The sequence below is a fragment of the Lasioglossum baleicum genome, chromosome 10, assembly GCF_051020765.1.
Source record: "Lasioglossum baleicum chromosome 10, iyLasBale1, whole genome shotgun sequence".
Classification (NCBI taxonomy): domain Eukaryota; kingdom Metazoa; phylum Arthropoda; class Insecta; order Hymenoptera; family Halictidae; genus Lasioglossum; species Lasioglossum baleicum.
Genome location: NC_134938.1, coordinates 5302892 through 6456324, shown reverse-complemented (window position 1 = coordinate 6456324; position 1153433 = coordinate 5302892). Strand labels below are relative to the sequence as shown.

Sequence of the window (1153433 nt, the reverse complement as noted above, 5' to 3'; positions counted from 1 at the left end):
TTCTCGTGGCCCGGGAACTGTGTCAAGAGAAATCGTTACGTCGAGCTGGGCAAATGTTATGTCAAGCAAACGATTTTTCTCGGTGTGTATCAAGATTGAGAAGTTGTCACGGTGAACATCGCCGGTTCGTTTAATTAAAGTCTAAAACAATTCATACTTTTTTACAAAACTAATAATGAAATTTGAAATTTTAGACAATTTCAGTCCCTTCCAAAGATGGGCAGATTTTGATCGCATCACGTGTAGCGGATGACGATTAAAATGTAATAACGATTAATTTGATGTTAATCTCTATGTCTGTTAATTATTACCAATCCAGCATTCCATTCGAAATAATTATAGTGAGCTGCAATTTACAATAATAGCTGGCAGATTATAGTCAGGAGTTACAGTTTAATTACTACAATACATTTAGCCCACAATGAAATCACATTTTGGCCAGTGTCTGTCACAAACCAACTCTTCATCTCTTAAAAATTAATATCTCAAATTAAAGGATGCACGACACTCGTAGAGGGAGTACTCTGTGTGATACGTGAAATGGTTAACACTTTAATCATTACGTTAGCCATATATGAGCACAATTAATTTGGTAAACTAACGCAGTAATCAGACGTGTAAACAATATTGGACAAATATTCACGAATGTGATATACGCCACTACAGATTAACAAATGTCTGGCAACTCGAAAATTATTTAAGAATACCATGAACACTTTAGCCCTTAACACGCCGAATTATTTTTCAAATTTGTTGCCAACTAACTTATTTTATACAATTTTGTTAGTAAACAAAATTGGAGAATTATAAATAAAAAAAAAATCAATATAAATAAAGGAAGAACCAAATACATATTAAGAACCAGTTTTATTTACAGTTTTCTTTCTCTGAGGTCGAGTCACACTCGACAAAGGGGCGCAAAGGGTTAACAATATCAGTTTTTGCTGAAAACGGTCCTCATACTCAATGATCGAATTAAAAGTTGTAGTGGCTTATGAAAATTCCACTGTTCTCAGCAGAACAATTTCAAGGCAAGTGCCAAATATTTTCAATACTCTCCAAATGAAACACTATTGTAAACACTGAATGCATCGAACAAGATATTTAATTTTCAAAGTAGTACACTTCGGAATAAATAGATTAACACAGATTTGTTCAAATACGGGATCGCAGATGCTGGCCCAAGACTTTTGAACAGCGTTGTAGTTGAAAGCAGTTCAAAGCGAAAGTAGCACGGTAACTCTGGTACCATTCGTCAGCGGGGGTGCTGATTAGCAGGATGTAAAGCAGCCGTCGAATTAGGAAGCGGAAGCTCTGGGCGCGAGGAAATTAACTGACGGTCAGAAGAGGAATCTCAGGAACCCGGAAGTCGAGGTTCTAGCCCGTCGAACGGTTCTGGTTTAACGAGGGGAGCCTTTTGGATGGGGAATGGTGTTGGGGGTGACGCTGGCACGGGATCAGCGAAGGTGTGACGATAGATGGAAGAGGAGGAAGAAGAGAAGAAGAAGGCGAGGGAAGAACAGGATGAAAAAGTGTGAGAAGCTGACACGAAAGGAAGACTAGTCACGAGGAGGTTTCGCGCACAGCCAGCCCACAATAATTCCCTCCCGGAAGATGAATCACCCTGTCGACCGTCTCTCAAGGCACGCTGATGCCGAGATAGGGGAGGCCATGCTGAAAGAAGGTGACTAGCTTCAGCAGCAGCTGCTGGCACCGGCTTCGGTACTCGCCGCACTTTGTGGACCTACCTACAGCGTTGGACCGATGGGAGACCGGCCTGGCAATCCTCAAAGCCGGATGAGAATGAATGAACACGCGGCGTGAAATTCAATTTCAGTTGGAAAAACAAAACGACACAGCTGCATGTCCTGCAGCCGGGCCAAAGGTCACTCCGCAGGAATGGTCCGCCGAATAACCTGACTCTGACCTGGGTCTCTCGCCTGAGAAGTAATCGGATGAAATTTCCTGGTTCCCTTTTAAAATACTCTCCTCAGCTTTGCTAGCTAGAGAGCTAGAGGAGGATTTCACCGAGAGGCGCTCCGATGATGGATGATTCCTTTTTGAGGAATCGAGTGGTCCAGGACCCTGATGATCCGTATCCTTCAACCCTCGTGCTAGAAGACGCTTTAGACTGGGGAACATGTGTGCGGCGAACCAGCTCCGTTTCACGATAGAAATTCGCATGATCAATTAACTGAATCCTTCGAGGATCGCGAGAGATTGCTGGTCTCTTTCTGTAGGATCGATGTTATTCGTAGCTGTCGTCAAATCCCTGCTATTGATCTTGTGTAATCAATTCGGAAATATTCGTCAGTAGAATGTAGTGGAAGGCTAAACCGATAGGCAGTGGTGGCTCATTATTTTTGAAAGGATCAGTACAGTGGTGCCTTAACGACCTTAATCCGTTCCTGATGTTTGGACTTATACCGAATAGGACGTATGCCAAACCAACCTTTCCAAGAAGAAGTCATGTAAAAATGATTACAGTCCTTTTTACTGATGACTAACTCCTATTGATATTATATCTACATTAATGGGGTTGTAAAATAATTTAAACACTGTTTAAACACATAAATAAAAAAAATGTATTCGTGATTTATCTGGAGATGAAACGTTAATCAGTCGTACTTGAAAGGAATTTGAAAGCAGATAGATGGGTTGGAGATTAGAATAAAAGTTGTTTACGTGAAAATGTGGAGGGAGAAACGAGATCGTAATTGTTTCTTTAATGTCACGTAAGGGGCTGATGGGAAATTTCCCGATTATTCATTATTTCTTACATAATGAGACCAGGTCTGCGGAGAAAGGTCAGGCCCATCCTCGAGTAGAAATGTTGCCGCCATGTTGAAGGGGGAAGATCGTTACCAGGAGAAATGGAACCGTGAAAAATGGAGTGAGTCCGAATATTGTCGGGATAACTGTTCCGCCTACAATAGCACCGCATCCTCTTCCTTGGTCCTTGTTAAACAAAATACAAGATTCTTTTTATTCCCTTTCAGAGTCGTCAATAAAATATTTCCCTTTGAATATTTATCTTTCATCAATTGCGATCGAGGCAAAATCAACAGTAATAGCAACAGAGGACGTTGCAGGCAAACAGAAATAAATACGTCGACATCAGCACACAAATATGCAAAAAAAGCATACTTTGCAGCGAATGCTTGAATATTGTTCCGAATCGCTTTCAGCGCATCGATCGAATTCATTTAACAAAACAAAAAATGGAAAGCTAAAATTTAATACAAATTCATCCTTTTTTATACCATCTTCACCGTTTTGCAAACTTGGTTCACAATTTTGAAAATCAGCCTTTTGTAAATCAAGTTTTCCCGAAAAATTCAAAATTTTATACTTTCTCTAGATAATGCAATTTCTGCAGTCTCCTAAGAAATTCTCGAAAAACACTTAAGGTAATAATTATTTTGTAGAAAACTGAATTTTTGATCATTGTGAGGGCGAATTTGTGTTGTAAAAAGATGAGTTTCTAAAATCAGAAATTACACATGCAACGAGCTACAGTTAAGTGTCTGCTTTTCGTACGAAAGTTTCCTACGTTCCATTGCTGCCTGTGGTGGATTAGTAATGCTACAGGCATCGGTTCCACTTCGAGCCACAAAGTAAAAGAAAAATCCGTTTCCACAATGTCCAATTTCGACGGGAGAAGAGGCCACGTATGGATGACGCAGCATGTAGCGCGTTAAAAGGACGCGGTAAAGGTGAGCAGCTGTTCCGGGAGTGGAAAAATATTTGACGTAAAGTGGCGTGCAACGGGGCGACGCCGAGAATGTAACCTGGGGAATGTAATCGCGGCGAGCTTTATCGAAAGTTCCAACGGCAGCAGCAGGAGCGGTTCGAAAATCCGAGTAACTTCCGCGGAAAGGCTAATGCCGTTCGAAAGGGGAACAATGGGGCCGAGGAAAATAGATTCGCGCGGCAACCAGCCTAAGAATGGCGGCGGCATCGGTGAATCGTGTTCCCGGTTTGCTTCCGGTCCGTTCTCGCATCCGTGGCCAAAGTGGAAATAAAATGAAACGCCGGGTCTGCCGTTCAATTCGGGTCGCAGGACGGGATAGAAATCTGCGACGAATGGACAAGGCGTAACGTGACGAGATAGAAAAAAAGGGTAGACAGACGTAGGGGAACGATGGGAACCGGAGAACGAAAGCGAGCTCGTTGACGATTCAGATACGTAAGCCGGGCGCTCGGTAACGAGCGGAGTAAAAACGTGGCCCTTTAACAAGCTCCCCTTTTTTCTCTGTCGTCGCTCGGAACCGTCGATCTCGTTCCGAAGCATCCGCGTATTGCGTACTAAACGCACGCCGATACGTCCAATCACATTCGCGTGACAGTTATCTTTTTTTTCAGCGACCGGCTGGTGGAAAATCCCCCCATCACGAAGTAGAATGTACCTCCTTGGTCAGACCACCGGTAATACGGTGATTTCGAGCGTGATTTAATTCTTAATCCACCTGGTCCGGCTGTTGACTACCGCGACAGTACTCACGATTTACGTATTTTACGTAAACAAACCGGCATTAATGTTGCCACACGTTAATTAACACACTTTTGCAATGCCTGTTTATTTTCGTTACGGTGATAATGATGCGACAAGTTTATGTTCCAGTGAAATGTGGAATCCCCGTCACACAGTAGAATTTGGTCAGGGACAACGCGTGCCTAGGATGATCAAAAGTCACTTCAAACGAAATGAATTATTTCTTCCGTTCTGCTCGACGAACAATTTCGAAAAAATTCACGAACATTCGATATAGTAGCACACACGATTCCGAATATTTTCGGAATTTTCGACCGGAAACTCGATTTTTAAAAAATTCCAGAAACTTGAAATTGCCGATTTTGTATTGGATTGTATTGAAATGTGGGTGACCACGTTTATACTATCATGGCAGTTGCGTCTTATCATGAATACGAAGCTATATTTTTTCAAATATTTTCGATTAGGTGAAAACCTCCCTTTCTCCGAAGTTTTAGAGATTGGAGACCGGCGCGGCGGGGGCCTAAGGATCGGTGAAGACACAGGTAAACGGCCGGAGTTGAATTCGATCAATGTCGCGGCGTGGCAGGAACATCCGGCAGCGGCGAGACGGATCGCCGTAAAAATAAAATGGTAGCGCGGCGTCGAGTTTGGAAGGGCGAAAGGCGTCCCGTGGAGATCCAAAGTTTCGGATGCGACGGGATTATAACCGGAGGAGCATTAGCCGGATGCAGAGTGTCCGGGGTCGGAGGCATTGCCGCAGTCCTCGGCGAGTCGCCGCGTTGAAAATATTGCTGGAGATTTCATTATAGATAAACGAGGACCGTGTCTCCGGAATTGCCGCGTTCTTTCGCCCTTTTCTTTCGCTCTACGTTCCACCTCCGCCTCCAACTCGCCACGTTCTCCGGTGGCCCCCGGGCTCGGATCCCCGTATGGGGGATTTCCTGCGTTCTGTATTAATTACCGAGCCGAAAGAAACGCTGGAATGCCGTGCCGGTCGCGGAAGAAACGGCCCCGGGGCCGCGCATCTCCGGACCCCGTGGAATTCCGTCCGATAAACCGGACTTTGTTGTCCGGTCCCGTGTAATTTACGTCTCGCGAGATCGTAGAATTTTATCGCGGAACGGGAGGATAGTCGACGTCCTGGTAAAAGCAACGTGGCCCACTAAATCCTCCCGTGGAAATCGAGAGCGAGGAGGACACACACCCGGTCGCGTTATCGTGAAAAACGATTTGATTAAATTAACGCCAATCGACAAAACCCGATGCACCATCGATGACCGGCTCCCGGCCCGACCCGGGACTCCCGTTCAGCAAGAAAAATGTTTCAATTCATATTCCGGTTGATCGTGTTCCGAGAGCGGGGGGGACGAACGTGAAAAATGCGTCGAGGATTGTGTCGATTCGGTACAATCGGCGTGAAACGTTTTTACCTCCCCTCCTTTCTACGCCAGTGGTCGATTATTCGAAAAATTTATTCAACAACGAAAGATATCAAAAGAGAAGAAGTGGGCTTCCGATCTTCTTATTTCGAAACAAACGTCGTCGTATCGGCCGAGAGCGCTGTGACAGGTATTTTAATTTCAATCTCGTGCTCCGGAAATTTACTTTTCCGAACACGAGAGTCGCGTGCCGGGGATTTAATAATTTCTAACGAAAGCTCGATCGAACGCGATAACGACCGGTCGATTATCCGGCGGATTACAACCGTCGTCGGCTGATCGAATTCTCGTCCCGTGGACATTCGATCATTAAATTAGCCGGAGAAGCGATCTTGTTAACCTGCCCGGAATACTTAGGGGCGTTTCGTCGTCGGGATCGATCGCGCGTCGGACACCGTCGGATATATACAGAGTCCTCCTGTAAATTAGCGGTCGTCAAAATTTTATTCAACGCCTGACCTTAGAACACCGCTTCGCAGATACGAGACTGGTATAACCCGGCTCACACTGGAACGGTGCCTCTTACTCTTGCCTAGATAAGACATCGCTTTACGAGCCTGCCCGGCCCCGGCCCGGCAATCAAATGCACAGGCACAAAGTGAAGAAGGCGGGACCGTTCCACAAGCTCGCGGAAATTTCATTTGCGAATGCTATCCATTCCCCGGTTAAGCATGCATCGCGCGAGCGAAACTACGACGATCATTCGCGCACCAGCGCGAGGAAAAATTGCTCGCTGCGATGCTGAATTTGATACTCGTTCTGAAACGTTGCTATCTCTAACTTCAATACTGGAAGAGATGACAAAACAATTTCCTCTGGCTGTGACCTTGAACGATCTTGAGTGGTCTTGACTAATTATAATCACTTCTTCCGGCCTAGAATAATTCCATTCTATATCATTTTCTTCATTTTATGGATATGAAATTGATATAATACCTTAAACAATAATTAAATGTTTAGAAAAACACTTTAAAAAAGTGAAGGTGACCTTATAAAGTCACTACAAGAAAATATTTTTATGGCATCGTGTGATACATTATTAAAAAATGCAGAAGATCGATATTTTCGCCGGAAGAAAAATATTTGAAACCATGAATGGTTTAATAAAAGTCCAACAGCGCTTTTATGATTGCTTTACGCAAATTGCAAATATACAATACATCAGCAATAAAAAACCATTAGAGTACACTGTGCCAAAAACAGTGAAATGTAACATTGAATTTTTATGCAATTTTTGATGTCACCTTCGGCAAACAGGTATTGTATATACAAAAACTATTTGTCCACGTTACATTGGCCATCGAAAATATGTTTTCCTGACCCGGAAATTGCATAAATATTACGCGGTCTGTAAATACATAATACTGGGTCTATGAATATAGAGTATTTCCAACAAATAGTGTATATTCGGCAGCCATAAAATTAATCATTCGTTCTTTATTTGCTCTTCGGTATTAAATTCATAGAATTTATTGTTTTATTATGAGCTCTTTGTGTGATAAAATGCAATCTCTGTATTAAATCTCTGTATTAGTGTGAATATTATGAGTATTAAGTAGGCGATCCCGTGTTTACGAGGGGTGGTCATGTTTGTAAACATAGTTCTTGTTACAGGTTAAGCATAATCAATGTCGACTATCAGGTGTATAGGCGTAGTACATGCTAATTTTATACTCTATGAACACTGCACCAATGAAATACTACTGGAACTAAAAAATGTACGTTGAACATATTTAGTTTTGAAAAATATTTTTACACATTATTTGGTCCAATTTCTACGAAATTATTCGTCCGAATAATTTTTCCGATAACGTTTTTCATCTCGATAATTGTACTCGACATTTCCTCCAACCGTTAAAATTACCAGAAATATCTCAGGGTTCTTATTTCCACCGACGATAAAAAGGTAATTTATAAATTAGAGCTCGTTAATTGCAGTATCGAAAAGCAGAGGACCGTGAAGATGTTTTTAATAGGAACCGCTACGTATCACCGGTCGGCGAATGTGAATACCGTATCACTTATCGGTGGCCGGAAAATTTTATCAATAATTTGGCACTTGAGTGGGACGCGTAGGCTCCGGGAGCCACTTCACACCTGTCAGCCACTGTTAATTGAACCGGTGAAAGGGTTGATCGACGTACACACACGTCGCTACCTTCTAGAGCCTAGGTTAACACTAGGTGAAAACCCGTCAAAATGGGGGGGTTCTAATATTGTTAATTGACAAGCACAAATCTTTTTAAGGCTACGGTGTTTTTTCCAACAAGACAAATGCGTCAAGAATTTGATGAAGAACGTTCTTCATCCGTAATACGTCGATAGATGTCCCAACCAATCGTCTTATATATCGAAGGAAACCCCTGTATTAACCCTTATGTCAATAATCAAAATTTTCTGCTTCCAAATCCATCATTTCTCCGCATGAGATAACGTAAAAATAACGGATTTCTTTTTCCCCAACCTAATATAAATTAATCTGAGATCATCCATGAAAAAGAATCTACAATAATCTTGTCGACAAATATATTAATGAAGTTATTGACATAAGGGTTAAGATTTACATGTTTTCATGTACATATTATTAAAACAAAAATAGCTAATAATTTTTATCGACAATTTCTTGTTAATTTTATAAGGAAACGAAAACAAATCTACAATAATCTTTCTGTTTGTCTACAAATATATTAAAGAAGTTATTGACACAAGATTGCACGGATGCACTCACGGGGAATTATTTAAATTTACTTCTTCGTGTACGTATCATTAAAGTAAAAATAGCTAACAATTTCTATCGACAATTTCTTGTTATTTTTATAAAGAAACGTGCCTGATATAATCGTTTTTAGGGAACCGTAAACTGTTCGATGTTCCTCGGGTTTTTGGAGATGAACGTCGAGGTGCGAATTCGCGAATCGACGGCAGATTTGAGGACGCGCCGGAAGACACGGTCGGCCACCTTAATCGACGCCGCCTAATTAGACCCGGGAAATCCCAGTTCATTGGTATTTTGGTGTCGACGCGAACGAACAAAAAGAGCTGCTCGAAGTGCGCCGCTTCCATGATTTACGAGTAGACCGGGCCGAGCCCCGGTCCGAAACGTTACGCCTCGCAGATGCATTTAATCACTCGAACATCCGATAATCGATATCGCCCGCGGATATGTCGGTGGAAACACAGGCCTCGCTTGGAATGCGATTACGAGATCGGGCTTTGTCGATCAACTCGAACACAGCAGCAGTCGCTTTCTTCCTTGTCGTCTTGCGGGACACTGCTGAGAGGAAACAATACGTAATTGTTTCAGGCACGCGATGTCGTCGCTTTCAGTGACCTTGAAATGTGTGGTGTGCCGTCATCTCTATTGTTTTTAAAGAAAAGCAAAGAAATCTGCTTCAAAATTTGCTCGAGTGAAACAATGATCGTTGTAGATATTTAAAAGGTCTTCTATTGTTTTCACTGTTTTAAAAGACACCTTCTCATTTTTGTCATACAGTAAATCCTGTATAGTCGCGAAAAGGTTGTACACGATGAATGCAAAAAAATATCCCCTCCACTGTAGTAATCGGTGTGAACCACTACTAATGCGACGCGGAGAGTTGCAGTCGTCGGCACAGTTCAAAGGACTCCTCACAATGTAATAAAATCTTTTTATGAAACTCACCAATATATTTGAGGCATTTTTCTGATTAAAATAAGACCAAACACGATATAATTTCAACTGTATTTAGTGGTTTAATTGACGAAAGAGACGCGGAGAGTCGCAGTCGCTTCGGCCGCGCGCGGTCTCTCTTTATTAGTGTCCGTCTACGAACTTTGCAAGCGACCCTCCCCGAGGCTTTTGCGACTATAGAGGATAGGATGTAAATGCATAAAATCTGCTGTCTATTTATTATATAATTTTTGAATAGTCTATTGGCCCATTGCAAACGATTCTTTGACATACAGTTTTCATTCGTTGTAAGACGAGACAATGATTTCTTCGAAATAAGAAAATCTCTATCCCATCTTCTTCTTTTTTGCCAGAACGTGAGGGTATGTAAATTCTACTCATTTCAACCCTTCCCAATTCTATGGGAGCCATAAACTCTCGGCCCACTCGAGGACAATGCCGAATAGGTATCCTCATTCATTATATCGGCAAAAAACTGTAACATAAATAGCAATTCCAGTCGTGGGAAAACAAATTACCTTCAGCAACATAATCTACTAATTCCATTGAGATTAATATGCAAAAATGGTTTCTTCAAATTCTGTGAATAGACGTTGATCAAGCAGAAAATGGCTTTTCATCGTGCGAGTGTAAACGAAAGCGCACGGGGGATTAACTTCTACAGTGAATACCCCAACCGCAAACAGTTTCTTTTACTATTTAACAACATGAAAGACGCGGCGGCTAGCACGAACGCAGCGATGAATAGGGACATTAATCTAATTCCGCGGGCTAAAGGATTCGCGTCGAAGAAATTACGAGTATCCCTTGATGAGTCCGTGCGTTTCGTTGGTCGATTGTTTTTCGATTAGCATCGCCGGTACGAGAGTCCGCCGCTCATCTGTCCCAGTAAGTGGTAGGGCTAGGGCCCAATTAAACAGACTTCGGCCTCCGCAGACCCGTTCGCTTTGAAATCTAATTAATCTAACAACGCGTTCGGTCGTTACTGCGGACGGTTAGGTAGCCGTACTGGCAAGTAGCCGGCATTGTCTCGGCAACAATGGATACCTCTTGGAGCAGAGGCGGAGACGACCTGTTCTGTGGCCAGCCGAGCGGTACAAATTTATTAATTGGCCCGGCCCGAAGGCACGGAATTAGGCTGCCGCCACTGACGCTCGTACACCCTGCCTCCAGACGTGATAACAAGAGACGAATGTACTTGCGCTGCTTAGAAGTTGATCGACTCTTCAAGGCCGGTAATTATGCAGCTCCGTTGCGGTATCGACGCCGATACTGCGAGCCTCCTAGGCCTCTTTCACGAAACTGGTCCGCCGCACAGGGTTCCAACCCTCGTTACCCCACGAACTTGTACTATCCACAAACTTCCTCTGCTACCCCTGGGGTTATTCGGTCGACCTGGCTGGCCGAAATGATTTTTTTCGCTCGACGGATTTTAAAATATCATGTTCCGGACTGATATAATTATTCGAAATACCTTGGTGGTCTTCTACCTCATTAATAGACGGCGGATCTTTATGCATTTATGGCTTCTAAACTTTTTCAAATAATGTTACAATATAATATTCTACAAAATTTAATACGATCTTTATTTATTTCAGATCTATAAAGGCTACTACCACTGAAAACAAGACTTTATTTGTTCCCATTTTCTTGAAATTTGCCTGAGATAATTAAACATTGCATAAACATCCGCAGTCTAGTCATTAATTATCAAAATATGGATCGTAATAATTATTTTTAAAAAATCATAATTTTGTTATGTCTTTATTTTCTATTTTAGGTATGCACTTTTACCATGCAAAATTATTCAAGATTGTAGACTGACGTTTGAATGGTCAAATGGCCGAAAGGGTGAGAGAAAGTCATTTTATTTGTCGCTATTCGAGGGTTGAAGAAAATTTAGAAAATAGTTCCAGGATCTTGTGCATTAGATTGCTGATTTTTATGGAAAAGAAAAATTGTTTGCATTAATTGCAACACATAGGAAGCGAAGAGAAATTAAAATGACGTTCAATTTTTTAAACAAATTGGGGTATCTAAAATTGGATTGTGCCGGAGGGCTCCTCATTAAAAAGTATCCAATTATACCGTTTGAACCACCCCTCTAGCAGTTTCCGAGATGTTCGACCAAATATGGTTACAGCCCCCAACTTTGAGGGCTGTTTTCACTCGTTCCTGCCTTCCGGGTCCTCGTGGATGGACATCGGGAAAGTTAAGTGGGACGAGCTTTCGATTTGTAGGTCGAGTGGACATCTCGATAGGGAGGATCGTTCCGCTTTTTCTCTTCCTGCTAGGGACGCTTTTAATATGTAGCTGGGGGATGGTCTGATATTATTGTGATCCTTTCAGGGGACTTGACTCTTATGCGTGGCAATTCACGTCCCAATCTGAAATATCAGCCGCAATTCCGTGGACGGTTCGCTTGTAACGCGTGCTATTCAGCTATCACTCATTTTACACTGGTCCTCCTAAATGGGCAAACACTTCCGCATCATTTCGTGTAATGACGGAGCCGGCGATTCGCAAGGGACGTCTGTCGCAGGGGATTGTGGGTGATTTTGACGAAACGTGGTACGCTTGTGGGGACCCGACAAATATTTGACAAGTATTTTTTTATCGCTATTAATTTTTGTTTTGACGAATTTTCAGTGGAACATGGTTTAAATATATATTACTGTATTGTTCATAGATTTGAAAAATATTTCAAAACCCCTTCTTTATGTAAACATAAAATTTTGGTGTTTCACTAATAATATTTAAGCATTGTTGCTCCCAGTTCTGTTTCGATTGTGTTCCTCAGCATTTCATTACGTTTGCTTATTAATCCTCTCATTCGGCTCAACATAAATGGCTAACAATGTGAACTTTCTGCTAACAGATTAAAATCTGAATGGAACGCCTCCAACTCTGGACCAAAATGGATCCAACTCCCATCATCCGAGAGTAAAAGCCATTGTGCAGATAAAATTAATCCCAAGCGAGATCCTCTACGGTAAATAAATAAAAAACTAACGTTATTATTCACCCGTTTCGAAGCTATTTTATCAACTATTTATTACCAGTTCGATATGACAATTTATTAGTTAGTGGTAGATATACTCCGTCGTGCTGTATAAAAGTCATCGTTTCGCAATTTGCAGCAACATTTCGGTGAAACAAAAAACGTGTTCGTTATTTTAGCATATCCTGGAATAATGATGAACCATTAATAAAGAAAACGCAGAACATGATATCATTCTATTGTCTAAAAATAAATTACATTGTTTGTACCTATACTTACACGAACTTTAAAAAATCGATGAAAATAAATTTGGCTGAAATTTAGTTGAGAATACAGTGGATGTCAAAAGTATTTGTACGAATTTTTTATAATCAATTAGAAGCGTTGGTTTACGAAATGATATGCAAAAAAGATTTTCCAAAAATTATAATTTGCACGGTTACATGCAAAAATAAAAAAGGCATTTTTAAAACATTTTTATTTGGGCCCTTAAAGAAAATTTAAAATATATTTTTTCTAGATCTATAGTAATTACACACATGCTGAAAATTTCATCGAAATCAATTAACATATAGTACAGCTACAACGAGCTACAAGCTCGTTAAAAATGGTAAAAATCGTAGTTTTGCACGACTTTTTGATGAGTTTCTGCTTAAAATCCACAGAATCATACATCACCGATTTCGATGAAATTTTCAGTATGTGTATAACTAACATAGATCTACAAATAAGATCGCGAAATAAAAAAGTTTTAAAAAAAGGCCTTCTTTATTTTTGCATGTAGCCGTGTAAATTATAATTTCTGGAAAATCTTTTTTGCATATAATTTCGTAAACCAAAGCTTCTAATCGATTATACATAAGCAGGTCGTTTGGTACAATTATAAAAATGTTATTCTGTTTTAAAGGGCGTACGAATACTTTTTACACCAACTGTATATGGATGTAATGCCACATGAATGTATAGATTAAACAATTCCATGATTTTCAGGAAAAGGATTGTTTCACATCAAAGAAATGTCCTCTCGTTAATGTTAAAATCCGGACATTTCAGATGCAATTACCAGATGGATAAACACTGCGCCATTTTGTCGAAGCAGTAGCTTAGAGCCAGCAAATGGCGCGAGCCGAGGAATACGCCCATAACCTCCAGATGCTGTGATGCGATTCGTCACACCATGAAGAGTGCTCGGAGCCATCAGCTCCTGTAAAGTCAGGGTGTTAAGGATGGAAGACTCGACCGTGTTGGTCGCAAGGTATTTTTCTCCTGGGCATTCCTCGCGTAAATGGATTATGAGAACCCATCAGCTTGTCCAGACTCAGCGCGGGCCGCTGTGTCACGTTCCGGGACACCGTGACGCGCCATCAACCCTTAAAGATCGCGCGGACAGTAAACCGAGAAACTGTTCGCCAAGATATGGCAAACTTTTCGAATCCACTATAAATCCGGTCTGTTTTTAGGGGCAATGCGAGAAACACGCATCATGAATTATTCCCGTGTTCCTGCTTCCGCGAATTATTCATAAGAGAACAAATGTTGCTCCGTGTATCCTGCACGGTGTGTAGTCGCGGATTCGACAACGACTTCCCGCCAGGAAAGAACCTATAAATCTGCTTCGGTGTCGTTTTAATTCGAGCATGTCAGTCCCGCGTTCCCGATTTTCCGAAATACGGACTTCGAATTTACTTACATCGAGAAGCTTCGACTTTCAAATATCGAGTCCGACGGTTTAGCAATGATTTTCGACTCTTCAACTTTTATTAATAGACTGCGGATCTTTCTGCAAAATAAAGTTCTCTTTTAATATGTTTAATAGGCTCATATGAATACAACAGTATTTTTGAATGCGTCTAATTGTTTTAAATTACAGTTTTAATTTAATTAACAAACTGAAATTTAATTCTTCAGTAGTTCAAACAATATCCTATTATAATTTTTTAAAAGATACCATTTGTGCCACACGTAGGGGAACAATTTTACTTTTGAGTCATTTGTGATCCACGAGGGTTGAACAAAATTTAGGCAACAGATTTTTATGCAAAATAAACATTGTTCGCATTAGTTGCAACAGACAGGAATTTAATTAAGTAAGAAACGTGCGTTTATAGTGTTTGAAAGTACACGGAGGCATTTCGGTGAAAAATGCATAAAGATCCGCAGTCCATTCATCATTTTGGGAATGGAGTCGCGCGTACGTCAAGCTGCAGTGCACGACGGTTCCACGATGTCGCGTGGCGACTCGTTGCCACTAATCTACCCCCGTCAACCGTAGAACGAGCAATTGTCTTGCAGCTACGGCTTTCCAAATTGCTGCGTCCAGAAACTGCGTTACGCCCACGCACGTAACTAATGCTCGGTAATCGTTCAGTTCAGTTCTCGTCGTTTCCTGTTTCGCTGCGGCCAGATCCTCCTCCGTTCGTTTTTGTTTCTCGAGGATTATTCTTTTCTCTGCTTCCTCCATTGATGCGGAACTACAAAACGTTGAACGGTGTACAGGGATCTCCAGTTCTTCCATAAATGCGACGATTAATCCAAGTAATGCAAATACACGATACGAAAATGCAGATCTTCGTTTTTAGCATGTTAATTCTATCGAGCATGTGTCCCCACTCTACCTTCTCCGATACTGACAGAGAGGGGGTAACTTCTTCCCCTCATCTGGCTTGAAATTATCAAGAGCGAGAGACAGCGGATTTTTATGCAAAATGAAAATTATCCACCTGAATGGCACCAAACTGGAGTGAAGAAGAAAATTATTTCCTTTCTTAATATATTCGATAGATTGAGAATAATTTAACAATATATTTATTTTTGTCATAACTGTATGAGATTCGCAGTCTACTTACAGTGGGTGTAAAAAGGATTGGTACGCCCTTTAAAAAGATTTTCCAAAAATTATAATTTACTAGGTCACATGCAAAAATAAAAAAGGCATTTTTTAAAACTCTTTTATTGGGGCCCTTGAAGAATATTTAAAATATATGTTTTGTAGATCTATAGTAATTACACATATGCTGAAAATTCCGAAATCGAATTCAATTCACATACACACGAATTACAAGCGGTGAAAAATGGTAAAAATCGTAGTTTTTCGATGCTTGTCGTTTTCTTCTGCGTCCGCCGATTTCGATGAAATTTTCAGAGTACGTGTGTAACTAATATAGATCTACAAAACATATATTTTAAATTTTCATTAAGGGCCCAAATAAAAAAGTTTTAAAAAATGCCTTTTTTATTTTTGCATGGAACCGTGTAAATTATAATTTTTGGATAATCTTTTTTGCATATCATTTCGTAAACCAATGCTTCTAATTGATTAGAAAAAAATCAGGTAGATTGGTACAATTATAAAAATGTTATTCTGTTTTAAAGGGCGTACGAATACTTCTTACACCCACTGTATAATGAATGTAGAAAATATATATTTCGTCACTTCTTCCTTTCAAGTTGAAATAAAATTGGAATTTTGTTACCAATTTTTGAGAAGTACATTCTCAGGTGCGATCAATACAAACTTTGCTCTCTCCTCTAGGACAGAGTTGGGCAAAAATTTAATCAACGATTGACGACTAAATTTCTACTTCAATCGTTAATGGCAATTAACAATTAATCTCCTCGTTTAGTCGTTAAAATTGTGGTTAACGATTAAATACTTATTAATCGTTATTTGCGATTAACGATTATTAATCGTCAATCGGATAATTGATTAATGATTAATTGCTGAAATTTCGAAATGAAATACGTAATCAGAACTGTATAAATACTGAAAAAAATGTAAACTGAGTTTAGGTGTATTGTCATTTGGTCCATAATACAAATTCTGTTTACGTGCTTTTATGTTTTTTTTCGACGATTCCTTTTTTTAATCAACGATTGACGATCGAATCAATCGCCGATTTTTCGACGATTTCTTTTTTTAATCGTATTCCTTAATCAATCAATCATGATTAAAATTTTAATCGATTAATGTGCAACTCTGCTCTAGGACATGAATAGAGAAATTATAATAATTGGGAGCAGGAAGAAAATAAAAGTGTACCCGAAAAAGTAAGTTCGTGGACCCGCGTGATTGAATTAAAATGGTTCGATAATTGCCTATTATGTGGTAGAAGGTTAAATAAATAATTTAATGGGTACAGCGTGAGCTTCGACTCGCTGTTCAACCGTTCCCCGACAAAACTGTTCGCGCAAGCCCCATGTCTGCGTGTGCAAACATACGGGTCGAAGGAACCGGCAGCGAATCGAATGTAAAACGACGTTTAGCATTGCAAATTGGCCCGACGCTATCCCCGAGTATATTTTCCCGACGAGGATTCTCACGTACACGACTTAGCAGCGCGTTCGCGTGCCTTTTCCGCAGTCAAGTAGACAGATTATCAATTTCTACTATCGATTCCACCGTCCCTTTGTCGCGTCATCATCCGTGAACAAGGTTCGAAATTCATCTGGGAAATAAGCGCGGCCTTTTCGAAATTCCCGTCAGCGAACCGCCTGTCCGGGAAATGTCGAAGCAATTAATCTAGTCCTTAATTATAGCGAAATGAAATATTCCGGGGCGAGCCGCACGGATTCGATACTTCCGAAATTTCGATCTCTGTATCGTCGAATTTTCCAACGGGAATTTCGGGTACGCGTATTTCGGTTCATTAGCAGGTCGAACCAGCCACCATAAAAACACTGCGATACCGAAGTGATTTATTTAATGAAACGGGAGGTGAAAAGTTAATTTTTATCACAGTAATTACTAGACCCCGGTCTCTATTACGAGTTTGTGAAGCCGAGTACGGCGGAATGTTCATTCTTTAATTGCGATGGCATTGCAATTTTTAAATGGAGCGCGTTAACGTTTTTCGATTGCAATGTCCACGAATTATATTTGCATTGAACACGGCGGACTGGCTTTTTATTAAATTTCAACGAACGATTGTGTTGTTCGACAGAGTATAATGACCTATTATGAAGCTCACTCAAGTTCACCCAAGGGCAACTGCAAAACGAACAATAAAAACAAACTTCATGAGCTCTAGAAAAGTGATTAATAATTATTGACTAAGTAAATACTTGAGTGTGACTAATGAGTAATGACAACATAAGTATTTGAGCGTAATGACAAGACTGCGGATTTTATGCATTTATGGCAAAAATGAGTGGGTGTCGTTTAAAACAGTGAGAAAAGTTGGAATGATCTAATCATTCCAATCTAATGATTTCAGCTTGTTAAGATTATTAAAATAAGAGGTAAACGTCTATCTGACTCCAGTCTCTTGCAAATAATGCAGACAATTTTTATTTTGCATAAAAATCCGCAGTTTAGTAATGACTAATGAATCATGACTAAATTTTTATTAAGGATGAATATTGAATACTGACTATAATGGCATAACTAATGACTAAATACGCAATCAGAATTTCACTATGAGTAATGATTAAAAATAGTTATAAGTTAAAACTAGCCATAATAATAACAAAAAAATATCCTATTAGTTTATAAACATATAAAATACAGATTACGACACGTTCGGTCACTGCCAATTCCGATATAGTTTAAGTATCCATATTAATGTATGTTAATCACACAGTAGTGACTGATGAGTAAAGATTGATGACTGATCATTTAAACTAACTAATAATTAATCATAACTAACAAGCAAAAACTAACGATTACTTAGAGCTGTGACTAACTAGTGCCACTTAGTTATGACTAACTAATCAAAAAGTGTTAACAAATGACTGTTTTCTGACTAATAATCAATCAGATTAGTCATTTCTAATTATTAGTTGATTTGTGCCCTACTCTGCGTGAAAGGCAACAATCAGGAGTGAAAGAGACACTTACTTTCTTTCTTAGCACTACTAAACCTATCGGAAGCCTATTAATAGAATTTTCAATAAATGTGCTGTACCAAAAGAAAGCATAGAAATTTTCTTCTACATTGCAATCTTAAATGAAACTATTAGATGACGTTATTGAGGGTGACTTGTTAGGTCAGAATGAAAACTGCTGTTGCTATCGAAGGTTCCATTAAAAAGTGTTTATCCAAGCACCATAGATTTTTCAAAATTATGCAATAATCACCGGTCGATAATGTGTTAATATGTTTAACGAGTTGAAAATAATGTTTTAAAGTTCTTCTACCGTTTTGACTGTTTTAAATGACATCTACTCATTTTTTTTCATAAATGCATAAAATCCGCTGTCTAGTGATATACTTCGTCGCACGCCCGACATTACAATGCAAGGGGTTAGATCCGAACAAATGATTGCGTCATTCAAGATGGTAAATGTAATATAGATTCGTACAATACGAACTGTTATGTCGGCTAACAAATCTGGGCTCTGTTCGAAGCTCCCCGTTCAATTTCGTATTCCGCCGCGGACTCAAACTTTCATTGTGCTCGATCTTTCGTGACGCGCGAACAATGAATCACAGTGAATTATGAGAAATTCCGAGCAATTTCTACAGGTGTCGATAGCCCCCGTAGTTTCTGTGGTGGTGCGAGGAGTAGAAGGTGGCGAAGATATACGCACCCGATGCTTACGCCTGCAATATCACGCCGCGCGTATATAGCGACTGAAATTTTATGCGAGAACGAGGGGTTGCGTTGCATGATAAATAACTCGCGTCGAAGATTTCCACCTGGGTGAGATTGCACGCGGGATTTTACTCACAACGGGAAGCTTATTACGTTCCCTTTCCTTATTGCGAGTCCATTTTCCTGGGTGAGTGCGTGAAAATTGTGAAACCGCCCGGGAATGTAGGTACATACGACGCTAAGGGAAAAATGTTACTCCCTCTCTGCCAGTACCGGATCAGTCACGTGACATTGTGACGCGTCACGTGACCGGGCGGAAGCGTGTGGGAACAGCGTCGTGGAAAGGGAAGGTAAAGTGGGGAGACAATTCTTAGCGACTCTGGTCACGTGACCGGTTTGAGGAGAAGGGGCAGGGGAGCTATCGAATTGTAAATGAATTTTTCTATCCTCCCTATTTCGCTATTCTTTTTTTTTCACGATGTGTATTGGGCCCTGGAAAAATATCCGCGATATTTGCCACCGCCTCGTATACATTCCCTAGACAAATATGACGAAGGGTCTGGTGTTTGCACATTTCGCAAGATAAAGGAGCCTGTAAACGTCGCCGATTCACTCGCACCCTATTGTATCACCTACGATATACATTTTACGAGACGATGTAAGCGATATTTCAATAGACACATCGCGCTCGACCATCGATCGGCTCGCTCCCCGGCAAGAGGACTAGTTCGGCGAAGTAACTAGTGCTATAAATTGCTCCACTTAATCTCGTGATGGTTAATAAACTGCTGTATTCCAAGTTCCGGTATCGTAATATACAGATAAGATTTATTTTACAAAAATAAGACTAGTTTATTGTTCAATTGCTAGGAGGAATGACATCTTCATGCGAAATTAAAATTGGCTGCGTCAACTATAACGAACAGGACTTGAATGAAATTGTATTGAAGATTATAAATGAAGATTATAAATGAAGATTATAAGTGAAGATTATAAATGAAGATTATAAATGAAGATTGTAAATGAAGATTGTAAATGAAGATTGTAAATGAAGATTGTAAATGAAGATTGTAAATGAAGATTAATGAAGTCAATTTATGAATTACGATGACCTCCTCTGAACTTGTTGACGATTGTTGAGCGTGAATCCCGGAAATCAATTTCATTGACCAATTGGCCATGCAGAATGGCGACGCGGGTAACCATGGGTGAGACAGGACAAGAAGGAACCAAGTTTTCTTTATCGGTCGGCAGGGAAATCACATTACTCGGCTGGAAGTTCGAGAATCAATTCGATTCGCGAGCAAACGGCTCGGGGCTGGCGAAATCGACCCGTTTTTCTAGCCGCCCCGTTACCTCCTCGCGAGCACACACCAGCTTCCCGATGACTTATAGACTTTGTTTTACTTAATAATAAAGTTCCCTCGGATAAAGGTAAAGTTGCAAGATAAATGGTGCGCCAGCCGCCCACTGAGAAATGATAACCGAAGACTCTTCCGCGACACGCACTCGGCGATCGATTCTCCATCGCGATCATCCCTTCTCGCTAGCTGGCGAACTTGTGGGAGAATCGGCAAATTAACTCTTGGACTTTAGAAGAAAGTCATTGCCAAGTCAGTGCCATCAGAAGATGGCAGTGATTTCAGTCTCCACTCTTACGCTTAGGTTCTATTACTTTTTTTCTACAAAAATTGTAGGGGTTTGCGAGTACCCGAAATTTCGGGTTCGGGTCGGGAACCCGAAAGTTTATAAAGTCCGGGTACCCGTGATTTTGGGTACGCAAAATGGTAATCGGGTCGGGTCGGGATCCCGAAAGTTTGCAACATTCGTGTACCCAAAGTTAAAGTTGGTGCAAGTCTGCGATCAAATCAGCGTTTAGTAAACGGTGTTTACTACAAATCGAAATATTATTGCCACCGATGATTGGACATCTTAACCCTTAGCATTCCAGCCTAGTGATTCATATATTGGGTTGGCAAGAAAGTAATTTCGGTATTTTGAGGTGAAACAAAAATTTCTTTAAGCAATAAACTTTAATCGATAAAATATTTTCCATTTCGTTCGATGATCTTTTGCCATCTTTCTGGTAGCTTAATAAACTTATTGGCTATTTTCATAAAGCTGCGACAGCTACATATTGAATAACAAAACTGGGTCTCATTTCACCTTAAAATACCGAAATTACTTTCTTGCCAACCCAATAGTACACCAACAACTCCAGCACTATATTAGTAAGCAAAACAGTCGTGTAGTCGTAGCAGCAACAGTGGATTTAAAGTTCATATTTGAAATATCGCATTATCGGCGAAAACGGAGTGCAAAGGATTAATATGCACAGAGTTATTTATCGCTGCTTTAATCACAGACTTGCCCCAACTTTAACTTCGAGTACCCGAATATTGAAAACTTTCGGGACCCCTACTCGAGACGACTCGATTATCATTTCGGGTACCCGTTCTTTATAAACTTTAGAACCCGAACAAATTTCCAGAACCGAACCCGAAATTTCGGGTACTCGCACACCCCTACTATTTACATATCAGCCCCTAGGAAAAATGTATAACCAATGAAATTTTCCAAATTACTAAAATCTAACAGTATTTTATTAACTTTTAGGGTGGAAACAGTTGACACATAGGAATCGTCAAGCGATTCGGCCAATGGCGAGAGACGTGTAGCGCAGAGTGGGGATGTCACGTGGTCCCCACAAGTTTCCCACTGCCACCTCCCGATTGACAATCAGTAGGGAGACAATGCAGGTGAATGAAAACACAGTGGTCTGAAAAGAAGAATCTTGAACTTAAGTTACATACATACAAATAACAGCATGATCAGAGCTCGAGAAATGCACTGTAGACTAGGCGCAGCTACTTATTACATAGTTGAGTATAGTCTTGAAGGGTTGTTGCTTGTAACGCGACTATTTGAAGCGGAAGATTGTAATCGTGCTTCGGGGCAACTTTCTTAATATAAGTTAAAGTACGCAAGTTAAGAAAATATTTCAAACGCTTCTGCCTGTTCCGCTAGTATAAAAAGATGATCCTTAAAAATTTCCTTGACCTCGGAGCCTCGGAGAAACTGCGGCGGGTTACGTCTATAACGTCCTCGAAGTTACTCCCGCGGCTCCATTTACAGTCTATATACAGAATGCAGGATTGCGTTTCATATAAACCGCTCTCTGTGTACAACCAGCTTACAAAGGTAAAAATCATTCGAGATTACTTTATACAAATGCATCGATGAATATTATGGAGACTTGTGGTACTGCGCTGGCGGCTCCTTAATTGATTACGCCCGCGATTTTATCGATGTCCTCGACGAATACGAGGATCGATTTTCAAGCATAATATTTACACGGTTCGAAGGCACATATTTGGCGTCCACCATGATTTCCCGGTAAATTGAATTTATTTTATAACGACAAAATCTGACCACACACCGCTGGGCTTCCCCCCTGACCTATCCACGAAAATGAATTAAACATAAATAGAGCTGATATTTTATTGCACACAGACCTTCCATTTCATCATCGAACGTTACGCGGCGATTTCAACTCATCTTTATCTCTTGTCCAGTGTCTTTGTGTCTTTTCTACTTTCTGCTAGTGGGCTTCTTCTTGATTGTCCCAGTGTTTCAAGTCCACATTGGCTATGCACTTATCAAATCTATTGTTTTGTGGACTGACATTTGAATGTTAAAATTACCGAAAGGGTAATTTGCGTTGAAGATAATTTAGGAATCAGTTCCAGGAACATATTGATTAGTAGACAGCGGATCTTTATGCAAAATAGAGATTTTCTATCTGGTTTGCAACCAACTGGAGTGACGTAGAAATTTATTTTCTCTCTTAATATGTTTAATGTGTTGAAAATAATGTAACGGTACTTTTAAATTCGACTAATATTTGTAATGTTTGAAATTACATCTGATCATTTTTGTTATAACTGCATAAATTCCGCTGTCTATTCATTAGATCGCGGATTTTTACGGAAACTAAAAACTGTTTGCATTCATCGCATCACATAGGAAGCGAACAGTAATCCAAATGACGCAAATATTCAATTTTTTAAACAAATTCAGGTATATAAAATTGTGCGGGTGGATTCCTCATATAAAACTACCCGTTGAATGTTCGAGATGTCCAACTTCGAGGGCTGTTTTCACTCGTGTTCCTGTCTTCTGGGTCCTCGTGGGTGGACATCGGTAAATTTAAGTGGGACGAGCCTTCGATTTGAATGTGCCCTGTCCTGTCTTTTCTATTTTCTGTTGGTAGGCTTCTTCTTGATAGTCCCAGTGTTCGAGCTCCCGTTGCTGGAGTCCACATTGGACGGCTTCTCATCCTTCTTCAGCGTCGGGATGCTCGACTTGCCATCAGCAGGTGTGCAAGCATTCGAAACTTTAGGCACTGCCTCCACCCTCTGCACAATCTCCACCTTCTCAGCGTAGACGTCGTCCGATCGCCTGGAGAACGAGGGAATCCTCGTGACCTTGGGTTTCTCCTTCAACGGAGGCTTCTCCGGCTGCCTCTCGCTGATCGTCGGACAGTGCGCATCTGGCGAAGGTATAGCGGACACTTTGGGTATGTTCCTGTGGTCCCTGGTCCTCTGGAGGCTGGACGTGGGTTTGATGATGATCTTCGGTTGCTTCAAGCTAGAAGAAGAGGCTTTGGGCTCTCTGGGCGCGATGATTATCCTCGGTTCTTTCCTCGGCTCTAAACCAGAGGACAATGGGTCGGCTTGCAGTCTTTCAGTCGAGCCAGCTTGGTATTTGCTGGCTGTGTTAGCACTGATGATCGGCGCCGAGTCCGACAGTACTGTTGTCGCGGGCTCCTTATCGATTCTGTCGGTCGAAGGAACACTGCCAAGGTTCACCACCGTTTGACTCAAGTTCTGATTCGCTTGACCCAGGAGGTTGCCCACTCTGGGGGTTATCACGATCCTCGGCTCCATCGCCGGGATCCTCGTCTCCCAATTAGACCCAAATTGGACTTGATTAGCGACTTCCTTGCCCGTGATCCTTGGCTCCGAGGAAGCGGTGGTGATCGAGTGCTCGTTGCCCGGTAAAGACTTGTACCAGTTCGGGTTCCCTATGCTGGGTTCTAGAAGGGTCTTCGGAATTCCGATATTCTTGTCCATGCTCTGAGAAATTGGCGGACCTATCCCGTGAACGGGACACATGGGGTTCGAATAGATTGTGTCCACGCTGCCGCCGGCCTGGGTCCTCGAGGACCTATCCATCCGCTCGTCGAGGGAGTCGATGATGCTGGGATCAGAATTGTTTTTCGTCGAGCCGTCCTGCCTCCTTAGCAAAGGACCCACGTGTAGGTTCGTCGTAACCGGCTCGGTCTCGAACTGGTTTTCGTTCTCCTCCGCGAAGTCCAGGCTCCTGGATGCTCCGAACATCCTGGGGGGTGGTAGAGGAGGCTGATGGGAGGAGGAAGACGGGTGCAGACCGCCTCTGTAATCGCGCAACGAATTGGCATGCTGTTTGGGTACGAATAGGCTACTGGGAGCGGGAAGGGATCGTCGTTTCTCGATGTCCGGTAGTACTTTCGGGTAATTCCTACGCTTGATCGTTCTCAGAGCCTCCTCCGGGCTGATGCTCTCCCTCTCCGCTATTGGCTCCCTGCAAGTTACGTTTATGTCGCACTGTGGAGTGTTCACGGCGAACGTGGTCAATTTGGGAGCCGATTTAACGTAGGTGTCCTCCGCCTCGTCCGCCGCCGAAACTTCAGGATTCACGCCCAGCTCCAAACGAGGCAGCCTGCTCTTCAGCTTCGGATTGATCTTCGCGTAGAGGCTGCTCGCGCTGCCCGAGTCCGACTCGTAAATCCTGGTCGTCGAGAAGTTCGGTTTTACGTTCTTCAACACGTTCTCCATCGGCAGCGGGTCGCTCCTCGAGTGATGATGCTCGATCACGACCACCTGAGGAGTCGTCCGGAAATCGAATGACTCCATCGCCGGCTCCACGCTCTTCGCTAGTTCGATTGGCACCTGATTCAAGATCGATTCAGTCCTGGCCGCGGGTGTGGCGTCTACGGCCACGGAAACCTTCGGCAGCTTTGACTTCTTGCCAGGACGCACGATCAGCGCCGGACTCTCGTCGTAAATCGGCTCTTCCTTCCTCTCCTTCAGCATCTCCTCCTCCACTCGCTTCTCCTCGTCCTCCTGCTGTTTGGTCAGCTTGTCCTGGTGCTCCCGCTGCAAAGTTTCCCGCGTCTTCCGGAGGAACCTCGGCGAACACCTTCGGAAACGCGAAGTTCAACGACAGAGTTCTTGAGTAATCAACGGGCACGAGCAATCTCTTAATACAATGTCTTCGTATAATCGAACCGCGGGACGGATCAGCGAAAAAGTTTGATCGATCGACTCCTCTATTCGACAGAGGCGGAACGTGTCTTTAAGCGAAACCGCTAATTGAATTAGGAGACTGCTCGACAGCCAAGTTCAGCTCACCGAACTCCCGGAGACTTCACCGCGAATCTGTGCAATTACTAAAGTCGGGAGTTCAAACCGATCAAGGTGCCGCGCTCGTTGGAAACGGAATCTTTACAGACCTGTGCACGATCTCCTGTTGTATCCACTCCCGGACCTTGATGTGGGTGTCGATCGTGGAGCCAGAGTTCTGCCTGGACAGTTTCGACCGTCTACCGAAGTTTGAGTTGTTGTCGTACGCTTTGTCGTTCTTTATCACGTCGTTCAGGTCTGGTTTGCTGTCGCTCTTGTACCCTAGCTCGCCGTAATGGTTCTCGTATTTCTCGGATTTCGCCCGCTTCGAGTCCTCCTTCTGGCTGGCGCGCCGTTTCAAGCCCGTCTCCTTGCTCTTCAGGTCCTGTTTCTTGCAGTACAGGTACAGGAACGCGGTGAAGTTTATCAGCAGGAACACCACCCCGAGACCGGTCAGCATAGTGATCACCGATGAGCTCTTTGGCGTGCTAGGTTCAGACACCGTCCCCTCGCCAGGCCGATCCGTGGAATCTGGCGTCATCGCTTTGTCGGTCGTTGCCTCTGTCGCTGCAGACGGTATTGGATGCGGCTCCTTTGACGGGTACCTTGAAGAACCAGTCAGTCTTGTACAGTTGATACTGTGGAACGATGCACGCCGTTGCACCTAGCTGGACGAAACTGTATCGTCACTCTTTTCAAGAGGCTCGCGATCGTTGGATCTCAAGTAAGTGGCTGTTTAATTAATTCTATCAGGTCGTTGCATATGAAATGCCCGGTTTTGAACAGTAACGTTTATCAACCGAAACTATTTCTTATTGAGCAAAGAATCACACGTTTCTTGATTGTATTATGGTGGAAATTGAATTTTTTAAGTCACATGCTTCATTTACAAGATTGTCATCTCTATTTTGTACTCCCTCGGTTCCATAATAATAGTAGGGTAACGGCACCAGTAAATGAACACTTTTGTATATTTCAACAAATTTTAAGCCGCACGGCATACTAGCGATAATGACTCTTGGGCCAATGGAATATATGACCCTTTTTCGTAGCTGTATTCCTATTGGTTTATATTGATCACGTGACCATTAATTTCTAAGATGGCCTATTTTCACCAACTGCGTTGAGTGTGTGCAACAGAGGTAAAACTAGTAATATACTTTTCTTTTACACATGAGATAAAAGTTACTAACAATATAGATGTACGAGGGTTTAAATATGGAATATAAATCACAAAAATAGCTATAAAATGAATATTTCGTTAAAAATTCGTTGTGTCTATTCACTGGCCCACGATATTACTCATAGCCCAGTAAATGAACAGAGTGTTCATATATGGAAATACTTTCCTGACAAAATAATCGATGAAGAAGACGAAGAGTATGAAGTGACAACAATGGTAGAATGTGAAAAAGGAAAGGTATGGAAATGGCCAGAGATTCCAGATAGTTTGGTACAAGAAACAGGATGTTTTAACAAAGATAACGGTGCCAAAGAAAATTAATTCTGCGGATTTTTTGTGATTAAAGAGTTAAATAAATAGGAGAATATTGTTTAGTAATTTTGTTCATTCATTGGACCATCATTGTTCAATTACTAGAATGTAGTGTTCATTGACTGGTATTTTTTATATTTTTCATTTAACGTTTAATAAAGAAAAATAATAATAATTTCATTTTATTTTTGTTTATTTATTTTTGACAAATGAAGTATAGGGAGCCATTTGGCATATATGAGATTCCTTTAATTCACATATTTTTTTAAAAATAAAATATCTTCCTGAACAATTTCTTAAATGTTCATTCACTGGTGCAGTTATTATCAAAAACTAGATTGCATAATATTACTCCCAATTTTTATTCTGAGTGCTCAGATAGTTTCTGGATTTTTCAATAATTTCGTTACTGCATTTTAAACTTGTTGATCCCTTGGCTGCGAAGCTTTGCTTTCCCTATACGCGTGAGCTTAAAATTATTGGAACCATCGTTCTTCATTGCTTCTAGCATAACTTATTTTTTTCATTTTACTTTTACAATGGGTTGATATTCAACTGAAATCAAACAATTGATTTCGATCAGCGGATGAAATGAGAAAAACAGTTACAATTCGTAATATCCTAAAAACTGAGAGATGTGTCAAAACAAATGACAGATTGCATGAAACATTGATTCTGATTGAAGGCTTCGCAATTTTGCGCTGCAACATAACTTACAGCTGCATTCGCCAATAACTCCCGTTTAATTATTCACTTGCTACTATTATTATGGGACAGAGGGAGTAGTTCTTTTCACTGTGGATCTTTATGCAAAATAAAAATTGCTTGCACCAATTGCCAAATAAACAGTTTACTCCTACTTTAATCATTTGATCAAGCTGAGAAAAAGAGATTGGCACTCTTAAATCATTGTAACCTTTCTACTGTTTTAAATTGCACCCACCCATTTTTGCCATGAATGCATAAAATCAAATATCACATAATGCTATCGTCAATATGTTGTTTTTCCACACATACAAAAGGAGCACGCCATAATCGCGCTGATTGACGTTGAAATCAAATCTATTTAAATTGAAGATAGGATCGTAAGCTTTGTATCTCAAAGAGACGCACAATGAACCTGTCAACTGTAATAGTATTTTTTGATCGAAACGCATTGCAAAATTTGCATTCTAAACTCGGACATTTCTTATGCAACAACCTAATATCAGATGATTGCACGAGTTCGTGCCCGATTTGAAAATAAAATTCAATGGTTAAATTTTAAAGAATACAGCTTTAGTAATCAATTGTAGAAAAGTTTGCAACATCTATCAAAATCGGGCACGAACTTATGCAATCATCTAATACAATTATGATTTATTTTCATTAAAATATTAATATTGTTGCAGTTTGGATCGAGGTGTAGAGCATAACGAGGAAGGCGGAAATTATAATTTTTCATGTCGGGGATCGGGGTGAAAAAGAGTCGATTATTCTCTTATATCGATTTTGCAGCAGTTTCAGGCACAGAGCAAAGGGGTGATCGTATTTTTTTAATCTGTTCGGAACGTGCATGAGCAATTGAATTTTTGAAGGGGAAACACGGTGCCCACGAGGTGTACGCGTAATTGAAACTCTAAATTGCTAATCTGTTAGTTCATTGCCCAGACGTTTGAATAAATTCCATTCAACTGGTGCGTGCAGACAGTTAAGCATTCGAGGGAGGATGGGGACTGGATGCAACGGGGTGCAAGTGACGTTTCATTAAATATTCTGCCCACGGTGTGAAACAATACCGGCGTGCCTGCATAAAGGTACGCGGAAATGAGTCTATTTAATTTTCCAATTAACGCATCCTCCGGGCTTTTTAGAAAGCTAGAATTGCACGCGATGCGCCGACGGAATGTTTTTCACGAGATATTACTAACACCCGACTTAATCAAGCATCTATTGCAGTAATAATTCATGGAATAACACTTCGAAATAATTTCTGCACATTTTGAATAGTTCTTCATCGCTGTTAAATCAGCTCGCTTTTATTTCCCATCAATGTTTTAAAAACTGTGCTGGCATTTTACGTGTCTTCTTGAAAAAATGGATATATTCTCAGCCTAGATAGTAACACGCCGATTTTGATGAAATTTTGGTATGATATAGAACTCAAAAAATTATTTCACACGTACTTTTTCATAGTTGCCGAAAAATCCATTTTAATAATTATCTACGAAATTATTAGGCCTAGACGAAAATTTACAAATCCAGTTTGTGCATCTTCGAATGACGAATCCATCAGTGTAAATTGATTTTTAAAAAAATAATTTGTTTAAAAAATATACCACCCTTGTTAGCAACTGTATCGCTAAAACTGGCTTGCTGTGTTGGCAATATTGACTTGTGGATAGTAGTTAGTATAAAAGCTGATGTCTCCAGGAATTCGTCTTCAATGTACGTCTTTGTTCGCCGGAATGACAAGCTCGGATCGACTCGAAAACGAAATACAAACCCTGTCAGTGTTGCGAACGCCCGTTGAAGGGTCTCGACAGATTCCCAGACTAAGTCTAAATTTGTGCTCCCAGCGAAAGGGGACAGAAATCGACGGCTTTCGGATTCGTTACCGACCTGGTGACGTAGGTCTCGTGGTTCCTGTTGGTGCTCGCGTTCGCGTACCTTCCAATCCCGTCCGCATAGTCAAGAATCCGCGGTCGTGGCCTCCTCGTCGTCAATTGCAGCGGGATATCTTTGTTCGGATGATGCAGCAGGTACGGCAGGTCCTCGTTCCAAAACTGCATCTCCGCTGCACGATAATGCGAGCCAGTCCACGGTGGAATGGCTACAGCGACAATTGAAAATATCATTAGCAACGGAACAGATTAATCTCATAAAAATATAAACACTTTTCTATTACTTTACTCTATTCGCGAATATGCGTTCACTAAACGCGAGAATACGTCAACAATAAAAATATCAGTGCTTTCGTTTGACTTTCATTGCTCGATACAGTCGAAGGATTGCCATCGATTTGTATGCATCCATAGTTCTCTAAAATGGGCCAGAAACGATGAAATACTTTGTTTTTATTCGCAAGAAATATTACTGCGGAGAATAAAATTCTTCCGCAACAAAATTCATACTTTTGGTGAACACAAGTCCACGATAAACCGTCAGCACTATCTGAAATCTACGTTTTGGAAAAATTCTCGGGACGTTTCGTAAGGACGATGCAAATTTTCTCTGCTTCCAGGATGAACGCGTCGCATGAACTTACTCAAATTCAAGTAGGTCTGGTTACGAGGATCGTATTCTGGCCACTCAACCTCGTATTGCCCCCATTCCTTCAATCCGTCCGTCAGGTACGGGTACCGCTTCGCGATATTCGGGTTCCTGAAGAACAAACGAGTGCTGTGATTTGAGTGGCATTGAGAGCTGGCCGCTGTGATGGGAGTCGGTATTGTTGACTCCAGTCTGTACATTAGTGCACACTTAAGTGTCCGCGTTCGGTCCCGACTAGACTAAATGGGCAGGTGGCTTCGGGAATGGGAATTGGTGTGCCTACTCCACTTCCTTTTACCGTATCAATTATATGACTCTAGCAAACTATGCTCGAGTCAATTCTAGGGGTAAAAACTGCGGATCTTTATGCATCTATGGTATTCGAAAATTTTCAAAAAATATCAGAGTACAACATCCAATCGAATTTATACGATTTTGATGAATTGTGTATCTACGAATTTTTCTACAAACTTTTCAAAAATTGTGTTGCACCAAAAGGAAGCTCAAAAATCTTCTTTTACACAATAATCCCAAACAAAATGCTTAGATTAAGAGTGAGTTTTGTTAGTTCGCGATTGAGGTAGTTGTTGCTGTTAAAATCCTTAGTCACGAGTAGACTGCGGATCTTTATGCAAAATAAAAAATGTTCTCATTAATTGCAGGACACAGCAGCCAAATGAAAATGGTATTCTTCTTTAAATCATCCAGTTAAGCTGACAATAATCCATTGACGTCCTTAAATATTTTTGACATGTCCACTGCTTTAAATTGTACGTGGTCATTTATGTCATAAATGCATAAAATCCGCAGTCTAGCCATTTGCCACGGACCTCCAAAAATTATGGCCTACAAAAATTAAGAATTGCATAAACATCGGCAGCGTAATCATCAGGCACACAGGTTAAGTGTCCATTCGCCGGACAGGTCGCCCGATAGAAATGTAAATATCGATGGATGAGTGGTTCAGTTTTATCGCTCGCTGGATTCCACAAGCAGAGGCGAATCTGTTTGACATATCAGTCGACTAGACGGTCGATGGAGCCGTCTAAAGAAAGTCGTGGATCATGCTACCAGCGATTTGCGTCTACGGAATATCGAAGGGAGGCTTTCAAATCACGGATACAACTGGTTCGCGTCCCGTCTGTCTGGCAGGCTCGATGAACCCGCGATTTCCCGTTGCATCGGATGCATATGCATCGCGACAGGGCATCGGATCCCGAAGAACTGGGTCGATCCAATTAAGCGAAACAAAGCTGTTTAATGCACGCGGACTGAAGACAGACACAGGTTGTGCACCGCACGCTCCGTGACGCGGTCTGATCGATATCGGCGCGTGTCACTGTGTCCTCCTCGTAAGAATACGTCTCGTGGAGGGGTTGCAGCGCGATGCACTCGATGCATAAGCAGAGGGCGTGGCGCATCGCTCTGCATCCGGCAACAACGGCGTACCATTAACAACGACGACTCTTTTAAACGGTCTCTACCCTCTCCTCTATTGTTTCCACGTTTCTGGCCACGTCTCGGCGAACACCACTGTCTCGCGGTTTCGAGATCGAGGAAACGGGAATCAAGATCATCCGCGGGAGTGGATGCGGGATCGCGACTATAGGAGTTGTGTATACTGTCTGCGAAATTTCCATAGTTCCTATTTTTAGGAAAACCTTACAAGATATGTTTTTTAATTTCTTTCTGATCGAAACATTTGCGGAAATCATTGCATACGAGATGGAGAAACGAAGATTCTTCATTCTTTTTACGTTTAATGAAGTAGATTTATTGTTTCTAGAAATTTTCAACGGTGGTTTTCTTTATTACTTGCATATTAAACTTCTAATTAATATTATAACAAAAACGGCAAAAAATATTTTTAGTTTAGTAAATAGTTTTAGTTTAAGAATTTTATAGTTTTGTTTTGATCCTGTAGGATCAATGGTTCAGGAGTTATGCTTGTTTAAAGTTGAGCAATCTGCAGTGTTTTTGACAGTTAAAGGCGCCGCCATATTGGTTTGTAGTGACGACCACGAGCCGCTTACTGAGCAGAATCGCTGGTCCTTGCCGCCCCCGCCTGACCTAATCACAACCAACTCGGTAAGCGGCGCGCGACCGTCACTATCAATATGGCGGCGCCCTTACCTGTCCAAAACACTGCAGATTGCTCAACTTTAAGCAAGCATGGCTCCTCAACCATTGATCCTACAGGATCGAAACTTCTATTTGCAGCCACCCTTGTACAAATCTACTGTGTTACATACCAAATACATCATAATTTATAAAGTAAAGAGCAGCCCAACCGACTGCTATACTTGATTTTTATTGAGGAAAATTTGATAATTTCTTTTTGAATTTAAATTTCATTCCAATTTGGCTTCTTAAGCTGTTCATAATCATCCCACAATTTCTCAATCTCTTTTTCGCATTCAAATATTATCGTATAATAGCTACAACACATCTAATCAAAATAAAACAATAAAATCAAGCTGGAATCCCGTATTCTTTAATTACCATTTTGTTGAAGATAAGTAAGTGTCCGGTGATTTATGGACGGGAGTGTATGTCCTTTAATTTTTTTTTCTGATTTAAACATTTGCAGAATTTATTACATACAAGATGGAAATGGTGGGGAGTACAGTTACCCCCTCTCCATCGTTACTGGATCAATCACGTGAGATTGTGACAAAGACGAACCGCGTCACGTGACAGAGTAGAGAGGGTAGGGATGCTCGGCACTAGGGAATGGGGGAAGAGAGTCGCGGAAGGGGAAGGGCAGAGTGGGGGGACGAATGATGTGGCGACACTGGTAGGGACAAGGACGATAGCGGGCGCGTACGATGAGAATCAGGTGCGCGAGAGTTCTCAGATCTGGAATCGGTAGATTTTACGAGCGGTGAGAACTGCGCTGGAACGCATTTCGGCGAAGAATCGTGACGTTCCACGGCGGCAAATCGCCTCGCCATTTGAGATACTTGTTTCGGAGGGAAAGAGAGAAAGAATCGAAGTAACTCGAACTTCGAAGACGCGAGTATCGCGTAACCCGTAGCCCGGCGAAGTTACCCTTCATCAAAATTTCGATATTGGGCCGGTTTTCCGATATTTGAGCGGCGGCGAAACGATATTGCTCTCTGTTCTGAGAGAGAGAGAGGGAGAGAGGGGGAGAGAGAGAGTTACAGCTGAAAACGTCCTCGCGAGAGTTCCCCGGGAACACACCGTAGAATCTCGATTACGCTCCCCGTTCCAGGATTCGATTTCCTTGGAACGACGGACCGTGGCGAGCAAATGGGGCCTCGGCTAATAAAAAAATTTATTTATTCGTTTCATTCGCGACACCGGCTCCCCGGTTTTATGCCCCGCGATATCGAGATACGAAAAGGACAGGAAAGATTGCGGCCGGATCCTGGAAATGGATACAGGCGAGCGCAGTACTACTGGATTCTAATCATCGTTTCTGTACTCGGAGTCAATGCAGCCGATTGGTCCACAGGTCTCACCGACCGATCCTGCGGAAGAAGATATCGTTGGGAGGTTAGAATATATACAGAGATTGATTACACAGACAGAGCCGGACCAATCAGAGGAATCGACGGCGGGATAAAGGATCGAGGAAAGAAGGATCACGTCGAGTCCCCAACATACCTTTCTTCGAGGCTTCGTTATTTATGAGGACGTGGGACACCTTTCGGCACTCTAATTCAGGTTTAATCAATATCTCAGTTCCTTGGTTATCCGGCTATCATTTTACCGAGCACTGTAGTGCACAACTATGCGCCCGTACGCTAGAAAGGACCTTTGCTCATCACGTCAACTGCTGTCGCTTACATATTCGAGAAAGGAAAATTTTATTAGGATTTTTACAATGCAGAAGAGTTAAAGCAATCACCAAAATAATATATTTAACGTCTCAGCTGCATTCTATTCATTAAATTATTTTAATTTCGTGCGATTTTTAGGGGTCGTATTCGGCAGTCAGTGTTAACAATTAAAATAAATTTTAAATTTGAGTAAGATTAATACTAGTCATTTCTAGTAGATATCGATTATTTAAATTAATTAAAATTATTAATTATTTATTGTGTTAATAGTGTAACTCTTTGTGGATTTCGATACAGATAAATATCACATTTTTTTAAGTACATTTTGAAGGAACACTTGGTGATTAAAAAATTCTTTTCAGGAACCACCCTCAAATTTCTTTCTCCCTTTCATCACTAAAACATTCTGGAAATATTTTATAGTTAATGTACTCGCTATTTGCTTTCGAATTCATCGGAAAATCTTGCGCAGTTTTCAAGAGGTGAATGTATAAACTTAGCTAGTTTCACCCTCGTATCTCCCTTAACGGAGGAGGTAAAGATCTGCAACTTCTGAAAATGATATTTTAGGCACAAGGTACACTATTCTGTAAACATGCATACTGAAAATGGCGCTGGAGCCGAACTCCATGCTTATCCGGCGAAACCCGAGAAGATGTAACCTTGAAAAGGCAATCCTTTTTATCACAATATTTGCTCCTTTAAAACTCATGTTGTTAAAAGCAACATTCGCGTTCCAGTCGTTGGAGATTATTCACTCCATACGGGTGAATGCCACCGATAACATCATTATACGTTATTTCAACTGTATTTACTGTAACGTTGCATTCGAACAAGTTGAAGTAACATTATTTGGGAACACCCTGTATATACATAGAATATGAATTTCAGAGTAATTTACTCGTACCAAACTTGAACGTTCAAAGACAATTAATGTAGTAGAAATAGTTTCCAATTATTACAGAATGCCATATTTTCTTATAAATTGTTTTATTATTGCGCATCTTCAAAGGTTGCAGTTTGGGATCGACAGGGACCAGCGACATAAAGAAAAACCGGAAAATATCGGCTGGTTACTACAAACGAAGTTGTCCACTGCAAAGTGCAATGTTTAATTAAACCGTCCGCCGATGCCCACAATGCCTCCACTTCGGCGTTCCTAATTAAAACGCTGAAAAACCGCGTCCGGAATGAAATTCCATCAAGAGTTTTCCGTCCGATTTCCCCGGCACATTATATTTTAATCGACGTGATTTCCCGGCGCCGTCAAAGAAATAATTCTGCCGTTCGGTCGCCTCTGATCCGAGCTGCGAGATATAAATTCGTGTGTTCCGGATAGAAGGAAGCCTGAAGTTTCGATCGAACAATTAAAACAAAAGAGACGATTAAAAGAAAATGCAAAAGAGGAAGAGCGAGAGAAAAGAAAAGGAAGGCATTCTCGACTAAAATGGAGCGTGCCGAGCAATTACCGGGCCAGGTCGGGAGTTTATTTTCGAAAATGATCTCCTAACGTGCGGTCCATTCCCAGTGGAAATACGAGGGAAATTTCGTGCTTTCGAAGATAAAACAGGGGAAATCGATTGGCCTGGGAGAGGAGGGTCGCGGCGACTGGCCGCCCTCTTTCCAATCTATCGAGATGAAATGCGCGAGTGATTCGTGTATATAGGTAATCCGCTTGTATCGGGAAAATTAAAATGGCCGATGTACCGGCCCGTTAATTCGCCAATGCCCTGTGACAGCATAACAAGCGTCAAATTGCCGGCAGCCGGGCTCGATAGCGAAACAGGATCGCGAGCCTCGTAACGCTATCAAAAGCTCTCCGGTTCGAAAGTTACTCGCACCGACGACCGTTCGCTGAGAATCAAACGCTGTCCACCTTTCAGTCCGGAATTTTTTCTAACTTCCTCGACAAATTTCAAACAAATTATTTATTTTACGAAATCGATTTTCCCCGCTTCGAGCAATTCAACGTCCTGCCGTTCATTGTTTAGCGACTCCTCCATCAACGCGTTTTCCCCTCCTCGGAAATATCAGGAACCAATACGGACACTTGCTTTTTCTCTACAAAACGTACTTTAAGTTTGTAGGAAATATATTTCGAATCATTTTGTCATTTGTATTTATTATTATGTATATTGTGGTATCATAGCACAATACAATTTATTTTTTATACAAATTATGTATATACTGAAAACGGAATAATAGAATTTCTATTCACAAATACGTTTAGTGGAACGCCCTCGGTGCTTAAAAGAATTTCGAGTTTCACTTTGTTTCGTTTCTATGGTGCAGAGAGAATTCAGAGAATTTACGATACAAATACTAATAGAAAGATTGCCGCGATTATATTAATATTGGTAAGTTTCCATAAGAATGAAAAGTATGAATGCGCGTTGGTCGAGGGCTGGCGACATTTGCCTGAATTGAGGAAAATCATCCCCACCCTAGCGCCTACCTTCCCCCTCTAGTGGGCACCGTCGCCATGGAGAAACAACGAATATAAGAACGAAGCCGAACGGATGAAATATTGGTGGGGGAAGGAAGCGTTTGTGGGGCCCCACCACCGTTCTACAGCGTGCGTGGGAGGGGAAGGTAGTAAGGACGGTGGAGAGAGAGCACCGGTTAATAATGAATTTTCAGACTGGTGAAAATTTCCCGGCGGAGCACGGACCACCGCGAAATTGTTTCTCCGCCGGCACCGGTTGTCACGTGTACGACCTATTGTTCCGGAATTTCTATAAAACTCGGCGGGGATTTATTGTAAAACTGTAAACGCGCTCGGGCTGGGACAACCCGGCGAATGGAAGGGGTGAGTCGAGGGGTGGAAACGAAATGTTTTCCGGCGTCGAACGATGTGCCCCGTCGTCCCGGCCGTTTTCAAATTTATTATTTAATAAGTGAAACAAGCTCGATTCCCCGGGACCCGATCGGATCCGCCGATTTCCAAGCGGCCGTCGTGTAAACAATGGCCGGGGGACGTGAGTAATGCCAAACGCGTCGCTCACGATTTCTGTGGTTTCGAACCTACTGGAAAAACGTCCATTTTCAATTTTTCGAGACGTTTGAATTTGCAGCATGTTTTTAAGAAAAATTTCTAGGACGAAAATGTAGAGGCTTTTTTATATAGTTGTTTCTTTATAACGGCCGAATTAACATCGAGGTCACTAGCGAGATTTTTAAATGAATTTTCGGATCCTCTGCATTTCACGGTTCCGCCATGAACCATGCCTCAATCAAATATTTTTCGCCGTATATTCACAGTTCACATTACCACGTCTAATAGCAATAATCTACATACACACCGAATATCGTTGCTATAATTAAAACGTAAGCTAAATGAGATGGTCCGAGCTTTGTGTTCAATTAGTTTTGTTATTTATGGGGCGTTCGTATGGTTCTATAAATTGTTAAACACGATTACGCGGGTGTCGATCGATAACCGATTAACGTTCCCGCGCCCGTTCGTTTCCGTTCGTCGAATAATTCAGAGAACACTCGCCGAATAAAAGTGATCGCGCGCGAAATTACCGAAGGGAGTCTCAAAGAATTCGAGTCCTGGAACGGATCACCTCAGGAACCACCCTTTTCAAGGTCCTCCGACATTTCTGGGACACCCCGTATAACACTCGTGTATTCTAAAATAAACGTATTGATAAATAATTCCGTTTCTATCACCTTTTGGTTTCTTTTGCCACGACGTTGAAAATGCAGTGCACGAAAAAAAGATCGTGTGCTTGTGGATTACCATTGTTTCTTGCTGTTCTCAACATTTTTTATGCGGTGTAAATTTCATTTCAAATCAAGTCGTAAAAATTCATATAACTCGATTACTTTTCTAATTAAAACACAGAAATTCTACGAGCATGCGATCTTAAGTTACCTGAAAAATCGCAACAGATCATAAAACAAAAATTCTAAATGGTAAAAAATTCGTTTTTATTTTCCCTTGAGAGAACGTAATGAGTAGACTGCAGATGTTTACGTAAAACAGAAATTGTCTGCATCAATTTTCAAAAACACAGGCCAAGGACAAAGTTCATTCCTTCCTTAATTATTTTAGTGAGTTGAAAATAATACACTGATGTTTCTAAATTCTCTTCAACTGCATTCTTTTCACCAAGTTTTTATCAGCTCGCTTTCTTGTCTGTCTGTTTGTTTGTCTGCTTGTCTGTCTGTTCGGTACATATTTTACAATTGATTTTAAACTAACTTCCCGATGAGCTAGAGACTTGAAAATTTAAACATAGCTCAGAACTGGATGACAATACAATATTTATGTACAAAAAATTTTTTAGAAAACCTATGCGTTTAGGAGATATAAACTATTAAATTTAACCGTTACACCTTCCCGCGCGACGCTCGGTAGTACACGATCGTACAGTTTGTCGTTTTGAATCTTACAAGTATTTTCATAGCTATTAAAAATTCACAATCACAAATTTTCAGGACTATCTGTACGGTGTTAGAATGAAAAAATTATTTTATACATTTTCGTCCGTTTTAAAAACGTGGTATTTTTTATAAATTTATTTTAATTTTTAAATTGGATTTACCCATTTTTGTAATAAGTGCAGTCTAGTAATGACTTTCAGAACAATTTTCAATTGTTGTAGGCAAATTCTACGAAAGTGGAATTAGATAAAATCTTAATTTCAGTGGTAGCAGCCTTCAAATCCGGAATAACTAACAATCGCTCCAAATTCTATCGAATTTCACGTTCCAGTATTTTTCGTCATAAATGCGTAAGGATCCGCAGTCAACCAACATAGTCGTTTTCAGTTGTGCGTGAATCTGGTGTTAAATGCGCGTGCAGGCGTTCTGTGTGCGCGAAGTTGCCGTTGTTCGTCGAATTATTTAATTAGGGCTGGCAATGTACTTTTACTCGGGGAACTCTTGTTACGTAGCTGATCACCTTAAAGCTAACGAGCTAATGTCGCGAGCAACGTTGACGGTGGGTAACTCACCCGACGTAGGCGAAGCTGCACCACCAGTTCATCATGGCCTCGGAGAACAGAGTTTCGCCGATGTTGTATCGGCGTCGCAGGTCGTATTTATTCCCGTCGAGGGGCACACCGAGCACGTAGGGCAGCTCTTCGCCGTGCACGGCGCGCTGCCGTTGTTGCTGCAAAGATAACGAGGCCACTCGATATATACAGTCCCATCGAGAAACAAAGTTTCCGCGCGCGGCTCGCTGGCTCGCCGAAATTTCGCGGTCCAGAAGAAGGGCCGAGAACACTTCCAACGTCCTCGACCGTTATTAACTTCCGGCTACTAACCGGGCCCCTCCGGAGACCGACCAGTCAACTTATCGAGAGCACCGGCTAGGCTCCGAACTATCGGACAATCGATACGTTCGACGGATAGCAACGTATCCACCGTGTCATTCAACGGAGTAATTGCTTCTACAAATTGAAATATTATATTTCTGCCGAGAGCTGACCCTGTTCGCAAGATCCGCTTCGTTCTATTCGAGAAAACGAACCGGAAACGTTCAACGCTCACGGTCGCGAATATTTCATTACCGATTTAATGAACCGCGAATGCGTCATACTTAACGATACAGAGATCGATACTCGAGTTCTCGAGGAGTCTTCTATCGAGATTTATGGGGAAACTTCCGAACCGAAATGTCGTTAATATCGCCAGTGACGCCAGATCAGGGAACAAAGCTACCCCCTCTCTGCCTGGACCAGATTAGATTCTAAATTGAATATGATGAAATTGATGATGAGATATAAGTAGTTTGTTTCTGGCATGTCCGTAAATTATATTGCAAAAAGTACGAGGGAAAGATTTGGTAATGAAACTTTTCTTACGTTCCGTTATATGTATTATTAAATCTTTTCGCAAAGTTCGCCACTTCCTTTTCCGAATGAATCGGGAGAACACTGGGGATATGGAACTTTGTATCTTAATTTATTTATAGCGTTTTCCCCGGTCTGAACTCATGAACTAGCATTGTTAAATTCCAGCAAACACTGTAGCAAAACAACGCGGCCAGCGTGTATTGTGAAAACTGGAATTTATTGTTATACGAAAACAACTTTGGCAAAACAACAACTGTTGCCGTGGAGGCGCGCGGCATAGTCGGGCATTTTTAAACTGCCCATTTATTTCCCAACAATCCAATATTTTCCATCTACGCGCGCGTTGCGAATATTATACATGATTGAATACTTTTCGCACGTTTAGTGCATTTCGTACGGATTGTTTTCAAAGTTGGATTGAATAAATAATTGGGACTGTAACTTGCTGCAAATGTAATTAAAACAAAATGAATAAAATAATGAAAATATAGTGGAGGTGTAGAAATTGTCGACTTGATAATCTGTCTGACTGTGGCTGGACGTTTCTACTTGTTGTTGTAAAAACAGTAAAATGTCGAGACAGATTTTCAAGTAAAATAAACATTTTCTAAGTCGATTGTAAGAAGCAGAAATTACAGAAAAACATACTCTCTGTTTTACAAATATTAACCCTGGGACAACGGACGATTTTTATAGCTATATAATTGACAATAGACCGTTCACAGCTCTGATTAATCATTTTTAAATATTTACTTTTGACGATATCTCGTGTAGACACATTAGTCTTCCCGATATCAATGAAACAGCTATTCAATTAATTTAATTGAATAGCTAATTTAATGTTCTCGGTCACACCACTTATATTTGGCCAGAAAAAGTGAAAAAAACTATTGTAGCGTTACTGATAGGCTCAAGGTTATAATATTAAATATATATCGTTGGATTCGTCTTAAATAAAATGAAATCTATGCGAAAGTGCTCTGTACATCTACATAAAAAACTTTTGTTGTACAAGAATTTACACAATTTTCCTTAAAACACTCGAAAATCGCTAATGATCGGACGCTGTTTTAGAGACTGTTTAAGAACGCAGAGCGCGCCTTAAAATCTCTTGACTTTCGATGAAGTTTATGGGTAGAAAAACCACATTGAAGCCTTATTCTTCAGACCATTAACTACGACGGACAACAGAAATTTCATGACATACACAAAAATTTATAAATCGACTTTTTTCCACTTTTTCAGGCCAAATGTGCGTCGGAGGGTTAATAAGTTAATAAATAGCAATCTAATTATAAATTTCTATAACGACTCTTACAGATGAAGCATCGGGCTGAAACTTGACAGAGAGATTCCTTTTTTTGGCAGGCTATCGAATGGTTAAAGTCCGATTAGAATCGGTCGTGGATGAAAGAGGAAATTTGAGTACTTGAGCACCTATGTTGGGAACTTTCAAAAAACTGTAGAACTATGAGCGCGAATTTTAAATGAACCTGGTGAGATGAATCAGAGGGTGAACCCCGATACCCTTGACACTCTTTATAGTCAAAGTCCTCCTGTATGAGGCAAGAAAGACGCCTTCATCTGTCTCCGATGTAAATTTAACCGTGCACTACCATGATTGCCGGAAAACAAGTTCCTCGATTCAAAGATGCAAACCGCAGGAATGAGCGGCGACGTAGGATGTCGCGTAGCGGGTCGTCCTCTGTGTCGTCCGTAAACTCCGCAGCCAATGGCACCGACAGCCCTTTAACCCCGGGTTGAAAACCAGAAACGTTGTTACATTCGGTTTAACGACACCGCCGGTCACTGTACCCCGAGCGTAACAAGCCGGCACGCAGCAACGATAAAAATAGTTGGCCGGGCTCCAAATGGGTTCTGTAGCCGGGATTTTTCAGCCCCCGGCCGGTCGGCGCGGCCGCGAATACAATGAATAGCCAGTAGGTCACGCTCCCTGTTCCCTCGGCTAAAGGAATCCTGTGTGCCACGGCGGCGTGGCGTTTCATGGCGTCGCGCGGATAAAATGAATAAAATGCAAAGTACACCGTCTAATCGTACGTGCTCCAGTTTCGTCCCCAAGGCAGACGCAAAGAGAAGAGCCGCACCGGCCGCGATTTATGCGCGCCCGTAATATTTCTCCGTGCTTCCGGGATCCTTGACCCGGATGAATTTGTCAGCCGGTGGAAGAGACTGCCGTCTCCACGAGACTGCGAAGCTTCCGAGACTCGGCCCAGTCTCGGACCAACCTCGCCGTAAAGAAACCTGCTCCACTTTCCCACATTCGAAACGCACCCGCAAGCTCCAGGATGCAGGCCGATTCACAACGAAATGCATTTCTGGTAAAAAGGGAAACTCGAAATTCACGGCTGATTAGACCCTGATATCAACCACACGGAACCCTTTTGATAATCTCTTGTAGAATATTTTCCATAGTTGACCTTGAACGACCTTGATCGACCTTGAATCCTAAAACACCCCATTAGATGGCACAGAGAAAAGTATATCATTCCAATTTGAAAAGCGAAGTTGACCGCCAACTGTGCTCTAAAAATATCTAAGCCGAAAATGAGATGTTCTTGGAAAGCTCAGAGCTTCAAAATGAGTCCAAATTCATTTCTATTGCTTCTTACAAAATTACCACAAATACTGAGGATTTGTTTCAGAATATTGGGAATTTTTGTTGGACTTGATGGTTCCACCGAAACCCTCCGATTTTTGCTAATCTGTAGTAGAATATTTTCCATAGTTGACCTCGAACGACCTTGAGTCTTTCATAGAAAAGTATGTCATTTTAATTCAGAAAACGGAGTTTTTCCGAGGTTCAAACTGATTGCGAGTCCAAATTGATTTCTATAGCTTTTTACAAAATTACCAAAAATATTGGGTATTGGTTCAGAATTGGGAATTTAATGTTGGACTTACTGGACCCACCGGTGACTGTAAAAGATATTCTTTAAAATTACTGTTGTCCGAACAGTTTCCAACTACATTGCAAGTTGCGGTGGAGAGAAGCAAAGATAACATAATTCAGATCTCCGAGGAGTAAATATGTTCGCGAAAGTTTTTAATGGAAACGCGGCAGTCTTCTTTCGAATCTAATAACTGAAAACTAAAGCCAACTGACAGAAACTGAGGAGATGTAAAAAGCTTCTGAAAACTTGGGTCAAAATGGTGCTATCTTCCACGTGCTATCGCTCCGTGAGTAAAGTGGTCTTCCGGTTATTTCATAATGAATTCATGAACACACTGGAACGTTTTACATGTGTTTCCATGGGTCAGAGAAATATTTACAGAGATCCCTGTTTGTTGTTTATTTTAACTATTCAGTATTTATCGTTTCACGACAAGCAGGCGTTGTATTTATGGTATTTGCACTAATCTGTTATTGCAGAGTTATAAAGAGGATCTAGATCTTCATCAAACGGATCGTAAAGAGCTTTCATTTCTTCTGTGAAACTGCGGCTTTGATGTTGTCGGTCTGCGGACGCTCGGAGCAATCACAGCGTTCTAGTCTCCACGATCAAATAGAGCCTAACGTTTACGCATTTGTTTGTTTCATACTTCTTACGATCGTTTGCAATTTCAAAATACTTGACTGATGATCAAATGTAGGCTTTGACATTTGTCATCGGAAGACTTCAACATAAAATTTTAAGATTCAGCAATTTTTAAAAAATCCATTTCACAGTCAGAAATTCGGAAAAAATTCACAGTCGTGTATCCCATCGGGTAGGATGTCCCTGATTTTGCTGATAAGTCTCTGTTAAGCAGAACAGAAGATACAATTCATTCATCCATGCACATCTGAAAACTTTGAGATGGAATCAATGTTAAGATCCTGCAATTTTTTAAAAATCCATTTCACAGTCAGAAATTCGGAAAAAATTCACAGTCGTGTATCCCATCGGGTAGGATGTCCCTGATTTTTCTCATAAGTCTCTGTTAAGCAGAACAGAAGATACAATTCATTAATCCATGCACCGATGAAAACTTCCAGATAGAATCAATGTTAAGATCCTGCAATTTTTTAAAAATCCATTTCGCAGTCAAAAATTCGGAAAAAATTCACAGTGGTGTATCCCATCGGGTAGAATGTGTATGATTTTTTCCGTAAATTTTGGTTGAGCATAGCAAAACAAATAGTTGATTAAACTGTGCTCATGCTGTTATGAGCAAGGGGGTAGGAAAGAGACATCACGGACACGGTAGCTTTGTTCTGGACGATTCGTAGGGCGGCCGCAGTTTCTTGGCTAAGAGCTCCGGTAATCATTCTTTCAAGATAACGTTGACTGTCTCCGGCGCTCGATAAATTTCCCGGACGGAGGTAACGTACGGCGGGACGTGTGAACAGAAAACGTACTTACGCCCGAGTAGTCCTGCATCGCCTTCGGATGCGAGAAAACGTACATGTAGCTTCTCGGGTTCGCCCTTGAATGTAAATTCGCGGTCATTATTAATGGGGCGACGGTGCCGCTGTCGGAGATCGCGTCCAACACCAGGTCCCGATTCTTCGTCGCGCGCTCGTTCGTGAACCCAGCCGAGAAATCGCCGTATTGTTCCAGAATCTTTGATAGAATGAACTCCGGTTCCAGTTCGTGCGTCGCCTGCCGACCAAGAAAATATCACGTCAATTCCACTAGCGGAATGCATACGGAATAGGGGGAAGATTCACTCCAGCACTGGTGTCGTCTCACGCTCAAAATTTATTCAACGGATTTAATTTTTTTTTCGTCCTCTCTAGACCGGTCCACCGAGGTCTGTCCATTTCCACAGAGTCCGTATCATTCTCATCTTCTAATTTCACCGGATCCGATTTATTTCGTACCTTCACGTGATCCCTCAGCTCCTGGTCCCTTTCTTCGTCCAGCATGCCGTGCGACAATTCAACCGGTGGCAGAGTATGAAATTTCTCCGATTCGGTGACGCCGTACATCAAGTCGAACCTGGGAAAACGAAAACTCAATATCGCTCAGTTCTTTGCGCCAGCCTGCCGCTTCGATCAGGCTCAATATCAAGCAAGCAGGCGTGTCTTATGGGGAACAGAGTACACTCTCGGTTCATCGATTAAATTAGAATTCACACGGTGAGCAAGAAATATTGAATCAATCACGCCATTTTGTAAAATGCAAAATTTGCAAAAAAATTCATTTTGAGGTCAGCTCCGGCATGTTTCAACGTCATCGGAACTTTTCTAAATATGCCCATAATTATGTGAGCGGTCTAAGTGAAAATTTAAAGAAAACGATTCGATGTAAATTAATTAACTGTCATTTCTTCGATACTGTCAGAAATGGACATATTTAGAAAAGGGTGAAAGACCGGTTTGGAAGACCTTGAAACATGTTGAAGTCGAATTCAAAACAAAAGCAACAAACTTGAAAGATATTGTTGAAAAGTTGATCGGTACGATTTCTTCAAGGTCATCAAAATTTTCTTAAAAAGATTAATCAAGCAATCTGCTACACACTCGGTACACGTTCAGCTTCCAGTATCTGGTATTTAATTTTTACAAAATGGTGTGTATATCGAAAAAAGTTGGACACACATAGCACGTGCGAGTTTATATAAGACCGTGTACCTGCCGAGGAGCTGAGCGTCTTTCATTAAAGTCAGCGGCTTGTCGGGAATGACAGCGTTATCGATTAGGGGCGCGAACGCGGGCACGTATTTCGGCTTGTGAATCTTCACATCGAGCAGCGTTTTCACGTCCTGGCTGCGCAAACAAAGGGCCAGGTCGTTGTCGGTGGTCGTAGGGCAATTTAAAGCGTGCGCCACCTGAAAAATGGATTCGTATCATTCCTCTCGCGGCGGAATGAACCTTCCCTGGTTCCGTCGGTTGCTCCGCGACCGAGACGCGATATTTCTTCCCGCGTGGTGTTCGAATCGAGACCGTCTCTTTCGTCGTTTCTCTTTTATTCGCGTCAAAAAGCGTGTCGGAACTCGATTGTAGTTCATCTCAGACATTCTAGGAAATGCGAATTCTTCGAGCTCTCGTTCTTCTTCGTGAGAAAAGATTTCATTACCTGCTTCGTGATCTGCAACGGCGCTTTCCCGATGGCGTCCGCGCTCAACGCCGAACCAGACATCAGTATAGCTCGCTTAAACAGACCTGCGCACACGAACGACAATTAATAACCACCGGAATCCCCCCCCCCCCCCAGGATATCTGACAACCTTGCTGTCTTCCTCGCGCGAAATATTAAGTCCGGTTATTTTTCATTGCACAATATAATTATTGACCGGACACGCCGGCCATTCTGCTCCTCGACGGACGGAAGATAGTCCCTTCGGCCTCCGTGGCAGGTGAAAAATGATCGTGCTCTTCTCTCGCGACCTTCCCCGCGAACTGAACGAGTTCTTACGGAATATACCAGACCCCTATGAAACTCCATACGGTCGCAGTTCTCCCACTTCCGAACGCGATCAACGGATAGAAAGTCGGCTGTCGTATGATTGAGTCGCCCTACTTGAATCACGAAAATTACCCAATTCAGAACAATTTTCATACAGATAAAAAAGTCCATAATATTCTTGGTAAAAATTGGGGCCAATTTGTTCGCAAACAATTTTATGTTTCCTCTGCAACACACTTTTCTGTTTTCCCGTTGTGCGTGCAGTACGTCCATTAATGTCTAACTGTTATATTCTTGGTCTAGAAATACTACAGTAGTAAAATCAAGGATACAGCACACGGATGATATCTCATTCGATAGTGACATTTGATAGTGAAAATCTTATGGCCGACGGAGTGTGTGAAGCAATTTTATAACAGTTGAACACATCATCCTTAAAATACAACGTTAAAGAATGCAATCTTAATGGAAAGATGCTGTAATTTAAAGTCTTGTCTGATACAGCATTGAGTCGAACTACTGATCAAGTTAATTATTCTAAATCATGGACACATTCTTCGACCGTTTGTCTGACCACTGTTGGCCAATTCTACTAGTTCACACCACTTATTACAGAATCATTTTAAGTAGAATCGTCAAACGATCATTTTTAAAATTTTTGAAAAAATTGTAGCTACCACTCAAATATGGAAAACGTAAACAATGAGTTTGTGGTTAAACTGAGGCATCCCCTAAAACGTCCAAAAACTAAAACGCACGATTATTGCTTCAGATTGTTGTCGTTTGCTCGTCCAATAAATTCCTGCGGCCAGCCTCGGATTTTTCAAAGCAGACCCTTATCAACGCCGCGAAAATGGAGGTTACGTGTTCCCCTAAAAGCGTTCCCTTAATATCCAGGCACCGCAGAAGTCGCGAGCACGCGACAACGCTATAACCGTTACCTTTCTTATTAGCCACCGGACTGATAAGCAACAGATTAGCAAAAATGGCGCCGGTGCCATGTCCGAGGAGGGTGACGCTGTTCGGATCGCCGCAGAACTCGGCAATGTTCTCTCTGATCCACAGCAACGCGGCTATTTGATCGAGCAGTCCGAAATTGCTGGCGGTGTTATCGCTGATTCCCGGTCTCAAAAAACCTGCAATAATAACATTTTTCCGTGAGCCAATGACAACTGAGATTCTTACAATCTATGAGGATATTGGTTGGGTGAGATATAAAATAGTAAAAGATTTTAAAAATTCAAGAATATCGCAACGTTCTTAATGTGAAAAGTCGTTAAGGGATGAAATCAATTTCTATACTTAGACAACGGAATTTATGCATTTATGGGGGAAATGAATAGGTGTAATTCCAAATAGTAAAAACATTAGAAGAATTTAAGAAAGAAAATAAATTTCAACTTCACTCGAGTTTGTTGCAATTCAGGTAGAAAATTTTTCTTTTGCATAAAGATCCGCTGCCTGTTTATGCTATTCCTGCTTCCCACAATCGATGCAAAATATTTTTGTTTTGTATAAAGACCCGCAGTTCAGTAATAACGAGCGGAAGCAATGCTATTTCTACACGAAAAATAAAGTTACTATCCGAACGACCTAATAACATCGGCAAACATCCGCACAAAGGATTCAGCGAAACACAGATCCTCTGCTTTGCGAACAATATCCCATCCGGCGGAATGAATCAGCCCGAGTAACTACCCCCATTAAAATATCGAGACTCGTACGCGTAGGTAAAATAACAGCCTACCCCCGTGCACCAAGAAATCAGCCCGAAACGTAAACTACCCTCGTGCAACGGGATCGTTCTTTTTACTCGTGCGAGCACGGCGCCGGCGGCCATATTTTTCCTTCCTTGTTTTGCAAAGGGCTGAAGTTATCCGCGGACTTCTCACGAACTAACTGTGCGGCGGGCCGTGGAGGGGTTGGTGGGAGGAAGGATGGTTGGCGGCGGCGGGCGAAGTTAACTAAGCGCCTTCCCAGGCACTTTAACCTAATTTATGATTATGGTTCCGCGGCCTCTTCTTCCCGCTTTTTTTTCTCTCCCCGCCCCTTGCTACCCGCAACTCTTAAAGCACCCCACTTGTCGGATGTAGCCCCGGCGCAGCTCGCGCCGCGACGTCCGTCCATTTGCATTGCGCGCGCGGAGGTCGCGTTATCATTTTAGGGGAAAGGTTAGGCGGAAGATCGTCGTTACAGGGGTCGCAGACGGGGGAGAGAAAAGAAAATAGGCCACGGGAAAATGGCGGGGATCGATGAGAAGTTTCGGGGACAGAAGAAAGCCTTTGTCTCGGACCGCGAGCTTCTTCCCTCGCCGAGCAACCGTTCTCTTTCGCGATATACACCGCCCGAAAAAGTTCTCTTCGCCTTCGCAGGTACAGTCGGGACCAAGAAGATGGGACACCTTCGGGTTTCCATATGATATCGGGAGAAAACGTTAGCAAACAAACTGTACACATCGCTGAATACAATATTCTTTCCGTAACTGTGAAAACGTATGACAGTTGTAGAAGAATAGCTTTTGAAAAAGAAAGACGCGGGTGAGGTGGGGATAAAATGTGAACAGTTCCCTTCGTCTTCGCAGTACCAAAGAGAATGGGACACCTTTGTGTTTCCATACGATATTGGGAGAAAACGTTAGCAAACAAACTGTACACATCGCTGAATACAATATTCTCTCCGTAACTGTGAAAACGTGTGACAGTTGTAGAAGAATAGCTTTTGGAAGCATAGCTTTTGAAAAAGAAAGACGCGAGTGAGGTGGGGATAAAATCTGAACAGTTCCCTTCGTCTTCGCAGGACCAAAGAGATGGGACACCTTTGTGTTTCCATACGATATTGGGAGAGAACGTTAGCAAACCAACTGTACACATCGCTGAATACAATATTCTCTCCGTAACTGTGACAACGTGTGACAGTTGTAGAAGTGGTGCTGCATTGTTCATTGTGTGCCGAACGCAGGCAAGGATAGCTTTCGAAAAAGAAAGAGGCGAGTGGGATGGGGATGAAATGTGAACATTTACGGTAGAGATCTTTTTCACAGTTACGGAGTGGATACCGTAGTCCGCAGTTTCTCTCCGCGCGAGATTGAAATCGCCGGAATAAACATCCGCGGTAACGCTAACCGAATTTCAATAACTACGTCGCCGTCGAAGCGTAGAACCTTCTACATTTTCCCGAAAGTTGCTCGCCCGCAATTCCGGAAATGATACTAAAATTACAGGAATTTCCATACCCCGGCGCGAATTGATGTTACTCGCGGATCGTGCCTCGAAACGCGCCGACCGATAAAAAATTCCGTAAAACTTTCGGGAATTCTCGGTTGCAACAGGGAAAGGCACGAAGGCCGAGTTACTTATACGAGTGAACTGTAAAAGATATTGGAAGGGCGGTGCTCTCCGCTTGTAGTAAGATGACGGATCGATAGACAGTCGTGGCAGGGAAATAAAAAGGAGCTCGTCGAAGATCAAAAACCGATGGCGCAGCGGAGCGCGAACGCTAATGAAGCAGAATTCCTGATTTCATGCCAGAATGCCGTCGACAGGGCTTCAGCAAGATTTCATAAATTCGCGTCGGGACGGGAGCGAGGCTTGTTCCACATTTCCTGACGAAATTTCGAAACGATTACATTTTATGCTCTGCATTAATCCGTTATAATCCATCCCCCGTTTCCTAGAACATTCTCGGACCGGTTTTCTTGCAAGTTTCCAAGTCGACTTGCATAACTTGGTAGTTTTTGTTCAACTATTCTGCTGGAATGTATTGTATGAATTGTATAAAATTTATAATCAGCTTCCTCCTTGACATTTACCCTGAGTTCAACCCTTCAAACAGTACTGAGCTAATAGGATCATTCTACCCTTGATTTTTTTATCATTGTACCACGGGTCTTTATGAATTTATGGCTTCTAAGAATTTTTGAAAAATGCTAGAATTTAAAATTTCACAGAATTTTACTTTACAGAAGGTTACTACCACTGAAAAAATTCTATTGATCATTATGGATGATAATTCACTTACCGAGGATGCCTAAGCGAAAGTTGATAGTGACGACGATGACGTTACCATAAGCTGACAGTAATGTACCGTCGTAGGGGTTGCCACTGTTCCACTCGAAACTCTCCCCGTGTATGAACACTATCACTGGATATCTCCTCTGTACTTTCTGGCCTGAAATCAGAAATTTTCACAGAAAGTTAGTCACATGAAAAAGTGCGCAAGTGGTCGAGACATGTACAGGGTGTCCCAGAAAGAGTGTCGGAGAAACAAAAATGTGAGCACTCTTTTATTTATTATTGCTCGCCTCCTAGAATGTATTATAGGTTGTGTAAAGTTCTTTTGTATTTTAAATAAGCAGGTAATTTTGCTTCTGAATCAAAAACACGATCTTAGCGAGTAATTGTATATAAGTTGTTACAAATAAGTTATAACAAATAAAGTATTATATTATTGAATAATATTAATCACATATTTTTATAAATTGATTCAAATGTTTTCTTTTAAATACGACAGAATTTTTCCTCCAACCTAATACTGCTGAAGGGTTGCTGAAGGGTTCAACAAAATTAGGGGAAGCTATTCGACAGTGTTCGCGTATTCCATCAAAGACGAAAGAAAAATTAGACATGTTTTTTGTTCGATAAAAACATCTAATGCGTTAACAATCGTAATAATCAGGCTGAGTTACGGTCTGTACGAGATCGTCCCCCCTGTCAGCGGTTTTTCGCTTAGGGTTTTTGATTTACGTCAGCCGAAGAATTATCGGCGGAGTTTGCCTATGGAAGTCGACGCGCGCGTGAAGTCAGGTCAGTTCGGAGAATTTATCACCCTCAGCCCCCGGGTCGCCGGCACCCTTGTTCCTCAACTATTCACTGTGAGTTTTCGGTATTAGGGTATCTATAAATTCTTCTCTCCCATCCTGTAGACGACGTAGTTTCCTTTTACTGAACGATCCACAAATTAGACTAGAGCGAACCGACCGGGCTACCACCCTCCAAAGCCCTCGAGATTTATTGGTAAGTCTGTTTTACGCGATTGTAGCTCCCATCGGGCAGCCAACTCTTCCTACTGACGTTCGAATACACCGTCGATCCCAGTTTCGGGTTCAACCTTGTCTGCATGTCTCGCCTTCCGTAATATTCTGAAACCGTGACGACGCACAAAGAAGCAAATCAATCTTATAAATTCTGTTAGATTTGATGCATTCAAACAAAAATGAGTAGGTGTAATTTAAAACAGTAAAACCATTGAAAGAATTTTAAAACGCACTGTCTTCAACCCATTCAACATATTGAGAAAGAAAATGAATTTCTATGTAACTGCACTTTGTTGCAATTCAGGTGGATAATTTTTATTTTCCATAAAGATCCGCTGTCTAGTTATTATTTAACCTTATATTGTAAAATATTTTTAGGGTAATTTCGAAAAAAAATTCCGTCTGAAAAAGATGTTACAGCTAAAGATCGTACAATAAACATTTTCTTGATATTGGTGTAGAGCTGAGATTAAAAATATAGTGAAAAAGTAATAAACATTAAGCAAACGTTATTGTAAATGTCTACTACGCGATAACTGTTACGGACGAAGAAATTCCAATCGTTGCAGCTGTAAAGGAAATAATACGTTTCCAATAAATTCCGGAAATTCGAATTTTGCATTGAGCTATGGCCGTTCTTTGTAGCACGTCGACAAAAATCGTTGGCGATCGGGGGAGGCGCGAATTCCGGACAAGAATTGAGCGGCTCAAATGACCCGGCGCTCATTGACAGAGGGCTAACTTTGTCACGCCTTGGATTTCATAAGCTCCGGGGCCGGCGGGTCTCGTTCTCGCTCATTTTTCCAGAACGCAATAACTCGGCGTTGTTCGCGCCTTACCTGTGAAACATTAGAACGTTATGACGCGCTAGATGATTGTTCGTCGTGCGAAAAAAAAAACAGGCAGCACCCTTTGAGATTTGATCTTTGTCCGCGGCGCGTCCCGAAGCGCGACCGTCCCCACAAAAAGCACAATATCACTGTCGGGCATGGTAACAACACCAGCGGCGATTGTTTAAAGTAATTAAAAAGCGCGCGCGCGACAACGGCGTGGGCGCATTGAAATCATTTCCCTTGACGCGCGCCCCGTGTATTTAATTAGAGAAATTGTATATTATTAAATCTAAAGAATTTTACGCGTTGTAACGAGCGGCCGGTAACGAGGGTTGGAACTCGTAAACAACGGCTCAGCTACGCCTCCGCCCCGGCGAATGATTCAATTTGACCCCTCGGAGGGCGCGATATTTCACTGACAGTCCATAAACGTGTTAACAGGTCGTCAGCGACAGTGATCATCTCCCCACCCAACGCACTACGAACGTTTATTTCTTCCCTGTTTACTTTTCATATTTTTTCCGACAGTCTTTCTCACCCCCTGCACATAGGGGTTGAACCCGTCTGACCCAGCCGCCAGGGAAGATGTACGGCTGAGCATTACCATAACAAATTCGGGTCTCGCCGCAAAAATATTAAGCGAAGGATTACTGATATCTGCTGCCGGGGGTTGCGAGTAATAAAGCACCCTCTTTTTTTCTCTCACCCCTCCGCACCAAACCCAACCTCGCCTCCTAGATGGACGGGATAAAGCCGGATGGTAGCTTTCGAGATTGGACACGCGCGCATACCGCGCACCGCCATTATATTTCACTCTCACGGGGAAAAAAAAGAGAAACGTACCTGTGTAAAAGTGGCAGGGGTGGAGGGACAGACCGAGAAAGGGAGGGGGGGGGGAACTCCACCGAGACGTCCCTTCCGCCGGAAATTACTTAAGCAACAGACTCCGGTCCATTTTAAAGAAACATTCAGACCCGGCGAGGACTGACTTCTTCGTAAAAGTTTCGCGGTGGTTTCGAGCGGCTCGCCGCCGCCCGGACGCTGAGTGAAAATTTACTCTTTTGTTCCTGTTTCTGCGGGCAAGTCCACACTATCAACCGACCACGGCGAAGAATAGTTTGTTGTTCCGCTGGACGGAGATAGCTCCGCGAACTTTGATTAATTTTCGCGATGAGAAAAGACTTTTTTTTCTTTTATTTTGAGAACAAGGCGGAGAGGGTCGAACGGTTAACCATTGGACGATCGCGTTACTGTACACGAATGTCAAGTTTCTTTAATTTCTTCAGTCTTCAATTATAGCAGATGATTGCATAAGATCGTGCCCGATTTGAAAATAAAATTCAATGGTTAAATTTTCGAGAATTAATTATAGTATACTTTATTAATCAATTATATTAAACATAATATATTTAGTCAAACATTCTTTTTTACAATTATTCTTCTTTTTTAACTCCGCCGTGCAGTACAGTTTGCGACATTTATGAAAATCGCGGGCACAAACTTATGCAATCATCTAATTATCATATTTTAATTTTAGCAAATTAAGAAAATTTTTGTGTGTAATTAGAACGATGTCAAGTTCAATAGTTTTCCTGAGAAAATTCCTAAAAATTGATGAGCTTTCATGAGCTTCTACTAAGTATTAACAGGATACCTCATGAATATTTTCGGAGTGTTATTCACCGAAAATTTAATCACTTTCCGGGCGTCGCACAGTGCGGCCGCCTATGGACAAAAGTCGAGAATGCAATTATTCTCCGCACCTTGTTTGGCTTTACTAATGCCTTCAGAGGTACCTCTTGTGTATGGAACAAGTGCTGGGAATCTAATATTATCACAACAAAAGGCAGAAATCATATTTGGACAAGTGGTAGAGATCCCACGCGAGACCTGGCCCAATCAGTTACTGACTTTCTTTTAATCAAGAACGCTATTTCCTGTTCTTTCTTGAAATTTTGAATATGTAAGGTATCGAAGAAGGTGAGGAATATCCACTTTTCCCGTTTCATTAACCGTTGAATTAGTTTTGTAGAAATAATAAAACACTATGTTAGAATCACGTTTTATAGACGTTAATATCTTCGGATAAGCTTTTCTCAATTTCGACCCAAAACATTCTGGGATCTGATATATTTCGATTTCACAAATATGTAAAAATTTCCTGCTCCGAACGGCTCTGTGTTCTTTCTTCTGTTTAGAAAACAACAGGAACCTCAACAATGCAGATTTGCTCGACTTTTGGATTAAATCAGAGAAGCCCAATAAAATTTCTGCAATATAATCCGCCATCCAATTTAATAAAATTCAATTTAATTTTCGTTCATGTTTCCTCATTTTTGTAGATGATGCATTGAAGAGCAATTGTCCTTAAATGACCCCTGTTTCCATCACTTGGAATATACAGGATGGATGAATATACAGGAAACGAGAGAAAGATACTTTGAGATTTTATAGGAAATTTCACGCTGATCACTGAATGGATTTTAACCGGTTCTTCACGCAAAACACTCAAAAAACCGTCGAAAAGAACGGTTTTTTGCGGAAAAAACTGTTAAACTCTATTCAGGGACTCTTAATATGTGGTATATTCGTGATCAGCGTGAAATTTCCTATAAGAATCCGTCAAGAACAAACTTTTGTCCACTCGGTACGTAGTAACGGCGCACTGTCCGTCGTTTAGGGGTGGATTTTCGCGGGTCAAAGGTGGCACAGCGGGAAATAGGTCGATGCGATCATACGGTGGGCACTCTTGCAATAATAAATGCGCGGCGTGGTAGCTTCCATAAGATCGTATCGACCTATTTTCTGTTGCGTTCGCACGCAAACGTGTTCGAAAGGAGCTCGCACGATCCCACACACCTATTCAAGGGATGCTCCATCTCCATGGTTAATGACGGGGATTCATCATCGCCCCGAACCGTCAGAAGGATGCTCGCGCGGCGTGGCGGCGCTCGTTGGAAAATCCGCGGACTCCCAACGTTTTAATTAACTTTTGTTTTTGGGTCACAGAATTTGATTCCCTCGTATTTCGGGGGAGGGCGCAGGTCGACAGAGGCGGAGGAACTGTGTCGGCGAGCCAGCGGAAACTGCGTTCACCCTGTTCGCATTAATTTGCAGATTAACGTCCGCGTAGGAGTCCAATGTTCCGGGATTCGCAGATTGGAAACCGAATCTGTCACTTTTGACAGGGCACAGCGAACCCTCTTATAACGCGATATTCTGCGAACGACTGTCCTCGTTTAACGCGGATATTTTCATCCCTTGACTGCGGTTCTTTATGCAAATTTTCATTTTGACAAAGTTTAGGGTTCTACTGTTTTTAATAAGAATTAGGGAAAATAATATTAGTTCTTATTAATACGTACATTTTCTGGTACTTCATTTCGCCTGTGGCACTAATAAGTAAAAATATATACAAAAAACTTTTTAAAAACCAAGCTTATATTGAATTGCAGTGAAAAAGAGAAAATCATTTTCTTTCTGGTTCTCCGTAAAATACTGAATTCAGTTAAATGATTAATAATATTTTTCCCTAAAATTTTAAGCAATTAGTTGAAAATTTCTTCTATTATAAAATTAATGTCGGAATAGATGGAAAAATTGAAATAAAATCATGACATTAGATAATCTTCGTGGGCTACGACATATGGTAGCTTATGATGGAAGGTTAAAAATAATCAACTTCTACATTCATAATGTAGAAAAAAAGAATCGTACGAAAATAAACCTGGACTCATTTTGAAGCATGAAGTCGGAGTTGAGCAAAAATTGTATTTAAATAAAAATTTTACCCAACTCTGCACGAAGCATCCACTTTCTCTCTAAAATTACAAGTAGAACAAAATTAATTAAATACGGAAATAAAACTGTGAAAACTGTCGGGCCAGTTCTGTAACAAAAACCCTTCGGTCGGCCCTTTAAGAATAAAGTATACCTGGCAGAAAAAGTCAATGTAACTACCTCGGGATTTTATTTTCTAGTTTGGCGCGTCGGAAACTCGATCGAGCGACACTGTAACCTAAAACGCCGTTTCACTGTAATATTATAGAACAGCAAAGACCACGGGAAACGAGGTTCAGAAGTAAAATATGTTGGCGTACACGGTCAGGCGTGCTCGGTGTGTCGCCTGGCCGGCAAAGTGCGCCGCGCGATATCTTTTTACAGGTACAAGGCCGCTGGCCACGCTACAGCTTTTTGTTAGGGTATAGATCCGTGTCAATTGATTTATGGCGTTGCGATCCTCGCAGCGATGCCGACAGAACGTCGCACGGCAAGAGGAAAATATCCCCGGGCGCCGTACGTCAATTTCACGCGGACTGTATCGACCCGTTTTTTAATTTTCATGGAAATTTCGCGGACGTCATTCTTCGCCTTTATCTCAGCGATGTTCTGCGAACGGCTCTGGCCCGAGATTTTTACCGATCCATGTGCCGCGGACACCGCATTTATACGGTTTTGTTCCTCTGTCAGTCGCTATTTTTAATTATAACGATATTTATAAATTATAAGGAGAATTAAACGTTTCTTCGATCTAGAACATTTCCCTTTCCTATGATCTTTTAAATTTTATGGACACGAAATGTCTTATAATACTTCATACAATACCGAAATGTTTACTAATCGATTAGGATATCTTTGTAATGACTTGGGGAGCAACGGAGGAGATACAACAATTAATAGTCTTTGCTTTTCACGATCATATTTTCAAAATTCTACAAATTAAGATTTTAGTTTGTAGTTTGTACATTTTTTTCTGGCTTTAAATCAATTAAAGCTATTTGAACAGACAGCTCGATTTTACATAATTCGTTCTGAACAATTTTCCCGTTACTTAACTTCCTCAACTTCATTAATAATTAAACAACGAAGTCTTATCAACAACGGAAATTAAAACAAATTCAATTCACGGATCCCACTAATCCATTGCATGGTCAAATAATTCTTCCATCTGCAAAGAGTCCGTTCAATAATAACCAACAGCCATTTTCTTCAAAGCTTCCTGCATCGATACTGAAAATATTCCCGACGAAACAATACAAAACAGTGCTAAAATATTTTCGGCTCGTAAAACCGTAGAGCAATTTGTTTGGACTTCAGGAAACGCCGCGCCGGCTCGTGTCGCATAACGCTGCTTCGAGTTTCATGAATACAAATTCCGCGGGTTCGAATATATTTTGCATTTTCCGTGGGTAGACCGATAGCGTATCGCGCGCGTAATAAACGAAGAAAAATTTCATTGCGCAACTACCTCGTAATATTCAAGCGTGCGCCTCCGAAGTACGCTAAATCAAACTCTCGGACGCGCCCCTAAATTTTGCAGGGTGCGCGGCCCGGCCCCTTTTCGCGGGAATTCGTAGCAATAACCTCGAGGCAACAGAGCCGGCCGGATATTCTCGCGCGAAAACAATAACTCGACATCGACGATACGTCGGAAAGTTATACGGCCGTTCGACCTCGTAAAATTAAAACTACCATTCTTCTTATCGCGCAGTTCAATTCCTAACAGCGCCGGTGTAACTTGCGCTGGAATAATTCACGACGCGAGCCGAACGCGAGTCACACCGTTTTCTGCGTGAAACAAATCAACGTTCGATTTACGAGGGTGCTGCCCGCGACTCCCAGGGCCCGTGGAGGCCGCGAGAGTGTGGTTTTCACCGTGGCGTAATCATTTTTATCGGCCCCATCATGACATTACTGACCGGCGTCGGATAAATATTTATGGACGGCGTATATACGGCACTGGGGCCTCGATGGCGTCGTAACTCAACCCTGTACGGCCGATTTTCTTTTATGGGCGCCACCAGCGAGCGACGTCTCCACCAGGAGTTTACAGAAAGAGAGCACCCAGCGATCATGCGAGTGCCGGCATGATCGGCGGCGACAGTAGCCAGCATTCGGGGTCAATGACGCCGAACAGCGTCAACGGCCCTGTTCCGCCACGCAACCCCTTCGTGCAACCCTACAAACCGCCCCAAAAGTACGCCACCTGCCGCCATCTTGCGGCCGACTCGCCAAACTATGGCTGTTACGGGTTGCTACAGACTGCGACAGATGCCAGCATGCGTAGTGTTCACGAGGACTACCACCGGAATCGTATGCATATGCCGGAAACTATATTGCACAGAGTCAATCACTATGCCGGATGAAGCGGTCAGCCAGTGACAGAGTCGGTTTTAAGGGCTGATTCCGAGGAGAGAGCTTGCGCAAGGGAATCGAGCTTAATGTAAATATAATAATCAGTAGACTGCGGATCCTTATGCATAATAAAAATCCTCTGCGTCGATTGCAAAAAATAGAATCGATATCGGATGTTATTTTTTTATTATATTGGCATTCTTAATTTTTAAAATTTTCTTACAATTTTAAAATATTAAAACACGAAATTCAATAGAATTTGGTACGATTTTGATTAATTTTGTATCTGCAACGACCATTGCCACTGACGATAAGATTGTATTTGATTCCACTTCCCTAAAATTTATCTAGGGAAATTAAAAATTGAAGCAGCAGGGGTGTGAAAGGAAATTCAACATTGAAATTTAAGAATCATCAGAAAAATTTAATACAGTATTTTCATTTGAACAGGTTGAAAATAATGTAACACTTTTGAGGTTTAAAATGTGAAAAATAAAAAGCCAGGAACCCTCAACAAATTTTCAATGTGATAAATATTAATTAAAACCGAAATTTTTTGTTCTATACATAACGTTGTACTGCTTCTGTATTATTTGTTTCACATATATTTTAATGGAAATATTAATTAAATACATTGTTTTCACTTTTCCCCCAGAACAAACGGCATTTGTATCAATATAATTGATAAATGAATTCGTATTCAATTTATCTTGCCGATTTATTTAACAATAAATGCCAGTTCCAATTTATTTTAAAATCTCGTCAATACTACGAACAATGTTGATGTTTCAGCCGTACAGTAAATATTCCCGACACTGTAATTATACATCAAAGTTACGTACGAATACGGTACAAATTGTTGTTAATTGACAAGTAGAACCGAATTGGTCTGAAGTTTCCACTATCATTCACAGAATTATGATCCCAAGACAGTCTTGCATACTGATGCTGCAACTTTATGCCCACGCGGAGGAACCCGAGCAATGTTTGCCTGATTAGGATGCTTCAGGGTCATGCAAGAAATGAATAATTACTTATCTGCGCGGTTTTCACGGAGATAGGGACATTAATGGCGTACATTCTCGGAATTAAAGTGCAGTGGTACTGGAAGATTATTTGAATTCAGTGCGAAGCTTCGTACAGTGGTCAATTTGTTCGGAAACGTGGACAAAATTGGGAAGAATGCACTCGGTTCGTTGAATTGATGTTGCTAGTGTTTGTACATTATTTCTTGTTAGGTCCCACAAGTATTAATGCATTGTCCACCTTTAAAACCATCCGCTAAAATCGAGTAACTTTTGTAAAATTGGTTCAAACATCAATGGGAATGTAGCATCATTTATGGAATTGATGTTGCTAGTGTTTGTGCATCATTCCTTGTTAGGTCAGCCAAGCATTAATGCATTGTCCACCTTTAAAATCCATCCGCTAAAATCGAGTAACTTTTGTAAAATTGGTTCAACCATAAAAGGGAACGTAGCATCATCCCCTCCACGTTTATACCATTTTGAGACAGCCTGTAGACGTGGAATAAAATATTTTACAAAATTTTGCAATTAGTTTTTAAGAGGACACTTGACTTGAAGCCTGAGTTCCTTACAAACTTTTGTTCTTCGCGATGAGTCCTATATACTGCAATAAAAAAATGTTTGATATTGTAAAAAGGGCCAATTATGCGGTTCATTTTATTCAGCAAATTTCCGCCTATCTGGAAGTTCAGAATCGCGCTGTAGTGGTCGCGAAATATAATTTTGAAGGAATAAGCATTGAAAGAGCCTTGAATATTGAGCTTCCCATTTTTCGCCATTTTTATTATTCATGGCTCGTAGCAACCTGAATCGATGGAAACTTTGTTGCATAGAAAGTCGCGCAGATAGTTCGATGGCCGGCCACCGCGACCCGTTAAGAAAGTGGAAAAAGACTGTGGTAATAAGAGGGAACGGTGGCAGTAAAAGCTGGATGGGTGTTTTCGACGCGCCTCAGCATCCGAACAGAAGTTCATTTGGCTCGCGGCGAGAGTCGTAACGCGAGTTGGCACTCCGCGAGGGAACATTCCCTCGAGTTGCGGCCGTCGTCGCGTTTATGAAACCACTTTTTCACCGGAGGAGCAGCGAACGGGTCGAAGGTTAAACGATGCTTACGCGAGGCGCTCTCGCAGACGCGATTAATGCAGCCCTGTTCTCCGCTATCGAAAATCTACAAAGTCGAGTCGCGTCGTTCCGATGTATCCGGGCTCGATGGGATGCTCGAAAGTTTCCCAGCTGTTTTCACCGTGGCGGGGATGGAGGAGAACGACGAAGGAGAGTCCACAGTATTTTCAGTGAACGGGGGGAGAAAGTTTCGCGCGAAACTGCCCCGGCAAGGCGGGCACGGTTTAAACAAGTTGTGCAGATGTTTGCATTCGTTTCGAATACCCCATTGAATTACGCAAATGCGCTCATTAACCAATTAAATCGACGGAGCGCAGGTGCGCGCGGAGCGAGACGCACCCTGCACAATAATTGTAACATCCGTATTACCGTGGCCCTTAATTGAAAAACTTTCCTACGCTATTTAAATCGACTTGGTTGTTCTTAAACCGGGTTCTTCGTAGCCCGGTCACGTTCGCCGTGCAGCAGAACGACACGGGACTACGCCGGAGATTAAAATTGTTCGAAGTCCCCGGGTATTATTGACCCGGACTACTTCGCGGAGTAAATAAACGAGCGGAGATCAGTGTTTATCTACAGATTTCAAACTCTCCGGGGTGCTGTTGTTCCGGCCGATCGCGGCACAACTTCTCGCGACCTTCGTCGGAAAGGATTCAGGGAAAACAGTTGTAAAAATTACCATTTCATACGCAGTAGACGATGAGATAGGTATCGTATTATTTGTAATTGCTATTTCATTGTCAAAAGACGACCAAATTGATAATTCGCTGTTGTGCCGATTTTCGGACATCTGCGTCTGTGAACTATCACATGTTGTAGATGAATTATCATTATTAATATAATTAGTGGCTATATCAGTCAAGGCATCCCCTGCTCTAGGGATAGATTCAACTTTAGGAAAAGCTAATGTTTTGAATCGTGGATCCAATAATGCAGTTAATATATACAAATGATTGTTCTCGACATCACCTAGATAATGTTCGATATAATATATCACACTTTTTGTCGCAAAGTACATTCCAAACTACAGTCATCGGTAGAAGAATGTAAAATTACGAGACCCCGTTTTCACTCTCATCTCCACCTCCACACCGTGTTTACAAAAAAAAAAGTAAACAAACGCCGCGCCGGAACAGCCTTACGTTGCCACGGAGCGTGCAAGAATACGGAAATTCGTAACGATATTCATAAAAATTTCGAAAGTTTCGAAACTGTTCGATCAAGATTCGAGTATACTTGCAAGTATTATTTACGTCTACCACAGTACTTGTAAAGGTTCTAGTATACTTGGGAGTACTATTTTTTTTTTTCGAAGTACTTATAGGGAGTTCGAATACCATCAATCAAGTTTTGAACCTGTTTGCGAGGTACTTGAACCCATCGCTAGACACAAATCTTAATCAGGCGACTCCATCTAACCTTGCCCTTTTCCAAGAAGTAACCGAAGATCCTAAGGTAGGAAACTCGTTTAATGGACGCCGCTGCCGTCGAAGTCCGGGCGTACCGATATGAATTTATCGGCGCCGCGTTCCGGCCAGACAACAACCAGTTTCTGTGAGGTTCCCTCTCTCGGTTCGGCACCGTTCCGCCCGAGCAAAGTGCGAAGTCGTGTCGTCCGCTTTTTACGAGGCGGCCGTGCCGCGAAATTCGCGAAGAAACGAGACTGCCGAACGGCTGTCGCGAAACGCCGTTACACAGGGGAAACGTGGCTGGTGGATCAGGGGGGCTTGGTTTCTCCTACCCCCCGTGGCAATCAACCCCGGTGTTGGAAACTCTCGCGGTTCGTTGCCTGTTACTCGCGGAGCTGTGCGGAGCAGTGCGGTGTGGAGCGGAGCTCGCGCTCATAACAGCGAAACGTTAATCGAGCAGCTGGCTTCGCGACCGAGCTGCCGGCATATTAAAACGGTCCTACTCCGACGCAGTTCAACTCCCTTATTGTTCTGCTAATGTACTACCGGCGTGATGCTAATTTATTAACACCTCGGCGTCGTCGCTTCGCGAGCTCGCTTCTTTGGGCCCGAGCTACTGCACCACTCTGGTTTTTCTCAGATTACAATACTACTGTAAGACACTGCACAGGGACACTGGAAGAAGTTACAAGCAACGTATAGCACATGTGATTTTTGCCCTATGTCACCGCAGTCATGCCAAGACCTTCGTCTACGTTTAATATTGTAATTTTTTGGTGAAAAATAAAGAATATTTGATGGAACAGTTAATGCGTTCTTTTTTCCCCACCCTCACAAAGCTTAAAAGCTGAATTTTGCTACTGACTTGGCGAAAATTTTTCGACCGTCTGGCTTATCGCTGATTTGTACTACTGAAATTCGTGCCACATCCTGCGATATCATGTTCTCCTAATACAAAGTTCAGTTTTCGAGGTTTTCGAAAAATTTTCGGCAAATTTTCGACCGTCTGGCTTGACGTGGAGTTGCACTACTCAATTTTCGAAAATTTTCGAGCGTCTGGCTTGCCGTTGAGTTGTACTACTGAATTTCGTGCCACCTCCTCCGATATCATATTCTCCTAATACAAAATTCGATTTTCAAGGTTTTCGACAACTTTTCGACAAATTTTCGACCGTCTGGCTTGACGTGGAGTTGCACTACTCAATTTTCGAAAATTTTCTAGCGTCTGTCTTGTCGTTGAGTTGTACTACTGAAATTCGTGCCACCTCCTCCGATATCATGTTCTCCTAATACAAAATTCAATTTACGAGGTTTTCGAAAATATTCTGAAAATTTAGGATTTCTAATTCGAAGGAGGTGGCACGAAATTCAGTAGTGCAACTCAGCGACAAGTCAGACGTCCGAAATTTGCCGAAAATGTTTCGGAAACCTAGAAAATTGAATTTTGTATTGAATATCGAAGGTGGTGACACGAAATTCAGTAGTACAACTCAACGAAAAGCCAGTCAACTGAAAATTTTTGTTTTCCGAAGTCTCGCTATTTGAGTATTCATTGACCAGTTAGACAGAAGTACATTTTCGTGGAAATCAGTAGTATAACTCTGCGATAAGTCGGACGTTCTGGAGAAATTGGTGGTTCAATAAATGTATACAAACAGGTATTCTTTTTTATTACATTGTCTTTATTCATTCGTTGTAGATGCATACATAAAATGTTTCTATTGTACATGTACATAATTAATATTCTAAATATTTATAACAAGAATGTTGACTGCCTCATGGATACTGATAATGCTGTAATATTCTCGCTGCTCAGGTACACACCTTTTGTGTTGTATCCTTACGTAGTTCCCTGATCGTTTCATTTGAATAGAGAGGATTGGATGCAATGTCTGTAATAATCGTAATTCTGTGTACATTATTATCGTTTCGTACTTGATCGACTCGCTTTTATCGTAAACGAATAAACACGCCAGTTTAATTAGAACGTTCTTTCCAGCAGTTCTTTGATACGCCGTCAAAGGGATATGCGAGAAATGTGAAAGGAATTCGCGATAATTAAGTATGCAGCAAAGAGAAAGGAACTAATTAAGAGAATGGTAATATACGAAGCGAACGGGAAATTTATTAAGTGTGCAAATGAAGTAAAGGCATTCCCATGTTAAAAGCGAGTGTGGTTTGTTTGACCGTATCAAAAGAGCAAAAAAAATGCAGGATATTCATTTACGTAGTACAAGCAATTAATCCACTCGGTGAATTAAAAGAAATCACGCCATACTGTGCTGCAAATAAATTTTATAAAAATTCAGCGAATTCTAATTTTGATGATTGCATCGAAACCCAGTAAAGTAAAAATAGTTCACTTTGAATAGGAACGCTGTAAAAAGTTAAGATTAGAAAAACGACCCGACGACACGCGTTTGTCAGCACGGAATGGCGTTGTCTTACAACCACGCTACTCGGAACGATAAAAACAATAGGAAACTTGAATGGAGAGTGGAATAGTAAGTCCAAGTTTACAAACGCTGCAGTTTCTACGTTGCAACGTGAATGTAAATCTGAAGTTACGAGCACTATGCTTTAACTTTTCGCGTCGTAATCCGGCGACTCTCGCATAAAATGAGCGAACTCTTTTCCCACAGTTCTTTGGATCTTTCAATAATTCCATTATAACTGTACGATTTTTAATATTGTCACTTTATCAGTTTCCATACTTTCCACCTTCCATTTGACGCTTTTAACAAACGTAAATCACAAAATATTAGTACACGTTTTAATTAACAATGCTCGACGCTTGTCATTCAGGACTGTACATTTTTCGCTTGCGTTATCAATTTGTCCCGTCCGCGGGCTACAAAATTTACATTTGCAGACGTACATATTTGTCGACGCGAATTATTCAACATGTTATTGCATGCCGAAAACTATTGATAAAATGGAAAATATTTTTTTTCATCAGTTTTCACTAAATTTTAGAAGATGCAAGATTTTCAGGTTCACTCATTTTGTCAGAAATTATTCTATAAATTTCTTTCTAAAGAAAGTAACGCGCTTCTAACATTTTATATTAAAATAACTAATAACTTCCCAACTATCTTAAAAACCACGTTTCCATAAAAACGTTCGTTCTCCGAAATTCTGCAACGCCATAAGAAAAAACTTCTTCACCTTGCCGACGCACAGTGCGGTACTTTGGTAGGAATTTGGGACAAAAATAAAAAGATACGTTTGGCGTAGTAATAACTTATATTTCTTTGTTCGAAATTGTTTTAAATGCACTAATCGAGGTTTTGGAATATTATTTTAGAATTAAAAAAAAAATTTTATTTATTTATTTATTCTATTTTGTTGAATACTAATTTTTACATACGCGTTCCTGATATACCGACTGATGATTATATTGGATAATTAAATTAGACACACGGTGCCGGATGTCGCATTCGCCGAGGGTTAACGTTAAATAACTTCGAGTGTAGCAGTTTGTAGCAAGGAAGAGCTTGTGGGAAATTGAAGTACAATGTCTACTAATTACGAAAAAACAAAAAGTACAGGATGTTTTGAACCCAGCTTGAAATATCTCTATCTAAAGGTGAGAAAACCTATTTCTACTGTATTATTTACTACTATAATGCATATAATAGACTTACAAATTTGAAATTTCAGTCACATTAACTGTACTTTAAGCTATCATATCCCATAGGACATATTCCATCAAATTCTTTTTCCTGATATGTACCATGAAAGTAAGTTACGTTTTGATCAAGGAACTGTTTGATACAGCATTTTCTTAAGGAACAAACGCTTGTAACTAAACCCCTACTGAATTATTTGTATTTTCTATTGATAAACATGATAATTTAGATGTAAAGACATAGATTCAACATACAATCCAGTGGACATTAGACAATGAATTTTTAGATTTTTGTCCACAGGGTACCGTACTGTGCGACGTCCCGCAAGTCGGATTTCCAAAGGATCTACATCCGCGGCACTCGATCCTCCGAATTCACCCGGAGGGTGGGCCGTTCAATATCTCTACATTTCTTTGAAACATCCCGAAATAACGATTCCACAGGCAGATAATCTGACGTAGCTTGGTTGACGAGGGTCGAACATGGATAAGGAAGAATTCCGGGGCTTAGCAATCTCGTTACGACACGATTTGCCTAATCCCCCGGGCTCCGTTGTTTCAGGGCGCGTGTCTGCGCTAAGAGGGTGGGCGGGGAAATCTGAATTGGAAGAATGTCGTCGGGGAGGATTGAAAAAGCTTGAAAGCCTGGACCGGAGGAAGAAGACGAAATCTTTGCCGAGGGCGATCGGCCGATCCATCTGGCAACAAGGTTAGCCGCCGCGTGCCGCGTTGTCTGTGTTCTTTGATCGAAGAACGTGAAGGGTGGTTAGGGTATCTTGGAAGGGGTTGTTGGGTCGGGTTTGTGCGGAGTTGACGGATCCTCGAGGTAGACGGGAGTTTATCACGGGTGCTGATAAACGGATCTGTTTATGGAGAACGCGAGAGGTCCGATCGTAGCGACGGCCTATCTGCCCGAGACGCTCCGCGTAATACATCGGGATACGTGTAGCTCGGATTGAATAGCGTCGTCCAGGATAATGGAAGGCTTTGCCGGACCATGTATCCGCGAGTCCGCTCGTATCGAGCATTCGGATCTCTCACGGTTTCTGTTTCCTGTCCGGCGAGCCGGAAGATAAAGAAGGAATAAAAAGAGAAGAGAAGACGGATGGAGAAGAAAGAAGTTTCCATCGAAGATAGATCGGCTCGAATCTGCATGGAAAATCAAACGTGTTTGTTTAACGATAGGGATCGATGACTTAGCGACCAGAGAGGATCCAGCAACTAGGTCGAACCATTTATTCGCTGCCTCCTAGGCTGTGCTGTTTACTCGGACGTCTTTCCATTCGCTGCCTTTTGTTGTGCTACTTGATGACCCGAGTCCATTCCTCTGTTTGGCCACTTGTGGCAGAGAAATAGGAATCCCGGGATCAACCGAACCCAGCTTGCCGGAAGATTAGGCGACCGGAAATCGCTGGATCGGTAAACAACGCGCGCAAGGAGACTCGGACCACTGGCTCAACGCAAACAGTTTTCGCGGCGGCTGAGGTGAAGCGACTGAAATGGAGCGAGTCGCCCGTTCTTCGTCAAGCTAGGCACATGTATGATGAAGTGCTATCGTCCACCTTTAATTTGACCCCTCAATCATGCCAGTCAGAGAGGATGAAAAGGAAATGCAGTCCTTTAATTCGAGTCCTCATTTTGGTCCATCTGGTGGAGGGTGTAGAAGGTAGTGCAGTGAGAGAGGGGGGAGCAAATGAAAATGCACCTTGTCGTCTTAGGCCCGTTCTTCTTTAACCTAGGTACATCTATGATGAAGTACTATCCTCCAACTTGAATTTGAGTCCTCAAGTTTGTCCATCTGCTGGAGGGTGTAGAAGGTAGTGCAGTGAGAGAGGAGCAAATGGAAATGCACCTTGTCGTCTTATTAGACCCGTTCCTCTTTAACCTAGGTACATCTATGATGAAGTACTATCCTCCACCTTTAATTTGAATCCTCATTTTGGTCCATCTGCTAGTACATGTAGGAGGTAGTGCTGTCAAGAAGGAAGAAAAGAAATGGAGCTTGTCGTCCTTTGCCCGTTCTTCTTTAACCTAGGTACACGTATGATGAAGTACTATCCTCCACCTTCAATTTGAGTCCTCAATTTTGTCCAGCTGCTGGTGAGAGTAGGAAGTAGTGCATTGAAAGAGGAGGAGAAGGAAATGCAGCGTGTCTTTCGAGGTTTGTTTTTCTAGAATCCAACCACATCTATGATGAAGTACTATCCTCCACCTTTAGTTTGAGTCCTGAATTTTTCCAGATGAGTGTAGAAGGTAGCCAACACACACCGTCTTTGCGAAGGCTCTTGGTCAGTTGGTTCTACCCGCTAGCAGGAATATATTGATCTAATCGAGGGTATCGGGCCGAGCAGCCACGGCTTGGACCTCACCTGAAGGAGCCTGGGGATCGGTAGTTACTCGTTCGCGCACACGGATCGTATAAAAGATGCATGCCATCCGCTAGACTCGCGTCCCGAGCCGAATAACGACGTATCCACCGGCGTGGCGCCTGGAAAGTGAATGGTCGAGGAGGTCTCAAAGGGAGCATAATTCTTTGAGATGAAAATGCGGAGACGAATGTAGTATGACGCTCCGTGCACGGGAATATGGTGGATCTTCGCCGGAATTCTTTTTACCTGGTCAACACGCTGCTCGAACGTGGTTCGATGACTGACAAGGGATCACGATGTGACATTCCCGGACCATAATCGCACACATTTTATAACAACAAATGTTAAGCAAACATTAACCAGCTAAATATAGTCTTAGATGAAAAGAGTATGAGAGAGGAAATGTGATTTATTTAAGCATCAAATAATAATTCAAAGTGAAATTTTCATGTTACTGTTCGCTCGGCGCACACGAGGCTCCCGGGAATAATTTAATTACAAAACATATAATTGCTATAAAAATTTCGTTATGTCAACGTAGTAAAATACAGATAATGAAAAAGCACCAGCAGTTTTATCATGGAAACACTTTAATAAAAATTCCCATTTGACCCAATTCCTCGTCAAAAAGCTTATGCCCGAAGCGACGTAAATTATTTCGAATTAAAATAACCAAAAAATGGAAAACATTTTGCGACACATTTGTACTATTTTACAAGTTGAAGGTATGTTTACGAGCCGACAGAAGTTGCTCTTAACAACGACTGTAGCGGAAGAATTATATTAATTTCAAACATTGTGTGTGGTAGAGAGACCAAGCAATTACCGGTACTAAATTAAATTGCCCCGGCATAAGTAAAATGCCCGAGCAAAAACAATGAAAATCTCGTCGCGATGAGCGGTTCTTCTTCTATTTCTCCCAACGAAGAACATCGGTATAAACAATCATGGTTGTAATTTCCGTGGGATTTCCGAGCGTCGAGTTTTACTATCCTAGGATTAAAAACTGCGAGAGTTGTAAATACGCCGGTATCCCTGGCAGTAGGAATTTCATTGCACGGGATAAGATATTAGCAATTATGTTCTGCGCGGTAGCATCAACGCTCCCGTGTTGATATAATACCTCAGGTGCCTGAATTCATGCATTTCCAGCGACTACAGTTTGTTTACGGTCCGACGAGACTGAACGATGAACGAGGAGAAACAAAAAACAAGGCGACGAGCAAAGGAAGAGTCAGGCAGACGCGATCGATCCCGTGTTTGCGTTTGACGTTAAATAATATTGCTCTAGCCAGCCGGTATCCTCACTCTGTCCCATGGATCCTTGTTAATCGTTTATGGAAACGAATACCCTTCACGTGATACGGGATCGCCGGCGACGTCGATATTTTGTTTAGCCCGGCGATAGGGAGAATAGCATACTATTTATTATTTTCTAGCTGCTACAGTTTCTCCTTAATCGCGTTGTCGCCATCAACCGGATATTCACATACTGCTCGAACAAATCCAACAATCGATTAAATTCGCCGGTAAAATTGTTGAACATCCACGTTGTTAAAGCTCACTGTTGAAAACTTCGACAAAGTGCTTTTTATCTTTTCTTACCACAGACGCACTTCTTGAAAAAATCTGAGAAAATTACGTCACTCTTAAACTTCGATGTGAAGTTTGCATTTTTCTGATATTTTTGAGGTGTTTGACTTTTTGGATTAATTGCAGTATGTTTGTTTGGGTGTTTGCCATTTGGTCGGTTTTTTTTCAGAATTTTCTAGGACAAGAACAATCCTCTTGTAAAATGCGACAAGAGATACCGTCGCAAAAAAAGTTGGAAAATTAATTTGATTTTCTTGATGCGACACGCGAAATCGTATTTTCTTCGCGCGAAGTTCGCATATTTTTGCGAGCCCCAGTGGCTCGCAGCTGTTTTCACGAGAAAGCGATTTCTAATCCAATCCAGCTAAATCTTCCGCTGACAAAAAACCGTCTCAAGCTACTTGTTGATTCGAGGGACCCTCTGCATTCCGGGAGAAGCTCGGCGAACACAAGCACCGTAGAATAATTACACCAGATTCAACAACTTAAATAATTGCTTTGCGCACCACTCTCGAGTTTGCACAACTTCTTCCGTCTGCACTTTGGAAAAATAGAGTTACTCGGACCCCGGGAACAACCAACGTTCGGACGCTACTTTCGCCGGGACGTGTAATTGAAAATAAATCGGAGACTCGTTGATTCTCGTTAATGGTAAGCACATTTAAATGCTTTTAATTTGTTTATTCTACGCTCTGCCGGTGCCGCGAAAGACCGACGCTGTTGTACTCCGCTTCTGTAACTATTTCAAAGTTAGTTTCTCGCAGCACAAGATTGTTTCTCACATTTTTAATTCGACTGAGAGCTGGGCAAATGTAACATTTTCTGATTTCTCTCTTTTATGCGTCCGATTTCGATGGAATTTTCAGCATGCGTGTAACTAGACTGCGGATCTTTATGCATTTATAGTAAAATTGAGTAGATGAAATTCGAAATGGCTGAATAATCTTCAAAATTGAAGATGTTAATATATGATCTCTGCTGCAATTTAACCATTGAATTTTATTTTCAAATCGAGCACGAACTTATGCCATCATCTGATAGAATAGCAAAGAGACTCAACATATATACAAAACATGTAGTCATTTTGGCATCCATTCAGGAAAATTTCAATGACCTTCGTTTGACCTCGACGCCTCCAGCTAGGGAGAAACGATTAACGCCATCTTGTATCCTTTCGAAAGCCATTCATTCATCATTTCCTCGCAATATTTTTTCCTAACTTCAAAACCAGTCTTATGGCTTATGGGACTGACTTATGGGTCGTTATACTTATAGCGGTCATATGAAGGTCATTGAGACAAATATTAGGTAGGAAAGAAAGTTCTTGCGGTTTTTATTATAAAAGCAAAATAATAGTAAATCCTCTATAGTCGGTCATACACGATGAATACAAAGAAAATATCCCCTCTACTGTAGTAATCTGATGTCGGCTCGGGTATATCGGTGTGAAGCACTACTAAGGGTGCGTTTACACCAAGTTGCCCGCGGGCTTGAACACGCGGGCTTTTGTCACATAAATTTCGAGCGGGTTGACGGGCCCGCTGTGCGTGGCACAAAAAAAGGTCTCTATGGGCTCCGTTAATAAAAGCGATCGGTAGTTTACCTAAACGAACCGTGAAGCCGTGGAGCCCATAGAGACCTTTTTTTGTGCCACGCACAGCGGGGGGCACAGCGGGCCCGTCAACCCGCACGAAATTTATGTGACAAAAGCCCGCGAGCTCAAGCCCGCGGACAACTTGGTGTAAACGCAACCTAATGCGACGCGGAGAGTCGCAGGCGTCGGCACAGTTCAAAGGCTCGCGCGTCCTCACAACGTAATACCAATATAAAATTTTTTTTATCATTACTTATTTTTTTTATGAAACCTTCGCCAATATATTTGTGACATTTTTCTGATTAAAATAATACCAAACACGATATAATTTCAACTGTATTGAGTGGTTTAATTTACGATGAAAGTTTCGGGCGCAAGGAAGGACAGCGTATGGGAAACAAAGAGACGCGGAGAGTCGGCCCCGCGCGCGGTCTCTCTTTACACGCGCTGTTTTTTTTTCTACGTTCGGCTCGGTGTTTGAAGCCCAAAGAAATATTGTCCGCCAACGAACATTGCAAACGAACCTACCCGAGGCTTTTGCGACTATAGAGGATTTACTGTAGCTTGTTGCAATCACGTAAATCACCCTGTATAATTTTTGCAGCCAACGTACGTATGTAGTAACGGGTCCCGATGAGGTAGCAGGATCGTCGAACCAATCGCGTGGTCTAATGATCACCGGCGTTATTAAGCGCAATAACGTTACCCGAGGCTGCCCGTTTAAATGCATGAAGCGGAGCTCAGAGCCGCGGTCGGAGTTATCCGATATTGCGACGCGACGGCAGAAAGCGGGGGCTAGGTTTTGCCCCGTGTCTGGATATATTTACGCGGGCCACGATAACCGGACTGTCCTTTTTAAAGCGTAGCTTAAAAGCTTTTCTGCCGCGTCGGGGGAAAAAGCCCGTCGTAAACGCCGCGGTGACCACGACTTTCGGGGAATACTAATGTCCCCGGGAAAATTCTTGCCAGTCTCGTGCCATCCTGAATCCGTTTCCGCTTGGTGCGCACCCGCGCCGCACCGCACTGGACAGGACGTATAGCGCTTCGACGCTGAAATTTCTTTCTTCTCCTGACCAAGTCCGAGTCTCGCCTCCGGATTACAGGACAATGTTACGGAATCCTAGCCTCCAGCCATCCGCTCCAATGAACGCTCACAATATTGTCCACTGCGAGAGGATTAGCCTTCCCCAAAGCTAACGTTCGGTTTTCTTGGTAACCCTTCCCTGCGATACATCCGCCAGATATTCTTCCTAGACCATAATCTGAATATTCGCATTCTCCCCCAAAAGTTCATTATTAAACGCGCAAGATACGTTTTTGTGGAAAATATCCCGGAACGCTTACTGGCGATAATGTGGTCTATGTTGACTCTTACGGAAGAGTAGACTTGGAAGCGTCTAGGTCGGTCCTGATTCATAAATCATACTTAATTGGCTCCACTAGTAATATTGTAAGTATTTTTCTTGTTAAGGACATATGTTTAGCTACAATTAATACTTTTATTAACTTTTATATTGTCGAATACATTATCTAATAATTCAATCCCGATTTTTGTTCATTTAGACTCAAAGAAACTGGCAAGACGAAGATTACTAACATGACTGAGAGAGTTCGTATGACTGATATAACTTGCATTAATTAAATTAATATTGCTTATCAAGCAATTAAAAATAATCAAAATTAATGTCATCTTGAATTTTGGAATTTCGTCTTCAGAATGACGTTCCCGACCATTCAAGCGTCCAAAACAATATTTCAGAATTGTTAAGGGAAAAGAATTTTTCCAAAATCTCGAACACCAAAAATCGACTATCACCCAACAGTGGAAAGTGTTCCACGAGGGTGTAATCTAGTCACAAAGCAGGATAATTGACAGCGATGTAGCTCGGCGGCGGGGACCCGCAATTTATCGAAAGGGTTGCCAGTGACGGAGCCCCGCGTTTCACGCAACCCACACTCCCCTTTGCGCGCGAGGCTCGATCGTCCCGGGGTGGTTTTTCGACACCGGACACGCCGAGGGCGGGAAGTAGGACGCAATGTCCGACCGTGGCAAATAGTCCGGCAAATTACAGCGGCGATGACTGGTGAGCAACGGGCAACAAAGTGTGACTACGCTGGTAGCTTGTAGTTTACAGGATCGGCCAGCTCCATAATCTGGTACAGAGGAACCGGTGGATTCGCACGGGCCGGTACGGTGCGCGGAACACGGGGGATCCCAAGAGGGTTGATGGTTGGGGGCGACAGGGTGGCTCGCTTCGAACGACAACGTGCTAGAACGAGAGACGAGCGTAGCTGTACGAGAGGGACGAAGACAGAGGAAGATTTAGTGAGAGACACGCTAACAAAAACAGAGGGATTCGACGCATGCTGAAACAATATTACAAACGAAGGGTAAATATATATGTTACGCGGTCTGGCGATCGAGAACGCGTTACAAAAACGTGGTTACGTTGCCGGACGAAATAATACACGATTTATTTGCATATTTCGGATGATTAAAAAAATTCCTCCTTTTTAAACATTCACCATCGTATTTCGTCTCATCGTAATTGTGTCACAAGCGATCAATGTTCCACACTTCACAATTATGGTAGAGGTGCACGAATTCTTAACCTCGCTTGTTGCACGAGTAATCAAGATCGTAACTGTACCGTGTTGGGTGTTGTTTTAATCGGAAAAAATAGACGAATGCAATGAGATAAAAATTTCACAAAAACATAAATAAAAATTAGAAGAATTGCAATTCTTGTATAAGTTTCACCGAAAGGCTCGCAGTGGCTCAGTGGTCGCAGGTTCAATCCCCGATGCCGGCACCTCTGGAAATATTCCATGTGCCTTTTAAAAACTGTGATGACCCAAGGTGGTTCGGAACCCACCTTTATAAACTGTAGGCCACGCTGAAAAGGCGATAGTAGTGAGAGTGGAAAGATTAGGGAGTTGGTAAATGGATTTGAAACCCTGCGGGGACCAAATAATTTTATAAAAAAAATAAGTTTCACCGATACTCGACCCTTGGTTGGTTGTCGAGCTTCTTCCCCGTTGTCTGGGATTGTGGTGGGGATAAAATATTGACAGTTACGGCAGAGATCTTTTAGACAGTTACAGAGAGAATACTAGAACACGATACCAGATCGTTTTGCTCGGATAAACGACACTGTAAATAAAAATTGTATGGATGACGCAGCGGCGTCGTAACGACTATTGAGGTAGACAAGAAACGATGAGGTGTGGGGGGAAGGGGGTGAAAGGGAACGTGAAAACGGGACGAGGGAACGGTGGCGAGAAACCGTAGGGGCGAGCGGGCAATTTCGAACGGGCAAGCATGTACTCGTGTCACGGTTGTTTGTATTCGTAGCGGCGGCATTGCCTCGAGCGTCGTTTTCCGAAATTACGAGCCGATACCGTTACAATCGGTTGAGCGATGCACCGCCGCGGCACGTCAATCGCTATATATTTTCAGCTAATCGATCGCCGCCACTTCCGACCAAAATAGATCACCGCGCCTAGACGCCATCGGACGTGTCGGCCGGCGTGGAAATAACGGCAATGAATTTACCGCGGTTTTTGATAGCCTGGATTCAACGAGCTCCCGCACCCCACACTGCTCACCCCCTTGCCTACCCCAAGCCCGTCGCCGCTGTCGATCAAATATTGCTCACGCTCTCGAGAATTCGATCGAGCTCCACGATCGTCTTCGATCCCTTCGCGGATGATTCACGGTTCCCTCGGGATATACAGTGAGAAGCAACACTGAAAAAATGAAGCCATTTTTCCAGGAGCGCATGATCACGCATTTATGATTTTTTACGCGAATTACGACAAACTCGAGTGAAATAGAAATTTGTTTCCTTTCTTAATAATTAAGTGTTAATTTAATTCTTAACACTAAACCTACCGACCATCAAAAGTGACTGTGTGAAATAGTATTATAAAAATAACAAGATTAAATTTATTTATATTTTGTGACTTTTACTATAATACAATATACTGGAGTAAAAAAATATTTTCAATAAATTCCCGTATAAACACCTTTACAATTTCAATAATTGTCAAATATTAGAAAATGGGTCATTTGACCCCTCGTGGTAGGTTCAGTGTTAATTTACATTTTCTAATGTTCTACTGTTCTAAATTACACCCACTCATTCTTGCCACAAATGCAAAAAATCATCTGTCTATTTATGATTAATATTTTTATTCTATCACGTTAAATTTACTAGTTACAGTATGTTATTCCGGACACTATTTTTCCAAAGTACGAACCAGGAACTTCTGAATTTAAATCTCGCCATGCGTTGGAAAAAATGTTTGCAGTAGAAAAGACTGTACGAGCGTACTCCAGATAGCAACAAAAGTGCAGTAAACGTACAAACAATTATTTAAAAAGAGCCCACACTTATCGCCACGGAAGATACACATGTAAATGTCTTTCCAAACAATTTTTCTACGTTGGAAATGATACGAGGGATTCTTTAAACTCTTTTCATCCCCCGTACAGTTTGAAATTGCACATCTACACCTTTGCCATAAATGCATAAAAACCGCATTCTAATAAGCATGTTTTGTAGCTGGAGGTTTTATGAGGATTCCAGAAGTCTCTCCCTTAGACATAATTTTCGCGGTTATAATTGCTTTTAATTATTAAGCAAAGTACAGAAACGCGGCGCGTATCATGAATCGCTCGTCTTAATTTGTCCACTGCTTGGAGCGGTAAATTATGAGAATAGCATGTGCATAAAGATACATTATTCCCGGTCTAATTTCCATTTATAATACCACACGAAGATTGTAGGGAGACTCTCGCTTCGCGGGAGTATGCAATTTAAATCTAATTCCTTTAGCGTGAAACGGATTCCGTATACCTCCGGTACATCATTCAAATATTTATCAATTTAATCGTAATAGGATAAGCACATAGAGAACGTCATTTCACTTCGAACTATTTCGAAAACCTACTTGTTCGAAGTAATTATTTCACGAATGAAATGAATGGTAGCATCGTACCTGGTCGCAAATAAATTGATTAATTTCAAGCTGAATAAACAAACCTACATCTCTTATAATAATTACAAATTTCATATTGAATACATTTTTCATTAAGGACGAATGAAATTGTAATACAATGCTCGTCACATACGAGGGAAATGTTGATACACAAATTTATATGTTTCGGCTTTTATAACTTGATTGAATAAGGCAAGAACTGCCGTCATTTTGTTAATGCCTTTTAAAAGTATGGCGAACTCCAGCATCATTTTCTGCGCAATTAACAAACGTTATCAAGTACGTTTAAACATCAGGAACGTACAGAGAAAACGAGAAAATGAATTCCACTTGAACCACAATCATTTTATTGTCAACCGTGGAGTGATGCGAAACGAAATGTACTTTCCTGTTTAAAAATGAAAAATTCACTTGCGCGGCGTTTCCCAAGGTCATTCCGGTATCAAACAAACGCGAGCATCATTCATGCTCCATGATATCCTACTCCCGGTGAAAACGTTCTTCGGTATCTTCTGTAATATCCAAGATATTTCCCTGGGGAGATTAAAATACAACAGGCCGTACACGAGAAGAAAACAGAGTCGCGGAGACTGTACACGAGGCGGGAACTTAGCCGGAATATAAAGGAAACGTTGGAGCAAAAGGATGTTACAGAGAGGTAAGAATCGAATGTAGAACGGCGACGGGGAACAAAACAGAGGGGTAGAAAGAATAAAGAGAACGGGACAAATAAAACCCTTTCGACAGAGATCGATGTATCCAGCTTGCGTGCGCTAATTTCATGGTGCGTTCGTCGCACAAAACGCATCGAATGTGAACGACGACCCGGATACACCGAGGATAAAAAGTGTTAGCTAGCAAAAGGGACCTTTGTATTTTGCGTTGAGCCCTTTTCAATCTTTTCTTCTGGCATGTATAATACAATGGCCGCTTTAATCCCTTGCCTTTCAATGGGTCCCATGGAAATCACCGACACAGATTTCTCCGACACGGTTTTCACCGACATTTAATTAATTTTTTATTAATAAATTAATTAATTAATGTGGATTGAATGAAAATCAGTGGAAAAACGAAATATGAAACCGAGTGTTCTTGAATTAATTAATTAATAAATAAAAAATTAATGAAATGTTGTCGATGAAAACCGTGTCGGAGAAATCTGTGTCGATGATTTCCATGGAACCCCCTCCCAATATCGTGTCTGACTCGTGATGAAGATTCTGAACAGATTCTAAATAACATTCTATGTATTTTGATTTTGTTAATGTACAGCTATTAGAGAAGATACAGGCATACAATAGAAATAAGTTCTCTCCTTTCTTAGGAAATTACGATCTACAAAAAAGGTCTAATCATCGAAACCGTAAAATAAATCTTAGGGCAACGGGTTAATCCCGAAGGACTCTGCCACGTTTTTCTAAACCCCCAGCTGCTGCAAACCCAAGGAGCTTCTTCCAAGTTTAATTTTACGATTGTTATGATTGAATGCACATGGTGCTTTCTATGGTGCTCCCCTGGATGTCCTAAGCACTGTCTGCTCGTAGTGGGGATAATATAATGTCACCTACCTCGTGCAGAGACTCGTGAGAGGGGAATACTGGTACCCCCTCTCTTTAAATTTATTCAATTAAATTGATTTTAAATTTTGAATTCAATTAAAATGTCCATTTCATAACTTTTCACACTTTTAGTTTGCATTCACACAGTTTACGAGTACACTTTCCAGTCATTTTCTTAAGGTGTCACCAGATCAGGGGAATACAGTTTCTCCCTCTCTGTCGTTACCGTCGGGGAGTGGGGGAATGGCGTCGTACGAGGGGAATATGATGTGGACGATCAATAATATTATCAATACGCCTATCAATAATATTGACGAGGCGCATTGAAAGAGCATATTGACCGTTTAGCAGGGGTTATTGAAGAGTATTGACGGGAGTTTCAATTGATCGTCTAGGGGCCCCTTTACAGTATTGTCGCGGAGTGTAAGAACTATTCCTCGCACAAGTATCACCAAAAATCGGCTGTGTAACTCGAGGAGCAGCAAGACTCGATACGTGCGTCATCTCAGCCGCGTCTCGAACGAACAAGTGCGGCCACGTTCGCAAAGTAAATAGCGTCGAGGCTCATTAATGCGTCGATCCATCGAAACGTCATTATGCGCGTCGCGAACTGTTTCGGGTTTACTCTTGTCGGGATTAGCGGGGCGACGATTGCCGGATCGGCTGGTCGCGCGGCCTCTGGCCTGCCCGCCGCTGTAACCCTACCCCCTCCGTCGTTGATTATCCGGCAGGGTTTGATTAATTGCTTCGTTAATTCATTCACGGGGCCTCGATTCGATGCGCAATAATCGGCGCAGGGTCAAGCGACGCGTGAAAGGCCGGACACGGTTTTCGACCAAGCACCGAGACGACGTCCGAACCGGTCGACGTTGCAATGGCGTCACGGACCACGCTTGTCGGCGGACTGTAACTTGTCCTTTCCTTCAAGCCCCTGTCAAACCTCATTTGTCACCGACCACCATTTTCAGGGTAAATTGATAGGTTCTGGTTCGTAGCCGGTCACGAACTACTGTCATTTTATCCTGAAGTGTACTGGTTAGAATTTGTACGATCTTAAAACGTTCGATGTTCCATAAGAAAGTAATTAAGATGGATTTTAGAAACTATTTTAAATGCCTGAGTAACTTTCATGTGTTGCTGTTACACATTTCGCAAGTGTTCGGATACTTTTGAGCGGTAATGTAGCTCGTTGAATCACCCTTTATAATTTTTGCGGTCGGCGTGCGTTTGTAGCAGTGGGTCCCGATGAGGTAGCAGGATCATCTAACCAAGCGTCATGGGACCCTCAACTCTCACTTGTGTCTTAAATCGTCGTCTGTTTTTTCTAGAGCGATTCTCACTCGTGTCAAACCTCATTTGTCACCGACCACCATTTTCAGGGTAAATTGATAGCTCCAGGTTCGTAGCCGTTCGCGAACTTGAAGACAGCACACGTCTCCCGTCATTTTATCCTGAAATGTATCGGTACGAATTTGCACGAGACTTGTTTCACCAGACGAAACTGTGGAAACAGAAAAACAACCGAACGCCATTACTTTCCCGAACTGAATGCTCCCGGTAAATTAACGCGTCCGGCATCATCGTTCGCTCGCGCAACAGTCCCCATAGTTGCGATGTTTTATTAAACGCAACGTGTCCACCTGATGAAATATGTTAAAACTGTAACGCACGGTTATGTACACGCGCGAAATCATTTGGCCCGCGTGCCGTGAAATACGCGATCCCGGTCGAAATAAATTCGCGACGCAAATGGACCTTGTTAGAAATAAAATCGCGCGTGCTCGGAATTTAATTAAAATGTCCGTTTCATAACTTTCCACGGCGTTAGTTTGCGTTTAGCTTACGGCTACGAAATCGACTTGAATTCAACTTTTTCTTTGATCTCTACCGTATTTATTTCGAAAGAATTATACGGGCACAGTTAACAATAATTTACCGTTCGCGGAATGTACATCGTCCGGAAAATCGCAGCAGCAATTCAGCGCATTTCGCGTGACATATCGTGCCGCCTTTCGTTCATTGATCTCTTGCCGCGCGGTATATCACTGGTCCCAGTTACTCGCCGATCATAATTGTCGGAATCCCCGAGTAAAAAAGCCTAATGCGACCCGGGCGCGGTAATGCCCAATAATTTTGCAGCTTCGAAGCATCGGCGCGCTCATCCGGGCAGGAAAATCCGCGCGCAACGTATCGACTGGTAATATCGTATTATCGCGAGGATCAGTGGCCGGGGTTGGGCCGATTACAAGCGAGCAGAATATTTTGTGCCAGCGTATGACGACGACGGTTCTCGTTCCCTATTGAATTCCGTCGGGAGCTCAGAACTTATGGCCGTTGGCACGAGAGCCGGAAGATTTTCAAGCCGAAACCCTCGCGGGAAAGACGGACGAGGACGGCCAGCGCAGTTTATGAAACGAAATAACGAAATTCCGAAGCAGCCGGGTCTCGTTACCGTCGATCGTCCCGCCGGCAATATCCTGATACAGCGGGAACACGCGACGCGACGTCCAGGTGTTCCGTCGATCGGAATACAATCGTTCCCGCATATAAACTTCCGGTTGTTCCTCGGCGGACGTCCCCCGGGGTAGCTTCTTTCGTTTACTGCTCTTCAATAAAGCTCGGATGGGGCGAGCACGAGCCCGAGCCCGCGTACATCCTGATTGAAAATGAAATGTAAACGCGCATGATCGTGTCCGTAAAAACTTCGGTTGCGCCATTCGAGAGTAGCGCGTTCGCGAAACGAGCCAGCCGCCGACGGAAGCCCGCAAAAACTTTACAACGTACCGAAATAAAGAACCCTCGAATGCCCCGGAAAAAAAAGAGAACGTAAGAGGGGGCGGTTGGGGGCAAGGAAGAAGGAAGAAAGGAAACTGAGATGGCCGTTCGCTTCCACCTCGAAGCCGACCCACTCTCTCTCACTCTCCCATCCTCTCGTTTTTCTTCCACGTTCCTACCGTCGCAAATTCTTCGAGACTCGGTCGCAAAATGAAAAATTGGGTCGCCAACGCCGCTTAGAACCCCCACATCCCCCCGGTCGCGCTGACGTCAACGTTTCTTGCACCGGTATGGCATCGGTAGCCTGATACTGACACTTCCGCGCGAGCGCGCCCCGCCCGGATGCACCTGTGCGCGCGTCGAGAGAATTAAACGCATCGCCGGAGACGATAATCATCCCGAAATTATTCGGCGCCGAGGATTGCCGCACTCTCGACGCGACGAACAAACCTCTCCGCACGCCCCTGCGTCACCGCTATACTCTGCCGTTTCGCCGCATTCCTCCCTTTTTTCCGGCGGCCTATCGATCTCTCGCTCATTTCAAGGTGCGCCCCTTTTTTCGGAACGGGGACGGGCGAGATCGCTATTTATTTACATCGACGATCTTAAGGATGTTCTGGAGGTACAATGGGAGACAAAAGTACAAGAAATTCGAAATCCATCAATACATGGCAATGAAAGCCATTCTTGAGTATATTTTGGATGAAACTTTTGCGAATACTGTACCCTCTGTAGCTATATTCAGTGGTCTACGCTTGTCGCGTTTCCATGCTAGTGAGAGACAACACGATAAATTTGACGTTTTGTAACAGTTCATAATTTTTTTGCTCTGTAACTGTTTAGTGAATCCTAATACATTTTGAATGTAATTAATTACATCATTTTTACTACATATAAAAAAACTGGAGTTTCTAGTTGCGTTTTTTCAAGGTTTTAATAGGGTTTCAAGTGGAATTTTATGAATTCTCCATAAGAAGACGTGTTAAAATGTGCAAAGTTTAAGTTGCTGTAATACTTAAACGGTGCAGTGAATCGAACCCAATCTTTGGTAATTGCATTAGTTTAGTAAGAATTACATCTTGTCAAATTTTCAAAAATTTTGTTTCGCTTTTATATACCTCCAGAACATCCTTAAAGGGTGACACATTGCTGAAGGAATGTGTCCTTCGATATCCAAACACTATGACTGGATCCGTTCTACTTGACCGACAGTTTACATCGATGTTTTCGGTTGATTTCCACTCGGCGGCAGAGTTGGGCAAATATTTTTGTTTAAATAAAATTTTTGCCCAACTCTTCTGTTTGGCGGGACCAACAATTTCGCACTTGTATTCGTACAATCCTGCAGGTTCCGACGAGATCACTCCGAAAATGCAAGTTCTAAAGCGCGGAGTTTACGCGTGTAAAGTTGAGCGACTTCAAGCGATTTTGACAGGGCACTACGTAGAGGGTATTTCTGTAGCGTCATTCTGCAGCTCTAGATAGGTGATCTGTTACAAACGTGGACCCCAAAATTGACCTTAATCCTTGCGCAGTCAACCGAATACCCTGGTACCAGTTCACTGTATTTCTTTCAACAATTTGTTAATGTTCCTCTAAAAAATATTACTCCCTCTGTCCCATAATAATAGTAGCGGTTGATGAATTTAATTTGTTCTATAACAATAGTAGCAAAAGAAAATAAATGTAGAATGCAACATTTATTAACAAAAAAACTAGATTACATTAAACAATATATTAAAAATATTACTCCTAATTTTTATTTTGAATGCTCGGATAGTTTCTGGATTTTTCAATAATTTCGTTACCGCATTTTAAACTTGCAGGAGCCATCGTTCTTCATTGCTTCCAGCATAACCTGTTTTTTTTTCATCTTACTTTTACAATGGGTTGATATTCAACTGAAACAAAACAATTGATTTCGATCAGCGGATGAAATTATAAGAATAGTGATAATTCGTTATATCCTAAAAATTGAAAGATGTGTGAAAACAAATGACAGATGTCATGGAACATTGATTTTGATTGAAAGCTTCGCAATTTTGCGCTACAACATAACTTACAGCTGCATTCGCCAATAATTCCCGTTTAAATATTCACTTGCTACTATCATTATGGGACAGAGGGAGTACAAAATTTCTCTGAATGTCCATTCTTTACTCGCCAATATATTAATTTATAGTCTTATAATGAGAATTTGTGTAAACATTTTAAATACAGAAAGGTTTCAAATAATCCATACATTTTGGTTGACTACATAAGAGTTAGCATTGAAAATTGTTCTCTATTGCATCCTATAGTGCTCGTATTTATCGCGACGACATTTCTCAAAGGAACTATAGGTCTGAAAAACGTTCTCTAGAAAAACGACTTAAAGATTCGTCAACTATTTTATTCCACATGTCTACAGGGTGTTTTAAAATGGCATAAACCGGTACATGTTTCCATCAACATTGTAGTTTCACCGACATCTGTTTTCATAACATGTCAGGAAGCAAATGCGCCCCGTTAAATTATATTACAGTCATTTTCAATCTATTTCACGAGATTCCCACTGGCCTGGATACCAAAATATTGATGAGGAGCATATTTCTTGAAACATTTCAATGATCTCGAGCAGCGACGGATGCCGCTCGTTTCCAGCAATGACTGGTCGGACCCGCGCGACGTCGAAGAAAAGAATATTTTTCTTTCTCGGTGTCTCCGGTTCGTTTTTTCGAAATGAATTCCGCGCTAATACGTATCGGATATGAATAAGGCGTCACGATGACTTGCATAGCACATCGGGGAGTTCGGACTTCTATTGTAGGAAAACCCGGGGAGAGGCTGCGCGTATATTTCGCCGGGACCGATGAAGTGGAAAACGATTGACGTCACGAGAAGTTGACGCTATCGTCAGAGCGCAAGCGAGCCGTTATTCGGCCCGTTACACTGACGAGAAGAGAAAAATGTTTTCTCCGTTGGGGAGGGAGAGATCGAACGCTTCGAAAATTGTCATCGATCCGCGGACCGGAAGCCGACGATCTTCGCCGTCCAACTCGCCTGCGGGTCTGTTGTTCACGGTCGGAATAAAAAATAGTGCATTTGTCACGTTTACGTGGAATTTCGAACCACCTCATGGTCTGTCGGACGACCTTATTGGACCCATAACCTCTCGGCCCATTTGAGAGCAATGAGATTCTTGAACAATGAGATTCGTGTGTGGTTCACCCTGCATTTAATATAATATAAATATTTAATGATTATACAAAATCCTCTTCATTGAAAGAATGTTGTCCATCACGAATTCTTTTCAAGAGTGACATACAGCGACTCCCACTAATATTCGGACACTCTTAGGAAGACGATAACTTTTTTATATTGGATCATATGATTGGAACGTTTTTTGAGGGGTTGAAACAATTGGTTTACTACACAAAGTGAAAAAAATGTTGGAGGAAATTTTCATGTTCTCAGAATTGCAGGGAAAATACTGAAACTTGTATATTGCAACATTTTTATATCTGTATTAATTAAACACATTCTGAAAATGTCATCAAAACCGGTCGACGTTGCAATGAGCTACAAACGTTTAAATATGATAAAAATTGCAGTTTCTCACGTTTCTCGACCTCTAACTGCAATAAAAAGGATTCTTACATCTTTCCACGTCTGTCGTTCTTCCCCGCATCGATCGATTTCGATGAAACTTTTACAATGCATATAATTGACACAGATCTACAAACCATAAATTTTTTTAAATTTTCAATATACGTCCAAATAAAAAAGTGGCAAAATGCAACTTTCAGTATTTCGCTCTATAATTCCGACCAATTGCAATTTTGTGAAAAAATTTCTTCTCACATCGTGCAGTAAACTAATTACTCTAACTTCTCAAAAAAGTTCAAATCGTAAATTCCAATATTAAAAATGTTATCGATCTTTTAATCACTGAATGTCACTGAATGTCATATTTTCGAAATTTTCGGAAAACCCGATCCCTTCAGGAATCTTGAAACTTTCGGAACTCGATTTCTTCGGGAATCTCGAGACTTTCGGGTTCTCGCACACCCCTGGTGGGCACCCACATCCGTAATACCTTAATACAACTCGAGTCCATCGTCTTACATCGACTGAAAGCTGTACAAAGAAAAATGTTGCTGAAAATAGTGCAAGTGTTAATGTGTTTACTAACAAATAATGATGTACGACTGAAATAATTCCTGAAAAAATGTGTTCCTCGGTTCAATTCCACTGCTCGCTGTAATGGCGATGTGATTGGTCGCATTTTTCAGGGATGTTCGATGCATAGCGATACGCGGGAATCACGGTCGTAAAGTAACAGATTGCGTTTGGTAATTCCGATGACAAATCCCGCATATTCGCGTGATTGATTGAATGTAATGAATTTTTGAACCGCGGACCTTCCGGTTTCGAATTATCTTCGTGATTGTCGATCGCATGAATTTTTGAGGAGCTACGATCGCGGGTCCGTAATGCGGGATGACGATGGCTGGAATTGATTCCCGTAGTAATATGTCGGCGTTAGTGACGCGGGGAATTGTGCTCTCGCGGAAAGAATATCGGACGGAATTGGTTTTACAAGCGCGAAAGTGGGACGTACGCTCGGGCGTTTCCTGTAATTTCTGCGCGGCAACGTTTCAATAGATGCCGTCCGATTTATTCCCATGATACATCGCTCCCTGCTCGAGTCGGTTCGGAAAATATTCACGGTGAAATAAGAAACGGCGCACGCTCGGAGAAGAAGCACTGGTTCCTTCGTGCAGGGCAAACGAGGGCTGAGTCGTCTAGCGAGTTATGAAGCGAAATATCCAGCGAAACGGCCGCGACCATAAACTTTTAATACCGCGTCCGTGATGGACACGGTTTGTCCTTCGCCGATCATTTTTACAACACCGCTCCGCTAATGTCATTACATCCCTACGGTTACACGGAAGATGTAATTGTAATTGGAGAAAATCATTAGAGAACAATTTTTGTGTACCTAACAACGAGTGAAGATTGCAGGTTCATTTAAGTTGGGATCGCCCAAGGGACATCTCTCAAGCAGAGCCACAAACATTTCAGAGTACTACGGTTTCCCAGTAGGGCGTTTGAGGATCCCTTACGGCAGCTAGGGTTTCGTGGAGAGGTCTTGGGATCTCTTTAGGCGTCGCAGTGAGCATGCAAAGGGCCAAGGAGCCTTGAAGGGAGTTTCAGATCCTCGGAGAGGCATTCAGAATACCACGAAGGACTTATCATGACTTCCTAGTCCAGGCCTAACTCATCCTTGGACGACCTTTCGGTAAACCTTGGATAATTTGGACAGGTCCGCAGAACTGCAAACGACTTTGCGGTCTCTACACAGGCCTGGAGAGACTGACAGACTGAAAATACAGTCATGAAAATTCTTCAGAAACAACTAAAGATTCTAAACAAGGATGCAGGGATCTTTGAAGAGATACTTTTCAAGATACCTGATCCCTCGTGCAACCTGGAGAACCGTAATCTATTTGGGAGGATTTTGTGCACCCTCAAGGGACCTTCGAGGGAGTTCGTGTTACCCAAAGCTGCGGAGGACCTTTACCATCTTCACCCTGCTAACCGGTAAAGACTAACTTGTCATTTGCAATCACTTTGTTCTCGTGACTGATGAAAACAAATGTACGTGCACTGCTTGTTTTCGAACGTAGAGTGGAAAGGAACAGCCAATAACCGACGCAGCTAATCAAAAAGGAGCGAAGGACTTTAGAGCAGCGGCGTCGCCACTTGGCTCGCCATTGAGTCCCTCATGAACGCTGGCACAGGGGAACGATGCACGTTGACTTGAGCGTCTGGATTGGTTCTAAAGCGGGCAAAAGTGGGTCTCGGGGGTGAACGAAGAACACGACGCAGAAATTCAAACGCTCGCAGCTACGACTAATTGCCGTATTTGCGGTAGGCTCCGCAACGCGTAATGCGGCCCCGTAACTTCCCTTAACGTAGCTCTCTGTGGCAGAGCGGGTATTTCCGCGAACACCGACTCGCCGTTCAAGCTAGCACAAGTCTCTCTCTCTCTCTCTCACTCTCTATGTTCGTGAAATGAACGTCGCGCGTGTGCACGCCACTCAGCGGATTGCGAGCAACTAAAGTCCGGGGGGGTTCCTGAAGTGGTGTCGCTCTTGAATGGCGTCGATGATGCTGACGATCGTCGCATGAAAATTCGATGTACCCCCTTGGCCGACCAAACCCGAACAATGCTCTGCTTAACGAGTCCTTAATTATTGTGTCGACCTGAACGCTTATCGCGCTAGCTTTATTAACTTCTATCAGCTGGTTCAGCCTTAATTGATGGCTCAACCCTGTCCTCGTTAGGAGTATTCAGTGCGATCGAGTCCGCCATATTAGGAAGATCGTTCTGCTAATGAATCGACCGTGGCTGCCGAACAAGCTCCCGTCAAGTTATTATTTCTCGAAGAAAGCGCGAAAAGATCGTCGCAAACCTTAGGGCTCTATGCATAGGGTGTAAAGAAATGACATCGTAACGCGATTCTACACCCTCTGTTTCGTGGAAATTGATGTCGGAGAGCGAAATTAATTTCGAGGCCAAAAGATCAACAATGTTTCCCTATTGCATCGTCTTCCATTCATTACGAATTTATGGCAATTAAATTTGTGATCTTTTGTTTCGTAATTCTTTTATTGTATCATTATAACCTCAATCAGTGACCATTCCTTTTGAACTGCATATCATTGGAAAGCTCTGAATTTTGCGATTAATTTGATATAAAATATTCGTGCTTGAAAAATACGTATAAATGACTTTGTTTGAGAAAATGTGGAGGTCGCGAACTTAGTTGCCAACCTAATATTTCATCTCCAGTGAGCAATGAAAATGTAATATAAATAAAATTTGAAAAAAATTGTTGATCAAGAATTTCACGAATTTCCACCAAACCGAGGGTGTAGAATCTCGCTACGATAGTCGTGACATTTTTGTACACCCAGCTATGTAATCCATTTTCCGCAGTCCAGTGATCATGCAAGTAGAATAATCCGACTTGCAGTCGGACATGTGAGATCCCGTGTGGCTGTTGCCGCTCTGGAATATTCCATTAACGATCAATCAATATTGCTGCCACATTTACGCGAGAATATGTTAACGTATTTCATTGTTTATGGTGTGCAAGTAAGGAGCAATCATTAATATTCTATTCGTGACGTAAAGACTGCATTGAAAGGACCGGTGTTAAACGTGTATTATGCTGTTGCGAGTGAATCGTGTACGGTATTCAAAACTGCGGTAAACAGCGTAGCTCGCCGTAATTTTCGCAATTGAACCAGCCCCGACACACGTCGCCGTAATTTCCAGCATCGCGTAATTTCCGTAAACGGTTATGAAACAGCCGCGTTCGATTAGGAATGGTAGACCATGGATAACCAGCAACAGAATGGTTAATTTAATGCGTGTTAGAGGAATCTGGTTAGCAATCGCCACCGACCAACGCGAAATCCTTTAAATAACAATCCGTTTAATTCATTTATCCTACGGCGATGCACGCAACAACGATAACAAATAAACCGGTAAAAACAGCGAGACCACGGTTCGACCCGTCCGTTGAGTTTCCAATTACTCCCGCCGCGAAATGAATAATTGGTCCCGGGGTTAATGTTAACGCGTACCTTCGAAACTTCGCGTATTACGTATTCCGCTCAAGCCCGTCGCGCGGGTCATCCCGCGCTTCTCAGAATTTCGTTGCGGGAATTTTTAATGGCCGCCGTGATTAATCCCGGGACCATTTGCAAATTAACCCGAGCGGAGTCGCGCTGTGACGCGCGTCCGCTTTCGTCGCTGTCTACCGACTATTTAGATGCGAACAACGGCCGAACTTTCTCTTACATATGTAGATTCCAGAATTTCAGAGAGGGTGTTTCATTTTCGAAAAATCGATTTCTTTGGAGATTCATGTCAGAGTTAATGTATTTGGGGAAGGTGAAAACTAGTGTTTACTTAAATAAATACCAGGTATAGATACATATCTCAAAAATATTTTCTAAATAATAATTTTCAATTTTCTATATAATTTTTAATAAGCGAGAATATAAGTGACAGTTATATGTAAATATTTTGCAACAGAATTTACAAGATTCAATAATAAAATTGAACATATACGATGATTATGTCTTCCAGCAAGATAACGACACCAAACATAAATGCAATTAGCGCCGAAATATTTCAGTGAAAATGATATTCAATTGTTACCATGAGCCCCTCAAAGTCTCGATTTCAATTTAATTGATCACCTGTGGGATCACTTAGATCGAAAGTGTAAGTGAGAAATTTCGGAATAATAAATCAGTTTTTAAACAAGCACAACTGAGTGCTTGGAATAGTATTGACGAGAATGTTATAAATAAATTGTTTGAAAGTATGCCTAGAAGAGTTGAAGAGGTCATATATAAGAAAGAAAGGGTATCTCCGATTTTTCGATGATTTCTTTTTTTAATTAACGATTGACGATTAACTTCATCAATCGTCCATTTTTCAATGATTACCTTTTTTAATCGTACACATTCATCGATCAATCTTGGTTAAAATTTTCATTGATTAATGCCAAAGTCTGTCGCAGACTAAATTTTTTGGAAAATGAAAATGTAGGGCGAAGGAAGTATGCGTTGAAAATTATCGTTTACGTTCCCCTCCATACCGGAAGTTGTTGAACAGAAATTGCCTGAGACGCTGTTATATCGCCCGACATATATCCATATCGGTCCCCTTCGACGAAGTTGTTTACCTGTGCGCAGATATGTATCCACACACGAGTTTGTGTGGGTATTTCTGTCGGTGTGACGACACGACGATTCGTAGGAGAAGGGTGGGGGTATTAAAGAAGCGTGACACGGTAATATAACTTGAAATGAAATTTCCTCGGTCTCTCTCCCTCGCTCGAGCGTCTTGCCGCCTCGCCATTAATACTCGTCATAAAAATTCATGACTAACAAAGCGGCCGGCGTCGTTAAGTTCGCGCGGCACGTGCATTAACAATACCGACTGTTATCGATCGATGCGCACTTGTCCACAGATTTTCTTCAGCCTTTTAACTATTTATTCGTCGCTAGAGAACTTGGACAAATCGACGCGTTAAAATTGTTTTCTATCTGACAACGGACGTCGCCGTTCGAACGGATGCAGTTTATTATTTCATACAGCCATTTCCTTTCTTTCTTTTCGTTTCCGATTCAGTTACCGTTCGTCCAACGACGAAAATAGAAATTTGGTTTCCTGTACCAACACCGAATCAATATCGCCTTGTTTTCCGCTTTTGTTCGGTACATTTTCGTCACACTCGTTCATTTGTTAGTGAATTGCGGTACAGTGCTCCATTATACGAACACCCGTACGTGAACCTTCTATTATTCGAGCGTACTATCGCGTGAATAGTATTCCTACTGCGGCGCACTGTAAATACAAATATCACTTGCCTTTGTACGACGGAATGATAATAACGTTGTGGAAAAATATGTAGAATAATGAGAACACTCGTTGTTGTGGTGGTAATCATTTCTTTTCGCAGCTGGGGAATTTTTTGGGAAACTTCGCGGTCATCTTGAACTTTCTTAAATGGAATCATATACGTCTTTTAAAGTTAAAATATCTGCTAATGATTTTTCGTCGACCTGTCTAATGTACTAAAAATATATGATTCTATTTAAAAGAAAGTGAAGGTGACCTTGAAGCTTCAGAACAATTAACCCTTTGCACTCGGAGCTATTTTAACTTGGAAATTAAACGTTTCTTCCAACCTAGAATATTTCCATTCTCTATGATTTTTGAAAATTTATGGGTATAAAAATGGTATAATACGATAGTGATTGGTATAATATGATTAGACACCGATATATTTCATAATGTAAACTATATTTAAAATAATGGGACAGCAATTTTTAGTGGTACCTCATATACTAATTTTGTAGTTGAAGATTTTCAATATCTCCGAAAATAACACACAAGTGCTAATTTTTACTGGACCACCCTGTGTAAAAGCTTGGTAATACAAATGAAGGGGAGAGAGAGAGAGAGAAAGAGAAGAACGGTGCTGTTAGTAAAATAATAGGAACTTTATCTGGAAGTCGCGAGTTCGCTGGGAAACAATTATGTGGGGGTTGGAGAGTGGGGTTGCGGCGACGGGGAGTGGAAGTGAAATAGCAACGGTGGTAAATTGAGGAGTGAGAGGGGTGGGAGAGTAACAGGGGTGAAAGAGAGAAGGAAAGAGGACGGGGATGGATATTTATATTCATTAGAAAGTAAGAAGCCGGGCCAAGCTAGAGCGCAGTTACAGCTTGGAAATGCTTAATGGGGGTTTGCGCCTGTGGGGGGTTCCACTCCAAACGGCTATCTACGTGAGCCGGGATAGGATGTCTCTGGGATTGTTTTGAATCAGTTGCGCGTGTTTCTATAAATCATCCCAGGCCGCGTGGCTTCGATCGAGATTCACTGGCTGCAGTCCACAGAACTCGCGGATAATGCTCTTACGGAGCATCTTAGGTGGATTGCACATTTCATTGTCGAGTTGAATCGCTTAATTACGTCTGACAACTCGATGTAGTCGTCGCGGATAGGACTTCATTTTTTTAATTGAAAGTTGAAACAATCAGTTCGCTACGTTGGAAGAGAAAGTTTGGTAAAATCGGTTGGAATTGCTGAGAAAATGTCTGAAGCTGTTTTTAACAATATTGATATTAATAATAATTAGACTGCGGATCTTTATACGTTTATAGCAAAATTGGAAAGATGAAGTTCAAACTTGTCGAAATATTGTCAAAATTGAAGATGTCAATATATTGAATTTTTATTAGGTCGTTCGGAAAGTCGTTCCGTTTTCTTAACCTACAATTACAACATAAGTCAATTTATAACCGATGAAATAACTACTTTAATGCGAAATAGATATTTGCTGGTGTGATCGATACCTTTGTTTATGCTAGAAACACTAAATTTAAAGTTTCTAGATTGTAAATACTATATGTGAGTAATTAAAAGTTATGGGAAAATGAAAGCCAATTTTTTACCATTTTTACCATGCTCGTAGAATTTCTGTCTTCTATTAGCAAAAGATTGAGTTTGATCACTTTTACGACTTCATTTGAAATGAAATTTGCACCGCCTAAGAAATGTTGGTAAAAGCGAAAACAGCAGGTTAATTTCTTCATAGATGCATAAAAATGTGTTCTGCATTTATTGTGGGAAGCAGGAATAAAATGAAAATTGATTTCATCTCTTAATGACTTCGTTACATTTTCAAAACAACATTACAGTATTCTGAAATTTTTATAATCGTTTACTGTTTCATATTTCATAGAACCTAAACCTCTTCGTAAATGCACGAAAATCCGCAATCTGTTAATAACAAATGGAAGCAACGTCACCTCTAAACGAAAAACGAAATTACTTTCCGAACGACCTAATAGTTACTATTTCTTGCAATCACCGCAGACGATTTTTATTTTGCATTTAAACATCCACAGTTTAATAATAATAGTATGGCGTTGACTATTAGAACATAAGAAAGGGCCACACATCTTTGCTCGATCGATTCACGATTGGGATTCCATTTTCTCAAAGTTAAATTGCAGAGAAAATACTAAAATTTCTTTTTAATAATATTAGTATCAATAATAATGATATGTAATTAAATATTAGATTCAGGACATAAGAAAGTCGTTCCATTTAAAGTCAAGGTGACCTTGAAATCTGCGAAAAGCCTTCCGCCACGTAAAAATTAGCAAGATTCGTATTAATTAATTGATTATACCAAAAAGATACACCAGCGCCCGAGAGGTGAATGCACCCTAATATTTTCCCTCCGCGAGCGTGCTCCATTTGCCGTGACGGAACGGGAGAAATCAACAAGCGTTCGCGCTTTTTCCTTCGGCGCGTAAAGATGAACGTGGGCTCCCGTGGCCCCGAAAAATAGTGCCAAATTTCTTCCGTTCATAAATCATCCCCCTCGGTCCGGGTAAGTACCAGAGGAGTCGCACGCACCTCGCGGAACCGCGCCGAGCACGAAGGCCAGGAAGTTTCGAAGTTTCTGCATCGCCGGGAAGAAGTTCCGAGACATCGATTAGCGAGATTGAAAACTTCCGTCTCCTCCGCGTGCATTACGATTTCCTTTCGCTTCGGGTTCGTAGGTCTGCAGAGAGGGGTCGTGCAGCCGAAGACGACGAGGGGTTTAATGGTTTCCGTAGCCACGCGAAGGGACATCAATTAACGTTTCCCGTTTTTACTGGTTGTTTCCTCGTTCGACCTGTTTTCATAGTCGTCTCTTATTTCGCTGGGGAACCCACCGCAGACTCTCGGCCGACGAAAGATTGGCTGGTTGAAACGCGGACTTTGCGTCGACCGAGTTTCATTATACCCTGGGACGGAAGGTGCACGTGGTAGCGGGGGATGACGGGGCGGTGGGAGGAGGAGGTTGTGGCCGAGGGTTGCATTGATTTTCAGCTTCGAGCAGAGTCATCGATAGTCGTGCCACGAGACATTTATGAAATTGATGCTCCTCGTAAAAGTCCGACGGTGTCGTTGCGCTTGATATTCTTTGATAGATCCGTCGATACGTCCGCGGGTTGCGCGACGGTTTTCAACGGAGCCGGTCCGTCGAAAAATTGATAGGACTGTTGGATAAGCCCCCCCTCGTCTGCTCCTCCTGCTATCTGCGTATTATGCTCGCTGACATTCTTCGGAGACCTTTTATTTGCGCCGGACCACTATCAACATCTGCGCTTACCTGCTGTCCGAATAAAACAGTCGAAACAAAAGCAGAAATCATGGGAAGACATAAAAGAAAAGGGGTTAGAAGGTGGGCGGAGGATGTAAGGGTTGCGGAAAGACAAGGTTGATGGGGTAGGAGAGGATAACAAGACTGAAAGGGTGGAAAGTTGGGGCACCCAGGGGCTCAAACAGGTCCGCCACTTCTTGACTCTACAATTTTGGTTGCTCATTTGAATCGACCTGTGCAATATCAAGAACATTGAAATCTGCGAGGGGGAGAATTAAAGAAAAAATTATACACCCTCCAGTGCTCAAGAGATTTAAGAAAAATGTGTTTCTCATCCCGAACCTTGAGGACTGTTTCCATCCCTTCAATATGGAAGGTTGGGTATCGTTTCCAGGATTTAAAGGGTGCGCGATACGCCTTCTCATTTCTCGATAATGCAAAGATGGGATTTTTTAGATAAAAGTCCTATTTTTACGATTACGAGGCGTAATTTGCATTATTCGGAAGCATAAAGCTGCGCAAGCAGCTATGTTCACAAAGCTGCCACAGCTACATGTTGCCAAATAATGCAAATCATCACCCTTGCAATCCCAGAAAAGAGTCTACCTCCTTCAAATAGTAATTTTTGTCGCAACGTCGATCTCGCGCGAGTGATTTACGTATCGCGATCGAGCAACCGCTCTAATTTCAATTTCAAAACGGATGCGAGAAGAATGGGAATCGGTGAACCGCCGCGGCAGAAACAGCATTGTTTCGCGCGTCATTTGTCGCGACAAACGACTACGCCGTAGCGAAAGAACGCGGATCCATCGATCCAGGAGCGCCGGTGATCGCCTCTAACCAGGTCCCCGTCTATTTCCGTCGATCATGCGACCATTCTCTGCACACCGAGCCCGATGCAAGACTCGTGACATTCGCCAGGACCCGAACGATTCCGCGAAACACTGTGTTACGACCGATCCCTGTCGGATTGCTGTGATTTGTACGCGACGAGTGAAGCTTTCAAGGAGGGCGGCTTCTTACCCGGGAACAGAGATTTCCCGGGGCTAACAATTATTTGCGATATTTGACTTTACTACGCCGGTCTAATGGAAGCGTAGATACAGGTGTACTTAACGTCGGATGCTAAAAGAAAGTAATACAATTCGGTAGCAATACTTACTGCTCCGATATAAAGCGGTAATGGTTATTGCGAGATTGTAGAGCTGTGTATATTTATCGTGCACATGAAAATCTTCCAAAATGTACTGTACACAGACAGAGGCATTAGAATGCAATTGGTTTTATTTCTCGGCTCTCGCTCCTTTACTGACTTGGAAATATTCAGAACTTCGAAAATTCTCTATTGGGCTATGAGTCTTCGTGTGAAGTAAAAATCGAAGTAATTTAATCATTGCAATGGAAAGTACTGTACTGCAAATTTTTATACAAAATCGAAATTTCTTGCATCACCTAATACCGAGTAGATAAAATTGAAGATTGTTGAAAACTTTTAAAAATTAAAGATGCCAATATACACTCCTCAAAAGAATTAAGGGATCACCTTTACATAATCATAACTCCGGCCAAAATTGCTATATCGATATCGTTAAACAATGGTTTGAAAGCGTGAAACCTCTAGTTTCAGATGCTCTGTTTCAAATTTTTGCTATGTTGAATTTTTACAAAGTTAATATCGAGATAAAGATAACATTGACGGTTAACAAAAATTTTGTGCAACTTTGTAACATCACACGGGGAGAAACAAATTTTTTTGACAAATCGCGTTAATATCATTTTGAAGTGCTATCTTTCCTGTGTAAAATGTGTGGTTGTTGATTATTGTGCGATCTATTTTATTCGAGTTATTCAACATTGAAGTAAATACTGGCTTTTTAACTTTAACTGGCGCCAGAAAGCGAAAGATTATCGTACGATCTTCTGCAAAAAAGCAATAAAAAGAGCGTTTCTTTCTCTTCAAGGCACTTCTTTCGTTTTTTCAATTTCATAAACATTTCGATATATCAGGTGTTTCTGAAAATATGCTTAAAATATGCACAACTTCCATTTTTCCTTTAACTCGCTGTATCTCGGCGAAAAATGATCGCAATACCATGATCCGAAAGTCAGATTGATGCAGAGATTCTGCCGATTCGTTTGAGCACCCGATGAACCCGCCGCGACGATTTTTTACCTATTGCAGCTGTGTTTGAAGTTAGTGATTCGCAGAAATTACCGCTCCATGTACAGCGGCTGACATCCATGAGTTACACTACCGCCGGCGTTAGCATTACCCAAGAAATACCGCGAGGAGCATCTGAAACTAAAGGTTTCACGCTTTCAAACCATTGTTTAACGATATCGCTACAGCCATTTTGGCCGGAGTTATGATCATGTAAACTGGTAGCAATTCTTCAGGTTCGTAGAAGTAGAGGTAATTCCTTAATTTTTTTGAAGAGTGTATGATTCTCCTCTATTAATATCATCAAGGTAAGAGATATCATTCAATTTAGTTTCTATTTCTTGCAATCGACGCAGACAATTTTTAATACATTTGTTTTTGTGATAATTGTGATCAGACGAAAACAACAGCACCTTCGAATTCGTTGTATGTCTTTTCTAAGTCGTAATTCAGTCCCTCGAAGGGGGATCGTTATTAATTTACCGATTCGCGACGAAAATCAAATTACCTCGAAGTTTCTTTGAACGAAGTTTAAGAGAATGTGAACAAACAACAACTCCAATTGAAGAAGTCCACCGAAGCTTGCATCCCCCAGTGTTTTATAGAGACGAGAAATAAACAGAAACTAACTGGGACCGGGAAGGTAAAGAATACGTTTCGCGATAGCCTATAGATTCATGTTTCACCCATTGCCCGAGGGACTGAAGGTTCGTCGCACGCTCGTATATATCGATTCCTCGAAGACTCGGGTCGATCCAGTACGTTTGCTTGCCGGTCAATCTCGGCCGGAAATCGGGCAGGCAATTCCACATGATGGACACGTTAATAATAGAACCAGTCGCGGTCCCGGCTGGATAAATTCTGGGAATTAAATCGTGCCGGCAGCCGGATTCGGATGATTCAACATTTTCGTTCCGACACGGTTATCAATTCCCCTGTTTTCTCTCTTTCTCTATATATCTCCCCCCTCCCCTGCATACAGAGAATCCTCCATCGCCCCTCTTTCAAGCGAAAATTTCTATGTATCGATCCATGCCGAATTAATTCATCCGCTAAAAGTGCAAATTAATACCGCTCCGGGATTCGTGCAGATCTATTTTCGACCCCGCCATGTAAAATATCAATTATTCGGAAGCTGGCAGGATCCGTCTGCTCGACGAATACTAACCTTATAATATCGGGGCATATACTACGTGTCGTAAGCGTTCAATCGAATTTAATGCGAATTTTCTCAGCCCGTCTCGATCGAACGGAATTACTCTGTTTTACTCTTTCCAATATTCCAGGCTTAAAGAGTCATTGTTGAATGTTGTTACTACTTTGTTACTGCATAATCTAGCTCCCGAGGTACACTAGCGAGCATAACTGATTGAACACACTTTAAATCAGAATAACTTTTTTATGAAAGGACCAAACGACTTCAATTTCTCTGTAAGGCTAGAAGAATTAGTTTAATAAATTATGTCTAAAAAATATTTAGAAAAAATGCATATGGTCGGAATTGCGAAAAAAAATAGTAAAGATTGATTTTTACTACTTTTTTAGCTGGGCTAATAACGAAAATTTAAAAGATGTATTTGGTCAACTCGTATAAATTATATACGCCACTTTCATTGAAATTAGTTAATTGGTTTACGAGCTATAAACGAACAAAAATGGTAAAAGGGCCGAAAATCTAGAAAAATTGCAATTTTTACCACTTTTGGCCCAGCTGAAAAAGTAGTAAAAATCAATTTTCACTATTTTTTTTCGCAATTCCGACCAAATGCATTTTTTCAAAATATTTTTTAGACGTTATTTACTAAACTAATTCTTCTAGCCTTGCAGAGAAATTGTAGCCGTTTGGTCCATTCATAAAAAAGTTATTCTGATTTAAAGTGTGTTGAATCAGTTATGCTCCTTACTGGATCTGAAATAATTGATACTCTCCGAAGGGTTGTTTTCCCCCTTCTATTACACTTCAACCACGACGAATGGCCAATTTGTTATTTTTATAATTGTTCTGATAATCTTGGCTACTATAGAATTGTGAAAATTGCGATTCAACCACATGGCAGTGATTTAAGGAAATAACGATAATTCTGGAAGCATTTATCAGTTATCGATGGATGTCAATAAGGATTTGCATGAACAATGACTTGTTCATATTTCTCACCTCATATTACCATTTTAATTTACGGCATTATTGTTATTATCCACGGCGAGAACGTTGCAATTGAAAGTTGATTGGTTTTCAAGAGGAGTGCATTCCGGCGATACGAATTTCTATACTTTAAATGTTTCAAATTGTGTTTCAAATTATTTTAGAAGGTTTAGATTTTAGACTGGTATTTGTGACAAAAACTCTGACAAGAAAAGTTTGACTTCCAAGTACCTCACTTTATCTATTCTCGTTAGAACTTGTACTATAAAAACGCTCGTTGAAAGAATGTTATGGTCCATCTTTTAAGTAGAACTAATTAAAAACTTTCATAAGTCTTTCAATCTCCGATTTTATCATTACAAAAAATGAGATGGCTATTTGGAACACGAAGAATGACCAAAAAATTCAATTTTTACCGAAATATAATAAAAAAAGACTTTAAATGTGTTTCTATTAGGTCAATCGGAAAGTTCCGTCCGTTTAGCGTCGAGTAGCCGTAGCTCGAACTGACGTTAACTATAACGTCTGAAGTAAGGTTAACTTTTTAGTTTGGACATCTTTCAATAAAATTCAATACATAACAATATACGCTTGCATCAATAACATCGTTTTTTCCACATTGGAAATGTCGGAATTTGAGCCGAATAAACGTAATTTGCGCGAAGTGTTAATCTTTTGCTTCAAGGGAGAAGTCATCGCTAACGATGGACAATATTTTGACTGATGGACTTTTTCATTTTGTTTCTTAAATAAAGCTCTACTTTTTGTAAAAAAGCGGACGGAACTTTCCGATTGACCTAATAATATTTGTACTGTTTTGATGCACACCTAGTTATTCTTGTTATAAATTCATAAAATCCGCAAGTCAGTTAATAACAATAAATCAAGATGTCGACGTCAGGCGAGACAGAGTGTATTTTCAGCGGCGGTAGATACCAATTCAATGAAAGTAATTGATAGATTGAGTGGTTTCTGAGTGCAAACGTTGGATTAATCCTCGCTGCGAGCGGAGAGACGATTATTAGGTTGCTCACGTTCCTATTCCTTACGTGGTCCCTGACCAAGGTCTAACCACGGGTAAACACGGCCAGCTGAATAGACGGATATTCATAGGAACCGGCGCTATCGGTGGGGTTCTTCGTCGGGGCACGGTTCGGGTCTTCCATAACGATGAACCGAAATCCGTGGCATGCACCGCCGCTATGTTACTGTCCGCCATGACGTCGTCTGCTCCCCTGCAGATAGCTATGAGCAGCAGTTGCAAGGAGCATCGCTTCCCCTCCATATTAAGTGGCTGAACTGTGATGGGATATCACTTTTGCATCGACAACAACGTCTTCGCTTCAATGCTCAGAATTATCGTTCTATCTACATCAAAATTACAATTTCAAACTATTCACAAGATTGGAAATCGGTTTGTTCAAATATAAGACGGCTGATACGAAAGACGGGGACCGCCAAAACTGTAATAAGGGGTGAAAAGAATTCTTGAAGGTAAAAAGTGCAAGCTCTGCACACTATACTGCAAATTTTCATACAAAATCAAAATTTCTTGCATCAGTTAATACTGGACTACGGATCTTGATGCATTTAAAGTCGCAAATTGGGTAGATAAAACTTTTAAGATTTAAAGATGTCATTTCTTCTCTATTAAAATCATTAAGCGAAGAAATAACATTCAATTTAGTTTCTATTTCTTGCAATCGGTGCAGACAATTTTTATTTTGCATAAAGATCCGCAGTCTATTGATTACAATCAAATTTTATTTCATCTAAGAAGAAACACGTAACTTTCATATTTCTTAGACTTTGTTCAAATCTTCATCACGAGTTTGACTCGTTAAATATACAGCTAAGTGTTGAACGTGACTGGATAATTAACGTTTGCATAACGCAAAAGCAGAACGAACCAATAAGAAGTGGACGACAGTGTAAGTTCTCGTGTAAAACGTGTCCAGTAAAAAGAAGCTAATGGGAACCATTGTCAGCGGAAAGACTCACGAAGACCCGGTTAGTTTTAGGGAAATTCGCCCGGCGTACCGAGTCTTCGAGTCCTATCACCGGCATGATAACTCGGCTCGTTAAGTCGGATTTCAATTAGTCACGGTTAATGGCCGTTCGACGGTCTACGTGTTCGAGGTTAATACGATTTTTAATTTTCCGGCCTGTCCGTAATCCTTTAACGTAATTACGCGTTCCATTGGAAAAACCATTTGAGGTAATTACACCGTGACGTGGCGGCGCCCGCGCTCGGCCTGCACGGATACTCTAAACCATCAACGGCTCAATACTTTTAATCGAGTATTTAATAATTACCGCGTCTCGCGATTTTGAGGCTCGATGACGTTGCGTGTTTTTAATCGGGTACCCCCTCCCCCGAATGAATTACGGCGTTACTCAATGCGATGCTTCCAACTTCTGTGAATTTATGGCTGTAAAAAGAGAATAAGTTGCGAGTCGGACATATCACTGACTTGATCTTCAAAGATTTTGTTTTATTCAGTGTTTTGATATTTTACTCGGACCTCCTAATGGTTAGCACATGTTAAAATCAAAATCATTTTTTAACCATTTTGGATTGTAGCCCTTTTCGAGACAATTTCAACACGATATAGTCGTTCAAGGTCATTTAAGGTCACTGAAGATTTGATTTTATTCAGTGTTTTGATATTTTACTCAGACGTGTGTCCTAATGGTTAGCACATATTGAAATCAAAACCGTTTCTTGAACTATTTTTAATTGTATACCTTCTCGAGACATTTTCAACGATATAGTCGATCAAGGTCATTGAATGTCGCCGACGGAAAAATATAAACAAACCACATTTTTTGAGATATCTCGGCAACCAGGGGTCGGAAAAAATTGAACTTCTTTTAACTCGTGCGTTTTTGAATGGGAAACATCAGCTGCGCAGGAAAATGTTAACTAAAATCATGTGTTTAAACAATAAGTACATTAATAGTTCGATTTTTTCTGCAGTCTCACCCCTTCAACGTGGACGGTTCCCAAAGAAACGTTTTTAAAGGGAGTCGTGTACCTTGAATACGTGCCCTTAGTAATTCATTCGGGAATCGTAAACGCAAGAGGCAGTGTTCGGCGATACATCACGCACAGATAAGAGCTCGCCACTTATTGCCGCGGAATATACGACGACCCATTAAGCGCTGCAAGAAGCCGGGCAACTGCGTGTCTGCCGGATGATTTACCGGATGGCTCGTTGAAAAATGCCACGCGTGTGCTGTTCAAGTTTGTGCCCCCGAGTTTCCCGTTGAATTTCACCGGCGCGCCACACGTTTTCCGTAGGCAAGGAACGGTGCTCGATGCCTGTGGTGCTGCGAAGCTTGTTCGTGGATAAATATCTGATGAGACGCGGGCGAGGAAAAAGCGGAGCAGTTTGCACGAGTTAGCGCAGCAACAATATTATCTATTAAGGATGTGCATTGTTGCAGGGTAAACTTCGCGCGCGGCGGTGAGGTTGGTGACGCGGGGATATGAAATTATCGCTTAGCCAGTAGAATAAACCGGCCTTGATATCAGCCATCACCGGGCTCTGCGTGCCTCGTCCCATTCGCTCGTTCGATTTCTCGTGATTAACGACTCCATTCGATCCAGTGAATCCATCTGCGCTCGTATTTATTGCGCCAGAGATCCCGGCTACAATTAATCGGCCGTTTATAATTCGTAATTAATTATCCCGGCGGCCGTAACGCGAATATTTTTTTCCCCCGATTGCCCGGCTGATTAATCAAACGCCGATCGATCCGTCGATTCGAAACGAGAGCAGCCAGCGTTGTTATCATCGGGATAAAGAGAACGTCTTTAGAAGAAGCTCGGTAGAAGTATTCGGTAGAGTGCAAATCATTCGAGTTTCGTTACGACGAGAGGAAGAGAACACACGGGGAACGTGATAAATTAGGGCCGCCGACCGAAAACAGGCGGAACAAGTTTCGCGGAACAATAGTTAAACTCCGCTCAGGCTATGGACGCGAAAACCGGCCAGCGTGCAGCTTCCGTCTCGGAACCCCATTGCTTTTCCTCCCGGCGTGCAAGAAATTTTCCCGAGCGTACGCTCGAGAGGAATAACGTCGGGGAGAGCAGCTGCGGCGGTCAGGGATTCGGAAATGACCGTGAAAACGTTCCGAACGGCGCCGGCCGATCAAATATCGGTGAATTGAAACGATCGGTGGCGTGACCGACGCCGATCATTTCCGACCGAGTGAACACGAAGCGAATGGCTCGTTTATGTTCCCATACTTGCGTGCGGAAACGCGTTACGCTCTGTGCCCGCGCACCCTACTCGTCCATTTCGCGGAAAAACAAACGCCACGGCCGGAAATGCTGCTAAACAGGCTAATCGGAGCTTTAACCCTCCCATTTATCCCGTATAAACTATTTATATATCATATTTTATCATTATATTTATTACTTTATATTATATATTAAATTTATATTGTACAGGGTATTTCACCTAACTTGACGACCCTGAATATCTTTGTTGATTTTAAAGATACGTCAAATGTCAGAAGCACAAAGTTGAATGGTAAAATGGGGCTAATACGATACCAAAAAAGTTTTTGTTTTTATGTAATTTCTTTGGTATCATATGAGCCCCATTTTACTGTTCAACTTTGTCCTTCAGACATTTGACGTATCTTTAAAAACAACAAAGATATTCGAAGTGGTCAAGTTTGCTGGGACACCCTGTATAAGCAGGCTAATTCTTCTCCTTCTGGGACCAAAAATTTTGCTCTTTTCTTTATACGGGTCCCATGAAAATCACCGACACAGATTTCGCCGACAACATTTCACCGACTCCAGATTTGACCGACAACGTCTTTAACCGACAACGAATGTGATCCACAACAACTTAAGACGGCCACAGTGTATGTATTATCAGACAGTATTATCATATGTATTATTATGCAGTATTATCATATGTGTCCCAAGTCGTTGTGGATCAAATTCGTTGTCGGTCAAAATCGTTGTCGATGAAATTCGTTGTTGGTTAAAGGCGTTGTCGGCCAAAGCTATTGCCGGTCAAATCTGGAGTCGGTGAAAACCGTGTCGGAGAAATCTGCGTCGGTGATTTCCATGGGACCCTCTTTATACAACCCCGTGGATTTCCACGAGACATCTAAAAAAATGCAAGTTTTAAAGCGCGGAGTTCTCTCGTTGAAAAGTCATAAGCCTGTAAAGCTGAGCGATTCCAAGCATTTTTGTCGAGGGCGCCGCCATATTGGTGTTCACTGAGCTGATCCGCTAGGTGGCAGCACGGATTCTGTTCGAAATCGAACATTAGGGTGGACCGATGTAGTTTTGCTACTGCCTTGTTCATAAACCACAGGCCCATCTTGCAGATTTGGAACATTTTCGTAAAACGAGAGCGTATTTCTGAAGCACCGGGTTGTCCTCGTAAAATCCAAATAGTATTATCCAGAGATATTCTTCAGTCGTGCGCAGCGATGCCTCCATAAAGTATACTTCTGTACGAGAGACCTACAAATTTCATCCCTCCATTTCCCACGGTTCTCGCAACGTTTATCTCTCTCAGCGTAATCTTAGCTGCCATCGCGTTTGCTGTCCACGCCAACAAGTAGCCTTTTATCAACCCATAAAACTGCGGGTGAATCCGGCGAAAAAAAGGATCGTCGACGCTGCGAACCTGACAGTGTCAAATTTTAATTAAGAAACCGTCGTATCAGCTATAAATTGCGTGGAATCCGGTAAAATTGACGCACCCGGTGGGTAGTCTACGAAAATTCAGTAGGGGGTAAGCGCGGCGTTTATGAAGCCGGAGGAAAGAACGTGGGTGCCATCGGCCGGCATCATAATCTCGGCTGTTTATGGTAGCGAGCGCAGCTGGAGCGAGCTTCGGTATCGGCAACTGTTCCGCTTCGTCGAATAAAGAGGAATATAAATAGTATATAATTACTTGGACAAAACTCATCACGTAATTACGTAAAAAATAGGTGTTACTTGTATGAAGTAATGTCTAGACAGTAAGAATATTAACATTTTTCTGTCGATAAAACTGCCGAAGTCTTTTTAGTCGACAGAACTGTGCAGTCATTTTGAATTCAGATTTTCCTACATTTTGTAAGGAGGTCCATAAAAGCTCTTGTAACCTAATTAATATCAATCGATACTTTTAAAATACGTTTTGTATTTGCTTTACTGTATTCTAAAGTAAATTTTTAGGGTAAACTTTACTTTACCGGACTTGAAATTTGTGCCTTTCTCCTATAAATTATGATGTACACATCTTTGGTATGTAATCCAGTAGATTTGTACCCGGGGCGGCTGCAGATCAATGGTTCAGGAGTTATGCTTTCTTAAAGTTGAGCAATCTGCAGTGTTTTTGAAAGGGTGCCGCCATCATATTGGTTTGTAGTGACAACCGTGAGCCGCTTACAAACCAATATGGCGGCGCCCTTGCCTGTCAAAAACACTGCAGATTGCTCAACTTTAAGCAAGCATAACTCCTGAACCATTGATCCTACAGAATCGAAACTTCGATCTGCAATCGCCCCGGGTACAAATCTACTGGATTACATACCAAATACATCATAATTCGTAGGCGAAAGGTACTAATTTTGTGTCCGGTAAAGTAAAGAGCAGCCAATTTTTATAATGGAAACTAACGACGAAAGTATGTTTTATTGTCTTAATTAATTCGTAAAAGTAGGCAATAAACGTCAATAAGCGGAAAAATTTTTGTCGGTAGCATTAGAGCAGACTTTATACTTTCTTTTCGTGTAAATTTTAAAATGGGTAAATCTTCGGAAATGAACAATATTTATATTTTTGGCGACACTGTTCGCTATTTCGCGATCTAAATTTTTGGAAGTTTGGAGGAATTTTCGGAAGGACAATCATCTTAATGGATTGTAAAAATATGTTTTGTTGTACGGGGTTAATATTTTCAATATCTACACTTTTTGTATTAATAATCATTAGACTGCGGATTTTTTGCATTTATGACAAAAATGGCTACGTATAATTTAGAGCAGTGGACATATTGGAAATATTTAAGGACATCAATGTATCAGTTTCAGCTTAATAGAATAATGAAAAGAAGCATTAAATTTATCAAATTTTTTATTTTGCATAAATATCGACGGTCCAGTAATTATAAAGAAGCACGGCGTCTTTCCGGAGACACGAGAAATCTCGTGGAAAACAATCGAGTTTTTCCGCGTAGAATGCGGTACGTTGATTGCACAGTAGTCGGGTCGGATCGGGCCAGGTCGGGCCGCGTCACCCTGTATGGCAGGCGCGTTAATCCCGATGGACTGTGCCAGGCAGAACACGGGCCGTTGTTTACCGAATAACGATTAACGACGGAGATAGGGAATGCAAATAGCCGCGGGTCCCGGGAGCAGTTTGGTTTCGCCGGCTGACTCCCGAGGACGTCATCATCGTCGGAATCGTCGTGTGTGGGAAACGCCTGCTCCCTCTCAAGAGGACGACGTCTTCCAGGAAATTACTATTACCGGCTAATGAGCTACACGCCGGGGCGCTATTTGGTTAACGAAACGTTTTAAGAAAACCGGCTGCTCTCTCGCTCTCGCCGCCTTCGCTCACATTATCCGACGGGCAGCCCGGGTCCCTGGCGGACTCCATTTTGCGGCACGAAGCCGCATTCTTAATTACAATAAGAGGACGGAGGTTTTGGGACGTGACGAAATCTCGGTCTCTTTAGGAAATCGAAAAGATGACGGCGAGGGAGTGCATTGTTCGGAGCAGCCGACTATCGAATTGGAATCGGTATACAGGGTGAACCACGAATCGTGACCAGTAGAGATTACTCTGTTGTTAACAGACTGATCGAAAATGTTTTTATCAGGTATAGCAAATTTTTCGTTAACCTCTTGCCCTACGACTTATTTACGGTTCCAGTGATTAGAACTTTCTTCGTAATTTCCTAAGAAAGGAGAAAATTTATATCTATATTGTATGCCTACATGTTCTCCGGTAGCTATACATTAACGTAACCAAAATATAATTTCATCTCGGTTTAAAGGAAATTAATAACTAGACTGCAAGTCTTTATGCAAAATAAATAATGTTTGCTTTAATTGCAAGACAGAGGAGCGAAATAAAAATTTCTTTCTTCTTTTAATGACCTAATTAAGCTGAAACCAATACATTGATGTCTTTAAATCGTTTTCACATGTTCACTGTTTTAAATTGTGCCTACCCATTTTTGTGATAAATGCATCAAATCCGCAGTCTATTAATAACATACATACATATCTATTAGACTCCGTTCAGAATCTTCATCACGAGTCTGACACGATACTATTGGGCAAGGGGTTAACGGTTTTTTCATCATTTCTCAAGGTCACCTTCAATTCTTCGCAAATATGTACACCTATTTGTTACAGAATTTCAAGGCGAGTACGGTAAGCATCATATCACAAAAGAAATTCCTAGAAATTGCTTTTTTCAAAAAGTTTGCTATAATCACGTGAAAGATCTCCTGAAACCGTGATATACCTGACAAATAACATTTTCGATCGGACTGCTAATAACAGAGTAATCTCTACTGGTCACGATACGTGGTTTAAGCTGTACATAGTGTCATGAAATGTTGATGAATTCTACACCCTTGGATCGACGGAGATCTATTGAGAAAATTCACCATGAACAAAATTTATTCTGTATTTTCAACCTATTTTATTTAAATACTGGGACATCCTGCATGGAATAAAATATTTACGAAACCTGAAAGTTGTTTTCGAGAGAACGGTTCGAACCTGTGGTTGCTTTGGGACTTCCGTTGAATACTAAACGATGCAATTAAATAGAGAGAACTGTTAAGGGTTGATAGCTCGAGCACTAACGTTCTTCGAACACTCGAAACGAGCAAAACCAAGGGGGTGAAACCGGCGTAACATTCTGGTGGAAAATCGAGCGATGCAGTAACAATAGTGAAATTGTGTATGATCTCGTGGTCAGGGTTCATAGCCCTTAATGAAGGATTGAATAGCATCACAGATCGATATCACGCAATTATCGCTGCGGAAGCCGTTCGGTTGGCCGTGTCGTTTCACAGAGACCCTGAACAGTGTTAACTGTGAGTCCTTAAGCTATAGGCCTTCTCGAGATCCGGCGTCTTAAAGGTAACAAAGGCGATGTAAACCCTGGGAATGGCGGCTTCGCTTGTGCTGGCGATGTGGTCCCGTGTGAAAAGCGGAGATCGACCTACTGATTGGAACATTTGCCAGGCCATCGAGTTCATCGGGCCCAATAAGGGCTCGCGGAAAAGCGTTAAACGATCGATTATAATGAGGGAGGAGGGTGTGAGGAGTGGGGGGAGGCAGAGCTAGGGACCAATAGCCGGTAACGATGTGCAGCAAAAACGAATGAGCTTTCTAGTCGCTATATATAAAATTTGTCTAATGGTTCGGAGAGCTCGCGTCGACTCCCTCTACACCCTCACCCCTTTTGTTCCGCCTTTTCTTTGCTCTATTTCCAGCACGATACCTCCGCTCTCTCACCCGACGAAGCTGACCTTTCTTTCCTTTTCCGCGTCTCTTCCTTTGTACCCGTTCCATCCCCTCTGGTCACCTAGCTCACCCCCCTTCTCCTCCACCACTGACGCCTTCTTCCTTTCTCGGGGAGTGCACCGGAGAGTTTGAAAGAACTTAAAATAAACGACGCGCTCCGGCTACCGTTTCTCTCCCTGTGCTCGACAATACTTTCCACCCGCTCTATCTCTCTCTCTCTCTCTCTCACTCTCCCGCCCTCTGCCTCCCTCCCCTTGCTCATTGTTACCTCTGGCAAGCCGAAACTTTTGTCCAGGTCCACGCAGCATGGTCGAACAGTAGCCACTGCACGTGCACCGACACAACGTGTGGTTCTTGCTCGATACCACGATCACCCAAACCCGATCCCCTGTGATCCTGCTACCGCTGTCAACGCCGGATACCTACTCTTTCCACCCGAAAGAAGTACAGTAGTGTCTCGATGGATGTAGACAGGTTTAGAAATGCTAATTGTTCCCTGTACTGCCACTGGCCAGTTGATCACAGGAATATACCCTCTTTCAGAAGGACGATCCCTTTTTTACTTTTTGAGAATAGTTATGTAACTACACGACGTGACAAATTTTTTTGAAAAAGTGCGATGACTGGGAATTCCAGAGAAAATAATGAAATTTGTTTTCAACCCCTTTATTGGGGACTCTATTGAAAATTTTTTAAATTCATTTTCGACATAGAACAATTAGTTTACTACGTGACGTGAAGAAAAATTTTGAAAAAATTGTAATTGGTGAGAATTGCAGAGAAAGTATTGAAATTCGATCACAATTTCTCAATGTGGGCCTATATTGAAAATTTTAAAAATTCAATTCGTAGATAGAGCAATTAGTTTACTATGTGACGTGGAGAAAAATTTTGAAAAAATTGTAACTGGTGAGAATTGCAGAGAAAATATTGAAATTTGATCGCAATTTCTCAATGTGAGCCTATATTGAAAATTTTAAAAGTTCAATTCGTAGATAGAGCAATTAATTTACTATGTGACGTGGAGAAAAATTTTGAAAAAATTGTAATTGGTGAGAATTGCAGAGAAAGTATTGAAATTCGATCACAATTTCTCAATGTGGGCCTATATTGAAAATTTTAAAAATTCAATTCGTAGATAGAGCAATTAATTTACTATGTGACGTGGAGAAAAATTTTAAAAAAATTGTAATTGGTGAGAATTGCAGAGAAGATATTGAAATTTGATCACAATTTCTCAATGTGGGCCTATATTGAAAATTTTAAAAATTCAATTCGTAGATAGAGCAATTAATTTACTATGTGACGTGGAGAAAAATTTAAAAAAAATTGTAATTGGTGAGAATTGCAGAGAAAATATTGAAATTTGATCACAATTTCTCAATGTGGGCCTATATTGAAAATTTTAAAAATTCAATTCGAAGATACAACAATTAGCTCACTGCATGACGTGAAGCAAAAATTCTGTAAAAACAGCAATCGGTGGAAATTGCATAAATAATACTGATTTACAACTTTCCTATGTGGCCGTATAAAACATCAAACACGTCCTGGATCGTCACGTTCCCGGTGCATTAACCAAACCACGCTAGAAAGACGGAGCGTTCCGAGTAGATTCATCATCGAGGGTAAATACAGCGTGAACGGTTCGGTAATAGGCAGCGGAGCGACAAAAATCGCGAGGTAAGAGCGTGTACGTGTGCCGGAACGAAAAAGCTCGTCTCGAAATACACTGAAACCGAAACAACTTCTTGCGACACGTACCATTAAACGTTCCTTTTAAGGGACGCGTGCAGGTATTCTAGGAGACTTGGCTGACACGAGCAAACGCAACGGCGTCGTCGCACCGTCTCTTAACAAAGCCAATTCCCGGGCTCGATCCCATAACGCCACTAACGGGACCAACTTCATGACGAGCCGGCATTCCTACGGAACACCGTGCTCCACGTAATTCTCTTTTTATACCGTGTCCCTGTGCAGCATGTGACACGCCGGTTCGACAAGTGGAAAATGCCTGTCTGTGGTCAGACAGACAGCTCCACTGCTACTCCGTTGCAGTTATTGGGCCGATTTCAGACGTTTCTACCGAAGTGTCTCGACGTTATTAGGCTACGTTATTGTATATAATTTTTTTATGCATTTTCTGGCGACTAAACAGATGAGTTACTTAACATTTTACCTACCGGAAGCCTATTAATAGGATTTTCAATAATTGTGCTGTACCAAAAGAAAGCATATAAATTTTCTTTTATATTACAATCTTAAATGAAACTATTAGATGATGTCATTAAGGGTGACTTGTTAGTTCATAATGAAAATTGCTGTTGCTATTGAAGGTTCCATTAAAAAGTGTTTAGCCATGTACCATAGATTCTTCAAAATTATGCAATAATTACCGGTCGGTAATGTGTCAATTACAATGCTGGATTCAGTCTGTTGATGCGAACGATAAAGTGTTGCTCTGGTATTTATCGGCTTAGATTGAACTATTTCATTTAGAAGCTTATGGTGGGTTGGCAAGGAAGTATTAATTTCGGTATTTTAAGGTGAAATAAAACCGAATTTCTTTATTCAAGCAATGGACTTTAATCAATAAAATATTTTCTTATTTATTCTTTTTGGCAAAAAGATCATCGAACAAAAGGGAGAATATCTTATTCATCAAAATTCGTTGCCTGAATAAAAGAAATTGGGCTCTATTTCACCTTAAAATACCGAAATTACTTCCTTGCCAATCCAATAGTTATTAGTAGACTGCGGATCTTTACGCAAAATGAAAATTTTCTACCTGAATTGCCACAAACCTTTAACAAATCTTTAATAGGCTGGAACTAATACAACAACATTTTTAAATGGTTCTGATGTCCTTACTGTTTTCACTCACACCTACTCATTTTTCTCATAAATGCATAAAATCGGCAGTCTAGTTATTAGTCTAGGGACAACACTTTCCAAGTACAGTAGAACCTCGTTTATCCGTCTGAATTCTTTATCGTCTGAATACTCTCCGCAAAGAATTAGTTTGCGTTAAACCAACCCATACGCTACACGATTTACTGCTTACTTCAATAAGGATTAAGTTCAGCACTGAAACTATATAATGGTTATATTATCCAAAAAATCATGTGCCACTAATTAGCACGGACAATCGAAGTTACACTTTAATTTTCTTGATGTTTTTCTTTTTAATTTTCTAGCTAGGTCAAATGATTTTTCATTCAAGTCCACAAAGAGATCAAAGAAGCAGGTTTAAGAATTGTTACTTTGAGTTGTCCACTGAAGTCTGTCAGTTATATTATAAGAAGTAGAAGCACCAGAAGTTAGTCTAGTTATTGTATATTCTAAAACGTTTTGGCTGAAAACGAAGAGAAACACGACGAAACAGCGTTTGCCCGAGTCAGCGATGATCGGGGAGCGATTTCCATGCGAGCGATTCGATGAAATAGTAATTAAATAAATTTCGTGGATGACAAGAGCCGCGCAAAATTTATGTCCGGCTGGGAAAACGTGACGGATGACGATATTACCAGCGTACGAGCATATTATTGAGAGTATTGAAAAATACGCGCACCCGGGGAAGTGTTCTATCTCCCGGCGGCGGATTTTCATTGGCAGCCATCGACGTGATATACGACAGTCCGACTAGATTTTCAATCCCCGCTTGAGAAACTCAGGTGGTACAGATTTTGATCTATACGAACACGACGTCCTCCGGCGACGCTATTTTCGCCGTTCCCGAGGAAACGTCGCTGAAATTTCCGGTAGGAATCGAGCACGTCGTCGACGTTTTTGCGAGCGCTTCCTGTCTTGTTGCGAGCGAACATGTCAGCGGTGTCCGGTGGCAAAAACCGACCATTTGGACAGTCCGAGAATCGGCTAATTTTATTCACCGTCGGGCAAATGAACCGTGATTTTTTCATGATATTCGCGTATCGAGCGAGAACGGCACAGGAGAAGAGAGGAGGGATGTCGATCGACCACATTTGAGAGGTAAAAACACCGGAGAAAGCACCCGCCGGGTGAAAGTAGCCGGGGAAGTAAACATTGAAATTTCCCGGCGCGAGAATGCAAACTAATTTGATCAGGCGGTCACGGGAAGCGGCCGGTATTTACGAAACTGCGCGCCAAGGAAACGCGGACGTGCGCAAACGTATTTCGCCGGTTGTTTACTCGATGGAGAACCATGCACGAGAGAAAGATCCGAGCCGACGACGCGGGAACCAGACTCGGATATCTCTGATTCGGAAGTTTGGAAATGTCCCTGCTAAACTTAATATTGACGTTCCCGGCACGGATTGAAAATCGCTCCGGATATCTCGAACGTCTGACCGACGCGCGACGGACTAGACCGGTCTGCGAGGTACCGAGTTTTATACACTGCTGGATAAAATGATGGCACACGTGTCAAACGCAATCAGCTTCTCGAAAGCAGCGATTCTGACCATCGGACTGGATTTTATGCATTTATGGTAGAAACGGGTACGCACAATTTAAAGCAGAGGTCATATTAAAAAAGTTTAAGTGCATCAGTGTATTAGTTACAGCTTATTAAGATAATTGAGAGGAGAAAAAATGTTTTATATATTTGGCTCTCTGTCTTGCAATTAACCTTTAACTACCCGCGCTGGTGTAAAAAGTACACCAATACAATAATATATGTACTGTCCAGAGCACGAGAGAAAACTAGCGGGAGGGGAACGGGGCAAGAGGAACGCAAAGGCAATCAACCCCTTCCCTGTCCGCTAGTTTTCTCTCGTGCTCCGCACAGTACTCAGTCACACAGTGATACATGTGGTGTACTAAATACTCCGCGCGGATAGTCACGTGAAAATTCAGGGCGCGGGTAGTTAAAGGTTAATGCAAACAGTTTACATTTTGCATAAAGATCGGCAGTTCACTGATCATTCACATTGCAACTGAAATTTGTTGTTACACCAGGATACGTTTAATAAACCTGATCATTTCGCAAAAATTTGTCAATGATTTATATAATCTTTCTACAATGGTTTTACAGTCAATTTTGCCCACTTCTCTCTAGTATGAAACACACTATCTTAATTCAGTTTTGTTTTGATATACGGCGAAAAATCAGGACCAACTTTTGCCCTATTTCGGATCAGGGTACGCACGCAAATTTTTCGGTAAGAGAAGCTTGTGGAAGAACGCGAGTTGTCACTACTTCTGCTATATTTCAAGAGGATCCTCAACATCTGGGTTAGGGGATAATGCTCGGTCGCTATTCTCCTCTTCGACCCTCTTCCACGCTGGCCGAACCGCTTTTCCTCACCCCCCGGCGCAACGTCACCGACTGCAGATATGACAAACGCACGTGGGGCCCTGGAACCCATATGCACTGATAACGACGTTATCTGTCCGACGTGGAGCATGCCTGTTATTCGTGATACGCGGACGCGCGCCGATGCAACCCGCCGGAACGTCATCCATTACCCCCGACCAGACTGATTTACTATTAATTAGTAGTATCGACGGGGAAAGACAGCCGCGAAATTTCATTCGTTACAGGGCCCTGCTTCCGAGGCCGTGTCCCGGCGACACCGACCGGACGATCGCGTCGCGCCGTCCCTTTTCCGGCGCAGTTACACGCTAAATGAATCGGCGAATGTTCGTGAAATGTTTCGCCCGGCGGCGATCGAACGCTCAATTAGTCGAAGTGTGAAACGAAATTAATATTCTGGCGCTGGAAAATTCGCGGGCGATGCTAGTGACCTCCAGTACAAGAATGTATTAGAATATAGTACTAGAATATGTACTAGAATATGAACTAGAATATGTACTAGGATATGTACTAGAATATGAACTAGAATATGTACTAGAATATGTACTAGAATATGTACTAGAATATGTACTAGAATATGTACTAGAATATGTACTAGAATATGTACTAGAATATATACTAGAATATGAACTAGAATATGTACTAGAATATGAACTAGAATATGTACTAGGATATGTACTAGAATATGCACTAGAATATGTACTAAAATATGTACTAGAATGTGAACTAGAATATGAACTAGAATATGTACTAGCATATGTACTAGAATATGCACTAGGATATGTACTAGAATATGAACTAGAATATGAACTAGAATATGTACTAGAATATGTACTAGAATATGAACTAGAATATGTACTAGGATATGTACTAGGATATGCACTAGAATATGTACTAAAATATGTACTAGAATGTGAACTAGAATATGAACTAGAATATGTACTAGAATATGTACTAGAATATGTACTAGAATATGTACTAGAATATGTACTAGAATATGTACTAGAATATGTACTAGAATATGAACTAGAATATGAACTAGAATATGTACTAGAATATGTACTAGAATATGTACTAGAATATGTACTAGAATATGTACTAGAATATGTACTAGAATATACAAGAACATACAAGAATATACACCAAAATACAAGAATATACAAGAGTATACTAGAATATACTAAAATATATCAGAATATATCAGAATATACAAGAACATACAACAAAATACAAGAATATATATACAAGAGTATATTAGAATATACTAAAATATACCATAATACAGTGTGTCTCTGCTGAAGAAGGCCACCTAAATATCTCCTTCATTTTTAATGGCACAAAAACTATTTATGGCATAATTTAAATGGTATCGGAGGATGAATATCATAGAAGAACAATTATTTATTGGAAAAACTAATATTTTTTAAAATTCCATCTTATAGCGGCTGAAAAAGTACATTTGAATATGCTTAAGTCATTAATAGGATGGAATAAAAAAAGATAAGTTTTCTCGATAAAAAATAACGATGACCTTGAAAAAACTATTAAAAAATAACCGGACAAAAGAAATTATTCTTCTATGATATTCCTCTATCGATACCATTTAAATTATGCCATAAATAATTTCTTTTATGGCATTAAAAATAAAGGAGATATTTAGGTGGCCTCATTCGACTGAGACACCCTGTATAACAAAGTATACAAGAATATATAAGAGTATACCAGAATACTCAGAATACAATATACTGGATATACTGGAATATATATGATTATACAGATTGTTCACATTGATCATGCGAAATCGAACGGAAAGAGCTCATTTTTACACGTAACGCAAGCGATTAGGTGTTAGATTGCCTGTTTCATCCAGCAGTCCCTCACACAGAATATGGTTCCACCCTGAATCAGTCTTGTCCACGATGTTTTTTCCAATCGAGCGGCGCGAAGGGAGGGTTTGTGACACGCCTAAACAGGAAGAACGCGTGCGACGGAAACGGAAATAAGGCGGCGTGGTTCCGTCGAAAGGGCGACAAGGAGTAGGCACGATTCCCAGGCCCGTGGATCAAAGGTGCACGGAGGAAACGAAATTTGCCGGGGCTCGACCCGATCCCGGCCCGCCTTAAATTTGTCTCCGGCGCAGGATTACGGGGGACTCCGATACTCCGATGCCGGACAAAGGGGATCAACGAGCATCCTGCGAGGAGCGAGGATTAAGGCCGGCGAAGAAATTGAATTCGTCGGAAATCCGTAAACGCGGAAAGACGTGGGAGGGATGCAGGTGGCCGACGTGTTTCCGGCCCGTACACCTGACGTCACTCTACGGGAACTTCTTCGTCTCGGTCCACTGGTTCTTCTGTGAAGCAATCGGGAAACGAGATCGCGTCAATCTGATAAGGAACCCTGATCTCTAATCCTTGCTTTCCCGGCGATCATTGCGGCGGACTCGGCCGCCTCTTCCCGTGGTCTGATCGATTCTTCGGGGACGAATATCGGCTTTTACGCGAAATCGCTCGGGTTCAATTGAATTCAGACAATATTTGCTGTTTGCACGATCTCTTTCCACCAGGTTACGCTTGATCACTGTGTATGGGAGATTGACAGGCTTCGCTGGACAATTCAAAGTAACAATTCTTAAACCTGCTTTTTTCAAATCAACGTTGATCTCTTTCTAATAATACTTGGAATATATTGTCGTTGGCTCATAGTGGACCCACAACCCGCTGTCCGAGGATTAACATTACTTTTCCCGCTCTTCAGAGATTTGAAGAACCTCTTCACATAAAACGTACCTTTTCTCAGGACGGTCTGTCTTCAAAAACTCTTCCCTGTTCGATTTTAAAAAATGATCTCGCTGGAAGTGCAATGTTTCTTTAATTTCCTTAGCAAATGTCTTTCCAAATGCATAAAACAAATACGCTGGATGCACGAACAACCAAACAGCAGCCCAAAAAGAATAGCAACAGCTCCAACCTAAAGTAAATGTACACAGTGAGTGGAGGCGCAACGATATCCAGGTGGAAATTATTGTTGCTCTTAGGTTGGAGGCAGGAACAGGAGATTCCGAAGGTAGCCGGTGCGGGTCACGCTAACTCCACATTACAAATGGATCCGGTTCTCATGGAGTAGCTTTATTTATTCACCCAGACAAGCTTGGAAGTTTTAAATCAAAACGGCGCCGAAGCCCCCGGCGAACTTTCAACGAGCGTTTTGCCAGGCCAGAAAGCTGGCCGGCGCTAAATTCGCGGCTGTTCCCTCGGGCAGAAGTAGAAAGAATCACCGAGGGAAGAGGAACAGGAGAAAGGAGCAAGGTCGCAACGCCCAGCAGGCAGCGAGTTTATGGATCGCGCGAGTCGAATGCACTTCTCCGCAACAGTGTTCGTACTGACCGCACCGTGAGAGACGCCTTCTGGGTAAAGCCGATCATCGAATCGGGGCCACAAACTTGGAATCAAAGTCTAATACGCAAGACCTTGTTAGCGAGACTTTCTAATCATCGATTAATGAGCCTCCCTCGAGCGAGGGAGACTCTTCGAGTTGAGATCCTCGACCAATAAGGACATCGAGACAGTTCGAGTATGCTACTGTCCCCGTTCCGGTCGTTTCGCCGGATTGAAAATGGCAGACGCGATTGTCTCAAACGCGATATCGAATTACGAATTATTAATCAAAAGCTAGAAGATGTTCGCCTGTCTGGCTGCGCGGCGACGTTCACGGTCTCGAGTCCAGTGAACGATACGGGGAGGGAATGTGTGCTCGAGTGGCACTCGGCCTTTGTGCCGGGACTTGTCCTTGCGAGTTTCCAGCAGGTTCAATTTCTTTTGTGCCGCGTTTTATCCGACGCCGGAGCTACCTACTGAAAACTGGTCGTGTCCCACCACCCCCCACCGCCCCATTCCTCCATCCACAAAACCCTGGAAACATTTTCCTTCTGTCCCCCGTTATTACAGACTTAGCTGACCGGACCACGTCGGACGCGTTTCACGCATTCTCAGGTTTATTTAAACGGCACACGGTAGCGCTACAAAGAGATGACAAAGAGTGTAATTTCCTCGTTCCCAGAAAACTACAGCCCGATACCCTGATTTGACAGCAATCATTTTTTAAGAAATAAATTGTTACCTGCGAGAAGGTAATTTTACTTAATACCCCTTTCTCTTCCAATTAATTTCGAGAGCTTCCATTTCACATAAAAATCCATGGTCGTACGACCGATTTTGTTGCATCGTAAACAACTTTACAACGCACAATAGCCGTTGAAAATGTAAATTTGTTGACGATCTCCAAGCCGCGTTAAAAAGCAATCAAGTAATAACTCGGGAGGAGGTTTACTTCCGCCACGGACGGGGAATTGCGGAGCATTTCCGATTCTCGGACTGGCTAATATGGAAATAGAAACGAAGTCACGTGAACGCGCCGTCGTCCAGCAAAGAAATCAAAAATGGATTACCCCGGCTAATTCCGGACATGGCCTAGAAACGAGTAATTCCTTGCTATTCCGCAAGCGTCGTTCGCTCGCGGCCCCTCGCATAACGCGTTTCCATATGCAAAAGAACTCCCGAACGTTGTTTTCACCGAGGCTACGTGGCCTGGAGATTAACTCCGCGTGATTCGCCGGCCGGGAACGAAGTTACTTGTAAAAATTAGTGCCTTTCGACGGCCGCCTGCCGAAATAAAATTCTGTCGGAAGAACGAGACCCGCGATTCGAATCTGGATAAACCTGCGGCCGTCCGACAAAAATTCGAACCACTGTGGAAAATTCGAACCACTGTGGAAAATTCAACGTCACTGCCGAACGACTGAGCAAATAATTTTCTGTTGCTTTTGCTTCTACACGAAAAATTTAGTTCTAATAATATAATAAGTTTATTATTCTGTGCAATTCTTTTCTGCTGGGCCAACAACAATGTATTTTCTTGAAGGGGGTGATTGCTGAGGTCATTTGCAGTAACTTTTTCCTTTACGAAAATGCTCTCCGAGGCTTCGGTGAGGAGTTATTCAAGAAAAACGCGGACCAATCAGGGCGCGACTACGACAGGCCCCGTCGAGTGGACCCCGGCTCGACCAATGACAGCGCCACGCTCAGCGGGGCCAGTTGCAGCCGCGTTTTTCTTTAATAACTCCTCAACGAAGTCACGGGGATTATTTCCGCAAAGGAAAATGTTACTTGAAATGATGCAAGGAATCACCCCGTTCAAAGACGTACATTTTGGAACACCCTGTATAGCCGATTAGAAATCCTGTCCCCTCCTCGAAGCTAATTAAAAGTAATCCCTCGCGTTTGCGATGGGTTCGCTAATGAAGGGGAAAAAAATTGTGGAGCGCGTCGTCGATTATCTTCTCGGGGATTACGAGAGATTTTCATTCTTCCATTCCGTACCAACGCGCCGCTGGAAGTCACCGTAGAGTTACACTCTCTCTCTTCCTGGTCCTGTTTTTCCACAACGTCGATGTTACCCTTTCCGTTCGTCGCGCGCAGATTAGGGTAAAAATTAACTCGCCGGAAGTGTGTTTCGCGGCGCCCAGTAAACGTTCCTAGCCCCCACTCGAAGCTTCCTCCGGGCTGGAGATAATACGATGACGTCCCCGGAGAACTTAATCTCTCCTCCCTTTTTCTGTCTGAGAATTCTTGAGAGCGTGATAACGCGGATTTAAATATCGCTGGTAGAATTGCACGCGATCTGCGCGAATGGAACACCAGTGCTCCAGGTACTTTCCATATTTTTATCGTTAGAATGTTCGCTGTACCCTTAATCTCTTGTCTCCTGATTTACTTCGCAGCTACATCAGAGTTTCTTTGTCGTTCGAGATTTACTTTCTGTCGTACCTGACACTATTGTTCCTTGTCACACACACGAAAATCAATTGTTTTATTACAATGTATTAAGCAATAATAAGCAACAAAAAGGGACCGCTTCAATTTTCATTGCAAACACAAAAAGTTAAAAAGTGAAGAAGTTAAAATTTAGAAAAAGATATTCACACATTACCTAGTAAACTAGATCTTCTAACTTCCAACAAAAGCACAAGTCGCTTGGTCCGATATTAAAAAGGTTATTCGTTTTGAAAAGCTGCATTAACAGCTCTTTAACACACGTTAGCGTGACTTATTTTGTTTTCGGATTTCGGCAATTGTCCCGGAGCGTTTGTGCCGGATACAAATGCTGTTTCGAGTTCAATTGCATTGCGGAGTATTATAATAATAAACTATATTTTCGAATAATTACACTCGAGCTCATTTATTTCACCGCAGACCACAACCGTTTTCATTGTATTCTGCGACAAATTGTTCCATTCTACCGCAGTAGCTTGCTTTCATTGTTGAATGTCATTATTCTGCTTTTCATTCGCGTATACAATTCGCGACAGTCTTGCCCAAAAATTTTACTACCTGGTTCTGTAGTCTTTTTGTAGTCTTCGATAGCACACATGCGCTAACATTCTGCCCAGGGGTGTAACTAAATTGGAGCTGGCCACGGGTTACAGGAGCTGTTCCAGGGAAGATATATACGCCCTCTTAAATACCAGAACCGGTGGATGAGAAGGGTCAGGGGTTGCAGGGGGTGGAGAAAGCCGCTTTCAACGGGACTCGCGTCTGCGATGGGGCGCGTGCCCCCCGACGGGCTTGTAAAATATCGGGAAATTCATTAATGGCCGATCCGCAGGCCCCTGTCAAATAAATTTCTACCGTGAATGAAATTTACTACGGCATCGCGGCGTCGCGTTCGGATGAGGGCAGACAACGGCGTCGATACCTCGTCCCGCTTTTAAGGTTTCGTCACTCTGGCTGTCCCCCAAGCTGCGACGCCATAACTTCGACGTAGTTCGAAATTCAGGCGGATGGTATTCCCGTCGGAGTCGATTAAACACGTAACTTGCTCGAGAATAAAATACGAATCGATACCGAACATGTCTCGGAGATCGAAATAAACAGTTTTCAAAGAACGTTCTGGAAACATCGAATTAGAAATTAATGAGAATGTATAAAAACGAAAATGTCCCAATTTTCTTCCCCGAATTAATTGGGATAACTAGGCGCATACGTTCACGCTGTATCGCAATTCGCATTATTCGGTTTGTGTTAATTACTCGCTAATAAACATGAATTAAATTGTTTCGTTCGTAATCATATTGTACGAGCGCCGATCCGATCACGCAATCATTCAATTCATCGTCAAATTAATAGACTGCAGTGATATTAGTCGCGATACCCGCAAAATTAAAATGAGAAAAGAATAAACATTAATTCTCCCAGTAATTCCATACGCAAAAGTGAGTCGAGAGGAAGAATAAAATTTTTCAGTAATTCTATGTCTGACCACGACAGACTGATTCTACTTAAAACGTTAAATTCGTTTTTCTCGAAAACGAGGCGACAAGGAACAAAATTTTCTGCTTTCTTTCAGTTTTGCATAATGCTCCGAAGCGTAATTTCATTAAACTGTAAATCGAACGAATCCGCACCTAAAAGTATTTAATTGGCTGTGCCGCGTATCATACAAAATTGCTAACTTTCACGGGAAGTTTTGCGAAACCCCACATAACATTAATTTCACCCCGGCTCGAATTTATTCTCGCGTCCGCCGGGCATTATGCGCGCGTACGTGAACGGCCGGCACATCGGTCAAACATTGCGTTACAAGCGAGCCGAACGCAAACATCGAACGGCCGATCGACAAATTAAAAACCGTGCATCCGACAAATCAGCAATTTCGTATTCAAAAAGCGGTCGTGCTCGAATAATTAATACGGGAGCGGCCGCAAACCGACGGCAGACGATAATCCTTCTCTGCACGCGCGCCCGTTATCGACGGAATTATTTCAAATTATCGTGTCTCGTGCGCGGAATCGCGACCCACGAAAAATACCGGGGTTGCCGCAGCGGATCACGTTGTGTATCATAAGCGCGGCTGGGATCGGTCTTTGTTGCGGATCATTTGCCTTTGTGGCCCGAACGTGTTTCCCCTGGTGGCACGATAATTCGCTTAATGTCGACGCAGACCGTTTGCATTGGCGCACCGTGCAACGATACGTCTATTGCACTTGTTCCTACTAATGTGCGCGCGCGTTTAAATAAGCACCAAAATTTCAACTTCAACAAATAGGTAAAGGAACTATCTTTTTTTTCGGAGTCACCACTAAAAACTGCTGCACCGTCGCGTCGTTCAACATATTGTTCAGATTATTAACACTAAACATACCGACCATCAAAAGTGAGCGATGTGTACAGTATTATAAAAATAACAAGATTACATTTATTTTTACTATAATATATACTGGAGTTAAAACATGTGTTCAATCAATTCCCATGGAAACACATTTACAATCTCAATAATTATCAAATAAAAAATCTAATATGGGTCAATTTACCCCTCGTGGTAGGTTTAGTGTTAAACATGTTGGTGACTATCTGGTTCTACCTGGACTGCAACAAACTCGGGTGAAATAGAAATTTATTTTCTGTCCGAATATGTTTGATACATTGGAAATAACATATCAGTGTTTTTAAATTCTTCCAATATCTTTACTGTTTTAAATTACACCAGAGTTGGGCATTAATCGATAAACATTTTAAACAAGATTGATTGATTGAAATCGATGAGTGAAAAAAGGTAATCATTGAAATATCGACGATTGATTTAATCGATTGATGAAGTTAATCGTCAATCGTTGATTAAAAAAAGAAATCGTCGAAAAAAACATAAAACCACGTAAACAGAGATTGTATTAACGATTAATAGGTATTGAATCGTTAATTAATTAACCGCAATTAACGACTAAACTAGGAGATTAATTTTTAATTGCGATTATCGATTGAAGTAGAAATTTATTCGTGAATAGTTGATTAAATTTTTGCCAAACTCTGAGCTCATTCTCGTAAAAAATGCATAAAATCCGCTATGTCCACTAATCAATTACTAAACATTTATTGTATGAACTTCATATCGGAAGAAATGTTTAATTCTCGAGTTAAACTAGCTCCGAGTGCAAAGGGTTGAATGGCGTTTCCATTAGGCAAACATATTCCACTTTCCAAGTGACGAAACATTGCGACTGCACCCAACAGTTGCACGTCGTTATCAGCTAGGTGTTGTTAAATAACTAAAACATCAGTGCCGGAACAACGATGCAAAATTCGTTCGTGCAACAGCGTAAACTTCTTGTAAGATAACAATGCGACGTTGCAAACCCTTGAGATGCGTGTTTTTCCCCCAGCCCTTTTTCGAAGATTTTCTCTTTGATGTCGTCGATGATTCTTCGAAGTCGACGATGCGTTAAGACACACCGTTGAATGTTTCGCTCGCATTGAATTTTTCAATCTATCTAGTAACTTTGCGACCTTTGCCTCGCAGGTGTTGTCATTCACGGATGGGTGGCGTTCCCGTTTGTAAATAAAGATTTATTATTTCACCGACGGATATTCGTATCGTTCGCTTATGGAAAATATGCAATATACGGATACGAAAGTATCGAAAAGATTTTAATCGTTTTGCAACATGGAGAAATGGAAACATTCGTTTCTCAGTTTTCATTTAATAATTCCGTTTTGTTGGCAAGCAAAAAACTTGCATCGTGCAGAATGAAAAATATGGCGTTTTTTGAGATTTCGAAGTCACCTTCTCATTCGCGTTGTCTAATCCTCATAACAATGACTCCTCTAAAAATATAATTTTCCGTATTGCATCCTAGGCAAATCTTTACAGCCTGCATTTCTCACATGTAATTTATGTGTTATTTAACATATACATAGTAGACGCACTCTCCGTCACAAATTTTATTGATTCAACTTTCATGTAAATGCGCGGCACCGTTTTATTTGAGTCACGTATTAAAACTGGTTGCTCATTCGTTTCACGGAGCGTATAATAGCGCAAATTGCACGGCAATAAGTCATAATAATCGTGATGAATTATTTGGTAATAAAGTTTATTGGGAAAATGTACTGGAAAAATAAATGACCGATCGGATACGTTTTTTATGAATCGATGCTGTTCGAACTGTAGAATTTCGAGCAATTAAAAACGTAACGAGCTTCTTCGTTGTTCGAAATTAACCGGATAATTTTTTGCTCCCACAGAAAGAATGAAATATTTCACAGAATTTTATTAGCGTTTTGCTGGATTTAGCACCGTCAAGATAAAGGAAGCGTGCTTCGTAGAATACTTTTGATTTTGTCGAGAGAAAAATATTTATTCCTGAATGGAAGCCGCATTAAAGACAGTGTGAAATCGTAATAAACCCTTCCGCAAATATGGTCCTCATCTTTAAAGCTCTTAAAAGGTCGCGGCTTACATCTGAAAGCATCGACAGTGGGAATTGTATGACGTTGGGTTCGCCAGAGCCTCGAATCTCTGATTAGACAACTCCACCCTTTCTTCAATATTTAACGAACATTTCCGTGTAGTTGGCTCGCGGCGGATTAAGCGGAAATATTTGTTCTAAGCAAGGATTGTTACACTTCTAATTGCGAGCTGACTGTGCGCCGAATCTCGCGTCTTCTGATTTCCGTTTGCTCGCGAAACTATTTTGACTACTGCATATTTGCATGTGACCTAGAATATTTCCGTTATTCATGGTGGCTTTGTGGTGGAGGGGATGATTCTACACGAGCAGCTGTCAAAAATACAGAGTGGATATTTTTTAAATCAAGTACAAGAATTTCCAAATTTTCTATTCATTTTTTCTCCTCGCAGAATCCGCCCCTTTCCGGTTATAAATCCTAGGGGTGGGCGTGTACTCGAGTACCCGAAATATAGGGTACCCACCCACCCCTAGTATTTATACAGGGTGTTCCAACCGAAAAGGGGTGGATTCTGCAAGGAAAAAAAATTAATGGAAAATTTAGAACTTCTTGTAATTGATTTAAACAATATTTACTCTGTATAAATACTAGGGGTGGGCCTGTACCCGAAATTATAGGGTACCCACCCCTAGTATTTATATAGGGTGATCTGTGATACTACCGAAAAGGGGTTGATTCTGCAAGGAAAAAGATAAATTGAAAATTTACAAATGCTAGGCACGTGAGTTGATCTTATTATTTTATGCAGCTTCTGACAGAGCGTCGAAACGCCCGGAACGATTATTTATTGGTCGCCATTCCGGCAGCTTTTCTGTGCAACTCTGAACGTCCACGCTGGCTGTGATATTATTGGTCACAAGTCTCCTGCTTGCGATAATATAGTGTTATCTGACGGCAATAACAGGGTGATCGTAAACAGCAGTAAAGCGGGGAATATATTCTTCAGGGCCGTGGTTCGCGAGCTGATCCATGAAATCGGCGCCCCGGCGACGATTAATCGGGAGGGGGGAGAGCTTTTTACGAGAATTCTTCGTTACACACGAATCGCGCGAGCCTCCGCATTTATTGCCTCGTAAATTCTTTCCCTGTTATCTTTCCGTCATTTTCATTTCACTCAGAGTTCCCGCCGCGACGTATCCGATCTCTGCAGACCCGAACTTTACACGTTCATGATATTCTTGATCTTCTGGAGTTCGGTACTGATCAAATGTTCGAAGAAGTCATCCACTTTGGAATATAATAAAATCCTCTGATTTTCTATTCTATTTTCTATAAATCAGTCCGAGACTATCTGCGTACGGATCTGGAAATGGATCCTATATTTAAGATCCTAATTGGGTGATCGCTTAATCAAATGTCAGGATGCTTTTCAATAGCAACTCCTCCATGACCTTTTATGCTTGGCTTTGATTGATTAAATAAGTTTTACTTATAAAATATAAATCTCTAGCTGGATATTTTAAGTGACCGTGTTCATGTCAAGTATAAGCCAATAGAGAGCTAAAATTGTGCTGTTTGAATTTGGGTTCGCGGTAACCGGAAGGATCAATACCAATTTGAACAATTAAATTATGCTCCCCTAGATGTCATAGGTCGCTTCAATCCTATTCTGAGCCACTCGATACCACGTTTCCCCGGATTATTATAAAATTTTGAACTCTTCCAAAGTTGTCGGAAGCAGTAAAATAAAAATTGATTTCATCCCTTAATAATTATGTTGCGTTGCAAACATTACGATATTCTTAAATTTTTCGGATCTTTTACTGTTTCATATTACACTCGGCCAATTTCTTCATAAATGCATAAAAATCCGCAGTCTAATAAAAAATAAATGTAAAAATTGAAATGCTGCAATAATTTCTCAAGTATCTCAACTAGCCTTGAACACATCCTCGAATCTTGTCAGAGTTAAAACGATGTTTCATTAGAAAGATTTGTATAAATGCGAAGAATAATTTCAAAGAAAATGGCGGAGCCGGTGTATCCAATTTATTCGGAAGGTGGAAGCGTTTGGGGTGGCCATTAATAGTTTGACAAATCGACCGGGCTGCCTCGTGAAACACGTCCGGAACGGCTAACTGGTCCTCGACCGGGCCAGTGGAACTCGATTCCGAACTGCCATCGAGCGACCGCCGAGAATCTTCGAAACAATTAATCCCGGTTGGGAGAGATCGCTCACCTTCGGGCTGATGGGGCGCGTAGATGTTCAGGTAGAGGCAGTCCTCGCTCTGGTTCTTCAGATAAGGCAACAGCTTCTCCAGGTACTCGTACCGGACCGGTTTCGCCTCATCCTGCAGCTTCGGCGTCACTTGCGGGCAGACGGGGGCGAATTCCAGGGATGGTCGCACACCCCACCATGGTTCCGGTGATCTCGGGGGTGAGAACCTTAAGGATCCGACTGGCGACTCCGCGTACGGCACTCCTGGAACATCGAGTGGCGATCGTGATTGTCAATTGGTAATCGGTTTCGGCCAGAGGTGCTCGGGTCACCCTTCGGACGCAGTTTGAAAGGTTTCTCCGCTTTGCCCGGCAGTTTACGCTTGGTTTTTGACGAGCTTCTAAAAACCATACTTGTGGCGGGTTGAAAAATTTTATAATATCGATTTCCCTTCTTAAACCATCAAGAACATTTTCAAAAACTTTTACGAAGAACAGGAATTACCAGCTAGTGTCTGCTCAATTAATAGCTTAATTGCTGATGTTCTTAAAATAGATAAATTTTAACAAAGCTGTCCAATTGGAAAATTTCAAATTAAATTGAAACACGATTTTTCCAAGCGTCACCTAATTCCTACGCCTACAACTAAAGAATTCGAGGTTCCGGATCGAGCTTTCAAAAGGGATTGTTGTAGGGGGTTGAAAAGTTTTGCAATATCGATTTCTCTTCTGAAACTATCAAGAATCTATACTTTCAAAAGCTTTTATGAAGAACAAAAATTACCAGTTAGTGTCTGCACAATTAAAAGCTTAATTGCTGATGTTCTTTAAATAGATAAATTTTAAAAAAGCTTGTTGAATTGAAAAATTTAAAATCAAATCCAAACACAATTTTTTCAAGCGTTACCTAATACCTACAACTAAGGAATCCGCTGTTTTTCTGAATTTATCGGTGTTACCGATTTTTTAGTACCAGGATTTACAACAAAATGATTGGGGAAAATCTCTACCATGTGTCCCAATACCCACCATATCTCAATTTTTGCAGGATTTTCACAGGCAATTAAATAGGAAAAGTGGATTAAAAATCGATAAACCGATGTTTCCCTGTAACTACCCTTCCGGCGAAAGTAGAGGGTAGGCAGAAAACGTTTTTGGTTGATAAGCTATCGAGTGGGTGATCCATCTTCCCATTCAGTCACGGGCATTGTTGACGTCCTCATCCTCATGTTTTTACTTTTGTAAATAATCCTTTTTAACCCTCTTAGTACTACAATTCAGAGGCTATTCACTAACATAATCCCCTATCGATGCCCCAATTCGTCTGTGGTTCAATTTTACCTGGGACCCAGAATTTCCGAAACAAATTGGAAAATGTGAGGCAGAAAATTATTCAAAATAAAATAACAATGACTCACTAGCAACATGTTTTTGATTTGCAAGCAAAATAACCTGCGGCAAATAATTGTGCATGAAGACCCGCAGTGCACTAATGACTCGCGCTCCTCAGTATGCCGAAAAACAACGAATTCCGACCGTAAAACAATATATATAATTACTCCCCGTTTTCTGGCCTCGAAATAATGAGTCGTTAATGACTCGAGCACAATATACGGTAGGTTAATTACGTAACTAGTTATCTCGGAAGCGAAATAAGAGATACCCGAGTGGACCGGACCGGTTTTATCGACTCCTAAAACAGGGAATTACGGGTAGTTCGATAACGGGCCGATATCTCGACGGAGGGTTCTTAATTATCCCCGGCGAGTCTGAAAAACTCGAGACAACAGCTGTGCGAGGGGCGGCCGTCGAACGCCACCATTTAACTTCTCCGATGGCCAATCAAACTTTTTCAAGGTCGTTCCAATTTCGACGCGAGCGATCCATACGTTTTTAATCCGGCCGCGCGGCGTCTCCGCCGCCTCAGCCGTTCCGAATCAAGCCTTTCGATTTGCGCCACCCACTCAGACAAGCCGCGATTTAATATTTTACGTAGAAGCCTGCTCTCGGACCCGGGAATCCAATTTACCCGGGAATTGGATAAAATGGATCGCCCGGGATCCTTTCCGCCAAGGTGGATCGTGTTAACACGGATGCCGGACCGAGAGCCCGATCAATTTAATCGATCCAACACCGAGCCCAATAAAACTTTACGGTGATTGCCTGCGCGACGGTTCGCGCCGGATCATCTTTCCAGCGGCGGGGGTGGAGCGGGGAGTAGAGAAGAGCCTCTTTTTCGGAGAACAATGAAGCTCTTTCGACCGATCGGAGAACGCCGGCTGACATATTGAATACCGAATATAGACACGACCACCACCCCCCGTGAATGCGAAGCAGCCTATTTTTCCCCCGATCGCATTCTTTACACACATCGAAACTCCCCCAAGTGTTGCGATCGCTGCTGCATCAGATGAAAATATGATATCTCGCGAGCGCGATCATCGATACGCTTATCCGCTCAGTCTCTCTGTGTGCGCCACGCTCGATACGTTTATCGTTACTTTTATTTGGGGCCGATGGAATGATAGGACGCCTGACGTATTCGAATATTTCGTTATGATTAAAAGAAGAATTAGGTACAAACATGAGCCGATCTTGCTCCGTCAAAATGATAGTATACTCTCCGTAACTGTGAAAACTGGCTGCCGAGCAACAGTTATGGAAGAGGTGCTACATTCTTCGGAATGTCCCGAACGAATCTAGAATATTACGAATGAGCGTGCACTCCCGTCCATAAATCACTGGACGCTTACTTGTCCTCAACAAAATTTAATTAAAGAGTACAAGCTTCCAGCTTGATTTGATCGTTTTATTTTGATTAGGTGCAGCCACTATACGATATTATTTCAATGCAAAATTAAATTTATACATATGCTATTTGAATGAATGCTGGAAAAAAGAGATTGAGAAATTGTGGAATGATTATGAACAGGTCTAGAAGCCGAAATTATAACATATAAGAATAATAATTAAAACACAGTAGAGCCTCGATTATCCGGGCCTCTGATGTTCGAATTCTTTGTCGTCTGTATACTTTCCACAAAGAATGAGCTTGCGCTAAACCAATCCATACGCTCTCAGAATTGGGCAAAAATTTTATTTGAATGAAAATTTCGGATAAAGTGGCTTTCTTCCAAATGGGTTTTGAACCCACTTTATTCGCAACTTTTGTTTAAATAAAATTTTTGCCCAACTCTGCATACGCTACGCTTCAATAAGGACTAAGCTCAGCACTGAAACTACAATATGTAATTGTTGTATAATCCGAACAATCATGTTCCGCTAATTAGCACGGATAATCGAAGGTCCATTGTATAGAATATTTTGGTCAGATTTGATGTACACGTTCTCTGCATTGATCAACTGTGTTGAATTGTACTTGAAACAAATGCAGGGAAAAGAATATTTTGAAAGTGAAAAACCAGGACTTGGAACGAGTTTAACAATAGAGTCGACTTGTGTTCAACAATGCAACCAACCACTCGATAATTTCAGACTGAACAGGAATTGCCGATGGACGCGGCTACTTTTAAATAAGTATCGAAGTGCTCAGCTGCGCTCTGCCCCGTATTCCAAGGGTTCCAATGGAAAGAACCTGTAGCGTAACTTCATTACGAATCAATACATGCCTCGTTGCTTCCGTTTTGCCTTTGAACTCGCTGTTTACATTACGGGCCCGTGATGCCTCCCGCCGTGCGGAAGAAATTGATTTAAGCTTTGTGTTCGGTAGAACGGGATCCCTGATTACTACGAGGATTCAACAATCCATTGGAGAGATAGCCAAAAGGTAGAAGGGCACGGTAAAGTTCATGTAATTGGAGGCTTCGTACCGGTGTTTCATTCACCGATTACAACAGAGTTCCAAACCTCGTTATTCACACAAATAAGCGTTTAGTTTTTTCCTCTTTTTTTTGTGAAACGAGAATTTTATTGATCACGGTTGGAATATTCCCAACCTCGCCAAATATTCCGATCGTGAAAGCATATAATTGTTGTAATTGTCCAGACATTGATAGCATCTAGCAGTTCATTGTAAAATTAGTACCACACCGCGGATTTCGTGCGTTCCTGGCATTCGCAGCTTTTTCAAATTCAACGCAGTGAAATATTATATTTAACTGTCGAACATCGGGCGACCGTAAAACAAGGTCTGCAATTTCGTTTAAAAGTTATTCGTTCGTTCAGATGTAAATTGAAAATTTTAGATACGTTACAGCGATTACTCTTTCAACCCCTCTTGTAACTCGGCGAATTTTAAAACAGTAGTGCTACACAATCGTCAACGTGTTTAACAAAGTTTGGCGAGCGTTTTACTCTGCTTGTAACGTGAACGAACATTTAATAGAATTTAAAATATATTCGCTTCAGTTTCAAGTATTTTCCATCGTAGATGACCTTCGATGACCTTGACTGACCTCGAGTCGGAGGTCTCAATAATATTTTGAATAATGGCACAGCAATTTTGAGTGGAGGTTAACAAACTGTTAAATTGAAGGGGTGGATGGATAAAGGTGTCATTTGCATGGAAGAAGGAGCTAATTACTTTGTACTTCACCTGTACTGGACCAGGAGGTCAACAAATAATTATCTTTTTTTGTATTAGAGATTAATCATAACAATATACAATATTTGTAATTGATTTGTGTTATTATCTTCATTCATCAAAAAAGGACAACATATTTTGTTAAAAACTCTTTCACAGAAAACAAACAATTGTTACTTGACACCTTTATCCATCCACCCCTTCAATTGTTCTTTGCCTGAAAAGCAATTTTGTAGAATTCCAGATCTGTACCCCCTCGTTAAAGGGTTGCTACCCTTTTACTACCACCGTTCCATATTCGGAAGAGCCTAAAATTTGCCATTAAACCCAAAACACGATTTTTCAAGCGTCACCTGACCCCTACAACTACGGAATCCGCGTTTTTTCGAATTTTTGAGTTTTTCCTATTTCTTTCGACCAGGATTTACAACAAAATGTTACAAGAAAATGTTAAAAACAATGCAAAAAGTGCTCTTTGTCGCACAGAGTATTCACAGAGGAACGTATTCGAGGAGTGGCAAGCGTTCATGGCAGAATCGACGCCAAAGAATGTCAGCGGCTCCCGCGGAACTCGGGTTGTGCACGCGCGACACGATGAAGAAAAGAGCACGCGCGCGTCTATTCCGAAAATAGCCAGCGCGGCTCTCGTTTTCGGTGGCTTTTGACGTATCGAGATTCCCGAAGCGCGGATACGTAGCGGTAATGCGAACGGGTGAAAGCTGATGCAGCTGCGAGGAAAGTTTCGCCGAGCCGGGGCCAAAGTTCACCGTATCGGCACACGGAAACCGGGCGTGTTATCGTTCCTCTCCGGACCGGGGGGTTACATCGGGACGCAGGGACGCGAAGGGTTGCCGGTGATTGGGCCCCACCGAACTTCCGAACTTGCTGTTCGGGATGATTGTGAGCGGATTTCTATGGCTGTGATTGACTTCGCCGGCGGGTTTAAAGGACGTAGGAGAATTTTCAGGGAAGAGGGAAAATCTCTCTCGCTGGTGGATCATTTTTGGGGATCCAACTTGTTAGCGGGAATTAGCCTACTTGACCGTGCGCGACGTCTGTGTTAAAAGTTATTAAAAGAGACTGTTGCCACTTGACAGTGATTGAAAGTCTGTGTGGAATTATTTCCATGATAGTGTTCTATTTCTGTGAGTCCGCGAATGAAAGGGGTCCATGCTGCAACAGTTAACAAGTTTTCTTTCGGTACAAGACGACGATGTTTATTTCGAAATAAGAAAATCTCCATCCCCTCTCTACCCCCTAGTGTCAGGACGAGAGGGTATATCCTTTTGCAACGAATTGGAAAATCCTAGATCCTTTTCTGATCAGTAGACAGTGGATCTTTATGCATTTATGAAGAATCTGGTTGGGCGATATATAAAACAGTAAAGAATTTTTGTTTAATGTAACAAAGTCGTTAAGGGATGTGAGCAATTTTTATGTTGAACGAATTTGAAGCAATTGAAATTAAAAATTGAAATTCGAAATGAAGAAAGTGTTTGCATACTCTCGAACAGCAACTATTTTCTTATGGATCCCAACCCAATTTTTCACCTGCTAAATGAATCCTTCTAGCTTCCCAGAAAAGCTGAACTGGTTTGGCGCGCTTTTCGAAAACGTATTCCGGTTTTTCAAGGATTCACGTGGTCCATTATGTACGTGTCCACCAGCACTGTGCACAGAGACGTCGCCCGAAAGCTTTCGGTGAAAATTCAGCGGCGAAAAGCGCGCGGAACTCGTCGCCTATTTCCCATTAGCACTTCTATTCATCGAGCAGGTATCGCGAATCGCGTGGAACCGCAAAAACTTTTTGATCATTGTATCTGAACACAGCGGGTGGGTTTCACGATTGGAGAACGTGTCGGTTACTCACCGAGGAATACGTCGACGGGTTGCAGGTCGTGATTGGACCTCGGCTGAACGACCATGCCGCGTAGAAGTCCTTGTTTCACCTTTACCTCTCTGGTCGGTCGTTCTGGGAACTCGTGGAACCTGGAGTAGTGACCATATTGAGTTCTGGGTTGATAGAAGTTGCGGTGTTCCGTGAGGATCTGGGTGCAGGCCAAAAGCAGGATCCCCACCAGCTCGAGTCGCAGCATCCTCGACATTTGTTTGGTCGTTCGATGGCCGGAAAGCGTGGCAATGAATTCTCGCGGGTTCCACCGCGAACCCTCGACTGCTAGAAAGTCACGGTAGCGACCTCGAGCCGAGGTAAAAATAATTTTTCACCGCGCTTCTTCCGTCCCTGCCCCGGATGCAACGGGGAGAAGAAGTTTTCACTGTTATCGTTCCGGCGGCTCCGGGTTTCACGGGCGACACTGTTTCGACGGTCCACTTGGTCGAGGAAAGTCCGCGCCTACGCTCGTTCTCTTTCTCTTTGGCCCGTGCCAAGATCGTTCCCGAGTTCACTTTTGGCACCACGTGCACGCGTGGCTCACATTTTCGACGCCGACTTCCTGCTCGCCTCGGCTCGGACACGCTGCCAGCCTCCGCGATATCACATTGTCACGGTCCTCTGCCGGACCTCCGACGCTACACTGCACGGTTAAATTTACAGCACAAGCCAGCAGTTACACTCGCGCGAGAGCGGGATACCCTCTTCCGAAAACTGACTCGAGAACAATACTATAAAGCACGCCTGGACAATTGTTCCTTCAGAGTCGATGACGTAGGATCGGCTTCCCCCTTTATCGCCCAAACCGTTGGCCGGGTGGGGGTAGCCGACTATACGTCATCGACTCACGGAACACCAATTGGACATGCATAAGAAACAAAACAATTTTTTTTTATAATGAAATCGTACTGTTTACAATACCACTCAAGAGCAATTGGCGCTCCGAGTCGATGATAAAGTACGTCATTATTATAAACAAAAATTTGTTTCCCATTTTTCAGGCACTTCAGGTAATGTGAGAAAAAAATGGTTGAGACCAAAAGTCATCGTCCTCGATACTCAAGAAATTGCACATATTAAAATTGTAAACGTATAATTCTTTCCACAAAAAATCAAGGCAAGGTTCATTTTTTTTTTAACCTTTCCTGCGTACGTAGTATTGTAGTTGACATTGTTGAGACTTTCAACATACATTGTAAACGCATGTTCGCTTTTCCCAGTTGAATAATAGTATTGAATTGTGTGTAAACTTAACCGTGCAGATTGTCCGCATATCTAACCTTCCACCACTGAATACGATGTTTAACTTTCCACCAGGAGACTATTCCTTGAGACGGACACTCCGATCACTATTCTTGGGTATGATTTCAAGGAACACTCGCGGACTAAATCGTCACTGTTCCACGACACCGCATTCGGACGAATCTGGTTCGCAGTCAAGATCGAATATAGTGATAGCGTCGCAGCTGAAAGTTTACGGTTTCACGGTGGAGGGAGGTCTTCGAATGCACCGTGGTTGCTTTAAATACACGGTCGAGTGGGAAAGTATTTGAATGCTTGCGTTTACAGCTTGCATATCTAAAATCAGTGAAATGTCTTGAGTTGAATAAATTGGTGAGAAAAATCAATGAAAATAAGTCACATTTATCAGAAGATTTTATAAACGCGTGTTCATTTAACTACGATCTCTTTTAGCTTGAACTGTTCATATAATTCCCATGGCGCACAGCAATGTATACAATAGAAGCTCGACAGGAATTCAACTAATAAGGCACCTACCAAAATTCCGTTCAAATTGTTGAAATTCTGATCATATTCTTTCGGCATTCCTCTCAGTGGAAATAACACGAGAGCTCTTGTCTGCCGAAAGATGCTCGAAACGACGGTAAATATGTGTAAAAACAGGATAATTAAATAGATAAAAATATATGTAGGATGTTGAAAAAGTTATCGTCATTTTAAGTGACTGAATAATAATATTCGGAAAAAATGGTTTAAAAATTCCAGTAATTATGAAAGTGGTGTAGGTCAAAATTAAAAAAAAATTTAATGTAATTTTTACGATAGTGTCAAAAAATCAACCGTTAAATAGTGCTTGTTATTTCAAAATTATATGGAAGATATTTAGTGTTAATATCCTTTTCCTTTAAATATCTTGAAAATTTCATAATTAAGGGCCCAAATTATCGAGGGGTTGATTGATAACCGGATGAAAAAATAAATGAAACAATACGTGGCCTTCGAGTGTATACGTATGCAACGCAACGGTTCGAAGTCGTAAATCCAAGCATCACGATACTTTCACAAGCCAGAAGAGGCTTGGAAACCGTGGTTTCTGTTTCGTGCTAGGTTTGGTGACGATTAAAAGGCATGAGGGCCCTCCGCTCTGTCCTCCAGCGGGGATATTCTTGGTTTGAACAAGGGTGAACGGACGTAACGCTGCTAACCGAGAGAACGAGAGAGACAGCAGGAGAAAGCGAGCGGTGCGTGCACTCTATTTTCGACCCAAATAGAACGCTACTGCTGTTGATAAACTTCGCGCTGGTTCGAGCCAGAACGCGCGGTTCCCCCTCTCCCAACGAGCAGATCTTCGTCCGTTCAGATTTATGCGACCGTTATGACCCCCCGAACGTTTATCTCATCTACGCGTCTCGTTCCTTAAATATTGAACTTTTCCACCGCTGAAAAATGTATCTTCTATTCCGAGACTTCGAGGAAGTCAATAAAATCTTGAAAGGGAGCCCCTGGGGTCTAAGCTTTATTGTATCATCTGCCGATTTTATGCATTTATGATCACAATGAATAGGTGTAATTTGAGACAGCGAAAACAAAGAAAAAATTTAAAAATATTCTTATAGTATTTCCAACCTATTATATGTATTCAGAAAGAAATTGAATTTCTATTTCGCTACAGTTCGTTGCAAATCAGGTATAAAATTTTTATTTTGCACGAAGATCCGCTGTCCAATAAGATATAGGAAATATCAAACGGTAAAAACATTGGAAGAATTGAAAAATATTGTTATATTATTTCCAACCAAGTAAAAGTATTAAGAAAGAAAATAAATTTCTATTTCGCTACAGTTCGTTGCAAATCAGGTATAAAATTTTTATTTTGCACAAAAATCTACTGTCTAATAAATCGACTGCGGATTTTATGCATTTATGAGAAAAATAGGCTTGTACAAAAAATATTTCAGGTCATCAATGTATTAGTTTCAGTTTAATAGGATAATAAAAAGAAGAATACAATTTCAATTTAGCTCCTATGTTCTGCAATCAATACGAACATTTTTTATTTTGCAGAAAGAAATATTTCAGGTCATGATATTTAATAGAATAATGAAAAGAAGAACACAATTTTTATTTGGCTACCACGTTCTGCAATCAATGCGAACATTTTTTATTTTGCATAAAAAGATCCGCTGTCTAATAAAGAAATAGAAAATATTGAAATACAAACGTCCCTAAATTTCGTCGGCTATTCTCTCCGGTTAGTATCGGCTCTCTGTGATCGCGTTGCCATTTCGAAAGCATCCGGTGCAGCTCGTTAAGCAAAGTTTGCCGCGTGTTAATTTCGAGTCCGCGGCGGTTCCCTTGGGCGGAGGGTAATTGTCGCGGGCATAATAATCAGTAGCCAAAAATCGTGGCCGGGGCCGGCTTTAGAAATGCGTCGCGGGTACACAGGCCGACCCGGAAGAGTTTCAATTTAGCCCATTCACGTTCTGCACAAAGCAGCCATCAAAAGAGCTTCCGCTCTCGCCTGTGGAAAATCATTCAACGAAATTTACGGGGGAAGAGAGAAAAAAAGCGTTGCACGCGCGCGTGAAACGGCAAACCGGATTACGCGGGCGCGATATAAAACCGGGGTGGGCCGTTTTAACGCGCGCTTAAAAGCGGTCAATAGCGTTAAATTATGAATACCCTTAATTTGCATCGCGACTAATTGTCGCCGGGGAACAACCCGCCATTTTATGCCCCCGTCCCGGTCGCTCTTTTTTCTCTCCGCCGACCTTTTGAAAGGGAACCGACCAACGAAAAAATAAAAAATAAAAAAAGAATATATAACCCACGGGAACCGCACCGCTTCGACAAAGTATCGCCGGCACGTGACGCGTTTATCGATATTTCTGACGCGATTTACACGCAGACGAGCCACGTTACGTCTCGAACAATTTTCACTCCTCCTACCGGGCAAACTAACATGCTCGGAGAGCGCCGCTGTTCACGGTTTATCGAACATTCCGATCATCTCCGAACGGTCACCGCAATCGACGATTTTTTACGGGAAAGGTTCGCATCAGCCCCAATCGATATTTCACAAGAAAATCGCAGGAGGACAAGAGCGGAGCAAGGTAAACGCCGTTCTCGAGGATGTTGAACTTTCGGTTGCCCTTGCGAGCTTGCGCGGATATTCTTGGACCCAGTTCTACCGGTTCCACTTTCGATATTTCGGAGGAAGACGCGAGTCGACGTTGTGCAAATGTTTTCATCCAATTTCGCTCTTCGCAGACCCCACGCACGTTCAATAATTTCTGCGTCCGTCGTACGAGGCTCTTTGTGTAAACTAAAACTTTTTATTTTAACTTTTTCTCCTCCCCATTAGTCAAACTTCTTCCCACTACTACGCATAGCCGAGGTGCAATGAAGGCTAAGAGTGGGGAAGTGTCTAAGCGCGGGGATGGAGCCACATGTTAGAACTCTCTGATGTACTTTGTCGAACCAACGAATTTTTTTCGGATTTATTCCCGTTTCATTAAATATTTATTTTGGTCTACGGAGCACAAAAAGTGATTTTAATAGGACCTCGATTAATCGGCTCGAGGGACATAATTAAAATGTATATTATATTCCACAATAAATTGTTTATTTTTGAAAATTGATTTCCCTTTATAATGTAATTATATTTAAACGCGTATTTGTTTATAATCGGGATTCGGTTAATCGAGGACCTACATACTTTATAGAAATATCGAGAATATGTCAATTCAAATTGTTAGCCACTGTTTAAGCAATATATATTTACAGAAATAAAGTATCTAGAAATCCAGTGTGAAATAAAATAACAATACTCGTAAATTAAAAATCTTAGAACCCGTTATTTTGGGACCTTACACTGGAATTATCAACGGCGGATAAAGTATTTTAAGCAACCTCGGGTGCGTCCTTCAAGCCTCCAGTATCACAGACACTGTCTCCGAGTTAGTAGAACGTTGAACGAGTTCACACGAGTTTCAAAACCGTGCCCAACAACGATGGGTTTCTACGTTCGGACGAATGTAACAAATCCTCGGAAACGTTGAGCCTACGATGCTGAAGAATACTGCGTTCCCGAACCGAGTTTCGCCTCGATGAAACTCGCGAGTGTACTGAGTCCGTAAGTGCTAAAATTAAATCGAGAACGCGCCGAGGAGGAAGCGCCGCCGGGTGGCTGTGTTTCGAGCGGAGACTTTTATTTTCGGAGAAACGTGTCCCGATTGGTCGAGGGGTTCGAGCAACCGAGTCACGTAGTTCTAGAAAAATTGTTTACAGGATCGACGGAGACGTCGATCGCGAGGATGGTTGCGTTGGCGATGATTGAAGGTCGAACACGCTATTGTATAAATATTTCCACTGTTGTGTTTGTTCGTTGTTACTCTGGATTCGATGCATTCGTGAGAAAAATAAGCAGCTGTAACTTTAGAAGAATTTATTAGAATCGGTATGGAAGGAAAATATGTAATTGGTATAGACAATTTTTATTTAGCGTGATCATCCGCGATCTAGCACAGTGTTGGGCAATAAATAAATTTATTTAAATAAATAATTATTTAAATAAAAATTTAAATAAAAAGCAAAAATAATTATTAATTATTTGAGCAAGTATAAATGAATTATTTAAAATAATAAAGTTAATCGTTATTTACAAATACAATTTCAATTATTATTTGTATTGACAAATAATAAATTAAGTGCCCGACCATTGGCGCTATACCTGAAAAGGTTGCTATAGCAGACCAAAAGCTCATTTCCACCTCAATCCAAATAATAAACAATCTTTTATTTGCAAATAAGAAATAATAAACAGATCACTGTTGGAATTATTTAAATTACTTTTATATTTAAATGAAAAGTTTAGTTAATATTTGCAATTAAAATCACACGTTTATTTATTATTTAACATAAAATTTGCCCAACACTGCGATCTAGTTATTGCATTTTATGAGTCTTTATACAATCTCTATAGTTTGGTAGCTTGTTTTGTAAAAATTAAAATAACTTGCATTCTAAATATCATTTTTAGTTGCTGTTGTTAACTTTTAAATATTATTTACTCGTCGTGAGATTTGTTTGAAATTGAAGAACGAATATCATCGTCAGACAGTCTGAAAGAATTTCCACGTGATCCAGAGACAGGTTGGTTCATCCTTTGATCGAAGGCAATTTAATTTCGCTTAATTTTCGCGGAACTGGCAGACTCCTTTCTTTCATGAGGTGAACGGACAAAGTTAAACATTTTATCTCTAATGAAATTAGTATGTACAGCCTGCGGGTCGGAAGTGTTTGGATTAAATGAAACACCGGCTCCCGGAGACTGCGTTTATTGAGATTAAGGTAATTGAAGTGCGTAGGGGAATCGGATTAAATGTGAATATACAGGGTGATCGGTAATTGGTTGTACAATCGAAAAGGGGAAGGGATCCTACAAGAACAAATAAGTCGAAAATGTAGAATAAAAATTATACCAAAACTATTAAAAATTGTTTATTTGTCAGACTGTCGGCCCCATTCGTGGGTGGGGTCTCTCGCGTAGACTCCGCCTTAAGGCGGAGCCTGTTAGTCGCCCACCCCCGTAGTTAGGCGGACAGCTAGGCTTCCTCTTCCGCCGCGGACTCGAGACGGCAGGAGGGGCGCTGAAAGACAGCCCGAACCCTCCAGAAGGCGGACATTTCGAGGGACTAACAGATACATTCCACTCTCGATACAAAACAGATTATTTTTACAAAAATGGTGCTTTAGATCAAGCTGTCGGATAAAGTTGTTCTTTTCCATCGTCGGCGACTGGCTCTGTCTCCAGTGCGATAGACATCGTCGGCAGTTCCGCGAACCGGGGGCAGATTAGAAAAGTTCAGTCGCGGATTATTTGGCGGGCGCGCATCGTCCGAGCAGTGTTCGTAACGACGTGTTAAAGCTGCGATAAGAAGGCTTTTTGAGAGGTGCTCGAGGCGCGAGGCGTTCCCCCGATGAGTGGCTCCTCTTCAGGAACATCTCATTTACGTTAATGAACTTACTCGGGACTCTAGGGGGAAGTCTGCGTCGGCGTCGGCGTCGAGTCCGCGAAAACAAACGTCCGCCTCTGGGACGGAAAGGTTCGCGCTCCGCACAACAGGATCTCTCCTTCGTCTTTTTGTTGACGTCCGCTTGGTTTCGGTTAATTGGCGTGGCCACGGTCCCCGCTGTCGAAACATCATTTGACTTTGAAATTTTTATCCTCGGTTTGATGAAACGTGACCTCCTTTCCCGATTTTTACCGCATTTCCCGCGAACCCTCTCCATCTCGACCGCGCTCGACTCGAGCCGCTGCGTTAATATTTAACAACGAAGTTTAGCGTGCCCCGCGAACAACAGCCAGCGGATTTGAATATTAGAATCGCTCTCGCATCCGCGACCATCGCCGCGAATATTTACGAGAGGGACTCTTGTTTCCAGCGCGGCCGGAACCGAACTCGACAATTAAACCGAACGATTCTTCTCATCTTCGAATTTTACTCTATCAAACTCTCCGATATTCCCTGTCCGACTATCGACCTAGAGGCGTCACTATCGATTATCGATATCAGATTAATACTTAACGTTACGTCGATATTATCGTTAAAATATTAAATACTAGGACCTCCTGTTAAAATTCCCTTAAATATTTTCAAATATACAATTTATCTTCTAATTAGTTTGAAGCATAAACGAATTCTGCATTAAGGTAGTTATTTCGTTGAGTAAAACTATATTTATGTTGCGGTGATATAAAGTTCTGTGCAACCAATTATGTAGAATGTGTTCTCTCTCTAAAGAAATGTTCTTAAGGAATTAAAGAATCTTTATATTTCCAATTGTAGTACAATAGCGAAAGTGAGTGTACGTTGGTACGATTGTTAACAATATTATCGATATATGAAACCACTGGTAACATATCGATGTTATCGATATTTATCGAGAACAGTATCAATAGTCACGCCGCAATATGAACCGCGATCTCATACACACCATATTGTTTCCGCAGCTATCGATAACAGAACACGACGCGAGACGAAGACAAATAACTTCTGTGCAAACTGCCCGCTCGCGATACACGATAATCCCCAGAGGACGTGTCCGTCTTCCGGGTTGGCTTATTCATTCCTGCTGGGGATTCGCCTGTGTCCCCAGCAAAACATAGTAAGCTCCGCGGCAAAACCTTTGTTAGGCCTGCCACGAAAATATGTTAAAACAGTATGTACATTATTCTTTTTATCCCTGTCAATACGTAATTTAAATAAATGGCATCATGGATATCAGTAACCAGCAATCAAGGACATTTTAATCATTATTCTAAAATTTTCTAATTTGTTCATTTTTCGAAGAAATTTCCAAAATAATCATTTTCTTCAACGTTCATAAGTTCTCAACGTTTTGAGAACGATTCCTGTGATTATTATCCATTGTGTTAATTTACAATAAATTGATTTCTACATAAACATCCATCAAATACAACAACAACAATTTGACAATGGTCAAATTAAGGTGGAATAAAAAATCGAATTTCTTTATTCAAGCGATGAACAATCAATTAAATATTTTCTTGTTTGATCTTTTTGGCAAAAGATCATCGAACAGAAGGGAAAATATCTTATTCATTAAAGTTCGTTGCTTGAATAAAAAGAGTGGGCTCTCTATTTCAGCTTGGAATAGCGAAATACTTTCTTGCCACCCCAATATTTTAAGAATGTTAGTGCCTTCAAGTCGAGCTTTCTTGATTACAAGCTCAGCTATCGCAGAGTCTCTCCAGAACTCTTGTTCACCCCTACGACTCCTCCAAGGACACCCCTTATAGCGAGAGGTGGTGGCTTCCCGCAAAAGAAAAAAATAAAAGGAGTGGCAGGAACAGTTCGCGGGGGATTTTTCATGGATTAGCCCTTGCTTCCATCCCTCCGTGTCGAGAGAGAGAGAGAGAGAGAGAGTACGTTTTTCCGTGCAGCTATCGTTTCAACAAGCTGAATACACATGCGCGTTCTTGAAGATACACGAGGGTCGGTTGTTCTTCTCCTGCGGATAATCCCGAGGGCGTTTTACAGGTGTTGCATTATTTTCTGTCACCTTAGCATGGCTCTCTCTCCGTTGTTCATTCCTTAATCCGTTGCATTTTACTCGCGGCGCTCCCCCGTAAATGGAATATTGGAACGTTATCTTGCTCTTTTTTCCCGGAGACGATTTGCCCGGGTCTTAATCTTGCCTTCGCTTGAAATGTTCGGTTCCAAAACGAAGGAAAACTGTGGATTGAAAATTTAGATGCACTGTTTTTATGCGAAATAAAAATCGAGTGTACAAACTGCAAGATTCATCACCCATGTGGACTTTCATTTCCTTTATTAACAATCGTAATAAGTTGGAAAGAATATAATAACTAGACTGCGAATGTTTTTATGCAACTTTCAATTCTTGCAGGCAAATTTTGAGAAATTGGAATCATGTAAAATGTTATTTTCAGTTGTAGCCGTCGTTGTAGATCTGAAATAAATAACTAGCATTTTGTGAAAATTTCTTGAAGCCATAAATGCATAAAGATCCGCCGTCTAATAATAACAGTCCACTCCTTATTGTTGACTTGCAATTAATTTAAATATTCATGTTATACAAAGATCCGCAGTCTGACACAGAAGAATAGTATTCGCTGATGTTCTACAATACGATTGAAGGAGTTCGAGAGTGGAAGGATCTATCGGTCGAGCATCCCGACAATTAATTTCTCTTAGAGCCGCGAAAGCTCGCATCAGCGATAATTAAATGGCGGAGGATCGACGAGAGCGTCGCTTAAGGGTCCGTCGATTAGGCGAACGCACATCCCGCGCACGTGCACACTCTGAGACTTATCGATGTTCGAATTGCGCGGCGATTGGTCGTGGCTGAACTTCAATCAGCCTCAAAATTCAACTATTCCGATCCTATCGTTCCCTCGGTTCACCGTCGATTGGCTAAATCAAACATGATTACCCCGGTGCGCGCCTCTGTTGTGCCTCCGATCGCATGAACTTCGAAATCCTATCAACTGCGGTGTTTTTGGGCCGATTCGCTTCCCGAATCGATGACGTTCCTGTGAATCATCCATCCGCCGGCGTGACAAAGATTTCAGGTTCCGTCCGCAATTTGTCGTTATACAGAATCACGTTCAATTTCAGATGAAACATTCATTTTTATGGAAAATCAACGGCTGGCTTATTTCTGGAGGTATGTCACAATTCATTTTTATTTTATGTGTGTACCAAATTTCAACTTTCTGTGCCTTCTGTGTCTCGACATTTTTTTACCGTTGCAGAGCACAGAGGAAATGGCAATTATATGTGTAAATTATCGATTGAAAATATTTTGAACCTTTCGTTATTGTGCCCAGTTATTTTGCGTCATATTTTTGGACGATACGCCGTTACGGTGGCTACGTCGGCGCCATCTTGAACGACAGGCCGCTATCGCAACGAAAGCTTGTATACAGCAGCGGACAAAAGAAGTTTCACTTTAAAGCAGCGATGCATTTATTAATAAATATCCGCATCTCGTAAAATAATGGAGGCGAGTCCATCTTCCGAGTTATTCCGCTCGCAGTTCGATATCTTCCGAGAAGTTCCGAGGGAACATCCCGTCGATTTTCGCGTGTCAAACGCAAGATACGCTAAAATACTTGCGGGAAGAAGCGTCGGAGGACGTTGAACGGGATCGCGGGGAAGACTGTCAACCGCGGGAAGAAAACTGGAGCACGTGCGATCCCGATTCCCACGAAGAACCGATGTCTCGACAAGGAACGTCGAGGTGGTGGTTATCGGGGCGCGGAATCTTGTAAAGTATGTAAAGTATAACAGGGGAGGGAGAGGGGGGTACAGGAAGCTCGAAAAGAAAGCACTGCGGTGATGCCCCTCTTACCGCTTGCCTCCCCACTTCTCTGACAACCTACGAATTCCGGGTTCCTTGTCGAGATCCCCCATCGATTTCTCGGATTTGAATGTTCGTCAGTCGAGGCACGAACTGTTCGTGTCACACTCCGTCGGCTTTCTTCCCTCTTGTCGTATCTCTTTCCACCGCCGACCTTTTCCGCCCCTTGCGGATCTTGCTCGAACGTTTCCCCAGTGTTTCCTATCCGTGGAATATCTCGGTCGCATCTATTAGGTTGTTGCATATGAAGTGTCCGATTTTAGGATGCGAATTTTGCAACGCGTTTTGATCGAGAAATACTATTACAGTTCACAGGTTTATTATATGTCTCTTTAGGGTACTATCCTATCTTCAATCTTAACATTTTGCCTACCGGATGCCTATTTATAGGATTTTCAATAATTGTGCTGTACCAAAAGAGAGCATCGAAATTTTCTTCTACATTGCAATCTTCAATCAAACTATTAGATGACGTTATTGAGGGTGACTTGTTAGTTCACGATGAAAATTGCTGTCGCTATATGTACCTACCATAGATTTTTCAAAATTATGCAATAATCACCGGTCGGTAATGTGTTAATTTTTACACATAAATATTTCCTTTTAGATATATTTGATTTGAACGTGAACACTTTTTGTATGCGTGGAAAAACAACATATTGACGATAGCATTATATGATATTTGGTGAAACTGTGGTGACTTGGCAATAGTCCGCGAATTTTATGCATTTGTGAGAAGAACGAGTGGGTGCAATTTAAAATAGTAGAAAGGTTGCAATGATTTAAGAGTGCTAATCTATATTTCTCAGCTTGTTCAAATGATTAAAGGAGGAGTAAACTGTTTATGTGGCAATTTTTACTTTGCACTATTCCTTGATAGTAAAAAGAACTACGAAACAGAGATGACAATCTTGTAAATGGAGCATGTGAGCGACTAAAAACAATTCAATTTCCACCATAATACAATCGAGAAATGCGTGATTCTTTGATCAATAAGAAATAGATGAGGTTGTTTAATGTTACTGTTCAAAATCGGACAATTCATGTGCAACGACCTAATACGATAAATCGAGAGACTGACTGTGACCTCTCGGATTATCTCGACGGACCCTCCCCCCACCCCGGTGATTAATTCGTCCCTTGATATCGATCCGGACAAAAGAAAAGGAAAAGTGACGCGGGGGTTGGAGAAGGAACCAATTTGATTGGACCGGTCGGAGTGGTCGTCCGATGAATTTTAAAACGAGCCCAATGATTACTTTGCAAATATCCTGGCCGGAAGCTCCGGCTATTAACCCGGCGCGGAAACCCGGTCCTCGAACTTTATTTTGTACCTTCGATAGTTTAATGGTCTAACAACGCGGAAAGTTGCTGCGGGGGTTCTTCAACACAGCTTCGAAGAGAGCCCAGCCTCGCAGACGGGATGGTCGAACCGAGATTCGTGGAGTCACCCCGGCCGCTATCTCGACAGGAATCCTCCATGCGAACGTAATTTAGATCAGCCCTCCGGAGGGAGAATGAACTTCCACCGGCGAAATCAGGCGCGCGAGGAATCCGGAATCCTTCTTGAGCACTTCAAACTCAAAAACAAGCTAGCTATTAGGGGATTTCATAATTACGCTGCTGAAAGCCCGCCCCTCACCTTGAATGGGCCTGACCTTGGCATCTATACGGGGCGAGGTATTTAACACAATGCCAACAGACACCGAAACCTCGAAGTACAAAGTATCCGTATACATTTTAAGAACGAATAACTTTTTCAAAATTGGACCCAACAGCAGGTGGGGGAAGTTAGAGTGGGGATAAATGTTTTAATCTGGCGACTCCGAGTTCGAGGCAGCATTTTTGAGAAGCTAGCCGCGGCAGGCTTGAAATGGCGGCGAGCTCGTAAATAAATCCGTTTTCCTGGATATCTGCTCGAAAGGGATTCCACAGTTCCAGCCCTTATGTCGGCCGAACAGCGCGGATCTCCCGAAACTAAGATTCGTGAACTTGGCTCGGGTACACGGCCAATAAAACCAGCCGGAATAAATGGAACAGGGGGGTGCAACCCTGATCGACCCTCGTTCATCCACCGACGAGCTCCACCCAGCTCGTGCTCACCCCAATTTACGCTTTCCATCTTCCCCCGCCGCCGCCGCGGCGTTCCGTTCGTCCTTCCTTTGAACTCCGGGTCCCCGACACCGAAGCTTTTGTGTCCTCGTTGTTTTTTTTTCTCTCTCTCTTTACGTTTCACTTCGTTCACCTGGTCAATCTCGCGAGTTTCGGCGACATAAACGAGTCCTCCTTGAACACCCCTCTGTCGGTCTTTGCTGCGTCTCCATCCGACCAACGGTACACAAGCTTTTTTGTCGTTCGGTGTCCGTCAAAGGGGTGGATCGTCCATGACGGAGGCCCGACGACGGTAATTTCGCACCGACGCGAAATACTTTCTCGCCTCCACCTAACAGCCAACGACTCCTTGCAAATTTTTTGCAGCTAACACCCAATAATGCTAATGGTCATTTCCAAAGGACGTATCCTTTGAGAAGAATGAAACGATTCAATTATAAAATGATAAACAACATTTTTGCAGTCCGTTGTTAGACGGTGTCGAAGTTCAGAGGTCGTCTCGGGGAGCTGCGAATTCTTTATTTCCTCCCTTTTAAGGGCAGGAATCAATTATGTGCGAGTAGAATGAAAGATTCAATCGAGAGCTGTCCGATTAGTGATTTAAAGAGTGAAGATTCGACAGACCTTGGCTAAAGACTAATTGCAATCCTTGAAGTACATTGTGTAAAAATAGTACACGTACAGGAGGGATGTGCGAATTATTTATTTCCTCCCTTTTAAGGGCTGGTTGCAGACAGTGATGGGCAATAAGTAAATTTATTTAAATAACATGTCATTTGTTATTTGGATATTCAAATAAAAAGCAAAAATAATTATCTATTATTTGAGCAAGTCTAAATAGAATTATTTAAAATAATAAAGCTAATTGTTATTTACAAACACAATTTCAATTATTATTTGTATTGACAAATACCTGAAAATATAGTATACCTGAAAAGGTTGCTATAGCAGACAAAAAACACGCACGTGTTCATTATAATATGCAAAATACAAGAAATAAGAGAAGACCAAAAACTATCTTTTTTATTTCCACCTCAATCCAAATAATAAATAATCTCTATTTGCAAATAAGAATTAATAAATAGATCACTTTTGGAATTATTTAAATTACTTTTGTTTAAATAAAAAGTTTAGTTATTACTCTTGCAATTAAAATTACACGTTTATTTATTATATAAAATAAAATTTACCCAACTTAAAAATTAGCGATTTAAAGAGCGAAGATTCGACAGAAATTCTGAAGACTAATTGCAAGCCTTGAAGTACATTATGTGAAAATAGTACATGAACATATTTCACGGCATGCAGAATGGCTGGTTTGATGGCGAAGTCGGCCGGTGTTGGTAGTTTTTAATAACGCGACACGGTCGGTTGAAAGTTCGAGAGCCGCGGCATGTCGTCTTAAAGATAGAGGTTAATTATCCAGCAGCCATCGCCTGCGGTTCCCGTTCCTTTCTCGCAGCCATATTTTATGCAGGAAGAAACTTGCCGCGACCGGACACCGTCCTCAGAACCGGCACTGAGGGTGTATTATTCAAGGGAAGACGGCGTTCCGCAATTAGACGCACTTAGTACTTCACCGAGCTGCGGCTCGCGAGCCTTTGGCGACACGACTTTTTTTCGTTTGCCTTAGAATTACTCTAATTTTAGACGTCTTTTTCCACGCACCGTTCCATTAAAAATTCTACTCTACCCAGTGTGTTCACGACGCAATTCTATGTAGTCCTTTGTACAGTAACTGTGCAGCATTGTCTTTAACACTAGACCGTCGACAATGAGACCTTTAAAACGAATTATTGTCTGTGCACTTATTAAGAAAAAGTCGCATATTATTTTAGCTTTTATAGTAATAAGATCATTCAATTTTGTCATTCAATTCAAGTTGAAATATTTTATTCTTGACAGACTTAAATCCAATTAGATGAGCTTTTTTAATGAGGCAATTAAATAAAAAATATCACTCGAGTATGTTTTATATTTATCACTCATATCGATGAAGAAATATTTTAGAAAATAAACAGGAGAATAGAATTTTTCTTCGAACGAAATTATAATTATTGTTTAAGCATAATACAACGTTACTGTATTTTGTTTAGCAACAAATGTAACCATAGTTTAAAACTATTTACTAGTGGTCGGGTACATGAAGCGCAATCAATTCGGGGTTAATTTTACCGTATAGTTATGCAATTCTATACCGAGCCATGCGAAACTTTCCGAACCAAAGAATTGGGTCAGTTGAATTACAGTAGAAACAGACAATTAGACACAGACAATGCAGAAGGACAATCGATAGACTTCTCGTGACGTAATACGATTTGACAATGGAAGTTCGTTTTATATCCGATCAAATTTTCTGGAATAATCCGACGGTAGGATCAGAATGTGTAGACGGCGAACAATATAGATTAAACCACACACACACAACGATCGAGGAAGTTATAGAACCTCGTTTTGATAAACGTTCTAAAACAACTTGTTCTCGTGGAACGTTTATTACACAGATTCTAAAATATCTGTTCCATAAGAATACTTTTTGAAGAACTTTCGAAGAGCAATGTTTCTTTCCGCGAAAGTTCGACAGCAACAGATATCTTTTTAAACGAAATGTAGAAGTTCGAACGTAATCTTTTGAAAAGAGAACGATTACTGTTTATTTCGATTCCTCCGAGAAAAATAAATCACTGGTCGCTTTCTTGAAAAATGCGATTTCATTTTCTTGTATCGAATGTATTCTTTATTTCTATTTGTACCTCTGATATGAATGTGAGTTTTATTTGTTTTCTTAACAACTTTGGTTAGCAGATACTGTATATTCTATATATCAGAATATATTATAATATACGAAAACACATACTAGAGAGAGTATAACAGAATATATTATAATTATAATGTACTAAAATTTCTATGGTCAAACAACATTCTGAAAAAATGATGTTTCCAAAGGGATGACAAGTGTCCGTGAAAATTTTTTGCAAGATTTGTCAAATAACATAAAGGGAACGCGGACGATTGTGATGTATAGTGGCCGAGTGATCGAATAATACATCTGAACATCCGACAACGATAACTCGACAGAAGTAGCGAAAGCCGTATACGTAACAGGTAGTATTAAACGGCGGGTGAAAGGAGGAGGAAAGGTTTTCATTCACGGTGGATTTTTCCGGGATTAGCTGGATCTAACCGTATTATTCTCTGTGCAGCTATCCGTCGGTACGTTCTCGCACGATAATGGCGTCGATATTCGTTGTTCTCTCTCTCTGAAATTCGTTGTCCGACTGTATATCCGTACCCGTCTGTCCGTATGTATGTTTTTCGTCGAAGGCCTCGATACCACAATAAGGGAAGCCATAAATCACCAACGGAAATATTTTTAGTAATAGCAAATCCAAATCGAACAACAAGAAAGTTTTTTCTATTTCGTTTATTCGCGTTCACGAGGCCAAGAATTGTACCAAAAATGAAATTTTGCTTCCGATCACTTTTGAACATTTTCTCAGCCAGTGTAGCAAGAAATCTGGAATGCTTAATTTTCCTGAAAAGTGAATTTCACATTATAAAAAATATAAATCATACCTGTATGATGTAGTAACAGAGTTGGGCATTAATCGATTAAAATTTTAATCAAGATTGACTGATTAATGTGTACGATTAAAAAAGGTAATCATTGAAAAATCGACGTTTGATTCAATCGATTGATGAAGTTAATCGTTACAATTGAATGGAATGTAATCGTTAATCGCAATTAACGACTTAAGTAAAAATTGTTATTCCCTATTAAGGATTAATAAGTATTTAATCGTTAACCGCAATTTTATCAATTAATGAATATTTAATCGTTAACCGCAATTAACGACTAAACTAGGACATTGATTGTTAATTGCGATTAACGATTGAAGTAGAAATTTATTCGTCAATCGTTGATTAAATTTTTGCCTAACTCTGTGTAGTAATCGTAAATGCAAAAGTTTGATTTAACAATTTTAGTGAAGTTAACGGACAGAAAGAATTTCAATATATTCACAATCTCATCAACCCCTTTAACACTAAATCTACCACCATCGGTCGAAATGACCGGTTCCAGATTTTTTATTTGACAATTATCGAAATAATAAAAATGATTTTATAAGAGCACATATTACAATAAGGGCCGCACAAAGTCTAAATAAAATCAATCTTGTCATTTTAAGCAGTGTTGGGCAAAAATTTTATCAAAATAAAAATTTCGAATAAAGTGGGTTTAAAACCCACTTCATTAGAAATTTTTATTTAAATAAAATTTTTGCTCAATTCTGCTTTCAAGGCTCGGTAGGTTTAGTGTTAAAGCCTAGTAAAAATCCCCAGGAAAGCTCTGCTAAATAGACAGAACGGTAGAGCCAGTGTGGCCTTGAGAAATAGATTTCCATCGGTCGTAGGAGTAAGTAAAACTAGCATACGTCTGGCGGTAGTGATATTGCGTGCTCGATCGTTACGAAATGTTCCAGGGGATCGTTTAAAGAAAACTCTACATTGTACAATCTGCGGGTGGAGGGTGGGAGTGGCGCGCGACTCGATAGCTACTCGCGATGGTCCTCGATAACTGTTCCCCATCGGGAAGAAACAGTATTTTCATTCTTTATGGGTGCGCTCAGTTCGAACGATTTCCACTGTGCTCTCGGTTAAGTTATGAAAACACTTTCGGAACCGTTCCGTTAGATTCTGCACCGGTGGCACGGTCGCGGGGCGAACAATCGTAAACGAGATTTTTCCTCTCCGAGACCAGGCCGGTCGTGCACGGGGGTGTTTCGCCCTCCTGCAACGAGTTGATGTTTGCGTTTGCGGGGCATCCACCCCCGGCGCAGGTCGTTATCGAATTCCGCGTTGAAATTACTGTACACGGACAAGGCACACAGTCGCGCGCCACTGTCTTCTCCCCGTTGAAAACTTGTCTCTCTTGACCCGCGTAAATTAATAACGCGCAGCCACTTTAGTTCGCATTTCGGGATGAGGGAAGTACAGTACTCACGCCACCTGTGCTATATCATAACTCTGCATTTCCTCGCTGAAGGAAGTACAAGTCAGATTCATTATAAGACGGTTCATTTTCCTCGTGTTACTTTTTATGCAGTTTGATCAACAAGTTTGTTTAGAGAGAAATTGCGGTTGCTTAAAGTTGCTGGTCGAAATCGAACATTTATGTCCAATGTACTGAAACGTCTGTACAGTATTGCAAAATAATGAAATTACATTAAAAAGAAAACGTCAGAAAAACAGCATCATTGTGATCAACGTATACTGCAAATGGATTACAAGTTTTTCATCACTAAATTATTTAGGTCAGCCATGTCAAACACGCGGCCCGCCGACAAGTAGTCTGCGGCCCGACCAAAAACTTCGAAACTGTTAATGACAATTTATAGGTTTTACACTCCAAATTCACCGTTTTGCAAGTCAATTTCACCTTTCTGTAAATCAATTTCACCGTTCTGTAAACGGTCGGTGACCACAGTGTACAATTTTCATTTGACAGAAGACGATGAAACCGTTTCGACGATTGTATCTCAACATTTCCGAATAGGAGTCGTCGTAGAATGATTTTTGATGCACACTGGCAGCGTATCAGCTGCCATTGTCTCCAGTATCGCTATTATTCCTGCTGTCTTCGAAGTCCCGTCCATCACCGATTTTTGCGCGGGCGAATGGTCGGCTTCATGCGAGCGGCATAAATTAATTTCGTCGCGTGCTCTCAATCGGACAGCGTTCCTCGGCTGTCTCGTAAATTTCGGATTCAACGCGGGAATGCGCGGAGGAAACGCGTCCACGAAACTAGTCGCTCCTTCCGACGGCAGTTCATCGTCGTTGCGACGTCGTCGAAACCGGAATCGACGAAAGAGAATCGTTGAATCTCGAAGAGAGAGAGGGAGAGAGAAAGAGAAAGGTTGGCTCACGTTTGAACACTCGAAAATCTTGGGGAAAGTTTCCGGCTCGAGCAGCCCGAATTAAACACGTGAACGAAGTTTAAATCGCGCCTCCGTAGTTCCCGTGACACGCTTCGCCACGCTAAACGCGAAACCAATTCGCTCGGAGAGAATTCGCCAGGCAGATGCGAGAGAAACGAGAGAGGAACACACAGGACTATAAGCCAGGCCACTTGTGGATTAAGAGAGCGGAAAGGCGATCGAGCTACACGACCAATGAAAGAAATTTCATTCTGGCCCTGGCCGAGCACGAAATCGCTGAGAACGGGGTTCTGCGATCCCCCAGCAATCACGAGCTGCTTCGACAAGCGTTTACTGCACGAGACGTCCTCCGCAAGTGACATTGGAACCACAGACTCTGGCTTGATCGAAGAGAACTTTCTACACTGGCTTCGACCAACGGGAACACTGACCGGTAGAAACTTTTGCGGATGTCGCGTGTCGTCTTATTTTCCTCGAGTTTAGCGCCGGTCCCAGGGTCTGTTTTGACTCGGGACATCGGAACCGTCGTTTCAGTGAATTTGTAACAGTAAATTCATTAAATTTTTAATCTAGGTGCACGGTAGTGCACCAGCCAAGTTCTCGCACTACCTCCTTTTACACGAAACAACTTAGCTGTTTTTCAGAGGCTTATAACTCGGCACTGGAGGCAGATGTAGAGATAAAATTTCGTACACTTGTTAAATGCTATTATGTCTCAAAATTGACAAAACATTAATGTTCCAACATTAGTAGATTCCGAGATATAGGACCTCAAAAATCGCTAAATTTGTCACTGGCTGACTGACTGACAGATCATTAAAACCTTTTGGGTACTTCCCATTGACCTACAAGCTTGAAATTTGGTACATAGGTCCACCATAACAAACACTCAAAGGAATAATGATCAAAGTTTGAAATTTTACACCTCAAAGGGGTTGTATTGAAAAAGAAACATTACGAAATAGGTACGTAGGATAGAACATACATAAGTAACTCTTTAAAAATGTAATTCTTTAAAAATTAAATAGCGTTCTGTTAAACTAATTTTTACGAACGCTTTTTTCAGTATTGCAAGAGGTATTTCTAAGCTAACGAACTTGGCCGTATTTTAGGAACTTGGCTTCTGTTTACAGGATGTTTTTGTTGGGATTAGATTTGACTCGGAATATCAGAATCGTCGTTTCAGTTAACTTGTAAAAGTAAGTTAATTAGATTTTTAGTATTAGTGAATTGATCCGACTTTTATCATTGAAAGTACATTTTTTAAAAATTATTAATTTGAGCTGTGAACGGGTCAGAAGTCCATACTTTTATTATTTTGCATTTCTTAAGAGGACCTTAAAAATATGTAAAATGTCATTGTACAATTTTCAATTTTTCTGTAGACAAATTATAGGGTAGTGGTTGTTTTCAGTGGTGGTAGTCAGTCTAGCATGTTTTGAAAATTCCTAACTATTTCTGGTGAAAGTGATAACAATTTTTCTCATCCTGAAAGTGCTGGACAGTGACGAATTTGTCTAACGCGTCACGATTTTTTACTTTTGTCGCGGCCAGTGTACCGCGCGAACGCAAATGAAGATTTGTGCTGTATGTATATGTGGAAAAGTTGTGGCATGCACTGCAGGTGTGAAATATGATCTTAAAAATTTGGTTTATTCTCAAGTTAACTTGTATGCAACTTAAAGTATTACAATTTTAATATGAAATCAGTATTTTAAAATTGTAAGAAGAAATTGAAAATTGTAGAAGACAATGAAACGGATAAAATATAACATCCTTGTCACGCAAGATAGTTTAACAATAATGAGAATAAGGACGTTAGTAATGGTCCATTCCCATCTCTGATAATGATCGTAACCTATACGACGGTCGCGCCATAAACCGCCTATACTACTTGCAATCTAGGTCAGCGCCGGCCATATTCTTCTACTTGTAGAGTTACATCGCTACATAATTATTAAAAACGTAACGATAATTCTTCCAGCTTTTCACTGATGAACAATTGTGTTTTCTATGAGTGCTGTAACAGTCAAATTTTATCATGTAAAAATGAAAATTCCAATATATAAAAGGTTCCAATATGTTTCAGTATAGGAATTGTGACAAACATTATCGTAACGTCATTGTATTCCACAGAATGGAATATGTAACAAAGGCACGTACGCGTGTAGAGTTTTTCGCGACACATTCTCGCACTTTTCATCTAAATCGTAAAAAGAGAAGTGGAAGATTTGAAGCATTAAATACTTCACATTGTGAAATTGCACGGGATAAAAGCTTTCTAGAGTTTCAGTGATCCTGAAGTTCTTCCCAAAGGTAAGCCATTAACACACGTACTTATATTTACGCGAACCACTTCATTAAATTAACCCACATACGCTCCTCAGAAATGGTTGCACAAACAATTCTGGGATAACGTGGTTGATTTAGAATACCATGGTTTAAACGAACATAAAGCAAAACCGAATATTTGAACAATGTTCAAATTTTCGCTCCGAGTTGATTTTCTGATAGCGGAAAAAGTGAAATCAATTTGATTAAATAATCCTGGTTCATATAATTATTATTCGCTCACTTTGACATATACAGGGTGGATCAAGAACTTTAATTTTCTAATTCTCCCACTCCCGGGCGGCGAGCTTACCCACGCTTCCGCCAGGGGCCGGTCACGTGACGCGTCTTTGTCCTCCATTTGTCACAAAGTCAATAGACCGGTAGTGTCAGAGAGGGGGAAGCTGTATTCCCCTAAATCTCCCCTCTAGCGAGAGAACTATCCGTTGAGAAAACGTGATTACGATTCACGACGCACGCGTCGCCTAGGTAGTCGCGATGAAGGGAATTCCGACTGGTGGATTTAAATCGTTATGACTTATTCATTCTCGTTAAAGTACCCTGTCGCAACCGAAAAGAAGGAGAACACAGGGAGAGGAGGAATTTCACTACGGGAGAGTCATCCCAGTCCACCATGGCCCTTTTACAAGGATAAAGGACCTGTCGTGGAAACGACCGTCTCTTCGTGGGACCTTCTTCGTCCCAGCGTTTCGCATCTCGCGTGCCACGGTGCCGATCGATGCCAGTTTAGAGCCGTGTTAAATCTGCTCGATAGCTCGGCCGATTGAACAGCGTACCATTGAACGCGGCATCAGTTGCTACAACGGGCGCAACCGGACATTGTTGGACGGTAGTGCCAACATCAACTCTGGGACTAGAGTTTATCCAGCGAGATATGATTTTGCTAGCTCCTGTAGTCTAACCCTCGCAACCCTTCCAAGAATGTGGATTTTCGACGAAAAGAGAAATTGTTTAGAAAAGTTTATATACAGGGGTGATTCTGGGAACTGGGACAAGTGACTGCCGTTCTTAAAATAAAAATAGTCCTACTTTCCTATGAGCTGTAACCAATTGCACTTTATTTTTTAATGCAACCCAATTTTTTCATATACCAATCGATCCCCATTATTATTCTACGCATAACAGTACCAAGGATAAAGTGCAATTGCATCTGGCGGGTGCATCGGTGCGTCCACATAAAAAATAAGGTCATAAACAGTTAGGACGATTTCTACGTTTACTGAAAGAAGAGCAGTAACTTGTGCCAGTTTCGAGAATCACCCTGTATATTTATTTCTTTTCTTAGCCAGCCTATGAGTGAAGCTTTTTCGATTTTGGACTTTCGCCATCAGCGATTAGGCATCCCCTAATCATTTTACAGCAGGGGTGGCTAGCCGGGCAGCTCCAGGAAATAAGTAACAGGATTTCTTGCCATAATCAGCTAATAAAACGTAGGGCGACAGGAAACTGCGGATCACCGGGTGGAATTTTCGTTGCTAAGGGGTCGGACAGCGGCGTTGTCGATCGCAATCTCGGAAATGGTGGGCGTCCACCAGCAGCCGGGAGCCCTTTATGCGACATTCATTCGCGCCGGCGTCCATAAAAACCGCGTTTCGATGCTTTGAGGAGTCTCGATGACGGCGTTGCTCGCTAATCGACGTGAAAGGGCTGCCGTAGACACTGGCGTTCTCGATTTATTAGCGCGTCATACGAGGCACGGGGATTCACCGGCGCAGAAGAGCAACCAGATTTATCATCGTGAGAGCGGTTCGACGCGACTGGCATGCTTGCGGATGCTGGCCCCCGTGCGTCGTTATAAATCGAAGTCCGGTCTAAGGGTTCCGTACGTGTCGCAGGAAACGCTCGACGGGATCCCAGCAGGTTCCGTACTGGACCGTAGCGTGCCGTGAACCGATGCCAGGGGTCGGTTTTATGGGGACCATGATTTTTAGTGGTGTGAAAACAGTACGCGCCGTTCATACCGGGTCTCGAATGTACGCCGTTAAATTTATTACGCGCGGGTGAGCCGAACGGATAAAGTATTTCCCGGGTCTCACGCAGACATTCGAATGTTTGCACGCCTGTTCAATGAATGCGGTAAACTTCACCCGAGAGCCACTCTGATAATCAACGCTTCAAAAATGCTTTTGTGTTACGACCGTGCAGCTGCGACGTTTTGCAATTAAGCTAATTTTTATTTTCCTTGAATAGTGGTAGGCCACCCTTTCTCTGCCAGACCCGGGGGCACAAGTCTTAATCTGGTGACTCTATAGTCTACTCACATAAGAAAAGAGATTTTCTTAAGGTGATTTTTATTTTCCATGAAAATCGATAGACTACCCTCTCTTTTCCAGTACTTGACCCGTCACGTGACCGAGTCGGAAGGGTGGGGATACTAGAGCGTCGTAGAAGGGGAGGTAGAGTGGGGACACAAGTCTTAATCTGGTGACTCTACAGTCTGCTCATAAGAAAAGAGATTTTCTTAAGGTGATTTTTATTTTCCATGAAAATCGATAGGCTCCCCTCTCTTTTTCAGTATAGGACTCGTCACGTGACCGAGGTGGAAGGGTGGGGATACTAGAGCTTCGTAGAAGGGGAGATAGAATGGGGGCACAAGTCTTAATCTTCAAGTTCTGAATTAATTTCTGAAAATAATTCGCACAGAGAAAATGTCCACCCTTCACCAAATTGATACCATTCTATGTTTGAGTATCAAGGCCGAAATGTAAACCTTCATGGTGGACGTTCAGATGATTACAGGAAGCCTTCGAAAGATCCAACGTGCAAACCCCTGCAATGCTATCGCGTTTCGCAGGATGCATTATGCGTAGCTCGATAGCCCCCGGGGCGATGTTTCTGAAGAGTGGAGGGTGGGCTTGATTGAATTACGCACTGTTTTCATCAAAGAACAACATACAGACTTCCGGCTGTCTAGCGTTTAGGGTTGGAGGCGAAAGAGGTTGACGTTCGCCTTAGGACACGCAGCTAATAGCATTGGCAAAGTTGACGCACCTCGCGCCGGGGACGATGTTAAATGCGTTACACCTCCGTGCCCGGAAGAATTAAGTCAGTAATTCATGAAGGGTCGTCCAACAGACACTCTCGGCCTCGTTATCTCGACGTTAAGTAAACTTCATCGTACAGGGACGACTACGCTCGACAGCTTTTGCGATAACACACGCGACCTGACGATGCGACAGAATGTTTGAATTACACGGCTCTACTGTCTGATTACTGTCACGCTCAATCAATGTCGATAAATGATTCCATTGTTTCTTCTGTGATTGCTCTTCACCATTCTTATCCTACAGATCATCTTTGATCCAAGTGTTTGATCGTAAATTTTCATGGATAAGCGAAACAGCATTTCCTGTAATTGATATATTCGATAAACAATGCAATTACAGTGTACCGACCAACAACGGTTCGTGCGGAAAATATAACTATTGAGACGCAATAAGCTTCAGCGAGCACTATCCATGCAACACCAGCGAATCGAAATTGCTCGGGGCTCATAGAATTGCAACGAGAACATGTTTACAAAATGATCAGTGGAAGCATATACGCGACCCCGGGCTTTGTTTGCAAACAGTTAAATGGATCTGTTTATACTAGTCTAGTTTGTCAAAAGGATTCGTCCAACACAAACATGGTTATAACTTCGAGGCAAGACATGATCGGCACGATAGTTTCTACCGTCTTCAAGGCCCGAGGTCATTCCTCGCATTGCGCGTCTTGAAACAATGCAATTCTTATAAGAGGACATGTTCAATTTGCAAACACTCGATTTTCAATTTGAGAAATTGTGACGGAAGCCTTCCTTTTTATATATTTTTAGAGTAACAGGACAACTATAAGTACTACAAATAATAAAAGTATGTAATTGTTCATCAGGCTAGTCAAGTCACAGCATAATCTACAGTTCTCAATATGTGTGTATTGTAGAAGCTCTTGATTATACTTCAACAAGTGTCCAAATACGTGCAGAAGTTCGCGAACATATCTTCCGATCACGATGTATCGACGAATAATATTATCACCTAAACCGAACACACAGATACGTACTGATTTACTGCAACGTACTGTCGCCATTCCCAGAATGATTTGTGCAGCTGCGATATTTTATTGCTAATAGGGAAAGATGATGGCGGTAGCTATTGTCACGCAATGTTCTTCATAATGAAAAAGAACGTACTTCACCGTTCTACGCTCTTTTTGAGCATCGATGTAAATGCTTATCATTTTGAATAATCTTGTGACGTGACTTGTGGGCTTCAGATACTCCGTTATCTTGGAACACTGCGTCCTATGCATATCCTACACAGAAGTATCCGGACACTTCCTTTTTACCACGTTTTTATTTTCTCTACAAAACATAGTTTAAGTTAGTAGGAAAAATATTTAGAACAATTTTGTCACTTGTAATTATTGTTATTATGTACATTCTAGTATCATAGCACAATGGAATTGAGTTTTTGTACAATGAAATGCGATAATATAATTTCTATGCACAAATACGAAATATAGTGGAACGGTCTCGGTGCTCGAAAGTATTTCAAGTTTCGCTTTGTTTAATTTCTAAGAGAATTTTTCGATACAAATACTAAAAAACTAATTGAAACATTTTAGCGATTAGTGCAAGCGGTAATATCTAATCGCAATGGAAACGTCGACGAGTCTCGTATTTAATCTTAGTCTAATATTGGTAAGTTTCCACATAGATAGTTTTTAACTTAAAACGTTAGAAATTCCGTAAGAAAATAATAAATAGACTCCGGATTTTATGCATTTATAACAAATATGAGCAAGTTCAATTTAAAACAGTGAAAACATTGAATGACTTTAAGAGTATGAATATATTATTTTCACCACGTTAAAATGATTAATGACGATTACAAATTTATACTTAGCTCCAGCGTCTTGCAATTGATGCACCGACTTTTTTATTTTGCGTAAACCTACGGAGTCTAGTAATAAAAATCGATTTTAGTCAATAGTTTCGATGCTAGGGGGTAGTACAGCTTCGGATTGTAACTAGAAAGGGACTAGAATCTTACTAGAAAAATGGGTCGAAACATGGGTTTGCGCCCAGAAGTTGTTTGACCTTATTTGAGCAAATTTTGGGCTGGGTGAGGGCTCATTCTAAAGAAGAAGGTTAGTCAATATATAGTTAAAAAAGTCTTTTAGAGACAGAAAAATGCATTGAAATCTGCGGGTTTTTCTCTAGACTTATTCTCTACTTTGGGCCCTCATATTATTAGTTATAAACATAATCTCGTTAACCTCATGACTGGAGCGCTGTGCATCTAACCTTCCTCTTTAGAATGAGCCCTCACCCAGCCCAAAATTTGCTCAAATAAGGTCAAACAACTTCTGGGCGCAAGCCCATGTTTCGAGCCATTTTTCTAGTAACATTCTAGTTCCTTTCTAGTTACAATCCTAGGCTATACTACCCCCTTAAGTAAGTTTTATGCGTTGCTATTACACATTTCGCAAGTGTCCGGATACGTTTGAGCAACGGTCTAAGAGCCAGACACGGTTTCAGACACGAACCAGTTTTCGCAGCGGGGATCGATCGTCGCTGCAATATCGACGCGTCGACGGACTTACGCCCATGTCCTGAGCGGTGTGGGCAGCTTGTGCGCGGGGCATGCGCAAATCCGTGTGCTCGGTGTCGCTTGACGCCAGTCTGTCCGAGGTCGAAGTGACGGCAACATCGGCTCCTCTGATCCAGCGGGTTTCGCGGCCGCGTCTCGTTTCTCGTCCCGTTCCGTTCCGCACCGTTCTTGGTGATCCTCTATCCGCGCGATTTGCCGATCGGTCTCGCGATCCTCTCGGCTCGGATTCGGGGATCGTAATGCCGGCGTCCACGTGACGGAGATCGCCGGATGGATCGGTTGTGCAGTGCGTGATCGAGTGTCCGGGTCCTAAGTGTCCGCGTGTGTCCAGCAGTTCGATCCGGATCGGGCAGCTGCCTCGAACACGGCTGGGTCCGCCTGCTCGCAGGCTGAGCCCGAAGGACGCGTCCTGTGCCTGAACATCGAGTCGCGATCGATTCGATTACTATTGAACCTCCTCAAGAACCGGAACAACCATACCCGATGCTCGGTGAATCCTCTGGACCAATTGTGCTCGATCAGATCCGAGCTAACAGTGAGTTCCGAAGGCTAGCATCCGGTAGCTAGAACCATGATCCGAAACAGTGCGAGAGTGCTTAGGTGTCTACAATCCGCGGGCATCGAGTGATAAGGTGTCTTTAGATAAGTGATCCTGGAGAGTCTATGATTCATGTTGGACGGTTATCCTGAGTGGACCGTCGATCCTTTAACTAGCTGCCTCTCAGAAAAGTCTAGCCGGGATCGGGCGATTCGCGAAACTTCTGTCCGTCCAGAAAATAGTATCTCGTGAGAAGAAGCGATAAAGCGTACCGGGGTGGACTCGGTATCCACGGTATCCGGCGTGTTCATCCCCCTGGAAGCTCTAGGAAGCCAGCTCGTAAGGATGAAGCGGACCGTTAAACATCCGAGGAGCGGATTTCTCCTGAGCGTCATTAGGGCTGGCGCGTTTTATTTGTACCGGCACATCAAGCATGCCATTAGAAATGAGATCGGCTTTCTGTAATTCCAGCCGAGGCTCTTTACGATTCAGCGAATCAATGTGTTCGACAAGAGACGTCCTCTGATATGTTACGAGACCTCGCGGCAGGTGTCTAGTGACTCGACCGGTACAAGAAAGGCGGTTGAATACACGAGTTTCACAGGATACGGAGTAAAATAGCGGCGGGAGCAAACCTCGAGGATTCTACGGAGGAGACCCGCCGCGCGGCTATTTACCTTTCAGAACGCTGAGTCGGGGATGCTTGGTACCGCGTGTTGACTTCCGTTGGATAATCGTCAGCACGTTTCTCGAGCGAGCTAGTCAAACAGCGGGCCGGGAGGACTCGATTTAAAAAGCAGCTTCGACGATCCGTCGAGATGACGGATGATGAGATGACTTGAGAACCAGGTGGTGGTCGATGGGACTGATCCACGATTGGGGATCGCGGTGATCATCGATCGCGGCGAACACTGATGCATCCTGGCGAAGCGTCCGGTCCTCGTGGCAACGGGGTCAACAGGATAGCGAGTATTACAGCCTCCGGTGGCGGCTAGAACAGAGGAATGAACTTGTGGTGGATCGACTGAGGTACCAGGCGAGGGGACGCGCGTTTTGAAGGGCGCGAACGAAGATGACGTCGTCGATCCTGGCGCTGCTCGGCCTCGTCCTGGCCACCGCCAGCGCCGAGCTCAGCTCGAGGATCGTCAGGACAAAGTACGGGGAACTGTCTGGCGTTATCGTAACCCTCGATCGACACCTCGAAGGCGTCGAGGTGTTCCGCGGCGTTCCGTACGCCTCACCGCCGGTCGGATCCCTGAGATTCATGCCGCCCGTCAACGGTGCGCTATGGCACGGTGTCAAAGTCGCCGACAAGTTCGGGCCCGTCTGCCCACAGAGGCTGCCCGAGATCAGCGACAAAATGCCCAAGGGACGCGCCGAGTATCTCAGGAGGCTGTTGCCGTACTTGAAGAACCAGAGCGAGGACTGCCTCTACCTCAACATCTACGCACCGACTCAAGGTACGCCACTCAAATCACTTCTAAACAAGGACTCAGTTCATCTACACCGTTCGGGGGACAAGCTGATACTCCCCCTTTTTCTTGTTGCCCTCTTTAGCTAGGGGTGAATATGTTGACGTTGACTTTCAGATTAGGACTTCATTTGTTCCAGCTATTTGGGGGGCAAGGTGATTCGGATAGTGGAAGTCCATTATAGGTCGCTATTTATTTAACACCATAACGCCTAAACTGTATCAGGCCAGCCTCCCCTTTTTTCTCGTTGACCTCTTTAGCTAGAGCTGAACATGTTTATATTGATCTGCCTCTGCTCGAGTGTTGAAACTGTCAAATGGATGGCAACTTTCAGATAGAACTTCATTTGTTCAAACTATTTAGGGGACCAGGTGATTTGGATCGTGGAAGTCCATTAGAGGTCCCCATCTATTTAACACCATATCGCCTAAACGGCATCAGGTCAGTTTCGATACACCACTTTTTTCTCGTTGCCCTCTTTAGCTAGAGGTGAACATGTTTATATTGATCTGCCACTGCTCGTGTGTCCAGCTGTCAAATGGATGGCAACTTTCAGATAGGACTTAATTCATTTAAACTGTTTGGGGGACAAGCTGATTCAGGTAATAGGGATCCATTAACAGTCGCTGCCCATTTAACAGCACAACGTCGGCCCGGCACTGATGCGTGTGATTCTGATAACTGGATCGTTTGGATAATTAGGAGTCCCCTAAAGGTTGCTGTCCATTTAACAACACAACGCCTAAATGGTATCAGAGCAGCATCGACCCCTCCTCTTTCCTCATGTTCTCTCATTTTGGGGGCTGAGTGAATGCGTTGATGCTGATCAGACATCGTTCAGGTGTTGCGCTGTTAAATGGACGACGAGTTTCAGATCACAGTGGAACTTCATTCATTGAAACTATTTGGGGGACAAAGCGGCTCTGATAAGTGGATCGTTTGGATAATAGAACTCCACTACGAGCGGTTCCCATTTAACAAGATCGACCAACGTCGACTCTTGTTTCCTCTTTTTGGTGAGGGTGGCAATGTTCTAAATTATCAGACTTCATTTAGTCTAATTATTCGGATAATCAGGATTCGTTAAAAAGAGATCGATATAGTGCTTCTACAACGTTTGCTTTTATCCCAATTTTCGAACGATTATAGTGCAGCGTCGAATCGTCGAGAGATTTTAATTTCTCCCGAAGACTTGCAACGAAGTATTACCTCAACCGTTAGCATTGTAGTAGTGAATGGAGGATATTTCGCTTTGAAGACAATTTTATTGAAGACTAATGAAGGCGAGAGGTAGCACAAGGCTCGGAGGGTTGAGGAGAAGGCACGATACAACGAGAATTAGGAGAAGTCACGCGCGGGTCCCTGTTACTAGATCATGGACGTGATAATCATCCCGTCGACGAAATTTCGGTTAGAACGAACTTACGACGAATATTTTCTACGTAATTAAATCGGATCCCATTATCTAGTTATTTCACCTCTCGCAGTGGATTGCTGGCATGCCGGTGACATTCAACAACACCTGTAACACGATGCACTAAGAACTTGATATTTCGTGAGAGACATTCCTGACAACAAATTCTTTCAAAGAGAGAAATTCAATTTTCTTACATGTTCCTTACGTTTGTTCATATTCTAATCATTAGCTAATAATGATTATTGAATATATAAATACAAAAGAAATAAGTTCACGATAGAGTTGTTGCATTGATTACATCTTCTAACCGTTTTTAATTAGCTTTCCGGACGGAGCCGTGGTGTATTGACGATTCGCCATAGAAACCCCGAAGAATCCTCGTGATTCGGTGTACGTAGCTGCGGTGCTTTTTCGAGGCCAGGAATTTCTTTATACCGAGCAACTGTGTCCACCTTTATTTCGAGGAAACATGCGCGGAATTCTACACAGAACTCGCTGCATGATCGTTCTTTGGACGTAACGCTGGGGATCGGCGAACGAAAGTCGGTCCTCGTAAGAATTCTCCGCAATGCTGCTCCTTCTTCGGCTGCTTTCACCGGGAAAATCCTTTGCATTCGTATGGAAATGCAATTTAATTTATGCGGGGACCACGATCTCGATATTTCCTAATAATATGTAGTCTTCGAGGTAAATCCGCAATAGTGCTTGTACATAGAAGGACAGGTCCAGAAACATATTCGCCAGTTTGAACAAAAGTAGTGATGGGTACAAGTGGAATTACTCGATGCAGCCATCGCTAGCTGCAGTCCGAGCTCCTAATTCAGCGCCAGTATTTTCTATTAGAAATGTCTTCAGTATTATAAAGATGTTGCTCTGAATAACGACTCAGTGTCTCCGCGCATCCTGTGTTTAATCTATGTGTAAATAGTACAAGTGAAAACTGTACAATGTTTCGATCTGGTCAAACTGACGAAGGTCTTGTCTCTAAAAACCCTTACACCGTATCGTATCGTTGAATTCCAAGATTTTCAATAAGAGAACACACGAAATTAGCTGGAGCCGTTCGGTGGTTCGGCAGAATAGTCTGGTAAGCTGGCAGCCGACTCGTTGTTCCTGCCAGTTCATCTTCCCTTCGTCTATTTTCCGCGTTTTCTTTCGAGCATCGTTGCCCTTTGTGCCCGACAGGTGCGGCGGATTCCTTTCAAACGACAGAAACGTATACCAATTCTTGAACAGCTTTTCATCGATGCTCCGACCGCTGTCAAAGGAGTCCTCGGCGCGCTTCCGTGCGTCGAAATGGCAACATGAATTAATTTCGGTATAAAAAGGGGATAGCGGCTGGATTTCTTTGGCATTACGTACGCGTCAGAGCTCGACTTGCAAATGAACGGAACAGTCGACGGATGGAGGGTAAACGATAGTCACTGTGACCTATTTGCGCGCTCGTTGTACACATTGCTCGAAAAGTTCCTGTTCAGACTACAGTGCAGCCTCGGTAGTTGCACGAAACCGGACCGAAACATCGTGCGAATATCGAGGTACTGGTGTAGCCAATCAACTCTTGCTATCGCGTGTCACGTGTTCTATGAAACTGGCAACCATCCCCACCACCTGTTGACCCCTCACTATTCCGGTCCTGTCTCCTGATTTAAAATGTGTTATCAATAAACAGATTTTATGCATTTATGAGAGAAATGAGTAGGTGTAATTTAAAACAGTGAAATGTTTAGAAGAATTTAAAGGTATTTAACATATTCAGAAAGAAATTTCCATTTCCACTAGTTCGTTGCAAATCAGGCAGAAAATGTTTATATTGCATAAAAGTCCGCTGCCTAGTCGCCAATGATGCGAGTCGCTCCGCATTTTTATTTTCTTCTACAATCGAAGACAAAAAATTCTGTCAGTTTGAAGGACGAATGTTGACAGATCCGGTTATCCTTTCGACGAGTACAAATTAAATGCGTACACGATTAGGCCCGTTGTTTGTAATCCGAGGGACATTGTCCATGGAAAAAAGCTCTCGTCGGAAGCTACTCGCTGGTCGGCAGCGTACGTTCCGCAGATTCTGCGGCAATCCGTTTGCCCCCGCAGTCCGACTATGTATTTCGGAATAATAACCCAGCACCGAGCCATTGTCGGCTGGCGCAAACAAAGAATCTGTGAAAACGACCATTAATTTGCCGATCTGAATGGGAAGTGTTATTTTATAGCCGGGTGTTCGCGTACCATAAATCGCCTCGGGCTCTGGAATTCATCTGATCATCCTCCTACCCTACGGTGCATCTCATTCTCCTCGCTCGCACGCTATGCATACAGTGACAATTTTTTGTTTCATTAACCCTTGCGTTGCGTCCGCTTTTCCCGAATCTAACCGAGTTTTTGGTTGGCCACGATATAGATCATAATTATTTGTGTAATACACGATTCAATTTTTGGGCGTGAACTGAGACTTTGAAATAAAACATTAAACTTCCTCATTTTTGGTTCTTCCAGAATCAAATTTTTACCACCGTATTCGTCTCGTCTTTTTAATTGAAATGACACCAAACATGGTGAAATTACGATTATCATAAGCGATTAATGACGGTGATGGAACAGAAAGAGTTCTGTTTCAATCGCTATCGTTCTCTACGTTCGGCACGCTACAAAGCTAGCCCTACTTCGCGTTACAACTTCGTCGTGCAACAAAGAAAAGAAACAAACCTATCGAGTGTGACTGGAATAGAAGTGGCCGGGTAACGACGTCCCTACCTCCCTACTAAACTCGTCTCCAGGATTGCAAGGGTGCAGGATGCGCCTTCTCATTTCTCGATAATGCAAAACTTTTTCAGTAGTCAATAGCGCAAGATAGAAAATCAATCTAGGCCGCAATCTTCCTCAAAAGTCCTATTTTTACGTTTACGAAGCGTAATTTGCATTATACGACAGCATGCAGCTGTTGCAGCTATATGAAAATAGCCACATGCGCAGCTTTACGCTTCCGAATAATGCAAATTACGGCTCGAAATCGTAAAAATAGGACTTTGAGGGCGATTGCGACCTAGAAAAACCGCATCCTTGCATTATCGGGAAATCAGAAGGCGCATCCTGCACCATTGCATTCCTGGAAACGAAAGTCTTCCCTCTTAAGAGTGGAGTCGCGGAAATTCATCGGCATACACTGTTTGTAAACATCAGGGAAACCAGCTGGACGCCGTTGATGAGTTGAAAAACAAACTGGTGATCGGCACGGTTCGATAATGTCGATTTTGTTTGCGCACAAACTCTGGCGGTCGGTTGCCAAGACCCAACGGGTCTTGCCGAAGCCCGACCAGTTCAATTCCGTTCTGACCACTTATTTGTACCGTTCACGATACTTATACGTAATCCCGGTGGGCGATACGTGTTTGCAGATCGCTTGAGCCGGCCCGAAAATCCATCCGTGGCTACGGGCCGGTAACACGTTCCAGGCATTTGTTTCAAAGGATCCGCCAGTCGGTTTCTATCTTCCGCGCCGTTCCTCCACGGCTTCGCTTATCGCTTACCGACTCGAGAGTGAAAAACGACGTGAACCTCTCTACGGGAAGAAGCTTCCTGCCGGCGCTGGATCTAGTCGGCTACGTACCCGCGCGCTACCCGTCGGGTTTACTTTTCGGGGTCAACGCGGGGGAGGAGGGCATGGTATCGGTGCACTCTCGCGGCTTTCCACGCCGTTGCTGCCCGTCGTCGACGAGACCGTTCTCCCCGTCGAATCAGGAAAAAAACACCGGCAATTTCACCGAATCATTTTACACGGTTACCTTGAAATCGCCCGCTACGTTTCGACGAATATTTATTTATTCACCGATATTAACACTAAACCTACCAACACCGGTCAAAATGACCGGTTCCAGGTTTTTTATTTTGCAATTAGAAAAGTAATAATACATACTGATTTTATAAGAAACGATTGTAGGGTAAAGTGTCCAAATATGGTATAGTCCCCTATTATGGCACTACTCTTCTAAAGGAGAAGTTGCAATCTAGTGAGAAAATCCTCAAATAATAGTTGACCATATTTACTCAACAGTGTGCAGTGCATTTTCATCATTCTATAGATTTTAGTATCGGTCCTCCGCCAGTTGTGTCTCCACGTGTTGAATATTTTTGTAGTTAGATTTTGGATTGTATCTTTCTCGAGGAAGGTAAGTGATTTCGAAATGTTTAAACATATCTGTAATTTCAGTTCATTTGTATTAATGTTTGCCAACTGTTGGTTTGGGCTGAAATTCAGTTTCTCTTTGTCAGTAGCTAGTATTATCAGTCCACGTGGAGTTCCCAATATGGCGCTACCAAAGGTTCCCTAATATGGGTATAGCTATATTGACATTCTTGGTGTGGGTGTTGAATATGGCACTAGGCGTCATATTACGGACTCAAGGTATACCATATTAAGAACCCCTTTGCTGCAACCTGCAAATGACACACCACAATAAAAAATATTTTTCCCAAGCTGTATTAATTTTTGAACAAACCTGGCCCCAGAATCTTATAGGGAGGAAATGCATCTACAACTGGTAAATTTTTTGTCGAAAAAGAGCATTCTGAAATAATCAAAAAATGGCATCAACAAAAAGTGGTTCATATTAGCCTCAAGGTGTACCATATTAAGAACCCCTTTCGCTGCAACCTGCAAATGACACACCACAATAAAAAATATTTTTCCCAAGCTGTATTAATTTCTTAACAAACCTGGCCCCAGAACCTTATAGGGAGGAAATGCATCTATAACTGGTACAGTTTTGGTCGAAAAAGAGCATTCTGAAATAATCAAAAAATGACATCAACAAAACGTGGTTCATATTTGGGCACTTTACCCTATAGATATTTTTAGTAGTGCACGTATTACAATAGGAGCCGCACAAAGTCTAAATAAAATCAATCTTGTAATTTTTAAAAGTGAAGTACCAGTTACTTTTGAGACTTGGTAGGTTCAGTGTTAACAATTAACCACAAGAGTCCTTAGTCGAAAAACAATGTCGGTGAAATCGTTGCCAGTGATTAATACGTTTTAGGATCACTCTACGATAAGCGGTGAACACAATAGATTGTTTATTTATGCTTCATGTATTATAATTCGCACGGTATTGAATTTAAATCGCGGGTGCATTGTCCTTTACTTAATCCTCTGTAATGGTGCCTGACTTTGTAGTAACATATTCATTATTTGCAGTGATTATGTCTGATTTGGGTTGTACGCTGTAATTTAGCGTGACAATTAATTGTTACATCATCAATTACGTCATATATTTTTCGAATGACGTATTGTCTGCTCAGAATTGAAAAAAATTATACCTTGTGAAAATCTCAAACAATGTTCCGTCCGCATTCACTTAGAAAATTTATGTTCCGGACTGTCCTATATTTTTGTGACAGACCGTATATAGAAATCCATTGTCGGGACTGCGAATGGTTAACAAATAGGAAATCGAATTCTGTTTCACGGACAGTCACTTTTATAAATCTATGGTTACCGCCCTTTGCACTATTGTGGGGGGTGAAAATATACTATCAAGTGGCTTGCATTCACTATTGTGCCGCTTCCGGACGTTTACGACACCATAAACTATTGAGTTGGGAGCAGGACGCTGGAAGCGCACATGTTTGCTAAAACGTGCAGTCATAAATTAACTTTTAGAGCTCTATCTCGAGCGTTAATTTTGTCATCCCACTGTGGCCGGGTCAGTGTGACCCTGGGAAACAATACCGCCTTTTTAAATCATTTTTCTATGCCCCCTATTGTGCTCGGCTTAATTATCATTATCTGCACTAGTGACTCAGAGTCGCCACTAAAAATTGCTGCTCCCTTATTCAAAATATCGTTTAGATTAATAAATATGTTGGTATCTAATCAATTATTCAACATTTAAGTATTGTACGAGCTATTATATCGATTTTATATTCATACAAAGAAAAAAATTAATATAGGATGGAATTATTCCAGGTCGGAAGAAATATTTATTCTAATCTAAATCTATTTCGCTTTGATGAAATTTTCAATATAGGCTCGCATCAAAACGTTTCATATTTTCTTTGTAATTCCGACGAATTGTAATTTCTTTTTCACATCATGTAGTATAAACAAATTATTCTAACTTTGAAAAAAATCCGGATCGTATGGTCTGATATTAAAAATGTTATTGTCATGTTAAAAATACGTTAAAATATTACTGTGATTCACTGAACGTGGGTTTGAAAAGCCTTTCCTGGGGTGAGCAGAGGAATGTAAACTTCTTGAAGGTCTCGCAGACCGCGTTTTGCGATAACGGGTTAATTACTTTCAGTCTGACGTTATCGTATCAAATCGGATCGAGTTACCGCGTCTAATAGAGCGTTAACTCGATATTCTTATCTCGCGTTGGAATTCGTAGGGTTGCATGTCTGATCTCCACATTCCATTTCCACTTGGCTGCCAACAGGCCGGCTGAAAGTGGCACGCGTGACAGTTTGTTCCGGTTAAAAATGCACCGGCGTGGGAACGAGACTGACAGTCTGTCCGACGAAAGAACGTCTAGCATGTGGACGAGGGTTTCCACGGCGAGGAAGAGGGGCGAGGAGTAGAAGGGGGAGGGCGAGGCAAAGGGAAAGGCGGAGCGCGATTAATGTGCAAACAGAATTAATTAGCAGAGGCGAGCGTAAAGCGGAATGAACCATGGAGAGATTCGCCGGGGTCTTTCTTGCGAGGGCGGCTTTAATGCGAGCGCCTTTAATCCAGCCACGGTCGGGGCAACGCACGGGCACACCGCACCGGTGCGGCCCGACTCGGACCGACCGTTGCGCTGCTCGGATTGCGTATTCACGTAATTTCTTGATCGAGGAAAAGAAATTGTATTTAAATGGACCGTGGAAATCTGCGGGGCACGCGCGCATCGCGAGGCGGTGCTCTGCACTACGTGCACCAACGGAATCCTGTTATGCTAATTCGGCCGGGCAGCATTTTGCGTTCTACCGCCGGCACGGTGGATATCCGCGAAAGATTCTCCGCCGGATCGATGGATCCTACCAGGTGTGCACGTGCTGTTCCCTCTCAACACCGACCCGGGTCAGCCCCGTGTACGTGGAAATTTTAAGCAGACGCCGCCACCCCCGACCTGCATCAATATTTCATTTAATTTTATAATGCTGCACACTTTCGTGGATTTAATCCGAAACTCGTCCCGTCTTGAACGACGCCAGAATCGACTTGGAAACACCGATTCTCTGTGGGTAAATATCAATTTTTTGTACGTACTCGAAAAAATACTCTAACAACTAATAACTTATTTGAAATTGGCAATGTGCAAATATATTTGCATATTTAAATCGCGAAAGAACTTTTGTATACCACTCTACCTTCCCCTTGTACGATGTCGTGCTTGTGTCCGGTGCTGGCAGAGAGGGGGTAACTTTATCCCCTCCATTCGACCTACCTCCCCCCATCTAGCCACTCTGCACCATGTATCTTTTATAATTGAAGTATTAAACAAATAGTGGGATCCACAATGCGTTCCAACTTCCTAGAACTCCTTCGAAAATTTCCATCGCGAGTGCGCTTCGTAATAAGTACACAGCGGATCTTAATTAAAATAAAAATTGTCTTCCTGAATGGCAACGATCAGGGGTGAAATAGACATCTCTATTCTTTCTCAATACATTTGGATGAAAATAGTATAACAACCTTTTTAAATTCGTCCAATACTTTTACTGTGTTAAATTACACCTCCAAATTTCCGTCATAACTGCACAAAGTCCGCTGTCTAGTAGAAGGTTGTCAAAATAAAAATGTCCTACCTGCTTCGCAACGAACTGGAGCGAAATAGAAATATATTTTCTACATTTACTTGGTTGAAAATGATATTACAACATTTTTAAATTCATCCAATCTTTTTACTGTTTTAAATGACACCTAGTCATTTCCGTCACAACTGCACAAAATCCGCTGTCTAGTAGAGAAGGTTGTAAAAATAAAAATGTTCTACCTGATTCGCAACAAACTGGAGCGAAATAGAAATATATTTTCTACATTTACTTGGTTGAAAATGATATAACAACATTTTTTAATTCATCCAATCTTTTTACTGTTTTAAATGACACCTAGTCATTTCCGTCATAACTGCATGAAGTCCGCTGTCTAGTGGTAAGTCAAGATGTAAGTGAGATTGAAAAGACCGAGGTCTGAAGGCAGGTGCAGTCGCGTGCCATAAACCGCGTCGGAATCCGCAGGACCGGGATCGTTCCGCAATCGGCGGATGAAATCGCGGCGAGTACTCTGTCTCATTTGCGGCGGCTGATTTACAGGCACAATCATCGGGGACGCATGATGGCTGATGAGTGGCGAGATTAAGGCGCGGCCAACCTCGTAAAGGGTCTTACACACCGCGACTAATTATGAAATTTAATTAAACCGCCGCGCACCGCGTACGTGTGCGGCTTTGAAGGTGCGCGAACCGACGCCGCCATTTAGCGGCGCACTAATTCAGCGTTCATTTATCTGCCGCTCGCGGTGAAAGAGAGAGGAGTTCGTTCCATTTCGCCCAGCCTCTCTCCTCCTCCATGCCTTTACACTTCTCGGCGCTCTGTCCGCGGAGGCTGCGCGAGAAAAAAAGATAAGTGAGACACGCGCGCGCCACACTCGACCCCCGAGAAATTCAAGAAAATTCAGATCAAGCGGCCGAGAGCATTAGCCGCGCGCGAAACTTCAGGGTGGGGATGTTTGGCCTTGGAATCGAACGCTACTGTCGATTCCACAGCTGTTTCGACTTTTCGCCAGCTCATTCTGTTTTATTACGAATGGTTTACGAGTTTTCGACGTTCCAGTTTGACTTTTCATGGCTTCCCCTTTGCACGGCCGCACTGTGGTCTAAAAGTCAGTTCTAGCGCGAATAAATTAAAAATACCAACTAACGTAAGTCTGTTAAAATTTATATTTGTATGATAGTTTGAAATATATACTACAATAACAAGAGCAAAATTAGTAAATCACATCACCATGTTATTGTTGGTAAGACTGTCAACATTCCAGTAACCACATTTTGTTTTTCTGTTACAAATTACAACCTCAAAATATCGAGTTCTTTCTTGAAGTGTGCATAAATTGTGTTAGTATCTTGTTATACATTTACGATATTATCAGTAATAGTAATAGGCTGTAACTGGAAATGGTAGGTTTACGTTTCCTTCACACACTTTATGATATATTTTATGAACTTATACTTTTTAAGAAAAATTATTAGAATGTCGTAAGTTTTACAAAAACACATTTGCACGCGTTGCGAAGTATTTACTTTTAAAGCTTACTTCATATCCGTAAACGGCAAAGAGAAAACGCGATCCCCCGCAATCCCATTATCATTTTATTTTTATATTTTAGTAAACGTATTTGCGATCACCCGCTTAGAGTTGTTCGAAGAATGGTACAAATTGAAGAATTTGAAACGAAAGGATTGCGTTAGTGGATTACTAGAGGCTATTTTTACCGGAAGGAATGTGAGCGGGCACAATATTGAAGGAATTTTAGAAAACTTTATCAAAAATATTGAGAAACGTTGGAAAATAGGCAATAATTATAAAGGTGGATTTCTGTCAAAAAATAAGACTTGGTTAGAATCATAGCATTCCTCTTTAATAAGATTGACATTCACGAACTTGAACCCGCAAGAGTTGGAAGGCCATTAAAAAATTTTGATGAATGTAGTATTAGATTAATAATTATTATATAGATAAACGAGTAGTCAGTATTTTAAATTATGTTTTATTTACTTTACTCAAATATTTAAAAGTAATTTTTGCACAATAATTAATTCGCACAAGAACGGACTTCTAGGCCACTGTAGGCCGGTGTGCGCGCATGATTGTTCCGGAAGGCAGCAATATGGTTCAGAAAATTATTTATTCAACTTGTTGTAGCAATGTTTGCCTAACGTACGTAAATACAAATTTTGGCCTGTACCACGTAAAAATCGATCGGCTTTGAAATAAAATGAAAGATAGCGTGTACACTGAAACCAATGTTCATCTCGTTCTTTATAAAATAAAAATGTGAATGCACATTTATCTGGAGTTCCATTGTGGATCAATAAACTGGGGTGAGATAAATATCGAACTTCTTGCCGAAAATGTTTTGACTGTCTTAAATTAGACTTGCCCATTTTTATCACAAATAAAACATCAAGAGACATTTACGAATACTATAAAAAATCCACTAACTTCTCCATTGATTATAAAATCAGTTAAAACAATAACGCTAATACAGTGGGTGTACAGAGTATTCGTACACCTTCTAAAAACGAACAACTTTTACAAAATTGTTTATTAAAATTGGAAAGGGTTTACTTCGTACACCCACTGTATATTCAAAGCCGTTCCCTGATACAATAATTGAATAGCATATAAAATCACATCCTCGCTGCGATGGAGGGGCAATATTATAATAATAGCTAATTCCGAATGGGAATATTGTCGATCGAAAGGGTTTAACCGTGGATATTTGTTCGACGTGGGAGCAGCGTTCACGGGAATATCGTGACAGATCTGTCTGTTCGTGTTTCCGGTAGACCGCGATGAAATTTCAGGGATCACGATCGGATGAAATTCGTGGAATAACACCGAGGCCGCGCGCCGGCAAAGAAAACATGTGCGGCACCAGAGAGCTGCCAGGACTTTTCAATTTCGAGAGGGAACTCGTTTCTGGCTGGCAAATAACGGTTGCTTCTTTTCACGCTGCCCGGCAAAAGTGTTGCGTTACGCGATGATCCTGTTGCGCGCCACTATATATCGGATCATCCGGATAATAGATTCCCCGGGAGCTAACTTGGACGTTTCTTTTTCCCCGGGCGCACGCGACGATTCCGCGGCCGCGGGATAATTTAAAGAAAGCATCCGGCCATTTTAATCATCCCCTCCGCGAGACTCCCGGCGAGAATGATGGATGACTGACGACGAAATGCGAGAACATTTTTACACTTCTTCATGGTAAAGCCTTGATCTAAGAAAAACCCTTGCTGTTTCTTTGATCCTGTTGTTCTACTATTTCTTCGCGACATTCTTATTCATTTGAACGAGTCGATTCTTCACATCCAATCACAAAATTGTTTGAAAGTGCTGTACACGCGTACAGGGTGTCCCATGTAACACTTTCCACGATTTCTCAATTATGTGATAATTATGCGATAATCTGACAGAAAGATAGTTTACACAAAAGTCAATCAGTTTTCGATTGGCTGTACATTGCAATAGAAAAAGTTCGAACATTTTCTTTTTAATTATTGCCACGGCCACCTTCATTTTTTAAAATGGTAGTTCAAGATCATCCGAAGGTATACTAGGTCGTTGAATTCGTCTTGATACAGGCTATAATATTGTCAAGTCAAAACTACCAAGTGCCATTTAAAAAATGAAGGTGGCCTTAACAATACTAAAAAGAAGATTTCAACCTTTTTTTTATTGCAATGTATAGCCAATCGAAAACTGTCAGATTATCGCAAGTACTTGAAAAATCGTGGAAAGTGTTACGTGGGTCACCCTGCATATGTATTTCCTGTGTCAGTCAGTGTACAGCCTTTTTAAACAGTTTTTGTACATGTAAACCTACTGCCGCATAAATATGCAGTCTTCTTAAACACTTTTTAAAATGTTTTGAAATTTCGAAACCAGATTAGGGTAGTTCTACTAGTTCTAGAGGGTAGTACCAACAAATTATTTTATATTTATATTATTAGATTCTTCTTCTTCAGTCTGTTCCTTTAATATGTAGCCTCCTGTTCCGTTCTAAAATAAGTAGCATAATAATAATAACACAACAGCTACCTACCGACCTAAAACCACCCTGCCCCCATAAAGAATTACGTCTGCCCGCAATCGTAGACTTACAAGTAGAATAGGAGCACCATAGATCAGACGTGAAAATTGTCAACGAAAAGAATCCCGCGGGGTTTTTTAATATTCCATTGTTAGAGCCCTTCCCCGGTGGCTTTCGACTGGGAAATGAGGTGGGTAATGAAACCGGTTCAATGGACGGAGCTTAAACGGCGCCTTTACCGCGTGTTTCGTCGGTGGAAACCGGTGCCAAGGCCGAGGATTTTTTTTTACGGGACATAAATCTTCGGCTGAAAAGCGAAACGAATTGAAAGCTCGCGTCGATGAGACGGTGAAAAAGCATAACTAGCTCCCGGTTCGTTGCGCGAGCCGAATCAACGATTCCAAGGAGAGAGAGAGAGAGAGAGAGAGAGAGAGAGAGAGAGAGAGAGAGAGAGAGAAAGCGTTGGAAGAAAAAGCAGAGCGAGCGAGCGCGGTCCATAATAAAATCCCGTTCGACGAGAAATAAAGGAGTTCCGCAGAATCCGCGGATCGATAATCAATTTCCTGTACACTCGTTCACCCTTTCGATCGTAAACCGGGAGAGCGCGGAGGGTTTACTGTTTACTAAAAGACTATAAATTTTATTCCATTCGTGGCCCACATTCTCACGGACTTCTTTTCCTTTTTCTTTTTTTTTTTTGTGTTTCGTTCGTTGTTCTTTCGTTCTGCCCGCGGAAAGTTCGCCGACCGCGGCGTTTCGGGATCAGGGATGTGCACACGGGATGCGCGGGAAAAGCGGCGAACTCGATAACGACGTCCGCAATCCGAACAATACAGCCGGCGGCGCGGCGGCCGTAAATCGATCGGGTCGAAGGAATAGCCACGCGAACACGTGACCCTCTGAAACAATTGAAAAACATGCATTAAACATGGCGGCGACGTGATTTACCGACGGGCCGAAACTCTCTTCTCGCGACCCCATCGTTCTCGCCCGCGCAGCATTGTATTCTATCTGGATATCGAATGGCGGCTCTGGGCTACGCTCTGCTCGCTGTCCCTCGGAATATCGGATGACGGCCCGCCCTTTGAAATGTTAACCTTAATGCGCCATTAGTTTATCCTTCTCCTGGGATCGCGGAACGGAATCCGCGACGGATCTACACCGGATTCGAACGGCTAGAAAATTCCACGCCATCCTGCTCCGATCACTGAAACTCGTCAAACATTTTTAGCTATTATCCGCCTACTCGTATCTGTTTTCGTAACGCCGGAACGTTGTTACGCCGTGATTGATACGTTCCAGTGTAGTGTTTCGCGTTTATTCGATAGGTCGACCTGCTGGTGAATCCGTAGATCGGAAACCGAGGAATTCAAAGGGGTTCGTACGTCGTCTTGGGTACAAACCTTGTGGTTAGGATACGCATTTATAGGAAAATTTAAACTAATGGGGAGAGATCATTTTCAACTCTAGAAACAACAGCGAACACGAGGAACAAGTTCAATTTATCAATTAGAAAATTTCTGACGAGTAGACTGCAATTTTTATACATTTATGACAAAAATGGGTACGTGCAATTTCAAACAGTGGTGGTATGAAAAAGATTTTAAGTTTCACCTTATCAAGATCATCAAGAGAAGAATGAAATTTTTATTTGGCTCCTGTGACTTGCAATCAATGCAAACATTTTTTATTTTGCATAAAGATCCGCAGTCTACTGATGTGCATATGAAACTGTGAGGACGTGAATTTACTACTTCATTTATTATTCTCGACACGTAAACATAATTAAGAGGAGCAAAACATCTGTTTTCTGGTATTAGATGATTGTATAGGTTCGTGACAAATTTTCATAGATGTCGCAAAGTGTACTAATTGTAGAAAAGAATGGTGACTACATAATTCATTAATAAAGCTGTATTCTTTAAAATCTAATCATTGAATTTTATTCTGAAATCGAGCACGAACTTATGCAATCATCTGATAATTTCAAATGTGCACTCAGTATAAACGCATACAATCAGCAGTCAAGTCACTAATGTTCATTACTAGGGACTTTCCTCGTATTTCCAAAATGTGCACATACTACAAATGCGCAAACGTAACTCAGACACTTCGCCTACTTAAATCGACCACGCACCGTGCGAATAACTTCCGGGAAAGAAGCAGTGCCGGATATTACTTGAAATTTAGAACGGGGTGTTGCGCAGCGAGGAGCCTGCTCGGAAACACGGCACGAGGGAAAGCTAGACAATAATAATAACTTGCTTAATTTTCCGGCCATTGTCGGGGAAACGTTGCCACTTGTTCGATAACTATTCCGGGATTTGCATTATCTAGAGGTGCGTTTGGGTCGTGGGTATGCAGTGTCCCGAGTTGGGTTTTGTTTCACGAGAGCAAGAGAGGGGAAGAGAGAGCTGTTTCACTCCTGATGTAGCGTTTCTTCGAGCATTCTCACCATGGCGGAACGTGTGGGACGTGGTTTCGTGGAACGAAGCACGCGTAATTGAATCATTCGTGACGATGCTGGAAACTGGGGTACAATCGCGAATGTTTTAAGGTGCGTTTATTCACGGGATCGTGTTAGTCCGACGCGGAGCGACCGTTTTCCGTGTGTAGACACGACCGTACGTTTTCTGCGACCACTCAAGAGACCCTCGAGACGGAGTCGTCGGATTAAAGGTCTTTGCACACTACACCGTCACGGCAGGTAACGGCAACGGACCGCTAGGCCGTTTTGGGTCTCTCCTCTGTATTTCAATGGGGATGCGGACAATAGGCCGCATCGCCGCAGCAGGTAGACGGGATAGAGAGGCAACGTATCGGGACGGGAAAAAGTGCGCACACGATATCGGCAAGCGCCGACAGTTCACTTTCTTCTATATAGTTTCCATGGAGGTGCGCGCACTAGACTGGCACCGACACGACGCGCAACGTCTTGGCAAAAGGGACATTCTCGGCGAGAATGTTTTGCCGGCCGCTCGATGTGGTGTTCGAACGGAAAACGACTAAACGAATAAAATGAAGATCGCAAACAATAGAATTGGTTCGTTGATTTCGTATATTTGTCAATTCATGACAATTTTAGTTATACTATAGTTAGTTATTTAAAGTTTTAAATATTTATAAAAGAAATTTTACTCGCATAACATAAAAATACTGCCAATTTTGCGATGATTGTTATCTAGACGCCATAAACAATAGTCTCTTTTTAATTTGATAAAAAAATCATTTATAAAAAGTTCATATTTTATCACAAGGAATGCAGTAATCGTTGGATTTCACAAAAGTTATTCGGGAAATCTAGTTAATTGAAAATATTAAATTTGCATTTATCGATGATAGACATTATCATTGATTGATAAATATCCATTATAACGGACAACAATTCTTTTTGGTCATATGGAACCGCTATCGATGATGGAAATAATTTTTGGCTATTAGTATTAGTAATCATTGTCGAGGACAGAAATTTTATTGGGCTACTAATTACACTAGTTTACAAAATGAAATTGATTTCATGTACATTTAGGAGAGTACACGGTGGGAGATTTCACCAATAAATTAAGACCATTGAGCGATGCTATCAAGGGTTTTACATATCGTTCCTCGCGAGAGAAACGGATCCCAAAACCAACCGAAGACAGAGCAAGAGCCAAAACTATTACTAAAATATTCTAAAGAATAAAGAGAGTTGGGTTCTTTCGTATGTTTTTTGCAATCAAAAATGTGTTGTTTTATTCAAAACGAAATAAGTTTTCGCTGTAGCAGTGGCATCAACGTGAGAACAAAAGAAACCATTGCCGGCATGGCCACTTGTCGAAAAATGAATGTATTCAGAAAATGTGGGATTTGGATTTATTCACTCAATCGCTAATAACTGTATCATTTTTCGGCCGATTTACTTCTGGTTGGTGTTATTTTTTGCTTTACGTATATATATAAAGAGAAAGCGGACGTTTTTGTCGGTTTCTATTGCCACAGAATAAGCTTAAAAATTTAATTTTTTTAAAAATCTGGACTATTTTCATCAATATCTTTTGAACCGCTTAACCAATTAAAGATGCCACTATACATATTTACTCATCATTTCAATGTCTTTCATTTGGTACCAAGAACGACCAAATCGGACACATCTAGCTCCAGGTATGGTTTTTAAAGTGAAAAGGAGTGAACAAATTGAAAAAATCAAAATATCTTAAAAGCTGTTCCGTAAAAAGAATGTTCACCTTTATTTTCGAATTCAGCAGGAGAAAATCCATAGGAAAAGTTACCTCTCATCAAATGTACATAAAATCAATTTCATTTTGTAAACTAGTGTTATGCGAGAGTCAGAATAGATCCAAGTCAAGATCCTGTTTGTGGATATATCCGAAATGGCACATTGATATGGAAAAGAAAAGAAACGACTCGCGCGAGCTTCGAAAATTTTCTTTTCATCCCTCTAATAAAATCGTAGTCGTTACAGTAAAATAAGAAGCGATTGCGTAGGCAGTGCCAATGCTGGCCACTCGAAAGTAACTGCGCCCAAACCCCGGTAATCCGCAATAACCAAATCACTACAGCGTGTCTTTACAATACAGTCATAGAGCAATAAAAACTCGACCGTACGCCCCAACATTATTACTATTGTCGGACTTGCACCCGGACCGTCTACCTGCGTATAGTGAACTGGTGCCCTACCGTCGAACCTACAGAGGTGTCTTGGCAAAATATCTTCGCTCGACACGAGTTGCCGCCAGCGCAGTGGTGTTCACCACTAGAACGGTCTGGATAAGGTCGTTCGATGGGTTACGCTACGGCCAGTTACGGCGCGGCGAACGCCCGCGCCAGTGGTGAGCGCCACTGAAAGTGTCGTTCAGTGACGTTGCGGTGCCGATCAGTAGTGTACGGAAAAGACCACCACCGCGGTGCCTTTTTGACCGCGCGGTCCGTTGCCGTTACCTGCCGTGACGGTATAGTGTGCAAAGACCTTAAGACTTGTCTCCCCACTCTACCTCTCCCTCTCCCAGCATGTGCTGTTATCATAAGTGTCGCCAGTATTCTCACTCTTCCGCCGCAGTTGGTCACGTGACGCGTGCATCTCTGTCGAGCGTTTGTCACAATGTTCCCCCTCAATTCCAGTCAGTTCCTCTGATCTGGCGACTCTGGGGCTCCGAAGAATTAAAAATAATTTTTTTTTTTATTTAAAGTTAGGAGAAAAAGATTTTTTATGAATGGACCAAACGACTTCAATTTCTCTGTAAGGCTAGATGAATTAGTTTAGTAAATGACGTATAAGGAATTGTGAAAGACAATAGTAAAAATTGATTTTTACGACATTTTTAGCTGGGCCAATAACGAAAATTTGAAACATGTGTTTGGTCAACTTGTATAAATTATATACGCTCCGAAAATTTCATTGAAATTGGTTTATTGTTTTACGAGTCATAAACGACTGAAAGTGGTAAAAAGTCGAAAAATCTGGAAAAATTGCAATTTTTACCAATTCACCAATTTCAATGAAATTTTCGGAGCGTATATAATCTATACAAGTTGACCAAACACATCTTTTAAATTTTCGTTATTGGCCTAGCTAAAAAAGTCGTACAATTTAATTTTTACTATTGTTTTTCACAATTCCGATCAAATGCATTTTTTCAACATATTGTTTTGACGTCACTTACTAAACTGATTCATCTAGCCTTACAGAGAAATTAAAGTCGTTTGGTCAATTCAAAAGAAAGTTATTTTGACTTAAAGTGTGTGTGATCAGTTTTGCTCCTAACTGTAAGCTTACCCAGACCTCTAAGTGGTGTCTATACCTCACCAACCAAATGAGGTTTTATAGTTCACTCCATTTTCTACATAACTGATTACATGGAACTTTATATATGAATCCATCATAAACAAATTTTTGATTCAATAAAATAACTACTTTAATGCAAAATAGATATTTGCTAGTGCAGTCGGCACCTTCGTTTATGCTTAAAGTACTAAATTTAAAGTTTTGAGATTGCAAGTACTATACGCGAGAAATTAAAATTTAAAAGGCACTAAAATACTGCAGTGTTCTCTCTGCAATCCCGACTTAATAGTGCCCCAGACCGTCTGGAGCACTATTAAAAAAGCAATGGTCGTTTCAGTAGCGAATGAATTCAGTCTCTAACCAAATTCCGGGGCCGGGAGCAACGCACCGCGCGGATCCGGTATAAATCGGCGCTTATCTTCGAAACGAGAGCGAGGCTTGTCAATCATTTGGTAGCGGAACGATCGTTCTCTCGTGTCGAAAGTGTGCCCCTGTCTAGCAGACAATCGAGACAAAGAAGGAACGTCGGTCCTCGAAACAATCGATCCTCGTGACACACAAAGCGAACGATGAAATCAGCGCCTTTCGCGGCAACGAGTGAGAACGAGAAAAAAAGAAAGATGAGAGAAAGAGAGATAGGGGAGGAGAAAAAAATGGAAGAAGCGTCGTCGATCGCGAGAGCGAACAGGCAGTCTAAGGAATAATTCAAAGGCATTGTGCGCCGCGTGAATTCCAGCTCTGGGAAGGCTGCTTCTCTTACCAAGCAAAACTCTCCACGGTCCAATCATCCGGCATGGGCTGATGGAGCTGTCAGCTGCAGAATCGTAGGCGAATAGTCCGTAATGGATTTCACTGTAAGAGGAGGCCGCGGCTAAAAGCGTGAAAGGAGTATCGGACAGATAAATATTTAAATTGGCCGAACACCTAACTGCCAGTCCCCTCTCTCCTTCTCCAACCACCATAGCAGAGAAAACGGATATCGCATTTTCCCCCCGAACGTTTGGCGGGTTATTTAAAGAAGTTTTCCAAGCGTCTCTCTCTCTCTCCCGGTGACGCGTCGCGACGCCGATCGATCGCCACCGTCGAGGAAACTAGTTGAAAGACAATATCGCGGTGTCGGGAAGTTTCTTCTCGCTGGTCGGGCTGATTCCAGATATAGGAAATAGAATCTTCTATATTGGCAATATGCTATAACAGTTTGATTCCTCGTCGATTCGTCGCTACGCTGTGCTGTGCCGCCCGCTCTCCAAATAGAATTTCCTCGGGACGATCGATCCGCCCATCGGAAACCAACAGAAAATAATCATTCGTATTTATTTGCGCGCTCATCGGTACGAGAAATGCGGACACAAAGCAGTGCCGCAGAAAATTATTCGATCGAACGAATCTAGTCGTCGACTTTGTTATTATTCGTATTTCCAATGTGGAACATGTATCTAGTAGCACTAGAATTTATGGCAATTTTAGTATAATCTTCCAAATATCTTGCTCTGTACATCGTGAAAAAACAAAAATTTTCAGTTTAGTATGGATACCCTCTTTACTGATCAGGAAACAAGAAATATAATACATTTATGAAGAAATGTGTGTAAGAATAATGTCGTTTGCAGTAGAACAAAATCATTGATGGACCGCGTCCATGCACTTTTCAGTTTTCGTAGACAAATTTTAAGGAAGTAGTTCTATTTTCATTGGCAAAGCAGTAATAGATTAGAAAAATTCAAGAAAATATTGTAATATGTTTTTTTTTTAACGTAACAAAGTCATTGAGAGATGAAATGAATTTATATTTTACTCCTGCTTCCCACAATCAATGCAGAATATTTTTATTTTGCATAAAGATCCGCAGTCTGGTAATAACATGTTTCGGTCCAAAATAAATAAAAATTGTACTAAATTCCGTCGGATTTCGTTCTCCAGCAGTTGTTGAACATTTTTGTAAACCATAAATGCGTAAATAAATTTGAAATAAATTTTTGTTCAGCTCCTGCTCCCTGCAGTGCATTTTAAAAATGATTTATTGCAAACATCGTTCATAGTTTCCGGATTAAAGGACATCGGTATGATCGAATAATTGTTGGCAGGGGTAGCAAACGTGTCTCCAAGACGACGGCAGAGAGCAGGTAAATTGAGAATGGTATTTTCAGTATCATGACGCTACAAATCGTGTCGTGGATGGTTCCATAGATGGGGAATGCATAACACGCAAAGCAACGCGGCCAGCTAATTGCATTCGATAGTGGGGATTGCGAGACCCGTATCCTTTGAAGAGGCCAAGTTCGATGGAGCCGTGCGCTTCGACATGTAAGCTGACTTCGGGAGCACTTTGAGACGGTAGCGGCTGAAAGACAACAATGCCGCGCTGTCGAGGGACACCTTAATCTGTCGATAATTTTACGTCCCACTCAATATCGTCGGCTAACGAAGTTTGTCTAGCAACGACACGTGCACACCTCGCCGCTCACGGATTTACGAGCCGATGAAGAGTCCTCCACCGCATTATTCCGCGAGCTTTTTGCTGTGACGGGTGATTAATGGTCGGCCGAATTCTTGCCGGAAGGCTTCTTTATGCAACGATAAGGAAACGTCGACTCGAGCCCGGACGATGAGAGTCCATAATTTTCCTCGGCACGTCAATCCCCTTAGAATGTGTTAACCCGTTTAACAAGCCGTCTGGGTCCGTCCTGACCCGACCCTTCCAAGAATTTTAACTTCCTTTTTAGAACAATTAGTTGACCAAAAATGTTTTAGAAAAACTTGCAGGGAAAATAAGAAGATTTTTTTACGAAGGCCTGGAAGCATAGAAAATTTTTTTTCGTGAATGAATCCTAATTCTCGACTGAATGTCGAAATTATCCCTTTACAATGATATAAAGAAACTTGATGCACGATTTTTTCTAGCCGTTTTATTAAGATATAAACGAAAGGTGTACAGCCAACTTTACAATGCCGAACTTGGTCCCCATTTTCCCTGCACAAAACAGTGAAAAAAAATCGCACATCAATGTTCGAGGTCTCGTTGGAAAGAGGAGGCTTCGTTCCTCAAGTCTGTGGAAGATTCATTCCGGAAAAGAATTTTTTAATGTTTTTACAGAGGTTTGAATTTATAGCATTTCTGAGGAAACATAGATGTTCAGTTTTTGATCTGCTGTATAACGCAAAAATGTCTTAGGGGAAAATTGATAATGCAGAAGGAAAATAGAATGTTCAAGCATTAAAATGTGTGCGAGAGTACTGCTGCACGATTGTTTTTCACGAAATAACGACAGGTTAAATATCGTCAATTTCTCGAGAATTTATTTCCAGATGTTTCCAGATTTCCCAGAGATTAATAGTCTAGCATTTCTTTCGGAAAGTCTGCGTAAGCTGGCACAATCTGTTCCACGACTAACTAACTCCTTAATTTCGCGTGTATACTCTAGAGAACTTTCATTTCGAACTTGGTCTGGACCGAGTGAGGACCACGAGTGCAACAATTCTGGACCTTCAGTAATAAATATATTCATAGAAATTTCATAATACAACAGTTCCGGGCCAGAAAAGTGCCGAGGACTGCCTAAGGGTTAAGCAACCCCCGAAGAAGTCGGATTGCCCGAGATTAATTATCGAGCATTTCACCGGGAAAGTCTCCGGAAGCTGGCACAATCTGTTTCACAACTAAATTACTCGTTAATTTCTCGTGTATACTGTACACGGTTGAAAACTACATTATTGCATCGTTAGTTGGACGTAGCGCTGCCCGAGGACGTCGTCGTTGTAATTTATTCGACTAGTTTGAACCAAAGCGGCATCCTCAGCATTTATGGGAAGGCATATTCCCTCTAGAAGGTGTATTTCGTCGCGGCACTTAGCGGGGCCTGTCAAGAACGCGAAAATACACGTCGGACGACGAGCACGTTAAAACGATTACACGTAACAAGGGCCTGATATTGCAGCAGGCAACGTACGAAGGCAGAACGTGGTGATCATGATGAAGACGTTGTTATCGGTTTCTCAAGCATGCTACGCTACCCGTCCTCGTAAATGATATGCGCAACTCGAGGACACTGTCGAAAGTTGATCGCGAACCAACGAAAGTCGCGAATTTATCACCGACTATACGTTAACCGGTTCGCGCACGCGCGCACTCGAATTACTCTCGTTAACCGCGGACCGAAGACTGATTTATCGACAGCTCGACCTACGGGTACTCTATGTCCCACTGGATTCTCTGGTCACCGACTACTAGCTATTTAATTAAAATTCACGAAACGAATTAGTTGCAGAATGCGTGCAACCTGGTCATAAATTATTCGCGATCACCGACGAAATTCTGCTCGCACAGCGCGATGAAAGAGTGTCGCTTCTGTCTTTCCGGACGCGAAAAAAATGGCAAATGTTTCGTTAGATGCGAGATTTTTCCGAATACAGCGAAGCCTTGATCTGAGAAAAATTCTTTGGTCCGAGCTGTTACTTAGGTCCTGTTGTCGTGGCTGATTATATACTTACTTCCACTACTTCCACTTCTAGTATCTTCGCCCATAAAAATTTGTCGTACTTTCAACAACGAAAAATGTCATCTGTAGGATCTTGTCTGGTTAAACACTGACTTACACTACTTACAGCTCTAGTATCTTGGTTCAAGAAAATTTGTTCGTACTTTCAACAACAAATAATGTCATCTGAAGGATCTTGTCTGATTACACACTGACTTAAACTACTTACAGTTCCACTATCTATGCTCATAAAAATTTGTTCGTACTTTCAACAACGAAAAATATCATTTACAGGACTGTGTCTGATTAAACACTGACTTACACTACTTACAGCTCTAGTATCTCCATTCAAGAAAATTGGTTCGTATCATACTTTCACTAACAAATAATGTCATCTGCAGGATCGTGTCTGATTAAACACTGACTTAAACTACTTACAGTTCCAGTATCTTGCCTCATAAAAATTTGCTCGTACTTTCATCAACGAAAAACTTGATTTATAGCATCCTGTCTGATTAAACACTGACTTACACTACTCACATTTCCAGTACCTTGGCTATTATTATAATTAATTGATCTCTGTCATGCATTCTACTTCGCAACCACTTGTTAATAATAATAATAAGCTCTGGAGACTAATTAGAACTTCTGTTAATGAAAAATCTCGATTGAAATTCTCGTATCTCATTTACAATATCCAACTGGTTATTCGGGCTAATTTATATCTGTTTCACGCGTACAACTTTCTCTCTAATTATTGGTGGAACTTCAATCAACGGAAGAACTTCGTTCGGATGGCTGACCCGTTTCTTTTTGCATGAACAATTACCTTTGTGGAGTTATCGCGCTGCACGATGATAAACTGATTGGTGGCAGTTCGATAAACAGACCGCGAATGGTAGAACGAGATGCGCAGCAGGAAAATCGTCCTTTCGTTACCGGGCCGCAGGAATCTAGTTATTCGAGGGAATTAATGTCGTGATTTACGGGTTGGTCGGTATTCTTGCCGCAGAAACTATACATTCTCGAGTTCTCCATTACTAATACCGGTTAATTCCCACTATTAACCACGGTCGGTCGAGCACAAGATCCTGGGAATTCTTCTATGTTCGTAGAGGACGACGCGACGGCGTGTTCGCGATTTTTCCCGAGTCGAATTCGCGGACCGATAAACGCCATCGCGAATATTAGACTGGCTATCCTGCGGCAATTATCCCGAGTTTGCAAACCCGATTGCTGATTGGGTATGCGGGGACCGGCCGCGCTGGAATTCGTTAATAATCGACGTCGGACCTACCCCCAATGTCCAACTATATCTAGTCGGCCGTAATACCGTCGAAACGACGCCTTTAAATAGGATGCTGGATAAACATGCGACATGCGACGCGAGTTTATCGATTTTCCACCGGACCATCGCATCGTCCCCTCTCCGAACAGATCCGTGCGGAGCTACGGAGGATCGAAGGGACAGATAATGCCCCGTGGATGCGATAAATTCCTGTTGCGGGAACATGTTTACGCGTTCGACGTGATCGTCCTCGTAAAAACGATGCTTAAAGTGTTGCTGGCTTCTACGGCAATGTACCAAGTGAACGTAGAACGTCGTTTCAGAAGTTTAAACGCGCCTCACTACCGGCGTCGCTCCTTTGGCCGCGCGTTAACAAGATGAACTAGCCGTGCCGCCGCCGTCCCCGCGAGACATTGTGCTCGCCGGAAAAAGGTTTTTGAGTTATGCGGCGATTCCAGTTTTCGAGTATAATGGACCCTCGCTCGAATAAGTATCACTCCGTAAGTGTACTTTAACTTCAGCCCGGTGGGCGTCATTGTAAAAGATCCTACCATGATTCTGCTCCTCTGAATTAGGAGGAATCTGTTGAAAAAATGTTTGACCTTGAATCGTTTCTCAAGGTCAAACTTGTTTTTACATTGCATCGTATAGTGCTCATCGCGGAGAACAAATTTCTCAAAGGAACCATAGATTTGAAGTGAATCTTCGTCCTCTCAACCCCTCGCCGTAGCATTTTTACAAAATTGTCGTTGAAGAGAAAAGAAAAATTATCTATCGTAGGGCTACATTTATGTTAATGCTTAATAAAAAATTGTCTGCATCGATTACAAGACAATGCAACCAAATAAAAATTTCTTTCTTCTTTTAATTATCTTCTTAAGCTGAAACTAATAAACCGATGTCCTTGAATCTTTTTAATATGTCCACTGCTTTAAATTGTACGTTTCTATTTGTGTCGTATACTATTTCATCTTAAAAGAAACACATCACATTCATATTTGTTAGACTTTGTTAAAATCTTCGTGACGAGTCTGACTCGTTCAAATACAGCAGAGGGTTAAAAAAGAACATTAAAGATTTTATGTGTCTACAGGGTGTCCGAAAGTGGTACAAGCGTGGAGGGGATCATTTCAACGTAACAGATTTTTTCCCAACAAACTGGTTTTTAGTCGGGTAAACAGCCTCGACGACGTTGGGAGCGTAGCGACGCGGCAAGCGAGTTTTATGATTACACGCGTTGCTCGCCGCGACATCTTCGAGCTGGGGAATCGCAGTTTATCCGGAGGCGGCGGCATAGCACCTCGGGGGCAGCTCTCTCTTCGCCATTTATTCGGAGACGCGGCGATTTTCTCGTTCCTTCGTCGGCGGATCATCCGGGCGATGCTTAACGGGGAGGGACGCGTCGCGTCGCCCCGGTAATAAGCTTGCCACGGGGTCAGGGAACTCTCGAATTCCGATTACGCGCGATGGAAGCCGGCGTCGATCCTGCCGATCCTAATTAAACTTTTTGTATTATTACCTCGGCCGCTTTCATCCTCGCCGTTGTCCCCGTGCGGCGCGCAAATAGAGCTGACTGCCGCGAAAAAAATTTCCGTCGAGTGCCGTTAAAGCAGCTGACGAGGAGGAGAGAAGAAGAAGAAGAAGAGAGAGGGAGAACTAGAGGGGTTGGAGAGGGGTGGGCGGGATCGTACAGAGGGAGAGAACGGTGTATAAAAGCCCGGCAAAAGAACGAAGAGACAAAGACGTCGAGCGAGAGCGAACGACCTCCTCCATCGCGACAGTCCGGTCACATTTTTAATCCGACAAAACTTTTTGAATTACGACCACAGCTACAAAGGCGACGGAACGGAATCTGGCGGGAGAGGGGAACGGAGAGAATCGGCCCCGGAGAAAAAGGGCAGAAAGAAGGAGGGCATAAGGCACGGACCGTGAGACAGAGGCCAGCCCAGAGACAGCGTAAAAAAGATTATATTCTTCTCTAATGGTTCCTACTCGCTTTAAGCGAACAAGTCTTATAGCCTGTTTCGCCTCGGCTTCTCCCCACTTCATCCCGCCCCCTCGTGCTCACGCTACAGTTCCCCTCCCTTTCCCCGTCTATTCTGTCCGCGGTTGGACCGGAGAGCAGTCATTAAAAAAGACTTTCCACGGCCAGTGGACCAGCGAATGAAAATGCCGCGGGACAAGGCAGGAAACGGGCTAGAAAAAGACCGAGGAGAAGTTCTTTGCCGCCTTTCTTCCTCCCGACCTGCCACCCACCTAGAGTCTCTCCTCTCTTCCACTTCTCTCTCTCTGGCTTCGCCTTTTGCTTCGACCCTGATCCACCGCTGGAGGTGACGTTTTATACGAGGCCTGGGCTTACCACGGCCGCGGTGAAAATAATTGCGGGACCGTTAAAGCTCCGCATCCCAGTCGGAACACGCGAAAGCGCCGCGTTTCCTCGGGGAAAGCCGAGATCTAACCTCTAACGCCCGACGACGCTTACGGCACCTTTCGATTAACGCGGTTTTTAGCGTCGTCGTCATCCCGACGCCTTTCAGGAACCTCGCGCGTCGCTTTACGACCTTCTCCGAAATGATCGCGACGCCTCCGGGCGTCGAATTGCCCGCGAATGCTCGCGATACCACTGTTCGACTCGGAATCAGTTCGGTGAATTCGCAGATCACTGTGCTCCACGGTTTACGAGTCCCATCAGTTTTCTGTAGCTATCGGACACCGTTCGGCGATATTGAAATCATAAAAATAACTGCAACAGGATACATAACAACATCAGGCTTCCTCAGATACTAGTGCCTAGCTTTTAGCGCTACCAGCATGAAAGTTTACCTGTTCCCTGTTTGTAGCCGCTGTAAAATGTTTGGTTTCGCTTTGTTTGCCGCAACGCGTTTTAGCCCTTTCCAGTCGGAGCTGTTTTAGCTTGGAGATTGAACATTTCTTCCGACCTAGAATAATTCCGTTGTGTATGATTTTTTTTTCATTAATTCCTCGTACTCGTACAATATAAATGTTCTGCCTGAATCGCAACAAACTGGAGTGAAATAGAAATGTAGTTTCGTTCGTAATATGGTGAATAGATCGGAAATAATATAACAGTATTTTGAAATTCTTCTGATGTTTTCGCTGTTTTAGATTACACCTACTCGTTTTTGTTATAAATGCATAAAATCCGCTGTCTAGTAATAATTGACACCCTAATTGAATCCCTCGACTGTTCAGGGTTAGCTTTTTGGGGTGGACGACATCGCTTAGACTGCAGCTGGAATTTTTAGTTAGTTTTATTTAAAAAAGACCCCAGCTGGGATAATACAACGATGATATGTCCGAAGAATGACTGGTTTAGAAATTGTTAAGTAAGCTGATCAGGTGACCCAAGGCTGAACTGGTCTAGCTCGCGACATTTGCAACAGTAGCAGCTCGCTCATGTTTCACGAGCAAAGGGAAGCAAAATCGAAGAGGGATACTGGGTTGGCACGCGGTGTCTCGTGGCTGGAAGTGGTACTGGAGGATCGAGCAAGGACACGGGAAGTTCGGAATGATAACAAAGGACTTTAACGATGCAATAATTGCCAGTACGCGCGAGGGCGCAGTCGTGCTCGAAGCTAAGGGCGGCTGCGGCGTGATTCAACAATGGCTCGGTTACAACCGGGGACGACTCTCTTTCCCGTTAATCTCGCAAAACGTGCCGTGGCTTAAAAGGAAGGCAATGAAAACCCCTCCCGTCCCCAGACCTCGTTACTTCCCCTCTAATGAAATAACAATGACTATTATCGTTTCATATTACCACGCGCTCTTCCGACCCCCCCCCCCCCTGAAACCGCCCAACGAAAATCGATACCCTGTTGATCGACTTCCATGTTTCTCTGCTTCTTCCTCGAATACGACCAGAGTTTCCCCTGGTCGAATCCTAATAGACACAGCTTAGAGTGTCGAAGCTTCGGACGACGAGATTCGGTTCGACCGACCCGGACACAGACATAATACAAACCTAAGCCAGGACCTATCCTACCACCATGTTGTCAACAATCCAGCCTCGTGCTATCAGACAGACTTCACTTTCCGAAGCCATGTCTCCATTCGGAATCAATTGTCCCGCGAGTAGCATTTTGTGGAGAGGAATGTCCGGCTGAGATCTAATCAGTAATCCTGGAGCTTAGACCTTAGTTACCCAACTGCGTAACACTCTTCATATATTATTTAGAGTCTTGTAAAACCTAGACCCATCTAAGCTTGTAGAATCCATCAGACTCCAAGTTTTCAGCTTCGCCTTCTAATTCACAAGAACAGGACCAACTCTGCAGTAACCTAATACAGAACTTAGTCTACTCATATCTGTCATCCAGATTTGCAGATTCCATCAGACTGGAACTTTTCAGCTCCACCTTCTAATTAAGAAAAGTAGCACCACCTGGAGCAACTTTTCCGTTTACCCTGATTTTAATCTGAGCCGCCGTCCATCAAAATTATGAAAATATGTTGGACTAGAAATCGGTAACTCAACTTTTTGACTTAGTTTAACCTCTTAGAACGATGACCTCATTTCAAGGGCACTAAAACCGACGGTGGATTCCGCTGTTGAAGATGTAAATAGGATCCGTCGTCCCCAAAAATTATGAAAATATATTGGACTCGAAATTGGTAACTCAACTTTTCGACTTGGTTTAACCTCTTAGAACGATGACCTCATTTCAAGGGCACTAAAACCGAAGGTGGATTCCGCTGTTGAAGACTTTCAATTACGGATGAGCCGATGTTCCGCACACACCGAACCGCCATTATTTATCCAGTGCGGAGCAATAACGGATCGTCATTCTGTCCGGAGCATTCGGCCGACAATTAAGGGGCATTACGAGCAGGTAAACAGGGAGTCGGTGATAAAGTGGGCTCTGTGAAGAATCCCGTGGCAGGTAGCGGCGGTCACGTTCCTCCGGGGATTCGAGAGATAAAGGAGAAGTCCGAGCGTGGTGCTGTGGATGCGGTGGCGGCGGTCTCTCGGGGAAGAGGGGGTTGAAGCAAGAAGCTTGGTACGACTGCAAGAGCAAGCATGGCTTGTCGCCTTGTTTCGTCCTTCTGTGACGCCACCATGCAACATTAATCGACGGACTTTTGATCTGCTTCACAGGCGGACTAGCCTGCATCTTTCAGGTCTGTCGGTTTCGAGGACGCCCGGCGAAATCTTGTTGCACAATTTTTTTCGACTTTCGGGGATTATACCCGAGGGGGAAATAATTTGACCTGTCCCTCGTCCGCTGCTGATTTATTGAGATGCCCGGGGAAACAACGCCAAGTCTCCACCGTTAGATTATTTAGAGCGGCTTCCTTTCGGAATCTTTTAGCAGCCACCAGCCACGCTAATCTCGTTTGGGTTACCTTTCTCGAGTAGCGAATCTCACTCCGGAGGAAAATAATTCCTCCCTGACCTAGAATTTATCGAAACCGCGGCCTGTGGAGTCCGGCTTGTTCAGATTGTTTATTCAGGACCCCCGTTATATTAAAAATCTGTCTACCTTTAAACACACCTTTTAACAAGTTCGCCCGTTATATAAATTGCTTGCCGGCCGTCATGTTGAGGCGTAGAAAAGTGGGATAAATACTTTTTCGCTAATAACTTTCACGCATGAAAGGGTGGAGGTGTTTTGTAAAGCTCAGCCGGGATTTCAAGAATTTAAGGACATCTCAAAGAGCAATTTGTTTCGCTGGTGGCGAAATCGGTCGCAACCATACAACAGTCCCAATATCACCTCTTCTGTAAAAGCTTCTTTGTGTACGAGAGTCTGGCAAGAAAATGCAATCTCGAACCTTTCGATAAATTGCAGGACACGGGATATTTAAGGTTTCCCGATTCAGTGGATCGCCGTGTTTCGTGACGGTTCGCGTTTCAATTCGTCTGCTAAAGTGGTATCAGACTTCTCTCCGCGAGTCACCAGCCCCTCGAGTACCAGAGCGGCATGGCACCCCGGGGCGTCGATTTCCACTTAATCCATTGATCGAGATTTCATCTTTATACTTTGAAAGACGATTAGAGAGTCTGAGCCACCACTTTCACGGGGCCTCGGGCGGGCCGAGCCAGCCGGCTGAAGTCTTGTCTTTGTTGTTGCTCCGACGTCTTAACCGTCTCCCTGTCGGGGAGCATCAATTTAAATAATCGCTTTCTTCTATCGGCTGGACCGCGAGCGAAAATCCTCTCCGGGTAATTGAGAGGAAATTCATACTGAAACTCCGCCGGAATTTCAGGTCGCCGCTGCCACCGCCTTTTTTCAATTTGTCGTATTCTTTCTTACTCTCCTGATCTTCGCCGAGGAAAATCTCCGACGCGATTCCATTCATCCCAGAAAGTTCAAACTGTTATAATTTTGTAGAACAGAGTAGCACATCAGTAAAAATGCTTTCACCGAAATAAAAAAATTTGTGCTTGTAAATACGGAGTTGCGGATTTTATGGATTTATGACAAAAATTTCGGACAACCCCCTGCTTATTTATAATTTTTTAAAAATATTGTTCTGGAGGTACTTCTTATACAATACATTATTTATTGAATGCTTTAAACCAGGTATGGTTTACAGCATTTATGAAGAAATTGGCTGAGTGAAATATAAAACGACAACAGATTAGAAAAATTTCAGAATGTTGTGACGTTGTCTTGTAATGCAACCAAATCGTTAAGGGATGAAATCAATTTTTATATTACTTCTGCTGCCTACAAACAGTGCAGAACATTTTTATTTCGTAGAAAGATCCGCGGTCTATTAATTTAATTGCCAGAAACCGAGTAATTAAATGACGCTTTTGATATTCTGGGTCAAAATAGACCCGGTATACAAAGCGGGTGCGTCCGCGATAAATAATAATCAATTAATTACGATCAGCCGTGTTTTGTAAACGCCATCGATCGGATCGAGCTTTTTCTCTTTACGATTACAGGGAAAGATGGCGGCTGGTGGTGTGTGCGAGAGCACAGGTCTCGTTTGCTCGACGCTGGTTGCGCCGGGAGTTGTAACTTGCCGCATTCTCGACGAGTTCGTCGACCAGACGCCTCGATATGCGAAACGGAATGATGCACAACCCCGAAACGCAACTTGCTCGCGGAAACAACGAGAACAGGGTCTACCATCCGTGAACTCTGTGCCCGGGTATCCTCTCGTCGCCCCGTCTCTTTTTACAATCCCCCACCCCTCCATCCCTCTCTCTATCTATCTCTCGAAAACCTCCCCGGTGGCTTTATCCGAGGCGCAATTATTCAGCGACAAATGCGGAATTGAATAAATTTCTGCGCCCGGTGGAGCTGCATTCAGCCAGGATACAGGGGACAATAAGCGGTCGTTAATTCCCCGGTAAATCGAATCCTTTATCAGAGGGTGGCGGGGGTCGCCATAATGGAAGAACAAACGTTGGAATTACAAAGTACCGGTCGCGAATCATCGCCGATACATTACCGCCGGTGCTCCAAGTCGGCTGCTTGTTCGAGATTGCCCCACTCTACCCCAAACCCCTTTATTCTTTCACCTACCCGAGACCGTCAGTGTTTACCTGTTCCATTCCCAAAGCGACTCGATGAACAATTACTTCGGCCATTGTTACGCCACCAGCGGCAAACGAATTTTCATTACACTTCTCGAGGAACTGCTCGGCTCGTTCAATCGACACGAACTTGTCAATTTGTCGGACTCGCAGGTTTGTAATATTCGCACGAGAAATATGTTCATTACTAGACTCCGGATGTGCATGCAAAATAAAAAGTTTGTGCAAAGTTTGTAAGATATGCAGGAGCTAAATATAAATATTCTTCATTAATCATGTTAACGTGATGAAAATAATATATTAATACTCTCAAAATCTTTTAATATTTTCACTGTTTTAAATTGCACTTGCTCATTTTATATTCATTACCATTCAGAACCATCGTCTTATGTCGAAAGAAAATTTTATTTTTACAAGCCAGTGTAGAATGGTGAACAAACATCTGCACGAAGTTAGGGAAAGGTCCTCCTCATCGATTTTGATGAACTCGAAATATGTTGTCAGGGTCATCAAAGCCCTTTTCAACATATTTCCAGCTCATTTAAAATAATACAGGCGATTAAATAAGGTCAAGTAACAGTTATTATTAGACTGCGGATTTTACGCATTTATGACAAAAATGGGCACATGCAATCTAATTACGATGATTTAACGACATCAGTGTAGTAATTTCAGCTTAACAAGACAATTAATGGCAGAAAGAAATTTCTATTTAGCTACTGTGTCTTGCAAACATATTTTATTTTTGCATGAAGATCCGAAGTCTAGTTATTATGCAATTATGGCTGTTGAAAATTTATCGAAAAATGCTGGCATATAAAATATGACAGAATTTATTTGAATTGATTTCGGATCTAAAAAGACTACTACCAAGGAAAATAAGGTTTCATTCGATTCGAGTTTCTTAAAATTCATCTACAAAAATTGCAAATTGTCATTCTACAGGAATCTAATTCCCGAACGACCTAATAATTAGCAGAGAGATTCCGGAAAAAACGTTTTGAAGATTTGTAACGACTATGGAGGAAGTTTGAAGGGCGGAGGAAGGGCACGTTGCTCGAGGAGGTACCGCGACAGCTTGACCGCCGAGAGGGATGGACAGGGAACGATTCGAGCAGCTTCCGGTCGATTTCTCGATCAAGCCGACAGTTGAATAGTCCCGGGGAAATAAAAGATAACACCGAACACTGCCAGTCCCCGCGACGACGGCTGCTCGCTCCGGGCCGTCGCTCTCGATATTGCTAATTTCGACGTCGAACGCTTTCGATACTCTCGGACTCTTTGTTTCGTTTCGATGATACCTGACGCAGGAGCCTCGGATTCGCTACTGTTCAGCTGACAGGGCAGCGCGTGTCGAGTTCGATGTCCGTGGAATTTATGACGTTGAACCGCGGCTTCATTAATTCAGGGAGCGGTTGATCGATTTCACCGTGCCGTTTTCCAAGTGTTACACACGGTCCGAGGGACCGGTTCAGGTTTTTCTTTTTTTTTTTTTTTTTTATTATTTCACGAGAGTTTACACACCGTGCGACTCTACGGCGGAATTTTTGAAAACGGACCGTGCAAAACAGCTGTACTTTGTATTGGACGAGTCCTGTTCCCGGGAAAAAAAATCTGAAAAATACCCGAGGCTGGTCGTTTAACTTCGGAACGGTATTTCAATAATTCATAACGGGTAACGTGGATCTTGACCCGTTAACTCTCTCGAATACGAATGCGCGCTGTGCTGGTCTTGCAGAGAATACGGTTTCGAATTGCCCACAAATTCCGTATATACTGGTTCGGTTTATACAGGGTGGGCCGGAAATCGTTCTACATGTAAAACTAAATCGAAAAAAAGGAATAAAATTTTTTCGTTCGACGACTCGTTTTCGAGAAAATCGAGTTTCAAGACCAGTCATGCTTCAGTGCTATAGTATATGCAGGAAGTAGAATTGGTCGATCGTGATCAGACGCGTCAGTACTCACTGAATTTTCAAACTCGATTTTCTCGACGGAACTCCGGACGAAAAAAATTGTATGCCGAACATTTTTCTTAGTAAGATTTCCGGGCTTATCCTGTTATAGTTTGGAACAACATCCTAAATTAGCGATCCGTTCCAGTCATGTCACTACCGAAGAAATTAGCTGTAACCATTCCTTTGGCAGGAGATTGCACATCGTGGGTTCCAGGGCTAAAGGACTTTGAACTAGAACTTCGAACTAACCGGAGTAAATTAGAACTTCGAGCAGAACATATCACTAGAACTTCGAACAGCTTAAAACTTTGCGCTATTGAGAAATGAACCGAACTTTGAATATTCCAGTCGGACTTCGCGAATATATTTTCTATTAAATTACTGTTAAGTACTCGTGTAGCATTACTGCGTTCGATCGACTGCGAATATCCCGAAACAATTTGGTAAAATCATAGTCTTTTCGGGATAATGACGGATTTGTGTTTATAATGAATTATTCAGGGCTGAGTGGAATTGTTGATCCACACATACTTATGTGTAAAATTATTATTTTGGGGTAATGAAGGATTTGTAGTTTTAGTAAATTATTCAGGTCTCAGTCGAGTTGTTGATCCGCACATACTCATATTAATAATTTACATATTTTGATTAGCCCTCGTAACAAATTAGACCTGAAGCTAACAAAATTTGAATACCAAAATTTTAATAACAAAACTGTGAATTAAGTTTTCTTTCGTCCACCCAGCTTCTCTACTTGTTTCATTGCATGAAATAAACCTATAATATCACCAATTTGTCTACCCCCTTTTTCCATCCCCAAATAAATCTAAAAAATGCACTGCTGCTTCAAGATAAAATTTGATTTTGTAAAAATCGCTTACTTTCTCTTGTGCGTCACTGTGAGTCAATGATTGGCCAGACGACGGTGACCGAGCCGCACAATTCCTCAGCGAGGAGGGTAGAATGTAGCGCAGAGGAGCTCGGCAGCTCACGGACATGAATTGCGAAGCACGGATGATCGGTAACGAACAACAGCGCGGCATGAATGATGCAAGTGGCCAGCGCGTGCATCCGCCATGCCTGAGGTTTCCATTTCCAGATGAAAGATACCCGGTATAATTTTCTCGGTTCAAAGAAATTATTTTTCCCCAGCGGTGTTCCGTTCTGTGAGGCGCAGCCGCGACGCCGTCAGCGTCGTCGTGGTCGTCGTCGTCGTCGTCGTGGTGTTTTACAGGCCGACCCGGGAACGTTTTAAATCCTGCCTCTGGATTTACCGTCCCTCTTCTTGCCCTTTCATTCTTCTCGTCTCTCCGCGCGCCAACAGGAAGAAGGATGGGCCGAGCCGCTGGCAAAAAGTTCCGACGTTAAGTGTGTCTGACGTTACTCTCTTGTTTCTCCTTTATTGTGTATAATGCGCCACTTTCCCCGTTCCTCTCCCCTCGCCTCCGCGGCCAGGTCCCCGCGCCCGTACCTGTCCCCTTTATGAAGCTTTTTTCACGCGACCCCGGCGAATCTGCATGCAGATTTCATTGGAGGCGAACCTCGCCTTCGCGCATTAGATGAAAACTTCTGAAATTGCAGTTTAATACTCTACCACGTCGTAATTTATTTGTCTCCCGCGACGGGGACGATCTCTCCCCGGCAACACCACCGTCTTGCACGCCTTTCCGACTGGCTTCAACACCTGGATTGCGTCACCGCCATTTTATTCCTTTGGAAATTCAACAATTTTCACAGAGTGATTACTGAGGTAATTTTAAGCTGTTCCTTTCTTTGCCGTTTAGTACGCGAGTTATTAACTGAAAACGCGGACCAATCAGAGCGCGGCTACAGTGGAGCTCGGGCGGAGTTTGCTAGCAACAGCGGCGCTCCGATTGGTCTGTGTTTTTCGCGAATAACTCGAGAGCGAAGCTTCTTGGTAGGGGTGAGCGGGTATCCGAAATTTTCAGTCGGAGCGGGTCGGAAATACAAAAATTTATAATTGTTCGGAGACCCAAATTTCATAAATTTTCGGGTTCCCGACCCGACCTGGTTTCGACTTCGGGTACCAACCCACCTCTACTTCTTACCGCGAATTCGCAAAGGAAAAAGCGCTTAGAGTCACCTCAGGAACCACCCCTTCCGTTTCCGTACACTCTTCCTGGACCACCCTGTGTGTAAAGAGAAGAGACGAACATTATTCATTCTTCTGCAGCAAAGGGATTGTTCGAGGGACGAAGACGCGTGATCAGCGATTCAGGGCTCAAAGTCAAAAGTTCCGCTCGGTCGACAGAGGTTTCAGGCCACGGGGGGTAGGTAGAAAAAAAACTCGCAGCCAACTCGTGGGGGGTTGGAACTCGACCATTAAAATTCACGCATATCTGCATTCGCGATGAGCTCCGAAGTCCTGGGGTGGTTCGGGCTCGCCGGTATAGAGAGATAGCTCCTCGCGAGCGTTTCTCTTATCCGTCTGGTCGTCTTTCAGGCTCGCATTACCGCGTGATTGTGCAACCATCTTGTAACATATGGCCTCGGATGAATCGCGACCGGGAGTGGACGACGAGGGCGAGCGGTGGGTGGCCAGACGGGTGGATCGGGAGGAGGGACGAACAAACGATTCCCTCGGAAAGGCGAGTAACGGTTGCGCGGCTCGTTGAAAATCGAGGTAACGAGTCGCATATTCTCCTCCCTGTTTCCCTTCCGACCTCATTTCTTCCCCCGGGCCGTTGCAGCTTTTGGCTTGGTCGCCGCACGAGAGCCGAGGGCCAGTCCAGAGTCCGTCCCGAGCCATCCAAGTATTGCGCCCAGCCGCCGCCGCCGCCTCTGCCGTTTCCCCGGCGGAGGAAACGATCTGCTGGAAGCATTATAAGAACTGGAAACTGGGCCGCCGCCGCATGTATATACAATAATTGTCCGCAAGCGCGCTCCGACCGATTGCTACTGCACCGAACGCGGCCCGTTTTTATGGAAACCAATCGCGAAACAAAAGGGTCGAACGACGTCCGAGATGGACTTCTTGGAAGGGGACGCGAGAGACGTACATGTCCGATGATACAACACTACGGGTGGCTCAAATAGCAGAGAGCACCAAAAAATGGATTTTGACGATCTTTATGCCACAATTTTAGTTACTCCAATGAACGAGTGTCCTGCAGACAAATTTTTCCTGTCGGCGCATTTTTACAGGATGACAAGAAATAACGGAGTTAAACATTTCTTATTATAATTCTGTCAAATCGACGAATTTTGAAAAACCAAATGATAACAACCATAACATAGACCTTTAGTATTCATATATTTAAGAAGTTTCGAAGTGGCCACCCTTTTTTGGCCTGTGCTCGGCCCCATAAAAATTTGGAGTCATTCAAAAAATCTCTGTACCAGGAGTGGGACCGAATGACGCCAGAAGAGCTGCGGCCCATAGCCGAAAATTTCAAGACACGTTTGAGCCTCTGTATCGGCGCAAAGGGTGGCCATTTCGAAACTTCTTTAAAATATATACAATACTAAAGGTCCATGTTATGGTTCTTATTATTTGGTTTTTCAAAATTCGTCAATTTGACAGAATTATAATAAGAAATGATTAACTCCGTTATTTCTCGTGACCCTGTAATAAAAATTGTTAGGCGTGTAGTAGAATTTACAGGGTTGAATTTAGTACCCTTATGTAGACAACTAAATTTTTAGATCATTTAAAACCTTTTGCATTCAACATATTTGCACAAATTCTCATTGTAAGTATTGGATTTTAAGGGAAGTTGAAATCAACTAAAACGCAGTTTAACCTTTCAATTTTACTTTATTTGAACGGCGACAGAAAGAACGTCTTTCCTTGAAGAGGATCTGCAGTGAACCGACTAAAACTGACCTGGACGATACTTGACTCTCGAAAAAGGAAACGGGGTCCTATATAGCATATCTACGGGCCTCTGTTTTATTTTAGTGGCCTTGGTGCGTCAAGGGTTTCTCCAGGCAAGACCTTTCTGCGACACATCTGGCAGCCTCTATACTACCCTCTTTTACTACAAGGACATTTTAGAAAGTCGAGGCAATTTTGAAATTGTCGGTATATCCAACAGTAAGACTATGAATTAATCTATTAGCGAGCACAGAATGGACATTCAGAGAAATTTTGTAATATTTTCGGAGGAACAGGGTTAAAGAAATTTTCGACACTCCTGGAATTAAGGGGAATACAGTTACCCCCTCTCTGCCACCTTCGGTGAGTCACGATGAAGACTCGACGCGAATTGGTGCGCGCTTCACGACACGTGACGAAGGGGTAATGTGGAGTGGGAGACAAGTCTTGATCTAGGGACACAGACTGACGAAACAGATCCAAGTATGATTTCCTCGAAAACGATTTCATTGCGAACAAATTTGATTCCACATTTTCAACGTATTCTGTTATTCAGAGTCACCCCTAAAACTTCAAGTAGAATTTCACTGAACGAATTTCACTTCTGAAAACCGCGGACTTGTACAACAATTGGACCACTGTTTCCCGTAGTCCGCAAATCGAACTGTAGAAACGTACTTTCCGGCTGATGCCAACACTTTGATTTGAAATGGCCCGTGGTGGAAGTTGGGCGCGGACATAACGGCCGGCAAAAAACAATTCGGAACGCAATTAAGCCCCCGAGTGAAATTTCCAGCGGAGTGTTGTACCCCGTTGTATTGATTAAACTTCCGGTCCAATTGGAATTTCAACGAGAACGATCCCACAACGATCATTCAAATTTCCCCGAGGATGATAATTTTCAGTGTTGCTGTTCGTTGCCCGGTTTGATCGTTCCGCAGACGTGCGTTAATTGGTGGTTTCCAGATGCTGTTAGAAATTCGCCTGAAATACTGCGTCCTTATGCGTTTTCGGCTTAGTTCTTCCTTCGGAGTTTGTCCAGGTTAAGGTGAACGCGGATTCGCGAATGAATTAAGTGTTCTAACGACGAAAGATTCGGCCGCGTTCGGCTTTCGCTCGTAATCGTACGCAAATCGATAATCTATAAACGGTCAGCGGAGCGGAGCGAACCCTTGTCGCTGGCCGCTTTTCGCGACATCGACACGCTCGCCGTTTGTCGCTGCGAGGACCGGCCGCGGATGATCGATTATCTTCGCTCGCAGCCGCTCCAGTCGACTTCGAAACGATACCTGCCTCTGAACATGTTACGCTTTTCAGCGAATGCGCTCTCACCGACATGCTAACTGACCAACCTGTGACCGTGGAAATTCCATCGCATTAAAATATTTTCGTACCTTGCTGCGTTACTGTGATTCAATAATATTGGCACACTTTTTGAAGGACCATAGGAAAATTATATTGGAACAATCAGTTTACTACACGATGCGAAACAAATTTTGGGAACTACAGAGAAAATACTAAAAATGTACAACTTTTTTATATTGTCCTATGTAGAAAATTTTAAAATGTGTCAATTATATACATATTCTGAAAATTTCGAATCTGAAATTTTTACAAAACATTTTTTGCACGTCATCCAATTCTAAAAATCTGTGGTCTATTGGTTGAAAATTTCCAATATTAAAAAGCTATGGTCCTTTGAAAAGTGTGCCAATATTATTTTGATTCACAGTTTCAATAATTATTAGGCTGATGCAAAAATATTCACATCGAGAAATATCCGAGACTTTTATCTGTTGCATAAGTTTTTAAACCAGTGTTGAGATACGTATTGATGAAATAAACGTTTTAGCACGTATCTCGTAAATAATTCGGTTACTTGGCAGGATAATGAACTTCTCAATCCGGACAAATAATTGCGTGACCCAAATGAGATGACGCGACAATCAAACGGTTAAAATGTTTCAATTTAAACGAGCCATCGAATATGCAAATTGTACATCATTTGTTTCGATAATGGTCTTTATAGTTACTGTTTTAGCATAATGAATGTATAATATGCTCTCAACGAAATGATCGCAACCTGTGCGTAAAAAGAAATCCCATCAATTCAACAAATTATGAGTTACAGTACGAATTACGACTTCAAATAAACTCTCACATGGCAACAACCTGGCTGCATTTATAAAATGAAAATACGAACATGGCAAACATGTAATGCATTTGAAAAGTTTTCACAATTTTATAGTTGAAAAATATATTCTCCAAAAATATTACTAACAGACTCGTCAAATTGGCTGCATGTCTACATTATTTGAAATGTTAATTCACTTGAAATTTGACAGGTTTCATTACACGTTTCATTTTCGCCGGAGTTAAAACCATATAGTTTCAATTATGCACAGTAAATATACTGTATGTTACTAATTTAGAACCGTGTTTGGCAACATGTTATTTTCCGCTTCCTGCGAAAGTTACCACGTACAGAAACAATTGTACAATATAATTATAGAATATAACCATTGCAATATTTGTGATATTAAAAATCGTGTTTTTAAATGAACAGATGCTCTTATAATTTCCATAATAAATTACAGCATAAAATACCACTACCCAGAAAACTAGATAAACTTCCAGTAGTAGCTGACTGCCTGCGAACGCGACAATAAATAATTGATTGACTTCCAGGTAGGCTAGCAAAGTGTAGACGTGTAATCTACAAGTGAGCAGAGCCAAGTAGTAATAGTCGAGCTATAGTCGGTGCTGCTGCAAGTAGTAGTGGGCAGTCCGTGGTCGGACGCCGAACATATCTAGCGCAATACTCGTGAACAAGTGCATCGTACTTGGAATAGCGAGGAAAACAATTCCATTCTGCGAATAACCATCTCATTTGTGAACGGATGATCCAAATTTGTGTATCGAGTGTCTTAACTAGCTCCCGGCCATGTAAAGGCTCCCGAAGTTGCAAAATCGGCTCGTGTTTTCATAAGAGCTCAAGTCGGTGTTGCACGAAGCTTTGTTACGATCCTGGCAAAAGCTCTTCAGCGATACATATATACATATATATATGTGCGTTATTCTGACCGTCGGGAACTACGGAAGCCTTATCGGAGCCTGGTAAATGCAGTCTTTAAACCGGATTAAGCGCTCGTACAGACAGTTCGTTAATGTTTAATAATGGCGAGAGGTGTGAATATAATTCCAGGCTATAAAGTCGATATTGCGGGGGGAAAGAACGATAACGCGCGCGGCAATTATCTCCGTGGAACTTTACAAAATTACATCCCTCTGGAAGCAATATTTAAAGTCCCCTTTATTGCCTGAAAGTGTCGCTCCACCTTTGAAAACTATCGATTTATCGATCCCACCACCCCACCCCCCAAGGGAGACCAAATATTTCCTTATTTTACAAGCCCTGGAACCACGAATCAAAATAACATGTTTCGTATATATTTTATAATTACCGGAATGATGAAAAAGTTTTCACATTTTATTAATGATCACCGTGGAGAATCAATGAACGCAGCAGAATTAATGAACGCAGCATGAAAACTGATCAAACAGAATATTCGTGAAATCGTTTCGTTCATTATTCGCGGAATGAATTTTTTTTCGAAAATATTTACCAATCAGTTTGACTATTCGTTCGAGTAACGCGTCAAAGACTATATTTAATTTTTAATTACGCCCGGTAATACCGGGGTTGAAACAGCCCCGCGAGCAAAAGGCAAACAACCGCGCACCCTCAGCATTATTTTAAACAAAAACGTCGTCTCGTTAACGGGGCACAGTAGTCGGCTGCGACACGTTTACATTAATTGCTTGTCAGATGGCAGAGACGCGAACCACTAGATACAATTTATGGGAGGAATAAAGCCGGGGATACGGTCGGCGAGGCCGGCTGATAAACAACGTTATAAACAATCTGGACTCATTACACGGCCGAGACTCCGGCGATCGATCCGCAACAAGCCACCCCGCGCCCCGGCCAAATTCAAATCTGCCTAACTGTATCCGTATTAATACGCGAACGCGTAATCCGCGAGATATTAAATGCGAGCTTCCCCGATCGAATTTACGAGATGCTCGCGTTTTCACGCTGCTCGCTAAGCATAAGCGAGAAATCGAACCCGTAGCTTTTCGAGAGCTTTCAATTCCGCGTGCGAAACGTTCGAAAATTATTTTTTTCAATTTTTTTTCCGCCGAAGGTTGCGGAATAACGGGCCGACATTCGAGGAAGGTCTGTACTGATTCTTTTTTAGAAATTAGATGCATTCATTTACTCACAAGATTTGCTTAGAGAAATGGTTTTAACAAATTTTTTCACACAGTTTGGTAGACACAATAATACCATACAACTTTCGTTTCGAATTTTTCAAAATATCATTTGTTGTTCTTGAGATATTTCAATGGAAAAGAAAATGGTATTTTTCAAGGGCTGATTTCACCCCTGAAAAAAATAGAAAATTACATTTTTTGAAGGGCCGATTTCACCCCTGAGAAAAATAGAAAGTAAAATTTTTTGAAAGGCTGATTTCACTCCTTAAAACATAGAAAATTCATTTACTCACAAGATTTTTTTAAAGTTTACACAATTTGGTAGACACAATAATATCATGCAACTTTCGTTCCGATTTTTAAAAAATATCATTTGCTGATTTTGAGATATTTCATGGAAAAGGAAATGGTATTTTCTCAAGGGCTGGTTTTACCCCTTTAAAAAATAAAAAATGAATTCTCGTAATATTTTCCCTGTGTTAAATCGTTCCCATTCATTTTTCTAGTCTAGTAATTACTACAATGAATAATTATTATTGATCGTAGAAATTATAAAAATTTCGTGCACAGTGTTCAAATAAATATATGAACGTCTACGAATTACAGTGCATGTGAAAGAACAGAGAGTAAACGAACGAGCCAGGCGATTGTCTATCGCGTTGTGTGCACTGTGTAAATCGCGCAAGCGAATTGTCTATTTTTGCCGGACCGAATAAGCGGCGGAATAAAGCGTCGCCGACGGGGAACCGATAATTACGATTCCCCGGTTAATCGTGAGTGATCGGAGCGGCGAAATTTAAATTTGTATGCGACACAATATTCCGCGACTGTCACCCGAGGGAAAAGATGCTCCGATAAAAAGGCGGCGCACGGTGCACCACTGACGTTTTCGGTCTCCGGTGTATACGATTTTATTGTCGAACCGGAGTATCGAATTCTGGCCGGACGTGCATGATGAATTATCAATTTCCGTACCGTAGGTATCGATCGGTGATCGCCGGCACAGTCTCTCCGCTATTTCGATTGGAATCGTTTATTAATTGCACCGTTGCTACACGACTCTAAGCCACAAACTTCCGGATAACCGAAGATTGCGAGATCCAATCCGATCCGAGCATTCATGCATTTTTTAAACGATCCTTCCTGAGAATGGCAGATATTGTTGCTTGACGTTTTCAAAATATGTACAGAATTGCTACAGATCCACAAAATTCATTTCTTAAATTTTTCATTAAAGAGGATAAATTTCTAACATTTCGGAAAAATTGTGTTCTATAACTTTTTCATCTGACCCTCCATTGGAAATTTAAAAAATACCCGTTCTCGACTTGCGTCAGTTACACACACCCTGAAAAACATCATTGAAATCGCTTGACGTTGCTATGAACTATAAATGGTTGAAAATGGTGAAAATCGCTGTTATTCACGTCGTGACTGCTAGTGTGATTCCAAAGATTTTTTTACGTTTTACACATTTTTGTGCGTATTGTTTGTTTTTCAGCCGATGTCGATGGAAAAATCAAATATTAAATGTTTGATACGTGCCCCGATAGAAACACTGTAAGGAAAAACAATTAATCTTGCTGCGAATTTTTGTCGAAAGTCGTTAATGAATTGTTAGAATGATCCTGCAATGAAAATGGCAGCACGACGTAGAATTTTTTGTGAGGATATTCATTCGTTCCAGCATTGTCTACCATTATTTGTATTGGTTTTGTATGTGCTCCGACGGGACGGAAAATTCAACGTTTTTTAGAGTCGCGATGGTGGGATATTTTTTATTCGAACAAAAAATTTTAATTAATTTTAATTATGTTATGTGTGGGGAAGTAAACTAACACCGTTCTGCAACAGCCCTTACAAACGGGGGTATAGATCTGAAATTTTGCAGGATTGCGTTTCAGGCAAACAATTGTTTAACGGACAAAAGAATAGAAAATGGAAAAACGTGGGCTTTCCCAGATGGAATAGGGTTAGTAAAAGGGATAACAGTCCTTAAACGAAGGGGTAGAGATCTAGAATTTTACAAAATTGTTTTTCAGGCACAACAATGTAGGAACTAACAGACAAAAAATAACAAATGGCAAAACTTAGGCATCTCCAAATATGTAATGGGGGTATTAAAAGAGGTAGCAACCCTTAAACGAGGTAAAGATCTGGAATTTTATGAAATTGCTTTCCAGGCAAACAATAATTTAGGAATTATTTAACAGACAAAAAAATAACAAATGGCAAAAGTTAGGCATCTCCAAATATGTAATAGAGGTATTAAAAGAAGTAGCAACCCTTAAACGAGGTAAAGATCTGGAATTTTATGAAATTGCTTTCCAGGCAAAGAACAATTTAGGAATTACCTCTTCTTACTCTTTTCCAAATATGGAATGGGAGTAGTAAAAGGGGTAACAACCCTTAAACTGAAATTTTACAAAATCGCATTCCAGGAAAAAAACAGTTCAGCAATTATTTAAGAGACAAGGAAACAATGGCAGATCCTGTGGGGTTGTAACGTCGTTCACAGTGTCTTCGTGTTTTTTCCATTGGCCCGTATGAATCACTATATCTTGTCCGTAGATGATCTGGATGCCCACTGCGGAATAAGTTGTTTTGATATTTTTAATTCGCGGAAAGTAATGGCCGGTGAGATTAGAGCTGATGTACGAGGTCCCGAGCGTTGTTTCCGTAATGAGGAGACGTTCTATCGCGAAGTCCACGTAACCACTTTGCGATCCATTTAAATGCTGCGACCAGTGGAATCGCGGTAGCGGCTTTATAAATTTCTTGACTCTTGCGCGGAGCTTGGCCAAATCTTTCACATCCACGTTGCTGGATTTGCTTTAATTTCATTTCCGCTTTGTCAGCTCAGCGGCAACAGGAACGTAGCGTATTCCGATGACGCGACACACTGTTCCACCGGTAATTTTAATGAGGAATTTCTAGTCTCGAGGAATACATTGATAACAACCGGTGCATTATCACCATCTCAGTCACGTTGTCAATTTCAAGATGACCTGCTTTTCCCGTCAATTTCCCCTGTAATTTCCAACGAAGTTACATCATCAGCTGGTATTTAATAAACTGCCCCATATTAATTTCTCCGCCACTGTTATTCCAAAGCATCCCAGCGGACCGCGCTCTTTCGCGACGACCACATTCTAGAAGTTAATTCCACTAAAAAAAAAAACGAGATAATTTAACTTCGCCAGCGTTTACTCGCGACACGTTCCTCCTACCCAAGTAAATGATAATACTTTTTTACGCCGGGAAGTGAGTTTCAGTAATGCCGGTAATGATGACGAAATAAGTCGAGTACAGGCACTTCTTATGGCGTGTTCCTGTACGGTGTAATGCAAGGGAAAAATCGCAGCAGTGTGCACATTACACGGTAGAAAGAGCTCGTATAATCGGGTTTACGTACTTGCTGTTTGCGGATGCAGGTTCACATTTTTCCGTGCAGTCAGTCCTGATCGCTGAGAGTTGTAAGAAAAACTATATTGTTTCTAATTATTCTCCAGCGAAATTGTCGCCGACGTATTCGAGACATTTTTCCGATTAGAATGAGCCCAAACATGACGTCATTCGGAGCTTATTTAATTTAACCGAATTTTATCGTTTCGCACAAGAATGGGTGGTTCGCGACCAGTAGTTCCTTTGGGACTTTTGTTTCTTATGAAGAGTGCTGGACAGTGCGCTGCAGAGAAAAGTTTGACCTCGAGAATTAAGCTCAAGGCCGAGGGTGATAAATCGGCCGAAGAAGATTTTGTTTGAGCAATTTGCATTTTTTATAGACGCTTTTTAAGAACGTGGAAGAAAATAAAATTGTAGATGTGAAATGAATAAAAATTGTACTGAATTTTATCAATCATTTTATATTCTAGCAGTTTTTGAACATTTTTAGAAGCCATAAACGCATAAGGATCCGCAGTGGTTGACGCGACGTAGAACAAATAGATAAAATAAAAAGATTTTGTAACACCCCGTGCATCTAACGGGTGGGAAATTAATTTCGATTGCGCGAGTCGAAGATACACATCGGCGGACACTTTCCTGCGGACTGTGCCTGGCCGTCAAGCGTCTTGAGTCCATTCAGAGTGGTACAATGAGGTAGGGAGCGTTGTGGGATTCGCCGGAATCTTAGAACAAAGTCCCCTTCTCCTCGGTGCGCTTCCTCAGACGTTGTTGGCCTGTCTGGGCTCTGTTGCCGCAGTCCATTGTCGATTCCCCGTTGAATACCGGGCTTAGAGTTTTGAGGCTCGCGTGGACGCCGCCGCGCCGTTCCGTTCGGCGTCGCTCCGCGCGGCCAGCTCGCCGGATTTCATCGCGTCGATTCGCAGCGAGCGTCGAGTTTAAGCCGCGACACAATGCCGGGAACCACTTTGAATCCCGACCGTCGAGGAAGTTAGAAGGGTGGCGAGCACCCTTCAGCCCTCTTTGACGCGAGCAAAACGGTCCGGCGATGGTTGACGGGCCGGCGCGAATGAATTTCTCGCAACTCGACGACGAATTGTTCATGATACTCAATTAACGAGAACCACTTTCACGGGGGAAACTTTGTGGTTCCGCTGAACACCGAGCTGGGAAAACAACGGGAACAGCCGCCGAGTGTCCCGATGATACCCGACAACAACTCGACAATCGTCTTTTCGACAGAATGCCTGATCCTTCGTCGACCACTGCTACTTAAACCTCGCTAGAGACCGCACAACTGTTCGACTACGGTTTCAATCAGCTTTTGTACAATTAAACAATATTTTCCGAAAGATAAATTCAATATAACAGTCTCCCCTTTGTGCGCTACCCTTTATATATAAACAACACTATACCTAAAATGTACAAAAATCACAGAGAAGAGATTTTGGTGCCTGACAAAATACATGATTATTTATTCTGTCTGTAGTAACAATTTACATTGGGAAATCAAATTATTACAGCCTCAGAAAATTGTATTTTTCATACCGCAAAAATTGTACGTACATATTTCATAAACATCAAATAATAAGAAAATAGACATCATTCCGCGTAGCCGGGGTTTAATTTAAAAATTCATTATCTCAATGTAAATACGAACTAATTGATTTCATCACCCGCTGTGTAGCTTGTAATCAGAGCCGAGTACATTTCAAATAAAAAATATTGGAAATCGCAACATTTATTTACACAAGCCGAAATCGTGATTGCCGCGTATCCTTTTTACGAAAAATCATCCGTTTGACAAAATCAACACGCTGATGACAACATTATGTGATGATTGGTCGAAATGTAGTAATAATTGAGCGCATCGTTCGTCGATGGAGAACGTGTACGATAAACAAAATTGAATGTTTATCGGAATGCGATCAAGAAATTTGAAATTCGTTGACAGGATGCGTCGATTGTATAATAATAATAAGTTCATTCAGAAACAATTCGTTTAATTGTTACAAACTCTTTTTGACCACCAGAAAGTTTAATTTCTATTGTAATACATATTGGAATAATAAATAAAAGTTTTCTTTTGCATCCAAACGTTTGTACAAAGAAGTCCTATTCGTTGACAGAATTTGATCAATAAGTTAATTCAGAAAAGAATTTGTTTAACTGTGGAAAATTCTTTTTGACCAACAAAAAATTTAATTTCTATCGTGATACATATTCGAGGATACACGTGATAAATACAACTTTTCATTTGCATTCGTACAGAGAAGTCCTAGTGACTGTAAAATAAATAGTAGTGCAATGGGTAAATGCTGCCCCCTTCATCGCGTTAGAGTCAAGAATATTAGTGGTGGAGCCTGAATACAAATTTCTGACCCCGTATCCCCAAATAACGTCCTCGTAAACGTACAGGGAAGCGAGGAAACTTGACAAGAATTCTCTTGGTCCTCTTCAACACGGAATTTCCCGGGTGGTTCGATATTCCCACTCGATTTCTCGATTAAATCTCGGTTGCTCGGGACGCCGGCGATAGCTTTCGGAACGCCATCAGACCCATCGAAGTTCCAAATCGCGGCCACAACGAAATTTAGGGGGCAAACATTGGACCCGTACCGGCTCCATGGAGTCTGCCCTCGGTACACACCTATGTGAGACAGAGGAGAACAGGTCCTATCACCGGCGTCGAGTTTAAGTTTTGAATTTATAGAGTTGTTCCGGACTTCCCGCCATTGCTGTTGACTTTGAAGACCGCTACCATTGCTTGGAGAACGCTCGATCCCGGCAGCGACCGTATCTTAACGATCTCCTTGATCTTCCACGGAGCCGATTACAATTCCTCCGACTATTTGACTTATAGCTCGTCGAGAGCTCCCGAGTATTGAAACAATCTCCGAGTCATCCGTGGGATTAACACATTTGCTTGTTCCGTTTGCTTGTGCACAGTACAATTGTTATCTTGTAAATTACGTAATGGAAAATTGTTTAATATTAAAGAACCAACCAATATTTCACGAATCTTCTCCGGGTGGACGTGCTCCCTAAACGACTTTGAACGACCTAAATGAAAATATAGAGCTCCGTATAAAGAAATAGAGGTCATCTTGAAAGGAAGCAGGATCAAATAGAGAAGATTAGTGACGACGCGATAACGCGAGTCCCGGGACACTGGAAGAACTTTTACGATTGAAACAGCGAGCACCTGCAACTGTTATATTTTTCCCGGTAAAATATAAATAGTTTTTCCATCGTTTCCGCAGAACGTATCAATGCTACGCACAGTGTCACTGCGGGACACGTCGCCCTCGAACGAAATTCCCCATAAAATGGATCATAAAGCACCAATGCTGCGTGACGTTAAAAATAAAAATAAAAGACCTTTGCACGCGAATATTCTGCCACATCAAACAGAAACGGTGGCCATGCGCCTGCTGATAACGGATTACAGATCACACACCGATCGTGTATTAGAGATCACAAATGTCGCCTCTGGTCACGCTATTTGAATTTGGTTTATATAATAACGTCGAAACCTTTGCTCCCGACGGATTTCATGAAAACTGGAATTAAGTATCGAAAATCTGAAAGAAAGAAAAATCGTTTCGTTTCGAAAATGCGCCAGTTTCTGACAAATTTTCGAAATAGAATATATTCTCGATTTACGTCCGTGAGTTATGGCTGGAATCCATGGTCGCAGCCATATTTAACTCGCGCAACATTTTCAACCGACACAGTGTGAGTTAAATACGGTCACACGGTGCGACGTGTAACAAACGAATTGTAGAGAAATTCGGAGATAGCAAATTGTTCAAATGATTTCGAAGGGGGCAATTCATTTAACAATTTGAAAATAGCGCACGATTCAGGAATTTATTTGGGAAAAACAGGTCATTCTGAATGGCGTGCGAATACTTTTGGGGGCCACTGTACACCATTAACGGGACGGAATGGAATACTTATGGTAGCGTAGATAAAAAAATTTTATATTCAAGAACATCGGGGTGCGGGTGAAGTTCCTGGCGGACGTCAGAGCAAGGTATCGGCCACGATAGATAAGGGGAGCGCGTATAAAACGAATTTATGGATTACGGGGGCCGATTAACCGCAATTAGATACGTAATCGTGACCGAAAAGTTGGCGGACGACGATCCCCGTTGCACCGGGCAATCGACGCGCTTTATCTCGTTCCCGAGGCCCTGCCGGCAGATAAGAAACTTTCCTGAAAAACTGGGAAACTTACTTTTTCCAACGGAGGGTCCGTACCAAGTCGAATAAGGCGGACGTTCGCCGGAACTTTCTCCTTACAAATGGCCAACGCTTCCTGGGTCGAATCGTTCCGGTCACGGGGCGCACTAGGAAGGGGGTACAGGTGGGGGTGACGGGGTTGGATCGAAAAAGTTTTTGTATTTAAATACGGAAGGCGGAAATGCAAACGAGACTGTACCCCCCTCCTGGATTAATTCTTCGACCAAACGACTTTTTTCCGGGGGAAAATTCGAGCATCGCCGTCGATTCCGTGTTTATCTCGGCGGGAGTCGAAAGTGTCGAACTTTGCGTCGACTGTACTCCCGAGTTTAAAAGATTCGAGCTGTTATGCGAGTCTCACTTTCTGCTCAAGGATTGTATTCCAACATGTCGTTGAACAACATGTCTGTTAAATGACAGTTCGATAATATTCTTTCTGGATGAAAATCTGAATGTGTGTATTACTGTTTCTTTTTCGATATAAGACGACGATGTTTCATTCGAAATAACAAAATCTCTATCGCCTGTCATGTCATGTTCTATCCTTTTCCACGGAAGATACTCGCGCTCATTCTTCGTGTTCTCTCTCAGCTTACCTCGAAGCCATACATGGAAGCAATACGTCGAAGGAATACGTCCAAGCAATACATCGAAGCAATACGCTAGAGCAATACGTCGAAGCAATGCGCCAAAATAATATGGCGAAGCAATACGCCAGAGTACTACGTCGGTGCAATACGCCAGAGTAATATGTCGAAGCAATACGCCAGAGCAATACATCAGATCAATACGTCAGGGTAATACTCGAAGAAATACGCCAGAGTAATACATCAGAGCAATACGTCGAAGCCATACGCCGGAGCAATACATCGAAGCAATACGTCGAAGAAATACGCAGAGTAATACGTCGAAGTAATACGTCGAAGAAATACACAGAGTAATACGTCGAAGTAATACGTCGAAGAAATACACCAGAGTAATACGTCGAAGCAATACGTCGAAGAAATACACCAGAGTAATACATTGAAGTAATACGTCGACGCCATACGCCGGAGTAATACATCGAAGCAATACGTCGAAACCATACGCCGGAGCAATACGTCGAAGCAATACGTCGAAGAAATACGTCGAAGAAATACGTCGAAGAAATACATCGAAGCAATACGTCGAAGCAATACGTCAATATTCTAATATCCGTTATAACCAATTTTTTATTTCCTGGATTGTGTAAAATGAACGTTCCCGGATATCTGCATTCTGCTTGCACGCGCGCGCGTCGATTGATGAGAACTACCGATCGGCGAAGATTGTAAAGCTGCCGTCAGGTACGGATTCGATATTTGCCATAATTTAAGGCCATCAAAAAACACCGCCGGGGCTCGCAACACGTCAGAATCCCGACAGCCCCCGTAGCTGCACGAAACGTAGCTTGTCTCGACCTGAAAGTCGGCTGCCACACGGAAGAAAAAGTTGCTCCGTGGCATGCTGGGAAATATATTAACCCGTGAGCACCAGGGGGAAACTCTCCCCGGCTGGCAGACGCGGGTATCGCACACGCTGGAATCTGCCTCTCGCAGGATTTGTCTCTGTCCGTTCCGAATTACCGATGCCAGTCGGACCTCTTTTACGAAAATATCCGTGCACGTTAGTTTAAACAAACCAGCGGCGTGGTCTCTCGCATTTTTACCTAACCAACGAAAAAACACACGGTCCGGAGCTTTTTCCGCGAAACTTTCCGTATTGACGATCACTTAAAACTTTCATATTGTTTATTCAGGTTTTACTCGGCCGCGAGCAAGAAAGCTAAATTTTGCGGGATAATACGGCTTATCTTTTACTTAGTTAGTAACATCCGCGGGATAAATATTCCACCGTGCTACAAATATTTTATATAAATATTTTCTTTTGGTTGAACCGGTTCGAGAAATTGAGAAAGTTAACAAGAATGCGAAGCAGCTAAACATTCGGAAAACTTACTGAGTAAAAATTCTTGACTGTAAATTTGTATTCAGCACCATTTATGATAAATAGACTACGAATTTTTACGTAATTATTTGTTCTGGAAATTTAAAAAAAATGTTAGAATATAAAATTCGACAGAATTTAGTACGATTTTAATTTATTTCGGATCTACAAAGACTACTACCACTGAATCCCAAATTTAATTTGATTCCACTTTCCACATCCGCAGTCTAATGTTGAACAAAGGCAGCTAACTTGCAGTTTTAATCAGAGCAGAGGAAAAAATTATGGCACATGAGCCAGCCGAAGTAAGTAATACAAGTAGTATAAACATGGTAGTATCAGGCAAAACATACACCGCGAACGGCACCGCAGATATGGCACATAAATCTGCATAGAAGATAGATAGAAGACTCGGCTGAAAGATCGGCATTGCCGCGCTGCATTCCCGATGACAACCCGCGACAGGGATTTATTTCCCTTCAAAATGTTCCTTTCACCGATCGGCGAGAAACTAATGGCGAAACGGTGCAAGCCAAGTCCCCCCGCGTTTTCCACGTTTCCTAGCAAGAAGGGTGAGGTCAGGGCTGGACGCTGCAGAAATTGCTCTCTCTCGCATCTATTCCCCCACTTTAAATCACTTTCGGTGGATTGCTTATAATTCCGATGACGATAAATTCCGCGGCGCTGACGGTTTAGTTAACGAGAAAACGAACTCGCATCCGCGATACGCCCCCGCAGAATTAATAACAGATTGCTGCAGGCTCTCACTTTGTTTCGTCCAACGCTCGCCGCGTTCCTCTTTACTTTTTGCGGCTTTCCGACTGGAACGAGTCGTGTCTGAATATTTATCGCGCATTATCAGCACACACGCTTTCAACCACTCGTCCCTCCATATTTCTTCCTATTGGTTGCAATTTATAGTCGAACAAATTCAGTTATTTCTTTTTTTAACAAACTCATTTACCAACACATTTCTTTCCGTGACTGAATCTATTAGGGTTGATCCGATTTTTAGCGTTGAACATTTTTTTGGGAATATAAATTGGGTGGAAGTACGCCTCCGGCTAATCAACAAATTCTGTCTATGAATTACAACTCTATGGTCCATCACGTTCTTCATTCACTTGTGTTGTCAATTTTTTATTTTTGAAGATTAGAGTCGTCACTCTTCGATACGTGGTTGAAAAAAGGGTTTTTCATAATTTAACAAAGTACATTGTCAGAAATAATCTCTATCAGTTTCTGTGCATCTGCGCCATATTATAAATAATTACGGAATTGATGATTCTGCCAATTGATTGTCGAAAATTGTTGTTGAAAATGCGGAAAGTTTATTTTTTGATTTAATAGGTCGTTGCACGCTCGTACAGAAAATTGCACGCTAGCGTTTCGCAAGGCGATCTGAGATACAGCGGCCGATTCGTGCGACATTCCCCTTTATTTATACTCGCGATTTATTCTGCCGAGCCGCGCGTGCGGAGATCATGGGGAACGGTTGACAGGAATTCATTTCTTTCCCCGTTCGAAATCGCTAATGTTCCCCTCGATTTTAGAGGCGCGTCGTTACCCGGCGTTCTTTTTGCGGCCGGTCTCGATAAATCATTTTTAGCCACGGTCGTCACCTGCACGTCACCTGGGCCAGAAACGAACTTTCGAAGCGAACGAAACCCGTCCGAGAATCTCGCGTTCGAGCAATTGTTTCCCTCCCGGGCACACAGGGGATATACGGAGCGGCGTTATCGAGGCACGCAGAATGCAGACCGGGAGGGCAAGCTCGGCCTCGACTCGTAAAACACGGGGAATTTTTGGTCCCGAGTTTCGAATACAAAAAACACTTTGATAAAGCGGCATACGGATCCGAGCCGCCCGGGAAATTAACTGCTTCCCGGTCTGGCCCGGAAAAAATATTTTCGAGCTTACCGCCGCTAATGCATTCGGTTCCCAGCCAACGAAACAACGGCGACGACCTGTTTTCTTCCTGCACACGCCGCCGTATAATCTGCCGCGGAAATTATACAGGCGCCCTTCTAACCGGCGAACCGCCCTTAATTTACTGAATGCGGCTCCTCCCCTCTTCTGGCTATCGAAAATTAAGCCGATTTTTCGAATCTCTCTTAAAATATTCTTGGAATTGTTCATTAACTTTAAATTACGGACAGCAACCCTAAACATTTCTACAAAATCGAAGTAATTTAATTAACCCTTAAAAAATTTCTATTTGGATTTTTATAATTTACTAGACTGTGTGTGGACAAGGCTTAAGACACATGGGGATACAAAGGTGTGCAAAGGGAATATACAAAGTGGAAGTATTTAATTAACCCTTAAAAAATTTCTATATTTTTATCTTTATAATTTAATTCTCAAAATATAAGTGTCCCCATCTACTAGACTGTGGACGAGGCTTAAGACACATGGGATACAAAGGTGTGCAAAGGGAATATACAAAGTGGAAGTATTTAATTAACCCTTAAAAAATTTCTATATATATATTTTTATCTTTATAATTTAATTCCCCAAATATAAGTGTCCCCATCTACTAGACTGTCGACAAGGCTTAAGACACATGGGGATACAAAGGTGTGTAAAGGGGGTCTACACAAAAAAAGTGGAATGTTACCGAAAGGTATAATTGTTCTATTAGGACTCTTGATAAGAGACCAGTACTTATCTCGAGCACCGTCCTCTTGTTTTTTAATTGTACAACCGGCCAATTAAAAACTACTGGTACTTATTGATCCGGAACCCGAGCACTGGCACTTTACATAGGGCGCATTTCTAGGGGCACATCAGTGCCAGTGCGTCTTTGACCTCTGACGAAGCCAACTGCAATGATGGCGAAACTGTGGGAAAACTTTCCTATTCGACGTGGCTTACATCGGAACGCTTCGAATAACTAGGGAAATACGTGCTCGTTGAACGTCAAGTTTAATATTCATCATTATTTTTATATGCTGGAGAGTGAATTTTAAGATATTATTCTGAAATAATTATTTCGTATATACCCTGAAAAATTATTATCATGAATTTACAAAATTGTACATTCTATACAAAATATTGAATTAATTATTTCACGTGGGTATATCGCAGGGAAACGTTTCGAACACAATATACTATTTCAATTAATGAAACTGGAGAATCAAATAAACAGTGAAGCTCGATAAAAATGATATTGAATTCTCTCTCACAAATTAAAACTTTTCTTGTGCAAAATAAAATGTGAATGCATCAAACTTCACGACGTTGATATTACACTGTATAGAACTTAGCAGAGATGCCAGTCAATAGTTAAAGAATTTGCTGAAGACCAATTCGGAGACGCTAGTTCAACTTGATAAAAATAATTTGAAACAGAATGGATGTTCTGCAGTTCCACTTGGCCCGCAGTAGAAGCGGTCCGCGTGCAGCCAGGCATGCTTCGAGCATAGTACAATAGCATCGAATAACTTTTAGTAGAAAGTATTCCAACACTGTCAGGCATAGTTCTACAGTAGTAGAGAAGCCTGAAAGGCAGACAAAGAGCATGTCCGACTAGTTGCGGACTAATTCCACTTACGGTAGTTTCAGCTCAGCAGGGTTCGCCCATTCGAAACATATTCCTCCCCATTTAAGCGGTATCAAAATACACTTCACGGAGTTTTGAAAGCCAGTAAACAGTACATACTTGATACATCTCGCCGAACATCATGTTGGCGTTAAAACGGTGAGATGCAAGAGAGTTATTCTACGGGGGTAACACATGTTCGGAGAACTTTCCTCGGACGCGAAATCCGTTACGCGCGTTCCTTCGTGGGGAACATCGCCGTCAGAACGCTGTGTAAATGTTCAATATATACACGGTGAGCCGGGGCTGTAGACTTAATTATTACCCGGTAGAGGCCACTAAAATAACATCGGCGCAGAGACAGTGATCCGATTACGTGCCATCAGGAGCGAGGGCGAGCTAAAACGTTCCTCCGCGCAGCAACCCATCAAAATCCGGCTGGCGCGGCCGGCAGCTTCAGAAATTCCTCACGAGCTACCAGGGGGCCGCCGCAGAACCTGACACTTCCTTTATAGTCGCGAGCGTGGTATCCCGGCACGTTTGCTCGCTACGGAGGAATCGCGTTCGAGCGCCGGGAATTGTCAGCTTTACGTTCGCCCCAGCCACATTCGGGTCCCGGGTTCCCTATCCCTCGGATGAAGTCGTAAAACCTTCATTCCGACCATCCGCGATTTTCAGAAAAATTTTTTCGCGTCGTTTAGCAAAACTAATTCGCAAGAAAAATCGAAGTCGTTCGACATTAGGAATGGTATCATCTTTTTCAAAGTGGTCGAATATTACCGTGAGGGATATTACTACGGGGCCACCCCTTTCTGAACACCAACGATGATACTCCCGTTCTTTAGAAATTCACTGAAAATAATTACTGAAGGGCATTCAAGGTCACCATCTTTGTTTTAAAACTTGACACCATTTCCTAAACATGTACGACGATACTCCCATTCTTTAGGAATTCACTCAACATAATTACTTGAGGTCATTCAAGGTTACTCTCAGTTTTCTCAACAGGACTACCCTTTCCAAAACACCTACGATGATACTCCCATTCTTTAGCAATTCACTGAAAATAATTACTGGAGGTCATTCAAGGTCACCTTGATTTTTTTCCAACGGGACCACCCGCTTATACACATACGATAGTACTCCCATCCTTTAGGAATTCACTGAAAATAATTACTGAAGATCGTTCAGCGTCACTTTCGTTCTCCTCAAAGATACCACCACTTTCTAAACACCTACGACGATACTCCCGTTCTTTAGGAATTCACTGAAAATAATTACTTGAGGTCATTCAAGATCACCTTGATTTTTTTCCAACGGGACCACCCACTTATACACATACGATAATACTCCCATTCTTTAGGAATTCACTGAAAATAATTACTCATAGACATTCAAGGTTACCTTCATTTTTTCAACAAGACCACCCCTTTCTAAACACCTACGATGATACTCTCCTGCTCTAGGAATTTAGTAAATAATATTAGTGAAGGTTATTCGAGGTCACAGGCAGAAGATAGCCAACAATTGCTTTGTTTACATTTGCCTACATTTGCCCGCATGTTCGTGGCCACGTATCCCAGGACTTCATTTTGAAATTCCTCCACGGAAAATATCCCGATGCCGATCATTTCGTCCCCGTATATCGGTATCCGGTCGACAGAGCCGATGGGCCGCGGCAGCAACGTGCGTGAAATCGTTGCGCATAATTACGGCGGGAATCCGAGAACGAACCGGAGACGCGGAGACGATTGAAGACTGGCTACGTGTCACGGATTTCTCGGATTATACCTTGGCTACCGGCCAAACGGCGCAACCTCGTCTTCCCGGTAATAACGCGGAAGGTAAACGTTCGGGAATTGAGCACTGCGAGGGACAAATATCTAACAGCAGAACGGCTCCGAAGTTCCTGTTCAGACTGCGGTTGAGTAACATTCCAAGTAAGGAGGTGGTTGCTCATGAAAATATAAGGTCAAATTTTGTTGCAACAGTCTCCGAGATAATCGATTTTGAATATTCACTAGGTGTACCAAGTCTGAGTATTTCGGTTCCGTATCTTCGGTCTTGTTTCAGCTGATATTACGTCGCTGCATACGAAATTACTGATCTCAGATTGCAAATTTTATGAAGTGATTTAATCAAGAAATACTGTTATGATCTACAAGTTTATATCATTTGGAGACATTTACAAATCCAACTCTCATTTTTAAATAAAATTTGATTCAATATCGACGTGACAGTCGTAACTAATAAATGTTTCAATTTAGAATTATTGGGCGTGTCTATTCTCGTTATTTTTATAACTCAACGTGACTGTTGTAACTAATACATTTTTCAATTTACAATGGCGTGTAAAAAAATCGAGGACAATCTGAATCAATATATTCTCGTTATTTGTACAAATCAATGTGAAATAGTGTAAACCTAGTTAAAATTTCGGAGCGTGTGGGTAGCAGTAGATTTCAGTTTGCCCGACTCCACGTTCGAAATATGCATAAATAACCATGAGTCCTAATCCCACGTGATGGAAGTTGACTATTTTAATCGAATCGGAATTGCCAGTCCTAACGAAGGTTGGGCCGGTTGGATGTACCGCAAGCTAGACAGAATAAATCTGCAACAAGTAAGTTATGGGTTCGCGAATTCAACACGGTCGCTTGTGTGTTACGTCTACATCACCGGGTCCCCGGGATCCAGGCAATTTAGTACGTATTGTCCAGGATGCTTTGCATATTCAGGGAAAGGAAACTCCATATGACTTACATAATTTCAGACGCAGACTCACAACCAGTAAGAGAGAGAGAGAGGAGGGAATATTCTTACGCGTGTTCTGACTTCGCAATTTACTGCCGGTGGCACTCGAGGAATTCGGTTGAGGCTAGTGGCGTGGGTCAGGCATTGGGCCGACCTCCGCATCACCCGTGGTATTTACCAGATGCCGGTGTACACGGACGATAAGTTGCAACACTCCTTATTCTTACGTCTGAGATCATTTTTCATCTCACTAGTGCCCCTCCCGAATCACATTTTTCTGTTCCCGTTCGTCTCGTGCACGAACAATCGGTACCAAGATCTCAGCTGATCATTTTCAACTCGCAAATGAACGGAACTTGGTTTTTGTTAATTATTTTCTTGTGGAGCTTTTACCAACATATTCGTGGCATTTCTCTGATTAAAATGAGTCCAAACACGACACAATTCGGAGCACCTGTTCAAATAATACCCATGATCCACTGGATAGTTCGGATAATCGAGGTTCTACAATATCGTGAATTAAACGAGTGAATGTGATCGCAAGTGCGTCGTGTTTGGACTCATTTTAATCAGGAAAATATTACGAACATGATAGGAAATGTTATATACTCTGATGATACAAGGCCAAATATTGTACTTGTTAGTAGTTACTTATTTTTAAGCAATTTGTTTGGAGGAAAAGTATTGGGTAGAAGCTGATATGAGGCACGTTTACCCGCAGATAAGTGACACTTTGGGTCCCGAAGTACCATGGATCGATACATTACAGTATCTCGCATTCGAGTATTTTGCCCGCGTCCTTCCATTCTCCTGGCGAAATAAAAGGACGTCCGGCACAGTTAAGCCGTAGAAGAATCCCCCCGGTTATATTTCACGGCACTTAAAAGCTGTATAAATCATTAAAAGATATCGATACGGGACGCATTTGTCACGAGGACCCTGGTCGGCTCAGTGCCTCCCCATTCAAGTCGCTCGCGAACGTTATTAATAACCTTATTATTTCACGCGGCGTTCGCGGGATTCCCATCAATGAATAATTAAAATCCGCTTGTACTCGTATACAATATCATTATCAGAAATCGATTATCAGCGAATTGAATCGCGGGAATCTCCGGCTTGGCTGGGCTCGCGAACCTCGATGCGCACGCCAACCGGATAATCGGATAGGTGCGAACGAGTCGATATCCTTCGTGCCGAATCGGGGATAGAAGCACAGAAAGGACGCGTTTGCGGTATCAACAATGGTTTAAGAGACAGTGTCGCTTTGAAAAATTTATTATTCAAGTTGCGGATTTTATTTTTATGACGAAATGAGTTAGTATAAGCAGTACAGCCATTGGAAAAATTTAAAGACACTGTTATATTATTTTTCACATATTCAAAGAAAGTAAATTTTGATTCCTCTCCTGTTTGTTGCAATTAGAAAATTTCACTGTCTACTGATTATAACGCTAAATTCACTAAATACGAATATTTTACTTTGCAAAAATAACAAGACTGTGCCTATTCAAACTTTAAGCCATTATTTATGTAATCTACAGGGTGGGCAGATATTGCCACCTTGATTTACACCATTATTATTGTTATACGCAGCGAGAACTGTTTGGATACCAGGAGTACAGCCTGTTGGACGAAATGAGTATGAAAACTGGGGTTTTTTTCTCCGCACATTAGATCGTTGAAAAAAGTAATTTTCTTTTAATGAGTGTACGAACGCTGACGAGAGTCGTTGCATATCAAAAAGGAAGGATCTCTCGGAACTGCCTGATATCCGCGGAACGAGGGTTAATAATCGAATTTTAAGGAGCCCATTCGTCGTTGCAGGAGTCACGAATGCTTCGAGTCTCGTCGAATCGGCCGGCGATCATGGTAAATTCGAGGGGGTGGGGGGGAGTAATCGCCGTCCGTAATTAGATTCGTGAATAATTTAAAGCCCCTGTGGGCCGTTTCCCGGCGAACTCGCCCGCTGGATCGCGAAGCAACGTTTCGTGTGTGTAGAACGCGATCGCACAGCATAGCAAGCGTACAGTCAACACGGAAATCGATTGACCGCAGAAGTTTCGCTGGAAAGACGCCGCTGTGATCTGCACCATAGTCATTATCAGTGTTTAATGTTTTCGGAGAATATCTGTTGTGCATGATTTTCTTTAAGATCGTATCCTTTTCATCGAATAAATGAACACATGCTCACCCAAGTTTCAACAATATTGACAAAAACATGCTTCGCGAGTTTGGAAAAGAATGTCGAAAGTTTCTCCGCGAGCTATCCATCATGTAAACTTTGTCAAAACCAATGTGTACGACCCAGATAAGAACACTTACGCCACTGTTTGTTATATACCACGTACATCTTCGCTGCTGTATATTATTCTCGATTTCGAAAGTTCGTAAACGTTTCTCCAAGAACCATCATGTAAACTTCGTCGAAATCAATGCGTACGACCCAGATAAGGGCACAGATGCTGCCCTTCTGTCTTCCATGAAGAGCTTTTATATTAAATGTATAATTTAACATTTAATTTCTTAATGGAAGAAAGTGATTCGATTTGAAAAGTCCTGTCGTTACGCAAGGACCGGAAGGGGTCCGGAAACAAATTCCGAGGGTCGAAGGGGAAGCCACCCCTTCCCGTTCACCGATCATTTTCCCCTCCCGTAACATTACTCGCGAGGCCTCGTAAAAGTAAACCATTCGAAACGGCCGGCTCGGCTCGAACCAATAATAGCAACAATTTAGTGGCAATAACGAGCCCATATTCGTCGCGATTCCGTGCTCGTGCTTTACGGTCACGATTATTGTTTCCCAGGTTTCCTCGGTGAACGCAATCGGCCTGGAATTATTGCGACGAAGTCGGCACCGAATGAACAATTCCGTCGATGCTCCTTTTCTCTCGCGGCAATGGCGGAAAAGGCTCCGTCGCGCGCCGAATAGCTGCGCGACCGTGAATTACTTTCGCGTTAATCGACACTTTATTATCATCGGCGGGACGATTCTTTTCGCAACTCCATTATCGATGCCTTCTGCTCGCATTCAAGAACTCGCCGCCTCAGCCTCCGTCCTCGCCTTCGTTTTTCCCGCGCTGAAAGAAGCGCGATAAAAGCCGACCAGGCTCTCCGGGTTACTCTCCCCGTTCCCCTTTTAACCCCGCGAAAATTACTTCGGCGCCTGCTTGGCTGGCTAATCTAAAACGCCTTCGGGAGGGTAGGGGGGCTACGACTTCCGTTTGGCCGGCCCTTGCTCCGCGATTTCAGACGAGATTTACCGCAGGGAATTTCTAGTTGGCTCGAAATCATCGTCCCCGACCCCGCAATCGGGACTTGCGTTTTATTTTTCCCCTGTCTTTCGCTGTCCTCAAACAGCTGCTTTATCTTCCTCTTGTCCTGTTAACACGGTCCAACGTCGCGTGTGCTCCACTTTGAACTTTCCCCCGCAGAACGCTCGAAATCTTTTCTGTGATGGAGAACCTGTTAAACTGTGCTGTGGAGGTTCTACTGCTGTGACAACGTCGCCTGCAGTATCAGACTGTACACAGCACAGTTGTAACTGTATTTAAGAGTTATCGGTGGAATCAAAAATTAAAGGATTCTGGCGATGGAGAATATTAATGGCGAATTAACTCGTCATCCCCAGTGGTTACCGAGGAAGATAACATTACTAATTCTGCTTGTCTGACCACCGGCTGACTTATACTACTTGCCTAAAGAATTACCCAACGTCTCTGACTATTTAGTGGTCTGTACTACTTGCTGAACGAATTCTCTAACGTCTGGTTATTCACTGTCCTATTCTACTTGCTGATCGAATTAAACTTTACACTAAAATTCTCATTTCCACACATCGTTTCATAGAAATGTTTTCTCCTGAATGATTTCTCACTGCAAAAATAAAATGAAACTAGATCTCCGCACATATGAAAAATGTATTAATCCTTATACAATCCTCAGGGTAAAAGTTCAACCATTTACTATTTTCACATACTGTAAAATCATTGATCCTCATGATGATCCTGATGATCCTGTGATTGATGTCTATGTTGTGAGATGTATTTCTTTAAAATGTGACGTTACAAATGGAACATAAGTGGTTGATTTCACGTGTAGAGCAAACTTGGGTGAATTATTATCCATTTATGCAACTATTCGTGAGGAGCGTATGAGGGTTAAATATATGCGTTAAAATCAGTCTAATTATAACAGACAATCAATACGCATCTCTTATGTTTGTTCGATGAGCAGTTTGCACAGATTGGTCACGGGACGCATCGCAACCGCAGCCGAAACCGCGGATCGGCGGTTCGCAAAGAAAAACGAAAAATCCGTGGGCCACGACACGCGCGAAACGTAAAACTTCCCCGGCCCGGAATCCCACGGAGATTACCCTGTGAACAGTTTCCAAAGAAATCCACGCGTCCCGATGGAATTCGCGAGGCAAATCGCAGCGCGTGTCAACCCGCGTCGTTTTCGTTATCGCGGCACGTGACGCCACTGCAAAATCCGCCGAATCCAGCGGGACTTCTAACGAAACAGAACCCCTGACTATCCTTGAGAGGAACCTCGCGTGTCTGGCGAATTCGGAATAACTCTCGGGGAAGCATCTCCGTGGCAGGCTAACGGGAAATAAACGACTGCTCATCGTTCGCGTGTTATAATTGCACTGCGGATTTTCTGTCAGCCAAAAGATTCCGAGAATTTAAGAACCTCGACATACAGGGACTTCCATTATGTAGAATGTCACTGTGATCTCAAAAAGAATTTTTATTTTCTCGAGGTTACTTCAAGGGCCCTTCGTGTTTTTGTAAATGGATCGCCATATTTTACAGGGACTTTTCTCCTCATGTAGAATGTCACTGTGTCCAAAAAATAATAAAAATGTGTATTTATTTTAATGGAATGCCATATTTTTTTGATTTTTATATTATGGAATTACAGAAAAAATAGACTGTTCCCATTAAGAATAGGTTTCGTTCCACTTTTTAAAAATTTCGTAAACATTGGGTAACCCACCCCATTTCATTTATCCAACGGCGAATGATCTTGCTCCTGGATTCCGTTCAGGGACGTTCCTAATTCTTCTTCTCCGGCCATTGGCTACCCTATTCTACTTGCTTAACGACCCCAATTACTCGGAAACGTCCCTACATGGAACTGATCAGATGGTATCAACTTAAAGCAAGAACGTGTCGATGGAGGCAACGCGTTCCGGTCGCGTCACGAGTCGGGACATCAGGGCTGCGAACGAGCCGCTCACGTCCGACATATCTAGTTAGGCGAGTTTAGCCCAGCGTCCGTGGCCTGTTATAGCTGAGCGCGAAAGTCACGTTGGTTTTTACGAGGGTGGAAAGGTTTCGACGGCGACGGCGAAGCCTGGTCGTTCCCGTGACTCCTCCGGATGAGGCAATCGCGCGAACTCGTAAAGACATCGACGGAAAGGCAGCTCTTAGGGTTCGCGGTCGTCTGCGTACCGTCGAAGTTCATCTTTTCAGGCAGGCTGCCGGAGCGACCGTAATTCGAGTTAATGGCCGTCAGACGAAGAAAGCTCGCCAGCGAACGGCTCGACTGATCTCCGGCTGAAATATCGCCCGACCCCCTCATCGACTACCCCCCTCCCCCTCTTTTCAAGGCGATGGGGACCCTTTAAGGGATGGGGGTTGATTAATCGCCTTCCCGACGAAACTTAGAAATCAATGGGCCACACGCGAATCCGGCGAACCAGAGTTTACTCGCGAGTCGGAGAAGGTCGAGCACATCCTCAGGGCGAAAGGGCAAGGGGAAGGAGTATTAACCCTTCGCCGATGAGATTTTTATGCAGAATAAAAATTTTCCATCTGAATTGCAAGGAATTGGGGTGAACTAAAGGTTCATTTTCCTTTTTAAGGTGTTTAACCCTTAGCACTCGGACCTAGGTCGTGGTACTCGGAACACTTTGAAGTTGACTTCAAAAGGGACCTGTAAAAATCACGTGTCGCAGTTTTTCGCCGAGAAATCACAGAAATTCTACCGTGACGGGATTATGGTTTTACCTCAAAAATGGCTAAAAGTGGTCGATCAAAACGCCACATACTTGATTTAATAAACTTCATTTAAAATATGGAAAAAGCTTGATTCATTTCTGCATTAAAATACGAAGAAACTTCTTCCCCAACCTAATATTTTAACTGGAAAATTAAACATTTATTTCGACGTAGAATAATTCCATTCTATTTCCTTTTCCTTCTATGAATATGAAATTGATATAATACCTCACACAATACTTAAATGCTTATTAATTGATTAGATACTAACATATTTAGTAATGTAAATAATATTTTGAATAATGGTACAGCAATTTTTAGTGGCGCCTCAGAGTCGCCACTCGAGTGTTAAATGTTAATAGTAAATGTTTTTACTGTTTTACATTACAGCTACTTATTTCTGACATAACTGCATAAATGGGTAGGTGCAACTCGCAAGCATATTTGTTTTTAATTTTTCTTTAGAATTCTCAAGATCACCTTTATCTTTTAAAGAGGTCCGCCCCTTTTTTAAACATCCATGACGATAGTCCCTTTCATTAGGAATTCAGTGACTATAATCACTCTAGGTCATTCAAGGTTACAGACTAAATATAATTCTGATCTACTTCATGGTTTGTGAACGAGCTGCCGAAAAAGTCGTTTCGGGGAAGAGACTTTTAAAATTTGAGGTCGTAGCTCGGAACAGCGAGCCAGGTGTGCAAGTCAATAACATCGTGAACGGTAGCTTAAGATTCGCCATAGTCGTTTCCGCAGAATCAAACTATAAGATTCAACGAGAGAAGTCGACTACTTCTCAGGAAAGAAAAAGAAGTTCCCCCTTAAGGCGGCGATAGGGGTCGCGACGTGACTTCGTTGCCGACTTCAGGATTGGGATCTCCGACGCAAGATTCTCTTTATCTGGAGTCCTCTCCACCCGTAATTTACTCATTCCGACGAGCGGCTGTTCAAGACTTTCCAACTCTATTAAATTCTTTGTTCGCCGACGGACAAGTTCAATCGGAAAATTTCATATCCGACTGTATGAATTGCGGTCGCCCCGGCCATGTCGATGTCTCGGATGAGCGAAGTTATTTCCCTCGTGAGTGGAATTCCCCGGCCGTGCAATAATTCCGTTTTATCCGCCGTTAATCGCGATAAAGTAAGCCGGCCCGACGAACCACGTGAATTACGTAAGAACGGAAATAGAAGAATCCACGGGATCACGCCTCCGCTTCGCTCGCCTGGTTTTCTTAATTGCGCCGCCCTTTGAATTTAAATTACTTCGGAACGCCGAGACTCGCGCTCGCCCCCCCTCACCGCTCTCACTCTATTTCCCTCTCTTTCATTCCACAGCCTTCTACAATATTATCGTTACATGTATTTTTCAATAATTCATTCCAGACTCGCACAAAAGTTATCAATTCTCCGCCACCGTTATCTCTACCGCGCACAACGTCGCCCTTCTCGTCCTTTCCCTCTACACAACATTCTACGATCCGACTGTGCAGTTTCAAATGCAATTCCTTTCGCATTCAGAGACGAAAAGGGAATTGGAGAATCGTGCTTTTAAATTAGGTTACGAGTGACTGCCAATTTTGTTATTCTACAGGATGACGCAACGTGCCACCTAACGCGTGAACTATTTGGCGTTTGGAAAAATGGTTGGAACGAAAGTTGGAAAAGTGTAATTTATTGAAATATTTTTTAAACGTGGCATGATTGCTTATTAAAAGATGCACAACTTTCCCCTGTGAACTAATCTTCTAGCTGTAACAGTTCCCCGGATATTCGACCCCAAACATTAAGGGCTGTTTCCACCCCCGAATCTGAATGCTGGGCGATAAAAAATTGCAATTTTTACAATGTATTCTCCAAACAAATTAAGATATCTACGAACAGATTACGCGGCTCTGGCTTCGACGGTTCGCGAGATATTCGACCTCAAACTTTAAAAAACGTGTCTGATATTTTTGAAAGAATTACGTGCCTCCACTAAGATGTAGAGACGTGACTCCGGGGTCGTGTCAGTGGATCCTGAAGAGTCTCGCGCGTTCGAGCGAAATTGCGTGTTCGGAAAACAAAGGACGCGAGAGAGGAAGAGCGAGAGGACGGGAACAGAGGAATAGTGTGGGTCGTGACCGCGTAAAAATGTCGGATGTTGGCGGTAATCGTCGTGGCGGAAAGCTGGCTAAACAGCGTCTAAAACTGGCCGTGGAAGTGGCGTCGGGGACGCTAATTAGTTCCGGCAACGACGGAAAAATGTCGCAATTAGACGGCGGGACAAAGGGACAGGCCGCAAAGGGACGGGCGATAAATTTAGAGTCCGCGTAATCGTGCGCGCTCGCTCGCCAGCGTCGTCGAGCGACGAGATCCGCTCGTCCTGTTCCGCGGAACGAAAGCGGAACAACACGGCGAGACAAAAGTAGCAGCAAATTGCAGGACCTCGCGTCTCCAGTAACGAATAGACGAATTTACGTGCGAATATACCGGTGAATACTTGTTGCTCGGAGAATACCATTCGCGAGAATGGCGGAACAACACCGGCCGGGATATGTCCGCGACACCTCTCGCCGAGGAATTCTTTGCCTCTCAGAAATTGTTATTTCATGGGAGCTGTTCGCACGGCGTCGCGTCTGATGAAACGAGGAGTTCTGCATGCTTCGAGACGTCTCCGGTTGCTCGGTTGTTTAAACCGAGCGTAAAACAAATTGATCGACGCGCGGGATTATATTGTCTGGCTCGCGGGAAATCTATTTTATGCGTTTCTACGAGACGCAACACTGGAAAGTCGAATTTTCAAAGTAATAAATCGTGAAAAATTGTATCTTTAAAAACAACAAAGATATTCAAGGTGGTCAAGTTAGCTGGGACACCCAGTATATGTATTTATTTATGTATGCATTTATGTATGTCCGGAGGGGGAACCACCAAAAATTCTACATTGGATTTTGATACGCATTACCATACGGAATCACGACCTTTCTCCAGAGCCGGATTCCAGGCTCGAAAATAACAAACATCGTTCCCAGTACACTGCCTGGGTGCCTGAAGAATGTAGAATCGGTATTTGAATGAACATACTAGCCAATCGGATCCTATTGGAGGAAGAAAGAAATTTGAATTTCATATCTGTTAGAACAAAGGCTGCTGCAAAGGAAAATTCTGTTCTACATTTTTGGATCATATCTCCATGGAGAATCGCAACCTTTTGGTTTGTAGATTTGAACGCGGGATTCACTGAGTTTGAAATTTTACCCGAGACCTCGACAAGCATTGCTTCTCGAAGAAAATGCATTCGAATGATCAGTAAACATAGTATGTATGAGACAAAGTTCTCCATATAACTGTAAATCATCTTTTGACTAATAACGAGCAACTGCTGAAACGTTCTGAATGTGAATCAGAGTTTTCCAAATTAGAAATCTAAGACTCGAGGTCAGTCGAAGTCCTTGAAAGTGAACTGCGATGGAAAATATTTTACTTTATTAAGATGGCCTGTTTTAGGTGCCTCAGCCTGTATAAAGTCGTAATCATTGATGGAGGATCAATTTCGAGGATCTGGAACAATTACCTAGCTACAGAGACCGATTAAATCTTCACTAATTTGCACAATGAATCACGTTCCGTATGCATTGCTTCGTGTGACGAACCTATTCGGGTAATGGAAATGTGGAACAAGCAAATAAGATCGGAATCATATCGTGTATGTGCTCAATTTGATCAGAAAAGTGTCGCGAACATGATGACAGAACCTTCCTAAAAGAATAACTCCGAAGAAAATCTCACCGATCAATCTGATCCCGAAATTACTGGGACTAAATTACCAAACAGCCCAACTCCGTCGCACACATCAAGACCAGTCACAATTCCCACTTAGAATAACCAGGATTCGATTTGAGCGGGAAGTTAGACCGGGTTAGAGTCCCGATGCAAGCAAGCGGAGTTTCCACGAGACAGTAAAAAGTCCCAGTGAAGTCCTCCGACCGGCGGAGGGTTAAAGATAAGAATACCTTTCGGAGGGAGGGAACTTTTGAACTAATTCTCGAGTCCTTCCATCACCGGTGAAATAACTAGAAGCCACGAAACTCCGTGAACGTCGTCGCCGGCGAGCCGAGGCGAAGTAGTGGGACTTCTTGGATGTTAACGAGATTTCATTTCCATTGACCCGGACCCATGGACCAGCGGCGATATCGACTGTTCGCCGAGCGTATAAACATGATCGCCGCAAACAACGGGTCTAGGAAGCGAGGCGCGAAAACATCACGTATCGGTTTCCGGCGATGCGTCATTGTACACGGGCGACGCATAGCCGTCCCCGATAATTATGCAGCTTGATAACGTTTTATCACTAATTACCAACCGGTGCTCCGAGAAATTCGCGATAATTACGCGCTCAAACAATTCGAAGTATGCGCGCGGGCGCTGCCGCGCTAGCGCACGCTCTCTCGCGCTAATTAGATGACACAGGACGTCAATTTATTCCCTAATATACAGACCCGTTATGCAATTACACGAAATTGATGATAATACCCGGCCGGGCGGCCGCGCGAGGGCGACGTGTAACTTCGATCGTTAATTATGGATGCTTGTTCGCGACTAGAAAACTTTCTATTGCCGTTCTTGAGTCGCGATCGTCGAGAACCCACCCGGCCCCCAGCACGCTGTGCGGCACCGATGCCGGCACGGGAAAACGAAGAAAGTTGGTTAACTCGTCCCCGGCGAAGTTATCGAATCGCTTGTTCGACTCGTCCTCTCGTCCCCCGGCCGATCATCGCCGATCAACCGTTTTCAACACGAATGACAATTTATCTGGGTACCTGGACGACGTTAACAGTCGAAAACCATTTTTTTATCGGAAAGTGTACGTGGTAACACTGTAGAACATGAAAGCCTCGCTCTAAGAAAAACGAGTGTTTTTCCCTCCACTGCGTCTCTGTAGATAAATTATCAACAGTGCTAAATGGGGCGAGTTCTGCAGAAAACAACGTGAGCGCAACTTTCAATGTTCAGGAGTTTTGAGAAGGGTTGTCTAATGCAATAGATAAATTTTATGACACTTTCCAGTGGAGAACCGGTGAAGGAACGGCCAACCGACCGGGGAAAATCGAATCGTCGATCAGATCGCCGAAAGTGCAATATCTAAGTCGAAAAATACACGAACGAACACGTCGACCACGTACACGGGCTTATACGTCCAACAATAAAGTCCTATTATTCGGCTGGCTATTCGCCGTGCGTGTGGTCCGTGGTTTGTGTTCAACCTCCATTGGCTCTCGGCCAGAAGATTTTTGATATTTTTTGGCAACAACTCATACTGCATATAACCGGCTAAAATGTTTCTCTGCCTCCGTCTCCCTCTCTCTCTTTCTCTCCCATTCCCCTCTTTCTCTCGTTCATTCTCCACCTCTCGTAGGATTTAGCTCGTACACCCGGTTTGCTCGTTGCATTCGGTACTGTCCTTTCTATTTCCCTCCCGCTTCCTCTCGGCGTTCTCCTGTTTTTCTCCGTTTCCGTTTCTTCTCTCTTGTTATTTCTCTTTTTTCCCTTTCCCTCTCTCTCTCTCTCTCTTCTCTGTTGCGTCATCTGACTTTACTCCCATGGAGCTTGCTCCCTACCCCCGGGTGTGTTTCTTTCCACGAGCACACCGGGGGCAACGTGTCCCTTGTTTGCGGTTTACGGGCACGTATAAATCTCGCGGAACATACGTGTTCGCCCCGGCAATTAATCGCGCGGCATTAGGATTTAACTAATGCGAGCTGCCGCGGCGTTTGATTTCTCGTCGCGACGCTTTCGGCTCGGCCATTCCCCTGATCGAAAACTATTAAAAACAGTTTACCCGGCGATCTCGCGTTTCTAATTCAACTGGAATTCATTCGGAAAATTTTCGTCGGACACCGTGTATATTTTTTGCGATTTTTACACAAAAGTAGCGTCAATTTTTAATCTGTGCGAATTCGAGCAATGAAAAAGGTTTTATAACACAATGTAAACATTTATCAGTACAAATATTAATTGACCATCAATTCATAGCACGTTTGAAACAGTACTTTATTTTTAATTGCCTTTCCATTTGGATCAGTTACCCGAAAATGGAGCTGCCTCTTTATTGCAGCAGTTATTTCACTCTCAATAAAATCGTTCTAGATGAATTTTTATTTAATTTTGGACTGAACTTAGCAGGAATTTTCATAGAAAATAAATTCTGGTATATTCTCATATATTCTGTTATATTCTATAGGGTTGGCAAGAAAGTAATTTCGGTATTTTAAGGTGAAATATAGAGCCAAATTTTTTTATTCAAGCAATGAACTTTAATGAATAAGATATTTTCCCGGATCGATGATCTTTTTCAAAAAAGAACAAATAAGAAAATATGTTATTGATTAAAGTTCATCGTTTGAATAAGGAAATTCGGTTTTATTTCACCTTAAAATACCGAAAATACTCTCTTACCAACCCAATAGTATATTCTGGATATTCTAATATATGAAAATTCATTTCTATTACATTTCTAATTTAGGGATATTCTTAGTACAGAATGACCGAACCGTAATTCACGGTCTTGAAAAATATTATTGAAAACTCTGCATAGGGACAGAGCCGAGGGTTCAGGGGATCGAGGTTCAGGATTGATTGATTAGAGAGTAAATCTGAGAGACCGATGTCTCAGCGGATTCGCTGGGCAGTGGAATCCGGCAGTAAAATCAATATTGCCCGAAAAAACAGTGGAGTTCCGCAGCAGCAAATACCCCGGATCATTCTTGCCAGTCTACGTGAACATTACCGATTTGGTATCGCGGTGAAAAGTTTCTCGAGCACGTAGGCGTCGCGTCTCCGTGGCCGGATTACATCGGGATTCCTCTGTTTCGCGGGCGTTTTCTATATTCCCGGTGCCCTCTCGCGCGCTATGAAAAGGAGAGATTGGAAATCCTTCGGTGTCGAGGGTATTGCGGATCTGAAAGGCGGAGAGAGGTCGTGTGACACGTGTCAAGAATACGCGGGAATCGCGCGCCACCGGGAAATAGACAAACCTTTGTTCTTTTTCGTTCTCCTCGTTTTGTCTGTCCCCCTTACCGTGTTCCCTGGCACGCTTGCTCGAAAGGCGGCGCGAACCGAAAGCTTCCTGCTTTATTCCAAACCGAATTTCCTGCGGATTTCATCCTGGGACGCTGTCGAATTAGGGAGAAATTGAATTGCCGCCGAGCAATCCTTAACAGGAACCTACGAAATTCCTCCAGAAAAAAATCGCGCACACTCCCCTTCAAACGTACAGTAAAGTCTCGATACATGTCGAAACGATGTGCACGATATTTGTAAACAAAGAATGATTATTTATGGAACTTTTGCCAATATATTTGTGGCATTTTTCTGATTAACACGACCCACTTTGAATAATATTTACATTCGTACTCTATTGTACGGTTTGATAACCTTGACCTGACCCTTGAACTCAAAAATGCGAAATCAATCACACGTTTTCGTAGAAAAGCCTACGAAGCAACTACTTCTTAAGTTAATGATAATCTCCGGTTGTTAAAGAACTGTGTGAACGGATAAATGTCTAACTCGTTTGTTTATGTCCGATGTGTGGCAGAGAAATACGGTTGCGATATCGAACGCTCGTAAATATAAAAGTCGACTTTACAACGAAGAAGCTGACATGAGCTCCTGAAGCTGCGGACTGTTTTATCACCCTCGGCAGTGCACAGAAAATAATAACCTCAATATACAGGATTACTGCAAAATAAATAGGAGGGTTCATGTTAGATATATGTATACAACTTTAGGGTTGGTTTATGAGGAGAACGTGACTTCCATTCCGGTTTTCAGTATACGTGTGTTGATTCGCTTTTTCATTGAAAGTAGAACAACAGACAGTTTAGTTCTCCCACACAGTTTCGAAAATTAGGTTTCTACCAGACTGATGTATGTTAGAACAGTATGGCACAGTCTAGGCAGGAGCACTTAGCTGTCCAGTAATTAGGTCCAAGATTAGGTTTCTCTTGGATAATAATAAACGTAATACTCAAACTACAAATTTGATTCAAATTAATCATAAATGAATTGTACATGTATCAAATAAAAAACGATTCTTCATGCTACTAATTAGTTATTTAAGTTTGTCAATTATTCCACGTAGTTGAATTAAAAATGGGAACCAATGTTTTCTCGAATTAGTACATGATTTATACATAGGCCATCACAGGATTGTTAATTGTGTTGAATGATTTACTAGCTCGTAGAATAGTTCCAACAATTATTCGCTGTATGAAACTATACATTTCGGTAGAATAATACGATTTAAAGAAAAGTCGATATTGTTGTCCATAGAGAGTCCTAATTAATATACAAGGTACGTAATAGTATATTTCATCATGTTTGCAATCATTCGACGTTGTTACATGTTAATCCTCACGTTTCATTCATGTTTCAATCATGTCTACATATTTACGTACTATCATAATTAAACTGTATCTATGCATAGAATGTTCTGTTGCGGTCTGCTATTTTTAGATGACATATATTATTTTATCTTCCAATTTCAATTAAAAAAACGAACATCAAAAATTTTGAATAGTGAATAGCCAATAATTCAGATCGTATCTATTTTTTAAAAAATGGCAAAAAATTTGGTCAGACACAGATTCGTTATTTTTAGAAATTAATGTAAAATCGTTTCTGGTGTGTTAAATCGATTCTGGCCAGATCGGAACGTACGAAAAACATGACGAGGAAGACAGGGGTGGGTCGGGTCGGCGTCGTATAGGGAATTGTATTCATGAGACGGATCGTATTATGCGATAGGGAAGCGGAGTTATTCGAAACGTCTTGGCGTTACTTTGTATGATCCGCGCGCGCCTCATATATATGGGGACGTGGAATCCGCGACGATACCTCGAGTCGGCGGGATCCGCGAACGATAAATACACGCGGCATAAATGTCAATTTTTCAGTGGCCGGAGCCGCGCGAATACGCCATTCGGTAAATGTTATCGAATAAAGGGAAATGTATGCCGCGCTCGTGACCCTTTAGACAGGGCGGGAAAGAGAGAGAGAGAGAGTAGCACACACCCGGTTCGGAATATATTCATTTTCCAGAATAATTCCGGTGCGTCCGTGAGCGAATGAGAGTCGATTCTCGCTCGAACGACGTTCCCGGGGAGAGCTCGATGAAATTCAGAGAGGTCTCGTGAATTATTTTTACACGGGACGTGTCACTGACACGATTCCGTTGCCTCCTTTATGCGTCTTCCTTTCTCGTGTAACGACGACAGCCGTGCCCGCGATCCAGTTCGTTATTTTCAGGCGTATACCGTGTATATCAGAATTGTCCCTTTTATATCTTCTCTGATGGACACTGAATATTATAGTACCTTTCTTCGGGGTACCTGGAATGCTCGAGCTTTTTTTTCTCGTACCTATAGCCGTCCTTTGGCTTAAGTATTTGTGAGAGAGAAGGCGTTTCGTCCTGGGGCCGCTAGAGGGCTCGTCAGGCTAAGTAGCGCTGGGACACATGTATGGAACGCGTCACGTGACCGGCGGAAGTGTGGGGGAACAGCGTCGTAGTAGGGGAAGGTGGGACTCCCTTGAGAATCACGTTCGATGATCACCGCACAACTCTCTCCTCGCCTCTACCCTAAATTTAAATTAGAATTTTCCGTTCAGCAAAGAGTCGGGGCACGATTCGGGTTAACTGCCCGAAACCGATTTCCTTTGTTCCCGAGCATCTCAGAAGCTTCACGCGGAATCGAAAGCTCGGTCTCGCTTGATTGAATCGACCATCCCGAGTCTCGTGATACTCGTTCGTGGATAAATCAAACACGCTGCAAATAAACTGTGCCACACCGTGGAATAAACGACTCCGAACGCTCGGAATTAGAACCCCCTCCCGGTGAAATATGTATGTATCGATCGGACGCGAGCTGGCACTGTGGAATGTGCCATCGAATATTTTTAGCCGTGCCCCAACGCGTGTAAATCGCTCGTGAATTATTTCGAGGAATATGGTTGTCAAGGGTGTTGTCGCGCGGCACCCGCCAGCCTTTTCGTCTCGAGGGGCTGTTCTGGTTTCTCATTTCGAAAAAACCGATTTTTTCCACTTCTTTCAAGTTGTACGATATGACGTACAGAAGAGTTTGTTCGAATTCGTAAAACAGACGTAGTTACCCATGCTTTAAAACGATGTAACATTCGTGAACTATTGAATATTTTTGGTTTAAAAAATTCACACGAGCGCTACGAAAGCCAATGAATATGTATGCAAAACTCCAATGCGAAAAGTTCGACAGTTCTTCTGAAAAAAATTCCTGAAAAATTCAAAAATCGGAATACCCTCCTTGAAGAGACACCAGAAGACTGAAAAATAGCGTCGACAGTCTCGACAGATGCATACATTATTAGCAAGGATCGAGTTGCAGAATATTTAAGCATTAGCATTGTCGAGGCTATCAAAGAGGTTTCCGCAGATCGGTCGGTTTTATGGTCAGATACGATTGTCGGGGGTTGCTCGTTCCTAGCCGAACTTTCGATTCCAGGCGAGCTTATAGAAGCTTTATAAACCGATAAAATCATCCGAACAAATGTTTAAAAGTTCCGAAGCGGATGTTTCGCTACGGCGCGGAGCGGCGGATCGAATTTTTCCAGTGATTGAAGAGAATCCCTCGACGCGTTCTGCATACATGTAAATTGTTCAGAATTTCGCGAATTGAATCACGGCTGCCCGGCCGGTTCTGTGTACTTAACGAAGTATTTCTGGACTGAGCGAAGGGGATGAGAAGCGGGCTGTTAAGTTGCACAAGCTGAAAATCCTTGCACAATTTATCTTGTGGTTATAGTGACTAGTAGACTGCGGATGTTCATGTAATTTCCAATAAATGAAGCTGTAATCATCTAATATTATATTCAATCTATGAAATCTCAGCCCAGTTTGTTGCTATTCCGGTAGAAAGTTTTTATTTTGCATAAAGATCCTCAGACTGTTAATAGGGAAGTACCACGAAAACGCGGTTGAATCGATAGCTTCGTAGCTTGCGAAATCCGAGCGTGCCGATACTTGATCCTGCGTGGATATCGTTTGATCAATCTCAGTTTCCATTATTTCTCGGTAGGAAAAACAATGTGGAATGACACAAAGTGAACGTGTTCCGGGAATAGCTTCAACGGCGATTCGCGTGTGCATTAAAAGATAAAGGATCAGCGTGGCCAGCAACAAGTAACCGTGAGGCAAGCAACGCCGTCAGCGCGATAATCATCGGCCCGTTTGCATCCGTTGGAAAGAAAAGGCGTTCCTCTTTAAATCGGCCGACGGGCTTGCGGAAAGCCCGGCCGATTAAGAATAAAAAATTGGCCCACGGGAGTGGTTAACGCGTTCCCTCCTTGGCCCCGACCTAATCCCGAGCGTTAAATACGTCGTCAGTCTCCCGCTAAGTGCTCCGTCCTACGGACGAATTCGCACGAATGGAACCGGAAACTGTATCCAGAAGATAGAGAGAGAGAGAGAGAGAGCCAGGCTTTTTCTTTCGAAAGGAATCTCACGCTCGATTAATAATCGATTTTCGCATTAGCGACCTCGAGGTAACGGGCTACGATGCCTCCTACGAACGAGATGATCTCGCGTGAGATTCCATAGCTGGGGCGTGCTAAGCGAGCGCCAGAACCTTCGCTTAATAAATTCCCGCGCGTACCTAGCTTACGTCGACGATATTTTCCTGATCAGGGATTTAGGGATTTCATGTCCAGGCATCGACGAATCCCGCTGTTCAAGCTCTTCCCGCTCTTAAGCCGCGTCCTTGCCGAACGAATATCCCCGCGTTCCGCAAACATTGCGGCTTGCGTCTACGACTGCCACATACACATACTCGGTGAACCTCCACCGCAGGATATTTTATGGTCGAAATACTAGAAATTAATTTGGCAGGGTCTTTCGGTGATCTCCAAGCGAATTCCAAAGGGTCTACCAGGATTGGAATGGTCCAGCGGCATCCACGACATTTTTTTATCGTGTGCAAAATAATGCTTTTCGATTGAAAGATATCTGCCAAAATATGAAATCTCTTAGCCCTTATTGTTTGCACGCGATATAAATAGAAAATGTCGTGGGAGCCGCTGGATCATAACTATCCTGCTAAATCCTGAAACCCTTTTTAGAACAATTTTATTTTCCATAGAAATCCTCAATGTCTCTGAATCTCTGAGCTATTTTAACTTGAATATGAAACATTTCCCTCGATCTAGAATGATCCATTGTATATGATTTTTTTTTCATTTTGTGTATATGAAATTGATAAATATAATACCTCATACAATACTTAAATGTGTAGTAATTAATTGGACACCACCATATGTCGTGAACATATTGAATAATTAATTAGGTTTGACGATAAACCAGTAGAGACAAGAACGTATAGTTTCCAATTACAAAAATCCGCCAAGAAACATTAGTGTATAGAATCGGTGGTAGGATAAAGAATGATCTCGAATGTGTAAGATCGTATCGACTCAGTGAAAACGGAAGGCGTCGAGAGATAGAAGAGGAACGAAACAACGAAGTTGGGAATGAGACTGCACTCGAGACAACGAAACAGGCTCCGGAAACCGAAAACGCGCGATACCAGGGCAACGAGCGATTGCATTTCGAGTGGGGGCGAGATGGGGATACAGATCCGAGGACCGAAAGTGCAGCAGAAACTTAAGAAACACGTGCACCTGCAGCCGGACGAGGAGCGAAATGCACGCGACTCGTATTCCCTGAACTCCCCGGAGCGCGAAGGGATTTCGCCGACGAGAGACGGATGCAGTTCTCATCGCGTGTCGAACCGGAGGATTCGCCGCGGCAGCAGGTGCATTCGGGTTCTCGAGGGCCTTTTATATTGGAATTCTCGGGATTTTTCTCGGGCGAAATTCTCCCGCGCTGAGATTCCGGCGAGCGTGCGTCATCCTTTCTATCCCCCGCTTCTTCTTCTTCCTTGCCCCGTTTCCAATAAAATTGCAGCCGTACGAATGAGAATCGCCCATTACGGTCATAATTAAAACGTTCAACGCCAGTCTTGTGTGATGCATACACATTGCCGACAAAAGTTTGTACAGAAAAATATAGACAAGAAGAATTGTTGACGTTTTGAACGAAGTTTGAGATTCAAAATTCAATTTGCGGCACAATAAGGCAATCTTTATAGTAATAAAGATGATTGCATGAAAATTACACTTCGTTGATATGTATAAACACAGCATTAATTCATTGAAAATCTTAATCCTTTCGATACGGAAGATAGTAGAGAATAAGAAGATTTGATACATACCGGGCAATGAGGACAGCAGTCAACGTAAATAGTAGTCAGCGTGGCAGTCATCACACATTTTTTACACAAAACAAGTAAGATTTATTGCAATTACTACGCACAAGCACCGACGAGATACTATTAAAGACTGCAAGCCCCTGTGTTATTCAGCGGGACCGGTAACGGGGCGCGACGGGCGCGGGGATAACGTGGAACTTACAGTGATCTGAAATACCACATCGCTAAAAGTTCTACCAACGACGAGATACTCGTCAAGTAGAAGAAGAATGATATAGTATTTACCCATTCTGTAATTGCCTTATAATACTATCACCGACGAAATACTATCCCGTCTCTTTACCTAAATAGAACCAGACGATATATGACATTGTTCACGCCCGGGGCAAATCAGCTTGGATAATACATATATTTTGATCTGAAGGAAGGTAAAATTGCAAAACGTTGTGAAACACAATAGGTATAGGGATAAAATTTATTGAAAAATCAACATATTTATTAAATGTGCAGCTATTAGCTTGATATTATCCTTTATTCATAAGACACTAAAAGTTCTTACAAATAGAGGATAATACCAATTGCCCAGGTCTCACCACGAGGAGGTTGCTGCACGAGAGACCCGAAAGGGAGTCAGAACGAATGCAATATTCCTTCTGCCTCCCTTTCTTACAACGATGGAATTATACTAAATTACGCACGCAAGTCGAGAAATTATCGCGGAGCAAAAGGTGTGAATCGGAGAAGAAGTCTCCGATCCAGGGGGGGATCGAAGGCGAATCAGGCAGAAGGCTCTGATTCTTTCAAAGTAAAAAATAAGAGCGAACCAGAGCAGAAGGCTCTGGTTCGAAGGGGACGCGGCGCGTACAATGCTTGCAGTGCAGCTCCGGTCAGAGCCGATACCTGACGTGTCCTCACCAAGAGGAATGGACAGTGAGAAGTGTTCAAACGTAACACCATCTCTCTGCCAACTACCTGCCACCAGGCAACGCAATGCATTGAGATGACGTGGGTAGGATGACGAACAGAGAATTTCTCTGCCAACTACCTGCCACCAGACAACGCATTGCATTGAGGTAACGTGGGTAGGATTACGAACAGAGAGAATGGCAATACGAGTGAACAGGTCTCAATGAACCATCCCTCTCAATGTATCGACGCCGAATACCAGCTCCAATCGGTCTGGTACATACAAGCAAGGTCCGACACAGCAGAAGGCTGTGTCGGAATCAAGCAAACGAGCAAAGTGAATTTAAGGCAATAATTACTCGACATATTTAAAACGACGATATACAATCTTAATAACTAACGCACGCAAGTCGATGGAATTATACTAAATTACGCACGCAAGTCGAGCAATTATCGCGGAGCAAAAGGAGTGAATCGGAGAAGAAGTCTCCGATCCAGGGGGGGATCGAAGGCGAATCAGGCAGAAGGCTCTGATTCTTTCAAAGTAAAAAATAAGAGCGAACCAGAGCAGAAGGCTCTGGTTCGAAGGTGACGCGGCGCGTACAATGCTTGCAGTGCAGCTCCGGTCAGAGCCGATACCTGACGTGTCCTCAACAAGAGGAATGGACAGTGAGAAGTGTTCAAACGTAACACCATCTCTCTGCCAACTACCTGCCACCAGGCAACGCAATGCATTGAGATGACGTGGGTAGGATGACGAACAGAGAATTTCTCTGCCAACTACCTGCCACCAGGCAACGCAAAGCATTGAGGTAACGTGGGTAGGATTACGAACAGAGAGAATGGCAATACGAGTGAACAGGTCTCAATGAACCACCCCTCTCAATGTATCGACGCCGAATACCGGCTCCAATCGGTCTGGTACATACAAGCAAGGTCCGACACAGCAGAGGGCTGTGTCGGAATCAAGCAAACGAGCAAAGTGAATTTAAGGCAATAATTACTCGACATATTTAAAACGGCGATATACAATCTTAATAACTAACGCACGCAAGTCGATGGAATTATACTAAATTACGCACGCAAGTCGAGCAATTATCGCGGAGCAAAAGGAGTGAATCGGAGAAGAAGTCTCCGATCCAGGGGGGGATCGAAGGCGAATCAGGCAGAAGGCTCTGATTCTTTCAAAGTAAAAAATAAGAGCGAACCAGAGCAGAAGGCTCAGGTTCGAAGGTGACGCGGCGCGTACAATGCTTGCAGTGCAGCTCCGGTCAGAGCAGATACCTGACGTGTCCTCACCAAGAGGAATGGACAGTGAGAAGTGTTCAAACGTAACACCATCTCTCTGCCAACTACCTGCCACCAGGCAACGCAATGCATTGAGATGACGTGGGTAGGATGACGAACAGAGAATTTCTCTGCCAACTACCTGCCACCAGGCAACGCACTGCATTGAGGTAACGTGGGTAGGATTACGAACAGAGAGAATGGCAATACGAGTAAACAGGTCTCAATGAACTACCCCTCTCAATGTATCGACGCCGAATACCGGCTCCAATCGGTCTGGTACATACAAGCAAGGTCCGACACAGCAGAAGGCTGTGTCGGAATCAAGAAAACGAGTAACGTGAATTTAAGACAATAATTACTCGACTTACTCGGGTGCGGCCTATCGGCGATTCGGGTACCCCGGGGACGCGACTCCCCGTACTCACTCACGGATGCGGCCGTGAGTGAGCCCCTGGGGGACCTCCCTCGGCGAATAAAACTACAACTTCGTGGTACGTCCTCTTCTTGGTGTGTCCTCTTCTTGGTGTGTCCTCTTCTTGGTGTGTCCTCTTCTTGGTATGTCTTCTTCTTGGTATGACTTCTTCTTGGTGTATTCTAGCTGAAACAGACTAATAATATAGTTACACATAACAATACATAACCCTGCACATGAGTGCAAACCTAATACCCGCTCACAAGAGCCAACCTAATACCAGCTCACGAGAGCCAAACAAACCCCGCACACGAGTGCGAATCTAACCAGCTCACGAGAGCCAACCTAATACCAGCTCACGAGAGCCAAACAAACCCCGCACACGAGTGCGAATCTAACCAGCTCACGAGAGCCAACCTAACACCAGCTCACGAGAGCCAAACAAACCCCGCACACGAGTGCGAATCTAACCAGCTCACGAGAGCCAACCTAATACCCGCTCACGAGAGCAAACCTAGGACCAGTTCACGAGAACCAAACAAACCCCGCACACGAGTGCGAATCTAACCAGCTCACGAGAGCCAACCTAATACCAGCTCACGAGAGCCAAACAAACCCCGCACACGAGTGCGAATCTAACCAGCTCACGAGAGCCAACCTAATACCCGCTCACGAGAGCAAACCTAGAACCAGTTCACGAGAACCAAACTAACCCCGCACACGAGTGCGAATCTAACCAGCTCACGAGAGCCAAACTAACCCCGCACACGGGTGCGGCCTATAGGCGATTCGGGTACCCCGGGGACGCGACACCCCGTACTCACTCACGGATGCGGCCGTGAGTGAGCCCCTGGGGGACCTCCGATCGGAGGAATGCCAATTTCAAACAAGATGAGAAAATTTGTAGGAAGACTGACTTGTGAAACACGACATATTTACAACGATGATATACAATCTTAATATATAGATCGTATATAACTAACTTCAAAATACACTGTAGTCTTCTTCCTCTTCGTTGATGTGTCCTCTTCATTTGGTGTGTCGTCTTTGTTAGCAGCGGGCTGTTGTAATCTAGCTGAAACAGACTAATCGTATTTAGAAACAATGCAGTTGAATGCGGAATTAAATCACGCACACGAATGCGAATGTAACCAGCTCACAAGAGCAAATATAAACCCGCACATAAGCGCAAACCTTACCATGCACATGAGTGCGAATACAACCAAAGAACCAGCTCATGAGAGCAGTTGTAACCCCGCACAGAAGTGCGAATACAACCAACGAAGCAGTTCACAAGAGCAATTATAATCCTGCATACGAGTGGGACGCTCAAAATGTAATTTTTATAAAGAATAAAATTGATAAATTTGAAGAAGACTCAATAGTCTTCATTGAAAGTCTCGATAAAAATTTTAAAATTTTAAAAAGACAAAAGAAGTTTTGAAAAATATTAGTAATCAAACTTACCGTTGTTCCTTCAATTGACAGTTGAAGGTAGGCCAGGGTAACTGTAGATGACCTCTGGTCCACCTCTGGTCCACCTCTGGTCCCTCCGGTTCTTCTCGCGCTCCTGGTCCCGCAGCACGTCCGCTCACCCCGCTTCCCCCGCCCCGACTGACTGACCACCGGTGAGCTCTCGCCGATCTGCCAAGCTCGAGCGGCGCCCCCCACTCCGCCGAATATCGATCGATGTCGATCGCCGTGACAATTATTGGAAAATTTATTATTTCCAGCTGGTTAATGTTTATAACAATTCTATTTGACAGCGATGTCCACAAGCAATCCCTTGGCTATCTGACCACCTAATTTTTTAGTCAAAGTGGCTAATAGTTTTCGTGATACGTAATAACTTTTAAACCATGACATTCGCACGCATTAATTTATTCAATACAATTCACAGATAAATTTATTATATCTGGCTGTTTAATGTTTATATCAATTCCTTTTTCTAACGATGTTAACGAGCACTCCCTTGACCACCTTGCCATCTAAATTTTTCGTAAAAATAGACAATAAAACTCGAAATATAGAATAACTTTTAAACCATGAACATTCGCACGCATTAATTTATTCAAAATTGATTTTTATTATATAGAAGATAATGCCATGAGACATTTATTAATTCTAGCTACATAATTAATGTTTATAATAATTCCTTTTGCCAACGACGTGGACAAGTACTCTTATCTTAAGAGAATACCTATAACCCCGCACACGAGTGCGAAAACAACCAACGAAGCAGCTCACAAGAGCAATTATAATCCTGCATACGAGTGGGACGCTCAAAATGTAATTTTTATAAAGAATAAAATTGATAAATTTGAAGAAGACTCAATAGTCTTCATCGAAAGTCTCGATGAAAATTTCAAAAGTATGAAGGACAAGTTCAAAAAGACAAAAGAAGTTTTGAAAAATATTAGTAATCAAACTTACCGTTGTTCCTTGAATTGATAGTTGAAGGTAGGCCAGGGTAACTGTAGATGACCTCTAGTCCACCTCTGGTCCACCTCTGGTCCCTCCGGTTCTCCTGGCGCTCCTGGTCCCGCAGCACGTCCGCTCACCCCGCTTCCCCCGCCCCGACTGACTGACCACCGGTGAGCTCTCGCCGATCTGCCGAGCTCGAGCGGCGCCCCCCACTCCGCCGAATATCGATCGATGTCGATCGCCGTGACAATTATTGGAAAATTTATTATTTCCAGCTAGTTAATGTTTATAACAATTCTATTTGACAGCGATGTCCACAAGCAATCCCTTGGCTATCTGACCACCCAATTTTTTAGTCAAAGTGGCTAATAGTTTTCGTGATACGTAATAACTTTTAAACCATGACATTCGCACGCATTAATTTATTCGATACAATTCACAGATAAATTTATTATATCTGGCTGTTTAATGTTTATATCAATTCCTTTTTCTAACGATGTTAACGAGCACTCCCTTGACCACCTTGCCATCTAAATTTTTCGTAAAAATAGACAATAAAACTCGAAATATAGAATAACTTTTAAACCATGAACATTCGCACGCATTAATTTATTCAAAATTGATTTTTATTATATAGAAGATAATGCCATGAGACATTTATTAATTCTAGCTACATAATTAATGTTTATAATAATTCCTTTTGCCAACGACGTGGACAAGTACTCTTATCTTAAGAGAATACCTATAACCCCGCACACGAGTGCGAAAACAACCAACGAAGCAGCTCACAAGAGCAATTATAATCCTGCATACGAGTGGGACGCTCAAAATGTAATTTTTATAAAGAATAAAATTGATAAATTTGAAGAAGACTCAATAGTCTTCATCGAAAGTCTCGATGAAAATTTCAAAAGTATGAAGGACAAGTTCAAAAAGACAAAAGAAGTTTTGAAAAATATTAGTAATCAAACTTACCGTTGTTCCTTGAATTGATAGTTGAAGGTAGGCCAGGGTAACTGTAGATGACCTCTAGTCCACCTCTGGTCCACCTCTGGTCCCTCCGGTTCTCCTGGCGCTCCTGGTCCCGCAGCACGTCCGCTCACCCCGCTTCCCCCGCCCCGACTGACTGACCACCGGTGAGCTCTCGCCGATCTGCCGAGCTCGAGCGGCGCCCCCCACTCCGCCGAATATCGATCGATGTCGATCGCCGTGACAATTATTGGAAAATTTATTATTTCCAGCTAGTTAATGTTTATAACAATTCTATTTGACAGCGATGTCCACAAGCAATCCCTTGGCTATCTGACCACCCAATTTTTTAGTCAAAGTGGCTAATAGTTTTCGTGATACGTAATAACTTTTAAACCATGACATTCGCACGCATTAATTTATTCGATACAATTCACAGATAAATTTATTATATCTGGCTGTTTAATGTTTATATCAATTCCTTTTTCTAACGATGTTAACGAGCACTCCCTTGACCACCTTGCCATCTAAATTTTTCGTAAAAATAGACAATAAAACTCGAAATATAGAATAACTTTTAAACCATGAACATTCGCACGCATTAATTTATTCAAAATTGATTTTTATTATATAGAAGATAATGCCATGAGACATTTATTAATTCTAGCTACATAATTAATGTTTATAATAATTCCTTTTGCCAACGACGTGGACAAGTACTCTTATCTTAAGAGAATACCTATAACCCCGCACACGAGTGCGAAAACAACCAACGAAGCAGCTCACAAGAGCAATTATAATCCTGCATACGAGTGGGACGCTCAAAATGTAATTTTTATAAAGAATAAAATTGATAAATTTGAAGAAGACTCAATAGTCTTCATCGAAAGTCTCGATGAAAATTTCAAAAGTATGAAGGACAAGTTCAAAAAGACAAAAGAAGTTTTGAAAAATATTAGTAATCAAACTTACCGTTGTTCCTTGAATTGATAGTTGAAGGTAGGCCAGGGTAACTGTAGATGACCTCTAGTCCACCTCTGGTCCACCTCTGGTCCCTCCGGTTCTCCTGGCGCTCCTGGTCCCGCAGCACGTCCGCTCACCCCGCTTCCCCCGCCCCGACTGACTGACCACCGGTGAGCTCTCGCCGATCTGCCGAGCTCGAGCGGCGCCCCCCACTCCGCCGAATATCGATCGATGTCGATCGCCGTGACAATTATTGGAAAATTTATTATTTCCAGCTAGTTAATGTTTATAACAATTCTATTTGACAGCGATGTCCACAAGCAATCCCTTGGCTATCTGACCACCCAATTTTTTAGTCAAAGTGGCTAATAGTTTTCGTGATACGTAATAACTTTTAAACCATGACATTCGCACGCATTAATTTATTCGATACAATTCACAGATAAATTTATTATATCTGGCTGTTTAATGTTTATATCAATTCCTTTTTCTAACGATGTTAACGAGCACTCCCTTGACCACCTTGCCATCTAAATTTTTCGTAAAAATAGACAATAAAACTCGAAATATAGAATAACTTTTAAACCATGAACATTCGCACGCATTAATTTATTCAAAATTGATTTTTATTATATAGAAGATAATGCCATGAGACATTTATTAATTCTAGCTACATAATTAATGTTTATAATAATTCCTTTTGCCAACGACGTGGACAAGTACTCTTATCTTAAGAGAATACCTATAACCCCGCACACGAGTGCGAAAACAACCAACGAAGCAGCTCACAAGAGCAATTATAATCCTGCATACGAGTGGGACGCTCAAAATGTAATTTTTATAAAGAATAAAATTGATAAATTTGAAGAAGACTCAATAGTCTTCATCGAAAGTCTCGATGAAAATTTCAAAAGTATGAAGGACAAGTTCAAAAAGACAAAAGAAGTTTTGAAAAATATTAGTAATCAAACTTACCGTTGTTCCTTGAATTGACAGTTGAAGGTAGGCCAGGGTAACTGTAGATGACCTCTAGTCCACCTCTGGTCCACCTCTGGTCCCTCCGGTTCTCCTGGCGCTCCTGGTCCCGCAGCACGTCCGCTCACCCCGCTTCCCCCGCCGCGACTGACTGACCACCGGTGAGCTCTCGCCGATCTGCCGAGCTCGAGCGGCGCCCCCCACTCCGCCGAATATCGATCGATGTCGATCGGCGTGACAATTATTGAAAAATTTATTATTTCCAGCTGGTTAATGTTTATAACAATTCTATTTGACAGCGATGTCCACATGCAATCCCTTGGCTATCTGGCCACCTAATTTTTTAGTCAAAGTGGCTAATAGTTTTCGTGATACGTAATAACTTTTAAACCATGACATTCGCACGCATTAATTTATTCGATACAATTCACAGATAAATTTATTATATCTGGCTGTTTAATGTTTATAACAATTCCTTTTTCTAACGATGTTAACGAGCACTCCCTTGACCACCTTGCCATCTAAATTTTTCGTAAAAATAGACAATAAAACTCGAAATATAGAATAAGTTTTAAACCATGAACATTCGCACGCATTAATTTATTCAAAACTGATTTTTATTATATAGAAGATAATGCCATGAGACATTTATTAATTCTAGCTACATAATTAATGTTTATAATAATTCCTTTTGCCAACGACGTGGACAAGTACTCTTATCTTAAGAGAATAACTATAACCCCGCACACGAGTGCGAAAACAACCAACGAAGCAGCTCACAACAGCAATTATAATCCTGCATACGAGTGGGACGCTCAAAATGTAATTTTTATAAAGAATAAAATTGATAAATTTGAAGAAGACTCAATAGTCTTCATCGAAAGTCTCGATGAAAATTTCAAAAGTATGAAGGACAAGTTCAAAAAGACAAAAGAAGTTTTGAAAAATATTAGTAAACAGACTTACCGTTGTTCCTTGAATTGACAGTTGAAGGTAGGCCAGGGTAACTGTAGATGACCTCTAGTCCACCTCTGGTCCACCTCTGGTCCACCTCTGGTCCCTCCGGTTCTCCTGGCGCTCCTGGTCCCGCAGCACGTCCGCTCACCCCACTTCCCCCGCCCCGACTGACTGACCACCGGTGAGCTCTCGCCGATCTGCCGAGCTCGAGCGGCGCCCCCCACTCCGCCGAATATCGATCGATGTCGATCGCCGTGACAATTATTGAAAAATTTATTATTTCCAGCTGGTTAATGTTTATAACAATTCTATTTGACAGCGATGTCCACAAGCAATCCCTTGGCAATCTGACCACCTAATTTTTTAGTCAAAGTGGCTAATAGTTTTCGTGATACGTAATAACTTTTAAACCATGACATTCGCACGCATTAATTTATTCGATACAATTTACAGATAAATTTATTATATCTGGCTGTTTAATGTTTATAACAATTCCTTTTTCTAACGATGTTAACGAGCACTCCCTTGACCACCTTGCCATCTAAATTTTTCGTAAAAATAGACAATAAAACTCGAAATATAGAATAACTTTTAAACCATGAACATTCGCACGCATTTATTTATTCAAGAAAGTAAAGTCTTTTCAAAATATTTCTGTCCAGATCGATTCTTGGAACATTTATGTATAAAAAAGTGAAAGGTAATAATTCTCGTTTATGAAATGTTTTGAAATTACAAACTGAGGTGTCTCGTATAAAATTTGAAATAGGAATTGTTGATTTTCCTAAAAAATTATGCTTCAATAATATATTTCTAGGAATTCTTTGTCCTTGAGTTTTGCTTTTAATATTGAAACCAACATCGTCTGAAATATCTGCTCGGTACAGAATGTAACAATTCATGATGATCAATATGGTTCCGTGACGATTTGCCTTCTCACCGACGAGAATCTCCTCAGTAGCCTTCTGCACCGACGAGATCATGTCGATGGCCTTCTGTTTCTCACTCCAGTCAGAATATGTCTTAGAGGGCGTAAGAGAACACCGAAATATTCGAGTGACACGAACTCCCATAAGGCTGGCAGTCTTTAATAGTATCTGGTCGGTGGCACAAGTTTCGCCGTGCTCTTTCAGTTCGGTTCGACAATGTAAGCGGCTATAAACGCCTCAGGTGTCAGCGGAACGTACTAGATCAAGCGTCTGCAGACGCCATCTACCACTGCCGGTCAAACGACCGGTTTTATATTTTTCATCTTGCAATTATTGGAATTATAAAGTTTGTGGAAATTGATTCGATGCTTTCTTTATCCAAGCACATATCGTTATAAAAATTGCACAAAATCTGAATATATAGAGCCTTGTAATTTTTCTGTAATCTGAAACATTTGAATAGCTTTTCAAGTGCCAACAGTTCCTGATCTGATAAACTTAATTAGTTGTGAATTTATAAAGTTGCTTACGTGGAAATTTATTCGGTGAAATTCTTTATCCAAGCGCATATTTTGATAAAAATTACACAAAATCTAAATAAATAGAGCCTTGTCATTTTTCAGTAAGCTGAAACATTTGAATAGCTTTTCAAGTGCCAACAGTTCATGATCTGATAAATTGATGTCTAAATTTGAATAATTAACTCTCAACTGACACTGAAGCGCGCGCGAGTTCGATAACTATAATTTATTCACATGAAAACACGTTTATGAAAACTGGTTTACGCACAACAATCTAAAAGTGATCTTGCAAATTGCGTGAAAACGCGATTAAAAAGGAGGAAGGGTGGTGATCTTGACGGATTAATCGAAGCTGATCGAGCTAGGTGGTAGATGAAAGCGATACGTTTTATCTAATCGTGTTGCGACCAAGCGGAAAGCAATTACCAGCGAAACAAATGACGCCATTGAACATGTTAAATTGTTCATCCTGTAAATTGGATCCTTCATAAAATAAATTAGGGCGATCGTGAAGTGAACGAACGATCCGAAGCAGTCGATGTATTAATTGTACGTACACCGTGGAATCTGATATCGTCGTTGACATTTAATTAATAATTTCGATTTTTCCGTCAGGGTGATGTGGGGTGGTGGGCGGTAGTAGCAGATGAGAAAATCCCAGCTGCAACACGGCAACGTTTAACCATGGCGCGAGGCGTGTTGCAATCACGCGAGGCTGAAGATCATTTTAATAAATTTTCAAGCCTCATGCAATATTCAACGCGCCTAATTACACTCGGGTGCCACTAGAGCATCGGATAGATGGAAATAAGGACGTCCGCGAAAAACGGACCGTGCCCCTTGATATGAAAAAATATTCCGCGCGAAGGTTGCCGCGGCCTGATGAAAAATTAATTCGCCACGCGGTTCGCTCGGCCGACGTTCCATATTTTTGTAACGTGGTCACGCAGCCCGCATTTACATCGGTGACCGGCTACCCCGTGTTTCTGTAACGATCGTTACGTCGGTTAACGATCGTCCTACTGCGTTAACGAATCGGCTGTTCCACCGGAATTGTATCAGCTCTCGAACAAATTTCTGCGGCGGAGACGTGTACGCAAATCAATTTTTTGAGGAAAGCCCTTTCCAATGGTACACAACTTTTTTATTTTTGCATTGGTGTATCTATTTCATGTAAATTAGAAACGATTTGGGAATAAAGCCATTAATAAGAAAATAAGTTGCTGTAACTTTTCAAAAATTTCGAAATCGGGACCTCTTCTTCTCCGCGATTGCCAAAAAAATTATTTACACTACTAAACTAAATTTCTAACGTCTCAAAAAATTCAAGACGTTCGGTCCACGTTTTAAAAAGTTATTTTCGAAATGTGTGCAGATACTTCTTACACTGACTGTACACAAAGTCGCCAGGTGAGGGGAATACAGTTGCCCCCTCTCTGCCACTACCGCATTAGTCACGTGACCGGATCGCGACTGAAGGGGAAGGTAGAGTGGGGGTGAAGTATTAATCTGACGACTCTACATCGAGGAATCCTTGGATTCTTTAAACCAAAAAGTTGTAGAAATGATTCCAAGGCTGATTTCGATACATCGAGCCGGAGCCTCGATCTTGTTATACCGCGGGGGTCCGATTGCGTCCGCTTCTCTGGGATTAAGATGCGGAATTGGCTTTTTTTACGGCGGTGGTATACGACATTAATTACGTCGCGCGGCTCCGGAGGCCAGTTATTTATTCACAGTTTTTCGTCGCCGCAAATTATTCCACGCCACGGCGCGGTTAGTGAGCGGGTCTGAACACGGCGCGCGAGTATTTTTAAATTTGCGCGCGGGGCGCGGCGAGGCGAGGGACGAGCTCGTTATTAGAGGAATAAGGGTGGTTCGGGATTGTGGCGCGGCCGCGGCCTCCGCGAATAAAAATTGCACGACTTCGCGCTCGCGATAGGCTCGTTCTGTTTTATTTTTCGGTCAAATTGGCAGATGCCGGTCTGCCCTCGCCGCGTATTTCGCGCAGAATTATTCGATTCCGTCGGTATCGAGGATCGGTGCGCGGCGGGCTTGCTCGCAACTCCGGCAGCTTTTGAATTGCGAACTATACGGCCGTTCCACAATTCCGTGGGAACCTCCCGAAAATTTGATGGCAGTCGATGCCGAGAACGGGCGTACAACGATACACAGCGTCGTGCGATTCTTTTTATTCCGTGGCCGGTTCGAAACTCATTGCGTCCTGCGGGAAAAAAATTTGCGATTCAGAAACGGATTTCCGTTCCCGTCGGTCCCTATTCGACGGGCGTGGTATCGATTTCGCCGAATCGAAATCAGGTGAACGTTTGCACAGCCAGTTGGGGCGAGTTCAAGGTAGGCTCGGGACAACACCGACGTTGAAATTGTTGTCGAGGTCAACGGAGTCTGTCGGTGTTAGCTGCAGTGTCAGATGAAATCTTTAGGTTGAACGGTAATGGAAGTTTCTGATAATCGAGGTTCTGCTAAATCGCCACTGGAACACGCAAATATGATCGGAGAAATGTCGCAAATATCATGACAAAACATTCCGAAAAGAATAATTCGGGAAAACCGTGGGCAGTTCGAGACTCATCGCGTCCCGCGGGAAAAATTTGCGATTCAGAAACGGTTTCGCAAACCGAAATCAGGTGAACGCACGGTGCATTATACAGGTGTGCCGACTTAGCATCTCTGTAACGTTGACGTTTTGTGATAGATGAGTAGTAATTCTCTGGCCACCGCCAGACGGCGCTTGGGTCGTAGGTACCGTACGTGTGCGAATGAGATTGGTGTATTCACCAGCGCGTCCGAATACACACAATCTGATTCGCACACGTGCGGAACCTACGAGCCATGCGCCATCTGGCGGCGGCCAGAGAATTACTACCCATCTATCACAGTTTTCTGAGGGAAGTCGGCACACCTGTCACCGTGGGTGAACGTTTGGCTAGTTGGGGCGAGTTCAAGGTAGGCTCGGGACAAACTGAAATTGTCGTCGAGGTCAACGGAGTCTGTCGGTGTTAGCTGCAGTGTCAGATGAAATCTTTACTAATTCGCACAATGAATCGTGTTCATGAATCGTGTATGCATTGCTTCAGGTTGAACGGTAATGGAAGTTTCTGATAATCGAGGTTCTGCTAAATTGCCACTGGAACACGCTAATACGATCGGAGAAAAGTCGCAAATCTGATGACGAAACATTCCGAAAAGAATAATTCGGGAAAACCGTGGGTAGTTCGAGACTCATTGCATCCTGCGGGAAAAATTTGCGATTCAGAAACGGTTCCTATTCGACGGGTGTAGTATCGATTTCGCCGCGATTTCGTCGAACCGAAATCTGGTGAACGTTTGGACAGCCAGTTGGGGCGAGTTCAAGGTAGGCTTGGGACAACACCGACGCTGAAATTGTCGTCGAGGTCAACGGTGTCTGTGGGTGTTTGCGCGCGCGCGTCGCTCGCCTGTGAACGCGGGCTAGAATACTTATGAGCGATCTAGAGGATGGTAAGCCCGACTGAATAGACTCGAAACCCCGGTCCACCCCCGTCAGCTCTCTTATCAATGCCAGCAGGCAGGAGATGCGCGCACACAGAGGCCGGAAGCGCCGTCGCACTTTTCACGAACGGGTCCGCCAGGATTGTACGTCGCGCAACAAATACCCAACACCGTCAACCCCGATTGAAACGTCCCCGTATGTATATCAACCAGCTAGCCGATCACATTGTAACCCTTCAGGCCCTTTTTAGACCGCAATAAGTACTCGTTAGAACAGATTACGACCAGTCTCATAATGCGAACACTTCCGGCCCGGTTTCCTTTCGAGACTCTCTTCCAAACTCGATCGGGGAAGAAAGCGACTGTTGACCCCTTAATTCGCAGCCCTCTGGCCGAGGCAATTTCGCTCGAACGTAATCGTTATTGTCCCCAAGCTTCTCCCCGATTAAGCTTCCTCAATGGGTTCGTCGCGAACTTATCCAAAAGTTCTACAGATTATATTAGATACCCCGGGAAGTGATCAGCTGTGTCTTTTAATAAACTGATAATATTGGTTCGATGGGAAACACCTTGTTTTGTCCTGCTCTGTTTAAGCACTTTATTGTTAGGACTTTGCACTCCTGAAAACAGTTGATCTGAAACTTTGTATCTTACTCTTTTAACATGAAATTGCATTTCAATCAACAGTAAATATCGTGGTTTATGTATTTATTTAATACTGTCTATTTCTGTGATGGTCTTTGTTTTCGATATTATTTAATGAAAATATTATTTGAAATGTTTTCCATTTGTATAAGAGGGAACTCTGTCTCTCACACGTTAAGGAAACTTATGAAATAACACCGATTGTGTTGAACCAATACTCTGTAATGAATCAAACCCTTAACATTAAAACTGATTAAAGCATGTTATTCTCATGAGCGATTCTAAAATCCACGCGCCTCGATCAATTATCGTGGAATTAAACTCCAGACTCTCTCGAGGAACCTTTGTCCCAGTCATAACAATGGAGTAAAACAACCGTACAACATTTATATAAAACTCCATAGTCCACGTCAAAGTCTGCCTCGTTCTTTGTAAACGCGGTCGACAAAATAATCAATTTGAAAACGCATAAGAAAATTCGACATAGATGATTTAATCGTGAATGTAATGAATAAAAGAATAATCTATTGAATTAAATGAATTTCGTTTCGAAATCGGAAATTACGTTTTCACACATTTCCAATTTGACTAGCGAGAGGATTCCATCTGTGATTATTCTACGAGAATGAAGATCCACTGAAAATACTAAAATCAACGAATAATATTACCGAACCAATGTTATTAAAACCTGCGGACCTTCTATTTCCGTTCGGGAAAGAATGTACAGGGTGTTTCAGCTAACTTGATCACCGCGAACATTTAACAAAAACGTTCAACCATAGAATTCACATAGCGTCGTGGGGGCACTTTTGTCCGTAATTGTGTCCGAAATTTTTTATTATCTGCCTTAGTTTTTCAGAAATGAAGGTGAACTTCAATTTGTTAAATGGAATGCTATGTATTCGTGTTCTATCATATGGAAGCTTGTGCCAAAACGAAGTCATTCAACAAGGTCACAAATAAAAGAAACAAGTTAATTAGTTCATGTGGCATTTAATGCAAGCAATTTTTATCTTGCATAAAGATCCGCAATCGAAGTACAGTCTTGTAAATGGAGCATTTGAGTGAACAAAAAATTCCATTTCTACCATAATACAATCAAGAAACGTGTGATTCTTTGATCAATGAGAAATAATTGCAGTTGTTTAACGTTACTGTTCAAAATCGAACATTTCATATGCATCGACCTAATAATAATGAGAAAAGGGTTGGAAGAGGGAGACCCGAGAGGAGAAAATTCGCAGTGCGGCGTAACTAAGAACATTCTTTGCTTTTGAGAACGATAATCTCATCTCGGCGAAGCTGTGAAGCCTGGTATTCTCTGGGCGCGGCTATGGAGAGCGGTTTTTGTCGCGTTTTCTCATCAAGCTGATGGAAGAAAAAGAATCGATTCACCGTTGATCACGTGACGAGGAAGAAGAAAACGAGGGCGAGGCATCTGGGAGCCGATAGCCAACGATTCGATGACGATGAACGGGGAAATGACGATGAATTCGTTGGAACAGCCGGGACGTGACGAGGTAGACGCGGCTTAGGGTATTCCCTGCCGCGGGATCTCGCATCTAAATTCTCGAGCGGATTCGAGCGAGTGCAAGGAAGTTCCCCGGGACCGGGTGTTCGGTATCCTGGCCGGATTAAGGCTGAACACCGTCTCTGAATCCGGGAATTTTCCTCCGGGAACGAAATTTCCTTCCCCGGGAAGAAGATGAGTGGACCACGTTGCCCCCATCGAGCGAACGAGGCCGACCTCGAGGTCGTTTTCCATGGTTTCTACCCCCTGCCCGGGAGAAAATATAATTCGACGAGCCACGATCGATAGTCCCTCGAAATAATAATTAACAACGTCCGCTGTCGTCGACCGGTTTTTAATGACTGGGAAATGCAGCAAATGGACCGGCAATAATTGTCAACCGGACGATTGAATTTCATTTCTACCTCCGTTCCAGGGAGAAAATCATTTTCGATGGAATACCGTTTCTGGTTTTGTGACAGCGCGAGCCGAAAACATCGCTGGGAAACTGGGCCGTTTCATTTTTCCTAGCACACCTTTCTCCCACGCGTTGCGTAACGCGATATCTCCGCCTGACATTTATGGCGAAACGAGCGTCGCGCGCGCGAGCTAGTACCGACATTATATATATGAACGTCCGGGGCTCTTAATATTCCCGGCGTTGTTGAAATTCATGAGCTTACATTCCGCGAAACGAAATATCGAAAATCAGAGATGCATTAATTTGCCAATCCGTCGAGCTTTAGAGTTTAATCAAGTTTAGTAGCTTCGTTTGTCATTCAATTAAGAGCCCCGTTTTGTCATGATACGCGAGCGCGCGAGCGTTCGGGGGATTCAATCTAACGAAGCAAAATATTAATTACCGGCCCCCTGCCGATCCGATCACGGTTATTACGAAATAATCAGTAAAAGTATCGGAGGAAATGTGGATTTTCAACGAATAATATATTTCCAATTACCTGGAACCACATATCCGTCCGCGTCGCTCGATTAAAAAATTCATGGGAAAAATTGACCACGATATTAAAATCGAGGAAACGGAAGCTCATACGGGAAAAATCCGTAGTCGAATATGCGATTCCACCTCGTACCAGAGCTTCCCGACATCCGAGGATCATCCTGGATGTTGAAGCGGCCCGGATCTTGCACTGAGCAGCGGGGATCCAGACTGGATCAGGCTCGATAGGGACACGCCGCGGCTCAACGTAACAAGACATCTCCAGAAAGACATCAAGAGAAAGTTGAAATTGTATACTTCGGATAACTAACTTTCGCGAACTGAATTTTTACTTTAAGCCACGAATTTTTTGTACACATCTTGTAAGATAATGCAGACGAAAAAACTGCGATTTACTTAAAACAATGAAACATGTTTAGGAAAGAGTGGATAAAACTGCGGATTTTATGCATTTATGAACAAGTTGGGTACATATAATTTAAAGCAGCGGACATGTTGAAAATATTTAAGGGCATCAATGTATTAGTTTCAGCTTAATAGGATAATTAAAAGAAGAATACAATTTTTATTCGGCTCCTGTGCCCTGCAATCAATGCAAATATTTTTTATTTTGCAAAAAGGTCCGCACTCTAAAATCAGATTTTATGCATTTATGAAGAAACTGAACAAATTAGAAGTCATTTGAAAATATTGTTCACACTACTCGAGACGCCTACCGAAATGATTAAAAGAGAAACTTCGTTCTGATTCAGTTTACTCGTACATATTTAAATCTAGAACGTGTTCGTGCGATCTGAATGATTAATTTTAATTGTTTTCAAATTTTCTTAGTTTTTCTGTAATTCTTTTTCCGCGCACAGAGGGATTTCCAGTATGGTAACCATGACTCCCCTTCGTGGGAAGTTCTATCGTGATCTCCGAACGGTTTGTCTGCCACTGAGGCGACTTGATTCCACATGATTCCACGTTGCAAAGTCCTCGCAACTCCGCCAGCGTCTCGATCGGATTTGTTGAAGCCACGAGGAAGAGATTGGTTCCAACGGTTCACGATTCTCGAATGGCTAGAATGGTCCAAGTACTAACTTGCAGAGTTGGTAACCGGCAAAACAGCGTCTTGCCGTTGAGGTCCATACAGGAGTCAACTCTTTGGTATCAGTATAGACCCAAATATTAGGTTGTCCCACAAGCAATGTGTTTCAATCTATTTTTCAAATAGCGGAATAGTATACCTTCATGTTATAAATAAGTAGACATTAATTTTTCCGTGGAAAAGGCAGAGAATGAATTTGTACATCTAATATTATGTAAGCAAGTTTCCGAAAAGACTAATTGGGTGGTCCTCTGAAGAGGCGGTTGCTCGTGCAACGTTCGAGAGGCGAGAGTGAAATTCAGTTGGTTCCTGTTCTTAATAGTCCGAAGTTCCATAGCGCAGGGGAAATAATTGAAAGGGGGTACTGTCTTGAATAGAAAAAGGTCTTACTAAATTCTGACCATCCGTCCCATTGAAGGGACCTAATGAACCGTAGCACAATCCGATTTCCCCGTTCACTTTCTCTGGAGTGTTTCCCTTTCTGCGGAGCAGGCTGCGGGATTAATTCTTTCCAGTCTCTCCTTCGTCGAAGGGCTCTCGATTTTCCACGTGATTTCCACGGGACGAGCCCAAGAGGGAAAAGGGCGAAACCTTTCGGTTCCCCCCTTTTAATTATCGCTCTGCTCGTTTCATAAGGGTTTCAATTAATTTCCCTGACCGGGCTGCGGGAGCCGTTGTTAATTATTTAATTCCCCTTCAACCGGTTCCGGCTCCTTTTTGCTCCGCCACGAAGAAAACTGTAATACCGGCCGGAAGAAGCTCGGGTTCCGCCGGTGGCAATTAGTCGCCGACCAGGGGCAATTAAAACAATTGGTGCTCGCCTTTTTTGTATCGCTCTCGATTCCGCGGCTTTACCCCGATTAACACCCGCACCCGTTGGCTTGCCCTCTCTCGTTAGCAACGATTCGCTTCGCCTCGCCTCGCCTCACCTCGCATCGCATCGCGTCGCGCGACACGACTTCCGGTTTCCCAGCGCGGCGCTCGTTTATAACGCTAAGCTGGATCCTGTGGGAACTCTTTCCCGTTCCCAGCCGACTGAATACTCCACCACGGTTTGTTTTCTACCGACCAACTAACAGTAATTGTTTCTCTCGGTGACGTACAGCTCCCAGCATTTTTGCTCTCGGTGCTCGACAGGATTAAGGGGATGTTCTGGTTTTGAACTATCAAAAAATCCATCCTCCCCGCGTTTTCTTTAACCGTCCAGTCCATTTCGTTCGTTGATATTCTCTTGTGTACGCATTTTCATTATTTTTGTATAGCGGATGCGGGTATTCCATGTACAGGGTGTCTCGTATTTTTCTGCTGGCCTGAGTACCCGCATTCTTTACAACCGCCTTCCCGTGAGCCACCAAACACAAATCCAGTCGATACCGTCGACGATAACCGATCGTGCAGTACAATTTCAGTCCGTGAAATTTTCTCCCATCTCCAATTCCGGCGGAGATATTTCGTCGTTCCCTTTTCCCGTGACCCACCCCGTATTCGAGAGGACTTTCGACGAGGAGGGAACTGTCTCGGTAACAGGCGACGATGTAAAAGCAGGCTATCGGGAGATGACAAATTCTGGCCAATATCCTGGAATAAAATTGCCGTGAGGGGAGCGCTCGAGAACGGTGCCGCCTCTATGGAACGAGGAAATAAACGGCGGAGAAACGAGAGTACAAGGAGAGAACGTGCGCGTCACACGGCTGCGATGGGAGCTTAATATATTAAGTCGCTCACGAACCGGTCTATCCTGCCACGTGAATCCCAGCAGCGGACGTTCCTTCCCACGAACAATCTCGTTTCTTTCACTCGAAATGAAATTAAGCCCGCTCGCATCACATTTCCCTCGAAGCTCTGCAACCCTCTGCAACGCTCTAAAACGTTTCTGGCTTGACGTGCGGTGCGCAATCTTTTGGATAGCGCAGCTTCTGACAGAGTCGCAGATCGTCAAATATAAGTGATTGGAAGAATTGGACTTCGACGACTCTGGACATTGTAGTGGATCATAGTGGTAACCCAGATCTAGCCCAGACTTAGCTTTTATTTTCTCAAAGCCTTCGGATAGTTCCTACCTTAAGACAGCAATAGGGCCTTTCAGAGAGCTCTTAACTAGCTCACAAAGTAACCAGATCTAACACAGACCTAACCCAGAACTAGTTTTCAGTTTGCAACTGCAAGACAGCAATAGGGACTTTCAGACAGCCCTTCACTAGCTCATGAGGTAACCCAGATCCAGCCCAGACCTTGCTACCTGAATTGTCAGCAAAATTGGAAAATTGGAAACCCAGATTTCTACGTGAAACAACTGTTTCGTCTCGGGTCGATTTGCGTCCAACAGTTGGCTTGTCTTCAAGACCCAGTCTGTTTAAGCAAAGTTGCTGATCGCGATACAAGACCGACTCATTGTCGATGGAGTGTCGGCTGATTATTCCTGACGGACAATCATCTACCGGCCGATTACTGATTGCCATTTCAGAGGCGACTAATTACAGACTGATTGCCGACTGATAGCCAGTTGATTGCTAACTAATATTCGATTCACTGTTGGACGACTGCCAGCTGTCTGTTAACTATTTAACGGCTGCTACAGAAGAGCAGACTCTCGCCAGCAGAGAATCGATCTTCGACGTGCTACTGTACTCGCGATATAGCTCCACAACAAACCGTTCTCCGTTACATCGGCGGATTCTGACGCGACCCACTGTCACTTCGATCTGGAGCTTTCGGTATTTGCTGGATACCAAAGTTGGATACTGTGTTGAATATCCTAGGATACTTTTAAAAGGACGACAACTTCTTCGTTGCTTACCTTCCTTTTTCGAAAGTTTTATGAAATGCAACGTACCCAATTCTGAATGATTAAAACAGTTCAGCAGAAGAAAGTCACAGATTCTCTGAAAATTATACATTCTACTATGACTTTAAACAACGAAGAGAGAGTGCGTAAAGTTAATTTGACTGTTTTTAAGTGAACTGTTAGATTACGGATGACACATATATATTTGTGACGGTGGTAGCGAACATGTTAATAGTCAACCCTACGACTTGGATTTTTGTTCGAGAGAGTTTAGAACAATTCGTTTACTGCATGGGATGAACAAAAATTTGAAAAAGTTGCAATTGCTCGGAGAAAATACTGGAAGTTGTATTTTACATTCTATGTGGGCCTGAAAATTTTATTAGAGTGTATTTTAATTAAATTGTACAAAATCTGCAGTGAAAATCTATCCGATATCTGAATCCCTAATGGAACGAATACTCTGCTAAAGAACTCATTGGATAATGCGTGTTGTCATTGGTTGGGAGCTCGAAGACCCCGGATAATGAAGCAGAAATTATTTAAACAAATGCCGGTGATCGGCGAGGAAACTTACGATCCGCCGGCAGTTTTGCTTCCTAACGTTCCGGGGATGATTGAACTTCGAACTTTCAACGCGCCGCTGGTAAGAGGGTTTGCGGTGGTAGGCGGATCGCTAAACCGCAACTTTGTTCGGCTCCCGTGGAGTCGCAACGCGGGATCCATTATAATGCGTATCAACTTTGCGCCGGGGAACGAGTTCCGGGATGTTTCTTCATTAGTTTCTTCCGCGTTGTTCGCCGGGCAGCCTTCCGATGGAATCTGAACGACCCTTCGGGGGTCGAAGTAACGAGTATCGAACACGTGAACCATTTACAGCGTGTTGCACCGGTGATTACAGCGTCACCTCAGGGGTGTCTGACAAATGGCTTGGCTACACTACTTGCAGGATTAGACTGTGGATTTTTGCATTTGCAATCAAAATTAATAGCCGAGATGTGAGACTGTGACCAATTACTAGATTTGATGTATTTTTAACAAAAACGAATAGGTGCAATTTGAAACGGTGAAAATATTAGAAAAATTTTTAATTATTTTTATATTATTTTCGGCCTATTAAATGTATTAAGAAAGATAATTAATTTCTATTTCACTCCAGTTTGTTGCAAATCATTACAACAAATTCTCGCAGCTATTCCAAGAAGGAATATGTCGAACTTTTGTTTCGTAAAATTGATTCAGAAAATTTTTCATTTATCTTCTCGTGTGATAGTTTTGTTGCGATACCAGCTGTGCACCTGCAGGAAGCGACGTGAATTTCTGAAACGAACATTTGGGACTGGGTGAAGCCAGGTCACACAAAACCTTGGTTACATATTTTGCGAATTATTCAGTGTCAAAGCGAGTCCACTGAAATGCTGGCTATCAAGGACGGCTTCCATATTTCCATTCTGTCCGGCGAGTCTCCTTGCGGTTCCAATTACGCCGCCGCGCAGCGAGTGCAACAATGCCGAAGATTAATCCCGGCCGTTGCCCGTAATCGTGGCGCCGCAACAATGCTATCGCCGGCAACCATCAAATATTATTGCCGCGAAGGTGTTGCGGTTTATTCCCGCGGCGTTCCGCGTCGTCGACAAAACGTCGGCCGCGATTCCGGCCGCGACTTAAGTGGCTTTTATGAGGCCAGCCGTGGACATTTTACGGTCCTCCGCTGCCCGGAACTGTTACGCTCCCTCCTATTCGAGTGAACGTACCCGATAAATCGTCGGATTTGACGCGATTCCACGGATTTCTGTTCGCCGCCAAAAGAATTTCAATGACCCGACGTCGGCGACGGCGGCGACTGTAAAAGGTGCTCTGACGAGGCTATCGTTTTAACGACGCCTCCTTTGTATCGCGGACGGAAATGCGTTTAATGATTTCGTGAACCGGCGATAAGCGTTACGGCTCCCGATTGTTCGCGGATTCCCGCTTAACCGCATTCCCGCAAATGGTGCCCGTCAAATTTTCCTCCATATCCACTGATGGATATCGGGTGCAATCATTATAAATTTTTTGTGGAAAATCGTACATTCGGAAATTGAAATACTCGTGGGTGTAAAAATCAAATCTGAAATAAAAATCTCATCAGATTCTGTCGAATTTAATTTTCATGAGCCATAAATGCATAAACAATTCATTCTTCAAAATAAAAATAATTTAAGAAAGAGCAGTTCTGACATTTTGCTGATAGTACTGACATTTCTGTGGCCAAGAGAGAAAATGGTATCACTTTTAAAAGGAAAAATTATTCCCATTTCTCCTAGTTAGTAGCTTGTGCTATGACAAGGATGCATCCATTTTGTGTGGCTCATGATTTTTGCCCTTCCCCTTCCCCGCGATAGATGAAACACGCCCTTCCCCATGGCAACGGCGGAGGGGGCAGTGGGCGCTATGGTGGGGACGATATTGCCTCAATTGGGGCAAATGTGTCCCGGTCTGTTCTACTGTAATAGACGGCACGTGTAATATCCGAGGTTCGTCCGAGCATTGTAGAGAGTGATTGTCAACAGGAACAAATTTTGGCGAACGCTGCTCCTCGTCCGAGAGACACGAACACTTAGCAGAGGCGCAACAATGTTTGCCGGTCACTCCGGCGCAAATTAACACAACAACGGAGTGTGTCCGGGAGAAAATGGCCAGCTAATTTGCCAAAGTGGTCCCGCGAGTGTAAGTTATAACGAGGAACGGAATGGATTTGTAAAACGGCATCGTTAACGGGCAGCCGCGTCGCGCGGAGACGGAGAAACGCGTTAATAAACAGCCCGTTGACGCGTCGCTGTTTGCGAACGTGGCGTATTCGTTAACGCGCAATATAATTACTTGGGAAACACGTCGGGATAAACACACGGGGGCCGACGTTCCGCCGCACCAACCGTGCGATTTCCGTCCGAGCGTCGAATGAATATTTAATATCGCGTCCATATTATTCGCCGCGGCCGTTGTTAATTAGGATGGATTTATTTTGATAAATGATTTAACGGCACGACTGTCCGAATTGTTTCATCCTGCAGTTTCGCTCGTCACTGCGGAAAAGAACAGCCCCCGGATAAATTTCAGTCAGAAAATCGTCGATACGAATATCCGGTACTGTCCGACCTGAACCGGGCTATTCTACTTGCGCCGACTCATTAGCAGACTGCGGAATTTTGCAAGTATTTTCGTCGATTATTTTAGGAACACCAGGACTAAAAATGTTCACATTGACATACTAGGTCGTTCGGAAGAATCGTTTCGTTTTCAATCTTTTACCATTTCGAATAATTTTCATGAATTTCTGTTTTCGATCAGCAAAAATTGAGTCCGAAATGTCAGCTGCCAAGATATACCATTATTTTAGGAACACCAGAACTAAAAATGTTCACATTGACATACTAGGTCGTTCGGAAGAGTCGTTTCGTTTTCAATCTTTTACCATTTCGAATAATTTTCATGAATTTCTGTTTTCGATCAGCAAAAATTGAGTCCGAAATGTCAGCTGCCAAGATATACCACGATTTTGCGATGTAAAATATGAAATAGTAAAAGATTATGAAAATCGAAGATTGTTTTCAATATATCAAAATTATTAAAGGATGATATCAATTTTTATTCAACTCCCTTTTCTCGCAATCAATGTAGAATATGTTTATTTTGCACAAAGAGAGAGAGAGAGAGACTCGCAGTCCTGATAATATAAAATCAGATTAAAATCCTACGGAACGTTCGCGAAGTAATGAAATAATAAAAGCATCTTTAAGAAGTGCAGCAGTTTATTGGCAGCTACAGTGCAACGATCCGCTGATATCTGCCAAGTACAAAGTGCTGATAATCCGTAATTTCTCGCAGAAACGACACCGCAGGGAGCGAGGATTTCTTCTCGAAGATCAAAGAGTCTTAATTCAGAATACCGGATCGTTTCCGGGGCGGAAAATGAAAACGCAGCCGGGATCTTTCCGTTTCGAATGGTCCCGCTCTCGCTTCTGTTTATAATAGGTCAATCATTACCGGGTAACTCCGGCAAAAGACTCAAGATCCCTCCCTCCACCCTCCACCCCGCCCATTCCCGAAGTTTCGCTTCAAGTTTTCTGGTTAAAGAGGAGATTCCGCCGGCTATGAGCAAATAAACCGAGAAACGAGCAAACTACTCCGATCCGAGGGACTATCCTTTACAGATCGCGAGATCCCGCTCGGTCGAATGTCAGCGGGATATCGTCGGGCAGGAGCGTTGTACTTGATCGGAAGTTGGTTGTTACGCAATTTGCTTCCGGTGGGAGGAAATGGCGAATTTCTGAATAGAGAGCACGACCGCGGCGGACGAAGAAGTTCGAGCGCTTAATCGCGGAATCCAATAACTTCCTGATACTACTGTTTGCTCGAGTTTCAACCTTGACTTCGATCCTTCAACTTCCGACATGAATAGCCCATTCTCTTTTAATAGGTGTCTCCTCAAAAATAACTCCAGGATCACAGAAACAAAGATAAGGACGTGATGTAGTTAATCGATTAGAAATGTAGATAAGATCAGGGAAAACTTGGTTGCCCAATATTCTCCGCTTGGTTGAGACCAGAGCAACAGCGAACTTCATTTGTTTACACAAACTTCCCCTTTTGTTCGCAAACAGTCGCAGTTTTCTCTGCCCGCGAATTCTTCGCCGACTTTGCGGAGGAAGTTGCGGGCCAGAGTGGGCGCACGTGCAAATTGTGGACGCGGGCTTGCCGCGATCTCGTTTCTGGTGCAAAGTATTTTTCCTTGTTTGAAACTTTGCGATGCAGGTCTGCTGTGAAATATTTGATACCGAAATACTTGGATGCGGACTTGCTCGGGTCTTCTTCGGAGACGTATTCGCTCTTATTCTGAGCGGTGGTTTATTTATCCGCCAAAATATTAATTGTAATCTTTTCTGGTTCTGAGACGCCACTAAAAAATTGATGTACCATCATCCAAAATATTGTTTACATTATTAAATATGTTGTCGTCTAATCAATTACTAATCATTTAGGTATTGTATCATACCAATTTCATACCCACAAACTTCTATTGTGTTGATACATGTGGGTACCTAATCTTCGAGTGCAAAGGGTTAAATGCTCTCCATATGTTTGTCATGTACGGAAATTATTACTTGATGATATGTTACGATTAATTGTTCTTCTCGCTCGACACAGTGATAAAGACTTGTCTCGCACTCTACCCGCCTCCCCACTCTTCCGCCGGGTCACGTGACGCGTTCCGTCTGTGTCACGTGACTAATCCGGCAGAGAGGGTATACCGCGGTCGGGGCATGAATTTGTGAGAGGGACTACGAGCTGGGGAAGCAAAGAGTCCACATTACCTGTAGGCGGTAACAGGAGCGTGCGCATTCGGCAAATCAAATTACAAAAGCTTTCGCCTTGGCGGCTGTGTAAGCCGGAACAAAGTGGGTCCGGTAGCGCGTGGATAATGCAGCGTTGCGCGGGCGTTATGGGGATTCATTAAATTTAATTCTCCTGATACACGGTGTCGCGAACGACGTCGACTCGGCTGTACTCGGCAGCGGTACGATGCAGGCCGGTGCAACACGGTCTTCTCGTGCAATTCCGTCGATGGAATGCGAAACTCCAGGTGCGTAAACATTTACCCTCCGCCGAGCTTTGTACACCTTGGGTAGGCTTGTGTCGCGTTGCGTTGCTCGGGTCTCTATTGTAAAATTACGCGTCGCCGAGCGAGACTCGCCCGGTTGGCTGCAACGCGAACGCCGGTTCTTGCCCAGCACCCTCTGTGCCTGTCTGTCTGTCTTTCTGCCTGTCTCTCTGCCTCTGCATACCTATGCACGCCAGTGCATGCCGGTGCATGCCTGCTCTTGACGACGGAACGGGAGCGACGACGAGTGTCGCTCGCAAACATTGTTCGCGCCTCGGGCGAATGATAATGACGCGGCGCGCTCGCCGAAGATTGCTTCGACTTTGATACGTCGACCGTCCCCCAACCTTCCCCCACCTCTACTCGCTGAATAGAAACCGATATTCCGGATAGATTATCCGCCGATACGTCAGCCGTGATACTAACCTCCGCGGACCCAAAACTTCCGTCAAGCATAAAAATATAGGACCACTGTGTTTCGGAAGGAAATGTACATTTTGGAAGATCAATTATGTTGTGCACGTAACCCTAATAGTCGAGAAAAGGTCGTTTCAAGGACGCATGCCGAACTCATTTGTTTTCTGTACTTCCGTAGTATCAAAACAAAGAAATGGCGTTCCATCTGAAAAAACACGAAGAGACCTTTTGAAAGTATCCTTGGAGAAATAACGATAAAAATCTTTTGGTGACATTCTACTATGAAAATGGTGACTAAATTTTCTATTGCAAGAAACAAACCAAATAAAAATGTCCTTCTTCATTTAATAGTCTCGATGTATAAAATTAAAATTGTTTTCCTTCGTATTTTATCGTAACAAAGTAGGTACCTAAGTCATAAAGAAAATGTCCCCTATTCAAAATGAAACAAACTACAGAATGTAAAATAATTTGATCAACTGTTCTTTACTGATTGAAACAAAAAAAGTGGTCTTATCATTATCTCCAATGAAAAAATTAATTTTCTTTATATTAATTTATATAATATTAAGTTTCCCTTTATATATTATGGTAACAAAGTAACTATCTAAATAATAAAGAAAATGTCTGCTATCCAAAATTAAGCAAAATACAGAATGTAAAATAGTTTGAGCAACTGTCCTTCGAGGAAAGAATTAATATTCACTGGAGAAAAAATCCCGTAAAGGTTGTGCCCGTTGTAATAGGTAGATTTGCCCCAGTCCGACCCACGCGATCTCAATTAAATCCTTCTCGGTTGAGTAGCGTCTGGAATCGCGGGACGTAGACCGTGCCGCGATTACGTTTCGCGTCGATACCACCGGAACAATGCACGCGTAAAGACAGAGAAGCAGATAAAAGGGGTGTCGACGCAGACCGGGGCAGCGGGGAGGAGCGGCTGGAACGTGAGAAAAGGGGGAGCGCCTGTGGAACGGAGAACTGGATGTGTGGTAAGCGGTAGGTAGGGCACAAAGGAGCTTGCTTCGTGCGCCTCGATCTCAATTCCGCGCCTTCACCGAGCCGACTGTATTCTCTCCGCCGCGACGCTGGAACGATTGCGACGCCAAACCGCCGAGAACTCCAACCTCAGCCTGTGTACTCCGAGGTTCGCGGTTTCGGGGACCTGGGAATGCGTGCCTCGCAAAAATGATCTTCCCCGAAACTCGTCACTGCGCACAATCATTGACAAATATATTTATAACGATCAATTATAATTTCAACATGCACTCCATTCGAACTGCTGTGTACTGATTGCAAATCAAATGAAACCATATATGCATAAAATCAAATGTAATTGGAATTTTTTACGTTTGATGTTAATGAGGCAATTTTGCGAAGTAGCGAGCTCAGTTTCATCCAATCTACCAGCGAATTGTACTTTTAACTAAATGAAATGAAAAAAGTTTTATGAGCATGATTCGAGTATATTAAATGTACGAAACCTTTGACCGTTTATTTTTATTTGATTGGCAAGGAAGAAAAGTATGTATGAAATTCCTCGTCGTCCGCACAAGCTTTTATATCTCATATTATAGAAATGATATTGAATTATTGTGCTGTCATTCATTCAACAACTTTCATCCACGTTGGATGTCGAACCTTTAGAACGCTCTATGAGAACGAGTTAATGCGCTGATAAATCGTTTATACTCATTTTGACGTACTTTGATCTCTGATTTCAAATATTTGTACATCAAAACCCTTTTACACGTGCTTCGATTAATATATCCACGCACTCAATGCTTGAAAACCGATGACTGTTCAAGGCTTTCGAATATATGTAATTCCTTTTGATTACGGCTTACACTCGGAAACCACAAACAATAATACCAGTTCGAGAGCCTCATATCTCCGACCTCTAAACTTAATATCGATAACATTATCATTATTCAGTAATAAAATACTAAATAGAAATACAGCGAATACTAAAGTGAGACCAACAAATTAGAAGAAATTACGCTGGGAATCTATCGCGCTGGATAGTTGATCTCCGAAATCCTTTATTACCGTGTTAGCACAATGCAAGTAGTCGGGAATCAGCCATTAGTAGCGTAAGTCCGCTCGTGCAGGCTTACAAAAGCATTGTCTGGGGTTGCTAAATATCTGTACATCGCAAGCACGTAAATCCCCTATTCATTATTAATACACCCACTGCTGAACTCCAAACATCCTCTAGCATCGAGAACAATTAGTTAATGATCAACTAAAATTGATTAGAACAGACCAATGCAATTTTTATAAAAATATATTAGACAAAACTCGACTGACAAATTTCACACCAAGCAAAATAAAAATTGCAAGAAACAAGAACCAAATAAAATTGTCATTCTTTCGTTAGCAGGATGAAAACAACATGTTCTGAAGTTTTTAACATTTTTTTTAAGTAAGACTCGGATACGAACAAGCAGGTTGATCATCGCGGAAACGACTTTTATCCGTCGAAACCGTGATTACAGTAATAACAGTTCATTTTACCGGAGTTTCCCCGCGCCTGGTTATGAAAACGTAAATTTACATAGAACATCACGGTCTCGTTACACGCGTTAAGCTTTAACGATGTTATCCATGCACGTCTAAAGTTGCACACGCGCGCAAACACCACCGAGCAAGCAGATATTAAGTCATCACCGAGCAGTTCGCTATTGCGCGAGAATGTTTACGTTCGAATGATAAATTCGATCGTATCTCAATCTTTTGGGTAATAAGGCTTCGTTGCGCGGGGCGTCTTACAGGAGGAAATTGTCGTTCGCCTATCTCCTCGCTGATAAGGGGATAACAAGACACGCAAATGCTGGCTCGCTATCGGGAACATTGATCTTCTGCATCGCGACAAAATGGAACGCCTGTATCAAGTATCGCAAGAACTGCGATCAGATAGGTTTCATTACAGTAATGAATATGGACGCTGTAATACGGGAGTAACGAACCGTCAGAATGTCATAAGCGAGTTTCACCGTCGCCACGAAACTTTGCGGAATCTCCTTCCTCTTCTCTTCTAATCCTCAATTATGGCAGCCGTGATTACTAGACCTTCATGCATTTATTACAATAATGGGTGGATGTAATTTCAAGTGATGGGAAAATTCAGAAAATTTTAGGACGTAGACTTTCGACTTAACCTTTTGGAACTATTCCAATTATATTGGAACTATTCCAAATATATTAATGAAACTAAAGAGAGAAATAAAGGGGGATCGAAAAATTGGATAATAATAATATACACAAGTGGAAGTGGGGAGGTACGTGTTAATCCTGCGACTCTGGTCACGTGATGGAGGCGTGGCGAAACTGTGGAAGGTAGAGTGGGGGAAAAGTCTTAAATCAAGTTGCCAATTAGTTTCTGAGATATCAGAGTAAGAGAAATATTATAATTTCAACCCTAGCTGAAGAATTCGACGTGAAAGGTGTTGAAATATGTTTTGAGAAAGAAAATTGATCTATGATTCCACACAAGGAACGATCGATTCAATATCAGTTTATTTCAGTTTGTTTATGAAACCGTTGGTTGTATGTTCATAGTATCGTTCAATTTTCTAAGCCGAATGATCCTCACTTGACGTGTTACATACTAAACGTGAAGACGTGTTTTGCTTGTGCTGCCTTTCTCGTTATTGAATAAACTCGTTTAGTTAATTTATATAAAGTGTGCAGATTATTTAATTACATAATCTAATAAAAGGAGATACTATTTCGGCGATGAGAAGTGTCCCAGGATTTTTGTCACGAACCATCAATGAACGGTTTCCCTTCGATTGGCTTTGTTTAGGGGGACGAGCACGCCTCTCATCGCAACTCGAGCGTACAACGGATAACGAACGTGAACTTCGCGATAATAATTCGATTTTTGTTTTAATTGGTTTTCGTTTCCATTAACGAGCGACCGATCCTCGATCCTCGTGCTGAAACTTCGACGAGGATTAATCGTGGCCGTAAGAAGTCGAAATCCTAACGGCGTTGGATATCGTCTCCGTATAGGTAGACGCTATAATCTCGTTCGGTACTCGTTCTACTTGATAACGTGACGCTAACTCGCCTCGAGGCAGATATAATTTCAAAGAAACTTGTTGTGGCTACTTAAAGCGAAGGATTAAATTACCGTTAACCCTAGAACTCCCCAAGTGTGGTCTCCGAAGCCGCAGGACCAAATACTTCGGACAAGAGCTACTTCGGAGCTGCGCCGGAGATTCTCGTAAAATTATTTTCTGTAGAAATATTAGTTTAACATCCTGGATGATAAACAATTTCGCCCCGTGAATTCTCCACGAGAGACACACCTGTTATTTACGAGATTTCATTCCACTTTGGAGATTGGAGTACGTCGGGAATAAGCGATAGTGAATAATGCTCGGCTAACGTGTCTGACCATCGCTCACCTTCTCTACTTACTGTCAGCACCGGCGCAGAAACAGGAATTTTCGATTTGCTAGAAAGCTCTTTCGGTGGAAACAATTTTCGGTGTACATTTTTACTTCGGGCGTTGTTTCCGTTTGTTCCGGCACAGTATTTTTAATCATTTTCATCGTACTCGCATAACCGTTGGGTGAAAGATTACGAAAGTTTAAAAATATTGCATTGTTGTTTTTAATATGACAAAGTCGTTAACACGTTAAATGCGGGTCAGTTCTGGAACTGACTTAAACTTTCAATGCGTTTTTGACGATCTAAAATTCGCCCCAACGTGAATTTTAAAATTTTTTATTATTTTTATTTTCATTTTTATTATATTACTTCACTTTTATGAAACAAATACAGTTTTTTCTCAAAAATTTTGTCAGTTCCGGAACTGACCCGCATTGAACGTATTAAGGGGTGAAATCAATTTTTGTGTTTCTCCTGCTTTCCACGATCAGTGCAGAACATTTCTATTTTTCATAAAGATCCGCTGTCTACTTATGTGTTATCTGAATGGTACGAAGTGGTCAGTATCCCGCAGGGGTTGTTTCTTGAAATGTTGTGTTCACTTATAGTTGTATTAAAACTATTTAATAGATGCTTTCATGCACCTTAAAAATTGGAAGCTACGAATAGCAAGCACTGAACCGCCAAAGCCAATTAGCGTAACACGCTATTCCCCTTTTTAAGCGGACGCACACAGAGCCGCGTACGTGTAAGAATTCGACAGCATATATTCCCAGCAGAGTACTCGTATCAAATATGGATTTGATAAATACCGGAAGCGTCCGGTGTAAGCAAACAACACTGTTTCGGGGAGCTGCTGGATTAAACGAGGGAGTCCCGGTAAAAAGTAAAAAAGATCCCCGAGGGAAAAAAAGAATTCCGAACCAGCGATTAATCATCCTGATAACTCCAAGAGCGTAACGACTTTCGATTCTTTTTCGTTCGTTTGCAAAGTGCTTGTCCAGCGTCGCCAGACCAGAGGAATTGACTTGAATCGAGGGGAGTAACAGTTTCCCTCTCTTCGTCAGTACCGAAGTAGTTATGTGACGTCGTAGAAGAGGAAGTAATAATAATAATAATAATTTAAGAACATCAACTTAATAGTTTCAGTTTAATAAAATAATTAACAGAAGAAACAAATATTTATTTTACCTCAGTGTCTTGGAAGCGACGCAGACATTTATTATTTTGCATAAATATCCGCAGTTTAATTATAACGAAAGAAGGTTTTAAAAATCTAGACTCTTCGTTCCGTCATACGCAGCTTCCTCGAGGGGATCAGTATAGCGACTACGGCGAGAGTGAGTTGACTTTACCAGGATTTCACCGAGACAGGAAAGCATCAACCTGCGTCCTTGTTTTACGACAGAGACGAGCAAGGTCTTCGCAAAAGGCTTTTCTACCTTAAAATGCACTAAATGTTCAAGTGGCCGCGACAAACCATTTCTGTGATCCTCACCGTTTCGTAAATTTGTTGTTTACTCTGACATTGTGTGGAATCCTTCGACCAAGAGAGAAAGAGTGAGAGAGAAGGACTCTCGGACACATGGGCATAAAGTAGAAAGAGGATGCTAATAAAATAGTGAGCGGCAATGAATGTCGGGCGGACAAGCACGTTTGAAGTGTGGCCGGCACGTAATTCAACGATGACAGTGGGAAATTTTCGACTTCTAGCCCTTTATTTTTCGCGCGGGCGCGCGGCTGTTTCCCGGAGAGCGTGGCCGCTGAATGTAGACGAGAATATTTCCGGAGCGGCAGGCGTAGTTTATTACGAAGAACGGACGTCCGGCGTTCGCCCCAGCGAGTTTATTTATTTTCACGAGCGCCCCTCGCCCCGCCTATAGCATCCAGGGAAGAATGTCAACCGGCGCGCTGACAGGAACGCGTGAAATGACGGGCGACCATTCGAAACGTAATGGTCATCATCTTACCGGAACTTCCGCTGACACCGCCATATTCAATTACAAGATATTGACGTCTACAAATCGTCGAGGGGATGTAGATCTTCCACAAAAACAAATTTGACACATTTTCTCTATAGCGGTCGTCGTTTATCGGGGGTGAAAACAACCCTTCTAGTTTGGGGCCGAATATCTCAGGAACTGTTGCAGCTAGAGGAGTGGTTCATACGGCAAAGTTGTCCATTTTTTAATGAGGAATCCAGCCACGCATACCGATTTCGGATATCTTAGTTTGTTTAAAAAATACATTAACAAATGTCACTTTTTTGTTAATCCGTTTGGAATGTATTAGAATGAATTCTTCCTAACTGTGGTTAAAGGGAAATGTTGTTCAGCACGGCGACCTTGACAACGTGTTTCAAGATCATTGAGGTCGCGCATAGACAAGTTTACCCTGTTCAATTTTATAATTTGCGAATAATTGAAATTCTCAAGCCACACTGATTTTCGTCCCCCTTTTTCGAGAAATCGAGCAACGTGATAAACATGTCTTTCTTCTTTTAATTATCTGGTTAAGCTGTAACCAATACGCTGATATCTTTATATCTTTCTAACATGTTCACTGCTTTAAATTGTGCTTACTCATTTTTGTCGTAAATGCATAAAATCCGCCGTCTACGTATCACATGCCTGAGATAAAGCATCGAAAGCGTCATGTCTGCCAGCGGAATTAGTTGCTAACAGTTTTTCCAGATGGTTGCCGTATAGCCCCCGAAAGAAATATTCATTCCAGCGCGCTCGGGCCGTCAGCGCGAAACCGAAATGTTTTTCGCGGCTGCAACGGTGCGCGAGGAAAATAAAGGCGGACGTGCGAACCGACTGCCTGAGGATCAGAAGAAACCACCGGTGGAAGCACTCGGCTGCTTTAGGAACTTGCCAGACAGTTGTGCCGTCGGTTTTGCCTCGCCGGGGGAATAAAATCCCTATAAAAAGTGAAGTGTGCGTTGCCGCGGTGAACGGTGCTGGCGCGCGTCTTAGTTTCTTGCCTGGCTGAGGGGTGTCGTGGAAGAGGATGTTACTATCTCGTTCAGGGACACCCGGGACCCAAGCCACGCCCTTAAGGTCCTTGAAAACGCACTCGTTTTACAAATGGAACAACTTCACTTTCGAACGATCCACCCTTTTTCCCCATCCAACCACTTTTTCGCGAACGTTGCTGGCCATTGTCTTCGTGTCGCTGTTAATTCAAGGGGTCGTCTCGTATCCAGGATTGTGTGTTCTCATAAACGATCAATCAAACATTTAAACTCCGCAAAAATGGTTATAATTTTGTGAGAGATGCAATTTATTTTCCTTCGTAAATTGAACCAATTATAAACGGAGCTGTATTAACTTTGAACTGGTATTTCGTGAAATCCGCGCAAATATTAAACCACAAACGCAGGAAGTTCCTCGGTCCAGTAATCACCGAAATAAATCTTTATTTCGTTAAATAAATCTCGCACCGCTTGGTGTGAATTTTTATGCTCGTCGGTTCCGTGGTCGACGTGTTAATCAAGAAATTCTATTTCGCCGCGTGACGTATCTGTTAGAAGATTCCCGCGAGCGATATGTAATTTCGAAAACGGCAACGAGATATCTGTACTCATGATGAATGGTCACTTTGACAAATTACGGAATTATATTATAATTTCCCGCAGCGAGATGGAGCCGGGTGAAACAAATAAACCAAGATACAATGAATACATCAAGAAATTACATTGTAATTATATTATATTACACCCCCCGCAACACGAAACGCATGTAAACGAACGCAAACGGAATACGGGGACTCGAATGACGCGCACCGCTCAATTTTCCCGCGCAGCTACTCCTTGCAACGGGGGTACAAATGATTTCGAGAGTGGCCGCCCCGCCACTGCAATTCCCCTTTCTCTGTTCGCGCACAGCCATTATCGGAGTTTTCTATGATCTTTCAGTATGCCGCGTAATAGTAGGATATTGCAACTAACGCTGGCATTTTTCTCTGTTTCAGGTAAGGGTAAAAGGGGGATATCGAATCGAAATCGCAGCAGGAAACAATGAACTCCCATTTCGAGCGCGGGGAGAGTCGGTTATTCCAGGTATTCGCTAGAGATACAACAGCTTTTACGCGGAGCTTTTGATATCGCATTCCCTTAACAGAGTATTTCGATATCAAAGCTACGGCGCAGCTTAATAAGTGCATACGGCAACTAATATTTAATTTGCCCGACGGCGCGCCGTCACTCACCTTTTTCCCAAAGGTGTACGCCAGTGGACACATACAAACAATTCGGAGATTCAGATTAATGAAATAATTATTTACAGCGGGTCCGACAAGTATTTGAACAATTTCCGATTCCCGTGATACCGTAAAAAGTAGGACTCGCCTGTGAAAGCGTCGAACATTTTCCTCTATAGATTTCAGGATTGAATCTTCTGTTGCATTTTATAGAAAACATGTTTAACACGTTCGCCGCCAGCATTTGTTTCGTTGCTTACACCTTCCTTGTTCGCACAAGTTTTATTAAATGCGACGTACCCAATTTTGAATTATTAAAACAGTTTGGCAGAAGAAAATCACCGATTCTCTGAAAATTATGCATTCTACTATGACTTAATACAACGAAGTGCATACAATTAATTTTACTGTTTTTAAGTGAACTCATATTATGGATGTCACATATTTGTGACGGTGGTGGCGAACAGGTTAATATTAATCAATGATATAATTTCCATTATTTGCAACAACTTGTTCCCATCTTCCAGATAACCTGTCAATTCTTTTTTTGATTTACAATCAAAATTACCAGCTTATTTAAAATACGACAGAAGTTTCCCTCCAACCAAATTTAGCTTGCAATTGGTATCGCTTGCCATTTGGTAAAGCCAACAGGGGCAAGTCGCATAAAATATCTTCAACACGAATGGGGCAAAGTTGATCAAACGCGTGGTGAAGATACCACAAACATTGTATGCGGGAATCACTGCCCCACTAGAGAAATCTATACAATCATGAAGAAAACAACGGAGCTAAAGGGATAAGAAAATGGCTGGTGGCCCTAGTCACGAGGTATCATTCAGAACAGACGTGTTTGGCCTGCAAAAAGCTTTCTCCTTTGATCAGGGAGATTTCTCGACGGACCGAAATTCCCAGTTCTCTTGTCGCTAACGTGGAAAACGAAATTCTTCAGAAGAGTGTGTCGTTATTTTTCGTAATGGTCTCCAGTCAACTATGACGTGGGAGCAATTTTCAACAGAGATTACTAAAATTTAACAACTATTCCATGGTGGTTACGGTATAGTCGCTATCAGTGTGACCGGTGACACTCGGGTTTTCCGTGCGGAGCGAATAATTCATTGAAAAAGCATCGGCTCCTCAATTTTTCAGTGGGAACAAGCGGGCCCGGTTTCGAAATCGCGGATCGTATAATCGAAGTGTCATTCTGCCGGGCTCGTGCCCTCAATTACCGGGCGCGCGCCCCCGCGCTCGGCTACCGGCCCGGCCCGGCGGCAGAGCGTCAGCATCAATTTTTCAACGTTGACAATCGCGCTGAAGCGTTCGCCGATCGTCGGCCCAGCAAATCATGACCGGTGCCACGGTTCAATAGCCGCCGCAGGAAACAGCGATCATGAATATTTTAGTCTATTGCATAATGCATCGACGCAGCGTTATTCGTCATCCCCCGGCGTTATTATTGCGGCTCGCATAGTACCTATACACACGGCGATTTCGTACGCGTCGATGCGCGTCCCGTGTCCACCGATGCGTCCTCGGATATTGAAACCGAGCCTGCCACCACGCCGCACGTCTTCCTAGACAGCTGTTCCTCGAAAAAACAGAACCGGGCCGACGGGGCGTGCAGATATTGGAAATATTAACCCCCATCGACTTTCCTGCTTCTTCACGTAACGCATCTATACACGATTTCTCCAAAACATATTTATACAATACATTAAGATGATTGTGTTTCCGAAAATTCAGATCGCGAAATAGCGATCACTGTCACTAGAAATGTAAATATTGTTCATTTCCGCACATTTCCACATTTGAAAATTTACATGAAAAGAAAGTTTAAAGTCTAAAGCGTTTATTCTTCCGACTAGAACTTCTTCTTCCGATCTAGAATATTGTCATGCTCAATGAATTTTTAAATTTGGTGGATACGAAATTGATCTAACATATCTAATAATGTAAACAATATTATAGTTAATGGTACAGCAACTTTTAGTAGCTCCTCAGACCGTGAAACGTACTTACTCCGTTAGTTTCCATTATAAAAATTTACTTCAGGATATAGAAAAGTAAGTAGAAAACATATTTGAAAAATATCGATTAATTTTAATCAGACATGAGAGCTTCTATGGCTGCTCTCTACTTTATCGGACTCAAAATTAGTACCTTTCTCCTACGAATTATGATGTATTTCGTATGTAATCCAGTAGATTTCTACCCGGCGCGGATGCGGATCGAAGTTTCAAACCTCTAGGATCAATAATTGAGGAGATATGGTCGCTTAAAGTTCAGCATATTTCCAGTTTCTTGACAGGTAAGGGAGACGCCATACTGGTTTGTAGTGACGGTCGCACCACGCTTACTGAGTTGGTTAGGATTAGGTCGAGCGGGGCGGCGGGGGTGGGGGGCAAGGTAAGTGGCTCGTCGCGGTCGTCACTACAAACCAATATGGCGGCGCCCTAACCTGTCAAAAATGTTTAACTTTAAGCAACTATAGCTCCTCAACTATTGATCCTAGAAGATTGAAACTTCGATCTGCATCCGCGCCGGTTACAAATCTACTGGGTTACATACCAAACACATCATAATTCGTAGAAGGGTACTAATTTTGAGTCGGGTGAAGTAAAGTTTACCTGCTTCTATGGACCTCCTTGCAAAATGTACGAAAAAAATATGAATTCGAAATGCTTATACAGCTCTGCCGACAGAAAAGACTTTGGGAGTTTCACCGACAGATAATGTGTTGACATTACTTCATATGACTAGCATCTATTTTTTACGAAATTACGTTACGAGTTTCATCGCGTTAATTAGCATTGATCGCAACACTGTTCGACGGAGAAAAATAGATAGAAAAGTTTTCGTCCTTCCGTTTTGCTCCTTTGTGTCCGGCATTCTTCCGCGGCTTCGCTGCTGTGCGGCAAATTTTCCGCTCGCTCGCTCGCGCGCGCGTCGTCGTTTAACCACGCTTTCGCGCTTATTGAAATTCCCGCAGTTAAAGAGAGCGCGGTTACGCTAAATTGCGGTATTGTGTTGCGCGAACGCGCACCGTAAACGTCTCCCAAGAATTATTCGTCGGCCCCGCGAAACCCGACCCCACACACCGTTTCTCTCTCTCTCTCTCTCTCTCTCTCTGTTCCCGCCCGTTGCGCGCACGGAAACCTGACGTATAATATATTTATAGAGTCCTCCCGATGTGAGAAACATGCATTATTTACCACTCGGCGTGCATTATGCGGCCGGTTTGTATCTGGCTCGCTGCATTATACAGCGTCTCGAAACCGAAGCCCGCGGGGCACCCAGATGAAAAATATCACTGGCAGTCAAACGCGGGGACGCGGGCGATTCGAGGTGCGAGCTGTCTGTGCCTCCGCTGTTTATTACAGGCCGCGGGTCATTTGACAAGCTTCCGCTTGACGGCCGACTGATGCTCCGGCAATTCATCGGCAACGGCCGTGTTTGTTACTTGTATATACCCGCGAATTTTCCTACGCTCTGTCGTCGATCACTGGACTGCGGATCTTTATGCACTTGTGGCTTATGAAAGTGTTCAAAAAAAGCTAGAATATAAAATACCATAGAATTTTTTGTGCAATTTTCATTTGTTTTCGATCTACAAAGGCTGTTTCCATTGAAAATAGGATTTTATTTCATTCTACTTTCTTAAAATCTGTCGACAAAAATTGGAAAATGCATAAACATCCGCAGAGCACCGATCACGCATGCTGGCCGACTGATCTCCCGGATGCTTTGAACTTTTCCCACTGAATTGCTTCTGCGTTACTTGTTTGCTGCTGTGTCGAGCGCCTCAGTCATCGCTGTATGTACAGTTAGGAGCAAAACTGATCACACACACACTTTGAATCAGAATATAACTTGTTTATGAATAGACCGAACGACTTCAATTTCTCTGTAAGGCTAGAAGAATTAGTTTAGTAAATGACGTCTAAAAAATATGTTGAAAAAATGCATTTGGTCGGAATTGTGAAAAACAATGGTAAAAATTGATTTTTACGACTTTTTTAGCTGGGCCAATAACGAAAATTTATTTAAAAGATGTGTTTGGTCAACTTGTATAAATTATATACGCTCCGAAAATTTCATTGAAATTGGTTAATTGGTTTACAAGTTATAAACGATCAAAAGTGGTAAAAATTGCAATTTTTCATGATTTTCGGCCTTTCTACCACTTTTGATCTATTGATTTATAGCTCGTAAACCAGTTAACCAATTTCAATTAAATTTTCAGAACGTATATAGTTTACACAAGTTGATCAAACACATCTTTCAAATTTTCGTTATTGGCCCCGCTAAAAAAGCCGTAAAAATCAATTTTTACTAGACTTACTTGACTTTACTTGGCTTGTTAGACGTCAATTATTAAACTAATTCTTCTAGCCTTACAGAGAAATTCAAGTCGTTTGGTCCATTCATATGAAAGTTATACACTTTAAATCAGAATGTGATCGGTTTTGCTCCTAACTGTAGTTTTCGTTCGATATTTATTATTTAGTCAACGTTATCCACGCGATGCTCGTATGCGTGGCTCTTAACCTTCCGTCGGGCGCAATATCTGGGCCACCGAGTTCGTGCGCAATGTGCTTGACAGGCACACATTAAAAAAACATAATTAGCACCTAATTCTTGCCTTAGCAGTTGCCAAGTGATAAAGATCATTGTTAAGGTCAAAAGAAGAAATCGTACATAAGTTTTTGCAGGAAAAAACATTTATTTCACAAAACACAAGACAAACAAAGAAGGTAGTACTATGTCTCTGCGGGACATATTTGCGAAAGAATCGAATGTAAACGAGCACAATGTGCCGGATAGGCCAGACTGATAAATCACGGTATTTTCACCAAATTAATGAAAACCCGTACATTGATTAAATAGATAATAAAGATAATAAGTAATTTCTATGCGCTAATATTTCGAAAATACGTACCTTCAAAACTGTGACGAGTTCGGGCGCATTGAGCTTATTTGAACAAACCTCGAGTAACTTTCCGAAATGATGGTCCAAGACGATCTGAATGGGAAGGATTGTTAAAGGACGTAAAAACAGGCAGCTATTGGGAGCGCCAAGTGTCCACGTAGCCCGGTGGAGCGAAGGGGTAAATAAACAATCGCGCTGTACCTCTCAGATCAATTGCGCCCAACGGAAGGTTAAATTAAAACGCAGAGAGTCGCCAGATTACTAATTGCGTCGCCACGCATTTCTCCCCTCATTGGGCGACTCTGATTGGGGGCCTACTATTAGCACGACCTTCGCAAACGATATCAAGGAGAAGCATCACCAAATTTAAAGAGTGTCGACACATTCGGTCCAAGCGAATCGGGAACGCGAGTCGCAGACTCCGTCCTTAAATTCTCACGGTTGAACGAGGGGTTGCAGAATCGACGAGGTTTGGGGAAGTACGAGGGTGCTTGCGATGGATGCTCGCGGCCCGTCGCTTTCCCAGCGGCCAGATAAAGCGAGGTGGTTGCGAAAAAATGTCCAGCCGTAGCACGACGCAACAAATGCGCTCACGGCCCTCTTCTCGGTTTCTTGTTCTTCAGGATCCCCGATGAGATATTGTCGAGAGCCGCGGAACGGATACGCTCTCGCTCCCAAATAAGTGCCCCTGGGAAATAGTAATGAGAGATTCTCAGACGATCTGTGATCACGCAGCTGCGATATCTTGATCTTCGGAAGACTGGTCCCTGACCGGATGCTGTTTCGGCTGGTCCATTAAGGGACCCCGCCGATCGTGAAACCTGATACTTTCTCACGAGAACCGACGAGGACAAACCACCCCTACCGTGGGCATCGTGTAATGGACCCGCGGCACTGTTTACGAGAATTTGAATAATGAGCCGCGACTTTGTGTACAGCTATTCTGTAACTTGCCGCGCGGCCGTGTAAGTGAAACTTCGTTACACCGGTAACGCCACAATCAGCTGCACTGCGGGTTATAATTGGCGGTCTCCGAGGGTACGGAGTCACGTTACCGCGCCACCTGAATTTACGAGTAAATTAGCATGGAACTTGAATTCTCCGCTCGCCTTTGGCAATGGCGACACCATGAGAATGACACTAGTGACACTCCCTCTCAAATAAATATTTATTAAACAATAGATATAATATAGGGTGAACCACGAATCGTGACCAGTAGAGATTACTCTGTTATTAGCAGTCCGATGTTCGATGTTTTTATCAGGAATAGCATGGTTTCATGAAAGCTTTCACGTGATTATAGCAAATTTTTCGTCAACTCTTGTGTATCATGATTTTTCAAGGTCACCTTCAATTTTTTCCCAAACACACCTATAATTTTTTACGCCTATTTGTTGGAGGATTTCAAGGCGAATTCGGCGAGTATCATAATATGAAAAAAATTGTACAAAGTTGCTTATTTTCTTTTACAAACAATTTTCTATAATCACGTGATAGCTCTCTTGAACCCGATCGGACTGCTAATTATATAGTCACCATTCTTTTCTAATTGTTGAAAGGAATGGTGACTATATAATTGATTGATAAAGCTGTATTCTTTAAAATTTAACGATTGAACTTTATTTTCAAATCGTGCACAAACTTATGCAATCATCTAATATAATATAAAAATGTAAATGCTGGAACATATGATCGAGAACGTGTAGACCACTTCGAATCATTCACCTATGTCATCTAACTTTTCTTCTAATTTCAACCAACAAAAAAAGGTATGGCTTGTTATAGTTTCGTGAATCACCTCGTACAGTCGGTTACCTTCTCAACGATTCCTTTGTTTGTAATTTGCCTTGCCTACATCTCATTCATGGAACATTCGTACGTTTCAGGTTTCGTGTATTATAAACGCGTCGAGGAATAATATTCGCCCTCCGTTATATTTTTCTTGGAATCGCGGCGGAGAGACTATTTGCGAAAACGGAATTGCCGACACCCCTTCGGGATCAAGCCCACTTTCATCGCGTCTTCCCATACGAATATTCCGTAATTCCAGGCCGACCTCCCTCGAAGGTAGACTGCGGCCTCGAAAACCGGGGGTGAAACAGGGGCCGGGGACGTACATCTGGAAAAATGCGAAAATATCTCGCTGCGGAGTCGAGCGAGATTGTACTCGCGACGAGGACCCTGTCGTATCTGACACAGCCTTTATATATGAATAAAATCTTTTTGATAAGACGAATGTAAACGGGCCAACGTGTTCCACCTGTTTCCAGAACTTGCAACACGACCTTATTTAGCGAATTTACACGGTTTCGCACGGTCAATCATTCGAATGAAATAATATTCTTAACGTGGTCGGACGTCGCAGAAATGCGACGACCACCATTTTATGGTTTACCGAATTTGGCTTCATGCTTTTACTGAACTTGACTTTCTTGCGAATATACAGTGACTCCCACTAATATTCAGACGCTCTCAAAATACCGACACCTTTTTTGATAGTGGACTATACGACTTGAACTTTTTTGAGAAGCTAGAGCAATTAGTTTATTACAGGATGTGAAATGAAATTTTTCCAAATATTGCAATTGGTCGGAATTGCAGATAAAATACTAGAAGTTGCATTCTACAACTTTTTTAGAATACGTTTTGTAGATCCGTGTCAACTATATGCATTGCGAAATTTTTATTGAAAATCTTTATAGGCCGAAAATCGTGAAAATCTTTAGACGTTTGTACTAGTTTATAGCTCATTGCAACGTCGTCCGATTTTGACAAAATTTTCAGGATATGTTTAATTCACACAGATCTACAATACGTATTTTAAAAATTTTCCACATAGGCCCACATAAAAAAGTTGTAAAATGCAACTTTTACTATATTCTCTACAATTCCGACCAATTGAAATTTTCGAGAAAATTCCTTCTCACATCCTGTAGTAAACTGATTGCACTGGCTTCCCAAAATAGTTTGAATCGCATAGTCCAACATTTAAAAAAGTTGTCGCATTTTCTAGAGCGTCCGAATATTAACTGTATATCTCTTAAACTAAAGCTGGCCGCCAATAAACTTTGAAGGGAAATGTTGTTCAGGGATATGACCTTGACAACGTATTTCAAGGTCATTAGAATCGGAGACGAAGTAGCACATCGACAAATTGAGGATTACAAATCTTCATGATATATATCACTAGTGTTTCACCGACAAAAATCGTTAGAAATTTCGAACATCGAAAATTGTACTTTCTAGCGAGCTTTTTAAAAATTTTGCAGGTACCTCAGCATCTAGAAGAGGTTCCATTAAAGCTTGGATAATTTGAATGAATAGCTGGGGATCCGGCTAATCCCGTAGCTCCGCGAAAATATTTCCTCAGCAAGCTATCGGTCCTCGCGGCAGTCCATTTGCCTGGATTGGCGAGCTTGCAACTCGGATAAATAAAGAAACATTTCCCGTCGAGGGGCCATCGATCACCTTTCAAGTACCCAACAGGTTTCTCGCTTAAGACTGGTCGTGCTCCTTCACCGACGGTCTCTCTCTCTCTCTCTCGATCTCTGTGCGAGTGTGTGTTTCTAGAAATTCGACGACGTTCATCACCCACCACGAGTACGTCGTAGACAGAATTTCTCAGACATACTCAAGCCGCACGCTAAGAGCCACCGCTATTGAACAGCGCTCTCGCTCCTCCAAAGCGAAATTTTCGAAGAATTCTCGAGAGCCGAAACGGTAACTGTTCAACTTGTTTCCTTTTGTCGCGAGAACCTGGAAAAGGTGGCCTATAGAAAGGTTTCTAGTACACTCGAACCTGTACCACTCATATCGTTTCGCTGTGTTATTCGAAGGGAATCATTCCAGATTATCCACAGCGTTTGTTAAGCCGCGATGTTAACGATCACTATTAATACTGACAGGTTAACACACCTAGCATTATTTACCCGGTGAACGGGCATTACGGTTCGCTTCTTCAATAGGCGGGCCCCGCATTATGATCGAGTTTCTGACAATTACAACTGCCGGCGATTTATCGGACAGCTAATCCGAATTGGCATATAAAATGCAATTGCGTCGGGTGTCGATATGCCGTAATTGCAGTTTAACAATGATCACCGGTAATTATACGATATCAAATTTCGGGCTGTTCCAATGTTTGATCAATTAGTTTGCTCGCAACATTAAACCAGTTGCGTCGCGTCGGTCTTCGTTTCGTTTGGCTGGCCATTCGCCGACCTATACTACTTAGACCCACCATCCTCTCTGCCAGGACACGTGTCTTAACCTTCCGACGGCTGTGCCTGAGTCTATTTTAACCGGGAACATCCAAATTGTCATTTAGGTACTCAATTTATGGCAATTACAGGGGTAGACTCCTTTTTCCAGGATTGCAAGGGTGCGGGATTCGCGTTCTCATTTCTCAATAATACAAAAATTGGATTTTTCAGTAGTCACAAGACGCTAGATAAAAGATCGGTCTAGGGCAGTGGTAGCGACCCACGAAGGCTTTGGGAGTGACCCACGCGTTCATTGTAATATTGACCTGCAAAAGTTAAAGTTATAAATCAAAAAGGAAACTGAAACCTTTTTTTGATTATTTCAAGAATGAGAACCGAAAAGATTGAACTGTCAACTTTATCTTTTAACAAAGTGTTTGATGTTTCCAAATAATTGGCACCCTCCCCCCCCCTCCCTTCTAATTGAAGCCACTGACTTATGACCCACTAGTATTTAAAAAAGAAATAAAAATAATTGACCCACTCTTCAAAAAGATTCGCCATCAGTGGTCTAGGGCGCATTCTCCCTCAAAAACCCTATTTTTTAATAATTACGCCTCGTAAACGAAAAATAGGACTTATGAGGGAGATAGCGCCCTAGATCTATCATTTATCTAGCGTTTTTGACTACTGAAAAACCCCTGAAGCAGTGTTTGTATTAACGAGAAATGAGAACGCGAATCCCGCACCCAAATAACTGAATAGCTGTTTCATTGAGGATACCGGAAAGACTAATGTGTCTACACGAGATATCGTGAAAAGTAAATTTTTAGAAATTATTAATTAGAGCTGTGGACGGTCCTAAGCACTGCCCGTTGTCCGAGGGCTAATCTCCGATTATGTTAATAACTGACAGATCAAACATAAACAAAATATCGTAAGTTGGAACGTGATTTCCAGCAAACATTTTTCTATCCTCGCCGTGTGCACCGTTCTCTCGTTTTAAAACTGCAATCACGACGCAAGCGAACCGCTGAAACTGTTTCCGAGGCTGTTCGTCCGACCGTACGTCCCCGGATAATTATTTCGCGCTCGATATTGTATTACGAGGATGTACTCCCCACGTTTCACGGACTTCCACGCGGGATAGCTTTTAACAAACGAAACAAGACCGCACCGCTTTTCACGGCGGCATTAGAATCATTATTATTCGCGAGGTATCGCCGGGAACACCGGAATCTGAATAAAAGTACTCTGTTTAATCATAATCTGTGACTTGGCGAACGCTTACCCGAACACGATGTATCACATTCGATCAGCCCGCGTTTCGACGTGCGGAAACGTGCGAACCTTCCATTAGCGCTTCGAATTCACGGATTCGAATTTCATATTTGATAGAGGCAATTGACCAGATATGGAACGTTCACTACTACTTGCTGCACCTACTGTTATTGTTACTATTGACGACATCATTAACACGTTCAATGCGGGTCAGTTCTGGAACTGACTCAAACTTTCAATGCGTTTTTGACGATCTAAAACTCGTCCCAAAGCGAATTTTTTAAATCTTTGTTTTTTATTTTATTTGTGAAATCTAAATATTACCTCTCTGAAAATCACTTTTTATGAGATAAATACATCTTTTCCACAAAAATTTGTCACTTTCAGACCCGCATTGAGCGTGTTAATATATACAGGGTGTTCGTTTTGAAAACTTTCCAGCCGAATATCTCGAAAAAGTGTAAGACACGTGTCCAAGGATTTCGAGAAAAGAGGGGGACAGTATCAGTGTTTTATTTGGGTGGCGTTTAAAATAATAATAATAAAAAATATAGAACTTTCAAGAAGTTGAAACAATTTTTGAATATTGTTTCAATAGCTTCAATTTCTTAGAGAATAATTACAATAATTCAGTTAGAACATTTTTAGTTTTCATGGAGATCCACAGTGTGCCGCAGAAGTTGTGAAAAACAACCCTCGACAAATAATAGTGAATTGTTTGAACATGTCAAAATATTAAAAACATCTCTCGCTAAAATTTCGTCAAACCTACCCGTCTGTCAGATTCTGCATCATACTCTGAATTTAATGATAAATGCAATTTAAAGGTTTTGTATGTTCCTTGAAAGCAAATCATAAAGATGTTATGGTTCCCGTGGTCCGATTGTTTCCACATTCTGCACACATCGTTCTCTCAAATTTCACAATTTAGAGGGGTGAGGCCAGAAAAATTCGAAAGTCGAAAAACAAAGTTTGAGAACCCCTGCACCCCGTTTCACCCTGACCGAATGACCCCAGCAGGAAAGTTCACAGAAAATGATCAACAGCCGTCGTGGTCGTAGGGGATGACCCTTCTGTTTCGAGATCTTCTGCTCCTGTGGCTTGCTCGGGGGTCGATACGTAGAGAATCCGAAGCGTAGTTCCGCCGGAAATTTCACGAACGACCTCAAAATAGTTGTATAGTATGCGAGGCGGGGGTGTAACGGTCCGTCAAGCCCCGGCAGGGAAGCCAGACATCGAGGGCTGCAACTTTCCGAGATAAATCGGCCGGCTCGGACGGTTCTGGTTCGAGGCCACCACCGTAGCCATGCGCGCACACCGACGACGTTATATTACTTGCCGAACTTTCTTTTTCCTTTCTTCCGTCGCGACTGCTGCCGGTCCCGGACGGTCGTGGAATGTTGCACGGGGCGACGCGGACGCCAACTGTTGGCTAACGACGCCGTCGTGTCCCCGGGAATAGGAAAAGTTTCCACCCTTCCGGCGAAAAATTCATTAAGTCCTCCTTGGCCTGGCCCACTCCTTCGTTTTTAGCGGCGGGCGTCGCGACGCCTCGAGCCGGCATGGCCGTGCCGCAGTTGCCGACACCGTTCGACCACAATTACTCGCACGTGCGTGGTTTTTCTTTAGCAGTTTCGGGCTCGTTGCTTTCTAATTGTACACAGTCCTCGGAATCCTCGCAACTTCTCGCCCCGCCACGATTTTCACGAAACTTTCCCCGGGGTTTGTTGAAAACTTGCAGTCTTCTAATACACTCCCGGATGAAAAGGTAGCGGTTTTAATGCATTTTCGCGGCGCAACTGAAAACTTGACAAATTTTACTAATTTTAGTTTGGATCCGAAAAGTATTTTAAAAATTTTATTTTAGCAGTAAACCCCTAAAAATTGCTTCCATTAATTGAGGAATCCAACTATAGAAAAGTATACAATTTTGATACACCCTGTATACACTATTTCGGGATACGTTTACTAACATATACATACTGGGTGTCCCTCATAAAAGTGAGTCGAGAATAAAGAATAAAATTTTGTATCATCTATTGTATCAATTTTTAAAGGGTGCTCGAAAAATTACGCGAGTCTTCTGTGTGCACAGACCACGAGAACACAAAACACAAGTAGGTCTAAGACAGAGTCAGTCCGATAACCCGACTAATGATTCGAAGCAGCAGACGGGGAACGAACCGTTTCCCTAGTTGAATAATTCTAGTGAAGCAGACATGGAACCCTGGGAAAATTTCAACGTCGACTCACGCAACAGTGAGTAATCGCGAATGTCCTGAAAGATTGGGTTCATCCATCCGAAAACGAGGCTAAAAACCCTCGATCTGTAGCGATCATTAGACAGCTCGTTAACGCAGAGCCGAAACTAAACGTCAAATGACAATGTATCAATTACCCGTCAGGTTGTTGCGAGTCAGCAATCACGAATAAGAATTTCATCGGTCGAAGAGACGGTGCAGAAAAGAGGGAGATGTTTCCCGGTCGATCGGCGGTGGCAGGGGCTTAACGAGCGCCTCTCGTCCTCGAGATTTTAATTTCCGACCGACATCCGGCTCCATTTGTCTTGACCTTAATCGAAGGAGCGGCGGCCGTGTTATTTGTGAGGCTTCGGCCCGACCGGCCCGCCACGAGTAATGACACGTGCGGAAACTTTTCATAAAAATCGGCCGGTTCTCTCCGGAGCGGCGATTGCACGTTTCCTTCGTGTTTCGAGGCGCGCGCGCGTGACTCGCCGCGACAACGGAAACGGAAACGCATTTCACCGTCGTCGAAAATTGAATCCGGTGAACGTCGTCGCCTCGCCGAGAATGGAAATAAAGTTCGATGCGACCGCCCGGCCAATTAATTTCCTCGGAGCTTCCTCCGGAGATTAGACTCTTGAATTGTTTCAGGAGGACATATTTTATTAATCCTCCTCTTCGCGTAACCACCATCCGACTACCTCATCGTCGTCGGCGCAATCGATTTCTCGAACATGGAACAGAAATCAGTATCTCTCCTGAATTTAGTTTTACTTTAAATTATACATTTATTGACTATCGATAAAGTCTGCTTTTTCACCCTTAGCACTCGAGTGGTGACTCTGAGGCGCCGCTAATACATGCTGCGCCATTATTCAAAACATTGTTTACATTATTAGATTTATTCAATGTAATAAAGTTAGTCGGCCTCGTAACGAATACAATTTAATTGATACTTGATTAGGATGTTGGACGATAATTGAGGGTTTATATTGAATTTACCAAATGACACAAATATATTCTTATTCGCATATTTTTTATCAAGGTATGTCGACTGTGAATGCAAATATTCGTGGAAAAAGTTATTTGTCAACATTTGTTTTTTAATCAGTTTATATTGAAAGATTCGTCGAAGACGCACTAATTGGATTCTGAAATTTTCGTATAGGCCTAATAGTTTCGGAGATATTCAATCAAATGGGTCTTTCCACCCCAACTTCGAGGGCTATTTTCACCCCCTCAACACGAATGACGGCTAGTATAACAAAATACGGCGTGTTACGATTGGGTCACCTCCCTTGTGAGTAAGGTGTAAGCGCGAATGATCGCGCCAGTTGTTGATGCGCGAGAAATAACAACGCGTCAGGGCAAGTTAGTGGATCGGCGGGGTAACAAGTGGAACGGGCTCCGATGCAGGACGCGTGGCGCCGCTCGAATATTCGATTGACGTGCCACCAAGAGTCAGATAAACGGCCTTTGTTGACATTTAGTTGCGCGAAACAAACAGCCGCGCGAAAGAAAACCCGCTTCCCGTATCGGAACAGGAAAATTGAATGCAAACAACGGCGCGACAACTGGCGACGCCGCTGACTCTGCCGCTAATTAAATACACTCTCTATCTACCCCCGACCGGTCCACCGTACACCTAAACAGCACGAAGCATTGCGGGAATTACTTGGTTGTTAAACAAACGCCGTGCTAAACAAGTGCGGCGCGTTGTTCTAGCCGAGCGAAACCGAACTGTGAATAACACTATTTATTGACTGTTCGGCGTCGAGCGCGATTTGAAACGCGAACACGAAATGATTATTAACCCTTATGCAGCCACTCCGGTGCAAATGGACCCGTTTTCGAGCTTTGACAACGAGTTTATGCATGCGCTGGGTCGGTAAATACCACTTCGATTAGCGAGTATTACATTTGTCGAAAATAAAACGTTTCGGTTGGTAGCGCTCTTAAATATTTGCGAGCGAGTATAACACGTTTACGAACCTGAACAGTCTTTTCCAGACTATGTAGTGAATTTAATGAGTTATTATATTGTTGCATATGAAATGTCCGATTTGTAGCAGTGACATTAAACAAACGCAATTTTGAATTACTTGATTGTATTACAGTAAAAATAATATATATTATTGTTATCCTGATTTTGTATTTCTTTTTACCATCAACGACTAGTAAGTTAATTAATCACCACATTTTGACCAAAAATCACATAATGCTATTGTCAATACATTATTTTTCCAGACAGTGTAAAAGGAACACACGACACTCGTGTTGATTAGCGTTGAAATATAAACTTGATTTAAAAGTAAAGATTATACATCTAAATTAAAATTGAACAATGACAAGAATTACTTTATTTATCATTTTTTATGAAAGCATCTTTATAATTTCATTAATTGTGAAATAAAACAATCTAGAACCGGTCGTGCTACGTTTAATGTTAAGGATTAACTTTGTACCTCAAAGTTTTATATAATAAACCTATAGTTTGTAATAGTACTTCTGAATCGAAACGTTTTATAATAATTGCATTCTGAAATCGGTCATTTCATATGCAACAACCTAATAATTATTTTTAGAACTTCTACGATCGCGTTCGCCTGGTTTTTCCTGATTAGAATGACATCAAACACGATAGGATTGAGATTACGTGAAAGAATGTTGCACCACCTCTATAACTGTGAAGATACGACAGTTACGGAATATTCTTCCTTCTCTTCTTCTCTTCTTCCTATTCGCCGATCCGGACCATCATCAATTCCCGAACGCTATTGGGAAGCGGCGTCGGCAGCGATGGCGCCGTCAAGTACCGGCGATTCAATACAGTCCACTTTGAATCTGTTCGCGCGATTCTACCATAACTTCCTAAATGGTAGAGTCGTTGGATTCCTGCGACGTCTGTCGTCCGGCGTCGCCTGTCATCCTCGAGAGTGAACGATGATCCTCTTTTAATCCGCGAGAGTGGTTTAAATAATATCTGGAGACCCCCTTTGAGCCGCGACGCTGCGGTGAAATAATGGGGACGGACGTGTTCCAGAACCGAGGACGGCCAGGAATTGTCGCCTGGAAAATCTGTCGTTTCGCTCGTTCGAGGCGAACGTCCGAAGAACGAGCGTTGTTCTCGCTGGTCGATCGAACGTAAAAACTGCTCCGACTGTCGAGATTGCGGTCCGACGAAGATGGATCACGCCCTGGAAAATCGGAGGAGGAACGATCGGGGCAAGAGGCGGGGATAGATCCGAACAGAAGTAAGCAATTGAGTGGATGGAGCCCGGTCCGACTTTGGACGCGCTTTATATGGACTGTCACTTAGTCGCTAACTACGTGGTCCCTGCTAACGGTTTTGTAACCATAAATCAGACGATTAACCCGCGAAAAACCTGACATTCTTCCTGCGGTTCTCGATTTTTCAAAAATTACTGTATCGTCCTTCGTACCATTTTTACAAGCAGTTTTCAATTCGTTCTGAATGCGTGAAATTCACAGGCATCGATTTATTTAGAAATGTTTTACAGGATATTTTCTATTCTTGTTAATTCTTTCTATTGGTCCTAACGCAGCAGCTGTTCATTCAATTAATTCGTCGACAACGAAGAATATTTGGGAACTTGTTGTTGAGGTTGCCGTTCCCGGATAATAAATAATATAATAAGTATGAAAAGCGCAGGAGACTTTCTGCAAGCTCGGAACGAAGCTATAGAATTTTCCGGACAAGCTGATTTAACATTGTGCTTCGCCGAAGTGATCGAAGTCGCGCGTCATTTAGGACCGCGCATCAATCATGTACCGTCGCCATGCAAAACCGTGTCGCGGTACGGGGGTGAAAAATAATAACCGCGAGAATCCCCGACGCGACATTTCGTGGACCCGTCCTCAATCCATTTCACCCGGCCCTTAACGAGCGTGTAATTGCTTTTTAAAATTGATTAAAAAGCGATCGGTCTTGCCTGGGTGACACGTGCCGAGTGACGGGGAACAAACTATGGCCCACGACCCTCCCTCAAAGTGTCCAGGGCGCATATCGTAACCGTATTACCCCGGCGTAATTACTTCTTTGATTTTGTTTCCTTGCATAGATCTCTGATCAGTGTTACTGTCTACGACCAAAAAGTAAATCCTTAATTTTTCAAGGTTATTTCGAGGTCACTTTGTGTTTCTCAAACGATTTTCGGCACAGTGACTTTCTATATTGAGAATGATGATAGAAGTCCCTGTAGAAAATTAATTAAACCAATAGTTATATTGGCCAATTAAACCAATAATTAAGATATTCGAGGAAAAACGATTTTGTGGATATTTAATTATTTCCGGGTTCCGAGGCACGTTTTTCGTTATCCGATGCAGTTGAGACTTTGCACAGATATTTTTTTAATTAATTAGAACTGTCCTCGAGGTGCCGTGAAATAATTTTCTTTGATAATTAAATACGAACCATCGTTAGCAACACCAAATATTTTACTTGTAAAATTAGCGACTGTAGCAGAGCGTATCCACGACTTGTGCAGCTGAAACGAGTTCAAACTCTGCTTTTCGAGTACGCTGGATTATTCGGGGACGGTCGAGTAAAGTTACGAATGGACTGCTCAAGAAACGTAATGAAGTTTCGTCGGGCGTGTTTCGATTTCGACGGGAGTGGTTGCACGGTGTTGGTTCGCCGAGGTCCGAGTACTCGGAGCACACCTGGAAGAGTCTTTTGTTCCCGCAGAGAATGCGTCGACAGAGGAAAGAAGCCGATGAGAACATGTAACGGGCGGGCGATAATTATTCCCGTACAGAACAGCGGAAACGCCGGGTTGGTTCCTTGTTCAAGGAGATTGTTTCAACCTGGAAAAATCTTGTTTGTTCTATAATATGAATGGGGAAAAATGTCTGCTCTGCTCTCTGGCGAACACCGGCACGCCAATTCCACGCGTGTTAAAACATCGGGCTGGCCGGGGTTGGCTCAGTCGAACGTGTTACCTCGGGCGCAGGAGAAAAAACAGGTGTTACGATTTTTCAAAAAATTCATGCACTGTTTGAGGCGGAAGGCTCTTCCGGCAGACGTAATCGAATCGACGCGCGTTCATTCCCAGCCACGAACAGAATTACTTTCGCGCGAAACGGGGAAAACAGTATTCGCCCGCTTGTCGGAATTACATACACTCGCGTCCGTAAAAGTCACCGGACACTTGTTCGAATTTGGATGCAGACGATCTTTTATTATTAAAGGACCTGTCGGATGATCGCATAAGTTCGTGCCCGATTTGAAAATAAAATTCGCAATGGTTAAATTTTAAGGAATACAGCTTTATGAATCAATTATATAGTCACCATTCTTTTCTACAATTAGAAAATAATTAGATAATAATTTTTTTTTACACTCCATCGTGCAACTTATGCAATCATCTAATATATTATGAAATAAAAATGGTACTTACTAATTGTTTCTAATGTAGAGAAGAGAATATCCTATATTTCCTAAATTTTTATTATTATTCTTGTATTTTCTAATCTTTAAAAAGTGGGGCAGTTTTCAAGTGGGGCAATTGTTTTTCAATTTGGTTGCTAAAAACAACATAATCATCCCACAATTTCACAATCCCTTTTCCAGCATTTATTCAAATAGTACACGTACGTATTTAATTCTGCATTCAAGTATTATCGTATAAAATAGCTACATCTAATAAAAAAATCAATTGCAAAATTAGTACCGAACAGACAAACAGACATACAAGAAAGCGAGCTAATAAAAACATGGTAAAATAAAAGAATAAAATCAAGCTGGAAGCTTGCATTCTTTAATTACCATTTTGTGGAAGACAAGTATCCGGTGATTTACGGACGGTTCGTAACACAAACTCAAGACTCCTCGTTTTCCTTTTTCCTTGAAAATTATTTCTCCTCGGGCTGATATTTATTATTGAAATTCCTCGCTCGTCCCCGCTCTCCGATACGATGTCAACGAGGGACCAGCAATTAAATTCAGACGTTTCACAGCCGCGCCTAGCAATTCGTTCAATAGCTGCTCACAATAGAAGTTAATTTCTTAGCGGAGCCACGCAATTATTCCGGCACAATATTAAAATCCTTACGGCGCCGCGGTGCGGCGTCCCACTTCTCTCTCATAATGCACCGCGAATTCGCTCGCGCGACCATTCGCTCGTTTGTTCGCACGCGATATACCGACCAGGCAAATATATCTGTATATATTTGCACGTTGCTCGAATAAAAATGTCCCGTTTTTATTATTGTATATTGCATTGGCCGCAGGCTATTAATATTCAGTAACAATTGCCTTTCGCTGCTGAAACGTGCTTTTGTTATAGAAAAATATTTCGCAAATTATTTCACGATGGACGGGAAAAATACAGTACGTGAACTGGGTCGCAATTTATCCTTTCTTGTTCCCTGACGCAGTTCCAATGGATGTTATGGGAACCGCGGGGGCTTTCTGCGGATACAGAGCTTTAATTAATTTCGAAATCTATTAAGGATCCCTGTGCCGTCTGGCAACCACACGGGAAACGTACTTGACCGATTTTAAGTAGTTCATTTTTACACTGTACCTACCGAGCAATCCAAATTTGTAGGACGCAGGGAGTCGCAAAAATGTTGTACTTCCTTAAAAGTCAGCAATCAAAATTTTTTTCCATCGCTTAACTCTAAACTGGGCGTGCCTATAAACCTATGTTAGCGGGCGAATGGGGTTTTTTTATCCCATTTTCAAATAATTTCAACAATGAATGAAAATTTTAAAAACAAGTAGACACATTTCACGATAAATTTGTGCTTTTAAAACTGGAAAAGTTCTATACTAGTTCTATACTAAGTTATATACTATTTTATACGCCCTGTTAAGGGTTAACAGATTCTCTTACATCGGAGACATAGTCATTACTGGACTGCGGATCTTTCTGCAAAATAAAAATATTTTGCGGCGATTGTGGCCAGCAAGAAAAATTCACTTCATCCCGTAACAGGTTTTCTTACATCGCAGACACAGTCATTACTGGACTGCGGATATCTTTCTCGAAAATAAAAATATTTTGCGGCGATTGTGGCCAGCAAGAAAAATTCACTTAATCCCCTAATAGATTTTCTTCCATTGGAGACACAGCGATGTTCTGAAATTTTTCTAATCCATTACTGTTTCACATTTCCCAGTTTCTTCTATAGATGCATAAAAATCCAGTAATTATAATTCCAAGAATGTTCAAATGAAAACCCGCTTCTGCAATCATCTAACATAAAACCGGCAGTGTACGAGTGAAATACGAACGAGCTCATAAACAGACCTAATAACAGCGCCAGACACGGAAGCGATAGAAGTCGCGTTTAAAGAGCTGCTTCATCCAGATCCGAGGATATTATGGGACTGCTCGCGTGCGAAATAGAGAGCACTTTCAGTATCCTGACTTGTGCCGGGGATATCGAAATCGTGCCATAGTTCGGGCGAAAGCAAAGATTAAATCAAAAGTGATCTCTCTGGTGCGAATGAGAGAACGCGAGGGGTTACTTGCTGGATAATTTACGGGTGCTCGGGGTTCGCGATTCTTTTCCATAAACGCTCACGTGCTCGCCGGTACGCGTCACAATGAATCTTTCCGCGCGAACGATCTCCACGGACGAAGATTAACCATTCACGGAGGGGAGGGGAGATATAATATCCCGGGGAATGGGTTCCTTTCGGAGCGATTCACAGGACGAAAGGACTGGACTCTGAATGGGAGGAAGATAGCTCGTCTCAAACGGAAATTTGATGAAAGAGGGGTACCAGACGCTGATGGCGGAACAGAAACGACGGAGTGGTGGAAAAGCGACGAAAAGCGTAGGGACCGGTGAACGAGAATCGCCGAGAAGGATACCGATCGTCACCGAGCGCGTTTCCGTCTTCCTCCCTGACTAACAAGTGCCCGCTAGTCAGCGGTTTTTATAATTGGCCGGAAGTAGTTCAATTACGGGAGCGCGACGGCTCCGGACCAGCCTCGAGAGTACTCTCCTTTTTTTTCCTGCTCGCCGACGGTTCCGTTACCTCGTCGTCGTCACCTCGATTCCGCGTTTCCGGGGACCATCTTCCCGTCGAAACTAGAACGCGGCCAATGAATACACCGGCTTTCATCAAAGAACCCACTTTTTTTCGGGCGCAGGCAATTAAGATACTACGCGACACAACCGAATGGAAGAATAATGCTGCCTGAAAAAGCTCCAGCTTTCACCGGCAAAGCTCCTTTTGTAGCCGAAATGTGTACCGCGATTCTGAAAAGTCTACCGGGTTGCAAGACAGGAGCAATTTGATTTTGTTGTTCACGACATTATATGTATATGTACAGTTAGGAGCATAACTGATCACACACACTTTAGATCAGAAGAAGTTTCTTACGACTGGACCGAACGATTTCAATTTCTTTGTAAGGTTAGACGAATTAGTTTAGTGAATGACGTCTAAAAAATATGTTAAAAAAATGCATTTGGTCGGAATTTGGTCGAAAAAACAATAGTAAAAATTAATTTTTACGACTTTATCATAAGAAAGTTATTCTGATTTAAAGTGTGTGTGATCAGTTATGCTTCAAACTGTATATATTTAATTATGTTATCGTATAAAATAGCTGCATCTAATCAAAATAAAACAATGAAATCAAGCTGGTAGCTTGTATTCTTCAGCCATTTTGTTGGAGATAGATAAGTGTCCGGTGATTTATGTACAATTGTACCACGACGATTTTAATGGAGTTTTTCTACAACGTAGAACTCAGAAAAATATTTGACACGTATTTTTTCAGCTGCCGACATACGTGTTAAGGGGGTAGGCCTCAAGGTTGAGGTAGAAAAATCTATTTTATCGAATATCTCCGAATCTTTTAGGCCTAGACGGAAATTTCAAAATACAGTTTATGCGTCTTCGACGAATCTTTTCGTTGTGTTCTAATTTTTAAAGAGATATGAACAATTTTTGAAAAATGATGAGAATCTGTGTTGATGTGCTGTGGCTTTGAGTTTAATTTGGACCTTAATATAACTATAGCCAATATATTTTGGTTCGAGGAAAAACTTTTACAAGGTTCATCAAGTTATCTTCGGATTAACAAGTGGATTAACAATCGGGCCAATCGACTTGTGTATGACCGAGCATTTGTTAATTAAAACGAGCGACTTCGCTACAACGCGCACCGTCGTAACATTTGATAGGACAAGCTCATGAAGTTACCGGAGAGAACTTGCAGATAAATAGAGACGCAGCCGGTGAGCACACACACGTTCGTCGACGAGCACTTCCCATTTATCGGATGAGAATAATCTCGTGGTTCCCTTCGCCGACGAAACGGCATTCTATTTGCCCGGAAGCTCGAGGGAACGACGCGTGCTCATAAAATTTTCTTTGTACCGCTCTTTAGGGAACCCGCGCATCCGGCGCGCGGATAAGTGTTTCCTCGACGGTAATCGGCGTTACGTAGGATTTCACTTTTGGCCCGGAACGAAACACTCCGGTTCTCTCCAGCATGTGAGAACGAGCTACGATGCCGTTGCTTCGCGGAAATTTCGGCGAACGAACGTCTCTACATTATTCGCATCTCTGCTCAGACAATTCTTTCTTCTCGCTACGGTCGGACTTCCATTTCACAAAAGAATTCCGGCAAATGATCCTTCAGCGTTGCATTCGCCGAATTCGAGCTTTCGCGCGATGACACGGAACGCGTGCAACATTTATACAGCCATTTTTCTTGCGAGATGAAACCGCTTCGCCTGAGAACGAACTCGTGTAACAGCTCTTCTGTTTTCTTCTGTTCGATGAAAATGTCGAACATTGCGTGAAATTCATAGAAAAGTGAATACTGATCAACTTTTGTTGGATACATTTTGTTGTCAGATCGTCAGAAATATTTGAAAAATCGTATTAACCCCTTGCCTTGCAATATCGTGTCAGACTCGTGATAAAGATCTGAACAGAGTCTATACGTATTTTACTAATTTCCTTTAAACCGAGATGAAATTTGGTTTTGATTTTATTGTACATATAATTATCAGAGGACATTTAGGCATAAAATAGATATAAATTTTCTCCTCTTTTAGCAAATTACAAACTACAAAGAAAGTCTTAATCACTGTAACCGTAAAATAAATGTCAGGCAAGGGGTTAACTTAAAATTGATATGCTCTTCTTAGGAATTGTTTAAGCTTTCATATAAAAAAAGTCCAAAACGTTACGTTTTTCGTATATGGATAACAAAATGCTTCAAACAGGATTACATATTTGAAGTACACCTGCTAGCACATATAAAACCTTTTGCACTCGGAGCTATTTTAACATTTCTTCTAATCCAGAATATTTCCATTCCCTATGATTTTTGAAATTTCATGGATATGAAATTGGTATAATACCTCATACAATACCTAAATGTTTAGTAATTGACTAGATACCGATATATTTCATAATGTAAACAATTTTTGGAATAATAGTATCATACATCAATTTTTAGTGGTGCCTCAGAGGGGACAACCGAGTGCAAAGGGTTAAAATCTATTCCTCTATTCTATAATTGGTGTGTAAGACGTTTAATTTTACTTCCCATTTTACCATTTTGTGCATTTTGAAATTAACTGGGTGAAATATAGAACTGTAAAAAATATAATAATTCTAAGAATATCGTTATGCTGTTTCCGACGTAAAAATACTGTTAAGGGATGAAATTAATTTTTATTGAACTGCTGCTTTCACAATCGATGCAGAATACTTTTACTTTGCATAATGATCTACAGTCTGCTATATTTTGAATTTTTTGGTGTTTCAAAGGGTAGTCACTCTACAGCAAGAACATTTTTTTCAATATTCAGAACTTGAAAAATTGACTTTTGGCGAAAAACGGGATTCCAGAACATAGTGGTGGGCCACCATGTAGAGCACAGAGGAAGAGAGAGACAGAGAAGATCCACGTACGCCAGGAGCGAATAGAATTCAACTCCCTCGTTCCTGGTTCAATTCAGATAGCCTTTCTACTGGGCATATTAAATTTATGGTATGCACGCCGCACATAACTCTTGCCTGCGCCCGCGTCCACGCGGTGCACGCGCGACGCGGCCTGAAAGAACGCGTCCACCACCGGCAACGGTCCAGCGTTCGTCGTTCTTTCCTATCGTTTTGCTATTTCCCTTTTCATGGTTATTTCCGGCCGGCCACCTGAGAGAATGAATCTTTCGCCGTGTTTTTGCGAAGCCGCCTCTCCTCGTCGCCCCGACTATTTACGACGCGCCCATTCACCCGCGATTTTTCCACCGGTTCCCCGCGGATCAGCCGAAAGAGCTGCACCCTGTCACCGCATAGTGGAACGAATTGCTGTCCTACCCCCAGAAAAACTCATATAAACAAACCGATACGCATCTCGCAAGTGCTTCTACCGCGAGCACCGCCGTATGGAAAATTTCGATACGGTAGATCTGGACCATTTTTGTGGCCGTTTTAATAGTTCCCATATCGTTCACTGATAAAAACGCAAAGAAGATATAGACCCACAAAATGTTATAATATGCAAGTCCGATAAAATTATTTTTGTGGCGGATAAACTCCACCTTAGGGGCCAAAAATTTTGGACAGTTCTTTATCTTAGTAGAATAAGAATGGTCCAGCGGCCCCGCCCACAATTTTTATTGATATTGTGTGGAAAACAATGGTTTTAGGTTGAAAGATAACCCCCTATAATTTTAAGTCGCTAACCCTTCATATAACTCTATTATTTTTTGCTCGGTTAATTAAGATATTCAGATAAAAAGAACGAAAATACTCGAACTTACCTCCTTCACATCATATATTTTTCCACAATTGTGATCAAATTATTAAGGCTGGAAAAAAATCATTTAATTTTCTGGGGGTGGGGATTGCAAGCAAGTTTCGAGATTCGTGTGACCACTGCCAAAAAATTCAAGAACAATGTTCTGTTACCTATCTAATACATACAAAAGTTTCAAGATGATCGGATTGGTGAAACATAGTAATAATAATAATAATAATAATAATAATAATAATTTTTTTTTAAATGGAATACTATATTTTTTTCTTCAGAAAAAGAGGTGTTATATGATATTATGAATTTTTTGGAAGTGGTCACTCGAAGGGTTGCTTGCAATCTCCACTCCCAAAGAATTAAATGATTTTTTTCCAGCCTTAATAATTTGATCACAATTGTGAAAAAAATATATGATATGAAGCAGGTAAGATCGAGTATTTTCGTTTTTTTTTAATCTGAATATCTTAATTAACAGCCGAGAAAAAAATGATACAGTTAAGAGTATTTACCCTCATATCATCCTCATATGAAGGGTTAGCGACTTAAAATTTTAGGGGATTATCTTTCAACCTAAAACCATTGTTTTCCACACAATATCAATAAAAATTGTGGATGAGGCCGCTGGACCATTCTTAGTTTTGGACTTCACCTTACAGGACTAGAAATTTTGGAGTCTTTTTCATCTGATCCTGTAGATTTCGACGAGAAGGTCCATGTTGCGGAGGGTTTTAAGTCATTTTCGCCTAAATCGGAGGTGTAGAATCGCGCTATGGTATCCGTGACATATAATTTTGTGACACCTTGTACATGAAGGCATTGCTATATCTCTGGCCCACATTCAAAGTCATGACTTTCGATTCTGCTGGAGGTGACAGACCCCGACGTTGCCGTGTCAGCACACTGCTGAACGAGTCGCAAGGGGACGCGTTGTTTCGTTAGAAACGCTTGTCTGACGACGTGCTCGTGTTATTCTCGCATGCACGTCCACGGAATTCGATTCGGTTGGTGGTGATGCTGGCGCGTCGCCGTCGTCTCGATGGCTGGTACCCTAGAACTGGAACGACGAGAGAGCAACGATGTCGGCGAATAGCCGGGAGATTTATGAGCCCATTCCTTTACGATTCTTATTCATTCTTCCCCCGGTGATTATGCTGATCGTTCGGCGAGACTCGTGTAATTCTAATGGTGTCGTAACTGTTCCTTGTTAACGCGGTCTTCGGGGAAACGTGAAGATAGAGTAGAGCTAGAGCGAGAGTAACACACGTTTCGCTCCCTAGGGCACAATAGACGAACATAATTCTTTCTCGCTTTCCGGATATTGGAATTTTTCCCTGTTCGCGAAGCTCTCGGTGCTCTTGTTTATCGAACTGTAACCTTTTCATCACTACACACACTGCGGGGGAATTCCAGTTACCCGACTATTTTATAAGAAATAAAAATCACAAAGTATTTTATACAGAACCGAAAAGAGATTTATTTCTTCAATGAGAGAATTTAGTCCGATTGCACAATTTAATTACAACTGTGCAGGGTTGTATGTAAACAGCGGATTGTATGCATTTATGACAAAAATTTAACATATTTAACATATTAAGAAAGAAAAGAAATTTCTATTTCATTCCAGTCTGTCGCAATTCGGATAGAAAATGTTTATTTTGCATAAAGATCCGCTATCTAGTTACATAAAACATTGATTATTAAAGAATTAAAAAAGAGAAACTAATTTTATATACCCTGTACATAGAGACGCGAAGCATGTGTTCTAGCTGTCGGATGTCGCGCCAGGCGATATTAAAAACTGTTTAATAGTGCCGGAAATTTTTCTGGAAAAACACGTGCTGGTGACGCGAGCAGCGTACTAAACTTTTAAAGATTCCATCAGCGAGCTATTCTGGCGTGGCGCCGATCCACTATTAAAAATCGTCTGGAAACTCCCCGAATCGATGGAACCGCACCGGTGCTGTTTCTAGGTTGCTCATTTAAAAATTATTTCAGGTGCGCTTTGCTTAAATATCATATTTTTCTATTGAATATAATATCATTTAACCGATCGAAGAGATTGAAAATGAAAGGATCAAAGCAAAGAAATTAGAAGAAAGAAATAAGCAATCAAAAAAATAAATCCATACTATTTTTGTACATTTAGTGTATTATCTCTTCCGGATATCAATTGATTCCTAACATTGAAACTTGGGTTTTTGGCACATCTGAATTTGATGTTTGCATTTTAATTTAAAAACGCTACGAAATTTAGATACAACCCAGTATTATAAAATTTTCTAAGTAGTGTCGAAACTGCAGAATATCTCCTCTCCGATTTCGATGGCTTTTGGATTGGACGAATAAAGATGATTTAAAAGAAAAACTGAAAATCGAATCCACTTTCCAGAATGCTGCACAGTTTCCTGACAATTTGCCACCACTTGTCAGAGAGTAGTGAAAGGAAAACAATTTCCTACGCACGCCGCAGAGATTTGGATCTCCAGTTCCGTTAACAAGGACTCTCTAGAAAACGGATTCGCCGGATGGTTCTTGCGCATCGAAAATACGTATCGGCTAGGCATTAAATCGTCCGGGTACGGTGTAGGCATTAGCGTTTGACGAGCAACAAGATTCCGCACTTTAACTGGCGCAACGATCTCCGCGTTTGGCTGGGTTCCTCGGTCTTGGCATTAAGGACTGGGATGGAGAATTCGCTACGCTGCGTCGTTGAACAACATGCGAGATCTATGTAAGCAAAAAATTCAATTGCTCGGTGTAAGCTGCGGAGATCTTTCAGAAATCTGCATGGAAATTCTTCTGGTGAACTTCCGGTTGGAGAATTTCTTGACCGTTCTTGTTACCCACGTTCGGCAATAATGTGTCTCTGAATAATGAGTCTCGACATTTTGTCTCGATCAAACCAGTGGAAATTATTAGGTTGGAGGGATAGTTCTGTCGTGTTTTAAATAAGCTGGTAATTTTGTGCTTGCATATTTTTATAAATTGATTCAAATGTTTTCTTTAAAATACGACAGAACTTCCCTCCACTCTAATAATACGTCGCTTTTGTGACTCATTAAATCTAATAATGAAATAATTGATTTATAATTGCATATAAATAGGTTGCGAATGAAAGAAAAATTTGTTACGACGCTTACCGAATTCGTCTTGATATCCGCCAAAGGATAGGCGTAAAAAATACAGGTTCATTTATAAAATGGCCACCTTTAAAATTTCCGAAAAAAGAGTTGACACTCTCTGGACCGTGCCAGACTCGATAAAAGCATTTCGATCGCTTTGTTAAACTGATCGCGTCCCACGATTCGGCCTGTATTGATCGTTCGTTCAAGCGTTAAGAGTTTCCGCGATTTTTCATTCGTTTCGCCGGCTCGTCGACGCGGTGCACAGGATCTTCATTCATTTCTCAACGTCTTCCCATCTCAAGCCGTCTATTTCCCGCGAAAGTCATCTTCCTGAAGTGTAAATGGAACCATCGAACGCACCGATCGAAACTTCGCTGCCTCGACAATTACGCGCCGGCAAGATTGCACGGCTGACTCGTCCCGAGAGACTGGAGCGGCCCGTTTTTCTCCGAGCGATTCTCCGAGCGATCCTCCAATCGTCGCGCGTGGAACAGGAATGCGAAAGCGTTCATGCGAGCGAGCACACCTGCCAAAACGAGAATTCATAGCGACTATCAGAGAGGAAGGAGGTGAGATCACTATGGTTTCAAAAGACCGTATTTCTCCAACACTAAATACCTCAAAAAATTTCCTATATTTGAACTGCGATCATTTCCGTAAAAATGATCATGCGACAAGAAATTTCAGCTCATTATAAAGCTGAAAACCTGTCCTTTCATATTCCGTTGTTCATTTTATCCTACGATAATATATAACGCTGTCGCGGGCGAGAAACTAAAGTCACTTTTCTCTCAAAAAAGCTACACATTCAGACGTCTCTGAGAACTTCGAAAAATTCTTTTCGTGACTGAAACCAACACAGGTGTAGAAATTAAAGCTTCCTCTTCGCAACGACACCTCGAAAATTGATGCACCATTTTTTGAAGTCGTGTTACGGAGCTTTCAATGAGTGTCTTCAACTTTTCAGTAGTATAAGTCAACGCCTGACGCGACCTACCTTGTTCGTCATTTTTGCTCCTGGAACAGTGAAAAAAAAGTCGTAGATCAATTTTTAAGGTGTCACTGGAAAGAGGAGACTTCAATCTTCGAATCTATGGTGGTTTCATTAACGAGAAAAATTTTTGTAAGTGTTCAGAGACGTTTAATTCGTCCGAAGGCAAATGTTGCTTTTAAAAGGCTGAAGAAGGGGGCGGACACATTCGAATAGGCTATAACAAGATTGCCCAAACAGAACAGCTTCGAGGGAAACGAGATCCGTGCCGCGCCACAACCTCAACACACTTTCCCGCCGAATTTCTCCCTTCGAATTCTCGTACAAGCAGAAACTGCTTGTTGTCGTCGTTTCAAAGGAGACGTTCGAAGCAGCTCGACGACATCGTTACCTCTGGATTCGTCGCGGAGGCGTTTGATCATCGTGCTTTCAATTATCGTTTCTTTTGATCTCTCGACCGGGCTGCGTTCGATGTCGTGCGGTTTGTTTGTACCAGCGATTTAACGGGCATGAAAAATCGCGGAAGGCTCGTTTGCATAATCGGCAATCGGCGGGTTCGAAGCCAGTCAAAGTCGTTCGAAACCTGTCGAGACTTTGAAGCATCGGCGAGAAATAGCCCCAGGGCCACCCGATCCATTCCGTGGCCAATTTGAATTCGTTTCATCGGTTCGGAAGAATAATTACCGATTACGAGTGATAAGGATCGATATCGACGAACAGCATTGTTCCACGGCGATTTCGAGCAAGCATTATCATAATAGTACGCAATCGGTATTTGTCGATTATGAACCCTTACACGGTGCCAGCTTATTGCCCGATGGGAGCAAGTAACCCTATTGCTGTCCGAATTGCTGGGTAATGCGGATATTAATCGATTGCGTTTAGTGCGTGTTCATGATCGCGTTAATGGCCACGAATAATGCCGCTGTATCGTGTGACATCTGTTACTGTTTGGTGATCGCGCCTCTCCTTTCCTCCCGTGGCTTCTTCGGTGCCTTGGGAAACGGAAACGACCGGTCGAGCTCATTTTTAAGTGTCGCATTAACAGTCCAATCCATTAAATTAATAATTTTGAAAATATTCTCTTTGCTGCTCCGATGTGTCCGTGTTTATATTCTTTTCCTAAAGCAATGCATGGAGGCCACGCGCTCTCTGCAGTACAGATTCGATCGCAGCAAACGGACTCTGTCCGATCTAAGCCAGGACTGGAATTTTTTGAAGTAGTTGTAGACTGCTGATGTTCGTTCAATTTTCAATTTCTCTAGGAAAATTGATAAGAAAATCGAATTAAATGTGAATCTCATTTTCAATGGTAGTAGCCAATTTAGATCGGCAATAAATAAGAATCGTTCAAAATTCTATCGAATTTTACAGTGCAGCATTTTCTGAAAATTTTCAGACGCCATAAATGCACAAAGATCCGCAGTGTAGTCATCAGTTGGCCCATAAATCTGGACTTTTCGTCCAGAAAACTTTTACAAAATACTTTTACAAAATACTTTTCGTATTTTGGAAAAATAATATTTCTAAAGAAAGAAGCTTCTCTACTAATTCTTGTAAAAGACTTTTCGCACACATTTATGGGACGACAGATCCGATATAAATTTACTTCACCCATTTTGTAAAAGTTGCGACACGACGTTCGATCGAAAGGGTTGATTCCTCCCCCAAAATGAAAAACAGGCACGAACGAAACGTGTCTAAATTCCCAGGTATGTCTGACGTACACTGGTGTAAAGTTTCATCAAAATGTACAATTGACGGTATAGTGAAATAGAATAGTTTGTCGACGAGGAGTTAACCAGGCGAGATGCACGACGTAACGAACGCTGTTTGCATTATGTAGGATTGGACGACGCGCGACCTTCGTTTCCTTCCTTGAACCATGCAGGCACTATCGCTAATTAAAGGAACGCTGGATTTCCTCCGTAAAGCCGGTCGCGTTTTCAATGGACCGTCGTCCCAGGCTAGCGTCCAATGATCTCGATCGAGTCGTCTGCTTTTGAGACGCGCGCCGACGCGACGTTTTAATGGAAAGTATAATGGCCGACTCCTTTCCCCCTCATGGTTGCGGTTTGGCTTTGTATTGAGGAGAAACAGATCTGCGAAAGGGTGTAACTCGTTTTCGTAATTGCAGTTGGTCTCGATCGCAATTAACTGGTCGACTTACGTGGCACGGCGCGAGAGATCGAGCGGGACTAGGGGATTAGTTTCGAATAAATTCGCGTGGAAAGTAATCCGATCGTGAACAAGCTCACCAATCCATGAACAGGATGAAATTCGAAAAAGCTCGGGGAGGTGTGAACTCCCCGCCGCCGTCGGCTGAATTTAATTTCCATGCTGGGGAAATAAAATGGGAACGGGCGCGTGTACGGACGCGTACGAATGTAATTGCAAATAATACATGTGGCCGAGTACGTGGCGGTCGACTGTAAATTAACAGTCGACGGCCGGCAGTCTGAAATTATTTACAGATACGCCCGGTTAATATTCTCGCCTACGCTTGAAAGACTGGTATTTACTGTCGCGACTATAGCACGGGCCCAAACCATGCTCCCGAATGTGGCAAACCCGAGCATGATGCCAGCAGAGCCGCGATACGCTATCACAGCTATACGTTAATACAAGGTATTAGCGAGACCGAAAAAAGCCAGATTATATATTCACGATTATTATGCCAAATATAAAAAATAAACAACATCCTCAACTGCGCGCCGACCTAATTCGAAACCATCATAAACGGAGAGAACATCATTCGGCCGAAGTAGCTCGTAGTCGGATTATAGCCGAAACAACAGTAAAACTCGATCACATTATTAAGAACGAAAAACTCGCAGGATGGGAAGTTATGTTGATTTAATTAAACTGGAAACGATGTGTGCCGATCTTTTACTGGAACATCGTTATGCATTGGTGACTCGAATGCTATTTGAGGATTAATAATAGAATTGCTTAGCTCTCATAAAATCGAGAATGAGATGAAACGATGAAATGATGAAATGAGATTCGGAAATTTTGTTTGTTAATGATATACTGTGATATAAATTTATAATTTCTAAGAATTTCTTTCTCAATACTTTTTGTAGATTCGAGATAATACGTTCTTAAAATCTCTCGATTTTTCTACTATTTTAAATGATAATTTCTTTCATCAGAATTCTTGTAAAATCGAGGTAATATATTCTTAAAATACCTCGATTTTTCTACTGTTTTCACATTAAAAATTTCTTGCATCAATAATTTTTATAAAACCGAGGTAATATGATCTTAAAATCTTCCGATTTTTCTACTATTTTGAATAAAAATTATCATTTCATCAGAATTATTGTAAAATCGAGGCAATATATTCTTAGAATTCCTCGATTCTTCTACTGTTTTCATTGAAAATTTCTTGCATCAATAATTTTTATAAAATCGAGGTAATATGTTCTTAAAATCTTCCGATCTTTCTACTATTCTGAATAAAAATTACTTTTATCAATTCTTTTTATCAAATCGAGGTAATGTACTTTTAAAATCCGTCGATTGTTCTAGTGTGTTCAATAAAAATTTCTTGCATCAATAATTTTTATAAAACCGAGGTAATGTATTCTTAAAATCTCTCGATTTTTCTACCGCATTCAATAACAATTTCTTTCATCAATACGTTTTATAAAATCGAGGTAATATGTTCTTAAAATCTTCTGATATTTCTACCATTTTGAATAAAAATTACTTTTATCAATACGTTTTATAAAATCGAGGTAGTATATTCTTGAAATTCTTCGAATCTTTCAATTTTCCTTCTGTTTTAATTCACAAATGCAAGTACATAGCGTCGTACTATAATTTCCCAGCAGATCGGATATAATTGCGAAAAGGCGACGAAAGCCATGTTTCGACGTGAATTCGGTCCCGTCGAACGATTCCAGCCGGAGCCCATTGTCCTCGGAGGCGAGAGCCATTCGAGAACTGTCAGGCTGCAACGAAATTAGGAAAGTTTCGTAACGTGGCTGTAATCAGCCGTACAGGTAATTGCTTAATTTTTGCGCGACGTCGTTCGCATCGGTAATGCCCGGCGAAGCACACCGAGGATTGCTCCTTTTGCGGCTGGGCTCGTTACGTATTCCCACTCCCGCAAATCTCGAGGCACGCCCGTAACCGTGATAATAACAATAATAGTTGACTCGGCCATTAAGACCGACCGTATTAACCGGATACGAGGTCCGGGCGTGTGTAATCCAAAGTGCGACCGTTTGCGTACTTGTACGTCACGAAGGGTTGGCAAGCCTGTGCGCTCTAGCCCCTTCAGGATGGCAATCGAACACGAAGCTGCGATAGGAAACCTACTTTCACGGCTCGGCTCGAAATCTCTTGACCCATCTGCCCGAACACCTCCGAGTAAAACAATTTTGCAAACGTGCTCGAACGCGACCAGAAAATTGTATAAAAGGACACAGCGTGTGTGCAAAGTATTCGTAATTTTTATAAAAGCTTCATCAAAATCGATCGAGGTTGTTATGAAATATAATTAACAGAAAATAGAGATTTTTACATCTTACGATGCCCATAGCTTTTCCATATAAAAGTTTTCAAATAAAACTTTGTAAGTGTATATAACTCACTTAGATTTACAAAGTACATGTTTTAAATTTTGATGACAGGCTTTACTTGACTTTTTCCTTCGCAATTGCGATCAATAACAATTTTTAAAAAATTATTTACACATTAGCTAGTAAATTAATCCTTCTAACGTCTCAAAAAGACTCAAGCTGTGCATTGCACACCATGAATATTTTCATTATTCGTAACAATATGAATCAACCGTATATATAAAAATTGTTGTACACGTTTGTTACCTTGAAAGACACAGTATCGAATTCCGCGAATAAATGAATTGACCTGCAACTTTTCTCTGTATTTCGCGCTGGCGCACTCAGACTACTAGCGTAATCGCAATTAGCGAAAGTATGGCGACACGGATGAACGTCAAATCGAAAAGATAGAATCGGCTCTGTTGCATCCGCGGGTGGGGTCCGGTGATGCAATTCTGCGGGCGTGCTTTGGCGGCAGCAAATTGATACAGAAATGTAAGTAATTACTGGCCGCGGTGCGCGTCGTTTCGGTTCCCGGCGTGATCGTCGAAATTACAGGAATTAGCAGCGCAATCAAATTAATATTGAAGGCCAGCCATTCAGGCGAAATTGAAATATCACATAATATCGGGCACTCGACTAAATTGTTCATTTTCTACGAGCACGCCCGCGTGTCCCGGCCATTATTAATTTATTTCGATCGGCCGATTGACTCGATCATCCACAGATACGCGATAGAAATCGGTCCGTATTATTGTCATCATCCGGCGTAGTTGCGTCCGGCATATATTTCGATTAATTACGCTTGAGGAATCTGGTGATTAAATTTCCAAAGTTTCTATCCCGGAATTCTTATTCCCCGCCGGGAGGAAAGAACCTAACCGAGGATTTAGCCATTCTATCCGTCCGAGCTATCATTTCTCGATAAATAATCGTTCCCGGGGAAAATGGCGTGAATACGAAGAGGAGAGGACGGGCGTCGGAAATCTTTCCCGGTGGCTTCCCCCCGCATTTATCGAAATCCGGCCGATTCGGGTCTCAGCATAATTCCTCGACTGAAATTTCATCGTCCCTATAAAATCTGCAAGCGACGCCGTTATTTCTGAGCCGGTGTCCTAGCGACGTCGACGCGACGGCCATCCACGCGCGCACCTCTACACGCTCGTACGAGCACGCGCGTTCGTCGCGGTTGATTCCATTATGCAAAAATATGATAATTCCTGGGGACCGAGTAGCCGGCCAGATAAATGTCCTGCCAAGTCCCTCTGATCAATCCGCTCGAACCCTGGAAACCCTCTCGAGCCAGCCAGGCCGCAAACCGAACGGCCCGTAATATATTTCTTACGCTGGCCGAGACTAAGTACGTCTTCGGGGATGGGGCTGCATCTCCTTTGTAACTGTCCTCTCGAACGTGCTCTCGTCGAACATTAGCGTCCCGAATTTATCGCGGTGACAACTGGCCAACTCCTGTCACGCGGCCGTTTAAATGGCGTCGATATTTTCCCTCGGCCCAGCTCCCTCCTCCCGAAAATTACGAGCCCCCAGCTACTCGTCCTTCTGCCTCTCCAACAAAATATAAATGTCGCGAATATACCGGAAACACTAAATATATGGGACAGCCTACGTTTCTTCCTTGCTTCGTGTTGTTTATATGTATACAAAAATTTAGGTATCCATTTTAAATATTGTCGAAGACCTTCATATGACCTTCCAGCCATCCGTCTGTGTGTTCTTTCCAAGTAGTATACTAATAATTTACTTTTGTCAATTGGCAGCATTTTCACGATTATTTTTTATTCATAATTATATTATTATACATTTTGGGTAAACTTTACTCTACCGGACTGAAAATTAGTACCTTTCTCCTACGAATTATGATGTATTTGGTATGTAATCCAGTAGATTTTTACCCGGCGCGGATGCAGATCGAAGTTTCGATCCTCTAGGATGAATAGTTAAGGAGCTATGGTTGTTTAAAGTTGAGCTTTTTTGACAGATAAGGGCGCCGCCATATTGGTCCCTTAACTGTCAAGAAACTGGAAATATGCTCAACTTTAAACGACCATAGCTCCTCAACTATTGATCCTAGAGGTTCGAAACTTCGATCTGCATCCGCGCCGGGTACAAATCTACTGGATTACATACCAAATACACCATAATTCGTAGGAGAAAGGCATAAATTTTGAGCCCGGTAAAGTAAAGAGCAGCCTACATTTTTCCTAACATCAACCAATTACAGGTATAGTATACTAATAATTGAATTTGTCAACTGGTGAGACATTTTTACGAATATATTTTATTCATTATTAGAGTGCGGATCTTTATGTAAAATAAAAAATGTTTCCCTTGTTTGCAAGACACAGGTGCTAAATAAATATCTCTTTCATCATTTAATTATCTTATTAAACTGGAATTAATACACTGGTGTCCTTAAATCATTTTAATATGATCACTGCTTTAAATTGCGCGTAGCCATTTTTTTCATAAATAAAAAATGCCTGCGTTGTTTGCAAGACACAGGTGCCAAATAAAAATTTCTTTCATCATTTAAATTGCTTTAAATTGTGCGTAGCCTTTTTTATAATGAATAGACTAATAATGAATAGACTGCATAAAATCCGCAGTCTCTATTCATAATTATATTTTCATTAATATTTTTACTTCACATTGTTCTGGTCCCCACGACGCGACGTATTCGTTCGCCCACGTAAATCCATGGAATTTTATGATGAATAAGTTTGGAAGAGTTTAGGATACCATGGGACGTAACAATCGTGAAACCCGGAATTGGTCGATCGACTAGCGTTAATTTCCGGGTTTCGGTATCCCGACAGATCCAAATTCACTCGGATTAGACGCATTCTTGGAGAGCTACTGGTACAGAATTCCACGGGGCAAAGTAACCGCCTCTGTTTCCACATCGCGTCAATATTAAACCGAACCGCTTTTGCGAACGGGGCCGACGAACATTGGGAATTTCGCTGAGTTTTGTTCGCTTCAGGTTTTCCCTATATTGAAGAGCAAAATATCGAACACGCGTTTAGTTATTAGAGGATTCGAGAGAATTCCAGCGAACAAAAATTCAAGTATTAAGCCGAAGCGCTGTGCGTGGCTTCGAACAGCCATCCGGCGGACTTATTCTTGGTTATACTACTGAAAACTGGATTCCAAAAGGGATGCTTTGATAAACTGATACTGTGATCAATACTGTTCTAAGTGATGTAAAAATTGAATGTAATATTAATTTTTCGTTTATTGTTCTCTTCTGCACGTGGTGTCACTTGGAAAGAGGTTCTTCTATGTTTTCGTGTAGAAAATCATTTATTTTAAATTTTTACTTCATTGAATATAATCTTTTAATTTTTTTTAGACTTTTATTGACTAAAATATTTCACTCCGACTATTAAGAAAGTTTTAAGTACTAAGGAAATAGTACAAGATCTTCCATTAAGATTCGTTATGTTGAATTATGAAAAAACGCCGTTTTCTATATAATTTTTTAAACAAAAAAAAACCACGTGTAGAAGAGTGACACTTAGAAGTATACTGCGGATTTTATGCATTTATGAAGAAATTGGCTGGGTGAAATATAAAACAGTAGACGATTAGAAAAATTTCCGAGTACTGTAATGTTGTTTTCAATGTAACGAAGTCATTAAGGGATGAAAATAATTTTTATTTTATTCCTGTTTTCCACAATAAATGCAGAACATTCTTATTTTGCATAAAGACCCGCAGTTTACTTACAAGGTATAAAAATATCACTTTCATCTACACGTGTAACTCCACACAATCATATTTTCCCACACGACGTTCCGACTCGAAGTTGCGTTCGGACTCGTGTTCTGACAATTAAAATTCCAAACACAACCTTGGAACCGTGAAAAAATTATTTTTAACCAATCGTGGATCTAAAGAAATCACGGGATGCTCTTTATCTTTACCGGACGCAAAATTTGTGCCTTTCTCCTATAAATTATATAGATCGAAGTTTCGATCCTGTAGGATCAATGATTCAGGAGTTATGCTTGCTCAAAGTTGAGCAGTCTGCAGTGTTTTTGACAGGTAAAGGCGCCGCTATATTGGTTTGTAGTGACGGTCGCGCGCCGCGTACCGAGTTGGTTGGTGATTAGGTCGGAGGGGGGGGCGGCAAGGGTCGGCGCCAATATGGCAGCGCCCTTACCTGTTAAAAACACTGCAAATTGCTCAACTTTAAACAAGCATAACTCCTAAACCATTGATCCTACAGGATCGAAACTTCGATCTGCAGCCGCCCCGGGTACAAATCTACGGGATTTTGAGTCCGGTAAAGTAAAGTTTACTTCACGAGTGTCAATTAATGAATATCTCTAGTCAGTAGTAACGACATTTGCTGAACTTATTGAGCTGCATGGATATGGAAAACCTATTAGCGACGGCAGGAGTGTCAGTGTAACAATTAACAGTCTCCGCGCGACGATAGTTATAAAAAGAGGACCGTGTAGATAGTTTCTGGCAGAGATAGAGCCTGTCTCGGTTGTCAATCACGGCGTTGAGAACTTTGAGAATTGTACGGAAGTTCCGGAGGCACGTAAGAGACAAAGGTGTGCTCTTTGGCCCTGTCTGAAACTATTACCACACTTGATGCGGCGCGTTCAACTGTCTTCCGAGGGGAGCGACGCGATGCGCCGAGGACGTCGCGCATAAAACGACGCATGGCGTCGCGACGCCGAAATATTTCGCGGCAACGCATATTAACGTGGGTACACACGGGCCGCTCACGTGCAAACGAGCCCGCAAACACTCGGGCAAACAAGAAACACGAGCCAGCTGGTGCGTGTAAGTATGTACAAGTTGCAGGGTACGCTGCTTTGACACTGATTTTCGGCTGATTTAGGGGACCCGCCGCGCCGCCGGCATGGAAACGCGAAACTGCTCTTTCTCTCTCTCTCTCTCTCTCTCTCTCTCTCTCTCTCTCTCTCTCTCTCTTGTGTATACCAACCACTGCCTAGGGCAGTTGTCGAGTCAAAAATTGAGATGCCCTAACAAAACGGTAGATTATTTGCCCCCTTTTCTTGTTATCTATGCGCAGAGCTCCCGTTGCTCTCGGAATAATACGCCAGAATTTGCTCTTCCTATTGTTGACGACGTATCATGATGACGTATAAATGGACTGCGGATCTTTATGCGAAATACAAATTTTCTTCGTCAATTAAAAAAAGTTTCTTCATATCTTTAAGAATTTAACATTTTATGTCTTTCCTCTGTTTCAATTTACACTCACCCATTTTGTCAGAAATCCATAAAATCCACAGTTTCTACATATACAGTGACTCCCACTAATATTCGGACAGTGTTAAAACCACCAAAACTTTTTTAATATTGGAATGTACGACTTGAAATTTTTTGGAGAAGTTAGAACAGTTGGTTTGCTACACAACGTGACAAAAATTTTTGAAAAAATCTGCAAGTTGTCGGAGAATTGCAGAGAAAACACTAAAAGTTGTATCTTCCAACTTTTTTATGTGGGCTTGTATGGAAAATTTAGAAAACACGTTTCGTAGATCTGTGTCAATTAAATATATTCTGAAAATTTCGTGAAAATCGGTCGACGTTGTAATGAGCTACAAACGTTTAAAGATTTTCACGATATCCGGCCTATAAAAATTTTCAATAAAAATTTCGCAATGCATATAGTTGACACGGATCTACAAAACGTATTGTTTAAATTTTCCATATAAGCCAACATAAAAAAGTTGTAGAATGCAACTTTTAGAATTTTCTCTACAATTCCGACCAAATGCAATTTTTGAAAAAACTTCTTTTTCACATGCCGTAGTAAACTAAATTGCTCTAGCTTCTCAAAAAAATTAAAATCGCATAGTCCAATATTTAAAAAGTTATGGTGTTTTCAAGAGTGTCCGAATATTAGTGGGAGTCACTGTAGGTTTTTCATTCATGTTATGGGGGTGAAAACAGCCTTCAAAGTTGGGGTGAAAAATCCATTTTATTGATTATCTCCGAAACTATTAGTTCTAGACGAAAATTTCAAGATGCAATTCGTGCGTCTTTGAATGACAAATCTTTTCGTGTAAACTGATTTTTTTTTCAAATAATGTGTTTATAAAATATGTTAAAAATTAATAATGTTTGGTCTGCACTTTTCCTTGCATGATCAGAAATTTTTGCCTTTTTCCTATGTAATCTAGTAGATTTGGGTGAGAAAATGGCAGCACTTTCTCATATACTTCTGATGAATTCGTACATTCTACGAATGGAGAATAGATTGTAAAGATGCATCCATTATCCAACGAACTTATTTCTTTCGATAAAAATTTGGATAGACTTTCCTTTTTCTTCCTTTCTAAAGTAACATACAATTTTAGCGATCCGTGAACCTAGTATCAAGGAATCACAGTACCCTCGCAATCAGAAGTTAACTTCCCTGGGACGTAGTATCAAATCAAAAGGGCCAGGTCTGCGGATCTGTTTAGTGCTTCGAACTAAGGTCATTCCACCTCCGCTTACGTTCATTTGGGACCGGCAGTAGGAGGAGGATTCAAACAGATACACGTACGAATAGATTTATTCAGCATCGGGGAATTATTGACACCGGCGGCTGAGGGTAGCCTCGGTCTTGAAGAGGTGGCTGTAAGTTTGCCTATTCGCCGTCCGAAAACAGCAATTTTCGAAGCTGCTGCTCGGAAACTCAAACGGCACTCGTTTGAACAAAGTCTCGGGAGGTTGGGGTCGGCGGAGTTGGGTGCAACAGGATGTATGATGGTCTTGAAGTTACTTTCCCTTTGAAGAGCCGAGGCAATACCGAAACCGACAGGCCACAGTCCCGGAGGCGACCGTGGTTGCGTTCTCGCGGGTCGTTCACCTGGACCCTTGAACAGGTAAACAACAGGTTTCCATTGTCCACCGGTGCACAGTGGGACGGAACGACCTGACGGCGATCAAAAATCTGTAACTTTGCTTCTGCTTTACTGTATCGAATTTTTCACAAGTTATCAATACTAAACTGCGGATGTCTATGCTATTTACAATTTTACCACGTTTTTATTAGCTCGCTTTCTTGTTTGTCTGTTTGTTTGTCTGTTTGTTTGTCTGTTCGGTGGCAAATTTTGCAATTGATTTTAAACTAACTTCCTGATGAGCTAGAGCCTTGAAATCGGTTACATGGCTCAGAACTGGATGACAATGCATTATTCAAAAAAAAATTTTTTAAAAGTCTATCCGTTTTTTGTAGACAAATTTTGAGAAACTCAAATCAAATTGAATCTTATTTTCCGTGGTAGTAACCATTTTAGATCTGAAGTAAATTAAAATCGTATTCAATTCTGTCGTATTTTATATCCTAGCATTTGTTAAATATTTTCAAGAGCCGTAATTGCATAAAGATCCGCAGTCTAATCATTGTATTGGGTTGGCAAATAAGTTCGTTCGGTTTTTGTGATTTATTCCACTTATAGATCCCATATTATAGATCAGAACCATGTCATATATCATATGACCATGTAATGTTATAGCAAAACTAGAAGGCCAACATTGTTTTCCTGTTCAAGTATTACTTCGTTCAAGCAATTGTGTGATATTGTAGAAGCCTGAAAACAATTTGTCAATTCTTGAGACGCTTTTCTAGAACTTCTTCTAGTATTATGGTACACCATACTCGTACAAAGAGTGGAAAACAATGGTTGCCTTCGAGGAGCTTTGTTTATAATATATTACATAGCGATTGAATATATGACATGTTCAGATCTTGGAAAATGAATGTCTGATAATAAAATATGAATATCTCCATACTCAATCCATTAATACCACTAAAATTAACAGAACATAATGGCTATAATGTAATGATTAGACTGTGGATCCGTATGTACATTTATTATTATTGCAAAGGAGCCACATAAAAATTGTGATTCTTTTTTTAATTACCCTATTAATCTGAAACTAATACATTATTGTGCTTAAATATGTTTAACATGTCCACTGCTTTAAATTGCACGTGCACATTTCTGTGAGAAATGCATAAAATCCGCAGTCCAGCATACAAAGTCAAAATACAAAAATCGAAAAATAACGAAGGAACGAACGATGTTCGGAGCTGGATCCTGGATTTATTTATTATGACAACGAGAGAGAGAGAGAGAGAGAGAGAGAGAGAGAGAGAGAGAGAGGGGTTGACGAGCCACGTCACACCGTCGAATTAACTCGAAATAAGCTCGAGCCCCGCTACACTTTTTGGCAACCCGGTTTAATCAGCGCAGTCGCTAGGTTCTCGAGATCCACTTCTCAAGAAATTCAAGGAATTCCGGAGGATAACAATGCAGAGAACCGTGACTGGAAAAGGACGACGGAAGTCTAACTCATACCACGGATCTTTAATTCGCGCGCGGCACAGCCTATCCTCCCGGGTAACGAGACAGAGGCGCGACGAGCGATCCTGTTATTTCAATGGATTTAATTGCGATCTTCCCCGCCCCTCGATCTTTATTAAGACGTCATCGTCGCCCGTTGCCGCGACTCCTTCAGTTTATTGTTTGCCTATCCAGACTCTCGGTCCTGTAGCTCGGCAGACGGTAAACTTTTTCATCCGCTCCCGAAACTTTCGAGAGCGAGATCAAAGGAACGGATTCACGTGTTACACGCTACACGTTCCCATCGAAACTTCATGCACCAATACGACGTGACAGAAATTGAAGAAACTCAATATTTCTTGCTGCAAATAACACAGATGTTGGTAATACGTACACGTTGCAACCTACTATTGATCTTCTACTCCGCGTAGAAGCTCTCGAGGAGTTCTATACACTTCGAGATCGGAAAAGGGACTTTTGACACAATTCTGCTAGTAGATTTCTCTCTATACATATATCCAGGTTCATCAGCCCTCCGAACGTATTGAAAAACTTGGTGCAAGTAATGAGTTTACCTTGAACGACCTTGAGTAATTGGAGTCACTGAAAGGGACTATCATGACGCAGTGTTGGGCATTAATCGATTAAAATTTTAATCATGATTCATTGATTAATGTATACGATCAAAAAAAGAAATCGTCGAATAATCGGCGATTGATTCAATCGATTGATGAAGTTAATCGTCAATCGTTGATTAAATGAAGAAATCGTCGAATAAATCGGCGATTGATTCAATCGATTTAATAGTTTGATTAAAAAAAGGAATCATCGAAAAACAACATAAAAGAGCACGCAAACAGAATTTGTATTATGGACTAAATGACAATACACCTAAACTCAGTTTACATTTTTTTTCAGTATTCATACAGTTCTGATTACGTATTTCATTTCGAAATTTCAGCAATAATCATTAATCAATTATCCGATTGACGATTAATAATCGTTAATCGCAATTAACGACTAAAGTAGAAATTTAATCGTTAACCGCAATTAACGACTAAAATAGGAGATTAATTGTTAGTTGCGATTAACGATTGAAGTAGAAATTTAGTCGTCAATCGTTGATTAATTTTTTGCCCAACACAGTCATGAGGTCCGTAAAAGAGAATAACACAAAAACAAGTAGTAGCGGGTTGTGCAATAAATCCCAGCGTTTTTTGTATTTTAATTTTTTACCGCAATTTTGTGTTTTGTTAGGTAAAGTATATACGGGGGGGGGGGTGTTTCGTTTATTTGATTTTATTTGATAACGGAAATATCTGGTGACGCACTGAAGTTGCGAAAAAATTATGTTTACAAAAATTGTTCGGTATGAAGGGTACAATCATATAGTCTAATTTTTTTGAGGACGAGAATGGTAGGGTGGGGGGATTTCAAAGTCAAATTAAGTTTTTTTAATGGAATGTCCTATTTTTCATGCCATAGATCGATAGAGTATCAAATTCTGAGTATGAAAGTGTTGACCTTCATATGTCCTAAACCTAATAGTTAACGAGATATTATTCAAAGAAGAAAGAAAATTGTTTCGACAATATCTCTATCGATCTATGGTATAAAAAAATAGGACATTCCATTTAAAAAAACTCAATTTGACTTCGAAGAAATAACATACAAAAAACGCGGGAATTTATTACACAACCAAATAGTTCATTTTAGTAAATGGAAAGCGCGTCATTCGAAATAATCGCGGACATCAAAATGAAAGTTAATAGAATTTGAAATAGACAGTACACATCGCGTAATGAATTAGTTAATTTAAGCAAACACTGCGAGTAAAAATGTTGGTTTCCATGAATTTCCAAGTGAAACGTTTTAGAACCGTGTAGCCGCGTGAAAGCTTAATGACCATGAAATAGAGTACATGATGTTATAAATGATCGATTAACCGTTCGTAAACAATTTTTCATGGCTTTTGAGACCCAAGTGTCCCACATCGTCTACATAAAAGTTTTAACCGCCGTTACAAAGTGCTGTTATAAAGCTTACTTAAAGCTCAATTTGTCTATAACACTTCCGGCTAATACGTCGAAAATACAATGGTGTAAAAACAAATGGAATAAAATCGATTTTTTCAAGGCGTCGCAATAGGAAAACCCTTTCACGTGATACATGTTACACACTTCCATCAAACATTCAAGCTCGAGTATAACCTGACGAAAATTGAAAAAACTCAATATTTCTCGCTGCCAATAACACAAGCGTTAATTAACTGCACCTTTTTCGCGCATTTCACATATTTTTTTATTCAACAATTGCGAAATTTAACGTTGAGAGCGTTCGTTATGGTCGAAAATCTGTTGTGAATTCGATGAGGCTGATTTTCCAAATGAATTTATTGTCTGTATTGAGTTGGGTTTCTCTTTTTGTTTGTCAATATATGTATTGTATCCAATAAATTACAAAAATATCGACTTCAGGCGGCTTCTTTTCAATCGCAGAAAAATTACAACATATACAGGGTGTTAATTTTAACTCGAGCACCTAAATTATTTCCGCTCATATTGAAAAAATTCCTAAATAGGATGTCCATGATTTTATGGCGTGCATCTGGTAGTGATAAAAAATAAATGATTACTTTAGTACGTCCTATTTAGTCATTTTTTCTTACTTTCAATAGTACGGAAATTATTTAGGTGCTCGAGTTAAAATGAACACCATGTATACATAAATATTTTTAAAGATTTCATGTTCCTTTCATCAGGAATTCAGTGAGTAAAATGATTCAAGATCATTCAAGGTCACGGGAAGAGGAAACGTATAAATTCCTAATGAAAGGGGCTACCATCGTAGGTATTTCTAAATAAATTTTTATTGAATAAAATACCTACTTCAATGCAAACTGAATATTTTCCAGTGTAGTCGACACCTTTGTGTACGCTTGAAGTAGTGAATTGAAAGTTTTGAGACTATACGTGTCATATGCTATTAATTCGAAAGTCAAAGAGCAGTGATCCGATTTAAAAAAATTAAACTGTTCACCAAAAAGATGGTCTACAGTGAACTAACTGAAAACATAGGGCGTTCCAATTAATAAAGCTCTCTGTACCTTATGATTAGACTGCGAGTCTCTAATTAACTGGTACGGGTAATTTAGGGAGCTGTGCGAATAGTCAAATAGTACGGCGGACAAGAATAACTAAAAATCTGGGTTTTTTTGAGTTTGCAGTCGGCAGTGTGAACAGAGAGTTACCATCTTAAAAGAAAAACTTCTGGCCGTGGGAAGCGAGGTAGAAGGGCCGGACGGAGTGATTCGAAAAGTGCCTCGGGGGTTACAAGCACCGCGCAATACATCTCTCGACTGTATCCAGCCCCAGTAATGCACTAATTGCTTGCCTTTCTCCAATTATCGGTAGACACCAGTAATTAAACACTCGTCGTTCGAAATCATGTTTGTCCGCGTCTCAAACAACCCCTTTGAGCGGGGGTCCCGGGTCGAACAGCATCTTCGGTGCGCGATTCAGTGGATACCACTCGACAACTGGAGCTGGGAAAACAAACAATTTTCTTTCGTCATCAAAAGACGAGTCCTTCTCTGGTCAGCAAACCTAGCGAGACCCTCCGGATTGTCCCGGGGAATTTATTCTCCGTCGAACTCTCTTAAAATTCCACCCTCGGCCGGTCTAATAAAGTAGGAGCTTCAGTCTGCGATTGATCCGACCGGCCCGACAACTTTCACAGCCGTGGCCAGACCTCGCCAACCCTTTCGCTTGATAATTTCGAAAATTCAATCTGACGTGTCAGCGCGCCGCAGGGTGAACGCCCTTTTTGTTTATTCCAGCCATTCGGCGAACGACTGTAAACAGACAGGCATCGAAGGGTTGTCGGGGAGTAAGACGTTCTCCCCAGGGACTTCTTGATCCGCCCCTTGTTACGTTGGCTTAACCCTTTTCTCGCTGGAAAATTTGGATTTCAGCTCGAAGGCTGAACCAACCCCCGCAAAACCTAACCCATAACCCGCGGCGATTGCTTCGGGCACTCCTCCCTTTAATTTCGCGATGGATACATGGTTGTAATTAGGATGCGGATGTTTATGTAATTTGCAATTTTTGTAGACGAATTTTATGAAAGTTGAATCAAATAAATTCTTGTTTCCTGTGGTAGTGTGTGGCCTTTGTAATTTTATATTCTTTGTCGAATTTTATATTCTAGAATATTGATGATTGTTGAATATTATTTTTGATTACTGAAGAACAGTAAGAACAGTAAGAACATTTAAGAACGTCCATACGTAATTTACAATTTGTTAAAATTGTTACAGATATAAAGAAATTTTTCTATGGTTCCTGCGTCTTGTGATTGACGAAGAAAATTATTATTTTTAATACTGATCCGCAGTCTAGTAATTATGCACGAGCGATTGGATTTTACCTTGCTATTCAAAATTTTCGACACAGGCCCAGATGAATTATTAACATTAATACCAGCAAATATAGAATCGTACATAAAAATCCTTCGAAGCATATATTTAACGAAAATTCCGGCGTTCAACACAGCAGAGGCGCAGCGATGCTCTCGATTCTCAATAATTGGGAATTTTGTTTTGTCGGCGGTTGTCGCGCTCGGCCAGCTGAGCTTCGAACGAGAAAAAAAATTGCAGCTCGAGGAAGAACGAAGCGCGCGGGAACATTTACACGAATAATTTACAGCTGAACAGAGTAGATTTTCTTCGGCTCGAAATTCGGCCTCGTTTCCTGGTGGGCCGCGTGACAAGAACGAATAACGTTTCTTCCGTCGCGTGCTTAAAATCGCATGACAAATGTCCGCATTTTCTTCCCAAACAGATTTTTCCTTCTCAACATTTATTTTCACCGGTCCCGAGATAAATCACCGGCGCGGCGGCACCACTCTCAGTTCTGGCCCGCCGATGAAATATATCGAACTATCCGCGGGATCCCGTCGATTCGAAGCATTATCGACAGAACGCACGCGGCCGGTATTTGTTTATTGTTATCCCTCGCGTCGTCGGGCCGCGAGGATCTGTCAGAATAAATAGCCGGCCCGTGTCAACTTAAACACCGATCGGCGAAATGAAAAGCAAACCTATCCTGAAAATGGCCAGACTCAAAATGTGTCCAGCATCCCTTAAGTGCAACCCTTGTGCAGAGTGTGAGATTTTTTAAAAATTCTTATTATTATTCGATAACGATGAAAAATGTATGTCTGGCACCGTATTGAAATTAATTCAACAATATTTCGCGGAGCGACAATATTGTGCGTAGGGTAACTGCACCAGTGAATGAACATTTAAGAAATTGCTCAGAAAGATATTTTATTAAAAAAAAAAATATGTGAATTAAAGGAATCTCATATATGCCAAATGGCTCCCTATACTTCATTTGTCAAAAATCACACAATGAACACAAATAAAATGAAATTATTATTATTTTTCTTTATTAAACGTTAAATAAAAAATATAAAAAATACCAGTCAATGAACACTACATTCTAGTAATTGAACAATGATGGTCCAATGAATGAACAAAATTACTAAACAATATTCTCCTATTTATTTAACTCTTTAATCACAAAAAATCCACCAGAATTAATTTTCTTCGGCTCCGTTATCTTTGTTAAAACATCCTGTCTCTTGTACCAAACCGCACCTGGAATCTCTGGCCATTTCCATACCTTTCCTTTTTCACATTCTACCATTGTTGTCCACTTCATGAACACTCTGTTCATTTACTGGGCTATGAGTAATATAATAAATATATTAACCATATAATAATATAATAAATTAGTAGTCGTGACACATCGGTAACGAACTAAACATCCACCACAAAACATTTGTAAACCATTTAAAGGAATCTGGATACAAAATACAGCTCGATGTTAGGGTGCTTCATGAGTTAACATTGAAAAATTTAATGAATCGACATCTTTGATGACCCGTCAAAAATTAAGAAAGCTTGGCTGAGAAGTTTTTACGCATTCACATTCTCTTAATGCTGTGGAGATGACTTCAAAAGAGGTCTGTAAAAATCAAAAATGGCAGAAGGTGGTTGATCAAAACGGCACATACTTGATTGAATAAACTTCATTTAAAATATGGAAAAAATTTGATTAATTTCTGCATTAAAATACGAAGAAACTTTGTCCCCAACCCAATATCTCAAAAATGGTTTTATAATTCAAAAATTCCTGTAAAGCCAGCTCTCCATTTGTCAGAAATAATATTAATTTGTCCATCATTCCAGTATTCGTATCACCTGCATTTCGTTGAATAATATTGATAATTCGACATTCATAAAATCACAAATAAAATTGGTTAGTCAATTATTCCTAGATCGATGTAATTATTCCTGTATTAGTGTGACCTTGAATTTGTCCAATAATGTTGAAAATTCGACGTTCATATTGTCCATTACTCCTACATTGTATCGACATTCCTAAAATTCATTTTACTGACCCGTATTCGTCGTCGAATAATCCGGCGACATTTAATAATTCGCAGCGGTCCGGTCCGATTCCGCGGCTCGGTAATACCAAGCGGGAACCGGTGTATTCCGGGGACTAGAGTCCGCGTTTAAAGCTAGTTAGCGAAGTAATAAAGTCAAGGTGCAGTCGGAGTGGCTAAGTGGACGAGTCAGTGAGCAATCGTTGGAATAAATGAGCGAGAGGAGTCGAGGGAATGGGGGCGAAACGCGAAGGAATGGGGTTATAATTATCAACTAAAAGTGTAGGTGCGAGACTACCCCGGTAATACCGGCCACTCCTGCAGCTTTTTTTCCTCTGGCTCGAAGTTACCGGGAGATATCGTTACAAATTGCCGCTGCAACTCGATTCCATGCAGTAATATTTACGTTCGTTCACCCTCCGTCGCTTTTATCAGAATTTTCCATCAATTATCGAGCGAAAATTGTGAATATCCGGAGAATCGTCTGCGAGTTTATCGCGAAGGGTCGCGCGGTATCTTGTTATTTTGCTGCACGTCTTTTAGGAAGCTTCTCCGAGATCGTGAGAGAATCCACACCCTCGCGGTTTGTATTTCTTTGAGCGCGTGTGCGGGAGGATCACCCTCTTGATTCCGTGTTCGGCGTGCTCGTTACTATCGGACAAAACCGGAAATCGCGAGAAGAGAATAACCCCGGGCGTGACCTGGGAAACCATCACCGGCGAAACTCCACCCCTCTTTCGCGGGGAGGTTTATTACGCTCGGCCGTTCGGTTCGGGGCTCCGTGCGGCGGCCGCGGCTATCACGGCCGTTAACCAGCGTCGATTTTTCTCAATTATCCGCTTGCAGAAAGATATAATAGCTTCCTTCCGACCGGTCCCGGTTGTAATTTGATAAACGAATATATATCGAGGCCCGGATATCATCTTGTTCGGCTTCGGGGCCGGGGTTAATTGAGACGCGCGCGAGCGGCGGATCCGCGGGCACGGCGAATTAATATGGAAATACCGGGTCTGAAACGGTTCGGTTTCCACCTCCGCGGCAAATACAATATGCTTTGTTGTATAGAAACTTGCCGTGTTGGGAAACCGGGTAGAAACGATTAGTGTGCACGGGAATACGAAAGTCTACACACGCGGAATTTAATCCTCGCACATGCTTGCGGCGTAGTCGAACAGCGCTCGTCCTGTGAGATATGCTCTTCCATCCTAATTACCTATATTATTTATTATCTATGCTTCTGTTGGAATCTGGGGAGAGCAGGTTTAGAATGGGACCAATTAGATCGTCGAATTTATTTACGATTCGCGTATACTGGCTGGCCCAAAAAGATTGGGACATTGGATGTAATTTTTCCTTTACGAAAATGTTCTCAGTCGCTTCGTTCAGGAGTCACGACGGAAAACACCGGGCCAATATGATTCTTATTAGTTTGCGCAAAATTCTGGTGAAATTCATTATTGTTTCACATGATGTTCTTAAGGATACACATACTTTGTTTTCTGTTTTTCATGGTGGACTCAGTTTCGTGGTGGAGGCAGCATCATAAAAAGAAAAATATAGGTAACTATAATCATCAACAGTTCTCGTAAACGATACACACGTAGGAAATAATTGCATCGAGGCGGAAATTGTTTCTGGAGAATACAGCATTAAGTTTATAAAGCGTATGCCCCTTGACATCAAAGATAACTGAATTACAAAGCAATGTATGGAGAGCGGATTTTATGCAGTTATAACAAACATGACTAGGTGCAATTTAAAACAGTAGAAACATCAAGCGAATTTAAAAACACTGTTATATTACTTTCAACCAATTGAACATATTAACCCCTTGCCTTACAACATCGTGTCTGACTCGTGATGAAGATTCTGAACAGATTCTGATAAAAGTGTATAGTTAATAAATTTCCTTTAAACCGAAATAAAATTCTATTTTCGTTTTATTAATATACTGCTGTTGGAGAACATGTAGGCATACAATTTATATCAATTTTCTCCCTTTTTAGGAAATTACGATTTACAAAAAAGTTCTAATCACTGAAACCGGAAGATAAATCGTAGGGCAAGGTGTTAAGAAAGAAAATCAATTTCCATTTCACTCCAGTTTGTTGCAATTCAGTCAGAAAATTTTTATTTTGCATAAAGATTCGCTGTCTAGTAATGAATAATAAAATGGGGTGGATATAAAATGCCCCTACTTGCTAGCGTTTCCAAAATACCTTGGTAGTGGCCAGGCTCAATGACCGAAGGGCTAAAAATTAATTGTTATCGATTTTAATTCTCAAAATTCAGTTTCCTTGAATTCAGTGTCGGTGAAACCCGTATCTGTGATTTTCATGGGATCCGATTGTCCCATGAGAGAGGATAGCGTTGTAGAAGGAGACTGTATAGCAGGGAGACAAGTCTGTGACGAAAAAACCGGTAGAGAGATGGGGGTGGGAGCCTCGAGCAGCACACGATTTGTCCCGGCGATTTTCTAAAAGGAAAAAGCGGATGGAGCTGCACGTTGCATATAAAGGGCGAAGCTAATGGATATCATCGAGAAAAAATTGTGCTGATCCGGTGGTGGGCGTAGCTATCGAAAACTGCTGAAGAGGCCTTTGCGCACAATGGTTTGGCCGTCGGACGGAATCGTAACTTGTCAAATAGCTGTCGATCGGTAGCGGGAAAAGAGAACAGACTTATCTGGCGTGCGGAGGAAACATGGCCGCGGGGTTTGGTATCGCGTCACAATGTTATCGTTGGGGCGGGTTTACGCTCGGCCGGTGAATAAAATTCGCGACGTGAATAAAGAACGCGGGCTGGCGTACGAGACCGATAAGGGGCCGTCTCCTTGCGAGAGCCGGCCATTAGATAAACAGATTTATTCGTGGTACACGCGAGCCACCGGCGAGAGGCTATCGAGCACGAAATTCGGATGTACACTTGTACGGCCTATCGCGGCGGTTCGTCGAGCACGCGTACTTAATCGCGGCTTGACCCGGCTCTCAAAAGTTCCGGCCGGATGAACCAGTTGTTGTTTGCCCGGAGTAGGCACCGCCCAGCCGCAGTCGGAACTAATTGCTCGAAACCTGGCGATACCCCCCCGTGCCAGACAAAATGTCGCCGGTAATTGCCCGAGAATCACAGGCATCAAGACGAACCGGGCCGCCCATGCGATCGCTGAACTCACAATTAGCCTGGAAACCGCAGACGGCATTAGCTCGGGGTTAAATACTCGCATGACGGAATCTACGTACTCCATCCCTCGAAAGAAATCCCCTCCGTTCGTAGAACTAGCGAACATACTCCTCTAATTAGGCACTGCGAGGACCGAGATTATAGCCGCTAATATTACTCTGTCTCCGTGGATTTCCGACGACAGAACTCCGATTTTACGGAAAGCAATGGGACACGTATAGGGGATTGCACAGGTATTAAGTCGCCGCTTGTGAAATGCTCGACTAATTATTTAGATGAGGCTCCTCGTCGACCATTCTCGTGACCTTGAAATGTAAACTCTCCCCTATAGGCTTTTTAGATATTTTTGGAAAACTGCCAATTCCATTACAGCGAGTTTTGGTGAGGTGTGGGTTGGCTTTTTGGGGTGGGCACAGATTTTTATTTCGAGGACAATAAAATAACTGAAATTTTTCGAATCTCTATTAATAATAACTGTACACAATATTTGATACAAATTGCAGTTACACTTTTTATACTGAAGCTAAACCAGACCTAACTCAAACTGAAAATTAAAGCAACAGTAGACTCGTTTTTCCAGGATTACAAGGGTGCGGGATGCGCGTTCTCATTTCCCGATAATACAAAAATGGGGTTTTTCAGAACTCGCAAACGCTAGATAAAAGATCGATCTAGGCCGCTGTTGCCCTCAAAAGTCCTATTTTTTTGTCGTTTACAACTGCACATGTAGCTATTTTCGTAAAGCTATGACAGCTACATGCTGTCGAATAATGCAAATTAAAATAGGACTGTCGAGGGCGATCCTGGCCCAGATTGATCTTTTATCTAGCGCTATTGACTACTGAAAAATCCCATCTTTGTATTATCGAGAAATAAGTAGGCGCATCCCGCACCCTAGTAATTCTGGAAACGAGAAGTATTTTTGCGAATATGTAGTAGAACGAAGGAAAAGTTGTTCAGACTTTTCAAACCTTGACAACATGTCAAGGTCATCAAGATCGGTGTGAAGGACCCTTTAGTAAAACACGTTCTAGCGGGTTAATTATCGCATTGTCGAAAACTGGTACCAACGATTTAATCGGAATAGCTGAGAAGGAGATTTATTACCAGCGTACATTCGTTTACCTTTCTGAACGGTCTCGTTTCCATTTTATTTGCGGGCGCATCTGCCGATACAGCGGCGTGATCACAATTCGTAGCAGAACACCGAGACAGCAGCGGCAAGAAACCGAGATGGTCGGGGAACCGAGAACCAGGGGTCATAAATATTACCGGCCGTGAAGTCGCAATGTCTAAACGCATTGGTATTCATACGGCGGAATTCACATTTTACCGAAAGTGTATAATAAAATTCCTTCGTCGAGGTGTTCGTGGTCCGATGCTCGAAGAACAACCACCGGGAACGTTATAAATGTCACTCCGTGACACGTTCGCATTACGTACATACGATATGTTAATAAAAATCGCTCGTGAAATTTCTTTGCCCCCATCACGGTTTTATGTATCGATACGTGACTATTCGCGGAGGCTTAAGATGTCTTCCGTGGGCATCCAGGGACGAACAAACTGCTCCAATTTTCCGGGGGAAAGTTAAAGAAATTATTTTTCCTCACCGTTTCTCTCAATAAGATAAATTAACCTTTTGCACTCGACAGACAACTCAGAGTTTTTTAAAATTAATAAGTTCATACTATTGTATACAATGTAATCAATCTATAGTAAGTGCACGGTAAATATAAATTTCCTTCATCCTTCTGTGAAAAGCACGGACCCTCACTGTTATAACCAAAAAGAAAAAAAGTCATGGAATAAAAAATAAGGATTATAAGTAACCGAAAATTTTGTTTCTTGTTGGTAAATGTTATCGTTCAGAGAAATTCATTTCGATCACTTATAACAGTTATCAATGAGAGACATTTATTTCGATCCCTCGTAACAGTTATCGACGGAAAAAGTTTATTTCGGTCGCTCATAACAGTTGTCGACGAGAGGAATTTATTTCGGTCGCTCATAACAGTTGTCGATACGAGAAATTTATTTCGATCGCTCATAACAATTATCGATGAGAGGAATTTATTTTGATCGCTTATAACAGTTATTCATGAAGGAAATTTGTAACAGTTATTATTAAATAGTACAACTTTCAAATGGTAGACAATCAATTATTTCATAAATTTTTTATTCATGAAATTAATTGCTACAATCAAAATTTAATGTGACAAACATGAGTTTTTCTAAATTTTCTCCTGACAAATTTCACGTAGAAAAGTAGTAGAAAAGGCTCGTTCAACGCTAACCTGAGTTGCGGGCACTATATTTCTGATTTTACCAGTAATCTATAATATTCTCGTCTATATCGATACGTTTTTTCCGAATGGAACAGAGTCGTCCGTGAACAAATAAAGTCAACAAACAGATTTTGTGTTGTTCTTATGGTCTGTTGATTCGTCTTGATGTACGAAACCTTCCCAATGAATTTCACAGGCTTGCTGCATCCGAAAAAGACGAGACAACTCAATAATTAATAAGCAATCGAAATGAATTTTCTCATCAGTAATTATTATGAACAAGTGAATAGAAATTCGATCGTCGACAACTGTTTTGAGCGATCGAAAAAACTTCTTTCATCGATAACTGCTTCGAACAATCGAAACAGTTTTTCTTCATGGATAACAGTTCTCGAAGAGGATCGAATTTTTTGAACACTAATAAATGTTACTTGTAACCAAAAAGTATAAAAATCGATATTTTTTAATCATTTTGTCCTTCGAATTTTTTTCTTTATATTTTGCGTACATTAACTTAAATTTCAATAATAATTAATCTTATATTCACTATTTTTATCGTAGAAAATTTTAGAATAACTGTTATTTTTGATCCCTGGTGAAAAGACAAAGAGATTCTAATCATGCAGCGAGGGGTCAAGATGTAAAAAGACACCTTAACATTTCAGAGATACCTTCACACCAAATTTATACCCGCCATAAAATATGTTTCTCGAGACGGGTGCGCATGTTCTACTTGCAGCTTTGAATAAAAGAGAGAATGTTGGTATACGGAAAATTGTATTTCTGGTAGTATAACCGGGTTGAGTTTGACATGAAAAATAGAAACTGTACAATTGTATTACTCGAGGCTACGTTTTTCAGAAAATCGATTTCGAAAATTCGTCATACTCACGTGAACCGATATTTACAAGAAGTAGAATCGACAGTCCATGGATATTGTTTCAGTTCCATAGTACGCGTACTCGACGAATTTTCAAATTCGTTTTCCTCAATAACACAGCCTCGGGTACCAAAATTTTATTGCACATTTTCGATCTATTTTTTCATCTAGATAGTGCGCGTGTAGTAAAATCGCACGCTTGTGAACGTAGGAAGAAACACGATTTCTGGATTACCACTATGAGGACAATGGCAAAGCACTCGTGGGCCAATTATGAAAACTTTATTCACTTAGCCTTATAATTTTACCAGAGGACGGTTATATTGTTCTTCCTGATTCGTGTATTTAAATTTCCTGTACAAGAATGATTATTCCAAGATTTGATTTACATTTTCTCTACATTAGAAAAAATTCGTAAGCACCATTTCTAGGAGTGTATATTAATTTTTTGAACATGTTCCCATAATTTAAAAAGTCTGAAAAAAATATTCATTACTAGTCACGATGAAACACAACTAATATAATGATACAAGCGTGGTACTCTGAAAACTTCACACGTGGAAGAGCAAGTGTTGAGCAGCTGTTACATGCGTGGAAACTGAATTTCAGAAACTGAGGTCCGCCCAGTAGTTTCAGTATCGGAGCGGTACGAAACTCGCGAAACGCAGTCGCTAATTTCTCGAGGATCGGCTTGATTTCAAGTCTGACTCGAATCGGCATTTTCTTGTTCACTGAGCTCTCCCATTGGCCTGCAAAAACCTGGTCCAGTTCGAATATCGATTCCACCGTAATTTCACGCTTCGAACGATTATGGTGCGACAGCTGTGGAACGTCACACACGACGACGATACCGCGGCGACCTCGATTCGCGATCCGATGCTACGCGAGGATTTTTTTAACTTTTCCCCGAAAACTCGAACGCTTCGTCCACCCCTTTTCGCGCACAGAAGACAATTCGGCAAGTGTCGATACGCAAAATCTCGACGGTGAACAAAATTTCAATTCTGATATTTTTATTAACTCTTTATCCAAAAGTACATATAATTTAACGCGTTTACTGCTGTGTAGGGATAACGAAATTGAATCCACGGGCTTATAAATAAATATTTTCACGCTAATATTAGATGATTGTATAAGTTCGTGCCCGAGTTGAAAATAAAATTCAATGATTAAATTTTAAAGAATACCCACAGCTTTATTAATCAATTTTATAATCACTAGACTGCGGATTTTTATGCATGTATAACAAAAATTGTTATGTACAATTTAAAGCAGTGGACATATTTAAAAAATTGAAGAACATCAACATGTTAATTCCAGTTTAATAGAATAATTAAAAGAAGAAAGAAATTTGTATTTAGCTTCTGTGTCTTGGAATCGATGCAGAGATATTTTTTATTTTGCATAAAGATCCGCAGCCTAATAATCACCATTGTTTTCTACGATTAGAAAAGAATGGTGACTATACAATTTTATTTTTTTACCCTCCGCCGTGCACTACAGTTTGCGACCACTATGAAAATCGAGCACGAACTTGTGCAATCATCTGGTATATTCATTAAACCAAATTTGATTAAAGAAATGTAAAAAGGTTTGGTTTGTCCAAAGATATTCGAATTTTTGAATTTGATATTGTTGAAATCTGTTTTCGCAGATCTGTTGCTTACAAGTGGACAGCGGATCTTTATGCAAAATACAATTTTTTACGTGAATTACAAGCTGGATTGTGTGAAATAGAAATTTGAAATAGAAACAGTGTTTTTAAATTTTTCGAATGTTCTTACTGCTTTGAATTGCACCTACTCGTTTGTGCAATAAATAATTCCTTTAGCTCTAATAGTTTCCAAGATATTCGATAAAATGTTGTAAATGACCAATCTAATTTTGAGGGATGTTCTCACCCCTTCAATGTCGACAATAACTGATAAAAAGAGACTTGTGTCGAATATGTTTTTAAGAACACCCCTCGCAAAAGTAAGGGCTTGATCACAGAAATAATTTTGTTAAAAGTCCTATGATGCGAGTTCCGTCGAGAATGGCGCACTTGAGTGAGTGAGACTTGAGATCCGAATTGTCTGCAGACAAGTGGAATCCTCGGTGCTTAGGAGAAGAGCCAATAGATCGATGACGTCTGTCGATTAATTAGAAAAGCCGCGGTTCCATTCGAAAGAGTGCTGCCGCGGGACGTTCGCCGGTCGATTGGGTAAACTTGCGCGTTTCTCGAGACTGTGGAATACTGGAGATGGGGGGTTGTTATTTCAAAGGGATCCGGACTCGGGTAAATGGCGAAATTCGGTGCTCTTTTCCATCCGCAGACGTTCGTCGCACGAGCTTCTTGCTCGTTTCTCGTGGTGACGCGCGCTGCTCCCCGAGAAAGTTCCGTCGGCGTTCGTGGAATTTGCAGAAACGCCGACGGGCCGCTCGGAAAATTTTAGGAAAAGCTCAGACACGTAACATGGCAAAAGTTTCCGTCGGGAGCTTCCACCGTGCAACACTAGCTCCGGGTGATTTTTAGAAGACACGACGAGCGTCGCGATACGACTTGGGAATTTCGCGGTGGATCCCGGGGAAATTGAAAATAACAAGCACCCGGGTGTACTAGGTAGGTGCGAAGCGTTAACTTTTCCACGCTGATGAAACACCGTGTTGGTTTTCGGAAAAATTGAAGCGGAAGCCGCCGAGGAACTGAGCACCGGAACGAAAGTTACCGCGAATGTCAACGGAGCAACTTTCGGACAGCTCCAGAGAATTGACGAGAAAAGCTTCGAACACTCTCGTAGTTTTGCATTGACGTCTCTTTTATTGTACAAGCTGCCGCGGTTTAATCACTACTGGAGTTGTTGCGTAAATTATTTGTTTGGTAAGTAGACTGTGGATTTTTGTGCATTTATGAGGAAAGTGGCTGGGTGAAATGTACAATCGTAAAAGATTAGAACAATTTAAGAATATAGTAATGTTTAGACTGCGGATTTTACGAATTTATGATGAAAATGGATACGCACAATTTGAAGCAGTGGTATTAAAAAGATTTCAGGACATCAGTGTATTAGTTTCAGTTCAATAAGATAGTTAAGAGGATAAACAATTTTTCTATTTTGCTACTGTGTCTTGCAATCAATGCAAACATTTTTCATTTTGCATAAAGATCCGCAGTCTAGTAATGTTGTTGTCAATACGTTAAAGTCATTAAGGGATGAAATCAATTTTTATTTTGCTCCTGCTTCCCACAATCAATGCAGAACATTTTCACTTCGCATAAAGATCCGCAATCTACTGACAAGTTTGGTTTCCTTGATGAAATTCAGTAGCTCAACTGTTGTTGTCTGCAATGTGAAGAAAATGGCCAATAATTAAATTTCTACATTATACAGTGGAGGAAGTAATTCATTGACAATGTGTGACATTTTTCACTGTTAAAAATCGGACACTTCATATGCGATAATATAACGAGGGACTAACACAGTGAGGTTAGTTCATTATTTTTTTAAACAATCGTTATACGTGCCTCACTGCCGAATTGATCGATCACGGGCAGCCGGTATTAGCAGTTCCGTGGGAAGGAGGTGTCCCCCTTCGGATGTGCTCGTCGTCAAAGAGCGTGTTCTACAAGCATCGGCAGCGCTCTCTTCCGACTGCGGAAGGCGAAGTAGTAGGTGACAAAGGGTGGCTTGGTTTGGGAGCGGAGGGGTAGAATCAGGCCAGAATCGGATGAAGCGTTTCTTGGAGTAAACTTAATTACTGGGTGGTGCTCGGCGCCCTGACATTTGGCAACGAGCCTCTAAATCTCGAAGAGGAACGGCAAACGGGAATGTGCACTGTTCCAGATTGCATTCTCGCCGAAGCAATCATGCGTCGACTGCAACGTTTGCAGCCGAGCCCGACTCGGCCCGACTCGAGTCGACTCGTCGAGATTTCGCAGTACGCGCTTCTCCCGCGGTTTCAGTCAACCGACAATGAACTTACGCCGCTCGCAATTAATTTGATTGTCTGCCATCGCGATCGAGGGATCCCGAGGATATCGAGAATCGTATTAGCTTCGTCGTCTCCAGTGTCCCGATGACAGTTCGCCTCTCGGGCTCTCGGCTTATTCTTTTTTCCTGAGGAAAAACGGGCAGCGCGTTTCTATATATATACATCAAACGTTTGTAAGCGAAGTTACCTTAATTACTGCAACTTCCGACAGTCTTCCTTCGCCCGATGGGAAAATTGGACACTTGTTCCTTGTTACCAGTTGCACTACTTCGCGCGAACGCACCGCTTGTATCGTCGCTAGGGACCCGAACTTTTAATTGAATTCCGCGACAGGTTTGGTCGATCTTCTTTTCCGAACCGGCGATTATGTTTCTTCGTTTGTCAGCAATTTATCGCGACCCACGGGAAGATTATTCCAGGAGGGATAACGCTCTTCGAAAGACCAGTGTGTGGTTTTCTCGCAAGACGCGCGCACCCCTCCTCGTGTCCATTCAACCGATCCCTCTCGTCCTGCCAGCTTAATCCGAGCTCAATTCATCAACCGGAAGTTGGCCTGGCCACGTTATCCCCACGTCAGCCTGAACCCCATAACACAAGACCGCGTTAAGCCACGACAGGTTAACCAAAATCTCTTCTAAGCCTAAAGAGGCCTGACGCACGGGATCGATCGAATTTTCCCGCATATACGGCCACGCCATTTTTACCCATGATTCGCCGGGAGGATGGCATCGTCTTCGTTATACCCGAAAATTGTCTACTCGCTGGCTTCCATTGTTATTTACTTTAACACTACACCTACCGACCATTAAAAGTGACTAATGTGTATGGTATTATAGAAATAACAAGGTTAAATTTATTTATATTTTGTGCGATTTTTACTGTAATATATACTGGGGTCGAAAAATGTATTCAATCAATTCCCATGACCTTTACAACCTTTACAAGCTCAGTAATTGTCAAATAAAAAATCTAAAATGGGTCGTTTGAACCCTGGTTTAGTGTTAAATTGTTGGATTTTGTTTGATGGGGTGCTTTATCGTTGACTGATACTACTTGATACACTTTTTCGGCTTCTTTCGACATTATTCAATTTATATGTATGGAAAATGATTATACATAATAATATATGTACAATTTTGGTCACACCTTGTACATAATATTATCATGGCAAAGTGACAAAAAAGAAACAAAAACGTTCTCTAACAAATTGTATAAGTCTCAAGTCTCAACATTCGTTTACTCGTACTATCCTGGGAATGGCTGACCACATACTGGCTGTATCTACTTACACGTGAAAATTTAATAAGGGGACGACGATGTCTATCATTTTCACATTAAAATTTTGGTTTTTATCACGGTTTCAAATTGTTCACCTAATACATAATACTTATCATGACAAAATGACAGAAAAAAAATAGAAAGACTCTGTAGCAAATTATACAAAATATAGATGTATACGACGTCAGGTTTGAACATTCGTTGACTCGTACTACTTAAGACTGACCATTGGCTGCTTAAATATACCATTTTATAGGAGGGGACAAGTGCGTAGTATCATTTTGATATTTGGCGCCATGTGCTGACGACGTGGAAAACCAATTCGGAGACGCCACTAAATTTCCATGAGGGACTTATGGTTACTACAGGACACGGTCTTGTCCCGATGCAGCTTTTACGATTACACGGCTTTTACGTCTCGCTGGGAGTGTTTCCCAGTGATAAGGAAACGGTTCCGGTCGACAGTCTGGCCGTCACTTCTCTTTCTCCTTTTTTTTTTACGCCCCTTACCGAAACGAGTTCCCACGTTTTCGAGATCAAACGTTGTTTGTGGACGGTTTGCGGGACCGCGGCTCAACAGCGTCAAGTTTTACGGTGGCTGACGCTTGATGGGAATATTCGGGTAAGTGTCAGCGAGCAAGTTTGACGTGTTTCCGATGTGCGGCGCGATAAAGCGGAAAATTGTTCGCTGGACAGTCCGGGTCGGCAGTTTCTTGCTGCTTGATGGACAGTCTATGTAAAAGACCGTCGTTAAGTTTACCGACGGAGCATCAAGATTTCATTTTAACGCTGTGCTTGACCGTACGACACGAATCGCACTCAATGCTTATCTGATACAATATTCCGTTCCTATCGTAAAGGCAATGCCTCGAAAATCGTTAAAAATCAAGTGGAGTAGTAGAGGAGCTATGATCGTCCAGAATCAATTGCCATAAAATACAGGGTGAACCACGGAACATTAATTTCGGTCGATCAACTTCTTTCAGTTAGGATATTTTAATATTTTCTCGGTACAGATGAAACAAAAATCTGTTACGATATTTACCAAATTCACCTTAGTATCCGTTAAAAGCTGTAACGAAATTATAGGTCCATTCATAAATAAATTCATGGAAATTCCTCGAAAAAGTTGCAAAAGATTCAAAAAGATTATAAGTTCATTTATAAAAACTTCATGGCAACCCAGGAAATTCCTCGAAGAAGAGTTGCAAAAGATTCAGAAAGATTATAAGTTCATTTATAAAAAATTCATGGCAACCTAGGAAATTCCTCGAAAAAAAGTTGCAAAAAAGACTATACGTTTATTTATGAATAAATTCATGAAAATTCCTCGAAAAAGAGTTGCGAAAGATTCAAAAAGATTATATAGAAACTTCATTTATAAAAAATTCATGACAACCTGGGAAATTCCTCGAAAAAGAGTTGCAAAAAGACTATAATCGTTCATTTATGAAAACTTCAAGGCGGCCATGAAAATTGCTCGAAAAAAATTGTATCGACAAGAAATTTTTCCACCAATGGGTGGCAGATTCGCAAGATGGGTTGCTCCTCTTTCCTGTTCAAGCGAACAATGGCGGAGGAGAGCATCGTGGGCGTGCGGAATGATATTTCACTCTCTAAAGCGAGGCAGTCAAGCTTCCACGTGGCTTTTACAACTGGCCGCGACGTCATTTAACTGACACCGTGTGGACAATGAATGCTCGTTATTATTTAGGAATAAGGACGTCCCGGGAATATTAATTCCGTTCTCGCGACGGAACGACGACGTTTCCGGAATTTTGTCAGACGAGCGCTAATCGTCTGTTAATTTGTTCAACTTCCTGACGGTTTTCAACTTCCGCGTGCCGCATACGTTAGTCCGACTAACTAATAATAGGCGAGGATTAATCTCTGTTCCCGGCTATATTGACTGATAGCATTGACTATACCGCACGCGGCGGATCGATCTGCATACTTTTCACAATGAAGACGTGCTCCAAGTTTGCAAGTCTGATCAAACATCGACTATATCCACTTGGCGGTGAGTTTGCTCCAGTCGTACGTTACGCCGGTCGATTTTCCATTTCAAGTATGATTACGAGGAAACGTTCGAGCGCTGCTATGCTACAGGTATCTCGATCGGAATGTCTTTAACAATTTCAATATCAATTCTACACGTAATCATCCCTCGTGGTCGGTGTATGTCAGAGTCTTAGTCCGAAAATTAAACATTTCTTCCGAACTAGAATAATTGCATTGCATATGATTTTTTTATGGATATACAGTTCATATAATACCTCGTATGTAATATTTAAATATTTAGTAATTAGTAGGTCGCTAGGTTTAGTGTTAATATGTTTAACCCAGCGTTGGTAAGGTGGGAAAATGTATCGTAAGTGGTAAGGTGGGGTCACACAGACCCTCCGAAATAATATATTGTATTACAGAAATAAATACCTTTTTCATAAATATAAGATTAGATATTGCATATAAGAGGCTTGTAATTTATCAGAGTAAAAACGCAGATCCACGACATTAAATTTTTATTATTCAAAAATACTTAACAACTGTCACGCGTTGTTACAATGTTACGATCAATCTAAAATCTCTGGGGTCTGTGAGACCCCACCTAACTAACGCCGGGTTAATAGGTTGAAAATATTATTACAGTATATTTTCAAATTCTTGCGATTTTGAATGCATAAAATCCGCTGTCCATTGATCAGAGATGCCAACATATTTAATAATCTAAACAATATTGTGAATAACGGCGCAGAAAATTTTTAGTGGCGACTCCGAGTCACTCGACTGCTAAGGATTAAAATGGTGGATAAAATATTTCAAATCTTGAATGTCATGCGTAAGTGTCTCGCTGTTAGTCGCATGTATCGAGAAAGCTTCGAGAATAGAGGAAAGTGCTGGTTCCACGCCGCGAATCATTTCGTTGGGTTAACTGGCATTTACGGCACAGCCTTATTCCCGTCACGTACGTTACGCTGTTGGTTGCGGCGCGGCGTGCAAAAAGCGCGCAACAAAGTGTAACAAAATTGCGGGACACTATCCGGGAATCGCTGCACGGAATTACAATCGGACGGTGATCGCTCGCCGATCACGCTCGAGGGACGCGTCCCGTCAAAGAGACACACAAGAAACTTACGTTGTACATACGTAGAGGAACCGTTGCGGTCGGCAGCTCCAGTGAGATCGGGGAGAATTTCTACTCGAGAATCGAAATCGATTGGTTCGGAACAGGTTCGACCTCCTGGATTTAATCACACTGTATTAACCTCTACCCATCTCTCATTTTTGTATAATCAAGTCAATCATTTCAAATCAAGTGAATTTAATCCCTCACTTTTGTATAATCAAGTTCGATAATTATTTGATTGTTCACACCGACAGAATTGTCGGAGGAGAGTGATAATGTAAATTTAACCGCACACTTCCTTTTCTGTTTATTCAGATTCATTCGTGGAATAAAGTGATTCTCTAAAATTCACTGAATCGGACAAAGTAAAAATATCCTGCTAAATGAACTCGTAAAAGACTAGTTTTAAAAGACCTACTTTTAAAGTTGAAATTCTCAGGACTACTGGAAGTTATCATATTTTCTCGGAAATATTCCCAACACGTTCGAGACCGTCCAATTATGTCTCCAGAAATTGTATTAGCATATCAGAAAAATTTCCTGAGGTTAGAATAGATCGTAGAAATCTAATTCGTTTTATGTCGGTAAGGTTGGCTACGTAGTGATATATACCACTTGAGTCTTAATTATTCCGGAACAAAAGTTCCAGCCACTGTTTTATTAATGGTAGACTCGCACTACTTCGACGCTTATTCAACCTTTTTACTCAGCATTGCACTTCTCTGCCCGTGGGAATACGGCCTGTATCACTTAATTGTTATGGATTCATACCACTTGTGACGTTCCCATGAATTTCTTCGCCGTAAGAAGAAAGTATGAAAATGTTATTTCAACCACAGAATATAAATTGACATACTTTTCCGTCACCAAAACTAAGGGAAATATTTATCCCTTAGCACTCGAGTGGTGACTCTGAGGCGTCATTAATTTAATGTTTGAGGTATTGTATTAATTTCATATCCACCAAATTTTAAAAAATCGTAGAGAATGTCGAAATGTCGAGTTAAAATAGCTTCGAGAGTGGTGCACCCTGCATAGCTCATGTAATTTCGATAATTTTGATTGTTAGATAATCACACGTGTGCAAAATTCCAACGCAAAAGATCCACGATTTTTTTCCGAAAAAAATTTCTGAAATTACATTCGTATAAATTACACGAAAGTGGACCGGATTTTTGCCGGACCTTTTCGAAAATTGGACCAGTGTGGATTCGGCGCGGAGCAACCATAACGCCCATGAAACACGACCGAGCAGGACAATTTCGAGGAGATAACATGTACGACTGGCGTTGTGTAAGTGACGTTCACAGGGCCGCGGAAGTGTGTTTAAAGTACGGTCCAGGGGTGCGAGGTTGACTTTTCAACTTAAATTAAGTTGGTCCACGGCAAAAGGGCGGCGACTGGCTTGACGAAAGGCAAATTTTATACAAATTAGACTGCGGATAGCGTCGCCGGCGAGGGGGGTGTCCTCGGGGCCGTCTTTTCGGCCACTCAGACGGAACCGTAACCGGGGTAAGATTTACTTAGGATACTTTGCAAATTAAGTCCTTATTAAGACGTACGCCGGGCATGGCGACCGCGTGGAGAGTTCTCGAGGTTCCTCGAGGAGCTTCTTCGTCGTCCACGACCACTGAAGTCTTCCCCTCCGGCTGATAATGATATTTTTGTATTTTCCTGTCGTTCCCTTATCATTCTGCCTATTCAATCACGCATTCCAGACCTTTTGCATTTGAAACATGTCTTCGGCTCACTTTTATTCGAGGTAACTTCTTCCTTGCCAGGCTTTTCAAGGCCGCCATTGACATCTTCATCTTGACTGCGGATCTTCACGCATTTATAGCAAAATTGAGTGGATTAAATTCAAAATTGTTGGAAAATTTGAAAAATTAAAGATGTCAATGTATGATTTTTCCTAAAAATAATTTATAATATTCGCAAACAATGTTCCGTAAGAATTTAGAAACAATGTAACACCTATTTAATGTAAGCCAAATGTATTAATATTGTACTTGCTATACAAACTACTTGGTTTAAAGCAATGACAAATAAATAAATAAATATATGATTTCTCCTCTATTATATATAAAATCAATTAGTTTCTATTTCTTCCAATCAATGCAGACAACTTTTATTTTGCACAAAGATCTGCAGTCTATTTTCTTCCATTGTGCCCAATTGCGATTCCATAGTTTTACATTCATGTTACGTAAATCACCAAAAAAGAAAATAAGATCAATAGTTTTTATGGGTACACTTTACTTTACCGGACTCATAATTAGTACCTTTCTCCTACGAATTATGGTGTATTTGGTATGTAATCCAGTAGATTTGTACCCGGCGCGGATGCAGATTGAAGTTTCGATCCTCTAGGATCAATAGTTTGGAGGAGCTATGGTCGCTTAAAGTTGAGCATTTTAGAAAGGTTAGGGCATCGCCATATTGGTTTGTAGTGACAACCGCTTTGTAGTGAGCCGCTTACCTTGCCGCCCCTCAACCTAATGCTAACCAACTCAGTAAGCGGCGTGCGATCGTCACTACAAACCAATATGGCGGCGCCCTTACCTGTCACGAAACTGGAAATATGCTGAACTTTAAGCGACCATATCTCCTCAACTGTTGATCCTAGAGGTTCGAAACTTCGATCTGCATTCGCGCCGGGTACAAATCCACTTTATTACATACAAAATACATCATAATTCGTAGGTGAAAGGCACAAATTTTGAGTCCGGTAAAGTTAAGAGCAGCCGCTTTTGTGTATTTTCCTGTCGTTGCCTTCAATCAGATATTTTGACAAAAGGCAGGAACGTCGGTTGGCCTGATCGAGATTAATTAAGCCTAAACGTCTGTCCGATTATTGTATCCGAGCGATTCAACCGCGGGAAGAATAATTCCTCCCTCCCAGGCAATTATGCTTCGTTTCAATGCGTAGAATTTCTTTGAAACCGCGCGGATACGTAACGTTTAAGTGGCGCGGCCCGTTCGTTCCGCTCGGCGAGCAGAAGAATACGTTCAGCATCGATAATTCTGGCGAGGTAATTTCCAATGTGGAATAACCCGGCCTCTTACGGGTACGTACTTTGTGGTCGGCACGAGGACAGAAGATAATGAAACCGCGGTTTACGTGCGCGGATCGTTCCCAAGTTCATCGCCGTTTAAGGTATTTACCACAACCGGGGGTATAAACGTTTCTGGAAGCGCACCGAGCCGGAAGATCTTGAAGCTGGTCTTGAGTAGGCAGCGAGCCACGTCTGAAATTAGGTCGGATCCCTTAATTGAGACGTAATTATCGAACGTCTGCTTGGCTAACCCGTTACAATATTGATTTGCTATAATTCTTGAGCGACGGGGACATATCTACCGGGATACCGGCGCTTCCGAAAATTCTAATCGAATTCTATCGGCGATCCACCGGCGTCTGTATCGATCACCGACGATAAACATCTAGCCTGTATCATTCCCAAGCATCTGATGCGGGCGGGAACCGAGTCAACGATCGCAATTTCTGTCTACGTCAATCAGTTCCATGCAAAGTTAACACTAAACGTACCGAGCCTTAAAAGTAATTGGTACCAGTGTTGGGCAAATTTTATTTTAAATAATAAATAATTAAATAATAAATAGACGTGTGATTTTAATTGCAAATAATAACTAAACTGTTTCTTTTTTAATAAATTATTATTTCTCATTTGCAAATAAATATAGATTATTTATTATTTGGATTGAGGTGGAAATCAAATAAATAGTTTTTGGTCTCCTGTTATTTCTTGTATTTTGTATATACAACGAACACGTGCGCGTTTTTTGTTTGCTATAAAAAAATACAATTTAATTTATTATTTGTCAATACAAATAATAATTGAAATTGTATTTGCAAATAACAATTAACTTTATTATTTTAAATAATTCATTTAGACTTTCTCAACTAACAAATAACTTATTTAAATAAATTCATTTATTGCCCAACACTGACTGGTAGATGTTCCCTTATAAAAATGACAAGATTGATTTTATTTAGACTTTGTGCAGCTCCTATTACAATACCTGCTCCACTAAAGATATTTATACAATCAATTCTTATAAAATCATTTTTATTATTTCAATCATTGTAAAATAATGAATCTGGAACCGGTCATCTTGATCGGTGGTGGTAGGTTTAGTGTTAATGTAACTGATGCAAAATTTTAAAAATTGTATGCATTCACTTCAAACTACAGAAAATATGTACACATTTAATTTCTTAATAATTCTAACATGGTAGAAATAATAGTCAAATTCTTCAAATTACTTTTTTACATTCAATCTTTTTTTATATAACTGCACCGAATCATAAAATGGTAGACATAGTACAACGATATATAATAGTAAAATTCTTTAAATTATTTTTTACATTTAATCTTTTTTTATGTACGTAACTACGAATGAAAAGTGTAATCTCAAAAGCAAAAAGGGTCCCTTGCCCGCGGAAGGTTTATAGTTAATTTGCAACGAAAATTTAATTAAGTTTCACATGTTCACCGGAGAAAAAGTTGCGTCATTTGTTATCTCCAACAATTGCCGCAGGTTGATCTCAAAGGACAAAGTTAACGTTATGCCTGTAAAGGACTTTCCCTCCACGTCCTTGAAACATCGTGAAGTTTTTCCTACCCCCATTTTCGGACGACCTTTGCCGGTTCGTGAAAATTAACCCGGCCGGAAAGTTCACTTTATTTGAGTTCTCGTGTCTCCTGTATACGCGTACGCTGTATTTGCGCGAACGTTTATCCGTCGCGCGGTTTATTCTCGTTGCCGTTCGTTATTATTACTTTTTTTTTGTTTTGATATTGTTCTTGTTAAACAAACATCGTTATCGGCAGTGTGAACGGCCACTTTGTTATACAAACTCCACGGGCGTCCCGAACATTTATAAAAATGTATCCCGCGTCTACAATGTCGAATCTACGTTGAAATGGTATAATTCGAAAACCAGTCGCGATAAAAACGGAATTTTTTCAACGCACTTTAATGGAAAGTTTTAATTAAAATACTGTTTTGAAAAAATTTTCCCATTGAAATCGCTGCTGCATTTTCAGTTTTTACACATTTTTTTTGTGAAATTTAATTAACTTCGGAAATTATACGAATTCAAAGGCGACTGAAAGCGAACAAAAGGATTTAAAAGGCTTCTAGCTTTATTATATTATTTTTCGTTACGAAATTATCCGCTTAAACATCGACAAATTTTTGTGAATCGAAAATTTTGTAACTTTTTTATCTATATTACCACAGACAACGTATAGGAGTGGATTAATTACAAATGTATGTTTCTGTGAAACGCTCGTGGGCCTCTGGGGCCTCGTTTAAATTACCATTTTCATGTCATGTCAGGAACGACTCATGAATTTAGGCTTGTTAGTGCGAATCGAGTATTGTGCACACATACTTCAATTCCACTGTCAGTATTCAGCGCGATTCAATGGCAATAAAATACAGATTTTTATCAATTAAGTATTTCAATAATTCACTGTTCCATGTATATTCCACTACAATAAATTTGAACGAGCAAAGAGTGAATTACGAAACATTGTGTCTATCGGCGAATGAAACTTTCCTGAAATTAAAGAGAAAATTCGAGTGAATTGGATTAAATGTTACTATCAGTCTCGTCCCTTGTTATTTTACCAACTAGTTCTTTGTGAATGAACCTACCTAATGGATTTACTTCTGGGGTAACTTTTAACGGATGAATGTTTTAATGAAACTCCATATCGAACGAAGTACTACTTTGTCATTCTCTTTTGAACGGAAATGGCGTCCAAGGAAAATGTAGCTGTCTCTCGAGTTGTGTTTTTAAATCTATTGTAACAATTGTGATTATTAGACCGCGGATGTCTATGCAATTTTCAATTTTTGTAGACGAATTTTAAGAAAGCGGAATAAAATATAATTTTAGTTTCCGCGTGGTAGTCTTTTTAGATTTTTGAAATAAATTAAAATCGTACTGAATTCTGTACGATGACATGTTTAAACAATCATTAAAGACGGAGCGACACCACTTTTGCACCGATTTTTGAGGATATTTTTCAATTTATCTCAAAAAATAAGGGTCCAGCGGAAAATCGAACTATACCACTTCAAGTTTGGAACGTCGACGTTTTTTCCGAACCAGAAAGCAAAATGGCGCTTATCACTAGAACAGTCGTTCCACGGGATACGGCGCGGCGAACGTATAAACATGTTTAAACGATCATAATGTATTAATATTGGATACCACTGTATTCAGGAAAATCTACAGAATCTTTTGCTGTCAAGAACAATTCAATATCTTTTATAATAACATCATAATATTTGTTTAAAGTTTAAATATATGTTTTTCTTTCAAAGTCATGTTTCTCAAAAACTGTGCGTGTGGGAGAAAAATTAAGGACAGATTCGGAATCAGCGCAAAAAACTCTATAAGAACCACTCAACAGTAATTGGGAAACAAATTTGGTGTTAGACAGCGTTATTGATATAATAAAAATAATTTTATAAGAAATGATTGTACGATATCTTTAGTGGTGCACGCATTACAATAGGATCTCTCTCTCTCTCTCTCTCTCTCTCTCTCACTCTGCACAAAGTCTAAATAAAATCAATCTTGTCATTATTATAAGGGAACATTTAGTGTTAATAAAATTTTCAATAAGTGTGCTGTACCAAAAGGAAGCATAGAAATTTTCTTTTGCATTAGAATCTTAAATGAAACTATTAGATGACGTTATTGAGGGTGACTTGTACACAATGAAAATTGCTGTCCCTGTTAAAGATTCCATTAAAACGTCCATAAATCTATGACCCATCACCGCGGTCGGTAATGTGTTAAAACCGCTTAATTTGGCGCAACTGTACTGGTGGTGTTTGGTTTATGACGTCCACGGTCGATACGTCGCGTCGCGTCGTCGCCAGGTAATTTTACCTTAGCTGGCGCGCATGTCCTTTCGCGCGACGGGTTTGAAAACGGAGTAAATATCACGTGTCAAACGAAACCTGAGAAAACCAATTTCCTCGTTCCGCTGTTCAGTCCGCGTAATATTGATAAATTAAGGATACCTCGAGGCTGATCATAGAAATTCGAGAACCATCGCTAATCAACGAAGTCGAACTGCATACTCGGATGATCGCGGATTAATTAAAGTAGAAGCACAGGTTGATAACCCTTATTGATCAACTAAACAATCGACCTAGTTCGCAGTCCACCTGCAATATCCTTCCTTTTTGCCATTTGCGTCCCTGCTGCCTTTATTTACTGGGCCGTTTACCTCCTTTATCCACGGCGTCCGACGTCACGGGAGCATTCTTTTCCTCTCATTCTTTTTGCCGTTCCACTCGATTAGGTACTATCATTTCCAGTTAGGGTGACGGGTCAATATGCCGCCGGTCTGTCCCTAACAAGCCTCCCTCGTCCCTTCGACGATTCCTTATTCCGCGAATTCACGCGGCATCCGCACACAGACACGCCCTTTCCAGGAGGATGTTAAAAAGCGGCCAAATTGCGGCTGGCTCCCTCGAATATTGAGAGTTATGGCTAATAAATATTTTCAAAAAATAACTCCTACTAGAAATAAGATTTCATGTGCCTCCACTTTTTTTTAAATTCGTCACGATATATTATCAACACATTGTTTTAAAATTAGCTTAGAAGATTCGTCATTCAAAGACGCACAACTTGGATTTTTGAGTTTTCGCCTGGGCCTAATTGTTTCGAAGATATGCAATAAGATAGATTTTTCCAACCCCTATTTTCACCCTCCGAATGTGAATACCGGCAGCTAGAAAAAACATACGCGTCAAATATTTTTTTGAGCTCTCCATATCATACAAGAATTCCATTAAAATCGGCGTGTTATAAATCCGAACATGTGGGAATTTTTACATTTCACATTTCATGCATTTTTTGCGAAGCAATGAAGTGAACGATTTTAAAATGTGTTTTCTGCTTCATACACCTTTTCGACGACTTTCCCAACATTTGTAATCTAAAGAACCCGAGCTGCCAGAAATTCGGTCACTTTTTTACTATCCTCCTTTTATCAAGGAGACTGTCGCGAAGAACAACGTTAAATCAGAACTTGTACAGAACGATATTTCACAGGTGGACAAATACCCCTCGTTTTCGAAACACCGAGGAGGACCCACCGTCCGAAGGGGAACAGCGGGAATAAGCTACAGGATAGAAAAGTTTAAAAGACATCCCGGAACTCTCAACGGAGTAGGAAAAACGGTGGTTTCGACGGTTCAAAGCGCTTCGAGTTGGATAATTTGGTAATTCAAAAGATCAGGGGGAGATATATTTCCGTTTCGCGGTTCGGGAAGCTACATATCTTCTCGTAACGGCGACACAGATCACTTCCGTCGGCTTGATCCGAGAGAAACGGAGAATACCTGGCCCGATGCAGTATTTTTGATATTTGATGCAGTATTTTTTGAAAAGAAAACATTTTAATTGATGCAGTAATTTGTGAAATTAATATTTTACTTGCAGAATATCGTAAATATTTGTATTTTATCTGTATTTTGTGGTTCAGATTGTTAAAATGGAAATATTTTATTTTAAGTAACACAGTAACAAAATATTAAGTAGTATAATAATGGGAAATATTGTTTCTCGTCGAGACATCTTGGCCACGCAAAAAGTACAAATCGGAAAAAGTGTTTACCAACCCAGGTACCGCGAATGAATGAATATATTTAGAGCATGTGGTGGCAGCCGTTCGATCGATCAACGGGTCGAATCAATTTCGCTAATAACCGGGAACGTTTTTGCGCGGTGCTTTCAATGTTTTCGGCCGGTATCAGTTTTTCGGGATCGACAATTAGCCGATGCTTGATTATAATAAATGGCGTCGTCGACAATGGCGATTCACTGATCAGATATCGTCGTCGACCGCGTATCATCCGCGACCAGATATTCCCCCGTTCTAATTGGCAGTATATCAAAAGTTTAATCATTACCGGGGCATGTGTACAGTCGGTTCTCACGGGTGCCTAATTACGTTTAATTTTCTCGGCGGAGAATTGAAAGATTTGCTCCGAGGAACATTGTATCCCTGGTCTTTACAATTAGCTACCTTTTCCCGTTGTACTTCGAAATTCTCATTAACACGGGGTCCATGAATTTCGAATGGATTGTCTGGGCAGGTTCGCGTGCTCCGTCTAGCGGAATCGACGAATGAAGACGAGTACCTGCGAGGATCAGAGAGAATCGTATAACTTCTTTGCGAGAGCGCGAAGTTTCCAGTTACCAGGAATAAACTTCACGGTTACGCGAAGTTGCGATGCCCCCGCGACTGTAAGTCGAAGCCAAACGGAATCCTCTGCGCTGCCGAAACTTCCATTCAATCTGGAACAGTACACGAACAACGTGCGGGTTCCGTCATTCTTTCGATCGGCGAGCGAAGTAGGGAAGAATCGAATTGCTTCGAACTTCGCCAGACAATTACGAAGTAATCGTACTCCGGGAAAGAGATATGGAGGCTCGGAAGCCAATTAGTGCAGGCTCGAGCATGAAAACTGAGATAAGTCTATTGAAACTTCATTTACGGATAAGTCTTGTACAATTAAGATAACGTACAAATTCAGTGAAAAACAAAAATGATACCTAGAAGAACTCAAGGGGTGACTTCCGAACCTCTGAAACGCCTTCGCAATGTTTAAATCACAATATTTATCTCTCCATGCCACTTAAAGAACTTTAGTGACCTCCAAATCTTCGAAATGCCTACACACAATGTTAGATCACAATATTTATCTCTCTCCGTACCATTTAAAGATCTCAAGGTGACCTCTAAATCTCCGAAACGCCTTCACAATGTTTACATCACAGTATTTCTCTCTCCATACCATTTAACGAGTCACACTCGAGATGACGAATTTAAACAAAGTCTAACAAATATGAATGTTACGCATTTCTGTTTAAATGAAATAAAATTTGATTCGTTTCTAATGAATATTTAAGCATGAAAAAAATATAAATTTTCTTTCCTCTTCGACAACGTTTGTTGGGAATAAAGACGTTCCAATCACTGTAACTGTAAAGAAAATGGTACGGCAAGGGGTTAACCTAAGTAATATTCTGTTAAAAATATTCAAAATTTTCTTCTACGACATTTTTGGGGATGAAGCTCCCCAATGATGAAGGAGCAGTCGCCAATCCTATTGTGTGTTTACGTTTCTGACCCGTAAGGTTGAAGATTTCGACTTCTCTTGTCAGAACATGAGACGCAGAGCCCGAAGACTTCCGTCTCTTGACTTATGTCTACAAATTACTGCGGAAACGTTGGTTTTCAGGATAATCTTCCGAGTCCTTTTGACTCCTCTGTTGACCCACTCCCAGGGATCACAGAAAAGCATATCGGCATGCCAGGATTCGGTCTAGACCGCGTAATGGAACGCCACGGACAAGCTTCTCAATTTCTTGGTCCGTGGAAAGGCAGAAACGCCGGCGTGGCGCGACTGCCGCTCGAATGCTTTCAGGAAGCTTTGCCCGTGCATTACGAGATTCTTCGGGACGCAGAGACACGCAAGACCTTAACAAATGGACGGTCCATTGTGATACCACGACGTTGCATTACTTCGCGCGTCGCGGAGGAAGGCTCCGTCATTACGTTGCCTAACAACGAGTCCCTTAAGGGACAGGTTCTGTGTCAGACAGGCTCGATAGTCTGCTTGTGTCTGCGTGTTACGAGAGTCAGTCGAATGCTCGGTGTAACAGAACTCCGGTTGTGCACCTGAAAACAATGGAAACGGTTCATGTATTAAGTTAGAAGGAAAGTTCTGTCGTATTTGAAAGAGAACATTTTAATCAATTTATAGAGATATATATGAATTTATGATTTCGGCGCCAGGTTCGATCAATTTTCTTTTTTACCATCTGTAGAAGAAACGATAATTCTCCAAGCTAATTGTTGCTTATGTGTTTTTGGTAAAGCGTATGCTCTAGGTATATTGGCATTATCAATCTTTTGCCTAGTTTCTCATCAAGTTATCCCTTCTTTACCAAATTAGTAATAATGGAATTTGCTTCTCGTTCAAATAATTGATCGAACCTGGCGCCGAAATCATAAATTCATATATTTCAATTTCGATCGAGAAACAAATTTCACCTTTATAGAGATACATATATGTTTAATATTATTCAGTGATGGTGACAATGAACTCTGAAATACTGGAACACATTTTGAATGAAAATTTCTTCTGATTTCAGGTAAGAACGAATCCATCGATCCAGCCTTTGGGTATGGAGCCAATTCTAGGATGCGGTCGCTTCTATCAACGTACAGCTCGTGAGCAACAAATTAAATATTTGATGAACGATAGAATTAGTTGATCCGAAGCATCAGGTTCGGTAAACGTTTCACAGGTCTTCCCATTAGCGTAAAACCACCGAACTGGTGTAAACACACTCGTTCGCTCTGAAGTTAATTTCGAGCAAATTAGAGGCGCATCGAATTACACGGGATAAATCTTCCAATTTATCATATGCAAACATATTTTTCACGTTCAATCGTCCTCAGAGTGTGAATCTGCATAATTCATTTGAAAAAAAGGCGTTATTGAAATCGAACATTTTGTTAATTAGTATTAGTGATTTCATTAGACTGCGGATCTTTATGATGGCGTGTGCAAATCTTCAAAAAATATTAGAATACGATATTCAATAGAGAATTTGGTACGATTTTTATTAATTTTGTACCTTCAAGGTAAAATTTGTCTACAAAAATTGGAAATTGCATAAACATCCGCAGTCTAGTGATAATATACTTTCGCCAACATATTCGAAGGCCTAGATTGTTGCCCTAGGCACAGCTTTTTCAAACAAATTTTGATTAGGGCTGGAGGAGGGACTACTGCAACATTTCATCCAATAATCGCAATTTTTTTTAAATATCGGGTTGTACAAAATATTTAAAATTCATTAAAGGACCCTTTTCGTGGTTAGATCTGGGTGTCTGTGGAAGTATTAAATTTTAAACCATGCAGCATAGAGAACACAGCAGCAAAACAGGTCGGAGTGTCGCGGATGCGTTTCGCGATGGCGTAATAGCAAGAAACTCGAGACGGCGGAGGATATTAGTGGAGTCTGCCGGAGTATCGTACTTGCTTCCGAATATAAATACTGTCATGGAAAATGAAAGAAAAACTGGCGGCTACGTCGCCGTTCAGTGGGAATATTAGTCCGGGAGCCAGCTGCTCGGCGAGATTAACACGAGGCCGAAGGTTTAGTTTTATGAGAAGTTTAATTGCCCGCCAGTTCGAATGATTCACGGATGCAAGGCGCCTCTTATTTCTCATTAAACCGCTTTGCGGCGAAGGTTAACGAAGAAGGGAGGCGCATGCTAGATTTCCCCCGGTACCATCGGATTAAACGTCACAGCTGCCGGAAATGAATAGCGTCGTTTCCGGTCCGACCGTATATAATCCTCGCGCGGAAATTTATTCGACTCGTTCGCAGTTTCACGCGAACTCACGGCTCCGCGCCGCGCGGGCCCGATCGATCCGCGAGATAACGACGAACGAACCGGCCGATCGGTCCGCGATCACGTTAGATCGCGACTGAACATCATTTGTCCCACGAAACTTCAAAATCAATTCTGACCATGCTGGATTAAGGAGATGGACCACTAAAGATGTGCTGTTATCGCGATTTTTTTAAAGGGTAATTAATAGACTGCGAATTTTATGCATTTATGCAATAATTTAATACAATGAAAACATTAGAAGAATTTATAAATACTATTATGTTATTTACAATCTATCAAACATACTAAGAAAAAAAATAATTTTCTATTTCACTCCGGTCTGTTGCAATTCGTGTAGACAATTTTTCTTTTTCATAGAGATTCGCTGTCTAGTAATTAATAAGTGAAAAAATTTCTTCCACAGAAATGTTACGATAACTGTCAACTTTATTCTGAATTTTCGTCGGACCAAAATATTAATTATCGACGGATATAGCCGCGTATTATATTTTAAATCTAAAAGGTGTTTTCGAACTAAAAAAATCTAATTCTAAAAAATGAATAGTTTCTGAACGGTGATGACGTGCTGAAATTAATTCTAACAAGTGAACCAAAAAATACGGAGTACTGTAAAAATAAATGTGCGATGTACTCGCTTGATTTAAGGTACGCTAAGAAAATGAAGCCGTACCAGTACGGTTCGCCCGTGCGAGTACAGTTTCGTTCCACATGTAGATCATCGGAACACGGCGGTAACCGCGTTGAAGGAGGTAAATCGCTCGTGAAACGCATCTTCATTCACACGCGACAAATCAGAAGGTTAGATCGAGGGCCATAATGGAACGGCAAACCGGGGACGATGTTCCCGTCTATCGAGAAACGCTTCGTCACCGATTGCCTGTCTTAATGTTCGGCGCCGAAAATATGTCGCCCGCTCTCGTTTCACGGCGACAAAAACCGGCAGTCGTCGGTTTGGAGGATTGATGCTTATGCTAATCGGCCGAGGCGCCGTGGAATCGCGAAGACAAACCGTCGAAGCTGTGCAAAAAGGTTGAAACGAAGTGGGGGGAGTTCGGTTTGGGAACTGGGTGATCGATGGCGGTTGAAGGGAACCGCAAACGGACCATTCGCGCGTTGTTCCGCCGATCTACAGTGGTAAAAGCTTATCGACAATATTTTATTTAAAATGTACATACATTAATATTTCGTCAGACTACCCTTTCGTTAGACATCAAACACTCTGGAATTGATAATATAATTTTTGTATTGCTTCTAAAGTTTCGGTTCGATGTAAGACGATGGCTGTGGACTGTCTGCCGCCTTATTTCGAATCAGTATATGACGAACATGATAGGCTCTCCTCCAGAGTTAACTTTCGTTTTCGGCGAACCGCGTAATTATCGAATTCGAGACTGTTTCCTCGAGGAAAAAAATCGGTCGCAACGGTAATATCAATTGTGTCGTGAAGTTGGTGCGCGCATAATGGAGGGAAGGAGTCCGGTGATTACATAGAACGAATTGTGTACGAACTGGCGCGTCCGTGTAATTGCTGCGAAGCAGGAAACTGGAAGTGTCGGGGAAACTTTTTCACAATTTTCTTTCTCCCCCCGTGCAATTTGCAAGAGAAATTGTCTCGCAATTGTATCGGGGGAAATTCGAGTCCCGTTTCAGCACGGGAATAATTATTTGGTAAGTAACGTAGGGCGTTCTCTCGCTCCTGTGCCCTGGCTGCGAGAGCCCGTCGAAAGAGTTCCCTGTGTTTTTACTAATTGTACTCCCTGTAAAGTTTAATTAAATGTCCCCGAGCCGTAACTCGATCGAGAGGACATCGATTTCATTGCGACGGCGCTGCGCGCGGCGAGCTGGATATTAAATCGCAGATAAAGCCAGCCGGGAATCAATGAGCGTTTAAAGCGGCGCGTTTTAAAGTTGTCGGGACGCTTCTGGCCGCGCGAGTTGCGAACTGGAATGTTCCCACTGTACCTTGCCCTTCTACGACGCTATTCCCCCTCTCTAGGGGGAACTTCTTCCTCTTATACGACGATATTGCCCCACACTAACTTCTTCTAGGACGATGTCTCCCCACTCTAGCTTCCGCTTTCTTTTTTATTTATTTGTTTTACGCCGCATCAACTGCTATGATCATTAGTAGACTGCGGATCTTCATGCATAGATGAAGTTCAAAATTGTTGCAAAATTCTAAAAATTTAAGATGTCAATATATGATTTGTCCTCTACTGAAATCATTAAGGGAAGAAATAACATTCGATTTGGTTTCTACTTCTTGCAACCGATGCAGACAATTTTTATCTTGCATAAAGATCCGCACTCCAGTCCTTAGCGACGGGACCTTAGGCTTATTAACGTTGGTTCCGGACCACCTTGGCATCACAGTTTTAGATATCACATGGAATTTCCTAGCGCGCCCTAGCTTCCCCTCCTACGACGCTATTCCCCCACTCTAACTTCCTTTCTATGACGCTATTCCCCCATTTTACCTTCCCCTCCTACGACGCTCTGCCCCCACTCCACCTTCCCCTTCGACGACGCTATTTCCGGTCATGTGACACGTTTCGTCTCTGTCGTGAGCGTTTCACGTGACTAATCAGAGAGTGGGCAACTGTATTCCCCTCAAATCGTTCTCCCTCTCCCCGACGAGAATGACCGAAACTGCTACCAAAGTGGAAACCGTGCCGAACGGTGCCGCACTGAATAAACACATCAATCCCGCGTGTTTCAACTAATAACACAGCTTGTTGAGTGACTGCGGTCCCTTACTAATATCGCAGAGCCGGCAACCGAGACGGTTTGAATAAAACTTCGATCTTCCAGTCGAAACTTTCCGGCTCCCCAAGCGAGCATTCCCTTTTCGCATAATCGCCGCTGAAGTTTGCTTATGAATAAATTTCGCCGTATCATCGTCCTTGGTTACCCCTCCTCCTCCTCCTCTTCCTCCTACCTATCCACAGCTACCACCTCCACCCCCTCCTATCCCCCCCTCGTTATTACTTTCCTCGGTTTACTGCGGCGTTAATTTACTTAGTTCTTCGTGCAAACACCACTGGGGACGAACTTATTAGACGAGCACGTCAACACGGATCACACAACACACACGAATTCTCGGACGGCTCTCTCGGCCAACTATCGATTACCTGTTTTCCGACCAGTCCCTATTCGATGCCATGGAAATCGGCGACAATGTCTCTGTGATGCACCGGCCAATTGTAAGGCGTTTATTCTCGCAACGGTGACCGACAACCGCGGATACAGTCGGTTAAAACAAGATCAGACACGTTCTTTTTTTGTTTCCGTAGGATATCGGATATGTAGATTTTAGTAAATCAATTTTTAGGAGAGCTGCACTGCAGCAGTAAATCAGTGGAATAATCCAAAAGTGGTCGGACCATGTACATTTAAAACTAGTCGTGAGATTAAAGGAATAATCTTTTGATAATCAATTCAACTGTGCTTCCAATAATCCAGAATTAATCATAAGATTTCAATTAGTAAAAAAATCTACAAGTGGTTCAAGCCAACTACCTGTGATGAGACCACCTGTAGACTTTTGTAGATGCCTTTAGCTGCCTCGAGTTCAGTAGTATAATCCGTTACTGGCCAGCCACTAGGAATGCTAGTTAATATCGGTCGAATGTTGTAGAATCTTTTGGCTGTCGAATGAAAATTAATAATCATTTCGGACAGAGTCATAATTGATAGAATAGTGTACAAGTCAGTACTAGGTTGAATGCAGTAGTATAACCCGTAACTGGTCAGCCACTAGGAATGCTAGTTAATATCGGTCAAATGTTGTAGATGTTTTTAGCTGTCGAATGAAAATTAATAATCCTTTTTGACAGAATCGTAATTAATAGATGGCGTACAATTCATCTGGTTGAATGCAGTAGTATAACCCGTAACTGATCAGCCACTAGAAATGCTAGCTAATATGGGTCGAATGTTGTAGAATCTTTTAGCTGCCGAATAAAAATTAATATTAATTTTGGACAGAGTCAATTAATATATTAGTGTTGTCAGATGGTTGAATGCAGTAGTATAAGCCGTAACTAGTCAGCCACTAGAAAGAATGCTAGTTAATATCGGTAGATTGTTGTAGAAGCTTTTAGCTGCCAAATGAAAATCAATCATCCTTTTTGACAGTACATACAACTTATCTGGTTGAATGCAGTAGTACAACCCGTAACTGGTCAGCCACTAGGAATGCTAACTAACATGGGTCGAATGTTGTAGAATCTTTTAACTGCCGAATGAAAATGAATAATAATTTTGGACAAAGTCAATTAGTATATTAGTAGAGAGTCAAGTGGTCGAATGCAGTAGTATAACCCGTAAATGGTCAGCCGCTAGGAAGAATGGTAGTTAATATCAGTAGAACGTTGTAGAAGCTTTCAGCTGCCAAATGAAAATCAATCATTCTTTTTGAAAAAGTCGTAATTAATAGAATGGTGCACAAGTCAGCTGGCTGAATGCAGTAGTGTAATCCGTAACTGGTCATCCACTAGGTTGAATGCAGTAGAACCATCCAGAGTCGGTCTCTGAATGAAATAATCAGGAAAGCAGTTATGTGCTATCAATTAGCAGGACTTTCGATTGCGAGCTGATCGAGTAGGAGGTCACAGGATATTAAAGCCGAAAACCTAGACGAAATTAATTTCGACGGTCTTAATTACCGAGTAGAGGGTCGGTATGCACGCAATAATGGCTAATTGAAGTTTCGAGCCGTACGGCATCGGAGCTTTACCGGGGGCACGTGGTACGTCGCACTTCATCGCACCGCAACAAGATATTAAGTAGTATTAAGCACTCAATGTTAACCAAAGTGTTTCCAAGCTGCAGAGTGCCACTCGAAACGTCTGCGGCCGTCGGCATTCAGTGACGGAGTCTAGAGGTTATTCATATTACACGATACCCATTACGACGGCCGATACGTGTGTCCAGGGCCTGAAAGGCTCCGGCGCGCAACATCAATGCCACACCGGCGAAGAGTTGCATTATGAAAGCGCACCGTCGCTCTGTCTATGGTTGCGTTCCACTGTAATATTCAAAGGTTTTGTAGTCCCGTCGTGTGGCGCTAAGTAGCAAACGCTCGCTAAACTCGCTGATACAGCGCGTGTAAAGCGGTATAAGCTGCTTCCCTGGAAACTGTTAGGAATAATGATCAAAAGCCGGGTTCATATTTTAAGCCGCATCGGGGGTCGCCTGATGAAAGCGCAGAGAAGTTCACAGAACTCAATTAGCATCCGTCCTTCCAATCAGACTGCCAAACGCTCCGAGAAGTCGCCAATAACGAGGAAAAAACTTGCACTGCTCAACAAAACTGCTGTTTCTTTACAAATAACAATTTTTTACAATCTAATCTTCACAAACAGAAAATAGACTATTTGTACATTTCGCATATTTGATCCACAGTGATAAAAAATACATAAAAAATCTAAACAAATACTGACTTCGACCGAACGTGTCAAATACCCCTTCCAAAATTAAAAATAAGAATTACTTGTGAACATCTATTTCTCTGAACATCACCATGATCGGTAACTGGTGGTACAGGGGTTGATTCTCCATGGAAAAATAAGTCGTGTACGTAAAACCGCGGCGCAAATAGTGTTAAAAACTTCCCGTCCGTATAAACAAAGGGGAGAATGAAATGTTCGAGCGTCGAAACCCTATGGGTGGATTTTCGTTTAATTCCGACGCCGGTTGCGGAACAAAATAAAACATCTGTGTGTGCGCGCGCGTGGAGATAAAAAACCGTATATATACACATACAATGTGCGGCGAAGAGGTTCATGCATAAAGCATTCGAGCGAAACTTCGTTTCCGCGTGACGAGCGAATATTCCGCCGTGACTTATATAAACATCTCGCGGAAAACGGAAAATTCGCCGATCGCGGGGCCCGGCAAACTTCCGAGGCCGGTGGGTGGCGCCGCGGACATTTCCATTTTGCACACGCAGGCCGGCCAACATCCGTTGTACTTGGCAGTCCCGGCGGGCTACGGGCCGGACAATAGCGGTGAAAATCACGAGGCTTGATTCTTTTTTTCGGTGCCGGCCCGCGATGGAAAACGTTCGCGATAAAAATTTCAATACGCCCGGACCGTCCGACCCGGCTCGCGAATTCCGCGGGGGGCTCCAAGGATTTTTACCGGAACCACCGCGGCTAATTCGACGAGGGTAGGCAAGCTGGCAAGCGAGAGAACGTCGTTTCTCACAATTAAACACTGGAGCCGATGAACAATTAATTCCGAGAATACGTGAATTATTCTTTATTTGAATTTATTATTAGAATTGGCCGAAAATCGGAAATTTAGTACGCCAATACTTTTTAGAGGCACTTGTAGAGTTTGGTGGTTCTTTTATGATTTCATTTTATATTTTAATTTGGCCAATTGTGTTTCATTCAAGGAAAGAGTTATGAAATCCTTTAAATGTAGACTATTTTTTAAAAAAGATTTTATTTCGTAACTAGACTGCGGATCTTAATGCATTTATGGCTTATGAAAATCTTCATAAAGGATAGCATATGAAATTTCACAGAATTTTTTGCAATTTTTATTTGTTTTGGATGTACGAACTTCAATATTAAAAACGTCCTTCTAGACCAGCATGGGAAATATTGAATACTATTCGATAAATAGTAGAATTGTGGATAATATGAAAGGATAATCTTAAATACAATTTATATTCTGAATTTTATTTAGTTATAATGTTTACTTGATTGAAGAAAAAATGTGCAAGGAGAAATCGTTATCGAGATTTTTACTCTATTTAAGCTCCGCTACAAAGTGTATGGAGTCTACAGAGCACGTTGAAGAACAATTTTGCATCAGTAAATCTAATACGGGCAACATTACCATTACGCAATCTCTTTCACTTGAATATTATTCCGCTCATATAGAATTCAACTTCGTTTAGACAAGTAGATACGTGTTTTGCCATGCACAGTTTACTCAGTGCTTCAGTTGCCCAGAAATTCGGAACGTGGAAAATTGCTTCAATTGCGATAAGCGTCGGAATAATTTTATCATCACATCGAGTGCACTCTCTGTTTATGCAATCGTATCATCGCAAATGGTTCGCTTACGTTCGTTTTTACGTAACTCCGGATGAAATTAATACCCTTTAGAAGGATTGGCACTGTAATCGCATTCAGCAAGAAGACACCTGTCTGAATGCACTTTGTGTATCTGTTGCATCAACGAGAAATTATGGTAACCACGGTTACGTATTTTGAGAAAGATTCCGAAAACAATCCAGACAAGAAAATTAAGTGTTCCAACTTAACTACCATCATCGAAATTAATTGCACAAAGTTATCTTTCACACTTCGAAAAAATAATCAAATATATTCAATTATTATTCGCCTCCTTTCGAATTTTCTGAAACCTTATGTCATAAACAGGTGACGTCTTCCGTCAGAAATCGTGTAAATTCTCTAAATTCTGCAAAATTCTGTGAATTCTCTAAATCCTGCAAAATTCTGTGAATTCTCTAAATTCAGTGAATTCTGTGAATTCTACGAAATTCTGTGAATTCTGAAAAATTATGTGAATTCTACAAAATCCTGTGAATTCGAATACGGTTTTGTTCCGATATAAAACGATGGCTACCGTGTTTGGAGGGTACCTATGATTCCAGGGAACTGAAAATTGGTGCCTTATCAGAGAGCAATATTTCGACAGAACCCTAACAGGAGGATCAGAAAAGAAACTAGATGACTAGGGATTTGAACTTGGAACGATTCGGAGCAGTCAACTGGTCCGGATCTATTTCCTCGTTGCCAGAATCGTTTCACTTTTTCCGTAGAAGAGTCTGCGAGCCAGTGCTGCGGTATATTCTCGATTAGTCTGGCACGAATTATTCATGTCGGGGATGATCCCGGGATCTTTCTTATCAGAAATTCGACTGGGATATCATGCAAAGGAAATAGACTTGGTGCGAGACTTTTATACTGGATCTCAAGCGGAAAACTGAAGGATTTGTTGCGTCGTGTTTCACCGAAATGATCTCGATCAAATAAATACGGCTTCCGGAATACGAAATTTCATTTCGAATTAACTACAGATACGAATCGATTCGGCGAGTGGGTGGACAGAGGGTATAAGTTTCATTTAAAATATAAAACCGGATGATATAGTATTCGAGAACCGGGGCAAAGTTGAGACAGCCAGTATCGTCGATAAAATTCTCGTCCTATCGATGGGGAAGGCACGTTCCGCGACTATAAAATTCTTCGTCGCTCGACTTATCGATGATCTCGTTGTCCGTCGGTGCTTCGCACGTAGCACACGCGACAACCCTACGACCGGGGAAATTGCGCATCAACCTTTCTAAATCGGCCCCCAGGAAGACCGGCAGGGATCAAAATTACGGTTTTCGAATTTTCGGAACGGCCACCGCCGGCGAGCCGGGACCGGATTTAGCATTGCAAAATACCGCGCCGACAGAAATTCTCTTGATGCAATTTTCAAGGGGTGAAGACAATTTCTCGGGGTCGCTTATTCGTTTATTTATTACGAGTAAAATTCTATCCTGTGTCCGAGGTGGAGCACATCTTTATCCCCTGCACGAACGTTAATTATATTTTTATACGAACGTCGAGTCCGGCTGGAAAGTAGGATTTTATGTATGTACTTTTTACCGCAGTGAACAGTTATCAATTTTTCCAAGCATTTTCTGCTTCATTTCATGGACAAATTTCTTAGAAGTTTTTAGAGTCTGTAGAATTATTATTAATAGACTGCGGATCTTTATGCGTTTACAGGAAAATTGAGAAGATGAAATTCAAAATTGTTGAAAAATTTTCAAAATTGAAGATGCCAATATATTTCTCCTCTCTTAAAATCATTAAGGAAAGGATTGACATCCAATTTGATTTCTATTTCTTGCAATCGATGCAGGCGATTTTTATTTTGCATAAAGGTCCGCAGTCTAATTATCAATATATTGATGAGCTACTCTCCGATTTCAACGCCCTTGATATATATTCTGAAGGTGAGAGATGTGAATTACATTTCTGTTTAAAGAGTCCTAACCCAGACCTAACTTTAAAAAGAAATGTTGTTTAGAATGGTGACCTTGGCCGCATAATCCAAGGTCATTGAAATTGGGCAGGAGGTAGCACATTGGCAAGTTTGTTTCAAAATTTTTAACGCCTGAGCTCCCTAAAATTGGACTACTTTTTAACATTGTGGTAATAAGTACTTAGGTGAGCAATTTTCAATTTTTCTGTGCGGTCTCCATTTCATCTTTTTGATAAATATTTTAGAATTTTTTCGAGTCTAAAGAATTACGTATTTGTCGTGAACAACATTTCTCTCGAGAGCTAACCCAGACCTAATTTTATAGAGAAATGTTATTCACAGAATGGTGTCCTTGACAACACATTTCATACCGAAATATTTTCGCTGCCTTTCTAACATACTTTCTAACATACATACATCTGACACTCTTGTGAACGGTTCGGATAAATTCTATTAGCTTCCAGTCGGAATGGTGGAAAGTGAGAAAGCGGGGTCAGCGTGTCGCCGAAAAAGAATTCAATTTCACGTGGACGATGGTTATCGATCGAGGGGATCTCCTAGGGGAAGCTCGTTTGTTTTCGCGGGTGAAATGAGTGTCATTAGCGAGGACAGGAATTACATTCTTCGTTACCGCAATGCAGGCGACCGGGGACCGTAAAAGTGGCGCAAAAACCCGGCTTCAAATAAAACGGGAAAGGATACGGGGAGCAGATAATCTCCGAGCTGTGTGCACCCACGCCACACGGCCACGCCAGGGCCACGCCACGCCACGCCGCGGCAGGGAGTAGCTTGGCATCGAGGTTTAGAATGATGGGATTTTAATGGGATTAAAAGCGGCGGGCGGGCAACAGTCACGCGGGCTGCGTTGCTCCCGTTAACCAGTAGTAATAGTATGGGGCAAATCGGCCTTTAATCTGTCGAGAAATCCCAGCGGCGCAGTCTTCATCGTTTTACGATAAACAACCGGACGGAATAGAGCTACTGTTAATTGATCTACGGAACCACCGGGCCTCGAACACTCGTCGACCTCGTTGTTCCACGCGGTACTTTTATGTTTTTTTTTTCACCCTGTCCCATCACCTGGATTTCCCCAACAAAATTTCGTCGGTCCACGTTCCTCTTCGTTTCGTCGCGTTTCGTCACTCTGCCGGACCGCGAATAAACAAAAATCGCGCATCCTACGTTTATGGAATTGCCGGAGGGGATGACCGAAAAAAATAGAGCGTCGTTTTGCCGGGAAGAATTGCGACGACAATTTTTTTTCCCCCACCCCGAACCTTCGTCCCGTCCACGCGCATCGCTATTAGCGCTCGCGCGCTTGTACCGGACACGCTTTTTTGTTGGCTCGATTTTTTTTTTGCGAAGGCAATTCCGGAAACGAGACGATCGAACGAGATTCTCGCAGCGGCGGCGTAACACGCCCTATCGCGCGGACGCACCACAAATCCTAATTGCCGTCAGACCCGAATTGTTCCCTAAACTGATTGTGAAATTTCGAGGGTGTGACGGGGTCGAGGATGCTTCGAGCTGCACGCGCGGAAATTGAAACTGCCCCGGGGCTGCCGTGCAACTCGCGCGGCGGCTCCTGCGTCGAAATGACGGCGAGCACCGACGAAAGCGGACGAGATTTCTGGTAGAGATCGAATTATGTGTTCAGCAATATTTTTGTACGAACAAGCCTCCTTTGGACGAGAATTGTTTCTGTTAAATGCGCTTGAATGAATGCTGTTTGAGCCACTAGAAGGATTAGTTGCTAAAGACTTTCAAATTACCCCCTTCCTTACAATCTTTTGGCGCCTGCTTTACTGATTTTTATGTACTGAATACAGATACAATTTTTTTTTTATATGAGACAATGGTGTTCTGTTCGTAACAAGAAAATCGCTTCTTCTTCTTCTGCGCCCACTCAGGAACAGTGTCAAGCCGAATAGACGCCCTTATTCGAAATACGACGGAAATCAGTACCGAGGCTTCGTCTTATATCGAACGAAAATTGTATCACTATCGTTCATTTTTTGTTTACTGCATTGGAGGCAGAGTTGGTCAAAAATTTTATCTAAATAAAAATTTCGAATAAAGTGAGTTTAAAACACGCTTCGAAAAAACCCAGTTTATTCGAAATTTTTATTTAAATAAAATTTTTGCCCAACTCTGATTGAAGGTACTACCAGCAAGATTGAATATTATAATAAAATAGGGACACTCGAGGGAGTACATTTTGAACAGAATGTTACAATACGTACATTACCCCTTTGCCGTACCAGTTTCATTAGAGTTACATTCATGAGAAGATCCTTAGCCCCAAAAACGTCATAGAAAAGAAAAGAAGACAAAAAATTTTTAAATGGTTATATATACATTTATATTAATGCTTGAATATTATTATTATTATTATTATATACGGACCGAGGTCCTTTTATACAAATGTATACAGTTTTTACAGTATAACTGATAAAAACAAAAAGAAGACACAACAAAAAAAAAGTCTTAACCTAAAATCTTAACCTAAGTCTTAACTAAAATTTACATAAGAATGGACCGCGCGAAACTAAACAAATACAGGTATGATTAACAAATAGTATTGCGCAATTTTGTTTTGAATGCCTGTAACGTACCATTAAAAAAATCGATATTGTTGTAGAATACGTTAGAGCTAGCAATAATGCGATTTAATAATGAATTTATTACTCCATATGAGGATTTGGATTTCATTGTTTGAAATCCTGCTCTCGTTCTCAAAACACGTTCAGGTACGTAGAAATTGATCACAAACATATCAAATTTTATTTGATCTAAAAAGAAAGGAATAACATTCATATTTGTTAGACATTGTTAATATCTTCATCACGAGTCGCGGTGTTTGTATGGATACATTTATTATAATGCTTGAATATTGAGTACAAACGAATCAATTTTATTTCATCTAAAAAGTAAGGCATAACATTCATATTTGTTAGACTTTGTTAAAATCTTCATGACGAGTCTGACTCGTTAGAATACGGCAAGGAGTTAATTTAATGAAGTAATACTTAAATATTGAAACGTTCGAGATTTTTGGACCGACCTAATATTACAGGATTATCACGCTGTTTATCCAAACAGTGTAAACGCGAGGACACTAATGGATGATTGCGCGCGTTGCGTGAGACACGGGAAACAATAGAACGGAAGTGATAACGGATCGTCGGTAGTCGGACGCATCCCTATCGGGGCATCGGATGCTCGCAGAAGAGTGCCTGACGGTAGCTCGTTAAACAATGGATCGATGGACTAATAAATCTCGAGATTCCGACACTTGACGTGAAATAACTGTCACTAACGAGTCAATCGATGTTTCATCTCGCCGCGACCCAATTATTATTCGAAAAAAGTGTTAAGCACTCGTTTCTCAATCACTGTTGTGTACGTTCCCGTGCCTGAGAGGTTTCGCGACTGGGTCAAATGTTGCAACAACGTTGTAAATAACGCGAAACGGAAAATATTCCGTGTTCCCTTCACACAGCTTCTATGTTTTCGCTGTTACTCCGCTGGAGGTTTTTTACGCGAGTGTGAAATTGGATATGGATCGGGAGCCGAGTGGTTTTTCAGGGAAAGGAATGCAAATTGGCCGCGTTATTTAAAATCAGACCGTCCGAAGAAGCGTAATCCGCATGTTTTCAATTTCCCGGAACAACTTGCCGGTAAAACGAAGCTTCTTCCGCCCCGTTTTGTGGAGCGACAGCCGAGCATCGATAAAGGCGAGGAGAAGCGTTACTTAATGCGATTCCGCCTCGTAACCGACTTCGTTTTAACACGAATCTTTTGTTCCTTTCACTTCCATTTATTTGCGTCGCCTTGCTCAACCGGCAAAATAAATTCCAACGCGGAGACCGCCGATTGGCTCCCGCTCCACCCCTCGAAGCAGCTTAATTTCAATCTCGCTGAACCATGCCGCTTTCGTGGTCGGCCAGTCAATATTTAAGCGCCGAGTATCAACCCCAAAGATTTTTACACAGTCAGTATAACGTGAGTATCAAACCCAAATATTTTAATGAAATCAAAATAATTTGAGTATCTACCACAAAAATGTTTAGAAAGTCAAAATGTGAATATCAACTCCAAAACTTTTTATAAAATCGTAATGATTTGAACGTTAACTCCAAAATTTTTTATGCAATCAATATAACGTGCGTATCAACCCCAAAAATTTTTATGAAATTGAAATAATTTGGAGATCGGCCCCAGAAATGTTTATGGAATCAAAAACATTTAAATATCAACCCCAAAAATTTTTATAAAATCGAACTAATTTGGAGATCGACCCCAAAAATGTTTATGAAATCAAAATCATTTGAATATGATCCCCAAAATTTTTACAAAACCAAGATAATCTGATCATCAAAATCATTGATACGATTTCAGGTAATGTAAAATTGTTAATTCCCCACCAGTGTATGGTGCTTCGATACAAATGTTCAAAATTTAATATTATGAATGAAACACAATTGATCGAAACTGGAGGAGAATACGCAATTATTTCCAATGGTACGTTGAACAGTTAAATCCGTTGATAGAATATATATCCCAAAATACAGCTCGGTTTTCCATTACAGCAGAATGACTCCTTAAACTACAACAGGATCGTGTCATAATGTGTAACGCGTTTGGTCCGTTCGGCGAGCAGAGCGTCAGATTTAGGTGATTAGTTCGCGGGACATCAAACACTGTCACCGATTTAACTAGATCCGCTAGAATATCTGCATCAACCCCCCACTTATTTGCGAATCCCATGGGTACGATGCTATCCCACCGATAGAGTGGATTCGAATAGTCGTTAGCCTGCGCTATGTAGGGCTCTGTTGTGTCACGTTCCGATAAAACAAAGGCGACCGACCGATCTGGAGAGTGACCAATGGTCGTCGTGTGTAATCAGGCGCCGTCGAGTGTCGGGGGTAAATGTCGCTCGTAGGAGGGTAGCTCGACGAAGCGGGCGTTTCGATTCAGTGTCATTCGAGAGGCCAGTTTTGAATTTTCGAGGATGTCAACACCGGAAACACCCAGTAATAGATAACATGCAGCGCATCATTTACTCGGCTCACCACACGTACACAGTACACATCCGCCTGTAATTACTTCAATCGACGAAAAAGTTTGTCCAATCGTCACCCGAACGCGTAACAAACACTTATGAGTACCAGCAAATTGGAAAACTTCACGAAATTGGGCCAATTTAAACAAATTTCCAAACAAGTCCCATTACCACAAGAGAGTCGCGCGGTACAGTACAGTAATGTGTACGGTGACTACCCCAATTTTCGCAAATTTTATTGAAGAGCAGGTATTAAATGAAGAGAAATATATGTATTTACAAAATTGTATAGCATTGGAGGATATTGTTCGACACAATTCACTGATAAATTTATTATTTCTGCCTGGTTAATGTACAATTAGGAGCGAAACTTATGAATGGATCAAACGACTTCAATTTCTCTGTAAGGCTAGATGAATTAGTTTAGCAAATGACGTCTGGAAAATCTGTTGAAAAAATGCATTTGGTCGGAATTGTGAAAAACAATAGTAAAAATTTATTTTTAAAAGATGTGTTTGGTCAACTTGTATAATTTATATACGCTCCGAAAATTTCATTGAAATTGATCAATTGGTTTACGAGTTATGAACGATCAAAAGTGGTAGAAATTGCAATTTTTCAAGATTTTCTTTTTACCACTTTGAATCTTTTATAACTTGTAAACCAATTAACCAATTTCAATGAAATTTTCGGAGCGTATATAATTTATACAAGTTGATCAAACGCATCTCCTACATTTTCGTTATTGGTCCAGCTAAAAAAGTTGCAAAAATACATTTTTACTATTGTTTTTCATAAATCCGACCATATGCATTTTTTCAACACATTTTCTATACGTCACTTACCAAACTAATTCTTCCTGCCTTACAGAGAAATTGAAGTCGTTTGGTCCATTCACAAAAAAGTTATTCTGATTTAAAGTGTGTGTGATCAGTTTGGCTCCCAACTGTATAATAATTCCTTTCGACGATATTCCTTTCGTAACATAACTCTAATGTTCTGCTAATTCGACAAAACTTAAGAAAAACAATTTGTTCGCTTTTATAAAGCATCGTTTACGCAACAAATGACTTTCCTGAAGTTTGATCTCGACCAAAAGTAGCGCAATTTACAGTGCAAAAGCCTCTGTCGTCGACGTCCGACAAATGCTTGACTCGTATCACTGGAAATCGTAGAAACAGGCAGCCGGTGTGTCGTACACCTTTTTCTCGATAGCGAAATCGGCTTTATTACGTGGAACTTGTTTCAGAATTCTCGTATCGAGCTGCTCACGTAAATTAACGATCGATCGTGCCCGTCTGATGCAACTCTTCCATTGTCCTCTGAAAGTAGCGGTAACGATTGAGGAATATTTCGAGTATGGATTTCGTCAGACGTACAAGCGGCTGTCGAGGAATTTGTGCGTATCGGAGCTCGACCGGAGACGAGTTCGATATCTCGAAACACAGTGTACGCGTCGTCTCAGCTACGGTAATTGGGTCAGCTGTGATGTTACTTAAGTGAGCATGTACTGGTATTCGGTTACGATTCTCGTTCCTGTGTAGTCCCTGCGGATTGGACAACGATTCCGAGGCGCGTGAACCCTCCGAACAGGATCCGTGCCGGTCTCGAAAACACGGCGTGCCTCGTCGGACTCGCTATTAATTTGCGAACTAAGTAGCAGCCATTACGACATTGTTAGTTTCGGCTAATAGCCGTGTGTAATAACGGCGTGCCAGCTAGCGCCAAATTTCCTGCAGGAATGCGCACCGATCGCGAGAAATTATGAAAGGAGCGCCGAGGACGAAGGGGCATTCATTTCTGCTCGTTCACTAGAAACGTGTTCCACGAGCTCCGAAATTCTGGTAACTTAGCGGCGCACTGTGGTCCAAAATAATCGCAAAGTCAAATTTTCAACTTCTACGATTTCCAGTGATACGAGTCAACCATTTGTCGGACGTCGACGACAGGCTTTTGTACTATAAATTGCGCTACTGTTGGTCAAGATCAAATTTCAGGAAAGTCATTTGTTGCGTAAACGATGCTTCATAAAAGCGAATAAATTGTTTTTCTGAAATTTTATCGAGTTAGTAGAACATTAGAGTTACGTTACATATTCGTTCACAGTCGATGAAAAAGTATTCTTTTGTCATTTTATTCCATGTCAGCGCCGCAGTCTATGTTTCTCAGTTGTACATCTCTCCTGAGAATCGCGATTGAGAAAGAAAGAACCGAGGTTCAAAATTCAAAAATCCCTGTTTCTGGTTTTCACCATCGTACTCGTCTCGTTCTTCTGATTAGAATGACACCAAACACGACGTAATCACAACCATGGTTACCTGTGTGACAAGCAATGTTTCGGACTTCACAATTACAGAATTCATGTCTCTTCCGTAAGTGTCACCTTGAGTCCCAATCCAATTATTTACAAAACCGATCACCCCAACTATTCCTCATCTTTAAAAATTATATTTCGCCATATCCATTCAAAAAAGACTGACTCCTGAGCTGATGTAAATTTAACCGTACGCTATTTCCGAAAGAATTGGGGAATCACTCTGGTTAAGAGACTCGTGTTCGACCGTTCAGCACTTAGCCGAGAACCGCAGAAGAGGAGGTTCATATTAGCCGACGAAAAATGTCTAACACGTCTAGAATCGTTTGTTTTCGACCGCGACAAGGGACATTATCGAAGACCCCCGTCGTGGCTCTCCATCGATTCGTAAGTTGCTGCCAGGCGAAAAGGGGGGGCTCGTTCTAATTGCCAAATGGCTCGCGAATCGTCTTCGACGCCACGCGACTCCGTCGGATATCGAAAGCATTCCCCTGTCGCTTTATCGAGCAGAACTAATTGCAGACGAAATACGATTCTTCTGGTGGTCGTCACGAAGTCTGCTACGGAGGGGCTACATATATCGACGGGGCTGTTCGTCTGGCGGTTAACCATCCGAGTCCCTCGAATCCCATTCGTTTCGATCCACTATTGGGGAGTTCTACAAGGAAACGTAACGTTGTTTTATTCATAAGGTGGACGCGTAGAAGACATACGAAGTTCAACTTCATTTTTCAGTAGAATGATATATTTTCTCAATGTAAATACTATCCGATAGGACGTTTTAAGCCGCATATAGTGACCTAGAAGTCAAGGTCATTCGAGGTCAACCGCGATGAATTGCCCCGTAGCTACCCTCCCGGTCGAGATACAGTGTTAACATTTTATGTGCCCTATTTTAACACTAACCGTACTGGATATAAAATGTGCCGAATACTATATTATTTTATAAAAATTGCAAGACTCAATTTATATACAGGGTGTCCCAAAATTCCTTCAACAGCCGGAAATGGGAGGTTCCTGAGATCATTTGAAGCAACAGTTTCCTTTGCAAAAATGTTGCTCCAAATGATCTCAGGAACCTCCCATTTCCGGCTGTTGAAGGAATTTTGGGACACCCTGTAGATTTTTCACAATTTTAATAATACATGCTCGAACAAAGAAATCTATTGAATTATTTCGAATGGAAGCTTCTTCATAGTTTCAATAATTAAAAAATAAAGAATGTGAAAGCAATCATTTGACCTACGACTCAAGGTCATTCGAGGTCAACGTGAAAATATCATACAACCAGTTTCTCCTCGATGCTAATTTCATACCTCGAAGGCCATTTTACAGCGTGTCTCCAATAATTGAACGATCACGTTTTCAAAGGAAAGAGAACGGATCTCCCTGATCCGTCAAAGGGTTGTTTCCCTCAGGAGGAGATATATCCCGGAGCGAGATTCACGAGGTGAAGATTTTTCTGCGGTCTTCTGCGAGCGGGTTTGAAGTGCACCGTGAAGGAAACCTCGCCGTGAGTAGAAACGCTTCTAAAATTTCGAAAGCGGACAGGCAGAGGCGTAGCCGCGGGCGCTCGCTCGTTCGCGGCGGACTTTGGTTAATTTGCAAACAGGATACAACGGTTTATTTTGCGCACCGCGGGACACCGATTACACGGTAATTACGCGCGGCGCAAACCCTCTGACCCGGCCGTCGCTCGGCCTGGGCTTTTTCTTTTATTTTATTTTATTTGCAACGCTCGCGTATTTCACGCGGCCGGGTTCGCGGATCGTTCGTTAAACAACGGGTATAAAATAGCGGCGAGTCGCGACGGTGCGTGGTGCGCACGCGATCGGCCTGTAATTTCGCGTCGTGGGCCACGGTGCTGATTAATTGACTGATTCCCCACTCCTTCCCCCTCCCTCTCACCTCCCTCGACTGGTAATGAATTGTATTTTCGGGCGAGAGGTGGGGCAGACGAACTCGCGAATCCGCGTTTCGATAAATGAACCCGTCGTGGAACACGGTGACCTTGTTCGAGGATCGATGGAAATGTTTGCCGCGCGCAGTTCGAGTGCCCCTTTCATGCCCGCGAAAGGTTTCGCGAGTCGCCTTTGAACCACGACCATAGGGACATTCAACGCGTTAAACGTCACTGCAAACTCCGGATAATTTTTTCTACGGTGTGCTACGAACTACGAGCAACAACCCGGCGCACACCTTCGTAATCAGCGCCGCTGCCGGAGCACTTTGTTGCCCCTGGCTCCTGAATAGGCGTACTCGTAAATCCATTATCCGACTTGGGGGTTTATTTAGTCGACGCCGAGAGAGAAGAGTTTGATTCGTCTGATCGAGCGGTCCGGGAGCAACGTGGCTTGAGAAAACCGTTTCGATGCCAGCAAGATGCAAAATAACTTTTCAACTCGTAATTTGCATGAACGCTCCGGGAAAAGAAATGTTCGAAAATGAAATTTGCGTTTCCTGCACGTTATATTACGGTTGAACGACGACGCGTGTGCTGGGCCAGATTTATTGATGAATTTCGTTATCATTGTACACGGTGTCCCAAAAATCTTGGTAAAATATCAGCATTCGAAGAGTTAAATTAAACTCCATTGAAATCGGAGGTGGCTTTTACAAGCAGTCAGATTAGGGGAATTGGTTACCCCCTCTCTCTCTATCAATACCGGACACGTGTCACGTGACAGGGCCATGGTGGAAGCGTGGGGGAACAGCGTCGTAGAAGGGGAAGAGCAGAGTGGGGAGACAAATCTTGACTCTGGTCGCGTGATCGGAGCGGAAATGTGGGAGAACAGCGTCGTAGAAGGGGAAGAACAGAGTGGTTAAACAAATCTTAACTCTGGTCACGTGATCAGAGCGGAAGCGTGGGGGAACAGCATCGTAGAAGGGGAAGTGCAGAGTGGGGAGACAAATCTTAACTCTGGTCGCGTGACCGCAGTGGTACCGGGGTGGGGGGGGGGGTGGACAACGTCGTAGAAGGGAAAGAACAGATTGGGGAGACAATTTTGACGACTCTGGTCACGTGATCGGGGCGGAAGCGTGGGGGAACAGCGTCGTGGAGCAGCTCTTGGAAGGGGAAGAATGATTCTGCTGTAATTTGCTTAGTGTACGAACAAATGGCGACGGATCGATGGGGGGGGGGGGGGGAATAGAATCGGAACGACGCGACCCATCCAACGATTCGATTTTCAATAGCTGTATCGCTGTCATCTGTTCTCGAGGAAGAACGTAGCCCGGTGCCGGTCCACTTGATTCTCCAATGACTCGAATCGCTTCCGCTCCATGATTTTTATTCCACCGTTGCGACCGTAAAGCGACGGTATATATGTATAGGCTGGCATCCTCGCGGATACTTGCGAACAACATACGCAAAGCACGTTGACTCGACCGCGGCATGCTGGGCTGGATGTATCAATGCATCTCCGTAATATGGTGCAACGTTATTTCTGTCTCCCTCTGCAACATTATCTCTGTTTGCTCAGTTGCTTCGGGGAACAATGCGCCTGGCTTTTCTACTGACGCAAATGCCAGAAGAGCTTTTATATAATTGAAATCGGTGTACGTAACCGAAGAGACACGGCGGAGCGAATATCATGAAACGGGTCACGTCTGGGCCCCAGCTATTATTTATTTCGTTGCTTGTTAGTCGCTATTATTGTCTGACGTAACCTCGTTAATGAGGCCAATCCACCTTTCCATACGTTTTCTTTCCACTTCATTACTGCTCGCTCCCGTTCTTATTCGAGGAGAAAAAATCAACTGCTATTCTTTACATGAAATTTTTACATTTTTATGCTGACAAATCTAGTTCATATTTAAGGTTTTCTTGAACAAAGGAATTTTTGGGAAAAATGTGTGATGTACCAAGATCATTAAATTGTTCAGTGCGTACCCTTATCTGCGTAATTTATTATTTACAGATATCGTAAAGAATACTTCAGCCCACTTTAAGCAAGTTTGAAGTTGCTGATATTTTTTGGTACGGAATCTATAGGGCGACGTTACCCCCAGCTTCCTTCAGCAGAAAGGGGTAATTCACTTCGCCGGAGAGATGAGTGTGGATGGGAGTATAGATCTTTCTTTTATAAACACGGTGCATTGTCACGAGCATTCAAACAATCTCTAATTGGAAGATTAGAAGTACATAGTAATCGTCGAGGAAGAATTGGGAACGACCTCGCGACAACGATCAGAATAGGGGTAGCTAATCCCGCAGCAGCGAGAGCCCGATGACAGTTTACATCAGCATAAAGCTGGGAATCGAATTTCCGGGTTCGTTCAATTACGAGGGCTGCTGGAACCGGTCCAATCTCGTTGCAAAATTTTTCATCGCGCGAACGATCGCCGATTCACCGGGCGTCGATCGATTAACAGGTAACTCGAAGAGAAAGCTCAAACTCACCCTCATCGGTGATCCGGGGACCGTGTCAGTACGGAAATGGAAGGGGTGGGAAAGGAGTGGAAGAAGACGTTCCCGTCGTTAACGCTCGTAAATCGTTCGTAATAAAGTCATCAAGTCGACGATAAATCTTGTTAAGTGTTATACGGTGCCGCGAAACCGACTGCTCCGGTCGTATTACGTCGTATCCAAACGAACCTGTTTCCCGACGCGAATTAATCTCGCCGTCTAATTAATTATTCGGTTATCACGCGACGACTATTCCCCGGAGAATAGGCAGAGTCGGTTCGAGTTCATCGTTCCTGTAACCGGCGCCATGGCCGGCAACCGGTGTCCTGTGAAACGAATGGGCATTCTGGGAACGTCGCACACTGGCCGGAATATTTGGACACCCTTTATGTCGAATTTATTTTTTAAAATTGAATCAGACGACCCGAATGTTTCTAAGTTGAAAGGATTAGTTGTATTAACCCTTTGCACTCGAATGGCGAGTCTGAGGCGCCACTTAAAATTGTCCATTCCATTATTCAAAACAGTTTTAACATTCTTCAATTTGTCTGTATTCTATAAATTGTAAAAAGCTCAACTGTTATATAAGAAAACAGGTTCAATTTCATGTGCACAACGTAAAAAAGATTACATAGAACAAAAATGATCTGGTTGAAACAAATATCTTCATTTTGGAGTTCAAATTGCTTCGAGTGCAAAGGGTTAAGGAAGAAAATAAATTTTTATTTCACTCCACTTTGTTGCAATTTAGGTAGAACATCTTTATTTCGCATAAAGAACCGCTGTCTAGTTATAAAAAATTTGCTGAAGTTGCTATTTGTCGAATTTTGACGAAAATTTGTGGAAGGAATTAATATCCGGACACATTTACGTTGGAATAATTTTAAAAAATAGAACCGAACGACACACCAGAGTGTTCCTAGAATAATGTGATGTGTAAATAATTGTTTTAGAATTGTTATTTTGTGGAAAATAGAGATTGTGTATGGTCGAAAGAATTATTTGTGGTCGTATTGCATCGCAGGTGTAAAATGGTGTTGCATATTCATTTAAAAAATATAGGAACGGAAGTGTCGACAATATTCATGAAAATATTGGCAGAATAATGAACGCTCCCAGTCCTTTTTCCAATATAACATTATGCTCACCGGCATGTGAAATTAATGAGAAATGATCATTTAACGTGAGGAAACGTCGGGACAATTTTGAATGTTGCAAATGAGAAACATGTGATACCTATTTTTTGAATTGTTTGGGAACGTGTCCATTTTGATATTGATATTGTTATTCATATATGACAGTCGTTATTAATTTGATTAACAGTTTTCGCTTTTATTGTTATTCGACGCATGCACCAACATTCTACGTCCGCGATATGAATGATTATTTCAACTAACGTTTGGTTGATTCAATCAAATGTGTTTCGATTGGAAAATTTCTATTCTCTCTTCCGGAACTGGTATGTTATAATTAGTCTACTAAAAATTTTCAGAAAAGGATAGTATACAGTTAATGGACCAAACAACTTCAACTTCTCTGTAAGGCTAGAAGAATTAGTTTAGTAAATGACGTCCTATAAATATGTTGAAAAAATGCATTTGGTCGAAATTGTGGAAAACAATAGTAAAAATTTATTTTTACAACTTTTTTAGATTGGTCAATAGCGAAAAAAAAGCTGTGTTTGGTCAACTCGTGCAAATTATATACGCTCCGAAAATTTCATTGACATTGGATAATTGGTTTACGAGTTGTGAACGATCAAAAGTGGTAAAAATTGCAATATTTCCAGATTTTCTGCCTTTTTACCACTTTTAATCGTTTGTAACTCGAAAACCAATTGACCAATTTCAATGAAATTTTCAGATCGTATATAATTTACACGAGTTGACCAAACACATCTTTTAAATTTTCGTTGTTGGCCCAGCTAAAAAAGTTGTAAAAATCAATTTTTACTATTCTTTCTCACAATTCCGACCAAATGCATTTTTTCAACAGATTTTTTAGACGTCATTTACTAACCTAATTCTTCTAGCCTCACAGAGAAGTTGGTCGTTTGGTCCATGCACAAAAAAGTGATTCCGATTTAAATGATGTGTGATCAGTTATGCTCCTAACTATTATATAATATTTGACAGAGTTTAGTAGCATTTTTATTTATTTCAGATCTGCTTAAGATTCGACTAGAAAAATAGAAAATTGCATAAACATCCGCAGTCTAGTTATAACAGACTTAAAAAATCTCGTCGACGCGTAGAATCGAGGACACTCTCTTAGATTAGATTCTTCTTTGTCTCACGAAGTAGCAATGCGACGAACGGTTGGAGTCGCAGCTGCCGGGAACATCGAAAATTAGTGTACATTTGAGAACGTTCGTTTCCAGAAGCTCGACGCTGTAGAAGTACCGTAGAAGTTTTGTAGGAAACGAGATTACCAGCTGCAGAAGTTCGAACTTCCGGGCGTAGAACTAAATATCGGGATGGTTTCAGTAACTTTGAAATTTGCCGGGACTAAATACCAACTAGCGGCTTCTCGCAGCCTTCCTCTGCCCTGAACTAAATATGCCCTCGGTTTACAACTGTGGAATTGGAGCGTCGATGTTCTTCTAGCTTCGATACCTTTCTACAGGAATTGAGCAGCGACGAGTCCTGACGACTTTGCTCCGTCCTCGATAAGATCGATCAAATTCGTTCGTGCTCCTCGAATAAATCTAAAGTCGAAAAACGGTGATATTGATTTTACTTGTAACAAACAATTCGAATGCAACAGAATGAAATGATAATATCTATATCCTTTGTAATGGAGCTTGAGGAACGGGATTATGTAAACAAGGAACCGTAACAATAGTCTCAATTACAGTGCTTGGTACTGGGGAATGGACCAAATACGTTCACAAAGACCCTGCAAATACGATCTATTATCACACATATAGGCAGGTACGCAAACAATAGTCGTGTGCAGTGCGACAGAAGTGGTAGAAAATTTCTGAAGTAATATTAACGTTGCCCAAATTGTGCAAATTAAAAACATCTTTTTATAGTGAAGTCAATGGAAGAAGTTGAAAACCAAGGAATAATATTTATGCATTAGTACAACATTTGGTAACTTCAAACAATAAAAAGAATATTGCTCTTTGTACTATATATTTACGTACGAAACAAACGTCGAATTCGCCAAATTATGTTAGACTAGCAGAGTATGCACACTCCCTGAACGCATGAATTGTGAATGAAAACTGGAGCCAAAAACTAGAATTTCGCCGGGTTCCTTGGGAACACGGACCAGGGTGTACATTCCCGTCCAAAAGTCACCGAACATTTCTTCAAATATGTTTTTTAATTATTATTCTTATATTTTGTAATTTTGAAAGTTTAAGTGTTTTCCAATTTTACTTCTAGAGATGTCCATAATCATCCCACAATTTCTCGATCTCTTTTGTCCAACATTTTTATTCAAATAGTATATGTATATGTCACATGATTGCATAAATTCGTGCCCGATTTGCAACAAAAATTCAATGGTTAAATTTTAAAGAATACAGCTATATAATTTTCTATTTTTACACTCCGCCGTGCAGTATAGTTTGCGCCATCTATGAAAATCGCGGGGCACGAACTTATATAATTATCTAAGATTTAATTTTGCATTCAAATATAATCGTATACAGAGTTGGGCAAAAGTTTAATCAACGATTGATGAATAAATTTCTACTTCAATCGTTAATCGCAATTAACAATTAAACTCCTACTTTAGTCGTTAATTGCGGTTAACGATTACATTCTTGCAGAGCTGGGGAAAATAGTATTTTAAATAGTAAATAGTAAATAATCCTATTCATTTTAAAGTATGTGTACAACTTTGAAAATAAAATATTTTATTTAATTCAGTAATTTTTGAAAATAAAATAATTTATCTGAGGCAGAAGTTTTTGAAAATAGTATTTTATTTAAAGAATATTGAAAATATTTGTATTTTGTCTTTATTTTCGATTTCAATTTTAAATATTATTGCTGAAAATAATGGTTGGGATTCAATACATTTATTAGTGTAAATCGTTTCTTAACGATAAGATAGACTGTATGTTTATGCGGTTTTTCAAAGTATTATAACAATGCCAAAAGTAAAATATTATATTTCGTGTTTCAGATTGTTAAAATAGAAATATTTTATTTTGAGGTTCAGATTGTTAAAACAGAAATATCTTATTTTCGAAATTGTATATCTTACTTAAAATACTATTTTCTTCAAGCAAAATAAAATCTAAAATATTCAATAGTATTTGAAATATATTTGTTTCGCCAAACAATGCCCACCTCTGCATTCTTTTCAATTGTAATCGTCAATCGGATAATTGATTATGAATTACGGAATCAAAACAGTATGCGTACTGAAAAAAACTGTAAACTGAGTTTTTGATGAGATATATTTCTCTTGATTGTCCATCTCAGCTCTCTGTCTCTCTCTCCCTCCTTATTGATTAAATAAGTCTCCGATTTATTGATGATTTTTTTTTCATCAGCGATTGACGATTAACTTCATCAACGATTAAATCAATCGTCGATATTTCAATGATTACCTTTCTTAATCGTGCACATCAATCAATCAATCCTGATTAAAATTTTAATTGATTAATGCCCAACCCTGATCGTATAACAGCTACATCCGCTCAAAACGAAACAATAAAATCAAGCAGTAAGCTTCTATTCATTAATTACCATTTTCTCGAAGATAAGTAGATGTCCGACGATTTATGGGCGGGAGTGTAGCTCGTCAGCTGAGCATCAAACTTGCAATCCACGTGTGTAGTAGCGTGTGTAGCTGAACTTGTCAGTTCCCAAGGGCCAGGGAAAACTTCGGGCCGCAAGAACGAGGGATCCGTTCGTGGCGGCCCGAAGAAAAACTTGGAAGCAATATCCTGGTCGGGTCTCGTACGACCTTAACCGGCATAACTGCCAAAACGTGGATGCCATTTTGCGGGTGGCGCGGAGAGATAAACTGAGAAAAAGCTGGCCAGACGTTGGGTATACTCGCGGCGTCCGTGTCCCGAGGATTGAGCCAGGGTTTGCGGGTTTCTTGCTCGATGAAATGACGGCTGAAAGTACCGCACGGCCTTGTCGTTAGCCAGCGAAACAGGCGTAACTAGCGAAGACACACCGGTTTGGCAGAGGGACAAGGACGCGGCCAGGGCGACTCCGGCTAAGTGACACAGCCCTGTTTTAGCCACCGCCCCCCGGAGGATGCCCACTGGCAAGAAACAAAAGCCCTTAGGCAGCCCCAGCTACCAGCTCCGAGATAAAATGGAAATGTACAGTACTGTCTGCGTGCATGCACCCACTCGTCAGATGAACAGAGCTAGCGCGTCTGTTTGCGGGGGTGGTTCCAACCCGGCGAGTTCATGGAAACGTCTTCGCGGGGGTGCGATAACGTTTTGTCTAACGCTACTCTTCCCTCGCGTTACTTCTGTCGCTGCTCTTGGCCCGGATTCAGCGTTAAAGTTACTTCGATCGAGCTCTCTTCCACCCGGTTCTTCATCCAGCTGGGTATACAGGGTTGTACAGGGTCTACTACGCTAGGTTTACGGAGGTCTAGAAATAACTATTTTACATTATTTTATAAACGTACGAAGCTCCAAACGTAAGTCTATCCAAATTGCTGGCCATTTTTCCAATAGTATGTACCCCAAGAAATGAATTTGGTAAATAAGTCCTCTGGGAAGCATCTCTACAATCTTGATAATCGCAAATTAGGAATATTAAGTAAACCTAGCGTTAATGCATTTATGACAAAAATAGAGGTGGCTCGCAGAAACTATGAGGCTTCTAGGGGCTGACACTAGGTTTACGGAGGTCTAGAAGTAACTATTTTACATTATTTTATAAACGTAAGAAGAATGTGTCTATCCAAATTGTTGGCCATTTTTCCAATAGGCTTTTAGCAACATTGTAAACGCAGTTTACCCAATGGAAAACTTTGTAGGGGATGAGTGTAATAATTGTGAATGATACATAAGAACAAATCTAAGTATAAAAAGAATGTTAACTCCCTCGACGACGGACTATAATTCGTATATATGTCCATTCAGAAGGCAAGAAAGACCTTATCCGCCGTTTCGTCGACTTATCGGCAGATTGAAGGGGCTAACAGCAGTGAAGCGGGATAGAGGGGATGGCGATCGAGTCAAAGAAGATTGGAGGATTAGGGAACAACTGCGCTGATATTGGCCAGTCTTCTTCCTTATTGCGTGGCGGCACTACTGGAATATGATTTATCGCTTCTGGGATACATAATGGTAGCAATAGTCCCTATAACACCATCGCTGGACCTTATGTCACGAAGAAATATGTTCTTAAGGGGACAATGGCCAGAAAACACGCGCGAATATCTAGTCATTACAATGCTTTTTGTGAGCGGGCTTCCCTCGAAATGCTTCCACAAGAAATCCATACCGGGTGTCCCGTTCGAAATTCCCAGGGAAAAAATATTATGTTGTTATTTTTTCAACCCTGAAGTTACCTTGGAAGTCCTGGAAAGTACCACTTTGAATTTTTAAATATCAACCAATATTTTCAAGTTAAATCTGCTGCTAATACAAATTTTTTAATTCATGATTATCAAGATTGCACAAATGCGGTCATGTAGAATTATTCGAATTAAACAATTTCAGGACCACACGCCAGGCAGTGTAAATTATATAATGTGTTCGAATTTTTAAACTCGATTTCTCCTCGAGCACAAAGCCCTGCACGAACAAATTCTATTCCACATTTTCGACGTATATTTTTAAGGAGGATCGCCTGCTTGTATCGCCAATAACCGACCACTGAATACAGGGCGAGTCACCTAACGTTATCACCTGAAATATCTTTGTTGTCTTCAAAGATACATTAAATGTCTTCAGGACAAAGTTGAATGGTAAAGTGCGGCCCATACGACACCAACAAAATTATTGTTTTTATGTCATTTTTTTAGAGATATGAAGGTCGCCTTCATTTTTTAAAATGGAACCACCCTTTTTTAAACACCTACAATGATAGTCCCATTCATTATAAATTCAGTGACTATAATTACTCAAGGTCATTAAATTCGTATTTAAAGGGACATCATTGCAGATGTTTAAAAAATACCTTATTCCATTAAAAGAAGTGAAGGTGACCTTGATATCTCTAAAAAAAATTGCATGAAAACAAAAATGTTTTGACTCTGAAAAATGGCTTGAAATGGAAAAAAACTCTTGAAAAATGACTCACCCTGTATATTGAGACAACTCTTGTTATTAGACTGCGGATCTTTATGCAAAATAAAAAATATTCGCATCGATAGCAGGACACAGGAGCCAAATAAAAATTGTATTCTTCTTTATGCTTTATTATTAAAACATTATCCTATTAAGCCGAATACATTGGTGTCCTTAAATATGTTCAACATGTCCTCTGTTATAAATTGTACGTACTCTTTTTTGTCGTAAACGCATAAAATCCGCAGTCTACTTATTATTGCACGCAGAGAAGGTAACGTATTGAGTTTAAAGCCCTATTCTCCGTCTGAGCGGCTGTGTGTTTATAAGCCTGGCCTAACCAAGCCATGAACGACCGGGTAGCTCGGAAAGAGCCGCGGCTATAGGGATTACAAATAACGGGGGGGATGAGCGCTGTTGACGCGACGGGTTCTCGTTGTCTTGATTCTCCTTTTTCTCGTGGCTGCGCTTCACCTCTCCCCTCGAGCGTCGCATCGCGCCTTTTTATCGTCCCTGCTCGGCGTGAATGAAGCGCGAGTGCGCCTCCCGTTCACAATTACATCGACTATCGAGCGGGCAACGACGGAAGATAAACCGTCTCGTCGAGGAGTTACGCACAATACGCCAGACCCCACCTATTAAGTCATTCACCGTTTACGTGACTGTTACGGGGACGGGCGCCGCGACGTCAATGCATGTCGTAGCCCCACGCTTGTTACCAGGAGAACGCGTAATCCTGCCGATATCGCGCCACTGGGTTCAATTGAATCCTCGTACCTTGAATGGGGATTGTGTTTTGGGGGCTGAGTCATTGAAATTTCTGGGTAGGAGGCTGACGAGCATCTACTCGTGTGGCCTCGAGATTCGATCGCTTGATTCGAGGTTCCTCGACGATTTCTCAAGACCGCTTTCACTCCTGCCAGAGGCTTACCCGGGCTTACTGCGTGACATAAACCACCAAACGCAAGCATTCTCCTGTTAATGTAACAATTGGACATTCTTCGCTGGGTACCAATGTACAGGCTGCCACTAAATGGCATGTCGCGGACACCGTAGCGCGATTCTGCACCCCCGATTTAGTCGAGAACGACGTAAGGAACCCTCCGGAAAATTGACCTCGAACGTCATCACAATGAAACACCAAAACCTAGCTTGTTTATTTTCTATGATATCATTATGGAACTTTCACCAACATATTCGTGGCATTTCTCTGATTAAAATGATACCAAACACGATATAATTTGGCCAATATTTAGTGGTTTAATCGACGATGAAAGTTTCGAACGCAACGAAGAAGAGCGTATGGGAAAGAAAGAGACGCGGACAGGGGACGTCGCCGGCACAGTTCAAAGGCCCGCGTTGTCGCTGGTCTTCGTTGCCTTCGAAAATTTTACCGTCGATCAAACCACTAAATAAAGTTGAGATTATATCGTGTTTGGTATCATTTTAATCAGAGAAACGCCAGGAATAAGCTAGTAGAAGTCACATAAACCGATCATTAATATTAAGAAGTTTGAGAACTCGATTCACTCGAGTCAATGTGTGGTGTTCACACCGATATACCCGAGCCGAGATCAATCATCGCCGCGGCGCAGCGTTGGCCGGCAGTGGAGTGAGTCGGCACTGGACTTCGATAGTACAGGTGACCCAGTACTTCGATGGAAGAATTACTGTACAGCCTTTTTGCGTTTATAGAGGATTTACTGTATTCTTTCATTTCATATTTCATAGCGATAAGCTGACTCGTTGTGTAGGAAATGATCAGAAACGTGATACTATATAATATGAATATTATTATGAACAGAGGTGTTTAAAAAATTGTATGAACTTCGACGTCATTTTTGAAGAGAACGGTTGAGTTGCGACCTATGGTTACTCTCACGAAGTTGCTCGTCATGATCAGTAGAGAACACGATTAAATAAATTTTAGTTTCTTTTATCTTTTATCCACGTTCAAGGACAATTCTGCTGAATCGCGCTATGGTGTCCGCGACGTATAATTTTGTGTCATCCTGTAGACGTCCTGTTTTGTGACATTTTCGATATTTTAACTTGTTGTGTCGGGCACAACAATTAAAACAAAGCGACACACACGAACTATTATTTCGTTATAGTTATTTTCCCTTCTTTATGTCAATTTCTTCGGTGCGCATCAACGAGTCGGTGCATAGCAAAGGGGAAGAGGTCAGCGATAGAGCCATACGCGCTGAGAATATTCAAAGGTAATTATCTCGACGAGAGGCGCTTACATGTAAAAACTTCCGGCGTACTTTTACACGAAGGATTACCTTCTCTCTGCTCTTGCTATGATTACTAGAACACCCTGTATAATTAACTTTGAAGCCGTTTGTAAACCCGGCGTAAAGACTCCGGGAAGACTTTGAAATGGCGTTGGTTTTTATTGCTCGTAAAGGGTCCCCTTTCTCTCTGTTCACCCTGAAAACTTGCGACCGTTGTGTAGTGGTTGCTACTATAGCAGTATAAATAAAATGATCCCGCGACACCGTCGATCACGGCGAATGGTTTAATTTGTCGATCGATGAAGAGGGGAGGAAGACTTTTACAGAAAGGAGGGTAAGAAGAAGGAGAGGGAATCAATAGGGCGAGAGGAATAAAAGGGAATGGAAAGGTTATAAAATCAGAGCGGCGAAAGGGAACAGGAGAACCTCTGGTGCAACGTAGTTCGAGATCGATAGAAAGGCTGCACTTAACCCCCGTTATCTGTAAACCATAAACTTCACACTTGGTGGACCAAGACTATTCTACGCTCCCTTTGTACACGTCCCTCTTTCGGCCGGCGTGCACCCTGGGAAGAGAACTAGAATCCGATTTGTCGGTGCCGCGCGACTGAAATCCTGTTTATCAGGAGCCGTAACCGAACGAAACTTCCGAGAAGGGGGATTCTATCGAATTTTTATAATACCACGCGCACCGAGGAACGAGCTAAAGTTTCGCCGATACAATTCTCTATCCAGCGACGAAGGAGCCGAAACTCACAGACCATCATTTCGAAATAGAAGCACCGAGTATTGTCGTCGCCAACGTTACACAGTAAATATTCGATCTGAGAAAATGGGGACTGTACGATCTAGGAAAATTGAATATCCCCTCGAGAACAATGTCAAATGTAAACATGTCGTACAATGTGAGCCATTACTAATCAAGTTGAAAAACTTCTTTATTTCCCTGATTTTTTTAAAAGCAAATGTTTTCAAACAAAGACATCACGATGGAACTTGTCGACAATATTCTCCGAGAGAGAATAAAATATTCTACCTCACCAACATCGTGAAAAGAATTCTCGCAGAATTAACAATACCGACTGCCACATCGGTCACGCACGGGTGACAGGATTCTTTGTCCAAACTTGAAAATTCATCGTCGTTGTTATACATAAAACGAACGAATTTTTGTGAAGATTTACGGATGCTGAGAAATATGAAAAAATGAACGACGGTGATAAATCTTGACTGTTCATTCACCGTTTCATTAAATGCGCTGCTTCGACTTTGTGAAATTAGAAAATTATCACTAAAAAAGGGAGGATTTATTGTCTGTTGTAATTCTGTTTATTAGATGGTTTCAATTTAAAATTGTGAAAATTAGCCGCTCGCGTGTACAATGTCGCGTTGAAAGGGCTAATGCAGCCATCGGTACCGTCTGCAGAGCCGGCGAATTCTTGTAGATCGTAACAGTGTCGGTGAAAGCTTTGTCGGCGATTTCAATGTAACCCCGGAGCTCACCGTTCCGTCGTAGAGTGCGCGACGATTCCCCTCGGGAGCCTCGCGTGTCTTACAGAGGGGCGACAGGAAAATGGAATCCGTACCGATCATGGCGGAGTGTATCGGAGATTTAAGGCAGGATGCAGTTACCCGGAGTGACGTCGATCGATCGTCTACACCCCGCGGAACCAGTCCAGGGCTGGGTTACCGTCGTTATTCGAATAATATCTCAGCTTAATAATACAGTAATAATAACTCAGCTTAAGGGGGTAGTCTCGTTTCCAGGATCGCTAGGGTGCAAGATGCGCCTTCTTATTTCTCGATAATGCAAAGATGGGCTTTTTTAGTAGTCAAAAGTGCTAGATAAATGATCAACCTTTTTTTTATCGTTTAAGGGCGGTGGGGAAATGCATTTTACACACGCACACACCCCTCCAGATGACGGTCGGGGGTGTAGTGTGGGACTCACCTTGTCGAAATAAAACTAGGGCGAACGCACACTATAACCCCACCGCCCAGGGGCCTTGAAGGACCTTTCTCCTCCTTCTCTACAGCCAGAAACTTTCGCTTTTCGCATCCTACACGAAATGCATCCTCCGGCTCTCCTTCCACACGTGTTCTTAGCAGTTAGATAAAAATTGACCGCGAAGAATAGGACTTTTATCTAGCGCTTTTGACTACTGGAAAACCCCATATTCGCATTATCGAGGAATGAGAAGACGCATCCCGCAACATTGCAATCCTGGAAATGAGTCTACCTTAACTAGGGGTGTGCGGGAAATGCTTCGAGTTCAGGTCGGGTCAGGATCCCGAAAGCTAGCAATGTTCGGATCCCCGAATCTGCATCCCAGTGAAGTGAGGTATGAGGAACCCAAAAATTTTTAAGGGTGTAGTCTCGTTCCCAGGATCGCTAGGTTGCGGGGTGCGGCTTCTCATTTCTAGATAATGCAAAGATGGAGTATTCCAGTAGTGCAAAGCGCTAGATAAAATATCCATCCAGGTCATAGTCGTCCTTAAAAATTCGGGTCTCCGAACAATATAAATTTCCGAGTACCCGCCCCACCCCTAGAACAAACAGCGCTCGTTCAGTCTACACCCTTAATGATAGAGTTTACCGGACACGCGTCATTTGTCCCGGTTTTTATAGAAGTTTCGCAGTGGTGAAGCGTCCGATCGATCCGCTCCGCGGCAAACAAATGTTCCTTGATTCGCCTTTTCGTTCCAGGCGCGCGGCGGAAAGTTTCAATCGGTCGTATCTCCCGTCCCGATACCCGGAACGGTATTTTTAAGCCCGCTCGGAAATCGCCCGGGTAAATCCAGCTCGCGACGATAAAAGTCGTTCACTGATTGAAGAAAGCATGTTCTTCTAGTCGACGCTCTATCCTCTCAAAGTGCGCGGACTTCGAGCAGCAATCACATTTATCCGGGACCGTTGTTTAGACCGTGAAAGCATGTTTCGCAAACACTCGGACGCGATATCCTGATTGAAATCGACTCCGAAAATTGTCGGTTCTCATTTATTTAATGTTTACCGACTAACTTTCAGAACGGCCAGATTATTTTTGTCGACTCTAGGAAAGCTGTCAATTATTTCATTGTTTCTAACAGACGTCAGAATGCGGACACTTCATGTGGACGTAGTGGACGTTGCAGTAGAATTAACCTTTTTTTGGTCAGACACGTAGGTAGGATGATCAAAAGTGTCTCCAAATCAAATTCGATTTTTCCTCGCACTATTCGATAGCCCTATCAATAGACTGCGGATCATTATGCAATTTTTAATCTTTGCAGACAAATTTGAAGAAAATGGTAGCAAATAGAATGCTATTTTCAGTGGCAGTGGTCTTTGCAGATACAAAATTAATCAAAATCGTACCAAATTCTATTGGATATCGTATTCTAATATTTTTTAATAATTTGCATACGCCATAAATGCATAAAGATCTGCAGACTGGTAATAAATTTTTTAATTAAAGCTGAACCTACCACGAGGGGCCAAATGACCCATTCTGGATTTTTTGGGAATTGATTGAATACATTTTGTGACTCCAATGTGTATTACAGTAAAAATCAAAAGTCACTTTTGATGGTCGGTAGGTTTAGTGTCAGAGACGTAACTCAAAAGTCCAGATTTACTGTATCGACTATTTTAATTTTTAATTTTAATTTTTAAATTGAATTTTTAACAGCGGCGATACATGGGATCAGTCACGTGTCGTGACATAACGGAGACGAAATGCGTCACGTGACAGTGTACGAGGAGTGGGGGAAGGGTGGAGTGGGAGACAAGTCTTGATCTAGCGACAGAATTGTGAAGTACTATAACGTACAAATCGTAAGTGTCAGGTTCCGAAGAAAATTGCGCAGGGCGCAACCGCAGGGCTCGGGAAAGGTAGCGCACGCTCTTGCATTCAGTTGGCCTTATTTCGTTTGATTAACTCGGCTCCTCGATATTCCAGCGACTGTTCGAACGTTCCCGTGAACGTATCGGTACTTCCGAATCAATAGATGTTTACCTTATTGAATACTGTTAAGCGCGAGCGCGCACGAACTCTTTCGCAACTGATCGCGCGCGGCAGCAGCCCTGCGTATTACGTAGCTACGTGGTGTACGTGGGCTGCATGCGTTCCACCGATGGAAAACGGATGGCAGTCGTTTCCAGGCTGGGTGCCCGAGCTAAATGCTCGATACTCCGCGTCGCATCTGCATCGGTCTGATAACCAGCGCGCCCCGGTGTTCATGAAGCCTGTCCTCGGAGCTTTCAATTTGCGATCAAGAAAAATGTCGCTCGCCCAACCCGACGCCTATTCCATTCGAATACAGAAAATGATTTAACCGGCGCACGGGATCGATCGACTGGAGACCGTAATGGCAAGAGAAGGACTGGTTACTGTCGCCCATTGCCACGCTGAAAGCTCCATGTCGAACTTTTGTTCCAAATTTACGTTTTTCGGTACATATTTATATTGTTGACCGGTCACGAGTTAATTCGTGTTTGCACTTGCATTATATTATTATTAAAACTTGTATATTAAATATATTAAAGGTTATATGAATGAATATGAATATAATATTAATATTAATTAATTATATATATATATATAAATTTTATAATATTAATTAATTATATATAATATTAGGGTGGGGAAAAAGAAATCCATCATTTCTCCGCTTGAGATAACGAAAAAATAATGGATTTCTTTTTCCCTAATCTAATATTAACATTATATTCATTATATTAACATTATATTAACATTATATTATATTCGATTAATTAATAATTAATAGACTGCGGAAGTTTATGCAAATTTTATATGTCAAAATATGCGAAATATATGCGAATTTAATGCATGATTTATGTAAAATATATGCAAAAAATATGTGGAATGGTCGCCCTGAATAATTGTATTAGTAACGAATGAAATAGCCGAATATACATAGTATAGTATGAAATGGAATAATTGTATAATACATATTTATTACTGCTTGCAATTGGCATTGCAATATTTGATTTCGTTTCCTTCAGACCGTCGATATTTGAATCATTTAAAGTATTATTAAGTGAAGTAGATTTTTCTAAAAAACATATCTATATTTTGCTCTCACTTTTTCTCCACAGCCAAATAGGCATATTATCTAGATTTTGAGCAAAATCTGTAACTAATTTGATTGAATCTTTTAGTGCTAACGTATTCGATTCTAATTTCGTTATTGTAACTGGCAAGCGTAAAAGTTAGCTTCAATAAATGCTAAATCGTCTACAAAATCTTCATTTTTTATCATTTCTCTTGGGCTGTCTTAATACATGCTAAGAGTACACTTTGTTCTTTAAAGGATTTAACAATTTGGAAATAAAGGAGAGCTCGACTATTTTGCACAAAATTAATAATTCAATTAGTCTCTATGAACTTCAATATTACTTACCAAATATATTTACTTACTTCCCTAATATAGCATGCACATGTTTTTCGTAAAACATCGTCGCTTCTGATGGTAAAGGAACATTTGGTAGCTTTTCTTTGTAAATATTTTTATTTGTGAATTTGGAATATTTGTTTTACAGAAGCTATTCATTTATTCACCAAAGGAAAGTGCATTCGTATTTCCCCAAGAAAGAAAAATCAAATTGAATGCTATTTCTTCCCTTAATGATTTTAATAGAGGAGAATATATTGGCATTTTCAAATTTTTTCAATTTTCCGACAATTTTGAATTTCATCTACTCAATTTTCCTATAAATGATCTTCATAGAATTTTTCTAACAAACACAGACGTTCAACCGTTACTGCATTACTGCATTAAGGGGGCTAAAAAATAATGTATACAGTAAATGTCGGCAGGAACGATTAATTAAACAACACCGTCATGGTCGGCCAAGCCAACGAGCCTCAGAATCAATTAATACCATTGAATTAGTACTTTCCGGAAACGTACTTGCAGCCGCCGCCTTCACTAGGATTGCCGCGCTAATGGCGCTCCTGAAATACGCGTTGGCGTAATCGTTGTGTAATTGAAGACGTTGCGGGAATTCCACGACGCGAAAATCCAATTTGATTGCTCGCGGATTAATTAACGCAACGATCATTATCGGTAGTAATAAATTCTTGCGAGACGTCCGCGGGACACGAAATCATTGCCGCGGTTCAATGTTGCCGATAAATTAGAACCTAAACTACCCCTACACGCGGTAAATAGAATTTTATCTTTCACCTAATCCGTATAAAAATACAACGGTGTATTATATTAGGTTGGCTACTAAGTTCGCGACCTCCACATTTTCTCAAACAAAGTAATTTATATATATTTTTTAAACACGAGCATTTCATATCAAATTAGTCGCAAAATTCAGAGCTTCCCAATCAGAGTTGTGCAGAATTACAATTGAATTACTCCAGGAATTATAATTACAAAGTAATCGAATTACATTGTAATTCAGTTATATTGTAATTTATAATTCAGATCTTCATTCAATTAAATTACAATGTAATTCGTAATTGCAATTGGAGTACAACTATAAAATACATTGTAATTAAATTACAATATAATTCGTAATTGCAATTAGAGTATGATTATAAAATACTTTGTAATTAAATTACATTAATTATATACGAATTACGATGTAATTAAATTAAAATTAAAGAATAATAAAGTAATAGGTAAGAAGAGGTTGAAAAATCCATGTGAAGGTTTCAAACAAGAGGAATTTATTATTTATAAATTTATAATATCTGAACAGAAATAACTTCTGCGTTACACATAGTTTAAATTTCAACCATAAACATGAAATAGCGTTATGTATTATGAACGAGGACGAGGACGAGGAATAGAAACTACGCCGGACAGACAGCAAACAAGTATATGAAAGAAAAATATAAAAATATATCGCACTTCTTCAAAGTTCTGGTCTATAATTTGGAGAGCTGTATTTTAATTATATTGCATTTCAATTATATTGTATTTCAATTACACATCTGATTAAAATACTTAGTAATTGAATTAATTGAAAGGTTTGAATTATATGATTCAGTTACGGTGTAATTGAATTACTACATAATTGAAATACAATGTAATTGAATTACTACATAATTGAAATACAACGTAATTGAATTACTACATAATTGAAATACAATGTAATTCAATTGCGTAATTGAATTAGCACAACTCTGTTCCCAATGATATACAGTTCAAAAGGAATGGTCACTGAATGAGGTTATAATGACACAATAAAAGAATTACGAAACAAAAGGTCGCGAATTTAGTTGCCAACCTAATACTATCACCTTGAAATGATCTCGAACTTGAAAATTTTGTGCAAACGTAATTTTCGTCAGCAACAATCTTATCATATCCAAAACATATGGTGCCGTTCAAACAAGCCAAGATGACCGTCATTTATTCACGTAGAAAGAATTTTTTCAGATTTGAGATTATTGCCAACATGTAGCTCACCATTTACAGATAAAATTTTGTATGAAACATTTTTTTAATTTCATTACCCGAAATGCCTACAAAATGGTGACAATACTTCCCACTGTACTTTGAACTGCAAATTCGATTCGTAAATAATTCCGCCCCTCAGAGTTAAGGGCTATTTTTCATCCAAAGAAAATACGTGTTGAATAGTTTCACGAGGACTCTCTTTCGCATAAGTCTCATCAGAATCGCTCGTACAAAATTGTAGCCGAACAACGTGAAAACACGTTCGAACTGGCAAAAACACTGCGCAGGAGAGAGGTTCCGGCCGGAGCGGAACTTAATTATATTCCAGTGTTTGCTTTCAAGAAGTAAAAGTTCACGAGAACGAATCGCGCGGCGAGATTTATTGCGAGCGGCGTATCCCTGACGCACGGGGTCTGCGCTGGAAAAAGCTCGATGTCGACGGGTCACGGAGGAAACGGAGGAAACACGAAGCGGGAGCGAAAGCGTTTTCTCAAACGCTGCGACGAAATCCTCCAGTCAAGTAATAATTTCGCCAAGGAGCCATTCCCGACGGGGTAAACCTAGTTTCGAGTTCACCGAGCGCGTTCAATGGTTATATATACACTTCAACTTCCGGAATCAATCTGCGGTTCATTAATATGGCTCATTGACGTGTTCATTAACGCATTCACTGCCGAATTGAAAGTTACTGCAAAATCAAAGGGTTCTAATGGTTTGGTGGTTTTTAATGGTGAAACACACTCAACGTTAAAAAAACTGAAAAAAATCCATGCACAATATTTACAGCTAAACGTTGATACCGTAAAAATATGTCGCTCTTAATTTTCGATGCTAAATCAGCATTTGCCTGATTTTTTACGACCAGGATTTTCAACTTAAAAGTCCGAATTAATTGCAGTATATGTGGCTGGGAATTTACTATTTGTTAAATTTTCTTGACGCGACTAAATAGGGAATATTGACCACAAAATGGTTGTTAGAATTATCTAGACTGCGGCCTGTTATCCGCAGGAGCTACGTAGACATTAATTTCTTTCTTTTCCTATTTATTTAAACGACATTTGTGAATTCTTCAAATATTTTCCACCCACTCAAATCTCTCGTGAGTGCGCAAAATCTAATAATGAGCACTGCATAGACAACACAAATCCATTTTTCCGCGTCTGACCGATTTCGGTGCACTATGCGGCTGCGGTCCCGCGACAGCTAGTGGAAAGCGCACGATAAATATCACAACGATCTACTTGGGGATAGTTTCACCGTGGAGTTAACGCGCCGACCTGGCAGTCCTCCCTGTGGGCCGCCATCTCTCGACCTTCTGACCCGTTCTTCTCGTCCTGCATCTCGATGGAAACTGGGTCGTCGAGGTAACCGCGTGCTAAGTACTGTCCCGCGAGCGAGTTTTGCCAAGGAAATTCGTGCCTCCAAGGAATCTCCGCACCCCGAGACTCCCAGCTAACCCCTTTCCTTCTCGTTCAACTTACCCCTTTCGTCTCCTTTTTTTTTCACCCCGCAACGAGTTGTCGTTTCGTCGCAGTGCCAGGAACTGGCTGCTCCATAATATATCTCTGGGTGCCAGCAGCTCCTTAATGAGACCGCTTCGACCGATTCTCACAAGGGCTCGCGCTGCAGGATTTAACCGAACGGGCCAAAGGAAAACAGAAATCTGCTGGAAAGGCCACTTCGAAATTCGTGCTTGTTAGAATAGATGAAGGATTTATAGAGCGAGGATCTCTCCGGGAGACTCGTCGTCGCCAATGGACGCTTTTATTTAGTTTTCAGTCACGGACGTCTCTGGGACGATCTGCACGAACAAATAGCGACTTTCCAAAGTACGGCGAGCAAAGGGCGCTTGAATTAATTCGAGTAAGAAAATGTGGACTCTACACGTACTCTATAATGTGTCATCTACTTCACGAACATCAAATTCAAACGTTCTGGGACACCGCGATAACATCCGCGTGATGAGGTTTTCGGAAAACGGGGGTAGGCTTGTTAGACTTGATGAAGGATTTTTTAGCGAGGATAGTTTCCAGTCACGGACGTCTCTGGGACGACCGACAAGAATAAATAGCGACTTTACAAAGTATACCGAGCAAAGGGCGTTTGAATTAATTCGAGAAAGAAAATGTGGACTCTACACATACTCTATAATGTGTCTCATCAACTTGAAACTTCCTGGGACACCGTGATAACATCCGCGCGTCAAGGTTTGCGAAAGACGGGGGTAGGCCGGGAATTTGGGTCGCTTCTGAATCCAGGGCTGCGGCGGCATCAGAGTCAAGGGCGCGGCAAACTGCCGTTCCAGCCTTTTAGCTTTTTCCCTACAGTGGAGCCTTCGCATGCATCGTTCCCGAATAATCTGAGGTATTAGAGCCGCGACGTTTTTCGACTTGGGGTATTTGTTCTTTTCGTAATGTGCCATACGGTAGATCCAGACAGTATATAACCTCGCTACGATTTATTTTACAGGTACAATCGTTAGAACTTCTTTGCTGTTCATCATTTCCTGGTAGAAAAATTTCCTGGATGAAGGTATCTACTCTGCTTGGCATTGTTCTTGGACAGGATGGAGTATGACGTATGGATCTGGGATAGTGATTTTTTCTTCCATCACGATGGAAATGAATTTTTTTGGTGGTGAAGAAACATGACGTAGCCTAATGGAAAGACTCTCATGGAGTTGTCGGTTAGGAAACCATGGCGATGGAGTCACCTTTTAGATTTCTTCCTGGATCGGTTCACAGTCCATGCAGAGAACCAAGCTCGACCATCGGGAAGCTCCTGCTCTGTAGCTGGAAGCGACAGAGCAGTCCTCCGACTGACCATTGTCCCTAATTGCTCCGGATCCTGGAGCAACCGCCTCGCTCTCGAATTTTCGTGCGCGCCAGTTCGATTATCCAACCTGACCCGGAACACTGTCCCGTTCCAGTTTTCCCACCGGTTATTCCACCGGAGGCTCCCGATCTAATGTTAATCAGCTTCATCCGTCGACTTTACGGCGATGAAGTTTCTGCAGGTTAATTGGAGCGCGTCCGCTGTGTCCTGCGCCGATTACCACACACGTTCCTCTGTTATTGAACGTGTCCGAGAACGTGGTCCTTTTTTCTCGGAATCTATCGCAGCTATCAACCTCAAACTTTTAGAGCAGTTGGTACTATAGACGTGCATTTTAGTCCAACAGGAATTTTGAAATATTGAATGGGAAACATTGCTTTATTAGCCCTTATGTAGCCAACCAAAAATATATGTTATAGAATATTTAAAACCTTTTGTATTTAACATATTTGCACAAATTCTCATTTTAACACATTGTTGACCGGCAATTTTACACAGAGGCTATCTCATGTCACCCGATATTATTTCGTAATTGAATGTGGAAGAGTAAAACAATCTAAATCAACTTCAATAAACTTTATTTATACATAATGAAATAAGATGAAACTTTGAACGTGTCTTTTACATAACTGTTAATATTTAATATATTAATTATTAATACAGGGTGTCCCAAAATTCCTTCAACAGCCGGAAATGGGAGGTTCCTGAGATCATTTGAAGCAATATTTTCCTTTGCAAAAATGTTATACGCGGCAAAATGATCTCAGGAACCTCCCATTTCCGGCTGCTGAAGGAATTTTGGGACACCCTGTATATTATATATGTATATGTATATTCGAAAGCAGATGTTAAGTTGCGTCCACGCTGAAGCAATATCGAGCAACTTTTCATCTCCACTTGATACATTTTTTCTTTTACCGTATAAAAGTTTCGGCAGGAAACTCTGTCGGATCGTATCGAATCATTTCTCCTACACTTTTGTATACGCTGTGGTGTGGGGGCTTGGGCGTAACGGAGGCGAACGGGTCGGACGCGATCGACTGTAAATCGAGCTAGCCGTGGGTTCGCGTCGTCGCGTCAAAAGGTCGAATCGAATTTCCCGTTAATTGCCAGAAGTACCGAGCAAACATCTATTTCCAGCCTCTTTCGAACTATTCATCGAGGAAAATTGGAAAAGATAAGCGTGAACGAGTCAGGGTGGCGGGTAAAGGAACGAAGTGGGAGAGAGAGAGAAGCGAGTTGCCTCGTCGTGTTTGCGATCATGAGCGCCATCGAGCGATCCCCCGGCGATCGTCCAATTTTCTTTCTTCCCCCTCCACGGTTACCCATCGAAATATTTGTTGCCCGTCCATCCGCGGAACTGGTTACATTGACGGGCTTAATTGCGTGATTTAATGGGCCGCGTCGTTAAAGCCCCGGCTCGGCCGAAGAAAATTTCGCATCGAATTGCCTGTTTGATCGGCTGAATGACCGCTTTTTAGCGCTCGCCGTTTTGTACTTTTAGGTCGACGGATATACATATATTATATATAGACTGCGGATTTTATGCGTTTATAACTAAAAAAGATACGTACAATGTATAACAGTGGACATGTTAAAAATATTTAAGAACACCGATGTATTGCTTTCAGCTTAATAGGATAATTAAAAGACGAATTCGATTTTTATTTGGCTCCCTTGTCCGGCTATCAATGCGGACATCTTTTATTTTGCATAAAGATCCGCAGGATAACTTTTTTTATGTTTGTACCAAACGATCTGTTTAACAAAAAATAATATCTAAATTGGAGATGACTTTAGGGATACTGTTATATTATCTTCAACCCACGAAACATATTAAGAAAGAGAATAAATTTTTATTTCAGGCCGGTTCGTTGCAATTCAGGTAGAAAATTTTTATTTTGTCATAGTCTATTGGTAATAGATATATCTATTACATCATATTAATCTATTATATTGATAATATAATAGACTATTACAAAGTAAAAGTACGTCGAAAAATCCGTTCCTCTGAGCCATGAACTTGTATCAAAAGCAAACTATTTTTTGCCATTTTTAATGTATCTTATCATTTATTTAAGGAATCTACGAACACATAATTAGATCATTAGTTTAGAAACGCCAGGTTCGTTCCGACCCGTCATCGCAACGAAGTTTCCGAGGTAATCCAGCGCGATATTCATTTTTACATGGTTCGTATCGTTCCAGCATTATCGAGCAACACTATTTATCTTTTATTCGATGCATCTACTAACCAATTTTGTTCTCCCCCCTCTGTTTATCTTGCCGCGTGTTTAGCCCACGCCATCAACAGATTGTTCCGTTCTGCGCGATAAAGCCGACACTATTATTCAACCGGGAGCCGTGTCACGCGTAGTCCATCTAAACGTCGGTTTACATTAAAACGGCGACCGCCGTGCACGAACAACGGGGTCTCGCTTTAAGAAACACGGTGCCGATGCCGAAGCGTCGACGGCCATTCCCGATATCGCGAGTAACAGTTTCGAGGGCAACAACGGGGCCGTTATCGCCGGCAATCGATCATTTATGACCGGCGTAATAGCCAGGCCATGGAACAGCGTTAAACAAAATAGGCGGGGGGGGGAGGAATGTTCCCGCTCCCTCGCCTCTCTCTCTTTCTCTTTATACAATATGTACAGTCAGTCCCATAAGTATTCGTGCGCCCTTTAAAACAGAATAACTTTTTTATTAGATCGTTTTAATGGCAAAAAGTAGTTTTCTTTTGATATAAGTTCATGGCTCAGATGAACGGATCTTTCGACGTACTTTTACTTTGTAATAGACAATGACTATACAAAATAGAAATTTTCTACTTGAACTGCAACGAACTGGACTCTGAAATGAAAATTTATTCTCTTTCTTAATACACACTTAGTTGGTTGAAGATAATATAACAGTATTCCTAAATTCTTCCAATGTAGACATTATTTTAAATTACATCTACTCGTTCTTGTCAAAAATTCATCAAATCCGCTGTATAATAATTAATATTCCGGTACTAAGCGGAGTCGGACAACTTCAAAAGTAGAAGAAGGGATACTTAGTGTGGGTTCGAGATAATATGACAGTATTCCTAAATTCATCCAATTTAGATATTATTTTAAATTTCAACTTGTCGTTCTTGTCATAAATTCATCAACTCCGCTGTCTAATAATTAATATTCTGGCACTAAGCGGTGTCGGACAACATCAAAAGAAGAAGAAGGGATACTTAGTTGGTTGAAGATAATATAACAGTATTCCTAAATTCTTCCAATGTAGACATTATTTTAAATTACATCTACTCGTTCTTGTCAAAAATTCATCAAATCCGCTGTATAATAATTAATATTCCGGTACTAAGCGGAGTCGGACAACTTCAAAAGTAGAAGAAGGGATACTTAGTGTGGGTTGGAGATAATTTGACAGTATTCCTAAATTCATCCAATTTAGATATTATTTTAAATTTCAACTTGTCGTTCTTGTCATAAATTCATCAACTCCGCTGTCTAATAATTAATATTCTGGCACTAAGCGGTGTCGGACAACATCAAAAGAAGAAGAAGGGATACTTAGTTGGTTGAAGATAATATAACAGTATTCCTAAATTCTTCCAATGTAGACATTATTTTAAATTACATCTACTCGTTCTTGTCAAAAATTCATCAAATCCGCTGTATAATAATTAATATTCCGGTACTAAGCGGAGTCGGACAACTTCAAAAGTAGAAGAAGGGATACTTAGTGTGGGTTGGAGATAATATGACAGTATTCCTAAATTCATCCAATTTAGATATTATTTTAAATTTCAACTTGTCGTTCTTGTCATAAATTCATCAACTCCGCTGTCTAATAATTAATATTCTGGCACTAAGCGGTGTCGGACAACTTCAAACGCAGAAGAAGGGATAGAGATGTTCTTGTTGCAAGAAAAGCATCATCTTAGGAGGGAAAACGTGCGCCGTACCAGGGTCGAACAAATATTTAAGATTTTCAATCGACCGTCGCCTCGCTTGGCAAGTAATTGCGCTCGGGAGATGGACGCGCAGTCACGCGGCTTTTTACAGCCTCTCTGAACCGGCGAGGCTCGAGCTGTAAAAACACGATCGTATGTCCCAGCGATTGCTTTGATTGTCGGCCATTTTCAGAAGAAACGAACCGTCCCGTCTCTTATGACGAACAGCACGAAGGGCTGGGGAACGGTAACGCAGCCGTAAACCGACAAGCCACGTAAGCGTAAAATTCGAAAGCACGAAGCTGAAATCATTTTATCGTGCCCCCGTGCGGGAGATGTAAACCCTGCACCGCTCGACATGAGGAAACGGTCCAACGTCCGCGTTATTCACCCTGAAACGATACGACGGCGATTCCGTCGGGCTCGTCGAATCGTTGCACGACGATCCGTGATTGCCGAACCGGTTCCCACGACATTGCGAGCAACGATTAGGGGAGCGTTAAAACCCGTTCAGACGCGGCGGAAACCGCGCCATTTTTTTTTTGCACTGAAATTTGTTTGAACGAATACGAAGACACTAGTGTAAATAAGATCCGCGTGATTGAAAACGCGCGGTTTCTTCAGTGCCTGAAGGGGATAGACTTCTTTCTAGGATTGCAAGGGTACGGGATGCGCCTTCTCATTTTTCGATAATGCAAAAATGAGGTTTTTCGGTAGTCAGAAGGGCTAGATAAAAGATCAATCCAGCCCGCAATCGCCCCAAAATTTCCTATTTTTACGTTTACGAGGCGTAACTTTCATTGTTCTTCTATTAATTTAACGTAAGAACATTATTCTATTAATTTGGATAATGCAAATTACCCCTCGTGAACGTAAAAATAGCCTGGATTAATCTTTTATCTAATGTTCTGGCTACTGAGAAACCCCATCTTTGCATTATCGAGAAATGGGAAGGCACATCCCGCACCCTACTAAAATCCCCGAGAGTCTAACCGCTTAATAGTTTCCGGAATCAATTGCTAGTATTCTCCGGAAAAACATTTCGCCGGTTTTCGTGTTGCTCCACGCGGAACCGTCAACACCATTCCGACACGCTGACGGCGACGACTGATTCGCGTGAAACCGAGATCATCTGGCGCGAAACCTCGAGCCTCCTATCAGCGAATCAACGCCGTGGTTCGGTGTCGCTCGACGCGATAATAATCGAACGTTTCGCACACCTCGGTGAACCGACACGATGAGTATCGTGGCTTTGAAATGGAAAAAAACACACACACACACTCACACAAGCGAGCAAAAAATATGTGGAAACGCAAAGCAGCGTGAAAATGAGGCAGGTTACGCGATTCCGCGTCGTCGTCTACGGTGCATCGTTAATCGGCACGAATTATTCGTAATTAGCCGAGGGCTTCGTTAAAGCATCGCTTGTTCGGGGTAAGCGATTTAACGGGTACGTCGGCGCGTACAATTATATTTTACAATTTTCGCACGGGCGCCGCGCGGATAATGGAATTCCATTGTATTTTCAAGCGGCCGGAGCATGTTCCGCGGAGAGCCGAGCGGGAAAGACACTGACGAATTGTTTCTCTTGGCGTGCATAATTCGGGAATTAACGGCGACGCGTTAACATTTAGCTGTTGGCCCGCCTCACTGCCTCGAAAAACATGATTCTGCCGACTGTGCCCCCGCAGCGTCGCCGGATCAGGGGAATCGACTCGAATCGAGGGGGAGGAGCTATCCCCTCTCCGCCTGGACCGGATGAGTCACGTGACGTCGCGATATAGGCTGAACGCTTCACGTGACCGGGCAGAAACGTGGGAAGCTGGGGAGTGGGGGACAAGTCTTGATCTGGCGACACTGACGTTTCCGTATATGTATTTCTATCCAATAGTAATAATTAAATTAAATAAGTAAATTTGACGCAATCGAGACAAAGTAGTAGCACAAAATCTACGCTTCTAGATTGTGCATGAACCATTGCAGGACAATTATGGAACATGAAACCAAGTCGTTCTGGAGAAAATTATATATACCTACACATTAATAATAATTCTATACATATAATAATATTCCACGGCTGCAAATTTAAATTTGACCCAACAAAATAACAGCACAGAATCCACGCTTCTCGATTGTGTATGAACCATTGCAAAACAATTATGTAACATGAAACCAAGTCGTTCTCAAAAATCATGTGTATACCTATACAATAATAATATTCCACGGCTGCAAATTTAAATTTGACCCAACAAAATAACAGTACAGAATCTACGCTTCTGAACTGTGCATAAACCACTGCAGAACAATTATGGGATATGAAACCAAGTGGTTCTGGAAAATCGACGTTCACTGATTGTTGTATCCGAACAATGTAAGGCAACTATTTTCCCCGGCAATCAAACAACAAAATCAAGCACGCGTGGATCCATTGCGATCTGAAATCCCGTAAATTCCCAGCGTTGTATCCAAGGTGACGGAAGTGGATCGTGAAAGCCGCACACCGTCACGCGGTTTCGAGCCGAGCCGCGCCGGTGTACGCGAGAATGAAATTTCACGTGCAATTATGCCGCAACTCCCGGTGAAAGTTACGGTGGCGTTATCCGCGCCTCGAGTTATCACCCTGTCCTCCCCCGTCGATCCTCACAGGCCCGATAAGTCCGCGTTATCGAACGATTACGTGTCGCGTGACGAGATTGAGCCACGGTTTTCAAAGCGAACGAGAGACAAATTACGAAAGTCAGAGGAAATCATTGGGTCGATGTCAACTTTTCCATTCGTGATTATAGCCACACAATGTGGCTCTAGGATTTATAAGTTTTTTCACAGCTACAATAATGTTCTACAAAAAAATTTATATTCATTCTCTATCCACAGTGTATTCGATCCTGATTTTTGCAACGCCATATATGAAGATTCATGACAGGATTGAACTTTTAAACACGAGGAAGCACTCGTGTCACCGATATCGGGTGACTGTTCGCAGTCAATCCGTTAATTCGACTATAATAATACCATATTTTATCGAATGTGTAACGAGTGATATTTCTGTCTGTCAAATTCCGATTAGTACTATCAATTCCTGTCGGGCCTGGTTTTCCAAATGTGTGGGATCAATCGATGAAACAGTTAATGCGATAGTAATATAATCACAGTTGTCTGGAATTTGCAATGGACGAGTCGAATGCGTATCATACAATAATTACATATTATAATCATCGAATTCAGTTCAACTCATATCTTTGACGTGCCAGATCTCAGGGTAAGGTATCACGTAACGAAAAAGGTAATTTGGCCTCTCGACTTAAGAAGGTTGATATTTATTATTGGAAATAATGAATTGGTGTAACTATCGCATAATATTGAATAATATTGAATAATAAACCGTATCAATTGCGGGCATGGCGTCGGGGAAGGGGTAAGGTGAGTGAGAGACATGTCTTAATCTAGCCACGCTGGGCCTGGACACGGTTGGGTCCCCGCAAAAGTCCCAGCTTCCCCCACCACGTAGCTCCTCGCGACAGCCGAAGCGGCTCTTTTCTCCATGGCAACGGTGCTAGAGAGGACAGTGTTCAGTCTCGTCTGGAGACAAACTCGGCCGGCTGTAGATCACCGGACTGAATGGCTGAAGAACAACGACTGACAGTCGCGGCATTTCTTCGAGAACGCACCCTCTCAGCGGGGAATTACTTATTCCACGGCGCAAGCTCTCCATTCTTGAAATCCTCCGGGTGATAAAAGAGGCGAGGGTTGTTTCGCGAGGGAGAGCCATCGGTAAGCGGCTCGCCGACACTTTCAGCTGGAATTCCTTCGGGTCGAACGATTCTGCAACGGCAGCCATCGATCTCGTTATCTCGTCGCCGCCGATTGTGTCGACCAGCACAAAAGTCCTTTCATAAATGTTTCATTATCCGGCACTCGAACCGCGAGAAAAAGAGCCGGCCGCCGATAATCTCGACGCGATCCATCACGGACGGGGCTCTCGCCCTCCTGACAATGGCTTAACCCCCGCCTCTCATTAATTATTTTTCCCTGTTCCTCTCTGTTTCGCCGCGAATCGTTTACCTCCCTCTCTCGCCAGCGGCTCTCCACTTCTCTACGCCTTTCCCGCGTCGTGTCGGCTCCGGAGAAAAAAAGGGGAACACGCGTTGTCGTGCATCCTGCTGGAAATTACGTTCGACATTTTAATTGGTTTTTTCGAGGCAGAGTCGCGCGGAGCGAATGTTAATTGCGGATCGATCCGAACCGTTCTGCCGCCCTGAGCGACGATGATCCCAGTCATCGATAACCCGGAATATAATCAAATGAAACCTTTTGTGTCCGAGAACCTGATCAGCCACCGACACCTTTGACAATCAGCTCCTTTTATTTCGCTGTCGTCGAGCACACTTTCGACCGCGTTTCAAACACGCTTCTCTCGTATTTCTGCGGATAGAATAATTCCCGTCCTATCCGTCGCTTTATGCAAACTTACCGTTTGACTGAGTGCGACCCCGCTCTCCTACGCTCTTTCAAAAACGCTCTGCCAATGCGGTGTTTGTTGTTTCACGACTCACTTTACCGAGTCAAAGAGACGATCTCACGGTCTGCATATAGTAATATGCATATTGTGCCGCATTATATTTCATCGTGCGCAACACATACTCCCCGAAGCATTGCTCTGCGATACGCGATGTTCACCGTTGAGTGTTTCACCGTCTTTCTTATTTACTCCTGTTAACCTCTTTAGACTCCTTGTAATATACGGGGTGTTCCTTTTCAATCGAATATGTAAGTTATTACTAGACTGCGAATGTTTCTGCAATATTCAATTTTTGTAGAGACATTGTAAGAAGAGTGGTACTAAATGAAATTCTATTTTCATTGGTAATAACTAGACCGCGGATGTTTCTGCAATATTCAATTTTTGTAGAGCAATTGTAAGAGGAGTTGTATCAAATGAAATCCTACTTTCATTGGTAATAACTAGACTGCGAATGTTTCTGCAATTTTCAATTTTTGTAGAGAAATTGTAAGAAGAGTGGTACCGAATGAAATCATATTTGCATTGGTAATAACTAGACCGCGGATGTTTCTGCAATATTCAATTTTTGTAGAGAAATTGTAAGAAGAGTGGCACCAAATGAAATTCTGTTTTCATTGGGAATAACTAGACTGCGGATGTTTCCGCAATTTTCAATTTTTGTAGAGAAATTGTAAGAAGAGTGGCACCAAATGAAATTCTGTTTTCATTGGGAATAACTAGACTGCGGTTGTTTCTGCAATATTCAATTTTTGTAGAGATATTGTAAGAAAAGTGATACCAAATGAAATCCTATTTTCATTGGTAATAACTAGACTACGGATGTTTCTGCAATTTTCACTTTTTGTAGAGATATTGTAAGAAGAGTGGCACCAAATGAAATTCTATTTTCATTGGTAATAACTAGACCGTAGTTGTTTATGCAATTTTCAATTTTTGTAGACGAATTTTAAGAAAGCTGAATATAAAATATTACATCATATAATCTTGTCTTCCGTGGTAGTATCCTTTTTAGATCTGAAATGAACTAAATTCTGTCATATTTTATATCCTAGCATTTTTTAACAATTTTCAAAAGTCTAGTAATAACATATGTGGGTCTAAAATAAATGAAATTCGTACCAAATTCTGTCGACTTTGATGCTTCACCATTTTGTTGAAAATTTTTCTAAACCATAAATGCATGAATATCCACAATCTAGTTATTAAAATTTTTCTAAACCATAAATGCATGAATATCCACAATCTAGTTATTAAAATTTTTCTAAACCATAAATGCATAAAGATCCACAATCTAGTTATTAAAATTTTTCTAAACCATAAATGCATGAATATCCACAATCTAGTTATTAAAATTTTTCTAAACCATAAATGCATAAAGATCCACAATCTAGTTATTAAAATTTTTCTAAACCATAAATGCATGAATATCCACAATCTAGTTATTAAAATTTTTCTAAACCATAAATGCATAAAGATCCACAATCTAGTTATTAAAATTTTTCTAAACCATAAATGCATAAAGATCCGTAGTCTAGTTATTACTATTAAATGTGGCAAAGATGAAGTCGAATAACCCGAAAGTTCTGCCAAGGTCACATCGATCTTTCCAAGGTCATCCACCGAATCTTGTCGATTCGTATTAAATCTACGTCAACGTTTGAATCGAATCCCTCTATCACAGTTTCCAAGTCAATTTCCAATATTAACCGAACAAACGTCGATATCTAACGTTTATTACGTGTGCCCAGGGATTGTTTATATTTGCATAAGTAAATAAATAGCGCAATCGCGCTGACACTCAATCGAGTTCTAGTCGCGCGAAGCCCAGCTGCTTTGAACAATAAAGCTCCACAATGCACATTACGGCGTAACAAATATTTGCCTCGCGTTTTCCCTCTGGTAAGTCCGGTTTCTATTCCGCGATCTTTCTACGGCTCGTCAGTGCCGCGATCGCGAACGAAGAAACCACAACTTCGCTGGCAAATAGATCGTGAACCGCGGAATTTCCTCCCTCTCCTCCCTGTTCGCGAAGCTGTAGCACTTTTGTCATTATTGATCCCGAACCAGACCACGTTGAATCTGTTTACACGCGTTTGTTTTAAATCACTGCATACCGATAAACCTCGAGAAACGTTTGAAATTCTTTTTCATAGCGGGAAAACCACGGTACATATTAATCAATTGAACCTACGGTTACACTAGCAGTGTAATTATGGTTCTCTATTAATATTTTCATGATGTCTCCAGTTGTACGCGGCGCATGAATTCCGGAATTCGTTAACATGCGAAGAAAAACATTTTATCATTGAAATTGATTCTAAACTTTCGCAATCAGGAAGGCTCGTGTGAATGCAATTAAATTTTTCGAAAACAATGCAAAGGGTGAATAATTAACAAGAAGATGAAACGCTGTTCTTGTGTGTTCGTGCTGCCTCGCAATATCAGGCGCACTCACGAAGAAAAGAACATTTGGGACAATTAAATATTAACGCTACCCGGTCCGACCGAACTCATCAAATATACACAGTGTTACAACCCTCTTTTTATGGATATGGGGTAGCATAATCTAGCGTTCGTTATAGTCCTCCTTTTGTCTTCGTGGCTCCTAATGAAACGTGTTTTATTTAACATTCTTTTACGCTGCGTGTTTACGCATTTATAGCTCCTACAAAGTTTGGCAAGAAACGTTATCTACAAAGAGCTAGAGAATTTAAAAACTGTAGTATTGTATTGTTTCGAACTTTTTTTAAAATTATGAACAGAATAAATGAATGTCTATTTTCACGTGTCACAATTGTTGTACACTGTATAAATCCAGCTAAGCGAAACAGTCGCGGGAGTTAACAGCTTGCAAACAATAAGTATTAGCGAATTGTTGGGCATGGATAGCAATAAAATTGCAACGTGCTGACCGTGTCACCAATTCGACCAACAATGCTTCAACTTTGCAACTATCGCTATTGAAATTCGGTATTTGTAAAATGCAATTATCGGGAAATAGCAGTTCGGAATGAACGAGAATCTCCCAATATAATTGTGACAAACGGGGAGCTTCCATCCCGACGCTGTTTGTGTTAAACAAGATTTTAACCGTGTCCATTTTCTCTCGATTTCCAATGGTAACCGTTGCCTTTTTTTTTCCTCCATTGCACTACATCGTTAGAACCGTGTTCGCTTGTCCCGTTCCCAGCAACCGATTTTGAACGTCCCCGAATTTTCATTGCGTTTTCATTTCAACAGCTTCTATTAACCCGCAGTTTCGGACATTCCGAATCCCTAACTCTATTTCGAAAACAAATCTACGGTTCGCCGGGACGAAAGTTTTTATTAAATCGCGAACGTTTACGCAACTAGAAACTTTGATCGGCGAATTCACAGAAATTCGAATCGGCAAAAAGTTTCTTAACTTCGTTAAAGTTGCTTTCATATCGCGAATAAAATATAAACTTCGTACGAATTTCATTCTATCTCTGTCTCCATGTGAAGAGCATATTCTGGTTTTGAACTTTAACAAAAAAAAGAGAAAAAAACACCAGAATACTCCCTCGACGAACAATAGCAAGCAAGTGGAGCAGAAAATGGCAGAACACTGTATGTTTATACGTCAGCCAATTAATCGATAATCTCGAACATAAAAATTTACTTTGGCCGTGGGAAGTACCAATACGGCCCGTTGCATTTTCGCCCGGGAGCTGCTGATATTTACGAGACTCATATTTCTCAGCGGCGTATCCGAAAGCGTAAGCGATCGCGCTGAAGTAATTCTTCATCGTGGCGCCGCCTTTTTTTCGCCTACCGCGATAAAGAAATCGTGCAATTTACGAGCGGCGAAGGGTTGCGTGTCTCGAGACATCGTTAACCCCATCAACAACCCCATCCATTATAAAGAAACCAAGAAAATTTTCATAATAACTCCGTTTGAAAAACCTCAAGTTAGCGAAATCTCGAATTAATCTGAAATGCAGTAATCACCCCCCAGAATATGAACCTGAATATTTTTTCCTAAAAAGGTTTCCACAGTACCCAACAGTCTTAATCTAAGAAAATTGCCTATCCCCACCACTGTATACCCCCAACACGAATATTAACGAGAATATTTGTTTGAATATTTTTTTTCTAGAAACGTTTCCACAGTACAGTGAAGTCTTGATCTAAGAAAATTGTCTATCCCCACCACTGTATGCCCTCAACACGAATATTAACCAGAATATTTGTTTGAATATTATTTTCTAGGAGCGTTTCCACAGTACAATGAAGTCTTGATCTAAGAAAATTGCCTATCCCCACCACTGTGAACCCGAACACGAATATTAACCAGAATATTTGTTTGAATATTTTTTTTCTAGAAACGTTTCCACAGTACAATGAAGGCTTGATCTAAGAAAATTGCCTATCCCCACCACTGTATACCCCCAACACGAATATTAACCTGAATATTTGTTTGAATATTTTTTTCCTAGAAACGTTTCCACAGTACAATAAAGTCTTGATCTAAGAAAATTGCCTATCCCCACCACTGTATATCTCCAACACGAATATTAACCAGAATATTTGTTTGAATATTTTTTTTCTAGAAACGTTTCCACAGTACAATGAAGGCTTGACCTAAGGAAATTGCCTATCCCCAACAAGAATAGTTTAAGAACGTTTCCATAGTACAGTAAAGTCTTGATCTACGAAAATAGCATATCTCCACTACTGCATGTTCCCAACGCGAATAATAACCAGAATATTTTTTCCTAGAAACGTTTCTCCACAGTACAATAAAGTCTTGATCTAAGAAAATTGCCTATCCCCACCACTGTATACCCCCAACACGAATATTAACCAGAATATTTGTCTGAATATTTTCTCCCAGAAACGAAAAGTAAAAAAATTATTTTTGGGCGTGTAGGGGGAAAAAAGAGGGGCGCACTGGCGTCGATGCATATAATTAGGCATAAACTGTGTGACCTGTCCGGTCGCGGCGCACACAACAAGTGCATACGCGGTTTTGTTCGTCGGCTGCTAATTCCCCGCGGATAAACGAGGACGCGGATCGCCATTGTGCCGGCGATGATCCCGCGAAAACGAATTCGACGGATTAATTAAACGGTAATCCGTCGATGATTGACCACGATAGGCCGCTTTTACGCGGGCTTATCTTCCCGTAAACGTTCCCCCGGTTACCGTCGATTGTCGAAACAATCGGAACCGCGACCGTAAAGGAATAATCCCCCGATCGAACAACCGATGGGATACGCGCTCGGGAACAAGCGGTGCCCCCGTGACTTCCAAAGGCATCGATAACAATAATGTAACACCTTCGCGCCGTTCCCTCGAAATCAATGGCGTGGATTTTAATGCGCGGACTACGTGACCTCGAACAGTTTCTCATGCGAAAGTACATCGATTGAAGATGTACGGACCAAATGGAATTATTTCCGAGACTTCGCTCCTCCACAAATGGAATCTAACTCTCTCGTACACTTTTGTTTCGCATAATGTACCTCCGGCAATCGATAACAGAGTCCAGCTTCCATTTGAATTTACATCCTCTGTTTTTAATTCTTTCCAGTAGCACAATCAATTACGAATATTTGTTTCTCTGGAACTGTCCACTTCAATTATGTTGTCCAGCAGTGACATATTCTTTTTATTAATCATTCTTTGCAACGTCCGGATTTTTTTCACTTTTCACGTAATGTAAAAAAATTACTGCTCCCACACTACCGTGCCCTTTCCGATCGCACTACAATCATCATAAAGCACTGTGCAAGATTTCAAAGAAGCGCAAGCACACACGAGAGAACAATTCGCGTCGGATTTCCATGGTAAAAGTCTCGCGTGGAACATTATCTCGACTGAAACATTAGCTTGATAAAGAGAGAACAAAAAACGAACAGCAATTCAGGACGACGATCAAGATATAGGAACGTGATTGACTTCTATTTCAATCGACAGTGCCATCGTGTGAAGCTCGCAACTCCTCTCTCCTCCTGTTTCGCGAGAAACGCGTTTGATGTTAAAAGTGACTTTACGTTTGATTGGTTTCCGGAGATCAAATACCGGCGGCAATTAATCAAGATTCAATTGCTTTATGGTGTTCCTCGACGCGATTGCTCCAAGTGTCCTTTGTTCAAAGACTTGCTCCTTTGTTCGGCATTATTATATCCTTGTTGCGACGTCTTCAACACAATCCCTGTCTGGAAAACTGGGAAGTTTTCCTGGCACGCAGTTTCGTATTTCTCCTTTTTGTTTTCGTGGAAATATTTTGAAAATAAAAATCGTAGTTGGTGCTTTAATTTTTAATTGGTACACTAGAAGTGGGGGAATTGGTACACTAGAAGTGGGAGAATAGGTACACTAGAAGTAGGAAAATTGGTACACACTAGAAGTGGACGAATCGGTGCACTGGTAGTAAAGGAATCGGTACATTAGTAGTGGGGGACCGCTCACCAGACTCCTGTGGCGCGAAGAAGGAGGTCATTGACAAATTGTCATTGGTAGACTGCGGATCTTTATGCATTTATAGCAAAATTGAGTATATCAAATTCGAAATCGTCGAACAATTTGAAAAATTGAATATACCGAAATCTATAAAATGCATTTTTTAAATTATCGTTACAGGCCCAGATAAGAAAGTTGACAAAACATCATGTTTTAGAATTTTGTATAATTCCTACCAATTGCAATCGTAATAAATTTTTGTTTACATATTCTCTAGCGAACCAGCCGGTTTAACATCTTAAAAAAATTAAAGTCCTTTGGACCAATTTCTAAAAAATTATGCGATTTTTAAGGGTGTCCATTTATTATTGCCGCTGACTGTAAAATACATATAGAACAATGTCTACAGTGGGGGTCAGGCGGTAATCAGATCGTCACGAATTAAGAAGACCAGAGTCTCATCAAAATTGTAATTATAAAAATGGATAATACCGTTCCGGGACGTGCAAAGAGTGCTCGGAGCCACGCCAGCTCCATCCCGCCGCGAAGCAAACCCCAGGGGGATGGTTAACAGAGCCACTTTCCCCTTATCTAAAGGCCAGCTATGGAGGGTTACTGTGCTTTCTTCGACGATGGTCTTGGCGGGATGAACGCGCCTAGGCATCGGCGGGTTCCATTAATCCATTAAAAGACTGCGCTCCAGGTCATAAACTCGATACAAGTAAATTAGAAATTTATCTGGCATCAGATTCGTTCGCTCGCTTCCGCGACAAGATCGAGAACAGCCCGAGAGATGTCCGCCGTACGCGCTCCGAGATAGCTGGAATTACTGGGACGAGATGGATCAGAGAAAAGGGATGGCTCTTTTCGTATCGCAATCTGTGCTGCGGGGTGAAACGACGTTCAGATTCGAGCCACTCCGTCAAAGGCGACGTCCTCGAATTTTCGAAGTCTCGTGACATAGAAATGCATAAGATCCGCAGTTAATCGCGAACTTTGTTTATTGTGCAATAGAAAATATAGAAGGACCAAATGTTGCTTGGATATAATTATGGAACGTCGTAAAGTTCCGGACGAAAGTATGGAACATTATAAACTTACGAAGAAATTAACAATCATGTTAATTTCTGCAATAGAAAATATAGAAGACTTTGCTTTTAAATAATTATGGAACGTCATAAAGTTCCGGACGAAAGTATGGAACATTATAAATTTACAGAGAAATTAACAATCGCGTTAATTTCCGCAATAGAAAATATAGAAAACGTTGCATTTAAATAATTATGGAACGTCGTAAAGATTTTAGAACATTATAAATTTACAAAGAAATTAACAATCATGTTAATTTCTGCAATAGAATATATGGAAGAAAGAAAATGTTTGGAAATAATTATGGAACGTCATAAAATTCCGTACGAAATTATGGAACATTATAAATTCACAAAGAAATGAACAATGATTTATTTATTTCGGAAAAAGAGGATTGGCACGTGCACGTAGTCTCCAATGGCACGCCGACAGCGGAAATGGAATTTTCGTTGCGGTAGAAATTGATCACATATTTATTAAATTCTGCTCCGAAATATTCATCGCGAATCATGCTCGAAGGTTTAAAAATCTCCGTTGCCTCGTACGCGTCTCTCTTTCGAGCGATAGCGAATCAGCATCCATGAGGAAGGAAAAGTTTCTCCATGGAAAATCCCGGAACAAAACCAGCCGGTTCCTTGCGGGGGACCAATTCGGTCGCCAGCGTGGCGCTGGGAAACGTGAGAAACTCGACGCCAGCTTTTCCGTGGCCGGTTGAAAGGTGCCGACGAATTAATTCGGGTAGAGGAAGAACGTTCCCGCGGAATAGGGAAGCGCGGAGATGCGTCGAACAGAGAGGATGCAAAATAAATGTGTCAGCGGCGTTGAATTTACGTGAGAAAAGTGAAGGGGACCGAGTTCCGTGCGATGTTTTCAGTCGCGGCGGACTCGTAAACCGGCAGACCTTTTTTTATAGCTCGCTCATTTAATTTCGGCCATAGTGCACCGTCTTTTCGTCCACGAAAATCGCTATAATAACATCCCCAGGTTTATTGCTGCACTGACGCCGAATATTTTTCGCGTGAAACGCCCGGCATAATCGACCATAATGAAACTACATCGCGCAGTCTGTGAGATTGACATGCAACACTCTTACTCAGGATTGTGCAACACAGTTTTGTCTCTCAGTTGTGCGTGACTACCAGAATACCTGTAATTTTGATGATGTAAACAATTTTTTGTGTGTAATTCGAGTGGTACCAAGTGCAGAATCCCGCAGGGGTTGTTTTTTTTAAAATGACTACATGTATCGTCTTGTTAAAAAACACATTCAAATACTTTCATCCGGAACTTTATGACTTTCCATAATTATTTTCAAGCAACATTTTGTTTCTTCTATATTTTCTATTGCATAATAAACAGAGTTCGTGATTAACTGCGGATCGTATGGATTTATAAAAATTAATACGTCGAGTACAAGAGATTGTATAAGTATTATTATATTATTATCCACATGTTAAGACGATTATTTAATTATATGTACAGGGGATTCTTATAATAATTTCATTATAAACACAAGAGAAAATCATTTTATTCAACTTCAGTCTCTTGCAACAGACTCGGAGAATTTTTATTTTATGTGTTTCTACTCCAAAATGGACTCTCTCGTTACAAAGTTATTGCCAGGGGTGGTGCCGGGAAATTCGGTAGCCTGTTCCTTTTTAAATTGTTTTCGCCAGGGAGAATTGGTTTACACTGCCGTGAACAAGATCCTCTATATAAGTTTAACGATCGATTACCAAGGAAAATTGTTAGCGAAGCTGACTGAGTTACCGACGAAGCTGATCGATTTACCCCGTGAACGTGGCGCGATCCACCCCCGCGTATTAACGACGGATTAAACCGAGCCTTCGAGTGTGCCATTCACCCGGGAAACGCGGTTCGCCCGGATTTTCATGGGATGGCTCGACAAGATCGACCCCTTTCGCGGCAGGAATTACTCCCCCCCCCCCCCGCGGAAATAAAGTTTTATCGCGGCACGTTAATTGGCTGTTTCAGGGGACGCGCAACAAGACGGCACTCGAACACTTTACGAGGAATCTCCGACAATTTCATTTTCGTCCACCGGATACGCTGCAACTACAGTCTGCTCCCGCACCCTGTGCGTTCTTTTAATTTTACGCGCCCCGCAATTTATTTTCGAGTTCCCGCTTTCGAAAACGCCGGTCAATTATTAATTTAATTGATCGAACTTTTCTAATATTGGTACGAGGAATATTACAAGAGAATCTAAAATATTTTTTAGGTATTTAGTCAATATTAATTGTCTATTAGTATTTTTAATCATTTCACAGAATTGGCTATGGATTATTTGTCCGACGATTAAATTGAATAATTATTTTTGGTGTGCAATCGATGAGTCTGATATGAAATGAAATTGAACAGATAAATCTCGCATTCTCTGTAGTGATAAATTTCAATGCGAGATAAACGAACGAGATTTAGCACGTTTTAATTGGCTATGAAATTTAACCTTGACGAACCTTATGAATTATGCCTACATCATGAATTTATATATGAAGTAAGTTATATACACATACAGCTGAACGAGCCACAAAGTTTTACTATCTTACAAGTGCTTGAGTTTACGCTGTGATTGACGGGTTTTAATGAAGCCCATAACTTAAACACAGCGAGTCTCTGGAGTTATGGCAACATTACTGCCGACAGGAATTTGTGGGAAAGACAGCAAATATTTCCGACGCAGCTTCGTGCTAACTTACGTCAAACATCGTCAAAAATAACTGTGGACATAGCAAATTGATAACATAGAACAGATGAAACATTTTTACAATTTCCGTAACTGTGAATAAAACATTATTTAAAATCATTCAGTTCCCTTTGCTTGCGTATGACGCACAAAAATTTCATTTCGCATAAACACTCACTCGTGAGTATAGACAGCGGATCTTTCTGCAAAATATAAATGTTCTACCTGAATTGCAACAAACTGGAGTGAAATTCAGATTCAATTACTCTCTTAATATGGTTTTTTAACAGGTTGCAAATAATATAACAGTATTCGTCAATTCTTCCAATGTTTACCACGTTTTTATTAACTCGCTTTCTTGTCTGTCTGTTTGTTTGTTTGCCTGTTCGGTACAAATTTTGCAATTGTTTTTAAACTAACTTCCCGATGAGACTTGAAACTTTAAACATAGCTCAGAACTGGATGACAATGCAATATTTTATCGGTTCCTCGGTCCGAACGTTCTAGATCTATTTACTTAGTCCGTTTGAATTTTCGTACGTTGAGGTAAACGGTCTGAACGCCCGCTGTTTGTTCTCGCAACCGCTCGCGTTTGTTTTCGATACGCCAAACTGAAATAAACCTGAAATTTACTTCCATGTCTCTGTTATAATCCCATGAAAAAGTATTTAAAATCGAAAATTTCACACACAAGACTAAAAAGCAGAAAATAATTATTTAAATAAAAAAAGATTTTTAACACGTTCTGTGCCACCAGTGGTACACGCTGCCTGAATGGATTTAACGTGTACCATCGGTGGCACGGAACGTGTTAATATACCACGTTTTTAAAACGGACTAAAAGGTATAAAATCAATTTCCTAGCTCCGTACAGATTCCTAACGTATCTGTATTCCTATCTGTATGGACAGATAGTCCTGAAAATTTGAAATTGTCAATTTTGAATAGCTACGAAAATACTTGTGTAAGATTTAAAACGAAAAACGTGGGGCGCATGCAATAGATAATTGATGCATGAATAGTTCACCTACGTCACTAACAATTTTACTGCACTGCAAATAATATGAACTGTTACGTGAGTTTTCTCAACCTCAGCTACTCTTTACACTCCTTACTATTATCTTGCGCCGCACATTTTTCGTTTTAAATCTTACAAGTATTTTGTCATAGCAATTAAAAATTTTCAGGAATATCTGTATGGGGTTAGGAATCTGTACGGGGTTAGGAAAAATTATTTTATACTTTTTGGTCGGTTTTAGAAACGTGGCATATAAAAATGCTTTTTTATTTAAATAATTATTTTGTAATAAATGCATAAAAAATCCGCCGTCTACTCATGACACATTTTTACCACACAGGAGAAACTTTTTTCCAAAGCGTTCGACATTCCGCGGCTGTGTATTATGCACGCGTGTTTTCCTATGTCCCAAGGCACCGAAGAGTAGCGAATATAATATTACCAGCGGAGCGATCGACGACGACCAGCGAGAGTTTTTCCACTTAAATGGAATTGCAGCTCGACCCGCGATGGACGGCCCGGGGAAGCTCGCGACCTGTAAACTCCCTAACGATGGCCCTTTTTCCACCCCGACCCCTTTCCGCAGTTTCGCTCGGGCCGACGCTCTGGATACGGTGTGTCTCCTCTTCTATTTTTCCGATTCGTTTCCCCCTCGTCTCCATGCATCGTGAAAAATTATTCGTTCGTTAACGTCTCGCGAGCGCAGGTGCGCTGATTTAATGACGGTTCGATCGGCGAATAAATTGCGAGCCTGCCTTTTAGCGACGTCGACGACGGGGCTCCAGGCATTTTGACTCGGTTCACTGAGAGAGAGAGAGAGAGATTAGAGTAACCGAAGTGGGGGGTTGAAAATGGGTTGCGTCATTGGATGGAGGGAATTGATATTTGAGGGATTTCTTGCGGTTATTTCCGACCGACATGGACGTTTCCCAACTACCCCTTAAATCGATTAATGATTCAAATATTCATCGAACGACCGAGCGGTCTCTCACCCTTATCCGGAGCACGGAGGCGGAGGGTGGAGGGTGGAAAAAGCAAGTTGACGGTTCGTTGAACGCGTCCGGCCAGACGTTTTGGCAAGGAGAAGCCAGGGAACCCTAGCCAGCGAAAGCACCGTAGCACAGTGCATCATTCCGAATAGTTCGTGGTACCAGGGATATTTATGTAGCTGGTTCTCGCGGAGTAGGGGGCCGAGAGGACGGTAGAGGGGAAGGGGTTCAGAGTCGATCGCGGGCACAATGTATTGTTTTCAGATATTCTCCGGTTCATTCTCTTTTGTTTCGCGTTCCAACTGCAGCTATCCACTTGCGAACGTGGATGGTACACGGGGCGAACAAATAAAGGCGAATTCGGGAGGGAACAGAACCCAGCCGCACCCCCTCTCTCCTGAGAGCCCATCTCATACCCGGGAATACCGTTCGACCATGAGCCGGCACTGGCGTATTTACATTTTCCGATACCGGGGGTACCCGGTTCTCGGCGATTTTAAAAGCTGTTTTAAGCTGTAGGAGATCACCGGCAACGGGGGTGACTTTATCGAGCAAAACGCGGCGTCGCCAATGAACCCCCTGGCAGTGGTGAATCTCCCTCGTGGTACTATCCTTGGAACGATCCACAGACTTAAGGGACTGTTCTTCTTTTTAGGATTGCAAAGGTCCGGGATGCGCCTACTCATTTCTCGATAAATGTAAAGATGGGGTTTCTCGATAGTCGAAGGCGCTAATTAGAAGATCTACACGATCCGGTGTGGCGCGGCAGTGTCTTCGTCCACAATTTTCGATACATTGTTGAAAACACAATTCTTCGCATAACGATCGACTATTTTCGTATGTTGCCATGAGCTCTCGGATTCTCAAAAAACGCAAAACAGAAGATAAACATCGGCTGTTTATCGATAGTTGGACATACGAATATTTTTTTAGATGTATGAATAAAAGTGCTGTTTGTTTGATATGCAGTGAAAACATATCTATGCTGTAGAATTAATATTTCTTCATGTTAATATCATTGAATAACATTAAAAATATTGAATAACATTAAACATTCAAATACTAATATTAACAGAGACATTATGAAAGTAAGAGAGGAAGAACATTCTTTAGAATTTAATAATTTGCAATGACAGTTACGCAAGGTCATGGCGGATCTACTGCAGGCGAATTTTTTGCGAAATCGCGAAAGACAGTCGCCGCCCTGAATCGGGTCCAGAGTGGTCTCAATCGTTGAATTTCCGTTTGCGTAGCCGCGATGATCGATCGTCTAGAGGAAGGCGAATTGAACAATGTTTCCGTTTCCATGAAAATAATCGCGGCAACGTGACCGAAAGGGGCGGGCCGTATTCAGTGAAATGCCGAGGAGGACGCGCTTTAAATAATCCTCGTACGAATACGTTTGAAAAAATTTAATTCACCGTAAATACGTCCCGCTTTCGAGTCAGTCTAGAAACGTGGACGTTATTCACGAGATGGTTGCACAAAAGACATGCATTTTTCGCCGCTGTTTCACGCGTCGCTGTCGCCTGTTTACCGTTGAATGTAAACGAATCCAAAATGCCAGCGAGGAAAAACCCGCACGCGAAAAATTACTTGGCCGTGAATGCAAACGCCCTGCGATAAAATATTTGATACGTTCACACCCGCGGTACCGTCGCGTAACAGTTGGAAAGGTCTCGCGAATTATTTGCTTGCCATTCGGTAAATTAAAGTGCGTACGAGCGCCTGCAGAAATGCGCGATCATTACCACACTGCGGGAAATCCGTGCGAACAGCTTCAACGCTGTATGTTTACAGAAATGCGTCAATATAATAAGATCTGCTTGAAATGTTTCTAAAATGTTTCGGTAGGTGTCACTCGAAGCATAATTTATTTATAGACGGATGGAATCTCACAAAAGCAAAGTCAAAGAAATCAATTTACTGCACAGGGCGCGTCACAAATTAGTCCCCACGATTTTTCAGCCATTTCCAATGGTGCGGCAAACAAATATTTCGTATGAAGATTAATTAAGATTTAATCAGCAAGAAATTGCTATTTTAAAATATGCTGCGTGTCGACGTTATGTACCATTCTTCCTTTCAAGGACATCTCAAGGTCATGATAAAGCAGGTCGCTGAATTCGAAGACGAAAATACACAGATATACATAGTTTCATTTAAAGACATCACGATGATCCAAATTCTTTGTTGAAGATACATTATTTTCCATTTTATAAAATTGCAATTTCGTGCTGCTTAACACTATACCTACCGAGCCTTAAAAGTAACTGTGTGGTACATGTTCCCTTATAAAAATGACAAGATTGATTTTATCTAGACTTTGTGCCGCTCCTATTATAATACGTGCTGTGCTAAAGATATTTATAAAATCATTTCTATTATTTCAATAATTGTAAAATAAATAAGGTGGTGGTAGGTTTAGTGTTAGTCATTGCTCCATCACACACACACTTCCACACAAAATCTCATAATTTATATTATAATTGCTGCAACGTATAGTTACATTTAACAAGACACTCTAGTGTACACAACAGTCTCCGAAGTGAGCCAACTAAGCTGCAAAAAGATCACCGAAAGGTGAATAGAATATCGCCGGTCAAGTGCCGTGAAATTGCGCTTTCTGCGTGGACTGCCGGGTAACGCGATAACGCGGGTGCTCACGGGAACCGTTACAAAACGGTAACTGGAGTGCCGCCCTTGCGAAATCCCCATAAAAGCCCGTCCGGGTCCAGTCGTCCGATTCCGCATCCGGCGAGCCAAAAACAAACGGCCGAAAACAAATTTTCTATTTTGCGTAATACATCGTTGGGTCGTGTTCTGTTAAATGACGAATTAATCGGTGGTTATTCATGACCCACGTTAATCAAACACACTTTCCACAGATTCACTGCATTCTCGTTACAAACGAAACGAGCGTCGCGCGGCGAGGTGTAACGGTTAATATTAAAATTTTTTTTTCTCCTAGACGCACAGTTTTTTTTTAAAATTTGTTTTTCAATATTGCATTGTCATCCAGTTCTGAGCTATGTTTAATGTTTCAAGTCTCTAGGTCATCGGGAAGTGGTTTAAAATTCGATTACGAGATTCGAGGCATACAACAAGGACAACATTGACACGGCAAGCTTATATAACGCATATATAAGCGTGGTAATAAGAAATGATACGGCAAGGGGTTAAGTGAAACACCGTGTATACCGGGATATTATTGTGTTTCGATGATGAAACGCGAGATTTCCGAGCAGGAATAATCGAGAAATGAATCACGATAAGAGAACAGCGACAGCGCTTCAACTATATTCCTGCTGAACGGAAAGAACGTATTTCTTTGGGGTTAATGGTGACCAGTGGCCGACGATATTTTCCACTTTGCTTCCCTTGGACTGACGAGGTACGACGGTTTCGAGGTTTCTCCCTGGCAGCAGCGTACTATAAATCGAATTAGAAGCTGGGCAGCCGTTATTGTAACGTGAGCCCTGCTACCGGTAACGATTTACGGTTTTCGCATTCTCTCCACGCTGAGAAATCTCGCACAATACAACATGTTCGAATAAAACGAAGGCTCGCGATGACGGCGTTTTGCCGTTTATCAGCTGGCCTTGGATAAAGTTGAGAGCCTGAAAGGAAAGTTTCAAACCGAGGACACAGAACTCCACGTGATAGGAAATGACATGGCGGCTGTGATACCTGTATAACCGCTTCGGTTTATTTAAGGTGAGCCTTCAACTTCCGCCCGTGAGTTTCAGTCTGGGATCCGATAACAAGGGGTGAAAAATGTGTAAACAGACGCGCGGTAAGCTGATGCCGCATTCGCGATACTATTTATGGGACCTGTTCAACCGGGAAGTGTTACAGAGTGGAGATTGACGCGACGAGCTTTTGAAACTTCGAAGACGAAGCGGAAGTTCGTTGTGTGCGGGGGCTTCTTATTAGAAATCCCCTCAGGTATCATAAACACGGAATTTGCCATTAGACTAGTTACCCGGGTGTAAATAATTGTTAATGCTTTACAGAGATTCCCACCGGAGCAGTGGGAATTTTTAATTGATCATTCGAATTCAATTTTAATAATTGTACAGGGTGCATAGGCGTTCTCTGCATCTTCGGATCGATGAATATCTGTGGAAAAATGTTGCCGCAAAATTGTCTTTGATCTTGTACTTCAAGATCAAAATTTTTGATTGTACGATACGCAGGATATACAGGGTGTCTCAGCTGAAGGAGGCCTCCTAAATATCTTCTTTATTTTTAATGGCACAAAAGAAATAACGATGGCATAATTTACATGGTATCGAAGGAGGAACATCATAGAAGAACAATTTCATTTGTCCGGTTATTTTTCATAGCTTTTTCAAGATCATCATTATTTTTTTATCGTGAAAACTTACTTCTTTTATTCCATCTTGTTAATGACTTAAGCATATTTAAATGTATTTTTTCGGCCGGTATAAAATGGAATAGAAAAAAAACAAGTTTTACCCATAAAAAAATTACGATGACCTTGAAAAAACTATGAAAAAATAACGGGCAAAAGAAATTGTTCTTCTATGATAATCCTCCTTCGATACCATTTAAATTATGCCATAAATATTTTTTGTACCATTAAAAATAAAGGAGATATTTAGGTGGCCTCATCCAGCAGAGACACCCTGTAGTCCGATAAAAATATTTGCCAGGCAGTTTACCTTTTTGTTTCACCCCTTTGCACTCGAGTGGCGGCTCGGAAAATATTTGTTGCATTATTAAAATTGTATTCAATAAATTGCTAAACGTGTTTAATATTTTAATAAACTACTGACAGTATTGTACGAGCGGTTATATCAGTTTTATATCGATAAAATTAAGAAAATCGTGTAAAATGAAAATAGTTCAGGACGGAAGAAAAATTCGTTTTTCGAAGTAGAATAGCTCCGAGTGAGATCCAACGTTACATATTGTTTCTTTTCGCAAGGGTGCACTTTGTACGGTTTTCCGAGACCTCGGAAATTCCATGGGCAACTTTACAGGGAACTAAGAGAAGCGTTCAACGACAACTTTTCAATTGCATACTTCTCCTTCCCCCTCCTAAAAAGGTCGGCGTAATCTCGCGTTAGAAGGTGGAAGGGGCGGCTTAAGTATTTAACCGTTTCCAACTAAGAGATTTTAAGCATTCGCTTGATCGTCGGCTATAGAGGTGTCCGTTAGCTTAAGAGGAGGGTAAGTAGGTGGAAAGTGGTACGATGACTGTCGTTTACAGCACCTAAGTTCTCCCCTCGAATTGCGGTACTCTGTGACCTCCCAGGGGTACGGATACCTGCCTGAGACTCTGTTGCTCGAGGCAAGTACCAAGTAGCATTTCAAATTGCTATTCGAGGTAGACCTCACCTGCGAACGAGCTCCGCTCTATCGCTTACCACCAGGAAAATTCCTTTCCATCTACGCGCAAGTTTCGCCTTGGTATTTCCACGGAACAGCGAAAAGATTACCTTCGTGGGAAAGATTGATTCGTCTCTCCTATGAATCCCCTTTGTTCGAACCATTTATTCGAAGGTGTTCTTATTTCGGAGAACTATATGAGAAAATATAGAAGAAAATTTTTTCATTTGTCTCCTTCTTTCCCGGAATTGAAAATTCGACGAACACGCGTGCTATCGAATAGGAATCGTCTGACGCGTCTGTTCATGACCGACTCATTCTACTTCTTAAGAACGCTGGGAATGCGAACTTGACGGATCAATTTTCTCGAAAACGACGCGGCAAATGAACTTGTGTATTTTCCACTTATTTTCCCGTGTAGGGAATACCCAGGAAATTTAAAAAATCACAGATTGAAAATATTCTAGATCGAACAAATGTTTAATTTTCTCAAATACTCTTATAGATCTAAATGATATACAAAGTTTTATTATCTTGGCAACACAAAATGTTGAATATTCAACGAACCGGATAAATTCAATTTGCACAGTGCACGTTCTAGACAAGTATCCGATCATTTGGAAAATGTACATTTTCCAAGATAAATCTGAGAACAACAAAGACAGATCGAACAAACGTTTAATTTCCTCAAATATTCTTGCAGATCTAAATGATATACAAAGTTTTATCATCTTGGCGCCACAAAATGTTGAATATTCAACAAACCTGATAATTCAAGTGTACAATTAAAAAAAATTCAATTTGCACAGTGCACGCTCTAAACACGTATCCGATCATTAGGAAAATGTACATTTTCCAAGATAATTCTGAAAACAACGAAGACAGATCGAACGAACGTTTGATTTCCTCAAATATTCTTGCAGATCTAAATGATATACAAAATTTTATTATCTTGGCGCCACAAAATGTTGAATATTCAACAAACCTGATAATTCAACTGTACAATTAAAAAAAATTCAATTTGCACAGTGCACGCTCTAAACACGTATCCGATCATTTGGAAAATGTACATTTTCCTAGATAATTCTGAAAACAACGAAGACAATGATACAAGAAAAATTTCGCTTAAGTATGTACTGAATAAAACTTGACCGTACTATCTTTTTATCGTCGACTGTACAGAGGCTTAATCGCGAGCGGGGTACGAGAGCGCAGGAAAATGGCAGGCGGGTGCAGCACGGCTAAATTAAATTGCACACCATCTCCGGCAGGTATCCGGGTAATCACAGACCGTTCACCGTGGACGTCGAATCGTTCCCCTGATCTACAACCGTGCCCGGACGTCCCCTTAAACGACTTCTGTCCCGGACAGTCCAGTGAATGGTTTCCGGCTGACGAGGCTGTCCTGTCCCTAACCGGCCTGAATCCGGCCCGATGCGAACTGTCCGTGCTCCACCGCAACGAGGAACTTCCTAACTCGTTCTTCGGATCGTTTCAGTTAGGCGCGTAACAGCCTCCGCGGATCGACCGGCTACCATCTCGATTACGGTTGACGGTGGCTCGTAACTCGGAGTTTACGAACGCCCATAGGTTCAGAGCTCGGCTTTAAGTACTGCTAAGTGGGTGGAAAGTCCTTGGCTTGGTCCTACCTCTTTCCCTCTCGATCCATAGTCTCTCCGACTCCTGTGGTCCCTGGGTAACTGCCGACGTGGTTCGATCGGTCGATTCATTGACAAGGGTTACTTCATCAGCGTACCCGACAACGCCGAACCCAACTTGAGAATGAGTTTATCGCTCCGAAAGCGTTTCCATCTGCCGCGAATTGTCTGCGGAGAGCTAGCCGTCTCCCACTGACCGGTCACCGGACGCTTATTGCTCCGAACATTTTCCGCATATATCGGCACCGACACAACCCAGTTCCTGCGATCGTTAATCTCGATCTTCCACTGCCATCTGATGTCCTACTGCAGTTCCGAACTGACCACGTTGTCAGAAAACCCGTGTCCACTCGCCGCTAACAATCGGAGGAAAGATCTGTGACGCCTCCAGTGCTGGGGAAGAGTGGCAAGAAGATTGTGATTGTTTCGTACTTGGTCTGATAAGGCGTGGTCCGTCTTTTTCGAAAGGTGTTCCAAATCGTGATAGATGATAACTCAGGGAAATTCAGAATAGAAGAATAGTGAAACATTAGAAGCTTAGGAAATGGTGCAAGATTACTGTTAGGCCTGTCAATTAGGAGAGATGGCCCTAATTAGACTGCGGATGCTATTCTATAGAGAAATGTTAAGAAAGTGGCATGAAAAAAATATTTAAACACTTGTTAAAAACCGCGCTTATATTCAAATGCACTAAAAAGGAGAAATTAATTTTTTTATACGTTCTCCATAAAATACCAAATCCGGTTAAATGATAAATAATATTTTTCCCAAAAATTTTAAGCTATTAGTTCAAAATTTCTTCTGTTATAAAATTAGTGTCGGAATAGATAGCAAAATTTAATATAAATTTAAGTAAAGTCATGACATAAGTGACTATAAAAATAAAAGCGTAGAGCACCCACGAAGACTACGTCAATATAGTTTAGCGCACTACGCTTTTATTTTTATATTCACTAATGTCATGATTGTATTTAAATTTATGTTAAATTTTTCTATCTATTCCGACACTAATTTTATAACAGAAGAAATTTTGAACTAATTGCTTAAAATTTTCGGGAAAAATATTATTAATCATTTAACTGGATTCGGTATTTTATGGAGACCAGGAAAAAAATTATTTTCTCCTTTTTAGTGCATTTTAATTTAAGCGTGGTTTTCAAAAAGTTTTTTTATATATTTTATTTTCTACTTTTATTGTCATCGGAAGCAAGTGTGTATACAAGATTTCAGCAAGATTGGACTATGGGGAGAGGTTTAAAATTCGATTACAAGATTTAACGCATACAACAACACGACGAGTTAATATATAAGCGTGATAATAAAATCCTATTTTTAATAGGAACAGCCTTTGTAGATACAAAACAAATAAAAATCTTCCTTAACTCTGTGGAATTTTACATTCGAGAATTTTTTGAAAATTTTCGTAAGCCATAAATGCATAAAGATCCGCGGTCTAGTCATGACTTTCGGAATTTTTGTTTATAACAGTTATGGTCAATTAAATTGACTCGAATTGAGGGGAATGCAGTTACCCCTTCTCTGCCAGTACCGGATTATTCACGTGACATTGTGACGAGAGGCGTCGTAGAAGGGGTAGAGAGGGGAGACAATTAAAGAAATTAAACTTGCTTCGATCTACCTAATTCATTGTTTTAAATGACCTATAAATTTTCTGTCCCCTTTCTTACTAGAAAAGAAGAACGTATTGGTACTCTAACACTAATTTTCAAGATTCCAAGTTTCTTATTTTCCAATTAAAAAAGTAATTAAACTGATTTCATAAGAATCCATTGTATAGATATCTTTAGTAGAGCACGTATTGCATATGGAGCCGCACAAAGTCTCAATAAAATCAATCTTGTCATTTTTATAAACATGTACCAGTTACTTTTGGGGCTCGGTAACATTAGCGTTAAAATAAAATTTCGGTAGATGGTAGTTGTCTTCCATTGTCCGCCACTGTGGACAAACGTTGACCTGTCTATTCGAGGCAAGTCGTACGGTCCAGTTAGGCTTGTTCTTTCGCGTGTCCGTAGAATTAGACGAGCTTAATCCTGGGCGTACAGTAAAGTTTTCGTTTGCTGATACACCTCGGGCGGGAGGCGGCATGTTTGCGTGGCAAACGGACCTTTGTTGCGCCCTAAATGTGGGAATATTAGTATTCTGTCGGGGTCGGGGTTCTTAACTCGGCCTGTTTGCACGGCTGTTGCGGCGCGCGCTACTGCGGAGCGAGGCTGTGCGGGACTGTGTAACTTTGATTATAAACAGCGCAACTAAGGTGTCCATTAATGCGGGGCTGGAAGAACCTCCCCGCGTAATGCGTTCGATGCACAGGGAATTCAACGCGGACAGCGTTAGCTGCAACGTACGAACTACAAGTGGGTGGGTGCTAAAGTTTTCTTCCGTATATGGGATCTGATAATTTACAGGGTGTCAAGAAATAACGGAGTTAAACATTTCTTATTATAATTCTGCCAAATCGACGAATTTTGAAAAACCAAATGATAACAACCATAACATAGACCTTTAGTATTCATATATTTAAGAAGTTCCGAAGTGGCCACCCTCTGAGCCGATTCAGAGGCTCAAACGTGTTTTGAAATTTTCGGCTATGGGTCGCAGCTCTTCTGACGTCATTCGGTACCCACATCCGGCGCAGAGATTTTTTCAGCGACTCGCAACTTTTATGGAGCTGAGCACAGGCCCTGGACTCCAAAATCGATCAAACGTTGGAGTTCACAGAGTTGAGATCCGGTGAGTACGACGGCCATTCCACAGATGTGATGAAACCTGGAAAATGGCATTTGCTACGGTTTTCGTGGATCAAGGGGTCAAAATCAACCAAGAAGTGTATCGACGGGACATTCTCGAAGCCGTCGTACTTCTGTGGGCCCAACAGCACCTCGGCGATCCGGAATAGACGTTAAAGCAGGATTCCGCGCCGGCCCACAGGGCGAAAATGACTCGGAAGTGGTGCAAAGCCCATTTTCCAGGTTTCATCACATCTGTAGAATGGCCGCCGTACTCACCGAATCTCAACCGATGGACATACAGCGTGTGGTCGATTTTGGAGGCCAGGGCCTGTGCTCGACCCCATAAAAATTTGGAGTCATTGAAAAAATCTCTGTACCAGGAGTGGGACCGAATGACGCCAGAAGAGCTGCGGCCCATTGCCGAAAATTTCAAGACACGTTTGAGCCTCTGTATCGGCGCAAAGGTTGGCCATTTCGAAACTTCTTAAATATATGAATACTAAAGGTCCATGTTATGGTTGTTATTATTTGGTTTCTCAAAATTCGTCAATTTGACAGAATTATAATAAGAAATGATGAACTCCGTTACTTCTTGTCACCCTGTAAATACCTCTTCAAAGATTATTCTGATCAGAGAACAGGTACGAGGGTTGCGAGTGGGCCCGAGTACAGCTTACCTTTAAAAAGGGGTGTGCGGGAAATTCTTCGATTTCTGGTCGGACCGGGATCCTGAAAGTTTGCGATGCTCGGTTCCCCGAATCTGCGACCCAGTGAAGCGAAGTTTGAGGTCCCAAAATTTTTAAGGGGTAGTCTCGTTTCCAGAATTGCAAGGGTGCGGGATGCGCCTTCTCATTTCTCGATAATGGAAAGATGGCGGCTTTGTCAGTAGTGTAAAGAGCTAGATGAAAGATCAATCTAGACCGCAGTCGCCCTTAAAAATTCGGATCTCCGTACAATATAAATTTTCGGGACCGTTTTTTCCGCTCCACCCCTAGAACTAACAGCGCTTGTTCACAGAAATTTCGGACGGCCGCGTTGCGTAAAATTCGCGAGGAACGCGCAAAAGAGATTCGCTTGAATAATGCATGAAAGAAAGTAAACAACAAGCTGCACGACAAAGTTAAACAACCGCGGGCGCGAGCGTTCGCGGTTACGTGAATATATGTATGTATCGTACATGTAACGCGTGTAGAACTCGTTAAATAAATACGGGACGACAGAAAAATCGATCCCGCCCGGGCAAATCCCAGGGACGCGCTGAAGGAAATTTTGTCGGAATAATTACATGCTTGTTAAATGAAACATTAGCCGGAATGCTGTGCAGCAGACTTAACAATCTAATTACCCCGTTGTTGCTTTAATTACAGCTGCGAATGAACACCGGATCCTCCGTAAGTTCACAAAGTGTTTTTAAGTAGCGTAAGTACGCGCTTAGTCGGACAGACACGCGTACAGGGACTCTCCGCTTTGACGAACAGGGAACCTGTTTTAGGAAATATGAAAACTAGACGCGCAGTTGCGTACTTTACGTGAAAAGATTCAAGACTTGTGAAAAGTTAAAAGTTAGTGCCTCTATTGCAGGGTACAGGAGCTAAATTTAAATTTATATTTTCCACTAACAATTTTAATGCACCGAAAATAATATATTAACACTTTCAAAAAGTCTTTTGAGTTGTTCATTTTAGGTATACATTCTTGTCGTACATTTTCCACTAATAATTTTAATTCACTGAAAAAATAATATATTAATACTTCCTAAAGGTCTTTTTTAAGTTGTTCATTTTTGTCACACATGGATTAAAATTTTCTAAATTAATTCTGAGACAAATTCAATCGAGATGGATTTTTTCTTTTAATAGTTTTAACGAATCCGAAAGTATTGCAACAAAATATTATATATTTCACCCGTACATCTTCTTTATAATTATGATAAAAATCGTACATCCGGTTAATACACGTCTTCCAAAGGGCAAATTGAGCAAAGGTGTTGAGCAAAGAAACAAATTCTCCGCGTGAAGTAGTAATTTCACGAATTTCCCAGCAACGCATTATTGAGATAGTGGAAAATTGAATTCCCGAAGCCGAAAGCAGAGAGACCCGTCAACGAGCATTCTTGTCTATTTTCCGAAGCAATATCGCGACAGCTATTTGCATAAATTCATTCGAATGGCCGGGGCCGGTAATTTTAAGAAGGGGTGGCTGGCGTCGCGACGGTCGCAATCGAGGATAATTGCTCGCATAACTTGTCGTGTCCACGGCGAGAGGTGAATTTCGAATCGCTGCGGACTCGTAGGCACGGCTGCATAATAGATCTTGAATTATTAATTAGAGGCCGGTGAAGCAGAAATCGAGACGTTGTATTAGCGAATCACGTTAACAGCGCAGGCGCGTCAACTAGGGCATGCAAGGTCGCCAGGGATCCCGCGTGTGAGCACACTATGTTGCTTGCGTCGGATAAATTAACCTCGTTGTTCCAAGCGCGCGGGTAACTTGTAGAACAAATCGCTGCCATGAAGTATGTTTGTCCTCGCGGGGAACTGGAACGCGGATCAGGCTTTTTAAACGCCCGGGGCAGCGGTACAAAGGAATTTCGATGGCTAAAATTCTATGAAAATAAACGTCATACTTGTGCAACCCGTTGCAGTATTTTAACGTGTCAAATTCTTGATGAAGATTCTGAACAGGGGCTAATAAATATTTACGTCATTAATTTTCTGTGAACCAAAATGAAATTCTATTTGATTGTCGTCTGTATATAACCTTTGGAGAAAGTACAGGCGTACAACAAATATACACTATCTTTTTTTTTACTAGACAGCGGATTCCATGCATTTATGACAAGAATTGTTCGGTGTACTTTAGAACAGTAAAAATATCAGAAAAATATAGAGACGCTGTTACATTATTTTAAAATAAATTTCTATTTCTTCTATTAATGATTTGCTGTCTACTAATGCCTATTGCCACAAAATAAATAATACTGCAAGGGGTTGAAGATTAAAAAAAAACCTTTTAAAAACCACGCTTATATTAAAATGCACTAAAACGGAGAAAATCATACTTTTCCTGGTTCTCCAAAATACCGAGTTCATTTAAATAATGAATAATATTTTTCCCGGAAATGTTAAGCTGTTAGTTCAAAATTTCTTCTGTTATAAAATTAGTGTCGGAATAGTTAGAAATATTTGATATAAATTTAAATTAAATCATTACATTAGTAAATATAAAAATAAAAGCGTAGAGCGCTAAACTATATTGACGTAGTCTACATGATTTGATTTAAATTTATATTAAATATTTTTATCTATTCCGACACTAATTTTACAACAGAAGAAATTTTGAACTAATTGCTTAAAATTTTCGGGAAAAGTATTGTTAATCATTTAACTGGATTCGGTGTTTTATGGAGAACCAGAAAAAAATTATTTTCTCATTTTTAGTGCATTTTAACATAAGCGTGTTTTTTAACAAGTTTTTTCTATATATTTTATTTTCTACTTATATTGTAATCGGAAGCAAGTGTGTACACAAAATTTCAGCAAGATTGGACTATGGGAAGAGATTTAAAACTCTATTACAAGATTTCACGCATACAACAACAACACGGCAAGTTAATATAAGCGTGGTAAAAAAAGCCTCGAAGGGCTGCGACAATTAGTACACAAGGACTTAATTTTTCTCGAAGCACGTGTTTCAGTAGAGAGCTTCAGCAAATTCCACTGGCAGGAGTATCCGCGACGGTTTCGCCGTGGAATTTCATCAAATTTGCGATCATGAAAACGTATACACGTAAACGATAGCGTTCTCGAAAGAGGTATGGTAGCTTGGTCGTAAATGGGGAGGCTGCCGAAGAAGCCGTCGAAACTACGGAACTACCCCCGTAGGAAGGCGCGTAAAAGCGAACGATTATGATGAATAGCCGAGACACGACGGCAGCTTGCGCCCGTTCTAGGAGGGTGAGGGCGAGAGAGGATCTAAACCGAGAGGGAAATTTATCAACGGCGAAACTTCGCCGGATAACACATAAACCTTTCGCTGTTCGCAAAGGGTGGTGCCGGTGGGGGTGGTTTTCGTGGATAGGGAGTGCAGATGAGCCCGCAACCCCGTGTTTTATGCGTGGCTCCGGTCTTTCGCGGCTGCCGAGGGTGGCAGGGTTCATTTACAGCTCGTCGAGCGCGTTACCCTCAAATATTGAATGGTCCCCGCTGGATCCTGGCCCGGCAAAAGTGGCAGATGCCGCGCCAACGGCTCAAACTTTGCCCGAGTTCTCCGGTTACCAATTAAGCTAGCGAGCCCGATAATATTGTGCGCCGAAGGGAGTGCGCCCGGAGTGTACTCCGCGAGGGAGCTTCATCCCCCGTAAGAATTAAGGTGTGCGTCGGCTCTCCAGGGAATAGCACTTGGGGTAGGGCCTGCGATTATCTTCTTTCCTAACAGACTGTTCTTTGTCGTGCACTCAGCCCATTGTTTTCGACACACACACACGCTCTCTCTCTATCACTTGCACCTTCGATACTGACACCATTTTCCCAGAACAGCATTATTTATTAAAGGGGTACGTGATTTTACAGTAAGGAAGATTAATATTTCAATTCTGTCACCTTTAATTCATTAGTTACTGTGTGTATTTTATTCCTGACTCAATTTTCCCCACTGTACCGGAAATATATTCAACGTTATCTGCTACACGCACACACACTTTATCGATATTATTATATTTATATTTATTATTATAACCATTGTGTTTTTATTGAAGGAAAACACGTGATTTTACGGAAAGAAACGATTAATATTTCAATTCTGTCACATTTAATTCATTGGTTACTGTATTTTATTCCTGACTCAATTTTCCCCACTATACCGGAAATATATTTAACGTTATTTACTACACGCACACACACTTTATCGACTTTATTATATTTACATTTATTATTATAATAATTATGTTTTTATTGAAGGAAAACGTGATTTTACGGAAAGAAACGATTAATATTTCAATGCATTCAATTTTCCTCCGCAATACCAGAAATATATTCAACGTTATTTACGAACCTTGGACAGGGCTGACAGATGCAAATTGTTTTGGCATATTAAATATTCGATTTTTACAATATTCCCGAGATTTAGATCTTTATTGTTCCCGTTCTACAATTGATCCCAGTCCACAATAGCAATCAAGAAATGTATTTAATATTTTATTTACGAACCACGGACTGTGCCTCGGACTTAAATATTTGAAAAAATGTTCCGTTTTGTACCAGTATGCTGTCGTAGTCTTTAAGAGCGACAGAGTCAGTTGGATTTGCTGAGAACACATTGCGTCGCGCTATTCCCAACGGCAGTTACCGTAGCGCGACGGGGGGGGGGGGGCTTTAGAAAATTTATAGATCCGTCCTTCCTTGAACTGAGCTCTTGAAAGCATTTAGAAAGGCAATCATAGTTCTTTCTTTCGCATCTTATCTCTATCATCTTACTCCGGATCTTTATGTAAAATGAAAATGTTTTGCATCGATCGTGTCGAGCAGAAGTAACATATAAAAATTAATTTAAACCGCTATGAAATCACTTAATAGGTGAATCATAATTACCCGATTTTCCATTGGTCAAATTAATACGCTTTCGAGGTAGCTAATCGGTAGAACGTAGTCCCCAGACGTCTGGTAAACGCGTGTCAGTGCTGATCGGTCAGGGGGTGTGGGGGAGAGGACGGGAGAAATTTCGATTCTACCGTAATGAACGGAGCGGTTTTCGTAAATATCGGTGATTTCGGCCGCGATCATGTTCGATTTGAACGACCGCACGGTGCGCGCTGCGACGCGGTCGGGCCAGTGCTCGACACGGTTCTCCGTTAATCCACGGGACGAGGATCTGTCGCGGTCATGCGAGCACGCATTAACGTCACCGGCGGCCCCGCTAATTGATGACGTCATAATTATTATGCACGATTATGTAGCAGGAGTCGACGTCAGCGGCCGCGCGACGTAGACACACCGAGTTGCGGACTTTGCCCGGTAGGTATACAACAACGTTCACTATTTGCGAAATCTGTTACACCACGTCCCCACTCTTCCTCTACTGCCTCGACGGAGCCTCGTCTTAGGAGACGAGGAGGGGGAACGAAATTAGTAGAGGGGTGGAAACACGAAGAGGTGCTGCGAAGATGCAATAAAAAAAATGTTTAATTCAATGACATATCTCTTACCTTTTGAAATTTAGTACTTACGGATCATTAAGATTTTTCTGATTAGAACGAGACCAAACACTACGTAAATCATACTAGTTTTCTAGATTTCATATAAATAAGAAATAAATAAAGAACAGTGTAAAACGAATTTCCACAATAATTTCTAAAGAGTATCACAGCTGGACTCTGTACCTTTGGATCGGTGTAGGTCTATTTGAAAATTTATGTGCCCCTTGATCGGCTTTCTCATGGTCAAATTTGTTTAATCGTAGCATCGCAGTCTACTCATCGAGAGAATCAAAAATCTCGAAGAAAGCAACAGTCGGAAATGACTAGTTCTCCCGAAATATGATTTTATATCAGGTCGTTCGCACACACGGTCCATTATACAGGTGTTCCGACTTCCCTCAGAAAACTGTGATAGATGGGTAGTAATTCTCTGGCCGCCGCCAGACGGCGCATGGTCGTAGGTACCGTACGTGTGTGAATGAGATTCTATGTATTCGGGCGCGCTGCTGAATACAAACAAACTCATTCGCACATGTACGGTACCTACGATCCATGCGCCGTCTGGCGGCGGCCAGAGAATTACTACCCATCTATCACAAAACGTCAACGTTACAGAGATGCTAAGTCGGCACACCTGTATAATGCACCGTGTTCGCACATTTGACGCGATGAGAAAAAATGCTTGAAAGGTTATGATGCACTAGGAAGCACGAAATGACGTCGGAGATGTCAGCTGTCAAGATATCAATTTGAAATAACGTTAAGTAATCACTGGACTGCGGATCATTGTGTTTATGACTTCTGAAAATATTCGAGAACGTGGTAGAATATAAAATTCGACAGAATTTAGTACAATTTTAATGTATTTCTATATATAGAAAATCTGTAGGTAATTAATCGAAGTGAAGATTAAAATTAAGTGGAACCGAAGTACCGCGAGATCGTTGCCACATGTAACAGTGAGTTTGATTACTAGATTGCGGATCTTCATGCATTTATGGCTTCTGAAAATTTTCATTAAAGCATAGAATATAAAATTCGACAGAATTTAGTACAATTTTTATGTATTTCACATCTACAAAGGGTACTACCTCTGGCAGTAAAATCTCATTTTATTCCAGTTTCTTGAAATTCGTCTACAAAAATTGCAAATTGCATAAACATCCGCAGTCTAGTGATAACAAATCGAAGAATACCATCTCTACAGGAAAAATATGTACATGCACGCGACTGTGTGCAACCAACGAAGACTCCGTGCAATAAGCGAGGCCTTACCGTACTGTACGCGACAGGTCGCGTGTCCCCGTCGTCGCTCGGACTGTTCCCAAATCGGATTTATAACCGAGCAAATGAAAATTTAGCGGCAGTGCCCCCTACCCCTGTACTTATCCCACCGAGGCTCGTAACTCAGTCGGGACGATAATGTGTACCTTGGTGTTGCAGCGACGCGCGAGATGAGTGGTCCCGGCTCCCGGCGGCTGTTGCACCGCAATAAATCGATCGGTCGGGATCAAGGCTACCCGTGTTTGCTCCTCAATACAGTTTCGGACTCTGTGCATGCCGAGTGCTGCGGCTTGCGGTCGCGCGATGTTTCAGTTCAACTTCTTCGGCTTAGTGCACTGGACTTCCGCGAGGCATCCACCTATCGTACACTCCCCTCCTAGAGGGCTCTGGAATTTCAACGTCTGCCGAACCTAATCCTTTCTGCTCAGACACGGTTCAATGATCTCCAACGGACCGCTAACTTCGTAATGTTATTATTAGACTGCGGATTTTTTGCATTCATGATAAAAATATGGCCACGCACAATTTAAAGCAGTGACCATGTTAAAAAGATTTAAGGACGTCAGTATATTAGTTTCAGTTTAATAAACAAAAAAAAAAGAAAGTAGTTTGCGAAGTTTGATCAAGATTATATGAAATGTCTCGTTCGAAGATGATAGTATTGTAGTCATGCATGTGAAGCATGACAAGCATGACTACAATACTATCATTGAGAACGAGACATATATAATAATATAATTAAATCATGACCAAATTTGTTATTTGACCCTGTGTCTTGCAGACAACGTAAACATTCTTTTATTTTAGACTGCGGATTTTATGCATTCATGATAAAAATATGGCCACGCACAATTTAAAGCAGTGACCATGTTAAAATCATTTAAGGACGTCAGTGTATTCGTCTCGGTTTAATAAGATAATTAAATGATGAACAAATTTTTTATTTGGCCCTGTGTCTTGCAGACAACGTAAACATTATTTTATTTTGCATAAAGATCAGCAGTCTAGTTATTATGGATTCTTAGGGGTTGGATGATCGAGGGTGTTGAACTTGAGATACTTCCCCAATATACTGGGTGAGCCAGTAGGAATGACTGTTTAGAATAATTTGTTGCGTCGAAAAATGTTTTGACGTATCGTGTAGCATGTTATATCATTTTATAATTTAAGAATATACATATATGAGCAGAGGTAGGAATGTTTCAAAATGAACTTTATAGGACGCGCATGAAACATGTACCCACAATTATAAAAGTTGTCCAAGTGAAAATTTAAAATTAATTAGTTTATAAATTGTTTCACATCACACATTATATTTTAAACTAAATTAATTCAGTGTAAGTTTCACGATATATCGTCAAAAATGAACCGTTAGATAGAGCTTGTTATTTCAGCATTATATGGAATTCATTTAGTGTTAAATATCTCGAAACAAGAAATATATTAGAAGATTACATAATTGTTTAATAAAGCTGTATTCTTTAAACTTTAACCATTGAATTTTATTGTCAAGTCGGCCTCGAATTTATGCAATCATCTGATATATGATTTAGACCACTTCCATAACTATGAGCACATACAGGGTGTGCAAAATGTACACTTACTTGTTTAACACTAAACCTACCGACCATCAAAAGTGACTAATGTGTATAATATTATAAAAATAACAAAATTTTTATTTATATTTTGTGCGATTTTCACTACAATATATACTGGAGTCAAAAAATGTGTTCAATCAATTCCCATGGCAACACCTTTACAATCTCAATAATTGTGAAACAAAAAATCTAAAATGGGTCGTGGTAGGGTTCAGTGTTACATCATGATAAAAATAGAAATATATCAGACATCATGTATCCGGCAACTGTAGCGATTAGCATTCGAGTAGGGCCCGAGGGAGAGCTTGCGGCGATGTTCGCGGCAAGAAAAGAATATTCAGGGCGGCAACAGGGGCGAGATAATGAGGCTAATATCCTTCCGTTGTTTCAAGGACTGGTCCAGGGACGCGTGTACCGCGCGCTGTTTCACGATAATAATTCGGAACAATGCTTTTATTCCTCCCGGTGAAGCTCACCTCTCTCTTCTCTCTGTCTCTCTCTCTCTCTCTCTCTCGTTCTTTCCTCATTCTCTTTTTGTCACCCTCCCCGCTCTCGTTGCTTCTCCCATTTAATCCCTTTTCACTTTCCGTCCTTGCCGCTCTTTCTATTCCAGCCGGTCGTCTTTTTTTCCCGAGCTCCCTTTTTCTCCAGGTCCCAACCCCTTCCCCCTTCCAACCCCTCGCTTTACCCAGCCCTTCTGCCATCCCTCGCCTTCTGTGTCCGGTTTTCTGCCCCGGCGACAAAGCGTCGAGACGCGTAGCAACTACCCCTACCCGGGCGAAACGCGAATATTGTTTCGCGTCAAGCAGCCGCTGCTGCAGGTATTAATTTACACCGTTCACCATTCTTTAATTTTTGCGGGAGCGCTCCCTTATCGGTGAGACGCGTCACGCTCGCGGCCCGAGGGCTCTCTCCGCGAAACCCTTTTCATTGTATGCACGCCCACCCACGGTACCATAACCAGCTTCCCTTTTCGTGACGGAATTATCATGCGGCTCCCTGCTGAAAATTAATGCTCCGCGCCGGAATGGTTCGGATCGTCGGTCAAAGGTGACACGCGCCTCGATAGAATTTTTACTGAATTTGTGATTAACGAATTGCTGGAAATTTAGGGCTTTTTATGCTGTATAAACGCTGTTGCGTTAGGCTTTCGACAGGGTGTCCCAAAATTCCCTCAACAGCCGGAAATGGGAGGTTCTTCGGATCATTTGAAGCAACATTTTCCTTTGCACAAATGTTATCCGCTGCTTTGTTTAGGAGTTATTAACGAAGAACACGGACCAATCCGGCGCGCCAACTGTCTATTGGTCGACTGTACCAACTCGCGTCTAGGTCGCGCTCTGATTGGTCCCTGTTTTTCGTTAATAACTCCTAAACAAAGCCGCGGATAACATTTTTACAAAGGAAAATGTTGCTTCAAATGATCTCAGGAACCTCCCATTTCCGGCTGTTGAAGGAATTTTGGGACACTCTGTATAATTTCTGTAGTCATTGGTAGACAACGGATCTTTAAATGTTCTACCTGAATTGCAACAAACTAAAATGAGATAGAATTCAATACATACCAGTCCTTTTAAATTCTTCTGATGTTTTCACCGTTTTAAATTACACCCGCTCATTTTTTTTTGTAATTAATGCATAAAATCCGCCCAATAATTACAGTATAGATCGTTACGCATGTTTTTTATGGATTTATGATTATTATAGAAATTATACTTTCATCTCTTGTAAAAAATTTCATTGAAAGTATAAACTGAAACTTGAAAGGAGAAATAAAACCAGGAATTATAACGAAGTAGAAGAGGCCGAATGGAAAGTACAATCCCACTAAAGTTTGTCCTAACGAAAACTATAAGAAAACTAGCAGCAATTAACAAAGGGAGAACAATGAAAGATTAACGACACTCGTAACTCAAAGAAGTCCACTAATTCAGATACATGTTAATTCCGACGGTTTATAACCGCGTTATAAAACGATATTACTCACCATAATTAATCAGGAACTCTTGACTCGTATTTTTGATGAGCAATTTATGAAGCCGTTTAATATCGAACTAATATTAAATGCGTGCACCCGCGCGTATCTTTGAAGACATAAATCAATTCATTTAATTTTCGAATTACGCTTCGCTACTTTCGATTAATAAATTAATCTCGTTAATTGCCTCGCGAGCTTTCATAACAATAAATCCGTGTATTTCGTGCCCCCGAGGGCGACGGCAATATTCATCGTTGTTCTTGCTGTTCAAAGGTATTTATTTATTATCGGCTCGAACAATGAACTTGGCCTTCGCCGTGAAAAAGACGACAATGAGTGCTCGAGCATTGAATGCACGCGATTGAATAGGAGTACTGCTGTACCGCAACAGACTATGATCTATTCTTTTATTTCAATAGACCGCGAACGGTGTACGGGATCGAATACATTTCACCGGTGGCCAGGCGGTTTGTAGAAATCCGATCGATACGTGTATTATAAATTTTATTCTCGGCACATGTCACTCGCTGATTGAAACAGAACTACGAACGAGGTGACCGATGAAATATTCATCGAAATTATTTCGATCGCGGCCCAGAAAAAGCCAGCCGACATATCGAGTTATACGAATCGAATAAATAAATGTATCAGCTCTGTTATTATAAATGCAATTATCCTCGCGCACGTTTCCATACACGCCGAGAACCCAGTCGGATATAATAAAATTCTACTAACCTGTGTAACTTTGAAGTCTCCCAGTTTCTGTAACGTCACTTTGAAGTTTTGTTAATTGCGGTTCGGAGCACGTGCGATGCGGACTCTTCTCTACGCAACCTTTCAAGACTTGCACAAAATTAAACCGTTTGAAAAAACCGCAGTTAAATCATTATCTTGACGGCTCGTATAGTCTGTTTCACAAGAGTGTACTCGCTGTATCTGTATCTTCGAAGAGACTCTTCGAGTGAGATGATAAAATAAAGATTTAAGGGGTCTCCTAATACGCTTTCGAAGAGATCTGTTAGTATGTTTAAAAACTTCGAGAGTGAAACAGTTTTTCGTTATGTAGAGAAACCTCAGAGACTCCCAGCTTCGGATTTTTTAAAAAAGAATTTTTATATGAATACAATCAAATCTGTTTGTTTACTTTTTATCCTGTGTTATTCTTCATCCCAAATCTATTAAAAACGAGGCTATTTCTGAAAAGCATTTGTCGGGGTCTAACAATAAGAGACCCCACCTTAATATATTAGGCTATTTTCTCAAACAAAGTCATTGACATATATTTTTTAAGCGCGAACATTTTATATCAAATTAATCGCAAAATTCAGAGCTTCCGAATGATATACAGTTCAAAAGGAATGGTCACTGAACGAGGTTATAGTGATACAATAAAAGAATTACGAAACAAGAGGTCGCGCATTTAGTCGTCAGCCAAATACCTTCTACTTATCTATAAATCTTCTACATAAAGTTGGTTTCATTGTAGATCTCGAGAGTACGTTCTTGTGAACCAGACTGTACAACCCGTTAGAATACAGCTATGATTTTTAATATCAATAGTTACCGTGAATTTCCGAAAAGCTCGTCCTTGGAGAGATTGATTGTGCAGGAGGATTTGGGAATTGCAATCGATGCGGCTCGATGCATCAGAATGCACGGATGATCCAGCTTGATTATTCACGTACGGTAACCGCGGAGCGCGTGGAACGCGACTGTGACACGGCGAGGCATCATACGTGCGAGACGCCACGTTACTGCCACGCATCTACGATCACCGATCGATCGATCGTCCGCGACCTAGAAGGAAGGTTAATCCCGAATTGGATCTACGTTGTCTCCGAATTAGGGACCAGTTTACAGGAATGCTGCGACACGTGCGACACAGCGAGAGAACACTTCGGCATCCGCCTGTTCGGGAACGCTTTAAGCGCGATAGTTAGCACGTGCCACTCGAATTTATTATCGGGGAAGTTCGAGGAAATTTTGCGGTGGGGAAAACGTACCCTCTCCCTCCACCAATGGAAGAAGTACGGCCAGGCTCGTTTAAATTATGATCGCTTAATAATGCAAAGAAGCCCGGATAGGAAAGTTGCGGAGCTTTCCAGAGGGGTGGAGCACGCAAACTTACTCGGCCAGAGGGTTGAAACTTTCCCCGCTCGACGGCGACAGCGGATCTAGCAGAGAGGCTAGATCATGAAAAGATACAGGTCATTCTAAACAGCGAAAAAAAACACTGGATTTAATAAGTGGTGCAGTTTCGGGAATATCGTTCTTGAATACCCTGAAAGTTTATGGTTCATGTGCTATAGTCGAGTAATAAAAAGTTGAATCTAGAAATCACTTTGGAAAGTTCGTCTGGGAAGAGGTTGAACATTCTACATTAACCCTTTGCAATTAGAGCTAGTTTAACTCGAAAATGAAACATTTCTTCCGACCTAGAACAACTGCATTCCATATAATTTTTTCATTTTGTGGATACGAAATTGATGTAACATCTCATGCAATACATAAATGTTTAGTAATTGATTAGACAGCAACATACAGTGACTCCAAAATTGAATGTTTAAATTGCAGAGAGAATACTGAAAGTTGTGTTTCGCTACTTTTTCATGTGGACTTATATGGAAAATTTAGAAAACACATTTCGTAGATCTGTAGGATAAACTGTACTATCGCTGGCATTGCAGTAGTTACTGGCATTTTTGTTTTAAATGCGTCTTATTTATATTTCAAAACAACGTTGTAAGTTTTCATAACAGAATACCACATATGACTGTCAGCAAATGTGCCAATGACTGAACTATTTGTCTTATGATTGTTATTCACTGAATATATTTTATGATAAAGGATTTGTGGCTCGTAATACTGTTTGATCTTGCTGAAAAATCTTCTACTACGATTTGGCTTTATGAAAAGAAATTGAGAAATGGTGGTAAAATTATAGACAGCTCTAGAAGACAAATTGGAAAACAATTAGCCCACTGAAATTAAAAAAATTTAAAAATACAGGATATTTTGGACAGATGTGATTTACATGCTCTCTGCATTCTGAAAAATTAGTAAGTATCATTTTTGTTTTACAGTGACTCCCATTAATATTCGGACGCTCTAAAGAACGCGATAATCTTTTCAATATTGGTCTATACGATTCAAACTTTTTTCGGAAGCTAGAGCACTTAGTTCACTACAGGATGTGAAAAGAAATTTTTTCGAAAATTGCAATTGGTCGGAATTGTAGAGAAAATACTAAAAGATTCATTTTACAACTTTTTTTATGTGGGCCTATATTGAAAATTAAAGAAAAAAGTTTTGTAGATCTGTTTCAATTAAACATATCCTGAAAATTTCGTCAAAATCGGTCGACGTTGCAATGAGCTACAAGCGTTTAAAGATGGTAAAAATTGCAGATTTTCACGATTTTCGGCCTATAACAGCAGTAAATCTAAGAATTCTCACATCTTTCAACGACCGTCATTTTTCCCCGCGTCAACCGATTTCGATGAAACTTTCACAATGCATATAACCCACACAGATCTACAAAACATATTTTTCAAAATTTCAATATAGACCCGCATAAAAAAGTTGTAAAATGCAACATATAGTATTTCCTCTACAATTCCGGTCAAATGGAATTTTTGAAAAAATTTCTTTTCACATGCTGTAGTAAACTAATTGCTCTAGCTTTCCAAAAAAGTTTAAATCGCATAGTCCAATATTTGAAAAGTTACGGTGTCTTTAAGAGTGTCCGAATATTAGTGGGAGTCACTGTAGGTTCTTTAAAAACAAAAAATTATGAACGGGATTGTAGGTACACAGTAATGCTAAACAATTTTTTCATCGCGTTATACGAGAGTCTACTGTACAGTAATTTTTATAAAACATTTTACGATTTTTAGGAAACTCGGATATTAATTCCGGAATATAAAAACATTTCGTCGGACGCGGCACGCGTCGGTCGTTCGTTTTACGAAGCCAATAAACGGAACACGTCTGGGGGTGACTGTCAAAATCTACTTACGTATTCCGAGTTCATTTTAAGATGGTTCCCACCTGTTCGGCCAACAGTGGACCGGCGCAGCGGCTCGTAAACCGAACGACATGCACCATTCGTCTGACCAGACAGGGTCCTTTTCTACTTGTCTGGCCACGGGGTTACGGTCCGGCCACTCGGCGAGCAAGGTAGGGCCAATTAAAACAAATGACGAGAAACGGCTGCCTGGTAGCCGAGGCACGGTGGTGACCGGCCCGATTCCAACCTTATTGTTAATTCAGAGCCGGCTGGAAAGGTTCGACCGGATCCTGGGTGCGGCGGCACGTCGTTAATTGAATTCCCGGCCGTTTAGTTATTTTCCGTGTCGTCCGCGAATTGGGTCATCCAGCGCCGGTCACGGCGGCCCGCTTACGGTCAGTAAACTTCCCGGCTCCAGCTATGTACGGCGAGAGCGCGCGGTCGACGTGCACCGCTGGCTTTGAAACGACGTTTCAAAATTCATTTAGTTTCAATTACCGCGGACCACGGGGCGGTTTGTTCTTCGCGCGGCCACCACTTGACCGGGGTAACAGTAATTAGAGTCCTCCGACTGCTGGATGAAAGACGCTCGGCCACCCCAGCTCCGGCAACATCCCGCCGGAGACGCCACCTCGCTCTTCCCTTCCGCTTGTTTTGATTTTAATGAAAAAGTCCGAACCACTCGGACGTACCACCCGCCACCGCAGTTTCACAGGGATCGAAACTGTTGTGCAACTGTTTAATGGGCTTTCTGCAAGCGGAAATTTTCCTGTATTTTAATTAATAAGGAAACAGGAATTTTTACAAAATTACGCTTCAAGGTTCCTTATACCCGTTCGAAGGAATTGAAAATCTTTTAGAGAAGAATGCAATTAATTAAGAGCGTAAAAACAACTACAAGAAGTACATTTTTGGGACACCCTATATGTGAGCAAAACTATTTTTATACTTATGATTAGACTGTGGATCTTCATGCATTTATGAAGAAATTGGTCGGATGTAATATAAAACAGTAAAAGATTTTAAAAAGTTCAGGAATGTTGTAAGGTTGCTTTTAATTTAACAAAGTCGTTAAGGGATGAAATCAGTCTTTATGTTATTCCTGCGTCCCACAATCAATGCAAAACATTTTTATTTTGCATAAAGATCCGCAGTCTACTTACGATATCAAAGAAGTACATTATTATATTATCATAATGGTGGAATTTCTTCCCATAATTTACCGTAATGAAATATTACTTCTGGCCTGAATTCAGCGAAACTTCCCCACCGTGCGTCGCGACGCCCCGAAGCTCCGTCCGTCTCGGCAAGAAAATTCTAGAATTGCCGGCGGACACTTCGCCGGGTGTTCTCGGGCCGGGTTTATAGTAAAATAGCAGCCGAAAACAACAGGTAATGAACCGAGAAGCCTGACGATTACGCGAAGGCAGTCAGAAGTGGCGCGGCGCTGGAAAGTCGAGGGCCAGAATTAATGGCGGGCACAGGATAGAACATTCCTTATGCTCTCCCTCTCTGGCTTTCCTACTGACAACAGCCCCGGTAACAGCCTTCCTGTACCTCGTCCTTCGCCAGCTCCAAGAAATTATCGCTCTACGTTGCTGCGACCGAGTTTCGAGACGTGTTAGTGCAAATACGTATCCAGGTATTCGCCTAGTACTATCGGGTACCCGAGTACTCGTAATCAGAAAAATATATTGGACTTTAAATATTTTGAATTACATCGAACTATTTCGAAAATACTTTGAATTTAATGCTTTACTTTCACAACATTTTTTGTGCGAGTATATATTGCAAATTATAATCTAACGTTTTACAGATCTCACCCCTTTCTTGAAGGAGTTGATTCCTCGGGTCATTTGAAGTAACTTTTTCCTTTGCGGAAATGTTCTCCGAGATCTCGTTCAGGAGATATTAACGAAAAACACGGACCAATTAGAGCGCGGCTACGACGGGCCCCGCTGAGCGAACGGGGCCTGGCGTAGCAACGCTCTGATTGGTTAGCGTTTTTCTTGAATAACTCGTTAACGGAGCCACGGAGAACATTTTCGCAAAGGGAAAAGTTGCTTCAAATGATCTCTCTCAGCGCCGCTAAAAGTCAAAATACTGTTTACATTATTAAATATGTCGGCATATAATCAATTACTAAACATTTAGGTATTGTACGAACTGTTATCGAATGGAAATATTGTAGATCGAAAGAAATGTTTAATTTTCAACTTTTATTTCTATCGAAAGTTCTTTGATTTTGACAGAAAATTCATCGGTTTGCCCCACTGTGCGACGCCGCGGGTGCGAGAATTTCGTCCAGTCGTTCCAACATACTTTTCCATTTAGAACCGGCGGCGTCTGCGGGACACTTTGTACATCCGCCGGCGGCTGTAATCGAATGTAAAGTACCTGAAGTTTCCTTCGCCGGCCCCGGAAACCCGAAGCAGCACTCTCGCTTTCCGGCTGTTTACCATTCATTTGCCCCGCATCGAGTTAAAAACTGCGAAACTCTATTCCGTTCCTCAATTACGTAGTCGTGACTACCATCGCCGTGCTGCCGCCGGTGGGGAAACTTTTTCTTGCGCCATATTTCGCCTCGCAATCGAACTAGCCAAGTTTCCTTCTCCGTGAAAACAAACGCCCCGGGACGTCAGGGACTAGTAACTTTCGACGGGAAATATGTATTTTGTACACGGCCCTCGCCCGGAAACTTCAGCAAGGAAATGAGCTTCCAACGTTCCGTTCGAATTTTCCTCCTTAAAAATTAATCCTGCCCGTTCGTGCACGCGTGTGCGACGACTACCGGAACTTTCCTAATCCCTTTAAACAATCCACGTCGCACGGCCACTGCCCCTTCCCCCCCAGGTTTACGAATTTCCCTACCCGATGCGAAAAAGGGCGCACAGCGAACTCGTAACTCACAGCCGGAGAAGTTCGCGTCCGAGTTTCGGACAGCGAATGCGCCCTGCCAGACGTTGGCGATTGCCACCAGTTGGGATCAGACATTTCTAGCGCGAAAATCCAACTGCGAACTCGTCACCCTTCGCGAAGACAGAGAGAGAGAGATGCTGCCGAATAACTGAAGAAGTTTTTCTTGGGGTGAAATCAGCCCTTGAAAAAATATTTTCTTTTTCGTGGAATATCTCGGGAACGACAAGTGATATTTAGAAGAAGTTGAAGCGAAAGTTGCATGGTATTGTTGTGTCTAACGAAATGTGTAAAGACGAATTTTTTAAAGTGCAATTTAAACAATTTTTAATCAATCATCAATGCGAAAAAATATTTTCTTAATCTATTTTCTGTTAGTTAATGAACTGTTTTAAAAAGTCTCCCTTAACTTAAGGTTGTATCTCAGGAACAAAGAAGATTGAAACGAAAGTTGCATTTTTTAAAAGTATCCTCTTAAGTGGAAGATGGTGTTCACGGTCCGTCAACATATTTATTTCTAGGATCTAGAACAAAACGATCGCATCTCTAGCGGAATGATAAATTTCTTGGTGAACGTATGGCTCTGAAGAAGTTCTCAGAGCGGTCTGAAGATTTCAATTTTGATTCCGCCTGGGGGTTCGATTTTCTTGAATGTCCGGGTATATCGACGGTATCGCATCCATTGCCTGCCCATCCGGAGAATCGACGATGATTAAACACCGTACACTCTGTTCGGGAAATAGACTTCAGTTTTAAAGAACTTGCTTCCGCTATCGGCATCTACGTCGAAACAAATCAGCGGATGATATATCCTCTCGCCGCTCGCACTCAACCCTTATCAACGTTTGGGAAGTAGAAGTTAAGAGAACGCTGTTACTTGCCTTCGATTTCACGCAACTTTCCTGTTAAATAAAAGCTCCACTCAAATCGAAAACTGCTATGCATTATCATTAGTAGTCTGCGGATTTTATGCGAAATTTAAATGGCTTATAACAGTTGGAAGAAATAGAAGCTCGTGAGAATTTTTTCCTTTTAAAATTGTCAGAATTGTAAAAGTGTAAAAAGATTGTACATTCTAAAAAATTGTACACTCTAAAAAATACTACATTATAAAAGATTGTACATTCTAAAAAATTGTACACTAAATAATTATACATTCTAAAAAATTGTTGATTTTTAGTAGAAATTTATAAACACGATTAGCGATCATTAGGGTTGAAACTTTGCAGCGTGCGATGTATGTAGGTACACAGAGACCTCCACATGTTTCGAATACGATGAATCAGGACTTTCAGTGTTAAAATACGTTTTCCTTGGAGTTTATGCTTCGTGACAGACCAAATATTTTCTATTGGGTTGGCATCACGTGCAGCATCGCTTCAATCGAGATCAACATTCTCATGCGTCCGCGTCAGCAGATTTTCGACGTGGTTTCTTGAAAGCAACCTTTTTGATGTTGCACTGTACCACGCAACATTATTTTCCTCCGAGCTGGTTTCGATGATGCTATAACAATATTTGCACCGTTTTTGTCGAAAGCCTGCCAGCTTTTGCATAAAGATGAAATTCATAGAAATAATTTTGTTCGCTGTAGATTTTATTCAGTCTTAATGAAAATTGAATTGAAGAGGATTAATATTGGTGATGATACTATTATGTTTATACCCTTACGTGAATACTCAAAATTTATAATTATGCAAGAATAAATTCACTGTAGATTTTATTGAGATTTAACCCTTACGTCAATACTCAAAATTTATAATTATCCAAGAAAATATTCACTGTAGATTTTAGCCAGACTTCACCCTTACGTGAACACTCAAAATATATAATTATAAATCAATTTACAATTATCCAAGAAATAGAAATTTTGTCGAGCATTGGTAAGATTATGAGAATAAATTGGAAGTGGATGCTCAGGTATCCACAGTCGTCGCATCTTCCATTTCTCCAGGTATTCTGGAACGTGTTCGCAGTGAAAAATGTCAGTCCCTTGTAAACCGTGGAATAAGAGGACACCGGTTATGAAGGAGGAGGCAATAGTCTGAAACGAGCCATCAGTGGAGGTTCATTTAACGACGGCTTCGTCCAAGAGGGCGCACATTTGATAATAAAGATCGACCTTCTCCCTTCCACTGCTCAAAAATTCTATTTACCTCAATGTTGCCGCTGAATCTACCGCGGGAACGTTAGTGGAGGACGTAGAAGCCTCGGTTTTAATATACTCGAAGGGTCCATGAAAAGTAAATTTATTTTTAAGAAGCTCTTGCTTTAATCTCCTTGCTTATTAACTGTAGTATTACCGGGGTTCATTATTATTTGCTAATTAAATCGCAAGGAGGTGAATCTACATGAAGTTGAAAATAAATAATGTTTTTTCACATTTGATGCTTCGTTTTCGAGGTAATAGAGTTTGAAAATGCTGCGAGTACGCGTGCTATTAGGTACGACGTGTCTGGCCATTACCGACCTATTCTACTTCCTGCGAATACTAGAGCACGCGATCTTCAAACTCGTTTTTCCCGAAAACGAAGCTTCAAACGAAAAAACATTGCTCTTTCTTTTCGTCTTGTTTGTTGTTGTTTTCTTTATACAGTGGGTGGTGTTAATATTTGAACGCTATTTACACACGAGAATACATATCAAATATCAAACTTAGCACATTTAAAAAAATGTTTCGATCAAAAGTTGATCACAGTATTCACTCCTCAACAAACGTCAATATAAAAAATTGTTTTTATTATATATAAAAAGGCGACCTCACTTTTTTGACTCGATAATATTCTAGCTGGCGTCGAGACGAATTCAACGACCTACTATAACCTTGAACCTTGAAATAAGATAATTTCGGTCTCCAAAAAGTAAAATCCCGGAGATTCGGCCCGTGGAAATGGCTAATGAGCTCGATCTCGAGGCAGCTCCATTACGCGAAATCAGGCGAACGAACGAACGAACGCACAGCTCGGCAAGCGGCGGTTAAAAGTTCGCAGGCCCGGCTCCGATTTCACTAGACGAGAGCGGCGAAACGCGAGTCGGTGTGGCCACCACGAAGAAAACGAAAATCCTCGAGACTGATTTCTAAAAACGTTCCATTTATCGTCCTTACGTAAGCTCGCCGCGGCGGCCGACGGCTTGCACGCGCTGGCTCCGATCCGGATCCGGATGCAGCTAATCCATTAAGCCTCGGTATACACGTACAAAGGCCGAACCCGATTTCCTTTTTCTCTGCCGTACGTACTCTCCCGGCACACACCGAGTCCTACTCTCTCCTACTGCGTCAATAACGACTTCGCCCGATATCGATCGGACAACGGGGGAACACGAAAAAGCGAACTGGTCTGCGGACTCGATGCGACGTCCGACCCCTATCCCTCCGATGCACCACCCAAACCCACCCTCTATACGCCTCTGTATCTCTCCTACCAGCATCACCCCCACGGTTTTTCTATTTATCTTCTTATTTGCTTGCCTCTATTTCTCCCCCCCTGGATCCCACACCCTAGGACCCGTGTGCTCTTGATTTATTCCTTCGACTAACTTCGAGGGCCACTTTCCAGTCTCCGAACATTCTCAGTTTCGAACTGCCCCTTTTTCACTTTGTTTTCCGAAGAACTTTCTTGTTTCCGAATTTTCCACGAGAGCCGCGTTTTCGAACCTCTCGCGATCCGGAAACTGGAGGCACGGTCCGCCGATAACAGGATTTAAGGGCGGATAATTGAACCCTTCAGAATGTACGGGGTTGTTTTTAGTGTGCAACCGTTTTATGGAAACTCGTGGAAAGATTCATGTACACAATCATAATACAGGAATTTTACCATATACAGGGTGAGTCACCTAACGTTGCCACCTCAAATGTCTTTGTTGTTTTTAAAGAGTAAGTATGAAGTCTACAAATAAGGGGCTTCGAAAATTAGTGAGTGATTCACGAGTAGACTGCGAATTTTTAATGGTTGATGCAAAATAATAATGTTCCGTGTCTGTTATATGGACTGGGAGCTACTTAGGAAGTTTATACGTGCATAGGTAATTTTAGTCACTGAATTCCTAATGAAAGGGACTATCATTGTAGGTGTTTAAAAAAGGGTGCTTCCATTTAAAAAAATAAAGGTGACCTCGATATCTCTAAAAAAAATCACATAAAAACAAAAATATTTTTGGTATCATGTGAACCCCACTGAACTATTCAACTTTTTCCTTCAGACATTTGACGTATCTTTAAAAACAACAAAGATATTTGAGGTGGCAACGGTAGGTGACTCACCCTGTATATAGTAATAAATAAACTATTGGTTTCTATATCTTAAATAAACATTATTTTAACACTTTTGATTCATATACGAAGGGGAAACATATCAATTTTATTTTTAAAAATAAATACTAGGTATACTTCATATTATTTCTATTAATTTATAAAAAAATTGTTTTGTGTCCGATAACAGGGTACGGCACGGTAACCGGTACAAATCTCACTTTTTAATATTTTGTAGCACAGCTCCCTCTCGATCACACTACACAATGCTTCTACTGAAGTAAACAATGAATCTGTATATTGCAACCCCTTCTATTTGAGATCGACACATAACGAGATTCACCCTGTGCAATAAAATGACTAGACAGTAGGAGATAATTTAAAGGAATCTCACTCTTTAATATTTCGTGGCCCAGCTCCCCCGCGCACGCAACCCCTAGATCACCCCGAAAAATACTTATGCGGAAGTAAACAATGAAACTATACGTTGCAACCCCTAAAATTATTCAGCCTGATACAGGGACTATGAAAAGTAGTTTCCCGTGCAATTCGCAAACTCGAGGCAGAATTGCGGAGTGCGTGATAGAGTTATGCTACCCCTCTTGACCTTAACGAGGAACAGTGTCCTCGGAGACTCGAGGCGCACGATCGCCGGCCCCGTAAAGTGTTCACCGACGCGTAATCCGTGAACGCCGATATAACGAACGTTATTACTCCCCGGGCCAACGGCGGCTTTCTCAGTGTCGGCGAACGTCCGACGAGAACCTCGACGCCACTCGACGAGTTGTGTATTCACGCGAAGGGTTAACCGGAGGCTAAATAGTTCATTATAAAGGGAAAGACCTCGGCCTTACCGGAGGGCAGGAGCCGGATAAGCAACGGAGTTCATTTGCGGCTTTCAAAAATTCACCGGCCACTCGGGCTCCCACGGTATATTTCGACGCGATCTAATTTTCTCCAGGGGTAAAAACGGATTTACGGGCATAAGCGAAATTTATGAATCGCGCCACGCCGCTGCCCGGTTTGTCATACATTATTCCGTCCTCGAGGAGGATGCGAGTGGATTAGCCATTTAATATTGCACGGCGTCCGAGCCGACTCGAACCAGTCACTTAACGAGTTGTCTGCTCTACTCGTGATTCCAAATACAATTACATAGTTGGAAAAGAATACCTATCCGGAAACCGCCATCCTGCGATTGCCATTAAACCCCCTAAACCCCCTTGAAACCATCTCGAGATATCAAGCTGGGATGTCGTAGCGAAAAGAGCCCGGAAGCAGAGCTGCGTAAAATTATGCATATTTGAAATACGAAATAAAAATATTTTAGAGAACATTTGCTAAATTGTGTCTGATATAAATGATAAAGAAAATAGTACCGAAGACTCTACAAGGCCTTGGATACCAAACGAATTTAAATGAAGCTTGGATGTCTTAGCGAAACCAGCTCCCCAGCAGAGCTACGTAAAATAGTGGATATTTTAAATAAAAAATATTTTAGAGGATATTTTATAAATTGTGTCTGATACAAATGATAAAGAAAATAGTACCTAAGACCACAAGCCCTTGGATACCAAACGAATTTAAATGAAGCTTGGATGTCGTAGCGAAAACAGCTCCCCAGCAGAGCTACGTAAAATAGTGTGGATATTTTAAATAAAAAATAAAAATATTTTAGAGGATATTTTATAAATTGTGTCTGATACAAATGATAAAGAAAATGCTACCTAAGACCACAAGCTCTTAGATACCAAGCGAATTTAAATAAAGCATGGATGTCTTAGCGAAACCAGCCCCCCAGCAGAGCTACGTAAAATAGTGAATATTTTAAATAAAAAATAAAAATATTTTAGAGGACATTTCCTAAATTGTGCCTGATACAAATGATAAAGACACTAGTGCCTAGGACCACAAGCCCTCGGATACCAAGCGAATTTAAATAAAGCTTGAATATCGTAGCGAAAACAGCCCCCCAGCAGAGCTACGCAAAATAGTGGATATTTGAAATAAAAAATAAAAATACTTTAGAGGACGTTTCTTGATTCGATGTTCAATGAGTAAAATCCATGTTAGATGCAGGAAAAATAAGGCGAGACCGGGAATCTCTTAAAACGGTATCCTATCGGTATCATGGGGTAGCGTTTCGATTTTTGCCCTTCCTGTCACATTCGATTAATGAACTCTCGTCAAAATCGGTTTTAGATTTCGCGCCTGGTCGGATCACCGGAAACCAGCAGCTGCGCGTTCGGAATGAAAAAGCGGTCCTCGACCTGCTGTTCCACCCCCGCCTGGAAAAATGTCCGGCGGATCACCCGGCCACGCGTGTAGATGCGCTCAGGGAGAGGTTTTTTCGATATTGAAATTGACACCGGGCTGAGTTTTCACGGGTACGCGTTACCGGATTGCTGGAATCGAACTGATTGAAACGGACTTCCGTGGCTCGCAGAAATCGATCCGTAGCCCTCTATCGTTTCCCACTGTTTAGGGTACATTTCGCTCGTAGAAAACGGAAATCTACCACCCGAACTTCCAAGAACCTCCAATTCGTCGGAAATGTTTCCGTCTCTCAACGGAAACAACTCTCTACAAAACATCAATTTCGTAGCTGTTTCTTGCAGATTCTTCGGGACGAAATAAATAAATATACAGGCTGTCTCACTCGTATGCGACCCTAAAATATCTTCTTTAATTTTCACAAGGTAAGTACAGTATCCCGCAGGGTTTCTTAATAAACAAAAAATAATAATAATGTCGTGTTGCATCGTGTAGCTCATACAAAAATACAGTCAAATGTGTGCTTAAGTGACGTGACCTTCAAGTGACCTTGAACCCCGAAGCTGAAGGTCAAACTTAAAATTCGTTTGTAATTCGAATCTGTAGAAAGTGTCTCTCTCAGCGCAAAGAATACCGAGATTGATCATAAAAACTAAGTAAATGTATAAACAATGTGAATCAAAGAAGAAGATATTATTCCAAGTGTTTGGACGGGCTAATATTTGTATGCAGGGTGTCTAAAAATTCGTTCAACCGGAAATGGGAGATTCCTGAGATAAATTAAAGCAACATTTTCCTTTGCAAAAATGACGTCCGCGGCTTTGTTAAGGAGTTATTAACGAAAAACCACGACTGTGCCAACACGCGTCTAGGTCGCGCTCTGATTGGTCCGTGTTTTCCGTTATTAAGTCCTGAACAAAGCCGCGGACGCCATTTTTGCAGAGGAAAATGTTGCTCCAAATGATCTCAGGAACGTCCCATTTCCGGATGTTGAAGGAATTTTGAGACACCCTGTAGTAGGATCCCCGTATTTCGTGAACGATGTTGAACGAAGTTAAATGATAGGTACTTTAAAAAGGACGTCCATTCTCCGCAAGGATATAACCCTGTCCGTTGTTTCCCGCGAGTCGGATCAGTGTCAAAGTGTCAGAAGTGAAATTTTATTTCATATTTTCCTTTCATTGTTGGCGGGATCATCGATTGGCAATCATCAATTTCACTCGGGCAGCCTCGGTCGCTGCTGCCAGAACGATTCAAAAGCTCCAATTACATCGACGCGACGTTTTCGAACTCTCCGCCGTAATGGAGTTCCAGGGTGAAAAGAGAGTGCGCGCTCGGAAAAATTGACAGTGTTCGGTGGGCAGGGTTGGCAGCCTCGCTCTCTTCGATTTGTAATTAAAAGATCAAAAACGCGCGGGCGGGGGGGCACACACCGGTGTTCGACGATGTCGAAAAAAGAACTGCAAGGGATTTGTTGCGCGCGTGCGCGATTGAAATTCAATATTTAATTCACGCATCGGTAATTCTCTTTGGAGGTCGACGGCAAGGTATACGACGAGAGGACATGTGAGACAGAATCGATAACGCGGGTCTGACCAGCCACCGCACACCTCCATTCCACGAGTACTATTAAAAGATAAACGCCGGAAGTCGCGACACCCTCCGCGGAAAAATGGATTTCGCTCGATTGCATTTTTCGTCGAGCGACGCCACTGTCATTCTTTCCTCCGACGTCGCACCCTCTTTGTCTATTTCTCTCTCGCAGGGCTGACTGTGTCTGACAGAGATCACGCGAAACGGGGTTTTGAAACGGGATGAAGGTTTACGACAAATTGAATCGCGCGGGATCGCTTTAATTGATTTTCAGGATCACGGAGAACTTTTCCACGTAACGTGATTCCGCTTGATGTCGTTTCGTGCGACGAACCGGCCGTGAATACATAGTGTTTCCTGAACCTGCTAGCAAACACCGGTTTATCTGTTAAATGCTCCTAGCTATTGTACGATTTTTAGCCTTTTCGCTCGGTCAATCTTTGCGTAAGCGCGAACTCAGTGACGACACACTGTTCGTTCTCTTTTTAAGTATCGGTAGATTATAAACTGAATGTCTGCGATAAAAGAATAAAACATATTTTTTTTCTGTTTTTAATCATTTCAAGAATCCTCGAATCCTTTCAATTTTTCTACTGTTTCTAGTAATGTTTTGTAATTTACTTTTTTGCCGTAAATGTATAACAATGACAGTCTACTAATAACAAAGATAGAATAATAGAATAATCATATATGTGCATACATTTTATGCATACATGACAGAAACGAGTAAGTGATATGTGAAGAATTTTTTTTATTTTAATACATTGTGCTACCTAATTCATATTTTGTAAACGAATTACGCAACAATAAATTTTTAAATGTTTTCGGCGTAACGGTTCGATCGTTTATTACGAATTATAAAGCAACTTTGCTAATTGGCAAACAAAATCAACGTTTCGATCCCAGTTTGGATCTTTTTCAAGATTTATTTGAATCGCGTCTGTAAATTAAATATGTTATAGTAATTTTGAAAAAAAAAACAGAAATATTGAATAATTGAATGTAAGAAAAATTGTTCGTAAACTCACTTGCTTTGGGGAAAATAAATTTATGATAAATTTGCGACACGTGTGTTGCGTGATGTACGATCTAGGTTATATCAATCGATGTAAGGCGGTAAATTTGAAAAGTCATAATATGTTCTTAAATCCACTCTTACGAATATACCTTGTTGGTAAATCGTTATTAACTTTCACTTTTATTGGAATCAATTACATATATTTAATTGTATGTGAGAGAACAGTTGATGACAAAAGTAAAGTTTATTGGAAAATTCATGGAAAACATATAAAAATTTATTATCAGCAAATACGATCGATAGAAGAAACATATTTAGAATTACACAATAATCGGAAGAGCTTAAAAATATTATTACATTATTTGCAACCCAGTATAGATCTATTTAGAAATGCATTTTATAAAATGTTGAAAATTTTTATCTCACTCAGAATTACTATCATAATATGATATGTGTTTAGTTAGGGATTGTACAATTTTGTTAGCAGATTGTGAGAATCTTTAACTATGTAGTCACATTAGCAGGTAGAGATCTTTGCTCTGACTTCTCGTCTCAATATTTCAAATTACATCTGTCTGACATACACGCGGTACGTACGTGTTCCTCCTTCTGGCGCGCCCGTAAATCTTTCATCTTGTGACGTGGAACCTGATCTTGTATTCTACCTGATACCCTTGCCTCAGCTAGGTCAGTACATACAGAGATGCCAACCGGAACTACTTTTAGTCTATGCTTGCACTCAAGTTCGAGTTTTAGTTTATGTAGTGGAAATTTAAGATTCAGTTTATATTTGAGTTCTGCTTTGTGATTAAGATTACATTTACGTTGAATATGAAGACTGTGCTCATACTTTGAATTCGAGGATAAAGTACATGCTTTGGTGGAATTGTAGAATGACTAGATTAGTTGAATTTCAATGTTCATGACCTGAATTTGTATATTAAGTATCACCGAATGAACTTAAGATTCGAGTCCAATTTCAATATAAGCTAATCGTCGAATAATCATCGAATATAACTTATAAGTAGACTGCGGATCTTTAAACAATTATGGCTTTTGAAAATTTTCGAAAAATCCTAGGACATAAAATACAACAGAGCTTAGTATGATCTTCATTTATTTTAGGTTTATAAAGGCTACTACCACGGAAAATTTTATTTGATTTCAGTTTATTAAAATTCATCTTCAAAATTTGCAAACTGCATAAACACTCGCGGTCTACTTATAAGTTAGACTTACGTATATCTAACAAGTAGTGAATACTTAAGTATAACTAAAGTAGTAAATACTTAAGTATAATTAAGTAGTTGAGACTTGAGCATAACTAAGTTGGACTTGAGTATAACTAAGTTAGACTTCAGTGTAACTAAGTTGTGTGGACTTATATAACTAAAAGTTGGACTTAAGTATAACTACATAGTTAATACCTAAGTATAACTAAGTTAGGTTTAAGTATAATATAACTAAACTGGACTTACGTATAACTAAGTTGGACTCAAATATAACTAGGTAGTTAATACTTAAGTGTAACTAAGTTAAACCTAAGTATAACTAAGCTGAACTTAAGTATAACTAAGCTGTACTTAAATATAACTAAGTCAGACTTAAGTATGACTAATATAACATCCTTTAACATAAATATCCTTTAAAATAACATACTCGAGCATTTGATATACATATATAATGGTGGACGTTCTTTCTGTTGGGAAACGCTTCTTGCAGGACAAAGACTGAGCAGAATAGAAAGGCAGGACTCGCGGGAGAATCGTGGTTCGATCGATCGGCACGCCCGAAGACAAAGGCAACCGGACATGGACCAAGGCTTTTATTTCGGGTCGATGTCTCGTTGAAACGCGAAAGAGGTGTGGTAGGGTTGCGTTGTGAAAAAAGATTGTGCCAATTCCGGTGTGTTTCGGTCGCTCAACGCGCATCGGCTTCTGCCGGACTCTCGATCGTCGAACACAAAGAGTTTAATCGGTCCGGTAGAGCCAGTCTATCCCGAATGTCATCGTTCGCGTTCGACATCGGCCAATTGATGATCGGCGGAGATTGTCGGATAACATCGAGGGTGGACGTGGCTTTCTCTATTATTACTAATCCTCTGCAATAACGTTTGGAATGGAATCTGCATTTTACAACAATTTTATTAGAACAGAATTCTACTATACTCTGTAATGTACATTATGTTGTAATAAATCTCATAGGAGATTTATCTAATAAAAAAAAAATCATTCAATGAAAATGTTAATGGTTCCATTCCACCCCTGAACGGAAATCGTAACTTGAAAGTACCGAAGCGCTTCCCGGGGTTTGTATTTGCGTAAAAAATATTCAAGTTCCGAGAGATATTTTTGGATCACCCTGGATCGTTCATCACTCGGACCGATCGTGTAAAAATTCCCCCGTTGCACTCCGAACGTGTTGCGACCGACTTCGAACGGATATTCCGAGAAAAGAACGTATGTTCCAGTTTCAAAGGCTCCGGGAGGCCGTGTCCCGGGTTAAGGATTAATGAAAATTGTATGTATTAAAAAATGGAGGAACCGGACGGTTAATTAAAATTTAAAATCGGCGGGAAAAGTTAAAGTATGTATATGTGATGTAATATATATGGTAATCTATGTAAATCGTCCTCCTCTCTTTCGCGGACTAAGCGAATGTAAATTTTACAGTGCTAATTGCGCGGGCTCGTTAATTCTAAAATAATTTAAATTCCTTTAACTTTTATCTGGACGCGCCGCCGCGGAAAAAAACGTATGAATATTCAAAATCGTTAGAAATTATCTTCGTTCCCCGGTTCGGAATGATCTCTCGTCAGGCACCGTTCACAAATTAATGTACACTGCTCGTAAACACTAGTGGGGCAACCAAGGAATTTCTAATATAATAATTAATATAAGTTTATAAATCTGATATCGTGTTTAACCTTCAGTTAACCTAAATTTAAAATTTTGAGGCTGTAATATTAGTTATACAAAATTTATAGCAATCTAAGCTGGGGATACATTCACAAAATCATCTTCCAAAGATAATTAAAAATTAACTTTCAATTTTATCGATGAGATTAATTTTTTTAAGGGTAGTTTGTGTTAGACTCGTCAAAATGTCTTCTTTCTCTCTCTAAAAGGAGGGGCCCCGTTATCGATCGGAGCAGAATCGCGAACAAAGGAGTCGAACACGCGAAAAAACGTTCAACCCTTTAGGAGACGATCCCGCGAACTCACCCCTTAAAGTTGGCGACGATACCGTAGATCAAACGTTTTACACGGCCGGCCATTCATCAACGGGAGAACAATCGATACGGTCGAGTCACCTTCGTCCATCCCTTTTTCGCGTCACGACGTCCGCGATAAAAAAGCCTTGACAATTGTCATAAACAATTCCCGGGGCTAGCAGCGATCAAACACTTCGCCGGACCCGTTGGCTCAACGAGCGAAATGAATTACTGCTTTCTATTTAATAATAGAACCCCCTCGGAACCCACCCCCGCATTAACGCCGCTGGATTTTACGAGCATTTAGCCGGTGCCCGGGGGCTGTTAAGTTTTATTACTCGAACGGGGGAAAGCCTTCTTCGACAGGGGGTGGGAAATACACCGAGAAGTCGCCCATGGTTTCCCTTCCAGCTGAGCCGTAGAATTTCGGTACTCTTCCATACATCCCGAAAAAGTATATAATGTTTCTGTAATAGAGAGTGCTTGTAACAAGGGTAGTTATGTATTATATTATTATATATTATTGTATTACATTATTCAAAATATTAAAATACTTTGCAGACAAGTAGAGTAAGTCATGCCTGATACAACCCTATCTTTCGTGCTACCTCTCGCATTGAAGGGATGAAAAATCAGCCCTTGAAAAGATTTCAATATTTTCGTTCTCATGAAACATCTCGAGGAGAAGAAATGATATTAAACTGGGTAGACAAACATTTTTCTAACGAATTCTCACAAAGTTCTAAAACAATATGCATTTTAAAAAAAATTGTTCTTCCCTTGTAACTTTCCTCGTGTCTAAATTACTTGAAAACTATTTGGCGTATGACGAAATGGTTGAAGCGAAAGTTCTACGGTTAACCCGGCTCACAGACCCACCAAAATCCTATATTGTATTATAGAAATAAATACCTTTTTCATGAAATTATAAGATTAGGTATTGCTTAAGAGGCTTGCAATTTATCAGAGTAAAAACGCAGATCTACGAAATTAAATTTTTCTTATTCAAAAATACTTAACTAATGAAACATCTTTACAATGTTACAATCAATCTAAAATCTCTGAGGTCTGTGAGACCCCACCTAAGTAACGGCGGGTTAACTATGTTGATTTTTATCGCGACACGAAGATCACCTTGTGTTTCATTATTGATATGAACAGAGACAGAAAGGAACGAATAATTTGAAAGTATGTAAAAATAGTAAATTGGTGAATTTTCAAACTGAAATTTGTATCATCCCCTTTGACTATACACGATATTTCCTCAAGTTTGTCGGTGAAGATAGTTCCGAGTTTCCAGCCGGGAAATATATAACCGGGCGGTTTCGACGCGCCGCTGCAAATCCGAAACTATGCGCGAGAGAGTCTAGGCGGTGCGGTGCGGCGTTCTCCGCGCGCCCGCGACGAGGGCAAAGAGAACGTAATTGAAACGGCCGGCCGATAGCTCATTTTTCCGGAGATCGTTGTTCAAACAGCAGCGGGAATACCAGTCGTCAAACAGAGAGTGGAAGAAACGCGAAGAAAAGTCGCGGAAACTCTGCTCTCGAACGGATTTTGCCCGGAAGCGGTCCATTCGCTCGGGAAGAAAAGCTTTCCACCGTTCGAGGCGGAGTCGAGCGCGTGCGATCGATTCCCTGTCTTCGTCCTTTTCGTTATTTATCGAAGGATCCGTGTTTGACGTGGGAGAGAAGAGCCGGGGAGAAGGTTGGCGCTCTCTTCCGCCTCCTTTCATAAAGTAATTTCTCGAGCTCGCGACAAAAGCGCTTCGAGAATAATTCCTCGCGGCATGGCACACCGGGGGAGAGAAAAAAAAATTGACCTCGTTATCATCAAGCGGATCGGACGCGATGTTTCCTAGGGGATCCGAGAATACACACCCAGGCGTATTGAAAATTAACGGCGCGGCCAGGAGAACGCTTCCTCGCGGTTCTGTCTCGAGATCCACGGTAATCATTGAACCAGTCCCCTCGTTTTTCCGCGCGCGGAGAACGGAGTTAATTGCTTGGAAAAGGATTGCCCGTTTCCTGGCCGCGTTTAATAAATATTTAAGCCGCTGCGGGGCCGACTGTTCTTTCTCCGAGAGCGGTTGTTACAACAGTCGGATATCGCGTGACAGACACTGGGAAAAACTTTGGTCGACTACCGTGTGCTTAATACTTTTTCCATCGTTCGCTTTTCAGACTTCTTTTTACTGTGTTCTTAATTGGCGAATTATTTACGGTTTTACATCGCGGTTTGCCGCGGTTCAATGTATCGCGGTACTTACTCGAACACGTCCGAGTGTCACTGTGCGGGAGGAGCTTTCGTGTTCAGAACAGTTAGGCAAATTGATTTTCTGACCAGCGAGGTTCGATCACAGAAATTGCACGGTTTGGGAAATATTCGTATTTTTCAAGTTATTCCGACGTACACGCGAAAAGTATTATCATTGTAACGAGGATTTTGCAAATTTTATAAATATTTTAAAGGTGTGCAGGATGTCGCAAAAATGTCCGATAATCGTTCGTCTTTGTTGTGACAAACACGGGAAGTGTGATTGTAACGAGGATTCTGCAAATTTTATAAATCTAAACAGTGATCCAAGAATGTTGTACGATCGATAAGATCTTTCCGGACAGTCTGTATTCTGATACATACAGAAAGTATAATTGTAACGAGGATCTCTTGCGAATTTCATAAATATTTTGAGGGTTTAAAGGATGTCGGAAAAATGTCGTACGATCGATCAGATATTTCCGGCTTCGTCTTTGTTCTGATAATAGATATGGTATTCCGATGCGATGAATTAGTGACGCCGGTATTTAATACGGTTTAGAGCGGCTAACGAGAGGCCCGGGCATATCAAGAGCCAGTAACGAGAAGCGTCAATAGCCAGGCCGGAAAGATCATTAGGAGCCGGTTATTATAATTTCGTAGCGTCTTTTTTCGCCCATTGTTCCACGACCAGCGACCGCGGAGGCTTAAAACAGTGGCCCGGTTATAAATTCGACCTGCTTGCGGGTCGAAGCTCGCTGTCGGGTATAATTGTGACAATCTCATTAAGCGGAGGCGCGCGATCCATAATGAAACAAATAAATCACACATCAACAGGGACGCTCGTGTCGACCGGGGACGTCATCGCCAGCTAATTTATGAAATTTCGCGGCGGGTCGACGCGTCGCTGTACTGCGACGAGACTTTTCAAGATGGTGGCATGGGAACAGTTTCGATTAACTCTGAAACCGGATCATTCTCACGTTATTTGTATATTAACCCTTTGCTGTAGGGCCTATTTTCACTTGAAAATCAAGCATTTCTTCCGACCTAGGAGATTAAACTAGGAGATTAATTGTTAATTGTGATTAACGATTGAAGTAGAAATTTAGTCTTGAATCGTTGATTAAATTTCTGCCCAACTCTGATTGATATAATACCTCATACAATACTTAAATGTGTGGTAATTTCCAATTTCTATAGACCAATTTGAAGAAAGTGCAATGAAATAAAATCCCATTTTAATGAGAACAGTTTTTTTGTAGATCCAAAACAAATAAAAACAGTACTAAATTCTATCGAATTTCGTATTCTAGCATTATTTGAAAATTTAGTCTACTGATTAGACACCAACATATTTAATAAATGTACACAATATTGTGCATAATGGTACAGACATTTTTAATGGTGACTCCGAGTCGCCTCGCTACTGCTGAAGGTTGAACATTATTTTCACAATTGCAGAAGCGAAACAACCAGCAACATGAAACGAGCCTGAAGACAAAAAAACATGTGCTGCCCTCAACTAGGTTAGGTCTGTCGGTGATTGATAATTTCCAAGGTCGACTTCCACAAGTGAGAACAAATCTAGAAAAGAATTTGGACATTAAATAAAATTGTTGGCTACAATCGAATTTCCACTTGGACTGGTCCCGACGCAGAAGGGCCGTAAAATTGCAACGAGTCAAAAGACAAAAAAGGGAGAAAGGGATCCGCAAGCCTCGAGCGAATCAAAATGACTCGTCACGCGTCAAACGGTGTTTGACAATTTGCTAGTCCGGCGATCGAGTTACAAAAACGAGAACGAAACGAGGCGAATTCGCATGTGTCGGGCCAATAGTCGGGTGTTCCGGCGGCGCGTCAGAGAAAAGTTGCCGAGCTAGGTAGTATACCGGTGATAAGGGTGGAGAATCCGGTTGGAAAAATATCCCCGACGAAATTTCGTTCGATCGGATCGCCATTTTCAAATTAAACTCCGTCGGAGAGAACATCCCGCGGGCGAATATCGCCCGACGAAATTGCTCGGCGGAGGATTCACTTATCCGGACAAGTTAGACTCGCTTAGGAGGGACTCGTTCGAGGTCTGGGTGCAGCAGCAGTTGCAGTAGACGCAACGGGGGGTAGCAGTAGTAGCAGATCGATCGGATACGTATCGCGGGTCCGTGCCGAGGCGGGGGCGCAGCTTTACGAGCGCTCGTTTTCGGATATATCGTTTCCGGATGTTGGATGCGTCATTCCGTGTGCACGAGCATCCATCGAGCTTCGGCCGTCGGAAACGACCTGGTTCAGCTCGATACCCTTGGCTCTCCAGCCCGTGGAAGACCGCGTTCTTACCATTAATACTTGATCCAGCTCACGGTATTTCCTACCGAAAGAGTACGGGTCTTCCGCGAGATCCACGTCGAAAGTGAACCAGCGGGTTTCTCGGGGTCAGACACGACCACCTTCTTCCGTTTATAGAGGCCTGCCATCCTCTCCAACAGACAACCGAGGCCAGTAATGATCGCCACGTGTCTTCCGCTATTATGGCGTCTGGACTCCGTAAACTAGGACACTTGGACAGTTTCGTCTTTCGTGCTGCCGACCTCCGTCTTCGGTTATTTATTGATAGAGGCCCCCACGTCTGCCAAGGAGCATCCCCGCGTTTCAGGAAAGTTCGCTTCCATACACGGGACCTGATAAATTAAATACCTCTTCGAAGATTATTCTGATCGGAGAACCTTTGCAGGTCAGAGGACAGCTCACCTTTAACTAGGGTTCAGGATCTGCAAGCCTGTGAAGTGAAGTTTGACGATCCCAAAAATTTGTAATCGAATGACTTTGACGCTCTTCCGTGGCCTACCGTAGTCATTTTTACTGCGAGAACCTGAAGACGTCGCTGGCGGTCCTGAAAATGTTAAACAAGACTGTAATTAATGGACTGCGGGTCTTCATGCAAAATAAAAAGTTTCCGCATCGATTACAAGACACAGGAGCTAATCTTTTCACTGTTTTAGATTTCACCTGCCCAATGATTAAGTTTCTTTATTTATACAATAAATTTCACACTTGTACAAAATTTGGAAGAATCGGTACAAGACAGGCGGACCCGGTCATTCGTAAAGGAGTCGACCAGAATACATCCTATTAGAAAGCAAACAATGGCGGAAGGGACGAGGGGGTAAGGAGAGGGAGAGATGGATTCAATCCTAGCTTGCGTTTTACATCGCAAACATCTTCGTGCAGCGGAGAAAGGGGAGAAAGGTGAAAAGAAAGGAGGAGAAAAGAGATCCGCCCTCTTACTTTCGCAATTACTACCCACCTGACGGCAACAGGGACTTCTTTCTTTCACCTCGTTCGTGTCCCTTTGTCGCCCCCCCTTCTCTCTTTGCCCCTCCAACCCGCCCCCTACTATTGTTCTCACTACGCGTTTTTGTTCAACCGGGCAAAAGCATCGCGTCAATACGCGCGATAGCGGCAGCCACGGAGGGGGGGGGGGGGCACGAGAGCTCGTTGCAAATAGTCGTTGTGAATTGCAATTTATCTCGGGCAGCATTGAAGGATAGAAAACGAGAGGTCCTGCTGCAATGGACCTTCTCGTCTCCACCGACGAGAGACAATACCCGGTTACCCTCTTCCCGCCTCTCTTAAGCGACTCGACTGCTCGCGACTTCGGGGCACATTACAGTTTTCAATTCCAATTCGTTGCTTAAACGCCGAAACTTTGTATCGCTCGTCGACGGGATCTTGCGCGACTATTCTACGCGGAATTATTCCTCGGATTGTAGCAATCGTTCGCGTGATGTTTGCGTAATCTTCGGGATTCAACGATCTACAGTCGGGAACAGTATTAAGTGGACACTCTTAATAATCGCATAACCTTATTGGTCCGATGGACAAGCCCACCATATTTAAAATTGGCCCAAAGAACTTGAATTTTTTCAAGATGTTAGACCAACTAGTTTACTAGAGAATGAGTAAACAAACATTTTTTGTTTAGTGTGCAATTGGTAGGAATGATACAAAATTTAAAAAATGATGTTTTATACAAAACAAAAAATGTACGGTAAATCAAGCTCACCATTTTTAAAATTGGTCCAATGGATTTGAATTTTATATGATATTAGATCAACCAATTCACTAGAGAATGAGAAAACAAAAATTTTTTGTTTAGAGTGCAATTGGTAGGAATGATACAAAATTTTAAAAAATGATGTATTATGCTGAACAAAAAATGTACGGTAAACAAGCTCGCCATTTTTACAATTAGCTCAAAGGACTCGAATTTTTGTAAGATGTTAGACCAACCAGTTTACTAGAGAATGAGTAAACAAAATTTTTTTTGATTCAGAGTGCAATTGGTAGGAATCATATAAAATTAAAAAAATTATGTATTATGCAAAAAAAAATGTATAGTAAACAAGCTCACCATTTTGAACAACATTCCCCTTTCGTTCACGAGATAATTGCGAAAAAGGTAATACGACATGTCAAGGTGATTGGACGTACAAGTAAAGTATTCTGCGAATATCTGGTAAACTAAAGTCGACCACCAAAAACTTGAAAGAGAAATAATGTTCAGAACGACGACCTTTTCGCGACATATTTCAAGAACATTGAAATCGGAGTAGTGGTATCAAAGTTTACCAACTGTATTCAGAACCTCCTGATCACATAAACGTATATTTCCATAGAAATACACATTTGCATAAACATCGGGATACTGCTGATCGTTCATTGGGTCGGTTTGTTGTCGCTTATGGGACAAGTGGCCTCCGTACGTTCTCCATTTAAGAGCGGCAATAAAGTATTCAAGCATTAGCAACGCCTTCGATGCGGCCGCCATTAACCCGGATCATAAGTACGATCCGATGTCGCGTTACACCGTGAGAGCCCCATTAAATTGTCACCGTGATCCAGTGAATTAATCGTCTCTAATGATCGTTCCCTCTTCTCGGGCAGGATCCCGGGCGAACCCGAATTGAGTCTCCTGAAATCGATCTCCTCGGCTAGATCGAAGTATTCGACGAGGGAAGATTAATTACTCCGCGGAAATCTTCGCAGCGAAAGGTTTTCGTCGACGCGATGCGGCTCGCCTACTTTCATCCCTTCGAATCTGGGGTGGAGATAACGCGTCCCCGTAGCTCTTCGGAGCAGGAGCGGACGTCGGCATCCAGGATTGTCGTTAATTTTAATTAAAACGTTATACCGGCCCGAGGGGCGGCCACGGCGACTTTTATCTCGACGGAAGTTACCGTTTATTTTCCCCGGCCTCTTCCTGTCTGATCTGCCGAGAATCCGCGGACTAGACTTGAATATCGGTCGTCAAGAATGTACAGGGTGAGTCACGCAATTGCGACCAGCTGTGTCTTTGTTTTGGTTGACGTTAGGATAAAATGTTAGAGGGAGAAGATTGTGACGGGCTCCCAAAGGGCTGCAGTATGGTGTCAATCGTTTTTCCCTAACTGGACACGTATGGAGGTCGTTTTCAAAATATCTATTTGCCTGTCGACTTTTCGGCCACATGCTCTGCCGGTTTTCCTTTTTGTAATAGAATAGCAAGGAGAATCGCTATATATAAATTGTTCCTCGAGAACTATGTACACTCTGTACAATAAATGTAGATATCTATTTAAAAAATGTCAATGACCGCTAAGCCCATGAGAAAATGATTGACACCATCTTGCAGCCCTTTAGAAGCCATTCCAAGCCATCTTTTTACTCCAGGATTTTTTTCTAATTTTCACTCCCTGTATACATGGTATCCCAAAAGTGCTGTACAACACTTTCTTCGAAGGGGCGATTTTTAAAGCTATTTCAAGTAACGAAATCTACTGAATGTAAATGTTACGCCTCCTTGAAGATTATTTTATGCTAATTAACCGAGCCATTCGCCTACGAGTTTCATCCCCCGTAAACGCTTATCAGCGAAGTAACCCTTTCGAGTTTGATCACGAAATAGATCGCAGGGGATCAACGAGTACTTTACGCTGGTTAAAGGTCCTCCTGGGACACGGTGCAAGCGTGTAGGAGACATTCTCTCGTGGTTTGTAACCTGCAGCGGTTTCTTTGGAAGCTATTCATCCCTTTTAGTCGGTAAAACGAATCGAGGCTGCGAACGAGAAAACAACGTCCCGCCCTCGCCAGAGTCCGCGTTAAACAAGACGTGGGTATTCACTGGCCAAACATCCCCGAAGACGGAGAGATTCCGGCCACGGTGGATTAATTAACGCCGCAAACATTCGCGGAACGCGTTCGTCAATAAAAGCCGAGCTGCTCCCGGCGGCTGCCGAAGTTTCTGCCGGGAGTAAAAAAAAAGAAAAGAAATACGACAGACAGAGAATCCCGTAAAAGGCAAACAAGGGGGTCCAGCACCATCGGGTTTAATTAAAATTTTTTAATCGGCCAGGACGGCAAGTTTCCTGATATTTCCCGAGCCGGACTTCTGCCGAGGGAAACTCCGGTTCGAGGAAAAGTCGTCAACGACTTAGTCGTATCGCTCGATTCCCCGGTTTAAGAATCCTTTCTACCCCTCAAGAATAGTCCTGGCAAGCAGACTGGGCAAATGTTTAATTTGCCAATTTCAGACGTACCTTTCTGTAAAACACCGCGCTTTTATCCGATTCGTGGATTTTATTCGAGCGCGAATATCGTCGGCGAATCCGTGGCCATGTACAGAGTGATTCCGAAATCGTACCAGCGGACGCGCGGTGACACTACATGCGGAAACAAGTCGAAAAAAGGAACAACAGTTTTTTGTTTCACGGTCCGTTTTCGAGTAAATCGAGTTTGAAAATTCATCGAACAAGCGGGCTGCTGGATAGGTCTGTTCTGCCGATTCTACTTCCTACAGATTTCCATCGATTCATATTTCGGAAAAACATGTGCTGAAAACATCGGGTCTACAGACCGTGCAATTTTATTCGACAAATTGTGTACGGGGTGTATAAAAGGTTATAAAAGGTATTTATAAAAATAAGATGATTAAATTTATTTATATTTTGCGCGATTTTTGCTATAATATATACTGGAGTCAAAAAATATGTTCAATAAATTCCCATGAAAACACAATTTCAATAATTGTCAAATGAAAAATCTGAAATGGGTCATTTGACCCCTCGTGGTAGGTTTAATGATTTTAGTAGAGGAGAAACCATATATGAATATCTTCAATTTTTTAAGTTTTCCAACAATTTTGAATTTCATCTACTCAGTTTTGCTATAAATGCATATAAAGATCCATTTTATCCGACACATTATGTGCAGGGTGTATAAAAGGTTATTATTAGACTACGGATCTTTATGCAATATAAAAATTGTCTGCATCGATTGCAAGAAGTAGAAACCAAATTGAATGTTATTTCGTCCCTTAACATTAAACCTACCGAAAAATGACAAGATTAAATTTATTTATGTTTTGTGCGATTTTTACTGTAATATATACTGGAGACAAAAAATATGATAAGAAACTGTCAGAGAAATTCCTTTTGTTATTGTCTTTGGTCCTCAATGTCGTGATTTATGAGTGTTGTCTATCTGTCAGGGTTCAAGTTGTCGGAGCGCGGTGGTTGTAAAGTAATCGGCCAGTTCGCATGCGTTTTTTGCCTGCCATAATGCCCTTTTCAGGCATGCCGCCTAATCCGCTGGAGGAACGGTAGCATTTTATTATAATGTAGGCTGAGTTGAGCAAAAAGATTTATGTAAATCAAAATTTCTAATAGAGTGGGTTTTTTGTAAGCGAGTTTTAAATCCACTTTATTCGGAATTTTTATTCAAATAAAATGTTTGCCCAACTCTGAACGTAGGATTAGTATTCATACGTACAACAATGGACTAAATATGAGAGAAAAATATGCGAATGTTTGTTCAACATTCTCGTTCAATTGCACAAATTTATTCACGTGCAAAATATTCACGTTTACGTATTTTAATCCGATCGTCAAAAAATGTGTTGGTTTTTTTGGGAAGCAAGGTAATTTTCTAATAAAGAAAACAGGCAGATATCTTTTAAACGATATTTATGTAGATGCTCTCTCTTCAGAAGTTAGATTTAGACTGAGGATGATCCGGAGCTTGCCGGTACATTTTATACCAAAAACGTGAGTCATGTCGGCATGCGGACTCAAAGGACCGGCGCTCTATCTTTGTTTACAAACCTAAGATATCGCAGAGATTAATGTAACAGGATCGGCAGAGATGGTCCCTGGAATGTTTAAAACAATAGTTCTCGGAACAGTATTCATTTCTGTATCATGACGTCATATATCGACATCCGTAGATATGGTTCCTCGAATGTATATGTATACAATAGTTCTGGGAACAGTATAAATGACGTCATCTTCTAATATATAAAAATGGATGTTTGTATATAATATAATTAATAGACTTCGAAACTGTTTGACCGATCAACATGAAATTTGGCACATATATGTAGTTTTTCATGGAGAAGGTTTTTACGCTATTCAATTTGTTGTAACTCGCCGCTGTAGATGGCGCTGCAATACATCAACATTTATACCGTTGAACCTATCGCTATGAAAATTGGTATACATAGGTATTTGAGAACGAGGAATCTTCTATACATAAATAAAAATGTAAATGTCCGTTTGTTTGTAATCGGTCATCTCCGTAACGGCTGAACGTAGAAAGCTGGGGTTTGAGCCATTAGACGCAGCGTTTCTTCAGGAAAGTTTATGAAAAATCAGCATGCGAAAAAGTCCATTCGTTCAAGACGACTTCTTCCACCGGCTACAACGCTAACTGCTTACTTCAAGTTATGTGAATGTGGCGCGTTTGAGAAAACACTGATGCATAATAATCGATATAAATGTCACATCCGTGACAGGTAAAAACATACATTTAAAAAATACTGAGCCACGACAATGCGTGGCGGGGGAAAGCTACTATATATCAATAAAATGCCGCAGTAAAACATACGCCCGCAGTAATAGGTACATTTGCCCAACGTGCAACGAATGCAGCCGGTAGCCACCGGTATGCGATTCCCCGATCGTCGAACTGTTTTCTCTGATGTTCCATGCAACTTCCACGAGACTTTTCCACCCCCTGCGAAACCAACTTTAATTCAACCATAGGTTACGTCGAGCAAGTGGGAGGAAGGGGGAGGGGTGCAATTCATGCGGCCCCTTGACGCCACCCCCCCCCCCTCCGTCCCGGCGAGCTCTAGCTCTCTTCACGCTATTGTAGCCCGGAGAACGGTCAGCCAGGCTGGAATACATTATAGGGTGGAAAAGCGAGCCGGAGATGAAGGCGAAACAAAAGTGTTTCACTGACCGGAACAGGAAATAGCCGGTAAGCCGACGTCGGCCTGGCGCGGGGGGTGGAAACGACCAGTTCGGGAGGGTGGAGGGTCCGGAGATATTGTCTGGGAATCGAGGAAACGTTTCGCGCTCGGCGAACGGTCTCGCGTACATCGATAATGCGGCTCTCTCTGGTCGAGGTCTCTCCTCCGCTCTCTCCCCCCCATTTCTCTCTCTCTCTCTCTCACTGGCTTGTTCCTGAAGAGGACTCTCGGGGTCAAGGAACGCTAATGTTGCGGGACGCGCGAGAGCGCATTGTTGTCCGGGAAACAGGCCCGGACAGCGCGAAATTTACTTCGCGGGGATTTTGAATTGACTTCGCGGTTCGAAACAGAAAGCAATTTGCCGCCTCCGGTTTGGAGTCGCCCGGCGAAGATGGTTTCCACAGGTTCACAGTTGATGAACAGACAATATGCTAATGCCCGGGATTAGAGTGTGCTCCTGCGTGCACGCGACCAGAAACCGCTCGACGAATCTCTCGCTTAATCTCGGTGTCCGCGACTTTTAAACACGTCAGTGAGCAATGAAATTACAGTCCTTGAAAATTACGAATTTTTTAAATGTCCGGTTACAGATTTATTATTTTACGGTTATTGAAATAATAAAATTGATTTCATAAGAATTGATTGTATAAGTATCTTTAGTAGAGTTTGTCGCTTTTATAAGGGAACTTGTACCAGTTACTTTTAAGGCTCGGCTGTTTCGACCCGGTGGATAAAAATCGTCCTTTAATCAACTCTTTCCTGGCAATTAAATTGAATGAACTACTGTTACATATTTTTTTAAAAATTCATAAATACACATCGTCAACGCGATATATTTAGTTGTAAAATCAAGGACCTTTTTAAAACTGGACCAAACAATTTTTTGTTAGAAGGATTAGTTTACTAGGTAATGCGTGAAAGATATTTTCAGCTTTTTTAGCTGCGCCTATAATGAAAATTTAATGGCTTTTGTAGATCTAGATTATACTCGGCCCTGGTATTCTTTGTGCGCGCATGTTCACAGCAGGCGCCGCATATTTAGAACGACCACCCTGCGTATTTTTTGTCAAGAAAGCCAAATTAATATTTCATGCATTTTATTAAAAGCCGCGCGCGTAACGCAGCATTCAAGAAAGTCGCGAGATCTCTTTGTCACATTTTTCGAATATCTCATTGAAGGCGAGCGTCGGTTTTATTAAAATTGTTCAACCATGTCAACCATCACACAGAGATAAATAAGAAAATGTAATGCTCTTCGTACGATCAATTTAAGAGCTGTACTACTTGAACGAATTAAGGATACAGTCTTTGTAAACGGAGCAAAACTTTGTATATTCGTGCTGTAATTTTAAGGAAATAGAAAATAGTGAATAATTGAAAATTAAATTGTCCCCAACATTTAAAAACGTATCAAGAGAGTCAAAAAAGCAGAAATAGTCCTGTAGAAATAAAATCCTAAAATAAAGTGAGTATTTACGTACTAACTTTTCTTATAACAATGGACTAATTTGTTTCTTATGTGTAGACTGCGGATCTTTATGCAAAATAAAGAATGTTCTGCATCGATTGTGGGAAGCAGTAGATGAATGAAAATTCATTTCACCCCTTAATGGTCTTTTCACGTTGAAAACAACGTGACAATATGTTTGGATTTTTTATATTTCTCACTGTTTTATGTTTCACCCGGTTAATTACTTCATAAATACATAAAAATCGGTGGTCTGCTTACGGGGATCACAATTTTTCCCACAGTTCGTTTGTCTATCTGTTCCGATTCGCTGCAGATGTGCTCCATTGACCACGCACGCAAGCGACTCGATTCACGCAATCGTTCCCTAACTTCCGCAACTTCCTAACTTTTATAGCGCCGTAAAACCAGCCCTCGGGAAGTACTAAAATCTGCAGAGGATCGAGAGCGCCCTCCGAAGAAACAGGATCCGCTGCGCGATCCTTCTCGATCATCATCGTCTGCTTCAGAGTGCAATCGTTCGAAGAATTGATTGATCAGCGATGTTCAGCATCAGACCGTCGATTGTCATTTTCATGACGAACCAGCAGCGCAGCGGTCCTCGCGCAGCACAGACGTTCCACAGAGAGGATCGATACAACGCGAAGATTCTTCGGAATCGATTTCCAATTGATATCGTCTCATTTTCCCGGCAAATCCGAAAAGCTGGTTCATTCGTAAACTAAACCGTATCATTTTTTAGAGGACTATCTAGATTCTTTGCAGTCAATATTTTCCTCCCCACTATTCGCACTCGATTTTTATTGGCAAATAATAGGATAGTAAAATATTTTACGACATTTTTAATCAAATACGATCATAATATGCTGTCCAGCTCTGGCAGAGAGTAAGCAAGGACCTCTGTGTTGTTTAAATTCGAGCAAAAGGGGGATTGTATAATTTTAGAGGACTATCTGCATTCTTTGCAGTCAATATTTTCCACTCCACTTTCCGCACTCGATTTTTATTGCCGAATAATAGGTTAGTAAAATATTTAATGAAATTTTTAATTAAATACGATCATAATATGCTATCCAGCTCTGGCAGAGAGTAAGCAAGGACCTCTGTGTTGTTTAAATCTCAACGAAAGGGGAATTGTGTAAATATCAGTAGTTGTGTGATTGGAGCTGACAATCACTCGCAAAGGTGTTCGTTCATTCAGCATTAATTCTATCTGCATTCTTTGCAGTCAATATTTTCTTCTCCACTCTTCGAACTTGATTTTTATCGGTAAATAATGAATTAGTAAAATATTTTATGACATTTCTAATTACATAGGATCATAATATGATCAGCTCTGGCAGAGAGTAAATAAGGACCTCTGGTTTGTTTAAATTCGAATAAAAGGGGAATTGTATAAATATCAGTAGTTGTGTGATTGAAGCCGACAATCACTCGCAATGGTGTTTGTTCATTCAGCATTAATTCACTTTGATAATCAATTTCATAATTACATTGGTGCCATGAAGATTGTATTTACATATGGCACGATTGTGAAGCTACAGACAAATGTCGATCGTGAAAATACGTGGTAATTGGAACGAGATTGAAGTTAGGATCGTGATAGGGGCGCGGAAGGGGTTAACGGGAAAAACGGAGTGAACGTTGTCGAGGGAAAATCAATCATCCCCTTTTGGGGAAGGTCGTTCGATCGACTTAGGTGGAGTAACTTTTAAAATAGGGAACCGGTTCCGAGGAGAGGATCGTGAATTTCGCAAATGGTCCGCGAGGGAGCTCGCTTTTCGGGCCATCGAGCGATCGGGACGATCATCGGGAATAGGGAAAATTAATCGGGTTCGGATTCATTTCTAATCCGCCGAACACGCGCTGTCTCGCTGGCGCTCTCGTGATGAATATTTCAACGCGAAATCTAATTGGGAGGAAACAGTCATTGAATCTTCAATGTACTCCGCTGTCATTGCGTGTGCCGAAACGAAATCGTTCGTGGGGATGTCGCTATGATCTTCAATGTCGTACAAGGCCACAAATGGAAGAAACATTTTGGATATTTTGTAAATATATCGTTTACAATCGCTCGAGAAATGTAATTGATATTGTATGCGCAAGTATCTCTTCCATTTCTGACCTCGTGTGACCTTGGTACACGATGAGCATTCCATTTAAAACATTGTAGGTCAACTTCAATAAAAAAAATAATGCTGTTGGATTCTCAATAAGTTACCAGCACGATCAACTTATTGTTCGTTGTGAAAAAATGAATCAACGATCTTAAAATCGTATTGATAAACATTGATTACTAGACTGCGGATATTTATGCATTTATGGCGTATGAAAATGTTCTAGAAATGCTAGAATAATATTACGTCGTTAAGTATGAAACTTGACAAATAAAACACAAATTTCTAACACATTTGTCAAGCTTCATACTTAACGCGACCTGATAAAATATAAAATTCGATAGAGGTTTGTACAATTTTCATTTGTTATGGATCTACAAAGGCTGTTCCCATTAACAAAATAGGGTTTCATTTCATTCCACTTTCTTAAAATTTGTCGACAAAAATTGAAAATTGCATAAACCATTTCCGACTTTGGGTGACCTTGAAGTGCATTATATAAAATCTGCATTCCATTGAAAAAGATTAAAGGTCGCCTTCGATAAAAACTAATACAGATAAAAAAATTACAGTCACCCTGTACATGTCTTGTAGTTAGTTACTCTGATCGTGGTATGATTCGGAGGTGAATGGTCCACCCTCCGTGAAACGTGAGAGCGCCGTAGGTTGGGGGATGGAAAGAACGACGGGCGAATAATTGGGGAAGAATTTATGCGAGAAAATGGCTCTCTGACGTTTCGTCGGGCCTGGTTTTCATCCCCTCGGAATGGCAAGTTTTTGCAGGACGAGTGCCCCTTTGTTGGGAGGGGGTGAGGGGGTAGAACGGCGTCGGAAAAAAGGCGTTTGATGAATAACCATACGATGACGAACAGGGTTCGTCGGAGAAAAGAAGCATTACCGTTTCGGGGGAGAATCCAGTTTTTATCGCCGGGGTGAGGGGGGGGGGCGGAAAGTTCCGCTCTCGACGATTAATTCGAGTGTTACGCGGATGAAAGACGCTCGAAACGCGACCGGCCGATTTTTCCTTTTATTTTTTTTAAAACTTTTTTACGTTCCCTTCGAACGAACCTGTGAAAAGTTACGGTCGCGTCGCGCCCCGGCGACGCACATATGCCCGGCCAGTTACATGAAAGAGCGATTAATCAATTTATTATTAACGACCGCGTTAATTACGCGTGCAGAACGGGACGCATCGGCCCGATAATTAATATGCTTCGTTCGTCGAACGTATTGATCGGATCGTCCCCGGTTTTATTATTCGGCACGGAGCGCCGCGCGTTTCGATTGCGCTGCTGTGCGCCCTGTCGCCGTTGATAACGTGCCCGCGAGTCTTTCCTCGGTTGTTATTAATTTATAGACGGGCGTCTGAACATTTTATTAACCATTATCCAAACAATTGTACCAGTATCTAATCGATTATTAAACATTTAGGTATTGTATGAGGTATTATACCAATTTCATATTTCATATCCTGTTTCCGTATAATAATTAGTCAGACTCGGGATTGCAGTTTCTGGATCGCATAGTGTTCTAGTAGAACAGAGAAAGCTCTTTGCAAGATTGTCAACAATGTTAATTATACAAATAGATTTCGTTTATAAGTATGAGACGTCCCTGTAAGCCCCAGAGAGCATAATTATACCCGAGAACAAATAATTCCTTGATGATTTACCGTCCAACTTTGTTTTCTCCGTGGCGTGAGTCACAAAGCGAACTTCAGTTAAGGGACGAAACAACCCTTTGGCACTCGGAACTAGAAGTCCAAAGACAAACAATGTCTTGATGATTTACCAACAACGTTCAAACCGAGTCTCCTCTATGGCGTGAATCACAAAAGCGAAGTTCAATTAAGGGATGAATCAACCCTTAAACACTAGGAGGATAACCATCCCCAGATCTAAACAGTTCCTACGTCTGTCCATACTGTATCCGGGTTGTATAAATTTCCTTGCAGCCTTGGTCGAATGATAATTTACTGGCAGAGACGTCATCCTCACGATTCTTGGGCCGACGCCTTGTGTTCCTGACTCGAATGGCTCTGTACACGGCTGACAGTTCCACCTGCACATATGTCTGACTGTTGTGCGCTGCAGCTTGAGACGCAGAGGCACGCCTAATGCGCCGTTCTTCATCGTCTCTGTAACCACAGTTGTGTCTTGTGTCAATGGTCTTCCTGCTGCACTGACTCTTCGTCAACCTAATGAGCTTTCGGCAATTAGTCGACCGGGAGAATCGAACCATAAACGTGTCGAAGGTACCACTCCCATTAATACTCGATCTTCAAAGCACCATAAGTTAGTATTTTACAACTTTTTAAATGATATTGGAAGTTTAAAAAATACATTTTGCCGAAATTTGTCATTTTTTTGTTAGGGAAGACATTTCGATCACTCTTTAAAATGCCATAACTTTATTAATAGTGAACCATACGACTCGGATTTGTTTCAGAAGTTAGGGCAATTCACTACGAGACATGGAGAAAAATTGTGGAAAAATTGCAGAGAAGATAAGTTGTACTTTACAACTTTTCCAGGTGATATTGGAAATTTAAAAAATACATTTTGTGGAAAGTCATTTTTATTAGGGGAGACAATTTTAATATATGAACCGTGCGACTCGGATTTGTTTCAGAAGTTAGGGCAATTTACTGCATGACGCGGAAAGAAATTTTGGAAAAATTGCAATTCGTCAGAACTGCAGAGAAAATACTAAAAATTTTACAATGCTTTTATGTGATATTTTGTCATTTTTATTGTGCAGAAAACATTTCGGGTACCTTTTAGAATACCATAACTTTTTAAATATTGAACCGTTCGATTAGGATTTTTTTCGGAATTTAAAATAATTCACTACGTGACATGGAAATTTCTTTTAAAATTCTACACGTCGTTTATGTGGTATCCAAAATTTTCAAAATACATTTTGCCGAGATTTGTCAGTTTTAAATAAACCTCTAATAGACAAATTAGAATTCTTTCACCACGAACACTGGTCGAATCGGTTCTTATAGCCTCGAAGAAGAAATAACCGGAAGAGAATATCGCGAAATTGCCATAAATGTTGCAATGAATAATTCAGCCGATGTTGGAGCGCATTTCGTGCGACAAACAGCCTCGATGACGCGCGCGCGCACACGCACACACACGGAATAATTAACCGATAATTCGATAACTCGACGGAGACGCTTTATTTGCCACGAGCATTGGCAACACGATCCGGCTGTCTCTGCGACTAGTCAGGGATTAAGCGAGCATTGTCAGGCTCGGCGATGTCATTAATTACGCTCGCGAGAACCGTCAGCTATCTCAGAACGTTGCTCTCCCTCCTCCACAGGTCCCGAAGAGCTACAATCAACTTGTAGAATATTCAAGAAGCCAGAATGATCTCGTTACGACGACGCAGCTTCTCGGACTAATTCGACGAGCACCACGTTCCAAGTCGCGAGAGAATTTTGAGCGCTAACTGAGCCGCGAGGAGTTCTTTCATCGCAACAGTTGCCGTTACAACTTCGCGGACTCTAAACACTGGAATCCGACGACAGATAACTATTATCGCGTCTTTGTCTCGTAACGGGATCCTTGAACTCGCCTGTGTGTACAGACCAGATCCAAGCGCACGGGAACCACTGAAAAGTTCGTACGTTCCGACAGTTTTCAAGGTGGAGAGCTGCAACTTCGTCCGGCAGTTCTTTTAATCCTTCGAGTTCCTTTGTTGTCTGACCCTGGGAATTATGACATTCCGTGGGACCCATTTTTATACACGGTGACGTAATACTAGGAGACGATGCATTGACTAAACAATTGGCATTCAGCGGTGAATAAACTACTAGTTATGTTAGACACAAGGGGAGATAATACTAGGAGACACTTCATTGACTAAACAATTGGCATTGAGCGTTAAATAAACTGCTAGCTATATTAGATACCCTGGGAATTATGGCATTCCGTGGAACACATTTTTATATAAGGGGAAATGATACTAGGATCTTTATTGACTAAACAATTGATATTCAGCGATAAGTAAATTACTCGTTATGTTAAACACAAGGGGAAATGATACTAGGAGACACTTCATTGACTAAACAATTGACATTCAGCAGTAAATAAACTACTAGTTATGTTAGACACAAGGGGAAACAATGTTAGGAGGCACATTATTTACTAAAGAATTGACATTCAGCCGTAAATAAACTGCTAGTTATGTTAGACACAAGGGGAGATAATGCTAGGAGACACTTCATTGACTAAACAATTGGCATTCAGCGTTTTTATGTTAAAGATAACATTTTTTGAAACCTGGTGATTTTATATCATTGTTCACGCTGAAGTGAACAGCATTGAAATTATGTATCTTCATATATAAATTTTTCCGATGTGCATTTTTATACAGGTTGGAGATAATGCTAAGAGACACTTCATTGACTGAACAATTTGCATTCAACGTTTTTATGTGAAACATTAAATTTTTAAGCCGGGTGAATTTATATAATTTTTCACGCCGAAGTGAACAGGATTAAATATGTCATATTTAAATTTTTGCGATGAGAAAAAACAGATGTTTTTAAATTATCACATTGCTAAATCCATACCCTTATCTGTGCAGTATTGTATACACGTAATCAGAATTATATTGTTGAATTATACTCATTTTTCTGTTACTTTTATATTGATCTACTCATTTTCCTCGTACACGCATGACATACAGGGTGACTCATTCAGAATTACTACCTGAAATAACTCGGTACTATATCAAAAATCTTTTCAATGAATCGTGCAGCATATTAAGAGACACAAGACTTTCAATTTGACTTTCAACTTTTCCAGTGGTCAACTCAAGGTCATTATATTATAGATCGCTGAATTCGTCCTTCCATCGGCAAGAACGTTTTTAAAGGTGCATTGACTTTGGAAGAACTCAAGGTCACCGCAGATGCGTCCTTTAGAATGCTGTATAATCCATTGGCAACTGATTCACCTTGTACATGATCGGTCGAGAGAAAAGTCTTCCGGGAGACGAAACGGAAGACTCGTCTGGAATGGACGCAACCGCGAGTTACATTAACGGGAACCCTGTCGAAGTTTCCAGACGATCCGAACGAACGGGTCCCCGCGATTTTCGCACGATTTCCGCTATTAGCAGGGCTTGCAGCCAAGTTCCGGCTCGAGCAGTGTTGCGAACTTTCTACAGATTTGCATGAATATCGGCGCGGTGCGGTTTGACGCTGGCAGACACCAATAGGGGCAATGATAATTTGCGAACGGCTGGGAGCCTGGGCCCCGAGAGCCGGCTGCTCCGGATCGATCCGCAGTCAAAGTCTCAGGGAATTAGTGGACAATGCGGGAGAGCAACGGGGAAGAAAGAGGGTGGCCACGGTGACGAATTAACTGGCCGCTCGGTCTCCGGGAACCGTTACTCGGACAGTTGGATAAATCGGATCGCGTGATCGATCGGATCAACGATTCGCCAGAGATTCTCCACTGTACACTGGCCGATTACATGCATAAGAATGTGTCGGCTGTTTCGCTCCATCTCAGGTTTTACCACTAAATCTGTCTAGTTCGCAATATTTCGGGAAAATAACATTCTGGAAAAATTGCCAACGTTTAAACAGTGATCATTTCGTAAAAAATGATCGCACGATAACAAATTTTTACTCGTTCTAAAGCTGAAAGCCTCTAGTTTCATGCCTCTTTGTTCATTTTATCCTATGACTTTTTTCATGATGCAGCGGGCGAGAAACTGAAGACACATTTTTTGTCGAAAATGCTGTATGCTCAAACATCTGTGAAAACATTGAAAAACTTTTTCCGTGACTGAAACCACCATAGATATAAAGATCCAAGCTTCCTCTTTACAACGATACCTTGAAAACTGATGTACCATTTTTTTTAGTCGTTTTATCGAACTTTGAGTGAGAGGTGTGCCGCCAACTTTTCAGTAGTATAAGTCAACGCTTGACGCGACCTAACTGGTTTCTCATTTTTGGTCCATAAAACAGTGAAAAGAAATCGCACATCAATCTTTCAGGAATCATTGTAAAGAGGAGGCTTCAATCTTCAAATCTATAGTAGTTTCATTTGCGAGAAAAATTTTTGAATGTTTTTGGAGACGGTTGAATATGGGTAAAAAGTTTATACTGTAGACTAGTCTACAGTAAAGTAATTATCTAAGGATAATCTGTGTCCAGTAATTACGTGTACATACTTGCCAGACGTGTCTGCGCGATATTTCAAACCGCTGTCGCTTTTGTACAACTTATTAATAGATACTTGTTATCGAGGCTTATCGACAAGGCGCTCATTAATTTCTCTTTACACAGAAATCGAAGAAGAAACTCTTATACAACGACCCTGTCATTACGTCATTAATTCATAATTTCCATTTGCTTGTAGAATTGGCAATTAATGGTTATTGATTAGAACAATTAAGCAACCTACAAAATTCGAAATTACTGTGGATATATTCACGTCGAATGTCTATTTACCGATTAATTCTTCATTCGTCAATGAAACTGGCAGCCTATCCGCCGTTTGATTTGGCTAGACTAGAATTATAGGCAACTATATTCTGATTAGTAATCAACGTTTCGATTCGGTCGGCACGCAAAGGAATTGGAAGGGTAAATGTAATCGAATTTTAATCACCGGGGCAAACAGAAATTATTTTTGGCCACTCGGTGGCGAGGGTGCCGAAACGTTTGGGAATACGTGTTGCTACGTGCCCCCTGTACAGGTCCGAGGCTGTTAGTATACGGCGCCCGCAAAGTATCGATTGACCACGGACGTTAACGAGCGAATATTAATATCTTCTGTTACGGCCCGACCCGGTCCGGCGCGGCGCGGCGCGTACACCTGCTCCTGGACATCCTCCATTTTCGCAACAGATTTTCCCCCCCTTGAACCGAGTGAAAATAATTCCGTTATGGCAGCACTAACAGTAATCGTTAGAATGAATAAAATTCAGAAGATTGTAGTACAAATTCTACACACAAATAAATAACTAAGTAAAATTTTCTTTTCTCGTATTTTTAGAATTGCTGATCGAATACATCAATTTAAAAAATTAAGGTGACCTTGAATGACCATGAGCAATTATAGTAATCGAGTTCCTAATGAGAGGAAACATCATTCTGAGAGTGGCCAAGAATTAGTTTAGCAAAAAATTAAGGTGACCTTCAATAACCAAGTAACTTTTTCTTTTCTCGGATTTTTAGATAATTTCGGATTAAATACATCAATTTAAAAGATTAAAGTGACCTTGAATGACCTTGGGTAATTATAGTAACCGAGTTCCTAATGAGAGGAAACATCATTCTGAGAGTGGCCAAGAGTCAGTTTGAAAAAATGAAGCTGACCTTAAATAACTAAGTAAATTTTTCTTTCCTCGGATTTTTAGAGAATTTCAGATCGAATACATCAAATTAAAAAATTAAGGTGACCTTGAATGGCCTCGAGTAATTATAATCACTGAGTTCCTAATGAGAGGCAACATCATTTTGATTCAGTTTAAAAATATTAAGGTGACCTTGAACGACCTTGAGTAATTATAGTCACCGAATTCCTAACGAAAGGAACTATCATCTGAGGTGGTCGAAAATGGTGACACAATGATTAATAACGCATGAATAACAACGGGATGGATTTTCCCAGGGTGCTGACGATTTTCGACAATTGTGGCGTCGCGACGCTCGGTGAAACGGTTCTCTTCGAGTCGCTCGAGCACCGTTTTCTTCGGCCGGGTTTTTCGAGGGCGTCGGCGCGCGAGTATTTCTCCGTCGACGACGAGCAATGTGCCGTGAAACGACGTGGCCGCACCGGGGACGACTCGGTTTTGCCGATACTGCAAAACTACGCAGATACCGATACAGCGACCGGGGCCATTGTCATGCAGGATGTCACGCTGAAAAATGACTCTCCCATCGGGACAGAGCCGAGGCCCCTATACACCGGAAAAAGCGAAACCACCCTTAGCTCCAGTCTTCTGTTCGACTTTGCCGATCATTTGACCCGGTTCAACACCTTTATCGTGCTGATACAGTTCTACCGCACTCGGTATAAAAACTCCTTTGCTCTTGCATCTCGAAAACAATAAAATAGTATTCGTTGCTTCGAGACAATTTCTTTTCTGTTGCTGTTGAGCAACTTTGAATGATCTTCGTAATAGATCGTTGTATTCGCCTTGAAACACGCTATCAGAATATAAATAAAAATCCACACTGTTCTGTTAAAACAATGAAACAGATATGACTTTGAATGACCTTGAATGACCTTCATGATACAGTGACGCACATTAATATTCTGACACCCTTAAAAAGACGATAACTTTTTAAATATTGCACCATACGATTTGAACTTTTTTCGAGTATTGATTTCCTAGAAAATTTTTGAAAAAAAATTTGAAGTTGCAGGAATTGCTAAAATACGAAACGTATTTTTTAAATTCTCAATAGAGGCCCACATAAGGAAGTTGTACAATGTAACTTCTCGTATTCGCTCTACAATTCCGACCAATAAAAATGTTTGAAAAAATTGCTTTTGACATCCTGCAGTTTATGAGAGATCGTAGTATTCGTCTTGGAACACGCTATCAGAATGTGAGACAACGAAAGTCATACCATTCCATTTAAAAACCAGAGTTGACCTTCATATGTCCTTGACGCCTCCACCCACAAGTTGGCAACCCTTAAGGCCCTTAACAGAAAGTAATAATCTGTTTCAATCCCGACAAATTATTGACCGAAGTCGACCGAGCTCCCTTCCGGTCTATAAAGTTCGGAAAATCGGACGTCGGCGGAGCCGGCCGACCGCCGACCGAACCAATTATGCGGCAGGACTTCGATACGACTTAATCGATCCGAGTCAGCAAGGGTCAATTAACGCGGAACGACTTAATAATAAAACCGTGTAACCAATCTCGCTCGAATCTCATCCCAGGAAAACGGTCTTTTCTTTTCCTCCTGTTTCTATCTCTCCCTGTCTCGCTCTCTCCAGTTCTCGTTTTCTCTTTTATCGTGCACGCTCTATCGGACTCGTTAATTAGCCGATCTCCGTGACACGGAGCCTCTCGATGTCTCTGTCACTAACGATTATTAGCTATACCACAGCGTAATACCAGCGGACGGGGCCAGCCAGTGGTACACGATCAGGCAATAGGAGTCGGAACCACTACAAGCTGTTACCGAATTACACCGACGGCAATCCCGCTGACCATCAGACCGTACCAGCGCAGTTAGACAAATTATGTAGGTACGTGCTCGTGTTGTCGCACGTTAATCCCCTCCAGCCACCCCTTTTTACTCTCACTCGACCCCTTTTCCTTTCCTTCCACCCTCTCGCCCTTCTTCGTCTTACCAGGAACACTATCGTGGGGTAACACGCCCATTTTCAGGGAAGTTATGGACGATTTGCAGTGACTCCTACTAATATTCGGACACTCATAACACTAGGTTTACGCAGCTCTGGAAATAACTATTTCATATCATCTTATAAACATGACAAGAATGTGTCTATCCAAATGTTTGGCCATTTTTCCAATGATATGTACCCAAAGAAATAAATTTGGTAAATAATTCCGCGGGCAAACATCGTTACAATCTTACTAATCGCAAATTAAAAAAATATTAGAACCCGTCACTTTACGGTTAAAAAGACAACTTTCTAAAAATTTTCAAAGTGAACAAAATTGTTGAAAAAAGTTTGAAGTTGTCCGAATTGCAGAGAAAATACTAAAATTACTGACACTAAAATACAGAATGTATTTTTTAAATTTTCAATATAGCTCGCGTTAGAAAGTTGTAAAGTGTAACTTTTCGTATTTTCTATGCAATTCCGACCAATTGCAATTTTTGAAAATATTTCTTTTCGCAACATGCAGTAAACTAATTGCTCTAACTTCCCAAAAAAGTTCAATTCGTATAGTCCAATATTTAATAAGTTATCGTTTTTTTATAGAGTGTTCGAACATTAATGGGAGCCACTGTGGTTTGCTAAAAATATTTCACACCCTTACTTTTTGCGATGGTATTAAGAAATTAAGTGTTACACCCTTTAGTTCCCGAGATGAAAATGTGGTTTCTGTCCTTGAGGGCTATTTCTACCCCTCAGATATGAATGATTGGAAATAAAAAAAAATACGCGATGAATATCTTTCCAGTAGCTATGTCGTGTTTCTAAAAATCCCTTATTCCATTGTTAGCAACTTTCTCCCCGAGCTGGCCATTTCCGTGGCCCTCGCAGGGCCGCTTTTAAGGAGTTTCCCTACTTTGACGGCTTCATAAAAATCGATTTTTAATTTGCATTCCCTCAGAGTCTTATACAGTTTAGAAGTATAGGTCCAGAGTATCGTAGGAGTCGTAAAATTGGCAACTCCGCAGTCTTTGTAATGGACCGACCCTCGTATACATAGTTTATAGCAGCACTTGGAACTTTCGATGCGATATTCTCGAAAACCAACACTCCGACTTTATTCATACTTGACAGACTTTACCAATAGATATTCCATTATGCTCAATACATAAAATCAAATTCAACAGACTCCATAAACATCGAAAGTGTTACACACGAATAGCTCGTGGAAATGTAACGAATTTGTTAAAAATACTTCTAGCTGGTGAAACTGTAAGAAAGTACAAATGCAACATCGATTATTCGAAGCGACCGCAGCGGAGAGCTTTCTTCAGCCTGGACTCTCTCCGTTGGCTGACTACTGCGGCTAATTCTACTTCCACGTTTCGTGATTCGGTGCCAGTGGAGTTCATCTTCCGGGACAGATTTCTGAACTCTTTTTTACTTTACTTGTTATTCCCGGTGGCTCGTCACTTTTTGTTTTTTTCCCCTGCCCCGGCTCCTAATCCTGGATCATCCTTTTAATCCCCCGGTCTTTTTCGTTTCCTTTCGCTGCGCCTGTCGGACTTTCATATCTGCTTTACCGCGTTCCCGAAGCTAATTTGTTTCTTTTGTCCTCGGTATCGCTCCGTTCATCTATTTTTCTCACTCGTGCCATACGAGCAATCTATTGTCGGGGATTGACGCGAACTTTCGGAGGAAATTTAATCCCAGCCGGAGGTCTAATGCCAAATAGCGCGAGATCAACGGAGGGGGAAAAAAGCGACGGGGTTTCCAGTGCAGCGACGAGAAAGTCTGCAGCTCACTGAAATTATTTTCCTGCCGGAGCAATTTCACGGAGAATTTTGAGCCGTGGTTCCGGACTCGTTTCGCCTCTTTCTTGTTTTTCTCGAATCGCCGGACAACGAATTTTCGAAATCAACTCCACCTCTACGCTCTTGCCAATAATAATAATATTTTTGCGTCGCAGGAACGTTATTATTTTATAATCTCTGTAATAATAATGGAAAAACGTCACTCACCGTTGTGCTTGAATCTATCTCTTTCAGGATGACGGTCACGATCATGTCAATATACAGGTTGTCTCAGCTGAAGGAGGTCACCAAAATATCTCCTTTATTTTGAATGCCACAAAAAAAATATTTTCGGCATAATTTAAATGGTATCGAAGGAGGAATATGATAAAAGTACAATTTTTCTTCGGTCATCGTTCATCGGTCTAGGTCATCGTTATTTTTTATCGGGACAACTTTCTTTTTATTCCATCTTGTTAATGACTTAAGCATATTCAATTTCCCGATAAAAAAAATAACAATGATCTTGAAAAAACTATGAAAAAATAACCGGACAAAGGAAATTGTTCTTCTATGATATTCTTCCTTCGACACCATTTAAATTACGCCATAAATAGTTTTTGTGTCATTAAAAATAGAGGAGATATTTAGGTGGCCTCTCTCCTTCAGCTGAGACACCCTGTATTATTTCCATTTCATTTAATAGAAACAAGAACCGATACAATTTTTATTTTAACTCTTTGCACTCGAAGCTATTTTAACTCGACAATTAAACATTTCTTATGACCTAGGATAACTCTATTCTGTACGATTTTTTTCGTTTTATGGATATGAAATTTATATGACAGCTCATGCAATACTTGAATGTATTGTAATTGTTTAGATACTAATGTATTTAATAATATAAACAATGTTTTGAGTGCTACTGGCTAAAAATACGAGAATTAAACATTCAATCACCCTTCTCGACCACTCAAAATGATGATCCCTTTAATCGGGAACTCGCGTGACTATAATTACTCTAGGTCACCGACAGAACTTAACTGACAGATAGACTGCGGATCTTTATGCAAAATAAAAATGGTTAATGATTGTAGCAGAGCAGAAATCGTATATCCTCAATTTTTTAAATTTTCCAACAACTTTGAATTTCATCTACTCAATTTTGCTATAAATGCATTACAGATCAGTATAGTTTGAAAGACACCGTAAGTTTCATTGATTTCGTACCACGGTGGAAGCGTCGCGACGCTTCGTCTGCTCGTGGCGTCGAAATCGTGCTGTTCGAGCTTCGATGTTCTCGCGGAAATTCTTCCACCCCAGTTACGGGCCGGGGTAACGAATCCTCGTAGCGATATTGTCAGGTCCGGCTTTCAAATGTTTTAACTAAATTTCAGGCTGCAGCTCGTATTGTTAACTTCGGTCCAAGTTCCGCGCTTTTAATCGAGTTTGCGAACTGTCCCGCGCCGAAGCGAACGGAAGTTTAAAGTCGCTTCTAATGTGCGCTGCTTTTTCCTCTTTAAGCATACCTACTGTATTCAAGTTCCGTGTCGTCACTGCGGCGCCGACTACTGTCGGGTTTGACCGACAAAGGAATTATTATTGCACTTTGTTGTTGCAGTTCATTGCAAAGTTTCGTAGTGTCCTTAATGTACGGAATTGTGTAACGCTACACCAAAAAGAAATTCGATGCTGCTTCATGCGTAACCAAGAGTTCAATCTATTATGTTTTGATGAATACCATAACCTCGTTCGTTATACCGTCGCTTCGTTCTAGCACCGATGGAAATTCATGAATAAAAGCAATTTGTTCCAGTCACTGGTGCAAAGCTTCTGATATTCGATGAAACAGGATTTTAAAAAAAAATTTTTTCTCGAGGTACAATTTAAAATATTCTAAATTTATCGAAATAAATCCAGATTTATTACTGTACTATTATTGTCGTGAAATAGATTTTTCGAGAATCGAAAAATTTCGTGTTCAAATACTCTCTGGATGAAATTATACATTAAACGTTGCGAACCTTTGTCTACACCCGTTTCCCTTTGACTGAGTAAATTTCGAGGTAAGTATTTAATTCGTCGGTGATTCAGTTTCTACAAAGGGAGTGAAGTAAATCCCTTTAATCATGCCTCCAAAGCCAACTATGTTTCTACATCGCGAACGAGAGGATTGGGGGGACACAGAAAGCTCTCTATGGAGAACACAGTCTAATTTATTCGCCGAGGTTCGAATTTCAGGGTGGGTGACGAGTCACACGACCCCGTGGCCCATTTCGACGAATCCAATCTCCGTTTTCCACCCTCCAAAGACTTTATATTTCTTCGGCTGGGAAGCACAACTGGCGTCTGACACAACGCCCTCCTATACTACTTGAACACCGAGGTCTAGTTTTCTTACTGTCTATTTTCTTTCCCTCCCTCATATCTCCCTGCCTGATTTATATCTTTCTATATCCCTTGAACGTGACAAAGGGAGCAATGAAAACATTATAAAGAACTTCGTGTCTGCCAGACATTCAACTTTCCTGCACTACATTATTTCTTTGCGAAACTGTTTGCTAAGTTATTCGATTGTTTTCGTACCAAATGTGCCTGAGGCAAAATAGTTTGTTAATTATTTGGGAACGGGTCCTCTTCGATTTTTTAACCTGAGCAAATGGCACATAAACGAATAACTTTTTCAAAATTCGACCCAACAGCTTGAATTTTCTTGAGACGGTAGAAGGATTAGTTTACTAGCTAATGAGTGAATAATTTTTCATGAAACTTTGTACATGTATATAACATACTTAGATTTAACACATATAAAAAATTTTTATTCGCAACTGCGACCAATAACAATTTTTAAAATAAATTATTCAGACATTAGCTAGTAAATTAATCCTTCTGACGTCTCAAAAAAAAATTGGAACTGTTGGGTCCCACTTTGAAGAAGTGATTCGTTTTTAAAAGATGTACGAACACTTTGTACAACCACAGAATAAATAATAAGGAATTAATCAATATTTAGATGAGTATGCAGACGAATTGCAAAGGGAAAATTAGCAGAAAAGGGGCAGACAATTCTGTGTCATTCGTAGTGTTTTTCCTCTCGTGAATTTTCAAGGGTTCAAAAATTGTGGTGGAGTCTTATATACGTTCCGGAATAGCCTACGTAAGCGCGCCGTCCCGGAATCGCTGTTGGCGAATTTAAAACGACAATCTGCAAGCCCGTTGCGCCGCGTTTCTCCCCTAAATTTCGCCGTTCCACCTTTCCCCGGTCCTGGCAGGGCTTTTCCAGCCGTCAGACATCTTTATCACGGCCGGTGCTCGGTCGTTAGAGGAATTCCTTGAATCCGGGGAACAGTTAAGAGAAGAATAAAATCCGATATACTCGGGCATTTTGTTATCGGCGAATGGGGTGTTAAAGGAGGCTGACACTTCTGGTTTGAAGAATATTCCTGTGAAAGACTTAGGGGATACTATCGAGGACCGTCGGCGTCTTTATTCAACGATGCCTCGACGTCCTGGAAACTGATAAGAGACGCTCCTCGAAGGGGTTGAATACACGACGTTTCAGTCATGGTAAATAGTCCATTTTATTTGGAATATTTTCTCTCATTTTTAATATATTAAGTTTTTCTTATTTTTATATTTTAGAAAAAGTATTCCACACCTCTGGATTAAAACTGAAATTAAGGTTTCAGAATTTTTTAAATGTGAAGAGTGAACGAAATTCATAAATAGAATTGGATAAAAATCAACACGATTTACATCGTGCAGAAACCTTCTTAAACAGAAATAAAAAGTTGAGGAAATTCAATAAATGAAATCCATTATTTTCTTCTGTTAGAAAAAGTTACTTATTTTTATATTATAGAAAAAGTATTCCACACCTCTCTGGATTAAAACTGAAATTCAAGAAATTCAGGATTTTTTAAATGGGTAGAGTGAACGAAATTCATAAATACAATTGGATAAAAATCAACACGATTTATATCTTGCAGAAACCTTCTTAAACAGAAATAAAAAGTTGAGGAAATTCAATAAATGAAATCCATTATTTTCTTCTGTTAGAAAAAGTTACTTATTTTTATATTATAGAAAAAGTATTCCACACCTCTCTGGATTAAAACTGAAATTCAAGAAATTCAGGATTTTTTAAATGGGTAGAGTGAACGAAATTCATAAATACAATTGGATAAAAATCAACACGATTTATATCTTGCAGAAACCTTCTTAAACAGAAATAAAAATTTGAGGAAATTCAATAAATGAAATCCATTATTTTCTTCTGTTAGAAAAAGTTACTTATTTTTATATTTTAGAAAAAGTATTCCACACCTCTCTGACTTAAAACTGAAATTCAGAATTTTTTAAATGGGGAGAGTGAACGAAATTCATAAATACAATTGGATAAAAATCAACACGATTTATATCGTGCTCAAAACCTTTCTAAATAGGAATAAAAAGTGAATAAAATTCAATAAATGAAATTCAATGAAAATCGCAGAAAAATTTACAGTGAATGTTACAACATTTTCGCGAATTTTTCAAGCTGTAGAAATAATAATCGTGCGGAAATGACGCGGACAGTGAAAGTGTTAAATGTTCTCGGTGATTTCCACGGGTCTGATAAATTCTTTGGCGACGTCGCGCGCGTCATTGACCACTACTACTTGGAAACGGTTCTGAGTAGAAGTAACGAGTGTTTCAGACAAACTGAGACGTTTACGCGGTCGGTAGACATTTCTCGGGCAGCAAACCTTTAATTTCTTTGTACCAGAAAAGTTATTACCAGGGGAAAGCGTCAGCCACTCTGATTCTCCTGCGCAAACAGAAAACAGCAAAGCGGCGTAGCTAAGTTTTCGGTGTCAGGAGCAATTTGCGCAAATTAGGTGGCTGGAAACCGCCGGACCTTTGTCCCGTTCCAGCAGAAATTACTGTTTCGCCGAGGCAAGAGATTCGACTATGCAACGACAACTCTTAAATAGGAAGAGGGAAACGAGTGTGGACACATTCCAAGTTTCTCGCAAATAAACGTTACATAGCGGCGTGCTACGGGGAAACGGAAAATTTCTCCCGCGGGAGTTTCTTTTCCCAGTTATTACGCGAGGAGGGACCGCTTTTATTCCTGCAACGTAAAAAGCCGAGAGACTTTTAAGCCGCAGGATTATAAACGTGCACGAAGAAAATCTGCTCCTACCTTAAACAAGAGTGGCCGGCGACTTCGTCGGAAAAATAGAATCAGTACACACCGAAGCATTTGTCCCGGCTCGGCGATCTGTATTGCACGAAATTAGAAGCCTCCACGTCCGTTCTCGAATTTCTCCAGGGAATATACCAACAATAGATCAACAATCTTTCTTTATTGTGTAATATACTGAAGATAATGTAGAGTTAAAGTCCTTCATAAACCAGGAACGGAGAAGTTGAAGTTTATGAACTAGTTTTATAATCTCCGTATATTTTACGAAATAATAAGTTGAAGGGAAAATTCTGTCGTGTTTTTAAAAAAAATATTTAAATGAATTCACAAAAATATATGTTCAATATTATTCGATTATATAATTTCATGTGTTTTTGATTTACAAGCAAAATTACCTGCTTCTTTAATGTACAAATCGTTTGACAGTCTTTTAAACATAATTTGTATTAATCCGAATAAAAAATGAAGGAAGTGGACGTGGAAGGAAGTACTTGGACGAATTCAGCTATGGATAATTGTTGTAATGCATTGGATTAATATCGACAAGAAGAAATAAATAATGTGTGCAGATTTCCGTTCGACTCGGACGTGATCGGAAATCGTTAGACACGGTCGGAAATAATTTACACGCGTAATAAAGTTGGACGGAATCGATATAAAAGGGAAGTTGGGAACGAGTTGCTGCGATGTTACACCGATACTTAAAACATTAAGGCGCCGTGAGAGCAGCTCGAAAAACTTTAAATTGGCGAACTTACGGAACTGCCGATGTTCAGCAATTATTCAGAGTGCTTAAACGTCCCGGTGGAAGGAGGATTCTAATTAAAAAAAAAAGCGAAAGCAAAAAAGGAAAACCGAACGACTTATAGCGAATGCCATCGATCACATGCGCGATGCAACACACGCCGCACGCTAATCGTTCGACCTATGGCGAAATGTCGGGAAAAAGTCGCGCCATCCCGCAAAATCGGAAATACTTGGGCGGAATAATGTTTGCGGATTGGCCGTCATCGATTTTCCATCGGCGCCCGGAACAATTTCGTCGAGCACGTCACGTTCAAACATAATACGGCTCGCGAAGGGTTAATTTCACCAAAGTAAATATCAACAGATGGCCTCCGCAACAGATCTGCGTTATTCAACCCCCCATCATCGGCGCAAAGTATTACTCGATCCGTTGGGAAACGACTGCTTCCGGCCGATGCTTTTTCCGGACAGAATTGCCCACCCTTGACCAACACTCCCTCAGAAGTTCCTGGGATCCTCCCACGAGAGGGAGGATCGTCCTGGAATCGTCCCTTTGATCCACTGTCCACGCATCATCGAGTCGAAGCTGCCAATCGGGCACAGCTTTGGGTAAAAGCTAAATGAAGTCAGCTCGACTTACGGTTTAATAAAAATAATAGAATCCTTCGATCCCTCTGACCATTTAGAATTTGAGAGGTAAAATATTGTAAAAATATTGGATTCCCTTTCAAGGCAGCATTTAATAGACAAAAATTATTCAGTGAAGGAAATTGCAAAAATATCAGGAACCCTACAGATGAAAATTATTCAGTGCAGGATATTGCAAAAAAATTAGAATCCACTTGAAGACAGAATTTAATAGATAAAAATGAAGGATATTGCAAAAATATTAGGAATCCTTTGATCCCTTCGAGAACTTACAATTTAAGAGGTAAAAATTATTCAGTGCAGGATATCGCAAAATATTAGAATCCATTTGGAAACAGAATTTAATAGATAAAAATTATTCAGTGAAGGATATTGCAAAAATATTAGGAATCCTTTGATCCCTTCGAGAACTTACAATTTAAGAGGTAAAAATTATTCAGTTCAGGATATTGCAAAATATTAGAATCCATTTGAAAACAGAATTTAATAGATAAAAATTATCCAGTGAAGGATATTGCAAAAATATTAGGAACCCTTTGTGATCCCTTTGAAGACACGTATAATTTAATAGATAAAAATTATTCAGTGCAGGATATTGCAAAAAAATTAGGAAAAAGCCTAGTGGGACTTAAAATTACTTGAAAAACAGTGATAAATTAGGTGATCGTATTTCCACCCTTAACAGTCGTGATACATGGAAAATAATACGACAATGATCATCAATTTCTCTGATGACTACTATGTAAAATGCTAATTTTTGTGTTACAAATGCATCAAATCCGCGGTCTCCAAATAAAATATTTCAGTAGTAGTGCTGTTAAATAGAGACGCCTGTACGCCTAATCGAATCCCGTTAGTGGTAATCCTGGCCGTCGATTGGGTAACCAGCGAAACATTTTATTCCCGTCCGAGAGTATGGCGGCCGAGCAGGATCATAAATTTCGCGGGAAAGTTATAAAAGTTAATAACCAGTCGAATGAATAATGTATTTTTCGAGCGGGCACCGAAAATCCGTATAAAACTAACGATTGGCAGGGCCATTGTCATGCAGTGCGTCAAAGTGAAAAATGAGCTTTCCATCGACCCGAGGTTGGCTTGTTACCGACTCGGCCCCCGGTGTGTTACTGAAAAACCACCCCCGCAACGACACTCATCCCTCTACGGCCCCTTGACACTATCCCGAGCGGGACAGACCGAATAATGCGCGATCATTATGGATTGATTCCTTCGAGGAGTGTACCGTGCGGGGGCGGTCGGCTTGATGGATCGTGGGTATTCGTCTTCGGAGGGGTGGATCCGTCGACGTTTAATGTCTGGCCACAGTGTTGATGTGCGCGACGGTAATTTGAAATTTTATGCGGCTTTCCTCTTTCGCTACACTGTTACGTACCATCATTTTGGGAAATTGGGTCGTGAAAAATTAGGTTCCCCCGATTTATTAGCACGTTACAAATCTCGGCTGAGAACTTCTTGAATAATTATTCGAAAAGCAATTTTTGCAACGAGCTAGCTACCCTCAGGGACGTAATAGAATTATTTAAAAACAGATTTTAAAGTTATTATTTAACACTGAACCTGCCACACTTTTGAACTAATAAGATTAAATTCATTTGAACTTCCCGCAGTTCGTATTACAATATATCTGCGCTACTAAATATATTCATTTAATCATTTACCACGAAAGCATCTCTACGATTTCAATAATTGTGAAATATAAAATCTGAAACCGGTCATTTGACCGGCGGTGGTGTGTTCAGTGTTAACAGATTGCTCTCTCAACGTCAGCTTAGTTTTTTAACTTAATTTCTATAATTGTGAAATAAAAAATCTGGAACCGGTCATTCAACCGGCGGTGGTGTGTTCAGTCTTAACAGATTGCTCTCTCGTCAGCTTAATTTTTTAATTTAATTCCTGGATCTTCTAGATTTTCAGAACCCTTTTTGGATCACGTCGAGTACTAAACAATTGAAGTGGGGTAACAAAAATGAAGATGAAGTAAAGAAATCAATTTTTCGGGATCGTAGAGACCGGAGGACGCTCTTAAGCATCCCCTATCGCGGAGAAATAGGGTGGCGTAAAAAAGAACGTGACGCCGTTAACGCGGAAGTTACTTGGTGCGCGCGGTTTACACGATGACGCAGCTCCGCATTGCGGAATTTTAAGGAGTTGGTCGGCGCGCACGGCCGACACCGGGATAAACAAGATAATTAAAAGATAATTAACAGTAGCGACGACGCACGTGGCTACGCTTTCCTCTTCGAAATAATCCTGATGTTCCTTGACTCCCGGAGAGGCCGAGGAGATAAAAGGGGATAGACAGGTAGATGAGGATGGATAAGGGTAGGTTGAGGGGATGGGAGGAACCCCGGCGAGAAACAGATGGAGATTAAAGCGGGGAACAACGGAGAGACAGGAGGAAGATGCGATCGGATTGGACGTAAGAGAAATGGGGGGTGGACGGAAGAACGCGGAAAACACGATGGGAACAGATAAGGGATAATTGGGGATGGAATGGGTGGGAAAACCGGGTCAAGGAGCGGGGAAATTTAAATGAAATTTCGAGCGCAAACAGGACTGAGCCGAGGGTGTGACGCGGACGAATGGATCACGATGACCGTCACCGCACATGCGAAAAAATATGCGCGCCGAGAAAGTATGAGTGTTCGGTCCAATCAAGGGTTGTGGAGCGATGAAACTAGCCCGATTGTGGGCGAGATACCGTTCGCTGATCCAAGGACCATCCACTTTCTAAGTGGAGACTCTGCTTCGCTCCGAGTACCAAGCCAGGGTCATCCGGGACCCATCGGGGTAATCTCCAGCGACCGTCAATGATGATCAGTGAAATATTTCACTATGTAACTAATACGATTATGAACAAATTGGTTGGGTGAAACATAAAAAAATATTGTAAAAAAACTTTTTAAAAACCACGCTTATATATTAAAATGCACTAAAAAGGAGAAAATAATTTTTTTAGACATTAGTGACTATAAATAAAAACGTGGGGCGCAAAACTATATTGACGTAATCTTCGCGGGCGCTTCACGCTTTTATTTATAGTCACTAATGTCTAAAAAAAATTATTTAGTGCATTTTAATATAAGCGTGGTTTTTAAAAAGTTTCTTTTATATATTTTTTTATTTTCTACTTTCTCGTCTTTTTTAAATGGAACGAAGCGAAGTGGGTCAGTGGAGTGGGGATGAGTCGGAGTGGGAACGCGTAGTGGAGTAGGGAGCGCTGGCGCGCGGAGTGGGGATCGCTGAACGCGATGACGTACTACCGAGCGTCGCGCGACGAGGTGTGACGGTTAATATTAACATTTTTTCAATTTGTTTTTTAATATTGCATTGTCATCCAGTTCTGAGCTATGTTTAAAGTTTCAAGTCTCTAGCTTACAAGATTTGACGCATACAACGACGACAACTCGGCAAGCTAATATAAGCGTGGTAATGTAACAAAGTCGTTAAGGGATGAAATCAAAACATTTTTATTTTGCTTAAAGATCTGCAGTCGAATGATGATCACTTTGGGACTTGCAATCTTTAAATGTGGATTTTGGGGATTTGAACAATTACCCCGAATAATTTATTTTCTTTTTAAGTTATTTACATTGGAAGATATATCTGATTTAGCAGGATTTAACTTGCAGGAGTAAGCTTGATTTTGGATAAACAAAATGTAAAATGTCTTTTGGATATGATCTTAATCTTTTAAAGTACTTTAAAAAGTACTTAATCGGTTAAAGCATTGCAATCATGGCGCATGGTGGCGGACGAAAGGGGCGAATGGAAATCCAATGGTTTCTCCGGAGAGACGAGCCCCGGCTTCTCATTTCCGTCGCAAGATCCCACAAGAAATCGTCGGATCTGCGGCAGTGTAAACCTGCGATTCCTACGGAAGGCGAGCAGACCGCTGACAGAGAAAGTCTCGCAGGTCGCGTTCCCTTTATAACGTTTCGATTAAGCTTATGTCTGGCAAGTGGAACTCGATCGCTACTGGATAGCATCTCTCCACGGTGTCTTCAGCAGTTAACGCGTTATACGCTCAACCGATTTTCTACGACTTTCCATTCGTACCCACCGCACACCAGGGAGACTAATAATTTTGTAATGTACAGCGGTTACAAAGAATACTCGAGCAGTAAATTCCCGATGGTCGAAAAATCGTCGATATTTATTCCCTTGATCGAATAAAATTCGGGCTTTCGGAGAAAAATGCCCGTTCACACCCCTAACATAAAATTCTGCATGAAATAAATTGTTCGACAATTTAATAAAATCTATTCTTTCGCAACAATTTTTATCACGACTGCTTAAAAACTGTGCGGATGAGATATATTAAATTAGGATCGAGTAACAAGACTCTTAGAAAAAGTACGAGTAAACGGACTGACATTAATAACACGCTTGCATTGCTTATTCCACGGTACGTCCGCAAAAATTGGCATCCGCGAAAATTAAGAACGCCTTCAAAAGCGCATGAATATACATCAACGAAGATGTAAAAGAACAGTTTCTATGTGCGCACGATGCAACGTCCGCATTTTGCATTTAAATATGGCATCTCAAAGTGTTAGCATCATTTCGTATCATCTGAGAAACCTTCAAAGAACTTTTCTCTGCTGGTCCCGAGGTCCGAGCATTTTCGGGTCACGGTGAAATTTTAAAAAGTGCAATCAGCTCTCCTTGAACCACGTTATTTTAGCTAGAAAAATTCTCGATCGATCCGCTAGCAACAGAGTAATCGAAGGTGATCAGTAGACTGCGGATTTTATGCATTTATGACAAAAATCGGTAAGCACAATGGAAAGTAGTGGACATATTAAAAAGATTTAATTACATCAAGTTTAATTATCTCGGTCCTGTGTCTTTCAATCAATGCACAAACATTTTTTATTTTGCATACAGATCCGCAGTCTAGCGATCAGTCATCACGTTATGCATTATAGAACTTGCTGATCTCAAACCGAATCTCGATGAATAGTTAGTTACTCTTGCGACAATAGCTTTATAACAGAGAGCGGAATTCTTGCGGAAGAATTCAGGGGACCTTGGATTCCCCACTTTACGAGACGGTCGGCAATCGCAAAGCGAAACGTCTCGATTGGTGGGCGTCGAAAGGGGCCGGCAAATCACTTGCTATTTTCTAGATCGTCACGTTCGATTGGGGCGTAAATCAGCGTTCACAAGTTCACTGGAACCCCTTTCGCTCGATAAATTGCGGCCCGCCGTCGGATTCAATGTCAGCAAGATGACGCACCGAGGTAGCGCCGGCATCGCGGAAGATGATGAATTTCGGCAATCAACCCCCCAGGTCCTCGGCCCCCCCAGGAGCTACAGGATTGGCGTAAGAGACACGTGTCGCCCGGGGACATTTTCGAAAACACGCTCCCGTTGAACCGGAAAAAACACACTCCGCGATCAATGCTGCCGGAGAATCACGAAGATCTTTTTTTTTTTTATCCAGTTTGACCTGGAAATAGGAAGCATTTAAATCCTCATCGGAGATTTGAATTATCGACGAGCGGGAACAAATGATTTCACTGTAAAATTCGAGCGCGACATTCCTATCAATTTTCCAAATTTACTGCACTACGAAAATCGCGGCCGGCTCCGGTGTCGCGAACACGATATTTCGGCTCTGCAAACAAGCCCGCCGCGCCATTTAAATTTTCAAAAAGCCGTCGTATATTTGGAAAATGTTGAACGCTGAATGCCGCGTCCAGGTGGGAGCTGATGCTTTGTTACGCTGCTTCATGCCGAAAATTGATATCCACAGTTGTAAGTAGCGTAACCAAAATGAAGTGAAAAGTAATCGACTTTTTCGTAATGATTAACTTAAATTATACTTTGATTGAGAGCGGAACTACTCATTCGAGGAGGACAATGCAATTTCCGTTTGGATTTGCAGTGTTTGTCTAACAAAATGTTTCGATTCAGATTGACGGAAAATATCAATGAACGCCAGTGACGTGGAATGACACTCGAACGAGGCAGTTGAAGGATTCCTGTAAAATATTTACAACGATTTCGAGATCGTTTATAAAAAGTTCCAACTGAAAATAATATAATTTTATAATTTTTAAATACGAAAAAGAGATATTGTGCACTTCGTTGCACCGGATGCAGATAATTTTTATTTAGCATAAGTCCACTTATGAGGGACTGGAACCACGGAGAAGTATAATCGGTTAATCCAGGGGAGAAACGTTTTTCAAAATCGCTCCCGCGACCGCAGCTTTCAACCGTAGGAATATTGTATTTAATAAATTCTGTCGTAGGGGAGCCTGAACGTGGGAAGAAAGCTCGTAGCAGGAATTCCAATTAAAATATTCCAACCCGGGTTCGTTCTACGTCCCTAATCCCCAACGACCGCGGTCGAAACGCGTTTGTCACGCACCCTCTGCTGGGACCGCAGCCCTCTATTTAAATTTAAACACAGTTTATTAACCTGTTTCGTGGGCGCAGCGGCGGACAATGGAAACACCGCTACCTTGCCCTCCAGCTCCACGGGATCGATTTGAGCTTGCTCGGCCGCAATCACACAACCCACGCTTGCTACCCCTTCTCCCTCTCCCTCTCCCTCTCTCTGTAGCGACACCATATGCGACAACATTTTTACTTGGATGCCAATATCATCAGCGATCTGGGAAAGTTATGTCACCGAGATCCTCTACGGTTTTAGTAACTGACCGACCTTCATAATCCATTGACTTTAAACTTCATTTAACCGTCATCCGTCCCTCCTGGCAATTTTACACATTTTAAAGCACCACGTTATTCTACCATTTGTGAAACAATGAATCTCTCACTTTGACACTTTCAATTCTTCAACGTGAAATACAGTGAGTGTACAAAGTATTCGTACACCCTTTAGAAACTAATAACTTTTCTATAATTGTACCAAACGACTTGATTTTTCATAATCAATTAGAAGCATTGGTTTACGAAGTGATATGCAAAAAAGATTTTCGAAAAATTATAATTTACAAGGTTACATGCAAAAATAGAAAAGGCATTTTTTGAAACCTTTTTATGTGGGCCCTTAATGAACATTTAAAATATACGTTTTGTAGATCCACAGAACAAGTATTCTAAATTTTTATATTAAGGCTTCAAATAAAAACGTTTTAAAAAATGCCTTTTTTTATATTTGCATGTAAACTTGTAAATTATAATTCTTGGAAAATCTTGCTTGCATATCTTTTAATATAATTGATTATAAAAAATTAGGTCGTTTGGTACAATGGTAAAAACGTTATCAGTTTTTAAAATGTGTACTACACTTTGTACACTCAATGTATACGTACACCATTAAGAAGTATTATCTGAAATTGCAAAAGACAAATTAAGCATTTGTTACAATTTCACTAACGACAAATAAAAAATAGCGCAATATTATAATAGTATTGTAAAACGTGCGATAAAAATGTGACCACGTTTGTTACAAAGTTTTGCAATTGTTGCACGACAATTGTGCATTCTGAAAATATTTCTCCAATTCAGCTGGACTGCGGATCTTTATGTAAAATAAAAATTTTGTACCTGGATTGCAACGAACTGGAGTGAAGTAGAAATTTATTATTTCCCTTAATAGATTTGACAAATCAGAAATAATATAACAGTGTATTTAAATCCTTCTAATTTTTGTTGTACTTCTTCAAATTACATCTATTCAGTTTTTCCGTAAATGCATAAAATCCTCTGTCTATAAATAACATACAAGTTCATTTTCTGAATCACGATCACCAGTTTTACATTCGGAACATGCTCAATGTAAAAAAGTGCAACTCGTGCAATTTTGATAATTTCCACTTGAAAAAAATCAGACATGTACTCCGAACACCGATGAATATGTGTGGAAAATCCTACTAGGAAAGGATCAATAGTATTCCCGAAAAAAAATTCGTTAACGAAAACGAGAGCACCCTCTTGGCGGGGCTCGGCCGTGTTCAGGAAAAACGGACACTTGTCACGATCGGGCGAGAAGATTATAAAAATGGAGGGCTGAATGGTCGCTTACCTTTTTTCCGGTAGATAGTATATGCGCTCGAACAGGGATGGGAGCTTTCGAGTCCCGGCTATTTTCGTGGCTCTCGGAGCGAGCAGCGGCAGTGTCGGGGCAAAAAAGGAATGGGACGGGCGTTCGACCCTGAAGTTCGTAGCGTTCCCAAGCGGGTTGCTGCTGCGAGGACAGGTTCATTTTTCCGGCGCGTTTCTTCCGATTTCTCGAGGACAGTTCCTCGTTTCGTCGGCAAATCCACAGTGCTATCAGTTCCAGGGACGTTGGAGGGAGGTTCGGAGGGTACGGATGGGAAACGGGTTCCCGAAGACGATCACTCGACGAAGTACGTCGTCGTGGCCGGGTCAACGGGATCCCTGGATCCCGTGGTTCGATCTCTTTTTGCGGCCGACGATTGAGATTGCTCCTCGACGTGTCATACGTGAAGGGAACGCAAATGGTGACTTCAGCCGGCTGATTTCGCGCATTGTTAGTGAGTTACAGCTCGGTTCCTATTCTGCGGCGGATGGCGTTGAATACGGGAACGCCAGGGTTAATTCCGTGTGCGGAGTCAAGGAACCGTCCGCGGGAAATAATTGTCGGCAAATGTCCTTGCGGATCATCCACCTCATCGCTCCACTCCGGGTCAAGTATTAGCGGTGCTGTTTTTCCTAAACCTCTTTCAATATGTACAGTTTTATTCCGATACAAGACCACGCTGTTTATTTCGAATTTAGAAAATCTTTTTTCCCCTCTTTTTCTTTTGAAGTTGATCGCTCAAAGTTGGGGGTGAAAATTACGTTTGCTAGGATCTTGCAAATTAGAGGGTCTAGGACAATGACTTGTTAAAAATTAGAATGTTCACGATCAAGCAATGTACAAAATTTCAGAAAAAATTATTTGTTTAATATTCTTAAAATTGGTAATGGACGACCATTACTTTTTACACACCGTGTACACAATTGTGAATTCTACCACGATTAAACATAAACCCTATTAGTATTAAAATTATGAAATTATTTCACAATTTATAATGACTAGACTGCGGATCTTCATGCAAAATAAAAATATTTTGCATTGTTTGTTTGAAGCAGGAGTAACATAAAATTTGATTTCATCCCTTAACGACTTTGTTACGTTAAAAGCTGGGGGTGAAAATTGCGTTTGCTAGGATCTTGCGAATTATAGGGTCTAGGACAATGACTTGTTAAAAATTAGAATGTTCACGATCAAGCAATGTACAAAATTTCAGAAAAAATTGTTTGTTTAATATTCTTAAAATTGGTAATGGACGACCATTACTTTTTACACACTGTGTACACAATTGTGAATTCTACCACGATTAAACATAAACCCTATTAGTATTAAAATTATGAAATTATTTCACAATTTATAATGACTAGACTGCGGATCTTCATGCAAAATAAAAATATTTTGCATTGTTTGTTTGAAGCAGGAGTAACATCAAATTTGATTTCATCCCTTAACGACTTTGTTACGTTAAAAGCTGGGGGTGAAAATTGCGTTTGCTAGGATCTTGCGAATTATAGGGTCTAGGACAATGACTTGTTAAAAATTAGAATGTTCACGATCAAGCAATGTACAAAATTTCAGAAAAAATTATTTGTTCAATATTCTTAAAATTCATCTCTTTTGCGATATTTGTAGGACGGACGACCATTACTTGTACCACGATTAAACATAAACCCTATTCGTATTAAAATTATTTATGAAATTATTTCAATGACTAGACTGCGAATCTTCATGCAAAATAAAAATATTTTGCATTGTTTGTTTGAAGCAGGAGTAACATAAAAATTGATTTCATCCCTTAACGACTTTGTTACGTTAAAAGCAACATTACAACGTTCTTGAATTTTTTGAATCTCTTATTGCTTTATATTTCGCTCAATCAATTTCTTCATAAATGCATAAAGATCCGCAGTCTAATAATAACAGCTCTCTCTAAAGTATAATTTCAGTAAAATATACGAACGCACAAAGTTGCTGGTTAATTAATGTCACTTACTTATTTCTTCATGAAAATTGTTGAATCGACGAGCAGGCTATTTCGCATGCTATAAACCGTGGATGCCTCGTTAAATCATCCGCGAAATCGGTCGAAAGCCGCGGAGAATCTCCGTAATACTGATTTCAGGAGGTGTCTGACCATAAACGATCCCTTTCCACTTAGACCCAGCTGCAGGTACGGTCGTTAATCAACAACTTCATCGCAACAGAAACTCCCGGGACATTCGAAATTACGTTGTATCCGGAATTCTATGAGAGATCCGAACCCCCGTGTACGGTCTCGTTCGAAAAGCAACGACTCAACTCGAGAATCACGTCGCACCTGTTCGTCACCATTGAACGCAACGGGCGCGCGAGCTTTTCGCGTTCGATCGCCTTCGGCTCGTACCACGGCCACTTCACACGTCCACGAGAACGTAGTGTCCGAATTTGTCACCCTCGTATCTGCCGTCTTTTTACTCTATTCAGCCCCGATCGACCGTCTAACTGGGAAGAATGTTATCGCGGACGGCGAACGCTTTATCGCCGCGATAATGCAGTTCCGGTGAAACAGCTAACAGCTTCGACGGAGATCACGTGTGCTATACAAGCTTAAAAGTATAAAATACCGGTTGAACAGGAACCATTCACGCCAATGGAAATGTATCGCACGTAAACGATCCCTCAAGCAGGAAAAACGAATACGTTTTTGAAATTTAATAAGTAAATAATACAAAATATTTGGTCGCCTCAGGGTTTCAAATCAGAGTTGGGCATTAATCGATTAAAATTTCAATCATGACTGATTGATTAATGTGTACGATTAAAAAAAGAAATCATCGAAAAATCGACGATTGATTCAATCGATTGATGAAGTTAATCGTCAATCGTTGATTAAAAAAAGAAATCATCGAAAAATCGACGATTGATTCAATCGATTGATGAAGTTAATCGTCAATCGTTGATTAAATTTTTGCCCAACTCTGTTTCAAACTCATTTACCACTCTCCCCCTCTTCCACTCTCACTAACGCCTAATTTCAGCAACACTGTTTATTACGGTGAGTTCCGAACCACCTGAAATTTAATAAGTATTTCACACATTTTCACAACCCGGAAAATTCTCATGAAATTTGTACGAAAAATATGAAAGTTTTAATACAACTCGTACTATAATAACGATAAACTTTTTGGAATATCGACGCATTCATTGTCGAATTTAATCAAACACGGATTATTGAATACGGATTTAATTAAATTTTGAACGTTTTTGTCTTCGTCTCTTAATTACTTTTTTATTTTATCACATTTCTGGAGGGGTAAGCAGAGTATCGATTTTTTGGACAGCTCCCGTTGAAAATAATCATTGTCGTGAGAACGACTGTACTCGCCTATTTAAAAGTTATTTTTACGTGGTGTTCGTTGACGAGGATTTTTCAATTAAAATCTTGAAATTAATTTTTCGAACGAAGGAAAATTGCCTTATTTATTGGATGGCCGAATGCATAAAATTACTTCGTAATCAGCGACAAACCGTTTTACAGTATCTGGAAGTAAATGAATGCTCACCTAAGGGTTCTGTAATTAAATCATTGTATCCTAGTACAATATAATATGTATGCAGTGGTATCGGCTCAATCTGTTGTGTTTCTCTTTACCTCTCAATCGCTCGTTCGACACTTTGAAATATTTAATGTGAAATATTTAATGCTCCTCTCTGAAGAGCATCCGTTGAATGGACGTGGGATCGACGCGTCACTCGAAATCGATCTCGAACGTCTGTTCCTCGCGAGCTGAAAATGTCGTTCGGGCATTAATAGATCATTATCAGGTTCCGAATCGATACGGTGTTTCGCGACGGATTGGTTTCGTTCCGTCGGCGCGTTCCCCCCAACTCGGACACTCTTATATCGGCCGATAAAAATAAAAGTTCGAACAAGAATTGGTCGAGCGTTAACTTACTAAACGTGGATTTATTTCAGCCAGCCGACGACCGTCTGACTCGAGCAATGGATTTCCGATAATTACTTGGAGCAGAAATACGATTTCAAATTAGATTCTAATCCTTTTTCCTAACAATATTTTCGTTCCCAGCATCGCGCCGAAGATTAAACGCTCTATGAAGTGGAGATCCCCCGAGTGTCTGACCATTGACAGACCTTTCCCCTTTGTCGATATTATCTAAGGGTGCATTTATAGTGGAGCTGCGAGCATCGATGTGTGATAGCAGCGCGCTGAAAAGAAACCAACATTCGTGACAACATCTCGACACATACTAATGAAAAAGTACATATGTATCTTCTTTGTTTTTCTTTTTTTTTCACCGCACAGCTCATCTCGCTGCTCCACTATAAATCCATACTAACAGTACCTCGAGCTTTTAATTGTATACGATGATATTTTCGTTCCGAGCATCAAAGATTAATTTTTATTATTTTATTATTGTACAGTTAAATTGATTTATGTAGTTAGATTTCATTTAATTCCAGAGATCGAAAGGGTTGTACAACTTTCAAGTGCTTTAAAAGTATATTTAAAGAAATGATTGAAATATTGTTCCATGTCGTAAATATAATGTATGAGTAGACAATGGAGTTTAAAAAATGGTGAACTCTCGACTAACTAATGCTTCCGGTATCTGGTGCACCAGTTCAAAGAATGTACATTTCAGAAAAGATTTTTGATCATTTCAATTTTCGATCCGTTCAGTTCAATCCACGATTTCTCTTGTATATAGCAGTCTTTCTCCTCTTCAAAGAGGACTTCTGCTCGGAATCCCCGTCTCTGTCGGCGAGTTTTGCTTCTTTAAGCACAGCCAATTCTTTCTTCCGTTTCTCTAGTTCCTTTAGAGACGATCCTATCTCGGTCCCTCTTCCCTAGAATTGAAGAAGTTTCGGATCCTGTCTTTTTACATCCATTTCCTCCATTATAGATAAAGAAAGTTTCAATCCTTCGTTATATACAGCGTATATAAATTGAATAAATTCGCAAACCTAAATTAACAAATTCAAACTTTCACTACTCCTTTGTAGCATGTAAAGGTACTTAATCCTCAGCATCCTGGAAAATGCTTTTGTGCGGAAACGAGTCTGTACGAACCTTCATAACTTCTAGAATGTTCTGCCTTTTATAAAAATTCTTGAACGTACTTATTCTATAAAAAAACGCTGTAACTTTTTATTCAACTTCTTTCTTGTGTCTTACATAGTCCACTAAATGTTCACGATAATATGAAAATTCAAGATTTTATGCATTTATAACAAAAATGAGTAGGTGTACTTTAAAATAGCGAACACACTGGAAGAATTTAAGGAAAGAATTAAAAAGGAAAATAACTGTAATTTTGTATTAGTTGTAATTCAAGTAAAAATGTCCACTGTTTAATTATGACTGCAACATTACAAATTGGACATTTCACGTGCCTGACAGTAAAAATCGAAATAAATTCAATCGTGATATTTTTATTAATACCTGCCACAACTACTCATAATTATTAAGAATTTAAAAAAAAGAATTAAAATTTAGAGAATAAGAATTTAAAAAAGAAGATGACTGTGTAACTCCACTTTAGTTGCAATTCAAGTAAAAATATTATCCACTGTCTAATTGTTGCTGCAGCATTTCACGTAGTTGACAGTAAAAATCGAAGTAAATATAATTGTGTAATTTTTATTAATACCTGCCACAACTACTCTTAATTATTAAAAATTTAAGAAAAAGAATTCAAATTTAGAGACAAAGAATTTAAAAAAGAAAATGACTGTAACTCCACTTTAGTTGCAATTCGAGTCAAAATATTATCCACTGTCTAATTATGATTGCAACATTACAAATTGGACATTTCACGTGCCTGACAGTAAAAATCGAAATAAATTCAATCGTGACATTTTTATTAATACCTGCCACAATTACTCTCAATTATTAAGAATTTAAAAAAAAGAATTAAAATTTAGAGAAAACGAATTTAAAAAAGAAAATGACTGTAACTCCACTTTAGTTGCAATTCAAGTGAAAATATTATCCACTGTCTAATTGTTGCTGCAGCATTTCACGTAGTTGACAGTAAAAATCAAAATAAATATAATCGTGTAATTTTTATTAACCTGCGAATCATTCTGAATGATCGGAAGGGTTAAGGGCGCGACAACGTGGAAGCCACGAACGAATCTGAAGCACAGGCTGATTTCCTCGAAGGAAGCGGAGCCGATCGACTAGAAAGGGCTCGAAACCAATGCAAAATAATCGTCGTTTGTCAATGACGCCGGCACATTGTCCACTACAGGATCGCGGAGATATGTTTCAGCGACACGAGTTCTGTTTGCGATGCGTAAACTCCACATAACTGTCCGGCGCAGCGATAGCATTGCCGTGCATCGTCGAATCAAACCCTCGTCCGGCTGCATGTCCTGTCCCGTCCTTCACCCATCATCCCTGGACACCTTCGTAATCAGAGCGCAGATCCGAACGCCGTAGTTACAACAGTAATTCTCGCAGGGAGACGCAGGGACGTCCGAAAAAAAATTCGATCGATTATCCAGAGTACCAGCAACATCCACTGAAATCACAGTCTGCGCAATCAACCGGACGGTCGAATCGAGCGAACCTCGGGTAACGAATTTTCCCCTTGTCAGAGATGCCACGAACCAACCCCCATCCCCAAAAAGTATCGCATAATTTCAGCAATCGAATTCGGTCCAATTATCTGCGAAGGCTAACGAAAGATGCAATAAAAAAATGTTTAACCTTGAGGAAAGGGTCGAGTCAATGTTGCGGTCCATTGTTTTAACTCTTTGGACTCGAGGCAATTTGAATTCCAAAGTGAAGACATTTATTTCAACCCGGATCATTTCTATTCTGTGTAATATTTTTTACATTGTGTGACCCTGTTTTCTCATACCACAGTTGAGCTTTTTACCATTTATAGAATTTAGGAAATTTTTGCAAGTGCAAAGGGTTAAGAGATCCCTTTTAAGAAAAATCTTTTTACTTTTCTGGACTCACCCCAAAATTGCGAGACTCTGTGAGAGAATAACGCGTGAGCAAATTTTGATCATCCACGTTGAAAGGGTGAGAAAGTGGGGCAACAGCTTTTCAGTTCCAAGATGGAGGGACCCAAAAGGGGCGGATTTTCGGTTCACCCTTTTCCCGCTTCATTAACTGACCCTGCGCAAAGGTCGACTACCTCCCTTCGCGACAAGAAGTTCTACAGTGTACCAATTCCTCGGCGGTTGCTCCATTTAGCTCGCAGCGTCTTTCATGGAAGGGTGAAGCGGCGTCGACTTGCGCAGGGGATGAAATTCCATCCGTGCCGATCCACACCGACCACTAGCTGCTGCGGAACTTCAATATTATTCAATCGAATAATCCTTCGCGCTCGCTGGATCGAAACTTTCCCGTCCAACCTCTCCCTCTCTTTCTCTTTATTTCTCTGTCTACCTCTCCCTCGATCGTTCGCTTTCGCTTGGCAGGCGCCGCCGCCACCCCTTCGCGGCCAGAAGAAAAAACGAGAGGCAATTTTGCTGTCGACGTGCAACCAGCCGTGGATATTGCCTTATCGGACCTGACTTCGATACTCGCTGCTCATTTCCTACTGTGTCGCCGCGCCGGGATAATTAACGAAGGAGACCAGGTAGACTGTCGCGAACCTTCAACGGCGACGAAGAAATTACACTCGTCTAGTTAAATAATAAGGGCGAGGGCTGGGCGTGGCTTTCAATTTATCGCGCGTGAAACTGACGTCTCTGCTCAAGGACGCAGACAGGGTGGTCCTTAGCCAACAATTTTTTTCATCTTACCCCCTTAAATCCTGAGAAACTTCGAATTAATCGGCCGACGGGGTGAAGTTTTAAAATTTCATGATTTAGTGTCACTTATTTCGGTTATTTAAATGATTTTCAAAGGAAACATAACAATCCAGGTGCACGGTAGTGCACCAGCCAAGTTCTCGCACTACCTCCTTTTACACGAAACAACTTAGCCGTTTTTTAGAGGCTTGTAACTGGGCGCTGGAGGCAGATGGAGAGATGTAATTTCGTACACTTGTTAAATGCAATCATGTCCCAATATTGACAAAACATTAATCTTCCAACATTAGTAGGTTCCGAGATATGGGACCTCAAAAATCGCTAAATTTGTCACTGACTGACTAGACTGACAGATCATCAAAACCTTTTGGGTACTTCCCATTGACCTACAAGCTTGAAATTTGGTACATAGGTCCACCATAACAAACACTCAAAGGAATAATTATCAAAGTTTGAAATTTTACACCTCAAAGGGGTTGTATTAAAAAAAAAAACATTACAAAATAGGTACGTAGGAGCATAACATGCATAAGTATACGTTTTATTAGCTTCGAAGTCGCAACAAATACTGATGAAAAAAACAATCGCTCTAACGTAAACAAAAGAAACTGCACCGAGCATCGTCTGTAGCGGCGGGGGGCAAACGGATCCGAGCGTCGCCGGCAGAGTGTTAATCTTCGACACATTGAATTTGGATTTTGTCTTGCAGATTAGAAAAGGATTTTTTTCTTTGATACCTACTTGATAATTGATGAAATTTTAAATTGATGGAAATTGATATAAAAAGTTGTGAGATCAAACAAAATACGGCCAAGTTCGTTAGCTTAGAAATACCTCTTGCAATACTGAAAAAAGCGTTTGTAAAATTAGTTTAAAAGAACGCTATTTAATGTTTAAAGAGTTACATGGAGGGCTAAATTATTCAAACTTGGCCGTTACTTTTTAAACCAATGGCCATAAAAGGTGTTAGGTAGCCGCCAAGTTTGAATAATTTAGCCCGCCATGTATAATTTTGTTATAAATATAATAATGTTATAATTTTTACAAACGCTTTTTTCAGTATTGCAGGATTGCACAACATTTTACGGCCATAGGAACTTGGCTCCTGTTTACAGGATGTTTTTGTTGGGATCTCCTTTTTCATAATAATATGAAGCCAAAGTATTATATTAAATTACGTTAATAAGGGCGAGAGCTGAGTGTGGCTTCGAATTTACGGTTGCGGACAGGGCGATCCTTAGCCAACAATTTTTTTAGTTTTAGTCCCCCAAATTCTGAGAAATTTCGAATCAGTCGGACGACGGGATGAAGTTTTAAAATTTCATGATTTAGTGTCACTTTCAAACTGTATTTCGTTATGTTGGTTATTTAAATGATTTAATAATAATATCAAACCAAAGTATTAAATTGCGTTACTGGACTTGTTGTTCCACGATTCAAATTGTTAAGCTATTGAAGAATGTTAATTTGGTGAAGAATCCTCAGCCACGGACTTTCAAAACAGATGAAATGATGTATTAATAATTTTAATACATGTATAATCCCATGCATTCCATGGATGATGGCAGAGAACGAGTGTGTTGCAACACGGGTACGAGAATTAGTATATTTCGAGGGAGGATCCTATTCGATTGGACGACCGATTCCGCGAAACGAGACAAACGAAAGCGAGTTGTTTATTAGCAGCAGAACGTGGATAATTATAATGAGAATCGTAATCCGTCGCTGGGAGCAAAAGCAAATGGGGAAACTTTTGATGAAGTCTCTTGAAATAACCTAGGCTAAGCCGTCTCTCGGCTTAGCCGTAAACTTTCCTTCGGATAATGCGCCGGATGTTGCGGACGATGGCGTATCCCGTGTACACAGGAAAATAACGATGTATAAATAACGAGGCGGGTGCGTCGATGGAAACACATCGGTGCTACTCATCGAAAACGAACTTCGAATTAACCAGTAATTGAGCGCCTATCCTCCGTGAGGATTTTCACGAAAATAATTACGTTTACAAGAAAGTTTGCTCCTATCATTAAATTGGACGTATGCAACAACCTAATGCTACAGCATCGCGAATTGTTGTCCAAATGGTCGAAGCAGCTTCTCGAGAAATTAATTATACAATAAATTGTCTGTATAAAATGTGACGATTAAACAAATGCAAAGCGACAGAGGCGAATCAATCGAATAAAATACTTTAAATCTGACTCCTCTTGATTCTGTTTCCCCTTTGAAATAACAAATTGAAAAACTTGGGGACTGCCGCAGAATTGCGTAAGGCAAGCTTCAACAATATTATAGTCCGGGCACGAATGGCTCCGGGGTAATAGAAAATTGAAACGAGAAGTTGGATCGCCTCGATTAACCGTGCTAGTGGAACAAGCCAGCCAGGTGTCAGACGCAGCAGTCGTTATTCCTAGTTTCCCGGGGCGAGGGTCCGACGAATCGATATTGCGTTGCGTTGCATTAAGTGATCATTGTATCAACAACGGCTGGCGATTTATACTTCCGACACAGATTTCCTTCAGCTTGTTCTGCGACGAACGGAACGTGGAAAAAGAGTTGCTTTCTTATTCAAGACTACAGTTACTAACCAGGGAGGTTATCGAACTCGGAAATTCAAAGATTACTTTGCACACAAATCAGCGAGATAAGTGAAATCAGCCCTTGAAAAAATTTCAGTATTCTCGCGAAATGTCTGAAGAACGACGAACGACGTTTAAAAATAGTTGTAACAAAAGCTTCACGGTATTATCTTGTCCAGCAGATTGTGTAAAAAAATATTTTTAAATACATATAATATCTTTTGAGAAACTTCCCTTATAAAAGATTAATTTAATATTTTTCATTTACATCCATAAAGAATTATTCAGAAAATTTATTTTTTATGGAACTCGGAAATTCGAAAATTACTTTGCGCACAAATCAGCGAGATAAGTGAAATCAGCCCTTGAAAAAATTTCAGTATTCTCGCGAAATGTCTGAAGAACGACGAACGACGTTTAGAAATAGTTGCAACAAAAGCTGCACGGTATTATCTTGTCCAGAAAAATGTGTAAAACAATTTTTTTAAATACATATCTTTTGAGAAACTTCCCTTACAAGATGAATTTAACATTTTTCATATACATCCGTAAAAAATTATTCAACAAATTTATCTTTTTGGGTACATGCTATTTTAAAAATGGTTCTTGTTATTTTTACAATGTAAAATAGCCACTGTTAGTTCTAAAGCCAGTGTTAAATGTCACCAACGGAATCGTTCGCAGCTCGGGATTCGAGTTAGAAATCTCGGGCACGTGCCCTGTCGCTAAGATAGTGTGACGCAGAGGTGGCTGCAACCCCTCGCACACGTGAGACGACCTGCGAACCGAAGGGTGGAAACGGTTAAGATAACGTACGACCTAATATAATATTCTTAGACGAGGCGCGACTCGGTTTTAGAACGGTTTCCTTCAACGTTCGAGTTCGAACGGTCTTCAACTGGCGGCGAACTATGAATAACAATCGGTGGATGGTGAATTAGGAATTCCATTCCCAGTTTCGAGTGGCCGATAGGACCTCGGGGCGGGCTCAACGTGCCCCGACCATCCCCGAAAAACAGCTCGAACACCGTCGTCCTGGATTTCGGATGCGGGGGTGGCTCGCTTTTATGTCCGACATTTTCCTGGCCGCAGCCAGCACCGGGAACGGCAACTTCGTTTCGAGAGGTTTTGCAAGCTGGAACGTGCGATAAGCACCGCCACGGGGAACTTTTGGCATCCATGTAAGAACTGTAATATATTGAAACAGTTTTGGATCGCTGGCGAACATCCCTTCCAAATAATAACCGGCTTGCGATTTTGCGGACGCGTTTTGTTGCAAACATCGAATATTTGTCGCACAGTGGCGAATTGTGCTCGACAATGTGGAGAAAATGTGTAGAAAGACCTTTTCAGTTTGTACAATCTAATTAGAGAAAGCAAATTTAAGTGGTGTTTTTGCAAACTGAAAGTTTATTTTAAATCAGCAATTTTTGCTGTGAGTTTCACTTCCAAGTTTCTGTGACTACAATGCCGATGTTCAAACATTTTGTTACGTTTAGCACACTCGCAATTCTTTTCAATTGCAGCAGAAAATGCAAATCTCTACGTCAACGAATGGAAAAACGAAGTGCGAGTATAAAAATCACTTCTCGAGGATGTGCTTCACCGTCGAAGCATTTTAAGGGAAAATCTATGGGTAAACGAAGTGGAGATTGAAACTATGTGGAATCAAAGTACCGTGAGATCGCTGCTACTACTACTAAATGTTCAAAAAAGGATAGACTATAAAGTTCGACAGAATTCCGTACAATTTTGATTTATCTCAGATCTGCAAAAGCTACTACCACTGGAAACAAGATCCTCTTTTACTGCGCTTCCTCAAAATTCGTCTACAAAAATTGAAAATTGCATAAACATTCGTTCCCAGAAGTGGTATCGGATTTCGCAGATGCAGCACAGCAGCTAACACATTCAAAAAAGAAAAGAGAAAGCATCTTTCCGTGCTCGTTTGGTCTCATTACACACGCGGGACCTTTCGCCGGTACACAGACTGCTCTGGGCGTTGGTCTCGCGTTTTTCTCGCCGCTCGGCGATTCATTTCTGTTGCTAAGAATCCGCTTCGAAACGCAATAAACACCGTTTATATATCATGAACGCCATAAAAAATCCGGCGGGGTTTCCGTGGGCCGTCGTCGCAAATCGTACAAGGGGTGCTCGTTTAGAATGCAAACGACCGGGTTCCTTCGGGCCGATTGTAAATCTTTCAACTTTAACCAACGGAATTCGCCCGCGCGTCATTCGCACGCGGACTTTAAATTGCGCGATTCCGCGCCACGGAATTTTCCGTCGGATTTATTTTCGCATTATGTTAAACCCCCTCGCTCACCCCCCCCCCCCCCGCTGCACCACCCCCTCCGCACAGGGTGGAAGTTTCGCGCAACTAACGAGTGCCCATTCTTCGAGAACGTACCGATTATATCACGGGCTCGGTCGCGCGAAAACTCACCCCTCTCTCTCTCTCTCTCTCTCTCTTCCTCTGTCCCTTTCTTTTCTACGTCTTCTATTTCTCTTTCTTTCTCTCGCAGAGCACTATAGCGAGCGAGGCTCCGCCCGATAGAACGCCTTTCTTCTCGCGTATTATTCACGGCTGATTTGCCCGGCGCGCAATCTTCCTGCACACGCGCGCGTCCAAGAAAATTGCCGCCGCGGTTCATTCACGGTTAAAGGAAACGATTTGCATATAAAACTAACTGATTTATCGCGCTCAATCGGGCCGGTCATTATCGTCATGCTCCCAGACCCAGCACTTACGGCTCTTTTGCGCGACCCCTCACTCCACCCCGCCCTCGTAATCCCACCGTTTCCCTCCGCAGTCGCAGACACGCTATATCCTCCGAGACATCTGGAGAAAGTAATGTAGATCGACCCGATAATCAGAGACAAAACGGTTAGGTCTCTAACCCCGCCCGAGCTCATTATTAAGCTGTTGCACTGTCACAGACTCGGCGGACTTCGTTTCAGTAATAATTAGAATGCGGATTTTTTTGCATTTATGGCTTCTGGAAATATTCAAGAAATGCCAGGACATAAAATTTGACAGAATTTAATACGATTTTTATTCGTACCACTGAAAATAAGATTTTATTCGATTCCACCTTCTCAAAATCCGTGTACGAACTATTGTTAACAAACGTTATTGCCAGACAGCGGATTTTGATGTATTTATAACAAAAATGAGTAGGTGTAACTTGAGACAGTAAAAACATTCGACGAATTTAAGAACACACTATTCTAATATTTTCGACTTATTAAACATGTTAAGAAGGAAAATATAGTTTTATTTCACTTCAGTTTGTTGAAATTCAGGTAGAAAATTTTTATTTTGCATAAAGATCCGCTGTCGAGTTATTAAATTTTTATTATGGTCCTCTGTCTGTAACCTTGGATGACCTTTAGCAATTACAGTCACTGCATTCCTAAAGAAAGGAACTATCATAGGTGTTCGAAAAGGGGTGGCCCGTTTAAGAAAATGAAGGTGACCTTGAATGACCTTGAACAATTATAGTCACTGAATTCCTAACGAAAGTGACTATCATTGTAACGGGTTAGGAAGGAGTGGTCCAATAAAAACAACCAAAATAAAAACAACAAAGATATTTGGTGTGGAAAAAGTTTAGGCGGTTCACATGACAAATATTCACCAATTTTGGCTACAGAATTTTACATAAAAATTCATTCTATCTTTCTGTTTGTGTTATATTTTGTTCATGGACGCATAGTTCAGTTCTGATTCATTCACCGAGCGAATTGCCGACCACCATGGAAAACCGTGAATACAGAAAATAGAAAACGAACAAAGCGATCGTTCATTTGCATCCAGCGTCACCCGGCGGAAAACTGTGGCCAGACAAGTACGAATTATGCGAGCAACACGCTAATAATCCTGGGCGTCGCAGCCCCCGGACCCCCCGGCTTCCACCTAACAAGCTCCCGAAAACAAACCAGATGTGGTCACAGTCGAAATTCCGTCGCACCGTCGGCGTTCGGTGCCCGGTTCTCTCGCGTCGAGATTCGAATTACCCGCCGCCCCGTCCACTATGCCAGAGATACGTATCTCGAATCGCGGTACCGCGGGGATTACCCCGGAATTTTGGTTTATCGCTGGCTGGGTCGTCGAGGCTAACCGCACGGGATAAAACGTCGCGTTTCGGTGCGCGGCAACCCCCTTCAACCCCTTTCCCCCACCCGCATTCTAAACACGTGGTTTTCGTCGGTGGTGAGACCATCACGACGAAAGATAAATTCTAGCTTTATGGGCGTCGATCGATTGACCGACGTGTGTATGAATTTATACAAGTGGGGAAGACTTTCATATTTCAACAGGGTCATCCCAAGGCCACTGAATTCATCTCTATGTTGCATACTGTGCCACGAAGTCGGAAATACATTTCTGTTGAAGAGATACATATTTTCCCTTTTCCAAAATTGCAATCCCTTGCTGGTTAAGTACAGCTTAATCCTCGGAAATGACTGAAAATTCTTATAGTCTAATTTTGTTGCGCAACCGGTATATAAAAATTCGTTTCTGATTTTTTATGAATTTTTTATTAGAATTTTTAATATTTAACCCTTGGCACTCGAATAGTGACTCTGAGGCGCCACTAAAAATTGCTCCACCGTTATACCTAATCGATTACTAAACGTATAGGTATTGTATGAAGCATTATACCAATTTCGAATCCATAAAATTGGAAAAATCATAGGGGATGGAAATATTCTAGCTACGAAGAAATGTTTAATTTTCGAAGGATTAATAATTCAACGTTTCAGTTTCGGTTTCGTTAATCAAGGGGAGAACCTTATGTAAATGGCGTATGTTTCAAGAATTTTTCTTAAAAAATCTAATGCGTAGATTAAATTAAAATTTGAGATATCATTTATTAATGTTACAATGTAAAAAAATATTTTTTATAAATTTTAATTGTTGGTTTCAATGGTGCAATAAGCCGTGTAGCGTACAATGCACAAAAATGATAAAAAAACAAAAGAATCAAAATGGATTCGTTAGTTTATGCAAAACGCTCAGCATGACATTCTTCTTTCATTGAAATTTGCAAAATTGCAATAATGGCGAAGTTTTGAAAAAAAAACGGATTTAATGTTACGAACAATTGTTAATAACAATATTTTAAATAAAAAATTTAAAAATCGGAACTCGTCATGCTGAGACCAATTATTTATAGAACATATATACCAAGTTTCATAAGACAAATGCGTTTAAAGCTCGAGCGTTTGACGAGGGCCCGACACTTCACTTTATTTCGAAAATAACGTACAACAACATCTCTGATCACTTTCTAACTTTTTTTATCGTATTCCTCGGGAAATTTCCTGTCGATTTAAGCAAAAAAAAGCTCAAAAATTTCATTTTACACAAGGTTCCCCCTTTAAATTAATTTCGAGGGAATTTTGGAGGGGAACATATTAAGAGACATACTTCGGGGTGTCACTGACGCGTCTCGGGTCTCCGGTAACCCAACGATCGGCCAGGGAAAGTTAAACACACCCCGAGCAACCCCGCCGAATTCACAATGCTCCATTTCACGTCCGACCGCATACGTGTCCACGCTACTTAGTTTTCGCGGAACAAAATTAGTATGCGCGCGGATGAATAGAAGGAAAGTGGAAGGGGTTCGAGAGGCACCTGGAGGTGGGGAGACACAGTTGTACGGAGGGGTGCGGTCTGCAAGAGGTCGACAGAGGACGCACAGAGATTCGAACATACGTGTTCGGAGTTGCAAACGCGAGTGGAGGATAAACGGCTTGACATATTAGCTAGTAGTTCGAGCACACGTCGAGGCTGGCCGTATCAAACCGGTGTTCCAAACGACTCTGGTCACCGGCTAACTCCGCGTTAACTTCGTGCCAGGCTGTTTTGTTTTGCGACCCGCTATTTCCGAATGTCTCGGCCAGAGAATGAAACGAACGACCACCAACTATGAACATCGAGCATCAAATGTACTTGGCAGCCATCGGCACCTACCCAAACTCTGATCGTGACCCTCGCAGCCCGTGGATCCTTTCGATCTTCCTATATGTATTTTGTACAACTACAATTTCTTTGTTCAAACTTATTGATGAGAGCGTGTCTGGGAAAATATTATTTTTTAATATTTTTCTGTATGCTTTGAAAGTTGGCTTGAATGGGAATCTTTACAAATATTGTCCTTACAACAGAATATTTGTTACAGATCTTGACAAAACATGTTTTTAAAGATTTTGCATTTGCACGTACGGGAAAATTCCGCATACATCTCTGTCGAATACTTTTTTAAATAAATATAAATTTATGTTATGTGTACACCCCCGTCCAGAAGTATTAGGACACTCTTGAAAAACCTTTTTAAAATTGGATAAAACGATGTGGGCTTTTTTAGCACAAATTTTTATAAAACAAACACCCCTTTCACCCTTTCATGAAATCCGAGAACAAAAACTGTTTTTTGCAATTATTTTTGCACCGGCACAATAGTAACGGGATTGAGAATTATTATTGAACGGACGGCGCATTTGTTCTACATTTTCGACTTATTTGCTTATGCAGAACCACCCCTTCCACCATTTCATGAAATTCAGGAACAGAAACTGTTTTTGCAATTATTTTTGCACAGTAATAAAGGGGTTGAGAATTATTAGAGAACGGACAGCGCATTTGTTTTACATTTTCGACTTATTTGCCTACGTCGAACCACCCCTTTCACCACTTCATGAAATTCAAGAACAGAAACTGTTTTCTTTCACAATTATTTTTGCACCGGCACAGTAATAAAGGGATTGAGAATTATTAGAAAATGGACGACGCATTTGTCCTATATTTTCGACTCATTTGCTTATGTAGAACCACCCCTTTCACCCTTTCATGACATTCAAGAGCAGAAACTGTTTTTGCAATTATTTTTGCACAATAACAAAGGGGATGAGAACGATTAGTGAACGGACGGCTTATTTGTTCTACATTTTCGACTTATTTGCCTATGTAGAACCACCCCTTCCACCCTTTCATGAAATTCAAGAGCAGAAACTGTTTTTGCAATTATTTTTGCACAATAACAAAGGGGATGAGAAGGATTAGTGAACGTACGGCTCATTTGTTCTACATTTTCGACTTATTTGCCTATGTAGAACCACCCCTTCCACCATTTCATGAAATTCAAGAACAGAAACTATTGTTTTGCAATTATTTTTGCACAATAGTGAAGAGGACGAGAACGATTAGAGAATGGACGGCGCATTTGCGCGGAGCAAGTGAATTGCTCGAAGGTGCCTGAAATCATGTCCGATCCTCGGAGGAGTGGTTCAGGTAGGTAAGCTCGAATGCGGAACAGGCTCCGGCGATAAGCGGGATCGGGATTAAAATCGATATCCCACGGCGCATCATCGAGCCAGAGGGTCGAGTCGTCTGAACGATTATCGCCGGGGTTTACGGCAACATTTACCCCCTCGAACAGGTTTCCTTCGTAGCCGACGTTACCACTAAAGGGGGTGAGGAGGGGAATCTATTTCGTAAAAAGTTAATGGAGATTCCGGGGCTGAAAGTTTGCGGGGAAGAGACTGTTCGAGAGGGATCCACTCGGCGATATTGCGTTATTTTCGCGAAATTATGAGACCGAATGGAAATTGCGAGCCCATTAGAGAATGAAAGCCAGCTTCGCCGTTAGCCCGTAGGTCACTTCAAAGAGCGAGATGCAGCTCGGATTACGCGGAAGTGCCGATAAAATAGGGCCGAATTAGCGGACACAGTCGGCCAACATTAAGACCGATGCAATCAGCGCCGGTTTCTTCGCCTTCTTACCACGCCCCCCTCTCTCTCTCTCTCACACCCTCATTTCTCCTTTTCTTTCACCGTACTCTCCCTTTATTCTTCAAGCAATGTCACCCTCGAAAGTGTAACGTCATCATAAAGAAAGAGGATAGGGTTGATTGACCGAAAGTTTCTTTTCTTTCTGCTCGTCACCTTCGCGTTCACGGTCCGCTTGTCACCGGATTCACCCTCTGAAAAGCCTCGGCCGTTCCCGCGCTCAACGCGATCGTTATTTGCCAGTAAAAGGGACAGAGAGAGAGAGAGAGGGAGAGAGATGGACTGATATAATTCGTGGAGATTTAGGATCCAGCAGGATTCCGGATTTCGTCGGATTTACCGCGAGAGCAGGAGCTCCAGGGAAAGAATTACACCGTCCCGTCGCCTCGTGTTTCCGGCCCGAAGCTGCCAAATCGGGTACTTTTTCCATCGTGGTTCATATTTTACATAGTTTCACTTTTGTCATCTGCTGTGACCAACTAAAAATTCTTTGAAAGTATGTCCCCCAGTAAAATGTAGCCGGGAGAAGAGAGAGAATACATTATGAAAGACACGATTCGCAGAAACGGTATCCTCTGTGATCACAGAAACCGGATTCGCCTGACCAAAGAACGATTTAAACTACTCGCGCTCGAATACGTTTGAGGACTTTTAACTGGAGACGGTGCTCGCGAATCGTTTCGCAAACATTCTAGAACGGTCTGCCATTCTCGAGGAATACATACCGGTACTTCTTCAAAAGGAATCTAAGCAACCCCCATAACAATCTCAAAGAGCACGGAGAGAGAGTGAGAGAGATGGTCTCATGAACTCGAGGCATCGTACTGGAGCATAAGTTTCATAAGTCAGTAAGCTTCTGAAGGATCCTACTGCGGCCAGGCCATCTTCGAGGCATGTCAGCCGCCGCCGCTTCCCCAGCAACCTCCCGAAAAAGAGGGGGTGGGAAAGAGGAGGACCGTAATCTTCTTAAGAGCGTGCCGATCGACCGGACCAGGTCCGCATTTTTCCGGCTACTTGCCTCCTTGAATTTCCACTCGCCTGCAGTCCTGTCGGTTCACAGTCGTCGCGTTTCCTCGGTATGACGTCCACCGGCGTGCTTGTCTCGTGCTGCTTCTTTGCCGCACCCTCCTCATCCCCACGCCAATCCCATTCGCGGCTAGTTGAACCCGTCGATGCCTAGAAGTCAGGGATCCACTGACGAGGAAGTGGAAAACTTTCGATCGGGAACATGTTCCAGTTGAAAGTATTGGCTGGTTATATCTGTGGTTATAAGGATGAACGCCGCATGTCACAATCTCAAAAAATTTGAGTTTATGCATTAATTGAGATTTAGAGTATAGGATTTACGTATTTACCAGAAAAAAGTCATGAGAATACATTCGAGAGGCTCAGGAAATAATGCAATTTAACCAACGTCCTATGTCGAAGAATTAGTAATCGAAACTTTCTTCCGGCGTTCTTCCTGACAACCACAGATATAAGCTCGTTCGTAGTCATTCATTTTCAATTATTCTGATACGGTTGACTCATTTCTGGAGGCAGTGTTGGGCAATAAGTAAATTTATTTAGATAAAAATTTAAATAACAAGTTATTTGTTATTTGGATATTCAAATAAACAGCGAAAATAATTATTTATTATTGGAATCAGAATTTCTCCTGGGAAGCTTCATCTTCCCGAAGTAGTATAATACTAAATGAATAGGTCGCGGAAATTAGCGGCGTTACTTCCCTCGAAAGCGGAGCTCCACAAGAAGGGATTTCCCGGTATAATTCGAATTTGCTTTTAGCTGAGAGATTACCTCTTTCCCGATGATATGACGATTTCGGAAGCGTCGCCCGTGTGTGTTTTCCGATGGGCATATATTAACGAGCACAGGGAAAATGCAGGTCCGTATCAAAGTCGGAGTAATTGAAAGTCTCCCAGTGAAATCGTCATTTATGGGAATATGGGGCACGCAGAATAGGCAGACGTTTCAAGCAGCAAGCAAGCAACCAGTTCAGTCGAGTTAGTTAAAGTTCCTGTCTCCCGGAGTTTGCACCCCTAGGACACTTAACAACTATTCGCCGGCGCACAAAAACGCCCGAACTCTAATACTCCGAAACGCCGCAGAATAATTCTTTGTTGGCTTCCCAATCCCGATGGGACGAGTAATTGAAGCGATGGCGTGGAAAAATCAAAAAATGGAAAAATCTATCCGTTGGAACCTGACAGGGCCGATCCGCTGCGTGAAACGCATTCGTTCGCTCGGCGCGCAGAAAAAAATCTCGTCCCTTCCTCATCTATTTTCAAAGTAAAATTCTATCGACGTTATAACTCAATTTAAATCACTAAATCCCGTGCCGCGAGTCGAACTCGATTCGAGAGCAGCGACAGTCCGGATAAGCTTCGCGAACAACTATCTCTAACGAACTCGTTATTTTTAACGGTCTTCCCTGTTTGTGTCCGTGCGACTACCTACTGTGCCCCACATACTCGTATTGGCATGCATGGTCCTCGACCCACGTCCTAGACTATTGACAAGACAATATTAAACGAAATTCATTAATCATACTGCCGAATAACACAAGATACCTTGATTGTCGACTTTAACACTGACCTCTTCCACTCGTACACTCTGAAATAAATTGCACTACTAGCTTGCTTCATGTAACTTTTGAGTACAACTTTATTCTTTTGAGTTCCAGTGGAATTGTTTTCCTTTGCTGACAGTGGAGGAACTGTCTGGCGACCCTATGATTGACTTGTTCTACTTGTTACATTAGAAGGGAGCTTTTATTATTTGTCTGGCATGAGCAACTATGATATTAAATGAAACTCCATTATTCTATGACTTTTCTGGATAATACCGATCCCATTTTGCCCCACTGTCTGTGGAGAATTTGATTGTCGACTTTAACACTGACCTCTTCCACTTGTACACTCTAAAAATAGATTGCACTACTAGCTTGCTTCATGTAACTTTTGAGTACAACTTTATTCTTTTAAGTTCCACTGGAATTGTTCTCCTTTGCTGACAGTGGAGGAACTGTCTGGCGACCCTATGATTGACTTGTTCTACTTGTTATATTAGAAAGGAGCTGTTATTATTTGGCTGGCATGAGCAACTATGACATTAAATGAAACTCCATTATTCAATGACTTTTCTGGATAATACCGATCCCATTTTGCCCCACTGTCTGTGGAGAATTTGATTGTCGACTTTGACACTGACCTCTTCCACTTGCAAACTCATTGTCAGTAAAACAGACTGTACTACTTGTTTGAATTAAGTAAAATTAAATTAATTCTTCGATTACCCTTTTAAATAACATTGGATTGCTCTTCTTCACTGAAAGTGCAGCAACTGTGGTCGACTTTATGATTGACTTTATCTACTTATCGTACCCTTCTACTGTCACTAATCGCCAACGAACTGTTCTATTCGTCTGATTAATAATAAAGTCTGGTCTGTTCATCCGAGCAGAAGTGAGATTACAAATGGTATCTAAATCCCGAGGTAATGGGGATTCTGGAAATGGATTGGGCGGTCCATTTCCATTAGAAGTGAACAACACTGTGATGGATCAGGAAACGTTGATCAAAGGATGATCAATCGGCGTCATGTCCGTATTCGCATCAATGAACACCAACTGACGATTTCACATTAATTTTTCAATTTTAAACACCGACTACTTGCAAGCGAATCATCCTTTAATTGTGTAGGCATTCCGTGAAACTTAATGAACATCTACAGTTAAAGTCATGACGAAATTCCATATAGATTGGTCAATCTAGCAAAGTTTATTGGAAGGGTCCCTTCTGAAATAACATTATGAGGCAGGATTTGATAAATCCTTATCAGTCCCAGGACGAGACCCTTCACTTTCCCCCGACACATTCATTCAGATTATATTTTCCATTACAATAAGTAGGATCCCAGTAAGGTTTTGATATATGTAAACGAGATGGACGGCGGATTTAACGAATTTATGGACGAAATAAATACGTGAAATGCAAAATTGTGACAGTATTTCATTGTTTTCAACGGATCAAAACTTTTAATACAGGAAAACTGGTTTTGGTCAACATCTGTCCTTTACAAATTAGTAAATAATTGTGGATACTTTCACGAGTGCTTTAAATTGTTATTTACATTATCACGTGATGCGCGGTCCGATGTGAAATGAGCCGGAGTCGAAAGCCGCTCGTTATTTTTCGATTCCCAGCAGATCTGCCGGTTAATACCGACGGATGCCTAAAGAGGAGGGCTGGTTACATAGTAGCGCGTAGCATCCAACATCGTTGATGCCGAGGCAGCCCCAATTATATCGAAGTGTTATCCGATTACAAATTTCCCCCCGGTCTGCTGCAGGCGTTGCAGCAATCTCGTGTTTATACGTGGATCAAGAAGGGAAGAGAGCCAAGAAGGGCGAGGGATGAAGATAGGAAGATCAAGAGAGAAAGAGAGAGAGGGAGATCGAGACAGTCTGGCCCCGGCTCCTTTGAGCCTCTCCAGAGACGCGGCCCCGGAATTTAATAGGCTTCACTTTGAAACTACGGCGAAATTGATCTCTCCGCGCGTCCCTCCGAATTTTCCCTTAGCTCGGAGCGAGCGCGCCACACCCGAGGGAGCTGGCCGACTAATTTTGTTTAAGGCTTCTAAGCCCGTAATATCCCCACCCCCATCCCCTTACCGCCTCCCTACGTTTACGGTTTACTGACTACTGTCATTCGATCCTAGCCGTTAACTCTCCTAACCCACCGCTAACCAGGTCGCTTCTGATCCATGACCATTGTCAGTAGCTTCGGTGAGCGAATATCGATCCTCCACGATCAAATCCATGGGAAAATTAATATTGCGCACCGGCGAGGAATGCACGTGTATCCCCGTTTCAGTCGACCTGTTTCGTTAATCACCGACTTGTACTACTTGCTTCAGTAGGTCGGACGTACCCCGGCACTGGGAAATATTCCCATTCTAACAAATCGATTTTCGAAAAAATACCTGCTCTTCGAACACCAGGTAAATTATCCTGGAAGTTTCAACACAACTGTTTCGTGGTTTCACATATTCTCCAATAAAAAAAAATGAATACATGCCCCTCGAACATCAGATAAATCATCGTAAAAGTTAATTTACAAAACAAGTTCCACGGTTTCTTAGAAAAAAATCACACAATTCACAATTATTTTTATAGTCGATTTCTCCCCATATTCCCCAATTTTCATCACATATTTTTCTATGAAAAAAATCGAAACATATTCCTCGTACAACAGACAAATTACACTGAAAAAGTATTAACAAGAATTGTTTCGTGGTTTCTTAAAATAAATTCACAATTATTTTTGTAGTTGATTTCTCCTCATATGTCAATTTTCATCACACATTTTCCAATGAGACAGATCGAAACATGCTCTTCGAACACCAGACAAATTACACTGAAAAATTTAATTAACAAGAATTGTTTCGTGGTTTCTTAAAATAAAATTCACAATTATTTTCATAGTTGATTTCTCCCCACATTCCCCAATTTTCATCACATATTTTTCAATGAAAAAATCGGAATATGCTCCTCGAACCCCAAAAAAATTACACTGAATAATTTAACAAAAATTGTTTCGTGGTTTCGTAAAACAAAATTCACAATTATTTTCATAGTTGATTTTTGCCCACATTCCCCAATTTTCATCGCATATTTTTCAATGAAAAAATCGGAATATGCTCCTCGAACACCAAAAAAATTACACTGAATAATTTAACAAAAATTGTTTCGTGGTTTCGTAAAACAAAATTCACAATTATTTTCATAGTTGATTTTTGCCCACATTCCCCAATTTTCATCGCATATTTTTCAATGAAAAAATCGGAATATGCTCCTCGAACACCAAAAAAATTACACTGAAAGATTTAACAGAAATTGTTTCGTGGTTTCTTAAAAAAAATTCACAACTAATTTTCCATTTGAGTCCAATGAGAAAATAAATTCATGCCGCTCGAATGCGAGACAAATGAACCCAAAAGTTTAGAGAAGACTTTAGGATTCCCAAAAAAGACTCGCATAGCTCAGCGTTATTTTCAGCGTTCTGGGCTCCACCCTTAATCACGACGCTGCCGAAGAAAACGTTCTGGAATTCGAGGGTTGAGACATCGTCGATGAGAAAGGTTTTTCTGGTGACCGATCCTCCGGGACATCCGTCAATTTTTTCGGATCGAACGTTCCCGGGTAAAAAGTGGGCGGACCGTTCGCCGGACGGCGCTTCCGCCGCTGCCAAACGCGGCGTTTACGCGGTCCGCGGAAAAACCGGAGCCAAGGAGAATGTAACTCGCCGTTTTGTGGCCCGGGCTTTTAAGTTCTTACGTCCGCCATTAAATTTCGGCGATGTTGGATGGTAGGAGGAGGACGGTTTTGCCCCGCGGCGTCGCCGTCTCGCAGACATCACGAGGAAAATCGAGTTAGGCGAGAGCGGACAGGATTTTTAGCTCGGATAAACGAGAAAACGCGCTCGCCGAGGAACGTCGTCGCTCTGATGCCGGCAATCGCCTCTTCGCGGGAAATACAATAAGGAAGATAGAAGACACGGAAAGAAAAGTCGAGGAAATTATGAAATCTTGCGAAATTGGATCTCGCCCGTATCGCCCAGGCTGAGAGACCGTTCTCCGTCGGTTTTCCCAGGCAACCCAGACCTTCATTTTCATTTCCCCTCCACCTTTTAATTACCCGAAACAATCAGCGGCCAGTTGGAAGTTTCGAGCACACCAAGCTCCGACGGTTTTCAAACAACTTTCTCGGCTATCCAATTTAGCGCACAGTTCGCTGCCTAAATATTCCCTCAACCTGACCTAATCACTGTTACTGCTGCGAAACGACATGGTAATTAGCGAGCCAAGTATTGCCTGATACTTTCGAACGCGATCATCGTTTTGTGCAATAAAAACTCACGGCGAGAATTTCGCGCCGGGCGCGAGAGGATTTCGTCGATGATGGGAAACACACTGTGCAACGGAACAAATTAAACGCGGTCATGCGCGAGAGTGAAAACAATTTTTTTTTTAAACGCCGCTTGCAATGCTGATGGAAAATATACAGATCATACCTCTATTAAATAATCGCTGGTGAAATCGTTATGAAAAATGTAGAGCTTGCAAAAATAACACCACAAAACTCTTTATACATTTTTTGCAAGGTGGAATCATATGATGATCGAGGTTAAGTTCCATTTCTTTTATAAAAATCTTCTTGCTTCCATCACTTTGAAGCTTACTGAGAATCTACAGTTAAAATCGCGACTAAATTCCATAAATATAAATGCCTAAACATGACTAGACCCAACCAAAAAATTCGTTGAAAATCACATTACAATTTCAGTAACAATTTTGCTCTGTTTCTGCCACAAACCATGCAAAAGTTCGGAATGTCTCGCTGCGAAATGAGCCATTAGCATTAACAAGCATGTCAACGAATTTCTCCGTGATTCGGAGTCTCGGAGATCGTGCGGCGAATTTCGGGGAATCCCGGTGCTAGTTCGACCATAAATTCCGGCGGTTAAGTAGTCTAAACGTTTGGCCGTGCACTAAATCGTGGAAAAAGGGGGAGCGATTCGCAGCGCATTCCTCTAGCTGCTAGCTCTCAATACCAGAAAGAATACTTCTCCCTTCGCAAAGAACATCGACTCGTGCTGGTCGAGTTAAAATCCAATCTTCGACTGGTAAATCGAAATCCTTCGGCTAAATAGAGAGAGAGAGAGTGGGGGGGTTGCGGGGCGGTGTGCGAGTGAGAGCGAGAGGAAACTCGGAGGAATCCAATTACAAAGTAAACCGCGCGCTTATAATTAGATTCCGATCCGTGGCGGGTGCGTTCTGGTGTCGGGGGCCGGTCCCTCGTTTTCCTCGTCGGTTGCCGTGTTTCGAGCACGAAAGGTGAAACTGCAGAAACGTCGCAGCGCGCGAACGGTAATCCCGGAGATCGAGCGAGAGATTATCCCGGCGAAAAGGCGGCAACGACTCGGAAAACGGTAAGGAATCGTCGCGTCCTTGTTCGCAGACCCGAATAATCTCCATTTGTCGCGTTGCCGGGTTGCATCTCGGCCATGCGCCTTTTCCCAGAGGAGAGAAGTGGACCGAGAGAGCCAGCCGACGAGAGACAGAGGGATACCGAAGCTCCGGAGGCTGGAAACCGGGGGAAGAATGTAAACAATGAGCGAGAGAGAGAGAGAGAGAGAGAGAGAGAGAGAGAAGCTCTGGGATCAGTGATACCAACCGATTTCCGGCGAGAGAAGGAACGTTTCTCATCGGGGGTTAATTCTCCGGCAGATCTGGGCTAGATTGGGAGAGCAAACGTTTCCTTCCCCTGTGCTAGATTAATTTCGTCTGGCGCACACCTTCGATTCCGAGAAAAGAGGATCTGTCTGGCCGCTGGTTGAAAAACTCTGTCGCAGCTTGGCAATCTGACCGCTCGAAAATTGAACGTCCCCCTCTTAGTCCCGGTGGTCTCCCGAGCCCCTAGGACTCGGTTCGAACGTGTCTTCGTGCGTCGCTGCCATCAGCAACGCTGGCCTACTTTCTTATCATAATTGCCCCGCCTTAGAGGCTTTATGATCCGGTAATGCCATCCAATCTGGCGCGATTACTCTTGCAGGAGCCACGAAATTGAACGAATTAAGGTACACGTCTACGGCAGGGGCCCAAGGAACCCTTCACCCGGCCCTCCCGCTCGTTACCACCCCACCAACCGTCTTTCTCATTTACACGCGCGTACCAGCAATCCTCTCGCTCCGCACCCGCACCCTGGAAAGCTATACGAGTGGCATAAATTTAATACGGTACACGCCAAGGGAGGTGCCATACGTCCGACCCTGTTAAAGCCGTCTCTCTCTCTCCCTCTCTCTCTCTCTCTCACTCTCTCTTTGACTCTCTCCGCGCGTAGCTTAGCCTGCGCATACTTCAGCCTCGAGCCCCTCTCGACCCGGAGTGCCTTATCCTTCCTAGTGTTAAATTAAATAATTTATCCCGCGTCGAGCATAGACAACCCGGCCAGTTCACCCCCAACTATGATTTACGACGAATTGCAGCACTGAAAGGACTCTCCGCGAGGAAATTTATTTTGCTAACTAATTACCAGACCGGTCCCCGATGCGCTATCGAATCGTTCCAAGAGGTTGCAGATCTCTACGGGACTGTCGCGTCGCCATCATGGGTCATTTCTGCTGTTCAATCGTGGTCTGACTTATGACGGTTTATACTACTTAACTTGTCACCTCTGGTCAAGTAACCAGTCTGAATTATTTTATTTCACAATTCTTAATAATTGTTATATGCCAACACTTTTAGTGCTTGGTCGGTTCAGTGGTCTGATTTATGTCAGTGTATACTACTTAACACTAAACGCACCATCTCTGGCCAATTAAACAGTCAGAAATGTTTTATTTTACAATTTTTAGTAATTCTTATATTCCAACACTTTTAATGCTCGGTTGGATTGGTGGTCTGATCTGTGACGGTGTATACTACTTAACTTGCCACCTCTGATCAAGTAACCAGTCTGAATTATTTAATTTCGTAATTCTTAATAATTCTTATGAGGTCAGACGGACACTTTTAGTACTCGGTGGGTTCAGTGGTCTGATTTATGACGATATATACTACTTAACTTGCCACCTCTGGTCAAGTAACCAGTCTGAAATATTTTATTTTACAATTCTTAATCATTCTCTTATAAGTGATAAGGGATTTTTGCGATTGACAAGGACACTCCTCACCGGGAGGAAAATATTTTGTCACGGAGAAACTTTCCACAGGTTCTCAAACATCCTGCACATAGAAATGTACAAATTTCATAGTTAAAAACCCGGCAATCGAAAATCGTAGCCGAGGACAGGTTTCGTAAAAGGTCCACAGGTTCTAAAACGGAAGCTATTAAAAAGGTGTCACAACTTTTCCGGTCTCCGATTTCCGAAGCGTACAAGTGTCGAAAGCGTTCTCGCTGTTTCAGAGAGCTCGCCTGGCAATTCCGCGTCGGAACGAAGTCGAGACACGGCGGGGAGCCCATTTTCCGAGCGAGTCGAGAGTTCATTCGAGGGCGATATTCGAACGACGGCGAAACGAAAGACCAAGGAACGCCCTTTTCCGGACCACGATCGATCGGTCGGAGGGCTAGGAAAAAAGAAAAGGCGAGAAAGGGTTCCCGTAATGAAATTAAATTTCCTGAGCGGTGCGGCGCCACCAATTGCACGAGTTACCGTTTCCGTTCTCGCTTCCGTTCTCCACGTGTATTTTAATTCCGCCCAGCCGCGAGAGGAGTCGGGGAATTAAATAGGAAGTCGTGGCTCAGAACGAGGTGAAATTACATCGCGAACTTATCCAGCTCCATCGCAGCTTCCCGCCGCGACGGTGGATGGAAACAACGCGTCTGCTCCTTATCACTATTTTCATCGTTCCAACAGCGTCCCCTTCGTCGACGATTCTCTTACGAGGTTTGATAAAAAAAAAAATATGCGGAATTTGTTAATTTTCCGGGCTGTGAAAGTCCAATTGCTACGATGTTTCTTTGTTGTGGCGGTACAGTTGTTCTTAACGTATGTTGCCATCGGCTTAGCCTGTTGTTGGATGTCAAAAAGGTTACACGTGTTTAAGTGTGCTCAGCGATTTTTGAAATTTACCTGCGCACACTTCACAGCTTGGTCGTGAATTTTTGGCCAGAAGCAATACCATTATGGCCCCCAGTCACTTCTTCTTATTCCCGAAACTGAAAACGACCACGAAAGCACGACGCTTTGCCAACATTGAAGAGATAAAGACAGAATCGCTAAAGGAGCTACACACCATACCGAAAATTGCGTTCGAGAAGTGCTTCGAAGATTGGAAAAGCCGCTGGCGTAAGTGTATTATTATATCTGAAGGGGACAAAATTAATAACGATGAACATATAAATGATTTTTTGAGAAAAACTAGAATTCTCCACGGTATCTTTTTATCAAACCTCGTACAGCGGTACGTCCACCTCGAGACGTCTGAACAATCGCCGGGGAAACGCCATGAGAATCGAGTCTCAACCCCCATGCCGTCGCCATCAACGGGTCGAGTCGTTCATTAAACTTATTCCGCTGATGCCGGGACAGTTTCGGCTTCGCTTTTCAAATGGAGATTAATTCTTCCTTCTGAGAGAAATATTCCCGGGCGAGATAGGAGCGGACGTCGGACGGGGGGCCGAGTCATTCTTTATTTAAATTTAGGACTCCCTTTGTCCGCGTCCCCTCAGCTGAAGAGTTAAAACCTGGCCGGTACAATTTTCGAGATTAAAACGTCCCCCGCGTGAACGCTGGCTGTGTACGCGTCCCGAAATCGCCAATTTCCATGCAATCGCCCGGTGGCTCGCGTTTTTATCCCCGTTGACAGGGCATCGAGGAGTAAATACGTTTCCCCCCCGGACTGACAGCAACGGAAGAGACGCTCGAGGCGTTCGCCATGGGTTCCAAGGGGTTCGGCGCCGTCCACGGGACAAAATAGGATGACATATTTCATTTTTCCCCACCCAATTCTCCCGTTTATCCCTTTCGCCGCGACGGTCTCTCCGTTTAATTAGCATAAGTCTGGCCGCCATGAAAGGCACACGGGCTCTATCCTCGGGGAAATTACCGCGATTGCCGTGAAAATGCACACCCCAGAAAACTCCTCGCCCACCCCCAGCCGCCGGCCATCTTCCATTTTCCTGGGGCTGCTGCGGAAAGGCGTCGCCCCCGACAATGATACCGCAATAAGGAACAGAAGACGCACCGACAAAGGCTCTGCGGCTCGTCCTCCATTTTTGGATACGAATTCAGGGGAAAGCGGTACCCCCTCTCTGCCGGTTTGTCACGTGACGGCTAACTTGCGCTGTCTCCCACTCCTACGTTCCCCTTCTACGACGCCATTCTCCCACTCTTCCTCTTTTCGTCTCTGTCGTGCGTGTGTCACTATGTCACGTGACTACTCCGGTAGTGGCGGAGAGGGGGTAACCTTGTTCCCCTCGATTTCCCCAGTCTGGCCACACTACTCTGGCGGGTTATTCTAAACTCATCGACAACTATTTCAACGACCATCGTTTCACCGACACGACTTCATCGACGTCTAACTTCGTTGACAAAATTAACTCACCGACAGTCATTTCCCCGGCAATCATTTTTAACCAACTTCGAAAAAGGAGGAGCTTAATCAATTCGATCTGTACGTGCCTTTTCTTTTTCTTTCGCTTTTTTTCCATGTATGTTCACCGATTACGCCGAAATGGATGAACCCCATCGGAACGGGGGGATCCCGTGAAAAGATTTTACACTTTTTTATTAATTACAATTTTATGGACCATTTTATGGACCATTTGATGGACCGATCAGGTCGAAACCTTCTGCATTTTGTAGGGTATGTTTCCCGATTGGTGCCTTGCAAACAAATTTTGCATTTCTTCATTCTTTGCGGTTTTTATTGCAAATAACCAATGAGATCGAAAACCCATCCGACGGTATTCTACAAATTCTGCTCGTTCCACTAAAAAGTGTGAAATAAAAAAATTTTATAAAAAAAATTAGATCGACTTCGAAAAAACGCACTAAAAAGTATGAAACAATTTCCAGTTAATTTATGTGAATACACACGAACCTAAACACAATACAATCCTTTCGGAGGCGGCGCAAAATTGAAAATTTTCCAAATGAAAGATGTTGCTGATTATGATTTCATTGGAATACCGTGAACTTGAAAATCAGTAGGTGGGAAGAGAAGATACACTAATATGTGAAATCATGTAGAAGAATTTAAGGATTTTCGTAATTTCCAGTGTCGGAAATTTTCAATTTTGCGTCGCCTCCGAAAAGATTGTATTGTACATATTTAAGTTCGTGTGTATTCACATAAATGAAATGGAAATTATTTCATACTTTTTAGAGCATTTTTCTAGTGCGTTTTATAGTCGGTTTAATCTCGACAATCAATTCACCGACAAACGTTTTCGTTGATATCGAGTTTCACCGACAATAGTTTCGACAACAATTCACAATTGATGTAGAGCGGTGTAGAAATCGATGTAGAGCGAAACTGTTAATAGTTAACAACAACTACTGGCATATCAGTAGCATTGTTATTTTTCTATGCAAGGAAACATGATCCGTTGTTGTGTACCGATTACTACACGCATGTAAACAAATCATCACTGGCTGAATCCAAATAACAATCTTCATCAACAATTATGAATTGTTGTTGAAACCATAGTCGTTGAAACTCGGTATCAATGAAAATGATTGTCGGGGAGATATATGACTGAAACGATTGTCGATTGAAATAAATGTCGGCGAGTTAAGGGTAGCCCCTACTGGCAACGGTGACCGTGACGAACCTCGTGGCACTAAAGTGTCGACCAAAAGGGGTAATTAGTAGGGGTGTGCGAGAACCCAAAATATCGGGTCGGGTCGGGAACACGAAATTTTTTCGGGATCGGGACGGGTACCCGAAAATTTCGAGAACCCAGTAATCATTTATATCCATTTTAATGAATACATTCATAGTTTCGAATTTTTTATTCTAGATGTTTTCGAAATTGAAAGAATGTTGTCCGTCACGAATTCTTTTCAAGAGTGTCTTATGTCATATTCTCGAAATTTTCGACCCGACCTGACTCGACCTCTTCTCGACTCGTCCCGACCATCGGGCTCCCGATATTTCAGGTTCTCGCACACCCCTAGTAATTAGCCAGCCCAATAATCTCGCGGCGATCAATTCCGTATATCAATTTGCCCTTCATGAAACGATCAACAGCTTGTTCGGACTGGCGAGAGGCATCTGGCGAAAATAAACGCCGGGGTTGCCAAGAATTAGAGGCGACGAGGTTGCTCAACAATCGCAACACGTCGGACACGTTCCCCGCGGCGGCCGCGATCGATCAGAGCTCGTGTTCCCGCGATTTTTCCCGACCTTCGCGGCCAAGATGAAAGTGGGTAACAGATGGTCCGCAGGGTGGGGTGGTAAATAAGGGAGGAGGTGAACAGTGACAGAACGGAAACAATGCTCCGACGTAGAAATTTTGTTTATGTGGCAGGGCGGGCTCGCGTCGTCGAGGAAAATAGACGTCGACGAGCGGGCTCCTTTCCGGCGCAAACGGTTCCGCAGGAACGGCGAGGCACGGGGGAAAAGCAAGGCGAAAGGACCCGAAGGAAATGTCAACTTTTTTATTAAATATCTCGTGCACCGACGCCCAAGAAAACTGGATGGAGGAGCAAAACGAATTGGATCCTCGCCTCCCTCGACCCTCCGCACCCGCTCAATCGAGTTTCTGGTTGACGCCCTCGCCCATATGGCTTCGCCGACGCACCGACGACGCCCGGCCGTCGATCTAACGTCGCGTCGCGACGAGTAATTCGTCAACCCTCGAGATTTTCGCCAGCCGTATTTCTCTTCGGCTCGCCGGGAATCAGTCGCGACCTCCAACCCCTCGATCGCCGTCCAAGAACCCCAGATTAATCGAGATCAAAGTTGTCTCAGCGAAAATTCGATAGCGAGTCAGTTTAGAAAGTTTTCCAATTTAGCGCACTTTAGTCGAACGATAATATTATAATTAGTAATTATAGTCGATTTATTGAATACTTTCTTCTGCTCTGTATCGCATCGTGAAACTTTTCTGATTAAAGTATTGTGCACATCTTTTTCACGAATATCGAGACATTACTGTACTATTTTATTTAATTGTATTCTTTGTATCTGTGCAAGTAGTAGAAAGTAACGATAATTGTCTAGCGCCATTATCATTCAATTAGGCTTGTTACAATTATCACCGTTCGATGGCGAAAGTTTATGGAAACTTCAAGTTTTATAGACTTTGTCGGAATCGATATCTGCTCGCAGTTTCTTTTCTTGATCAAAGCTTTCAGGAGATTGAAAGTAAAATTTTATTATTATTTAGCAAGTTGTTTCGAGGGGGATGTTTATAGCCTATAAATGCGTAAAGTTTCGCAGCTTAATTATGATATACAGTGCCATGAAAGTTTCCAGCTAGATCGATCTGTATGCCCCGCGATATCCAAAAAACATTCTATCAAGTACGTAAAACATAGTTTATTCGCTGCATTTTACTGTTTTTTTTTTTTTGCAGCGCTCTTGATGTGTTAATTAAATGCTTGATTAAAACCCGAGATATTTTTACGCTTCCGCAATTTGATACTGGAATGCCGCGAGCAAATAAGAAAATTGGAGATCGACCGAAGCTAAAGGCGAATACGTGAACTTGTTATTTATTATTTATTATTATTTATTATTTATTTATTATGCACGGACCGAGGTCCATTTACAATAGAGTAAAGACTTACAATAGAATAAAGACTTAACCTAAATTACTAAGAAAGGACATGCATAAAAGAAAAAACAAAAAAAAAAAAAAAAAAAAGCTATTGGTATAAAGGTACTGATATTATGAGTTAATCCTGCATAATTTTTTTTTGAAAGTTTGTAACGACCCATTAAAATAGTCAATACTATTATATAGAGTGTTGGAATTCGCAATAATTCGATTTATAGGATTTGTTAATCCATATGTGGATTTGCATTTACGTGTTTGGAAACCTGCTCGAGATCTCAAAGCACGTTCAGGTGCGTAAAAATTGATTTGCATAAGGAGAGAGGTACAGTCTATATTGTTATTAATTAAATTAAAAATAAAGCTCTGGTCGGATACTCTTCTGCGAGCAGACAATGTTTCCAGGTTAACTATGGTTAATATTGTGGAGTAATCGTGATCAAAGATTGACATAGGATTATTAATCTTATGAGAACAAAACCTGAGAAATTTATGCTGCACTCTCTCTAGCATGATTTCATAATTTAAGCTATTCGGAGACCATATAACTGAAGCATATTCCAACTGGGGACGGACAAGGGCAATATAAAGCAATCTAATTGTGCGTATTGAGTGAAAGTCAGTAGAAAAGCGTAGTATAAACCCGAGTGTTCTTGATGCGGAATTAACAATGTTATGAATATGTTTGGAAAAGTTCAAGGTTGAGGAGAAAAGAATACCTAAGTCCTTTACCTCACTTATTGAGGAGAGAATACAATCATTGAGACGGTAAGGATATGTGAATGGTACAGAGCGACGGGAAGACCGCATAACATGGCATTTTTCAATATTGAGTTCCATACCATTCTTGCAACACCACTCACTAAAACGATCTAGGTCTGCTTGTAATCTGGAAGCATCATCGTAGGACGAGATGCTGCAGAAGATTTTTAAATCGTCTGCGAATAGTAGGTACTTACAATATTGAAAAATAGTAGTCAAATCGTTGATGAAAATTATAAATAGTAGCGGACCGAGGTGGGAGCCTTGAGGTACACCTGATAGAACATGTATCGGAGATGATAGGCAACTGCGTATACGCACAATTTGAAAACGGTTCGTGAGGTAACTTTCAAGCCATGACAATAGATTTCCCTTGCAGCCAAATGCTGCAAGCTTCTCAATTAAAAGGGAATGATTTACCGTATCAAAAGCTTTTTGAAAATCTGTAAAAATTGTGTCAACCTGTAGATTAGCATCTAAAGAAGATGAGACAAAGTTGAAATACACCGCTAGGTTAGTGATTGTTGATCGCTTGTTAACGAAACCATGCTGCTGTTCACATATCGAGAGAGACACAGTATTGTATAACTTGTTTGTGACAATATCTTCGAAGATCTTAGGCATAACGCTACTTATGTTTATAGGTCTAAAATTTTCAATATTAGATTTGTCGCCTTTCTTGAAAATGGGTGTAACCAGACTGGTTTTCCAAAGTGAAGGGAATATACCTGATTTTAAAGATTTGTTGAAGATTATCCAAAGCGGCCGTGATAAAATAAAGCTACACATTCTGAAAAACAAGGGAGGAATGCCATCTATGCCAGGTCCCTTGTTGACATCAAGTTCAGTTAATTTAATATAAATATCACTAATGTTAATATCGAGGTCGGAAAAACAGGGGTTACAACCATTTTCAAGGATTTTATAATCCGTAGTGACATTTCGATAGACTGATCCAAAAAACGAACCAAACAAATTCGCAATTTTGTCATCACTTATTGCCACATTTTCCTTATAAAGCATTTTGTTTGGTAAGACAGGCGCTTTTCGCTTAGAATTAACATAAGTCCAAAAGGATTTTATATTATTTTGAACAGATAGTTCAGTTTTGCGCACGTACAAAGAATAGCAATGTTTTGTAATTCTCTTACACTCAGCTCGCAATTTGACAAAAGTCAAGTAGTCACATAGTTGATTACTCCTTTTAAAGAATCTATGAGCCCGTTTCTTTTTTCGAACTAATCCAATTAAGGTATGTGAAAACCATTTGGGAAAATATGAAGGGTTATTGTACTTTTTTGGAACAAAGTTCTCGATCGCAAAATATAGGTGGTCATACAAAGTTTTTGTAGAATCATCTACATTAGTATTTGCAAGCAAAATATCCCATTCAATATGATTTAGGTAATTATTAATACTACTGTAGTTACCTTGTTTAAAATTGTAATAAGTGTAAGTGGTATACCGAGTATTACTTTTGTTCTGAATATTAATCGTTATGTAGAGAGCGGGATGGTAACTATCGCACTGTACAATAGACTCAGTGGAGTTCATAACACGAGTCGTAGAGATATTTGAAAAGATTAAATCTAAAGTATTGCCGAGCGAATTTAACACCGAGTTCCATTGGGATCCATTATAAAAGTTAAAAGTAGAGGAGAGAATTGCAGCAGATGCAATTTCATTGGTGAGAACATTTGGATTCGCGGGAAATGAGTTGGGGCCGGACCATGTGATATGAGGAAGGTTATAATCGCCACAAATAATATAGTTACAGTTCAGATGTTTGTCAAGAATGTCAGAAATAGCAGAACAGTGTGCACTATACAAGGAATCGCTACTCAACGGAGGAAGATAAACTACTCCAATTATTAGGGGAAGAGCTCCCGTTGTAACTTCAACAAATAGATGTTCAACATTTAAAATGGTATTTATAGTGCTACTACTACGTAAGGTGTTACGAATCGCTATAAGAACGCCGCCACCTCTGGAATATGAGCTGGTTTGTTTCGATCTGTCGCATCGATAAATGGTGTAGTTATTCAAGCCTAGCTCGCTGTCTGTAAAACTATCGGTAAGCCAGGTTTCCGTTAGAATAATGACGTCAGATTGAAGTGAAGAACCAGCGACCTCTTGCTGTAACTCGTTCAATTTCGTGCGTAAACCTCTGACATTCTGATAATATATAGACAAGTTCTGGGCTAGTTTTTTGATTGTTGATGCCGCGAGCAAATAAGAAAATTGGAGATCGACCGAAGCTAAAGGCGAATACGTGAACTTGTTATTCCCAGTTAACAGGTAAACGTACTTCATCTTCCTTGTACCAAATTCATAATACATCAGTTCCATTTTCATTCCCCTCGCCGTTATAACTCAGCGCAGATATTCGAGTTCCAGGCGAAAAAACCGCATTAAAAAATATATCAAATTTCATAACTACGTTACCCCAGAAATTTGAATTCCCGATTTAATTTGCACTGGAGTGAAGGATCCTTAATATTCATACCACTTGCCAGTTCTCGAGACTACTTCTCCGACGCGATAACTATTAATAAATAACTTATAATATCTGACTCTTATTATATCCAATAATAAAAGAGATACTTTCTTTAATATTGCTTTTTCTCCTCATCGAATTTTTTAATTCAAACTGTTGCTGATCTTTCTAAACTCCCTCTTCTTCGTCCTCGCAACACTCGATTCCTTTCTTTCTCTTTTTCTCACCCCACCTCCCAATCTAAATTCTCTTTGCCTCCAGTCTCAACGTCTGCTCTTTTTTTCCCACCTCTCCCTTTCTCTTCGTATCCCATTTCCCAATCTAAACCCAGCAAGTCTCACCATGTTTCGCTTTTTTCCTCGCCAGTTACCCTAACCTCGCTATCTCCATGTACCACCTAGCACTGACCACCTCCCCACGCCTCCAATTTGCTCTTCCACCTTGCTCGCCCTTTTCTTCGTCCCTTTTCTTTTCACGTAACCACCCTCGCACTATCGCCCCCTACTCTCACTCTGCTTTGACCTCTTCCCGTAGCAACTAAGCACCTCTACGTTCCCCTCTCACTCTCTTCAACTATCTCTCTCTCGTCAGCTACAGTCAGAGACAAAAAGACGGGACCACCAAACTTCTTAAATATATGAATACTAAAGGTCTATGTTAGGGTTGTTATCAATTGGTTTTATCAAAATTCGTCGATTTGGCAGAATTATAATAAGAAATGTTTAACTCCGTTATTTCTTGTCACCCTGTACTACTAGATAAAAATGAAGTAATCGATGAGGTGTCCTTTCGTCCGCGACTGTACCGTGGCGCGCGTCGCTTGATCCCGTTTACACTCGAGGACATAGCGCTCGTTAATTAAGTTTTGCATTGCAAGATCCTTTTTTGTCGATGTTGAAGGGATTCCCTTTCGCGGGGCGACGCGGTGCGGCAGTTTGCGGGTTAGAATCCGCGGGAGCCGGCCTCGTAGGGTGGTCGAGGAGCAACGGTTAACGGTAGGTTTAACCGGATAACGACCCGCGAAGCAACAAGGTCGGCTGCAGCTGTAATGCAGTACTTTATGCTGCAGCCTTGCAGTGACGCGGCCAGGATTATGGCGTGCAGATAAGGACGATGACGGTGCGCTTATCGGTGGCCGGATCGGGCTCTGTGTATGGGAGAGAAGCGGCGTGTTCGCCGAGATAAGGCCCGTTATTGTTGCGAACGTCGTTACACCGGTAAAAATCTAGTGTGCGCTTCGAACAACGAGGACACGCCACTACTATCTCTCCTCCTCTCTCTCGCTCTCTCTCTCTCATTGTCTCTCCTGGTCCGTGGAAATTCCTCCAGGGAAAAAACGGACGGTGGAATTTCCAGGCGGAAAAACGAAGGCAATAAGTCGAACATACTCCAGCGAGCTTTCTTTAATCGACGGCTCACGATAAATCGACACCGAGAGGGAACAGAGAGAGAGAGACTTGAAGAAACCTCCCAACGGAGGAAATGTACACCGAGGAATTATATCGTGATTTATCGCGGGGGCGAAATTCGCCGGCGGGGCGGGCACCCGCCGACAAAAGGCTCGCCCCGCGCATAAAGGAATCGATGGAGTTTGAAATTTGGATCAGAGCCAATTGCTATCGGAGGCGCGGGAAACGCGGAGCGGACAGCGAGATTTACAGTTGCGTGCCGCGCGCGCGGCTCTGCCGCTGACACTAAATAGAGACCGAACTGCGCCCGTTACGCCGCAACAATAATCTCGAGTGCCGACCTATCGGCGAGAGGAAATCCAGAGGCGTGGCGCTGATACGAATTAAGCAACCTTTTCGAATTATATGAGTCTGAAACGATTTGTGACGTTCTAGGACTTTAGGGCCTGCCACCCTTCACCCTTTGCGCGAATCGCAGTCTATCAAGAAATTGACTCGAATTCAGGGGAAAAACTGCGGATCTTGATGCATTTATGACTTATAAAAATTTTCAAAAAATGTGTGCTGGAGCATCAAATTCGACAGGGCTCAGTACGATTTTTATTTATTATCGATCTACGAAAGCTATTACCGATGAAAGCAGGATTTTATTTGGTCCCACTTTTTTCAAATTTGTCTACAACGAAATAGAATTTATCTATGACTTGTACGACAGTTACGGAACGCGTCACGTGACCGGGCAATCACAAACTCTCATTATAAGACTATAAATTAATATATTAGCGAGTAAAGAATGGACATATTCAGAGAAATTTTGTACTCTCTCTCTCTCTCTCTCTCTCTCTCTCTCTCTCTCTCTCTCTCTCTGTCCCATAATAATAGTAGCAAGTGGATAATTAAACGGGAATTATTGGCGAATGCAGCTGTAAGTTATGTAATAGCGCAAAATCGCGAAGCCTTCAATCAAAATCATTGTTCCATGATATCTGTCATTTGTTTTGACACATCTTTCAATTTTTAGGACAACCTAATTATTACGAATTATAACTATTTTTCTAATTTCATCCGCTGATTGAAATCAATTGTTTTATTTCAGTTGAATATCAACTCATTGTAAAAGTAAGATGAAAAAGAAGTTATGCTAGGGAAAGCAAAGCTTCGCAGCCAAGGGATTCTACCTACAAGTTCAAAATGCATTCAGGAACTATCTGAACACTGAAAATAAAAATTAGGAGTAATATTTTTAATTCATTGTTGGATGTAATCTAGTTTTTTTGATAATAGATGTTGCGTTCTATAATTATTTTTTTTTGCTACTATTATTATGAGACAAATTAAATTCATCAACTGCTACTATTATTATGGGACAGAGGGAGTAATATTTCTTAGAGGAACATTAACAATTTGTTGAAATAAATACAGTGAATGGGTACCCAGTTGACTATACAATTCTTAATCCGGCCACTTTGACCGTCGCTAGTTGCGTCCAGTTTTCCTGCATTTAATTCAACAATCTTTTAACATTCCCCTAAAAATATTACAAAATGGCTAGACACATAGATTTGCATTTTTTATGGACCATACAAATTTACTGACAAGGAGAGGCCGCGGCCTTCGGGTCACCGATCTCGTTGAGACTTCGCACACTTATAGATTTCGTTCTCCTGTTTACGAATATATACCATTATAGGGGCAGACGCTCAATAGTTTTTGAGATATTGACGATTAAAGTTTCATTGCTCCCCTTAAATACATATAGTATTCTTTATAAATCACAACAAGAGACAGCGTGGCGTGATGGTAGCGTGTCAAGTTCTCACGCGGAAGACCAGAGTTCAAATCCTGTCATGTGATTCGATTTTTTTTTAAATTTTACTTTATTTTTTATTTATGGAACTAATTTCAATCAGTTCGATTTCACGCACAATAATTCTATAATACTAACAGAGAGATGTAGAATAGTTATAATAGAATACTTACAGTTATTGTTATGTACAGCAGTGGTATTTGTCGTAGAAGCAAACAAAACATAAAATATCAGCTGTGCTTCCCAATGGAACTGTAGAAAAAGAAATGTTCATGTTGTGAAAGTGTATTTATACGATGTGCAAGTTGCTTCGCTTTTTTATCTTTTGTTTGCTTCTACGACAAATACCACTGCTGTACATAACAATAACTGTAAGTATTCTATTATAACTATTCTCTCTCTCTCTACTTCTGTTAGTATTATAGAATTATTCTGCGTGAAATCGAATTGATTGAAATTAATAACATACACATACATCGAGGTAAATATTCCATAAATAAAAAATAAAGTAAAATTTAAAAAAAAATCGAATCACATGACAAGATTTGAACTCTGGTCTTCCGCGTGAGAACTTGACACGCTACCGTCACGCCACGCCGTCTCTTGCTGTGATTTATAAAGAATACTATATTTAAGGGGAGCAATGAAACTTTAATCGTCAATATCTTAAAAACTATTGAGCGTCTGCCCCTATAATGGTATATATTCGTAAACAGGAGAACGAAATCTATAAGTGTGCGAAGTCTCAACGAGATCGGTGACCCGAAGGCCGCGGCCTCTCCTTGTGAGATGAAACGTCGCATCAGAAAAATTGATGACAGCACTAAACTAATAAGCCTTATTTTATCCACAGCAACTATCACCAGCAAAATATCACAAATTCGAACCTGTGGATAAAGAGATTCGTACGGTGTGTCCGGACAAATTGCAACCGAAAAATTGAATTTGGCAAGCAGCGAACGCCACGCGATGACATGTAACATTCCCGTTTCCCTTTTACGTCCGTCACAGACACCAGCCTTCACAAAACTGTTCGAATTCTCTCCGAAACGATCGTACCCGAACTCGTCTCGTTGACCGACCATTTTTCATTCGTTCTCGTTCCCCGGTACACTCATCCACGTTTCATCTGTGTTTCCAAAAATTTTCTCCAATTTCGGAGCCCGAGGCGAACGCGCCGACCGTTTGTGCGCGGATCGCACGCGGTTCGAAGAGTGTTCAGCTGCGCCACGTTTCGACCTCCCGTTTTCTAGTCTATCGATGGCGGAAAAAACATACACGTCGACCGACAGCGTGACACGTGTGGCCGAGAAGCGGTTCCTTATTCGAAAATAAATAAAAAGCATGTCGTAACATTTTCCATCGGCAAAGAAAAGTTGAAAAGTGGAGTTTCGGCACGTTAATAACTTTCCAGAAAATATTAATTAATTTTAGTACATTGATGACAAATATCTTTCGCGTTTACGAGGCTCTAAAAAGAATTACGCAGATGAATAAGAATAACAGCTCCACTAAAAAAATATATTGTTCAAAATAGTTTTTACATTATCAAATATGTCGGTATCTGATTTAATAATCATTTTTAAATATTGCATGAGATATTACAACAATTTCATGTCCACAAAATAAAAAGAAATCGTATAGAATGGAATTATACTAGCTGGGAAGAAATGTATAACTTTCTAGAATATATTAATAATTATTGTAATACATTTTGATGACGAATATGTTTCGCGATTTACAGACTCCAAAAATACATTTGTTCATTTCTGTGAATACATTCATCCAGAATTACACGATGAATAAGAATAACAGCACCACTAAAAATTGGTGTACTGTTTAAAATATTTTTTACATTATCAAATATGTCGGTATCTGATTTACTAATCATTTTTAAATATTGCATGAGATATTAAATCAATTTCATGCCCATAACATAAAAAGAAATCGTATAGAATGGAATTATACCAGGACGGAAGAAATGTATAACTTTCTAGAAAATACATTAATAATTATTGTAGTTTATTTTGATGACGAATATTTTTCCTGAGATTTGCTAGCTCTACAAATACATTATTCCATGTCTGTGAATACATTCATCCAGAATTACACGATGAATAAGAATAACAGCACCCCTAAAAATTGGTGCACTGTTAGAAATATCTTTTGTACGAGATATTATATCAACTTCATGTCCATTAATTATTGTAGGACGAAAGAAATGTTTAATTTTCGATTTGAAACATCTCCGAGTGCAGAGGGTTGGAATCGATCGAGGTCGTTCATCTTTCAAGATATCGACTCCAAGCACACGTGTGTTTGATTGCGATATACGCTTTTTTTTCGGGGAATGTGATCGACAGTGTTCGCGAGTAAGTGTTCCGCTTGATCCGGCGGATCAAGCTCCGAATTCATGGTTGGAAACGAACCCTTTCAATTTTCTCAATCGAAAGAGAAAAACCGGCGGTTGCGATGTGACGCCGATGGAATCACCAGCGACTCGACAAGCCCCGGGGAAGAACCGGCCGATTGTTTTTCCGGAATCCTCGGGGGTGGTTTCAACGAAACGACCTACATACCGCTTGGTCCCTGGCACACCGAAATATAGAGTTGTTTCGCACCCCCTGCTACCTCCTCCGGTGCACCCACGACATAGCTCAGAAGAAACAAGAAATTCAGGAGCCCTTCTTCCGACGGGGGTGGAATAAATGTTTAGTTAAACAAGTCTCGGCGCTGCGAGAGAAATTAGAACGGATTTTTCAAATCTCCGATCGTTAATTAATTCAACCCCTTTATTTTTCTTCCTGCTCGCGGGATTTGTGAATTCATCGAGGAAGCTTCGATGACGTCGAACAAGGCCAGCGGAAGGGGTGGCTTTTTATACAGGCTACGGTCGGAAGCACGGCAGAAGCAGGATGCGATTTGCTATGCAGAAATACGAGGAAATGTCTGGAGTAGAACTTGCAAACTAGCTATTGCATCCTGTCAATAGACAAGTTAAATGGACATGTATTATTTCTGCAAATGCAAATATCGTGTAATCATAATTATTTTCGAATCGGTCTAGTCAGTTTGTTAGAATTGACTTGGAAGATGTATATTCGTGAAGAAACAAATGAATCAATGTTTGAACGGAAATGTTTCAACGAAGTCGTCGGATTCGTTGCATTAACAAACACAAATTAAATATGATTTAATTGTTCGAATTGTTTTAGAGTGTATCGTGTCCCGAATTGTTGGTAATTTTCGTTTGTTTCGGTGCCGGGTGAAATTCAGCGGTCTAATGAGATTAATATCTCTGATAATATCAATTACCCGTGATGCAGTTCGCGGTTTTTCCGTTTTAACGTTTAATTAACCGGTGGCTCGCGAGCTCCTCGATTGCGGTGTCCGTGGACGGCCGTGAGCAAAACATATCCGTGTTAGTTTATTCGCGGCCGTACCGCATCCGCGTAGAACTCTGTGTTGTTCGAGGCAGACCGACGAAAAAAAAAAAAAGGAAATCGAACAGTAACGTTTGAAGAACCGCAATAACAATGCAACAGGAGCCGGCACACGCAGCAGCAAAAACCATTAGCCTGAACTGAAAGGGACAGAGGAAAAAAACAACAAATGACGATATGCAACGACCGCTGCTTTTTAATATCCCGGGTCCCGCCACGAGTGTTTATGCCGCGTGTAAAAAAAATGGCCGATCCACGGAAAAAGAACATCGCGGTTTATACTTGTTACCGGACTAAGCCGCGATATCGAATTCCGTTTCCCAACGGCGAACGCGCGCGATACCGAATGGACAGTTTAATTGTATCTCTCCTTTATAGCGGTTCCTAGTTAAACTGTACTTGAAGGGGAAACGCGGCTGAGAATTATTGGTGATAATGAACTCGCTGATGGAGAAATCTTCAAAGGAGATTATTCCCATCCCACAAGATTGGTGGTAATGTACAGGGTCTATATAAATTATATCTGTAGGTACATGGTGAACCACGAATCGTAATCAGTAGAGATCACTCTGTGATTAGCAGTCCGATTGAAAATGTTTTTATCAGATATACATCAACTCTTTTATTTCATGATTTAAAAATACACCTATAATTTCTTTACGCATATCTGTTAGGGGATTTTAAGATGAATTCGAAGATCTCTTAAAGAAGTTCTCTTAAAAAATTATGATATCATAAATAATAATAATTTAATAAATACATACTTCATAAAAATAACAAGAATGTGTTTGTCCAAACTTCCAGCAATTATTTTTGATCGACGTTGAAACAAAATTGATTTAAAATTAAAGTTAGATATCTCGATAAAAATAAACGCTAAAAAGAACAAGAGCGTGTCCGCCCAAACTTTTATCAATTATTTTTGATCGACGTTGAAATAAAATTGATTTAAAGACCAGTCTTTTAAAATGACGTATAATAAACTTGAAGATTACTTACAAGGGAAATTATCCAACCGTAACACGCCGATTTTAATGAAATTGTGGTATGATATAAAACTCAAAAAGATATTTGACACGTATTTTTTTATAGCGGCCGACATTCATGTTTAGGGGGGTGAAATAGCTCTCAAAGTTGGGGTGAAAAATCGATTTTCTGGAATATCTCCAAGAAAAGATTTGTCCTTCAAAGACGCTCAAATTGGATTCTGAAATTTTTGTCTAGGCCTAATACTCTCGGAGATATTCAAGAAAATCGATTTTTCACCCTAACTTTGAGAGCTATTTTCACCCCCTTAACATGAATGTCGTCCGCCATAAAAAAAAATACTATTTCGAGTTTTATATCATACCAAAATTTCATTCAAATCGGTGTGTTACGGTTGGGTAACTTCCCTTGTTAGAAACTGAAATAGATATTTCATTATATCCAGAGCAGTGTTCAACACCCTCTAATCCGTACCCCAATTCCTAACATCACAAAAACGCTGACCTACTGACCCCGCGAGAAGAAGGGTGGGTTAAATCTCTCGTGAACCAATAAACCCGGGTCTCCCCCGGCTATTAAGAACGACAAGTCGGCTAAAAGAATCCCCGACAAGCTAGTACCGTTGCAAAAGAAAAGAAGCCCGCATCATTTTACATATCTATGAGCTAGGGTGTTCCGGAGGGGTGAGCATCCCCTAGACCCACGAGTCGACAAGAGTCGAGCAACGATCGGAGCGGAAAGAAGGTCAGAAAACTCTTGCCGTTGGAATTCCTTCGTCTTTCAACCCTCTCCCATAAGAATTCGCCGCACCCTGTCCGCACCCCTACGAATACGTTCCGATTTCTTTTCCGGTGCGCGAGGTTCGAATAGAAGCACAGGTACACGTGAACGCTGCGGGATATGGAAAGGGTTAGAGGGTAGTTGGAAACGGAATACGTACAGCAGTTTCAGATTGTTTCCGGGATAAGGGTAGCCACCCTCTCCGGCTCGGACTTACAACCGAACACGCAGTTAGCATGCTAAGCAGAATTACATCGTGTTAGTCCAGTTTATATCTCGTAATATTCCGGCAGCTACATTGTCGGGGCTGCGGCCTGTTCGCCGGGAAAGGACGTCTCGATGAAAACGCGGCTTGCGGCCTTGCATACGAAGCCCGATTGTTCGGGGGATGAAACAGTACCCTGGTTAGGATAGTTTGGCACGGCCAGTGACGAAGTGGAACGCTCCTATCCTCTGCGCAATTGCCGTTCCGTTTCGGGCTGCGATACTCCGAGGATTAACCATCACGTTGTTGTTCGAACCGAAGTTTCCCGGAGCCGACCACCCCTGATCGGCGAAATCCAAAAATTAACTGAAAAAATGACTCCGAGGCGCCAGTAAAAATTGCTGTGCCATTATTTAAAATATTGTTTACATTATTAAATATGCTGGCATCTAATCAATTACTAAACACTTCAGCATTGTACGAGGTATTATATCAATTTTTCATAAAAATCATAGAGTATGGAAATATTCTAGGTCGGTCGAAACGTCGAATTTTCCAGTTAAAATAGCTGAAAGTGCAAAGGGTCAAACAGACCCGCGCACAATGGAGTATTCGGTCCGAAAAGCTGGCTAAAATGTGATCTCAAAAAAATTTTATTTTATTTTCTGTGACAGTTGAATCTTGTTTCCACGACTTATTACTGGACTGCGGACTTTTGAAATATAAAAAATCTCAAAATGTTTTTATGCTGTTTGTAACGTGAAATGTCTGTTAAGGGGTGAAATGAATTTTTACTTGAGTACTGCTTCCCCTGCAATCGATGCAGAATATATTTATTTTGCATAAAGATTAAGGGTTGAAATTCAAATTTTCAACGAGTTCAAGCTTAATATTGTGGGAAAGTGTTTTCAAGGTTCGACACTTTTAAAAAATGCAATTTAAAAAATCTGGTCTACCAAACATGCTATACTTCCTCTACAATTCTAAGATTTACGAGATTTCATTGAACGATCATATAGATCACGAGAGACCGCGTGAATATAGGGGGCAATAATTTTTCCAGGATCTGGTTTATATATATACGGCGCGGATTCGCACCGCATTGTTTAACCAATGGGCCGTTCGAATTAATATTTATTTGTACATACACGATATATATCACCATGGTATCGCGGATAAATATTTGCGTATCATAGCCGAACGAAGGATGTTTTATTGCGGGAAGCGACAGGATGGCGGTTTTATTTGTTGAATAATTTATATCCCCGACCGAGAAATTTCTGATGGATGCACCACATATATTAAATTCTGTTTGCCGGGATAGAGCTGCGCTGAAATATGTAAGAGGCTGCCTAGTTGTTTAAGTTTTCGTTGCGCGAGGCCTTCTAGTCTATCAATTATTCCGTAGAATTTCGAATTTATCGATGAACGCGTAAACGTTCGCCTTCTGGTTCGGTAACGTTGCGAAAATTAAGCTCGCCCTCTCTAAAACCGGAAAGTTCGCTTGGGTTACAACGACATCCCTTAGATAGCCTCCGCTAGAGACGGGTCGGCCTTTTAAGGAAATCTTCTTAGGGACACGTCCCCCGTTTTATCAAGAAACACGATCCCAAAAGAAGTTCGTGAAACTTTGAAGCGAACCGGTGGGAAACGTAGCTTTTATTCCCGGAGAAATCGTCTTCCCCCGACAGCTTTTGTTTTCAGACACCTCGGATGAATACCATAAACCAGCCTCTCGCACCTAACAGCCCAGAAGAACTTTCGAAATAAAGCCGGAAGTAATCGGACCGTGAAAATTGATGGGGAATCCCGAACGAATTTTTCGGGATTTTTAACGCAGTTTAAACGAGCCAAGTAATTTACTGTGGCTTCGATAAAGTTGTGGTGCAGTTCACGGTTCAGGGGAGGCTTTAACACTGGGTTTACGCGGGGCACTAAAATTTTGCATTTCTTTATAAAAGTAACGGGAGCGTATTTATTCAGATTTTAATTTCAGAATTTTAATGTTTCCTCGAAATGCCAGAAAAATATTGTAGTTGAATTCGAAACGAGATTTTTCAGTGTCTCTGTACTCCTGACAATTTTATCACTAAATTTTATCAGACTCGTTTGTATAAAGAAAAATAAAATATAATATTTCTCGTCACTGCGCGAGTAAAGTTTTCCCTCTCTTTTTCTCATTTCCCGTTCCGTTATGCAGATTTGTCTTTTTAAGTATTAATAAGCGAAAAGAAATATGCAGATAGAAGTCCATCAGCTCAATAAATATTTTCCCTTGGCAAAGAGAAATATTTCTTCTTTATTCTACGATGAATCTTATGAAGCTTTTTCTAGAGTGCTATTTCCTACAAATTCATAAAGATCCACTCTCTGGTTGTTATAATTTAATGCAATTCAAGTTATGCTGTGGTGCAACATTATTCTTCTGGCTCAGGTTTCAAACAGACCGTGGCTGCAGCTCGCCCTTGTTTAATATTGCATCTGCACCGTATATGCAATTATAATGCTCTAGTCAGCTTCTGTACAGCGTGTGTAAAAAGTAACAGTCGTCCGTCGTGGACACTTGTAAAAGAAACTTACCGCAAAATTATTCCTGATGTCCATTCGCACACTATCGCTCAAAAGTATCCGGACATTTTCTTTTTTTCTATACAAAACGTAGCGTAGTTTCAGTTGGTAGGCAAAATATTTAGAACAATTTTGTCGCTTGTAATTATTATTATGTATATTGAGGTATCATAGCACAATAGAATTTATTTTTATGTACAAATTATATATAATGAGAATGCAATAATATCATTTCTATCCACAATATTTTTGTTTCAATATGCATTTCAATGCATAATTTAATTCAGCATGTATAATTATAATTTCATAATCAATCGGATTTTCATATGGACACATATTTGTGAAAATTGATTGAGGTACCCCATTTTATCAAAAATTGCACCTGAATATCTTTGTGTAATGGCCACTTCTGTACCTTCAGAAAGAGTGTTGTCGAAAGCAGGAAATATCATGGACAAAAAAAGAAATAGGATAAAACCAAGTATTTTGTAAATGAAATATTATTCTTAAATAGTTACGAATTTAATAAAGAAAGTGCTTAAAACCTACCACGCAGTTTCTGATTTCCAAGATTCGAGTACTGCATACTTGTGAAAGATTCGATTCCTTTCAACATCGAAGTACTTGTAAGTATCTTTCCGAAACTTGAAAGTACTCGTTCCGAGGTTCAATCTCAGTTTGTATAAAATGAATACTTGTCAAATAGAATCATTGGAACATTATTGCTTTTAAGTAGTAATCAAAACCCATGAAACGAAACTTGGTTATTGAAATTGACTCGTATTCGTGAGTACATATTGAACTTGATCCAATCCCTACATTTGAGCGATAGTGTATTTGTTGTGGGGGCTCCTTATTCCACAGATGCTAGACGATATTCACTGTAGTGACAACACTTGCAACCATGTTAAAACAAATCTGAACGCCTAATAATTCGAGCAGACCGGATACCGTCTCGCGCGAAGACACGTCGCGGAAATTAAGTGATTCGACTGTGTCGGCGACGAGCGGAGGATTACGTAGTTCTCGTTTACCATCTGCGATCAAACTGCAGAGCGCGGCTTTATGAATATGTAAAGTCCGTTAGAGGCGTTCCCCGGCACACGAAACTGTGTGCACGCCGTATCAAATATTGACAGTGCTCCGGCAAATTTATTCACCGGCTGAAATAATGTATCGTGCACGCCCGATAAAATCGAACGTCCCGCGCCTTAACGCATCCCCGTCGCGACGCGTCGCACGGCATCGCGCCCCACCGTCGACTTCGCTGAATTTATCATCCCCCGATGGTCGCGACCCTCCACACGAAAATTCTCGATCGAGCAAATTTGCACACCGATTAAATTCCTTGCACCACCGATTCGATCCGCCGCCTCCTGTCCTGTGATAACGCCTCTCTCGCGCCCGAATTTCCTCTGCCCCTCGAAAGATCTCTCTGTTGACGAACGTCACACGCTGCACTGTTGATCGAGGATCCACGATCCTCCACGCAGTGTTTCCAGGAGACCCGAAACCGAATTTCCCGAACCGAACGAAATTGACGCGCAGCGTGACGTCGCGTCGATTCGCGTGCTCAAAAAGCTCGCGGAAGTTGTTGATAAAACACTCTCTTTTATTTACACTTAACCCGTCCACTGTGGAAATTGTCAAAACGTGGGGAAAATCGAATTTCAACCGTTCAATATCAATAAAATTTATGGTACACATGCCTAAATGTTCAGGCTACATTTTGACAGAAAGATAAGATATCATAGGTTGTAATTAGATAGCGCAGTAAATTATGCAAAATAAAAATGTTTTCTACTTGCACTGGAACAAAGTGGAGTGAAATAGGAACTTATTTTTTTTTAAATATGTTTTATATGCATTTATGGCGAGAATGAGTAGGTGTAATTTAAAGCACTAGAAGCATTAGAAGAATTTAAAATTACTGTTATTTATTGTTTTCCACCAGAGTCGGGCATTAATCAATTAAGGTCTTAATCAAGATTGATTGATTGATGTGTACGATTTAAAAAGGTAATCATTGAAAAATCGACGATTGATTCAATCGATTGATGAAGATAATCGTCTCAATTGTTGATTAAAAAAAGAAATCATCGAAAAATCGGAGACTAATTTAATGAATTGTCGAAGTTAATCGCCACACGGTCTATCCATAAATTGTAATAAGCAGGGAGAGAGAGACGGAGAGCGGAGATGGAGAATTGACAGAAATATATCTTGATTCCGTATTTCATTTGGAAATTTCAGCAGTGAATCATTAATCAATTATCCGATTGACGATTACAATTAAAAAGAACGTAATCGTTAACCGCAATTAACGATATTGATTAGATTTCATTATTTTCGGAGCCTGTCGAATTTGTTTTCATGACTTTTATTCTATATTCTAAAAAAATAGAGAAGTATCTTTCTGGTAAATACGTAAATCCTATACTCAAAGCTTGATTAATGCATAAACTGAATTTTTTTGTGATTGTGACACGCGGCGTTTCTCCTTACAACCACAGATTTCACAATTGATAACAGCTTCGCGAAAATCGCTAAAATTCAGAATGAGCTTTTGTTACTTTCACGAAATTTTATGGAATGGCGACTGCCAGTGTACCGTGTACGAAGCAGATGAAGAGTATCGTTAAGAGACGAGCAAATACCAGGGAGCCGGCGCGGCGCCATTCTCCCGGGTCGCACAATGAAGACGTGGAAATAAGTGACGCACAAAAAGGCACGGCCCCTCCGATGGTACAGGGGACAAAATTGGGAAAGGGCGTATTTCCCGGAAAGCCTCGCAGTCCGTTCTGCGAGATATTTCGAAAGCGTGCACGCGGTTTACGGTCCATGTACCGGGGAACGTTGCCGAGAGAAACAGGTCGGAATAAAAGGGAAGAACGGGTGAGTGGGCAGCGGAGAACGGGGGAAGGGAGCGGGTGGGACGATTTTAAGAGGTGGGACAGAAGAAACGAGGAGAAACTAGATCAAAGGGAAGCTCGAGCAACTGGAGAAGCAATCAGAAGGAAATATACAGGAGGGAGGGGATACGAGAAGCAGTATAAAAGTGGAAGTTCTGGTCCGGGAGAGCTAACTGGGAAATAAGGATTGAGAAATGGGCAATTACAGATATGAAAGATAAGTTATCACGGGGACCGCGCTATTTCATTAGAGATTCTTATTCAGATGAGTGCAGGGTTCTGTAACGCCCCGCGAACTTATCCTCCATCTTTTTTCCTACTTTTTATTTGCTTCCCGTTCTCGAGGAAATGAACTGTTTGCGTAATTATACGCGAAACAGGCTGCCCCTCCGATTTCACCGGCGAACACTACGCATTCGTATCGCCCGTTCGTAACGTCGTCGTTCGTTAGACGATATTCCAGTCTTATTAAAAACTATACGCTTCTCGCGGGCTGGATTGATAAGTTAATAAAACGAACACGAAGCCGGAGAGCGGAGTATATTAAATATTTAATCAAGACAGCTTCTGTCTACTCGTTTCCGTCGGGAAACTTTTATTCGAGAAGTAATGACGACCTCGGCACGTACTAACTCCCCTTTACGACTGAATTTCTGTTCCTTAAACGTAAAAGCGGAGGCAGCGGGTGACAAGCGGTCCTGCCAAATGGACAGGCTCTAGACGAAAAAATGAGCACCTCCCTGATAAGGAACCCGCCCTTCGAATCGCTCTGATTATAATATTTTTCGAGCGAGTTCCACAGATTTTCTACTGCACCACGTCAAATAGAAAACGGAATTTTCAACGTCATAATCACGCGAGCAAGCAAAAAAGGTGGGAATCTTGCTGATAAGGGTCCAGCCCTCCAAATAGGTCTAATTATGAAATTTTTTTTCGAGCGGGTTCCGCAGATTTTTTACTGCACCACGTCAAATAGAAAACGGAATTTTCAACGTCATAATCACACGAGCAGGGCAAAGAAAATAAAAATCTTGCGAATAAGGGTCCCGCTCTTCGAGTCACTCAGATTATGACATTTTGTAGGCGGATTCCGTAGATTTTCTACTACACAACGTCAAATAAAAAAGGTAACTTTCAACGTCATGTGATTACACGAGCAGGGCAAAGAAAATGAGAACCCTGCTGATAAGGGTCTCGCCCTTCGAATCGCTCTGATTATAATATTTTGCTAGCGGATTTCACAGATTTTCTAATGCACCACGTCAAATAGAAAACGGAATTTTCAACGTCATAATCACGCGAGCAAGCAAAAAAGGTGGGAATCTTGCTGATAAGGGTCCAGCCCTCCAAATAGGTCTAATTATGAAATTTTTTTTCGAGCGGGTTCCACAGATTTTTTACTGCACCACGTCAAATAGAAAACGACATTTTCAACATCATAATCACACGAGCAGGGCAAAGAAAATGAGAACCCTGCTGATAAGGATCCCGCCCTTCGAATCGCTCTGATTATGACATTTTGCAGGCGGATTCCGTAGATTTTCTACTGCATCACGTCGAATATAAAAGGTAATTTTCAACGTCATAATCAACACGAGCAGGACAAAGAAAATGAGAACCCTGCTGATAAGGGTCTCGCCCTTCGAATCGCTCTGATTATAATATTTTGCCAGCGGATTCCGCAGATTTTCTACTACACAACGTCAAATAAAAGAAGTTTCACTTCAAAAAAGGTAATTTTCAACGTCATAATCACACGAGCAAAGAAAATGAGAATCTTGCTGATAAGTTCCCGCCCTTCGAATCGCTCTGATTATGATATCTTGCGAGCGGATTGCATTATTACGCAGATTTTCTACTCGATCGCTTCCGAGACCACGCGAAATAAAAAACGCGACTTCCAACCCCATAATCGCTTTATATCGATTCCTCGTAATCGTGTCACCGTCCCCACAATATCGTCGACTCTTACACTCGCCGACGGAGCAAGCTTTGCTTAAGCCCTCTCAACAACAAAAGTGAATCAAGGATGTATACATCTATCACGACGCATAGTCGTTCAAACGTGGGGAAAATCAATTTTTAGAGTGTACCGTGCGCGGAGCTTTTTTTATTGCAATTTCGTGTTAAGAGTGTTCAAGCATCACAGTACCTCAGAGAGAAAAATATTTGACACAGTTTTTGTTTATCGACCACCTCCATTTAGGGGTGGGAAGTGCATCTTCTTAAACATCTCGAGAAGAAGTCGGTGTAGAAACGAATTTTTTCTGCAAACAATTTTCGTTAAGTTATTTGTTCAACGAAAATACATATAAATATTTCTGCATTCTATGTTTTCGGAATTTTTTCTACTTCGCCATATAACATTATCATACATATTGGTTTTGGCTACATTTAGCGAAAAATATTCTGACATACATATGTATAACAATTTTTGTTACGCTGTATAAAATCTTTTTGAAAAGAACTGCTGCTTATACGAGAAATTGGTGGTTGTCCTGGAAAGATCGGAGCTTATATCGATAAGTGGCGCTATCGATTGGTGCCCGCGCGACTGGTTCCCCATCGACTCGCCATATTTCGGTCGACAATGCACGAATGAATTTAAAAAAAAAAAATACCCTCGAAGCTTCACGGTTCAGCTGGCTCTCACGCCGACTGGGTCCGACGTTAAATACTTTTCATACGATTGTAAGTCCTTGGAATACGAACTCGTTGAAAAAGAAAAAAAATAAAAAGTATATCGGGCGTATCGTTCTATGCGGAAATTTTTCGCTGAATGAGAAAGAGTGGGGTGGGGAAGTTGTATTATCGGAATCTGATAAAATTTCAATATTAAATCAATGCTGTATCGATATAGTGGGGGGGGAGAAAAAGAGAGGCAGATCCCCTTAATTAATTACTCGCACAAAAACGGTCTCTTTGCCGGGGCCGATTAATTAATTTGCGCATGGTCTGTGATTCTTTGAAACGTTCGAAACGGAGATCGGAAAGCGCGCGGAACATCGTGTCGTTTCCGCGGACTCCCTCCATCGTAGTAAAAACGGCCGCCATTAGTTCGGGTCGTTTCAATTTAACGGTCCAACCCCTGAAAACATTAAAGATCCCCCGTATACATCCCCATCGGGCTCGTGCAGCACTCGTTAGAGTGCCGCGTAAATAAATATACACTCCTCGACAAAATGGTGGCGTGGCTAACTTCTCCAGGACCACATAGAATTTGTGAAAAACAAGTATCATAATTGTTACGGCGCTGGGAGATGCAACCCTAAGTGAAGTTTGCCTCGATGAACTATAAGAACAACCTGACAACTTGACAGAATTTAATGTACATTATTGAGTAAAGAGAAATTAAATATTTTTTAGTGCGCCCCATCTTCAGCAGGGGGTAAATATTTACAGTTAATTTTTAGTCATGAATTTTGTCGAGATGAATTTTGAATTTAGTGGATTTCTCATATTATATTAATGAATTTGTTAAAGTAATTTTTAAAATGTAGTTGAATGTTATTAGTAGACAGCGGATTTTATGCATTTGAAATATTAGACGAATTTAAAAATGCTGTTATGTAATGTTCAACCTCTTCAACATATTAAGAAAGGAAATAAATTTCTAAGAACATTTTCATTTTGCATAAAGGCCCACTGTCTACTGATAAGATTGATAACTTTATTCAGATGAATTTGAATAAAGTATATTTTGAACTAACGTTAATCTGCGTAGTCACTAAATTTCGTGTAACTATTATAATACAATTTTTATGTTAGCGATGCACATTATTCAACGAAGAGAAATCAAATATTTCTTGGTGTACCTTCTCGTGCGAGGAAGTAGTTGAACTGCGTGCTATCGAGCGGCGTCGCGACGCCGATTTCGTCCGCGGGACATCCTCGGAAAACGGCGGAACGATTCCGGCGATAATGGCCATTCGCCCCGGCTCCCGCCATTATAATATTCGCCGTTTAGTGGAGGGCGAATCGCATCCGAGTGCAAAATCGTGAACGAGTGCCCATTAACGGGCGCCACGGACCGTCCGCCTATTTTCGAGAGCCGCGGTATTCGATCGGCCGATCGTGTCCTTCGAACAGGACTCTGCGAGCATTATCTGGCCGACACGCGACGTATCGCGTTCAAGGTAATTAAAACGAGGGCCGGCGAACGCGAGCCGAGTATGTCAATCGGATTTAGTATGCTAATACGGAGCCGGAACACGCGGGAGCATGATCGCTACGACCGCCACCGGGCTCGGTCATAATTCAACAAATCACGCGTTACCGCCGCGCCGCGCCGCTTCGGCCGACAACGCTGCTGTTCATACGATGCCGTCCTGTTTACTTTCGCCGCGCTTAACAGCCGGCGAAATGCCGTGCCGAAAAATTTTAGCATCCTGACGAGGTGGTGGGAAATTATATGTTGTGGCCAGAGTTGGGCATTAATCGATTGAAATTTTAATCATGATTGATTGATTAATGTGTACGATTAAAAGAAGAAATCATCGAAAAATCGACGATTGATTCAATCGATTGATGAAGTTAATCGCCAATCGCTGATTAAAAGAAGAAATCGTCGAAAAATCGACGATTAATTCAATCGATTGATGAAGTTAATCGTCAATCGTTGATTAAGAAAATAAATCATCATAAAGAAAACTTAAAAGCGCGTAGTTTGTATTATATATAGACCATATGACAATACACTTAAATTCAGTTTCATTTTTTTCAGTATTCATACAGTTTTGATTCCGTATTTCATGTCGAGATTTCAGCAGTTAATCATTAATCAATTATCCGATTGACGATTAATAATCGTTAATCGCAGTTAACGACTAAAGGAGAAATTTAATCCTTAACCGCAATTAACAACTAAACTAGGAGATTAATTGTTAATTGCGATTAACGATTGAAGTAGAAATTTAGTCGTCAATCATTGATTCAATTTTTGCCCAACTCTGGTTGTAGCTAATGTTCGCCTTTGGAGCGAGAGATGCAGATTTTTAAAAAATAGAATTCACCTCGGCGTTAAAGTTGACGGTCAAATTTTTGTATAGTACAAACAAACAATATAAAACAAAAGCATCAAAGCAGCCATGTGTGAACCGTTTTTGTAGAAAACGACTTCAAAGGTCCGTGAATTGTTTTATTCAATATGTCTGCAGGTAACACGCCGATTTTAATGAAATTTTGGTATGACATAGAACTCACAAAAATATTTGACACGTAATTTTATATCGCTGCTGACATTCATGTTGAGGGGTCAAATCCTTGCGAAGTGTTTGCGATGGAAAGAAAAGTTCAAAGATTCGTCATTGAAAATTGAAAGTTTTGAAAATTATATGCCGTGACTATTGTTCGCCTTTGTAGCCGTGAACATTCAAAAAAATATAATTGACCTTAGTCTTAAAGTTGAAGGTGAAATTTTTGAATAGCACTTTAGAGGAACAAAAATCTCAATGACAACGACTTCGTATTTCCGTAAATCATTTGATTCCACCACAAGTTTGCAGGGTTTGTACCAAGACGGTATAAACGTGCAACATGGAAAATGTGTGGGAAATATAGAATAATTTGTATTGATTTGACGCGAGCAAAAGGGGCGCTATTAGCGTCAAAGGAATAAATTCTCGTGGGGAAAGAAAGCAGCGATATTCATCCATTTGATTCGAGGAAGCCCTCATTAGAAGCGCTGGTCACGCTGCAAAGCCGTCTCTCGATCCGGAAGACCCGCCCGTAAACACCCTTAATGACCAATCATGGAAATTGCGCATAAAGAGACACTCCGGCGCCAGAGGAAAAATAGTCAAGAAGGCTTATAACCAATGTCACAATGCCGGCTCTCCGCTTTTCAGCAGTCGACAGAACCGTGAAAAATAAATCTACGTTCAAGGGTCGATAAATCGACACTCGCCGGATCAAAGGGTTGAATAGGCTCGCCGGCAAGAAAAGCCTGACCAACGGTGAAATAATTCTCTTCGGACTGTACGCCGAGACGGGATTCATTGATCCATGTTCAAAATCCGGCGCTTACCTGAAGTCTACGCCTATACGACAATAAATAACGAACAATTTTAGACACATAGATGATATTGGTACCAGCAAAAACATGTCGTTGTTGAAAACATCCGCCCTTGATGTGAACATATCATACATTCCAAATCGATCTGTCAAATAGCTTGCTTCAGGCAGCTGATTAAAGTAGACGCGTTTGTTCTGGTTAGAAGAATAGAAAACTTAAAAAATTGTGCAGTCATTGAACATTTGTATAAAAAGGGATTAAGCGGAAATGAAATTTTCGATGATATGGTGAGTGTGTTAAGGGACAGTGCTCCTCCATATGCAATGGTAAAAAAATGGGTTGCTCTATTTAAACATGGTCGTACAGACATTAATGATGATCCGCGTTCAGGAGGTCCAAGAACTGCAACCACTTCAGAAATGATTCATCATATCCATGATTTGGGATTGGAAGATCGTCGATTAACTGTGGTTGATTTAGCTGAGGCCACAGGCATCCCAACTGGATCAATTCATGAGATCTTAACTAATGAATTGGGTATGAGAAAGCTATTGACAAGATGGTTGCCGCATTTGTTAAATTCGGATCAAAAACGCATTCGCGTGAAACGTTCTCCACAACATTTGGATCGTTTGCAAAAAAAGAAAACTGACTTTGTGCGTCGATTTCTAACCATGGATGAGACTTGGGTTAACCACTATGATCCTGCATCGCGACAACAAACCGCAGAGTTGACTGAGCCCGGTTGTCCAGCTCCAAAGCAGCCAAAGTGGTCAAAATCGACAATGGATATCATGGCATCCGTTCTTTGGGATGCAAAAGGAATTTTGTTAATTGATTACCTTCAAATCAGGAAAACGATAACAGGAGAGTATTACTCAAGCCTTTTGGATCAACTGGGTGCACAAATTCGAGGGAAAAGACCTGGCTTAGCGAAGAAAAAGTCATTTTTTACCAGGACAATGCACCGGCTCACAAAGGTGTTCTTGCAATGGCCAAAGTAAAGGAGTTACGCAATGAATTGTAGCAGCATCCAGCATATTCACCAGACCTGGCCCCCTCTGACTTCCATTTGTTCCCAAACCTCAAAAAAATCCTACGTGACAAGCGGTTTTCATCAAATGAAGAAGTTATAGCAGCCGTAGACGAGTATTTTAGAAGTCTCGAGGAAAATCATTTCAGAGATGGAGTAAATGAATTAGGAAATCGCTGGAAAAAATGTATTGAGCTTAAGGGAGAATGTACTGAAGAATAAATGTATTTTGACTCATTATTTCATGTCATTTCATTCTTAGGCTACGAACTTTCTGAATGACCTAGTAAGTCCAAAGATCATTTTCTCGTAATCGGAGGCTCGCGTGAAAAAATGTTATCCTCCATTTTCGGCTTGTTTTTCATAATTATATGAACAATGGCCCGATGAAGGGAGAAATCAGTCTAGGGAAAGTTCGAAGCGAAAATGCCATTATTACTTAGGCCGCGCGAAACTATGTTTCTCATTACCCGTCGCGGCGAAACTGTTGAGAAACACTGTACACCACAAAGGCGTCGCGAACGGAGGGCGCGGTTTAGAGCAGGACTTCCGATAATTTGTTAGCCACACAGAGCAACTATTTCGTTCGCGCCGGTAAGGCATCCCCGCGAGGTTTCCTCCGAGAAGCCCCCGCTTGATAATCCTTTACGGCGCTGTCAGAAACTTTATAGAGCGACGCTTTTGAAAAATGGCTCTTTAAGGATGCGCGACGGGAACTATCAAGTGTCAGCAGTACCGATCAATCACCAGATAATTTTATTGATTACAGCCGGAGCGAGGGACGGCGGCGGAAGGAGATACCCGGTGATCGTGTTCGTGCATGGGGAGAGCTACGAATGGAGCAGCGGCAACCCGCACGATGGCAGCGTGTTGGCCAGCTACGGGGGTGTCGTCGTCGTCACCATCAATTACAGACTCGGCATTTTGGGTGAGTAATCCCGCATTTCGTACGGTCAAGTGTTTACGCTCTGGAATCTCGCTCGTCATTTTACCCACCTCTAATCCCGTTCCAACCCAGATATTCTGAGTTTCAAGGACGATTCTCCACCAACGTTTAGAAATTGTTTTACGGAGGAACTGGTCTACTAGCTTCTCCATCTATCTCGCTGAGATAAATTATAAAGGACACTGAATAAGCTTGCATGAGCTTGGAAGACGAAAATATTATGGGTCAGCGATAGGCTACACGTTTGCCTATAAGTAAACAGATACAGTATAAAAGAGAAAGGTCACCTTGAACCTTGATTTGTGGAACTAATAAATATCTCTCACAACGAGCTAGGGTAAAGGTACCAGTTACCGGATATTTAGTGACGACTTGGAAGTTTTATATTAATTTGAAGGCATTCTATAATTTATTTTGCATTATTTTTCATGAACGATTGATATCAACCTTTTCTCTGTATCGTCAAATTTTTCTGCACGATCTTTTTAAAAAGCACAAGAAATATTAACGAAGTTTTAATCTGAAGTTTATATAATTGCCATCGCTTTATTCTGGCACCCAATGTTGTTGATCTATAAATAACGTGAGAAAGTAATGTGAAAAACGACTAACAGCAGGGCTACACGAGACGCATATCAAACCCACAACCCGGAAGCACGTTTCCAGCTTGCTCGTTAAGGAAATTGTTATTGCGCGGCGACTAATTTGGTTAAACGAGATCGTGGAAAGAGATTCGAGCGGGCAAGCAAGGAGATAACCAATGGGTTCCCGGGTTCACATATCACGGAGTTACCATCAGAGCTCAATCAAGAGATTCCTCCGGCAATTATGTCGAAGAAGGGTGGAAAACCGTCTGATTACGCGGGCCGACGAAGAAAATCCGGTTTCCATCCCCGCCGATCTCGAGCAACAGACAATATCCTGGGAAAAGGGGATCTTAATTTCGATCCCTTGATGAACGGTCTCGCGAGTTAAACTTTGTCGCCCAGTTTCTGGAAATTCAGCTCACCCGGCCGGGAAACGAGACACAGAAGCTGATCGTTAGCGCTTCGAACGGTGCCTTAATTACGTGCGTAGAGAACTTGATGTCGGTAGGGTGCGAACGCAGCTACTACACCCCGTGGTGTTCAGACGACGAGTATATAGTCATTAGCATGGCGACTGCGTATCCCTTCTGAGCCAGGTGAAACCAGTTACTCGTTTCGCAGCTAGCTCGCTTCTATCACGACCCTGGGAAAAACATCGGGGAACCGGTTGGACCGGTGCCAACGGAATTATTCGTTTAACCAAGTGTTTTCCACCAGCCGTTCCCCGAGATCCGACCGCTCCAGGCGTTCAACTTTAACATGATTTCTATGAATCGACTCGGGGATGAAAGTGGTGTTTCAGACCAGACCCGCGAAAGAAAATACTGGATCCTCTCTCTCTCTCTCTTTCTCTGTACACTTGCCACGGAGTTCAGCAATCCTGAATCACGATCGCGGGGAACAACGGATGCAATTACGACGGTAGAAAATCCGTAACTCCCTCGCGGTGAAAGAGAATAACTTTCTCGGGAAAGAATGGCTCGATCCACGAGCAAAAGAATAACTTTGTTAGCTGTATAATAATGTACGGGGTGAGCAAGTTAATCGTGCCACTTATATTATTTCCTGGACTGCAGTTTATTTCTTAAAAAAAAAGACACCTGAAATAGATTCACTGTGATAATAGCTGTCCACTACACTGATGTTCCTTCGGCAGCATTGTAGTGGCGGTGACAGGTGCTATAAGTGCATTTCGAATGTCTTCGCTTGAGAAATAGAGCACAATAGCTCTCTTGCGGAGAATAGCCTTCTTGCGGAGGACAGCGATAGCTCCCGCGTGAAGAGAATTAAGAGATGTCTCGCGGAAGAGAAAGATCCTGGTAAAGGGGAGAATCGTTTTCTCGGGAAGCGAATTTGTAGCTCTCTCGCGGAAGGAGTCACATAACGAAAAAGAAAAGAAAGATAGCTAAGAGAAAAGGATAATTTCTAGGAGTTTGCGAGTACCCGAAACTCGGGTTCGGGTCGGGATCCCGAAATTTCGGGTACCCGCACACCCCTAATAATTTCACATGAATAGCTCCCTCGCGGAGGGAGTTAACAGTCACTTCATGAAAAAGAAAACTAGCTAGGAGACAAGGATAATTTCTCATAAAGCAGGGAATACCTCTCTCGCGGAGGGAAAGAGTGGCTCTCTCGCGAAGACCAAGACCAGCTCTCTCGTGGAGGGAGTTAACAGTCACATCATGAAAAAGAAAGCTAGCCAGGAGAAAAAGATAATTTCTCATGAAAGGGATAGCTTTCTCGTGAAGGTGGCACTTTCGCGGATAGAAAGAGTGACTCCTTCGCGGAGAACTGTGCTGGACCAGGTCGAAGGGATTGAAAGATCCAGCATGGTTGCCTGGCAACCGGACCAACCGATTCTAATAGGAAACTCATTATGAGCAGGACTTCCTGCTTTCATCAAACTAAATTCTCGACTCAAGCTCCGTTTCCGTGACAGCGGCTGCCACGATTCTGTCTGCGCCGGCAATATACGCGGCTGGCCCGCCAGCAGCTTCTTCGGGCTATGATATATTCGAGTGACGTCAGCGCGATTCTTCGACGTCTAAGGAAGAGAGAGGGGGATTCAGTGTGTATGTGTGAGAGAGTTAGAGGGCTGAGAGGGCTGCGCTGTCGCCGACGGGACACGTATTTCTGGAAATGAAGCCGACGTTTCGTGCACCGCGCGGAGATTAATCGGGACTTTGCGCGAAGCCAATTGTCGAACGGAGGTTAACGTCTTGTAATCAAGCTGCCTCGTGTTCCGAGAGCTCCGAAGGGAACGCGAACCGTAGAACGGGGAACGGAGGGCGATGAAATTTCGAGGAAAATCGGGTGGATTAGGGAGCTAAATTCGAGACTGCCTTCTTCGATGATTGATAATCCACTGTTTTATTGTGGAATCAACACCCAGCTTTCGCGAAGCATTAGCAGTCTTGCTAATGCATCCCATCACGGGAATAAACCATTTAGTCAAGGACGTCTAATTTCTCCAAAGAGTACTAGCAAATGTTAGTGTCATGAAACAACTATGATTCTTATTGATAGACTGCGAAGAATGTGTTAGGTTGTTTTCAATGTATCAAAATTATTAAGGGATGGAATCAATTTTTACTGAACCCCTATTTTCACAATCAATGTATCATTGATGTAAAAGAATCAAAATTCTCCAAAGAGTCTTACCAAATGTTAGTATCATGAAACAACTATAATTCTTATTGATAGACTGCGAAGAATGTTGTTAGATTGTTTTCAATATATCAAAATTATTAAGGGGTGAAATCAATTTTTATTGAACCCCTTTTTGTCATAATCGATGTAGAATATTTTTATTTTGCTGAAAGATCCGCAGTGTAGATCAGTCTAAGATCACAGAGCTCAAGTTTATATTTTATTCTCTAACTGATGTCGTACAAACTTCGGGTACATTAGCTCATTTTAGACGACGTAATCATGCGAAATTAATTACGATTTTGTCCAGCACTGTAATTAATTTCGGTCTACTTCCGACTCAAGTCGTTGCTGGTGAGCTAAATACAGAAGCAGACAGTTGATTTTCTTTTTGGTGAAACGGGATTAGCGTACACAGGCCGGTTTCGAATCAAGGAAAAACCGGGGAGAATGGTCCCGAATGTTATTCCAGGCTCCCCGGTGTTTGCGTAGACCCGAAAAGATGGTTTCATCGGGTACGAGGACGTGGAATTAAAGCGTATTCGGCCCTTGAAGGGACTAGATTCACGTACCCGAAACGTAATTCCAGAGGAAACAGCGCGGGCGAATCCGAATTTTTAAGCTTGGCCGCCGTTAATTTTACATGGAAATGAAGCGGAATCCAGTTTCACGATGTCACGAATACGGATTCCTCTTTTTTTCGCTGTACCGCATTTTCGTCTGACGTCCGCGTTCGGCCTGCGAGAGCGATGCGACGCCGAGCGTCGGCCGTACGTGCGGCATCCGACCGCTGTAATAAGGTTCCGTTTCTTGAATTACATTCCTAGCATTTTGTACAACATCGAGCGAACCTCAACCCGGAATAATGCGCGGTTGAGAAATCTGGATCTGTCCGGTCGCATTTCGCTAGAAATTTCAGGCACGAGGCCACGCCGAGTCCCTTGACCCTTCATCACAGGTAAATTGAGTGGGAAGAGTGGGGGACGTTGTTGCCCGGTTGTTGCTTTTAATAATTGCAATTCTTTAAATAATTCCAACGATCTTGAACATGAGAATAAGAATAAAGGTGTATTTATTTAGCCTATGATTGGTCAGAGGCCACCTGAACAACTCGGTTGCTGTTTTTATTTGTAGATGAACGGGTAGAGGACATAAGGTCAACTCCGTTTTTTTCAATTGAGATGACACTTTTCTATGTACTGTTTAATAGGGCGTTTTAAGACGCGTACAGTGACCTACGAATCAAGGTCACTCAAGGTCGTTGAAGGTCAACTGCGATGGAAAATATTCTACTTTGAGGAACCCTACGCGATTCTGGGAACCGGGACAAGTTCCTTTAAGTGAAAATAGAAAAATATGATTGAGGAAATATTATGTCATAATACGACCGAACTTCCTCTGACCTTATTTTTATTTCGGATGCACCGATGCACCCGCCATCTCGTCGAAGTATTGACATTTCGATGATCTCGAGTTTATACTTTTATACTTAGGATAACAAAAGGGTTTGACAGATTGATTTAATAGAAAAATTGAGTTGCATTAAAGAATAAAGTGGAATTGCACCTGATGGGTGCATAAAAAATACATGAATTTTTTAGTGGCACTATGGGAATTTGGCTGACTGTGTTTCTTGCATTTTAAAAAATTCACAAGGATTATTGACGTGGTGCAGAAGCTCCGCAAAAAATTGCCAGTGGTGTCAAAATGTTAGAATCGCGGTGCGGATAGAAGAAAGATGGAATCGGCTCCGGGGTGAGGTTGAGGGGGGGGGGATGTGGATGTCGAAATTTGATTCCATCGTTACACCGTTCAAAACGGAAGAGGCTCGGTTTCAGGAAGCTCGTTCTCCTCGCGGTCGCAATTTTTGTTGTACATTTTTCTCGTTTCTGCTTCGGTCCTGGCAAAAGTGACGCGGCGCTTTGTGCCTCGACCAGAGGTGTGTGGGGTGGGATCAGGTGGTAGAGGAGGCAGAAAAAGGGGCGGTTGAAGGGGTGGGTGTGACGGTCGGCGATATCCAGCCACCACGGCTATCCACGGCCATGTACCGGAAAATTTAAATCAACGAGTAACGTTCAGCAGTTCCATTGTAGCGAGAAGAATAGGAGACACGGAAGCGCAGCACGACAGATACTCCGGAGGTTGAATATCAAATGGGATATGACCGGTGGTGGTTTATTTCTATTCTAGTTTCACGCGTATCCTCCCCCGCCGCGGAATCCACCCCTCCGTTCGCTATCTGGCTCGTTATTTGCAGCCCCGCGAACTGAGCACACGATTCTTCCTTCCTCTTCGGTTCTAAACTCGGAGAACGCAAACGTGTACTCGCAGCAATGCTGATCACTTACCGTACTCCACCACTCACACCTCCGTTCATTATCTACAGTCGCATAATTAATCGCGCGAACTTCAAATCGGAATAATTTTGCTTTCACTACAACCCCTGGCAAAAAGTTTTCGATAAAAACCGCGTAATGTTCTTAGAATTGAATTAGTTTACTAAGGTCCGCGTAAACGAAATTTTGGAAAAAATGCTACTGGTCGGAATTGCGTAGAAAAAAATTAAAAATAAATGTTTTCCCATTTTGATATCTGTGCCTACAACGAAAATTTAAAATACGCATTTTATAGACCTACGTCAATTCTATATGTGGTGATAATTTCATCCAAATCGGTTTTATAGCAGACGTGGAAAATTTTGCTTTTCACAACTTTTCTAATTAGGACAATAAGGAAAGTTTAAACCCTCGTTTTGCGGATTCTCTGTGAATAATTTTACCTAAATTGGATAATGGACCGCAGGTTTTTATCGCAACATTAGCTCGAACAGGTTTCAAGGCCCTTTTCTCCAGATTCGAATGAATTGGACGTTCAGTGGGAGAAACGTCGAGAGTGACTACGATAGAAATTTTATTTAGCACACCCGAGTCTCTCTTTCCACGGTAATGGTTACGTTTTTACAAGAGCAACTTTTACACGGCTTTCAAACACGTTTCATTCGCTTTTACACACCGCTTTTAATGGGTTCCCACCGTGTAAAACCGGACTCAAGGTGTACGGTGTCTAGTATCAGGCACACTCTGATAATCTTGGCAATATTTAAAGAACGACCGGGAAAAGAACAGCATTTGACTGGACAGAAACCGTGTTTACTACTGTACAATTGTACTTCGTTAATATATTCGACAAAGTTTCCTCGGGGAACGAAGAAACTCCATTGTTATGCTTTATTGCTGCAATGTGACTACAAAATGTTCTCACAATTATTAAGAAATTCTTATTATTACTGGACTCTCGTACAAAACAAAATTTATTGCAAAACTGGAGTGAAATAGCAATTTGTTCTTTGTGTTAAATTACACCTACTCGTTTTTCTCATAAATGAACAAAATGCCGAAATATTTAATTATTACACATCTGAATAAAATGCAAGCTTTTAAAACAGAGCTTTTCGAGAAACGCGAATATATTCCGGTTGCACCAGAAGTCACGCGAAATGTAAATGAATTGACTTATATAGAAAATGCTAAGAACGGATCTCATCAGGGTTCACCGCAGCGTTCTATCGCCAAGCGGTGTAGAACCGGAGTAGTCAGTTCCACCGGACATAATTTCTAATTAAAAGTACGCTGAATTTGCATCTTTAATCCCCGCGTCCGCTGTGTTCATTCTGTTTTTTTTTTTATTTTTTTTTGTTTCGGACGTTGCGTTCGTGTGACGCGATTGCGTGCGCGCTGCATGTTTGGATGCGATCCGTCGGGCACGATAGCGGTCGGGAAAAAAATAGCGAACGCGATTTTATCGTTAATGCTTTATGCGTACGCGTGGGTGCCGCGATAGGCGACGCCGGAAGTGTAATTAGGAGTGCCTCGGATCGGAGCAATGGGGACCATTCTACGTGTCTGGCTACGGAGGACCTGCTCTACTTTGTATTTTAAACATGAATTGCCTCGTGCCAATTTAAATCTAAACAGTTTACAATCCATATTTTCTAACCATTTCGTTCTTCAATATTTTTGAACCACATTGTTCTTCGATGGTTTTTAACCGTTTCCTTCTATAATATTTTACAACCATTTTGTTCGTCGATTTTTTACAACCATTTTGTTCTTCGTTATTTCTTATTCATTTGGTTTCTCGATATTTTTTAATGATTTTGTTCCTCGATATTTTCAAACCATTTTCTTCTCCGATATTATTTAACCATTTTGTTCTTCGATATTTGTTAACCATTAATGTTGTTCTACAATATTTTTGAAGCATTTGATTCTTCGTTATCTCGTATTCATTTTGTTCCTCGATATCTTTTAACGATTTTGTTCCTCGATATTTTCAAACCATTTTCTTCTCCGATAATATTTAACCATTTTGTTCTTCGATACTTCTTAACCATTTTGTTCTTCGATATTTTACAACCATTTTATTCTTCGATATTTTACAACCATTTTATTCTTCGATATTTTTTAAGCACTTTATACTTCGATACTTTTTAAACATTTTGTTCTTCAATATTGTACAACCATTTTATTCTTCGATATTCTTTAAGCACTCATTCTTCGATCATTTATAACCATTTTGTTCTCCGATATTTGTTGACCATTTCGTTCTGCGACATTTGTTAATCATTTTGTTCTTCAACATTTTTAAGCACTTCATGCGGAGAGGAAACGCTTAGTGATAAAGACGGATGAAAGCGAGCAATTGTCACTTAGGTATATTCGAACGTTAGCCGGCAATCTAATCCCCACGGACGAAGTCGAACGGGTGGAAGCCGCGGCCGGGCCGCGCGAACCCGGTAATATGTCTGAAAGGATCATCAATCACCGGCGATCCGAAAACGAGCGGGGGAACCCTAGAAAATTGCAGAGCGATATATTATCGCGGGAAATTGAGAGTCGCGCATGCATATTCAACGCGGATTGTTTAGAACGCAAGCGTTGCTTTAAACCTCGTTTTCATCGATCATTTCGTAGCGCGGGCTGCCCGAAAATTGAGCGTGACGGGTTCAATGTACGGGGAGACTGATGAACGCCTGGGATATTTATTAACATATTCCGCCGGGCAAATAAAACGTTCCGGTCGCCGTTTTTCGAGACTCGCGTTAATCACGTCGGGTTTATTCTCTCTGTCGGCGTTGAATGGAATCGCGCGCAACGCGACGCGACACGGGACAAAAGCGAAGGCGTAGTAATCGGTTTCGCGTGCGTCGATGCGATTCTCGCGCTCGTGTGCAGCGCTCGATATTTTTCCACCTCGGCGGAGCGATAAAATTTTTGAGAACAGAGAGAGAAAGAGTGGGAACGAAAGAGATGCTCACTTTCATACTGAATTATGTGCAGAGCTCGGCGAAGTTGATAGCACCCCGTGAACGGAACGTTTAACGAGAACTGGTTGATACCGTGGTTTCAACGAGCCCGCCGCGATCCCGAATTGACGTTGCATTTCGACTTGAAATGCTCGAATCCCCTATTAATTTTAGTGCGAATCACTTTCGCCCCTGATTCCTTTGCCACGATTCATTCCATCCGATCTTTTGACCTCCTCCCATTGCACACGCACGCTTCAACGAACCTGAAAACCATTTGCTCAAGGATGGTTAACACAGGGACGCCGGGATTCGTTTTGACAACATTTTCGAGGCTTCGCACGTTTCAGAAAAATTAATGAACCACCGGCCAACCCTTTGCACTCGGAGCTACTCTAACTCGGAAATTAAACATTTTTTCCGAACTGCAGTAATTACATTCGACATTAATTTCTAAAACAAACGTTTTACAGGGTGTCAAGAAATAACGGAGTTAAACATTTCTTATTATAATTCTGTCAAATCGACGAATTTTGAAAAAGCAAATGATATAACAATACCATAACATAGACCTTTAGTATTCATATATTTAAGAAGTTTCGAAGTGGCCACCCTTTGAGCCGATTCAGAGGCTCAAACGTGTTTTGAAATTTTCGGCAATGGGCCGCAGCTCTTCTGGCGTCATTCGGTCCCACACCCGGCGCAGAGATTTTTTCACCGACTCGAAACTTTTATGGGGCTGAGCACAGACCCTGTGCCCTCCAAAATCGACCAAACGCTGGAGTTCATAGAGTTGAGATCCGGTGAGTAGGGCGGCCATTCCGCAGATGTGATGAAACCTGGAAAATGGGATTTGCTACGGTTTTCGTGGATCAAGGGGTCAAAAATCAACCAAGAAGTGTATCGACGGGACATTCTCGAAGCCGTCGTACTTCTGTGGGCCCAACAGCACCTCGGCGATCCGGAATGGACGTTACAGCAGGATTCCGCGCTGGCCCACAGGGCGAAAACGACTCAGGAGTAGTGAAAAGCCCATTTTCCAGGTTTCGTCACATCTGTAGAATCTCAACCCAATGGACTACAGCATGTGGTCGATTTTGGAGGCCAGGGCCTGTGCTCGGCCACCAGGAGTGGGACCGAATGACGCCAGAAGAGCTGCGGCCCATTGCCGAAAATTTCAAGACACGTTTGAGCCTCTGTATTGGCGCAAGGGGTGGCAATTTCGAAATTTCTTAAATATATGGATACTAAAGGCCCATGTTATGGTTGTTATTATTTGGTTTTTCAAAATTCGTCAATTTGACAGAATTATAATAAGAAATGATTAACTCCGTTATTTCTTGTCACCCTGTAAAATAAAATTGATGTTCTCCCTAGAACTTTTTGGTAAACAGTGGAACTGATTAACAGTAATGCGATTTGTCAGAATTTTTTGTCCCGGCATAATGAGAATGTTCGTTTGAGCTCGCAAAAAATATTGTCGGTATGAAAAATGAAAAATTTTAGCCGTCAAGCTTCTACATATGAACTTTTTCGTGAAAGAGTATCATTTCATTTCTGCATTCCCTTTGTGCGTTTCTGTGATACGTTTCAATGAAATTTTAATGTAATGCCGGCTGTAAATATAGCGAAAGTAGGTTCAACGGTATAAACATATATTATTCTCCGTTATTATAATACTTATACGGCGCAGACGTATTATATCACCGTTATTATTAAGAACTAAAGCGCTATTTCCATTTTTGACGTTGCGCGAAAATATCAAGGTAGAACGTGATTCAGTTTTATAACGAATAAAAACGATTTGGGTAAGCTGCATAAATTTTGCAAAATCGAGATTCCATTTTTCCTCTAACTACTACTTTATTTTAATGATCACGTTTAATCACGAATGCATAAAATCTACAGATTGGATATAATTATCTAGATTTTAGTAAGAAATACTGGTAAATATTTAAGTATTGTGCGAGGTGTTACGTCAATTTCGTATCCACCAAAAAGATCATTGAGAATGGAAATGTTCTAGGTCGGAAGAAATGTGTAATTTTCCAGTTAAAGTAGTTTCGAGTGCAAAGGATTAATTCTGACAAATAAAATATCTGTTCTCGCTAGAAACATTTCTATTTTCATATTTTACAAGCTCCGTTCAAACCGAAAGCTCTGCTTTCAAGAATTTGTTCCACGTTCCATATTTTCTACAAAAGTATGATTGGTGCTGAATTGCGAGGTAACTCGTTTAACCAGCGTGATTTATAAAATGTTGACAGATCTTTCGGAATTGATAGACTGCCGAGTAGCTTGCCGACACGATGATGGATCTTCGAGTCGCCGGCAATTTAGTTAACAGAAAGCGTCATAAAGGTGTAATACGAACCCGGGTGTAGTTTTCCAACGGGAGGTACAGGGATTGGCTGAAAATCAGAAAGAACGTCGGATACACGGTTGGAAATGGACCGACAAAGCTCGGGCAATTTTCGAATGTTCACGTACGAGTTCCGAGCGAGCGGTACAAAGGAATGTAGTTTCGAGAGGCCGGATAGGAGGATAATTGGCGTGTTCGTTGGAAAATTAAGTTATCTGGGATCGCGGGGAATATCCGGAAAATTCCGGGGGCCAAAGAAACGCGTCGTGTCCTATTCTCGTGCGACTTGTTCCGTCGAGCAACCATCCGTTCCGCGAAATTAAATGTAAATTTCTATATTATTCCCGGCAATTCCGGCGCTACACCACCGCTACGCCTGTGTGCGCGCCCTCGAATTATACGCTCGGCATCGTACACACCGCGAGACGCCGCCGCTAAACACGCCGGCATTATTAGGTCCGCCTGGAAAAGTCAACTTCCACTTCCGGCGTACTGCTATTCGGGACCGTTCTCGTTGATCCGCTCGCTAACAATAATACCCTGGCTGGTTTAGCCGAAGAAACTTTTCAGGAACGAACGGATCCAGCGCACAGTTGCCTGTAATCGATTCTTTTGTCATACATTTGTAATTGACACCGTGGCGATCGGAATCGATAATCAATAGACACCGGATTTTACACATTTATGGCAGAAATGAGCAGGTGCAATTTGAGACACTGAAGGTACCGGAAGAATTTGAGAACGCTGTTTTATTAATTATTTTCAATCTGTTAAACGTATTCAGAAGATACGTAAATTTCTATTTCACTGAGACCAAAAATAACAGTTATTCTAAAATCTTGTACGATAAAAATCATGAATAAAAAGTTGATTATTATTGAAATTTAAGATAATCCTTATCCCTAACCAATATGATTTTAGTCGTTGAAATACTTGTTATTCTATGACTTCTTTCTTTTTGGTTATAACAGTTATGGCCCCTGCTATTTCACTTCAGTCTAATAATTAGACTGAGGATCTTCATGCATTTATGGATTATGAGAATTTTCAAAAAATGCTAGGATATAAAGTTCGATCGAATTTAGCATGATTTTTATTCGAATTGAATCTACAAAGGCTGTCCCATTAAAAATAGGATTTCATTTCATTCTACTACCTTGAAACTCATCTACAAATATTTGAAATTATATAAACAGCCGCAGTCTATTAATCACATGCCGTGCACCTTTAATTAATATCTAGTACTATCCATGAAAAGCAAAGACACCCTAACAGAAACAAATTTATAAAGTTAACGTATGTTTTTGTCGGACGAAGAAGAATATCAAATTCGTCTTTGATTTTCGTCTTTTTTTACAATTTTCCAGATACATACGCAAAATTACATTTGAACTGGTTTAAACACAGAAATTCCAGCACAATGGCTATTCTCAATTAACCGTAACGACAAGAGACGGAATAATTGAAACGCGAGACCAGCAGTAACCGAAAAATATCAGAATATCTTTCACGGAATAATTTTCAATGTGCCGGAACATTCAGCGGTGTGTCGCGTTTTCAAAGGGGGAAAAAACGGGAACGAAACATGTACAGAAACACAGATAATCATCCGTTCTTGACCCAGACCGCGATGGAAGCTGGTTCCGTCCCAGATTCCCTCGGAACACCTTGTAAACACACTCGTAGACGCATCGAAACGAATACAGAAAGCTTCTTGCCAGCGAGAAACGCGGAATGAAGGACAAGGATCGAAGCTCTGCCCGGTCTCTCAAAGGAAATGAAGCCAGCTCCCGTATACGAAAGACACTCTCGGAGCGAGGTAGCTCGTAGCCAGCTTCCGGTTCTCCGCGTTTCCGTTCGCCATAAATACTATTTCAATGGGTCGTATCGATTGATAGCGATATCTCGCGTCGCGGAACGATATGCAAAATAGAGAACATGTCGGGGGACCAGCGAATAAATCGTCCGATTATTTGATCGCCGAACGAACCGGTTCCAGATTCATCGTCGTTTAATTGGACACGACAGTTCCCACGATTCCCCGTAATTTTTGTCCTCCCTCGATCCAGTCTCGAACGCTTCCGCAATCACTACCCGACGCTACCGTCCGATTGAAAATAAAAACAGTATTTGAACACGCCAGCAGATATTCGTACAGTCCGCGAAATTAGTCCCGCGTGTAATCGCTTCGTAATTTTCAATCGGCTTTAAAAAACAAATACGATCTAATCATCCCTGTTTTATTAGTGAGTATACAAACATGTCTGAATAGTTTCAAAATATGTTTTCTTTTTAGTGATTCATTTAATATTTGTATTTAATATTTGTATTATGGTTCCAGACTTCCCTATGATCTTGATATGATCTTAACAGTACGGCAGGCTTGAGATGTTGATGTTTATTTCGAGAAATCATATCTTTACCAATATGAACAACTCAAGCTATACTTTTATATCAATGAGTACAAACATGTCTGAATAGTTTCGAAATATTTTTTCTTCCCAGTGATTCATTTAAAATGTTGTATTTAAAATTGGTATTATGATTCCAGACTTCCCTATGTCCTTGATATGACCTTAGCAGTAAGGCAGGCTTGAGATTTTGATGTGTATTTCGAGAAATCATATCTTGACCAATATGAACAACTCCATTAGGCTGAGTACAAACATGTCAACAGTTACGAAATATTTTTTCTTCCCAGTGATTCATTTAAAGTGTTTTATTTAATTTGTGTATTATGGTTCCAGACTTCCCTATGACCTTGATATGACCTCAATATCTTCAACAACTCAAGCTTTACTGTTAAGACCTCATTGTTAAGGTCATGCCAAGGTCACAGTCTACTAGACTGTTGAACTCGTCATGACGTAAACAATAATATTACGTAGGTACTAAAAGATATGTAGTGCTATTTAAACAAATGAAGCTGATCTTCACTGTCCATGAGCAAATTCCTTTTTCGAATTTTTCTCTACTGGAACACAATGGTATAAAACGAGAAAACGAAATGACTTTCCGAACGACCAAATATTTTTCGAAATAACTCGGAAAGTTTTTGATTGATCGAGTGGAAGTATAGGACAGGCATCGAGGTGCAGCGGGGACAAGTAGACGAGAAAAAAATTCGAGGATCTTAGGGGATACAATCGAGGAGCGGTTCACGCCCTCGATGTTTCCAGCCTCTGGCAATTGCTCGTTTGCGCGACGATAAACGGAACGACTTGCCGCTTGGAAATTCCTTTTCAGGCACCGGGGGCTCCCCGTTGTTCGGGGCCGCGCATTTTTCGACGAGTGTCGACGAGCTTTCGAAATTATCGATTTGGCAGCGGTTCCGGCGAACAGACAGCGGAACGAAGTTGACCTATTTTCAAACAGTAGAAATGCCTCCGTTATTAAGACCGACGCCCCCGGGGCCGAGTGTACCGAACCAACGCTGTAGAATCATTTAATTTCGGTGAAAAAGGGAAACATTGCACGCCCCGTATGCTCACCACAAAAGACTATATGCCAATGGTAAATATTCTGTTCTCTATAGTATGTATCCCTTTCAAGCCGACACACGCAACCGTTCAAAAGATTGGAATCACGTGCCGGATTCACAGTTCACAAAGCAACATGAAGAATGTTATGAATGCCGTCGAACAGAAACTAAATCATTACGCAACATGGTCTACCCATCCTTTTGACAGAACCGAGCGTACTGAATTGATCAACCGCGAAACGCCGCTATTGCTAGTTAATTGTCTATTCGCGCTGGATTCTATGAGCCCGCGACCCTGCGAGATTTTATAAAATCTAGCGTTAAATGTGTGTCAGAAAGATATTTAGCAGATATGGTCCACAATACTTTAAAAAATTAATGTTCGTCAGAACATCATGAAAAAGCATAATTTTATTCCTCATTCCAGTCTTGCTTTTACTAATTAAATTATTTTTATGGGAAACGACAAGGATCGAGAAGGTGTCCCGCGAGATCCTTGATCGCGAAGAATGTTCGGAGGTTCTGTAGAGGTTTATAGCATCTTAAATGAGTTATAGGATATCCAGGTATATTATGGTAGATTTTGGAAGGCGCCTCGAGGTCGTAAAGGGTCCTGCAAGGACTTGAAAGCTCTTAAGATGTCTTAGAAGATCCTTAATGATCCTCCCGGGTATCCGAGGGTTGTAGAAGGTCTTACAACGTTCTAATTGAGTCGTAGAGCATTCGGAAAAGGTTACGGAAGATTTTAGAGAATCCGGGATGCGGAGAACAGTTCTATAAAATGTTCAGAAAATCCTTGCAAATTCCGAAAATTTCCTGAAGGTATCCAAAGGGCAAGAAAGACTTGTAGAACATCCAGAAATACTGTGGTAGATCTTGAAAGAAACTAAGAAGTCTTAGAAGGTTGTACAAGGATTTGCAAGATGTCCTAAAAAATCCTGAAGATCTCCTAAGGGTATTCAATTGTATCGGTCGTGGAATATCCAGAAATACTGCGGCAGTTTCGGGAAGGTACGAATCAGATCCTAGAAGGTATAGAAAGCTGGCAAGATGTCCTGGAAGATCAGAATAATTCCTGAAGGGAATAGCAAGGTTCTACATGATCCCAAAAATTCTTGCCAGCTCCTGGAGTACCTAAATCCAATCTCATTCGTGCTTCCACATTTGTCAGGAGAACCTGTCCAAGTATTCAGGACTTATGGAGGTATACTCCAATTTCCAGAATTGCAATTCTCGATAATACAAACACGGGGTTTTTCAGTAGTCAAAAACGCTAGATAAGATCGATCTAGGGTGCTATCTCCCTCAAAAGTCTCATTTTTTTGTTTACGAGACGTACTTTTGTATTTTCATAGCTACATGCTGCGGAATAATACAAATCACGCCTCGTAAATGAAAAAACAGGAGTTTTGAGGGAGATAGCGCCTTAGATTAATCTTTTATCTAGCGTTTTTGACTACTTAAAAACCCTGTGTTTGTATTATCGAAAATTGAGAAGGCGAATCCCGCACATTTGCAATGCTGGAAACGAGTCTACCGCTTTATGGGCCGTTCATAAGATCCCAAATAACCAAGAACCCTCACGATACCGCAGAGGAACTAACGACCTGAAGTTCGCGAACAGCATAAAACCCGCATCGTAAATAACTATACCGCGAATTGATCAGTCCGGAGAAGATCCCAAAGAATAATTTACAACCTCTCCCTGGATAGTAACCCATGACCGATCCGTAGATTCGAATTAATCCCGATTACGATGAACCCGGTAATTTCGTGGCGCGGTTACGCTGCCCGTACCGATAACGCGACAGAGACTGCCGCAGCGACCATAAGCGGGCTTGTTTTGATTACAGGCTTTCTAAATGCTAACACGGATTCGCACTTACGGTCTCCGGCGAATTACGGGCTGATGGACCAGATCGCAGCGTTGCACTGGGTGCAGGAGAACATCGGCTACTTCGGCGGCGATCCCAGGAGCGTGACGCTTGTCGGCCACGGGACCGGCGCCGCCTGCGTCAACTTCCTGATGACCAGCCACGCGGTGCCTGACGGTGAGTTTAAACCCTTGACGTCTTCTGAAACACCAGCTAAATGTTAGGCTTCGCTGAAACAATCTGTAATGTCTGACAGAATGAATCTGTAGAATAGAATAGAAGTGTGTGAATAGAAGAATGTATCTGTCTAATAATAATCTGAAATGTTTTATGGCATTACATGCACCGTTTGTGACAGAAAGATGAACAAAACATTGCTCCACGATTTTAAATAGCTAATCGAATATACAGACAATAATTATTTCATTATCGCGCATTTACACCATTTTTTACCACAGTAGTATTAGATGATTGCATAAGTTCGTGCCCGATTCGAAAATAAAATTCAATGGTTAAATTTTAAAGATTTGGTTAAAGATTGATTAAATTAAAATTAAAAAATGGTTAAATTTTCTACAATTAGCAAAGAATGGTGACTGTATGTATAATTGATTAATAAAGTTGTATTCTTTCAAATTTAACGATTGAATTTTATTTTCAAATCCGGCACGAACTTATGCAATCATCTAATACTTTTCTGTATCATTCACTGATATACAATTAGTGAAAAAGTTGGTCCCCCAATTTTAAATAGACTTAAATCTACAGACATTAATTGGTGCATCCTTCTACAAGATTTGTGGCCTCAGAGGACCATTTTTACCTGAGGAATACCATTTTTGGCCACTTTTCTGTATCATTCGCTGACTCACAACTAGTGAAAAAATTGGTCCACAATTTTCAACATGCCCAAATATACAGACAATAATTATTGCACCCTTTTAGAAGATTTGGGGCCCCAGAAGCACCATTTTTGGTGAGCCATCCCATTTTCGACCACCTATGAAATTGCAAATACAGACACTGGGAACTGTAAAACTGCTTCTAGTTTTTAAAAATGTCTATTCCCGAGCAGAGGACAATGCACGAAAATTTGGAACCATTTTTTGCAGTTAAATTTCCATTATTAGAAAATCGGCAGCCTAATGATAAACTAAGATCCGCAGGATCACTGCGAAGCCATTCATCTTGCAATTCGATGTGCATAAGATAGTTCCGGAAAGTCATCCTGCAACATCTCTACGTCTTGATTCAAGAATGCAGCCTCGCATGAATACGACTATTTCGATCATTCTTCTCGAAGAAAGGCAATTTGTCAAGGATGACACGGCCTCGGGAATCAAATGAAACAGATTTCTTTCAATAGCGAATGGCAGGCAGCATAAGGTAGCATACCGAGAGTGGATGGGGGGGTCTGACATGAAAAATTCGCGGCTCGGACGATGAGATCAAAAGAATTTCTTCGCTCGACAGAGGAGACGAGTCCCTTTAATCGAGTTACAGGTGATTCACCCCTCTTGGAGCGTGTCGGGGACATGACGGCGTGTATTTTATTTCTGTCGTGCGCCGGCCCTTGGAATAATTAACGTCGGGTCACGCTAACCCTTTTAATGGCCGCGTCTAGAAATAACTGACGGAATATTCAAGATTAAAGCGTTAGATGTAAACGAGGGGTGAATGGAACCCGAGGGGGTGGCCGAGCCGCAAAAACTGTCGCTTGCTTCCGGCAGTCGTTTCGAACATGAGTCGTTGTGCTCGGATCCGTCGACAAAAGCGGTCCCGAGGTGCAATCACAGCGGGGGTGGATCCTGAACCATTTAACCCCGTCTTCTGCTGCAGTAGCTAATCAATTAATTACCTCACGATTCTGCGAACAACCTTTTAGACCATTCTGGTCAAAACGATTTATTTCATTCCTATTTTATTTTTATTTTATTAGAGCAACAGGTTTTTTCATATGTATATTAGTAATTAAAGTGAGCATCATTATGATCAAAAAATTGTTGTATAAAAAAGTGAACTTTTCTTTTTCTGCCAATTGAATGAGCTTCCTAGTAGACTGTGGAACTTTATACACAGTAAAAATGATATGTATCATTTACAAGGAACGGAAGCCAACCAACGTATTTCTTCCTTTAACAAGTTTACCGAGTCGAGAATATCCGTTTCCATTATAAGTACGTAGAATCATTATAAATGCAGTTTTGCGTATTGTTTAACCATTCGACTATTCCCTCGGAGAAACCCCTGAAAATTGCTACACTCTCTCTCTCTACAATTCGAAACAATTCTCACATTACTAAATGGTTTTGTATTCAACGAATTACGTGAGAATTGGTGATGGACTGTGGATTTTATGGATTCATTGGAAAAAATGAATGCAATTTAAAATAGCGGGGAGATTGATTCATTACAATTTACAATTATTCATTACAATTCGCAATCCACTAATGAAATAAAAAATATATTAAAAAAATTTTTTTTAAACTACGCTTATATTAAAATGCACTAAAAAGGAGAAAATAATTTTTTTCCTGGTTCTTCATAAAATACCGAATCCAGTTAAATGATAATAATATTTTTCCCCAAAACTTTAAGCAGTAAGTTCAAAATTCCTTCTGTTATAAAATTAGTGTCGGAACAGATAGAAAAATTTAATATTAATTTAAATAAAATCATGACATAGAGCGCTAAACTATATTGACGTAATCTTCGTGGGCGCTCCATGCTTTTATTTATAGTCACTAATGTCACGATTTTATTTAAATTTATATAAAAGTTTTCTATCTATTCCGACACTAATTTTATAACAGAAGAAATTTTGAACTAATTGCTTAAAATTTGAAGCAAAATTGACGCATGCAACAACAACACGGCGAGTTAATATAAGCGTGGTAAAATATAAATTTCTATCCAGCTTCATTTTTCGTAACAGTTTGAATTTGCATAAAATTGATATTCTAAATCGAATGAAAATTCGGATGGGTCCCACTGTATCAGATCAACCCTATCCGGCGGAGGGTTGAAATATTAATAGCAGATGATAAACTTCCGCGGCATACTTGCCAGAAAACTCGCGAGGGCCGCAGGACGTCCATCGTAACGGAAGATGGATTACACGGGAGGCAGTTATTTGATTCCATTAAAGTGTAAAATATTTAAATTATTCCGCCCAATCTCGCCACCCCATCCCTCAACAGGGGCTGATTTGCCGCGAACCGGTTTCCCGCGACGCGCATATATTTCCTTTGAAGTTCGTGTCGGCGTATCGCGCGGGACGAAATTAATAACCAAACCCCCCCGATGAAAATCATTTCTCAACTGTTCCGCGCGACAGTCGCGTGAGCGGAAACTGTTACGGGGGGTGTTTCAACGTGCCCGAAGACAGATCGATCCTCGAAGGGTAGGAGGGTAGCCACGAAAAAAAGCGAAACAAAAGTGGACCCGTCCGAGAGTGTTCGAGCTTATCGTTAACCCGACTGAACGATAATTCACTACAGCTGCGAACTGTCGATGGAGGGGCTGGCCAGCTGATTCCACCGTAATTTAATGCGTCTGCCGAAACCACCCACTGTTACGCGCGGTTCCGCATCGTTAGGGGCGGGATTACGTTTAATATCGCGCTTCAATCTAAATCAATTTTTGGTGACTGATTGTTACAATCGCGCCGTTCGATCGCATCGATCACAAAAATTTCGACTTTTTCCGTGGAGCCGGAAACTGGCTGTATCGGCGCAACAGGTCCCCAGACTTCAACACTTGATGACTAATTAGGGATCGACGGCCTGGAAGAATTTTCGACGGGTGATTAGCAATTAATCCTATCAGGGAAGCTTCTGTCCGTTTCTTGTAAGTTCAAAGTCATATATCTAAAGCTTTCACAGATACTCTGTATAGGGAGTTAACTTATCGACAATTGGCTTGTTTCGGCCCGAAAAAATTCTAAACTCTTTCCAACAAAAGAATTTAATTTCTTACTATTGAACACTATGATTAAACGTTAGTAAAAAGTTAAAAGTATTTCTAAGCTTTGTTATCGTCGCCCCGTTTCAATTTTTCGCTAACACTCACAATGAAATTTTCAATTAAAAACTGATTCGATCCAATTTCCGTGCTAATTACAAAGTCATGTCCTACCGTATATAATTTACCGCGATATTAATTTTTCAAACAGCGTTGCATTTCTCCAAGTTCGTCGAGAGTTTCGCGTCTATATTTTCATTTTTCGCGACGTCCGTTCTACGAGGCATTTCGTATTAACGCGAACTAGAAATCCATTAGCGAATCCCCATTAGCAAATCCATTAAAGAATCTAATTAACCAATCGTTCATTTTGTATCGGAAAATTGTTCAAATATTGAAGAGTTGAGTAGTTCCGTCGATTTATTTATGGTATGCCGGTTTATCGGTCACCGTTCGATCTCAATCTGCGCCCGGGCCGGAGTTTTCCGATCGTGGAACGCTGAAAAAAAAAATCCACGAACCGTTGTAGCATATTTCGTCGAGCTATTCGTAAGGGCGCCGCGTGCCCAGGACATCGAGCGCGTTAAGATTGCATCGATACTCGTTCCAGCCGCGCGTAAATCACGGGAAAGAGGCATAAAAAACGAGTCGCGATAAGCTGTCGGCCTATAGCCCGCTTGGCACTGGCGGCGAGTAATTAAAAAATATGGAAAACGTGCGGCGGCACGTGAGCAGATTGAATGAGAAAGCGTACACGCATCCGATTGATCAACTGGCTGCAAGATAATATTGGGACACCCTGTAGACACGGAACGTTCAAGTCGTATTTCTTCCGGTTTGCATTTATACCGGGTGATCCACCTAGATGTAAATGATTTTATACTTTTATAACAAAAATGGACACGAACAATTCGAAGCAGTGGACATCAAGACATTACTTTCAGCTTAGTAGGATAATTGAAAGAAGAATACAATATTTATTTGACTCCTGTGCCCTGAAATCAACGCGAACATTTTTGAATTTGCACACAGATCCGCAGTCTAGTGGTAATTTCGTTTTTCGTGTAGAGGAGGCGTTGCTTCCATTTGTTATTACTAAACTGCGGATCTTTATGCAAAATAAAATTGTTCTGCGTTGATTGTGGAAAGCAGGAATAACATACAAATTGATTTAATCCCTTAACGACTTTGTTACATTAAAAGTTACATTATACGACATTCTTGAATTCTTGAAATCTTTTACTGTTTTATATTTCACCCAACCAATTTCTTCGTAATGCATAAAGATCCGCAGTCTAGTTATTACTTAACCTTGTTTTGTGATGACATCTTACATTTTTCTAACCATTCAAGCATTTTGTTAGCATTGCATCAAATATGGAAATTTTCAATGTACACATTTCCACCACCTTCTATAAATAAGTGCACCAAAGAAACAGTTGTGTGCTGTTTAAGTTAGAATGTACCACCGGATTACAAAAAGTCATGTAACTCAATTTTTTGCCAATAAAGAACAGAAATACCACGCGCATGGGATACTTAAGTCGCCTGAAAAATCGCAAGAGATCATAGAACAAGATGTCATAAAACTTTGTATGGGATTAGGACGTTCGAAAAGTTATGTCGTTTTCTCAAGGGAAACTGAAAGCCAATTTTTACCTATTGCTGAATCTCTTGCGATTCAGATTTGGTGTGTTCACTGAACGCATCCAGTATATACGGTGTGTAAAACGTTTCTTCCATTAATGATACGAAATACAGCAAATCCTCTATAAAAGCAAAAGCCTTGGGGGGATTCGTTTGCATTTATCGTATACTATCTTTTTGAGCTTCAAAAGCGGTCGAAGCGACTGCGACTCTCCGCGTCTCTTTCTTTGCCATACGCTGTCCTCCCTTACGCCCGAAACGTTCATCGTCAATCACTAAATACAGTTGAAATTATATCGTGTTTGGTCTTATTTTAATCAGAAAAATGCCACAAATATATTGATGAAAGTTTCATAAAAAAATAAGTAATAATAAAAAAGATTTAATATTGGTGTTACATTGTGAGGACGCACGGGCCTTTGAACTATGCCGACGACTGCATCGCATTAGTAGTGGTTCACACCGATATACCCGAGCTGAGATCAGATAACTACAGTGGATGGGATATTTTTAGCGTTTATCGTGTATAGCCTTTTCGCGTTTACAGAAGATTTACTGTATTCGAGCGTATCAAACGTCTTATCATTTTTCCGGGCACTGTGAGTTTGTCGCGAAGGCGTGGGTGAGACAGAGCTCCGTAACGGACGGTATTCAGTTCCCTTTGGTAGATCGCAGCTGATACTGATTCTGTTTGGTACGCCACGTGATAGAGTTCCTAACCGCGGGCATTATCCATTCGGATCCGGCGAGCCCCGTAGATTAAATTCGACGGATTAGATCCCATCAGAGAACGACCGGTTAAAGGACGGGACGCGACAGAGAGGGTGGCTAGCGCGTCACGGGGATGGCGTGGGCGGAGGATGTGATTTCGAACGGTCGCTCGGGCAACGTTAACGTCACGCCGAGGCATTTTAGTAATTGCAACCGAATGCCACGGATACTTCCGTGAATGTAAGTTCCGGCAAGGGCTCTTGATAAATTTCATGGGCCACCGGTGGGTGGGCGAGATTAACTACGCTGAATTTATGCGACGTTTCGACGGGGACTCGCGGCATCGATCCCTGGAATTAATTGTTTAACTGTTGCCCAGAGATATTGAGTATAATCTAATCCAGGGGCTCGCAAACTGTGTTCCCGCGAGAGGCTTGCAACCCTGTCGTTCGTTCGTGAAATCCGTTTTCCGGCTCGGATCAATTTCCGCCACGGTGTTACGTAGATCATACTTTTATGCTGATTCACCTGTTTTGTATGTAATTTCCCTTCCTAGTCAATTCTTATCCAAAGTTTCACAATACAGACAGAAAGGAGTGAATGGTTTCAGAGTGTGTAAAAATAGTAAATCATTTAGTTTATGCCTAATATTATTTCTGGAAAAAGTAACAATATTTCCACCGCAGTTTTATGTAGATCATAATTTCCCTTCAATGCGTCGTTGCATCCTTAATCAATTATTATCCAAAGTTTCAGAACACAAAAATAGTAAATCGGTTTAGTTTATATCTAATACCTTTTTCAATATTTTCTGAAAATATTTCTCATCAACAGCCTTCTCGAGAAAAATCCAAAAAATGTCATATTTGTCCCTCGTTCGGGTTTCTACAAAATAAGCCATGAAAATTCGGATTTGCATAAAGATCCGCAAGTTTTCCTATCACCAGTAGCCGGTTCGAAAAAAAAATTCAGAAAAATTACTATTTCTCGTTACACCCCGTCAACCCCTAGATTCCATTACCCCGAAGACCCGATCCACGGCGGATATCGATATTCGCAGTATCCTTGGGAGCCGCGAGTAGATCGTTCGATCCGTGATACATCGATTTCCGTCGGTTCGATCGATAGTACCTGGTGTCGGTCGTAGCGAGCACAATCTCCCTTGGGAAAGGTTAATCGAGGGAGGCGAAACTAGGCCGATAACATCGATTCCGTGGCGCTCATGTTTTATTGAATACGCTCGTTTGCCGTGGCGCGAGAGTGCACTCCTCTCGAGCCGGCACTCGACCAAGAAAGAAAGAAAAGAAGAAAGAAAGAAAGAAAGAAAATCGTCTCACGACGGGAGATTCCCTCTCACGGTCAGAGAACCGCGCGCCGCGGAATGACCTCGTTAAGGGAGCGATTTGATCCGCGTCTTTGTCGCCCGACGACGTCGCTCGAGAGGAGGAAGTTTTAAGCCGCGGGATTCTTTTGGTGGATCCGCGCGTTCACCGGGGAGCACTCGGCCGATCCTCCTCCTCGGGGAGAGCAGACACTACGAGAACGGTTTAAAGTTCGAACGGGCCGAGTTCGCCAGACGAATTGGTACCGATGTCGAATCACACCGGCGCGACGCCTCGGGATCGAGGTGATTCCTCAGCATCACCCAAATATCCGGCAAAGTCGCCGGAAATCCACCGAGAGGTCGATCGTTATTGCCTGACAAATTCGCGAGTCTTCCCTTCCAAGTTTCCTGCCTTCTCACCTCCGTTCTTCCTTCCCCAACCCCCTCACAACTTAATTGATACGCGAATTTTATGATTGTTCCTTCGCCTCGTGAAACACGGAGAGCAAAGAGCCTAATCGCACTGTTGCGGAGCACAGCGGTTCTCTGTTCAGTTTATGTCACCGACCTCGTCTTTCGACTTACAGTCATTAGCAAACATTTATTTAAAACATGAGTGAATAGGGAGATTGGAAGAGTTTAAAAATACTTGTTTTTAAGTTATTAAAGTTGCTAGACAGAGAAGGAAGTTTCTTCTTCAGAATTTTTATTTTGCATAAAAGTACGCTGTCTAGAGTAATTAGACTTGCAAGTTTACAGGGTGTCCCATCAATAAGTTACCAGCACAATGAACTTATTGTTGTAAAAATGAATCAACGATCTCGGAATCGTATTAATGAACAGAGATTACGAAGTACCGACGGAACGATCTCAGAATCGTTTCTAAACAGAGATTTCGAAGTATCCCATCTAATACTATGTTTCAAGAGCCTGGCCTAAACAGTTTGGAGATACGAGAGGAACCTGGTTTCCTTTCCCTAAGATCTCGTATAGTAAAGAGCTCCCGCAACGTGAAACAAAGAATAGTTTCATTTGAAAAGTACCAGCGCGCGTTTATTAACACCCATTTCCAATAAGTATTTCTGGTCATGCAGAAAGTTCGTAGCCTGACACATAGATGACATTGGTAGCAGCAAAAACATCCGTCCTTGATGTGAACATACCATACATTCCAAATCGATCTGTCGAATAGCCTACTTCAGGTAGTTGATTAAAGTAGGCGTGTTTCCTTTGATTAGAAAAATGGAAAACTTGAAAAATCGTGCAGTCATTGAATATTTATATAAAAGAGGGTTAAGCGGAAAGGACATTTTTTATGATATGGTGAATGTGTTAAGGGACAGTGCTCCTCCATATGCAATGGTAAAAAAATGGGTTGCTCTATTTAAACATGGTCGTACATACATTAATGATGATCCACGTTCAGGACGCCCAAGAACTGCAACCACTTCAGAAATGATTCATCATATCCATGATTTGGTTTTGGAAGATCGCCGATTAACTGTGGTTGATTTAGCTGAGGCCACAGGCATCTCAACTGGATCAGTTCACGAGATCTTAACTAATGAATTGGGTATGAGAAAGCTATTGACAAGATGGTTGCCGCATTCGTTAAATTCGGATCAAAAACGCATTCGCGTGAAACGTTCTCCACATCATTTGGATCGTTTGCAAAAAAATAAAACTGACTTTGTGCGTCGATTTCTAACCATGGATGAGACTTGGGTTAACCACTACGATCCTGCATCGCGACAACAAACCGCAGAGTTGACTGAGCCCGGTTGTCCAGCTCCAAGGCAGCCAAAGTGGTCGAAATCGACAAAGAATGTCATGGCATCCGTTCTTTGGGATGCAAAAGGAATTTTGTTAATTGATTTCCTTAAAATCAGGAAAACAAAAACAGGAGAGTATTACTCAAGCCTTTTGGATAAACTGGATGCACAAATTCGGGAGAAAAGACCTGGCTTAGCGAAGGAAAAAGGCATTTTTCACCAGGACAATGCACCGGCTCACAAAGGTGTTCTTGCAATGGCCAAATTGAAGGAGTTACGCTATGAATTGTTCGAGCATCCAGCATATTCACTAGACCTTGCCCCCTCCGACTTCCATTTGTTCCCGAACCTCAAAAAATTCCTACGTGCCAGGCGTTTTTCATCAAATGAAGAAGTTATAGCAGCCGTAGATGAGTATTTTAGGGGTCTCGAGGAAAATCGTTTCAGATATGGAGTAAATGAATTAGAAAATCGCCGGAAAAAATGTATTGAGCTTAAGGGAGAATATACTGAAGAATAACTATATTTTGACTCATTATTTCATGTCATTTCATTGTTTGGCTACGAACTTTCTGAATGACGTGTAATTCATAATATGGACGAAGAGTCCTCGACGATTAATTATTTTTAGGTATCTCGCGCGTTTACCAGCTTTCGAGCAATTTTACGTGCGCCGCGTAAATGAACGCGGGGTCGGTGTCCGATGATTAGAGACGACGATTCATTAACGTCCTTAAAGAGGCTAGGTCGCGGCAATCGATGGAAGAACACGAGGCGGCTGCGGCGGCTGCATGCGGCGTTTCGTGCGTCGCACACGCTTGAAGTACGCGCGACTACGTGTACACGCATATATATATGCGCAGAGTACGTATACAGAGTGTGTCTGGTGCTGCGCTGGCAGCTGTACGCAGAGATGGGCAGTATCTAAATACAAAATTATTCAAATACGTTCTAGATACAAATAACCTGTATCTTTCGCCTTGTATTCGAAGTCGATTGCAGCGCCACAATGTATCTGTAACTTCATCTGTCGAGCGCTGCGGTTTGGAGAGTTTATTCATCTGTCTCTCCGACGATTTTCTGGTTATCTTCGACTTGTATTTGAGAGTCGAATACAGCGCCACGATGTATCTTACGGTTGTATCTGTCGTTAACTTGCTTGCAGAGTTATCCGTCAGATTTTATTTGAAGAAATAGATTCGTAATCATATGGATTATTTGAATCCCCAGATGTCGCGCGAGATTTATCCGTCATCTTGTATTCGTTATTTGAAGCTGGATTTAGCCAGACGATTTATTTGACGCTTGTATTTGTGACGAGTAACTGGAAGAGATGAAAATCACATGTATCTTTATTTGATATCTTTATTTGATTTCAAATACACTGAGATCTTGATGCGACATTGCCACGTCGTAATACATATGCAATGTAATACGAGGAACGTATTTACATTTACAGTGACTTTCATTATTATTCCATATTCGGATACTCTAATAAGGACTATAACACTTGTTTAAACAAATACATTTGTATTATTTAAACGATTGGTTAAACAAACAATTTTTATTATTTAAACACATGTTTAAACAAATAGAGTTTCATTATTTGGACGATTGTTTAAACAAGTACATTTGTATTATTTAAACGATTGTTTAATCAAACAAATTTTTATTATTTAAACACATGTTTAAACAAATAGAGTTTCATTATTTGGACGATTGTTTAAACAAGTACATTTGTATTATTTAAACGATTGTTTGATCAAACAAATTTTTATTATTTAAACACATGTTTAAACAAATAGATTTTCATTATTTGGACGATTGTTTAAACAAATACATTTTATTATTTAAACAGATGTTTAAACAAATAACTGTTTATTATTTAAGCAATTGTTTAAACAAATAAATTTTTATTAAAAAAATATATATAAATATTTATATTTTTTTATTTTGTACATACTTATATATATATATATATGTAGATATATATATATATATTTATAACAATATATTAATTTATGTATATATCGGGGACCGTACAAATAAGCTTACGCGACAGGTGAGCGACCGTCGCGTTGCATCGCCGTGGGTTTACGTCAGTTTACGTGTAGTGAAGTTAGTTTAGCACATGCTTGTGCACGTGTTTGTAATAGAGTATTCCAATTAATAAAAAGCGTGTGTAAGTGATTCGGTAACTTCAGCCACCTGTCACGCGATTGTGTTGGTGAAATTTGTCACTGTCACAGGTAAGTTTTTATTTTATTGATATGATATATAATTTCCATTATTTGTAACAATATGTTGACATTTTCAGGTAACCTGTCAATTCCTGATTTCCGATGACTTGGTATTGTGTTGGTGAAACTTGTCACTGTCATTTCAGGTAAGTTTTTATTTTATATTTATTTTCTCAGACATTGAAACATTACTGACAAAAGGAAAATTAAAAAATATTATTAGGTTGGAGAGAAAATTCTAACGTATTTTAACTTTAACACTAATCCTACCAACAGCGGTCAAGATGACCAGTTCCAGATTTTTTATTTTACAATTAGAAAGTTAATAATACTGATTTCATAAGAAACAATTGTATAGATATCTGTAGTAGTGCACATTTTACAATAGGAGCCATACAAAGTCTAAATAAAATCAATCTTATCATTTTTATAAGGGAACATGTGTGTACCAGTTACTTTTGAGGCTCGGTAGGTTTAGCGTTAAAGAAAACATTTGATTCAATTTATAAAAATACATGTTTAATATTATTCAATTATATAATTTTCATTATTTGTTACAATATGTTGTCATTTCTCAGATAACCTGTCAATTCCTGTTTTCCCATGACTCGCTAGTTAACATGTGTTTTGATTTACAAGCAAAATTACCTGTTTATTTAAAATACGACATAGCTTTCCCTCCAACCTAATATATTCATGCTAAAAATCTTCCCGTTTATTGGACAATGCTTTTCACCAAGAAATTCTAATTTTTAGATGCAGCGAAGATATCCAAAACATCAGTTCATCAGAAAGAAAATAGTATTTCCATACAGATGTGACTTACATTAGCGGAGGACCATGGAAAAAAACAAAACAGTTTCAAATTATTAACACAAATAAGTAGAAATGATTTATACACCCTGCACAAATTATAATAAAAACATATCATTAATAACATATTATTCCTTTCTTTTAACAACTCCTTGCGTTATTTATTAAATTATTAATAATTTAGTATAAATTGTATAAATTTATGCACAAATGTAAAATTTATGTATTCAAACGAATAAAAATTATTAATAAAAATAAATAGAGATAATTTATACACCCTGCAAAAATTATAATAGAATCTACAATTATCGTGTTATTTAACGAGCAAAAATTGTTTTAAAAATTACTGACAAATATAAACTGAATTACTTTATTAATAACATATTATTTCTTTCTTTTACCAATTCCTTCCCTTACTTATGACTTGTATGTATTTAGTTAAATGCATCTATATGGTGTGAGGTACAAAATTAAATATTGACAATACTTCACAACTTTTACAATATTTCGTACATAACCGTGGTAACGTTTAACCTTCAAAAATAAGAAATTTTAGGAGCCTACAAGCTCCCCTTGTTCTATGAGCTCCACAGTTTTTAAACCGATCATTTGTACATTTAGTGTTACGATTTGGCAACGTCGCATCAAGATGTATTTGAAATCAAATACAAATTACGATTAAAGATACATGTGATTTCATCTCTGAGAAATACTCGTCACGAATAAAAAAATTGAATAAAGTATCTTGCTACGTCGAGCTTCAAATACATCTGAAGGTTAAGATGAAATCGTCCCATTGAAATCTCACAGATACATTTCCAATAGCCAAAATCTGACGGATACAACCGCAAGATACACGGTGGCGCTGCTTCGACTCTCAGATAACTGTGAAAGATACACTGAAAATTCTCACGCTGTATCTTACGGATAGTGCCTCTTGAATAACTTCTCGCCGCTAGAGGCGTTGAATACGCATACGCAGTTACTTCGAGCTCAGATAACCTACAGATGTCAAATGAAATTTTTTGGAGAGTATCTTACAGATACACTGTGTCGAATATGTATTTCAGGAAAATAACTACAGATAAAAGATAACTTTCATTTATCTTTTATTTGAAAATTTTAGATACATTTTTGCCCATCTCTGGCTGTACGTCATTCCGCAGTACGGTAATGGGCAGCCGAACGTTATAGAGCAATATCGATCCGTCGTTTCCTTCACATCCTCCGTCCTCTCGCCTTTTCCTGTTTAAAAGTGCCCGCAGGCGTCTGCCGATAGAGCCTCCAACTTTTTCCAACAATCGCCTTTCTTCTGTCCGCGTCGTTAACTCGATGCTGTTTTGTACCCCTGTCCTCTTTCTCTTTTTCTTCGTACTCTCTGGTTATCTACCATCCCTAACTCCGACTCCCTTGCCCATCTCTCTTTCTCTCTCTCCGTTATCCCTGATCACCGTACACGCCTATCCAGTCGAATAACAGAAGAATTTTGTTTCCCTTCCGCTCAGACTTTGTCCACCTTCCGATTCTGTCTTTCGACGCCGACGATTAAGCTCAGACGAATTCTCAAATGCGATTCACCAGAGCCGTTCTGATTGGAGAGATTAAAGACCCCGGGAAATCGAGTCGCCGCTGCAGCCAGCCTGTCTGGGTCAACCATTAGTCAGACCCGCGTCGAAATTAATACTTCACGCGCCGCAGAAACTATTTCCTAATATTGAAACTTACTTTCGATGTATGTCGTGCAATTTAACACGTGCTGTTCGCAAATAAGTGGTTCTTTATACTGGCACCAGCTAAATTGAACCCGTGAAACCGTTCTGCTTTTTTAATATTTAGACAGCGGATTTTATGCATTTATGGTGAAAATAAGTAGGTGTAGTCTAAAACAGTAAAAATATTAGATTTTAAAAATACTGTTATGTTATTTTCTGCCTATTAAACATATTAAGAAAGAAAATAAATTTCTACTTCGCTCCAGTTTGTTGCAATTCAGACAGAAATTTTTTATTTTGTATAAAGATCCGCTGTCTATTAATATTTATCTGTGTATTTATTGAGGTCCCACAGATTTCAAGATGAACATGACTTTCAATTTATTTTACTAATATTGTATTACATTTAACTTATTAGTTGTTTTATTCTTGATTTCTTGAACCTTTGATATTGAATATCAACAAAAGTAATATTTATGGCTCAAAAATTGCAAGAATATAAAATTCGATAGAATTCAGTACGATTTATATTTGTTTCAGATCTACGAAGGTTGTTCCCATTAAATAAAGGATTCTATTTCACTCGACATTCTAAAAATTTGTGTATAAAAATTGGAGATTGAAAATGCCAGGATTTTGTTCTGGTGCAAAATTGTGAGTTAAGAATGAGATATTATAACTAGTAAATTAAATGTAAGAGATTTTTGAAATCTTTAGAATTTTAACATTTGAGAGTTACAAATGCGCGAAAATTGACAGTCTAATTTTGAGTATTTGAGAAAAATAAGAAATAGAAGAAGAGTGAAAACGTGCTGCGTTGTCGATGTCTGACTAATGCATCGCTAGTACCACTTAGAATTACGCCGTATTAGCTGCGTGCAGTGTTGCCCTTAAAATATTGGCCCGTTGACACGCTCCGCTGAAAATTCACGACTCGACGCGACGTAACTCCGCAAGTTCAGGCGTTCGCATTTTTTTATTTCTCATTTCCATTTAGACATGTCATTTCGAAAGAAGACCGAGAATTTGAAGTACGCGTAATAATAGTACACATTATGTCGCTCGTGGCCCGTGCTCCCTCGCATTTCTCTGTGTCATGTAGGTTATCAAGATAATGTATGACATGGAAGGTAGTTATGAAATGTTACGGCTTCCTTTTCTGTGCATCTATGTCGCGCGCACGCTAACAATACACACAAAAGAGAACGTGTGAATTTCCTATTTAGTAGGCGACGCGTTAGGTGCGCCACAATACAGCAAACGTGAAAAAGTAATGGCGCTAATTAAAAGATCTCGGAACGCGGAAATTAATTTTTTAAGTTACGAACGTAATGCCCGCTGTTCCCGTTGACGTGCATTATTGTTCCCGAAAGATCTTGTGCATTTATCTGAATCAACAAATCCCGGCAGCATTTATCCAGCTGCTGAGGTTTCGTACGTGGGTTGTTAATAACAATCTTTGACATGCAAAAAGTACCTATGTTATGAAATAAAAATAGCACTTACTAATTTGTTCTTAATCTAGAGAACATGTAAATTAAATCTGACCACAATATTCTATATTTTCTAAATTTTAATTATTATTTTCTAATTTTGAAAATTTAAGAAATTGTAGGAAAGAATGGTGAGAGACTATAATAAGTTTTGGGTAAACTTTACTTTACCGCACTCAAAATTTGTGCCTTTCTCCTGTAAATTATGATGTATTTGGTACGTAATCCAGTAGATTTGAAGTTTCGATCCTGTAGGATCAATGGTTCAGGAGTTATGCTTGCTTAAAGTTGAGCAATCTGCATTGTTTTTGGCAGGTAAGGGCGCCGCCATATTGGTTTGTAGTGACGGTCGCGAGCCGCTTACCAAGCAGTACCGCTGGTCCTTGCCGCCTCCCCCCCCAACCAGCTCAGTAAACGGCGCGCAACCGTCACTACAAACCAATATGGCGACGCCCTTATCTGTCAAAAATGCTCAACTTTAAGCAAGCATAGCTCCTGAACCATTAATCCTACAGGATCGGAACTTCGATCTGCAGCCGCCCCGGGTACAAATCTACTGGATTACATACTAAATACATAATAATTCGTAGGAGAAAGGCACAAATTTTTTGAGTCCGGTAAAGTAAAGAGCCTAATTTTTTCTCTTTTTTATCTAATATTTTTTAAAAATATTTATATCTTTCACATTTCACATCATTTTTCAGCAAACCCGATCTTTAATTTTATCAGTTTCCAAATAAAATTTACAATATTCGTAGTGCACAATTGTGCAACGCGATTTTTGAATAAGAAATTCGTTCGCTTCGAAAACCAGGTGCATCTCACTCGAGAGAATGCACTTCGGAAAAAGCACGGGGGAAGTAGATCCTATGCAGGAAGATCAATTGCTCGTTGGATCTACCTGTCTGGGCAAAGACAAACGGTAAAGTCGAAATAAATTTCCGGCGGAGTAAAGTGCAGCCAGTTGGTAGAGGGGCGCGGTTACGTGGGTCAGTATCGCGGAAAAATCAAGTGGCCCGGCCAACGGGGAGCTCATAGAGCGACGGGTTTCTTCGCGGTGAGGGAAATTCATTCGGCTGGTTGGCATGGAAGTGGCATACGTCGCAGTTTAAGAACAGGATTCTAAATGGTCACGGATATTTGTAACCGCGCCGGTCTAACCTCTGCCAACAGCATCTACTTTTGCCCGGTTACAAATCGACGAAGCGAGCGAATCGAAAAATCACGGAATCGTGTGCCCGTGTGGAACGCTGACTGTTTTCTTAAATATTCAGAGTGTCCGTTTGGCGACCAATTTCGCCTGTCTCTATTTTTCGACACGTCTTTCCACTTTATGAAGACCAGCAAACCGTTGATTCTACAGAACGATTGACGTTTGCAGAACGTGCATCCTGAAATATTGTCGCAATGATATTTTATGCATTTGCGACAAAAATGAGCACGGGCGATTTAAACCAGTGAAAATATTCGAAGACCGTACAGGTAATATTATTTTCACGGGATTCAAATGATTAGCGAAAAATGTGAATTTATATTCAGCTCCCTTCTGGAATTTATTGATCACGTATTTGTCATTCGAATATTTTTGGAATGCATTCCGCCCATCACATTTTGCTGAAAATGTTGAAAAAATATTTGGTGGAGAGTACTCGTTTCCATTAGTAGGGTGGAATCATTGTAAATGCATCCGGAGGCTAAAAATTGCTATGCTATAATTCGATACAATTCTCGCATCACTAATTGTTTTTCTATTGAACAAATTAATTGAGAATTGGTAATGGTCTGCGGATTTTATGGATCCGTGGCAAAAATGAATGCAATTTAAAATAGAATAATTCACTGAAAAACTAGGAAAGTAATATTATTTTCCCGGGATTCAAATTATCAGTGAAAAATATGAATTTAGCATCATCTCGTCCCGGGACTGGTGTCACAGGAACGGTATGGATCTTAACATTAAAAAATGCCATATTATGTGGTCCTCCCGTCATTCTGTACCTCTTATATATCCTTACCGTCTTAATGACTGTATTCTCTCCTCAATAACAGAAGTTAACGACTTAGGAAATCACTTCTCCTCTACCATAGACTTTTCCAACCATTTTTATCACATTGTCAACTCCGCTTCAAGAATGCTCGGTTTCATACTTCGTTTTTCCACAGATTTTCACTCAATCCATACACTTAGGTTGCTATATATTACCCTTGTCCGTCCCCAGTTAGAATATGCTTCAACTATATGGTCTCCGAAAAGCGTTAAATATGAAATCATGCTAGAGAGAGTGCAGCATAAAATTCCTCAGGTTTTGTGCATATAAGACAAACAACCCAATGTCATTCTTTGATCATAAGTACTCTATAATATTAAACACAGTCTCTCTCTCAACCTTGAAACATTATCCGATCGAAGAACAGTTTCCGACCAGAGCTTTATCTTCAATTTGATTAATAATAATATAGATTGTCCCGCACTCCTGAGGCAAATCAATTTCTACGTACCTGAACGTGTTTTGAGAACGAGAGCAGGATTTCAAACAATGAAATCCAAATCCTCATATGGAGTAATAAATCCATTAAATCGCATTATTGCTAGCTCTAATATATTTTACAACAATATCGCTTTTTTTAATGGCACGTTACAGGCATTCAAAACAAAATTGCGCAATACTATTTGTTAATCATACCTGTATTTGTACAGTTTCGCGCGGTCCATTCTTATGTAAATTTTAGTTAAGACTTAGGTTAAGATTTTAGGTCGACTTTTTTTTTGTTATGTCTTCTTTTTGTTTTTATCAGTTATACTGTAAAAACTGTATACATTTGTATAAAAGGACCTCGGTCCGTATATAATAATAATAATAATAATTTATATTTAGCTCCCTCCCGTCATTCGAATATTTATAATAGAAAAAGTGGAGCATATTTCTAATCTTGATCCGGGCCAATACTTGATATCCCGGGCCGTCAGTATAGCCGTGTAGGTTAAATCACGGAATGTCGTTAATCTTCGGTATTGGCGAGTGCTCTGTCTTGGTCGGGGCCGAGTAATCCCAACGCGATGGTTCACAACGATACATCATTACCCGAGTGAAAGCGGCGTCGACGACGACGATGGCGGCGACGTGTATTTTGAGAACGGATTTCCGAAGGATTTCCCGTGGAAACGGGGTTCGACGGTACCGGCGATATCCGTGGGGTTTTCGGTGGGGCCGCGGTTATCGCGGTTTCGGATGGCTTCGTTAGCGAATCGAGATAACGTTGTTTTCGCGGGTCGAGACAAAAGCGGTCGCGGGGCCGGCATTTTCCCTGGTCGCCTGTTTAATCGGGAACTTGGGAGTCGTTAATCTTCATATTGGACGGCGAACGACTCGCCTCCGAGGAGATTTTGCCGCGCGAATATTCCCTCGTTTGATGAACGGAAGCAGGAGTGATAAGAGGGTCCCTCAAGGGACCAGCCTTTCGTTGCGATTCAGGAATTGCCGTAGACGGGGATAAAGTGTCGTTCCTCCAGAATATACTTGGTTTGTTCGGAAAGTATCCGACCTTGTACTGTAACGGGTGGAAATATCATTCCTGGTTGATATCAATGGTGTCCCCTTCAAAGTATTGTTCGGTAGAAGCCACAACTTTTTTCCAGCGATCCTCCCACTTACGGTAACACTCCTTGAAATCATCTTTAGGGATAACGAACAGCTGCCTCGTCGTATTATTGCTTCTACGTCCGCAAATCTTTTTACTTTGAGAGGTTTTTCATCATACCAATGGTTCACGAACAAGAATGCCCAAATTTCTGGCAAAATTTAACGCATATCCGTTGTTTCATACGTTCGGTCATTATTAGACTGCGGATCTTTATGCATTTATGGCTTATGAAAATGTTCGAGAAGGGCTAGAATATAAAATTTTGTGCAATTTCTATTTATTTTGGATCTACACAGGCTGTTCCCATTAAAACTAAGATTTTATTTAATTCCAATTTCTCTTAAAATTTGTCTACAAAAACTGGAAAACGCGACGCTCACCTGACTGGATGCATACAGAATTGCGTATCGTTTTCAAATGACGGCATGCAGAGATTTGCTGCATAATAATAATAAACATGCGCTATCCGCCATAGCCCAAGGCAGGAACGAAGATATAAGCAAAAGCCGGATACTTTCCGGACAGACCACGTAAATTTCGTGGAGAAGCGACGATCCAACCGGCTGGTGGATCGACCGATTTCGATAAAGCTGACCTCGCTGAAGTCACGATTATTGCTGGGGAATACGCGACGATGATGCCTGTCGATACGTAGCGGAGAATCTTGCGGGAACATGATACTTATCGCGAGGCAAGATGCGTCGAGCCATTAGCTCCAGTCGCCATCAATGTCCACGTACCAGCAGTTTAGATGACGCCCCTTTGCTGTCCCAGTGCCTGTCACTCAACGGACGGATGCTGACTGACGGTTCCCCCTCCCCTCCAACCTCATTCCCCACTCTGAAACTAACGCAAACGTTTCTGCAATATCCCGCGTCTCTTACGATAACATAGCGACACGTCTTCGACAACTATTAAACGGAGAAATTAATTACAACACGGCCGTAGCGCACCGAGCTATCGATTACTTTCGATTTCCTTTTATTTCATTTTTTTCCTCCCTTGCGCCGCCAGTTATCGAGGGGTCAATGAGTCCGATTCAATTGAACGGAACAGTCCAATTATTAGCGTTTCCATGACGAACGAGTGGAAAAACGTTTCCGACAGACTTCATTTGTCCAGGCGACTGAAGATTCTGTCCAGGCAATGCGTGCCGTGGCGCTGTTGTGCGGCCTGGTTGCTCGATATCCAGTCATGGGAAAATTAACCTGTCAGCTCACCCATTAATATGCATATGTCCTGCTGGTAGCAGGCAAGATGGCGTACTGCAACATCCGTCACCTAAGAGTACGACACACTTTGGCCTGTATACCAATTAACCTGGATCAATGATAACCTCGTAAATCCCTAAAAGCCCACGCATTCGCTGACTACTACCACTTGCCCCCCCCCCCCGCTCCACCATTTAACTATTGTATTCTCGCTGTTCCAATCACCATTCGTGATACGAACGATTTTTATATCGCAGTGCCTGTGATGTTGGAAGCTTCTTCATAACGACGCTTTACGAAAGGATGGGCTTGTTCTAGGGCTGTTACTTTCCTTCGACGGTCGAAGATTTTGAATCGAATTATCAAAGCTTCAAAATTGTAATAAATTATTGGAGGAGTAAAAAAGCTTCGGGAAAGTCGAAGCTTCGGAAAAGTCCAAGCTTCGGAAAAGTAACAGCCCTAGTATATTCTCATCCAAAATTCAACAAAACTGCCCAAAAAAAATCGTAGGACAATTTTCAAGATATCGCCAGGAAGGGGAAGCTTCAACCTTCTAATCCACGGTGCATTCATTCCCAAGAAAAATTGTCTGACGTTTCTACAGTCCTTTGAATTTCTATCATTATCGAGTGAAATCGTGTCTTCTCATCTGCAAGTAAAATGAAAAATATTAAAAATGTTTTCTCAGTAAATTTTGCATAGATAGAGGCTTAATCCAGCACTGCACATATATCTCGTCGAATCTGTCGAATCCTATGAACTCTTTAACCATTTCAGGGCTGCTGTTCCATCGCAGTGTGTTGATGTCTGGCAGCGCGCTTTCTCCGTGGGCTCTGGTGAGAGGAGCCGCAAATTACGCTCAGCAAGTTGCCGAACATCTAAATTGCTCATGGGTGAGTACCGGTCGAAGTACATTACATTAAGGTTCCTACTTCGGTGACAACTGCGAATCGAATAATCCGGCGAACGGCTTTCCCAGCGAGGGAAGCAATTCCGAGTCCTGCAACAATGCGGATGTAAATCCGATTCTTTGCATACACGCCGAACTTCATTGAGAAGTAATCACAACACGAGAGCGACCAAACCGCGAGGCCAAACGAAACCAAATGAGTAGTTCAACAAATTAGAACAGTACGAAAACTAGAAGAATTCAAACATATTAACCCTTATACGTTCCTCAGGGTAAAAATTCACCCATTTACTTATTTCACATACTGTGTAATTAGTGATCGCTTTATGTCTATGTTGTGAGATGCAATTCTTTTAAATGTGATGTTATCGTGTAGAAGAAAAATGGGTGAATTTATTATCCCAGTCTCTTTCATGCAACTATTTTTGAAGAGCGTACGAGGGTTAAGAATGAAAATCATTTTCTGTTTCACTCCAGTTTGTTGCAATTCAGGTAGACACTTTTTATTTTGCATAAAGATCCGCTGTCGAGTTATCTGTTTCTTAATGAAAATACAGATGGGAACAAGTTTAGGCTTTAAACACTCATAACTTTTGAACCAGTGGATGTCTAAGATTAAAACTTGGATCTTCAGCATTTTCTCGTCGAGATCGACAGGATTATATCTGAAAGAGTTCAAAATTTCTGGTTTCCTCAGGTGAAGATTGTGAATTGCAATGGAATCGTTGTGAACGTCAGATGTTGTTTGAATTCCCGTATCGCAGCCGATTTAATCGTATTCGACGGGAGGATATTTTCGTAGGTTGTATTGCAAAACACGAGTAACTCCCGACGGACGAATCCCGCGTTGTCCAGAGCGCATATTAGCTTAATTGAAACGCACCGTTAATATAATTGCTAGTGCGTAACTAACGGACGGAAAAACACCGTTCGCGCCCCACGGTTTAATCTGATAGTTTAATTTATGTCCGTCCGCGTTACGGCTCCGTGTAGCTGTCCCGAGCATTGTCGGCCCGTTGTTTTGTAAATTGTTTGGTCGCGAATGGGAATTCCCTCGCGTGCGAAAGTCGGGCACGAACGGTTACGCGACAACAACACACTTTCAGACGAATCGAAATTTCCCGCCGCGCACCCGTACCGGAAATAGTACCCGATGCCGATCGGGAACGTCGATCCGGATGCAAACGAAGAACCGCCGACACGTATAAATTAACTGAGGAACCTCGAACTATGGGCCGGACAATGAATTTCCCGCGAAACAACCGCTCTACAAGGTGTTTCGCTAACTGCAGCACAAAGTGACGCAAATGGACTGCATAAACGCGAAGATTTTATGCCCTCCACCTCACGGTGTAATAAACAAGAAACGTAACTTTAGACGGTCGAACGAAGTGGCTAGTAAAGTTTGAACTTCCAGCAAAACGCTTCGCGGCTCGTGAATCTTTGAGATCATAACAAATGAGCCTGATTACACCTAACTAAATTGCCTATTCTTGAAAAATGGTCGACGCTTACTGTGACGGCTTCGGTAAATAAAATGAGACAACAGTATTGGTTTAGACTCGTTTCAAGGATTGCATTTTTACCATACAAGAGATTGAAGACACATGAAACTGGAAAACATGAAAAAATTTTCAATGGGATAAAAATTGTTCTAACTTTTACAAAAGTCCAAGTAATCTTACTCTAACCAGGTCACTCACTGATGCGTTCACCAATTTTCAATTAAACGTAGAAATCGTTCGTCAACAGTTATCTGACTTATGATTCGGTAATACTACTTAATGCATGTTCCTTGAAAGTCGGCTAGGCTATTTCGGGAGACGTTCAGCATGTAGAGCACTGCGTGACGTAATCGAAAAATCGGAAACCGATATGGAGGCTGAAGTACCGCGTGGTCCTTCATAATTTCCATCGTCCTGCAATTTCGTGTTTCTAACTCGAAGGATGTAACGACATCGCCGGATACGCGGCTCGACGGTATCGCGATCGAGGTTTTTATCGAACGACATCGAGAGGCAATATCGATGCGTGTCGAATGCTTACGGCCACTCCGCCGTTACCCGTTCCGCGTAGGCGAGCCTAAACAGCCCCTCGATTTTCAGCCGATTGAAAATAACGATTAAACGCGGGCCCTGGGATAAACGTGCTCAATTGTTCCCCTTCGTCTCTTTCTCTCACTTACTCTCTTGGTTTCTCTCTCTCTCTCTCTCTCTCACCCCGCATCCATCGAGCGGAAAAAAGTGGATTCGGTCGAAATGGAAAACGGGATGGAATCATGCTGCGGCGGTGGATACTCGCAGCTGGGATTGATTGAATTTGATTCGTGGGAAAAATGACGAAATTAATTTCACCGTGGGATTCGGCTGAGGGATCGACAGGATTAGAAAATAGTGTCGTGCCGGGGAATTGGTAGCGATTAAATTTCACAGGAAATTTTTGCCTTTCGAGCGGTAACTTGCAGCAAATCTTGATCGTTGATGATTAGACTGCGGATTTTATGCATTTGTGACAAGAATGGGTAGGTACAATTTAATGCTGTAGACAGATTGAAAGAATTTAAGATTACCAATGGATCAGTTCCTGCTTATTAAAATGATTTTGCTACTGTTTCTTGCAATTGTCGCAAACGATTTTTAGTTTGCATGAACTTCCGCAGTCTATTGATGATCAACAAAATTTTTTATCACAGTTGTATACCAATGGATCAGTTACTGCTTATTAAACTCACTAAAGCAAGAAATTGTAATTTTGCTTCTGTTTCTTGCAGTTGACGCAAACGATTTTTATTTGGCATAAATTTTCGCAGTCTATTGATGATCAGCAAAATTTGTTATCAGAGTTATACACCAATGTATCAGTTACTGCTTATTAAAATCAATGAAGCAAGAAATTTTGATTTTGCTTCTGTTTCTTGCAGTTGACGCAAACGATTTTTATTTGGCATAAACTTCCGCAGTCTATTGATGATCAGCAAAATTTGTTATCAGAGTTGAAGGCTAACTTCGCCTTACAGGACCAAAAATGTTGAACTTCCTTTATAGGGTTCAAAAGTTACAATCTGCAGGATTATACGTGTTAAAAAAAGTACAGTTTAATCGTAGTAGAACCGACAATCATTTCGCCTCTGAATAGTATCACGTTTGGTACCATTTCATTCGGGAAAATGTCGCGAATGTGCCAATGAAAGTTCCATAAAGGAACAATCAGAAACCGCAAAGTTTAATCATCGTGTTGGTATCGTATTGGGTTTGTACGTTGAAGGGTATCGTTACCAGACGAACAACTACTTGCAGACGATGCTCGTGACATTCTTCGCGTTAATCGAGACACGTGCGCGTCCTCCACGAAAAAGCGCGCTGAAAGTGTCGGGACGTCGTCGGGGCGCGTCGCGTCGATTCCGAGCGGTACGTGAAAACGCGTAGTCGGACTAGCACACATGCAATCCGGAACACAATAACAGCGGGCCTTTAGTGCTCAAACGGAAGCGAACCGGCTAACGATTTCTCCCCGGAATTCCCGGCGGGATCTCCAGCGAAACGTACACCCCCGAAAATGGTTAACGAAGCCCCGGTAAACGGATGTTCCGCGCAATGGAACGCAGTGACGCCGCACGGACCGATGCGCCGATTGACTTTAATTCGGCTCCACGCAAATGAATTGCTTTAGCATCCGGACAGTAATCGCCTTTGGAAATCCTGCTCGGCAGCTAGACGGAGGTTACGCCGCAATCGAATGTCGAACGGTGCGATTCGTGGCTAGGAAATCGTTGGCCCGAGGACTCGCTAGAAACCCGTGTCGAGCCCCGGATGCGCGGCGCATTCCTAGATTTAGTCTACTTTTTTGTCGATCGAAGAAAAGTCGCAGGCTGTTGCGCTAAGGGAGTCGCGTTTCGCGATCAATTGGCAATTGCGACGAAATCTCAAAGACAAACGAGAGGTCTTTGTGAGAACCTCGTTGTAAGCTGAACCCTGTTCGAGACCCTATCGGACGCAAACTAACGCGTTCTGTTTGTTCAGGCCGCAGGTAATCCTCAGGCATTGCTTAGATGCCTGAGAGAAGTGCCACTGAACGCGCTGGTCTCCGTGCCCGTCAAGGGGCTGGAATTCGCCCCCGCGTTCGGCCCCAGTATAGACGGTGTCGTGATCGATCCCGGTGATCCAGAAGATCAGGACTTCACCGTGCAAGTCGACACGATCAATACGCTGAACAACATCTTGCTGCGGAAGGACGCCGTAGCCAAACTATCCAGGTATTTCCGGTCGTCTTTCTTTTCAACCCCTTCCCGCCATGTCCTCTAACATTATTTAAAAAGTAATGCGCACACTGCGGATCTTCGTGCACTAAAAATAAAAATTGCAAGAAGGGAGAGTCGCATAAAAATTGACTTCTCTCAGTGAAATAATAAGTCACACGACCGTAATATTCTGTTTCTGATGTTTCTTCCATTTCGTGTTTCACCTATTTGCGCCGTAAATGCACAAAATCCGCAGTTCCGTGAAAATGTTTGCGTGTCACCCGATGCAAATTGCACATTGTCCCTTTCGAAACAGCGATCTCGCGAAGCTCTACCGGATGCGCGATGAAACTAGTGTCACGCCGAAATATTTAATCACGTTATGAGTGACACGTTCCCTTTCTGCGTTACAAATGTCCTGCCGTGATATTTCATATGCAGACTTGACTTTGCACGTGCATGCAGTGTTGAAGATATGAAGCTGTTCATTCTGTACTACTCTGTAGATCCTCTGATATTCAACTAGCCGAGAAGTTACACGGTATTATAATTATATAAAGTTACATGCTTCACAGTTAATCGAAAAGTGACAATTTAAAAATTTCGATGCATATCCGCGTTGCAAGCTTCACTCGCAAAGTAAATTTTTTGAGCAACTACAAAATATTTGTGAACATTAGACACTATTAGTCATGAAACATTAAAAGTGCGTATGGGAGTTTACACATAACACGTACAACTTTCGGCGTCGTTACAAAATAATATTATCCTCCCCCATTCGTCAGGCAACCCAGTTCAATAGTTCCGACACGGTCAGTGTATTTCTTCCATCGGACGCGTTCACCAATCTCTCCGCTCGAAAACACAGTTCGAACGCCGAGCAGAGAAAGGAGGATCGGTTAACGCGTGCTGGAAACTCATTACTGGACTTCGGTTAAGGGTGGAAATGGCGAGAGGGCCGTGGGGGGTTGCTTTCGTTCGACGCTGTGATAAATAGAACGTTTTCGCGAGCCTGCTCTCTGTCCCACCCTCTCCCCACTACTCCGTCCAGCCGTCATTCTATGAATTCCTTCTATTTCTTCGTTTCGCAATCGGCTCCCTTCTTCTCCGCACCTTTCAACCCTGCCGCGCTAGACGACACCCCTCGTAAACTTTTTCGAATACATTGTCCTGCATCCCCCTTTCTCGGCCTCCTTTCGACCATGGCCGTCCATTATCTTCGGGCTCTTTGTACCCACCCGGTTCCTTTATTTCTCACCCTTACATTCAACCCCCGCATCCTGTCGCGTCCTGCGAACCCCGCCGACGACTCTACCCCCTCTCCTCCCGCCCTCGTTCGAACCCGTTCGTATTATTTCGCTTTTTCCACCCCCGCGACGGGATCGCGACCACTCTTCCCCCGACGGATATACTACTTTTAATTACTGCGTTTTTTGTCGCACGATCCCCACCCCTTACCTCGCCGGAAACGAGTTCTCAACCCCCGCGTTCTCGAGACACTGATCTCTCTTTTGACACAGCTGTCCACCGTCAGAGACGAAAAGACATCCCCCTTAGTTTATTCATTTTCATGCAGTAGATAACGCTAGAATGTTGCTAGAATTTATCCAGAAAAATGTAAAATTTCACAGGTTTTGTTGGATATTCAGCGTTTATACTGTCTTCGTTAATTTTTATCACTGAAATTATACTTTCAATATACATATGTATTTTACTTCCTTTTTCGTTAAATTTTACTTTATTTTACTTCAACGTAATGTTAACGCGTGAGGACGACTGTTCTCGATTTTTAACAAATTTGAAAATCTCTCAGCTGTGCATATTTACGAAACCAACAGCGATGCTTCGAGGGGGTTTTTTATGCTGACAAATAATTAGCGAATACGGAACGGTAGTGATATTAACGAGGAATCTATTTACCGATGAATATTTATGAAATATTAGGCGGTTCCGCAGTGTATATTTACTCTATCGCTGCGGATCGAAATGATCAGTAAACACGAATAACGTTGACCGTAATGAGCCTCTCTCTAGCATCCGTCAACAAGATATTATTAGGTAAACCAATTTATTCGTTCGTTCTTTCTGTATTATATCTACACTATCAAATTCTTGAACAAATATAATCGTTCATCTGTATCATATTGCCGCATAAATTGTTAATGTTTTCAGGTACGACCTAATGATCGGTGTGGTGCGCTCGGAAGCGTACTTCTCGTTGACAGCGAACGACGCGCAATACGGCATCGAGGCTGATAGAAGGACGAAGATTCTCAGAGAATTCGTTCGCAACACGTACACATACCACCAAGCGGAGATTCTAGCGACGATCATCAACGAGTACACGGACTGGGAGCGTCCGGTGCAGCATCCGGTGAACATAAAGTAAGAGAACCACGAAAAAAAACCGCGAATTACATTTCCCGACTTGATCAGGTGGTATTAAGATTTTCAATTTTGAACCGGGGATAAAAGGATACCTTCCCAATTTTCCAGGGATGAAACGCTCGAGGCTTTAGGGGATGCGAACACCGTGGCGCCAGCTACGAGGACCGCGGACCTTCACAGTCAATCTCACCGAAATTCTTACCTCTATGTGTTCGATTACCAGACGAAATTCGGCGACTACCCTCAGGTACGTCTCAGAAGTCGTGATAAATATCGAAGATCTCGCGGGACGAGAGAACGCGAGAAGGTTGAACAACCCTTGTGCAATGCCGTTCGGGAATGGAGGCCAAGAGTTGCCTGTTATTTAATCAGAGGGACCGGTTATTAACCCACATCGCGCATATTTTATTGCTAACGATGATGCATCGCGCTCTTCCCCCGCATACTCTCCATTCTTCGCGACATTACGTTTCCACCTCGACGTTTCGAAAGTCCCGGATGACTCGTCCGCAGTGAAAGCTGCGAAGATCGTTTCCATCCCCATTTCACCGGAAGCGAGTACCCTAGGTGACTCGTGAACGAATAAGGAGGATCGTTTTCTGGTATTCACGAATCGATTAAATCAAACTTGTGCTTACAAATCAATTTTTCACTTTATGTTTGGAACGTACGTTCGAAGTGGACAAGCGTAAATTCGCCTTCAGTCGCGCAGTCGATCGATAATTATTAATTTCCTCGATAAACCGCGCGCAGCAGAGAAACTTTCTGGAGTGAACAAATGCTAACGGCACTCTAGTTGTTTCGCAGAAAACCAGCATACACCGCAGAATGATTTTAACGGGAACCGAAGTAATTATACCCTGGCCACGAGGAACCGGCGGCAAAGTTTTATAAGCATCGCGAATTCGCATATGAAATTTTAATATCATTACATTCTCGCTACGAAATTACCGACCCTGAAATTATCTGGCAGCTTGATGATACGGTTGTTCAACTTTTAACGAAATCAGGCAACTCTCTGCTCGATTGTGATAGCGGAGAGGAAATTCTTTTCGTTGAAGAACCGTTCGGGAGAAAAGATGGAGTGAAAAAATAATTCGAGCTGGATCGCTCATTTCCAACGATCCGCCGACACGATTTCCATCGTTCAAGAATGGAAAATGCTTCTTATGCGACAGCTCGAAGCCAATTCTAAAATCGAATAACTTGGAATTGGCTGAGCGAGGGAAAGAGCAACTAGGGGCTGAGTCGTTTAAGACTCTCGGCAATTTTTACGGAGAGGCGACGGCGGTGGCTGCACCATTTTCGCATCTAATATTGCCAGAGGGTGTATGTTTCCCGCGAAACCGGAACCGCACATTTTTGTAGAACGGTGGCTAGGTTATTTTCCGTCTAATTACCTTTTTCTCCGAGCAGAAAATCTCTAATTTTCAGCATCCTGCAACTAACTTCCATAGCATCAACACTCCGCAACAGTTGTAGCAACAAAAAGCAACAAAACACGCGGAACAATTTTTAAATAAGCCCATTGTCACGCAGGATGTTTTAATAAACTCGTGGAAACGAACGCGGTGGCGCGCATAATTTATGTGTATACGAAACGACTAATTACAGGCTGACAAATATATCTGATATTATTGCTGAGTAGCTGTACTGTAGATGGTGAAAGAAGAAATTAGGTGAACCTAGGTCATCGCCATTTTTTCTTGTATCCATTCTGAAACATATTTCGCATATTATTTGAATCCATAAAGAATTATTACTTGGGAATTTTTCCATTAATAATAGTTAAACTGTGGATCTTTTTATGCATTTTTACACAATTTTAAAATAGGGGAAGAAGAAGAAATTAGTCGAACCTAAATCATTATCATTTTTCTTGAATTCATATTAAATCAATTTTTCATGTACAGTTATACAGTTAGGAGCAGAACTAATCACATACACTTTAAATCAGAATAACTTTTTTTTGAATGCACGAAACGACTTCAATTTCTTTGCAAGGCTAGATGAATTAGTTTAGTAAATGACGTCTAGAAAATATTTTGTGAATTGTGAAGAACAATGGTAAAAATTGATTTTTACGACTTTATTAGCTGGGCCAATAACGAAAATTTAAAAGATGTGTTTGGTCAACTTGTATAAATTATATATGCTCCGAAAATTTCATTGAAATTGGTTAATTGGTTTACGAGTTATAAACGATCAACAGTGGCAAAAATCACAATTTTTCAAGATTTTCTGCCTTTTTACCACTTTTGATCGTTTATAACTCGTAAACCAATTAACCAATCTCAATGAAATTTTCGGAGCAAACACGTCTTTTAAATTTTCGTTATTGGCCCAGCTAAAAAAAGTCTTAAAAATCCATTTTTCTATTGTTTTTCACAATTCCGACCAAATGCATTTTATCAACATATTTTTTAGACGTCATTTACTAAACTAATTCATCTAGCCTTACAGAGAAATTCAAGTCGTTTGGTCCATTCATGAAAAAGTTATTCTGATTAAAAGTGTGTGTGATCAGTTTTGCTCCTAACTGTACATCTCACATGTACAGTAAAATCTCTACTCTCACCACAAAATTGCGGATCTTTGTACAAAATAAAAATTTTCCAGAAAGTCAAAGAGAAAAATGTTATTCCTTCTTTCCGACTCGTACCATGATGAAATACCCTGTATAGTTGAGGGTAGTCCATTATCCGAAACTCGGATCCAGATTAATTCGAAGCCAGGCGATATTCCTTGGTAGGCGCGAATCGCGCAATTTTTCCGTACGTGTCCCCCCAATTACCGGCGGTCCTTTAGCTCTCTGTGTACACGCGTAATCGGCAAACGGAAGTTTAATCTAAATTCCGCTTCCAGCCAGTCTTTACACAGCTCCGCTTTGATGGTAACGCGCACACAGCCGCCGCCGACGCGACGCGCGCCGCTTTGGGCATTCAGCACGCGGCCGAACAGAAATTTTTCACGGAGGGAAAGGAAGCTCGAAGACCCTTTTCAGGCGAGTCGCTTCCTTCGTTATCCAATTTTGCGTTTCCTGGTCCCGGAAATGCCTGAGAAAAAGGACTAATCCATTCTATTCAAAGATTCAATACTGCAACTACTCGCGACGAATTATTTCCAAACGCGTTCAGCGGCCAGTCTCGCTGAGGCGCCGCTAAAAATGGCTGTACCATTATTCAAAATATTGTTTTCATGATTAAACATATCGGTATCTAATCAATTACTAAACATTTAGGTATTGTACGAGGTAGAAACGTTCTAGGTCGAAAGGGATGTTTAATTTTCGAGTTAAAATACCTCCGAATGCACAGGGTTAGGTTTTCAGGAATTTCATGACAAAAATTATGCATTTGTAGCAAAATTGAGTAGATGAAATTCAAAATTGTTGGAAAATTTAAATGATTAAATATAATTAAAATAATAAAATTAAATTATTAAAGTCATTAAGGAAAGAAATAACATTTAATTTGGTTTCGATTTCGTGCAATCGATGCAGACAATTTTTGTTTTGCATAAAGATCCTCAGTCTAGTAATGACATTTTAATTGTTTTTCGGTTTCATAAGTATGAAATTTCTCGCGAGTTCACGTAACAGGAGCTCGGTGATGCGTTCGGTAAATCGGCGGCTGTGTGACGTTATTGGTTCGAATAAATGGAGTCCGGATAAGTGAAGATCTACAGTCAAATTGTTAAAAGGAGGAAAGAAATTTCTACTTGATTTTGCATAAAGATCCGGAGTCTAATAATTGGGCTATCCGACCGTGCAGATAGTTCCTCGATTCGGCTTTGTATAACCGGTGAAGTGTTTCGAAACTCTACTTAATACTGCAGTTCCAGCCACATAAATTTGCAAGAAATATCATCGTACGTCTTACGGTTCATTGAACGGGAGCTTGCACTCGACTCAGACAGAAGGCATTTCACGTTCGCAGCCATTTCCCCGGGCTTCCGTTCCGCGCGTGCAAAGTGCCGCAGTTTAGCGAGGGAAAATCGTCCGCCCCCGCGCGCCGAAACTCGATTCTCCATTCACGAATTTCATTTAGCGACGAAACGGTACTGCGAAGAACCGTGAGGAGAGTTTCCTTCGGTAGAATACGATACGATACGGTACGGTACTAGTGCGGTGGTGTGTTGTTGCGGCCATGAAAAACGGGCTTTTTCTAATTACGAAGCGGCGAGTTCCGGCGAGCGATCCCATCAATGCCCGGATTTTAATTAATCGGACGCCAGACTTGTAAACCAGCCCGGATACATTCTACACCGGCGTCGTTCCGCGATCCCCGCCCACATCGATCGATCTGTGTTTCGTTTCGCAAGTCCGTGAAAGATTTGATCGACGAAACGGTTTTCCAACGATTTCAACTGGACATTAATCAGCCTCCAATTGTACTTCTCCGCGTCTTCCCGCGGCTCAGGAAACAGACGGCTACAGTCACTTTCTCGACAATGTTTGCATCGACATATCGGTATACACATATTGGCTAGATTGAGTCATTAGTTTGAGTTAGATGTACAAAGTGCCACGAAACGATGTGTAAAAAGCTTCACATCGTGATTCTACATTCTACACCTTAGGAAAATTGACCTTGATAGGCTTTCTCAAGGTCAAACTTCTTTATCGTGTTCTGCTCATCGGAGGGAACGAACTTCTCGAAGGAACAATGGGTCAAGAATGAATTGTTCTCTTTAAAATCGACGTTAAAGTTCAAATAACACATAAACTTGCTTGACTCAGAATTAGGATTCAGATCTATTATATTTCACATCTATTATATTACGTTACGATGTAATGGAACGGAAAACATGAAAATCGTGTTTATGGTAAACTAATCGAACAATAGTGCAAAATAGAGTGCATGTGGCAAAAATTATCCGTTTTCTTTAGAATTGACGTTAAAGTTCAAATAACACATATATTGGGTTGGCAAATAAGTTCATTCGGTTCTTTAGAGTGGAATAAATCACTAAAACCGAACGAACTTATTTGCCAACCCAATACTTGCTTGACTCAGAATTGATCTATTATATTGCGTTATGATGTAATGAAACGGAAAACACGAAAATAGTGTTGATAGTAAATGAATCGAACGCTAGCGTCGACGTCAACATTACCGAGGAAGTCGATGTCGGTCAAGTAGAACGTAGCCCTCATATTAGCGAGTGCGATCCCTTGGCCGATTTATGCCAGGTATTTCTACTTAGGAAGTTTAAATATTCGAAGTTATGTTTGGGAAGTTGAAAGCGGATTTAACGAATGAATCACAAGGCGGGAGATTTGATAAGAGTTTTCCGAAAACTCCGGTCCCGCAGGGAACCCAGTTCCTTGCCTGAAAATCCGGAAACTTTGGTTCCGAATTAATTCCATTAGCAGGGGGTTGCGTCGCTATCTGCGACAAATACCCCAACCCTGGCCGCCGGTTTCTTCGCAATTAACGTCGCCGGCCGGTTCCGAGACGCGGTTTCCTTTTTCGATCCAAGCTTTAAACAAGCCGTTCCCCGTCGTTTCACCCCTCTGTTATCTCGGCAATTTCCGACAGGGGGAGGGGGCCGGTCGCGCGACGCGTTTCCTCGGAAATCGTAACGCTATCGCCGATGATAACCAGGACATCCGTGGTGAACCGAAACTCCCAACGGAAACGCCGAGTTCTAACGTGACACACAACCGATCGCGTTCCCCCGTAATTTTACAATTTCCCCTCGCGTATCCGTTTCCTGCGCGAACCGACGCGCGCAAGATTTACCGCGTAATATACACCCCCGTGCACCGTAATAATAATCGGTCGTTCCCGGGGAAATTCACGTCCCTCTTCCACCCATCCCCCACTCGCCGCGATTTCAAACTGCTGCCTCGACGACGCGGCGGGGATGTGAAAGGCGCAACTTCCAGACATCAGATACGACCACGGGACGCTCATAAACACCCCTGTAGATACATGCCTCGAAATATCGCGGAATAATGCAGCCATTTCTTATCCGGCGAAGCATCTCGGATGTTTCACGACCGACTTACGAATTTTTAGTAATAGAGAACATTTCGGAATGTACAGGGTGTATACAAAGTAATGGTCATCCGTCGTTGGGGTGAATCTGGGTCGGTGGACATTTGTAAAAGATAGTTGCCGCAAGATTGTTTATCACAAAGAAAGTTGTTTGTGGGCCTTGAATACAGTTACCCCCTACGATTTAACTAAATAGAAGTGACAAGAAACGTGACACAACTCAAAATTGCAGCATTTGAGAAAAGTCGACTTAAAGAACCCTATAAAACTTATATTGAAATGGTTTAAGCTTCTTTTAAATTTCAGGCAAGTATGATAAATTGCGAGATAGAGATGTGATAGAGATAGAGATGACGTAACTGACGTAACCCCTTTTCTAGGAAATTAAGAATTACAAAAAAAGTTTTAATCACTGAGATGGTAAAATAAATCGTAGGACAAGGGGTTTTAATGTGACAGTGTACGCAGAGTCGCCAGACGAGGGGAATTGAGGGGAATATAGTCACGTGACAGAAGTCACAATCTAACGGCTTCGAATGTCATCTGGCACGCTCTTCGACGTACATTCTGTACTTCGGAACCAATTAAATCCCGGACACTACATTGAAGTGTTCCGAACCGTGTTCCTGCGCTCCACATTTCCGCGGAGCTGATAAAAGAAAGAATTCTCGTTAAAAATATTTTGTTGGCCGTCCCTGTCGCCGAGCGTTACAAAGCGAGTTACACGGGAAGATTGTCGAGTTTAAAAGGCACTGGACGCAAGAAGTGGAAGACGAAGGAATAAAGAGAGGCGACGAAGTCATCAACGGTTGACAAGAACGAAGCTGAAACTTCTTTAGGAAGCTCTTTAAACTTTTATGGTCACAGACATTTTTCGTCACTATGGGATAACCGACAGATTCTGACGAGTTTTTCTGGCATGCAAATACAGAGCACAGCGGACGGATATCGGATGCGCGGCGAAAGAAAATTGCATCTTGCTGGAAAGCGTCAACGCGACCTTTCAGGACACGGCTATCCAGCGGGGGAACTTCTGAATGGAATCGCACGGTCGCATATTCATCGCGCGGCCTTCTCGAAAACGTTCCACGGGAAGAATTTCATTAACCTTTTCAGGACGGAATTAGTCGACTGCCGAGGGGATGCATGGAGTGGGGTTGAAGGAGGAGGAACAAATTTTTCCTTCCTGGTCAAAGTTTCCGAATTTAAAAAGGATACGGCGCGAGAGGCGGCGTTCTCGCTCGCCTTTTCAACGGAAACTTTGTGTCGCTCCTTAAAGCCCCGTATAAAATAAAATAAACGTGGCTCCGGCGAGGAGCGAACTTTTAATGCGAGGGAAATCCTTCGGAAAAAAGGGTCGAACGACAACGAGTAACAATAAACTTCATTATCGTAACGAGCCAGACACGATTCGAGGCATAACGTGATCAGGAAAATAAATTAACAAGCCGTTGGGGCCGACGCTCTATTTTGACGTGAAATACATACGCACGTCGCGACGACGTGCCGGCGCGTACGGTAATCCTTTTAGCCGCGTAAATGCAACCTGACGCCTCGGCATTGCGAGCCGCGGCGAAGCTTTAATCCCGACCGCTAAAAGGAACCTCGTAATTCGCTTCGATCGACAGCTGCGTGGCTCGTTTCAAAAAATCTCGCGAACCGAAACGGACCGACCAGGAGAACCGGCTTTGTAGGTTTGTATGACAGTCACGGTGGCACAGAGCTTGTTAAAATAAGACTCGACTTGTATATTAATCCCATCTGCCGACCTTTTTCAGAGACCCTGCCAGCAGGTTGAACACAGTTACTAGCGAATACTTAAGTGTTTAGTTAACGAACGAATGAGATTAATTAGACCACTTATTTTCACAATTTTGTGAATGCTCTTGTTGACCCACACGGGGTGGTACAGCTAAGTGCCCAACCAAAGTGTAAACTATTTACAGTAAATCCTTGAACGAAGACAAATTACTACAGATTTACTGCATGTAAAATAATCAAAGTACATAAAAATGTTTGCACTCGCGTAGCGCGGAACATTATTACTGCAATACTCCGTGCGTCTTCCGGTTATTTTCCATTTAATTTGGCCGGGCTGCTAAGAAATGAATTCGTTCGTGCAGCTAATTAGATCTGTGAGCACAGGAATACTCTCTAGTTCGTCGGGATAAAGCAGCCGTTCGCATCCGGGTTATACAATCGACTCTCTCTCTTTTTTCCGCGTTTCATCCTCACAATGCGTGGAATATTAAGTCGAAATTGGCCATGGAAGCGATCGTTTTCGACGTGCTTGCATTCTCGAAGAAACGGGGGAGCCTTGATGGCATTAGCGTTCGCCATAGCCGTTTTCCCGTAGCCTTTTCCACGTCAGAAGCCGTTGAATAAGTTCCCGCGTCGCCTCCTTCGCCCCTCCATCCTTTTCATTTCTTTTTCCAACCCTTCCTTTCACCGGGCTTCGTTTCCACCCGCCGCAACCCCTACACACCCTGCTTCACCGTCCCAATACCCCCACCCCACATTTCGCTCCCGTTTTGCATACGAATACACGGTCCTCCCTTTGGCCGTGCGAATCGAGCGCCGTTGAACTCGCAATTTTCCAGCGAACACTCCGAACCTCCGGCGACAATGCGACCGGCGAAACGAGTGCGCGTCAAACACCGCCTCGCAGACAGTAGACGCAAACACGCGCGAGAGAGAAACGAACGGCCCTGAGATCAGATCGTTAATTAGTGGAATTGCTTGTCAATTATCGCGAAGCTCGCGGAACGTTCGGACGTGACTGAGCCCGACTCGTCGCGAGTCATCAGGAACGTTCAAATTATATCCCGCAGTTGTGAACACCGGTGTAGCCAGACCAGGGAAATTGAGGGGGGAGTACGGCTACCCTCTCTCTGTCACCAGTCACATGACGTTGTGGCGCGACAGAGACCGGCCCGACGCGTCGCATAAGCGTGGGGGTAAGTTAGAGTGGGAGAGTGGGAGACTTAATCTGACCACACTGGGAAGATTTTTACACTAGTGTCACCAGACCGGGAAGTTGAGGGGATCACGGGTACCCCCTCTCTCTCTCTCTCTCTCTTTCTGTCAGATCATCTGTCAAATGCACGACTACGTCAGAGTACAGTGCGTACGTTTCCCCTTCCATCATCAGACTTTTACAACTTTCAATCGCGCAGAGAGTCGGATAGAGAAGAGCCACATGAGGGTAGAAGTGGGAGCAGTTTGAGGGAAGTCCCAGCCCGTCTGGCAAATCGTGGTAGTGGGGCAATGGCATTGTAGAAGGGATAACCGGTAGAGTGGGAGGCAAGTCCGGATCTGGCGACACTGTCACCCAGCCGGGTTGTTACGAGACGATTCCAGCAACGTGCAATCGATGATCTAAATTTAAATTCAAACACGCCTCCCGGCAGCCTTTGATGTTCCTCTGCACGTGAACACGGCAATCTCGCCGCCTGTTTTTTGCCGATCTCTTCTGCTCTCTTGCTAGGGAGAACATTGTAAAACTAACTTTCACTGTCAACGTCTTGGAAGATATGTAGTTTAAGTAAGATTGTATAATTATTTCTAAGGAATATGTCTGCTCATTATATCACAGAACAAGATCATCCATTTTTCGCCGAGAGCGATAACAATCCCACCGTTAATTAAAAGCTCGTCAAACTGGCTCCGCCTCTATAATAAACGTATCGAAAACCGCGGGAAAAAGGAAACGGACGGAATAAAGACAAAGAAAGGGCAGCAGAAATGTAAATAATATAGAAAATAATACCGGGAATAAAGGGAAAAGTGTGCCAGGCTAAGGTACAACGGGTAACAAGCGCGGTTACACCTGACCCAGTTTAAACATAACCTACGGAATAGTATTAAACAACGGCGTGGCTCGCGGGTGCGCGTTAAACCCGACAGGGACTATGTAATTTGTAGGGAAATTTTAATTGAAACAACGTCGCGAACGAGTCGGGTTACGAGCCCGCGGTGCCGAACAAATGAACCGCGAGCTAAGTTGTCGGTTGTAGGATATTTTGTTCCTTCGTTAACGGCCGTTCGCCGTACATATCGGCTTCCATTAATTCTCGGAGTCGGTGTCTTCCGCGTTGAGCATCGAGAAAACAGAGTGGAAAGTTGGCTGCTCGAGAGGGAAAAAACCGGAAACAACTTTGGTTCTTTCCCCAAGGTGTTCCGCGAACGGTGGGAATCTGATTTTCGAATCGGGATTCGGAGTTTCGCCTCCTCGAGACGCTGCTGGACTTGTATCGGCGGTCTAGAGATTCGATGTATCGATTGCAGCCAACTTCGCATCGGTTGGGAGAGAAAGAGAGACGGAAAGGTTCCCTGGTCGTCACTGTGCAAAGTACACCAGAAAGAGAGAGGGAGAGCTAACAGAGAAAAAATAAAATTGAATCCGGTAACTCGGCGAGAAGAGTAAACAATGGCGATTCGTAATTAAAACGGACGGAGGAGCACAGAGTGGCGTGGCGAAGATGAAAGCGGCAAGGTAAATAGAAGACTGGGTTGTTTCGTGGCATAATTAAGCAGCCGGCCTGTGAAAGCGGGCGAGGAAAGGGAATGTAAAATTATTTAATAACACGAAACGTCCGCGAGGGTAGCGACCGAATAAAGGAGGGAAAACAGAGGAGAGAGGGTGAAAAAGTCCGCGGAACAGCGGCGAATTATCCATGGATGTTCGCGCGACGGAACAGACTCCAAGATAATTAAGGGGACCGGCGCAAAGGACCAACAGGACGATGTCCACGCTACAGAGGACACGTCATCCGATCTGTCTTCGCGGATCGTGAAATTCTAGTCGCTCCTTTGACGGTGCCAGATTTGATTCGAAGCGATCAAATTGGCTCGATTACACCGAGGAGATCAACGTGGTCGTCTTCGTGGCGAAAAACGGAATAATTTACTGTTCGTCCGTCAGGAGATGGCAACAGACGCCGGATTAAGATTTGTCCCCACTCTACCTTCCCCTTCTACGGCCTGGTCACGTGACGCTCCCCACCGTCGAAATCACTCGCATCTACTGATGGACTCATCTTTATGCAAAATATAAACTTTCCATCTGAATCGCAAGAAATTGGGGTGAAATAAAAATTTAATTTCTTCCTTAATATACTTTTTTCTATGTAAGCACTTTAAACCCTTATGGGTTTTATGACAATGTCTGTTAACACTACAAATGACTTATTTCAAAAAAGAATGAACACAAAGACAAGCTTCCACATTTGGTTTCGCTATGAGTGTGTCTACATTTAGAGGCGGTTGTGGGCTCAGACTAACATTTATTAGCTTGCTTAATAGATTAAAAATAATGTAATGGTACCTTCAAATTCTCCTGTTTTTGCTGCTTTAAATTACACCTACTCATTTTAATCATAAATGCATATCAAGTGTTTCATTTTTCCTGTTCACTGCGCCGTTGGTCAGTGTGCACAGCCTCCAAAAGCGAAACAAGCGTGATTTGACTGGGGCAGTCGAGTAACAATGCACTCACGGAATAACATTGCCAGCTCGCGGAACAGAAACGCGTCAACTCCCCTAAATATCGAGTGTGCTTGCACGAACGAAACGAGCAGAGAAAGCTCGTCCGCGTTCGCGCGAAATCGCAAAGCAAGTAGCGGCAGCTTGCCCGCCGATGTGCATCGTGTTAGACGACTTTCAAAAGACGACGAATCGATGGAGGAAATATTTGGGAGGAAATGCCGACACCGCGAAAAATTGCAGAAGGTCTCTATTGCCAGCGAGCTCAAAGGAAAGTTTGCAGCCGCCTCAATCTTGTTGGAACGAATCAACCCCTTTCTCTATCCCTCTACACTCTGGCACCCTCTTTCTGGCTCTGTCGAACCGAAAACGCGATATTTGATCGGGATAAAACCACCGGCGGAACGAAACAACACCCCGTCCCTTTGAAAATTGAAACTACAAACGACGGACGAGGGGAGGGCGGCACGTTTCGTAGACAATTATTTAGTAGTAGCTTTCTCCTAGTCGTTCACCACGAAATTCCCCGGATAAACATCTCGACAGAATTAAAGTTTCTTCCTTTATCAGGTGAAAACGGATCGACCGGCGCTCCCTTTGATTTCCGTTTTCAAGGCAATGGAAGACCCTTTGACGCTGGGAAATTCCCAATTTTTCGGGGCAATAGAGACGTCCAGTGGCTGGCAGAGCTCCGCGCCAGTCCCCGTTCCTTGGAGAACCGATCTTTCAGACTTAACGAGGGGTTTTCGAAGGGGCCGCTCGCTTTCCCATGGCGAAGTCGACCGTCGAAAGGCCGAGAGTAATCTCGAAACTCTGGGTCGAGCACATATCATGCCGCGCGCTGCTCATCCAGCTTCCTCCTCCTCAATATCTTCGTGCTGCGCCGGAACAGCCTTTCTACCGTTTGAAATACGGGACGACGTCCCGGCGTCGTTAAAATGCCATCAATACTTCAGTCACCGGGCCACCTTTGTGATTCTCCGACCGTTACTTCGGCCACACGAGAAAAAAATATATATTCGGACGTTCCGCGGTGAAATTGGAAGAAATTCGACGACAACGGGACAAAGCCAACAGTCGGTTCCCTGGAGAGGTTGCGGGACGCACACATACGTTTTCATTATTAATCTGTCAGCCGCGTCTTCCTCGTGACAACTTCTCCCACAGTTCATTTCTCAAACCACGCTGCCGTGGATAGCGCCATATTTTCAAGATTTTCGAACTTCGGAAGCACGGTTTCAGGGAAACCGAGTGCACGATAAACAACGAACTTCGAAAAGTATTGGATTTGTCTGTGAAACGTTTTAACGCGCTTCGGGGATTTTTATTTCGCGGTTTGGTTGTTCTCGATAATTGTAAATAGGAAAAATTCGAACCCGTCACATTCTGTTTCCAGAGGCCAGGCTGCATCCACGGCGAGGACTTGCCATATTTTTTTGGAGCACCCATAGTAGGTGGCCTGTCGCACTGGCCGAAGAACTATACCAAAGCCGAGATCGCCCTCTCCGAGAGCGTGATACTGTACTTGACGAATTTCGCGCGTACAGGGTAAGTTGTCACAGAATTTGATAGTTATTTCCAAAGAGGTACCCTCTCCGATTTTTATGAAATTGATCTCTTTGTAAATAATTATCCAGAATTGTACATAGAATGAAAACCTCGGATTTCTAACGAACGAACAAATTGTTTGACAGGAATCCGAACGAGGGTACGTCCGAGTTGGGATCGCTGCGTTCGGATCAAGGATCGATGCGATCGGAGCGGAATAAATTCAAAAACATCGACTGGGCCGCCTACGAGGCGGTGCATAAGAAGTATCTGAGCATCGGTGAGTGTCGAAGATAAATCACGAATCCAGAATATTCCCAAAATTTCGAGCAGCTACGGCTTTAATCCTCGTTGAACAGTTCGTCGGATGGTAGACTCAATGGTGCAAATTTTCAGTGAGTCACCGGCTTTAAAAGGGGGCGAAGACAAACATTTGAAACCCTTGTTACAGCACAAAGAACTCGTTAGGGAAGTGTGAGGCTGCTGTCGGGAGAAGTTAAGCTTCAAACTTCGCAGCTTAGCATTAGCTGTATGCGACGATGGCGAAAAACTCTCTTCACCCCAAAACCGAATGCTCTTACTCGAACATCGTAAAGAACGAGTAACTAGTCTGTTCGGTGTTTCAATTTTCTCCCGAGTCGATGGTATCCTCTTCTGAGTTCACTTGTTCCAGCAGCATTTCCATTGCTGAAAACACTTCCGCCATTTGTGAACGTGTAGTTGTTGGCTTCATAGCGCTCTCTCCGTGTGCTCGTTTTAGCATACGCTTCAGGTCTCTTTTTCCAAGTTTCACGGCCTGTTGTTCTTTAACAAGATCAGCAGACATTCTTTCAATTGCCACAAGCGAACGGAGAAACATTATTTCTTGGCTGAATAAAAATCATTCTGTGAATGTTTTGACAAAGTAAATTAGCATGGAAATCGTTTCGTTGAATGGCGGGATACCGTCAGTCATTTCCACCAGGTGAAAACGTTTTTGCCTCGGCCAGGACTCGGGCGCGTCGTTTTGAACCCGAGACTGAGAATTATTATTTAATCCGATTACGTTCCAAAGTGGGTATAATGAATCTAGTCTCCGTGAGCTCGCACGCATTTCGTGCATGTAACTAAGAGGATCAGGGAGGGTTTATTTGCATAATTCTCGTTCTCGAGGAGAGATGCGACGAGAATGGCAGTTCGTCAGGAGTTCACTTTTGCTCCCGGTGCTTCGTTCTTCGAATTGCATCGCGACTCGAAAATGAAAAGCCCGACGACGCGTCGCATCGCGACGACACCTCGTCACCGAGGAGCCCCGTTTACCATCCCGTCAGCCAACTACAGTGCCACTCCCGTATTTAACGAACTACGGTAACGTCGCGATCTAAGCCGATTCTCGGTTCTGTGCTGTGACAGAGATCGTGAAGCATACTAGAGAAGTTGTACTGTTAGAGGAGGCAAATATGGTGATATAAAAGAATGTTGTGACTGCTGTCATATATATATATATTTTTAATAGTGGTGTAGCTGATGTCAAAACGAGTTAATGGAGCAAAGTGTGCTCACAGTGGAAGGGGTAGGCGAACTGACTTAGATCATATCTAATCAATCAGATGATGACAAGTTATCAAATTCAGATAACTGCAGCGAACTCTACCGGCCGTGTTTGTGCGCGCAACAGTCCTCGGTATCTTCGAACGTAATTTCCCGTTTTTTCTCGAGCATCACCTTCCGCGGAATGATGATTCTAACGCGACAAGTAACCCCCCGCGGGGAGGACGAGAGAATCCAGTCAGCAGCACGAGCTGAATAACACCGGAGCGGGAAAGTTCGCTCGCCCTCGAGTGCAGTGCAGCTCAAACTATGCCGCGCGTCGTGGCCGCAAGTAGAAAAGTCGAGGCAAAGCCAGCCCGAGGGTTAACCGTTCTCCCTCTCTTTTTCTTTCACCCTCTCTCTCTCTCTCCCCACCGAGAAGTTCCACCTAGCTAGCGACTCGCCAGTTTGGAACTTTGAGGCACACTGACTAACGAAGCTGCCTTCTGTATGAGATTACCACGCGACAATAATTAATTACCTTGCTGTTACTACGAAAGGGCTCCACGGAAAACCATCCTCCAGAGGTTGACGTGCCGGTAGCTAGCTAGCCTCGCCGGCGGACCTATCGCGTTTCCTCTGGGAAGTCAACCTCCCTTCTGCATCCCCCCCACTATGTCCCTACGCGGCATCTACCTCCTCCTTTTTTCCTGTTTTTCACCGCCGACCCCGCTGAGAAACCATCCGTGTTTCCAGAACTCAAGTCGAAGCTGAAAAACCACTACAGGGCGCACAGACTCTCCTTCTGGCTGAACCTAGTCCCCGATCTGCACAAGCCTGGCTCGGACGACGTTCCCAGGTCGCATCATCTGCTCGACACTGAACAGGTATGCTCTGAACTACTTTGGGATTTGACATTTAATGGGTTCGACTCGTTTTTAATGCAGAGATGGGGTTTTGCAGTAGCGGAAAGCGAAAGATAAAAGATCGATCTAGGCCGCAATCGCCCTCAAAAGTCCTACTTTTACGTTTACGAGGCGTAGCTTGCATTATTGAGCAGCATGTAGCTAGCTGTCGCAGCTTTATGCTACCGAATAGTGCAAATTATGCCTCGTAAACGTAAAAATAGAACGTTCGAGGGCGACCTTGATCTTTTAACTAGCGCCTTTGGATACTGGAAACCCCATCTTTGCAATCCTGGAGGATAGCTTGTTAAGAAATAGACGGACTCGACCCTGAAGGGTTAAGATGTCTTTCTAATTCCATTTCTTTGATGTAACTTGACTTGCACCTTCTGTACCGAGCTAGAAACTCATTTCTTACAACGATCAACGATCAATCGAATTTAAAGGTCCCGCCGAGGTTCATCCAGAGGATACCAACCACAGCCAGAACGACCACGGCAGAGGTGACGGTCGCTGAGAAGACGGTGAACGTCTCGACCGCCGTTCCCAGCGAGCTAGCCTTCGAGGACACGACTTCCCAGCCCGAGGATGGGTTCGCAGCCTACTCGACCGCGCTCAGCGTGACGATCGCAATCGGCTGCAGTCTGCTGATCCTGAACGTGCTGATATTCGCGGGCGTGTACTACCAGCGCGACAAGAGCAACCAGCACAACTGCTCGAAGAAGAGGCAGGAGAACGGGCAGATGCCGAACAACATCTGCGGGGACTTGGAGACGAAAACGGCCGAGAGGCATCACATCCAGCACATACCACCGCCGGAGTTTGCGGATTTGCAGAACAACAGCTGCCACGTGCCAATGCCGCCACCTCCGCCGAAGAACACCAAGCCAGGTAAACCGGGACAGAACCTGATCATCAGCCCGAATCAACTCCAGCAGGAGAGCATGGCGATGACCGGCACGGGGACCTTGAAGAAGGGACACAATCATCAGCAACAGGTGATGGACGAGCTGAGGGTCTGACTCCGGGAGAAGTTTCTAGACGCCAGGAATACACGAATGAAACGGACAATTGATCTGACAATTGAACTGATGTATCGCGCGGTGTTCGTAGACGAACGGTGCCGGTTGAACGTGCGATGGTTAAAATGTCGGCGACTACCTGACCCTGTAAACGCGCGTTTCTACTCGATGTTTCGGAAAGAGAGATCATCTGCCTGTGAAACTCTGGAACAGCATCCCGTTGCTCGTCCAAAAGGGTCGTCGAGACGTCAACCTCTAATCGTAGGACCTTCGATCTAACTTTAATTCAATTGAATATTATCACGAGTAAGACGTCGAGCCAGTGTGTTCAATCGGTAGACTGTAAAGATGAACGGAGGCTTCCCGGATCGAGTTCTCTTGGCGATTCTCGACGATCCGTAACGAAGGATCCTTGAAAATCTTCAAGACCGATGAAACCTCGATCGAACATCCCCTCACCCCGAATTTCTTCCCGATTACGGTAGACACGCCTAACAAGCCCAACGTTCAAAGCGAACACCCGAGACAGACGGCCGAGCGCAGCCTAAATACTCGCAGGAAGTCCGGAGGGTCTCTGAAAATATTTCTTTTGATAACGAAACGCGAAACTATGCGACCAACTGCCGAAAAGATCGAGTAGTCTTCGATATTTAATAGCGCGACGTAACTAGAACACCGAGTTTCTTCCAATCGGAACGTTTCAATACTTGTTTCGCGTTATAGAGTCTAAGTTTTCTTTGTAAGGCGGCGGCCATTTTGAATTCACGCGGAATCCTTTTGTCACGGATGTTACGTTGAGAATTTCTCTGTTCGTGTACGTGTACTCGTTTAGATATAATTTGTTACAAACACCGAAGACCGTCTGACGAATAATAATCAGAGCCTCGCATCGACCCGATTCCGATCGAGATTTCGTCTGTGAAATCCGAGGCGCTGTCGATAGCCTAAATGCTCAATAAAAACACGAGAGAGAGAGAGAGAGAGAGAGAGAGAGAGAGAGAGAGAGGGAAACGATTATGAGAATCTTTGAGAATACGACTGATACGCGATCTCGAATCAAACTGCTTCGAACGAGATTTTTTTACTAATCGAGAACGAACACTATTCAGAAGCGAGATCGGACGCGTGACCGACAATTTACCGTTCAAAATATCTAACAGCATACTGCCATACGATTGGGAGAGGCGCGACATGTCAGCACGAAACGTTGCTCGCGTCGACAACGAGCGATCTTCAGAAGAAGCGAACAAATAAACGAACGGGACGTACAGACCCGTTTGTTTTAGTATGATTTTTTTAGTGTGAATCGATGGTATGCGAATGCGGTAAGGACTCTGGTTGAGAGCGGGTTTAGACTGTAAATAACGAATAATTACATTTAGTGGTTCGTCGAGTCGCTGATATTGAACTGCCGAAAGGTGATTGAAGTGAATGACGAGACTGGTCGTAATTGTCGAGTAATGGGACGTTGTGTGACAGAGTAGAAGCACTGGACGTAATTTTAAATTTGTATATAATTGACATTACAATAAACTATGTAAACAATTACTATCAAACGCTTCCGAACGTTCCTAAACGCTAACCTGGATCCCGGACCCGACCCGAACCCGAGGTTTCTAATTTTTGCAGGCAATTTTCAGTGGTAGTAGCCTTTATAGATCTGAAATAAATCCAAATCGAATTAAATTCTGTGGAACTTGATATTCTAGCGTTTTTTGAAAATTTTTAGAAGCCATAAATGAATTGGTGCAATTTTCAAACAATAAAGAAATTAAAAATTGTTTGCGTCAATTGCAAGAAGCAGAAGACATATGACGATTACTTATTTTCTTTAACGATCTTAATCAATTAAAGATACTATATCAACGTTCTTAGATTCTGTTTTTCTTTTAATGTTTGTTTACCCGAATACCCGAGCACTTCATAAGTAACAGCTCTAGTGAAAACCTGTTTAAATACAGAATCTGCTCGCGGAACGATAAAATTTCATCGACGCGGTTATTGTTAATGCTCGATACAAGGATTAACGAGAGACGGCTGTATTTGCATGTATTTTCAACAGTCCCTCTTAAATTCGAATCTTAGCCCGGGCGAGCAGGGTCTCGCGAATATTCGGATTAGTCGAACGCTATCGCTCGTATTGTTCATCCGCTCTCTACAACTTCGCTTTTAATCGGCAATATTTCACGAACTTATCCAATTATTCGGTCCGCTCAACTTACCAACACTGTTCGCCCCCGCAGGAAGTTCCGGGGCGAAAAAATTGTTCGCGGACCCGGGACTGATTATATCCCGGTTTCGATTGAAATTACGTTATAACGAAAAGAACGGGGCGGAGGTATTAAACAATCGACGTTTTTACGAAACTTCTCGGCCGCCCTCGAACTTCGACGCTCTCCGGGATTTCCACGGATCGAAGTTCCGCACGGATTGGAAAGGGGAAACTCGGATGATGAAATGCGTCGTTTCGATCAAGGAATCGTCTCGACAGGTTGCAGGAACGTTCTCTGTCCGCATTTATGCCGGGACGACTCGTGGAAATGCGGGCCAGCAAACACGTCGAAGGCGTTTGATGCCGTTCCTCACTGAATTTCGTTTACACTGACGATCCCTATCTGACCCGAAAACAAAGACACAGTGGTCTTTGAGATCCGACCGGAGCTACCGCTCCGATGAAGTCCATTTAAATGGATTATGAATAGAGGATCGTCCACAAGGTAGGATTAAACGACGTCCTTGCTGTGATTGGACCGTGAAGAGAGTAACCACTGTCAACTGCCTGGTACATCGTTACGGTATTGTGATGGAAATGTCATTGTACCTATGATTAAACGTCATGATCCTTTGATCAACCTACCAAATCTGCGAATCGTATTAGCAAATCGAAATTAAATCAGTAATCCGCCGGGAACCCGTTATCGTCGCGCTCTAATTAAACGATAATATCATTCTGGAAGAGACGAAATTCGAAAAGGAATCTCATTCTCATTTGATCTCCCTTTTTTATCCAATTGAAATAGACTCCTAGCACTAATGCGATCAATGCGCGAACTCGCTAATCGCCGAGATGTTCGTGCGCCGCAATGTTTCCTGAAAGAACAAGGTCTGTGGTTTTTATTTTCAATTATATTTCTGCAAGATCTCGTTCGATGACGTTAAACAAAAGCGTACATTATTTCCTATTTTATATAATGTATCGGAAACTTAAAGCCTTGGCGTTCAACCCTTCGAGCCTCGAGTTCGGAAGCGAACGGGTGGGGAGGGGGAAGGGGCTACAAGCTACGGAGAAACGATACGCGTTTACAAAACGATACAAAAATCATCACGCCCACACGTCGAAGGTATAAAAAGTATCACAAATCGAAGTTCCTCTCTTTGTTCTGTGTTCGGTGGATTATGCGAAGGGATTCGATGAGAAGCGGGACCTTGAAGAAATGGAGAGCACGATCGGAAGGGAGAGGGGTGTACACTAATCGTCGAACGGCGTCGAGGCTCCAAAGGTTAACCTTACAATTACTGAATATCGCACCCTACTGCTACGTTAAGTTTGACAATTTAATTGCAAAGAGACGATACAGCAAACACCTCTATTCAACTAAGAAACATCGGCTACAATAACGTTACCGCGGAACACGCGGCAGCCTTGCAAATTACATTCACAAGAATTCCCTTCGAAATGCTACAAATCAGTGTCGCTATCATACTATTAAACCACCATTAGCCCCTTCGCTACGGAACAAGAGCGACACTCACGAACGAAACAAATTTTTCCGTGGGACGGGGAGACTGAAAAAAAATAAGAAACCAAAAAGTCAACGTCGTGGATCAGCTACCTTCGATTAGAGAAACTTAAGATATCGTTCAAGGGACACTGAAGCCGTAGTCTAACTAGGTTCGCAACCGATTCATCCGTTTGCCTGGATCTCCGCCGTAGCAAAGGGGCTAAAACCGCAACGGAAAGGTTATTTCAATACCACTGCGCCCCCGGAAAGCAAGCACCGTGGATCAGTGAATGATCGACGCGTCGATCGTTCCGACTTGATCAGCGTGCTTCGATTCGACCGGAGGGAACGTCCTCGGCTGAATTTTCTCGCGCCGAACGCGACCGGAACTATGCCTCTGGCCGTGCGAAAAGTGACGCGTCCTCTTAGGCGTGAGTCTTACAATAGGCGAATATTAAAGATTAGCGATTTACCCTCGGTATGGAAAGTCGTAAAAGAGTCTATATGCTACGTCGAACTACGAGCGCGTTTCCGGTCGCGACACCGGAATCCTCGCGTCCTCGACGAGCGTCCCCTCCGCTCGCCAGATCGAAGCAAAGTGAAAATGATGTGTATGTATCACGCTTCGCTCGCCTGGGCCTCCTAATACATAGTTCCCGAGGCTTGAACGAGAAGAGCCCGAACGCCGAGAATGACACAAATCCACCCGGGTATTTTGTCAACGACTTTCGTTTCCGAATGAAATCTGTTAAGAGGGTTAGCATCGTTTCCAGGATTGGAAAGATGGGGTTCCTTTCCGTCAAAAAAGTACTATTTTCACTCTTAAGAGGCGTAATTTCCGTTATTCGGCAGCATGTAGCCGTCGCAGCTTTATGAAAATAGCTACATAGCTACATAGCTACCGAATAATGCAAATTACGCTTACGACTTACCTAGCGCTCTTGACTACTGAGAAACCTCATCCCAATCCCGGAAACGAGACTACCGCCTTAAATGCTTTCTCGAAAGGCCAATTGGTGCTGAAGGTTTTCAATGTGGACTGGTATCACCGGGTCGTCGAGATTCTCGCTGGTCGCGGTACATTGCGGTACGAATCGACGCTACACGACACGTTATACAGAGGGGCTGGCGCTAGAAAGACAGTTTAACGTTCGGAAATCGGTGGTGCTAGGGCGACGTAGAGTTCACGTTAAGCACGGCGGATTAATGAATTACAACGTTACGACTTTATCATTCCTTCTTTCTCTCTCTCTCTCTCTCCCTCTTACTGCCAGTTCGTATCATCGTTTTCTCGGTAAAAGCCTTATCACATCAATGTACAACGACGACACCAGAGAAACCTGCGCCTGCTTCGGCGTTCCAGCAAGCGAAGCTTTCTCAACCTCGCGTTTACTCCCCACCGGACGCGTCTACTGGTCTCTAGATTCTATTTCAGCAGATGCTAAATTGGCCCGCTTCTTGTATGGCATTCTTTCGTGCTATTTCTTTCCCCCTGCTAATCCTTCGACCCAAACCCCGGCTTTCCTTTCTCAATCCCCAAAGACGTTCCTCGTTGTACCTCGCCCAATACAGGTCTTACAGATCGCTCGAGTTACCTGAATTTCGTTTAATTAATTACATACTGGCGTACTAAAAGCGGTCAGTCTCCTCGATGAAACACAAGACCGGTGTGTTTCGTCGCTAGACGCTCAACAGCGTCACACGAGACACGTTCATGAATTGACACGCGCGTTCTTGCGTGGGCGTTCTTTCTCACTCTACGTTTTCTCGCGGCTCTTTTCGCAGAAAGAAGCTGCAGCGTTCTTTTTGTTATTTTGTTTTGCTTTGCTTGTTAAAACTCGATCGATTTCCTGCTACCCTCGGCCGCGGGGAACAATATTGCTTAGTGGTTCCGTCGAACGAACGACACCTTCGGATAGCAAGATTAAAAATTAATATAAACACGCAATTCGGATTCGATTGTACAAAATGGCGAGTAAAAGCAATTTGAGCATTCTCCGATACTCTTATGTGCGAAGTCGTTTTGTCTCTCTATTCTTTTTTTGTGTTTTTCTTCTGTTTTTTTTTTGTATATTCTCCTCGAAACGCGCGGTCCTCGCTTCCTCAATTTATGAACGGATCGCGTAACAAGAGCCGCTCGCTTATTTACCAAGAAATATCGAAAAAACGTCTATAAAGATTGTAATTACGATTACATTATAAATCTCGAACAATTCGCCGAACAAGGCTCGCCAATGAACGCGCTCTACGAGTTACAATTTTCTTATCTCTCATCCCGCGACAGGTTGTTTTCGTTGCGGTCGCAACTGCGGACCGTTTGATTCTTCGACTAGCAGTGTACGGCGGGCTAATATATGTATATCGTTTACTTTCAGTCGTTTTCTCGTGATCTCACATGTGTGTAACGTACGTGTGTTTTTGTGTGATGTTTTCTCGTTTCTCTAAGAGACTCGTTCAAAGCTTCTCGGTGTTTTGTGCGTGTCGCGCAAAGAATATGTCTCGCGATCGGAAATGAAAGAACGTTCGCAAGAATGAGTTATGGAAATGGTAGCCATCGACTTCCAACTATGTGTGCTTCGATTGGTATTCCAGAATGAAAAAGAAGAAGGGTAACATCGAGAAATTCGTGATATGTACGGAGTCGTAGAAAGCTGGTTTTTTTTTGCTGCGTATTGCTTCGATCGTCTGGTAAATAACACTTTACAAAAAGGGCCGCCGTAGGCTTTACATCGATGTGACCGATCTGCGGATCAACGCCGATTTCCAGTTAACCGCGCGGGTTCGCATGTTCTCTCTTTTCAAACGCATACAACGAGGTAACGCGCACCAAGCTCTCTCTCTCTCTCTCTCTCTCTCTCTCTCTCTCTCTCTCTCTCTCTCTCTTTTGCTTGCTTTCTCGCTCTCATTCTTTCTATCTCTCTTTCGCTCTCTTCCGGATTAACATGGAATAGCAACGAATCCCGCTAGTAACGACTTAAATGATTACGGCAGAAGTAGTCAATATTAGAACGGCGTTTAATGAAAACGTTTCTCTGTTGTGCCTTCCTCGCGCAAACATTACGGGCCACGATAGTCGACATCAGAAGAAGCCAGCATCTTGTTTAATAGTATGTGGATGAATCGTTTGGTTCTCTCGTGTCTGAATTGTCTCAAAGGTAGCTAGCATTTAATTAGCTGCACATTGATAAACCACCAACTCCCTAGCAAATGCAGCCGCACTCCCCTTCGGACTCGGAGCCGTTCTGCATCGGTGATTGGTTCTGCAAGTCGACAGCTGCTTTCGTGTGTTAAGGCGTTATCAAGAGTGTTAGTGTGGCACAGTGACAATTCAATGTTTAATTTTTTTTTCGCGACATCGCGTACATACATCCATTCCTGTTTCCTTTTTTTTTTCTCTCTCCATAGAACGAATTGATCTTCGCGTGATTATTATAATAATAGAGATCCGATAAATCTTAAGAGTACGTGATGCAATAAATATTAGGCCTTAGAATCAATACTGTAGATTTTAATTATTTCATTGCGTTCAGGCAGCGTAATAAGGTTGATACCATACGATTCAAGTATTATTATTACAAACAGTATGATCTCTTAAACGTTAACTGTAGAATTAGTCCCATTAAAATGTACAATTATTATTCTTTTGCGTTCATTTTTTTTTTTGTTCATTTTTGAAGCTAGATTAGCTGTAATTAAAAAGCGTATAAAATTTAAACAGTTCAAAAATGGGACGGAACATTCCCTAACATTAATAATAGTGAGAGGTTTACAGCCACGAAGCACCTTAATTAAAATTATACATCGAGTGCTGTTTTCGTCACGTTTTTACAATGCCATACAATGTGTTTGTATGCGTATTAAGTCTACTTAAAATTACCGTTCAAACACTGATAAAAAACGTAAGTAAGTCTCATAGCAATTCTTTCGAAAACAAAAGGAAATACATATATGTATATAAGGAGAATGGCAAGAAAAATTGTGGACTATAAGAAATTAACATAAAAAAAATAATGCTATTCGAGAGGTTTTTTATATAAATTAAAATATTACAATAATTATTAACAAAAATGTCATAATATTAGGTATAATAGCATTCTGTCTATCCATATCCCGATTTTAAGTTAATATGTACATATCCGAATTTGTCAGAATCGTTTTTGCTTAATTTCTCTAACTATACGTTTCTTTTTTTTTCCTCGTTCGTTCTAAATGAGTCTAATTCAGTTCAAAATGTATAAATAATACTTCAACAGGAAATGCAATATGTAAATTTATGCAGCGGTCATTCCAACACACGGAAAACCCTCATACGTGAGCAATGGATTCTTAAAATATTCGTTAAAAAAAAAGGAGATAACATTAGCTGCTAACTTTTGCGACGTTGAAATTCATTTTTTTTTTCTTTAGTCATAAATTATTTTTTGTCTTCGTAATAGTTCGTGATACGCACGCAGGTACATTCTGTGTACGAGTTTTCTCTCCCTCAGCACGTCCGTTTAAATTGAAATTGATTGGATTCGTAAATATAAAAGATTGTTATTGCTGATTGTTGCAATCACTTTAAATCAATAGATCGTTGTCGACTAACTTCATGACTGCATTTACGCAATACGTAATTGTTACGGTTTCACTGATCAGTGGATTTCGATAGCAACTTATATGTATAGAAATATAAGTGTACCGTATCATGCAACTGCTACACCGATCATGCACACGACTAGTATTTCGTTGAAAAATTCATTTTGTCCCCAGAATGCAAAACAGATCATCGCTTAAAGTTAAAATTACGATAAGTACACGCGCTAAAACAAAACGTTCGATTAGAAAATTGATTTTCGAAAAATTAAAAAAATAATCGATGCGTTCTCTAAGTATGACAATTATCAACCACTGACACGTTAAACAAAAAAATAGAATAAAAAAAAACAGTAGAAGAGCAAGCAGCATTGATGGAAAGTTCGAGGATTTAAATAAATTGGATTATGTTGAGATGCGTTGATGTACTGATACAAACGAAACACGTTATTGTGTAAAAGCAGTCCACTTAAGCTACCGTGTGATATTTATATTTCCATGAATAAAGTATTATACCTATTCAGTACTGTGCTAACACTTTTCACATTTCCAAAAACTGTGAAAAGAACACAAGGCTGAATACGTCACCGTTCTAACGTCGAATGTTTAATTTATTAATTTAAATTAAAGAAGTGTTTTGTCTACCGTTAAGCTGATCGGTGGTTTAACATGCACACCTGTTCTCCGTTGCTTTCAGTTCAATTGGTGTGTCCTTGAGAACTACTTCTTGCACTACAGGATTAGCAACATATTAAGGAAAACACAAAAAGAGAACGGAAAAAAAACGAAATCGTTAATAATATCAAATAATAAATATTAAAAAATAATATAGTCGAGAAATGATGTTCAGAAGATGAGAGAATAAGTATAAGAATAAGTGATGAAAGAGATGTGAAAAATTAGTGGTTTAAGAAATATTTTGCAACTGAATGAATTCATATGGTTCCTGTAAAATATAAGAATGAATTGTGTAACGAACACAATCGCTATTGCAAATTCAGGGCCTAGGATATGCTTCTTACTGCTAGATTCTTAGAAAGAAAAATACCTGAAATACGATTATGTATGTACCATGCACAAGTGTGTATATTACATATCTTACACAAAGGATACTGTCTTCGGGAGGCTTATTTTCAGTGGAGTCCATGCCCGGTAAAGCTGCTGCTACTCTTCTAAACAGCTGTAACACAAAAAGAAATAAAGCAACAATTTAAAACTCTAGTCGATCGGGCGAAAGATATGAAACAACTTGTTCGACACATACTTGTTTTACATTATACCCAGCTTTAGCACTAGTTTCGGTAAACATCACATTCAATTCTTTAGCTTTCCGTTCACCTTCTTCTGTCGGAACTTGTCTTTTCTCACTCAAGTCTGTTTTATTACCCACTAGCATTATAATTACATCACTTCCCCTCTCAGCTCGAACGTCGTCGATCCACTTCGATGTTTGATGAAATGAGTTTGCATCTGTGTAAATAGTTCAGTTCAGCTGGCATAACAATCAAGAGGGCAGGTCTTCCTACGAACCACACTTACTGGTAATATCATATACGACAACTGCAACCGTAGAATCTCTGATATAACTTGGTATCAAAGATCGAAACCGTTCTTGTCCTGCTGTGTCCCACAGCTGTAATCTTACAGTTCTATCCTCCAGATACATAGTTTTGCTTAAAAAATCTATACCTATCGTAGCCTGCAACAAATAAAATTATGTTGTTTCAATAAAATGCGTAGAACACATACTCTCCGTACCTCACAAGTTGTGCCTTGCACTTTAGCCAATAATTCAGCTAGAACCAAAAGTGTGAGTGGCATTCCTTTCGAATTCCTGCCAGGACACAACTTGTAAGGCACGGAGAGTACTTCACACTACTAGCAGTTTTACTATGTTGTTCGATAAAAATAAACGAGACATTAAGTATCGGTTATCTCAATTTATAAGATATACTCCTATTTTCTCTTTAACCCTTTGTACTTGGAGCTACTTCAACTCGAAAATTAAACATTTCTTCTTTACGAATATAAAATTGATAATGAATGTGTAATAATTGACTGGACACCAACATATTTAATAATGTAAATGTTTAATGGCGACTCTGAGTCACCACTCGAGTGTTACAGGTTAAACAGTATTTTTAAATAGATAAAGATGTAAAAGTGGAACTTATTTTTCGTTTTATTTCTCTCAATCTGCCTATTAGAAAAAGTCAATATCCTGACCTCGGTACTGTCCCTCCTACTAGCATTTGCCCCTGACATATGATATTGACCACCTCACACATTAAAGGCATTTTCTTATTTTAAAGTCACAGGAAAACTTGGCTAACATAAGCAGAGCACAAGGTGGGATTATAGCATTCCCATAAGGAAAGTATGTTACCAGAATATAGCTGATCTCAGAAGATTCGAGTGTGTGGGTGGTATGACAAAGTATCGTATTTAAATATTCATGCAAGAATAAATTTCCATAGATTATGCTGTATTTAAGACATGTACTCTTAGAAGAGAGTACATTCGCACATGTAAATATGAATGTCACAATTTAATTATATACATAAATATATACATATATAATATACATTGAAACTGCTAGTTTTATACCTGATACGTGTTGTCAAAGCTGTCATACATGAACCGTGTGATAAGAGATGTTTTCCCAACTGTAACATCAAATCATACAATTAATGTAAAAAGTTAATTATATTTCGTCAAAAAGCTAGAAACACACCTGTATTAAATTTTTATAATACATAGATTTTCGATTTACACTTTTTCGAATAAAACGTAATTTATGTTTCCATTGAAAAAGTTTTTATTTCTTTAGTGTAATTAAAAATCTAGCGAGATTGCAGTAATCGGACGTGACCCGTAATCGTTTAAAGGGAAACAAATACAGATACAATACGTATACCATCGGAAGTAAAACGCATAAATTAGGAATTTCAACGATAAATGAACATTTCCATCGGCAACGGCGAGAAACAATGATTTTTAATACGAACTACGTATAGTATTCACGATATCGTTCAAATGATATACTACACTGAGATGGTGACAACAAGAACGACGCCGAATTCGATCGCAACGATTATGTTGCAAAGCGACCAGAAATATTGATCTATAACCTAGAACGGCCGACGGAATTTTAGTGAAATTTCTATGTACGACATACAAGAAATCATCACCGAGGTGAAACATTCGGATCCATTGACAATATTGATCGAAAATCAACGGAAGTATCTACGAGAAAATACTCACCGCTCTGTTCGCCGAGAAAGACAAGCTTAAATTTACGTAACGGGTTGCCAAAATCACCCGAAGACGACATTTTTTTCTATATTAGAACTACTGCACGGCGAACGATCAGTATTAAGCACACAGAAACAACTTAATCGATGCGACAAGTCATCAATTTTCACGAGAATTCATTTAGCTTGACAGATCGCAAAGCCACTCCTTCCTTCTGTCGTGAGGCAGCCACGTTTAACTGGGAAGTGACGTCATTGGTTAGGAGCTAGTCTTGTCAGTTTCAGGCCATCTTCTTTCAGATGGCGCACAGTGGTTCGATTACTCTTTGGCGCTGGCTGGACAAAATTATTTTATCACGGTTTTCACCTTATTTTTTACGATTTTCTACGTAACTGTTTCCATAGAGCTTTATATGACTCCAACATAGATAAATTTTTATTCAGTAAAATAACTACTCCAATGCGAAATAAATATTTGCTAGACGGCACCTTTATTTATGCTTGAAACACTCAATTTAAAGTTTTGAGATTGTAAATACTAAATATATACATACGAGTAATTAAAAGTTAACAATGTTTCGTATGCTCCGACTGCAACCAAACGAAAGTAAAAAGTCTTTATTTTTCATACATTCAACTCTCATCCCGAAAATTAACTAATTGACTGCTCGACTGCTTTACAAAGATACTTCGCAAATTGTTTAAATATAATTTAGAAACTCGAACGATAAATCAAACACATACTCGAACAGTCCAAAAACTTAATATATTATAAATAGACTGCGGATCTTCATGTAAAACAAAAATATTCTGCATTGATTGCGGAAAGTAGGAATAAAATAAAAATTGATTTCATCCTTTAACGACTTTGTTACGTTAAAAACAACATTACAATATTTTTGAATTTTTCTAATCTATTACTGTTTTATATGCATAAAGTAGTTTTATATGCATCCGTAGTTTAATTATAGGCGTCACTCATGAGTGAATTATAAAATATTTTATTCATAACTACAATAACTATGTACAAGTTGTGCAGAATTTAATTTATTTAAGTGTTGATTCTTAAATAACTTGTACGTGTCTGTTATGAAGATATTACATAGCCTTTTTCTTTACAATATTGTAGATAGAAATCGTTCTAAAGTTTAGAAAAATACTTCGCAACGACGTCAGGTTTATACATATATATACATTCGCTTACATACACACGCGCAGAGAATATATAACTTACAATTAAAAATGTTGTTTCTTCAACGAAACATGTAGATATTCATTGCTGATGCAATCGGTTATTATTCAAGTTTCTGTAAGGATCTTCGACTACGATCGAGTTACAAAGTAAATCGTAAATCGCTCTGTTAAATCTGAAAAAGAATAGTGCAAAGCATATCGGGAAGAAGAACGCCAGGATCATGTTTTTTATCACTGATCTTCCAAGCGCGAATGGTAAGCCTAAATCCGTTCCCGGATTAACTCGTACAACGTCGGAAATGTCGGGTCTATCGACGGGTGTAATATTTCGGCATTGTACAACCCGCAGACCCATCATAGATTTTCCAGGTGTTGCACCGCCCATCCGGCCATTTACACCATGTTGCAGCCAAACCGCCTAAGCGATACTTAATTAAAATACTGTTTATTTGTCGAAGGCAATACATATTCTTAATCTTAATGCTTACCTCGTAGATACACGCTATCACGCAGTGTATTATTTGCAACACTATCATTCCATATGTCATTTCTAAAGCCATTATATAATCGATTCTCAAGTTCATCCACAAATCATCTATATCTCTATAAAAAATAGAATGCATGTACAGACAGTTGTTAATAGAAAGGTGGATACTCTAGGCTGTTGACTTTACATACATAAAATCAAAAACATCAATGGCAATGAAAGCAATAGAAAACTTCAAGAGAAATAACATGGTGAAATCTATAAACTCAGCAGCGAATCGTTTCCATATTCTTGGTATACGATATTCAAAGCCTGAAAGAATGATTTCCTAAGATTTCAATAAGTACAAGTAACTTCACAGCACATGATTATGATGAAGATGTATGGTTCAAAAACACTGCATTCAATTAAGCCAGAAAACTCGTTCCTGCTTAAGAATATGCAGAAAATACATATAGAAGTAAAAATGCAGTATTTTTGTATCGAAAGCACGTATAGTACTAATTGAACCTCTGTTGGAATGCGATGAACTCAGGAGTTATCGTTATGACCTTCTACCTTCAGCTCCAGGAGGTTGAAATAGAGGTCCCATGGGTTCCTGGGCTCTCCTTTGCCTTAGCGGATCATTCTGTTGACCGTTCGCGCCCAGTATTAATCTCTGTGCACCTCCTGCGTTCGACGCTGCAGATGAAAATGGTGGTAAATCTGTAATTATTCTAGTTTACAAAGTAATTTTTTTATACTAATGAGAAATATATAACATAGTTTTAGGTAAATCAAACAAGTATACATACATGTAATAATCATATCCGACGGTGGATTCAGTATTTGACCAGACATCAGATAGTACGGAAACATCGTAGCCATGCTTTGCCAAGCGTACGCTTCGTGCAACCATTTCTCCAACTTTTTAAAATATTCCGCACGTTCCTCTGCAGCAGTCATCTTTGTAGGTTCTTTAATTTCATTAGACTTATCGTCTTTAACTTCCTCGTTGTTGTCATCTGCCATCTCGCTATTTATTAAAGTTCAATGCTTAAAATGCTGTTCTAATAACACGACCCAATAGCAGAATCGAATGAAATACAGTTTCGAGTAGTATGCAGTGGTACGCATAGGTTGTTTCATACCTAACTCCGATGTTTTATAGTTGTAACAAATTATTGCAAACAAACTCTTGTCATTTATCAAGCGCCTCTATATATGAAATTACTGAAAACTTTTCTCGTGCAAGAGGTTAACGAAATAGATTTCTTTTTCATACATCGAAAGTACAACATTTCAAGAACATGCTCCTATATATTTACAGTCGCATTTTTATGTAAATATATATTGAAACAAACAAACTATATTTTTGACATTGGCGTGCAAGATAACTCAATTAATAATATTTTGTTCCTTATAAAATTTTCACTTCATTTCTCATATATAATATTTTTACAATTCACATATCATGAAAGTTCATAAAAAGTTAATTTTTGGAAAAGATTTTTTATCTTTTAGGATCTAACGATTGATACAAGTGCTACACTGCACGCCAATAATGATTGCACTGTCGAGGAGAATAACAATTGTATGCAACTCGATGTAATAGTAATGATAAAATGATTAATACAAAATTTTTTCTAGTTTTTCGCTGTACCTTTGTGTCTATAAAATGATACACTTCTATAGCTATAATTGTTCTCCAGAAAAATAAATTTTTTAAATATTGGATTTTTCTGTTTTACACGACAATAGGGAAAGAGTTCGCCGAGATAAAAGCCAATAACTCCAAATCACTCTACGGACGTCGATTGTGCGAGAAGGTGAGGTTTCGAACGTAAACAAAAAATTGCTGTTTACTGGCTGAGCCAAAGAGTATACAGGCATAACAAGAGGCGACAGTCCGGGCGGCACCTTTGAAGTCGATCGGAGGTCTGTCCCTTTAAATTGATTGTACATTCGAGCGGGATATTCAAATCAACTGGATTTAATATTCTTCAATGTCTAATAATGGAAATCTGTGGTAATGTATAATCTAATATTTATTTATGTTTGTTTTCAAAGTATTGACAACCATCCACAATCTTTGTATGAACAAGAACAAGTTGAAGGAAGAGCGGGAAATTCAAATTCTTTCGTGACAATGTTTAATAATGGAAAATCTATTTGTGGTAACGTATAATCTAATATTTATTTATGTTGGGTTTCGAAGTATTGACGTTAACAACCATCCACAATCTTTAAACGTATATTGTATGAATAAGTTGAAGGAATTATTTTTTATTTCCTAACATAATAACATTGTAATTATTTGCGGCCATAATTACGAGAGGGGTATTTTAAACTAAATTAATTCAATGTAATGTTTACGATATTGTCAAGAATGAGCCGTTAGATAGTGCTTGTTATTTCAACCTTTTCCTAGAAATTCGCATAATAAGCGTTCAGCAATACGTTCGGAGAATCGGCTGCGTGACGTCATTGGTTCCAGTAAGTGTAGTTCGGATAAACGGTATAAACGGCGTTCTACTGTAATGTAATTTTGCTATAATTTCAACGTAACGATAATAAAGTTTATTTTTCCAGGTTCTCGGACTCTGTTTACAATGATATCTTCGTCGTAAACATTCGTACCAAAGAGAGAGAAAGAGCAGGTCAAAATAATACCTATATCCAGCTCGGCTGGGAGAAAAAACCCTAGGAAAACAACCAGCCAGTATTTCCTAATCAAGAGGCGGCAGACGGCAGTTCGCACTGCGGCGCTAGCTTCTCAGGACATGACGTACTCGGGCATTCGTGCAGTGATCACAGTCAGTGTACGTTTCTGACGACTCGCTCCTTTGTACTTTTCGTGTTCTCGAAATAAATAAGAGTAAAGCGGGTGGGTGTCGTGAAGCGGTGTGTCGCGGCGAGTACCTGTGTGCAGCCGTGGGCGTCACGAGTGACAGTTGGTGTCTAATTCTTGAAAAGGGTGTGGGCCACGACGCCAGGAAACATTAGGTAAGATCTTATTACACCGATCGTGCTATATAACGTTCTCGTCGCGTGTTCGTTTCGGCACCGAAAATCGGAGTGCGTTGCGCCCGAGAAAGAAATTTGTTGTAGCCTCGCTGCGAGAGAATAACCACTTAGAAAATCAGAATTATTTTTTTCGCGCGAAAAATCGTGCAGCGACGTCGCGTTCCCTCTGTCATACACGCGTCTATTCAATGGAATGTCGCGGCCGAATTCCGGGAATACGGTGCGACTTGTTTTCGAAAAATCGAATCTCCCACGTTTGTCGCTCGTAAACACACGATGATTCAGGATATCAGCCAGGGCGGGATCGAGCGATCGGAGATTCACATCGCCAAGGAGACGTGCAAGCCGGGAAAATCGTATGCCTCGAGTGTGCCTTCCGTTCCGAAACTTAGGTTAAGTATTTGGCAGATTTCAAAACATAAACTTGCTGCGCCCTCGAACCGATCGTTTCGCGACTGTCTTTCGCAAGGTGTTTCGCAGCCGGGAATGTATATCTGGGAGCCATTTAAAAATCCAGTAGGAAAGCCTGCGGAGTCCCACACATGGTACAATTATGAAAACTAATTCATAATCCACGTGCCATCGCGGTACGTGCGTGCACTCCGAAAACAGGATAAAAAGGCCGCCGCGGAACGGGTGCGCTTTGACGAACATTCTTTCCGTGACGAACGTGCAACCGCCGCCGCTGTGTTGCGTCAATATATTTATCGTAGAAAATCATGTTCATTCAGATCCAATGGCGAATCAATCCCCGTGTTCGCGAATAGCTGAACGAAATGCACACTGGCCTCTCTCTGCTATTCGATCGATCCGCGTTTCACCGTACGCAGTGTCTGCGAGATATCTAGAGTATCGCGGGAACGCGTGACTGACGAACTGCTTTTTTTCGGGAGGGTTGGTATCTGGATTATTTAGTTCCCTCCCCTGATACTCGTTTTTGACCGTGTGTTCCTTTTTTATGTCCCCTTAGAAATATAGGTTACGGCTCAGTGTTGTACGTACGCTCCTGGGTACAATACCTCGCATGTTCACACGGTTTCAAACATTGTTTGGGAAAGTCTCTGTATATGTATTCTTTTTTTGTTGTGAATGTAACCTTCAACTTTGATGCTCGAGTATTCCAGGAATTTTAAGGACGTACTAGAGGAAGATAATGAAATACACACGATGGTCCGTTTCCAGCAGAACAGAAATATTTTGCGATACTTTATTACAACATTTTTCTTTTCCTTTTTATTTATGCACTTTAAACTCTTCCATGTTTATCTCGCTTTATAAGAATAACTGCAGGCGAATACAGTAACGATGTTTGTTAAGATTAAATATGCAGGTTACAATCTTTGAGAAAAGAATGAATACGAAGACGAGCTTCGACATTTTGCTTTTAGCTTGCGTCTTTGTGAATTATACAATCCGCATAATTTGATTCGATATTCAATTTATGTGACCCTTTGTGTTTTATAACGGCGTTCAGGGAATTAGGCATGGAGTGTATAATTTTTTTGCGATTTCTGAATCTACTTTGTGTACATTTTTCAAAGAATCCTTTCTTCGGGTCTTATTCAGACGTGATAAGGCGTGCTCCAATAATCGCGTCACCGTATTGCGTTCCTATTTAAAATCTGTCTCTTACGGTGAAATTAGAAATATTTTTCACAAGAATTGAAGCAAGATGGCCGAAAAATCGCTTGACATTTCTCGGTGAAAGTTATATTCGCGTTAGGTATGTAGAACCTTTGTAGCTTCGACCTCTTACGCAGGTAAAGTAAACAAATTTTTTCAAGGTAAGCCAGGAAGAATGAAAAACTTGAAAATTCTGAGAGAAACAGAACGTTTTGACGTGCTTGGCACGTGATTCCGGCTCGAGGTATTAACCCTTTGGAGTCGTAGCAATTTTAATTTCAAAACCAAGATATTTCTTTCAACCCAGCTCATTTTTATTTTATGTAATCTTTTTTACACATCGAATTGAATCTGTTTTCACGTACAACAGTTGAGCATTTTACAATTTGTAGAATACAGACGAATTTAATGATATTAAAACTGTTTTGAATAATGGTACGGCAATTTTTACTGGCGCCTCGGAGTCACCATTCAAAATTGCTGTGCTATTCAAAATATTGTTCACATTATTAAAAATGTTGACATCTAATCAATTACTAAACACTTAAATATTCTACGAGATACTATATCAATTTCATATACACTTAGAAATATTCTAGGTCGGATGAAACGTTTAATTGCCCCAAAAACCTGGGAGCATGTTCCGTGCGCGCGTAAAAGAAAAAGAAAGTAGTTCGCTTGAAAAAAAGCGAGAAAATAGGAAAAGGGGAGGGGGAGAAGAGAAAAGGGAACGAGTGGGTATCTTATTGGACGCGTTACGTGGAAAACGTTCGTACGGAAGGATGCGTACGAATAAAAGCTTAGTCCCGTGGCCAAATCGCGTAAGGTGAATGGCCGCGATCGCGCAGAGTCCCATTCACGCGTTAAAGGCACCTCTCCACGGTTTTCGGAACCGGTTGCACGAAATCCATGGGAAAATGGCCGAGCACCGTGGGAGCCCGATGACCGTGCGTGTGCGTGCATGTCGGTGCGTGTGCCGTCTTTCACGACGGTTTCCTTCAACGACTATTTCGTTCCCTTAATTTGACGTGGTCGAATGCGGCCCGTAACGACAACGAACGCCACAACGCACGCCGCGTCGCATACTAATTTACGCGTCGACCGGCCGAATTAAATGCGCGTCTACACGCGAAACGTTTTCCGGTTCCGTCGCTTGTCGATATTTCGCGAGGATCGCAAGAACCGCGCTCCTATTTCGAGCTTCCAGCTACCCGCGCCTTCTATAATCGCCTCTGTAACAAGGGTTCACGGTTATTATTATTATCATAACATCGCAACCATAATAACGATCACAATCCGATACGGGTAAGAATACTCGGGGAGAAAACCCGATAGAGAGCCCTCGTGTCAATAACCAAATTTTCATGGCGTTGCTCTGCACACACTAATATTTTAATGTTAATCATCTACCGGCGATTATCCCATAATTTTTGGAAGTCGACGAGAACTTCAATCACAAATCAACAACTCACCCTCGATAACGATCTAATAAGAAGGAGGAATTATTCTTCCAGAGTTCCAAAATTCTTAAAAATGCATATCTTCTACAGAAACAATAAAGAATTTCTACAGAAGTAAAATTCCAGCGAGTACAGAGATCGCAGCAGTACTTTTCGAAGTTCGGCGCAGAAGAAACGAAAAGTTTCGACGCGTTTCCGGCTTCGATCGGTCCCCGAGCGGTGCTCGCGGTTTAATCGGTTATGCGGTTTAATCACGGGGACCAATCCGAATTTTTCATCTCGCGGGATAGCCGCGTAATGAAAATTCCGTGTAGTGGACAGATTGATCGAATCGCGGTCCGAATAATGGCGTGTAGTTTTACGATTACCCGGTATCTATTTACGTTTCGCTGAAGCGACGGGATTAGGAGGCGTGCAATCTCGATGGCATATGGCAGTACCGCGCGCGATACATCCTCGGGGCAATTTGCTTCATCGTGGGGGAACCCCCGTGCCGTTTAATGCAAACGGAAAACCGCAAGTATCGTCGCGCGTTCGGGAAAGAGTGCAATGGAGCACGAATTAATAAAGTTCTTTATTATTGCAAGCTGGTTGTAATATTAACGCGATCGCTGCTTCGCGACCTCTAAACGAAAAACGAATATCCCCTCCAATTACAGAACTGCTTCATTTCCCATTATAATTTTATATTTTAATTGTTAATAATTTCGAATTAATTTTTCGTAAATCAAGGCTTCACTGTTATTGTCTTCTGCGTTCGCTGAATGATGAAAGAAAGTAAATGTCGAACAAATATCGTCGATTGAAACACCGTCGCGCGATTAAGCTGTTGTCAATGTATCGTTGCGATTACCGTAGATATCGCGCGAATAAATTCTCGTTGCGGCGCGATGATCCGAAAACGAATAGCTCCCATTTCACGAGGGACCCGGGAGAAATTCGAGCAGAATTTCTGTTTCTGAATGAGAATTCATCCGGGCGCAATTTATTGAGGGAGCTCGACTGACGAGGCCCGACCGTGCCGTCGCGATTCACCACCATGGAATTTCAATGGAATCCGTTTACAGCGCGCGGCCGCTGTTTGTGAAATTGCGCCGGCGATTCGCGGGGAAACTTTTCCCACCCTTTCCGAGGTGGAACGACACTGTGAACAGGATAGAGCACTGGAAAATAGTTCGTTTACCAGTTGTCCGCTGCTAGACGGTCCCCGAAACGTTGATTTCGTGTTTTTTTGTTTTTTTTTTGAGGACCTTGCCACTTTAAGAATTCTTTACTGCTAGCGAGGCGACCTCGCCCGAGGCAGTATTGTTCGCTTATTTGGTCGACATATCGCCGAGAGAGGAACTCGCAGTAGATATTTTATGTATGCTGTCTACAGTGTCCCGTCGATATACGACGACCATTTCGTATCTACGACCCGTCGCGAAAAATTTACGAACACGTGTAGAAATTTCAGTTTTTAAAATGTTTTGAATTGGTCTACCGAACAATGGGTAAAGAAAATTTTTTAATAAATTGCTATCGGTGCTTCTGAAATTATTTTATAATTACTTCCACGATTGTGATCACTGGACTGCGGATATTTATGCAAAATAAAAAAATGTTTGCATTGAATGCAAGACAAATTCATTCTTCTTTTAATTATCTCATTAAGGTGAAACTAATACACTGGTGGCCTTAAATCTTTTTAACACCTGCACTGTTTTAAATTGTACGTACCCATTTTTGTCATAAATGCATAAAATACCTCAACTTATAACAAATGGTTCCTATGAGAAAGTGTTTCAAGTAAAAATGTATTTCTCCTTTTAATTTATTTCTTCTTGTACTTCTTCGTTTCGTCGTGATGCATAAAATCCGCAGTCCAGTCATAATACATGCACAATCAACGCGAAAACTTTTCACACCGTGTATAGGTCAGAACCTTGATGTCTCATACTGGGTGCCATCTCTTCTACTTGAAAAGCAACAGCCAGGACAGTTTTAACCAATATTGAACACAAGGATATTGGTTTTTACTTTTAGTTTGGATATCGTTTTCTGCGTAGCTAGTGAAAGTTTGTACTACTTCCGGAATGTAAAGAGTTCGGTCGGAAACTTTTGCACACCGGTGTATATTGAATCGCTCGGGACTTATGTTTCTTAAGCAGCGACGGCTCACGCTGGATTTACTATTTGGTATAGCATCTCGTATTGCTGGTTGTCTCGAGAGTACACCGTAAATAGATTGTGTGCACACCTATGTATGTAAATCCCCAGCGTGGTATAATTTCCTTCTTATTTTTTCTCGAGGCTCGCATTGTGCGGCTAATTTGATTGCATCAGTAATTTTACATTGTAAAATGCGGATTCATAAATTATTTTAACGAACTCGGAATAAGGAAAATCTTTCAAACGGTTCGTGTCAAGAACAAAGTGGCATTACCATTAACGTTTTTTAAACGTAACTTTGTACCGAGCCAATTAGCAAATGCCACAAATACATGAAGGATCCGCAGCCTATTAATGTGAGAAGCTTCAACTAATGAATACGCTTCTTTTTTAGTCTCACGCCACCTTTAGGCGTAGTTTTTACGCTCCGCTCACTTACCGCTAATTAGCCTATCTGTAACCTGCACGTTGCTTAATGTATATTAATTGTTTCGCTTATCGGTGGATATAATAGTGATAGAAATACACTTTGACAACCGGACGTTTCATTTAGAACTAGCCGAACGTATCGCGGAATGGTTCGCGTGAAACGAACCATGATTTCTACCAATGGCCGGATCGATCAGTTCAGTGGCGATGGAAAGATCGAATTTGAAAACGAAGTATGTATCGCGCATTCCGCGCTGAATAGACCGCATCCAGCGCAGTGGTTTCCTTTTGTTACTGGAAACGGGAAACGACGCGGCTTTCACAAGCCCGATTACAACCGGGCATACGCAACGGAAAACCGAGAGTTTCCTTTTCGACTTATGCGTGCGGTAATGCCTACTTTGGTCGCACACGATCGAGTAAAATGATACCGTGCACTATACCCGGTGGGTCTGAAAGGTAGTCGAACGCTGCGAGAAGCTGAGGGACTTTAATATATTTCTTAAAGTAGCCATACAAAAAATATAAATATCCCTTCTACGACATTATTCGGGATAAAGACGTTTTAATCACTGTAACTGTGAAGAAACTGGTACGGCAAAGGGTTAAATATTGTCCAAAAAATTGGGTTCAGGACATTCCTACGCAGAATTTGAGACTCTATCGATTGTGACCTTGAGATGACCTTCATCCACACATAAGTTTCTTAACCGGATTAAACGGTACACCCTGTACAAATCACGGGAAACAGCAGAAAGGAAAATACTCGAGAGAAGTTCCTCCAACAAAGTACACGTACGAGCGACGGAAAAGGCGAGCGGAAAACAAATGAGGTAATTAGCAAATGGAAGAAATTAGATAACATGACAAAAGACAATGTTGTTAGAGAAGGCGACAAGGTTTAGCGAGGCCGCGTAGCAGCTATCCAGCGAAGATACGAGACTTATGTAAGATGCTATCTATTGCGATATCTATTAATTTCACGGTATTTCGCAACCGCGTAATCGAATGACGACGGAGCGTCGCGTCGCGATTATCGAAATTTCGCCTTCAACAATAGCCGACGATCGTGCCGGATCGTTTTCCTCGGGAATCTATGACGCACGAGCACAACAGTCTCCGTTTGCACGACCGCATTGTAATCCGCGCGTATAAATTACAGATGCACAGTTAATTATTAGACAGCGGGCCGCGGTGTATCTGTCCGCGAGCCTCGTCGAACGCTGAAAACATTAAGCCGCGAGAGCGGATCGCGTGGATCTAAACGGAAACTGTCATCGCCGGCAATTATTAATAAATCGATGATCGAGAATATCTGCCGAGTCTGGCGCACGGAACACTCGCGGCAACTATACGCGAGCAGTATAATCATACTGGAAACGTAATAGCGGATCAGGGTAAACAGCAATAACGCGAAAACGAGTGCTGTTAAGTATGAATAGTAGCCAAAACGGCGGACGCACATTGTTTCAATGATGATTTCGATTTTTCCTTAAATTGGTATAACGTCTATCTTGAAATGGTAGTTAAAATGAACATTGCTTCTGCTTGTCTTCACTTCGCGAAGCAAGGAACAATAGTGAAACATCTTTTTTAAAATTTTTACTGATGTTATTATTAATACAATATGGTAATTTACATTCTCACATTGCATATTTGAAAGATAGAGGCATACAGGGTGATCCAACAATGTTGTACTTCCTGAATTGCACTGTGAGACAGACAACTGGATATAAAATTGTATAACCACGTGAATAGATTAGTATAGATTATTTTTATCTCCACTGATATGTTTGATACGTGCTTGATATACGATCCAGAGATACTTTAATAACGTTCCTCGCTAAATCCCCAAGATCGGGATTACTAGTTAGCGGCGTTTTTGTTGCAAGACGTACGAATTGATTCGTCATGTGACGCTAAAACAGACGGTTACGATAAGACACATTCTGCGAGATAACATTGGAAATTGTGTCGATCCCGGGAAGGGAAAATTAGCATTTTAATGCGTGACGGAGACACATCTTTTCAAATGTTGCAGCTGCGCGAACACGATTAGCCGGATCGCGAAAATTACCTTCGCGTGGTGCGCTCGACAGAATTCTTACGGATAGTAAACGTTAATTGCACAAGATATTTCCTATTCCAAATGAATCAGTCTTCATATCGCTTCTGAATTGTTTACATTCGTTTTCTGAATAATAATCATTCGACGGTATCGAATTTCTTTTCTCTCCGCGGTTTTCCTGCATTTTTTATAACCCGTCCGCGGTGGCTGAAAAATTCCCTGCATTGTTTATCAGTTCGTTCATCCCAGAATTTTTAACCGCGTCGAGATCGAATTCGCGTCAAGAGCGATCGTAACTGTACCGAAATAGTTCACGCTCGCGGAATCAACATCGAAACGCATCGAACGTTGCGTAAACTCCGATAAGTGCTTTTATCGGGCGCGTACGCTCTGAATGTAATAGAAAACTTCTTGTTTGACACGCGCTCAAAGGTCGCACATGTGCGATTTGCGTCATTCATGATCGACAATCGAATTTGGTACTCCCCGGCTGCAGCGCAGCGTTCCCATTCCGCTGATCACTTTCGCAAGCGCGAGGAATTCCAGCGAAAACAGGAAGCGCCTTCTCCCTTCTCCATCATTTTTCCCCTTCGTTTATCAACAGATTTCGCGCATTTATTAAACTGGCTGCTGTTTCCCGCATTTGATCTACAGGGTCAGCTACGTGTCCCTGCTAAATTACTTTAGTGTATGGAAAAATGGTTGAAGAGAAAGTATTAATCAGTTTCTTTCTCTATTTTCATTTTTCATCGAGATATAAAGATCACTTCAGGCTTCTTTGTGGTAAAGAGTAAATTCTAATCTCGCGGTGGCAGGGAGAATTGCACCCCGGATAAAAAAAAAAGCAAAATTTAGGTGGCACACTTACGACTAAGGACATGTTAAATGTAAGCAATGGATTTTTGGCCAGCTGTTAATGTAGATACTGAAGAATTTTTTATTTCACGTTTTCCCATCGACTTGGCTAGTGTCGTGGGAACAAAGGGAAGGGAGAATTGCACTCTGAATAAGAAACTATAAGAGCATATGTTAGATGAATGATAGAAAAACAAAATTTAGATGGCACACTTACGACTAAGGACATGTTAAATGTAAAAAATGGATTTATTGGCCAGCCGTTAGTATAGATACTGGAGCGTCGAGTGAAGAATTTTCTATTTCACGATTTCGTGGGAACAAAGAGTCGAATGGTCAACGTTGTCGGAACCGCGATACCTTGACGTTCCATCCTTGATTCCATCGGTGATCGATGACGAACCCTTGTCCAGAGTATTGCGGACAAACAATGGACTCTCGGGTGCTTCATTGTACGCGTAATCGGCGATCCGTATATCCTTCGAGACGCGTCGATCCCTAGATACTGGCGCGCAGACACGAGAACGGCGATCTGCATCGCGGAGCGTGTGATTCATTCGCTAATTGATAGGCATTTCAGGAATGCTAGTCGCTTAGAGCTTACTTAGAACGAAGAAAGAACCGACTGCTACAGTCTGGCGTGTCCGTGTCTCTTTCTTGCGAGAGATCGTCTTCGCACGGAAAGATCTGGCACAGTGCGCCGATAACGAGGACTAAGAGCTTGTTAGATTCCGAACCTTTCCGTTCCATCATTTTATGGTGCATTTAACCACGCTGAATCACTATAATACTATTCATTAGCATTGTTCGGTCGCAACATTCCGCTCCACTTTAACTTCAAAGTGGCTCCACCGATTCATGCGAGAATCCTCGATTCGATTTAAGGTGGACTTAAAGCGGCGCTGTTTAATTAACTCCTGATGCCTAGAGCATGTATTCTTATCTGAAATAGATAAGATACGAGTATAAATAAAATTTATTAAAAATAGTAGTACTGTAGTACGATGGAATACAGGATTATGAATCGCTGGCTCATCGCGAACTGAATGATTTCTCAGATCTATTTAGTCCAGTGCTCCTTGAAGAACTGATTGGAAAAGTCAACCCCACGAGCTTTCCTTGTAATACTTCCGCATAATATATACATTGATTAAACATAAAGTACAATAGAATAGAGTACTACGTGATATACAGGACTTCCCAAAAATGCTGTACTCCCTTGAAAGGTGGATTCACGTTGAATTTCGTTCAATCCGTCCGTCAAGGAGTTAATATGTCAGAGCTGCGATTGGATACAACAGAATCAATGTTCCGTACGCGAATTATGGATGCTCAAATTGCTTTGTTTTAACGACACTGAATGATTGATGTGTCCAGCTTTGCTATTTGTGCGCGACCGTCGCGTCGGTGTCGATATTTCTCTGTCCTCCGCGACAGTTCAGGCTTGTCATTTATTAATCGAGATATTCGGGGCGAAGTCTCGAATATAGGAAACGTGGTCATTCGAAGGATCAGCTGCAACGGCGATTCAATGATCGCCGAATGTGAAAACAGTTTATTCTAGTCCCTTCCCGGCTGTGCACAAATAGTATTCCTACGAGAACTTTGGAAATTCTCCAATCGACAACTTCTCTGTACATTTCGATTGGCTTGCGGCGTGTTCGCACCCCTATACGCAGAGGGAGAAAATTTCTACTGGGTTCCGACGTGTTGCAATCTTACTGCTCAAAGATCCGGAGGGCACATTATTAGCAATGCATCTAATGGCAGCTAGTTCGTGACTCCGTGTAATAAAATTCTCATCTCGCAGAATCTTTTTTCACCTTTCCGAGCGAGCTGCGCCTCTTTGAAGTGGAACTTCCATTCAGGCTGGCTGGAGGCAGCGGAGTCGCTTCTCAGAATTCACAGAGTCGTCATCCCTTAATCCCCGTTCTTGCGTTCGCTTTGTCGTAGGGATTCTCACATTCGTCGAGGATCGGCTCGGACACCGTTTGAAAATTACAGAAGTTTGTTAATGATGACGGAGAGCGGTGACTGCGGAACCGAGAGGACCGGGAGCAATCGGTGGAAACAGCGTGGCAAAGGAAATTAGACATCTCTATCGATTTAAAATTCTGCTGGATGAGAGCGAATTAAGGGAAGGGTTACCGCCCGGAGGAAACGTTCCCGCTTCAGGGACTACTTTATCAATTAACGGTCTGTAATCGACGCCGGGGAATATTCACGATCGACGTACCAGAGAGAGAGAGAGAGAGAGACAGTACGCGTCTGTGCCAATCCGTGATTTTGTCTCCCGAATCCACAGTCTCTGTCATCCCGATTGTAATGATAAATCGTTCAATCGTGATCGCGGAGAACTGGCTCCAGGGGTTGTTGTTCGTTTCCGAGGTATCTCCAAAGAGGTTGTTTTCTCGACCCAGACAGCGCATGCTCGCGATTGTCTACGGAGCCTCGTAAACTGGGGCAGATAACCAGGCGGTCTCTTATCGTGCTACTGTCCGAAGACGACTGCGAGATAACAGTCATAGTTGGTCGAATACGTTTCGCCATCGTGGACCAGCCGTCTCGTCGTTAGAGACGAGATCGATCGACCGTCCACCATTTATGAATCGTTGGCTCACTGAATGATTTCTCAGATCTATTTAGTCCAGCGCTAGCGAGAAGCTACGAGCTTTTCTAGTAATACTTCTGCCTAAAAATTCTGTACTTCCTTAAAACGCACGATTGGTCCGCGGTTTCTCGTTAATAACTCCTTAACAAAGCTGCGGAAAACATTTCCGCAAAGGGGAAAGCTATTTCATGTGACAATCGGGAATCTCATCCCAAGGAAGTACATTTTTGGAATACTTTGTAGAGTACAGAGCAAAATTGAACGAATGAAACAATTTATAAAAAAAAATCGAGATGCGACTCGTGAATCCGCGAAATTAGTGTGCAATCGCAACTCATTCCGGCGAAGGCCTGCCCCCCTCGTCGCGAAAGAGACAAAACTACGTTTTACTGGAAAAATCTCGATCGCCAAGGGTATAAGAACTATAGTATATACCTCCATTAAAATGCAAATGAAACCCAGGTTGCGCGAAATGCAGATTGAACTGAACCAAGCCCGACGATGGCCTCGTGCTCGAAAGAAAAGAAAGAAAGAAAGAATTAGGCCGGACTGGTTCTCGCGACGAATCGTTGACCGTTTTGCAAATATCGCCGGTAAGCACCGGCGTTCAGAACATTTAATTAAGCGATAAGCGACATTGAAAACTATGTATGTGTAACCGGCAATTTTTTATCCCCTCGCCAAGGCCTTCTATGCTCCCGAGCCGTGTTGGTTTTCACAGGCGGCGTGTTTCGACTAACTTCGCGCGTTTCTCGCTCGTTACTCAAATTACTAGTTCGCGGAAATCTGTTGGAATGATGCGACCGTGGCGAAGGTGGCACACGTGTAGACTAATCTGTACCGCTGGGAAGCTGGTTTTCTCATTTATACATCACACTAATTGAATCAATTTGCGTCTCCGCAAAACCAGTCTCACTATACGCCTCAAGGTTTCCGAAACATTTTTTAAAGGAAATTTTCGCTCGAAATGATTGCCTCGATATGAACCAGACGGCAACTGGTTTATAAAAATTTTCATTCCAAATGGGGCTTAACATAATAGTCTTCTTCCGCGTTATTTATAAATGGACCCTTTTAAAGTCGTCTGTATTCTATAAATTGTAAGAAGCTCGACTATTGTATGAGAATTAAAAAAGATTACACGGAATGGAAATGATCTGGGTTGAAATAATCAACATTTCCGTTTACTTAATTTCGTGCTCGTCCATAACTGACACAATTTCTGTTGTCACAAGCTTGAATTTCTATTACGATTGTTTATTAAGTGAGTCATACGAGCTGTGAGAAAGGTATAAAAGTAATTGTTATAATAAGTCCTGTGTTTTCCACTCTTATTGGATAGGTTGTTCTGATTCTGTGCGACTTTTACGAGCGCTGGCGTGGCAGTGAACGTGTTAAGCGTTGAAACAATAGGATCAATCAAGTGAGAGGCTATTGTGTTGCGCTCCTGTAGAAGTGACGAAGAAAATCAGAACTCGTTTGCATATTAATTAGGCTTTACGGTATCGCAGTTCACAACGGACACCTGGAAACTCCGTTCGAACGAGCGGTTAATCTTTCGATCGTCCAATAAAATCACTTTGTCAGAACTATTAACAATTTCTATCTTTCTTTCTCACTGTCTAACGATTCAAAACTCGTGTGAGAACGAGGAAAAAAGAACGACGACGACAAAAAAAGATCTCGCGTGTCTCCCGCATTTAAACGAAAATTCCCGCGTGGTTGCTTCGTTCTTCACCCGTTCGTCGTTCTCTTAGCTTGATCGCCATGCCACCTGTTTCTGTGGGCACCGCGTCTCCGTCTCACGAGGGTATAAATAAATGTTGTTCCTCTTATTTTGTTCTTCGGACCCCTCACCCGACGATATCTTGTCGGAAACGCGACTTTAAATGGGATTTAATGAATATGAATATTATTCAGTTCACATCGGTAGGAGGGAAAATGCTCCACGCTTATGAATATTCAACCGGCACAATGAACACACGTACAGCGCGCATTAAAATAATATTCTTATGGTTCAAAAACATTTAGGAACAAGTTGATAAAAGAAATGCGAACTTGAATGACCTTCAGTAATTATAGTCACGCAATTCCTAGTGGAAAAGGAGCGATCCCGTTTAAAAAATATGACCTCGCGTTCTCGGGAAAAAAAATAAAAACAAATATTTTTATGAGAGTAGTAGAGGTTACCCAACAACGTGCTAATTTTTATTATTTAAATAAAGAGAAAATATGCAAGAAATATGTATATCGATTCGCGCAGTGTATAATTTTCGCTGTGACTCGCTGTATACAAATGGACATTGTGCCGCCGTTCTTTCCTCGGCAGGAAATTAGCAAGAATAAACTAACTGTTCCTCGCAACGAGATAAATCGTAGAGCGAAGGATTAACGATTGTCTATACAGTAAAGATGAATTATTATTCCTGTTATTAATGAGCGAGTCGGTAGACCGGAAGGCGATCGTCAATCTTGACCGGAAGGCTGGTTTGCAGCGCTGGAGGATCGTGTGTACGACGGCACAGTTAATTAAGACGCGGCATCATTCCGTCGTGATACTCGCGCGAGAACGATACCCTTCGTCCTTAAAATACGCAAAGTGGAGTACTCGTAAAGAAAGACAATGGCCGGGGGTCTCGTTACTTTACCCTCGGGCTGTCGGAGGGGGGGGGGGCAAGGGCGGAATGGAAATCACCTGGTCGTTTCTTTCGACTCGCGACCGAGAGAGCCTCTCTCTTTCATTAAAAGTTTACGACGTCGGTGCAAAGAACAACGTAATATCCACGGTATATCCTTCCCGTTACTGTCCACGATCCTCCTTCCCGTGCGGGATCTTATGAATCCTTGCTTGATTAAGGCTTCCGTTTCTCATCTCCGCGGCAATAAGCGAATCCGAGAGATCCGCACCCGTAAATCGAATCTAACGCGGACGAGGTCACAGTCACCGCCAAGGAAAACTATATCTGCAGCAATTTGCAACAATGAAAGCACTCGAATGAAAGGTACACGGGAATTCGCGGAGCACGGTCTGTTGTGTTGGAAAATCTTTTTTAATGAAACTTCTACCAACACGTTCGTGACATTTTCCTGATTACAACGAGCACTGACACGACATAATTAATTTTTACTCATTTTTAATCATGTTAATAATTTATCTTAATGAAACTTGCACCGACATATTCGTGACACTTTTTTGATTAAAATGAGCACAAACATGATACAATTCGGATCACGTCTGTGGAACCTCCGTTATCCGAACTGATTGGTGAAGTGGTTGGAATAATGGTTTCAGATTTAATTTTCACTGATTTGTATGATCAATTGGGTTGGATATGGATTAATATCTTGTATTATTTCGTTTCTGCGTCGCCATAACTCTCGGATCAACACGAAATAGACTCAGGTTCTCGGTGCCTCGAGACCGACAAATAAGACGAGGAACTGATCTCATTCATTTCCCGTTTGAAAGCGTCCCGGCGGCGCGGCGCGCAGAGGAGATGTACATTAGAGAAACGAAATCACCGTGTTTGATCCACGAGGTTAGGAGGAATTTTCATAACGTTTCCGGGACGCGAGAGGCAAGCGTGTGCGCTGCGGGAAGGAAGGAACGAAACGAAGTCACCTTTTTTTTTCTCCCTGCCAGGCCCCCCGTTCGATCCATCGCGCGTCGTATTAGCGGAATTTTCATAACATTTCCCGGCGCGCGGTCGCCGCCGTAAAATACAGCCCCTGCGCTTTTATCAATATTGCTCGCTCCAGTTTTCCCGGTTCACGCGAAACGCCGCACCAGGGGAAGTCTTTCGTGACCGGATCGCAGGCCGGCCATTTGCAATGCAAATACATACAGTCGGGGACAAAAAGATGGGACACCGTATCTTTGCGTTTCCGTATGACGTATCGGTGGTAAATGTACATTTCAGGAAATTTAGTAGATCTCGGAAAATGTCTTCGATAAAATGGAAAAACACATTAGGCGCGTCTGAAATGGCAGCGGCTCTGAAATTCTTTCAGGAAAAATTTTCCGTTCTCTAAATTGCTAAGTAGAAGTGGACACGTAATCAGTAAACTGGTTAGAAATCCAGATAATCATTTCACAAACTAAGAGTCATTTCTAAAATGGCTAAAAGATAGAATTCGATAGAATTTTGTACAATTTTTATTCGTTTCAGATCTACAAAGGGTGTTCTTCATTAAAAATAGGATTTCATTTAATTCCACTTTCTCAAAACTTGTGTAAAATAAACTACACGGTGCCCAATCTTTTTGCCCCCGACTGTATATCGGTATCCGGGGAAGAAAAACCGCTGATAGGGGAAACCATGCGATTTCGCGTTAGCCATAGATCGCGGGTGCGGATCGCGGAATGAGCTGTTTGTCTCGCACGAACCAAATCGCCAGATCGAATTAATTAACCTAATTTCTGTTTCCTGCGCGGGGAAGAACGATGCAGTGTTTGCACGGAACTCGAGCCGTGCTGGCCAGGCTGCGTTATCGGCGGAAATTTGTTTCAACAGCTGGAAATATCATTATTTTAAGTGGTGCAATTCATGTACCGTCAATCCCCCGAGATCCGCGGACCGATTGGATTTCGCCGTCGTCGATGCGTCAACGTTCCGATGCTGTCCACTATCACCTGTGCCCAGAAAAATTTCACCAAATTACTTATTCCGCGCTATCCGTACGGGATAAAAAAAAATAGCACATTTGCACTTATAATTTGTTTCGAAAATGAGTAATTTAAAGCAAGAGATAAATGAAAAGAATTTGATAGCTTGTATTAAAGACTCTGAGCTTTTCATTATCGTTGCACATGCTACTTTATATGTATATCCCTGCAAAAGTGAATTAAGAATGTAAGGAAATATAGTGCTATACATACTACGGCGATTATAAGAAGACAGGTAGCATTGAAATATGTCACTTATGCAAGCATGACGTGGAAGATTCGATTCGTTATTACTAGATTGTGAATCTTTATGCAAAATAAAAATGGTCTGCATCGATTGCAAGCAATACAAACTAAATCGAATGATATTTCTCACTGCATCAATTATATCACTGCACACGCGATCAGAGGAAAGCCTCTATTACAGGAAATTCGCTCTCAATTTTCTCGAATCTAAATTGATACCCGAAATTGCCAGTTTGCATAAACGCCGCCACTTTAATCACCAGGTTCCACAATCCGCACCTCGGCAACGGATACAATGTGTCCCCACGGTGCTTAAACGCCTGATCGACGTAATCATAGTGGCATAGCTAGTGCTTACAGTCGGTGCGTCAATATTTTTCGATTATTTCCGGACAAACGGGAAAGAGCATCCGGCGGAAAGCAGAAATTCGCTTTCGCGGATACGTTGGCTGGTCATTGCAAAACCGATCAAGGACCTCTGGCTGTGCGAACCGGCCGGCCTTGAATTACTAGGTATTCGATGACTGACGAACATAAGCACCGGTGGCGCGCACGTCCGGATCGCTCGTGATCGTGGCACAGAAATTTGTTCGCAAGGAATCGCGGATATCTCGTATACCCGCCTGTCTCTCTGTAAAAATCGTTCCCACGAGTATCCGGCTGCCGTGACGTCCAGACACTGTATCCGAGGTTTCCGCAGAAACAATATGCCCATAAATAAAGTACCGATCTCGCACGTGTGCCGCGTACACAATTCTCGAAAACTCGGCGTTGCGCGAGCCTCGGTTCCATTAATCTTTTATAGATTTCAGACACGGAACTGTCGTTACTAGATTGCACTTTTACAACGAACACGGCGCGATCTGAAACAGAAGACAACTTCTTTTGATGTTACTTCAAAAAATTGTTCAATCATACGCCACGAGATTCACTACATTAACAAATCTAATTAGCTGAAAATAGTACAACAGGATCCTCAAGATTTGTTAATGTTTTGTCAGAGATCCTTTCAAAAATTAAATTATTTTCTGATCCTGTTGTGCCATTCTCAACTAATTAGATTTGTTAATAAACTGACACGTGTAAGCAAGTCAAGTCTCTCTGATCTCGTGGCGTGTAATTGGAAAATTTTCGGCTAATTGGTCCCCGGAAAATCTATTGTTACGTTCGAGTGCCTGTACTCTATTAACCGGGAGCAGCCGGGAAAAGATTGAATATCGCACGAGAACTGGTTGTTCAGGTCGATCGGGTTCGAGCGTCGTCCTCGATTCGCGACGGAGAACGCACGCGGAAGAGACAGAAACGATCGGTCGGATTGCAACGAGCGATGTCCTTTGATGACGACATCGAGAGGATGTCGACGCCCTGAAAAATTCATGCCGGTACGTCCGCAGGGACGAGCGGCGCGCGAGCCTCGAGAGCTTGCTCTCGGGTGAAAATTTTAATGGTCGACCGAAAATAACCCCATGTAACGAGTCGGTATTCCAGCCGCGGCGTGTTCAACGTTCAAATCCGCCGTTAAGATTCCTGGAAGTATTCCCGCTATGAATATAACGAGCGTGTATGTAGCTCCGGTGTGCGTCACAAGGAAATCACGTGTCGTGCATCACGTGGAGGGGTACGCCGATCGTACCAAACGATTTTTCGATCCAAGATTCTTCGATCGAACGATGCTGGAAAGTGAACGGGATTGCACGTGGGGCATAGGAGCCCGATTAGGCACTTTTGCTGCTGGCCGAAGAGACAACGTCAGCGAATGATGAAAGGGTCGCCATTCCAGAAGAGGAGAGCTTCGTTGTCTGATGGAACGACGCCACGACCTAATGGAATAATCCACGGGAATCCCTGCAAAAGTTTCAGCTGTGTATTGCACGCTCTGTACGGTTCGCCATCGGATCGATCGCGCGATAGCCTGCAACCTTGCACCTAGTGCGCGACGCGTCGATCCGTTTCTGGGTTATCAGGGCCTGCGAACAAATTTCTAACGGGGCCAACTTTTTGTCCTCGCGCGTCCGCTGCCAGGAAAAACACTCGATTGTCAGTCGGACTTTTCAACTTGGAGTTGTAGACCGTGGAACTTGTAAACTGTGACCTGCATCGCGGTGGCGGTGGCTACAATGAACGCAACCAGCGCAGCGTTCGCATTCTCATGCCGTCGCGCTGGTGCAAGGGTGCCCCAATGATCTGGAAACCAGGCCGGCTCGTTCGGCGACACAAGTCGACCGAAATTGCGGCGAAATGACGTTTTATAGGAAGCTTGAATTTCACGGGAATCGGATTAAATGCTGGACACACGAGCAATTGAATCGCACTCGGCTGGCGTTCCGTTAATTGCTTGCCAATTTTACTTATTGCGATCGCCGCGACGTTGTTGACGCGTGTAGAAGCACTCGTGGACCAGTTCGCGGAAACTGGAATCAAAAAGTCGTTCGCTCGCTCGACAGCTCTTTCTGGGACATATAATATAATATAGGAACTTGTTCAACTGAAACGAGCGCTACACTCCGCGAACACTCTTCTCACACGGGGCGGATCGGAAACGCTTTATCCGCGGAATCGGACTAGACATATGCACACACACACTCCGGGGGTGTAATTAACAGAATTAATAATTCATTTGCACGCGAGCCGTGCACTATCGCGCATCGTTTCCTTTTTGTGCCGGTCACGTTCCTCGTAAATGATTCAATTGCACGTTTATTAAAACGAGGAACGTTGAACCGCCGTCACGAGCGTGTATTATCCATCCCGGAAATTAAAGCAATATTTGTTTATGAATATTTCCAGTTGTACAAACTGATTCCCGGCGCACACACCCTCCCCCGAACAATTGACGGGCAGGAACGATCAACCGGAAACTCGTTTTCATCGGTTGCTCGCGTTACGTTATCTTGCTGCGCGAGATCAAGCCGTGCCCGATCAATTAGAGTGCGACCAATGATAAATTACCGCACTGATAAGCGAAATGACACTGTTGTTCACGATTCGGCGTTATTGTGGAATTACTAAACTGCGGATCTTTATGCGTTTATGGAATGTGTACATTTCGATAGAATTTGGTACGGTTTTTATTTACTCCAGATCTGTAAAAGCTACTACCACTGAAAATAAGATTTTATTTAATTCCGCTTTCTTTTCAAATTTACAAAACATATCTACAGTCTTGCAATTACTAATTGTGAATAGTGTCTGCATTTTTTGAGACACGAAGAAATGTTTCCGGCAAAAGGTTTTGAACTCTTACGATCGTAGCCCTTCGCGAGACAATTTCAACGATATAGTCGTTCAAGGTCGATCAAGATTATGCACGTATTTCGTACGTGTGCGTTTTGAGCTATTCATCGTGGAATTTGCTACGCGAGGGAATCATTGGATCGTCTCTATAAGACCCACGGGATCGCTCTTATATTATGAATGCCAGAGATCTATCCGGAAAGCCAGCAGCACGTGGACTTCAACACAGGGGAGCTTATAACGCGTAATTGATGTAACGATAAACCATTTGGAGTGGACCGCGGAAATTAGCCCTCAGGCGAACCTCAGGTTATCCAATATTCGAGGAAGATTAACGGGTGCTGGCCTGGAATAAATCTAGGAGATCAAGACCGTGTATGATCGGCCGTTATTAATTAATTAATTAATTAGGAACTGTTGTTCAGTTCGCTCGGAACTTCCGCGGAGGTATAGCGAGCTCGATAAAATCAACAGCAAGAAATTTGCTTTTAAATAGACAATCAAATGAATATTGTAGAACGTAAAGGTTTTGGAAATAAATTATACATATATTATCTCTCTCTGTCATTAAAAGTCCGATAGTAGAAATATTTATTTGAGATACAGAGAGGTGTTTTAAAAATGTTTCCACGCACAATATACCCGTGATTCGATCGTCAATGAAATATCTGGGATTAAAATGAAAATATACGGTACAGCGTTCTGCACGTGCTTCTTTAGGCCGATCGGGATCTATTTGCACGCCGTCGGATTTCGTTCTGTTTGCACAATGATTGGAATTTTTTGTGCGGGAAAGCTATTTGCCAGATAGTCGGCGCACCAAAAAACTGGATACGCCGAAGCCGTTGGGAAATCGATAGCTCTCCTCGATACTAGATATCGCGTGATTCATTGCCGACGACGGTATTTATCATAAGTGGAATCTTGAAGCGAGTCGACGTGGATCCAAAAAGTATTTCGAAATATCCGATTCTCGATGAATTATCAATATTCAACCTGCCATAATTTCGTTAAAAATAACAGTACGAGAAGAAATTTAAACTCATTTTACAGCTTGAAGTCTCTACTTTCGCAGTGAATCGTTCATTTTTATCTAGGAACATTTTTACATGATAAAGCAGTTGAGAAAAACGGAGGGCACGTTTTTGCTCGACAATGCTGCAAATTGAATTGTCTGTGAAAACATCCAAAAAATTCTTCTTCAGAACGAGCTTTTAAAACTGGATGTACGATTTCTTTTAGTGGTGTACTGCCAACTTCGAAGTTGTTCGTCACATGTTTGTTCCATAAAACTGCCAAAAAAGATCGTTCTTGCACGTTAATCTTTACGGCAAACAATTGCGTCCGCGTGGGGCTCGCTGCGAATTGTGTAGCTAAATATTGACGGACACGAAAGTTGGTCAAAGTTTAGCAGAAATAATGAGGTTTGCCGTACCGCGATATAGGTTAAAGCAGTTTCGAGTGAGTACGCAGATATTTATAGGGAACGCGGTGGGGTATTTAATTACCGTAGATCGATCAACGCGCGTTATCGATCCGTCGGCGCAACACTTGCTCGCGGGCTAGATCCGAGAGATTACCTCCGCAACGATAGAATAATCATGTGTCACCGTGGAAATAACATTTACGGTCTGCGTGAATTAACTGTAGACGCGAAGTCCAAATTGCGCGATTAAGCCCGCAGCATTGATCACTTCACCCTTATTTGCAAGCTCAGAATTTAATCGGTACGCATTTCAAAATGAAATGAAAGTTTTTAAACGACTGCGATCTACACATCTACACCTCTAACGGTTATTAAGACTGTCATTGTACGCTAACTGTAAGCCTTATGTATAACAGCTGAAATAAACCTATATGTAATAGGTTTCAGTGGCTCAATAAAAAAGAAAAATGAAATGAATGAAATTCACAAAATGAATTCTCGTTGATTTTTGTTAAAAAATAGACGGATTCAGTGCGTTAACTTCAGATCATTTTTGCCATAAAATCACAAAACTTTTCAGCGTTGGACTTTTGACTGTGCTTTTAACTATACTTGACTTTTTAGTAACATTTCTTATTTTATAAATTGTCTGAAATTGATGGCTCTGCTCTACTTCACCATCTCTTGCAAAATTTTTAAGAAATTCCAAATCTTCATCATTCGAGAGCTTCCGGACCAGAGTATCCTCTCGCGAGTTGAACTAGATCCTTCACGAAACATGTTCCAAGCGTTTCGCGGTGGAATCGTGCGCTCCGCCGAAGTTATACATTTCTTGGGGATAAATTTCGGCATGGCGCGTCGACGACTAGATAATAAATGGCGCTGGCCATTGTCTCCGTTCTTTTTACGCGTGTACGTTATCGCGAGTAAAATATCTCTCCGACTCCCGGCGCGGCGAATATGAGATCGCGACATTAAAATTCAGTGGGATATATATATTTAATGTTTATTCAATAGCCTCGCGCGTGGTGGTCGTATGAATTGGTCAACGATCCCGACGCGTATTAACGATTTTTCGGGGCGGTTCTGCGTTTTTGATCGTTCACGCTCAACGGGACAGAACAGAAATTGAATGCTGCTGTCAGCCGCAAAGTCACACGGGTGAAAAGGTATCGGGGAAATCGAGATGGCTGGAATATTAAATACGATACAACGCCCCTCGCTGGAAAGCCTTTCAGATCCAGGACTCTTTTCAGCGCCTTCGGCAGAGCTTCTTCGACATGTATCAAATCGGATCCGACGAAACTTATTACAGAGCTCGCTCCTTACTTCGGGGAATTAACTCATCCCTTAAGGGGGTCTTCCACGGTAGTTTCGCATTCTCTTAAAGCTCGTGTCCTTAAAAGTCCGCAGGATTGATTAAAATTCCAAGATTTATCAAATTTTTAGACCATTTTTAAAATAACATGTTTGTTGAATAAAATCGCATTCTCTTAAAGCTCGCGTCTTTAATCACTTGCCGTATTTTAACGAGTCACACTCGTGATGTACATTTTAAACACAGTCTAACAAATATTAATTTTACACCTTTCTTTTTAAATGAAATAAATATTGAAGTATTAAAATAAATGTAGCCATACGAAAAATACAAAGTTTCTTTTCTTTTCTACGACATTTTTGGGGACAAAGACGTTTAAATCACTGTGACTGTAAAGAAAATTATACGGCAAGGGGTTAAAAATAAGTCGGCAGAAGGATTTATTAAAATTGTAAGATTTACCAAACTTAGCCAATTTTTAAAATAATGTATTTGTTCAATAAAAATAATAGTAAATTAAAGCCCGTCATGCTCGAATCTGGGAGCGAAATTTCTGTTCGGGCGTCGTGCTTGCACGGTTGCACGTTTACCGTGCAATTTAAGCGATCTCCAGTCGTCGTTTTACGCTTTGTGCACCGTGCACGGCACGGCCGAACTGTGACGAGTACGCGCATGTTCCTGATAATAACTAATAAATTCTGCAATTTAGTATAGTGGGACGTCCATTACTTCTCTCGGCACCCTCGTTCCGCATGCGCGTGTACAAAGTGTCGTCGTAACCATCGCATAAACTCCGCCGCATCAAAGCACTGGAAAACGTGTCTCTTTCAGAAGGGAAAATTGCACCGTTAACACGGCAATTTTCTTGCCCCTTGAAACGTAATTGAATGGCCGGCGAGCACACGCGCGCGCCCCGAACAATTCATCTCTGCGATCACCGCAAATTAAAGTTATGCGACCTGCCTCTATTCCCTTCTCCTTCTCTCGCTCTCTCCGCGTAGCCATGTCTCGTTTCATCGCGAAACAATTGCAGTTGATATCGTATTAACGCGTGAAAACTCGGATTGAAACTCGGATTCCTGCCCGACGGCAATCGCAACAATTTCGCCACGTAACAACAATGTTATATGGGAAAACTTCCGGACAGAAATCTCACTTCACTTCTAAAGAGAAACGGATAACAAAAAGAGAACTTTTTTGTTTTCAATTATTTGTTTTGTAAAACTATTGCCGATATGTGGCTTGGTCGGGTAAGGGGGTCAGACGTGACCCCAAAGAAAATCCTCCGTCGCAAGTTTCAAGGTATCTCCACCACAGGAGGGTAGTTCGGGGTGAGCACGGTTTAATGAATTATTTCTTCCGTTCTGGTTCGTGAAAAATTCCGAAAAAATTCATGAACATTCTATTCGAAAGCTCACACGAGTACGAATTTTTTCCGAAATTGCTACTAAAATATTTCAGTTCCCTAGAATATTAAGAATATATGTCTGCTGTTCTACTTCGTGAAAAATTACAAAAAAATTCATGAATATTCTATGTGGTGGGCACACACGACTACGAATTTTTTCCGAATTTTCCACTAAAAGATTAAGGATTGGATTTGTCTAAATCCAACCGTGGAATGACGAGACAAAGCGAAGGGGCGTGTAACTTGTAGATGAAAATGAATGTGTAAAGAAGAGGAGAGATTCACCGACGACAGAACGTCCCGACGAGGTCAGTAATTAGTAATCGAAAAGTTTCACGAGGATGGAAATAGGGTTTTCTCTTTCCACGCGTTTTCCCACGTGAGTCGAGTCAAACTTGATTACTCCGGCGACACGGGACGGCCGCCTGTTCACCTAACCGAGACCTCGCCTGCGGATATGAAATTATAGTCATGGCGTAATTAGTACGAACCCGTACAACCATGTACTGCGAAAATGATGCCCCGGTAAGCGAATTCCCATGATTTATGCGGATCGGACCTGCACAGCGACGCGATCGCGTCAGGTATGCATAATTAGTTATGGTTAGCTACCGTGTTCTTGTTGCTAGTGCGTGAAACCGGCTGTCACGCCTACGTATTTCTGATAAAACGAAAAAATCACCTCTTGTGTTTCCTTTCGAAAATATCAACCGGTGCGCGTACAGGCTGATTCAGTTAAATGTACCACCTGAACTACAATATTTCGTATATGACAAAATGGTTGAAACGAAAGTTGTATTGTAACAAGGGTAGCGTACAATGTAATAATCAGTTTTCCCCTGTTTCACTTTTTTATCGAGATATTGAGGTCACCTTGAGTTTCTTTACTGTGAGGGGCGAATTTTAATCTCGTGGTTGAAGGATGAAAAATTAATCTTACTGAGACAGAGAATTGTAGACGATTTTTAATACCTTACCTTTTGTAATAAAGAAACTCAAGGTGGTTTTTATATTAAATCCTATTTTTAACGTTTACGAGGCGTAATTTGCATTATTCAGAAGCATAAAGCTGCGTATGTTGCTATTTTTATAAAGCTGCGACAGCTGCATGCTGCCGAATAATGCAAATTACGTCTCGTAAACGTAAAAATTGGACTTTCAGGGCCCATTGCGGCCTAGATTTATCTTTTGTCTAGCGCTTTTGACTAATGAAAAGCATCCCGCACCCTTGCAATCCTGAAAACCATACAATTTTTAAATAGTCTACAATTTCGGTGGCCCACTGAATCGCCCTGTAGAATAGATCGTCGATCGACCAGAAAAGTTGACGCAGTGCCCGGCTCTCCGTGTCGATATGTTTTCGAAACCGAGAATCTATTTCCGAAACCGCGGCGAACCTGCATGTTACTCGGAAATCGCCACCAAGAATAGCCAATTTATTGTCGCTCGTTCAAACTTCCCCGACACCGTCGTGTTCCTCGTTCTTCGGGAACTTCCTCGTTGATCTCACGCCTCGTCACGGATTTCGTTCGCGTTTCTCTTTCGTCTGGAAAACCTGGAGTTTCACGAAGAACTGTGGATCCGGGAAAAACGAACCTGAAGGAAGAGCGAGAACGCCAGGCTCCGGGAAAAACGGATTCTTCTCGCAAGTTCGTAATCGAGTGAAATCGACTGCTTATCAGTTTTATCGGGTTTCCCGCAGCGCTCCCGTCCCGATTTAATTTCTGCCGCGGACTATTGTATTACGCGAGAGAGCGTCGAAGCAACTTTCATCCAAGCCTTCCGCGGAACGTCTTGCACAATATTTCACGCAGCCAGAGGTTGGATCTTCGAAGGAAAACTGTTCACGGCTACAGGAAATTGTTCGAGTTAGAAACCAGCCTGCGAGAGAGGCGGTCGCTGTTATCAGAAACTTTTCTGGTTACTAAATGTCAACGTGCCGGCTCACGATCGTCATAGACCGACATTTTCGACTCGATCGATCCGCGAAATTCATCCCGAGATTTTCAAGTTTTGCGGTATTCAGTCGAACTTTAAATCGCTTCTCGAGATTCAATTATTTGACACTTTGAGCGCCCACTTGGCAACTTCCGAGACTTCGCGGGTATGAGAACTGAACATTTCAGAAGTCGACTGCAGCGTCAGAAATTATATAAAAATGTACTTTCAACTCTTGTATAATAAGTACTCGCTGATTCTTTAATTTCTTTTATGCAAGGTGAAAATTTCAAAAGTCAACTGCGAGGACAGAAATTATATATAAAAATGTACTTTTAATTCTTACATAAAATTCTTATATGAAAAGCACTCTTGAATTCTTTTATGTAAAAATAACTCAACTGCAGGGACAGAAATTACATAAAAATTAAATCCTCTTAATCTCAGTCACACTATTTTATAGTATATTATAAAATTCGCAGTGGCGAAAAAACCTTTTTGTTCAAAATAATTAAATAAAAGCGCGTTGAGAGTTTTAACGACAGTGCTGTGTCGACACCGGTTATATAATAAATTATAACGAGACGCTGTTCAGTGTTTTTACTACCCCAGGCAAAATGTATTTAACCGAACAAAACAAGATATGGGCACAATTATTTGCATACAGAACGTGAGAGACATTTCCATTATCAGTTACAGCAGTAATAGTGTTCATGCATAACTAAGACAATAATATCAAAATTTTTCTTCCCTCATGCAAAACAGGAAAATTTTACATCGACTCGAGGAAGCTTCCTCCCTCGTCTTCACGGTTCGAAAAATTTCTCTGCTTTGTTATTGAAATTTCTTTATACATAATTTATGACATCCGGACAAGAATTGTTATTTCCATCAGCATGGATATCCTTAGCATGGATTCCCGTTTTATGATCACATTTACGATTTTCGAACATTTTCTACGGGATTTAACAAGGCAGTAAACCTTGACGATTTTCATGACTCATACGAAATGCCCCGATGTTCTTTAATAGAAAATCGTCTCTCAAATTGTGCTTTGAATTTAGAGTTTAAATGTTGAACTGACAAAAAGTTTCCTGCCAGCTTGATTTTGCGAGGAACGATTTTTCGAGGACCAGCCGCGTACGATCTCGCGATCTCGATCTAGAATCGACACGGAACCTGGCCGCGTGCTTACACGCTCCAGCGCGCACGAATCGTTCCGTAGATCGCGCTAAGAATTACACGAGCGTCGATTGAAATTGACATCCATTTGTCAAGGCCTGTTTAGTCTGTGGTCGACGCTCGCGGGGGTTGCGCTATGTTGCTGAAAAGCTAGTGCAGCAGTGATCGCGGATCGGCGAGCTTCTCCCTTGGATCATCTTCTCTGCGTCTTGCTACCTCGCAGAATCTGTGATTTTCCCGATCGCGAAGTGGTTGCTTGCTTTTAACTTTGAATTACTCGTATAGAAACATTAAATTGAGTGTTTCAATCATAATACAAAGGTGTCGACCACACTGGCGAATCTCTATTTTGCATTAAAGTAGTTGTTTCGTTGGATAAAAATTGATTTATCTTATTGTTAGACTGAGCTGTAAAGTAGAAAGTGGAGTGCGAGTGATTGAAGGTTAAATAATCCGAACAGTGTTGTGTCCGGCGTGCACACCGTGTTCCCTAACGAGCGTCTACGTTTGGTACAACGATAAAAATGAAAATGTCCGTCAGGTGACGCGATTGCACGTTCGCGAAACGTGAAATCAGCGTTTCGCGTGAGACGGTCCCGATAATCAGATTACACGGGGCGGCTCCGACTCGACGCGAAGGGAACGCGCTTTAAAACACGATTACTCGGCCCGTGCTTTCCGCGATTGGATTATTTATCGCGACGAAGCTCGGCGACGCAACGAGAAAATTAGAAAATCGTCGGCGGGAGCATGGCGAAGGTGAAGACTAGAAACTCGATAAATCCTCCTGCAGTGCGGCTCTATCCGGCCTGCGGATGTTTATGTTAATTCGCGAGAGCTCGAGGATCATGGGAAAGGGAATTAGGGATTCAACTATGTTATTGCATTTCATTCCGGCTATATTTGCCTCGAGTGCTGAAAGATTTGCAGTCTGCTGCTCGTCTTTCCGCCGATGCACCCGTGCACCGTACTCTATTGCACAGAATACAATGGGATTACTTAATCGACATTCTTTACTGTTCATCTTTCTGCTCTTTCTTATACTCTCTGGTGAATTATCATCTTAACCTCTTGGCATACTGAGATCTAGCTTGCTAGCTAAAGTATATCTGAAGTAGTTGGTACGCGAAAGAATCGTTGAAACGAAAGTTGTACAAAGTATGTACAAAGTTTATTGTCATGTGGAAATTTCGATCTCGTGGTTGACGAGAGAATTGAATGTCCTCTACAGTAGAAAATGTTTAATCGTGATGCAAAACATGTCGAGCATGGCATTAAAAATCACGTATTAGGTTGGAGGGAAGGTTCTGTCGTATTTGAAAGAAAACATTTGAATCAATTTGTAGAAATATTTGTTTAATATTATTCGGTTACACTGATATCAATAAATGTTTAAAAATGGCCGTGATCAAAGCTTAGTATGAAATTGTGCATTTTTATCTCCAAAATACACGGCAAACACGAGCGGTCTTATTGCGCAAGCTAATATTAGTTTTAAAAGTTTATTGGATTGAGTGAAGTGAAATAGTAAATAACGTAAATGGCGCAAACTCACGAGTCAACGTAGGAACGGTGCGAGAGTTAAAACGATTCCAGCGAAAGTCGCAACGCAAACATTTCCGGAAAGATGGCCGCGTACTTCGGGACAAGTGAGACAACAGAGATGATCACACGGCGATATGTTTGAAAAAGTTTCGCTTCTGATCCGAGGGGTGGTCGTCGTCGAATTCTTGAAAACGCGTCCTCGAAGACACCCTTCGCAGAGAACAGTGTACAGCTTTCTTTCACGGCGAAAGGGAGCGAATGAAACGTGTATCATTGACGTCCCTTTTGATACCGTTTCCCAGCGTTCTCGTTGGCCGCGCTTTGACGGCGTCGACCCAAAGGGTCGTTACACGAGTGCGCCACGCTCTCAAACGCCGACGCTGAACGTCCTTTTCGGCGTGCATTACGCGTACGGTATGCAGCCGGTGCTTTTGTCGATTAACAATGCGTGCGAGCGGTGCGTGGTCGCTTGGAAGAGAACGCCAGTGCAGTCCGATCAAATGGGAATCTCCAAAACGAAACGTAATACACTGGGGCAGCCGTATTTTTGAACTTTTGAAAAATAAATTCAGTGAAAGGTTATTCTCAGAAAAATACCTTTATTTATTTTTTATCGGCCATCGTTCATATAGAAGGGGTGAAAACAGCCCTCCAGTTCGTGGTTGGAATATCTCGGAAACTAGGGGGATGATTCAAATGAGAAACATTTTTCCGCTAATTTTTCCAATTAAATGTTAATCTATCTTTGTAATTATGTGTTGGCTTTCTTGTTTAAACTGTGGGCATTGACCGATGTTAATCTTGTGTGCAGTCCTATCATCGAACATCAACATTTCCTCCGCGTCAGTACGCGATAAGGTTTAATGGCTTTGCTGGTCATTTCTGTATACCCTCGAGTATCAGTCTGGCGAATCTCATCGAGCCCATCTTAACGAGTGTTGCGCGAAATTTAGCAGAAGTGTGATCGCGTGGCTTTACGACTCGAATAAAGATCGAATATGGAGTATACGCGGTTCCTAGCAATTTTTCTTTCCAAAAATGATCTCAAAGAATTTTAAGCGATTTCTCTCGTGAGTATAGCAAGGGGAATTTAACACACTCTCTCTAATAGGAATGCCCCTGGTAGATTACGTGCTATCTGAAACTAATTACCGAGAAAAATTAATTACACGTAAAATGGCAAGCGGTCTGACCCTCCCCCTATGACGTGTTACAGAAAAAGTCGCAGCTTTTATCTGATGTCCCGAAGGAAACAACATTTTTAGCCGTGAGTGCATACGTTTAGCGATTAAAACGTAATACGATAGAAGCACTTAGCAACTGGTGTTCGTACGACCACTTAACAGTTTACACTCCCGTCTAAAAGTCGCCGGACACTTATTCAAATTTGGATGCAAAGGACCTATATCATGAGACAAAAATGGTACTTACTAATTTGTTCTAATGTAGAGAACATGTAAATCAAATCTGACCGAAATATCTCAATCTCCTTTCTCCAACATTTATTCAAATCAAGCTGAAAGCTTGTATTCTTTAATTACCATTTTGTTGAAGATAAGTATAAGCATCCGGTCATTTATGGACGGGAGTGTATGTCTTGCGACAGCGTTATCCAATTTTATGAATTAACGAAACGTATTTCTTCGATTACAAGCTCGGATAAAAAAAGCTGTCCTATTTTATTCTAACTTTCTTTCAATACATATAAAAAAATGGAGTCGTACGGTCCACTGTGAAAAAGTTCCCCCGTCGCGGAGGGTACACAAGAAATTCGAGTTGTACGGTTTCTTTTGTTCGAAAATCCGCGCAATTAGTGGTCAAACAGCAAATAGAGTGGCGAACGACGAGTTAACTCGTCTCCGCCGTCGGTTAAGCGTTAAGCAACGCCGGGAACGGAAACTAGATACGGTAGTTTACTCGAGTGAAAGGAAAGCGTGGTGCCATGGGAGTTGGGGGCGGCTAAGGGAATGGAAGGTTCGTTTGAACGAAGGGCGCTGCGGCACTTGGCTGTTAACAAATTCAGCAACGACTTCTGACTCGCTGGCAGAAACTCGGCGAAAGTTAGAATGTACTGCAACTTTACTGCAGCGCGGTTCCTTCTCGATGGGTGTGTTTCTCCGGGATCGGTCGAGGGATACGAAAACACTCGTTCGACTTTCTTTCTAGTTGGAGACGTTCCCGGGAACGTTGCTGATGCTTCGAGATCGATCTTCGCCCGAGTAGAAGCGGCAATTGAATTTTTCTTTTTTCTCTCTTTCTCTGCAGTGGGACAGTTCGGAATCCGAGTGCTCGGAGGCGGAGGACTCAAATGAGTTAGGGGCCATCGTCAGCCCCGAGATTTGCGCGATGGACACTGTGGACAGTGCCAGCAAGCGGCAAGCTACTCGCGTCTTCAAGAAGTCGAGCCTGAATGGAAAGATCACGGTCTATCTCGGCAAACGGGATTTCGTCGATCACATAACGCACGTCGATCCCATAGGTAAGCAAAAGTCCTTAAAAGGGTGTTCTCCTTCCTTCTGATTTCTCGATAACGCAACGATGGGCTTTTTCAGTAGTCAGAAGCGCTAGATAAAATCTAGACCGCTGTCTCCCTCAAAAGTCCTACTTTTACGTTCGCGCATGTAGCTACTTTCATAATGCTGCGACTAGCACTTTCGACTACTGAAAAACCCCACCTTTCACCCTTGCAATCCTGGAAGGAGAACATCCCCTTAACGGAGCAATAAATGTGACTATTTTACGGTACTCTTCTGATGGAAACAAATGAGACGGGAGCAGCGGAGGCGGAGCTGATGGGGCCATCGCTCATTCAGAGCCGCGTGACCCAGCTAATTCCTGGTTTTTCTCGAAAAGATGTGAACGGGGCTATAAAAGTCCGGAAAAACCGGGCTTAATTGTATGAAACGTCTGGTAATTCGCTGGCGAAGACGGGGACGTCTCGGAACGGTTCATTACGTAAGAAGAAGCGTTCCACCGTGTATGTCGGTCGTGAGTTAATCTTGAATACGGGCTCGTCCATTGAGACGATCCATTCAGCGGCGTCCACTTGACACCCGAGGAATCAGTGGTCGTCTGGAAAGACTCTTTGGTGGTGTTCCGATTGGGAAATTCGATTTGCGCGTCGGCGGGGGTCGTTTAATCTCGTGCTAGGCCACTTAAAGCTTTGCTGACCGATCGCTGTTCAATCGTTGCAGACGGGGTCGTGCTGATTGACCCGGACTACGTGAAGGATCGCAAGGTTTTCGGCCATGTTCTCGCCGTGTTCAAATATGGAAGGGAGGACCTGGATGTACTCGGTTTGTCGTTCCGCAAGGATCTCTATCTCGCCGCGGATCAGATCTACCCGGTGGTGCCTGGATCACAGCAGAGGGAGTTGACACGACTTCAGGAGAGGCTGATCAGGAAGCTGGGCAGCAACGCGTATCCATTCTACTTCGAACTGCCGCCACATTGTCCCGCGTCCGTCACCCTGCAACCAGCGCCCGGGGACACTGGCAAACCCTGCGGCGTCGACTACGAATTCAAAGCGTTCGTCGGAGAGACGCAGGACGATAAACCGCACAAACGGTACGAGCCTCGATTAGAGCGATCCCGCAACCTCACAGTCCCTTCCGTTATTGTACTACATTGTCATGCCTCTTCGCATTCGAGTGCAGCGTTGCCAGACGTACTGTATTCCCCTCGAAATGCCCCCTTCACGACTGAACGTGGCTCGATTCTCCCCGTAGTGGGGATAATGTGACCTCACGTATTTGTTTTGTAGTCCTTCAATTAGTATTTTCTTTGTAAGATGCAACGGAACTTAGTCCAGAACACGTTGACAAGGTATTGTAAGTTAGCGGAATATGCAGTAGTCGAAGACAGTCGAACGACATATGTATATGTACTTGGGAGAACAGAGAATCTAACTTGAAGGGTGGGGGTTTAAGGATTGTAAGGGCTAGCTAGAACGATAAGGTCAGAGTTTTGAAGGTGGTTAGGCAAAGCAGAGTTTGAGAATGAGCCAAGGACGAAGTCATGAGCTTGTATAGTATTTTGGATGAAAAACAGGAAGCCGGGTATCTATGCAGAATTAAATGACGTTGGAGGAATCTGATGGTGGAGAGGGTGCTGGCAACGCTGCTCGAACGAGGCACCAGGGTGTCCCAGGACGGGTACTCATATGCAACTGAAATATCTTTCTATACCCTACTGCAGGATACAGGGTGTCCATTTAATTTGAACACAATTAGACATCCTTCAAGGGAATAGGGGAACCCTGTAAGGGTCTCGCAGGTACAACCGAAAACTACCGGTGTCTTACATTCCGGTAGAAGTCCCTGGTTTTTACTGACTGTATGTATAGTTTCGTCGCGGGTTTCACGGTCCTGGATCCATCGGTTGCAGAGATTTGGTCAGGCTGGCGATACGAAAGATCATGTACGCGCCCTCGAAGCAGGGCGAGCAGCCCTCCGTCGAAGTTAGCAAAGAGTTCGTGATGTCGCCGAACAAGTTGCACCTGGAGGCGTCCCTGGACAAGGAGCTGTACCATCACGGCGAGAACATCGCCGTGAACGTGCACATAGCGAACAATAGCAACCGGACTGTGAAAAAGATCAAAGTGTCCGTGAGGCAGTTCGCGGACATCTGTCTGTTCTCCACGGCACAGTACAAGTGCACGGTCGCCGAGGCGGAGAGCGAGTGAGTATCATTCAAGTCATCATTCTTTCAGAGCCCGCGGTCGACAATGGGAAGCACGGTCGTCGCGAACGTTCGCCGGAGAATTCGTTATACATTTGCTGGACCAGGATCTTTCTCTGGTTTCTTGAAGAACGTTCGCACTAGCCATCGGCACGGCGAGCGGATCGAACGGGTCTGTTTCCCATTGCGGCTACAACGAAAAACAGATGTTCGCGACGAAGTTCAATTCCCCGCCGTGATCGCGGTCACGCCGACCACCCCTTGTTTCCGCGGCCGAGAGAGAAAGACAAGTGCGGCGTGCCTGATCACGGTCCACCCAGAAACCAAGGATCCTGTTAAACGTCGATACACTCATGGACGAAATGGTAGCACGTGTGTGCTATGTTTAATTTCTCGAAGACTACTTGTATGACCTTGCGTTGGCTAGGCTAGAATTTATAATAAATACACATCTAATTAAATTCCATCGACGATCTCGCTAAAAAATACGAGAAACGTTGAAAATTATAACTGATCCACCCAGAAATATGGAAGATCCCGTTAGGCGTCGACCATTTTTAATTTTTCGATTGAATTCAAGTCTGACCTTGCGTCGGCCAAGCTAGAATTTATAGTAAAATTTTAGCAATTAAATTCCTTCGAAGATCGTACCAAAAATAGAAACGTTGAAAATCGCAAGTGGTCCTAACTATGCTATTGTTTCGCTTTCAAGTTTCCTGTTTCTCTTCTGGTGGCTGGGTGTGCCAGCGAGTTGAGTTTGATTTGCTAACAGGTTCGTTCTCTGAGCGCCATAACAATCACTGTGTGCCTCGTTCAGAAAATCTACGTAGTCTTGGAGAAACTAAATGTAGCACAGAGGTGTTATTGGTCCGTGCAGGAGCGTGGAAAACTCGAGAGAGCCTCCTTGAAATTGCGATCCCAGGACAGAGAGGTTCGCACATCCTCTGTCTGGAGAATTTACGATTGATCGATGCCCTCCCACACCGTGACCAGGCACCGGCCAGAGATCTATCGACGCCGACCGCGGTAAGACGTAAATCGCCGCGGTGCCCTAATAAATTTCACTCCCGGACCGTGTCGGGTATCTGCATCGTAACCCCCCGCAGTAGCAGCTCGTAACACGACGATTGCGTAACCGGTCTCTGCGCTTCAAGAAACGAGATTAGCATGACCGCCGCGCCGCGCGCTATGCCATACCCACATGATATAGAAATTCCGATGAATTCGCCGCAAGCGAAGGATATTGCGACACCACGATTACGGAAAATAAGATGATTGCACTGGCAGAATAGGGGTAGCGCCAGGATTCACCCTGAGCAAGGTCTTTTCTCTAAGGCCGACCCTCGCTGACAACAAAGACAAGCGAGGTCTTGCTCTAGACGGTCAGCTTAAACACGAGGACACCAATCTCGCATCTAGCACAATGTGAGTGCTCAACCATTGACCATCGTGGTCTCTTTTTCTTTGGCAAGCGGGAACCGAAGACTGGAAACGGGCTGCCAGCCCTGGAGAATCGTCTGGATCCTCCAGGATCGATCTTTCAAGCCTTCAGCTCTCTAGAAACTTCGATTAATTCAAGCTTCCTATTCTTCTGTCCTCTCTGATTCGTTAATCCGTCGGCTTTAACTGGCAATTTTTCGTAGAATCGATAAAGGCGGAACAGTTCTATGCGTGTTTTGCTACCCGCACCAGACTTATCCATTATATTTTACGAGAGGGATCGCGCGCGGACCGTGCAAGCCCGTTTGCAGTCTTCGTTGACGACCATCGCTGAAACGAACTGCGATATTGTATGGGAACGCGGTTCCAAAATGGAATGCCAGTATTTTTCTTGATGGTTTTTTTGCTGGGGACTTTTATGGATATGAAACTCCAATATCGGTGGTGGTCTCTGCCTTTCTTTTTTCCTCCTGTACAAAGGTCACGTCCATCCTGTCCCACGTCCTACCGATACACACACACATATACACTCAACCCCTCGCCCCCCCCGGTTTACTTTGTTTTTCTATTATCTCCACGTCTGTGTCTTTCCACGATTGATATGCTGATCGGAAGAATATCTGACTCCGGACTCTTCCATCCACCATTCTCTCTCTCTCTCTCTATCCGGTGTCATTCATTGTTTCTCCCATTCCCTGGTATATACATACATATATATATCATAGCCTGTATTGCAGTGTGACGCACAAGCTGAAGTTTCGTGTATATACACGCAGAGACACGCGCGCGTGGGTGTACGTTACGGTCGTCACCGTTCGGTTGTCACGTAGCTTATTACCCGTGGGTCTAAGTTGGTCTCGGTTTCGAGGCCGACGTGATCGAGATTCGAAGTCGCAGAACCGTCTATTTCGGAGCTCGCCGAAATTTCGATGGTGCTTTAGACGCAGTCGGCGAAACAGAAAAGAAGTCGATGTGCCCGGGAATTTGCGCGACGGTGTCCGTTAACCCGGCAGTGTTCACGTGAACTTCTGAAACGAAATTATTCACGTGGGGTGCTCATGGAACCCCAGTGCAAAGCAATATTCTATATTTTATATTTTTGTTGAAATAACAGTATAAAATACATATACACCATACACAAACTAGTTATCAGACCAATCATCTATGCTTTCTGCCGCATCCGTATTCATATCCGCGTGGAAACAGTTTTGAATTTTTTTTCTTTTTAATGTTTCTATTAAATCAATACAAGCGATATCGGAATTGTATCGCAATATGAGAAATATTGGGTTGGTAAGAAAGTAATAAAAGCCAATACTTCAATTCAAGCAATGAACTGTAATGAACAGAATATTTTCCATCATGTTCAGTGATGTTTTGCCATCTTTCTGATAGCTTCATAATTTCGCGCTCATAAAACTTCAAAATTTCCCGAAAATTGGGTTTTCTATTCCACCTTAAAATACCGAAATTACTTTCTTGCCAACCCAACAGATAGCACATCCCCACGCGGACACTGCCAGGTTAAAAAGAAAAGAAACACACGATTTCCGACTAGTTTACATTGGCAGAGCCTGCTCGCGACCCCCTGAGAGCAAGCCGAACCGCGTAAAGAAAATTTAAATTTCAAATGCAATTATCGCGCATCGAGTTCGCCGCGGCGAGACGAGACGGGTTAGCCGTTGGAAGCAACCTGAAGCCGGGGAAGAGAATATAGGCGAACGGGCGGGGTTGCGTTCGTAGAAATCGGTGTACGAACGACAATGTCAGCAACCCGTTCTTGAATGCCGGTGGTTTTGAGAGGAATGGCGGGGTGCCGAGAGTCTGAAAGAAATTGTAACGCTGGAAGAGCAATCCACGAATCGCGTGTAACCGGTGATCGGAGGAAACCGGTCGAAAAATCCCGGAGCGCTCCGTGATCCGGATCCGAGGGCCCGTGGGCACGTTTACCTTCACCCTTCTACTACATTGTTTGTCAGGGAGGGGTGCCCGGTGGGGCCAGGTTTCACGCTGAGCAAAGTGTTCTCTCTGACACCGCTTCTCGCCAACAACAAAAATAAGTGGGGGTTAGCTCTCGACGGCCAGCTCAAACACGAGGACACCAATCTGGCGTCCAGCACCCTGTAAGGAAACCGCCGCTTCTCGATGGAAGTCAACAACAAGCCTGGATATATTGACACACCACGCCGATCGAACCTTCGGGTACGCGGTCCCGTTACCAAATCCCATTGCGATCATCCCCCCGAGGATCATCCGATCGTAAAATACTCGCCGGTAATCTCACTCCGCGCGAGGAACACGTGTTCCTCGTGAAACGATCAAGACGTCACCCTCTGCGACGAACATCAACCCTTTACGAGACCAGCTGATTCATTTCAAAGAGAAATATACTTTGGGATCAGCAATTATTTCAGTGGTAACCTTCGAATAATTAGACTATTATGTACCGGGTGTTTCTAAATTCACGGTACAATTAGGTCAAGCCGATTCTATGGCTGGAAATAAGACGAAAGTCCAGAACAACGAAATTGCGTGAGAGACTTCGTTTTCAGGAAAATTTAATTCAAATGTCAGTCGAGTACGCGCGTCCTAAACCCCTTGCCGTACCATTTACTTTACAGTTACAGTGATTGAAACGTCTTTGTCGTAGAAGAGAAAAGAAAATTTATATTTTTTGTATGGCTGCATTTATGTAGTCCTCAGAATATTAATTTAGTCTAAGCACCTGAAACCCTCGTAGGGTTATTTAGTTTTACAAGTACAGAATTGCAAATACAATGCGTAGACTACATCTTTGTGTCTATGTGTAGAGTTAATACCTAGATTAAGTAGAGAATTAATTAGTTTAGGCCCCTTTCAGTTGTGCACAACCCACACAAGCCGTTTCAATGAGACTTTTGTGAGGGGTAGTTTCTACATAAATATTCGACACGTGTTTTTCTTTGATCGATCGTCGTCCACATCGAAGGGGTGAAAACATCCCGCGAAGTTGGGGGTCGAAAACATATTTTATTGGAAATTATCGGAACTAGAGGAACGGTTATCAAATATCGCTATATTTTAAAAATAATGTCTTTAAAATTCGAACTTCTTTTTCAATTTTTTTTGTAACTTTCTTCACTAATTGCCGATTGATTTTTAACAGTAATGATTGAATTTATAATATTTTCCATCTTGCGTGAAGAGAAGTCGGGTTTGTTTAGTAGATTGACTAGTTTTGTGAATGGTTAGAGAAATCGGATCGACGTGATTGTCGAAGCGAGCGCGATACCCGAATCCTCGATCGGCTCCGGTGTGTAGTATATACGTGCCTCTATTTCTCTTTCTCTCTTTCTCTCTTTAACTATTTATACGAGCGTTGCGCGGCTGATCGCGCGTGCAATTACAATCAGCAGTTCCACTGTTTCTCGCGGCGCGAGAAGCTGCGTGCGCCCGAAATTGCGGTCACGGAATACCTGTAGCTCGCTAGCTAACACCGATGTTATCGATCCGCTTTTTGGCGCCAGCTTGTTGCCGCGCACCAGGCGCGTACACGTTATTTATTTAGACATAACGAGCCTCGCCGGATCGAACGAAGCGTTGTTTTCGGCTCCGATGATCGAAGATCCGTCAATGTTTCAATGGCCCCCGTTCAATCATGCTCTCGCGTTTTTACTCCGCGGAACAGTTTATTATATACAGTTACTCGTGTTAATATTCAGACGCTCTAAAAAAGACGAAAACTTTTTTAACATTGTACTATACGATTTGAACTTTTTTGGGAAGCTAGAGCAATTAGTTTACTACAGGATGTAGAAAATTTTTTTTCGTAAATAGCAATTGATCGGAATTGTAGAAAAAATACTAAAAGTTGCATTTAAAAATTTTTTTATGTGGGCTCATATTGAAAATTTAACAAGTACGCTTTGTATCGTGAAAATCTGCAATTTTTGCCATCTTTAAACGTTTGTAGCTCATTGCAACGTCGACCGACTTTGAGAATATCATAATCTTGATTAAAATTTTAATCGATTAATGCCCAACTCTGAATAAAGTACAGCAATTTTTAGCGGCGACCCTGAGCCACCACTCAAGTGTTAACGGTTAATGATTATTTCGTCCCTTCTGCTCAACAAAAAGTTACGAAAAAATTCACGAACATTCTACCGTATGGCATACACGACTGCGAATTTTTTCCGAATTTTTGACTGCAAAATCGAGATGGAAAAAATTTCGGAAACAGCTGATACTCGAATTTTGCCAGTGGAAGCTACACGTACAGCGTGTCCAAGTGTTTAAACGCTAAATGTAATAATAAGTATTGTGCAGGAGGGAGGTTCGATAATCCCATTGAATATTGCCCGATCGAATGTCCATAGAGCAAAACAGGGGAGCGTTATCTACGTTCTGTCTCGTAGACGTGGCACGTGTTGAACAGAGCTATCATTCCGCAAGCTTCTCTTTGAGGCTCGCACACGTAGGTCGTAACTGAAGCTTCCTACTTGTCCGCAAGCCATGTCTGCTGTTTGTAAGCTAACGCCGCTTGGATTAGCTCTATCAATGTCAGATGGGACACCGGCGTTGATCAAATCCTCGCGCGGTGCTGACAAGTAGCAGGCTGCGGTTTATGAACACGAGGAAGCTTCGTGTCGTCACGGGGTGTCTCGAAAGGATCGCTTCGTTTCCCGAAAGATGATGAAACATTTTTCTGATCGCACGCACGCTTCCGCGTACGCAGATCTGACGTGATTGATTCCGTTGGGTCCTTCAACTCATTGTCAATCGAGAGAACCTGTCTGCGACGTGTTCGGGACTGGGCGAGCTAAATCTCCTTTGGGGATCGGCTTGTTTTCGTTTCTCATCGTGGAAACTCGTCAAACTTCGAGCACCGGGATATCGTTTTCTTTTCTTGCCCGGTCGATTTTGATTGTGTTGCACCGTTCTCCGCCCGTTGAACACGTTCCAACGCCTCGCCCAGTCCCCCGCTTCGCTCACGAGCATTCGCAGAATTATGGCACGACCGATTCGAAATAGAATGTTTTCTCGGCGTGGAGAAAAATTCATCGGAAAATTCGCCGGGAGGCACGATTGTATATTTAACATGTTTATCGAGTGGTTTTCCGTTCGCGAACACGTTCTTGCACGTAACCCCTCCGGGGGATGAGTCGAGTGCCAGTCAACACTGCGTATTTATGATATAATCGCTCAGATTGTTCAGGTAATAAATAAAATGGGAAACTTTGTTACGTGGGGCACCAACAACGAGGCAATTAATGGATTACTGTTTTATTGGAGCGGCGATTCCGCGAACAATCGGTTTCCAGACTGGGAAAATGATTTTCCGATTGACTCCTCCATCGACCGTGTCAATTTTGCGAAAACGACGCGAGCAAAACCAATTGCGTATTAATTTCCACGTGCAGAATGATGCAGTGCTGTTTTCAAGTTTTTCAAGGGGATGTATCGCTTTTCGATCGTTAAATGAGTCTGCAGTCTGGGGCCCATTGCTATTTTTTAGATTTTCACGTCTGTGTCTATTCTTTTTCATAATTTCATATATTATTGAGTAATAGCTACATTCTTTAATTGGAAGCTTGTATTCTTTAATCACCATTTTGTTGAATAATCATCCCACAATTTCTCAATCTCTTGTTTCCAACTCTTATTCAATTAATATTCTCGTATAATAGCTCTGCAGCTGATCAAAATAAAACAATAAAATCAAGCTGGAGTCTTGTATTCTTTAAACAATTATGCTGTACGTATTAAATCTCATAGATTTCCTAATTAAAAAAGAAACAGATGAATAGACTTTTGTCGAGCAGCGTAACTGTTGAAAAATTTCAATTGAAAATAAAGAGAAGGTTTTACATCCTAGATCGATCATTTGGATCGGTGTGCGACGTATCGAGGTGGAAAGGAGCGCGAAGCACGCGTCGACAGGCGCGCGAATTCGATTGCCGGGTCTGTTGTTTCCGATAAAGCAATAAAGATACCGCGGCGAACGGTATTAACCGCAATTATGCAAATAATCGCGGGCAATCCCAGCGGTAACGGCGACCATAATTCTGCGGGCGCGACAAGCGAAGAAGTCGCGGCGACGTCGTCGTCGGCGCGCGTTCTACCGTGCTTCGTGGCACGTTCTCGTCTCGGAATCGTTTCCTCTTTTTCTTCATGCGACATGGCTGACGTAGCGAACTGGCACGTTTATAATTACCGGTACTCACGAGACGAGAATTTTTAGGCACAATACAGTAGCGCACGGTTAAATTTACCTCGGCTCGGGAGCCGCCAGTCAAGTACCTCGCGAGCAGCATATATTTTTTTTGTTTTTCAAAGACAAAACAAACATGCAATAAAGAAAATTTCATGTTCAGTCATTGTCGTCTTACCTCTGCAATTACCTCAAACATTAAACTTATTAAAATTATGCTCAAGGACAATTTTTCTGCAACTTTTTTAACACACTCCACCCATCCAAACCTGTAGAATCACCTGGAGAAGCCATGACAATACATCTTGTTACACCCTGTACATAATTAAGACGTACTCCATATTGGTTCACCTAATTGTTTGGACCACCCATTTTACTGATAATAAAATTTTCTGCATCCCATGTTTAAGGGAGGAGTGGGCCTGTCCCGTGTAAATTTAACCGTGCACTGCTGTACAGTGTTAGAGCTGCTTGATAGAATACTAGTGCGTAAAAAAAACACTTTCTGGTTTACGATCTATATTCCACACTGCGCCGTGGATGTGTCTCGTCGATCGATCCCGATCGACCGTAGATCCGCGAGGATTTTGCTCGACTCATTTCGTTTCGGCACGGTAGCGTCGCGTTCACGGAATCAGTTCTGCTTCGTCCACACTGCTGACAAATGAACAACACCCTGATAATGTTGCTGTTGATCCGTGGAGAGATATGACACGAGAACGAACGAGATATGTTTGACGAGCGAGGCGAAGAGGACCGTCGATCACACGGCCATTCTTTTACCGAATTTTCAGTTCAGCTTTTCGCTCGTGTCGACCAACTGTTCGTACATTTTCCAAATTGTTTGCGCGAATCTTAGAACAAGAGTTTGTTAAACTTGTAAACTGCATTGAATTTTGCACTGAACCAACAAGGTTCGCTCTTTTTAGTAAAATCATTTATTACCGTAACACGGTTTGTTCAAATACGGTGAATTACATGAACTTTTGATTCGATTCACCTTCAGCTACTCGCATTCCACTTTCTACATAGCTGTTTACAACAAAAATAAAGTTTTATTCAATAAAATAACTACTTCACTGCCAGATAAATATTTGTTAGTGTAGACGGCAGCTTTGTTTAAGCTTGAAACACTAAATTTAATGTATTGAGATTGTAAGTTATACATGCGAGTAATTAACCCTCTGCACTCGGAGCTATTCAAACCATTTCTTATGATTTATGAAATTTTATGCATATGAAATTGGTCTAATACCTCATACAATACCTAAATGTTTAGCAAGTGGTCAGCAGACTGCGGATTTTATGCATTTATGACAAAAATAGGTATTTGTAATTTAAAGTAGTGGACATTTTAGAAATATTTCAGGACATCGACGTATTAGTTTCAGCTTAATAGGATAATTAAAGGAAGAATACAATTTGTTATTTGGCTCCTGTGTTCAGCAATCAATGCAAACATTTTTTATTTTGCATAAAGATCCGCAGTCTAGTGATTAGATACCGACTTGCTTAAACAATATTTGGAATAATGGTACAGCAATTTTCAGTGGCGCGTAAGAGCCACCGTTCGAGTGTCAGGGGTTGAATTGCGTTTGCGAGCGCACATTGAACAGTCGACGAGCTGAACAACATTTTCCGTTTAATTATATCGAGCGTTTGACGCTCCTCGCAGGCCGCACTCGACATTCAAGAGAACTCGAAATCGACCGAATTCCAAAGCGTGTGAGCTTGGACAGAATCGATATCCCACCCTTCCGCTTCTACTTCTTATTCTTCTTCTTCTTCTACTCTACTATGTACTATGCAGCTACATATGTACTTGTTGCGTCGCAACTGCATGACACCGCCTCTGTCTCTCTCTCTGTACGCTTGCAGATCTATCTTCCGTGATGTTAGATATCTGCGTGAACGCTTTTTCACCTCAGCTGTGCTGTCTGTAATCTGTGAAAGCTCCGGCCTCAAGTAATCGTACACATCCAGCTCACGTTTCTCTGTCCCTTTGATGTCTCTGTGCTGTACACAATTTTACTTGGCGCAATTAATGGCTAATGCTAACCGGTGCATGCACGGCTTGGTGAATTAGTTGTCGGAAAGGAAGTCAGGCGAGGATGGTTAATCGCGTTGTTTCGCAGTGTGGTGGATCCCTCTCAGCGCGAGAACCTTGGGATTATCGTCCAGTACAAAGTGAAAGTGAAGCTCTGCCTTGGAACCCTAGCGGGGTAAGTCGAATTATTAAACATCAAAGTTCGAAATCGGACAAGACACGGCGAGCTCGTAAGATTAACTTCTCCCTCTTTCCCACTGCAACACTAATAAACATAACCTTAGACCCCCTTAAGCTGTGTGCTAGACTCGCTCCCTACAATCTCATTTCGAGATCATTAACCCTCGCGTACCGTTCCAGCTAAAAGGTTATGCTCGGCTGGAAAGCTGAAGCGGAAACCAGCGAAATGCAAGTTCAGACTCTGACCCCGTGGAAACTAGAAGTATTAATGTGATCGCGTTCATAAAATGTTTACGAGCTCGTCGTGTGTCAGGTGTTAGCCCGATAAAAGTAAATATTGTACCAGTCTCTCCCTCTCTCTGTCCCGTTAACAGTGAATTAGTGGCGGAGCTGCCGTTCATATTGATGCACCCTAAACCGGAAGAAGAGGAACCGGCGCCATCGACGGCCCGACCGAGCCCGACGCAGAAAGCGGACAGCGGCGAAATACCGCTCGACACGAACCTCATTCAGCTGGACACGTACGTGATCGATATTTCAGTACAGTAGCCGATCTATTCCCGTCAGTCAAGACCGTTTCGATCGTTTCGACAAGGATGACGTCCGCACAAACAATGCGTCCCTTGTCCGACCGATCTGCTCGCATCAAAAAATTATAAACCGCCGATGTTCCCAGCGCTAAATCTATCTCTCCGATCAGAGATTTCAGGATCTATATCGAGGAGAAAAACTGGGATCGGGTGGTGACCTCTAACCCTATTCATAGACGACAAGTCGTAAACTTCTCTTAAAGGGGTGTCCTCCTTACCAGGATTGCAAGGGTGCCGGATGCGCCCTTTCTCTAATATTTTATATCTTCTCTAATATAATCTCTCAACTTTTCAAATATTTCTGATGATCTGACGAAAACATGTTCGCAATAAAAGTTGATCGGTATGCACTTTTCTATAAATATCGATATAAAACATTTAAACTATAATAACGTAGCATTAGACCTATAATAACGATCTATAATAATATAACATTAGGTCTTGTCCACAAAAAGCGGGTTCCCAGCCCACAGTAGGGCGGTTTGCTGCCGCATTCCTTCCGAATTCCTGCCAGGATACTTCTTGTGAGGCACAGAGAGTAGCTGTCGCAGCTTTATGAAAATAACTTCATTTATAATAGCTTATATAATATAATTATTAATATAATTATGCTTGGTAATCGTAGAAGTAGCGTTTCTGCAATCCTGGAAACGAGAACACCCCCTTAAATGAAGCTAAAGTTTGGAGATAATGGAACACCCACCACCTGAACCCAATCCGAAGCTCCATCCTCCCAATTTATTAATTGCTCACCAATTAGAAGTGCCTCCCCTCCCTTTCCACCTCGCTGACGTTCGTCTATTTTAAAATTGTCGTTTCCACTGATTGCAGGGAGGCCGACGGCGACGACGACATCATCTTCGAGGATTTCGCGCGGCTCAGGCTGAAAGGCGAGACGGAGGCCTGACTAAGTCGTTCCGGTACCATCGACTTGTACGAGACAGCGAAACGTCCAATGTTCCAAACCGCTGCATCGCCGATCAAGTTAATTTTCTAAGGGATCTCGATCCTTCGATAGAGGATGCGCCGCGCGAGATCTATCGAACGGTACCGCACCTTCGATATGGTACCGGATAGACGCGAGATCGAGAATTGATCGGGAACCTATCACTGCGTGTTGCGACGTTGTTCGTCCCGAGGGCGGCGAGATCTTGCCCGACAGATCACGAAACCCGTTAAACATACACGTGTACGCCGATCACTATCTTACTGGTAACATCGAAGTATTGTTCGCGTGTATTTAACGATTGTACACGAGGAAAACGGATCTCTGATCCGCGCACGGGTATATGAAAATCACACGACGGATTGTATGATTAATACACGCGCGAGGCGGAGGTCTCCGGTGATCTCCGATCGATCGTTCTTTATTGTTTTTTTAATCCGAAAGCGGGACGGTAACACGCTTAGAATGGTACTAATTGCTGCACAAAAATACGAACGGAACATCCTGGAGCGAGAGAGCTCTACATCGCTCGTCGCGACAGAGCGGTTTACGCTTTGACGCATTTTTTCGTGACAAGTAACGAGGCATCAAAGACTGACACACACACACCGTTGACAGAGAATATCCAAACAAACAAAGAGAAAATAGCCAATAACGTATTTATCGTAGCTCCGCGTGCGACGGATTCGTCTTTCGAAGACGGAGTCGTGTATCCCGGTGGGTGGGGTGGAGGCGGAGCGCGAAAGTCTCTGATCGAGGGACTATAAACCGACAGTCGTTTCTGTAACTTTAATTACATGGCCAGTATAGAACGTAACACAGCCCAGCGTTACACGCTGATCCGCGGAGAATCAATCCTGTCGAGACACTCGCGGCCGTTCGCTGATCGCTCGAGGAAACAGAGGACAGCCGCCTTCGTAGGGCCAGATTATATTTATTTGTTCTCCTAGAATCGTTGAGGACCCTTCGGTCGAGAAGGTACGCGGTTGGTCCCTTTTGTTTGTCCATCGTGACTGATCGACGTCCAGTACTATTCTATTATCTGTCGAGAGCGAAGCGATACAAATTAACCTTTCGAACAAACGAATTCCTCGTGTAGGGAACATTTGCCGATAGCCTGCGAGGTCACACGAATTTCTAGTTAGCGTCTTCGATCGAGCTAGACTTCCCGATCGACGAGATCGCGAGTACCTCGAAGAGCGCGGAACAATCTTCGCGGAGACATTTGTCGGGACAACGCGTCATCAGGTCCTAGATCAGGATCATAAGTATTCAACGTTTTAAAAAACGCGCGGACGAAGTTCACGTTTCGGGAGGCGGGGTCACTCTTTTGTATCAATCGAATATGCCGAGCAACACGCACGTCGGATTGCTTTTCTGCGAGAGGTCGCAACAAATTCAACGAATCCTACTTGAACGTTATCGATATGAATGTACACGTACACGCGTTCACACACACACACACAAACAGACAAATACAATACGCGCGACACACGGACACACATGTATGTATAATGTATAGATGTATGTAAACGTTGTGTCGCATGCTTAACGATAAATTAAGCGAAGTTGGTTATAAATGAAACAAAATGTTTAGGTAAACGATTCCAAGCGGTTTTAGCTTTTTCACATTTATACCAGAGGTCAGGAAGGCATTGGGTTTTTGCTGATCGTACAACGTTTTCTATTCCCTTTTTTATGTATCGCACTTTTTGTACCGAACGAGATCAACGATAGCGAGATCGTTATTACTTGGATTACCGTTGGATACGTTCTTTTTCACCGATGGGGATTTCGAGTGACACGGACAAAAGATCGGTCCGGTGTGTCGGGATTTTCGTCAGACGAGACGAAAGGTATCATCAGTTCTTCTGTGTCGTTTCAAGTTTCTGTTCGCGCAGCGAATCTGTTGCCGACCGACGGCAAACAACACGAGTAATCGAGCAATTCCAAGCGTAAAATAGGGGAAAGGGATCATTCCAGGTGTATGTGATCGATGTGTAAAGCCTTTAGAAAGAAACGTGGATTATTAGTCGTACCTAAGTGGCGGATCATCCTCGTCCAGTTGTTCTTCAGCGAACGAATGTCAAGTGAATTCCAATCATTCCTTCTCTACGTAGCTCCAATTAGTCGATGAAAAATGTCTAGAAAGAGGACAATCTCTCTTGTATAATCTTCACTTCAACTCTTCGCGAACGAGAGTGTCTTTTCCGATTGGTGAAATACGCAACAGTAATTTCAGTGCATCAGAACTTTTGAGAAACCATGTCAAGGTCAAACAAGCTGTTCTAATTCTAGACATTTACCTCGTCGATTTCTCAGGCAAAGATTTTGATTAATGTCACAAGCAACGAATTCAATTTCTCTCTTCTCTGAATTTTCTGCCGAGTTTCTGGTAAACGGAATTGGTAGTTGTTCTATTAATAGCAACAGGAAGACTGACGTATCTAGAAAAAGTACCTCGATAAATAAAGCCTATCAGTATGATTCTGAATGACTGCAAAAAGAAAGAAATGATTGGATTACGTTGCAAAGGGTGGTTTTGTCGTTGCTAAATAATTTTTTAAGAAATCCTCAGCTGTATATTATGCATGTTCAAAATCGATGAAATACGAAGCGAAAGAAACCGGACGCTGTCAGTTTTCTTGCGATGGTATCAGATACAATAAAAGTGTTCGTATATCCGAATACGTGTTTCACGTGTACACAATTAAATCTAAAACGATCCACATGTTATACCAAAGGATTCATTGTACAAACCAATAAAGATTTAATCCAGCACTACAGTAGCTACACAAGTTTTCCATTATCCGAGCTATCTAGATCCGAATTGTCTTGCGTGTTTGGTGTCTTTTCAATCAGAATAATGTCACGAGTATGTTGGTAAAAGTTTCGTAACAGAATAATTGAAATCGAATGGTTTCGACGGTAGTGGTGGAGAGAAGTGATCAGCAAAGTCATCAAACTTATCTTGCAGCTCTGCTAGGAAATTGACAGAGTCCGGTCAGTATGAAAATGGTGATGCGAGGGTGAAGTTATAAAGACAATCGGTATTTGTACAGGGTGTTTCAAAATTATACGGCGTGACCACTGTAGCGTGATTCTGCGAGGTCAAAATTGCCCCGAACAAAACAACTTTCTAGAAATGAATAAAAATAAGACGAAGTACCTAGTACTACTTCATTTTGAAAAATATAATTGTATTCCAATCATTTTTGTTTAAGATACAGAGGACATTAGTTGTGCGAGAACCTTATTCTTCGAGACGACGAATAGCCTCGAAAAGCCTTCTGCTTTGATTCTCTCGTCTTTTGCGAGTAGTCTTTTGGCCCGCAATAATTGCTCGGCTTGCGTGCGTTAGTTATTAAGATTGTATGTCGTCGTGGTAAATATGTCGAGTAATTATTGTCGTAACTTCACTTTGCTCGTTTTCTTTCCGGTTGGAGCCGGTATTCGGCGTCGATACATTGAGAGGGGTGGTTCATTGAGATCTGTTCACTCGTGTTGCCATTCTCTCTGTTTGCGTTGCCTGGTGGCAGGTAGTTGACAGAGAAATGGTATTAGGTTTGAACACTTCTCGTGATCCATCTCTCTTGGTGAGGATACGTCTGCAAGCATTATACGCGCCGCGTCACATTCGAACCAGAGCCTTCTGCGATCTTGTTTCTCACTTTGAAAGAATCAGAGCCTTCTGCCTGATTCGTCTTTGGTCCCCCGTGGATCGGAGACTTCGACGGCGCACTTTTTCTAACAAGTTCAAATCTAATTTCGAAACACCGACGTACAGCAACGGGCCACCGAAGATCCGCTACCTAGGAGCGCTCTCTACACGTTACACTAACCACGAATCGAACGTTAAGGCGTCCGCTGTCAATTAATCGCAACTTCACCGAGACGATCGCAGGCACCGAGGACGGCGACAGCGAGCGCGTTAATTAATCGAAGCAACCTCTGCGTCGTGCCCAAGAGAGAGAGAGAGAGAGAGAGAGAGTGTGTGACTTGTGCGATTATGCGAAGGGAGAACGATCGAGTGGCTCAAAACTGAAGAGACCTAGTTGGCAATGCGTTAACTTTTAAGAGACGCCCGCCGCGCCGACGGAACTCGCTTCTCCGGAATATTGTCAGGAGCTTAATGACAGAACGAGTATAACGAATGAAAAAGTCAATTGAACAGACCAAAACGAACTGGTAGACTTTGTCATTCTCTTCACTTCTGAACCACGCGCGACCGCAGAAGAGGAATGACTACACGTGAGTCGAAGAAAAACGTCGACCGTGCTCCCGGAGTTTTAACGTGCGCGCGTTATTATTGTACATATACAGAGGAGAGGCGACGGAGAATAGTATTTTTTATCGATTTAGCATTTACAGACACGTGTATTTAGGAGAGACTATATCGATCATACCAAAGCCAGCATCTCTCTCTTCGATGTTTCATAGGCGGAGAAGCTCCCGGTCGATAGCGTGGTTCTTCAGGATCGGGATTCACTGTGAATGTCCAGTTATAGCGTTTAAGGGGTAGACTTTCAGGGGGGTAATTTTTCAGTAGTCGAAAGTGCTAGATAAAAGATCAATCTAGGCCGCAGTCACCCTCAAAAGTCCTACTTTTACGCTTGATAATAGGAATTCTGAGGGCGATTGCGACCTAGATTGATCTGTTTTTTATTTTATTGAAAACTTAAGTGGAACTCCCCATAGGGGGTTGTAAATAGACTACGGATTTTATGCATTTATGATAAACATAGAAACGTACAATTTCAAGCAGTGGGCATATTAAAAAGATTTAAGGACATCGGAGTATTAGTTTCAGCTAAATAAGATAATTAAAAGAAGAATCTTTTATTTGGTTCCTTTGGCTTGTAATCGATGCAGACAATTGTTATTTTGCAGAAAGATCCGCAGTCTAGTTACAAAGCTATACATTAGGGCAGGCATGCACAACCGGACGATTTGGGAGCTGGTTGGAACACGTAGGGTGTGGAGAACTGCAACAGGAGCCGCTCTTGGAGCTACGAGTTGTGCATGCCTGCATTAGGGGATTAAAATAAGGTCTGATATACATTTGGTTGATATGCCATCTTACAGTTATACATTAGTACCGTAGGTACAGCAGAATATAACGCATTAAGTACATAACTTTAAATCATTAAATTACATTGCTTGAAAAAATTTAGAAGACAATTACATGCCTGAATATTCGGTTCGTAAAGTACAAATTCAGCTTGCTCTTTGTGATTCCAACAAGGTACATTGTCAAATGATGTAGTTAAGATCTTGAACCTCATTGCCGCAGTTACATTTGGAAACATTTGTTACATGTGATCTTCTATCTAGCGCTTTCGACTACTGAAAAGCCTCATGTTTGCATTATCGAGAAATGAGAAGGCGCATCTCGCAGCCTTGCAATCCTAGAAACGAGAGTCTACGGTTGAAACTGTCCGTATGGTTGGAGTCGTTGAAGAAGATGTCAAAGAAGCTATACTAATTCTCCCTGGCATTCGTCGACCCCAAGCTTACGGACTCAGCGAGGAGAGGGTATATTTTATATTCGAGCGCGCGAATATTTTTTGTATGATACGCGGAAAACTCGATGGATTCGAAGAGGAACTTGAAGGACCTTGAGATGGATAAGAACTGGAGCGGTCACCTTCTTGCTGACTTTGATTGACCATGGGCGTCGATGACGGGTGCTGTTCAACGCTGTGCCGTGTTCCAACGTGTTGATCGATCGTGTTATGGAGAAACGAACATTTCGATCGAACGATTCGCGATTCTCTTCTTCGGAGACGCGTTCGCGAAATTTCCTGCGTCCCGCGGACACGGGACAGTTGTAAAGATAGACGTGCGAACTCGCTACGAATTGTACATTCTGTATGTGGAGTCGACGCGATCGTTTGCCGACCGCGCAGGGCATAATTAGCTAGTTAAGATTATAAAGCCGGCGAGTAAAGGAAATGATTCAAACTGTTTCGTCCAGCAAATAATAAATATGTAGTCACAGTATTCGATTTTTGCGCGCGAGAACTTGTTCTGCGAAGTAGGGGTTGAGATCGGGGGAGTCGCGACCAAAACAGAGTGCTATTGTTACGTGTAAATTACGCATCGCGCGGTTTAATTTATTCGCCACGGTTTTGGTAGAGAGCGAGGGAGAGAAAGAGAGAAAGAGAGAGAGAGAGAGACAGTGCGTGGGCGCCGGTGAGAGAAAAGCGTCGTTGAATCGACCGATTGATTTTTGTATAAGAACGAAAGGACACGGGAAAGAGACAGACGTATTCAGTAAGAGAGTGTATAAAAGAGAGATTGAAGGAAGAGAGTAAATAGCGAGATACGTAATATATTATAATGTACATGTAAAAATTGTGTATTCTCATATAATAATAGCTGTAATAATTTAATAAATCCTGTATATCGGACGCTGTGTCGGCTCCCTTGTTCCAGGAGCCAATTTCCAGAATTCCAATTTCCACAGCAAAACGGAAAAACTATTTTGCACCGGGAAAACTTTTACCAACATATTTCTCGCTCCTGTTTCTTGGAATCGAAGCAGAAAATTTTTATTTCTGCCAAGGCCGGCTCAAAATTTCGGGTCACGGTTGATCAGCTTTGAACTTGCTTTCGGCAGGCACGAGCAACAAGTATTTGACTCGGCGCCAAAGGGATTACTGGCAGAGCTTTGCGATGTCAATGCGCCGTCTATTACAGCTTGTATTGCAAGCTCTAATCGTGAGCTATCATTACCGCAAAGAGATTGACGCATAGCTAGAAATTCGCAGACTATTCCCCAAAATTTCTGTTCGATTTTTGTGATTTTTCGTCGCACACGAAGCAATTTTCACTCGAAAATTAAACACTTCTTCCTAGCTAGAATATTTCCATTTCCTATGATTTTTTTTAACTTTTATGGATATGAAATTGGTAGAACACCCAAATGTTTAGTAATTGATCAGATACCGACATATTTAATAATGTAAACAATATTTTGCACAATGGTCCAGCAATTTTTAGTGGCGCTTCAGAGTCACGTCAGGATTCGGCAATTCGTTCCGAGATCTCCAGAGCTGGAGATTTAAAGTCGAGGAGCGGTGAGGAAAGATTTACAGGCATACACGCCCTGAATATTCTGTCACCTAGATCATGTAACAGCTTCGCTGCCGGATAGGAACAGAGATTCATGCAGATGATCAAAAGCCGATCAATTAAACCGCATTCGTTGCAGAGACGGCTGCTCCGAACACAAAAGCGAATTTTTCGAATCACCTGTCTCTGCGGATACCGCATGGGAACAGAAACGCGTTACTTCGTTGAATGGACGATAAATTTTCGTCGGAGTGTGAACGCGTCGGGACGCTGCACCACTCAATATTCGTGTCAAGAATTTCTGTCCGATGATAAACGATGCGCCGCAGATGTTGCCCGCTCAAATTCGCTGCCAGTAGCGAAATCAATGTACGCGCTGCCATTCTTTTGATGCGGAGATACCGTGACAGGCGAATTTAGGTTCGTATTATCTTTTATAGCCGCTGTTTCCACCCTTTATGCTACCACGCCTCCCAGAAAAAGAATTTTTCCCGCGCTCCGTACGTTTTAATGAAAATTAATTTCTTATTGAAAAGTTTTGGCGATTTCCAGGTTGGAAACCGCTGTTTTATAAATAATATGATGTTTCAAAGGTGGTGAGAAGCTTTTCAAATGAACAATTTCATTTTATTTCGAAGAGACTGATATTAAACAATTAACAGCAATTACACACAACGGAGAGATAGAGTTGCTATTTGAATCCGCGTTATCGGATCGCCTGACGGCATTCACGTTCATCGAATTCCCTATTCACTATTCAACACCCCCGCGGGGCTCTAAACAAAGAAACAAACGGGATCTGCGAATCGCAAAATCACGTGTTACTGCGGAAATGGTTTTTGCAATCGGGCCACTGTTCGCCCGTGAAACGTAAATGATGCGGATCGACGGGAATTGCGCGTATCATCGATCCGTTTCTATTACATAACACGGAATTTCGGGCGTGCTGTAAACAAACTAGATCGAAAAATTTACCCTCTCTCCGACACGTGCGCGACAGAGACGAGACGCGTTACGTGACTGAATAGCGTCGATCTGGCGACAACGGTTCGAAGGTAACGTCGATCCAAGGACACTGCTAATTAATTTTGTTCGTTTCATTGAATCGATGGATAAGAGAAATTAGAATACAGGCGAACTTCGATTCCCGAAGTTTGTATTTAATCTACGGGACGCAAGAAGCTGAGGCCCACTGGCATAATTGGAACTGTCCGGAAAACTATCCCGTTGACAAGTTCCAACTTCCTTTTTTCCCTCGTGTCCCTGATCGAATGTTCGAACTCGTTTCCAGTAAAAAGTAGCGATCCCCGTTGATCTATAGTTGCGATTTCCTTCATCGAGTACACAAATTTTTAGATCTTCCGAGTATAATTTAACGCGTGTCTATTCTACAGTAATTGATTTAACACGTGTCTATTCTACTGTAATTGTTCCGAAAGCATGAAACTCTGAAAATTTGTATGCAGGCTAATATGATAGTGTCTAAGCGAAGACAAATAATATTTTTCCAATAACTGGCCTCCAAAAATTGCATTCATGTAATGTCGAATATATTTTACGAACAACAAGGGTTAAAATAAGATAACTTCTAATTTCAAACAAAAATACCGTGGCTCCAGTCTGACCAAGTACTGATTGTTCCACTGGAATTCTTCTATATTATACAACGCGGCGAAACGATTGGTCTGCAAAGTCATTCGACAGATTTCGGTAGGCGTCATGCTTCTCAAATGTTTTCAACTTCCCGAGAGGTGTACAGTAATCTGAAAAGTTTCCCTGAGCAGAGAACCGCCTAAAAATCGCCTTATATTCCGCGTGTAACGCGGGTTGCCTTAATTCCCTTTTAACGGGCAGTGATGTTACCTTGAACACGGAAACTTCTCATTTCGCTGGTGAAAGTTCCCGCAAGCTCCCCAGTAAATCGCGAAAGTGTATCGTAATAGGTTTCTCCGTGGCATCCCCCCGCGGCTACATACAATACCGTTACCCTAACTTAGTCTAATCCCCGTCGGTGTTTTCGCCGTCGGGTGCCGGCGGAAAGCGAGTCTTAGATTTATTAAGTCCTGTTGGAAACTTGCGTCGTTTGCCGGGGACTATGGCGAATTCTAATGAGCGTTCTCTTCTTTCAGGCTGCTGACTTACCCCGGAAGATCTACTGCAAACATATTAGCGAACGCTGGGCTAATCTCTCGGTGCGCCAATAGGTTAGCGGAGTTGCCTTTCAATTTTCTTCACAATCTCGTTCGTGGGCGCAACGGATTCGGGACGAAGGACTCTGATGCTAGATTCTCGTCAACGCCGCCGTTGTGTACCGTTCGGGAAAACGTAATTAACCGAGCAAACAGTGTCGGAAAACCGTGGAAGAAGCTCATTTCATAGAAGAGGCCCGGGCTAGCTGGTAGAACTGCTCGAGGAGCGAAAAATCTTATTTAATTTCGCGACCGGGTGCAACCGGATTAAAAAGGATCGCGTTGCACCTCTCAACTTTGCGAATTTCAACGCCGCGACGCCGCGCCGGCCTTCGGGGGATCGCAATACGACCGTAACGCGTCGAAATTACCGACCGAACGAGTCCCAGCTCGGAAAGAACGCCTAGAGAGTCGAACTTCTGCAAAGTGAATTCTGAAGTGCGTTCCCTACCTCCGCGAGGTATTTCCGGATTCTATGTATTGATTCCGCCACTTTCCTTTCGCCCGCTTCTTTCACGGTTTTGCATTAGGAAATTAGGTTTGCGTCGCGCTCAGTAAATTATTTGAATTAGTTAACGCTTACGGTTTTATATTTCTATCTCGGGAGAGATTATCGAAACTGCAGAGCTATTCAACTGTGCCAGCTACTTGCAAACTGTTCGGTACACAGAGTTACATTTTAAATAACTTTAAAATTTATAAAATTTAATAAATAAAATTTTTATTTAAATAAAAGTTTTGCTACATTTTGGTACATGAACGAATAGTATAGCATAGTTGCTAATGTTTGTGCAATTTTCAATTCTTCTAGACGAATTTTAAGAAACTCGAATATCACATAAAATCATATTTTCCACGGTAGTAGCCTTTGCAGATCTGAAATTAATGAATATTGTACTAAATTCTGTTGTACTATATATCCTAGCATTTTTCGAAAATTTTCAAAATCCATCATTGCATAAAGATCCGCGGTGTAATCACAATGAATGTGGTAGGATTGAGCGAGATAATTAATCTACATGAAATATGCGGATCTGATATATCGAAGTGATTATTCAATTCGTTTAGAAGCTATAAATGTTGCGTTCGTTTGGAAGAATCGATACGATCACGGTACGTACACTTGAATAAGTGGATACATTAGAGGAATTTATTTTGTAGGACGTCTTGCCTCCATTGTAATCGCAGCGAGGATGTCTCCCGTCCGTACTCCACATATCGAGGATCCTACGATCCGTGAAAGTTACCAAAGTCGGAAATTTCCGCGAAGATTGAAATTTATTATTCGACGCTGCCTGGAATTTTCGATACCGTAGTTATTGGATGTGCTATTCAATTATCCAGTCGCCAGTATTCTCAGAGTTAATATCAAACGTGACTCGGAGGCGAGCGGACCCGTCGCGTCGGGTTACGAGCTTTGCAAATTTCTGCGTCAGCTATAATACATATACTACCTTCTTCACCCCTGACGATGACACTCGAAGAACAAGAAAAATGTTTTTTCTTACTGAAAAACGACTTTCCTCTGCCAGCCGGTTACGATTAGGGGAGGCTGTTTTTACCCCTTGAACAAGAGCGAGAAAGATGTGAATATTTTTCTGAGAACTATATCTCTTTCTAGGTTCTCTCTGGAAAGAAGAGTATTCTACACTCGGGGACAGAGAAGTTCCGAAAAGTTTGAGAATTGAATGCAATTAAAAGTAGTAATATTCTAGAAGTAAGAACAACCGTAGAGATAAGGGGGCATGTTAACAGTGCGATAAGGGATGAAGAAAAAGCACGCTCTGAGACGACTCTGGGAAATGTTATAAAACGGTTAAGATCTAGGGGATGACGAAGCAGAGCAAATAGATAAATTCTTGATGAACTTATCCAGCATGGGCGAATAATATTAAGTTGGAGGGAAAGTTCTGTCATACTTTAATTAAGCAGGTAATTTTGCTCGTAAATCAAAACACGTGTACAAAATAATGGAAATTATATCATTGAACAATATTAAACTTTCCTTCAAACTTAATTGCTGGAAAAAATGTTATACCTGAGCCCCGACGTACTCTAGGGGGGATAATAGTACAGTAGGACCTCGATTAACCGGATCCCGATTATAAACAAATATGCGTTTAACCCGTTGCACTCAGTTGTCCCCTCTGAGGCATCACTGAAAATTGCTGTACCGCTATTCAAAATATCGTTTACATTATTCCACATATATCGGTATCTCGTCAATTACTAAACATTTAGGTATTGTATGAGGGACCAAAAATAACAGTTACTCTAAAATTTTCTACGATAAAAATCATGAATAAAAAAGTTGATTATTATTGAAATTTAAGATAATGTACACAAAATATAAAGAAAAAAATTCGAAGAACAAAATGATTAAAAAATATCGATTTTTATACTTTTTGGTTACAAATAACAGTTATTAGGGTCCAAAAAATTGGATCCTCCTCGATAACTGTTATCGATGAGAGAAGTTCATTTCGATCGCTCATAACAGTTATCCATGAGAGAAGTTCATTTCTATCGCTCATAACAGTTATCGATGATCGAATTTCTTTTCACTTGTTCATAATAATTATTGATGAGAAAATTCATTTTGGTTGCTTATTTATTGAGTTGTCTACTCTTTTTCGGATGGAGCAAGTCTGTGAAATTCATTCAGAAGGTTTCGTACAACAAGACGAATCAGCAGACCATAAGAACAACACAAAATCTGTTTGTTTGTCACATTTTTGATTGTACCAATTAATTCTACGAATAAAAAATTTATGAAATAATTGATTGTCTTCCATTTGAAAGTTGTACTATTTAATAATAACTATTACAAATTTCCTTCATCAATAACTATTATGAGCGATCGAAATGAACTTCTCTCATTGATAACTGTTATAAGTGATCGAAATGAATTCCTCTCAAAGATAACATTTACCAACAAGAGAAAAAAATTTCGGTTACCTATAATCCTTATTTGTAACCAATACGATTTTAGTCGATGAAATACTTGTTATTTTATGCCTTTTTTCTTTTTGGTTATAACAGTTATGGTCCCTGATTATACCCCAATTTCATATCCATAAAATTTCAAAAAAATCATAGGGAATGGAAATATTCTAGATCGGAAGCAATGTTTAATTTCCCAGTTAAAATAGCTCCGAGTGCAAAGGGTTAAATATGACTACATTAAGAAGGGAAATAAATTGTCAAAACTAAAAAATTTATTTTGTAATATAATGTACATCTTAATTATTTCCCTCAGGACTTGATTATCCATCGGGCCTTAATTTATCCGGGCTGTTTGTCTCCCGATCAAGATGGTTAATGAAGGTCCTACGAGAGGCTCCAGATAACGCCTTCCAGGGAGCATACGAAGCATGGAAATCGCGCTGGAAAAAATGTGTCGACGCCCAAGGATCCTACTTTGAAGAAATTTAAAGGTTTGTACCCATATATTTAACAGTTTTTTGTTTTTTTAAATGTGGTCGCATTACTTTCCGGACAGACCCTGTATTCACTTGACCCTGCGGTGGTTATATGGTCATAAAATTCACGCAGCTGTACTGAAAAAAATTGATTAACAGTATACCGAATTTACTATTTCGCAGGTCGACAATTTAAAGAGGTTGGCTGGCATAACCGCAGCCATGAGATGTCCGGGTTTGTTCGTCAGCTGTTCAGGAAGCGTCGTGCAATATTTGGGTTTCGGGAATGGTAAACATATGTAATGATATACAATATGGCGCCGTTATTGCAGTCCGGTGCAGTCTGGTGCATTCCATAGTTGTAGGGGACGAAAGACGGAAGAATCTTTCGGGCCTCGCACGGAAAGGTAGTTTTGGCGCGCGACGCAGATCTTCCCCCCTCCCCCTCTCTATTTCTCTCGTGACTACAGCAGAACAGCTCGGTCTCCAGTGTTATCCACGCGGCCAGACCGCGAGGATGTGTTTCCGTGAGACTGTATATCAATCGAGTTTCCACTAATCGAAGACAAACTCGACCTCCCGATCGAAACTCGATTAATCCATTCGTCAGTGCGCGTTCGTTCATAATCAAACCAGAAGTGATCGTCAGAATTTCAACACGTGAAACATTTTCGTTGGATAATTTCGATGATTCGCGGTGCAACTCGTAAACGTTACATGTGTTCCTATACGATCGCCGGGGTTACATCAGGTGTCACAGATATTCGGAAATTCCTGAACAATACAGCATTCCGAACGATTCCCGCTGCAATCGCGAACCCGATTCCGAAATCGTCTTCCGGAACGCGTGGAATCGTTAACATCCGTGGAACCCGAGCGGCGCGGGTCCGTCTTGAGATTTTCTATTCGACGGTGAACTTCAATCACGAATACGTATCCACCGCCGCCGATAGAAGTCGCAAACTTCCCGCCAGTCAGGCTGGCGAGATTCCGGAGTCGTTGTCTTCGAAAATCGTGCGGAGAACTGGTGTCTAGTTGTCGAATGGATTAGAACGTCGCTTGTAAAGTAAAACTGCTTGAGAGATATTAAATAATAATAGTAATGATCAATAACTGATGTTCATAAAAATATAATGAAATTATGCTCGGAGGAAGAGCTTGATCTACGGAGTATGAATTCTTCGATGTGTTGTTTCGGCGGGTTGCTCTAGACAAAATTTCGTTTCTAGTTTTAAATACAGCTGAACAATTATTCAATATTATTATATATAATGTGTATGCTCGAAGGAAGAGCTTGTTCTATACGGTACGCAGCCTCTGGCGTAATTGTTTCGGCGTGTTGATCTAGACCATATTTCGTTTCTAGTTTTAAATACAGCTGAACAATGCTTCAATATTATTATATATAATGTGTATGCTCGAACGAAGAGCTTGATTTACATACAGTCACTCGAATTAATATTCGAACGCTCTGAAAAGACGATAACTTTTTTAATATTGTACTATACGATTTGAACTTTTTTGGGAAGCTAGAGCAACTAGTTTACTGAAGGATGTGAAAAGGAATGTTACATTTTGCAACATTTTTATCTGGGCCTATGTTGAAAATTTAAAAATACGTTTTGTAGATCTGTGTGAATGAAACATATTCTGAAAATTTCGTCAAAATCGGCCGACGTTGCAATGAGCCTACATCTAAGAATTCTTATATCTTTCAATGCCTGTCGTTTTTTTCCCGCATCAACCGATTTCGATGAAACTTTCACAGTGCATATAATTGACACAGACCTACAGAACGTACTTGTTAGATTTCCAGTACAGGCCCACTAAATTTGGGATAGAGAGAATAACACACAGGATAAAAAGTAAACAAACAAGTTTAATTGTATTCATGTAAAAATTCTTTTCGAAAATCTGAAGCTGGGGTCTCCGAGACCCCCCACATTACCTTGCGAAGGTTAAATAGAACTGAACAACAACGCAATATAAATCGTATACTCGAAGAGCTTGGTCAACAATTTGAGTCTTCAAAGAGATCTTCAAAGTTTCTTGTGTCCTCAAGTAATTCAGCTCGACCGCAGCGGAAAAAATCGGGTTCGCAGAGGGTCCTCGGCGCAGGTATAATTTACGAGTGAATTCGCAGACCGCGCGTTTGTCCGGATCGACCTCTGTCGATTATCCGGATTCGGGTGGTTTCATTAAGATAGAAACGGACGGTCTGGATCGGCCGGGATCGGCATGGAACTCGAGACTTAATGAACTCTCGCCAATCCGTTTGGCGAGTACACATCTTTCGGCGAGGAGGCTGCAGTCGCAGACGAGACGCGGAGTAGGAACGATCGTTACCGTGTTCTCGGCGGATTTTCGCGCGATTTAAAATTCAAATCGGCCCCCCCCCCCCCGGCGCATCGGAAGACGGCCACTCGGGCTCCCGACGCTTTATGGCGCCCGGTTGTCCCGCAAATTCCTTGGCGATCGATTATCGGGGATTGCGCGAATCCGTAATCCCCGGCTGTCGTGAAATTACGGGAGCCCCGCGGTGCCGTGAGTTGTGGTTTCGCGGTCTCGCGATCGAAACCGGAAGAGAGTGTCGAGACGGTTCCGGAATTGCGGAGCAGGACACGACGGTAAAAGTGGAACATCGTCGAGAGGATCGTGCTCACCTGGAAGCGGTGGATCTAAGGGAAGATCAACGAGAAAAATGTGAGTAAAATGATTCAGCGTAGTACGTACATACATCCGGCGAATCGAGATAAAACTTTGGTATCATGTCGGACGAACAATACAGAGATATGAAACCTCAGCTCTGCAGAAGTTTGAGCGCGTTCCGAAGATAAAAGTCTCCGCGAGTGGAGGGACATTTAGCTGTGCTTCCGGGGAGAAGAAATTGATTTGAAAGTTCCTGGAAACTGTTCGTATGCGTGGAAAATGTAATTTCGGACGAATCTAGCTGTTTCTCTATGTTTTGAATTGGAATTGAATTGCAAGCCGCTTGCACACATCGGAGCATTTGAATAATTACTCGATCAAGCAAATCAAGCGTCAGTAATGTGGAAATTAAACGTAGAGAGTTTAGAAAACGTGTAAACTAAAATTGTTGAATTGTGTTAAAATATTTTCAATAATTGGGATAGAGAGGGTACATCATCTTAGAACGTTGTGTCGGGCTTGAATTGTCTACTTCGTCGGTGTGGGTTAGTTCTCATTATGTTAAGCTATGCCTGGGTTAATTAATTCAGGTTTAGTCTGGGTTAGGTTCCGCAGTAAGAGGTAGCCTCGCATAACACAGCTTGCAATAACGTTGACAATTATCTTGCAGGAAACGTAATTTAGTTACAAACGATCTGTAAGACGTATAGCGTACTCTCGAACACGAAATGTCTGTACACGTGTGTTGTCATTAGACTGCAATTAAATTGTGTGGAATTTTATATTCTAGCATTTTTTTGAACACTTTTAGAAGCCATAAATGCGTAAAGATCCGCAGTCCAGTTATCATTTTGGTCAAAATTTTCGCCAAAACTAAACAGGTTGGTATAGAACTTGATTTTACTTGTATATTTGACTTACCCCATGTGGGGGTCGCACGGTTATCGTTGAGACAAGGGATGGCCGAGAAAATTGAAAGGGTTGAATATAGAATTTTCTTATTACGTAGGTTTTCGTTTCGGAAATAATTCGAGGTCGGTCCGATACCAAGAACGAGATTTCGCATTATTTTTTATTCCTGTTCGTTCATTCGTGGGTCTGATTAATTCAAATCCCACCTGAAACTGAACGCGGTACCGCGCGGCTGGAATATCTTTCTATTCAGCGTCCAGTAATGGCGCGGATTCTATTCTAACGAAGTGCAGCACCGCGAAAACGAATCTGTTGCCCCTTTATAACCCAATCTGGCTCGGAAGTACAAGCAATTTGTATCGTCCCGTCGTTCGCTACCTTTTTTCTGCTCCTGTATACTGTATATCGATGGAAAAACCGTGGTAGCGAAGCTCGGGCATCTCCGCGGGAAATTTCCCAAGGACCCGCGCGCGCCAGAATCGCTTCGGTTCCGTTATTAATATATATACATATATTTTTTAATTAGAGACACCGAGTCCCTCCATAAACCAGTGTTTAGATGAAATCAATACCGTAAACATAAAATCTCTTGGAAGCCAACCGGATACGTGCCGTGCATGAAATTGCATTCGTAATGCCGAGTGGTGCAGACTGAATAATTAAAAGCTAGAAAATTTGCAAAGCCTCGTGTAATCGAAGGATAAATTTTAATGGAACAAGATTTGATCTCGAGAGATATCAACCGAATGAAATTCAATCGAAGATATCATTTGTTTTTTAATTCATCGTTCAATACCGTGTGCTACCATTTTGCCGAATTTACGGGAACTTTGATTTACGATCTGTACCATTATTTAAAATATTGTTTACACTACTAGATATGTTGGTATCTATTCAATATTGCTAAACATTTAGGTATTGTACGAGGTCAATTATAGTTAAGAGTTAAAATAGCTCCGACTGCAAAGGGCTAAGAGATTTATTAGATTATCAATGGATTTACTTCTCCGAGCACATATTGCAATAAAAATGACTGTAAAATAAGTCTCCGTACACCCTTTAAAACGGAATAACTTTTTTATAATTATACCAAATGTGTGTGTGTGACCTGATGTTTTGTAAGCAATTAGAAGCATTGGTTTACTGGATGATGTGCAAAAAATATTTTCTAAAAATTACAATTTACAAGGTTGCATGCAAAAATCAGAAAGGCACTTTTTAAAACTTTTTTATTTGGGCCCTTAATAAAAATTTGAAATATATGTTTTGTAGATCTATAGTGGTTACACAGCTGCTGAAAATTTCATCGAAATCGGTTGATGCAGGAAAAAGAGACACGCATCGGAAGATGTACGATTCTGTGGATTTTTTATGCAGAAACTGATCAAAAGTCGTATTTAAAACATATATTTTAAATTTTCATTAGGGACCCAAACAAAAAAGTATAAAAAAAAACTTTTTTTTGTATGTAAACTGACGATGTAACCAATGCTTCTAATTGCTTACAAATAATCAGATCGTTTGGTACGATTATAAAAACGTCATTCTGTTTTAAAGGGTGTACGGAGACTTTGTAGTCACTTTTAGTGTTGAATCGGACCGAACACGCTGAAAGTGACGTTTAGTGTAACTTACGATTTCGAAAGGAGATACGAGGCAGGATTTTTTTCATCTGTCGAATCCGATCCCCCGTGAAATTGGCAATTGAAAGGGCCAGTGATCCCTGATTAGCCGAGTCCTAAGGGACCCTACATTCTCCCTCCAAATTTATACGAAATCCAGGAACAGGCCGTGAATCATCTCCGAGTGTAATGTAGCAATCGGATCGTGACAAATTAGTCGACATTCAAGGGAATCAAAGAGCGCCGGTGGATTGACACGTGAAAGAGACGCGTTAAGAGAAAGCTGCACCCCCTTAATTCAGCGCCCATGGGATTTTAAGTGCCTCCGCCTACCTGTGTTCGATTTGATTAACCGTGTCCGTGTCGCACAACGAAATTATATTTCCTTTGCCGGCGCGTCGAGACATCAATAAATAGAGCGGCTCGTGAGATCGAGCTTTAACCGGATCATGTTTAATTCTGTTCTCCCCTTTTGTCTCTATCTCTATCTCCCTCTCTCTCTCTCTCTCTCTCTCTCGCTCACACACCTTTTTCTCTCCACCTCTCTGTGTCTCTTTCCCCGTCTGATAAATCGTTCGCTTTTCACCTTACTCCTCGAAACGTAAAGAACTTTTCAGAGCAGAGGTTAAAACGATCCATTTCACCTCTTTTATTTCAATATAAACGCGTTTATTCCGCGTGACAACGACGAAATAACGTAATTATAACACCGGCTTTCTGTTCACCTTCTTACTGGTTTTCTTTCTAGTAATTTGGTATTTCATTTTTCGGCTTGTGGGCATTACCCAGGTATCACGCCAATTTTAATGAAATTCGTATAGCATATACAGGGTGCTTCAGTTGAAGGAGGCCGCCTACATATCTCCTTTATTTTTAATGATACAATAAATATTTATGGCATAATTTATATGGTATCGAAGGAGGAATATCATAGCAGAACCATTTCCTTTGTCCGGTTATTTTTTCATACTTTTTTCAAGATCATCTATTATTTTCTTTTATCGGAAAACTTATTTTTTTTTATTCCATCTTATAGCGGCTGAGAAAGTACATCTGAATATGCTTAAGTCATTAACAAGATGGAATAAAAAAAACAGTTTTCCCGATAAAAAATAACGATTACCTTGAAAAAACTATGAAAAAATAACCGAACAAAAAAGAATTGTTCTTCTATGATATTCCTCCTTCGATACCATTTAAATATTTTTTTTGTCCCATTAAAAATAAAGGAGATATTTAGATGGCCTCCGTCAGCTGAGACACCCAGTATATTAAATCATTGCATAAGTTCGTGCACGATTTTTCTAGATTTCGCAAACTGTACTGCACGGCGGAGTATAAAAAGAAAATTACATAGTACATAGTCTTTTCTAATTGTACAGTATAATTGATTAATGAAGCTGCATTCTTCAAAGTTTTACCATTGAATTTCAATTTCAAATCGGGCACGAACTTACGCAATCATCTGATAGTTCGTTGAAAAAAATTTGACACGTGTTTTTTCATATCTGGGGGGTGAAAATAACCCTAGAAGTTGGGGATGAAAACCCTATTTTTGATCTAGAGGGTCCAGGATAATAATTTTTTTTTTTAATTATGTGTTTTCGATGAAGGATCGTAGTTGTGTGTAAAAAGATTTCAGAAAGGATTATTTGTTTAATTCATATTTTAAAAATGATAGGAAAAATGCACAGATCGATGAAATACAAAATGAAGAATGTTTTAAAGTATTATTAAAACACATTTTCATTGGACCTGTCTCCCAGAAATGATCCAGACAATTTTTATTATGCATGAATTATATCTACATATAATTCGCTGAAAAAAATGTTTCGTCAATTTAAAAAAATCTTTGCGCTAATATTGCCGTACAAAGAGATGTTAACACGGAACGTGCAGAGATTTCTCGGGATTGAAATTCCATTAACTAATCACCTGCAGCATATTTCGTGTGCGTGTCACGATGTATTCGAAATTTGGGATTTCGGTGCGGCAGTCACGGCACCCTATTAAACAACATTTTCCCCGGCGAATTCCACATCGAGGACTAGGAGAGGTGTGTTAGTTATTGCACTGTAATTTTGTCAAGCCCCGGGCGTGGCGTTACGCGATTAACATTCACCATTTGACCGTGGAAGCTCCCGGAAAATCCTCGCAGAAGAGATTTCCTTTCGAACGACGCCGCGCCGGGATAACGGCCGCGTAAAGCTCGTAAAATTCTGCATAAAACCTGGCCCGTAAAGTCACAGGTTTCGGCGTGCAACTTTAATTTTATTTAGAGGGGCCCGCCGAGAAACAGAAAGGATTACAACGTTGGGGGAAACCGTTGCGATTCATTTCGGACGATTTTTCACTAACAAGAATCGCGAGCGACGTTGAACGGTTTGTTGTCGGGACAAGCGGGGCCGTCGTAAAATATTCGAGAATTAACAATGCGCTCAATAAATCAACGCGACGAGTCGTGAACCAGTAAATGGAACGAAAACATTAACAACCGCGCATTAACATAGATTTTTTAGTATGCGAGGGATTGTCGATTAATGCGTTGTTGACCGCCGAACAACGCGCTCGACATCGAATTGTTCCGACGGGATTGGTAATGTTTTCTGGAGTACGAGTTAACTTTAATCACGCTTAATATTCACGATATAAAATTGCAAGTTTATTCCGGAATTTACGGGACCGGTAAAATGGCGAATCCCACGGAAATCGCCGTTTTAAATCTTGACGTTTAATGTGACCGATAGACGGATCCATATGCAAAATACGAATTTTCTGGCTGAATTGCAGCAAACTGCAGAGAAATAAAAATTTATCGAATAACATGTCTGAAGGGGGTGATTCTATATTCGAAAATCCTTCGAATCTTTTTTCAAACTTTATTCATTCAATTTGCACAAATGCTTTAAATCGACAGTCTAATTCTGAAAAAAACTTCCTGTCATTCATCGACTTCGAAGAAAGGAGGAGGTTACTCAATTCGATCTGTACGTGACTTTTCTTTTTGTTCGCTTTTTGTTTCTATGTATGTTCAGCGATTACTCCGAGATGAATGGACCAATCAGGACGAAACCTTTTGCATTTTGTAGGGTATGTCTCGCGATTGGTCCCTTGAAAACAAGTTTTGCATTTTTTCATTCTTTGCGGTTTTTATTGCAAATAACCAATAAGACCGAAAGACCATCCTACGGTGTTCTACAAATTCTGCTCGTTCCACGAAAAAGTGTGAAATAAAGAAATTGTATAAAAAAAAATTAAGTCGACTTCGAAAAAACGCACTTAAAAAATGCACTGAAAAGTATGAAATAATTTCCATTTGATTTATGCGAATATACACGAACTTAAATACACCGCAATCTTTTCGGAGGCGGCGCAAAATTGAAAATTTTCAAAATGACATGTTGCTGATTACGATTGCATTGGAATATGATAGACTTGGAAATCAGTAGGTGAGAGAAGAAAATATGTGAAAGCATGTAGAAGAATTGAAGGATTCTCGTAATTTCCAGTGTCGAAAACTTTCAATTTTGCGCCGCCTCCGAAAACATTGTATTTGTATTTAAGTTCGTGCGTCTTCACATAAATTAAATGGAAATTATTTCATACTTTTTAGTGCATTTTTTAAGCGTGTTTTTTCGAAGTCGGTTCAATTTTCTTTTTTATCATTTTTATAAAACAGTGTAAATGTAAAATAGTTGCTTTCAATATGTAGCGTCACTGCAAATGCCACATGTTGCTGCGAATGCGTTGAAATGTGCATTTGAAACATTCAGAAACTGAAATCCATTAAATGTCGCAAATTGGTTTAGACAGAGCCTAGTATCGATATCGTACCATTTACATGTTGCAGATTGAAATGTGGCGTATTGATTTGCGCAAATGGTTTTGTTTTCGTAGGTTCCTGTTGTTCGAATGACATTGTCGACGTAGAAATGGAAAAAGCAAATCGGTTCGGTTCCATCGAATGCGTTCACAATGGGGCGTGAAACCATGGGGAACTATTCGCAATGTAGACAAGTTATGTATATCGATGAACCTACGGTTCAATGTTGGACCAAACAATTCCAAAATATTGCCAACTGAATAGGACTGTTATCTTCTAACAATGGCGAACCGCGTTGTCTCCTAAATGACCCGGCGGAAATCCAATGAACTGAGACTTTACCTTACTCAGCTTTTATACCCTCGGATCTTATCCCTCTAATCGGGATACTGCCTCCCTAAGTATCTTGACGAGCTCTTGCGAAAAAATTTTTCAATAACCTGAAAGATGCTGCGGACTTCTTTGACAATTTCGTTTGCTCCGTGGCTTTAGATTGCTCCGTGGTATTACATATACAATCAAATTTGAGACTGGGGATTTTACAACAATCGTGGCTGGGTGTAATTTAAAACATGAAGACGTTCAGACAATCTCGGAACATCCATATTTCATTTACAATTAATTAAAATTTTAAGAAATTGCTGTATGGTTCTTATGTGTCTCGTGATTGAAGAAATTCTTATATAATTATTGTGTCTCGTAATCGACGAAGAAAATTTTGCAGAAAGTTCTGCAGTCTAATTGTGACTGGTCCATCATTATCTTATTGATAAGTTCGGTTAAACTACAGTAAAATTCTGTAGGAGTAAAATACAAATTGTTGTGGATCAAATTCGTTGTCGGCCAAAGCTTTTGTCGGACAAATCTGGAGTCGGAGAAATGTTGTCGGCGGAAACCGTGTCGGAGAAATCTGTGTCGGTGATTTGCATGGGACCCTTCACAGACATGACAGAAAGTTCACTTCCATACACACAGCAATACTAATTTTGTCCACCCCTATTCTAGTCAATCTGCACTGAAAGTAATTCCTCAGGCATCTAGTAGCAATCCAGCAGCCCTAATAAGCCTCGATGAAATGCTTTGTCGAATACCTCGTTCGATCCGACAATCCCCCAGCATATTTATTCGAATCGGACAGGCCGATGAAGCTACGGGTACCGGTGGCCGGCGAGCGGTTAATTCACAGGACCTCGGTGTCCGATCGACGGATTCCATTTACGAGGTCCTCACGTCGACGACAGGCCTTGCAAACACGTTCGTGGCCGACGATTGTTTGAATCGTCGGTTTCGGTTCGTTGAATCCGATGGAAGTTTAGAAACAGGGGCTACAACGTTGTTCCCGTTCCCTCTCCCGACTCTCGTAAGCTTATCTCGATCGTGCTCCGAAAATCGAAGCAAGAAAACCGGAGCGAACGGATCCTCGTTCTCTTCCGAAATTAGATGGGTCTTTCGATCAACATTTCTGTAGCTTCGCCCAGAGTTTTATGCGCTCCACGGTAATAGCGTATCCGGGGTGTTCGTTCCGGCGCTTTTAGACCCCCTCGAAGCTTTTTAACCGGTTCCTGTTTGCTCGGGAAATAAAATGACCGAAGTATGTTATGCAGCGCCGTGCGGTTAGCTGCGAAAACTCTCGCATTGTCCCATGGAAAAATATACTTCCCCCTCAGCCGTGTAACTTTTTGCTTGTTCACTTTTTTTTAACCGTCGAAATCTCGTGTGTCGCTCGCGCAAAGTTTGCAGCGCTATCGGACACCGGCTCTTTGCAGCTGGACACTACGTATCCGACGAAATGATGGGCCGTAATTACTTAAATCGTTAATAGACTGCATTAATAGGATTTTCAATAATTGTGCTGTACCAAAGAAAGCATAGAAATCTTCTTTTACATTGCAGTTTTAAATGGAACTATTAGATGACGTGATTGAGGGTGACTTGTTAGTTCACAATGAAAATTGCTGTTGCCATTGAAGGTTCCATTAAAAAGTGTTTAGCCATGTACCATAGATTTTTCAGAATTATGTAATAATCACCGGTCGGTAATGTGTTAATAGGGTCTACTTGAAACGGGAAGCTCATCAGCACAATTATGGAGCAGTGAAAGTAATTATTAGACTCATTCATCCTCTGTCGCAACGCACGCGTCATTGTTATTCAAATTGGGGACCTTTGCGCGAAATAAACACTTTCCGCGTCAATTAATCGCTGCTGGAACCAAATATTAAAATTAGTTTGATTTTTAATCGCATTAACTACTTAAACTTTACGTGACTTCGATATAAATAAATTTTTATTGAATAAAATAACTACATCAATGCAAAATAAATATTTGCTACTGTCGATACCTCTGTTTATGCTTGAAACACTAAATTTAATGTTTTGCACTAACTTGTAAAATATATTGGTATGTGAAAAAATGGTTGAAATGGAAATTCTGTGGTTTCAAGAGTAGTACACGATGGATTCATTAGTTTGTTTTCTATTTTGCTATTTTGCCGAGATATGAAGGTCACCATCGATTTCATTATAGTAAAGAGTAAATTTTAATCTCGTGGTTGAAGGCGGAATCCAACCCTGAATAAAAAACTATAAGGGCATATCGGATGGAAAACTAGTAGTTACAGAGATATCTGCATTACACACGCGCTCGCGCGAAAATCGGAATTGATTAATTTAATCACTATATGCAGCATTTTATTTCCCTCGCGTATTTCAACGGGGAATTATATGGCGCGGCGCGACACTGTCGCGTGTGTCGCAGGTTTTAATTGTTCACCTGTGCAATTTAACTAATTAAAATCTTTATGGAACAGTGACTATCCATTCGGAACATGAGCAGAGCGCTGTTTAACCGTTAACAATCATGCGATATAGAACTTTGAGTTCGACGAAGCCCGAGTTCCAGCGGAACGTTGGAATTATTTAAATTATTTTTGCAAATTAACTTCCAGAATATGCGAGCGAGGTAATCGATTGGAAAGTACTTACGAGTATCCTTTAGCGACATTTCAATTTTTCCAAATTATTTTTGCATGAGAGGTTCGCTGGAAAATACATCGTTTCAAACAGCTGTTCGTTTAAAAGTGCACTCACACGAAAGATATTCAATTAATGCAGAATCATTTGTTAATTAACACTTGTGTCCCCACTCTAGCTTCCCCTTCTGCGACGCTTCCCCCACTCATTCGCCGCGGTCCGGTCGCGTGACGCGTTCCGTCTCTGTCGCGCACGTGTCACGTTGTCACGTGGCTAATCTGGTACTCGCGGAGAGAGGGTAACTCTTCCCCTCAATTCGTACTGCCTCCTCTCATCTGACGGCTCTGAGTGGACCCAAAAAATATTCGAATCTTTAAACTGTGATAATTTCATTTAATAAACTTGGTCTCATTTTGAAGCTTGAGACGCTGTAATTTAATTTAAAATTAATGTAATAATTTATCAATAATTTAATGTAATTTAAAAAATAAAAAAAGCACGATGTAATTGAACAAACAGACAAACAAACAAACAAACAGACAGACAAACAAGAAAGCGAGCTAATAAAAACGTGGTAAAAACTCGTGAGATGTTTTCGAAAATTGAAGGGACTCTCGCAAAAATTTTTTGTTAATGTTTCTAGAGACCCTCCAATTTTCGAGGGAAAACATTTCTCAAGTTTTTCATCAATTACATCGTGAAAAAACTGTCTTAAATAGTTTATGGAAGTAGAATTCTCAAGCTTTTTAAAATGAGACCAAGAATGAAAATGTCACAGTTCAAAGGTTCGAGTATTTTTCAAATCGACCCAGAGTCGGTAACATTAAAACATCTTTTCCTGAGCGAGTCAACGATAAGATGGAAGTGAAAATCTAACCTCCGCGAACGATTCTAGCGCGGAACGCTGTCATTGGCCTTAGTAACCTCCGCTGGTGTGTCACACATATGTCGTGATCGAGTCGTATTATTTTCCGTGTGCGGGCCTGCTAACAAATTACATCCGTATCACGCTCCCATCGGTCGATGTCCAATCAGCTGAGTCGAAAGCTCTGCTCCCCGTATCTCCAGCTGAACGGCCGATGCACTTTGTCCGTGATACCGCGTGTACCCGTGATACACATTTGTCAATCTACCGCATTAGACTATAATTCGACTCTCTCTAAACTTTACATTGCAACTTTTCTCCATCGGTCACCGATCTATCTTTCGTGTCTGCGTCCTATGCGCGATATAAAAAAGATTGCTAGATTGTGAAAGTAAAAGGTTCAAGGTTTAAAATGAGCCAGCTGTATCGTTGTCTAATTATTGTAGCTACGTGGATGTACAAACGTTCGAGCTATAAACAATTAACTATCGCATTGCTAATGGAAACAACGGGTATACTACGGTAGGACGTAAGACGAAACGACGCGACGTAACTCGGGGTAGTAGTACTGTACTTTTATCCGTTCGAGTGGGGAGCAAGTAACTGGAATTGCTGAAGAATGGTGACATATCTCACTGGAATGGAAGGTTACGAGCAGAGATATAGAGATTCATCCGAGAGGTACGAGAATGTTCCTCGAACTGGGTGAAGCATTTCCGATATATTGTTAAAAATACTGGACTCCCTCACATGTTGCCGAGCTTCAATCTTACGTCCCCATTTCTGCAATTTCGAGATGAAATCGTACAAAATCTGACCAGTCAATCGTCGTGAGAGTAGATAGTTCATTTCAGAACCGGCCTTGTCCACTTCATCGAGTCCAGAAATTGTTAAATATCTGGATCATTGGTTTCGTCTTGCCCTGTGATTTATATCGTCATATTAATAAAAATATGTTACATTAAAGAAAAACATCGATGTCCTTGAAATCTTGAAAAAATTACCTTGGGGGAAAAATTATTTCCACTATAATAGGTCCTCTCGCAATACTTTGTCCTTTTGACATTTGTTTTCTGCTAAATAAAAATATGTTGTATTCAAAACGTCATCAATGTCCTTGATATCACGAAAAAATGAGAAAAAGAAAGCTATTGCCACTATAATAATTCCCCTCGCGCGAAACAATTTTCTACTGAATAAAAATATGTTATATTCAAAGACGCACATATCAAATAATTTTTGAAATTTTAAATTCTCTCTCTTTCTCTCTCTCTCTCATTTACTAAATAATATTTATAATATTCTTATCTACTAAATAAAAATTAACAAATTAATAGTACGTCCTATCTTTGAAAAAGAGTCAAACTTCTGGAGGAGAGGGGTGGAGGTGACTTCTACCCCCACGACCCAGCTAAAGCCTTGAAGAGAGCACCACTTCCCCATAAATCTCGATGTCTCTAAAATCCCGCGTTTCCGCATTTCCGGTGTTCCTCGTTTCCGTTCCTTTCGCTCATTTCCCCGGCATTCGTCTAAACACGCTCGTTCCCGCGAACTTCGCGTCCTCGTGTCGCCATATTTCCGCGTCTCCGCGCTTTCGAACGAGCTCCATCGCGCGTCGTTTAATCGACTTCGCAGCGCAACAGAAATACCGTCCCGGGCCGTTTCGCGTCAACAAATTAATATCGATGCATCGCCGCTCTTCGACAACCCATTTATGTGCTCGCGCAATGAAAAAGTGACCTCGTGCGTTACGGGGATATTTGTTGATTTCATTAGAACCGTGTGAGTGTGCTCCCCCACCTCTTCCCTCTGCGTTCGTATTGTTGTTTAATTTCATCGTCGCAGTTATTCCATTTAACGAGAAATGATAGCGCTTTCAACAGACGTCGAAACCCATCCCCCTATGTGTCACGAAGTCTCGGGGATGAGTTATACAGGGTGGACCAATAATTCTGACCATCTTGAATATTTTTCTGATTTTTAACAATATCAACAAATTTTATCTACGAAACTTGCGTAGTACATATTGTGAAGACCTTCCGGAAATTTCAAGGTTACCTTTAAACCAGCACGAATTTTTTATTTTGCATAACGTGTTCAAGTTTGAGAACAAAAAATAAAATATATACAGCTGTCGGATTGTTCCAAAAAAACATTGTGAGTGTTGATACAAATCTAAATAAATGTTTTTGGGTTTCAAATGTTTATTTTCTTCAGGGGGTAGAAGGGGGGGGTGCCGTCCCTTTGGAAAATGGAAACACCGAATCTCGAAGTTTCCAGGTCACGTTGACATTTTTAGCGGAATTACTGTTCCCAGTTAAAGCGATAAAAATTAAAATTTAGTGTCCCGACCATCGGAACAACAATTCCTCTGCGCAGTCAAATGAAAAAGTGAAGCGACACTCGTCAGAAGCTGGTGACACCATTACGCAGGCTCTCGGAATGTTAACTGCATTGTCGAGTCGCTCGCCGGCCGATGGGAAAACAAATGAAAGTATAATAAAATGAAATTTTGATCGGAACCCAACAGATTCATTTGCTATTTATATTTTTCGAACCACTGCTTGTGCTTCTTTTATTCATCCGACGCTGTTCAATTATGCAATAAGGACACTGTGCTCTGCGTAAACGAAGCTGAACGTTTCTCACGCCCCATCGATCTGGAATGAAATATGTATACATCAGAATACTCTCTAAGGGTGGCGTTGAAATTGTCGAGAAAGCTTGATTCCCAAGGAAATGGAGTCTGGGTTTTTAATGAATCTGGCAATTCGCCTGCTTTACGCTTTATAATCTCTCCTCGTTTAGCATCCGTGCTAACCATGCTAGCCTCTTACGTGTCCCCAGTTCATCAAAACCACCGCTATCATTGCTCATCTCCGTCTAACTAATACGCCAATTACGATTTACTCCGACGGGAGGCTGCACGCTTTGCGAATCCTCTTTCGCTCGCGAACTTTTCCTTCTGCTACTTCTGCAATCGCTGTTCCAACTTTCCCATTCGCTCGGTCGGAGAGTAATTAACCCGTAAATACCATCTAATTTAGACCACCGCTGATGTAATGATGAAATCGAGTTTCGGCATCCTCAGGTTCACCGTTGAACGATCAAATAAAGACTGATTGGTGTTTACAGATGAATTCGACCAGTCTTCCCTCTCCGTGTCTTTGTCAAATACAGAGTATCTCAAAATTCCTTCAACATCCGGAAATAGGAGGTTCCTGAGATCATTGGAAGCAAGATTTTCTTTTGAAAAAATGGCGTTCGTGGCTTTATTAAGGAGTTATTAACGAAAAACACGACTGTTCCAACACGCGTCTAGGTCGCGCTCTGATTGGTCCGTGGTTTTTCGTTAATAACTCCTTAACAAAGCCACGGACGCCATTTTTCCAAAAGAAAATGTTGCTTCAAATGATCTCAGGAACCTACCATTTCCGGATGTTGAAGGAATTTTGAGACACACCGTATATCCGACGTGGATGCATCTCTTATGCATTGGATTGAATGGATTTTATCTATTTATGAGAAACACAAGTCGGTGCAATTTAAAACAATGAAAACATTAGTATAGTCTCTCTTTAAGGGTATTAATATATTATTCTCATTGCGTTAAAATTATTAGTCAAAAATACAAATTTATATTCAGCTCCTATATCTTGTAATTGATGCACGAATTTTTAATTTTGTATAAAGATCAAGTTTGTGAAAATACCAAATTTTTGAACGAAAAATAAAATATATACGGTGATCGGATTGTTCCGAAAAGCAATATTTGAATGGTTTTTATCCATTTACGATAAAAACATATAGGTGCAATTTAATATACGAATTTTTCACTGCGTTAAAATTATTAGTAAAGAATACAAATTTATATTCAGCCCCTGTGTCTTTTAATAAATTACAATTGATGCACGAACGTTGTATTTTGTCCATCAAGATTGTGAAAATACCAAAATTTTGAACGAAACAAAATACAAACAGTGATGGGATTGTTCCAAAGAATCGTGAGTGTTGTTTTATAAGACTATTGTGTGGGTAAATGCGGGGACTTGTTTGTGGGTGTCGAATATATTTTCCTGGCTAAAGCACTATCGGATTGGCCTGCATAAAAACGTCCAGATTTTCAGCTCGAGCCAAAATATTTTTGGAGAGGGTTAAAATGGGCCACCGATTTGCTAAATTGATTTACTGAAATGTTCATTTTCTACAGGGGGAAACACCGAGTCTCGCTGACACGATTCTAAGTTTTTGATCAGAGTGATACACATGATCGCGAGGTAAACGTCGACGCGTGACACGACGGAATGCATCCGAAAAGTCGGACAACGTCGTTATCCATCGAACGCAGTACCCATTAGTGGCTGGAGCGTCGATCAATCTGCTTAGAGGCACAATTTAACCGTGAAACACCGGGGCCGGGATTTAAAGCTGCTCGCCGCTGAATCTGATCTCATTAATTACGAGGGGATGCGGCGGGTTACTAATTTATGTAGCGAAACGAACGTTGCTATAGCGAATAGAGGTGTTCCGGGAACGGCCCGTGTTCAACGAAATTAGCGTCGCCTTCATTGCGCCGCGCCGTGAAAAATTTCTTTGAACGCTCGGAACGGCCGTTCGAGAAACTCAAGAAGCTATTGTGCATCCGAGTAGCTCGCAGCAGGTGTGTCGCGCTGCTAATGATTAAACTCAATTGTCTATAAAATACATTTGAGTCGCAGGAGTGCGACTAGGTGCACAGAAATGTCTACTCGTACACGAAAAGGTACGCGAATGGGTCTGGGAGAATAAAAGTTAGTGGAATATTATCGCGCCAACTTGCTGAAAAATGACATCGTCAAATTAATGAGAGAACACACATCACGGTTTAATTTCTTCAAATTTGATAAAATAGTGTGCATTTTAAATTGATTTATAAATTCAAAATCATAATATCTTTGTACAATTTTGTTTTGAATATGTACCTCCCACCACATTTTAACTTCTTTAAATTTGTTTGGAAAGTGTGTACATTTTAAATTGATTTATGAATTTAGAAATCGTAATACTTTTGTGAGAATTTTATTTTGTTTATTTGAGACATTAGGGAAGACGCTCTCTCGTCATATTTTCATTTCTTCAAAGTTAAAAGAGTGTGCATTTTAAATTGATTTATACATTCGAAATCATAATATCTTTGTAGAATTTTGTTTTGAATGGAGGTACCTCCCACCATATTTTTACTTCTTTAAATTTGTTTAGGAAGTGTGTACATTCTAAATTGATTTATAAATTTAGAAAGTGTAATATTTTTGTGAGAATTTTATTTTGTTTATTTGAGACATTAGGGGAGAGAACCTCTCGTCATATTGTAATTTCTTTAAATTTGTTAAATGAACGTGTACATTATAAATTGATTTATGAATTTGGAAATCATAATATCTTCGTACAATTTTGTTTAATTTATTAGATGCATTGGCAAAGGTACCTCCATCTCATTTTATTTAGAAAGTGTACATCTTAAATTGATTTATGAATTTAGAAATCGTAATATTTTGTGAGAATTTTATTTTCTTTATTTGAGACATTAGGGAAGAGAACCTCTCATAATATTTTAATTTCTTTAAATTTGTTAAATGAACGTTGATTGATGAATTTGGAAATCATAATATCTTTGTACAATTTTGTTTAATTTATTGGAGGCGTTGGCGAAGGTACCTCCTCAATTTCTTCAAATTTGTTGAAAGAGTGAGTACATTTTAAATTGATTTGTGAATGTGGAAAACATTATGCGGTCTCCCCCCCCCCCCCGCACATAATATTATATAATACTTACTCCACAACTTCACAATCTCCATAAAGTTCGTGTTCGCCGAAACGTTAGTTTCGTAACCATTAATTTCCAGAATGAAAATTTGCATTTTCACATTATTATACCTAATTAACGCGCCACATGTGGTCTCAAGGTAGTTCACCGTCAAACTTCGTGTACGCAGGATCCCCGAAAAGGAGTCAATTTAGGATGATTTATAAATATCAAAGGAGCAGGATCTAGCCTGTTCAACATTCCTGACAGCTGACGAGTATCGATCGCAGAAGTTTTCATTTCAAATAAGACGGCTCTAATTAAACAACTCTGATCAGCGTCGTCCGCGAGTGCAAACTCAGAGACGGGGTAATGAAAGGGTCGGATACTTCTCGTTTGCCATCTCGTAGTCGAGGGGAGAGGTGAGAGAATTTTTCTTCGACTTCTCGAAGAAAAACGAGTCGATCGAACTTGGCACGAAGTAGCCAGAAATGTTTGATACGTTTCCCAACAAGATAATTGAAGACTGCCAAGGAGGTCGATGAGAATTTATGATACCGGGCGGTTGGTAGCAGGTTCAGTAAAAAAATCAGTCGAAAATGTAGGTACGCTTTTTACGTAGCCTGGCTCCGCCCCCACACGAACCTAACCATCAACTGTATACGATTCTTTATATTTTAATTACAATAATTACTAGACTGCGGATGTTCATGCAATTTTTAATGTTTGTAGGAAAATTTTACGAAAGTGGAATCGTGTTATTTTTAGTGGTAGCAGCCTTTGTGGATCTGAAATAAATAAACATCCTACTAAATTCTGTGGAATTTTATTTCCTAGCATTTTATGAAGATTTTCTAAAGCCATAAATGCATAAAAATCCGCAGCCTTAAGTTTAATGAAAGTATTATGCAATTATCTCGGAAACTAAAGCCGACCGCCAGGAATATCCAGAGAAAAAAGATGACTTATCCAAAAATTTAAAAAGTATTTTTTTACCAACGGTAAAAGTTGCTTAATTTTCCTGAAACTACAGAAAAGTTTTCCGCAACGATTACCATCTAAAGGTCCGACTTGAAATTATACTGATGACGAGAGTGGGACGATTCTCATTAAAGAGACCTTTGAGAGCGACCAAACAAATTGTTTCTCGGGAACAATAGCGCGAACGACCATGTATCGGTGGGCACGGGGACAAAGAATTAGAACAATAATTTATATGCTAGCAACCTTTTCACCGGATACGCTTCAAAGCCTTTCGGAATGGAATAAAAACGCGAGTGGAGTACAACGAAGATACTCGATATTGTCGGACACATCTTTCAGGAGCACTATAAAACAGGCTCTATCTTTTCCGAGGAGGAAGAGGCCTTCAATCATTTCGGAAGCGCGGTGTAATGCAGTTTGCTCCTCTTCTGATGCTTCGGTGCAGTGCGCTTATTTTCTTTGGCATTCTTCAGAATTACCTCGAAGTGCTATTTATCGGCGAAAATGATTCACTACCTTTCAATTTATCGACGAAAATGATTCTCTACCTTTCAATTTATTAACTAAAATGATTCTCTACCTTTCACTTTATTGACGATCTGAAATTTAATTTTAGAGCAGCAATATGCAATTTTTATAAATAAGAAATCTCCCTTGCTGGCTATAGTGGCTATTACAAATTAAATCATAATTATTGAATCAGAACATCTGTAATAACTGTTTTGTAATGACAGAAGAGGCAAGAAAACTTGTATTTATGTCTACGCTTACTGTACTGCTTAAATATTGGTTACAAAAGAATAGAATTCTATTTCATTTTTTGTTTGTTCTTACAACTAAATATTAGGTTGGGGAAAAAGAAATCCATCATTTCTCCGCTTGAGATAATGTAAAAATAAAGAAATTCCTTTTTCCCCAACCTAATATATAGTTGACGATGTTTAGAATTATTTACTGCTTTGCTTATCAATATTTTTAATCATATTTTTGTGGGTACATACGTTACTTTCTCTTTTGTTTCTAACGTAGCAGATGATCATATCATTTAATTGCCAGAATTAATTGCCATTTTTATACACTGGGTCCAAACAGACCCAGCTGCTGTAGAACATTTTGTTCGCAAGTGTTTCCGAAATAATTCCAAAAAGCAAAGGAAGTGAAATGAGGAAACTTGGAGACTTGCTGATTAAATTTTGAGGTGGTCGACGAGAGACTGCGTTAATTTCGGACCGAAATCAGCCGGGTACTTATAGCCACAAACGAAGTAAGTTTCCCTGTTGAACAAAGTGTGCTCCAGTTGACATTAAGCCTGAGTTATCGCTGACGATATTCGCTCTATCGTGAAACTAGCCTTGAGATAGCAAACTTCCCGGTCAGCCAGGGACCTCTAAACTCGAGGACTTTGTTCGGGACGGAAAAACGTTTCAGGGTTTTATTATACATTAGACTCTAGTTTAAACTCTAATACGGACATTAGCTGATGCTCTAGCTTAAGCTCTAGAGCTTACGCTTTAGCTCGGACACTTGCTCAAGCTTTAGTTTAAACTCCGAGTTTTCCGAAACAACGGATGTACAGATTTATTTACAAACAACCACAATGCACTAACACTTCACCGAGAGTATGGTAATCCAAAACTAGCCGCGCGTTAAGGGGAAACCAGTGAATCAGCAGCGTGACTTTTGATATCTAGATCCGTGCTCGATCAAAAGGGGGAACGCGTGATCGGATTCCCGCGCGGAAAAACACAATCGGATTTTCGGTAGTCATGGTTTGATTAACAGAATAGTTTCACCGTGGAGAACGTGCGCGTGCCAGCCGCGAATCGCTGATGAACGTTTCACGGTTCGATAAATGTTAAATCAGCCGGATTAAGGGGGAAAAAACGCGGAACGGCGAGAATTGCGCGCATTCTTTAATATAGGAAATTAATTGGTACCCGCGGGATGCTTGCTGCCGATGCGATGCTCGGATTTTCATGAAAACCGTGACGCATACTATTATGCATTACTAGACTGCGGATCTTCATGGGGAAATAAAAATTGTCTGCACCGATCGTGAGAAATAGAAACCAAATTGAATGTTATTTCTTCCCTTAACGATTTCAATAGACAATTCAATTGACATCTCCAATTTTTTTAATTAACCGACTTCGAGAAAGGAGGAGGTTACTCAATTCGATCTGTGTGTGCCTTTATTTTGCTTTTTTCTCTATGTATGACCGATTACGCCGAGATGGATGGACCAATCGGAATGAAACCTTTTGCATCTTGTAGAGCATGTCCCCGGGATGGTCCCGTGAAAAATATTTAGCATTTTTTTATTCCTTACGATTTTATTTGCGAAAAATGAATTATTTCATGCATGTTCACCGATTACTCCGCGATGGATGGACCAATCAGGACGAAACCTTCTGCACTTTGTAGGACATGTCTCCCGATTGGTCCCTTGAAAACAAATTTTGCATTTTTGCATTCTTTGCGGTTTTTATTGCAAACTAGCTGCTCGTGGCAATCAGGCCATCCGAGCGAGCGGCGCACAGTGGTCAATTTCGATGAAATCTCGCTTATACGCAATTTTCCGAGTTATTTTCTCTATGTTAATGTCGATAATGCGAACAGACGTCGATAATGTAAACTCCTATTGAAATATTGATTAAAAGCTGCGACATTGTTCTACAAATTCTGCTCGTTCCACTAAAAAGTATGAAATAATTTCTACGTAATTTATGTGCATACACACGAACTGAAATACAATACAATCTTCTCGGACCTGGCGCATAATTGAAAATTTTCGACACTGAAAATTAGGAAAATCCTTAAATTCTTTTACATGCTTTCACATATTAATGTATCTTCTTTTTCCACCTACTGATTTCCAAGTCCATCATATTCCAATGCAATCATAATCAGCAACATCTGTCATTTCGAAAATTTTCAATTTTGCGCCGCCTGCGAAAAGATTGTATTTTATCTAAGTTCGTGTGTATTCACATAAAGTAAATGGAAATTATTTCATACCTTTTAGTGCGTTTTTTCGAAGCCGATTTAATTCTTTTTCTTTTTTACAACAATTTTGAACTTTATCTACTCGATTTTCCTATGAATGCGTAAAGATCCGCAGTCTGTAAATTACATTGTAACAGCAGATGCGACACCGCAACAATTCTTGGACACTCTCCCTAAAACGTACAAAAATTTACCGCTTCCGCAGTTCCTGGGATTTCTCCCAAATCGTTTTACTTGTAGCAGTAAAGACGACACCCTGACATTCTTGGATTTCAGTATTCTTTCAACAGGTATAAATTACGGACGCCTTATGGCAGCGCCGTCATCCTCTTTTTCGTTTTGGAAGTTTGCCGAAGTATCGACACCCTAATGCGCACGGGCTCTCGCAGCGGATAACGTGCGCGCTTCGCATGATGTATTATTGGTTCTCGAAGCCAGCTTATTTATGGATCCGGTGGAGTCGCGGTTTATCACAATCCGGAAATTCCGTTGCACCGTTATTAAAATCCATATGTGGCGCGTTCGAAGGGGGTGAGGGGGAGGACGTGTTTTCCCGCGGCGCGGTGTCTGACTTTGATTGCGTTCAAACGACACCGACGCCGAGTTTAGCTGAATCAACCATCCCCGGCACCGGTCGTAAAGCACGTAAAGAGGCTAACGCCCTTCAGTCTAGACCGGCGGAGAACGTTTAGCCCTCGAGCCTTTCACAAAGGCAGCACGCGATGACAGCTCACATTTAACAGCACATACAGGGGCTTCGAAATTACTGTAACGTTTACGTTACGCCGTAATGTGTACTCCGAAGCTTTCGGCACCTAACACGTCATTTCACATAGTCGAAGAGAAATAGGACACCTATTAATTTATTCAGTTCTATTTGGCAGGTGACATAAATATAATTTATTTGCTTATTTGGCTCGGAGAAGAATACATGGTCGAGACAAATAGCGGCACGAAACGAGGCTGAACTTCATTTCAGAAAATTAAATATTTTTCACATTTTTAACACTAAGTTTACGGAGCTCTAGAAACAATTATTTCATAGTATTTTATGAACTTAACTAGAATTTTGGCCATTTTTCCAATAATATATACCCAAAGAAATAAATTTGGTAAATAATACCTCAGGGAAGCATCTTTACAATCTTAATAACCGCAAAATAAGAAAATTAGAACCAAGTGTTAAGTATAGTCCTGTAGATTTTGGCGAGGAAATGCCGAGAATCCAAGTTCCAGTGTTAGGAATTCACTGGTTCGAAAGTTATGCGTGTTTAAAGTTGAGCGATGTTAAGCGTTTTGACATGTATCACCTGACAAGAACCCTCGAAATCGTTCAACTTTAAACATCCATAACTTTTGATCTACTAAATTCGTAACATTAAAATTTGTATTTTCGGCATTGTCGCTTCACAATCTATAGGATTGCATAACAAAAGTAAAAAATTTGTTGGTTAGTTGGTGGTGAAGTTTGACCCAAAATGATCTTAGAATTAATGGAACGTGTATCTATAATGTACGAGAACTCTACGTAAATACTCTACATAAAAATGGTATTTCCCAAGCGAACATACAGATTAATCATCAGGCTCCTCGAGTCGGTACTGAAAAGCGGTATCAGCATCGGTGATCTTTGCAGTCTCCTCGCAGAGACGTTTATTTGACAAAGGCCGGTCAAAGTTAGGAATGGCAAGCAGCCCGACATTGCTTCAGAACTAAAAGTACTATTGTTCTCGAAAGATGCCTTTTAGGAAAAGAGGCGTGTTTGACCGCACGCCACTTAGCCCAGAATCTCCGCGTAGTTCTTTCATGGAGCTCTCAAGCCCGATGAAAATTTCAGGGCGAAATGTTCCTCTCGGAAAACCGTGAGTGCGTCCGTTTCTGAAGAAACACGCGAACGTCTTTAATAGCGAATTTCGCATTTCCCGGCCTCTAGTACGCACCCAGTAGGAATTTGATTCAGATCAAAACGGCGGTTTATTTTGGTTGGACGCGTCGATGCGTTCTCGCAAGGTCGTCTCACGTCGAGGTAAACACTGGCGCGCCGATGGCTAGTTTCGTCTAAAAGACGCACTGTCGATAGAGGATACACGAGAGAAACAACTTTTCCACGGTGTCTGACGAAACTTTAGGGAAATTCATAAATGGGACGGCTTATCGTGGCTATCACCGTAACGCTTCTTCTCCTGTGGACGTGATTTATCGCGCGGCTTCCGGCCGAAGATACATATCGACACTGGTGTCACCTTAAACCCGCCTTTACCTCTGATCGATCCAATATTATTATATCTGCTTCGATCCTCGGGCGACGCTCCTTGAATAAAATATAAGCCACCGGGAGCGTACAAAAAATATCTTTCGCCTTACATTCGGATTCCACCCAAGGTTCCCGTCGAGTTTGTGTTTCTCGTCCGGTGTTGCCAACTATTTCTCTTGCTCCCGTTCACCTTCACCTTATAATCCCCAATAAATATTCCGGCCGAAGCCTCGAACGGGGCGCCTTTGATGTCTCGATAAGGCGCGCCTCGCGGAAAGTGCGGGTGATCCGTCGGGTATGCATCCTCTACGATTTTCCACCCATTCGATTGGAAAGAACCACTTGGTACAACGAAAAAAAGTTCTGTATAGGACTTACACTATTATACATTTGGAGGCGGCGGAAGTTGTGCTAGACCAGCTAGAGGACTCGTCGGTAGGGTCAGCTAGCGGGCCCAGAGTTGCCTGACAAGGAGAGGGAGGACGAGACGTAACGCGTCACGTGATCGGGCCGCGGCGAAGAGTGGGGAATAGCGTAGAAGGGGAAGATAGGGTGGGGACACAAATCTGACAACTCTGATCTAGCGGGCTTTGGCTAGGTTACAGAGTAGCAACGCCTTGTTGAAATAAAGTTCGAATTGTGGATGACAACCAAAGTGTTGTTTTTGGTTTGGCAAATAAGTTCGTTCGGTTTTTTAGAGTGGAATAAATCACAAAAAACCGAACGAACTTATTTGCCAACCCAATATTTTAAACTTAACAATATATACAACGTTCTTAAGGTTCGAGATGTTTTTGAGTTCTAATTTTCTGTCTCGCGTCGCGTATTACGTCGGCTGGGATCCTCTTCCATTGGTTGGCAGTTAGCTATATGGGATGACCGAATGAATTCTAATTGGTAAGAGTCGGTGGCGCGTTTGGGTCGTCAGAGTGGGAGTTTGCTTTAGTAAAACTGTGTTTTGGCTAGGATAAATTAGGTGGGAAAGATCTGGGAAATGGTTGAGCTTGAGGATCACGTAGTAGCAGAAGATGTGTTGACTATTTGTCCATCAGCTGACGAGCGTAAGATACAGCACAGCCTCCCCTCAACTCACTAAGTTAGTGCAGTCGAGAACTACGTGTACACCAGTCTAATACGGGCATCCAACATTCCGGTAGACGTCCCTGTCCCAAGGCGACATCCATTTGAAAACGTCGGTAAACGTCGATCCGCAGCAGCTTGCGGATTGATCGAGTATATATAAAACTCTCGTGGCCCACCATGAATCTTCTCGTCAAACCGTGTCCCCCAGGCTTCCGTCGCAGCGTGACACGTCCGACGAGGACGTCGCGCGAAGAAACAAATCGAGGAGAGGCAGCCTCTCTCGAAATAACCAAAGCCGATAAAACATTTCGCGTCCTGCGGGAAACGCTGTCCAACTTCCAAGACAAGCTTGGATCTCGAGGATTTTTTTCGTTTCAGCATATTTTCCCGGGCGTTGGTGGGCAACAGAAGAGGCTGATTCCTCGACTAATAATGCCGCGGAGGGGCGGGGGGGGGGATTTGGGGGAAAAACAATAAATCGATTCCTCGGGGGAGAAGTTGAAACTGTCATCGTTTGTTCTAGATGGAGGAGAGGCCTGAATAATCGGCGGGCTGATCCCGGGGATAGCGAGAGTAGTACAGCCGGTCGTAAAGTCGGACCTGAAGAATCCATAAACCGGAACGGCTCGGTGCCGCTGAATAAACGCAGGCCCCCGTTTTCTTGGTCAATTTGAAGCGGACGCGTGGGATGGGATGCGTTTTACGAGGCAACGTGCGCCACGTTATACAGGGAGGCTGTGTAGCAGGGCGAGAAAGGTCGACCTCGCACCACGGCCACCTGCCGCGTCCTTGAACCAGCCCTGAAGAGTCTTCCAGTCAAGTCTCTGCGGTGTGCTAACTATGATGTCCGCACAACTGATCAGGACCGCGTCGGAACCAAGCCTAGCTAGACCATGTCTCCTCGTCAATGAACTGTCGTTCCGTCCTGGCCCTCGACAACACAAATGTAGCCAGGCGTAGAAGACTACCGGGAAACATGGACGGGAACCTGACCGCGTGGACAGGCAATCTCACCGCTATGTTGCACCAAGTACCCTGCAACGACAGCTTCCTTGGATGTCTAGAGGACTGTGGGTCAGGATTGTTTGGGTTCGATCATCTGTGCATGGTGGAGAGAGGCAGCTTCACCTCGTCGATGACCCTGCTCTGCAGACCCTGCGACTACTCTTGCGACGTGAACGTCTCGTTGATCCTCAGCGGACTCGAGAGCATCGAAGGCGTGTTCATGTCGAGGATACCCAGGTTTAGGGAGTGCAACGAGACTGCGCTGGGGACACAGGTAAGAGGATTTCTGCGTTTCCCATCGGTACAAGCGTTCTAGCTTACTGTTGCTCTTGCGAGAGGCTATCCATCTTGGTGATTGTGTGCGGAGCAGCGTGGGCGCCGTAACTGGGACTGTTCTCGATTTTGACTAATGGTGTAGCGTTGTGGAGTCTCTAAGGGTTCTCGCAAGAGGGAGCACTGCTAGAAAATATTGAAAAATGAAATTTCTGTTCTGCTACCTCCTAGTGTGCAGCTATGAAGTTAATTAGTAAGACACGTTAGTGATTGCTGACATTTTAATGTAAATTTCGTGTGTGTCAGTGTGTCAGAAAAGGCTTCGTGCATCCCTCGAAATAAGAGTCTGAGGGTTCTTGCGAGAAGGAGCTAAGCTAGAATATATTGAAAAATGAAATTTTTGATCTGCTACCTCCTAGTGTGCAGCTATGAAGTTAATTAGTAAGACACTTTGTCAGAAAAGGTTTCGTGCACCCCTCAAAATAGGAGACTGTGTAGGGGTCCTTGCGAGAAGGAGCTAAGCTAGAATATATTGAAAAATGAAATTTTTGATCTGCTACCTCATAGTGTGCAGCTATGAAGTTAATTAGTAAGACACTTTGTCAGGAAAGGTTTCGTGCACCCCTCAAAATAGGAGACTGTAGGGGTCCTTGCGAGAAGGAGCTAAGCTAGAAAATATTGAAAAATGAAATTTCTGTTCTGCTACCTCCTAGTGTGCAGCTATTAGGTTAATTAGTAAGACACTTTGTCAGAAAATGTTTCGTGCACCCCTAAAATAGGAGACTGTAGGGGTTCTGTGCAAGAAGGAGCTATGTTAGAAAATATTTAAAAATGAAATTTCTGTTCTGCTACCTCCTAGTGTGCAGCTATTATCCCACGTAAGACACGTTACTGATTTCTAACATTTTAATATAAATTTCGTTTGTGTACAGTGTGTCAGAAAAGGCTTCGTTCCTTTTCCCCTCAAAATGAAATTACTTTTTCGACATCAGCCCCGAAACGAGTCCCACGCCCACGCAGCTGCTATTCACTGTTTTATGGTTTCGGCTCTCGGCTCGTTATCTAATTCGCCAACCATGAAGAGGGTGAAAACTGTATTTTAGCATCCCACGTAGTCTTCGATTGATTCTGCTTATTTCATTTCAATTGGCAAAGAACAAAAACTGATTACCTGGGAGTTTTAACCCTTTTGCATTGCAATCTCTTTCACGATTGCCATTAACGCAGCCTCATTACTGATCAATACTTCATTACGACTTGAGGGGATGAAGAAATATTTATATTCATGAGAATCAGTTGAAAATTTTTTAGTTCGATATTAAAAAATAACGAGTTATCGAGCTGTCGAACTGCCGTTTCGCTTTCTTCCAATTATTTGAATTGATGGCGATATCAATTTATAATTCCGTCGGAGTTCATAGAAAGGCGGCGATTGAATGGATCTGTTCACTTCTGTGAAGAAAAATTATTTTCTACAATTCACTTTTACATGTTGCTCGTCATACAGTGGAACAAATTGAAAATAATTCGTAGAAAATTAAGTTGATTTCCATAGTTAATAACGATTTTGTACTTTGAGTCATCGACTATTATTATATTTAACCCTTAGCACTCGAGTGGTGATTCTGAGGCGCCACTAAAAATTGCTGTATCATTATTTAAAATATTGTTTGTATTATTAGATATGTACAGTATCTAATCAGTTATATTTAAGTATTCACATCCACCATATTTAAAAGTCGAGGAGAATGGGAATATTCTGGGTCGGAAGAAATGTTTAATCTTCGGGTTAACCCTTATCCGTCTCTCGTGTCAATTTGACACAGTTTTCCCGAAATAAATTATACTATTCCGTTATTTGTGGATAAATTTTTGCCCAAGACTTCGTGACTTTTGTTTTATTAATGCGACACAGATAACCGAAAAACCTTAGACGTAAATGTGACTCAACATTTTCAATTTGAGTCAATTTGAATGAAAAAAAACATCGAAAAATAACTGTTTATCTTGTTATTTCTTTTTATTTCTATTTATTATTTATATCGAACATTTTTCCACTGTGTCAATTTGACACCGAGGGACAGATTCAGTTCGTGAAATGAGGGACGGATGAGGGTTAGCTCCGAGTGCAAAGGGTTAATAATAATTTCTAAAACTCGAATGGTAAATTATAGATTCTAATTTCTGGTTGAGTGGAGAGAGTTCTTGCAACTCCGTAACCAATTGAACATTTCGAGTTGAACCATCGAGGACCGTAAGCCAAGCGCTCGGTAGGTCGAGAGTGAATGCCAGCGTAGGGTTAATCCGCGGAAAGATTAATTTATTTGTTAAAGAGTTAGTACATTTCCGGAGCCATTGTATTAAAAGCAGCAAGAACGTTAGCGAGTTTTCTCGAGAACCGATTACCTCGACTTTGCAGCGGAACGAGTCCAATTTGTCTCGTCTTTTTCTCGGAAACTCGGCCACGCGGGTCTCGCAACCTCGTCGACGAATGAAAAATTCCGTAACAACGTCGCGAACTTGCGAATTCGTTTCCACGGATGATTAACATTCGTAACGGGAAATTTCCCAGTGTCGTGCGGTAGTTGTACAGCTCCGCAAGTGTCCGGAGATATTTTGAACATTTAGCTGCCTTACACGAACGGAAATTCATTAATACGAACCGGTGTACCCACTTCTTCATTCCGTGGGAAATTACGTTAATTAATGCGGCAAAAAAGATCGGCGCATCAAAAGTAATTCCGTCTTTGAAACTTCCATACACGAGAAGTGCTCTGTGATTACAGTCGGCGAGATGAACGAATTTACAGTTCGTTTCGCATTTTAAACGCGTAATCCGTGTTTCGAGTTTCAACCTTTTACGCGTCGAATATTTTCTCGATTTTATTCTCCTGTGATTTCAAGTTTCATATTCAAAAAATGTATTCTAAAAGACAGTGTGTTGACTGGTGCTAAGTTTAAGCAATTTTGTTCACTAATCATAGTGAAAATAGGGTAAAACATCACCTCCGGAAACCAAAAGTCCTTAACCTTTTTGTTACGTCGAAGAAAATGCCGAAGATACAAGTTTTAATGTTGGGAATGCACTGGTTCAAAAGTTACGACTGTTTAAAGTTGAGCGATTTTAAGCGCTTGAAAACCGCTTGAAATCTCTCAATTCTAACCACGCATAGCTCTTGAACTACTGAATTCCCGACATTAGACTTAGATTTTCGGCATTTTCTCGCCAAGATCTACGGAACGACAGAACAAAAAGTTAAAAATTTGCAGTGATCCTGATTAATCAATTTTCACCGTCTGCTGTTTCTGTATTACGTACATCGTTTGTGACAGTCCAGGCATGTGGCATGCCGGGATCAATTTTGAAATACTCGGTGGAGTCCGTTACAGTGCACAGACGTCGCTGAAGGGTCGAAGCTTGTCCAAGGTCTCGTTAAATTTCCAGATTCTGGAATGCACGCCGTCAGAGAACGCGACGACGACGGAGGATCTCGCGGTTTCCTGCTCGCATCGAGCGAAGCTCAGTTCAACAGCGAGAGGACGTCGTTTCGACTGGAGCTTCCTGTTCGTCGCAGTGTTCATCGTGGCTGGCGGCCTCGGCAATATATTGGTCTGCCTCGCTGTAGGACTCGACAGGAAGCTGCATAACGTCACGAATTACTTTCTTTTGTCCCTGGCCGTCGCAGACCTCCTCGTCAGCCTGTTCGTGATGCCGCTGGGCGCCATACAAGGGTTCCTCGGTAAGTTCCTTCAACATTAATGCTGGGTCTACCAGAAAATTCTTTCCGCTTTCCGATTAATTTTTTAGAAAGCTTCCCTTTACCGTCGAAGATGTTTGTTCTGTAATACCAGAGGAACTGCAGCATACTTCTGATGCTTCCAGTCGGATAAATAAACATTTACTGCGGCAGCAAATAAATGTCATGCCATGCCAAATCGATCGCTTTTTGACGTCACCATCGACCATTTTGTTCTGAATAAAATATGTTGTAGTCCATGTGAAATTGGGGGGAGGGAGAGGGGTTTATCGTCATTTCGCCGGATCAGAATTTGTTTCAAAATTACAGGCCTTCAAAGTTTGCAATTTTTATTTTTATTACAAAAATTACGAATTTTTCGCGGGGGTGCACCGCGTCCTTTTCCAGCTCATTGTGACGCCAATTTCCAATTCTCCGTCCTTCTCAAGGGACCATTTTGAAGGGAAAACTCCCAGGAATATGACCATATTTTTTCAAAATTTAAGTCACTCTAGCACCATTATAAAAAAAAACAATAAAAGAAGTGAGACCCGATTTCGCCAAACTTCAAAGGCCTGTAATTTTTATAGAAATTCTAAACCAGCAAAACTATGACATAAAACCCCCCGAATTTCACATTTGGCATGTAATGACCCGATAGGGAAACTGATAAATTAGTTCACCTCAAATTCGTAATATCAATCATTTCTGTGACAACAATCGTGAAATTATAAACATTTTAAAGAACCTGGGAAGCTATTAAGAAATTTTCAAGATTGAGAGAAGCTGGTTTAAATTAATATTAAAAAATTCCCCTTGAAGAGCACACATAAAAATTATTCCTCCAGTTCCATTGATTGGACACGCATCGGAAAACTCTGAAACGGAATATATTCTCGAAATGGAAAACTCGACTCCTCGTTTTGCGCCGCTATACTTAGTCGGCAAATAAAAGAACAACATTTCCCGACGTAATCGAAGCCAGAGGATTTTCGCTGGCACACCGGACGGAAGGATATCGACGTTTCAATATCGGATGCATTTTACAAATGCAAAAACGCGAAAATTCGTTTGACGCATTGGACGCGTCGCATCACCGGAAAGTGACTGACACTGTTCTCCCTTCAGAGCTGGCTAAACAAAAACGTGCACACACACACACACACACGCGTCCGCCATTGCCGTATTGTGGACGCACAAAAACAGTTCGAGTTGAATTCCGCGCGCATTTTCAGCCGCATCAAGCCATTCCGGGGGGAATTGTTTATAGTATCTCTGGATTTGCATAAAATACCGAGCAGTTTGAAAACCGGATCGCGGCTTTTCCACGTTTCTTCTGAACCAGGCGGATGCGAACGCCAGCGCAGCGGTCTGGATTAACGCCAACTCGGCGGGAACAAAAGGGGAGCGATCAGTCGGCGGAATTGAAGTAATTACCAGGATTTGGCAAAGTTTTGCGACAACGTGCCGATCCGTTCGCCCGCAAAATTGTGTCCGCCCGTTCGGGGTAACACCGCCAAACTTCGGGCCAAGATACAATCCGGCTGATAAATGTCTCACTTGAGGATTTTTCTCAGGGAAGCTATTGAACCTTCTGCATTGGGATTTTCCACACATGCTTATTGATATTAGAAGTACGTGTGTGATTTTTTTTTTAGTAAAAATAATGAAAATTGTAAAAGTTATACATTTGTTTATAGAAGTCGGCCATAATTCTTTCTACGTTTAGTCCTTTCTGAGATGTTCGAACATAAGATTTTCTTTCACAGAAGCTACTGAACCTTTTTCATTGGGATTTTGCACACATAGTTATTGATATTTAGAATACATGTGTGATTTTTTTCGAGTGAAAATAATCAAAATTGTAGAAGTTATACATTTGTTTATAGAGGTCGACGGTGGGCATGATTCTTTCTACGTTCTTGATACGTTCAGTCCTTTCTGACAATGAGATAATTTCTTCAGAGAAGCTACTGAACCTTTCGCATTGAAATTTTGCACACATAGTTGTTGATATTCGGAGTACATGTGTGATTTTTTTCGAGTGAAAATAATAAAAATTGTACAAGTTATACAGTTGTTCATAGAGGCGAGTCATGATCGAATGAAAAATCGCACGAAAGAATTTTAAGGAGTGTCCGACGCCATTAAATACGTTTACCATTCTGTTTGAAAAACAGCAGGATGGTAAAAGGATTTCGCAATCGAATTCTTCGGTTCCGTTGCATCGCGAAGAGAGTAAATGCGATAACAAGCAAAACAAATATTGATTTCTCGCGTTCGCGGCAGAGAAACGCGGCCGTCTAACGTCCGGCTGTTTTGTAGGAGCTCGCCGGCTTATTCCAGTTTGCCGGACTTCGATTATCGAAAGCGAATTAAACCGGGTACGAGCTACGATACCTCGAGCACTTTCGCGGCTAGATATCCCGAAAGTTTGTGAACGCGGCCCGGATTCCCCGTCGAAGTTTTCCGGCCAGTTTCTCCGTCGACGGTTTATCGGGTTTGTCGCTTTATAATACTCCTCCCGGAGAAGGAACTTCATCCCCCCCGACCTATCAAACTTCAGATAAATTCGCGAGACTAGCCGGGAAAAATGTATGGAAACATGAGCCAGGTACCGCTGCGTTCGACTCGCTAAAATCGGAAATCCGGCCGAGTTTATTCAAGCTGAGTACGCCCCTGCGTCCAAAGCCGGCGCGCAATTACCCCGCAACTCGTCTCAAGTTTCCCTCCGCCTCGAAATTTGAATTCCTGGCAACGTCCGTGGAACTCGAACCATGCCGGACATTTCCGAAAATTAACCGCCGAGCCTTCGACAGCGACCGAGATCGTTAGTCCGGCTAAGTTTGCCGTTCTTTGTTCGACGAGGACCCTTCCGGAACAAATATTGCGACGTCCTCCTCGGATACGCTGTGCTCGTCGGAAATGTACTGGAGAACTATAGCGCCGTCAATATTTTTAAGATTTAGGAAACTTTCAAATAGTCATCTGGCATTGGCATACAGTGGACGATAGTTTCAGAACACTACTGTTTCCGATAACAAATTGTTTAGGTAACTTGATAATGCAGGGTTAGGAAATTAAATATATCATCTAACTCTCCCTACTCCTGGGCAACTCTCCCTACTTCTGGGCAGCTTTCCCTACTCCTGGGCAACTCTCCCTACTCCTGGGCAACTCTTTCTACTCTTCGGTAACTCTCCCGCATCCTGGGCAACTCTCCCTACTCCAGGGCAACTCTTTCTACTCTTCGGTAACTCTCCCTACTCCAGGGCAACTCTTTCTACTCTTCGGTAACTCTACCTACTCCTGGGCAACTCTCCCCACTTGTGCGTAACTCTCCCTACTCCTGGGTATCTCTCCCTCCTCCTAGGTAACTCTCCCTCCTCTTGGGTAGCTCTCCCTACTCCTGGCTCCTCCCCACCAAACTCCTGTGGAGTGTAGGAGGAGATTGGAGGGAGCACAGTCACGCGAGGCGAAGCACGATAAGAGCAATACGAAATATTTGATAGCGGGGGAACTTGGCTAACACAGTTACCCTCTCTCTGCCAGTTCCAAATTAGTCACGTGACATTGTCACACATGTACGACATTGACGAAACACCTCACGTTAACGGAACGGTGTCGTAAAAGGTGGAGTGGAGGCACAAGCCTTAATCTGGGGAGTCTGAGTGGGAATTGTAGGCCTGATTCAGTTCCTGGGCCTGCCCTATTTTTCCACCAACCTAATTTCGTGTTAAATCATTTCTCGGAGATTAGACACGTAGTCTGCGAGTAATTTGTAGAGCCACTGTGCGTCAGACGAGGGAGCTGCGGCTTCGGTGGCTCAGCAAACAAAGCTCTCCCGTTTCCCAAACGGGAATCTAAACGGGTTCCCGGTTCGCAGCACTATTGGCACAGAGGTGAACGCTGTTTGCGGCTAAAGGAAACGCCGCGCCGGGACGTAGTCGTCGTCGTCGTCGTCGTCTGGCCATGGAAATTCGTGGAAACGAACGGAAACGGAGAACGGACTGGAACAGGTTGCGTTACGGACGGTGCTGCGTACTCGCTCGGGACTGTGACCTCTCAGATTACGTTCGTGTAACGCGATCCACGTGGCTTGAATGACGGAGGACCGGGAAAGCCTGGGGACAAGAACGGAAGAGCAAGGTTCACGGAAACGCTCACCGTGTCGACTCGAGTGATCAAGGTCAATATTTGCTCGCCCTGTCTGTCCACCGGCTGACACGGTCTACTTGCCGCTCGGACGGAAAAACTGCTCGATCGCGTGCACGCTGCTGTGTCTATCAAGAATAGTTCGATATATCTGAATATAATGGTTGTATGCGCAAAAATGAAATGAAACTCTGCACATCTTGAATTGATGTAGAAAAATTTTTATTTTCGAGACAATGGGGCGAGAAAATGGGGTGAAAAGTCAATTTTAAAAATTGTAAAGCTTTTGTTTCTTGAGTCAGTTGAATTCAATATTCCTTTTCTCATTCATGTATCCGTAAAGCAGTGTGATTCATAATCCTCAGTACTTGATTGAAAAATAGCAACACACTTCACAATCCGATACGCTCCTGTGTAATGATCTTGCACTCAAAACACCCATTACAGTGAAAACCGTACACAGCATGAAAAGTAGAAATTTCAAGCTTTAATGTGGTTGCTTTCTCATCAAATTTCGATAAATTCTAGCAGAGTTATAGCAGTTCAAATATTGAGCTAACATTGAAATAGCTTTGACCGCATTTTCGGGGAAAATTTCCCACTGTGCGACGCATTGGACATTATGGTAGTTATAAAATAAAAAAAAAAAAGATAGTTAACTCTCTCCCAGAAGATGAAACTACTATCTTTCTCTCGCGTGGAGGACAGAATCGGCTCTCTCGCGGATTCGATTGCAATCGTGTCGCTTGTCTGGGGACTCCGGCGCGGCAGGGAAACTTTGCGTAAACTCTCTATGGAAATCTGTAACGAAATCGCATGAAAAATGTAGGGACTAACGAACAAACTCTCCGGCGGAAACTCCGACCACGAAGCACGTTGGCCGGCAAAGCGTCCCGTTTTTGCTGGTCGAAAAAAGGGTGGCGAATTTCCATTTTTGACAAGCAGAAAAACGAAACCGCGGGGAGAGTATCGGCTAGTCATCTATGAAAACGAAATATATCTTAATTGCGAGCGGCCCAGCTGCCATTTTCAACGTTACCGGTCTCTCTCTCTCTCTCTCTCTCTCTCTCTTCTTCCCCTCTCGTTCACCCCTTCTTTTTTCGACAGCCCCATTTATCAGGTTCCAGCGGACCTTGCCGCGCGGATCCTCGAATCTCGCGGAAACAATAAATTCTCCGCGTTTCACCGTCGGAATACGGTCGCGCTCCATTTTCCCGCGGAGACACGGCCAATGCTGGTTCAACGCGGGAAAACTTTAACGGCTTCAAGGCTGAAAGAAATTAAACAAAATTAACGGAGTCCAACCTTCATACGCAGCTACCAAGGCAACGTTTGCTCGGAAAGATTCTTTTTCTTCTCGAACCCCCATACGCTTCAACAACGACGAAATTAATTAATTGAACAGAATTAGTTAACTCCCAAACCACAATATTTATTCAGACTAATACTTAATCCTCCTGGAATAAGATTCAGCAGCAGCAATGATGCTTAACTTCTTCATCATTAACTTCAAATATAGTTCGACTACAGGTGGAAAATTTAAGGGATAATTCTCAATCATATCAGACGAAAATGAAGAATAAAGAAATCGCTTTTAGGCTCGGCGGGCCAAGTAGCAAACATGAAGATATGAATGGGTAATTTTCTCATAGAGCAAAAAAACGTATATTTTTTTATATTATGAAGTGATACTTTTACATAATGCTTATACAAGTTTTATTAGTGAACTTTGAGTGCGCGGATATCTCGGAAACTACGCGAGATAGCGAAAAACTGAATTCAATCAATCTTGTGGAAAATTTTGTCAGCTTGAATTTTGTGTAGAATGGTCTTATCGCTAGGATACATAGTTTCCGAGATATCCGCGCTCAAAGTTCACTAATTGTGCTGAAGAGTCAACTTCACAATTAGTGAACTTTGAGCGCGGATATCTCCGAATCTATGCGAGATAGCGAAAAACTGAATCAAATCAATCTTGTGGCATATTTTGTCAGCTTTAATATTGTATGGAATGGTCTTATCGTTAGGATGCATAGTTTTCGAGATATACGCGGAAAACCGAAAAAGGGGACCTTCTATGTGCCCCCCTGCACTCCGCTCACCTCTTAGGAGTGGGTACTTTTAGTATGTTTACCTCCTCACTAGTCCAAACAAAGACCCAAAGTTAAAAATTGTATTCCTTCCATTTCCCTCTACAAGTTTTCGTTGACTGGACTAAATAACGTGTAATTTGATTTAATTTTCATGTAAAAAACGTATATGTAAAGAACGTACGCAACGTGTACACCTCTGTTGGGCGGGTTGCCGCATTTCAGGCGGATTTTTAATTCTTAAATAACTATACAGAGTGAAGCTGAAATCGCTAATCTTCTATTCTTCATTTTTGTCGTATATTGTCATGGAGAGAACCTCCTCTTAAATTTTCTCCCACCTGTAGTCGATCTATACCGGGTGAGTCACAAATACAGATTAAAGTTGTCATTTGTTAGAGATTAAAGTTGTAAAAAATGTTGTACCAAGAAAGGTTGTGTTTGCTGTCGTTTTCAAGGTCTTTTGAAGGTCACACCGATGATATTTTTAATAGTGTCGCAGCTCATGTCGAGACGAGTTGAATGATACGAGGTTTTAATAAAGCAACACGATCGCTCATGAAGGCTAAAGTTCGCGTTTGGTCAAAAGTGGCACGCATTTATGTGTCTACACGGTAAATATGACGTGACTTGCGCGGACGGTTAATTGCAATTTACTCGACACTACAGGTGAAACTGAAGCGCCGTGACCCGAATTTCCCGGCGAGGTTTATAACGAGCCCGCGCGCCGTCATTATGGTGTGTGCCCGACGAAACTTCGCGAGATCGCTTTGTACCGTGAAACTGGCGTAGTTTATGGGGACAGAACATTAGCACGTTCGCGAGCGACTGCACAGTAATAGGCTCCTATACATGTTTCACGTGTCTCGCTGCCCGTTCTTATCTGTGAAGCGTATGATTCAGTAATGTGAATCTGTGAGGCGGGCGTGATGGGCTTTACCTCAAGGGAGTCAGCGTCCCGAACATTTTCGTCAGGTCGTACAGGGAATTCGTGGGCTACGAAACGCATTGTCATAAATTTTTCAGACCGTGTATCACTGTCCCTCTCTAATCCTAAAGTTCTTGCGCGTGGACTATTTAATTCGGGACACCTTTGTCATTGATCATTCCACTGTATCTAATTTCTCTGAGTCTCAGTGCATTCTTTCTACAGTGTTTATTATTCTTGTGATATTTGTAATTAAAAATATTTTTAAAAACAGCAGATGAATTGTGCAAAATTCAGCCTGAATAAAGTAACAAACATTGAAGTAAATAAATTTTTTTTCCAGTTGTGCACCGTGTCCTTCCTCCATCTTGAAGTCCTTGTACAGGGTGGACCTTCCGAGACGCCTTTGTTATTGATCATTCCACTGTATCTAATTTCTCTGAGTCTCAGTGCATTCTTTCTACAGTGTTTATTATTCTTGTGATATTTGTAATTAAAAATATTTTTAAAAACAGCAGATGAATTGTGCAAAATTCGGTCTGGATTAAGTAACAAACATTGAAGTAAATAAATTTTTCCATCCGTGTACCGTGTCCTTCCTCCATCTTGAAGTCCTTGTTCAGGGATTCTACTGAATCTATGTATCAGTGTTCGTTATTCTTGATATTAGATGATTGCAAATGTTATATTTAAAAATAACAGTTTTATTAATCAATTATACAGTCACCACTATTTTCTACAATTTTCGCAGAAGCTACATGTTTATTTTTAAAAAAGGATCACGAGGTAAATTGCATATGAACTTTCGCAATCATCCAGTATTTGTAATAAGACAGCGGATCTTTATGCAAAATAAAAATTTTTTACCTGAATTCCTACAAACTCGAGTAAAATAGAAATTTCTTTTTTGTCTTCATATGTGTAATAGATTGCAAATAATATGACAGCATTTTTAAATTCTTCTAATATTTTTACTGTCTTAAATTACACCTATTAATTTCTGTCATAAATGCATAAAATCCGATGTCTATTTATGATAAATAATATGTTTACCAACACCGGATGAATTCTGCAAAGTTCAGTCTGGGTTAAGTGTTAAAAATTGAAGTGAATACATTTTTCCAGTGCTTTTTTAAAATGCTTGTGTGGACCATTTAAATCGAGACACCTTTGTCATTGATTATTCTACTGTAAATTTCGATTTACCTAATTTTCCTGACTTTCAATATATTCTTTCTACGGTGTTCATTATTCTTGATATAAATAACTAATAATATTTTCACGAACAGCAGATGAATTCTGCAAAATGTTCAGTCTGGGTTAAGTAACAAAAATTGCTGTGCACTTGAGAGTGTCGTTAGTTCGGTCTAATTTACTGTTCCCGACAGTTCATTTCGGCGAACACGACCGCCACCGTATTACGGGGAAAGTTTCCATAAACGGAAGTGGACCACGTCCGGTCTCTAACGAACTGATATGTGTACACCGAGCTAAGCCAATATTTTCCTGAATAAACCAAAGTCCCTCGCGAGTTTAGGAACATGCCGTCGCGGAGGCAATTATTTTCCTGCGTGATTGTTTCCGAGAATTCAAAAACAGCGAATCTTCCACCGAAAGCTCCGATGAACAAGTAACCTTAAACTAGCTTAATAACTGCGAATTTAATTTATGGTGTACAGTGGGACCTCGATTAATCTGCTCCATTGGGAAACCTCGGATGAATCGAGACCCACCGGACAATCGACAGATTAATGAAATTGAAATGCAAATCATATTAAAATCAAATTCAAACAATTGTGTCAAAGAAAAAATTGAGAACGCAATTTACATAATTTTTCGTATAATATCGGGTTGGAACGAAAGTTCGTAGCGTTTGTAAATTAAAATTGAAGGCTAAAATTCAGGTACATATATATTTATTCAATAACATATTTTCCATTCTATTCTAATACTTTTTGCCATATTCGAGGTAACTTCTCGTGTTATTGAATAAACATATGAATAAATGCCTTAATTCTATCTTTGATTCTTAACCCTCATCCGTCCCTCATTTCAAGAACTGAATCTGTCCCTCGGTGTCAAATTGACAGAGTGATAAAAAATCGATAAAATAACAAGGTAAACAGTTACTTTTCGATCTTTTTTTTATTCAAACTGATCAGTTAACATTTACATCTTAGGTTTTTGTGGTTATATGTCTCGAATTAAATAAATAAGTCACCAAGTTTCGGACAAATTTATCTACAAATAACAGAACATTATAACTTATTTTGGGAAATCTGTGTTAAATTGACACGAGGGACCGATGAGGGTTAATTTGAAAACGCTACGAACTTTCTTTCCAACCCAACATATACATTTTTTGAAGTTAAAACTTCAGACGCAACGCGTGCACAATTGTTAGGCAGTGAATGAGTCTGATCCGTCACGCTCCGAGGTGAAACGCCATTCGGGTAAACTCGGGGGAGCCGAGTTGCGACGGACCAATCGAGCTGCGCTCCCAATTCGGAGGCAATCGCCGATCGTCGGGGACTCTGTTCGGGTCTCTCGCCCTTCTCCACCAATGAAAAATTCGTGAGGGTAACCACCCCACCGTACTTGCGATCCTCGCACACCCAAATTTTCGGCCGCGGTGTCATTAGTACAATGACAGTGAAAATGAACACACGTGGATTTCTGTGAGTGACCGTGACAAACGCGTCACTTGTTGTCGAGACGCGGAAAGTGTGCAAGTGTACGGCGCAATATGGCGACCGTTACGTGGTGAGTAGATCATTTATTTGGATTTTTATTATTTTTACAATAACATCTGTGCTTGTGTAAATTATTTATTTTTCACCAACCTAAATTTTTACTCAAATTTTTCGCGATAATTTCCTTTCGTGTCGCGACGATCGATTGAATTTAAACGAATTTGCTATTTATATTTTATCGTGCGATAGAAATCTTTATTTTTCTATTCATAGTGTTAAGTCGCATCAATCGCTCGGTTATTAGAAATTATTAGACGATAATCGAGGTTCCACTGTTCTTTAAAAAATTGTTCGATCACCGACAGTCAGAGTTGAACAAACATTTTATTGAAATAAAAATTTTTGCCCAACTCTGCTGACAGTAGAGAAACATTATTTCTTTTTCTGGTGGTTTTATTATGAACTTAAATCGATATAACTCCGACCGATTTCCTATTGTTGTGGACGGCAGCGTGGCCACAGGAACCGTGCAACCGTTAACTTGTTTACAAACACTTTCTGCTCGGCGAACAACTGGTCCAGCACGCGTAGCCTAAGCGACGAGTGAACTTCTCTATCTCGGATAACGAGTTAATTAACCTTACGAAACAGCGTGTAAGCGGTGAAGTACATTAGCACGGTCGACAACTTCGCGGCATCAAGAATAAGCCATTTTGACCTCTGATCAAATACGTGAATTTAGTCGTCGCTTTCACACGTACTTTCTCTGTCAACGCGGTTTTGCCGCTCGCGAAACTTTCGTCGGATAATTGTACCGGGACCATTTCCAGGAGAACTGAAGTCCGCGTGTATTGCACAGATAGCACCTAGAATGAGCTAATTAATTAATCTCACCGCGCTGAGCGCACGTGCGGCTGTCTTTAAACACTCTGGCCATTCCGGTAACGCGAGCTTATTTACTGCCGCGCGTTAACCGGAGTTTTCCTCCATTCGTTTAGTCCGCAATGGACAACCGATGTGCCGGGTGATTCAGCTGAAATTACTTGTGAACTATTTGGTATATGAAAAAATAGTCGAAACGAAAGTTGCATGGTTTCAAGAGTAGCTTACAATGTAGCTATATCAGTCTTTCTCTATTTTGCTATTTGATCGAGATACGAAGGTCACCTTGAATTTCTCTATCGTGAAGGGTAAATTTTAATCTTGTGGTTGATCAGAGAATTGCATCCTGAATTAAAAACTGTAGGGGTGTAGGGGATGAAAAGCTCATAGTTATTGAGATATTGCAAGGTTTGATGTAGAAAACAATTGTCGAAAATATTTAATTAAAAACAAACAGTTGAACAACGATAATAAGCTGGTGACATACGTGCCAATAATTGAAGGGGTGGATGGATAAAAGTGTAAAGTCACAAATTGTTTGTTTTCTGTAAAAGAGTTTTTAGTATCTTGTCCTTTTTTTGATGAATGAAGATAATAACACAATTATGGTTAATCTCTAATACAAAAACAGATAATAATTATCTTCATTCATGAAAAAAGGACAACATATTTTGTTAAAAACTCTTTCACAGAAAACGAACTTGACACCTTTATCCATGAACCCCTTCAATTATGAAAATGGTCCAAGTGAAAATTAAAAAAAAATGAGTATCAGTTATTTCATTCTAAGCTAAATTAATTCAATGTAATTTTGACGATATTGTCAGAAATGAACCGTTAGATAGTGGTTGTTATTTGAACATTATATGAAATTCATTTAGTAGTCAATATCCTTTTCCTTTAACCCTCGTGTCAATAATCAGGTACCCATTGTCAATTTCTTTTTAAAACTCTTTCAACAATTTTGCGGACAAACAGCAAAGTTATCGTTGCTTTTCATGCTCTCGAATGACCACGGATTAATTTACATTTCAGACATAAAAACATGCATAATTGATACTGTAAAGTACATCATTGAATATTGGGGAAAATATTGGTTATTCTTGAAATAAGAAACGTATGACTAGACTGTGGATCTTTATGCAAAATAAAAGATGTTTGCGTTGTCTGCAAGATGCAGGTGCCAAATAAAAAATGTTTTCATCTTTCAATTATCTTATTAAGCTGAAACTAATACACCGCTGTCCTTAAATCATGTGACCACTGCTTTAAATTGTGCGTAGCCATTTTTATCATAAATACATAAAATCCGCAATCTACATATGACAGAACATTTTCATAATTATGGACACGTGTACACAATTAATTTGAAAAATCTTGATTTCTGTAGCATTTCATTCGGCTACAGAAAATAATGGACACGATAATTGTTTGTTCCGAGCCGTGACCCAGCTTGCAAGGATTATCAACGACAGTAGTGATTGATCAGAGTGCAACAGCGACAGTTGATTACATATTATCCGCGGCTTGTGTGTCGGGCGATCTCGAAAATGGTCACCGAACAAGGTACCGAATCGACCTAGCCTAATGGAAGGTCTCTCTATCGAAACGTCAACTCTCACGAGTTCCACTCCTGAAGCGATCGAGCTCGAGCCACTTGCTGCGTATTAATACGAAATTGCCCCATAGACAGGCGTGACACAGGTTTCGCTGGAGAATTCGAGTCGCGGTCCAGTTGTCATGTTGTATAATGGATGGACTGCGCTCGACGGTAACAAGAGCCCTCCTCCAATCTGGCCAATTGCAGTCTGAACGAGCTGGTAATTGGTCCGCGAAGAATGGTCCTCCTCTGTGTGCCAAACGAATATTAATATATAATCTCCAACCTGTTAACCAGCGGATTTTACGATCCCTGAGGCTGCTTCGCTACCACAAAAAAAGCCAACACTTGACCCCTTTCGGTAGCCAGATAAAAAATTGTTTGGAACAAAATTAATTAGTTTTGAAAAAAATTCGGAAAAGAAATTTGTTCCCGAGGGATGGAGCTCACCTTCATTTTCTTAAATGGCACTACATATTTTTTAGCACGTAATATTATTGCTTATGCCCAGACAGCGGATTTTTATGCATTCATGTCAACAATTAGTAGGTGCAATTTGGAACGGTAAAAGGGATATTGGAAAAATTTTTGAGAAAGGGAAAGTTGTATGAATTTTAACCCTGAAGGGAGCGATGAAGTGATACTACTAATTAAAATTCTTATTTTCAACCTATTTTACATCAAAATTTAAAAATTTTTTATTTTATTTTGAACCTATTTTACTTGCTCGAGATTTAGAATTTTTTAATTTTATTTTCAACCTATGTTACTTGCTCGAGATTTAGAATTTTTTAATTTTATTTTCAACCTATTTTACTTGCTCGAAATTTAGAATTTTTTAATTTTATTTTCAACCTATTTTTTTTACTTTAAAATTAAAAGATTTTAATTTTATTTTCAACCTATTGAACATATTACGTAAGAAAATAAATTTTTCTTCTCCCTCTCCAGCTTGCAATTGAGGTGGAAAATTTTCATTCTGCGTAAAGATCGGCTGTCTACTTATGTCAAGACATAAAGTAGTTCAACGACCTAGTAACTTACTATCACCTTGACACGACCTTGAACTCGAGAATCCGTCAATCTCCACAAAAAAATTTCCCTTTCTGAATTTCCTTCGATTGCATTTTGCAGCCGACTAAAAACTAAATTAATTTTGATCCAAACATGTTTTCCTGGCTACCGGAAGTCAATTTCGAGGGTCTGGAAGCATGAAGGAGTCACCAGCGCGCACTTTGATCCGGAATTTCGAGTCGGAATAGACGAATCGAGGAAGTTTCGATCTGCTAGCCGCGCACGTACACATGTCACATGTGATTACTCGTGCGCGCACGTGCTCGACCGCTGTGTTACACTTACGCTTACTGTGTACGTAAATAAACGTATAAATAAGAATTCTGCTCGTGCCTGCCATACTTTCGATTCTATGATCTACCGTCTCACGGAACCCACGGGAGCGTCCAGGTCTCTTTTCATCTTTCAGGGTTCGGAGACTCCTCGAGCACTTCCAGGAACGTCCCGTGATCCTCCAGAGGCTCTCGATGAATCACTGTCTTACTTTGAATGATTATTCACTGAAAACTACAGAGAACTTTAATAATCCTCTCTGGCTCAAAAATATTTTAGGTCGAGCAAAAATCTTAGAATTTGTACACTCCCGTCCATAAATCATTGAACACTTCAACAAAATGGTAATTTAAGAATACAAGCATCCAGATTGATTTTATTGTTTTATTTTTATATATATTTGAATGCAAGATATTAAATACATATTCTCTGTAATTTAAAAATAATTAAAAAACAGATGGAGAAACTGTGGGATGATTATGGACACTTCGTACCATAAGACATTTATTCAGGTCCGTCTCAATAATTTACAATTTTTGTTTTAACAATCCAATCACTGTGTATATTTCATTTTTCGTCGCAAAATTCGGTATTTTTACGAACTCGACGGTCACTTAACTTCAACTCGTGAATAAGTGACTAATAATAAACGAAATTCTCAAATTTACAGTGAACTATTGGCCATCAAAAAATGCATTCATGTAATATCGAATATATCAGACAAACGACAAGGAGAGGGTTAAAATAAAACAGCTTCCAATTCCAAAAATGTAGTAAACTATTGGCCATCAAAAAATGCATTCATGTAATATCGAATATATCAGACAAACGACAAGGAGAGGGTTAAAATAAAACAGCTTCCAATTCCAAAAATGTAGTAAACTATTGGCCATAAAAAAATGCATTCATGTAATGTCGAATATATCAGACAAACGACAAGGAGAGGGTTAAAATAAAACAGCTTCCAATTCCAAAAATGTGGCTTCTAGCCTGACCAAGTATTGATTGTTCCACTGGAATACTTTTAAAAGCAACTTGAATTTTTCGAGAGGCTACTTGACAATAAGCAAAAGCTAGGTTTAGCACGATCCTGGCATTCAACCTTCTTATTCCCTATAGTGCACTTGTTCCTTTCTCATGAACCTTTTCCTTCCGGTCCAGTGGAACTCGGCCGCATTTTCGACTGGACCTGTTGCCCGGATGCTACCTGAACGCGAGCTACCTCCAGGACGTTTATCGTCGGATGCGCGTCGCAACGGGACTGGATCCTATTTATTAGACAATGGGAGCACGTGTAATGCGATGGCAATTAGCGTGCCGTGTACACATTGTTCTCCTCGGCACAATAACATCCGGGTACCAGCGAAACTGCGGGTCGTCGCGACGACTGGTCCGCGCTTTTCTCATCCGACCAGCAAACGCGCTCGATATCATCCGTTCGTACAGCTCCCATGGGGCAACGGTATCGCGGAAATCCTGCAAAACCGTAGAAAAGACAGAATCGCTTCCGGCCCGATCCGGGTTCGGCTATCGGGACATCTGGGCATTCACCATCCCCTACTAAAAAATGTCTGCGAGGGAAGGAACGTTAGGACGCCACTGGTGTTTAGAGGGTTGCCTAGTCTCATCAAACGAAACGATGCTGTTCGTTTCTGTTCCTTTCAATTCCTCCGCGTATCTTCTCCACGGAACTGCGTGAAGCTAAATATTGTTTTCTTCCCTTAGAATAAGTAGGTCTCCCAATTCCCAATCGTGCTGTACAGGAACGATCCAATCCACTGCCGTGTAGAGGCCGGAATATGTGATGTGGCAACAACGCATACAGAATTTCAGTCCGATCGAGGTACTGCATATACACAGAGACGGCCGCGATGTACCGCGAACGACTTCAGACAGGCCGGAACGTGGTAAATTTGGCAACGCTGTCTCAGTCCTATTTGAAGTGATTTGAAGTCGTTCGCGTTATACAGGGTCATCCGTTTTTAAACGGCCAAACGTTAACCAGCTGTAGAGGACCCCAAATGGAACAACTTTTACCGCTATCACTTTTTTGTTTCTACGTTGATTTCCAGATAATTGCAAAAAAAAACCATAATTTTTTGAGTTTACATAAAATTAAATATCTCAGGCCTCCAATGATAAATCTTGATGGTTTTACCTTTGTTTCGTTTAAAATAAGTAGGGGCATCTTTTTTATTGAATAAAAAAGTAGTTTCTTTGGCGTGGGGCACACCGTGGAGCCTGAAAGAAATAAGTTGGAAAGTGGCGGTGTGCCCCACGCCAAAAAAACCATGATCCGAAGATCATACAAAAAAGTTTATTCAATAAAAAAGATGCCCCTACTTATTTTAAACGAAATAAAGGAAAAACCATCAAGATTCATGATTGGAGTCCTGAGATATTTAATTTTATGTAAACTCAAAAAATGATGGTTTTTTGCAATTATCTGGAAATCAAGGCCGAAACAAAATAAGTGATAGGGGTAAAAGTGGTTCCATTTGGGGTCCTCTACAGCTGGTTAACGTTTGGCCGTTTAAAAACGGATGACCCTGTACAGGGTCTGTCCAGAAAGGAATGCGACCACATTTTTTTTTTTAAATCTATTGAACATATGAGTACAAACCTTTATATTGCTTCAAAGTAGGATCCTTGGGCGTCGACCCATTTTTTCCAGCGCGATTTCCATGCTTCGTATGCTCCCTGGAAGGCGTTATCTGGAGCCTCTCTCGTAGTACCCTCGTCGCAGCCTCGTCGAGCACTTCCAACCAAAACTTTTCCGTAGATTACGGGGAAAACAGTAAACGGTACTTCTTAGTTGGATCACGACACTTCCTCAACTCCCGTACAGTCCTGACCTATCTCCTGCCGGCCTATTCTTGTTTCCAAAAATTAAAAATGTGCTAAAAGGATGCCATTTTGAAAGCGTGGAACGCGTCGAAGAGGCTGTGACGAGGGTACTACGAGAGGTTCCAAAAAACGCCTTCCAGGGAGCATACGAAGCATGGAAATCGCGCTGGAAAAAATGTGTCGACGCCCAAGGATCCTACTTTGAAGAAATTTAATGATTTGTACCCATATGTTTAATAGATTTTTTTTTTTAAATGTGGTCGCATTACTTTCCGGACAGACCCTGTACTATCACGGCCCTCTGTTCCCGTAGCTTGATCGGACTGATGTTCTATCAGTATGCGGCGTTGCCATAACAGCTTCCGAAAAATTCCGCCAGCCGTCGCTCGTTTAATACCGCGGAAGCCGCTTCCGAAACTAGACGAGATCTCTCGTGAAATGGAGTTTGAAAATACTCCAGAGGCTCGCGTTGTTTCTCCTCGTTTCCCGCGAGCGGTGCGCGCGGGTTTACGACGAGAACATTTTCCTCTCAATTACCATGCCCGCGTCACCGTTAATTAATCCATTTTAATTCGACGTCGATCTCTCGTTCATATCCGTGAAAATTGAACGATACGGGCATACTTGTTCGAGATCCCGAGGTAATACCACGCGCAGCAAATATCACTTGTAAATTTTATCAGTGACCGCTGGTGCAAGTTTCATTCCAACGAAAAACGCGACGATTAAACTTTAACGTTCCCGGAATCGCGTAATCGACGCTTTACAATGTTTCCCACCAGCCCTGTTATTTCCCTGACTGTTCGATCGACGCTAATTTCATCGTGTTCTTGCACACCGACTTTATTCCTCGTTCCATTAACTCTCTAATTTGGACGTTGGTATGTTAATGCTGTTTTCTCTTTAATGTTGATTATAATTGACGGCTGTTCCCGCATTTCCAGCTGGTTTTATTCGCACGGTGTTTTAAAATCGCCAACACGTCGCCAAAGATCGAAGTAATAGTCCAGTTTGGTCGAAATTACGAGAAACAAAATGGCAGATTCGATGTGACAGTGGGGTCACTCCAGAAATTGTCGGATTTTCTTGAAAACTAGTGTTCCCATATTTTCTATGTCGCTGGTTATTCGACAGCAGATCTTTGTGCAAAATAAAAATTTTATACCTGATTATTAGACAGCGGATCTTCTTGCGAAATAAAAATTTTACATCTGATTATTAGACAGCGGAGTGTCGTGAAAATTAAAAATTTGGTACCTGATTTGCAACAAACTGGAGTGAAATAGAAATTTATTTTCTTTCTTAATACATTTAGTGGGTCGAGAATAATATATCAATGTTTTTAGTGTTTATACCTCTGATTTGCAACAAACTGAAGTGAAATAGAAATTTATTTTCCTTCTTAATACATTTAATAGGTTGAAAATAATATATCAATATGTTTAGTGCTTATACCTGATTTGCAACAAACTGGAGTGAAATAGAAATTTGTGGAAAATGATATAACAATATTTTCAAGTTTTTCCAATGTCTTTTTACTGTTTCAAATTGCACCTATTCATTTTTGTCATAAATGCATGCAATCCGCAGTAAAAATTAAAAAAAAACAGACTGCGGATTCAATATGGCGGCTGTGGTGCTACAAGGAATAAAATATACAATATTTCAATTTTTCAGATCATTATTTATGAGGACATTAAAACGAGATCATTAAAAACTTTGAGGAATTGCATAAAATCCGCTGTAAAAATTACAAAAAACAGAATGGCGGATTCAATATGGCAGATTTGGCGCTACAAGGATAAAATATACAATTTTTCCTTTTTTTCAGATCATTATTTATGAGGTCATTAAAACGAGATCATTAAAAACTTTGAGGAAATGCATAAAATCCGCTGTAAAAATTACAAAAAACAGAATGGCGGATTCAATATGGCGGCTGTGGTGCTACAAGGAATAAAATGTACAATATTTCAATTTTTCAGATCATAATTTATGAGGTCATTAAAACGAGATCATGAAAAACTTTAAGGAAATGCATAAAATCTCCGCTCTAATAATTATTAAGAAATACACACCGATTCCCCTGAATGAGTTGAGCTGGATTCTCCGTCGGGCTCGAGGTTGGGAGCCCTTAAATCGTTCTACAAAAACAATCAATCGATTTTTAAGGGGTGGCAGTTTATTGAGTTCTGAGTTCCGCGGCTCGTTAGCATCGAGGAAAACGGCGTTCGCCATTTTCATGTGGCGATCCTCGAGCGTCATCGAGCTTGAATCAGTCACGTTTTCCCGTCGTCAATGACTGGGCCGAACGAAGATGACGGCCAACGTCCGCAAATTGCAACGAGTACTTCGCTGCGACGGGATAGCAATCTTCTTTTCGTTCCAGTGACCCATTAACTTTGCCCCATTACTTCGCCTCTTCTATTATTGTCACGTCGGAGATTCGAAGGTGTACGAGAAGTGGATTCTCGAGAGACCCGGCCGTGTCGCGAGTAGGCGAAATACAGTTCTCACGGCACTTTCGATCCACTCCAATTTGATCCTTTTTTTAACGACGCGGTCGCTAGCCGAAAATTGAAAGCTCGAGTCCGTTCGTTATACCCGCCCATTAAAGAATTACATTTGAATAAATTAACAAATATTTCCATACTACATAGTAGTTCAATTTGATCTTGATTAATGAACATTTATTATGAACCAGCCGTTCTCCCGTGATGTCGTGACCAACGAACAGCATTTCATTTTTATTATAATAGAAGATGTGAAGTTTTGTGCGAGTCTCATATACGAAAATGTTGTTTTTAAAGTTCGAACTGACTTGGACCATTTTCAAAATTAACTGAATGACTTGTGAATGACTTAAAGCAATAAAAAGTACGAGTTTTATTAGAAACAAAAATTGTAATGAAATTATTTTTTCTAAGTGAAAACATTTCTTCATTTTGTTCTAAATGAAATATGCTGCAGTCCATTCGAAGTTAGGGGAGGTTTAAGTCGTCATTTCACCGGTGTAGAATTTGTTAAAAAATTTACAGGTATTCGAAATTTCCAATTTTTGCCCACTTTGACGAAAAACGGGCCTCGCTCAGGAATTTTTATCTCGGTAACTGTTTTTCCGATTGAGCTACATTTTGTTTTGTTCTATTCATAAAGAATTGTGTTATTATAAAATAATTCTTTCAACCTCGATAATTAACTTTATTCGGTGTGGGGCCAGAGTGATTTAAATTTTAAAATGAGCCCCCGTTTCAGGAAGAGTTTATTCATTATTTTTGTGTATTGTGTAGTGTAATTTCTTATCTAAACTATTATTTTATACACGGTGTCCCAAAACCAAGAACTCAGGAATCAGACCTTTCAAGGAAGCATATTTTCGGACACCCTGTATAACGCAGAGTATTTGAGTAATCTTCGCGTTGGATTGAAACCAGTCACCCGGTAGATCCGCGGTAATGACGCTGAACTCGATACGTGAAACTTACCGGGAAGCAATTTCCTTGAAGAATGGCCGTCTAGTTGGCGTTATACATGATAATCCATAACGTTATTACCATACCTATTCCAGGGCGAGCTATACCAGGGAATAAACTGCCTCTTACAAAGGAATTTTCTGCGAGGCGTATGACGCTTTGAAAAAACATCTCGTTTCATCCTGTTCGGATTCTTCCTGTTTCGACGTGGCTTTCGCTCCCTCAGGATCCTAGTCGATGATCCAGCGAGCACAAAAGACCCGTAGAAAATTCCATTTGAAGAGGGAGGAGGGTCCTCGTCCGCCATGCGCGCGCGCTCTTTAACTTTGTCACCGGAGTTTCTTCCTCGTGTGTGCGAAATACGAAATTATAATACGGTTCTCGAGGTCCTTGTGCGCCAGCCGCGCGTCCTATTTTCCCGATGCAACCGGCGACGGCTGAAGCATTTATGCAAGCCGACGATGTCGATCCTGTTCAATCCGATCGCTCGGTCTAGTATTTTATCTCGCAAATCGCCCGGATCAACAAATTCCCGATTGCTTAACAGATTATCGAATCTGGAGGCTGAAACTGTTCCGCGGCAGTGTGATACCCATCAGCCCACCTCGTTCGTTCCTCATTTCCACAGCTTAACCTGGCTAACAACAATCATGCTACTCGAAAGAGAATCAATTGGTAAACTCCATTTTCTATGTTGCTCCTTAATGGTAATCTGAGAATTTAAGGGGTGGTTCTCAAGGTTCGTATGCAAAATAATATTTTCTTACCTGTATTGCAACGAACTGCAGTGAAATGGAAATTTATTTTCATTTTTAATACACATTTACCAAGTTGAAAATAATGTAACAATGTTTTAAATTTTTCCCACGAATTTACTGTTTACACCTGATGTGCAGCAAACTGGAGTGAAATGGAAATTTATTTTCTTTTTTCAATACGTTGAATTGGTTGGAAATTGTGCAAGGGTATTTTTGAATTCTTCTACTGTTTTTACTGTTTTATATGTATATATAAATTGCACCAACTCGTTTTCATCATAAATGGATAAGATCCGCTGTCTACTGATATATATATTATCAGAAAATTTAAGGGATGGTTCTCCACGACAATGCGAGACGAAAATGAAGAATAAAGAAATTGCAGTTTCAGCTTTGTCTTTTAAGTATCGACAATTAAAAATCCGCCGCCTGAAATGTGCCTGTGTGACGTACGCAACGTGTACACCTCTGTCGGGCGGGTTGCCGCATTTTAGGCGGCGGATTTTTGATTGTGAATAACTAGGAAACGAAGGGGAAATCGCAATTTCTTTATTCCTCATTTTCATCTTGCATTGTCGCGAAGAACCACCCATAAAATTTCCTCCCACACATTTTTTTCGTAATTTAGACTTAAAGCACATTGTCCAAAGTTTCCATCACTATCTTATAAACTAATCTAGCTTGGCAGAAAAACAGAAATCGTTTGGTCCATTCACAAAGAAGTTATATAGTGATTTACAGTGTGTACAATTATGAGACTGACTGAAAGTAGTTCGAATAAACAAGAAATTAATTTGCAAGTACGTGAAGTAGAGAAGAATTTCTAGATGAGCACAACAGTATGACGGTCGGACGACTGTATTTTCCGAGTCACGTGGGACAAACTGATTTTATTATCTTCTCTCAGTATGGATGATGGCGTAGGATCCGGATTATAATATTCTGTATTCTCGCGAAATACGAGATACGAAATAAACAGTCTCGCGTGGCGGAAAGGGGTAGACGCGAGCGTGACACGAATGTTTCGGGCTTAGGTAGTGCGCGAGATAAATCGCGCATTCGATAACAGCAGGATTGTGAGCTCGGCACAATATCTGACCTGCTCCGAATCCGCTTTATCTTTGTCTAGCCGGGACGCACACGGGACGACGAAAACCGGGGAACTTTTTCCACGGCAAATAAAGCTACAACGATACTCTCTCCCTTTCTGAACGTTTCGGTTTATCCGTGACCGTAATTCGAGAAAAATTATCTGCCCCTAGCTGCTCCGACTATTTCTCTCTGTTCGTCTGACTTCCCCTCTCGGTTCTCCTCTCTCTCGTCGATGGGGGCAACGTTTACCCCCAGTCGGAACGGGATTCGAATTTTTAATGCGAGCAGTCTACCAAAGAATCATTTTATCACCGATTCCAGGGGTCCCGGCTGAGTCAGCGAAGGATGCCACGTGAACAAATTACCTCAGCTCAAAAACTATCACATCACTCTGTGAACCTTCAGTTACTCGCATCATCTCCACTTTTTACATAAATGGTTTCGTGGAACTTTATATCACTCCAACATTAATAAATTGTGCAACAAGATCAGAAGATTGTGTTCAGGATTGGATGGACATTAGACCCTTCATGCACGTCATCGCATTCCTGCCAGGAACCTTCTACTCATCTTACCAAGATACACACATGTGATATTCTATGTAAATTTTTTATCGAAGAATAAAGAATATTATCTCCAATAGCTGATGTGTTCTTTTTAACCCACCCTGTACATGAACGTTCGATCTGATTAGGAAAATTGCGACGGCTACATCCTTCGATATGATATTCTCCTAATACATAACCCCATTTTCGAAATTTTCGGACGTTTGGCTTGTCGTTGAGTTGTACTACTAAATTTTGTGCCACCTCCTTCGATATTATGCAATCCTAATACTTTCTCAATTTTCGAGGTTCTCGAAAAATGTTCGGACGTCTGACTAGTCGTTGACTTGCACTACTGAATTTCGTGCCACCTCCTCTGATATCATGTTCTCCTAATACAAAATACAATTTTCGAGATTTTCGTCAATTTTTGGCCGTCTGACTTGTCGTTGACTTGTACTACTGAATTTTCGAAAATTTTCGGCCGTCTGACTTTTCGTTGAGTTATACTACTGAATTTCGTGCCACCTCCTTCGATATCATGTGCTCCTAATACAAAGTTCAATTTTCGAGATTTTCGAGAATTTTCGCCAATTTTCGACCGTCTGACTTATCGTTGACCTGCACTACTGAATTTCGTGCCACCTCCTTTGACATCATGTTCTCCTAATACAAAGTTCAATTTTCGAGATTTTCGAGAATTTTCGACCGTCTGACTTATCGTTGACTTGCACTACTGAATTTCGTGCCACCTCCTGCGATATCATGTTCTCCTAATACAAAGTTCAATTTTCGAGATTTTCGAGAATTTTCGCCAATTTTCGACCGTCTGACTTATCGTTGACCTGCACTACTGAATTTCGTGCCACCTCCTGCGATATCATGTTCTCCTAATACAAAGTTCAATTTTCGAGATTTTCGAGAATTTTCGCCAATTTTCGACCGTCTAACTTATCGTTGACCTGCACTACTGAATTTCGTGCCACCTCCTGCGATATCATGTTCTCCTAATACTTTCTCAATTTTCGAGATTTTCGAAAATTTTCGGCCGTCTGACTTATCGTTGACTTGCACTACTGAATTTCGTGCCACCTCCTGCGATATCATGTTCTCCTAATACAAAGTTCAATTTTCGAGATTTTCGAGAATTTTCGCCAATTTTCGACCGTCTGACTTAATTTTCGAAAATTCAGTAGTACAACTCAACGACAAGTCAGACGGGCGAAAATCGGCGAAAATTTTCGGAAATCCCGAAAATTAAATTTTGTATTAGGAGAACATGATATCGAAGGAGGTGGCACGAGAATTCAGTAGTACAACTCAAAGACAAGTCGGAATTCAGGAGTGATTGGTGGTACAATAAATAAATACACAGATAGGATTTCCAATTTCATTGTGTTTATTTACCCATAGTAGATTCGTACATAAAATATTCCTATCCTACATGTACATAGTGTATTTATAAGGAGATTGTGTGTACACTTGTTTAGACATCTAGTTGTACATTGTGTGCGTATATGGTTGTACACCGCACATTGTGGCCGAATGATATAACATCGCTTGGAAACGCACCGAGTCCTCGAATATTTCCGTGGATTTCGTTTCCAGGCCGCAATTAATCCGAGGTTGCCGTTTAGCTGGAAGCAAAAATTTCCATAGAGGCTTTATTAATTCGAGACAGCAGCCGCGGGATACCAGAGTGTCTCTGCACCCGAGGAATTTCATTAGATACAAAATTATGCGAGCAAGTGTGTCTCACCGCTGGCGCTGCAAACGATTACGCGTGTCACCTGTCGATATCGAGAAGCGGGTTGAATCAACGAAGACGCGATCCTCTCGTCTCTCGTCAGTGTTCCCAATTTCCTAAACGAGAGAAGAAATGGGAACACGACCGTCAGATGAAATCTCAACGATTCCGAGGCGTGGAAGTCACCCAGTCCGGCACGGAAACGCGACGCAACAGTTGAATTTCGATGTAAACGAACCGCTGACATTGATGCTCTTTGATGTCCCACGTTCCCGTACGAGTTAAATCAAACGCGACTTCCGCAGACGACGCTCAAACTTCCGTCGGTAATACCGTGGATAACGTCTTTGTACGTGTACGTTTCTTGCGCGCGATTTCATGCAGAGGGATGACACGTGAACACTAAACCTGCCCAGCACTAAAGACGATTTGAATCGTTAATAAAAACATTTGAATGTTTGAGCTGATAAAAAATGACAAGGCTGTTTGTATTTTATGCAATTTTTAGTACAATATGTGCTTGAATAAATTCACGATCAAGCATATTGCGCAACAATTATTGTGCAGCATCAGTGTTGGGCATTAATCGATATTAAAATTTTAATCATGATTCATTGATTAATGTATACGACTACAAAAAGAAATCGTCGAATAATCGGCGATTGATTCAATCGATTGATGAAATTAATCGTCAATCGTTGATTAAATGAAGAAATTGTCAAATAAATCGGCGATTGATTCAATCGATTGGTGAAGTTAATCGTAAATCGTTGATTAAATGAAGAAATCGTCGAATAAATCGTCGAATAAATATAATCTTGTTATTTTTTCATGATAAAATACTTACACATTTTTGATGGTCACTTTTGATGGTCGGTAGATTTAGTGTTAATAAATTATTATCAAACAATAGAATCAATTTCTTCGATTTTTGAAGAAGAGTCGATTTATTTTTACTGTTTCGTGAACGCATAAGATCCGAAGTCCGATTGTAACCAAGATATCAATTCGTGCGGCCGATCGACCGGATTAATCGAGATTGGACTGGTTCTCAGGCTGACAGAGTATTTTGTGAGACGTCGTTCTATGCGAATGGTACTTACTGTGAAATGTAAATTCCTCCGCGGAATATAAGAAAAGCCACAGTGTGTCCGGTTTCACCACGATTCGCGGTAACATTCAGCACGTGTAACGCAGACGAGGGAACTGAACCTGCTATAGAAACTGTGTTTGCAACTCCTCTCCGATCCCGTAAACAGTTTGCCACGTGGCCGGCGCTTCAACGTCCCGAGCCGCGCGTTTCACTATGAGACAATAAAACATTATCGAAATAAACCGTGGGGAACATTCGAAATCTTTGTTCGCGGAGACCTCCCGCAAGAATACTATATTTTAATTTAGACAGCGGTTTCCAACCTAGGAGGCGCGGCTATTGCCAGGAGAGACGCCACAATTTTTAATACAAAATTAACATAATATCTACAAATAAATAAACGTCACATCGTAACGCAACAGTACAAATTCGGGAATAAATAGCGAGGCGCGGAAGAAAACCATTTTTTTAGGGGAACGTAGTAGCATAAAGGTTGGAAACCGCTGATTTAACCCCTTGTCCAACAGTCATGATGAAGATTTTAAATAAAGTCTAACAAACATGAATGTTACGCCTCTCTTTTTAAATGGAATAAATTTTGGTTCGTTTGTAATCAATGTTCAAGCATTAAAACAAATGTACAACAAATATAAATTTTCTTTTCTCTTGTTAAAATGAAAATGTTACGATAAGGGGTTAACAGGATTATTAATCCCTCGCCTTACAATATCGTGTCTGACTCGTGATATAAATTCTGAACAGATTCTAATAAAAATGATAACTTTTAGAAATGATAATTTCCTATAACCAAAATAAAATTCTATTTTGCTTTCGTTAATGTACAGCCATTGGAGAACATATATGCATACAATAGATATAAGTTTTCTCCTTTTTGGAGAAATTACGATCTACAAAAGAGCAGGGGCGGATCAAGGCAAGTGGGAGGCCTATGCAGGCAAAATTTCGGACCTCCCCAAAGAAAAGTTTCAAGAAAACTCTCATGAAGTCACAAACATGAAAGAAAAGTAATCAAAAATTCCATACAGTGCGACATTTTGTTTATAGATTTGTTCGATTATTTTACAATGAATTGCCTTTTTTTAGCAAAAATATCTGCTAACGGTAGCCGCCCTGTGACAGCTTTTACAGCTAAGGCCGCTTAGTCCGCTTACCGCTTAATCCGCTCCTGCAAAAGAGTTCTAATCACTGAAACCGTAAAATAAATCCTATGGCAAGGGGTTAAATTATCCATCATGTTTGTTCACTTCGCTTAATCTTCTTTGCTTTACAAATTATCAATTTTCTTTAAAAATTCATTGTTACCATGATAAACTGAATTTTTCAAGTCAAGGTCACGTCAAGGTCATAGTATAACTATGCTGTTGAACTCGACCTGACATGAGCAAGGTGATCTTCATTGTAGCTGACTAAAAACTAATTAATTTTCGTTACAAACATTTTTTTATCTGGCTACTGAGCATATTGATAATAATTTTCTTATACTCCTCTCAAATATGAAACCACTATTTGAAGATGATAATAAGAACGTGATTGGGTAGAAAAGGGAAAAGCACTGGTCCCAATCGTTCGAATGGTAAACTTGAAGAGCCCGAAAAATCTGCCGCAACGTGTCCTTAATCTGCGATAGTGACAATTAATCGAAACGGTGGAACGGCTCTCCTCGATAACGAGGACATTGTGTACGAGTGTATTGGACATAGCCGAACTGTGAATGGTGGAAAATTTGGAACTGAATGGCGAGGGACGAGCCAGAGAGAATTATTCCTCGAACGTGACCACTTAGTCAGGATATCCGGCCAACAATGGAGTTTGCGATGTAGTAAGAAGCTCTATAACGGCTTACGGTGCCGTTATCGCAGCGAACAGCGTCTCGAAGCGCAGCCGAAAGCTTCTGCGCGTCTTGCAATTAAACATTTCCGGTTCGTTCTGCCAGTACTTATGTACCACAACTAGAAGATCTAGATCTGCAAAAAAAGGTGCTGCTAAATTGCCCTTGAATTTGAAGGTCTGATAAAATCTGGTAAAATGGTCCCGGATGAAATGGTCAAAAGCACCCTTGTACTGGATTAGATGACCGACGGGTCATTCGATAGGGCATCAAGAGAAAACATACTGTGTCAAATATTTAATTGTTATTTCTCCGAAACGGAGACTTTTAAAAAAATTTTTTCTTGAATAATGCATTGTGTCATCCAGTTCTGAGCCATGTAACCGATTTCAAGTCTCTAGCTCATCAGGAAGTTAGTTTAAAATCAATTGCAAAATTTGCCACCGAACAGACAAACAAACAAACAAACAAGAAAGCGTGCTAATAAAAACGTGGTAATATTTCAACCCTACATCTCGATCGGAAGGGTAGTTTCGGGGTAAAATCAGAAAAGCAGTTTTCGTCCTACTTTCCCTAGTTAATGTATAAAAATTCTGAGAAAAATCTGAGACACGTCAGGTACCCACGCACATACTCCCCAATCTGTTTCAGATTTTTAAATTGAAAATCCTGTTCGTAAAAAATGAAAAACCTCGATAGAAATGCTCGAACAAAATGCAAATTTCACATGGAAATTCTAGAGTGACCAGATCTATACATATTTTTACAGTACCGATATATTCTTATGATTAGACTGCGGATCTTTACGCAAAATAAAAATTGTCTGCATCGATTGCAAGGAATAGAAACTAAATGAATATTATTTCTTCTCTTAATGATTTTTGATACCTTCAATTTTAAAAATTTTCCAACAATTTTGAATTTTGTCTACTCAATTTTGCTATACATAAATACATGAAGATCTGCAGTCTCTAATTATGTTTATTGTTCACGATGTTTTTCAAATTCTACGGTCGCTTGCGCGATAGTTGAAAAGAGTAAAAATCAATTTTTTCGAAGTTTTTTTCGGCCAAGAGCTAAGCTTAAATTATTGCTAGACTGCGGATCTTGATGCAAAATAAAAATTGTCTGCATCGATTGCAAGGAATAGAAACTAAATTGAATGTTATTTGTTCGCTTAATGATTTTAATAGAGGAGAAATCATATATTGGCATTTTCAATTCTTTCATTTTTCCAACAATTTTTAATTTCATCTACTCAATTTTGCTATAATTGCATGAAGACCCGCATTCTACTTATGATCACTGTTCTAGAATTTTTTCAGATTCTACGGTCACCTGCTCGATAGTTGAAAACAACTAAGCTAAGCTTACAAAATGGTTACGTTCTATTCATCCTGTAAGTGTCCTGTGCCTTTAATTCCGTGTTCTCCCGGCCGTTGATCCTCCTCCGAGTTTCGAACGAGACCGGAGCAGTTCGCTTGGTGGAATAGCGGGCGATATTGCTCGAATCGGTTCGATCAACGAGAACTCTTGAATTTTATTCGTGCCCCAGGCCTCTCGAGATCCCATCCAGAAAGTCCTCTCCAGAAAGTCCCGTCGATATCCGATGCCATCCCCCGAGAACTGATGGACAGGAAGCTGGATACGAGCGATTTACGAGCATGAATCTCGGGGTCTCTCAGCAGGGTTCATCGTTTTCTGTTGCAGGATACTGGCCGTTCGGTGTGATATGGTGCAACGTATACGTGACGTGCGACGTGCTCGCGTGTTCCGCAAGCATAATGCACATGTGCTTCATCTCGCTGGGCCGTTATCTGGGCATCCGGAATCCGCTCAGGACGAGGCACACCGCCACCAAACGGATGGTCGGCTTCAAGATCGCGGCGGTCTGGCTTCTCGCCATGTTGGTCTCTAGTTCCATTACAGTGTTAGGTAAACTCTCGTCCCTAATCTTCCCCGTTCGAATTCTGCGCCGCGTCGGATTATATTCTCCCTCGTCCTATCCCTTTCCAACCAATCGGCTGCTGATCTGTCCGCCATTTGCATCGCGTCGAAGTCAACACTGAATTTCCTACTTTCAAGACGCGGATAAATTGAGTCCAGCAGACTAATTGTAAGAATGGTCCAGCAACAACACTCACAATTTTCATTGATATTGTGTGGAAAACAATGGTTTTAGGTTGAAAGATTTCCACCTTGATCCAAATAACAAATAGTCTTTTATCTGCAAAGAAATAATAAATAAATCACGTTTGAAATAATTTAAATTACTTTTATTTAAATAAAAAGTTTCGTTATTATTTGCAATTAAAATCATACGTTTATTTATTATTTAAAATAAAATTTGCCCAACACTGATGGTAGCGAACATGCTAATCGATTGTTTACATTGAAAACATCACTCATTTTTGTCATAAATGTATAAAATCCCAGAATCAAATCATCAGCAAGAATTACCCCTTGCGTTTCAACCCTTCATTCTTTCTGTCCAGGTATAATCAATTCCGTGAACATCATGCCAGCTCCGAGAACGTGCGTGATAAACAATAGAGCGTTCTTCGTGTTCGGCTCGTTGGTCGCTTTCTACATCCCCATGATTGTAATGGTGGCCACATACGTTCTGACGGTGCCGTTGCTCAGGAAACAAGCTCGTTTCGTCGCGGAACATCCGGAACGGGATCAGTTGCGCAGAGTCGGAGGCAGATACTCGTCGACGAAAGCGTCGTCGACGACCTTGTCGAGCACCGCGTCCCTGGCGACGCGACACGCCTGGAGGATCTCCGGTGGCGCCGGAAGCGACAGGTGACACTTAAATAAAAGATCCAATGGGGAGCTAATTCTAAGCTAATTCTTTCAGAGGTTAAACTGTAACTTGAGTAACCAGAAATTTTTGCCTTTCTCCTACAGTGAGCCACGAAAGTTTAAAAGTAACTGGTACTTACACACACATGTTCCCTTATAAAAATGACAAGATTGATTTTATTTGTTAGACTTTGCGCGGCTCCTATTATAATACGTGCTCTACTAAAGATATTTATACACTCAATTCTTATAAAACCAATTTTATTATTTCAATAATTGGTAAATAATAAATCTGGAACCGGTCATTTGGACCGGTGGTGGTGGGTTTAGTGTTAAAACAGAATAACTTTTTTATAATTGTACCCAACGACCTGATTTTTTGTAATCAATTAGAAGCATTGGTTTATACGAAATGAAACAAAAAAGATTCTCCAAAACATATAATGTACAAGGTTATATGCAAAAATGGAAAAGGCATTTTTTAAAACTTTTTTATTTGAGCCCTTAATGAAAATTTAAAATATATGTTTTGTAGATTTATGTTGGTTATAGACATGCTGCAAATTTCATCGAAATCGGTTGACGTAAACTAGGATTTTTGGCATTTTCTCGTCCAAATCTACTGGATTGCATAGAAAAAGGGCAAAAATTTCTGATTGACCCAGTTACAGTTTAATTTACAGCTTATTAACACTACACTTACCACTCATCAAATTATGAAGTTGTTTACATGGAAATTGATTCGATATATTGTTTTATCCAATCACATATCAGCACAACAGAGAATTTAAATAAATAGAGAGCCTTGCCATTTCTATAAGCTAAACCTTTTTAATCGCGATGGAACCGCCACGGATTTCACAAAATTATACTGTTTATTCGATATTCGAAGCACACACGCGCAACTGCAATCGCCTCGATAACTCCGTAAATATTGACTGTCAGAAAAATATGTGCGGAAAAGCAACGAACAAGCACGCGCGCACGGAAGAAGCAGATTTTCCGTTGCGCTGGAATATTTTCAAAGCGGCGCACACACACACACACACACACACACATAATTTAAACGATATTATTTAAAAAAAAAAGCAAGACCGCACGACCGAAGTGAAAATTACTATGGCGATTGCACAGTTGCAAAGCACGTGTGTTCACTTTGACTTTCGCGAGTATTATGAAGCCGCGATCGGGCCCTTGCTGCCGATTCTCGCCGAAGATCGGCGATTGCTTCCGAACTGGGATCGGCCCGGCCGAGGACACGCTAAATACCGTATTTAATTAAAACATTAAATAACCTCTGTAAGTACGCACAATAAAAAAAGGTTTAAGCACCTAAATTCCATTGTCGCGGGCCTCTAAACCGAATAGATCCGGTTCGGATAATCGAGGTTGCACGGTGTCGTGGATTAAACAAGTAAATACGATCCGAATCGAGTCGTGTTTGGTATCGTTTCAATCAGAAAAATCTGACGAATAGATTGCGGATATTTATGTAAATATTTTTCGCATATGTTACGTTAGAGACACAGATCACTGAATATGTTACATATATCCTGCACATTGTTCGCTTACGATTGCTCGAACCCCGTGCACAAGGGACACGAGCAAAGCCGAGCCACAGATAAATGTCGCTGCGCACAGGACCATAAGTCCTTCCGCTGTCTAAAGTGGATCATGCTGCGGGACATTGTAGAGACGAGAAACTTCACTCGGAAAGTGTTCACGTGATTTCACGTCACGTTGCACATCGGCCAGCTATACATATTCTCGAATATACATGTATGAATTATACAATAGGATTTTCAATTATTATATTGGCTTTTTTAATCTGCTGTTCCAGTGAAAAATCGATGTTCCTACTCGCGGAGAATCCCGGGATTTTCACGCAACAGTCACCGCAAGCGAGAGGGTTGGTCTTGCATTAATGCGTTCGCGCGCGGTACACGTGACGAAGGTGGATTAGCCTTCGAGCACGGATGGCTATTTGCGGATGCAAATGAGTGGCCCCGACCAATTCGGACTTCCAAAATCGCAGAAAACTCGCTGCTCGCGATAAACTCTGTTTCGTCGGCAGTTCTTGTTCTTGCTAGATGATATTTCCGGATAACAGTGTGTCCGCGTTTCAGCGTTGACGTTGAATTATATTAAAAGCGTCTCCGTAGAAGAATCCTTATCGTCACTTACTTCAGGAATACTCTTTTGTCGAGGAACTCAGTTAGAACAAAGCTCTCTGCTAAAACAAAATTACTAAAAGTAATTTCATCATTGCATTAATATTGCCTCACCGATATCCCACCTAGGAATGTGTTACACTATCCGCAATAAGTAACTTTATCATTAACAGTAATAAATAGACTGCGGATCTCCCATGCATTTATGAAGAAATTAGTCGGGTGGAATATAAAACAGTAATAGATTAGAAAACTTCTCAAGAATATTGTAATGTTGTTTTTAACGTAACAAAAAGTCGTTAAGGGATGAAATCAATTTTTATTTTATTCCTGCTTCCCGCAATGAATGCAGAATATTTTTTTATTTTGCATATATAAAGATCCGCAGTTTGGTAATAAAGTAACACTATCCGTAGAGACGAAAGTCACAGCATGCGAGGGAAATCTGTATTTAATAAGAAAATTCTCTAAATCCATACGATGGATCCATTAGAGTCCAACCGGGTCGATCGAAGGGCAGATCTCTGGCGGCGAACATGGTAGCAACGGAGCAGAAGGCTAGCAAGGTGTTGGGTCTAGTGTTCTTCACGTTCGTCCTCTGCTGGGCGCCATTCTTCCTCCTCAACATAGTCTTCGCCGCGTGTCCGGAGTGCTCGGTGCCTGGCCACGTGGTGGACACGTGTCTCTGGTTGGGATACGTGTCATCCACCATCAACCCCGTCATTTACACTATCTTCAACAAGACATTCAGGGCTGCGTTCATCAGGCTCCTGAAATGCAACTGTTCCAGGTGAGCAAGAATAATTATACAGGGTGATGTTCACCGAAATGTAGCCACCTAAAAATCTCCTTTATTTGTGACGACATAATAAATGTTTTTAACGCAATGTACAGTGACTCCCATTAATATGCGGACACTCTCAAAAAAACGATAACTTCGTTAATATTGGACTATGCGATTTGAACTTTATTGGGAAGCTAGAACAATTAGTTTACTACAGGATGTGAGAAGAAATTTTTTAAAAAATTACATTTGGTCGGAGAATTGTAGAGAAAATACTAAAAGTTTCATTTTACAATTTTTTTATGCGGGCCTATATTGAAATTTAAAAAAATACGTTTTGTGGATCTTTGTTAATTAGATGCACTGTGAAAGTTTCATCGAAACCGGTCGACGTTGCAATGAGCTACAAACGTTTAAAGTAAATATTTTTTAAATTTTCAATATAGGCCCGCATGAAAAAGTTAAAAATTCAACTTTTAGTATTTTTTCAACAATTCCGATCAATTGCAATTTTTGAAAAAATTTCTTTTCACATGCTTTAGTAAAAACTAATTGCTCTAGCTTCCCAAAAAGGTTCAAATCGTATAGTACAGTATTAAAAAAATTATCGCCTTCTTTAGAGCAGTCTTAAACATTTGTCCGCTACTGTATGTCTTCAAAAATGAAGAAGATATTTAGGTGGCTACATTCAGGTGGACCAACCTGTACATATATCGCTCGAAGCTAAAATTTTTATTGACCCCGTACAAAATGGTGGTATCGAACCCTCTTCATTTTCCCCCTAATGCAACTTCCTGCAGGGAAAACGTTTTTCAGGTTAGCAAGACCGGAGAGATATCGTTCGGTGACGGAAGGTGGACGCAACGCGATGAGCTTGTGCACCAGGACCGCCCTTCCTTTGGCCATTAGTCTTCAGGGTACGTAGCTGTTGACATCGACGCCGAATCCGACGGCAACACCGGCGTCAGGAAGCTCACAGACGACGAAGATGCATCGTGCAGTCCGACAGATGCACCCCGAGACACCATCTTCGTGAACGCACGACCATCATGGTGAAATGATCGAGATACTCGCCGTTTAACGGTGCCATTTTCGTTTTCATTGCGAACCCGTCGGAACTTCTCGCTGTAGTTCAAGAAGCTGTAAACGCAGCAGATCGGTTGCAACCCGATAAACGTTGCGACGGTGCAGATGATGCGCAATCGGTGGTCGCGCGAATGTACATACGCGTTATTCGAGCTGTTGCTAATAACAATCATTGAAAGTCTACTCCTCTCGTGTGACTCTGCGTTTCCCGGTAGAACGGATACCCGATAGATATTGTATCACCCGAACAATATTTGCAGTAACTCCCATTAATATTCTGACACTTAAAAAGACGATAACTTCTTTAGTAGTGGACGACATACGATCTTAACTTTTTCGAGAAGTTAGAACAATTGGTTCGCTACGCAACGTGAGAAAATTTTTTTAGGAAAATTGCAAGCTGTCGGAATTGCAGAGAAAACACTAAAAATTGTATCACCTGAATGTTTCATTGATACAGATCTACGAAACGTATTGTATTACGCAACTTCGAACGATTTTCGTGAAATTTTCAGAATGTTTCATTGATACAGATCTACGAAACGTGTTTTTTAAATTTTCGATATACAATAATCGCGCGTTTACTGTCAAACAGCTTCGTGCTTGGTGTCATTTTAATCAAAAACATGCCAGAAATAAGTTAGTGAAAGTCCCATAAAAAAATAATGAAAATTAAGAAGTTGGAACATTCGATTCGTTCGAGTCAATGCTGTGGTGTTCACACCGATATACCCGAGCCGAGATCTATGTGCAGTGGAATGAGTAGGCACTTGACAGTGATCGCACAGACGACCCTTGACAGTAAACGCGCGGTTACTGCACATAGGCCCACATTAAAAAGTTGTAAGTGAAACTTTTTGTATTTTCTATACAATTCCGACCAATTGCAATTTTTGAAAACATTTCTTTCCACAACATGTGGCAAACTAATTGCACTAACTTCTCAAAAACTCGTATAATCCAATCCTAAAATAGTTATCGCTATTTTTAGAGCGTTCGGATATTAATGGAGTCACTGTACCTTAGACGTGGCTGCGAGAACGAACCACTCGATTAAAAATTGTCTTCGTCTTATGGATGTGCACTGCGGATCATTATGCCAAATGAAATTTGTCATTCGTGAGACACAGAGAGTGCCAAACGAAAACTTCTTTCGTCCTGTCCATTCCGTTCACCATTCTCTTGGTGAATTTCATCTCGCTAATGTTTCAAAAATGTTATAGTGCCGAACAAACTGATAAGTTTCAATTAAAACATTCAAACATACGAACCTTATAATATTGCCCGGCACTGTATCCACTCATTTCTCGGATAAACGCAGAAAATCCGCAGTCTACTTACGGAAAATGATTCTCCAGGATCTAGAAGAAACCCGGAGAATCCGTACCTATTGTCGAACCAAAGATTAACGCTAAGATCAAGTGTACGTAGAGAGGGTATAAGCAGAATTGACGAAATAAACTGTAACTTTAATTACACCGCCGTCTGTTTTCATTAGATTACCTGCTCGACCAACCAGCACTCGTGAAACTGTGAAAGAGACATTCCCGTGTCGCCTTCATTTGTACTAACTTTTATTTGACAAATAAAAAGTATCCATTACAAATAATTGTAAACTGTATATCTTATATAGTACACACATCGTGATTCGAGCGAGTTGTGGCTCTCTCTCTCTCTCTCCCTCTCGTTCACCCATATACATCTTCATTACTCGTACAACTTTCTCACTCTCTCTTTCTCTCCGTGGTTCGATCGTTCGCGGGTACCAGTCAAAAACTTTCTTTCGTGGAGGTTGTTTCCATCTCCGCGCTCACAAGCACACATAAACGCACCCAATTTATCTTCCTCTCACGCATTTCGTGTGTGGGTGTGTCGTTCAGCCGTGTCCGTGTGTGTGTTCGCCAGTTCCGCGTGCGATTGTCGCGCGAGTCGCGGCTCGGAGGGTTGAAGAACGTTTTCAACGAGCATCCCTTGGAAACAAGGGACTGGGACGATTTCCTTCTTCCCATCCTTCAAAAATGTTATCGACTATCGGCAACATGATTTTTCACAGCTCTTTCTATCTCGCAAAAGATTCCTCAACCACCCTCACCGCTGACAATCGAGATCAAGGCGAGACCGAGGCGAGAATCCACGCGGAACGTGTCTAGTTGGCCACGCAACCTGTCATTGGAAATGGGGACGTTGTGGCTTCATTATTAAACCTAAGAGAATGCAGGTCCGTTCGAGGAACAATCGGTCGTTACATTGAGATGCGTAAAAAAATGCCCTTTGTATAGCAAGTTACCCTGGCAAGGAGGGACTCTGGATCCATCTTACCCTCATCCGTCCCTCGTGTCAATCTGACACAGTTTCTCCGAAATAAGTTGTGCCGTTCTGCTATTTGTAGGTAAATTTACCTTCGGAAAAACCTAAGACTTAAATGTTAACTCATCAATTTGAATAGAAAACCTGTTTACCTTGTTATCTCATCGATCTTTCACCACTGCGTCAATTTGACACCGAGGGACAGATTCAGTTCGCGAATTGAGGGACGGATAAGGGTTAAATCTGTTTTGGTTAATTGATTTGTTCGCGGTGAGAGTATAGGCAGCATTGGGGGATAGAGGAGAGAGAGGTGTAAGGGGTGCTGCGAGATTCCCTCGGGACTTGGCGTTATCCTTAACCCGTGAACTGAATGTTACAAGTGAACGTAGTGATACGAAAAGCGATTTCATCGTTGTGTTCAGCGAGGGACACACAAGTAAGTACGGAGACACGCGTGCGAGTGTTGCCGTGTAATTTCGAGAGAGTCGGTTGAAAATTAATCAGGGGACTACGGGGTCGTGCACAGTTGACGAGTTAAGCAGCCCTTCCCGCGGTTGACAGGGTCTGGAAAGGAAAGAGGACGAGTTCGTTCGAAGTTAGGCTCGTGGACTTTTCTCACGCGGCGCACGTACGTTTCGAAAATCCGCGGTTTCGGCACGCAACCGCTGAAAAGGGGCACTCGAATGTCCGACATCTTGGACGCGGGCGTCTTCGGAGACTGTGACACAGTTGCGAGAACAAAGGGGCTTCAGAAAATCAAAGGAAATCTTCGCGAGAGATTATCAAAGGATTGCATAAACTCGTGTCCGATTTTCATAGATGTCGCGAACTGTTCTGCGCGAAAGAACCATTCTTTTCTAATTGTAGAATTATATAATTGATCATTATTAGAGACTGCGGATGTCTATGCAAAATATAAAATGTCTGCATCGATTCCAAGACAGAAGCTAAATGAAAATGTCTTTCTTCTTTGAATTATTTTATTAAACAAACTAATACGTTGATGTTCTTAAATTTTTTTAAATATATGTCTACTGCTTTAAATTGTACATACCAAGTTTTGTTATAAATGCATAAAATCTGCACAATCTAATAATTATATATATTATTATATACATATATTAATAACAATATATATCTGCATATATTATAATGTATACAATATATAATAATATACACAATATATAAATTATATACATTACATTTTATATATATTTTATAATATATAATAATATATATATATATCTGTATGCAATATAATATAGCATAATGTACATGATATATATTATAATATATAAATTATTGTATATAATATAGATAAGCTGTATCCTTTAAAATATTTAACCATTGAATTTTATTTTGAAATCGGACACGAACTTATGCAATCGTCTGATATAATAAATTCGGTTAGGACCCAAGACTCGAGGGGGTTGCAGAAATGAGTACCACGTCTTATTTTCGTTTCTGTATTTTCTCCTCGACGTATGCCAGTGATCATGTCGAAATACGAAAGCTATAACTAAAAGCTGATACGAAATCATCACGCCATCTTTGTTCTCGACCGACTTTACCGCTCGTGATCCCCGTACAACGGCTCGTCGGACATCGGGGTGTTCCGTTTCAGACCTTTTAGACCAAGTATTCGATGTTCGGTACGCTAAGCTTGAACAGCATCGAACGAGACCACTGATTCAACCAATAGAATTTCTGAAGCGACGTGTTTTCTCGTTGCTCGTGTAAAATAGACAGCGACTCTGCGGGTTTCGTCGCTTCTCAAGCTGAACGTTCCAAGTGGCTTCTTAAACGTGTACTTAATAACTTTCTATGCACAGTGTCAGACTTCGTTGCAAGTGAATTCATTACTTTTTCTCATCCTTTCGTTCGTTCTGTTACATTTTTTGATTCCATCACGCCGCGATTCGTCAGCCCGATGGTGCTTCCTATATATTTATCTTCTCTCTCTTTTCACGCTCTCTTATTATAATGCTAGGACACTTAACGATTCTACCGCGCGAAATTATTAAGGAGACGCCCGTTATTAACGCGCGCTCGATATCTATGAATAAAGGGTGTCATTAGTACAAGAGACTTGAGGGAGGGGAGTGGAATATAATTAATGCAAAATTATTCTTATTGATAATCGTACAGTAATAATAATAATAATAATAATATAATAATAATAATTATAATCATGATGCAACAGCAGAAACGTGGTACGTGGCGATTAAGGAAAGGGAAAGGATATTTTTGTTAGTGGTGTCGTTCTACATTCATCTTCATCTTGCTCTCTTCATCTTTATCATATTTTTCTTTCTCGTTTTATCATCTGTTCGATATTCACTTCGTTTTTTCATTAATATGTATATACAAAATTCCTTTCGCTTACTATATAATAATCCTATCTCTCAGTTTCCTCTCTCGGCGGTCCGTCCCTTCCTTTGATTTAGTCGCAACATTTTCCACTGATTCTTAGCTCATCGGCCTTCACACCTCTTCGCTACGGAAGCCAATACGTCGCGGCGGTTTCTCCATTGTTGGGAACGTCAAGTTACTATACGAAGAATCTGTTTCGTAAATTGGTCGGCGGACGATGCGATGTTTTCATTTGTTTTGGTCACATATAATATATGTGTGTATAAAGTATATACACGTATCTCGGCGGAAGGCTCAGCCACTCGGAAGGTTCCCGTAGCGAGAGGCAGAAGCAAAATAGTTAGACAATGATGTGTGTATTGTGTGCGCTTTAAAAGTCGTCGCTCCGAAGGACCGTCGTGTTACGACGGTCTCGAGGATCCTCCGATTAAAAGGGGGAGAGAAAAAAAATAAACGCAAGGGGCTGGAAATAAAAGGAGGATAAAAAATAATTATCAAAGCTCGCGCGGAGCCGTCGGCAAAAAAATTACGACGCGATTACAAAACGATCAAAAACGTGGCGAGGCGAAAAAAAACGAATAAGAGAAACGCATAATGCGGGAACGATGATTTTTTTGTTTTAGTTTCATTTTAGGCGTGAGAACAATGCCTTTTCTTTGGCCTTTTTGTGGACGAGAATCGTTGATTCTCAATGGGAGACGAATATATGTCTCTCGCACGCGTTTATGCGTGTTCCGCGGGTTTTTTGTTTGCTCGGTTTATCGACGGGTTCATCGAATCAAATGGAAATTCTCTGATCTCTCCTGGTTGAATCCGATTCTTGACTTTTCTTCCTGAGAGAGGCTTTGTTCATCCGGTGACGCGCGATCACGCGCAAATTGTTAACGGTGTTCCAGTTTCCACTTCTTCTTCTTCTTTTTATTTTTGTTTACTCGCGCGAATATGCTTGCCCGTTTGCGAAGTATCCTTAAAAAAATTACAAACGCATCTTTGGCTCCCCCCGAATGCTTCCTTCACCACGTCCTAATAATGGTCTGCATTCTCGTGCACGCTGCAACAGAAGAAACACGCATTGTCAGACCCTCTGGTTCATACGTTCTGAAAAGCGTACAGCATTTTATAAAAGGTTGTTAACCGGATGGACAATTTAACACAACTGATTAGAACAATAGAATTCCACACATTAGTTGTCGAAGAATTAGTCGATTAACGTGATAACTGATCTACTTTGTTCGGGTCGATATTATCCTCTAGGTTATTTAGCTTTTCTAATTGATTTTCTGCTTGAAAAAACTTCACAAAAGCGATATGATTTCAGTAACTAACTGAACAGAGTACAAATACTAATTGACTTGGTAAGAACTTGCAAATGTATGCTTTCGATGCGATAAAATGAACTATTATCTTATTCTTTTACAAAATAATCTATGTAAATGGAACTTTGCAGAAAAAAAGTTCTTGAGACTTAATGTTCATACATTATTCACAAATTGCACGCTCGCTCTAAAACTAACACTTTGACTGCTAAAACTCTGCAAATTTCGTACACTCTATGGACTGGAATTTTAATTCCAATTCAAGACATTTCTTCCAATCCAGATCGTTATTACTGTATGTAATCTTTGTTATATTATGCACATCTGATTGATACTGTTTCCTCATAGAACGGTTCAGCTTTTAACAATTGATAAAATACAGACGAATTCAAAGGGTTAAATCTAGACAAATAATTCGTTTTCCCATTTCTGGGAGACACAGCACTCAAAGTGTTAGTCGGTCCGAATAATTCTACAGTCGTGATCGTTCTAGCTTCTAATTATAATACAGATAAGATCTCCCAAGCTGCAGAACGCGAATACAAGGTCGTTCAAATCGGGTCCGCAGGATTGATGTTAGTTCCAAAAGCAGGTCTCGGAAGCCGACGATCGCAAGTGCCTTCGTAGGATGATTAGTGATTCCTTGTTACATCGAAAGTAGAACAACAAAATCACTAGTCTTCCATACAACGGCACTCGATTTAATCCCCGAACTGCGTTGATCTCGCAGATCTTCGCTCTCATCCACTCCGCAGGCTCTCGTCTCGAACATTGTTCCTCCACCATCGCGCGAGAGGTTACACAGTATGTAACAGCCTTCAAGGCCACGTACACAGGCTTCTCATACTTCCCCCTTTCTTCGTTTTGGTTAGTAGAATTTGTGTTAATTTCTTCGTGCAGGATGGAGATGACACGATGCGAATTAGTTGCGCTCGCTGGACTCGAGGATGATATATGTTTATTGTTACACGCATTTATACGACATGACAAGCGAAAGATGTTAATTGTGAGACATCGACAATGTTATCTGAAGCGGTTTCTCATAGGCGTTGCAGTCGAATGTACATAATTAACAATACAGCTTAATTTTAGTTATCTGAAAGAGCCAATCTGCTTCTCGAGCATGTTCTCTATGTACATATGACAACAGGGTACGTCATACTTAAGCTTATTACGATGTGTAATGTATATAACAAATTAAACTTCGTATTAGTCATGTTTGCCACTTATTCCAATCGCGCATCCTAACCCTTATCTAGGATTTCTAGGTCGTGAAACATTCGCTCACCGACTTACCGATAAAACAATGTCGGATCATAAATATTCTAGTGCGACACCACAAGGTAGCAATTACACGTGGTAAACGATAATGTTGCAAATGTCGTACGATACATTCTCAGCAAACTTTCAGTCGTTGCAAGCGTCTCTGGGTATAGTGATATCAAATAGCAGGAATGGAACGGCGCTGATAATTACCTCTGCTGAAGCAGGTACTGGGCCATTTGTATCTGACTGGGTAATCCGGTAATGGTGATGATACGATCGTTGCTACCGGACAACGGTTCATCTATAGTAATGCCGGCACCACTGTCCGATCTGATTTTCCGGATTCTGGCGCCTCCTTTGCCAATAATAGCACCGGCGAGCTGTCGACGCACAACAAATAACGAATTAGCTCTACCGCCAACGATATTACACGTCGCGGTATATTTCTAGCTTCTTCAAGCATCGTCTACTTACGTCTTTAGGAATGGTGACCTGGGTGCTAGTCTTGTTACCACCCATGTTGCCTTGGTTGCCCTGGTTATTGCCAACCATCGGAGGGCCGCTCATTCCAGAATTTCCACCTCCGCCCAAACCGTTCGGTGCTCCTCCTCCTTGCATACCCCAGCCGTCGCCTGAACAAAGTATACCAATTACGTGAGGGATTAAGGGCTGACAAATGAGAAACTTTCACGCGAAACGGTTTCGTCGATTAACGAGGAACACTTTAATTTTTGATCGAGATGTTCTCTGTACAGGGTCTGGAACAGGCTACCTCGGTTGTTATTATAGAAGTTATTATAGAAACAAACTTGTGGAAGTAGTTTTTTAGAGGTGATGAAGATCAACTTCGTTTTTTAACCCTCCAATACATGAATTCCTCAATGAATTTCTGCTTTGTTTGCTATCAATACCCTGAACACCCTTCACTGAACAGATGAAGGGTATCATCTTCTAGATCCCGATGGAAATGCGAAGCTCATCGATGCCTCAGGCCTAGACGATGTCCTTGGGACGTTGCAGGACCGACTTCAAGTTTAGCGTTCATCTTAATTTGAACTCAAGCAGCAGTATCGTATTATTTCAGTAAAATTTACATTTAAAAACACTGTGGTCGGTATTTTTCTTGTCTTCAACAACAAAAGCCTGGACGCTGCTCACTGATACGAAGACAGCGGATCTTTACGCAACATAAACACGTTCTACCTGATTTTCAACAAACTGGAGTTAAATAGAAAATTGTTCTCTTGTGTGATATGCTTAATAGGTTGAAAATAGTATCGTGTTTCCCCAAATTCTTCTAATGTTCTCGCTGTTTTAAATTACACCCACTCATTTTTGTCATAACTGCATGAAGTCCGCTGTCTACTGATAACAACCGAGTTACAATTCTGTCCAGATGCAAAATGTACCCTGTACTCGAACTTCTCAAGTCTAATATTCTTACCATTATAGTTTCCACCCCCGTAGGGTGGCGGGCCGCCTCTGTTGCCACCATATCCGCCTCGACCGCCGTCGTAGCCGCCACCGCCGCCACCTCCGCTCCCACGATTGCCTCCAAAGCCGCGGTCGGGTGGCCCGCCAGACATTCCACCACCTCCGCCGCCCCCACCACGAGGTCCACCTCGAGGTGGAGGTGGAAAACCACGGTTCATGTCACCTGGTCCACCGCCACGGTTGTCGCGTCTCGGTGGCATACCTCCGCCACCACCGCCACCCCCACCTCCGCCGCCACCTCGACCTCCTGGTCCACCGAAACTACCCCCTTTGCCTTGGCCACCTTCACCGCTGCCATAGCCGCCGTAATCGTCGGCGTAAAAGTCATCGAAGTTATGGGGATCGTAAGGGTTGTTCACACCCTTCAAGGGAGACTGAAAAAGAACAAAGAGAAATAAGTACATGTTCGATGGTACAGCGAAAACAACAGAAATCTGCGCACTTACTGTTTTAATAGTGGCGATCAGCTCGCGAATGCATTCGATGCACGTGTTCGGCTTGCCGCAGATGCTGATCAGCCGATCCGTGCTGTGGGGGCAGCAGTGCGAGTAGATCTTGATCCTCGCGCCAGTTTTCTGCAACAAAAACAACAACGTCCAGTCAGATAAATTACACGCACGACACGGTTTAATATGACACGGCAAAATACGAGCGTCCCTATAGCAATTAAAGAAATTTTCCACTCCGCGCACCTGATACACCGCAATCGACCGACAACCAAGCAACAATCACGGAACGATCTACCTTCCGACGGCGCGGGCCTCCATCTTCGGATAACGAAACGTGCAAACGTGTTCTTTAAACTTTATCCGCTAGATAAAGGATCAATCTAGGCCGCAATGTCCCGCAAAAGTAATTTGCATTATACGGAAGCATAAAGCTGTGCATGCAACTATTTTCATAAAGTTGCGATAGCTACAAATTACGCCTCTTGAACGTAAAAATAGGACTTTTTTGAGAGAAATGAAACAATCCTAGAAACGAGTCTACACCCTTAGGGATATCATCAACGGGAGCGTGTTAAAAATCATAGGGGAGGGGGAGTTAATTTCACGTCTTATCGAGACACTGTGGCGCGGCAATCCGTAGAAAGTGAAACCTCTCGTCGTGTTTCTCCGTTCGATAACTCGCCGCGGAGCAATTGTTGGACGCCGATGGGCGGATCGCGTGCTACAAGTTGCTTAAACACCCGGGAGTCCCACCTCCTGATGTGCTCGAGATCGTGCACTCGGAGACAGGGTCGAGTTAAAGGTGGCGAACCTGGCCATTCGGTCACCTTTAATCTCTTCCTCGTCCCTCTGAACACTCCCTCCTCGTTGAACAATACGTGTTCTCCTTCTTCAGGGCACAGGCTAATCGGCTCCAACGCAATTATCGATCGAGAGAAAAGTATCGTGAGAACATATCTAAAATACATTCGTGAGATGTTCTTCCTTCGAGAACATTTCTAAAATATATGCTGGATATATTCTTGCTTCGAGAACATTTCTAAAATACATTCTTGATATATTCTTGCTATATTCTTACTTCGAGAACATTTCTAAAATACATTCTTGATATATTCTTGCTTCGAGATCATTTCTAAAATGCATTCTGGATATATTCTTGCTTCGAGAACATTTCTAAAATATATTCTTGATATATTCTTGCTTCAAGAACATTTCTAAGATACATTCTCAAAATTGTAGGCCGGTATAAATTTGTCAGACATTTAATTAATTGCTGTGTCACGTTCAGACAGATGATTAATTGAATGCGAGTTTATTACGCAATCTGCGCTGCCAGTGAATTTTTAATGCAGAAAGCCCCTTCAGCACGAGGGTTGAGCATCGAAACAAAGTTGCGTCGCGTGATTTTTCTTGGGATTAGTGTTATTATTTGCGGCGATAAGGCGTGCTGGAGATCGTAACCGAGCCGCAAAACAGGGAGCGAAACGAGGAGATGTAAAGATAACACCGTACCCATGTTACGGGGGCGGGAGCGGCTAATGGCACGTTCGGTACCACGGCGTGATCGCTACGAGTTGGACGGCAAGTCGAAAGACTTTCTTAGAAACTGCCGAATCTGCTGCACTTAAATCTGCATGACCCATCCCCAATCTCTACCTATCACTTAGTGCCTCAGCCTTCATCTAGGTAGACAAGGATAACGTATAAGATACTACCGAAGTAATCGTGCAATTTTGACGGCGGCTAAAACTTTCAGTAAAGTCAAATCTGGATGCTAGTCTTTTTAAGAATTTTTTTAAAACTCTACTTACAGTTTACATCGTTCTTAATTTTATATTTTTCGTATATTGATTGAAACATGCTTATATTATCATTAAATAACTGAAATATAGCGACTCAGCATTGTGTAGGAATAGTTAAACTATTTAATAGTGACTCGAATTTCATAGTTTTGCACTTCAAACGCTAGATCTGCTCGGAAAGTTATCTAAAAGATCTGATATTTTGAATTTCGACGTTTCAAAGGGTTCTTATTTGAGAGAAAAAAATTTTATTGTGCTTTGATAGCCGAAAAATTAAATTTTGGGAGGACTAATATGTAGGTAAGCTAGAGGACTCGTTTGCTAAGTTCTTTGACTATTTCTCCACCTTCTGATGCAACAAATAATATCTAAACGGGCACTACTTTCGTAAAAATCCTATTACGGTGGTTTTGTCGCGACTTCCCATTCACAGAAGGATTGCGGAAGGTTTGCTTTAATCTTCGAAGAGAATCGAGGTTTCGAAGTTCCGTTCGTTTACAGCGCAGTGCCAGTTTCTCGATTACCACCGGACTAATACTCGAACTTCCAGCTCTTCGAGCTGTTCAAACGAGACACCCCTCTGCGCCTCCGGACGTAGTTCAAGCGCAAAAAGATCTATTCTTTGCCTTTGACGGTGTAACGATTAACTTTCGTTGCACTCGACTCGTTTGCTACCTCCTGGAACGCGAAGAACCCGCTCGACCGTCGAACTCGAGGAAAAACTTCGTCGACAGCTGCCGAGAGAGTGATTCAAAGCTTTCTTCCCTGGTTTTTGCGAAAATTCGCTTCCGTCCCTTGACCGTAATGCGCTTCATTCTAAATCTCTTCGCAACTATTCGATGATAAGATATTTACCAAGGTATTGTAGTGAAACAGGAAAATTTACGTAAGACAGATATTAAATGAACGAGAGAGAGAGAGATCGACTGTGCTAATGTGCGTGTCAAGGTTGGCCACATTCTATTTACTGGAACGATAGTATTATACATATACAATATGCAAACATAGAATTTATAAATATGTATCTAAAAAATTACACTGGTAAATAGTAAAACCTTTCGCAAGAAATCAGATAGTACTTCATAGAATTTGATTTAACCGTGCGAAACTGATATAACTTGAACATTGTCGCTGATATGACTTAATCTGCATAAACATTAAGTTAGATAATTTTTGGCTCAGTCCTCAATGTAATAAATTATTCGGAACACATTTTATATTTACGCAATTTGCGTTTTTATTCAAATGAAGTAAACCAAACTCTGGCTGAAAGGAGCACTCAGTTGTTAACTATATATTTTTAGAAAAAGCTTGAGCGTACAAAGATATTCTTTATGTACGATTTTCCTTTTTGACTGTTGACGTTCCCTCAACATTACAGGATTATAAATAGTCGAAAGATTTGGCCAAATATAAACGGAACTGCATTTGCAAATTAGTTAAATCACTTTCTCAGAGAAGATCCTGCAGACCCTTGACTAGAGTAAATAGACGATTCTAATTTCGATTGAATTTTAATTCAGCGCCTCGCAGCAATTGAATCGAAGAATCCGTAGATGAACAGGTAGGAAGATGAACAATCAGCCGAGAGGTGCAAATAGAGAGGAGACGAGTTAGCTCGTCCTTTCGGACAGGAGGACTAACTTCGAAGGAGTTAAACTCGATAGAAATCTCGTCGACGTTAACGATTCCAAGATTTTCCCAATCGGATCGTCGGAGTCTCCGCGGACAACGAAGTTACAACAACTCGATTATAATCGATCGTGGAGCTTGTTAAAACGGCATCGACGTCCGTCCCGATTCGACGGGACAACAACGGCCGTCTATAGTTTAATCACTAATTAATTAAGCGCCGAAGAATCGGGAATGAGTGCTTCATCCCGTACCGGAAGTTTCGCGTGGAGGGGGCGGAATGTTTGAGCGTTCTTCTCGGATCAGAGGATTTATAAAATAGGGGAAGGAGGGTGCTAAGTCAAATTCAATTGTTTATTAGCGGATAGTAACTTTCGAGAAAGTTTCGAAATTCTGCTGGAACTACCAGCATTCTTGATGCGGGATCCAAGAATATCTAAACTGATAATCATTAATTGAAAGAGAGTATGCTGTATTTTCAATCATCAATTCGATCATCAATTTCTTCTTGAAATCACTTTAATATTCCTGGTCACAAGTAGCAAAATTATTGTGGACGTTTGTGTTCTCGGATGATCCCAGATGGTCCCAGTGGTCTGAGACTGCGGATCTTTATGCATTTATAGCAAAATTGAGTAGATGAAATTCAAAATTGTTGGAAAATTTTTCAACTGGAAGATGTCGATATATGATTTCTCCTCTATTCAAATCATTCAGGCGAGAAATAACATTCAATTTAGTTTCTAGTCCTTGCAATCGATGCAGTCAATTTTTATTCCACATAAATTATTTTAAACTAAATTAAACATTGGACAATTTTTACGATACTGTCGAAAACGAACCGTTAGACATTATATGGAATTCATTTAGTGTTAACATAATAACACTAAACGAATAAACTAAAATAACACTAAGCAAATAAATAAATGTTTTGGAACAAGAAATATATGTCTTAGAACCACTTTCATAATTGCTCACAATTTGCATTTGCAGTATAAAAATATCTATTGAAACTATAATATAAATTGCACCGTCATTTAATATCGTAGAAAGTATTGGTTACTATAAATACTACTTCGAAATATAATATTTCAGACTAGCACAACAATATTCACAAAGACAGGCGCCACGTGTAATTTTTCTATCAATCAATAATTCGGTCACTGTCGCCTCGATAGAACGTTTCCGCTCGCAATAACTGGAAAATAAAAACTTATATTTGCAGAGATGCTCGCACGTTCATAACCAGTGTCACGTCTCCATGACGTCCGCAGGTTTGTATAATCACTCTGTGCACATTGTTATTCCAAAGTATCACACATAGCGTGACAACTATAAATTGAATATGTACATACAATGCTTTCAACGTGGGAGACTGGCAAGAATGTTCCCAAAAGTTAACGCGACATGGTGGGTTCGCGGATTGCAAAATTCCGTGGAATTTTAGCAATATTACATATTAAACTGGGTTAACGGATTAGGAAAGAGATACACGGCGTGGGATTAGCGAAGGATTGCGTTATTTGGATCAGTGGAGCGTCGACGAATTAACGCAGAATCGAGTTCATTTAAACAAGGAAAAATGGGGGATGGGGTGGGGAGAGGAGAAAGGTGGCGCATCGTTTAGTCCACTAACTAAGTATCGCGTTGCTCGGTAAACTGGAGGCTTAATAAGCGTCGCTCATTAACCGAGAAAACCCTCTTGCGGTTATTTGTTCGGGGTGGAAGATAATTGCCGGATTTTCGTTACTTTTCATCCCCTCGAAGGTCCAGCCGGCTGAGCAAACGTGTACCAATAACCAGCCCCCCAGCCTTTGTGTGTGTGCGTTTTGACAAATTGAATTTGGGAGACCGGTGCCGATAGTTTAAACAAGTATTCATTGATCGGCGTACGCAATTCCATTCTGTGCAAATGACCGTTGGACGCGTATTGCGTACCGCAGTCCATAAATTTGCATGAAATCATTATTTCAAAGCGACGAAAAAAGATCGGGCGTACTGTTTCCAGTACGACACGAACCGCGCTAGGATTCACCACCAGTGTCATCTTCTTCTTTGGGAACGAAGAGGGAACCTGCGATCCAGAGAACATCCAGGTGAGAGTCGAGGTTGTCAGTCAACTGATTTTGCTACTTTGTTCTATGTTGTCTTGTAGGGACATTTTTAAAGGACACATTGTGTTCAATATTAAAGAAAGAATGAAATTTCTGTCTGGCTCTCATCTGTTCCAAACGGTAGAACATTCTTACGTGCTTATATTCAATCACTGTCGCGTGTATTCACAGTGACTCATGTACAATTACACAAATTTACCAAGAGTCAAGATCGTCGATTCTCTGATTCTGCTAAATATTGTCTTGTTGGGATATTATTTTTAATGTTAAAGAAAGAATGAGATTTCTTACTTTGTAGAAAATGCTTACATTGTAAATTTGTTTGATTGCGTATGAGTCACTGCAAATGCACGTAACAGAGATGAAATACAAGCTACTATTACGTCGAATCGTTACGTGGTCTATACATTGCTCCAGCAGATAATGGTAATATAATGGCAATAATAAATTTACTGATTAAATACTGCCGTATGTTTTACATTTTACGGTAAGCTATTTTCAGAACTGTACTCTGTGCGGGTTTCTCAACAATTTTATAATCGATTGATTGTGACCCTGATGCAATAAATAACTCGAGAAGAATGAAAATTGTTCATTCAAGCCTTCAAGAAACTGGACTAAGTTTGTGTAAAGAATTGATCAAGTATTCGGAAGACACGTTGCGCATCGAGGGCAGCATAGGGTCTGCGTGCCATAAGAATTCTCAATCGGCGGAAGTAGTTCGCGTCACGATGACACAGCGTTATTTCGATTTAGGTAGCGCTTTATCAGAGAGAGCTGCAATCCCGAGATAGATCCGAAAAAATCGCGGAAAATCTATCTCGTCGAGTGGCGTAGCTGCGTCATGCGAGAAGAAGCGCATCAGTAGTCACTGAAATCCAGAGGTCATGGCTACAGCCGCGTGTTAAACATGCACGTGTTTCGCAAGACACGTTTCACGGTTGAAAAATCACAAAACTGGTTCATACGGCCAAATCAGATGTTACATCAAATAGTATTTCAATTAATATTGCGTGTTAAATATGCACGTGTTCCAGTTGAAAAATCACAAAATTGGTTCATACGGTCAAATCAGATGTTATTATACATGAAATAATATTTCAATTAATATTGCGTGTTAAATATGCACGTGTTCCAGTTGAAAATTCACAAAATTGGTTCATACGGTCAAATCAGATGTTACATCAAATAGTATTTCAATTAACATTGCGTGTTAAATATGCACGTGTTCCACAAGACACGTGTTCCAGTTGAAAAATTACAAAATCGGTTCATACGGTGGAATTAGATGTTACATCAAATAATATTTCAATTAATATCGCGTGTTAAATATGCACGTGTTCCACAAAACACGTGTTTCAGTTGAAAAATTACAAAGTCGGTTCATACGGTCAAATCAGATGTTACATCAAATAGTATTTCAATTAATATTGCGTGTTAAATATGCACGTGTTCCAGTTGAAAAATTACAAAATCGGTTCATACGGTGGAATTAGATGTTACATCAAATAATATTTCAATTAATATCGCGTGTTAAATATGCACGTGTTCCACAAAACACGTGTTTCAGTTGAAAAATTACAAAGTCGGTTCATACGGTGAAATCAGATGTTACATCAAATAATATTTCAATTAACATTGCGTGTTAAATATGCACGTGTTCCAGTTGAAAAATTACAAAATCGGTTCATGCAATCAAATCAAATGTTACTTCAATTAATATTTCAATTAATTGCCGACTTTCCCGGACCTACACCGCGTGCATTTGCATACGCGAGGCTCTGCGAGAAAAAGAGGGGCGCCTCGTTCAAGAAATCGACTTTCTCAAGCTGCAAACAGTAGGAAGGTCCTCCGCCTGACGTCACAAGCAACCAATGACCTTGACAAATTCGTTGTTCTTCTTCCGGGTGTCAGATGCCCCTGTTTTCCCTTTCAAAGCACGGTCTTTCAGCTGCACGGCCTTTTTTATCGCGATCGAGGCCCGAATCCGCGAGAGATCCTTCGTCTCATAGATCGATAAACCGGTTCGACTACCACTGATATTTTTGCCCGTCCAGATCTACACTCGACTAACGGGACAGCTTCAGAAGAGATGTCGCAGAAGTACACGCCGCAAGAAGTGGCCAAGCACAACTGTGAGGAGGATCTATGGATCGTGTACAAGGACGGGATCTACGATATCACGAAATTCCTGAAGGAACATCCTGGCGGCGAGGAAGCGCTGACCGAATTGGCTGGGAAAGATGCGACCAAATGCTTCGACGAAATCGGACACACCCTTGAAGCTGTGCAGCTCAGGGAGACATATAAAATCGGCGTTCTGACGGAACCCTTCCCCGCAGAAATGGACGAGTCAGTTGGTACGGAAGTTTAGGGTGTTATTCGCTAATAATTTTAATATAATGAATATAAAAATTGCGTCTACTCATTTTTCTTATAAATGCACAAAAACGGAGTCTGATAATAATATTTTAATGAAATGAAACTAATATATTAATTCTATTAAGGTACTCTGATATTTGCACATTTCTTATAAATGCATAAAATCCGGAGTCTGATAATCATTTTAATGTAATGAAAATAATATATTGATACTGTTAAAGTCTTCTAATATTTTCTTTGTTTATATTGCACCTACTCATTTTTGCCAGAAATGCATAAAATCCAGAGTCTAATAACAACGTTAATTTCTGAATCCAGGAGATCAAGAGCCGAAAGATGGCGAGGAAGAGCCGTGGGACTACAAGCCACCGAAGGACACTTCGAACTCCTCCCGTTTTCTGACGTTAATCGCAACCGGCATCGCCATCTACGGCTTTATCATTTATTACTTCTGGTTCTCGTAAGAACCGGACATTGCCCAACCTGGGCGCAAAGTTGAACGACTGGCAAAACGCGTTGTTGTGTCTAATAAAATGTTAATTTATATGTCGAGATACAGTATTACTTGTATGCGATTTTATGAAACAAAATGGGGGCGGTGCACACACGGTGATTCCGGGATAGATTAAACAGTAATCGTGCCAAACGATCTTACGCGCGTACATTATTTTTCATGCATTGACAACTATGAGACAAATCAAACAAACTCATGTCAGATTTGCCATTTCTGACATCGTAAAGATATGTATCTTGTTGAATCTTATTGAATCTTGTTGATGACCTTGTTGAAAATTGTTAATCAAATTAATTCATTTTGAAAACATTGATATTCGTACAAACATATAAGCTGCGATAATTGCGATAAAAAAAAGTAGAAATCGATCATTCCGATCGCTCGGAAATTCTCAGATTGAATTAAATGATTGCAGCAGCTCGTGCTCGATTTATAATAATATGCAAAATAATATGCAAGCGGTTACATAATACAAACAAATAATATCGTCAATTATCAATGTACGTTATGCAGTCATATTTTTAACTAAACCTTGGGGCTGTAAAAATCGAATAGAAAACTTTTGCGATCATTCAACTATTCGAGAAGAGTTTGCTTCCGTAACTATGCTCACGAAAGCAAACATTTTGCGGAACATCCGCAGTCTTTTGATCATTCTGCGCAATCATGCTAGCGATACGGCGATCACGGTAGTCAATCTGATTGCTCCATCTGGATTTCGAGTCGAGATACACGGATGGTTCAATGAACTTTGCGAGAGGAATACATACATATACTCCTGTCCATAAATCACCGAACACTTAATTATCTTCAACAAAATGGTAATTACAGAGTACAAGCATCCAGATTGATTTTATTGATTTATTTTGATTGGATGGAGCTATTATACGATAATATCTGAATGCAAAATTAAATATACACGTATACTATTTGAATAAACGTTGGAAAAAAGAGATTGAAAAATTGTGGGACGATCATGGGCAGCTATAGAAGCCAAATTGGAAAACAAATGTCCCACTTAAATTTTCAAAATTAGAAAATATAAGAATAATAATTAAAATGTAGAAAATTAAAATGGTACGTTCTAATTCTTTCTAATGTAGAGAAAAAAAGACATTAAAAAATGTCTGCATCCAAATTTGAACAAGTGTCCGGTGATTTGTGGACGGGACTATACGTCGAACAAGTGCGCAGTTGTGCACGAACCTTTAAGACAGTTTTCCGCGAATATCTCGTAAACTAAGCGTGCGGCCGCTGATGTTCAAAGGAAAAGGTTATCCAAAATATCGATTCCTACATCATATCCAAAGCTGATCGAAGTCGAAGATGTTCTGCAGTGTTACCAACAGCGAAACTAGAGAAAAAGCGGCGAGGTGGGTGGGTTCAGACTCCGTTAGACAGATTATCTTCTGGTAAGTAATATAATCGCGGCCCGGCGCAGAAGTTTGCTCGTATAACGCGGGGAACCGGAGAAAAGGAGAAGAAGGAACTATCTCGTCACCGTGACTAGGCAATTCTCAGCAAGGAATGGCTTCCATTCCGTCTGCAAACTCTTTCCCTCGCGCCAGCTCTTCTATTTACGAGCTCGAGTAGTCGGAACATTTATCTCGCCAGCCCTCGATACGGGATTATTACATTATTGAGGATTAACCGGCGAGCGAACACTCCAGCCACTTGCAATAATTACGTAACGTCGCATAACAACAGATCGGGGAACGCGTCTCAAAAAGAAACAAGAGAACTTCCGAGACAATTGCCTCTTATCGGCGGAGACCTACATTTATAACTTTCTGATCCGATAAACAGAATTGCGCAAACATTTAGCCGTACTACCTGCCATAATCGAGGTTATCAGAAAAACTCGGCTACTACTCGCGCATGGTAGGATTATGCAAAACAAGCATACCGAATGCGAGCGAACAGCAATGAAAAGTAAACTGTGTACAGCGATCGGATTGTTTATGAATGAATATTTTACGATACATTTTTTTATAAAACTATTATGCAACAAGAGTATTGATAGTACTGTTTGTTTGTGATATTATTTAACAGTGTCGTCTCGTTTTCCTTCCACGTAACATCTCTCTCTCTCTCTCTCTCTCTCTCTCGTTAAACAAAATTTAAGGAAATTATTCACTTCGCATTTGCATGATTACGACAGAGATATAATTACCCGTTCGCCTGTTGCATAAAGGTATACTATTTTCACGAAAGCTTTTTAAACCATTCGCGAACGGCATTTACGTTGTGAAAATATTTTGTTTCTCCGAATTTGTCGCAAAAACTTAAATGTCCCGCCGCGAGATTCGCATTGTCGGATGATCGCGAGGAGAATGACATCGGCCGGCAATAAAGTCTGATCCACATCGGACCAGAGACACGGTCAGCGCATTCCATACGCGTCGAATGCAGTCGCATGCGGCTATTGCAGTGTCTGCATACGATGATGCACCGTTGCCGATCAATACTTCGACGAACACACTCATTTCGCGTCGCCAAGGTCCTGATGGAACCCGATCATTTGCAAAACGACAAACAGAAAAAAAAACGTGGTAAGAACAGAAGGATCGACGTAGAGTCGGATGAGAGGAGGGAGGCACGAACCGAGGGGAAAAACTTACCCCTTCTTTTAGACACACTGCCTACGACACGCGTCACGTGATCCGGCAGCGGCGTAGAAGGGGAAGGTAGAGTGGGGATACAAGTCACGATCTGTCGACACTATATCGACGTACCTCGGAAACCGACGAAACCTATTCTCGCGGGACCCGTTAGTCCGTCACCGGTTTAAGCAAAAGAAAATTACAACGCGTTCTTCCCGCGAATACCAAGCTTTAGTAGAATTTCTGCAGTCCCGACAGTAAACTCTACTTCTTCTCTGCAAATTCCTACTGTACAAGCTCTGCCACTTTGTTCTTCCTCGAGCAAAACCCCGTGAACCAAACAGCCGACATAACTCGTCGATTAGGCGGGTCGTCTGTTACACTGGGTAATTCGTGTAACTGTAACCGACTCTTTTCTAGTTGAAGTTCGAACAAAATGTTAATGTTTTTTAACTTTAAACGCCGCTCCTTCGTGTAGAACTGACCTGGGATATTATGGACAGTAGATAGTTAGTTCTAAAACAAATTTATACCTTTAATTTTCATTTGAATGACAGAAAGAATGAGATAATTGAACGCTTCAGCACTTTTATCTGCGAAATGAGACCATGAATAAACCATTTTTACGATTAGATATTGAGCGTGTTCAATAGCCTCGAGGACGAAGTGTTAACTGATAAATAAGGATATCTATACAAAATTTTACAAAGTCATCGGGAGACGTAAGCTGCGCACGGTTATCAAATAATAACACGTTGAACTCCGTCGACGATGTTGTCGACGTGACTGCGTAATGTACAACATACACAGCCCGGGCTGTTACCGAAATACGGATTTCACCTACCGTTTATTATTGTAAGAAATTGTTCGTTTACTCGTGGATGTGAACGAAGCCTGAGACTGGCGAAACGGGAAATTCGAGTCGCTAGTTAAATTGTTAGGGAAGGGATTGGACTCCGAAAAGTTGCACGGTGATTCACGGTCGGATTACGACCGACATTTTTCTTTAGTACCGCGAGTAAATTTTGATGAAAACGGGAGCAGTCGTCCGGAGGGGACGTAGAAATTGATTATGTCTGACCTGCGCGGTGGATGCGCCTCTGATAAGATGCAAGGACGAAGATACGAACGTTCACGCGATATACCGTAACTATCTGAAACGGTTCGAATTTTCAATATTTGTCAGATTGATTAATGTTACGCTGCTGCGCGCGCGTTTTACAATGCAAATGTTACGAATCGCTTTGATCGAGACATTAACCCTTTGCAGTCGGAGTTCATTTTATGGATATGAAATTGATGTAACACCTCCTCCAACACTTAAATGTTTGGCAATTGAATAATGGATTGAATAACATTTTGAATAATGGTGGAGCGACTCTCTGAGTCACCACTCGGAGTGCTAAGGGAAAACAGCCAGTATTGTGCCATTTTGAGATACGAGGCTGATCTTTAAGGTCCTAATAACTATGACAGCGGTGCAAGTCAAAATTTAAAAAATAAATGAGTTTATACCGAGTAGATAAAATTGAAAAAATTAAAATCCGATCCCGTAATTGACAGCGGTAGTAGGATCAGCGTTAAACGGTCCGACCGATCAGATTAATCTCTGACAAACGTCCAAAATAATCGCCTATACCTGGCCCGATCAATCTCGACGCGTAATTAAACATTTTTGCGGCGATATTTATTGTAACTCGTGTTTATCAGATACTCTCATTAATCCTGAAGTGGCTGATGACGTGTCCTTGGCTTCGATATACATGGCAGAATTTTCACGATCATCCCGGAAGCAGGTCAATTTAGTTACTCGAGCCAATCTAGCTTGCCCGTGGCAACACACGGCGCAACTAATATATTTCGTTGGTAATGCTGAAATTATTTTCCGACAGGATTGAACCTAGTCAGTAAACAATAATGTGGATCTTCGACTCCAGTATCAAGTATCAAGGACAGTGTAACGGAGTCGATCAAATGAAAAACGATAAAAAGCAAGGTAGCAATTCCGTGATCGGCGTATCCACCGGCAACAATGTACATATGTAACGAGCGGGTGTCGCGCGTCGAGTGGGAGCCGAAGATGATAAGAGGCACGTGGTGGGGCAACCTCTAGAGGGGGCAAGGATAAAGCTGCTACGGCATGACCTGAATCGTAGCAGTGTTTGTGCCAGTGGTGGCTCGCGAAGAGCCTGTTCAGAGAGAGAGAGAGTGAGAGAGAGATAGACAGAAGGAGTGAGAGAGGGGGGTGAGAGAGAGAGAGAGAGAGGAGAGTCCGCGTTGATTCGCTCGTTCGTGTTTCTTTCCCGCCATTGATCCTCCCTTCTCCGCCGAGCCGGTCAAAGAGCGCACAAAGGAATTCTAGAGGATCGACCGCCAGTCAGTCGGGCCACGATATATCAAGAGCGAGTGCGTTTCCAAGCCGTCACGTAGCCGACGACGACGAAGACGAAGACGAAGAAGAAGGTACGTGAGACGTAGCGCGGGTGGTGACCATTTCGCTGCCGGAAGTGAACAAAGTGGACAAGAGACCGTGACTTGTCGACATGTAGCGACGAATTCCAGTCGCGAGATCCTCGAATTCCACTGGTTGGCCAAAGCCAGTCGAGAGAGAGTATAGTGGCGCTCCGATCGACAACGGGCCGCGTCGACTCGATTCATCTGGTCTAACGAGAGCTTCTCGGCCGTTCCCCAGTCCTCCATTGTCGACATCTCGCAGCTACGAAACTGCCATTGTAGCTCTGGAACCGAGCACTACCCGACTTTCTTCAACCGGCGTGAGCGATACACACAGACACCATCGAGAATCCCCCTTTTTTCGGGATAATCCCCGCGTTCTCTATTGAATTTCAAACTCCTCCGATAACCAGCCTATGTTTGCTATCCTACGGCGTCACTATATTTGCTTCGTCGATCGCTCAAGGCGAGTGTTTGGAGGCCAACGGAGCGTTTTCTTTGTCCGAACGAGTCGGGAGACGCGTCACGCGACGACGGAACACGCTTTCGTTAATATATAAATACGCCGCTACGTATTTCATACGGGCCTTGCTCATTTCGTTCGTGCATAACCGTCGGAGCTGTTAACAATTACCGTTCATTGATGGAGAGGTCTGCAAACTCTAGTTCAGTTAGTCGGAAGTAATGTTGTGACGATTGACACCAGGTTCACGAGGTAAAAGTGGCGAAAATTTATCCGAAATGAATGTCGAAGAAGTCCGCGTCTTTAGAATCTCAATGATCGTGAACTTGAACCCGCAAACCTACTGTTCGGTGAAGCAATACGCCGGTCGCCGCCGGATCACTTGGAGATAGGTTAACTTGAAAATTAAACGTTTCTTCCTAGCTAGAATATTTCCATTCTCCATGATTTTTTTAATAGTGTTATACCTCGTACCACTGGTCGGCAAACAACAATAGTTAGATTTCTTCTGACAGGCAAATTTCTTAAATTTCAAATAAATCCAGAATTGTACATTTAGATATAACACACCAACCGATTGAACATTGCACTAAAATGCTATTGCGTTAGAATGAAATAGATTCATTTTAAACACTTCATTCGCACTCAAGTAGCCGAGAGCCGCAGTTTGCCAACCACTGCCTCTACAATACCTAAATGTTTGGCGTCTTCGTACTCGTTCACACGGGTCCGCGCGGTCGAACAATCGAAAACAAAAATCGCACGATTTCCGTGTCTGAGCGGGCTCAAATATATCGCGCGATCTCTGTGGCAAAGTCTACCGGTCTAAACAAACAACAGAACTCCGCGTCCCGACATTGAAACATTCGCTAATAAAAGATGCAATGTTTGAATTTCGCTTGCCATCCGATGGCCGAGCTAGTTCAAGTTCACTCTGTAAATCTAGCTGTTTGTTCTGTAGATACCACTATCAGCGTTGCGTAACTTTTGAACCAACAAGTTCTTCGAACTTATAGAAACGTGGAAATTCTCCTTGATTCGGGATACATGGTCGCTTCGATGGAACTCTATTTCCGCGTCTTGTGTAATTAACCTCGACTCTCTTTTATCAAGAGAGACCTTGCCGACTACTTCTTGCCACGATTCTGCACGGTTTGCTATAGTTCGTGCTGAACACAGCACAGAGAAAGTTCGATTTCGTAGATTCTGGAGCAAGAATCAAAGATAATGGGACTCGCGTCGCGGCTAGAAATGCGAAGAATCGTCTGACAACGAATCCCGATTACGCAATGTCAGGCGACCTCCGCGTAATTGCGATCCATGCGTTCCCGCCGCTTTCGACGTCTTCGAGAAGCTAGATCTGGCGCGTGCGGACTCTCTCGATCGTAAAGTGAATTTTTGCGTCGACTTTGCTCTCTTTTTTCGGCTGTTTGTACACCTTGCAAATTCGTGAATTTAACGACCGGAGATCGGCGATAAAATCATCAATTCATTTTTCATGATGACCACTGCCGAACAATACTTTCAACGACACGATAAATATTCACGTTTCCGCTCGCCGGTGAGCCACTTTGCAATTTTATTGGTCCTACTTTTCGCGGAAAATTATTCTGCGTCGACGATTGTTTGAATATTTGCGAAACGAATTTGTTACCGGAGGCTACAAGGATACTTCGCTCGCGTTTATTATGATATATGCGCGGCTAATCGTAAAATAAGGGTCTGAATATTAATTGGCGACGAACACCTTCGAGATAAGGTGATGAATATGAAAACGGTGCACGGCTAGGTCGGTGGGTACGATACGATATATTTAGACAAACTCCTCACATTTGCTATCAGTGTTCGTTCGTTATCAGCGGCTTGGACGAGCGCGTTACATAATAAAATGGCCAAGTCCGTTCTCGTCGCGAATAAACCATCCGCGTAGAAACAATAAACAGATTCGCGATGAAGGAAGATCGGCAGCGAGGATAATGTACCGCGTATCGGCTATTTATCGAGAGAAACCTGCTGACTAACAGAGCAAACAAGATATCGATTCGCCGGCAATCGATTCGACAACCGGCGAACGCGGAATTAACTCTGATCGATACCACGGTCCCCGCCCACCTGCCCCCACTCCCTCAAAATCGGATCCAATTTTTCGCGCAGTCGACCTAATTGTTTTCCAGTTGCAAATTTGGTCGATCGAGAGCTAACTTTGAATTGAAACGCAAAAATATAGCGTTTCAAGCGTCAACAGAGGTGTCGACTACTCCCGCAAATATTTATTTCGCATCAAAGATAAAAATTTACTTACGTCAGAGTCATATGTAACCAGTAGCCTGTGAATCTTTATGCATTTATGGCTTATTAAGGTTTTCAGAAAATGCTGTAATATAAAATTTGAATCTGCAAAATGATTCCATACCACTTTCTCAAAATTTGTCTATAAAAATTGGAGATTGCATAAACATCCGCAGTCTGGTAACCAGTAATGTAGAAAGTGGAGTAACCGAAGGTTAATGACAACTGAAAAAAGAGGCTGTCGATTGAAAGTGTGATTACCTCTAATCGAAGAGCGCGATCACAGAAAGTACGAAATCGAATCGATCATTACATTTTAATCGGGAATCGGATTGAATTCTGCTGAATGGCGCTTCTACGTCGGAAACATTGGTATCTCGTGTATTCAATTTGTCAGCTTGTTGCAAAAACAATGACTTGTCTTTTCGTCGCGAATACCCGCGGATCATGCGCTGATTAACAATCTCCATTTCGTCCCGCCGATTGAATTACTTAATCCCCCCGGTGTTGCGTCTGATAGGGTACATGCACGTAATCCGCGGAAATTAGTAAACGGAATAATTAATCTGGTGGCTTTTCTCACGGAGTTGTTCGAGTATGAAAAATAAATTTAGTTCTACCTCTTCCTTTCTCGAGAACAGACTTCGCGATGACGATTATGACAGTTACCGTGACGTCACTCCTATTATGACAGATATATGTAGAGGTGTTTCGTAATGTCGCTCTTTCGAAAACGTTCAAAGAGACGAACAATATAAAATTCGACAAAATTTCGTAAGGCTGTTCCCATTAAAAATAGGATTTTACTTCGTGCCAATTTCTTGAAGTTTGTCTATAAAAATTGAAAATTGCACAAACAACCAGTAATAACAAGTCAGACTACACAAGGAGCATCTGAATATCTAAAACGGGATACATATACTAAATTTTAAACTTGTGTGTCGAACATTTAAAACGCAGAATAAATTTTCTTAGTCGAGAACTAACGAGAACATTTTCGATCCGCAGGTTCACCAGGCTTAGGACCAAGACGGAAGGATGAGCGAGCAGAAACAGTACACGAGGAGCGAGGTCGCGAGTCTGAACGGCAAGGAGAAAACCCTGATAATCTTACACGACAAAGTGTACGATGTCACGAGCTTCCTGAACGAGCACCCCGGTGGAGAAGAGATCCTGTTGGACCACGGTGGCAAGGAGAGTTCCGAGGACTTCGACGATGTCGGCCATTCGAAGGACGCTTTGGATTTGATGACGAAGTACTATGTCGGCGAGCTGGTCGACTCCGAGAAGACTAACAAGTCGCCGAAATCGGGTTGGTCGTCGACTTACGGTAAACCATCGGCGCCGAAAGAAGAGGAAGGGATGAACACCATGGTCCTGGTTGCCGTAGTTGTTATTTTCGCCGCCATCTTGTATTACGTGTACTTATAAATCCAAACGGAGGCTAGGGCTCGGGCCCGAAAACGTACGCGTGGTTTGTCTAGCCTGCTATCCGAGGCCTCCGACCGACTGATTGTCTTTCTACTTTTTTCTTTCTTCTCAACGACTGTGGTTGCACACTGTGGCGTCCGCCTGGGTCCGTTTTGACCCTTCCTCGTCAAGTTCCCCAGATCGACAGGACTCTTTGAAATACGTCGTACCATCCGAGAAGATATTCGAAACGAGCGTTCGGTAAAATATTGCAAAATTGCATCGATTGTTTTCTCGTTTTTATGGTCTTCTCTGGTTGTACAACGATCGTAGAACCGTCCCTGTTCGTCGAGCGCCCGTTTTCGAAACGCGACAAGAAGCTCGAGTGACAAGAAGCTACGAAATTAGGCGAAGCTTTCGGATAGCATAGTCGAAACGCACCGAATTCGAAGGACAAACATTGTACAAAGTGTAGGAACCGATGATATGCGCGTATCGAACATCTGTGCGTCGATCCTACGAACCATAATCTTCGATCAACGGAAACACGCGTTTGTTTCTTGTTATTTTGTAAAATAGAGCGGGAACGGGCGTGCTTGCTTGAGAAGCGTTAAATACATGTATTTCAATAGAACGAGTCGCTGCTTTCTTTCTCATCGAATCAACCTAGTCACTGATCGCTAGACTACGAATTTTATGCGTTTGCGATAAAAATTATTACAAAAGTGTATCGTCATCGACTTAGAATTATTTAAGGAGAGAAACGAATTTTTCGTCGATTCCGGCAGCTTGTTTTGATTGATGCAGAAAATATTCATTCTATTAATTATTTAGAGAAAAGCTAGGAAACGTTTACTACGAAGCAATAGTAAATGTGTGCGTTCAGTGGTTGTTGCATCCATTAATCATTACGTAATTGTTTCGCTGTACTTTCTAAGAATTTCTAAATTTTGCGTCGACCGTTTTCCCGTTACGCAAACATTCAGAGATTAGTCTGGAAGTTATTTAAGTTATTTAATCAAGTTTTTCATTGATGATTCTATTTTTATGTCCAACTATTACCCAACCAGTCAGAAATTTAAGAACGAATGAACGAAGACAAAATTAGTTACTTTGAATAAGTACCGTCCCAAGAGAAGCAAACTTCAGAATCTGAATCTGCTAATGAAGGCGGAAGACGACTCGGTTGCACGCAGAACAGTAAAGAAGAAGATCAATTCGTCGGATCGGAACGACAATTCGAGAAACGTTGGCGGCGTTTGACCTGTGCTCGAACCGCAGCCTCCCTCCACGGTCCTAATCGTTAAATCAGTCGTTCCCAAGCGAATCGTCAAGAAGAAAGCCGAGCAGGCATTTGCATCCGAATGGCTCGCATCGCAAAAGCCTCGTTATAAGTTTTCAATGAGCGGCAGCCTCGGGAAAGCGACGCGATCCGATCGATACGATTCCTCCGCGGGTCTGTATCTACTCTTTAGACCCAGAGAGAGAGGAATAGGACGCCGTAAACCTCGCAAAAGGAGCTCTGCTTTTCCACCACGAAATTTCGCTAATGCTACCAACACTGTATAGATTCGACCGTCCAATGCGGATCCTGGATGGGGATGTAGATCAGTCGTGAACGATTAATCGAGTGATCTTAACGAGTCGAGGAAATTTTGCGAAATTATTTTAGAACATATTTTTAATTTGTCACCGATAGGAAACTGTAAAAACATTGGAAATTAATTTTATTGGTTGTATCCACGAATTTGAAGCCCACCCTTGCAATGACCTCTTAAAAATTATTGCACGTTTTTTAAAAATTATTTTATAGAACAAAATGAGGCTCGAATTCAAAATTCTACACGAAAGTGTGAAGACCTCATGGAGCACGTTATTTTCACCTAACCTTGGCATAACACCTCATTCAAAGTTGAATAACACGGTTCCAAAAAATCGTACGGCAAGTTTTCTCACGTGATTGCAAAGGGGAAGCTTCAATCTTCAAGTTCATCGTGAATTTTTTTAATATTTGCAGAGTCACTTGTATCGAGCTTGGGCAGAATGACGAAGTCTTCAAGCGTTAAAATGAGGCCATCATTGTTGCACTATCTTTTTTTCACGAAATGATCGCTTCATTTAGACTCTCTATTGGATTGAGTGTATCTGGCGAATCGCAATCGGACTCGCGCCAGCAGCTTCCGATAGTGGAGTGTCAATAGTTCAGCTGATAGCTGTTCAGCGAGCGTGGCGAAACGGTTAAGCGAGTTGAGCTCGAATAACATTTTTGGCTCGGTTATGCGCTCGAACGCTGGCAAATGAAGGTCTGCGGATCGTCGTCGCTAATTGGAAAAAGATCGTCGATGTTAACGAAACGGGCCGACCGTCGGCGTCAACTAGACCGGGAGAATTTAACAATGCGCGCGTTAGGTCGCTGAAGGGGTCTACGGAAAATCGAAGGGAGACTTTGGATGGAAGAGAAACGACCGTTTCGGTCGTTCATACGTGTCCCGGTTGAATGGCGAAACGCCGACGAGCGCATAGAAAATACCCTGTAATACGTACTCGTTCGTATAACCATTTCTTAGAGGAGCGTCGTGAATACGAAACGAACCACCAAGGAACTCGACCAGAGACGCCGTCAAGTCGGCTCGATTCGAATTGAATCGCGCTAACAATCGCGTAATGCACTCGTCGGGACTTTGCCGTTCGCGAAACAGGAAGACGGTACACGTGGCGATAAGTAATTGAATTTCCGTCGAATAAATAGAGGCGATTCTTCGTGAATCGCGAACGTAAATGGGTTCGATCTCTCCTTTACGAGACGGGGAGAGGAGAACTTTCCAAAGAAGAATAATTGACGAGAAAGAGAGAAAGAGCGATGCGGAACTAAGGAAAATCGATCGAAATACTAGATCGATTCTTGTGTCTCCCGTTGAATCAATGCGTCCCTCTCTCCAGCCCTTCTCGTCTGTCTCCGTCCAGCGTGTTTAATAATGCCTTTCAACCCTTTGCGACACAAAGAATCCTCCGTTCGTCTTCCGTTGATCGAGAACAAGCGACCCGTTGTTGATTGAATACTTGACATCGATCGAGGAAAGACCGCCTTTTATGTCGTGCACTTTGTTCGCCGGGTAAAGACAGCTCGAAAAAGGCCTGCATTCAAAATCGTATTCATAAATACTGTCTTCCGCGAGAGGGCAGCTTTCGGGTCAGTACGGTCTCTTGCGATAGCCAGGCTCTTGCACGGGAATCTTATTGTGCCAGGAATTAACTATCGGGAGAGCACCGTTCACAATGGACAAATATCAACTTTCACGTTGGTGTTTTTAGCAGTCACTCTGCGTATAGTGTAACCACACTCCAGACTAATAAAAAAAACTTTTCAAAAACCACGCTTAGATTAAAATGCACTAAATATGAGAAAATCATATTTTTAGACATTGGTGACTATAAGTAAAAGCGTGGAGCGCTGAACTATATTGACGTAATCTCCGTGGGCGCTCCACTCTTTTATCTATAGTCACTAATGTCTAAAAAATTTATTTTCTCATATTTAGTGCATTTTAATCTAAGCGTGGTTTTTGAAAAGTTTTTTTTATTAGTCTGGAGTGCGGTTACACTATACGCAGAGTATATGAGTATACGCAGAGTTATGCCAGATGTAAAAATCTTTGAACGTAGGATTCGTGATTCATTTAAATCACAGAGATCACTTACAATTTTCTCTCCAAACACAAAAATATTGTTGACATTATTAAATACATGTTGATATCTAATCTCTCTCAATTACTAAACATTTAAGTATTGTACGAGATATTATATCAATTTTATATTCATACAAAGAAAAAAATTAATATAAAAATGGAATTACTCTCAGGTCGGAAGAAATGTTTAATTTTCGAGTTAAAGTAGTAATATTTAACAGTCTGGAGTAAAGTGGAAATTTATCTTCTTTCTCTTAATACGTTCGATAGGTTGAAAGTAATACAACAGTGTTATTAAAAATTCTTCTAATATTTTTACTATTTTAAACAAGTATTAACGAGAGATCGCAGTGAAAAAAGTATAGCGTGGGGGAAGCAGAGGGTGGGCAATAGGAACGAAGGAAACCAGGATGGAGGAAGGAGAGGGTGGCGGTTCGAAGAGTTCGGTTGACCGACGAGCGGAAGTGGGCGCCGCGAGGAGAACAGATGGCGGTCGATCGGGCAGGAAGGGTATGCGGCTTTTCACATGTGTCACCCGCTCTGCCGGGTCGGGCCGGGTCGAGTCGGGTCGGCACGGTAAACCGCATCAACGAGAAGAAAGTAGGACCCGCCGAGACTGGCCGGAAGTCACGCTTGCGATGATTAACCGCACGGTCACTTTCTACCGGAAGGAGAGAGAGAAAGGGGAGGGGGCAGAGGGATCGCGCGCACGTGGATCGGCCAACAATGGCGCGAGAATACGGCAATTAGCTGCGGACCGAGGGAATATGCACCGCTGCACTCGATGCACTCGCCACAGGTGTCGGAAAACTCGGTGAGCGCGCACTTTTGTTCACGCAACACGGTCCGCGGTAATTGGGCGAAAGCGAGCCCACTTCACTCGAGTACATGATCCTCGCTGATCTTCGTCCTATTACGCAGAAGAGCACCGCTAATTTTGTTTTATTAGAACCCGTTACGAATAAATCAATGTCAGTTTAAAGCGTCCGAAATACCCTTGAACACCGATCTCATTTATGCAGTCCACCCTGAAGAACTGAAGCCGTGATCAAAGAGTTATTAAAGGCACGACGGGTCGTTTGCATTAATTGATGTTTTTTCGTCCGCCTACTCAAATAGCCGGCACTTATTCCCTCGCGATAATTAATTTAAAAAAGAAAGAATCGAGCAGCTCAGACAGCTGGCAGCTGGCTCCAAACCGGTCGAGAAAAGAAAACGCAAAAGAAGACGGACGCGCCGAGGTCGGGCACCGGGTACGAGACTCCGATCATTTCTTTTCGCTTGATCCACCTAACTTTTCAACGTAGCTTCTACTCTGATTCTTGATCATGATCGCGACCTCACTTGTGCATAAGCGTTGCTCCGATACTTCGCTAACGTACCTCACGCTTTCTATTTATGTTTACGCGTCGGCTCTACATATATGCTCTATATCAAAATTCTATGATTCAATTCCGAAAGTTGCAGAGAAATAATGTAATTACTAGACTGCGGATCTTTATGGAAAATAAAAAATGTTCGCATTGATTGCAGGACACAGGAGCCAAATAAAAATTGTATTCTTCTTTTAATTATCCGATTAAACTAAAACGAATAACATTGATGTCCTGAAATATTTTTAACATGTCCACTGCTTGAAATTGTACGTGCCAATTTATGTCATAAATGCATAAAATCCTCAGTCTAGTAATTACGTACACGATACAATATATTGTATATTTTACAAGACCTTGATACATGATCTACTTCTGCGAGCAATATATTCTTTAATATTTGAAAAAAAATATACGTCCGCAAAGATTTAATGAACAAGATTTATTTAGTCTCACTAATTAATTTTAGCATCTCGATAGAATTCTCTGAGAAGGCTTTATCGTTGGTCGACTGACAAGAACCGAAGCTCAGGTGGACAGAGCAGATGGCGACAGGTGCGCAGAGTCGACGGGTTCCGAGACGCCTGATCGGAGTCTTCAGATACGATTCCGATGCAAAGGTGCTCCCGCAGCCGATGTTCGTTCTAGCGTATAATACCTCGGAGCAATTCGAGTTCACCAGCGTCTAACATTTTTCTTGGAACGCGAGGCACGACGGCTGCGAATTCAGGGACGTTCCCGCGCGTCTTCAGCACGGAAACAAGCGAGCAAGGAGCAAGCTCGATGGCGGCCAGTCTAATATCGCTAAAAGCTTTTTAATAAACAGTCTTTAAGCACATCGGTGCGGTTGGCTGCTTAAGTAAGAGTGTGGTAGGAGGGCAAGGTTGAATCGCGGGGTTGGTGGACGTCTTCTCGTCGAGAATCCCACTCCTTCGAACGGTAGCCAATACAGAGTGAGAGAGAACAGAAGAAATCGAGGAAGAGGAATCGAGGAGTGGCGCGAATAACTGGGGGAGGGGATGAAATTAAACGCGGGACGGTTAGCGCGGGGGGGTTGCGGCGAAATAAATAGGAATTAGACAGAAATTACGGCGGAGTGGACAGGGGATGGTAGAGGGGTGGAAAGCTTCGCGAGGACTGTTTGTTGGCGGCCGAATAGGGGATAGGGTTAAATGAAGAAGGCGCAGGACAAAGAGGGCGCTGGAGCGTGATGGAGAAGATTCCTCTCTCGGAATCCTGACACGAGACTAAAGAGAGCGCGCCCGCGCGCGACGGGATAAAAAAAGAAAAGGCAAAGTAACTAAGAGAGCTGAGGGGAAGGGTGGGGGGGTGGAGCGTCGTCGTCGAGCAGGACAAAGAGAGCCAAGGCAACCGTGGAAGAAAATCATAAGTGCGGAGAAGACGAGCGAAAGGACGAACCCGACCGAGGGAAACGCGGAGAGAGTTTACCTTTCGCGAAACACCGCCGTAGGGGACCGAAGGGGGTCGAAGGGAACGCGGATGGATGGAACGTATGAAAATGTAGCCTGCGAAAGGGGTGGCGGGTGAGGCGGCCCGCGGAGCAAGAGGGTCGCTGTGTTTATTTTACGAAGTAGCTAAGACATACGATATTGTCCCCGGCAAAGTGGTCCGGGGGTTCCTTTTTCGCATCTCTACCGTTCCTGCCAACCGCCACCCCCCGCCCCGCCGCCGCCGCTTCTTTTTAACTCGGCTACCACGGCCCCGACAGCTTTTCCGCGAAAAGCATAAATTGCCGGCGAGAATTATGGCGAAATGACACGCGAGATCTCGGTTCGCTTACCTCTCTCGCCTCGACACTCCGCCGCCCCTTCAACAGGGGGTGGACGAGGAAAGAGACGTCGAGGTTTCACGTGAGCCGTTTGAACTTTGACGCCGCGACCTTCCGTCACGAGTCCGCGTTATGCAATTATCACGGGAGAAACGCGGAGACGATCACGGACACGATACCCGGATTATCGTCGCGGGCCGTTGCCTCGAGGTGGGACGCACAGTGGCTCGAAACCGCGAAAACACGAACTCATGTCGAATTTTCGATGTCGTTGATATTTTAACTAGTCACTCAGAATTTATTTCCAGAGCGTTGATGAGAGTGAAAAAATATATTTGTGATTGGAGATAGTTTAAATCACTAAAATAAATTACTCTAAAATCTGGTTCTACGTCATCAGATAACGTAGTTCGCGTTTTTCACGGTTTCGAACCACTGCGGAACGAGACACTAGCCGCGAAAATCGAGGAGTTCGACGAATCCTAATTCAGGAAGAAGGTCTACTTTAGTCGTGCTGCTAAAATTACAGTCGATGGACCAATCGGTTCGTTCCCGAAGTACTCCGAACCCAAATTGCGATCGCGTGCACGTTTTTATGAGCTTGGGAAAATAATTCTGTTTCAATTCTTGCATCGAAACAAGCAGAGACACGCGTGTACGTAACGCTTTCGCACGGAAGAGGAAGCCGATAACATCGACGCGGGCCCTCCCGTGAAGGATGGTCGTAAAAGGAGCAGTTTCGCTCGTTTTCTCAACACCTCGACCGGAAACGCAACTGGGAATCCGCGGTTGCCCACTTCTTCGGCTTCCATTCCCGTTCATTTGCACGCCGAACTGCCACCTACTCGGATGATCATCATCTTCGTCGAGGCAAGTTACACGAATTCCACGTATTCGGGTTAATTCGAGTTGTTAACCGACTGATTTTCCGATCGAATTACCCACAATCATGCGCTGTTAGAGGCAAATTAGACGAATCTAATTTTCACGAGACGCTGCCGCGGGAACGAGGAATGCAGCCTACGTTGATGTAATTGTGGAGATTGCAATTGTCACAGATACGTAAATCGGGGCCAAGTTTATCATGCAGATGCGATTTCGTTGCTTCAAGTTTTCAGTAGAGAAACTTTCGTTGCACACTAATTATTCTTAAGACACTCGCTTACTACAAGGGCAGTTACAGGGTGAGCACGGTTCAATGGAATTACGAAAAAATTCATAAACGTTCTAGCCAACAGCCAGAGTTGAGCAAAAAATTTCGAACAAGGGCAGTTTTTTCCAAGTGGGTTTTTAAATCAACTTTATTCGAAATTTTTATTTAAATAACATTTTTGCCCAACTCTGCCAACAGCACACACGACGGTGAATTATTTCAGAATTTTTGGCTGCAAAATCGATTTTGTAAAAAACCCGGAAGCATGAAATTGCCGATTTTATATTGGAGAACCAGAATAAAATACGGAAATGCTATTTGAATAGACAAAAATACGAAGGAAGAGGGAGGAAAAGTTAAATAGAGGTTAATGGAACTGGAGGACAAATTGATCGCAGACTAGTCATCCTTCCATTACGGAATTGAACGACACCCTTTCGTTTCTATTTCTGTGTTTTCGCGAAAATCCTCGTGGAATAGCGGAGGCATTGTGCCACGCCACGGAAACCGAGAAAGCCAAAACCATCAGAGAGTTAAAAGGAGCAACGAGAGACAGAGAGAGAGAGACCCGACAACGGGACGGGTAAAGCATGGCCCGTCCAATTACAACCTGTTTCGCGGAAAACTTTTCCGACCCGAGGAGTCGCGTCCAACAATAACAAGGGAAACAAAAGGGAGGGCGAAAAGAAATCACTTAAGAACTCTCCTCTCTTTTGACCGGCGAACTTCCAACTACGTAACTTCAAAACCGACCGAGACTAAAACTGAAGAAGAAAAAAAGAACGCAAAAGTTTCGAAAAAAAATCCGTTCAAAGTTACAGCAAGATTACACGGGACTCGCGTGCTTCGTAAATCGTCCGCGAAAAGATTTACACGTTCAACCTGTTAGGATTTATAAGACGATCTTTCAAGTACTTATACATTTACAGTTTCAACAATGTTTCCACCGCTATGAGTAACGCGTAACTCGCGTGCCTTATCGGCGAGCATAATCGAGCCGTTTCTATTCACCTTGAAGTACGTCCAACGCGAGCGATGGGAGGAAAAGTTGCACGATTAAAGGGTTAAACGACGAGCCACGGAAAACTCTAGCTGGTGGAGCCGGTGAAAATAATGAAACTCAACGAAGAGAATGCAAAAACGAATTCAAAACGACGTAAAAAACTGGAAATTATTCAGCACGTGCTAGCAAGTAGCTTGTACAGCGGTGCATAGTCGAGAAGACTGAACGATAAATATCGTTCAAAGATGATATAATATGTGTTCCAAAAAGGTAGAATAATTTTCAGAAAAAGAGGAAGAATTACGTACCAGAGGCAGCGAGAAATCCTGGGAAACACCGAAATCCGGTTATTGTCATCGTGTGCACAACAAGGACGATAAGCTCGCGTATATCACGAGGGTTGAGGATCGAGGAAACACCGGCCGAAGGTAGCACACACGGAGGACAAGTCGAAGACCCTCTCGCGCGGACGACCGGCCGAGAACTGAAAAGGCAGAGGGTTCGAAGGACTGTCATGCGCCCCTGATTCCGTTTCAGCCGCGATTCAGACTCCACCCACTTTCATTCATCCACGAAGGGAATTACCCGCGGCTGCTTTTCATTATTCAGGTCTTAACGTGCAGCTTTGCATCGGTGGCTCGGGCCAGCCTCGTCCCTCCCCCGGGAAAAGGGAAAGTTGCGTGGCGTGCGGTCCGTTGGAGAGGGGACGAGGGTTGGACACGCGTTTCCGGCTGGTCCCGAGTTTCCGAGAACCTCTCATCGGCTTGTAATTTCCGAAAATGTCCGAGTTAAGCCGACCGCAAACCATTCCGCAAATGCTAATTCGTTTGCGTACGAAACCGGCGAATTTTTCATCAATTTTTTCACTTCGGAGATCAAGCACACGTAGACAGGAAGCGGAATCGTCTCTCGAGGAATCCGTACAAGAACTCGAAAACTGCTGGTAGGTTTTCAAAGGTTGTCGATCGAAGTCGAAGGTATCCGTTTCCAAAAAAGGAAGCCGGGGATGGACGCTAAAGTCACCTGGCCGGCGACGGTGTCCGCTTACAAAGGCACGGAGAGCATTCGAGGAAGTTGGCGTGTCCCTGAATGCAGGGGGGAAAAAAGGGACGGAAAATTGTAGATAAGGGGCGACGCGTTTCCTAGGGCCTGGAGGGGCCAGGGGGAAATCGGAAGGAGAAGGTGCGGGCACGTGAAAAGCTCCTGTTGCCGCGTGTCACGACGTCCGGGGAGGAGGCAGCTGCACCTGGCGTGGCAGCTGCTAGAAACCGTCCGTTACCTGGCTCGCTAGCACCTGTTCGGATTGCGTGCCGCGTGGACCCTCGAGAACTGCCCATAGCAACACGTGTTGCCCGAGAGCCCGAGAAAACCTGGAGGCCCGCTATTAAAGAGGCCAGTGGAAGCGTCTGTTTCACCTCCGCGCCAAAAGGACGAAGCTACCTGGCCCTTTGCACCAGTGCAACTGTGCCAGGAAGAATGGCCTGCCTGCCGGCCGGTTTTCGAAATTTTGCCCGGCGGTTTTCTCTCCTGGTTTCACCGGGTCGTATATAAAGAACGTTTACGGTTTGTACTTTCCTGCATACTAATCATTACAAGCATACATTGTTGCATTGTAGAAAATGAAACTTCGTTTGGCTTCGTGTCCCTCGCAGTTTTTTCTTTCGCGGACACAGGCGTTTGCTATCAGACGCAGACAAAACACCGGCGCCACGTAATAAAGGCATCGCGTGTGCATAATCATCCGGTGTGCTTTCTTCGAATTAATTTCGAGCTTCCCGGGAAGAACGGTTTTAATTTTGCGTGCGCGCTACCCACCCCCGCCGTGTACGCGACGCCCGATTACACGGGAACACGGAAAGTTCATCGGCGACGACGTAACTCACGGAACTAACGCATCTGTCACGCAGAATTTCATACTAGCCTTGGACGCCTCTTCTGGGGTGGTAGCCCCATGTTGGTACTAGGTAACGTTGATTAGGTAACTAGATGTCGTTGAAAGTTTAAAAAAGTGTGTCCAGCTAGTCAACTTGCGATCCCAATGATCAGAATGTTTTCGAAAATTAATTTTTCTGAAAGAGTGCATATCTCTTGCTATCCAATGTTTATTTACGCGGCTTTGAATGCCCAGAATATTTTCGAAAATTAATTTTCTGAAAGAATGCATATCTCTTGCACTCCCAGGTTTATTTACGTGGCTTTGAATGACGAGAATGTTTCCGAAAATTAATTTTCTGAAAGAGTGCATATCTCTTGCTATCCAATGTTTATTTACGCGGCTTTGAATGCCCAGAATGTTTTAAAAAATGTTTTGAAAGAGTGCATACGTTGCCATTAAAGGTTTATTTGCGTGGCTTCGAATAACCAGAATGTTTCCGAAAATATTCTGAAAGAGTGCACATTGCGGAATATGACGGATACACACCCATAAAGTCTCCCCTTTGTGTCTCCCCTCACGAATCCAGTTTTTGCGTTTTCGAGACGTAGTTTGTAATAATCGGAGCCCATGCAATTCTAGTGTACGCACATGCCTATTTAGTGAGTGTATTACTACATTTGAATTGGAGCAGAGTCTGCACCCTTAAGCGTGCACGCACCCGAGGAACCGGCTGGCCGCGTGTTCCATCGGGAAAGTGTGTTTTCACACGCACTGCTACGCGCATACACGCGATGCTCCCCCCTCAACAACGCCATCGCGGTTGCTTTGAAAATTCGTTCTTTTTTTCCGATCGACAATTCCACGTGTGCAAGTTAGATGTTCATCTAGACCCGCATATTGACTGCAAAGCCTCATTTATTCGAACCAATTACTGCTAAACATGACGTATGCGAGGTATTGATAAAGAACTAACGAGCTTCAGTTCGAGGAATATCGCACCCCTAGAAGAATACTGTTCTGGAAAGGTTCTAATTAAATTTCGTTGAATTGTGAAGCGTCTATTGCAATTAAAGTTATCATTAGATTAATTTTCTCACTTAGTATGTTTGATAGATTGAAAATGATGTAATAGTATTTATAAATTTTTCTAATGTTCATAAATGCATAAAATCTGCTGTCTAATTATCATATTTGGATATCATATTTTATCGAGAAATGTCCCAAATGTCTGGCCGATAAGTGTCCCAGAACTATCCCCACTTCTGCGGGGTGTACCCCCTTGAGGGGCCGAGAAACTCGGGAGGCCTCGGTCGCCGAGAAGTACGACATCATACGGCTCGAGTATATCGGTGAGACAACACTAATCCAATGACAAAACTTCTTTATTTATCATTATTTTTTTATGGAACTTTCACCAACATATTCGTGGCATTTTTCTAATGAAAATAATATCAAACATGATATAATTCCGATGATATTTACTTGTGTAATGGACGATGAAAGCTTCGAACGCAAGGAGGAACAGCGTATGGGAAGTACTTTGTCTTCTGTCCTTCTTTGCGTCGAAAACTTTCGTCGTTCATTACACAAGTAAATATAATTGGGATTGTATCATATTTGGTATCATTTTCATTAGAAAAAATGCCACGAATATGTTGGTCAAAGTCCCATCAATAATGAAAAATAATAACAAGAATTATTTTTGTGCTTTTTGTCAAGATCAGAAGTGAAATTTCATTTTACCACGTTTTTATTAGCTCGCTTTCTTGTTTGTTTGTCCGTTTGTTCGGTGGCAAATTTTGCAATTGATTCTTTTATGTAGAATCACCCCCTTTTACTGGGACGTCCGCCACGGGCCGTATAGATTGATCGACTTTGAGACTGTTGTGTTAGGGGTTGATGTTCTGTAAGTATAAGGGGTTGATCGAAGAACATATTCGAGCTTATTACCCAGAATCGTATCGGCGCGAAACAACCACTTGCCATCGTGTTTCTCGTATCAAGAAAATCAGTGGGGTAAGAGGCGATACGCGGCGCGACGTGCGCAAACAACCAGGTTTATTGCTTCGAGTGGAGAGGCCGGAGGTGTATATCCCGCAGCGGGGATTCCGGAAGGTATCACAATAAACGAGACGTAGCGTCTCTCCAGCCGAAATACTCGAAATATTGCACGCGTTAAGGGCGCTCGAGAGAACGCCGAAATAGCGCTGCTTATTGTTGACAGAACGCCAGGGAGAGGAGTGAACGAATACGAGAGAGTGGGAGAGGGACTGATCGGCGACAGTGTCGAGCACGAGAGAGGGTGGAAAACGAGGAAAACGGATCGGGGAACCGCGAGACCATTAAAGTTGAGATTAAGTTCACAGCCGAGCTGACACGTCGCTCGTCAGACCCCGTCCTCAAAACGCGGCAATGCTCTTCGACTTTCCTTTGTTCGGGAAATTCCGCGAACTTGCCGAAACCGCGACCTTAATCGAGGAAAACGGAAAAGATCAGGGCCAGCGCGGAACCGTCCGAAAAATTCGCCAGCGTTACCGGTATAGTTGCGGAGACATCCTAAACGCCCAGGGACGAGTATGTATCTTTTGTTCGGGGTGTAAAGAAATTGTTTCAAGCAACGTCAATTTCAAGGTCATCAATCTTTGATAAAAAATTATGAGGAAGTTTCTTCATTATCGAACTGATTTTCGAGACAAAGAAATAATTTCTCCATCTGACGTAAACTCCATTTGACTGGGGGATGGAAATATAGTACGAATAAAATTAGTTTGATAATACAAAAGACTTTACCATAATTTTCTAAAAGAACTATTGAGTTTATAACAAAAAATTGTTAACCTTTTGGCCTTGAAGTTCAAGCTGATTATTTACCTTCGAATTAGATATCTACGAACCCTGAAGGCTTTAACCCCTAGCCGTATCGATATCTTTACAGTTACAGTGACTAAAATTCCTCTAAAATGTCGTAGAAGTGAAAAGAAAATTTATCTCAATGCTTAATTCGATCAAATTTTATTCCATTTGAAAAGAAAGGTGTACCAATCATATTTGTTATACTTTGTTTAAAATCTTCGTGACGAGTGTGCCTCGTTAAAATACGGCAAGGGGGTTAGATACCGAAATGAAAGTTGACTTTTTAATTTTTGCCCATTGTGAACGAGGCGCACATATACTCTGTGAGAGAAGAGAGATTCGGAGACGGGATAAATACCCTCGGGATACAAATATCGTATCGAGGAATGGATCGGAAGGGTTGAGAACGATAACCGCCCCTTTAAAACCGTTCCGAGAGCAAGGCGAAGGTAGAGAGGGATGAAATCTTCGTGTTACACGGGAAAAAAGGAATCAATAAAGTCACCCCCTCCCAACTGCGAGTCGAAATAAAACGAGCGGCGACGTCGCCGAGTGGCGGTGCCACGTCTTCGTCCCTCCGTTGGTAGAGAGAGGAGAGAAGAGAGAGAGAGAGAAAGAGGAAAAGGGGTCGTTGGCGCGCCGGCATCGTTTGCAGCGGCCGCTTTCATTATCGCCGGCGCACGGTTTTCTCCGGTTTTTCGCCCCGATACAGACCCTCTCGACGCGTGGCGTTCCCTCCCACGCAACTGGAACAGGCTGAATCGCCGTTCACTTCAGTCCGAATATGTCTCGCCCCTACCCCTCCCTCCGTCTCATTACTTCGGGAAGTCGCGAATTCATTTTGCGCACCGATACAGCGTCGTCAACGTGGGCCGGAAGTCGAGACAGTCTCCTGATTTGTTCTTTCAGAAATGTTAAAATTGTAAATATGTTTTTCGACTGCGACAAAATCGTTAAGGGATGAAGTCAATGTGTATTTGATTCCTGTTTCCCGCAATAAATGCAGGATATTTTTATTTTGCATAAAAATCCGCGGCCTTGTTGTAAGAATTGTAACCCTGCGGGGTGCAATGAAGTATAATCAAAATTTTCGTGACACTAAAATTTACATTTGGAACAGATCGATAAAATTTTTGTTCGACTAACTGGACCAAGTAAGAAAACAACCTAGGGACATTTGCACTTTATTTTAAAAAGTTAGTTCCCATGTTCTGACGGATATTACACCCTGAAGGCGTACGAAATTTGAAATTGACGAAGAGCAACGCGTTTAAAATTTAATTTAAAAAATTCAAGTCGAGAAAAACTGTACTTCGTTTATACTAACAGCTACCTTGTGCCCACGAGGTTCCACTGCAATAGTTTTCCTAGCAGACCGCCGACAACCCCTAAATGAGTTCGGTTGATTTCTACAATAATACTTTTCTGATTTCCGGCGAGAACACAGTTGTCGAGAGAGCTGTTCCGGCGATTTGAATGCGACGTTCGTTTCCGCCGTCGGTGAAGGTGCGCCGCGATCCAAGAGACGCGCACGAGTGTGTCAAGATCGAGGGATGAAGAGACGAGAGGGTGGGAGGGGGTAGCCGACAAAGCTTGGAAAGTCACCGAGGCTCGAGAGGCTCGCTGCGACTCGGCCCGGGACAAAAGGTCTGCATCGTTCGGTTTCGCCTCTTCTGAACGCGAAAACGTAACGAGCCACTTGGCCACGTTGCATATTCCGCCGTGACCCGGCGCGGCCACCGCTGTTACATAAAATCTCCGCCTGCTCCCATCCCCCGACGACAGATCGCTAATTAAAAGCGACTTGATTGTCATTTTCGGTTGCCATGCTTTTGCTGGCCCCATTCACCGTACGCAGGTTAACCCATTTCTTAATTAATTCGAACGATACCAGGAAGAATTCGATTAGGCCATTCTGATTATCGAGATCGAACGTCCAATCAGCCAAACTTGCTTCAATAATTTACATTTTTATGAAACTTGAAATAATGACAATGATTTTGCCAGATATTTACTCTTAAAGCAAGGTGTTAGGACTGCTCTCAGTGTGACCGACCTGCCCTCTACAAGAGGACAAGATTTCTCCTCCATCTGCCATCAATTTAGCATGGAATTCTGTCAAGTTTTGGTGGGAAACTCGTGGGGCAAATCAAGAGCAGATTGCTAACTGGGTGTATTACGTCTGTGAATAACTTCGTTTGCAAATTGTCTGGCAACCCGTATGACTCTACGGCCACTTTCGTTGATTAGTATGCCCATACAGAAGAGTCAATATTTAAGCGTTGTCGAGCGGTAGACACCGTTCTCGGAATCTTATCTTTCTAAAAATACCGAGACGAGAGACCGGGGATACAGAATTCCCGCAACGTTCCAGTTTTCGACAGGCTGTCGCGCGTCGAATTTCCGCGGCTAATCCGATTTTCTGGATCCCGATCGAACGCGCGCGCTGTCCCGCGATGGCCTCGCGAGAAGCATAATTTCCTCGTTGTCCTCGGCGACTCGGTGAATTCCAGATTTATCAGCGAATCACCGGCGGCGCGCGACGATCTTAATACCGGCGATCTCGAGTTTAACCCAGTTCCGCGAGTTAAGCGGGATCGACGAGGTTACGCGAGGCGCATATAACATCGCCGAAAAGAATCCGCGAGCATAAATCGCGAGGAGCCGAGAGTCTCGCGGGCGTGAGGCCTTGACGGTCGCGTCGAACGTGACAATCCCGAAGAGAATTACGCGAATATGACTCACCTCTCGCAGCTCCTTGATCTTTAGCCCTCCTTTGCCGATGATGCATCCAGCTTGACTCTGATGCACCAGCATGCGCACGTCGATCTCATCGCTGCCATGGCGAGATCCGTTCTGGAAATTATTTTCGAACCATTAGCGCATCGCTCTTCGACGTCTCCACCTGCTATTTCTGGTAGTCTCCGTTTCTCGTCGCTCTCGGGAAACAGCCGAGTGCTTCGCAAAGACCGTGTACAGAGAACAAGAGCCGTTCCCGGTGATTAATGGAGGCGATTGCGAACGACCACGCTTTATGAAACACTCGCTCTGCTTTCGGGAAACTAACGAGCCTCTTTGATTAGCACGTCCAGTCGCGAGATTGTACTTGCACTCGGCTCTGATACCGTTTCGCCAAACGGGCGCACTGGCGCGCACCGTTGCCGGTCTGATTTCGATCCTGACGAATTCTTGTGAAACTCGACGATGCTATTACGTCGATCCGGTTACAGAGCATTGAACATCCACAATTTTTTGACTCTTAAATCTTTAAAGATATCGAGTATCTTCGTATAAAACTCGTCAAAATCGAAATCGGGAAATCAGAACTCCTTAGGAACCTCGCAAGTATGGAACCAGTGATCACCGATAGAGAATTATATTATTTTCTGATGGTTTTGGAAAAATCTCTCAATCTCATTGAAGTGGTAAAAAATAATGTATTCCTCTTCCGATGGCGAAGAGACCTGGTTTCATGCTTGTTAAAAGTGCAGATTTCTGGATGTATTGTTTAGACACATTTTGACCAGAAGACCACGGGGAAGCGACATCGAACTACACGAATCATGGACCTTTCAGTTGCTAGCTCGGAGAGGCTCTCGACTCTGAACCATAATCGCCACGCTGCAAGAAGCGTAACGCAAGCGTTAGGGACAACCGGAGTCGCCAGATCAGGGGAGGGAGCACGAATTCAGGGGAGAAGATCACCCGGTCACGTGACCGGGTCGCAGGGAAAGGTAGAGGTGGGGGACAAGTGTTAATCTGGCGACTCGGGTGACAAGAGTCTTTGAAGAGTCCAGCGAAGCAAGAAACATGTGAAAAGTCACACGATTGAGTCGTTTCTTTTCCCGTGTGATCCTCTTCTGGTAGCAACACTCACCTCCTCGAGATTAGGTACGACCTCGTTCAACACCTGAAGAACGGTGGTCAGATCCGAGCTGATGGTAAGCACCCTAGAATCAGAAAGACTCCAACAATTACTCAGGTCCTCGACGAGCCTGCGATTACGTGCTACAGGGCTTGGCTCTTTCTTTCGTTTGTTCTTTCTAGGAAAAAATATATCTCTCCAACGGGGTCCTCTTCTTCGCGAAGAATTAACCGCGAAATCCGGTTCACCTGACTAGCTCCTGCTACCACACTGTATGTCAAATCGAATCGTTTATTCCCGAACGTTATTCGTTTCAATGAGACTCGCGCCGTTTCTCTTCCACGATCAGCCGCTTCTCGCCTCCTACAGGACAGAGGCACGACGGGAAATATTACGGGGAAAACTTCCCGGGGTGCCTCCGAAGATAAACACGGAACTTTCAGAAGCGACCAGGAATCAACTCGGAGGTAGTCCTCCTCCATCTGCTGCTCCTTTCTTTTCGAACAAGCACGTCCAGTTTCTAGGTAACCGACACCGAGGCCTGTCGCTGCCAATAGCCTCGATTCTCTTTTTTTTTTTCGTCTTGGATATTCTTGGTTTATACCGTGGCGAATAAAAACTGCAACGCCGAACTTCTCTGAATACCTCGGGAAATACAGCTGCCGTGAAAAAGGAACTGTTGCTTGCATATTTCACACCGGTCAAGCATATGAATTATCTACAAGCTTTGCATCAACTGTTTCATAAAGTTTATTTACTGGCTGGTGTCGGTCATTTGCCACACTATACGTGGATCGGAACATAACATTTTAATTATTCACTCTTCGTGTTGCCGTATTTTAACAAGCCAGACTCGTCACGAAGATTTTAACAGAGTCTAACAAGAATGAATGTCACACCTTTCTTTTTAACACTAAACCTACCAGTGTCGGTCGAATGACCGGTTTTATATTTTTCATCTCCGAATTATTGAAATTATGAAGTTGATTACATGGAAATTGATTCGATAAACTTCTTTATCCAAGCACATATTGTGATAAAAGTTGCACAACATCTAAATAAATAGAGCCTTGTCATTTTTGTAAGGTAGAACGTTTTAATCGGTTTTAGTGCTCGGTAGGTTTAGTGTTGAATGGAATAAAATTTGATTCGTTTGTGTAATTAATGTTTAAGCATCAAAATAAATGTGGCCATACAGAAAATATAAATTTCCTTCTCCCTTCTACGACATTTTTATGGATAAAGACGCTCTAATCACTGTAACTGTAAAAGTAAGAGCAGAACCTTCATACTGCCGTCGTCAATATTCTTTCGGCGTTGCAGCCTATGCACAGAACGGTACAAACAAATGAAATTTCAAGAACTACTGTGCCGAAGTCTTGGTGATTTTACAAAAATCAAGTACACGTACTTGAATAAATGTCTGTCGATGATGCACGTTGCCATACATTGTCTATTCTTTTCGTATAAATGGAACAATACAATGTCGATTGACAAGGTAAAGTGTAGTACGGCTGAAGAAGACCTTTGCACAGTACGTTCGTCGACAAGAAGGGGCGAGAAGCAGCCGAAAGTATCGGGGAGTTTGTTGCCAGGCTCCGTGTTTCGCAGGTAATTGCCAGTTCGAAGCAGAGGACAGCGAGAAAAACCGTAGGAGATTGTATATTCTTCACCGATCGCGATTCAATTAATCACGATGACATCTGTGCTTCGAGAGTGCTCGAAGGAAATAGGATCGAAAGCCCGACTTCCGCTCGGTTTCCAATAAATTCCCGAGCAACTTTTCAACTTCGACGAAGGCTCACGGTACTCCGTGAGGATCCTCCGTTAAATCGAGCACTCTTTTCATCCCTGTTATTATAACGCAGTTCCCCGATTCTCTTCATCGAGATCGAGCGAAGATCACTTTGCAATCCGATCTACCGAGCCTAGCGGGCTCCTCGGTTACGGTGTTGCTTGTTATTTATTAACGTTAACCCTCAATTGACAGGGTGGTCGGGGGTACAGGTGAATCATTGAACCCTCCCCCCGACAAAACAAAGACAATTGATGGTATTCCACCCCGTCTACAACCTCGTGTGCTGATGAACGTGTCAGCACCGTGTGCGAATCAGGCACGTCGGAAAAGTTCGACCTGCCAGGAACAACGCGCGTACGTCGATTTCATTGTCTTATGTTGGCTAATCCGTTGTTCCTTCTAGTGGTCGGTTAACCGGGGTTAACGGAGAGGCAGTCACGTGGTTGGTTAGACAAACCTTCGGATCGTGGCCAATCACAGGACACCTACGCTCACCCCTACCAATTGAGGGTCAACCCTAAAAGTTCCACAGAGGAAGCTCGTCGATCCTCGGAACTCCGGCGAGCAGATGCTCCCACGAATTCGGAAATGATTATTTACAAATCCTCAATAGATCAATATAGAAATATAGAAATTAAATTGTTCTCGAAACTATGCGCCCCGCGGTGAAACATTTTTCGTGTAACATTGTTCACTTTATGAAATGGATATTACTTAGTACTTGAACTCGACACTGCAATGGACTCGGCGGAGTTATTCCTATCCTTTCGCGATATCAGGCGCTTTATTGATCTTCTGGACTATAACTTTGCATGTACTTTCAATATTAAACGTTTCGCTACAGTGCCGTACAAAATGATAAGACTGCCGATATATTTGAATATTTAATGAAATGAAGGAAAAATATTACATTTGTTGTTTCAAGCAAGAACAGAATGAACATTTCGCGCTGAAGCTGTTATTTCATTGAATGAAAATTGATTTATTTTGGAGTTGTATAAAGTTCGATCGAAAATAGGATTGAGAATAAATAATATTTCCAGAATTCTCTGCCCCGCAGACGAAGTAGCTGCGGTCGAAAGTTCACGAGTTCTGCGAGCCTCCCCTGAATGCATAGCTGCAGGGTTAATCACGGGTTTTCCCTGGCACGCGTTCTCGTCACGCAATCATCGGCCGATGACGCGGCCCGCAGATAACGGTGTGTTAGTCGGCGGCTTCTAAACCGTGAAAGCGGCCATCACCAACTAGTCCCTAATTTCCCCCAATTTTTAGGAGTGACAGTAACACACACACGTACACGCGCGCGCGCGCACACACACACATACATACACACACAGAAACAAGCTGAAACGAAACGGAGAAGATATGTGTGCTCGCTGGACGTACACGGTCGAAAGTCATCGCCTCGAGAACGCGAAGGTGCCGGATTTTTGTGTGCGTTCCGCGGACATGTAAAAACAGAGAAACGAAAACAAGGAAAGAGTTCAAGGAGACGGTTTTTCTTGGGCGCGATCGACGGCGATCGACATTGTGTGGCTTTGCCGATCGGTTCCGTCTGTTCTCGACGGGACCCTGAGTTTTGTTTCCTCGAGAGAAATCTTCGTGAGAAAGTCTCTTCTCCGTTCTCGGGCCCTCGCGGTCTCTAATGCCGGGCAGGTGTGCGGTAAGGACGATCGGAGATCGACGATCTATGACCGATCCTTTTGGAACCGTGTGGGGAAACGTCGGAGACTGGCGGAAACTCGTGGCGTAATATTCTGTCGCGATTAAACGATCAAATTACCCGGGAATCACCGTAAATTTCGACGGGACGGCAACGGGCCGGGTCGGACCGGGCCAAGCAGCGTGATAGGGGAAACTTTCCGCGCGAGGAACTTCCTTCCGTGAAGTTCTCGGGTACACGTCGGGGTAGCACGGTCTCGCGAATAGAAATAGCATTAAGGCCAACCCGGAGGACTTTTATAGTCGGCGATAAAAAAATTTATTGCCCCGGCACGTGACGTCCCGGGAACGAAGATAAATTTCTTGTTAGTAGCCGCGTGTGTCTGCCCGATGGCGAGACTCGTGTCTCGCACCAGTGATGTTCTTAATTGCGAACCGAGATCGAGTTAACGTCGAACAAAAAAATAATTCAAGGAGGCCAGCACCGCGACACGTGGAAAATAAAAATCACGTCGAACTCGAAAAAGCCCGAGAAGTACCGCGTTCGTCGACACGAGCTGGCAAACCCTTTCGTTGCCGCGATCGATCGGGATAACTCGATCATCGCCGAACGATCGACAAGCTACCAGAGCGACAAATGAAATTCTCTTTCCTCCGCGAAGCGCTTTGCTCGCTAATTAAAAGGCGCCGACGCCGACGAAGGGCTCACTTTCGCCTTGACTGCGAGTATCAAGACAAATCTGAATGAATGTTTCATGAAATTCTTTTTTATTCTACTATTGTGCGGTTAAGTGACAATATCTAAAAATACAGACTGCGGATCTTGATGCATTTATAGCTTATGGAAATTTTCAAAAAATGCTAGAATATGAAATTCGATAGTTCTCAATACGTTTTTTCATTTGTTTTGGCTCTGCAAGGACTGTTCCCATTAAAAATAGGATTTTATTTCATTCCACTTTCTCAAAATTTCATATATTGGGTTGGCAAATAAGTTCGTTCGGTTTTTGTGATTTGTTCTACTCTAAAAAACCGAACGAACTTATTTGCCAACCCAATACATCCGCAGTCTATCATATTACCCTGCACACAAATTTTACAAATTTTCCGAATTTTCGGTCGACCTAAAATATAAGGTTGGAGGGAGAGTACTGACGTATAAAATATGTAATAAAATATATGTTCAATATTATTCAACGATATAATTTCCACTATTTGTAACAACTAGCCGCCATCTTTCAGACAACCTGTTAATTCCTGTTTCCCAATGACTCACTAGCAACATGTGTTTATAATTAAAAGCAACATTACCTGCTTATTTAAAACAAGACGAAACTTTCCCTCCGACCTAATATTTTTTATCCGGAGAGGGTTGAAACTAGACTCCTCTCCGGGTGCGCAACCTCTCGTTCACTTGATTCCGAGAGTTTTCTACTCGTTACGAGACATTTTTCAGTGAAGCTACATTTTCGAAAGAGAGTTTCACCAGCATCGCGTTCAGCGACAGGCAACGAAAGGTCCGAGAAAGAGGACGGTAATGACTTTCGACTTGCGGACTATTCGTTAATCACGTCGGCAGCTCTCTGCCAGGATGGTCGGTGGTGACAGGGCCGTACCTAGAAAGTAAGCGTGATAATATTCGAGACGTTAAGCGTGGAATCGGCAGGCTGCCTCGTTCCACGGATTAGCATCCGTGTTAGCCACAACAAAATTAGAGAATAAGAAGGAGGAGAGAGACAGACAGAGAGATAGAGAGACACAACGGTGTACATATCCCCGACATAGAACAAAGTGAGTGTGAGGTTCTCGGCGAGTGTTGGTGGTGTTCTGGAGAATGTCATACGCGCGCGCGCGAGACAATCCAAGGAGAAACGAAAAAACAGAGACAGACAAACAGACAGACAGACAGACAGACGGACGGACGGACGGACAGGCAGATAGATAGACAGATAGACAGACAGAGGAGAGAAGTTTGCTCGAGAGATACGGAAAGAAAACAATGGTGAATGGAGGAATACAGGGCGAACGTGTCCGAAACGTATTGGAACCTGTATCTGCGTTTATTCGATCAAATGGACGGCACAGTTTCGAATAGACCCTGTCTATCGACGTACCCTTTAGGACAATAATTATTTAAATGTTTACAATGCTGCGAATGGATTTTTATAGGTATTTGATGACTGGAATTAAAAAGCGCCACTGTTTCAAAAATTATTTTGTCCCTAAGAATTGATTAGTTTGTTCCTTTTTCAAGTGGACCTTCATTCCTTCCATTTTACTGATGTTTTACTAATTTTTTTCTTTTATTTAAAGTCATATATATTGTTTTCAAGTTGAATTAACTACAAATTGTAATTTTTTTTTAGTGTCTCTGAAATAATTGGCTCTCTTTTAATTCCAGTCTTCATGTAAAGATGAACTTGAGGAAACTCGAAACGAGGAAACAGATTCCTGGAGACTTGAAATATTTTTCCATTGCAAGTGCCGAACATATGCTACAAGCATATCTACTAGAGACACGTCCAATACCTCGGCTAGAGGGAACTAGCCAAGCTTCTTCAGCCGGTTCTCGAGGCAAGAAGCAGGGGAGAAGCTTCCGGGGCCGGAAAACGAGAAATAACGAGAACCATGCTCGACTTTCTTGCTTCGATCGGACCGCGGGAAGTCCTCGAACTGTCGAGCAGAGGTGTTAGTTCTACGTGCAATTAGAAAAGGAGCAATGGGAGCCGGAGAAAGAAAAGTTTCCGAGAGAAATGGGTTTTCCGTAACGCTCGGAAAACGGCCGGGGTGCCATCCGAGCCTGCGAGGAAAGTTCACGGAAAAACCGGCGGGCGCTTCCAATGGTACGTTTAATTAACCAATTTCGGCTATGAATGACAATTATGAATGATTATTTTTTAATCACTATTATGAATTTTATTGTGGTTACCAGTGAACAAAAAAAAATATTGATAATTTAAAAATGACGATTTTTTTGGACATTTTCTTTTAGATTTATTGACGAGTGTTCTATGACGATTTTAATGATCACTTTAATGACCTGAATTTATATTTTTGGACAATTTCTTTAAGATTTGCAGATGACCAGCATTCTATTGAATAAATATGAATTTTTATTCAATGACGTTTTATTCAAAAATAATATTGATCATTTAAAATGGTTAATGGTCATTCAAAAATAATATTGATCATTTAAATTGGTTAATGGTCATTCAAAAATAATATTGGTCATTTAAAATGATTAATGAGCATTCAAAAATAATATTGACCATTTAAAATGGTGAATGATCATTCAAAATGAATATTTTTTGGATAATTTCACGCAATGGCGTGTTTCAAAACTGATTTAAAAAATTGTAAGACAGGAAGAGGTCGATCCTTATTGGTCGAGAGTCCCGCCGCAAGTTCCACGGAACTTTCGCTCTTCTCGGAGGTATTCTTCAGTGTAGACGCACACCTTCGAAGGTCGCCTGGCTCGAAGCCCCGGTTCAAATTCGGACGGGAGCAATCTCCGGCGCAGCTCCATCCGTCATAATCATTCTCCCAGACCCCCGGGGGACCTCGACGTTTCTGTTCCAACTCAGAACCATTCGCTGCTCTCAATCTGCGCGCAATCCCTTCGTGGGAATTCCGAGAAACGTCACGAGAGAGCAAAAGGGAGAAGCTGAGAGCGCGAGAGAAAGAGAGAAGCACGGACCTTCCATTCAATTTGTAGCGATGGTAAAAGCTTCGGTGTAGATACCGTACACTCGGCGACAAAATAATAGTACACCTCTGGATTTGCGGTGCTTCACAAAAGTGGAGCACAGAAATTTCTACGGGCTACGAACCTTCATTTTCGGTATATGTGGAACTAGATTGGACCAATGCCTTTCGTATTGTCAATGAGAAATGAAAATTTGATTTCTGAACTGGATAAGCGAACACTTTTGACATGGTAGGGCAATGGTAATTAGTAGACCGCGGTTTTGATGCATTTATGAAATGAACGAGTAAGTGTAATTTAAAACAATGAAGACATTAGATGAATTTAAACATGTTAAGAAAGAGAACATCATTTTCTATTTCACTCCAGGTTGCAATTCAGGTAGACAATTTTTATTTTGCACGAAGATCCGCTGTCTAGTAATTACACTGATTGACACAAAAATTAATAGGTGCCATTTGAACCAGTAAAAACATTCGAAGAATTTAAAACTATTTTTATATTATTTTCGATCTATTAAATGTATTGAGAAAATCAATTTCTGTTAGACTCCAGTTTGTTGGAATTCAGGCAGAACATTTTTATTTTGCATAAAGATCTGTCTAGCAATGACGTATCAACTGATTATTATACGGAGACAGTCTTCTAGTTCACGAGAGAAGGAGATCTCTATATGTGTAAAATTTGAAGAAGATTCAGCAATGAATTATCGAGATGACAGTCACATGAATTAAATAATAATAATAAAGATAATGGTATTATCTTGAAATATATACATAGTCAAGCGTGTATATCAAATTTCGAAACAGTCAACCATGTTTTCTAAATGAATCTGAATGAGATTACGTACCCCCTTCAATAAGGAATCAATTTTCCCATTTATAAGATGTAGACATTTCTAAAAAGAAGAAAAAATTAATTGCTAGAATGTAAGTTTACGAAAACTGTAGTATCTCGGTGAAACACTAGAAATTAGTTACCACGAATTAAATAATAACGAAGATAATTGCATAAAATTGTGACACTGTACTATCTTGAAATATAGTTACGAATATATACTAAATTTCAAAACAGTCAACCATGTTTTCTAAATGAATCGAAACGAGATTACGTACCCTCTTCAACAAGGAACCAATGTTCCCATTTATAAGATGTAGATATCTCTAGAAAAAAGTTACTCGTTAAAATGTAAGTTCACAAAAATTGTGGTGTCGTGTGCAGATTACATGAAATATTCGTTCCGCACTTTCGGTGAAACACTAGAAATTAGGTGTCCCATCAGTTTGTCGCAAGGTGTAGCTGCCACTGGGGCAGAGAGGAAGAGAGTAGTAGAGTATCGGGTCGAGGGATAGACGGAGAGAGAAAGAGAGAGAGTGACACGGGAAAGAGAGTGATCTTCGATCGATAGGGGGAGAAGAGACGGGGAGCCGTAGAGAGCGAGAGGACATGCAACCGCGTGGCGGCAGGTGTAGTCACGAACAACAAGCGTCGGGGATATCGCTCGCGCGTGTTCTTCAGTGAAAAGCTCGCGTACATGGTTGGCTCTCGGCGATGAATCATGGCGCAGAAACGTCGGCGACGGTGGTCGAGGACACGTACAGGGTTGAGAGAGGCTTATAAGAGACGTACGAACAGACACAGGCGTTTAAGACAAGGCAGAGACAGGCAGAGACAGGTACAAAAAGTGAACGTGAAACAGAGAGAAAGAGATAGAGTAAGAAATAGAGTCAGAGTAAGATAGAGAGAAAGAGAGACAGTGTATAGTAAAGAATATAATAGAAAATATGGTAGAGAAGAGAAGAAGAGAAGAAGAGAGAGAAGAGAAAAAAAAGGACGCTGTCGTTCGGTTAACAAAAAAAAAAACGGCACAGCGATCCGTATTATATCGGCGCTTTAGGTATTCTTGTAATTAGAGACAAAGAAAAATAAGACATTAAGTAGTGGTGTTGGTCATTACCGTTCGGGTCCGGGGCAATCGGGTACAATGATTGAGGCTTTGTACTGTCGGGCCGTGGTGGTTGGTGGTTGGTTCATTGGTGGTTGGTTGGTGGTTGTTGTCGATTGTTGGTAGGGTGGTCCATTTGCCGATCGAGTCAGGGTCCGTCGTTCCGGGCAGGGCAACGGCAGGGCAACGGCAGGGCAACACACCAGGGGGGCAACGCCGGGGTTGGGGCGGGGCCAGGGCACAAACCATCAACCAAGTTAGACATCACGTCTCTCACGGCTGGATTAATGTCGCGGCTTAATCGTCTAATTAACCCCTTCCCCCCATCTCCTCCCTCCCGCTTCCGCTGTGTTTTTTCCCTACGACCACCTCTTTCTTTGTCATTTCGCCTAAGTCGAATCCAGAAACCCCTTCGAGCAACCCTCGATTCGAGGGCTGGAGAAATGTTTGCGCACCGCGCCCTTCGACACGTTCGACCGCTGGACACGTCCACGGAGAAACCCTCGTAAACTTCCGCAAATGGCGCCAAACGTGGCCAAACGCCCATCACACAGCCACAATTAATCAATTGAAATGAAATTTAAAATAATTGAAATTCACTCGGGAAGCAGTACAGTGGTGTCTCGATGCTGATACATTTTTATTGTATAAAATAACTACTTCAACGCGCAAAGAAACACTAAATTTGAAGTTTTCAGACTGTAAATATCGTACGCAAGCAATTAACAGTTAAACGAACAGATTTTCTTGCTTCTATTTGTTTTCTGATTGAAATCGCGGCGGTACAATTTCGACCACGTTTACGTCAGCATATGCATCCGTTTGCGATAGTTTGTCAGTGTGTGCTCGCTCCGATGAGCGTAGTATGACGAATTGTTAGGCAGTCGGATAAAGTGCGGGGCTGGGTCATTTCCGTCCCAAGATAAAGTCCACACTCGCAGTTAATTTGTTCCACGTGATACTTGCGTTGAGCAGGGTTAGTTGAAAAGTAATTGCGGTTTCCATCCGCTGGCTGATAAGGATGAAAAATGAGAAAACGTTGTAAGATATACAACTTTGAAATTGTTGAGGATAAACCGCAATTATTTCGTCAGCAACCCGATAACAAAACTGGTGAATGGCTGGACCGAGTCTGCCGTTAAAAATGGATGTCTCATGACTCTCCGGGGACGGAAACACGGACGGAATTAATCGGAGGAAGAAGATCGAGCCGTATCGTTAAATTGCGCACGGAACGGAGAAACGGAACTGCGTTAACTATGTACTGTCGGATATCAGCCCCGCCATTTCCGCGTTCCCGTAAATATCCCGAGAACCCTTTCGAGACATCTATTCCGCCGATATCCCAGGTGAATCGGGGTCGGTTCAACCTAAACGGCGACCCTAATCGAAGGGACGCTTAATAATTAACGTGGATCCCGTCGCACGAAACTTCCCCCCAAAAACTCGATCGACTGCGATTTCTCGAAGAGACTACGCCGATGATCGCAACAGGCGAACGTGCCAAGTATGTCACTTGCAAATATTTCTCCGACCCCGTAGGCTCTCCTTCAATGGGTTACATTAAAATCACCGACACCGATTTCACCGACACCAGCCTTGACCGACGACAATATTAATCGACAACTACATTCACTGTCTTCCCTATGTGTGAGTTTCGAAAGGCAATCTTCTCTCTGCACTTTTAAATGTGCAATTTCTTGCTGTAAGTCCTTGATCTAAGAAAATTTTTTCATTTTCCAATTTTCATCTTATACAACTATCCTCAAGACATTTTAAACATTCTAATTCTTTAGAAATTTGGAAACATATTTTCGAGAAAAGTATTTTTCATTTTTTGACAACACGTGTTTACACGCTCTGACCTTTTCTACGCCGGCAAGGTCACGAAGAAATAGTAGAACCGCACGATCTAAGAAACAGCACGGACCCGAGGATATTCCTCTTACATCCAGACTTTACTTGATAATTTCTCTACATTTTTAAATATGTAATTTCTTGTTGGACCCCCAAGTTACAAGAACCAATCGAAGGATACAAACTTCTTACTTTCTCTATTGTGAATTCTAAATTTGATCACCAGGTGGAAACAACAGAAGCACGACAAAGTCGAGCATCTTTAATTCAGAGGCAAGAAACAGACGCTGTCAAAGTTGCAATCGGTCATCATTGGATAACGCTGTTGTCGGCGAATCCTCCTCGGCGAATACAGCGAGAGTTTTGATCGGTGATTTGAATGGAACCCTTTTGCGATGATCAAAGTCCCCAAAGCGGCGCACAATTCCCCATTAGTTCAACGACGGACTTGCCCCGCAGAGAGCCCGTTGCAAAAGTCGGGACACGGCTAGAGGATTCCCCAGGAGAAACTGCGGAAAATTTTCTTCGGATCTCTCCGCTGTGCATCTATGCATACCTGACACCTCTTTCACCTTGATGTGCACACAGGTGCGTGTCAGCTACGAATCTCAGGCAGCGTCGGGTCGCGTCGTGTCACGGTGAAACTCAGGCAAACGAACGGTCGTCGTGTGTCGACCGATTATTTACGATCGGGGACAGAGAGGATCGAGTGGAGCTCACTGGTTCGCGTTCGGTTAATTTCACGCGCACCAGGCACCGAGAACGTCGCTGATCGCGCCGATATTTATGGCCTCCTTTGTGCGTCTCGAACGCAGTTGCACGCACGCTGCTTCGTAGACGAACCGGCCGTGAATCTCGATAGTTTCGAATGCCCGATCGTAAAGTCCGAGTCGCCGTGAACGGTTCCACCCCTCGGCTACGGGCGACCGCCTTTCTCTTATGTGCAAGTATAAAATGGCCCACGAAAGTATTTCAAATATGTACAGGGTGTTCGAACAATTAGCCATGATGTTTCTTGAAAAATAATTTCTTAAAATTTGACTGAACACACTGTTGAAGAGAGTTCAACACCCTAAATTCCAGAGAAAAATTATACGAACGCGAATCCACGTCGAATCCACATCTTGCCTGCGTTTCACCGTGCGAGCCGGAATTCTAATGGGGTGCCGGGCGTTACAAAAAAAAAAAAGAAAAAATAATAACAATAATAAATAAACAGTGTGTACGAGGGAGGCGTGTATGATGGACAGATGGCTCGGCGAAAGACAGCCGTGTTCACGCCTCGGCGAATCGGATCGAAACACGAGCTTAAGAACGCGCGAGAACGAAGGCTCGCGCGAGAGCTTAAGCTCACGTTTTGCGGCTGTTTCGGCCGAGAATCGGTGAGCCGTTGTGTGTCGAGCGATTATTGGATCGAGCGGTTAGATTCGTTGGACGTACGATCGCGGAATTGTGATCGTTTGCCTATGTGATGTTCCACGATCGTGAATAGCCGTTCGTTGCCGAGCGAGAAATTCGCGGATCGAGGCTGGCTTCCACTCTGTTCGTCCCGCGGACAAGCGTCACCGCCTCGCAGACCTACTTTTATGGCGTTCCTTTGACCATTTGGTTCGTGCAGGGTGAGTCTCTCGACGGCGTCTCAAGGACGGTGAAAGAAATCCACGTGGAAAACAATCGACGTTGCGCAACCGAATCAAGCGACGAATCTCGTAAAGCCCGTTGCACGCCTCCGGTCGCATCCAACCGAGCCAAAAAGGTCGATCTATTATATTCATCATCGACAACACTGTCTAACCTCTTCCCTCAGCTGGAATATCCACCCGGCGAGTTTCAAGAATCTCGAGATTTACCAATTTTATATACGCTGCATCCAAAAGGTACTGGAATACATACTACAAGAATAGACCTGGACTCTGTTTAAAGCTAGAACCCTCTACTTTTGCCCCCCATCGTTCATTTTAATCTAATGATGGGAGACAATCTTTTCCAGGAACTCGAGATTTACAAATTTTAGACATACTGGATCCAAAAGGTCCTCGAATACTATGAAATATTACAAGAATCCTCTGTTTAAAGCAGAACCCTCTACTTTTGCCAGCCATCGTTCATTTTTATGTAAGATAGGGAGGTAATCTCCTGATCGAAAATGTTACAGAAATACAAAAGCAGAATCTCAATATTTACAGTTTTTTAATACACTGGATCCAAAAAGAACTCGAATACTATCAAATATTACAACAATAGACCTGGACACTGTTTAAAGCTGGAACCTTCTACTTTTGCCAGCCATCGTTCATTTTAATCTAAGATAGGTAGGCAATCTTCTGAGCGAAAATGTTACAGAAATACAAAAGCAGAATCTCAATACATATTTACAGTTTTTGAATACACTGGATCCAAAAGATGCTCGAATACTATCAAATATTACAACAATAAACCTGGACTCTGTTTAAAGCTTGAACCCTCTACTCTCGCCACTCATCGTTCATTTTTATGTAAGATGCTTTTACATGATACATCGACTAGGAAACTGGAGACATTGAACGCTGATGGAACTGCTGGGTGGACATTAGAGAGTCAAATTGATGTTGGACAGTGTTGATCGATCAGACTCGAGATCTTCGAGAGATGGACATTGAGAATGAATTCGGAGCAAGTGGGAAACGGGCTTTACTCGTCGACACTCGAGCCGCATCGTTAATCGACCGTTCAGGGTCGAATGCAGCAGCGTATCACGCCCACGTGCTCTCTGGGATCACGATCGCTTCGGATGCGCGTTACGCGGACGTCTATAATCGACTCCGTGACGATCGATCGTGAAAAGCTTAGAGAGAAGGACATATATACATAACATATATATGATAACAATAAAAAAAAGATAAAAAAAGAAGGAAATCAATGTTCGTCGCGTGCGAGTCCCGTAATTGTGGGAGACGAAGGAAACTTTCCCATTTCAGGAACCAAATGTGTGAGACGACAGCATTGCGTACGTGCGTGGAATATGGCTGTCATGAAACGATACGAGATAGGAATCTTTTAAACTGTCTGCGCGAGATCCTCTTAACGATCTGGGAAACAAAAAACAAAAGATCGAATTAAGTTAACATTCCATCCACACACGTGTCTCTCGGAACTTCCCCTGAGCGGCAGGTAATCGGAGCCGCGGGATCGATCGATCCTTCGGCGTGGATCGCCGATAGATATATCGGATCGACTCTGTGTATATCAGAGAGCCCGATATAATGTTCGCTCGCAGTAGGTCGGTGGTCAAGAAGCTCGTGGAAATAAATCGCACCGCGTGTAAGTACCCGCGCGGCTCGCTTCGCGCAGCAGTCCCGTGTGCATCGTTTAACGTTTCAGTTCTCGCGAGCTTCTTCGCGCCTGACATTTGTTCGGTATACGTTTCTCCGTCTTCTTCTTCTTCGTCTATTTCACCTTCTTCTACGTCTTCGACTAACCGCGAAGACGAGACAGCGAGAAACAGAGAGAACGAGAAGACGGGACGTGTAATCGACAAACGGTAGTTGCAACAGCTTACCTGGCTTCTCAGTTTGGTGATATTCTGGCCACCCTTGCCGATTATCGAACCGGCCACCTGAAACACACAATTATATATGAATTAATCTTTGTTGCTTAGACAATCGACGGTTCCGGTGAACCGTTCCTAAACAAATTGCTCAAACCCACCCACCCTTTTCCCCTACGGTTTGTGGCGATAGTGAATAGAACTTCTCAGAAGAAAGAGAAACTGTGTATGTACAAGGCGTGTAGAAATAACAATTGTTGACCTTCCGACCTTGAAATTAATTTTTAAGACAACGTCCGAGTTCTGACTCATGGTTTCTGTTGCACTTTTTATCCTCGTGATGAGTAGAGGTTAATTTTGCTTATTTCATAAAAGTTGCCAGTAACCCGAGGGTGTTGAGGGTGCATTTGAACGCTACATTTACGATTCTCGAAAAATTGTCGACATTCTAATCGTGATAATCCGGACTGATTGCGAAAAGCAGTGTTGATTTTTCTCGAAAATATTTTTCTATGACAATCACAAGCCATCCGAGCGTGTCCGGCTCGGTGATCGATGACCAGCCATATTTCATCGAGCCGAGATCAGAAAGTGCGCGCGCGTTAAGAGACGATCGATCTCGGTACAAAAGCGGAGAGGCGAAGGGGTTAATCTGGGAGCGCTCGTTCCATTTTCGCTCGTTCTTTTTCGGTCCCTCCCCGAGGCGATCAATTTTCGTGGGAATCGAGGCGATCTCGGCCGAGAAACACGGCCGGAAGGTCGATCGATTGTCGAGCGGGCACTGTGCGTTCCGGCGATTAGCGACGATAAGTCGCGTTGCGACATGCTCTTGCGAACGCTTGCAAACAGCTTGCCGCGCCGGCCAGCGATAATTACATTCCGGCCCCAGTGGTCCCAAGATGTGTGTTGCTCGATCGCGAAACGAGTCGGCGCGCGATCGCCGTCGTCGATTTCCAGGGCCGATCGACCCTGACACACCGACAGTCCTTTTCCCGTGGATCCCGATTGCGTGGCCGTGTGCCGCCCAACAGACGATCGACATTGTACCGAGTCGTTGGTGCGCGACCGCTCGGATCGCGATCGAGAGCCAGCTCGGGAGATCTCATCGAAGGAGGATCGGCTCGGACAACCGGAACGCAATGAAAGATTCAACATCAAAGGACTCCTTTGTCTGGATTTTTGTCCGTCTTTCACCGGCATGCCATCCGGAACAATGATCGATCTTTGATCGAGATCTTATTGTTCGGAATTCGCGGCACCTGCTCGTAATGAGATGGCTATACCTAATACAGTAATTCTTCAATCGGTGTCCAACAGCCGTGTTCTGCACGGACGGCGATGGTGTAGTAGACACTATTTTTTTATGTCTGCGTCTACCGCGCCGAGACTTCAATCGAAAAGCCGAACATAAACAATAATTCATAACGTTCGAACATAAGCAATGATATAATTGTTTATTTTTCACTATTTTTTTATGGAACTTCCACTACCTTATTTCTCGCATTTATCTGATTAAAGTGACACCAAACACCATATACTTTCAACTGTATTTAGTGGTTTAATCGACGATGAAAGTTATGGGAAAGAAAGACGCGGACAGTCGCCGTCGCCGACAACGATTAAAGAATTACTGTATTCATTACTAGACAGCGGATTTTTACGCAAAAGAAAGCAAGAGTAAGATAAAAATTGATCTCGTCCCTCACCGATTTTGTTGCAGTAAAAACAACACTAGAATATTCTTAAATTTTTCTTATCTGTAACTATTCGTAACGAGATGTCTGGATCGGGTTTTAGACGATGAGATGACCGTACTAAATATTCGTTACTAGACAGCGGATTTTTAGGCAAAATAAAATTTTTTTGCATTGATTGTGGCAAGCAGGAGTAAGATAAAAGTTGATCTCATCCCTTAATGATTTTGTTGCAGTAAAAACAACATTAAACATCCTTTACTGTATTATATTCCACTCAGCCAATTCCTTCATAAACGCATAAAAATCGAATTAAAGAAATCCATTCTAACAAATTGCAGATAGCATACATTCGATACAGTTAAGAAGATATTTAAGTGACTCCCCCCTTGGACCATTCTGCATATGATTATTCACTACTAACACCGCACGAATCCAACTTGAGTGGCGGATTACCCAAATCCCGAAACTCGCAAACCACCTCAAAGCAAATTTCACACCCTCGCATACATAGTACAGTAGGCGGTGATAATTAATAGTTAAAGTGACAGCTCATAATGCAAAACACGGTTAGCAAATCATCAACCACCTCGCTAACTATTTGCATATTTCTGCATGTATGCGAGCAGCCTGCCTATAACAACCTCAACAAGGCAGCATTGACGCTGATAGAAAGTTGGAGGAAGCCAAGTCTGGTTTACAACTAACACTTTATGTAATGCATTTTCTAGAAAAATGAATGTTCATGCTGTTTTTCTGATTGAAACGAGACCAAATACAATTTTGTATGTTGAACACTTCAACATTAATTTTGTATAAATTGTTTAATATTGTCGGCTCTGAATGGGAATTCCCTTAAAGAAGGGTGGAATCTTCAGGTTCCATTTCCTGCAATTAATGCAGAAAGCTTTGTAGCAAGATCAACATTCTTCAATGTTTTTGAATGGAAATGTTTATACCTACCGTAGCGGAAGAGATTGAGGAATTTCATTGACATTGAAGAATATGTTTGGTCGGATAGTATAAATCGAGCTTAAGACGTAGACAGTTCATCTATCCGAACTGAAGCGAGATCCTCTGTTTCGAAAGAACAGAGGCGAGAGGATGTGTGGAACTGTTGGAATTTCCCTGGCGAAAGAAAGTCGAAGGAAACCCGATAACGGTCTGCGGAGCGTGGCGACAATGACCGGAAGAACGTGCTACTGCGAGGCTTCGCCAGCGAGGTTTTGCCGGTAACGTTGATGTGTGTCTGAAGAAACGAATGGAAAACAGAGGTCGGCCATCGCTCGTGCCACGGGAAAAGGACTTAGAGAGACACGTGCGGATGCATTGTGTGCCTTATCTGGCAGAAGAGAAGGCTCTTCCGCGAGAAAATAGACAGCGGGATCGTTATCTCCTTTCGCGGGGATCAATTTCTTCGAATGGAACCTCTTGAAATTCCTCGGATAGAAAACGAGCGGTTCCTTGATTCATTAACCGACGGGAACGGTGCTCTCGGCCGTTCGAAATCCCTTTCGAAACTCTAAAACCAGCCAGGAATTGGAAAGTACATGCTCAGTTTCACCAGAAGTTAGAAAGTACTCTAAGCAGTTTCTCCACGCGTCTGCCTTCGAATTTGCATAACCGACGACCCGTTAAATATTTGATTCTCCTCGAGAATTCGGCGCGTATCCCTTCGACGACGCAGTGGTCTCCTCTCTTTTCGAAGTTCGATAACCGAACACGGAAAAGTCGGATTGGCTTACCTTGCTGGGGATCAGTAGACGGAGTTCATCGTCACCCTGTCTGTAACGCTTGTGAGGACTTGTTGGTCCTCCTGAGCCTGTCATAGCGCCTGCATCAGCTTCTCTCTTCATTATTCCTGGAACACAAATGGAGAATCGACTTTCAATTAACTGGCTCCGTTTTGATCTGGACTCTGCAGCCAATCAGCGCAACTTCACCAACGTTAACACCCCCTGCCTGCTATTCACGTATCTGGGACGATAAAGCTGATCAGACTGCGCGTCCCAAAATAAAAATTCAAAGCTGGAGTTGACCCTTTGCACTCGAAGCAATTTTAATTCGAAAAAAAAACGAGACATTTCTTTCAACCCAAATCATTTTCATTCTATGCAATATTTTTCACATTGTGCACATCAAATTGATCCTGTTTTCTCAGATAACAGTTGAGCTTTTCACAATTTGTAGCCAACCTTTAAATACTTTTGTATATAACATATTTGCATAATTAAACAAATTAATATATTTTACCGAGCAAACCATGGACATTCAAGAAATTTTGTAATATTTTTAGAGGAACATTAACAAATTGTTGAAAGAAATGCAAAGGTTTAAAGAAGGCTGTAGCTGCCATTTTTTCAAAAATTGTTTTCCCCGAAAAAAGATTATCCTACAAGTTTCAAATTGATTTTGGCGCTTAGCCTGTTTTAATTCCAATCACCGATTGTCCGCGTCGATTACAAAGAGATAGAAAACAACGCGGCGCTGTCCGATTCGTAATAAACACGTACGAACTCGTCCCGCGCTCGCGTAACTGTCCGTTTGCGGCGGCGGTTTGCAATTCATTGTCCGTTAAATCGGCCGGTTCGATTTAATGGCGCGGATACTATGGGAAACTGATGGAACGCGACGCTCCCGCTCCCGGTCGACGTATTTACGAGGGAACACGCTCTCTCGCCCCGGTTACGCTGCTTCCCGGCCGACTTATCGGAGAACGAGGATTCCCCGGTGACACAGAGACTCGATCGCTTCCGGTATTTTTGCCGCGAACCCGGTCGCACGGAAACGGCCATTAATTCGGCCGGCCCGGCGATATTTCTCCGCGGAACGCGTGACAAGGAATCCTCGAAACGCACGCGCCTGCCCTGGCGATTCATGGCGCAATTACGCCCCTTCGAATTAACCCTTCGGGGTCGACGAGCGATTCTTTGGTTCTTTGCACAAACGTAGAGACACTTCGTACATGTATTTGTTTATTGTACGCGTCCCATCTAATGCATGTTGTTTCTAGAACGAACATGTGGGACCAATAGTGAAAAAGTTCATTTCGCCTTTTTTGTATAATAGTATTAGATGATTGCATAAATTCGTGCCCAATTTTCATAGATGTCGCAAACTGTACTGCACGGCGGAGTGTAAAAACGAAAATTATATAGTCATCATTCTAATTGTAGAAACGAATGGCGACTATATAATTGATTAATAAAGCTGTACTCTCTAAAATTTAACCATTGAATTTTATTTTCAAATCGGGCACGAATGTGAGCTTTGTCCACCTTCGAAGACCTGAATATCGCACCTCATTGTATTTCCCATACAAAACAAAAACTAAGGTGACCTTGGTTGACCTTCAATGACCTTAATGTCGCAGAAATCAAGCATTCAATGTAAAGAAAAAACAAAAGTGACCTTTGTCAACCTTCAAAGACCTAAATAGGTTATTTTTCTTCAATTTCTGTATCCTACAGTCAACATGGACTCGAGAATGAATCAAGACTTTCGAGCACAAGATGGATCCTGCTCTCTTTTTAAAAGCTCCGGTGGTATCGGTATTTTTCACTGCTCCGCAGCAATGACGTCACAAACGTTACTCTCGTAATCTTATCGCGTCCCGGAGCTGGCTGCTTCGTCGTCGTTTGAAACACGGGCTTTACGACGGTCCTTTAGCACGCGTTTTATTGCCAAATGAGTTCTTGCGTAAGCTTTTATTAAGAGCCACCAGACCGCGGCTGGCTATATTAGAATACATACAGAGGATATGCTCGCTGGTCCGAATGAACGTGCATCGATGCTCGAAATATTTGTCCCGAGCGCGCTGCTGACTCTGCAACACAGTATCGTTCAACCGAACACTCGTGGTTTCGATTCCAAGAAGCTGTCGGTATTTTCGGCGCCATTGGATCCCTATGGGCTGCAAACTTACCCTATAGCGAGTACATGGACCGTTTTATCCCCTAAGAGCACCACAGTTGCTACTGTGATCTAGTTTTCGGAAGACGGTATCCATGCAACTTTGCTGAAACTTGTTCATATTCAATAGCTCTCGATGCTTGTGCAGTAAAGCCAAAGATCCAAGAGAAACTCTCGGGTTCGTGCTGTTTCTTAGATTCTGTGTTGCTACTATTGTAGTCCGGGAATAGATCAGGAGATCAAGTCGAAGTGAAGTTGTCTGACCTCATTAATTACGAAGTTATTACCGGAACCTCTGCGAACACAGCTTGGTGCGGGATACGCCTTCTCATTTCTCGATAATGCAAAGATGGGGTTTTTCTAGATAAGAGACAAATCTAGGCCGCAATCGCCCTCAAAAGTCCTATTTTCAAATTTACGAGACGTAATTTGCATTATTCGGAAGCATAATGCCGCGAATGTAGCTATTTTCATAAAGCTGCGACAGCTACAACTGCCGAATAATGCAAATTACGCCTTGTAAACGTAAAAATGGCACTTTTGAGAGCGACTGCGGCCTAGATTGATCTTGTATCTAGCGTTTCTGACTACTGAAACCCCCCATATTTGCATTATCGAGAAATGAGAAGGCGCATTCTGCAATCCTGGAAACGAGACTATCCCCTTAACCCGGATGATCGATGAGAGGTCAACGTTCTACGTGCGACCACGATACCTCGCACCGTGAATGGTAACATCTATGATTTGCGATTCAGCTAAAGAACACCGGCCCGCAATAATTAAGCGGTCTCGTTCCCGAGATAATCGAAATTTCGAGTGAATAGCTGACAAATCGCGGCGCGCGATTTCGATCGTTTACAACCGCATTCTTCTCCGCCGTCTGGCTAATTCGCCTAATTATCGCCGTTTCCACGACCCCGTTGGCTCGCGAGTCAGCCAATTCCACTCGTTTCACCGGAACACGGGAACTTCCTACCCTTTTCAAACCGCTACACAAACATAATATCATTTGCTGCGTCAATAGCCCTCGGGTTTCCTAATGATTTATGCCGCTGGCTTCGTCGACTTCACATAATTCGAATCTGCCTGCGTGCTTGCATGTTCCCGGGGCCTGTGTGGAAATTAATTTTCCGTTTTTTTTTTTTTTTTTTAGCTAATCAGCGTCAATATTGGATCTATGGACCTTTGTTAATTCACCGGAATTCATGAAGCGTGTACAGGGTGACTACGGGAGTATGATGGCAGTAGAAACATTTTGGAGAGCTTTAACTTCTTTGTTTGCTAGGTGGAGTCGCTTCAGAGATATGAAGATCACATATATTTATTTTCTTTAGATAGAATGCTATACTATTTGCGTTTTCTGTAGTGATTATAAATGTAAAATTATGTTTCTTAAAATCTACGGGACTGGTCTGGGTTTGTTTTTCTTTTTCTTTAGATAGAATGCTATGGTATTTGGTTTCTGGTAGTGGTTATACAGTAAATCCTCTATAAACGCAGAAGACTCGGGGGGATTCGTTTATCGTAGACGGGACACTATTTTTTTGAGCTTGAAAGGTTGTAAAGAATGACATTCTTTTCTATACGCTGTCCTTCCTTGCGCCCGAAACGTTCACCGTCAATTAAACCACTAAATACAGTTGAAATGATATCGTGTTTGGTCTTATATTAATCAGAAAAATGCCACAAATATATTGGTGGAGGTTTCATAAAAAAAATAAGTAATAATAAAAATGATTTAATATTGGTGTTACATTGTGAGGACGCACGGGCCTGTGAACTGTGCCGACGACTGCGTCGCATTAGTAGTGGTTTACACCGATATACCCGAGCCGAGATCAGATCACTACGTTTACCACAATGGAGGGAATATTTTTCTTGCGTTTATCGTGTACAGCCGTTTTGCGATTATAGAGGATTTACTGTAAATGTATTATAATCATATGTTCCTTGAAAGCTATGGGACTCGTAATAAATATGCACAGATAATGGTCTGCTCTGCGGCAGTTTCAGCGTCGAGGGGATTGATGGAAGCGCTAGCGAACGGTCGCGAGCCCGGAATTTCATCAATCCTCGGGCGGCACGCGCGGAAAAATTCTCGGCCGTAGAGTACGGTGATGTCGTCGCCTCGAAAACGAAGCGGAACGTGACGGCGACGGCCGCTCGTGCGGCTATAATGCGATAATACGCGTTTAGCATAGGAATCGGGAACGCGCGACTCGCATACGAACTCGCCAGCCAACAATGAAAATCCCGTGATTCGACCCACTACGCTCCTTCGTTACATGCTAATTAACGTTCGACTAAATTACTCGTAACGTCGGTATTTACAGATATGGCGCGAGAGCATTTCATTAGCCGGTATCTTCCGTAATGTGCATTCCCGGTGCGTTCCCGTTGCGTTTCGTTTCGTCGTCGGGTACACCGCACAATTAACGATCCGCCGATTGCGAGCCTCGACATTAATTTTATTCACCCTGGAAGGGGGCGGGGGGAGAACGTCGCACGGTGTATCCGCAGCTCTCTCAACGCCAAAGGGTTCGCTCGGAGAGGAAACAATTCCTTTGATGCTGTTTCCTCTTCCACTAACTCGTAAACGAACGCTTCAAGACGATTCCTGTACAAGTTTTCAGTGAATTTCATCGTTAACGTGCTTTCCAGACATCTATTTTTTGTATTAATTTTGCTAATTTCAGGAGTCCTTTTTCATGTTTCAGATTTTTAAAGAGACTGTGTGAATGAGAACTTCAATTACCGTAGTTGAGTACCGTTGGACTTTAATTAATTAAAAATTTGTTGTAAATGTGAAAACATTCGCCAATTATGTGTCGTTTATGAGCAGACTGCGGATGTTTATGCAATTCTCAATTTTTGTGGGAAAATTTTAAGAAGGTTCAGCATTTTCCTAACATTTTCAGAAGCCATAGATGCATAAAGATCCGCAGTCTATTTATGAATATAGATGAAACGAAACACACTAAAGATATCTAAAGATTTTAAAACTATTTTCCCTGTATTTGTTTGAAATTATTGAGAAGAGAAATAATTGTCTTTGCAGCTCGCGTCGTGCAACCAGTGCACACAAGTTTCATTTTGCATAAAAGATCTGCAGTCTACTCATCTAAGGGGAGGGAGCACGAATCGAGGGGAAGAAGTTACCCTCTCTCTGGACATAAAAACAAGTCGGTAAAAATGACCGTAGCATTCAAAACAGTTTCAATATTATTAAATTCGTCTGTATTCTATGAACTGCAAAAAGCTCCCCGTTCTATGGGGAAAAAACAGGCCAATTTAATTAAATAGATTACATGAAATAAAATAGATTTAATATTTAATAGATTTGAGAAATGTCTTGATTCTCGAATTATTAAATTGCTGCGAGTCCAAAGAGTTAATCCGACGCATACCGTTCGTCATCGCACAGCGGGATATTGTTCGCGAACGTGTTGAAAACGCGAGAAACATCGGCACGAGTATAACGGCCTTTTGTGCGCTTCTGTTAGGAACAAAATTACAGTTTTTCTAAGAAGCTGAGTAGGCACTGAGGAGAATTGTCTAGACCGCAGTGGAAACGTTGCGTCGCTTATTGCGCAGCGATACGTGCGTCTAAATAGGAACAGCCGTGGTAGAATGAGCAAAGAACGTGTAATCACGGGGAGCATCTTTTAATAAAATCCTTTAATCCGGTAATTAAGTTTTCAAGCGGCGTTGCCGCGGCAGGCGCTTTTCTGTCTGCTCGGTGGTAGAGCGAAAGACTGAATCGTATAATCGTGGGATAAATAATGCAGCCTCGGGCCGTGGATAGAGGTGGTTTTCCACGGGCTCCGTCGACGCCAATGGTCGCCTCGAAATTGAAAGGATGGACGAACGTCCGGAAAAAGGTACGCGCAGTCCGGACAGACGAATCGATACTCGAGACCGGTCGGCACGCGACGTTAATAATTTACCATGGCGTATTCGGCGGCGACCCGTGCCGATTCGCCGTTTCGATTTCATTGCGGTCGCTGGAACACCGGCGAGAGCGAAAAAAAAAGCCGCAAGAAAAACGTCCGGCCGGGAGCCACGTTTGTTCGCGGCTCGTTAAAGAATCACGAGACACGAGGCTCGCGTCACGAAAACCACGATGGACATGGAGACGGGCTTTGGGAGCGGCTAAATCGAGTGGCCATTTCGATCCGTCTCTACCTGTAGTGGATGTCCACCAACACGGAATTGAACTGTTCGCGTGACAGATAGATTAAAATTAAAAATTCTCCAGTTTGTAACAAAATTTTTTACTCGCGAGACTTTTGCTGAAATATTCGCGACGTGTCTGCGAGTAAAATGAGTCCAAACACGACACCTTTCCGATTATTTTTACACGATTAATCCGCAATATCGCAGAACTTCGATTATCCGAACCAGTAGGAATATATTTTTAATATTCAAAGAATCTCGACGAATCGAGTGGCCGACTATTACAATGAAGAAAATTGTAAATAATCGACTAACAATTTGCAGGATTGTTAAACAAGAAAATGTTTAACACGCAGGGAAGTCACTGCTCTACAGCGGATACATTTTTCTGAAATAATCGAAGAATCGACGAAAGGAGCGAACAACTAGTACAACGAAGAAAGTTATAAATAATCGACTGACAATTTGCAGGATCGTTAAACAATGTTTAAGAATATAAGCTCAAGCTACAGGACAGGAAAGCGTAGCAAATGTACTTGGAGCTCAGTGACATCTGTCAAATCTCTAGAGTGGTGAAAGTCGCAATGGCAAACAAATGGCGGCGGAAAGTTTGAAACCCTGGTTCGGTTTGGTTGCAACTGCGGATCACTAGTGCATAACGGGAGTTTCGTTGCATAGAGCAACATAGAGAACTTTCCGTGATTATACGGCTGAAAGAATCAACTGTGGTTTAATAATAACGTAAACCTCCTAACTGAAACTTGCCGTTGGTTTCTGTCTAAAGAGTCAGTTTAATAAGGCAGTCATTGTTTCGTCGGGAACGTTCGTAATTGCAAAATCTCGTGGCGCAACTGAAAAATATCTTTTTCATTATTCATTCTCCACTTGACATTCTCCGCGTTCCTTCTACTCGTACAACCGTTTCCGATAATTGTTTCCCCGTTGCCCATTTGCTTTCTTTCCTCCGTCTCTCTCCCCCGTTTCTCTTTTTCAGTTTATTTCGCTTTCCCCGGGAGGCACGCGTATTCGATTCTTTTTTCCACTCTCGAAGTTTATATCCAATCTATCCGAGAGCTTAAGCGCTCGGCAACAACGGGAATGTTAAAACTTTCCACGCGCACCGCTTGTTGTTGCACAATTATTCGAATTACGCCAATGAACGTCGGTTTTAATCTTACAAATATTTACAGCTTCGTGTACAATGTACAGTAAAGAACATCTTGATCTAAGAAAATTGCCTATCCCCCTCCCCGCACAAAGAAATAGTAGAACCACAGGATCTAAGAAACAGCTCGGTCCCGAGGGTTTTCCTTGGAATGTACATTTTCTTCCATCTCATGTGGAAACACAAATGAACATAGGATTCGAGCAATTATGAATATTGTTTATTCGGGTTTCTCTCTCCGCGTTCACCCCGATTGTCGACTTCTCGTTAAAAACGCGAAAGTAATTTTCCCAGGACAAAACCGCTGTGTCGAACAAGGAGAAACTTTTTCGTCCTGTCGATATTTCCGAAGGATAACTCGATGAATTCTCGCCGTGGCCCGTGATCGATCACGAAACGATGAACGATCGAGTCTCGACCGTGTTTTCCAGCCGCCCCTTGTGGCAAACCGGCAGCGACGCGAACGAAACGCGAGTATCAAATATTTACCGAACGATTCCGTAAGACTTTTCCGCTATATCGTCTCTTCGAATTCCCAAATGGGCATCTCGTACTTATCAATTGGGTTAAACGCTTCGAGGCGAAAATGTATCAGCAAACTTCCTCGTCAATTCCAATTTCCAGCCACCGAGTGACTGGTTTTTTTGTGAAAGTGATTCGATAGATGTCGTAATCCGGGCAGATTTTATAACAAAAATGGCAACAAATCATTCTTCGCAAGTAATTTTTAGTGCTCGATAGATTTAGCGGTACAGTACTCTTAAAATCTCTCGTAGCAATTCTGTTCACCTCGATGGAGCTTATCGATTTATGTTAAAACCCTAGATAACGCGTTATCGAGGCTTAATCGTCAATCTAATCGCCAGCTTAATCGCCAATCAATATTACGTCTGCGAAAGAAATAGTGAATCAAATACCCTGAATATAAAGCATCCATAGCGATAAAGATTGGTTCCTGACTGGATTACAGAGTCGGGCAAAAATTTTATTTAAATAAAAATTTCGAATAAAGTGAGTTTAAAGCACACTTGGAAAAAACCCACTTTATTTGAAATTTTCATTTAAATAAAATTTTTGCCCAACTCTGCGCTGGATTAATATTAAAACGCCACTTGGTTAATTCTCTGAAGCAAGCAAAAAATTATAGGCGTCCAAAAACCCGAAAATGTCGGGTCCCGAAAGATCAAAGATCGCATTAGTATTAAGTGGGCAACGAACTGAAACTTTGATTAGATTGATCGATGTTTATCGACGTTGTCAATTACCGATCGTAAATATTTGCCGTTAGTCACGGGTCAGTGGTTTTTAATCGAAACGGAGTTAATCATGTGCTTATCAAAATTACGCGCGTGACAGTTGATGAATTTCTGCTGATTATTTCGACTGAAATGATTACCACATAAATATTTAACGGTGTACTAGTTAATTATCGACGAAACTAGCTTTAATCGTTGTGAGTACGGTAACGCGTTAGTTGAATATTAGATTCGATCGCAATTGATTATCAAATATTCGATGGGAATCGTTAATTGTTGATTGCGCCACATAGTACTTCATATTACCGCTAATGGTACACGTTAATGGATATGTAGGTATGGTTATCAATAAACTCGCGGATCTCTTCTGGCAACAACGTAACTGATTCAAACGTTTTCTTATTTTCCCATCGGAGCGATGGGAATCGTTAATTGTTGATTGCACCACACATTATTTCATAATATTTCATAGCAGCGTTAAAGGATATAAATATGGTTATTAATAAACTCGCGGACTTTCTACGTGGTTCTAACTGATTGAAACGCTTTTTTATGGCCTGCAATCGGTAACCATTGGGGTGCTCGTCTGGATGGGGAGGGAAAAATGATTTATTTTTACAAGCACCGCCATGTTTTCAACAAACAAGCGGCGTGCGTGTCCGGGCCGTGTCGTGACACGAACTCCCAAGAACCTCCGCGTTTCCTGGCCGTCCCGCCATTACTGGAGAGAGGTGAAACGGGGGCGAGCAGTCGATCGACGTGCTCGTGGGGAAAAAACGAATGATAAAATAATTGGGCGGGGGGTGGTTTTCCACGTAACACGTCGGTCGCATCGACCTGGCCTATCGAAGGGACGTTCCTCATATTTCGGATTCGTAGACCGTCTATACCTACTAGCATAATTCCCGTTGAAAAATCAACGGCTGACTTATTTCCGCAGGTGTGCAACTAATTTATTTTTAGCAATTAATCCTGAAGGACTTTCGGGATGAAAAAATATTCGTGCACCCCTTTGTGCTGCCGTGTGTCTGCGTACTAAATTTCAGCATTCTATGTCTTTTGTGTTTCTAAATTAATGCAAGATGGCCACTCAAGGTGAAACTACCCCTGGCAGAGGATATCCGAGCAAAATCGGCGGTAACGTGTTAAATCGAGGAGTTCGCCTCGTTATCGGAGAACAGGGGGTTAATTTCGGATGGAAGGTGCTCGAATGATCGAGTGGCCGTCTCGAGAATCCCATTTCTCTGTCCAGTGGAGAGAAACCCCTTTGAACCCGAGGTTATTCGCGAAAAACCGTATCCGTCTGGTTCGTTTTTCCGACACGCGGCCCCGTTCGAGCGTGAAAAGCTGGCTAAGGGGCGCGGGAGAGACACCGCGACGAAGGGTGGGACGAAAGGGGTTTGCAAAAGGGGGGTTGGAGGGGAGGAGGGCAGGGGGCGCCGTAGAGTCTGCAATGGGAGTAGCGTGAGGCGCCGAAGAGTCCACTGCCGGCAGCGGTGCATCAACTAACCAGTCCATAACCAGTCCGCACGCCACTCGTAAGGGTCGCCTGGCTGATATACAGGGAGACACGAACCGTGGGATGGCGAAGGGGCAGAGGGCCAAGGGATAGAGTCGAGGGAAAGGCCGCAATTAGGAACGACGACCAGCTTGAACTCACTGAACTTGAGCTGGGAATTCGAACTTGATGAACTTCCGACGCGTGTACGCGACACCGGTGCTTTCCACCGTAAGCGGAGGGGGCGAGAATTAGGGGTTGGTTCGATGACACTCCTAAGGTTCTTCGAGATTCCACGCCTCGTTTCGCTCCGCAGATATTTCGGATTAACATACCCTCTCTCGACCCTTGCTTTGCCACCGCTTATCCCACTTATCGACGTTGCCAACGCCGAACGATTATTATTGTTTATTCGTTTATTACCTTAACCCTCCCCATGGGCGCCGTGGAATTTTCAAGGCGCGACTTCCATTAACCCTTTGCACTCGGAGCTAGTTTAACTCGAAAATTAAACATTTCTTCCGATCTAGAACATTTCTATTCTCAATGACTTTTTAAATTTGGTGGATACGAAATTGTTCCAATACTTAAATGTTTAATAATTTTCAGCAATTTTTAGTGGTGCCTCGGAGTCACCACTCGAACGCTAAGGGTTACAATTTAATGGAAATCTCGAATAAGAGATTTAGAACACCGAGAATCTTATTCCAGGTTCCCGTTCAATTTTCATTTCACACACGTCAGAAAAATTCAATTTCCTACAGTCACAAGGAAAGTGGTGAATCTTGAACACTTAAATTAATAATGCCTCAGCCTGTCTATCACGGATGAACGGAATACCATTTGCTATAATTAAAAGGTAGACTGGGGCGGAAACGGGGGAATTTATATATATCCATATCGAGAAAAGCAAATCTCTCGCTGGAAAGAGGGTGGTACTTTCAACCGTTCCTGGAGCTCCAGCTCTGTCGAACCTGCACAAACCGAGACGTCCTTTTCAGACGCGTCGACCAACTCGATTTCAATATTTGCCGGCGTAGATTCAGCCCCGCGATAAATTCTAATCCACAGGCGGCCGTGTCGCGTGATCCGCATCCGCCATCGCGTTTTCACCGACTACCCCCGCCCGCTGGTGTTTCTTTTCATTCCGGCGGGACGCGTCCCGCTTCTCTTTCCATCGGCAATGCGTGCCAGATACACGGGGCTTTAATCGTGCCCGCCGTCCTACTCGTAATTACCTTATCGACGCCCGTAATCATGCAAATTTGAACCCGGTCGCGGCTCGTAATCTAACGACAACGCGACTGTTTCGCGACGAATATGGAGGGCGACGCGTAAGTACAATCTTCGCCGAGCGGTTTGCTGGAAAACGAACCCGACACCACTCAAATGAATCACAATGTACTGTAATGCGTAGGACTGTTGAGTTGACCCCCACCACAAGCTTTTGGCACCATTTTCCCCCACCTCTGAACACTGGACCGCTCAGGATACGTCACAATGGCTTTTTATTAATACATTGATATTCTCTGATGTGTACAATTGTGTCATGAATAGAGGAAATAAATAAAAATAAATAAGTCAATAAATAAAATACGATGAAAGACCGTCCCCAGCCATCGTCTTATATCGGCATAAAACTGTATTAAATTATAATTCTCATTAACGCCGGTATTCTCTTAATATTTTTCTATTGCACGCCTCCAATCAACGAAAGTTATATTAAATATAAATCGATACGTCTTCGAGTTCGATAGAAATGTTCGGATAAAAGTAAGAAGTAAAATAAACCAAGAAATTCCGCCGTCTCCGGAGATGGTACAAGTTCGATAACATTGATACCTAATAAAAATCGAATGAACGAAAAACAGTGAGACAGTCGAATGAAGTTGGACACCGCGTTGTGGAAGTCGGCAAAACTTTCCCGGAGAGAATGGAAGGCGTGAAACAAAGTCAAATGTAGCGAGAATCGAATGAGACCAGGTACGGGAGAGACGTGAGCCAACGAGAGCAGCGTGGAACCGAAACTATTCCAATTTTCGCGGAAGTTTGACGAAAGAGAATCGCGAGGAGAATCTGAGGAACGCGGCCGCGAACAGGTCCCGGCGTTGCTAAGATAATTGTAACCCTGTCGGTCCGTAGACACAGTCAAAGTAATTATTTCGACGTCGCGCAGGCGACGGATATCCAGGATAATTGTGGCGAGCGTGACAACGATGTATACAGTGCTGGCGCATCATCAAGTTTGCATGCTCTATACTGACAGACAAAGCGTTTGCTCTAGGCCAAGGATGTTCCACTGTGGCGGCAACTGTGGCACCAACAGGTTCTCCACGTTACCGTCAAAGTCTCGGGTTGCTGCGATTTTCACAAAATGTCATCTTCGACTCCTTCTTGCCTTACAATTCGTCGGAATCTACAATGTCGTTCTTGTTAGTTCAATTAGATTACGACGGAATGTTGAAAAAAAAGTCGAGTTTGATCTAGCTAAAGTTACGAAACGGTCGTCAAGATATCCTAGACAATGATCCACCCTTAAATCCAAAATCTTAAGTGTCCCAGGATTAATATAGTCCGTACTCTACTTTCGCCTTCTACGACGCTTCCCCCACGCATCCGCGGCCCGGTCACGTGACGCGTCTCTTACTGATAGAGAGGGGGTAACTTTTCCCCTCAATTCGTGCTCCCTCCCATCCGGCGACTCTAATACGAAGTACAATAAGAGATAAAATGTTTCTACGCAGATTGCGGATCTTTATGCATTTAAATTTAAAAAATTGAAGATATTTCTTGCAATCTATGAAGAAAATTTGTATTTTTAATAAAGAACCGCAGGCTATTTCTACAGTTTTGTGAAAGCGTCTTGACCTAGACACCGGAGCCAGTTCTTCAGGATCGTCGAGTGGCATTACCATAGAACAACGAGTGGTTATCAGGGTTCAGAACCGCGAAATTTCCAGTCTGTTACTCCTCAACGACAACCCGAAGTATGTCGGCATTCAGCGAGTACCTTCGACCCTCTTTCATAACGAAAGGGAGATGAGAGAGAGAGAGAGAGAGAGAGAGAGAGAGAGAGAGAGAGAGAGAGAGAGAGAGAGAATGCAAGCCGATCAAGAGAACCAGGCGGCCATCGCTCCGCGCATCGACAGCACACGACTCTCTTTTCATTATTGCCGGGCATCTAATTAGGTCAACGAACAATAAGCGGTGAACATCGCGTTAATTCCGATTAAACGAGCAACATAATTGGCGCTCTGTTACGTTGACCCGTCACGTTGCGAAAGGTTCCGAGCGTGTTAAGGTGGGAACTCCTCTAAGCTTTGGATACCTTGTTATGCGTATAATCATTTCCAATCCGCGTGAAATACTGTTCTGCTGTCCCAAAGATTAGGAACGAAGTGGTGGGAACGAAGCTTTACATCGAATAATGAAAGAACGTGTAGGGGTTGTTGCACAGCAGACAAAGTGGACGTTGAAGAAACCACAAATCCTAGTCGCAGACGACGACGACGACGAAAGAATCTTGTTTACAGTTTTTGCTGGGGGCTCCCTCTTGCGTTCAACTCTTTCTAGCCACCCTCCCAGCCAACCCTCAAACCAACTCTTAACAACGCTTCCCACAGCGGTCTTCCTTGTAGTTTCGTAAACAACTCCGCGTCCATTATACTCGCAATTGATTTATCCTCGGTTTACAAGCGTAATCCCGCCAGCGTTACTGGCTCGTTTACGTCGAATTGCGCGGGACACAGAACCTGAAGTTTCTAACCCGCAACCTTGAACATCAGACTGCAGATTCGATACATTTCTTGATCGCATGCTGTTCTCTAGATTGCAGACAATTGGTTTCATACGTTCCTACACGATCTCGCATCACTGCGACGAGTAAATATTCGCGAAGCCTGCGAATATCCAATCAGCGGTATCATTGATCACTCTATTTAAAGAAGCCGATGGAAAGCCGCGAAGCAGCGTGACGTCAAGCGTCGAATTTCCAAGCCAACTCCGTTTAGTCTCGGATGAAGCCAATATAATCGGTCTGTCTCTGTTCACCTGGCACGAAGTCCGGCGTTGCTCGAATAAACTTTTACTAACGAATTACGAATGCAATTTTATTTGTTATTCTCTGATTCGTTGCAGTGTAGGCTGATGATTAGCGAAATCGATGGGGACCAACTCCTAAAGTTGAAAAAGTGTCCCTAGTCTATCTTCCTCTTCTACGACGCTGTTTCCTTACGCGTCAGCCATCGCTGATCCGGTAGACAGGGTCTTCCCCTTGATTCGTTCACCCTCCTCTCATCTAGTCGAATGACGAGTGATTTTGAAGTTAATTATGCTTTTGATTCGTTCTTTTAATTCGAATAATTAATTATTCTTTTTAATTCGAACGATTAATTATTCTTTTAATTCGAATAATGAATTGTTCTTTGAATTTGTTATATTGATTCCAATAATTCTTTTAATTCGTTCTTTTACCTCGAATAATGAATTACTCTTTTAATTCGTTCTTTTAAGTCAAATAATGAATTATTCTTTTAATTCGTTCTCTTAAGTCAAATAATTAAATAATTATTCTTTTAATTCGTTCTTTTAAGTCAAATAATTAATTATTCTTCTAATTCGTTCTTTTAAGTCAAATAATTAATTCGAACAATGAATTGCACTTGTAATTTGCTCTTTTAATTCGCTCTTTTACTTCGAATAATCGATTATTCTTTTGATCCGTTCTTGGAAATAGCTTTCGGCGAACTTTGACCCGGCAGCGGTGTCCTCTCGACCCCGGTTCGCATGTCGGCTTCTCGCATACTCGGTCGGCGTCGAGTATTAGACGCGCCTGCTTGCTTTCGCGTGCGTTCATCCATATTCATATGGATTTTCATGACGGCCGACAATTTTCCCCGACCCCTTTTTGTCTCGTGAGAATCGGCGCCGCGAGACGAGGGGGGTCGATCGCGATTCGTCGGCCGGCGGAATGGGAACGCGGACACGGAACAATTCGCTAACGAGAGGGAGAAACGAAACGTTTCGAGGACATATTGAGTCTGTCGATTATTATTTGTCAAAACGCTGCTCCCGGGAAGAGATCGCGCCAGATGAAACGGGGCGGAAGAAGAGAAGATAAGGAGCGAGCGAAAGCTCGGCTGGGAAATATTGTACGTAAGCTTATTTCTGCTGTCAGGGGCTTTACTAGAAAGTTTCTCGCGCGGGAAAACAATATTTATGAATCTAATCCGGAATGAACACTTTTCAACATAGCGTACGATTTTTAAGTATTAGAACAATTTTTTTAATTAGAAAATTCTGTTTGAAGAATGCAATCTTCTTTCCATAAAAATAATTCAGTTTATAAAGATTCCGAATTTGAATATTCTCATCAATGAATATTGTATACCGTGGACATTTTGTGATTTAATAAAAAAATTTTAAGGAATCCGGAATAAACACTTTTCACTGTAACGTACGATTTTTAAGTATTAGAACAATTTTTTAAAATTAGAAATTGCTGTTTGAAGAGTGCAATTCTTTTCCCTAAAAATGATTCAGTTTATGAAGATTCCGAATTTGAATATTCCCATCAATGAATATTGTATACCGTGGACATTTTGTGATTAAATAAAAAAATTAGAAGGTCAAGGTTTTGCTTGATTAAAAAAACAATTTCACCAATAATTTTCGACTCGCTAACAATGCAATTACGTTTAGAATATAAGGAAGCATGCGCCGGGAAACGCGAAAGCGGAAGTCGCGCCGCGCCGGAGCAAACAGAGGCGGTCGAACGACTTTGACGCGTTAACAGTTGAAATCGGCTGCGTAAACAAAGACCGACTCTTGTCCGCGATCCTGTGAAAACGGAAACCAGAAGTACCAGCGTGGACTCGCAAGTTTCCGAGCAAGTAAGACAGTTATGTCAACACCGGTCGTGTTAGCGCGTTGCGTTCGCGAGGCGACGCAGCTCGGTAATGAAACTGTTGGTGGAACCGGTCGGTGGTGCATTCCTGATAATGCGGGGACCACCCGCGAAAACAAATTCACCGCCCAAGATGTGAACAAATAGCTGCTTGCAGAATACGTAGCTGTATCGATCGAATTCATAAATCAGCCCGCGCGCAGTCGGTGAATCAGTCCACCAATCTTTTTCATGATTCCTCGCAATCTGTTCGAAGATTGCTTTGTCCAGTTGCGTGCTCAAACATACAGCATTATCGCATTATGCTCGTTTGATCATATCTTGTTCACAATGTGGTGTACCAAACGGCTTTGGCGCGTGAGCCGGCGAATAATAACAACGATAACAGCAGCTTTTAGAAGCATTTGAAACGTAACATACTTCGGAAAATCTCGTATTTCCTCTGTTTTTAATTTCATCGGAAATTCAACTACTTTGATGATGTAGAAACACAACAACGAACGGTATTAGAACGTTCTTGCAACAAAATGGAAGATTTAAACGCCGCCAAGGTGGATGAATTCACATGAACTGGGATTCGAGGCGGATACTACAACAGTCGAATTAAAGTGGCGTGAATCAACGTTCGAGTGGTCCCGTCCTCGAACGTGTATTACACACTATTGTCTTGACGATCGTTTCAGAACTTCTCATTAATATCGACACGGTGGATGTCCCCAACGAACGTGTTAACGAGAACTGGTCGACCGACTACAAGATCCGAGTAACTACGCGCGGATTCGCTTTGTTCGAACCACAATAATTTGCGCCGTGCCAGAGAAGACGTTCCAGCGAAGCTTTCGCCCATTTGTCGTGGTCATGTATACACGTACACAGCCCCTCGGCGAACGTCCCCGCGGCGTGGGTGCGAAATTATCCTGAAGCCTCGCGAAACGGCTCAAAGCCGCGAAACACGTCTCTCCTCTCAACGTGACAATCGGAGGTTCCCTGATCACACCGACGAGGAAACCAAGAATTTTCTATGCGGGATGAAAGAAATTCAAATTTTTTCATTCTCTGTAGTCTTCGAATAGATGAATTCTAAAGGGACAGTCTTTCAAGAAGAAGGAGGTGCTTTCAGATCAATATTTTTCATGGTCTTTTCCCAATTTGTTATTTTATGTATTCCGTCCTTGCTCTTCGCGATTTTCTTCGGGATTCAAATTTTCTACAGTGTCATCCTGACGGAAGTCCTGCTAGCACCGGTGCACCTGAACCCGGCGTAAAGTACCGGTCTTACGGGGCGACGATGTAACAATCGTCGCCGACGAGATTCGACCGGTAGCCTCACTCTGATTGTCCGTGTAAATGGGATTGTTCAGCGAGCCAGTAATTCACAGCCGAGCGAGCAAGTAATACGATTCTTTACGCGACTCCTTCGGATACTACTGCGTGCGTTTCATTGGCAGAGACCTGCCAGGATTAATTCGTACGTTTGCTCGTCACACCGTGAACAGATCGATTCGTTCTCAGCGGACGTTGCGGGACGAAGGACATTCCGCCAGATGAGATTGCGTTTTACCGGACGAAAGCAAACTTCGAAAAAGGACTCCCGACTCTGGAATAATGTCGGTCGTTCGAGTGGAATACAGTCACTGTGAGGACAACCATTTTTTTCCGCGCAGGAGCAACTGCTTACCTCCGCGAGAGTGCCACTACTTTGCTCTAAGAGAAAACAACTATGCTTCCCCGCGAAACAGCTATAAGTAGACTGCGGATCTTTATGCAAAATAAAAATGTTTTGCATTGATTGCGGGAAGCAGGAATAACATGAAAATTGGTTTCTTCTCTTAACGACTTTGTTATATTAAAAGCAACATTACAACATTATTAAATCTTGAAAATCTTTTACTGTTTTATATTTCGCCCAACCAATTTCTTCATAAATGCATAAAGATCCGCTATCTAGCTATAAGCTACTGTTCTCCACGAGAGACCAACATATTCGTTTTGACAAGAGAGCAACCATCTTTCCTCGCGAAAGAGCAACTGACTTTTTTGACGAGAGAGCAACTAATCTTTTTCACGAGAGAGCAACTATTTTCCTCCGCGAAAGAGCAACTGTTTACCTCGCGACTAATCTTCCCCGATAGTTATATTTGTGCTCGGCGAAAGGAAAGTTGTTTACCTTCGCAATGGAAATGCTCAACACCGTGAAGGAGTTACTACCATTTACTTCCACGAGGGAACTGCTTGCTTCCTCCGTGGACAGCTACCAATTGTTTCCGCTACTTGTTGTTTCACCTTTCTTTAAGCAACACTTTTCACATTCGAAATTACCACCGACCATAATCGTGCATCTAGGCGATGCTACATTTCAGGACAGTTACCGCAACGGTTTCGAATTCCGATTACAGTTATCTCGAATGAAATGTTACCTGCGAGGCTACGCAAACAGCATTATCTTCTGTAATCCTACGAGTACAAGGACAGTGCGTGCAAACAGTTTGACGCGCTGCTATCTTTTAGAAAGGGTGATATAAGAGAGAAAAAATGTGTGATACGAGAATGTTTCCGTAGTTGTGTGATTATCCGCGCGGTTTTTGAAAAAATCTACAACAATCAGTGCTATGTCCACATCCAGAGGAACGTTGTTGGAAAGCTCTCGAAACACTTGGAAAATCAGTTTCCGCGAACGAAGGGAACCGGTGAGAAATCACGGAAGCAGACACGCCGGCCAGACGGTTCAAATAGTCCAAATGTTTCCCAGAGGGATTACGGGTATCCAGAAACAGTGAAATCTGTTTAGGGAAACGGGAGAAACTCGGAGGTTCCGGTGTTGCAATACGGCGCCTAATTTTGACGGTCAACGGGACGACCATTGAACGGATCGATCCGCGACCACGTGTTTTCTGCGTCTGACGGTTCAATTATTTCCATAAGACGAGCATCTAACGAGCTTTCATGTCAGCGTCCGTTCGCTCGCTCGCTCGCTCGGTCGGTCGGCCGGGCTTAAAATTAGATTCTGCGAAACGAACAAGCCGGAAGCGAAACGACGAGGGAGCCCGTACCGAAATTTATTTAGCAATGCGCGCGAGCACAAGCTCGTCGATTCATTCATCGCGGGGCGAGCCTCGCTGCCCGACATTCCCCGGGAAACTGTCGGGAAACCGCGAGTACAATTCCAGCTGTGAAAGTTCCTCGTTCCTTCGCGGAAATTAGCCGACATTTTGAAAACGAATTCTAGAACGACGCTGGGGCAAGTCGCATAAATTCTGCACCTAGTGATTGCTCCACACGAGTTTGCAGCAATAGACGAAATAGTGGAGTTTTTGGGTAACAATAAATTTTAGAACAAGTAATTTTTAGAATGCATCCCCGTCCATAAGTCACCGGACACTTATACAGATTGTTATTAAAGGACCTACATCATGGAATAAAAATGGTACTTACTAATTTTTTGACAAAAATATCTACGATTAGAAAAGAATGGCGACTATGTATATAATTTTTTTACACTCCGCCGTGCAGTACAGTTTGCGACATCTATGACAATCAGGCACGAAATTATGCAATCATCTGATATTATCGTATAATAGCTACATCGAAATAAAGCAATCAAATCAAGCTGGAAGCTTGTATTCTTTAATTATCATTTATGGACGGGAGTGTAAAAGGCAGGGGTGGGCGGATACCCGAAAATTTCGGGTTCGGGACCCGACCCGGTCTGAGTTATCCACCCTAAAAACCTTCACTAAAATTTTAATCAAACTTAGCCCAAGACTTTAAATCAAGAACTCAAACTCTAGCAAGAACCTTAAATCAAAAGCCCCTAATAAATGGTGCTTGTACATTGTGCATATAGAAACACAATTCATTGTACAAGCCAGTGAATGATAGCATTGCAACTAGGTAGCTGTATTATCCGAATGTTCCATCTGGTGTATCAGTGATCGGTTCGGATAATCGAGGCTGCTACTGCATCATGGATTAAGCAAGTAAAAATGATCGGAATTGTATCGTGTTGGGTGTCATTCTAATCAGAAAAACGTCACCAACATGTCAGTAAAAGAATAAGTGAGATTTCTGTGATGAACATTGTCCATGTATCGAGGCATTGAAGAAGTACATAAACATGATTGGAACTGTACCGTGTTAGGTGTCATTCGAATCAGAAAAATGCCAGTGAAAGAATAAGTGTCATTTCGGTGATTGTCCATGTACCGAGGCACTACCGTGAACTGGATTCTCCAAGCGAAATGATGTTAGATGTTAGTAACGGTACGATCGACGAGCGTGAAGTTCGCGAGACTGTCGGGGAGTATCGCTCCCGTTCCTTGACCCTGTGACGAGAACCCTCGAGGCAGCAGCGCGCCGCGAAGGGTCTTTTATCCGTATGCTAACCCGTCTCTCCCTGCGGCATTCCACGCTTAGGAGACTTAGAGAACACCGAGCAAGCTTGGCCGAAGCGAGCGGATCGAAGGAGGACGGAGCAATAATACAAGGCCTGCCCTTGCCAACCAAGGAGTAACGTCCTGTTACACCAGTCTGACCACTCTCTCGCCTTCCTTCGCCCTCCGTGTATCCTTGCTCCTTCGCTCCACGAGATTTCGTTTTATTTCGCGGCGAAGGCTCTCGCCTTCTCTGCGCCTTCTCTGCTACGCTTAGACGACTCCACAGACCAGCAAACTTCGCTACCAACGTCAATACTTCCTGGTGCAAGTCGTTTTACAAAGATTCCCTGGCAGACTGCGGATCTTTGCGCAATTATGGCTTTCGAGAATGTTCAAAAAATACTAGCGTATAAAATACGTCAGAATTTAGTACGATTTTCATTATCTCAGATCTGAGATGGCTACTACAATAAGATTCTATTTGATATTTTGAAAATTCGTCTACAAAAATTCCAAACTGCATGAACATCCGCAGTCTATTCCCTACCTTAGCTTCGATAGACGAATAAATTGAATGCAAACTCTGCAACGTGTATTTTAAACATCCCTATTCTACAAAGATTCAACAAGACAGAATTTAAATAGTACGATTTTAATTTATTTCAGATCTAAAGAGACTACTACCACGGAAAATAAGATTCTATTCGATTCGAGTTTCTGAAAAGTCGTCTACAAAAATGGCTAATTGCATAAACATTCGCAGTCTATTCGTATAAAATTGAATGCAAACTCTGCAACGTGTATTTTAAACATCCCTATTCTCTAAAGATTCAACAAGACAGAATTTATAAATAGTAAGATTTTAATTTATTTCAGAACTATATATAAAGAGACTACTACCACGGAAAATAAGATTCTATTCGATTCGAGTTTCCCCGAAAATTCGTCTACAAAAATGGCTAATTGCATAAACATCCGCAGGCTATTCATATAAAATTGATTGCAAACTCTGCAATGTGTATTTTGAACATCGCTGTTCTGCAAAGATTCAACAAGACTCCAGCAGCGACAATACACAGAGTGTTTGATGGGTCCCGTTCTTGGAACCTTTTACGGATTCGCGAGATTAGAGGCACCGTATAGAAACTCTGACGAAACTGTTCGGTTTTCCGAGCGAACTAGAATTCTGGATCTTTCGACGGAGAATCTAGCTGGATCGAGCGAACTTCGGTTCGAGACGAACCAAAGGGAACCAAGCATTCCTCGCGTGTCTTCGTCGAGCGCATTCCTGAGCCGCGTGTCCCGCATGCGGAATGAAGCGCGGCTGCATTCCCGCCGCGACAATTTCAAACTGTTACTCACCGATAATGGTGTTCGCCGCTGCAACCTCCGGGATGGATCGGCAGAGAACCCTGCACAGACAAAATAAGCATCGGGTTAGTCCTCTTCCCTTGACGCTGCACTCGCGAACGAACCTCTCTTCGTCCATCAATCAAAACACTCTTCACTCCCCAAACTTTCGTACACTTCTTTATTGAATACGGTAGAACCTCGATTATCCGAACTTTCGATGTCTCGATTCTCTGGTATCCAAATGTGGTTCACGTACAGCACAGTTTATTATTCATTTAGCACTGTGGAACCAAGTTCTATTATCCGAACATCCATGTTTCCCGAATTAGTTCGGTTAACCGAGGTGCTACTCTAGTTCTTCACTCCCCTAGTTCTCGCACACCTCATCAATAATTACACGTCTTCCAAATATGCTTCTTTAAACATTCATGTGTTAACCCGATTTACATATACTTTTTCATTAAGAAACTTTTGCAAACAGTCAACTGGCTGTTCGGTTGATTTACAAAAATACAGACAAGTTATTCATGAGAGTATTAAGACTCAAAAGTATAAGATCCTCTATGTATCATACATTCAAAATGAATTTCAATAAATTTCTATGGATTACGAGGATGTGTTGGACCAAGTTCGCTGATACCTAAGATTCAGCATGTTCTAGCGAGTCTCGATCACATTAACACAGTTAATTTTCTTGATTTCGAAATGAATTTGATCCAGCTAATTGCGGCGATCGAGCAAACCGTGTTGCACCGCCTCTCGCGAGTGAAAGTGCAGTCTGGTCGACGCGCAGCGACGCGTCGTCAGCGTTCTGGCAGCGCGCAGCGGTTCGTCTAGAATCTTAGGAATCCGCGATTGTCCATCGGCGCGACGCGTTATTTAATAACAGTCGACAGACGCCGACCGCTGGTAGCCACATCGGCCTGCATTCGGTATATCGTTCCAGCCTACTTGCTATCGTTATCGCTCGGCTGAATATTTGCGCGCGCTTTGCAAGCCGACGACCGCCTTTGCGCTAGTCCCACGCGGTCGGCTAGAGCAAGCAAGCAAGCCAGCAACCGATCAAACACAACCAAGCAGCGTCAACTCTGCATTCCTGTCGATCTCCTCGCGATTACGCAATTTACCCGTAACACGATCGACCCGCCGATCTCCCTAACCGATACTTGGACCCGACAACACCTGGTCGAGTTCACACCGATCACTGCACTGGTTAGCCGCACAGCTCCATCGTGTACGATGCCAATTATTCGGCGAATCGAAAGCACTGTGACCAGGTGTTGTTCGAAAGCCAGAGAGATAAAGACTCTTTGTCTAGATGGGACACCTCTAGGTCAGGGCCAGGTACCTTGAGAGTTATCCTGGCGTCGCGTATCCTGCTTGGCCAAGGATCCAGGTGAACAGGGACGCGAGAGAATGAGTTCTCCGCGAGCAAGAACCGACACTGGACGCAGAACACGAGTAAGTTTGCGAAGCGGTGAGCCCTGCTTCTTCCAACGAGTGGTATACTCCTTCGTCTCGCCCCTCTCCTCTTCTTCTACCTCTTCCATCATCGCGAAGAGGAACGAGAGGGGGCACGTGGATCTGCGAGAAGGGAGCTCGACGATAGAGCAACAGAGAGGAACGAAGAGTGAATCGCCGCAGGGAGAGAAAGAGAAACAGAACTTGGTCGGGGGTGTGTGTGTATATGCGGCAATGTGTGCGGCGAGGATGAAAACGCACATGTGTGTACATAAGTGCACTCGGCCGCGAGCTGCAACGTGAACGAATAATCCGGATGCATCCGCGGGCCGTGGGGGGCTCGTTCCGAGGGGAGAGAAGTCAATGAACGACTTCACCGCAATCGCCACGCGGCGAGAGAATTTCACGGCTGCAGGCTTCTCTCCGGCTACCTCCAACCCTCTTCCAACCCCCCCAGTCTCTCTCTCTCTAGGTACCTTTCCCACCCCCGACACTCGCCTCTCGCTTTCCGATCGAACCCTGCTCCCCCCCGCACGCCTTCCCTCGCAATTACATAAACGAGCTTTCCAAGACCTCCGCGTTTTTCTGTATCGAATGCCGGTTTCATTTTGGACGCCGCTGTCTGGCCGGCCAGACTCGCCGAGATTAAAAACATTTCTACTTCCGCCGGAGTCCAGACGGACCTCCCCGGGGATGATGATGAAGTTGTTGGTGGGAAATAACCTACTTCGGGTTGCAGAGGTGTTGGTACTTCTTGTCGATCATGTTTGTATGTCGATGATATCGTTAAGATATCGTTACACTTCTTTCTGTGTGCTATTGTAATGTCAATCTTGTGCAGGGGGATTTTTATAAAAGATGCAATACTTAAAATAGTTGAAACATATCATAGACAGCATTTCTAGAATATCTTTCAAACTTATCCACTCATTCACTTTATAGTTCTGATTTTATCAGCCTGGTATGCATTTCCGTCACCCTTTAAGGTGCAGTTGTAAGATGCAAGGCGTAATTGATTGATAAGCCTAATATATTGAACTAATGATTGAATAAAAATTTCGAACTGAACAAATCTTTTTCTGTTTACTATTCTTGTTCATTAACCCGTTGACCTACCATATCGTGTCTACGGTTTGTCGGTTTTGAAAACCGGTTTTTCGAAGAAAACTATGCAATTCGAAAATTGGGTTTTTCAGTTTAAAAAAACCGATTTTAAATTTATACATAATACTTACATATTACATTAATCCACTATAATGATTTTAATGTAAGAAAATCAAGACATATATATATCTATGATGAAAAATGCTATGGAAATAGCAATAAATATCTGCAAGAACCTAAAGAAGTGAGTATCTCTAGCCCTCAAACATTAAAGAAGGAGTTTTTGGTCTTAGAGGCTACAAATAGAAGAACAAATAATTTAGATCTATTATTTAATGTTTTAAAGACAATTAAGCCCAGTTCAGTAGCAAGTGAGCGAGTTTTTCTATTTCTGGTAATTTTGTGCCCAAAGTGAGGAGACGAATAAGCAATAAGTCCATTGACGTTCCTTGCTTTTTGAAGTCATACTTTGTTAAACAAAGAAAGAAGTAAAATAATAATTTATATAAATGTAAAACATTTGATAATTTCTGCGATTTTTTAAGAGTATTATTTCGTTAACTTTTTATTTTAATAATTTTATGTATGTACGTATATTTAGCTTACGTTTTCCTTTTTTGTATTTTTGAATTATTATAAAAAATTAAAAACTTCTGTTGTAAGTTGCAATTATGTCTTGTTTTCTATCTGTAAAAATTCGAAACCGGTTATAAATCGGTTACATGGAAAAGTTAAAATTCGAAAACCGGTTTTTTAAAAAGTCGACTTTTGTATAAGCCCCAATCGTGTCAGACTCGTGATGAAGATTCTGAACAGAGTCGAATAAATATGTACATATGTTACTAATTTCCGTTAAACCGAGATGAAATTCTATTTTGGTTTCGTTAATGTATAGTTATTGGAGAACATGTAGGCATACAATAGATATAAATTTTCTTCTTTTTTAGGAAATTACGAACTGCAAAGAAAGTTCTAATCACTGAAACCTTGAAATAAATTGTAGAGCAAGGGGTTCACCTTGAAATCTTCAATTTAATATTCGCAAAACCTTCAGCATCTCAATATTGGAGAAATGGAGTTACTTTCATAATAAACAGCTGAATTGTAAATAAGAAAAAATTGAAACCATTCGACTGGCACTAGTCGACTTGATCGAACGAAACATTCGACCCCTCGTTCATCGAACATCTGCAATGATTAAGAGCACGCCACAACAGAGCAGCGTCAAGCTCTCGGTTAATTAGCCCGCCAGCGACGATAATGCAACTGAATAAAGGCCTGTCGATAAACCGAAGTTCACGAGCACCGGGAACACGGTCCGCCGAGAATGAAACGCAGTGCAGCCTCTCGCATACTGTTTCTGGATCAAACGTCGCGCGCGGGAAACATTTAGGATCCACCGGCTGCGAGACGAGGCTTCCCATTCAAAGAAAAACTCCGTCGAATCGACGATGCACACCGGCGAGAGAGACAAGCGCACAGAAAAGTCATTCCCGGAGATCAAAAGCCGGGGGGGAGAACTGGCACGGCAAACGCTCGCGAAACTTATTCGCCAAGCAGAATTCGGCTTCTCCGGGAACTATCCAAGAATTCTCATGCTCGTTTTCAAAGCCAACATCGTCTCGCGACGTATACACTCTACACGCGACATGTTTATGCAAACTTACAAGCCCAGAGGTGCACTAGAACGAGCAGACGAAAAGGATAATTGAAAGCAGAACCATTTCGACGTGAACTGAAAATTTGATTGCGTCGCGATTGCGCGGCGACAAGTCACGAAGATCAAAGGTAATTGGTTCGTTTGTAGAAGTGCCTCAGGAGACTGGATTTATTCCGATTTTTGTTAAAATCGTGCGCGGATATTATATGCATATCGAAAAGTCATTTTGCTCCGGTAATTCCAATGCTGAATGTATAACCGCGTAAACATCCGCAGGTGGTTCTTAATTCGACACGTCGCGTCGGTGCAATGACCTTTCGCGTACAAAAGAAAACGAAGTGCCAGAAAATGTGTCACAAGCAAATTCTTCGACCACTTGCTGTACAATATCGAGTCGAGCAAATCGACAGCGGATTTTATGCGTTCGTGGCGATGCATGCAGGTGAAACGCGAAATTGTGACAACGTCGGAAGAATTAACGAATGCTGTGCATTCGTTTCATTTGTATTTTTTCGGATATTTTCATTAAACCTCGGCTGCGTGCAATTGATGCAGACAATTTTTATTTTGCGATATACTGCAATGTACTCAAATATACTAGAACATACTAGAACATATACTGGAATTTATTATAATATACTATAGTGTACTAGAATATACTGGAATAGACTAGAATATACTAGGGGGGATACACTAAAATATACTAGAATAAACTATAATATGCTATATAATGTTGTAGAATATACTAGAATATATTAAAATATACTATAATGGAATGTACAACAATATAAACAATATAATGGCATCTGCAACAATATAGAAGAGTGTAATGGAATGTACAACAATATAATGGAATGTATTTTAAGGGTTGAAAGGTTTCCCCTTACTTCCATGCACATTGTCGAATGTTACGTTATTTATTCTGCGTGAAATAATAACCAGCTGTGCAAATAAAACCCGGCGATTAATATTCAACGATTAATGGATCGGTTCATTGGATTCCGAACGCGGTTTCCAGCACCGGTTCTAATTCGAGCGACTAACTCGAGTTAAATGCCGGCGCAGCAGCCGATAAAGCTCCGTTCAATTTCCATGAGAGAGAGAGAGAGAGAGAGAGAGAGAGAGAGAGAGAGAGAGAGAGAGAGAGAGAGAGAGAGAGAGAGAGCCGTAACGTGGAAGCTGTCAACCCGCAAAAAACACGGCTGTCTTGATCACGCGGAATGTGTACCCTGCTCGAAATTTCAGAATTAAATTTGAATCCCATTCAACTTTATCGTACGCCGCCGAGTGGTGGATGTTGCAACAGGATCTCCGAAAATACGCTCTCTGTTTTCTCTCTCTCTATATATATATCTCTATCTCTCTTCGTTTACCATTCGCCCACTCGCCGCGGAAACAGCAATGCCGGTCGTGCACACTCGAATCCAGGGATCATCTGGACGTATTTAGGATCAGTGCATAATTCAGAAGACAACGTCGAAGCGGCCAACTTTTAGAGTGTGCCTCCGTCGCGTTTCTCGTGGAAAAATTAATTGGCTTCGTGCAAACGTGACTTGTTAAAACCATTCACACTTTGCCCCGTCAAGCACCGTTCCAATCCATTCGTTTAATGAAAGACGAATTTATTTAATTCCGTTCGGTCACCGAATACAGGCGAGGAAATTATTTCATCGGATTACAATATTAAATTCTCTGCTGATTAATTGTATAAACCGAATTCTGTTAGCAGCGTAATTAAGGGCTGAAAGTTGGACTGAAGTTTTTTACACTCTGTAACCTGCTTTTGTGTTTTATCGTTAATTACGAGAACAGGTTGATTCTGCTAAGTGTGTCACCCAAATTACATGTAAACTGTTTATATAGGAAAAATAATTAGTTTATCCCAGTTTTACTTTTTTGTCGCGATGTGAAGGTCCCCTTGAGTTTCTTTATTGGTTAATGATTTTGAAAAACCACTTAAGGTTCTGCGTTGGGGTTTTACAGGAATATTAAGTGGTATTTGAAGTGCACGCGTGATTTGTTTGTTCAAAGTAAAAATACTAAACATTCCGTGAGTGGTGTATTTGTTTATAGAGTATGTTTTGAAATGATCGACGTCTCGAATCATCTTGTACAGTAATTTGTTTACGTTGAGAGTGCGTGCGAACGGGCCCAGCATAGCAGCGGTATCCGATAGCGACTAGAAAAACAATCTAGCTGCGGTGCTGCGGTGATGAACGCGATCGAAGAAGAAAAATAAGTGCTTGCCGCAACGGGTTTGTCGCTGACCAGTCACGAAATTCCTAAAGCATGATGGTCGAGATACGCGCGTTATCGCACGAGAAATTTTTCACCGGCGACGATCGATTTGATAATGATATGATGAATAAATTACAGACGTTTCCGTGAATTCGTAGTTCCACGGAATGAAATATCACGGATGAATATTCTATGGAATTCTGGTTCGTTCAAATTCAAATGTTCTATTTATCAACCACGGAGTAAATCTTCGTTGAGGTCACCGAAGGTCCAAACGTGGACAGTTAGGGAGAGGTCGTGTCTGACTCATTCGTGACGCGTCGCTGTAGTGGTGGGGATAGGCTCGAGCGACCGTCAATATTTTTATTCCGATACAAGACGCTCTTTATTTCGAAATAAGAAAATCGCTATCCCCTCTTCGTCTTTTGTTTCCTTGACCAGAACAAGACACTTTATACAGGGTGTTTCGTAATTTATTGTATAAATTGGGTTGGGTAGATTCTATGGTTGGAAATTAGACGAAAATCAAGTGTAGCGATTTGCGTGGGAGGCTTCGTTTTCGAGAAAATTCAATAATATCAGTCTAGTACACGCGTCCTTGGCAAATAACCTACGCGACAACGACTTTAGTCGACTAATCTACCTTACCCAATTTGTGCCATATATTATGAAACACCCTGTAGACTGCCGAATAGAAAGCCGGTCCCGCACCATCGTTTTATATCGGAATAAAACTCTACTGGTGAAATATCGATGCGAGTCCGGTGGTGAACAATATGTAAATAAATACAAAGGCAAAGTTTATCACAACAATAATTTTTGTAGCATGGTAGAAATTGATTTTTGAAGAATGATAAAAAATTGGGTCGGTCATTCGTGATCGACACGGTACTCAAAGCGTTAACTTACAAATCGTCGAATATAAAACCCGTGCGATCACTTCGACTAATTAGTTTCTGTAAATCGCAACAAAATCGACACTTTCATTCGGTCAAGACGGATTGTTATATGTACATAGATTCCAGAGACCCGAGTGTTAAAACTTTCATTAGGATCAAGCTTGGAATAGACTCGTAAACTTTATAGCCGACAGATGAACGTTGAAAGGAACAATCGCGACAAATAGCGGAGACGGCGATAAAGCGGTCACAATAGCCAGAGGCCCGGGTTAATGCGTAGCACTAATTAAACGTGTAACCCGAGCCGCGTAGTATTCAGCGACGCACTCCAACCCCCACGCACCTCTAAGTATTCACGCGCACCTGGCAACGAAAATTCTCCGAACTTGATCTAAAAATGTAAATCTAGCGAGACGTCACCAGTGAAGTTTCGTCGAGGACGTTCAATCGGAACTCCTCGAAATCTTGGACCAGGGTATATCATCATTAATAATTAAAGCGTGCTTACATTTGAATTGAGTTTCCACTTGGACCTTGCGCGCCAGGTGCTCGAGACTTCGCTTAATTAACCTGACCGGAGATTGGAAACTCGGAATAGGGAACACGGCTGTTTAAGGGGTCGAGTATGTGAACGCACGTGATTCTTACCGATGCAGACTTTGTCGTGAACTCTCTCGCACTGTAACATCGAGGCAGGGTGAACATTACGAACAGAATCTACTCGATATGTTAAATAAACCGAAATTGACGTACGGAGACTAGGAACTTCTCTCTCCGAGTGGACTGCGGATTTTATGCGTCTGCGAGAGCAATTAGTTTAATTAATATCTTGAAGTCGTCAAAAGAGAGAACACGATTAGGAGAATCTTGTTTCATTAAGAAAGGAAGAAAACGGTCTCCACGCGTTGAAATCGACGGCGAGAATTTTTGTTTCGCATAAAAATCCGCAGTCCAGAGAAAGAGGTTCCGATCACTGTCACCGCGGAGCAAACCGTGGTGCAAAGGGTTGATCCGGTCAATATTTAGAGGACTGATTACAGAAATGATCACTGTACGAGTCGGAAGAGTTTAGAGAAGCCACATACAGTCCTCATAAGAAAGCGATGAATCACCGGGAGGAATGATCCGGTGCACAGCTTAATGAGCTAGCCCGGCAACAGGATCAATTAGAACCGGATTAAAAGCTCGGCACAAGTTTCGACGGTCACGATCACCTAACACCGGCGAAGCAAACAATCTTGACGGAGTGTCGCACGGTGCGTGACATGCGTGTCGCGCGCGTATGACGTGGCGTGTGTGCGGAAGTATATTGATCAGCTGATGGTCGGGTGGATACTGGGCCGCTTCGCAGAATTCACCATATTGTTGCGTCAGCGCGCATGCGCCGAGGCCCTCGTTCCCTTCGGCCACCCTTTTCGTGCGCTTCGACCCCTCGCAGCTCATCCGCCAACCCCTCCGCGCCACTCTTGCCTTCCTAGCCTGTTCCTCCCAGTCTGCCACCCACTCACCCTCTCTCTACCCTATCCTTCTCTCTTCTCCTCTCCTCTCCCTCTCTCTCTGTCTGTCTGTCTCTCAGTCTGTATCCTTCTTTGTCTCCCTTTCTCTTTTGTTCCGTGAAAAATGTCAAGAGAAACGGGGTACCGCTGCCCCTCCGAGGGCGAAGAGGGTACGCCGCGTGAACCGCCGGGAAATAAATTCGTGATTTCTAGACCGCGAACGTGCGCCGGTCAACAACGCGATGCGGAATCGATGCCCGGAATACCGAATCGGCGCCGTTACGTAATTCCCGTGCGTTTTCCCGCGGCCCGCAACCCCACCGCCCTCCTCTCCGACCCCCTCTCTTTTCATCTGTCTTTCTGTCGCACTCTACTCGCGGCGCGTCGCCACCGAGGGGAACGTCCGCAGAAACTTTGCGGATCTGCTGAAGATCATCTTTACCAGGCAGGGATTAGCGAGTGCAGTAACGCCTCGATATATGGACAAGAAATGCGTACGATATACGTGCCAACGGGAGAGAACAACCCTTAAAGTTGTTGATCTCGTCCGAAAGACGGAATTGTGAGTTTGAAAAATCTTCGCCGATCCAGAAATGTATTAAGTTTGAGGAAAACTTCTGTCGTATTTAAAATAAGCAGGTAATTTTGCTTTGTAAATGAAAAACACATGTGCTAGTGAGTTATTGGGAAACAGGAATTGTAAAGTTGTTACAAATAATAGAAATTATATTGTTGAATGATATTTTGAACATATATTTTCTATGAATTAATTCAAATTGTGCTCTACCGTTATTTAGAAAATTAGTTTCACATTCATGCAAAGAAACACATTAGTACGGAATTATTCTAGGTCGCGAAAGAAATGTTTAATTTTCAATCATGATAGCGATAACCTGTATACAAGAAAATCCGAGTATGTTCGAAGAAGGAACTGAATCGATGAAATACTACCCTGACCGAATAATTTAATGAAAAAGCGCCGGCGAAATTTATTAGACTCGCCCAGCCACTAGTGGTTCCGCCCTCCACTTTTCCTGCCGGTGGTACAGGCATAAGCTGCGTACGCGTACCGGTTGGCTTGCTGTCCAACCCTAAAACTGAATGATCCCGGTGATATTTCAGCTGTCAGGCATTCTCTTTCGGAATTAGCCCCTGGAAGTCGGTTTACCGTGCTACAATACCCTGGCTATCAAACTCAATAGCAATTGACGTATCATAAACCTCAAGACGTGAAGCAATTAGGGGATCCGCTGGATTCGTGACACCCTTGAGTCCCTCGCGTACTACCCCACACAGATTGTCAACCCTATGTGTAATACAGTAACTATCGATTTCTGAACCAAGTAGAACTGGAAATTGTCTCCTAGTTTATCGATCATGGAGTCCACCGATCTCAATATTGACGATACTTTGATCCTAGATAGCGAGCCTGCGTGCGTAGGCTCATTATTAATCCCGTAATCAGAATTATTAGGTTGGTTAAAATTTTTCACGTGTTCCACCATGATATCCATCATGTAGCCCGAACATTGCACTATCAGATTAGCATTTATTTCGAAGTTTACAGAAGTCTTTGAACAGTAAAACATTCACTAATGATGATGACCTAAAATCGCACTTGGATCAGATTTTTGCCGATAAGAACCAGAAGATTTATGAGCGCGGAATTATGAAAGATGGCAAAAGATCGAATAAAATGGCCTTTAAAAACCACCTTCAAATACCGAAATTACTTTCTCGCCAACCCAATACACATATTGTTGTCAAAAAAAGGACAATGTCCTATATAAAATAGACAAATTTAATTCTAACGGTTAAATATTGACAACGAAAGGACACGATCGTATCTAATGAATAGACAAGTGGATCAGCGGAGGAGAATTCATCAGGAAGATCGAGCGACGGGCTTTAACCGGCAAACATCGATTTTCCCGGTCGCCTTTTGGGAATCTGAAGCTCGTAGGGTATTCACCGCTGTACACGCGCGCGCTAACTACAATTCAATTCCGGTCGAATTATAAATTTAACAAACCTTTTGCGAGGCAGCGTTCAACAAAGCTCCCGTGACCCGTAATTTCCGCCAACGGGCTAAAAATTAAACAGAGCCGGCGCGCGCAGCTCGGCGCGGCAACTAATTAACAAAATAAGCAGATCCGTAGCGAGTTTCGTAGCGAGCCGCGCGGATACGAGCGACTGTAACTGGATGCGGGGCGAGAACCAGTCTCCTCGGCTATGAAACAAAGCTTTCCGGTTTTCTTTTTCCGCGGATCCGAATCACGCCGCGTGACTGTTCCCGAACTGTTCATAGTCCTAGGCTTGCTTGTACCATGAAATAATCTGAGTCCACGATGCAACCGAGCCCATCAAGGAAAATTACGCTCGCGGAACCATAAACTTGATAGCGCGCGTGACAAATGAGCAAAATATTATAAATTATAACGGCGCGCGTCTTTACTCTATTTATTTATTTATTTATTGATGCCGTAAACCATGTTTGGTTTATGTGGCATACATTAGTGTAACACTTTACAAATAATATTGAATCAGGTCGTTTGGTACAATTATAAATAAAGTTACCCTATTTTAAAGGGCGTACGAATACTTTTTACACCCACTGTATATGATTATATAAAGTTAAATTAATATGAACGATAGACGTTAAATCCTAATCTTGCATTTTTCGAGGAAGTTGAAAACGAACCCCTCTAGAGAGTTCCCCTAACGCCGGACACCCAATGCATTTTTTTTCTTTAATCATTACTTGCATATTTATTAAACTATGTTTCATTTACCACTTCGTACGACGATGTAAAAATCCACTGCAATTCGAACTAGCAACTCCGAGGCTATTGTTCCGAACAGTTCAAATTTCGCTCACAACTCTAATTCCCCACCTCTCGCGTATCGCGGAGAAATAGAATAGGACCAAGTGGAATTCATCCTGTTTTCATGGAGGAACGGACTTTTCATTTCGTTAGCGGAGCTCTTCGATACCAGTTGGAAACTAGTTTCACCCTGTCCGCGGTGAATCGCATTACCAACTTGACGCGACCCTCCCCTCCTGTCTCTCTCTTTGCAATTATGCGTTCTACAACTTCTAAAGTGAATTTTTGCGGCGGCGACCTACGAGTCGCGGCACTTTTAATTCCTTAACGGTCGGAAACCCAAAGCCTAGCAAATTTGCGAACGAACCTGCCCGGGGCGAAATTCGTTCCAACCCCGAACACGCTTGACACGTTGTCTGCCATATTGTTTGGAAAGCGACCTTTTTATTCCGTGCGATGCAATTTTCCCATTTTCCTCCTGCGAGTTCCACTAACACAGTTTTAGTCCGATATAAGACGATGCACAGTGATCGTAATACAGTAAATCCTCTATAATCGCAAAAAGTTCATACATGATGAATGCTGAACAAATATCCCCTCCATTGGCGGAGAGTCGGAGTCGCCGGCACAGTTCAAAGGCCCGTGCGTCCTCACAATGTTAAACCAATATTTAATCTCTTTTATTATTATGTACTTATTTTTTTATGAAACTTTCACCAATATATTTGTGGCGTTTTTCTGATTGAAATAAGACCGAACTCGATATAATTTCAACTGTATTTAGTGGTGTAATTGACGATGAACGTTTCGGGCGCAAGGAAGGACAGCGTATGGGAAAGAAAAAGACGCGGAGAGTCGCAATCGCTCCGGCCGCGCGCGATCTCTCTTTAAACACACTGTCCTTCTGTACGGCTCGGTTTTTGAAGCTCAAAAAAAGATAGTATCCGTCTACGAACTTTGCAAACGAACCTCCCCGAGGCTTTTTCGACTATAGACGATTTACCATAATCCTCAACAATATAGAGAATGAAATTCAACAATATAATTCATAAATTTGACTGACTAAAGAAACTAAATTTCTCTAAATTTGGTTACTAATGCATCTATATTTAAGTAATTATTCGCAGAGAATGAAATTTGACAATATGATTAATAAATTTGATAAGAAATTAATCCTAATACATATCGTATTACATATCGTGATATACACGAATATTGAATTTTTCCAGTAAACTTTCCAGTGGCGGACAAATGGCAAGATCATCCCTACGGGTGAGAAATGACTCGGCCACAGCACGCGGAGGACTGGAGGCAACAGGACGATTTTTCGGGAGGATTTTCGCGACACAGATCCACGGATCGAAGAGCCTCATTAGCGACGAGCGCACGCGTCGAGAGGCTCGCTGAATATTCCGAATCCGCGGGATCGGAACATTGTTAACTGTCCGTTGTTTTCCTTTCTTATGCAAATTGACTGTCGTTACCGAGACTCCCGTCGACGTCGAAGCCCGGCGAGTAATGGCGCCAGACTCTTCTCGAGCCAAAGGAAATCGAAACGAAATGAGAGAAGCGGGACTCGCGGTTGAAACTCGTTCTATCGGGCTCCGTTCATGCTCGATGATTTTCGGTGGTGACGTCAACAGAGTCACTGTAGTGGTACAGGAAATTGATGCTTCTTTCATACTTTTAATGGAACGCAGAACACAAAAGAGGAGTTTACTGCGAACGAAGCCTAACTCAATGAATGGAGCAACGAATTATCTTCTAATCTTTTATTGCTCATACATCATTTCTGCAATAAGAGACTCGCAGCGCCGAGAAAATCGGGTCGCATTGATTGCGATGAATATGGAGAACGAACAAGAGAAGTAACAAAGAGCGCGCAGCCGAGGAAGTCGGTTTGAAAGATGCAAAAGTTGCAAACGAACTTTCTAACCATCCCATTCATCCGCCGTTACCCGTGAGAAACACGATATTGCGCGTAAGCAAGAGGATCGGGGAGGAGAGACTCTCATTTTTCTGTTCATTCGAATGCAGGCTGCGAGGCCCGGCTAACGGACTCGCTATCTTTACGTGATCGGCGCAGCAGCGGTTTGCGAAATTCGGCTTTCCCGCGGAAACCGAGAATGGAGAAAATCTCGTAAACCCAACTACGTACATGACTAACGAGGGACATTGCCCCAGTGTAACCCGCCGATTTTAATATACACGGTGTCTCGGCTGAAGGCCACCTAAATATCTCCTTTATTTTTAATGGCACAAAAAAAATATTTATGGCATAATTTAAATGGTATCAAAGGAGGAATATCATAGAAGAACAATTTTCTTTGTCCGGTTATTTTTTTCATAGTTTTCTCAAAGTCATCGGTATTTTTTATCGGGAGAACTCTTTTTTATTCCATCTTGTTAATGACTTAAGCATATTCAAATGTCTTCAGCCGCCAAAACTGAAGAAATAACCGGGCAAAAGAAATTGTTCTTCTATGATATTCTCCTTTCGATACCATTTAAGTTAAAGTGCCATTAAAAATAAAAGAGATATTTAGGTGACCTCCTTTTCAGCTGAGACACCCTGTATAGACAGCGAATCTTTATGCAAAATAAAATGTTTATACATAATTTTCATGGAAACACGAAGCTCAAAGATTTGTTTCTTGTCTAAATAATTTGAATTGATCGGGAACAACGTCTCCGTAGTTTTACTGTTCTAAGATTCGCCTACGGATTTTTGTCATAAATGATTATTAAATACCGAGAAATGTCCCGTCTTAATCTATCATCTGATTGTTAATATGTAATCTAAGCGATTCAGCTTGATAACATTAATTTGATCGATCATTTGATTATCTCGGCCAGCTGGGATGATTAGACGCAAACTTTCATTCTAGTTATACATGTTTTTACAGAAACAAATTTCATCTTCCAATTAATTAAGACAATTTAATAATTGTCGACACTTCGATAGCAAATAATTATTGCCACTCGGTTGCAGCGAGAAAAAACAGCGGTAGGATCTGAGACGGCGGAAAAGTTGAAAATCCCCGGCGAACAATGGAGATGTTAATCGTTCGTTATCGAGGGATCACGGTAAATGGAGAACAGTGCGAAACCCGTGTGTAATTAACAATTAAACGGATAACTCTCCAGTATTCGTTGCGACCGGCATTCATTTGCAATCCGCGAAGGACCCGAGAGAGACGAGTCTCTCGCGCTCGTCCTTTCCAAAGAGAGAGGCTTAATTAGGGACCGCGGAGATACCGTCCAAGTATTCCTCTCTCGTTTCCTTTTCAAATGAACCAACATTCTTCGAGACGCTTTCGAATAAAATACAATCGCCCCATTGTCTGTCTTAGGACTCGATTAAAAGTGTTTTCGCTCTGAAACGTTCCGAACGAGTCGTAATCGAAAAATGAAACAACGTTTATCATATCGCACGTTGTCGGACGTTAATTATTGTTTATTGAAAATTCCCGGCGAGCAATCGTAAATTTTGCTTTATCGCCGCTGTTAAAGACAGGCCACTTTTTTCCTGATATACCGCGCGTTCTTCAATAAAGAGAGCTAATACACCGCCTAATACTTATGAACGGTGCACCATCCAGATACGGCCACGCCGAGGATTTATATCGCAAATAGGATTTGTAATCTTTTCTACTCCATGTATTCCCCGTTACATGATTTACTCTGGTTGCTGCACTGTTTCATCTTTCAATATTATTCTACTATTTTCCTTTGTAAACATTCCAAGAATTTTGTATATGCAACAACGAGTCCCAGAAACGTCGGAGAACATCAACAGGTTCCTTACGTAATTTCAAGTAACTTTTTCCTTTGCGAAAATCTTCTTCGCGGCTTCGTTACGCAGTTATTAACGAAAAAGCACGGACCAATCAGAGCGCGTACAGCGGACGAACTCCGCCTAGGGGACGGGTCCCGCTGAGCGGCGCGTTGCCGTTCGCCAAGCAGAGATCTATCCACAGTAGCCGCGCTGTGATTGGTCCAGGTTTTTTGTTGATAACTCCTTAACGGAGCCGATTCGGAAATTTTCGCAAAGGAAAAAGTTGCTTCAAATGACCTTAGAAACACATATTTACAGTCTCGGTAATCTTAAATGAAATAATCCTAGTGTTAAAAGTATGTAGACGACACTCACCTTCGGAGCGATCGGCTATGCTCGCGACGACCTCCTGGGGATCAGCGTTTCCTGCAACAAGCAACACCAGGGCAACATTATACACCGTAAATAGATCAGAAATCTGGATTTCGATATAGGGGATCGGCTGCCGGGACGTCTTAGAAACCCCCTCGACACCGAGACAGACGTAAGCAGCTAAGGTGACCACGTTACGTCGCGAGAAATCGATCTTCTTCGCGCGCCGCTCGCGTTCCGGTTGATTCGATAACGGCGACAAACGACGAAACAAACGCGGGCATGTTTCCTGGCGGAACGGAGGGGAGGGGGATGGGTAAGTAGTAACGCGTGGCGACGACGACGCTCGTTTTTCGTCGGGTTCGGCGAAGCTTCTTGGCGCCAAAACAACGCCGGCACCTACGCGGACGTCGCTCCGGTAATGAAATAACTTAATTTCCGGATCGGCAAACACATAGATCAGCCCCGTGTCGCTGTAAAATATGCGACACGGACCGATGGAAAGCGTGTTAAAACCTCCGAGCACCGTGTAATCCACTTTGCCGGTCTGATCTGCCGCGCACTCGTTCCCCGGACACCTCGCGTGTGCTCGTCGAAACGACGATGAATAGTTAATCGCAGTCGGCTTCCGGCGAACTCCCGATTTACATAATACCCCACTACTTTTTCGATTCGAGAGTTCCGCACGGTTAGAAACCTTCTGACGGTCGGGATTTTCAGCGATTCTAACGAACGGGAATCTTCCCGGTGTGTCCACTGTTTTTTCCGAAATGGAAACCAGATGTGTGCCTGCGAACGCGAACGGTTGCGAACTCCCGGTACACGAACGGAACCGGGCTTGATAAATAACAGCGGGAACAAGGGCTGAACGCTGATCGATTGAGTTCCTATTCGATCGGATGCCGATAAAGACTGACCTCGCGTGTGCGGAATTGCAGACTGAAAGAAAGGATTACTTTCGGAACGAGAAGGATACGCAATAATGACTTTGCCCTCCCGGTCGACTGGTTCTCCTCGATCAAGAAGAATTCATAACGTACACCTCGGAATTATTAGAATAGAGAATAAATGACGAAGACTATTGATCATCGGGTTTTTCAAAACGAGACGACGAAAAGTCACACGGGAGCAAGCCGGTGCTGCCGGTTATGGGGGTTAAGGTAGACGGGGACAACGTCGAGCCGTAAGTAGACAAACTCCGGCGCGCTGGCAGGTTTCGTTCAGGGTCCGCGGACAAAAGGGAACCCCGCGGCATTCCGAGAGGAGAAAAGCCGGGCCGGTTCCCGTATGTCCATCCCGCGAGCCGCGAAATTGGACGAGTCGAGGAATTCGTCGGAAGGAGAACAATCCGGACTAGACTTGGCGTGGAGACGCGGACACGGCGGTGGGAACAATGAGAGCCTAGACAAAGCTTGTGGGAAGAGAGACTCAACTGGAGGGCGAGAGGAGAACAGCTCGCTGGTTCGGTTCTAGTCGAAAGGGCCGGGCGGACAGCGTCGGGCTGTGGTGGGCCCGGGTCAAAGTGGGCAACGAGGGCTAGACAGAACTAGATAGAAAAAGATTGAGCACCGGCAGCAACAAACAGAGCCTAGACAAAGCTTGTGGGAAGAGAGACTCAACTGGAGGGCGAGTGGAGAACACCTCGCGGTTCGGTTCTAGTCGAAAGTACCAGGCGGACCGCGTCGGGCCTTAGTGGGCAACGAGAGCTAGACAGAACTAGATAGAAAAAGATTGAGCACCGGCAGCAACAAACAGAGCCTAGACAAAGCTTGTGGGAAGAGAGACACGACTGGAGGGCGAGAGAAGAACACCTCGCTGGTTCGGTTCCAGTCGAAAGGCCCAGGTCAAAGTGGGCAAAGAGAGCCAAATAGAACCAGATAGAGAAAGATTGAGCAAGAGAGACTTTGGTGCAGAACTGCGTGAACACTAGCCGACGATAGGGAGCGCGTAGTCGGCGGTGGCGGTGCGTTGTAGAGGATATAGCGTGAAAGAGAGGCTTACACAGGACACCCGGGGATAGACGGACAGACAGAGAATCCAAATCCAAAGTGATGCGAGAGAAGAGGAACACATCGGCGACCAGGTTGTTCCGCTTCGCCGGGACCAGAAACCAGGATGATGCCGATGACGACGAAGACGTCGTTGTCGTCGTCGCCGTCGCCGTCGATGCCGTTGTCCACTCGAAGAGTCTCGACTTCCGTTTGTGGGTCTCGGCGGCCTCGAACTGGCCTCTTATCCCCGGTATCGTCCAATCAAAAAACCGGCAGCACACCGTACGCCTATTGGTCGGGGTACGGCCACCGTGAACACTGCAATTGGTCAATCGGTCCGAGTCACCCATGGTTACCGTTTGCATCAACAACGTCTACGGTCGATATCACCACCTTGGCTACCTTTGCCGCGCGTTACCTTTCGTCTCTACCCTCGGACTTCCCTTCCAACCTCCCCTGCAGACCCATTATAGTATAGCCGCGCGATTAGCGACTATAACCTCCAGCCGGAATTCTCGAGGGCAACCGCTTCTTCCATTCCATCCGACGATGACCCCCCTTTCTCGCGAACGACAGTACAACCCTCGACAATCGAGAGCCACTATCCAGGACCCCCTCTACAAGAAGGAGCCAACCTCTGCTGATCTTTTACACCACCTTTCTCTTTCACTCCCGCCCAGAGTGTACAAATACATGCTCGGGAATTGGGGACTATTGTGGGATACGATGACTGGTCCAGGGGTTGGAATTCCATTAACCCTTTAGCTAGCGCGAGCCACCGGAATGTCCCCACGAATGATCTTCCGGAACCTCCAGCCCCTCCTCTGGTTATTGTGATACCGGCAAACGATCCTTTGCAAATAATCGTCCACGGTGCGCACACCTAAGCCGATTAATGCAAGTGGCGTAATGTCAGGGGGAGCTATTCCACGAAATATTGAAAGATCAGATTTTTGTTGAATCCTCTATGCTATTATCCCAGTTATTATCCTACAATTTACACCTAAAACTGTTTCGCAGTTCTATAGTGAACGAAGTCTTGCGCAAAGAGTATTTGCTTAAATTAGTTAACTCGGAGCTATTTTAACTGGAAAATTAAATATTTCCTCCGACCTAGAATATTTCCATTCCCTATGATGTTTGAAATTCTATCACAAACCCTAAATGTTTAGTAATTCATCAGATACCGATGTGTGTAATAACGTAAACAATGTTTTGAATAATGGTACAACAACTTTCAGTGGCGCCTCAGAGTCACCAAAGTGCTCAGGGGTAATTTCTACGATAAATTGAAGGATTCGAGTAATACCAACGCGATTCGCCGTGTTCTGCGGTGGAGCTGCGACTGCAGCAATGCAGCTTCCCCGATAATTCCGCGGCAGCTAGAGGTTAGCGCGATCAGCATCAGACGCAATAGGAGCAGGATGAGATCTCCGAAGAGGACGTTACCGCGAATGCAAATAAAACGGAGAAATGCGGTCGCAGAGGGAGAAAGGGAGAGAGAGGGAGCACGAAAACATTCTCGAAGATCGATGAACATTGGACAGGCGCATTGATATTCGTTCGTGATCGCGTGATAAATTATCTGCCGCTGATGGTCGGCTGAATCCGTGACCATGAACCAACACGATCTATACCCGAGTCCAGGCTATTCTAGTCTCCTCAGAGCCGATCTTACGTTTTCGCAACTCGATCGAAGTTACCGAAAGTCCTCGGGGACCATTCCGCCAAAATTCACCGGGAAACTAACGAACCATGTCATTTCGGTCCGCCCATTATCCGCGACCGTTTTGCCATAAGCTCGAAGTCCGATGCCACGCTTCGTCGATTCAGATCGACATCGAGTTTCCGTCTTTCAACGAACGGTCACATTGTCTCGCGGAAGTCTGATCTAGCAACTCGTGCCTCGAAATTGTAAAATTCCACCAATTATATTGAATTCGCTGTTCAACTGCTTTTGCGATTGAATGTTTAACGACAATATATCTTTAACGTATGAATACGGGCTTCCAGTTTGATTTTATTGTTTTACTTTGATTCGACGTAGCTGTTTGAATAAATGTTGGGAAAAAGAGATGGAGAAATTGTGGGATAATTATGGACAGCTCTAGAAGCGACTTAAATTTTAAGCCTAATTTTATCCCACTAAATTTAGAAAATATAGAATATTTCGGTCAGATTTGATTTACATGTTCTCTACATTCGAAAAATTAGCAAGTACCATTTTTATGTCATAATACAGGTCCTTTACTAACAAGTGTACATTTAACTATGCTTGGAGAACACAATGGAAAAAATTGCAAAATGATTTTTACGTTTCTCGACGAATTTCCTTCGTGCTGCCCGCTCCGCCGAACGTTGAATCAATACGGACAGAAGTCCTTATTTCGTTCGAATTTATTTGACGGACCGCGGAAGCTTTCGACGGAACTGGCATTGAAAAATTTCCGCTGCTCCTTTAATTCGCGCGGCTCAAATTTGCTCCGGTGATAGAATTCCCAATTATTAGAGAAGTGAGATTCCAATTAACAATAACCGAAGCGGGGCGATTCGATATCGCGATAAAACCAGAGTATCGGGATACAAACTACGAAACGATGGTCGGCAACAACCCTCCATTTCGGTTCGCCTCTATTCCGGCGATTCTTCTCTCCGAATCGGAAAAATTCTTTCGTTGTATTTGCGGGAATTTAATCGAGGAAACTCGACCTGAGCATCGATCCCGCACGAAATATAACAAATCAGCCGTTCAGTGTGAAAGTGACTCCGTTCTTCCCGTTAAGTTTTTAAAAAATGATGAATTATATCAATTTTATATCCATAAAATGACAAATCCGATAAAAAGTATCTTATAATACAAGAAAAATTTTTTTCATTTCCTTTAATAAAGTTGGTTAATAATTACATGGTGATAAATTGCAATCAACAAAATTCGTAAAAAGATTCTGATCCTGTTAAAAGTTGAGTTCAGTTTGATTTGAATTCAGATTGCATTCCGTTCAAAAAAGTGTTAGAAGGTCCAAGATGAATTACTTTAGAAGACACAAATTTCGTTTCCGTTTTCGAAGGGTGGCTTGCGCAGAGTTGGCGAACAGAGTTCCGATCGCGCGATCGTTCGAGGATGGCGGAACCCCGGTGTTCGGTCGAAGCGGGATTTTACAGCGGGGGAAACGATCGCGAGAAGAAATCGCGGAAGCGTGTGCCGCGAAGGGACAACAATGCGATGGAGCGGGAGAGAGACCAGAGGCTGATGACCGGAAAAGGGTGAACGAACGGAAATCCCAAGTAACTTCTCGGAGAAAGGGAGAGTGGAGAAAAGAGAAGCGTCGGAGCACGGAGGAGAAATAGCCACTGCAAGAATGCCGTGAGAATTCATCGTGGCTGTTCCGCTCTAACCGTGAAAACGTCGAGTACGTCGCCGGCGTGGTTTATACGAGACTCCCCCATTCTTTCCCCGAGAAAACAAATTTTCCTTATTTAATTCTGCACCCGCATTTTCTGTTCTGCCTTACGGAGTCAATCTAATAAGAGGATCGCTGAATTTCACCCGCTATGCTACGCAACCCCCCTGTTCTCACTATTTTACAATTTATTCTTCAGCAGACGAACGTCCATGTACGTACATACACTATCGCTCAAAAGTATGTCGACACTTATTCATTTCTTCAAGGGATTTAATCAAATTTCATGCGATCTGCTCTTTATAAAGTATTGGAGAATTTATCTGAGCAATATAATTTATTAATAGACCGCGAATTTTATGCATTTATAACAAAAATTATTATTTACTGCATAATTACACATTTCTCTAGCGATTGAACCTAAAATATATATTTGATTTTTCAATTATATTTGTATACTTTTACTTCAAGACATAACCAATTGTAGTTGTTCTGAAAAAATTCTTTTCAAAATCACTTTTTCACTGAAGTTACACAAGCCTCCCTTAAAATTCGTTTCTGCACATTTTCAGTGGTACGCATTCTTTAACTATTTACTATTTCAAATTTTATTTTATCCAGCTCTGTACACAATAAATATCGTCTAATAACAATCAAATAGTACACAAATTTCAACGAGAAGTGTCCACATACTTTTGAGCGGTAGTGTACATGGTCTCGTACATGAATCTGGTGAATAACACAAATACACTGGAAATCAACTGGTCTATTTTTCCCAAATTTCTGGATTCGCATCTTCCTCCAATATTAATCCTCTTCCGCTCTCTTCGCGGTTTCTCCAACAATTGCTGTTCTTCTGGCATCGGTACTCTTGCTTCAGAAGGTGCAGGGTGCGCCTTCTCATTTCTCGATTCGGTAGTCAAAAGCGCTAGATAAAAGATCAATCTAGACCGCTGTCACCCTCAAAAGTCCTATTTTTACGTTCACCAGGCGTAATTTGCATTGATGCGCGTCTGGACGCAGCGTATTTTGCGATCCATCTGATGAAGTTTGACGAATGGAGTGTAAGAGGACCCAGTCCCGTAAAATTTAGGAGATCCCACTTTACTTTTCCGACTGCTGTTTTTATCCTCTGCTTTCCAGCGATCTCTGCCTCTGATCCAGCTCTTGCTCTCGTTCTCTCGCTCGTTCCTCGGACTCTAGTCTCTTTCTATCTCGTCGATTCTCAAGAAGGATGCTTCTCCCTCGATCACCATCTTCATCTCTAGCGTTCTTTTTCCGATAGCGTGTTTTCCCTTCTTCGTCTCCTCTTATCCCTCGATCTCGATCCACCTATATCTCTTGTTTATTTCTCCGGCGATCCTCCTCCCTGTCCTTCGTAGCTTATTTCTCCGACTCTCCGGTGCCTCCGTCTCTTTCTGGCTGGTCGATCCTTCGACTCTCTGCGGTTGAAGGATGCCCCGGGGCCGTGAGAAACATTACCCGGTCGGTTTTCCTTCGACCAGCCACGAGAACCAGGCTAACCGCGAGCATCGTATCTTCTCCGGGCAATATTCCGCGTCCCTCGCCCCCGCGATTTTTTCCCTGGGCCCACGGAAACCGGCTCGCGATTCTGCCGGCCACGATCCCTGCTCTCCTCCGGATACACAATGGACCTGTTCTCGTCTTCCTGCCCCGCAGCTCTGCGCGGGTTCACGCTTCGTGCGAAAACCACTGTCCGCGCGCCCGGCAATCCAGCATTGTACGCTGCGCCGGCATGAATGAATTTTACGAGCGACTGCCCGCCGAGATCGGACCGACGATCCATGATCTCCCAACAGGTTCTTGACTCGGGCAAGACCGAGCCGAAGACACGGCCCCAGTCGTAATAGTAATAATAATCAGGCGGCCGACGTTTACGCCGACCCGCGTTTCTGAATAGATGGGTACCTGTTATCTTATTGAATGGATCCACCGGCGGAGGAACAAGGCTTGTACAGGCTGTTGCATAAATGCGGCACTTATTTTTTATAATGTAGAACCTCCCACTTTTCGGCTGTACCTGTCCATTCGTGGAAATAGATTTATGGAATGCTAATTATTTATTAAATGCGCGTGTTGCTCGGTTTACAGTCAGCCAGGTACTGTCTTCTGTTTGTTAACATGTCTTGGCAACAGCCATAGGTTATAGAGTGCGGATCCTTATGCATTTATCTTCTAACAATGTTCAAAAATGGTTAAAATATAAAATTCCACGGAATGTGGTACGATTTTTATTTATTTCAGAACTACGAAGACTACGAAAGCAACAGACACGTGGTTGCCTTATAAAAATGACTAGAATTAACTTATTTAGACTCTGCGCGGTTCTTATTATAATATGGGCTTTAATAAATATATTTGTTAAATCATTTCTTATGAAAAGCATCTTTACAATATTAACAGTAACGTATACGTAGCTATGACGACTGCGTAAAGTTTATGTGCGACTTGCGTGAGCGATTGCTCAAGACTAGCACAGGAAAGATGCCTGTTAAGCGATGTGAGATTTGTGGTGGAGGTGGTAGAACATACTGGGAAAAAAGTAAGGGTGAAAATGGTCCAGACGCTGTCTTAACCCGTGTGTAGGCAACCGAGTACCCATTTACTGTATTTCTTTCAACAATTTGTTAATGTTCCACTAAAAAATATTACAAATTTTCTATGAATGTCCATTCTTTACTTGCTAATATGACGAAGATAAAACTGTATGTTAATAATTTCCTTCGAACCGAAATAAAATTCTATTTTGGTTTCGTTATTATACAGCTATTGGAGAACAAACAGGCATACAATTTATATAAATATTCTCCTTTTGTAGGAAATTACGATCTACAAAAAAAGTTCTAGTCACTAAACCGTAAAACGAATCATAAGGCAAGGGGTTAATTTATAGTTTTATCATGAGAAACTGTGCAAACATGTTAAATACAGAAAGGTTTTAAATAACACATTTTGGTTGACTACAAAAGGGTTAAGTGGTAAGTTTTACAGCGCCGAAAAGTCGCAGAAAATGTCATACGGCTCTCTGAGCTTAATTTACTGCCTCTAGTCTGCTGGTGTTTGGCATTTGGTGTGAAATTGTAAAGATATTCTCGCGGGACTCGCCTCGCGAAAACGAACTAATACAATTTACTATCCGGAACATCTCGTTGAGAGAAAAAGGGAGAATGAGTAATCTAGTCATTCCGCTCGAGCGGAAATCGTGCAATCTTGAAAGAAGCGTGATGATGCGGCACCAGGCGCTTCGTCAGAGAAATATACACCTAGCTGTTTATTACTCATCGTGAGAACCGGTATTGGCGTGCCCATTCTGTGCGTCGCGACGCGCTATATATACATTTCGGCCCGTGGATTTATCGCGGTTATTGCGTGCCGGAATGCCTTATCGCGGACGCGGACGGCGACACAGAAAAGGGGGCCGCCTGATACCGCGCGCAGACGCCTAATCTCTTTCGCGTTTATAACCAGACAAGCTTGTCTCGGGGAAAAATAATATTTCCAAGCATTCCGCGACGCGCTCTAAATCTCACCTACCCGCGGAACACTCTGAATGAATCTCGAGGACATCTCTTGACACTTTCCACCCCCACCACCCTCTTCTTCACTGCAATTATCGGGGAACAGCCATCATTAAGTGAATTTCCATCCGGATGCACCGAGTGTTCACGGGGCTAAGTAACAAAGTCAATTAACTTGGAATGCCTGATTCAGTCGCGAGCAAATTGTTTACTTGGAAATTACGTGGCGTGGTCGTTCGTATAAAACACTGGTGCATTTTCTGAAGAAAATCTAAGGCGTAAAACAATTTTCATTGGAAGTTAACTATTTTAATTTAAATGCGGTGAGGGTTCTATATGTGTGTTGAACGCTCCCCTGAATCACTTTCGAAAAGAATTCTGTCAATAATTTCACGAATAAAGCGAACGCAAATAAACGTATTGGGATCCGACGTTTTGAGTTAATCAAAAATGACGTGATGTATAGCTTTAATTACGTATAAATCTGGATTACTGTGCAGCGAAAGTTTGTTGCTCCGTTTCCACACTTTTCCAAAGCTGAATAAACGCGTAGTCGACATTGAAAACGCATTCGGTGAAATCAAAAGCATGTAAAATTGCTTTGAAAATAAATAAAATTGCATCGAGCACGATAAAATTGCAACCCAATGAAACTGGATTAAATAGTGAAGATAATGAAAATAAACTGAACAGTGACTGCGACGAATAAGCGAGCATAGTTCATAAAAGCAAGTACTGCTGCGCCTTCGGTCAAAGATTCTGGGATGCGAGTAAATTCTACAGAGATGAGAACACAATGTTAACACCAAGCACATCGTCGCCATATTGGTTAGCTATTGTCGACGCCGCCATGTCGGATCCCAATAGGGTATCCTATCTTTTCGGGTCTGTATATCCGATAATTCGCGGGATAATTGATCGTGTTTCAGCAGGAGCATCCAGTATTGCATATCGTCTTTCCCAACGTGCTATCGATGCCTCGGATCGTGTCGGTCATAGAACAATCGAGAGACCCGGCGGCGCACGTACAGAGATTCGCCTCCCTGTCCTTCCTGCCCCCGCGCGCTCCCGCAGCGAAATAGCACACACGACCGGTATAGTTGGATCGGGGGTGGAGAACGGTTATGGTGGTAGAGTCTGTTCGTGGTATCAATATTTTACGGGGGAACGTTTCTCCATCGATCGCAGCTTCTCTGCATAATTAATCGCGCCTTCCGTTCCCTCCCACCATCCCCGCCTCCTCTCGCACCCCCTCGCTCCTTCGTCCTTTATTTTCTTCCCTCGCCACGCGCCACGGCGAATCTTACGAATCGAATCCGCGACGCCAGGTTAAATGGATTTCGATCGGATTTAGCGGCCCCCCAGAGAACCGAGGTTCTCCCAACGAAAGGGAACAGCGATGGCGGCCGGGCCCGTCGAAACTCTGAGAAAACCCGTTCAACTTAATTTACCGGTTGTCGTTATGAATTCATAAGTTATTGTATCGGGACACCCCGAGGAAACTCCGTGTTCGAGGAACCTCTTTGCTTGTCGTTCTCAGTCCTTTCATCGGGGATTTGGCGAAACGTGATAGAGCACGATTAATGGGAAAATGGACGCCCCCGAGAGGCAGTCCACCGACCGGAATTGATTAACGGACCACCGACCGACGACCACCGCGAACACGGAATCGGAAACTTAATGAGCAACCGTGGGACGGATTTAGTTTAGTCGGGTTTAATCGAAAGTTAACTGCTGAAAACTATGAAACCGCTTATATCCGGTGCGAGCGTGTTGATCTTCTGGGCGTCATTGAAAATTTAGGTCATCTTCCCGTCAAATTCCGGGAAAATTCTTTAAAAATTCCCTTGCACTAACAATCGAGTAGCAATTCAAATAATTTTTTCCGAACTTTTTGGGTGATCAAAAATACCACAAACTTAAATGCCCTGTAAATAATTGTTTGGCAAGGCAACAAGTGTAAGCCGATTGCGTTTTCGACGGTTCGAGCAATGCAGAAATTAAGTCAAGAGAAAATTGCGACGAGAGGGAGAGAGGAAGTGGTGTAGAGAGACCGTGGCGCCGAAAGAAAGCGCTGATCGAAGGGGATGTAGGAAGACGTCCCGCGAAAGCCGAAGTTCAATATTTAAAGTCGGATAACCCGGCGGAGGGGTCGCACAGACTTTAAAGGTCTTCCTGGTGGAGTAATGCTTCCAACAAGATGCAATGAATAAATTGGATTTTCGGGTTGGATCGGTCGAGGATTCGACGGTCCGGGAATTCGATCGATCAAACAACCCCGACAATTCCATTTTACAGCCGCAGCTTCACCCCCGTATCGTGGCTCCTCCCGAAACATCATATTTCGCTTGGAACAAACAGGATACGGGGAACAGAGTTAAAAAGCTTCTCTCCTGGGACTAGCGTTTCCAAGATTTCTTCATCGTTTTGGACGTCCGATGCTTTCGGGGATGTTTATGCGGAAGAGGAAATTTCGAAGAAATTAAAAATACCTCGCTACTGAATTTACATAAAACTGGTATCTCAGAAATTCTCAAGAATTTTTCCAAACAGTGTTTTTAGACATATACCGCTGACTTATTAACATTTTTTTATCGGTTATTTTACGTCGCACTTAATCCTGTTTGGATTTTTTCGCGACGGGACCTAAAGTTTTTATAAGGTGGTTTCCGAACCACTTGGGCACCACAGTTTAAATGGCACATGGAATATTTCCAGAGGTGACTTATTAACATTAAACATACCATCGGTCGAATGACCGGTTTCAGATTTTCTATTTTCAGAATTATTGAAACAATAAAGATGCTTTCGTGTGGTAAACTATTAAATAAATATATTTAATAGCGCAGATATTTAAAGCTAGTTAGGTTTAGCGTTAAAACGTTCGACATAAGAAGTACATTTTCATTTAGCTGCTGCCCCTAGAATGTCTTTGGAAAATTTTTATTTCGCATAAAGATCCAGTACATAATAACAGACAACGTTCGAGGTCGACAGGATTTCCGCAGCGACAGTGCACCCCCAGGTGTATTGTGGGAAACGGGGAGAGGGAAGAAGTGATCGAAGCGTTCTGCCGCGAGGATATAGAATTGTGCGTTTGTTAGCCAGCTGTTGTTTAAATATCCTAGGCGTTCCATGGACGTGCTGCGTAAAAAGGACAGGTACTCAAAAACGCGGGTCGAGGAGGAAAGATTCGAGGTCGAGTGGCATGCATAATGGGAGTCCCGGCCCGCCCGCGCTAGCGTCACGTTAGATTGCCACCTTTCGGGCCTAATTCAGGTGTTGCCGGCGAAAAGAGTACGCGAGACAGTTGTCGAGCGTACAACACGCGGGAAACTGTAATTACACGGCGGGAAAAACGTGGACAGAGCCAGCAGGTCCGGACACATCGCTCGCAGGGGGGTTGAAAGCACATCGAAGAGCCGGGACAGAGAGACGGTGAAAACGGACCAAACGCGGAGAGAGAGACAGAGAAAAACGGACAAAGAATGGCAAACTACTGTGGGACGACGCATCTGTCCAAGCATATTTGATATCCACCACCCTATTCCTCGACTACACCCCCCGCCAACCCCCCGATTCGCCAACCACCAACTATAGTGCTCTCACCCTCTAATAACCGCTCTAGCGGCGTTCGCGGTCGTTTTCCTTCTCTTTCTCTTTGCATCCACGATATATCCACCGGTCTCGGGGAGGAATTCGACTCGAGACCGGCAAGTTGAAAATATACCGCGTGCAGTTTTATTCGGGACGCGGGGCAGGACGACCGTAATTCTAGGAAAGTATCGTGTAATTGGCATGTAAGGGAAATGAGTCCGCAGGGCAAGCGAGGCTCCATCCTGTATTTCTTTCTTGAAGTTCGAGAGGCCGGCAATTGAAACAAATTAACCGACCCGCTTCGATTATTTCGGTGACACGGAACTGACTCTGGCGAAACGCGACCGAAAGCAAGAAATTCTGAGGACAGGTTTCCGGTCTGGAAAAATCAATTTGTTACATTTTTCACTTGCTTAATGTTCGAAGAATATGTAACTAAAAGGAAACTTCGGAATTTTTAGAATTAACAAAGTTGAATACATTCTCCTGGTGGGACAATTTCGATGAATCTTGTTCCAAATTAAAGAGTATACCTTTCTCAAGGCGATGAACCTCCGATCTCTCGTACAAATTTTATAATCTTTAAGGAATTGTGAAAAAATTGTTGTCCATCTTCGAACATGAACAACATGAGAAAATGTTTGCGAATGACCATTTCCTAATATTGTATTTTACGACTATTGAGTTTGTAAAGGTGCTTCCATCGGAAAATGATTTTATTGTTTCTCAGTTAGAATTCACTACCCTTTTAAAAATTGCAGTCTCCAAAAATCTTGTTGATATGAAATCCTCAAACAACATCAAACAACTGACAAATGGAATTAGGCCCCTTTCAAAATAAAAATTTGTATCATTCTATTAACCAGCTAATTTCCTTTGTACAAAGTCTTTGTGATTTTAAATATATCAGTTACAATTTTGCTTCAGAATCAAAAGATAACGTAGAAATGTGAATATTAAAATTACTAGCTTGATTTTTATCGAAAATGGACTTGGGCCACTTTCAAAATAAACGGCTCATATAACATGTTTATAATAAAGTTTTTTATTTTCGTCACGAAGCCCCATATAAATGTCGCACCGTGTCGATCGGCACAGATCCGCGGTAGACTAAACGGGTGGCGATCTATTATCGACGCCCGACCCGTAATTAGGAAGGTGCAGAGGACTACGTTGGGTCGAATTCTCGACTAAGTGTTCCGCGACGTGGATCGATCGATACAACCCCGAGTACGCGAGGATGTCGCGCGTAACGAGGCCGGTTTACGCGTTTACGGAATAATATCGCGGCCACAGCGTGCGCATCGCGATGGACTAATTACGCCGAGAGAAAAAAAAAACTGTATCGTTCCACTCGCTTGCACTATAGCCAGTGCCTTGTTCAATAATGTAGCAGACGCGAGGTTATTCCACCCTCGTTATAACAAAACCGGGCTACGATAAGCGCTGCGATAAGTTGTTCTCTACTATGCGAACGAAGCAGACGCCGCGACGTGCATCTCGCAAGAAGAGTGCACCGACCTTCTTCGTCTTTACAGACGTCGGTCATTATAGAATACATTATTGAATGTGTCAGAGTTTCAAGACGAAGTCCAGCAGGAGAAACATGTGTCAAGCTTCAACCCTCTGTCTGACTGGAAGAGTGGTTATGGGGTGAAATTGGGAAACATTAATGTTTCGCTTATCTTCATTATTTAGTCATGTGCGAAAATTCTGAAAAAAATTGATCAGACCTCGGACACCCGAATACTGGAATTCATTCGAATTTTTAGATTTGCTGTTCGGTATAAATTTTTTGTGTAAATTTTTTGCGTCACCTATCTAAATAAAAATCAAATGCTGATCGTTGGTAAGCGCATCACTTGAGAACGGCTGGACCGATTTGGCTAATTCTTTTTTTAAAATGTTCGTATAAGTCCGAACTAGGTTATAGGATAAGAAAAATTGGAAAAGTATCACGGAAAAATGAAAAATTCGGGAAAAACGTGCTTTTAGAATCGTATTTCAATACAACAAAAAAACGAACGTCGTAGCTTTTAATCAATATTTCAATAGAAATTTACATTATCGACGTCTGTTTGCATTATCGACACTATAAACATTCGCCAGTTAGTTAATTTAAATGCGTACCACTAACCCTCTCGCGAGCTCGCAAAGCGAGCGAGCTACAACAACCCTACTCTAGTTTTAAAATAATTATCCCAGAGGAAAAATTAAATTAACAATCAATTATATTCGGAGTTCATGTATTATTAACAGTCATCAAGCCAGCTGAGCCTAGTGAAAAGCGACAGAAGACGGAAAAAGAAAAAACACCACAATGTCAGGTTTCTTTGCAAGGGGACTCTTCTTCCACAGAATAGAATATCGTTTGTTTCCTTCTGTATTTTACCATTAAGCAGAGTTTAAATTTAAAAATCTATAATAAAATCTCATTTTTTATTTATGTGTTTAAACAATGTTTAAATTATTTTACAACCCCGTTAATGTAAGTATAATATCAATAGTTTTTTTTACATGAGAACGGATTAATCACTTTTACATTATTTCTTATGGGAAAGGTTGGCTTGGTATACGTCGTATTCGGTATAAGTCCAAACATCAGGAACGGATTAAGGTCTTACACCGAGGTGCCACTGTACTTGGGTAGAAAGGGCTGGTAAAACTTTGTTCGAGCCAGGTGCAAATTCGAAAGTACACTCAGCGTGATTTACATTGTATCTGTAGTGTCAAGAGGAGTTTAAAGACGAAGTCCAAGGTCGTCTCACTCGGGGCGAGCAATCGTGAACTCTTCAGCGTCGTCTTCATCGTCGAGACGACGTGTTTTATGGAGGCTTGAAGGCCGGAGCGCGTCGACGCGAGCTCGACGAGAATTAATCTCGTTTCCGTGGCGGAGTTTCACGCAACCGCGGTTCACAAAGGTGTGTAGGCAAAAAGAACGTCGGGTGGCGCGTGGGTGGCTAGCTGCAAGTGCAACGGAAGGTGCGGGTGCACGCGGCCTAGCCTGTACACAACTCGGCTGGATGACGTTGAAATGTTACGCAAAAATAAAAAGATCAGAAAAAAGAAGAAGGAAAAAGACAAGAACAAAAAAATACGCGTCAGGGACGCGTGCATTCGAATCCGTTGCGTTAGGTAATCCCTGCGCTCCGCGAGCGCCGATGAAAACGGCAACACGGCCGGCAAAGAATGTTCCGACGCGGCTTGGCGTTTCGTAATGGTAAAAAGTGAACAGCTGACACAGATACACACCGTTTGACTCGAACGCACCGATCTCTTGAGTAATTACGGACGATGACGCGAGTTCGATTTGCAAGCCGTTCAGAAATCGCGTCTCGTTCCGAGTCCTCCGGCGCACAGTGTGCCGGAACGCGACCATCCTAGCCAATCGAAAATGCAGCTGTTAACTCACAAGGGAGGTTACCCAACCGCAACACGCCGATTTTAATGAAATTTTTGAGAACGATATTTGATAAGTATTTTTTTACAGCTCCGAAAGGATTTATGTTCTCGTTGTTCTGTGGTTTACTTATTAATAACTCTTTCTGGAGAGATCGGAGGGAATAGTTGTGGTAAAAGAATGCCCGAGGCAAAGAGGAAAGATTGGAAGATAACAAGAAATAGCAAAGAGAGGACGGAGTACCTGCACGTCAAGGGATACAGTCAAGCGGAAATAGAAAAAGAAAGAAGGGAAGAAAAAGAAATTATGGAAAGTATCGAGACTCTGAAGGAGAGAGATAGAAAAACTCAGTAAAAAACTTAGTAAAAATGACTAATAGTCTTTTTGAATGTTAGTCATAGCAAAATAGTCATTAGTCAAAACTTTTTGATCAGTTAGTGACAACTAATTAATGTATGTTAATATTAATGTATGTTAATCGCACACTCGTGACTGATGACTGATCATCAACTACTAATTCACTAATAAGTAGACAGCGAATTTTATGCATTTATGAGAAAAACGGGTAGGTGTAATTTAAAACAGTAAAAACATTAGAAGAATTTAAAAATACTATTATATTATTTTCAACCTATTAACCTGTATTAACAAAGAAAATAAATCTCCATGTCACTTTAGTTTGTTGCAATTCAGGTAGAAAATGTTTATTTTGCATAAAGATCCGATTACTTAGAGCTGTGACTAATTATTTGCCAGTTAGTCATCACTAACTAATCAAAAAATTTTGTCTAATGACTATTTTGCTATGACTAACATTCAAAAAGACTATTAATCATTTTTAAATATTAGTTGATTATTGCCCAACTCTGTGGCAATACAGTAAAATAATGGCATCTAAGTTCTGTGATAGGTATAAATATATCTACGAAGCAAGGGTACCAAGGTAGCTAGAGGAGAAAGGAGAAGGAGACAGTCGAAGCCTGATGGCGAGAGTAAGATGTGGAAATATGGAAGAAGGGAATAAATATTGAAGAAAGAAGAAAGAGAGAATGTGCATGATATGCGAGAGACACTTGGGGAAACTAAAGCATCTGGCAGAAGACTGTGAAGGTGTAGAAAGAATAAATATAAGTATAGAAAAGATGGTACAAGATAAAAGAGTGGATGACACAGTAGACTGGCTCAGGAGTATCGAGAAAAAAGGAAAGAAATAATCAGAAGGAGAGAGGGAGAGGCAATATTACATGTAAGACATTAGGATAGATTAACATAGATTATGGACAATAAGAGGATATGGATGGATGAATGGTTGACATAGAAGAATTGTAACCAAGTTCAATTTCTTGGCCTCGAGGCCGAAATAAATAAATACTACTATGTACTAATAACTCTTTCGATCCCTGCAATAAACCCATTATTCCGAATAAAATTGTTGTTGGAAAACACGTTTCGGTCGTTGCGCTTGTAGAATCAGCCTCGTCGAGGCTTGGCCAGGAGTTCGAGAACTGGAGGAGCTACTCGGAGTGTTGTGAGTTATTTGGACACGATGCGAATGTTCGGGGCCAGAAGTGGATACGAAGGATGTGGGTGCGATTCGCCGTCGAGTGGCCGACTCGTGCAATTTCAGGTCATCTCGCACTTATATCGGCTTTAATTGAGGCGCTCGTTAACGGCCACGTCCTTGTTAAAATTTGAACCGTGCCCTCTCGCATTCTACACTGTTCCCGGCGCGGGTTCGTCGGATGGCTCCGGTGTTGTGTTCCGGTTCAGCAATTGGATCTTCTCGGGATTGGTTTCTCGTTCCATCGGGACGGTCAATTCACTCGGACGAAATTCGGGGACACTTCGGTAATGTTCCGCGAACTTCCTGTTTCACTTCCGAGTAATCTTACTTTCGAACTTCCTCGTTGTTCCATCGGGACTTGCTCGAAGCGGCTCCTAACTCAACCTCTAATCTTGGGACCAAGCAAAGAGCTCAATGTGCTTGCTCAGTGAGGAACTGGTCGTAAACGCTTTGGAAAACTCTTGTGTAAACAATTGGTTGTCGGACCGCAATCTTTCCGAGACTTGCAGCCCTTTAGGGTAGTGCTCGAGTCTTCGAAGCTCCAGAGCTCAGTCTTAAAGAGTTCTTCTATAGAAACATAGTCTTTAAGACTGAGCTCTGGAGCTTCGAAGACTCGAGCTTTATACAACACTACTTTAGGGTTCAAAATGATCACAAGGGCTGGTTCTATGTGAAAGAAACAAGTCGAAAATGTAGAATAAAATGGGGTACGAGTTACGGAAGGCGGCCCTCTAAAGGTTAAGCGTTAATTTTCAATAAATAAAGAAAGTCGTACATATTCTTGATATTTGTCGAGGATATCTGCGCTCGCCGCGTAGATACGCCCGAAGGAAGCCACAATACCGTGTGTCCCGTCGTGAAAGATAGAACCCTTCCTGAATTATTGAGGATGGCGTGCGACTCGCCGCTGTCCTCGCAGTACACAGCCTTTCCGTCTGGCTAGTCGTTTCCAGTAATGCCTTAATGTTACATCAAACGATCGGTTCCTTGCGAAATGAAACGAATCGAATCGAACGTACGCGCCAACCCCTGTTCCACCCCAACTTCTCCTCCTCCTTTTCGTTCCCTTTCACGAAATATACTCCCATCGTTGGCTGCTGTATACCTTTCGTCAGGTGTTTCTTATTTCATTTTTTCATTTTTTAACATCTGACGCGAAGTTTCCGTCTTTCCCTTCCGCCGAGTCATGCGGTGCTCAATTGTACTGCTGTAAGGAACATCTTTCGAAACGATCAATATCGAGAACACGTTCTGCACCATCGTACACTTCGGGAGGATATGACGCCATTTATTTTTGAATTGTGTAGCAGAAATTGGCAAATACGCATTTTTCATGTCGTCACTAGTTTTGGGATCCTGGTTGTCTCGGCTTAGTTTATTACTAAACGAAATTTAGAAAAAATTGCTACTGGTCGTAATTGCGAAGGAAAAGTAAAAATTTGTCAACTTGACGTATTCATTTTGTAATTATTAAGGGGGTAGACTCGTTTCTAGGATTGCAAGCGTGCGGGATGCGCCTTCTCGTTTCTTGATAATGCAAAGATGAGGGTTTTCGGTAGTCAAAAACGTTAGATAAAAGCAGAGTACGGCAATAATCAACTAATATTTAAAAATGACTAATAACTCTGGATAAAAGATCAATCTAATCGACCCCAAATTTCCTGTTTTTACGTTTACGAGGCGTAATTTGCATTATTCAGAAGCATAATGCTGCGACAGTATTATTTTACGGTTTATGAAAATTTCTGATTATAAAATTCGACAGAATTTAATACAATTTTTATTTTTTTGAGATCTTTTTACCTTTTATTCTTTTATCTAGCGCTTCTGACTAGTGAAACCCCATCTTCGCACCCTTGCAATCCTGGAAACAAGAATCTACCTCCTTAAGGAGAGAAAGAACTTTTGAGTTGCAAGTAAAAATTTATTTACAAAACAGCGATGAATTAGAAACGACTTCGCGTACAGTCGATTAGCAATTTGCGAGTTCGATAGAATCGAACGCGCGAGGAGCCTCGCGCCGATCCTAACTGTCTGTTTACACTTTCGCCTTTTTTGCACCTGTTTCGTCGACTACCGGTGATCAACGACGCCAGGTGTTACCAAATTGCGACTTATTGCGCGACGGGACAGAAAGGGAAAGGAGAATTAGCTCGGCGATCCATGCGCGGAACACGCGAGTGGAAGAATATCGCGAGAACGAGATCGCGTTCCGTTGGAGAGGCGTTACCCCGGAAAATGCGCGACAAAGTGGCGAGGAAAATCGAAATCCATGCAGGGTGGCAAAGCCGAGGGATGTTCGGTCGCGGTTGGATCGATAGCACGGGGCCGGGGGATGACGGAATTATTGCCAAGTCAGGATACTTGTGACGGGATACGCGACGCCGCTCGGTATTCGAGTGAGATCGACGCGATCCGAAAAGTGCCGCGGAACAGCTTAAAAGGCAGACTCCAGTGAAATGGCTGACCTAAATTCTGGTCACGTGTACGGGTTACTGTTGGCTCTCCCGCTGGATTCTACCAGCTTTTAAACGACGCTAACAATGGTTGCGACAATACTTCTGTATTGTCAGCGGCGGGTTCAACACGATCGGACAACTTCCGACATGCATTTCGAATTCGGAAGAAGTTTGCTCGTCTTCTGCAGAAGAACGCAGAGAGCACACAAAAATAAATTAAATTCTTGCATAGGAATTTTTCTAGATTTGTTGAGAAATGCTTACTTACTAGAAAATACGTCGGAAATGTAATTTAAGAAAACACATCCAGTTCTCTTTTCTAATAGTAAAAGGTACATTTTCATCTTGGAGACCTGAATACAAAAAAACCATGCTTGTAATGCTCAATAAAATACCCTTGAGGTTCCAAAAAATGATCGAATTGTTCTCTGCAACGAGTTTGTAAAAATTGATAAAAAGAAGGATAAGCCGATTTCTTCCCTCGAGGACAAGACAGAGGTGAAAGGACAGATTGCTACGAAGCAGCGGGATTGATAAGAAGTCGGGGGCAGGACATTCGGAATCGCGTCGGGGACCGCAAACCGACAACGGAATTGCTTTAACGACATTAATGCGTTGTTTTTTAAGGGATGCTGTGCACAATGAAGGGAGGTTTAAACAGCCGCCGGGGAATTTTTGTATAGAAGCCGCGGCAATGCAGACTCGGCCCCGCCGAGTTATTTACCCGCTCGAGACAACTAAATTACGAGAGGGTGAACCAACCCCTGGCGGGGCTTGTATACTTGCCTGGTAAATTAACTGCAAAGCCGCTTCAATTACGAAACTTTCTTATCCCCGTGGCGGCTCCCTGACAAAAAACGAGAAATCCACTTAACGATCCGCGAGCCGTGTGTATCTATTACAGATCTATTAATCTAAACTATATTTTGAATAATGGTGTAGCAATTTTTAGTGGAGACCGAGTCACCGCTCAAGCGATAAGGATTAACCTTTTGCACTCCGAATTATTTTTCAATTTTCCTGCCGACAACTCCTTATTATTTTAAGAGTTTCATTTGAAATTTACTTCAAAGGACAGTTCTTTGACTGCTACTTATATTAAATTACACGAATTGAGATCCGGACATTATCGGATTTTATTACCGAATTATCTTCTGTCGAAAATTCTGCATTTTCCCAAAGCACAAGTCCTTAAAAATACGAAAGGATTTGTTTAAATTCGTAAGAATAACGAAGTGGGGGATGTTTGAAGAATTCGACCCTTCCAGTATTTCTGGTATCTGTTAGTCAGCTTTACGATCGACACCGCGAATTGTTGCAATTTTTCACCGATTCGAAAAAATGTCTAGGACATTACGAAACCGCTTCTCGCCGGTCGCGAGCCAACTTTATCTTCTGTCGAAGTAAGGAAACTTCACAGCGCGAACTCGCGCGTGAGAATTCTTTTTACGAGCGGCGATGGTACACGGTTCCATTTCCGCCGAGTATGAAAATGCGGATCGTCGGCATGGTCCCCCATTCACGGCGAAACTAAAGTGGTCAGTGTGCCAAGATCATACGTAATGACTAGAATTAACATTTCAAAGAGGATCTGGCACCGCTCGAGAACCACCGAGACGAGAAAGAGAGAGAGGGAGAGAGGTACGGAGAACCAGACCATTATGAATCGAATACTTTCATTCACGGTTCCGCTCGAAATTCCCGCAGCGCGACGTCTTGTCCTGGCTCGCGTCTTTGAATACCGGTTCCAAGGGTTCGTTAGAACGACAAGTCTCGAAAATCAACGTCGTCTACACGCTTCGAGTACCGCGAAGAATTCCGAGTCGGGTAGACCGCGCCGTGCAGCATCGTCCATTTTGTAGGCGGAGGGAAAACATTGTCGAATGGTTTATTTAAAACTCACTAATTATCGCGTTGTCGTTCTCTTCCAAAAGAGAAGGACGTAAATGTCCATAATCTTCTCACAATTTCTCAATCTCTTGTTTCCAACATCGATTCAAATAGTATATGTATGTATTTAATTCTACATTCAAATATTATTGTATAACAACTACATCTGATAAAAATAAAACAATAAAATCAAGCTGGAAGCTTGTATTCTTTAATTACCATTTTGTTGAATAACCATCCCACAATTTCTCAATCTCTTTTTTCGAACATTTATTCAAACAGTGTATATACATATTTAATTTTACATTCAAACATTATTGTATAACAGCTACATCTGATAAAAATAAACCAATAAAATCAATCTGGAAGCTTGTATTCTTTAATTACCATTTTGTTGAAGATAAGTAAGTGTCTGGTGATTTATGGACGGAAGTGTGCTAAGATTATGAATGAATTTTTAATGACTGTTTCTCAGTTTTAAGGTTAAGTAATCTGCCGCTGTTTCAGGACTTGAAGTGCTCTTTTCAGAATGGGACTTGTTTGTCGCAAAGAAAGCTCGGTGTCCTTAATATGAGCCTTAATATGAAGTAACTTTCTTAGTAACGCGAGAACATGAATGTCGAGAGTCTAAGAGGGCTTTGCTTGTTGTTTAAAAACTTCAGAGCCGATTTGCTCGAATCGATTGCTCGAATCGATTCCTCGAAGGGGCAAGTAACGCGAGACTTGTGACTACCGGAAACTTTGGAAATTGAAATGTGCACTGTTATCAGCTCGCCGATCGAGAAACTCTTCCCGTTGATCTCCGTGCGACCTCGGCACCGCAGATCGCGCCTTCGCGTTTCGTAAGACCGATCGCGAGGAATGTGGGCGGCGAGTGTCACGTCGCGGCGCAGCGCTCGCAGGTGCAGCGCTCGTACACGAGGGCAGCTGCTAGTGTCCCCGTTTCGCAATCGTTTCTCCATCTTCGACGACCTTGAACCTGCCATTGCGCGGCCTTGTGTCAACCCAGCCGACGAATCCTCTCGCTCTGTCCCAGCCACAAAACCTTTCGCTTTAACTTTCGACTGTGCTCCTGCGCGCCCACGTGACCTTACCGCGCCGACATAAAGGTAAGGACATGTGCGCGTCTGATCCGGTCCGGTACGTGCGAATGCTCACGACCCACACCTCACGGCGGATTTGCATTTCGCGAACGCCGTGTGAATCTCGCATTCTTCAAAAGTCCATTCACTGCTGCATCCCGATTTCCCTTTCCGCTCGGAAAAATTCTTTCTCGCGCCCTTCTCCGTCTCGGAACTACGGTCGCGCGGAGCTTCGTCCGAGAATCCATCGAAGATCAGTGTATACACTAATGCTCTTCCATGAATGACGTGTTTAAAATAATTTATTTTATTTTAATTTAATAATATTTTTGATCATTTTTATGTCGGTACACATGATAGTGCTTGAGCCAGGAAAAATAGTTTCCATCTGAAATAATGCCCCACCTGATAAAAGACACAATGTTTTTTAAACAATCCGGTCACTGTATATATTTTATCTTTCGTTCCAAAATTACAAAGCGCAGGGATCTCCTTCCGAACAATGAAAGTAAATATATTTGACAGAAACAGGGAGAGTATTACTTACGTAATATGAAACGCGAAAGTTTGCGTAAAGATGAAGAAAAAAGAACGGCGATTGACTAAGCCGAAGTCAAGGAGGCGGCTGGCCGCTAACGAGAGATTGGTAGATCGTACACTCGCGTAATCGAATGTCTCGAAGGCTCGCGAGAGGATCGAGATATCGTGCGTGACGAATGAGAGCGCGAGATCGAGCCGCACGGCGCGGATCAAGATAGATCGCGGAACGCGTGCCGATTATTCAAGGCTGTTCTTTTTCAGTCCATTCATCGGCTCGGTAAACACGACCAGACAGTCATTACTGTCGGAAACCTTTAATTGGAGCGGGTCGACGAAAAGCGAGGAAAACGAGGGGAAAGCGCGACCCGCGTATTTGCGGCGCCCCGTTGCAGTTTCTTGCGACTATCCACGGATAAAAGCTCTCTCGCGCGCCTCTCCACTAATTAGCGTTAATTACTCGCATCGGATAAGACCTGTCGCATTGAATCGGTCCGATTGCCTGTTACGACCGTTTCATTGTTTCCTCTTCATCCCCTCCATCCTCCGACCACCACCTTCTTCCCATCCCGTTTTGTTCCCGTATTGATCATTAATAGATTGCGGATATTTATGCGAATACACATTTTTCATATCGCAAATGTTTCGCATATTTTACAATCTATTAGTTTGGAGAAAGTTCTGTCGTATTTTAACACTTGGATGAACCTAGAAAAATATAATATATTTTTGTAACCATATCATGGTTAATATTATTCAATGATACAAATTTTTCCATCATTTGTAACAACTTGCCTGTTCCAGTTTACAAACAAAATTACCTCCTTATTTAAAATACGACAGAACGTTCCCAAAATTTATTGATCCTGAATTACGATAAACGGAAAATGGTGGAATTACAGGATCTAAGTAACAGCACGGACCCGAGCTCTTAGGCTAAGGTATCTACTGTATAAAGAGAATGTGTAAATAGCAGTGTTTCGTACCGATGTTCCATTGATTAAAACCTACCGACATACAGAAACAATCAACTTTGTGGGAGGCGGGAGACCTGTCCAACTTTAGTCAGACAATACCGAAAACACAATCCCGAGGACAGAAACCGCCGCGGTTCTCCATCATGCTTCTCCGCCGACTACGTGTTTCCTATTTCGTTTAAACTTTTCGGGAAATCGGCGAACCGTGTTTCGATCTCCTTTTCGCTTTTATTTCCGGTGGGAACGAACACGACACCGCGCGCGCCGCGAGCAACAAAAAAATCCACGTTAACTTCTGGAATTACTGCACGGTCAAACAATGTGGGCAGGTCCGCAGTTGGAAATCGGAATGATAAAAATAATTACAAGCAAAGAGAAACAGTTGAAATGAATTATGCTATATTACCAGTTTCCCTGCGCGAATACTTTTTCGTGTTTCTGCATTTAACTCGTTTGTTGATGGTAATTCGGATTTTTGGAATTATTTCGAAATCAATAAAAAGAAAAAGAAGAATCGAATTGTCCTATTTTATCAGTTTCACTGTGGGAATGTTTCTTCCATCATTTTTTAGCGGTAGTCTAGATACGTGTTTCTGTATTAAACTGATTTGCTGATCGGAATTCCGATTTGTGGAATTATTTCGAAATCAATAAGGGCGTGTACGTGCAACGAGGGTGTGTTTCGGAGGAAAAAGAAGAATTGAATTGTCCTATTTTATCAGTTTTACTGTGGGAATGTTTCTTCCATCATTTTTTAGCGGTGGTCTAGATACGTGTTTCGGTACTGAACTGATTTGATGATCGTAATTCGGGGTTTGGAATGATTTCGAAAGCAACAAGGGTGCATTTCGTGGGAACAAGTGTGCTTAGAGAGATTGGTGGATGGAATCATCGATGGGAAACGACGTTAATGAACACATACGTCTGTCGGCGGTTGCGGAGGCACCGGCACGTAATCAGAATTGGCCGCAGCCTAACCAGTCGCGAGGGTTCTTATTCATTACGCTTGCGTTTATCTCGCGGAAACGATGAATGCCGTTTTGTACAGGATCCCTGCTAATGACGCAGTGATTTAGAGTGAAAAGAGAACCGTCCAGCAACCAGACACGGTGTACTATAAAAAGGGGGACGCGAAGCTTTACACGATGATTCGAAACAAGCCGCGCGTGCCCCGCCGAATATGTGAACACTGAATGATCTCACCGTTGAAAGATGATTTTGAAACGAGGCCGAGACTCGCTGCGAAATGATTAAACGCTGGACAAATTGTAGTAATTGCCAGTCTGTGACATGTTAATGATCTCGCTATTACTATTACACAGAATAGTAGCCCTACACGATCTATGTCGGGACACGGAACCGAGGATTACATCAAGAGTTTACTGTACTCGGGAATGTTGTTTTTCCTACTCGTTCTTGCGATCTGTGTTATTGCTACGGAGGAACATTCTTCGTTTCCACTTTCCCGTATTTTAATCGATACACGTAATAAAGAACGCATCGTTCTTTGCAGCAGACAGCGGAAAAAGTTGTCCTGGACGAACGCCAGATCAACAAATCACGACTTCTATTCCTGTCCCGAAATCGACTGGGAAAAACTGTGTGTATCTGCCATGGCGCGGCTCTCGGTCTTGTCCGCGAGCACTCCAGCTTCCTCGAAACCAGAAATAATACGCGAACCAACTCTGCCATTCCCGAATGAATTGTTAAAATAATACTGGATCTTGATATTCAAAATACTGCGGGGATCTTACTTAGCTAAATGAGAAATTTAAAATTGAAATTACTCTGTACGAGTATTCTTCAATTGTTGACAATATTCATCTAATCCGGAGCACCGTCGCCGCACGATTATCCCCAGACATTTGCAATTCGCGCTGCACCGCTACGTGTCGTAAACACGTGCGAACGAGTTCTTGCGGCGTTTTTACGGGCCTCGGTACTCCTCGCTGGCAGATTATACGGTTGTTAATTAATTTTCTTCCCCGGGGGCGCAATAAACTCACGCACGCATTCGAAACGAGCCGTTGCTCGCGGGCAACTACACCTTGAGTCTGAATCTACTTTTTGTTTCTATCGCTCGGCATCGGTTCGATTAGTTATCGTTTTTCGACTGGCGAATGCCGACTGTAAGGGGCCGTTAACAATCGCCGTGCTTTTACTCAAAACAATTCTCTTATTGCTATGTATCTAAGAAATTTGCTAAAAAATGTATACCCCCCTCAAAAATCATGCAATCTGTTGAATATTTTCGCTTTTCTGAACATTTTTTATGCAGTGTAAATTACATTTCAAATAACATCGTAGAAAACTAGAAACTCCACGAAAGATCGAAGAAGATCAAAGAACAAAATGTCATGAAACTTGTAACAAATGGTAAAAAATTGGCTTTCATTTTCCCTCGAGGAAACGAAATGATTTCCCGAATTAATAGTTTATACTGGATCAGAGAACATGTTTGAATAATAATTGAAAAGTATACGAAGCAGAGGAGACGCGTCGGAGTGTTAAATGATGCCAGGTTCCAAAGAGAGATCAGAGATCAGGCACCTGCGTGTCCAGCTAGGATTTCGAGGCAGCCGGCGGGGATGTTCTGTTGCGAGCTGTCTGTTAAAAAACTGTCCCCCGGAGGTTCGGTACGCAGAAGCAATTCCCGCGAGGTTTAAAAATGTCGGGACTCGCTGGGAGCCTGGCACGAGCGGGCAATTTGCAAGAGAGAAGGGTTTCAATGGTCGTTTACGCGGGGCGACGTGCTCACGCTGGATTCACGATTACTCGCCAGCGGTAGACCTAGATCAAGAGCTCGCGACACCGGCAATCGCTGCATTCCATCGTTGTAAAAGTACACGGTTCGTTCCAAGGACTACGGGTCCGCGAGGGGCGAAGAGGCGGCGAGAGATTCGAAAAGGGAAACTCTCGGCAGAGGGACGACCGAGCGGCTCCTCAAGAGGAATTCGCTGTCGCAATTTTCTTGAGCAACTCGCCGGTACTCCCGCTGCGACCAACTGAATATTCACGGGCAAGCAAGCACGTTGCGTTTTTTCGGATCTGATTTTTTCGCGACGCCAGAGGGGGTTGTGATTTATGGCTGGACTAGCGCTGGTCTAACTGCGACTGCATACAATGCCAGGCAGCATGCGAAATTGCTGTTCGATGCAGAAATAATTGCGGTTTTAACCCCGTAATACGATCTTAAAATTAATAAGTAATTTTAACACTTTACCTACCGGAAGCCTATTAATAGGCTTTTCAATTCTGCTGTACCAAAAGAAAGCATAGAAATTTTCTTTTACATTGCAATCTTAAATGAAACTATTAGATGACGTTATTGAGGGTGACTTGTTAGTTCACAATGAAAATTGCTGTTGCTATTGAAGGTTCCATTAAAAAGTGTTTAGTCATGTGCCACAGATTTTTTAAAATTATGCAATAATCACCGATCGGTAATGTGTTAATATATTTAATGCCAAAAAGGAGTAAACGACCGGTTTTATATGTTACGTCCCGCAATTATTGAAATTGATTTGATAAATATCTTTCAAAATCGAAATAAACAGAGCCTTGTCATTTTTAGTAAGCTAAAACATTTTAATCGCTTTTAAACCGATTTTTGTTCAAGTGCTCCGTAACGACGATCCTGCGAGCACCGAAGTTATTCTCGAAGCGAACCCGATCCTCTTCGATCCCATCGGATCACCGGAAGCGAAAAAGATCATCAGAATAATGCAATTAATTATAGTTGTGGCCGGTCCGCAAACTCGCCACAGTAATAATGTTTTATGCAAGCCGCGTTGCTAAATAGTTGAAATTAAACTGGGAACTTGCGTGGTTAATGGAGCGGGAAACATCGGCCGGAGTTTAGTGACATCATCTTGGTCGACGATGTCGTGAAAGCTACCCGTACCGTTGCTTTAATCCTCGGGCGACGATGCTTCAACCCTCGGACGGATGTTCCGGGGTGGGTCTATTTTCACAGAGCTTTTCAAAAAATTTTATCTGCCCCGCTTATGCCGGCTAACTTTTGTTCCGAGTTGTTTACACGGGCTTCAAAATGTTAGGAGCGTCCTTCTTGAGAGAAATACTCTTCCAGATAGAAGCTGGGGTTTGAATGGGGTTGTAAATGGAGGCAAGCAATCATAATTCATGCGAGATAGCAGCACGCGCAACTGGCTCCAATAATTGTAGTGTATTTATCAGCTACATTTAAATTGTTGTAGCATTTTAATCGTCATTTCAATTTTATTTTCACTTTGGAAAGTTCATCCCTGATTAGGTTGATGTGTCAATTAATATGTCAATTTATGCAAGTGGCTCTAATTAATAAATAATAAAAGAGGCTCCAATTATTGTAGTGTGTTTGTCGATTCCATTTAAATTGTTATTTCAATTTTATTTTCACTTTGCAAAATTCATCCCTGAAGAGGTTGATGTATCAATTCATATAAGTGGCTCTAATAATTGTAGCGTATTTATCAGCTTCATTTAAATTGTTATTGCATTTTAATTGTCATTCTAGTGAATTCCTAATTTTCATCTGAAACGTGAAAATAAAATTTCAACGCATGATTAAAATATTATTGATTCTTCCGTAGGTTCTATATCCGAATTTTCTTTTTATTCTTGCGAGATTCTGTAATGATCTACAGTTAGGAGCAAAACTGATCACACATTTTAAATCAGAATAGTTTTTTTATGAATTGCTCAAACGACTTCAATTTCTCTATAAGGCTAGAAGAATTAGTTTAGTAAATGACGTCTAACAAGTCAAGTAAAGTCAAATAAGTCTAGTAAAAATTGATTTTTACTACTTTTTTTGGTCAACTTGTGTAAACTATATACGCTCCGAAAATTTCATTGAAATTGGTTAATTGGTTTACGAGTTATAAACGGTCAAAAGTGGCAAACAGGCCGAAAATTTAAAAAAATGGCAAGTTTTACCACTTTTGATCGTTTATAACTCGTAAACCAGTTTCAATGAAATTTTCAGAACGTATATAAATTATACGAGTTGACCAAACACATATTTTAAATTTTCGTTATTGGTCCATGTAAAAAAACGTAAAAATCAATTTTTTTACTATTGTTTCTCACAATTCCGATCAAATGCATTTTTTCAACATATTTCTTAGACGACATTTACTAAACTAATTCTTCTAGCCATACAGAGAAATCGAAGTCGTTTATTCTCGTAACTGTACTTGGTCAAATGATCTGATGCAGTGATGAGCAACCAGAACCTCATATACAGAGTAATACTAATTTTAAAATGTCTTCTGTATTTTCTTGTCAGAGAGACTGCGGTACGACGTTCATATTTGCTGAAATCCGTCGGAAATCTCGGCCACGAGTCCGACGCGAGGGCAATAATACACGAGACGAGGGGTTAATTTCTGGTCGGAGCAGGTCCGAATCTTTACGAGAGAGCTGATGTTAATCATGCGAGCCCGGGTTCGTCTACGTGAGAACGATGAGAAGACGGATAGGAGCTTTTTCCAGCGAAGCGCCGTGCGACTCTCAAGTTCACATATAACCGATCCCGCGACCGGTTGTTATGAAATTCGTGTTACCTAAAGCCTGCCTAAATTTCGTTCTGTCGGGAACCGTTTTTACGCAACGTCCGAATACCACTCGATCGATCACGGGCCGATATGGCAAACAGGAAAAATAGACACCTGTTAGAATTGCGCGATCACGCTTCTTTTCTCGATTACACACCTCTTCCCGGTGTTGCGAAACAACGGGGCGCCCGTAAACAAATTGCTCGATCGACGGAATGGCATTCGCCGGTCGAGAGAAATTCACCCGAACGCCTGGGAAACTCTCACGGTTTTGTCAAACCCGCGGGAAAAATAATATAATCACCGGATTGTCAGAGTAGAATGATAGCTGGAAATGAATCCAGCTGGGATCGAGCCTCGTAATAAACGCAGTTAGACTGAAACCGAGGTCTCCCGTGTTTACCGCGCGCGTTCTCCGACGTTTCGCAACTGATCCGAGGGAGGAAATAGAGAAACCCACCGTTTCGAATCGAGATTTGCTTACTGCGCTCGCATATATGATCGTGTAACACCAAAGCACTTTCTAATGAAACCTCATCTTCGTCTGTGCTAATTATCTTGGCTGCGGGAGCTTGCGCTTCCACATACCTTATTTAATATTACCAAGCAAAGTAGGGTTGCCATTGAAACTTCTCGTTTCATCCGATCCATAAAATCATCGTATCAATTTAGAAATCTGTTCGAATTTTCTGCTCAGATTGAGTAGCCTCTTCTCAATACTATTATTTCGATATCAAAGGGAATCCGCTCCTATCGAAGTGAATTAAATCGAGTTCGCGAACAGCGTCGCCCTTGCGCGACCACTCTACCATGTAATACTCGAACAAAAGTCTATCTCGATCTACCATATATCGCGGGCGCAATGAACTGTGCATAAACCCGTGAGCCAACAACAAATTCTTCGAGTAAAAATCATTCCGCTGCGAACCGGGTAATAATTACCTGCTCGCTGAACGTTACAGGGTGTACTCGTTCAATCTTGCAAGCTCTGTGTCATAGAAGATGGAGCCTGATGTAACCTGATCCATTTTGTAGGAAATAATTTCTCACTGAAATCACGCTTGCACAAGATTTTCGAGTTCAAGTTCATTTCAAATTTAATTCATTTAAAAAGTCAAGATCTTTGCTTTTTGTACGTAAAACGCACTTTTTTCAGATTTAACCCTTTGGACTCGAAGCCATTTTGATTCAAAAATGAAGACATTTCTTTCTTTGCGCACATCAAATTGAACCTGTTTTCTCATACAACAGCTGAGCTTTATACAATTTATAGGATACAGACAAATCTAGTAATATTAAAACTGTTTTGAATGATGTATGGCAATTTTTACACCCTGTACGTGAAAATCGCTGTTACGTAGAATTCCCGGAGTGTTTGCCGACCAATTCGTCTCGCAGACTCGTTGCAAAACTCGCGAAAAAATTGCGTTCCCAGAAGACCTCTTGGGAACGAGCGCCTGAACGAAAAGCACGGAGGCGCTTCGATGCCTTATCAGGAAAACTAGCCAGCGGTTTCCCGTTTCGGTCGCAGACGTTTTCAGATCTGTGTCGTTTACACATCGCGGCGAGTTTCACTTTGCCTAGCCGGAGGAGTGTTTTCCTCGAACGGAACCACCGCGTGGAACCTAACTGGAACGCCACGAAAGTCAGCGAATCGATGACACATTTCCGCACACGGGTCTCGCAGACCCGGGAAAATTCTGTGTCACCCATCGACTGCGTTTCGTTACGTAATCGAACGATAACCGGACGGACGGCCATCAATCCACGTGACCTATCGATCCATTCTCCGAATTTACAAGCTGATCGTGTACAGGAGATTTCGTTTTTTCGTACCCTCTAGATCGAGATTAAGGGTTGAACTCGGTCCAACGCCACTTTTTACCCTCTTATCCGGCTGCGATCTTACCAAATGCGATTAACCTAATACTTTAGATACGATTTTTCATTTCTCTACAATTACTAGACAGCGGATTTTTATGCATTCATGGCAAAAATGAGTAGGTGTAATTTAAGACGGTAAGAATTTAAACATACTGTTACATTGTTCTCAAATTATTTAACACATTAAGAGAAGAAAATAAATTTCTATTACACTCCAGTTTGTTGCAATTCGAGTAGGACATTTCTATTTTGCATTTAAGATCCGCTGTCTAACCATTACCTTCCCAAAATTTTGTATACACTTTTTTCGGGTACTTTTATGTATATTAAATCATCCAGGTGTTTTAGAGAAGTTAAAAGATGTTGATATAATATATGAAGACGAATATGAAGATGTCACGAGTTGATTAAACAAATACAATGGTAATTAAAAAATACAAGCTTCCGGCTTGATTTAATTATTTTCTTTTGATTAGATAGCTATGTATTATACGACAATATCCGAATGCAAAATTAAATATATAAATACACTATTCGAATAAATGTTCGTAGACAGCTTTAGAAGCCAAATTGGAAAACAATTACCCCGCTTAGGTTTTAAAAATTAGAAAATATAAGAATAATAATTTTGTCAGATTTGATTTACGTGTTCTCTGCATTAGAAAAAATTCTTAAACTCTAAAGTCCAGTTTTATATTTTTCATTTCATAATTATTGAAATTATGAAGTTGCTTACGTGGAAATTGATCCGATAAAATTCTGTATCCAAGCACATATTGTTGTAAAAATTGCAGAAAATCTAAATAAATATAGCCTCGTCATATTTGCAAACTAAATCATGTTAATCGCTTTTAATGTTCGGTAGGTTTAGTGTTAACAAGAAAAATCGTCTGCATCCAAATTTCAGCTCCCGAGCTCTAAATTAGACACGAGCAGAAACAGGAGGGGCCGCGATCGACGCACGCACTCGGCTAATTAGCAAAATTGCCGCGCTCGGCGAAGTGTCCATAAACATGAAAAACACACAGCGATCGAAACGATCTCGCGCGTACAGAAATCGATGCGTGCGCGCTTGCCCGTGGTTTAGCGAATTAATTATTCCGCCTCTCGGCGCGGGATTTGCATAAAATGCGGGTTACTTTGGCCTCGATGGTTTCCAGTTTTTGTTGCATCCGACAGTCGGAATACGAGACACAGAGAGCCGCGTGTCGCAACGTGTGTTTCCTTTTCGATTTGCAAAGCGCATAGGAAACCGCACACGCATCCGCCCGATGCACTCGCTTCGGGAGCTCAGAAGTGGCCCGTGAGATATTCAATTAACATCCGTTTATCCGCGGCGTTATTTACGACGCTCGCGGCCAGCTCCCGTAGGTATAAATCGATTCGCCTGATCGATGCATAAATTTCGTCCGGGGCAGATACGTTAATAATTCAACCGCGATTTTTCGAACGTAAGATTTATACGCGATAGGAGTAGGCGGCGTGCCGCAGCGAGATATGAAAATTCCTCTTTTTTTTTATATACATCTCTCTCTCGTCTGCCCGGGCAATTTATTTATTTTCCAGCGTTTTCTTATTTTTTTTTCTCTTTCCAAAAGAACGCTCTCCGGTGATGTATCGGCGTTTGTCCGTGTCGAGTTTAATTTATGAACTCGATACCGCGTGATAAATATCGTGTCGGATCCGTTGGATCTTTTCTCTGGGAACGGATCGAGGAAACCGTTTAGCAACAGTCTATTCATTTTCCTTTTCACCTGTTTATGTTCGCAGTGATCGCGCGTCCGACACTTTCTCTCCATTTTCGACGGTCAGCTATGCTTCGCCGTTCATGCTCGCTGGTCCCCACAACACGCAGCGTCTACAGTTGCGCACTCTTCGCGAGAACGCTCTCGTTACTGACCTTGTTCAACACGCTCACCCATTACGCCATCCACGCCCCGCTGATGTAATTACAGACGGTCCACAAACTAGCTTTTTGTGCATCGCGAAGTCTGCATCGGTGCACCTCCTGCATTCGAGACGCACGTTTCATTCTCTCTCGCATCAATCAACGTGCTGCACGTTATCGCTTTCAGAAATTATGGTTACCGAAGTACCATCTTTCATCCTTCATAAATATTTGAACTAGACCCGCGAACGGACAAGATGGCGAAAAGTATCCCCGGAATCCTCTGTGACCAGTTTCAACTCGGTACCCCTGCTACAAGGGTAGCTCCAGGGTCATAAAAAATTACTAAAAATCTACGAAAAAATTCATGAACGATCTACCTAGCAGCACACGCGACAGTGAATTTTTTCAGAATTTTTGGTCGCAAAGTCGCTTTTTAAAAAAATCGTGAATCGAGAAATCGTCGTGAAAATTGAGATGAAATTCAAAATAGTAGGAAAATTTTGAAAATTGAATTGCTTTTTCCTTTTCAGAAATCATTAACGAAAGAATCAACATCCAATTCGGTTTCTAGTTCTAGCAATCGACGCAGACAATTTTTATTTTGCATAAAGATCCGGAGTCTATTGATTACTAATGTGTATTTCTTCAGATTTTTCGGATTATGCGAACACGTTTCAGAAAAATTCAGTGATGAGATATTATTGGAACCATTGTCCCTAATTTTTCTCAAAATTTTTTATACAGCGCATAGTGGTTAAAAAAAAATAAAAATCAACTTCGTCGGCGTTTCTTTACATTTTTATAGGTATTATGTAATATCTAACATTTTCACACAGGTGTGTTATGTAATATTGAACATTGTTACGTGCAGAAAAATAACGTACAAAATTAAGTTACCCCTATTTCTCTGAAAAGCCTGGCATTTCCAAAACCAGGAAACGGAGAGCCTACCAACTAATTACCGCTCGAACGAGAAGAAACGAAACGCGGGGAACAATCAAGCATTAAAAAACTGAAACGGACTCGAAAATAATGACGGGGGTATGGGTGGGTGGGGGGTTGAGTTCTCGGTTAGCACACATCCTTCCCCTTCTCCATTGTTTTCCACGCGGGGACACGGCTTAGTGCGTGTTGGGGGCACGCGTGGTCGCGTGACGACGGTCGTGCGTGCGTACGAGCTCACGCGGCCATCTCCCCGCGCCCTTTAGCAGAAAGCTACCCCCGAACGAACGCGCGACGGTTCTCTGCCGTGGATGGAGCGCGTGTGCCGGTGGTAATGTTTGCAGTCACAAGTTGGAAAGTTTTGTGATGGCAACCCCGAACGACCAGTTGCCCCGGTAACGCTTTGTTGTGCCATTGTGTCCAACCGAGAGGGGTAGAACCACCCCCGACCGATCCACTCCTACCTGAACTACGACCTAACCCCCAGCTTGACCTAGCCCAAACCGTTCCCGTCCATTCCCCACCAACCCCTGTCCGGAGAGCCGGCGAGATGGGGTTACATTTCCCTCGAAACTGTCTGACCGTTTCCCGAAGGATGTTCGATTGCACGCGGTTCCCGAATTATGAATGACGGGGATCAATGCGGAGGACACGGTTCGTTGACCAAAGCTCCAAGAATTGCTGAAGACACGAATGGTCGATCTACAGCAGGACCGAGAGACGCTCGTTGAATAGGTGAGCAGGGAGAAGAATATTTATTTGATGCTGGGGACACAGTGGTAGAGAATGTTTGAAAGAGTTAACACTGACAAGGATCAATGGGGAAGAACGAATTAGGAACTTGTAGGGCAAATTATAAGTGAAGAGAATGAAGAACGTCAGTGATCTAGCCAGGTGTTCGGAGAAAGCTGGAATAAACCCCGAAGATGTCACGCGTTGAATAGGTGAGCAGAGAGAAGAATATTTATTTGATGCTGAGGACACAGTGATAGAGGATGTTTGAAACAATTAACACTGAGAAGGATCAATGGGGAAGACACGTTCACGGTTCATTGGCTGAAGAAGCACGACAGGACCATGAAGAAGAAGTCCGTAAGAACGAATTAGGAGCTTGACGAAGATAAACTGGAGCAAATTATAAGTGAAGAGAATGAAGAACGACGGTGATCAACGAGCAGAAACTATTCATCGATCGCTGGCTAGGTGTTCGGAGAAAGCTATAATAGAACAAACCCCGAAGATCACGTGTAGAAAAGTGTACCTATCAGGTGACACCGAGCAGTGGAGACTGAACACCGAAGTACTTGAAGTAGTAAAAGTGTAACAATCATCACGGATGCATTCATGGGAAGCCATGGCCAGGCGTCCTTTATTCCGAATGCAACAGATTCCTCGCTTACATCACAGCCGTACTCTAATTGGATAACCGATTCGATGAAATTCATCTCTCATTTACAAGGTAAGAGTATTCGTCATTAATTGCCTGTAAGCTGCACGAATCGAATCGCACAAAGGCAGGGGGGCGGGTAACAACGTAATGAGCAATTTATTTACAGCTCGCAGAACGAACGATTAACGTTAGTGGAATACAGTTTGATGCTTCCAGGCGAGGTTTACGATGCAACACGATCCGGACGACAGAAGTTGCGGACTGGCGTCGGATAGACCGGTAACGAATCGACAGAATTATAGAAATTATCGATCACCACGGTGATCTCGCTAATGGCGGCCGTGTAATCAAGGTTATTGCACGGCTGAATCAATTAGCAGATGGGAACAATATTAGTATTTCGAATTACAGGTTATCGAACGGGTCTCCTTTCAATGAGCGAAGGAAAGGCGGCTCGAATCTTGCAGAGGACGATGAAATTCACTGATCGAAACGTTATTTCTAATTCTTGCTTTATTTTGCATAATTCCACGAGTGCAAATTATCTGTACAGGATGTTTCAAAATTAGATTAAAAACCAGATCATAATTTAAACACCGAATTATTTAAGCGCCGAAATCATCAATTCTTATACAATCAATTACGATCGAGAATCAAACTTCACCTTTATAATTTAAACACCCTGTACCTTGTCGATCTCGTTATTATAAATAGCTGGAGAAATCTTGTCGAGAAAGTTTATACAAAAATAGCAATTTGGAACATATACAAGTGGGAAAAAATTGACTGAGGTATTAAAAAATTATACAAATTGCTACGCAAAATGCAAATAGCGGGACCCTGAGTGTCCTCAAGGACATTAGAGAACGAGAAAAGGTCCTCGAGTCCTAGTCGTGTGGTTTTTTAGTGGTTATTGGGGACATTGACCACCTGGGTCCTCCGAGTCCCACACTACTTCTTCTGAGTGTACGTAAATGTATTTTTTCCCTCGTCTTTAAAAAAAAACGGTAAGAAAGGCGCACTGAGTAATGATAAATTAAAATTTTGTTTTGAGTGTAGGGCAAAAAGACGAGCTGATTTCAAGTACGCAGAGTTGATCGTCTACTGTGAACGGTTCACCTTCGAGTCTACGAATTCCTGCGTCGTATCACAACACGGTACGAGCGTCCGTAACGTAAGGCCGCGCACGTTGTTAACACATAAAAAGCGCTAATCCACAACCTCGACGGATTACGCGCGGCTTTTCGACTCGTCGAGGGAGCGATTTTTCGCGGAACCCATTTACAAGCGGTTCGAATTGCGTAATCATCGGGGCCTCGCGGTAAATTAATCTTATTGATCCACTCGTTAACGGGAATTATTCTCGCGCAGATAAAAAAACAACGGAAGACTACAGAAATGAAAATAAAATGAGAAATGCTAATCACTGATTGTTGTGTATTTACACCAGAGATAAGCAGGTGGAATAGAAATTAATAAGTATATGAAAAGAATTGAAACTATATGTGGAAACAATTATAAATAAACATTGGACGGTTCCATGAACTGTCGTCGTCGTCCTAGAAAATCTCAAAGTTGTTCTAGCATTGTGTAACACGCTGTCCAACAACAACATAAGACACTAGCGCCGGAGGAAACACATTATGCAAGCGAGCACATGATAACGCGGCCATTGTGTCACTTATTACGGAACAGTTTCTCCCATGCATTTATGCGTCTCCCGCGATGAACTTCGAGTTGGATAATGGAGGATCATTGAGCAGGTAACGTCGAAGCTTCGCTCGGAGCGATAAAAGTGAGTGCCAATGGCAAATTGCGTAATACTTAAAAGCGACGTTTAACGTGTGATCGATTGTTTGCATTGTTTTACGGTTTCGTATCTGGCTGTGTAATCTCGAGCCACCGTGGCAATATCATACTCTTTGGAATTGAATCGCTTTCGTGGGAGAAAAAATTCTATTTTTGAAAGAGCTACACAGCAAGCCAATTTTTACATTTTAAATATTTTTAAATACACATATATTTGAAAACAATAAAAAATAATATGGTTACTTCGAACTTCTTATATGGGAACAAAAATTGTTTATAAGCAATACTCATATATTTTTGAATATTTGAAATTTACACTATAAATCATTGAAGTACCTCAAATTATGTCAACAATTAATTAGATTACTTTTGATCAGCCTTTCGCTGAAAATGCAGTCACCAATGATTTTTCACAAGAAATGTTTCGGGCAAAAGTTAATCGGTATTCAGACATCTGTAAATCCCAATACAAAAAAATACATAAACTTTTTTCCGACTAATATTCGGACGCTCTTAAAAACACCGTAACTTTTCAAATATTGCACTATGCGATTTGAACTTTTTTGGAAAGCTAGAGCAATTAGTTTACTACAGGATGTGAAAAGAAATTTTTTCAAAAATTGCATTTGACCGGAATTGTAGAGGAAATACTAAATGTTGCATTTTACAACTTTTTTATGCGGGCCTATATTGAAATTTTGAAAAATTTGTTTTGTAGATCGGTGTGGGTTATAAGCATTGTGAAAGTTTCATAAAAATCGGTTGATGCGGGGAAAAATGACAGTCATTGAAAGATGTAAGAATTCTTAGATTTACTGCTGTTATAGGCCGAAAATCGTGAAAATCTGCAATTTTTACCATCTTTAAACGTTTGTAGCTCGTTGCAACGTCGACCGATTCTGACGACATTTTCAGGATATGTTTAATTGAAACAGATCTACAAAATGTATTTTTTAAATTTTCAATTTCCGTAAAAATTTCTTTTCACATCCTGTAGTGAACTAAGTGCTCTAGCATCCGAAAAAAGTTTGAATCGTATAGTCCAATATTAAAAAGATCATCGCGTTTTTTAGAGCGTCCGAATATTAATGGGAGTCACTGTATGTTTGAGTACACATTGTTGTAGCTGTCGTCAAGACGAATCCTAAGACTCGCCGTACTATGCACGTGAGTCTCAAAATAATGCTAAAGTTGTTTTGGCCAACTGTTCGAGGCGAATACCCCACCGTGCGACACTTCGTTACACTTGATTTGCATCGGCTGAGGGCAACAGACGGAAGCGCCAAAATCGATAATCATTTACAAATATTAATTCGCGTTCGCCGGCTTGGGCAACAACAACACGGATCATCGCCTATTAGCATTGTACGCGTGACGTAAAGCAACCACACTATGAAAATCCAGTTCTTATCAGCCTGTACGATAACGTGTATAAAAATATAAATGATTCGCATCCTCGTACAGTTCGTGTATCTTTTACTCGACGCCGGATGACGTACAACGAAAATAGAAAGGATTTAAATCGAACGAATTTCATTAAACAGACAACGCCCTGTCCGTAATTCTTATTTCTTATTTGCGTGAAATTCATTTATACACAAAATTATCACTTTTGTCACGGTGAGTCTTACAACCGTTAATTTGTAAAACGGTATGTACAGTATATAATAAATTTAATGGTTTCGGCGCAGGGTTCGATCATTTATAGAAACCAGCAAATGTTTAATTAATTGCACATTTGCTGGTTTCTATAAATGATCGAACCCTGCGCCGAAGCCATTAAATTTATTATTATATTCATTTTTCGATCGAGAAGAATTCACCTTTAACTTTTGGTATGTACAGTTTGTGTTTCCAGAAAATGTATATTTTAGTAAATCAATTATAATGTACACGGATATGAAGGAATACGTAAACATTGCAATCCTCGAGTAGGACGAAATGGTGGGTAAATCTGCACCGGAAATGTTAATATTACCGTAATACATATTACATAGAAATGGGAACCGGTCTAAATCTGTTAAGTTTTCCATTGTCGAAATTGCTGGTCGTAACTCGAAGTACAAACAGAATGGGCAAATTTGTTGAAAATCCAGATAATTATATGCCAAGAGTCGACGAGTTGAAACAATGTGTTGGACGTGAATAGCGTCAATCAAATCAGAAACCAATGAAAAAATTAAACTGTATGAACGTGTAATCGCCGTGATCAAAATGAAAGGAAGCAAATTCATTTCTGTTAAATGCATATCCCATAATTTTGCCCTGCTAATTACTAGACTAACTGATTAATAGATTGCAGGCCCTTATGCATTCATGTATAGCAAACTTGAAAAATTATAGAAATTATAGAAAAATTTTAAAAATTGAAGATGTCAATATACAATTCCTGCTCTATTAAAATCATTACGGGAAGAAATAACATTCAATGTAGTTTCTATCTCTTGCAATCGCTGCACATAATTTTTATTTTGCATAAAGATCCGCAATCTACTGCTTAATTTTTTGCCAGACCCAACATTCGAGCGTGTTTGCGCGCGTATTTCTACTTTTACAAAGAAATATAATCTACGCATATAACAAGATATACTAACTAATAACATTCAAACTGTATTCTGAAACACAATGGAAATTACGGCTGCATAGACCTCACCAGAGGTCTGTGTAAGCTTAAATAAAAAAAATATCCAGATAAATCCACGCGGAGAACATTGTACATACCAACTGGGACGAATAAATAAAAACCGCGTGAGAGAGCGTGTGTACAAGAAATTCCATGTATGTTACCACTAGACTGCGGATGTTTATGCATTCATGATTTACGAAAATTTTCAAAAAATGCTACAACATAAAATTCGACAGAATTTAGCACAATTTTTATTTGTTTTAGATCTACAAAGGCTGTTCCCACGAAAAATAGGATTCTATTCCATTCCACTTTTCTCAAATTTGTCTATAAAAATTGGAAATTGCATAAACACACCGCAGTCTAGTTATCACCTAAATAAAAATCAACATGGTGTCCTATCTTTTTGTCGCCGGATGGTGTCGAAGGATAAAATTTCCATCGATATTATTTAGTCTAATTATTATTTCAGACGTCAGGCTGAGACTATCTGATAGGAACACGGTACGGGTAAGTGTTGTTTAAATAATATTCTCCGGCCACTTCGGAGTAGTCGCATGGCCGAAATTATTGACTCGTCACGGGGGTCAAGCGGAAAAATCCGCGGCGCAGTATCACCGCTGGAAAAACGGCGAGCTGGGTAAATTGTGCCTAACCTCAATGTTTCCGGAACGCGTCGCCGCTCGCAGTTTTATTCTACGAGACCGTACGCGAAGCATCGTGAGAATTCAATTAGGAAATAGTCTGAACGGTTTCGCACACACGGCTTGACCACGCGCACAGAAGAGGGCTGACTAGACGCGCGAGGGTCGGAAACTAACCCCCAAAAAATGTACACGTACTTCCCACCGGGACGAGGCGGTTTTACGCGACAAATCAGTGGGAATAATGACGCACGCGAATCCCACGCGATCCACGCGTTCACGAGAAACGAAATTTTCGACTTACCTGATGCGTGGAGGAATTCCAGAACTCGGTAACACCGGATCAATTCCCACTCACAAACACGAGACTTTACAGCAATCACGGTACAATGGCGAACAGCGGCCGCGTAGCGGGGACTGAGCTAATACTCTTGCCATCTAGCGACCGTTCCGCCAAATTATCGGCAGAAAGAACCGATCCCATTGGCCAGCCACGACCAATCACAAAACGGCGTCCGTTTACGCGGGAACCGTTTGGCGCGAACGCGGCCATATTGTTCGCTCGGTCAAATCGAACGACACGCTGTAACAAAAGATGAACCATGATAACGAAAATGACGATGATGGCACAGACATGGGTACTAATTATCATTTTCATTGTGAAGCATTTGTTTTCCTTCTGTTCTCTTTATCAAATATATTTTTATTTTACCCCTTTCGTTTATTCATTTCTGTATATCTACTCGTACTATACAGTCAGGAACAAGAGTACATGTGCAAATGAAAGAAAAAGCAAACTAGCTTTCACTGAAACAGAAGTGTTCGCACATTTATAAGTTTATAGTATATTGCTGGTAGGCTGCGGATTTTTATGCATTTATGCCGTATGAAAATTTTAAAAAATATTACAGTACGAAATTCGATAGAATTTGGCACGATTTTTATTGATTTTATGGCAACAAAAGCCATTTCCACTGACAATGAGATTCTATTTGATCACTAGACAGCGGATCTTTATGTAAAACAAAAATTTTCTACTGATTTGCAATCAACTCGAGTGAAATAAACATTTATTTTCTTCCTTAGTATATGTTTCACAGGTTAAAAATAATATAACTATTTTTTAATTCTTCTGATGTTTTCACTGTATCGAATTACTACCTCATTTTTGTGATAAATAAATGCATAAAATCCGCTGTCTATTGAGCACACTTTCTTGAAATTTATCTACAAAAGCTAAAAATTGCATAAACATCCGGAGTCTAATTGTTAGACAGCGGATTTTCATGCGAAATAAAAATTGTCTACGTTTATTCTTTCATTTATAAGAGTTTTATAATTAGAATCCATGTGCTTGTTCCTAATTGTACGCGTTCTATAATTACTGCACGGTTTTGTAAATATGTAACTATTTATGTATTCGCACAGGAACAATATCCGAAGAGGTTAAAACATCGTACAACTTTGGTCGAGTAGAAGAAGAAATAGATAACATTAAGTTAGAACTAGCAGGATCTCGGAAGGAATATCAGACCGTAGAGGCAGAGATTTGCAAAGTGACTCAGTTGAAAAATAAAGCACTGTTCATCTTGAAGGACACGCAAAGAAAATATAATCAATTCGAGAAAAAATTAAAAGAAATTCATTCCGACTATATGGAATGCGTTAAAATTGTGAACTCCTACGAGAAGATCATTTATCGTAGAATCGAATCTTTGACACTAGAGAGGAACAACTTGAAGAATGAAATTCATGAATTGCGAAAACATGCAGACGAGAATAATAAAAAATTGGCAGAGATTAAAAAGTTGATAACAATTCAAGAAGTAGGCTTCCATCGAAGTTAATGTTCCACGATTTTTAAAAATTTTTAATCGATTCATATGTAATACATTATTATAATTACACCTATATGTGTACCGTACTTTTCCTAGAAAAAGAACATAGCTCTATTGCGACGACTGAAAAAACTGGCCAGTACGAAAATTCTAACGGAAGAATTGAAGGAGAAAATAAATGCAGCTTTACGTGATCCCAGAGTTATTGGAACAGGCGTATTTAATACAAATATTGTATAAATACGATATAGCAACAATGGCAACGCTTATTTACAACGTTCTAATCCGAAGAGAGAACAAGTAGAAACTATCTAGCTGATCTAGCAGAATCTTAATTAAACGCAATTTATTCTTACACACGCATACTGTTTCCTATGTACATGATCATAAACGCTCTCTGTACTCTCACCACATAATTACAATTTAATACACGTTTCGCTTATTGATGTTCTAAGAACGTTATACATTTTTGTAAATCCTCTAACCTATTCTGTAATAATTCGATCGCCTTCGGCGTTTTATTTGACGTTTGCGTTATGGTATCGTATAATGCTGATACTTTAGACCTTTTCTCGGAAATATCTTTCATTAAAGTTGCATTCTCTTCTTCCAATTCGACCACTCGTTTCTGCAGCAGATCACTTTCTTCTTTGATTACTTGCGCGTCTAATGATCGTAAGTGCAATGTTACATCCCCGGGCGGTCTCCTGAAATAAAAATTTAATTAATAACAAAAGAACGACAATATTTTCAGCTCTCAATTGTTACAACTCACCAAGCATCTTCTGCAACAGATGAATCTGCATCGTACAATTTTGCTAGCTTCTCTAAGGATTCCTGTAGACTTCCTTCATCCAATAGATCATTCAAATCACTGATCATGCCATCATGAAGTTCCTGAACCATAGCCGCATGCAGCTTTTGCGTAATGTTCGGTTTTAATTTCAGTATCGTCAGAATGTTGGAGAAGTCGTCCTTGCTGGAAACAAAGTTTAAAATCAACGTTAAAATCTTCCAAAAATTCTGATCATTAGACTACTGATTTTATAATATTATTTTTGACGTTTTGAGACGATCTCAGGAGAAAATTCATTTTCATTAACTTTCGGTTTGGAGAATTTTTCTTTCGCATAAAATCCCGCAGCCTACTGGTCATTATTAATTAGATAAAACGAGTGATTCAATACTATTATTCGCTGCTTAGAGGTATATTAACCTCTGCTTCGACAGAATGGCCTGTGACGCAATCGGTATTTCCGTTACTCTTATATCAACACTTTGACTATCCATTAAGTTCGTACAGTTGACGAGCACAAACCCCATACGGTTAAAACGACGTATGTCTTCAGCAAAAGTAAAATTGTGTGTTAACTAAATTTACTAAATCCTTGCTAAATTTATTTGTTAGTGTTACAGCTAACATGTCAGAGTCTGAATTCATTATTAATGGTAAAATAAGTACATACTTTTAGATAAGAATTGGAAAAAGAAATTATTAACACATTAACCAGTAAACTAATGCTTCTAACGTCTCAGAAAAGCTCAAACTGTTGGGTCCAATTTTGAGAAAGCTATTCGTTCTTAAAAGCTGTACGAATATTTTGTACATACATCCACAGTAACAAATTTTGGATCGGTTGATAATAATTTTTCGAATATGTTGATACAATTTTATTTCATTTCAAGCAGAAGATTTTCGGAAGTACAGGGAAGAACGATAGCAGGAACGAATTCGTGGGACTATTTCTTATAAAAGCGACGTTATGTGCTGCAGCAACTCGGCCGAAAAACGTTTCTTTTATACCAGCACCTGGCCAGATAAAGGTGAACTTCCGTGAACGATCTATATGTACCGTGATCGGCCTCTGTGTGTGCATGCGGTGGCTCTGCTATCGCCAGAATCAAATTTTTCTTTGTTTACCGCACACAAAGAAGTGCTCGCCGCGGTTGAATAGGGAGAACCAGTATCCCGGCAACCCAATCCAGTTTTGTAGTATTATAATAAGCATACAATGGCAAGACGTAATCGTGTTGCACAATTTCCGGAATATATTTTTCGTGCGTCACAAGATGATTAATAAACGCAAACAGTCTTCGTAATCGTGAAAGCTTCGGACTAAAGGGAATTTTATTTATTAACGATACAATACCGTATTTTATTACAAGGAAGAGACGAAAAGGTAGACGAGAAAAATATCTTTATGGAGAACATTCTATCGCTAACACCATTGTCAGGGAGAATATTAACCCTTAGCACTCTCGAGTGGCGATTTTGAGACAGTAAAATAATTGTTACGTTATTAAATCATTTGATATCAAATAAATTACTAAAGAAGAAATGTTTAGTCTCTCTGTTAAAATAGTTCCGACTACAAAGGGTTGAAAATAATTCAGCGTCATTTGCGCCTTGAAAATTGGTTTCGGAAAAGAAGCATGGAGAATAAACTATGCTTTAAACGAAACTACGTAGTTCTACGCAATGGCGGTACGTAAACATCGTAAAACTAATTAATACGGTTCTCATCCGTGATCTGATAATTCTATTAAAAATTTTCAAGTTCAAGTAAGTAGCATATTAACGATGCATTATCCATTAGCGGCGGCCATGTTGCCGCGAAACAATGACATAACTGGAACTAATTGTATCTCGTAAGCAAATCGCTCGAGGAGATCTACATTTATTAGAATTTATTCTCAGGCATACATCTGAATTTTGATACAAAGCTAATTCCTGCGAAATAACCGACCGCGAATACATTTTGAACTGAATATTATCCTGGAGAAGATGTTGGAAGTCGGAAACGGGAAGATCGAGAATGTATAAATATGAACATTGTTCCTTCTCTCGTCGTGCGTTATCGTTCTCGTGGGAATCGCGTGGAATTACCGAGGATGAAGGCCAACACTTTTGATTCTTCTTCCGTTGTTTCGCGTGCACTCGATCAGGCCGGGACTGGTGCAATTTGATATCGATGCTACATATTTGCATTAGTCCGGACCTAACCGAGTGTGCCAATATCTCCGTCCAATGTCTTCTCGAATGCGTCTTCATCTGGTCGAGAGTTCCTGCGGGAATGGAAGACGAGTCGGTGTATAAAACGTGCTGTTAACTTTTTGTAACAAACCAACCGGCCGGATTTTTCCTTTCAATGACTTCTCCGCATCGTAAGAATTTAGATTTTGCTGCAATAAACGCGAACGATGATAGCCTACAATTATTTCAGAACGTTACGACATCGTTAACTATTCGCTGAATAATTTCTCGCTTACAGTAGCGAGTGAAGGTAAATGATAACGATATCACGAGAGATTTATCTTGCACAGTGTACAATTATAATTTAATTAAAATAGCTACGGATGTTAGGATCCCCGCGATGGCATCAACGCGCGGAGAAAAAGATAAACTAAGTGAACGAAAGAAATTAGTAGAAAATCACTGGAATATGAACTCGTTTGTTCCGATTAACAGATTAGCAAAACGAAGATCGAGGAAGAAACGCGATGAACGCGTTTAGTCGAGGCTGAACATGGCGTCCGTCGATGAATGTTCCGTACTGTTCGTCACCGAATTATTCTAACGTGGGAATAACGGAGAGCAGGAGCACGCGCGATCCCTGCGACACGCACTGCACGAATGATGGGAGCTGGCCGAACACGATGGTGACCGCACACCAGGGCACCAGGGGCCCTTTGTTTCCTCGAACACTTCGTGGAATTCCTCGAAGGTCGACTGGTGTGTTGGGTTTCAAAGACCGGCAGTTTCTGGGAAGCGGAAACCGAAGGGAAACCGAATTTTTCAAAGATCGAGCCCCGAAACGTTGATCGCCGCTCGGAACAGGGCCGAGCAATGCGTAGTCGGACAATTGCTTGGCCACGTGAACGGCCACAAATTAACAGGCGAGTCACAGAGGCCAATGACATCGAGTAACAGCATCGGCCGTTTGGGTCATCGACGACCCGAACCCACCTCCCCCCTCTTGACACTGATAAACGGACCGCCACGGCTCTTGGAACTGTTAACCGGCAGATTTTTCGAGCGCGAACGCTCGCGAACAAAAGTCAAATTAGTACGTACCATCAAGATTCTCCGATAATTAATCCGCCGAGCGAGGCGGACCATTCTTATAACTACAGCGACACTTTTAACACTCTTAAAAAGACGATAACTTTTTAAATATCAATCATTACATATGTCTAAATTCAAACTCAACTCTCAGCAACCCAATTTAAATCGGAATTAAACTTTCAATCGTTGTCAATAGACTGCGGATTTTTATGCAAAATAAAACTTTTCTAAGTCACTTGTAAGACATGGAAGCTAGATAACAATGTATTTCATCTTTCAATAATCTTGACAAGTCGAAAATAATGTAACAACATTCTTAAATTAATATAATGCGTTTACAATTTTGTTTTCTTCTCATTCATTTTTACTATAAATGCATAAAATCCGCAGTCTAGTTATCAGTCTCATTATATTTAAATCCAAATTCAACCTCCAATCATTATCAATCGTTATATTTAAATTCAAATTCAAATTCCACTCTCCACAACTTTTTTTTCGAGAAGTTAGAACAATTGATTTGCTACGCAGCGTGAAAAAGTTTTTCAGAAAAATTGCAAGTTGTCAGGGAATTGGATCTGTATCAATTAAACGTGTTCTGAAAATTTTATGAAAATAGGTCGACGTCGCAATGAGCTAAAATCGTTTAAAGATGGTAAAACTGTTTTTGACGATTTTCGGCCCCCAAATGCTATAAATCTAAGGATTCTTACATATTTCAATATCTGTCGTTTTTCCCCGCATCAGCCGATTTCGATGAAACTTTCACAGTGCATATAATTGACACAGATCTACAAAACGTATTTTTTGAATTTTCAATATAGGCCCACGTAATAAGATAACGTATCCACGTGTTCATACTGATGCAAGCACTATGGCGTAACAAAACGCAATGTCGTTAGCGGAATGGAAATTTTTGTTCACCTGATAAAAAAGTGACTGAAAAGCAATGTTGAATAATGAGTTACGCGCCTTCCCCGATTAACCTGCTAACCGGATGATTTATCGATCACGAATATCCTCACGGACATTAGTAAAGGGGAATGGCAATGATCTGAAGATTTATCCCACGATCACTACAATAATAATACAATTTACATCGCTGTTTCCTACAAGAATTCCTAAGTAAACGAATAAGAATACTGCAAAGGTAAGCAGAAATCACGTGTATGTCCGCAATTCATAGTTAACAAGTTAACGAGTTATAATTAGAAGGGTGAAGAATTTGATTCGGGATCTTATGCATTTATGGTTTATAAAAATGTTCAATAAGCTCGAATATAAAAATCGACAGGATTTTGTACAATTTTTATTTTTTATTTGTTTTAGTACTTTCTTAAACGTTGTCTACGAAAATTGGAAAATGCATAAACATCCGCAGTCTACTTGTAACACATCAAAAGGGTTGTAGATGCGCGCGTCTTTCAACTTTCATCCTAATCGAGTCGGCATTCTTCACCGCAGGCCTGTATTTGACACACTTTGCGTTGGCAGTACTGTTATCGCATGAACTGACTAAAACAACATAACCTGAAACGCGGCTGCACCCTGATATAAGTAGACGAAGTTCTCAGAAGCAATGAATCATTGGCTCGTTATAATTCAATCAATATCATCATCGTAGATGACACAGATGATAAATCGAAACGTGCAATCTATTTGCTATTACATGGGCGACGCTTTAGTCTCGCGTTTTCTTTTTCTGTTTCGACCAACATTTGAAAATTCGATTTGCAAATACTAGAGCAAATTAAATTCACACGTGTATGTTGAAAGTCTTTGCACGCTTAAATTTTTTCACTTTCTCTGTTTACAGATTCCCCAAGGGTCTTTTCCATTTTCTGGTCTGTCGTATTTTAAAGAAAACATTTAAATCAATTTATATTAATTTACATTATTCTTAACATCACCTGCTGAGTTAAAATACGACAGAACTTTACTCCAATCTAATACAATTGTTGTTTATACTCTCTCGTAATTGAATATAATATTACTGACAAAAACGATTGCAACATTTCAACATATTCTACCGCATTTCGATTCCCTAAACTAGATTTTGAAAATTATAAAATATTCTGTTGCCATTTCCCTTATTTTCCAGCATTTAGCAAAACCGTTTGTAACAGTTCAACAGAATATTTTAAAATACATAATTAGTATTTGATTGTAAAAATTCATTTTTTCACTTACTACATGGAATTTGGAGTGTTGCATATTCGAAATTCAAATGTCTACATCGGTTTAACGCGCATGCGTCAGTGACGTATAAAAGAAGCGCGACTACCGAGACAATTGTCATTTCATAACCTCCAAAAAACATAGGTTGCTGTACATTGTTCTCGCAGAAAATTTTAAATGACATGTTTAAAAAAAAACCGTTGGAAATTCTATCGTCACAAACGTCAAGATTTTACGCTGTTGATATGAAAAAAAACAATGTTACTCACCTAATCGATTCCGCGATGTTTTTCAAACTATTTGAAATGGCGAGTCGAAATAGGAAAACGTTGTTTGGATGCTTGTGCTCCAGATCTTCTTCCATATCTGCCAGCAGTGCGACTAATTACTGGATCCTTGGGTTTCGGTGACCAAATACTTCAACGAAAGCTGGTCATAACGGTTCTTGCATTCTACAGAACTCGAACTTCCACTTTTGCGTCTTCGAACTTCGAACTATGTATTGGGAACAACAGTTCGAATCGTTCGAAAGTGTGTCGGTAGTTTCGTGGTGGTTCACAACGCCGTTCACAGATGGCGGTGTTCAAGCCGAAATCGCTAAAATTTAGCATTGCCAACATTTCAACTTGTGAAACGGGAGATTGGACAGCCTGATATTCAAAAATGTTAAAAATTCGAAATTCAAAAGTTAAATTCGCAACACCATCAAAATTACATTGCATTTTGATTAAATTTATTAGATTTGCAATTCTCAAACTATCATTTGTGTTTCCTATAATTGTTAAGTAATACATTGGTATTTTGTAAAACTTTATATATAGCATATACATACATAAACGTAAAAGAAAGTCTGCACTTTTATACTATTTAAACAAATATCACGATTTCGAAATCGAGAGGAAGAATTCATTTTGTTCTTTTTTAAATATCGAAATGAGGTACGAATAAAAAAAATTGCATATTTTTTATGTAAATTTACGTTATATGCAGATATTTTTAATCCAGCTAATTGATGTATTTAAAAAAATAACAAATTCAATCGAGATAAAGAATTACCATGTTAGTGAACAAATAAGAATGATCTCTAAAAGAAGGGACTCTTTATTCAATTGAAATACTTGATTATATCATCCGAGAAAAATTGGAAATCCATTGAAAATGGGATTTCGCAGGTACAAAATGGAGGACCAGGAAAGCGGTCTCGAAGATGTTGCGGATGACTGTAAAACAGCATCCGAACACGCAATAACTTAATTCTGTCTAATTAACGTTCCTTTCAAATTACACACGAAGGTTCCGTACTTCTAATCACCCGCAACCCTATTAATTAGACGCGACTGCCTGTCGATGCTAATTAGAATGTGTCTCCTTCAAGTGAAATCCGTCAACCATGCGAAATATCACGATTTGTAATTGACACCTGAAATTTTCAAGCCTGAAAACTTGCGTCACTGCTTCGAATTAGCAATGTGTTTACAAAAACGCTTTCGGAGCATTACAGATCAGCGGTAAAACAATACTATCAGATAATGGGATTGAGGATTTCTATTACAATCCGCAATTTAATTAAATGATTATAATTTCAGACCATTACTCTTCAGATGTACAAGGTGAACAATGTTTTACAATGATTAGTCGTATGGGATGTTACCAGTAGGCCCACGAACACTGTGGGGCTGAAGAAGTAGACCTTTAAAAGATGCAGCAAGTTTTTAATAGAAGTGGTCTTTAGAAAAATGGGTCCCCACAAGGCTACTTTACCTTCTTAAAAAATTGGATCTGAGAAATCAGATGTGCATGATATTGTATTGGAAAGGGTGAATTTTACATGGAAGTTATTTTTAATAGAAGTAAAGTAAATCTTTAGAAGAATGGGTCTCCATAAGGCTACTTTACCTTCTTGAAAAATTGGATCTGCGAAATCAGATGTGCATGAAGATGTGCAGAAAAAGAAGACTTTTAAAAGATGCAGCAGGTTTTTGAAAGAAGCGATCTTTAGAAAAATGGGTCCCCATAAGGCCTTCTTAAAAAATTGGATCTAAGAAATCAGACGTGCATGAAGTCGCGTTGGAAAGGGTGAATTTACATGGAATGTCTCTGCATGTTGAAGGATGTGCCCTTACATGAACTGGTGTCTATGGCGAGCAGATTCCAGGCTGCTGTTCATGCTACGTAGGAACTGTATCATCATCCACCTTCATAGCCTAGGGCTGATTCGAAGTGCACCGGTTGGTTACAGCACCCCTACCTCGACGCGACCGCCTCCAGTTGCAAAGGTCACCGTCGACGGTGCACAAGAGACTGTTACCGCAGGTTCTCAAAGTCTCAAAGTAGCTCGCGTCGACTCGGGTCGACGTGATGCGCCTCCGTGCCATTATGCAACCAGACTGCACTATATTTTCTTTCCTCGAGTCAGCTCGAGAACGCTCAGATGCTACCGTATGCACCCATTCACTCGCTCGTTTCTCGATACTGGAGAAACGTTCGCGTAGCGCACGAGCCCCGATCGATAGATCCACGGGATCTTCGATGATGGCGTGTCGATACCTTTTTGGGTCTGTGACGAGTTAGCTACATCGGGACCTTCGCCAATTGACGTCCTCGTCGAGGCGTCTCTTTGTTCTCATCATCCTTTCGCTGACCCCCCCAGACTACCATTCCTCCTTCGACGTATTGCTACCCTACGGGCACGAATGCTTAAATTTTACACGTTACCGCGAACGACGTGACTATTATCTTCGTACGCTCAGCATCCGGGATGAAAGTATCGGTTCTAGTATTTAGGAATACCGATACACGAACGTCTTGCGTCAGGGGTCTCGGAATTACTTGGACAGGGATTCGCTAATGGACAGAATTAGAAAATACCCCAAACATTATTAGCATCACAGCTTCGTAATTTCACTCAGCCTCTTGTATCGGAGTGTAAAACACCCAACAGCAGAGCCATTATAAATATTTAGCACTCGAGTGGCGACTCAGAGATGTTATTATTAAATATGTATTATATATATTTCATTCTACTATTCTGAGGAACTATTCTAGGTCGGAAAAAATGTTTAATTTTCGAGTTAAATTAATAATGTGTTTTAATTAAGTAATGGCGTCTTATAACTTTGTCCGTATCCGTTTCACATACAATGCTGTTCGATAGCAATACAATATGCAATTACGCTTCGACGAACCTGGTCGACAGGATGTTGCGCGACAGGATTTTTAAATTCGCGCTCACCCGTTCGCTAATTAGTACCACAAAGTTTCGAAGTGTATTGACTGCCTCCTTCATTGTTACGTGTTTATTACAGTCGCTGACGTGCGAAGAAATGACCGGTGACAGGTTCGGAACGTGAGAGTAATTACAATAATTAAGACCACCTGCAAACGGCAAGGGTCAGCACTTCTCTATCTATGATGATCCGGACAGATGCGCGGCAGGGGTCCTCGGGAGGATGAGAAACGACAAACTGCCCCAACGTAGCTTTTTACTAGAGTATCTCTACCCGAGTATATGAGATACCTGGGTACCCGAGTAGATTGTGAATGTTTATGCAATTTGCAATTTTGGAGACGAATTTTAAGAAACTCGAATCAAATGAAAAATTGTATTTTCCGTGGTAGTCACCTTTAGAGGTGGATCTTAAGTGTAGATCTGAAATTAATTGAAATCGTACTAAATTCTGTTGTAGCTTATATCCTAGTATTTTTTTTAAATTTTCGAAAGCCGTAACTGCATAAACATCCGAAGTCTACTGAGGTAAGTAGACTGCGAACCTTTATGCATTTGTGAAGAAACTGGCTGGGTGAAAATATAAAACAGTAAAAGATTTAAAAAATTTAAGAATACTGTAATGTTGTTTTTAATGTAACGAAATTATTAAGGGATGAAATCAATTTTTATTTTATTCCTGCTGGCCGCAATGAATGCAGAACATTTATATTTTGCATAAAGATCCGCAGTCTACTCATAAAGTCACAGCTCTACTTTCAACGAATATCGTTGACTGTTCAGGACTAGCCTTATTTGATAGGGTCATCATTGGACGGACAGGCTTGTGTTGCGAAAGTGTTGGAAGACGCGTCGGGATGACCGTGGGTGGAAAGGAGGGGAGAGAGGTGGGAAGGTGGGAGCAGGATGATTGGTCATGTTTAGAAAATGAATTTGCCCGATAGCGTCCACACGGTAGCTCTTCTTGTTACCACCGCATCGGCAGCCAACGTCCATCCGCGCTCGTCTTGCGTCAGGATGCGCAAGAACCGCCGAGACCGCAGACTTTTTTTTTCTCATTCCTCTATGTACCGACCTCCGACGCGCGGGGTGTTTCGAAATGGTACGATCATCCGCGGCATCGAGGTCGTAACAAAGAAAGCAAGACAGATGCCGATCGGAGGAGGGAACACGCAGCCCCGATATGCGCGCGTGCAGTCTCTCCCCGGGTTCGCGAAGATCATTATTCAATAACGACGTGCGAACCCGCTTCCGTGTATTCCGCGGCGCTCGTCACCGATTCGCCGAGGAATTCGTAGCAAGGAGAAAGTCGATTGGAATTGTCCTCTGATTATTCTGATTACGGGAACGTGCGTGGAAGGGGCCTCGCGAAATCATTTCTCTCCGCGCGCGCGCGAATGCGCGGCGCACGTAACCGGGCGCGATGCGCGCATAACAGCAATTAGCCAGGTCATCAAGTGGAGACGAGCAGCAGCAACGTTTCTTAATGCATTATACCTCAACCTTCTCTGGACGAGCGTGTAGAAATATTCCTCGCATAGGTGTCTCGGGGTACACGAATCTTTCGAAAACCCCGGAGATTTAATCCAGCCGTCTCGCGGGGAACCATAATCAGAAAGCTAGACAAATCGACAAAATTCAGACTCGAAATTGCAGAAAAACATAATTTAAACAGAAACTACACCACACCCTCTTCTTTCTCAACTACTAAACTCTCTTCTACTTATTGCGAAATTACTTTCTAAAACCTAAAATTGTCTCTCGATATTTTAAATCGATCTCGACAGAGTGGTGTTTCCTAAACGTAATAATGGACATTCTATAGCTAACCATACCAAGAAAGTGACAACATTCCCAGTTAGCAATTATTTATTAATTGGCAAGAAAAGATTCGCTCAGAAACAGAACGTGGGATTAACACTCGAGACGCGAATCGAGTATCGCTTTACGAAAAGCCACCTTGCAAAAATGTTTGAATTAAGTCTACCTGTTTTATACATAGAAACGGCCCGCCGTGCATCCGTCTGGAGCGCAGATCTACTCAACAAATAATTAAGCTGAAAATGGCAGGGCGAGGAACGACCGCGATATCCCCGATTCCCTTAACTGCCGCGAAACAATGAAACATAACTGAACGATGCCTGAACGAGTCCGTGCCGTCTGCACATTATGCTTTCAGAATATCTGGCATTTATTGTCCTCGCGGGTGACTTCAAGGGTAAGACCTCTTAGCCAATCTTAACCCACTGAACGGGGCGAGCGATTTAACGTGTTAGCTGCACTCGATGTTCCCAGGGTATAATGTTTCGATTTTTTCGGGAAATTCGTGTTAGCCGTTTTCTGTTTTAGACAGCGAGCCATAATGTTAAAGAGAGTACCTTGACAAACAGTAAGGAATCGTCGAACTAACTGGAAGCTACGAGAGAAACTGAGTGATGTGTTTCAACGAAAATTCATGTTAGTCATTTTCTGTTTTAGATAGTGAACCGTAATGTTAAGGAGAACACCGTGACAAACAGGAAAGAATTGTCGAAGAAAATGGAAGTTTCTCGCCTAACTCGTTCGATCAACCCCCAACGTGATTCAACGAAGGAGAAAATCCATGTTAGCCATTTTCTGTTTGAAACAGTGAACCATAGATAAACAGGAAAGAATCGTCGGATAAAATGGAAGGTACGTTGCATCGCAAGATGACGAGAGAAACTGAATGATCTAACTGGTTCAACCCCCGGCGTGATTCAACGAAGGAGTGCACGGAGGAAGGCGCAACTTAATTCCGACAAAATATGGCAGCTCCTTATTCGGCGCTTACCGCGGGGCTCGGGTATCTCTGTTAGGAACGGTGCAACAGAACACGCGGATCACTTCTATTACCTGGCTGGGATTTCGCTCGTCTTCCACGATCCTTTTTTGGCGACACCACCCAGCGGTCGGGAGCGAATCCCGATGATACCGTGCCGGAGCGGTGCCTCATGAAGTAGTGTTTCTCCGGGTGAACCTCACCTCTGGCATAACACGAGCAGCGAAAGATAGATGAACACGCGGATAGCGCGGCAAAGGGCTGGGTCTTCTCAAAGCGTATCGGCGCGTTCGGTGACTCGATCCGTTTAGAAAGCATCGCTTGCGGTTCTCCTCTCGAAAGCAGGGTAAATACATTGTCCCGAGCGGTATCCTATTATTGAGACTCGGGCTCACGATCGCCCTGTTTTTTCCGACGAGGCCGCACCCCTCTGGCATCAGCTAATTCGAACAGCTGAACCGATCCCTATCGATCAACGGATCACGCTAGTTTCTGTATCCTGTCCGTTGTTCCTTCACCGTGTAACGATCTTTATTGATTTCGAAGCCGACGTCGAACCATCAGAGATCCACTGTCTCTCCCTCCTGTCGATTCGTGATCCGATATTTTTACAATCGAAGTTCTTCGTGCCCCGACCTGGTCTGATATCTACGAGCACAGATGATCGCGTATCTTGGAAAATGTTGACGACTTCATCTGGCCCATCTTCTTGTCTTTCCAGGAAGATCTGCAGGCTTTCCTGCGTTTTACTGTTTCTTATCTTTGAAGAGACTCACTGTCTCTCCCTCCTGTCGATTCGTGATTCGATATTTTTATAATTGAAGTTCCTCGTGCCACAACCAGGTCTGATATCTTCGAGCACAGATGATTGAGTTTCTTGGAAAATGCTGACGACTTCATCTGACACATCTTCTTGTCTTTCCAGAAAGATCTGCAGGCTTTCCTGCGTTTTACTGCTTCTTATTTTTGAAGAGATTCACCGGAGTCCAGCCGCGTAGTGTGGAGTGGGGTCGAATCGTGGGAATCCTCGATTCCTCAGGTGATTGCTCGGAGAAATCTTGTAGATGCCGGCTGAATGCACCGCCACCGATGGTTAGATAAGCTCAACAGACCCCTAAGTGCCAGCTTGCGAATACGCCAGGTCTGAATTTGAACAATTTAGCAGCTGATTAAGCGAGACACGCAGAACTGCAACGTCAGTGTTCAGTTTCGAAATCCAGCTAATAGACATTTGCTGGGTAGTCGTTAAATCACGGAAGGGCGTGGGTTCTCTCCATCTGTAATGAATCTTATTCTTCAGCTGGAAATGGTAGCAGCTTCTCCGGGGCCAGTCACAATGGTAGATCATCGACGAACTGACGGTGCCATAAATCGATCTTAGAAATTAAACGGTTTACATAACTGGGAGAAGTGCTCCGAGATCAACATCGTCGGGGGAGTGCGATGGATTACCTCATCGGTTCAGGAACTTTCTTTCACAAATGCTTATTATGAGTCGCATACAAAGAAAGTATGACCGATTATGTAAGACATTTCACTCGCCCTTACGGCGAAACACGCGAAACAGTCAACACGTCGATGCGGCGATTACGATGATGGCTTCGAACGCGTGATCGTTCTAATCGTCCGATCGGTCTGGCAATACACAGATACCCGACTTGTGAAATTAGGCACGCCGGTTTTTCACGTGAAACTAATGGAAGCCACATTTATGTCGTAGATATACTTGCCGGGACTTTGAGGGGATGAACAAGTGGTCCCCGATTCCCTGTATTTCGCGCAACAACTGTAAACAATTTTTCTCATCCTTTTGTAGTCTATCTCCGGCGAGGAGAGACAGGCGGTAACCGTGGAAACGCGATAAATCTCAGCCGGAGCGTTCGGGAACTCTAAATCACCGTTCCGAAATGAAGTCGTCGAACGGACAGGACAATGGGTAACGGAGGGTTAATCGGTGCAGCGGCATCGGTCGCCTTCGCAGGTATCCCACTCGCCGGTTTGGAAAAGCGACGGTCTACGGATCATATGGGTACACTCTGTAAACGCGAGTTAACGGTGTGAATAAGGAACTAAAAGTTAGCCCGAGGGTTCGGATTGCAGTCGTATGAAAGAGACGGACGAGAGACGGGTATTGGGAAGCGATTGGCATCGAACTGGGAGGTGTTTGCTTGGGAGCGTGAACACGGTGACCCTTTGGTGGATCGTTAAGCGGCGAGTTACGTGTCGATCGGTAACACAAGCGACGATTTGGAGCGGCTCCTCTCTAATACGTACACGATCGTATACTAGGATGCATCGTACGCAACGCATCTGGTTGCGCAATAATCGCGAGCGGTTGCGGAGCTTGCATTGCTCTCCATAAGCCATCGTACCATCTAGTGGATGATGATGACCCCACGATGTCGGACACCGAACGACCGATATAATTACAAGGAGGAACGCACCGCGTCTTGGGATCGTGCTGGGTCTACGCAATCGAGGATATCAGAAGAAACGCGCGCGCGCGCTGCTGCGCCGGTACCCCGTCTCGAACTCAATTCCTTGGTTCTTCTTTTCTCTCCAACGTCGCGGATCCGTCTTTTCCCGATGGGAGCCGTAACCTCTCTTTTTCTCTGAGCGATTCCCTTCGCCCGTCTATGCTCTCCCACATGCCAAGCTCGGTTCACTTTCATGCCGACCCGATTAGCCGACCTTCAGGTCCGACTCGAGATGCCCGCCGATCTGTATCACCCGGCTTGCGCAATAAACCTCCTCAGCCCCGCGTCCCTAGCCCGGAGAGTACTCATCTTCAACCGCCCTCTCCTCCTCGGCATCATCCTCCTCCTCCATCATACCGATCGCTGTGCGAATCCTTCTTCTCCGTCGCTCTCCCCGAGTTCGCGAACTTCGCCGAGGAACACGGCGCACCGGGTGTTCACCAGACCCAACGAGACTACGACTACTCCTCTACCTGCGTCGACGGGTGGGAGGAAGACGATCCTCCGGCACGGATCGGTATATAAGCACGCTCGCTCCGACCTGAATCTGCACAGACCAATTATTGCCATCGTTTGGCAAGAAGACACGTTCCGGCTGTGCGACGAATAGCATCGAGCAGGACTCGCGTTCCCAGAGGATTCCACTCTTCGGCGAGATGAGATCGGTACGAGTCCCAACAAGTTGTCCCGGCGCGCGCCGGTGAATCCTCGACTTCCGGTCTTCTACCGCGAGTCAGTGGCCGTCAAGTCGGTTCCGCGATTGTTTGTCCTTTTCCTTCGTTTCGAGTAACTACGTCGTTCAGTTCCGAACGAATTTTGAGAATGTTAGAGCTAGTGGATCGCGACGCAGTGTGCTCGGGATGTATGCGTCAGTGACGTCTTCACCGCACACGAACCACAACAGACCAACGTCAACGTATTCATTCCTGACGAAGTAAAAATTAGGAGTATCGATGCTGTGCTGTCACGGATAGGTGAACGCATTCATATTTGAAGTATTGGCTTGGAAAGACAGTAATTTTTCTATTCGAGAGCAATCAACTTTAATCAGTCAAATATTTTCCATTTTGTCCGATGATCTTTTGCCATCTTTCTGGTAGCTCCATCATCCAAGTGCGATTCCAGGTCATCATCATTAGCGAATGTTTTATCATTCAAAGAGTTTTGTAAACTTCGAAATAATTGGTAATCTAATGGTGCAACGTCCGGGCTATATGGTGGATGTGACATCACTTCCCAACCAAGCACCAATCATTTTTCGCGTGTTCCACCATGAAAATTTAATGTGTGGATGTTTATGCAATTCTCAATGTTTGTAGGCAAATTTGAAGAAAGTGGAAATATAAATAAAATTACATTAAAATGACATTAAAGTTTGCAAAACTCTTTGAATGGTGAAACATTCATTAATGATGATGACTTGAAATCGCACTTGGATCAGTTTTTTGCCGAGAACTTTGAATGATGAAACTACCAGAAAGATGGCGAAAGATCACCGAACAAACCGGAAAATATTTTATTGATTCATTGCTTGAATAAAAAAATTCGGTCGAAACTACTTTCTTGCCAACCTAATACGTGTAGTAACGTAAACGCGTCGACGTTGGTCTGGGTGTTGTTCGTGTGCGGAGCTGCTTAGCATAATTTGCAATCACGCCGGTTGTTTAGCTACATTTCGACCAATGTTCTGTCAGAGATTTGAAAAACGTAACTTTTGACAGCTCGCCTTGGCGGTATTGGCCGTGGCTGCCACGTGCTACGCGGCCCGATTAGACAACACTTACCTCCCTCCGGGAAATGCGGGTAGCGCGGGTGGCGGCGGCTTGATTCAAGCTCCGAATCGAGGACCCGGAGGTCCTGGTGGACCCGGAGGTCCAGGTGGACGCGGTGGTCCTGGAGGACGTGGACCTGGAGGACCAAGCGGTCCTGGAGGTAGTCACGGAGGACCCGGTGGACCTGGCAGACCGGGTGGCTACGGTGGAGGTGGAGGCAGCGGTGGATTTGGAGGAAGTGGTGGACCTGGAGGTGGATTTGGCGGTGGCGGAACTGGAGGAGGATTTGGCGGTGGCGGAGCTGGAGGTGGATTCGGCGGTGGTGGATCTGGAGGAGGATTCGGAGGCGGTGGATCTGGAGGAGGATACGGTGGACGTGAGTATCGATTTTCTTCAAGTTCATGCCAACTTTTGATAGTCGATATGTCTAGCTGCGTTTTGAAGATGTTCTGAAATGAATGCATAATTGGAAAAACGTGAAAATTATGTATGTTATCACTAGACAGCGGATTTTATGTATTTACGGCAAAAATGGGTAGGTGTAATTTAACTGAGGCGCCAGTAAAAATTGTCATACCATTGTTCAAAACAGTTTTAATATTATTAAATTCGTCTGTACTCTATAAATTGTATAAAGCTCAACTGTTGCATGAGAGGTTCAATTCGATGTGCACAATGCTAAAGAGATTACATAGAACAAAAAATGATCTGGATTGAAAGAAATGTCTTGATCTTGGAATTAAAATTGCTTCGAGTCCAAAGGGTTAAAACAGTATAACATCAGAAGAATTTTAAAATCGTGTTATATTATTTTCAACTTGTTCAACATATTTTTATTTTGCATAAAGATCCGCTGTCTACGTATAACTACACATGTCATGTTTATAACATCATTCTCCACGTGAAAAAACGTGCCAAATTGACACGGGGAACGGATGAGAGTTTAAACACTTGCTGGAGAATCGAAATTTCTGTATATTGTCTATCATTGTGGTAAATCTTCATTTTTGAAGTTCTCAATGTTAACCCTAACAATAGTACTTCGTTGTTATACGTGTTCTATTATCCATTTGCACTCGAAGCAGTTTTGAAAAAGAAAAAGGTTCGAGCTCTCTACAGAAGACAATCATACGCAGTATCAGAAAAATAGTCAAATGAAGATAGACACTCGCCTCGTCGGAGTTACATGAATTATGTAAAGTATGTCGTGGAATTAGGACCTCGGCGACGAAAGAAAAGTGAAAACCGCTAACGCGGAATGCCTAATCGCTCCCAGTCCTCTTGAGGCGGTCGCGTCTAATGAAGACGCGCATTCGAGGGGACGCGGACGGCTGTATCTCAAGTACAATTTGAAGTCGGTGAGAATTCGCGCGCGGTTGCGAGAATCAGAACGCATCAGAACATCTCGTGTCGTTCCCTTTGTGCCGAGTAATTAGCCGCTATTCAATTACGAATTAAAATCTCGGGTTCGTCGGGTCGTGGATTTCTCCGGTTTCATGTCGCAACCACCCCAGGATTGCACAGATACGTCGATCGTTAACGATCCGGTGCTACGTGGACAGCTGAAAAATGTTAACGCAATTTATCAAAAATGATCAGAAGAAAAAGTTTGACTGAAAAGTTCTTTATTAATTTCCATTTGTACTTGCATTTTAGCTACTGGAGGCGGCGGCGGCGGCGGCGGCGGCGGCGGTGGTGGTGGACCAAGAGGAGGGCCAGGCGGTGGCGGCGGTGGCGGCCAAGAGATTCCCATCGTCTCGTACAATAATGATAACGGCGGAGACGGCAACTACCAGTTCAGCTACGAAACAGGAAACGGTATCACCGCGCAGGAAACCGGCCATCAGGAAGGTGAGATCAGGGTCACTCGAGTTTCCCAACAACAATATCCCGAACTGTTCTTCGCGGTCCGTCGCCGCCATGTTTCGGTGTTATGAATTCCTATCCATCATCGCGTTCAACCTCGAATCCTTCTTACAACAGACCCGGTGAACGGAATGTAGATCTGCAATTCGTAGTATGCGACTTCTCTGTCGTAACTGCACAAACAAACTACATTCAACAGTTTCCTACATTTTATATCTACCTTCGGAGACAAACGAATTTTATTATTCGATTGCCAGGGATCTAGAAATCTCTAGACCAGTGGTCGGCAAACTGCGGTTCTTCCACAAATTAAAATAAACATATTTTATTTTAATTTCATAGTATTTTAATACAACCTTCAGTTTTACTCAGTTTTAACAGACTTCTAAAAACTGGGTTCTTGTACAGGAATTTTTAGAAGAACTCTAAATCGTTGTGCTGCTGATATTTGGCTATTTTGACTAATGCGTTTGCCGACCACTGCTCTAGACCATCACAAGCGAAGTGAACGTTTATCTAATTCTTCGCGATCGCCATTGCGCCGTTTCCCAAGTTAGGAGAACACTGTTCATTGATTCGTATCAGTGAAGAGTAGAAACGGCAGGATCTGACCCAAAGCGTGACCTTCTTCCGGCTTTCGACAGACCCTCGGGCAACTTAGTATTCCCATTTCGGTTCGTGATGAGTGATCACCGAACAATGATTGCTTCTAACAAGCTGGAAAGCCGCAAAAACGGCCGATAGACTGACGCAATCGGCTCGACCGCCGCCTGTTGCATCAAACACCATGCGTTGTTCTGCTATATAGGTAACGGGGATGCAGTGAGCGTAATATGTTACAATACTCCGCAACTCTTTGCATTTAGAGAGCTAATAAACCTGGAGAAAAACCTTGGGAAAAGAAGAAATGGAAACCTGTTACCTGTCTCGTTTCCAGGATTGCAAGGGTGTAGAATGCGCCTTCTTATTTCTCGATAATGCAAAGGTGGGGTTTTTCAGTAGCCAAAAGCGCTAGATAACAGATTAAGCTAGACTGCTGTCGACTAACGCGTTATCGCATTGCATGAAAAACGATTTTATGAGCATTAAATTAATTATTTTAATGTTTGATCCATTTGGGGCACGCGTTTGCCCGTTATACGAACGAGCTCAAACTTTGCACAGATTTTCTTTTAATTGTTTGGAACAACTCTGGGCGGTGCCGTAAAAGAAATTTTAAAAGTAGGACTTTTATCCAGCGCTTTTGACTACTGAAAAACCCCATCTCTGCATTACCGAGAAATAAGAAGGCGCATCCCTTGCAATCTCGGAAAGGCGAACACATTCCATCATCGACATGAAAATACGAATTATTGTTCGCAGGTAACGGGGAAGCGGTGAGCGGGTCATACTCGTACACAGGACCCGATGGTGTGCAATACAGTGTCAGCTACACCGCGGACGAGGAGGGTTTCCATCCTCAGGGCGCACATCTTCCGACACCGCCACCAATCCCGCCGGAGATTCAACGAGGTGTCGAGTTAGCGCTCGCTGCTGAGGCTAGGGGCGAGAATCAAGATACCTCCGGAGGTGGAGGTGGTGGTGGCAGCGGCGGCGGAGGCGGCGGTAGAGGTGGATACTCTTCAGGAGGTGGTTACGGTGGGTTTCATTGATGACACTCTTGTGGTAACGTTCTCAATGATTTTAACCCGGTGTTTCTGCTTCTTGAACACAGGAAATGGCGGAGGCAGTGGCACGGGTAGTGGCAGCGGCGGCGGCGGCGGCGGTGGTGGAGGTCGAGGAGGCAGCGGTGGCGGTGGTGGCTCTTATCAAGGTCCAAATTCATACCAAACAAGCTCCGGTGGATACCATTACTAGATAACGACACCGTAAAAGTCATTGCGTATTACACGATTCAATCCTGTTCCATTATAATAATCGTATTTAATGGCGGACTTATGTACATAAGAATATATCGTTTATGTAACTTTTTTATTTATACAAAGTACGTGTGTTTCGTTTTGATCGTCGCCCATTTCCTCCCGTCCCTTACTCATCGTCAGCCAACTGACCTGCATGGATTCGAGTCGAATCCAAAAATTCTCGTAATCTATCGACGACTGTACGTCACATTTTAATTGAACTATACGCTTTACATACACAAAAATGTTTAAAAAATCGCGCGTGTGTATAATCTCAAATACAGAATATTATAAATATATTATACAATAGAATAGTGCTCATTAATACTTACACGATAGAAATATATTAAAAGCTTCGCGAGAATTGAATTAAATTGGAAATGTGGTAATTCGATAATACTTCGTAGCGCCATTTTTCTAGTATTTAAACAGCTACTGCTTGCACGTTGCTATTTACAGACTCTTCCTCCGCGTACTGTTCAGTTCCCCTGGCGAATTGAATGAAAAGCTGTTCCAATGTAGCCGATAGCACTGCATAATCGTCGATGCAATTCACTCGCATTTTCAAATCATCCATCGTGCTGTACATCTTCTGCCACGTTGTCCCAGCATCGTTCACGTGATAAGCGATAAAGCCCTTCAGAGTAAAAAAGGAATGATTATTATTAGTATTTCCAACGTACAAAAGCTTCACAGTTGTCTAGACGCATTACCAAGTTCTCATCTCTTATTTCGCACATCAAAGACGACGCCATGACGCTCTTTATAGTACTCAGATCACTGTCCGATCGGTTCGGATTCAATTTGATGTGAATATCATAACCGGCGCCGAAACGTTGCTTCAATTCCTGGCTGGCTCCGATGCAAACCAATTGACCTTTCACCATAATGACTAGTCTATTGCACAAAGCTTCGCATTCCTCCATGCTGTAGAATTTTTATTTTATGTAAATCATGGTACCATCGCTTTCTAATAATACACATTACCGAGCAAAGTGAAATACCTGTGCGAGGTAAGTATAATAGCTTGTCCCATTGCCTGGCAAGATTGAAGGATATTCCATAGGGATCTTCTGGCAGCAGGATCAACGCCAGTCGTTGGCTCATCTAGCAGAACAAGAGTTGGACTTCCTATTAACGCCATTGCTATGTTCAAACGCCTCTTGTTACCGCCGCTATAAGTACTGCTTGGCTGTGACATGCACGCGTTTAGATCTGAAACGATACACGCATGAGGAAAGTCCATAATACCCTGAAACATGATTATGCAACTCACTCAGTCGATTGATCCATTTATTCACTTCTAAATCCACTTTCGTTTTGGGTATCCCTCGAAGTAATGCGAACAAACGAAGATGATCGAAACTGTTCAAAGATCCGAGCATGGCATCGGTTTGTGGACAATATCCCATTTGAGCTAGATACTATAAAGACAGTTTTGTTCGTAAGTACAAGTATGTATTTATTATTTGCAAGAAAAACTTGCTGGCTAATGATAGTGTGAACGCTCTGTATGTACAGTGTACAGGATGAGTCTCGTAACGTGACGATCTCAAATAATTCGTAAGTTATTTGTTGTATTACTTATTATTTGTTGTTGTTCTAGGGGGACATACAGTGCTGCAATCTCACTTTTGGTACTTTGATTTTTCATCAAGGTATGAAGATCACCTTCAGTGTTTTAAATAGATTGCTCAACATTTTTACTCGAATTCGGATGAAGCACAAAATTCTGCGTAAGAAAGTACTGATCTTCTCTATACATCATAAATCTAATAGTTAACGGGATATTATCGACATAATTTTCCATATGTACTGGCCATATTATATCAATCTCGTTAACTATTAGATTTAGGATATACAAAGGTCAATACTTCTTTACGCAGAATTTTGTGCTTCGTCCGAATTCGAGCAAAAATATTGGGCATTCTATTTAAAAAACTGCAGGTGACCTTCATATCTCAATAAAAAATCAAAGTAATAAAAAACAGATTAGAATACTGCATTTTTTCGAAACATTTTTTCGTACATGATTTTTTCGTCATGTTATCAGACTCACCCTGTACATAATTGGTAATTGTCATTGAAGAAAGTGATATATTACATTCTGTCGATCCGTGAGGATATCCGACTTTCCTAAGTACATGGTACCGCTGTTTGGTATTTCTTCGCCAGTCAACATCCTGAATGTGGTACTCTTTCCGGCGCCGTTTACGCCAAGCAGTCCAAAGCATTCGCGCTGTTTCACACGGAAATTGATTTCTCTAACCGCCATCAAGCTTCCGTAATACTTGCTGAGCTCGTACACCAAAAATAAGCTGTCATTGTTGCACTCTGGACTTTCTATGCCATTAGTCTCGGCGATAGTCACTGCCTTGGTATTTTCCATTTCGTTAATTATACCTAAACGAAACGTTTCCGTTAATTATGCTTTTTAATTTGATCAAGTATATGTAAGTTTCGTAACATCGTACCACGATTTCTCAATTTCCTGATCTCCATTGCAACAGCGCGTTTCTCTTTCTCCACTTGATCATCTTTTATCTCGACTGGATTCCTCAGATGCTTGCCGAACATCTTTATATAGAATTTTTTGAACAATCCCTCCTCTAACATGATTAACAAAGAAAAGTATATCAAAGGTGTCACTGCTAAATATATTATACATTCAGTCAAGCTCATGTCGGTATCTTCGGTATGAAAATAAGGAAGCTGGTTTTTGCAGTCTCCATCGTGACATTGTAAATCTGTAAAGAATATATTATTTGAATATTATGTATTAAACAATACCGTTTCTAATTTATTCATACCGCAGCAGGGGTCCTTTAGACCAAGACACACGACATCCAACAATCGATTTGGCAATCGCCGACATCTAGCATTTTGCAGGGCCACAGTGAAGAAGGACAATTGGCCATGGAATAGACTCACGTGAGGTAACAAACGGAATAATCTCTTTTGAATCATGTGCAATACTCTTAAACTGTTGAAATTGTGGATCACTTCGTGCAAAAGATACTGCAACAGGACTGAAATGCGACGGAATATATTTTCTGTACACTAATCGCTAGACTGCGGATCTTTATGCATTTATGAAGAAATTGATTGGGTGAAATATATATAAAACAGTGTAAAAGATTTAAACATTCAAGAATGTTGTAATGTTGCTGTGAATGTTAACAAAATCGTTAACACAGTCGATGCAGAACATTTTTACTTTGCATGAAGATCCACAGTCTACTAATCCCATAAGTTGAAACTTGTCGAATAATATACAATTCCTCGAAGATCTGAAAAGACTTAAGTCTTCAGGAATTCACATTAATAGATTTATAATAATTATACTGCGTATTTGATGCATTTATAACAAAAACTAATTGGATCATTAGAGAAATTAAATTTTGCACAAAGATCCGCAGTCTAATAATAACGATAATTAAATGTAACTCACCAAATCCAACGGGCGCAAGGCTCAGTGTAGTCACAGCACTGTTCCTCGCTATATTCATAAAACTAACGATGTATGCTATGAATAAAGCATTGATGCCAAAAAGCAGCAGCATCAGTATCATCGTTACTGAAAACATAATCGAAATAATTTTATAAATGACCGATAAACTAGTAGAAGTGTATAAATAATGTAATGTCATTGTCTTACATATTTCCACTTTGTAATATAAACGTATATCCAGAATAATATCCATAATATAAGATCCGAACACGGTGATAAGTACAGATGCTACGTAAACTACTAAATCAAACGAGAATATAGTGAGCCAATACGATGTAGAGGTAACCCCCGTCATTCTTTGCAATTGTTTCATTTTCGTCTCCGTTTCTTGGAAGGGGTGAATAACGAAAAGTGCTACAGTGGGAAAGAAAAAGCTACAAAACACCAAGACTCGTGACAACGATGCTGCTTCCGCCATATATAATTGCGTTGCGGAAAGACTGCTTGGAAATTGTTGGCTCGCAACGCGGATGGAGTATTCCTCGCCAGCGATGCTTTTGATCAATGCGTTCGATAAAAGGTTCACTGTTATCGGTAAGCTATGAATTGCGATGCCAGAATAGAAACCATTTGCATACAATGCTCCGTCCGAAGTGTTGAATTCCGCAGAGGCAATGTACTGATTACGGTACGTCGAAATACTTTTAATTGACTGGTCCAGTAAAGCTAGAGACAAACATTCTTTCAACATTTCATTTCGAACGGTATTACAATAATGACACAAAGAAATGGTCAGTAATATTTACCTTGCGTAACACTCGTATCCCGTGCTACTTCTGTTACAGTTCCACCGAAACTTTCTACCGCATTTTTGTAATATTTGCCCATTGTAGTATTTGGACTTGAATACAGCACTTTAGGACTTCTGTACATGTTAAGTCCTATCGGAAAAACATCTGTCGACTCGCGTGGTGTATCATCGCTTAAGCTCATTAACACAATAGACACGAGTGGGATAAACAACTGAAATATAATTGTAACCATTATTAAATCTCGGAATTTTGTAATCTAGAATCGTCGAACCTGCACAACTCACCGTGAGCAATATGGTGCTTAAATTTTTGACGGTAAACGTTAATTTCTTATGGTAAAGAGCCAAAATTCTCTGTATATATAAATCCCAACCATCCATTCGTTGCGACGGAGGACTAAATAGTTCGTTCAAATATTTTCCATTGTCTTCCCTTTTAATAACTCTGGAACGAGAAATAAATGTGATTAATATTTCTTTTACAAAATATATTTGAATATAACATACCTTAAGAACACTTCTTCCAGAGTAATAAGCGATACACTGATTCCTGTAACACCTAAATTCTTTTTCTCGTTTTCCACGTTGTCCAGAGATTCTGGTAAAGTTTCAGAGTACGGTATGCTTAAAACAATCTTCTCGCTGTCTACACTCACTGGCTGTGTTCTTGGATCGAACTTGTTTATTACTTTATCAGCATTGCACCATGATTTAGTGGATAATGTAACTTCTACATGACCGTAGCCTGAAATCCAGCAATGTTTTAGTTAAGTGGTTTACAAAGAACATATATCTTCAATATAATAACTAGACAGCAGATCTTGTTATAAATGCATCAGATTCGATGTCTAATAATAACACCACTAACCGTATTGCTTCTTTAGAAACAGCGAAGTGCCATAACATTTTAATTTTCCTCCATGTACAATTGCAATTCTGTCTCCCAGAATATCAGCCTCTTCCATATTGTGAGTGCTAATCAAGATTGTTTTCTTTCCTCTTATTTTCTAGACAAAATTGTTAAAATTTATACACGCGTTAATTGCAAACTATTTAAAATATTATACCGATTCTTACCAGTATAATATCCCATATATCTCTCCTAGTTTCAGGATCCATTCCAGACGTCGGTTCATCCATGACTATAATCTATATAAAGTAAATACAAAGTTATATATTGTATAATTTGTAATTTATATGCTATAAATATGAGGTACTCGTTTTTCGAAAAAGAAGTTACAACAAATTCTTACACTAGCATCACCAATGAGAGACATTCCAAGGCACAGTCTTCTTTTTTGTCCACCAGATAATGTATCTGGTAAAGCATTCCTTTTTTCACTTAAATTCAATTTATCAAGTAAAACCGCAATATCCTGTTTGATCTGAGTCCTCGATTTATTGCAACCTTTCAGCTGAAACAACATAATTAATTTTATCTCACGAAATGCAACGTTATTGGTTTATTTATTGTTCAGTTGCGTACTCGAGCTAAGAATTCTAGCTGCTGGTACACATTCAGATCTGGGAAAACCATATTTTCCTGAGGGCATAATCCTAAATCGTTCCTAATGGTTTCTAATTGGGTTGTAATGTCTTTGCCATTTATAAAAACCTTCCCTTCCGTGGCGTTTATTACACCTGATAAAAATTAAGTAAAAGGAAGTATAGTATAATAAAGTATAGTATAATAATATGTAATCAAATTTCTACCTGTTACAATAGACATAAGCGTGGTCTTTCCAGCTCCGTTATGACCTAACAAAGCTGTTATTTGGCCTTTATACAAGTCCATTGAAATCCCTTTCACAGCTTGGACCGTCTGTAATATAGTTAATAGAGCTGCTGATTGTGAGATACTAATTGTCAACTATTTGAATACCCCAGCCCTAGTAACGATAAAAGAATCATAGTACAACCGAAACGTACCGTCTTCCTTAGGAAACCAGTCTTATAATTTTTCCTAAGACTGCGAATCTGAATTCCAGGAGTAAGTACACCCTTTGTTACAGGTTCAAAATTTTCATTATCTATATTCTCGTAATCGAAATGATCAATATCTTCATCTAGATTGACTTTGTTCTTCTTAAGAAACTGCAAAATCGATCGTTCTTGTTAAGGCGCTCATGTTACGCATTCATAAAGACTACTAAAAAATATAAGAAAGTTTACCTTCAAAAAGTAAAGTGGTTCTTTGCGTACTCCATACTTTCCTGGAAGTACAGCATTAATATACACTGCTAGCATAAAATGTAACATGATCCCCAACAATGAAAGGATTAATATAAGTCCAACACTGCCAACAGCGTTATGTTGTGCATCTCCAACCAAAAACATATTTGACCATTGAATACCAGTTACTGCAAAGTTCAATATATTTAATGATATAATCTACACACCACAATTGAAAAATACTAAAACGATTATCAAGAAACATTTTTTACATACATTGAGTTTCATAGGCATTTATCTCTTCCAGGAATCTATATAATAATATATTAGGGAATAGTACTCCTGGTATTACAGAAAGGATTGGTTCTCTTATTAAATTCCCATTAAAAAAGAGCGAAGAAGATCCAGTGAAAAGAACCGATAGCGTTACTGTTACAAAACGTGCTGTAAAAGAATTCGATTTTTAAGACAATAGAAGATTAGTTTTCAAATTCATTACAATTGGAACTTACGATTAGAAAAATATGCTGCGACATGCATACCAAACGATATTAAGTGCGCCACATGAATCGTAAGTATTAACCAAAATATAAAAGTATTACTGTAATACAAGTATGGCTCAACATTTTTAGAGAATGTATTTTTAAATAATACAATTATTGGTATAACATAAAAACTGCTGAACATTATGCCGGTAATCAACCAGCTGAGTAAATGTTGATACTGTTTCACCCCATTCATAGCCATTAAAACATTCACACCAATATGCTTTTCCTTGGACGCGTAACCTGTTTCCACGCAAAGTGAAATTAGGAATGCAATTACTGCAAACATACATATAATTTGTCTCAGTATTATGTCAGCGTCGTCTATTTTAACATAAGGTGGGTAAGGCATTCTCTGTGCGGACACCTGAAACATACAAATTTATTTATTCGAATTCAACGAATTCTATTACAGTACTGCGGATGTTTATGCAAATGTAGCTTTTGAAGTTTTGCCAAAAAATGCTAGGATATAAGATACGACAGAATTTAGTACGATTTTCATTCATTTCAAATCTAAAGAGGCTATTACCACAGAAAATGAAGTTTTATTTGATTCGAGTTTCTTAAAATTCATCAAAAATTGCAAATAGCATGAATATCCGCAGTCTAATTATTATACAATATATTAGCATAATATGCTTTCTAGTTTCTCGTACCTGTATATCAGGTTTTGTATGTAGCGGTGTATGGTTAATAAGAGATTCATCGACGCACAGTTGTAATTGTATAAACGGTATAGCGATAAAATACAAAGAGTGTGTATTAAACGACCTTTCGTCAAATACATTTTGAAACAACATTTTCGGTATTGTCATTGCATGTCTGATTTTGTACCTTATATCACTCGTATTATATTGCTCGAACACGAGACCTAACACGTTGATGTTCATATGCTCAGCCTCCGCAACTGTGTACCTTTTTATCATCTCTTCTTCAGTCGAAAACCCAGATACCACTGTAAAATATAATTATCAGCATTATTAAATGTAAAGTAACCATATCAAATAAAACATCAAGCATTGTGCATAATATAATAATTACTTTCATCTGGTAACATCAAGCACATTCGAATATCTTCCACCATCTTTTCAGTGTATTCATTTTGTGGCACATAATAGAGGAGTGTAAATTGCGTGTTTATCTCCGTTAATTCATCTTTAGTTTCTATAGGGTAGTAGCTACTTTCGTTAATCACACGAGGCGGTTGTACGCTAAAATCTCTTACAGCTTGTATTAATACGAACAAGGCGATCGGTACTACACATTGTAAAAGTAACGCCGACTTCCAATGCCTGATTCGCACTAGAAGATTTTTGTACAGCAATAAGCCGAGAATTCTGATTCCGCTCGCCATTTGGATTGTTAATTTGTATCAAAAGGTTTCGTGTTTAATCATATGTTCATCATCGAACAATCAATAACATAGCTCTGTGTTGGAATGTATGTACACTTCTCGCATACAAATATGCCAATTACACACTGCCATTGAAAGTACATAAAAGTACTGTGAATAAATAATAAGAATTGATGTATGAATCAGTGCATACTCTCGAAGAATATTTATATATATATCGATTCAATATATGGAACCTTGACAACCAAATTATCTCTGTTTGTATCGTTTATCATAGATAATAGTTTTATTTAAATATAAAAATGTTCTGTCAAGCCTTGTCCCTTCTTTTCGGTGATTGTCATAATAAACGTAACTGGAAAATAAATGATTACGAAATTATCGTTAGCAATATATAAACCATGCACAATGAAACAAACATTTATGGTACACAATTTAGTTTAATATAACTTCATACCCGACAGATAGGTCATATCTTTATTAATCACTGATACAGCTTCGTAAAAATATATATGTAGCAATATTTCATGACGAACCCTTCGTGGAAAATTGTGTTGTCACTGATTATATTTTCACGTTAACATGTCACTGTCATTTAATGAAATTACCTGTCTCGGGTGCTTTAAATTATACATCCTGTCCCCAATAATCGTTCTATCATGATCTACGTACAATAAGTACAAAATGTACCTGACAATTTGACACGCAACGACGCAACGTTTGTATGTTGTACGTCACTGGTATGTATACAATAGCATAATTATATCGTTAGGCAGATTAGGCTGCGTTTCCAACTGTCGACGATATTCGTTCAGATGATTCACATCGGTCATCTGAATTGCCAAGATACTTTATATTGATACATTTTATAAGCAAGTCGACAAAATTTGAATTTTAATCTAAAAATTGCTGTACCATTATTCAGAGTATTGTTTACATTTTTACATTATTAAATATGTCGGTCTAATCAATTACAGGCATTACATCAATTTTGTATTCATACAAAGAAAAAGATTAATATAGAATGAAGTTATTCTGTAGGTCGGAAGAAATGTTCAATTTTTAAGTTAAAATAAAGTGTTAGAATGTCGATCGAAAAAGTACATACTGCCAAGAATAAATTCTAATTTTCTAATTCAGATTATCTCAGATTATCTCGCATGAGAATCGCGTGTCGTCACTGTCGTCAGTTGCATGACGTACGACGTACGGTAAGGAATACGAGGAATACAAGTGTTGTGCACAGCGGAAAGCTAGTACATATTAGAAAATGAAACAAACGAGTTTGGCTTTTAGCCAGTGAATTATTGAGCGAAGAAAATTTGAACGTCGATAGACTACAAGACGTGAGTATACGAAAATTTCTGCGCAGAACGTTCGCACGAAAAATTTCTTTTGTGTACTTCACTTCGAATTTCAATATGCGAGATCTCCAAGTCTCATCGTAAATTTGAGAAAGCAACAGACTGTTCATATACTTATCTTGAATGCGAATCGTTATCGAAACACTTAACGATGGGTAATTAAGATACGGAAATTATTTAGGGATTTACAATATGTCTTTGTTATCATATCACACGTACACAAGTATATGTATTTTTCTGAAAGGTTAGATAACGTTCGGTATTGTAATGATTTCGAGGCTTGAGGTCGTGCCCAAGTTTTTGTTTTTACTTCCGATCCATTTGAAGCAAAGGTATTTAAATTGTTTTCCTTTCGTTACAAAAAGGAACTGTTTTCCACGAGTCTACATTTTACCGCCAATGTTATCTTTTCGTATTACACGATTTATTGGATTTTTCATCGAGATATTAGTACAGGATAAATTGTAGACAAATATACGTCAAAATAAAAATTTTTCGTGGTACATTCACCCCGAAGAGTTGTTAATAAATGCAACATTTTTATGAATAACTAAGTACAATCACTCACAGTGAAAATTGTACTGTGTGTATCGACGGGTATTTTCACTAATTGTCAGTTTAGTAACAGGATTTTGACAAAACTTGAATGACCAACTTTTAATTTAATATATTTACATAATTTGTACAGAAGCAGAAGATGTGAATTACAAGTTCGCAATTTTACATTATTATTTGCCTCATATTTCAATTATTTTTATGGAAATCGAAGATTTTGGAATTGAAGAAACAAATTATGAACAAAAGGTTGCATCAAACATAAATCACTCACTTGTTCAAATAAACGCGGGAATTTCAAGTGTACAATTTTGAACTTTTCCGAAAATTCTTTCCGCGAAGGAAGAGTTGGGAATACAAATATAAATAATACTTTAATTGTAACATAACATGAAAAGGCATAAAATACAAGTTTATTATAAATATCCATGTATATACTTATTTCTACATGTGTTTGTTTGTTGTAGACAATGCTATGGATTGCTGTTATTTCAACAAAAATGGAAGTCTCGAGTCGGAGAGAGAATTTCCAAATATCTCTAGCCCGGAGATGTTTAATAGCGACGACGAAGGTGGTACATCCAGCAGCGAAACAGTAGAGCATGAAACTACAGAGATACCTGCTAGTCCTGAGAAACCTTCTCAAGCTGATTTAGTAGCTAAATCTGATAATAATTTATTAGGAAGAATTAATAAATCTTTAAGTGGAATACCTCCACCACCTAAGCATACAATTTGTAGAACCGACTGTTCAGAACTTTTGTTACGTATTTATGAGAATTATCAGCTGTTTTGGACGCCGAACGTGTTGCCGGAGAAACAATTGAGACCTGACGTAAAGGAGGATTCTCCAGAACAACAGAAAGAAAATATTAGTACAAATAATTCATTGCAACTTGGCAAGAGCACATCTAGAAATTTATCTATCGCTTTTGACGCATGTGATCCACAATTTGAAAATAACATTAGTGGTAATTTAGATACAAAAGATGTTACGAGTAACATTTGCAGTGATAATTTTAGAATAGAACAAGTAGTTACTAATAATAAGACGAACGTAGCATGTACTGTGAAAAGTACTACGAAAACGTTGAGCACTGAGCAAGTACAGGCAACTACGAATATAAGAAATACAAAAGAAGCATCTTCTACCTCGCTGCAAGAAGGATTACTTTTGTATCACACCACTGACGAGAAAGAAGTTAATAATTTGACGTGGCCCGAAGCGTATCATCACAAATTTCATGGAATTCAGTAAGTGTATAAACATATTTTGATTAGCTTATCCATCATCGGTACCTGTTTCAAAAAAAATTTTATACATTTTAGCTATAACAGAAGCAAAGCTGTGGAGGATTTTGAAAATCTGTCTATGAAATTATGTGAGAGATACATAGGTGGCGAAACTCAATCCACTTGCACTGTGTGGTTTTCTAAACCAGCGCCAGGAAGTGCCAAGAAACGAAATCTGTTAGCTAAACGTGATAACGGGCAAAGTCCGGGGAAGAGACTAAGTCATTTGACGCGAAGACGGAGGACATTTTCTAGTGCGAATTTACAGGGATTGGCGCTCAATAATAAGAAACTGCTAGTGTTAAATATTAAGTGAGTATTAAACAAAGGCTTGAATTTCAAACATGTATTCGTCTTCCTGTTTCGTCATTTAGGAAACCTACTATTAAGAAAGGTAAAAGTCCAAGAGGAAAAAGTCCACGATGTAAAAGTCCAAGAGGAACCCCGAGGAGTTCGACCAAGAAGAAAGTTTCTCGAAGACTTGTGTTGGACGGGTCTAGTCCTTTGAAAGCAAAAGTAGAAACATCGAAGCGGGCCTTATTTCAAAGTCCTCCGTCGGATAGAGCTGGGCCCAGCAAGTTATTCTCAAGCGGAACGAATGCCCAGAGTATTAAACGCGCACTGTTCAGTACTGGGTCGAAGGAAAATAATATTGAAGTAATTCAGAAAATAGAAGAATCAAGAAAGAGAAAAAACGAAGAAGAATTAGAAGGGCCACGATTTAAGTGGCCGAAGAGTTTATCTTTCGATTGCTCTCACGAAATCCATAATAAATCTACGGTTACATGGGATAGACATTCATCTAGCAACTTAATTGAGAAAACTAAATCATCTTCGAACGAAGGAAGAACAGAGCTCAGTGATGCTCACAGAAAAGTGCGTAATTGTCAAGTACAGTGGAACACCGTTTATATATTTTTTATTTATTGCACATTTTATACGTATACTTTTACAACGATATCGATAGTATGAAGCAAAAGACATGTACATACATTATAAGTTTAATTGAATTAGGATGTTGTAAAGAAGTCTGTCAGTTACTTTTGTGTCAGATTCGAGTAACGTTTTACTATCATTATGAGTTCAGTTGGTTCTGAGTCGTAGACTCAGGATATTAATTAATTAGCAGATTAAAAAGAGAAAAGACTGGGATTATGTTTGACAATCCGGATAAACGGAATTCTACTGTATATTTGATTTTTCTTCCTGCGAGCATTATAAACTTCGATGAAAATATATATATATATATATATTCTTTTTTTTTAGAAACTACTATGGGCAGTAGCAGAAGCTTTGAGGAGCAAAGGAATCGGTATGACTCATCCGCAGTTCAAGCAGTATGCTACGAATTTAGCAAAAACCATTAAGAAATACATGCCCGATCTTGAAAATAAAAATATTCCCCGCAAACCAGGAAGCACGAGTGATCGCATGTTAAAACTAGCGAAACATCATGTTTTATTTATAATCGAGGCAGGACCAACCGACTGACAATACTCATTGCTACTAGACACAAAGATATCGACTTAACTTCACGCGAAGTTTATACTATTTAAAGTACAAGTGATCATTGGTATGTTAAGGTAGCATATGCAGGCGTTCAATGGATTTTATTTAATAAAATATATAGTGAGATGTACTTGAAATGTATTATAACTAAAAACAGTTCGGCGCGCGAATATGTGTGACTGTAAAAAGGGTGATTGTTGAGGATCATAAGACCTTTTTTTACTGCATAAATACGAACGAAAAGAGTTGTTTTAAATATGCCTATTTTTTTATTAGCGGTACAATAGTAGTTAGATAGAGTATATATATATATTTCACAACTTATAAATAATTGATAAAAGGTGCTTCTTTGAAACAAAAACGTAATTTGCAATTCATTTTAAAGACAAGGCATGTATACATATGTATACAAGGTGTCCCAAAAATGTCGGAAAACCTTGAAAAGGTTGGTTTCTTAGGTCGTTCGAAGTAACTTTCTTTCTTAGTGAAAATTTCCACGTCGGTTTTATTAAGAAGTTGTTAAAGATCATAAACTCGGAATAATCAGAGTGGGGCTATTGAGGTTGATTTCATTAACAACTTTTTAATCAAAGCTAAGGGACGGAAATTTTCGTTAAGGAAAAAATTACTTGAAATGATCTCAGGAACCGCCCCTTTCAAGGTTTTCCGACATTTTTAGGATACCCTGTATATAGATCCTTCATATCTAACATACAGTTGTGTCTAAAACGTTAATGAGGGCGAGTAAAAAAATAAAGACTAATCGCGTTCTGCAGTCACGATACTTGTGTTTATCGATTTCCATTTTATTCCGCAGTTGGGTGACCTACCCTGGCGATCACCTCATCCAGTATTTGTACCAGTTCTTTATTTTCTTTAGTCTTTTGCTCGACCAGTTCAGATAACGAATTACTTTTAAGCTCTGCTTTCCTTACTAAGGCGTGGAGCGTAACTATTTCATCTTCGTGCTGTTTCCTTATGTTCTCCAAATCAGAATTAGCCCTGAAATATTAATTAAATCGATCAATATTAAACGTCACTGCGCTGTATTACTCATTAAGGCCGATTTATACTATCCGCACAGACACGGAACTGTTCCGTTTCAGTATCATAATACTTTAATATGCGTCTGATAAATTTTAATGAGAATAAATGATCGGTGCTGAACGAACATGTTCCGTGTCTGTGCGTCTAATACAAATCGACGTTTATGTGGATACGTACTTCTCGAGTTGTGACAAAGCATGCGCTTTTAAGTTATCGTACCGCGTGTGCAAACACTTTATAGTCTGCATATTTTCCTGGATACTTTCTCTTAATACTATCTCATTATTTTTGTATACCGATACGACTGACTTCATTTTTTCGTATTTCTGGTGAACGTCATTGAAGGCAGCCTCAGTGTTCGATAGATGTACATTCGTCGCCTGTAATTCTTCTTGATCCCTTCCTTTTTCCGTAAGCAGCCGACTGATCGATTTCTCGTATTCCTCGACCACGACCCTGGAAACAGTACTCCAATTACCTCCATTGTCTTAAAAGTACAATATCCCTCGAGAGCAACAAACAACTTACGTTATCTCAGATTTACTCTTCACCTCCTGCGCAAGTTGGGCTTGTAATTGATTAATCTTCTCTTGGAAAGAGTTCTTCTGCCTCTCTAGTTCTGCCTTGTGCTCTTTCTTTTGTTTCTCCAGTTCTTCTTCCAGTTGCAGTACTGTTGCCCTCACTAATTCCAACTCCTTGCTCATATTAATATCGTTGATGAACGGAGTCTCTGACTTTGGTTCATCGGCAGCCTGTTCCTATACACATACGTTTTATGTATAAAAGACACTCTATAATATGTAATATGTATATATATTATATTATAATGTATATTATAAATAATGTTACTTACATTTTTCTCCTTGGGTTCTTCCATTTTCGGTGTCATGCCTGTGGTAATGGGACTGTAAAATAGTAGCCTGTCTATAGCCGCTATGGCAGGGTTACGTTTCGGGGTGACGATGCTTGGCGGTGGGCTTTCGGTTTTTCCATTTTGCTCCTCCTCATTGATCGGGTCTGTGTTCTCTTGGAGCAACATATTACTGGTATCCCCCACTAATGGGTCAAACTTTACATACAACGAATCCGCCCTAAGACGATTCCTGATTCTAGAATTGCCGTGATTTATCAAAAAGTCGAAGCTCGTCGGGTCTTGGAATACTGCAAGCAATAGTTACCATTAACATACATATACATGCAGCAACACTGAAACCAACAGACAGATTAAATTTAAATCAGAGGTCAACAACAAGTGCCTGTTTTCTCCGACCGTGCGAACAGCAACGTCCAGCTTTTCATTCAACATTTCGGATTTGCCAAGCACGTCGCGAGAATGTTCTCCCATGCCTGAATAAAATTTTGCCGATGAAATTAAGAATCATTTGCCACATTTACCTTCCGAATTTATTTTTTAAATATATTTTCTATACTTATTTTCATATTATAGTGGAATAGCCCTACAAGAGGATGCCATTGGCAATAATACGTCCTCAGTAATGTGGAAGCTTATCGATACGAGTGTCGCACTTCTTGCAGACCTCTGATTTAAATGACCGAATGTCTTATTTCGTAATTAGAATCATAGAGATGCTTTAGCGACAGGTAGAGGTCCTAGAGACCTTTTTACAATACTCACTATTAGACGTCGCGGTAGTGTAACAATCACTTTCTTCTGGGAAGTCAATCGTAGACTTGAAAATATCATTTGCAACTTCCTCAGCAGACGACTTCAGTTCCTCCAAGTTCGTCTGTTCGATGTTAGGCAATACTAACGTGGTGCTTTGCCTTTGAGGTTTGAAATCCTTGTAGTGTTCCTCCTCCGGCGCAGTTTCCTGTTTCAACAGTTCATCCTTGACGATTGAAGTCCTACCTAACTTTTCCTCTGAAGATTGCTCTCCTTTCTCATCCTCTGTTTCGGTCAGCGATTCTGTCGCATCTGTATTCTCTAATACGGCTTCTACTTTTACTTGAATATTTATATCGTCTTCAGTCTCTGCTGGAGCGTTAGCTTCCAAGCGCTCCTCGACTCGTTCGGACCTCGATATCGCGCTAGAAGTCTCGCTTAGCAATAGTAAATTTGTGCAACTTTCTCTGCTGATCGCGGCATCACAGAAGTCGGGGGAAAAGGTTACTAATGGATTACTACTCTTATCATCGGTCTCTTGTGCGAAAGAGTTTAATACATTTTTGGAAATTTCAGTAACCGAGATAGTAGAATCGTTTACACGTGTCTCGTTTCCGCAGAGTCGCGAGGAATCCGTCAACTGCAACGATGGCAGAATCGATATACTAGGCAAAGATAAGTCTTCTGTGTATTCTGCGAACGCGGACACCGAGGATACAGAGTCTGTTACGGAGTATGGTACAATATTTAAAGCTATAGATTCAGTCTGGTCTTGGAAATCTTCGACAACAGCCTGGGCTTGGAAATCTTCGACTTCAACCTGGGCTTGGAAATCTTCGACTTCAACCTGGGCTTGGAAATCTTCGACTACAACCTGGTCTTGGTAATCATCGACTACAACCTGGGTTTGGATATCTTCAACTATAATCTGCTGGTCTTCGATCGTAGGCGCATCTGGGTTCACTTTATCCGGCGACAAACACGTCGTAGTATTCAAATTAGACCCCTCTGTGCTATGTGACGGCAGTGGAAGCTCTTCGACAACGTCGAAGCTGCAGGTTTGTGAGCTGGCGGTCAAGTCATCGTTCCCACTAGGAGAGATTGATTTCTCGCTCGGCTCTTCTGTCTGTGTCAAAGGAATCACCACAACCGGCCGATCCGGTAGATCCTGTGTGCGATTGTTTACCGAGCAAGAGCTAGTCTCGATCGCCTGTGTGACGTTGCAAGGGTCGGCCAACAACGAGTCGTTGCTCCCTAGGCTTTCGGTGAAATCAGGGATAGACTCGTCGGTGGCGGATATGAATGTTTGATCGTGACTGATTTCATGGGTATTCTCGCTTCCCAACTTAATCTTAGAGCAACCACGGATTAGATCGTCGACACCGGGTATACTGGAGTTCAAGTACGAGGTGTCCGATATCTGGTCGATACTTTGGGGCACCGAATCCGAGCATATGCCGCTGCTGCTCTTGGTACTACGGGTGCTGCTGAGACTCTGGAAACTGCTCGACGAGGACAGAGACTCTGGGACTGTGTTGTAGCCGATCGATCCGACGTCGGCGAACTCCCGAGCGAATCGGACCTTCACCTCATACTCTGATGTCTTCTGTAACGAACTGTCGTTGCCGCTCTGTTGGAAAGAAAATGGAAACTCGTTAGTCCAGGTGCAACAAGGGAACGTTTGCTAAGCGTCTCTCGCCGATCTTGAGGAAACATCGAGCAACGGCGAAGGACTCGTGTCCAGGATTGCAAGATGTGAAGATGGGTTTATTCAGTACTCAAAGGGCTAGATGAAAGATCAATCTAGGCCGCAGTCGCCCCAAATTTCCCATTTTCACGTTTACCAGGCGTAATTTGCTTTATTCGACAGCATGTAAGCAGCTTTATGCTTCTGAAAAATGCAAATTACGGCTCGTAAACGTAAAAATAGATCTATCATCTGGCGCTCTCGAGTACTGAAAAATCAAATCTTTGCACTATCAATCTTAGAAACGATTGTGCTTTATTGTCGCCCGCTCTACAACGTTCCATCCAATATCGGCAGGAGCGCTCCAAGAACGTTCCTGCTAAGCGAGTAAGTTGAAAGTAGATCGATCGCGCCAACACCGCATTGGTACCCAATCATTCGGACAGCAATCCCACCGCACCACACAGCCCTACAACTTCGTAGTAAATCGCGGACATTTTTCCTATTCGGATCATTCTATTCCAAGGAGATTGCGAACCAGAGTCGCGGCAAAGAGAGACTCGACTCAAGTCCAACGGAAAATACCGGTGGCGTGGGCGACGTCCTTGCCGGAATCGCGGCAGCGCGTTGCAGTAGTTTATTGATGTATTCCATATTTCCTGCGATAACGCTAGTTCTCCGTTTTGTACGTGTATCACGCAGCTAGTTCTCCGTTCACTGAGCCAGATCAGCTGACGACCGAACCGATGCTCGCGGATTTCTTTCAGGAATTGCGCAACTTCTTCTGCCCGCTGCGACTAATTATAAAATATAGGGGCGGAGAGAGAGAAGGATTTTGTTTTGCTGAATCTCGCGCCAGTCTCGCGGCCGCGTACCCATGCCAAGAACAGTTATGGGCGAGACTGCTGGTGCGGCTGGTTTGTTCGCGATAAAAAGCACAACTCGTCAACGACGCTACGGTTCCCCATTCCTGCGCTCTCGACGATCGACAGATATCGGATGGAAGGTAAGTCGAAAGGAGTGCTCCCACGGACGCGGTTCATTTCCAGGGCTCGGTTGCGTTTAATTGCTGCCCGATCGGCCACTGTAATCCGAGTTGAAACTAGCTAGATCGTGTCTGCGCACAGTGCGGACGAATGGCCAACATTCGACACTTCTCTAGATTTGGTTACTAATGTGTACATAGGTAATTATTCACAGAAAATGAAAAACAATATAATTAAAAAAGAAAAAGAAATGTATTTCATATCGTGACATACACGAACATTGAATTTTTCACAAAATTTTTAAGAAGAATTTAAATGTGGTTATACTAATGTATATGCAATGGTAATTATTCAGAAAAAATGATTGTTATATGATTAATAATAGACTTCCTCCCAGCATGCAGTTTTGCCAAAGGAATTTGTCGTACATCGTGATATAAATGAGTAATGAGTAATGTCTCGACCAATGCGCCCGCAATTGGGTTGGTAAATGTACAATTGTTACTCACATAATCGTGCGTGCGCAAGCTATAAAAGTCTTGTTTGGGAACTTCGAAGGGGTGCCGCCTAATGGAGTACCAGCAAGAGGCTGAAGTCTGCGAGTATTCGCGAGAAACCGGAAGTTTGTGTGGTACTCTGAAGTGGTACCCGGCACCGGACGTGTGTGAATGGAAAACCGTGAGATTACCTTGCGGATGAGATTCCCCATGACTTCCCAGAGGACCTCCGCCTTCAACTGCCACTGCCGGCAGATTTCGAGGCCATATTTACGCCCGGGACTACGGAACCCCACGTAGCCTCCAGTTTTCTTAGTTCCCCACCTTGATACCCTCACCCCCGACACGCTTATTTTCGACGACGTGAGACGTCTTTCGTCAGCCATTCACCCCTTTTCCCGTCTTTGTGGCTTCTCTATTTTGCTCGGCTTTACTGCTGACGACCGTTTACTCCAGTTTCCTTCCGCTCCCCGACCTCTTCCTGCCCGCTATTTTTCAAGGAATTAAAAATATCCGACGTATCTCGAGTTCACTGACACCGACGGAGTTATCAACGTAGTATCAACTATTTGACTAGTGTCAAAGCGTGATATGGTGTGCAGAGTTAACCCGGTATTTGAAAGCTATTGTATAATCGTCAGTTCTTTGAGAGGTCATCGGCTTACCCTGAACATCAACACTGATCATCTACTTATCGCTCCGACTTCATTAGCGAATTGTATTATCTATCCTCATAACTGGACTGCGGATCTTTATGCAAAATAAACAGTTTCTGCATCGACTGCAAAGCGATAGAAACTGAATTGAATGTTATTTCTCTCCTTAATGATTCTAATTAGATTTTAATTTTGCTATAAATGCATATAAATCCGCAGTCTACTAATAACGAAACATTCATCCGTGCATTCAACTAGGTGAGCGCATCCTGTTATACGAACGGCAGGTCCTACTTATTAATTCAGTTCAGATAAGTTTGTTTAAAATTATGCAAAGCACGGGACGTGAATTTTTATGGCACGATATGCATATTTAAGCGACGCGCTACAAGATATAAAATAGTTTTCACAGGGTACGCTATAAAGGAGGTTGAAAATCGCTAATCTACACAGTAGCATAGTATTCACATTAGAAAAACCGTTTCTAATTTATCCACCGATATTGCGTCATTAGCTAGCACCGAGTCGTAAAAGTAATATTACTTTCTCCCGGTTGTTGCGAAAAAAATGACTGCGCATTTGCAATCCTGTAGCTCGAACATCAACCGAGTAAAAGTCGATTTATATTTTTACTTTGTCAGCACAGTATCGGAAAATAAACAAAGGAATATTTTACTATTAGGTGCTGGAGAACAAACAACATGCGAGCGCTGCCATTACGAGTGGGTTAACAGCGCAACAGTCAAGGAGATTCAGTTGTGCACGCAACGCATTCGTTATTGCGATAGATCTGTTAGAGAGCGGGCCAATTAGACACATATTAGCGCGTTCATAAAGATTGGATAACAGTTAAGCCTCTCCGATTCCAATTAATTACCACACGCTCCGTTTTGTACGATTCTCGATAAACGCAGATCAAAGTGGTCCATACGCGTTGCGATTTATCGCACGATGATACTGCACAATTTTATTGCGATCGTACAGTCGCAACGTGTTGGTACAACGCTGTAACAATTAATTAAATCTAGCCAGCTTCTACCCCTAACATTAAGGAACTTTCGAATCTTCGACTTTCGGTAGCTAAGTGGCTTGATGAGGTTTTACAAAAAGGGCCATGGGAAAACATTAAGTGCGTCTGAAATGGAGACCACTCGAAATTGTTAGTCTTAAATCGAAGTAAAAAGGTTTGTTGAAGACCCAGATTATGGTGCAAACAAGGAGTTCTGGCCGTCCTCCTATGTTAACGTCAATTCGAAAGTGTCCTATACTATGTGCAAACTTGAATCTACCATTTTGTCGCATTAATTTGTTCTGCGAATGTACATTTTTCTAGAGAAATCCATGCGGAGCAACAACATTTTCGACCAACCGAGCCAGATAAGTAAAGACAGTGTATGTTACCCAGTAAACAAAAATTAAAAGCAATTTTAAGACTAGCGTCGAATTGGAAAGTATCCTATACTCTGTGCTAACTTAAACCTATCACTTTGTAGCATTAGCTTGTTCTGAAAATGTACATTTTTCGAGCCAGATAAACAAAGACAGTGTAAAACTGGCGCGTATGCTAGCCACCAAATAAACATTAACAAATTAATAATCCCATCGTTTCGTTCCTAGCTGCGTGCTTCTAACGATTTGTTGTAATTATCGCATGAAAAATAAGTGGTCGAAACCTGGTGTGCAGTGTCAACATGCAATATGGCGGGATAGATCGGCTGATAATCTGGTCCGCCAGTAATCCGTCAGAAATCTCACCATCCAACGGTTTCAGGGAGGTTCGGATCGGTGACTGGCGGGCAATCGATCGAAGACGGTGTAGAGGCACGCGGAGAATGTGGGCCAGTAGCTATTTACCGACTGACAAAATTTCCGCGGTACGGAAACAGGTTACTGCGCGTTTTGATACGACTTGAAATTATAAGGACACAGCCACGCACCGTGACGTGTACACCGAGCGCTTTTACTTGCTAATCTACGGCGTAAAGTGAACGCGTACACGGTCGAGCACGCCGACCGCGAGTCCGCGGGTACTCGTCCGATCGCGTAGAGTCTCGGTGCGATCGGTGGCGACTCTCTTCGAAACTCGAGAAGCTCGCGAGCTCCTTATTCGGCGCGTTCTTGACACCGTCTTGGAGAGACCGCAACATACACACACACACACAGAGACGCACATCATCGGCATGAGTCATTCCCATCTGGTCGTGATGACATAGCGGAAGGAAGGGAGAGAGGTCACTTCTTAAAAGGGTGTGTCTCTCTCTCTCTCTCTCTCTTCCCGTATAACCCCAATCAGCAAGATCTGCAAATTATGACCACTTGAAACCACGCTCGCAGCAGGATTTGGTCCTGATCTGGTCCGTATTTATACTACTGTGCAAAAGAAAGAAGCACCCGGCCATATTTAATAGGAAAGCGTAAAAATCAAATAAGAACACAGTAAGATTTGAAAAAGGATTCCGCTAATACTTTAAATGCAATAAATCAATCATTGTACAATACAGTTTTTACATAAAGATATTGTTCGTCATTATATCTTATAATTATACTGGGTGCTTCTTTCTTTTGCACAGTAGCGTATATTATCCGCACAGACAAATATTCTTCGATGCATCTGAATACAAGTGTCTGAACAAATGCATTGAGGAATATTTCGGATACGTTGGGATGCGAAAACAGACGGTTCGGTATTTGCCTGCAGAGTCTGCTGCCAAATTCGTACCAAATCAAGAGCAGATTGGTCACCAACCGTGATGGCAGTATGGCATTTAAACGGAGATAAGAGTTAAACCATTTACTTAAAATCTAAATACTCATTTCAGTGTCTACAGCGTCGACTAGCTCGAGAACAACAATAAGTTCGATTTTCGTGTACAGCATTCCGGACTGTGCGCCGTTTCGACAATATAAACTCGAATCGATCGGTGTCATCTAAAATGAATGTCTCTGAATTATCAAGGGATCGCGTTCGACCAGTGATTCTGTGTTTCCTTTGAGGACACTTCCGGTGGACAGTAGACATGCTGAGAAATGGAAACGTAGAAATTTCCAGCAACTACGAATCTCGCAACATTTCTGTGGATGTTTACCTAGAGAATGAGGAACCCAAAATGGTCACCGTACTCTCGGAACCTGCGAGAGATGGATCGAAAAACTACTATCTATATGATGTACAGCATATAATGCTGCGAATCGAATTCCAATTGTTCGGAATCGAGAGCGAGAACGGTCGAGAGAAAGAGAGGAGCGGGATCGATGACGGAAATGCGGTTCGCAGTAACGACGAATTCCGTCGGAGGAACCAGCCACTCACCGAACCTGACGATCGACGGAGGATTATGTCTCTCCTCTCGAACTTCTAATATTAGCGCAGTGCATTCTCCAGTCGATACTCTAGACATCCACCACTACCACTGGTTGACACGCGCGCGCGAGCGTTCACAGAACGTGGTGCACGTATACGCCTACGAAGATGTGCGCGTAGGACCCGTGGTAATACACATTCAGGAAAAACGCTGCAGCGTCATGGCTCACCTTTCCACAGGACGATTTCGCGGTCTAACGTGGTACAAGCTTCTGTCACGGAAAGAAAGACCACCGGCCACGAGAGAGTCATTGCCACCGTACTGCCACGATGATACGCGTTCTCATTTCTGATATACACTTTACGCCTCTACCTCCTTTCGAACGTCGAACCGCGCACACGCTGCACGGGCATTACGCCATAGACACGGAATACTTGATCGCAAGCGAACCTCTCGCGTTTTAAAAGATACCATTTCCAGTACGCATGCGTACGGAAATTGTGTTTCATGAACGTAGTTTCGACTCCGAGATATCGACGCTGTACCTCGGTGAAAATTTATTTCCAACGATCACTTGTAAATACATTCGAGAAATAATGATGTATTTGACAAACAATGTATTCCAATTGACAATATGTATCTCATTTGGTTAATTGTAGGAAAATAATAAATTGCAGAACTGATTATTTGAAAGAATAATGTTTAATTGTTTGTCGAGAAGTTGTCTCTAAAATGAAATTCAAAATAAATGTCACTGAAGTCAAAACGTTGTCTATACGTTGACTGTGTATGTATGTATAAATAATATCAAAGATCAACAAAAAAGAGAATGATCAGTGAAAATAAAAATCAAAATAATTTATCAGTGTATGTGATCTAAGATCCAGACCTTGGCGAAATTTATTTCGAATGATAATTTGTAAATACATTCGAGAAATAATGATGTATCTGACAAATAATGTATTTCAATTGACAATATGTATCTCATTTGGTTAATTGTAGGAAAACAATAATTGCAGAACTGATTATTTGAAAGAATGTTTAATTGTTTATCGAGAAGTTGCCTGTAATATGAAATTCAAAATAAATGTCACTGAAATCAAAGCATTGTCTGTATATATGTATAAATAATATCAAAGGCCAACAAAAAAGAGAATAATCAGTGAAAATCAAAATAATTTATCAGTGTAATTAGCCTGTTAGCAATTGAAACTTGAGGGCATCAGTTAAAGTTGCAAATAAAAATAGTTGTTAATGCAATCTTATGTAGATAAGATAGTTGTTAACGCAGTCATAATTCGACATATTAATTACCGACATGAAGAATCGAAAAAATAACTGTTTGGAACCGGTAGAAGACCGAAATAGAGGTCGCCAATGACCTTCATGTGAATGCGACCGTTAGACGTACACAGTACACAACCATTTTAAAAAAAGAACCATAATCGAAACCGATATCAGCTGGAAATTTCTGATCGTAACAGTTACTTATTTGAAATGTCAGCTCTTTCTAACTGTTTTGATCCGAACTCTTTTACAATATTTTCGGAGTTGGTACAAAGTGTCAAACAAATCGAAAGTCTTGCACTCTCCTTGTAAATCCGGACGGTTATTCTAGGAAAAAGTTGATTAGAATTGTGCCTCTGACAACGTCACAGCTTTCTGTATAATTAACTTAATATTAATTGCCGTTACAAAATGACTTGTTTACAAAGTGTCCAAAGCATTTTGGAGCGGCAGTCAACGTGTTGGCCACGAAATGTATATTAGGTTACGCTATGTTGAATCTGCTTTAAATTATATCTTCGCGGGCGTTGATAGTCGAAAGTTTAACCTGGTTAACAGGTTAAAGTAGAGCAAATATGTTTTCCATTATTTATGGTATGTATTAAAAACGAATGTTGAATACAAATGACGAGTTTTCGTCGAGACATTCGATGCAGAATGATCGTACGACTTTTTGGTGGGCACGCGTTCTTTTTCGGACGTCAAATAAATGCCGCGGCGCGAGGAGCGAAACTTATTTTCGTTTCGCAGTGCTCCTGGAGATTCGGAGTTTATTTATAGGGATTCTCCGGCTGTTGGCGAGTGTTGGCGATAAAGACAGAGGGGAAAGGTCAGAACAGAGAGGAAGCACGGCAAAAAAAGAACAAATCAAAGATAACCAGATGGAGGAGAAAAAGAGAGTTTAAATACCTGGAAACAGGGCGATTGCATCGGAGGCGAATTGTGAGCAGCTGCAGTGATCTCGCGAAGCACCACCCGGGTACTCTCGGGTACCGAACGGCGTGGACCTCTTGGGCTTGACATTTCTTAAAAACTTTCGTATCACAGGGTTTCGTATCACAGAGTTTCGTATCACCACCGAAAGAATACTCGAAACGCGCGACGTCAGCTTTCACGTTCTCCGTTTCGCGACGTCCAAGCAAACTGACGACTTCTGAAGTTCTGCACATGAATTCCCGCCAGATTTTAGTCTCACTTCCAGTGTTGCCATCTTGAATTCGTAAAAGTCGGTAACAAAGAGTTGCGATTTCCGTAGATCCCCTCGTGGGAAAATCCGTTACACGGACTTTCTTTGTTTACCTCGAATTATTGCTAATCACAGTTGTCGCATTAATCATTATATATATATATCAAAATCCGTAGGTCCGCAGGCAAGTTGTAGCTGCTTGCTGGATATCCTTACTGAAGAATCTTCTTAGTTGTCCCAGGACACGCGAAACGTTTCCTTTTCTTTGTTGCACTCGTTTCACTGCCGCCAAAAACGTAAAAAATCGGTAGTGGTGGCAACACTGATGTCTATTGTATTCTCCGTGCCTCGCGAGAAGTCTCGTCGGAGGGGGTCCTCGCTTGCACCAATGGCGAGACTTTGACGTCACATGCTTCAGCCAATGATTCGACTAGAACCGAACATGCGTGTGGAATGAGCCAATCGGACGGTTTACAGCCGCATTCCTGCCAGGTGACTTCTCGCGAGGCACGCCGAGTAGATACGTTACTGCGTTGGACGCGTATGCGTGAACTCATCACTGCTTTCAATTCTAATATCTCAACGTCTAAGCATGGACTAGATCCAACAAGATCCTGATGGATCCTAAACAGCCTAACTATTGCAGGTTTTCTACCTACTTTGTTTCAGCTTATATCAAACTTTCTTAGTTTTACAACTTGAACGCAGACGGAGCACACCAATCGCAGCGCAGCTCATAAAATAGTTTCGACTAATCCCCACAGCGCTGTTTTCGCGGTTGATAATATTATCGATACGGAACTATCGATACTTGAGCGTGCGGCGCGGCAAGTCTTCCCTTTGAAATTTTATAACGGTACTGCTGTGAACTCCCTTTTTTATTTTTCCCACGTAGAATAGCGTTTGAAATGCCACGTAAACTTCCGAAGGAGAAATCGTCGATTTCAAGGTATGATTTAGAAATGTTTATTGTCAAATTTTTGTTTATACAAAGGTGTATATAAACCGCCTTGTTACGACGTACAGGGCAGTGTAAATCGTTCACGAAGTCTCCTATTTCATAATCAGTAGTCTTATTCTTCGCACGTGCATTCATTCCATCACACCCTTGTCCGTTGCTTTCCTTCTATTGTTTATTTATTATTAGTACCTCACAATGTACATACACATAAAAATACATTCACCCGGCTCGGTACCGCGTCGTTACAATACGACGCGTTGAAATAAAGCGAATTATATAAAAGAATACTATTCACAATGATCTCCTTTATCTTGAAACTAGTTAAAATAGTTGTTCCGAGGACATTTTTCTGCAGGCACTAGTCTACGTTTCTGGACAGCAATTGTAACAGTTAATTCAGCCCTAACATACTTGTGTAATGCGTTACGCTTCACTGCGGGGATATAATCACAGAAATTCGCCACAGGCTTCCATGTAAGTTTACGTTCCTTCACATAAGGCACTTTTCTTTATTTTTTTAAACGTCTACAATAAAATAGGTAATATTAAATTAACTCTGTGCCCATTTTGAAACACTATAGAAAATGGTTAACACCTTGTACTGTAAGTCTTACTATAACAAATAGAAGTACCATTGCACGAAACAATGGACTGAAACAGGAAGCACCGTATTATTTACGACAATAAACGGTATGATACCGTCATCACCGTGCACTAATGCAATCCCATATTTTAGTAGTGTCTATGCACGTTTACACATTGGCAGTATTATTCAAAGCAATGAAATGATATATGTCCTAGCAGACAGATACACTACAGTGCCTAGTTAAAATCATTCACCAACAGTTAGTAAACGATACGCCTCATCTTCAATTATGAAGCATGCATGCAACTAATTATGTATACGGATGTAACTGTGGCGGAGGACGCGACGGTGTTGTAGAATTTTTCTGACTACTGGACGGTGGAGTTAACAGGCCACTTTCATTCGGGCTTTGCCTTCCAGATTCAGTATTGGAATCAGATTCATTTGTGTCTGTACAAGGGATGTCGTCGGCTAATCGCTGTTGCGCCCTCTCTAGCATATTCAAGTCAACCACATGTGTCTGGATACGATGCGATTCATCCATTACTATATTGGGCACTGTTGCCCGGAGACCAGATCCAGAATGAGACTCTGAAGGTGGTACTGCAGACCTTAGAAGGAACTGAGAACCTTCCTCTGCTGCTGTCATCGCAAACGGGTTCAGCCATTTCACACAAGGTGCAAGTTGCTCCCATGAAATACGCGATACCCTCAATGCACATTCCCTTCCTTGAGTGTGATACATGGCTGCTGCCGCTATATGACTATATGGAAACTTCAAACTTCCTTCGTCCAAGGTGGCTAGATCCAACAGCTGAGCAGCTTGAGAGTACTGCAGACCTCCGTATTGAGGGTAGATAAAAGCACTTGGTCTTGACCAATCACCGGATTCAATTTGCATATAAATATTCAGCCAGCCGGGTGCTGTAACAGGAGACAAGTTCCATCCGAGACCTTTCAGTATCACCAATTCCTTTCCCAAGATTTCTTCTTCCGTGCATGCTCCATCTGTGACGTATGCAAACTCTGCTATTTTCGGTGGATATATTTCTTCGACCTGTAAGAAAACGATAAATTTCAATAACTTTCTTGTTTAATGAGAGTACAAAAATAGGGAAAAATGAAACAAATACAAACCTTGGCAGCTATGAACAAGCATGTGATTCCTATCAACTGCAACTGATTTTTAGGTACATTTTGATGAATGGACAAATATCTGTCCAGATAGTCCATCGCGAGGTAATAAGTTTCTCTATGTAGCTTATACACTTCGCAGACTTCGATTAACCAGTCCAACAGAATCGCCCTCATACGTGGCTGTAATGTTGGATGCCTTTGGAACATCTGCGGATTCCTCTGTGCAATAGTTTTCTGATCTCCCGAACACATGAGTGACCAGACTTGAGCACCATCAGCCCATGGAAACGAAGGCAAAGGACTAGGTCTGTTTGTCACATTATTGGACGATGACGGTGTTAAAAAACATGTTGCATTTCGTAGCTCAGACCATGTGGCTGGCTCTTGTTGCTCCTTCAATGGAGATACTTGATGAGGTGTGCAGGTATTTTCTAACGAATGCACCGAATGACAAGACTCTGTGTATGATACATTCGACAATGCTGGTATTTTACTAGGGGGATATACATTCTCTGAATCCTCGGAAATCTCAGTTGTACGCCTTTTACGTTTTAAAGATTGTGTAACTACTTTGCCACTTTGCAAATAAGTCTGTGATTTCTTTTCCTGTAAACTGAATAGACCAAGAGGATCATATTTTTGACGTTGTCCCATGGAACTCTCAACTACATGCATGCATTGAATAAACAGAGCAAAGGATCGAAACGAAGTTAATCAAAACAATTTTAGATTGAAGCTGAAAGATATATGTTGTAGTGCGTCTAATGTTTCGTTTCAGCCAACTTGCGGCGCATGCACACCTTGCCTGTTGCTCTACGTATTAGTAAAGGGCTTGCGAAGCGATAAATAATAAAATGTTGCGTATACGATTCAGAAAATATTAATAAACTGCTCAGGAAAGCGAGTACTCGGCGAAGAAGGTTATACAAGCACATTTACGCATTTTTTTTTCAGTTGCAAAGTACGAAAAATTGCTGGAACCCGGTAAAAACTATTTTCGAAAATTTCGCGTAGTTCTTGTGAAAATATCTCGAGGATAGGACGAAATTTCAACGGAAAATGGAAAGCATTTCACTCACCTTGTCTGTGGCATCTTGTCCCAGAGTTGTCGACGTGTTCAAGAAATATTTGGAACGGGAATCGGATTTTTTATTCGAGCAGAAACTGGCTGATGTATCGATGGAACGTCTGGTCGGTTTTCACAGCGTGTGCTCATGAATTTTCCCAAGGAAAAACGGCGAAAAGTGGAAGAGCGCGCGAAGCTTACATGCACTCGATCGCCATAATGCACGTATACTCGGCTCTGTTTGATTCGATATTTTATATTATTACTTCTCACTACCGATCAATTGTGCGGCACGATAATTTCTCGGAGTCTTTTTCGATGTTATTTCTAGCCACGGAATATCACAGAACCGTAAATCTTGGGAAAAATAAGGGACGTGGAAGTCGAAGCGCGGGAGACCAGCGCGCGAAACGATGACCAACCCCTGCTTGCAATCTGCCACTGTCACGCCCTCTGTATATATACCATAACCTCAAATAGTGAAAAAAAATTCCAAAATTCGGTCGAACAGCGTCCTTAAGGTCCAATTATCGAATCCCGATACAGAAACACTGGCACATTTATGTACATCCACCGAATTTAACAACTGCAAAACCACCATGGAACGTTGGCGTCGTGTGACGAACGCCTGCGTATCGCACGGTTTTTCTGTAGTAAATTATCAGAAAAATTCATGCAAAACACTGCGCATTATCCAGGAGAAATGCGTTTTACCATCGCAATACGATACATTCGTATAATACGTGAAATATAGTGTGCAAACAATGCATAAATCCGAGGAGTTGTCGCACCCACGCGTACTGCGCATCTGTATTTCCCGCTCGATTATACCTCGACTTTTATGCAAAATCTCTGGAAAATTTGTTAGCCTCGAACACACTGTACACTGCTTGTTCAGAATTGTGATTTTATACTGTCGATAGTGATACGTGCACACGGAATAATGCTTTAGAATCGCGGACTGGCGTTTACAAATTAGTTTCGCGGGAACGCCAAACTAGTGAGTGAGCACCGGCCGCATATCCGTGGCGCTGCTGTGCAATCACACGCGTGCTTCCTATTGGCCGTTACGAAGAGCACAGCTGGCGCTCAGCTGATTCTCGGACAACGCACACAACCTTCGGATCCAATGCACGCATGCACTTACGCTCGAACCACGCGGGAAATGTGCGCGCGTAAATTGTTGGGCGCGAATCCGTAAGCTGTGAGCCATAGCAAATAAAAAAGATCGCCTTTGCCACGTATAGCGATTCTGTACCTTGCAAATTAGGTGTAAGTGTTTTTTTTCAAATGTATAATATTCATTTAAGAAGTAATCACTCTCGAAGAGTGAAATGATTCGTATATATACGACTGGTGTAAAGAAAATATACGGCATAACAAAATATATTGAACAACTGGAATTTTTTGTACTTGCGAAAATAAGTATAGTAACAAAAATTCAATTACTTCTATGTACTTTCATAACTTGTGTACAAACTAAAGAAATGCAAATGTGACGGATAATTTTTGTGCATTATCTTTCACATCTTTTTGAAATGATTCAGCCGTACGTCATTGTCAAGAATAGAGAAAAAAGATTAGAACTAACAAAGGAGTACATTAATAAAGATTATAGTTTTTGGAAGAATGTTATTTTCACAGATGAAAGTAAAATAAATATGTTAACATATTGACCCAATTGGGTCAGATGGGGAAACTATATATGTATGGTTTATGAACAATTTGACTTCGACAATGAAGCATGACGATAAAAGTGGTCCGAGGCTGTATTTCAGCACTTGGAGTCGGAAATTTAGAATTTATAAATGGAATTTTGGATAAAAATGAATTTTACGGTTTTCGTCGTGCAACACGACTAGCATAATTGTCTATGTGCGTCCTCTATCGTTGAAATTGAAACGGTAGGAGTTGCAGATTTTGTTAGCGAGTCAGTAAAACCGCCAATAGATGGCGTAACAAATTTCGCGGCATGGAGACGCTGTGCCGACTGTTTCACTCGATCGGTAACTCTATGACAAATGTTGGCACCGACGAGATGCACCGAAAACTTGCTCCATACCGTCACCGACCAAATACTGTTGAAGACTGCCAATGTCTGCCAAGCCTTACGGGAGATTGTGTCACCGACGAATCTTGTCGGTGATTGTGTCATTCAAATAATTCGGTGTTTCCTCTATATAGGATATATTGTGGCTGACAATGAGGAGATTCTCTTCGATAAAAAGGCGAATGAAGGCATGAAATGTTATATACATTCTCCGACGAATGTATGCGAGTTACAGAGATATTTCTGACGATGTTTTGGTAAGGTTTAAAATATTTGAAGCAAAACTTCTCTAATATCAAGGACAAAAAATTTCAGGAGATATTGTACGTAAAATTTAGAAAATTGTATTTTTGAAACGCGATGGTAGCGTTGTCCATAGGCGATAGTCAACACAATTCCCGAATCTTCCGAGCCTCTTTTAAAGATATTTTCATGAATCATATTTATGAAATAATTTATTCAGGGTGTACCAAAAAAATAAAGTGTTATAAGCTGTTTTCTCAGAATCTAATAAAGACATCAACTATTTTTTTGTGACAACGTAGACCGTGCTGAACGTAGAAAAGGACAACGCATGTAAACACGGACCGCGCGGCCGAAAACTTGCTGCGTATACAGTTGAAATCATACAATAATGTTTTTTTTACTGTACCTCTCATTAAACTAAATAGCATTTAGGTACATACTTGAACCTTTCTTTTTTATTGCGCATGGTTGTAGAGTTTATTGACGGTATATACATATTATGTAGTGTGTTTTCGGTCGTGCCGATCCCAATTCGGGGGCAACCGCCGATCTTCGGTGACAGTCGCCAAACATCGGTGACCATACTTCGTGTCGGTGACACTTGATCGCAATAAGGACCGTAAGGACCGCGGATTCATTAGAATCATGGAAGTCGAAGAGAACGCACGTACATAATTCCTTTTTGTCCGAGCCACCCTCCTGACCTTCTCGTCTGCGTCTTTCGTGTCCGAGACGCAGAAAATATACGACGCAACGCAGGGACCGTTAAATCGTGAGTATCGTTTCCGTGTTGCATATCATTCGAGAAATCAAGATTATATATATATTTACCGTAATTTTTAAAAATTTATTCTGTGTTCAAGCGAGTTATTTATATTTTGTATAGATTTAAATTTATTCTCGAATCGTGTTGCCTTCTCATCGCGATAATTTACTCTTGTGTCGTGACAATCATTTGTATTCGAATTCGTGCGTCATGCGATAGAAATCTATTTAATTTCCGTTAAAATTAATATTGATTTTCTAGTAAAATTGAATTATTTATTTATTATTAATTCTGATTTAGTTTCTGATTGTGAATTGATATTAATCAATTTGTTCTTTCTGTTACAGATTCCGAGGGAAAAGTATCCATGGATCGAAAGACAGATAGGCAAGATCGATATTACTCAATGCTTTCGATAATCGAAAGCGTGGAGTGTCATCATGGCGGACTTTTTCCAAGCAGAAGAGGACGCGAGCGTGAGTTTAAATTATATTTCCCTTAGACTGTTTTATTGAACATCTTATTTTATAACATGAATGAGAAATTAATAAATATTCAATTTGAATTATCTTTTTCCTATTAATTGGCGGATTTACTCTTTTATCGCGACGATCAATTGTACAATTTGAAATCGTGTCTCGCGATAGAAAGCAAGTTCATGTAATTTCCGTTCAAATTAATTTTGAGTTTCTATTCAAATTGAATTATTTATTTATTATTAATTCTGATTTAGTTTCTGACTCTTTGTGAATTGATATTAATCAATTTGTTCTTTCTGTTACAGATTCCGAGGGACAAGAATCCATTGTATGTATAGATAATACTATTCGATGCTACTCGGTGCTTTCTTCGAACAGGAGAGGACGTGAGCGTAAATAAAATTAATAAATATTTAACTGTAATTATTAATTTCCTATCGAGATTAATTGAATTTATTCCTTCTGTTACAGAGCCCTAAGGGTATAAAATACATATTTTGAGCCTGTTTGTCTGGATATCTATTGCTGATGATACCTTTACGACCAAAGACGACATCGATAGCAGAGATCGAGGGCAATGCAGCTTCTCATCCCCCCAACAAGTAGTGATGAGTGCATAAACAACAGTCTTTTTTATTGTTCTATTTCTTACGTAGTTAATATTGACGAGCACAGTGACCGTGAGAACGCCAGGCGTTCTCGCGGGTAGTAATCTGTTTCCTAGCTAGGTAGGGTCTTTTTGTACGTCGCGTTTTTTTTGTAAATATAAATAATTTCAATATTTGAATCTCTCCAATTTGCGAAAAGATAAAAATCTTCCGTAATTCGGAACACACTTACTACGATCACTTTTTATCATCAAGATAATCGTTTGTATTTTAAAATTACTTTGAATTGCTCGAAAACATTTGATATCACGTACAAAAAGACGATTCGCGACGGATAGATTCTTTAGACGAAGCAAATTAACCTATATTACTTTCACGACTACTTTACATATTTAGTAAAGTATTTTTTTCCATTATTTCGGAACTTTGCTTTGTCTAAGGGATCGTCCGAGGTTTTTTAAATATTTCCATAAATATTCAGAATAAATAAACCAAAACATTAAGATCTCTATTACCTTATACAATAAACGACAATAAAATTCTATTACTCTTCCTAATAAATAAATATTTGATTTCTAAATTAAGATTAAATTTTGAATTGAAAGTCGAGTCATTTTGTAAGAATTCAAGAACATTAGCCCGTAAATATCTAACAGATTCTTTTAGTTAGGATTTTCAGGATATTAAGATTCCCTGTTCGTTGCTCGAATCCTCTCGCGTACCCAGGTGCTACTCGGGAGGGTGAGAGCAACGGGCACATGGAATATTGTTTTAATCATACGTGTGTGGCGACTGGCAATGGTTACTGTATTGTGCACGACGTATTTTCCACTTGTGTGTGTGTGTGTGTTGATAGGCAGTGGAATTGCGTCGGTTTTTAAAACTAGATTTTTTTTTCAGTAGCACATATTCCTGTCGATCCATGACATGCTACATGGATCTTCGTGGAATGTGTGTGTAGTAGTTTTCTCAATTCATTAAAAACAACGTTTAATATTCAGAATTACATGTAATTTAATTCAGTGTCAATTCAGATATATTATTTCGATTTATTGATTTATTTCGCAATGATCACTGCCATTGTCAGTCGATTTCAAGAAAACTGGTACGTACCTTACAGTGTGCTTGTGATTCGAACGTTAGGGTGTCGGAGGCGTCCCGGGACGTTCTCTCTAGGTGTTAGGCTTGTTGCACCCTGGCGTCTGTGTGGAGATCGTGTTGTGAATGTGTTGGAGAGCTTGTGTCTTTTGCCATTTTTTAAATATAGGGCTAGGTAGGTAGGTAGCTTACCGTCTTGGTGTGACTGTTCGTTCTAAGTAGGTAGGGGCCGGGGCTGGCTACCGTTTTCTCTTTCGGGTAGGCCGCGATTCGCACGGTAGTCAGTCACCGGAAGAGCTGGAAGTTTCGTCTCGAAGCTAAATCGAACGAGGCATGACGTTCGAATTGATGCTTCGTGCTCGATTCTTCCTGCTCGTGTAGCTTTCGCGGACGCGGACGCGAACGCGCGCGGATTAGGGTCTCGAAACGTTGCGCACCTGCTCGATTGCACCAGCGGAACGATCGGCTTCTCTCGAAACTTGTAATTTGTTTCGGAAGTCGTCGATCGTTTTCACTGCGAGCACGTTTAGGGTTTCAGTTGTTTGGCGGACCGCCGAAGAAAAAGAAGAAGCTATATGCCGAAGTGGCCCCGACAAACTGTCGCTCAAGAGGGCAACTACAATGGCCTCGCATCTTCGGATGCGAAGTCATTTCATTTATTTCTACCTTATCACTGTACTCGTCTGTAGAAGTAGTAGTAGAAGTAGTTAGTTGCACACATGGGCAGGCCTCGCCGCCCCAACGATCAGCGGAGATGGGCACGTCCGCGATTGAAATAGCGTTGCGAAAAAAATCACGGGTATTGCATTAGTCGATTGTGAACAGAGATCGAAGTTTATAGTGTCGCGGAAATATTCGCGATTCTCATACATTTCATTATAGATTGTTTAATTTTAGCATTGCGAATGAAATAGTCGCGATTCTAATTACATTTCATTTTTATTGCTGCTTGAAGAAATATTTAAGATATAATAATTTTATAAAAGTTTTTAATTCTCTCTGTTCGTTGAATTAGCGTTGCGCAGCAAATGGATCGCGTTTGCGTTCGAGTCTTTCGACATTTCAGGCGCCCATGCTCCAGCTGCAACGGACCACTGAACAAGTGGTCGCAGTCGAAACGGCTGCCGGGTGTGGTGTAGGCATCCGCGATTTCGATTAGAGTTGCGAGAGAATAATACCGGAATTTGTTGTCGCGATTGCTTTAGTGTCGCGAAGAGTACTAACGCGTTGTTTTAAGGGGGGGATTAAAGTACACGCATATTAGAAAACGCACCTCTCTAGAAGATCAGATTTTATTATAAGAGTCGCGATCTCGTATTACAATAGTGAGTAGAGGACTGACATTGCAGGACCAGTCGCGCTCGGAGCATGGAACATTTTTCGGAGACACTTTATGGATATCCAAATGTATATTTGGATATTACTTTAGTTTTTTTGATACCGTACAAATGTGGAGCATACGCCCACCGGACCACTACGTAGAGAAGAAACGTCTTGGTACGTTCTGAGGCGAAGTTGCCGTAAGCAGTTCGCGCAAAATCACGGTGCACGTTACTACGTTCAACCCTCCGCGGTGTGCCATAACACACAACTCGTTTGCCGTTCCAGCAATGGAACAAGTGTTTCCGCTGTCGTTCGACAATACCGTACGCAAAAAGAAGACGTATTAAGTTACGTCACCTGTGGCGGTATGCACGACAATGTCATTGTGACCATTGTATTAGCATCTAATGCGGTGCAAGCCATGGTGTTGGGCGTGACTTACGATGGCGGAAATCACTGTAGTTTACCTGAACGTAGCGACGTGTGCCTTTAACCATTTAATGGTGTGTGAGCGCTAAATGCAGGGAACGTACCACTGCGTTTCACCAACATGTATTATTTTTTGGGCTAACCACCCACAACGTAGTGGTTCGATCGCGTTAGTAGACATACACGATGTGTATGTAAAGCGTATCGAACGCCTCGTCGGCCCGCAAGGTAAAAGACGAGGTATCTTTACGTTTAGTGCAGTAGATTTGCCGACGGAATTTAGTTTTCATCGCGCCCTGCAAAACTGGTTTCTCCAATGTCCGAATCTGTAATTAATGTTCGAGGTCGCGAAGTATAATTCTTTTCTTGCGTGTACTGCCAGAATTCGAAGAATCGAATCGGTTTAATGTAGACGTTTTCCAATATTGAAGTGGTAGAAGATCATCCCGCCTTTTAGAGTTGCGATAAATGAATTGCCGCACTGCACCCTGACAAGACTGCCGTTTAGGGGTTCGGACGGGTAGGCTAGCAATTAAGCTCTTCTTGCTATTCATTTGTAAAGTGGTCGAAAGAACAGCACTGTCAAATGTATATCAGGAAGAAAACAAAAATTTATGCGGGCTTTTTTTTGTATTTTGTAATTGTGTATTTTGTTGTGATAAAGAAATATTGGATTGTAACGAAAGTTCGTAGCTTTTGTAAATTAAAATTGAAAGCTGGAGTTCAGATATTTATTCATAGATTTATTCAATAACATATTTTCCATTCTGTTTTTTTTTTGCCATTTCCGAGATAACTTCTCGTGTTATTGAATAAACATATGAATAAATACCTTAATTTTGTCTTCGATTCTTAATTTGAAAACGCTGCGAACTTACCAACCCAATACTAAGTGGGTGGGTGGGTCTCACTCGCAGCAACCTCCACGTGGTGAGACCTGGGCAATCGGTGTGATTCTCGATTTATCATATTTCGTTTCGTAGAGATAACACCAATTGCTCTATAAAATATTAAAAATCGAGGTACTTTGGGATTATTCCGTCGACCTCTCGCGCCATCATAATGAAAAGCAAGTTCCAAAATAAATAATATAATAATAATAATTTAATAATAATATAATATAATAATAGTACAATATAATAATTTCGTGTTTGGCGAAAATGATCGACGGGATAATCCTAAAGTACCAAAATCGACAATCACATCGAGCTAATGTTGCGAAAATAGAATAATTTTTGGACATTGTATTTCGAACTTTTCCTTTAGACCTTATGGTTCTATTTCGTAGTTAAAAAATTTGATCGAATCAATATTGTTCGAGCTGACAATGGGATTCAATTGTATTTTCCATGTACTCTCGTGTTCTTTTTGAATCAAAGTGCCCTACGATAAAGTACCCCCTTTAATTCGAGTCGTCAAACGTTTTAACATTCCTACGGGGAAACATTCTAAATTCCAGACTCTAGGAATGACTTTATAATTAAGTTCGGGTCGAATATGTAGAAGCTGGCGATAAAGATCATTATGTACTATGCATTCATCTTAACTGGGATTCAATTGTTTTAAGAACAGAAGGATTTGTTTGTACTTCGGTTAAGCTTTATTTCTGTTCTTTATAATTCAGCTCCACCGTGTTGGTAATACTTTAATATCTCGGTATCTTCGTAGATTGAAAATTCATGTTTTTCGAATTTACAAACAAGAATAAATTATCCGTCGAAAATGTTTTGTTACAAGTAAAATTATTATTTGACTACAGATATTACTATATTAACCAACAAGTAGCGTTTTTTCATCGGTGAATTCATATTCAGGGACTTCCAAATTCAGGGGAGCTGGTCCTTTCCTAATCCTTCCACTAGCATCGTAATGGGAACCATGGCAAGGGCAATAGTAACCACCGAAATCACCAGAATTTGCAATTGGGATACATCCTAAGTGTGTGCACACACCAAGAACAACCAACCATTCTGGTTTTTTTACACGTTCCAAATCATGTTGCGGATCTCGAAGGGATGCTACGTCGACACCAGCCTCTCTTGCGATTTCGTTTGCTGGTCTATTGTCGCGTACCAAACATTACGTTTATTTCATTGTAAAGATAGCATATGAAATTTTAAATGTAAACACTTGCCTGTGTCGCACAAACAGAGGCTTGCCGCGCCATTTGAAGACAACACTTTTGCCTTCAGGAATGGTAGTAAGATCCACTTCAATTTTCGCCATAGCTAGTACATCGGCTGAAGCGCTCATAGAGCCTACCAAGCCGTGTATAACTCCCTTCGCTCCATAGACAGTGCAAATTGCACTAGCTAGATGAGAAATAAAAATGTTTTATATTTACAAATATACATGAAAGAGTCCAAACACATTTATATACCTCCAGTCACAAGATACGCAGCTGTTTTTCTGCTGGGTGCACTATCTTTGGATTTTGCTGTCGGGTCTTGTACACTACGATATGCTGAGAAGTCTGGCCATTGAATGTCCGAATGCGCCCATCGCTTTTGCAATGTTTGTGTAGGTGCTAGAACCATAGAATCACATATGTATGTAGCATCTTTCATAACAATCGAAATATGCTCGTCAGCCAAATAGTTATAATAACGCCTTGCGTAATATATCAACAATAACAGATAGAAAAACTCCTTCTTTCATTGAACAGTGGTTCGACTGATAGTACAGGGTTCTTTAAACCATCGTACACTGTGTAATACACGAGACGATTATATAATCGAAATATAGAAATTGATAGTTTTGCTGAAACGAATATGGTAACCGATGAAATTGTATTTTAAGAAAATTCTTCGAACCTGTGATTCCTGAGCTTACACGAAGTGGTCTGCTAAAAAGGCTTTCAGATATACTTTCATTAACGATTAGGTTGACGGCAGGCTTAACGACAACTTTAGGTTTCAATGTAATACCACTACCAGCTACGGGTCGGAGTCCATTTGAGACAACAGTTGTCGCCGATTTTATAATCGGCGATAAAGTTGTCGATTTCGCTACCACGTTCATTTTCACTATCTACTCAAGTAAGAACGAATAAAGTGAACGTCTGGAACACTGGCCAGACTTCCGAGGACTACGAGTGTCAGATGGCTCTGCTGTACAACGATCATTATATACTTAGGTTATAGATGGTAGATGTTGCACAATTGTGCGCAATAATGCTCAATATAACTATGTCTTGTTATAAATATAGCGCATTGTAACGCACTTGTACTCTCGTATAATAGAAGATTCTAAATTTGTCATATTATTAAACGAATATTCTTCTGCAGCCACGTAATAGGATTTTCGCTGAAATTGATTTTGTAATAAGCGTAAAGTACTATATAATAACATTGAATCCTATACCATTTATATACAGGAATTGAATTATCACGTGTAGTTCAACTTCCGGAAGTTAAAGTGAGGGGCCTTTCTTACATAGTCATGCTCAATGGTATATATACATATGTATATGTATAATCAAATACATAGTATATAGATGTAGTAGAACATAGCAAAAAACATTTCGCAATTACGATAAAGTTTTCTTGCATCAATGCTGCACCTGAAGCATTAATTTCAGACCTCTGTTTCAGAACAATCAGGGCAATTTGTCAGTGTTTAGTGTTTGCTTACGCCCTCTACGATACATATATTATAGGTTGGAGGGAAATGGAGGGAAAGTTCTGTCGTATTTTGAATAAGCAGGTAATTTTGCTTGTAAATCAGAAACACATGTTGCTAGTGAGTCATTGAGAAACAGGAATTAACAGGTTATCTGAAAAATGGCAACAATAAGTTGTTACAAATAATGGAAATTATATATTTTATCGTATATATTTTCGAAATATATGAAATTGTATATTTTTATAAATTGATTCAAATATTTTCTTTGAAATACGACAGTACTTTCCCTTCAACATAATATATTGTGGCTGGAGTAAAAAACAGAAGGCGAATCATCACGGAACCCTATCAATTATCATGAAATGTTACACACGAACGTATTATGTATACAGGGTGTGGCCGGACGGGTGGTACAACCGAGCAGGGGGTGATACCACATGTAAAAATAAGTCGAAAAAAGGAATAACATTTTTTCCTTGGCGTTTCGTTTTCGAGAAAATAGTTCCGCCAGGTCGCGTGCATTAGTATATCCACAAAGTAGAATTGGTTGATCATGGTCAGACGCGTCAGACGATTCCTATGCAATAGCACGTGCGTATTCGCTACATTTTCAAACTCGATTTTCTCGAAAACGAAGCGTCAAACAAAAAAATGTTGTTCCCTTTTTTTGACTTATTTTTACATGTAGTATCACCTCTTGCTCGGTTGTACCACCCCCGTCCGGCCACACCCTGTATGTATATAGTTAAACACAGATATTTCACATGACGTTTTTAAGTTTTAACGTTTTTAAGTTTACGACGTTTAAGATATTATTAAACCGTACAAATGTTCGCGTTAATATTGTATATATGTACTAGAATGTAAGACATGCCAGATGTAAGAACAAACGTATTGAAAGATTTTCAATAACGATCTTAATAAGCAATTGACACACTTACATATGTGTAATCATAAGTCGGAAGATATGTGTAAGATGCGACGATAGCGTCGATAGCCATATTCGATAGCCATATTCGATAGCCATATTCGATAGCCACCAGTGACAACCACAACCGATCTGTTAAACGACCGAAAACGACTGGAGCACCCTTACATGGTCACTAACTGTCTGCTTCGCGACATAAAATATGTAGAGGTCGGCTCAACTCCTTCTTGTCCACGGCGAAAGTTTTGCAACAAAATGCATTTACAGCAGCTGTGTACACTTGCGCTTTCCAATAGAAAATTCTACACTCGCCGAGAACTTTGTGGAGAAATTTCGTTCTACCAGACGACGTGAAATATTTAAACACTGTTCTGTCCCTTCGCGAGTGGCCATTTAACGTGGCCGTTTTTTCATCGGGCTGTTAACGTTGCGATCTAACATTTTCACCGTGGTATGCCCGTGTAAAAGAAAGAAAAACGAAGTACAGTGTAGCAACTCGTCTGCAACAGGAGTTTCAATATGAATATGTCATCGAGATCATCGGAACATCCAGGTGTATAATCGCTCATCCTTTTTTCTTTCTTGTTTCGAACGATACTCGTCTAGCTAGTTTCCTTAATCGCTTGTCGTCTTCGACATGGTAGACTACAAATGGGCAGTTACCATGAACCGCTATCCTTTGAAGCTACTTGGTCTTTGGCCTCCAGAAAATAATCGTGAAGAGTCTCTTTTGGATAAATTACGGGCACTGGTGTTTTTTATACTGATGAATGTTATTCTCGTATTTCCTCTGGCTTGTATGGTGCTGTTGAAATCCACCGATTTTATGATGTACCTGGAGTATACCGGATACTTAATACCGTGCGTGATATCGGTGATGAAATTCGTCATTATGTACAGCAATAAAACAAGTGAGTATTCAGAAAGTTGTTTAGGATCAATGTTAAATTCCGACTAAATAGAGTCGAGCCTCGATCTAAGAAAAACCCTCGAGTCCGTGCTGTTCCTTATTAGATCCTGTGGTTCTTCTACTTCTGATAGTATGACACAGTAGTTTATTTTAATGTGGTAGTTGTATAATAGGTAGACAGCGGACGTTATGCATTTATGACAAAAATGGATTGGCGTAATCTAAAATCTAAAATAGTGAAAACATTGAAAAAATTTAAATATACTGTTGTATTGTTTTTTAAAGAAAATATATTTCTGTTTAACTCCTTTTATTTTGCATGAAGATCCGCTGTCTATTAATAGGGGTGGGCGCACAAGGTCCCAGAAATTCGGGCACGGGACCCGATAATTCGTGATCCGCAGGTACCCGGAATTTTCGGATCGAAATCGGGTCGGGAACCCGAAAATCTATGACATTGAGGTCTCCAAACAATATAAATTTTCGGGTCTCGACCCGACCCGAGTTTATCAAAACCCGAAAATTTCGGGTACCGCTCACCACTAGTAGTTATAATTGTTTTGTTCAAAGTGTTGTGTTGTTTCCTTCCTCTAAGATCTCGTACCGCTCTTAAACATGATGGCGAATGATTGGGAAAATTTGAAAACGGACATAGAAAGGGACATGATGAAACGGCGTGTCAGTATATCACGGGCAATCATGAAATTCTGTTATGCGACGTTTGGCCCGATAATATTCACTATGACTGTCCTACCGAAATTAGGTATTTCGTATCTTATGGCGACCAACGAATCGGCAATGTTTCCGCTTCCGACTTATTACGTAGTAGACGTTTCCCACAGTCCATACTTCGAGATATTATATGCTATACAATTAATTATCATGTTGGCGACGGCATTTTGTTATCTCGGAGTAGATGCATTCTTTGGCACCGTAGTTTTGCACATTACCGCTCAGCTGGAAATTCTCCATACTCGTCTAACGAACATCCATTCGTCAGATCAGTTTGAACATGCTTTAATGGACGTCGTGATGAATCACATTCGTCTTTCCAGGTATATTACTGCTTCACTGTATTCTTTATTTTTATATAGAACGTTCGAAAGGTAAGTATAGTCGGATGTGCGAGATTCTTCCGAATCTCTTTTTGAGGATTTTCGACTGGGGAAAAAGGATCCCTAGGCGTTCAATCATTGTTCAAAACCATTTAAACAATTTTTTGATCATGTATAATTATCTATCCATAACCGTCGCACTTTTTAGAAGGATATTTCATTATCTTGGAATTTTTATAGCGCGGTCGAAGTGATCGAAAATACATATATGTTGCTACTGCTCGTATTGTTACTGTACTTCGGTATATTTAACTGCGTCTACATATTCGAAATAGTTTACGTAAGTAAATTACGAGGAAGTCATCCCTTGTAATGTTAGATGATTGCAAAAGTTTGTGCCTGATTTGGAAATGAAACACAAAAAAGGCCACGAACTTATGAAACCATCCAATAAAACGGGGATATGAGAGGAAGGTAATACGTGAATGATTTTCCAGGCGTTAACTGGTAAAAGCAAATCTGATGCGGGAATTTATTATTACGTAACCTCTTACACAAATACGCTTGCCCAAATGACTATTTACTGCCTGGCAGGACAACTTTTAACAACTCAAGTAAATGGAAATCTAAATTCGTAATATTAATACAAGATTAGTAGTCAACGAGAGACTTGGTTTATAAACAGTGATGATATATAAAGTCTGAAGGTATATACGATGCTGCTTACGAATGCAACTGGACGGACTTGAAATCGAACGAAGCGAGAAATTTAATTTTGATTATGGTGAGAGCTAAAAAGCCGTTTTACTTGACCGCTGGAAAATTGTTTCCTATGAATATACTGACGTTGTGCAACGTAAGATACTTTCCTTCTACTTACATACTGTGCGCGCCTCGCAAGAAGTCTCGCAGCACGTCTCCCACTCTACCTTACCCCTTCTACAACCCGGTTCCGGTCACGTGACGCGTTTCAATTATACCATACTAATTCAATTATAACCAGACTGTTTATGTGTTTATGTTATGTTATATTATGTTTACTGTTATGTGTTATGGATGTTTATGCAATTTTGGGATCAAATGAAATCCTATATTTTCATTGGTAACAGCATTTGTAGATTCAAAATGAATAAAAAAAATGTTTCTCCAGCATTTTTTGAAAATTTTTATAAGCCATAAATTCATAAAAGAGGAGAACTGTATTCCCCTCCATTTCCCCAGTCTGCCGACACCAGTGCGAACTTCACCCTTTCACGGGACTTCTTATGAGGCACGATTACCTTCACGTATATGTATATCTTTAAAAACCTCTAAAACTATTTCTGATTTAACATTTTTCCAGATATTAAAAATATCACTCAGCTATATATCTTTTTTATTGACAAAATCATAGTATAGTAACATATATATATATATGTGTACGTAGCATTTTTGGTACTTTGAAGAGAAATTGTTAATTAATTTTTGTCGTATTGGATGGATACGTATGTAAATATATTTGATGTTTTAGCTTTGTTCGCACTAATTAGAACGAACAACTTGTCTTTCATTGCTAATTTTATTTCATCGTCATTATTATATTATCGTATACAATTTTCTAGATTTTATTTAAACTTTTGTTGAAATATATTCGATAATTTTTTCCATTTAATTCCATTATTAATTCAAATCTCGGAAGCAGGAATAATCAGGAAATCACAGGTATATGTGCAAAGATAATTTTTACTCTTCGGCCAAAGTGTCTGACCACTTTTAACATTTCTACTTATTAGAAGCAAGAATTTGAGCACCACGAAAATTGTAAAAACTGAGTTATTCGGAAAAAGAATTTTTCGTATAATTTAATATAATATATTATTGATTTACTTATAAGAATGTAATTGAACGAACTGGAAATCGTATGAAGAAATTTAATTATATTAATGTGTATCGTAATAAAAGCTACAAATATGCATTACTCTTAGTAGATCTAGTTATAATAGCATTAAAAACAAGATAACAAGTGCACATGATCGAAGACCATAATGGTAAATTTACCATCAATCATCATTGATAGTGCAGTGATAAAAATCATCGATGTAATTAGGTTTGTATTCGCATTTGTATTTTTTTTTCAAATTTCGTAGGAAAACTCGCTATCGATATTGCGATCGATTGCAATCTTTTACACGCGTAGAGCTACGTTCACTGTGATATCAGTTAAAGGCGCATGCGCACTGGAAATCGCTCTCGGAAAGAAACGAGAGTTTCCCCTCTGTAGAGCCTACTGCGACAAGGCCTGGTCTTTCGTTTTCTTCTGGAAGAATCAGGCGTTTATTTAAGTGTCATTTTCTGTCAGAATATTTAATTGTTCGAAGAACTGTAGAAAAATGTTCGGGTCAGGAGGTGCTCCGATCGTAGTTTTAAGTAAGTGAAAACAATGATCTCGTCGAATTTCGTTTGTTTAGATACTCGATTCGAAAATCTATTTTTCTAACGATGTCGTGCGCTTTGATTATTGCAGGCCAGAATACGAGGCGTGATACCGGCCGGAAAGTCCAAAGGGAAAATATTCAAGCCGGCAAGGTGAGTACGATCAATGATCCGTAGATTTACCTTTTATGGTGTTCGATCGTCGGCACGCCCACGTGTTTTTTCTTCGAGGAATCTCTCGTTTACACTATTTATAACTATATCTGCTAAAATTAATCATTTCCGGCACGATTTACCCACCGGAAATGCTAAATATTTTATCATAAGTGCTTATTAATGTTACATTAGAAACTTTCGTAAAAGTGCATTAAAATATGTATCTTATTTTTGAGATGGAGAAACGGATTCATTGTAGTATTATATTTGTTAAAGGCGATCGCAGACATCATCAGAACATGTCTAGGACCACAGGCTATGTTAAAAATGTTGATGGACCCGATGGGAGGCATAGTCATGACCAATGATGGGAACGCCGTACTACGTGAAATAACGGTACAACATCCTGCTGGAAAATCAATGATAGAAATTGCAAGAACCCAGGACGAAGAAGTGGGAGACGGTACAACGTCGGTTATCGTATTGGCGGGAGAAATTTTGGCCGTTGCAGAACCTTTCCTCGAGCAGAATATGCATCCGACGATTATAATCAGAGCATTCCGTCAAGCTCTGGAGGATATGGTGACCATTCTCAATGACGAAGTCAGCATACCCTTGGACTGCACCGATAAAAGCAAAATGGTCCAAGTGATACATTCTTGTGTAGGAACTAAGCTCCTTGGTCGTTGGCCCGAATTGGCGTGTCAAATTGCGTTAGACGCAGTTTTCACTGTTATGCTCGAGGAAGGAGGTCGAAAGGAAATCGACATAAAACGCTACGCGAAGATAGAGAAGATTCCTGGTGGTACTATCGAAGACAGTACCGTTTTGAAGGGAGTAATGGTCAATAAAGATGTTACACATCCCAAAATGAAACGATACATTAAAGATCCGAGAATAGTTTTGTTAGATTGCCCTCTGGAGTACAAAAAGGGTGAATCGCAAACTAATATAGAAATATTGAAAGACACAGATTTTACCAGAATTTTAGAACTAGAAGAGGAACACGTTAAGAAGATCTGCGAAGACGTGATAGCAGTGAAGCCCGATGTGGTTTTCACAGAGAAAGGAGTTTCAGATTTAGCTCAACACTATCTCGTAAAAGCTGGAATCTCTGCTGTTCGTAGATTGAGAAAAAGCGATATGAACAGAATCGCAAGAGCATGCGGTGCGACTGTAGTTAATCGTACAGAAGAATTGAGGGAAGAGGATGTCGGTACTAATGCTGGTTTGTTTGAAATCAAAAAGGTTGGGGACGAATACTTCTGTTACGTTACGGAATGTAAAAATCCCAAGGCATGTACTATACTCTTGAGAGGTGCCAGTAAAGATATCTTAAACGAAACAGAGAGAAATCTACAAGATGCTCTTCATGTTGTAAGAAATCTTCTCATGGAACCAAAATTAGTACCAGGTACATAACAATTTGTTTCGAATATATATTTATAATACACAATATCACATTGTAATTATATATTATCTTTTCTTATTAAAGGTGGAGGAGCTGTGGAAATGGCAGTATCAAAACTTTTGGCAGAAAAGGCAGCTAGGCTCGCTGGCGTGGAACAGTGGCCTTACAAAGCTGTCACACAGGCGTTAGAAATTATTCCAAGAACCCTTGCGCAGAATTGTGGAGCCAATACAATTAGAACATTAACTGCACTGCGTGCAAAACATGCTACGGAGGGAATGACATGGGGTATCGATGGAGAAACCGGTCAACTGGTAGATATGAAAGAGCGTGCTATTTGGGAACCGCTATCCGTTAAGCTGCAAACATACAAAACAGCCATCGAGACAGCTATTTTGTTGTTAAGAATCGATGATATTGTGTCGGGAAGCAAGAAAAAGAAAGATAACGAACCGGCAACACCTGCACAAGTTTCAGAAGAAGCTATGAAGGATTGAAGACGTTGAATTTTCTATTGTGCTCGAAATGCTTTTATTTGTGTTAACATTTAATAATTCATGTCCACGATAATTTTAATGAAATTCAATTCATGTTCACAGAAACCATTACCTTGCTTGTCTGTATGCATTTTCGTACAATAAAAGTACTTTGATAAGCTATCGAAAAGAATGATGCACGTACTGTATTTATCGATACACATACTGTTTTCTAAGGGGCTGCTTTCTTTTTTATTGTAACAAGCAAATGCTGCTTTGATAGCATTTTTGTACGAAACTTAAACGAAGATAAAAATATATTTCACTATACCAATATCGAATATTTTTATGTGTATGTCCACAATATATTTTACGAGTAGTATTCCCCTGCATGTTTAACATGTCACGAAGTGACACAATGTTTGTACTAAATATACATATCTAGCATAATTTGCATTTGTCGCGAATAATATGAGTAATGCTGTCTCGTAACTCACAATCAGATTATATAATTTGTACAATGTTTTATTTAAAAAATAACTGAAGTACCCGAATTAAAAGAATGAATAATACTTCATAATAAACATTATATTTTCATAAAAAAGATAGGCTGCGATTGGAGTCTATCTAATCAATATATTTAATCAAGACATAGAATCCAAGCATCATTTATCCTGATTGGATGATAAAGAATTTTCTGTAAAAAAAACTGTTTCACGTTTGCAGAAACATTGAAGGATGTAAACGGGGTTCTGTGATTGGGTGTACATTTTAATCTTTACTCGGGAATGGGGCAGTAATCGTTGAGATAATTGAAACGGCTTATAATTAGTATTGTGCGCGTAGATTATGTGGTCCATGAACGGTACCGAATAGTAGAGAATGTTCTATGAGATTGCATTGCATTTTGAGGAAGGTGGCGTTTCACGCGACACAGGTATATCGATTGTGTGTGTGGGGTGGCCGGCATGAGTGAAGGCCGACGAATGGGACACAATTTTCGTAACGGCTCTTTGCGAATCTTGAAATTGTTCGGTTAGACTAAACGATGAGCATGAACGTGAGATGATGCCAGGCTCATCTCGCCAACTGGGAATTACGAACGGTGGTAAAATACAATTTCTTATTAATTGTTTTTCAATATTTTACGCGACGTCGTGTCGATATTCCTGTCAAGGCTGGCAGATGTTTAGTATTTCTTTCCGACTCGATGTTACTCGGGAATATGAATCGCGCTGTTTTATTTATTGCTACAGAATTAGTTGTCTATCAACGAGAATTATATCCACGTGGTTAAGTGTGTATGGAAATGATTTTCATATCTGTTTACTACGAGATTGACAGGTGTCTATAATCGGTTCACTCAGTATTCCAATTGTTAATGAATGAATGTTGCCGTATACTATCATAATACGGTAGTGAAATTCTATCAGGAATACATTCCGTTTTCGTATTTTTCAGTTTTAATAACATGTACTTACAGATGTTCGTTTTTTCTTTGTAATCGGACATGAATAATTGATTTAACGTTTAAAGTTTACTTTTTGTTAAACATTGATTTCGTCGATTATTGTTTCTCGTTGATATTCGAACGAACAGAATTTTTTATCTGCTGGAGCAATTTGTAATTTACTTTTGCAATTAGGCTCTGAGTGGGACACATTGATGGAGGTTCATCATGAACCAATTGAAAAGAACTTTAAATTATTGGAAGAGATTGGCAAGTAAGTCTACAAAAATGAAAATATCTTAGTAGTCAATTGATATTTTGTAGAATGTTTAAACAATTGATATTTTGTAGAATGTTTAAACAATTGATATTTTGTAGAATGTTTAAACAATTGTTATTTCCAGGGGACAGTTTGCGATAGTAAGAAAATGTATGGAACTAAGTACTGGAGAGCTGTACGCAGCCAAAATTATGAGGAAGAGACGTGTCGCCAGGGGTGTAGCAGCAGCAGATATCGGTAGCTGTCTTTACAAATGTGGTTGTCAGGAAGAACGCCGCATGTCACATACTTTCACTTTCGAGACATTGCCCTTTAACCCTTAGCATTCAAATGGTGCCATTAAAAATTGCTGTACCATTATTCAAAATATTGTTTACGTTATTAAATATGTATCTAATCAATTACTAAACATTTAGGTATTGTATGAGGTACTATACCAATTTCATATCCATAAAATTTAAAGAATCGTAAGGAATGGAAATATTCTTGGTTGGAAGAAATGTTTAATTTTCAAGTTTTCCGGTAAATACGTAAATCCTATACTATAAAGCTCAATTAATGCATAAACTCAAATGTTTTGAAACTGTGACATGCTGCGTTTCCTTGCAACCATAGATATACATATTCTGCTTTGTTTCTTCCATTTATAACTGATTATTTGATGTTTCAGCTCGAGAAGCAGGTTTACTGGCACGGCTGAGGCATCCCAATATCGTTTCGCTACACAAAGTTGTAGACACAGGCACAACTGTTGTTTTACTCTTAGAATTAATTTCTGGAGGTGAACTGTTTCACTGGGTACCATCCGGTGAATTGGAAGCTGCGCACGTGGTTCGTGGACATTTAAGAATGATGCCTATTTTTCAAAACCCTGAGAAACTACGATAATTCTGACATCGATTTTGATTTTCGATAGGTTCGTCAAGTTTTAATGGCACTTAGTCACTTACATTCTCATCAAGTTGCTCACTTAGATATCAAGCCTGAAAACATTCTTTTGTTAACACCACCGCCAATGCCAAACATAAAGTTAATAGGTAATTTACCATAGCAACTCTCATATTAATCCTCATCCGTCCCTCATTTTCGCTACTTGTATCCCTTGGGATGGAAGAGGGGTAACAAAATGTAACAAAAATGTTTATAATTGATTTATTTATATAGATCTAGGTCTTTCACATCGATTAGTACCTGGATCAGAACACAGAGCTCTGTTTGGTACACCTGAATTTGTCGCTCCGGAAATTGTAAATTATGAACCGCTTAGTTTGGGAACAGATCTTTGGGCAGTTGGGGTTCTAACGTACATTCTTTTAAGTGGTGCGTCACCGTTTTTAGGTGAAGACAAACAGGAAACTTATACGAATGTTGCTGCATGTCAGTATCAATTCGACAATGAGTATTTCAGTAATGTATCCGAAATTGCCAAAGATTTCATAAGATCCTTGTTGATCAAGGATCCAAAGTAAGTAAAAAAGCTTATTTACATCCATCATCGAATCTCGTTAATGTATTTTTATGTAGAACACAACAGCAACGACAAATTTCTTTTTTAGAGAAAGAGGAACTGCAGAATCGTGCCTTAAACATCCTTGGATCCTCACGGTATGGTTCTCATGGTATGCACGAAATTATTATAAAATTAACCGGTTGCTTCTCGTTATATCGTAGGAGTCGGAAGCCTCTCAAGGTCTTGGTGGAGCTATGATTAGTGCCGTTAAACGGGGCTGTGTTGAGGCTGTTTCTCAGTTGCTACTGCAAGGAGCACCGCTGAATGTAAAGGATTCTGTAAGAGTTTTATCGCCGTATATATATTTTTTCAAATTTTTTTAGACACAGTATAAAAACTGATTTCTCCGAATAGAAAGAAGATACGCTTTTACATATTGCTTGCGAGGGAGGAGACGAGGGAATGGTAACGTTTTTGATAGAGAGTGGAATAGATCTGGACACACCGAATAAAAAGGGCTTAACACCACTTCACGTGGCTGCTAGATACGGTTTCATTAATCTTGTTAGACATTTGTGCCTTGCCGGTTGTGATGTTGACAAAACAAACCGTGGAATCAGAGCAGACGTGACAGCGATCAAGTATGGACATCCCGACATTGCGTCGTTATTGGATAAGCTCCGAAATGTACGTTAATAAAAATCACACATTTAATACCTGCGTATTTATGTTCTACTCTACATTAATATCGATTTCAGCCCATTCAACGAGAAAATTATATTAAACAATTGCAACCAACACATAGACCAATAGACCGTCTACACGTAAGACTCTTAGGACATTGTGCATCAGGGAAGTCATCTTTAATCAATTCGTTAAAGTCTGGTATTTTTAGTTTTGGGTTTTTTAGAAGATCAAGAAGTCAGAATTATACAGCAAAGGTAGCTATTTCCCATCTGTAAAAACGTAATACATACACAGCGGATTTTATGCATTTATGGCACAAATTAGTAGGTGTAATTTAAAACAGTAAAAGTATTATTCAACGTATTAAATATATTAAGAAAGGAACTAAACTTCTATTTCACTCCGATTTGTTGTAATTCACATAGAAAATTTTTATATTGCATAAAGATCCGCTGTCTAGTAATAGATTAAGTTTGAATTGGATGTGTGCGAGAACCCGAAAACGTCGGGTCGGGACAAGTCGAGAATTTTATTCGGGATCGGGACAGGTTCTAGAAAATTTTGAATCACTTCAACGCAATGTAGAGTGGATCTGTACGATTCTTAGGCATTTTTGAAGCACATAAACACTTAGCAATATTATTACCGTGTAAAAGATGTAAAATTCGGAAGATTTCTTCAGCACTGGTTTTGACCCGATACTTTCCCGACCCACACACCTTTGGTTTCAATTAATAAGGCGAAGTATCGCGTGCTAAGCAACTTTTTCTATTCAGAGGGAACCAAGTATCGAATTAGATGTAACTAGCAAGCACGGTTCGCTTAGTTTTGAATATAGTGATAGCGAATACGAGGGTACACAAGGAGTAGAGTGGAGTCGTGGTAACGTAGGTGAGGAAAATGTGATACACAGTAACTTATTTTATAATAATATCGAAGATACACGTGCTTTTCTCTGTTAAGGAGGAGAATGTGTTTTTTGGGAGTTATGTGGACGCGAGGAATTTTTAGCGTCTTATCACTATGTACTCACATTTCAACAACCTGCAGTACACCTTATAACAGTCAGTCTTAGAGAACCTGTCACCGTACAACTTCAGCAAGTTAGATTTTGGCTACGATTTATCTCAGATCGTATTGCAGCAACTAATTTCGGTAAGACGAACAAATGATAATATTATTAAGATATATATTTGTATGTGTGAATAACGTATAAATACTATTTTGGAACAGGTTTTGGTGGTAAATATAGCGATGTAAAAGTAATCTTAGTCGGGACTTATGCACCAGAACCTCTTGCTCCAAACTCGAATAGTGGTAGTCCTCTTGCACCACTTTTACCTTTTTTAAAAGAGTTCACACCAATTTTGGGGGACGATCCTCAAATGGTCGCTGTGGATGCAACTAATCCGTCTAGTCCCGGTCTGAAACTTCTAAGATCATACTTGAATAATGCAAGGATGGAGTTTTTAGAGGTGAAGTGATTACATGATTTACACGCAGTTATTCTACTTCTAACATACTATTGGGCGTAATTCAAAAAATCTTTTTGTTATATAACGATTGCAATACATATAGAAAGAAATCTTTTTACGATTCTCGTGATTCTAGTTGAACTTTTTCAAATGATTATTATCGAACTTGTGCTACATTTCGGGAATAGACCAAGCAAACTATTGCATGTCGGCGTACACAGCATCAGATTAAGAGAAAGTCAGAATGTCATTTCATAAGTAATCTAAATTGCGATTTCCAAATACAGATCGTATCTATTCGAATACGATTTAACATTTTGGTAATCTCAATTTAGATTAATATCATCCGACATCGTGGAGTCCTCAGAGTCTTGAATCATCATGCTTACTTGCACGAGCCACTTGTTCGGTCTAACAAATCCGATGACGCGTCGTTTGAATATACGCAGAGTATAATGAATAATTAAAAGGTTCAGATTCGAGTCGAATATGTTCGTGTACATAATTATACTTCCACATTTTTTTACAGGGATATAAGGCCAGTGTTTGTACAGCATGCAATAAATGTATGCATCGACATTGTCAAAACGGTTCTCATTAGAATCGTGTCATTTCATTTTGCATAGTGCCAACTACATTTGTAAAATTCACGTCTCTTTGATTTCAAGTCCTGCAATATTAACACTGTTGAACAAACTCCTGATCAACTCCTAATTACCATGCAACTATTTATGTTTCCAGTTATGGTTCAGTAATCCATGATCATTCATGATGCATGGTTGATTTTCATATATGCACAGTGTGTCCCAGCCAAGTGTACATAAGCTGATTAATTCGAAATCAGTGAAGATATAAAAGTGTTTTTGAATGGAGATAACATGGTGCAAATAGTTTTAATTACTCGTACCGTTTAATTTCCATTGAAAAATCATTTTACAACTTTGGTGGTATCGAAACGAACTCTTGTGGATTTAACTGGAACCGATGTGCATATAGATCTATGTACAAGTAATCAAAAACCTTGGAAGTAATATTTTGTATCTTCCCACTAATTTTCTTGAAATTCAATTAATCGTTTGCGATACTCATATCAAGCACATTCCCGAACGAAAACAAGAATAATATGTTTACAAATGAATCTTTTTTATATCTGCTGTCACTCTGTCACATGATCAATTTACTAACGACATATATTTTAGTTGCTGATTATTTGGTCATTAACATTTATTAACATCAGCCTTACTGCATGCAATGCATGATGTAGGAAGGACCGGAAGTTGCAGAAAGTATTCTCCGACGTGACACGCCGCGGGCTGCGGCCTCGTACGTGCCCTTGGCGAATCTTGATAAACAGGTCGAACTATTTCTCAATTCCTTTGATAAGTGATGTGTATAATGAAGTTGTTAATTATTATTTAATAATTGCTCTAATGCTTTATCCCATTAATACATACATGCACTACTGTCCTATGCAATAAAGAAAAAAAAAAGAAATACTCTCTTGTATATATTTTCTGCATCAGTGTATTATTTCATATTTTGTTCTCTTGTATCCCTTCATTAAGGACTCGACAATCTTATTATAGAGTGCACTAGTGTGGACTGGTCTTGCCGAATCTTGGAGATCGTACATCCAAACTTTAGAGGTACCTCCGGTAATGCTTACGCAGGAGGAGTTTTTGAGGGAAGTGAGAAAAATTAATCCGTTAGTTTGTTTAGAGCATTGTCGACATCTTGGATTACAATTGCAGGTACTATTTGTAATGTACGTTTAACATTTTCATTTTCTCGTGCACACTAACACCGGAGTTTTTCATTTTTAGAATTTAGGGGAATGTATGCTCCTTCCTGGGAATTTGATAGTTCTAAGTCCGGAATGGTTTTGGCAGGATGTGATCAACTGGCAGTTAAGTCCAGAACAGAAAGGACGTCTGGGAGGACGTACTACGGGAGTGTATGCTTTGGAAGATTTTCAGGCTCGCTGTCCGTGTCCTGCGAGCCAAGCTTTGCAAGCTTTGCAAGCAGTGAATTTGTGTGTTCCGGTAAGTGTCTTTGCATTATTTAATTTAATTTTGAATGTAATATTTAATTTTTTGATAGTGTGAAGTGGACGAAGACGAAGTAGAGTATGAAATACCTTGCTTAAATCTTGTCGAGCGTTTACCAGGATTATGGGAACCATGGAAACCATGCTCCAATATCCTACCTCACGCAGGTCTTCGTCTAGCTCCGTCTGAGGCACCTCTGTATCACCTGATCGCAGTATTTCCACATTTACAAGTGAGCTCTACTAAGAAACGATGGCCAGCTTGTATTTCTTTGTATTAGTTTACTGATCACAGCGATACGATGTTACACAGGCACAACTGAGGAAAATTACTCAATCATGGGATCCGTCGAACTCAGACTTATATCAGTGGTGGCGAGGATCAAAATTATGTATAGGACCTTGCGAAAGCATTATCACGTTCGAAGAAGATGACCAAAGCTGTATGGAGATACGAGTACGCGGACCACGGAGTACCAGCGCGCAATGTTTCGCGCTTCTAAGCATTATTCTTGACGCTATCGAAACAACGATTGAGCTGGTTGCTCCAGGGATGTTGCTCGAAAGACATTGGCTCAGTCCTAGTCAGCTTCGCGAATACGACGAAGTTAGTTGCCCATCAGCAGGCTGTGGATCTCTATGCAAAATAATTCTTGAATTCTTGAAATCTTTTACTAATCAACTAAGGGGGTAGACTCGTTTCTAGGATTGCAAGGGTGCGGGATTCGCCTTCTCATTTCTCGATAATGCAAAGATGGGGTTCTTCAGTACTCAAAAGCGATAAAAGATCGATCTTCCTATTTTTACGTTTACGAGACGTAATTTGCACTATTCGGCAGCATGTAGCTGTCGCAGCTTCATGAAAATAGCTACACGCGTAGCTTTACCTTTGCCGAATGATGCAAATTATGCCTCCCACACGTAAAATAGGACTTTTGAGGGTGATCGCAGCCTAGATTGATCTTTTATTTAGCGATTTTGATTACTGAAAAACCCCATCTTTGCGTTATCGAGAAATAAGAAGGCGCATCCCGCACCCTTGTAATCCTGGAAATGTACCCCCTTAAATGCATAGAGATCCCTCTTAAATGCATAAAAAACATTTTATCATATCTCACGAATCCCACCATGTGTGTTCGTAGATCGTACATTCCTGGGAACCGGCACCGGTTATATCAACCCTAATAGATAAGGGTCTCGAAGAGGCAGTTCTGAAAAATCCTTTAAACGGTCAAGAAGAAACGGTATGGGAAATAGTGGGTTGCGGTCTACCTTTAATGGAAAACTGTCTTCCTGGACCGAAACAGCCCATCAAGCATATAAAACCCGCTGTACAAAGAAGGCTAGCGCAGATGCTTGATCCTCCTGATCGTCACGGAAGAGACTGGTGTTTACTCGCTGTGAGACTTGGCTTGGGAGACCGAGTAGCACAGCTGGATAGTACCGTGGACAGTCCAACGTTAAGGTTGGTACATTGTAGTAAAATTCTGAAGAAAATCTTCTGAAAAAATTGTTCTTCTTCCCTCAGGTTACTGAACACCGCAGGTGCGGACTGTTCCGTGGGCTCTTTGATACAACAATTGCGAGCCCTCGATAGGGAAGATGCTGTGCATCTTTTGCTCTCTTTCACACCGACGTATATATTGTCAACGGCTATCGATTCCGAAACTGGATCTAATCTTTCCAGATGACAATGTTGCGTTTATCCATGGTGCATTAATACTTTTTAAAGATTACGGATTCCCGACGGGTACTCCATGTCGTGGGTTTGATAGACTTATTATGTCACCGCTTCCGCCCAACGTAAATTTTTGCATTGTTCTTTAAATCTAAGTATGTACATTTAAACGGTACATTGTATGTGTACTTCTTTAGAGGCATGTCACAATGCACAGGCACCAATGTGTACTTTTATATCTACTTATTAACAAGCACTTTACGCGGCACAAAATTCTTTTATAATATACATACATACACATACCGTACGACGATAGAAGGTTGCATAAGTTGCATCGATTTTTGTGTACTTTCTCTTACGAGCTCTTACAATCTGAATATGTCGTAATTTTAAGTATCTCTGTTTAGCGTAAAAGAATGTTGTTTTCGTTTGGGTTCTTGAAAAGAAAGCTACGTACTTAAAGGGGGTGTCTATTTAAACACAAAGTTGAAATTCTGTATCGGTTCTCGCGTTTCTTTCCGAATTGTCAACTATTTGTAAGCATTTCTATTGTGATACTATATTGTATGATTAGCTAGATCGAATTTGTTATATGAATTTGTATTAGGTGAATAATTCTAAATAATGTGTATGCACATGCGTGGCCGACAAAATAATGCATTTACACACCTATATAAACGCGATACTATTCGTATTTGATACTAATATTGTTTTGAGGGCTTTTCTTGATACGCATATATATATACTATATCTTGCCAAAAAAAAACTTCAGTGTCAATACGCGTTGCTTTTCGATTTTTATGGTATTCAGAGATCTATACTATTCGCGCGGAAAGCGAGGCGGCAACAGAGTTCGCACAATTCTTTGCTTTGTCGACGAAGTTCTATTTCTAAATGGTGTTTTTTACTAAACCAATATTTCTGAAGTACTTATTATGTGCCATAAGCAACGTTTGCTCATCACAACTATCGAAGTGTTACAAAATGCTTCTCTGATAAGTAGACAGCGGATTTTATGCATTTATGACGAAAAAATGAGTAGTAGGTGCAATTTGAAACAGTAAAAACATTAGAAGAATTTAAAAGTACTGCTGTATTGTTTTTAACCTGTTAAACATTATATATTACGAAAGAAAATAAATTTTTATTTCTCTCCAGCTTGTTGCAATTCAGTTAGGACATTTTTATTTTGCATAAAGATCCGCTGTCTACTAATAAGGGACGTCGCCCAAGTGTCGCCGATTTTAATTAAATTTTTACAGGATATTTTCAACATACTATATCCTGTATAAATTTAATTAAAATCATGTTGCACTTGGGCGATGTCCCTCGCAAGTCCTCTAAATCGATCCCTCTGTGCAAGCAAAGCATTCATTAACGAGCTGAGACTTGAGAGTATGGCCAATCATTTGATCAAAACGATTCACTATAGACTAGGCGTTTGACTATTGTACTATTGTTCATGTTTTGTTGGCACAACAATATTAAACAAGAACGCACTGATCATGTGCTACGCGCATATGATATACGATTACGATATATATTATGAAACATAAGCGACACTTGTTGTTCATAGAATACCTTCTTTGAACATATCTTATTCTGTACTAATTTGATCCAGTGGATACTATCGATAAGTAGCATTACATTCTTACTTTGTATGACAAGTATTTAGTACAAGGATTTTCGAGAATGGGATATCTTTGTGTGTACTTAGAAACGAACACGATAGTTACTTTTTTGTTTTTATTATAAACTGTTTCTAGTGTAATTAATTCTAATTCTGTTCTTATACAATGTACTTACAGATTTTTGTTGGTTTTTCTGTTCGACATATTTCTCGTAAGACGACGATATAATATGTAGTGTTATACAACTAATATAGACTCTCGACACTTACGCTAGATAAGTACAGAATTGTCTTTTGAAATTTGTATTTTGAAGCTTGCGTTCTTCACGCATTGTGTTCAACTTACATTTAATACGCCACCGTTCGCGATGATTAGTTTTAAACATTGTGTTTTTGCCAGGAATTGTTTCTTTTTTACATTGCGTGCGTACAATTGTGGAAATGTTGGCTTCTGATGCGCTTAAAGTATATTTATGTTTTACAGCTTTTGTGTAGAACTATATAGACATAGTTCGACGGTTATTCTTAAGATACAGTTAAACAGAATCGGAATACGCGCGGAAAGAGCGTTTCGCAGAGGAAAACATTGTAAGACTTATGAATTGTTGCTATTTATAAAATGAGAATGCAAAAATCGGGAAGCAGACTTCCTGATTTTTCTCGTGGTCAATGACATTTACATTTTTCTAGTTTATATAATGATGTGCGAGAACATTGATGTGTCAGATGAAGTACGTCCTTTATGAAATTCATTTGTTCTGTTTGTTTAAAAATCTTTGATCGTATATAAACTATAAAAACACACGATTCTAATATGTATGTACATGTATATTAGAAAATTACATTGAAACTAAAATCAAAAATCAATTTGATCGTTCCAAGAATGTTCCTGGGCGACACGAACATTCGATGAAGCGTTACTGTAATATAGGGTAGTCCTGTAAATTTCTACAATATACAGTAGATAACATTGAAAAGAAACGAAGCTTTGGAATTAAACATTGTAAAATATCGAGAAATTGTGTCCGTTTTGTTCGACTTAACTTTTAGATCGACGGAGAGTATTTGAACCGAAAGAAATGTACTGTATTTTCTTTTATAATAATAGAGGGTGTCAATAAAACCTTGCTTATTTACAAGTGAAGCAAACATCATTCATACATGTATATTTAGAAGTAGGATTAATGACATATCTTTTTAGAGTTGAAGAGGACTTCTTCAAACATTTTGCTACTGGTTTTTACACGAAAGATGCTGAAGTGCATAAAATAAAACGATGTACACTCTCGTCCATAATCTTCATCAAAATGGTAATTAAAGAATACAAGCTTCCAGCTTGATTTTAATGTTTTAGATAATATTTGAATGAAAAATTAAATATATACATGTACTATTTGGATAAATGTTGGAAAAATTAAATTGAGAAATAGTGGGATGATTATTCAACAAAATGGTGATTAAAGAATGCAAGCTTCCAGCTGATTTGATTGTTTTATTTTGATCAGATGTAGCTGTTATACGATAATATTTGAATGCAAAATTAAATATATGTATACATGTACTACTTGAATAAATGTTGGAAAAAGAGATTACGAAATTGTGGGATAATTATGGACAGCACTTAAATTTTAAAGATTAGAAAATGTAGGAATAACAAGACTGCGGATGTTTATGCAATTTTTAATTTTTGCAGGCAAATTTCAGGAAAGTGGGGACAAGTAAAGTCTTATTTTCAGTGGTAGTAGCCTTTATAGATCTGAAATAAATAAAAATTGTATTAAATTATGTGGAATTTTATATTCTAGCATTTTTTGAAAAAGTTAAGAAGCCATAAATGCATAAAATATAGAATATTTTGGTTACATTTAATTTACGTGTTCTATACATTAGAAGAAATTATTAAGTACCATTTTTATCTGTCTGCATCCAAAGTATAAGAATTCCGATGACGTATGGACGGGAGTGTACATATAATTTTCAGTTCATAAAATTTTTCAAGAAAACAAGATTTATTTCGCACGAAGACTCGTAATCTATTAATTAATTGAATCCTAAAAATCCGAAGTATATTGAAGGCAAAGCGAACGAAGACCTAGAGCCGTGTCTGACCACAAGCATTCCGAATCTACTTACGGCTTTACCAAAACGCGCGCGTCCAACGGCGCCCTGCTCTAGCTTCCTGTCGATCTACGGATCGATCGATCGCGCGGCGGGACAGTTTGAACGTTCGTCGACGGACGTGAAACAGAAAATTCTCGGATATCGTGAAAGAAGTGGAGGACAGAATTTTCCGTTTTTCTATGGTGTTTACCGTGAAGAATCGGTTACGTGGTCGACAGGAAACGTGGAACGGAATTCCTTCGATCCGAGAATAGCATAAGGGAGGCGGAGATCGCGTTTCGTTGGTAGTCGGCGAGGAATCGACCAGTGAAGAGCCGAGATAAAATCGGGACGACAGCCAACAAGGCGACAAGCAATTATAGAATTGGATTGGATCGAGGCGTTCGAGGAGGCTAGCGACGCCGGTTTCGTTTTATTTTAGCTTAGGCTTTCGAAGGCATCCGGTTGTGCATTCTCATCGCGGATCATCGCGACGATTACAGTGAGTGTTGTCCCCCTTTGAACCCGTAATTCTCGTTTCCTCTCCTCTTCGCGACGCGTTTGTTGTTAAATAAATGTTGTAAACCAGCGACGAGGCGCTTACACAGTGCCTTAGTTCGAACGCGAGAACGGTGAAGTGCGGTGCTCCGGTGTGCGAAATCGGACACGATCCTGTTTCTCGTAAAACCACAACGGTTTCCAACTATTTTGCGAACCAGATTACATGTTCCAGCTTGTCCGCTTCCGCTTTCTTCCTTTCCTGATCGTCCAACTCGTAGTAGACACGGCACGACCGTGATCAGACTGGCCAAGCGTGTCGGTGGCTGCTATCTTTTTCAAGCTTAGGTAAATCAGTGAGTTTTCTTATAATTTTCATCGATACATCGATAACACGCCGATAGTGAAATCATCCTGAATCGCTGTCAAACGTGGGTAATTAAGTGATGGCGGTCTAGGCAATGATATTTCTCATCCACAGTAACGTTACACAGAAGGGGACATTTTCGTTGGGAAAGATTCAATCAGGCTTCTATCCAAACATTGAGGGGATAGATTCGTTTCCAGGATTGTAAGGTTTCTCACTAGTCAAAAACGCTAGATAGAAGATTCTCAAAAGTCCTCTTTTTCGGCATTTTATGAAAATAGCTAGAAACAGACTGCGGATGTTTATGCAGTTTGCAATTTTTGTAGACGAATTCTAAGAGACAGTGGAATAAAATAAAATCTTATTTTCAGTGGTGGTAGTCTTTGTAGATCTGAAATAAATAGATTGACTGTCGAATATTATATTCTACCATTTCTCGAACATTTTCAGAAGCCACAAATGCATGAAAATCCGCAGTCTACTTCCGAATAATGCAAATTACGCCTGGTAAACGTAAAAATGCGACTTCTGGAAAATCACATCTTTGGAGACGAGTCTAATAATGTAATTGCGATGTCCAGTTTAGGTCCAGACCTAGGCACCTATCGAAGTTGCCGTGCACGTTAGGGATTGTTCCTAATCGATTCTCTGAATTGCTCAGGTCCGAAGGGCGACGAACAGTTCGTGAAAAGGGAGCGGAGAATCACCAGCCGTCATCATGGAGGCGATAAAGAAAAAGATTGCGGCGCTGAAGATGGAGATGGACGCCGCGAACGAGAAGGTCGAGGTGAACGAGACCAAAGCGAGACAGGAGAACATGCGCGCTGATAGTCTGAACGACGACGTAGGCGACCTGCAGAAGAAACTGGCCCAACTCGAGCGGGATTATGTAGTTGCCAAGGCCAATTTAGAGCAGTCCACCGCCGATTTGGAGCAGTGCGAGAAATCATGGTCCAGGGTGGGTAAAGACGTCGAACTGATTCACGCGTTGAAACTTTTCTATTTACAAAAATATTATCAGGAACTGTTACAAAGTTTTGGAAATGTACTTTATAGGCAGAGCAAGATCGTACTTCCATGACGAAAAGAGTGCAGGAGATTGAAGCGTCACTCACGAAGAAGGAAGAACTGCGTCTTACCGCTCAGGTGAAGCTAGCACGAGCGACAGAACTCGCCGACGATGCTCAAAGGTTCTTACAAACAATAAAGAATCGTTTAAGCTAGACGCATCTAGAAGTTCGATTATTCTTGTAGCTTCATTGTGTTAATATCTTTCGGTCGGCAGAATGTGCAAAGTGATGGAGGAAAGAGGTCGACTGGACGAGGAGCGCACGGAGAAGCTGATGCAGGAGCTGAAGGACGCCAGACTGATCGCCGAGGACGCGGACGCCAAGTCCGACGACATCTCGAGGAAGCTGCAGTTCGTTGAAGAGGAGTTGGAGGCAGCTGAGGAGAGAGTGAAGACCAGCGAGGCGTTTGTATAATTTCGTTACACAATTTCTTCCGATCGATTCTCGAACAAGTTGCATAAACATGTGAACGCGCCAACAGGAAAATCATCGAGCGAGAGGATGAGCTGTTCATCGTGCAAAACATCGTCAAATCCTTAGAAGTGTCCGAGGAGAAGGTACGTACACTGGACGTTGTTAATTAGGCGTGAGGTAATATTCATGTAAAAATCGGTTGATTTAGGCCAACCGACGAGTGGAGGACTTCAAGGTGCAGTTGAAGGAGCAGAAGAAGAAGTTGAGGGCAGCTGAGAAACGCGCCATTCTCGCTGAGAGAACAGTGAAGAATATGCTGAAGGAAGTAGACATGAAAGAAGGTAACGGGGCCGTTTCTTATAATGTATTTGCAAGGATAAGGTTTTGTTAACGACAATTATCTTGCAGACGAGCTCAGAGAAGAAAAGGAGAAGTATAAGGCGGTCTGCGACGACATGGACGCCACGTTCGCAGAAATGACCGGATACTAAAACCCGGGAACGGATGGAGTTTCATTTATTTTGTTATTCTGTGCCTCTTTCGCTTGTTTGCTACATTTAACATGGCTGCTATGCTTCGGAGTTCGGTCGTCTGCCTCCAGCTACGCCGACTCGATACGTTCTAGCGTATTGCCAATGATTCGGAAAAGCTTCACGATTCATTCGCTACACGGATTCTGCAACTAACAGGCGAATAAACATTCGCGAATATTCGCTAGTTTATTAACACGAAGACAAAGTACCTTCCACCGGACCGCTTTGCTTCGCTTTGATAACGCTTGACCGGGCCGATTTGCTTCAGAAACGATAGTCTTTCTTGTTTTCTTTTTCTTTGGATAGAATTAACGATAGACCATGTATTTTTTCTTTCAGAGGTTTCAGAGAGGAGATCGCGATACGTGAAAGCAAGCACGACTCTGTGCCCCCTTTTTATCATTGTATAACGAATCCGAATTTTCAATAAACGGTATTTCAAAAATTACACCCGTTCGCCTCATCATTTGTTCTTCTTCGCTTTCCGAATAGCGTGCTCCCAGAACGGCAAATAAAGAAACGTAAATGTTTTAACAAGTTTGACAATTTTCTCATTCGCCACTTCAATAAAACCTGTGGTCCGATTAATTATTTTTATTACAATGCACGCGAATTTTTATTGTACGAGTCGGGTAGAATTTAGTTGTTTATTTTTCATTTGCACAATAAGTTTATTCAAGACTGTAAAATTATGATTTTAGTATCTGTTAACGTGGTTCCGTGTGAATCGGCCGATCGGAAGAATATAAACGTCTAGAGAAGTCGAGGAATCCGTTTGCGTCTAACTAAAGAAACTGACTGTTGGGTTCTTTTGCATTTCTTTGTGTCTATAAAGCATTGTCCTCGCCGGTCACCGAGTGCAGTAACCCGCGAGCTTTGCTTTGAAAGACCGCAGCGATTCAGTCTCGAGGAAACCGATTTTTCAGACGGCAGTACGTAAAACAATCACAATTCCCTCACGAACAAACGCCGAACAATAGTCTCGCCAAAGTGTTCGTGTGTTTGTTAATGATACTTTCGGAAGTGAATTATCGAGTCTGCAGTGAGAAATCGAACGGGATTATTATTTAATCGACGTGTCATCTTTTTATAACAATAAAAGAAAATCTATGTTAATAACACCTTCCAAGAAAATAAATTTTTCTTTGCTCATACTGAAGAATTCCATTTTTTAAACTGGCATTGGAGTCAGTTTACGAGATACGTTTAATCTTTGGAGGATATTCGAATAAATTTGAGAATTCATTTTTATCATATTTTGATAGTGACTATTTTTGCGACGAACAGACAATTATTTATACGTTTTCTTCGTGCGATGAGAGAACGTAGCAATGTCTAGAATTGGTCCGAGTTGTTGAGATACTGTTTTTAATTCTCCGTTTTTAATTCGCAGCTTCTTTCTGAAAACTCGTGATTGATCGGCACGATGAACGCGATTAAAAAACGTCTGCAAACTCTGAAAATCGAGAAGGACTTGGCGATGGATAAGGCGGACATGTGCGACCAGCAGGCGAAAGAAGCGAATCGGCGAGAAGAGAAGCTGAAAGACGAGGTGCGCGAATTAGCGAAGAAACTGATACAAATGGAGCGTGATTTGGAGCTCAGCAAGGCCCAGTTGGAGAAGTCGAATAGAGATCTCGAGCAAAAAGAGAGGGTCTACATCGTGGTTAGTAACTAATTGTTGTTTATATTATTAATTAGTGTTTAATCAATTACTAAAAATTTAAGTATTGTACGAGGCATTATACCAATTTCGTATCGATAAAATTTGGAAAGTCATAGGCAATGGAAATAATCTAGAGGTCGAACACCTCAATTAAAATTAAACATTTCTTCCGACCTAGAACAATATCTTTTCTCATATTATGGATATGAAATTGATGTAGCTCACACAATGCTTAAATGTTTAGTAATTGATCAGATGTAATTGTGCTTTTGACACGTCCTGGGAAATTCTATTTGATTTCGAGGACAGACCCAATCGGAATTGGCAGTTCTGAACAGGAAAATGCAGCAATGCATACATAACATGGAGAAATCGGAGGAACGTCGTCTGACGGCTCAAACGAAATTGACACAGGCGATGGAGACTGCCGAGGATGCAAAACGGTCAGTTGTGTGATCTTTTATTGGTAGACTGCGGATGTTTATGAAATTTTCAATTTTGCTAGCCAAATTTTTAGAGTGGAATCACGTGAAATATTATTTCCAGTGGTAGTAGTTTTGTTAAAATTCTATGGAATTTTATAAATGCATAAAGATCCGCGGTCTATTTATTGGATATTGTCTTTTAAAGGAATTACTGACTTGAAAATACACATTATTTCACCTCGCAACCAGGAGATCTAGCCTCCCATAAGGTAACTGATCAATCTCACGTGAATTTCATATTATTAGTACACTGGAAACATTTATTGTTAAGTATTTTACGGAGTAAGTCAGTCGAATAATTCTTGTTGGGAATGTTAGGTGGTTCAGGACGATTCAATTGACGATGGACATGATTTCTTCTAGCATTTGCAAAGTGCTAGAGAATAGAAGCAAGCAGGACGAGGAGAGGATGGACCAGTTGATGACGCAATTGAAAGAAGCGAGGCTGATTGCTGAGGACGCGGATACAAAATCAGACGAGATCTCGAGGAAGTTGGTTTTCGTGGAGGACGAACTGGAAGCTGCTGAAGAAAGAGTGAAATCGAGCGAGGCGTGGGTATATAAAAACAAATTGATTACGTTCTAGAAACTAATCTTGTTTCTATAATTTTTAGGAAGATTATGGAACGAGAAGACGAACTGTTCATCGTTGGCAACATATTGAAATCTCTCGAAGTATCCGAAGAAAAAGTAATCGTCATTTCGAGGATCTATAAACTTTTACAAAATCACCACATGTTCTAATATTGGTTTCTCTTAGGCTAATCAAAGGGTGGAGGAGTTCAAGTTGCAATTGAAGGAGTTGAAAGCGAAATTGAAAACTGCCGAGAAGAGGGCCATCATCGCAGAGAAGATGGTGAAAGTATTCTCGAAGGAGTTGGATGCGAGAGAAGGTTAGTTTCAAGATCATACATTTCTCATTTATTTGTTACTCACGCTCGTTGTTTCTTCCAGATTTTCTGTTCAGAGAAAAGGAGAAATACAAATACATCTGCGACGACATGGACTCCACGTTCTCCGAACTGACTGGCTACTAGTCGAGCTTCTGTCTAAATATTATACTTGACATCGGTGTGCATTTATTCTGTGTCCTTTTTATTAAAGCTAAAATTTCATCGTTCATTCTCGTCTTTAACATTTCACAATTCGAAAGGATTATCATTTCTGATTGCACAATCGTAGAAAAATTGGTGATTTCTAGGGGTTGAAATGAAACGGCTTGGTAGTCTGGATTGTTTTATAATACTTTACAGGATATCAATTTATTTTATCGATTCTACGATCGACACAATGCTTTGAGACGCCATACCACCGACTAGATACAGTTTTCAGCTGTGGCCACGTCGTTTCGCTGGTCGCTACGCGGTCGCTCGAAACAGGGAAGAAAAAATGGCGACTTCCTGGCGTTGAACAGCACGGTGGCCACGCTTCGCAGGCACACACACCATCGCATTCGCACCGTGGAATTTTTCCTCTAGTTCACCCTCGTGTCTTTTGTTTTTACAACGATGCTAATAGTAGTTACAGTAATAATTGTTCGTTTGATTTGCTCATTGTCCGCGTCTCCGTTCCATCGCAAACGCGGACAAACCGGTGACGTAACTTCGAATGCATCGGTTAGGAAATAGAAAGCTGACGCGCAGGGGAAACTGATCGAATCGTACAGGGTGCACAGAAAACGTTTGATCTTCGGATCGACAAAGATCTGTAACAAAAACTTGCAACATCGTCCTTGAAATTTGATTTTTTTAGTTGAACGTTGCGATATTTCTTTAGATCCTGTTAGGATCGATCGCGACTACGCGTGGGTCCGTGGACCTTTGAATGTATTTCGAGTGTCGAGGCGTTGCAAGTTACGTCATCGTATTAATTAAAACACACCGTTCGTAGCATCGTGGGGCTCGATTGTTTGACCCGACGATTAACGAAGAGATAATTAGTGGCGTTCGTCGGTTTGGTGATGCGTTGATTGGCCGAGGCGACGAACATTTACAACTCGGTTGTCACTCGTGACAACGCGTCCGATCGAATCCTGATAGGACATGGGATTCGGCAATTAAAGCAGAGTGTTCTCTCAAAGAAATCTGATCATCTTCGGGCATAAACTTGTCCTACAATACTCGTTCGAATTACTTCTCATTTCTAAGTATGTACACTGTCGCTCAAAAGTGTGGAGTACGTATTCGAATAAATTTCAAAACGAACTGTTACTTGCAGTTTCAATCGATTTAATTTCATTTCAGTGATAGACCGAATAGTAGACTGTTCCAAATTTTTGACTGGCAGAAATTGACTCGAAGCAATTTGAATATCACCACAAATACAAAAATCCAAGGATTAGAGTAAACGATTCTTTCATTTGAAATAAATAGAAAATATTTTTGATGAAAGAGAGAGAGAGAGAGAGAGAGAGATCCTAACGAGTTCCACGAGGTAATTCTCAGGAACGGAACAAACGTTCGTCGCCTTGGAGAAATGAATGTTTTGTCATCCAGTGTAATGTTGAAAGGTTCCAAGATGTCCTCGGAAGTGGAGAAACAATCGGATATCGAAAGAACTGGTTAAAAACGTACGCAGTCGTCGTACGACGGAGGTTGATCGGCCGGTGACATAATAAAACATGTACAAAAATCTGTTATCGCTCAATAAACGATACCCGCTTCGCGCACAGGGCCTAACAAATTAATCGAACTCTACGAGTTTGATTGACGTGCTTCTCGTATATACATTCATGTATGTATCGTAATGTATGCGCATACACGCGCTTTAAGTACATATATATATTTATATAAATTTATATATACGCATACCTACGCCCTCGTCTTCGCAGTGTCGCGCACACTTCCGGAACTTATTCAATTGTACGCTGCCGTCCGAAAGCTCAAGCTCGCGAAAAAAAATAGAAACTGTTCTTAAACTTCTAATTGTCAAACGTTAATTCTAAAAAGAAAGAATCATTATATTTAGAATTTAGATGATATAGAAATAGAAAGTCCACTCATTTTTCAAAGAAACGCATCTTGCAATGAAAATAGATGGAAATCAAATTTCAATTTTAAGAAGAAGCAATTATTATATCTAGCTTAATAAAGCTAAATATAATAATAATACTTATTATTATAAAATTTAATATTAATAATAATAATAGTTATATATTAATAATATTAAATAATATAATAACCATCTTCAACGTCCTAAGACAGAATAAAAATAAAAGGCCCAGCTATTTCCGCTTTTCAATCAATCAATTTGATTCTATTTGTAATGTCACAGTTTAAAGAATCTTGGAAGATCGTGCGCAAAAGATAAATCTAAGAATTCACGTTCCCAATTTTATGCGAATTCGAAAACTTTTGGAACGAGGTCCCAAGTTTTCGGACGACAGCGTGTTTAACGTCTCGAACAGAAATGCAGCGTGTTCGCGTAGCAACGTTTTTGGTAAAGTACATCGAAAAAACGTGTTTAGCCTAGGGGGATCGCTCGGGATAGCGTAAAATTATTGTTATCGGAAATAGGAAGTGATCGGCCGTGTTTCTTTTTTTGGCACACTCGAGTAGTTTGCGGAATGGCAGTGTCGTGGAACTTTCGGAACTCTTCGCCGGTAGAACGAGAACGCGCGGCGCGACGGCAATAGCGTTTATTTTTACTTTCGAAATCAGTCTGAGGGGTACGCTTGAATTCGTTGCGGGTCACTCGGACTCTTCTCCCGTTTCTCTCGGTTTCGAATCCGAGAAGATCGATATGCATTTGAACGTTGTCGCCGAGTTTTCACTTTAACGCTGGGGGATCCGTCGATCCGAAATATCTTTCGTGGTTTTCGAGGTGCGGAACGAAAGTACCGGAACACACTTTAGATGGTACCTAAATTTAATAAAATCGTTGGTTTCAGTCGACTTTTTCCAAAGCGTATAAGAGGAAATCCTTGATCTAAGAAAACGGAAACCTCCCCGCGAGAGTCGAGAATCCACTTCGATCGCCGAGCAGTATAAAGTGTAAACATGTCGGGCATATCAGTATGAACCACGAAATACTAATCCAATTACAAAACTTATTTGTAGCATTTTTTCTGCACAATTTACGGTAGTAAGTTTCGGAAAAAATTAAAATAGTAGCACCACGTGATCTAAGAGACAGTACGGACCCGAATGTGTTTCTCTTACAATTAGATCAAGGATTTACTGTATCATGAATACAAACGTGTAAACCTTTGTCCCTCGCAGTTGTGATTTCTCAGTCGTCAAGTACAAAAAGTAAAAACACGTAAAGGATTGTAAAATTGTGAGTTGCAACTGGAGGAAAGACGATGTTTCCCGACAAACTATTCGTCATACTTTGCCGCCATGTTTGCATCCAAAAAATTCGAGAACGACTCTCTCAGGTAGATTGAACGAATACAAGCGAGTAGACGTTCGGCGATTATAGTCTCAGCCTGCGAGATAACAGGTCTAGCGATTCGATGCTAAACTATTGTGTCAATAACGGTTAACAATTATTGACGTAACGCCATGAACACTTGTGTTTCTTTGAGAATCTGTACTGCTGATTCCATGAATATCTTCTGCCTTTGGAGTATGGCTTTTTCCTCTTCTTTCTCCTAAACATTGTAAAGTCTCTACTTGGTTTGAAATAATTATCAATACAACATCAAAAAACCTTATTAAAAACTGAATGAAAATTACAGTAATTTAAGAAACTGCTCCGAGCGCAAAGGGTTAAAAAAAATCGTAGGGAATGAAAATATTCCAGGTCGGAAGAGATGTTTAATTTTCGAGTTAAAATTGCTCCGAGTTCAAAGGGTTAAAATTGAAGAATCGCGCAGAGAAAAGGTTAAATTAAATTAAATTTCCGTTCCTGGAAACGAGAGTCTACCCCCTTAATAATCTCAACAATATTGTGAATAATGCAATTTTTTGTGGTGGCTCTGAGTAGCCACTCGAGTGCAAAGGGTTAACAATTAATCAGAGAAATGCCAATAAACAATTGGAAGAAGCCAGACTCCCCCGGCACGTTCGAGATTCGCGGAAGAAGCGGTAGTTTCCCGAAGCGACTAGTGTGCGGCAGTGTTCGCTTTAGAAATAGTTGGCGAGCCTTAAGTTAAAAGTGCGCGACATTCGAAGAAGGATGCCGGTTTCGAACGGTGAACCGGGTCGGGGAAGATGCCGGCGCGGCGTCGCGACGTCGAGACTGTGGCGTCTCTTTTTCCGTCTCGCCTCGGCATGGAAGAAATGTACAGAGCGGGGGCGGAAACGGTCGACGTCCGTTCTCCGTCACGGGATTAATGTCTTAGTCAGACGTCTTAGGATTAATAACGGACTTAAAGTAATCAACGATGTTTAGACGTACGTATAAACTTTACAATGCAACAGAGCCGAACTCCGTTCTCAACGTGATCCGCCTCGGTGACGGCGAGATGACGCGTTCACGGTAATCGTCGTCCAAACGACGACGACTACTTTGCCTAACAGCTGCGTGTATACACGGCCAAATTCGTCACACGACCATATTTCGTACTCTCGTTCCCGATTCTAATACCACGCACGCACGCACTGGACACAGGTGAGCACGGCCCGGTTTTTTTTTTGCCGGAACGACACCGATTCGATCGGCTAATTAGTTTCCGATCGGCTCCTGAAGATCGAACTGAGAGCGAGGAAATCAGTCTTGTAAATTTCAACGGACCTCTTCGTCCTCCAAAGAGCCACGTCAAGTTACATCGAACTTGTTTCTTACACTTGTTGCGGAACACCTGCGTGCTTGGACGGTCGGTAAAGGTGGGATCTGCTTAGCGTCTCTGGATGCAGCGAATAGACGCAGACCTCATTAGAGGCCTTTAGGGGATCCCACCTTTACAAAGCCACTTGTTAAAATCAAAAGAAGACTCTTCAAAAGATGCTTTAGTCCATAGATAGATATGTAGATAGATTCCACTGATAAATAGTAGACTGTTCCGTATGTAAGAACATGTGTACCCCTGTATAATCAATTAATAATAACTAGACTGCGGATCTTTATGCAAAATAAAAATTGTCTGCATTGATTGCAAGAGATAGAAACCAAATTGAATGTAATTTCTTCCCTTAATGATTTTAACAGAGGAGAAATCACATATATTGACATCGTTAATTTTTAAGATATTTCAACAATTTTCAATTTCATGTACTTAATTGTACTATGAATGCATCAAGATCCGCAGTCTTATAATAACCTATGCCTGTTTTCATATCGTGCGTCATGTCTAATCTGCATATAAAATATCTGAAAAATATTTTTAACCAGAGGGACGACCCTTGGACTTTTTCGCGTTCGAGCAGCTTGTACTTTCTAAATTGGAACGGCACAGTCGTTGAAAACGGTGAAGCTGTATCTGAATCAATTAATTTTGAGGATCCCGTGAAGACATTGATAGAGGCGAATTATTCGGTACAATTATTATGCAATTCGCGTTCGATTTCGAATCGTTCAACGAGGCAGTGTCATGTCCCATCGAGAACAGTGTCACAAGAATGATGCGTTGCACAAGAACAGATGCTTGGAAGCTGTGCCGTGTCGTAACGATTGGTTAGCCGATGACGCGGGATCTGATTGAAAGTGAGCGTGGAACGCGGTTGCAAAAAGCAACGACGGACTTGTCTAGAATCGAAGAATGAACGGTGTGGGCCAGCGTGACCAAAATAAACGCTCTCGGCTGCACGCGGCAGGGACATGCTGTACTATGTAGCTTCGTGACAATTCCGCAGTTGGCCTCTTCATCGTATTCAATCCCAAATTTCTGGCGAATTAATTAGATGAACAGTTAATTATGTGGTTAGAAGAAGTGCCTTCCAAAATATCTTTTAAAAAATTGAATGGTCCGGGACATCTCCAATGATGTGATTACAAGAAGTACCTTCCAAAATATCTTTTAAAAAAGTTATTCAAACATTGAATGGTCCTGGACATCCCCAATGATGTGGTTAGAAGAAGTGCCTTCCAAAATATCTTTTAAAAAATTTAATGGTCATGGACAGCCCCAATTATGTGGTTACAAGAAGTACCTTCCAAAATATCTTTTAAAAAATTGACTCAAGCATTGAATGGTCCTGGACATCCCCAATGATGTGGTTAGAAGAAGTGCCTTCCAAAATATCTTTTAAAATATTGAATGGTCCTGGCCATCTCCAATGATGTGGTTACAAGAAGCACCTTCCAACATATGTTTCAAAAACGGTCCTGGGCATCTTGAATTATGTGGTTACAAGAACGGTCTGTCAGCCAAGGGTTAAGCGAGGATGATTGAACAAAGCACAGCGATGTTTCTACAACTGATACGGCGATACTCAAAGGAGGACGACGGGCCTGTTTTAGTATGTCGACAGCCTGGGATCGTAAACGGCGTCGTATCCGGCCAGTATCCGGACGCTCAGAGGACTTTCCCGTGCTCTGTTCGTACGTTTAAGTCTTTGGTCTCGAATGGGTCGCCCGCCGGCGAACGAATCGTGGCGGTCTGAGCAAATTGTCGTTTGGCACGCACTCCTGCACGCGATTAAACTCATTCAACCACCGATCATTCACTCACTCGTCGCGTCCACGCACGCACGCTCGTAATATTCTCGTTGCGTCACAGGCAAAGAGGGAAAGAGGTGATCGAGCGTCTAGACTAGGGCGATTACGATCGCCAAATTGAATTACTTTCGACGTTCTCTCTCTCTCTCCCTTCTCATCTCTCTCTCTTTCTCTTCGCCTCGTTGCCTGCGAGAGGATTCACGAATCCCAGCAACGAGCGGAATTTCAATTTTCACCTAATGTTATCGACAGAGAGAAGAAAAAGCGTGTTCTCCTTTCGCACGCTTCGCGATTTTTTTTTTCTTGTAGAATTCTAACCATGTTGAAAGTATCGCGGCGGTACGCGCCGGATAGAGAAGGATTCATTTCACCTAATTTGTGTTTTCTTTTTCCGTTCCTTGGACCACGGGGGTGCGGATCAGGAATCGGGGGTGGATGGGACAAGGGAGGAACACAAAGTTTGCCTACCGTGGGACACACGTGGGACGTGCCGGAAACACTCAAGGGAGATTGGGAGGGTGAATTAAACGGCGATTGAGTAGTCGGAGGAGGGGTTGTTTTGGGTGCTCGGCCTTGACCATAGAGAGCTCCTCAGACCGAGTTTCAGCTTCTTCAAGGAGTCGATGTCGCACTCGGCCTCGCTCAGCTCTGGCCGATCGGAACGATCCCCATTCCCCGCCACTACGTTCCCCTGGTTGCCTACGAACGTGGTCTCCGCTACCGATATCGGCGGCAATACCGTGCGTAGCGAGCTCCTGCTGGGAACATGCCATCTTGCCAGACGACCAAAGTCACACGGTTAGTATCATGGCACCCGCGGCCGTCGCACAGTGCTCGGTCCTTATCGAGGACGGCAGAAAAACTTCCAAATTAATCCGTTTAAGAATTCTAATCCTTTTTAACAGTAAACCTACCGAGCAGTAAAACCGACTAGAATGTTTCAGTTTGTAAAAATGACGAGGCTCTATTTATTTAGGTTCTGTGCAATTTTTATTGCAACGCGTGCTTGGATGAAAAGATCTGCCGAATCAATTTCCATGTAGGCAATTTCATAATTTGAGACTAATAACGAAATACAATGCTGCTAAAAAAAGAAATTGAAGCGATTAGTTCTTAACATTGTCCCGGACACTGTGCGTCGCAATAAATATGTGGAAGAATGGTAGTTGCAGGAAGGGGTGGTGCCAATGTGCCCCCCTGTTGTTAATACAATACAACAGAGTGCTGGTTTTACAGTCAGTCTCGTAATTGATGGCACACGCTTTAAATCGGATGAAGAAAAATTTATGAAAATTGTTATTCATTTGTTAGTCACCTAGATCGTCCTCTTCGTGGGAGTGACTTCTGTTCTGACATGGGTGAGATGTCCGATGAAGTGCTCGACGTACCGTGATAAATGAAGTCGGAAACGGCCCGAACTGCAAGCGACATTGTGCACATTAGAATATTGTCGGAGATAGTGAATAAAACAATAAAGTAGCTTCTGTTTTGTTCATAATTCATACGATAACAAGAGCATTCGAGGACATCTCAACATACTATGTTTCAGTTTGCCAGCGTCCAGCTGATTGGAAGACTCCGTGCGAGAGCTCGTCAATTGATCCGGGTCAGACTCGCTCTCGTCGCTCTCGACGTCGCCCGGAGTTTGTTGTTTTCTCTGTTGTCGTCTCCTCGACGAAACGCTCTTCATGCTCTGCAATATTATAATCACTTTTTTCAAATGTTAAAAGGAAAAGCGTACACACAAAAAGCGCGTTATAACTAGTTGGGGCCTTGGGCAAAGTAGAATTTGGATCTTGGATCTTGGTTTGTGTTCGGGGCCCCCTTTCGCTTTGGGAACCTGGGCATTTGCCCAAGTTGCCTATAGGGTAACGCACTACTGATAGGGACACTGTATTGTTCGTCGACGAGAATACATATACCTACCGTCGCGGCAGGAGGAGGACTTGCGCACCCTTCGGTCATGGCGTGCTCGTGATACATGAAACTGTGAAGAAGAGTGTTGTTCGGGTGGAGACCTGCTGCTGAAGCTTCCGCCGCGCCTCCCAGTCCTCCCAGCCCTCCCAACCCTGCCAGGCTTCCCCCGCCACCCTCCGAAAGCTGGAACGTAGCGTACGGAGAGATGTCCTCCGCTGTCTCTGTAACCCACCAGAGGCATTGCCTACCTTTCAAATCGCGTCGGGATGACTTCTGTTGGTGTCAATGAATTCTCGCATGTTCGCTACATGTTACTTTTGTCCTATCGTCGCAATGAGAAACCAAGCTTTACGAGTTGCACAATATATCATCATTTATTCATCGATTATTTCCCAGACTGTAGATCGTTGTTAGAAAAATATTTCAAATAAAACTTACCCTGTTTCGGGGGAGACATCTTATGGCGGTCACAAATCTTCTCTTAGGCGGACGTGCTTCCGTCTAGCTAAGCTAAATTTTCAACGGCACTAAATGACCTTGAATGACCTCGGAAGACGAAAGTGTTATAGGTCAGTGAATTCCTCTCGGGATAGGCTACACGCTTACCTAGATAAAAACATACAGTTCCGTGTAAAATAGCAGAGGTCACACCTTAACATCTCGGAAGCACGTCCACCTAAAGAAGATTTCTGACCACCGTAACATGTCTCCCCCGAAACAGAGCTTGTTACAACGAGCTACATGTAGTTTGGGACACTCTGTCATTATTCATCTTTAAAATTTGTTGGCGAGCAGCAAGATTGTTATAGATTTTCACTTTCTTGGACGGTTATAAATTATTCACGTTTGGAACGTGAAGAAAAATTCTAGAAAATTGGTCGAACCTCGAGCAACTTGTCTCGAATCCTTAAACACTTCGGAAACTCACAGATCATCGAGAAAAGGAACGTCTAATTACAGGATAAAGTTGTCTAATTAAAATGGAAGGGGAAACTCTCGCTTCCATGCATCAGAGACTGCAATTCAATTAAGGTTCATTGTGCAATTCATGTCAACCTGGAAGTTCGTTAACTTACGTCGAGTACAACGTACTACGAGTTGGTCGTGGATGATTCAAGCGATGCATGAGTGAACGATCAACCAAACCCAGTGGAGCGAATGAGTGAGAAGTACTATCATGGGGGAGAGTCATGGTCTTGCAACTCATTCTCGGAAAATATCGACATATTCTCTAGAATACCGAAAGAGGATTTAATGATCAAGGAATCGCGAACGTATCCGAAGAGCGAATTGTCAGACTTCAATCGTCTCGTGGGAGAGAATGCTAACTGATCATGGTACATTCAAAGATGATGAAGAATCTCTGTCTACGGAATGAAGATGCGATGAAATGAACGATCGCCCCTGGTGAACAGAGTATCGATCGCTAACGGGTCCGTCCAGACCCATCTGATGCGCTACGTGTGCGACTGTTACCTGAACAACAATTATAGTACCAAACCTGGCTGTCGTCCGTATCGTAACAAAGGTTCACCTGGAATCTTGTCGGGCCCCCCGCCCGTATTCGCTTGTTGCAAGGCGACCTTGTGAATGGTCGCGTAGTACCGTTCCCTTTGCGTCTCCGCGTTTTGCTGGTTCTCTTGGGACTCTTTCATTGGCCGTTGCACTCTGTCCCCAAGGTATCCTGCGAATTTCAGGCGAAAGTAAGTTTTCGCAAAATTTTAATTCCTTCGAACGACGCGCGATGCACGGTGTGTCGACCACTGGATAAAAGTTCATGGCAAAACGTAGTTTCTAAAACTACCTTCAATTTTAACTGAATAAATCAATCTGTTATTAGAACTGAGGCTGAAACTTTACTGTCAAATTTCGTGCATTTTTTTCTACATAAGGCCCTCGCTGTTTGGCTTTTTAATTTGATTTTTACAGGCTGTGTTTGGTATTATAGGATCTTTGCAATTAGTCCTAATTTTTTATGTTTAACACACTGTGCGACGTGGCGACTCTGATACGAAGATGCAAGGTGTGTTCAAAAAGGGGACTCGGCTACCTTAATCTTAAGACACCCGGTATAAATGCAATAACTTAACTAAGTAAAGAGTAATTTTCAACTTACTGCTTCTCCAGCGGAAGGCTACGATCACCACAGCAATCAGCAAAGCAACGGTGGTCACGATTAGCGGTAGCATGACCTTCACATCCGCATAAAACGGCACTGCGGACGTGATCCCACGTTTCGAGAGTTCTGGCGATGGCGGTTCTGCAAAGTTTCAGGAACACAGTGCTTTTGGAAAAGACTATTTCAATTTGATAACTGTCATCAGCAGGCGTAAGCTTCTATCTCATACTTTTCGCGGTTAAGCTTCGCCTTAGGGGACCAAAAATTTTGGACTTTTTAACCTTCCGTCGGGCACAGCGCGATCATTTAGGTACCTCCTAGGTCCTCGAAAACAGTCACCCCACCCTTCGGGACGGCCCAAAAGGGCGGCCCTACGAATATAGACCTCATCAAGTGCACTATTTCCCTAACAGCAGTTGTATAAATGAATTTAATTAGCTGTTTATCATGTTTTTTGAATGTGGACCCGTCAAGCACATTGCGCCCGACGGAAGGTTAAAATTCAATCCTGTAGATCTTGGCGAGAAAATGCCGAAAATCCAAGTTTTTCACGTTAGCACTAAGCAGTAATAAAAGCAATGCATATTTGACCAGGCTTACCACCCTCCTTCGTCAGCGTTACGAACGTGAACTCCGCTTGGTTGCTGCCAGCTACATTGTGCGCTTCGACTCTCAGTTGGTAGACCGAGCTAGGTTGCAAGTTCGTCACGATGAAGCGTCGCTGCATCTTCACACTGTTCGACACCAGGGTCCAGTGGAATTCGTTGATGGGCCTGTACTGGATCACGAAGTAGAGAATTGGACAACCATTGTCGGGCCATACGTGGAGTCGTAGAACCAGAGTCGTCGAATTAGGACTGAGGAAAGATGCAGCGGGTGGAATGCCTGGGGCTTGTCCTTGAGTCCGGACCGAGAGGACAGGTGACGATGGACTGCTTCCAATCTTGTTGTGGGACGTTAGGTACAACTGGTAGGTATTCCCACACAAGAGGCCCTGAAAATTTTAAGCATGTGTAAACAACAAATTTTAATTTGTCTTTCAGTAGTCCCCTTTTAGTGGACTTTCAGTGTTAAAAATTCGCAATAGTGTTCTAAATTACTGGTTATTCCAAGGCTAAAAATCTGTCTAACTTGACCTGTACGTGTAGTGCAATAAATAGTTTGCAATGTAAACTTTTCTTGCAGTTTTGGAGCAGAAAAATGTACCTTGAGTTCGTGACTTGTGGCATGACGTGACAGCTGTAGTTCTTCCAGGTTGCCATGAGTCGTTCGATAATGCAACGTGTAGCCTGTTAGTGGAGCACCACCGGTGTGTCCGGCTTTCCAATGTAACAAAATGCTGCTCGATGTGGAACTGGTCACGTAAAGAGCTGGTGCACTAGGAGGTACTGTAAATAAACAAGAAGATTTTACATTACCAAATTGTCATACTTGAAGTGAAATTGACTATATATAGTAAGAAGATTAAAAGAATTTAACATTGTACAGCTATTAGCTAGACTTTAACGGTTCAATCTCCATGTCAACGGCAAAATGGCGCGCAGAAGAGGAGGAGCTCGAAGCAATAAAACAGCATTTCAAGCAAATTCAAGCATTTAGACAGCAAAACATAAAGAAGATGCGACACTCACCCTGCACAGTCAACGTGTAGTGCAACTTGTCGCTCCCCTGAGTGTTCTTCACCTGGCAAGTATAGTTTCCGCCATCTTGGGACTGCAGGTTCGACAGCACAAGCTCGCCGGATGGTAGTATCTGTATATTTCTAGTGGTGTCTGTGCGTATTTGTTCGGCTGATCCTTTGTACCATTCTCTAGCAGGATCTCCAACCGCGTTACAAGCCAAAGTGGCGGATCCTCTCCATGGTCTGACTACGTGGCCTCCGAAAGAAGTGATCCTGGCTGGAACCCGGTTCGTTGGCACCTGTGCAGCTACCCTGGAACTTTGACCCTCGCCTACTCGGGTGCTAGCTGTCACCCAGAACTGATATTCCACGTGTTGTTGCAAATCGGTCGCTTCGAAGTAGGTGCTCGTGGCTGGCAGTTGTCTTTTTCCGTGGTTCAGCTCCTCGCGGCCGTCTACGACCCTATGGTAACAATATTTTAACTATAATACTGGACTAAACAGTCTTTTAAAAATCAATGATTAAGACTGAGGGTTTATATATATATATATATATATATAAATAAATAATTATAAATATAAATATATAAATATATATAAATATATATATATATATATATATTACCTTGTGTATAAATTGTATTTTGTAATATGTCCGTTCGGCTCCAGCGGCGGAAGCCAGGAGATGAAGAGCGCCTGCGGCGAGCTCACCACCACTTTTATGTCCGCTGGACTACCCGGTACTGTGTTAAAAAATTAGTTCTATTAAATATCCATCTGATATATTAATTATTATTAGACTGCGGATTTGATGCATTTATGGCGAAAATGAGTGGGTGCCATTTAAAACAGTGAATAAGTTAGAATGATCTAATAATGCCAATCTAGGGTTTTCAGCTTGTTAAGATTATCAAAATAAGAATTAAACATCCATCTGAATCCAGTCTCTTGCAGATCATACAGACAATTTTTATTTCGCATAAAAATCCGCAGTCTAATTTTTGTACATGCTTAACACATTGATTGACAGAATTGATTCCAGACTTGAACGTGTGTGTGTTTAATTTTCAAGCTGGTGGATTAATTTTAACTCGAAAATGAAACATTTCTTCCGACCTAGAACAATTCCATTCTATATTATTTAATTTTTTTCTTTGTAGGAATATAAAATTGATGTAATACCTCGTACGATACTTAAATGTTTAGTAATTGATTAGAAACAATATTTTGAATAATGGTACAGGGTCACCATTAAAAAAATCATTGAAATTATAAAGATGCTTTCATCAGAAATTATTCAATAAATTTCTTTATTTAATCACGTATTATTATAAAAATTGTGAAAAATCTAAATAAGTTCAGTCTTGTCATTTTTATTAGACAATGTGTATCCGCCGACACATGTTGTTAATTCATCTAAATTAAGCTTTTCGAAACCGAATTAAAATCACGAAGAAATTGTATGAGAAATAGAAATGAAATGAGAAACATTGAGTACCATCTTCTTCGGTCTGACAGTAAGTGATCGTGGTGGGCACTCCATCGCCAATTTTGGTGTAAGCAAGAACTTGGATAGTATAATTCGTAAACTTTCTGAGCCCAGTGAGTACGGTGGTCAACGCGCTGGTCTTCCGTACCTGAGAAGAGGTTTACAATTGAGAACTTCCGTGCAGAGCGACATCTCCTTACCGAAACAGTTCTACTAACTTCCATTTCATCGACGCTGCGCCACACATCCGCCAAAATTGGCTCGTAGTGTAACTTGTACCCTTGAATAATACCATTGCTGTGCGTGTTAGGCGGCGGTTGCCACGATACTTGAAGAGACTGCGAAGTTAACGCAGCACATCTTACGTCCTCCGGTGGCATACTGGGTACTGCAAAAACAGATATTGTTTCTTGTTGAAGTATTGTTACAAGATCGATCGTACAACGTTCCGGACTCTTATTGGTCTCTTTACCTTTCTTCACTGCGAACATTACTCACCATCTTCCAAAGTTTGCGTGAGCAAAGGTTCAGAAAGCGGTCCAGACCCAACTTGATTAAACGCTTGAACTACCAAAGTGTACTTTGTGTAGGGTCGAAGGCCTGTTAGCCGAAGTTCCGCGCCTCCTTCTTCTCCGTCGCCGGATACCGAGCTGAAGTTGTATGAGGGATTTGAAGAGCTGAAAGAAGATTCCTAACGTAATGGAGTTCCGAAACTCGAAGCGCTAAGCGCGTCCCGATCTGTTTTACATTTTAGATTTGATCACGTTATTGTAAGACAGCGGATTTTACGCGTTCAGAGCAGAAATGGGTAAGTTGTAATTTGAAACAGTGAAAACAGAAGAATTTATAAATACTGTTATATATTATTTTGTAATCTATTAAACATATTAAGAGAGCAAACACATTTCCTATTTCACTCCAGGTTGTTGCAGATCAGGTAGAGCATGTTCACAGAACTGTCTATCTATTAGTTTGGTGACAAAACTTCTTTTGTTCATAATGATCATTTTGTGACACTTTCACCATTTTATCCGCGATCATTTCCTGATTGAAATGACTCCAAACACAACCGATTTTGGGTCACATTTGCACACGTGATTGACGATTTAGTAGATTCTCGATTATCCGAACCAATTAGTGGAAAACATCGGTTCAATCAAACATGTAAATATGGTCCTAGTTATGTCACGCGTGGTCGCGTTTTAATCAGAAAAAACGTCATAAATATGTTGGCAGGAGCTTCATAAAAAATAATTCAAAGCAAAAGAAAGTTTTGTGATTGCTTGGGAACGGTAAACAAAATGGTTGACAGGTGTTGATACATAAAAGGGGTTCGTAATCTCACCTTGTTTCTCTGTAGCCGACATTGAACCCCTGGATATCGCCGTGTCTGAGTTCGGGTAATGGCGGCGACCAGGATATTAAGATTTCAGAGGAGGACAGTGCTCTTGCCGCAAGTTTAATCGGTGGACCGGCTGGTCGTTCTGGCTCTGTCCTAACGATTAGCTCCGCGGATGGCACAGATCTACCTGCTGGCCCTTCAGCTATCACACGAATAGTGTACCTGGTTGCCGGTTTTAGTTCGTCTATAAGTGCTGCATACGGAAGTGGCGGTCCGGTGAATTCTTTCTGTTGCCATATGCCACCTGTTGAGAGATCGGTCAACATTAATTATGTCTTCATTACAATGTAACGCCTGGGTAAGCAGCAACTTAAACCTCATTTGCATTGGCTTAGATTCATAATACTTTGGTAAACTGCCGTAGTTTACAGAAATTTATCATTTTATAGACAACTTTTACAGAAAGAACTCATTCGTGTACGACACACTGGTCTTCAAGGTCGTACAAGGTCCTGAATTTGTTTTGGTATACTCTTTCATACGATATAAAAAATACACAGCGTTCCATTTAAAAAATTAAAGGTCACTTTCATGTCTAAAGAAATTACAGACACTTAATGCTACACTAATAGTAATATTTACCAGTGCCTTCCTTGTATTCGAGGATGTATTTGGTCACTTCGCCAGTGTCTTGCGATTTGTGTTGCCATTTCACGTTGATACTACGACTGGCGACCATTGCGGTCTCCAATGAATTTGGTGGATGCGGTGGCTCTGAAATTTAAACAAAATAACCGTACCGTTAACGGGTAACATCGAAATTTATTTGTTTACCAGTGACTCATACTAATGGTTATTGTACCTTGCACGAGGAGTTGCACTAATTGCTGATCGCGACCATACAGGTTACTCGCTTGGCAGAAATACGCTCCGCTATCGGCCGCCTCTGCATTCGATATTTGTAATTGAGCTATTACACCGTCCGGTGTTACCTCTCGCTTCACTGTTACCCTTTACATCCCATAATGTGTGTTAGTATTGCACAGTATTCTCATTTACCATTCTGTTGGCTTGTAAAATTAAAAATTTGTGGCAGAAAATATTTGGAGTTTACCGAATTAAAATATTAATAATACGAATGTAATTTTGATTGGTTTTCCTTTAAAAAAACCATGTGCTTCAAATCCCTGTAAATGCGTGTTCAAAATTCTAATGTAAAAAATTCCATAGTTCGTCTCTGAAAAGAGCTTTCTAAAAATTGTTTAAAAAATTACATTCAAAACCGGAATACTCCCTTAACACTAGGTTTGCCGGGTCCATCGAAATCATGAGTCAAAATGATTTTTATAAAATTGTTTAGAAAGAAATCAAATTGAATTCTTTGAGAAGAATTGCTAATTTGTGTTCTTGTAATTTGGTAAAGCGATGTAAGATAGTCACTTTCAGTGGTCCGTTAACCTAATGTTTATAGAGTATGATCGTGGGAATATCAGACTTCCGTGTAATAACTGGCAAGGTAATTAACTTTACCGGTAGTTTGTCGAGGGGTTTAACTCAATTTTTCCACCCTTTAGCCAAGTGACGCTGACTGGCGTGTCGCCGTGTACCTCGCAATGTAACGTCGCTGTGTCGCCTTTTTTCACGGTGACGAGCCTCGAAGGTGCCGCAAAGTAAGGAGAAGCTATTAACATAATAAAAAATATGTAAGTGCTCGAAGTCTCATACATCACTTTACCATACAGAGAAGACCGTTCACTACCGGCACCTTTCACTTACGACACAGTTATTTTGACAGATTGGCTTGGGTCATAGATACTTAGCTGATACTCATGCATTTTAATCTCATGTCTCACTTTTTATTAATTCCTTATTTTTACTTCACCCTTAGCACTCAACGTGACAACTAAAAAGTCTACTAAAAGTGCACACTATTATTTCAAACAATTTTTTACAAATTTACGTGTTGTAAATATCTGATAGAAGTATCATAATTATCCTCTTATAACGCCACTTTGAAATAAAGCCAACCGAGAGAAGGTACGTACATAATCACTCGAGTTCATGCTCTCATGGGATCGTATAAAGTAAATGATTCTACACCCCTAAGTGTTTCACAGACCTCGCGTCTGTGATTACGAGTTAATGTTTATGATCTAATTTACAGTTCTCGCAATTAGGAGTTCCACCAAGCTCCACGTGAAGTAAGAATCGCATCGTGAAGACCTCCGAATGTTTTAAAATGATGCTCTAAATGTATAGAATTCACAATCTTGTCGTCTGTATATTTATTTCTGTTGGTAAAAAATTCTTCTAGATTCTTCTAGTACCTTTACTTTTGTGTCAATCTACTTTCAACCATGGTAATAAATACAGTAAAGCCTTGGTCTAAGAAAAACCCTTGGGTCCGTGCCGTTTCTTAGATCCTACAGTTAATTATTATTCAATTGTCTTGCTTTCACGTTACTAAAAATAAAGTCGTAAATTTCTGTTTAATTATTTTGCAGTTCACTACTAAATCTGGCAATAATTATTCCACAGAATATTATGTAATATTAAGTAATCCGTATCTACTTTCAACCATGGTAATAAATAGAGTAAAGCCTTGGTCTAAGAAAAACCTTTGGGTCCGTGCCGTTTCTTGGATCCTACAGTTAATTATTATTCAATTGTCTTGCTTTCAAGTTACTAAAAATGAAGTCGTAAATTTCTGTTTAATTATTTTGCAGTTCACTACTAAATCTGGCAATAATTATTCCACAGAATATTATGTAATAAAGTAATCCGTATCTACTTTCGACGGGATCGAACGTTCAGAAAAAGTTAATGAGACTCACAGTTCACTTTCAATTGGACCACTTTCCCGATACCGCTTCCAATACCGTTGCTGGCTTGACAGAGATAAAATCCTTCTCTGTCTTCTTTCACGTGCTGCAGAAGCAGGGAGCCATTGCTGAGGATTTTCGTGTAATCTCTCTCCCGCAACTCCTCATATTCACCGGACTTGCTTCCTGTCTCGCAAAGATATCGATCCATCAATTCTGCCCGGTGATTAATACGCTTTGAAAAAACTTCTTCAATTTCATGAAGATAAATCGCAGAATCCCGTTCAGTTTTTCAACAAAATTAGGTGCTATCTGTTACTGCGCCTCGAATAAATGTCCCTCTTCGAGCCGGTAATAAAATGGAAAGAGAAAATCGGTGGAACGTAAATACTTCGTCACCAAACGGATTTCAAGAGCCAATTCTAAACTTCCACAAATCTACTGGATTACATACCAAATACATCATAATACCAAATTCATCGTAAAGTAAAGTTTACCTTACTAGGCAGTTGGGCTCGTAATAAATCTAAAATGATATTTCTACGTTTTATAAATGAAAAAGTTTTCTCCGACATTCAACCGGGATTCTGGACAGCAACTTCAGTTCCTGGCTGGCTGGCGCCAGGTGTCACGAAAATGTATCTTATTGTTTATTCATACAATTGGGGGATTCTCACCGGTAGCTTTTTTCCAGACAATGGTGGGCGTGGGTACGCCCTTGGCTTGACAGTGCAAGGCGACGTGCTTGTTCCGCTCGACGCTGACGTCCGTCGGCTCGACGATCCATTGCGGCGGCACTGAAAACCAGAGCGAGCAGCTTTAAACTAGTCCATCGCGTCGCTCTCCTATCCAAATAATCTTTTTCTTTTCTTTTTTTCGTTTGTTTCTTTTCTTTACTGGTCGTTAGCGATTTAGAGACAGGTACGTTGTGATAAAGTCGTGAAAAGCGCGGTCAAAGAAGAGCTCGTCGACGGTGTGGCGCGTCGTCGTCGGAAGTGGAAGCGAACCGAGAGATTCATATGTATATACAACGAGAGAGAGAGAGAGAGAGAGAAAGACACACTGTACAAAGAGAGGAAAAAAGAGAGAGAGAGAGAGAGATAGAAAAAAATGAGACAAAAATATGGAAATTATCAACGGACGCGACCTTTCGTCGACGAGGTTCTGTCGTTCTCGACAAGTTGAAACGATTGTTCGTACGGGATCGAGAGAGAATTTGAAACGCGACGTTATACAATATACACAGTACGATAGCAAAGAGAATTTAGTATCGCGGCGAACAATTTTGACAGTTTCTTTTTCTCCGTTTTATTTTCCCGTTCATGGTGGATGGCAGTTCACGTAATATGAGAGAAAGTGACAGAGAGAGACATTTAGACAAAGTGAATGAAGGTACGTGGGTGAGGTATAAGTATGGACAAGTGGGGGTAATTCGGGGTCGATGCGAGGCGTCTTCGAGGGCGTTCTTCGTGATACACATGTATATTAGTACTTTCGGTGACTGCGATCACATTCCCACGGCAAAAACGAACGGACTTCTCTACGGAGGATTCACCAATGTAAAAGCGGTTCTGTATCAATACGCCATAACACGTACAATAAAACCCAAGAGACCAAAAAAAGAGAGAAAAAAAAAACAGAACAACAACTGAAAAGTAGTAAGGTAAACAAAGTATACAGAAGAAGACAGAGGTAGTGCACAATAACGAAGCGTCTATCGAGATTCATTAATGTATATAGATAACTAGCTACGCTGAAAAATTCGCCACTATGTGTGCAAGTCGTCTAATGCGGAGAGACCGGTTACGGTAGATGGTAAAATGGCCGCTCGAACGCCGCGCATCGATGATGATATATGTCGAGAGTTGTCAAGGCTTGTTTATTAATCGTTCTGGGTGTACTGTTTGGCGGGTTCTACTTTTTACGGTGGTGAAAAACGCTGCACAAGCGAGATACTGTGAGTGGGAAGTTCCAACGTTTTACAAGACGGCAAATACCGGCCACGCATTAACGCGTGCGACAATATAATATATATAGATATATATATGTGTGTGCGTACGTTTCTATGTTGTGTACGTATATCTGTATGAGCGAGGTGGGGGTCAACTTTTCCGAGTGTAACCACAAATTTTCGCCTTTCCCCTACAAATTTGTACCTTTTTCCTATGTCATCCAGTAGATTCATACGAGAAGATGCGAGAAATCCAAGTTTCGATCCTGGAGGATCAATCGTTCACAAGTTATAAGTGTTCATTTACTTGGAAGTCGCTCAACCTTTAAACACTCATAACTTGAGATCCATCGATCCTGCAGGATCGAAACTTGGATTTCTCACATCTTCTCGTTTAAATCTACTGAATAACATAGAGAAAAGATAAAAATTTCTAGGAGAAAGGGAAAGATTTCTGGTTACGCGAGGAAAAGAGCAGCCGCGAGGTGTGTTTACAGATGTATTGGACAGTGTTCTGTATTTTGTATGTACGTGTGTGTGTGTTTCTGTGTGTGTGTTGCAGTGTTCTTTGCAAGATACTTGTTCAAATAAGTAGAACTCTCGGAAGAAAAGGCGCAAATTGGGCAGGACGTGTGTAGGTTACGGAATGAGAGCATGTCGGCGGTAGACCGAAAGATATATCGTGGAAAGGCGAATAATAATATATATATATGTATATATAGATATATATATAAGTACCCGCTTCTAACGACTAGTTCGATGAATACGAATTTAATTAATAATAATACGTACTACTAGCCTACATTACCGGGTCGCATGGAAACGACGGGGCACCGACAATTTCGACAAACTTCACCTCTGAACAAGTTTCACAGTTATCCGACAGTAGAATAGCGCTTTGCTAGATAATGTTCATCGCGGAGGACATTTTGGTGCGCGTGCCCCGCGTTGCGCCGCGACGGAAGGAAATATAAAAAACAGCGTCACATAGATAGAGAAAAGACAGTGATAGGTAGACAGAGACAGACAGACAGACAGACAGACAGAGAGAAAGATAGAGAGAGAAATCATGCAGAAGAGTGTTGATCGAAAAAAAGGGTTGCCTTCGAACGAGCCCAAAGGAGAGCCAGCGCATAGGTATCGTGAAAAAACATTATACGTTCTGTTTGGTTCGTGAGCAGTGTGGCACGTGCTCGTACTCGGGTGATCAAAGATAACACTTAAATATAATAATAATAATTAAGTAAGTATATATATAATATGTATATATATATGTACAGAGAAAATACACGTAAGGTAATGCAGAACAAGAATAAATAACACTTCGCTACGTCGTAGAGAGAATAGACACATGCAGATTTAAAAGTGTTTCTTTCTGAATGCTCACATACACGCACGCACGCAGGCCAGAAGAGAATTTTAATTTTTCATTGTCATTATGTTATTCTTTTTTTTTTTTTTTCGTATACAATATCATCTCATATCTTTGTATTTTGTATAATATTGTTGATTATATATCGGTTGGTTGGTTGCTCCGTTTAAAGAAACGAGTAAAATAAGGAAAGGTGCAAACTGTTACCTTTATTATTCGGTCAAGTCAAGCAAACCTCGGGGGGTCCACGAGATACCGACGCATTCCCAGAGAGCCAAAGCAACGTAAATGTAATACACACTGTGTCTGAGGAGTGGAGCCACGGGACGAAAGGAGATCGGGAACGATTCGATGATCAGAGAGAAGGAGGATTTTCAATGATGATACGCGTGATCTCGCTTGGAACAGACTTTCGATCTCGGTATTTTCAGATTCCCGCGGATTTCTCGATTTTTCTGGAAAACATTAGCTCGAGATTCGTTCGATATGCTCGTCTTCGATCCGGGCGAGAACACTCCGGATGATTAACGATGGTGACGCAAGGATCGAATTAGTAAGCGTTATGATATGACGATGGTGAAATGGACGATGATATCGGTGGTAATGAGAGACGGGACTCCGATGGATTTGATGGGATACTGTGGGGGATCGGGTCTCTTGGGGTTGGTCTCGATCTCGACGTTCCATCTATTGGAAACTGTCCGTAGTTTTTATTTATGTCCTCCGGTTTGAAGTTTCGAGAATGCCTTTCGACGTTTCAGACATAATGGACAGGAAAATGTTACCGTGAAAAACTAAACGTGAAACATGGAGTCTGTAAACGACGGCTGAAACACTAGTCGCTAGTCGGATTTGAGAAAACGCGAACTGCTTCGGAGGTGTGAGATGTTCCTCGATGTCTGCAGGATCAGACACTTCAAACAGATGGTTGGAAAACTTTTCGTTTGCAAGAGAAACTCGAAATCGCTTCATCTTATGGGAGATCAATCAAAACGCTCGATTTACACGGACCGAGTCTTTCTAACATGGCGGGTGTCTTCACGGGCTACGTAAAAATGTAGAGACGATTAAGGAGCTACTGTGAGACGGTTTCGAAACATCGATTACTTTTTAATATTTCAATATTTGGAGCTTCTTTTACGTATTTCTGGAAAGTATGTTCTTTGGAGTCGCGAAATCTCCGGAACTATACAACCGATCTCCTTCAAACTTTTAGGGAATGTCCTCCGTGAGGTATTCCACAATTTCGCGTAGGATTTTCTCGATATTCAATGGTGTAATTCTTCAGAATTGCTTAATGTTCATCTTTTTAGTAAAAACAGATTTTTTGTCTTCAAAGTGTCGCTATTTTGATAAAAAAGAACTCTGCCATTTTGTAAAATTTTTCTAGTTCAAAAAATTAGAGGTTGATAGAGAAGTTTTTCGATACCGTCCGACAGATTTAGCCCCTTAACAGAAGAATGGAATAATATTACCTAATAAGAATGGAATAGTAACATTATTTCAACAAAATAATTTATAATGTGTCTCAAAGCTTAAGTTTAAACTAGTCAAGAAAGTTACCCTCCAGAATATAGATCACCTTGCAAGTACAACCAATAACGTAAGGATTATGAATTTGCAACAGTGTCGAATATTAAAGTAATATTAAATCATTTAAAAATGTGTTATTTAACAAACATCTTATAAATTATGTAAATATTCCCCCATTATTCAATGTTTCAGTTTCTAGTAAATTAATTGAAAGAACAGCTGCTGCGTTAGCAAAGTATATCACAAAAGATTGATAATTAAAGCAGAGTGAATGGTCTAAAACAATCATCAATTATAATTATAAGCAGACGTTATATAGTAGAGTTATATAAGGGTTCTCGTCGTAGGTAAGGGGTTCAAGTCGAGAACACCGTTTCAAATATCTAACCCTGTGCAGACGTGAATGATCTAGATCGAGCACGATTTCAAGGATCAAGTTGAGTCACCGATGGAGGATTGTGGCCGACAGAACGCGCAAGTTTGAAGAGATTCGTGGAATAGTCGAGGCTAGTTTCTCGGGTGACAGAGCTATCGAGGCTGTCGTATTCGTCAAGATCGATGACCCCGGATCGACGAGGGTGGTCAAGGTGGTGTCTGGGATGACGATGGAAAAGGGTCGCCGATCATCTAGTTACCTTTTACCTGTAGCTTGGCCGTGTACCTGACCTCGGCGGCGGGGTTCGCGGCGACGCAGGTATAGTCGCCGGAGTGCTCGGCCGCGAGGTTCGTTATACTGAGGAGGCTTGAGTAGGAATCCAGTTGGGAGATGTTTGCGACGGAGGCCAGATTCGGCGGCAAGGGAAAAGGACTTTGGCCGTCTTTTAGCCAGGATATAGTTAGGGGTGGGTCACCCGCCGCGACCCCGCACACCGTCCGCGTCCGCATCCCCTCGGATAGTCCCTCTTGGAACGTAAATGGCTCAATAATAGGGGGTACTGGAAAAGGTCAAGAGAGAAGAGAGAACCATACGTGAGAGCGAGAAAAAGATGGCACCAAAAAAAATGCAAGAACCTTTTTTTTTTGTTAACTTGTACCGACGGTACAATATATCGTGTTATCATTTTTCTATTTTTCTTTTCGTCATATGATATCATATCATATATATGTAAATATATATATGTGTATAAATATATACAATATATATATTGCTGGTTCAATAATAGTAGCGGCATGTATTTATATATTATATAGACAGTAGTACGTCCATGTATATGTATAGATATATATAGAATATAATATGTATATATATATACGTAGAATATGTACAATAGAGGCAGTATAGTAACGTAGCAATGTAGAGGAGAGAGAGGGTGGCCCCGCCGCGGACCTGCCCCTGCCGCCCTTAAACACCTTATACATAGAAGATTGGCATCGCATACTCACAACACATACGCTCGTTCTCAACGCAAGAGCTAGCATTCGTCGACCCTTCCAAAATTCTGTCTCCGAAATCGCGTTTTGCATTCGGTGTTGCACATTCTTCTGATCAAACACAAAAATCCTGCGGCTAGGGTTGCGTCGGCTTGCCGAGAAACCAACCGGCCCGACTCGATCCCGTCTGATTGTGATTGTAGATGTACAGATAACTGTAATTTACGCATGCATCGTAGATCGTTAACCCTGCTACGATTTATTCCAACTCCACGAGTTTTCAGCGAAACCAGTTGCACAGAGGTATACAGAATTCGTGGCCCTTTCCTTCTGAATTTCTTCAATATTTACAAAGAAAAAAACTTCATTACAAACGTCCCTTCTTCCCTCGGACTTGGAAACACAGAACAGACCGGTACGACAGGGTTAACACTCCAAAAGAAATAATTAACACGTTGACCGGCGACTTTGCAACCACACGAGCACCTCGTCAAGCTAAACCCTGTCATCTTACGGTACACGATCGATCGGAGGAAAAGACACGATCGATCAGAGGGAAAATCGTGTGACGCGACAGTCAACGTGTTAAATTAGACAGCGGGGATCGAGTTCGAAATAAACGGGCCAGTTATTCCGCGTCAATGTAACGTGACCGGCGCAGTCCCGCAGCCTGGAGGAACGGGAACAAAGAGACGACCATACGGGACGCATGGTCGCGGAGACTTGGCTGGTTTCCGGAAGAGTCGATGCAGGGACGAGAGGAAGAAACGTGGGAGATAATTATAAGTGGCAGGTCTCGTGCAAGGAGGATGAGCCACGCTAAGCGTGAGCTGTCATCGAGAACACGTCCTCAGGTCTCTACGTTCCTGAGTGACGTTCGAGGCGTCGTAGTAAAATCCTTCTCGAATGAACACGCGTAGGAACCGTGGGCGAGACGAGAGAGAGAGAGCAATCGATCGTCGGCCGTTAGTCCACGTGGAAAAGCTATTTACAGCGGCGACAGCAGCGCAAACACTGGACATAGAGATCCCTGTGACGGGAAGCAACGCAAAAGACACGCGCGCGGACGACGTTAAGATGTACGTTCCCGAAATCTTGATGGATTTCCATTTCGTTTCTTTTTTGTTCTTCTGATTTTTTTCTTTTTCCCCGGATCCTTGCGCGTTTCATTCTCGAGATTATCGGGCAACCGTGAACGCACTCGTACTCTCACTCGCTCGGATTTCGGGCGGTCAGGCGGTCGTCGGGCTAAAGTGAAGGGGGCCTAGAGGAGGATTACCATGAACCACAAGCCGCTGCGTGTGTGATACCTCTGCGGCCAGATTACGGGCCACGCACGAGTAGTTGCCGTTGTGATCTGGAGATAAACGTTCAATCATCAGTATGCTATTGTACTGGTCCACATTGGTGACACTGACACGCTCCGATGGACCCATCGATCGTCCGTCCTTGAGCCAGGAGATCGAGAGTGGCAGATCGCCCCTGGTCACCGAGCATGTCAACGTGGTGCGCTCGCCGAGGTGTAGATCACGATCTGCCGTGAATGGGCTAATTTTGGGAGGAACTGGAATAATAACAACAACGACAGCTCGTGAGCTACGAGAACCATACGCGCGACCATCTCAAACACCCGGTTGACCACAAACATCTCCCTGGGGATCGCCAACGGAATCCTAGAAAGTTCTGTTTCGGTGTCTCCCTCTTTTTACTCTACCATTGCTTCGAAGCGATCGATCTTACGATACTTTCTCTTTCGTTCTTCCTTTACCCAGTTTTCCGTTCTTCTTGGTAGGACGTTCGATTGGTAGTTTGTCGCATCGTCCTCTCCCCGTAAATGGTTCCCACCCTGCAACAATCGTAGAATAGCGAATCGAACGTGACGCCTTACCGATTACGGCTACGTCGCCGGATCTTCTTGCGCTGTGGCCCTGCTTGTTCTTCGCTGAACACGTGTATCCTCCTGTGTCTATCTTCTTCTGCACGCTCGTGATTACCAGGGTCCCATCCCCCAGCACCTTCTGACGCAGGTCGTCCGGCAATTCCCGATTCGCCCGTTCCCATTTAATCTCGTCGATTGGGTACCCGGCTACTGGACACTTTAGACGCAGGGTCTCACCCGCTACTGCGGTCACCTTCGGGATCAGACGGATGTAGGGAAGACCTGCGATCAGATATAACGCACCAGTTAATCGTTCGTTCGATTTTCTTCTGATTAAAAAGGAATGTGTGTGCTGATAAGGTTGGCATTTTAGTAGCTACATCAACAATGGGACTTCGTTAAAAAGCACTTTTTATTAAATTCATGGCTTGTGTAAAATATGTTTATATTGCCATCTCCCTACTTATTTACCAAATAATGAGTTACTAATATTTTATCTGTTTATAGAATCTGTATAAATTTTTCGTATACACAGATCTGTATAAATCTGGTGCTACTGATTTAAAACAAATGTCACGTTATGTTTTTCGAATTTCTCGCGAAGTCCCGTACGATTTCTTGAAAAGAACCTGCGATTCTATTTATGTTAGTGTTTTCAGAATATTTTTATTTGTAAATTCCGAGCAATAGTAATTTTATAAAGAAGAATATGCGGTCCCATTTTTGTTAACCAAGGTGACCTTGGTGTCACTACGTAAACAAAGTGTTTTCATTTGTTAATTCCTCGCAATAGCAATTTCAAAGAAAATTTGTTAGTCCTTCGAACATCTGCAAAAATGGTTAATAAAAATTAACGAATTTTCATCCTCGACCCATTATTTTCTTAAGGACTTTCTTGAACTATCGAAATTTTGATTTAGTCCCCGAATAGAGAAGTCGGGGGCTAAATCAAAATTTCGATATTTCAAGAAAGTCCTTAAGAAAATAATGGGTCGAGGATGAAAATTCGTTTAATGATGATAAATGTGACATTTAGATGGTCCTGCTAATTTTATAGCGACATGAATTCCGTATTTAAACGAAATTACTTCTCTTCAATGTACTCCGGAGACTCGAAATGTGGAACTTAGGGTCACTGTACCGTAAACGTTGAGACGAGCAGCGTGAGTGGCTTTCCCAGCCCGGTTTTCGGCCGTGCAAGAATATTCGCCACCGTCCTCCACCATCGCGTGGCTGATATTGACGTGGGATATGACGTCTCCATGGACTGTGACGTATTGACCTATGACGAACCTGTCAAAACGCAGCAGAATTTTTTTGTAATTCAATCGAACGAAATGATTCGCATATTCAACGATTTTTTTCGAATAGAAGCACCGTACACTCGAAGAATTCTATTGAAAAACTGTGTACAGAGTGTCTCTAGAAAATTCTAGAAAATGTTCATCTAGAAAATTTGTTAAAATAACGCAGTAGATCAGAGAGAACCCCTTTAAACAACATTTCTTTTCACCTCCCCAGTCGTAGGTGTTGCGTAAACAAAACTTACCTTCCATTCGTTGGCAAGGGGAAGCCATCCAAGGCCCAGGTAACTTGCGGCGTTGGGTTTCCTGCCGCGGAACACTTCATGGACACCGCTGGTCCAGGTTGCATTGTTTGAGAGATGAACGAGTGCAGCAGCATCGGTGGTGCGTCTGAAACAATAAAAACACACACGCCCAAATAAAATTACCACAAGAACTTTTCAGTTTGTCAGTGGTTCGTATAACAGGTGACTTTCCGCAGAATAGTACACCGATTATTCCTACTACTTGTGACTCGACTGCAGAACGTTATGCAAAATAAAATTTTTCTCCGTCATTTGCAACATTTATGCTTGAGCCCAAATAAGAAGGTACTTACTTGTTTTTCCTTTTAATCATGTTGCTAAGCCGAAAACAGTCGTGGATGCATAAAATGCTTAGTTCAATAACAAACTACGTATCATTCGGATGAACGATTACTACGGGACATGTTAAAATACAAGAAAAAACGGGAGAGGAAACGACCGACACAATACGATTCGAGTACGCGCGGGAAAAGCTGGCGAACAGAGTTCTCGTCGAGTAAACACATTCACAGAGCGACACGCGTGTCCTCCCTTTTCGATGATTTTGACGGGTGCACGACGGCAGGGAACAGTAAAAAAAAATCGGAGGCTTCAAACAGGGCTGCACGTTTCTCAACAGAGACTCTTCGCCGAGCCCATTTCTCGTCCAACACTTTCACGGGCGGGTGTTCGCGCGACTTCAAAGAATCATCGGAATCACGGGTGCTCGAGAACGGGGACTGGGAAAATATCGAAAGAAAAACGACGGAGCACCAGAAAGAGAGAGAGAGAGATCAAGAGAGAGAAAAGCGTAGAAGAGACAAATCCTTTTTAACGCCGGAACCAGCACGCTTGGCTGAAGTCTCGATCAGCCGAGTAGTCGTGTTCTATTCGACTGGGTGTTGAAAGGAATAGAAAAAGGCGAGGCGAGAGGGTTGGAGAAGGTAAAAGAGAAAAATCTGAAGGGTTGGTCGAGAGAGACGATGGAGAAGCCGGAAGGATGGTGATCAATCCGAGATATTCGCAGAGGTACAATGACCGCGGCGCAATCGAATATCCATCTCGTTAAAAACGATACGTCGTCGCCAGGATATCAACGAAAGTAGAGAGCCAGCTGGTTGGCGACGAAGAAAGAGGCTCGCGAGGCAAGAGCGTGAAAGACCGCCCGGAGATTCTTGATTCTGAAAGCCACCACCGGCTGCACCGCGCATCGCGATAGAAAACGAAAGACAATGGGCTCGCTGCGACGGAAGCGCGGTGAATATTTTCTCTCTCTCTCTCTCGATGTTTCTATCTCGACGACACGGCGAAGGGAACGAACCGCGGGGGCTTCGAGAACGTTCGCGCGGGGGTGGGCCGCGCCAGAAGAAGAAAAAAGGGAGGAACGAGAGTCCAAGATCGAAGCTTCCTCCGACGCGGTGGGACGAGGGGCCGCGGCAAGGACGAGGACGACTCTTCATAATTAAAAGTGTCGATTTCGTCGTCATTAAAAATGCTCGGGCGTCGCGTTACAAAGAACAGTTCCGTCGCTCAGAACCAAAGAGGGAAAGATAGTTCGAGCACTCTCTCGTCTCTCCCCAGGTGAATGCCAGCACGGTTTTCGCAGATGCTGCTCGTGGACCCGCGAGGAGATTGATGAACCTGGTCTCGTCGCCTCCGAGCGATCATCGATACGCGACTCGGACAAAAGTGTGGCCGATAGTCGACATTTTTATTTTCTCCGAAATTCGTCGAAACTTTTTTCTTCGTGTTCCTGAATATTGTACAGGGTCTCTCAGCTGAAGGAGGCCACCTAAATATCTCCTTTATTTTTAACGTAACAAAAAGTATTTATGGCTTAATTGAAATGGTACCGAAGGAGGAATATCATAGAAGAACAATTTCTTTCGTCCGGTTATTTTTTCATAGTTTTTTCAAGGTCATCGTTATTTTTTTATCGGGAAAACTAATTTCTGTTTCTTCCATCTTATGGCGGCTGAAAAAATACATTTGAATATGCTTAAGTCATTAACAAGATGAAAAAACTATAAAAAAATAACTGGACAAAAAAAATTGTTCTTCTATGATGTTCCTCCTTCGATACCATTTCAATTACGTCATAAACATTTTTTTTGTGCCATTAAAAATAAAGGAGATATTTAGGTGGTAAAATAAATAGGTATAATAAATAGGAGCATTTCGTAAGAAATAGACAGTTCCTGGAAGTAAAATATTTTCCATCATAGTTGACCTTCAACGAGCTTGAATGACCTTGAATCTCTACATCGAGTTTTAGTCTGACACATTTTTTTCTATCACCAACAGCAACCAAATTATTCAGGTGGCCTGTCCTCAATTGAATCTAAGAGTGTCGTCCATTTTTTTCGATTTACTAAAATTACTAAAACACTTCTGTTCTTTACAACTTCAGCAGTTTTTATTCCGCATACAGATCCAGAGTCTAGTCATAAGTGGTAGAGATAATCGGACTCCTGTTACGTGAAGGATCGAAATAAAATTTCGACTAGGATGTGCAGTTAATTAATGTATTCCCGGTTTCGCTGGAGAGTCTATTGTTTGGAAGTGCTGCGAGAAAGTCGCATTAAAAACTCCGGAGCGCCAATTTCGGCGAAATATGAAAAAATTTTCCACGAGCGTACCCGGAATTTCTGGACGCTGCTTGCCCCGCTGTATATTCTAAAAAAAACGTGAATCTTCATTCGTCGGCAAAATACGAGGCAGGTGGGCGGAACCGGCTTTTCACGGGGAGAGGGAAATTTCATAACGCACCGTGCCCCATAATTTCCACGGGAACGTAATATTCACTGCTCGCCTCCTCGCGCTTTTAATATAGGTGCGCAAAATTTGTGAATGTTTTTTTTTCTTCAGTCGACTAGGCCTTTCGTGTTCGGGGGAAATGGAGGAAATTAAAAGATCGCAGCCAGCCCGGAGGGGAGGCAAGTTTCAAGGATATCAGAGATCGAACAGACAGCTGAACTATTTTCGTGTTGCCTCGGTGTACGTTCGACGATGTTACTGCCGTTTTGATGGACCTACTTTCGTGTAAATATACTCCGATTCTGTTGGAACACGTTCAGAAAGAAGTCTTGTTTAACCTGTTAACCAGAGGACGCGGGACAACTTGTCAATCGGACTCGTCGGTGGTAAATATCGAATTCGTTGATTTTTATTGAAGGATATTAAATACGCATGCTTAATATTCAGTTGCCACTGAAATTATACAGGTTGCAATGTGACCGAATTATTCGCGTGCACTCGGTTACACGAGAAGTTCAACTACACCGCTTTAAATATGTTTCTTCTATCGATCGTATTTGCTGATAATAAATTTTTAAATGTTTTCGGCGCAACATCGGTTCGATTGTTTAATTTACAGACGCGATTCAAATAAATCTTGAAAAAGATCCAAACTGGGATCGAAACGTTGATTTTGTTTGACAATTAGCAAAGTTGCTTTATAATTCGTAATAAACGATCGAACCGTTGCGCCGAAAACATTAAAAAATTTATTAACACCGCTTTAAGAAACAAATCTTTTGTAGAGAATTCTAGCTTTATGAAAAATAGATATTATTTGCAATTACTTGAAATACAAGGTTTACTGAAGTTTCTGTAATTTTAGATCCCGTTAGTTGGAATCCCGAAGTTTCACAATACAGTGTTTCCGCGTTTGATGTGACTTTCGGGTATGCGGATGTGATGTGACTTTCTTATCCCCACTACTAGGGGGTTCTCCCTTGGGCGGCCGGTCGCGCTACAAATAAAGTAAGGTATTAGGGTGTTTAAATCGGGGTTTTATGATACCCGACGTATCATTCTCAGGTATGGAATAGCATTAGTACAATACAACAATTTCCCGCTTAGCACGCTTAGCTTAGTTGTTTACCCAGGATCGTCATTTACACATCGAAAAGTTATCCAAGAAATCTATTATATGTTCGGCATACACGTAAAAAACCGTAGTACCATTTCGTTTCCTGAGACTCGATACCCCCGAGGTCCTCGCAACAATCGCGGAAACACTGTATTCGGGTATCCGAAAAATTCAAATGCAAACTTATAAATCCGAAAAACTCAAATGCAAAATAACATGAGTTTTTGGAATGTTCAAACTTGTCAAATTTCGGGATCACTACAATTTTAGGTACCCGCACACCCCTAGCATTCACTTCCGGTTCGGCAGTTCCACTGTACACCCTAATACGTTCCCCAGGGTGAGGGATAGATGAATGATTCTTCTGTCCGTGTTGTGAGATGTATTTCTCTGAACTGTGACCATAATTTGTTGGTTTAAACTATTCCTGAGGATTTTGTGGGGGTTAAATCGTGGATTCGGGCATTCCAGACAACGCTGCGTCGTCGAGAGGTGTGCAAGTCGTAGCTGGGGTTGGAGACAATGCGCAAGTGACGGTTAGGTAACAAGGGAACACGGATACCTCGGTCGGAGTTTGTAGCTCGTCAACGACGACTCTTTTTTTCCCGGGGCTCGCGGCATTAGAGGCTGGCCGGTTCCTTCCGTGGCACCCTCTTTGCTGGTTGCGAAATTGCAACGAGCTGGTTCGCTTTTCTCTCCTCCTCTCACTCTCCCACCCCTCTCTCTCGCTCTTTATCCAGGCCAGTGTGCGTCCTTAGCGTGGCGGCGCTTGCTCGAATTCCCTTTGACGTAAATTCCGTGCATTACCGACGCTGACGAGCGAGAGACGCTAACTTCATTGTTGTTTCAAAGGCCCTCTCTCCTCTCTCCGGGCCGGGCGGTGGTGTGCCTCCGCGTCCCCTGTCGACGGGGCGCGCGTTCCTCTTTCATGGCGCCCGCTACTCGTCCATAGGTGGATAGGTGGGCGAGCTCTGGTCCAGATATAGGGCAAACGGGCGAGAGAGACGCCACGTAGCAGTTACCAAAGAGTGCTACACGCTGGAACGAATGATGGAAGGGGGTGGACGCTGGTTTGGGGCAACCGACGACGTCACGTACGGAGGGACGGTAAGAGGGGGACACCTAAAGCGCCGTAAAAGAAGCCTTCTCCACTTCAAAGCGGAACACCCAACTCTTTCTAGAGAGAGATGAAGATCCGACTCCCTCTCTCTCTCTCTCTCTCTCTCTCTGTCTCTCGAGGCTACCGGCCACGTGGTCGACGCTCACTCTTTCCACGATAATCGAGTTCACTCCCCCGTAATGCGATCGGCAACGCTGACTACCGATATCGCGGTACCCCGTACACCGCTTTGATGCGCTGTATATTGTGTCACTTCTGACACGTCACCTATGCCAGCCTCGTACCACGATTCGCGGTCGTATCGATTCGGTGAAAGTATTTCGAGGAGCCAATTGGATTAGATGTGAACCCGATCGATCGAATCGGCCACTCGTCCGAACTGGATGCGATATTATCGAGCACAGGGGTGTCCGCTGAGGGAGGGGTGCTTATCTGGCCCCCTTGCAATCGAACTTTAATCATTCTTTTTTCGAGCAACCGCGTTATTATGTTTTAATACAAACTTGCATCAGTTAAACGGCAAAACACAAAAAAGCCTAATACAGTAGGACCGCGATTAACCCGATCCCGATTATAAACAAATATGCGTTTAATAATAATTATAAATTCGCGGCCTTTTGCTTCGTAATTCTTTTATTGTATCATTATAACATTTATAACCTCATCCAGTGACCATTCCTTTTGAACTGTATATCATTGGAAAGCTCTGAATTTTCCGATTAATTTGATATAAAATACGTTTGCTGAAAAAATATATACAAATGACTTTGTTTGAGAAAATGTGGAGGTCGCGAACTTAATTGCCAACCTAATATTATGAGGGGAAATACATTTTCAAAAATAGAAATTTATTTTAGAATATGATGTACATTTTGATTATTTCCTCGGGTCGGTCAATCGAGGTCCTACTGTACTTCCAATTTTAATTTATATGTATGTAGACTACACACATGGGTTGATGAAAAAGAGTTAGATGATTTACAAGTTCTAGGGAAATTATTTTAACAAGCGATCTGCGAGATGTTTCAACGCGTTTACTCGAAATTTTATTTTCTGGATCACAAAAGATCAAAATGTCTATGGGCAATGTTGCGAGTTTTTTCTGGAATCATTCATATCTATTTTACAGCATTTATCAGGAATTGGCTTTTTGCACAAAAACAAAGTTTGACTTGAATTTAGAATTTTCATTTTCCACAGTTTGCTTTCCGTACCCATTTCGGAAACCGACCGAAACAATACCCTTCAAATTTTCGTGAAAGCGAAACATTTTGTTTCATCGAACAAAAGCTGGAAAAAATGTCAAGATTTATTTTATTGATCACCGGATAGTGGATTTTTATATATTCGTGGCCTGTGTGTGCAAATTTGCAGAATATTATAGAAAGTGGTATTTGTTTTATTCCATATTTTTCCTGCATCCAGATTTTTACAAATTGTTGCAGAAAATTTAGAAATTAACAGAATAAACGCGGGATAATATTATAGTATAATTAATTCCAACGATTGTTCATTCAACGGATTTGGCTCCATCTGCAGATTATGTAATATATTCTAAAAATTAATATTTAGGTTTGAACAAGAAATTGGGTAACTTATACGGGACTAACGAGTCAGCTGCAGCGTTGACGGTCATTTTGGGGCGAGTATGCGCAAGATAATTGTGGGAGCGGAATTCACGCGGAAAATGAATCTTCGAAAGTGATCTAATTTACTTTGTGCCTGTAGATAGCATCTGGGAAAAGTGAATGTATACGTATACATACCCAGACCGGTTCCGAACCTACCTCCCTCATCTGCAATTCTGATCGAAACTGCACGGCAACTTTCCATGTAATTTTCCTTTGTGCACTCGTAGTTGGAATGACGTTGAATTCGTGGAATTCAGTAATTGAGATCGAAATAAATTGGATCGATAGGAACTGACGCTCGCGTATTTCAGTATTTCTGTGTACGAAAACTATTTCCTGGTCGGCTGCAGACCGAATTGCATTTCCCTGCTAGTTGATTGATTTTTGAGAGACATCATATTTAAACAGCCCCAAATTGCTCGACTCGTCTTCTGAAACGATTTCTTCGAGCCGTCGTAAAGTCTATTATGTTATATACGGTATGTATACATATACATACATTGTACAATTAATTTACGCTCAATTCACTCGAAGCACAATGCTGGCAGTACATCAATTCTACCCTCTGCACCATTGAACTTCTATAATTAATTCGCAACTCAATAGTAATTTCCATATTATTCTACATAACAACTAAGATGATGCCCTATTGTTCCAGATCAATTACTAATCAGGGTCGGGTTTGATAGTGTTCAAGGGAATGTAGAAATTTATTAAATAAACAAAGAAATAATTTCTTAATTAAATTCGCTATAAATGCATCCTTTACAACCTCAATAATGGTAAATTAAATTTCACCCCCGTCTAGTATAAATTTCATTCTTCAGGAATACCTACAAAATTTTACGTTGCACAAATATCTGCACTTGTCATTATTAAACAGCAAATCTTTATTCTTGCCCAATAGGAAAGGGATATAGAAATTTATCGAATAAATAAAGAAATAAATTCCTTAATTAAATTCGCTATAAATGCATCCTTTACAACCCCAATAATCGTAAATTAAATTTCACCCCCGTCTAGTATAAATTTCATTCTTCAGGAATACCTACAAAATTTTATTTTGAGAAATATCCGCACTTAACTTATCATTGTTAAACAGCAAATCTTTATTCTTGTCCAATAGGGAAGGGATGTAGAAATTTATCGAATAAATAAAGAAAGAAATTTCTTAATTAAATTCGCTATAAATGCATCCTTTACAACCCCAATAATCGTAAATTAAATTTCACCCTCATCTAGTATAAATTTAATTCTTCAGGAATACCTACAAAATTTTATTTTGAGAAATATCCGCACTTAACTTATCATTGTTAAACAGCAAATCTTTATTCTTGCCCAATAGGAAAAGGATATAGAAATTTATCGAATAAATAAAGAAAGAAATTTCTTAATTAAATTCGCTATAAATGCATCCTTTACAACCCCAATAATCGTAAATTAAATTTCACCCCTGCCCAGTATAAATTTCATTCTTCAGGAATACCAACAAAATTTTATTTTGCACAAATATCCGCAATGAACTAATCGTTAGAGAGGGAATCTTGTTAGGAATAAGCAAGGTAAATAATTCCAAAGATGTACATACCGCCTAATTGAAGTTCTGCGGAGGCTTGAGCAGTGTCCCCTTCCGCCCGTCTGACTATACACTGATACATTCCACGATCTTCCCTGCCGATCCCGTTGAGCCTCAATAATTCTGATTGTCTGCCGGTTCCCGGCAGCTGCCGGCCGTCCTTGTACCAGGTAACAAAGTGCGGTCCTGCTTGTGGATGCGTGCTGACCTCGCATCTAAATTCGGCATTACCGCCTAAATGGACGCTCAGCAACGGCGGAGTCACCTCTACGTGTAGCGGAGCAGTCACGATCAGCCTGCAGGAATAGTGCCCTTTGTATCCTTTGCGTGCTACGTTTGCTTCCGGTACACGTAATATACGACGATTTTCCAAGGTGTGGTCAAAAAGTTCAAGACTCTCGCTTATGAAACGCGATAGACGATATCGTAGCATTTGTATTAGTGTTTATAGTGTTATCATTTTGATCAGAAGTCTAGTTAAATTCCAATTATTATTTCTCCTATAATTTTGAATGTCTTGTGTCGGATATGAATCACACTGATACCTAATTTCGGCGCTGGTTTCTCCGCCAGGGTTGGCTGCAGAGCAACGATAAATTCCACTATCTTCTAGCGTGACAGCTTCGAGGGCTAGAACAGAGCCGAGCAGTCTGGTTCTTGGTCCAGAGTGTACCAGGATCGGTTCTGAGCCGGTTTGTGCGTACCAACTGAAAAATGACAAGTTAATAACATCTGTTAATATTTTCCGATGATACACCACTGCACCAATTCACAATGTTTGCAGATCAGATTTGTTGTCTGTATGGCCACTATTTATTTATACCATTTTGAGGTATGTGTTTGCACAATTATTTTTACATTGAGGCGTTAAAGTGACCATATCATCCGCGGTATACTTATGATCCCAATCAATAAACTGCGGATGTTTATGCAATTTTTATGTTTCGTAGACAAATTTTAACACTTTAATACCGGTAGCCTATGAATAGGTTTTTTAATAATTGTGCTGCACCAAATGGAAGCTTAAAAATCTTCTTTTACACAATAATCCCGAAGGAAATGATTGGATTTTGTTATTGAGGGTGAGTTTTATAAAATATCCTAAAGCTGATAAAAATCCTCAGCCATGAACCATAGACTTTCAACAATTATGGAATAATCACCGGTTGGTAATGTGTTAAGAAAGTGGGACCAAAGAAAATCCAATTTTCATTGGTAATAGCATTTGCAGATCCGAAATAAATGAAAATCGTGCTCCAGCATTTTTTGAAATTTTTGTATAAGCACTAAGTAAGGTATAAATAAAATTTGTAAAGTATTTTTATAAATGCATAAAGATGCGCAATCTACTAATCAATTAGATGCACGCTCGTCCAAGAATATACAAGAAATGGATTTTTTAAGTACGATCAGAGTACACCATGCTCTTCTTCGTTCTCGCCCGAGCCATTTCGATTTTTGCCAGGATTTTACGTCAGGCTTTTTAGTCGAGGAATAATTTTTCACATAAAGATGGGAGAGCCTGTGGAACACAGCGGAGGGAAGGTGCAGAGGAAGGGAGGTTCAATTTCACTGGCTTTTGGGTACGTCGACCCAGAAACGACATCGAGTCGCATCCAACGTGAGCATTTATCCTGGAGATTCCCCGCTTTCTTTCGGTTTCCCAGCTTCTTGACAGCCTTCGATCGGGTCGCCATCAGTTCTCGAGCTGCTCTCCGAGTGACCCTGGTTACCCTCTTCCTTCCGATCGCTTTTTCCCAGGTCATCCTTCGCTCCTTTTACCTTCGTCCTTACTTCACCGCGATTTCGCTCGTTCCCGAGTCCTCGATTGACTTGTTACGTTCCGAACAATATTCTTTTATTTTATTTAGCTCGTTCGGAAAGTCTTTTCGTTTTCTCAAGGGAATTTACAATAAGTTCTATGACATTTTGTTCCATGATCTTTTGCGATCTTTCAGGCAACTTAAAGATCCCGTGGTCGTAGAATTTCTGTTTTCTATTAGAAAAAATTGAGTTACATGACTTTTAACGACTTGTTCTAAATGCAACCAAATTACACGGTCCAACAAATTTCAACTTTTTTGGACGTTTCGATTCTTACTATGCGGTTCTTACAGAGCTTTCTGCGCTGATTAATTTTTCTCCTAGACGCACACTTTCTGAGAAATTTGAGTTTGAAAAAAGACATATTTTTCAACTTTGAACAAATATTGTGATGTTATTATGAAAGATATTGAACAGTTTATAAAATATATTTATAAAATAAATAAATAAAAATTAATCATTTAATATTGAATATCACTGGATTCGGGAAAGTCTACAGAATCTTTTGCTGCAAAGAACAATTCAATATCTTCTATAATAACATCACAGTATTTGTTTAAAGTTTAAAAATATGTCGTTTTTTCAAACTCAAACTCAAAAACTGTGTATTTAGGAGAAAAATTAAGGGCAGATTCGGAATCAGCGCAGAAATCTCTATAAGAACCGCATAGTGAGAATCGAAACGTTTCTTGGCTATTGGACAGTGTTATTAACGGATAAAATCAATTTTTATTTTACTCTTGCTTCCCAAAATCACAATGCAGAACTATTTATACCTAATGTATATGACAATGAAAACTATCTAGCTAACAACAAATTATTTTGCATTGCTAGGTTGATGATGTACAATAAACGAGATTGTTAGACTTAGGTAATTTTCAAAAAAGTGGCTCTCCTGTAAAATATCCTTTTTTAACTGATGTCACTTTTCCTATGAATGAACGATATACATAGATCAAGGTACCAAGCTCTCGAGGAATCGCAACTCGGAAGCAAGCTCGGTACCGGAAGTTCGCGAACTCGCGGAACATGAAAAGAGAAATAATATTCGACTGGCTGGGCCCGCGGTACTTGTTAAACTGGTTTCCGATGAGCTTGAGTTGCGACGTAAATCGCGATGATATTCCGCTCACCTCACCGAAGGGATCGTAATTGCGCCTTGCGTTGCGTTCAAATGGAAATGTAACGCGGTTCTTGGAGCCAGGGAAGTTCTCGGGATAAATCATTTATGATCCGATAGTGTATTTTATTCGAGCGAGTTCCGCGAACGAAGAACTTTAAACAGGTCGACTCTGAACTCTGTTTCATCAAGTGCAAAACGCAATTGCAATTTTCTTTTTAACTGTACCACATTTTTCATAGACTTGACAAATTCTGGTGCGTTTTGAAAAGCCTCGTAATACGAAACACAGAAGTGATCTTCATTTTTTTTGATGAAATGAAGCGTATTCAAAAGTACAATGTATTCCAGAAGTAGTGCTCAAATAATCAGAGAGCTACTTTTTTAAAAACTCGATTAATACTTCGAAAGAATATTTGTGGGGATAATGAGCCTTGTAGTAGTAAATATAACTTGCAGGAATTAGAACAGATCGATTGAATAAATATTCAACAAATGGCGCGTGTTTTTATATTCGATTTTACGCCTCGGTTTTAAAAATTGTGTACGATAGAAACTTTTCAGAATTGAAGCTCTGAGAGCGCGACTATTTGTGACATCGTTCCGAACACTGTGGCGCGCTTTGAGAAAAAATCGCAGACTCTCGTCTGGCTGGCGCGCGGCAGTTTGGTCTCCCCGATATTCCCAATAGATTTCCTTCCTCGCAGATATTTCTTGGCCGGTGCATACGGATGCAGGGCCGCTGGGAAAAGGAGATCCGGAAATCCCGGCAGAGAGAAAGGGTCTGGAGGGTTCCTCGTAGACCTGGAGCGACATGGAGAGTTTCCGATTGTGTTCCGCTCGCGAGGTTTCATGTTCGAGTGCTCCCACTTTTCCTCGATCAAAGTCGCGCCCAGTCCTTATTCCTTTACTTACCTTCCACCTCGAATATTCCCGTCTTCAATCTTCCTTTCGCCGTTCGTTCTTTCGTCCTCTCTTTTCTGCCTCGTTCGTCTCGAAGAAACGCCATTTTTCCCTCCGAGCTAGTCTGTTTCCCTCGTCGAATCGAGAACGCGACAGATTAGAGGAAAAACGGTTCGCAGTCTTTGCTTTTTTGTTTTTCCATTGTCGCCTCTCCTTTCAGCGTCTTCCGGGTGTCCCAGTAGTGATACGAAAACGGACGGAAACGACCGGTGACGCCAAAGTACAAAGACGTGCTCGCTCGCGCGCTTTTTCGACGTACAACGCGCGCTGCCTCGAGACAATGTTATTGCTACTACGTCGGGGAAGAGGGAACGACAGCTTGAACGCTTCCAGCAAGTCGAATGAACTTGCGTTGCCGTTGCTGAATGAAAAACTTGCTCGAGACCCACCGGAGAATCGTCAAACACGAGGTGCGTCCTTTCTCTTCACTTTTTGGACCTTCGAAGGTTCGGCTGTGAACGTCTTGCTTTTTACGAGATAGCACATGTACGCCATCTTGAGTTTCTCAGACAGGTTCACGTTTTTATGAAGGACAAGAACGAAGAAGAATTATTTTATATTAATCATGACGCTTACAGTAGACTTGTGCATTTGTAACAGAAATGTGTTGGTGCAATTTGAAGCAGTAGACTAATTAAAAGAATTCACGAACTTCAATGTACTAGTACTGTACTCGTTGCAATTAATTTATTTAATCTATCACGAACTTGTACATATCTAGTCATTTAATTTCGTAATGAGTGATTCAGAGTCGGGGATAAAATTAAATGGACATCCTTCAACTCTTGAAAATAACCTTAACACTTTACCTACCGGTAGCCTATTAGTAGGCTTGTTAATGAGTGAACTGTATTTAAAAGAAGCTCGGTAATTTCCTTTTAATACAAATCTCCAAAAGAAATCGTTACATTCCATTAATTCTAAAAAGTTGTTGAATTAGAGTTGAAGTTGCTGTCGCTTTGAAACAATTTATTGCGAATTTCTCAACTGCTGATTTTCAATTTTAAAGAGACTATTATAAAAGTACTGTTGCTCCGGTCGGTTACGCCTGTCGGACATGCAACGAGATAGCCTTAATTAATCTTTGGGATAGAAACTCACCGATATTCGGGAGCTGGGCAGGCCTGCGCCACGCAGACTAATGACGTGGATTCATCTTGAGCAACGTGCACCACGCCGGAATTTTCAAGAATCACCGGAGGCATCACTCCTCTGTGATCTGCAAAAAGTGTCGGGGCTGAGCGCGCCAAATAATTGACATAAATCTCGGGTTTTCTCGGTGTGCCTGGAAAAAATGATAGCGACGATTAAAGGGAAGCTTACCGGCTATCCTGACGTTGGCCACGGAGCTGACAACAACTTGTCTGGTTAGACGGTGCATCGTTCGACACCGGTATCCGTGTATCTGATCGCTGAACTCTAGGCTGTGAACCAGCAGCTCACCGGTTGGCAGTAGGTGGAACTTTCCATCTGAAATCATTATAGAAACGTGTTCGATACATGTTATTGTTGCTGACTTCCTCATGTAAGTGCTCGTGGTTGTAAATTCAAATTGAAAGCTAAAACTTGTATATTTATTCATAGATCTATTCAATAACATATTTCCCATTCTGTTCTATTACTTTTTGCCATTTTCGACGTACAATATTATAACTTCTCGTGTTATTGAATAAACATATGAATAAATACCTTAATTTTATCTTCGATTCCTAATTTGAAAACGCTACGAACTTTCTTTCCAACCCAATACTTCACTTTGTCAGGTCTAGTACAATTGGAGATATTAAATCCTTTGAACACAAGATCTATTTGGCAATTATCTACAGATAATTGTATCTAATTAATTTGATAGAATTTCTTTTATTCTACTTTTCAAAAGTGAGTACATAAAGAAATTCATTGGACACAAATTCTATTAAATTAATCAGACATGTAGTTCTGTTGATGATGGTCCATCAGATTTTATTGTGTTCTACTCTTTTGAAAAGTGAGTATACAAGTACCCATTTTATTGTAAGCACAAATGAATCTTTGCTGGAATACTTAATATTTTTGTGGTACAATAGTTAGGCTATATTGTGGTACATTACAATATAAAATAATAACTACGTTTAGAAATACCAATCAATAATGGTTTAAGGCAGGCCTGGGCGACGCTGGCTCGCGGAACAGATGTTGCAGGAGAAGGAGCAGGAGAATACTCTGAGCAGGAGAAGGAGAGAAGCAGCCACATCTGTTCCGCGAGCCAGCGTCGCACAGGCCTGGTTTAAGATACCAATCAGAAACTGAGCACATTAACAACAGCCACTTACATGAAAATTATTAAATCACGATTAACATATAATAATTTTATATCGTAGTTTAACTTAAACGATTATCGCGTGAATGCATTTTAGTTTTCAATTGCAACTTCCTTGCTTTACTATTCTCTGTGTATTTCTGTCTATGTTAACAAACAATTGGATGTATCTTGAACACAATTTCTTTAAAAACATTTACGTACACGTTCGTAGAAAATCCTCGTTTGCAGGATCGATAAATTTGAAGTACTAATCGCGAGGGCTTAGCGAACAGTGTAATACATTCGTTGAATTATGTAAATCGCAGCCGACGATTCTGGAGTTGATGCAAACGCTGTCGCGGCACGAAACTTCCCAAGTCTCTGTATTATTCATATCCGGCGTACGTTGTAGTAATTGATCTGGACGTTTCCCAATAAACCGGGATGCTATTCAGAATTATCTTTAATAAACTCGGCATCGCCGCGATACTTTTCCGGTGCATAGCCGAACAGTTTTACCTTTACGATAATTATACTAATTCCAGGATTTCCAGCGGCCTGTTCTAGATGGCGACAGATAAGGTTCTCTTCATTCTTGCACGGTTTAAGCCGTGCGCTCGTTCCTTAGATAAGCCCGAGCAACGTTAATGACCGTAGTTATCCTAAACATTCGCAGCCGGTTCCTGTGAAACCACCCCCCCCTGTCGAGAATCTTTAACAAGGCTCGCGAATCCAAGATTAGCTTGTACAAGAGAACCGTCCGAAACGCTTCGTTCGTTCCTGCCGCCCATTGTCTGCGATGTATCTTTATCGTTATTTTTATTCATTCCCCCGTCTCATTTATTCCGATTTTTCTCCGCCATTTCTACACGCTTTTCTCGGTTCGCTCGTCTCGGAATTTTCTCTGTTAACTTCGTTATTACCCGATTCCCTTCATTGTATTCTTAAATATTTCTTGGACTCGTATTACTCCCTTGAAATTTTTCGTCTTTTTCATCGCGAGCTTCCTCCTTGTTCTAAACCTCATCTCATCCACGCCGAGTTTAATTCTTTTTATTACCCCATTTTTCTTGGTCTCGTTATTAGCCTCGTACTGTCGCCACTGTCCATTTCTTTCGGAACTTTCTGATTTACAACCGCAATAACTGTTGACGACGGAGCGACGATAAAGTTTAAATTAAACTTCGAGAGATTCTCGCTCGGTTCGAGATTCATTAAGCCATCGTTACTTCAATTCTGGGGTATAATGCTCACTGGAATTGTTTTAGTGTGGGTTGTCGGTGGACAGCAGAGTTGGGCAAAAATTCAATTTGAATAAAAATTTCAAATAAAGTTTGGAAAACTTGGAGAAAAGCCCCTTTATTCGAAATTTTTATTTAAATAAAATGTTTGTCCAACTCTGGTGGTCAGCGGATTTCATGCATTTTTGACGGAAGTGTAAGCAGTGAAAACATCAAAAGAATGAAAAAATCTAATTATTAGTAGACTGCGGATTTCATGCATTTATGACAGAAATCAGTAGACATAATTGAAAACAGTGAAGACATGGAAGAATTTATAAATATTATTCAATCGCAAGAAGTATTCCTTTTCTTAATGAAATTTCTCTCGTCAAATCTGTGTTTTCAGTGACGCTACAATTTTTAGCGTCGCTTCGAGTGTTATAACTCGACTTGTTGCAGTACCTATAACGCCAACAGTGTCTGGACATTAATGTTTCATTGCGTTTCCAGCGGCACGAGGTAGGTAATCTTAGCGAAAGGTGAATTTGCATAGCCGTTCCGGTTCGAGGATCGGCAATATTACTTTGTCCCGTTTCCCTTTTCCCTGTTTCCTGATCCCCTCGTTTGGCTTCCTTTCTTCCGGGACTGGTGTTGTGTTCAAGCCACTGTCTCTATCTCGAGTCTAGGGTGCAGCCACGTTATTGCATCTACGCGGCGGAGTAGATTCGGCCAGGAGACATTAGCACAGCTAAGACCGGCTGAGATAAGCGGCCCTCCTAAATAGCGATTGTCGGCCAAGTCAGCCGGCTTGGATGGGTTATGTAGTTTCGGTATTACACTCGATGCTGCTACCTACGCCGCCACCCGCTTCCTCCACCCGCTTCCTCCACCCGCCGTCGGATCTATTCAACGTAGATAGCCCCGCGTATGTATGCACGTTATGTATAAACGCGCATGTATGTATGTACTAGCGCATATACGAAACGGGAGAACCGACGTCGGCTACCTCGAATTACGCGCAGCCTGACCGTGGCGCTATTAGTAAGATGGATACGTTACGCTCGCGGAAATACGGCGAGGAGCAAAATTGAACCGACGAAACCGTCCCTTCGAGAAACCATTGCTTGTGCTACGATTTGGCATGATAGGAGACAAAGTAGAAACAAATAACGATACAGATTCTCCATCGAAAAGGACCTCAAGTCGAAACTAGGCGAGGACAACATCAGGAATGTCCTTCTCTTGTTTAGATCCATCGATATATTTATATGAACTGCTGTAAAGTGTTGTTGTCTCTCACCCCATGTCGAAACAGTACGCACGTATTTTGGTTGTTACCGGGATAAAGAAAGTGTACGACGCAAAGCAGGGATCGCTACATGGTGAGTACCGTTTCCGTTGTTTGATAGAATTGTTTGATGGAAATCGAGATTATTTACCTTAATTGTTATTAGAATTAATTCTGTGGTCATTAGCAACGTGGTACAGTTTAGGCTTGGTCGATGCTGGTGTCTGTAGGTGGATTTTGAAGGATAATATTTTATGTTGAATTCCAAGTTTTTTTTTTGTGGAAAATCCGATATCACTAGACAGCGGATCTTTATGCAAAATAAAAACTGTTTACCCGAATTTCAACAAGCTGGAGTGAAACAGGAATTTATTTTCTTTCTTAACCTATAACTTAGCACTCGAATGGTGACTCAGAGAGTCGCCATTAAAAATTGCTGCACCATTATCTAAAATATTTTTTACATTATTAAATATGTTGGCGTCTAATCAATTACTAAACATTTAAATATTGTATGAGGTATTATATCAATTTCATGTCCATAGAATGGAAAAAAACATATAAAATGAAATTATTTTAATACGTTTTCAGTGTGTTGAAAATAATATAATGGTATTTCAAAATTCTCTGAACGTTTGCACTGTTTCAAATTACACCTGCTCATTTTTATCATAACTGTATAAAATCCGCTGTCTGGAATTCACACAAACGAACGTACACCATGTGTCAGATATAAGGTTCTACATCACTGTATATCATGAATTTAATCAACAATCCTCCGGCGGATGTTACTCGGGGAAAAAAAGGAATTGTAACAAATCCGATATAAGCCTCTCGACGCGATTCCGATCGAGAGAACGACGTGCCCAGGATACAAGACCGTCTCAACGCGAAATTAAATTCTGCCAGTTTCGGTTGTCTCTTCCGTTCCCGTCGATCTTCTAAGCTCGCTAAACGGAAACTCCATTTTCTGACCGGAATCGTAATACGTTCGACACAAATCGAAACAATAGTTCTATGTATCCGTTGCCGGGTATCCTCTTGTATTGCGCACCCATCAGAATCGGGTTGCAGTTAATTCCGCGTGGGTAATTCATTCTCCGCGAGAATGTTCGCAACCGTTCCGCTATCAAATTCACATCGATACAATAATACGCTGAGATACGTGGCAACTTCATAATCGAAATGCTGTTTATGTCGTGTACGGACGATATTGTTTGATCTCCTACTCTCGAACGTCTATCTAATGAACAACATATCGGTGAGATAATAGAACATTTATATTATTTTTAAGTATTTGTTAACGAAACTCTTATCTGTGCATCCGTGACATTTTCCTGATTGAAACGATACCAAACATGTGCCACGATCATAAATAACTGTTTAATCTACGATACAGTAGACTCTTTGTTATCCGAATTAACAGCTGCAATGTCGGATTAAATCTTACTCGATTTGCACAATGAATTGTGTTGTATATTGATCTGTTTGCATGTGAAACGTGTATTAAGATAATTCAGAATACAATCATTAGTTCGGATAATAGAGCTTCTATTCAATCGCCAATTGAACAAGTAAACATACTCCGAATTCTATCATGTTTGGGCTCGTTTCAATCAGGAAAATGTAAAAAAAACATGTTGGTGAAAGTTTCATAATATAATCATATCGAATATCCCTCGTAAATTCTACAGAATTATTTTGCTTCACATTTTCCGTTCATTTCCGCACATTTGTCGAATTGATCGAGAAGTTTTAATAGCACCGCTGCAACAGAGATTCAATTATCGTGACGTGACGCTAGTTACTTGGTTCGCATGTGTGTGTGTGTGAATTTCTTCGACAGTCGTCTATTCTGGCCGTTTAGTACTCGTTAAAAGGCGACGCGAAGATAGAACGGCATTGACAACAATGGCTCCCCGTTCTGTAATTGTTCACGCACGTTCAATGTTTTCGTCCGTGGTTTCCCACAACGGAGTCGAATCTTTTTTCGTAAATGTTCGCCGAATGAAAAGACATTTCCTTTCTACTCCGTGGAGAATGCCGGGAAACTGTGCGTAATTAATTGGTAACGTTTCTATGGACAACCACGTGGAAATGTGAAGCTATCGATCGGAAAGAAAAATTTCATTCGGTATGGAACGAACGGGAACGTGTTCTGGTGCTTTATATCAAACACTCTTGTTTGCATTTTCCGTCTTCCTCGAGGAACTCGTGCGTCTGAGAAAGCGTACGTTTATTGCCCACATCTCTGTGCTTTACTGGAACGCTGCTTTTTTCGAAATGGCATCGCGACAATTGCTATTTGAAATATTTCTTTAGCACCGACAATTCCGGTGTCGTGAAATTTTACGCACAGCTTTTGGTTGGAAAACCGTGCGAGCGAATTCCACGTGACGAAAGCGGGAACGATGAATGCAATGTGACTATTGGACTGCGGATTTTGCGCATTTATGGCAAAAATGAGTAGGTGTAATTTAATATTTTCTCTGTATACAGCTGTTCGAATGTTAACGTGTAATTGGACCCCAAACATTTTTGGAAAACATTTTTAAAAGATAAGTACACAATACTTCAAAAATTTGATGCATATCACAGATAGCCAGAGTTGGGCAAAAATTTGATTTAATTAAAAATTTCGAATCAAGTGGGTTTTTTCCATGTGGGTTTTAAACCTACTTTACTCGAAATTTTATTTCAATAAAATGTTTGCCCAACTCTGCAGGCAGCATCCGCAGGAAATTTTTGGAAATTTTCCATTCGTCAACTTTTTATTTCCGTTTTCGTCGACCTGAGGTGCATTTGCACCCCAACAGTACTATTATAATATTTTCAGCCCACTAAAAATAATGGAGAATGAAATAAGTGTCTATTTCACTGCAGTTTGATGCAATTCAGGTAAGAAATTTTTATTTTGCACGTAGATCCACAGTCTAATCACTGTAGTCCACTACAAAACTTCTCTATTTTTCATTATTCTTTATGGGACTTTCACCAACTTATTTGTGGTATCTTCCTGATAAAAATGACACTAAGCACAATGTACAGGAGATCGAATTACTTAAAAAAATAAAATTCTGCCGTACAATCCGAGCCTTATCATAGATCAGCAGCTGCGAGATGCGTTGTAGAATGCAATGAAAACAGGATTGTGAGGAAACCTGTCGGTTTACGAGTGGCCCGAACGGAACGCATTCCTCAGGCCAATCTACTCCAACAATATTGTACTGACCCGAGTGCAAGATATAAAGACGCGCGTCAAGAAGCAAGCCGGGGATTGGAGGGGTGGGTGAGCGGCGTGCAACGGTATAGAGTGATACGCAGAGAATTTTATGTAGCATTCGATAACAGCGGCGGTTCACGTGCGCGCCAATATCTTCGTGTCGAGAGAGCCACGGAGGTTTTTACGGCGTCTTTTTTGCAGCGTCGCATAAAAGTTACGCTGGTACCGCGGGGCTCCTCGCTCGAAAACCGAACGACAATAGCCTCTTGGAAACGAGCCAGCGCCGTATCCGTTTCTTTTTCCTTCTCTTTCGCCGGTTATCGACAATGAATATGTTCGTCTCGTCGGTCCGCGGCTACAATTATAAAATTTATCGAAGCGGCGAGAGGAGACCAAGAAGAGGGGGCACAGACATTGAGACCGAACAAAAGAAAGAAGGAGAAAAATCGAGATCAGAAGTAAAATAATTACTACCGCCTTTCGAGGAGAAACGGGAAGATCGGGGGCTGGATCATCCTCGAAACGGGGCGTTAACAACGCGGCGCCACGTCCAATTAAAAAGATTACTAATTAAGCTTACTAATTAATAGCGCGCGCAACCGGCGCACGACATTACAGTTTTAATTACCAGGTGTCATCTTTTACGATCCGAAACAGCATCGCGACACGGCTCAGTGTCGTGACGTTCTTAAATCTAATTAATTTTCTACGGCTATTAATGAGTCGCCGGAGGTGGTTGCCGAGGGGCGTCGCGGCGTCCCTGACAATCTCGAGCCGCACCATCTTGGACGGAAAACGATGCAAGATTATTGTGGATATTAAATTTCAGTGTAGCGGCTATGCTCGTGGCCGGATATTAAATTTTAGTCCCGGTAAGCAATGGCGCGAGCGCATAATACGCCCGGTGCCCTCGACTTCGCGCGAAAATCGTCGTTCAAGCCAGCCCCCGCATCCCTCCAACCACCCCTAAAACCCCGACATCGCCACCCCACGTTCGCCCTGCGGTATAATTCTTCGCGGTGCACACCTATCGGCCGTGTTACCGCATCTGCGCCCCGCCAGCAATGTCCCTTGGGCTTTTATTGCCGTCTCGCACACCGCGCCCGGAATATTACATTTTGGTAGATAGGCGAAATTATCGATTACGCGATAGCGCGCCCGCTTTTCATATAGAATAATAGCGTTCGAGTGGCCGAGTGCGCCACTCGGACCATCCCTCGCTATTAGCCGCGGAGGAACGCGGCCATGCTCTCTTTCCTCTCTTTTTCCCCACGTACAGTTCCTCGCGAAAGTACACTCCTCCACAAAATGATTGTTGCTAAAAATATACATCAGTCGATTTATTCGTGTAGCAGCGAATTCCAGGGACCACTACTGTTATAACTAGACTGCGGATTTTATGCATTTATGACAAAAATGGGTAAGTACAATTTAAAGCAGTGGACATGTTAAAAATATTTAAGGACATCAATGTATTAGTTTCAGCTGAATAGAGTAATTAAAAGAAGAATACAATTTTTATTTGGCTCCTGTGTCCAGCAATCAATGCAAATATTTTTTATTTTGCATAAAGATCCGCAGTCTAGTTATAACCAAAAAGAAAATAAGTCATGGAATAACAAGTATTTCATTGACTAAAATCGCATTGGTTACAAACGCGTTACAAAATACGGTTACAAAAAGTTGTAAACAAAATTGTTTACAATAAGCAGCAGTCGAGGAACTGTCCTTTAAAGTGAATTTCTTGGAAAATAATTCGGAGCTATTTTAACTCGAAAATGAAACATTTCTTCCGACCTAGAATAATTCCATTGTCTATAATATTTTTCATTTTATGGATATGAAAGTGATATAATACCTCGTACAATATTTAAATGCGTAGTAATTAATTAGATACCAACATACTAACCAGCACTCGAGCGCTAAGGGTTAAACAATTGCTTAATCGTGTTATACGAGGGTCTGTACAGAAACAAATTTCAGAGGCAACGTGGAAATAAATTAAATCCGTGCAAATCTTAATGTGTACTATCCCTTCGTTCCGGGGTGTATTTATCAGACCAGCTTTTTCCCGCTCGCAACTCGTCCGGGAAATGAATGTCGCGGGTTTGTACGGCGTTCATTATAATTTAGCATTTTTCCTGCAGATAAGCGATGGATTTACGATCAGAATCGCGCGAGCGGAATGGCTCGGGAAAATGTTGTTTTTCGCTGGTTGATGCAAAGCTTCGGACTCTTTTGTGGGGAACTGCGTGCATATTGTGTTTGATTTAAGATATGCGGCGCATCTGTGGTTCCCGAAGCTATTTTTGTATTGGTGTAAATGAAAGTACGTGGGTAAAAATTATACCATAGCGGGTTGTATCTATTCACAACACAGGGTGTTTCACCTAACCCAGACCATCTTAAATATCCTGCTTGAACATGATTTTCTCGTTGAAGGTCACGTGGAGATCAACATATCGCAGATCTTTGAATTTGTTTTCTTACAAGCTATAAAACTGTTGTAATGAAAATATGTTGAAATGACAAATTGGGTCTAGCAGACTAAGAATGGTCCAGCGGCCCCACCCACAATTTTTATTGATATTGTGTGCAAAACAATGGTTTTAGGTTGAAAGATAACCCCCTAAAATTTTAAGTCGCTAACCCTTCATATAGGGTTGCTTGCAATCCCCACCCCAAAAAATTAAATGATTTTTTCTACCCTTAATAATTTGATCACAATTGTGAAAAAATATATGATATGCAGGAAGTAAGTTCGAGTATTTTCGTTTTTTTAAAATCTGAATATCTTAATTAACAACCGAGAAAAAAAAATGATACAGTTAGGGGTATTTACCCTCATATCATCCTTATATGAAAGGTTAGCGACTTAAAATTTCCGGGGGTTATCTTTCAACCTAAAACCATTGTTTTCCACGCAATATCAATAAAAATTGTGGGTGGTCTGCTAGATCAACCTCTTCAAACCGAAGGGGATGGATGATGTAAATTATTACGAACACTTCAAAAGTACTAAATGGAATACGGAATTAATATTGTACGTATAACGATATATTTTTTTATTGCAGAACGATTTTATATTAACGAGTATGAAAAATGCTGCATTAAAGAGGCAGCTTCACTTTCGAGTAAATTGAAATTGCCAATAAATTGAAATTGCCCAATGAAAGGCAGCTAAAAATAAAGTACTGTTTCAAGTGCTCAATGAATGGTTGATTAATATTCGTGTTGATAAATTTTTGTATTCCGTATACAGGGTGTCCCATCTAACTCTGTTTGAGGAGAATAAAAATTAAAATAAAACGAGAAAATAGTAGTACTAGAAAGTTGCAGAATGCGATTCACATGACAATCTTGTTTTAGTAAAACGAGATGATACGGATGTACAGAAACTTACCTCCTTGCAACGATGGATAGATGTAAAAGGATGGCTCCTGTAACCAGGACACTACGCGCACCAAATCTTTCACGAAGCTGGGAACGACGCATCGTAACACTGCCGTGCATCCCCTCGATGCACCCCCAATCACTTCCACGTCGACTTTGTATGCCTGGGCCACCACTGCGAACAAATAACCTTAAAGTTACTTTTATTCATCCCCAAGGTGGCGCGCCAACTTATACACCGAGGACTTTATCAAAAGCTACGGAATTCTCGTTCGGTGATAAAGTTTATATTGCACGGCGAGTCATAGATGAAAGGCCGTAATTCTTTCGCAAAAGGGAAACCTCTGGGTGCCTCTTTTACCCAAAAACTTGATCAAAAACTATTAAATTCTAACGATATAATAAAATTCGTATCGCGAACGAAGATCGTGGATTAATATAGAAGTTTCGAAAAGAAAAGCCCTAGTACACTTTGTGCTAGTTCTTGTTGTTATTTTAATATCGATGTTCATAATTTATTCTCTTATGAAACTTTCACCAACATGCTCGTGAAAATTTTTCTGATTAAAACGAGTACAATCTTGAGACAATTAGGGGTAGGTTTGCTTGCATAATTCATGATCGAGTAGCACCTCGATTATCCGAATCGAGGGTGTCTGAATTTACCGTACACACTTCAAGTTTATTGTACAAACTAGTAAAAATTTATATTATTATTTGAACAGTCAAGTTTCACAGATCCGTTCGGATAATCGAGGTTCTTCTGCATCATGGATTGAACAAGTAAATGTGATCCGAAATGTGTCGTGTTTGGTGTCGTTTAAATCAGAAAAATGTCACAAATGTGTTAGTAAACGTGTCATGAGAAGATATTTTGTAATACAACGTGGAAAATATTTTAACCAACGGGGATAGAATGGCTGTGATGCACAGTCTTATACCACCCGTTATAATTTCCAGTGCGCACAGGTTGCGAACCGGTTCGCAACCGGGCGCGGCAGAAACGCACTCGATTCCACATGGCGCGTTCCATGCTTCGGGGAAAATTCCAATTTCGGCTGGAAAACGATCGACAGCCGGGGCGTTAAGTGTTTTAATTTCCAGAAGAATTTCCATTGTCGAGCCGTGGGCTCACGTTCGCGTTGAAAGTGCGGACCTCGCGCTCGCCGATCGCTGTTATTAGTTTCACCGCGCCAGAGAACGTTTCCCCGGGAAAGCGACTCGCAAAATACAAATTCCATGAAAAAATGACTAAAAAAGAATCTCTATCGATAGCGCAGCAGTAAGGATTGAGCAATTTCTGTCTAGGAAATTCTTCTTTCGTTATACAATTCGACGAAAAAATGATAAACCTTTAAATTTTAGCATGCGGAATTCACTCACATTATTAAAGGACTTATATTATGGAATAAAAATGGTACTTATTAATTTTTTCAAATGTGGAGAACATGTAAAACAGATTTGACCAAAATATCCTCTACTTTCTGAGTTTTTAAATCTAAGTGGGGTAATTGTTTTCCAATTTCGCAATTCTGGCCATAATTTCTTCATCTCTTTTCCCCAACATTTATTCAAATAGTATATGTATACTATATGATCTGAATGAAACCATAAAATCAAGCTCGAAGCTTGTATTCTTTAATTATCATTTTGTTGAAGATAAGTAGACTTTGTATCTTATTAAAGGTAGTTCTTTATGCAAAATAAAAATGATCTGCATTGCTTGTGGGCAGCAGGAATAAAATAAAAATTGATTTCATCTCTTAACGACTTTGTCGCATTGAAAACAACATCACGACATCCTTGAATTTATTCAATCCTTTACTGTTTTATAATACGCCCAACCAATTTATTCATAAATGCAAAGAGATCCGTAGTCTAAAGATAAGTATGATACACTGAGCGGATTCGCTTAGATGAGGGTTAAAAGTTTTGGATTCCTCGCACTAGAATTTCAAGTTTCATCATTTTCCCGTCGAATTGTATAACAGTACATCCAGAAAAGTTGACAATTTTTGGTCCCCTGAGTGAAAGTTTCACCGCATCGTATAGTAGCTGCGCGCGGAAGCATCGTTCCGGAAGTTCGGAAGTTCGTCCGGAAGCGAGTGAAGCCGGACCGGAAGGTCGGGTAAGAGGGAAAGGAAGCGAGAAAGAAATTTCACAGTCACGGGGACAGGGCGCACGAGGAGGATCTTCGGCGACGTCGCGACGCCGACGCCGGCGTGTCAGGTTGCAACGTCGCTGGCAGCTGGCCGTCGCCCTTGGAATTTCCACGTAAATAAAATCACCGGAAGAGTATAGTGCCTCTCGAGCGCGGGCCGAGCGACGGCAGAAACAAAAAAGGAAAGGAGAAAAACGCCCAGCAGACGTCGAGGACGAGGCGTTCGTTACGCTCGCGTCGCCTCACGCCTCGCCGCTTCCCAGACGCCGACGTCGAGATTCACCCGGTCGTCGACGACGAGTAACGACGTGACACCCTGCACGCTGTTACTGCTGCCGCGTGTACACGTGTTTCCGGTCTGTGTGCGTTCACGCTCGCGCGCACGCGAGCAACCCGTGGGATCCACGGGAGAGGATCCCATGCCGATCCGTGTAACTCGTTTTAATTGCCGCGACAGCGCGAATCCGCATCGCGTCGTTCCGGAGGATCTTCTGAATCGCCATGTTCCCCCGCACTGGGTCGACAATTCGACTTCATGCAACCCCGGCACCCTCCACGCGGAACCCGCGCTCGTTAAAGGCTCCCGTTAAATGATAGCGCATGTCATGCGTCGCACCATGATCGTAAAAAAAATGTTCAATTTCGTTCAAAATCAATGGAACTTAAGATACAGCAATGTACCCATTTCTGATCCCTTAATGTAGAAAGTTAAATAATAATTGGATGAACTTCACCTGAGGAAACCAAAAATTTTTAACTTGTTTTAACGTAATCCCGTCGATTTTGACGAGAAAATGCCGAAAATCCAAGTTTTAACACCAAAACTTTATTTTTTAATTACAAAAATGCTTCCATTAGAAATTAGTCAATATATTTCTTTATTAGAGCACGTGTTATTATAAAAATTGTGAAGAATCTAAGTAAATTCGCATAACTTTTGAACCAGTGGATGACTGACTTTAAAACATGTATTTTCGGCAGTTTCTCGCGAAAGTCTACAGGATTGTGTTTTAGAAAGTCAAAAATTTTTGGTTTCCTGAGGTGAAGTTTAACCGTAGCCTATAAATTCCATAGGAAATGGTTTAATTTACCCCAAAAACAACAAAAATTACTTAGCCTATCCGTCACACGGTAAGAGTCTGAACTACTCGGAAACTATTTTGCTCTACCAAACACTCGGGCAAAATTCGCATTCACCCGGGAAATGGCTCGCCGTTCTCTTGACAACGTTTACAGTTCAAACTTCCTCGAAATGGGGTGAAACCGGTGGGAACAGTGTTCGAGCCCGCGAACATTTTCCGCGTTTCAAAACGAATCAGCCCGCGATGGATAGCGAGAACTTCCGTTCGAGCGGGGATAGAAATTTCTTTCGTTAAACGGGAAGCAGGAAGTAAAGTTTTAATTAACGGCCACACGTCCGGGCCAGAACTTTATAGCCGCGAGGGAGTGGTTGGCAATCCCGAAAGCGTCGGCTCGACCTCGCAGCTGCCACGGATTTGCATTCAGATTGCATTTCTTTTTTTTCCTTCCTTTTTTTTTTTTTAAATAGGTAATTACACCGAGCTCGACGCTCTCTCGCTCTACAGAGAGGCCGCCGCGAGGCCGCCTCATCTGCATCCGGCCAGGTTCAGAAGATCCTTGGACCACGCACAAATTTCATTCTTCCTTTGCGAGACACGACCGACGCGTTCTCTAATGATTTTTTAATTATTTTTCCTATTATTCTGACCTCCCATGATCGATGTGCGCACGCCTTGTTCACCGACGATTTAACGGAGAAGAGCCGACAATTAGGGTCGGACAAGGACGCCAGATTAAGTTGTGTCCCCACTCTACCTTCCCCCTCTACGACGCTATTCCCCCACGCTGTTATAATTAGTATAAACCAGGTAAAATATTAAATTATATTTGATACAAACAAAATATTGCAATCTTTCCTCCGAGGTATAGGCAGAGTCGCCAGATTTAATCTTGTGTCCCTACTCTACCTTCCTCCTCTACGACGCTATTCCCCACGCTTCCACGACCCAGTTACGTGACCGCGTTCCGTACTGTGAAATAATTAGTATGCACCAGATAAAATTAAGTTAAATTCGATACAAACAAAATTTTGTGTAATCTTTGTTCCGCGTTATAAGCAGAGTCAGATCAAGAGATTTGTGTCCCCACTCTACCTTCCCCCTTCACGACGCTGATCCCCGCGCTTCCACGACCCGGTCACGTGACGCTTTCCGTACCGTGTTATAATTAGTATAAACCAGATAAAATTAAATTAATAAATGTGTACTGACATAGAAAGGTGACTTCTCCCCTCGATTCGAGTCATTTCCCCTCATCTGGTGACTTTGGCCGGTAGGGGAAATATGAAATAGTTGGTAGTGGGGGAACTAGTATACTGGTAGCGGGAGTCGGGGAAGAAGCTTCCCGGGCCTGCTCTAATTAATGATACTCGATAGGAACACTTTCCTCGAATGTTAATTAAATTTTGTAGCATTTTATTAATACTTCGGTCAATATTATTCGTTCTTGTTTACAATTAACACAATTTGGTACGGCCGCTATATTACCGCGAGCACATAATGCAAATCTTTTTTGCAGAGAAAAGTTCATTAATCAATATAAACTTCCACGACGGAATAGTAAATGTATTATAACAGTTAGAACAAAAGGGGAGCAAACATTATGAATAATTTACAGTTGCCGAGGAGAATTATGATCGAAATTATTATTTCCAACACAATTTAATTTTCCAGTCTAAATGACGGTTCTACATATACATTCGCATATAAATATGCAGCTTGACACAATGGAATGCTGATTACGTATACATACAATTATCGAGACACGTAATCTGAAATTCTTGCATTAATTCAGGGAAAAGCGTATAATTTTATCCGAGGTGTTCGAGTCTTGAGTTATTATCAGAAATTATTCTGTGTTTTATCAATTGACAATTGAAATCTTTTTTCAACCACAAAAAATATGATTTTATGTTCAAACTGGGTTAATTTTCACATTGGGAAGATAAACCAAAGTTGACAAAAATTTACCATGAAAAATTGGGACAAGCTGTTAATATTCCGAAAGATTCCAGTTTCAACAATAAATTGATATATTTAGTAAAAATTGTGAGTAGCACTACAAGCTACATTATATCACTAATGTTTTGCAACAAAACTTATTCTAAATTTCATACTTCGAAAATTGGAACATTGGCTTTGTCTCGAGCATTGTGTGATCTTTCGTCAACGTATAGCCGGTTCGCTCGGATCAATCGTATGATAGATCATTCATGATCAATCGTACGGGCTGGTTAGTCAATCCATTTTGGTATTGTCGAAGGATTCATTTGTTTCAATGCAACCGAGCCGAATGCGTTGTTGCGAATACGGTTCCGACGCACTAAAAACGCATCGAAGCAAGTGAGAAACACCATCGAGAATCGCATCAGGTAGACCGTACATACTCGAGAAGCATTTGTTTCTGTTGCTACGAGTTCTCGCGTGTTTCCTATTTTCCTTTGATTTTCACCGCTCCAAATGGAAACCCTCAACAAACGCCGCGCCACTCCCGCTGCCGACGATAGAAACACATGAAGAAGCTTGAAGGACCTAGCTAGTGCAGCTGTGCATCCTGAAATGTTGTCGATTTCCCGAAAATCTCATTAATTTCGTCATTCAAAGACGCACAAATTGAATTTTGAAGTTTTCGTCTAGGCCTAGCAAATTGGATTTTGAAATTTTCGTCTAGGCCTAGCAAATTGGATTTTGAAATTTTCGTCTAGGCCTAGCAAATTGGATTTTGAAATTTTCGTCTAGTTTCGGAGATATTACATAAACTGGATTTTTCAGCCCAACTTTGAGGGCTATTTTCAGCTCCCTAACATAAACGTTGGTAGCTATAAAAAAAATACGTGTCAAATATTTTTTTCAGTTCTATATCATACCAACATTTCATAAAAATTGGCGCGTTACGGTTGGATAACCTCCCTTGCACTTCTACACGTTCAAAACCACGATTAGACTGCGGATGTTTACGCAATCTTTAATTTTTCTAGGCGAGTTCTAAGAAAGCGGAATCTTGTGAAACCTTATTTTCAATGGCGGTATTCTTTGAGGTTCCAAAATAAATAAAAATCCTACTAAACTCTGTAGAATTTTATATTGTAGCATTTTTTGAAAATGGTCAGAAGTCAGAAATGTATAAATATTCGCAGTCTAATCATCTATACTGACAACAGGGGAGGCAGAAGAACTCGCAAACTAGGGTATTTGTTTATTTCGAGGTCTAATTGTTGCTATAGCCTTACCTGCTCTAACTTGAACATCACGGCTGAGGACCCTGCCGACGGAGTTGCTCGCGACGCATCTGTAGGCCGCGCTGTGCACATCCTGGCGGAACGCGGCGGCCGGAAACGGCAGAAGGACCAAAGTGCCGTTCCTGAGCACTCTCCTGACACCGGGTACATCGTTCACCGGGTGTCCGTCCGCGGTCGACCAATCGATGTTGGGTGGCGGGCTTCCTGTCGCGGTGCAGTCCAGCCAGGCGCCGCTCGAATTCGAAAACTCCACCCTGGACGGCGGCTCCATCACGAAACTGGGCCCGCGTAGGTGCGCATCGAACCCGTGACCACCCGCGGACATCACTGCTGCGGCTGCACCTGCAGAACAAAAACGTTCGGACGTTCATGCGAAGCTCAATTGAATTGTTCAAACGTATTTCGATATGGAAAGTATTTTCACAGAACGTCTTCAACACTCGTACGTTCCTTAGGGTGAACATTCATCCCTTTTGTACGTATGTATATGTTTATACAAAAATAAAAATGATCGATTTCTTTCTAGTAGAAATAGAATTATGTTGATTCAAGATGAATTATACAAAAGTAGGTGAAATCTTAGGTTCTATTATACAACTGTTCCAGAAAAGTGTTCGCACAGCCCTTGAAAAGAAATCACTTCCTCAAAATTGCACCAAACCACTCGAATCTTTTCCGAGATATTGAAAGAATTACTAAATAATGTCTGTACCATTTAAAATCGTTATTGCGAGAATACAGCATTTTCTAGTTACGTCACCATTCCTGCCGGCCTGCGATTGGATTAATTGTTTATAAAAGTAACACTCAAAGCGGAATAATTTGTTAACGTCCATATATCATTGAAACTCGAGCTACGATTTTTCTGCTGAATGCACCGCGCGCCACCTTAAAATCGTCCTACAAAATAATACCGCGAGCGTACGCCATTTTTCATCGGTGGACAATTTGATTTTTCGACTTTTGTCCATTGATCGACGCACCGCGCGACCCGACGGTCGAATTGTCATCCAGCGAGCCGCGAAAGTTTAATTGCGACGCGCGGAACCGTTCCCCGCATTCCCCCCTCCCTGTCCCCGTTCGCTAATTTTTATTATGTTTTTATCGCCGCGCCGCTGGGAATCGTTGCCGCGGTCTACCTTCTTGACGCCCCCGCAACCCGAACGCTCGTAAATCCTGAAACGCTGCCACGGAATTTCGATTGAATTGCCGCGGCGCGAGCGGCGCCCGTTGTTTTGCGCGAAATTGCCAACGTTATGGAGAATCTTTTGTGTCGAATTGCTCGCGCGTTGTTTAATATTTCATATCCCCGGTCGAAATTGCTGGTCGAGTTAATGCGTGTCGCGCGGTATTCACAATTCGCTCGCTGCGATAGTAGCCGAGGCTGTTGTTCCTGCTAGCGCCGTAAAAAGTCAAATGCTCGAACCGATTCGCGCAAATCTCTTTGTTCGAATCTGGCTAAACACTTCTTCATTATTCGAATAGTACTCCTGTCGAGCGGTCATTATTCATTCGAGCCATTCACGAGATCAATTGATTAAACACCTCCCTAGTTTTTTCATATTTTACTACTACAGTACTGTACAGGTCGTCTCAAAAATGTTCTTCCTTGAAAGGTGAGTTCCTGTGGTTGTTCGAAAGAACTTTTTCCTTTGCGAAAATATTCTCCTTCGTTAAGGAGTCTTCGCAAAAGTTACTTCGAACGACCTCAGAATCCCCCATTCATTTTTGGAACACCCTGTACACCGGAAACCTCCTAATATTAGGATTATAAAGGACTGAAAGTGACTATTTTATAAAAATAACGAGAGAATGTATTTATCTCTCCAAATTTTCAACCATTCTGTTTATTATATTGGGTTGGCAAATGAGTTCGTTCGGTTTTTTAGAGTGGAATAAATCACAAAAACCGAACGAACTTATTTGCCAACCCAACATCTTTATTTTTCATTATTCTTTTATGGGTCTGTATATTCAGTGGATTAATTACTGTCCTTTTCTACGTTCGGCGCGGTGGGGAGGTCGGAAGAAATTGTAGAACCACACGATCTAAGAAACAGCACGGACCCGTGCCTCATCATTTTGTCCACCAGTGTATACAATCATTTCTTATGAAATCACTGTCTTTATATCAATAATTGCAAAATAAAAAATCTGGAACCGGCCATTCTAACCGGTGGTGATAGGTCTACTGTTAAAGTTTGTCTACAAAAATTGAAAATTGCATGAACATCCGCAGTCTAGTAGTTACAAATGCATAAAGTCCGCAGTCTAGTTTTGTTACAAGTGCATAAAGTCCTTAGCCTGCAAGACGACAAGAAAATCAACATCTGCGATCGACTGATGTGTGTTGCTCACGGTTGGTTGGTCGACTCGTTCGCAGAGTGGTTCGTCGTCGCAGTTTCAAGATTGATTAAACGCTTCGGTTATCGCGATTGTCGAACGAGTGGGGGCGCGTCGGCCAAGTTATCCTACTTGAAGTGTATCAGACACGCGGGTACTTCGACATAACGCTTTGATCGGGGGTGCGAAAACACGAGTCAGCAAGTACTACCCGGGCCTCTTGCATCGTTAGAAGCCACTCCAGGCTAATAACTTCGACCGGGCCACTCCCCTCGAGAGTGCAGTTTAATTGTTGTGGTATTCGTACGGTAACAAAAGAAACTGCAAGCGGGAGAGTTTAATTTAAGAGCCGATAGAGCATCGCGACGCGACCGACTCCAAGTTAAAGATATTCCCGAGTCTCCCCATCGAGGGACTCCGGTTGAAATTTATTCGATACAGGGAACTCGAAGTCCTGTGCTGCAGGAATTGATATTACGTCGTGGTATTTTCATCATCGAAAAAGATTATTCCTCGTTCGTGTACGTTCTTCGTGTCCCTCATGTGTCAAATTCACATAATGATAGATAAATAACTTTGCTAATGATTTTATTGAGAATAATTATGATTTTTCACTTATTTTTTGTATTACATCGATTTATTTTACTATATTACAGAAATTTAATTACGAATTAACGAATTTCATGGTGGATTTTTGAAATTTTTATTACATACTCGGACAAAAATATTTTTAGCCGTTCCCGTTGATTACAATTTTCTTCAAAATTATATGCACATCATTTAGTAAGCTAATTCTTCTAAGTTCTTGAAAAGTTTCGGGTCATTCGGTCGACGTCTAACCCCTTGCCCTACGATTTATTTTGCGGTTTCATTGATTAGAACTTTTTTGTAGATCGTAACGAAACCAAAGTGGAATTTTATTCTGGGATAAACTTTACTTGGACTCAACATTAGTACCTTTCTCCTACGAATTATGATGTATTTGGTATGTAATCCAGTAGATTTGTAACCGGCGCGGATGCAGATCGAAGTTTCGATTCTCTGGGATCAATGGTTCAGGAGTTATGCTTGCTTAAAGTTGCGACCACTTTGGCGGTGCCCTAACCTGTTAAAAATGTTCAACTTTAAGCAAGCATAACTCCTGAACCATTGATCCTACAGGTTCGAAACTTCGATCTGCATTCGCGTCGGGTACAAATCTACTGGATTACATACCAAATACATCATAATTCGTAGGAGAAAGGTACAAATTTTGAGTCCGGTAGAGTAAAGAGCAGCCTTATTTTGATTTAAAAAGAAAATCATTAACATATACATATTTATTAGAATCTGTTCAGAATCTTCATCACGAGTCAGACGTGATTGTACGGCAGGGGGTTACGGAGACTTTTGTAACTGACTGTATATCTCGATCGAATGAGAATATTAAATTACAGGAATATATTTTACATTTTACAACACGATTGGTTAAATCCAAAACGCCGAAGTATTCACGAACCGATTCAAATATTCAATGGAAGCATTCAATGTATGTTACAGGTATTTCAATTACAAAAACATTCGACGCAGCGGAACGGTGGACCGAAAAATCGCGAGCGCGGAGGAAAGAACGATAATACGAAATTAATTCGTCCAATAAAGAGTTGGAGGGTTGCTATTAAAAAGTAGGGACACCGCGGCGATTCATGGACGCATCGAAACGGCGAGGACACGTTATTGCATATCTCTGCCGTCGTCCATAAGTGAAGAGCGGGTTCAGTGAAACGTGGAACTCATAACGACGTCCAGGGGACGACGGACTCGTAACTCGTTTATAACGACGTTCAACGGAGAGAGAGAGAGAGAGAGAGACATAGAGACGTGTTCTATCTCTGTGTGCCAGAGACAAGGACAACATGAGAGAGAGAGAAAGAGAGAGAGAGTGGGGGTTAGGAATTTCGCGTGGCGACCGAATTTCGTAATACCACCGGCTAGTATGCGCGGCGCATACAAAACACAAAGTATGCAAATCCCCGCCGCGTCGCGACCGAATTGAAATCCCCGTAGTGTCCGGCAATTACAGAACGTCACGGTGACTCGCTTCCGGAATTGTCTCGAGTACTTAATTACTAATTCCAGCCAAGTATTTTGGTAGCCGGCCCAGGCTTCGCGTTGAATTTCACGCATGCCGCCTTTGCAACCCCTCCGATGTCCTTCCTCGGCCGCCTGTATTTTACGGCGATACCCGCCCTGTAATTAATTCGACGTTTCCCCGCCCCGTTTTTCCGTATAATGTGACGAGAAATTGTTTCCTTTCGGTCGACCAGCTAATCTCGCCCAACAGCCGCCGTTAGTGGCTCCCATTAATATTCGGACGCTGTTACACGGCCCGTTAGACATACGCGAATTTAATTCAGTCAGGGTTCCTGCCATGTTAACATCTTCGCCATTTTTTCGGGAAAATTTGTCAGCCCTTTGCACTCGAAGCAATTTTAAGACTGAGCCTACCGAGCCTTAAAAGTAACTGGTACATGTTCCCTTATAAAAATGACAAGATTGATTTCGTTTAGACTTAATTCTTATAAAATCATTTTTACCATGCTTATTGTAATCGAATTTTAAACCTCCTCCCATAGTCCAATCTTGCTGAAATTTTGTATACACACTTGCTTCCGACGACAATAAAACTAGAAAATAAAATATATGAAAAAAACTTTTTAAAAACCACGCTTATATCAACATGCACTAAAATGGAGGAAATAATTTTTTTCCTGGTTCTCCATAAAATACCGGATCCAGTTAAATGGTTAACAATATTTTTCCCCATAAGTAATTAGTTCAAAATTTCTTCTGTTATAAAATTAGCGTCGTAACAGATAGAAAAATTTAATATAAATTTAAATAAAATAATGACATTGGTGACCATAAAAATAAAAGCGTGGAGGGATAAATGTTTGTCAATGGAAATAATATTTTGTACTAAGGGTTAAACATTTTACCAATATAAAATATATTATTTCACGGGTTCAATTTTGCTCCTCGCTGAGAACACTTGTACTTGGAGAGAATGAAATAAAAGCATCTCCTTAATCCTCCGTATGCGCTGGATCAGGGGAGGGAGCACGAATTCAGGGGGAAAAGATACGACAGTGACGGGTAGCGTCACGTGACCAGTAGCGGTAGCGTGGGGGGATGCCGTCGTGGAAGGGAAAGGTAGAGTGGGGACACAAGTCTGATTCTGGCGCGTTAACGTTAAGTTTACGAGTTTGAACAAATCCATTTGCACAAATATTCTCCAATACTTCTGCTTGAAAAGCATGCAAGAAACTCGACTTTTTGAAATGAGTTTTCAACGAAAAAACAAAATTGAACAACAGTTCGCGGAAGTTTTTCCACCGGTGACTGGAAGTTCCGTTAAATACCTTCGCTAATGGTCCGCCTCAATATTGAACGAGATTGGACGCGTTCCGTGCTTAACGGGCTAATTAGCAAGTTATGTTTTAATTTGCCGGCGCGAGACTTTATTGCGTGGAAGCGTAATTAAAATGCGAGTTAATGGACGAATTACGAGAAAAATTCGTGCTTAATTGGGCAGAAATACTGTGAAACGGGCGTGTTGGCCGAGCAAATGAAGGAGTAAAGGGTGTTCCGAAGCGGTGAGGGGAGAAGGACGGTGGCTTTCTCTCTTTCTCTCTCTGCTCTCTCTGCTCTCCTATTTCTTTTTCTCCGGGTTCTCTTTTTGTCAAGTCGCGTTGCCGGAGACTGCGAGCGGACTGGAAACACTTGGCAAACTTGAGGTAAAGAGCGCGAAGCTTTTTCCCATTTGGCTTCGCGGAACGTGAAGAAAGTTATCAAGTGAGATGGACTTGCCTTGTAACCGCGACTCTTTGTGAACGTACGTGTGAAGTACAGTAATCGGGAACAATTACCACTGTAACCTTAGAAATGGATTTCTTTCGTGCACTACTTGTTGGCTCTCTGCGGGTAAAGACATTTCGAACGTAATCCCCCATGAAACAACTTTATTCGTTACTCACACTAAGTGATTTTCTTCTGCGATGGAGAGACTGGTTTATATTTCACTTATTTAGACTTACTAAACTTATACTGGACCTACCACTCTACACCTAGATTTTTTTGCAATTATTTAATAAATATCTTTATTAGACTACATATCACAATAAGAACCGCGCAAGGTGTAAATAAATTAAATTATGTCATTTTTATGAGGCAATATGTGCTGTGTTGAAGCTTAACATCATACACTAACCTCTTGCCCTACGATTTATTCTCCGGTTTCAGTGATTAAAACATTTTTGTAGATCGTAATATTCTAAAAAAGGAGAAATTAACATAATTAACATTAACATAACCAAAATAGAATTTAATTTCGGTTTAAAGGAAATTATTGACATACATTTTTATCAGTATCTCTTCAGAAAATTCATCACGAGTCAGACACGATATTGTAAGGCAAGGGGTTGATAAGAGTATTAATTGATCATGAATTTAAGCACGTTTGAAACAGAACTCAATTTTTAATTATTTCCTTTTGTTGGTTTACTCAGATTGCCCGAAACTGTATCTTTATCGCAGCAGGGTTTTCTACAACAATATCAAATCATCATGCTATTAGAAACGTAACGATAAGTTTGGTAATAATAGAGGTATTATTATAAATACGATATTAATTCCATTTGTGACCAACTGCAAGTAAGTAACTGTTTCGAAGTGTTCATAATAATTTGATCACCCTGCATGTTGAATTTTTGTCGAAAATGTTAGATGGTTTACCCATTCCAAGATGGAACCAAGAATCAAGTAGTTAAAATTATACAAAACAATTGATGTACAAAAATGATGTACCAAGAATGATGTACCAAGAATGACGTACCAAGAATGACGTATCAAGAATGACGTACCAAGAATGCTGTACAAAAACATTATTTTGACGAATTCGATCAATTGCGCGAGACAGATTTAACGTTTCAGTTAGAAGTTTTGAAAAAGACGCTTTCCGGAGCGAGTCGCGAATTTCCTGCGAGGGAAATCTAAGAATACTTTAGCTCGAGAGATTGAATCCAACCAGACGATCCGTCTTCGCGAGGTATCGTCTCGAGCATTTGTTCACCGACACGGAAAATCGAACCAGAGTTGGACAGATGACAGGAATTCCCCACAACACAGAGTATCGCGGGATTGCTTGGAGCTCGGAATGATCTGGAATAATGCGACTTGACGCGGTTACCGGAAACATGGAGATCGAGACGGTCAGTGAACAGAATGATAATAGCGAAAAAGAGAAGTGAGAACTACGACAGACAGGGAGAAATTTTAGGGTTGGGGGAAACAGTTTGACCTGAAAGACTTTCTACGTTTGTTCTTGCGAGAAAAGTTTGCTTCGCACTTCACACATGAGAAGCACCAGCTTGTAAACAAAGTGGAAATCAATTACAAATACAAACAGCAAGAGACGGCGCTCATAATTCGCGAAAATACGGGGAAGATAAATGAAATGCAATCGCATTCTTCACGGTCGGTGGTCACAAGGAAACTCGCTTAATTTATGTAAATGTTGCTCCATTGCAAATTGCAATTTCACGTTCCACCTGGGCGTTGTATTATTTCTTGTAAATTAGCTCACGTTCGGCGAACCTATTTTCGGAAAATTAAAACCAAATTCGCTGGCATAAGATTTTAATTAACCGTAGAAAACGGATAATTAATAGCAGAAGAATTGAACGAGCCCTGAAGCGTCGCCGTTGCTCGCTAATTTGGACCGGATTAACGTCGCTAATCTTCGCGTCCCGTCGGTTATATCTTAGAGGCGCGTTTTCTGGAAAAGCTTTACGCTCAAGGTATAGTCAAAGTGCATTTGATGAACGTAGTTGGGTATACAGAGCGTGGAGGGATTAAAGGGCAGGTACTGTAGATTGAATAGATGAGTGTACACAGTGTAGGACGTACAAGATGAGCGTGGAACACAGGATTTGTAGAATAGGAAGGACGCGGTGATTAGATAGATAAGATACATAGGGTAAATCGAATAGGTGAGGTAGAAAGGATGCAGGAGAGGCGCACAGGTGTTCCTAACACATAGAAAGCACGATAGACAACGCAGCAGAATTGATCGGACGAAGCACACATGAGATACGGGGTTTACAGGATATGGAAAGTAGATCGGCCAGATAGGATGGGTTCAGGCTACAGGATTGTCAAACGATGCTCAAATTAGCGCAGTTGGGATCTGTAGAATGTACACGGTGGTCAAAATGCGGTTGTAGAATATTAACCCTCGAGTGGCGACTCCGAGGCGCCATTAAAAATTACTGTACCATTATTGAAAATATTGTTTACATTATTAGATATGTAGGTATCTAATCAATTACTAACAAGTTTAAAATCTCATAAAAAATGTCAATATTTTAGGTCGGAAGAAATGTTTAATTGTCGAGTTAAAATAGCTCCGAGTGCAAAGGGTAAAGCTCATCAAGGGACATTAATTAGGATGATCGTTGCAACCGTAGGTGAGGACTGCATTGGTATTTTATACAGCAAATGTTCAAAATATTGTAATTTGTTTGAATGTCTGTACACTTACTGTACTATCATTTTAAATAATTTTTCCATTGCGTTCGACGCGAGAGGTCACTGTATTTAGAAAAAGTGGTATTGGCAATTTTTGGTCAGACACGTCTGCTAATTCTTATTCAATCGTACGCTTGCTTGAAGAAAATTTTATCCCACGTTTCGACGTCTATTCATATCCAGATTCCTTTCTTTTTGCACGTATGTACAATATTTATACATACAGGGTGTCTCAAAAATGTTGTGACTCCTAATGACCGGTTTCACATTTTCTACTTTTTAATTATTCAAATTATAAAGATGCTTCCGTCAGAAATTATTCAACAAATTTCTTTATTTAATCACGTATTATTATAAAAACTGTGACAAATCTAAATAATTCCGACACACTTTGTAGCCGGTACGGTTAGTGTTAAGAAATTATTAATGAAAAACAGGGTCTAGTCAGAGCTCGGCTGCAGCGGCCGGATTCCGGCGTGGGGAGGGGTTCTGCTAAGCGTGACGTTGGGATTGGCCGAGCCGAAAATCGTCCGCTGTAGCCACGCTCTGATTGGCCCGCGTTTTTCGTGAATAGTTCTCCGATAAAGCCGCGGGGAATATTTTGGCAAAGGAGAAAGTTACTTCAAATGATATCAGGAATCGATAAAGCGAAACATTTTTTGGGATATCCTGTATATACGATAAGAGAGCGGGAGAGAGAGAGAGAATGTATGCGTACGTGAGATGAGAGAGAGAGAGGGGCGAGAAGTTGAGAGGAGAGAAAGGGGACGAGGGAGAGAGCACTCTGCGAGTAATAGCTCCCAATTACCATAACGCTTGGCTAAGCCGACTAATCGGTTCCGCTTATGCCGACCGGCAAATTATTATTAATCACATTGCACGTGGATTACCGTTTATGTGCATCCATGGCGGTGGCATTTGCACTTTGCTACGGGTCGCGCAACCATGGTCCTGGTACCATGAATATCCGCATCCGCCTTTGATCTCACTGTTACCCGCACTTTGTCGGAATCAGATCCTAGCTACGCTGGAGGTTATTGCCCCAGTTGCTTCAGATGTTCTTCAAGTCGACGACGCAAACGCAACCGTAAGACTTCCTCGCATTTAGTCAACGTCGCTCGATCCTAATCAACCATGCTTCCATTTCCCACTGATCGGCTCCAGCGATAGATCATTCTCATCGCAGAACGACAGTCGTTTCGAACTATGAACATCTAGGGACACTTCCCTTCCTGTCGATATTCGATTTATTTACTGCGATAATTTCGTCGATACAAATAATACAAGAATAAATCTGGACTCATTTTATAACTTGAATCCTCTATTCGTGCCATCCATCGTGAATTTTTGTCCAAGATTTTCTGCATGATGCAGCGACTGCGAAACTGACGACACTTTTTGGTCATAAAATTTATAAATTCAAATGTATGTAGAATCGTTAAAAAATTTTTTTCCTGATTGTAACCGCCGTAGATTTAAAGATTGAAGCTTCCACTTTACAATGAGGGCTCGAAACTTGATCGACGATTTTTTGTAGTCAAGTTATTCAGCTCTGAATGGAAGGTGTAAACCGTGATGATCTTACTTGAACATACACATGAGTTTGCTTCAAAAATCATTTGTAGAGAACGTCTCGGTAACTGTTAGTTTTCCACTCCGTATACCCTCATAATTTTTTAGAATGAATTTAATGTGGAATAAATTTAATGAAGAATAAATTTATCCTCTACAATAAAGAAATTCAAGGTGATCTTTATATCATGATACAGAAGCAAAATAGGAAGACTAATTACATTGTGTGCTTCTCTTGAAAACATGAAACTTTCGTTTCGATCGTGTTTGCAAATGTCAAATAGTTTACATGTAATCGAGGTGGCACACTTACTTGAATCAGCCACATCGACGGAGACATGTTGAAAATGGACAGACTCGATCGTACATAAATAATGTTCGACAGTCGGCAGTATCTGGACCCTGTCTCCAATTAGGACATGTAAAAAATTCGTGAAATTTTGCAGCGTTTACGACAGTGGTCGCCGGATTGATAAGAACGGGAAGGGATTACATTCGGCGGAAGTTTCCTTTTGCGAAAAATTGGGCTGCTTCCAGGATCGGGGCTTTTGTGGCTGGGTTCACGAGGCTCGCTGGCGTCGGTTTCCGTGAAGCGAGCTCGACGAGGGTCCGGCGAAGGTAAGCCGGCGGACGGACTCGGAATCAATAGGCGGAACAAACTGTGTAGGTCGGTAGAAGTCGCTGGTAAGATTGAATTTGCAGACTCCGCCGCCCTTGTCGGCGAGAAAGGACCAGGCACGGAGTAAAAAGGGAAGACGAGGAACCGAGTGCCGGGCAAATCTGGAACGGATAAGAGACTACGGTTTCACGAACGACGGCTCGCTACGAACCTGTCCTGTTTTCCGTTCCTCTCCAACCCTCTTCTATTTTTTCTGCTCCTCGCGGACGTGTTTGCGCTGCCGATCAAGACAGCATTTATTTGATCCGACTGCCGGGGACCAACCCCTTCACAACTCCCGAGCTCCTCTCCTCCGCATCCTCCCCCCGTTCACCGAGTGTTTCCGCCTTTTTTCGCAATAATTTAATACTCCTACACTCGAGTGAATCTTAAACATTGAACAGCATCTCCGCAAATTTGCTTTTCATCTTCTTATTCGGATCGCGACTCAAGGATTCCCCCAGGGAACGCGAAATAAACGGCGAACGATGAGCGGCCATTATTTGTCCGGGAACCGGGGACCGGTTGAATTGCGTTTTATTACTTTTCCGCGGACGGTTTGGCTGTTTAATATGCGTATACCGGGTGTCCCGAGGTTAACGAGTTAAAGAATTATAAAGCAATATTGCGTACAGGCTGTCCCATTCGAAGCACGCAGTTATTTCACGAAATGTAGATCGATTTAACAAACCTAGATCGATATCTCGGTTCAAAGTAAACAGCCTATGAGCCATTCCATAGGGAAAAAATTATTTTTGGCCTGGTTTCCATGTTTTGACATGTGCGAAAATTCTAAAAGATCGAGTAGATGTCAAATATCCAATTAACCGTGTACAGGGGGAAGAAAAGATTTGTCTGCATAGGTATTTGTGAAATTTTATGGATTTTTCAAAGGTATAAATATATAATACTTAAAAATTTTGAGACATATCACAGATAGCATTCCTAGGAAATTTTTGGAAATTTTTCATTCGTTAACAGCTTATTTCCGTTTTTGTCTGGGATGCGTTTGCACCCCCATACTCGAAGAGGAGGTTAAAAATGCTGTACACATACTACACTTAATTTGAACTTTTAAGTTGGTAATCCTGGTTGAAAAAGATCAAGAACCTAAAAAAGCTAGAAAAGCTGCTCGCAGTGGAATGGATAAATTCGAGCAACGTGCCATAATTGTTTCTGAAATTTTTTTATGAAATAAATAATGTTTTTCTTTTTCGGTGACGATGTAGGGAAGATAAATTATTGGGCTGACAAGAAAGTAATTTCGATATTTTAAGGTGAAATAAAACCGAATTTCTTTATTCAAGCAATGAACTTTGATCAATAAAATATTTTCTTATTTGTTATTTCTTGCAAAAGATCATCGAACGAAAGGAAAAATATCTTATTTATTAAAGTTCATTGCTTGGATTAAAAAATTGGGCTCTATTTCACCTTAAAAGTACGCATCAAAGATAAAAGATTGCACACACACAAGTTCGTGCCCGATTTAAAAATAAAATTCAATGGTTAATTTTTAAAGAATACCACTTGGTTAATCAATTATACATATAGTCACCATTCTTTTATAATTGTAGAAAATTTAACAATTTTTAAATTTTCATTTAACCAGTCTTTAACCAAATCTTTAACCAATCTTTAAAATTTAACCATTGAATTTTATTTTCAAATCGGGCACGAACTTATGCAATCATCAGATACTTTCTTGTGACATCCATAATCTGACAGTTCACTTAAAAACAGTGAAATTAATTTTATGCACTTCGTTGTTTAAAGTCGTAGTAGAATTCATAATTTCCGAGAATCAGTGACTTTCTTCTGCTAAACTGTTTGAATAATTCAAAATTGGGTACGTTGCATTTGACAAAACTGTCCAACGAGGAAGATAAGCAACGAAACAAACGCTGGTAGCGAACGCGTTAAATAAAACCAAGTTAAGAAAGGAGTGAAAAGAATTGCTCGTGTTGCGCCAGTGTGAACACAGCATAATGTTGTCGCGGAGTGTAAACCGTAGGCGTCGGGATTGATCAGGGACTTTTGCGATCGACTGTATTCGGATTGGGGGCCCGGATGATTGGATAATGGCGAAACGGATTTAGCAGTCCGTGAGAACGTCGCAGACGATGCAACTGCACAGTTGCGCGGGGAAATTATCCAGACGGCACGGCATGGCAGGCGGAAGAAGCTGTATCGACCTCGAACGGCCTCCACGGCTCTTCCCCAGCATGGCAGCAGGAACACAACGACGTCGCACAACGACAGCCAGCAGGTCTCCTTAAACTTTAAACTCGGAGCACTCGTGAGAGGGAGAGACCTGACTCAAGACCCTCCCGGCCGGGACGAGATGAATATTTCAGGTGACTCGAGTGTCCTCTAAAATACGCCGATGAATCCGTTGGTGTTGGTAGTCGTGCACGACAAGATACTCCGAATTTATCGCACGGCTTCGCCCTGCTCTAAACCAGGTAGAAGCCGTTACGACACCTGCATTAACGTCCACCATCGTTGACGATTCACGACCGGCAAAAACAAATTATATACCCGTTGATTATGGATCGGTAGACGTGCTTAGTGATCGTTACCGGTTTGGATAAACAGCAGGAAATTGATGGCGACCCTTCAGCGAGATTATGGGGTCACTGGGAGCTGAAAAATGTTTGTGTGTTGGTCGTACAGTTTGTTTAATGGACGTTCGAACGATATCGAAGAAAGTTATAACTGCCTTTCAGTAATTCTAAAATTATTTTGAAGTATACATATAACGTTACATTGCAATTATCTAATTTTGTGTTAAATTGCTATTATGTTCTTGCAATTTCTTACAAGTTACATGATGAACCAATCTTGAACAAAATTCGAGTGGTTCAGTTCACTTTTTAAAAAATTTTGTAATTTAGAAATTAAATTTAAAGAATTAGAAATTTTTTAAAAATTCTGTAATTCAACACTAACCGTACCACGACCGGTCAAATGACCGCTTTCGTATTCTTTGTTTCTTAATTATTGAAATTATAATGATGCTTCCATTAGAAATTATTCAATAAATTTCTTTATTCGAGCACTCGTTATTATAAAAATTGTGAAACATCGGAATAAATTCAGTCTTGTAATTTTTATATAATAAAACAATATATCCGACACATTTTCTACCCGGTACGGTTAGTGTTAAAATTTTAGAATCAAAATTAAAAGAATTAAAAATTTCTTAAAAATGTTTTGGAGGATGAGTGAATATTTTTCCGAACCAGTGGATAGAGCATGTTTACGATTGTTCTCTCGTCTCGTTGGACGCACTATAGTTGGAACAATCCGGGAAAATCGTGGGTGGAGAGGGGGGGAGGGTAAAAGAAGACAGGGGCGGTCGATCTCGGAAACCAAATACTACATCGATCCCAACCAGCAGAGTAAGTCGGTGGCAACAAGTTGCGAAAGTTGTTTAGCCTCCCTTGGAACCGGTGCGGTGAACGTTCGTGAAAAACTATGAGCGTGTATGGGAGAGAGTGGTTTTACAGCGTGCAGTTCGGTAGAAAAGTTTCCGCGTGCGGGCAACAAGTTGGAAAAGTTTCGTTATGACCGTGGCACCGGGTTCGGCAATGTTCCACGGGACGTTTCAAAGAGCAGCGAACGACTAATCTCAGGATATGGAGCCACGTGGAAGAAACTTTACCACCCCCCCACCCGCGAGTTCATCGGATAACGGCAGTGAATTGGCTCGGTGCTCTTCGACAATCTATGATCTTCCGATTCTCCCGCGTGACTTCTTAACGCTCCAGATTAGAACCCCGAACTGGCAGAGGAGGGTTACGAATGGCCGGGTTTAAGTATTTTCTACGGGCCATCTTCTGGAAATCGATTCTGTCCAAAACAATTTTATGGACTTGCCAGCTGGCTGCGGATTGTAACACTAGAAGCAGCTGACGCGTCAAAGTTTTTCATTTTATTACGATTATTTTGATGAATTTTTTCTTACGATTATTTTGATAAATTTTTTCTTATGGATATTTTGATGAACTTTTTCTTATGATTATTTTGATGAGTTGTCTGTTATGGTTATTATGATTATTTTGATGATTGTTTATTATGATTATTATGATAAATTTTTTATTATGATTATATTGATGGAAACTTTTTATTATGATTATTTTGATGAATTTTTGATTGTGATTTGAATATGATAATTTTTTATTGTGATTTGATTATGATAATTTTTTATTGTAATTTGATTATGATCATTTTATTATGATGAACGAAATCGTCAAAACGGTGTGGCGTTTCAAGTTAATTGAATACTACCCTTCAATTAATGTATTATATTACATTAGGTTGGCGCATATGAAATGTCCGATTTCAGAATGCAAACTTTGGGTGTTGCGCAGACTTTCGTCAAAACAATAACAGTGGGAGGGGTCAGAGTTCGCGTCATAGCCAGAATTCATCGTTGGCGTTTTTCCCGAAGGGTGGTTTCGCGGAAGAAAACGCGTCCCTCTTTCCCCGTGTCGAGTCCCTCTTGGAGGTGTTGGTCGTTTCAATTTCTCGAGCCGAGTACGTAAGGGTGGGGGTGGAAGAACAACTCGCTGGTCCGCACGAGACGAAGCAGGACGGGGCTGATTGTTAGAAGTATGAGAAAAAGTTTCAACGGCAACTTCCTCTCCCCAACGGTATCTTCGCTGTTAAGACGAGCTCCGCCTTTCCCCCCGCCCTCTTTGTTTCTCTCTTTCCCCGCCACCGTTTCCCCCCTTTATCCCGAGGCGCACGGTCTTTCAGTGACTTTTTCCCTCCCTTTCAGCGGTCTTTCCTGTCTTCTAGTACGCGCAGATTTCGCAGCGTACCACGAGTGCTCCGTAACGTAACCTTTTCGTCATTTTAAAACGCTCTGAAAGCCCCGCGCACAGTTTTCGGGACAAAAAGCTGCTTTTCTTCCGGCTACGTTAGTTTTATCGTGCTCTGTTCACCTGCCGACTTCCTTCTTCCCCTCTCGCTCCTCCCATACCACCCGCGTGTTCCCGTGATGCCGTGGCCGTAGCAATTTCTCCGGCTCTCCCTCGTAACCCCGGCCTTTCATACAACATCGCTCCGGCTTCTAGTTGATACTTCCGATAAAAGAATCTTCTCGAGTGTAAAAGTTGCGACGGAAATCTTGATGCTCTTGCTGCCCTAGAAACTTTCCTTACAATTAGCCAAGGTGGACGGCGCCGCCGCCGTTTTTCCTTCAACCGTAAGGGCTGCCAGTTTCGCGGGCTATTCATTTACAATCGATGTATTTATCGTTTCCCCCGAATACTACTCCGTCTTACCCACACACACCCCGACCAACTGGAGTCACTTCCAGCGTATAGAAACTCGGCCATTCACTCCTGTTTTGTTCACAGCGTTTATTGTTCGGCGAACAAGGGTTTAAATATTTTTGAGCGCCGGGGTCAACGACACCCTTCACACTGCACACAAGATCGCGATTCCTTAGGGGAGGAAACTCGTGTAAATTAGGGATTTTTTAATGGCTTACATATATTTTCTGAAATTTTTGGTATATTGTTGAACGTATTTTTGGACGTGACAAATTTTTTTTGCAGAGTTACAGCGTTCCTCTGAAGCATAAATTTAAAAAATTTTAAATTACATGTTTTTCATATATGCATAAAATTGCCAGAATTTTAAGATTTGTTATACGACGAAGAACAACAAATTCCTACGACACGTATCCACTAGGATTCATAGAACTCGAATAAGAATGTTCATAAAAATAATTAATCAATAACAGAAATGAATGATTGTCAGAAACTTTCTCCGCATGTCTGCATTCGTAATTTAAAAACATTATTTTCTGCGTCCCTAGTTCCCAAAACATTTGGAACCCAACTTTAAGGGCTGTTTTGCTTCTTCATCGGAGATGATCGATAAAAATCAATGTTCTTCCTTTCACAGAAATTTCATGCGAATCTGTGTGCCTTCGGTAGGTTCCCATGTAAGTTTCGCCTAACACGAGCAAACCATGTTACGCGAGGCTCGAGTGCGCAACATTATCAACACACACAGAGAGAACACGCACGCACACACATATTCCAGGAATCACAATGCAGCAGGGGAACGCGGCCCTAACGAAAATGCCATTTCCTGCGTGGGAGTGGAGCTGCAGAAACGTTTCCATCCACGTGAGAACTCGATCACCGGCGAGGAGTCCAAAGGGAAGCTGTACGAAAAAGGAACCAATGGTTCCTCGGCGTATCGTGAATTCCTTTCACGAAGGAACGATTGAGACCTGGTGGGAGCAGTGGGGATAAAAGGTTTCCAGCGATCGGAAAAAAGGTAACAATTTAATTTTCTTTGTCTTGGAGAATCGTTGGTCTGGTGTGCAGGTGCAAGGATATATAAGCGTGGTTGGAACAATGAGCGCAATCAATGCGGTGTGACATCCTTTCGACGTCAATCAAACAGCCGGCCGGTGCGGCTCGGCGTACGCACCACTAGCCCATTGGCTCCGATTGCCTTTTGTCGCCCTGTAGTGTCCGTTCTAGCAGACAAAGAGGTAGCCGGGCGAGCTGGGATGATGCCGGCCGATTGACGCAGATGGAAACAGCTACAGAGAGCAAGAGAGAGAGAGAGAATAGGCAAGGGGTGTGGTGGGACACATGGGGTGGAGCTCTGCTGCTGGATAAAACGGAGTGGGACGCGTGAAGAAGGACAGATGAGGAGGAGGATGGATGAGAAGGACCACCAACTCGACAGAGGAGGACACCAACCGATAAATGGAATGACGAGAAGAGGGAGTGTAGGCTAGGTCGGGACCAGAGGGGTGGGCCACCGGGAACGAAAGGGGGCTGGAGAGAACGGATAGAGAGATTGCAGTGCACGGTAAATGGGGCGAATTCCAGCCAAATACTGCCGGTTGCGACACGCGTGTTGCAGTACTGACCAGCCCACGACCCAATTTCGTGGGGTCGTTCGTACCCCTACCTATCCCCATAGCCGTCCTCCCAGGTGAATGTTCGCGCCCATCCCCTATTCCTCCCACCCTTCGATATTCTTGAATCGAGCGCGTACACGCGGCCCGCGATATGCGCGCTCCCCCCAGCTAATATACACGGTGTCCCGCGTGCAATTGATCGGGTAGCAATTTTACAAAAGTGGGTCCGGAAGGAAGAATATCATTGCTACTCACGCTAAACCTTCCGAGCAGCTATTAAAATGCTTTAGCTTGTAAAAGTGCCACGGCTCTAGTTATTTATATTTTAATCACAATATGTGTTTTGGATAGAGAATATAGAAGTTATTTCAATAATTGTAAAAATTGAAAAATATAAAACTCGTGGTTTGGTCATCAGTGGTAGGTTTAGGTTAGATCTACCGAGCACTAGAAGCAATTAAAATATTTTAGCTTATAAAAATGACAAGGCAATATTTATTATAATCTGAAATTGGAGAAAACATGTATATATAAATTATTTTAACAATTGTAAAAACTGAAAAATATAAAACCGGTCGTTTGACCATCAGTGGTAGGTTTAGGTTAGATGGAAATCGACTGACGCGTCTGACCACGACATACCTATTCTACTTAATGCTCGTTCTCCTAAAACATGCTAACATGTCGGATCTTCAAAAATCTTTTTCGAGAAAGAGAGGCGTCAAACTGTATGTGGAACACCCTGTATCTCCACGTTGATACAAACGTATCCTCCGGAGGGGGTGGGGGGATATACGACGATTGATTATCGCAACACGTGAGAGCCAGGTGAAAGCGATGATCCTGGTTCTGGTTGTGGCTGCTTTGTGTTGACTGATTGATCGAACGTTAATCGTTCCGTGGCTCGAACGTCGGATATATTGTCCTTTGTCTTTCGCTCTTTTAGCCCGTCTTTATAGGCCGATCGAACGGCGGCTGCTGCCGGCTACGCGGCGCTTTGTCGACGGGCTTCGATTAGTGTAAAGGGGATGCGGTGTTTCGTTCCGAAGTGTATTGGAAATGCTCGTGTGGGCTATGGCGCGGATGAAAGTACCGTTCCTGTGTAAACCTGTGTGAAATGTCGTAATAACGATCTGGAGACACAGTAATGCCTCGATATACGCGGGAACTTTGGGATCAACGTGTCACTTACGTCGGGAACACATACACATTGTACCTCGATCTCGTGCTGCCAGCATCGAATGTAGACAATTTACAAAACACATTTCAAGGATAATACATTTTTCTTCCTGTGTTTGTTTTTCTCCATGGAACTTTTATCAACATATTTGCGACACTTTCCTGATTGGAATGACACCAGACACGACGCTGTTTCGATCGTACTTGCTTGTTTAATTCACGATTTACTAGACGTGAGTGTTCACATTACTTTTACATTATTATTTACATTATTATTTATTGATTTGTAACAGAAGAATTTTAATTGAAGTGTGTTTAATGTAAGTGTGCACTAATAACAATAATTGGACAAATATTAGATGATTGCGTAAGTTCGTGCCCGATTTGAAAATAAAATTCAATGGTTAAATTTTAAAGAATACAACTTTATTAATCAATTATACATACAGTCACCATTCTTTTATATTGTAGAAAATTAACCATTTTTTAATTTTAATTTAATCACTTTGTAACCAAATCTTTGACCAATCTTTAAAATTTAACCATTGAGTTTTATTTTCAAATCGGGCACGAACTTATGCAATCATCTGATAGCTTTCGAACATTTTGAAAAAATACTAGGATATAAAATATGACAGAATGTAGTACGATTCTAATTTATTTCAGATCTAAAATGAGGCTACTACCACTTCCATTTTATTCCGCTTTCTTAAAATTCGTCTAGAAAAATTGAAAATTGCATAAATATTCGCAGTCTAATAATAATATTTTCTGATTGCTCTAGAAATGTATTATACTGGACGAGACGTGTGCGTTTTCAATGTGCGTTCATATTTATTAATAAATATTTTAGCCACGCAGGGTATCCCGCACCCCACAACCTCCAAATTTTATTTTATTGTTAAGCGGTGCCCTAGGACTAGCGGCCCTCTGATGAACAATGTCGCTTTTTATAAACTTTACCAGTTCGAATTCCCCCGTGAATCTACAAAAATAACGTAAATATTTTCCCGCGACGAAATGGAACGTGTTCAAACATCGGTGTTCCGTCTCGCCCGTAGTTTGAGTGATTTCTCCTTTTCACGAAGCTTCGGTGATGCGTGCGATCTCCGTCGAACCGTATTCCCAGCACGACGTTTCCCGGGCAGACGACGACGACGGCGAAAATTCGAAAACAAGAGGAGTGTTCGACGTTTCCCGCGGAACATTATCTATAATTGTGCGGCGGCGACGGTCGCATTGATCGATCACAACCTCGAGGGGTTATTGACCGCGGGATACGACGAGCACATCCAGCAAGGATGTATCCTCAATTATCCGGAAGTAGTCGTTGATCGTTCCTTTCGTTCATTAACAACGGTAACGCCGATCGTCGATTTCTTCTTTTCGATTTCTCTCCGTGTCCTCGAAAAATACCCTCGTTTCGCAGGTGTGCTAGTGCACGCGTCGCTTAACCCGATATTTCCATTTCATAAACTTTTCCCTCTAATAGATGCACGTAACCGGATGGAGTTAACAAGATGTAAGCCGATAGCCGGAGCATCGAACGGGACCGGATACCTCGGAACCATCGGCAACGAGAGAGCAATCGATAACTGCGTGTAATTATTATACCGCGTCATTAAAATCGCCGCACAGTGGCGGGCTGCGCCCACTCGAACCCGCACACGTTCAACGTAATCCGAAATTTCATTTGTATCCCGACGAGTTCCTCTCGTTCGAGCCTCTACTCTATAGGCCACGGAACCCTCGAAATTTCGATCCGCATCGCGAATAAACGCCCGATGAATTTCCACCCTGTTCCCGGGAACATAACCGTTCGTTAATGAATAACGGAATATCAATTATTCCGTGCCGTTTTCATATTACGAGCCCCGGCCTTCTCGCACGTAAGATCGAATCCCGATCGAACTCATAATATTGTTTACTCACGCTGATTAGATTTTAATATTTCAATCGGCTGCTTTTTCGCTCCAGCCAGTCTGAATAAAATTCTGTAAAATGTGGCGGATATTCTCGCAAAATGAAAATTGTTGATTACTACGTACAAGAACTGTAATTTATATAGACATTTGTATTAAATGTTAAAATTGTCTTGCATTTGATCTACACATTTTTGTCAGAAATTCATAGAATGGGGTAAATGTTTGTAGCTCATCGCAACGTTCACCAATTTCAACGTGCATACATACGATTGACATAGATCCATAAAACCCATTAATTAATGTTACAAGCTCGGATAAAAAAAGTTGGAAAAAGCGATTGGAACCTTTTTCTTCGCAATTCCGACCATAGCAAGTTTTCAAAAATTTTGTTCACCGGTTATTTAGTAAACTGATAAACATCTATAAGTAGCCTGCGATTGTTTCTGCAATTCTCAATTTTTCTAGACAAATTTGAAGAAAGTGGTAACGAATAAAATTCTATTTTCATTGGTAATAGTATTTGTGGATCGAAACTAAATAAAAATAGTATTAAATTCTATTGAATTTTTAATACTGCATGTTTCCTGCACGTGTATAAAATCCGCAGTCTACTACCTGGATGACGGAACTTGTGATCATTGTGAGAATTGGTTCCATTAAGAACGCCAGGAAGAGCGACGTGAAGAATATGTTTAAAATGATCGGGAAATAACGCTGTGAATAATTACTGTGAATTATGTAGGGGTGTGAATGTTTAGAGTGACTTTGTACGCGACATCGTGGCGCCAATGTGTTTGGGTCCTGCGTGAAAGGAAGTCTGTTTGGGCCGATTGGACCGAGGTGTGAAAGAAGAGTGTTTGGGTCTTAGTGACAAGCGTCAAGCGGCTAGAGGTGCCAAACGCAGGGCGTACGTGAGCGACTGACTTTCCCGAATGGATGCGAGACTGATAGAGAGAGAATGAGAGTGCGACAGAGAAGAATGGAAAGGAGAGGCCAGAAGTGTGAGAGCTGAGCTGTGAGGAGTTAATAAAGAGAAAGTATTAGAAGTATTAGAGCCAAATTATTTAACCCGATACGCCACACTCAAGGTGTGGGGGAGTTCTTAAAATATTCCTACAATTATTTATCTTGCAGTGGACGATCTTATCTTGCGGCCGCTATCGTGGATTCGCAGTCTGCTAATAGCCAAACGTCCAGCGACACAATGCCAAAAGGTTGAAAGGGCTTCTATAGAGCTTGCGTCAGTGTTTGCGCAGACAATGTAAGGCGACGGCATGGTTTTGGCTGACAAGTTAACGAGAGTACATTCACCGTCCCGAAGTTTATCGCTTTCGACGGATTCAAGAAGCCACCGGAGATGCTTGTCGCCCGGCATTATAGCAACGTTTCTTTGCGCGAGGGAAAAAGGCTGAGAGCAGCAGTCGAACGAAGGCGGACCACAAGGGAAGTAAAGAAGGAAGGAAGTAAGGTACAAGGAAGAATGGAGTAAGGAAGGAAGGATGAAGGAAGGAAGGATGGGTAAGGACACCGATGATTTCCCTGGAGAGAGCGTCTTCTCCGTCCTCCATCGCTTGTCTCTTTCTACTATTTCCTCGCGTGGTTCTAGCTTGGCCGTAACGTAGCTCAGCGTCTTATACCGGGCAACGTCGTTATTTCGTCTATTCCGATGCTAGCAATTTCTCTCTGGTGTAGAGGACAGTGGGAAAGTCTAGCTCGCCTCAACAAATTTTAATATTTCAAACCGCGGATGCGGGACAGCCGAATCAGCAGTCGATCCTCTTACAGTTGGCCGCGGGAATTTCCTTTCTCCGAGAACAATATGTACCGGGATAAGCGTGCGAGTGAACGTCGGAGGTAAACCCGTAATCCGAAAGATCTCAACTCAATTATTGTTCCATCATCTCTTATTCTACAGTGAAGTTCTGTAGAACGCGATCAAATTATTCACGGAGTCTACGGCCATTTTCTCCTATAAATAATTTTCTAATATTTTTACAGACACACACACACACACACACACTAGCGTGCAAAAATTCAACTCTATTTTTCCATCATCTTATTCTGCAGTGAAGTCCTCTAGAACGTGATCAAATTATTCACTATGCTTTTCCTAGAAATTAATTATTTTCTAATATTTTTGCAGACACTAGTGGGTTGTAAAAATTCAACTATTTTTCCATCATCTTATTCTGCAATGAAGTGTCCTAGAACGCGATTAGAGACTATGCACATGCATTTTCTAGAAATAAATTATTTTCTAATATTTTTGCAGACACACTAGGTTGTAAAAATTCAACTATTGTTGTCCCATCATCTCATTCTGAAGTAAAGTCCTATAGAACAAGATCAAATTATTCACTGCGCATTTTCTAGGAATAAATTAATTTCTAATATTATATTTTTGCAGACACCAGTTTGTAAAAATTCAATTATTGTCCCATCATCTTATTCTGCAGTAAAGTCTTCTAGAACGAGATCAAATTATTCACCATGCATTTTCTAGAAATAAATTATTTTCTAATATTTTTGCAGACACTAGGTCGTAAAAATGCAATTATTGTTCCATCATTTCATTCTTTAATGAAGTTTTCTAGAACACGAATAAATTATTCACAGAGTCTCTGCCCATGCATTTCCTGTGGCATGTTTCACAAATAAATTATTCTGATTTTCTAAAATTTTTACAAACCCAGCTTCGACTCTGTCAGCACGGATCAATACCTTGACCAATATCAACAACTCAAGCCTGCCTTATTGTTAAGCTCATAATATACTAAGCCGTTGAACTTAGTTTGACAGAAGCAATAATATTATGCACTAAAAAGTAATAATTCAATCTCGTAATTTTTATAAGGCACATGTGCCAGTTACTTTGAAGCCTCGGCAGGTTTAGTGTCGACGAAAATGGCAGCTGGGAAATCGAAAACTAAAATTCAGTTCCAGCATTGCCCGCTTTCGAACTGAACCACGGGCGTTGGGTGAAACGAATCATTAACAATGCGACTGTCGATGAAACAGTAAATAGTAGGCGTTAGTTTCATTCGAAGGCACGCATGGTCAACGAAATTTCCATTCGTTTACACGAGCGATACTGCCTTCTTATCGGTCGCAGCAGCGGTCGCGGGACACGCACGCGCGCATTGTTGTATTTCACCGACACCCCCATAATTCCCGTAATTTAATCTCGGATTACGGACACGGAATGGAGCGATTTTTCGAAACTCCATCGTCGTCGGTCGATAACGTGGCCGAAGTTTGCCGCACTCTCTCTCTCTCCCTCTACTTTCCCCTCGGCTCACATTTCACCGAATATTTGTTCCCGCAAAATAAATAACATCGCGTGTCAATATTCGCTGGAATTAGACCGAGCGCGAAAGCCGAGCCTGTTACACCTCGATAGCTATTGTGCCTTTCCTGTGGACACGGGTCCTGCGAATTTCGATAATTTCTGATTTCATTGCGCCGGAGCCACAATTACGCGGTTGTTGTTCGTCCTTTTTGCTCCGACCCTTTCGCTTCCGGCGTTCAGAAAATTCTGCTTATTGCTCGTAGAATGCATTCGCCTATGCAACGTTTTTTGTACATTTTTCAGTGTTTTACAAATTCAGTATTCTGGATTAACCGAGCACTGTGTATACCGCAGATTCCAGTGAAAATGGTTACATAATTGTGATTCAAAATACTGCAAGGGGACATGACCAGCTTTATGGTAAACTTCACCTTCTAGGACCAAAAATTTTTCACTATTTAGAGGACTCCAAAAATCCAAGTTTTACCGTTAAGAATTCCCCGGTTCAAAAGTTATGCGTGTTTAAAGCTGAGCAACTTCAAGCATTTAATAGCGGGTATTTTTGGTGTGGAAACGTAGCGGTGAAATACTCATTGGACATACTGTATATGTTCTTCGGTGAGAAGAAAGGGTGGCCCCGTGTGTTTCGCGTAAATCCTCCGAGCAGTTTCATCCAAAGTTATCAATCTATTTTTCGCCGGGTCTGGCGCAATTCCGAAAAGGAAGTCATAATTTGATCCTCTTTCGCATGAAAAGCTTCGCTGTGCTGCTGTCCTAGCCCATTTTCTCGGGCCGTTCACCTGCGGAAGTCTTATCTCGACGCGGCAGCCGCACTTCCGTTGCTCCGTTCGTCACCATCGAATCTTACACTCGCGCGAACCGCATACTCTCGGAAAATTTCCGGGTTGGCTCTTCGTCCTACTTTGCGTCGATCGTTGCCTTTACATTAGCTACCTTAACAGGACACGCAGAAATTGGGGAACGTTCCCTGGGGACATGCTGATCAGAAACATTTTGTTCCGATGAGTCTACAGGGTACTCCATTACATCCTTCCATTACATCCTTTCATTACATCTTTCCATTACATCCTCTCATTACATCCTTCCATTACATCATTCCATTACATCTTTCTTCAAAATCAAGTCAAAATCAATCATGATCCCAAATGGTGTGTTGTATCGGTTCAGTGAGAGAAGACTATGCTATCATCTATCAGCAAAGAATGAAGTTCTACATCAATTAAAAGTGCCTATAAATAAATTGTGGCTTCAGGTTTTAAGAAACAATGTTCACTGAAATCTTGAGAGAACTAGGACCATACACCACTATGATCCAAAATGGTCCAATGTATTGATTCAGTGAGAAAAGAGTATGCTACCATCTATCAGCAAAGAATGAAGTTCTACATCAATTAAAATTGCCTATGAATTAATTGTGGCATCAGGATTCAAGAAACAATGTTCACTGAAATTTTGAGAACTTGGGCTCACACCACTATGATCAAAAATGGTCCAATGTATTGGTTCAGTGAGAAAAGAGTATGCTATCATCTATCAGCAAAGAATGAAGTTCTACATCAATTAAAATTGCCTATGAATTAATTGTGGCATCAGGATTCAAGAAACAATGTTCACTGAAATTTTGAGAACTTGGGCTCACACCACTATGATCAAAAATGGTCCAATGTATTGGTTCAGTGAGAAAAGAGTATGCTACCATCTATCAGTAAAGAATGAAGTTCTACATCAATTAAAACTGCCTATAAATAAATTGTGGCTTCAGGATTCAAAATACAATGTTCACTGAAATCTTTAGAACTTGGGCTCACACCACTAGGATCCCAAATGGCTGGTTCATTGTATGGTTCAGTGTACGGTTCATTGTATCGGTTCATTGTACGGTTCATTGTATCGGTTCATTGTACGTTTCATTGTACTGGTTCAGTGACACAAGAATATGCTACCACCTATCAGCAATGAATGAAGTTCTACATCAATCAACACTGTCCATAAATAAACGACGTCTTCAAGATTCGAAGAACAATATCCATCGAAATCTCGAGAACTTGTACTCCCACCACCACGATCCTCAGCCCGTCATGTACCCTCTGCTGCCCGCCAACCCGGCCGAGTTTTCCGTCGCTTCTTCTGAGCGTGTTTGTATTCAATTACAGGGAGGACGGGTTAAGCACGTAGCCGTAACGCGATAACTAGAAGCTCCTTGGGTATCAGGCAGCGATCTCGAGTCTATCAAAAAAGCAACACGGTTAACGATCCTCCTCGCACGTCACGTAACATCGCGTGTTCAATGGCGCCGTGGGGATTCTGGTATCGGTGTGGGTGGTGCAGAGAGCGGCGGGGATCAAGATTCGCAATCAAGACGTTCTCGTCCCCGTCTTGAAGCGCCACACCTGCGGGCCATTATACCGTGAATTATGGTCGCGCGGGGCAGTTAAGACCGCGTTCTCGCGTTTCCGTAACCAGAGGCATGGCCGATTGGCTCGCGAATTCGCAATCCTCTCGACGGGGGTGGGGGTGGTGGCAGACAAGCTTCCATCGAGAGGAGAAGAGGTACGCCTGGAGTCGCGAGATAAGCGACTATGCAGGTGCTACGGGACGTCGCAGAAAGGGATGGCAAAGCAATGGGTTAGGCGAATGGAGGTAGGACCTTCTAAGCGTCCATCCGATGGCGGCTCAGTCCCTGTTGAAAAGAAAACGGTCCACAGCATTAAGAATTTGTACCCAAGCGAACTCTACCGCGTACACGGCTGGAACGGTCTGATAAACGATTTTTCACGGACACGCGGAAATTGGACTGGGAATACACGGCAGGTAATGCGTTTATGTTTTGCGCATGGGAAATTGTACCGGCATTGCCCGGGAATAATGGTATGGTTGCGCGGTCGCTGAACCTTTATGGCATCGCGTTTGGAAAGTGGCGTGGGGCGCTTCGGCGCTCGAGTGTTGCGTGGATGGGCTCGTCCAGCTATAATCTTTTGTAATATTACCGGTTTATGGATGATATCGGTGCGGAGTCCACGGATTATCATCTTTCCAAGCGTGTTTTATATAAATGTTTGCGCAATTTTGTTTCACGGGTTCGATGGTTCCTCGCAGTTCTTTTGTGATCTTTAATCGTGTCTCTATCTTTTGTGGACAAGTTTTGCTCTCCAAATTCACCCTTTTGCAGACCAATTTCGCGCATTAAGAATATTTAATTTACATTAAATTACATATTTATTTAGATTAATTATGTGTTATTACTGCGAGGGAAACATAAGACTCATTACTCAATATGCTTCAATACATTTTTAAAATTTATGAATGAGAAAATGGCTACAATGAATATAAAGTCAAACTTGATTTTGTGCGGTAGATAGGGACTGCACCAAACAAATTCACAAACTTCATAAATAGCTACAATAAATAATTTTTCACAACATATTAAAGAAAATTTTTTTTATTCGGTGGAGAGGGACCGCATAAAAAAAGTCTCGCTTAGAAAATATGTCAAAGCTTGACGAAATAGCGAGGAAGTGCTTTCCAAACAAAATAAATCCAACAAAAATTCCAATTTTTCAAACAATTTCCAGTTTCCAACAAAATTTTAAAAAATAGAACCCACTTTACTGTTATTAAATCTGTGGCATGGATTAGAAGTAGTTAGTTAATAGTTCTTAAAAAAAAGTGATGAGAAACACCGTCGAGATTGACCTAACCTCGCGGCGAACTTACATGTGGCGAACAGAATCTCGATATTCATATACCGCACAAAAAAAAAACGCACAGAAACAGACTGTATACCAAAATCGTTCAACTTTAAACACACATAAGTATTGAACCAGTAAGTTCCTAACATTTGAACTTGAATTTTTGGCATTTTTTCGCCAAAATCTACAGAATAGTCTAAAAACAAGTTCCAAATTTTTGGTCCCGTCAAATGAAGCTAACCTCAAGCTGATCAATAAAGCCCTATCTTCACTTTTCACCTACATATTCAATTTTACTTCTAAATAAACTCGCAGAGACATCAACGATCGATAGACACAATTTTTATTTACCACCAAAATCCGCGGCCTAGCCATAAATGCATAAAACCCCTAGATCAGTACGATGAATCAGAACGTTTCCCGACGTTGCTTCCAATAAATACGTGTTATCGATGAAATGTTTACGATCATCGTGCGAGTATCGAACGTGCTAAAAATCGAGAAAGGTGGCGTACCGAATCCGGCAGCTTACAGTCTCTCGACCGACTTCGATATTTCTCGCGGTCCCGTTCCATAAAAAATTTCCCGCAGAAAATTTCCCCGTATTCACGTCCGCAAAAAAATTCAATATCATCCCCGAATCTCTTACAGTCCGGGGGATCAGACAATTTGGTAGTAACGATAAAAAAGGAAAAGTTGGAATACTTTTTATTCGGACGGTTGGAGCACAGCGTCCTCGAAAATCGTCGCTTCGATAAAGGATCCGGGACCGGAGTCGACTGGCTGTGTAACCGGAAGTTCGCCGATTCTTTTCGCAAGTGTTCCTGCAAAGTGGCGGCTGGGGGTTCCCCGGTGTAAGTGATATCACAGGTCGTAAGCAGGGAAAGTCCTGGCGGTTCGCGAGGATCAGGGTACAATGGATTCTGGCGATTGCGGCAGCCGTATTCCCGGCTGCGCGGAAAATTCGTATCTGCGGCCTCGTTTCGCTGGGGAATACCCGTTAAATAGAAGTAAGGAATGGGTGTCGTGTACACCGGTTCAATGGGGCCAGGCTGATAAACAGGACTGATAAGGGACGCAAGCCGAGTTGTTCGAGCCGTCGCGTTGGTAGCACTGGGACGCCTCTTATTACAAAGGGGTCGTTGTCGAAAATTTTCCGATTTCTAGTCGGAGAACGTAATAGCGAAGGGAAGGTGTCACGAAAAGTCAGTAGTACAACTCAACGTTGAGCCAGACAACGGAAATTTTTTCGAAAATTTAGTAGTACAACTCAACGACAAGTCAGACACCCGAGAATGTCTGTGTTCCAAAGTTTCGCTATTCTTAGAATTCCAAATCAGTCAGTAACTCAATTGTAGCTTAGTCTGGGGTACATTTTTACGGAAATCAGTAGTATTACTCAACGACAAGTCAGATATCGGAAACAGTCTGTTTTCCAAAGTTTCGCTATTCCTATTGCAAATCAGATAGTAATTCGATGGCATGTCAGTCTGTCTTTCATTTTTGCAGAAGTCAGTAGTACAACTCAACGGCAAGTGAGACACCCGAAAATGTCTGTTTTCCTAAGTTTCGCTATTCTTAGAATTCCAAATCAGTCAGTAACTCAATGGCAAGTCAGTCTGTCTTTCATTTTTGCAGAAGTCAGTAGTATAACTCAACGACAAGTCTGACACCCTGAACAGTCCGTTTCCAAAAGTTTCTCTATTCTTACAATTCCCAATCAGACAGTAACTCGATGGCAAGTGTGGGGTACATTTTTGCGGAAATCAGTAGTACGACTCAACGACAAGTCAGACATCCGAAAAAGTCTGTTTTTCACAGTTTCGCTACTCCTACAATTCCAAATCAGCACAGTAACTCAATGTCAGTAAGGAATGGGTGTCGTGTACACCGGTTTACAGGGACCAGGCTGATAAACAGGACTGATAAGGGACGCAAGCCGAGTTGTTCGAGGCGTCGCGTCGGTAGCACCGGGACGCCTCTTATTACCAAGGGGTCGGTGTCGTTAAACCGGCGCTATCGGGCTAGATCATCTGCGCGAGTAACCTTTATACGTGTTTATACGCCTCGCTACAGCCAAAAGGCGCAGCCAATTTTACTACGGTCCGGCAGATAGCGGCGCTTACGCCAAACTATCGAACCCGGCCTCACCCAAAGCTGATTCCGGATGATAAGGAACCTCTCTGATCGGTTGGCAGCTATCATCTAACCTAATCGCACGATTAGTATCGAAGGGGCTGGACCTCTGCTTTCGATCCTCATTTGTTTTCATTAACTTCTTGGCTGTATAGATTCAAGCTTAATCCCTGGTTAGGATAGTGTGAGGTAGAATGAGTTGAATATCTTTGTTTGTTTATAATAGTTAGTGAAAGAGAGATCGCCAGTTTTTGTGTATGCATCGAATAAATCGAACCTCTTCTTTGGATGCTCATCTATTTTCATTGACTTCTTAGCTATGCAGCTTCTAGCACCCTTATAAACATGTTATCGTGGTATAAATAATTAAATAAATATATTTAGTAGAGCAGATATTATAATATAAACCGCACAACGTTTAACTAAATTGAATCTTATTATTTTTATGAGGCTATATGTACCGGCTACTTGTAAAGTTCGGTAGGTTTGGTGTTGAAACCTTTTGCATTCAACATATTCGCACAAATTCTTATTTTGAGACTATAAATTAATATATTAGCGAGCAAAGGAGGGACATTCCGAGAAATTTTGTAATATTTTTAGAGGAACAAGTTGTTGAAAGAAATACAGTAAATGGGTCCAACCTTGAGCAGGATAGAGTGAGGCTAAAAGTTCAGGGGTTGAGAAGTCCATATTTGAATATGTTTATTCATAATAGTAAGTTAAATAAGGATCACCAGTTTGCGGATAAACTAAGTCAGTAGATCTCTACCAATGCTGCTTCCCACACATTACGGCTGGACAATTAGGGTCATTGACCCCACATTCGATCCACCGAAAAGTGCAGTAAAAATCCTTCCCGTACACGAGAGGTTGAAATTACGAATTTCACGAGCTTCCGCGAAAAATGTCCATGCAACCGTAACGATCATCCCCTAAAAATTTCAAGAAACGGCTCGCGTTCCGCTGCAAGAACAAAGTCCGACTATCAGGACCGGCGATCCCAAGAGCAACGTGAGCGAGGTGGAAAAAAAAGCGAGCGAACCGAAATAAATTCGGATTTGCGGTTCCGGGTGAGCAGAGGAGGGAGAGAGGGAGGCCGGAAGAGGCGAGCGGGCGTCTGCGGTGCCGGAATTTCGTCTCGCTGAAAACAACCAGGAATTTCGGCGAACGATTGCGAATAGCCGGGAAATAGGATGTACGTATAGTCGAGTTGCGTTTCATTCACGTTCCATCGTGAATTCCATTCTCGGTTAAAAGTCTCGACGGGGCCGCGGTAGCCGAGAATCTCGTGCGCCAGAGCAACGTTGGACAGAGAGAGAGAGAGAGAGAGAGCGGCGGTCGAAAACGGAATGGCGGACGTGGGGACGAGGAAGACAAAGAACGTGGTAGGGGGGTGAGCGGGCGGGGGTGTTCAGAGGAGAAACGCCCGGAGTTGAATTGCAACCGAGGGGGTTGAAGGGGGTTGGTCGCGGTGGTAGCTCGAACTTCATCTGCGTAACGATAATGGGGCAACGACGACGGAGGAAAACAATATGTAAATCGTTCGTTCGCTTCCCAATCAAAGTCAGAATCCGCGACGGCGGCTTCCGTGTCTTCCTAACGACGCAATCTAAATTCCGAAGGCGGCACCGAAGCACGACGCCGCGACGCGCCGCGTCGGTATACGTCTTCGCTGGATGGAGAAAATTCACCGCGTTACCGCCGAGCTGGAAGAGGAGGTCAGAGAAACATTCCAGGAAGACGCGTCTCGCCTCGTCGGATGTAACTCGCGAACATCGAAGTGACTTTCGCAACTTCCGGTGATCTTGCTTGTCTCCTCTTTCCACCCTGCGCACCCTTCCACGCCCCTACCCCCTTCGGCGATCCTGTGTCATCCCTCTAGGGCACATGAGAGAACCCAACCCGCCACTCTTTCCATTCCGCTATTCGAATAAGAATTGGATTTCATAGAAATGCAGGAACTGCTACGTGTACCGTTCCTGGGAAGACGCAGCCCTCGGAACGTTCCCGTATTTTCTGGTGATTGAACCACCCCGACTTCGCGAGCTCCATGCATGCAGGGGATGCGGAGCTTGTAAGTATTCTGTTGATAATTGGACTGCGAAGGTTCGCGCAAAATAGAAAGACACGTCGATTGCGAGAAGTAGGAGCTCAATAATTCCCATTGGAAAATCAACGGCAGGCTTGTTTCTGGAGGTATGCCACCAATTTATTTTTAGCACATGATCCTGAAGGATTTCCGGGATAAAAACATATTTCTACATATTACAAATTTTCAACTTTCTACGCCTTTTGTGTTCCGAGATTTATTTACCGTTACAGAGGACAGAGAAATAACTAATTTAATTTTAGCAATTAATCCTGTAGGACTTCCGGGATAAAATAGGCTGAAAATAATGTAACAGCATCTCGAAATTTTTCTAATATTTTTACTGTTTTTGAAATTTTTTTCTGGCTTATTTCTGGAGGTATGCCATTAATTTAATTTTAGCAATTAATCCTGAAGGATTTTTCCGGGATAAAAACATTCTCCAACTTTTTACGTCTTCTGTGTTGCAGGGGACAGAGAAATAACAGTAATCTTATTTTAGCAATGAATCCTGTAGGACTTCCGAGATAAAATAGCTTGAAAATAATATAACAGCATACCTTTCAATTTTTCTAATGTTTTTACTGTTTCTTAAAATTTTTTTACGGTTTTAAATTACACCTATTACTTTGTTGTTTTTATCGTGTAATACTACAGAAGTATTACAGTCACCATGTTAAAAAATTGGGTATAGTTACGTACGGATATATCAAAACTGCAGGATCACCAGAACTGCAATTCTCCCAACAAAGTTAATAAACGTATCAGTTTCCAGAGAGCATAAAGACCTTTAGTACAAAGCATGGAAGAGGTGTTCCACTTCAAAGCCTGAAAATGCTGCACATTTTTTGCGTGTTTGTCTCTGCAACATTTTGGTATTATTTTCGCCGGAGATAGAACATCACGGCAGTACAGAAAGTTCAATTTTTCCAGCTACCGAAGTGTGGACTCAACAAAAATTCATACATTAGAACAAGGCTTTGACAAAATATTGTCTCCGTTTGTTTGAACGGAACATAGTGAACTAGCGTGACGAAGAAGTACTTTTGCACGTGGTCACAAAGAACGCGGAGCGTGCTTCGAGTGTTTGTAGACCAGCTGGAACGAGATTTTCAATTTCGCATGGAATGGATACACTTCTGTTTCTTTGAAGGCGCTGAACACGCCCGGACAATTATAATCTTTAGCGGAGGAACGTGGATGTTTTTGCGAAATTGATTTCTTTTTGTAAACAAATTTATTTTGTAGAGTTTTATCATCCTTCGAACGTTAATTACATTGTATGTAATTCTTTTCATTTTATGGATTATAAAATTGATTATAACATCTCATAGTAATTGATTAGTAGACAGCTGATTTTATGCATTTATAACAAAAATTAGTAAGTGTAATTTAAAACAGTAAAAACATTAGAAGAATTTACACATACTCTTGTATAATTTTTCAACCTGTTAAACATATTAAGAAAGAAAATAAATTTCCATTTAACTCCAGTTTGTTGCAATTCTGGTGGAAAAATTTTATTTTGCATAAACATCCGCTTTGTCTATTGATTAGATACCAACAAAATATTTTGAATAATGATATAACAATTTTTATTGATGACTCTAAAAATTAAACATTTTTTCGACCTAAAATATTTCCATTTTCTATGATCTTAGTAATTCTTTTTGGTAAATTTAAATTAGTTTGAGTTTGGTAATTAATTAAATCCCTCTAAAAATTGAACATTTGTTCGACCTACAATATTTCCATTCTCTATGATCTTAGTAATTGGTTCTAGTAATTTTAAATTAGTTTGAGTTTAGTAATTGATTAACTCTCTCTAAAAATTGAATAATTGTCCGACCTACAATATTTCCGTTTTCTATGATTTTAGCAATTTTAAATTAGTTTGAGTTTAGTCATTGACCTAATCCCAACATATTTAATGATCTAAACAAAAGTTTGAACAATAAGTCATTTTAAGTCGCCTCAGAGAGTCGCCACTTGACTGCTAAGGGTTGAATAAATAATTAGAGAAGAAATTCGTATTCGGACTGAGAGTGCACGAAAAACAGAGGATTTCGTACATCGCAGGCATTTCCGCTCGTACGTTCGCGACGACTTCCTGTTCCGATCGGCCTGAATATCGATCTGGTTACACATTCCACCTAACTTGAGGCAACGCACGTGTACAGGCGATATTCTAACCAGAGCCGACTCGTGTCTCGGATTTTTCTACGAGCCAAAAATCACGCGGTACATAAAATTCACCGTCGCGGATCCGCGAGTTGGTCTCCGCCGCGTGTTCGTAACATATGCACAAGCCCGTCCTTAGAATACGGGCCAAGCCCCGTTGAATAATTCATGGCCGGCGCGTATACAGGCCGATTCGACTCGACATTTTTCCATTTTCGGCAAAAACCGTCGTCCCGTTCACTCCCCCCCATTGTAAATTGAGATTTCAAATTGAAATCCACATTTAACCGCGCGCGGTCCACGTTACGGGATCAAACGGCCCGAATATATTATTGCGAAGGACGAACGATTACACATGAATGCTAGCACGACGGTCTTCATGCTTCCGGAAAAATGATACGAAACATGTCGAGGTATATAGAAAGACCCAGGGACGAAATTTCCGACGCTCTTTTGCGATACGACGTAGAGGGGACAATGGTGTGGAGTATTATTATTACAAAATGATAGGTCTTGAGTTTTTAATTTTTCCTGGTTACACGTCCTGCACTCAACAATTGTGTAACATGCCTAATTTTATTTTCAGTGTGATACCTTCTGCACAGAATTTATATAAGAGGTTAGTATCAAGATTGAAGCTGTTTTTATCATTTAATTTGATATACAGATTATATTAATATATAAATCATTTGGACTTATATGTTTATTATTCAGTTTTCTATAGATCAATGTGGACCGTGGTGGTCACCGAAGGTAGAAGACGTTCTACTCATCTCACCACGACACATGTTTAATATTGTAATTTTTTACAATATTTAATGTGTTCCTCTTTTACCACCCTGTAGATGAGATTCGATAGTAGAATTATGTTAATATCTTCAAAAATTTCGGATAGAGAACAATTCCTCAAATTAGACAAAAATTAAGTTTCGGCTGGGCTTGTCGTTGACTTGTACTACTGAATTTTGTGCCGCCTTCTGTGATATCATGTGCTCCTAATACAAAACTAAATTTTCGAGCTTTTCGAAAATTCTCGGGAATTTTCCTTCGTCTGACTTGTCGTTGACCTGTACTACTGAATTTCGTGCCGCCTCCTTCGATATATTCTCCTAGTAGAAATCCAAAAATTTCCGAAAATTTTTCGAAAACTTTGAAAATAGAAATCAGGAGAACATGATATCGATGGAGGTATTCGAAATTCAGTAGTGCAAGTCAACAACAATTTAAATAAATAAATAAGTCAGACGGTCGAAAATTCCCGAAATTTTTCGGAAACCTTGAAAATTGAGTTTTGTATTAGGAGAACATGATATCGAAGGAGGTATTAGAAATTCAGTAGAGTAAGTCAACGACAAGTCAGAAGGTCGAAAATTCCCGAAAATTCAATTTTGTATTAGGAGAACATGATATCGAAGGAGGTATTCGAAATTCAGTAGTGCAGGTCAACGACAAGTCAGACGTACAGAAATGTCTATTTTCCAAAGTTCCGCTATTTTTGCACTCTCAAATCAATACAGTAATTCAATGACAATTTAGTCTGGCGTACATTTGTGCGGAAATCAGTAGTACTACTCTACGACTAGTAGTTGGACGTTCGTGAAAAATAGGTGGTTGAATAAAAGCATACGCAGACACGTTTTCTTATAACATTGTCCTTATTTAATACTCGTAAGTTCATACAGAAAATGTTTACATCGTACATGTATGTACATAAAGAACAGAATGTACAAAGTGAATGATGATCACCAGAGACCTAACGTAGCCCGTCTAGGATCGCAGATTTCGGGAGACAGTGTGGGATCTTTGCGGTAACCCGGTACGCAGTAATCCCGCGTGAAACGTGGCGAGCGCCGTCGAAATTACACGAGATTCGAATCTCGTTCCGCGGTCTACGTACGTGCAGTCGCATTCTTGGGCGGATCAAACGGCGCCGTGTAAACGAATTCGTCGCGGTCTGGTTCGCCTTTGAGACGTCGGTCCGGGTAATCCGCTCAAAAGAAAGATAGGGAAACGGGGACGCGAATGAAACGGGGGGCGAAAATCGTGCCGGAGCGCGTCAATGTAAACGAGAGAACCCCCGTTCCATACGAACCCCCTTCTTCAAGTTGCCCCCGGAACTTTCTCATCTTCGTCCGCTTTTCTTCGGGTGGTTTGTCGGTTCTGAATGTAGTTCCGAGGGAAGGGCTAATACGGAGTGTGCTTCGAGTGTTTGTAGACCAGCAGGAACGAGATTTTCAATTTCGCAGGGAATGGATACACTTTTGTTACTTTGAGATCGCTGAACACGTCCGGACAATTATAATCTTTAACGGAGGAGCGTGGACATGTTTTTGCAAAATTGATTGCTTTTTCTGACAAAAATTTGTGCATATACTATCCAACTTTTGGACTTCGACAAGCAACCTCGAACTTTTATGGCTTCTAAAAATGTTAGAAAAATTGTGAACCCTCGTACGTTCCTCAAAAATAGTTGCATAAAAGAGACTGGGGTAATAAATTCAACCATTTTTCTTCTACACGATAAATTGGCAAAATGTTTTATTTGTAACGTCACATTCTAAAGAAATACATCTCACAGCACAGACATAAAAGGATCAATTATTACACAGTATGTGAAATAAGTGAATGGGTGAATTTTCAAGCCTGAGGAACGTACAAGGGTTAAAATGTAAAATTCCACAGAATTCAGAACGATTTCTATTTATTTGAGTACCACGAAGACTATTACCATCGAAACTAAGATTTCACATGATTCCACTTTCTCAAAATTCGCCTACAAAGATTGAAAATTTAGTGATAGTGTTAGTCCTTTGCAGTCGGATTTATTTAAACCAGAAAATTGAAACGCGGGGTGAAAATCGTGCCGGAGCGCGTCAATGTAAACGAGAGAACCCCGTTCCGTACGAACCCCTTCTTCGAGTTGCCTCCGGAACTTTCTCATCTTCGTCCTCTTTTCTTGGGGTGGGGTTTGTCGGGTTTGAATGTCCGAGAGAAGGGCTAATACAGAAGCGAGGCGCCGCGGCAACGACGGCGTTCAAGTATCGGCATATAAAGGCCCGTAACGTTCATAGGATGCCTGAAATTACCAAGGCAGCAATGGCGGAGCCAGGGTCGGCCTGCCCAGCCTGACAAACGACGAAAAATTTAGCGGTAATCTCGGAGCCGACCATAGACCGAGGACGGAGGCAATTCCCTCCGCGCGCGCTCTCTCTAGACGTTGCTCGCTTTATGTGCGCCTCTTTGACTCGCGCACCAACAGCCTTTCCACCCTCTCGCGTGCCCGTGCTCGCCTCCTTCCGTGCCCCTTTACCCCTTTACCAACCCCGTTCGTCCCTGTCATCCATGGTATTCCTCCTCCCACGCGTTCAGCATCAGCTTCTCCCTCCGGGTCCTCCTGTGCTTTCATCTCGTGCCTCATCTTTCCCGTCCGGCTTTCTTCCGCGCCGGACCGGAGAGTCTGCACCGTACAATCGCCGGGGAAAGTTTCCGTCTGGAAATTTCGACGAGGATGCCTTTCCGCCAGTGCGCAACCCCCTACAATTCGCCACCATCAACCACCATCTCTCGTTTTCCTCTTCCTCCACCGGGAGAGGAGAGTTAGAACTTCGCAGGGAATAAATTTTTCGACGATTTTCCCTCTCTTCTCCCGGTTTCGGCTTATCTTCTACCAGCCATTTGTCTCGTTCTTGCGGGTCGGGGGCAACGACGGGGAATATTTTACGTCGCCGAGGGGGATGATGAAAATATTAACGGCAGTGGCGCACGAAAGCGAAACGGCCGCGGTTTCTTGCTGCTCGGGAAGCAAGAACAAAGATGACCGAGAATAATGAGGCGGCAGAACGGCCAGGAAATGCCGGGCTTGGTTTCTAGCAGGACACGCTGCTCTGTTGCGCTCGTCTCTGCTCTGCGTGCTCGAAGCGCATTTAACTGTAGCAAGACCGACAACAACTTTTTCCTCCGCGTCGTTGATAATTTAGACGGACCACGGGAGGGAGGAGAGCCCTTTGGTTTTGTTCGTGATACAGAAGTGCCTCCTTACGCTACAATTATTCCCGGCGCTGTCGGACGATTTGAAGAGCTCGTTTGCCTCTGACCGTTCTGCACCGTCGTCCTCTCTCCTTCTCCCGTGAGCCTCACGATGGAAATGGATTCCCCGAGCACCATGCATCCCGGTTTTTCGTGTATTCCGTGCTTCGAGGGAACTCGATGGTATTTTTACGAGCCTCGTATAAGGAAACATCACTCGAAGACCCGCACTCGAAATAGCTCGCGGGAGACGTTGCCCATGCTATTTGTAGCCGACAGGGTAAACACGGATACCTGCTGGATAAACGGAACATCGGCGTGCTTTATATGTGATCGCGTTTAGATCCATTTCGATCGGAATTGACGGAATGAAACACCAGGAGTGTTTGGTTGATATGTCTTTTGTAACGAAGAATATTTTTATAAAGATTCTCGTGTATTCCTAGACTGCGGATTGGATGGATTTATGACCTAAATGAATTGGTGCGATTGCAAATGGTAGATAAATTAAAAGAATGCGTTAACGTCAATTTATTATTTTGAATTTATTGGGGTAATTACTGAGAAAAGGAAGTGTTAATGATCTAGTTGTTTCTTTCTTCCCAGATTTTACAAGTGAGTCGAGTTCTGGTTGCCATTTCGTCATACAAAAATATAGAAAATAATGAATATTGAAATTATTGAGAGAAAAGTTCAAAGTAAACAGCACTCGATGATTTAAAAGACAACACTGACCTCCTCTCTGTGTATGGGCTGAAAATGCACCCCAGGCTGACAAAAACGAAAATTAAAAGTTGATGAATGGAAAATTTTCAAAAATGTTCTAGGAATGCTATCTATGATATGTTTAAAATTTTTAAAAATCAATCAAACTTCACAAAAATGAATGAAAATGAAAATGAATTGGTGCAATTTTAAATGGTAGATAAATTAAAAGAATGCGTTAACATCAATTTATTATTTTGAATTTATTGGGGTAATTACTGAGAAAGGGAAATGTTAATGATCCGCAGTCTAGTTGTTTCTTTCTTTCCAGATTTTACAAGTGAGTCGAGTTCTGGTTGCCATTTCGTCATACAAAAATGTAGAAAATAATGAATATTGAAATTATTGAGAGAAAAGTTCAAAGTAAACAGCACTCGATGATTTAAAAGTCAACACTGACCTCCTCTCTGTGTATGGGCTGAAAATGCACCCCAGGCTGACAAAAACGAAAATAAAATGTTAACGAATGGAAAACGTTCTAGTAATGCTATCTGTGATATGTGTAAAATGTTTAAAATACAATAAAATTTCACAAATATTTATGCAGACAAATTTTTCTTTACAATTTTGCTGCAAAAATCTATAGGATCCAATTACACCCCTGTACAGGGTTAACATTAGAACAGCAGTGCACAGAAAGAAGATAAATGGCTGTCATAGGTGCCGATTTACGAAAAAGTGGCTAAAAATGAAATGATTCATTAAAGAAGTCCAGAAGTCCAAATCCAAAACCATTATTCAAAATATTGTTTACAAAGAAAATGATTGGTATAGAATGGAATAATTCTAGGTAGGAAGAAATGTTTGATTTTCGATTTAAAGTAGCTCCGAATGCAAAGGGTTAAAACATATTGGCAAATAACGTAGAACACAGATTTTAGAACGAAGATGAATAAAAAGAAACTAAAGCGTGGCATTAGTTCGGAAAAAATTCGTTCGAATTTGTGAAAGTTTGCAGCGTTTTTCATGAGACTAACCCCTTAAAAGCGTGCACGAGCATTGCCGAAAAGATGGTCGGGGAAAAACGGTCGGATGCGCGAAAACATCGGTAGAGAGAGGCCGGCGTGCTGTTAGCTTGAACGTGGAAACAGGACTATGGTACAGGACCCGTGAGAGAAATGTTTTGCAGTATTGAGTTGATGCACCAACGATTCTATAGGAACATGATACAGCGGCTGTTGGTGGTGGTCGGAAGGCTCGCAGCTTCGATGGTGCTCATATGGGATCCGTTACGTTTTGAGGGAGCTGCTTTTAACAACGAAAAAGGAAACTATTTGGTTGTTACGCTAGTGGTTGCGCATTTCACTTTGACGACTCTAGTAAAGTAACTGATGCAATATTGTATGCAGCAGACATCGTACCATATAGGTTATACTCAATTTAGATAATGCGGATTTTTGCATAGTGAAATTCGAACTTATTCATAGACTGCGAATTTGGTGCTTTTATCATCAAAATAAATAGAAGAATGGCAACTAAGTTCGCGACCCTTCACATTTATTTAATATCAAATTAATCGCAAAAGTCAGAGCTTCTCAATGATATACAGTTCAAAAGGAATGGCCCCTGAATGAGATTATATTGATACAATAAAAGCAATGCGAAACAAAAGATCGCGAATTTAGTTTCCAACCTAATAATTTCCAACATTCTGAAATTATTCAAGACGGAGAGAAATTTACATTTGGCTACAATACACGTATACAATATTTAATCTATTGAAAATTCGTTCAGAATCAGCTGGCATATAAAAATCAGCAGATTAAACTTTGTTCATTATGAGTCCCTTACTATTAAATTCTAAGGTTATGTGTTATGTTATAAAAATTGCAAGAAATTTAAATAAATTCAGTGTTGTCATTTTTATAAAACAATGTACAACAGTCGCATTTTCGTAGTCGAATGGAGATTTTCTGCGAATTTAAAATATTTTTAAATTTGTAAATGGATCGCGAAGTTAGAAAACCGATTGAAATGAGTTTTCTGGTCGGGATCAAGCGTTTTGTCATCGCTTAAGTCTTCGAGTAGGCGGATGGTCTTGAGGGTAGTCGAGGAGAAAGTAAAAGTTTACCCGCAAGAGTGCGGAGATGTCAACAGGTGCAAACACACGAGCGACTCGACGAGTCCTTTACCGAGAGCTTCCAGTTCAAAAGACAAACATCTACGGTATACATGTGTAGTATGTATGTAGAGGGAACTGGGTGGGGGCTCCGGTTATATTTCGTTATCTAGGAGAAAGGTGCTACTGTTCGCGAATCGACTGTTGGTTACCAGAATCGAGGGACACCAATTTTTATGAACCTAGTTGTTGACCCTTTACGCTATGCGAAGTGTTCCTACAATCTTGTATGACTCGCCATCAATTTTGTTCATAATCCAACGTCGATATTTTTAAATTGCCAGTTTCTATTTTGAATATAATTAGTCAAAGATTGTTTAAAACTGGTTTCAATCACAGCACTAACGAGCATTTTAAATAAAATACTTAGAACGGCAGTTCAATAAATATACTAAATTTCACATTATGAATTCCACAGTTTAACATACAATGGATATAACGAGTTCAGTACTGAGATTGCAGAGCTTCTCGCAGTATGATTGTAGTTTCGGATAGACTCCATTAACGTTAATTTCATTATATTGTAACTTTGCTTATCTTCTAATATAATAACCTATACGAAACCTGTATAATACAGTTTACTAGTAGAAGTCTTTCGTATAATGAAGCATAAGCTCATAATATTATAAAATCGGAACCTAAATTTACTTGGCGAACTCCGAAACGCAGTTTCGTCGCTTCTTCCGAAGTATAATCATAGTGACTGTATTATCGCCGAGTCGATATAGTATTCCAGAGCTAAGATGAAATCGCACAGCACAGAATTTCTATCAAATTTGAGAAACCAACCTTTTACTATAAACCAATATGTTAAATAATAAAATTGCTAGGCCCTACAATGCTCAACCATCCAGAGCTTATCTAGGGAAACGGAAAAGGAGCTCCGTGTCTTCTCGGTGTTTCCATGAAATATTAAGCAAAATAAATGTACGCTTAAGCTCACTTTCAAGGAACAAGCGAAGACTCCGGTCGGACAAGACTGAAAAGAACTGCAGCCGTTGCGGATCTGCCCCGGGAATAATACAAAAGCCGTGCGCATAATTCCAAGCGCACGTTATAATGTCCAACTGCCGGGGCTTGGGCACCAGCGTCGCATTTACATGGATAGTTTGGCGAGCATGTGTATTCGCCAGACGATTCGAAGTCGACAATTGTTCAATTAAGGAGTTCAATTAAAATGAAGTCGCGCCCAATTATCCAGAATCGTAAAAACCCGAACCTCAACAAAACTCCTGTACACTATCTTTCGCTACTGTGTAATGCACCATAATTAAAAATATCAATTTAGTTAACTGCTCTAGGATATTTGGATTAACCCTTTGCAGTCATTTGACCGGTCGTGGTACGGTTATTGTAATGTCTGCTAAATAATTGAAAGACTGGCGAATCGCCTTGCAAAAGTAGTTTCCAAAAATGTGCCCGGGGTTTGCTGATTTTGTAACGGTAATCACGGGACGGGCATGCACCGTGTTCGAGGACTATTGTTTGCCGGAGAAATCGCATCTCTTCGAGGAGCGGCTCGAATACCGATCGAGCAATACCAATGAGAAGAAGAACACCGTTCCATCTAAGATACCAACCATCTGTCCTCTTTTCATCCCCGGTGTTTGTTTGTGCTGGTAGTCTTGTTAGAGGCACGCTTGAATACTTCTAACGAGGAACGAACGAGAACGAGGGGATAGACGACCAGCCAAGGTAATCCAAAATATATTACCGGGGCTTTGTACCTTTGTACCTTTCGCAAGCCACCCCCGGAGTCGTAGTACGCTCAGCAACCCCCCACTTCCATCCCCACTCTCACGTTTTTTCCATCCCGGCTTCCCTCTTTTTTCCTAGCCTCTCACCCCTCCCTCTCTCTCTCTCTCTCTCTCTCTCTCTCGCTGATTCTGGAACCCGGTTCCAACCCCATTCGCCCTCGAGTTATTACCGCGCCAGGTCAGAGGACCGCAACCCCCACACGTATAGATAACAGCTTGGCCACGCTCGAAATGAATTCGAATCGCGCAGAATTTAAAAAACCCGAAAACCGGAACGGAACGGAATGGAACGTACGCGTACGCAGGCGTGTGTGTGCCGGGTACGCGGTTCCGCAGGAATACCCGGCAAGGATTCCGTCCTGGTCGATTTTTTATCACCACGCCCACCGGCCACCCGCCCGCCTGCGTGCACGACGAACAATCGATAAAGCTCGAGATTTATTTTCAGGAACGATCCACTGTTCCTTACCTGCGGCGCTCGACGAAATAATTGGACACTATTACGGGTCTACAGTAGCGGACAATAGTTGAACACTAAATCCAACGAGCATGAAAACTGACCGGCTTTTGTTGTTTTGTTACAGAGCTGTGTCCAGCCTGCCTTGTGTCTACAGGCCGGAACTTGTGATGTGGCAACACCGCGTGCGGACTGAACGTCAGGCCGATCAAGCTACTGCGTATGTGTTGAAGATGTAATTATTAGACTGCGGATCTTTATGCAAAATAAAAAATTGTCTGTATCGAATGCAAGAGATTGAAACTAAATTCAATGTTGTTTCTTCCCTTAGTGATTCTAATAGAGGAGAGAAATTATATATATTGGCATCTTCAATTTTAAAAATTTTTCAACAATTTTGAATTTCGTCTTCTCAATTTCGCTATAAATGCATAAAGATCCGCAGTCTAGTAATTATTTTCCTGTAATTCCTATGATCGCCTTTATTCACGTGTACGTTGGTATTTATTTCTTGTGTGTTGGTATTTATTTGTGTGCGTTGGTACGATTGTATGGGAGCTTTAAGCCAATCTAGAGTGAAAGTCTGAAATAACAATCCAAAGATTATAGTAAAATTCCATGAATTCTTATATTTAGACTGTGGATGTTTATGAAAAATAAAAATGTTTTGCATTGATTGTGGGAAGCAGGAATAGCATAAAAATTTATTTCATCCCTTAACGATTTTAGTCGATTCTTGAAATTTTTAATTCTTTTACTGTATTATATTTGCTATGTTTTTCTTTTGTAATTCTTTTACTGTGTATTATAATTATATCGTATTAAATCGTAATATTTTTAATTATTATACTGTACTTTTATGTTGTGTTGTCCTATAACTGTTAACAAGAGTTTGCTTGTACAAATATATATTTATTAAATTTACAGACAAACACGTGGCTGTTCCTAACCTCAACCCACTAACTTAGACAGGAACGACTTCAACTAACTTCAAATCGGACTAAGCCAGTGTTGCCAGACTTACCACGTTCCAGCCTGTGCCGGTGGCACGCGAGCATAAGTGAAAGCAAAGCAGCGGGTAAATGACATCATTTGAATTAAAGCGGAGTGGGGGAAAAAGATTGTGATTTGTGTCATGCCAATCGGCTGATGATCATTCTATTTCATCCAATCCCGATATAATCAGCTGTCGATCGCTGTCACCGTCTCCAATCAATAACGACGATACGTGTGATGGGTATATGCAACGTTGCCCGAAAAGGCGTGGTTTGTTTATTGCCGATTTGTTTACATTTAAAATATTTCTTCCATTTCCGACCTTGTATGATCTTGAAGGTCGTTCTGTAATGAATTTGTCTTGACACACGTTTTCATACGATATAAACAATATGTAGAGTTACTCGAATTAATATTCGGCCACTAAAAAAGACGATAACTTTTTTAATATTGTACTATAGGATTTGAACTTTTCTGGGAAGCTAGAACGATTAGTTTACTACAGAATGTGGAAACATTTTTTTTTTTTAAATAGCAACTGATCGGAATTGTAGAAAAAATGCCCAAAGTTGCATTTTACAACTTTTTTATGTGGGCCTACATTGAAAATTTAAAAAGTACGTTTTGTAGGTCTGGTAAAGAAGGTCTACTAATTGCTCTAGCTTCCCCAAAAAATTCAGATCGTCTTTTTTAGAGCGTCCGAATATTAATTCGAGTAACTGTAAATACTCCATTCAACGAAATTGAAGGATCACCTAAAAAACAATCATTTCTAAAAAAAACAATGCAAACATAAAAAATTGTTTTCTAATATTATTTTCGGGAAAGACGCTGGCTAGTGTTTGCATGAATATTGTGCAATTTCAACCGTGAACCGGTCGCTGCAAGAATAAAAATATGGCGCCCCACAACTCGCCCTTGTTTTTCCACTTCTGTGTTCAACGTGTCGCCAAAATGTAAACTAATGAAAGGACCAATGGGAATTTATGTCTGCAATCAAATTCCCGGTCTTCTCAAGGTTCACTATTGAGATTCGTTTTGATAAACGCGAGTTTCTTACGCGAACTCTCAGCTTCAGGAAGCGGATCCTTGCCGAACGGCTGGCAGGCGGCGACGCAGAAACGGCAGGTGATTCGGAAAAATAAAACTTTTTATGCTCGGCCGCGATCCGAACGTCGCAACGGAAATGAAAAATGTCGCTGCCAGTCGTAAAGTTAAATTAAGTCTTGCCCCGAATGTTCAGCGGCGGGTAGCCGTTTTTGTCGAACGTCTGGGTCAGATCTATCTATCCGCTATCGTTTAACCCTCTCGGTTAACTATCCGCCCTCATCCGGTACCTCCCTCCGGTTCTCTCCCTCTGCACCGGTGGCAAAACGAATCGCACGGTTTATATTACAGCAATGTTGCGTTCCAGTATCGAAAACGACGGATCTGCTGCCGGTATTGATTAACAATTAAACCGTGTCGCATTGTATAAACGCGCGGATTATTCGTTGGTTCCGATGCATTCTTTGGGTTCCTCTCCACTGGTAATGTATATGGGCGAACGTTCGTAATCGTGTGTCTGCTTTCGGTTATGTATGAACATTAGGTTTTGCGAATTTCAAGTTGCATTTTCGGTTTAATTTCAAGTCGGATTTCAAGTGGAACTTCATGGGGAATTTCAAGTAGAATTTGAAGTGGAATTTCAAGTGGAATTACAAGTGGAATTTGAAGTAGAATTTCAAGTGGAATTTCAAGTGCAATTTCAAGTGGAATTACAAGTGGAATTTGAAGTAGAATTTCAAGTTGAATATTGTATAGTGGAATTTTAGGTTTAATTTAAAGTGGAATTTTAAGTGGAATTTCAAGTAGAATTTCAAGTGCAATTTCAAGTGGAATTTCATGTGGAATATCATGTGGAATTACAAGTGGAATTACAAGTGGAATATCAAGTGGAATTTGAAGTAGAATTCCAGGTTGAATTTATAGTAGAATTCTAGGTTTAATTTCAAGTGGAATTTTAAAGTCACACATACAGTTACATAAAAATCGATTTCTGTGCAAAATGAAAATTGTCTGCATTAACTACCAGACATAAAAGCTACATGTCTTTTATTCATAATTTTAACCGGTCGAAAGTAAGATTAACCTTCTCTCTGCGTAGGGAGTGTAAATGCACCCTGTTGACAAAAACGGAAATAAGAAGTCAATGAATGGAAAATTTCCAATAATTTTCTAGGAATAAGTATGATATACTTATCTTTTAAATATCAGTACACAAATACTTAAGCAGACAAATTTTTGCTTTGTTCTTTTTTGAGACTGCGTTGCTAAATTCACCACGTCCCGACCTGCACTAGAGCGAAATGGAAAAGCTCCAGCTACGTTGAGCTTCGAGAGACTTGACTTTGTCATTCAGTGAATAAACGAGACCTATCCTCTTTCTACTAGAGCTGCACGAAAGCTTATATTCGATACGTTTCTCATCGGTAAACGAGACGAAGCCACTCGAACTGCAGAAAACCGATGAAAGTTAATAGCATTCCTCCTTTGTCGAAACCCTTCTATCTAAGTATTTCCTAGCGCGTGAAAACTGTTAAATACCGAAGTAACTACGTTACCTAAACTAGCCGACGGTTTTACGTTTCACAGTGTCGTATTCTATGTAACGAGCTAAATGGGAAAGCGGGTGCAAGTTGATAGGTGCTCGTTGACCTAGATCCTGGTACATAATTCGGAGTGACTGGAAAGATCCTTACCGGGGGGATGGAGAACCAAAGACGGGTAACAGTTGACTGTTAATACGCATCGGAAACTATAATGCTTGAACAATTCTCAACAAGTTTCTCTGCTTCCCATTGAAGCCAGCTTGCGGTATAACGTTACGCTTGTCGCAGGGTGCAGTTTAAATTCGAGCTTCTGAATCGCGAGAGGCGGGCTAGTTGTTTATAAATTGGATACGATAGTGGCGCGAACAGCAAATGAGAAGCGTTCGTGGAGATTTACAATAAATGTTAGTGAAAGTTATGATTAGACTTCAGAGCTTTCTGCATTTATAGGAAAATTAAGTACACGAAATTCAAAATTGTAGACAAATTTTGAAGATTGAAGATGTCAATATATGATCTCTCATCTCTTAAAATTATTAACCGAGGAAATAACATCCTATCTGATTTCTGTATCTTGCAGTAGACGCAGACAATTTTTAATTTGCATCAAGATCCGCAGTCTAGCTATGATTTTATGATCGTTAATTACGTAATCAACGTTATTTTGGTGAATACTGACAATTAGACAGCGGATGTATATGCAATTTGCAATTTTTGTGAACGAAATTTAAGAAAGTAGAATCAAATCAAATCTTGTTTTCAGTGGTAGTAGCCATTGTACACCTGAGACAAATAAAAATTGCACTAAACTCTGTCGAATTTAATATTCCAGCTTTCTTTCAACACTTTCAGAAGCAATCAATTATATTTATTCATACACTACTGTGCAAAAGGAAGAAGCACCCGGCCATATTTAATAGAAAACCGTAAAAAATCAAACAAGAACACAGTGAGCTTTGAACAAGGATTCCGCTGTTTCATTTAATAGTTCCGAGTTATTGCGGATTCTCTAATTCTTTACAATACAATTTCTACATAAAGATATTGTTTGTCATTATATCTTACAATTAGACTGCGGATTTTATGCATTTGTGACAAAAATGGGTAGCTGCAATTTAAAACAGTGGACAGATTTAAAAAAGTTAGGAACATCAATGTACAGTTGCAGCTTATATGAACATTATTAAAGAATGAAAGAAATTACTACTTGGACCTTGTTTGTTGTAATAAGCAGTTGATGCGTACAATTTTTATTTTGCATAAAGTTCCACAGTCTACTTATAATTATACTGGGTGCTTCTTTCTTTTGCACAGTACTGTATATACAATGTGTTCGCGTCATCACTAGCCAGCGTTGTAAAGGTGTCTGTAATTTCTTTATCTGCATCATTCTCTTAGAAATGCATGAAATGCTATATATATATTCTTGCATCATATGAAAACGTGTGGCAAAACGATTCTTTTTAACGTAACGTTGCAAATTAAGCTCAATTTGATGGTTCAAAGTTGAGACAACCTCACGGAATCTTTGTCCGGCTATTTCTAGCGAACGAACAATGATTAAATTATTTCTAGGGAGCGTTTAATTTAAGAACGAGACATTTGATTAGATTAATTAGCGTTTTCTCCAGTTTGGCAGACGATTCGACTTATTTCCGTTGCGATGGGTTCTTTCTGAGAAGCAGCGAGGCGTTCGTCCAATAATCATGGCTGGGCCAGATTTATTTTCTAGTATACGGATTAAAATTAAACCAAGGTTGACGACCCCCCTAACAGTTGACGTGCTGCAGATGCAGGCTCGCGAAATATTAACAGTGGAGCACACATACATACATACGTACACACACGTGCGATTTTCCTGTCGGTCTACCGTGTTAATTCGCCCGCTCGAACAAAAATGCGAGAACACGTCAGCGGGGCAATTAGAGCACAAGGACATTACTTCCACGGTGCGCGGGGGATAAAAAAGAGCTGAAAACCGGAAATTCTGCTGTGCCCCATGGTCAGTCTTGTGTAAACTACAACGGCAGTCAGAGATCAAAGGTAGCCAGGAATTTGACGGGGAACTGGGTCAACGGCGAAATCAAATATCATCAGTGTATAGTATAGTAATGGCGGACCGACTCCCGCAGATCCAGAAACGCAATACTTTCACATCCCTGTTGGAGGTGGTGATTTAATTAAGAACCTCAATTTAATTAATTTCGATATTATCAGGATGGTCCGGCCAGTCATTCGATCGGGCCAGTCTTGCTGCCTATTTACAGTCGGAACAACGGGAAACCAACCGGGAGCGAAATGTAATTAGCAGTAAATTTTCATCGACACCCACTGTTCGAATATTCAGCGATGTTCCGATATTTGCGAAAAATTCATCCCCATTAACGCAGGCTGCAACCCTTCGGCGGTAGCAGTAACATGGCACTGGATTCAAGTGAAAACTTTCTTATTTTTTCAGCACCAGACAGCGGATTTTATGCATTCATGACAAGTAGGAGTAGGTGTAATTTAAAACGGTAACATTTTCAACCGATTAACCCCTTGCTGTACCATTTTTTTTACAGTTACAGTGATTGAATCGCCTTCATCCCCAAAAATATATAAAAAATTTTTTTTTAAAAACCACGCTTATATTAAAATGCACTAAAAAGGAGAAAATAATTTTTTTAGACATTGGTGTCTAAAAAAGTTGGTGTTAGTTATTTATACAGTTAGTTTTATTTTTAACCCATTAAACATTTTCGACAGAAAATACATTTCCATTTCATTGCAGTATGTTGCATTCTATGTCTGAATATGTTCGCAACATATTCGTAACGAATTTGCTCGTTCGATTAACGATAAATTAGAATTTTTCATTATTTAAAAAAGGCTTTTTTCAAAGACTGTTTTTGGAGCGACTTTTAAATGATTTCAGGATCCCTTTCAAGCTTGTACGACATTTTTTTAACACCCTGTATACACGTATAATTAAAAGTTGGTTTACAGACTGTGGGAACAGCTTCATCCATGCTCTCAAAAGAATTGTTCGCGTCCTGGTCTTCTGTTGCGAGAACCACATTTTAAATCCCTATAAAATAAAAAGCATAATGTATCACACCTTTAGAATAAACGAGCAGAGTGCATTCGACAGTAATCGTACGCTTCTTTCATTAGACACATAAAGCCACTTCCATTTGTTAAATTAGATGCTATGAAAAGAACTCGTTTTATAAAGACGTTTTAATGAAAGCTTCCTTCGGGTAAAACTTTTCCCCGTTATACAGGGTGTTTTAACAAGTTTCCGGAAACTTTTTGTAAATAAAACGTGTTTTCGAGAATTAGGAAAACTTTTATTGGATATTATGGTACGACGTTTTACAATTTCCCCATCTTTTACAATCAACCCCTTGCTAAAATTTTAACGTCTAACTTTTAAAGTCTAACAAATATGAATGTTAAGCGTTTCTTTTTAGATGGAATAAAATTTGATTTGTTTGTAATTATAATAATGTTTGAGCATTCAAATAAATGTAGCCATTAAAAAATATACATTTTCTTTTCTCTTCTATGACATTTTTCGGGATAAAGATGTTTGAATCACAGTAACTGTAAAGAAAATGGCAACTATCATTTATGGAGACAATTTTTTTTATTTTGCATCAAGAACCGGTGTCTAGTTGAAACAGTTTATGCTAACCTCCGACGGATTATGTAATGATGGAGTCGTTAGAGAATTCTTTAATCCCGCGAGGCGATGATCGGTGTAATAACAATGTCATCGCATCTATTCATTTTTGCCATCCGATATCCCAGTGAAACGATAACCGGTAGCTAAAGTATTAACCTTCTCTCTGTACACTGTTATTCTAATGTCAACACTAAACAAACGACCGGTTTCTGGTTTTTCATTTTACAATTATTGAGATTACAGTGATGCTTTCACTTGAAATGATTCCACACATTTTTTTAAATTAAATTCTATGATGTCATTTTTATAAGGAAAATCATGCCAGCCGTTTTTAGAACTCGAAAGAAAGAAACAATTCATTTCAAAACGAAAGAAAAAATTTGCCTGCATAAGTATTTGTGAAATTTAATTAATTTTTTAAAGATAAGCATACAATACTTAACAAATTTTTAACTTATCGTTGAGAGCACTTGCATTTGCACCCTATACACGGAGAGAAGGTTAAGCAAGCTTGTAACGCGCGCCAATTAGAACAGCAAATCGCGTTTCAAATAGATTCGTCGTACTGTAATTAGCGTATTCGTAAACACTCGAAGGACGTTCTTACCTTTGTGCGCGAGGTAAGAGCTTGAAATGAATTTCATAACTTTATACTGGATGACGTAAATTGAACAAATGAGCATTTACATCCATGGACGCTTCGTATTTACAGAGTATTAAGACAGTAAGTATACGTGGGTAAATACCACCGCGAGTAATTACACTCAACGTCCCCGCCTAAATATAATGCTTCGAGCCAGAGTATGCTAAACCCTTGTAGCAATAACCCGCGCGGAATGCAAGCTACGCGATTAAACACTTTGCTAGGGTAAAACGGAAGAGAGACGCCGTTACCGAAATTTTCTGTCGACGTGTCGAGATGACGAAAATCATTGAACATTGCTGAACTCGGATTTTATCAAATTGTACATTTTCATATTCAATTATGTACATCGCATCATTAAGAAATACACGATCACCTATTATATTATAGAAAATTAATAGTAGACTGCGGATTTTTATGGGAAATGACAGCCATAAGCCTGGACTCATTTTAAAAATCATTGAAAATTGCTGAATTGAGGTTTCATCAAATTGTACATCTTAATATTCAATAACGCAAATCTAATACAAATAATATGAATAATATAATACTATAAATGTGTTATTAAGAAATACACGATCACCCATTATCATATTGTAGAAAATTATTAGTAGACTGCGGATTTTTATGGAGAAAAACGTGAAACATTGTCGTGAAACATTGAAAGTCGTGAAACATTGATTTCGATTGAAGGCTTTTCAATTTTGCGCTAAAACATAACTTACAGCTGCATTCGCCAATAATTCCCATTTAATTATTCACTAGCTACTATTATTATGGAACAGAGGGAGTAATAACAATCGAAAGTATGCCCAACAAGATGTTTGGCCAACCTAACATTGACTTGATCGTTTACATTTTGTATAGATACTGTCACCGACGTGTCTCCCCCCCAAGATGGAGGATTTAATAAAATTATCGAAACAAGTTAAACCGCGGGGCGAAAGTTCTAGCCTTTTGTGGTCCGAAAATAAAACTCCACCGGCTTCGGCTGGCATTCTCTCTGTTATCCGTCGAAAGAGCAACTAAAAGTGATGAAAAATTGACTCCACTCGTTGAGCCGTGGCAGAGTTGCCGGAACTTCCGGCGACTTTCCTCTTCTTCTTTCGAGAAGAGAGAAAAAAAAAGAAGAAAAGGAAAACTGTCCGGTAGGCGAAGGAACGACGGGGTGGATGGGTGTGGGGGGACGGAGCCAGAGGCGAAAAAAAGAGGACAAAAAGCCAAGGAGGGCAGTCTTAGAGTGTTCCAGTTCGACAAGCAGAAGAGAGAAGTTTCGGCTCGTTAGTAGTTAGAGGAGTGGATGAAAAGCACAGAAGAAGTAAGATTCTTCACTCGATCCCGTCGATTCGCGTTAACGTGCCATGCCCGGCGAGACAACGATTTTTCCCAATGGCGTCGAGATCCACCGGGTTTAATTAAAAATTATGATAAAGAGCGTGCCAACGGACTGCGGTGAACGCCGAAGACGAATTATTCCGGCAGGCGCGGTATCGAAAATCGTTAAATACCTATCAAACAATTTTTCGTCGACGCGGGGCCAATTTATATCCGCGCAGGAAGGGCCGATCAAAGGGTTCCGCATGTTCTGATTTGGAGGTTTAGAAAATCATTCTTTCTACATCTTCTTTAAGCTGTTCTTGAACACGTGTACCAAAGGATTCGTTCGAGTTCGTGAAATACAAAAATATAAACAAATATGTTTTAAAACGTGTACCGTTTGCCACTATCTTGCAAGTGTAAATATTATTTGGCTGCTCTTTACTTTACCGGACACAAAATTTGTGCCTTTCTCCTATAAATTATTATGTATTTGGTATGTAATCCAGCAGATTTGTACCCGCGGCGGCTGCAGATCGAAGTTTCGATCCTGTAGGATCAATGGTTCAGGAGTTATACTTGCTTAAAGTTGTGCATTGTTCAGTATTTTTGACAGGTAAGGGCGCCGCCATATTGGTTTGTAGTGTCGCGCGCCGCTTACCGAGCAGAGCCGCTAGGTGGTAGTTGGTTAGTGAATAGATCGTGGAGGCGGCAAGGCAAGCGGCCCGCGGTCGTCACTACAAACCAATATGGCGGCGCCCTTACCTGTCAAAAACACTGCAGATTGCTCAACTTTAAGCAAGCATAACTTCTGAACCATTGATCCTACCGGATCGAAACCAAATACATCATAATTCGTAGGACAAATGCACAAATTTTGAGTCCGGTAAAGTAAAGTTTACCCATATCATTTCACTACGCTATTGCGTATATAACCAATCACATATACTGCTATTCTTAACACATTACCGACCGGTGATTATTGTATAATTTTGATATATCTATGGTACATAGCTACTTTTTAATGGAACCTTCATTGTGAACTAACAAGTCGTCCTCAATAACATCATCCAACAGTTTCATTCAAGATCGCAATGTGAAAGAAACTGTCTATGCTTTCTTTTGCTAGAGAGCACAATTATTGAAAATCTTATTATTACGTGTTTCCGGTAGGTAGAGTGTTCATCACGCCATCAAATTTGTATAGCCGTAGGAACGGTCCCGCGTCCAAGAGTTGAATAATGATCCTTGGAGGGGTGGGTGGCCTGATAATGAGCCAGCGTGAAATTTTTTCGGTTACGAACAAGAGGGTTAAATAGGTCGCGTTTCACTTGATTGGCTCTGACCAATTTTCATCCGGTCATATATTATTTCTTGGTCGCGTTGAATGATGAATCAGCGGCCTGTATCATCCGGCGTGTCGATTAGTCGGAGGCATTGACCGGTCGTCGATCGAACTGAACCGGACCGGACCCGGACCATTTGTTACTAGAAAGGAGCGGGTGAGCGGCGAGACCTAGGAACAATCGTGGCCACCTATTTTTCAGGCTGCTGTGGGGCACAGTTCAATGGGAACTGTATAATTTCATCGGGAATCGAAATCCGATAACGGGGGCGAGTGAGCGTCTGCGAGCCGGAATATCGACGCGATTAATTATCCTCGGAAATGCACGCATAACGTGTCCCCCCCCACCGTTCTCCTCGTCCAGCATGGTACGCAATAAACGAGTAACTTCCTCGCTCTTCTTTTTTTTTTTCACTCGTCGTCAGTTTCAATTCCGTTTATTGCGCGCACCACGAGTACACGCCTATCGCACGGTTTTATTAAACCTCATCGGAGACAGGGTGACACACTCTCGTATCACTCTGACATCGCCGGTGCCGCTTGCGTACATATTTCTCTTTGAGATGAACACCGTCCTCGAGGCAACCGGTAAAAGTCCAAGCAGGCAGGCAGGACTAAAAGAGGTCGACAACCCCGCCTTCGATAATTACCGTGGCGTGGACGAACCTCTTTCTCTCTTTTCCTTTTCGTTCCCCGGTTTCACCCTTTCTCTCCTGTCCTCCTCTTCCTCCAGCCCCTATTTCATTGCTCTTTCCCTTGCTCCGTCTTCGTCGCTCCGTTTCCCTCTTCAACTTTCCTTTTCCCTCGCTCCGACGACGTTTCTCCGTTACTCCTGGAAGCTTTAACGCTTCCGGCAGCGACTAATCGATCGAGAGCTCCGATCGCCCGATGAAAAGTATAACCACACGCGATACCGTAGCTGTATTATTTCGAAAAAGGAGCTAGCTGTTCGGTCAAACCAACCGGCCTCGCGATGTGCACGCCGAATGGTTCCGATAATGGTGAATAGGAATTTCTTTGGCGAGAGAGAGGGCGGACAGGATCGTTGCCGAGTAGGAACACCGGTGGACACGGGGGGGTGTTGGTAGTGGTAGCAATAGCGAGCGAAGGGAGCGCGCACGACATTCTTTGATGTCGAAGACTCGACGTTTACCGACATCACAAGGATTTCAACACGGACGTCGGTATTCACTCCGTGAAATATATCGTGAACCATGAAGAAAGAAACGGTAAAGGTTGAAGGGGTTGTTGCCGGGGGTGAAAAGAAGGGTTGTACAGAGAATAAGGCTGGAATAGAGAAAGGGTCGGCGGGGAGGAAGAATGGAAACGCATAAAAATATCCGCTCGGACGAGCTCGCGGAATAGTTCCCCCCCCGATTCCCGATAAAAATCTCGAATCCCGCGGTCCCGTTGAACCGGCGCGGGTCTAACTATCCTGAGAATTATTTTTCACGATAAAACGATCCGCGATATTGTATCGCGAACCGGCCGTTCCTGAAATTCGACATGTGTCCCGCTACGGTCCAACCACCTGGGGACTTCGCCAATCGATTGTTCTGTTTAGGACCTGGACTTTTAGGTCCTCGGCGGACCGATACGATATGCGATGCGACGATTTCATGGAAATTTCCCTGCGGCCGCTAGGGGTTTCCGTAGTTTCCGATAATTAAAATTTGGCAGTCGTTCTATGAAGCTGTTCCATATGTGACTCTCTAACTATTGCATCCGCTCGGAGTTTGTTGCGTGGGGAAATGTTTCCGGCGAAAGTTGTATAGCGTCGAGGGGCCTTACAACGCGATAGTTTTTCTCGAATTGCATTCACAGGCACGTGTTCAAATATGCTTTTTCCAAAGAAAAGTTCCGCGTTCTAGTGGAATGTACCTAATAAAGCATTTTTGTAAGTCATCTGTTAACCCTCATACGTTCCTCATGGTGAGAATTCATCAATTTACTATTCTTACATACTGTAAAATAATTCATCCCTTTCTGTTTGTGTTGCGAGATGTACTTCTTTAAAGTGTCACGCTGTAAAGGAAACATAACTTGTTGTTTTAAAGTCTGAAATAAAAATAGGTGAAACATTATTCTGGACTTTTATATGCAATTAGTTTTGAGGAACGTGTGAGTGGTTAAAGGAGGTAAATGTGGTGATATAAAGAGAATGTTTTGAAGGTCGTCGATGATTTTTAAATGGCACCATATACAGTTACGAGCAAAACTGATCACACAACTTTATATCAGAATAACTTTTTTCCGAATGTACCAAACGACTGGAATTTCTCTGTGAAGATAGAAGAATTAGTTTACTAAATGACGTCTAAAAAAAGAGTTGAAAAATTGCATTTCGTCGGAATTGTGAAAAACAATAGTAATAATTAATTTTTACGACTTTTTTGACTGGGCCATTAACGAAAATTTAAAAGATGTGTTCGGTCAATTTGTATAAATTATATACGCTCCGGAAATTTCATTGAAGTTGGTTAATTGGTTTACGAGTTATAAACGATCGAAAGTGGTAAAAATTGCAAGTTTTCAAGATTTTTGGTCTATTCACCATTTTTGATCGTTCATAACTCTTAAACCAATTTCAATGAAATTTTCGGGGCGTATATAATTTATACTAGTTGACCAAACGCATCTTTTCGTTATTGTTACGATTTACTATTGTTTTTCACAGTGCCGATCGAATGCATATTTTCAACAAATTTTTTAGACGTCATTTACTAAACTGCTTCTTCTAGCCTTCCAGAGAAATTCAAGTCGTTTGGTCCATTCAGAAAAAAGTTGTTCTGATTTAAAGTGTATGTGATCAGCTTCGCTCCTAACTGTATGTACATTTTTAATTTGATACTGTTGCAGCTGAATTGTAACATTGTCGCGAAATAGATATTTATCTTCTTTCTTAATGTGGTCAATAGTTCGAAGATATAATGCAACAGTATTTTAAAATTCTTCTAATGTTTCGAATGTGTTAAATTACACCTACTCATTTTATCGTAAATGCATAAAAACCTGCTATTTAATAATAAACAACAGATTATACGTACGGCAACTCGTACGCCGAGAAGTTCAACTCTGTTTATCAGATTTGATTTTGGCGGAGGGGTGTATTGTTCGGACGAGACGAGCGAAACAATTATTGACGGGGAAGGTCGCCATGAAAGTGAGCGTGGCAGCCGGCAAAAATGCAGCGAGATGGCGGGGGAATGACGTAAAAATAGAGATGAATTGTTGTGTACACATACCGAAAAACACGAAACGATGGAAGGGTGAAGGCAAGCAAGCAAGCAAGCAAGTCGACGGCCGTGGAGAAAGCAAGTACATAAGGGCGATATCGATTCCCCCATGGCCCCCGTCGGTCCTCTTATTTCGTCTCGTCGTTCTTTCTCCGGTTTTCCGTTCTGGATTTACGCTAATGGTTGTTCAGACTGTACGGGATATCGTGGGATCGCATTACGCGCTCGAGCGGCGAAGTATCTCGAGTCACGTAATTCCTCGAGACGCGGCCGCCAGATTTTTCTTCCAGTGTTCGAAACGCGCGGGGACAGAAAAATTATTCGCATACGCTCCCGCGAGTTCATTATACGGTGTGTTCTCTCTCCCATTAATGGCGCGCCACCCACCCACGTAATATATATGTATATGTATACCGTTAAAACCTGCGTTGCAATCTACCAGTAATAACGGCGAGGTGGTTGTTTATGCAAATGCGAACTTCTCAGAATTAAGGCGCACTGAAATTCTATTGGGAGTCGGATGAATCTGAAATCTCGTTGAAATTTATTTCAGTATTTGATGCATCGTATGGATAATTGCAGATGTTTCGCGTTATCCAACGCTCATCCGCTGTCTAGAAAAATAGAGGGTGTCTCAAAATTCCTTCAACATCCGGAAATGGGCGGTTCCCGAGATCATTTGAAGCAACATTTTCCTTTTAAAATGTATCCACCTCGCAATTAGTCCTAATCCAGTTCTGAAAGCAGATAAGATCAATCTCGTCGCTGACACTGTTCAATGTAAGTTTAACATCGACCGAATCCAGATCTATCACACGCATTCACTCGGGCTTGCGACGGCACCTTTGATTTTATTCAAATTTTACCTTCAACGTATTGTTCAACGTTTTGTAAATTCCTTTTTCGAGAATGAGCATATTGAAAATAACGTAATTTTAACGTGCTGAAAGTAATGATATTTCTCGAAATTATTTTGATCTGATTACTATCTTAAATTGTAACGTTAAAACTGCAATAAACAAAACAATATGCTATTGATTCGGTAGCAGGAAAACCTGCGTCAAATTGATACGCAAGACGAATGAAAGTTAACTTTCATTTTATGCAATAATAATATTCCCTTTCTCTTCGCGCTATGATTATAATCAGCTTATAATAGCTTGGTGCGGAAACTAGGTTAGTCTAGATTGTTGTCGATTCTTGTACCGAACAATTGCTAGTGTATACAGTCAAGGATAAAATTAAATGGACATTCATTAAAAATGAACAACTCTGTTTCAAAATTGGACCAAACGACTCTTTTCAAGATATTAGAAGAATTAGTTGAGCAAATAGTATGTGAACTTCGACCAATGGTAATTTTTAATTAATTCTTTTTACAGATTACCTGGGAAACTAATCCTCCTAACATCTGAGAGAAACTCATTGGGTCCAATCATTGAAAAGTCATCAATTTTCAAAGGGTGTCACTCCAGTCTATAGCCCACACTAGTGGGGATAAAATTTTCATAAATATGCTCATCTCCTTCGCATATGTCGAGGCATTACTGTACCCATTTGTATAGCACGATTATGTGGAGCATTGGATGCGATACCGGGATCATTTCATTCTTTGGCGTCCCGCCATCCACTCGACAGATAATGGGATACATGATGAGGATAATAATGAGATTATCAAGACGTCTTTCGGAGCCAGATCATACAGAAGGAACGTCATAGGGAAACAGTAGCACTGTTGGCCGACGACGAGCGATAGAACCGAGGGGAATACGTTCGTCGGTGGTGGGGGCAGATAGAGATGATTTATGTAGACCGTGCAGGTACAATTTGTATCGTGTCAGTTTTTACCGTCCGAGACGTAGCTACACGGCCAGCTGAGTTATTGCTCGAGTCAGGGCTGTCACGGTAGTTCTGCAACGACCGAAATGGTGCGTTCGGCGGCGGGAATATCCTGTTAGATATCCTACCGTTTTGTCTCCGCTATTTTTCCATACGGGTGCTCATTGTTTTAGATCTACCGTACGAATTGATTACTCCGACGCAGGCTTCCAAAATCCACGTTAACAGCGCGGCTTCATTAATGTTTAATCAGGTGAATTTTGCTGTGAACATTTTTGCACACTTCCAAACAGTTGTAGGGTACACGTGACTTTGTCTAAACCATACATTATTTTAAACCCACTCAAATAAAATTTTTGCCCAACTCTGTGTGTAGCCAACCGGGTACCCATTTACCGCATTTCTCTCAACAACTTATTAAAATGTTCCTGTAAAAATGATTGAAAATTTCTCTGAATGTGTCGATCGATTTCATCGATTTCTCCGAACTCGTTGATATATCAATTCATAGGTTTCGAACAATCTATACATTTTGCTGGGCTACATGAAGATTACCTTGCAAATAATGTTAACTTCATTTCTCTGTTGCTTGCAGTATCACCTTTCTCCTCTTTCATTTTATTCTAACATTTATTATTTGCAATAAAAACGCTGGCTAGTAATATCGTGGACAGCTTGTACACTATGTAGAGACTTTGTAAACAATTTTGTGATCATGTTGAACACAGATGAACATGATGTTGAACATCATTCCTGCAGCACGAAGATGTTCAACGTCGCAGCCCATTTTCCAAATTAGTCCCCCCGTTGCAATTCTCGAAATAGCTCGAAAAATCTTTTATCGATGCCTGCGACGATTTTACCAGCAACTTTGCTTGCTGCGACGGCGCGTGCCGACGCGACGCGCCATGATGGAAAGAACGTAATTCCGTCTCGACCATAAATTTGCTTCTTTTCAACGCGCCAGTCCTCCCCCATACAGACTATCCTCTCTAGTAAATCAGAGTCCCCGGTATATTATCCTCGAGAAGAGAGAGAGAGAGAGAGAGAAGGATCAGAGAGCGAGTAGGAGATTACTCGTGAAAGACGGTCGAAGTTCGTACGTTGAATCGTAAAAATTCATTACCATTCGCGAGCACGCGGTGCGCGCACTCGACGTATACAGAGAACCCTACGATACTGCGCGAATTCATTTTCTCTGGTTGCCTCGTATCTTGGATTCAAGCGAGCGGCCGCCGTGACGGGAATGCCGAGTTCCTCGGGAATCTCCCGAGTCCAACCCACTCATCCCGTGGGACGGGATAGACGGTTTTGGCGCGGAGCCCGTTGTTTAAAGGAGCCGAAGTGGTTGGAACAGGACCGTGCCCGCCGCTCGGACAATATTACTTCCCATTGAGTCGAGCACTTGCCGCAGTAACGTCGCGCTAATTCGCAGACTCGCTCGCAGACCCCGAGGAACACGGGATATTACCGTCTACCGGATCATTCCGGCGATATTTGAATCTCAACGCTCCCTGACAATCGTCTGAGCACCTCGAACCTCTAATAAGCATCTTTTAGAGCTGCAAAAACGCTCTCGCGGTCCAACAGCATCCTGCAACGTCGTTTTCATCGCTTACAGGTACTCGCGAAACTCGGTACACATTTTCAGAAGTAGAAAGAATTCCATCGATGCACTTGCATCGTTTTATTGACAAGAATAAAAAGATGTATCAGGTCGTTGCACGTGGAATGGTTCAATTTAGAACGATCATTTTAAATAAACGTAATTCAACACCAATAATTCGAGCCTGCCTTCATTCAATGATGAAGAAAAAATTCAGAAAACAAATTTGATTCGTACGATTTGATTTGACGTATGAAGATGTATATCTTCATTCAATGATGAAGAAAGAAATTCAAAAAAGAAACTGGTATTAGTATACCAGGTTGTAGTATACCTCATTTTTCATGAACAAATTTCTTTTCTGAATTTTTTTCTTCATTATTGAATGAAGACGTACATCTTCATATATATATCTTTGTGCGTACAACATTTTTAAAAGAATGTGTGAGCTAGATTTGGTTTCCAGCGGCTCTCCGAGCAAAATACGAACGAGCTTAATTTATTTGGAGTGCGCGCCAACGAAAATAGTCGGCGCTATCGATTATTTGCTTTTGGAGGCATTCTAAATATTCGGAATGAGCGAGCCGCGGAGAATTCACGTGGAAATTTGAAACGAATTTTCTTCGGAATATTTGCTCGACGTTATACACGGGGAAATCATTCAAACAGGATTCCTGGGTATATCTGAAAGCATACATTTCGTTTTCTATACGGGTCGACGTAAAAATAAATTCGCTTGATATTTCTGGAACTAGGAATATATTCGTAATGAAGGGAATCTCTGATTTCGCGTGCGAGAACGAATGAAAATTCATCGTTATCGCGGCCGGCTCGAATTTTACACCAACCAACGATACAATCGGATCCATTCAGCTTGTGTAACAGACCATATCGGTCGTACCCGCAATGAAATCATCTCGTCGAACCTGCCAGCGCATTGAATCTTTTGCCGCGATAAGAGCTACGAACAGTGGAGCCACGAGAGAGCCAGTTCCATCGACTGGCAGAGTAGAATTGTGCAACTGGAAATAAAAGTCACTCTAACGGACGCTTCGAATTTCCCGAAGTTATTTTTCAAAGCGCGGTAATGAGGTCCGACTTCGGAACATTAATGTGCTTCCCCCATAGTCCAACCATCCGAGTGTACACACTTCCCCTCGTGGTAGTTGTATGTATTCATTTGTACTCTAAAAAAATTGTTGATGTTGGTGGAAATTAATTTGACGCATTTCTAAATTAATGTGGAGTTTCAAGTATTCCTATCTGACATGGAAATAATTTTATTGTATACCAAAAAAATTGTGAATATTGGTGAAAATTAATTTGACGCATTTCTAAATTAATGTGGAGTTTCAAGTATCCCTATCTGTCCGGGAAATAATCTTCTTGTGTTCCAAAAAAATGGTTAATATTGGTGGAAATTAATTTGACGCATTTCTAAATTAATGTGGAGTTCATTTGTTTTCGTTTGGTTCCGTTTTTTAAACAATTGACGAATTAAACAGTGGGTATCTTAATGCACTCGATTTGTAAACGTAATTGTACTTATTCTAGAGATTCGAAAAAGAATGGCATTTTTAATAAAAATGTTCAAGTTAGTATTAAAAACTGGTAAAATAGATGACGTGGCTGCAACGCGGGGACACAATATCCCCCCACACGGTTACTCTCCTCGGTAATAATAAACGCGACTATAGAAGCCAGCAGATAGATTGTCTGGTCATCATCGAAAAAACCGCTGCACAAGGGACAGACGTCGAATTGTCATAAATTTCCCCGGACCACGAACTCCCGGAAGCAATATGCACCCTTCCTGAACCATAACCAACCCTAAACCAACATTACCGCGCCGAGTTTCGATCATTCGTGGTGCAAGTTCTCGAAACTCATCGGTCTGCGTACGATCGTAGCAAGGATGTCCCAAGCATACATAGATCGGTTTAGATCTTCCTCTTCGTGCTATCCTGCCACGCGACTGTCATGACTCACGACGAATTTACACTTGTTCACTTTGGACATATTGTTAGGTCGAAGCCATCACTCCCAGGCCACATTGTCGTGTCTAGACTGCGGAACTGTACGGAAAATAAAAATGTTTTCATCCCTCCAATAACTTCGTTGCGTTAAAGACAATATTACAAGATTCTTGAATTTTTCTAATATATTTCACCCATTAAAGACATTATTTACACTATTCTCAAATCTTTCTAATCTTTTACTGTTTTATATTCCACCCAGCCAAAATTTCTTCATAAATGCATAAAAATCCTCAGCTTGGTCATGTCCCATCACTACTAATGTGTCTCATAAATAGACAGCGGATCTTTATGCAAAATAAAAACTTTCTAGCTGAATTGCAACGAACCTGGAAAGAAATAGAAATTAATTTCTTTTTTAAACATGTTCAATAGGTTGAAAGTAATATAAGAGTATTTTCTAATTCTTCCAATGAGAATATACTCTTTCAAATCCGGTATCTACTCATAACATCGTTGGCCTGATTTTCCTAAAATTTCGTTTCGCAGTCAAGTGCTAAAAGATCGAGGGGCCATGGGATTTATCATGGGTGTTCTAGAAACTCGTATGTCAAGTTTGCGTGTCCCAACAGCGTTGGCCTGATTTTCCTAAAATTTCGTTTGGCAGTGAAAGTTTTAGGGGATCGAGGGGTCAGGGGGGGGGGAGGGATGGGGTCTAGAAGGAGAGTTTAGGGCGCGACAGGGTCCGCGAGCGATCGGACAATGACATCTTCCAGAACAATTCATTGTTCGAAGGAAGCTCGTTCGCTTAGGAGGCTAGCGTTGCAGATCAGAGGAGAGAGGATAGAGCAGGGCCTAGAGTCGAGGCAATGGTGGAGCGGCGTCTCTCCTGGTAGTTTCTCTCTGCCCACGCCTCCCAGGCCCCTCTTGCTGACGGTTAGTTGCCGCGGGCCGTCTCATTGAATACACGCGGGGACAATGTAGTCTGCACAATACCGGTGTCAGCCGGAAATGACGCTACGGAGAGAGGAGAGAGACTCCACGAGTCGGGCTCCACGAATTGGCGGCGTTAAGGCAGCCAGAGCAACCCCTCTACAAACGCCGTCCCGTATCTACTGCGTAACGCACAATTGGCCGTGTTGGTGGGTGGCAATGTGGCACGCTACGGCTGACTAGGCTGACTACCACTCTGACTACCGACTCTCTCTCTCTCTCTCTCAGAGACACTGATACTGTCATTAACGGGAGCGCTGGAGCCTGGGCGCCCGGCTGTTCTCCTATGCAACGAGCCGAACCGAGCCGAGCGTATACGTACGGGACCGAAGCGTATCAGCGAGCAAGTTTTTCGACTCGCCGCGTTTCGATAAGGGAACCCACCACCCCGCTAACGGGATTCATTAATGTCGTCTGAACAATTGATTGTGAGAGCTGGGTCAGGGGACGACGGAGCGGAGGCAACCAACCGTCGACGACGACGACGCGACGACGACGACGCGACGGAATAATGGTATCGATGAGACGAGTTAGATGGGAGAACCGTTTTAAGTATCTTCGCGGGACGGCTATTGAATCGGCCTCCTCTGCCGGATGAAATGACTGATCGGGGAGAATGGGGCTAGTGATTGCGGGGGTTGCTTTGAATCGGAAGGTAAGCCGGGAACTTGGATCCCAGAGATAATAGGTGATTCGACGATGTCACAGCGTCGATTTTCGTTCGACATTTTGTTTTAATTTATGCTGACGACGATCGATCATGTCCGACCTCTGCTGCGACCTTCGTATGCTGGTCCCGAAGCATGATCTACCCCCTTCGGGGAAGACATCAGGGTTCTGTACTAACTCCGACGAATATTTAACAATTACACGTGGTGGAATTATTATATCGGATATGATACACGATCATACTTTATCATTAAAAATTTTTTTAAAATGCTACAATATAAAATTTGATAGAATTTAGTCAGATTTTCATTTGTTTTGGATCTACAAAGGCTGTTCCCTTAAAAAATAGGATTCTATTTCATGTCACTTTCTTAAAAATTTGTCTGTAGATATTATGTTATATTATACATGCACATATAATATATGTATACTAATAATAATAATATATGTAAAAATAGTTATGGGAAATATCAACGGATTGAGGTAACAACCCTAATATCATACTATCATATTATGATTATATTACACGTGGTGAAATGATTATATTATACGTGGTGAAATGATTATATTATACGTGGTGAAATGATTATATTATACGTGGTGAAATGATTATATTATACGGGATGAAATGATTATATTATACGTGGTGAAATATCGAAACAAATGAAAAATATCGGAAGGGCTAAATCCAAAATTAAATTATATCTTTGAATTAAATTGCATTTAGATTAAATCAAAATTATATAATACAATTTTCATTATGAGCGTATTTATAATATTTAGCTATGTTATACTTTTCTGTGGACAACGTTATGGTCTATAAAAATATTCTGGACTCACGACTTTCGTGTTTTGTACGTCTTACTTCTCAGCAATAATAATTTTTTGCTGTTGGGACATAGAAAATAAATCACTTTGCACTTGGCATGAAAGAGTACTCGAGAAAATTGTAGCATAGTGCATTCGCGTGTTGCAGATAAATCAAAGTCATCATTCATTAGGGTGTTCATTGAAGATGACATCTAAGAATTCTATATAACTCATCGATCTCGAAATATGATTCTTATTAAATATTTGTTGGATAACGAACAGGTGAAATATATACAAAATTCTACGGACATTCTCCAATAGAATGGGTAAAAAATTTGAATTTAAAATTACAATTAATTAATCGTAAGAGCCACGCATTAATTAACATATTTTTGAACACAACATCAAACTTGGACATAATATCCAATTATCAAAATTAAATGGCACGTTTGCAACTCCGGGTCAAAATGGACCCAAAACGCACACAGTCTGAAAAGTGTCTCGGCTAAATAAAATTTCAATTGCATACGCAATATGGCTGCCTGGAATGTCCAAGCGCGATACCGTAGAAACGAGATGGACGAATTAGAAAAGTTTTAATTAGTTCTTGCGCGAGTCGAGTCTTCGTGTAGAATTTATCGGTAGAATTCGGTATCGATCGTCGTTGGCGTACCTCGCCGAAATAATTGAAAGCGTGCAATATTATCCCCGTCGACGTTAACAATCGTCGAACGTACGGCCGGTATGCGATTTCATATTTTTTGTTGCGTCGAAAGTTTCGCGGCCGAAGATTGAAATACGCGTTTCTCTTTAAAGTAACCATAACCGCGAGAGTGGGGCGGTTAATTATGGCTACAAGCGCAGCCTCTTTTGTCGAGGCTATTCGGCTCGTTTGCACTTGATAATGCCGAGACAGTGATATCGGCGTAACGAGTTGCGGAACTCCGTAAAAGTTTTTTAATTAGCGCATTAGACGGCCACACTTTACACCGCAAATTCATTTATCACGAGCTCGGCGAAGTTTCGTTGCGGAAAAAGGTGTAAGTTTCAGCCGGTCCGTGGGAAACTTTATCGGACTGCATAAAACAACAATTGCTCTGTGTGGATCTCGTCGTCGTCGTCGTCGTCGTCGTGGTTGGAACTAACAACACCGCGGAACCATACATTTCGTCCCGGGGAAAGAGTCGTAATACTTTTTCATGTCGAGCGTATTGCTCTACTCTTCGGATGAAACTTTACGCGCGCATTTTCAAACACACTCCGTTATTCTTCAAAGAGTTCGCGAGAGGCAACCGTCTTTATTCAGACCGAAGAGAACCGCTGTCCTGAAACTTGTTTGGAAAATGATGCGAGCGTTGTGTAACGGTGCACTTTTTATTTCGCTGGGACTGTCTCGTATCTTTTGGAGCTGCGTTCAAGATATATCAAGATATATACAAGATATATATAATATATCTGGATATATGCAAGATATATGCAATATATCAAGATATATACAAGCTATATACATTATTTCAAGATATATTGTACAAAAATGTACACATTGTATCAAGATATATACATGATGTATAGAATATATCAAGATATATACAAGATATATTCAATATATCAAGATATATACAAGATGTATACAATATATATTCAATATATCAAGATATATACAAGATGTATACAATATAAGTATACAAGACGTATACAATATATCAAGATATAAATGTACAAGAAATATATATACAGTATATCAAGACATATATAATGTATCAAGACATATACAATGTATCAAGACATATACAATGTATCAAGACATATACAATATATCAAGACATATACAATATATAGACCGATATACAACTCATCAAGACATATACAACACATCAAGACATATACAATACATCATGAAACATACAACACATCAAGATCAGACATCTCGGAATAGAATAACCTTTCCAAGAACCCGTAGACCCACGCTCAGTCCACATACAAAATTTCTAGATCAGCAAAGCGTTTCAGACCAACCTGCTGAACGGCTGACTTGATTTAAGACAGCTGGTTCACGTCCGTTACGTCAACGATTCTAATAAACAGACCTGCCAGCAAGATCTCCTAATCGGTCGACTGGCGGAAGCACGGTTAACAAGTCTGGATGCCAATGTCGTCGAAAGACGTCGCAGCCGTTTGTCCTTAATTCGTGTTCCCGTTCGCGATGCCGTTTGATCGGTTGCACTTTCACTGGCGGTGGGACTGGAATCGAGATCAATGTCCCTCGCCAAGGTTCCCGTCGTATTGACCTCGGGCCAAGAAAGATGCAACTGATCTCCCACACAGAGCTACGAGGGAGAGTGTTGCCGCGTGGCATCGCAAGGAAGTGGGCCAACATCGCAGACGTTGGCCACGGGATCGCGATTCGGCGTTCTGAACTGCCTGTTGCTGCCACGTTCCTGGCAAGCAGCGGATCCTACGTGCACGTTTTATCTACGCCGGTCACAGACGCGTGCGTCTAAACACACGTCCGTAACCGTGTCACGGAGACAAGGGGGTGGTCTTCCTCTTTGCAGGGGGATGATGCTGTTGCGATTCATGCACACGCTGATCCGCCAGCTAGTTTGCAGTCCGAGGATCCTCTCGCTCGAAAGAGAAAAATAAACGTTCGGGGGGGGGGGAGGGGAAAGGGAGAACATGCCGTGGGGCAGGGAAAAGGGATAAACAGAGATCGTCGGGCAACACAGAGAGAAACCCGAGATCCCTCGGAGATGAGTGCGGCCGCCCGAAGGAGAACGATATTACTCCTTGGTGGCAGGCACACGATGCTGCTTGCTCTCCATCCTCATCCTCCTCCTCTAACTTCTCTCTGCCTCTTACTCTTCCACTCCCCCTTTTTATCCCGCAGAGCATGAACACGGAGAAAAGGATAAAAAGATTACGGGAGCAAATACCCCGGCGAGGCGCATCCGTCGTCGAATAGACCAACGCGGATAGATAGGAATCTTTCGCCTCCCTTTCTGATGGCAAACAGGAAGCACAATCCCCTATCCCCAGAGATAACCGATCCGCTAATTCCTTTTTTCTCCGGGAAATCACTTTTCGTCCCTCTCGCTACCGTAAACGGAAAATCATTTCTCCGATTACCCGAGACGCTTGCTATTGATCTACCGCGTATGATGTTTTAGCGGCTGTGCGGCGATTAGAGCTAATCTGTGGCGTAGTTTGTTTTTCGAATAGTTTTTTCATAGTTCTCACGGACGGTTTAGTTCCCAGCATTTTTTAAAAATTGATTCTCATCTGATACTTCGTGAACGAAATCTTAATTCAAGAATGAGTCAAGCATGATTCAAGTTTAATTCATGAATAATTCAGGTTTCATTCAAGAATAATTCAAGCTCAATTCAAGGATAATTCAAGTTCAAAATTCAAGGATAATTCAAAAACAATTCAAGCTTAATTCAAGAATGCATGATTCAAGAATAATTTAAGAATAATTTAAGAATAATTTAAGCTTAATTCAAGAATAATTCACGAGTAGTTGAAAAATAATTCCAGCCTAATTCGAGAATAATTCAAAAATAATGCAAGCTTAATTCGAGAATAGCTCGAGAATAATTCAAGATTGATTCGAGAATAATTCAAGATTGATTCGAGAATAACATAATAATTCAAGAATCACACATTAGAATAGATACAGGAAATTTTTCGGGAATGGGTACAATGTAGTATTTCAATACGTCTTGGATCCACTGCATTTGGAGTGGTCTAGACAGTCTGACAGACATTTTTAGAATGAAACTCCATTTCCGAGGTCGCGGAACAAGACACGTCTTGATTGACGTTCATAAAACCAGAATTGAAATCCAATCTCTGGAGATATCCGGAGGACGTAGAGGTGTGTGTATCGCTGGGGCTCGTAGAAGTACATGCCATTCTGATCAAAGGACAGTAATCTTTACCGGATCTTGCGTAAAATCCTTCCGGATTTATAAAACATCTGCCTGACAGTTCTCTATCCGGCTTCTGATGTTAAGAGCATCCAACTCGAAATCCTCATTAAAAACGCATTTCGCGCGACTCGCTCTCCCCCTGCTATTTCTCTCTTTCTCTTTTCTACTTCATCGTAGCTCTATCGCAAGCGCGGACCCTCTTCCGGCGACATTTTTAACTATATTCGCATACGAAAGCACTGGCGAAGCGGCGGATACTTTGAAAATCCAAATCGGTTTACTGGAAAATTAATAGAGGACGAGACACGGGACACGAGCGGTGTATTTAATTTAAACGCGGATCTGAGAAATGAGAAATCCTTTAAAAGGATAACAGAGAAGAAGATGAAAAGATTCAAAGTGGAATAAGCTGACAAATGGAAGAACTGGAAATACTGAATGTTTCTTTCAAGTAATTCAAACTTTTTTCGTCTCGGTATGAAATATTATCAGGAACAAGTTCGTGAAAGAGACTGCCTACCGGTTCGTATAAAGAATATTTTATAAAAGGCTGTGAGAGAGGAGGTATCGCGAGAATCCTTGTGTTACATAATGGTCAAATGTAATTACACCGGTGTGTCTGCGTAGTCATGGTCCGCGAGATCTCTTCATCTTATTAATAAATAATTTAACAGTCTTAAATTGTTTTATCGAATGAGAAAATAATTTCTCTGATGAATGAAATTGATTGGATCGAAACAAATATAATACAATATAATGTACAACAAGTATCATACGTATGTATAATGAAAGGAGCTAAAGAAACGTGAAAATCATGTGTGTCAGATAGACACGTCAGGGTCCATTTTGTGAAAGATGTCGTAACAAATATTTTGATCGCATGTTTTACTATTAACGATACCAAATATATACATACATATCATGTTGAAAAGATAAAAGTTACAAACTTCAATTCCTTTCGAAATGGCAGAGTAACCCTTTCATGAAAACTAACCACTCTTCTTGTATAGGGAAGCTTTATCAGTTCTTTAATGTATAACAAATATAATATGTATGTATAATAAAAGTAGCTAAAAGGAAACCCGTAAAAAATGTGAGTCTGTCTTAATAAAAAGGAAAGAGAAATATGAAAACACAATAAACGTTTCATGGTTTTGATAGTGCGTTTAGCGCGACGCTTTCGCATTGTGTATTCCCATATGAACGTCTCGTCGAAAGAGCGGGTCCTTTTGATCCACCCTCGCTGTTCAGCCCGGCGAAAAAAGAATCGAGGACGAGGAGAGCGACGACAGGCTTTGCGCGTCGCCTAATACGCGTACGAGACACGATACTTTAGGAAGGACGAGTGCAAGAGTGTGAGCAAGAGAGACGAACCGAGAGAGAAAGAGAGAAGAGCGGCCAAAGCAGGGGAGGAAATAATATTTTACCGTCGAGTCAACGACCGAAGAAGTGCGCTCTTATCTCTGGAAGGAATATCTCGGAAATCGAAAGCACGAGGGGATTTCGATAAAATTCCGGCCGCTTTGCGTGTAAACGTTTCAGACACCGAGAGTTGCATCGATGCGTGAAACGTAAAACGCGGCGTAGAGCGATGCAGAGCGATGCAGAGCGTCGCGACGCGACTCTGTCGAGTGGTATCTTGCGAGAGATCGGGGGATGTTAGCCTTGGTCAAGGATTTAATGCTGCTCTCGATGCCTGTCGAACAGCATGAGACTTCCAATGCATTATGGTATATTTTTCAAGAGAGGATAAAATGCGAGTACCTCCGACGAAATCAGTTCTAGACTGCGGATTTTATGCATTTATGACAAAAATGGGTGGATATAATTTCATATAATTTCAAACAATAAAGGATTACGAGGATGTAAGGGTTACATTTCTTCCAACTCAATAAAACCACTGAAGAGAGAAATGAATTCCTGCTTGTTGGTTCCTATGTCTTGAAATTAATGCGCACAATTTTTATTTTCCATAAAGATCCGCGGTCTGGTAATCACATTTTTGTCGGGAACATAATCTATATCTATGTCTGCATTTACTTGAACGCTTAAATATTGGTTACGTAAGAATCGAATTTTGTGTCATCCTAAAACAAAGACATAGAACACTCGCTTTGAATCGCAGTTATAAATAACTTCGCCATTTTCTACTACACAGTGCTGCGTTATCGCAGAATACATTTATCAAAAACAAAAGACGAACGCAGCGTGCTTTTCTACGAGCAGTCCGCAGCAATTTCCGAACGACCCACCAAACAAAACATTTTTCATTACTAAATAAATTTGCACTTCCAAATCCCATGAAACAACCAGTCGGCCAACAATAATTCTCCTTCCACCGGCGCTCAGGAAGCTCGTTCAGAGCCACTTACAAAATCGCGATCCTCCCTGCTTATCGTTGCGCCCTGCGAATCGAAGGGCGGATATCCAGCTCGCTCTTTGAAATCGCGATAGCACACTTGAGCGTTCGCGATCACTGCTCAGCAATAGCTTCCCCAGCTGGGTGTATCTCCGGCCAGCGAACCCTGCGAGCTTTGCAAAGACGTTGCCCGATCTTTTGCCGTCTTTTCCGGAGAAACAGACAGCCGCGATCAGGCCGGAAGACATCTCCCCTGGGGCGTTTACGTCGCCCGGCGACATCAGTCAAACAGGCGTGTTACTTTGGTCGCCGCGTTATCGTGAAAGGCAGCTTCATATATGTACGTATATTTGTATGTATGTGTGTAGGAGAGGGGTGAAGGTAACTGCTGAAAGAGGGGTAGAGAGAGAGAGAGGGTGGTATGAGTGCAGCAAGGGGTAGAAAGCATCGACTATTCCCAGGTGTAGTCGTGCCGTATCTCGTTCGCGACGTGAGCGTCAGGTCGACTGAGACGAGATGCCTCGTATCGGAATTTGCGTCGTATTTGCTCGAGGAAGATGACGAGACGACACCTTCTTCCGGTTCCTCCGGCCCCGTTTCTGTGCCACGTCAGAGTTACGCGATAGCTGCTATGACACGAGGGGCTTTATCAGTCGCGGAATCGCTGCCGCGTCCCGGAGACGCGCGTATCCTGCGCTTTTTCTTTCACACTGCGGTTTTAATCCTCGAGTAAAAGAGACTCGAGCATCACCCTTGGATTCAGATCGAAAAACTAGATTGTACTTTCCACTTTGCTTAAGAGAGTAGACTCCTTTATCCAGGATTGCAAGGGTGAGGGATTCGCGTTCTCCTTTCTCGATAATACAAACACGGGGTTTTTCAGTAGCCAAAAACGCTAGAGAAAACATCGATCTAGGGCGCTATCGTCCTCGAAAGTTCTATTTTTTCGTTTGCTAGGCGTAATTTGTATTACTCGGAAGCATTCAACTGCGCGTGTAGCTATTTTCGTCGCGTGACCTTGAATGACCTTGATTAATTATAGTCGCAGAATTCGCAATGAAAGGTACTATCATTGTAGATGTTTGAAAAAGGTGAAAATGAAGGTGACCTTGATATCTCTGAAAAAAATTACATAAAAACAAAAATCCATTTTTGTATCTTTGAAAATTTGTCATAACTGTTGGTCAACCAAAAAAATTAACCGTCAGCAGTGGAGGGGTGACCCGGAGAGTCGCTAAAAAAAATTGCTGCACCATTATTGTTTAAAATATTGGTTACATTATTAAATATGTTGGTATCTGATCAATTACTACACATTTAATAAAACGAAAAAAGTCATACGCAATGGAATTATTCTAGGTCGGAAGAAATGTTTAATTGTCAAGTTAAAACAGCTTCGACAACGTACAAATTCATCAAGGTCATCATTGTAAACAATTTTTTCCCAAAATAAAGAATGTTCACATTCATTGCAAGACACAGAGGCCAAATACAAATGTTACTCTTCTTTGAATTGTCCTATTAAGCTGAAACTAAAACATCGATCTCTATAAATATTTTTAGCATGTCCACTGCATTAAATTGTACGTGTCCATCTTAGTCATAAATGCATTAAATTTGCAGTCTAGTAATGAGACACAGCAGCCAGATGAAAATGGTATTCCTCTTTGAATTTGTCCTATGTATTAAGCTGAAACTAAAACATCGATCTGCATAAATATTTGTAGCATGTCCGCTGCATTAAATTGTACGTGTCCATCTTTGTCATGAATGCATAAAATCCGCAGTCTATTAATGAGACACTGACAATACACACGTGTGTCAGTCACCTCGAAGAGGCGAACTGATTTCCTCGCAGTACAAATTCAGCCGAGCCAAGGAAATCAACGAACGACGCAGATTTTCCACAGCGGTGAGTGGCCATTTGGGTTTATGGATCTTGTCAGGTACGCGTTTACACTTTAACGGTGCTCGCCGGGAGCCACACTTGGCCGAGGGCATTTGCATAAACATTCCAGCAATCGTTGCACATCCTGCGCCTTTCCGCTCGCAATAGGAACGGCGAGTTAGCCGTCGCGCGCGTGTACATTCGCACGCCCTTGTTTCTTTTTTCGCCGGGGGTAGTGTGACGTGACAGAGGGCGGCGGGTGTACACGTTTACGCGAATGTGAGGAGTCAGAGTCGCGGCTGCGGCACAAAGGCTTTGGGCGTCTCTCAAGAACACCCGTCAAAACGTTTTCTCTTCCGGTAACCACCGCTGTCCCACTCGACGCACGACAGGTGAGGGCACCCTCACGAACTCTCGCTGGCACACCCCACCCCTCTTCAAGTCGGCTGGCCCTGAATTTAAAGTTACGCCACTGTGGCAGAGTATAGACGATGGGACAGGGTGGCTGTTCGAGGGGTACGGGGAGATTGGAACGGTTGGAAAGAGAGGTAATGAGAGAGGATGAGGAGAGGACGGAGGGGAGGGTCGAATGAGAAAGAGTGAGATGGGTCCGAGAAGGAGAGAAGAGGGGGACAGGAAAAGGGGTGGGTCGTTCGAGAGGGCAAGGCGAGACCATGAGCCATCGACCCGAGAGTCGGGTTCGAGCTCGTTATACTCTCCTACAGGATGCATCCACGTCTCTGCATCTCCATGCAGTTCCATCGGAGAGGGAGGAGCGGGGGTGGCCACATTCACCGCAGCGCACCGTATACCCCCGCACACTACGGTCCTCGTGCCATTGAATGTACCACGTTGCTACCATCCCCGGTCACGGCTAGCGTGTATCGCGCAGTTGCTACGAAAACTGTATGCGTGCTACGATATACGGGGTGAAAATCGCGACACGGTGCCTCGTGTCCTTAAAGGGGCCAGCTCCGAGCGAATTTGATCAACCGATATCAAAATCGTCCGGGAACTTGACGGAAAACTCGAACGTGTTCGTGACACTTTTCTGATTCAAATGAGCCCAAACACGATGCAATTTGGATGAATTTTTACTTGATTGATTCACGGTGCAGTGGAACCTCGATTATCCGAACTAGTCAGTGGAACTTAAATGTAATTAAAGCTTGAATCTTAAAACATGAAAGAGAATCTTAAATGTCTATTGAATGATGAATGTGAAGCTGAATATGATTGGTTCGGATAATGGAGGTTCTACTGGATCGTAGATTGATCAAGCAAATACAGTTTGAATCATGCCGTGTTTGGACTCATTTTCATCGGAAAATTGTCAGGAATATGTTACTAAATGTTTCATAGTTTCCAAGTTTTGAGAGGGGAGTTTAAATCCTGAATGAATTTGTTTGACGAATACATTATTTGTCATCGAAGAAGGAGGAGGATTAGAACATGTTTATGACACTTTTCTGATTCAAATGAGACCAAACACGATGTTTCGAACATGTTTAGTCTCATTTTTATCGGCATATTGTCTCAAACATATTGCTAAAAATGTTACAACTTGAAAATTTTTAGTGTAGATCGTAAATGAATTTGTTTGACGAGTACAAAATTTGTTAGACAGTTAGAACAGACATGTTTGACGCAGAATTGTTGAGACTTGAGGAATATATGGAACACAATGCAACATCTAAAATGCCTTTCACGGTTAAAAATATTGTTCCTCGAGCGTTGGTTTCATTCGCGAACCGAGTCTGTACTTTTAACACACCCTCTACACTTCTAGCGGAAAGCACAAGAGGGAAAAGCGAGAGAGAGAGTGAGAGAGAGAGAAGGGCCACGTTGTGGAAAAAGCATACGTACTCTTTTTTTATCGACTTCCCGGTTTTCTGCGATAGAGGCGCGCGAAGTGGAGATTTAGTTTTAAATCGATGCTTTTAAATGACATTTATGTCTATGCGAGGACCCAGAGAGGGAAGTCGAACTTTTAATCGGAATGGAGTAAGCGATACTAGCGCGGAGTGTTCCATAAAAATGTGCTTTTCCGCCTTGTTTATTGACCTCGCGTACGTGTAACGTTAACAGACCTTTTGATATCAACATTTCCGGTTAAAATATACAGGGAGAACTCGGCACGGTTGCAAATAATTTATCCACTGCAATTTCCAGTAATATTGCGTAGCGATGAAAATTAAAAGTCATTTTCATCCCATTACGAGAAGGAAAGAGGCGAACATAAAAGGAACGTGGACACAAATGAAGTATTTAATTTCGAACAAATTCTTATTATTAGACTGTGGTACTTTATGAAAAATAAAAATTGTCTGCATCGAAGAAATATATAAACTAAATTGATGTTTATCTCTTCCCTTAATGATTCCAATTGAGGAGAATTCATATATTGACATACTTATATATTGACTACTTATTATTTTTACGAATTCGTATTTCTCTACATTGCAAATGTTGAATTCTCGCTTCTTTTATGTCGAACTTAATATATGAATACTTAAAATCAATAGAAATACGTGTAAATTCTTTGGCTTTGTTTTATCCGCACTTTCTCGCCACAATTGTTGTGTCCCCACTCTGCCTTCCCCCTCACGGCCCAGTCACGTGATGCGTTCCGCTTCTGTCGTGTCACGTGACTAATCGAGAACCGGCGGAGAGGGGGTTTTTCCCCTGAATTCGTGTTCCCTCCCCTTTACCTAGCGACTCTGACGGGACGCTTTCTCATGCTTCGCATTATTTCTGCGTTTCGTTCATCACTAAAACCGCGTTCCAATTTCCTTTCATAACGTCTTCCAATTACCCGGCGGTTGGCATGTTCGCAAGAACATTTGCTACGACATTAAACCGCATTCTTCAAAGGCCCGACACGGCGGCAACTGTAAACAAGTCCCGTCGCGGCGCTTGCCACTTTGTCGCGAAATTACATTAAGTGCACATAATTAACCGCCGGAAGTAGCCATCAAGCTTCCAAGTTGAGCGACACGGAGCCCTGAAATACACTTTCTTATTTTGTCTAATGGGAGAGGAGTGCATCATCGTTCATTTTTAAAGCTGGCCAGGGACACTGTGGCCGCGAGCGTGCGGTATCATATGAATATTAAATGCCCGGGGACGTATAAGAAGTAAAACAAGACGTGAAAAGCCAGTGCTCTACGAAAAAGAGACGTGACGCGGACGAGAAACCGTAGTCAAAGTGTTCCCTTCGAATTTTCCTCTAAAATGTGCTCGCGGGACCATAGAGCACACCGTAACCGTATTACGTCTCCTTAATTAATTATCTCTCGATGGTTCAATGTCCTCAGTTTCTGGACTTCTTGCCCCGGCACGACTTAGAAATTCACTATATGTTAATCACACACACACACACAGACACCGTTATTAATACTTATTACAGCGTCCGCTCGATAAGTGAGAGACTTTGGACTATGGAGGCGGGGCTTACACTTCTCCGGCGGCCAATCACGCGCTCGCTCTCACGTTTCTCTGCTCTAAGCTCTCTCTCTTAAAGGGCTCTCACTTATCGAGCGGCCGGTTTTACATCTCGTCGCATTTATACTGGATAATAATTCATGTTCAACATTTAGAACAATCGGCAACATTTTTAACCTGTGTGGTTCGATTTTTGAAGAGGATTTTCCAACAGTTTTCAATCATTCCCGCAATTAGCTCGATGATTATTAATAGACAGCGGATTTTGTGCATTTATGACAAAACTGAGTAGGTGTAAATTAAAACTGTACGAACATTAGAAGCATTTGAAAAGCATTTCCTGTTATATTATTTCCAGCCAATTAATCATATTAAGAAAGAACATAAATTTCGCTCATACTTCTAACATCTTTGTTAGAATTCAGGTAGATCATTTTTATTTTGAATAAAGATCTAGTTGACAAATATAGTTACTAGCTTGTACAGCTTTTTAACCTGTGTAGTTCGATTTTTAAAGTGGGCTTAAAAAATATTCAACATTTTGCGCTTCAAGTTCTACTATTCACATCTACTATCTACTATTCACATTTCAAGTTCTAGGTTCTAAACCAACCTAGTCGTAGATCTTAGATTTTATGGATTCATGACAAAAATGAGCAGCTGCAATTTAACATAGTAAAATTATTAGAAGAATTAAAAACTATTGTCGTATCAGTTCCTATCAATTAGACACATTGAGAAAGAAAATAAATTTCTATTTCACTTCAGATTGTTGCAATTCAGGTAGAAAATTTTTATTTTCCATAAAGATCTGCCTAGTTATTTTGTGGTTGAAAGTGACTAGTTGACAAATGAAGTTACTAGCTTGTACAGCTTTCTAATCCGTGTACTTCGATTTTTGAAGTGGGTTCCCAAAAATTTTCAACATTTTGCGCTGATCAGCAGATCCCTTTACCTTAATGGTTATTAACCCGGCGTTGCTAAGTTGGGAAAATGTATCGTAAGTGGTAAAAAATATATTGTATTATAGAAATAAATACCTTTTTCATAAAAATATAAGATTAGGTATTGCTTAAGAGGCTTGTAATTTATCAGAGTAAAAACGCAGATCCACGAAATGAAATTGTTATTATTCAAAAATACTTAACAACTGTCACGCGTTGTTACAATGTTACAATCAATCTAAAATCTCTGGGGTCTGTGAGACCCCATCTAACTAACGCCGGGTTAATTTGTGTTCGACGAGAAAGCTTTATATCCGCGAATTTTTCCACATTTTCGAACGTAACTGGAAAAATTCCGGGGTGGATCGATCCCACGAAGATGAAAACCGTTGTCCCTAACCGGAACGAAGTTGAAGTGGCTAGGTGAAAAAATCGGGCTTGTTTCCAAAGTTCCACTTTCGAGCAGGTTAACGAACGAGAAGCCCTCGCCCTCTAGGCGAGGGTATAGACTCGTGTCTTTTCGATGAACGAGGAGGGAATAGCCCCTCCCCCTCCTAAACTCTACAGAGACTCCTGATGCTAGTGGTAGGGGGTTAATGGATATCGAGCGAGTCGTGCCAGCCTGTGCTCGCTATCTCTCTCTTGCTACGCTCGTTCAGGGGATTCTTGAAGGCCGTAAGAGGACGATGGCTTGCTGAGTAGTAGTTGTTGCTTTATCGAGATCGCGGTACATCGGCCGGTCACCGTTCGAGCATGATAAAGAAAGGGTGGAAAAGTGTAGGTGTGCACATGTGTCCGTTCACATGGATGTACACGATCACAACCGAGGATTCTCATCGTTCTCTGATCCATGCTGTAATCCGTGATGCGTGAGGAGTTCGCGGGACGTCGGCAAGCCGATAAGGAAATCCTCGGAGAGGATCGAAACTGTAGAAGTGGCCAGTGAGCGATGGAGAAAGCCGATCGTGATCGCTTTAATGCGAAACGAGGCATTTTTATCTGCTTTACAGGATGATGTCTACGCTCTAGTCGGTTCAATTACTGATGCATTGAGTAACAAGTTCCTTAGGGGATGGGGATGCATCTTCAAACTTCCTACTCCGAGATACAAGTTCCTCGAATGGGTCGAATCGATGATGTTCAACGTTTCACAGAGTCAATGGACCGGGACTAGACGCAGCTCTACGAAAATAAGCGTTTCAAACTGTTGTATAGAGGCTCTGATTGAAACAGTTCTAGAGAACTTTTATTCTGAGCTGGTAATGAATAGACTGCAAATTTTTATCAAAAATTTTCTATATAGAGTTGACTGTGTTATAGTTTAAGTTAACTGTGTATAGGTAAATTTATAAAAATGGAGAATCGCGAAGGAAAGAAGAATTGTATAATAGAATTACAACCGCCAACGAATTATTAAAGTTGTATTTCTCTTAATAATTTCAATGCGCCGACAGATTTTTTTCCACTGAAGAATAGAGCTGAAATTTCAGATGTATCGAGGTCGACGTAAATTCGCGATTTTCATAGACAAAGTTGGAGAAACTGAAATTGAACAGAATCCTATTTTCCCCGTTAATGGTTCGTGTAAATTAAATAAAGGGTCGGCCCGTGTTAAATTGTGTTAGAGTTTGCACCCTGTAGACTATAAATGCGCCAATTTCCGCAGTCCAATTGTTACATTCAAATTGTTCTACTGGTAATAATGAAGTTGCGCGAAGGTAATTACGCGGCGCTGTTCAAATTTCACCGAGCTAGAGCCGACGAATCTCAAAAAATTATCAGGTACAGAAATACACGGCTATTGCAGCTGTTAAAAATATGCTGCAATTGTTGTTTTTGGAACGTTAGATTAATAATTAATAAACTTTTATTAGGAACAGGGTAATCTCCTCGCAGATTTCTATTTGTATAATAAATAGTGTTGTAGTATACTCTCGTATAAAATTTTCCAATTTTCTTCAATACAATTTTCATTTTGTGTCCTCACAGATTTCAATGACCGTGAAATGTGTTATCAAGGTCATCGATGCTAGATCCTATTTGTATAAAAAATAGTGTTGTAATCTTCTACACAATTTTCCAACTGTACTATTCTATACAATTGTAATTTTTTGTCGCCATCAATACGTCATTTGAATTTTGGTTTCAGGCGAAGATCTATGAGATTTCGTATTGGACCGTGTCTGTCCCGAAAATCTGAATGTAAACAACGAATAAAGATCCGCTGATCCAACCACAATGCTCTGGTGTTTGCCCCCGCGTAATCCATCGGCCACGCACAAAGCACAAAAGTGGGGTTCAATGTCTCCGACATCTCGCAAGGGGAGGTTGGTATCGGCTTTGAATGATCAATTGAATCTAATCCGACTACAGCATTCACTCTCGATAATCGTGTTTTGCCAATCTAGATACGTGTAATCGTATTACTCACTGCCATCGTATCACGAGGTTCACGTGTCTTGTTTCAATCCTCGAGCTTTGAGCCAATGAAACGACCGCGGAATCATGTCCGTCGCTCTTTGTAATCGCGCAACTGCTCCCAAACAATGCAATTACTCCGATCAATAAAATATAAATCTTCTCCCCAGGTAGTCGTTCGGGATTTTTGAAAATTCAAATTAGCCATACACTTTTATGGAAAGCACAACACTGGCTCCAAATTACAGTTGCAGTGCATCACCTCTTCGTAACTGTGAAACAATACTTCAACGTCTGCTTCAGTGGTCCCAACAAATGCTGAGGTATATTATTATATATAATTATTGTTTACTCTCTTATTTATTCTGATCAATTCTGATTTATAATTATTTGCCGGGATTCCTCACCGATGTCAATGAACTTTCAATGACCTTCCAATGACCTCCGAATACGGGGATTCCTCACCGATTTCAATGACCTTCCAATGAGCTTACAATAACCTTCCAATGAGCTTCTCAATGACTCTCCAATGAGCTTTCAATGACCTTCCAATGACTTCTGAATACGGGGATTCCTCACCGATTTCAAAGACCGTACAATGTCCTCCGATTTCGGGAATTCCTCACCGATTTCAATGACCTTCCAATGACCTCAGACTACGGGGCTTCCTCACCGATTTCAATAAGCTTGAAATATGTCATCAAGATCATCATTCTGAACTGTTCCCTATAGTGACCGTCCCGTGCCTGAAGTAATGAAACTTCGACTTCGAATCTTTATTCAAAATAAAAAATGTTCCCATTGATTGCTGGACACAGGAGCCAAATAAAAATGGTATTCTTCTTTTAATTGCCCTATTACGCTGAAACCAATACATTGATGTTCTTAAATATTTTTAACCTGTCTACTGCTTTGAATTGTACGTGTCCATCGTAGTTATAAATGCATCAAATTTGCAGTCTAGTAATGAGACGCGGTAGCCAAATAAAAATGGTATTCTTCTTTTAATTGCCCTATTACGCTGATACCAATACATTGATGTCCTTAACTATTTTTAACCTGTCCACTGCTTTAAATTGTACGTGTCCATCTTTGTCATAAATACATCGAATCCGCAGTCTAGTAACGAGACACTGACAATACACACGTGTGTGAGTCACTTCGATTTGTCGATCTTTTTAAGACAGTACAAAATCTTACTTTACAGATCATGCTGTGACGATGTTCCCGAAGAGTGCTCCATTTAAAGGAAACTGCAAGTTCGACGATCGAGGGTGTCCCTGCGCCGACGCCGGGAGCTCGTGTGCACAAAGTGCATTCATTAATCCGGCGGGAAACTGGGTGAATTATTCAGAAATAATTCGCGGGCACCGCGGCAATAGCCTTTAGTGAATTATTACTGACAATGGAACGGCGGGCAGATCGTTTGTTTTACTACCGGACAAGCGTACAAACTCTGCGACGAAATTATTTGTTCGAACGTAACTGCGCGCCGCGCCGGCAATAATTTTTCCCGGAAAATATCTCGGGGAAACGACGTGAAAAATAGGAGGGGCGGAACCCGTGGGCGGGCTTCACATTTTTCTGCGAATCCATTAACTTCATGGTAATTACGTTACCCTCCCCGGGGCTAATGCACGGGGAAATTTTTTAAGTGCGTCGAAAAGACGCCGCAACGTTTCCCGTCGCTCGTGCGTTGCAATACCGACGCGACGCGATCGATTAAGAACCGATTGGAATTGGTTTTAAATTCGCGAAAGCACGGCCGGTAACTCGATGATCGTTGTAATCCGATGGATGTTTAATAACGAGAGACATCGCAATATAATTCCTCGAGCACCGAGACCGTCGATATCGCTTTATACGAGTCCCTCGGCGTTCGTTACCGTTGGATATCCTTGCGTTTCTCTGAACTGGATTAAGACGCGCCGCGAACTTCCATTTCCTCAGAGGTAAATTGAACTAATCAATTTTCTCTCGGAATGAGAATCGATCAGTTTTAACGTCGATTTCCGTTTGAACCAGCCTCTCGTCCAGACCAGAGTCGCCGGATTAGGAGAAGAAAAGTTACCCCCTCTCCGGACTGGATCAGTCACGTGACATTGTGTTACAGTTGAGACGCGTCACGTGACCGTGGCAGAAGCGTATGGCAAAAATGATCAAGTGTAATTTCAAACGGTAAAGCATTAGAAGAATTTTGACATATTTTTATATTATCTCCAATCTGTTGATAGGAAAGAACATCATTACCACGTCATTAACTTGCAGTGTTGTTGTTGTATGCGTCAAATCTTGTAATCGAATTTTAAACCTCCTCTCATAGTTTAATCTTGCTGAAATTTTGTATACACGCCTGCTCCCGATATCAATGAAAGTAGAAAATAAAATATATAAAGAAAACCTTTTAAAAACCATGCATTATATTAAAATGCACTAAAAAGGAGAAAATAATGTTTTTCCGGATTCTCCATGAAATACCGAAGACTGAAGTCACGACCCTCATCCGTCCTCATTTGACATATTTTCCACATAAAAGCGAGTCGAAGAAAAAGGAATAAAATATGTTCGTTCGAACCAGTGTTGGGCATTAATCGATTAAAATTTTAATCATGATTGATTGATTAATGTATACGATTAAAAAAAGAAATCGTCGAATAATCGGCGATTGATGAAGTTAATCGTCCATCGTTGATTAAATGAAGAAATCGTCGAATAAATCGACGATTGATTAAATAAAGGAATCATCGAAGAAAAACATAAAAGACAATACACCTAAACTCAGTTTACATTTTTTTCAGTATTTATTTATACAGTATACATTAATCAATTATCCGATCGACGATTAATAATCGTTAATCGCAATTAACGACTAAAGTAGAAATTTTATCGTTAACCGCAATTAACGACTAAACTAGGAGATTAATTGTTAGTTGCGATTAACGATTGAAGTAGAAATTTAGTCGTCAATCGTTGATTAATTTTTTGCCCAACACTGGTTCGAACCTGCGTTTTCAAGCGAATCGAGTACGAAAATTGAGCGACCACGAATACTGTTAGGAATCGTCTCACGCGTGTCTGATCATGACCTACCGATTCTACTTGACCAGACACGTACACGTATTGTTTCGGCACGATGAGAACGCGCGATCGTTTAGGGGTGTTAAGCCTCTTTAGCGTATTATTTATTCGTCGATGCGTTCGCGGCGCGTCCGATTGAATTGAACGGATGACACGTTCATTTGCCGGGGCGATTAAAGTAGCCGACGGCGACCGCGCAACTAAACGTACGTAAACACGTTTATCGCGGAATAATTTAGTAGCTGGTAACGCAACGTGTATGTCATACGTGCCTGGCTGATGCGCCGCGTGCAACGGGGGAGGTCCTGTCGAACAGCACGTGCACGCACCAGGACACACCACGATCATACATATGAACGCCGCTTTAATGATCAACCCCCAGAAGTTTAAGCGGACTTCTTGAAAATTTCATCGACACTGCCCCGCTAGCCTGTTACACACCATTGCGGCGAACGTTACGTAGGAACACGAGCTGTAATTATTAAGCGTCCGACGACGGAGACGGGTCATCGATTATCTGTTCGAATTTTGGCGAAGTGTAAATAAATTATTTCCTCCCCGATGAACGTACCGTTTCGGAATGGTAACAACTGCACAGCTGCCTCTGTTCAAACCTTGGATTTGTTCAGGACAAGTTTTGTGGTGGTTTTGTTCGGTGAGATCGACGTGGCACGAGTCAGACTCGTGATAAAGACACTGGACATGTATAATAAATATGTATGTACGTTTTATTATGTAGATATAAGTTATATTAGGTTGGGGAAAAAGAAATCCATCATTTCTCCGCTTGAGATAACGTAAAAATAATGGATCTCTTTTTCCCCAACCTAATATGTGTGTACTTGTACAATACAAACCATTTATGTATGATATATAATGGTTAAATAAACACAATGTAATACAAAAGTGTACCTGAGTTGTTTATTTGTTAAACCTTCAATTTTTCCTGAACGTGTGACATGTCGTTGAGTTATACTACTGATTTCCGCACAAATGTACGCCAGTCTAACTTGTCATTGAGTTACTGTACTGATTTTGAAGAGCAAAAATAGCGGAACTTTGGTGAATAGACATTTTCGGATGTCTGGCTTGTCGTTGAGTTGCACTACTGAATTTCGAATACCTCCTTCGACATCATGTTCTCCTAATACAAAGTTCAATTTTCGAGATTTTCGAAAATTTTCGCCAATTTTCGACCGTCTGACTTGTCGTTGAGTTGTACTACTGTGAATTTTCGAAATTTTTCGGGCGTCTGGCTAGTCGTTGACTTGTACTACTGAATTTAGTGCCACCTCCTTCGACATCATGTTCTCCTGATACAAAGTTCAATTTTCGAGATTTTCGAAAATTTTCGCCAATTTTCGACCGTCTGACTTGTCGTTGAGTTGTACTACTGTGAATTTTCGAAATTTTTCGGGCGTCTGGCTAGTCGTTGACTTGTACTACTGAATTTAGTGCCACCTCCTTCGACATCATGTTCTCCTGATACAAAGTTCAATTTTCGAGATTTTCGAAAATTTTCGCCAATTTTCGACCGTCTGACTTGTCGTTGAGTTGTACTACTGAATTTTCGAAATTTTTCGACCGTCTGGCTTGTCGTTGACCTGCACTACTGAATTTAGTGCCACCTCCTTCGACATCATGTTCTCCTGATACAAAGTTCAATTTTCGAGATTTTCGAAAATTTTCGCCAATTTTCGACCGTCTGACTTGTCGTTGACTTGTACTACTGAATTTAGTGCCACCTCCTTCGACATCATGTTCTCCTGATACAAAGTTCAATTTTCGAGATTTTCGAAAATTTTCGCCAATTTTCGACCGTCTGACTTGTCGTTGAGTTGTACTACTGAATTTTCGAAATTTTTCGACCGTCTGGCTTGTCGTTGACTTGTACTACTGAATTTAGTGCCACCTCCTTCGACATCATGTTCTCCTGATACAAAGTTCAATTTTCGAGATTTTCGAAAATTTTCGCCAATTTTCGACCGTCTGACTTGTCGTTGAGTTGTACTACTGAATTTTCGAAATTTTTCGACCGTCTGGCTTGTCGTTGACCTGCACTACTGAATTTAGTGCCACCTCCTTCGACATCATGTTCTCCTGATACAAAGTTCAATTTTCGAGATTTTCGAAAATTTTCGCCAATTTTCGACCGTCTGACTTGTCGTTGACTTGTACTACTGAATTTAGTGCCACCTCCTTCGACATCATGTTCTCCTGATACAAAGTTCAATTTTCGAGATTTTCGAAAATTTTCGCCAATTTTCGACCGTCTGACTTGTCGTTGAGTTGTACTACTGAATTTTCGAAATTTTTCGACCGTCTGGCTTGTCGTTGACTTGTACTACTGAATTTAGTGCCACCTCCTTCGACATCATGTTCTCCTGATACAAAGTTCAATTTTCGAGATTTTCGAAAATTTTCGCCAATTTTCGACCGTCTGACTTGTCGTTGAGTTGTACTACTGAATTTTCGAAATTTTTCGACCGTCTGGCTTGTCGTTGACCTGCACTACTGAATTTAGTGCCACCTCCTTCGACATCATGTTCTCCTGATACAAAGTTCAATTTTCGAGATTTTCGAAAATTTTCGCCAATTTTCGACCGTCTGACTTGTCGTTGACTTGTACTACTGAATTTAGTGCCACCTCCTTCGACATCATGTTCTCCTGATACAAAGTTCAATTTTCGAGATTTTCGAAAATTTTCGCCAATTTTCGACCGTCTGACTTGTCGTTGAGTTGTACTACTGAATTTTCGAAATTTTTCGACCGTCTGGCTTGTCGTTGACTTGTACTACTGAATTTAGTGCCACCTCCTTCGACATCATGTTCTCCTGATACAAAGTTCAATTTTCGAGATTTTCGAAAATTTTCGCCAATTTTCGACCGTCTGACTTGTCGTTGAGTTGTACTACTGAATTTTCGAAATTTTTCGACCGTCTGGCTTGTCGTTGACCTGCACTACTGAATTTAGTGCCACCTCCTTCGACATCATGTTCTCCTGATACAAAGTTCAATTTTCGAGATTTTCGAAAATTTTCGCCAATTTTCGACCGTCTGACTTGTCGTTGAGTTGTACTACTGAATTTTCGAAATTTTTCGACCGTCTGGCTTGTCGTTGACCTGCACTACTGAATTTAGTGCCACCTCTTACGATATCATGTTTTCCTAATACAAAACTCAATTTTCGAGGTTTTCGAAAAATTTTCGGAATTTTTTGGATTTCTACTAGGAGAACATGATATCGAAGGAGGTGGCACGAAATTCAGTAGTGCAGGTCAACGACAAGTCAGACGCCCGAAGATTTTCGAAAACCTCGAGAATTGAGTTTTGTATTAGGAGCACATGATGTCGAAGGAGGTATTCGAAATTCAGTAGTGCAACTCAACCACAAGTCAGACCGGCGAAAATTGGCGAAAATTTTCGAAAATCACGAAAATTGGGAAAGTATTAGGAGCACATGATGTCGGAGGAGGTGGCACGAAATTCAGTAGTGCAACTCAACCACAAGCCAGACACCCGAAAATTTTCGAAAACCTGTAAAATTGAGTTTTGTATCAAGAGAATATAATAGCGGAAGAGGTGGCACGAAAATTCAGTGGCACAAGTCACGGATAAGCCAGACAATCGAAAAATGTTTCTCCATCCAAAATTATCAATTCATGTCAATCTAATTCTACTATCGAATATTAAGGTACAGGGTATGTAAAAAGAACACATTAAATGTTGGAACCAATATTCTTTATTTTCCACTAAAAAAATTACAAATGTATTACACCTGTAGTTAAAAGTGTATTATGATGAGATGACAAAAAGCCACATTTCTTACTTGGTAGTTCCAGTGTTAAATAAATTGCTTCGATGTTCCGGAACTTTGGATGGCTCTGCACAGTTGCCAAGCAATTTTCGATCCGAATTAAACCCTCCCACATAATATAGAAACATAACAAAGGGTGAAGTTCCGAAGTTCCCTTCATGGTCGTAACGTATTGCCAGAATAATCTACGCACTGACAGCGTGAACCGTAACGTGAAAATTTAATAAAGCCCGCGTATGCAAATAGCCGTGAGGGGTACTTAGACATGGCGCGAGAATTTCCAACAAGTAAGAGGCGTGTTCCGCGACGACGAAGATACTTACCGAATAGCAACAAGCGCTCGCATATTCAATACCCGTTGACCGGTTACACGATAGAGGCGGATGTCGCGCGGATCGATAAGAAAACCGTACGATCGAGAAGAAAAATTAGGGAAAACACGGCGCATTCTGGTCGGAATCATCGTACCAGGTGGACGAAAATATCTCGGAATGGAAATAATCTGTTAATTGCATAATGCAGTATTTCATAAGTCAATATATGACCTGATAATTTTGTTTAAAAAGATATGGTACAGTAATATTGGATTGGCAAGAAAGTAATTTCGGTGTATTTTAAGTTAAAACAAAATCCAATTTTGGGATAGCTTTGAAGTTTTATGAGCGCTGATTTATGAAGCTACCAGAAAGATGGCGAAAGATCATCGAACAAAATGGAAAAATATTTTACTGATTAAAGTTCATCGCTTGAATAGAAATATATTTTGCAACAATATATTATGCAAGAAAAGAATTGGCTAAACTTCAGCTTGCGTGACTTTTGAACTTTGAACTTTTTTGTAAGATCCCGTAGATTTTGAAGAGAAAATGCCAAAAATCCAAGTTCTAACGTTAGAAATTCGCTGGTGTAAATGTGACACTCGATAGTATAAAATGAGTTTCTAGTTGCGCACCATTAATTGAGTGCAATGAGATTAATGATAGGTTCTGCCGCGTAAAAAATTCGCTACGATTGCAAGGAAAGTTTCGCCTTCGCATAAAATTTCGAAATTGTTGCTTCACGAGTATTCAAATGCGTGTGGTGACCGTGGTCCAATTAGCGCAGCATCAGTTTCCTTTTCACCGAACGCAGCGACCCGCTACACATTCGCAATAGAATATCGATGCAATTTTCAAACGAAACAAATACACGCGAGCCGCGGCACCCTGCGAAACGTTCGTCAAGTTTAAAAATTCAGATGTAAACCCTGTAAATTGCTAAACGTGTTGGCTCTCTCTCGTCATTGTTTTGCAATTAGTGTCCGTGGTCCTGGTTGGATTTTTCGCTACTCCAATTATCCTCCCGTCCTTCCGAATTTCGTATTCAAAGCTTTACAGAAATATATCCTGCTGGAATGAAGGGGTACCTAACAAGGAATTTTTCGTTTTGTTGTTGTAATTAGACTGCGGATTTCGCGAATTTGCGACAAAAATGGGTAGCCGTGATTTCAAACAGTAAAAGGATTAAAAGAACTTCAGAAGAACAATTTTTTCCGGTTACATTTTAATGAATTCGCCAAAGAGGAAAACATTCGTGTGTTTCACTCGCAACTTTCTCTTTTTGCATTTTTCCAGGACAATTTTATGGTGCACGCATCGCTGGTTAAATGTATATAACAAGTTTCTTATGCTGAATGATCAACCAAAACTTTAAATGCGTTTTTCTCGAAAGCACATTTTTTGAACTGGCCGAAAACTTAACTCGAAAAGTTTTCAAACCAATCGACTTGAAATTTTGTGCAGAGGTTCAAAGTAACATAAGTCAGGAACATCGTAGGGGTTTTTTGATTAATTAAAAATTATCTTCTTTTTATAAACACTTTCATGCCTAATATTTCGTCATTTTCTTGACACTTTTCTTTAAATGTTCACTACATTAACAATTATCAATATTTTGTAATTTCCCTACGACATTCCCCAGATTTCGGTGTATAATATCAGAAAATCTTTGATTTTTTCTCCTAGCCGCCATTACAGCCACCATTTTGGATGAAAAATGTTCAAAAAAATTCACAAACCTTCCTGAAAATATGTACAAAGGAACTTTTTTGTTCTTGATTCTATAAATTATGTGGTTTTCATTTTAAAAAGTCTCAAAAATCATCTTTTTCCCACCTCTGGAGTGGCGTTACCCCTTAAGGTTGACGGGGTTGATAGAGTTACGGAGCGCTATCTAAATTATCCCTTAATTCCTGGTTGAAGTAGCAAGGATAATGAGCTCATTACCGTGCAAATTAGCTCGGCGATTCGTTCGCCGGTTTCGGGGTGACAGAGCGGCGTGTGTGTCGCTCCTACACGATACACATGTCATCAAGACTGTTTCCAAGAAGCTCTATTGAAAACTGGCCAGGGGAAGAAGAGAATACTAAGGGTGTGTGGGGGTGCGCAGAGGTTGCGTACGGTGCCGAATAGGTGCGTGCTACACGTCCATGTGAACACACGAAGAGAAAACTATGAAAAGAGTGCGCGCACGCGTGCGCGCGTCGCTTTTGTCGTTGGACGGCGTTTCGAAGCGGCGATGAAAAGCAATCCCGGCGAATGAAAATAAACGGCCTGACGGACCACTCGACGAACCAACTGGCGTGCGTGTTACGGTCGAGAGTTTGAAAGAGGGTCGATCGAAGAGCGGTCGGAGGAACACGTTCGAAGGCAGCGTTCGGAGAGAGGGCGGCAGCGCCAAGGTTCGACGTTTCACCCATGGTCGATCAGGAAATTGGTCCTCCTTTCGCCGTTTTATCGCGCGTAAAACTGTGACGCTTTAACCCGGCGACGACTTAATTTACCGGCACAATGCCGCGCTCTTTCTCTCCCCCTCTCTCCACCCCTCTCTCTTTCTCCTCCGCTCCTCTGTCTTTGTATCGCCTTTCTTGCTCGCGGTTAACTGGCTCCTGTTCTGATTTCGAACGCGTTACCCTCTTTTGTTGCCCCATCTCGTACCTCCGGCCCTGGGTTAGGACTGGAGTCTGAGTCAGTTTTTGGGACATCTTCGTTGTCGTCGATATTAGCTTCCCAGATGGACCGATTCTCCAACATTAGTGGGTAAAAAATCATTTTTTAAATGCATTTCTCAATAAAAATGCATTTTAGAACATTTCTGTTCACACAGTTTGGTAGACACTGATATTGTGCAACTTTCTTTTCAACTTTTTTTCAATATGTTTTGTTGTTCTTGAGATATTTCACGAGGAAGAAAATATTGAAATTTTTTCAAGGGCTGATTTCAACCACTTAATATGAGAGAGAAAAATTTTGAAATTTTTTCAAGGGTTGATTTCAACCACTTAATACGCGAAAGAAAAATTTAGAAATTTTTCCAAGGGCTGGTTTCACCCCTTTAATGCAAGAAGTTGTACTTGCGTGCGAAGTGTCATAATTATTTTAATTTAGTGGCTCGATAACTTCCCTTATAAGTCGTTGACAGAATATGACGATTAGACTGCGGATCTTTATGCAAAATAAAAATTGTCTGCATCGATTGCAAGACATAGAAACTGAATGGAATGTTATTCCTTCCCTTAATGATTTTAATAGAGGAGAAGCCATATATTGACATCTTCGATTTTTCAAATTTTCCAACAATTTTGATTTTCGTCTACTCAATTTTGCTATAAATCCATAAAAATCCGCAGTCTAATGATGACCATTGTAATGGTGCTCGATCAATAGGTTTTATTTAGGAAAAACGTGTTTGTTTAACGTCATTTCAATTTTGCTATAAATGCATAAAGATCCGCAGTCTAATGATGATTACAATAGTTCTCGATCAATAGCTTTCATTTAGGTAAAACGTGTTTGTTTAACGTCATTTCAATTTTGCTATAAATGCATAAAGATCCGCAGTCTAATGATGACTATAATAACTCTCGATCAATAGGTTTTATTTAGGAAAAACGTGTTTGTTTAACGTCACGTTAGATACATCTAAAATTATAACTGCTGTAATCACCTTCTTCCGGATTCCAACAAGTAGACGGAAAAAATAGCAGTAAAATTTGTGATGCGTGCGATTATTCTAATTCCTTCTGATGCCGAGATCCTCGAGTATTCGGAGAGCTGACAACGATCGAGCAGAAGTCGATAAAAGAACCACAATCGTTCGAAGTTGGTCGAGTCAACCTCCTCTTAGAATCCTCGTCGAAGTTTCCCGCTTGAGAATTGGTAGCGACGACCTCCGTACACTTTTTCCGTCAAAATTTCCCGAGCGATTCACACACACACGAAACACACGACCAATGGGGGTAACTGCTAGGCGAAACAGATCGAAGCATAACATCGAAAGTTTCATCGAAAATAAGAAACCGCTCGATCGGTTTCAGCAGTTCCGCTTCCACGACTTCGAATCACGTCTTGCCTCTTTCTATTGCTCCTTCGCTATCGTTCCGTAATTGTCAGCGATATATCGCTGCGATACTATCATCGATAGATTGGAAAATTTAATGCTAAATGAAAATTTTGTACACCAATTTGCAAGAAATAGGAACCATGTAGATAATTCTTTTTACCTTCAACTCCCTCAGGGATACATATGTGTACGGTTATTTTCGTTTCAAATTAATGTTAATCCAGATAATACAAAATTCCTTGGAGAACAACAGAATCAGTGCGGAATCTCTCGACGATGAAAACAAATAATTCGCGTATGAACATACTGATAATATTTGAACCAAACAGGAAATTGTTATATTGGTTCCACTTTCGAAAATTCGTTCCGGAAGAGGAACTTTAAATCCATTAATTTCTCTACTCTACTTTCTAATTGCATCCACTCATTTTTCTCATAAATGCATTAAATCCTCTATTTATCAAATAATTTATAAGAACATGCAACAGATCCACAGTCTTATTCTTACCATTTGTACATAACAATAACTACACGTTTAAAAGGAATGATTTAAATAAATTTGGAGAAGGTAGGAATACTTTAGCGAAGTATATTCAAAGAATTACACAATTTTCATAAAAATAAATTGAACGTTAAGAAGCAAAATAAAAATTCTGGGACAAAGTCCAGCTTCAAAAGACAACTTCGAAGACTGCTTTATACGCTAACCTGATTCGTTATTGTACACGGCTGAGAACATTTGGAAAATCATCGAAATTCATTGCGTGGCAAGTTATTTTATCAACTCTACATATACTCAATGTTAAGAGCACGTGAGCGTCTTCTGATAACCACAATAGTGGCCTCTAAGTTAGGGAACATCGGCTGCAGAGAGGTAGCTATCGGCGAAAGAAAATTGAGGTAGCCAGGGAACTGTGGATCGGCGCGGGAAGTGGACGGGGAAAGCGATTTAGATACATCAGGATTGAAACTGAGGCCGTCGCTCCCCCGAGGAAGGAAATTTAGTTCGCGTCCTGACCATTCTCCGTAGCTGGCGAAGTTTCGCGTTCGGATTTACAATTGAAATTACTTTGCTCGTCGTCCACGGATTATTACTTTAAGCTGTACCCGTGAACATCGCTGATATTCCTTTTTCACGGTGCTGAAGACCAGGCCCGAGTCGTTTCGTGTTCCCTCGTGTCATCAGGAAATTCTCTTTCTCGTAGTCGCTCTTCTAAATCCCATCACCACCTATTCGTTCCACTGTTAACTATCTTGAGAGCTATCTTGGAATGCGAGTTCACTTTGCTACGTGTATAACTACAGTAAAGCCTCGATGTAAAAGAAAGCCTCGATGTAAGAGAAACCCTCAGGTCCGCGCTATTTCTAATATCCTGTAGTTCTATTATTTCTTATATCTTGTAGTTCTACTATTTATTACATCCTGTAGTTCTACTATTTCTTATATCCTGTAGTTCTACTATTTCTTACATCCTGTAGTTTTACTATTTCTTATATCCTGTAGTTCTACCATTTCTTATATCCTACAATTCTACTATTTCTTATGTATATCCTGTAATTCTACTATTTCTTACATCCTGTAGTTCTACTATTTCTTACATCCTGTAATTCTACTATTTCTTACATCCTGTAGTTCTACTATTTCTTGTATCCTGTAGTTCTACTATGTCTTTGTGACGAACGTAGAAAACTAACGTAAATTAAACCAGGCCTGGACAACTGGTGCTCCAAGAGTGGATGACGTAGAATTGGCTACCCCCACCGTCGCGCTGACCGGCAGGGTGGAGGCAGCCAGTTCTACGTCATCCACTCTTGGAGCACTATAGGCCAGAATTAAACCACTAAATATACAGTTGAAATGATATCGTGTTTAGTGTCATTTTAATCAGAAAAGTGCCACAAATAAGTTGGTGGAAATCCCATGATAATGATAATGAATTCCAAAAATTAATGAAAAATAAAGAACTTTCGTAATGGGAACAGCAAGTAATATACAGTACGTACAGTAATGTACAGTAAGTAATATAAAACAATTAAAGGAACGTAACTAATGACTAGACTACAGATCTTTATGCATTCATGGGTTCTAAAAATTTTCAGAAACTGCTAGAAGTATTTCAGATCTATGAAGGCTACTAAGATTTTATTTGATATTCGAGTTCTCTCTCTCTCTCTCTCTCTCTCTCTCCTTAAAGTTCGTTTACAAAAATTGCGAATTGCATAAATATCCGCAGTTTACTAATGAAGAAACAATGAAAACCATCGTAGCATCCGGTGAAGTAAATAAAATCTATAAAAATCTCGCTGAAGTAAATGTTTGCATCGTTTCGTACGACTACAAAAGGGATTAGAAACGGTTGTGAGTAACGGTTGTACTTCAGTAAATTTCACAGATGCAGCATTTTAGTTCGACCGGGCGCCACTTTGTTTGCATCGAACTTAATTACTGGAAGTCGTAATTGTTTACGAACAAACTTCACTGGGCTCTGGGAACGGACGTTCCCGCTAATTGGTATTTCGCCTCTTGCCGAATGTGCGGCCTTTCAAGTGCAAATTTTCGGAATCGCGGGTTGCGCAAGTTTGAAATTTTGATTCTCGAACATCTGGGATTTAGAAGCGTCGAACGGCGAGAAGAGAGCGAAGTTAATTGATCGCCCGACGCCTCGAGGAACGCGCGTTACACCATTAATGCATGAAACCAGTGTAGTTTATTATTCATAGGTCAATGATAAATTGCTGCGAACTGCGAAATATTTGTCGAGAAAACGTGTCGTGAGAACGTCGTGCGTACAATGAATTATGATCGATGAACGACTGCTAAAGTCTCCCAGTTTAGCACAGAATTCTTAGGTGAGAAAGGAGGATTAATGAAGCGACGCGTGAAGCGAACGAAATCCCAACAAGCTATGCAGGCGATGAAGAAAGATTAATAAAATTTCGAAATAAAATCGGCACGAAAGATGCAAGAACTGTTGCGTGAGTCAGGGCTGCCCCAGAGTCGCCAGATTAGGGGAATTGACTCTAATTGATTGAATTTTGAATCGGTCTACCAGCATCGGGTTGGTCACGTGACATAGACAGAGTAGAAGGGGAAGGTACTCGATCCCCACCATCGATCAGTTTGTTCCCCCACTATTCAAGAATTAAACAACGAAACAATATACAATCGTAAATAGTTTAAATACCTATTAGCAAGAAGAGTGGGCGGAATCGGCCTCAATGACTCATTAATGGTTCAACTCCACTGACAATGAGTTCGGAAATTAATTAATAATATCGCAAACGGTTACCCCCTCTCTACCAGAACCGGGTTAGTCACGTGACATAGACGTAGAAGGTACTCGATCCCAACCATCAATAAGTTTGTTCCCCCACTATTCAAGAATTAAACAACTAAACAGTTTACAGCCATAAATAGTTTAAATACCTATCAGCAAGAAGAGTGGGGCGGAATCGGCCTCAATGGTTCATTAATGGTTGAACGCCAATGACAACGAGTTCGGAAATTAATTAATAATATCGCAAACGGTTCACTTCTCGTGTTTGATCGGGTTACGAACGTTGGGAATGTTTCCTGTCAATTTTGCAAGCACGGTAGACAGACTGGAATAAATGTACGATTCAATTTGGTTTGCTATTCAAGTGAAATCAGGAGAGCTGTCTATATTGGAACGCGAACTAATGAAACGGAATGAATGAAGTTACAGATAAAGGAGAACGAAAGAAGACATTATGATTTGCAATCGAGATCGTAAAAGTTTCTCGTTGCTCGCGATACTCGAGCAGAGTAGTGGAAAAAACGAACGGCGGTGGCTGTTTAAATTGAACGAGCGAAAAGCTGTACAAACTGACTCGGTTACTTCTTCCCTTCTGTCCAGCTTGCGTAGATGTTCAAGGTAATAAAAGTAAGCTCTGCAAAGACGATATTGAAGTGGACATAATATTGAGGGAACGTTTCGTGAGTTTTGTTGCGATAAAAATAGTGTATGTACACAGTATTCAATGCAAGCAGCACGCAGAAGCTAATGGCAACTATGTTCGATGAACAGGGACCAATACTTGTCACCCGAAACCCGCACAATCCGATATTGGTCACTCGGAACTCGTAAAACCCGATAGCGGTCGGATCGAAATTGAATGAGTTAATACTGATCACGTCGATTCTCAGCGAGCGACAATCAGAGACTGCAATACTTGACGCACACGAGTCCAAACACTCTTAAAGTTAGCGTCGCTCATAAACGGGTGACCGCCAATTATTCAGATTTACAAATAAAAATATGTTAGATGGAATGTTTCAAATATTATCACTAGACTGCGGACGTTTATGCAATTTTCCATTTTTATAGACAAATTTTCAGAAAGTGACACGAAATAAAATCCTATTTTCGATGGGAACTGCCCCTTTGTAGATCCAAAACAAATAAAAATCTTACTAAATTCTATCGAATTCTATATTCTAGCATTTTTTGATCATTTTCATAAGCCATAGATGCATAAAGATCCGCAGTCCAATTATCATTGAATGCAACGTGCTTAAAGATTGAAAGGAGATCTCAAGGACACCTCTATTTTTTTAAACGGGACCACCCCCTTTTAAAAATCTACGACGATGGTCCGGTTCGTAGGGAATTCAGTGACTATAATTACTCGAGGTCATTCAATGTCACAGGCAGAGGAATCTTAGCCAAAATAATCTTTCTAAATGTATATTTCCTCTGTGTGTGACCTTGAATGACCTTGAGTAATTATAGTCACAGAGTTCCTAATGAAAGGAACTATCACCGTAGGTGTATAAAAAAGAGAAGGTGATTTAGGAATTCAGTGACCATAATTACTCGAGGTCATTCAATGTCACAGACAGAGGAATCTTAGCAAAAATAATCTTTTTAAATTTTGTATATTTCCTCGGTGTGTGATCTTGAATGACCTTAAGTAATTATAGCCACTGAATTCCTAATGAAAGGGACCATCGTTGTAGATGTCTAAGGAATGGTGGTCCGTTTAAAAAAATGAAGGTGACCTTGAGATCTCTAAAAAAGACCAAAGAACAAAAATATTTGAGTTTCACGACAATTTCGAACGGTGTAAGATCTTCTAGGAGTGTCTGCTGAACGATGATCGTCCGCCAGGTTCATTACAACGCAAAAATGTCTAAGAAGGGGTGATCCGTTCAAAAAAAGAAAAATGAAGGTGACCTTGAGATCTCTAAAAAAGCCAAAAACCAAAGATGTCCGAGTTCCACGGTAATTTCGGACGGTGTAAGATCTTCAAGAAGTGTCTGCCGTACGATGATCGTCGGCCAGGTTCATTACAACGCAACAAAGCCCGCCATTACCCTTCCCTGTCGAAACACAACGGCGCGTGTCCGCGAACTTTCAAAACGACTAAATAACAGCGATATACTCTGGTCGCCATAAGTTTCTCGCATTCCCGCGTTGAAATGTCTCTTCCGTCCAGTGACGAGGGTAGTTTCTGAATGCGAGCGGAGGGAGGGCGAGATCTAGGTACGAATCAGTTTCCGCGGAGTTTATATTCATAACGAATAAGTTATTCAGCCCGACTGGGGTGTGCCCATCGCGCGATGTATACGTAGGCTCGTCACGTTGTCTCGCATTATCCACATAATCGGAGAACGTGCCAACGAGTGAGCCATGCTTCTCGTCTCGCGTCCCCGCTGCTGTTGCTTCCACCATCTACGAGCCACCCTTCAGACTGTCTGGGGATCCGTGTACAAACCCGGGATACTTGAACGATAATTTTCCCAGTGACTGACAGGCTCTCGCGGTCTACCAACCACAGAACTATCCCCGTATTCCCTCCCCCCCCACTGTTCCCCTTCCATGTCGATTCTTTGTTTTTTATATTCGAGACAGAGTATTAAGCTATTTGCGTTGAACGAATCCGGATCGTTTTGTTTTTTTGACAGCGTTCGGCTTGACATTTCGCGATAAAACTCGATCGATATTGTCCCCGCCGTGAGACCCCCACTCTGCTCTCCCGACGAATATTATTTTTCTCCCTCTCTCTCATTTCGGAGTTATCTGTTGGCCCGGAGAAGGGAATATATATGTATAATAATTAACGGATCTTTGTGCAAAATAAAAATTTTCTACGTGAATTGCACCAATCTGGAGTGATATATATTCAACTCTTCTAATTATTAATAATATACCTTAATATATTTTTGGCCCGGAGAAGGGGGAAATATATATAATAACTAGAGGGGAGTTGTTGCTCGCTCGCTTTGCGACGAAATAAATTGTAATCGAAATTAACTAACTAGCGAATGTTTATAATGTCGATAATGCAAATAAACGTCGATAATGTAAATTTCTATTGAAATATTGATTAAAAGCTGCGACGTTCGTTTTTTTGTTGTATTGAAATATAATTCTAAAAGCACTTTTAGTTTTTCCCGAATTTTCCATTTTACCGTGATACACTTTTCCAATTTTTCTTATCCTATAACCTAGTTCGGACTAATACGAACATTTTATAAAAAAGAATTAGCCAAATCGGTCCAGCCGTTCTCAAGTGATGCGCTTACCAACGAACAGCATTTGATTTTTATGTATATAGATTAGAGAAGCGGATCTTTATGCAAAATAAAAAGTTTCTACGTGAATTGCAACAATCTGGAGTGATATACAAATCTGTTTTCCTAACTCTTCTAATGTTTTTAACAACAACTTTTTTAAGCAACATCTAACCAAGACAAAACAATCAAGTCAAGCTTGTATTCTCTAATTACCATTTTGTAAGCTTTGTTGTTCTAACCCATTGCCTTAGGATATCGTGTCTGACTCGTGATGAAGATTCTGAACAGATTCCAATGAAAGTGTATATCAAGAATTTCCTAAAACCGAAATAAGATTCTATATTTTGGTTTTATCAATGTGAATTTCTTTTTTAGAGAACTACGATCTACAAAGTTCTAATCACCGAAATCGTAAAATAAATCGTAGGGTAGTAAGTGTCGGGAGTGTAGCTACGATTTGCATTATTTCTGGGTTCGGTTTGACACGGTTTCGACACAACAAGGATCGACTGAACCGAAGAGGGTTTGTGTGTGCCGGCTCGACCACAGAAACATAGTGAACCAGCGAGGTCCCCGGACCGAACAACCTCTTGTCTGTAGACCTCAGTGTCTCTGGTATCAAACCGCGGTGGGTCTTCGTTCTTCGAGTTCCCCTTGGTACACGCAAGACATCGGGACTGTTTTATCTACTTATCCCCAATTTGGCTGAACGTTCCGGCAGACAAAGGTTGATTAAAGGTTTGCTTAGCCATTAAAATATTCCATTAACAGTGGCCGTTCCTGTGTGCGTGTTCGGAGCGCGTAGGTGAGATCAGGTGAGCCTCGGTAAGAAAGTGGAGAAGATAAGCCGAAGACTGCGGGGCGGCGGATGAAGATAGGGATAGGAAGGACGGTGAAGGAACCTTATTAAGGGTGTCTGTTCCGCCCCCTCGAGCGCTTAAATTTCAAACTGTCGCTCGACGAAACACGGCGACGTCGTTAAGGCTCGACCGTCGAGATTAAAGGCTTTCGAGATTCGAGAGATTTAAAGTCTGGAATTGTCCGCAATTAGTGCGAAACGGTAGGAGAGAGGAAGAGAGAGGGAGAGAGAGGAAGAGAGAGAGAGAGGACAGTGGCCGGGAGGACCGCTGGACCGACAGGGGATACGGGGGTTGGATAGGAGAGGGCGAGTGGGTGGTTTAGGGGGTGGCAGAGAGAACGGTAAGCTCCTTCAGGGAACTACAGAGAGCTTCCTGCAAGAAGCGAAAGAAGAACCGGCTGAACGTTAACGAGAGAGGTCTTAAGATGCGTCGCGATCATTATCGACGTTCTTCATTGTCTGAGCGATGTCGCCTTTTCCTCGCCCACCCCCTCCCTCCGGACAAAAGTATTGTTCTTCCGGATGCAAATAAGAAAGATGCATCTCAGAAGAACGCCGATGCGAGGGCGGCTCTCGCTCGCGTCCACTACACTCTGGTTGGTATAGTCTTCGCGTTGTTATAGCCTACGTCCGTTCTTGGATCTCTCCATTTCGCTGCAGGTATTTATTTCACAAATTAAGAACGAAATTTATCTATTATTTCTTTAGATGATCGATTGAATCGACCCTTAACCAGCTCTAATAAACGCTAGATTTATTTCTGTTTCCATTGCGCTTGGCAAATCTACCATTGCTTTTTCTGTATGCACATTTTAGACTGCGGCAAAGTTGGGCATTAATCGATATTAAAATTTTAATCATGATTGATTGATTAATGTATACGATTAAAAAAAGAAATCGTCGACAAAATCGGCGATTGATTCAATCGACTGATGAAGTTAATCGTCAATCGTTGATTAAATGAAGAAATCGTCGAAAAATCGGCGATTGATTCAATCGATTCATTTAATCGTCAATCGTTGATTAAAAAAAGGAATCATCGAAAAAAAATATAAAAGCACGTAAACAGAATTTGTATTATGGACCAAATGACAATACACCTAAACTAAGTTTACATTTTTTTCAGTATTCATACAGTTCTGATTACGTATTTCATTTCGAAATTTCAGCAGTTAATCATTAAACAATTATCCGATTGACTATCAATAATCGTTAATCGCAATTAACGATTAATAAGTATTTAATCGTTAACCACAATTTTAACGACTACACAAGGAGATTAATTGTTAATTGCGATTAACGGTTGAAGCAGAAATTTAGTCGTCAATCGTTGATTAAATTTTTGCCCAACTCTGGACGGCGGACGTTTATGCAATTTTCAATTTTTCTAGACAAATTTTCAGAAAGTGGTACCAAATAAAATTCTAGTTTCATTGGTAGTAGCACTTTCAGATCCAAACTATTATAAATAAAAATTAAATATTTTGTTATATCGATCGTAAAGTTGCTAATAAAACATGTATTAATTTAATACATGTTTTATAAATAAAAATTGTATGACTTCAATACATGTTTTACAAATAAAAATTGTATGAATTTAATACATGTTTTACAAATAAAAATTGTATGAATTCAATACATGTTTTATAAATAAAAATTGTATGAATTCAATACATGTTTTATAAATAAAAATTGTATGAATTTAATACATGTTTTCCAAATAAAAATTGTATGAATTCAATACATGTTTTATAAATAAAAATTGTATGAATTTAATACATGTTTTACAAATAAAAATTGCATTAATTTAATACATGTTTTACAAATAAAAATTGTATTAAACTCGACAGAAATGGAATGTTTGAATTTAACATGTTCGCTACCAACGTCACAAATATGTGACATCCATAATCTGCCAGTTCACTTAAACACAGTCAAATTAATTTGATGCACTCTCTTCGTTGTTTAAAGTCGTAGTAGAATGCATAATTTTCAGAAAATCTGTGACTTCCTTCTGCTGTACTGTTTCAATCATTCAAAATTGGGTACGTTGTATGTAATAAAACTTTCAAATAAGGAAGGTAAGCAACGAAACAAACGCTGGTAGCACAAACGTGATAATACTCCAGCATTTTTTGAAAATTTTTATAAGTCACAAGTGCATAAACATCCGCAATCTAGTCAATATTCATTGATTACTGACCGTTGCTCTTCTGTTTTTGACTAGAGCGTTCCTCATTCGCGACGTTTTAATAAACTGATAGTTTTTTCCATGAAGAATGAGCTTTTTACATACTCCTAATGCAATAGACACCGTGCTGGCAAGTCATTAGAGTGCCGACAGCAACTCGTGGGAGTTTTACTCTCGAATGGAACACCTAGCTATCATGATCGCGAGAGCGTCGACTGCGTAGGCGTCGTTTACTCTGGCAACCGAGATCAGCCTCTAGCACACCGAGCTTGTTTCGATACAACCCCAGATACGTTCAGCACACGCTACTGGAGTTTTTGAGAATAGAATGTTGTGTTCCGAAGAGAAACAATTGGGAGTATGTTGTTTTATGTGAATAAAGATGGTGGTAGTATTGTTACAGCGGAGAGCTCCTTCGTACCCCGTTTATTTAACACTTGCACGATCCTCAGGGTAAAAATTCACCCATTTACTATTTTCGCATACAGTGACTCCCACTAATATTCGGACACTCTTAAAAACACCGTAACTTTTCAAATATTGGACTATGCTATTTGAACATTTTTGGAAAGCTAGAGCAACTAGTTTACTACAGGATGTGAAAAGAAATTTTTGCAAAAATTGCATTTGACCGGAATTGTAGAGGAAATACTAAATGTTGCATTTTACAACTTTTTTATGCGGGCCTATATCGAAATTTTGAAAAATATGTTTTGTAGATCTGTGTGGGTTATATGCATTGTGAAAGTTTCATCGAAATCGGTTGATGCGGGGAAAAATGACAGTCATTGAAAGATGTAAGAATTCTTAGATTTACTGCTGTTATAGGCTGAAAATCGTGAAAATCTGCAATTTTTACCATCTTTAAACGCTTGTATAGCTCATTGCAACGTCGACCGATTTTTACGAAATTTTCAGGATATGTTTAATTCGAACAGATCTACAAAACGCATTTTTTAAATTTTCAATATAGGCCCACATAAAAAAGTTGAAAAATGGATCTTTTAGTATTTTCTCTACAATTCCGACCAATTGCAATTGCCGAAAATATTTCCTTTCACATCCTGTAGTGAACTAGGTGCTCTAGCTTCCGAAAAAAGTTTGAATCGTATAGTCCAATATTAAAAAGATTATCGCGTTTTTGAGAGCGTCCGAATATTAATGGGAGTCACTGTACTGTAAAATCATTGATGTTGAGAGATGTATTTCTTTAAAATGTGACGTTACCAATGAAATATAATTTGTTGATTTCACGTATAGAGCAAACATGGGTGAATTAGTATCCTAGTCTCTTTTATGCAACTATTCTTGAGGAGCGTATGAGGGTTGAACAGTCTCGTTTCTAAATGGGCACTATTTTTGAGTTAATTTAAATGATCTGAATAAATTAACAGAGTTGTAATAAAATCGAGGAATACGATCGCGAGTAGAAGTGCGAAGTCATTGTAAAAATATTCGTTAAACTTCTGGAACGTTTTTAATTCACTTGGTACGGTGAATAACTGCTAATTATGTTCATCCTTGTATGTACCTTCATTTTATACACCCACACGAGCCATTATCAAATTCGGAATAATAGTCTAGGAGCAAATGTTTCCCAGCATAAAAACACGGAAATTCTTTTGGGTACGAATTGCGCGCGAGTGGGTTTTAATGAGAGCTTTTTTGCGAGAGAATGTTCTTCGGGATACTCTTTAAAAGAACGACCGCTGCGGTGTGTTTTAATGTGCGTGTGTGAAGGAGGGGAACATTGTTAATTCTTATATTAATTACAGAACTCGTGTAAGATATATTTTTTGTCGATATAGTGAACAATGTTGCCTACAGTGTCGCTAAATATTTGTAATTTGAGAAAGTCAATTTTTCATACAATTATTGATAAAGATTCTGTGTCGTTTTTAATTAAAAAATTGATGGTGACTCTACTAATTTAATCGCTCACCGTAATCCAAGTCTCTCCTGCACCTATTCAAATTATTATCGATGTTTTGCAAAAGAATATTCAAGCACAAGTAAGAAAAAAGTAAAAGAATGTTCTGGCTACAGAAATTCGGTTCGATGTGTTCTCTGACAATTTGCTATTCTTCTATGACATCATGTCAATAACCGATATTTTCTACGATATTCAACGACGTTACACTTTGTAGTTTCAATACATATTTTTAAACTTGAAATGCAAATTAATCTGTGATCATCCAAGAACATAAAAGTCTACAAAAATGTTGCTATTTGTGAACAGAAATGTTCAAAGAATTTTAAAAAGAGATGAAAAATGGGTGGCTGGGTGTTATTGACATCAGTGTTAAAATCCAGCGATTATGGCGGACAATCATGATGAAAATAGCAATTCAACCACGTGCGTAGAACATATAATGTAACAAACTTGCACAATCTCCAAGTAGAACAGAATGAAACAGAAAGAACAAACTCTTCTGCCATAAGTTCAGCATTTTTACATAAACACAATACTAAGATCACTTGGCGAACTACCCTAAACTTCCCAAAAGCCTGACCGCGATCGAGTTGAAACGAAACCCAACGCACACGAACAAAAATTTAGTTCGACACAATGTGCGAATTGCTCCCGCAAGACTCATAATCATCCCAGACAATTTCTATCAAAAATTACAATCAAAACCGATTGTAACCAGACTCTATGCACAAGAAACATCTAAAGAATCCTCACAGGAGCACGTTACTTTCGATTACGGAAGAATCGCCATAATCACAGTTCATTCATAACGATCTCTACAGACAGCCTCCAACAACCTCGCGAGGACCATCGTACCCGGAAGTCACGTCCCAGCGGAGCACGGGTCGCAGACCAAACGAGCCGGGGTTGAACCGTGTCACGTATGTGTGCATTGTGTATCGCGGGTGTGCCGGTCGACACGAACTGTTTTCACGCATGAATCACTCACAGCGTCTGAAGAGACGGGGTTCGTGTGCTTAGCAGAGGTACAGACGGAGTACAACATAGCTCGGCGATTCGTATTGCACACATTCGATTTACACGAGCGGGTCACGTGCTCGCCGGTTATCTGGCTGATACGCGGGATCGAAAGGAAACTTTTCGATAGCACGACATCAGCCTACAGAAGCTTGTAATCGCTCGTCGAATCCACTGTGTGCGACGATCATCGTCGTCACAGAGAACTGAGAAACAAGATGAACCGTCCAGCAGGTGTACCGCCAGGTGAAGACAGTCTCTGGAGGGAAGTCAGCCTACAGAAGCTCGTGATCGCTCGTCGAACCCACTGTAGGGAGCACAGGAGCAACGAGCTCTATTTCCAGTTAGATTGCGGCTTGTGTGCGACGATCATCGTCGTCACAGAGAACTGAGAAACAAGGTGAACCTTCCAGCAGGTGTACCGTCAGGTGAAGACAGTCTCTAGAGGGAAGTCAGCCTACAGAAGCTGGCAATCGCTCGTTGAACCCACTGTAGGAAGCACAGGAGCAACGGGCTCTAGGTCCAGATAGATTACGACAGTTATGCGACGATCATCGTCGTCACAGAGAACTGAGAAACAAGGTGAACCTTCCAGCAGGTGTACCGTCAGGTGAAGACAGTCTCTAGAGGGAAGTCAGCCTACAGAAGCTCGTGATCGCTCGTCGAACCCACTGTAGGAAGCACAGGAGCAACGGGTTCTAGGTCCAGATAGATTACGGCAGGTGTACGACGATGATCGTCGTCACAGAGAAACAATGTGCACCTTCCAGCAGGTGTACCGTCAGGTAGACGACAGTCTCGAGAGGGAATGCAGCGCGGTCGAAGCTGGAGGAGTCCTTGATGGTGGTGCGAAAGGGGACACTGTGGAAAGAGTACACCGAGCACAGACTTACCGATGAAAATTAGGCATCGGGCCAGCATGGTTCGATCCTGTCCTTGGACCTGGGTCAACCTTGTACACGGCGGTGACGCGGACCGAAGACGAAGCGTGCTGATCGCCGGGTGCACGTCCACACCGTGGCGCCGGTCCTCGTTGTTGCCCGCTTCGTCGGTCACGGTTTCCTCGTGTACTCGTTCTCCTCTCGCTCGCGAAACCCGACGTGTCTCACGCTCGCCGGATGAGGATCGCGCGACCAGTCACCGGCTCTCTCGACGGTCAACGGTCGACGACCGGAGCCAGGCTAGACGGTCGGTGCACCGTCGATCCTCGGCGTCGATGACACGGTGCAGCCGACCGCGAAACTACACGCGGCGGCGGCGATCAAAAAGAAGTCCGGCAGAAAACGCGGCGCGTCCACCCTCGCGAAAGTCTGTGGCCTCCGGCACCGCCGGCCACGACTGATCGTGCCGGAGAACCCCCGCGAGTACAGCCGCGCATGCGTCCCAACCCTCTCTCCTCGCACATACCCTCTCCGGTGTGGTTCTCTACCCTCTCCCCTCTCTACACCCTTTAATATCGGCCCTCTTGCTCGAGCGCGAACCTCGCCGTGTCGTAGGGGTTGGAAAGGGTAGCTGCAGGTGCCACAAAGAATGAAAGGGAGGACGTACGCTGCGCGGCCGTCGCACGCATCCACCATTCGGAGATGTTCCTGGTGCGTTATACTTTTGTTTCGTTGCCTATCTCCCTCTCTCTCTCGTTCCACTTTAGTTTTTATCCTTTCTCTTCTTCTTCTTCTTCTTCTTCTTCTGCCCGGCGCTCCTTTTCTTTCGATTCTTCTTCCTTCGCCCGCTGGTGTCTCCTTCTTTCTACGGATATTGTTCAAATGTGAATGATAGGCTAGATGCGCCACGCTGATGGAAACTGTGCTAATACCTGCGTTTTTTTGTTTGTTTCACATGGAAAACTGAATTCTCGACTGTCGCGCGGTGATGTTTCTGATGCGTTATACTCCTCTGCTTCTTCTTCTTCTTTTGCTTCTTCTTGTTGGTGCCCCTTTTTGTTTTCTTTCGATTTTTCTACCTCAACTCGCATGCGTCTAATAACAAGTAAATACGTAAGGTTAAGACCGCTCTAAAGAAGACGATAACTTTTTTAAAATTGTACTATACGTGTTGAACTTTTTTGGGAAGCTAGACCAATTAGTTTACTAAAGGATGTGAAAAGAAATTTTTCCAAAAATTGCAATTGATCGGAATTGTTGAAAATATACTAAAACTTGAATTTTTAACTTTTATATGTGGGCCTATATTGAAAATTTAATAAAAAATGTTTTGTAGATCTGTGTCAATTAAACATATTCTGAAAATTTCGTCAAAATCGGTCGACGTTGCAATGACCTACAAACGTTTAAAGGTGGTAAAGGTGTTTCTGGTACGTTACACTCCTCTGCGTCTTCTTCATCTTTTTCGTGATTTGTTGGTGCTCCTTTTTGTTTTCTTTTGATTATTCTACCTCAACTGGCGTGCGTCTCCTCCTAGGCATATTGTTAATACGTGAATGATAGGCAAGACATGTGATGCTGATGGAAACTGTGCTACTACCTGCGTTTTTTCATTCGTCACAGAAAACTCAATTCTGCTGCTTCGTCTTCTATTAGTGCTCCTTTCTGTTTTCTTTTGATCGTTCCACCTCAACTCTCGCGTCTCGAAGAAACATCTCGACCGGGAGGTAGGTAAGGAGTGAAATAAACAATGTAGGTTCTGGCTCATTTTCCCTGTTACATCATATGCAGAAATTCTGAAAAAAAATCGAACAGATGTTGAATACCCAAATACATACTCTGAAATCAATTCGAATTGTTAAATTGAAAATCCTGGTTGTGAAAAATCGAAAAAATGCAGATTTTACAGTATCAGCGTATAGTTACAAGAATTGTTGTTACTAGACTGCGGATTTTATGCGTTTCCGAGAAGAATGGGTACCTACAATTTCAAGCAGTGGACATGTTAAAAATATTTAAGGACAAGTTTCAGCAAAATAGGATAATGAAAAGAAGAATATAATTTTTATTTGGCTCCTGTGTCCAGCAATCAATGCGAACATTTTTTAACTTGTTTGTGACATCGTTACCTTCCCATTAAATTATTTTTCGAGATACTAATTCCATGTACATGCATTCAATAACACAAACATAAAGCACAAGATGTAGAACGTTTATTTTAATTAATTAAAAGCTTGAACATCGTGACCTCGTTGTTACATAAATTTCAATTACTCAAGCAGGGCAGAAGATCGCGTTCGCGAGATCATCTCGCAGGAAAATATACAAAATGCATTAATGCGTTTTCGTATCTATCGTTAATATGCATCGGTTAGTAACCGAATGCCCGAGTCAGTGAACGGTTCGTATTGAATCCGCGATATAAAAGCACGGAAAGTGGAGCATCGATTTCATATTCGTTTGTTAGATCTTTTAATTTTATTTATTGCGTTATACACTGCCAGGAACATAGTCGCACGCGCTCCCGACAATTAATGGAATTCATCAAGACTTATTTCAGTCGCGGTGTAATGCAATTAAATGTTCATTGTGCACGGATTGATTGCGCTGAAAATTCGGGACGAGAATGAAACAAATGTTCGTTCGTATTAATTTGTGGAAGAAGAGAGAGGTGGATGGGGGGATAAATAAAAATTTCCTTTCATTCTCAAGCTAATGATACTCCGTAAAAGTTGCGCGCGGTATTATGTTCCGCGTATTCAGATATTCCATGGACGAATGCGAACCGCGTTCTAATAATGATAAATTATACGAAAATATTTTTTCGACTGTGCCAGAGACGACCAGATTGCTCGGATCATTCCTCTGTGCCCGGTTCGTTATTATTTGCTGGCTCTTCTCTATATTAACCTATTTCTACCTCCGCTCCGGATTTTCCATATGAAATTTTCATATTAATTCGTGCTCGTATTTTTTCACTGTGCTGTGATATTAACCAATGAATTTCGAAACAATGACACGGCATAAACTACGTGCAAAAAAATTCGGATTACTATCGTTCCGAGCGAAAAAATTTCACGAGCTTGTCTGTCAAAGTTTCAGTAGAAGCTTCTATTTTTCATAAGAAAAGTGACGTAAGTCAAAAAGAGGAAATTTTACAGCTGAGCCATTTTTAAAAAATGTAAAATAATTTTCTTTTATTTAGATGCAATTTTATGGATTTGAAAATTTTCAAAAAACGCTAGGATAAAACACGACAGAATTTAGTACGATTTTAATTTACTTCGGATCCAAAAAGGCTGCTACCACGGAAAATAAGATTTTATTTGATTCGAGTTTCTCTCTCGAAATTCGTCTACAAAAATTGCGAATTGCATAAATTATTATTACGGCTTTTCCAACAAATAGATATTTACGAGATATTTGGAATGCGAGTACGTAAAATAATTTTCAGCTGTTGCTAATGTTCATCTGCATCTTCTTTTTTTCTTTTCCGAAAGAATAAAACGTCCGCCGACTCGTGCACGTCAGCGTGGATTTCTTTCGGCAGAAAGTTTCGCTCCGACGAAAACTTGACGCGCGGATCAACCAGCCCAGTCCGTCTCGCCCTTTTCCACCCTTCGCGATTTTTGTCCCGCTTTGTTACCGGTTTTCCTGCTCGCGAAAGGGCGATCCGCAGTGGGTGTAGGTGCTTAGACGGAATGAAAAGCAGCGGGTATTATGCTTCGTGATTGTTGCACCCGGTGCGGTTTCGAAGACATCGCGGTCCCATTCTGCATACAGCGTACGCGGTCTTGCATCTCGCCATTCATTTAAAATTTCAACGAACTTGGCGAATTCATAATGTACAGTCGACCGCAGAAGCTTCTGGCCAGTTACATTTTTGTAAGCTACTCCACGGAATTCAAGGAGCACCGTATTATTGAAAAATCAACGATCTTTGAACAACTTCGTGTATGAAAATCTGAAAATATTCGATGTTAATTTATTTGTTAACATGGAAACATGTTGAAGAGGAATCATGTTGAAGAGGAAACACGTTGAGGTGGAAACACGTTGTGGAGGAACCACGTTGTGGAGAAAACACGTTGTGTAAAATTTTTGCCTAAAAATTTGGCCTATTTTCCCTACTTCATCAAGTACAAAAATTCTGAAAAAAATCGAACGGATGTTGAATATCCAAATACATATTCTGCAATTAATTCGGATATTTAAGTTGAAAATTCCGGCTGTGAAAAATCGGGAAAAATGCAGATTTTGCATTGAAGTTCAAGAGCGACGTCATTTATATTTTTACAGTATAAGCGTATAGTTATAAGTTCTGTTCATGGACTTTTCAGTTTCAGATATTTTGCTGAGCTACAATAAATATGTTAACATAAAAATTCATGCTTGAATATGGACAAACAATACCGCCAGTAGTTACAACTACTGTTCATGCATTCTTTCAGATATTTTGCTGATCTACAATAAATATATTAGCATAAAAATTCATGTTTAAATATGGACAATCATTTAAAGATGTACACAATCATTTAAAGATGTACAATCATTTAAAGATGTACAATCATTTAAAGATGTGCAATCATTTAAAGATGTACAATCATTTAAAGATGTGCAATCATTAAAAGATGCACAATCATTTAAAGATGAACATCAGACGTACGAAACGGTTGTTACGGTTTCATCAGGGGGTGTAAATTTCAAGTTTCGCCACGCGCTTTTAATAAAAAATCCACGTTCAAAGGCGATTTGATCAAAGTCCCCGGAAATCTATCGTCTTCGTATTTTCAATTCGTTCCTGAAGACCACAATACAGTCTTCTCCGCCGTCGGCAACCCCCTCGGCGTTAACTTTCCGAAGGAGTAACGAGAGTTCGCGATAGAGATCGAGCGGGGAATATTTTAATAAAATCGTCAAAGCGCGCCGTTCCTATTCTCGCGGACGAGTATACATAAGAATTGAAGAACCGTGGGGCGCTGTGTGTTTTTCCGTCTCCGTTTCTTCGTTCTCTCCGGTCTATTTTTTCCTCGTCTCGTGTTCCTTTTTTGATAAATAGACGAGGCCGCGAAGGGGAAGGAAAACGGGTCGACGAGACTTGTTTAAGCAAGAATAAAAAATGTAGGGGGTTGTGTGGGGGGCTGCGGGGAGGATGACGGGGGTAGGGGAAGGTGAATAAGAAGGAGAACTCCGAAGAATAAATTATACATTCCAAGTTATCCTCGTGCTCCGCTGCGTGCACGTGAGTTACAAAGTTCCTCGAAAGATGCAACGACTGCAAAACGCTTCTCCCTTTTTTATGCAAGCTGATATACCCGGCTCGTCCTTTCCCAACCCTTGCGTCTAGCAACGCTAGCAGCTCGTTCAAGAAAGCTCGAGATGACGACCGGTAACAAGGAGACGGTCGAGGAGCAATATGCGCCGCATCAAGCGTGATAAATTGTTCAAGCGACCGTGTTAAAGATTTATTTTTAAACACGCGACAGACAGACACACACACAGGCTTGATCTGAAAATCCCGTCCGAACGAAAAGTGAATTTTCATGTAGCACGGCACGGAACAACGTTTCTTTCGTGTGTCGTCTTCTCTTAGCAGATATGTGTCCTTGGAAACTTCTTTGCAGCTAGCATGTTCCTGCGTAGCACGTATGTATTACTTCTGGTCGAAATTTTCAACATGATTAAAAGCTCTGCCCTTTCGCGAACACAGCGTTTTATATCTGGAAAAATGACCGCCATCTCGGGTACACCCGGTACATTCGACGCGTGCAGAAAATCACGAAATCGGGATTTATTGCACAAATGATACCCGGCGCGTCCATAAAATTGCATGCATTTCAATTTCGAACACCAATAAAATTCTGCAACATTTTTGCCGGATCATATAAACGGAGGATTATGATTCCCGTTTCCGTAACAAAAAATTGTTTGTCTACCAACAAACCAAAGATTAAAATACATGAAAACGCATTTGAGTTCTCGCTCGATGTTGCATACGCTCATCCGAATATTTAATTATTTCCGATGCATCCGAAATTAGTGTCAGATATATAAATATGTATCATGAATTAGTTATAACTAGTCCGTGGTTCTTCCTGCATTTATACACAAAATTCGATTAGAGTTTTGTACAATTTTTATTCGTTTTCGATCGAGGAAAAGGCTGTTTCCATTAAAAATAGAATTTTATTGAATTCCACTTTCTTCAAATTTTTCCACAAATATTGGAAAATGCATGAACATCCGCAGTCTAGTTATAACAGGATTAGCAACAAACTTTGAAAGTTAATGCTATTGTAATATAACTTGTTAAAGTACTTTAGCTGTAAATAAATAAAGAAAGGAAATACGAGACGTGCTTTGAGCGATAACTGAGGAACAATGTATCGTGCGACATTCCCAACGGAATAAAGAGTATTTTCGAAACAATTTTTGGTATTTTTCGCCCTTTGGAAAATTCGTGTGCATCGTGAAAACAACGTGTGCTCGGTGAAACGGAATTCTACACAGTGGCGCGCTTTGAGGCACACAGTTTAATCACGGCGTATATCGCATTAAAAACTTTCGGATAGCTCAACCAATCATTGTACAACGTTGCCCCAATGTTTTTTCATTTCGTAATTAGCATATCTGCGCACATGAACGATCGAAACGAGCGACGGACTCGCGGTTCGCCGAGGATTACGATGTAACAAGGACGTTGAAGTTTTAATCCTTGTCGCAACGCGGTAGCATGAGTTATATTTCCACGCGAACTCTAATTATGAACAAAACGGACGACGTTTTAATTTATCAATACTGTCCGATGGGCGCACAGCTTTTAGCGATGATACGGTTTGCTACGAAGTACGACCCAGTTTCGGCCACCATCATCGAACGAACGACGATAAAGGCAAATTCCAAGGGAAATCAAACATGTATCGGGCGCCGAATAATTGAGTACCGCGAATTAATATATAAAATACAACATCAGCTTACAGCATTTAAAATAATGGGATCAAAGGAATCGAATTTTCTCGCGAGCAGTATTATAATAGGCACATATGAAAGTGATGAAAGTGTTTGAACGTACTTTAAGAGTAGCACTTTAAACGTAGCACTTCCAAAAAGCATTTTTAAAAAGCTCCTCACAAAGCACTTTAAAAAAGTATAACTGTTTTATAATCGGGCCAAACGACCTGACTGTTTTTGAACTATTAGAAGAACTGCTTCACTACAAAAGATTTTGAAACAATTGCAATTGCTAAGAATTACATGAGAAAATAAAAGACACTTTTCTTTCAACTTTTTCATTAGAGCTCATTTTTTGTTAGAGCCTGTTAGAGCTAATTTATGATGGTGATGAGTAGACTGTGGATCTTTATGCAAAAGAAGAAATGTTTACATTATTTGCAAGGCACACGTTTGTAGTTTGTAGTGACGACCGCGAGCTGCTTACCTTGCCGCCCCACCCCCGATCTAATCACCAACCAACTCATTAATTATTCTGCTCGGTTAGCGGCGCGCGACCGTCACTACAAACCAATATGGCTGCGCCCTTACCTGTCAAAAATACTACAGATTGCTCAACTTTAAGCAAGCATAACTCCTGAACCATTGATCCTAGAGGATACTGGATTACATACCAAATACATCATAATTTATTGGAGAAAGGCATAAATTTTGAGCCCGGTAAAGTAAAGAGCAGCCAAATTTTCTCCTTTTTCTAAAAATAACGAACTACAAAGAAAGTTCAAATCACTGAGACCGTAAAATAAATATATGTATCTGTATATTAAATTCGAAGATGATCGTACTAAAATCGGACATTTGATACGCAACAATCTAATAGCTAACGATGGAAAACACTGCGACCAAAATATTCCATATGTTTCTAATAAACGGCAGAGACTTACTGAAGCAGAGCTAATACATCCTCGTCGGTAAAGGCATCGTGAAACAGATCGGGTGTTCGGACGCGCGCACCCCCGAAATATCAAACGTCATAACAGCATCCCCGGAACGCGAATGAATTTCCCGAGCGGGAAGAACAAAGCGCGGATCGCAGGAAGCTGAAGCGGCGCGGCGCGAGGCGGACAAAGGAATAAAGCGCCAAAACAGAGGATAGCGAGCGAGAGGGTGCGATAGATCGAGAACGGAAGAAAGAGAGAAAAATAAAACACACTCGATATCGAATTCAAAAACAAACCCTCAAACTAAACGACGCCCTCGAGTGTCCCCCCGCAATTATCGCTCGAGGCCAAGGGTAGCTTGTTTTCCAGCGAGAAGTATCACCGGCAATAAAGCTGGACACCCAGTACACGGGATGATGTGTGCTCATTGGCTGAGCAGGCGGTCGGTAGGGGGTTTGCCGGGGTGGAAAGTTTTGACGTTAAGCGACGGGGGAGCTCGCAGACAAACTTGAGCCTTCTATGAAAGGAACGACGAAGATGCACGGCTCTGGAGAGGGCAACTGTGACAGAGAACGAGGCAGCAGAGAGGGTTGCGACGGGAGAACCTGGTGAAGAAGAAGAAGAAGGAAGAAGGGTGTCTCTGTGCTGGGAGACTGGGAACGAGAAAGAACGAGTCGAGGGACAAGAGAGAGAGAGAGAGAGAGAGAGAGGTCGAAGTAACCTGGATAGGGGATGAAGGGAGACGGGAAGAGGAGCACTTGACAAGAGAAAAGGAGCAACAGGGACGAGAGAAACACATAGTTGGTGTGTGTCGAGGCAACGAAGCCGGAGCTTGATGCGTCCCGGGATTGCAGCATGCACGAAAACGAAACGAACTGCTGCTGGAGCGGCAGAGACGGAGGCAGCTAGGCCAAGTAGATCCGAGGAGGATGGAGGAGGATGAAGGAGGACGACGGAGAGAGAGAAGAGGGAAAGAACGAGGCGGGAGCAACGCGGACGAAAGAGGGAGAGAAGATGATCGTGCATCCGAGGCAGAAGGATGCAACGACTGTGTCCGAGCACGTCGTTAAAACCCGACCCGGGGCTACGGATTCCGAGTCGTCTACTGGAGCAGCCCCACTTCGGCATCCTCGACACCCTCGACACCCTCCAGCAGCGGCGGTCTATCGCCCGGTACTCGTTCGACTATTGTTTCGTCAAGTGCGACGTAAAAGACTCGAAGATCCGCCCATTGTACTGGCTATTAAGGCTGTTGTCTTGACGCTCTTTCTCTCCGTCTGTCACGAAGACCGCGTCCGCCGATCGTCTCTTTCCCGCGAGATCGCAACCACGCTCGAGTCCGGTAAAGACCCGGGCACAAACGGTTCACGCGAATTCAAATTTATCCTCGGGTCACGTATCCAACACCCTCGTCCTGATACCACAACGTAGGGAGAAGCGAATTAGGGGACCGGCGGAGAGAGGAACGCACGGAGGAACGCTTCCGGATGAAACACCGCGTAACGGAAACCCTCGTCCACTGTTGTCTTTACCCGCGAATCCGTGTTTTGGCTCGGCCCGAACGTATTACAGCCGGCGCCGAGGTTTCCGAAGGATTGCCAGCTGGGTTGCCGGGTCCCAGAGTCCGGTTCATTCGAATACACCCAATGACACCCCGGATGTCTCGGAAAGCACAGCCAATCCTTTTATACTAGGTTGCTGCATATGAAAGGGCCGATTTTGGAATGCGAATGGTGTCGCGTAACCACACGCACGTTTCCGGAAACATTCGAAATAGAAATCCTTGGATGCAGAACTTCCAATTATACGGAGACAATCACGTTCGGAAAGAACTTCCAAGATGAACTTCCAATTGCGAAGAAAATAAATTGTTATACGTTAACAATGGTGGCCGATTCCTTGGTAAAAATATTGTTTCAATATTTATTCTTTCAATAGTAGTACAACAATACGAACTATTATTATTGCAATAGCGGCTGTGTTCGTGCTAGAAACGTGATCCGTTTTTAGTGTATCGAGTCAAATTTCCAATTAATTGATACGCATCTGGACCTCTAAATTCCTAATCAGATATTTCGTGGTACGAACGCCGGCGCGAGCGGCGTTTTGAGAAATTCAGTTGCCGTGCCGGAGTTTAACGAACAGTATCCCCTTATCGTGCTTATACAGTCGGCGCGGCGAATTTATCTCTTCAATAAAAAAGTAGTTATTGGAAAGAGTATTTTTCCCGTTTATACTGCATCGCCGAAAAAAAAAAACAAGAAATGAACGCCGGCTCGTAATTTACGTTTATTTTCGTCGTTGATTTACCGCGACGCCGATAATCGAATTCGAAAAGCACCGAGGGGAAAAGCAGTCGCGACACACGCGAGGCTAGATACACCGCAATATATCAATGCAGCAGCCGGTAGAGAGGTGGGCCGTTTGTTTTGTACTAGTTACCTCTTTTCTCCGCATTCTTCCGACCATTTTGTCCCTACCCATTAGTCCTCTTTCTGTCTGTGCCGCCCCCCCCCCGCCACTCGTCCCGCTCCGCCCCCGTTTTCTTCCCTTTTTATAATATCTAGGCGCAAATTGCACTTGGCGACGGTGCAATTGTTCCCCTTTATTTCCTTTGTGATGCACCGTAGGCACGAAATTGACATAAACAGTAGCTCCATCCGCGTTTTCCCTCTAACCACCATTTCGCCGTCTATCGTCGCTCCTCCCCCGTTCGCGAAACCGTTCCAGCTTATAACGACAAACGACCTGTTAAAGGAAACAGCGGGAAACTTTAAATTTCGAACGATCGTCCTTGAGAACGGAGTCGCCAAATTAAGACTTGTCTGGTGGCGATCTTCTGCCTGGTCACGTGACGCGTTTTATCTCGTGCATGTGTCCAGTAGAGAGAGGGTAACTTTTCCCCTCAATTCGTGCTCCTTCCCCTCATATGGCTCTGAATGCACGTGTCAGGTCGGAGGGGTTAATAACACATTATAAATATAATAGATATATATATATATATATAATAGATAAATATAATAGATAATAATAAACCCCCGCCAATGTAGAAGTGCTTTCAGAACTAATTATAAATAATTTTGATGAACAAAATGTATTTGTAAACAATTAATAAATCGACGACTAAAGGGTTAGAAATTAATGCGGTTGCGCATTAACATTATGTTTACCCTAATCGATGTGTAAGTGTTTTTAGAACAAATTACAAATCATTTTGATGAATAAAATGTGTTTGTAAATAATTAATAAATCGACGACTAAAGGCCTAGAAATTAATGTGTATACGTAATAACATTATGTTTATCCCAATCGATGTGTAAATATTTTTAGAACTGATTACAAGATAAACTAAATACGTGGAAAATGGCAGAGATCGTTTTGATGAATAAAATGTGTTTGTAAATAATTAATAAATCGACGACTAAAGGCCTAGAAATTAATGTGTATGCGTAATAACATTATGTTTACCCCAATTGATGTGTAAATATTTTTAGAACTGATTACAAGATAAACTAAATACGTGGAAAATGGCAGAGATCGTTTTGATGAATAAAATGTGTTGTTTGTAATCCAATTGACAGTGTACGCGTAATAACATTGAGTTTACCTCGATCAATGTGGAATATAAAATGTGTTCGAGTTGTTTGTAAACAATTAATAAATTGGGCGACCAAAGATTAATTTCGACGTGCAAGTGTTTGCAATCAAGATGGGGCTTCGTTTTCGTATTATCTTGTAGATCCTTTGATACGGGACGAGCACATTCGTGGAATTTCCCGGTGGAAACTCATCGAAACAGACCCGAAGAACGAAGGAGAAGCAAAGGCGAGCGGAGGCGAAGGGCGAAGGGCTGTCTGTCGCAAATTGGCTGGGTAATCGATGCCGGTCTTGGGATTCCATCCTGAGATCAGGCCGTTGTACCGTTTAATTAGAATACGGCTACCCCCGCTATGTCAAATGCCGGGGAGTCCCGGTCGAGCAGAGGAATCGACTTCTGGAGATTTTCATAGCCTTGGTTGATTGATCGATGGCCGCTTGCAATTTTGTGCCAGTTTCTGCCGTCATCGCCCGTTTTATCCGCTTTGATTGTACAGGGCCATCCAAAATCACAGAACCATTTAAAAGCGCAGAGCCACAGGATCCATTCACATGCAGAGAGTCTTTTTAAACAATTTTTCCATTCGGTCATATGAAAGTTTACTGTCTCAAATATTCATTTCATGTAATGTTACGAAAGTGGAACACGAGCACATTAGTTACAATTTTCATATTTTCTGAAATCGGAATTCTGTTCAACAAATTGTGGACTCGACCAGATGAAATACAAATTAATGGTTTTCAGAAACATTGTAGAATATTGTAGAATAATCTTGAAGTAAACAAGAATAATGTCATTTTTGTTATCTTAGCCTTACAACCCTTGAAAGCAACCGTCTCGACTTGTGAAATGTTTTATTTGTTTCCGACCCACAGAGAACTGATATATTTTGTTGTCGAACTTATTCGGTACTCTACAAAAGTTGAAGATTGCATAAACATCCGCAGTCTAGTAATAATTCAAAAATCAGGTTTTCCGCGATATTACAGATGAAGAGCTGCAAAGACGAATCAAAAGTGGCTGCATAGGTTCAATTTTGTTCCTCGGTGTGCATACGAAATTACAAAACGTTTCTACCGCAGCTTCTTTCGCCGGAGAATCGTTCGCCGAGGCAAACACGCGTGTTCAAACAGTGGTGTGTTTAAAGAGGGAGCAACGATCTATTTCGACGGTAATTCGAAAATTGGAATCCACAAGATACCCGCATGGTATCATCGTTAACGAACAGGGAACGTCTACGTGGACTTGGACCACGGGCACCGGTAGCGAGATCACAAAACGCCGAATGGTAACGGGCTGATCTGGCTCGAATATAAACCGTCAATTAACGGACGTCAGCCGTTTAATTGGCATTAGTCGAGATTCCCGGTATCTCGAGCCGGTATCGAAGCAATTAGAATAGCAGTCGGGTAAATGTAAAAAACAAGAAATAGATGAGAGGGAGAGAGGAAAGAGGCGGAAAATGAGTCGAGTCGAATCGAACGAAAAAAATGAATGGGAGTAGCAGCGGTTCCTGGAGAATAATCGAGACGGGAAGAAGGACAGCAGCGCGGATGAAACAGAAAAGAGAATTAATGAAGATTGAAGCGAGCAGACGGCCCCGCTAACCAGCACTCAATGCGCTATTACATCTTTTCACGATGCCTGCCCATTATTATTATCTCGTAAGGATATTTATTCGCGGGCCAA

The 1153433-nt window shown here is 41.6% G+C and overlaps 23 protein-coding genes and 3 long non-coding RNA genes across 94 annotated transcripts; 16 read left to right on the top strand and 10 right to left on the bottom strand.

The window, feature by feature from the left end:
• Positions 1-17661: 17661 nt before the first annotated feature.
• LOC143212608 (uncharacterized) lies at positions 17662-136481 on the bottom strand. Of its 16 annotated transcripts, none has more exons than XM_076431556.1 (15): positions 136240-136481; positions 132265-132702; positions 131104-131767; positions 124713-124955; positions 50319-50468; positions 47243-47437; positions 45972-46057; positions 45527-45723; positions 44774-44891; positions 44313-44552; positions 39106-39263; positions 30331-30446; positions 29685-29895; positions 25699-26193; positions 17665-25385 (listed from the first exon to the last, which is right to left on the bottom strand). In XM_076431556.1, the coding sequence occupies exons 3-15, from the start codon at positions 131336-131338 to the stop codon at positions 23399-23401; spliced, it is 4431 nt and encodes a 1476-aa protein (XP_076287671.1). In that variant the 5' UTR covers positions 131339-131767; positions 132265-132702; positions 136240-136481; the 3' UTR covers positions 17665-23398. The 16 variants fall into 16 exon arrangements, with proteins under 16 accessions (XP_076287681.1, XP_076287671.1, XP_076287670.1 ...); XM_076431555.1 differs by having other exon boundaries at positions 131104-131838; positions 132317-132702; XM_076431560.1 differs by having other exon boundaries at positions 132317-132702.
• A 21854-nt stretch (positions 136482-158335) lies between these two features.
• On the top strand, positions 158336-611375 carry Nlg3 (Neuroligin 3). 2 transcript variants are annotated; one of them, XM_076432164.1, is made up of 12 exons: positions 158336-160276; positions 322751-322789; positions 549311-549469; positions 565725-565922; positions 587051-587166; positions 591203-591435; positions 593593-593805; positions 593917-594055; positions 606694-606845; positions 606992-607125; positions 609111-609241; positions 609706-611375. In XM_076432164.1, the coding sequence occupies exons 1-12, from the start codon at positions 159889-159891 to the stop codon at positions 610279-610281; spliced, it is 2478 nt and encodes an 825-aa protein (XP_076288279.1). In that variant the 5' UTR covers positions 158336-159888; the 3' UTR covers positions 610282-611375. The 2 variants fall into 2 exon arrangements, with proteins under 2 accessions (XP_076288279.1, XP_076288280.1); XM_076432165.1 differs by lacking the exon at positions 322751-322789.
• LOC143212905 (uncharacterized) lies at positions 160283-261777 on the top strand. The gene is made up of 3 exons (XR_013009818.1): positions 160283-191548; positions 191629-250536; positions 251149-261777. It is a non-coding gene; the product is annotated as an uncharacterized LOC143212905 (long non-coding RNA).
• Positions 611376-613389: 2014 nt separating the features above from the next.
• Rab6 (RAS oncogene family member Rab6) lies at positions 613390-622086 on the bottom strand. 2 transcript variants are annotated; one of them, XM_076432209.1, is made up of 6 exons: positions 621843-622086; positions 621186-621244; positions 620118-620277; positions 619843-620048; positions 619692-619758; positions 613390-617277 (listed from the first exon to the last, which is right to left on the bottom strand). In XM_076432209.1, the coding sequence occupies exons 1-6, from the start codon at positions 621910-621912 to the stop codon at positions 617204-617206; spliced, it is 636 nt and encodes a 211-aa protein (XP_076288324.1). In that variant the 5' UTR covers positions 621913-622086; the 3' UTR covers positions 613390-617203. The 2 variants fall into 2 exon arrangements, with proteins under 2 accessions (XP_076288324.1, XP_076288325.1); XM_076432210.1 differs by lacking the exon at positions 613390-617277 and adding an exon at positions 617496-619310 and having other exon boundaries at positions 621843-622085.
• A 724-nt stretch (positions 622087-622810) lies between these two features.
• Positions 622811-625390, bottom strand: LOC143212893 (protein FAM8A1). Of its 8 annotated transcripts, none has more exons than XM_076432194.1 (7): positions 625156-625390; positions 624644-624808; positions 624308-624528; positions 624072-624218; positions 623705-623825; positions 623515-623629; positions 622811-623444 (listed from the first exon to the last, which is right to left on the bottom strand). In XM_076432194.1, the coding sequence occupies exons 3-7, from the start codon at positions 624522-624524 to the stop codon at positions 623106-623108; spliced, it is 939 nt and encodes a 312-aa protein (XP_076288309.1). In that variant the 5' UTR covers positions 624525-624528; positions 624644-624808; positions 625156-625390; the 3' UTR covers positions 622811-623105. The 8 variants fall into 8 exon arrangements, with proteins under 8 accessions (XP_076288309.1, XP_076288311.1, XP_076288313.1 ...); XM_076432196.1 differs by having other exon boundaries at positions 624644-624732; XM_076432198.1 differs by having other exon boundaries at positions 624072-624229; positions 624644-625390.
• Positions 625391-626233: 843 nt separating this feature from the next.
• Krz (beta-arrestin protein kurtz) lies at positions 626234-680226 on the top strand. 9 transcript variants are annotated; one of them, XM_076432178.1, is made up of 10 exons: positions 626234-626498; positions 655896-655946; positions 656945-657158; positions 657874-658246; positions 659066-659359; positions 660647-660784; positions 662779-662922; positions 669128-669214; positions 669594-669740; positions 670641-676413. In XM_076432178.1, exons 3-10 carry the CDS (start codon positions 657026-657028, stop codon positions 670714-670716), a joined length of 1392 nt encoding a protein of 463 aa, XP_076288293.1. In that variant the 5' UTR covers positions 626234-626498; positions 655896-655946; positions 656945-657025; the 3' UTR covers positions 670717-676413. The 9 variants fall into 9 exon arrangements, with proteins under 9 accessions (XP_076288293.1, XP_076288292.1, XP_076288288.1 ...); XM_076432173.1 differs by lacking the exon at positions 626234-626498 and adding an exon at positions 651196-653893; XM_076432172.1 differs by lacking the exon at positions 626234-626498 and adding an exon at positions 653902-655201.
• A 2675-nt stretch (positions 680227-682901) lies between these two features.
• 5-ht2a (5-hydroxytryptamine receptor 2A) lies at positions 682902-749832 on the top strand. 3 transcript variants are annotated; one of them, XM_076432170.1, is made up of 7 exons: positions 682902-686146; positions 709920-710675; positions 714120-714414; positions 743221-743445; positions 744006-744315; positions 746980-747276; positions 748071-749832. In XM_076432170.1, the coding sequence occupies exons 2-7, from the start codon at positions 710304-710306 to the stop codon at positions 748177-748179; spliced, it is 1608 nt and encodes a 535-aa protein (XP_076288285.1). In that variant the 5' UTR covers positions 682902-686146; positions 709920-710303; the 3' UTR covers positions 748180-749832. The 3 variants fall into 3 exon arrangements, with proteins under 3 accessions (XP_076288285.1, XP_076288286.1, XP_076288283.1); XM_076432171.1 differs by having other exon boundaries at positions 682903-686146; positions 748092-749832; XM_076432168.1 differs by having other exon boundaries at positions 682906-686146; positions 748087-749832.
• On the bottom strand, positions 738203-746998 carry LOC143212904 (uncharacterized). The gene is made up of 2 exons (XR_013009817.1): positions 739672-746998; positions 738203-738458 (listed from the first exon to the last, which is right to left on the bottom strand). It is a non-coding gene; the product is annotated as an uncharacterized LOC143212904 (long non-coding RNA).
• A 2283-nt stretch (positions 749833-752115) lies between the features above and the next one.
• Positions 752116-890105, bottom strand: Hnrnp-k (Heterogeneous nuclear ribonucleoprotein K). 8 transcript variants are annotated; one of them, XM_076432183.1, is made up of 13 exons: positions 889967-890105; positions 848485-848535; positions 832658-832707; positions 810756-810871; positions 807329-807385; positions 801946-801989; positions 792835-792907; positions 791703-791813; positions 757559-757687; positions 757063-757486; positions 756093-756250; positions 755829-755998; positions 752116-754087 (listed from the first exon to the last, which is right to left on the bottom strand). In XM_076432183.1, the coding sequence occupies exons 4-13, from the start codon at positions 810864-810866 to the stop codon at positions 754060-754062; spliced, it is 1305 nt and encodes a 434-aa protein (XP_076288298.1). In that variant the 5' UTR covers positions 810867-810871; positions 832658-832707; positions 848485-848535; positions 889967-890105; the 3' UTR covers positions 752116-754059. The 8 variants fall into 8 exon arrangements, with proteins under 8 accessions (XP_076288298.1, XP_076288300.1, XP_076288302.1 ...); XM_076432185.1 differs by lacking the exon at positions 889967-890105 and adding an exon at positions 850483-852532; XM_076432187.1 differs by lacking the exons at positions 848485-848535; positions 889967-890105 and adding exons at positions 840659-840689; positions 841096-841810.
• On the top strand, positions 762683-766045 carry LOC143212900 (cytochrome b5). The gene is made up of 3 exons (XM_076432214.1): positions 762683-763091; positions 765167-765469; positions 765810-766045. The coding sequence occupies exons 2-3, from the start codon at positions 765202-765204 to the stop codon at positions 765953-765955; spliced, it is 414 nt and encodes a 137-aa protein (XP_076288329.1). The 5' UTR covers positions 762683-763091; positions 765167-765201; the 3' UTR covers positions 765956-766045.
• LOC143212901 (cytochrome b5) lies at positions 770800-775858 on the top strand. Of its 3 annotated transcripts, none has more exons than XM_076432215.1 (2): positions 770800-771071; positions 774823-775858. In XM_076432215.1, the coding sequence occupies exon 2, from the start codon at positions 774853-774855 to the stop codon at positions 775243-775245; it is 393 nt and encodes a 130-aa protein (XP_076288330.1). In that variant the 5' UTR covers positions 770800-771071; positions 774823-774852; the 3' UTR covers positions 775246-775858. The 3 variants fall into 3 exon arrangements, with proteins under 3 accessions (XP_076288330.1, XP_076288331.1, XP_076288332.1); XM_076432216.1 differs by lacking the exon at positions 770800-771071 and adding an exon at positions 771119-771382; XM_076432217.1 differs by lacking the exon at positions 770800-771071 and adding an exon at positions 771514-771777.
• LOC143212907 (uncharacterized) lies at positions 883369-888101 on the top strand. The gene is made up of 3 exons (XR_013009820.1): positions 883369-884652; positions 884750-884862; positions 884995-888101. It is a non-coding gene; the product is annotated as an uncharacterized LOC143212907 (long non-coding RNA).
• LOC143212898 (uncharacterized) lies at positions 889351-892467 on the top strand. Its single transcript, XM_076432211.1, has 2 exons — positions 889351-890300; positions 891091-892467. Exons 1-2 carry the CDS (start codon positions 890258-890260, stop codon positions 891507-891509), a joined length of 462 nt encoding a protein of 153 aa, XP_076288326.1. The 5' UTR covers positions 889351-890257; the 3' UTR covers positions 891510-892467.
• A 14303-nt stretch (positions 892468-906770) lies between these two features.
• On the top strand, positions 906771-911739 carry LOC143212892 (uncharacterized). The gene is made up of 5 exons (XM_076432191.1): positions 906771-906909; positions 907966-908392; positions 909673-909867; positions 911245-911520; positions 911597-911739. Exons 1-5 carry the CDS (start codon positions 906901-906903, stop codon positions 911737-911739), a joined length of 1050 nt encoding a protein of 349 aa, XP_076288306.1. The 5' UTR covers positions 906771-906900.
• On the bottom strand, positions 911451-920876 carry LOC143212879 (phospholipid-transporting ATPase ABCA3). Of its 4 annotated transcripts, none has more exons than XM_076432150.1 (25): positions 920577-920875; positions 919807-920474; positions 919422-919720; positions 918730-919129; positions 918494-918661; positions 918218-918405; positions 917975-918139; positions 917759-917867; positions 917532-917686; positions 917299-917460; positions 917123-917194; positions 916914-917052; positions 916553-916790; positions 916331-916490; positions 916041-916257; positions 915442-915960; positions 915235-915360; positions 914594-914812; positions 914258-914530; positions 913888-914186; positions 913060-913207; positions 912788-912998; positions 912497-912710; positions 912116-912420; positions 911451-911735 (listed from the first exon to the last, which is right to left on the bottom strand). In XM_076432150.1, the coding sequence occupies exons 2-24, from the start codon at positions 920117-920119 to the stop codon at positions 912208-912210; spliced, it is 5007 nt and encodes a 1668-aa protein (XP_076288265.1). In that variant the 5' UTR covers positions 920120-920474; positions 920577-920875; the 3' UTR covers positions 911451-911735; positions 912116-912207. The 4 variants fall into 4 exon arrangements, with proteins under 4 accessions (XP_076288265.1, XP_076288266.1, XP_076288268.1 ...); XM_076432151.1 differs by lacking the exon at positions 911451-911735 and having other exon boundaries at positions 912208-912420; positions 920577-920656; positions 920728-920791; XM_076432153.1 differs by lacking the exon at positions 911451-911735 and having other exon boundaries at positions 912208-912420; positions 914261-914530; positions 920577-920876.
• Positions 920877-921298: 422 nt separating this feature from the next.
• On the top strand, positions 921299-925800 carry Mi (cyclin E-interacting protein minus). Its single transcript, XM_076432166.1, has 5 exons — positions 921299-921465; positions 922506-923292; positions 923368-923643; positions 923706-924207; positions 924598-925800. Exons 2-5 carry the CDS (start codon positions 922514-922516, stop codon positions 924820-924822), a joined length of 1782 nt encoding a protein of 593 aa, XP_076288281.1. The 5' UTR covers positions 921299-921465; positions 922506-922513; the 3' UTR covers positions 924823-925800.
• Tacc (transforming acidic coiled-coil protein) lies at positions 925087-937388 on the bottom strand. Of its 4 annotated transcripts, none has more exons than XM_076432161.1 (6): positions 936836-937388; positions 927524-929141; positions 926741-927048; positions 926416-926645; positions 926065-926343; positions 925087-925842 (listed from the first exon to the last, which is right to left on the bottom strand). In XM_076432161.1, exons 1-6 carry the CDS (start codon positions 936947-936949, stop codon positions 925647-925649), a joined length of 2745 nt encoding a protein of 914 aa, XP_076288276.1. In that variant the 5' UTR covers positions 936950-937388; the 3' UTR covers positions 925087-925646. The 4 variants fall into 4 exon arrangements, with proteins under 4 accessions (XP_076288276.1, XP_076288278.1, XP_076288275.1 ...); XM_076432163.1 differs by lacking the exon at positions 936836-937388 and adding an exon at positions 933093-934620; XM_076432160.1 differs by lacking the exon at positions 936836-937388 and adding an exon at positions 930873-932983.
• Positions 937389-938284: 896 nt separating this feature from the next.
• Positions 938285-942403, bottom strand: Cyce (cyclin E). Its single transcript, XM_076432190.1, has 3 exons — positions 940876-942403; positions 939797-940409; positions 938285-939716 (listed from the first exon to the last, which is right to left on the bottom strand). Exons 1-3 carry the CDS (start codon positions 940887-940889, stop codon positions 938970-938972), a joined length of 1374 nt encoding a protein of 457 aa, XP_076288305.1. The 5' UTR covers positions 940890-942403; the 3' UTR covers positions 938285-938969.
• Positions 942404-949438: 7035 nt separating this feature from the next.
• Rfesp (Rieske iron-sulfur protein) lies at positions 949439-950937 on the bottom strand. Of its 3 annotated transcripts, none has more exons than XM_076432208.1 (4): positions 950795-950937; positions 950242-950388; positions 949996-950173; positions 949439-949920 (listed from the first exon to the last, which is right to left on the bottom strand). In XM_076432208.1, the coding sequence occupies exons 1-4, from the start codon at positions 950880-950882 to the stop codon at positions 949632-949634; spliced, it is 702 nt and encodes a 233-aa protein (XP_076288323.1). In that variant the 5' UTR covers positions 950883-950937; the 3' UTR covers positions 949439-949631. The 3 variants fall into 3 exon arrangements, with proteins under 3 accessions (XP_076288323.1, XP_076288322.1, XP_076288321.1); XM_076432207.1 differs by having other exon boundaries at positions 950789-950931; XM_076432206.1 differs by having other exon boundaries at positions 950675-950882.
• A 74-nt stretch (positions 950938-951011) lies between these two features.
• Positions 951012-956485, top strand: LOC143212556 (uncharacterized). The gene is made up of 4 exons (XM_076431466.1): positions 951012-953369; positions 953919-954429; positions 954619-954718; positions 955079-956485. The coding sequence occupies exons 1-4, from the start codon at positions 953051-953053 to the stop codon at positions 955340-955342; spliced, it is 1194 nt and encodes a 397-aa protein (XP_076287581.1). The 5' UTR covers positions 951012-953050; the 3' UTR covers positions 955343-956485.
• Positions 956486-956624: 139 nt separating this feature from the next.
• On the top strand, positions 956625-959167 carry Cct3 (chaperonin containing TCP1 subunit 3). The gene is made up of 4 exons (XM_076432167.1): positions 956625-956784; positions 956882-956943; positions 957223-958360; positions 958442-959167. Exons 1-4 carry the CDS (start codon positions 956748-956750, stop codon positions 958852-958854), a joined length of 1650 nt encoding a protein of 549 aa, XP_076288282.1. The 5' UTR covers positions 956625-956747; the 3' UTR covers positions 958855-959167.
• Positions 959168-959536: 369 nt separating this feature from the next.
• Positions 959537-970669, top strand: LOC143212881 (death-associated protein kinase 1). 3 transcript variants are annotated; one of them, XM_076432158.1, is made up of 20 exons: positions 959537-959938; positions 960479-960557; positions 960688-960800; positions 961234-961394; positions 961480-961600; positions 961728-962028; positions 962120-962168; positions 962235-962351; positions 962428-962700; positions 962772-962954; positions 963477-963591; positions 963664-963855; positions 963934-964175; positions 965440-965529; positions 965762-965926; positions 965999-966217; positions 966276-966455; positions 966536-966829; positions 967365-967687; positions 967751-970669. In XM_076432158.1, exons 1-20 carry the CDS (start codon positions 959899-959901, stop codon positions 967911-967913), a joined length of 3420 nt encoding a protein of 1139 aa, XP_076288273.1. In that variant the 5' UTR covers positions 959537-959898; the 3' UTR covers positions 967914-970669. The 3 variants fall into 3 exon arrangements, with proteins under 3 accessions (XP_076288273.1, XP_076288272.1, XP_076288274.1); XM_076432157.1 differs by having other exon boundaries at positions 959538-959941; XM_076432159.1 differs by lacking the exon at positions 965440-965529 and having other exon boundaries at positions 959540-959941.
• Positions 970670-970819: 150 nt separating this feature from the next.
• On the top strand, positions 970820-974952 carry LOC143212895 (tropomyosin). 3 transcript variants are annotated; one of them, XM_076432203.1, is made up of 7 exons: positions 970820-972132; positions 973157-973453; positions 973552-973685; positions 973781-973969; positions 974047-974122; positions 974188-974320; positions 974388-974951. In XM_076432203.1, the coding sequence occupies exons 2-7, from the start codon at positions 973214-973216 to the stop codon at positions 974468-974470; spliced, it is 855 nt and encodes a 284-aa protein (XP_076288318.1). In that variant the 5' UTR covers positions 970820-972132; positions 973157-973213; the 3' UTR covers positions 974471-974951. The 3 variants fall into 3 exon arrangements, with proteins under 3 accessions (XP_076288318.1, XP_076288320.1, XP_076288319.1); XM_076432205.1 differs by lacking the exon at positions 970820-972132 and adding an exon at positions 972139-972484 and having other exon boundaries at positions 974388-974952; XM_076432204.1 differs by lacking the exon at positions 970820-972132 and adding an exon at positions 972139-972476.
• Positions 974953-975299: 347 nt separating this feature from the next.
• LOC143212894 (tropomyosin) lies at positions 975300-977785 on the top strand. The gene is made up of 7 exons (XM_076432201.1): positions 975300-975444; positions 975906-976178; positions 976488-976621; positions 977027-977215; positions 977278-977353; positions 977424-977556; positions 977618-977785. The coding sequence occupies exons 2-7, from the start codon at positions 975939-975941 to the stop codon at positions 977698-977700; spliced, it is 855 nt and encodes a 284-aa protein (XP_076288316.1). The 5' UTR covers positions 975300-975444; positions 975906-975938; the 3' UTR covers positions 977701-977785.
• A 110-nt stretch (positions 977786-977895) lies between these two features.
• On the bottom strand, positions 977896-1141768 carry Dscam2 (Down syndrome cell adhesion molecule 2). 13 transcript variants are annotated; one of them, XR_013009813.1, is made up of 33 exons: positions 1141655-1141767; positions 1141187-1141349; positions 1140267-1141119; positions 1035195-1035545; positions 1028735-1028899; positions 1018640-1018786; positions 1018418-1018553; positions 1013955-1014116; positions 1013422-1013705; positions 1005170-1005314; positions 1004762-1004913; positions 1003630-1003902; positions 1001006-1001305; positions 996192-996311; positions 995527-995700; positions 994223-994373; positions 993555-993703; positions 993335-993466; positions 992696-992996; positions 991849-992027; positions 991569-991738; positions 991360-991498; positions 990487-990604; positions 989873-990324; positions 989448-989629; positions 988842-989235; positions 988239-988382; positions 987624-987806; positions 986132-986343; positions 985745-985898; positions 985521-985623; positions 983550-984978; positions 977896-983481 (listed from the first exon to the last, which is right to left on the bottom strand). XR_013009813.1 is itself a non-coding variant. In XM_076432142.1 (32 exons), the coding sequence occupies exons 3-32, from the start codon at positions 1140292-1140294 to the stop codon at positions 984729-984731; spliced, it is 5835 nt and encodes a 1944-aa protein (XP_076288257.1). In that variant the 5' UTR covers positions 1140295-1141119; positions 1141187-1141349; positions 1141655-1141768; the 3' UTR covers positions 977896-984728. The 13 variants fall into 13 exon arrangements, 10 of the variants coding, with proteins under 10 accessions (XP_076288257.1, XP_076288254.1, XP_076288263.1 ...); XM_076432142.1 differs by having other exon boundaries at positions 977896-984978; positions 988239-988367; positions 1141655-1141768; XM_076432139.1 differs by having other exon boundaries at positions 977896-984978.
• Positions 1113723-1119537, top strand: LOC143212903 (uncharacterized). Of its 2 annotated transcripts, XM_076432219.1 has the most exons (5): positions 1113723-1114397; positions 1115288-1115465; positions 1115727-1115879; positions 1116764-1117508; positions 1117582-1119537. In XM_076432219.1, exons 4-5 carry the CDS (start codon positions 1117333-1117335, stop codon positions 1117610-1117612), a joined length of 207 nt encoding a protein of 68 aa, XP_076288334.1. In that variant the 5' UTR covers positions 1113723-1114397; positions 1115288-1115465; positions 1115727-1115879; positions 1116764-1117332; the 3' UTR covers positions 1117613-1119537. The 2 variants fall into 2 exon arrangements, 1 of the variants encoding a protein (XP_076288334.1); XR_013009816.1 differs by having other exon boundaries at positions 1113734-1114397; positions 1116764-1119527.
• Positions 1141769-1153433: the final 11665 nt, after the last annotated feature.

Excerpts from the sequence above, each read along its gene's own strand:
- LOC143212608 (XM_076431556.1), bottom strand. The coding sequence starts at position 131,338 with ATGTCGAGGATGCTGCGACTCGAGCTGGTGGGGATCCTGCTTTTGGCC. Across the intron at positions 44,553-44,773 it reads AGCTGAGGGATCACGTGAAG|GCGACGCACGAACTGGAACC; the intron begins GTACGAAATAAA and ends CTTGGTCGGCAG. Across the intron at positions 25,386-25,698 it reads CAACAGGAGATCGTGCACAG|GTGTTCGCCGAGGTTCCTCC; the intron begins GTCTGTAAAGAT and ends GCGTTTCCGAAG.
- Nlg3 (XM_076432164.1), top strand. The coding sequence starts at position 159,889 with ATGACGTCGTCGATCCTGGCGCTGCTCGGCCTCGTCCTGGCCACCGCC. Across the intron at positions 607,126-609,110 it reads TAAGAAGTATCTGAGCATCG|AACTCAAGTCGAAGCTGAAA; the intron begins GTGAGTGTCGAA and ends CCGTGTTTCCAG. Across the intron at positions 609,242-609,705 it reads ATCTGCTCGACACTGAACAG|GTCCCGCCGAGGTTCATCCA; the intron begins GTATGCTCTGAA and ends TCGAATTTAAAG.
- Rab6 (XM_076432209.1), bottom strand. The coding sequence starts at position 621,912 with ATGTCGTCTTCGGGTGATTTTGGCAACCCGTTACGTAAATTTAAGCTT. Across the intron at positions 620,049-620,117 it reads TGTCGTATATGATATTACCA|ATGCAAACTCATTTCATCAA; the intron begins GTAAGTGTGGTT and ends CTATTTACACAG. Across the intron at positions 617,278-619,691 it reads AAATAAGCCTCCCGAAGACA|CTGTCGACTTGCAGAACCAA; the intron begins GTATCCTTTGTG and ends ACACGAAAGCAG.
- LOC143212893 (XM_076432193.1), bottom strand. The coding sequence starts at position 624,524 with ATGGCAGATGACAACAACGAGGAAGTTAAAGACGATAAGTCTAATGAA. Across the intron at positions 623,826-624,071 it reads TCAACCTCCTGGAGCTGAAG|GCTTTGAATATCGTATACCA; the intron begins GTAGAAGGTCAT and ends TCATTCTTTCAG. Across the intron at positions 623,445-623,514 it reads TGATAGCGTGTATCTACGAG|GCGGTTTGGCTGCAACATGG; the intron begins GTAAGCATTAAG and ends AGTATCGCTTAG.
- Krz (XM_076432172.1), top strand. The coding sequence starts at position 655,124 with ATGCGTGCGAGCGGTGCGTGGTCGCTTGGAAGAGAACGCCAGTGCAGT. Across the intron at positions 655,947-656,944 it reads AGGAAACAACATTTTTAGCC|TGGGACAGTTCGGAATCCGA; the intron begins GTGAGTGCATAC and ends CTTTCTCTGCAG. Across the intron at positions 657,159-657,873 it reads AACGCACGTCGATCCCATAG|ACGGGGTCGTGCTGATTGAC; the intron begins GTAAGCAAAAGT and ends CAATCGTTGCAG.
- 5-ht2a (XM_076432170.1), top strand. The coding sequence starts at position 710,304 with ATGAACTGTCGTTCCGTCCTGGCCCTCGACAACACAAATGTAGCCAGG. Across the intron at positions 743,446-744,005 it reads TAGTTCCATTACAGTGTTAG|GTATAATCAATTCCGTGAAC; the intron begins GTAAACTCTCGT and ends CTTTCTGTCCAG. Across the intron at positions 744,316-746,979 it reads GGTGGCGCCGGAAGCGACAG|AGTCCAACCGGGTCGATCGA; the intron begins GTGACACTTAAA and ends TGGATCCATTAG.
- LOC143212900 (XM_076432214.1), top strand. The coding sequence starts at position 765,202 with ATGTCGCAGAAGTACACGCCGCAAGAAGTGGCCAAGCACAACTGTGAG. Across the intron at positions 765,470-765,809 it reads AGAAATGGACGAGTCAGTTG|GAGATCAAGAGCCGAAAGAT; the intron begins GTACGGAAGTTT and ends TTCTGAATCCAG.
- LOC143212901 (XM_076432215.1), top strand. The coding sequence starts at position 774,853 with ATGAGCGAGCAGAAACAGTACACGAGGAGCGAGGTCGCGAGTCTGAAC.
- Hnrnp-k (XM_076432181.1), bottom strand. Across the intron at positions 757,688-791,702 it reads AGATCAAGGAGCTGCGAGAG|AAAACTGGCGCGAGGATCAA; the intron begins GTGAGTCATATT and ends TTTTTGTTGCAG. Across the intron at positions 757,487-757,558 it reads TGATCGCCACTATTAAAACA|TCTCCCTTGAAGGGTGTGAA; the intron begins GTAAGTGCGCAG and ends GTTCTTTTTCAG.
- LOC143212898 (XM_076432211.1), top strand. The coding sequence starts at position 890,258 with ATGAACCATGATAACGAAAATGACGATGATGGCACAGACATGG. Across the intron at positions 890,301-891,090 it reads CGATGATGGCACAGACATGG|GAACAATATCCGAAGAGGTT; the intron begins GTACTAATTATC and ends GTATTCGCACAG.
- LOC143212892 (XM_076432191.1), top strand. Across the intron at positions 908,393-909,672 it reads TGGAGGAGGATACGGTGGAC|CTACTGGAGGCGGCGGCGGC; the intron begins GTGAGTATCGAT and ends CTTGCATTTTAG. Across the intron at positions 909,868-911,244 it reads GGAAACCGGCCATCAGGAAG|GTAACGGGGAAGCGGTGAGC; the intron begins GTGAGATCAGGG and ends TATTGTTCGCAG.
- LOC143212879 (XM_076432150.1), bottom strand. The coding sequence starts at position 920,119 with ATGGCGAGCGGAATCAGAATTCTCGGCTTATTGCTGTACAAAAATCTT. Across the intron at positions 917,687-917,758 it reads GCTTATGTCTATTGTAACAG|GTGTAATAAACGCCACGGAA; the intron begins GTAGAAATTTGA and ends AATTTTTATCAG. Across the intron at positions 916,791-916,913 it reads GTTTCTAAAGAAGCAATACG|GCTACGGTCATGTAGAAGTT; the intron begins GTTAGTGGTGTT and ends GCTGGATTTCAG.
- Mi (XM_076432166.1), top strand. The coding sequence starts at position 922,514 with ATGGATTGCTGTTATTTCAACAAAAATGGAAGTCTCGAGTCGGAGAGA. Across the intron at positions 923,644-923,705 it reads CTGCTAGTGTTAAATATTAA|GAAACCTACTATTAAGAAAG; the intron begins GTGAGTATTAAA and ends TTCGTCATTTAG. Across the intron at positions 924,208-924,597 it reads TCAGTGATGCTCACAGAAAA|AAACTACTATGGGCAGTAGC; the intron begins GTGCGTAATTGT and ends CTTTTTTTTTAG.
- Tacc (XM_076432160.1), bottom strand. The coding sequence starts at position 931,067 with ATGGCTGACGAAAGACGTCTCACGTCGTCGAAAATAAGCGTGTCGGGG. Across the intron at positions 929,142-930,872 it reads TGGGGAATCTCATCCGCAAG|AGCGGCAACGACAGTTCGTT; the intron begins GTAATCTCACGG and ends TCTTTCCAACAG. Across the intron at positions 926,646-926,740 it reads AAGAACCCAAGGAGAAAAAT|GAACAGGCTGCCGATGAACC; the intron begins GTAAGTAACATT and ends GTATGTGTATAG.
- Cyce (XM_076432190.1), bottom strand. Across the intron at positions 939,717-939,796 it reads GCTTGTTCATAGCTGCCAAG|GTCGAAGAAATATATCCACC; the intron begins GTTTGTATTTGT and ends GTTTTCTTACAG.
- Rfesp (XM_076432206.1), bottom strand. The coding sequence starts at position 950,882 with ATGAACGTGGTAGCGAAATCGACAACTTTATCGCCGATTATAAAATCG. Across the intron at positions 950,389-950,674 it reads TGTAAGCTCAGGAATCACAG|CACCTACACAAACATTGCAA; the intron begins GTTCGAAGAATT and ends CTATGGTTCTAG. Across the intron at positions 950,174-950,241 it reads TGCGTATCTTGTGACTGGAG|CTAGTGCAATTTGCACTGTC; the intron begins GTATATAAATGT and ends TTTCTCATCTAG.
- LOC143212556 (XM_076431466.1), top strand. The coding sequence starts at position 953,051 with ATGGTAGACTACAAATGGGCAGTTACCATGAACCGCTATCCTTTGAAG. Across the intron at positions 953,370-953,918 it reads ATCAATGTTAAATTCCGACT|ATCTCGTACCGCTCTTAAAC; the intron begins AAATAGAGTCGA and ends CCTTCCTCTAAG. Across the intron at positions 954,719-955,078 it reads ACATATTCGAAATAGTTTAC|TCTGAAGGTATATACGATGC; the intron begins GTAAGTAAATTA and ends TGATATATAAAG.
- Cct3 (XM_076432167.1), top strand. The coding sequence starts at position 956,748 with ATGTTCGGGTCAGGAGGTGCTCCGATCGTAGTTTTAA. Across the intron at positions 956,785-956,881 it reads TGCTCCGATCGTAGTTTTAA|GCCAGAATACGAGGCGTGAT; the intron begins GTAAGTGAAAAC and ends TGATTATTGCAG. Across the intron at positions 956,944-957,222 it reads AAAATATTCAAGCCGGCAAG|GCGATCGCAGACATCATCAG; the intron begins GTGAGTACGATC and ends TATTTGTTAAAG.
- LOC143212881 (XM_076432157.1), top strand. The coding sequence starts at position 959,899 with ATGATGCCAGGCTCATCTCGCCAACTGGGAATTACGAACGGTG. Across the intron at positions 962,352-962,427 it reads CGCTGAATGTAAAGGATTCT|AAAGAAGATACGCTTTTACA; the intron begins GTAAGAGTTTTA and ends TTCTCCGAATAG. Across the intron at positions 967,688-967,750 it reads GTGGACAGTCCAACGTTAAG|GTTACTGAACACCGCAGGTG; the intron begins GTTGGTACATTG and ends TTCTTCCCTCAG.
- LOC143212895 (XM_076432205.1), top strand. The coding sequence starts at position 973,214 with ATGGAGGCGATAAAGAAAAAGATTGCGGCGCTGAAGATGGAGATGGAC. Across the intron at positions 973,970-974,046 it reads AGAGTGAAGACCAGCGAGGC|GAAAATCATCGAGCGAGAGG; the intron begins GTTTGTATAATT and ends ACGCGCCAACAG. Across the intron at positions 974,123-974,187 it reads TAGAAGTGTCCGAGGAGAAG|GCCAACCGACGAGTGGAGGA; the intron begins GTACGTACACTG and ends CGGTTGATTTAG.
- LOC143212894 (XM_076432201.1), top strand. The coding sequence starts at position 975,939 with ATGAACGCGATTAAAAAACGTCTGCAAACTCTGAAAATCGAGAAGGAC. Across the intron at positions 976,179-976,487 it reads AAGAGAGGGTCTACATCGTG|ACCCAATCGGAATTGGCAGT; the intron begins GTTAGTAACTAA and ends TTTCGAGGACAG. Across the intron at positions 977,216-977,277 it reads AGAGTGAAATCGAGCGAGGC|GAAGATTATGGAACGAGAAG; the intron begins GTGGGTATATAA and ends TATAATTTTTAG.
- LOC143212903 (XM_076432219.1), top strand. The coding sequence starts at position 1,117,333 with ATGATCGTTGTAATCCGATGGATGTTTAATAACGAGAGACATCGCAAT. Across the intron at positions 1,117,509-1,117,581 it reads GAACTTCCATTTCCTCAGAG|CCTCTCGTCCAGACCAGAGT; the intron begins GTAAATTGAACT and ends CGTTTGAACCAG.
- Dscam2 (XM_076432139.1), bottom strand. The coding sequence starts at position 1,140,294 with ATGCTGGCCCGATGCCTAATTTTCATCG. Across the intron at positions 996,312-1,001,005 it reads GGCCAAGCTACAGGTAAAAG|TGCCGCCGCAATGGATCGTC; the intron begins GTAACTAGATGA and ends TCTGGTTTTCAG. Across the intron at positions 985,899-986,131 it reads GTCCTCCTCCTGCCGCGACG|AGCATGAAGAGCGTTTCGTC; the intron begins GTAGGTATATGT and ends ATAATATTGCAG.